A 1049352-nucleotide genomic window follows, 5' to 3' on the forward strand; every position below is an offset into this window, starting at 1 on the left:
TCCATCTGGAAACCGCTGTTGCACTGGTCCTAAGGCTGCAGTGCACTCTTGTTAACACATCTACTGTGTATTTCATTTCTTTGTCGGTAAGAATGAAAAACAAAGCTGATCATTAGTGTTATAACATGTGAAGGTACAGGTTTTTGAAGATTAAAGCAAGAGCAACAAAGGCCCATTAAGAAAATATGTTTTTTATTAGCCTTCTTTAGTCTCTCTTTGGAAGCTGAAATTATTTTCCCTAGATGAATCCTTCTTCCATTCGATATACAGTGTGTAGTACTGGATCTCTAACACAGCTGGCGTGAATACAAGTTTCATTCATATTCTGCAGTCTGGGAGCCACTGTCAGCCTCATCTTGGATGTCAGCAGGAAGATGTTTATTTCAGGAAATCATTTCATAGCTCGCAGTGCTCCAGAGAGAGCACAATTTGTTTCTAGTGGTGCTACCCCAGAGGCCGCCTCAGCTACTGCTGTATCAAATCAGGATGCTCATGTACAACACAGTTACAATTCATAGTGCAGATAGCATCTTAACATATATCCTTTGATGATACATATAATTTTTTATCCTACAGTCCTCAAATGCAAGGGAAGAGGGTATTCTGGCAAGTAAAAAGTGGAATTGTGTCTGAATTTATCACACAGCAACTCCTCCAGCCCCATCTTCTTATATGTGTCCCCAAGAAAGATATGTGCAAATAGGACAGATAAAAGCAAGTTGCAGTCTTCACTTTGGGCATAAGCAACCAAATTCCATTGTCTAGAGAGTTTCCAAACTGGGAGTGAAGAAAGTGTCAAGAACCAGTCTCAGACTTTGTAGGATCCTAAAAGCTGAGTGCTCCCTGCCAGCTAGGATCACGTAGCAGTGATCTGACCGGCTTGTGAAGGAGCTGCCCTGTGGGCCGCCCCAGAAGCGGCTGAGCAGTGCCGCACATGACTGTTCCCTTGCCCTTGTCTTTCATGACTTGCCAGCCCATGCCGTGCCCACCCATCTCCCCATGGTGGTGGTGGGCTGCATAAGGCGACTCTTCAAAGCTCCCTGGGACGGGCTCTCTTAGTGCCTTGCATCTCTGTGCTCCCTGGGGATGAGCAGGGTCCCATACCCTAGGGGGAGGAGAGGAGACTTAGGGAACCATATTGCTATAACTAAAAAAACCTTTTTGTTTCTAAATTTGAAGGGAAAAATACATTACTTTGTCCTCATCTTTGAGGTGGACAAATTGAACTGCTGAGTGGTCTTGAGCGGTCTCTTGCTACGTGCCTCTCCTTGCTGGCTGTTTTGCCTCTTCCCTCAAGATCAGGACAAAGATAAGGGAGTGGATCACACCAGGAAGCCTCTAGGGAAGAACCAGCCTAGCACCTGGACTAAATCCACACAGGGAAGCAGAGCCAAGGCTTTGAAGAAACTGGGGAAGTCAGAGGGTTTTTGACCTAGTTGAAGGAGGGAGAGGGAAGGGAACTCATTGCCCAGACGTAAAAAAGAAAACAAAAAGAAAAGAAAAAGAAGAAATCAAAGAAGCAAACCCTGGAAACCATCTACAAATACAATTGAATCAGCAGGCTGTTTACGTCACTGCTGCAAGTTGTAGGCTGGACAAGACTTTACTTGTTTAAAACTTTAAGTAGGTTCAGCTGTGTCAGGGTGTATCTGGTATATAGTGGAGACCTTCTCCTCAGTCTTACTGATACTGTGGAGAATTTCTTCCAGCTGCTGAACTTGCGTTTGGGAGTCCCGTTGCTCGTATTCCAGGTAGTACATTGCTTTTTATGTTTCCCTCATCAGCTTTGGAGTTGCTTCTGCAAAACACTTTTCTGTCTGCTAGTGACAGTCCCATATATATTCACACCTGAAGGCTTCAACATTTTCCCATTGCAATGCATACCAACATGGTATTTACAGTTCTTTTAGACTCTCCACTGACTGTGGGGAGAAACAGAAGTTGCAGAACTTCCTCCACCAAAACACTAAAGGGCCAGCATCAGACCTGGGACTCCAGGAAAGGAACCGGGCTGTTCACCTGTGCACCTCCACCCATGTTTTCACAGAGGTAAGAGCCTGCAAAATGTTCAGGCTCTTACCTCTGTTCAGGCAACACAATTTTGCAATATTTTTCCTTCTTTCTCTTGTTTCAGTCTATCTTTTCTCTTGGTTCTCTTATACCTCGTTTCATTAATCCAGTTGCATGATAACCTATGAGGGTTGAAAATGCAAGAGAGTTTTGCTCTGCCCCACACTGCTGATGCCCTGCTGCTTGCTCTGACAGCTGCCCATATCAGGGTGTCATTTATCACGGGATCTAGACTTGCTGCCACCGAAATCAGCACTGGCAGAACTCTCATCACAGGTAACAGGAAGAACCTAGGCCTTCAGTTTCAGGGGGAAAGGTGGCTGGGGATGCTGGAGTTCAGCCAAGGCTGGGATGGGGACGGGAAGCTATGATTTTTTAAGCCCTGTAATATACTGTTATCATTGTGTAAAAGCAGCACCGTCGTCTCGACAGTAAGGCACCAGGTTGGCAGTGAGGTTTCATTCTAGACTTTGTGAGAGGTATTGGGTAAATCATATAATCTCTCCCTAGCTGAACTTTCCATCTATAAAGTCAGAGTAATTACAAGGAATAGGAGACAGGGAGTATCTGTCTTTCCTACCCAGACTGTAGACTTTTTGTATCACTAGCTCTGATGTTTGCACAGTGTCTGGTACTATGATGTTCTGATCAAAATCAGTGCCTACAGACCTCCCTGACACATAATTAATAAAGTTCTCAGCCTTCAAGTGTTTTGTTCCAGACTGTACGTTCAGGTCACAACTTCTAAACAGGTCAGTCTACAGCAAGTATGTTTGTTTTTCATTGAACACAACTCTGTTTCATAGTGTCTCATGCCATGATAGGTTTGATTGTAAAACTAACTATTGAAACATCTGGTCTTATCGTTGGAGGGTTTTTTGGGCAGGTCAGTACTAGGCATGGGGACTATGCTGATTTAAAAGCTAAATAAAGATGTAGGTTGAAACAAAGCAGATTCTCCTGTTTAACCCATTTTGAATCCCTGGGGCTACTATTTGGCTTAGTATAGTTCTGAAAGCCAAGAAAATATTATTCATTATGCTCAAAAGATTGATCACAGCATTTATATCCTGAGGCCCAAATCCTGAAGTCCTTATTCAGACAGAGCTCCCATTGACTTCAAAGGGAGTTCTGTCTGCAGAAGAGCTTCAGAAATAGTGATGTACTGGCTCACAAGGCACTGTAAAAACCTTTTAGTCTCTTTAAACGAAGCCTCATCTGTGGAAGATCTAAGAGAGGTGTACAAACAGCATGCAATTTGTGTCATTGAAATGACCAAAACCATAAAACCATGGGAGTAGGTAGTTAATTCTTGTCTACAGTAATGCAAGCAAGCAAGATTCAACAAGAGTCAGCAGACAGAACTTTTCCATATTGTTCAGAGTACGAAAAGTAAAATCTAGGGATGCTACTGCATGGAGGCTTAAAATTACCTCTTCCTGCCGTTATCCTGGAAACACTGCAGCCTTAAAAACACACACGTGTTGCTTCTGTGATTTCATATGCTAAACCAATTCCTTTTATCCTGGATTCTAACTATTCCTTTCAGAAGCACTTTTAGAACAGGCTTTCCTGTTGCAAATACCTGCCTAAATGATAGCATAAAAGGAAACAGTTTGAAATAAGATGTTTCATGTAGAGGAAAGCCTTTGAATATTTGCTGCCGACAGTAGTCTCTTTCCTGCCGAGATAACAGCATCCTTCAGTGCAGAACAGGTCCTAAGCTTTGCTTGATGGTATGCAGCCATGTCTTCCCCTAGACACCACCCTAATGACTACAATAACCAGACTGGAGTTCTCAGGTTTTCCAGAGGTGTGATTTTGGATAATGTGATAATGCAAGAATTTGAAGCTATCTGAGGTCTTCCACGTGTGCAAGTTAGCCAAGTTTTATGCATTACAATAGTTTAGGTTTTGAACAGTGATGGAATACTAAGGATGTGGTATGGTCCAGGTGGAAACTAGTAGCGAAGTTTGAAATTTAGCTTCATTTTAATTTATAGTAACACAGCCAAGAAAACCTCAGTAGTTCAACTTTAAGCACATCTTTGTTGAAATATCTATTTGCATGGTGAAGTTGCACTCAATATTGGAGAGACAGAACTAAAAAAAAAACCACCGTAGCCAGTTTTCATATGGGTTAAGTTGTTGCCTTGAGAAGCAATGCCATTCTTCAGAGCTCCCTCAAGCACAGAGGTGCATTCAAATTCAACTCAAATTTGATGGAAACCTGAGAACCTGCCTCTAGTTCTTTGGGCTTCATCAAAGTTGCAGAGATAGTTTGTTAAGCTAAATATGGTGTTTTACCATCAACTGTTGAGATCGGTAGGGGAGAACTTCCTGAAGAAGTTGTATAACTAGGAGTGGGAAGATGACCACTCTAAATACAGGGCCCTTGACTCAACCCGTTCCTAGAAAGAAAGAAAGAGAAAAAGAAAGAAGAGCTCCATTGCTCCACCAGAGCCACAGTTTGTTGACTTTCAGGATACATTATAAGACATATCTATTTGCTCAAGATAGCTATTATTCAGTTTACAGAGGCTGGCCTGAGTCTGAGGTTCAGCTGTTTGAATGTAGTTTGTTTTCACTGGTAGTTTCCTCTGGCGCCTCCTCATCTGGAGGCACAATGCAGTGCTGCTGTCATTCACCTTTTTATTACAGTAGCCCTATGAAGCTCAAATTGGAATAGTGTGTGTTCTAAAAAAACCCATCTAATCTAAGAACATCTATGATGAAAAGGAGGGGACACACACGATAAAACCAGCTACATACTCTTTTTATTGTTATTTTATTGAATTTCAGTGTTTTACAATTTATATAAACAAGCTATGAGTTTCCTCTGTTGCTCCTTTGCCAAAATAGGTTTCTTTTTTGATGTCACACCAAAGTACATATCCTGAAAGCATCTGTAAAAATGCACTGGAAACAGAGGTAAAAGGAACTGTTGAAAGCATGTAAGCATTGGTTTTACACCGATGTGAAGAAAGAGGTTCTTCCTTTTTTATTTCCTATTGGCAATATGCTGTTGGGCTTTCAAGACGATGTTCTCACAGAAATCTTGTGGCTCCATGGGGTAGAACTGAGTGGCCGTGAAGAAAGGGGGCATGTGGAAATGTGTACTTTGGATTTTCTCATATAAATGGCTGAAACTTTTTTTCCCCATCTTCCAAACCACGAAGGGATGCAATGTCTTTTGGCAAAGTGGTATAATACAAGATGCGCTTGTTGGTGAGATCTCTGCTTTCCTCTTCAAAAATGTACCACCTCTCCAGCATAACACAGTGGATTAGTTGGGGTAGGGGATCTTTCCCAGGAACTTACTCTTTAAAACAGGTAAAGAACACCAGGGACAGTAGCAGGCACTGTGGAGCTAAACATCATTAAAAAAAAAGAGTAAGAGATAAATCTCTTCATATGGACTTTTCTAATTGCCAAGGGCACGTTCTGTCTGGCAGAGATGATTTAGCAATACCCACCGAGAGGATGAGCTCCAGCAGGCAGAGAGGAATAATGTTAACTCTTCTTTTGGATGGGATGGCAGAATTTTAGCAAGGTTTTCCCACAAGCCCCATAAGCTCTCTCTGTAGCATCCTTATTTCAGAACCTGACCACTTGGTGTTGAGGGGAAAGGACAATTTAAACGTTCTAAGAATGGTCTATACCCACAGACATTAGTCCCTAACTGTGGAAGAACATAGCCACTTTGTAAGCCATGCTAGCTAGCCTTTGATAGCCAGAAACCATTGCTCCCATAGGAGGCAATGTCAGCTGGAAGCATACAGCTACAAAATGAAGACTGTTCTTCTGTTTTCTCAGGATAACACAGAAGTTGAACATCATTGCTCACTCCCTGCCCATTCTCACTGGGGAAGCAAAGGCTTTAGTGATACAGTCACAAGGGGAAATGATGAATGATAAACTGCAGACATTTGGGACAAACATAGAAATTAGAAAAAATGATCTACAAGTAGATGTGTTGAACCCATACACCATTTAAATGCAAAGTTCACACCCAAGATAGCTAATGTCAATCATGCTCTGTACTACGACATGCTTACAAAAAGGTGAGCTCAGAAAAAACATTTGTTTAGAGAACAAATTCTTCATACGCAAATCAAGATGGGAAGTAAAGTCCAATTCAATGACAAGGACTTGCCGAATAGGGTCCCTACAAAATGGGAAGAACCAACTCCTGCATTCAAAGACTGAGAGACACACAGAGAAACAGTGGCTGCCTGGGCTAATATGACAACTTCAAGAGATCAATAACCATGGAAACCTCAGTAAAAGGAATGCATCTTCAAGGAAATTCAGAAGAGAGAGGAAGAAATTATAACCGGACAATGCTTCAGAGGCAAAACCACACGTATTCCCCTCTCCAGAGATGCTTGTGGTACAAAAAATTTTCATTTTTAAACAAAATACGTTCTCACTGGCATCGGTGAGAATCTATTTGGCGCAAAGGTTCTGTAACATCTCTTTTATAAGTTGTCACGTTTCTGAATTTGTGAAGGCCCTGGTTTTAGAAGCTTATGGTCAAACTCAGTTTTCATTTAAACAAGAAATAGGAAATAATATGCCTTCCTCAGTTCTGGCAATAGCTTAAAAAATAATAAAAAAAATCTGAAAGTAAGTAGCTCTGGAAGACTACAGCATGCCTTTCTAACCATATTTAATGTGTGTTGTACTGTCCTTTGTTGGAAGCCAAATTCTGATTAGGGCTGTTCAAATATGGTTCTTATTTCTATAATCAGTGAGGTCTATGAAGTACACCGTCAGAAACTACAGGTAAATAGTGGTGGGAAAAGACAAGAGTGTTCTCACACACACACACACAGAAAGCTTGCCTGGCCTTTCAAACTGGCTGCAAACCAGATCTATGCATCAGCTAATGAATGTATCTCAAGAAGCAAGAGAAGAAACAATGCATTCATCACTGCTAAAATTTAACTTTGTAACTTACCTTTCGGCAATGAAAATTCATAACAAGGATAATAAAAAGGGCAACAGAGGAACATTCTCCCCCTTTCTTTATTGGAATTACCTGCTGTTTGTCCAGCACTCATGTGCACCCAGCCGAGACCAGCAAGTTCACTTTCCTTTTGTTATGCTCTGAACCAGATATAAACCGTAAGGTAAAACTCCTGCGCTAAACTTCTGCTCTGCCGATGAATTCTTTAAGCCTTACAATATTTGTTTAAGAACAACCGATAAGATTCTGTTTGCAGGGCATTTTTTAGATAATAGGTGGATTAAATAAATTTGTTCAGAAATGGCTGTCTTCAGTCCCTGCTGATCAATGAGTGTTTCTCTGAACAGTGGCATTTACACACCATCACTGTTCCCCACCTGGGGAGAAAGCCTTGCTCTGTCCCCCCTTACAGCCCCACTACAGCTGCCCCAGCAGACTCCCATTGGTGAAAGCAGCCCCCAACTTTCATATTGCCACTGCTGCTTCACTGACAATAGAAACATGAACTATATCAAAGAAATGACTAATTTCTAATGTGTTGTTGTAAAGCCTGTGCCTTGCTAGAGCAGTTTACTGGAGACAAAAGCTGTACCAAAGGCAAACTAAGGGAATATGGTTAACCTACCCAATGTCATGGTATTGTGTAGATCTCTCTCTCTCTCACTGCTCTAAAACCTGCAACCCTTAGTACTTCCTTTGAGTTCTGTTTGCCTGTCTTGATTCCCTGAATGTGCCAGACACATGCCGTTAGGGAACCCACAGTGCGAAACTGTTGGTTTGGCATTGGAACCAACAATGCCAAACTGCTCTCTCATCTTCCCTACCTGTCTTCACACTGCTGCATCCAAAGGACGTCATTATTTCCTACACTGAAAGTTCAGGGAGCAAGCTGTGCCTTCTTCAGTGGTACTTGGATGGGTCAAAAGTTCATATGCAAGAGCATACTTTGACGGCCATCTTCCTCCTCCTGGAGAGAATGCCTCATCTGCAGGGGTTCTGTTGGCGTCAACAGCATATTTTGGATGCCTGCTAATTACAGAAATCTGTAGATCCGCCACGCACTGCTACATTTACAGATTAGAAATGGTTTCCATTTTTGCAGAACAGTCCTTCAATTACTCATTAATTGGGGCTCCATGTTCCACTTTCCTGCATGGTCTGTGCTTGCCAATCTAGTCCATGGGTCAAAGGAAGTAATTTCTTTGTAAGCAGAGTTCGTTAAGACAGATTCTTCATATTTATTCCCCTTACTGACCTCTTTAAGACCCTAAAAAGAAGTTGGGCCGGAGAAGGAAGAGAGGTAGCCTGGGCCCTTTCTTGCAACAGATGTGATGTCAAAGTGCACCAGCAAGCAGGTCTCATTAAGATGCCACATCCTGGTGCCAACCACTTGGCAGGTATCGTGAATAAGAAAATGCAGACCCTGTTTAAAAGTAAGGAACTTCTTACCTGCTTGAAGAAGGCATGCAGAATTTCAGGATTGGTCTTGTGCTCCATGAAAAAAAAACTCTTTGTGGTTTTGATGTATGCAAGTTATCCTCATTTATGAAGACAAGAGCTGTAAGGTTCTTGAGTTTTAAGGATTGCTGTTATCAGTATTCCATGTGGCTAAAGCTTGGAGAGCGATCTTGAATATACAGAATGTTGGGTTTAGTTAGCAAACTAACTTCATTTATGTAATCCATTAAAAAACACTTCCTTGGCCTGTTTGCTCAAAGGAATGTGAATTGACCATTATTCAAGACTGGTTTACAGAACCATTACTGATAATGCTTATTATTGAGAGACATGTAAAATAACCACTGTAAGTATCTATAGTGATTTCTTGTTTTACTTCTTAAAGTTTTAATATCTCCTTAGTAAGTCTGAATACAACTCTAATGCCTAATTAACCCCAGTTTCATTTCATTAGTATGCTATAAACAAAAAGAGCAACAGGTGTCTAGACAGGTAGGTAGCCTTTATAGTAAACAGTTCATCTTAGGAGGAGGCATACGTGTTTTTCTTTCAACACAGAAAATGGTAAACACAGAGACGCACAAAGAAACACGCACACCCACCCTTTGCCAGACTCCTGAATGTCGTCAGGACCTTCTCCTGAAGAAGCCTACAAGCTTGTAGCCTTCATTTGTATTCCAATTATTTGTACATTGTTATTTGCATGGCAATTAGTAATTCTTAAGTTGCCATATGGCCCTAGCTGCCCATTCTTTTCCAGATTGGCTTGAATTATATGTATCAATTTTTCCTTCCTGGTTTGTCAGAGACTCATTCAGCAAAGCCTCTTCAACACACGCGGACCCCCCACTGATTAGTTAGCATCTGAGCAGCTTCCTAAAACACTTCCTCAAAAGGTTACAACCTTCCTTTTGAAGTCTAAGAAAATTTGTTCCAGTCAAGCATGTGAAAGAATATGAACAACTGGACAAACCTGACATACACAGAAAAAAACAGGTAAGTCAGTCATCTATATTTGTCAGCCAAAGATGTTTGCTTTCCAGGTAATTCTGAGAACCACGTTCCTGAGAGATCAACTTTTGCAAGTGGGAACGGGGTGGCTGTCCAACAGAATAGGCTGTATCTCCATTTTCTGAAGGCAACTTCACAGCTGTGTGCCACGTAACAGGACGGTTTCAACTTTAGAAATTTTGGCAATACTCTTTCCAGTCTCTCTGGAGCTTTCCCCATACTTTTTAGCAATGAAAATGTTTTCTCTGTGATAAATACATCAGCTTGAAGCCCAAATAAGATGAAGATTCTCTGAATGATACAACCTTACATACATTCCTCTCTAGAGGGTGATCCTTACATCAACTCTCATCACCACCCTGAGACAGAGTGCAGCTTTTCCTAGAAAAAAAAGTCAGAATCACTACATTCTTCCTTTTCTCTTTTAAGCAGGCCTAGCATGCTACAGAAACACTCCGTTTCCCTTGAGATCTTCCACTTACTGGTACTGCTTTGTTTATTTATTTGTATGTAAACAACCTTAAAAGAACATGCCTCCTAGGCCTGCAGTATCTCCTCCTCCTAGCAAAGACATCATCGTCATACAGACTAAAGTCTAAATAACATGGGAGCAAACACCAGCCTCCCGCTGCCAACAAGAACACAGATCAATACAAAATCACCAGAGCCTCCGGGATCCAAAAGGCATCCTCTCCTCAGGCTGCCTCCCCAGCCCCGCTCGGTGCCTGTTAGTGAATAACGAAGCCCTGGCTGCTCCCAGCAGAGCAGGGTGGTGTCCCATACCCGTTCACAAACACAGAGATTTGCCAACTCCAGGGCACAGATTCCAGCTCTTTTGGACAAAAGGCCTGTTTCAGTTTGCAGTCTCATTAGAGAAGTAACTGTGTGAACATACTGGCACTCAAGGCTTCTCAATAAACATTAAAGTTATTAACAAGTGCCTTCACCTAGCAATGTTCATCCCAGAATACTGGTCCGTACTTTCAGACGGGACCAGCCTCAGCTGTCACTGCAGCACAACGCATTTTCATACCAAATACCTGACTGCTCTCCAAAACTCCTTGGTCACAGAGTGGCAGTGTGACTTTTCTACAGCATCAGCCACTTTCCAGACTCTCACCCTGCCTGTGCTGGGAGACTTGGACCAAATTAATTACTGTAAATTGATGTTGTTGCATCATTGCAGATCAGACATCATGCAATGAATACAGTGGTGAGGCTATCACTGGTTAAAATGCTCAATAAGGCTAATTGCATGGGTGAACATTTCTTTAACATGGACAAGGCTAAACAACCAAATTAAAATGTAGGCAATTATAAATACTCTGAAGCCTTGTCTCTGCATAAAGGGACATACTGATGGGTCTGATGAGAGGGAAAACTCTGGGAAAGAGGCAGCAAGGAGCAGTGGGGACTGACTAAGTGTGCTAACCTCCTCCTCCACCGGCACAGTTGTTTGCAAAGTATTCATCTTTCTACAGTGCAGTTACAGCTGCTACATTAAATTGGCTTTGTCAAACTGATGCAGCTTTATGTCTGAACATTGCTACCAGCTTAAAGCTGGCTCTCTCCAGTTCAACTTGCACCTGCTCACACGGGTATGAGCTAAATAGGTGTAACCAGTAAAAGGAGCTTTAAATCCAAACAAATAACCATCCAAGAAGGTCACGCTGATTTCATTAAGGCAATTTAAACTTCCATTTATGTTCAATTGGTAAAACTTTCACAAGCAGACAAGCCTTCTCTAAAGAATAGAAGAACCCAGTTCTGCTGAACTTGGTAACATGGGGTAATGCATTCCACTCTGCCAAAGCTTTCCAGCAGTAGGAAGAAATGCCCATCAGTTGCTGCCAGCCCACCTCTGAAACTGTGTTTGTGTTGCTAGCTGCCAAGGTATGGGATTGCTTTCCTTCTGTCATGGTGTTTGACAGAACAGTTATGGTTCAGAAAAGAGCCACATCATTAAGGCAGCGGGTGGGGACATGCTGCTGAGCACAGCTGCCTCTTGCTTGTGTTGCTTCCAGGGACAGATCACAGCTTGAGGGGACAGATGGAGACTTTCCTAAAGCTGTGAGTATGCCTGCCCTGAAACTGTGCAGCAATACTTTACCCAAGCCTGCCTGGGCACACAGACTGTTGGAGTCATCTCCCCCATGCTGACTTCTGTGCTCAGTGACAAGACTGCTCATTTGTTTAAACCTGAAAGAAGTTCCTGTGCACAGCAAACCATGCTAACTGGGAGCATTGGCCTCACAGTGTCCCTCTGAGGAACAGGTATGCCTTACTCGTCCCCTGCTCTGAGAACTCCAGAGCAGTGCTGCCAAGTCTGAACATCCCTTGATGGGCAGACACAAAAACTGCAGTCATCTGAGTCCAGTCATAGAATCATAGAATCATTAAGGTTGGAAAAGACCTCTAAGATCAAGTCCAACCGTCGACCCAACACCACCATGCCCACTAAACCATGTCCCTAAGTGCCTCATCTACACATCTTTTAAATACCTCCAGGGATGGGGACTCAACCACTTCCCTGGGCAGCCTGTTCCAATGTTTAACCACTCTTTCAGTAAAGAAATTTTTCCTCATGTCCAATCTAAACCTCCCCTGGCACAACTTGAGGCCGTTTCCTCTCGTCCTATTGCTAGTCATGAATCCTCCAGGCCTCCCCCAGTGGGTTATTCATGTAGTCAGAGCAGGAGAGCATGAATAAGCTGGAGGAAAACTCATTGAGGCAAACAGGGAAGGGCAAAGAGAGCAGCTCTATACCTTTCCTGGCCACTGACCTGTGTCCACAGGAGGTGCCAGGTCTCGCCATGACTCTGCCTCCCCAGCTGCCAACGAGCTGATGAAGAGAGGGATACAGGGACCAAACTGTGACTTTCAAGGCAATGGCAAACTAGAGGCAGGTAACAAAGAGGCGTGAGGGAAATGGCAGGCAGATAAGCCAGTCATCAGCCCTCTGCAGTTGCTTCATAAAGAATACAATCGGCATGGAATGAGGTACAGCAAAGAGAAAAATGGAACATGAAAATTTTTGGAAATCTGCATGCTGTAAGGTTCACTTTTAACCCTAAACTTGGTGATAAAAGAAATGTAAATGTATGAAATGTTTGAAAAGGAGTTGAAAAAGAGTTTCAAATGAAACAGATGCTCACAGATCTGGAGTGCCTACCGTTACAAAAATCTCAGGAACATACTGGGATGACACCTCTGACTTAGCTTATTATGAATGTAATTCTCTGTTGTTTGAGCACTGAGCTGAATTAGTTCACCTCAGGTGAGCTGAAGGGCAGAAAAGAAATGCCTGCTGCCTTTTATATAGTGTTTCATTTAAGGCATTTACACATTCAAGACTGTGATAGACTAGTGCCTGTGATGCCAGCTCTGCTGTTGATCTGTACTGCTATAAATTACTCCTGCAACAAGAAAGGATGCAGCATAAAAATGTGATGATATAATCATAGAATCATAGAATACCAGGTTTGAAGGGGCCTCAAGGATCATCTGGTCCAATCTTTCTTGGCAAAAGCACGTCTAGACAACATGGCCCATCACCCTGTCCAGCCGAATCTTAAAAGAAGATATTAAACAGTGTTAGACCCAATTTCAATCCCTGGGGGACCCCACTTGTGACAGGTTGCCAGCTTGAAAAGGAGCTATTTACCATCACCCCCTGGGTGCAGCCTGCCAGCCAGTTCCCCACCCACCACACAGACCACTTGTCTAGGCCGTAACACATCAGTTTCTCTAGGAGGAGGCTGTGGGAAACTGTATCGAAAGCCTTGGAGAAATCCAGGTAGACAATGTCCACCGCTCGCCCCACATCAACCAAGCAGATTACTTTGTTGTAGAAAGCAATCAGGTTTGTCAAGCACGATTTGCCCTTGGTGAATCCATGCTGGCTTTTCCCAATCACGTGCTTCATTTAACTTGTGATAGCTCCCAGGAGGATTCGTTCCATAACTTTCCCAGGCACTGAAGTAAGCCTGATGGGCCTATAATTTCCTGGATCCTCCTTTAAGCCCTTCTCGTAGATGGGGGTGACATTAGCCTTCTTCCAGTCTTCTGGGACACTCCCCGATCTCCACAACTTCTCAAAGATTATGGAGAGCGGCGTCGCAACGATATCAGCCAGCTCTCTTAACACCCTTGGGTGGATATTGTCAGGGCCCATCGACTTGTAGGGGTCAAGCTCCTGTAATAGTTCACATACCAACTCCTCCTTCACTGACAGTGGGTCTGTGTTTGCATCAACCTGGATTTTTGTTCCCAAGGCCTGGGGCCCAACAGTGCTGGTAAAGAGAGAGGTGAAGAAAGTGTTGAGAACCTTCGCCTTTTCAGCGTTGTTGGTGACTAATTCACCTCTCCTGTTTAACAGTGGGCCAACATTTTCCTTCTGTTTCTGCTTGTTGTTTACGTACCTGAGGAACCCTTTCTTGTAGTTTTTGACATCTCTGGCCATTTTCAATTCGAGCTGAGCTTTTGCATTTCTAGCTGTATCTCTGCATGCCCTGGCAATGCCCTTGTAGTTCTCAATGGGTATTTGTCCGCTTTTTCATCTCTGGTACGCTTCTCTTTTGGTTTTGAGCAGACTCAGAAGCTCGCAGTTAAGCCAAGGGGGTGTCTTGCTCCGCCTACTTCCCTTACCTTTAAAGGGGATGAACTGTTTTTGTGCTTCCAGGAGAATGTTCTTGAAAAACTCCCAGCATCTGCTAGCTCCTTTATCCTCCATGGAAGCTTCCCACGGAATCCCTCCCAACTGAGCTCTGAGCGAGCTGAAGTTTGCTCTTCTAAAATCTAAAACCTTTGTCTTAGTACTAACCTTCAGCGTGCTCAGCAGGATCCCAAACTCCACACTATTGTGATCACTGCAGCCAAGGCTATCACTAACCAAGATATTACAAAGGAGGTTTTCTTGGTTTGTGAGTAGCAAGTCCAGCAGTGCCTCATTCCTCCCACATTTGTATGAGGGAGCAGTCCTCCACACATTCCAGGAACTTGATGGATGACAGGTGAGATGCTGTATTGTTCTTCCAAGAAATGTCTGGGTAGTTGAAGTCACCCATAGGAACCAGGTTCTGTTGACCCGAAGCTTGCTGAAGTGACCCAAATATTGCTTTGTTGGCCTTATCGTCTTGGTTTGGAGGTCGGTAGCAGATGCCTACTGTAAGATCCCCCTTGGAGATGACCCCTCTGATCTTGACCCAGAGGCATTCGATAGGGCTTCCACAACCTCTGTAGCTGACTTCTATACATTCAAGGTTCTCCTTACATAAAGCATGACTCCTCCTCCTCTTCTTCCCTGCCTGTCTTTACGAAATAGCCTATAGCCATCCATTGCGATCCTCCAGTCATGTGAGTTGTCCCACCGTGTTTCAGTTATTCCTATGGTATCATAACTTTCTGACTGGGCATGGAGCTCCAGTTCCTCCTGTTTCTTCCCCAGGCTGCGTGCATTGGTATACATACACTTGAGGTGGTTGATCTTCTGGTTCTCATCTTGGGAGGCAGCTAAGGAACATTTGTCGCTGCTTTGGTTGGCCTGGCTTATTCCCCAGTTGGTTGCAATGGCGTGAGTGTTGCCACTTTGGACCCCGCTCCCTGAGTCCTTCAGTTTAAAGCCCGCCTCACCAAGTTGGCCAGCCTGCTGCCAAAGATTCCCTTGCCTCTTCTAGACAGGTGGATCTCATCCCTCCCTAACAGGCTATAGTCATCGAAGGATGTCCTGTTGTCATAAAAGCCAAAACCCTCACAATGGCACCAGACACGAAGCCAGAAGTTGATTTGCATTATATGTCTATTTCTGGCTGCACCCTTTCCTCTAACTGGTAAAATGGAAGAAAAGGTAAATACTTCACTGTTTGTTTCTCAGGGCTGCCTGTTCACTTTGCTGTGTTACCTCCACTTACCCCCTTCCATGCCATCTGCACTGCTTGCCTGTGTCCCTGGCTCCGAGGGTGAAGCAGGCACGCACACTGGCTTTGTGCTTGCTACCCTCCAGCAGCCACTTTACCCGTTTTCTAACTTTGGCATGTGCTGGCCTATATTCCTCCTGTTAATGCTGTTATTTGTTAATACCATTAATACCATCTTCTCCCCTCTTCTGTCTAAAGAAGATTACTGAGAATAATTCTTTTGGAAGACACGTTTTTCCTCGTCCCCTGAGGTAGTTAGGAGAGTCTTGAACGTTTAAAAGGAATCCTTTGCCCTCTAATATCTCCAGCCAGTGTCCCTGCGCTCAGGGAGAATTGCTAGCAGTGTGCCAGAGCCAGGTCCTAGCAGTTCAGGCTGCCACGGGCCCCCTCAGCATGGTGCCGCTGGCCAAGGCAGCCCGCAGACGCTTTCACTGGGGGCTTCCGTCACAACCCCACGGATGCCGGGTGCTGCTAGAGCATTACCCTGGAGGTGGCTCCACCAAGCCTGGCACAGCAAGCAGTCGATGGCTTTTCCATGTGCCCGCAGAGGCAAGTAGGGCTTCTAGACAAGAAGCAGCTTGCATCTTTCTCCTTCAAAGCCTGCGACTCTGGCTGTTGTTACTCCAATATTTTCTTGCTCTGTTGCTGTTCCGTGTAAAATCTGCATTGCTAGGGCTTGGCACCTTGGGATTCACAGGTACTCCCCCTTTGTTCCATTTTTCAGGCTTGCCTTTAGTTCTGGAGTTGCAATGAATGCTTATTTTGCCTGAGTAACAGAAAATGGGATTCTGTCAAATTTCAGTATTCGAACTTATGACTTATCCAAAATTGGCTGCAGACTTGTCATTGCAATGCATCCCACTGCATAAAATGACTGTAAACTTCTCCATGCAACCCTGCTCTGTGAGTATAGGTATGTATGTGCATGACACCGCATCCTTTATTACTTATGAAACACATATCAATATTGTATTAATAAGTAGGCATTGATTTTTACTCAGAACAGAGATTTATGAAAGTAGGCAGTGCTGTGTGGCAGAAACTATGAAAGCAGTTTCTAGAAAATCTATGAAATATTTTACATTTGAGATATAGAAAAATTTTCCATTCAAAATAAATCCAAATAGACAGCCCTTCATGGAAAATAGATTGTTTTACAGTATCAGGCAAGGGTGAAATTTAAAGGCAACTGGTTTGCAACAGAATAAGACTCTTTGTCCAAATTTGAACACAAATGACTTCCTTTTATATTATGGAGAGATTCAAGGAGGCTCTCAGTGAAGCAAGGAAAGTACAGGCTAAACACCTGTGCAATGGCCCTGAGGCAAAAGGGCTACGCTAAGCAAACAGGGAGACATGCCCCTGTCAGGCTGACAGTAAAACTCTGCTGTTGCTTGGAGTAGGGAAAAGTGTATTTAAAGTGTACTGATGCAGATCTGCTGGTAACAGCAAGGAGTAGAAGCTGTAATAAGGACCACTTAGAGAGTTCCCTGTCCATGTTACACCACCCAGAACTAGGGACTGTAGGAGTGCATGAGAAGTTCACATTTTCAAGCGTCAGTCTTTTTTTTATGCTGATACACAAGGTAAATCTTGGGACTGATTTAGAAATTGTGGTACAGCAAATACCTCAGAAGCCAGCTCATACAGAGGAAATGCCCAGTCTTAATTCTCCATGATATCAAACTCAACAATTGTCAAGAGCAAGCAGAAAAACACTCCAGAAGCACAGTATATCCCAGATACCATAAAAGGAGCATTACCCACAATATCAGAAGTGCAAACGTGGTCTATACAGCTGATTTCCTCCTGTACTGCATGAATTCCTAAATCCTGCAGAATGCTCAGGCTGTGGATATGTGCGTTTCTGCTGATGTGTGTGCTATACAAAAGGATAAGTGACTTAATGTGCTCTTAACAGAGCTTTTTGCTGAAACGATCCTGTACTTTGGCAAGGGGATGAGAACAAGAACTGGAAAGGTTTTAGAGAAGAAAGATATCAAACTGGAATAGTTCTGGTGATTTTATTTGTGGCTCTTTATAATTAGCTGTTTCTATCTTTACAATTAATTCTTTGTCACTATTACTACAAATGCCTTCAATTTCCTCCCTGTCCTGCAACGGACTCCAGCTCATTAATATGCAGCTTTAAGCAAGCATCGGAGCTGTCGTGCATTTCAAATCTCCCCAAGAAAGCTTTTTAAAATTGTAAGTAAGACCCGATACTGAGACTTAGCACCAAACTTGGAAACAAAGCTTCTGTGCAGGCAATGATGACTCTTCAAGTTACATTTGCTGTCACCTTTTTTATCCTGAGATTTATTATAAATGTGAATACCTCAAAGGATTTCTTTGATGCAACCAACATTTCCAGCTCTCATAAACTGCTCTTTATTGATAGAACTGGGCTTGTGCCAGCATCTCAGATTTGAGTGATGAAGCTGAACTTCTAGGTCAGATTTAACTGCACCCACACTGAGATATACTCAGAAAAAAATCCACTGAAAGCATGCACTGCGGTGTGATGGAGAAACTGGAAGTTTGTATACTAGCTAAAAGACAGGTCACAACAGTCCATAGAGGTGTAGATTGAGATCAAAGTCCATCCTCAGTGCTTTGAGACCAGCTTTTGCTCGAACCTCTGTCTGATACTTATGCCTGCATCCAAGGCTTTGGCTTCTGTCCACTTACTTATAAATGTCTGAACAGCCCCATTTTTTTCAGCTCTGTCTGGAGTTAAGAACAACAATTAGTCTAACTTCTGAACTGCTAGCATAAATGATTTGCCAGGACTAAGGTTAAGGCAGATTCCCATGACTACCAGTTATGATAACAGAAGAAATGTGTAAACTTGAAATCTAGAGGTAGCTGTGGAGCTGCCTGTCATTGGCACGTTGGTGATACTTCTAACTAATCGTCCTTCCTTAATGACACATGGAGCAGGAGGGGTTGTAAGAGGAAACATTATCAACTTCCACACAAGGGAGCCTAAAGAGAGGGAGAAAGCTATACCTCAGTGCTTCTCAGAGAGGAAGGTGTTAACCCAGAGAAGGGGTTCCTTAGCAGAGCTTCTTGCTGGAGTGATACCATAGTGTCCTATACTTTGGCCAGCACAAAATAACAAGAACTGGAAAGATTTTAGCAGCAAAATACCTCCAACTGGAGAATCTGGAGTATCTCAGCTTCCAAAAATTCTCACAATTCAATAAAACCTTTCTTGAATGGCCCAAAATGTCAGTAAATACTGATACTTGTCAGGAGGGAGAGCTGATTCAACAGCAACAGAGCCATCGCCCAGACTTGGCCCATAAAGTCAGGCAAGACTGCAAGTTGCAAGAGGAGGTCTCTCAATGCCACCTTCTTAACAATTCCCCCCAAACCTGAGAGGTGAGAAAATGGAAATTTGCTGCTGAGAGTCTTCAGGCTCAAAGGACAATTTCACCGTGTCCTGAGGTCCTAATTTCCTGACTGGAGGTGTTCTTCCTCCTCACCACTTGTGATCCTACTTCTCCACACCAAACCAAACTTAACCATCAGCTAAGGAGTGAGAAAGCCGTGGACATCCTCCTCAAGATCCTGCCATGGGATCCGTTTTTTTCCACTGGGTTACTCCATCTGCTCTGCTGCCCCTTTGCCAGAGATCACCTCCCCCTCAGCCACGCTGCTGGCAGGCACCCAGGCTGCCAGTGCCTCCCGAAGCCCTGGGTATGAACCCAGCCCGTTTGGGCTACTGCTGGAGCCCTCACCCAGCCGGGCAGCAGGCAGGAACGAAAGGAAGAGATGCCAGGTGGGCAGGAGCTGGCTGAGAGCAGGCGCCCCACCGCAGGCCCAGCCCTCTGGGGGAGCACGGCACAGACCGGCACACCGGTAGGATCTGACCCCCCGGGAGCAGCGGGGCAGAGGAACCGTGTTGCCGTGCCCTGCCAGGGAGGCAACATGCCCTATCCTAGAAGCCCAGGGAGGAGTCCAACCCTGGAAAAAGGCACGCTTTGACAGCCCTCTCCAGCCGTGCCCGGAGGAGCCCGATCCCCCCGCCCCAGGGACGGCAGGCATTTCCCTGAAGGAGCATTTCTCTGCTCGCCGCCGGGCCCCGGGCACCCCGTTACGGATCCCGTGCCCCGGCGGAACTGGCTGCTCGCCCGCTGCACCCGAGCGGGGCCGGGGGAGCGGTGGCCGCCTCCTTCCCCGCACCTCCCCGCACGGCACGGCCGCGCCCGCCGGACCGCCGGGCACCAAAGGCCGCCACCGCCCAACCGTCCCCGCAGCAGCCGCCGCGCGCCGCCGGCAGAGGGCGCCCGCCGCCCGCCAACGCCGCGGGGCCGCGCGCCCCGCCCCGCCCGGCCGCGCCCACCACCACCCCTCAGCGCCGGCGGCGCCGCTCGCCCGCGGGTTGCACGGCCTTACCCCCGCCTCCCGCCCAGGTGGGCCGGCAAACTGGCGGTTTAACGGTCAGCCCTGCCGCTCGCCCCACGGCGGGGACTGGCTGCGGCGCGGCGGTGGCTCCGGGGACTCGGCGGGCGGCACCCGCCCCGAACCTGCCGCTGGAGCTGGGGAGGAGCGCGGTCACTCACCGCCCGCCTCACCTCCCGCGGGCTGGTTCCTTCCCTCCGCTCTCCCCCTGCAGGGCTGCTGGGAGCCGTACCGCCTTCAAACGCCGTTTTGTTCCCCATGCTCCGCCAGCCTGCTGCAAGGTGCGGCCTCGCTGACCCTTCCTGAACCGTCGGGGGGGTCCGCGCGCTGCCTCGGGCCCGAGCATCTGTGGAGAAAGCAGAGGCCGGGGTGCTGGCAGAGCTCGGCCGCCCGGTTCCGACCGGGCCCTGGTCTGCGGTTTGGAAGTTGTCAGCACGCTCGTCAAGCTGCTGCCCCTTGCCCACAGGATAGTCATCGTCTCCCGAGGTAGGCATGCCGTTGCGCACAGGATGACGATCACTGGCAGAGGAGATGCGGTTAGGCAGGCATAGCTAGCAGCTTGGTAATTAAAGGTCTGCTGAAAAACAAAGCAAATCTGCCAGATCGCTACCAGAATCGCTGAGCCCAGAAAATGGGAAGTTACACACCGTGGTGTAAATGGCACGTGGCTGCCTACAGGCAGAATCTGGGGGCCTATGGAGTGTACCTGCTCTGTACTGCTGTTGACTTGCACGGCATTTTCCTGCATTACCTTGTCAACCCCATCACGTCTGTCTACAGAACAAAACACAGGATGTCTGCGTGCGGATTTATGTGAAACCCATTCACCTGCAGTAGGAGCTAGGGTGCATCTCCTTTGTTTGCCCGTTTGGTCAGCTTTTTGGAGGCACTTGTGCAAATGCACAAGGCACTACTGATGCAGCCTGGCTACCTTGGGCGGCATCGCTTGTGTCAGCTTTACATTAAAGCTTTCTTATCCAGATCAGGAATGGCTGCTCCGCTCCAAGGGTGATAATCTAGTCAAGTTAAAACACAGCAGATCATCTCATACACCTTTACTACTGGCAGAGTATCTGTGAAAACAGAAAGGCACTGGGCGATTCCTTGCTCAATGATCCAGTGGGCCGGTTTTGTTTCCTCATGGCTGTTATAGCCCAGGTATGTTAGGGCTGCTGGAAGGATGCATTTATGTGGAAGTAACAACAGGAGGGTGGAAAGGTGGGTGCAAGTCCCCTGTGTGTTCTGCCCTCTCAATTGCATCAACCCATCCATGTTATGACCCTATCGGGGGATATGGCATCTAGCGCTCTATTGCATCCATTTCTGAGGAAATCAGCAACAACTTGTTTTGAGGAGGAAGATTTATTAGAGGTGATTGGCTATCATCTGCAGGATTTTAAATAAAAAGGGATCTGTAACCAGCTACACATAACCCGCAAAAAGAAATCATAATTAGAGGGGAAAGATTTAAAGGGACACAAGTCTGTGGAATTTCATTGTTAAGAGATCGATTTATTATGCCCTTGACTGCAAGTTAAAATAATACACGTAAAAGTACAACACGGAAAAGAGATGCCAGTGACTGTCATAAATACAGCTTGCTTTTCTTTCCTAGTTATTTAGGGAGGATACACTTGTGAAATCACGTTCATTAAAGCCCTGAGTAGAGGCAACTAACCAATAACTGCGGTGGAAGCAACAAGGTTCCCCCCCGCCCGCCCTTTTCAAGAAGAGGGGGGAAATCACAGACGTCAATCAAGAAATACTGCAAAATAAAATGGACCCTCCTGGCAGCCGAGGCGCCGCGCAGACCTGCGGTGGGGCTCTGGCAGCCTGCTCGCAGCCTCCGGCGCCGCCGGCCCTGCAGCTCCGCCGCTGAGCCGGGAGCGCACAGGGCTGCGCAGCCCGGCTCTTCCCTTCCTAAACTGTCAGGCACAAATGGGCAGGAGGATATTGGCTGCGAGGGACGCGGAGGCTCCTCCCAGAGCCTGCATCCCGATATTTTTGGAGGGTTTCTTTTAACTCAGTTACGAATCTTGGTGAAGGAAACAAGTTGCCGCTGCAGCGGAGGCAGAAAGCGCCGCTCCTAGGGAGAGCGCTACTCCCGCTCCCTCTTTCACCTTCCTAAAGCTACCTTGGATGCTTCGCCTCACTTGCGGAGGAGAGCTGTGCTGCCTGCCGGGGGGAATGCTCCTACTCTGGATGTTGCTGTTTCTGTGAAAACAAGGGTTGTAAGGGAACGAGAGAGAAGACAATGAGGAAAAACCGACCGGGAGAAAACCCCATCCCCAAGCGTCTTCCCGAGAACTGACGGCGTTTTGGGGCTGAGCGATCCCGTCGGAGGCGGCGGAGGCTGCGCCTGGCGGAGGGAGCAGCCTGCCTGCTCCGCGGCGGACTTCCCGGGACCGGCTATTCCCTTCGGATGCGGACTGGGAAACCTGTAGGAAATTCTCCCGCCGCGCTGCGAAGCCACCATGAATTCAGTGGCTGGAAATAAGGAGAGGATTGCGGTCACAGCGCGGAGCAGAAAATACGGGGTAAGTTGTCGGCGGAGGGGCGGCTCGGAGAGGTGCCCGCCGCCGTGCCGGGGCTACCGCGCCCCTCGCCCGGCGGTTACCGGCGCCGCCGGCTATCGCCCGCCTGGCCCCGCTAAACTTCCCCCGCGGGGGCGGGCGAGGCGCGGGGGCTGCTGCGGGCGCGGGGCGTCCGAGCGAAACTTGCCGGCGCCACCGGGCCTCCCTGCCTGACCCGCTGCTCCTTCTCCCGCTCCAGGTGACCGACCCCTGCTCCCCCACCAAGCCCGCCGCCCCCTTCTCCCCCGAGAGCTGGTACCGGAAGGCGTACGAGGAGTCCCGGGCGGGGAGTCGCCCGGCCCCGGAGGGAGCTGGCTCTGCCCTGGGCTCCTCCGGCACCCCGTCCCCCGGCTCCGGCACCTCCTCGCCGGGCTCCTTCATCGGCTCGCCGGGACCCGCCTCGCCCGGCATCGGCACCAGCTCCCCCGGCTCGCTGGGCGGCTCGCCGGGCTTCGGCACCGGCTCGCCAGGCTCCGGCAGCGGCGGCGGCTCCTCGCCGGGCTCCGACCGCGGCGTCTGGTGCGAGCACTGCAACGCCCGCCTGGCGGAGCTGAAGAGGCAGGCGCTGAAGCTCCTCATCCCCGGGCCCGTCAGCAGCAAGGTGAGCGAGGGGCCGGGGCGGAGCGGGGGGATCCGTGTGCCGCCCGGCGCGGGCGCTGCCTGCGCTGCGGGGCCGCAGCCACCTGGGAGCGGCCCCCCACAGCCGGTGGGGCTGCGGGCCGGCTCCCCGTTGGGGCTGCCGGCCACCTGGGCTCCCCTCTGCCGCTGTCACCGCTGAGAGTTTTAGGGTTTATTTGGGTTTGCCCCTTCTTAGTATTGTTCCCTTTTCCCATCCTCTCCTCCTGCTTCATGTAGAGCAGGGTGCCTCCATCTCCAGAGGGCTGCCAGGCTTCGGGGGGGACTCTGACAGTCCCTCAAGCTCGCTCCTTGCCTCCCTCTTTCATTGCATCGACAGTGGTTTTGTTATGTCCGGTGTACTTGCTCTTGTTCCCAGTGAGGGGCAAGCAAGGGTGGGAATGCCACACCGGAGTCATTGGTCCCTTCCCCTTCTGCTCTCTTTGATTCCTACAGGATGGATTTACAAAATATCCTGAGACTTGGCAGCCAACTTAGTGGTAAGGTGTGTATGGTCTGATGCCCGTGGTTTGTACTTCCATTGTGGGGCGAGGTGCAGCAGACACCCTCCTGTAGCTCCAGGTTCAAATGAGGCATTGAAATGCTGTGTGAGTCCAAAGGTCGCCCAGGGAGGCTGTACCAGACCATGGCATTGAACTCCGCTCTTCAGGGCGTCCTTAACATAAGGACGACTCGGTGATGTTTCTCTCTTACAGAGAAGCACTAGATTTTTTTAAATTTTTTTTTCAGTAAGACTTAAAAATAGTTGAAGCTGCTGGACCCTGAGTATTGGTTTGAATAATCCTGTACCTAAAGAGCACGCAAGCACTTCTGAAATTTGGCCTCAGGTTTTAAGAGTTGACTGATCATGGATAGAGTTGGAAGTCTGCTTTCTGCCTCTGTTGTGGAAACTGGTACCTCTAAAGGCATACTCTGAAATTCCTTGGTTTTGTTTTGTTTGGCATTGTTTTTTGTTTTCCCTGTTTGTTGTGTGTATAAAGATTAAGGCTAACAGCCCTAGAAGAATGACCAGCAGCCCTTGGCTGACCCCGTGCTACCAAAATAGTAAGCATTGGGCTCCTCCATAGCAACCCTGTGAGCGTTGTATTGTGAATGGGTCTACAGCTCCCAGAATGTAATACAATGCAATTTTGTTTGACCCTGTTGGGTCCAGGTACTATCAAATGATAATATTTACTCTTCTACTTCAAAGAGTCTTCATTAGTGGTTACAATAAAGAGGTATCATGGAAAAGAGCCGACTGCTGAGAAGGGGTCCCTGGTATTGCTGTTGCGTTGTACTCTGCATTATTTATTTATGTGCTGTGTGAGCGGGAGTTGGTGCTCTCTTGAACAAAAGACTAAAGGGCTGGTTGTTACCTTGTCTCAAGAGCTGGCTTAACTGAATTATTCATGAAAAGGGAAAGGTGGAACCACCAAAATTGATAGTCAATTTAACCATATTAATACATGGTCGATTCCCTGGAAAGTGGCCCTGTACCAAAATCTTTACAAATTTCAGGCTGTGTGATTTGGCAGTCATTACCAGCTGTGGGTATAGGTGGGAAATTACTGATACAGATATGGCAGCCATCAGAATAACTGAGATTGGGGGTGTAGGGAGGATAAAACATAAGCATCAAGGCTTTGCATCCCTCGCACAGTGTTAGAAATTGACAGATTTTGCAGTCATGTGAAGATTCGTACAGGCTTCTCTTATTGTAATAGTGGTAGTCATTGCCCATACTAGCCTTCCTGAGACGTTACCCTTGTGTTTCTATTGCTAATTGTTCTGTTCTGTTGTTCATGTAGTCTAGCTGATGGTGTTGTATAGGCCAATCTTTATTCATGTCAGTAGTAAGCCTTACTTCTCAATTTTTAGTCCCTTTACCCTATGCTCTTTTTCTCTTATAACGCCTCCTTTCCAAACCTTCCAGTTGTGTAGTAGTGCCATTTACAAAGCCATTGCTATTCAGTGTGTAGATGTGGATTTAGGAGGAAGGAAAGAGGCACAAGTAAGGTGGTCTTTGTGGGCTATGGTGACCCTCTGCCCTATTCACTTTGCTTAATGGTACTTGCAGGCTCAATCCTGTTGAGGTACTCCGGCCTTGTGCACACGGTTCCCTTCTGTGTATGGGTGCTCCCTGCCTGTGGCTATTTGCAGAAGCATCCCCTTCTGTCATCCTTTCTGGCTTATTTACAACCGTTAAGAACTTTCTGGGCTTGTGATTTCTGCCTTCAGCAGATGCTGCCCAGCACAGTGAGGCTTTGGTCTAGGTGATACAGGATACAAATATCATGGCTAGTGCCACTGACTTCTTTGGATTGGGTATGCTGTGTCAGTCTTGCAAGTTCATTGTTGCTGGCATCCGTGGGGTAGCCTTATTGGTGTCTGCTTAGAGGAAAGCAAGGCGTTGGCGTGGGCTCTGCCAGCTCAGCCAGGGCCTGTGAGCTGCCTTTGCAGGTGTGTGCCACAGTAATGCCCTGGGGTTGCCCTCTGAGAGCGAGATGTGCAGGGTCTCTTGCAAGGATGTGGAAACTTGTCGTGTCTGGGGAAAACGTACTTCAGTTTGGATTGAAGCTGGAGTCTACCATGCTGTGTTAATGTAGCTGGCATTTTTCAGGGTCCTGTGAGGTTTGCTCTCGATTGCTGCTATGGGAATAGGTTTTTGGAGAGCTAGAATTGATGCCACCACTGAGTTCAGTGGGAGAAGGAGCAAATAACATTCCTGGTTCTGGGTGTTCGCTCAGAACTTGCAAAGCATCTTGCAGTTCAAGACTGTGGTGCCCAGTGGGACACAGCTAATTGGCGATATGCCTTTATTAGATCCATTTTAAATGCTCCATTTAACTGTTCAGTCATCTTCTGGTCAGCTAGATCTAGCTGACTTACATGATGATTTTTGTTGGTGCTGTTAAAAACAGCCTAGAAATTTCATTAGCGTTATAAATATAGTCTGTGGCACCTGTTTCACATTTATACTGTATTTAGAAATGCATATAACCCTGAGTATTGTGTATTGCAGAACAAGCAGCATATGAGGGTATCTGTGTTTTGACACATATCTAGTAGCAGACACTGGAATCTGCAATAACTTATCTGAATGTGAACCTACATCAATGTTTTCTACAGTGTGTAATCATGTAAAGGTTTGTGTATATCTGCAAAGTGTAATAGTATACTTCATTGCTGCATAAACAGACCAGGCTTTATGCATGAAACCATGTACTGAAGCTTTTCATTTGATACAGAAAAAGCCACACTTAACCTAGACCAAACTGCTTCTGACTAGCTCATTGTTAGTGTTAGGTGTTGAGCTTTCAGTTTTAAATAGAAGCATTCTCTCCTAATACATCAACAGGATGAAAAATTGGGATTTGGGGTTTTTTTTTGGTGAGGCACAAAGGTGAGGAATATCAAAAATGCTAAAAGCTTGTTGTTTCTTTTTCCCCTCTTGTGATACAGATGTGACTTAATGATGTACAGCAATTATCTGCATACAAGGGGTTATGTTTTATGAGAATGAAATCTTATTGTAACCCCCATGTGAAGCATGCCTATGGGAAATGACTAGCACAAGTGGTTGTTATAGTTGTACATTGCAGTTTGTGACTGAAAGGATCTTAGAGCATTTGGTGGCCATTGTTTGTGGGGTTTTTGTTACTGTCAAGCATTTGCATGATGATAAGGATTGTCTCAAAAATTACTAATACTGATTTTTTTTTTTTAATTTTGAGATTTTTCTTAGGCTGTTTTTCAGAAGGGCATCAGACAAAGTTCTAGCATAGAATTTTATCGCATCACACTCCCTGTTTATCAGAATTCGTGTGAAATCTGGTTGCCTTGAGTTCAAACCGGTGATATCCTCTGGCTTCAATGGAACACTAACCTCACAGACATCCGACAAAAAAAATTGTTATTAAGTTTAATTGAAGAGTTGTTATATTTATGTGTATCAAATTGTGTGTAAGTAATCAATTGAATGCTAATAAGAAGAATCGCAAGCTGGTAATTATAGATTTGTTAGTATGGGATTCCAAAAATCCTGAATACAGCCTTCAAAACGAGGTAATTTGAATGTGTAGATATGAATATCTGCTTGGGCATGTTGTGATTGAGTCAGGAAGTAAGGATACTATTTTAAATGCTAGAGATGGATAGCACTGATGATAGGTGGTTTATATTCTGGACTATCCCCCTAGCTAAAAAGTTTGTGCTTCTGAGTATAAGAATTGGGTAAATTCTGGTTTAGCACAGTGTGTCTGTGAAAGGGGGAGGGGAGGACTTGCATTCAGGGTACAGTTTTGTTTTCTTTTTTCACAAATTTACTGACACTCTATCTCACTTTGTGTATTGTTGAATTAGCCATTTCTATTTCAGAGGTGTTAAGTAGTCAAAGACTTGACTAATAATTATTAGTAATGAAGAAAGCCCTGAAGCTGATCTAATGAAAAATAGGTTCCTTTTAGCTTGTAGCTACTTTAGAAACATTCCCAGTAGAGACAGGACAGTAATGAACCCTTTCCGAAAGCTTAGCAAGTGGCAGAATAATGGAATTTCATTTCTGTCCAGACCTTTAATTTGTGAACAAGCATGGTCAGTCTGTATGGTGACTTAATTCACTGTACAAAAATCTCAGGCACCTAATCATTTCATCCCAACTCATTGTAATGCAGATAGGATTATTGCATTAGAAATGTGATTTTAAATGGCCTGAGGCAGTAATTTGTCAGCATTTGGAAGGATTAACGCCATTAAAGTTTAGGCAACAATAACCATTCTTTTGTGTTGCATCACAGGTCACAATACCAACCGTTTAGCGTAACTCATCTGCGAATCTTCTTACAATTGTATGTTTCCTGGCAAGTCGGGAAACAACAAGCTGCTTCAGTTACCCTGGAATTACAGCTGCTTACAGAGGTCCAGAGGAGACAAACGGATATGCCTTCACCTCTGACAAATTAATGTAAACCTTTTCTAGGAGCAGCTGGAAGTCTTGCTGTCTTGCTGCTGCAATCCACAGTGTCAACATGTGAAATGATATAAATATTTCTTTCAAGCTTGCAAATGTCTTTGAGGTAAGAATGAAGATACTGTATATTAAAGACTGCTTTTTGGGAAGCTGTCAAAACTGTTAGCTCTGCAGCTTTCTCCATGGGATCAAAAAGGCTTCCCTTACTGACTGCCCTGGAAATTAGGAACAGGCCTATGATTGTATTTAGTGGATTGAGACTATGATGTTCTTCCTATCAGAAAAGAAAATACTTTTAGGAGACCGTAGACAGAGCTGTTGGGGGCGGGGGGGCAGAGTACCGATGTTTTATCTGAAGTAAATCTCTAGGGAGGAGCAAAATTTTGATCAAATTGTTTTTTTTACGGAGACTTGGCTGTGCGTCTGAAAACGTTGTGTTCAGAAATACACACTCAATGCTTAGTCTGTAGCTGGCCTCTTCATGCCGGGCTATTATTAAGTGACAAAGTTCATTCAAGGTGCTTTATACATGCCATGAAAGCTGCACCGATCTCTAAAATAATCTTGTCTCTTTAGATAGTCTTATTTTCCTAGAAGTAAATGTTGCAACATTGGTAGCAATCTTGTATAACAAGCGTAGGATTTTGGTGTATAATTTTGGAAGGGGAGGAGGAAGAAAGGTAGTCAGTGCTGAATTTCTCTGACAGTGTTAGCAAAAATGTCACACGTTACTAGTACGGGCCATTGGCATGTAATGGGATTCATGCCTGCATCAGCAGATTATTAGAACGGTGCAGTGCTGTGTATGTAGGGTTGAAAGACATTTGCAGTTTTGCCACATCAGCAGCACATAGCCTTTGACATCGTATAATTGGGGTGCTTCCAAGCACTGAACTTGCAGCCCGCTGCCACAATAAACTTGACTGTCATGCTCTACATAATGATGTAGTAGGAACTGCAGCATTTTGTGACGTGGTCTGTATGTCAAAAGCATGAGAGATGTTCTAAGTTAAATTGCTAGCTTAGATCATAGCAATGTGTCATGCTGTAGCTTGAGAGGCACGTATGTTAATAAAATGCGAGGAATACAAGCATATGGGCTTCCCCCCTGCCACTGGATAAATAATTCCTAGTCCACATTATTTACTGCTGAAGCTGCAATTCAAGAACTATCCCTGATTGCAGAAAGGCAGATTGCACGTTTACTTTGAATTAAGCAAGCTGTAGTACGTAACAACACCCTGATAAACAAAGTAGTATCTCAAGAGTGGAAAGTTCTATAAGTGTCTTCAACAGTCTTTCCCATTATTGGACCAAATTTTGGTTGCACTGTGACACTGATGGAAGTCACAACAATTAAGTCATTGCTCTTCTAGAAAGCAATGGTAAAGTAATAACTGCAAGCAGTCTGCTGCAGTCACACGTTGAAATGCTGCTTTTCTTTGGAAGCTTCAGCTTGCACGTTTGAAAGACATGGTAATGTTTCATTGAACAGTTTCTGTTAACACGGGGTGGTTATTGGAGCAAGGTTGTTTTAGATGATCATACCATAGCTGCATCCTTATTCATAGGTTTATGGAACTCAAATCCCCAGTGACTTACGTTGCCCGGTTTTATTTTCAATTGCCTTCTATGCAACCTTTCTACATTAAACGAGGGTTTTAAAAAAAAAACAAACAAACAAAAAAAACAAAAAACAAAAAAAACCAAAACACAAAACAACCAACTATGAGCATAATTAAGCTGCTAAGAGCTGTGTTTAGATCTCTGGTTTTGAAACCTGAAATATATAATCAGACACCTTCTTGGTACAGTTGTAATATTTTGTAGCATATATAACTAGAATACACATTTGCTTATGCTTCTTTTCCCACCACTGCCCTCTTTAGATGATATTACAGTATAGCTTAGTAATGTTTTGATGAGAGCGTTCTTGAGGCTTCTCCAAGTCAAAGCACAGACCAACACAGACACTTAATAGGGCAGGGGAAGGTTGACTGGACCGTTCTGACCTTGGGATGGAGGCTGTTCAAAAGATACTGCAAGAAATGTCAAATATTGAAAACTTTTTTCCTTGTATAACATGAACTATTGCTGGTTACTTATAAATAACAGCAAATAAGTGGGGAGGGGAGAGAAGAGGTCCCATCTGAACCTTGTCAGTCTGTTGATTTACATGAAATGGGCCCTAGTGATGGGATTCTGACTTCAGCGAAATCAGCATGATTTCATTTAGGCCACAGCCCTACTTACCCTATATCTCTAACCAGGGAATACTTGCATACCTTTAAAGCAGCAGTCAGACACGCTGCTTGGGCTGAGCAGGCTAAGACATCCTGGCCGCTTGTGGGCTTCCCAACGTGCCTTTTCTTTCTTCTCTCCATATGAAGGTCGTAAGTTAGCATCCCTGCAGGTCTCCTCTGTGAATGCATGGTGATTGCTCCCTGTCTTAGTTCTTATTGAAATGATAGATAGTTCAAACACTTTCAATAGCACTGCTTTCTAAACTCAGATTCTTTTGATTGAAAGGTCAAGGAGTGACTAGATGTGCTATTACAACAGCAGATGTGAGGAGGCAGTGATCTCTGAGAAAGGTACTGATGAGAGCAGCACGATGCATCCAACCATAACCTCAGCTGTAACTAGTACAGAATATGGGGATTACTTTTTAATTACTTTACGAAAGAGAAAGTAAAGGAAAACATGATACCCGCTATATACAAAAGAATCAGTTTTAAGAAATTGGTGTGTTCAATTGCAGCTCAGATTTATTGTTGTGGTATCAGAATTCAATTTATTTTATTTGAAATAATACAGCATAGTAAGGCTGTTAAAAGCTACTTACCATTCCAGCATTGGTGTACTTCTTAAAATTTATTTTCATCTTCAACTGTGTTTACTTTTAGTTGTCACTAAGACCTGCTATTCTGTTCAATCTGTTTTATCAAATCGTATAGTGTATGGTTGATTTTGCATTTCTTATGTATTATAAAATATTCTATGTTTTCTGGGAGGGAAGAAAAAAGATTTCACTCTGAAGAAACCTTCAGACTGGTTTCCTCTTCTCAGCTTTCCTCTGAAACTGTATTCAGTAGTAGTCTTTGTGCAAAGAGAAAAAAAAAAATAAAAAAAAAAAGATTGCCAAGGAAGTTCTGTTTGAGAGACCTGAGGGAACTGATGGGGTATTAAATTGGACTTCGTTTACAATTCATTATGAAAACAATGCTTCCCTCTCCTCAGAAGGAACTGGACGCTTCTAGATTCACATAAGTAAATCCTGTGTCAGTATAAGATTTTTGTATTGCATATTTAAACTTGTTGTGCCTTCCTATTAAACAAAGTAGGGCTGAGTCTGCTCACTTTGTTGCCTCACAAGTAGGAGAACTTAACTTATAGGCCCTGTGGTATCTGCTTTGTTAGTGGCTGGTCAATGATCTTACTCAATGGATTTGGTGATTCAGGGAAAGAGCATCAAATGCCTTTTAAAAATTATTTTATTCTAGTAAAAAAATACTGCAAGCCCATGTGAGTGTGGCTCTGGAAAACATTTTAAATTTCTTGCTGGTCGTGTGTGTCAGAGGAACTGTGTATGCTGGAGATAGGATATCTGTATCCAGTGCAATATGACTGATGTAAAGCATCCATCCAGCTCTAGTGTGTGTAGACAAATCTTAAATTGAGAATACAGTCTAAGTGTGTTGGCTTCCAAATTACCTTCAAGTGAAACTTGCTTTATATGTATTTGTTTTTTACAAATGTGTTTTGACCTGCAGATTTTCTGTGATCTATTAATAGCAAACCTCTACTCTAACTTATATTTCACCATGCCCCCTAAATCATAAATACTTTGACGTGATTGCTTATTTGCACCTGAGTATTCACAACAGCTTCTCTATTCCATGGGCTTGCACGGGAACAAAATTATACTCGCATGAATGTTTGGGGAAGAGCAAATGAAAGGGGACTTTGATATCCACCACAGTAAATATTTTCTGAAGAAAAAGTGAAAATTCACAGTGGTTTGGGGATTTCAACTTTGTTCAGAACTGTCTGAGCAGACCTGCCTCAGCAGTGGAATTAATTTTCCCCTAGTTGTGTGTGTTTCATTCCCTCTTTCTCTCCCACCCTCATAATTAACTGAAGATAAGTGAGGATTCAGGAATACAACCCCTCAGTTTCTGTGGGCTGCTGTGTGGTTCTGTTGGGAATCGCCCATTCCTTTTATCACAGGTGTACTTGAAGATATGAAAGAGATTCCTGCAGTGCTGAGGAAGATGGTCGCTCTGGAGTCCTTTGCCGACAGTGGGGCAGGACTTGGCCTTTGCATGTTTCTGTCCTGGCTCCTGTAAGAGTCACTTGGACAAACTTCTGTCTTACCAAAGCCAAACTTGGACTTGATTACGCTGAAGTTATTCAGGAAAGCAGGCTTCTGCCTCCTAACCAATAGCCTGAATGATTGTATGCTACTATTTCAATTGGACAGTTTTATTTTTCTGTGCCTCTCAGCTAAATGAACCTCTGACCTGCTAAGTGCCAAATGCTGAAAGAATTACCTGTTTACTCCATCCACCTGGTGGACTCCAGCAGAAAGCCTAGTGGGCAATAAGGCAGTCTTGGCTTTAAGCAGGTGCTGAACAGCAAGAATAGAAGTCATTACTCTTCATTTCTCTTAGTTTCACTGCTCATTTAATAGTGCCGGGCAAAGAAAAACATTAATATCCTATTCAGCAGCCAAATGCACCAAATTGGGAGTTGCAACTCGTGTTTTCCTCTTTTCTAATGGGTATCATTAAAATTTAACAAGTCATCTAAATCATGTTAGTATTCCCAGGGTTAACATTGCTGAAATTGCCGGCAGCGTTCCCACAGGAAGAGTTAACAGTGGCTGAGGCTGTGTGGCTGGCATTTGTTGCTCAGAGGGAGGTGTTGGGACTGTAGGAGCCCTGGCACCAGAAAGGCACAATGACAGTCTTTGGTGACAGGGGGCATTTGCAATACACATACATATTCTTTCCTATTCACCTCTCCCTTTTCACTCCCTCCCCCCTTTTCTCTCCCTACTAGTCCTAGAGCTGTCATTTCAGCTCATACTCATCAGATTTCTAATGGAAATTCTTGACAATAAGCCTGCATACATGTGAACCTAGAAGGAAGGCTTACTAGTGTGCTAGTCAGCGCGAGTGTCAGATTTAAGAGATTGTTAGACTGTAGATGGCTTTTACTGGAGGTCGAGAAGGCTAACAAAGCAGGAAATGCAATTAAAATGATATTTGTTGGAGAGGAATAGCTAGCTGTCTGGGCAGCCTGAACATGGGGAAATGATGGGTAGCTGGAAGGCCATTAGTGATGGCTTTGTAAGCAGTTCTGTAGCATGGGTGGTAAGCCTAAATCCAGAGCTGCTCTTTTAGCATGCCTAATAAGACTTCCTTTTTTTTCCCCTGTGTATCAAATCCACTTTTGAGTAATGGATTTGACAAAAATTCTGTGGATTTTGATTTAGATATAGAGGTGGGAGAAAGAAGTTATGGTGGGTGGGGTGGGGAAGAGAAGAAACTGGCTTAAGGGAGCTTTTGTGTACATTCTCCCATCACCGTGAAAACAAAGCTCTACAAGATTTTGCGGAGTTGATTTTTGTAAAGTCATTGATCCAGTGTTCCTGCAAAGAGGCTGTTTAGTGAGGAATATGAGATGGGACAGGCAGCTCATTGAAATGTCTTATTTTAAATGAACAGTTGGGATCTGGTTCTTAAGTTCTTGATGAGAGCTCTGATATTAAAAGAAGAAAAAAATCTTTTCAGAATTTCTTTCCCCACTGCAATCATCTTTAATTGTTAGAGGTATCTGATCACATCTCTCCTTTATCCTTTTCTTGACTGGTGAACTGTTGAGTATTTGGCTTTAACATCCTTGTCAACCATTTTTAAAGTTGCAAGGGGTGGGGGTAGGCATACACAGCAAATTGGCCAATACATTTTGGTGTCCTAAAGGACATAAGCTGCTGTGAGAATAGGAAGGCACACTGCAAGGAGAAGTACAGGGCTCTGAGAGGAAATAGACAGGCTATGGAGACAGAAATGAAGTGGGGCATGAAGCGTGCCTTGGTTGGTCCAGGCAGCAAAGGAACCGTACTTCCATGGGAAAGGGGGCACACTAGGGAAGCAGGGAGAAATGGGTGATAAATGTGAGTTCTTTAAAAAGCTGAGCTCACTGCTGGTGTCTTCAAAGCTTTACAGCAATACTTCATATGAAGGTTGTGCTTTGTTTTGGGTTGGGTTTTTTTGTTGTAGTTCTTTTAAAAAAGCCATCTCTATCGTTCTACCTGCCCCCTAGAAACCAGCAAGCAGCCAGTAAGAGTAGAAGGCAGTTAAACCAAAGTTGCCTTTGGTTTAACACACTTCAGTGTTTTTCATTCTGAAATTAGGTTTTCCAAAGACTAAGGTACTGGTGCATCCTGTAATCTAAGGATTAACTAGATTTTCTTTCTTGCATCTCATTCATTTGTTTCTCTTTTGTTTACCAGTCACAAGGACCTATATGTTCCACACTGTCAATTTGAGACTTGGTATAAAATAGGGACTCAATTCATTGCACTAACAGTTTCACCCAACATAGCAAATAAATGACATACGTTTTAGTGCATCAACAATATGGTAGAACTTGGTGTTCTGGAGTGTATTTATGAATTCAGCCTGGCTTCTCCTTTCCCTGTGCCTGTCTCTGAAGGAAAAAAAAATGTTTGATTTCCAGATTAATTCTTATAGTGTTGAGCTTACTAATTCTGTAGTATTATTATACTGGACACTCTAAAGGCGTGCTATTAAGTAGTAATACTTGTTCTGAATATTCTAAAAGCAGAATAGAAAAGACTTAAAGTGTGAGGGGAGAGCTAAAGGTGTGTCGGGTTATACATGAGGGCTGAATGCACTGGCACCGATGGCTCTAAATGAAGCACTTTACAGACTGAAGTGCTTTAAATTGCCAACCTTCTTTGTCAGTCCTAGTTACTTAGTTCTTTCTAGCATGGTCTGCCACTGTCTTGCCTGTTTAATATTCCACTTAAGTGTAACAAGAGATGAAACATCCAAGATGCCTGTATCTTCCAGGAGTCAGCTCTACTGATGTGAATACTTGTGTTAGCTGTTTATAAGCAATGAGCTAAACAGGGATATAAAGAGGAGGGGGAGAAGGGGAAGGAAAACTGTTGTGACTTCTCTTAATTTGCTGTTCTTTTTATCAGCAAAGGAAGTAAATTCTGTCCCTTTCCTACTCCAAACGCATGCACTTTGGATAATAGGAATCATTTCAATAAGCAGACGCTGCTAAGGCCCAGATAAGGGCTATTTCTGTGCCTGAAATATCAAGGACCAGAGTGTGCTATGTGGGAAGCTGGTGTGGAATCATGCTGCCGAGGAAGCAGTGTGTAGTAATGCGCATGGATGACACTGATAAATGGCTCCTCTAAGCAAGCATCTGCAGCAAATTGTCAGACTGAGAGTTCCCAGCATACCCTAGACCTCTGCATGAATGAAATCTCTGTTGTGCCATTATTTACCCACCTCCATATGGAATGAGAGGATAGGATTCATTGCTTCAGTGCAGCTTTTATATGAGTTTGCTCTCTTTATGTACATATATGTGTATGTGTGTATATATTTCTTTTTCTGCACTGCTTTCTGCAGCAGTGGCTGCAGAACTCCCTCTGTCCTCTCACTGATTACCCATACAGCTTTTTGAAATGGGACAAAATGGCTTTCAGGGTAAAGGGCAGGTCTTTTACTTCTGGAAACCCAAAATGAAGTGTGTTCTATGTATTCTGTTCTTTGGCCAGACATATGTATAATTAAGGTAAGTAATAAGCGTGGTTTGTTTTTTGTCTTATTTTGTTGTGGTTGTTTTAGTAGAGGTTGTGGTGGCTGAGAAAGAAAAGGGAAAGGTCTTGGATTCTTTCTTTTCCTTTTTGAAGAATCATGATTACTGTCTTCAAAAGGCAGTGAGACAGTCTGCAAATCTATTTTGCACTGAAGTAAAGCCTCTCATCTCTTCCTTGTTACCACTGGACATCACTGATGCATGAAAAGAATTGGACTAGCTCTTTGCATTTCTTCAATATGTTTTTTTTTTTTTACTTCTTTGAGGTGATTTTCTAGAATAATTTGTCATTGAAACTGAAACTCTGGTAGTTTAAGCTTTGATGGAAAGGTCTCTTGAGATCAGAGTAGAATTTCTGGCCAACCTAGAAAAAAAACCCCCAATGTTTGGTAGTTATCTGGATCTTTATGTACTGGGAGTATATGCCGAGTTCCCTGCTCTTAATTCCAGCCAGTATGTCAAACCTCAGGGCTCTGAGAAATGAACTTCTGTGGGTTTAGCTGCAAGGATATAAAATGGTAACCTCTGACAGAGCAGTAGAAAGGTAACACTGTTTGTCAGGGCAGGAGGACTTATCGTGCACACATAACTTAGCTACCAGATTATACTAACAAGCACCTTAGATGAAGTTTTCCTTCACTGGCAATGTAAATAAATCCAACAGGGAGTTTGGGTGCAGCTGAGGTGAGGATGTATGTCCTGCCCCACCACCCTGCTGTGGTGTTGATGGCTGTCTGCAGCTGTCTGCTTCACCCTGCTGCTGCAGCTCTGTTAAATTGTTGCTCGACTATTGGAGCCATCAGCTTCTTGCTGTCTTAGCCTTTGCCCTCAGGCTATTTCTGTCTTGCTGGCTTTTTGTGAAAAGCTTTAATATTTGTTTGCTTGTGATGTGGAATGTGACTTTCCTCCCAGAAGTTTCCATAGGAAAAGACCTCTTTTAATCACTTGGTGAAAGAAGACGGATGTTCCTAGAGGTAGAGTCAAACACTTAGATGCTCATGGAAGTAACAGGACTTCACACAGTTGCAAATATTCCCATCAATGGAGTACATACATAAATCTCATCTCAGTAAAATGTCTGCTACTTCTGTTTTTACAACTGAGGAGAGGAGATACAGAGCAACTTGGTGAACTAATTAGTTGCATAAAACGGAGTCCAGGTTTCTTACATGCTTGTGCTCTTGACTAATGGGCTTTTTCCTTTCTTGCTAACGTTGCCCATTCATTCTGCAGCAGCTCTTGTATGCTGGCTCAGCATTGGCTCTTCTGACTCTGTACAGAGAGGAAGAAGGGAGTTGTGGTTTGCATTTCAAAGCTGTCGGCCTTAAAGGGATTGGAATATGGCAGTTGAATATACAGTAACTAATTACCCAGTTATGACAAAAAGTCTTTTAGAAAGACCTTGACTTCTGATTCTCTGATTGGTACCAGAAGCTGGCTGTTCATTTAACAAAAAAAAAAAAAAAAATTGCTAATGGGGTTCGGTGGTTTTCTTGTGATTTTTCAAAAGTGTGTTTGTTAATTCTCTTTGTTTTTTCTTCCTACCTTGGACAGTTCATATCTATGAATAATTTAATTGTCCTTGGCTGTCTGCTGTTGTGAATGGCATGCTGTTAGGCATTCTGTATTCATGTGGTATTTGTTAATGTTTGTTTTGTGTTCTGTCTGCCTTTGCCTTTCCAGAGATCAAATGGATGATGCAAGGCTTGACAACATATAAATGCTATTAAACTGTATCTGAAAGAACAGAAAGGGGGCCTTTGCCATTTCATTAGTTAAAACATTAATTGGAGTAGATTATTCAGTGTTTTTTCTCTCCAGTGGAGAAGTAAACATTTATGAAAGCATTTTTCTACTTTTTAAAAAGTTTGTCTTGAGAATATGTCTAGAATTTGTAACTATTTGTACTGGCTTACATGGTATCTCAACTGTGTTCCCTCTCTGTTTCCTATCCCTAGACATTATTTTTTACTGTCATTATTCACAAGGTTTAAACTTCAGAAATACCAGTTTTCAGATTTTAATTCTCTTCCTCTTCATTGAGGATTGTATTGCTTTACCTGCTCTTGTCATGACTTGTCAAGCAAAGAAAAGCATCTGTAACTTTTTTCTGATTACGTCCTTTCTGATCCAAACATAAGCATCATTATTAGTATTCCAAACATTTATTTAGATCCTGTCTGTAATCCTCATGACCCTCAGGTTGAGACCCTGAGAACAGTAAACAGAAAGCACACCCCAAGCTAGCGTGCTGTCTGCAGTTTTTCCAGGTTTATGGGAAACCAGGCTAATGCTTTACTGCCATTCTATAGAGTGATCTCAGGGATGAATGTCCCTTCTGAGAAAGCTTCATCCTTCAGAAAAAAACATGCTAAGAACAAGAAATAATAACATTTGCTATCATGGGTAAATTACTTAATACCTGCTTTCCTGCTGGCTGTTATATTAATGTAACTTTTTAAGGTAACGTTGAAATTTTTAATCATCTACAATTAAAGAGTGTTTGAGTGTATGCTGCTGCTCTAACAGCCTCTAGTTGTAGATATTTTGGCCAAGTTCCTCAAAGTCTCTCAGCTGCTGTTTATCTTGTGTTTCTTGTGGTGCCTACCAGAGTCTGCTACAAGTTGCTAGGCTTCATAACTGTTGCATAGCCCTGTAGGCAGCAGAGGGTCTTTTGAAGTGCTTCTGATGCTGGATGTACCTACTGCAGATGAGTAGGTACTATTTCTATAAAGCTGACCCCACTGTTGCTGGACAGCTGGATTGCAGGTACATGCTTGCTTTGCTTGGCTGATGCCTTGAGAGTCCAGTCCTGTAGCTCTTGTTCCTGGATGTCAGCGAAGTGGCTGTGGGTTCTGAGACTGGGCATCAGCCATGCAATGTCTCTCGAGGCAGGCATGTTTGGAGACACCATTCTCACTGTGGGCAGTGCTGGATGTGCTGCCTCTTTGTCTGTGGAATGGCTTGTTAGGCTGCCTTTAATTTGAACCATCTGTGGCAACCTGCACATTCTGTTATAATACTGTTTTTATGTCAGAGCTCCAGCAGCATGCTGTGAGTGAGCTGGAGGACCAGCATAGGAATTAAGGCAGAAAATCCACTGGAAACATATTGCAGTGCATGTACAATTAACTGGAAAATAATTATGTTCCATGTAAACTGTACATCCTGCAGCAGGCTCCATCTTTGTTTTTATTCTGGCAACTGTAGTGACTCTGAAATTACATGTCACCCTCCTTTTACACCCTGTATCTGTTCCAGTGTTTGTTAGAGGCCTCCCCTGTGTTGGGTAAAGCAGTATTGGAGTTTGTGCTTCCCTTCATCATTGTCTGTTGAATGATCCTGTCAGACAGTCTGAGGCTTGTTAGAGCACCCAAAACATGGAGTTGCTAATTGGCTACAGCCCTGTGCTTTCTTTACATACTGCTGTTTCTCTTCCTGGAACCAAGAAACACACTGTATACCTCTTTCCTTTAAAAACAAAACAAAAACAAAACCCAACTGAAAAACCAAAACAAACTTTTCTGCTGTTTTAACCTCTCTACCCCATTTTTCTTGCTCTCTCTTGATAATTTTCTTTTCCCTAACTAATGACTCACCTGGATAGGATTGCTGCTGGCTCTGTGATTCTAGCAATTAACTCTAACCCTAAGGAAATGTCTTGCTGTGTTGCCTGGCAGCCAGGGTCTACAGGAACTGGTAAAACAGAATGGATCAGACTTTACTTTTCCTTCATTTTAATCTTGTTATTGATTAGCAAGGAAAGAAACTTACTGTGAAAGATCTTGTCAATTTTCATGTTGGCTAAGATATTCCAAAATCTGTTGCCTTGTTTTTCAGAATTGCTGTGAATTCCTTACAACTTCTAGCAAACAACAAAGGCTTTGGTCGTTCTGTAAACAAGGCTTCTTAAGCCTGGCTTAAAGGAATTGAGAACTACAACTGGAATCACTGTCACAACAATTTTTTTTTCTTCTGCATGTTAGACGATTTTATAATGGTGTTTAGCCAAGCCTTAGTATTGTCTTTTATTTGGTGGTAGAGAATAATGAAAATACAGTTTTAAGTGAAGTTAGGGCCTTGGGAATACATTTAGCAAGCTTGCTCACATATTAATAACTAAAAGCCGATGTGTTTTGAACGTCGAACAAAATGGGAGTGAGCAGTGTGTATGTAGCTATCTCAAAGCATGCCTCACTCTGGGTACCAGGTGTTATCAAAAAGCACCTCTCAACTGACATCTGAGATGATAATGTGAACAAGCTGTCTGAATTGGGGTGACATGGCACAATTAAATCCTTATAGGGCTAACCACAGCCTGCTGAATTGGCTGCATGGGAGGAAAGGTAGATCTGCCTACAAACAAACACAGGGCTAATAAAGCTACCACTTGTTTTTTGTACCCCCATCACCCCTTTTAATCATTCTTTTACTGAATGTCAGCACAGATGGAAAATTGAAACGAACCTCACCGATCCAATTCTGTGGAATTGGAAAGGTGCGTAGTACACCAGTGCAGCTCCCCTGGGCTGGAGTGCTGCCAGGCTTGATGGTAGACGTTTTAGGTTGGAAGGGACTCCTGGAAGTTACCTAGCCTAGCCTCTTCAAAGCAGAGTGGACTTCAGCGTTAGATCAGCTTGTTCTGGGGCTCGTGCAGTGAAATTATGAGGATCTCCAAGGCCAGAGATTGTACAGCCTCTCTGGGCCCCTGTTGCCTTGCTTCTGCAGTCCTGTCCTCTCAAGTGTACATTCTTGCCCTGTCTCTTGTGCCAGCACTTTTCTGACCTTGTGGTGAGCTTGTTAGGGAGCTAACCTGGCAAAACCAACCCCTTTCCCAAATCCCTGGTACTAGCAAAAAGGGGACTCAATGCATGAAATATTACTCAGTAAATCAGACCTTGTTTCACCTATGTTCTCCTTCAGTCTGGAGGTATTTGTGTTTTCTAGAGCCAAATATCTACACCCAGCTGAGTGATTAAGACATGAACTGCTCATCTGACATCAGAATATTTGTAAACACTATGACTACATATAGCTGCAGGCAAATGATTCCCCCCCCCCCCCCCCAGTTTATGACTGCATGATGAAAAAATGTACTTGTAACTAGAGGGGAAAAAGCCAGCCTTTCCATATAATGCAGTCTTAGTTATTACACTTCTGTTAGCATTCCTCATTTTTTTGGTAGGTGATTAAAAAAAAATGGGCAGAGGTGCCAATTTAATTAAGAATTGGTCTGAAGGCAGCGAATTTAGTGTGGCAATGAAAGTAGACAGACAAGTACAGTATTGACAGTAGTAACAGTCTAAATATAGTGTTTCATGTCTAAATATAGTGTTTACTTATGTGTGGCCCTGAGTGACCACTTGCAGTGACAAATAGTGGATCAAATACTATCTAATCGAAGAAGGTCTATAAGAAGGGGAAAGGTGCTTGAAAACCATAAACGCATCTTACAGACGCATCTGTGTTCCCCCTGCGCAGACTGAAAAGATGTGATTTAACCCTGCTGAGACTGAAGTGTTTGTGCTGGGCTGTCCTGGTGTCTGTCTCCTTAACAGTCCAATGCAGAAGGTTCCTTTTCTGCCGCTGTACAACACGGAGACCTTCTACCTTGAGCTGCTTTTCCTAAGGGCGCTGTGCCTTTGGGAGGGAGTGTGACAAGAAGTGCATGGGGTTCTTCTTGGTTCTGTATTTCTGGTCAGCACAGGCAGTGAGCCGTTAAGCTACTCTGAGACACCTGCCTTAGGTGTTCAGGATTCTCCTTTGCCCCTGCCATGCTGTGCCTATGAGCAGAGTATCTACTGAATGAATCAAACACTGCATCTGCATTGCCACAGAATGAATTCATATTTGACTGAGCGCTTGCAATTATAACAGAAATTCAGCATCACTTCTTAATCTGCAGTCACTGAAAGTTTCTGCTTTATCTCTTTGGTGTTTGGCAAGGCTGAAATCTGTGAGGTCTGGATTGCGAACTGGAAAGTATCAATGGCTCAGCAATTTATGTTCAAAATATGGATGGACATGTATTGTGAAAGACAAGGACTTTTGCTAAAGGACCATGAGATTTAACTCATCTACATTTTAATTATAAGGGGGTTACTGAAAAAACAACTTATTAGCCACAAAATAACACATCCTGGTAATACCAGTTTCTCCCTGGGTTGTGAGTTTATTGTGGGATACCACTGAACTTCTCAAAATTATATCTTGGGCACTTTACTGTGCTTAAAAACTTAATTTTGTTATAGTTGTCCAGTAGCCACAGACCTCAAAGCTGATCTTGTGGTCCTGTAGGCTAAGATTTCTCTACTGAAGCTCATGGTGTTCCACTGAGGCAGGGAGTAGATAGGAAGAGAAATTTAGATTTCCGTCTTTTTGTGGCTGTTGTGCTGTTAATTCACTCTCTTTTCATTCAGCTCTGGTGGGGAAAAAAAAAGAACTAATTGCAAGTCCCCTGGCTGTGGCTGCTGATCATACTTTGGGGTTTAATACAAATACAGGGCTGCTTCTACCTGTTAGAGGTACTTCAACAAGTTCAAGGAATCCTAGGAGTAGAGTAAACATTGCTCTATTTCTCTTGCGTCATCCACTGCTCTTTTGTTAACACTTCTGCCCCATATACCCAGTAACTCTGTCTCAGTCCTTTTTGGAATTGTAGCTATTTTGATAAGCTTACAAAACCCCCAAGTTCCTTTGCGGAAGCTTCTTGGTAAAAATGAACCCATACCTCTAATTGTCAAATTTTAAAGAGATAATGGGACTAATCTCAGACATGGGTGCCAGGCACCAAGCAAGCATGCTTTTGAATTCACGTGATTCTGAGCTTGTTCTACCCCTGTCCATTCCAAGGAGCAAATCCAAAAGCTCACTTATTGCAACTGCCTCTTGGGCCAAAATAGTAACTATGGACTGGCAAGGTAGAAATGAGCCCTGACAATGGCTTTCCCTCTCTGAGTGGAGATGGATGTGCCTGCAGTGGTGGGAGCACTGATGTGGTAGAGGAATATGGGTGCTAGATACCCATTTTCTGCCTGGGCAAATCCTCTAGAGGCTGGTCAGCTGGGTTTGCTGGCGGAATTGACTGGTGTCGTTCTGGTTCCACAGGTGGCTGCTGTCCTGCACTGTGGGAGCTTGCCAAGCATGAGCAATGGGAAAAGGCCAGGGAAGGGGGGGACCCCCCCCAATTTTTTTTATTGCTGTCAGTTTCTAATGTCCTTTGGGCTGCCTACTTGTAGCAATGAGAATCATACTTAATAGGAACCTTCCCATGTTCAGATAGTTTAATTATTCAAAATGCATTAAGACTTTTTTAATATCTGGACTTAGTTCTAGTAATAAATACATTAGTTCAGTTTTGAAAATGCACTCAAATAACTTACAAGTACTAATGAATTATCCTCCAGCCTTTCATCTGCCCTGGGGGATATATGACTAGAGGTCAAAGGTATGGAGGAGTGAAATGACTTGTCACAGTGAGCCTGATAGTTCGATTCCCAGGATGTGTGTTTTAATGACAAAAAGCAATGTGGCACAGTGAATAGTTGCTAACCTTCTATGTGGAAGCTGGAATTCTCTTTCTTCCAGTAGCACAGACAAATCATATGGCCTTAAACTGTGCTACCTACAAGTTATTTTTACCTTTGTTTCTTTGCCCTGACTCTTTTCTCTCTCTACTAAGACTGTAAATTCTCATTGGGGAAAAAGCTGTCTGTCTTTGTACAGTGCATGGCATAAGGGATCTTGATACTTTTTTAAGTTATTTTTTTAGCTGTTGCCTCTAAGTGCTATCAAAATATGAAACATAAAACAATAAATATAGAAATAGATTTTCTATGTGTTACATTAAAGTAAGTAAAACCTGAAAGAATGTATTTTTGCATTGCTCCTTTAGCTCTGTGGATGTCCTTAGTGCTCTAGATTGCCATAAAGCTTTATATTCTACATATCTGCATACAAAATTACTTTCTTCAGTCAAGTTGCTGCTATTTTACAAATTAAATGCTCCAACAGCAGTCTCTTCTACCCTCTCTCGCTTACCTTCCTCTTATTTTGGAAAACAGAAGAACCAGGTAGATTCTGTTTTGCTAGTCCTGCTCTGTTTGTTTCTTTTTTTTTTTTATACACTGTATATAAATACACTGGCAAATTTAAATTAACCTTGACTGTAATTTACTGTTGAACCAGGACTGACTCCATCCTACTGTATCCTTTAAAGAAAGAAGTGTGTTAATGTCACAAACACATCTTCTCTCTAAAGGCTCTGTAGTTTTAAGCAGCCTGGTTGCCTGTGTAATGCTTGCTGACACTCAGAACTTTGTCTTCTAATGGTAGCAGGGGAAAATACAACCTCTGTCAGAGTCAGTGGTGGGTCAATGGAGAACAAAGGCAGTAATCAATCCAAGGCCTAATTAAAGGCAGTGGTGCCAGGAAATGATAGGGAATTCAACAGCCTGACACTCAAACTTCCCTAATTGGACCAGTGTTCTTTATAACTGCCCTGTGCCCCACTCCATATTGCCCCAGCTATGATAGCAGTATCTCACTCTGTGTTTAGTGTTTTGCTTTGCTCTTGAGTTCAAGGCAGGGATGGATAGAGGGTTCCATTAGCAGTGATTGCTGTAGCTTTATACTATTTCATGTCACTTTTTTTTTTTAAAAGCTCAGTTACTGAATGATGTTTATAAGCAAGTTGATACTCTATCATAGTTGATACCTTCATAAAAAGAGATGGTATGGTTAAGAGAGGAACATGCTGAGGCTGCTGCTGTTCTCATGTTCTTCAAATGAGACAGCAAATCAGGGGAATAGTACTTTTGGATGGAGAGTATGACTTTGGTTCATTAACAATTTCATTTGAAGTGTTGTGGTTTCTACTTCTTCATGAGATTAAAAGGAACTCCCTCTGAAGAGCTTCAGGCCAGAAGAGGAGCTTAAACAGCAAGTATTTGTGACCAAGAGACAAATTGCTTTGTACATCCTGTGACTGTATGATAAAGTGCAGCAGTTGCTGCAGGAATCTGAGAAAAATCCTACAAACCAGTTAGGAGTTCTCTGTAAGTACAATAAATACCTGTTAGCTTGAACTGTGCAATGTGTTCTAGTTAAATAACATTTAACTAAAGTTCTGTCATTTCTGCAGGAAAGGATCCTGCAGAGCATCTTAAGTGCAGAAAAGAAATCCTGATGGAGTCTTCAGTAGCTTTGCAGAGAAATGTGTTTTGAGCATCAGACTAACTTGTTGTACTTCTGTGGAAATTTCCCCTGCCATGCTTGATATTTTTCTGTCTATTGGAGGTTTCTGTACAATAGTGAGAAATAGTTAATTCTGAATTTCATGTTGAGAAAAAACTGCTTTGGGAATGAAGTGGAATGAGTGTCTGGAAAAAGAATGGCAAGATGTAGCCTTTTTTCTTTTTCTTTTTTTTTTTTCTTTTGGACATGAAGATCTACAGCTGGGGACAGGGAGAAGAGAAGATTGTGGGTGGTAAATTGCAGCCTGACAAAGAGTTGATATATAGTTGATAGCACCATGCAGGATTTGATTCTGAAATTTTGCAACTGTGTCACTTTTGTCGTTCCCTCCTCAGCTGTATAATAAGATGTCATAGTACAATCTAGTCAACCATAAGTAATTTCATGGACTTCAATGGAATGTTGCCCATGTAACATATACCAACATATTTTTGAAGGGCTGGGCCGTAGGCTAGGCTGTGGCATTAGTGTGTGCCTGGTAGCAGGGTGAGGAGACAGAAGCCTTCCCATGTGCCAGCTGCCCGTCAGTATCAGTGAAACATATGCCCATTCAGTTTGGTTAGTAATGTGAATGCCATGTATAGTGGAGACAGGTGTTTCCCTGTAAACATAATGAGTTGAGATATTTTTGTTTTCTTTTCAGAGAAATTGCAGGAATATGACCACATCTATCTAGTTACTCACTGGCATAGTTAAGTGAGCTACCCCTATGACTCTTATTCCCAGGTATTTTTTTAATTGAGAGTTAGATGTCACGGAGTAAAGAGATTCTTCACTGTGAAGTGGGAAGACCATTATAAAACAGTATTTAAAATACAGAGAAATGCAAGCTACACTATTTGTGTTAATAGCACTTTATTCATCACAGAGCCATATAAAAGTTTCAAGAAGAATTTAATTTTGTACGTAGGTGAAGCAGATCTGAGGGAACTAGATAGTCTCTGGACACAAATGGAGCCAGGTCTCTAGTCTCTTTGCCATGTCCACCACACCTGACTGCAGAATGAGTTCTGTAGATGGAAGGGTATTGAAGGAAGCACTTTTTTTCCTGGTAACAACTGGTGTTGATGACACTTCTAAACGCTCCTAAATGATGCAAATCTTAAGGCAACAGAGTAAGTCTTACCTCTACCAACAAATTTGAGCAGAGTTGTTTTCTAGTACCTAATCACAATACTGAAAGTTAATCCAGGTTTGAACTTCAAACCATTTGAAGAATAACTAATAAACACAACTAATGAGCGGGCTTTCTGTTTATATTAGAAACAGTGTTTCTTTGTATGTTACTTTAAAAACTTGGAAATGTCTCAGTTGCTTGTTATAAGAGGTGCGGAAAACTCTCCACAGACTTGCCTGTCTCCTAAGCCCCCCAGCCTCCTGCAAATAATGTACCTTGCAGAGAACCATTATTAATTCCAGTGGACTGGCCTGTGGCACAGTCCAAATCTGTTTATAATCTGTCAGCACTCTGATATTGCCTGCACCCCTAACAAGAAGGATCAGAGGCATGCAGAGGGGGAGAGATGGACCCACGTTTCAGTGTGATAAGTACTTTGAAAAAAGAACAGCAACTGCTCCCTGTTGAACCTCTACTGTTTAACTCAGTCTAGTGGTATAGGAGTTTTATAATTTTTCACAAGTAAAAACATTTGAATAAACAGATCCACCCAACCAGCCAGTTCTTAAGAGATGGGATGCAGGTTTTTTGCTCTAAAGGGTATTCTGATGCACTAAGTTCTTGGTCAGATCCTTTTCACTAAAGAAGGCTAAAGAATTTTGGGGGGAAACTAACCCTAAAATGTAGTGAAATAATAATGTTGTATCCCAGGCTGTCAAAGGCTGGTGCATCATTGTTTATCTTCTTAGACTGATGAGTTTATTAGTATCTTTTTGTGTGCTCTAATAGGTTGCCACGTACTGGGACTTCATAGCATATTTATGCTGCCAGCAAGATATTTAGCTACAGATCTAGCTGAGTAGCAAGTTTCCTTGAGCAGAAGGACCAGCTAAATTCAGGACTCTTTCTAGCTGGCAGGTCAATAATACAGCTCTGCTTCTATCTGGCAAAGTAATTTTTCCTAGCCTCATTCTGTTTTTCTGTAGTGCAGTGTGTAGCAGATGGATTTGAGTCACAAGGTTGGCTGATGTACCGTATAGAATGCAGCACAAGATACATGTCTGTTTAAATTCTCTTAAACTTGGTGCAGAGAATAACGCTGACTGGAGGAAAACAGGATGAGTAGTTTTCTGGATAGACTTTAGAGGGTTTGTCAACTTCAAATGGAGAATTTTCTCTGGCTTTTGAGTGGATAGAGTACTTCAATCACAACTGAGTTTCTCCGATGCAGTGGTTCAAAGGCATCCATATTATGATTAGTGCTTGTTATTACTTACAATCTTTACATGTGAATTAAATCAGAAAGCCTTCTGATGGAGTGATGATTTTTCGTCAGCAGTCTGCGTCTGAGAGTCATGCACAATATTTGTTTGATAGCTGCTATTGTTTTGTGGCGTTAGGAAGACCTGCTGTTGCAAAGAGACCATATTGCTTCCTGCTGTTGCAAAGAGTCACCAGTTGCACTTCAGTTTACACTTTGACTGTTTACATGAAAGGTTTGGGTTGTAACTGCATTTTCCATGGGCTAGTGGCTGTTTCCCCCCTTTCTGGCACTGAATGAAAGTGGGCAAGTGAGAAGTTTTCAGTGGCAGAATGTCAGGTGAAATGCAGCACGGGACCAAGGCCTTTGCATTCCAGGACTTGACCTTATGCTGGACTCACACGTTGGAATGACATTCACACAGGGCTATTAACTTATGCTTACCTTCTTCTGAAATCTTCTTTTTGAACTGGCATAACTGACGAAATTGGTATCTCTTTTCTCACGTGTATTCAGGTTTCCACTACATGCCTCCTAACCCATAGCCATTGCGGAGCTTTCAAGCTCATCTGATTCCAACAATATGTTTCTCCTTTCATTTGTGTTTGCCATTAAAAAATGGTATTTGCTGACACCTACCCAACATTAAAAGCTGAAGTTCGCTGGTGTGAGCTACGAACACTTGCTGTCTGTCAGACACAGTAGGGCATTAATTAAAGGGAAACGACAGACTCCTTAACAATGTTGTTATATTTTCAAGGCCAAGCTTAATGTTATCTAGTGTGTCACATGAAATTGTCATATTCATAATAGGGCAGGTTAGGGGTAGAAAAAATACAGCTCATTGAGACTGTTTACGAAAGTTTGTACACAATGTCATGTTCTTTCTTGCTTCACTAGTACTGGTTGAGTTGTCTCCTGTTTTGTTTTACCTTTTTATGCCTCTCAGACAGATTCCATCATGTTGGCTGTTGTATTTCATTATTTGCATCTTGTGCTAAATGCTAAGTATCTGTAGAAAGCAGGGTCCTATTATGGTGTGCACCGTGTACACAAAAGAAAGGACCACTGTCTGCTCTTAAACAATGGCAACAACATTTAAACTAAGCAGAAAGTCTGAGGGTGTCGCTCTGAGTATGTATTCTCTTGCTTGTGACATGGGAATACTGATTAATCACGTTAGATCAGTAGTCATCCACCTAGACAGCTTTCTGTTCTGAAAGATTAGGATTATATTTCTAACACTTCTAAATGCTGGGCAGCCCCAGAAAAGGGGTTACCAAACCCAGGATGTGGTGACTCCCTATGTTTCCAGAGCATGCAAGAAGGATTTTAGGACTGAGGTCATGAGATGGAGATGCAAGTTTCGCATACTTGCCATGTAACTCTGCAAATTCCAATGCCTGAGTTTCACTGTCTGAAGTACTACAAGCAAAGGACCCATTATACAAGGGCCACAGGAAACTTAGAGCAGTTTTATGTTTTCTACAGAAATCTTCAGGTGAAAGGTCTTGTAAAACTTCAGTGTGCTGTGGTTAAACAGTATTATCACTCACCACAATTGTAATAGCGTAAATGGATTTGATTATTTAAGTCACCATGAATAATTTTACATGGTAATAAAAAATAAATTCTAAGTTGCAAACTGTAAACACAGCTACTTATTCTGCTTTTATTGTAGAAGCAAATAAGAGAGAAAATGCCGTTATTGATATAAACTTCCCCCAAGTCCCTGAACTTTCAATGTGTAAGGTATTGGAGGGAAAGAAAATGTTTCCTTAAACATCTCCACTCCTTTTTCTCTTCCTTTAGGCAGCTGTTTTTATGACTGTAGGGAAACTTTACCCTGCAAGGGTTATTCACCACCTGGATCATTATAACACTGTAACTTCTAGGATGTTTCTACCCAAAGGCAAAAGGAGGTAACTTTGGTAAATGGCCTATAATTCTAGGTCTTGCATCTTTCACCCTGCCCTGTGCTTAGGGCTTTCCTCTGTAGACATGGGTGAGGAGAAGCCGTTGGACTGAGAAATCAGAAGTGATGAAATGCTCTCACAGGTTGTTACCTTGCTTTCAGATTAGCCAAAAGTGGCAACACGATCAAACCCTTGTGCTTATATTGTGACAGCCTTTTTCTGGGGATTTTTATTCAGTAAATAGTCAGTGTATATGGCTATAGCTCTGATCCTGCAACCAATTGAACTGGCAGGCTGATTCTGGGCCAGTGTGTCTGCAAAGGTCAGTAATGGTTCCTGGGTGTAGATTAGTAGTTCTCATGCTGTAAGTGTGACTGCCAGCTTGACGTGCCAGCAAGCACTTTATCTGGCCTTCCCCCTTCCTTGCTGCGGTGCCTGGAGCTTACACAATTAGTGCGGTGTGCTTCTCTTGTATCAGTTCCAGCATGCTAGCTGTAATGTTTGGGCTTCCCCATGAAGCACTGGGGGGCTGGTCTGTATCCACATATGTATGCCAACTTGGTACCCTGTGTTCAGAGGCAGCATAGTGTTGTGGCATCTGTTTTGTCATTTGGTATGTCAGTAAGGTCCATGGTGTATGTGATATTCATATGACGCTAATGCACAAGCCTGCTCTCCTGCTTCTTGCTTTTGTGTGAACCAGTGCATGGCATTTCAGCTAAATTCTGTAGTCTGTGGTCATAGGAGCATGACTCTCTTCAGTCTTTTAAAATCCATGGTAGGACGACTGTGTGAGGAAACCCTTGATTTGTGAATCGGAACAGTTTGTCTAGACTCAGGCACAGCTTGGTTCTTAATTCTCTGTGGTCACTTGGGCTAGAGCAAAATGAGTGCAAAAGGGTGAAAATCATTATTCCATGTTTTGTTTGACACAGCCTGGTCCTAGTGAAAATGTGTGATGTGCAAGGCAACAGGGAGCACAGGATGCTCTCAACTTGAGCTGATTCTGTCATCAATGGTGTCATGTAATTACGTCAGATTTTAATATTCAGACCTGCTGGATTTTCTGTGTTATTTTCTTTCAAATACCTACAAAATAGAGCCTTTTTTGCCTGAAGTCAGCACTGTGCTGAGCTTAACACCTAGTCTGCTGTTCAAATAATGTCTGGAGAGATTCTTAGGGCTTCAAAATAAGTTTTGCTTGGATGAGGATATCAGCTGGTGGATATAGCTATAAAAGAAATACTTTGGAGGAAAGGTCATGTGAGCAGGGGATGAGTTGTCTTTGCCTGTGCTGTTTAAAAGACTATTTCAGATGCAATATGTTATCTGTGTTGAAAACAGCATGAAGTACTTTATTGCTGTTATGGGGTGGGCAGTAGTAGAAAAGAATTACACAGACTGGTAGAAGTGAGCTTTGACTTGACTTGCTGTGAATCACTAATCAGGTGTTGAGTGTGGGACTAAATATTAACACCTTTCAGGACACTAAGCACTTATAAACTCTGCCTTAAATCCCTGTAAAAGTACTTGGCATGGAGAAGGCAGAAGCAATTTATCAGGGTAGGCATGCATTTGAAAAGGGTTTGTTGATTTGAGAGGTAATTCCTAATCAGGCCCAATGGTGACCTAAACTTCTAGTTCAAATGCAACTGTATGTCAGTAATACTGAACAAATGCTGTTTTCTGGATGTTTGAAAGGAGTAGGTGATCAAATTGTACATGCACCCCACTTCCAATCTTCCCTGACCAGTAGAACTGCCAGCTAGCAAGCCCCTCAGTGGTAGGCTGACCCCAGCTGGAAGGTAAGCCCCCAACCACTTGCTCGCCCCCCTCTAGCGGGGTGGGCATGAGAATTGAAGGGCAAAAGCAAGGGGAAAACCCTCATGGGATGAGATAAAGACAGTTTAAGTGAAGAAAAAAAGGACCCCCCGCACCTTCACCCTGGAAAAACAAGCGATGCAAAAGCAATCACTTACCACCAGCAGACCAATGCCCAGCCAGTCTCTAAGCAACAGCTACTTTAGAAAACCTCCCTCCCCTGGTTTACTGCTGAGCGTGATGTTATATGGTCTGGAACATCCCTTTGGTCAGTTGGGGTCAGCTGTCCTAGGGCTGTATCCCTTCCCAATGTCTTGTCCACCCCCAGCCTGCTCAGTGGGATGGCAGAGTGAGAAACAGAAAGCCTTGGGGCTGCACAGCAATAGCTAAAATGTTGGTGTGTTATCAACACTGTTTTGGTCAGCCATCTAAAATAGATATAGGCTGCTGTGAAGAAAATTATCTCCACCCCAGCTAAATCCAGTACGACCTCCCAGTTAACAGGTTGAACACTGGATTTTTAGAGTGCAGTCACCTGATGGTTTAGCTGAAACCTATCTTGGGAAGAAGGAAGAAACTTGAACAGTCAAGACTGCCAGCCTGTCCAAAGCAATGCACTGTTAAGAACCCAGTTCTCCCTTTTCGTTTTGTATGACTGGGGTTTTTTTTATTATTTTTTAGCAAAACAGAGAGGAAATTATGTACCAAATGCCTAAACAGATGTAGGAGATGGAGAGAAAAGGATGCGAGGCTTTATATGTTGTGGGTTTTTCTTTCTAGTGTGTATTATTTGAGGTTGCTTGTGGGTACAGATTGTAGATACCTGGTTTGTACAGAAAGTAAAGGCAGAAAGCATATCTCCCATCTTTCTCATCTCCCCTTTCAAATGTTAGTTTGTGACTTGCCTTTTACTTCTTCCTTATTTTAAGTCTTGTAATTCAAGTAGCTCCCATCACATTTCTAAGCCTCACTGTTGAATAGCAACTGAAGAACTTGATACAGACAGGTATCTTGAACTGTCCGTCTGCTCAGGTACCACTACTTGCGGAAAAAATAAGGCATATGAACACCTATATTTGGAGGCACAATTTTATTTTCATTACCAAAACTACATGAACAAGTAAAAGTAAAAAAAACAAGGCTAAAGTCCACATTCAGTTAACCTACTTATCCCAAGCTGCTTAAAGCATCTATTTTGGTGAAGTTCTAGACCCACTCTCACTTTAGTCCTAAGTTTGAAAAACATCTGGATAACAAAACTGTAATTGCCATTCTTCCTGATAACAGAGAAGTAGCTGCAATTGCACAGAAAATACTGAGTGTGCCTGTGGGCTTTCTCAACATGCAAAATAATCTTAAACTGTAGCCTGCCTTTAAAAACATCAGATGCTATTACTGGAGAGCCTGTATTCTTTAGAATAAGCAAGAGGGCATAGGCAATGAAGAAAAGGGTCAAATTGCCTACAGCAAGTCTTGTGCTTTAGGTAGTGATGGACTGGCAGGTTGTCAAAACACAGACAGACGCTTCTGTAATGTATGAACAACATGGCATCAGAATGAATGAACAGCGTTCTGCTTTCCCAGCCTCCTTCCACCCCCATCGCGTTATTAGCTGCATTGCATAACTTGTGTGTGTGAAACATTTTATAAAGTCAGTATGGCGCTTGTCAAACTACCTGTCATTATCCCCCTTGTAAAGCAGTTATTCTGTCTGCTCCTGCTTTGGTCTGCTCTCTTCCCCTAGGGAGATACAGCACAGCTGACTTGGATTTCAGTTTCAACTGCTGCCTTAAATTGTCCCTTCCGAAAAGCATTGATTGACTTTTGGTGGGAGCATCATTTGTAGAGCTGGAGATAGATCTATAGATAAGCCAAGACTTAGGTGCTTTTGGACCAGCAAGAGAATGCTGGTCGTGTTTTCTTCTTCACTTGAATGAGTCTATTAACTTCATTGAGTTAATTGAGTGCTGACAGGAGAGATGAATCTCTCCCTTGATTTCGTATGTCCCTTTAAATTTTGTTGTTTATTTTTATATCTTTAATTTTTTTCAGTTCTCTTGTAAAAGTACTGTATATTTTTGTTTAAAAACATGTACACTTTATGTTTTTGGTCATATTATTAGGAAATCCTGTTGAATGTGTTTGGTTTTTTAAAAGTACTTAAACTCATGCTTGCAAGGACAAGTTTTCATCACTCTTAAAATGTGTAAGACCAGACTTTTATCTCGCAAAATTAGCAAGTGACAGTTGAGGAAAACTCCCCATGTTCTTTCATGTGTCAGGTTGTATCTATGTGGAGGGAATGGATGGGAAAGGCTGGGACGTTTTACTGCTGATCAAAAAGTTAGGTGCAGAAGGTGAGTTTTCAAGTAACGCTTACTGAGTGTTCTAGGACCTTGCTTAAAAACTTGAGGGTGTTCAGTTGCAAATATATTTCATGCATCTATTCCCCTATAAATTACACTTATATAAAAAGCAAAATATTTTTACTTTCTGTTGAAAGTAAAATGCAGCCGTTTAATTTAGGGTGGCCTGAAGTTGCAGTTCTGAACCGCACAGAGATGGGTAGATTGTAAAGAATGAAAGATACAGCAAGATGCACACAAAAAAAATTGTAGGCAAAATTTGGTCTGTTAAATAAGTGTTCATCAAATTTGCCAGGCCTAGTTACCTCCATCTTTCCACTCTGACAGCTTTCAGGTGGCCTACAATGTTGCAGACACTTGGGAATAGCTCCTGTCAGTGATGTGGGAAGCCTCTGTGTGTGCCCATGTATGTGCAGGAGGTGAAGAAGTAGCCAGCTGCTCTCATTTGAGTTTATGCTCATTTCTGCTGTTGCTATTTCTGCCTAGGTGGGCACAACTCCCTACAAAAAAAGGGTAGGAAGTGTTTCAACTGAGAAGATTCTGACATTGTAGTGTATTAAAATCACAGAAATAACTGAGCTGTCACTAACTCTGTGTCTGTAAGACAGATGTGTGCCAGCAACAGGCAAGGAGGAGGTAGGATGTGAGGGTGTGCGTAAGGTCAAGGGGAAGGATAGGCTATGGGAATCTTCAGGGACGATGAAGGGACTGATGGGGTTATGCTGCAGGCTGCCTGGAAGTGTGAAGTGAAGCACAGAGCTAGGATATGTGTGGGAAAAACATTGGGTGTGGATGCAGGGTATGGGGAGATGAGACAGAGGACATCCAGGCACTATAGGGCATTTTCAGCTGCAGGTTTCACGTGCTGGCCTCTGCCCAGATTGCTGTGTTGCAGACTAAGCTCTGGCTCTGTTTGCTATTGGTAAAAATAGACAAATACTGCTTGTGGCACAGTCTCCATACTAATCAAGGAAACAGTGTTTGATCTTGTTGGGTAACTAGGTGTACTGGGTTGCAGGAGAGCTGATAGTTGCTTATGAGCTGAAGCACTGTCCCTCCAAAGATGCCATTACAGGGACTGAGTAGTTGTGGCTAGTTACTCCCTCACGCTGCCACAGAACTAGCGTTTCACTTGCCTGTTGTAGAGCAGCTTGTCAAGGTAATTCACAAATAGGTGTGCAGTGCTCAGTAGTATGAACCAAACTAGAAGGTTAAAGTTTAGGTACAGGTGTTCTTGAGAGTAAAACCCAGCTACAATAAACCTCTCCAGTGAAAACAAGGCCTGGAAGATGCTTTTATAGACCTGCTAAAATGAGTTTATGGAAGTGGCCCATCACTCTAAGTGCTGTCCTTGGTCTTTCAAGAATGTTTACTAGTCTTCTCTAGCAGCAAGTCCATCTCCGAACTGACACTTCCTTTTGCTAGTGTGTGGTATTACTGTGTTAGTGTGGTACAGTTCCAATTCTCTCCTATGGACAGGATGATTTTCTCGGCAATCTGTGATACAATTATATGTTGAAGCATGCAGTGAGGGACTATTTTTGGCCAGTGATAAAATGACAATGATTGCACATAATTGCTGAAAACAATTTTGAATTTTATTAATGAGATACTCCAAACATCATCTTGTAGACTATTGTCTCAGTTAACAGCCAATTCGTAAGAGTTAAGTGTTGTGTAATTTGCATTTATTTCCCCTATTTATATTGAAATGACACTTGCTGTCCATAATTACCCATCCTCCAGATACAAGTTGTTGCTTTTTAGTTGCTGTTTCCCTTAAAAGAAGTGGAAATAAACACACAATTTAGAGTTGTATTGATTAGTCTCATCCAGGTTATAAATAGTTTTTACTATGCATCAGTTTTCCTACATTTTGGGAAGAGTAGCTGCAGGCACAGAGAATAATTCTGATAAAGATTAAAAAAAAGTGCTAAGGCTGATCACAGGGACGTGTTTTTTAAACAGCATGAAATGGTGGTGGGGATCTCTCTGGTCCTGATCCAGCAAAGATTTAGATATTTAACTTTCTATATTGTGCTATCATTGGGACTATTTAGAGTAAAGAAAAATGACTAAAGAATGTGCAGTAAAGAAAATGAAGGGAACAAATCTTTGCAGAGAGAAAATTCTGAACGGTCATGTTGATTTAGGGTGTGGTTTGGCTCTACTCATGGGAGGGACAAGCAAGTTACAATGAGGCTGTTGCGGGAGTTCTTAATCTGGTTGCTTGGTTATAAGGTAAAGTCAAAAACATCTAACTCTCACAAATCTGTCAAGAAATAAAAAATTTAGTTGCATGTCCTGCATATAATAACAATCTCTCCCCAAACTTGTAATGACCTTACTGTTTACTTTCAGGGTGGGGCAGAGGGATAACTGCTGCTGATTCTTCGCATGTGTCCTGCTTTCAGGTAGTAGGGCTCATCAGCACCCCCCACCCCTCTCTTTTTTTTTTTTTTTTTTTTTTTTTCCCCTTCCCTCCTATCTTCCTTGCAGTGAAGGTATGGATGCACTATCCTCAGGGTGGTTTGGTCCAAGTTGGTATGAGAAATGCTCCTCAGTGATAACGAAATCAGCTCAGCTGAGTGTACTCCTATCAGCTGGCCCTGCTTTGGGAAGGAGGTCGGATCTGAGGCTTCCTGAGGTCCCTTTCAGTCTGAGGGGTTCTGTGATCCTATTCTGTGATTAATGCACACTTTAGCCCCATGTTCTAGTGATGGTGAATCCAATCTGAGGAACAGGAATTACTCTGCCAGGTTATACGTAATGCTTCCCTTTTTTTGTAGCATTGCTTTAGAAGTTTATTTTAGGTTGAAGTCCTAGTAGTCATCTGGGATCAAAACACAAGGAAAAGCAGTTCTCCTCCAGCACATCAATAGAGGAGGCTTTTATGTGCATCATTTCTTCCCATAAATATTTCAAAATATTATAGGTGTGAGGAAATAGTCTATTGCAGAAAAATGGAAGGAAGATGAACATATCCACTCTTCCCCCCTCCCCGCCCCCCCACTTTGTTCATCAATACTTTTTGTTTCAGGATAGAGGAAACATTGAAGTAAACTTACTGTTTTGGGCTAACCCCCTGTCCAGTTGTTACAGATTTAATAGAAATGTATATGGTTGAGAGATTTCTAGTTTGGTTTTGTCCCCCTTCCCATCAAATTGCTTGTCTACTTGGGGAGGTATTACTGCCAGTTTCCTGTAGGTGGTGTTAAGTGTTGTATAATGATGATTTATCTGACTGCAGGGGAGGATGAAGAGACATTTCAATTAAGCAATTAATTTTTCTGTTGTGAAATCCTAATGCTAACAGATACCTATACAGTGCTAGAGGAACTCCATCCACAGCCTTGATATTACCCTCTACAGGGAAAGAGTATGCAGTAAACTTCTGACACAGATCTGTGTCAGTTACTGAGCCACCTTCAGTTTTCTGTGTCTCTTGGTAACTGAAGTTGTGTATACTTCTACAAATTATATGTATCTAAATAGTACCATAAGGAGTAGTTTATGGAATAATCCAACTATTTGCTTAATCAAATAAGTGATTATATTCAAAGATTTTTTTCAGAGGAAATGCTGTAATCTTCTGATTCCCCAATCTCTGCAGGAGGAGCTGATACCTTAGTTGCTGAGGAATTAATAAGCTGGGTAGTACAGGCTGAGGAAAAAGAAATGAAGAGTGTCTTTCTCACTTTCTTCAATGAGGTGCAAATAGGATGTGTCACTGTGCAGTTCTGGTGAACAGCTATGTAGACAGTTGGATTTCCTGCTTATCTGATGAATTACATGAATGTTTCCACAGATGCTACCCAGTGCAATTAAATATGGAAGGTACATATCTCTCTCCCCTTTCTTTCCACTCTTCATTTGCTGCTGCTAGCTTTGCCTTTGTGCTGACTTGCTCAGGAGGAGCAGAAATATGGGATTCAGAAACACATTGCTCAGTGTTCCACATAGTTGTTAGATCTTTGAAGCTGATGATAAAAGATTTGTTGCGACTTTTTTTGCTTGTGAATGTATGAATAAATTTGTTGATAAATTTCTTGTTTGTGATGTCTCCCAACAGTGAGTTTAACAGCTCTTGGCCATTCCCCCCTCCTTTAAACAGGACCTCAAGAGCAAGTAGATCTTGAATGAGCAAAAATGTAGCTCTTGTAGGGGGCTGAACTGGAGGAAAGAATAGAATGAAGCACAAAAAGCTTGCAAGCCTGACAATAGGGATAAGTTGGTCAAACTTTGAACTATCATAGTTTCATTCAGCTTTTCCAGAAGGCTGCAGCAATCATAAAAATGAAGGATTTCTTTCAACTTCGCAGGTAGCAACACTGGAAACACTTTAGTTTGTTGAGTCAGCTTTGAAGAAACAATGCTATTAAACAGGCCTGTAATCAAACAGACCAGCAAATAGTAATCACTGGGTAAGAAATTATGGTCTCTTTCAGGTACAGGGAATATCTAATTAATCCCTGAAGCTATGGGTGGGCTAGAACACACCTGCTGTGATGTCTGGAAGATGACACCTTAGGTGTAAAGGGGCCGGAGAGCAGGGGGATTAATCCTCTATTTAAAAAAAAAAACAAAAACCCAAACAAAAAACCCAAAAAAACCCAAACCCAAAAAAACAAACCAAAACAAAAAAAACACCAAGAAAACAAACCCCCCCAAAATCCAAACAAACAAAAAAAACCCAAACAAAATACAAACCACAGTATTTCCTTTTCTCCAAGTTTATTGCAGAATTCTTGGTAATTTTTCTTTTGTAAAGGTCTTTCTGTAAAGGTCTGTCTTTGTCAGTTTTTGAGGAGAGGATCAGACCCAGATGCTAACATTCACAGCATAAATATCTATCAAGCAGACCTTGGATTATTTTTATTAATAGACATTAAAGGCTACACATAGTAAGCACACAGTTATTGGTACTCGCAGGGGAAAATGGTAGTCTTGTGTACAAGGGACCTCCTCGATGCACTTACCTTAGTGTGAAGTGTGGGTTGGAGCCTTCCAATCTGTGGACTAGTTCTGACTCCCAAACAGACAGGTGTATGCTTGCTTTTTTTTGCCTTTTTTTTTTCCCCCAAGTCTTTATTATGAGTATCCTCAGGAGGTCTGCAGGTGCCAAAATGGCTTGTGTCAAACAGGAGTTTACTAATGTGTAAAACATAAGTCTATGCCTTTTCATAGAAAATCATTGTTATTCTTGGAAACAGAAAAACTTTCTTAGTCATCTGGTGTAATGTCTTCTTGTCAAAGCTGAAAAGTATTTCACTATTAAAGATAGAAACAGCTTATTTGCGAGATGATTTCAGCTGTACTTGTGGTTAGATGTGAATCTGAGACAACAAATCAGAAATACAGAGGAATTTAATTCCTCTTGGGCAGGTATGCACTATTCGTTCTGTGGTACACACCTTACTTTTTTGTGACTTGTGTGTAGTGTTTAAAACAGTTCCTTGGGTGCTCGGATTTGTAAGCTAAGCCATTAGCAGTGATGGTATGAATTTGGAGTGAAGTAGGAAAGTGAAGAGGGGAATTGGGATTTGGGGGTATACATTCTCCTTAGTCTTTGTACTGTCTCATGCATATACTTCTGAAAAGCAAGATTTTCTCCCAGATAATCCTGTTGTACTGTTTTGCTTGGGAGAACAATTGATGGCTTGTTTACAAGTATTAGTGTGCTGATATTTCTCTATATTTTGCTATAGTTACATGCTCTATAAAGTTTTCAAAAGGTTTGCACTGAGTAGGAGGTACAGCATCTGAAAACAAAGGAGCAGCCCTGGATAGAAGCCCCATCGAAGTCTGCTATTCCAAAAACTGATTGGTCCCAAGAACTGAAGAAGTTGTAGGATGAGTGATAAGACATCTACTGTGCCATCTGTGGCGTGCTGCTGCAGGTTACTGTATCTGAGCAGTATGAAATACTAGAGTTTAATTTCAAAAGCTTTAGTCACACTTTTTTTGCTATATAGTCTGGTTTTTTTCCTTATTTTATAGATTAAACTATTGAGGTTTCGTGTGTGGTTTTTCTCAAACTGCAGGTTCTGTGCAGGCTTGGGATTACTATTATGAAATAATGTGTCCCTTCCCTAAAATCTTGAATCACAAGTCTTCAAGAGCCTAAATCTATAGTGGAATTGACAGTTTGTAAATTGGTTCTCCCTTTACTTATTGAAATAGTGTTACCTATTTGTCTTATAGCCATGAGCTTGCATACAGAGTACGTTTTCCTCCCTTCTTCCTCTGCTTTATTTGCTGCCCCAAGGGAGACATGGGACCCTGAAAAAGGTGATTTGATTACATGAGTGAAGGAGGACCTGACCTTCAGATGTTGCACCCTCCATAACTGGGGGAGGGGAGATAATGGTTTAAGCATATACCTGATGGACGAGAGATGTGCAAATCTTGCTTAGGGAGGCAAAACTCTTGTGCTCAATTACCATTTTACCTGAAAGAAGCTTGATGGTTTTGTCCCTGATGTTTCATTTCAGGAACAGTAACTGATGTGGCGAACAAAGTAATAGGAAAGAAATCCTTACAACAGCTTTCCAGAAGCTGACATTTCATTCTGGGCTTTTTTGTCTGTTTGCAAGCGGGCAAACCAGCTGCTATCTTGAGCTTTGGGTGTTGCAGCCAACCTTCTTCTTTCCAAACCCCATCCTTTAATTCTACTTCATCTCCTCTAGCCGGTTATGTGTTTCTTGTGGTACAGGAGTGCTTACAGTTGCTGCTAATGGCTGAGAAGTGAGACATTTCCAGGGTGTTAGCTGTTATCTAGACATAGTTGATGCTTGAAATGAAGCTTTGTGACGTCAACTCCCAGTGGTCATTAATCTCTGTGAGGTAATCCTCTTTGCCCCAGGTCACCATTGTTTATGTGAAAATAAGAACATGAAAGATGGTTTTGCAAGCATACTTTTATGTGCCCTTCAGAGCTGCTTTGATGCCAGTTTCAACCACTTCATGACACTTAATGTCTAGATGTCTCTGGAAACTTGAAGCCCTCATGGTTTCAAAAGTGTGATGGAACTATTTATGTCTGAGTATTTCTGTTCAGCCTGATAGCAGCTCTCTTAATGTGTGTTTGGGCCTTGGCAGTTAATCTATTTGTCAATACAAGGATCAGCTAGTATTAACTTTCTGAAACTTATATATTCAAGCTTTTATAATAAAACATGACTCAGTACTTAAGTCAGGTTATTGTTACCATTGCCTGACAGAATGATTTCCAAACTTGAGCCTATCAAACATTGTGCTTCTCGGAGACAGCAGCTTGAAGAACGGCATCAAACCAGCAGGATGAGAGTGCTAGAAAGTTAGACTCTTAGCTAATACTGCAAGGCTAGTGCTCAAGCACTTGTACCCCTTCTTGAATCCGAAGGCTTTCTTTTTCCATTTACCGGATCAATCACTTTTAGTTGGAGAAATAATGAAATGTCTTTATTTGGAAATGGAGAAATGGTGTTGCATGTTAGCCCCATCCTTTAAGGTGCCTGTAATGCTTCTCCTGGGCTGATAAGTTCCATAAAATCTGCAAGTGCACTCAGTCTTTCATCAAGTCACTGTTAAAAATATTGTGTAGTACTGGATCCTGAGTAAACACTTGTAGTGCCACGCTTCACACTTTCCTAGCTTGATAGTGGATTACCAAGAATAGCCGATCAAGAATGTCTTTTCAGCCAGCTGTGTGCTTCTTTAGCTGTAATTTGATATAAACCATACTTCCTTAGTATTGACTGACATTATTTGCTCTCTGACTATTGCTATTCCCTACATGATTTTAAGTTCTTCTTTTTTTCTTCTTTCATTTCAGTATTTTTATGGGTATCAAAGTTATACTGACCATGCCTTCTCGTTGCTTCCTTTCAACAGCTAGTAATTTGGTTTGTCCTTTTAGGATTCTACCTGTTCTGTATGAATTCTTAAAAACTACTTTATTCTTTAAGTGTTCTTGGAACATCTCATTAAACCATGCCAGCATGAATTTATTCTGTGTACCTACCTATATTATTTTATCTTTTTTTTCTATTTTTTCCTATTTTACAATTCCTAGTTCTTGATTCTGATTAAAAATCATGTGAAGCCTAAGGTAAAAGTAATTCAGTCTGTGCTGGGCCATCAGGCATTTCTCCACGTTCTCTGTTGGTTAACAAAAAACTTGCCTACAGTAATGGATCTGTCTATTCTGCATCCTTTCACTTACTTCTAATTATTAATTTAACTTCCTTATTGTCATTTTTTATTTCCCTTGGTAGTTGTGACTCATAGTGTGCTTGCGCCTTAGCCTTTCTGACTTTTGTCTCTCTCTGCCTGTGCTGGTTTCTTTATACTCACCCTTATCAATGTATCTTTGTTTGCATTTTTGTACTACTCCTTTTTTGACTTTTAAGATCCTGAAAGAGCTCTTGATGAAGCCTTATTGAGCTCCTGTTATATATCTTGACTTTCATCCCCAGAAGAACATTTTGCTATTGGGCCTTTTAATGCTACCCTCCTATAGAAAAGAGCAGCTTTTCATTTTTTCCCTTCTGAGTTGCTTCCTATGGGATCACAAACTCCCTCGCCTCTTTTTTCCCCTTTTCGTACTCATTGTTGCAGGATCACTTCAATCTAAAATGCCTTTTATGCTTAGAGTCTGGCAACCAGAGGCATCTGTTGCAAAGGGGGTTACAAATGTGATCACTAATTTTGATATAATTGACAAACTAGGATGACTAGAGGCTGAGGGAAACTTGAGCCCGGAAGGGCTCATGTTACTCAAAATCAGATTAAATATCTAGAAGGGGAGAAACTCTCACACATCAGGGCAGAAACGAACCCTTAAATGAATTGGTATAGAAGAGATGGATGGACCATTACTGTGATCAGATACAGCTATTTCTGTGCTTTGCTGATAACCGGAGGGGTGGCAGATTGGTGTATGGTCTGTCAGAAAGAGGGGAGAAAACAATTCCTTCTTCCACTGTCTGTCAATATGTGTGTATTTTTGGGATAAGGATTAAATAATCATAATAAATGTCAGTGTTGCTACTGACGGTGATGGGGAATTCTGTCGTTTGGCTATGTGTGAGCTGCATATGGGATCAGATGCCAGTATCTCTGGTGGTGGTGTCCATAGAGAGGAATTTCTTTCAAGGCTGGTGGAGTTATTTTAAATCTACCCTTGTAACAATTCATTCAGCTTATAAATAAAATAATGCAGCTGTATCTAGAAAATACTTATGTGTGGGGACAGATAAGTAAAGATGCAGTAATTTTCATGTTGCAGTTGGTCTGTGTTTGCCAGCAGGATTGGCTTCATGCTTATTGTCCATTCCATGATATTCATGTCACAGATACTTGCAGGCGTCTGACTACTTGGAGCACAGAGAAGCTGAGCTTCCTCAATTGATGCCATGTCTGTGTTTGTCAGGAGAATGGCAAATAGGGATGGCAGCTGCAGCCGTAATGCTCTGAAGTTCATTATTTTGTCAAACTCTTTTTCTGCTTAAAGTACCAACAGTCCTTCAGCTGCTTGCTTGTTTGTGTTTTTGGTTGTTTTTTTTAAACTGTTTAAATCATGTGCCCATAATACCTAAAGTCTTTTTTTTGGGGGGGGGGGGTGTCTTTTTTAAATCTCTCACTTGGTATATGGTACCTCACAAACTTTGGAAACCAGGAAATCACTTTCCACAGAAGCACTTTTTTTTGTTTTTGGGATTTCTGTTTGATTTCCTTACCAGTTAACAAAATGGTTTTCCTATGTTTTTAAGGGCATTGCTGTGGATGAAGGGGCGTTATGCTTCATAAGCATGGTCTGCTGTGAGGCAGACAGACCACCCATTTTCAAAACGTTCAGAGAACAAAAGATGTTCATACTGACAGATCATATGTTCTGTCATTGTAACACCAAACTATTAAGTAAAACTGTCCCTCAAGGCAAAGCATTTCATTTATTTTCCTTTGAATGAGTAACTTGTTTATTAAGATGTACTAAGTGGCTAAATCTAGATTGTACTGCAGGCAAGGAAAATTGATTTATCACAGCTTTTTGGTATTGGATGCTTTATATTTAGTGGAATTATCTTTAGTTTTAGATTAAGGAGAATATTTTGATAGGAGCGGTTGGATGAAGTACCAAGTCCTGATCTAGAATATACAATGTGTTGTTTTTAAACTCTTTCACTCAAAAAATTGTGGTGGTGACTGATGAGAGATTCTGACAATGGATGCTTGCAGGAGTGAGCAAGGCACATAAGCAGCATGTGCATACCTGTTTTCATCAACTCTTATGTTGAGTAAGGCAAAAACTTGGTGTTCTTATGCAGACACTGGATCTTCTTTTGGGGAATGAAGACAGATGTGGTCATGCTGAACTCTGCTTACGTACTCTCAGTAGGGGTCATCTGGTCAACGTGGGCTGTATTAGAAGACATGACATTACTTTTCTTGGACTGATATTAGTTGTTTCACTGAGGTCAGAAGAGATGGGGGGAAAGGGTGAACTGAAGAAGGCAAAGAAAGGAATTCTGCGTTAAGGCATGGAAGTGTTTGAGAAATTTTGTGCTTGTGAGCGATGGCGGAGGTGGGAGGCAAAAATGTTCTCTGTGTCTGCGTTTACATCTATACATGCGATCTCAATCTCGCAGAAGAAGGGGCTGAAGCTCAGGGAGACAGTGGGCATACAAGAATTAGTGGTAACAGTTAAAAATCAAAAGAAAGTACAAACCCAGCACCAGATGGTCTAACCTTGTGCAGTGCTACTCAGTCATCTCATGGGGACACATGGTGCTGATTAAGCTTAAAACTGCAAATAATGATATAAATTAGCTGGCTAGTGGTAGACTGTTTATGATCCCTAGCTTTGCAAGATTTTGTTACCTCATCTGAAAAACATCAACTCAGACAATCATGTCTAAAGCTTTCGGGAAAGGATTTAAGGAAAGCCAGTGGTAATACTGCTAATGATTTCTCCTCCCCACCCCCAGACCCCCCCAATCTTCCCCTTTCTCTCTTTCCTTTAATTCTCCTCTGTTACTCACTTTTTAAACGTACTGTAGCTCTTGGCACACTGGAACTGCTCATGGGTTTTCATTCCATCTGTGGACTTGGGCTGTCGTCTGGACTCTTCGAGTTTGGTTTGGGCATGGGTTTGTGACTGAGCTATGCCACTGAGATTCGGCAGTAAAACCTTCTCTGACAGGCTGTGAAGCTGAGAAAGCCACAGTGATGCTCAGCCTCACTTCCTCCATCTGTGAAAAGCTGAAAAAAAGGGTGGAATGAAGTATTACCTGTCTTGTTTTACCGGGATTACAAGCTGCCCAAGGAAGGGGTGGTCTTTAGCTGAGCACTTGAACAGTATGTAGCACATGTGCCTCTGACTTTAGGCGATTTCTCTAAACCATAATACAACTGATGATGATAGTTTGTATCTCTTGGTTCTAGTATAGCAACAAGGATTATCTAGGGAGGGATGAGATTTAGAAGTCCCTGTTTGCAGACAGCTAATACAGCCACCTCAAATATTGTTGTAAGATCTTTCTAAAACTTGGACTGAAGTTGACACCCTTGCTGAGCTGTGTGCTATATGTTGGAGTCTGTTAATTCTGACCTGTATGTGCTGGGTATCTTGCTATGTAATCCCCCCAGACACCTGAGCAAACAGAGATAAAGCCCGAATCATCTGGCTGACCAGGAATATGTCCACAGCAATTGTGTAGAAATCAGGAACACACTTGTTAGTGAATACTAGTAGGCTACAGCTTAGCTTCCTGTTCAAGACATTTCTCTGTAGCCCACGTGTATTTTCTTTCTCATTTGTTCCTTTGGGGAGGGGGGGGAGAGCAATAATCTATAGAGCCTTCTGAATCCAATTTTTTTGTCTCCTCCCCCTTCGAAAGTCTTATTTCCCCAGTAGATGCAGACACAGCCATGTGGTCTAACTAAAAAATAGATTGTAGTAAATTCTGCCATCTGCTGATGATGTCTTCTGGCTGCTTGCCACCATGCTTGTAATATGTGGCTAAATCCAAATCAGTTGAGGACATTAGTAGGATTCGGCCTGTGCTATAGGTAAAGAGAGGGAAAACATGGCCTGGCTTTTGATAAAACAATTATTTTTGTGCTACTAGAATTATTCTTCATACTCTACATCAGGATTCACAGGCAAGAACTGTATGTGTTCCTATTACAGCTTTATTAACTATGTCATATTAATCTCTTAATTACTGCTGATTGCAAAAAATGGAAACTGGCTAGTGTTTTGAATATGAATGTCCTCAATTGCTGGGGAATATAGGCAGTAAGAGGGGATTTAATTTGTAAGGGAGTTAAACCTTGCCTGTATTGGTCTCAGGACATACCAAACTTGCTTCTATTGCAGTTTGGGTACAGCTAAAATTTCAGCAATGTATTATTTGTGTGCTGATGATTTGGTGAGGGGGCCTTCCAGAAACAGGGGATCTCACATTATTTGTGTGTTTGTAGGAAAAAGTAAAGAACAGAGTGGAACTGTATCCAGCTATTGATTTGTATCTGCATTCCTAGTCCTTGCCTTGCTCTGGGTCCCCAGTACTTTTCTGAATGAATCCCAGCACCAAAATCTACCTCTTGGGCCAATCTCTTCCAAACCATAGAACTATGAAGGTGACAAAAATGAGAGGAAACCTACAACGAGCCTCCAATAGATGACTTACGGAACACGCTATAAAGATACAATACTGAAACAATCTCTGAAGATACACCTCCTTTTTTTTTTTTTTTTTTTTTTTAGTTTTTATATTAATTTTTCATATAAAAGAACTGTTACTGTGGCTGCAGTAGTCAGGATGGAAATGCTCTCAAATCAGCTACATTATGCCAGTCCTCATTTTTTAGGGCAGGCTGGTCACTAGAGGAGGGGAAAAAGTGACTTCTGGTATATTGCACATCAGGCTGCATTTTAAGGGGTTTGCGTCTTCCTCAAGAAGAGTCAGTTGGTTAGAGCAGAAGTTCTAGCTGGGCCATGTTTCTGGTGTAGCATTTCTTACATGGTATTTCTAATGCTATATTTTAACTCCTTTTCAATAGCTGAATGTGTATAGAACATAGAGTAAGCAAAGGAATGTCCACTGGAGTATTTAAAACACATGCATGCTGGTGAGTAGGGTGTGAGAAGGATTTCAAAGAAATGGGGAGTATGGTGATATTTTAATAACCAACTATACCCAAGGAACGTGCCTATTGAGGAATCTATCAGAGCGAGCTGCTTAGAAAGTGATATCTTTTAGTCTTGAATTCCCATATCTTGTCTTTCTTGCTGCCATGTTATTCTTTAAAGTATCACCGATAACTGCAGGTAACTCCTGCCTTTGGAGAGTTGAAGCTAAGATTAGAGATGCTCCTAAATGCTTCTTCTGTTGTCTTTACACACTGCAGCTTTCCAGCAGAGGCACCTGGAAACTCAATGACAGGCCTGGCAGATTTTCATTCCCCTGGATTCCTCTACAAGTTGTACTGTGACTTGGCCTCAATTTCTGCCAGGCATGCCTTAGGTAAAGCTACCAAAAATCAGTGTAAAAGCAGAAGGAAGGCTAGAGAAAGATCTGAGTAGGCATCAGACAGTGTGAAAATCATTAGAAATTTTAGCCTTCAATCCTGGAAGTACTTGAGCATCTGCTTTATTTTATGCACCATGATTAACTGTAAGAAAAGCAGTGGGACTCCAGAGACCCTGATGCAGTGCAAGGTAGAGACATTACATAGCTTCAATATGCAGTATGATTTTGATCTGTTAAATGGCACCTACTTTGCAAAAAGGTTCTCCACCTTCTTGCATCGCACCATGCTGATCCCTTTGCTTTAACTGAAATTCAAAGAGGACCTGGAAGTGGAGGAAGTACAAAGAGGGGGAGTGTTTCTCCCCAACTGTGGCTTTCCAAATACACTTTGTGCTCATTGCTTTCCGATTCTAGATACTCACCCTCTTCCCCCTTCTTGACTGCAGAAGCAGAAAGTTACCCAATTATTAACAACAGTTCAAATTCCCAGTAAAACGACCAGATATAAGTTGGGGTGAGGGAAGGGAGGGGAGAGAGTGAGTGGCTATGAACTGAAGAGGTTCTTGGGCTCTGCAGTAATTCAAGCTCTGGCTTGGATTAGTGCCAGCCACTGGGTGTTACAGTGCTGTGGGAGGAGAAAAGGGGTAGGTATACAGATTTATTTAGGAGTTAATTCAAGTGGTTTGTAAGCTTTTGAATGGTGAGCAATCAGCCCAGTAGGGGAGCTCTTCCACTGTGTCTTGTGATGCGCGCTTGCTGTTACGTGTTTATAACAGAATGAAAGCATGTTGTGTTAAAACACTGTGTACTTAATAAGCAGCATGCCTCTTCGCTAATCTAACAGACATCCTGTGTTTGGTTGAGAAGTGTAAGAGGTCAGCATGGCCTCTTTTTTTAAATGTTGTTTAAATTCTTGTTGACCTCCATCCTTTTATGAAATAACTGAAAAGTTAAACCCACAAATTCAGCAGCTTTTCTTAAAACCTTAAGTGGTTCACTGACACAGACATTGAGAAAGAGGGCATCGGTGTCTCCTTACCATGCCTGAATGCCAGCCAGTATGCATAGCTTTTTATTTGAACAAGCTTCTAAACATAGATTTTTAAAGTGGCCTTTAAATAATTGGGACTTGCACCTTTTCATTATTATTTATTTATTTCTGTTTTCAAGTACGAACTTTTCAGTTTGCCCTATTCTCTTCAGTGTACATACTCTTGGATTGTGTCAGGCATATCGAGTTTGAGCTGTCTTATCAATGCCAAGCTTGGGAATGTATGATCTGCATACATTCCCTGTGGCAACAGGACACATTAACTGAAGGTATTAAATCTTAGCTAAAGGTGCTTTATCTAATATTTCAGTTGTACAGTTGTGTTAAATGAATGTAAATAAAATACAATGTCTTCTAAAGTAGTCTGACCTGAAACATTTTCCTTTCTTGACAGATGTCTATGGCTGTCAGGATAGGTGGTGGCAAGATCCGTATTTGGGATACAGGAGAGATGCAGTGTGCTTTAAGAAGTATTTTAGTGGCGAAGTGAGTAGGTGAGGTGCTATATAATTGTACGTCCCCAAAGATGGTCAATATATAAGTTCGGAGACATAGGGTAACAGCAAGAGTTCTCTAACTAAGAACTTAAGGTACAGTGCTAGATGTGATTAGAGAGGTGGAAAATAGTAATTAGATTTTTGCTTGTTTGTTTGTTTTGTCCTGCTACATCTTGTGGGCTCCTTCCTGCTATAAGCAAGCTGTACAAAGGAAAGAATGGTGGTCAGCCCACCATATGTCTCCTGTGCTCAGATGGGGAGTTTCAAACTATTTTTCTAGACTTCCCTTCAGTTGGCTGCGGGCACAAAGCAATTCTTTAGCTATAAGACTGGTGTTTAAGGACTGGGGAGGGGAAAGAGGCTGAGTTTCTGGGAAAAGGAGAGACCTATTTCTGCAGAGGAGTTGCCCCAGTGCAAGCAGGTCTTCCAGCTGTGCAGCTGCCAGGACTTGCATGTGTTGTGAGGGAGGAAAGAGGCTGATGTCTCCTGACTCAAGATTGCAGGTTTCTGTTTTGCTGTGGGAACTCGCTGGCAGGTCCTGAAAAAGTGCAAGTCCCTGCCCAGAGGGACACCCTCATTTCTGGGGCCTTGGCTGCAGCAGAGTCTCTGTCACCTGGTGCAGGTAAGACTTGAATTTGACCCAAATCTTTGGAAAGCACTAGTCCTGCTTCAGTGAACACTATGTAAAATCTGTTTTGGTTTAGATCAGATATACAAGGGAAATGGCTTTCTCTTGCAATCCTTCATTTTGTTCCCCATGCAGCAAATGTTATGTTCTTACTAAATGCTAACAGCTGTTGATAATACACAGGTATCAAGCCTTCCACTGGTTCCTGTACAATGTGAAGGTATGTTCAAGGCTGCCACATCAAAGCACCAACCATATAGTAAAATATTTACCTCCTTCCAGCTGTGTTTTTTTAAAAAGTATCTACTTTTGCCTTCAGAATCTGTTTCCATCATACTGAATTGAATGGTTCATAGAATTAAAAAAAAAAAAAAAAAAAAAAGCTGTTTCAATACAGCTTTCCAAACAGTAGGTACCAAGCCCACTCCTTCTTCTTTCATCTGTAATACTGAAATACCTTCTACAAGTCATTGGTGCAGTCATGTCTTTGCACTCTTTGACCTCTGGAGAGGTTATTATTAAAAGTCTTTTCAGTAGACATGGCAGCAGCTGTTAAAGAAAGTACGTTTTTCTTACAGGTAAATGAATGTTTACCTGCAAGAAAGTCAGTCCAGCATTTCTGAGCCAGAAGAGTCTTGGGTGTTAATAGCAAGAGTTGTGAAATATGCAGCCAATCTCTGAAATAATTCCAGATCAAGGGTGAACATATTGAACACTGTATGTAAACAACAGTATTTGTGTTGGAGCTGGATCAAAGCTCTCTTTTCTTCTGTTTTAAATGGCTAAAGAATGAACAGGTTAGTGACTAGAGATTAACGTTCATTTTAGTCATTTCAGGTCTGCTTGATTAGTAGCGGGCTTCTTTCCAGGCTTCTCCTGTTGCAGTTTGGGAGCCCCACATGAAGGGCCTGCAGGTTCTGCAGCTGAGTTTTCAGGGTAGCAAAAGACAGCGTTCAGCAAATATGATTCTAGGGATTCACTTGCAGGAAAATATACTTTAAAATAAGCCAACGTACTTCTTCAAAACGTACAGCTGATCTTTTGCTGTACTGAAGAACTGGCTCCTCCTTTTTTGCCTTCTTTTTGTCTCTTGGCTCATTGCTGATCCAAGATATTTTACTACTTACTCAGTGATTTAGTTTCTTTAACAACCTTTACTAGGAAACTTTCCTGACAGTGTTTTTAGAAATAGAAATAAATGAGAAATTGCTTGCAATTTGCTCACTGCTGAGGAACTTGAATAGATGGCTGTAGTAGGCCTTGCATGGTCTGTATTGACTAGCATGTTTTGCCGTGTGGCTTTTCCTGTAGTCTTCCTCCTGCTACAGAATAAATGGTAATGGCATACACTTGGGTCCAGCAAACCAGGCAGAAGTGTTTTCCTGTGTGAGTGGAGACCTCCACATCTGATGCTGCTAGCAGAAGTTATTCCCGTGTTTGTTATCTGCCTTGATCTGAGGTATTTGTGCAGTGCAGATGTGCAGTGCAGCCTCCCGTTGCTGAGGCTCAGGATGAGCCTGTCGGTAGAATGGAAGCTGTGAAAGTCTCATAGCACCTATGGCACACCTATGGATAATGCCAAGCAGAGTCAGGATCATGCCAAGCAGAGTCAGGATCAAAACCAGGACTAGGACCTGGGGTAATGTGTGAAACCTGCCGTGGTCCCTGAGGTAAAGCTTTATGCACTGACTTTTGTTTCCCTGTTAGTAAGGAATGGAAATAGGACATGTGATAGGTTAAACTGCACACAGTAACTCCATTGTAGAGTTCCTTTTAGACTAAATATTGGCTTTACCTGGGCTTTCTACTTCCTAAATCATTCTGGCACTGGCTCCCCCTTCAGAGAGAGATTGCTCTATTTCAGTCAAACCCCAGAACCACCATAGCACCAATTCACAGATGTGTTTTTTTGTTTGTTTGGGTTCCCCCCCCCCAGCTTTTCCTTTCTTAAAGTTATAAAAGGAGAAAAACTATGCCAAACAACAACAACAAGTTAAAGCAAACTGCAGTTGGGTTTGGCCCTTTTTCTGAACCAGACCTGGCATGCCTTCTATCTTTGAGAAATCTACATGTCCTGCAGAAGTCTAGGTCATAGATTTTTTTTTTTTTTTAATCAGCAAGATTTACTGTGGTATTGTAACCTGTTGGTGCTAAATATAAAGCCTAATGATTAGTTGGTCATTGATTATATAGGAAAAGATTTAGTCCCTCCTGCGTTAGGAACATTGGTATTGACTACTAAGCAGAAATATTATTTTGATGTGATGATTTTGTTTAAAAAAAACCCAAAACAAACAAACCAAAACAAACCCAGAACCAAACCAGTCTCTGTCCTTAAGCCATCCTCTGTTACTAGATATAGCACTGGGGAGCATCAGGAACTAGTTAGTATCCCAAAGACTTACAGTTTGGCATTTGAAAAAGCAAACCACTCTGCAACAGTTATCATACATCTAGATCCCCATTTTCTAAAGTAAGTAAGGTGGTTTGGCTTTCATTAGCAGATATAGGGAAAGGTCATAATGGAAGTGATAAAGGGATGGCTTTTAATGGATTTTCTTTCACTGATACGATTCTATGTAGGTTTTTAGAAAGGAGAGAAGAGGAATGCTATAAGTCAACTGTAACTACCAGGTTGTAATTTGGTGGGAAGTGCCACCGGCGGATCTTCTTCCTTACACGCATACTCTATACTTGGAACAAATCCTGAAGATAAATTTGGCTTCCTGAAGGAAAGTGTAAAGATCTGAGGGCCAATTTACAGGGCAGCCATAAAATATTTGAGCTTGTGGGGTTTTAAGTGTACTCACAGTTGTTCAGAGATACCTACCAGGTGGTCGCAATGTCTTACACGGAAAAGAACTAACCAATTAAAAATGTGACTCATGGCAATCCATAAGATATTCATATTTGTTTAGAAGAGTTGCTGTTCGTAACCTTTCAAAGAAGAGATCACGAGAAGCAAGTAAAAGAAAACATGTTAAAGGTCTGATGTTTCATCTAAGTGGTACCTGTGAGTATTATGTATATTTTTTAAAATCGGAGAGCACGCTGAAGGTATTATGTTGTTTATAGACAATACAAATGCCCACTTGCATGGAGCTTTCTGTTAGATCTGTTTGGTAATTAGGTACAGTTTTGTGCTTGTCAGTACTGACTTCTCAACATAACTGCTGGGATGTGAGAAACAGGATAATGAAAAGTTGTTTTGAAGTCAGTTATTTGAAACTACATTCTGTTTATTTCCATAAGGTTCAAGAGTTCAGAGCATTCTTGAGGTAACTGTAATACAAGTAAGATACGTTGTACATAAATGTGCTGTTATAATGCTGTACCAATTATTGTAAGTAACGAGCTGGAGCAGAAGAAGAGATAGCAAATAGCATGGAAAACATCATTTAAATATTCAAAGGAAATTTATGAGTAGTTCTGGTCACAAAGTGTAAAAGGATGTATTTCTACTGGATGTTTCTTTCAAGATACTATTTATTTATAGCACTTATTTTCACCTCTTCAGAAGAAGAGGCATCCTATTCCTCACAGAGAGAGAGGGATTCTGATGGAGCATGTTGTCTCTACCAAGGGAGAAACTCATGCGTGATGAATTGAGTGTGTGCAAGGGTCTCCTCTAGTTGAAATGCTAAGTCTGCTCAAGCTTGTTCTAATGGATTCAGAAAGGTATTTAGGCATATAGTTCTCTGAAAACTGGTGGATCTTGGGTGTCTGTATGCTGGCAGTTTTAATGGGGAATCTGTATTGGAGGACCAAGCAGAGTTTGGGTTTGAAACCCACCCTTGTGGCTTTCCCCTTTCATTGGAGGTAACCAGCAAGGAGCTGCCAGCACCAGCATGGTGAGAGGGGGAGGCGTAGGTTCTCTAAAGATCATGTGCAAGAAACTGCATCTTGTAGTAACTTTTTATCACTCAGAAGGCTGTTCTGGATCTCTGCTTTAAACTCTGTGTACCAACTCTTACTATAGTAAAACCTTCATTTGAGGAGAAGAAATAGAAACCTCCAAACCAGTAAGATGCTTTCTGCTTAGAAATGACATTTCTTCTATGTTATGATTTAATTGATTTAGCTCCCAGTCCACACGATAGATCATGTGAACACTTTGTGCAGGAGGAAACTGTCCCGTAGGTGAAACCTCAAATTTATGAGTTAAGATTCCTTGCTTTTTCTTGTAGAAAGCCTTCAGTTCTTTCAGTTCCATATTCTTATTATTAGTGATCCCAGTCACCAAAGTCTTTGGCACATTAATAAGTTACTACATGTCATCTGCTCTGCAGTGATTTTGCACATGTTCTTATCAATGCATCTGACTTGTGAGAAGTGCAGTAGGGGATGAGTTAAACCCAGCAGTGTGAGGTACTCCCATGAAGAGAAGCCCCAAGACAGCTGACTTGTGGTCATTTTAGGCCTACCCTATAGCAGCTTCCCCCCCTTCTCCAGTAACTTGTGATAATATGGTGTCTGGGGGGCGGGGGGGGGAATGTGTTGTAAAAATCTGGATATAGCAAAATATTAAACCTGAAAAAAAGTTACTTAGCTGGTGGTTGCAGGGTCTCTTTTTCTCTTTTGGAGTTTTCTGATCATAGCTGGAAATGATTGGCAAGATTGGATTTCTGTCATTCCTGCTTTAGCGGCTCAAAGTCTTTGAACTATTTATTGGTGTTTTCTTATCCCAAACAGGATGGTCCACAAGTGAGTGTTTACTGGAGGGACCCATGGTGTCCCCTGGCTTGTGCTTTCCCAGGTTGCTGTGACTTCTGCTTCCAAGCTCTGAATCCCTGTTTTGTGTGTACCAGGCGAGTTCCATTTTGAGCTTTTGTTTGAATTTTAACCTTTCACTCAACATTCATGTGGGCAGCTTGACTGGGCCTCCAAACTGATTTTTGGGAGCGGAGTTCCATAAGAAATAGATTGGGCTGACTAGGACGTGTCTGAAGTCCCCTGGTTGGGACAGCAAGCCTGGGGGAGGGGACCCTACCATGAGAATCCAGTCAAAATCATTCTTGGCAGAAGGTGCCTGTAGACGCACTCTGTGTGCATGGTAGAAACAGTACTTACTAAAACCTCAGTGAAGGATTCTACTGAGTTGTTATTATAATGGCTTTGGTAGATTTAACCTTGAAATTTTGTGTCTGAGAATGTAAGGCTAATTTGTAGGTTTGAGAGAGACTTCAGTGACCCCTATCTTAACTTGGCTGTCAAAAAGACGAATTAACCCCTTTCCAAAATCTTTCTTATCATTCATCACTTCTGGGTAAGTCTGAGAGCTCAACTACTCACTTTCAGTTGCCTACAAATACACTGCCTGTGTATGATAAGGCATTTGCTAAATTATTTTGGGAAATGAAAGCTAGAGAGATAAGTTAATTTTGGTAACCTTTTGGTTAGTTTTACAATCAAGTGTCTTTTTTATTCCCAAAATTACAAGTCACTTACAATACACCGGTTTACTTAAAAAGTTACAGTAGTTCTTAACGTGAATGAAATATATGTAAAACTAAATTAAATTTACTCTTCGGATATTGCAAGCCCATACCTATTCCTTCAGAGTTGTTGTGGTTTAACCTCAGCCTCAGCCCGGTGGGATGGGGGAGAGAATAGGAAGAGTAAAAGTGAGAAAACTCGTGGGTTGAGATTAAAACAGTTTAATAATTGAAATATAATATAATAATCATAATAAAAATATACAAGGCAAGTGATGCCCAATGCAATTGCTCACCACCCGCCGACCGATGCCCAGCCAGTCCCCGAGCAGCGGCTCCCCCGGCCAGCTTTCCCCCAGTTGATGTACTGAGCATGACGTCACACGGTATGGAATGTCCCTGTGGCCAGTTTGGGTCAGCTGTCCTGGCTGTGCCCCCTCCCAGCTCCTTGTGCACCTCCAGCCTTCTCAGTCGGTAGAGCATGGGAAGCTGAAGAGTCCTTGACTAGTGTAAGCACTACTTTGCAACACCTAAAACATCGGTGTGTTATCAACATTATTCTCATCCTAAATCCAAACCACAGCACTGTACCAGCTACTAGGAAGAAAGTTAACTCTATCCCAGCCGAAACCAGGACAAGAGCCTAAGTCTAGTAATAGATCTAGGAGTAGAAATAACTTGTAAAGTTCCATAGCTGGTTGAGTGTCCAGCATTGGTCACTACAGGCTCTTGTTGGTTAGTTGTTTGTGTCTGAAGTGGGGTAAAATAATTCCATTGTATGTAACTTTTCCCACTTCCTCTGTTTCTCCCTTATTGGGAATGAGCTGCATTCAAGAACAGTTCTTATCTAAGTTCCACTTAGCCTTACAGGTAAACAGAAAACTGTATGTTTCATGATATCTCTTGCATGCTTCATGCTATACTGATCTCACTGAATGTGCTTGCACAGAGAAGTACTTGTCTGTTTAGGAGCTGCTGTAGGTAAGTCCAGAGCATTCGGCATTTCAGACGTCAGATCTCAGAATTCCTCTGATGTACTTATTTGGATGTGAATATGAAGTTTTGAAGTCAATAAGCATTCTGGATGTGGTTAGGAAAAAAAAAGAAAAAGTGAGGACTCCCGCTCTTAAGTTTGAGAACATTCTAGAAAAAAACCTGTACCGCTCTATTTTAGAGGGCATGATGTGTTCTAAGAGACTATTGGCACAGTAAAAATGCAAAGCTCAAACTCCTGTGTTAGAAGATAAACAGGAGACAATGTCTGTGAGAATGGACAATTAACAGAGCTTGCATGGGACAAAACTTCTTCCCTGACTCTGTTATTGAAGGTCATAAGTTGTTGTTTAACCACTTTTGCACAGTGTCCTACCTTGTAACATGAATGAGAGAACAAATAACGTCAAGAGCTGCTGCACCAATGACTTACTTCCTTCTCCATAGTTCCAAGTGGTTGTTTTGGGTTTGTTTTTGTTTTTCATTGTTTCCCTTCTTTAGTATTTGAATACATGAGCTTGTTCTGTTTATAAATTCTTGAATTTGGAAAATATCCTATGTTATAGTTCAGAGGCCCTAACTTGTAACTGACAGAAATTTAAGAATAAAGGAGAAGTAACTCCTTCAGTTTTGCAATAAGAGAAATATTCTGGGCTATTATTGATGGAGGCTTATCTCAGGAAATTGTTACTGGAAGAAGTTTTAAAGCAGACAAAATCTTTCCACATGATGTCTTTGTCATGATGACAAGTACAGAAGTCGCCAAGTCTTCAAAAATCAAAAGGCTGACACCACGAACACCTACATCCGTAATACGATACTTTAAAATTTAAAAGTATCTTTAAAATTTTGCTGTTTATCAGTGTCTGTGTGTGTGAGGAGGAGGGGTAGGGATAGTGTTTAGCTCTTCTGGAAGTTTGGTATAGTGACCCTGAAAGAGCTCTTACCACCTCCTGGGTGTGTCGCCACGTTAGCCCCACACAAGCTCTAACAAATGCTGTTCTCCCCTGTAGCCTCCCTGCTGCCCTCCCAGAGCTTGTTGAGATCTCGGGAGGGGTGAGCAGCCACTGGTGGTTCCTCCTCTGGCAAATGACAGGGCTGAAGGGAGTCGTCTCCAGGCAATCTTCCTTGTCCTGTTTCCCCCAGCCTGCTCTGCTGGGCAGAGAAGAGGAGAACATGTTCTCTCCTCCTGCAAGAAGGGAAAAATGCACTTCCCAAAACCTTGACAAACAATCAAGTTATGCTGGATCAAAGTGTCTCTATTGACGTGGTGTGTTTAAGGGACTTTTTGAGGGGAGAGTTAACAATGTGAGTGCTTGAATGACTAAAATAAGCTTTAAAAATCCCAGGACAACTTCACCAAGGAAGCCTGACAGCAGCTAGAAACACTGGTGTACTTTGCTTTACAGTTACATCAGAAGCCGTTCCTTGTCGGTGGCTTGCTCTGGTTTCATGATTAGGAGGCTATTAACTGATTGTATAGTGCCTTTTAAGGATTATCTGGCCTCTGGTCAAACTTACATTAAAAAACCAAACCAAACCCCCAAACAAAAAAAAAAAACCACCACGCAACCCACAGACACTTTTTCTGTTTCACAAAGAAATGAGTCTGGTCTATAACGAACGATTTTTAATTTAACTGTTACTTTTAAAAATAATTTCTTGCTTTTTTATTTCTTTTCACTTTCCTAGTTTAAAAGCAATGTAGTGATTGTAGCCAAGACAGTTTAACCAGGCTTGCTTGAGCAGTGAGATGATTCATTAATAAGTAGGTGGGCTAGAGAGTCAGAAAGCTACTAGGAGAATGGGCAAGGACCTGAAGAATACAGAGGCAAATCTTTGCTTATTAACATCAGGTGAGAGAAAGAGAAATCAGTTTCTGAAGAAGCAGTTCCTTCTTAGGCCCTAGGTTTGTTTTTGCCTCTTACTCACTGGAGGTGATAATTAACCCAGTCTTAAAAGGACAGAAGTCATCAGATCTAGCAGAGAAATGGGTTTTGTATGAGTGTGGACACTTTGTTCTAGGCGGGTGGGTCAGAGTCTGTCTCACCTGCGAACTAGTGGAAGTCTCCATTATGCAATGGAGGCTCTGGTAGGGGAGATGGCCCAATTGCCCCATGGTTTCTTTAGTGCCTGAATAAACCTGGTGCTTTAGAGTGCCTCAAGACAACTGGGCATCTGTCGTCTTAGAATAGAATAGAATCATTGAGGATGGAAAAGAGCTCTAAGATCATCGAGTCCAACCGTCGACCCAACACCACCATGCCCACTAAACCATGTCCCTAAGCGCCTCATCTACACGTCTTTGAAATACCTCCAGGGATGGGGACTCCACCACTTCCCTGGGCAGCCTGTTCCAATGTTTCACCGCTCTTTCAGTAAAGAAATTTTTCCTTATATCCAATCTAAACCTCCCCTGGCACAACTTCAGGCCATTTCCTCTCATCCTATTGCTAGTTACTTGGGAAAAGAGACCGACACCCACCTCGCTACAACCTCCTTTCAGGTAGTTGTAGAGAGCGATGAGGTCTCCCCTCAGCCTCCTTTTCTGCAGGCTAAACAACCCCAGTTCCCTCAGCCGCTCCTCATAAGACTTGTTCTCCAGACCCCTCACCAGCCTCGGTGAGTCCAGCCCACAAAGATAATGTAAAGGAACAAGAGAAATCAAAATAGCCATATTTCCCTTGGGATATAAATTCTGAACCTGAATTTCCCGTCAACTCCTAAGCATTAGTGTGCGTATGTATATGTATGGTGTCTTTGTGTATACGTGTGTTTATAGAATTATCAAATGGATAAGAACAACAATAATATATATATTTGTAATCTGAGCAGAATTACCTACAAGTGGAAGATCTGAAGATCTTCCTATTTGTTTGCCATTAGTGGGTGTTTTCAAGAAAATACTGTGTTCTAGTGAAAACTTAGCAGTTGGTTTTTCATATGCATGCACATAATCTGCTCAAGCTATTCCCTATTCACCTCATCTGACTCTGTTCCGTCCTTCCATTTAGGAAATTCAGTGTTCTCTAAAGCCCAGATAGGGGTTATCAATCATGTTCAATATTAGGTTACTTGCAGAAGAGAGTCATTACCTTTAATGTGTAATAACTGTGCCATGAAGATAATACAATAAAATCCAAGAAATGTAATTTAGAAAGGCTTCCCGCTCAAGCTTAAAAAAAAAAATTGTTATAATCCCACCCTTAGGGTCACAGAAAATCTTGTTTATTTTATTCCTTCTACTTTGTTTGTGTCTTTTGGGGATTCTTGCAGAGTAATGCATCATCTGCCTGGGATGGTTCTCAGTGTGGGTCTGCTGCATTCAGCTATTTCTATAGAAACACCCAAGAATACTTTCTGTTGTAGTATAGCTGCTGTGCTAAGGGCTGTTGCAGCACAGACAGCAACTGTTGTGTTGGATTGTGATTGTAGTGCTGCTAAAAATCTTATGATTTGATGAATTACAGGGAATAGGACTACACTGTACTTTTGACATAGGCGTGAATGGTGCCCAAATGGAGATACTGGAAACTTGGAAAAGTGAGAAAGCTTTTTGTGTTCAAATGTGTCCCCAGGGAAGCAAAGGGCTGTTTTTTGGAGTGACTTCAGTGGGAGGGGGAGGGTCAGGGCGTGGAGCTGCTGTTACTGCTTTTGTACCTTTTCCTTTGGCTTTGTTCTGCAGTACTGACACACTAGCGTGCCTGGCTGTCCCACCAGAAAGGGAGTAAGATAGTGTCAGCTTTAGAAGGTGGAAGAGTAATGAGGAGATAAGTAGCAAAGGAGACTTCTCTATCTTGGGAAGGGCAGTGTAGCTTAGTCATTTCAATCAGTCTTTTGTGAGAGATTCCCAGCTCTGACTGGACTTCTCAGGAACTGTTTAATGCAGTGGTTTGGTGTGGTGGGTTTTTTTGGTGTATGTTGTGTGTTTGTTTTTTTTTTTTTTAAAACCAACACTGGCGATGGCAGATCCTAGCTCTGTGGTTTTAGACTTTAACAGTGTTTCTCCACTCCTATAGATATGGCTGGTAGGTATCCTTGAATGAGGGGGATTATTCCTTTTTTTCCTCAGCATCTTGGATTAATATGCTGACTCAGCTGCCAGAATTCTTCTTTAATTTCCTTTATTGGCAAATGTTCACCTCTTCAAAATGTTTGGTAAGCTGTTCATTTTGATTTTATTTCTTTATTTCTCCCTCTTTTGGGTACCTCCCCACTAGGCTATACGCTGTTCTACTTATTATAATCCAAATCTGAGTAACAGCAGTTTCTGCTAATTTGATAAATTCAGTTTTCCATGTGGGAGTTTTCAACAGGGATAGGGCTTCCATGAACTATTCTCTAGAATTAGACTGTAGTCTGCAGTTAGCATGTGTGTCTTTGCTGTGATATATTTTCATGTTAAGCTTTTAATGGGGATCCTACTGTTTTTCTGTTGGAATATGTTTCCTCCTGCTGTTGTCTCCAATTGTACGTATCTTGGAGAGCAAAGCAGCCTTGTTAAGTAAAGATGACCTTCCTTGGACTTATTCCTTCATTCCTTTTAGGTGCATACTTAGAAGTAAATAAGCAGCCATGAAAAGTAATAAAATCAGTCAACTGAACTCAAGTCCCTTTCTATCTAAAATTATAACTAAGCAGTTAGTGGAGTTTACGGTACTGGTCTTCTGTATTACTAGCAGAGGTAATGACCAAGGTTTGAGAGGGAAATCTAAACAAGAACCAGAGTACTACTGGAAAACTTCATTGAGGATTTTACTCCAGAGGACAACAGAAAGCAAGACCGCTAACCTAGCTTCTGACCCATTCCTACATGAAGGCTTTGGTCAGGTTGTGTGGTACCAAGGGGCCTGAGGTAGGTCCCATTGGGAAGGAGTGCATGGGTGGTAAAGCTTGTAACAGTGTTTTGCCACTTCAGCTCACTTAATACTCAACCCTGAAACTTGATGTTTCAGCAGGCAATACTAGGAATTCTGCTTCTTTAACAGTCTTACTTCAGTACAGTGTACAAGTTTGTAATTTCACTGGATATTTCTTTATGTAAATAGTTTGAAAGAAAACTGTAAGAATTTGGATTCTCTCTCTATAGGAAATGTCTCTTCCCCCCAAAGCTCTGAAAAAAATAGGTATCAGTTAAAAATAGAGCCAGATGAATATACAGAAATGTCCCCTCTTCCTTAGTTGTATTTCTTCCCACATGTGCAGCCAAAACTTGAAATGAACTTGCTTTTAACTATTCTCGTGATATTGATGTTGCATTGTCTCCGGACACTGAAATAATCCAGTAAATGTGCTCTCTGCTTAAGTGCAACTTTAATTTGAAAATCACATCCACAGCAGTTCTCAGAAATCCTATCTGAAATTACTAAGCATGATTGCTCATGCTGAAAATGCTCTAAAAATCAGTCCAGTCAGACACCGGAAGCTATTTCAAGTGACTTTTCTAGCCAATCTTTGTTACCCAGCACGGGTCAGAATTAGTCTCTGCACATCAAATATAGTGGAGTAAGAATCCTGACAAAGCACTGTGGAATAAATAAGTATTTTATAAGCTGAGAGTTCTCTGAGGGGACTGAACGTAGTTACAGACAGCAAATGGTTATTAGCACTGCAATTTAGGAGTAACATCTCTCACTTCAGTACTCCTCTTTTGAGAGAATGAAGTTCTAAAGTGAGATACGCTGTCAGAATACCCTCGAATTGTAGTGGTAACTGGAGATCTTTGGTTTACTGACACCTGTTTTAGCTCTGACTTTAATTAGGGCTGGGAAAGAAGATGGATGTAACCAGTTTAGATCTTAAATCATTAATAAGAATTAGATTAACTGTGCTTTGTTAAAGAATGCCAATCTGGAGGTTTGCCATTTTATGTGTTGGAGAATTTGCCCACTCTAGTTTGGGAACTAGTTTGCTGTGGTTTTAGTTCTTAAAATTAAAATAGCTTGTTACAAAAATTATTTTTAAGGCAAACTTTGTAAATAACTTTCCTTAAAGGGATAGGTCTCGTTTTCTTCAGACTGCTGCCTATCACTTTAAAACTGCATAGTAGTGGATAGTGTGCCTTTTCTTAAGTTTTTCTTGTGGGATTTTACTTACTGTGTATAAACCCGCAGAACAAAACAGACTCATGTAAAACTAGATAGCCCTTGTGTCTATGTATGTGTGTCTGTGAGGTTTTGTGGTTTCCTTTGAAATGGAAACTGGATGTAGAGGTGTATGCTCTACTTCTGTAACTTGGCAGGAGAGCCTGTGAAACTGGGAAATAAATTTTTTCTCTGAAGGGAGAGTACCTCTAGGTTTCCTACTCTTTTGCTCTTTTAATAGCATTTTGCTTTTGTTTTGCTTTAAGAAAATGATTCTGTGGTCTGTTTACTGTGGCCAGAACTTCAAGCAAGGAGAGAGGGAGGACTGGTAAAACGTCCATCTGTCTGGTGCTCGCAAACACAGTTTGTTTGGGTTTGTGATAAAACTAAAATTACGCTAAAATTCTAAGTCTTAAAAGTACATTTAATCAAAGAGGATGGCTTTCACTTTGGACTCTTAATGGAACTGCAATGGCTTGAGCAAAACTGGTTTAGTTCCATAGTTTAACCTTGTCTCTGCATCTTACAGTTTCTTTTAGCTTTGGGTTTTGTTGTGATAGCTTTGCACAATGCTAGTTAAGATCTGCACTGGGGAGAATCAGAGAATCAGAGAATCACAGAGGTTGGAAAACACCTCTAAGATCGAGTCCAACCATCAACCCAACACCACCATGCCCAACACCACCATGCCTGCTAAACCATGTCCCTAAGCGCCTCATCTACACGTCTTTTAAATACTTCCAGGGAGGGCGACTCAACCACTTCCCTGGGCAGCCTGTTCCAATGTTTAACCACTCTTTCAGTGAAAAATTTTTTTCTCATGTCCAAAAGGAATGGAGGCATCAGTAGCGTCAGGGGATGTGGGCACAAAATAATCTAAGGTGGCCAAAGAAATACTAAGTTGAGCTGGTTGCCTGACTTTTGTTGTTAGATATCTGTGGCTAGACTTCTGTCAAATATATACACACACAAAGTGGTTCTGCTAAGCCTGAGTTTATTATTCAGGTCTATGTAATGTATTAGCTCATTGTCTTAAGATCACAGGAGATCTTAAACATATGGAGCGTGCTTAGTATGACAGAGTAGTGTTAACAAATTCTTCTTTTCTTTTGCTTTTGTTAGGTTTAAATTTGACAGTGGTTCCTAAGCTGTGGCTCACAGTGTGCTTGTTAGTGGTTAGAGGGGAGCGGTATGGTTCTGTGACACTGACTGCCTCCAGCTGCCATTCACATTAAAAGAAAGCCACACACATGATGCGCTTGCCTAATGTCAGTCTGTGGTTCTCATCATCTCCGGGCTGTTACAAAATTATGGCTTGAAGAGATACAGACTTTGTGCAATAGGAACTGGTAGGGAATGTGTCTTCAAGATCCTTCTAGTAAGCCATGGACTGTCCAGTGAAAGCCTTTTAGAAGCTTTGAATTGCTGCGTTTTATGTTTTTTATGATGTGGAGTTAAAAAAAAAGAAAAAAAAATCCTGTGAGTTTCACCACAAGATTTATTTGAGCTGTTAACTGCTGTGATGAAGGTGATCCCTGAAGTCTTCAGCACAAGCTTGGTAACAGATAACTATGTCAGGACAGTATATTGGATCTGTTACAAGCAAATGATATGACTTGAACAGATCGGGTTTGTCTTGGATTTTTGTTCTCTTGTAGTGGAAATTTTGTTGCACAGTCCTTCACCTGATTATTTAGTAAGGTCAGATACACTGGAAGTATGTGCAACATATCCACTAGTGTGCAACAAACATTAAAGGCTTAAATTTTTCTAATTTAAATCTAGATTTTCATTTAAATCTATTGACGGAGTTCTTGACTGGGAGACAGAAATAGACTTGTCATGCAGTTGATACTGTTTTTAGTAAAGCCCTGCTGTCCCATTGGGCTGACTGATCCATTTCTTCCAAAGAATAGGACATGGAACGGGCTTAGGCTCCTTGCTCTCTGTTTCTCAGTGGTGCCTGTCTTGTATTTCTCACTGAAGAGAGCTGAGGTGTTGGAGTGGGCACTGCTTTGGCTCTGTTACATTTAAAAAATATGACAAAACAAGAAAGATATACTAATTTTGTATTCCTCTTAGAAAAGTGTTGTTTTCTTTGTTTGTGTGGCTAGTCCAAGGGAAAACAGCAGGACAGTGTGTGTGAGCCAGGCAAATGGGATTTGTTCTTTGAATTTGTAACAGAAATACTTTAATTGGTTTTGTTCAAGCTGTAAGCGTCTGATCTGCTTACGAATTCATCAGATTTTTTTTTCTTACTTGATGAAGCAAAGCTTGGAGCAAACAGATGGAAAGTATCATGGGAACTGGAATGAATATAACTTTTTTTTTTTTTTTTTGGTATATAGAACCAAAATGTGATTTGATCTAGTAGCCTTTCTCTTCTATTATTTTAATTCTCAGTATTGCATTCAGGGAACAAAATGAGTCTTCCTGTGGGTTATTCATCACCTGTAATTTTCCACAAGTGTTTCTCAAAGTCTCCTGGAGTAACTGTTTTTGTTTCACATATCAAAGGAAGTGAGATCAAATCCTGTTATGGTGTTCTTTTCCATCAGGTTAGCTGAGTTTTCTCATTTTAGAATAAACTTATGGGGGGGATGGGCAAAAAAAAAAGTAATATCCAATCAGCAATTGTTTGTGTCTTAAATATTCAAAATAAAATTGCATCTTGCTAAGACAAAATAAGAAGAGAAATCTTAGAGAAGATTAGATATGAAAGACATCCCACAAATATTATGTGCACGTAAATGTATTCTGTGTTAACATTGCACACCTGTGCAGTAGTGTGTAGGTCCTCACTCTAGCACTTAAATTGTCCATTATAGAAGAAACTCTATTGTTTCTGTAGCCATGAGAGGGAAAACTGCTCATGCACAACCCGTCTGGCCCCTGACTACCTGGGGACTGCTGATTTCCTTTCCCCCTTCCCCGTACAGTCAGGAGTGTCAAGTGATTCTTTTTTTTTTTTTTTTAGTAAACTTTTTGTGGGATAGTGCCATTGTCAGAGCAGACTTGCTGTGGGAAGTGTTTGCACAGCCTCCATGGGGAAAATGTTTTCCTGGAGTCTGAGGTGCAACATCTGGGGAAAAAGAGAGGACATCCTAGAGAATGAAACATGTTGTCAGGGTATTCGGGTAAGTATGTTCGTAACAAACATAGGTTCAAGTCACCTAGCCTGAGCGAGGCAGAGTGCCCACCACCAGACTTAGGAGAAAGTTTGCCCTTTTAGAGCCATTTTGTATGAAGAGATAAAACTCTTCTTCCTGAGCAAGTGAGCAACAGAGTGTATTGCTTGGTGCTTCAAACAGTGGTAGGAAACAGCATCTCTTGTTACCTATGCCTTATACAAACACCCAGACTACTGGGGGCAGGGGCACAGAAGACAGAAGCAAAATACTGTCTTTCATATGCATGTCATTTAAAAAAAAAAAAAATAAATCTGGCATTCTCTTCAAATTCTGCAGAGAGATTCTCACTTCATCCAATTAGCAGTGGCACAAAGACGTTCTCTAGACTAGCAGGCCAGATTTTGGTGTCTGAAACTTTGTAGTGTTGGCAATGGCATTCACTGTGGAACTTGCTGCTCTGTAACGGGTTGCAATCTCTGCTCTTCTGCATTTGTCTTCCAAGTGCATGTCTTGCATGGAAAAGTGTTGGGTAGGGTTTTTTTGCTGGATGCCTTATAGATACTAATTGCAGATGCTCACTATCAGGAAGCCATGGAAGAAGAGATTTCAAAAAGGGGGTGTATTGCATCAGAAGAAAAGTAAGGTGAGAATTGCACTGTTGACTGAACTCTTTGGTCATTGGCATCAGTGTGAATTTTATCACTGTCTTGGATTTGCTGTCCTCTCCTGTATGTCCCATTCTTAAGAGAGAAGCACAGCAGCCTAGATTTGTCTCTGGCTCTGATCACTTTTGTACTGTTCTTGTGACAGATAACCATGAGCCCAGTTTTAACTGACTAGTAAAACTGGGTTTACAGTTGTGTTATTGAGTAGGTGATGTGCTAGCAAGAATGCCTAAAGTATAGTCAAACTTGTTCCTTTTCAGTTCCTTACAGCCTGTTCAGAGACTCAGTGTTTGAGAAATATTCAGTGAAGAACTGGAGGGCACATGACAAACTAGCACTGTACCCGTTTCCTTCAAAGCTCGTCCTTTTTCCCCCCTTGCCTCTGATCTGTCCTAGTATTTTGTGCAACAAAAGGAAGGTGTTTCTTTGTGAATTAGAATTTTGCTTCTCATTACTGAGATTTTCTCTGTAAATTTAAACTGGTGAATGTGTCCTAAGGAGAACCAGTCTGATACCCAGTTGAGTCCTGGCCTGCCCATCATAATCTGGCTGTTACAATTGTTCTGCATTGGGATGATAGTGATTCCCAGGTATTTATGGTTTTGAGAAAAGTCAAAGGGCCAGACCAGAACATGTAAAGTAGAAATGTAGGCACAATTTCAAAGTAGCTATGGCTGAATACTGAGATGCATGCAGAGTCGGGGTGGTGGGGATGAAACTGCAGCTTAATGTACTGTGGGAATCTTGTTGACTTTTCCCAATGATTTGACAACTGCCTGTTATCCCAGAGCTGGGGCCAAGACCCCCTGCCTCCTGAGGCTGAGGCACGTCCACAGGTGTCTGGGCTGTGTTCTGCATGTGGTAGAAAACAGATTCTGTGAACTCTCGGTGCTGCTTGCAAAGTACCTACTTACCTCAAAGATGTTAGTAATTCACCATGGTTTCTTAAAGTGGAAGTCTTTTGCCAGTTAAGTTTACAAGAAGAAACCTCGGAGACTGGCTGTCAGTTAAATCCCCCACAAAACCCCACCATTTTACAGCTAATCTTTCTGTTTCAGAGGCATGTTTCTGTACCCATTCTTTCTCCCACTTGAGAGACAGTCAGTAGCTGCCAGATGCTAATAAAATTGTAAGGGATGGAGATGCTGAAATGGCATCCCTTTGGTACAACTAGTGCATTCCAGGGGCAGCAATAAATGCTATCTATCAGAGGCAGGGAGCCATTTCACTCTAGCACAGATGGTTTAGTGTAGCTGGGGGGGGGGGATAAACCCCACCTGAGGGCCGACAGGGGAATTGTGGGCATTGCAGCCTTGCAGTTGGGGTATAGGGTAGGGCAACATCAGAGGGATGTGACCTGTCACAAATAATGCACCTAGACTTTAGGTGGGATTTACAGCTCTGTATTTGTCTGCCTGGGTATGTGATGTTCAGTGTAAATAGTAGCTTATTGAACTGCAGGATACAATGTGTTGCTTGGCTGTGCTGCTTGTTCAGTTTTCATATGGGGAAAAAACCCAAAAAAACCCCAAACAAACCAAAAGCAAACCAAAAAACCCCAACCGCCACCAAGAAACTCTTCTTTTTGGCCATGTGCCAGGCAAAACAACTGGGCATGAAAGCGGCTTGGCACCAAGGACTGAGGGTTTTTAGTCTCCCTCCAACTCATGCATTTTGAGGTTTCTTTACTATAATGTCTTTTGTACTCTGTAAGATAATTACTATGCTTTGTTAAAAAAAGAAACAAAACAAAAAGGGAAAATTGACACAGTGACTCCTTTTAACAGGATTACAAGGAGCAAGAACACTTCCTTTTTGTGCCTGAAAACACTCTTTAAAACTTTTTTTTTTAGCCTGCTTTTCTGCCGACTCAGGGAGGACAGATTAAAGAACATCTACCAGGTTCCACATGCACCTTTCTCAGATCTAATTCCTGATACTTCTCTCGTGACCTCCTGTAAAGGGGCTCCCTGCTGAGAGGGAGCCCGATTTGCTCTGCAGAAATTGTTTCACACTTCCAAAGTCAGGTGCTAAGGCTCCACCACCGTGGGAGAAGACAACCTGGAAACAAATGAGTGATGAATGATAGAGACCAGGCTGATAGGTTTCCATTTTTATCCCCACTTCCCTCCCACCCTTTCCCCAAATTTTTGCTGTTGTTATTGCCACATTCAGCTGGGATTTGTGAACAATTTGTCTGGCTTACAGCCCACTGTGGTAGGCATTGCTGAAGTCAAGAGGAATGACTTGAAGAGGTGCAATAAGAGGAGAGGCTGGTGTGTGTAGAGGTATTTTTTCCAGTGGGAACTGTTTCCCCTGTCTGCTTCTTTCTTGTGCCCTCTTCCATACTTCTCTCATTTTTGGCACCTAGAGACCTATGTCTTTAAAGCCACATACAAACATGGACAGCCACTCTACTCCAGTAGCAATGCATCAAAGTCCTCTTCATAGTGCTTTTTACAATTCTGTAGATAAACCTCCTCGATTAATTTTCCGTTTCAGAATTTCAACTGAGCTGTAGCTGGGGTAGTGGCTTACTTGGCAACACTTTTCCTTCATCCTCTTACAGACTAGAGCCAGTCTATGTTCATTTAACTTTGGCATGTTTTATTTAGACTGCAGCCTAACCCTGCAAATCCCATAAAACAGGCATGTCTTATTACCCTTGTGTACTACTGGATGCTGCATTTTAGCTAGTGGTAACTATGTGGTACTGCTAAGAAAGGAGGGCAGCAGAGCAACTTGATGAGAGTATATGGATAAGGTCACAGACCGGGTGGACACAGGCTGATTGAAAGAGTTTATTTTTATTATTTAACTTCTTGTTTTTAAGTATGTAGGGCTGTGTATCAAGGACTCGACTAGCAGAGCTACCATTATGGGCAAACAAACTCAACTAACTTTTCAAGCTAAGAGTTGGAGGGTTCATTGTATTCAGCTGTAGAAGTGGTGTGCCTCCTGACCTCCATCCTCTATTTTCTGGGGTAACTGAGCTCTGCTGGGGAAGGGCCCAGGGTTGCAGGTATCATGCTGCTCAGTAATAGAGGGAAGCTCTGCAAGTAAGCACGGGGGATGTGAGACCTTGGGCTGCTGAGCTGGCAGTAAAACTATCCCTTAGGAAACTGGTGCAGGTTGCTTCTTTCTGACTTGTAGTACCTCTTTCTTACCCTTCTCAGCACCATTCAGGTTGCCCTGGTGCCACATTTGAAGAAACGTGAGGGATAGCTATTTTTAACTTCCTGCCTTTCCTAACCATGCCATCTGTCCTTAAAGACCTGAAGATGAGTAGAATCTTGATTCTTAATGTTGCTATGGGTCACCCTTCTGCTCCTTAATGCTGCTGTTCCTGTTCTAGTGTGGTAAAGATGATAGGCTTAGGTTGTAATGTGTCTGAGAGTGCAGTGCTCATCTCCCTATAGCTGAATATACCACTGCACACAGACAATTTCAGTTTAAATTCCTATTCATCAGGTCTTCAGTGGTGGCCCAATATTCAGTAGTGTGGGGGTTTTTTTTCCCCAGTACCTTGGATTCCCAGGTTATTTCCCATCCGAGTATTAGCTAGTTTCTAAAAATCTAGCTGTTTCTAAAATCTGATAAATTGGTGTAATTAGCCTAGCTGTAGGCTCTATATAAAGATGCTTATTAAATGCCATTTTTGCCATTTCCAAACGTATTCCACTGTGAGGTTGAATTACTGAAGAGCTGCATATAGTCTGAGAAGTGACACCTGAACTGTAGAAACAAACCTTGTAAGAGATGTAGACCAAACTTCAGTAGTACAGCATTTTTAATATGAGGATATTGTATCACTGTAGAAAGATTGAGTGGCTATTCCTTTCAGTTAATATCTGCCTCATATTAGGGGATTGTTACCAGTATAATGCTGTCTGTTCTTCAGAAGGTGTCTAGTCAGAAATGTATTAGCTGGGAGCTCTACGTGCTGCTTGAAAGAATCTGACTTAGTCCTGCAGAATGCACGTGCATGTTTTCGTAATGGAGGGCTGAGTGGGTCCTCAGAATTGCTTTGGGATATGGGAAGGCTGGTTTGCTTTACATCTCTGTGGGGCAGGTTAATTAAAACTGAGTCTTAATTGAAGCTGTACCAGCTTACCCAGGCAGGACCTCCCCCTGCTGCCCCATACTTTACAATAAAAATGGGGCTTGACTGTTTTACATTATGTGCAATTACCAATATCTATATCAGATTTGTACCAAAGGGTGACAGTGTTTCTAAATCAGAGAGGGAACATGGAAAATCTGCCTTGTCAGTCAATACAAAGGTGCAGAGAGACAGAGTAAAAAGCCTAATATTGCCCAAAAAGTGTTTTGTGTATTCAGAAGCTGATAAAGAAGATGCCATAAATGGTCAGAAACTGGGAAATGCCAGTATCAGTCAGAAATGTGGTGCCAGACAGGAGCATGTATGAGTTTTCAGAGCTAGTTATTTAACTCTCTTCCCTCGTTCCCTTGATGTTAAATTGAGGTTTGGTCTTAGTCTGATCTCTCCTGTCATGTGGATTCCTACTTTGGCATCCTGCCTTTTGAGGGTGATCTAATCCTCCCATGAGCTAAACTTTCCTCTAATCTGTATCAGCACTGTAGCTGTTAGAAACGTGTGGATGCCCATCTTTTAGAAAGCTTTTGAGATTAGGATCCAAGCCCCTGGTCTGAAGGACATCAGCACTTAGTCGTATCCCTGCAGCACAGGCACAGGAGTGCTGGCATCTGCTTGTGCAATTCACAGGCCACGTGGCTCCCAGCCACACTTGCAGGTTCAGTAACCACACTGAGAGCAGGGAATGATGTGCAGTAACAGAGGGGCAGGCTGGCTGCACCTTCAGCTTTTTTCTGTCTGGGTGCTACTTAAACTGCAACAAGGGGCCAAATGTATTAGGCCAAGCTAAGGCTGTGGCTGTACGGTGAAATAAAGGGGTGGCTGTATCAGAAATGGTGTACCTGCATTGGCTTTGAGCTAACTAGTCTGGAAAATGATAACCAAGAAGAAGTAATAGTGTGGACTTCAGAGATAACTGCCCAGAGATGTGGGGGATCCTGGTGTGTGCTTGGCCTTATAACCCTGATTAAACACTGCAGGACCATGAATCATAGTAATTTGATAACTAAATTCTGTGCCTGCATTAGTACAGTCTTTTTACTGGCTTTCTACAGTCACTAGGGAGGAGCATGTCTGTTGGATAACTGGATTTAAGGCACCTGCTGAAAATGATTCAGAAGGCCTCACATCTCTGTGGGCTGTTTGGGGAGCCTGGAATGATGATGTTCAGTACTTCAGTGCATGCATCCAAATTTGACAGGATGAGCTTTAACTGAAGTTTGTGCTGGTGCATCTTTGTCACAGTGAAGGCCTGTGCTGTTAGTATTGGGGCAATGTAAATATCTTGCTTTTGTTGCTGTGAGCCACTGTGAATAGCAAGCGGGGTAGGTAAGCAGAGCTGCCTACATTTTTATCAAGTGTTGTATGAACAACACTTGGCTTTGCTTTTTACAACTGGGATGGGAAATTAAGGGAGGCTGCTAAATTTGTGTTTGCAAGTTTGGTCAGGACAAGCAGGTGATCAGTGAATTTCAGATCAAAACACTAGTCTTTTGTCTTTCTGTAAGTAGATGCTGAAGTCCCAACGTTTGTAAGGGCCCATCCTGTGAATGATGCTAAAGCTGAAGTAGTTTTGTTGTGCTGAAGAACCATGATAGGCTGTTAATCCACTGCTCTTGAGGACAGGAGTGAGACACACCCATTCAGGAAGATACATTGCTTTCAAGGATAAGCCCAAAGAAAATCAATCCACAGCCAGCAGAAAAGGCCACTTCCATGTTGGTTGGAACTGCGTTTATCCCAGAAGTTTTAGGCACACTGGTCTGTAAATTGCTGTAAATTATCAATTTTACGATGATACTTTTTATAGATTAGTGCTATTTGCTTTACTATCTTTGATAATTGTGAGGGTTTTTGTTCTATGGAAGTGTGTGTGAGGGGTGTGTGGGGGGGCTTTTTGTATTTTTTTTTTTTTCTTCTTTGCTCCTATGTAACATCTATATTACTTGGTATCGTGCTTCCACATCCCAGGGAACCATCAACATTTCATACATCAGATTTGCTGTGAGACTATTGTTCACTTCAGAATTCAGAAATCTATATTTAATTTTAAGGTATTTACTGTTTTTGCAGTAATTATTTCCTTTTAGTAAATTAAATGGCTTTAATGTTAATGAACGGCAAATTAAGAGAGGACAAAGAACAGAATACTGAACAACAAGGAAATTGAGTGTTTAACAGAATAATCTTGAAGACATCTTCCTAGCTTAGCTGAAGACCATTGGTGACCTTGTATAGGATTTGGAATATATGGGTTTGGCTCCTGAGTCTGGACAGGCTCTCAGTTTAACCTGGCTGTGATCTCTAGATGTTTCTTCGATATAAATAAAGCTGCTACAGCAGTGGTGGGTTCATCCTCTCATGACAGAGACTGTGTTCCTTCTCCTGTACCTGTCACTACTCACTTGGACCAGAGGAGCAGGGATGCCTGACTGTGCTTTATTTTCTAATCTTTTACCAATGGGAAGTCCAAGGTTGATGTTCAACCTGTGGGCTAATGGAAAGAAACAAGTACAAGTATGGTGTTTTTCTGTCATCTCAGAGGTGCTGCACCACTTCTGTTATTCATGTTGGTTATTCTGAACACTTTAATGGGTATAGTTTTTTGGAATAATAGCCTTCTGGTCACTTAGGAACTGGGTAAGTGAGCCTAGCATAAACCATCCTCTTAGCGTTCGTTCTTCTACTGAGTAGTAGGTGGAGTTATACTTTAGTGCCTAAGCTGATTTAAAGAATGAGAGCTAACAGATATCACACTTCTTTTGTACATAAGCTAAAAGTAAGTTGCCTCTTTGATTTGTATTTTGCAGTACTGTATGATTCTTCAGAACATAAACATGTGCTTAGTGTAGTGATCTCAAGAGCTGCTTTATATTGGTGATGTTTTTCAAAGTGAAAAAATGGTCTGAGAATTGTAAGGTAAAAGTCTGAACTGAAATAAATTGGCATAGTCTATGGACTTTATCTTGTGCTAGGCTGATTCCTAAAGTCTTATCCATGCTCCTTTTAAAATCACCTGTGGAAGAAAAAGATATACTATTTCTTTTATACTGTATGGTTTTGTGAAGTTTTCTCCTGTGAAATAAAGTAAGTCTTTTTTTCTTTTTCCTTGTATTACTTTTGACCTTGCCTCTGCATAGGTGCAATTGGAAGTCATATGGAGTGCCCCTATGTGCCCCTACTTCTGGGAGAACGTAAGCAGAGCTGGTCAAGGCAAGGTCTTTGCGCTGTCCTCTCCTTGTGCTTAAGGAATTCCAGGCTGGGGGTTTGCATTAGGAATTCATTCAAATAAACCACCAGCAACAATTTTTCTGTGGAGAAAATGGCTTAGAATATATTTCAGTATTTTAGCCATATTATGCAAAAATTACTTGCAGTATTATGTTCATTCAAACCATTTGATTGATTTAGGGTATTTTTATAGTCAGTGGAGAAAGGCACAGTCCTCCTGTGACTTTACAAACTCAGACACTCTTAAAAGTAACCTGTCTTCCTCCTCTAACTGTAGTGTGGGCTTAGGCTCAAGTGATGTTAAAGTATCCCATCTTTGTATATCTCCTCTTTTTATGGCTTTATGATGCTGTCCAAATGCTGTTCAGATATGAACTGAATTGAAAGCTTTTGAGTCATACTGACTCTTTTAATGCCTGATGTTACCTGTGCAAATTCTCGGTTATACTGCTGTATCACTGAGGAACTGCTCAAAAGTTGTGTCTTTCTGAGGATATGTGTAATTGTCAGCCTTTCAGGAGAGGTGAAAACTGTCATAATGGAACTATGAAAGTCACAAAATCATTCAACTTGACTTGTGACTGTGCCCCAAAGCCTGCTAAGTGCGTGGACTGCTCTGATTTAAAGATATGGTTCTCAGACTCAGCATTGATTCCTTAGATGAAAAGTGTGCTTGCACCAATAGAAACTAGTCCCAGGTATTTGTCTTTTAGTAGCACTAATAAAATCGTATCTCCAAAGTAGATGGACTTGTCATTGAGGGATCCCTAAATGAAGGGGCTTATCACAGATTCCAGGTCAGGAAGGCTAATACTTTCTATGCTGAACTTTTTTATGTAATGAATGAGCCTATCCTTGGTCAGTGAAGTTTCACCTTGCTGACTGTTTTGATTTTCTTTTCCATTTACTTCAACTTCCTGTATCAATTCCATTCACACTCGCTTATTGTTTTCCTCTCGCCATGTTGAGTTTCTGGTCTTATATTAACAGCCTGCTTCATAAGACACTATAAATCTTACTCTGGATGGAGAAAAGTGGATATCTCATCAGTTCATTGAGGGAGTCTTGGCAGGTAAAAAAAAAAAAGGTACTCACTTCACACACAAGTGCTAGCTGATTTGCCAGCTGGGCAAGATCTGCCTTTCAAGTTGAGGTATAATTGCTTCTGGTTCTGTGTTTAGTATGGTCTCCCTCAGTTTCCTGATGTCTGGGCTTTGGTCACTTGTCAAACACGGTGATGATCTGTACGGTAACATGAGAAAGAAGAACTTGCAGCGTACCCTTGCTGGTCTGTGGGTTTGTGAGACACTTAACTTTATGTGAGATCAAAGCAGAGAACTAAAACTTTTTTTAAATTATGAACGCTCATCCAGTAGAGGAAATAGCAGAATTTGAGGGATATCTGTTAGCTAGTCTGTACTGCATGGAACATAGCTTGGGAGGCATAAATCTGTATCTTTCAGCTTTTATAGGTACCTTAAAGTTAGGCTTAATCTTCTTCAGATTAAAAGGTGAAATGGATATGCAGAGAAGTGCACAAAGCCTTCAGTCTGATGTATTTCTACTATTGCAGAAGCATTTCTGCTACTGCTGAAGCATAGCTCCTTGGCAGTGCAACCTGTCCTCCCTTCTTTGCAACGACTTCTGATTAAACACAGTGTCAAACCTGGAGTGCTCAGTGCGTGGGCTTAGCATAACTAAAATGTTAATTAAAACTCTGGAATAAAAACTGAAGATCCAAGACTACTCTTCAGAGTGAAACTACAAAAAGTGGTTATTTTTGATGGAGACACAGCCCTTGTGCACCCAACTTGAGGATGAGTCTCAGTAAAATTCATTGCAAGTCTCCCTGTAGCCTGTTCCACGTACAAAGTCATTTCTTTGACTTGGTTTTCTCTAATGAGTATATTGTGATTTGTGTGGTTGACTTCTGCTGGTATAAATACCTGGTATGTCAAAAGAAATGTTCATACTCTATTTCATGTGCTTCTCTATCTGGGGAGAAGATGAAGACTAACAGTTTAATTTACAGCTGAAAGATGCTTGCATACTGCTGTGGTGAGTGTAGTAAAACTTAGGCTGAACAAAATGTCCAAATACACACTTTCATAATGTCTGCTCACTAGTGTTTGTGTTTCACTTAGATCAACACCCTTCATCTATTAATGGTACTGTTTCTGCGCCATACCTAAAAAAAATAAATTATCTGTTAAAATCTTCATTGCATGCACAGCTGAGCTGGCAGGATGTTGGTTAGAAGCTCTGTTAGTAAAAAATAAAATCTTGAGCAGCAGCACTTCCAAATTTATGGAGCTTTTCAAACTATGCCCCAGCTGAGAGGTTCATATTAATGAGCTGTTTTGAAGAAGCGGACACTGAGGAAACAAATAACTAACTGGATGATAGTAATTTGCTCAGACATTTGTTCAAAGGCTGCTTATGTAGGGAGAACCTGGTAAAAGGGAGGGCCCCAGGAATTTGCTTTTCTGTTTGTTCCTTTTGGAAGGGGAAAATAAGGTGTTCCAAGAACCTCATTTTTTCCTAATTTTAAACTTCTCTAACTTTAAATGAGAACATGGTTTTCTCCATTTTGCAGAGAAAGTGGAAAAGGGAGTTAATTCTCAGCATGCAGCCATCTTCTTGGATTTCCTTAGTGGTAACTTGTGTACTACATTCACTGATAATAGTTTGAAGTGCCATATACAAAGCAATCCTATATTTTATGGGAGGTTTTTTTTTAATTCACAAAAGGCTGGAAAAAAGTAAAGTTGCGTATTTGTGCAGTACTTACAGAAGAGTGGAGGAGTAATGAAAAACTTGGGGCCTCTGTGAAGGCAAAAATGGAAAGAGATGCAGTCCCGGAATTTGGTCCTAATGGAATTAGTGTGAGCAAGACGAGGCCCTGAGCGTTTAAAAGGATATAGAACACTTTAAAGACCTAAAGACCTGCTCTTGTTGTCTGACTGCAGTGCAAGTTGTTTATAGTTAGAGGTAAAAAATTGGATTCTTTCTTGCTCTTGCAAGATTTAGTTTCTTTCGGTTAGTATTTTACATTAAAAAAGACTAATGTGTTTCAAATTAGGGTAATTTGAGGTTTTGGATAGGAGCTCTCTAATAAACATAATCAAGAAAAGATGTTCCATGGAGTAAGTCACATAATATCTGGATTTGTTACTTGCTTTTCTTCTCTGTCTCCCCCACCCAACCAATTTGAGAATAGTCTACAGTTATTTTTAGCTTTATAGGGTTTCTATTTTATTTTAATTTTTTTAGCCACTTATATATTGCAGTGATATCTTGACTTCTGAAAAGTTTCTGGTAGCTGGAAACCCTGGGGAGCTCAGAGGGGCAGGAAAGTGTTGCAGGGGGCAGTGAAGGGAGGGGGGGGGTGCTCAGCACCCACAGCTGTTTGTCTGCATGGTGCCTCTGTGCTCTCTGAGAGCAGAATTGAGAGAATGGTATAGCAAATATCTTTTGAAAACTGCATTTTGTATTGGTGTTAAGGGTCACTGGTCCAAGTCAGGGAGCTCCACAGCTGTGAACAGGGTGCCGTGGGTCTGCAGCATGGGTACTCGGGCACCATGTTTGGCCAAGCCTTTCTATAGCTCACTGGTAGGTATGACACCCATTTCCCTCCCATGGGACTTTGCGCACACAGGACTGCTGTGACACCACTTAAAACTATCATCTTCGCAGTTTCTTATACTATTTACTTCTCTTTTCACAGACGTGTTTTAATATGAAATGAATAGGCCTTTGCAGAAGACAAAGGGACAAAATTTCTGTAAGTTACTGCACATTATGAGTCATTACAGCTAAAATACGTCCCTCCCTGTGGAAGTGCTTTACAGCCTTGTATTGGCTATGTGAGGAATCACCAGATTGCAGACTACTTGCTTTACCCTAAAAAAATCCTTTCTGTTTTAGACATTGCACGTAGTGGCCTAGGCAACCTGTTTCTTGGATTTATCTCATAAGTGATGTGCTAAAAGCTGCAAATGAAACATGACATAGGAATTACTTTCTGGGGATGAAACCTGAAAGGCATTTTAATGCATTGAATCAAGACTAGGCTTAAGACTTAAGGCAGTGTCCCAAATCTAGTGGGATCTGTCAGCAGGACGATGGCTGCTTCCCACCCAGGCAGAGTATTTACCAAAGGGCTGTGCTGCACCAGTTTGCACGCTTGCTCCTGTTTTGGAGTGTGCCACAATGTATTTGACAGTAGACATGATCATATGTGTTCTGAACCCAGTTTGTATGTGTACAGTAGATGATCTCTGCTCTGTCACTGTAAAGGAATCCTGAGGATTTCCTCTTCTGGGGAAGGAAGGGAGAATGACTTTTAGTAGTGGTGGTTGCTGTGATGAGTCTTCACGCTGGCTTCCCAGGTGCCAGCATAGCGACTATGCCTAAAGACAGGGAATCTTTAGGAATCATGTCCCAAATGGTGGTTTGAACTCTGGATGGGTTTTGCACCTTGCTCAGTCTGCTGCATCTGTTCTGCCAGGTACCATAGCCCACACAGATCTGGATTGCTCCAAAGGAAACGAGAAGAAGTGTTAGGAGCTTCCATCTGAACATCAGGAAACACTTTCACCGTGCAGATGACTCAGCACCAGCACAGGTTGCCCAGAGAGGTGGTGGAGTCTCCCACCTTGGAGATACTCAAAAGCTGTCTGGACATGGTTCTGGGCAGTCTGCTTTAGGTGGCCCTGCTTGAGCAGGGGGGTCGGACGAGATGACCTCCAGAGGTCCCTTCTAACCTCAACTGTTCTGTGATTCTGTTGTTTTGCTTCCCTCACTCAGATTCTACCAAGCCAGAACTGAGGACTCGGGGCAAGGAGAGTACAGGAAGTGCATGTTTTTGCAGTTTCTGTTTGGGGCTGATGTTGTCAGGAAGGAGTCAGAATTATTTATTCATTGAACTGCAAATTCCCTTCTTGAAGTTAAAAACACTTCTAAATGTGATTTAAGAGGAATAATGTACTGTCTTCAAACCTTTGAGATTTATTTTTGTATTGTCCTGTGAAAGCTGACTTTATAGGTTATTAAGTAGCAAAGGAGATGTTCTGTGTCTATTTTTTAAATGCTAATATGAACACGAGGAAACTAGCCATAACAGAGTTCAGGACAGAGACATTTCAGTGCTTAGTTGTGTGTAAGAGTGCTGGGACCACCTTATGCATCTGACATGGCTGACATTGCTGCCAAGAATAAATGTGAAAACAACTGCGTACAAAGCCTGGCTGGGAACAGGGACAGGAGGTGGGGTGGGGAATCAGAGGTTCACATCTATTCTGGAAGATGGTGTACAATGTTCTAGCTGTGCAGGTATAACTCTCCCTAGAAATAAAATTACCTTAATATGCAGTAGTGTATTCAATGTTTAATTTAAAAAATGAAGCCATAAAAACTCTGAATGTATATGAACACATCAAATTTTTTCCAGTTATATTTGCACTGGATACCAAGTGGTGTCTCTGTAATCCTTCCCTTTCCATGTCCCTTAAGTTTTGTGTATAAATTCACAAAATGCTATAGAAGTGGATGCCAAAAAAGGTCTCTGGTGGAATTTTGTGAGCATGCCAGAAAACATTCTATGGATGGTAACATGGGAGAGTGAGTTAAATTACAATACTAAATGCAGGGTTCAGTTGAGAACACCAAAAGCATTTAAAATTGGGGAAGAAGGGGAGGGAGGGGGAGTTGGACTTCCCAGTAACCCTAGACTGCCAGTCCCTATGGTAATCAGTGGAGTCCTCAGTGCAGACTCTGTAAACATTAATAAAACAAAAAGATCCCAGTGTTCTAGTACCACTTCTGGAAAAGCCTTGAAGACCTTCCATGTAGCTTGTGTAGTGTTGATAAAATATATGAAATCATTTCAGACAGAGACTGTGAGCTGGAGCCACAGTTCTGTTTATTAATATCAAACTGTACAAATGGCTGCAAAAATAGCTAAAATGCTTGTCATTAAAAATATAGTGAGCAATTTGATTGTGCAATGCAACTATGTTTCCACCTGTAAACTTGAAGTATGGGTAACAAAAAAAACCCTTCCACTTTAAATGTACTAAGTGGGGCCACAGTATGCCTCCAAAACGGTGTGTTGGCATATAGGAATCAGGTCCTTACATACAGCTTTTGGTTTGCAAGTGCAGTTTGTTTTTCCTATGGGACATACCTAGTATTCTTACTAACTTGAGTAGTGCAACGTCCTAGAGCTCTTGTGCCTGTGTTACTCTGGTCATAAGAAAAAGTAAATACAAAGTAATGAGGAGATTATTGTAGGGCAGTCTCTATCCTTTGCCCAGGATTAGAAGGGCTGACAATGGAGATTCTGTTCCTTTTTTTTTTTTTTAAATATTTTGATTACTTGGTGGCTGCCTCTTTCTTTTCTTTTTCCTTTTTTTTCTGTTTTTCTTCCCCCCCCCCCCAGTGTAACAAAGCCTGTGTGATCTTTGAGGAGAATTTGTCTCTTCTAACTTAACACATGGAATATCTAAAGCTAAGCCTCAGGTTTAGAGGTAGCGGCAGTGAATTTCAAGCAGCCATGGCAATAAGGTGGCAATCTCTGATTTGGAAGTCTGGTCTTGGGTGTATTAAATTAAGTCAGTTGAACTGGGGGACTTGTCTTTGGTTGTGTTGATACCCCATGATGACTGATCATTTCCCATATTCAGAGGTGCATGGCAAGAGCCAAGTAAATGACACTCCTGTGCCAAAAGGGGGACTTGTCCTTCCGACTGGTGTTGCTGCTTCACTAAGCAGCCTTGGCATAAAACAGCCTATACATGATGGTGTCCAGCAAGGCCTGGAGAAACTTGGGTTCCCTGCTCAGGCCACTGCCCTCAACAATTAAGTTGGGTTTCTACCGGACAAGTGGATTAAGGCCACAACATCAAGGCATGCAGAGGGTGATTTCTCTCACCAGCTCCCAGCTCTGCAGCCTTCCCCCACCTTTCCTGTTGCAGCCTTCATACTTGCCTTGCTCCTTGGGAGCTGTCTAACCTCAGCTGCATGGAGAAGGAGAGGTGGTGGCAGCACTGACTTCACCTGACCCAAAACTCCTCCATGCCCACACCTGCTTGTGGTGAGCTGGACTTTGGGCCCACAAGTAACACAGTGATGGTTGCTCAGCAGCACACCTTCTGCAAGAAGAATAGGTAGTATGTCTTGTCTTGCCATGCCTGAAGGTGGACAGTGCAGCTTCTGAGGAGATGGAGGTTTTGTACCCCAAAAGGCTGCTCTGCCAAGTGCTGTTGGCCTAAAGGGGTGCAGCCTTACTGCTGTGTGGAGAGAATGGTGCAGCTGCTTTGCCAGTTGGGGAGGATCTAATGAGTGACTCCTGGTGGAACACAGCACTCGGGGTTTATAACCACAAGATACAACCTCATGTTTGGCAGTCTTTCTTTGCGAGGTTATGTGGTTCCTCTGCCAGATGTCACTGCTGAAGTGTCCATGTTGCTCCTCATGGCTTATCTAAGGGCTGCAGGCACCACAGTCCAGGTTCCAGATACTGCTATGGGACCTGGCTGCAAAGGACAAGCACAATTCTTCATATTGCCATGCTTTGTGAATCTAGCCTAAAGCCACAGTGGCACCTTTAATCACTGCTGATCTGCTCAGACTCCTCCTGCCCTCCCACTCTCATTCTGTCTCCATCTAAGTGCAGCTCTTCTACTACAGCATTAGAAATAATGAGGTTTGGTGCTAATTCCAAGACACTGTGTTCCTTAGCCCATGCCCCATCTGCTTCAGGGAAGAATAAAGCAATCTCTAAAGGAACTGTCGAGGTCTGTGTGAATCAGAAGGAGTAGAGATATGCATGAGAGGTAAATAGAGACTAATATTAAATTTAAATTAATGAGACCCAGACTCTGGAAGTGAAACTAAGGAAAATAAAGTACGGGAGTGGTAGAAGAGTTTTCTATCTCACAATTGAAGCTGGATTTCTTTACTCTTTTCTTTCTGGATATGTAACTTTCAGCTATTCAGACAAAAATAAATTTAAGCCAGTACAATAACAACTCCTTGTTTCCCCCTTCCCTGCACTGTTTTTCCTTGAAGAATCTTTCCAGGATGATGATGATACTATTCTTTTTTTCTTTTTGAATCTAAATCCAGATGTCAGCTTGTCTGTCAATAAATAAAATAGATTTTTTTTTTTTCAGGTTGCATGAATTATGCAGGTATGTAGATTTTATAACATGTTTACTAATCAGTGGTTGCTGAAATTCTTACAAGGTGTTTCAGGAGGCTACTGGGTTACTCTACTGATCATAAATAATTTTTGTTTAAAAAGGTATATCTAAGTTTTCTTAAATGGGTTTGATTTCTGACTCTATAGAGCTGAATCAGTAGGGGAGAACCCAGAGCCTGAGTTTACAGAGGGTTGCTCTGTAGATTAATTGCAGGAGATACCTTTGGGTAGGGAGAGAAGGGTGGGTAGCCTTATTCAGTGTATTCCAAGAGCAGTGCCACAATGGCAGTGGCTACCTCTAGAACTAAGTTTCATCCTTTCAGATGCCATTCCCGTTTGCCTATTGATTATGCTGTGACTGGGTACACAAGGAGCCCTGTATTAGTCTGAAGCCATGATCAGCATCTTTAACCTTTGCAAAGGTTGGAAGTCCATTCTCCTCCCCACTGGTTAGAGAGCTTTTCAGCCGACACTGTAACCTGAGGAACATTGTATTTTGATTAGAGGCTGGCTAATGTTACCAGGCTCTACTGGAAGCTTTTTCTTCCCTCTCCCCCTTTTTTTTTTCTTTTGCGTGGCTCACTTGGGGACTATTTGGAAAAAGATTTGTAATCTTAGCCTTCATCAGACCACACAAGTCAAGAGGCTGATCCCCTCTTGGGCTTGTCAGCAGTCAGCTTATTCAGGACAGAACGTGAGCTGTGGTGAGAGTGGGGGAGGCATGTTTTAGCCCACACTTGTAGATCGGTGTCATGGGGGGCCAGCAACACTGTGCTGTTTGGCAGAGAGGGCTCATTATGTGCCTGTGCCCTGTGGTCCCACAAGCAAGGGCTTGAGGCTTCTGTTCACGGTGAATGGATGCGGGGACGGGAGTGCTTGGCCTCTTTCAGCTCTGAATACTTTCATTGAGACCCTAGTGAGAATGCCTTCCAGCTGAGCCCTGTTGTGTCCTCCACCATTTGAATTGCTTGGGAATTTGTGAGGGTGCAGAGGACGGGATTACAGGCTGTGGAGGCTGTGACAGCCTGGGGTTGCACAGTGTGAGTACTTCTGAACAAACCCAATAGTCCTGAACTGAAACGATGCCTACTTTTTGAGTTTGGGATGTTCTTTTTTTAATGGGTGACAACAACAAAAGAGGTTAGGGAAGCTTTGGAGCATAGCTAATAATGTCACAAATTTGACTGTAAAGATAAGTATTGAAACAGAGCATTTACCAGCCTGGAGAAGTGCCATGGTAAATGTTAGACCATGTTGCTTGCTGCTGGCTGTAAGTGTTCAGAAGCAGCAGTGTTTCCAGGGGGCTGACCAAGGCCCACAGAATCATATTGTACCAACTACAGTAGGCTTCAGATCCATGAAGGTTTCTGCTATACCCACATCACCAGATGCCTGGCAGCCAAGCAGCCCATCAGCCTCTGGACCCAAAGCAGTACCTTCCCCCAGAGCAGCCTTGTATCATGCAGCTGTGTCGGCTTGAGTCACTGCTGGTGTGGTAGGTGCCTTCCGGATTGCCTTGCAAGGAAGTAGCCAAAAGCAGGTCATTTGGCATCTGCAAAAGCCACAGCGAGTGGAGTTGGAGCTCTCTTCTTCTCATGTAAAGCCACACTCAGCAGCCCGACAGCTTCCATCCCAACCACAGCTTCTTCTCTTCCCCATGCATCTTCCTGCACTCACCAGCCCCTCAAACCCAGTCTGTCACCTACCATTGGCACAAAATACCAAATCCTGTGCAATCCCTGCCTCAGCAGATGCAGACAGAGTCTGCTGAATTGGAGCTGAAGCGTATGCTGAACTATACAGATCAGTTTATAGTTTGTGTAGAAAGTCACACACAAACACAGTTTAATGAAATTTAGCAGGTACGTTTGCAGCAGACTTAAGAGAAAAAGGCTGTGTGTTACGGGCTTGTCATAACACACATTCTACCGCTTGAGCTGTGTTGGCATGGTTAAACAGTGCAACTGCCCCAAGGCTGGAGAACAGAGCTTTGCCTGGTGAAAAGGTGTCCCGTGCACTGCAGTTTATCCTCATACTGTATGTGAGACAGTCGTGACAGTGTAATTCTGTTCCTACTGAGAGTTGGCAGAATCTTGTTACTTTCATTAGTTTTTTCAGGATCTTGTTTCTTCTTCTTCCTCCCCTTTGCATACCCTAAATATTTATACCGTGCTGACCAAACATAAGCTGATCTTGCAACTGGAGTGGAAATCTGCAAACAACTTTGCTCCTGAAATTTTTCCCGGATGAAAAGCTGAGGTGTGCTCCTGCCTCCTGCCCTGTATACTAGGTGGAATAAATGTTCTTTCATGGCTGCTCTAATGCCCTTAGACTTCTTTGACTGCATGGAGGTTGGGGGCATTCAGCACCCTCTAAGATAAACACTTTAACTTGTGGTGCATTTTTGTTTGTTTTCATATGTCTGTAATATTTTTGGACAAGCATAAAAATGGTATCAATATATCTACACTATTGTACATGAGAAATGTGTAGAATATGGGGGCATCAGAAGTGATAAAATTCTAGAGAGAGGTGTATTTACATACACAAATTTCGCTTCCAAAGAAAAGTCTTTGATATGTTACATCTCATTTTAGGGGTTCCAGGGATCACAGGCAGTAATTACAAGTGCTTAATTTCTTTTATGTGCATGGAATCAAAAACATAATTAGACAATTTGATAATTAGATCATTAACAAGCTCTTAATATAACTGTGTTAATGGAAACAGCTATAAATACAAAACTATATCTGGTTACTGTCTGGTATTACATCAAAGCTGAGGAGCTTTCACATGCAAGCGTAACCCACCCTGAGATAATGTAAAACTGTTAAATAAAATTTCAGTGGGTTGCGCTGGCATTTTTCTTTCTCAGTTCACATTATTAATAAAACCAAAACCAAGTGCTAATAAAAATAATAAGTAATGTCATGCACATCCAAAGTGGTAAGTATGGTATCAATTAACCTGAAGCTGGGATTAGTGCACAGAGTGAAGCGCAGCATCACAGCTGAAGGGCCGAAGAAGGGCCAAAGGGTATCTGCTGGGTTTGGGAGCTGTGCACCTGATAAGCCTGATGAGCCTGAGGTGGGACTATAAAAGGCTGCTCAAACCAGGGGAAGGGAGCATGGGCATTGTACTGCTGGCAGGAAAGGAAGAGGATGGTGGTGCTTTTCCCTCTCTGAGGAAAAAAGGGGATTTCCGGGAGACTGAGTCACTGAAATGTGGTTTGATCTTGGATATGATGGGAGTTTGAAGAATCCTGAGGCAGGAGCAAGCAGGGCAGCCCTTTTGTGGGTGAATGGCTGGCTTAGGGTGAGAAGGAGGTGGTAGATGATAACAGGCCAAATGTTACTGAGGGGGCAAGATTCAGCAGATCAAAGTGAGACTGTGAGAGCCTATATGGCTAGACAGCAGGGGACATTAGCTGCCTGTGGAGCAAGCGGCTGTCAGCACCTGGTATGTGGCTACTATTTAAAGCAGCAGTCAAGGAGGATGTTTCAGACAGGTGCTGTCAAACCTCAGAGCTGCTTACAGGATGCTCTTATGCAACTTCTGTCCACCCAAAACACAGCATAAAGTCTTTTGGGAAAGCAGGGTGGCATACAACACATTAATAGAGATGTTGTGATCTTCCTTCTAGGTCAGCAATTCCATATCTTTGCTGACCCCATCAGTAGACCTTTAAATTATTTGTATCAGAAATTAGTTGGAAAAAAAATAATCTTTTTGTAGATCACTGCCTTGACTTCTCCTCTCCCCCTCCTTCGTCCCCCCTTAATTCACACCATCAGCTTCAAGTAGGTATCTCATCTTCTCCCCCTGCAACCTCAAGGGTTGCACAGTGGGGAGGGACTGTTCTCCACCGTCTTAACTAACCCTCCAGCTTTCACGCTGCCCACTTGCTTGATCCTGGGTGCATTCACATGAAGGAAATAGCTCCTAAAGAAGGCATGTAACAGCTCTGCAGATGTTGAGGTGTATGTTCTTTAGTTCAGTTGGGATAAAAAGCTGGTGGAAATCCCCTGTCAATACTAGTGTGAGATGTGACTGCCGCTGAGTGGTAAGAGCAGGTTTGTATGCAGCTTGGAATGCTCCAAAGATTGGAGAATCAGTGCAGAGGGGAGACTCACTCCTATTTCCAAATTACATTTTTAACAATGTTATCTATCTAATGCAAAATGGAAACACAGAGAAGAGGCAAATACGTCTCAATTTTTCATGTGCCTCTGACTGAATGTGCATGGGAGAGACTTCATTATTACTGTGAAGTGACTGTTGCCTTTGTGATATACTTTCACAGTGGTTAGGAACAAAACTCATTCTTTGTTTCCTAGATGTCACACAGATAAGCTCCATCTAATTTGAATGAAGTGGGCAGGATTTTACTTTTACTTGCGGTTTTGCTAAGATTAAGATTACTTGGGTTGCCTGGTGTTTTCATATTGAAGGACACGAAAGAAATTCAACTTAGGGTGTGAATTTCAAATGGCTTTGTTAAACTGCAATAAAACTCTTCAGGTTTTAACTGACCATAATTAGTGCTGTACTAAGGCTTGCAGTGCTCTAATTCTAGTCAATCCATATCCTTGACCTTCCCAACTCCTCTCCAGTCAAGTCGAGAAGGGTGGAAATCTGGTAGTGGCAGAAAAGAAACTAGAGGAGAGACCCTGAATGAGTGTTGCTTGAGGAGAGCATATCCAAGATGAACGGAAGGTAGCTCTGCTGAACCAGGTTGGAACCTCAGTGTGAAGTGGAGAAATTGGTAAAATTGTTTCCAAAAGTTGAGTGAATAAAAACAAACAAACAAGCAAACAAAAAAAAACAAAAGGAAGATTGGATATGCAAAGGCAAAGCTCTTTACCCATTGTAAGAGCCACCAATAACCTGTATCAATCTATTGATTTTTTTTTTTCTTTTTTCCCCCTCCAAAACAGTGATCTTGCATGCAATTTAAAGATACTGATGTTTCTTAGAGTGGAGATAAAAGCATAAGGAGTGAGCATGCAGAAATGGTTTAAAAAAACAGGATACAAAAGTAAGCTGAATAGGGCAGAAAATTTTTGATTCTCTGATGCAAGTCAATTGTAGATGTGCTGAAGCTGAACAGATTTCATAAAAAATGTTACATACTGAATAGCTCTTTTAAGAATGCTAAGTTATGAAATAAAAAGCACAATAATTTTTCTAATGATTGTTTGCCTAAAATAAAAGGGATATGATTCTCTTGTTTGAAAAGCAGTTACAAGAGGTTTCGGCTTGCTACAAACCCCTTTATAAATCAGGAGAACAGTAAGTATATAGGCATCACAAATACTGTCCTGACCTTCACATTTGTGATGTTTAGTTACCATTCTTCAGGTATGACAGCTGTTTGAGAGATCACTGGTTACAGTGTCAATAGTAGCTGAGTGCTGGCATTCATCAAAGAACTGTAATACTCTTCTCACAGGAAAAGCAAGCTAAACTTTGAAAACGTGGAGGTGTGTTGGAACAGTAATTGCTACTGTAGCCTGGTTACTCAAAGAGGTTCAAGTGATCTGTTGATTTGATGCTTATCAAAGCTTGGAGTAATGGGGAAGTTTGAAAGGATCAAAGAAAAACTAATGTTATTCCAGTATTTTAACAGGTCTGGCCCATGTAATTATAGGTTAGTCATGCTTTATGCTTATCCCAGATGGGTTTGAAAGGGTGGGTAACAGGATATCAATAATAAAGAACGTTTTCTTTGTGAATGGCAATCAGAAGGATTTTATGGAAAAAAGGTATCATAACATTTGCTGCATCGGTGAGGAGTGAGACTAAACATTTGGTTGATAAAGCTAATCATTCATAAACTCTTGAAAGCATCTCATTCTAACAATAGTTACGTCAAATTTGTAGCTGGCCCCCAGTTGAGTGAAGAGGCAGCAATAGCAACTGAGTTCTGTGTGGTGACTGGAAACTTGAGCAAATAGGCATCTGTGATACATCTGGGTTGCATGCATGACACAAGACTGCTTATAGCAATGATGCAGAAAAGTACTAGGGGTCAAGGTGAATAATCAGTTGAACACAAGCTCATAGTGTGCTCTGGTGGCTGAGAAAGCAAATGCAATCCTTCAACATTCAGGCAGGAAAATAGAAAGCAAGGAGGAGAGAATGGAGCTGCTGCTTTCTCCAGCACAAGTGATGAGGCTTCTGCAATTCTGTGTTTCTTTCTACTCTTTGTGCTATAAAAAGGGTGCTGACAAATTCTGCCCCTTTGGCAACAGCTGAGTTTGTCTACCACAGAGCTGTAGAAGAGGCTTCCCTCCAGGATTACCTTATGCATGCTGTGGCCACAGATTCAGTCTGGGTTGCAGAGCTCTAGACAACTGCATAGCAGACCTCATTGGGAAAGGCTTGGATTTGCACCGCTGAACATATATTTAGATTTTCCTGCTGCTATTTCATGTCTTTTTCCCAACCCAATTAAAAATCTGGCTGCTGTCTAGCTATCAAATGCTAACAAACACCTGTGTGCCAGATGTGTACAGCTGTAAGTCCGTCAGTGCTGATCCATCATCAGAGCCATAAGCCAATCCATGGAGCAATTAGAAAACACTCTTTAGTTTTCCCCTTCTTCTGTCCCTCCTCCCATTTTTAATCCTCCTGTTTTTCCAGGGTTTTCTCTCTTCTGCTTCCTGCTGCTGCAAGTTTGTAAGGTGAGCCTTGCTCAGACTTTCTGTCTCTTTCAGATAAGAAAACAGAGAGCCTAAACCAAAGGAGCACATTTTTCTGGCTGCAGAGTGGCTGGTTTATACTGACAAATGTTAAATTATAAAAGTCCAAATGTCAGTAGTATGTGCCAGCTCAAGAAAAACACCTTGTAAACATTAATGTTGTGAGGGCTACACCAGACAGGATTAAGATTTGATTTTTCCTTCCCCCCCCCCCAAAGAACTGGTCCCCCAGACACGTTCTGGAGATACTGACTGTAGGACAGGGAGCACTCTCATGGCCTTTTTGAAAGTTGAAGGCTCAAGTCAGCAGCAGAAAGCAGTTCTTCAAGTTTGAGTTAAAGAGGCAGGATACGATAACACTGCAGAGGTTTTTACTGCAGTTGGTAAGGCAGTCTCTTTGCAAGGGCTTGCTGGAAACAGGCTAATGTAAAAAGCCTCTTTCTTATTCCACTATGCTTTCGTCATGACCTCGGTCTCTCCTTTTGCCCAACTTCCCTACTTACAGCTCTCCAGTTCAGGATTGCCTCCTCTCTCCTCTCCCCAACATGTAGTAACAGTGCTTACGTGGGGACATTCCTGCTGGGGAAAGGAGAGCGTTTCAGAAGGACAAGAGGGAAATATGTTTTCCTTTTCTAGCAAAGGAGATGAGATGAGATAGTTTCATTTGCTCGGCTGAGGGTGGTGATGGATGGCTTATGTGAAGAAGACATTTTGGGTGTGAGGGAAGTCTTCTGTGGCAGAGAGGATAAGGCAGTGTGCTCTTGCGCAGAGAAGGTGTCAGTTGCTATGTATAGAGCAATAGAAAAAGGGAGGCCACCTCGCTGTCCCCTTGGTCTTGCTCATGTGCAACTTTGGCTTTTACTTACCAAAACACTGCTTGTGCTAGCGGAGATCCTGCCACCTTACGTAATCAGATGATTCAGTCTTTACTTAGCAAAGCTAACGGATTTTTATCCAAGGGTTCCCAGCTCAGTTTGATGGTACAGTGCTACTAATTTATAGTCATAGTGTGTATCCCGTCATGCTTATTTGAGGAAAAACTCCCATTGACTTCAGTTTATTTGAACATACTTTTGCTTTAACAAAAGTGGTGCCATTGTAACAGTGAGGAGCTGTTTTTCAACTGTTGGGGCTCTGGAATGCTGAAAACAGCAAATCTCTGAAATGTAGCCTAGAAGATGATAGGATATGTTTAAGTTAGGGTGTAAAGTCACTTGGAAAATAGCCCAAGTGCCTCTGGAAAGTAAATTTACAAGTATAATCTCTTTATTGGGCTGGAAAGTACACCCTCAAGAGAGAAAGGAGAACAGAGAAGATTCCCCCCCCCCCCCCCCTGCAATAGAGACCAACCATGGACTAACAGGATTGTGTTTAGAGCAGAGATGTTTGCACAGTCATGGAAAAACATGTGTTTTTTATCAGGGTTAAGGCTTCCCTCCTACTAATGTTTCTTAATTAGTTCTTTTACTCCCCACCTGTGGAGAGTGAGAGTCTGGAAAACACACTTCTTCCTGGGCAGAGCTTTGATCGTTGCTTTCCCCTACTTCTCCCCTCACCTTGTGTGATGGATTACATACCAGCAGTCATTGCTGCCTGGACCCTTTCAGAAGCAAAAGAACTCCATGAGTCTTCTGTGAGCATCTTCAACTGGAAGCTGACCTCTGTGACTTAGTTAGTATTGACTGCTTTGTTTTTTCCTGAAGAGCAATGAGTAATATTGGTGTTGAAGAACACAATTTGATAAGAGGGTCTTGAGATCCATTGTATAGTTGAGTTTTCTCTGAGGTAGAGTGATGACATAGGGTTACAATGTCTAACTTGCGTAGCCTATAGTTGACCAAATCAAATACAGTTGTGCACAAAATCTTAGAGCGTATGTCCTATACTAGTGTCTGCCTGCTATACGTTTGCAACACAGTAGCATGCGTATGGGGTATTTGTATATGAATCTATGATCAGCTAGGTTCCATGTAACATGTAAAAGTGCAAATTGCTCATCCTATTTCTTGCCCGCGTCTCTGTGCACCAGTTGAGCTCTGCCTGCTTGCATCATGTCTCCTTGTGAGCTTTGTGCAAATGTGTGAAACAGGCTGTGCTTCATGCTGAAAGTGGTTGTTTGCTTCCTCTGTTGAGGAAGATGGGCACCAAGCTGGGTAGCAGGAAGGAAAGGATTATTCTGTCTGTAGTCTGCTTTCTTATTGTTGGAGTTAGAATGTCATGAAAACTACACAGCAAGGTACAGATTTACGAAGGGAGACGAAAGAGAGGAGGATGCTTCTGCATTACCTTACATGATCATACAGTAGTGCCGTTCCCCCTCCTCCATGAGGTCAGGATTGCATTTACCCTGGTACAGCTGTTTGTGTACTTCAGTGTTTCTTAATTAGTGCCTGTTTGCTGGGTACATTTTCACTGCCTAAAGCAAGAATTCTTCATATACCTGTCTACGATGGGTCTCTAAAAAACAAAACTTCCTTCCCTCTTCCGTCTTTCCCATGTGGGTTTTTAGGTCAGGACAAAAGATGAGGGATTAATTACTAGCTGGTTACAGTGAAGATGAACAACCAAACATGGCTGGAATTGGTGTTTACCTGAGCTTGAAAACTCAAAGGTAATGTGAAAAGGCCCCTTGCAACAAAGCTCAATGTGCACTCTGTTTAGTTCACTGCTTGCCTCGTGCATTTATGCTATGGTCTGCGTTGTGACTGATCTCCTGAAGCTTTCAGACCTCTTATACGCCTTCATTTGTTTATTATAGGAATAGGAGTTTATAGTAATGCTGTTTATACTAAAGATGGGTGAACCATTACAGCAATAAGAGAAACCATCATGAACCTTTGCCCTGAACTCAGACCAAATTCTTTTGTGATTTTTAAAGTTCTGTTTCAGTTTTCAGTGTCACTGTACTTTGTTCTGTCAGGACTGGAAACGCGTGCCAAAATATAAATGGTATTTCCAGTGTCAACCTCAGATTTCACAAGCAAATCTGCTCTCCTGCCAGGGAGTGTGGAGTTTCTTAGACCTCACAAGTTTCAGTAGTGAGTATAACCTTTCCAGCTCCTGCTGCTTAGTGCAGCTAACTCAAAGCGCTTATCCAGTGAGGTTTGCCCATCACTATTTCACATGGGACAAGATACTGTTTATTGAACTAATAAGCATTCCTAGGGGAGTGTGTGCAGATGATTGCTTGCAGATGAAATACTGAAACAAAGTGCTGTGTAGCTGCATTTCCTTGCTGTTCAGGGTGTAGTGACTGTCCAGCGTTGGCCTCCTTTCTGCTAAACGTGTTGCAAACCTGTTAGCCAATTCTTCTGTGAAATTATAGTGGAGCTGCCCAGTGCAGAATAAGAAAGTAAACTCTCTTTTAGGCACTATCAGTTTTGTTTTCAGAACAAAATGTGACTACTGTGTTTCTGGAACCTGAGTTTCTCCAAATTTATTTGCTGTCTTATAGGCTTTTCTGTTTCATATTCCAGACTTGGATCCAGTGTTGAGCTATCCATCTAGCAGAGTCCGATAGATTAGTAGGGCCAATCTTGGGAGTAATCAATTCAGGTTGTGCCTGTTTTCCTCCTTTGTGCTCCTGAGGAGGAACAGTCTTCCTTCCCTCCTTCCCTTTCTCTCTCTGTTTATTGTTGTATCAGAGAATGATCTGATGTTTGTTTTAACACTGAGATGAAGCTGAATTCACTGCTGTCCAGCAGTCTTTAAAGTTGGTGTGCTACTTGAATATTTATATCGTGCTGACATTTGCTTACTTTAGAGAAGGCTTTATTTCCTTGGAATATTTATCATAGTATCCAGGAATTTCCATGTTGAACTGCTGCTGGATCTGAATGTTGTATATAATTACCTGGGTTCAAGCCCAGTTGCCTAAGGGAAGTTAACTTCCAAAGAACAACAGCTAGCTCTGTGGCATTAGCTAGCTGAAGGAAGAGCTGGCAAGGATTTTTCCTGGACTGATGTGGAGCAGCCTGGAAAGAAGACTCACACCTCACTTCAGCTATATAGGTAGCTTTGTCTAGCTCATTAGGGTAAAAGTAGAGAGTCCTTTCCCTGTGTACCTGGCATCGTGGATGGGGTGCCTATATCTGATGTGATCTGTTGACCTAGTTATGGTCTGGGATGGAAAATAAGATTTGACATCTTTTGCATCCTGTTTTTCCCCCTGATTTCCACCAGTCCCTTTCCTGAAGGTTAAGGGGGGAGGGTTGGTGCAGAATCCAGTTCCTGCCTTCCTGACACACTTTGATGCTCTGACCCCCTTTGTGCATAGAATAGAAATGACCAGCTTGAGGCTTGATCAGATCTCAGCCTCCTGTTGTTTCCCATCAGCTTATATGACTCTCTTGGGCTTCAGGGGCTAGAACTGCTCTTTTGCTGCTGTGCATAAAGAGGCACCATGATTTATGAATCAATTAATCACTGCATGCTGAGGAGCTGTTCACGGTAGTTAAACAGTGAAAATAAAATGCTTGAGTATATAATAAAGATGGATCATAATGAATATGACTCTCTACCAATGAATTCTCTCCCTCCCTATATTATACCCCCTACCCATTCTTTCCCAGCACAGCCAAACTATCCAGACATGAAACTTGTCTGTCTTGGATGGCATGGGGTTCATCAAATTACTTGATAAGGGTGGTGTCTGTGTGATTTCCACCCTCGCCACACACTCTTCCAGTCTGATTTCAGTTTGCTGCTAAAGCTGATAAAGCCACAAAGATGAAGAGGAAAAAAAAAAAAAAATTTTTGATACTACTGATTGTAAATCTTTTTGAGTAGTCATAAGAAAATCCACCAATAAGTCTCCAAAACTTAAGGAGGGGAGGGTGAAGTCTGCCCTGCCTGGTCTGTAAAACCGTAAAAATGTGGTGTGAAATTTCCAAGAAATATTTCCATCACATAACTGTCATTGTTTGCTCTGCGTAACACACACATCATTGCTGTGCGTTTCTAAAACTGCACGATAGTGTAAGAACTGGGCAAGTTTGGTAATAAGCCCCTGCTAAGACTGCTGTGTGGCTTCACAACTTACTGAAGCACTTTGCAATTTAGGCCAGCATTCAATAACTGTAGTCAGATCAGGGTGGCATATTGCTCTGTGCAGAGCACCACTGACATTCAAAGATCTACCCGTGAGGTAAGGATGTGAGGCAAGAGTTTTTTTAAACCTGATCACATGGTTTTGCACCAAAACTATGCTTTCCACAAAGAAAATTATTCATTACAAATTACTGACCCTATAGATGTTCTATTTTCTAAATAAAATTATTGTTTTATTTTATATTATCAGTAGATACCCAGAATAGTGGTAGAACATTTCATTAACAGAAGGGTTTTTTTCCTGGCTGAAAAGTGTCGTCTTGGTAAATGAAATACTGAAAAGCTCTTAAAAACGTTATCAAATATCCGTCTGTTTTGAATTCTGAAAAGGATTTTGGGAGAGTGATGGTACCTCTGTTTTTTCATTTTTTCTTTATAGGCAGGCTTTGAAACTTTACATTTTTCTTGCAGAGTATATCCTGGATTTTCTGAGTACCAAAAGCTGGCATTGATGAGTAGATGGATTTGAGAACCTTGCTACAAGCCCACTGGTTTTAGTGGAGTTGCTCTTGATCTCACCTTTGTAACTAAAAGTAGATTTCATTCAAGCCAGAAATTAGGTGCAGTGGTGTGAAGCAGGTTAATTCATTCTCTCTGCCATGCATTGAAGCTTGCAGTGGAATTATAATATTTGCCATTTATCAGTAAAAGTAAAAGAATTTTTTTCTTTCCAACACAATCTAGTTTCTCATTTTTGTTCAGCTCTGCTGCTGGCATATGTTGACTGTATCTAATGGCCTTTGTTTGCATTCTAAGCTTATCTCATAAATTGGCTTTTGAAATGCACAATCAGCAGTAATAATGTTTCACTGTGGTGACCATGGTTAAACATTTCTCTCCTGTTCCCCCCTCCCTTCTCTGTTTTATTTTTAGGACCCAGGTTTCTCTTCGGTGATTCATGACAAACTCCAAGTTCCCAATACCATTCGTAAGGCATGGAATGAGAAGGACAACAGATGTGATGTTTGTGCCACACACCTGAACCAGTTGAAGCAAGAGGCCATTCAGATGGTGCTGACCTTAGAGCAGGCTGCCAACTCAGAACATTATGATGCCTCGCCAGGTTCTCCCCCACCTCTCTCCAATATCCCCACGTTAGTGGCTCCCCGGCACATGGGCAGCCTGCCGCCCAGGGACTGGGCATACATGCCTGCTCCTTATGCTACATCTAATTATACAGGCTTTGTTGCCAACAAACACAGTGGAAAACCCAATAGTCTAGGAATTGTCAATGGGGTGGAGAAGAAAAATGGCTCTCCTGGACACCAAGCCAAGGTCAGCTTTCAAATGGCCACCAGCCCCAGCAATGGTAACGTTCTCAACTCTGTGGCTATCCAGGCTCATCAGTACCTTGATGGCACCTGGTCTTTGTCAAGAACAAATGGTGTCACTCTATATCCCTACCAAGTAAGTATTTTAAAATAACAAAACATGTTTGTTTTCTTCCCATCGAAGCTTGCATGGGCATGCTAACACTGCTTGCTCCTCCTGGGGAGAAGTAGAGCCGTTCACATAGTGAGCACCAGAACAAGGAGTGCTATAAATTCCCTTTTCCCTGATAGGGGATTGAGTTGGGGAGACACAGATCACAACCAGTATTAATTAGAACACCTTTTATTAATTCAGCTTTTTTATTAATAATAGAACCAAACTGTTGTTATTAATAGCAGATAACTGTTCACAGAGTATATGCAATTATTCCCTCACAGAGTTCACACTCGCTCTTGCTCATAATAGTTGGAGCAACAGCTGGGAGGCCAACAACACTTTTTTACTCACAAGTGGAAAGCATCACTGGTGTGCCAGTGACTTCAGGGTGGCTGTTCAGGAAGTACCCAGAGGGTCCTTTCGTTCATCATGTGTGCATATGATCCTATAGTCTTTGTCTGATTATAGAGGCACTACCTTTGTTGATGTATTCTAAGTTACATACGTTCTTATTGATGCTAGTATGTGCTGGTGGCCTTCTGCAGATTCAACTGATTCTTGATGTTTTTATTTTTATCAGTTCTCATGGGTTCAGCGGATCCACTAGTCTCCAAAGCTTAGCAGTTCTGGGGAGCTTTTCATGTACCTCTCAGCATGTTCTTTTCCTCCTCTTTGGCCTGCTGTTGTCTGGTACACCACACCCATAAGTACCTGTAGAACCCATCCACACCAGCTCGCACAGAAGGGGCTTTTATGACAGGAGGTAGGCTTTCTGAGGCACTTAACTGCAAGTGGTGGGATTTTCAGAGTGCCCAAGCACTGGCAGATTCCAACACAAGCCTATTGTTGGCTTCCTTAGGCACATAAATATCTTTGGAAGTTGGTCTTTCTACTCAGTTATGAACAGATTGCAAGATAGATCCCTTAATTAATATTTAACACTTATCAGTATGAGAGCAACTGACATTGCAGCCAAAAAAAAGCAGCGTTAGTCATAAGCATTAAGATACTGTCATGCACCAAAGAAGACTTGGTAAAACCAGAAGTGAACTACAGTTATTTTATCTGGAAAATATGTGACTTTATAGTTTTGTGGATCTATGCTCTAGTGAACCTGAATCACATTTGAGCAGGTCAGTATGTGATCATAGTTTGATCTAAGAAAAAAAAAAATCTGATCTAAGAAGAAAACCTAAACAAAGAATGAACATTAAGAAAACTAAATAATTTTTATTTGTATTAGGAAAATCAGTTCAGTTTTATTGCATTCACAATCTTTTAGGTTCATCTTCTATGAAAATGTGTTTTGTCTCCTTTTTAATAATGTTCTTGGTTCCTAGATGGTTCATTTTATCTTAAAAGCATTCACGAAGGAGAATCTCATATTCAAAACTTTCCAGACTGATTCTGCAGTTTGGCTCCAGTTAGATTAAGGACTGTTCCCTACCATTTCCCTCTCCTTTCAATAACCTTGAAATAAAAAAAGAGAAAAGACAGCACCTGGAGTCTGGTAGCAGATTCTACCCACTCCCCCCCCCCCCCCCCCCCCCCCCAAGAAAACCAAAACCAACCAAACCCCAAAAAAGCAAACAAACCGAAAAACCCCTAACAAACCTAGCAATGTTGGTCTGTGATGGACTGTATTGATAGTAAATTTTATATTCTCTTTAAGACTGCAACCTTCAAATGTTGAAATTCTCGCTTTACACAAGTGTCACATTTAATTGTCCAGTCAAGGAATAATAATTATAGCTTTTGTCTTTAAACACATTGAAAGGATTTTAGTGTTTGGTTATGTAGTATCTGTATCAGACTGGGAATTAGTCAAGTAAGAAGAAAAACTTTGAAAAGTAATTTATTTGTAATTTGAAGTAGTGGGGAGAGGCAAGCTTTGCCTTTTCTGCTTTTGTGTACAGAAACCAATCTTATTTTCTACACATTTCCAGAACGTCTTAGATCTCTCTCCCATATAAATATATTTTTTGTTATGCACTTACAGTTACAGTTACAAAACTCTGCTAGGGAAGAGCACTAGGAAGATGAATCTGTTATCTTAATTAGAACCCTTCTTGATTTGAAGGTGAATTAAAAAAGAGGCGCTGGCTACGTACTTGCGAATGTCTATATATTAAATTTTCTTGCCTTCCCTTAAGAACAGTGATTAGCAAAACCTCACTGTGCATTAGCTAAGAGGAATAGAAAATAATTTCTTGGGATAAAAAGCCTTGCACTTCACACAGAAGTGCAGAACCCTTCTACATCATAATCTTGTTAAATTGATGTCCAGGGAGAAGTCAGTCTCATGGCTCTAGACTTAATGGCGCCTGTTGTAGACACCTCCCACTGTAAATTAGCTTTTCTTAGACAGTCTAGATAACTTGACAGAAATGGTTGAGTACCTTGAAAACTGACTGTATTGTCTTCCTTAAAGTATCACCAGAAAGAGAAAACATTAGTTTGGAAGTGACATTCTGTGGCTCAGAATTGACTCATGGCAATATTAGGCACCAAAAAGTATTCCTATTGTTGTAAGTTCAAGGATGGTGCTCCCTTCCTAGGATCTTCCCCTCCAGACTGCCTAAAATTAGAACCTTGTTATGGGGAATGAATGGCAACTTTTGTTTCAATTCTGGTGGAAAAAAATAACATAAAAAAAATGAAATGAGTGTTGTGATATTGTACGGCTCAGCTGCTGCAGTAGTGTAGGGCAAGTCTTAAATTACATGCCACTATTCAACTACTTTTGCAGAAAGAGTAATTGCTATCAGGAATAAGTAAGTAAAACAAATGTGAATTTATATACTACCAGATTTAGTAATTTATTATATATTTACAGCCTGAAAAATAGCAGTAGTAATAATGTCTTTAACTGGAGATGCAGGTCAGATGTACCAGAACCTTTCTAATAATTTCATGGAGGCATTAAGGGAGCTCATCAATGAAGCCTCCTAAGAATAAGTCAGAGAAATAGCTGCTAAGAATTGTTTAGGCAAAACTGGTCCCACCTGGAGATTAGGAGATGGTGTAGATGACTGCATCAGTCCCCACTGGCCCTGTTTTATGTGATTCCATGTTATAGCCACCCCTTGACTAGACAGAAACAAAGATCTGGTTCCAAAAACCTGTGATGTCCCCTAGGCCTGGCTCACAAATGAACAGCTGACACTGTTTTCTGTAAGGGGCTGAATCAAATTTTTCTGGTAAGAGGTGCTCCTACAAAACAGGGAATCAGAGGCAGGGAAAGGGAGTTGATTGATCTTAAACAAAAAGCATGGCCTGTTAAAACTCTCCTACAAACACTGGAATGCTTAAACGGTTACCTGGTCAGGGTAAAAGTGACCCCTTTCTGTTGAATACATGTAGGAAAATACTAGCCAAATTCAATAGAATTTGATCCACAGTCTAAGAATCATGCTCTTTCAGTCATCAGCAGGTAGCATTTGAATACCCTGGGGATCAGACTGTGTTTTAACACTTGTAAAGGCTTCTTGATCTCCCTATCACTCAAAGGGATTTCAATCCTTCCCTGCTCAGAGAAAACTCATTTAAATTGGTGAGGTTTTACCTGAGAAGGGCTGTAATGATTTGTGCAGCTGCTAATGCAAATTACAGGATACCACAATCTTAAGTACATTTCTGTTACTTACTGGTTATTACATAACACTTCTAAAGAACGAAAAACCTTTGGGCCTGGGGTGCTAATGTAGGAGCCAAGAGTCCAAATACCTTGATGAAATGTTTGCTTCTCATAACTTTTATACAGAATGTTATAATAAACTGAATGCATAACATTTTTATTACTTTATTATCCAAAGCTGCTAAAGCAGCTGAAACAAAACCACCACATTAAAGAATAAGATAGATTAAGATAGATTTGAGTCCTTAGTAGTTCAGACTGATTTAGGGTTTGCTTTCAAAGGGAAGGGAGTTGAAAATAGTGACTTGATTAAGCTGGTTACACTAAAACACTTTTTCTGGAGTAAAAGTGCTCCATTATTTATAAGTAGTTCTTCCTTTTTAGAATGGGCACCCTCTTTCAGCCTAAATTAACTGCATGGTTCTCACATGTTGGTGTGCCTCTAAACCAAAAGCATGGCATTAACTGCATTGTGGTGTGAGCTGCAGAACATAAAACAGTGGGTATTTCCTCGATGCTCTCGTTACCCTCCTGGATCTGCATAAGAATCTTTTCATGTCTTGAAGTAGATTATTTAAAAAGGCAAACCAAAAAAAACTTTAGCACAGCATGTTTGGTAGATTTGAATGACAGGAAGATAAGAAAGAACCAGAGAACTGGAAAAGGCCAACTGTTCCAGGCACAATGTGGGCCATGAAAGGGAAGGATGGATAACAGAAGACGTGGCTGTTGATGTGGGTGAGCACCTCCTGCTCCAGACCTTGAGGTTATGAAGTTTGAATTTGGTAAGGAAAAAGATAGTGCATGTAAGGATTTGAGTAGGGGTATTGTGAACATAACGATATTAAAGGAAAAAGTGTTCCTTTCTCCCCTGCACTTAAAAAGAGCCTTTTGACCAAAAGTTTGGAAAATGAGATCTTAAACTACTGAGAGCCTCTTGGCCCCAGGCATAATGATCTCAAGCCTATTCAGAGAGTTATCAAAGGCTTTGTTTGTGTACAACTGATGAAAACCTACAGTATGTGCTTTCTATTTCCTCTTTATGTATAATGTGTGTTTAGAAGAACACTGTTCTCTGAGAAAGTACCAGCTTGTTCTGGAGTTTTGCAGTGATGAATGATTTGTTTGGAGTTTACTTAGGTCACGGCTGTCTCATAACACATCAGTTCTTTCAGGCACAGGCTTTTAAAAAGAAAGTGGTAATGATTAGAGTTGGGCACAAGATGGAGAGTTCAGATACAGAGCCAATGCCTGTGTGGGGGGGTGGTATTCCTATCCAGGATTTTGATTTCAAGCTTTTTTCCAAGTTTCTGCTAATTTATTTCTTTTCCACTTGCTGCTGCTTCTGTTGCTTCTTAAAGTATTCAGCAGGATAAAGCCAAAATGTTAATGATTGCTACAACAGTGCCAGTGTAATTTAAGCAGCTTCTAAAGCATATAATGCAAGGTACAGAAATCGAGTTACTTGCTCCATCTGTAGACTAACAGGTGTCTTCTATAATTATGCCGTGCTTCCTAGAGCCAGACCTATTTTGCCAAAGCATCTTAGCAACAAAAGAAAAGGAGATTTGTATATTGTCTCTTCTAGTACTGTGTTCTTATGTGACCACACACAATTCGGTACGAGATAACCTAATGCAGGAGGTATTTTGCCTTCGTGCAGTTAGGTTTTGGTCCAGAAATTTTTGGACGGCTTATGTTTCAATAGCAGTTCAGTCACTGAATGTATGAGATCCATATTTGAGTGTGATGGCTCCCTGAACATAGTAGAAAACTTTGTTCCTATTACTGCGAGCTGATGAGTGACGATGCTGAACAAATGTGTGCAAACTCTTGCACTGATGGTTTTTTTTCATTGTGTGACCTGGACTCTAACAACAAAGTAACTCTATAGCGAGACTGTAGACTGAAAGTGCAGGAATTTTATTTCCAAAGTTTGTTTGACTGGGCCGAGAAACAGATTGTCAAACAAATTCATTGGCACTGAAATTATATCCCTGCTTAATTATCTCTGTTGCCCTCATCCCCCATGCATTAGTTGTTATCTCTGAAGTAGCTTTCCTCTGACTAAAAGCCTTTTTAAACCACATCACTAATAATTAGATATGACCCTACTAAAGTCAGTGTATGTCATCGGCTGACATTTTGCCATGATTGTTTGATCATTCAATTTGTATATTACAGGAGTTGGCTATTTGTATTTCATTCCTCCTGTCCGCCCCCTCAACTAACAGCCCAGTTGTATGCTGATTCTCTAATATCATCAAGAGGGGAAACTGAAGTCTATGTGAACTGTAGGAGGGGTTTCTTTTTTGCATTACTCTGGTGTGATTTGATCTCTTACGGCATTTTTATGCATGGCTTAATGACCTTAGAATCATTACTTTTCCCCTTCATGATACTGGGGTGACCAAGGGAAGAAAGAGGTAAAGGGTATCCCATGGACTGAAAAGAGCTAAGTAGGCTTATCCTATGAGTATGAAAACCCCATGACTCAACTGTGATGTGAGGAAGAAATCTGTGGACTATTAGAGGAGTGAGTTAATCCTGTAAATTAGCGAAAGCCAGATCATCACAATTAGTGAGGATTTGGAGTCTTGGTTTCCTCCCCTGCTCTGTAGCTTAAGGATTTTGTCCACGTGTGAGACTAGTCTCTTTTCTGAAATAATAGCTGTGCTGATTGCTTGCATCATTGAACAAAAGTATAAACTGAAAGGAGGGGAGATGTTTTAACAGTGGGAAAAATGATGTAGAGATGGGACGGAGAGAGGGAGAAGACAAACTGATAAATTGACACAAAATTGTACCTTTGTTTCCCACGCTGTAAATAAGGTGGCACAGAATCAGAGAGAAAAATGTTCAGCTTCTGCTTTACTTCATAGTTCAAGAACATAGAGAGTTAAGTTAAAAGACAGCCGATTTGGAAGTGAGAAGAGGAAATATGCTTTTCATGCAATGTACAGTTCTGTGGAACTTATTGCTGTGGAAATAGTATTGAGGCCAAGAGCTTAGGAAAATTCATAAAAGGATTATGTGTTTATGTGGGCAATAAAAAAATCCCTTCTTTCTGATATTAGGCTAAAAAAAAAAGAGATAAATTTCTGTATAGCATAAGGCAATTGGTATCTTATATTCTATGGAGAAGGCTTCCTTTAAATACATCCAATATACAGCTAAGGACTAGAATTCCTGAAACTACCACTGAAGCTGTCCAGCACAGGTGTAACTGGGCTGACTGGGAGAAGAGTACTGATGTACTTAGTTTAGCTCTTAGGCTCTTTGTCCCTCTATTCTGAAAGTGGCCCTTGAGTGGCAGCTGGAGAGAGAGCCCACATTAGAGCCTGAACCTGGTGAAGGATAAACACCAGATGACACCAGATAACTGGTGCTGTCTTTTGGATGGAGGCCTGTGATGAACAGATTAGTGAAGAGTGCTTTTCCAACAGTTTCAACAATGTTGCCAGAGTTCAACATAAGTGTTGTACATTTCAGAATTCTTTTTTTTTTTTATTTCTTACTCAAGCGTGTGAAGATTTATGGCTTCTAAAAACTCTCTTGGGTTGAATCATTCATATGAGCAACATGTTGGTCTTTAAAGCTGCATAAAGATTCAGTCCTGTGGCTGATATTCCTCCTGTATCTTGCTATTGTTCCACATCTGTTGCAAGAAGAAAGAAAATAAAAATGTACAAAACCAAGGCTAACTCATTCTGAGGTGTGGAAGGGAAGGAGGGGATGACAAAAAAATTAGAAAGCAAATCTTTAGGAGTTTCCCTTTAGATTCCCAAAGGGTGCCACTCAAAGAAGACACAAATCAATGTATTGTCTCCTTGACTGAGACATTTATTTCTCACATTGTTTTACGTAAATGGGACATGGAATTAAGAGTAGATTGAGGAACATCATAATAATTTTTTTTTTGTTTGCTTTTTGTAAAATCCTGTTCTAACCTTTGATTTTGCTTAGAAAAAGATTTGGGCTTTTAAATATGAAGTATTGTATTGCTGTGCAAAAAATAAATTGACAAAGCCTTTTTTTTGATGCTGTGCTGTGTTTCTGGGAAGTAAGGAATAAATAGCTAGAGGCTGATGTAACTGTGAAATGTGATTCCACACAGCTATCATGTAAAACCATTGTTTTCTTTCCTCTAAAGTGTTTCTGAAATGGCGTCAGAAATGGAGCATCAAATTCTCTGTTGGGACAGCTCTCTTTAATTCAGTGGATCTGAGTTAAAGTGGTTGGTTGTTCCCCTATATTCCAGAGCATTGAGAACTTGAGAGGTGGGTATTGTCAGATAAAATACATTCGAGGCCAGACTCTCTTCTGTCTCACTCCAGGATAGTTGTCTGCAGTTGACATGGCTACAACAGTGTAATACAGATAAGAATGAGACCAATGTCAACCCTGTAAGATCTGATCAGCCAGAGTGTGAGAAGAGCTGTGGTGATGGGAGTGAATATGGTGTCTTGCACTCCAAGTGGGCTCAACTTCCCTTTGGGCTGGTGGATGGGGAAGCTTTCTTTTTCCATACACCTCTAGTCTGACCCCATGCTGAAGAGTCTGTTGGAACTACTCCTCTTGACAAATGAAAGCAGAAGGCTGATTGTCCAGCAGCTTTTGAACTTGGAATGTGCCTAGCTGTATTTTATGAAGAATAAGGAAGGATTACATCTGTACAGGGGTGAGAAAAAGCCCCTTCCAGCTAATGAAACCATCTTTTAAGTCTACAAACTGCTCTGAGGAGAAATGAAATTGCACTTCACCTTTCATTCCCACCTAACCTCTCTAGCTGAATTCAGAACTGCTCCAAAGGTTGAAGGGGAAGGGAAGGTAATGAGCTCTCATCTTCCAAGGGACTGGTTGCTGCTTATTGTGCTTAATGTCACTAGCAAATCTCAGCAGGAGCATCTGTAGCTCTTCTTTGTATGGGAGCACAAGAGTCACCATCACTTATGCCATTAAGGTATCTGAGGACTTTGGTTTTATAAGCCAAAAAAGTCTCAGGTCTGACTGGTAGATGAGAATGTCAAGTGATTAAGCTGCAGCCAGTGCAAGGTAATACTTGTATGGGTGGGAGCACGAGTGAAGTATTTCTGTTGTACTCTTTGAATCAGCTCTTTGAACCAAATACATGCGTCTGTCATGCTTTAGTTCAAATTGTTTGATTCTTTTTTGAATTTGTGTAAGTGGCATATATATGTGTTTATTAAATAGCTGGCTAAATTTATGCACAGGCTTTTGGCTGAGGGAAAGACAGAAAAAGAATTAAAGGTTGGAACTATGTTTGATGAAATTACTTCTACTTCCCTAACTTCATTGTGGCTGCATTGATCTATGATGAGTGGAGCTCGGTGTCACTGGATAATTATAAAACACACTTGTGATGTGAATTCTGCAAGTTCTTTACACCTTTTACTGCACTATTACTTTGCAAGAAAGTCAAGGCTATTACTAAAAGCAGAGTTTAGGCCTAGTTTTGAAAAAGATTTCTATTTTAAAGCATATAGAGTGATATTTTCTTTCCAGCAAGAGACAGATAGCTGATAGATAGGGTTTATTATTGCTTTTCTTCCTGACAGGTTTTAGGCTGCTGGAGCTAGGCAGTGTTGATGGATGTAAACACAAACCATAAGTACAATCATCTCTGTTTTATTCTTGTATGTTTTCTCAGTTACTTCAGTGCAATGTAGAACATGGAAAATTAACTCAAGTGTTATTAAAGAAATTATACAGAACTCATCAGAAGAAAATGTATAGTAATGAGATATCATCAGTTCTTAACTGATCAGTCTCTGATCCCTGAAGACTTTGTGTGAAGTTCATTGCCAATGTGCAGGAGGTAAAAATGGATGTGACATGATTCTCAATTGTACCATACAGGTATATCACGGCAGTGATCACAGACAGGACTGACAGGGAAAATGTGCTCAGAAAGCTTTGTCTACATTTGGACCAGCTTCTACGAAAGTCATTGTGAAGAGTCTTGCAATGTTAGGAAGGTTTAACTGAGGCCTAGTTTGCAAGCTTGTGGAAGATTTCTGATTTTTTTTTTGCTTTGAAGTAATGTAAACCAAAGCTATCAGTTTGTCCTGTTCAGCAAATAATATAACCAGCTACTATTCAGGTGACTTAGGAGAACAACATGGCTAAGGGTTCCTGGCCACCAGGCCTCCCTGACAAATTACAAGAGCATCAGAGGGTGTCCTGAAGCTTATCTATTTTATTTTTAGGTGTAAATGCTAAATGGTTTGAACTCAGTGATCTTAAAGGTCCTTTCCAACCTAAATGATTCTATAATTCTATAAATAAATGATCAAGTTGTTTTCATGTGAATAAGTGCTTTGTAGGGAAAAATCTAGTTGTCACGTTACCAGCTTTTCATTATTCTCTGCCCTAGTCAGTCATCACAAGGGTCTTCACCTCTGTAATACTAAATGCCTGGAAATGCCGTTTGCAGCCAGGATTTAGTATTGATGCTGATTATCTCCTGAATGTTGTCTTGCGCTTCAGAGTCTTTGTAAAGATCCTTTTAAACATTGTCAGAGACCAGCTTATCAAGATTTATTCCCACTTTTATATAAGTAGGTGAAATGCAGACACCTGGCGTGATGATAGCTAGGGCTAGATCAAGATTTCTGGAAAGGGGCTTGAGACAGGGGTTATGTACGTGCAGGTTATGTACGTTAAGAGATTTTTCTAAGCTCAGTGATGTGGGTTTCTTTGCTTCCTTTTGCGTTCACTGCTCAGTGACTTTAATCACATATTGTGAGTATTTGCCTCTTCTCCCTGCCCCCTCAATGCTTTGTCTCTGAAGCAGGGACAGTCGGCACTGGTGCAAGGGGCCGTTAGTTCTGGGGCCTCTAGGCATTTTATGACATAATGAACATGAATAATATAGCACCTTATTCCTCATACGTTCTCCAGTAAAGGTGGTTTCAAGTGTGGCAGTGGTTATGGCTTGGTTTCCTTTTGAGTGTGAGAGAGTGGGAGGGCACCTATTAGTTACAAATGCTTAACAGAAATACTGGAAAACAACTGATTGCTCCTCAGTATCCCATTTTATCTGCTGGACAATTTGATATCATTCATGAGAAAAAAGGTTTTTGTTAATGCTATTGCTGCTAGTATTCTTGTGCCCAATTTGAATACATTGAGTAGAAATGCCTCTTCGTAACTTCTTGGAGAATCCATAGATGGTACCACAGAAACCCAAAGGACCTGTCAGTAGCCACAACTCTACTAAAGCAAGAGAATGGTTTGTGATTAGACGATTAGAGAATTTGTTCCCAAGACTTTTAAAATGTTGCATGGACATAGAGTAGGGAAAAATGAAATTCTACCAGGAAACTTACAATGTAAACTCAGCTGAAAGAGAGCTGGAGTGGTAACTGTATAATATTTTGCAGACTTTAAAGGCCATTCCTGTAAGAGAACCCAAAATACTTTGAGCATCAAAACTAAACCTTGGCAATACATTTGAAGGAAACAAACTTTATTGTCCCATGCTTTATGTGTTAAGAAGCAGATGTACAGGAAAGTGGAGGGATATGCCTGAGATGGGTGCTATGCAGTTTGCAAAGAGTTGAGAAAATAACCTTTTCTTCTGCTACACTCAGGACAAAAAGGGCCATCTTGTAATTTCATATATGGAAGTTAGATTTTTTTTTTTTAATCCCCCCCCCGCCTGCCAGGAAGAATCAGTATCAGAGTGGATTATGAAATAGGGAAATTATAAGTGTTCACAAAAATTTGGAAAAACTTTGGAAACAGAAGAGACTGACTAAAAATATCTTGCTGGTTGATTGATTTTATCTTCAAATATGGCTTGAGCTGGAATTTTTATCAACTGCACAGAGTTCATACACTTTACCATTCACAACAAGCTGCTACTGTGCTTTCTGAAAAGAAAAAACTTAAAAACAAGGGCTTTGCTTTAGAAAAGCATTCTCTTGAAAGCATGCCCTTGGGAAAGAACAAGACTATAGAAGTTTTAAATTTACCTCTGAAGTTTTTTAGGTTTTTAGCATCATTGAAACTTATTTTTTCAAAAAGCTTCTGAGTCCAGGCTATATCTCCCTTGTTTACTCTGCCTTAATTCCTAATAAAAGTAGTTCCAGCAAATACTAAAATCCTGTCATCCTTGTACAATGCTCTGTTTCCTCCTAGGGAGCCTTCCATAATACTATTCTGCTGGAAAATCGAGCTTTGAAACTGTAAACTTTTCTTCTTGAACTTTCACAATCATCTATTTCTGTTGGATAGGACTGAACCCTGTGTGCATGAAACCCACTGTCTGTAGGGGACACTATGCAGGAATGGGTGTTTCAGAGTTCTAGTCCTCTGGGTTGGTCATGTAAATGCACCCATTTTACGTGACTTCTGTCACTGCAGCCATTGTGACCAGAGCAACTTAGTGGTGGGAAGTATTTGGAGAATTATCCCTGAATTCTTGGTTTAATGCATTAATAGTATGGAGAATTTAATGGTTTAATGCATAAATATATTCATTCCACTTCTGATTTTTTGGGCGTGCTTGGTCTAGTTTCTTTATTTCTGTGTGCATGTATTTATGTATACACACACACAAATATATCTCTTTCTTCCACTTCATTTCCTCTAGGAAAGACCCCTATGCTGCTTTTCCAAAGGAAATTGCTGATAAACTTCAGGATAGATTCTGATCTGAAATTAAGTTCACTCTACTGGTGACAGAGCATCATCATGCTTTTTGCTTTTAGTAACTCTATGCCATCCTGCTGATAGTAAGAAAACCAAAGAATCAGAGTACGCAGAGTTCTGAAAGCTACTGTTATAGAAGGGGGAATGTTTCAGCCGCTCTTAAGAATACACACTAAGCAGTAGTTCTAGAAGTGTTTCAGGCTTGGTTCTTTATTATCCTACATATGGAATAGTGCTCTACATTTTGGAGCTAGTTCATTCCCGTCTTGTATTCCCTTTGTCCTAGTGTAAATGACTGTGCAAGATGACTTAGTAAATGCCTGCAGTATACCTTGTGAAGAGACATGTGAGACCTTTTTCTTCAGTTATACAGATTACAACACTGTACTTCCACTGACCTGTAGTCAGTCATCCTTCTTTTGGCATGTCACTGTGGAGCAGAAAATCAGTCCATGATGCTCTATTAAAAATTAATTAAAATAGAATAAAGACTTCCTCTCAAAAATTGATTTAAAAGTAACTTCTGAAACTTCTACATTACAAACCCAGTAAACAAATTGAAGGGGAGAAATCCAAAACGTTCCATGTGCAAATAAAAATCCTCTGTGGAGTGCTGAAAGCCAAAATGAAAACTGAAGATAACCATGAAGCATTTATTACAGTTCAGAATGGTTTACTAGAGTTTAGGCACCATTTCAGATGATGAGCCTGTTTGTTGTTCTTATATTTGAACTTCATTAAATGCATTTAATTAAATCTATTGTAAATCTGTTTTATTCTCAAGGGGCCAGTTAATGTAATCTTGCTGTTTGCTTATGAAAAAATATCAACGAACAGTTCCTGCACTAATTTTAATCACTGTTTATTTTTAGACCCTAGTGAAGTGCGTTTTGTCAGTTTAGTTTATTGTGCAAACTCCTTGGGGCAATGACTTTTTGTCTTTGTTTGTGTCCTGTGTAGAAGAAAGTGTATATTCGTTGTTGCTGTGTTTTTTTTTTTAAAAAAAAAAAAAAAGCAGAAAAAATAAGTAGAGAAGGCCCATTTGAAGGTTATTTAAGCTGACTTTTATGAGGAAGAAATAAATGTAGCTATAAGTCTTGACTGTATACTTTCAGACAATTTTCTTAAGCTGATATTCTCTCTTCACCTTCTGGCTTTTGACTGTTAAGATCTTTCAAGTTTTCCAAGTACTTTGTTTTGTTGTTCTCTCCTGTCTCTTAGGCTGCCAATAGGAAAAGTGATCAGGGTATGTAAAGGAACAAGAGTAAAAATTAGGAAATAATAAGCCTACAAGGAGGCAGAAATTAAGAAAACGACAAGGGCCTTAGGTGATTCACAAAGTACAGGTCTACTTGAGATTAATGTACTACAGAGGCAGGCAAGAATTTATAACAAAAACTGGAAGAACATGCTGTGTATGTACTGTGAACAAATTTTGCTTTGAAAATATACACAAAGTGTACCTATCAGTAAAGAGTAAGTAATTGGCAGTATTTACTGTGTGCACTGCATTCCAAAGTTAAACACATTAGGTAGTAAGATGTGTAAGACTTTGCATATGACTGTAATTTATTTGTCTTTTACAGCCCTTCTCCTAGACAGGAAATAGCTGATACAAGGTCATTAAAGCTGTATGGAGTCTACCCTTGGTTTGATCTAAGTTCTGTTTTACTGGAAAATAATCCTTGATCAATCAAGTGTTACTTATTTGTCCACCCAAAATTCTCATGATGTAGGTTATACTGATGGAATTTGAAAGAATATCCTCTTTTGAGGAAAGGTTGCCATCTGTTAATGCTGCAGGTTCTGGATCTTCAATTGTTCCCTCTCCTGCCTTTTCAGAAAGGGCTGTAGAGCACAGCCAGACTAGAGCCAGTGCTTCTTCTGCTCTGTTATGCACTTTTCAGAACTGTGCAATTTTGAAAATATGCATGTCTGTAGTTCATATCTTCCAAACTGATCACCGATTTTTTTTTTAATTCCATCTGAGAAAAGTAAGAGTTCTGTGTCTCAGTGTTGTCTAAAAAGAAGAGTCATGTAAAATCAGTGGTGAGGAGAAAATATTGTTCTTCATCTGACCTTATTTAGCTGGTCAGGAGAGATGGGGATTGGTATTAATTACTCAGTCTGCAAGTGAATGTGCACTAAATTCCAGCTGAGGATGGACAGTCAGCGTGCTTAAAGTTCTCAGTGTACAAGGGCCCTGAGGGGAAAAGTGGGAGTATGATCTTCATACTGTAAAGCTGTCATAGTGAAGATGGATTATGATGGTTCCTGCAGACCAAAATACAGATTACATATAGTGGGGAAAGATCATTGTGTGCACTTGAATTAAATGCTAGGTCAGCTTCAGCTAATGTGATATCCATCTAGCTCCTGGAAAACCATGCTCAGCTTGGATCCCTTCTAGACTTGCAGATTGAAAATGGCCAACAATTTGGATTGAAAACGTGACAGAAGTTGCAGCAAATGAGATGATACAAAACCACATTTAGCTTGGAAAATAGAAGGAGACTAGGACTATATGTAAAAAGCTGAGAATATGTTTAGCGCTGTGCAAGAAATACCCATCCCATTCAGCAGAATACCATAGCAAGTGCGTAGCCTGATGCTCACAAGCCGAACTCTTTGCTGTGCCATTGAAAGGTGACCAGAACACAGAGAGGCCCAGTTCCTAACGGTATGCACCAACAGAGCTTAATTTGGTGTTCAGCTGAGGATCTGCTCCTCCTCTTTGCTTTCATTAGCTGTGAGGGCAGTAAATCTAGAGCAAACAGAAGACAACATAGCATAACTTGGCACCTTGTCAGCCTATCGAATTCACCGCAGGAAGTAGCCTCCAAGTCAAGCGCTTATAGCTGAGTGATTTTTATGACTGCTAATAACAGCTGTAGCTATGCAAACTAAGGTAATAAGGCAATCAAACCTTAAAGCATTCACCTTCAGGGCCAGGAAGGAACTGTTTCTGTCCAGCTAGTGGTCTCATTTGAAGGCTTTTCTGGCACCTTTTGAATTCTTTTCATGTATTCCTGTTAAAAATGATGGTTGTTGCCATCATAAAATAATTTTAAAACCTCAGCAGGACATTTTTATTGTTAACATGAAAGTAAGACAGGTGTTTGTGTATTGTGACAAAGATTAGAAAGACCAACCTTGTTAAATTTATAGAGAGGTCACTCCTGCTGATGCATAGCTTCTGCAGAACTGCCTGGTTTTTTTTTTTCCTGTAGCAACTGCATACTGACTCCTCTGGAAATTAGACAGTTTCATGGCAGCTGCCATTAGCACTGGTAACTGAAATTAGCTATTGCCACATCTCCATGTTGGTACCATGAAAGAAGGAACACCTGCAAGGGGCTGTTAATAGTAGGGACAGAAAAGGGGAAGGCAGCTACACAAAGCCAAAGGGCAATGCAATTCAGCATGACTGTTACATTGTGAGATGGTGGATTAGGCCATGGTTTGTGCAATTCACTGCAAAGGTGGAAGTTTTCAGCATGGAAGTTGAGGCTAAATGCTGTTTCCCTGTGGCAAAAGAGGAACACGATATTGTTATGCTTTTTGACTTGAGGTTGGCTGGTGTCGAGGTCTTGCAAGGCATTTGCATTGATAGGGTATGCTGTTGACTTCTGAAGAATGTATCAACATCTCTGCTTGTGGGAGTGAAATAAGATAATTTCCTAGGCAAGTGCAAGGCTCACAGTTCTGAGCCTTTTTGAGCTGGAATTCAGCTCCCTAAAAGTGCCTTTCTTGCAACACCACTCTGGTACTTCTCTTGTTTTCACTTCTGCACATCTTCAGTGCATTTTTGGACCAAGTAATAGCCAATCCCCCGTGTTCACGTTTAGCCCCACTGAACTCTTCTGAACATGCGGTGTAACTTTTGAGCAGATCTGCATTCAGCCTTGCATAATGGCTCCTATTTTGGCTATCCTAGCCTAATCTAAGTGTTAGGACTCAGACACATGATCAGCTTGATAACTTCTTAGCAAGCTTACTAATACATGGTAACTGTGAATGCATGTTCATAGTTCACAGCAAATTCAAGATAATTTGACTTGGTTTCTTTGACTTAGCTCTAGAAAAGTGATTGTAAGATAAATCATTATTACCTTGCATTTGCCACAGGCTAAGTGTGTGCATGTGGACAACTGTTATGACTCAGCATAGCAACTTATTTCTGTGCCTGAGCCCTCATAACCTCATACAATGTCAGTTAGTCAGCATTCGGAAAGCAAACTGGCTCCTAGACAGCATTACAAACGATGAGTTGAAAGGTTCACCTGAATATGTTAAACTTCAGTGATATTAATTTCATTGTGAGCATTTAAGCTGATATCAACATTTTAAGAACTAAATTTCATGCAGAAGATTGGGTACTTTGCAGTTCTAAATGCTTCCTATGGAATCGAGCCCAAACAGAGGAAGCAGAAAAGATGCTTTCTTCTTCAGGAATGAGACAAATTTCTCTTTTTAAGATGAGACCTTACTGGAATACAGGAAGATGTGTTGTAGCACTGGTTAAGCTAAACTGAAATGAAGGAAAGGGATGCATCAACTTAATGACTAGACACTAAGATCTGAACACAGTATTTATTTTTTAAAGCTTTCTTTGCTGCCTGCAGGTTTCAGTGGATTTTCAGAAGAGCTGAGAGTACTTGAGCCTTAGACCTGTCTTAAGAGATGCAAATTTAACAAAGCATTCAAATGTGCACCTTAAGTTTTATTCCACTAAAGGATGGATCCGGATATACAAGACTCTCCTCAGAGTCCTTTCAGATGATGAGTTGTTAATATTTCATTGAGGCAGCAAAAGAGAAAGCTGCGTAAGCAGTATTAACAATCATTGGTGTCAGAGGTTAACTTTTATTTAATCAGTTTTTAAAAATGTGCTTCTATGTGAAGGTGATTTAGGAAAGTGTATGGAAAAAGCTACTACAGAGTAATCTTCAAACTTAGAATATTTGATGAATTGAGAAAGATTTCTCACTCTCTCTCAACTTAAATTTCCCAGGCTTCTATATTGCTTGGTCCAAAATATGCCTGGCTTCTAAATGAGTTGGCTCTTCTCTGCAAGCAGCTCTTTTCTGTTTGCTCAAAAGTTCATGCCTCATGCAAGATTCAAGTCCTCTGGTTCCTCCCTTTATGAGGTACGTTAGTGATAGTCTTATGACCTAACACACAGAGAAAACAATTTGTATTATTGTGGTATCTGCCAGCACTAATATAATTAAACCTTTGGCAGCAGTTTATAGAAAAGCTAATATTCATAATTTCTTTCTGATGGGGAAGCCACTGGAATGGTACCAGTTTCTAAAAAGATGCAAAGCATTTGCTAGATCCCTGGGGGTCAAACCCATGCACCTTTCCACAAGCAGCTGGGTAAGAGACCTGTCAGATGTGTACTGATCTTACCCCCCAAAAAGGTCAGATCTTGAGGTGATTATGTGTGTGGGCTGAATTTGCGTTATGCCACATTCTTACGCAATAATCATTGCAGGAATCTCTCAGCCTGTCAGATTTTTTTTCATACTGGAAATGAAGTAGTTCTTTCTCTGTCTCCTCGTGTTTTCATGGTAGAACTTGATCATATGTCTTTTAAATAAAGACTAATGATCCGGCTCATACACCTATGTGTGGAAAAACTAGTGGTGTTTTTTATTGCTTACTCTCTTGCTCTAGCTATAGAAAGAGGTTGCTTTCTGGGTCAATAATGCTATTTAAGTTAAGCCCACATGCTGACACACTCCGGTAGCTTCTAGAGCTGTTCTTGTCAACTGGCAAGTGAAAGGTCAATGGCTTACAGATTGCTGTTTGTGATAGGGAAACAGCTACAGTAAGATTTGAACTTCTTATTATGTCTTGATGTTGCTGGCAGGTTAGTAACTGATCAGAGAAATGAAAGTTTGTTTTCATAACAAATGTTTTACTTCTGCACACAGTGAACTAGAGAGACTTGTGCTGCAGCTTCAAAAGTACAGTCACTTCATTTAGCTGCTGCCCCGTGTGTACAGACAGGCAGAAGTCAGACATGCTCATCTTTCGTAGTCCGCACCCACTCTTCATTGCTGCACTAGTTGTTTTAGCACAATTAGCCTGGCCACTGAGGTCTTAAAAGGTAGCTGATGCAGCAAGGGATTAGTGTGGTTGCTGAATCTGGATGTATGAAATCAACTTTAAGTGAGCCACACAAAAGAAAGGCCTTTTCTCTTGTAAAAATGTTACTAATATGATAGCAAATAAAAGTCATAGTAGAAAAAGATCCAATTAATTTCCAGCTGCACAGCTTTAAAATGCAGCAGCAGGATATACAGGTAATTAAGAGAATCAACAACTTTACTGAAGTAGATTTAAAAAAAAATTCTGAAAGCTAGAGGCAACCTCAGCTTTCCCACAGATTGCCATGTTATTGTTGTCTTATTGACAAGAAAGGAAGCAGTTTTATTGTGTTGCTGCACAGTATCTTTTTGCATTGCCGAAATGCCTAGAGACACAAAATTGAGACCAGAACCTCTCTTTGCCAGCTGCTGTTCCTATTTTTCATTTCCAGAGTAACTATGGGAATATGCCAGCTGGGAAACCTTACATTGCTGTTCTGTCCACAGAGACTTGGCTGGTGGAGCTTCATGAATGAGAGGCATATTTGGGTCTAGCTGATGGTGCTTTACTGCTTTACTCACAAGGAATAGCTCACAGCATTGCAGGGGTCTGCCTGTGGGGAGTCTGCTTCACTGGGGGAGCTCTCGGGTATGGAGGGTGAGCAGACTTGCACCCCAGGGCAGCTGTCCTGCCTGTGGCATCCTTGGGGAGGAATAGGAGAGGCTGGCATGACCCTGAATGGACGTCAGAAAACATTGAGGGTATTGAGGAAGGCGAGTTATGATAGCTATTGTGTTTTTGTAACAAGGTAGGGGGCTTACCTTTCAGAAAATAGTTTGATAATGAAGTAGTATCCAATAAATAAAATTTGCAGGCTATGTCACTCAGGCTAAAGGAGCGCTGCAGACTACAGTCTACAACTTCTATACGGTAAGTTCACTCTAGGTAGATATTTGCTGTCCTGAATGCTTCAGATCATGTAATTTCCGCTCCTCTAATATTTCCCCCCCCTCTTCGTTTGCCTTTCTGCTTAATAAATATATCAGTACAAAATGAGTGAGCAAGAACCAGGCTTGGTCAATACTATTTCAGACTCAATATACCGATTCCTTTTGATGTAGCTAGAGTACTAACTATTCCTTCCATGGATTACTTAGTTCAGGAGGGCGTTGGCAAACTGAGCGAAGTAAATTCATTGTTAAGCCAGATCAAAATGAGTCTATATCCTTCACGTCTCGGTGGTGGAGGTTGCTTGGGAATATGCATCAGCTTACATTTACCAAGTTACGGTCTGTATGGGAATTTGCTGATCAAGCAAATGAACCATTGTTACAGGCTTAATAGAACAGATTTCCTGTTTTATAATAAAGCTTTCATTATTGCCAATGCAATTCTTATTTGGTGGTGTTTTTGAGGAGAGTGTGCTCAAGAAGTAACTCTCAGATTTTCTGGCAGTACTGTTGCTCTGTATGTTTTTGATTTTTTGTTTGTTTGTTTTGCTTTGCTTTTCGGTTCAAAAGCTAAGGCAAGAATGTGCACAGAGTGAATAGGTGAAAGTAAGAGGGAGACACTACTGAGAAAATAGTGTCATTTACAATAGAAAATACAGCATAAATAAATTTCAAAAATGCTATTTCAAAAAGGCAGAACTCTTAGGAGGAAGAATCAGAGGAAAATGTCTTACAGTAGAGAAATCCATCATTATTTGGATGTCTGATCAGCTGTTGGATCAGCTTCTAAGTAGCTGATCTTAAGACATTAAGTGATTTGTTGTAAAATATTTCATTTAATGGTATGGGCTCTTGATTGTGAGATGGAACTAACAGTATCATAGCAGTTTTGATGCGCCCATGTCTGCGCAAACTGGGATTTCATCTGTGCTGAGGATTGTACTGGATCAGTGTTAAATAGCTATCTTGTTTATAGAGGGACATGGGATGTGGCTGCAACAGTCAAAGGTCATCTTTCTTTTCGACAGTAGGAAGCCGGAGGTTGTAATTAAACGCTAGGTGCTGTCATGGTAACTAAATAATGTTTAAGTAAAAGTAGTTTATGCTAAATACAGTTTGACTCTTCCTTGTTAAATGCAAAACATAATCAGCATTCTTGCCATCCCAGTGGTTATCCCTTTGAAAAACCTCACTCTTTCTAAAGGTGCACTGTTTTTTGTTTCAGTACAAAATCTGTGCCACTGTGGTGGCCCCTTCTACTAGATCAATATTTCAGATTTCGTGTGCAGATTTGAATAAAGCAGGAGCAAAGCATGCCCAAGGACCCTCCCTAGAGTTTCAGCATTCGCAATGAATGGTGAGTTGCCTTTGCTAAGCAGTATTCAGTATGTCTACATCCAAGAAAGAGACTGAATGCAGCAGACATTATGCATGTCCTTTTTCAGCCTGTTCCTCACAGAACACATTCTTTTGACAGGAAAGGACTATCAGGAATTGCTGTCTTGCTCTTGCTCACACAGTGTCTGTATCAGTGGTTGCATTGATCTCAAGCTATAGCAGTTTAGTATTCTGCTCTGAGAGAAAAAGGTCATAATCAAATGGCAAGATGCTGTAAGACTATGCCAGTGCCCTTAACTACAAGAACTTGCTACCATTCCAAAATTATTTCTTCTAAAGGTGGATTTTGTCATGAATAATTCCTTAAATGTCACTTCTGTTGTAGTGACTGATTTGTGACAGATACGGAATATGTCCTTGGTACTCTGTGGTATATTAAAGATGTCTGACTTAGCAAATCCTCACCACTTTCAAGTTGCTCTGATTGAATGGTGTAATTGTTCCTTTTTGCCCTGTGAAGGATGCGTTAAAATTAATTTGATAGTTGTGTGGGCAGCACAAGATTCCTCTTTCCCTCTGCCCCCAAAACCCTACTTCAGTTTACTGGCAGCTCAGTAAACTCTCTACCAGATTTACCTCAAAGCATTTGAAGCTGTATTTAACAATGACATTTGAAACGGACTCTTAAGTATTTCCCTTTCCTATTTTCACATGCTAACCTCTCCCAACAACACTCTAAAATTATGAAAATGAAACATAGTAAATGTCAAATTATCCACATTCTCTTTTTCTTTTTGGCACTCAGCACAGTGGATCCCAGCTGTCACCTTGTCCTTTGAATGCTACTGTAGATAAATTTCTGCTGCACCTTTTTGTTACTGCACAGAACTTAGTGCATAACTTGCATGTTAGGCAAAAGGGATGAAGTCAGTATTTCCAGAGGGCCTCAGATAAAATAGCCAAATTGTAGGAAGAGGACCTAATATTATTGATACATTATCTTGTTGAGAGATGCCTTCTCTAGGTGAAGTAAGACTTTGATATTCTTTTCATTAAACTCTCTTCTGCTGAAGAAACTCAAGAAGTGTCAGCTCCTGCTCCGTTTGTTTTCTGATGCTGCTTCGTATAGGCAAGTTACTGTAATTCCTCTGAATTTGTAGTGGCTGGCAAAGGCCGTGGCTTACTGAAGACTCAAGATTTTTATCTTGTTCTGCAATCCACCATACTGTCACATCAGACAGTTAACTCTTATACACTAAAGAAAGTGGAAGAATTCTTTGAGTTTTCCAAAATAATTTGTAAATTAGTGTTCTTGCCTCAACTTGTAAGAATTGGTAGGAGTAGGTCAAGCCCAGGAAAAATAGGGTCGCTTAGTTTTTGGGAAAGTTTTGGTACTCTATACATGTGTCAGAAGAAAGGCACCTGTGAATGATATACTGTGAGATGCCTCTCCCAGTGCTTGTTTCATCACTCCCATAGACCAGAAACTAGGCTTCTTGAGCCAAACAGGAAGAACAACTTTATCTTGTTACGACTGAGAGTAAACTCTGATGAGCCAAAAGGAGTTGGACAGAAGGTAAAAAAAAAAGGTAAAAAACCCCCCCAAAAACTTTAGAAGAGCCAGAACATAATGAAAAACTTGAAATTACGCTGCTAAGCTTGTGTTCTAAGCAGGTGTATAAGAATTTATGATGTTTTTGGTGTGCTAAAGCTTTGAGAGAGGTATCCTTTAGAGCTTCCCTCAACTCATCTTTTAAAGAAGGGTCTTTCAGAAGAAGCTTTTTCTTGGTTAATGTAGACGTTTGCTGTCTAAAATAAGTCAGGAAGTAATTTAGTCGGTATTTATTGGGCAGAAAATTCAGTGCTGCTCTGAATCAAGAGTAGACTGCCAAAGAAGTCATTCATGAGTGTTTGTGTTTATGAAAGAGCGCTTTCTACCTTCAGTTTCTTGTTGCTAGTGAGCTTCTCTACTGAGATTAGGATCTCTGGACACTGAGGATTGCTTTATGAATTTGGACACAGATTTGTATCTTGAATTTGGCTTCAGACATGGATACATTTCATATGTATCTGTGCATCCAGTTCATTCGTCAGTCATTGATGTTACCTAGATTTTGGGGATGTTCCGGAATGCTTCACTACCTCCAGAGCAAAGGATGTTTCACATTGTTCATAAATGCTAACTTCCATTTGTACAGTAACTTCAGTTAGGAGTCCTCAGTTAGGAGCTTTAGAAACATTAATGAGCTTGGCTGTAAAGTGCCCTTACGTAAATATAATTAACCTCATACTGCATGATGGCAAGTCTTATGCACACAGTGACTCTTTAATTGGAATAGGAAGAGAATCTAGCCTGGCTGACACCTGTGGTTCAATTGCAGAGCCATCTTTTTCCTATGAAGTAGAGAATTTAAATCATGACTTATCTCCAGCTCTTGCTGTATACTGTCGGAAAGCAGTGAAAGAGGAGGTTAATGGATGCCTTGCTTTTATGAGACAGGAGGAAAAAATGGGGCCTTGGGAGGGACATCTGTCTTGTTCCATGTGTGCTTAAAAGGTTTTTATTGAGGCATGAAAGGTTGCGGTGTTCCATGCTTTGTCTTTTTGTTGCTTATCCAGGCAGTGATGTGCTGCCAACAATTCAATAAAGGAATTTCTCAAAATATATCCTATTAACCAATCTTAAAGCTCATGTATATGGTATGTGGGTACTCACAGAAGAGAAGAGAAAGAAAATGGAGGAATCTATTCTTCTTTTCCCCATTAAATCCAGAAAAAGTAGCTAGTGAGAGACACGGTGACACTGAAGAGGCAGATTTACATGAACTGTACTTGCCAGGCATACATGATTGGGGGGTGGGAAGGAAAAAAAAAAAAAAAAAAAAAAAAAAAAGCCCGAGTTTGTTAATGTTCACAGCGTGATTTTTTCAACTATGTCTTTTGAACTGGGATGGGGAAAAAAAGAAATTCTCTAAGAGCTTTGGAAATGACTGTTCTATGAGTATTTTTCCTTAAATGCTTGATATGTCCTGGGTGCATTTACTCGAGTTGGTGTATGTGTGAAATTCAGCGAGCAATGTCAGAGGAGAGAGGGATAATTTGGCACTGTGACTGGAGAACAAAGTAAATGAGATGGTAAGATTACCTCCAAAGCCCACTCTTCAGTTTGGTATAATAGTTTAAATGATTTCTGCGCTCTCAAATCTATGAGGCAAAAGAAAGAAATGCAATAGAACTGACTCGAAGTGAGTAGCTTCTGGATATATTAATTTTCTGGACTTTTTTCTGCCCACTACTTTATGTATATGTATTGAACTCTGGGAATAAATGAGGATTTATTAGTAAAATATTGCGGGCATGTGTCTAGGTGTCTAGTGAGGTACTCAGCCTGTGGATTGACCCAGATGTACAAATTTATGCAGTATAAGCAATACTCTGATAAGTACTGGACACAAAAAAGGCTCCAAGCCTGGCCCAGAATTTGGCATAGCACTGTCTTTGCTCTTCATCTCCGCTGGCTGCATGACCAAAGGGACAATTCCATAATTAAATACCAAGTTCTAGTTTGTTATTCTGTTCTTGCTTTGATATAAGGAAAAGATAGCAACAGAGTGACTTGAGGAACAAGTTCAAGCAAAACTTGATGTTCTGCTTGAGGTTGAGTGTTGCAGTATCTCAAGGTACTTTGTGGGCTTTGACCTGTATAAAATCAAGTGGTGTTGCAGGCTTCCCAGATAAGGAACAGTAGAATGTTTGAAATTCAGGGAAATATTTCAGCTTTCATTGCTTCTGGAGACATTCCACTGTTGAAAAATCCCACTTTGGCAGACAAAGTAAGCAAGTGCTAAAACTGGAAACCATTCCTGGACTGTGGCTTAAGCCAGTTCTTATATTGTCTTAATTTGTCTATGTCTTGTGTTAGGTAAAATAAAGTATGTTTCCATTTTGGTATTCTTGTAATACACTGTCAACTAAAAAGTGCCCCTGCTGAGGCAAGCAGTAAATCAATGGAGCTCAAGGACAGACAGTATGTGCATTTGAGAGTTTAGTTCTGAGAGGGCTCATGCTGAGAAATGGATTTTTGCCCAGGAAGTGTGCCAGCGTGGGTAAGGAAACCAGGCAGTGGTGCTGGACCCTTAGGACCAAGAAGGTGCTCAACAAGCCCAGCATGCCCCATTATGAGTGTCCATCCAGGGCAGCTTTGGGACGGCTCTCTGACATGGCTGTTTAAACTGGAATGCTGCTTTTCACAGATAATACATCAATATCAATGTCAACAGTAGCTTCCTGTTTTCTGCAACAAAGCAAGCTGTGTGAATGAACAGGAAGGAGAGCTGCTGCCTCTCCAGCAAGCTCTCGTGGTCAGTACCATGCAGATGTTTTGCAGCTTGCAGTTTGAGCAGCTGACCATCCCTGTAGTACTTGGACTGTTGTGTAGGACACACGATAAAATAGCAGTAGCACTGAAGAGCCTACTTTTATACAAAACAATCCCATTCTGCATTTGTCCATAGTATATGCAATTCCTAAAATGAATATTACTTACCTCTCTTCTCTCTCTGTCCTATGGTTATGAATTCATATGGTATATGAATTGGATGGACTAAGATGAGGTTAGGTTTATAAATGTACTCTGCTCCGAAGGGAGAGCTTTTTAAATCTGTCTGCTTAGCAGTTCCCAACATGGTAGATGATGAAATTGGTTTCAGGATAATTTGAGGGGATATGGCAGAATCTTGTGCTAGTTCACTGCAAATATAAGTATCTGAGTTAGCAAAAATTATGGAAAACTTGAGGAGATTATTGTTTAGTGAATTCAAGTGTACTGGATGCCCCAAGTGGACATACATAGCTTAGCAGAACACTGAAGAACAAATGTCTGTTTACCTGCACGCTGGAAATGTAGGGAGGTATCCTGGCAGCCAGCCTAAATTCTTGTGTTTTAACAGTGGTATGAGATGATTTAAGTCCAAGATTTCAGCTATAGCCATTGAGAGCACTGCTCATTCAATATAGTGCATCAGTAAATTAGAAAGGCTCAGTGTGTGACTAACATGATAGGGGCACTTTCAGCAATTTTACTGGTTCCTCATAAAATAGTGGCTAGTTCAGCATTCCTGTTCTTGAAGTATTACAGTTGATTGGCCTAAAAAATATGTAAAATAGGGATAAACTCTTAGGTTATCTTCTTAGCCGTAGTAGAATGGGTAACAATTCTCTACAGAAGAAACAGAAGTGGCTTGATAGTTGGTCTAAAAAATATTGCCATATCACATGCCTTTTCCCCTCTCAAATACAAATCACAGTTCTTCAACTTAGCCTTTAATAACTGAAATGTTTAACAGCTGAAATAAAGCAAGCCTAAGTGGAAAAAGAGCTACAGGATGATCTGAAGTACTTTTCTTGATGTGCCTCACAAAGATGTTCTGTTGTTACTGTGGTGATAAGGATAGGCATGAGAACTGAAACTGAACAGGTGAGAGACTGGTTCTTGCAAACTTTTTGCCGGGGGAAGGAAGCAATGCCTTGGATGATTGCTAGCAGTAATTTGGGAGGGTTCTTTTCAGGCATATGTTGCAATTTTGTGACATGCATTGGTGAACAAAAGCCATTTGTGGTTGAAATGAGGGAAGGAGGAAAGGGAAGTTGTTAAGAATTGCATGAAGTACAATAGATGACATCACACCATTGTAAATTCATGCAGAAGTAATAGTCAAGAAACTGAAATCAAAGTTTTGAGGGGGTGCTTCAATAGGGCTGACCCAGCTTTCTCTGAAGTCAATAAAGATCTTTCAGTTAATTTGAGGAGAGCTAGGTCAAGTCTGGTTGAACTCCATTTCTTTTCTCAGGCAATGAAAGGCTGAAATGAGGCTTCCTAACAGGGGGAAAAATGTTAAATGGGCCATCAGAAGAATGAAATCATGGGATGTTTAAAACCTTTTAAGAAAGCCAATGAAAGTGAGCGGTAATGATCCCAATTTTCCAGAGAGGTGATAAATGCTCTAGGATCCCAAGGGACTCCTTCCTGTGCTGCGTGCTGGCTTTTCTGGAGAAAGGTCAACAAAAATACTTAATACACTAGTGCTGTGTTATTTTACAAAGTCAAACAAATGTATTTTTTTTCTGAAGTAAAATATAAATATCTTACACATATCTAAGCTGTCTCTCTTGTACCCTAAGGTAAAACCGAGCAAGGATTATGGCTTACTCTTTCTTTTCCATATGGATGGAAAGCCATAGACGTTATTGACATTTCTAGTGACAGGATGAATTTATCCCATTAGTTTTAATGCAGACAAGGTTAGAGCTGAGCCAAAGTACTGTAGATTAGCATGACAGAAGCAATAAACTTGTTCACAGAGCAGCAAAGATGTAGTGAATGAAATGCCTCTTACTCCATCTGCAACCCAGAGGCACTTCTGGATGAGGAGGGGTCAGCTAGCGAGCTTTAGCTGATGACACTTTCGTTTTTTTCTGTCTTCAGATATCTCAGCTTATGACAGAGACTAGTCGAGAGGGCCTGACTGAAGCAGCATTGAACCACTACAATGCAGATAAACCCTCCTTGTACAGCTTCCCTGCTTCCCAGAGCACATATGTTGCCAGTGAAGTATCCACAGGCACCTCGGTGGCAGCATCATTTTTTGCCAGGTAAGAGAGATTTCTCAGATTTTCCTTCTCTGGAAACGTAATTTCTTTCAAAGATTATTCTGTAGTGAAGAAGTGGGGTTGACAGACTATAGCACACATGTCGAAACATGGCTGTAGATACAGATCTATCACAAGCTTGCTGAATTACCATGAAAATGTTATTTAATCCCACCTGTATGCATTTGTCTGTAAGATGGGGATGATACTTCTACCCTCTTCTGTAAAATATCTCTTTAACTCTTGATTTGGGTTAAAATGTGATTGCGCTCCCAGAATAGTACCTGATTTAGTGACATTTTTAGAGGGATGTATCCCTGAATGAGAAGGACCCATCTAAGTAATTTTCTGAGATAGGCAATTAATTGTAGAGCTAACTGGAGGTGCATAGTTCTGTTTGGCGGGCAACCTTCAGGCTTCTTTATGGAATTTTACTTGCATCTAGGGAAATTATCAAGATTTCCACTTTCAGACTGAAAAGTTAAGGTTTCTGATTTCAGTTTCTGTCCCTGTCATGCTGTTGAATTGACCTGAGGGTCTAAACTCAGCCTCGGAACACCGTTTCTGTTGAATATTCAGCCAATGTTTCAAAAAAATCTTGGTGAGATAAAGTTTCATTAAAAAATCTTACGGCTATCTTTATTAATTTGTTAGTAAAAATGGTTTGTTAAATGGCATAGCAGCTAATAAGTGAAATATCCATTATCAACAATGGAAATATTTTTCTGTGCAGAAATATGGTCTTTGCAGAACATAAGGATTCTAGTGGGGTAAAACGATTATGTAACTGAAGAAATTTAAATAATCCTTGTCTTTTAATGCTTTTCAATAATTAGAAGATTGACTTGGGAAGAGTTGCGGAAGTAATGAAATAACAAGAGAATAAGCTATTTTTACAGCACTTCCAATCCAATCTAGTGAGAGATCTGAATTTCAAAACATGGAGTGAACTTTTGAGTGAACGTCTTGGGCATATTCAGATTACCTTCCTACCCTTTAGAGAGCCAACTATTAGTAATTCCACGTGATTCTATTTTATTTTAAAGGTAAATGGAAAACTTATGAAGTTGTTGGACTCTGTAAATCTGGAAAGAAGATTTTCCTCTCCTATTTTTCCTCACAAACATGAGGACTGCATATGTTCAATCAGTGTCACACAATAAGTGAATCGTGTAAGAGGATAAAGGGTAGCATTTTAGAAGACCTAGTGAACATTGTTTGGGGCAGCTCTGCCATTTTTTCTTTACAGATGTGATGCTGCAATAGCAAATGTGAATGATGACAGTGGCCTTGATTTGCTGCCCTTTTCTGTTTAACTGCAGGCAGTTTAAATTAAAATTGCTGAATGTACTCATATGATAATATCTAACCAGAGTGCAGATTTGGATTAGCACATATTTTAGCTTGAATTGATTTATGAAGATGGCTTAACTCATTTGTTCTTCATTGTTTTACTGTTTTATGCTGAGAAAATTCATTTGCTCTTAACATACTCTGCTGAAATGTAGGAAACAAATTAAATTTACTCAAAATCCCTGGTGTAAATCACAGCATTTTAAGTAGAACTCTGTTAGTTTCTAGCTGATGGTGTGAATTCTTGGGTATGCTTGGCCCAACAGAGATCTCCTGTTTAGGCTGTTTATTTTTAAACTGTACTTAGCAAGACAAAAACGCCTGGTTTAGTTTGGGGTATTGCATAATTAGATTAATATCACTTACATAAGTCAGTTTTGTTCTGGACTTCAAGTTGTATCACCTGCTGACAGTTCAAGCAGCAAATCCAAGTCCATTGTTCACTGCTTGACCTTTTAAGAAGAAAATCCACAACTTGTTTTCAAAATGTGGCGCGCTCATTAATTTTTGTTTTGCATCTGTGTATTTGCATTTTGTAAAGTTGGGGTAAGAAGCATAAGAACCCACATATATGTGTATTATAAAATACAAAGTAGAAGGCAGTGGTTGTCAAACTCATTAACATGGCGTGCTGTTTACAATGAAACAGTCATTCTTACCAGGCATATGAATTCTAAACTTTGGTTTTTCTGATTGTAAGTGACACATGGAGTCGTGACTACCATCTGTGCCTGGGTTTTTTGAATGTGCGTCACATACGATGTTTTCATGGTCAGTAAGAAATTATTACACAGCCAGGGAAATTTGCTAATGTGAAGCTGAAGTTGGAAGTAGAAGAGTAGAAAATACTCTTTTGAAATCTGAATAATGTCCCACAGTATTTCACTTGAAGTTCCCTAACAAGCAAAGCAAACCTCAGATGAGGCTCAGATATAAAAGTCATCCATCATCAGGAAAAAAACCCAATTAACTAAAATGCTACAGTATGGAGGAAATGTCAAGGCATCCATGGGAACTTTTGGTTGTAATTACTTGAGAAACATCAGGAGTGGAATATACTGGGAGCTCATAATTCCTCTGTTCTCAGGCACTACTAGTCCAACAATGATACTCACTTGACTGGCCTACAGCTGGCATTGAGCCATGGAGAAGTGTCTGAAGGCCACAGTGACTCTCAATCTTTTGAAAAGCCAGGAGACTTATCAGTTGTCTCAATACTTGACTGTTATGTTTCATGATCTATAGCTGCCAGATTTCCAGGCCAGCTAGAAGGACTGCAACTTCTGTGAATTGTCATTTGTCGGGATATCGCCGCAAGAGAACTTATGATATGTCAGGATTCCCATGTGAATGTTTTAAAGGAACAAACATTGGAAACTGTCCAAAGTGCTCTGTTGGTAGGCTTATGAATATTAGACGATACAGGTATGAATAATGAATTTCTAATGGTGATTCTGACACAGAAACTGAATTCAATCGATTGCACTTTTACTGACAAGCATCAAATTTGCCTTTCTGTTCAGGGCTATCGCTCGTTTTTGTCTCAGATATTCTCCAATCCATGCTAATTTAGCATCATCTTCCTTCTTACTAGTACACATTTGTGATGAAAATAACTCATTTAGTAAATGTGAAATAATGGTAAGATTCTTTACAGGAAAAGAGTCATTCACAGAGCATTTTAGGATTTTTACATGAGTTAACTTTTGTCTTCAGTTTGGATCTTTGTCAGAAGCAGCACTGCATTTTTGGGCCATCGCAGCCTAAGGTGTACTAGCCTCTTGCCTTGTGTCCTCCAAGCACAATGTAGGAGTGTGCCACCTCCAGTTTTGGGAGAAGTATATGCCGGTGCTGATGTTGCCAAAGAACTGAGGGAAGGACCTTCTGTTGCTTGTCTCCCTGGTGTCTCTGTGAAGCTCTAGCAGGTCAAGGGGTGTTGTACTGAACCTTGTTCCTATCTATGCTCGTTTCTACATGGAGAAAATTTCTGGGACTCTGACTTCAGCTTTGGCCTGACTACTCCATAAATAAACCTGCCCTTCTGAATAAAACCTCTCTGTTGTGACTGAGCTGTAGAGTTTCAATAGTCTCTCAAAGGGTGATAGCACGGTGCAGGAACTAGAAGTCAAAACTTGGACCAGAGCCTTTCAGTTGTCCTTACAACACTTAAAGGTTTTTGGGATCTTGGTACTGTTCCTTGTTTGCCCTGTCACAGTAAGCTTGCTTTCGTGGAGAAGAAAAACTTTAATTGCATCAGGAGAAAGGAGAAACATAAAAGCCCATTTCAGTTTGGATCTCAAAAAAGGTAAAAATTTTTGAGAGGGAGATATTTTTAAATGGTAGTCTTGAAAGTTGTTCCCTATTGCTGGTCAGGAAGTGTAACAGTGTATCTTGAACAAAAGCCTGCCTCAGTCTGAAAGCAGATATAGTCATATTTGGATTAATTGAGCCTAATGGGAATATAGATAATCTTGAAAGTAGCCTGAAAAATCTGTTCTAGGGATCATTTTCCATGTATTTATACATCTTAAACGCTAAGCGGGGCCACACAATGCTACTGTTGTAGATGTAGCAAGGCACATTTTTCAAATGAAATGCAGAAATGTCCAGATTTTTAAAAAACTTCTTATTTTGAGACAAAATAAGAATAGAAAACCTTAGCTTCATGTATAACTGACATATAGCTACTCAGCATGGGATAAGCTCTAGTTACAGTTACCTCCATTCTTGGAAAAACTGCTGGTGACCCTTTCCACACTCATTCCCCATCCCTCTGTGGTTTGGCAGTTGGGGGAGGAGGAGGTGAGGCAGTGCCTTACTGCCAAGGGGTATTGTGAATGTTATGTTCAAAACGATGCTGAACGCTCCACAGATTTCCCTTCCGCTCCTGAGAATCCTTTTTGAATCTTTTAAAAAATTCTGGCACATATTGCATGAACTACAAAGCTTATATGAGGACACTATTGGTGGGACCCTCTTGTTAAAGATGCTGTCCTGTTTTGATGACTTAGCACTCCAGAGACCCCAGAATCTCATGCTTTGCTGTTTTTTGCCCACATGTGATAAACTAGCAGCTTATCACACAACTTTTGATGTTTGCTGTTTTTTCCTTATAGTTGCAATATTATGTGACTTTTGTTGAAACTTAAAGTAAGGAGCTAGTCTGCACAATCTTTCTGCTTATGGGGAAAATTTTTAAAGCCCAAAGGCTAGAGTCCAGGAACACAAGGGCTTTTCCTTAAAGACTGTGTATTGTTTTAAATTAATCATACCATTTTAAGGTCCTGGCTTGAATTTTTCAGAGATCTGGGGGAAGTTCACAAAAATGAACTTTTCCTGGTATTGCAACAGAGGGTTTGTCGGAACATGCGCAGCAAAACCAGGTAAGAAACAGAGGCAGCAGCTAGTAGAGAAGGAAATGGGTTGGAGTGGGTATTCCTGTACCACAGAGTCCAGCTTTGGCTTGGGAAGCTCCACAGGAGAAACATTTGATTTGTGTCAGTAGTCCGGCTGTAACTGGTGTAGCTGAAGTGTTACACTAGCAGATGTGGAGCCAGGTCAGGAATCTCTTCTTGATGCTCTAACTTGTGCAGGTGCACAGCAGGCTGCGTAGGCACACCCAGGATGTTGGTGCTGCCGAGGCCTGAGACACCTCTCAGGAAAGAGCCTGTGAACATTGTCAGAGGGTGAAAGCTGCTTGTCCCATGCTCTGTGCCTTGCTGAAGAAAGTTCTGTTGAAGTTTTGAATGTTTTTAAATGATCTGAACTGCAGATGACTCAGATGACGGTGTTTCTTCACGCTGAAGAGTGGTGTACCCAACTGCTCTTTCAAGCCATGCAGTGGTTCCCTGGTTTAGGCACTGCTTGAGAAGTCCTCGATGTCAAATAGTGGTGACCTCAACATCCCTAAGAGAAAATTATTTTCTGAGACTTGGAGAAAACATATTTTGGTTTCTTGCTGTCTAAACTATGCAGAACCTAACAGGATTTTCTTTCATTAGCTGAACAAACTAAATTTAACGATTAAATTGTGGTCAGTCTCTCAGACTATATATTAACTATATATTATGTTAACTATATAATATGAAGAACTATATATTAACAACTCTGATCAGAATTTCTACTCTTTTCCCTCATCTTCATCATACACTGCATAAGAAATACGTAAAAAGAAGAATGTTAAGATAAAAGATCCATAGACCGTCTTTCAGTAAGAATGCTGGCAGCAAGTTTTAAAACATCTGTAAATCATTTTCACAAAGATTTCTACCTTCAAAGCCTGTCTTGGGGCTGACTAGTAGGGGAGACTTCAATCACAATGATCTCAGTCAACCTGAAAGACCATGAAACAAATATTTAAAATTGGCACCTAGGTTTGAGTGCACAACCTCAGCGGCTGATTTTTCGTACTTGCTCAACATCCATCAGAAATTCAGGAGACCTATGTTCATAGTTACTGCTTTTCTGTGCTCCCCATTGCTAGGAGAGCCCTAACTAACAGACTGTTTCTACTTCCTGTTATTGGTGTTATTTCATGTGTATAAAGTAAATGCCAATCAAAATGGAATCTTAACTCTCCTGAAGCCAAAGAAGGCTGGCAGTCAGGGCATAAAGAATACTCTTTTTCTATGGTTCAGTGTAAACAAAATAAAAATGTCCTGGCAGGAAAGACTGTGTGAGCTACATGCAAGAATAGCCAGTGCCTACTAGTGGAGGCAATGATCTGATACGCAATAAAAAACCTAGGACTTAAGTGCCATATCTGGATGAGGGAAAGCAAAGGTATTTGAATGATCTCTAATTTTGCATGGTAGTTCTATCTAGTTCCAGTGATGGTTTTTTTTTTTCAAAGCTGACACATTCCCCATGGCACTTTTGTTCGAATCAGTTCATATCTTTTGATGACAAAAAAGTTTAGCAACAAGATTCCAGACTAGGTCCATTTCTAACAGGAAGTGTGTAAGGTTCATGTCTGAAACCATGGTGTCTGAATCTTTGGATACTTGCACGCTGCCATTATTTAAACAAAAACTTAAGAAAATGTATCCACTTTTAGACCTGGGTTGGAAATTTAGTTGTGATATGTTTAATTTGGCATTGGGCTGTAAACAGAAATAATTTGAACCTTTATGCTGATTAGATCCACTATATGTTGGCTGCAGATTAATAGCTTTCATTCACAGCTTAAAATACAGATAATGGACCTTGATTTTTAAACAGGATTTTGGGAGTGATCCATGGAGCTATAAAAAGAAATAAGCTAAAAGTACCCTTAGATTATCATAGAATACTGTACTTGCAGGGGCGTGCCATCTGCTTAGCCTCAGAGCATGTAACTGATAAAAAGGATGTAAATCCTGCTCATGTTCCTAGTATCAAAGTAATCCACTTCAGATGTACAGGGACGTTTACCTTAAGTTAACAAATATAGTTTTCTGGACTAAGCTTGTTTTAAAAATAATTATTCAGAACAATCTGAAGTAAAAGATTACTATCCAGGAACAATTTATTGACCACTGAACAGAGAAATTAAAATTCCAATCCACGAAAGGTATGTTACTTTGATGTTGTGTCTGTATTGAAATATGCTACACCTGCTTCTGTGCATTGCACAAGGCAAGTGGTTTCTGATCTGTGCTTGCCCCGCATACGGTGTGTTTTGTGTCGATGGTAATGGCAATTGCTGAATAATGTTGTTATTGAAGTGGTCATCAAGATTTGGAGTTTCTTGTGTAACTAGCCTTTCACAGTCTTAAGAAATCTTGATGATTTTCTAAGTAAAGTTCCCCTTTCTTCCCTTTTTCTTTGGAAAGTTTTGAGATATTATGTTGTTTCTCTGTGATGCAATCCCCAATTCCATCTTATGAATATCTGGTTCTCTAAAGCAAAGGACACATACCGTGAAAGTTTTTCTGCTTAAGAGATTATTTTAAAATGGATGTCTTGTCTCCTAAGCATAATTCATTACATTAATTGTTTCTAATATATATTGCCTGAAAACCAGAATCTTAAAGTTTTTCTGATTCCTGTAAGAATCTGTGGTGTTTAGTTACAACTTTTTGTTTCTGTAAATGTCTGAGTGCTTTGCATCATTTTCACATTTACTTTATGTACACAAGATTGTGAACTTGCATCTAGAATTCATTTGCCCGATTAATTTTTATATGATCAGTTATGTTTAATTTTTAAAATTAAAAAATTATTCTGGGAATACAATACACTTATATGTGCTTTTCCCTCTTTTTTTCTGTCTGCTTATTTTCTCAAGTACGACTCCATGAAAATTTATGGTAACCAGGGACTCCATTAGCTAGGAAGCAAACACTGTCCATCTCTCTCAGATCCTAGAGTCAATAACTGATTATATTACAATGAAAAGGGCCAGTAATGCAAACAGCTACTTAATCTACTTCATGCAATGTATATGCTTTGTAGAAGCTCTAAGTGTTACGTAGCCTCTGTCGAGGCAGAAGGAGGTAACCAAGACACTTCCTGTCTTCGGTAGTTAGCAATGGCTTTTGTCTGATGTTTCTGAGATGTTACCTTAGCTTAAAGTTTGCTTTCTCTGTTTGTACCTCACTGATTGCTGCTATTACAAATAAGAAGCTTTAGACCTGTAAATGACTGTGCTGGCCCCATTCTTGCTGCGACTCTCATGTCTTAGATTGTCTGTACTGATAAATGCTTTGCATTGCCAGGAAGAATATTGGATGCTGACGATATGGCACTGAGGCATTGATTATTATAGTGGTTTGCTAAGGAAGGAGGCAATTTTTCATGGATTTGTTTCCTAATTCTCCTGGGTGATTTCAAGCATTCAGTACAAAAATACCTAGGTGTATGGAAGCTGAACTGCTGCTGCTCTCCATACACTGTGCTAAAACAGAGGTAACTTCTACTTCTCGCCACATCTTGTGGTTTCCTGCTGATTTCAATAGATTGCAAAGGGCGAGGCTAACTAAGGATAGGTTTGGCCTTCTAATTTCTAAGAGGTACTTTTGCCAGAGTACTTGCTGCATGAGCACCTGCTCCCCGCTGATTTAGGAAAACTTAAAAGGAACTGAGGCTATTTCCTTCCCTCAGCACTGCCTTTCCCTGCACCTGACGTGTACATTGAGAAAAATTGCTAGCAGCATATGCAGTAATCCCTCAGCACCTGTTACCAAAGACTCCTGGTGTTTAATCTTGCCTTTTACTCTTAGGGCAGTGGAAATAAAAATGGTCAGCATTAATCTTCTGACTTCTAGTATAGTTGTGACTGCTAACTATAGTATAGGCAACCTCATGTTGATTTAGTGTTTTGCATATTTCTTGCTTCCTTTAAACCTTGACATAGAAGTTCTGATTTATAGTGTCTCTATCTTGGCTTGCAGAGAGAGAAAGATGAATTGATGTAGTTGCACTGTCTATAGCAGAAAATTATATGCACCACCAGTTGTTTTTTCCCTCTGTTTTTAACACCATCAAACTAACCACTCAGAGATCATAAATCCATAGTAACAAGGCTTTTTCCTAAGCACCTGGAAGTTGAGAGTGGCAAACTTTTTATTCTGATTACTGCTTTCCTGTTACAAGAAGTGCTGTTACAGAGCTGCCCCAGCAGCCTTGAAATTCCAGCTGTGATTTACCCTGTCGGTAGAATTCTCCACTGCCTGCTCCAAGAGTCAGTGTTTTCTTAACCTTGAGAGCAATCTATTCAACTGCTGAATGGCTTTTCCTTATGATTACCAATGAATACAGACCATTTTAGTTTTCCTTGCTCATAGAATAAAAGCTCCAACAAGAAAATGGGTTGAAATGTTGAAGTATTTTTCTATTACCAAATAATTTAACGTTAAGTAGACAACTGCCGGTTGGGCTTGTATATGTGCATCCCTGTGACGTGTTTATAAAATATGATAAGACCACAGTACACCTGTATATGTGACTAGGTGGATTGTAGCAAATAGAGATTTAGAACCTCACCTCTTTGGTCAGCTGTAGATTGAACATGATGCCCATCTTACAGCTGCTGTCCATTGGCATATTTCAGTCAAGCTATTGGTTTGGTCTCTTCTGAGTAACTCGAGTTCAGGATTACATGCATGCATTGCATGCAGGACGGGGCTCCAGAGCTTTCTACCACACGTTGATTTGACACTACTAGTTGTCTTTCAGGAGACAGACCTGTTAAAGGAGAAAACGAGAAATGAATGTACACATTTAGGAAATAAGTAATTACAGGAACATTGCAGCTAACAGAGACAATTTTCCCTGTGAATGCATTTCTTGAGACTTCATGACTTTGGGGTGTAGCTTTAGAGGTTTTCTTATGATTGGGGAATTCTAGAAGCTTTTTCCTCAAGTGTATTTTCTGTTGTTTAATAAAGAATTGGCAGCGATTTCTTCCGTCAAAGTGTTGACAGGGTCTGCCTCTTCTATTCAGCTGTCTGTTTTCAGGAAATCAATAGAGACTTAATTTCTTTAAGATCTCTATTCTTCTGGTTAAAATTGGTCAACAGATTCAAATGTCCTTTTAGGGTATAGTCAGAAAGATTCATGTAGATTGTATATTAGTCATCCTCATTTCTTTGAATAACCAGGCTAAAAACTACTGCTGATAACTAGTGAGGCAATCTTTGGTTTTATTATCCCAACAGTCATGGGAGAAAGGAACTAAGCTCGTTACTCTGTTGTGATGTCGTGGTTTAACCTCAGTCGGCAACTGAGCACCATGCAGCCGCTCACTCACTCCCCCCCACGCGGTGGGATGGGGGAGAGAATTGGAAGAGCGCAAGTGAGAAAAACTCGCGGGTTGAGAGAAAAACAGTTTAATAATTGAAATAAAATAATAATAATAATAATATGATAATAATAATAATACACAAAGCAAGTGATGCACAGTACAATTGCTCACCACCCGCTGACCGATGCCCAGCCAGTCCCTGAGCAGCGGCCCCCCCCCGGCCAGCTTTCCCCAGTTTATGTACTGAGCATGACGTCACATGGTATGGAATGTCCCTGTGGCCAGTTTGGCTGTGCCCCCTCCCAGCTTCTTGTGCACCTCCAGCCTTCTCAGTCGGTAGAGCATGGAAAACTAAAAAGTCCTTGGCTAGTGTAAGCACTACCTAGCAACAACTGACACATCGGTGCGTTATCAACTTTGTTCTCATCCTAAATCCAAACCACAGCACTGTACCAGCTACTAGGAAGAAAATTAACTCTATCCCTGCCGAAACCAGGACATGTGAGAATTACAGCAATCTTTGAATCTAAGAAAGAATGTTGAATAAGTGAAAACTGTGGAAATCTAGGCAAAGCCAGAAAAGACAATATTAGCAGAAACTATTTCTGTTTCTTTTCTGAATACCTCTTTGTATGCAAATACAGGGAGAAATCAGTCAGCCTTTCATTAGAAAGGAAAAAGTACATAGAGAGAAACTGGACAGCATTGTGTCTCTTGTTCAAGCCATCTGTAAGCAAGCTGAGTTACTAACCTGTCCAGGATGGAGCATATCAACACTGTATGAAAGTTCAAAGCTGCCTATTTCTGCTTTTGCTTTTTATTACTGAAAGAAAAGCAAATTAATGTGAATATAGGCTTTCTCATTGCAATAGCTATTCCTTTTCCAGCTCTCCTCTTCCACTGTATTTGTCCCTTCTCACAGCAGCATCAACCTTTTATTAAGACAGAACTGCTTTAATTCAGCTATGTGGAAATATCTGACTAGTTGTGCAAGGTGAAAGATGTCTGAGTTATGTCCAACTATGTAGTTCTAAAATGTGCAAGATAGTAATGTTCAGAGATTCCTGAGGGCCCCATGGCCTTTAGTTCAGGCCAGTTAATTAGCTCTGGACTTCCTCTTTGAACCTTGCTTATTCTGATTTATTTTGGTTGTCTCCATAGGACACTGCACAGTAGGGTGTGTGCTCCAAAGCTGGCATTTCTGTCAGCCCCAACTATTACCTGTCATGAGCGAGACACAAACCTTCATGAGATAAAGCAAAAGATAATTTCTTGGATCTTTGAGCTGCAAGAGTCTTTAGGTTTCACATACTCAGATTCTTGTTTGGTGGTTTTTTTGGTTTTTTTCCTCTCTGCATGCATGAAGGTCAGAAGTGGACTTGCATAATGAAAGCTGAGAAAAATAATCCAATGATTCCACAAGTTAAAGAGAAACATTTTGTATTACAGAACTCATGAAATAACATTGAGAACTGATAGGCGTGAGGAATACATATATCTTCTGAATCAAGCTATGCATGGGAATGGGACTAGAAGGAAGGAAAACAAAACAAAACAAAACTGTGAAAAGGAAATAGAAGTATTTCACAAAGTCATGAAATTCTGGGAGCACCAGTGAGCTAATATGCCACTATTTAAGGGTTTAGCGGAACAATCCAGGTCTCCAGGAACAATACTGGACATGACATTGATCCAGGGCAAACAGGAAAATACCTGCGATGGGATACAATTAAAAAAAAAGATATTAAAATATTGTGAATGAGTTTAGGATTATGGAAAACAGGTGTTGGTCATACTGGCTTGAAATGTTTTTCCTGAGGTGATTACATGTTTAGTTAATAAAGTACAACCGACACAATACAATCTGTGGATTTCACTGAGCTATTTGGGTTAACAACCCGTGAATTCTTGATTAATACTTTACAGCAACGCGAAACAAATTGGGAATGCATTAAATAGACTAAACTAGATGAAATTATGTATTATGTTAAATGAGACTGCTCCTGTTGGGATTCTGTAGAGATACAGAATGCCATAGGGCACTAACTGGAAAAATATTGTTAAACCTTTCAGGTGGTGTTGGGAAGGTTGTTAGTAACAGATTGCTTAGTCATCTGGGCCAACAATAGGTGTTACATCGGTGTCAAATGTAATATAATAAATGCAATAGTAAAGAATGTAGACCATGCTTACAGAATAGGGGCCGATGTGCTGAGAAGCGCTTACTGGAAAGGATCTGTGTGTCATGGTTAATTAGTTGCCTATGAGCACACAGTGGGACACTGTGGCCACTAATGCAACTCTTGAATATCTGTAGGAATAAGAACATATAAAGAGAGACTGGGAAGTTAAAGTAACTCCACATTAGCAATAGATATGGCCACTGCTAGAATACTCGGTCTAGTTCTGATGTCCACAGACAAGAAAGATGCTGAAAAAATGGAGAAGCCTCAGAGAAGAGACACTAAGATGATTAAAAGTTTGGAAAACTTGCCTTCCAACAGCTTGACTTTAGTTTATCAAACGGATTTAGAGAGATGTGTTGACAGTGTGCAGGGAACAGAAACGTGATACTAGAGGACTCCAGTCTAGCAGACAAAAGCGTGTCAAGATGTAATGGCAGGAAGTTGAATCTAGACAAACTCAGAATCATAATGAAATGTGCATGTTTAGGAAGCATGTTTAGGAAAGGGCAATGACCTGCTGAAATGAACAGAAGTAGCAGAGAGTTCTCTTTTAGTGTATGTTTTTTAAATTAAAATTGATATTTGAACAAAAAAGGCTGTAGTTAACCACAGTTTGGGGGGCTTTAAGAGATTTAATGTAGGGAAAATCCATTGCTTTCGCTATGCGGGAAGTTACATTAGAGAGTCATAATAGTCTCACTTAACAATCTGGGAAGACATACTCACTTGTGTGTGAAGGTACAGCAACAAGGAATAGTATTTCTGCTCCTTCAGGCAGCAATGCTGTGACAAAGCACAAGAAAAAATTGCCATGAAGAAAGGAGTAAACTATTCACTTTCTTAATTTAGCTAGGGGTGATTAACAAGTAAGTATTTTAATTGATGTGGTTTTTTGTAGATGAACTTCAGAGGTTTGGTTTGTGGGTTTGTTTTTTTTTTTAAACTGCCAGTATCTGGAATTTTCATTTTTGCCTTTTTACGCAACAAGATGTGGGAATCTTTGTTTTTTTTCATAGCTTCTCTGGGCACACATCTGCTTTAGTGGTGCATTTTTTTTTTCCTGTTCTTTTGAGATTCCATCCATTTCTTGTCTGTTTCAGAAAGTACATCAGTATGTATCATTAAAAAAAAAAAAAAGCCTTCCTAAAGTTATAAATGCTTTACTTCCTTTACCTTTTGGGTTGAGGATGTCAGTCAGCAAAGGTGATGGGCGTTCATTGCTGACACAAGTAGATCAGTAAAAATCATGAGTGGGAAAAGAGCATCCTAATATTTTGACAGATAAATTAAGAGGAGAATTTAGCAGCCGAAGCTGAAATAAAAAACATACTGTATCTGAAGGCAAAGGCTTTGGGGCAAATGGCTGTGCTTTAAAATTACTGAATTGATGAAACCAATGGAAAAAAAAAAAAACAACAAAAACCACCAACCAAAAAAAAAAATCCCAGCTGTTCCACTTGATGGCTCATAAAATCTGAATAAAGTCCTTCAAGGGCTTTTTTTATAGGGAGAGACTATTTTTTGTATGTGTAGCTATGGTAGCATCTGGTTCCCATCTCTGGGAATTCAGAGAATCCACAGGCACCGACATGCTGTCTGCTGCAGAGAAGCTCTACAACACAGATAAACGCTTCAGACAAGTGCGCAGTACGTAATGTAACTGTCTGCAAGCTGGAAAGATGTCAGGGTTTGCTGGGAGGAGGCAAAATCTGAATCAGTAAAGTTTGATTAACATAAGCAATAGCAGCAGCCCTTGCATAAGATTTCCTTTGTTCACCTGTGAAGAGTGGACTGGTAAGCTAGCAACACCTGAGTCAATAGGATTAATCAGTCAGAGAAGGTAAGCAAGGCATACCTAAGGCAAGAGGAGTTGGTAGGTTTTCACAGAGGCTATATCCTTCACAGAGGGTTCAAACAATGGGATCGGTAAACTAATTGTCAACAAATTTGAGCAGGAAATATAAAAGGCCTTTTATGAATAATCACATTGGATTTAGTAACTGTTGAATGACAAAGTAATGCAGAATTTGTTTCAGTTATTTCTGGCTCATCACATTTGTCACTCTAATGCCTTATCCTTTCTATAAACAGGATTTGTGTGTAAGTAGTCACATTGTTATCTTATGTGAAATTATATTACATCATGGTAAGAGTTTGTTACACATTATTGACATCTGGTATCACAGAAAGCAAAATCTTCAGGATGCCTTGAACGCGGGCACAGACACAGTGCTGGTTTTTTTGGCTTATGTTGTGCTCAGCACATTGTTTTTGCTTAACGAGTAGTATGATAAAGCAAATGGAGAGGATATGTAAAAACTTTGCTTCTCTTACGGCTGGAGATGGACTCAACCTCAATAAGAGTCAAAACCAAAATGCATTTAAGTACAACTCTGTGCTTGAATGAAGCTTACCTTCATGCCAGGACACCTGCTTATGCTTTTACACACACACACACACACACACACACCCCACCCCACCCCACCCCCCCAGATATCCGTGGTGCTTCAGGGAACCACCATTGTACTGTGTGAATATGCCTGACTTTTGTATAGCAACCTAGAGGTTAGTGCATTTCTCCAGGAAACTGGAGACCTGGGTTCTAGGCACCCCTGAACCTGAAAAGAATGAAAAATGACAGCTCATGCAACCCAAAGGAATGTCTTTAAATAATATGCGAGGGTGGAATAGGTCCTCGCTCCAATAATGTCAGCTAAGGATGGTCCACTATGTTGGGAGGAGTGTGGGATCCACAGAGCCACTGGCAGCGAGTGAGGGGGAGCAAGCCCCTCCCTGGACCTGGAGAGCAGGGCTGGGCAGGTGCTGTAGCTGCCGTTCTCTTCCTCCAGCAGCTGTATCTAAAAGAAAAGAGAGGTGCCAGCCATTATGTGTGACTTTGTGACTACACCCAGAAAGAAATTTGGGGCTGTGACTCCCTTTTCCACACAGGTGCCTAGTTCTGTGCTACAAAAGTGCTGTGGTGTAGGAAAGAGACATTGTTTCAGAAACGTCTGTCTTCAGCACTTCCTATGGGTCAGCTTATGTCTGCAGCGTGCCAAGCTGGGGTGATGTTGAGCAAAGTGCCTCAATCTTCCTATACTCTGTGTATAGAAATTAGGTACCTAACCTGAGGTTTTGACTTTCCCATTAATAGAATTGCGAAGAAATTGCCATGCCTCAGGATGGCACGGATCTAGGCTGAAGTTTACACCTGAATCTGAAGAGTACGTTCAGACTAAAAGTTTCAGGTTCAATTTGCATTAAAAATAACAAGTACCTTGTGAATACAAGAACCATATATTCCTAGATTAGAAAATTCAAAATTGCTGAAGAGACCAGGTTTCCAAGAGCACTGAGATGGGAATGATTCAGGAGCCTAGGTCCCATTTTAAAAAATTATTGAAGTGCTTACGAGCTTGAGTAACAGCAGCTACCACTGGAATCTAGATTCCTGCACATCTAGGTAACTTCTGAAATTGTACCTGTGGAGTGATTACAACTTTTTCAGTACTTCCAGGAGGCAGATTTTATAGCTGTGTTCTGATTCAGATTTATCTCTGATTCTGCCATAAAGCACTATTCTTGAATTTTGAAAATTATGTTTATATTTAATTCCTAACAAATAACTACACTTAACCCCCAAACGCATTATACAATGTTAGCTCCAAGGGACAATATCCTAAATGAAAACAGATCCTTTTCTTTTTCTTCATGCCAGCTCTTTGTTTAGCAGTATGGCAATTGCACACACATATCCCAGATGTTCATGGAAACAAAATTCCTCTTTAATTTACAGCAGAATCTGGTTTTATCCCATGCTGGCTTTGTATTTGTCAAACACACAAACGTTTAAAGCCTTATATTCAGATATGCTGCAGTAGTATTTTGCATACCTCTTAAAAGCTAATGTTTGTAAAATCACAGAATAATTCAGATTGGAAGAAACACCTGAAGGTCATCTAGTCCAACTCCCTGCTCAGAGCAGGTCCAGTTTCATCAGGTCGCTCAGGGCCGTGTGTCATGGAGCTTTGAATATCTCTGGATGGAGTTTCTACAACTTCTGAATCCCTGTTCCAGTGGTTGGCCACGCTTATGGTGGAAAAAAAAATTCTTTATGTATAATTTGAATTTCCCATGTTGCAATTTGTGTTCTTTTATCTCTCCTGCTGTCCCTGTGCATCTCCAAAGGTGACTCTTGGCCCTATCTTCTCTAAACCTTCTCATCAGTTGTAGATAGCACTAAGAGCTCCCCTTCACCTACTCAAGGCTAAGTAAATCCAGTTGTCTCAGCATCTCCTCATATGTTACATGCTCCAGCCCCTGACCATCCTGGGTGTTCATCTCAGTGGACAAAGAGATCATTGTCTCATTGGAGAGAAGACCATGGAGATATGCCTTCAGTGAGATACTGTTCTAGAAATATAAACTGCTTATATAGGAAATCTGATTATTGTGCAATTCAGCTTTTGCTGGGACTGGTCTTAGAGATCATGCTCAAAATCTGAACTTTAAGATTCAGGTTTTAATCTCTGACGCTGACTATATTTTCCATTGCTTTTACCTGAGCAATACATAGTCAGGAAAGACTGAACTGATTATATATTTGGTAAGATTATGTGTGATTTCAGATTTTAGATGTAGTAATTTCTATAGCTAATGTTTTCTCTGTTCTTCTCGTAGTGATTATGGGTAATACTGTAGAACACCCATGGTGGTTCATTCATACTTGCTTTGCAAAGTCTTTGGCTGGGAGTCAAACAGCATTGACAGCCCGAGCCTCTGTTTCACATATTCAGGAACTATCAAATATTGATGTTTCATGGAAAAAGCCATCATCGCGGACTGTGCAGATTTGGGCACCAGATGATTGTGTAGGCTGCAAAAAGATTTTTTCCCTGGAGAGCTTTTTGTGTAGGCTGCTGCTGTGGGCTAAGGGGGATGAAGGCTCAGCCAACGCCGAGGTCTTGTCAGGTGCTGCAAGGCTGGGGGGCTCCCCATGGCAGAGTGGCAGGGCAGGGCCAGGCAGCCAGGACCTGTCCCACCACCCAGCCAGGAGCAGCTAGGGGACACCAAGGCAGCCCTGTGCATTGGGCTCCTCCCTGGGGACAGGCCGAGGCCAGGCTGGGACATGGGCCCGTGGGTAGGCCTGGCTCAGCGGGGCCCATGGCAGGACAGGTCTGTGGAGAGCTGGAGGCTGGCCCTGCTGTGGCATTGCTGGGGCAGGGACTGACGGCCCCGAGGGCTGACATGGGGTCCTGGGCCGTAGGCAGGTGGGGAGAGCTCCAAGGGGGCTGGGCAGGACCTCTAAGGTCTGTGGGTGCCCTCAGGGCCCTGACAGACCTAGAGTTGGGCTGGGGTTAGGAGAAGGGCAAAGCCTGGAGCTGCAGTGAGTGTGAGGTTGGAAAGGGGGTGCAAAACAGTGCAAGCTGTGAAAAGGTTTCTCCCCTGTGAGCTTGTTCATGTGGGCCACGGGGGGAGCTAAAGCTTAGCCAAGGCCTAGGATTAGTGTTAGAAGGTGAAAGTCCAGAGCTGCGTCTGGCGTGGGGCTGAAAAGGGGCTGCAAAATCACAGAGCAGTCTGCAAAAAGGTTTCTCTCTGTGATTTGCAGACAAATTTGGCTGAGGATCTGATTAATACAGGGGAAGGGAGGAATTGCTGCATTACCTGCAAAAATTACCAGACTGTAATCATCTATCAGATTTTCAGAGCACGTCCCAATCCTGTGTCTGTAGCATATGAGAAAGAGGCCAATTCAGGCCAACCTGACTGAACTGTAATTTTTGTTGGACTGCTCACTTTGTTCAGCACTCTTTATTTTTATACTGGAACTGGTATAATTTCCAACTTCTTTGACTCCCACTATGGAGGGTCAGCAGAAATGAATCCAGGAGTGACATTCATCTTCATGAACCTTACTGCATTGGCAACTAACTAGTACCGCTCTAGTTTTCTTATTGCTTCAGCTACTAGTGAAAGGGGGAATAGAGGAGAGACAGGAAATTCAGCCCAGGCACAATTAATTTAGCACACAAGCCAAATAAAAACAGCAGCAAGTGCTAATTATGGTTTTTAAGTTGAGCATTTCCTCTTTATATGTTTGTTTGCAAACAGCAAATTCCCTCCACACCCACGTAGTTGGAGACACAAAGATGATACTGGAGCATGCAAATACATACTTATCTATAAATTGACTTCAGACTTCCCTCCTTAGTATGGGTATCAGAATAGGAGATTGTTTAACTTGCTTAGTGAGTCTCTCTTGACTGGCTGGATCTGCCTAGTTTTACCCAACACTTTCTGGCCTGGCAAGCACAGGAAAATAAATGCAAAGTGGTACAGTGCTCACAGAGTGTCCCTGTTCACACTCAATTCTTTTCTGCCCTACTTTGGGGAGGCTGCTGTCTTCTGGCACTTGCTTTTACATATTTCTGAGCTCACAAGTCTTTAGATAGTGCCTCACCTTGAGTTGGAATTTTTTTCTGGACAATAGTGGGGATGTTATTATTTAGAATTTCTCCATGAAGGGAAAAATTATTCTTCTCTTTCTTCAGTCTGTTGCTTCAAAGTTGATGTTGCAGCACCTGGTAAGTTGTATTTGTGCCCATGAGACCTGGCTAGCACTATCTCGTCCCTATGCCCTGGTTTCTCAGGAAGAAATGAAGGAACACAGAGTGCTGTCACCAGGCCCCTGGTCTGGATGCCAGCACAAAGGCCTGAGACAGCTGGAGAGATGAACTGCTGGGTTAGGGAGAGCTACCTGGCTTGGTGGTCAGGTGAATCAGCAGAGAAGCTGTGCGAGGACTAGAGTCTGGTATCCTGTAATGCATGTATTCTCTGGAAATGTGCAGGGGATGTTCTGATTCTCACTCCCTTCCCACCAGGGTAGATACAGCTCCTAAGAAATTGGTCTTCTGGCCATGATATTCCCTGTATTTTACCAAAAAGTCTGATAAAAGAACAAAGCGTGGTCAAGTAAAAGGAGAGCTCTAAAAATCCTTGGGAGCAAACAGAGGATGTGGTATTTTGTGTTCCCCTATATAAGCTAGGTCTTGGGGATTCAAGGGCAAAAAAGCTCTTTAATCTCCAACTCCTTCCTCTGTGCTTTCATAGGCAGAGGATGATTTTTTCCCTTGGTGCTTCTGCACCACTTTCAGTGCATTGACTTGAAGTTCATAGTATTCGTAGTGATAAGGCCAAGGGCATTTCATTAGAGTCGAATACAGATGTCTAACAGTTTGATCTTTTCTGATTCGTATGATACTCCTATTATATGTCTTCCTCCTCTGAAATAATTTCCCACCTCTGAAGGTTTCCTATGGCCTGAGGGGATTCTTCAACCTTTTGTGGTTCCCCAGTCATCTCTCCCAACTCATCTTACTATGTGCTCCTGCTCTCCTGTTACCATTCCTTGGCTCCTTCTCCATTGGCATTTGTTTCCATATGGCTCTTAGTTCATTAACTTTAGGACACTGAGAATCAATTTTTGCTGTGTAATCAAGTTAAGAAATTCTTCTCTCTCATCTTCCCCAGACGCTTACTCTTGCCGTGGTTTGGCTCTACACCTTCCCTTTGATTGTGCTGATGAAACTGTGGGCCGGCCCAGCATGCTACACTATCGAATGACCAATGTTAAGAATAGCCCTCCAGCAATGTTAAGGTTTTTTTTTAACCTGAATCATCCAGTGATTTTGTTTACAGCACTGTACTACAAATGGTTGGTTCAGCACAGCTGAAAGGGGCAAGAGGTTGTGGTAGGGGCTAAAATGAGAATCTTGCAGGAGAGAAGAAGGGGTGTTATCTCTAACTTCATCCTGAGTTATACTGTTGCACCTTCTAAGGCATGAAGATGGAGAGGTACCACGTGCCAAAACATACATTATTTCATAAAAGCAACACAAACATTTGGGTGGGTATTTGTATGTCTCAAAACATAAATGCTACTTGTTTAAGTACTGAAGTGTAATTAAAAAAATCACTTGGTTGTTAAATTGTTGATGCAAGCTGCACCAGAAAGGATGTTAGCCAATTGCCAACTTCCAGTTTAAGATTTTGATTTGGCTAGATCATGAAGTCACTGAAATTTGAATCCCACAATACTTGATAATTTGTATATCTGTACAGAAAGTCTGCCTTGGCTCTGTTTGTTCAAAAGAATTTGTAAACCACTGTAAACCATAAAAGCTTGAGAACTGGTGCTTTCAGTCATATGTTAATTCTCATGGGCTTGTTAAAATTTGTGGTTTCTAAATATGTGCAAATTATGGTTAGCAAGCAAGTCTCTAAATGATGGCTGGTGAGAGAGAAGAGTGAGCTAATATCTTTATATAAATGTTCATGGAGCTTATTGAATTAGTCATTATAAATTGTATACATGTCAAATGTTGAGGTTTTTTAATTCATCAGTCAAGACAGTGTTACCCTGATTGTTGCTAAAAAAGCAGTATTTTAAATGATTTCTGTGATATGCCTAGGTAGCCACGGGAGGTGTTCAGAGTGGCACCGAGTGCTCTGTGGGATCAATTTTCCTACCATTTAGCACCAGAAATAAGTCTTTTCCTTCTTTCTGATTTTTTTTTTTCTTTTTCCCCTCCTCCCCAGATTTGGTAGGGTTCTACCCAGCAATAGCAAAGCCTGCTAAAAAGGTGGAGATGACCATGTATATGGCAGTGGAGTCCTTCAGGTCAAGTTGTGCATGTGCATGTGCTCAGTATTCTGGTGGAGTTTTTTCTGCAGGGACATGGCTGTGCAACTGTGACTGTGGACAACAGCAATGCAGGTTGTGCCCCTGAGTCCTCGGGGACATCAGTGCGCTTCAGGCATTCTGCAGGCTGGTGGGGATTCACCCCCCCCCTTGCCTTGGTGAGGGACATTTGTCTGTTCCTCATGTGCTCTGAGGCTTCTCACTCCTGTTTTGCATCTTCCCCCCAGCTCTGTCCACCCAGCAGCCATTTCTACAAGAAGCTCTCTACTCTGCCAGGGGGGTTTGAGTTGCTTTGTCAGGACTAAGTGAGCTTAAAAGTAGATGATGTTTGGTTTTGACCTGCAGCTTCTACAATGCAGTTCTTTGCTGTTTTTTTCAAACTTCTCTACCATTTTGAAAGCACATTGTTGCTCATGGAGATCCAGTTATGCACCCTGTAAAACAGAGCAGCATATTGAAATTAATAAAGATTAATTAATAAAGAATTAAAAGAAGGCAATATAATTAATGCCAATCAACATGAACTTATGGAAAATAGCTCTTGTCAAAATGACTTGTAATCTCATCAAAAAGAAATATCAAGTAGACTTGATTAAATATAATTGCATTGATGTGAAATTTGGTAGTTGAGGACTCTTAAGTCTACTGGGTGTGTAAAGAGAGGCAGTGGCTAGGAAATAAAGAAAAGCTCAGAGCTGAAATAAGATCTTTACTATGAGGACAGTTAACCATTGCAGATTAAAGACTGGTAAAAGCTTATTAACGGTGATTTCTATAAATGTGCAATGCGGATCTGTGGCCTGTTATATAAGAGAGCAACCATGGTGATCATGATGCTCTCTTCTGGGTGTATAAACCAGCAGATCTCAAAATGGGAAGGCACTGAATGTAGGCTGGAGGAGGGTGAGAGGATGGTGGGTGCACCTTGCGAAAGCAGCAAGGAAGTTGTAACTGTGAGTCAGGGATGGGGCCAGGAGAAAGAGCCGAGCTGAGAAACCATGCGCTCTGAGGAGCAGCAGAGCAGTGCATGTGCTTTTCAGTGAAGAGGCATTTATGTTAAAATCTATGAAATATTCAATTTGCAAAAATGTTTTTCTAAATGTCTCTTAATTGGACAAATTCTCAGTTGTAATATTATGCGTCTCACTCTTCCACCTATTGTCATGATGCACAGTGCTTGATATTTGACCATTTAACTTCTTTTTTTTTTCTTTTTGAGTGATGCTATTTGTACAGAAAGTTTCTGCTGAACATGAACAAGGAACATACCAGCTGCTCTAAAAAATAGAAAAAATAGTATCTAAATATTTGGTTACTGCCACTTTTAATTTACATCAAATAGTACCTTCTACTACTACTGCACCATTTAAGTCTGTGAAAAGACATTGGTCTGAGTAAGACATGGTATTCAAGCTTCATCACTTTGAGAACAGCTACAAGAAGTGTTTTGCCTTAGGATAAACTTGAGTGAAATTGAGCTTGGGAGAGCTATGGAGATTCCTTTAGGGCACAATTCCTTCCTTTCTATGCCCTTATTCTAGGTCAGATTTAGAAGCTTGTAATTTACTTCTGACTAACTTCCAACATCATGTTTTAATATCGCTTAAGCATTTCAATTGCACTGACTAACACAAAGGGGATAAGCAGTCATGGAAATAATCCCTTTCTTCCACCCTTCTATCTAGTCCTTGCCTACCTGGTCTGGTGCAAAAGGGTCAGTACTGATGAAAATAAAGTTGGTTTTGTTTTGTTTTTTTTTTTTTTAAAAAGCTTTCTCAACAGAAGTCATCTCCTGTACTGAATCCTGACTTTGCATCAGTGTGAAGCTAGTTAGATGATCTGACAAGAACAAACCCAGCATAATTGGTCTGCACTGACTGGGAACTATATAAATTGCAGACTGTCTTAGTGTGGCAAGAGTAATCTGAAACACAAACTGTAACGTCTAAAAATGCAAATTGATAGGCTTGCTGTGTTGTTTTGCTCGGTGTGATTGCCTTTTACAAAAAGGTTCTGAGGGAGGGGAGTCAGCTGGGTGTGTTCTCTGCTATGCACTCTGTCTTTTAGCAAGCTCAGCACCTCAGTGCCACACCACTCAGGATGGCAGGGAGATATTTTTTGTTTGTGATTTTTTTCCCCACTGTGATATAAATATGGCTTCTGCTTATCTGTAATATGAGCAACCTCATTCAAAAGGTCAGAGGGAAAAAATATATTTGCCTGTCAAACAGTTTAAGTCAGTTTTGAACCTAGAAATAGTGCAGCGCCTTTCTTTTTTTCTGTTTTTAATAAACCTAACAGACTGAAGCACCTCAGAAGTATCAAGCCTATCTTTAGCAAGGCTCTTATGCTCCTCTCATGTTTCCAAATGTTGTCCCCCACTTTGTCTCTCTCTGGTCCCTGTCTGCAGGGGATAGAGTTAATTTTCTTCCTAGTAGCTGGTACAGTGCTGTGTTTTGGATTTAGGGTGAGAACAAGGTTGATAACACACCTATGTTTTAGGTGTTGCAAAGTAGTGCTTACACTAGTCAAGGACTCTTCAGCTTCCCATGCTCTACCGACTGAGAAGGCTGGAGGTGCACAAGAAGCTGGGAGGGGGCACAGCCAGGACAGCTGACCCAAACTGGCCACAGGGACATTCCATACCATGTGACGTCATGCTCAGCATATAAAGCCCCAGCTTTAGAAGAAAGAAGGAAGGAAGGGGGAAGGAAGGAAGAAGAAGGAAGGAAGGGGGGGGATGTTCGGAGTGATGGCGTTTGTCTTCCCCAGTAACCATTATGCGTGATGGAGCCCTGCTTTCCTGGAGATGGCTGAACACCTGCCTGCCCATGGGAAGTAGTAAATGAAGTGGGTTTACCCACTTGGCAGAGCGCCTTCCACAAAGACCCCAGCACAAGTGCAAGAGGGTGCTACTGGGCCTGTGTCAGAACATCAGAGCTATCCTCATTTCTTACTGTGTGTAGTATGTGGAGTAGAGGCCAATGGAGATGTCAATTATAAATTATTAGTAATAATAATTAGCAGATAAAATCTTACCCCATTTTGACATTGATGGGGGTTTTGCCATCAGCTTCACTGGTCAAGTTTTAACCTAACAAGAGGGCAAACCTGTTTGCCTGTTGTTTCTTAATCCATGAACGGAAATACTGATTGTTACAAAAGGGTACCGTGGCCAAACAAGGTGACTAATGACACTGGCATCTAACAGTGGAAAGGTGATGTAAAATGCAGTTTATCATTATGGCTCATTCACCACGCTGTGGGCTCTGCCGCTGGAATCAATGAGGAGTCAATGAAGTGATTAAGTCCTTCCATGGTATTACCTCAGTTCACATGCCAAATTGTACGTGTCTCTCTTGCTGCTGAACTTTAAACTGGTCTTGCATTATTGCCGTAATTGCCCTGCTGTTAGTAGTTCCTGATTCAGAAGACCTCCTGTAAAGACAGGTTTTCTGAACTTAAAAGGATGTGAAACATGCAAGTTAGTGAAATCAGTTCTGAGATGTTTTCAATTATTTTACCAGCTTCCCAATTGCCTATATAATATCTGTCCCTTCTTTTTCTACTGAATGAATTAAAATAATCAGTAATCAGCTCAAAATTGTACATGGGTTAAATTTTAATCTTCTTTAATCATCATAAATCTTCATTCTTGGTGTTTCCCAAGTAAAACCAAGAAAACTAATACTTGTGGTAAAAGGCTTTTTTCTTTCAAATATAGCTGTGGACAAAATTGTACCTCTGGAATAAATGTGCAGCTTGCCCAATGGTATTCTGTACTTGTCTCCAAAAGAAAGGAGCAGAAATGTTCCATCTGGGTTTTGCACTTCAAGAGCTGCAATAAAAATTTATATTACTCTAACCTCAACCTGAAAAAGTAAATATGCCGTGTAGCCCTTTTAAAGCTATTTCTTTTAATCTCTTGGTAGCATATGCATATAGAGATATTCCTGACAGCTGTATCAGCTGCACTCTTTTAAAAAATATGAAAATGATGAAGTTTAAAAAAAAAAAAGCACATTGTAGTTTGTTTTCATAAATAACTGTTTAGTATGGGAATGCATTTTCTTTATAGGAAAAAAGGTATTACTGGGTTTAGTATTTCTGATTATTTTTGTTTTTATTTTAAGGTCTTTGAATCACTTCAAGAAAATGGCTCTAGATGTCTGATATCAGGATAATTAAAAAACTAGGACAAAATTTGAACCAAATTTAATTCCTCTCTGCATAGTATACTGGTGCAAGCACAGACATTATTAGATATGAATTATCATCCTGGAGTTTTGATCGTCAGGATGAGGAGGCTGATTCAATCATCTTTGAATCTCAGTTTGTAAATGGCAAAACATCCTTTCGTGTGGCAGCCCACCCAGTGTGTTCAGGCATTGCTTCTGGTCTTTGACCTGGATGAGCATCACCTTAGAAGCACCTTTTACATGAAACTTTCAGCAATAAAGTATGCTCGGGTTTACATACTGGTATACGTGCTTATGCTGGGGGTGTGGGTGTGAACAAATGCATTTTACTTCTGTGGAAAGTGAGTAAATGTTGGTTTACTTATTAGAGTAAATTCAGAATTTTTAGTTGAACAAATATCACAGATTACTTTTGGCAGTACATGGACAGGTATTAGAGAGTGATCCAGTTCCCACTGAAACCAATAAAAGTCTTTAATATGATGGAAGCTGGGTCAAGTTCTTTGTAAGGTGTCTGATAGCTCTTAGGTGATATTTAGCATTTTTAAAGTAACATCAACAGATATTGCACTGCTTTGGATAAGGTAACCTCTTAGCTCAGGGCTTCATCTTCTTTCTGTTTCAACCTGCGTGGAATAAGTCTTTCTTTACTTGCAGAGAAAGAAGGCTTTAACTTTACAGAAACTTTGGAGAAGAACACTGAGGCTATAGCTGATAATTAACTGGATGCCAGACAAGGTAGTTTAGATAATAACATAAGAAGAATTTGTACTCATTAACTCCATATTCCTATTAAAATCAAATTTATTTTCTCTCTCTCTTTTTCTTTGTGGCATTTGGATTATAAATTGTACACAATGTCATGGGCCACTGGACAGTCATCTGAGTACAGCTTGCTCTGAATAAATGATGCTGAACAGCATTAGGCAAGCCTCATTCCTTTACAGAGATAATTTTAATTCAATTTCAATTGACCTAAAAAAAGGAAAGAAACTAATTAAAATTATTAAGAGGCATTTCAGTTGACATAATCTGTCAGTAAGAAAGAGAGAAAATCAATCTGCCAGAGTTTTCTGGCACCGTTTGTACTCAAAGCCTTTGCATTATGATCTTTATTGACAACTGGAGGGGAAGGAGTTACCTAATCAGTAGTATCAAATCAATACTTCTGTGCACAAAGCGGTTCTGAATAGCATTAGTGGAGTGCCTTTCTTTGTTAAATAAATGTTAGCTCAGTGTTTTCTTAATGCATGATTTTCATCACGTATATTTAATGCTGTTGACACAATTCTCTTTACTGTTCTTATGCTCCTCCTAAATGTCCCTGAACCAGTGGCCATGGCAACCCTCACTCACTGTATGTTAGGTTACCTCTAACACTGCCTTACTAGGGCTGGTTGTTAATGAGCATCATTTGCTGGTTCACTTGTACAAGGTCATTCTTAATTTCCTTCTGGTTTTAGTATCAGCTCAGCATTGAAGAATCTCAGCCCTAACATCCCTAGGGTGTTTTATTGTCTGCGGAAAAAAAAAAAAAAGGAATATATATGTATTTAAATATAAATAGTACTTTGTTTAGCATTTCACTGATGTGTCATCAGTTTGCTATTTATTTATTAATCTTTTTATTGTTGAAATATGAAATTTTACCAATTCATGGTTCTGCACTACATGTCTGGGGCCTCCCTGTATACATTCTAGTTCTGTAGATAAGATCTGAAAAATGCTATGGATTTATTGCCATCTGTCTGCCTGTGGGCTAGTGCATGGTAAATGGAGTGCTATTTGCATATGATTATATGGTTCTACCCTTGTTGTTAATACATTAATTGCGCATCATTGTTCTACTAACTGACAGACCCCTATCTGACTTCTGCAACTCTTTCTGCAGGCTGAGCTAGGCAGCGCTATCTGTATCAGCACGGCTTTCAGCCGAGCCACTCTTGCAGCTGGCAGGTGACTTACTGAGCAGCAAGAAACTATGGCCAGAACTGCTGAATAGTTGGATATTGTTTGCTTTTTTAAAATGCAGTTTCTTGGAATTAAGACTAAAACGATTAACAGTCTTCTGCTGCACTGGGAACTTAATTCCAGTTTTGTGGTTTTTTGCTGTTTAGTCAGCTGAAATAGAAATTACTGCAAAGCATGAGAATTTGGGCAAACACCTTATTATTTTAAGCATCATTTTTCCTCCCAGAATCAACAGATTTGCAAGTCACCAACTGGGAGATCACTGTAGAAAAGCGCTGCTTGGCCCTTTTCTATCAGTTTACAAATACACAATAATTTTTTGTAATTGTGGAGCCTGCAGTTTTTGATGGTCTTAAAAGATTGTAACTTACACCAAATGACAAATTTCAGATTTGCACAGCAATTGTGACAGTACTATTGTTTGCCATATGTGATAGTCACTTATTTTTGAAGTCATGATCAACATATTTATCATGTTAAGTAACAAGAGGCTGATTCTCTGTCCCACATGAATAAGGGAGACTGTGCTTTACATTAGCAAACTATGTTCTTGCTGGACTTCATCTTTCTCTTTATCAGTGTTTGCTCTTTGTGTGTATTCCAAATTAGAGCCATTAGCGGCAAAGAAAGAAATATGTTTTTACAACTTTTAAGTTCCATTAGCATTACAGAACCCATAAAGCCATGGGAGAGAGAGTTTCTTTGGCCCACACATTCCTGTTTTCCTCCAAGAAGCATAGAGCTGTGTGTGCATCCTTTGCATGAAGGCAGGAGGCACAAGGCAGCTCACCTACACCAGAGCTTGCCTTGGCACTGAACAAGTGAGCCAGAAAGGACACAGTTTTCTTTCAGCTTGAGCATTTTGGGTTGGCAATAGGAGAATAAAAATCTTGTGAATTTGAAAGCAGGGTTAATTTGCTCAGGATAATTGAAAGACAGTGAAAAGGAACCTCATGCTGCCTCTTTTAGCGACATTTCAGAGTGGAAACAACTGGAGGGTTCAGGACTTAACAGTCTGAATGATATGCAAAGAAATTAAATGGTGCTCGAAACACACTGGATGTGTGTCCTTTCGTTGTACAGGATATTTGTTTGGAGGTTATTTACTGGGCCTTCCTTCTCCGGCCATTTCAGTCCCAACTCAAAAATTACTTATGTAACCGTTTCTTAAAGGGAATAAGAAATCACTTTTGGAAATTAAATTCCTAAACAGTGTTGCAAATAGTTGGGTGAGACTTACTGAGTCCTCTAGTTTCGGCTGGGTCATGAAACTAATTAATAATTCTGTTGCAAATGACATGTCAGCTGGAGAAAATGGCACTGAGAAGCTGGTTACAGGTTAAATATTTCTTATCCCTAAACATCATGACAAACCTGCAGTAACATGAAGTAATCAGGCTGCGTTGTCAGTACTTTGTGAGAAACAGAAATGTGGTTTCTGGGAGCAGAGAAGAGAAAGACAGACGAAGGGTAATGTTTAGACCTGTTTTTATTGCATCTGAAGAGAAAGCTGCAATTATACCTTAAAAAGTCAAAATTTTCACTTTAATTAACAGCAGAAAATGATTCATGCTTCTTTGCATGTCCCGTGGTGGTGTGTATGCCATGTGCAGTCATAGTTTTTACAGTGACCTTTGATCTTTAAAACTAAAAAGACTAAGTACAAGACAGTGAAACCTGGCTGGTTTGTGAAGTCACTGCAGAAAAGTGGCTAATTCTCTTGACAAAGACAGGGACATGTTTCAGTATATATATAATGTCTGCTCAAAAAAAAAGACTGTGAAAAACACGTCGCATTTGTAAGGATGAACAATATCTGGAATGGAATGTCTGAAGTAGTGATCCGAGTTTTTAAAGAATAGGCATAAAATGGAAAAAAGAATTCCAGCATGCTTCTACTCTGTGCTATTTTCCGTCCATAGATGGTGATGGAATACTTCCACAACATGCTAGTGTTGGCACAGCAGTGTGTATCACCCCATTTCAACCACCATCAAAATAATCAAAATAAGCATTTGATTCAGTGTCAAGTGATGGTTTGGAAAGAATCTTCTCTGTGTCCAGAGGGTGTCCAAAGATTAGTTTTAGATGCCTACAGAAAACCCACAAATTTATGAAGGGCCAAGCCATGAATAATAAAAACTGTATTTGTTTCAGGGTAATGAGTCTTTTAAAGACAGAAAGAAATCACAGAATTGTTGGTTGGAAGTAGAAAGTACTGTGTTCATTTCTCTTTGTAATGGCTGCTGTCTTAGCATTGAACTGTGTTAGCAGAAAACTATTTGACTGGGTTTAGTTAGGTCTGCTGGTGAGCATGAGTTGAACCAAAGTCAGTGCTAGAGAAGAGGAGGAACTACAGAGCTGGAGTCAGGGGAAGGAAGAAAATAATACTTAACTCTGCAGTGAGAGGTGCTGAGAGCAGTTGTCTGTCATGAAATGCCCAGTGTCAGGTGACTCATAAGCATGGTGACAAACATGGCATCATTAACCTGTGTCCAGATTATGGTTCAACCCTGCCTAGGGTGCTCCTTGGATTAAGGCCTAGCTGCTGCCACCTGTGGTAGAGGGACACCTTGGTTATATTAGTCACCAGAGAAGCACCTTCCCTCTGAGAGCATAGGTTGACTGTGACCCAAAAGTATCCATTAAGAACAAGTATATTGTTGTCGTTTAGCTTCAGTTGGCAACTGAGTACCACACAGCCGCTCACTCACTCCTCCACCCTCCACCCCCACCCCCACCCCCCCCGCCCCTGGTGGGGTGGGGGAGAGAATCGGAAGGGTAAAAGTGAGAAAACTCATGGGTTGAGGTGAAGACAGTTTAATAGGGAAAGCAAAAGCTGCGCATGCAAGCAAAGCAAAACAAGGAATTCATTCACTCCTTCCCATGGGCAGGCAGGTGTTCAGCCATCTCCAGGAAAGCAGGGCTCCATCACGCGTAATGGTTACTGGGGAAGACAAACGCCATAACTACGAACGTGCCCCCCTTCCTTCTTCCCCCAGTTTATGTACTGAGCATGACGTTACATGGTATGGGATATCCCTGTGGCCAGTTTGGGTCAGCTGTCCTGGCTGTGCCCCCTCCCAGCTCCTTGTGCACCTCCAGCCTTCTCAGTCGGTAGAGCATGGGAAGCTGACAAGTCCTTGACTAGTGTAAGCACTACTTAGCAACAACTAAAACATCGGTGTGTTATCAACCTTGTTCTCACCCTAAATCCAAACCACAGCACTGTACCAGCTACTAGGAAGGAAATTAACTCTATCCCAGCCGAAACCAGGACAATTGTTCATTGATTCAAAGATAAATAGCAAGAAAGGAGATAAAATAGCAAAAGGTCTCTAACTGTGTTCTTACTGAGATCTTCTCCTTTCCTTGCAAATCTTTTAAAGTTAGTGGCTTATCCTCCTACTCATAAGACACAGTCCAAGCTGCTGCACTGTTCACATGATGATATTAGGATCTTGCTCAGGCAGCTGCTGCCATTTGTCTGTGGCTCTCTCTCTAGCTCGAGGGTTTTCATGCATTGGCCTCCCCTGCATCCTACATTCTGTGTTTGCCGAGGAAAAGAACCTGCGTCTGAGGAGACTGGCATTTCTTCAGTAGGTAGCTCCTCTTTTTTCTTGTTCTACTAAAGAACCTAATGTTCTTTCTGACAGCACCTTACCTCTGTTTTGTTTCCTGCTTCTTGCGCCTTACAGCTTCCCCTGATTTAATTCTGTAGGGTCAGATAAGTTGCTGTCTTGATCTACCTTCAGTGTAAAGCCGATACGCATAAAATTAATAGTGATCTGATCACCCTTGTTCTCCGCAGGACAGCTGTGGAGAGAAATGTTTCCTATAATAATCCACTCTGTACAAAACAGAATGTGGTTTTAAAGACTGCTCCAAGTATTATGAACAGAGGGGTCTTGATAGCTGAAGTTTGAACTGTTGTGTTGCCCTACTTTGGGTGCTTTAACCACATAATCCAACTAATTTTAATGTAGTTTTTTAAAAAATGAAATATGCTGTACTACATATTTGGTACCTCTCTCAATGACAGCCGTCAGGTTCCCAAGACAATTCAACAGGGGCAATAAATCATTCTATCAGCCTGCTGCAAGGTGGTGCCGTCGGATCTGTGTGTGTTGCTGGAATTGTACATGAGCTAAAGTACTTGAACTTCTGTCTGTGTGAGCTCACGTTTTTAGTTTCCATTGAACAGATTAAACTAGGGATACGTATGCACTGCCTCTGCAGTTGTCTTATCTTGTGGCTCTGTAACAGTTTCACACTGGAGTATCTGTGTTCCTGGTGTTCCCATTCTCTACTTAACATAAGCGTGTATGAGAGGTAGAGGAATAAAAGGCAGTTGCTTTTATAGTATTTTCCTAGTGAAGCAGACTCTGCGTGACTCAGTAAGGCACTACTTATTTTTTATACCTCAGGTTACTAAGGCATGGACTTACATTAAGCACTTGTTGGAGTTCGTAGCTGGACTGTAAAACGTTGAGCATGTACCTCAGTGATTTCTGAACTGGGATCTTTCAATATCAAAAGTGTTTCTTTCAAGGGGGAGCACCAAGTAAAGAAGAGAATCAGGCAGAGGTTTCACAAATTGGTAAATTTGTCTTAAGGCCATCCAGAACCAGATGAAAAACACCAGGTAAATGCTGCAAATCCGTGAAATGATGTCAAGCCATTCTGCCGGTTTGTTTGTTTAAGGTACGTGAAGGGCTAATTTGCCCTTGTAGGCTTTTTCAGCTAGATTGAGTATAATCTGTCCTCCCAGCATTCACAGAAATGCCAGTATGAACACTCTATGTAGTGATTTAGCTAGGTCAAGAGAAATATAATTGTATGCTTTTCTCCCAGTTAGAGCAAATTGTATTGCTCGGTAAACTGGGAACATGCAGACGAGGTTATTAACTAATGGTTGTAGAACCATGGCAGTAATCTTTGAGGATTAGGGTAAGAAAATATGGAGTCTCAATTATAATGTACATTGTCGAAAAAAATAACTTGATGAGCTGACTCAAACTTTTGTGCTGTTTACCCGTTACCAGTTGGGACTGCATGCCATCCTGGTGGTACACACCCACACAAGAAGCTGGATATGTAGCAAAGCCCAGGCTGATAAATCTGCTGGGCTTATTAGCATGGGCTCTACAGTGGCACCACAGGAGGCAGCAGGAGGGATGCAGGGGTAAAAGGATGCTGATGAATCAGCAACATGACTCTTGTGGGATGAGGAAACATCTGTGGAGCTTTTCTGAAAAAAAGATGAGAAAACCAATACCGTCATGGATATTTGCTGACATGATGAACTTTCACACACCATTTTGTTTTTTCTTTGGTGTGGGTCATGGTCTGCTGCTATCACAGTAGGGGTGTTTAACAAGTCCTAGTAAAAGAGAACTGTGTTTGTGGAAGCTGCTGTGCAGATTTGATAGGATGTTAGGATGGAGAGGCAGAACAATCAATACACTGAGACATACCGTTAGGCAAAAATGAAGTGAATATAAATATATTTTTTCTCTTTGATACAGTGAATCTTTGTACTGGGGAGCTCAGCTGTTAAATGACTTTCATTTTACTTCCAGGATAATGTCTACTTTTGACCATGATGGTTTCAGAACAATCTCTCTAATACACTGTAAGACACAGTGGCTGAAAAAGCAGTGCTAAGGAATTGGTAATCCTCTCTGAATTGCAGTCCTACTGTGTTAGTGGTTAGCACAGTGCTCTTGCTTTACATTTTTTCCTTTGTAATACATGCTTCACTGGATTTTGAAAAATGCAGCAAAAGCTTTGAAGCTGGATAACACAATTCCTTTTTCACCATGCCACAAGCCTGCATTGTGGATGCAAGAGGCAATGAAGTATTCGAGCAGGAAACATGTTTAGTGGATAAATGGGCAAGAGATCGGTTCAAATGTATTTCTAAGAGTTGCCCAGAAGAAGCAGGATGATAATGCCATAGTACTGAGACTTTTATTGCCATCAGACCCTATCCTACAGGGTCCTCTACTTCTGGTTGTTCACAGTGGCTGTTTGACTCATCAGCCTCGTAATAAGCCAAATTAGTTCTGAATAAGACTATCAGAAAGTGCCTGTACTGCCACGTAGATTTTTCTGGTACGCAGCCTTATGTGTTCAGCATAGGCAGCTTGTGTGGGCTAGGCCAGAACCTCACAGAGAGGTTGCTGAAGGTTGGGTTAGCAGTTTCAGACACCAGAACCAAAATGGTCAGATGCAATTTTTTCTGTTACAAGGCTATAGTTATTTTATTCACAGTTTATTTAAAACATAACTTAAAGACTGCAGTTTGGTTTCCAAAGTCAGAGACTAAAATGAGAATGCTTGATCATTTTGTCAATTTACATGAACACGTCAATTATTAATATACATGGAACAGAGATGTAGACATAGAAAAATATACTTGTACACTAACTGAATTATTCCCTTCTGAGTTCTTTTTGGTGGGAAATTATACAAGATGTAATGAAGTCTTGGAGTGGAAATCAAAGAAATGTCACCCTGTATGATTGGGTGTAATGGCACCAAGGGAGCCTGAAAGTATTGTCTCAATTTATCATTTCCAAGACAAGCGCCTTGCATTTTAAATGAAGCAAGAAAGCCTTCAGAAATGTTCTTTCAAACAGCTCCACTTCTGCATTTGTTATTTTCATAGTATATTTGAATTCTTGGCTTTTAAAGTATCCTTTTGGTTGCATTGACTCACTGCTGGTCAATGATATTTTTCCAGCTAAAAAAGGAAACTAAAAATTCCCTTCCCCATTCCCTTCCACTCTCCACCAAATAAAAAATGCTGACAAAAATGTTGATTCTTCCTTAAGAGTTTTGTCTGATTGAGACCCATAGAATAAGGGTCAATATGAATGCCTCTAGATTTTTGCCAGCTCAGTATTTTCTTATGCTAATATACCTCATATCTCATTGTGTCCTCCTTTTCACTGGTAGTTTTCCATCCTATGGCCCATTCTAATAAGACTATTTTAAATTATTAATTCATTTACTTTGTACTTCATCATTTCTGATCAGCTACTAAGGTGTAAAAAGTGAGCTTTCATGATTGTCTTTTCCCCCTGCTTCCTTCCTGCCTTCACTTGCACTGCTCTTTATAAAAAACTACTAAAATACGAAGCTAAAATGAGTTATTTTTCTGAAAACTTCCCACTGCTCTTGTGCACATTCTCCTCTTAGATTGCTCCTGAGGAAAGCTGGGGTATTTGTTTCATTAATGAAAAAGTCCTGTAGAATTTGGTGGTGGTCTATCTCCTATTCATAGACTTCTTTAAAGCAGCTCATGGGATTTAAAAGCATAATGCCTCTCTGCTATAGAATTCAGTTGCTTAAATATTTTTTTGAACTCTCCTATGACCCATATGTTGTTTAGAGTAATTTCTACAGTTTGTTTAATTTCTTTCAAACTTTTATTGGTTTCATCCTTATTATATTTGATGGGAATTTCCCATGAGAAGAAGATAAAAAACTCAATGAAATATGACTTGAAAAAAACACCCTCTAGTTGTATACATTCTTTATAGAAGAAGTGTAGAACTGTGTCCTTAATTGGTAACATAATAAATAGATGTATCTGCCTGCATTCTCTTAGGCTTATACTGTATTTGGGAAAAAATGCGAAATTACAAATTTCTTACTTTATTACTTATTACAAGCTTATTACAAGCTTACTAAAAGATTGAATAAAAACTTTCCTAAAAAAAAAATCAATAATGTAACACTGAGGTGCCTGCGCTATTTTTGTCTACTTCCTGAGCTTCAGATTTACGTCATGATATTAAATATGCCACAGTATAAACAATATGTACTTTGTAAGATAAAACATTATATCAGAGTAAGTGAAAGACAGGATAACAATACAGACTGTAGCACTGTATCATTAGTATCACTTACTGTTTCCTATACATTTCAATATAAATGTAAATATAGGGAGTACCTTTTCTGAAAGTGGTGAATTTTGTTGTCTGTTGCACTTTCCTCTGAAATTCTGAAAGCACGGCACACAGTGTCCTATCCATTTTGAAGCTATTACTGACTTTTTTAAATTTGGTGAGAGCTTTGGATTGTAGGTGGGAGCACAAAGGAAAGCTTTATCATACGGCCCCCCCATCCCTTGATGCAAATACACTCTGTCTCCTGTACTGGTAGCTTATATTGCGCCTTTGTTGTACACTCAAGTAATACATGACCAAGCTGCGTCTCTGGAGCTGGAAGAGCAGTGTTTTCTGTTAAAATATTCCACATATATTTGTGCATTCCAGCCAGTGGTATCTCTGACGCAATAGTTAGTGCTTTTCGTTGATATAGGATGTGATAATCATACTTTAGGTACCATTAATGTAAAAGCATAATTTTCTTGGCTTTGCTTTCTTTTTAAGAGAACGAATCTAGGGTTGCTGTAGCTTTCTTTGCATCTTGGACATTGTGCAAAGCCAGCCATTCGACTGTGCACATGGGCTGAAGTAGAGGTCAATATGAACATAATGACTGGTTTGAACTGCAAGTACAGCTTTCGCATATCAGGTTTAGAATTTCCAAGGCAAACCTGAGTGCCAAGGTCCAATGACTCAAGACTCCTTAGAGTTGTCAGGGCATTCAACGGTTTTTGATACCTTATAGAAACATATCTAGTAGAGGAAAACACCTAAACTTTACCCGTCTACCCTGTGTTTTCTGTTTATGTTGAGACTCCAAACCCTGTGCTTCTCAACATACTTTTTATACAACACATAGGTGGTGTTTTCACATAACTTACAGTCCCTTCAAGGAATAAGGTTGCACTTCATGACCAATTAACCTGGGAGGGAAATGAAGATATTTACAGAACATTTGACATGATAAAACTTTACAAAATCTACAGGTGTAGGAGAACATTAAGATTTCTGAACGTATAAGATACCAATTCAGTAAAAATGTAGAAGACAGTTTTGTATAGATCCTATATGGAACAACCGAGCACAGAAAGATCAGCAGTTCAATTTACCCACCTTCTCTAATGGAAAAGAAGGCCTTTGAACAGAGAGAAATGCAGTGATTGCAAGCCTACCAGTACTTAAACATGGGTCAAATGGAAGACTAAAATTAAAATGTGCCTGTATCTCTGCTGGTTGAAGCACCTTTGTCTTGGGCTTTCTCCTTTGATGGGATTTTGTTTCTGCCACCTATGGCTTACCCTCAGTACTGCAGGACTGCTGAGGATGAGTGCTGTATCGCACTACTTGCGTTTTCAACCTTGTTATTCTTGTGTGATCGGAGAAGCTAGAAATTGAATTGGAAAACTGAAGGGCCTCTAAAGTGAAAAGTCAGGCAGAGATGCTAAGGTTATCACTATCAGCTCTGTATGCTTAATTAGAAGTTCAGTAGCAGATTGTCATTTACTTTACCAGTGTCAAGACCTTCATTAGAAATGAAACTGTGATGAAGAGGAGCGTGTGGCAAACAGAGTCTGTGAACCATAACTAAGGCCTGTTTATCTGGGGCAACCATTGGAGAGAACGAGAGGAGAGTAATGCTGGGGCTGGCATTAGACTGCATGAATTAAATAATGAATTTAAGTTGGTACTTCTGTGGAGCTGTTGAAATGAGCCTTTTAGGGGGTGGGGGTAGGGGGGAGGGAATGGTTTGCAAGACGTTATGCTTTTCAGTTGCTGCCATTTCCTTTTTCCTTAAAACAAATAATTTAAAGATTGGACAGAAACGATAGGAGTCCAATGTAGAGCCAGTGCCCAGATACAAACATCGGGATCAAGGTGAATAATGTTCTGTATCTGCGGACCGTGGATGGGATTGGGTAATTTTCCTCACTACAGGGATGCTATGTCACTTTGGAGCCCTTGTTTTAAAACCCAGCTCCCCAGACCCCTCAGTACCATATTTGTAGCTGGCAGCTAGTGAGCTCCATCTTACCTGTTCAGATATATTCATATCACCTTAAAAAACCACCATCCTGAGCTTTAATTGTGAGAACAAACGAGTACAGTGTGTTGGGGCCTGACGTGACAGAGCCTTCCCAAGCCTCGGTGAGCATGTCATCGCAAAGTGCATGCAAAGGCTTGCAGACAGGCTGGCTCTGTTAGCTCTGATAACCACAGCATTTGCATTTTCACCCTCAACTGCTGATTTACTCCAGTGCTTTTACATCAGATAAGTTATTTAAATAATGCTAACAGACAGGTGAGGAGCAGTCACTAAGAAAGCTGTAATGGCTTAGGTGGGCAGAGGGAGATTTGTGGCCAAAGATATTTAAGGAAAGCAGATTTTAGTTAAAATCATTAACCACTGGATGCAAAAGAGGTGTACTGCCAGACAGTTTTAATTGTGTTTTTTAGTGTCTCTTCTATCTATGGTAGATCTCTGGTGTATGTTAGCAACAGCAGGAGATTCCCATTTTCCATTAGCACAGACTGTTATATAGCAAAGCAGTTCTGAACAACCGGAAATGCCTTTTCAAAATAGCAAGTGGCAAGAGTTGGGTATGTGATTTGGGCTTCAGTTCTGCTCCTAATGCTAACACTGCTACTAGCTTTAATGGGAGCATTTTAATATAGACCAAAATAGAGGAGATAAGATGTTTCTTCTTCTGAATGGAGCTGTGCAGGTGGACGAAAGTCTTGTGGCAGTGTTCTGAGAGTAGATGCTGTGTAATTGCGTTAGGCAGTGTGAGAAGTAATGGCCTTACTCATTCTCATTGCTGCTTGTTCTCAAAAATCAGCCTTTCACCTGAGTACTACTGAGGTTACTATTAAGAAATGTTGCCCCAAATAAGCAAGTATGTGTTATCCAGCCCTGTTTGGGGATTGCCTTTAGGTTATCCCCAAAGTAAAGTGAATTATCCTTGGAGCTGTGGAGATCTAAACTTACTATTTTTTTCCCACTAATTTATTTAAGCAAGCAAACTTACTAGATTCATGAAGTTCTTCTCTGTATGCTTCCGTTCCCAGAGAAGGCTTTGTCTACAAATGTATCAAGAATATTAGCTGAAGCCTGTTGACTTGCAGAGAGATTTGCTTGTTCCCTTTGCTTGTACCAGCGTGAGGAAGTCTGAGAAGAGCAGACAACGACATACCAAGCAGGCAAAAGCCTGTATCCAAAAGCTGTATCATGTCTTGCTGGTGTCTGGATAGCAGTGATGCCCATTCTTTTTTGCAGGTACCTGTGGCCTGATGTAGTGTCTCCCCTCATATGACTGAACATGTTTCCATCCCAAGATCAGCCTGTAGGTTGCACCCATCATTTCACAATGCCAATCTGTGTCTTATTCATGTAATGGGTGTGCATCAGGCCACTTGACAGGGAGAAGCAGCAGAGCCCTTGGGGAAGAGAATGGCCAGGAGATGGATGATGATGCCAGAACAATTCAGCTGCCTACAGCCCATTCCCTGCCCCTGGCTGAAGGCCCTGCAGGAAAACAAGGATGGCAGGAAATCATCTGTAGGTGGATGAATTGTCTTGACAGCTTGGCCCTTGCCTGCGGTCTGTAGGTATGGTGTATGCTGATACCCTGGAGATCATTCCTTCCTTAGGCTTTTTGAACTTTCTGGGCTGGTAGCAGTGGTGTGATGATGATAGTGCTGATGACGCTTCTGAGGGGAAGAGTATTTTTTGCTGAAGTCCTAATGGTATCACAGAAGTAATGTGAATAGCATCTGGTCTACTACCTGTTAACATACTGAATGCCTTGAGCATGTTGGCAGTGCTTTTGGTATTATTGCCAGCAGCTTGTCAAAACTGACTTGATTTTCTTTCAGAACCCTCAGAAAAATATCCAGGAGTACCTTGTGGCTTATGTCATCCTCAAACTCCACTGCAGTAGAGACAGGCTCCTGCCCAGCTCTGGGATAATGCTGAATTAGAAAAGCTAAGTTGTTACATTCTCAAGCATCTGTGAGCTCATGAAGGTGCATAAAGATGCTCTAGCCCCAAGTGATAGAGTAGGTAATTTCTTCATGCTTTATAAGCGTGTCGAGTGGATGCCAAGGATGTCAGCATTGCTGGCATACCACTTCTTTTATTTGTTTGTTTATTTTTTTTTTTTTTGTTACTGCATGCTGCATAATGTGTACACAGCTGGGACTACTAGCCATTTTCCTTAGTCTTAGCTGTGAAAGCAAGCTCTTTAATGAAACTTTAAATTAAATTCTTCCCTTTCCATTGGCAAGTTTTTCAATTTTTCCATTTAATGAAAAAAGATCTCATATGTGGAGAGGAAAACATTCTCCATGTGAATGTGTTCAGTATGTTTTGTTATGGACCATTTATAGATGGCTCAAAATTTTTTTTTGGACATAGATACTTTCTTGTTAAAATTACGAATTTTATATCATATAAAATATCTTAGGCAAATATTTGAGCATGTTTAAATGCATGTATAGTGCATTTTATGGTTCATGCCCAGTAAAATTGGGTTTTACAGTCGTCATCTGTATTGCAGTAGATACTACTTGTGCTTGTTGGTAGTGTCATATTGTGACTGATTTGGTTTTCATGCATGTTATTTAGCGACCTGGTAACATATGTAGCCATCAATTTTCTGAGTAGCTGCACAGGGTTTAAAAATGAGGCTTAGAGCTCTCAGCCTTAGAAGACTGGAATAGACTTCTGCAGTGAATGAATTTTTCTTCTGTAATGTATTTAAACAATACATGATATCTCAACAGAAGGTGTGGGCTCATAGCAGTACTTGCTGAATGAGTTTCTGTGGCCTGTGTTATGCAGGAGGTCAGACAGGATTGCAGATAATGCTTTTGACTTTAATAACAAAAAATCTCTTCTATGATATAGCTTCATCAGAAACTTACTCAACCCTTCTCTTTTGCAGAATTTCACAAATTAGGCTTGTATTATTGTATCCCACTGTTTTCATACAAGCTTTAAAAAGGCAGATTCAAGCACAGACTGTGCTTTGAAAGGAGTGTTTGTATGCTTTTTATACATTTGGCAGTTGCCATGGTTAGTTATTGTCAGTATAACTCAGTTTACAGTATAATGAGCTATTTTTGAAAAAATTCATTTGCTGCAGAGCATGAGTAGGTGCATATGGGCTTGTGCACACGCACGCACACACGCCAGCATATGCCGGTGCACAGCCATTTACACCCGTACGTGCTCCTGTCCCAAACATCCAGTTTTAATGATAAGTTCAGTGAACCAGCCTGTTACTTTATACATACATGTTTTGAAAGGAATAACATTGCTTGCTGTATTTGGAAACTGTCCCTATCTTACAGCAAGAGGTATTATGTGGCTCATGAATGCTTCCACCAGCATTTGCCATAATTCTGTGTTATAGTTGATTCTCCATTACACGAGATAAAAGGGGAACTGAAACACCCTGAAAAACCCAGATAATGCAGTACTAAGGGGAGACAGCTGAGTGACCATTATGCACAGCCAACTCATCCACAATTTGGATAGCTTTGTGCTGGAGCTACGAATCCAATGCTGACTTCTGTGGAGCAGATAGGAGGCCAGGGTTATTTGTTCAGCCAGAGGATCCATCTGTGCTGCTCTTCATTGCAGCTAAGATGATGTCCAAGAACCTACAGATCTAGGAATCATTGCCTGAGCGGCTCATGTGGAGGCATGTCAACTTGGGTCTGGCTTGTCTTGTTAGCTCCAGGTGTCCTTCTGCGACTGGGTCCAGCAGGAGCTAGTATCTTGTGCTGTGCTTCAAGGGCACTCGTGGTTGGTGTCGTGTGTTTAGTGGAGCACCAGGGCTTGTAGCTGAGGTGGGCCTGGGGTGGCAGGGCAGAAAATCACTTTGGGAGTCTCTGCATCTGTGCTACTGTTGATCTGAGATGGTTAAATTGTTCTGAAATACTGAAAGATTGACTAAACTGTTACAGAATTGTGACTAAGCACTAGCAGCTTTGGACTCAGAAAGCCCATTTTGTTACTTGAGCTAAAGGAGTTAGTCATTAGCTGTGTATAAGTAATAGGTTTTAATACTTTTTAAGTTCAGCCACTGGAAGGAGAAGTGTGATCTTGTGCATTAAAGCAAGTATAGTACATAAAAGATTGCACTTTGGACTTTTTGTAGCATGCCTTTATTTCCAGAGCAGCTGTGAACAGGGCTTGTCTGAAAAACAATGTGTGTAGACGTTTTTGATGAAAATTTAGAAAATTTTATTGCTGTCTAAATTTTATATTAGATTTTATATTTCATATTAAGTTTTTTTTAAAGAAGTAGTAACACTTCCTCTCTCTTCCTTTAAAAAAAGTATTAAAAAAAAGAATTGGGTCAAAAAAACAATGCTGGAAACTAATTGGAACTTTGGTTGCCTCATCAGAATTGTGATTTCTTCCTTAATCTTTTATGTGGGCTAAGTTCTCTACCTGGACTAGGTATTACTGATGGTACAATACTGTGTGTGCCTTCTGTGAAGGAAAGATGTCCAGTAAAAGACCCCAACCATTTACATTTCCTTAAAATAAAATTTTGTGTTAGATCTCTTCCACAAGAATTGTTTCTGACCAGCCATGCTTACAAAAGACGTAGAAAAAAATTTAGGTCCTACCAGGAAGAATTTCTCAGGCATTCCCTAACTGCAAGGAAAGCTGAAGGCTTTGTACCAAATAGTGCACAATTGCAGGAAAGGGGTAGAGAGACCTATTTTTAGGCTCTCTCAAGCGCTTCAGAGGCTGGTAGATGTTACGTCCTTGACAGTCCTTGACACTTTAGATATTCCCGGCACACACAGGCTGTTCTGGAGAGCACCCACTCAGTGATAACTGCTGAGGATGCTAGCAGTATCGTTCAGTGGAACAAGGCTACAATTTGATCTGAAATGAAATTTCAGATCATTTCTCCATATGCATGTTACGGATCATTCCATTGTACTGGTTAATTGTGGTCTAGCGATGTAACTGGAATTCTGGAAACATAAATTAGTGTCATCCTCAAAAAGAACCAGAGCAAAGTGACATGTTTTGTTGGTTATTCCATTTAGATGTAATGTAATTTCAGATACTTGTAGGATTATAACATTGAGGCCTAATATGATAGATTCTGTAAGTGGCTAGATTGGGTGCTTGATAAAAATTAATATTGAGGCAGGCCTTTCTTATTATTATTTTGGTCTGAGGCAGGAAAGATCCTCTCAGACTTATGTCTGAAGATTCCCCAAAATACTGGTTTTACTACTTCACCAATCATTTAAACACAAATCAAACAGTATTTTAAAATTTGAAAAATTAAAAGAATAATACAAACAGCTTAATTGTTGTGGGTTTTTTCCACTCTTTCTTTTCTTATCATGGCATGTAGTCTGTGAGCTCTCAGTGTCCACTGGAATTAGACGCCCACTTAGTTAACATAAGAAAGAGAAGTTGTCAGTCCTGCTTCAGATTCCAACTCAACGAAACAGATAATTATTTAAAGAAAAATATATAAGAGAACAAGTAGATAATGATGTGCATTCCTCTGATTAGTTTCCCTAGTTCCCTTTCTACAGTACATTTGATTGTGCTGCCCATCAAGCATGATATGAGAAGAGGAATAACTGGAAGCGAGAGAAGACGGAACCTGGGAGCGCTGCATGCGAAGGTGACTGGGAGAGCCAAGGGCAGGGAATTGAGTTCAGCATTTTCTTCGTGTGGTTTCTGTCAAGCGGAGTTCTGCTTAGTGTGCTGCCGTGCTCCTGACAGCTCCCAGGATTCTGCTCATTCTCATCCTAAATTGGTTTCTGCAGTTACAAATCCAAGAGGAAAAGTAAAGCTACTAATTGAATATAAAGGCTTTCTGACTTGGCTCACAGCTTGCTCCAGGGCTGCTGAGTGTCTACTTGCAGGCCATAAGTAGGAATGAGCTTTCTGTTTACAAACGGTGCATATGGCTTGGCTGAGACCGCCCATTTAAAAAAAAAAGTTGAAAATGTAGTGTCATGACTTATTTGAAACATTAAATGGTATGTAATCCATGGAGGCAACGCTGAGATTTTACCGCAGTAGATTATGCTGCAGTCTAAACTCACTGTGCTTGCTTCATAGGCACATTATCAAGGGAAAAGATGCAGAGTTGTTTTTAATTGTAAGAGCAGCAACTGTTTCCTGCTTCTAAGGTTTACTGTCTTGAAGCCCTAAACAGTGCAGGTAGTATTTTCAGAGTTCAAACAGCTGGCTTGAAAGAATAAAGTAATGCTCCAGAAGTGGGAGTAAGAAGATAAACGAAGAAAAAAAAAAGGGGGAATGAAAAAATAAGGCATCATTTTGCTTAGTTTCACATGAAGTATAAGGTCTGATTATAGGTTTTAAGACTCCCTTCATTGAAGCTCCCCTGGCAGTCAGAGCCTACTGCTGATCCCTGTGTCCTGCTGCGGGGACAGGGGACTGGTGGGGGCTGGTGGTGAGTGATTTTGCAGGGTAGCTGCCCCTGCCCCCTTCCTCCCTATCTTTTTCTACCCCTTCCAGCAGGAGCCACTTTCTTCCTACTTCTGGGGCAAAAAGAGGCAGCGTTCAGTGCTGAGGCAGGCGTTCCCTATCCACCAGGCTGAATTCTCTCTCTGGGCAACCAGATGGGGTCACACCAAATTGATTTGAATGGAAAAATGTGATATTTTCACACGCTTACAAACTTTGTCCTTTTTTCTATTTTCAGGCATACATTACCAAATCCTTAAAACCTCTTGTCACCCCCATCTCCCACAGACTGCTGTTTCCTTATGCACCTCCTGAGTGTAGCATGGATAGGCATGGGCCTGAGCAGAGACAGGCAATTGCCTGTGCTGTTCAGGAGTTAGCGTGGGGGTTTGGCACTCTCTCAGAGAAGGCCTAGGCATAGTTCACAGGGTAGCATAGGCCAGAGATCATCCCCAGTGGCTGTGTTTGGATACAGGCACCCGGTTTTAAGGACTGAAAGTGTTTAGCTGAATGCTGTACCAGCTGGTCTTGAGGCCAAAATACGATTCCTTGCCCATATTATGTACAAGTATAGGCACAGCGGTGGGTTTCAGTTATCTAAGTGTCAGGTGACGCTGTAAGACTTGTGCTGATGCACCTTCTGCATGTGCTGCAGGAGAGGACTTTTGCTCTGGTCCTGGGCTGATTTGGCTCTGGCTGAAGTCTCTGGTGAAATTCCCTTTATCTTTGTTGTGGAAGCAAAGTTGTACTACAACCAAAAGCTTAAAACAAAATAGCACCCTTATCTGCCATGTTTGTTACTAGAAGATTTTTTTTTTTTTTTAGATTCCAAAGGATTGTCAGGGTGTTCTTCAAACGTGGGATAAGCACACTGAGTGGTGGTGAATGCTGATGCTCAGCAAAACATCTGAAACTGTCTTTTGGCTGAAAGAATGCTTCACTTAAAAGATAAGGACTGGATTTCTAAAGGTTTGGTTTTAAGTACTTAAAGCAGCAGATTAAAAGGGCATACAAGTGTGTCTTAAGCATTTTTGAAAAAAACTCACCACCTCCATATTTAGTGCCAGCCACTTTTTACCTCTTGTGAATCTGAAGATAAGGGTTGTGTTTTCTTTCTGTTTACAGTGCAGTGGAGTGCACAATAAGGCAATAGAAAAAAATTAGCAGTTACAACCAAACCTTTGGCTGTGGTGAGAGCGGTCATGTGTGTGGGCTCTTTGCTTCCAGCAAGAGGTGGACAAACTGGGAAGAGGACAGAGGAGAGTGGTGAGAAGGATCTTATCTAGAAAATAAAATCTCTAAGGATACACTGAAAGAAACAGGGCTATTTAAAGAGCAGACTGAGGAGGGATTCGATAATGGTCTAAAAAAGTTGAAGAGAATATTTCCACCATGTTTGTGATGAATGGGACAAATTATAGCAAGGATGTTTCAGACTGGACATTTGGAAAACTTCCTATATAGTAAGGATAATGGAGCACTGGGGTAGATGGCCTAGGAAAGTTGTGGAGTTGCCATCATAGGATGTCTTTAAGAGTAGAGTGGGCAAGCATCTGTCAAAAATGGCGTAGGTACAGTCAACTGTGGTTGGAAAACTTGGATCTGTCAGTACAGAGAAGATTAAAACTTTTTGAGCCAGGTTTTCACAATACGAAATAAATAAATAGGTTCTATCCGCTGAAACTGTTATTCATGTAAAGAAGTGACTGGAATATGAAGATATAACTGAGGGAAACTTGTGCTTAAGAATAACATTATTGCAGTTTTTATTTGGCTTTGAGTGGTTTTACGCTGTGGCTGTCTTCAAAGAATGATTTAAATGATGCAGATAATTGCAAATGGAGTTTTCTGCAAACTTTTGGCAAATCTGTTCATTCACTGTGAGTGGATTTTTGCTGCTGAAAGGTTTTTCCCTGTGCAAAGGGAGTTTATGATGAAAGGTTTCTGTGTGAAGGAGTTTCTGCAGAAGGGCTGCTCTGTTTTTCTGTTTTGGGAAAGCTCTGCACAGAAAGTGTCTTCTGACAGTGAGTTGACTGTGGATGCAATATGCATTAGAATTTCAGCAGATAAATCATTCTGGATCAGGCAGGTAATGTCAGCTCCAGTGGAGAGCAGGGTGCTCAACGATGAATTGCATTTCGACACACTTTCAGTGCTCCTTCATGATTTCTTTTTCAGTCAGTTGCCTCTATTTGCCTCTACTGTGATTTATAATTCACATCACTACACTTCTTACTCTCATTCTCTTCACATGTTGTTGTTGTCTCCTGCTTTTGTTCCTTTTCCATGTCCCTGGTGTGGTAAGCTCCATGTCACTGGCGTACCAGATGCCATGATGTCCCCCTCTCGCTACATTTCCTCTGAATACTGCTTGATTCCAGCACTAGCACCTGCAGTTCAAACCTCAACGGGACTAGACCAGGCTCTGGAAAAACATGTACTAGGTGAACAAGACCTCTATAGTTAGTTCTGATGTTTTGAAGCTACAGAGGGCTCACTTGAAAGTCCATTGGTTAGTTGTCAGTGGCTCAGGAATGGAAGTACTAACTAGGATAAAAATCAGTGATTAGGTATGTTCCTGTTCCTGGTGGGTGCGCTTATGAATAAATATTTGGTTGTCTAATGAAAACTAAATATTTTACTTCTTGAGATGTCGGCATACATTTGGTTAAGGAGCCAATATGAAAGAAAAAATTTGTCTTGAGTCAGAAAAAGAAAACAGGTTTCTTGGAAGACAGATTTTTTTGGAAAAATTATTATAAAGGCCAGCAGATACTTAGAGGTGCTTCTGAAGTTGAAGATGTGGAGAAAACCTGCGGTGCAACTAAGAACAGAAGTGACAGCCTTGCGATTTTCTGCAAGTCTCTGGAGGAGGCCATATCAGTTGTATTCTGTAGTATTAAACTAATTTGTATGTCATAAAGGATATTCTTACTAAACCAGCTGCTGAAATTCTCAATCTATGGAGAAGCTGAACTCCTACAGCGTCAGCTCAGAGTAGGAACCTAATATAGATGCTCTCAATGTCTTTTAGAGGAGTTTATCACTCTCCACAGACTGTATAGAAGCTAGAGATACTATTTGTTTGGACAGCTAAATCAGGTTCATGTGGTTCAGCATTATGTATACACCTAATTGTTTTCTATGCATTTCCCCTCACTGGAGGTGACATAAATGTGAATTTATGTGCAGATCTGGGAAGAGAAAAGAAAGTTACTGACTCAGCATTTGGCACTCTAATTATTTGTCGCTGCTGTCAGAACTACCCTTCTAAAAGGAGCCTGTGACTTTTGCTCTTGGGCTTCTTTCTGGGTTACAGCATGTCTGTGCTGCCTGAGGGATGCCCCAGGGCCCTCCTCTAGTTGTATATAAAGCCCTTGCCCAAATAGCACTTCTACCCTTTTAAACTCAGACAGTGTAGTGAATTGTGTGGGTCTGCTGAATTCACCAATAGACCAACCAACGTACAAGCTAAACCCCATCTAGTCATACAGTGTAGCTGCTGTTTTAAACCCAAGGCATTCCCAAATGAAAATGTTATCAATTTTAATGAAAACTCTTAAATAATGTTCTCCACAGATTCTAGTTAGAATAGTTGCCTCTAAACAGTGTCTCCACTGATTGCTGCTACATTACTCATTCTAAGATTGCTTTCTTTTCCTACATTCTTTTCAGAATGTAAATTAATTTAGATTATTATAATCATTTGCCTCAGATCCTGTCAGTTAAAAAAAGAAGAAAGATGGAATAGAAGTATTGTTTTGCAAGTGACAGTTAGGTATCTTGCACCGCCTTAGGTTGCATTTCTGTTTGTTTTCCTAATTTCCTGTGAATACAGTTTCACGTTTCTCTTTCTTTTCACCTCTTTTATCTTTCAGGGGGATTGTCAGCAGAAAATTCTAATCTAATTATTCGTGGATCATGTTCTTGCCATGGAATGCCTTTCTTGTCACAAAGCCCTTTGATAGGCTCCCTGTGGTATTTCTGGCTGACATCTTCCTAGCCCTGGAGTTTTCCTATCCACATCCTGGTCATGTTATTGAGGAGAAAGTGTAAAGCAACCTCTTTCACTAAAAGACCTTCAAGATCCATACATGTTAGCTTTTATGTGGCTTGACTGGTGAACATGAAATCCTGCCTGTACGCTGTCCTGGTTTAACCCCAGCCGGCAACTAAGCTCCACACAGCCGCTTGCTCACTCCCCCCCGGTGGGATGGGGGAGAGAATCGGAAGGGTAAAAGTGAGAAAACTCGTGGGTTGAGATAAAGGCAGTTTAATAGGCAAAGCAAAAGCTGCACACACAAGCAAAGTAAAACAAGGAATTCATTCACTCCTTCCCATCGGCAGGCAGGTGTTCAGCCATCTCCGGGAAAGCAGGGCTCCATTACACGGAATGGTTACTTGGGAAGACAAACGCCATCACCCCGAACGTGCCCCCCTTCCTCCTTCTTCCCCCAGCTTTATATGCTGAGCATGACGTCACATGGTATGGGGTATCCCTTTGGTCAGTTGGGGTCAGCTGTCCCAGCTGTGTCCCCTTGACTTCTTGTGCACCCCCAGCCTCCTCGCTGGTGGGGTGGTGTGAGAAGCTGAAAGGGCCTGGATTCTCTGTAAGCACTGCTCAGCAATGATGAAAACGTCCCTGTATTATCAACACTGTTTCCAGCACAAATCCAAAACACAGCCCCATACTAGGTACTATGAAGAAAATTAACTCTATCCCAGCCAAAACCAGCACAACCCCCATGCAATACAAAATGTCATAGGTCTGCTATGGACTGTGGCTTAGAACAGCATGTCTGAGTAGCCAGATGGTGGTCACACTGTTACAGCACTGTCGTGACTTACTAGGTATTGCTGTGGTCATGCCTGCCAAATCAGAGCTATGCTCTTATGAAGCAAAAACTGTATCAGGTAGTGAAGCAAAGGATGCATCATTGCAGTAGGCAGAGCCCACGTAGTATCAAATGATAAGAGTTCCTGCAGAATAGGATGTATGCTGGCACGTCACCAAGTGGTGGTGAGTTGGTGTGTTAAGCAGCAGTTGTTGCAGAACAGACCTAACTTCTGGATCAAGTTCACACTTGTTTAGTTCACTGTCCTCTTTATAATGAGCAGCTTGCAGCTTCTGAGGAAATGAAAAAAGTTCTGGGGGGGCCAGGCATAAACACATCTTCTGACTGCTAGTGCAGCACTGCGTGCTTCATTTGGTCTAGGACTCTTGAGGAAGTAGCAATCCATGCATCATCAGCTTGGCCAGTCAAGTGGTGCACAGTGTCTTCCTGGCCGAGACCAGTGGCTGCACACTGTGACTGTTCCCTAACAGACCAGGGCAAGGGAAGAAATAACCTGCAGAAATGAAGGAAACATTGTGCATGCAAGTCCTCAGATGGGTTGGAATGGCATTTCTTCAACAGTCTGGATTTAGTACCAAGGTTTGCCATTTTAGTAACTCAACTGTAGAGAGCATGTTAAGCTGTGAACAGCACTTAATGGCCTTTCTTCTTCTTGTTTCTTAAGGTTTAACCTTCATTATTTAATATTCTAGTTCACAATAGATTTTCAGCAAACAAATTACCCAAAATTTTGATAGAAATGTTGAAAAAAAAGCTGTAAACATTAGAGGAACAAAAATCTTAATTTTGGGAAAAGCCCCCCCCCCCCCCCCCTTTTTTTTTTTTAACCACAACAAAGCCCAGATCCCTTTGTCAAAAGGACTTCTGCAACTTAGCCAACTGCAATAGAACAATTGCTGGAATATATCAGCGTTATATATTACAGTTTGCCACCTCATACTTGTAGACAACTCCAGTCAAATTGGAGAAAAATTTTGTAGACCTGAAAGGTAGGAGCTAAAAAAACCTTCGGAGATTTGTTTACAGAGACTAGCACATGAAAGATAAAATATGGCATGTATCTAAAGGTAAGTCAGAGGTTAGTGACGGTGAGTACAGGCACAGGATATGTCACTAACATTTGGACTTAGTAATATAAATGGCCAGAACAGTCAGGTTTCTGCTAGAGAAAGAAATGTTATGCCAGCAGAAGAGAATATTTGGTTGATCCTTTGACCTACTATTAAATAGTGATTAAAATGTTAAGAGCGTCAGTGGAAAACAAGGTCCTTCACTGATGGAGTAGTCCAGGCTCCTCTGAACTTTATCATCTTTCTGGCATACTCTGACACTGTAGCACCTGCGAAAGGATCTGTTGACCTGTCAGTTAAATTTGGATCCAGTAAATTTATTCTTAGGTAGTGCTTCATTGTTTCATCCTTGTCAGAGACTGTTATTTTAGTAGCTATGGACACCTATGGACAAGATACAGCTCCCATACTCTTAGCCAAAGCTGCTCTCTAAGAGTGGGGGTTGTTTGTCTGATAAATGTTTTCCATTAACCGCCAGGGCTGCTCAGCAGATGAGTATTTATGTCACCCTCTCTCATCTTGCCAGGCTCGTGATTTGCCTTCTCTTGCTACTTATGTTGCAGAGGTCTCTGCCTAAGCTTTATTTATGTAGGTGTGTGCTGAGGCTGTGGGAGGAACGGGCCAGGATGCTCCTTTACCTTCACACACTGGAAGGAGAGAAGTCAATTCACATTCCCTGCACCCTCTTTAGCTCTCCAAGGGTGCAAAGCATCCCAACGGCTTGAGAAAGGGATAAGGATATGTTCTTCACTCACTCTCTTGACATATGCTGTAGCCACTGAGAAGGATTGATTCTGTGGGAGGTAAGACGTACCCTATAAATATGTGCTGTACCTGCTCCCCAGTCCTTGCCTCTATACCCATCTCCTGAGTCCGTGTGATTCAGAGCCATCTCCTTAGCATTTCAGAGCTTTTAATGGTATGAGCCAAAGCCACTGATACCAGCAGTGAATCCCTATCGTTTCAGTGAGGCACTGCCTCACTGAATACTAAAAGGCAGTATTTTTATTAAATACTAGCTGATTATTAAGAGCATTAGTTGCAGTAGGGCACTGCTATTAGTTTTTAAAAGTCGGAGTTTTTTTTACAACCAACACTTACAGAAAGCGCCCATGGTGACAGAACCATTGCATTTCTAATAATGAAGTAGGGCAGTTAGTGAGACATAATTGTGCCTACCTTGTTATTGGAACTAAAGTATACAGCACCGAAAATACTGTACTTGGAAAGAAAATTGATTCCTAAATATCAGCCTATGAATTGTCTCAAATGCATTGGCTTGAGCACAATACATTTTTAATAGTATTTAAGCCAGATTTTAGGTATTTAGATGCTTAACATTCAGTAGGTTTAGATACTACTGACACCATGTAGAAACCATTCAAAATTGGGCCCTTTTATTACTGTGAAAGTGAACATTGTACTAAACCTTGAAAGAGAGCGCAATGAATTAAAAAAAAAAAAAAAAGACTAAGAGAAGCAAACACAGTTTCAGATGGAGGAGAAAGCCAGCTTTTAATCCTGTTTGTGGGCTTTGCTCCAGTTGGGCTAGCCATGTGGGTAAGGGAAGCAGGATTTGGCACTGGGAAGCAATAACACCAAAGAAGACATAGGGACAGAGAGATCTGGTATGCAACAGCTAAACTATATTCTGTATTTCCAGAAACACTGGAATGCAGGAAGGAGAGTTCCTCTCTCCAGTGTTACAATGCAGGAACATGGGGAATACTGGCTGCAGCGTTGTGAGAGAGATTGAGAAATCGGGGAGTTTAGAGGAGGGGATTAAGAAGAATTAACGAGTCCTAATAAAGAGGACTGTATGTGTATAGTTTGGCTAAATGGTGACTAATGTGGCCTGAGGGATAGAATAGCCCACAAATATTTGAGGGTTGTAACTCCCCCGTAGAGGGAGAGAAGAATAATTATTTAGCATAAAGGATGAGTTGTAGCTATAAGTAAATGGAGGAAATAAAACAAAGAAAAACTTAATCTGAATATTGGGAATAATTTCCTGAATGAGAGTTCAGTTATTACCCCCTGGAATAATCATCCCAAAGAAGTGTGGGAGCCTGACTTTTCCCTGTATTAAACTCTTGGCTGGGAAAATACCACACACGCAACTGGAGCAATCTTAGTCTTAGTGTGGGAGAAGAGAGGAGGTCTAGGAGTCCACCACCCCTAGGCTCTCTGAAGGAGTAACATGTTCCTGGACCTGTTTTTCTTCCCTGATTTTTTTTTTTTTCTCTGAGAAATCAGTTCCAATTTCAAAGTATATCGGCAGATATACCTGTATAGATGCAGCTTCCCTGGGCAGGATGAAGCCCTTGTGTCACGGCATGCCAGGCCCTGGCTGCCTGGGGAACAGCTCTGCAGAAGAGGACCTGGGGTCCTGCTGGGCAGCGAGCAGGCATGGCCCACGCTATGCCCTGGCAGCGAGGGAGGGCACCAGCGTCCTGGGCTGTACTGACAGGAGCAGAGCTACAGACTGAGGGAAGTAATTATCCCTCTCGGCTCAGCACTCATTAGACTGTGTCTAGGCACTGTGTCCAGCTTGGGGCCTCCCAGTGCAAGAGAGATGAATGAGCTGGAGGGAGCTCAATGGGCACCACCAAGGCCCTGCTTTGAGCAGGGGGACAGACTAGAGACCACCCTTCCAACCTGAATGATCTTATGATCCTGTGCAGTATCAGTCTGGTTTTGCTAGAGACAGTGATGTGCATCAGACAACTTTTAGTAGTTTTTGTAAGAACAGTTTATTCCGGTTTTACAGAAGAGTATGAGACGATGTACAAGCTTAGGAAAAGGATGAAGAATATTATTATGCGGGGCTTGTTTTTGAAAAAAAAAAACAAAACAGGTAAGGGCCACTGTCACGTTGCACACCTAATAATATGTACAGTAATGTCTTTTTTTCCGTTGATTAGGTCTTCATGTTTTTACTTTGAACAGAACCTGTGCTATTGGGCTACACTTACACACCTTTTTTTTCCTGGGAAAGAAGGGGCCTCAGAGAAATTGTAAACAGCGTTGAATCCTTGCGACAGCTCTGCTTGTCTAAGCCACAGTTGTGTCTGAGGAGTGTGTGGCTTCCCTGCTGTCCTGGTGCTCCCTTAGTGACACATTCCTGATGCTGCTTTCATTTGCATCCACTTTGTGCTGGTGATGCCACTGGCAATGCCTTTCTTCTGAGTGGACTGCGGTGTGCTTGCTGTGCACGCTGTATGCGATGTGATGCTACTGGGAGCTTATGCAAATGCAATCACTCAAGGTTCTTGCAGCTGTAGGGAGATGGTCCAGTGTTGCTCAGTGTCTCTTTGCTGCTAGGAGGGCATGCTTTGCTTGCTCTGACATTCTGCGTCTTTTGCAAACACTTATACCTAGGCCAACTGAGTTTAAAATGCTTTAACATCTCAATTTTATGCAGTTGTAAACAATTAATGAGTTTGCAAGGTAGTGAGAAATCAGGCCTCAGGTCCTCAGGCCTGCATGGTATATCATCAACCCTGAGCAGGCTCCATCATTATTTGAATAAGGAGACATGCAACAGTGATTCTAAAATCTCAGGAGAGTTTTTGCAAACACGCTTAAATCAAACTGTAGTTAGAGAAGTGAAATTGAAAGTCATGTTATGGCAACAGCTGAGAGAACATTAATGGGCTGGGGGGAAAATAAAAGAAAGGACCATGGTGGCACAGAAAAAGAGAGAGGGGACACAGGGAATCACTCCTCATAACACTTCTGGCTACACCTTACTTTCATGCCTCTCACGCTCTCCCACTCCCTTCCCCTTGTTGTGCCAGCATAACTCTTTGTGGGTCTGTGTTGTAAATTGGATCACTGGTAGGCTAAAAAGGCAGCTCTTCAGGGCTATGCGTGCTTACCCAACATGACAAGCCATGACCAGCAGGGCTGCAGAGGTAAATGCAGTTCATCTTGGCTGTTACATGTGAGCCTTGGCTTTTGCACTGAAGTATTGGACTTGCCCTTTCCATCAGTCATTCCAACAGCCCAGGTTTGCATGTATACAAGAGAAATATGTGCTACAATTATTTATGTTTATGTGTATTTTGCTATGTAAATTATATTTAGTTCACTTCATTACAGAGGTAAAAATTGCATTCTGTGCATGTGTGTATAGAAAAACAGTGTACATTTTAAAGGCTTAACCTCTTCAGCTCTCTGCAAGGGAATTCTTGAGTTACAGGTTAAATGGAGTCCCAGCAGGTGTTTGCATCTCTCTCTGCCTCTCCCAGTTACACACATGCTGTGCGTCTTGCTCTTTCACAGCCACACTCACATGTTGGATAGCACGGAAGAGAGAAACGGGTGCAGTTTCCTTCAGAAAGCTGCAGGGAGAAGTTTGTACAATGCTATTCAAAACCTCCTGTAAATGAGAAACGTATTGCTAGAGCAGGTACTGTGTGGGGTGGGAAGTTACTGTGAAGTTCAGTCGAGACACCTTCTCAGATGAAGTATGTTCGGCAGTGGTAGCATGTGCCCGGGGAATCATGACTCTTCTGTTCCTTCTGGCTTTGCAGCATCCCTGTGGATTTGGGGATCTTTATGGCTGGCTGTCTTCACCTCCATACTGTTGCACTTCCGTGAGGGAAGCTGCAGCTCTAACCAGGAACATCTGAGCAAAACATTTTATTATCAGACATAAAGAAAAGTTTCTTGCATTTGATTATCTAGCCATAATGTAGTAATGATAGTGATGGAATGGAAGGCGATGCAACTAATGTGATTATAGTTTTTTGGAAGGAGAATCAGAGGAGTTTTATTACCTTCTTTGCTTCTTTTATAACTTTCAATATGCCCGTTTTAAAAGTATAATCAAAACAATGTTTCCTTGGTTTATACATTAGTCACTATGAAAAGTTCCTAGCATTGAGATATGCAGATGTTTTTTCATGAAGGGAAGGCTTAATATTACATGTGAAAGACGTGCCTAAATGGGTCTTTCTCTTTTTGAATCAGCATACCAAGAACTAAATGGATAAAAAGCAGTAAAGCATTACATTAACCTTTAATAATGTTCAGTTATTGTAATTTGCTATATTTATTTATATTTTTGTTAGCTGACCTAACTTTCATCCTTTCATCTTTCTTCTCCTATTTTAACAGTCATTTGTGGATTAGGAGGCTTTTAGTTTTGTATCTAATTGGGATAAAGAGTGGAACAAATTTCAAGCTCCCCATGAACCAGCTGCTAGGAAATCAAACAGAAGTATGTGGAGTGACACTAACGTAGATTTCCTGAAAATTTGCCCCAGATGTGTTAGTTATATGTTAGTACCTAAATTATGTTTTTTTTCCTTGAAGTTTGCAAAGTTTCTCTGTGGCATTGCATTTCTGGATATGTACTACTTCTGATCTATACACCTGAGCAGCCTTGGGAGAAACAGGCAGTGGTTGGCTGGGGTAAAGCTCCACAAACCTGGGTAGTGTCCACACAATTCCTCCTTTAATTCTCATCAGGTTAGTAACTAAAGCTGTATGAACAATGGTTTTTTTGGTTTGGCATCGGAAATGAAAGCAACAAAATTCTGGTTTGAGTTAGACACAACATTCTTTTCAACCTGATACAATTTTACTTCTCTTTCCATGTATGCTAAAGCTTAAAAAGATTATGCATATGTGGTTTTAAGGCACTGAAATGTTTCACTAGTCTTTTCGAAATTCTAGTACATCCCTTCATCCTAAACACTCTTTGTGACCAAAGCTATTAGCCAAATTCTAACCCCTGACCTAGAAACCTAAGAAACTGAGGACCACATCCTGCCCTGTGTTACATGTCTGTGCTAGTAGAGAGAATTGGTAGAGGGAGCATGTTAGCTCTCTGCAGCAGCAGCTCTGGCCAGTCCTGTAGCACTCACAGGTTAAGCTGGGGCAGTGGCTAATGAGCCAGCTGGTATACCACACCTTGAGGGACCTTTCTAGGGTTCCAGCTAAGTTGTACCTAGATACTGATGCTTGTTAGCTTTTGGACAGAAAAGTGCTCCTTTGCCAAGGAGCAGCCACGTGTCACCCGCCTCCCTGAAAGTGTATATTCCTGCCCTGAAGAATTCAGACTAGTGTTAGTGGCTAGCACCTGTAAATATCACACACTGACTGCCGCCCTCATCTCTGAGCTTGCCATTTGCAAAGAAAGACCTATTTTCCACTTAGCTTTGGAATGACTGAGATATTATGTAGGCTTAATTTCCATGGCACTTTCTTCCTCTAATTCAACCTGCAAGGATTTATGTAACCAACATTATTACAGACTAATTAAAACTAACAGCCTTCAAATGGTCACACATACTTCTTTATACTTCCTTTGCTTGTGGCGATGTGACAGACGGTGTTCAAGCATCCAGAATAACTGTGCTTGCTTCCTGTTATATAAGATTACTCCTTAAAATAGGCTATATCACTGTCCTCATATAAGCCAGCGTGACTGCCCTTCTGCTTCTGCTGTAATCTTATTTAATCTTGGTGGAAAAGAACATGAAAATAAGCTTTGTTTTTTGTCATTCCACTTTTTCCTGTGACATCAGATAGAGAAGGGGAGATGGCATGGTCACATGGCCTATATTTATAATTCTTTAATTACCAGATGTGGTGTTCTTGAAGTTCTCGTGATAGTGAGTTTATCTGCAGCAATGGCAGCCAGCCTCTCTGTGCTTGCGAGCCATTTTCACTCCCAGCCAGGTGTTCAAGGGCTGATGCAATTCAGTCATGCTTGAAAAAATTCTGCATCTCGCTTGGTAAATAATGATAGTGTAATCATGTCTTGCCCTCCTAACACACTCCAGTGTAACCCCACTGGAGTAACCAGTAACCCCAGTTTGGCTGGCCGCCCCACCAGCCAACTTTCCTGGGAGCCTCCTAACAGTCCTATTGACAAGCTCCATTCACGAGCTCGTTGTCTTTTGTTCTAACATTAGGGCTTTCTGTAGTCTCCTCCTTCAAGAGAATGAGTATTTTCTGCTTCTTATTCCTTCAGCACCAATACAGGGCATACATCACGGTGTGGGATCAGGTCCACAGACAGGAATCCCTTTAATAACTCAGGAAATGCCTGTTCGTGAAATTTGTCCAGCCCCTTAAGGTCCCATTAGTCTCAGTAAGAGCTAAAGGCATGCAGCACACATCACAGGAGGTGCTTAGGTCCTTGCAAAACTGAACTTGCACAGCAAATTTATCATACATTCAGAAACAAGTGGTCTAAGATTGGCCTCAGTGAGCTTCAGAGCATGATCTTATCTCCTGAGATTCATTGAAACTGCCCCTAACATTATTGATTTGCATTTAAAGTGATCAGAGTGTGCCTCCATGCAGTGTTAGAGATGTGAAATATAACCATGCAAAAAGGCCCTGCAGATACACTGTTTCTCCTGGTATGAAATGCTGTCTAATTATGTGTCACATAGTCCAGGGGTCTTCTTTCCATATCTTCATTTGCAGAGGTAGATATCTAGAACAGAAAATAAATCCAAAGGGCAGTATAAATGCGCTCTAGCCCAGGGAACAGAATGGCAAATGAAAGTCTAACAGTGCAGTGGGCAGGAGCTAATAATAGAGTAAGGACTGTAACATCACCCCTGAATATTAGCGTGTTAGTGATGAGCTGAGTGCATTTCAAATCTGCCTGCTGTGTTTCCAATATTATTTGATTAAATGAATTGATGGGGCAGTAACCAGACAAAGCAAAAAATAGGTAACACGACATATATGTAAAATAGCTACAGGAGCACACAATGAAATGAAAGAAAAAAGAAGTCAGTGGTATTGATGACTGAAGAAGAGATCTGTGGGCCAGTAGCTTTGTCTGGCGCAGTGTTGTGCTGTCCCAGCTCAGGTGTGAAGCAGCATGATGATGTTTGCCCGAGCTAACAGGGCCCCAAATTGACTCCCTGCCCTGTGCTCCACAGCGCTTCTGTTCTTTGCTTCGTGCATGCAGGACTGGTGTGGGTGTTGATCTGTACAGGGGAAAGTGTGTATTGCGTGTGTGTTCACATATATCTAAAGCAGTCATTTTTGTTGTGGGGCATATTTCTTCTTGCCAAAATAATTGTATCAGTCCAGCTGCTCTTGTGTAATTGCAATTTTATCATTAGGTGGTACTTTACATTATATTCCCCAATTCCCCTTGCTGTTTGGGAATAACTGTACCAGAATAAATACCTTCACACCAAGAAGGTTATTTGCTATGACCATACTGCTGAAATTACAGTGGGATAACTTATGTTTAGACAGGAACAAAAAAAAAAGTATTTATATGGCATAAGTTAAGGCTTGTCTGTCTGTATCAGCTTTACAGTGCTTTTGCACTGTAGACACACAGTGTATACCTATTGCTTTCCCACCAAAGCACCATATCAGGGAGAAGAATAAAATTTTTATTTAGAAATTTAATTATTTCTTGTGGTGTAAAAAAGTTGTGTTATCAGCGACTTTAAGCTAAAGTACTTCCCCCCCCTGCCCCCAATATTTGTAGCCTTCTGAGTTGTAACATTCATTCATGAGTGACTGCTTGAGTGAGGCTACTTCAGGGATGCCCACAGTTTATGGTGATGTTGCAAGTGGACAAAACAGAAGGTTTACTAAAAATAACCTCGGTTCTGAACACATGGGAGGCCGTGCGGCTGTGTGCAAAGCTGTGCAGAGGAGTCCCCTGGCTGCTCTATCAGCCTCACTCTTCACTGCGAGTCTGATGGGTCCTGTTAAAGCCAAAGAACTGGTTTTAAACTCTGTGGCTCTATGAGAGGGTGCAGGGTGGTTTTTTTGGTTATGAGAAAGCAAAGTGCTATGATATGCTGGTACCTGCAAGCAGCCTTTTAGAGAGGGCTGATTGCAAGCTATGTATGCTGGGTATTAGGACACAGAAGAATCAGGGTGGGAGGATGAGGGGAGAGTCTGTCTGAGGCTCCTCAGAGGGTACTGCACAGTTTTGTTTTGAGCCCAGGAGGCCTGAATTGATAAAGCTAGGCAGCTTAAATAAGTCCCAAATGGATCAATACCTTACAGATAGAATGAAGTTTTCATTTTGATCTGAAGCTTCAACAGGAGAACGTTTTACTCCAGAGGAACTGGAGAGTTCTTTAATACAAGGAGGTGGCCCCAGACGTGCCAGATCAGTTGGGCAACTTCATTTTAACTACACTACCCAATCAATAAGGTTTCCATCCTCCCTTGTTTAAATCAGATAAAAGCATTTCAAGTGAGAGCAGAGTCTTGTGACATTGGAAACTAAATTCCAAGTTTTATTTTCTGGCTAGCCATTGTTGTTGTGGTTTAACCCCAGCTGGCAACAAAGCACCACACAGCCTCTCACTCACTTCCCTGAAAGTGGGATGGGGGAGAGAATCAGAAGGGTAAAAGTGAGAAAACTTGTGGGTTGAGATAAAGACAGTTTAATAACAAAAGCTGTGCACGCAAGCAAAGCAAAACAAGGAATTCATTCACTACTTCCCATCAGCAGGCAGGTGTTCAGCCATCTCCAGGAAAGCAGGGCTCCATCATGCCTAACAGTTGCTTGGGAAGACAAACGCCATAACTACAAACATGTCCCACTTCCTTCTTCTTCCCCCAGCTTTATATGCTGAGCATGACGTCATATGGTATGGAATATCCCTCTGGACAGTTGGGATCAGCTGTCCCTGCTGTGTCCCACTCACTGGTGGGGTGGGGTGAGAAGCAGAAAAGGCCTTGACTCTGTGTAAGCACTGCTCAGCAATGATGAAAACATCCCTGTATTATCAACACTGTTTCCAGCACAAATCCAAAACATTGCCCCAAACTAGGTACTATGAAGAAAATTAACTCTATCCCAGCCAAAACCAGCACAATTGTGTTAAGGGGTTTAGGGTTATTTAAAATGACCAATATACTGGATGTGTCAGGGTGATCAAATTTTCAGAATGGAAAACAAGGGCTTCCCCTGCTGCAAACACAGGGCGAGGGAGCATTTGGACTGCTTGTGCCTTGCTGCAGGTAGCTGTAGAAGGGCTAAAGGAACAAATTCATCTCTCTGTTATCTTCTGGTCTGGAAAGCAAAGTATACTCAAATTTTTCTGTATGCAGGATGCACTTTTCCAGATAACCAACAACGCAGACTGCAGGGCATCAACATACACAATCTATTTTCTCAAAAAACTGTGAAAAGCTACACTGCTACAATTCTAGCATCAGCTGATGGGTTTTGGGGTCCTTCCCCAAGGCCAAACTGATTCCTTGTAGTACTCTAGGCAGTATATACTCTAGGCCTTCTTCCATAAAGCCCTTATTCTGAAAAAATGTCCCAAAAAGATGAACCAACATTCTTGAGAGGAACCACAATGAAAGAAGTTTGACTAGAAAGCTCTATCCATGGAAATATGAGGCAACCTGAGCTTAGAAGATGGACAATTCTGGAAGAAGATTGCATCCATCTGCCTCTTGTTATTAGGAAGAAAGAGAATGCTTCAGTTTCAAAGATCAACAGTAACATAAATTGTGCAAAATTGGATTGATTTTTTTTTTGAGGTAGCTGTATAAAACCATTTAAGATATTTGAATCATAATCTCTTTGGTGGTGGGTTTCTCAAGAATATGTTGCAACATCATCTACCCTATAATGGGATGCATAAGAAGTCTTTGATCAGTAAACAGCTGCTTCATTCAACTCCATAAAAAGTTGGATGCAACAAAACTATAAGCCTCAGTGTGGTATGGAAGCACAGTAAATGATGAGGTGACTTTCCCTTGAATACCATCCACTGTCCATAGGAACTGCTGTGATGCATGAGCTATTTGCTGACCTCCTCCCATATTTCTCTAATCTGAGGTAGTCCATACTGTTCCTGGTATGACCAAGGTTTTGCTTTGAATGTGTTGCAGTAGTGCACAAAGACATCTGTGAAATTTGGAGTTGTGTCTCATTCTATTACACAGCACTTTACAACAGTGTCAAGTTAAGCTACAGTATTTGATCAAGGGCCTTTAATGGAGTGCCTAGCCAACGTCCAGCTGTGTGCTCATTAACAAAAGAAGCCCCAGCGCCTGACTGATTTTCAGAAATTCAGCTTAAGTGTTTTTATCTTTGACATTACAGAGATAGATACTGGTTTTTGCACCTTTATAGGTGATCTCTCTCTCTCTCTCTCTCTCTCTGCTTTTCCTGCCTGTGCATTTTCATCTTCAATTTCAGGGGCTGACTTCTACAAAGTGCATCATTGTACTCTCTTCATTGCAGAGGGCTTGATTTACCAGCACTGAATTCAAGGCTTCTGTTGATGCATTCCTTTCAAAGCAGTAGAGATTTACCATTCAAAACTAGAGTATCGCAGTGCTGAGTTTGTCCCAGGTGCTGTCTTTCTCCAGTTCTTCTTCTCCTGTCCTCTGGTATGAAAGAAATATAGTAAGAAATAAAATTTTTGCATATTCTTAGGGTGCTATATGACAGGGCCAAATTGCAGCTGTTTGTTGCAGAGAAGAGAGATGGTGGGATCTGGCTGCAGGCTGCCCTGCATCTTACTTCCTGCGTTCATAAGCTTTTTCCGTATAGAAAATGGGAGAGCATGATAAAATGTATTGTAGTACCATAGGTGTATTTTGGCAACTATAGGAATTTCTGAGGTAGGTGTGCAGAGAAAGAAGTACTGGGAATATTTTCCAAGTCCAACAGAAAACTCTTGACGTTCTGGTTTCCTGACTATGGGATATTTATTATGAAGGAGGTTAAGTGAACCAGTTTTCCAGACCTCATCAAAGAACGAACTTCACGGAGAAGTGATTCTGCTCTGATGAAGGCAATGCAGTGGCCTGATCTCTTGTGTCAGGGAGCTGCATTACTAAGTGAGAGGTCTCTTGGAAGGGTAATTTTGTTCCTTTTTCTTCAAGTATTCTCTGAGTTGTTGGTAGAGGTAATTTTTAGCCTACTGTTTGCTTTGATGATGAGGACCAGGATTTTTAGAATATGCTTTGTACCAAGATGCTGTAACATAGGGGATGTGCCTTTTGATAGGCTTTTACCAAGCAGCAGGTGCTGTGGGTCAGGAACCTTTGGGCCATTGGAGAGGGAGGAACCAGAAGACCATAGCTGAGAGCTGACCCAGCTTTCAGTAGGCCAGCTGTCCAGGAAGAAGATCTTCAGGTGCAGATAACTCTGGGCAAGCTTTAGGTATTTATTGAGCATGATCTGTCTTACGAAAGACAAGGAACAGAAAGTTTATCATGCTCCTAACCTTTGACTAGAGAATGGTGGAGAAAAACAATAGGATGGCAAGAGGAGAGCTCAGAGTTACGGCTGAATCTCCCCGCTTGGGAAATGAGCTTTCATTCTGATTGCACCAAGTGAAACGTTCATGCCTAGCTCTCATTAGAGCAAACAGCAATATTCTGGCCTGCAGATGATAAAAATATATGACAATAGCAAGGCCTGTATCCAAAAAGAAAGAAGATTAGATTTCTATGCATTTTAAGAGGGAAAAGATTTTTGTGGCTAATATTTCTGCTTGTATTTGTCATACCTAGCATGGACCCATGACACTCAGAGACTGCAGTCCCTTTGGTGACCTGGAAGAGCAGACAAGACCCTTGCTAATTCCTCTGATTTCCCCACACACATCCCCCCCATCAGTCTCAGCTGTATTTTATCAATATTGAACATGAGTTACTGGCACTTTATTCAGGTGGAACAGAGGTGTGACTATGGGTATTATTAACAAATCACAAAAGAGGTTGAGATGCAAGTGAAATCAAACAGCAAATACGTTTGTCTTCTTTATATGTGATAGGATGCATTGAGAGAAACACTTTTGGCATAAAATTTTGCACCATTGTAAATAACTTCTTTTCAAAAATTTACTTTTGCGGAGAAACAAAAATACATGTCAAATACTTGTTCAGTTCAGCAGTATGCCCAACTGTCTGAGAAGTGCCCTCAGAACTGAAAATTAATTTGCTTTCACTGAAATTTGTACAGGTAACAAGCAAAAAGCTGCAGATTAAAGGCTTTACATCTCTTATAAATTCTGCTTGTTGGTGCCTGTGCCACATATCTGTACAGTTCAGTTCTTTCTGGCAATGTCTTACTACTTTGTGTGGTGTATTTAATTTCATGTTGGTTTTTATTTCACTTTACTGGAAATAGAAAAACAAGAACAAAAGGTTTGTTTAAAAAATAACAGTAATTGCCAACAGTAATAGTGTTTTCCAGTTACGTAATTTTCCGTAATAATTCATTCTGCAGCATGATTAAAGTAGGTTAAATATTAAGGTCAGCTCCCAAAGGAGGTGGGGTCTGAGCTAGCAGAATGCTGAGCATTCCTGCAAGAGGCTGGGCGTATAGGGCTTCCCCTGCAAATGGTAGGATATAAGGACATTTAGTGTTGTGTAGAATTGCTTCCTGAATCTTCAGGAGATAGAGATAGAAAGTCTTATAACAAAACATTGAAGGTGACTTGGGTGAAATTTTTGTCAAATATTTTCCCCAGCAAGAAATGTGGATTTCATTCAAATTAAATTACTTCATCAGCTTCTGCTGATTTAGCTTATGTCCTCCCAGAAAGTAAACAAGAATCAAGAAATGTTTTAATGTGTTTTGGTTACACCCTTGCAAAAAGAAGTAGTTATTAACTTTGTCAGTTTGAAATTGTAGTTGGACATTTGCTTCAATTATATGTAAATTAATATTCTAAAAATGAAAACTTTAGTTTTGGATTGAATAAATTGCTGAGACTGATGCTAAGTGATTTTGTTGAAACTTTTCAGAGAAAAGATATTTTGAAAGAAAAAATAAAGCGTACTATTTTATTGCTTTCAAAATTGTAGTAACATTTCTTTCATAGCATCATTGGATCAGAGAGGCTGGAAGGGACCTCAGGGTGTTTCTAATCCAACCCCCTGCTCAAAGCAGGCTCGGCTCTGAGGTCAGACAGGTTGCCCAAGACTTCATCCGTTTGGGTCTTAAACCTCCCCAAAGACAAAGACTGCACAACCTTGCTTGGCTGTCCTCAGGGTGAAAAAACTTTTCCTTACACCCTGGCCAAACTTCTCTTGTTTCAACATATGCCCATTAGCTCTTGTTCTCCTTCCATGCCCCGGTTTGAAGAGCCTGACTCCGTCATCTTGGTACCCTCCTCGTAGGTACTTGGGGGATGCTGTTAGGCACCTCCAAAACCACCGTGACTATTTGTGTGCATCTGCTAAGGGGATCTAGATTAAATTACTATTTGCCACTGTGCATGAATTTTTTGTGCTTCAGCATATTTCTGTGAAGGTGGGATCATAAAATTTCTTTCTTTTGTTTTGTCTGGTTTGCTTATAAGCTGTTGGGGCTGGACTGATTTTAGCATGTGTGCAGTCTGTTAAGAGGAAGACCTCAGTCTTGGACCTTAGCATATTATACATAGTAATGATGATAGTCTCCAGTAGCTGAAAACAACTTGTCTCAAAGAATTATCGCTATCTCATGGTAGTGACTTAAATAAGTACAAGACAAGACTAACAGGAACTCTTAGGGGAAATATTTTTTACTACGACAGGAGATTGCTTGTCAGAGCTGGGCTTAAGTGCATTGAATTTCAGTGCATCTGCATTGTCAGAATAGTTTACCATTTGTATGCTGGTGTTATTTTAAATGTGCTGGCCTCCAAAATATTGATGAGGCAAAAAAAACCTGTAAAGCTTACCTGCCTTTTAGTCTTTTTATGTATCTGTTTAATTGTTCTGCCACCCGGAAAGTTAAACAATGACAAAATGGACTGTGAATCTGTGTGCTGGCTGCTTTTCTTCATGGTGTTATGAGAGGTTTTTGCTGAATGGGAAAGAGATGAAGCAAAACAGCTTTCCACACAGTGTGTGGTCAGGCCTTAGCATCCAAGGTAATAGAATAACTGTAATCAGATAAGCTCCATAAAACTTACAGTTAAAGAAATTGCTTTATGTGATTTTAAGGACTGTTACTAAATGGCCAGCGGTTTGTGGGCCTCTCAGTGCAAAGCTTCTGTTAGTCACATTTTTGAGTTGTCATAACTGTCATTACTTCTTGCTCATGAGGAGAGTCAGCTAGGGGCTGGCTAACCAGGAGTCCTGTCCCATGGTTTGAAGTTTGCTAGGTTGTCTCAAACATGGGGAAAATCTGTGTGCCAGCCATCCCTAGTGGTACTTTCAGGAGAAGACATTGTAACTGTACATCTATGCCCCTAATATTTTCCAGCTAACACTTGAAGACTGACAAGTCTGTTTCTTGTTTTACACAATAACAGTACAAATATAAAAGAGTGCACATCTCCTTTCTTATTACTTAGTGGCAATGCCGATGTCTTACAATCTAAATCTTTAGTATATACAGGCAATACTTCTTAACACCCAAAGCTTGAGCTTGGAGCTTGTTTCTGACCTTTCCTTGAAAGATACTAGTGCTCTTGCCCTCAGCTCTGTGCGACTGAAATTAAGGCTACTCTGGTCTGTGGTTGTCAGTCTCCTGCCTATGCAGTTTTCCCGTGGGACTTGAAGATGCATTGCCAAGTAACCATGGCAGTAATTGGTAAGTGCTTACATTTGAATTCATTTGAGTTATAGTAAATGTGGCTGGTTTTCTTCCCATATTAAACTAGTGCTAAACATCTGATTTTATTTTATCCAAGTATAATGGTTCAGCTTGCTTCATGCATTAAGCATGCAGTGACACATATCCAACTCATCCTCAGAGCTTTCCAGGAATGGGATAATGCTGTGAGCACTGTCATCTGTCTGACTACCATTTTTTATCAAAGCATTTTTCAGAGAGAAAAATAAGCTATATTAATAATAAAAACAACCTCTACGGACTCTTTAAAAAAATTGACTAGTGATTTGTCTTCTGTGTTTGAGTGCTGAACGTTTTTTTAGAGTTGGGTCCTTCTGCTGGTCACCAAAATCACTTTTCTCTAAAAATGCAGGTTGATTATGTGTGTCTGCAGTCAATAACACAGCAGGAAAGGTGAATCTGGTCATTTTTATAGTGTGTGTGGTGACCTGGATCAGTAATGCCTGAAATTTAGGAATAGTACTAAGAAGAGAAGAGAATGAGGAGGAAAAGAAATGGAACGAAAGGAAAGAAAGTAGAAATTATCTTTCTCTAGCTAAATGTATAAAGCTATTGAGTCAAGATGTAGTTTTCTTGATGGGTACTATTGATGGACAAGGATATGATTTCTTGTAGAAATTCCAAATATGATAGTTCATTTGATTTGTTTCTTTTTTGGCCAACGTTACGTCTATGCATGAGAGCTACTTAATGGTCCTGTTGCCAAGACAGAAGGACGTCTTTCACTGCATCAGGGTTTTTCAGGAACTTTTAGGTTAGGTAAAAAGATCGTTACTGGAATACAGTGATACCTGGTGAAGAGAATCTTGTGTATCAAACAGTAATGACATGAGAAGTGGTTTGTTTCATATCTTGTCATATCCTTCTGTAAAGCTGAGAGTTTCACCCAAGTAACAGCTGTGTAGAATATGAGTCCTCTGTCCTGCAATATGTGCTTGTGTAGGACTTGGAGCTTCTCATTAAGCTATTGGTCTTCAAGCATATTCTTCATCTTCACTTTGGTGCAACCTAGGAGCACTCTGTTGCCAGTGAATTTACACAAATTTGAACTTGATATAAAAGCAGGTCTGAGCTATTAATTTCACTAAGATTGCCTGTGTGCAACAAGCCTCAGATTTTATAAGACCTGTCCTAAATAAAGGTCGAAGCTCTATTTTGACTCTGTTATAATTAAATAAGTTAAAAATAATGAGTTTCTGGACAGTTACAATACAGTTCCAGGGGAGAGCACAGTCACTAAGGCACTGTGGCCAAAACATCTGAACTAACCACCCAAGAAGTGAAAGATTGCAGCCTGGGACAGCTTTATTGTTGCTATGAAATGGAATGCATGCATAAAAATAAAGAGAACAATAAGGGCAAGTGTTTACTGGGCATTAGAGAGATGTTTATTATACCTTCTACAGCATAAGCAGAAAGCTCAAATTATCTCCAGATTTTAAAGGCATTGTAAAATAATTAAACACAAATACTAAGAATCTTACCGGAACTACAAATCCAGGAAATGTTCCTCTGAGGATTCTTATTTCATTCTTTACATGTCTTACTAGGCTGCAACACCACAGCCCTGGGTTTGGCCATGCAGAGAATTAAAGTGGAGTAAAGTTATCCTGATTCTTGTTTGTAGCTTGTAAGTCCTGTTGGAAGGCAGGGAATGTGGGCTGGGAAGGGACATGGCAAGCCAGCTGCAAGATTTGTCGCTCTGTCTTTTTGCTTTCAGTCTGGATGAGAAAAACTGTTCCATGTAGAGGTATGAGAAAAAGCCCTTGGAGGTCGTTGTTGTTCTGCCATGGAGCATGCTTCTCAGGTGGTACCCCCATTTTGCAGCAGATGCTGCAAGGGGCCAGGTTGCCTTTCCACCAGAGCATGGCTGTCAGCTTGTTGGTTAAACATCCTGTAAAGCACCTCTGTTCTCTTTGCTTTAGAAGATGCAATGAAAGGCATGGCACAAAGGAAGCCATGGCTCCTGGCCAGGTCATTGCCCTCCAAATAGAAAGACAAGATTTTGCATGAAACCACATTTAGTACCACGTGCTTTAGATTTTAAGGTCGGGGAAGTGCTTGCCATAGTAATTCAGGCATATTAGCCATGTCAAATAAGTATGATTTAGAGCACCCTTTGGCACAAGCCAGTTCAGGAGGTTAAAGCAGTAACAGCCAAACCAAAATAAATGTGAGGAAAGAAGCAAGGGAGGGAAAGGAAGTACGCAGATAGGGCAGTGGCAGGTATGGGGCCTCCCCTTTTGGTGGTAGTACTCAGGTGAACTTGGCTGTAATGTCACCTTAGTGAGCCTGCATCACCTATACAGACGATTGGGAGAAACAGAATCACTTCTGGTGATGATTTGGAGAAGCTAGGTTAGATCCCTATAATTAGAAAATGTGAATATCCCATTTAGTGCCCCATGTCCAGTTTGTATAGGCAGCATATAACTGACATGATTCAGTAACTAGAGATCCTGAAGAAGCAACTGTTGAGTGACCCTGTGTAACCGAAAATCAAGGCTGGCTTTTCTCATAGAAAAAAGCCTGCGTGGTTGTAATTTTGCTGTATCCCGTTGGTTTTTACCTTACAGCTACATGAGGACCTCTATGATATGATAACTCACTTTATATAAACATATTTACCCAAAACAGAAAATACACTACAAACCCATATTTGAAAACATTTGAGTTGGAAATAATGAAAACTAATGGCAGGCTTCCAGTATAGTTTTGTTTGACATTCCATCAGTTAACTAAAATACTATGCAGACTACATTCTACTTAGTAGGTGACAGTCAAGAATTTCTACTTTTTCTACAGGAAGAATTATGGCTGGGGTTTAAAAAAAAAAAAAAAATCATCGGTATGGCTTTTGTTTTGAGGGTGAGGCTGGGTAATGCTGTATTTCACTTTTAGGTGCCCAACCTGAGACCATAGGATATGAGTGTTTCACGCTGGGTAACCAACACTGTTGGTCACAAATGTAGATGTATTTTATAACTAGTGATATATCTGCACAAATATGCTTAAAGAGTTTGTTCAGGAGACTGATTTCCAAACTCAACTTTCATCTATTTTCCAACCCAGCACTAAGATACAGCAGGCAAGGCAGTTTTGGATAAGTAAAGATAGTGTTTTAATTACTAGGGAAGATCATTAATCTCATTTGGGCTTGTCAAACCAGCACGTCCTCTGGTAAGCCATCCCTTGCACATGTAAAGTTCATACCTTACTCCTTGAACGATGCACCCAGCAGAGAGTATTTGTCTTATAAAATGAAGCTTATGCCTCCAAATAAAGAAGAAAGAGAGATTTTTAGTTTTAAAGAAAATTGCAAATATTTACATTAAAGTTAGCTAGTACATGACTGTTTAGCCTCCACATCTTGAGAGCCATTTTCTCTGTGGAAAATATGATATGAAAGTGAGCATATTTTCAATTTTTATTTTGACACAGAAATTGATATGCCAGCTTATTGGCCCCTATGATCTAGAATTCTGTTTCCAAGGGTGATAAGTACTGGATGCATCATAATGTAATATGAAACTCCAGTAATGAATAATTATACAGAGATACGCACCTAAGGAAATTTCTTCAGATGTCAGTGGTGAAGGGGCATGTCAGGTACTGAAGCGTGAGAGTTAGTGTTACTTATCAGTGATGATCTTTGCTGACAGAAGTGTGAATAATATTTTAATTATTCACTTAAATGTCTAATCACCTTCTGAATCTAACAAGCCTGGTGGCCTTACTGACCTCTACTTTGACAGTGAGTCCTAAAGTTTTAATTTTGTCTTGGATGATGTGTTGGTGAAAAAAAATTTCTTTTATCAAGCTAAATAGGTGTCCCTTAAATTTTATTAGCAGTGTCTGTTTTCTTCCTTAAGTGAGAGAAAGTAACTATGCCATGAGTTGGTATAGCCAGGCTCACTGAAGTTCATGATCTTACATGAATTTTTGCCAAATGAAGTCCCAGTCCACTCTGTTCGAGCTGGAGGCACACAAGCGTTATGTATTGCAGGGAGGCTTTATTTATTGTTCTTTTCTTTAAGTGCTGTATCACATTGTTTTGTTCTGTTGTTTTTTCTTCTCCCTTGACTATTGCTTGGTAACAAGTAGATGTATGGATTTGTCCTCAGTTTTTGAAGTTGCTTTTTGTGAGCAGCCAAAGTTAATTTAGAAACCATGAATTTTCAAATTGTTCCTTGCACAGTGTTTCCTTATGTGTGTTGTACTGTAACCATTACCTAGTGACTTCTCTAAGCAAGGTATTTACAGAGCTTTTCATAATGCCTTTTATTTTGTCTAAAGAGTTTCATCAGCTTCATTCTTGTATTGCTTATAAGTGGTATGAATAACTTTCTTAGCAGAGATCTTTGCATCGCCCCTAGCAGTGCTTTTGTTCTGTGTTAAAAATGGATTATTTAATCCATTTCTGTTCATTCATCTCTCTAGACAAGTTTTCAAAGAGCATGCTTTGCCCCCCTCACATCTCAGATTCTTCATTTCTTCAGTGAATCCCACAGAGGATCTTCAGCTTTCAGGAAGTTCCTATCAGTCATGAATTGGCTTCCAGTGTAGGGGAGTTAGCTCTACAATGAATGTGTTTGAAAATTGCAGCCTGCCCATGGAGTTTTAAGGGAAAAAATATATCACCATTTCTGCATAGGCAGGAGATGAAAAGCATTCTGATTGCCCAAAGATATACCTTATTAAACTTGGATTTTAAAAAACAAAAAGCAGAGAATGTCCTTTCAAGAAATGAACTCAGTCTTTGCTATGGATCAGGTGGACGTTCAAAGCAGTTCCCCTTTCCTGCCAGCAATCCATCAGTTTTATTTGGATTGAACTTTAATCAGCTTTCTAATGCCCCTCCTGCAATCTCAGATCTTGATCTTGTGCTTATTTCCTCTGCCACAAATCTTGTAAGCTTTCAAAAAGTCTGCAGCTGTTTGTTTACATAGGGACTCTCAGGAAAAAATAATTGAAATTAACTGAAGGTGCGAATCCAAAGTATATTAGCTAAACTGGATTAAATCTGCATTACTTTGGAAGATAATTCAGCAAAATGACATTAAAGACAGTTCGGTTGTGAATGAGTGTGTCCACACAGTGGTCTAATACAGTTTAAATTATGCACTTCAAAAATTTAATTTGGATCAAGTTCCTTGTGTGTTTCTGCGGACACAATCCCTACCACAGCCATGCCGTGCACAGCGGGGAAGTGGTTTGCATTGCGCTGGAGCCCACTGCGTGCCCCTGCATAGTTCATAGCTGATATCACTTGGCTCAAGTGGGATGTAATGTAACTTGGAGTATGATCAGCTTATTGTCAATACATAAAGCCATGCTGCCATCATTGCCATTACCATTACTGCAGTAGTATGCATAGTCTCAAGTGGAAATCAGAGTCCTATTATACTAGATATTAAATGAAAACAAATTAGCTGTCTCCTGTACAAAGAGCAGAGCCTAAACAGCTGCTGGCTGGGCTGGGCAGGCCGTGAGCGCCGCGGCAGCAGGTCTCCCAAGGTCCAGCCTGGTGATTTGCCTGAGAAGTCTGGTGGTCCACAGAGTCTGCATGGGAGAGCCAGGCTGCTGACTTGCCTTGAAAAGTAAAATGTGAGAATTTCTAACCTCCTATGCTAGATCACAGGGCCAAATCAGCTTCAGCTGGCATGACCAACTGTGTTCAGAGCAATGCTAGCCACCCAAGCTGAATGATTTTACTCACACAAATGTGCTCACAAGAAAGCCACATTGTATATGTTTGTGTCATATTGCAGTCTACATCTGGTTAAAATATCCTTCTCTTCCCAATTAAATGCTCTGGGAATTACCTGAGGCTTATTGCCTTTTTGATCCCCTTCAAAATTCAGTCAAGTCTGATAGGGCTTGTAAATTATTTTCTAGCCTGCCATGCATTGATTTTCTCTCCTTGGGGAAAATCAGAAAACGCCATGAAGTTGTGAGATATAGTTCATTGCTTTTTCATACATTTTGCCAGTTGCAGGCCAAAAATATAAAGGAAAATGCAGGTTCTTCCATTTGAATGCAATCTCAAAGGTTATAACTGTCAAACTAGAATATAGTTCCAAGGTTTTGAAAAGGCCAGGTACCTCCAACAATATTTTTTCTCTAAGAAAATGCCAGCTGTGGGCTTGGGTGGGTCAAGAAGCTGTTTGTATTACACTATCAGCTTTGTAAAAGGAACAGCAAATGCTGGAGAAGCATTTAGTGGCAAGAGGAATAATGGCTCTGTCAGTCAACTTAGAAAATGTTTTTTTTGAAATGTATTTTCACCTGAGGTGAGTCAATGAGACCAGACATATGACCAGAGTGGGTGGAGCCACTGCCTATATTTAAGACTGGACTACTGGGCTTGACCACAGGAGTAAATTTTTCAGTATGTTTGGCCAACATTTGTATTTTCAATTGTTGCACATAGTACAAGATTTTGCTTAAAATAATTTTGTAGTGAAGCTGTGATATACAGAAAATCTTGATTCAGCATGGACAACTTTACAAAAGTATTAGTGACTGACAGTATGGAAGCTGAAATCATTGAATCCTCTCAAACCATTGAAATGTTGCTAGGAAAAGGAAAAATTGGTGCTTTTTGCTTTGGTTTTGACCAACACATTTGGATTATGTTTTCTATGAAAAAGAAAGCAGACTCTTAAAAGAGAGGACCAGGTTATGAACTGCAGTCAGTAGGCCAGAGGGAAGGGGAAGGGCAAGGACAAGGAGGTGGTACAGAAAATTCTGAGTCATAATTCTCTGTCAGGTCAATTAAAATCTCCTAGTGTTTCTCTTTTATTAAAAACTAATCTATCTGGAACTGCTTTGCACTTGCCATAGGCTAAAAGAATACATACTGGCAGTGCACACACGACCAGCTGACATACGGCAACTTCATGCCCAGCAGTAATTTGTTCATGTGTCTGAGACATCTGATACAAACACAAGGTACTTGCATACTGAAATGAGTATATATATATATTTTTTTTTTTTCAGTCTTTTTTCCCTGACTCCTTGGAATAAAATAATGCAATTACTTTTGTAAGTTCAGTGTTGGGTAATATATACCGATACCAGTCTAATGGAGATAAAGCTTCTTAAAACTCAGGAGGATTTAGAATTATTGGTCTTGACTGTCACACTTCAGCAAGGTAAGGAGAGCTACTGTCAGCACAGACTACTTTTATACCTATCTTAAGTCACAGTTTGTCTGCCAAAGCAAACAACACGAAAGTAGCCTCATGAATTGTTATATCCATCTCTCCTTTGAGATGGTGCTCCAGCTGACCTGCTCCATTTAAAGTGCTTGTTTTACAAAAGGGAATCCATGGGACAGCATGATTAATATTAACATTATCCTTGGGCAGTGCAGAATGCACAAGTGTTGGAACAAAACAGCTGCAACAAAGGCTGAATGTTGAATTGTGTCTCAAAATAAAACATTTTGCAAAACAAAAGTACTGAATGTTTCTGTTCCAGAAAAGTGTAGCTTTTTAATCAAAGTCTATACAAACTTCAGCATTCTTATCTAAGAATACTGTAGTATTAAAACCAGTCTTCATTGTTTTCCCTGCTTAGTGGTTAATGCAGCTGTAGTTGGTATGATTGTTTCCATCTCATTGCAAACAGCAATATTTTCATTGGTCACCATTTGTTCAGTTTTTAGACTGGCTTATGTTTTAAGAGGTGATAAAAATTTAAAACAGCTAGTGCGAGGCTTCTTACACCTCAGCAAATTCACCTGAGCATTTAATACTAATTAACTTAACAGTGGCTGCTTACATCCAAATATTGCACAAGTATTCATTTTCTAATCAGAGGCTTATGAATGACAAACAATTCTGTGTGAATCAGTTGGTGACTGAACTTGATTTTAGAACATAAATTGCTGTATAGCTCATTGATGTAATTGGAGGTTTTGGAGCTTTCTTGAAGGCTGAATTGTTTCAACAGATGAGATAGTGACAGAGGCCTGACTGTGACTCTACTTAATGCAGACTGTGTAAATTTGGAGCAACTTTATGAAGTCAGTGGCGTTAAACTAGTAATAATGAGTGAAGAACCAGAATTATAAAACTGTTAGGATCAATGAGGTCAAAACTGAGATCCAACGTAAATAGTTACCTGATAAATACCTTTATTCTTGACCACTTGTGGTGTTGTTTGGTGTTGTTTTAGCTTACTCTTGTCATTTTTCCCACAGAGCTGCTCAGAAATTGAACCTGTCTTCCAAAAAGAAGAAGCACAGGCCTTCTGCATCATCTGTTCCTGAATCTCCTCTCTTCTCTACCAGCTTCAGTAGTATCCTTCAGACATCCCCACCCCCTGCACCGCCATGTTTGTTGAGGGCAGTCAGCAAAGTGAAAGACACCCCTGGTTTGGGCAAGGTAGGCCTTGCGAGTATCACTAAAACGCTTCTTTTCTTTGGGAGAAGATTTTATCCTTGCGCAAAACATTAAGGAAACTGGAAGACCATGTCCTTTCTTGGTTGGCTTTACTGTAATTGGTCTCTGAACACGTGTACAAAGGCCTAACAACGTAAGTTACTTAATGCAAGTGAACTTCTAATAAAGTTGAAGTTGACTTGAACACAGCCAGACCTAACTGTGCAGTAGTGATACATTTCAAGGCCCAGCTACACTAAATGCACCTGCATTGGGACCACAGTGCTGCTGGGCAGTGATAATGTCCATTCTGCTAGGGTTTCTGGAGCACTTTGTCTCTGGCTGTGTTTAAACTGTGTAGCAGTTGCTTGCTGTGGCATATTCTGAGTTGCTGATCCCCTTGCTGTCCAGACTGGTGTCTTGGTTGGACACACTAATTTGCTTCTGGCTCATGTTTCCTGGCTTTCTTCCAGTACAGTCAGGACAAGGCTGGGCCACGTACCTGAACAAAGCCTATGCTGGTAATGATGAATTGCTCCTTTTTCCTTCTGTCATGTTATTTCCTCCCATTCTCCATAATCATACCCTCTTAAAATGCTCTTTAGGTGCATACTTATGATCGAAAATGGTTGAGGCGATGGAGAAGGTGGCTGTATAGTTTGCTGTTGTTTTGTTGTTTGTCTGAGTGGCCCTTCCTTTTTCCCTCTCACAAGTGGAGAGCCTGGCATATTACATCTGGGAATACATGCGTGCAGTTGCTGAGGACAGCAATTTGCTCTAATCGAGGTAGTTTCTTATGCAAGCATCTGTGTGCGTGGCTTTTCTGTATTCATTGAATACTAAGCAGTGACAATGAATTTGGTGAAAATCTTTGTGTTTAGAAGAGAAATTGTAATGTATGATCTAGGAGTGCTGAGCACAGGATGGGCTTCAGAATTTTCATTGCTGATTTTGGTTACTCAGTTTCTTATATTGTGCAGTTCCAGTGGTTTGGGGTTTTTTTCCAAAGAACAACGGTATTACTTTCATGAAAGGTTTAATGCCTGTTTGAAAAGGGATTCCCTCCACATAGGGCTCCCTTTCTTTCCTCTGGCCTGGTAGGTGGGAAGAAATGTACAAATCTGTCATGATCTTATAAAAGTTGGTAGTGATGACTGACTTTAGTGGGAGGAAGAATAAGCTTGAACCTGTTCATTTTTGTAAGAAGCTGCTATGGAAAATATTTACAATAGAAGCCATCCTCTCAGGATTCTTACTTTTCTGTGCTTAGGACAGGTTATATCTGAATAAAAAGAAAAATTCCATTGAGGAGTAATGAAGGGTGTGTTCATGAAAACAAGTGACTAATTTCCCTTGTTGAACTGTGTGGGCACTTTTCCTGACTATCGTTTTTCACCCTTCCCAAGAAAAGGGTCTATACACAGAGACACAAACAGCTTTGTCAAAACACTGCAAGCTTGATCTGAACCTTTCTTTCTCCTCTAATCATTTGTTTCCAGTGGACAGGGCCTGGGAAACAGTTTTGCAATATGCCCAAACAGACCTATGATTTGCTGCTTCATCAACACCATGTACCAGAACAGGCTCCAGGCTTTCCAGCTGTATAAGTAAGACTGAAATTTTGCAGTCCAGCCGATGAAGGAGGATATTTCTTTTCAGTTTAAACTTACCATCCCATAGCTATCAGAGTATATGAGAAATAGCTAAGAGGTTTTAAAAAACGTTTTAACACACGCTTCTCCAAAGTAGTAAACCAAATTCATATAGTTCATACAGTCAAAACAGAGAAATTTTTTTTTCCACATTTCTGTTAGCAAAAATACGTCTAACCTGCAGTTTCTGGAATTCGGTTATTTTTCACCTCTTTGGTTTCTTCTAGAAGTCACCCGGTAATTATGACCTAAAGCTCATATACTTTCATCAAAGTTTCCCATCAGTTTACCTCTGTAGCACAATTTTCATTTTAAAATGTCAGAAATAGGTGCGAGGCACAAGAAGTAAATAACTGCAGGATAACAATGTAATTTATCTATCAGACTGGGAAAACTTCAGATGAGGTAATGGAATTTCCAGCTTGTTTGCTTTGAATTTTTATTGTTGTTATTTATATACGTTCTGTTCAGTTTGGTTGGCAAATGTTTTGATAGGAGCATGCTAAAAACTATGTTACTTTTCTCAGCATTTTCTCTCATATAGTGTTTTCTGTAAGGGTATAGATTTGTAAAATGTCGACCCGTGTGGAGGAAGTGGGTTCAGGGAAGCTAAATGTTATTTTCAGTTACTTAGGTTTTTTTCTGGTTTGTGTTTAAATAGCATTTTACCAGCAATCCCAGTGTGATAAAACTCTTGTTTCACTTTGGGTTTTAGTGGGATGGGCAATTTCTGACATGACAGTTTGTTACTGGAAAGTCTGGTTCACCAGAACTGGAAGGCTAGCCGTTGCCAAGGACTCTGGATTTCTGAGACCCCTGGGGACAGCTGCACACAGACTGCCTCGGGAAGGGCTTCCCGGAAGGCAGGCTCTTTGCTAGAGGGCTGGGAGCCCCAGCATAGACACTGGGTGGTGCCGGCTTGGTGTCCGCTTGAGAGCTTTCAGTTTGCCCAGGGTAGGTGGGTATCCAAGATGCTGCAGGATAGGAAGTCAGGTACTTCAAAGCTTAGACTTTGAGGTTAAATCTCATTTCACAGTTTTCTAAAACGAACTTGCCACCAAACAGTTGCCATTTTAGATTTTCACTTCCACTAGAAATTTCAAATATTCTGCTTCTCTTTGCAAAATTGATGACAATGATTTATTTAAAATTGTAGAGTTTCTCAGCTGTCACGTGCAGGCATATAATTTTTGTGAGTTAAACTAGGAGGATTTGCCTATCAGCAACGTATTTAAAAGTTAATTAGCAGCTCAGTTAGTATGGATATGGGTACAACTGAAGAGTCTAAACTGACAAAGAGAAGAGAATTAGAGAGTATATATTCAGGTTGCATGCATCACACCTTTTCTTACAAAAGGCCTTGCAAATCAAACTGTACCAGCCTGGAATTTGGAAGAAGTATTATTTTAAAGCTAAAGTTCAGCTTCACAGAAGGAGACGATGATATTAATAATGAAATGTTGGGACTGCATAATCACCATTTTACTTCCATGTTAGATACACCATTGGCCCTAGCAGAAATACAGCAGTGGCAAAGTGAAATAAAGTAGTAAAGGATCAGATTCTTTGTTGCACTCATTTCCAAAAAGCTCTCCCTGAAGTAAAATAAAAGGTTTGTGACCATGTTGCAAATATATTAACAGTGGTGCCTGTATGGGTCATAACATACACATGTGCTTTCGGTTTGCATTTGCTGGCAGAGGGAGCTGACCCCAGGTGGTAGTGTGGTATCCCCACAGTTGTTTTCTGAGAGCAAAGAGTTTTCTTTTGGGCTGAGCGACAGTCCTGCTCCATAAAGTGCCACAGCTTGAGCATCACTTTTCCTTCTCTCTCTGCTGTCTTTGAATCATCATATTCTGAGTGGCAGATTGCTTTCGCTGGGTTTACACACAGAGAGAGTGCCACTGTCCTCGATGACTGTATGTGCAGTTTCCCCAAGTCCCATTGTTTTCTGGAACATACTCCTTAAGTCTGTTTTGTCCTTTCTGATAGTGAGCCAAGAAACAGAGCACAAAGGCTTTACATGCAGAAATAATGAATTATTCCATGACTGCACTCAGATTAACTAGTGTAAGGGCATTCTAGTAAGGTTTGCTTAGGTTTGCCCCCCAATCTGCTTCCCTCCTCCTCCTTCCCTTCTCCTCCATTTTCTGTCAAACAAAACCAAAACTAAACCAAGACTTTTGATGAAAATCCAAAATGTTCTTTCTGTGAAAGATGTTGTTTTGCTGAATCGCACATTACCCATGAAAAACAGCTTGTGTGAAAAAATTTCTGCCAGCCTTAATAAATAGGTTGTTTTCAGGTGGCACAGGGTTTAGGATGAATGGGTGTGGTCTCTGTGCTTTCTTCCATTTGTTATTTTTCTGTGTGTAGTCTTATAAAACTCTGTCACTGCTTTGACTTTTTGTGAATGTCACTGGGAGCTGATACCCACTTCTCCGAGCCCCACTGAAGGTTCCCACCGTAAAGGCTGGCTGGTGAGTATCTCATTTGGTGAAGGAGAACACAGTTGCGTGGGGAGAAGTGTGATACTCCTTGCCTCTTTGGAGGCAGGAGGTCCACAAAGGCAGAATACCACTGATAATTAACAGGCGGAGTCTTATGCCTTTGGCCTAAAAAAGGCAGTGGTAGTATCATTGTTAAAAATCAAAAGATGGTCTTAGGTCATACCATCCCACTTTGTATATTGATCATATAACGTGCTACTATCCTCTTAATCCAAGTGGCTAGTCAAGATGCAGTGCTTTGCAGATTTTTTCCAGATAGGGAAAGAGATTATGAAGGTAATGGATCAGGTATTGTTAGTGCAATTCAGTTCCTTTAGAAGGAAATACAAAATCTTTAATGCCAACAGAGAGGAGCGACCAAAGGCAATTTTCCTTCTTACTCCACCAGGTCCTTTCAGCTAGGAGTTCAATGTCTCATTCCTTCCTCTGCTTAAGGGCATTTCTTTGTCCTACACTACCAATGTTTGTTCAAGTTTTTCTTCTCCCTGTTGTTCTTTCTGTCCCTGCTTCTCCACTTGTGCTGTTTCTTGTTTATATGTACCCCTGCCAAAAGTAACAGTGAAGAAAGCCCTACTGCCCAAGCAGTTTGGGTTTCTGAGTAGATTCAGAACTGTCTTTTGCGGGGGACAGAAGTGTATGCCAATGCCTTGGGTTTGCAAACTGCTAGTATTTCAGCTGTCCACTGCCCTGAAATAGTTTATTGGACTTTTGCTAAGTAGGGCAACAATTATTGCACTGGCCTTGACATGCTTTAATCCAAGCTATAACAGCGCAATACGTGTGTTAATAATGAGTAAGTATTCTATTGGCTATAGCCTGTATGAATCATGATTTGAATAATCTTTGTCAAAAGATGTTTTCAATAGCTGTGTCAACCCTTTGTATCAGTGCAGTGGAAAATAAAGAGACATTCTTAGACTTATGTGATTTGCAAAGTTGATTTGAAGGGAACAAAATTGATGCACATCTTGATTAAGTCCAAAAGATATAGGAAACCTCCTTTTCTACGATCAGACTTTGCATTTTGACTAGCTGATTGGTGGATGTGAGGATTTTTTTGGCAACATTATGGTACACATTAAGCAGGTGTTTATGAAAACCTGTGTTAAGGTCAGCAAAAAACCAAGCACAACTTGCAAAGTATGTTCTGTATTTCACTTCACTGCCATCCATCATGAAGGTTTTTCAGAGAGAATCAAAGAGGTTCTCTTTCCTTTGTAAAGCAGAGGTTCTGTCTCTTTCATCACTTGGGTATATAGGGGGAAGAAGTTAACAGTTAGATGACAAATGCAATTTTAAACCCTTTATCACAGAAAACAATTTCTGAGGTGAAAGCTGGTTTTGCCCAAAGTTACCATGGTTACTGAAAGGGGGGGGGGGGGAAGGATGATCCCTTGAGGCATATAAAGGAGACATATGTGTTCATCTTTGTTGTCAACATGATTGTTGTACAAATTAAATAGTTAGTTCCACTTGGAATGAAATCCAGGTGGCCTTTTGCCCTCCAGACAGAGTTGCTCAGAACTGGGATTTTCCTCACCAAATGTACTGTTTGGACCTGGTGGAGGCTTTCACGCTTTTTGGCTAGATTCCTGCTAGGTGGGCTTCTCTGGGAGGAGTTTTAATACCTCAAGCTGCTTTAAGAAAAAGGTGAAATTAATATAAGTTGGAAGAATTGCTATAAACAATAATCTCTTACCCCCCTCAATCATATTTTCTGTGCACACTTAGTTTGTCTTTCTCTAAAGTAAAGCTTATCCTGGATGTGGAAGTACCAACCCAGGCATGCCAGGAGTCTGTCAGATTGCATTTTGGTTGGCTTTGAGGTTTAAAGAAAGACGTATTTTAAAGACATTTCTATGCAGTCATGTTTCCACAATTTAGAGAACGGCCCTGATTGCTGTTCCATCTCTTTGTGAAGTGCAGAAGGTGCTACTTCATGGGAGCTAGGAGCACATACCAACCAAGCCTGCTAAGGGAAAACCTGGCCCATTGCCTAAACTTTACACTATCCAAGAGAGAATTCCTGCATGGAGAAGCAGGGCTGCATTTCTGCCACGTAATCTAGCCAGCCCCTTTAGGAGGGGAAGATTAGGTCTTGCCCCTACCTATTAATGAGCCAGTTTAAGGGCAGTGGGTCCATTTTGGCCCACCTGCAAGCTGTTAAAAGCTTAGGAAGTGGCTCTACAGTTCCTGGCCTGACAAGCTGTCATTCCTGATAATGGGATTCCTAAGGTCAGTTGGCAAGGAGCAGACCCCAGAGAGACGAGCTTGTGGCAAGTGGATGCTAGCGTAATTGTTTCCTGGAGCATTGCAGATGCAGGCAAGTAAATGGAGGTGGACACCAAGGAATAGGCTTACATCTGAAATGGGAAAATTGAAGGCAGAATACCATTGTTGTCCTTACATCTGACTCCACAAAATGGAGCAGTTCTGTTGTATGGCATTAGGAGTGCTCCACTAACCTGGGCACTGATTCAAGCATGATACTAAGGTATCTTTCTCTTCTCTTAATTCCTTTGCCTCTGCTGATTTGCCATAAAATAAAGCCATCTTTCAAACTAGTAGACATCTCCCTTTTCACTGTGTGAAAACAGCAACACAGAAAGTGAGTTTTTTCTAGAGAGTAACTTACAGTCCTTAAATGAAACTCTTGGCTTTGGAAAAAAAGCATCTCTTTCCATATGTCATAGAGGAAGACTTGTACCCAAATCTGAGCACAAACTATTGGTGATAGTAAATACGGATAAGAGACTGTTGCTCAGTAAATGACTTTTTTGCCTCAAAGAATACAAAAAATGGTGTTCCTCCCCTTAGTGACATCTTCGTATGTGTATTCGGAAATCGTACTGATGAGTGAGCTTGTGAGCATGAGAGGTGGATGGAGGAGATTTCCAGGTGAAATTGAACTGGACAGACAAAATATGAAAAAGGCTATACCTCACTTGGATAACATTTTTTATTTCTGTGTTAGAAGAATCAGTCCTTTCCGTGATTCTTTTATAGTACACTTCAGCCAGGGAAAGAGCTGTAAAGCCTAGTTTTGTATTGTTTACCTTGGTCTGTTTTGATAAATTTTCCTGTAAACATTGAGGATCAAAAGAAAATTAGCTTGCTCAAATTACTTCAGGCTGTGCTACTCGATTTTGTACGTTCCTAAGTGACTTTATATAGCACCCTCTGCATTGTCATAGATGCATGATTTTATGCCCAGCAATCTATAACTTTTAGGTTAGTTAACTGTTTTCTTGATTGAAGTCACTTAGTGGCGTGAATGACCATAATTTGTAGACATCTGGTTGGCTATGCGCCTTATAAACAAGGCCCACATGGGTCAATTAATTTGACTGTTTCAGTGTTGTCAACCTAATGAAGCTACAGAAATCTTTAATATTGGTCACCTAGTAAGTATGCTTTAAACATATTCTCATGTTGTTGAAATAGTATGACAGTACCGTGGCCACACTTTAAAATCTCTTTAAATATTGAAGGTTATGCAATTTGAATGAAAATTACTGTTTTTTTCTAGAATATAAAACCTCATTGTTTTTAACACTTTGATTTCCTCAAAGTTTTTCTGAGCTATTGTATTTTTATTTCCTTTGCTTTTCAATTTAGGTTGTACTGCTGGTTGATATTTTGGGGCATTAAGAGAGTTCTAGTTAATGACTTCCACTTTATTTCTAAGACTTTCAGTAGTACTTTTTGAAATGTCCCCTTCTTCCCTGCCCTCTTCCTTACACTTCGCACTCCATTAAATTAATTTTTAACTCCATGAAGAAGAGGTTAATATAAATCAGGAAAGTCAAGATCAAAGAAACTGAAAATTACAAGGGTGTTTCTCAGACAATGCTGAGGAAGGAATTTAAATGCTGAATAGTTTGCTAAACCTGGGATCATGGTAAGTTTTCTGAGATCTTATGCAAATTGCAGGTGCTGTACTTCAAGCACTCAGCTGTAGGCCTTATTCCATTTTTTTTTTTTTCTTTAAAACTTCCTAAAGCTCTTCTCCCAGCCTTTTCCTTTTGTGTTTGACTCCTTTCAGCATGTGTCTGAGAGTAGTGCTTAGTGGTGCAGGCGGGATGGTGACACTGCAGGAGGCTCCACTGTAGCACTGCTGCAACATCATGGGCTAATGATTTGGATGAGCCTCTTGATTCAGCTGCAAGGTTATTCTGCTTTCCATTATCCTAAAGGTCTGGGTTTTACCTCATTTCTCTGGTACAACATTGACTTAAATAGATAACGAGCTCAGCTGAGGAAGAACCTAGCGTGAACTGTATTTTAATACTGACAATACCATTAGAGATATCTCTTCTCATTCACCATCTCCCCCTTTTTTGCCTTTTCCTTTAGGAATCAAACCCATTTCTGGGAATATCTCTCTAGAGACATTTATCAATTTTTCTGTGCTTCTGTTATGAGAAGCCTGTCTCTCTGTGCTCCAAGTCATTATCTCCCTGTCTTTTTCCTCACTCTTTAGTGCCGCCATTATTGCACTCCCTTAGGCTGCGATTCATGTTGCTAGCTTAAGTGAACTGATCACTATCCTTCTGATCTAGGCTGGTCACATGAATTCCTCCCATGGAGGAATGGAGAGAAGTGCTACCTATATTAGGATGGGCTGACTTGCCTACCAGATGTTCCTTTCTTTTTCAGTTGATTACAGAGGCAACCTAGACAGCTACCTTAGAATGAGCTATCTGTGTTTTGGCTGGCTCAAGTAAGGTGAAATTAATCTCTCCCTGAGTAGGAAGAGTCTCTTCTTGTGTTCTGCTCTGAACCTTTAACTTTAATAGAAAACCAGCTACTGGGATATATAGTAACAAGATGCTTGCAGAAAGTTCTAGATACTTGTATCTCTCCTCCAGATGGAAGTCTGCATCCTCTGCTTTCCAGTCCAAGAAACATTGGAGGCTCACTGTACGGCAGCCAGGTCTGGTCGAGCAGACCTGCATGCAACCGAGCAGATTGCATAAAGCAACCAGACCTTCAAGGAAAAGGACCAAGCAGGCTTTTGCACACTTGGCCTTATGCAAACCAAAGAAAAGTTGAACTGATCTTTATTGATTTAAAGACCGGAGATGTTCAGCTGTAGTTCTGCCAGGATGGATCTGTAAAGCTGGTCGCAATGTGCACACCCATTAGATTAGAGCCTCTGGCCCTCAGGTGCCCAGACTCTCATGGCTCTGTAATGTGACCTGTGAATCGCTTCCAGTGAGAACTCCTTCCCAGAAAGGTAGGCAGTGTGGTTTGGGGTTTGGAAACATTTCATTAGTGGATCTGGATTCCTGATACCCAAATGCCATTTCATTTTCCAAATGTTAAATAGACTTTCTCTTCTGTATTGTTGCTAAAGTGATTAGCAGTTAAAAGATCTTTCATTGGATAGCGAGATAGGAAATGCCAGATGTGAAAAGCAATACTTTAATGTTCCCATTTTTCTTTATGAAACAATCTTTCTATATAGTAAGGGTAAAAACAAAGTTTGAAATCATTGACCTGTTTGATCTTAAAAAATTAGGAGGTAGGTTAATACATTTTTAAGGCGTGTGACCCTCAAAACCTCTCCTGTAGTACTCAGAAGTGAGAAACGGAGTGGGTGCACCTGTGATGGGTGGATGGGTAGGTATATGTGTAATTCACACTATGCATACGGTGTGTACATTTGTATCTAGAAACATACATAGGTGCATATATATGTGTGTATAAATGTATTCATCTCCTCCTCCCCACCAGTACAGTGGGAATATATAGGAAAAAGCTATATATGGAGTTTCTGAGCAAGTTATCTGAAAAAATTGGGAGGCTAACTAGCTACAGACTTGCTTTTATTTATAAATGAGCAGATTTTTTTTTGAGAGAGAGAACTCAACATTCCCTTAAGACATTCCCAGTAACCTCTCATGGATTTTAACTACAAATAATATCCTTCTTGCTTAGCTCAGTCCTCCTATATGTTGCATGATCTTTTTTCTCCTCTGAGGTGATTGAAAATGCTCATACAAATAGCAGCATTTTACATTAAATTCTCTAGGTATCTGTGAGGCTCTTGCATTTCTGTAGATCCCAGTTGCTCTCATCCATATTAATTGTTGCTGGATTTTTCCACAGATCTGCTCAATTTACAATGTTTGTACTGAAGGGGAGACACTTAGAAAAAGATGTGGTGTCAAAATGTGGTGCATATTAAAATGCCAGGAGGAAAGCTGTACAATAACCTTTACAGCATCACATACTCTGTTACAGAAACATAGATGTGGGAAAACTTAAAAACTGCTGATCCTTTCTTCCCTGCCTCCTTATCCCACAGAAAATATGACATATGTATTTCAAACTGTATAGTGTGAGCATAATTATCTTTGCTTTAATGTCTTGCCCCCTTCTTTACACCATTCGGTATTGCTGGAGGTTTATCCAAATACAGGTCTTGATTTGCAGTAGAAATCTGTTCTTGACTAGCTTGGCCGCAGCCCCTGAGCCCAGATCCTGGAAGCAGTGTGGCTAGAAAAGCTGCCCTTCCTTCTCCACCCGCCCCCAAGAAAATACCTTAAACATTGCATTTTTGTCAGCTATGAGGAGCAGTGCTAAGGTATGTACTGGCATGAGATCTGACGGAGGCACTGGGGATGCGTATCGCCTGGCCACACAGAAGGAGAAGGCATGCACCCTGATTGATAACAGCCTGTGCAGATGTGATAAACACAAGGAGGCCCAGACTGCATTTGGGAAATGGAATAGCAACGCAGAGGAGGAAACGGGATTCCCCCAGGGCCTCGTACTCTGTGAACGGTGGGAATCTTGAATCTCCTCAGATGGGAGGGAGTTATTCATCATAAAGACTATTATGCTGTGCGAGGCATTGCTGAAACAGAACACCACCAAGCTATTTCCTATCTTATCAGGGTGTATTAATAATGCAGCAGTAATAATAGAAGTACAAATTAAAAATAACTGGATAGGCAGATAAGGAGAGTTTTTGAGATTAAGGGGATCGGGAATTGCTTCAAACAGTTAATTGCAGAGCAGCACATAGGGGGAATTTGCCTTTGCTGTTTTGCCTTTATTATTTTCTTATTCTTCATCTTATCTCTGTGAGCATTATTTGTAGGGCTTTTACATAGACACTAATAGGCACAATATTTCCTCAAGATTTCAGACTGTTCTTTTTTATCTCCAAAGAAATGATGTATCTTTTGCTGATCCATCTAATTCAGTAGGGACTAATAATGCTGAATAAGAAGAGTATTCTGATTATTAGCCTTCCTCTACATAAACCTCTTACCATTTTCTCCTCCCACTCCCAGCCCACAATACAAAGGCAGACAAGACATTACAAGTGTCAAATATTCAGGCTTCAGGACGAATTGATGCTGGCTGTTCCCTGGAGGTTTGTAAGCTCCTTCCGGATTGCAGTGGCATGAAATCCCCAGCGTCCCCAAGCCTCTTGAGGTGTAATAGCTGGGCTGGGCAAAGAGAAACATGAGTATCTGGTTCTCTGGCACTGGATGATTGGGTTCCCCCCAGCCCCCTCTTGCACAGCTTATGTGTGTCAGTCACTGACCTGGCAGGGCTTTACCTGCTTTGGGGCCTCTTCATGGTTCCTTTCAATAGAATTAAAATAATGACTCAGAACTACTCTTTGGTCCCATGCTGGGTACCAAAATGTGCCTTACTTAGGGCATGAGACCGCTGTCACTTTGATTTCAAGTCCTATTTACTAAGCAATTTTCAGGACACTCAAATTCTGCTCGCAATGAAATAGGTATTGGAGCTAGTGCAATGTGCAGCCATTTCCCCAGCTCCATCCAAGCAACGCTGGCCCACTGAGAGATAAGGCTATCAAGGGAAGCCCATTTGATTGAATGCCCGATACACTGATGAAGCAGAAGCTTAGCAAAGAACTGCAGCACAACTATTACTCCACCGTTTTTCTAGAAAGCAACATCATTTGTGAAACTAGCAATATGGGAGCTCAGTGTCAAAGACTGTAAATCATATGTCATCCTGCTTTTAACATGGTTTTAGTAGTCCAAAAAGCTTCTGCATGTAATATTGTTATTACTGAAATATTCAATCTACTGTACAGAATAGTTTATCACAGTTGGTTGCCACAGGAATATCCTCCAATATTAAAAGGGTGGAGAAAGCTGTTGCTTAAATATTGGTTTCTTCAGTAACAGGAGATAGAAGAAATTAAGTCCTTTGGAGGGGAGGGGATAAGAGAGAACTTGGAGGCAGGTGGGGTTGCGGGGCAAGGACAAAAGGATGTATTATCTGCACACTGATCCTAAGCTTTCTGTGCATGCCATTAGTATTGTAAGTGTTCAGCACAGTTTGATGGTTAACTTCTGAAATAGTACACTGTGGGCTGGTCAGTCTTCATCATTCAGGTTTAACTTCCACTAATGTAAATGATGTAGATTAGAGCTGCAGGGTTGAACATAGCTATAGGTGAATTCACCAGATTCGTGCTCAAGGTGAAGCAATGAAAGTAGGTAAACTGTATTGGCCAAATGAGAAGTGGGCAGACTCCATTTACTTGTGCTTACTCTTGACAAAAGCAGTGTGTGGAACATTTTCATCTTGTGAACTAGATGACTGAAACACTCTGAGTACATGAATTCATGTGGATGGTGAAACTTTCAGGCTTCGTAGGCATTTTTACAGAAACTGCCAACAAACTGAGTATCCCTGACACTCATACCCATGATAATAGCTGCTGTCATGCTATTAAAGCCTATCAATCCAAATCCAGATTCTCTTTCTTTTGTTTCCTCCCCGGAAATGATTCACAAATGTTTTCCATCTACCTATCCATGTCTCTGATGTGCATCTTTTTGCCCCTAACTGCCACTGATGTCTCTTGTTTATCTCAGTTTTGCTGTTGCACCTCCATTAGCTGGGATGCTCTTCTCACCATCACTGCACCGTCAGGTGGTCTCTCTCCTGAACCTGCGATCCTCTACCTGTGCCTGTTCTAGTCTGAGCACAGCATCTTAAATGTCAACATTTATTCTCATTTAGGAAGGCTGATTTTTTTTTTTTTTTCCCCCTCCCCAGATGTGATTTGCATATGCATCAGTAAATGGTTTGCTTTTTTGTTGCATCTAAAGGGAGGAAAAGGGGAAAAAGGAAAGACGTGCAATCAGTTACCGAAAACTAGAGTCAAAGTATAAAAATTGAAACTGCTCTTCTCATATGTCTAGGTCTCCCTTCACTAAATTCTCTGGCAATAATCACAAAACAACGATTAATGAGACAATCCTTCTCTTAAGGCGTTGTCGGCATCCACTGTCTCTCAAGGCTAGACTGTGGAGATTTGGTCAGGGGACTAAACAGATCTGCAAAGAGTACCACAGAGGCAGGCTATTAGTATTTTCTTACGGATTTCCCAGTTACTGTCTAGACAGAAAATATACAAGGTGAGTGCCTGCCCTGCATTTTTTTTTTTCCCCCCTCACTTTTTCAAGGAAGGTTTGTAAGAGCTGAAAACACGTTCTAGGCTCTAAGAGTTTTCATAGGAAGCCTTTGCATCTCAGTGGGTTTTTTGTGATTTTTCTGGGGGTTTTTTTGTGTGTTACACAATGATTTATATCTATCTGTCTCTCCTACAGGGTAGTCCTAGAACATATGGAAACATGGATAGAGAGGATATGTTCTAGTTAACAAGTGTGTCTAAAATACCAGACTGTGGACAAAGCTCAGCTTTCCTTTCTCTGCAAGTTACACTTACCTTTACCTCTCTAAACCACTCTTCCACTTCTGTTTAACTTGCTCCCTTATGTTCCAGTTCTTTTTTCCCTTTATTTTTAGGTTCTTTTACTACTGTGAGATAGAACAGTATTCACCAAATTCTCTGGCCCCCTTGGAAATCTTTTAAAAATACACTACTAAGTAAACATGTCCATTACTTAGTCCAGGATCAAATGACCTGACAAGACAGATAAAGCAAAGTTGTGGTAACATGCTTTCTCCCTCCCTTGTTCCCAACACCTTAATCCTACAGCACTGCCGCCTACCCATACCCCTCATTCATCTCCTTGGAGGAGTGTTAGCGTCTTCCTCCTAACTGGCAGAGACAAAATGCACACAGCCTTACATTGCAACGTGCTTGCTTCTGTTGAAGTAAATGATTCAAGTCCAAATTTGTAATGGTTGTTCAAAGTCTAGCTGATAAGAAACTCAAAACTGTGAATAATTAAAGGCTGGTAATTGATTTTGATACTTTCTGGAGACTGACCTTTCATATCTCATAACGAGCTATGCTTTAGCAAATTGTGGCAATACAACAAATAACTAAAACCTGAATCAGAAGCTGAATTGAGTATTTGTCACGTGAATGTTACTATCTGAAGTGAATTTCTTTAGGACTAGATATAAAAACAGGCTTCTGAATGGAAGGCAAAAGGATGCAAGGCTCTGTAAGAATGACTGCTTTCTGAAACAGTATGAACCAAATTCAGCTACGACTCTCACAAGCAGAAGGTAAATGTTGAATTAAAATGGTTGTTTCATGAACACTGTGTTCCTGCTGCTGGGATTTTAAGAATGGAAAGATAAATTGTACCTTGCTTTTGCCTGGCTGTGCAAGCCTGGGGGATGTTTGCAGATCTGCTGCCCTTGTACCCACCCAGTAACACCACACGTAACAGCTACACGTACAGTAACTGGAGTTTCAAGGATTATTTAGGACAGCAGTCAGCCCACAGTGGGCAGGGGGCCCTCCGGAAACTGCCTTTTCCTGTGTGGGGTTGTGCAGTAATTCTGTTCTTTGGATCCCCAGAGAGATGTTATGCTAGATAACTCAATTTTTCAGAGACTATGGGAGCCTGTTTCATTTTAATAGTTTGTATTATATCCCAAAATGGAAGCAGAATGGAAGGATACTTTCTTAAAAGGAGAGTTTTAGGACCTGATATTTTCAAAATCCAGACAGCTAGAGATTCAGAGCAGTGGAGGGAAGGCTGTTGGTGGTCTCTCAGTGAATAGACAAATAGATCAGGAAAACCAGTATGTGAATTAGCAGTCTTGACTGAGAGCCCAAGATTAAACAGGCACAGACACTAAACAATCCTCTTGCCCCTTGAAATGGCCCTAGTCAACTAGAGCTGAGGTATGTTAATAGGTAAACTGATGTGGATACAGTTTATGCAGTACCTGGTCTGTTTAGAGAAAGATTTTGGCCTCCAATATTGTCAACATGGCATCTTCCGTAGTTTTTAATTCACTTCATAAAAAAAAAAAATTACAAAAATAAATCTTGATTTATGCCCGTTGGGCAGGCTGTTCCAGCAATCATGCCTTCAGTTCATATCCCAGCCTGTGCATGCAGAAGTCAAACAAAAACACCTCTGTCATGCAATGGTGCCTTTTAATTTACAAATAGCTGCCAGAGACCACATCAAGTTCAACAGTACAGGGAGGGAGGAGGAAGGATGAGGAGGATTATAGACTGGCAAGAAGAGCCTCATATTAAGTGAGACGTTAATTTGCATTTGCTGATATTTAGTTGAGCTTGAAAGTAAAGGCTATTGCAACCCCATAGTATAAAAATGCTTTTGCTTGTGCTTTTTTCCCTCATTAAGAAGCCAATTTGTCTGTTTTGCTGATCTTAGAGATAAGACAGATAGGGAAAGAAGTGAATCTTCCTTTCAATTCAGACTGAAAAAAACCCCAGTGTTACTCATAGCTCCATCTAGACATGCCTTTGTCATCATGTTTCAGATCTGGTCCCTTTGAAGAATTTGTTTTGAGTAGATGGTAAAAATGTCACAAAAGAATGAAGGAAGGAAAGTAAGAATGAACTGGAAATTCTTAGACCTTGCCTGGCTCAGAATTTTGCCTTCACAGAAAGTACACAAGGTAGTAGATAAATCATTATCGCAGGTTAAGCAGTAATTTTTATGTTGTTGTTTAAATTACTTTATTTTATCAGTTATGTTCATCAGACCCTTATATTTGTGGATCTGTAAGGATGCCTCTTGCAATTCATGGGTTTTCTTTTAGTATAATTTAGTATAAATCAGATACAGAATACAGTTCAGAGATTAAAGCAGTGTATTGTGATTATGAAGAGTTCCTTGGAAATAATTCTTCCTTTTCTTTTGACTGTGTGGGTTTTTTTCCTCTTTAAAAATAACTGTAGTTAATACAGCTGATGAGGTGCAAGGGAATACAGGCTAAGTGAAGGAGACTGACAGGAGCAGTATCAAAAGTGTAAATGGAGATGCACGAGCACTCATCTTCTTTCTTTTGTTGTTGTTTTCAGCTACTCTGTATCACAAATACTCAGTATTTTTTTTGTTTGGTCGTAGAGAGGTTACAAGGATGCTTCTGATGTATTTGCATTGATTCTGCTTTAAGCTACTGAATATTGTTCTCAGAGGACATTCATTGCTATGTGCTTCTGACAGACAAAGAGAAATAATTTCCAACTGAGAAATGAGGTGCTTCTAAGGACTAGCCTTTTAGAATAGTGTCTGCAGTCAGAAAGGCTAATCGTCCAAATGATAGACATGCATGGTTGACTTTCCTCTTTATGCAGCCTTGATTGAGACACGATGAGCATGCTGCTGGCCTTTGCGGTGGATAATTTTGTTAGAACAATGTCCTCCGGGAAAGGCTTTTATGCAGCAAGGATGACAAGTGTGGCAAATTGCTTACAAACCCCAGACCCAGAGGCTTCTCTTTCTGAAAGCTGCCAGCCCACAGTACAGCAGTGCTATAAAGCTGGAATTCAATAGCTGTTTCTGCTGCTGTAAAAAGTGTCACTTTTTTCCTAAACTCTTTGCTTATTTTCTCAGAAGGATTGTTTTTACAGGACCAACAGGTTTGGGAGGCCCAGAGTACATGAAAACAGAACATAACCAAATGTTCACAGTGAGGACTGCTTGTTGTTGTACCAATAACAAAAGAAGTGATCACCTCCTGATGAAGTGAAATAGGGCACTATCTTCTATCCATTCCATCCCATTTCTGATACAGAAATTCTGTCTGTGGCAACTGCAGCCTCTTGCCCTCTAGTTTTCTTGCTTTTTATTTTTCCTATTTCTGTTGCTAACTGACAGTAGCTGCCAAAAACATTATATCTCATTGCATTTCTTACATACTTTATAGTAGCTGCACCACAAGTATGTAGTTTGTGATGTGCTGGCCTTCTGATTTGTGTATCTTCTGATATGTTTCATGGTGGTGAGGGCTCTCATTCTAATCGCGTACAGTCAAGCAGAAATGGTCACTGCAATGAGATGAAGAGGCAGAGCATCATTACCGCAACGGGTGACAGATCCGAAAGGATTTGTAATCTAATTTCAGTTCATTAATGACTGTGATATTTAACTCTTCCAGCCTGCCCTTTTACTAGCTGTGTCTAGTTTTCTGGACTGCAGTACCACTCTTACTCTGCAGAATACAGCCCCTGACTACAGCTTGCCCCTCACTGCCTTATGTCTTTGCTTCCAGGAATACGGTCCATCCACGTCATCTTCCTTAGTGCCACTTTGTCACCCTCCCACGTTCATCTCAGGGCTGCCTTCTGTGTTGTCTCCTTTTTTTTGGAATCTGTCTTTTCCTCTTACACCAGTCTGTGTCTTCACTCCCATCCAGCTTCCCCCAGCTGTCCTGCTGACCTCACTCTGTTATAAAAGGGGAGGAAGATGCCTGAGCCACAGCAGAAGACAATGATTGAGTAGCTCAGGGCAGAGCTCTGAGAGCAGCTCTGCTGATCGGTGCTTATTTACATCTGCTAAAGATCTGGTGCCTAAAATCTTAGGAACTTGCACCTAATTCATCATGTCCTATTTTCTTTATAGATAGGAGAAGTAGACAAGTACTTGGTTTCACTCTGGTTATGTGAAAAGAGGCACACAAAAGAACTGTAATTGGTCCAGATGCCATTACTGCAATATCAGATGTCTGTATTAGCTGATATTTGAGATATTGCTTGCTAGAAACAGCATTTTAACAGACTTATCAGAGACAGAAGCTTCACATTCTCCTCCCTCCTGCTCAGCTAATGCTGCTGCTCACTCTGTGTGGGCCAGAGTGGGGCTACCAGCTCCCCCTTACCCTCCTTTCCTGACCTCTCTCTGCTGCTTCTAATGTGAGGATCTACTACTATTTCTCCCATAATGCTTTTTATTTCTGCTGATGCTATGATCTTTATTGTACCTTTAGGAAGTATTTATATGTTATGAATTGTATTTTACTCCCGCACTGGTTTCTCTTTTCATAAACAAGCCTTACAAAAATCTCTGCATTGGGCAGTTACATATAAATTTGATCCTTTTGTTTTGTTCACAGAGAGGATAAGGTAAATGATAGATTGCATTAATAAAAAAAAGTGTATTGCTGTATGTAAACTGGTCCCTTATGGTATAATATACCTCTCTTCAGCCCTGTATCAACAATGTGTTGAACAAGGCATTCATTTAGAAAAGGGGAAAAATATCACCTAGCCTGAAAGTTCAAGCCTCGAGTTAGTACAACGTGAGGGTTAGTGAAGCATACAGACGCTTCTTTGTCTAAACACTGTGCCAAGGAGAAAAAGGCCAGAAACGACCCACCTGGAATGTGGAAACTTTGGGACCATAAATGAAGAACCCCATTTTCACTTTAACAAAGGGTGTCTATAGAGGTATGCTCATTATTTATTAGTACGTTCACCCAGAAAGCAACGCGAAAGCTGAATAGGCTGTTCTGGCTTATGCACACAGTGGGACGTGACAGAGTTCTCAGGCTTTTCTGTTTAACATAACTGTAGATGTCGTGTCAGGATGCACGCTAGTAATCCTAGAGAATAATCCAGGCAAATCCTGGCCTCTCCCAGCCCACCCCTCCATCAAGAGAACTGTTGTCATGTGGAATTAAAAGTACTCCTGAAATGACTTACCATGGCTGTTACATCATGTTCCTATTTGCAACTCTCCGGAGGTTATCAGCACAGTTAATTCATGTGTCATGGATATTCTTGAAGTTAACATCACAAATCAAAGTATATTCATAATATTGGTTTAGAAGTCAGATAGTTAGAAATGTGTACATATTAAAAAAAGAAAACCCTCATGATTCAGCCAAAAAAGTAACGCTGGATTTTCTGTCATTAAGCTGACAGGATGTTATAACTGCTGTAAATAATAGTGACTGCTAAAATCTTTTGGCCTCCCCAGTGTACAAATCAACCAAACATGGATTAACTAGTTTCCTCTGATGTGGTTTGCACTAATCCAATATCCTCTGATAACAGGAGAAGGCCTTTAATTAGAACATTTTGGTTTGTCTTCTGTATATGCTATGGCTTTTCAGAAAACACTCTTTAGCTTTATGGGAGTTCAAAGTCAAGTAAACTTTAAAAATCTATTACCTGAATGATGCCTGGGGACATCTGTGCAGGGCTTTCGCTGGAACCCTGGGGCTGGATGCATGTGCCTTGTGGCTTGGATGAGAAGTAGTTTGAACATTACCAGAAACAAGATGGACAGATTGCTCCTCCCCCTTCCTTGGACTGCAAAGTCTGCAGATGGGTGGTACTGTGCCACATTCTCAGTTCCCCACGTGCTTCGCTTCATACAGGAATGATGTGAGGGATGACAGGGGTTCTAGGTGGCTCCTGACCTTCCTTGTGTGTTTGCATTATCTTTTGTTCTCAGTTGCAAGAGCTGAAGAGCTGCAGGGCTGCTCTCATGTGCTTTAAGTGGCCCTGGCAGCAGTCACTGCTTTTGCCTGAAAGTTTTTGGAGTGGTGCATGCTCCTGCAGCATTTCCTTTGCTCATGGCATGCCTTTGACACAGTGATCCCATCTGGGGCTGTCCAGTGGGAATACAGATTTCCCAGATATGCTGCTCTACCTTGGGAGCCCCTTACATTGTGGGTATTACATGAATATCGGATTCAGCAGCTCAATGACTTTGTCATGCTGCTGCAGAGAAATACAGGAACCAAATTGCTCTCAGAGGCTAACAGGCAGACAGACCGGCAGCAGCCATGTGAGTTGGATAGTTTCATTTTCATGTTTTAACAAAAAACAAGATGAAAGTTATTAAAGGTGACAGTAGTAGAAGACAGGTTCTTTGGCAGTCTCTGCACTTCCACCCTTCCCTAGATGTCATTATGTTCTTCAACCAGTAACCACTTTACTTTCTGGTAGTGTCACCTTTGCTCTCTTCTGCCCCTTTTGGTCATCAAATTTACAGCAAAATGATTAGGGGTTGGAGGGAAAGAGATGGGGAGAGAGAGAAGGAGAGGCTGAACAGGAGAAGCAGTAGTAAGTGACTTTACTAGAATACATGCAGGCTGGTGGCTGAATAGCTTCACTGAAATTTTCTTGTAACAAAGCAGAAAATTGCCCATCAACTGGATGCCTGAAATACCTCTGAGTTCTTGCTGAGGATGGGGGAATGTTTAGCGTCTAATAGCTAATATATTCTCAAGAACCTCAGAAAATGACTCTTAAGTAGCTTGTATTTGGGTTTGCTAGGATTTTCAGTGTGTGTGATTAGCTGAACCCTTCAAAGGTTGGTGTTCTTCCCAGAAAACTAGGCTTGCTCATATTTAGCAATTGTATAGACTTTCCCCACTTTGGGGGAATCAACAGCTGGTCAGGGAGCACTTTAACATGGCTGCAGTGCCAGTGATGTGCCATACAATTTTAATGGGGTTTAAGATTTAAGCAAGGTTGTCAAGTCATGTGATGCATATGAGACTGACTGCAGCTGAACCTCATCTCAAGCTCCCATATGGCCAAGACTGCATCTCCTAGTTCTGAAGCCTGGTGAAACCTCCTTCCCGCTTTCTGACCTGCTGACTGATGTGCTAACTGGCTGTGCCTGGTGTGTTGGGCCAAGGAGGAGGAGAGGTGTGGCTGGAGCAGTACATGTTTCACGAACTAGCTCTGGGGCTCTTGCACCACGCGAGTGGATGTGCCGCTGTCCCATGTGCACAACGTGCTGGTATGTGACTTGGCACATGGAGTGTCATGCACTGGAACAGGAGAATGATGAATCTAACCAGACATCTGTTTTTGACTCCCTCAACAGACATTTTACACCCTCAAGAGGTACATTATACCCATGTGGGTTTTCTCTTGACTACCTAAGCACACACTTACAGTCCTTCACTGCATAAACCAGTCTTCCACATCAGTTGTGAATTTGGCTCTGTTGCAGAACAGTAATGATTTGAGCAGCTAGGAATCTGAGAAAGGAGGAAGAGTGAGGAGAGAAAAGGAAGTTACATCTCTGACATTTTTAAAGACTTTACTGGGGACAAAAATATTTATTTGATATACAGTAATTCTGCAGTGTAAATGATCATCTCGGATGAACTCATGCTAAAAAATGACCTCTCCATTTCTTCCCTTTTTTTTTCTTCCTTTTTTAAGTACATTTGGAACCTTTTGAGAAGGCTGTGTATAAAAGTATTGAAACTCACAGCTTGGGGGAGAGAACATTGATTTTTATCATTTTGTGTAGACACATATATGCACAGACAGAAGCCAAGTCACTGAAATAGTCTGTAACAAATGGATCTGATCCAGAAAAGTCTATGTAATTAGATTAGCCTTTGGCCTGGCAAACACTTCATAAAGTTCTGTTAATACAAAGTGTGAGAGCTAGTAAAATAAAGAAGAATTTATCATGGGCTGAAATTGGAAAAAACCCTAACTCCGTTCTTTTTTAATTTCATGGCAATGAATCCACTGGATAAATATATTTATCATTTGGTCACAATAAGGGTGAATGCTCAACCAACAGTCTCCATATTTTTTAGAGCAGTATTTTAAAAATCTTTACAGCTCTCAGATGAGACAGCTTTCCCTTCCATCATGCACTGAAAAATTGATCTTTAGTGGCAATTATTGTTGTTGGTTTTATCTTTGCCATCAGTCTGTTCAGTGTTGTTTCAATGATCTTCTCTTCTAAATCAGACTGGAAAAACAGATCACATATAGGACCAGGTTATGGACCAGGTCCAAATGACCGGAAGAAAACAGTCTGAGCTGTGGCATAACACAGGGGTGAGAGAACAGAAGCTTTGGCAGAGCACAGCAAGGGCCCACCTCTGCTCCTATTCCTCTAAAGGCAACAGGAATTTTATCACTGGCTTCAGTGGCAGCTTAATTAGGTCTCTGAAGGCTTTTGAAAAATCCCCCTTGACATCTCATGACTGTTCCCTGCGGTGTCAGTGGAAAAGGATGCATCTTCTGTCAGTTCAAAAGATAGCTCCACATGGAACTTTTTTTTTTTACTACGAATTAATATTATAGCACTTCTTTTGTCACCATGTGGCTGAAGAGAAGTGCAGCCTTGTCTATGAAATACAGCGTGAGTTTGTTACGAACGCAGACAAATGGCACGGTGGGTTAATGCAATAGTTTATCTCTAGACATCTGGGTTCACACCCTTGCTCAGACCTTGAATAAAAATGAGTTTGTAGTCCCAGAGGACTCTTTAGCATACCTTATTCACAGTACTCCTGCATGTTTTGGCAGGTTTCCATCTCTGGCCAGAAGAGGCTTAGGACTGGAATAGCAGCAGAGCTTTTCCAGGTGAGAAATGAAGAGTGCTGATAGAGAACTGCAAGAAAATTGTTCAGACTGTGTCTATGGCGGATGACTAGAAATACCACCAATCCCATGCAGCATTTTTGGTGCTTGTTTGGACACTTCCACAGTGCCATTCATCCAGGCAGTTGCAGTTCTGCACCTTTATGACTTCCCTGTGTGCCCGAATGATACTGTAAGGAAGGTGAGATACCACAAGTTCTGGGACTACTTAACACTTACTCTCTCAGTAATATAAGGAGTAATTTTGAAATTTGAGGCTATGTTGAGCAATGCCTTACTTTTAAAAGATTCATTCCATAGAATTTATCAGGAGAGAGTAGTATTTAGCCTGATCAAGTGTTGGATTCATCAATTGTCAGCTGCTGAGGGCAAAGAGACAATCTTTTCTCCTCAAGATACTAGAGTATCTTGCAAAGTAATTAATAGTATGTACCAAATGAACCACAATAGTAAGGCCTAGAGAATTGAATTGTATATGAATGTATAATGGAATGGAGGGAAGGAAGAGAAATCCTGCTCTTGAGGGCATTGAGCACAGGTGGAGATGCAAGGACATCAAATAGATCCATACAGACTCATGAACATGCCTACGTGTATTTGACAAAGGTTAGGTCAGTGGCCTATACAGTCCAGTCTCCTGCTGCCTCTATCAAAAGCCATTGCCTGGTGATTTAACGGACATCCTTAAGTTGCAAACTGTGCAGCAGCATTGGCTGGGGAAAAAAAGGAGAGACAGGATTCTTTCCTAACACCTGTGGACGATTAGGTGACATGGTGTGGTAGGAGGTTTGATTATTCGTAGCATACCCTTGGGACCATAACTGCAGAACAAATCCTGTTAAGGTCACACCATCATCCAGACACTAAAAAAAAAAAAAAAAAAAAAAATCCAGTTACAGTGTTTACCTTAATAGCCTTATGTAATAGTGAGTACTGCATATTGAAGGGAAATGCTTGGTATTATCATTCCTAGAGTTACTTTCCCTGCTTGAGAATTCAAAGTGAATTTTTTATTTAAGCATTTATCATGGCATGTTAGAACTAGAAAAGCCAGCTTCATCTTCCTGTCATTTAGAAACCTTTCCCTTACTATAGTCCCCAGTATTTCAACAGCAAAGTTCCCTATGTATGGAGGGTAGCTGAACCTCAACATAGGGATGATGTCCCATTTGGGGGAATTATATTACTGGCATACTGATGCAGAAAGTGTTTCAAGTGTTTGGCCACGTTTCAAGTGTTTGGCCTTCTCTTCACCAAGGGCATCAGCAGGGTTAAATAATCGGCTGTGTTCAAGCCCTGGGGGAGATACTCAGCCCTTGGGGCAATGGTGGTCTCCAGCCAGCTCTTCTCTTTCTCTTCTGAGGAAAAAGGTGGTGGATAAGGCAGAGGAGACTCGAAGGCTAAGTCCAGCCCCCAATCCCAGCCCCAGATACGCTCCCCTTTCCAAAGAGTTTAACTATCGTTCTTAATATTTTTTTCTGTTATGAGGGACCCACTTTTGGGGGTTACTCTGAGCGTGATCTCCCTTTCTTACTTTTGTTCATTCCTTCTAGTGAAACCTTTTCCTTCTAGCCTGAAAAGATCCTGTTAATCTTTAAAAGTTGAATTGACTTAAACAAGTCGAGGTCCTGTGATTACCTAATCTGTCTGAAAGATAGTTTGTGGATAAAGTCAGTGGGCCAGGATTTCAGCTTGTATATTTTGGCTTGCCTGTGCACAAAGATTGACAAATATTTTTAAAACATTTTAAATATCTACCCACCATTTTTCTTTAGAGCAGTTCTATATACTCCTCCTCTACATTTTTATTCTTATGCAGGAACTACTTGCAAAGGGTTTATGATACAGATTTCTCCATGCTTTTCTAGGTTTATATGCGAAAAGCATTCCTGCTTTTCCTTTGCAGACTCTGAAAAAAATGTAGATTCAGGATAGTATGCCATGTATGCCTACAGAAATGTCAAAGTTTTCTGCACAAAATTGGCTTTTAGGCTGGATTTTGGGTGTATCTTTTTTTTTTAACTTGTTTCATATTAAGATAATGAATTGTTTTTATTGATGGAGAAATGTGGTGAATGTATGTAGACTTTGGTCTGAGTGTGCATCTCTAGAGAGTAATGAAGTGTAGATTAGCTCTACGAAATACGTTACACTACTTCAAAAAGATAATATAATTGTGTGATTAGGACTCTTTTTAGATATCAATTTGCTCAGTCGTATTTTCCTCAATTTTATGGAATCTAATGTAAAGGTTTTAAAAAAATATTTTTTTTTTCTATTAGGATTTTCTTAACTTTTTCAGTACTTAAGTGTTTAATATGTGCCCAGTTAGTAGGTCTAATTCTACTAAAGCAACAATTTAATGTCATTTTTTGTACTATTAGCTGTATTTCAGGATAGCCGCTCCCTGTCAGGTCATGCTAGTTCCCAATATTCATCTAATTGGATTATTTAAAAAATGGTGGAATTGACTGAAAGTTGAACTAACGATTGAGCTAAAAATAGCTGAAAATTTTTCAATCAGTTTTTGTTTGGTTGTTTTTTTGTTTGGTTTGGGTTTTTTGTTTGTGTTTTTTTTCCCAAAAAAACAAATTTGGGTTGACAGTACTCCACAGGTATGGAGTATTTGCATTTCAAAATTACTTTTTGTTTATATAATGCATCATATAAACTACATATAAACATCTTCAAAGTATTTTTAAAGTCAGTGAGAGTAAACCACTTTGTTTTACGAACACAGACTTTTAAAATTAATCCAAAATAATTTCAGCCTTTCTCAGAAAATATCAGTCTTGCAGATTTTTATTTCTATTCAAAACAAAATCATATTTTGAAATATCAAAGTTTCTGTCCTGAGAAAATAGAAATTCTGAGCATTGGATCTTTAAAGATGTAATTGAAAGTTGTCAAGTTAAAATGTATTTGTGATTTCTTGTAATCAAAAGAGCTTCAACTGTATATGTTGCAACAAGATACAAATTTTCAATTTAGATATGTGTAAGTGAGAGTCCTTCTCTTACCAAGGGAAAAAGGTGTTTTGCAAAATATGCTGGCTGGTCTGAGTTTGGAATTTTAACTTCAGGGAAATGAATGTTGTGTTGGAGAGGTTCAGCAAGACAGGCTGTGAGTTCATCCCTTGCCTTTGGAGGAGAGGGGACTACATTTTATGGCTTTTGTAGATATTTGCAACAGTGAGCGTCAGTTGCCAGAACTGAGTGGCTTGATCCAGTTGCATCTGTATGGTCTACAGGGGCTGAGCTCCATAGGATCCGGAATCCTTTGCCTGCAGTGTCTAAGATTTCCTATCTGATGAGCTGTGGTTTGCTCCAGTCTTCAGAGGTAATTAAAGGTGATTAAAATATATCCAGATAAGAAGTTTTGGGTTCAAGTGTTTTTTTGAGGGTCATGTTAATATAGCAGTCTAGATGTAATCTGCTAGGTATTAGAAATCTCTCTCCTGTGTTAGGGCAATAGAAAATAATGGCATCCTGAAACAGCAAATAAACCACCTTTTTCTAATGGAAGTCACTGGAGAGCCAGAGTAGCTGATGCATAAAGCAGATTCTATCTAACATATTCAGGCATCGGTGTACCTCATTAATGGTAGAAACTTTTCTGCCAGGTGAGCTAGTAGGAGGAATTCTGAGTTACCCTTATCTGGAAGTCATTACAGATTAATGATATTTTCTTCCTCATGCCTTTGTCCATCTGGTCATTTGCAATATTTCAGAATACATTTCAGAGGATGTTGCAGTCTGTGGATGTTCGTGCAGTAAGAGACATAGTAAATTAGACTTACTGTGCATGTCAGTGAGCTATACAGAAAAGATTTGAACCATAGACCAGAATAGTTTGTAGAGAGAATTATTATGATCTGTCAAGTCAATAATTCACATTTTAGAAAAGCCCTCGGTATAAATTTACAGTTTGGATTCATTTTACAACCTATCAGGCCATTAATCAGGGCTTTGTAAGGTCCCCTAATGCAGTTTTATATAATCTGTATTTTTATGTTTTGACATGATGGACTGTAACAGCTTAATTAAAATAATATAAAGAGGTTTACTGAATCCCACACTATCCAAGGACATCCAGAGATAGTCACTCCATTGAAAACATAACCTGTTCTGTCTTGTTACTACACAGTGAATGGGATATGTCCTGAAGCATCTTGACAGAGACCACATTTCTTGCAACATCTACACAAATTGGTAGAAATTAACGACAGAATGCATTTCCTTTACTTTGGCGAGTTCATATGCAATATTCACCTTACCAAAACTTGTACTGAATATTAGCTAATGTGCATTCACATGCAATCAGGTAAGATGTGCAGCATTTAACAGAAATACATTAAGAGCAGTGGTATAGACAAAGCTGTGCGTGAACCATGACATACTACAATTTATTAGGCTTTATGTTATTGAATAATCTGAATCAACAGCCAGACGTAAATATACCCAAAGTTGAGATACACACTGTCCAAGTTAAGATCTATATCCCAATTTTTTCTTTGTATAGCAAAAATACTGTGTAAGAATGAAAGATAGGTGGCTGTTAAAGAAGTAAGCACAGAGCTGCATGGTTTGCAGCACTCACAGATGAGCGTTGCTGTGAGGACAGTCCTTAAAAAATGAAAGGCTAATGTACAGCTATAGTACTGGACAACAAGTGATAAAGGCAGCTTTAGAAATGCCATTAAAAACCCACATTGTTAATTTTTCACTGTAATAGTTGTCATAATGCCTGTGACTGTACCTGAGGCTTCCCAGCCGGACAGATTTGTGGTCCGTTCTGTCTAAATGTGGTACTGTCAATTCCAGGAACTATTTGGAAGGATTTTATTTACTGAAAGAAGTGAGGAAACACCAAGTTGATCCAAGTTAGAGCTTTGGCTCCATCAGTGAAAATCTGAATATTGTTGTGGTTGGCATGACTCTCATTTGGATCCTGGCCCAGCCCTGGCCACACTCGCTTTCTGTGCTTCTCACGTTTCATACGGATGCATGTGATCAGTCTGTACTCAGGCAGGCCCAGTTACTTCAAGACATACCTTTTTCAGGTTTTGTGGTATAAAACCATCCTTCACCAGACAGGCAGGCAGTAGAGCTGCCTCCTTCCCTACCACACAGTGCTGATTTAGGATCATGTTTAGATTTGAAACCTGAGTATTTCAAGCTTCATTCTATGCTGCACATTAAAAATCACTCTGTGTTATTTGTTGTGGTATCTTCTCCCTTTTATCTTTCTGATATATTCTGATATATTTTACCTTGCTTATTTGTTCTCAAACCCCCCCCCCCCCTTTTTTTTCTTCATTAATCTCTCTATTTTGTGATGAGTGACAAATGTTACAAGGCATCAAAGATCATTTCTTCCCTGATACTAAGCTACAGTAGTGACAAGCATGGAGGATGAATTATCTTAAAATGAAAGATCCCTTTATTGTTCAAGAGAAGGCTAGTTGCTTCAATCGTTTGTGAAACCTGTGCACTAACTGCTACTTTCATAGCCATTGTCTGGCATGCAGTGCCACCCATGACAAATAGCAGTGTTATCGTAGAAATTCTTGTAGTAGGTGGAAAAGGACTGTTTAAAGAGATGGGTTTCAAAAGCAATTCATTGGCTAGGGTATCTCCAGTAGTGTCAACAGAGATGCAGTGTCTGTGCAGGAATTGTTACCCACTGAAGGCACCACAGCCTTTGCTGAGTGATCTCAGTTTTGGGAACGCTGGATCTCATTGTTGAGTCATGGTGACATCATTGCAACCAAACTGGAAATCATGAGATTTTCGAGGAGATGAAGTAGCCGGCTCTGTCACCCACCTCTGAGAGAGAGAGAGGGGATGGAGCCGTAGAATTGTTGCCTGCCCAACCTCACCAAGATCATCCACTTGTTCTTATCCACCATCAGATCACTCTGCATCAGAAAAGAGAGAAATCAAATTGTCAGTGTAGTTCAGGCTAGCTAAAGGTGAAGTCTTCTTGAGCAGCTCCTAAGTGATCAAGAGTTTGATCTTTAGAAAGTAAGCTTACATGGCTGATGCAGTCCCTATCCTGGTGATAGGTACAATGGAAAGAGCCTTGCTTGTATATGTAGAGTCCAGAAGGAGATTATTCTTAGTTATTTAAATAGCATGCCTAGGAAACTGATCACACTAGACTTAGGATTTCACAAGGAGGGATCACTTTGCCACTTAAAGTCAAGTTTTTTAAGCCATGTGGGACTAAAGCGAATGTCATTAAACCTCTGTTTTCATCATCTTGCTCATATTTGTCAATACTGATTATAGCCCTCAACTTGCTACTCCACTTACTGCTGGATGCAGATTATCAGCAAAGGAGCTGGAGTTGCCCTGTCCTTCTCTGTTAGATCATTTACTAAGAAAAATAAAAGCTTTCCATATCAGTCAAAACTGCTTGCTCCTTTGATAGATGCTTCACCTAGATATCAGGAAGAGGTAAAGTGCTTACCATTGTCTTGGTTTGTAACGTTTGTCCAATTGCCTTGTTAATCTGAGTTTTTGAAACCCAAATATAAATGCCTTTTTGCATTTGTATTGAGCAGCTCAGCCTGTCTAGAGTTACAATGAAGATTGTTTTAAAGGTGCACCTGGAAAACAAGATAAAATAATCCTGTATAACTAGCAGCTTAGGGACAAAGTACTATTATGGCAAAATTTTGCTTTAAAAAGGCTCTGGTAATGACCATTGCATTCATACTCAACAAGTCCTTATTTTGTGTTTTGGTCATGGAAAAAGCTAATTACACTCAAGACAAAAAAACATATTTGCAGGACTCAACAAAGTTCATTTTTATAGTTCTTGTGGACAGCAGCTGCAGGCTATCAGCCTGGATTCTTGATAAATGGTTTTGACATTTCCTACAGACACCCCTCACAAAAAAGGCTTTTTATTTATTCTGAAATGTTGAATTCTGCATTATTGATCAGGTGCCATTCATTAAAGGCTGCTACTTGCTAGAAAGAATTACACAGTCCCTAAGCTCCACACAACATAATGAATTATTCCGTTGATGAACAGCAACGTTAAAGGTATGTTAAGGTTGCATGGTTAAACGCTCAAAAGTCAGGAAATGGCAGCTGAGGTTGAAGACGATGGGAATTTTGCCTGAATTAAGATTGCAGAATTACAGCTGAGAGCATGTACAAAGACTACTAATAAGCACTGGATACTCGTTCTAGGGCAAGTGGTTAGTTACCTGGTCTATTCACAAACGCTGCCGTTATTTATTACAGCATTTAACAAGGCAGCAAGCAGTGGATTAAATCATTAGTGGTAGGGCTCACTAGGCAGACAGGCACTTTGTTGGCTGTTTCTCATTGCTATAGAGTTGCATTCGTCAAAGAAGAGGGTCAGTAGCAATGTTATGCTGTATACTACAGCCAAGGATAAAAGAAGTTAGTGGCTCCCTGTGACGCGAGGCAAGTTTCATTTGTCAAAATACTGTTTCCATTTAGTTCTCACCTGGGGGCTCCTGTTCAGTTTTCTTTCTGTCTTTTTTGTTTGCCTCTCTGATTTGGTATCATCTTGCTTCTCTTATTTAGCTAGTTATGTTCAGTACAAAAAACACAGGAAAGCATTACAGTCCTGGTACCTTGGTTCTGTGATCGGACCAACCAGGATCAGTGCTAAGCATCCCATACCATCCTCCTTGCCTGCATACCTGGATTTCTTCCGATGGGAACACAGGATGCGGTAGAGATGAGCTGCACTGTACCTGGAGTCAGATGCATGCCCGGGAACCAATATTGCAGACTATAACACAGAGATCATTTGCACCAGCAGCATAGACTTAGCTAGTATGTCTTTGGATTTTTCCAAGTAAGTAAGAGCATCCTTGTGTACCACCAGAGGCTGTGTTTGCTGATCCCCATCTTTTAGAAACAAATTTGCTCAGACGTATGACTTCCTTGGACTGACTTTCCTTCAGGGATCAGAGTCAGGTTGTAGTGCCTTCTAGAGGCTACTGAAAATCCCAACACAATGTTCACTACTGGTCAGAAAGCAATTAAATGTTAGGACTGGGGAAGGCATTAAAAAAAAAAAAAAAAAAATCTGAGGAAGGACAAGCAACCAGAGCCTCAGCAACAGGTTCTGGAGGTTCTGGGAGAGGCAGCCTCATGTACTGTCTGTACCCAGGGGAGACCTTTCTGGGACACTCCTTTCCCCCCCACAAAAGGAGTGACAACATCCCACAAATGGCACTATGAACAGCCCAAGCCCAATAATGTCCCCAACAGGCTGTAGATTTCATTCAGACTACAAGTTGGCTCATCGGAGCCTGTGGCGCTCTCCTGATAGTATTAGTTCTTCCCAGTTTGTGTCTTGGTAGGATGCAAGTGGCACGTGAGCCGTGTGGGTATTGGCAAAGCACAGCTTGGAGGGGACCAGTGGGACGTCGGTGCAGCCCACCGCAGTGGGATGCTCACAGGGCAGACTGTTAGGTCACTGTTGGAGATGAGATACTATAGAGTTATGTGAACCTTTAGATGCATCTTGTATGGTTTTGTCTTCTGTTCTCTTGTCCCAGGCACAATAAATAATCTTGTTTGTTTCAGAGGCACGCAGAATCAAGCCCACCATAAAAATCTGTTCCGCGGATTTCTGTTAAAGCTCAACAAATGCATTTTTAGTTAGAGATAATATATAGCATTACAAATGGATCTCATTAATTCTAAGTGACTGGCTGCTTGGGCTCTGTAGTTATTGTGCCTCCCTGTACCACTGCCAAAGATAGAAGCATGCAGGTAGTATTAAATAGGATACAATATGAAAGAAAAAGTAAATTTAATATCAGGTTTATGTCCTTGTAAGCATTACAGCCTCCAGTTACGAGATAAGAAAGGGAAGAAGTAGCGTTCAGGTAGTCTGTTTAGGTAAAGCAAGCCTTTCCTGGGATCTTAGAAGATTCATTTATTCTTATGCCTTATTTCTGCAGTTGAAAAATGAGCATAATTGTAAATCTGTGTCTTAATTCTGTCAAAAGCCTTTGCAAAGCCCTGTAGGATCTTCAGGTGAAAGGTTCACTAAAAATATAAATCATATCATTGCTTGGATCCAGGTTTTATCATTTTCTCCTTTTTCAAGTTTCCTTTTGTTGGTGGTTGTTCCTAAGGTCAAATTCTCATCTCTCATACTTGCAGGTAAATAAGGAATTATTGCTGAATTCAGTGACATTACAATATATTAAATTTCTCACTAAAGCATCTAGCTCTAATCCTTGAAGTCTCTGCTGATTGTTTCATGCAACATATGGCACCAGAGGCTGGTTATACTCCCCTCTGGAGACTGGATTTCTCCTCTGAAAACACAAGCACATGTTAGATATCTCACCTATATTGCCTAATATGATAATTTTACCTCCTTTCATTTATATAGACTCTCTTTGGCAATGTGATCCCTTGCTTTCCTTGGAATTCTTTTCCTCCCCATGAATTCTCAAATCTTTTTCCTAGTCGGTACCATGAACCGTCCCTTTTATTTACTGGCTGTCATTACTAACTGCCACTCCAAAGCTTTACACATCTTTTTCCACACTTATCTGCATTAAACTGCAATTTGTCACTTCTTCCAGCTTGGCTTAAATAATGTAAATCCTTCTTATCTGATTGCATCGGTACTCATTATTTATGGTGCTGTGCCATACACTGTTATGTGCAGACTGGGGAACCTTCTTTTGTATGCAGTCATGGAGATCATCTTTATAAATAATGGAAAAGCTTACAATTGTGATTATACATCTTCTGTGCAATACCTGTATGTCCTTTGTTTCTCTAGCACTGAAAAGACATCTCAAAGACATGTGTAAAGGAAACTGTTTTTTATCTGCATTGTTTCCTTAGACAAAAAAACAGGGAGCCATGTTCATTTGGGAGTTCCTGTTCCCCTGAGAATGTATAATGTGAAGCCCTCGTTGCCACCCTTTCTCTAATAAGGGATGAGATGACCTGCCTGCTTAAACTTACCAAGCCGCCTCCTGTGCGTCTTTTCCCAGCTTCACAAAAAGGGAAACTGGGGCTCTTAAAAGTAATATAGCAGACATAATTATCAATGAGCGAGCTGGAGATATTGCTACTGTTGATATTGCTACTGCTTTCTATCAACATCAGTCCTTATGGAAGCTGAGGCAGTACAGTCATGTTTTGCTGGAAGGGCAGATTTCTAAGAGGAAACTTTGAAGGAGTGAAGCAAAGTTCTCTTCAGTCTTTCTGCACTGCAGCAGGATATGAGCACGGCCTATGAGAAAGAGCCAAGTGACTTGCCACTGCCGGCTCCCTCCCCCCCGGGGGCTGATGGCAACCCTGTGTAGGCAGCAAGAACGACGGCAGCCTTGTCATCAATCACAAGAGCAGAGAAGTTCCTTTAGGGAGGCTTGCCTTGGTGGTGCCGCAAATGTGTTTGCTGGGTTTTGTGGATCTGTCTGTAGGATCTGTAGATACCAAGCCAGGCTGGAATATAAACAGAGCAACATATGGCACATCACATGCTTGGAAGGCCACTACCGCACCACCTGAGTTTCTTGTATTTAACTTAAAAAAATGGAAAACATGGCCAAACTGTGCAATGTTCTGTGGCTGAGACCATGTAGTGGTTTAACCCTGGTAGGCATCTCAGCCCCACACAGCTGCTGGCTCACCACCCACCCCCCACCCCCCAGTGGGATGTGGGAGAGAATTGGAAGGGTAAAAGTGAAAACTTGTGGGTTGAGATAAAGACAGTTTAATAGGGAAAGCGAAAGCCATGCGTACAAGCAAAGCAAAATAAGGAGTTCATTCACTACTTCCCTTCGGCAGGCAGGTGTTCAGCCATCTCCAGGAAAGCAGGGCTCCATCACATGTAACTGTTATTTGGGAAGACAAACGCCATCATTCCAAACGTCCCCCCCTTTCTCCTTCTTCCCCCAGCTTTTATTGCTGAGCACGATATCATATGGTATGGGGTATCCCTTGGTCAGTTTGGGTCAGCTGTCCCGGCTGTGTCCCCTCCCAACTTCTTGTGCACCCCCAGCCTACTCACTGGTGGGGTGGTGTGAGAAGCAGAAAAGGCCTTGACTCTGTGTAAGCACTGCTCAGCAATGACTAAAACATCCCTGTGTCATCAACACTGTTTTCACCACAAATCCAAAACATAGAACCATAGAAGCTACTATGAAGAAAATTAACTATCCCAGCTAAAACCAGTACAGACTATAAAGTAAATTAAACAGGAGCAGGAAATGTTCCTGGGCACTAGCACTCAATCATCTGTACTCCTGCATTGTTAACAAGGTCCCTGGCATGGTTTTGGGCCACTAGACCGCTCTCCCAAACAATTCCAGGCATGGATTTTAAATTAGCGTGGGCAAAAGACCATCTTGGCAGACCATTGGATATTGCCACACTATAGCAGACGATGAGAATTAGAGGGAAGGATGCTCGCCATTTTGTGCCAGGGAACAGTTTTTGCCTTGTTTAATTTACTGGATAGATACTTTCTGTGTAAAGACCCTTTTGAAAAAGTTGTATTAAATAGAAAAAAGGAAGGGGGGAAACCCTCCGCTCTAAAAAGTCACTGAAGTGAAGCAAAATATGTGTTTGATTTTGAAAGGTAAAGAGATCTGATGCCAAGGAAATGAGGAGATCTTGAAATTCATAGCAGCCAACTGTAGTGGCTACTCAACGCAGAAAAATAAATTCTTATCGGAGTGAGAAAAGCAGAGCAAATTTTTGCAGTAGTGTGTTAGAGGCTTAAGTAAGGCATCTGCTGACTATAGCAGTAGGTGCATGCTTACATATCTGCAGATCCACTGCCAGGGAATAAAAGATTTGCCAGCTGATCCCATGTTGTTCATGCTGGGATTGTTGAAGGCTGTTTGGTGTGTTCAGTTCTTATGAAAATGCCACGAACAGTCATGTTTAAAGATATTCTCCAAAAAAAAAAGTTGAAATTTCATTCCCACACGTGACCTGAGTTAGGCTGTTGTTGGCCCCATCATAGATGCAGGTACGCTTCTGTGGATGCCTGTGCAGGTATTTGGAGAGTGTCAGAAGCCGGGAAAAATCCTCCTCCTGCTTGAGGCATTACGCAGACTGCCCCAGCTATGCAGGTCTGAAATGCAGACTTCCCTCAGAAAGATCAGAAGGAAGCAAAAGAAAAACCAGGAACACACAGTCTGTTTGTTGCATGTGGAGAAACTTAGGGAAAGATTGTTTCCATGACTGGATGATCCTCATGTCTTTTTTATTATTTATTTTTTTAAAGAACAGAAGAAAGTTGTAGTGCTCTGTGTTAATCTAGTAAATGCTGAAGTAGCAATGCGACAGCTGAGGGACTGGGCTGATGTACATGCTGGTTTCAGACAGTGTTGGTGCTCAGCACTGTCTTTTGACCATACCAAATTACAGTGACAAAACTCAAAGCTACTGCTGACACAAACAAGATGAGAGGTCACTGAGCCATGCCCTGTGACCTGAGCATATTTCACACCAGATTTTACTGAATTTGCTAATAAAGTTACATCATCCAATTGAAAAAGGGTACAATCCTGATAAGGGCAAGTTCTTTGAATAATATGATTGGTGTTTAGGTACAGTACACTTATGCTACTTCCCATTATTGCTACAAGTGCAAATTAGTTTAATTGCTGTACAGGATGGGGTTGATGAGCTGGTAAAGTTTTAGCAATTACACAAGAAAGAAACAGAGGCCTAGTTGTAAAAAAGAGGAGACCTGTGAGCCCTAATGGTATTGCTTTTTCAGTTGTTCTCACTGCTTTTCCAAAGCAGCAGTAGCAGTAACAGCCATTTCCACAAAGAACATGAGTGATCAGGCCTGAGCGTTTTCTAATTTGTGCTAAAGTGAAGCACTGAAGCCTACAAGAGTTACCTTTGTGAAAGCAGAAAGAGAGGAGAATGAGGCCTGTTTACACATGCTTCCTGACCAGCTTACACTGGCATAATTTACCAGAGTTTTTTGTTTTGTTTTGTTTTCAGATGTGACCAGGAGACTTCCATTAAAACAATGTCCACTCATACAATTCTGTATTCGTCTCATTCTGGCACAGTCTGTTTACCTTGACCTTCTAGATTTCATTTTAGCATGATCAGTTAATTGTCTCATGAGCTGTAAGAAAGATCTTTAAAATGCTTAACAGACTGTTTCCACGTCCTCTGGGCACTATAGAAAGGCTTCTAGCTTTACATCCATCATGCAAAAGCATGTATGTGCATAAGCGTTCGGGACGTCATAGATTTTCTTGTGCTGTAGTATTTTGTGGCTGGCTACAGCAAAAATGCATGCCTGCCACCATTATTTACAACTGTAACAGTGAGAAATTACAAACCCCACTCTTCATTAACCTCCAATAAGGCTGTTCCTGCAGCCAGTGATTGCCATTATATTGATGGAGTGCTAATACAGCTCAATAGCCCTGGCTGGCCCGTCTCGCCTGTGACTGCACTGCAGCTCCCGCCTCCCACCGCTACCCAGCACAGGTCCAGCAGAAGCTGCTCAAATGATTGATGAGAAAAGCAGCTCATAAAGGCAAGCATAGTGCCCAAAGCAACAGCTGTCTAGCTCTGTCCCTGCAGTAATTAGATTAATGAACCCCAAACGAAATCTTACAGGCAAGAGTAGAAGGAAGTGGTAATATCCCCAGTGTCGATCTCCGATTGCTTGTGTTGCCTCATTCCAGCCTCTGTAGTTATTCGTGTTTGATACAGATTTGACACAGCTTACCTCTCCCACCTTCTGTGCTCTTTTCACTGCCGGTCCTCCAGACAGACCCCTGCGGGCAGAGGAGACACGGGAGTATCAGTGGCTGGGCTGGACTCTTGTTTTCTTTTTTTTCCTATGGCACCAGTTCTACTTTGCAGAGCGTGCTGAACCTTTGTCCTTCTCCACAGAATAAGAACATAACAAAAGGTCCATGTAGGTCACAAATTGAGTTTAGCTGGGGAAAATCCTGCAATTAGCAAATTCCCTCTTCAAGAAATAGTTGATGTGTATATAGGGGTTCACTAGATAAAAAAGGAGAAGGCAAAGGAACATGGTTCAGGCAGCTGAAATAATAATAGAGCTGATTAAAAGGTCTGTGCTTATTTTTACAGTACAGAAGCATACTGATATTACAGCAATGCCCCTGTATCTTCCCTTGATGCTACTGAATGGTACCGATGAAGGAACTTTTCAGTGCCAATAGTTACAATTTAGAGATGAATTTTTGAAAAATGTATCTATATTAAATTTGTATATATATATTCAGAAAAATGTGTATGAATTTTTTAAAAAACAGTTTATATAATTTAAATACACACATATATATGTATAAAATAAATACATATACAAAAACACAAAGACACCTTGTTGAGGAAACCTAAACAGTGCAGCTCTGATTGTGCTTTCATTTGTGGCATTGCACATCAGGAATAATATTGTGAAATTCAATGACTGTAAAACTCATTCAAGAACAGAACAAATCTTTGTAGGCAGGAACTGCAATCCAGAAAAGTAAATGGGGGTCCTGTTGGATTGAATAGCTGTCAAATGCAATCCTGTGGCCTCACAGGGGAAAATACATTAAAAGTGCTTCCAGCATGAGCAGAATTAAGAGGTGAAGTTATAGCCTAGAAAAGGCACAGTAATGATGCAGAGCAAGTAACCTTTCCTTTTATTCTCTTTCTCCACTCTTAAGCTAGGGTAGTTCTTGTTCAGTTCAGCCAGGTTGGCATGAGTGTAAAATTAGATCAAAATTAGGCCCAGGTTGTTTGTTTTACCAACAGAGCATGTCTCAAGAGACTGCTTTCATGCTTCCCTGTGGAAACAGACGTCTAAGGCTGGGCGCTGCCAAGACCTGATCACTGGGATTCAAATAAGAATTTCTGGCAGACTGAGTGTTCCCATTAATCGCAAGTGGTATCTCTTAAACCCTTCAATTACAAGAGATTAGTGGGGAACTGTAGCATTGGACTAAAGGAGTAATGACACATAGGAAGTGAAGCAGAAAAACAGCTTTCTTCTTTTTAAGAAGTTCAATTTACAGTTTATTTAAATATAAATTGCAAGCATAAAGTATTAGAGTTCTTAAACTTCACTGTTCAGTTAGTTTCAAATTAACCGTACTGCATTTCTGCCTTCCCCAGAGCAGCACTGTGATCTTCAACCTGTCTGTTCCTTAAATTGAACCGAAGCCTTTTAAGTTCATTAAGTTCCCGTGCGCTGAGTTACGTTCACCCATCTTGGCGCTGCCTCCCCTGTGGCATGGATTGTAGGGGCCAGCACGGACTCTGAGCCTCCCTCCACTACCCCTAGCTATAAATTGCATGAAGGACTGTGAAACGGCAGAGCAGGGGGCCGTGGTATCCCATCGTTTCTACTGCTGTAGCTTAGTTGATTTACTCTTGTCATAACCACTGTTGGGAAATGCTTTGCACGAATCCTTGGGTTTAGGTTACGTGCATAATAACGTTTAATAATGGAGTGCCTACCTAATGGCAACTGCCAGTCCTTTGAGCCTGGTAATGACTGGGTGTATCTGTATGCCTTGCAGTGATGTAAGCTGCGACTCAGCCCATTGTACAGGTAGGGAGTGTGAAACAGAGATTGCATCACTCTAGTTCACAATTGTACTGCATCTGAGGCCCAGCCGTTAGGAGGGGTCTTAGCTTCCCAATCTCAGCCTTGATTCCCAGACCACAAGCCTGCCTGTCTCCTCAGAAGATACATCTAGCTCAGATGTTATAAAATCTGTTTTGGTCTGCCTAGGTTATTGTGCCACAGTTATGTATGCAGTTCTGAATCCCAATATGTGTTTCTCAGGGCTGAAGTTTGCCTGTAGCTTGCCTGTTTGTTGGGTTTTCCTATAGTCACAGCTCCCATGGCATACAGTGGACATGCATTTGGCACAGCCAGGATCTAGTTGTCTTTTTAGTTAATGGAATGTAAATCAGGAGTAATTTGCAAGAGTTACACTGGTGTGAAACTGGCCTGGGAGAATACTCTAGGGTCTACAAATTACCAGATGAGTTCAAATAATCTATTGCTACTGCTTTGTGTCCAGTGTCCATCACACTCATGAGCCCATCTTTATTTTTGTTAGCATGTGATTTTTGCTGAAGACTGTCACACAGATTTGTGTGTGCTACTGAATTTGGACCAGGTGCTGTGCTGCCCAGGAAAAACATTTTTATTATGCTTGCAGCAAAAAGAGTAACTTCAGACAGCCTACAATGTAGGCACCTACATCTCGGGTAATCTTTTAAGATGCTTGCAGTGATATAGAGAAAGCAAGAAGCACTTGTGGAGTGCAACTCATCTTATCTGGAAAGCAGGTCTATAAAACAGACCGCGTGAATTACATACTAGAAGTGCCTGTTTCTCTCTATTGTCTACAAAGGGGTCAGACAGCTGGCTCGGGTGGAGACAGCTCCTGCGGGATGGTCTAAATGGAGGTGAGAGGAATTATCCATGATAAGCTGTGCCAAGGTGCACAGACATCTTCATGCCAGCTGCAAACAAACTAGCTTCAGAGTAAGAAGTGGTCCAGCTATCAGGATACCCACATGTAATCAATATAATATTCCTCTGCCCTAACACACATGAACCATTAAGTCTCAAAACCAAAATCCCCAATGCACAGGAAATACAAAGGTTCATGGCAATAGCAGTATTTTCCTTGAGAAATGTCTATATTTGCCATAGTTGAGGAGCCAAATGGTCAGAAAATGTATGCTGTTAGGCAACTCCTGGGACTTCTGAGATGAGCTCTTTTTTTATAGTGGTTCATTCAGTTTATCTGATGCTAATAAATTTTTAGGATTTTAGTTAAATTGATCTTTTACTCCAGGGAAAAAGAAACCTGATGCCTCAGCTTCTGTCACTATGGCTGTTGGAAGTTAGGAGGATTTGCAGTATTACTTCAGTAAGAAGTGACAGGTATTAATCTGATTTTGTGTGAACGGGTTTAAATCAGGATCCAAGCCAGTGATATTATACGTAACAAAACTGGTGTAGCTGAAGTCAAAACTGAATGCCCATACAGTTGTTTGAGGCCAGAAAGGACTCTTAGACTGCCTGTATATGAAGGGTTGTTAAATTTCACGCAGTAGCCATTCTCCAAAACCAGAAGAAACTTAGCCCCAGGGTATTCAGTTAACTCTCCTTTGCACACAAGGATCAAGGATCTGGAGGACATGGATTCATAGCAACCAAAAATACACATAAACTTATAGGGAAATAGTTGTCTAAAGCAGAGCAAGTTTTTTATTTAAAGTAGTTGAAGAATAGCATTTATTTTGGTTTCCACCAGATCAGTCTAATGCTCTTGATACTGGCATCTGTTTAAAAATGTGGGACACAGTAGAAAAAACCAAAGGCATCTGAAGTTGAAAACAGGAAAACAGATCAAGGCTGATATTGCTCTTTGTTTTCTTGCTTCACTAGGACTCAGTGTTGTACTCCCTCCCTTCCCGGCTAACTTGACTAGTGCCTCCCTTCTGAGCTGCCAGGAATCCTAGGGCTGGAATAAATGTTCAAACCTTGCCTAGTTCATGTGTACTGACCGAGGGTGTTGGCTGCCTTTGTCCTTGGCAGAAATCAACTCTGCTTAGGATCGGGTTTAGAAGAATGGCTTTGGCGAAATATTGGAAGTGGCTTTTTCCAGGTAGAGGTTAGGTTTCATAAACAGCTCAGCTGAGCAGTTGAGAAGAGAACCCATTCACATCCAAGCAGTATTTTTCCTCTTTCCCTCAACTAATTGTGTAAAACTGAAATCATGTGCACAGACTTGTGACCATTTCACAATCTTTCATCATGATAACTTGTTTTCCCAGGTTAAAATATGTGGAGTCAAATTACCACTTTGACTCACAGACATATAGAGAAGACATCATGAAAATACTGAATAATCCTAATTAATCTCTGGTCTAATTGCGTTGTCTTCAAAGGAGTTGTGTCAAAAATTAATTTGCCCAGATTTTACCTCTCAAAGCAGCTGATTTATTTCCATGTGGGATGAGTTTAGGCCAGCATGAAATGAGATCTACATACAAAGACTACCAGTCTCAATGAGGCCAACAGAAACTGCAGCCTCGTCTAACTTTTAGGGCTACAACCTTCTCCCAGGGTGCAGCTGCCATTCCAACAGCAGATGTGCTCCCTCCCTGTGCTGAAGTGACCCTTTGTGGTCACTTGCATGCCAACTGTGGGTGGGTTTGATACAAGTGACATACAGGCAAGGAGCATTTAGATAAAAGTTCTGTCTGGTTGGTGTGAAAGTCAGTCTGCTCTAGGACAAAGTGTGTGCCGGTGTGGCTAGAGGCAAGAGCTGGCAGAGAGGTGATGTTTTGCCCTTTAAAGTTCAGGAACTCGGGTGTCTACAGGTGGTGAATTTATGGGGAGAACCAAAGCCAGACCAACTGTCATCGGTTTTACTTACATCTAAATTGCTTACCAACTGGGCTAAGGATGCAGTATAACCTCATTAAATCCATGAAGATGTATTTTTGTCTTAGGTATAACGTCTTATTATGTAGCCATTTAATGAGTTGTGAGCTAACATGTTTTAACAAATCTTTTATCGCTTATTACATTCTACTCCCTTACCGATAATTTCAAAATCTGACCATTAAAACAGGGCTCTTTTCACACCTCTTTGATGATGACACTTAGAACTGAGCACTTCATCTTTTTGCATTTGGATTAGAATCGGAAAGGTGTAAATTACAGATCTGGCTTTTATGTGCTTGCTTTATTGATCAGACTGCTTTGTAGAAACTACAGCAGTTCTGATAGCTTAGCAGTCTAGATTACCTTTCAGCTTACTTAATTAGGCCACTGGGGTACGGTTAATATTCAATTTATTCCGAGAGTAAGACAAGGTGATGTAATACCTCATCATTGTACTTGAGTAACATCGACACTAAAACACCATGATGTACCTCATAATTCTAAATACACAAGTTGCTTGTTGAAGTAGATGGAGATGAGTTCTGGCTTTATTCACTGTGTGTTTCAGGCCAAATTCTGCCTATAGTAATTCCTGTGTCTTCACCGACTTCCACTGAGACAGATGCTAGCTACAGCAAGCAAGTATGATTTGGTTGAGTGTAATTGGAAAGTTCATTCAACATACCAGTCTAGAGCATCCAACAGACTAATCAAACGCGGTCATCTTTTTGTGTGTTTGCTGACAGGTCAAAGTCATGGTGCGCATTTCTTCCACGCTTGCCAGAGACACGTCTGAGTCCAGCTCTTTCTTAAAAGTTGACCCCCGTAAGAAGCAAATCACGCTGTATGACCCGTTGGCCTGTGGAGGTCAGAATACTTTCCAGAAAAGGGGCAACCAGGTTCCACCCAAGATGTTTGCTTTCGATGCAGTTTTCCCCCAAGATGCATCACAGGTAGGCAATGTATGATCAGAATAGTTATCTAAAGAATAGCGTGCACCAGAGCCAAATTAATTTCTGCTGCAACAGTAGTACTTTCAGTGGAGTTAGGCCAGGGCTGAATTTGGTCCGCCAATGTCATAAATAATGAAATCAGTTTATTAAATTGTATCTCGATAATTGTGTGCTTTCTTTATTCTTTACTGTAAATAATTGCTCCTAAAATTATATATGCAATAACTGTGCTAAATGGTGCCTAGTAGGCAAATCCTCAATATCAACAAGTTATTGTATATTATAAAATCTTATTATCTGGTGTATACAGTGATCTGATCAGAACTGCAGTTTTCTAATGCAGTCCTCTATTCATTAAGAAGTCAAGGATTATTTATACAGTGTTCTATTGTACAGTTTACAAGAGGAGGATGGGGATTTTAGTCCACAAATCTTTATTCGTATGTATATATTCAGATTTCTTATTTTTATTAGACTTCTTTGGTTTGATGAACCATGTTACCCAAATGTCATGAGGAGGGCAGTAGAAGAGTAAAGTAACATTGCAAAGTATAATTAGAAAACAGTACTGTAAGGCTGCTTCTGTACTCATAAACTGAACAGAGCTAGGACACAGGGCCAGCTAAAGCAGTGTCGTATGATCGTATCATTAGGTCAATCCCTGACCTAGTTCTGGTCCAGGCAGCTAGCACCTCCCAGACTAACGCCTGGATGCTGTTCAAGGGCTGGCCTGCCAACAGTCCCTGTCTTGGCCCATTTTATTTACTATTAGAGAGAGAGTCTAGAAATACCCATGAACTAAGTGAATTTACATGATTTATTATCAAATGTGAAGTGCTTCACATAGAAGCCTAAATTGCAAATTCTGATTTAGTTTCACCCACTACTGATAGGCAGTGGCTGCAGAAGCACTATAGACCATTCAGCCTCCTTGAACCTTAAATCTAAGAATTCCCAGGGTAAATCTGTGTGTTGTACTTCTTAAAATACTGCTACAGTCTTCAGGATGGAGCCTACTGCTGCTAAAAGCTAAGAAGACTCATAATAATGTAGAGGAAAATTAAGATATGTTCCCTAACTAATACCAAAGAGGCTGTTTGTTCCCCTTACATTGCTTACCCACCTGCTAGTGTAATTGAACTCAGTCCATAACTGGGCAAATAATAGAGCCTGTAAAAATTCCTCAGTATTTGATTGTTTTTTAATCAAAAATGTATTTTTAAAGTCCCCTAAATAGGCAGTTCTAACAAACCAACCACATCCCCTTACAGTATGTGTATTTTGTTTAACCCCACAAAGGGTGTTGATGCTTCAGCAAATGAAACTTACTTGACACAGAGCAAAAGTCCTGCTTCATGTGCTTACACAAGTAATGTAATTCCCATCAACAGCACAAGTCACATGAATGAGACAAGGAGGATTAGACTTTTTGATACTTGAACATGCTATCTGGAGCACTGATGGCATTATGACCATTTTCCAATGAAAATACTCTGTTGACTTTCCTTATTATTGTTAATGGTTTTATCTTCTTTCTTTTTTTTCTTATTTTTTTCTTCTTTTTTTTTAAATACCTGTGACAGGCTGAAGTATGTGCTGGGACTGTGGCTGAGGTGATCCAGTCTGTGGTCAATGGGGCAGATGGCTGCGTATTCTGCTTTGGCCATGCCAAGCTCGGTTGGTATTGTTAAATTTCCCTACTCAAGCAGCAAAGTGAATATTTTTAACCCAAGATTGCTAGTACATCAGATTAGGGAAAACAAACTTTCATTTGTCTGTGCCTATGCACATTGTATTTGAAAGTGGTACACTGTGCATGACCTCGTACTACACCTTCACCTCTTGCTTACACATCTATTCACTTTGCATATTGTCTAAATGTTGGGCAGCATGCTCTTTGAAACAGAAGTTATATTTGAGTTGTTGCTTCATTCCGTCCCCTGAGTACTACAGCAATTTTTAGCACTGTCTTCAATTGTTAATGAATGATCCAACAGTGGATTGTTAATGAATGATCCAACAATGGTCTACAGTTTTACAAATGTGCTTGGTATTGGAGACTGCCAAAATACCACTTTTACCAAACTGTGTAAAGGCTGTGAGTATCCACTCAAGAACTTGATGTTTGTGATGGCACTATTCAGGTGCTGTGACTGAGCGCTCAGGTAGTTTGATTTATATTCTATTCCCTGATTAGACAATTCACTCATTACTAACCTCTTCCTATTCTGTCTCCAACAAACCCTATTCCAATGGTTAACTGAATGTTACCAATGGATCAAAACTCGCTCTTTGCAAACGCATCAGCAGCATTTCAGGTATTCATGGAAAGACAATAAAAAGGAGAATCATCATCATTAACACTATTCTTTTGAAATAACTGGATTTCAAGAGTAATCATATTTTGTTCATACTTATCTAATAGTATTTTGAAATACTGTCTCTTTAATGAAGAGGGTTGTATTGTATGTGTGCAATGATCTCCATTCTTTACTGTCTCAAAGAAACACAGACATACACATACAACTTAAAAGGATAATTCAGTTTTTCAAGTGATAAAGAAGATCAAGCTTTATCCCAGTATTATCCCAAATCATAGGCAACAAAAACTGGAGAGTACTGAATGCTGCAATGCCACCAGCTCTGGTACAATGAATGGAGCAGGGCCACTGGTCCAACTAACCACACGGCCCTTCTGGGCCAGGCAGGAGTAACACTAGGATGAGCACTTGGATATTTAACCCCCTGTGACCTGCCAAACATGAGATGGCAAATGAGATGGAAAAGAAAGCCACCAGATAATGGTGTCTCACAAGTGCTACATGTCCTTTAGAGAGGCGGCCTAGCTAGGGCTTTGCTGGAGCACGAGTTGAGTCTCTGCAGTTGCCTCATTAGCTGCACCGCCACCATTCCACCAACCGTGGACACACCCAGACCTTGCACAGATACGTGCATAGAAATATTTTCTTCGCTGATCTTTATCCACATAGATTCAACATAAGAAATGAAACAAGGTAAAGAAGCCACAAGTACTTGCCTGAAAGGATGTATACCTTTATCATTTGGCTTATAAATTTAGGAGCTTTAGAAAACTTGTCTAAGAGCATTATATGTAGTGACACCTAAAGCAGTATAAGGTAGTACTTTGTGTCTGTTCTCAATCAGCAAACTTTTACAGCAGAGACAAGCCAGAGCTATAATTGCAGAGTCAAATAATAGCAAACCAGGGCAAGGTTTTGACCCAGATAAAATATTTCTTGTTGTGGACCCACTTATGCACCAAATGACCACATGTACCTGGGTTTTTTTCTGTATGAAGTTACATCTTTATGATTCTGGGACCAGGTTTATGTCAATCCCAACCCCAGCATATGAAGCATAGTTTAGTGCTTTGAAGTAAAACGGTATTCAAAGAATACCACATTCACAGTATCTCAAGCAGGGATTTTTAGAGACCATAGCACTCCTGCTCTGCTCAATTCCCCCCACTATTCACCCACATCAGAGGCTGCAGTGTTGTGTGGTAGGGACCTGCAGCACCCTGCCTGGGGAATGGGGGATGTCAGGGGAATGCATGAGGTAATGATTTGTGAAAGCAGCTCAAGATTTCGTCTGCTGGTTTTAAATGCTCTCCAGTTTCCATGTACTATTTGTCTACCTGCCTATCTTTTTCCCTTGCTGACTGTCATTGTAGCGAAGAAGTTATTTTCATGAGGCTATGCAGGATAATCTCTCTTGGCAGAAGGCTGTGAAGGTCCTGGGAGTGATGTTGTTATCTTTTCTCCATCCCCCTCTTCCTGACAGGGAAGTCATACACCATGATCGGGAAGGATGATTCCATGCAAAACCTCGGTATAATCCCTTGTGCCATCTCCTGGCTCTTCAAGTTGATTAATGAACGCAAAGAGAAGACAGGAGCCCGCTTCTCAGTCCGAATTTCTGCAGTGGAAGTGTGGGGGAAAGAAGAAAATCTGAGAGACCTCTTGTCAGAGGTGGCTACAGGCAGCCTGCAAGATGGCCAGTCCCCAGGTGTCTACCTTTGTGAAGACCCCATTTATGGCATGCAGGTGAATCCAAGGTTCATTTTACACTGAAACAAGCAATGTGACTTCTTTTTCTTTTTTTGAGCTATTGAGATGGTTCAAATTCAAGAACTACCCTCAGCATAAAGTTTATAGACTTGAAAATGTTTACTTTAAAACATGCAAGAACTTTATGACCTGCAGCTGCAGGGCCATCTGCTCTCCTGGCCTAAATATTTGTACCTCTGGTATAACTAATGTTGAGCAGGGGCTTGTGTTTGCAATAAAATGTGAAAACATTCAGTGCAAACAAAAATTCACCTCATTCTTAAAAAAAAAAAAAAAAGAAAGTGTGATCTCTCTTTTGTAAAACAACAAGCTAAAATATTTACAGTACTGCACAAATAACTGGAGGCCATTAATATGGCTGTTTATCTCTTTATAAACTACATTATTTATAGCACTTGCATTAGCGATGTTGTAGGAAGCATTAATCGCTACTTATTAATTGCTGCCAAGAAATAAATTCCTGAGCTGGGCAAGCCAAGAATAACTCTAACTCTTCTCAGGTTTGGAGGTTTAGCAGGAATGAGTAACTGGCTCATGTATTTCCTGGGTAACTGCTAGAAAGTCTAAGCAGCCCTATTTTTTTTTCCCCTCAAGGTTTGAGGTGAAAAAAGGCCTATTCTTTCATTTTGCTGTCTGTGAGGGAGTGAATCTGATTTTTGTATGAGTAAATGAAGAGGGAGCAAACCAGCATGATGCAGCTTGAATACATTCTTTCAACCTTAAAGGCAAAGGCTGCTACCATCCAGAACCTGCAGAGCACTGCTTATCCAAGGATGGGGAATGGAGGGAGGAGGGAACAGACTTATAGGGTCATGTATCCTATTTCCAGCTCCAAGCACCTAGAAATCGTGATTCACATTCACAAAAGTAATGAATCATGAGATTTTAAACAGCAAGTAACAAATTTTGTGTTTTATCTCTTTGTGGTTTAAGCCTTTTGGACGAACTTAGATCATATTTTCCATTCTTTTCCATTCTACCCAAGGACTACAAAGTTCCATCTTGATTTTAAATAACAATTAGGGTTCTCATTCTCACTTGACTCCTGGCTTTAGTGCTTTATGAAATACTTACAGTATCACAAGAGATCTCACCCTCTGGTATCCAGTAATGGGTACAGTCTGGTGAATATAAGATGGGAGACTTGAGTCTTCGCAGTTCCCATTGGGGTGATAGATGGGCCAGTTAAGATCTCAATTAGCATATGTATGTTACATGTGTTACCTAACTGTGTAACAACTAGCCTTACCTTAGAGCTCAATTCTTTACTAAACTATTTAAGCACAATAGCAATAATAATAAATATTCCATTATTGTTGCTTATTTTCCTGTCTGTCGATACAGACAGAACAGCCATATACAAAATGAATTATTTTAGATCAGTGGAGAAAAGGTAGCTCCATGAGACATCTATGTATGTGTGTTTACAGACATAGTGACATTCTGGAGTCAATGTGTCCTACACCTGAATTCTCAAAATCCTCAGATGAAGGGAGAATATTATATTATAGCCATACAGATATGCAAAATCATCAGCGTGTATAGCAAATGAATAATCACCATATGTCATACTGTCTGTCATTGGACCTTTCCAAGTATGCACATTTTCTTGTTGCTTACAGTAGTGAGATCAGCCCACAGACTGGCCTGCCTTCTGCTTACCTTGTTAACTCCTTCCTGCCCCCCTCTCTCTTTCTAGAGAGAGCTTAGCCTTCAGCTGTGTCACCCCATCCCACGCAGAGCCTCAGCTTTATCCCTCCTCAGGCTGGTTAATGGTCACGAAGAGAAGACAAGAGAACCGTCTTCTCTAGGAGAACTTAACTTCTAGCTGTATTACATAGCAGGGGAACAAACCCTGAGAATGGGAATTCCTCACTGTTATTATGCCAGACAAAGCAAGTCTATCCTATGGGCTGTGGGCCAGCTCTGTGTACCGCCAAAACTAATGCCATCAGATTGCAGTCACACGTCCCTTCCACAGACAAACTAATCTTAGGTGACATGAAACATGCATGCATTCCTAATGTCACGGGGGGGTTAATAATATCTGCCCTCCTATGCTATCACTTTGGAGAGATAAGAGCAGGCTGGTGGCTGGGATTGAGGTCCAGCAAATGTGAATGTATGTACATTACCTGCCTTGTTCCATTTAATGGATTGCTCTGGCTCGTGAGCAGGTGCGTAAGTATGTGGTATGAAGGGGCAAGAAAAAGGCTTCTCTTCTGTGCTGCTCCCCACATGCTATGGGGCTGAACACAAGCTGCAGTCCTGTTATCTCCCAGATTTATCTGTGGACTGCTCCCTTCTAACACTTTCTGAAGGGTAACACGTAGTCCTGCCCCTGCCAGTCTCCACCAACTGTTGAATTTGGGATTGACGTGTCTTCCACCATTTTTTTTTTTTTTTCACTTCTTACCATCAGAAGGACACAGTGGTTGCCAGAGCCAGCAATGCAGGGAAAAAAAAGCTGTAAAAATAATGAAAATAATGAATAATTAATGAGCATAAATAGCTTAAAATTCTGAGAAAGTGAAGGAACAAATTTGTGCATCTGTCCAGACTATAGGACGGTTTCCAGTTGCTGGGGTTTATGTGTAACAACTGCCACCAGAGATACCCCAAGTGAGAACCCTCAAAAGCCTGGATTCAATCGTGGGGCTCCTGGAGGGCATGGTATTGCCACTGCCAATGTCAGGAGGGTCTCATTCCATCGGGCACCTCCTCCTTTTCGGTCCCATCAGAAGCCAGAGTATCCACAGTGTGTGTTGACTGCAGGAAGTTGTCTGGTAGTGTTGACTTGTGTGGGAGTTCCTAGGTAATTTCTTCCTTGTGTTATCCTACAGCTTCAGAATCAGAGCGAGCTCCGCGCCCCTACGGCAGAGAAGGCTGCCTTCTTCCTCGATGCCGCCATCACCTCGCGTCGCAGCAGCCAGCGGGACTGTGACGAGGAGGATCACCGCAACTCCCACATGCTCTTCACTCTGCACATCTACCAGTACCGCATGGAGAAGAGCGGCAAAGGCGGAAGTAAGCTGTCCCTTCGCTCCCTTCTGTCTCCTCCAAGCCTGCCTGGAAACTGGTTTTAAACAGGCCTTTAAACAATACTCTTCAGTGGTGAAAATTAGCAGAGTTCTCCATTCAGCATGGGGTAGGGCCATTCATACCAGCAGACTGTCCACCTGCCTGGTAAAGACCCACCAAAGGCCATTAAAGGCCACTGGGGATTATTACCATCACTTGTCAATTTAGTTGTCGTTGTGGAGATACTAACAGTTAGTCCTCAGCACTAAGTGGGCCTCTGTATCTAAAAAAAAAGTGTTTTTTAAATTGGCTTTTAGTATTATCTTTACTGATAGTGTTAAAGTCATGGATTAAAATATTACGGCGACAGGGATTCCTTGCCACCCTTACGTTAGCTGATCCTCTTCGACACCTAAATAGGGCAGTGTGTGTGTAAGCTGATGTTGGCAATGCGTAAACTGTACCTTTTCTTGGAGATACATGATATTTTAGTTGCTGGCCCAACTACATGTGCACAAAGGACTCTCGTGGTTCTTTGTAAAGGCTCTGGGCTTTTCAGATTGGCTTGCTCCCTCTCTTTGCTATAGATGCTTTCACTGGCTTGTGTCTTTACTTCCATCTCCCACTTGTAAATGAGGAAAAGATGTTTCCATGTCTACTTATATGTTTCTATAATTTTCAAGAGTTTCATTTGACTCACACCATTTATATTTTTTTATTATATTTATCTTCTGCTTCAAGTCTCCAAAATTGTTTATAACTGGACATATACAGAGGGGGTTTTTTAGTAAATGCCAGTGATAGAAGATTTGTATAATATAAGAAGCACCTCCACCGAAAAAGAAAACTTTCACATTAAAATTCTTTTTTTAAATAATCAGGGAAAAATGTTTGTTTGAAAGACACCAGTGACCTCTGCTTCTTTAAATTTGTGGACTTAAGCAATTCTGCAGAAATAGCATATGTTTCAGCTCCTGGCTCTGCATAGGTTATTTGTAATAAGGAATAGATTGCAAGCTATGATGTGTAGTGGGTGAACACCACTGCAGTATTAATGTCTGATGTTTGAATGCAGAAAATTTACATTGACTGTACTTATAATATAAGAGAGAAAACCAGAAAGTTGCTCCAAATGGAAATGCAGTTTGCACGTGTTTAAGTAATAACCCTTGAGGAATTGGCAGGCAGAAATCTCAATTAACTAAAGGTTTCTTAATTAACCACCCTGCAGTGGAAAGTAAGACTGAATGCTCAAATGGACTGGTTCATAGGAATAAAGATGGCTGATTTTGAGGGAATTATTATTACAATTATTTAATGCTCCATGCTTTTTACTGAACACAAATAAATGTACACACAGTCCTTTTCTACTGTTTTCAAATGGAATTAATAAAAGGGGAAAAAATATTTTCCTGTGGCTGTAATGACTCATTTTAAAAAAAGAAGACATGATCCTGTTCGATTACAATATGGCATACTTTGCCCACTGCCTGTAGTTATATCTTTGTCTCGTGACCATACCACCTCCTGTCTTCAAGTTTCCATATCTGAGTGGCCTCACAAGCCAGGCAGGGTCAGATCTTGCTGATAATTGAATGAGGGGGGAATTCCAGCTGCTCAGAAAGGGCGCCTAGTGATTATCACTGTCTCCTGCTGTAATGAAGGACTTTTCAGAAAACAACATGAAGATAGTAGAGATATATAGATTCCAGTAACAGGATTAAAAAAGGATAGGAAAAAGAAAGAAAAAAAAGAAACGCAGGTTCTAAAGGATAAGAGATTAAAGGGCTGGCTAATGTATGATTTTGGTAAAAAATGACTGTTAAAATAACGCATTGGTACTGTACTTACCTCCTTGTTAGATTCATTACCAGGAATGTCATGAAGCAGGCTTAGCACCATTGAAATAAATGGCATTGTGGCAGAACTGGCACAGTCATTTTTCAGCTGTCAGCTCTGCAAAGTCTCTGTGGCCATAGACAAAAACAAGTGTTAGGATGTTCCACTTCTCTTCTTCTCTCTATAGTTGCCAGGCACATTAATGGAGAACTTGCCTAACAAATAACTTCATTTTCAGATCAAGCAAGTGGATCTGCCATCCTAAAAATGTCTTACTTTGACTTGTAAATTAAATAAGAAGGAAAGATCCAAAAATTTCTCTTATTCTGGATTTCCTCAGCCTGTGTAATAGGAATATGTGTGGAAACAGTATGACTAAGATTTTGAAGGGTAGCGATTTCTTTCATTTTCTTTTGTTTCCCCAATGTCTGGTAATCTTAGCAACAGAAATATTTATTATATATAATTCAGTAAAGTCACCTGCAGTCATTTTCAGTAGCAACTAAACACATTTCTTTGTTTTTCTAAGTAAATCATTAGGGGATCCTCAAAAAAGGTAATTTCAGCCTTCTGAGGGTAGCAGTCCTAGAGGACTCAGGGACTTGTAAGTCTAAGAGTTTTAAGGACTCTTAGAGGGGAGGCAAAGGTCCTCCATGAGCAGTTCAGAGGAGGTGAAGGTGCAGCTGCCTGGACGGTTCCCCAGGGAAGCCTGGTTTTCTGCAGTGAGTGCAGGAGCCCGTAGTGCATGTGGATACTTCCCATGAGTAGTATCCCACCACTTCCCGAGAGCACAGTGGTGAAACTTCCATGGACATGTGTAATGGGTTGTCATATAATCTGGGGACTGTTACAGCGTTTTGAATGTCTAGCCACCAACATTAGTTTTAATCAAACATTTATTTTCACTTCTGTTTTGTAATACTCGGCATGATTTAACCTATATTGCAGTATAATTTAATACATGGGACTCCTGTGTTGCCTAATACCTGATGTAGCTGGAGCACTAACAGGACTTAAAAGAAGCAGAAGTTACTGTATTTTAACAATTGTTGACAGAGATGCTGGCTACATTTTTGGAATATTACTCTCAAATCCCATAGCATAAACCATTCACAGAAAAAGTCTTCTCTCTTCTTTCTTCTTTCTTCCTTCTTTTTTCTCTCTGCTTTGCTTTGCTTTTAGTTTCTTATCTTCTCTTCTTCTTTCTCTTTATTCATGTTTCTTTCTTCTTTTATCATAAAAATCTACTCGTAGTTTTATTGTTGTTTGTTTTAATTAGCTATCACCTGAAACTGAAACAGAATTACGGAATTATATATAAGACATTTTACAGAAAGGCTTTATATTTTTACAGAAAGTTTTGGGTCATGCAAGACACCAGGTAGTAGCAATGAGCAGTGAGCCCTGTGTTTTGCAGTGCTTGCAAAATTAAATATCTCTCTCCTTATTTTTTCAGTGTAGGTTAACGTGTTTTAAGTTACAGCTAATAGTTACATATACCTTTAGTAGCTGTATGTTTTCTATATTTATATACATTTTTCACAGTAGCCTTTCTTTCTATGAGCAAATCTGCAAAATTATATGATCGTGTATCACCTTTTTGTCAATATGTAGAAGTTTTATGAGTGTCGTCTTCACGTATCTACATAAACTTATTTCCTTCTACCTCCTATGGCACCTACATGCCTGTATACCGTGGCATGGTACCACAGCTACTGAATGCAGAGTCATTGAAAAAACATGCTTGGGGTTGACAAGACATTTCCAAAGCAATGAAATGTATCTGGAAACTTCTTTTGTAAGGTCCCCATCATGTAGTTGCTCCCATTGCCATCTTTGCTTGTGAACTGGTCTCCCCCCACCGCTAATATTTCTTTTTACCAGATGCATAAGTTGAGGTGCTTGTCAAAATGGCTGTGAATTTATTTGCATAGAGGTAAACTCAGATGTGAAAGTATTTCCACTCCTGTTTAAGTTACGTTTGTGTCCTCAAATAGTGCTCTTAACTTTTAAGTTAAGATCCTAGAAATAAAACTGCCTCTTCCTACAGATAGGGAATAGGGAGGAGTGGTCAAAGATCAGATGCAAAAAAACCCAGCTAGAAAATTGTCTTGAGATAATAGAGAATTAGAAGCACTTTTGTAGAGTCTGCATAGTCCCCATCCTGGGTTCATAAGGAACCATAGGGTTTTTAAGAGAGCAAATGTCTGTTAATCTTGGTGTTTCAAAAGGTAGCATCTTTTCACTTTAAATGCAGTGTGTTGATACAGAGTAAACAAGAAAAAAAACATAGGGATCCACGGCTAGTTTTACAGAAACTATTTTCAGAACAGAGCAGCTTGTCCACAATCCATTACCCATGGCATAGCAAACCTTTTCTTAGCCCGAATGATAATGTAAAAGTATATAGACTTAAAGCAAAGTTGAACGTCCCACAGACGCCACAGGTTCTTCTGAAGATTCAGTGTTCAAGATGGGAAGGATAAGAGAAGCTACTACAGGATCACTGCTCACCAAGAAGCAATTCCCAGCCTGTCATTTTCTGGACAGAGGACCCGTAATGACAGAGACAGAAACAGAACCAACTCAGGTACAGGCTAATAGAGCTATATTAAAAAAAAAAACAAACCAACAACAAAACCGCACAGTGGTGACTCTCACAGAGTTAAACCTGCAGAAGCGGGTGAGTACTGAAAGCCTCAGCAATTTTTAAGCAAGTCCGGAGTGGACAGCAATGTACAGCAATAAAGGCTGAGAGTGAGTTAACAGGACCCCTACAGTTTCTTGCTGCTAATGTGAATTAGGAAAGGTTTCTGGATTGTTTCCTCTTTGCAAGTTGTGGCGAGTCTTTTGCTTTCCTGGGAAGCTGCTTTTGGAAGCACACGCTAACTGTTTGCTTTCTTTGTTTATGGCAGTGTCTGGAGGTCGCAGCCGCTTGCATCTTATTGACCTGGGTAGCTGTGTGAAAGTGCTCAGCAAAAACCGGGAGGGAAGCTCTGGCCTCTGTCTCTCATTGTCAGCACTGGGCAATGTCATCCTCGCCCTTGTCAATGGAAGCAAACACATCCCGTACAAGTAAGTGGTATTCTATGTTGCATCTAATGAGGGGATGCTTGCAAGCAGTGTGCTTGTCTGGGCCTGAGGCAGACTTGGGGTAAGCAGGGAGACAGTCTGCTGGGGTCAGTGCAGCCCTCTTGAGGTGCAGCAAAACCTGCCTAGGGTTCAGTGACACCTGATCTAACCTTACATCTGGTAGCTACACTGTATTTGACATTCAGGTTTCAAAGGAAGAAGCCTGCTGAAATAGGACCCAGGTGTCTTAAACTGCTTAAGGCTTGAAGTTCAGCACATTACGATTTTGTTTTCTAGGACTGTTCAAAGATTTCTTTAATGTTTCAAAACATCTGGGAGCCAGTTTGAGATTTTCTCCACAGAGACAAAAGTTGTTGCCATAATGGAGCACTATAGAGAAAATTATTTTGCTGTCCATTGGGTGGAATTTAGTTTCTTGAAAATATATGTCACAATGAGCATGCATGTTTGTCATGAGATCCTTTCTGTGATCCAAGGTTACTTTGCATTTTATTTTTGTGTGATTTGAATCTCAGTGTCAGCCTTTCACTTGTAAAAAAGAAGTAGGCCCTTTTAGTCACACTAGACAAGTGGCCTTTGCTACTGCAGGTAGCTTCTAGGAAATTAGAGGAATTGCTCACCTAGTTTGGTGAGTATGTTTTGTACTAATTTCTCTTCATCGTTGTCTCACCCCATTTGTCATGTGTGCAGGTCTGAAAGCAAGTTTGGATTCATTACCCAACCCAGACAGTCCTATTGAGAAATTTCCAATTTTGTGGACGGTATTGCTTTTCTCTAGCCTAAAGCCTAGGGAGTAGCAACTAGCATCACAGGAATGGCTTACATTAGCATCTTGTAATCGAACTGCTAATGAATGTCACCATTCATGAAAGACATGTATATGAGATCTGGAGTTAGGAAGAACAGGATGGCATGAAAAACGAACCAAGTCATTCACAGAGCATATTTCAGTCCATCCATTTTGCCCTTTTTATCATTTTAAAGGCTGCAAACATGATTATTTTCTCACGTTCATTCAAGATTGCAAGGTATTGACAAGTTTTACTTCTTTGGTTTTGTCTTCATTTTGGAAAATAAAGATGAATTGAGTTTGGTTATAATTTTATTTTTCTTCTAACGTTTATTTTCCAAAATTATTTGGCAGTGAGGGCTTAAAACATGATCTCTGGAAATATTCCCGTTCCTGGAGCTCAGTCAGACTGGAATTCAGTTAAGGGCCAACCAAATTTGTACGTATAAACATTCATGAAATGTTTTGTGGATCATGCACCTAGTCATAGCGTGAAAATAGCTTGAACTCTGAACTTCACAAAGTGTAGCTCAAACTATGCTTACCAAAAACCTGTCTTCCTTCCTGTTGGATTTTATGGATTGAAGGGAAGGCCAACTGTAGGAATAGAAAAAATGATGTTAATGAACATCATAATAAACATACAAGGAATAGTTACCAAATACAACAGCTGTCTTTCCTGGCAATGCCTGACTGGGAGAAAAGCATTACCAAACATGTCTTCTACTTGCTGTGCTACCGATCTCTTTCTGCTGCGATTCCCAGCTGTTGCACTTCTGAGCTTACACAGCCAGAGGTGCCAGCACACTTGCTCATCAATGTTTCTGTACTGCTGAAAGAAGATGAAAGCTCTCTTCAGGCCAGCATCTCCTCTTGGATTCATTCCTATAAGAGCAGATAGTATAGAGTATAAGTATAGAGAAGTGGTTTGTCATCTGTAAATCAGAGGCAATGTCTCTGTTTCTAAGGAGGACTTTTAAAATGTAATTTGAAAAACATATTGGCATGTTTGGGAGCAAATTTTGTCCACTTCTTGCTGAGAAGAGTGCAGAAAGCATTTTTTCCCAGATGTGATCTATTTACGAGCAATGGAAATAAGAGTCTTGGTGGCTGGGTGAGTGCAAACACTATTTGCTCAGTGATCCGGCAGTACAGGTGTGTGCTGCTCCTCGGTGGAGAAGAGAGGAAGGAGGCGGGTGTGAGTGTGCTGCATTGTAGAAGAGGCTGAGCATCCCATAGACTGATGTGATATGTGTTCAGTAGCACCTCTTGTTTAGAGCAACAGTTAGCCTATCTAGCTGAGATCATTTCCCTTTCTTTAGGGGTGTTCTCTTTCATTGTTAAGGATAAAATTAAAATTTTGTTAACTGCCTTTTTTGAATGGGACCAAAGGAAAACAATGGAAGTGTTTTCTTATGTGACAGTGCTGTGCATTGTGTGTGTGGTCTCGGCAAATTTCCGTAGAGGAGCAGACAAAATGGAGCATCTTTTCTTTACCTGAGCTTTTAAACAGCCATTAAGTATTTCATGGCAGCCTGTCAGTAGGCACTGCATAGCTTCCTGGGAGCCCGGAAACTCACAGTTTCATAGACATCAGGTTTTCTCTTACTGCAGAAATTTAGTTCTCTAAAGTCTGAGAGGCTGCAGGCTCTTAAACTCCCTTCAGTGCTGTATCCAGCTTTATCTCCGCAGGTAGTAGTTGTAGGGAAAAGCTTGTTCAGATTCATAGCTGGTATAAACAGATGCTACTGCATTGCCTTCAGTGGGCTGTGTGTTTATGCTAGGGATGAATTTGCCTCTCTGCCTGCAGTCTCTATGAAAAACACATGCTGGTGTTCAGCACATTTTGCTTTTTTTTTTCTTACCCATAAGGCTAAGCCTTGGAAGCCATTAAGTTGGAATCCTTCTCCCTTGGGAACACCCCCACACCCCCCCCACATTTTGGGAATAGTAACACAGATTGACACGGGCTTTAGCAGGAACTTGTCTACTAAAGTTGTAAGAAAGTAATGTAGAAATTCTTAACATCAAACAATACAGGTTGATATGGTTTGGGATCTTGTCCTGCATTCAAGTTAAATTCCACATGGGTCTGAGAATGGGCAAGAGTCCCTATAATGGACAACAAGAAGCAGCTAATGAGTGACCAGGCCGTGATTTCTGGGAGTTTGTGTCTTTCATATATGTACTTATAATCTCTCTCTAATATCTCAGTGAGTTATCTCTTTGTCACTATTAATGTCCAGACCTATTTTGAACCTTACTAAGCACATCATTCTATCATGGTATGAACCAATGAGTTCTTCCAGCTCAGTACGTTACATAAAAATAGAATTTTTAATTTGACTTAAATACATTGCCATTTAATGTGACCAGTTTCTTTTGCTCTTGAGTTAAGAGCAAATTCCTCAAAAGACTGGGCAAGAATTATTTTCTGCACAGGAATGTCAAGTATCTTCATAAAAATTGGAAAGGGCACGGAATGTCAAATATCTTCATAAAAATTGGAAAGGGGCACTTGCAAGCCCAAGGAAGAGCAAGGGAGTCAGCTCCTGCCCTGACCAAGTTTGACAGAGCTCAGATCTGCTACAGGAGGGGGGTTTTGCTAAGCTGCAGTAATTGTTAGTGCCATTTTATTTTTTAAGAGCATTTCAGCTTTACATTCGTGATGCATTATCTGCCTCTGATTTCCAAGACGAATGTGTTTTAAACCCTCAAATGAATACCCATTTGCACAAACTCCAGATACTGGTTTATATAGCTCACTATTCAAAAATTACTCCAGTTGCTAGGCAACAGGGGTGGTGATAATTCATGGTAATGCTGTTTTGGAAATAATCATTTTTATACATTTTAATGACTATGAGAATGTAAGAAAACTGTTTAGAAAAGTGCAAGGCTGTATGAATTTCTCTTTCAGAAATTGTTGCTTGTTTTATTTAATAGGCTTCTCTCTTAATGTGCTATCCCAATGTGCTAGTGTTTCTGAAGGCATCCTGTATTTTGAACTACATGCTTATGCTTATCCAAGGAGGGAGTCTTGTCCGTAAAATAGATGGGCGTGAGTCAAAAGCATGACTTTTATTCTTGGCACTTCTGCTTCTCTGTCGTATGGTTGCAGTTTCTCATAGATCTTACATGCTGGTATTGTTTTTTTTATCCTATCTGTAGAAAATAAAATGATATTAAGTGACTGGTGCAAGGGTGAACAAGAGGCTTAGTGGCAGAGCCACCATGTTTTAAGATCTAATCTGGTGCTTAAACCATGGGCTAATCCATTCTTTCTTTCTGCATGACCTTTGGAAAATAATTTATTTCTGTATCTATTTATTTATTCCCATTTATAAAACTGAGCTACAAAAAAAACAAGTAGGACTTTGTAAAGGGCATTCAGACTTGGCAAAAAGCACTACGTACATTTTAACTGTTGCTAGGACTCTGTTACTTTATTTTTTCACTTTTTAGAGTTAAAGACTCACATCGATGGTCCTAATGGGATGCAAAATCTGGGCTTTTTTGGTCAAGGGTAGACTATTATTGCTTTTAAGTGAAGAGGAGAAAAGGGAAAGTGTTGGATTATAGTATTGTGGTATAAAAGATGAGCCTAAAGAATATGTTGTATATCAGATATTTTCTGTAAATTGTTAGTTAATTTTTGGAGTAAAAATGCAAATGAGGTTTGGATGGATCCAGTAATTCAGATTCTTTTCTTGGTTAAATGGGTGTATCTATGCATTTGTTTCATCTGTGTAAAAAAACTGTGTATGAAGAGAACTGGGATCCCAGGTATCTTTTGTTTATACATCTTGCCTTTGTCTTGATAGCATGAGTTAGATTATTTTTCTCAGAAGAAATGTCAGTGAAAACTTTTCAGGAAGAGATAAGGAAAGCTAAAAACCAGTTCACAATACGATTCTTGTACAATAACTAGTATTAGTACTGGAGATTTTATCCTTATTTACGAGCTCATACTAAGTCTTAGTTTTGTGGGATTCACACAATCACGTCTGTTTACTAGGCCTAAGAATTTAATGCCAAAATTGAACTATATGCCCAATGAGCAATCTGTTTATCGGTTACTTCATCAGTGCTTAAACCTAAAAATTTTTTTTTTTTTAATTGAGAGATTTCAGTCACTTTTGCTTTCCACTGCTGCATCTACTAGTCTTCTGTAGCTTGCTTTTGCTTCTCCTCAGTGAGACCATGGTACAAAGCCCACAGAATGCCTCAGAAAAAATCTAGTGCTACCTTTGGAATCTTCAATCTTTCTTTGTTAATTTAGTATTTAATATATTAGAAGTGGATGAAGAACTGTTTTGCTGTTTTACTTGTGGAAATGTGAGAGCAGATGAAGGGGAAATAAAGAATGAAAATGAGGACATGAGTGACAGCTGAAACAGAACCACAGGACTGGGAAATGGCCCAAAAATGAATGGGAGAGCTCGGAGAGACACTGAGATTACGTGTAGAGGAGACAACAATCCACAGAGAAGAACTGGGAAGCAAAAGATAAAAAGAAATGAGCCCATTCAAAAAGAGGAATAAGCGTAAGAAATACCCCTGAATGATCCAATTGTAGGAGAGCGGTCAACAGAGATTTTATTGAATGTGAAGTAGTTCCTAATTAGCTATCAAAAACATGAGCTGCTCAGGAACAAAAGAATTTTTCCATGATGTTGGCAGTCAGGTCATATGGACCAGAGCCTTGGCTAACAGACAGTGAAGCCACTGGAGCAATGCATATTATACCAGCTGAGGACCTGGCCTTAGGTGCATGCTCTTCGACACTAGCCAGAGTGCTTTGGCAACATGGAAGAGCAATGCAGTTGCCAGCAAGAGGTGAGCACTGAAACACTGTCAGCACAGATATAATGAGGACTTGGAGCATCTGGCAATTACTTTCACCTTTGGGGTTTTTCTGTAGCTAACAGTTTTACTAGGTTGAATTTCTGACAATTTTTTCTTTATTCCAGGGAACATAAAATAGATGGAATCAGGCATGCACAGTCTGTGAATGTAGGAAAACTTCATACATTTTATTAAATTAATCTGCAGCTCAAGAGCATGAGGATAACGGATTTTGCATGCTCCAGCAATCATTGTTGTAGTGTTCATCAACAATGCACTTTATTGTAGGACAGTTTGTACAGCTGATAGCGCAGATTTGAGCTTTATCTGCACACGTCTTACAGTACTGTGTTTCTTCATCAACTTAATGAGAGAGAGTAGACAAAGTCCTCAAGGAAAGCTTCAGTGGAGCCGGCATTCCCTAGCTTTGGGTTTTCAACTCAGTCCTGCCAGACTGGCAATGTGATAATTATTGGAGCAGAGGTGTCTGCGTGCATGTGTAGTGGATGTAAGCGAGTGTGTTGGATTCACTGAGCCTGATCCCCTGTTACACCAGTTTTACAACAGCCCTCAGTTGGGCTCAATGGCTCCATTCTACACAAGTGTTCAAGTGGGAAGAATCAGGCCTCATGAGCTAGCTCTTTCAATGCTCTTTGAACCACTCGACAAATTACCGCCTTACAGATACTGTAACAAGCAAATAATGATGGACTGCAAAATGAAATGAGAAGGGAAGTGCTTGTGGTTTATAGTCAGATTTAATAGCGATTACTAATTGCATTTAAATAGCCATTCCTATCAGCAGCAGATAGCTGCATCATGGACGGACACTACTTTGGTCCCGGGCCAGCACAGACGTGACTGGTAATGAACAAGCAATCCAGTAGCGTGCAAATATTGCTGAAATATAACTTGAGTGGGACCCAAATAGGCTGTTGTGGTGATTTCATATACAAATGAATCTGTACTTAATTCATTAAAATGCCATTTTGAACTTTCAGTTAGGGTATCCAGCAGTTTATTCTCACCTGTTCCACCACTGGGTCAGGCTCAATTGAACATTAATACATTTTCTCACACATGGAAATGTGGTGATAATTCATTTCATGTATAATTAAACAATTTTGAAATAGTCATATTCTTGGAATAACTAGTGCTTGTGCAATACAGCAAATTATCAAAAAGCATGCAGTAATATTTATTAACCCTACTTCACGTTTTTAGTTATCTCCAGTTTCTTGAATAGTTGCACATGGATATGATTTGTGAAATTAACTTTCGTTTCCCTACTGATCCTTCTTTCCTTGCACAAATCCAGTGTGACTCAGGGCAAGATTGCAGAGACATCCCACTGCAGATGACCAAAGAAAACAGCTTTGCTTTGTGTAGTGCCAGTATGTAGCCTCTTGTTTGGAGTTGGGCATCTCATCACTAAGAAGAGGTTACAGACTGCAGAGAATTTAAAAGAGAAGCAAGAATTATGAATGGTCTGAGATGAATGGGTTACTCACCTGGAAGAACACCATGACAGAAATGAAGCTTCATAGCTTGCAGGGAAAAGGAGACCTCTGAGAGGGGAGATGACAACTACTCTGTGGTATTTCAAGGATGTGAATACACACAGGAGGAAAGAATTGTTTCTGGTGAGCCGAAGTGGCAGAATGATTTCTTACCCTTAAGTAATGAGACAGAGAAATATAAACTTGAAAGCATGCTAACAGTGATTCCTGTTAGTCAATGGAATAACTTCCCAAGAGCTGAAGTGAACCCTTCATTGGTAGAATGATTTAAAAGAAAAATAAACATGTAACTAACAAATATTAATTAACAGTTATATAATAAACAGTTCCAGACTGGTTAAGGGCTAGGCTTACGCAATTTCAGTGCAGAGTTCTGGGGCCAAATCTTTAACAATTTTGAATAGCTGTACTTCCATTTTGATAATTTATCTTCATCCTTGTTTGGAAAGTGTTTGCACATGGCAGGCAGTTATACAAATAAACAATAAAACATTTTCTAGTGTGTCTACTAGAATCTCCTCTGCTTTTAGGAGTCTGAAAACTAGCAGGTGGCTGGATTGTTACACTTGCATGGCATCAAAGAAATCCAGAAAGTCTCAGTGGTATCTTTCTCAAGACTCTACCCTAGCAGGGATATGGGATGTCCAGTCCATTTCTGTGCCAGATGATTTAACTCAGTTAACCACTTTTCTTCCTTCATCATTTAGTTACACCTTTTTTTTTAAAGTCTCTTTCTCTTTGAATTGCAAAATCAAGTTCTCCCAGTGCTTGATCCAAAACTCAGTGTAAGTCAATGGAAATCTTTTTATTGGGCTTTGGCTTAAGCCCACAGATTAGAAAACATGCTTACATCTAATTAGATGAGATAATCCTCAAATCCTTGCTAAGGGATATTGTATACCATAGTTCATGTTCAGTATTTGATGATTAACAGCTTGTTTGTTGAAAGAGGCAGTATGTGGTTAAGTGTTACCTAGTGATGAGTTTGCGTGGGATTGCAAGGGACGTGATTGATGGAAGTGGTGAATGTGAAAACTGGAAATGTACAATCATCTATCAACTGGTTGCAAATGCGTCTGTGACCGTGAATTTAGAGCTCAGGAACTTGCCACATAAATAGGGATTTGTGACTGCTGAAGTAGCACAAGCAGGACATACTGATTTTCATCTTCAATGTATATAAATAGTATTTGTGACCTTAACTTAAAAATAAACAAAAACCTGGCTTACATTTTCTGGGCAAATAGTTGAACAATTTTTCTTCATACTCTTTCTTTTCCTGGACTCTATTTAACACCACCCCCTCAATGGCGTGACAGGCCTTAGAAGCTTTGAAGAGAATTGCGTGGTTGTAAATGGAGAATATTTCAACCAGTTTGTCTTATTGCTTCAAGGGCACTTGAATGGCATTGCAAATGCAAGATGTTTTTTTCCATGCAAACTTTTTATTGAAGTTCTTATTTTCATAACATGTTTGAGAGGAAAGCAATGAAGACAATCCTCTTGTGCTCTTCAGATACCAGCTAGCTTCTGCTGGATGATCAAAGTTTTCTGGCTGGTGGTTGCCTCCAGGCCTGTACACAATGAACAGATGTGAAGTGAATTTTTTAAAATATGCATTGACTTTTTAGAGTTAAGCAGGCTGGTTAGAACTATATTCTGAAATATTAAAATTAGCGTGCTCTCCTGCTGCAGAACAAACTTGTTAGATTATTTCAATTTTTAAAATTTTGTTTGTTTATAAATGCCATCAGGTGACAAGCTTTCTAGCAATATGTGACAAGCCTCAGTAAAATTAATTTCAAACAACAGGTTTAACTGTTTTAGCTGATTTTGTCTCATCTACCCCATCAGCAAAAGTGTTCTACCTGCCATATTTAAAATTATTTTCCAATGGGTTATGTTTGAGAGGTGGGGGGAGTTTCTCTCCCTATTCCTTAGTTTGTGCTCTTGGGCAGAAATAAAGCTTCACTCATTTTGAGAATCAATGACAAAATGTACGTCCATACTGTCAGAAATAGCAGCCCTTCTGGCTCCGTTTGGTATGGCTGGTTCTGAAGAGCAGAGAGCTGGGTAGCAGAATGATGGCAGCAGCTGTTTTGGGTGCTGTTACAAACCTGGGAACTATGGAGATACAGTCTTCAGTCTCTGTAAACAGAACAAAAGGAGAAAGTTGGGAACTGTCATAGACTTGAAGGGATTTTGGGGCTCGGAAAAGGATGCACAATGTATTGCACTCTTTGCAGGAGTGGGTGCTCTCACTGATTGAAGTCTCTATCCCGCTGCCCTCACTGTAAGCAGCTTGCACAGCCTGCAGCTTTCCCGGGTGTCCTGCCTGCCTTCAGCAGGAGCTCCAGAGGGCAGGGCTCTCACATAGCTCCCGTGTTGCGTGTGCCAGTCCCTTCGGGCAGCTCAGACCGCACTAGGCGCCTGCGCCGCTCGACTCAGAGGCAGCCGGAGAACAAACGAGGGGAGCCACTGACAAGGTGAGCTGTTAAAAGCACCTCATCATCTCTGTGCAAGTGGGACCTGAATCTCCTTGGAGCAGTCTTTTAAGGATTGAACACAATTTTCATGTCTGCCTCCAGCTATAAACAGAGTAGCAGAATCTTTTGTGCTCCTAGACTGCGTTTCCTCTCTCTTGCAAACAACAGTTTTCACAGGCTCCATGTGATGTGCTTTGAAGTTACACGCCTGTGCAAGAGGACAGGAATTAGATGCAGTATCCAGATCTGCTACGCAGTTGGCATATACTGCATAACAAAAAAAAAAAAAATGTTTCCAAAGGTATGGTGTTAGAGAAATAACTGCACTTTTTCAGAGAGGGAGAGAGCGCATTCTAGGAGCTCTGTGTACTTAGTCAGACCATGCCGACATGCACCTCCTGAATCCTGCTCGTCTCTCTCATGTGCAGACATTGTGGGAGTGATGGAGGATAGTTCTCATGTCAAAGGGAGCTGAGGGTAACTGCTGTAGTTGCAATAGTTTACACTGATGTGAAAGAGGGGCTGATGGAGGACCAAAGCTGAATAAGATTTTACTCTGAAAATACATGTCTGTGGAAGAGAACCAGTTGGCACCCTACCACGTTGTGCTCCAGTGAGATTTGTGAAATGGTCCTATGTTTTTTTTCAGCCAAGGGTTGAGGCTGCTTACTGTGGAGTGTGTTTTACAGAAAAAGTGAGGGTGTGCTTTGGTAACCTTTAGGATCTTTGCATCATGCAGAATATAAAATAAGCCTGTTAAGCTGGTAACAGAGTTTCTTTTCTCTTGTTAGGTGACTACTGCCATTTTGGATGGCTATGTGCTAATGTGTAATGGCATTATAATCAGTGGCTTTTGTTGGTTTTGAGCTACTCTTGATTGCAGTCCTCTGTGAGCTGCTTCATCTGGAATCATTTATGTGTGTGTCAGACATAAACTTCAAGAAGGTTACACAACTGGCAAAGTCCTTTGTGTCCATTTGCAGATGCCGTGTCAGCTCCCCTCATGCTCATCCCAGCACAACGAGCCCCATGGCGGTGAGGGTATTGTTTGGGGGAAGGCTCTGGCTGCTGTGAATCTGAATGTGATGCTTTGGGTCTCTCTACTGTTCATGCTCCCAGGGGCTGTCACCTGTCTTCCCAGCAGGGTCAGGGCTTGTCCAGGCAGGGACATCGTGCTTCTGCAGCACTGTAGCAGAACTCTTCTGGTCTCTACTGGTATCACAAACACATCTGTTAGGTGTACTCTGAAAATTGAAATGGATTTTTTCATCCTCCCAAGAAAATTCATAGTTTTGCTTAAACTTTTCTACGAAACATCTTTTTTCACAGAGAGGTAAGACAGTGAACACAGAGAATTACAAGCAAGTCAGTAGGTATATTTGACAATAAACTGGCTATTGGAAACAGATAGCACAATAAGGTTTTCTTTACAAATTGGCTCATTTGATTAGAGAAGAATTTACATTGTTTAATATGTAAGATTTTGAATTTTCTCTGATAACGCTATTATATCACACCCATGCAAATGATAGCATAACCCTTAAAAATACATTTTTAATTCCATTGGCCAGGTCCCATCCATCAATGGTGCTTCTCTGTGGAGCGATACCTGATTCTTCTAAGGAATCTCAGCTTCACGCTAATAACTGTTACTATGTTTCTCATAGTAAATGAACATCTCCCAGCCCCGTGGTCTGATTATCTTCATATTGAAACATTTCTGGCAGTTAAATCTGCAAACCTTTGCATATTTAAGTAGAGAACATTATTTTGGGAGATCTAGAAAGATGGGCAGAGAGCGGCAAGTTTTCACTGCTCTTGCTGTGCAGCTTCAAAGAAGGGGAGTCCTGAGGGATTCTTGCTCATTTTGCCCATAGTAGGAAGAAAAATTCTCTACCACCATATTTAGGAAAAAGGTCCAGCTTCTGGCAGATGAAAGGCTATGCACTTACTGTCTTAAGGTCAGGGCTAGATGAGTGTTGAGAACTTGCTCAGCGTACTGTCCTCTGCCATTATCCAAGTTTTGAATTGCACAGGTATAGACCAGCAATGGATGTGTTTGAGTGGTTGACTTAGAGACATAATTTGTTTTTTGAGGCATTAATGTTCATATTGATCATCTCTGGTTTTGACTCATTCAGAGTAGGAACCAGTAAACACAGGGCACAATATTGGTATTGCTGGGTGAATCTCGTAGTCTTCAGAAAAGAAACTCCAGCACAGTTAGATTGCAGGAAATTACATAGCCCCTAAATGTGATCTTGTGCTGCTTCTCAAATATTTCTGTCACTGCTCTCAATCTGTTTATATTAATTATTAAATATAGAACTTTTATATTCCATGATGCCCTTAATTTACACAAGCTTTACAGAATGTGGATCAGATACATTTTCCTACCTGTTCTTACCTACATCTTACCATCTTTAATCCTTTGCATTCATTAACAAGTGGTAACATTATGAAACATCCTGTCCTTTTCCTTCTTTATCTCCAATATATTTCAGAAGTAATTTTTATTTATTATGTAGTTCTGGCAAATGACTGTGAAGCACTTATTGTCACTGCTGCAGTATCTTTAGTCCATGTTTATTCAGAATCTGAATTCTGGCTGCAGTTTCTCAAATACTTTCATAATTTCAAGCAGGTGGGGGAGAAGGAGGCAGACATAACTGGAAGCCACATTTCTGATTCTGGGGCATTCCAGGGGCCCAGCACCCTCTGTTAAACCTTCTGGAGGCTTAACTGGCAGCAGGCACCTCAGGATGCCTGTTGGGCTACCCTGCTGCCTAACATCTCCACAGGACACAGTGCACAGCGCTGTGACCCTGTCTCTGACATGTCCCTTCTACTAGCAGCAGTCATATCCTTGGCAATCCCCTAGGGTAGACTTGTAGGAGACCCACAGGAAATACTGTCTTGACTGCTGTCTCAGTGACTGCGCTCCTAAACATTCCCTGATACTATACATGATGCGCTCTTACATGGTGGAGAAGGTCTAGAGATGTGTGAAGCTCTCACCCTTTTCTGTTTTCTTTTATATTTGCGAGGTCTGAAATGGAATGGTATGTTCTGCTGTGTTAATTGATTAAATGGCATCTATCATAACATAAAGAGATCAAACAGAATTATTTTTTTCTCCCGCGTTACCGTTTAAAGCTCTCAATTCTGCTCAGATCATTAGCGTATAATTTTCAGATGAGCTAGCCAGAAGGTCCCTAAATAAAAATTAGTAGAAAAGATTAGCTAGGAAAGCTAGACTGGTAATGAGCTGTTGCATTATGGTATTGTGCTAGGTTTATAGTTCATATCTAGCCCTAATCAGTGATAAGTGCAAGTTGTCAGCATTTGATGGCTAATTGGTGTTTCTTGGAATTACACTGCAACAAAAACACTGAAATGTAAACAAAGCTTTTCTTTATATATGACAACTTAAGAGTTAATTATAAATGCTTGGGTCAAATACACCTCTTAGCTACACTATATGCAAGTCTGCTGCGCTGAGGGAAGTATAAATTTCTTTGGTCCCTTTTGGGTCATTATTACTTTTTTTGAAACTGGTACAGTAGTGGCTTTGAAAACAGAACAGGACCTTTAAACCATTTGCTATGTATTTAATATGTCATACATCACACAAAAAAATAACTAAACACAAACTACTGGAAAATATTAACAGTGCAATAATAACTTGAACTCTCATAACGACCCATTTGTTATTGATTGCATTTACTCCGTGTTCATTTGAGAACTGCTGTCCTCCCACAGAATTAATTGGACATAAAATCATAACATGGATCTGAAAAATTATAAAGTAGGAATAATCTAAGCCACAGGACACGAAAGACTTAAAAGCTTGGCTAACTTGACATCTGTGAGCTGAGGTTTTAGTCATTGCACAGCTATAATTAGGTGGCTCTAATCACTCTCATAATGGTAATATGGGAAATGTCCTGTCTGTCCTCAGTAGCTGGTGATGGGAATGACTGCTATGCACAATGTTGTGCTTCAAAACTGTGAAGCCCGACAAGCTCCACGAGCAGGACTGGCTCTGACATGCGTGCTCCAAGAGATACTTAGCCACCTCCTGAGAGGCTGAAGCATACATGATCACACTGTCTCATTGCTAGTCATCCAAATACATTTTTTAATTGGCCATTTAATTGACCATTTCCAATCAGATTTAACACAGGGACAGGCCTTCAGATATCTGAGGTCTGTGCAAGACTTCTGGGACTGGGAGAGGAACAGAGCAGAAGCAGGCTGGGCCATGAAGGTGTGAAGCCAGCAGTTCCCTGCTCCATTGCATGCTGGCTTGCCAACCAGCTGAGCGTAAATGCCGGCCAGCCAGCAGGCACAAGCCAACAGGGAGAGAGGAAGGAGCTGCAGCTGGAGGAGATGAGTTAGGTGGGATGTGGCAAGGTGAGGTCATAGGGACTATGCAGAAGAAGGGACAGCAGAAGTGTAGGAAATTGAGGAACACAGGACACAAACCCACAGGAAACTAGTGTTCATTAATTCCTCTATTCGTAGAACAACTTGTTCATTTATTCAGATCCTCACCATTTGAAATGCAATTAGATGAATGTATTTTCCTGCTGAGTAAAATTCATACAGTCAGCAGACAAACCCCTCTCTAAATGATTTGCTCATCAGTATGTATGGAGGAGGAGTGATAGAGAGAAGAGAGGAGCTTAAATGAGTTCACTGCTAGATCGTCTGAATTAAGTGATCAATTTATTGTTACTGCAATAGATGCAAAAGTTAACACTGAAATGTTAAGAAAGTCCCGCTACAACAAAAATTCGGTATTAGCATTCAGATGTTAGAGGAACAAATCCTGAAGGCCTGAGTTAAAACTCACTTTAGAGTAAATCCAGACAACAGGTATTGCCTTCTTGGAGGGTAAGCCTTGAAATAGCTTGACTGTTCCCAAGACAGGGAAATCTGGAACAGCTGTCTGTGCATTTAAATTCAACACTACTCCCAAAATGGGGATACATTTGGATACAACCCTCTGGATACAACCCTCACCCTCTGTTTTATGCAGACATAATACCTAAAGTCTGAATTTCTAGGTGAAAGAACGGTGGTAAATATAATCTGCCTAGACCTGAGTAAATAGCTGAATTGGTGTCCCCTGAGAAATTATTAATTAAGCTGAAGAAGACAGGGAGCTGTAAGATGCATCAGATAGTGAAGACTGATGAGACAACAGTAAGCTAGCGTTGAAGTGGGAGTATCAGAGTAGAGGGAAGGCCACCAGGGAAGTTCTTCAAGGACCATTTTTGGGAGAGATTTTATTTAGTGTTATCATCAGCAGCCTTGACACACAAAGCAGGAGCATGCTAATCATAGTGGCCGGTTACACAAAGCTGAGAGCCATCACCTGTACAAAGGAAGATCAGAAAATCAGATGGGAGCAGCTGTGGGACCTCGAGGGCTAGAGTAATAGAAATGGCACTAATGGCTTGCCCTGATGGACTGCTAACAATTTCTACTGAAATCTGGGAGCTCATCAGCTAGAAGGGGGGTGGGGTGTGTGTACTGATTTAGGCATATTGGTTAATGATCACCGGTGTCCACAGGTGATGTAACAGAAGGTAATGAAGTCTGAGGGAGCATTAGGAATGACAGCAGAAAAATAGTAATGCCTTTATGTAAAGGACTAGCGATTCCTCTCCTGGATGCAGCTCTGGTCACCCATATAGATGAAGGATGAATTCAGACTGAAACAAGTACAAGAAAGGCTGGCAAGGGGAGTGTAAGTGGTGTCTGTACATGCGGTAGGAGCGTTCCCATCTCTGGGGAGTGAGAGCAATGGAAACAAAAGGGCCATGGGCAAATAGGGGAGTAGATGGCTTTTAGCGTGCCACTCTGAAATGGAAGTGTGTGTGGGCAGTGCTAGGAAGCCCTAATGTTTTTAAGGATGGGTCTTCTAAATGCTTGAGGAGGATTATATGATTCTCTATACCAGGTAGGGGCAGGAGCTGATAATTCAGTTTCTTCTTACCCCAAGCATCACCTTTGCTTTGATGACATCCCACAGGGATCAGGCTCACAGGACCAAACAATGCATTTCTCTTTCCTCCTTCTCCTTCTGTGGTTGTTGTCCATACGCTCTCCTTAACAGAATGACCGTCTTTCCTCTTGGCCTCTCTTGTGTCTCCAGACCCATCGACCAGGGCTGGGTTGATCGGATGCTGAGGAACCCTTTTCCGCATCCTTAGGCGATCACAGCAGGCATGCAGAGGGGATGCAGGAAGGAGGCTGCAGAGCCTTGCTGTAAACCACTATAACCTAACATTAAGAATGTGAGAATGGCCGTACTGATTCAGGCCAAATGTCCTTCTAGTATCCTGTCTCTGTCTAAATTCAACAGCAGATGCCAAGGAGAGAGCGTAAGACTAGAATGAGTACTTTGTCAAAATATTCTTGCAGCCTCAACTATTTTCAGCTGCAGGAATTCCTGAGCTTCAGCAGCGGCTTTGTAAACAGAAGGGGGACCTTCCACGCACATTGTAAATGAGTCCAGTTTGAGGCTTTTTGAAGATGGTTGAAGGTTGAAAGGAGCTTTCTATGAAAGACTGGCTCAGCTTGTCTTTGAAATTTTATTTTAGTGCTTCTGGGATTTTGAACAGCTAACTCTGTAATAGATATCTTTTTATCATTTAAAACTAAATACATATAAACAGTAGCAGTTGTATATTGCTTTCTGGCACTCACAGCTCTGTTCTGACGACCAACCTTGTGGAGAGGCAGCTATTAACATGGAAATATTCAAATTTACAGTTGATTTTCTGGGCATAATAGATACCTATCGAACTCTAAAGCATGCTCTGGTTACTTTAGGTAAAACTGCAAGGTATGTAACAATTATTAAATGGCAAGTTCAAAAGAGTTCCTTTGCTTTGCTGTCACAGACTATTAAGAGATCTCTGAAGTGTCAGAGATATAAGAGCCTATTGAGAAGCTTGTCTAATTAATGGTATTATAGTGGGCAAAATAAGTAGAAGAATCCATTTAAAGAGGGAGTGAAACTTCAGATAACATGAAAAATGCATGTGCATCATTAATATTTTAAATTGCTGCATAGATGAAGATAAATGTATTTGATACAGCCTGTCTCCAAATGGTTTAAATAGCAAATATAAGTACATTAAAAATCTTTATATATTGATTTGGTCACTTTTACTTACAATACATAGTACTTGCATGGAGACTGGGGTCCCTCAGGTTTTATTTGGAGTCCTCTGTGAATAAAGTACGATGGAGTGTGAGAGGGGTAAAAGAACCAAACATTTAGTTTTCTTGTGCCTGTGTTTGTAGCTGACAAAATTCCCACTGCCCTGCAGCAGCTGCTAGATTTGGTCCTATGCTGCCAAAAATGTCGTCATAAAACTGCCTGTGGTTCCACGGGTTGACTTCAATGCCATGTATTTGACTTCAGAAGGGACTATTTTATTCATTATGTCATGTACCCTGTCACTAAATCTGTAAAAGCCGAATTCAGACCCTGCTGAAGCTTATGGGAACCTTTCTGTAGATTTCAGTGACAGATGGGTTCGGAGCACTGTGCCATGGGTTTCAGTTCATAAAAATCTCAATTTTGGGGCTTGTTTTCGGACATCATTGAAACCAGGCACCGGTAGAGAAATTTTCATCTATGATCTTTAATTGCCATGCAAGATCAACATCATCACTGTTGTTGCTCAGTCTGTCTCATCACATCTCTAAATCAGCCCATTGTGTGAGTAGCTCAGCCCATCTGTGGATGAAAGTTGTTGCTGTCTGATGGCCATTCATTTTTATGTGAAAGGAGTTTTTGGTCTCTCTCCAGTTCCTAACAAGCTCGCCCGCCCCTATTGACTACTGGCAGTACAAATATAGAGGCCAAGGACTTACAGGCCAGAGAATGCTGTGTTCATCAGATTCTGCAAACATTGTTGCAGGTGTCTAAGAAACTTACTTTGACCCTGAAACTGTATATTGAATAGTAAAGCAAATGGAGTCTGTGAAGTGAAACCAACTTTCTAGTCCATTTTGCTTTTTACAGAAGATAGGTGTAATGGAGAAGCTCAGCTTTCTTACTCTTCTCAAAAGGGAAAGAATGTGTAAAGTTAGACAGCTAAGTCCATACTTAGCCACCTTATTACTTACCCAGATTTTTCGAAGGAGATGGGCATGCACATTGTCTAGGATCTGTATGTATTACCTGTACATGCCAATACAGTATTTCTAAATAACAGTCTTTTTTTTTTAATTCCTGGATGGTTTGGAGCTGAGCAACTGAGGCCAGTGTGTCCTCAGCTGATAAATGGGAGATGACACATAAAAAATTCCCCCATTTTGGAACTTGCTTCACCTGCTTGATTCCCATCCTAGATGAGCAGATCACTTGGCTGCTGCAAAGTCCATCTTCCTTGCCAATGGATAGGGATCGCTTCTTTTAGCAGCTTTTAGCGGTTTAATGCTTCTCTGTGAAGCAGAGTTTGGAGCTGTATGTGAAGAGGAGCTTTAAAAGGTATTAAATTGATTACCAGAGATGGAAGCATGACTTGAGGCTTCTGACTGTTTATTTTGCTTTAATGCTGTTAGTTTAATATTTTCGCTGCTTTACTTTGTGTTTTCACAGCTTATAGTCAGGACCCACTTTCATATGAGTGCATATTTTTTGGTCTATTGATCCAAATGAACAGTTCTGAGAGCATCAGCATCAAGAAAATAATATTTCTAACAATTTGTCTCTTAATGTTGGCATCCAAAAGTGTATAAATACTGGCTGAAAGTTCCCCTGTGGTTGGGAATTTCTCTCATCTGTGTGCCTTCTCTGGTGTGTTCAAGAGTGGAGTTTAAGGAGTTTCAGTCTTGTGTCTGTGGGAGCACAAATAAGATTTCTCTCCATCCATCCAGCCATCAATTCTCACAGCATTTACAGAGACTTACTATCTTTGAGGCTTTTATATTATTTCCTCAGTTTCTTCAAATTGGCCAATAGGCTAGAAGCTTATTGCTGGAGGTGATGAGGCAAGCTTGCATGCAGGTGCATAGGCAGTCTGAACTCTTAAGCCTAACTTTCTTTGGGAATACGTCTAGTGAGTGGCATAGATGAATTGTATCATTTTCATAATATTAATGACAGCCAAAGTCTGCCTTCTTTTTTCTTTTTTTCCTTTCCGCACAGGAGTGTGTGCACTTTCACTACCCTCTGCTATAATGCTGTGGACTGAAGGCTCTAGGAGGTCAAAAATCTTACTTATCAAAATGCAAAGTATTTTGCTGAGTGACCTTCACAGTTTCCTGGAGATGTCATCTATTTATGCTAGTAGCGGTGCCAAGTGGAGTGGTTTCTAAAACTGAACAGCAGTCAATTTATTTTCAGGTACCACTCCATTTGGGATTGCAATTAGGATAACTAGAGCTGCTCTCCAGCACAGGAAACTGGGAAGGTCACGCTGCCAAATTGTTGGCATCTTGATGAAGGAGTGTAAACTACTGCTGTCACTACTGCAGATCAAATGAGCCTAACCAGAATGAAGTAATTATGAAATCCTCCCAAAAGATCATGAATATTCATGGATCAATAACAAACATTCGAAGTTAATTTTCGTTTGAGGAAATAACCCTGGTATTCCACTCTCGGTACATATGAATCATAACACTCCTTGCAAGCAAAGAGCAAAGCGCTGCTGCTTGCTGCTCGGGCTCATGGGTGCCGCTGCACATGCAGCAGTGCGCTGCCTCCAGCCGAGCAGTGCGGGAGTGCTCGGTGTGGCAGCGAGCAGCCTTTCCGTCCCCCCTCCAAATTGCCGTGCTGTATTCACCAGGAAGGCAGCCGAAATGGTTACCTAGCTGCCTGGGGTGTGCGTAACACAAGAGTTGTGCCAGTCTGGTAGGCAGGTGCTTGTTTGCGCTGAAAGGAGAGTTGAGGTGGCTGCTGCCCTGCCCTCTCTGCAGGGGCTGTCACCAATGGTGGCTCTTCAGCACGTGTGACCCCAGCCGGTGACACTGGCAGCAGCTGAGCTGCAGGGAGCTGAAGCCTTCTGAAAAACAGCCCCTTTGCTTAGTCTCTTGAATGCAGAGTGGAGAACCTCGCTTTAATCAGCTGTGCTCAAAAATAGCAGCCTGTCCCAAAGGGCCCAATCCTGCAAACTAGTGCTTGACCCTGTGAAGGCAGTGGGAGCTGGGGGCAGCAGCCCTGCAGGCAAAGACGCTGAGCAACGGGAGCGGATCCTGCTCTTCATGCTGATGGAGGGGTGTTGGAAATGCCCTCGCTGGGTGTCTCTTTGCTGGGCTCGTGCCAATATTAGCTACCAGAGGGGCTGGTGTGAAGGTGGTTTCCAGAGTGTGTCCTCAGCAGATTGTCAGGGGATGTTTCCTCATGCTTCTTTCTTGCTATGTGTTTTCCCCTATCGCTGCCCTGTAGGCACAGGCACTGGCCAGCCACTCTCCACCCCTTCCCTTCCCAGCACTCCCGCTGTGCTGCCAGGGCGCAGGCAGCCCGGAGGAGAGGCAGGCAGGCTCCTAAGCTGCTCCAGTTGCTATTCAGCAGCAGATACGACTGTTGCCTTCTTGTATAAAGCAACCAAATGGCTTCACAGAGATAAGCCGAGCCAAACTTGTGGTTGCCATCATGCTTCCAAGTAAAGGGAGCCAAACAAGGAGGGATACTGGGGGCGGGAAGGCTTTTTCCTTCCCTTTGTGAGTGTACCTTGGTAGAAGTTAGCATAGAGACTGTCCACATGCACAGTCCTTAAATTATTTAAAATCTGGATCATTATTGGTTTTAACTGTGGGGATTTTTTTTCTCCTGTAAATCACAGTCTATTTACTGCGCAGGTTTTCTTAACCAGTGGCGTTGCTGGTTTTGGAGAATCTGGCTTTAAGTCCAACATATAGTTGCTGAGCCTAATTAGCTCCCTGGTTTAATTGAGCTTCTGTTTTTCAGCTAGAATTTATTAGGAGCTGGCACTGTAATGAGACAGACCGCTAGGACCCTTTTCCTTTTTGATTATCTTTGAGCTTTGTTTGTGTGTTTTTAATGGTTGCTTGTGAATGATGTTTGGCTCTGTGCTGTGAGTTGGAGTACAGAGGGGAAGAGGGATCATTTTGTCCATTGGTCTCCAGTAGAGCTGCCCTCCCGACCACCTCCTCCCTCCCACCCCAACGCTTGCTCTTGCTGTGACTTTAAAGTACATCTGGATGTCTGAGTTCTCATTTGAGTAACACGTTGACCTGTAAATAAGGGTTTATGTCTTCAGTTTGACATTGCCAAAGTGTGAAGTGCGCCTAAACCAAACCACGTAAATTCACGTAGCTGGGGCAAAGGCTGCGAGGAACTTTTTTCGCTCATTGGTTGAATTATTTAAATGAAGCCCATGCTGCTGTAGCTCCACTGGTGGCACAAGGCAGAAATGAGAAGATGGAGGGGCCGTTTTTCCCTGTGCTAGTGTAGCGGTGTGCAGCTCAGACCTGGGCTGGCAATGTCAGAAACCATGCGCTCTTTAATATGTAGGTAAAAGTGGAGCTGGGGTGTGATAGCAACTGCTTTATTGTGAGATAGTTCTACTATGGATAAGCTTGAATTGGTAAGATCAGTCAGTGGGACCTCCAAAGAGTGGGGGATTTTACGTCATTTTTGGATAACATACTCCTTGACTGTTTTGTAGACTGTTTAAGTTTCATCAGCTTTGGGAGCAACTTTTAGACAAAAGCTACAGCTCTTGAATGAGCCCCGTTTACGGTGAGAGGGACAGTCTGTTTCAAGGAGTCGGAGTAGCTGGAGCTATTGGGACTCTGTCCTTCTGTCATTAATTTTCTTTTCTGTCTTTGGTGAAAGGAAACAAAAGATGTTATTTTGTGCTTCTGCCACATGCTCATGTGTTGTCACAGGCACAAGAATTGTTCTGCAGTATGAAATTTGCATAGTTAGGCTCTTAAAAGACAAGAATTATAAGGGGGAACCCCCTAGACTTTATATACATTTTGTAATACTAGAATTCAAGTAGAAGTCCCTGTTATCCCATACTTGGCTGCAACAACACCTTTCTCCTGCTCTTGACTGCTTCAGTGTCACATCCCTTCCAGATGCGATTGTGATTTTCACAGTACGTGAACCTGAGCACAGTATCCTCTCAGTGTAGTCCTTTCAGCTGGCCCCCCCTTCCCCTGTGCAGTGAGCACAGCTTTCTGTGTTGTTGTAGTGTACCTCATACAAGATAACTAACTGCAGTGGCAGTGGAGATTTCCACTTTGCTTAATTTTCCCTTTAAGACTATTCAGCTTCCACCTGGAACAAGTTCATTATTTCCCCAATGTCTCATTTCACCAGGTGAAGGATTCCCCAGGTTAAAGGTCCAACACATTACCCATCTTTCTTCAACTGCCTCGCTTCAGTCTGCTAACAAAGCCAGGCTTACATGGCTGAACCACCGAGGGCTTTATCACTCCACCTGGCCTCATTTTGCCTGTGCCTACACACATTGCTCCCATTTCCTCTCTCCCTCTATCAAAATTATTAACAGAAAGGAAAGACATAGCTAAGCGAACTATACTGGTTCATCATGAACTCAGCTGTTACACACCTGTAACATCCGCTATTGGGTTTGTGCCTTTTAAGCTATAAACTGTCCTCTGTAGAGATTATTTCCATGCAATAAGAGCCAAAACCAAATGGAGTATTTATGTGGTTCCCTTGTTATGCAAGCATTTATTACTATGAATAAAGCAGTGCATCAGCACAAGGGAGCACAGTTAAGACTTCATGATCAAAAATAACTGCCATAGTTACTGAGATTTTTCCTTTGACATACCTCTATAAATAATTAAATTACAAGACACCTCAGGGCATACATCATCTGATCCTGTAACAATAACACCTTGAGGGAGTTGACAACTTTCTGCTTTTGGCCAAGTGCCTAGGAAGACACTAAGGTATATGATTAATGGAGAGCACAAACACACACCCTTGCACATCCTAAAGCTTAGTTATAATACTGTATTGTATCCCTTGCAAACTGTTATTATTTCTATTCCTGATGGTGCTGCTATTGTCACTGAATAGCCAAAATCCTCGTAACAGTGGGGTGAGAGGAAAGGGAAGACAAAGAAAATATTTGTTATTCAGGTGGTGGAAAAAAAAAACAAAACAAAGCATGTAATATAATTGGTTAAATAATTCCACAGAAAAATCATTATTCCAAGACACTAACTGGCTCTTCCTCTCCAGTATTCCCTCCTTTTGTGGAACAGTCCTGTGTTTGCCTCTCCCATACAGAGAATGAGATGCTGGGCAACGAAAACTACTGCGAATTTCCTGAGCGTAATATTTATTCTTATTGCTTCATTTTCTATTCATGAATTCTATTTTGCAGCCCTAAACAAAAGCAATTACGATTTGCCTCTTTTTTGTGTAGCTCACTTCAAACACATTGCTCGCACAGATTCTCATAAAGCTGAAGGACCTGACAGAAGAAGATCCAGGAAAGCACTGCCCATGCTATGCCCCCTCACCCTGGCCTGCGCCTCACCTGGGCAGCATGAGGCAGTCAGCCATGCCAAATTACGGCGGGGTTATGGGGTTCCTCTGCAGGGTATCGGTGAGAAGGTGGGGGGACTCGAGTCGGGACAGGGGCCTTGGAGGTCAGGCAGTGACAGTGGAGGGAGGATGTTAGAGGGAGCAAGAGGTGAGGAAAGAGGAGATTAGTACTGGGAGAGTGTCTATCAGTGATGCTGGAGTCTGGCAAAGTCTGGTGTAGCTGGTTAGACCACCTAAGGATGAAACGGAGCTCTGCTGGGCTGTTTAGGTGATGAGCTGGGGGTGATGATCATGGTATGGGAATGAGAACAAGTAAGAAGGTTGGATGAGGAAAGCCCAGGATAGACACTGATAGAAGAGAACAGGATTGTCTGATGAGAGAAGAGCATGGCAAAAAGGATGTGAACACATGAGAGCACATCTCTCCTACAGCACAGGAAAGGATTGTGATGCTCCTGAGTCTCACTGTTTTTCTACAGGCAGAATATACTAGCAAAAACCTCATGGTAAATTGTGAGTCATGTCCTCCTTCTCTACTGCTTGTCCATACAAAAGGTGGCAGCCGGCTGCTGCTGCTAGCTAGTTGGCTAGTTCAGCAGCTGAGGCTTTTTAATACATAGAAAGGTTCCAAGCTTGTTGACGTCTCATTGAAGGGTAAACGCAAATCCACATGAAATTACATAAAATATATATAAGAGCATTCAGATTGTGAAATCAATCACTACAGGGGCAGGAAATGTCAAAATTAAGGTTGTCCTGGCTAACTTTCTTTGGCCTCATGGGCTATATATTGTCTTGTCTTTGCAGGATTCCCCCCACCTCCCTCCCCCAATTATCATCTTTTTCAAAGCAGATAAAGGACCTGCTTTAGAGATGAATCAGAACTGTGCAATGATGTGGTCATTGTCAATAAATTCCTTCCCTAATTTGTAGCAGAAGTTGGAAGGAATATGGAAAATGGGACCGAGGGCTGTGGAAGAGAAGGGAGGTATTCTGAAGGGATCTGGTACCACCTTCAGAACTGGCTCTGCCAATGCATTCCTAAAATTTTTAGATGGGCTATTAATTGTATGTTCCTGGTTTTCTGGGTACCTAGATTGAGAACCAGCTGCCCCATTTTCTCTGCAAGAGAAGTCAAAGTTAGCTGTACTTTGAATATAAAAGACTATATAATGCTCAGTACTCTGAAAGATCAGTGCTTCACACCAAACACCTATACTTAGTGAAGTCTGCAATGCTGCAGGTATTATCAGAGGATTATATACCTCACCTCAGAGACATTCATCAGATACTGCACTGATAAGCTCCACAGGAAAAAAAAAAAACCCAAACCTTTGAAGAAATCAGTCATTCTGGATTCAGAGTTGAGTTTGTATAGTCCTAACAGTAGATAAGGCGCAAGTCCGCACATTAAAAGGCAAGGATTAAATGAAAGACTGAATAACTTCTTGTTCAGTGAGCACTGTTTATCCTGTGCAGTGATTGAGGCAGGGGTCTAGTGGAAAAATAGTATCCAGTCATGAAATTAAACACTTTAACTTAATGCACATAGGCAAGTGGGATTTATGCAATGTCCAAGGAAACATATCATGATCTTGAGTACTTAATTCTTCAATGTAAGTTTCTGTATTGTTTGAATCTGAGTATAATTAATCATTCATGAGGAAGGAAAATATAGATATGTATGAGGAGCATGAAGATGGACATTTTTCCTTCTTACTGAGCAAGTGAAAGGACTAATTTACACTGATCCCAGTTTGCATGGTAGAAGTCTCAGAAGAGAAGAAATAGAGAACGCTGTGCTCACTGCAGCACTGCCACATCTCTCTTTTGGGGAGGTTTAATACCTGCTAGGGTTCCTTATGGTCGCTATTGAGAGATTCAGAAAATAGCACTATAAGTCCTCCAGCAGCTGCTGTAATGTGAGAGGGTGGAAATATGGAGGAGGTAAGGGAGCAGTGTGGAGAAGAGAGAGCTCCTCTCCACGTGGAGGGCTGCTACTCCATGGAATGAACTGGAGCTTTCTGCCTGGCAAGCTGCACAGTTCTTTCTTTCTGGATCCCCTGTACCATACCTGCTGACATACATACTTCCTAGAGACATCTGAGTTTAGTTTCCTGCCCCCAGGGCTCCTGCCTCTGGACTTTTCCAGAGATAGAGCTTTGCATACTTTATTTTGGGGTTTTACCTGTGTGGGATGTATGAATAGTATTTAGTAGTAGTTTGCTGTAGCCATGATGATCTAAGGAGTTAGGCAAGAAAAGGTTTACAAGTAATGTAAGTTTACAATGTATTTTGTTAGACCCAGTGTCTAACCAAGGTCTTGTTTAATATCTTTATCGATGATCTGGATGAGGGGATTGAGTGCACCCTCAGTAAGTTTGCAGACGACACCAAGTTGGGCGGGAGCGTTGATCTGCTCGAGGGTAGGAAGGCTCTGCAGAGGGACCTGGACAGGCTGGATCGATGGGCCCAGACCAATTGTATGAGGTTCAACAAGACCAAGTGCCAGGTCCTGCACTTGGGTCACAACAACCCCATGCAGCGGTACAGGCTTGGGGAAGAGTGGCTGGAAAGCTGCCTGTCGGAAAAGGACCTGGGGGTGCTGGCTGACAGCCGGCTGAACATGAGCCGGCAGTGTGCCCAGGCGGCCAAGAAGGCCAATGGCATCCTGGCCTGTATCAGAAACAGTGTGGCCAGCAGGAGTAGGGAAGTGATCGTGCCCCTGTACTCGGCACTGGTGAGGCCGCACCTCGAATACTGTGTTCAGTTTTGGGCCCCTCACTACAAGAAGGACATTGAGGTGCTGGAGCATGTCCAGAGAAGGGCAACGAAGCTGGTGAGGGGTCTGGAGAACAAGTCTTATGAGGAGCGGTTGAGGGAACTGGGGTTGTTTAGCCTGCAGAAAAGGAGGCTGAGGGGAGACCTCATCGCTCTCTACAACTACCTGAAAGGAGGTTGTAGTGAGGTGGGTGTTGGTCCCTTCTCCCAAGTAACAAGCGATAGGACAAGAGGAAATGGCCTCAAGCTGCACCAGGGGAGGTTTAGATTGGATGTAAGGAAAAATGTCTTTACTGAAAGAGTGTTTAAACATTGGAAGAGGCTGCCCAGGGAAGTGGTTGAGTCCCCATCCCTGGAGGTATTTAAAAGACGAGTAGATGAGGCGCTTAGGGACATGGTTTAGTGGACATGGTGGTGTTGGGTCGGCGGTTGGACTCTATGATCTTAGAGGTCTTTTCCAACCTCAGTGATTCTATGATTCTATGATTCTAAGTGATGCAGTTAGAAAAATGAGGTAACTTTTAAGTACTGAAAAGGCTGCAGAATTGACTTACTGATATACAGGCTTTGGAGTCTGAAGTGTGGTATCCTGACCCCACCTTCATTGTTCTCTGTGTATTATATCCCCATATTCATGATGGGTTATGGTAAATTTCCTAAACTACAAAAACATTAGTGGATGGGATAGAAACACATTTAAAATTAAGACAGGTGTATAAAATGGGGTCATTGTGCTGCTCTGGCATATCATTTTATTGCTCTTGGAGCAGAATAGAAATGGACCATTAGCATTCCTGAAGATCTCCCATTTGCTATGAAGACATTGGTGCATTTCACTATGCTGCTATGAGAAATCTGGGACCTTCTGCAAGCCAGCCTCTGCTCAATACAATGAGCAACATGCACCCAGGAGCAGCAGACCTTCTGTGAGCTTCTTCAAAATTTCCTGTGCCTTAGTTTAGTTTGCACAGCCAGAAGATCAACAAAGGTCTTCCTTCTCAAAGCTCTTCCAGTGCAGAAGTGCAGATGTGCAGACCTTCTCTTTGTAAAACTTCTGCTTTCACAGGAAATTTTGGTTTTGCAAATACCAGCTCATGAATCACCTAATGAAACAATTCCGAGCCTTTCTTTTTTTCAGGCAGAAATGCCGTGTCAGCGTTCAGAAGAACAAAGCCTCTACTTTGTGTGTAACGCTGTCTGTCAAGCAAATTTCAGTGAGACATCCAAAACATTTTACCAATATTTTACTTGATGAGGATAGGTTGAGTTAAAAATTAAGCCATACATTTTGGTGTTATTATGTTCTCTTTGATTTTCTTTCTTTACTTTAGAAGTTAGTAGGTGCTATTGTGAGAGATCAGTGAACCTTGAACAGGTGAACTTGTCTTATGACAACGTCCAGAATCGACAAAAATCTGTGTTTAGCAAATTTCTTCCTCTTTATTTTATTTCTCAGTGTAGAATAATGACATAAGGCTAGTTATTTTGTCTGGGTGCAAAGTGAAGTTGATAGTCAAGATGCAGACTGTGCTGAATGAGCAAACTCTGAAATTAGAAATCAGTGTTGGCTGGGCTTTTTTGCTGCTAGGTTTCAGGCTTTAATCCTAAACAAATCTGCCCTTTAGTTCCTATCTGATAGATGTCAGAGGATCATTTGAATTATAGAATAGGTATTTCCTCTGTATCATCATTCTTCTTGCAAGTGTGTATTTCAGTACAAGGCAGATGGCACAGATTATTTTATATTCATAATGCATATACCTCTAGGAGAGCCACGCCGCAGTGTGCTGATGCTGGCTGCATGGGTTATGTATTCTCAGGAGACCGACATGTTCAGAATGTATTCTTTTGCCCTTTCCCCTGTCGTCTCATGTTTTGCTATGATCGAAGCACTAGCAAATGAAAGGCTTGTTATTGATTTCTGTGCAGATGTTAATAATTTCCAAGTGGCAGTAACTGATGTACAAAATTTGACATCTTAATTATTCCTTGATGGAAAGGAGGGCCACTAACCTGAAATACAGCAGCCTATTAACTCTGGATCTGTGGATACAAAGCAGCCTTAGGTCACAAGTGAAATGAGTGAGGCTGTCTCAGTATAGTCTTTATGGATGTTTGTTTGCTTCTCAAAGACACCAGACTGTCTTCAATGTGTCTGGAGCAGATGGAAGCAGAAATCCTGAAACAAAAAATGCTTTACTTCCAGTATTGCTAGTCTCGCTGAAATCGCAAGTACTGGAGATCTCAGGAGAAGCACAATTTATGAGCTCCCCAGATTTATTGCTAGATGCATCAAAATGTGCATCCCAAATGCTGTTGTTTACTTAATCAAAAAGAGAGGTTCAAAAATTTGGTGTTTGTCTGTCAGTCCCATCCAGTAGGCATAGCTTCAGTTCCCAGCAGTTGCAGCTTTATGCAGAACTCCCGTGAGCTGGAAATGTTAAGTGGATGACCAAGGGCACACATGCACCATAGGTCATTAGCAGATATGGAACAGTGAGCCCCAAAAATCTGATCCCAGCCACTGAAGGTATTGCTATCATTACAACAGTGAAAGCAATTCCTTTAGAAATAGGAAAATATCAGGCTGTCGCTATCTTTGCTTTCAGCAAACCTTTACTGTAGGAGAGGCTCTCTTCAAGGCTGTGCCATTTCCCAACTAACCATCCATTTGACCTGTACACCTTGTAGCTAAAGCTCTCTTTAAAAATTATATCGTGCATTTCTGACTACAGGAGTAGATGACCACCACAGAAGCGTTACATATGCATCATTATGCTGTTAAAATTCATATTCTTAGTCCAGTCACAGACAGCCCCACAATAAGGCATCAGCATTTCAAAAGCTATCCTATGCTGAACAATAGAGTAAATGGCAAGAACAGAAAATTTGATTTCTGCTTCGGTGGAAGAAAAGATCTAATATGAAAGAACAATTGTGCAAAGTCTTAAGGCTTGATTGTTTTGTATATCACCAGCATAATCCAAAATTAATTTCAGTTATATAATAATAATATTATTGTTGTTGTTATTATTATTATTATCATCATCATCATCATCATCATCATCATTATTGAGTTGCCGAGTGCCCTAGAAGGCAAGAAAAAATTTGGGTCCTCTAATCTAATCCACCACCCTCTTGTCCTCCAGAGCTGGGCCAGAGTTTGCTTGCACACCATGCACTGGAAAAGGGCAGCAGTTTGATGTTTGCTGCAGCAGCTCCTTAACAGTTAGTCTCCAATGCTGGTCTGCATCTCTGTATTGGCAGTGGTAACAGTGCAGAAGGACTGAGGCCGGAAGAAGACAGAAAGGGGGAACTGGGAAGAGGAAAGAAGTTTGAATTGTAGTCCAGGGTCATTCAGCATGCTCAGCTGCAAACACAACATAGTGCAAACCTGAGGAAGGAAACTAATTAGGATTCCATTAAAAAGAGGAGAAAAAATCTTGCTGAGACCCAAGTCACATCATGATGGTCAAAGTGAAACCTTGCTCACTAATGTAGCCTTAATTCATTTTATTTTGCAGAGACAGCAAGCTCACCATGTTGCTTCGGGAGTCCTTGGGGAATATGAACTGCCGCACCACAATGATAGCTCACATTTCAGCCGCTGCGGGGAACTACGCCGAGACACTGTCCACCATCCAGATTGCATCAAGGGTCCTCAGGATGAAGAAAAAGAAAACTAAGGTAAGACAATGTATAACTCCCTTCTTGTAATGGTGGAGGAGGGAGGAAGAAGGTCCCTAAAGGATCCTTGATGGGGTAGAGCAGCATGTAACAAAATCAGTAATCAATTCCAAAGTGCGTGGGTTGTATGTACCCTGTCCTAGGCAAGTGGCTTACAGCACATAGCAGAGACTAGGGGGGTTAAACGCTTCAGCTTCAGATATAGAGGAGTGAGTTCAGACATATCTGCTATAGCAGGTTTGTAAGCTGGCCTCATTTAATGATATAGCTGTCAGAGAGCATTTATTTTCAGTTATGCTCTTAGTGCTAATGAAATAATAAGGAATGAAACTGCTGTAGAGTTAAAGGAAATGGTGATTAATGAAGAATTAGATCCTCTATGCTTCTCAGAGAGAGCAGGAGCAAAATAAATGCAAAGCAGTGTGTCCATTGCCAGCATTGATGCCTTTTATTCCCATTGCTTCTAAATACGGGTGATAGATTTTCCAAGAAGTAGAGTGAGGATGGGCTGTATCCACTTTCATGTTTTAGAGTCCTGGTTCCTTCTCTACAGCTTATGGTGTGAATTGGGCATGACAGGTGAATTTTATGCATTTCATTTAAATTGACAGCCTGTGGATTGACAAAACCTTTTTTGTCAATGGATTGAAGAGAGGCAAGTGAAGGGATTCAGTCCAGGCACCATCACAGCAGTGTGTCTCCAGAGACCTCTGAGTGCACGTTATACAATTCCACACACTGGTAGTATGACCAAATGGGGATTGTCTTTATTTTCTGTGCCTTATTTGTGTAATGAGTTTTCTTGTTCCTCTTTACATACACACACAGACACAGACACACACACACACACACAAAATCAGCAAAGCCTTTGCCAAATATCTGATTTCTTTGGCCAGGCTCAATTAAGGGAGGGATCCTAATCCATTTGTTCAGTACTTTTTTTTTGAAGTCTCATGATTTCAAGTGGGACACAGAGTTGGGGTATTGGGTTCTCCATTGAACACTGTTGTGTGTTTGCTGTAGGACTGTGGATAAGAAGCTTCAGAGCTCTGTGCCTTAGTTTAGAGATTTCCCAGTTTAGATGTGACTGTGACCTTTTTGTGTATGCGCTTTGTGCAAGGAGATGTTTGCAATGCTGAAATGTTGTGGTCTCTCTCTCTCTCTCATATTGCAGTACACATCGAGTTCTTCTGGAGGAGAGAGTTCTTGTGAGGAGGGCAGGATGCGGAGGCCAACCCAGCTGAGGCCTTTCCATTCTAGAAACACTGTTGACCCAGACTTCCCTATTTTGCATTTATCAAGTGATCCTGATTATTCGTCCAGCAGTGAGCAGTCATGTGACACGGTGATTTATGTCGGCCCCAATGGCACTGCCCTTTCTGATAAGGAACTGACAGATAATGAGGGTCCCCCTGACTTTGTTCCCATAGTTCCTGCTCTGCAAAAGACCAAAAATGAGGGCAGGTTGGAGGAAGTTAGTGAATCAGGGCCCAGCACATCTGAAAGAGACTGCCTGAAGTGCAACACCTTTGCAGAGCTCCAGGAGAGGCTGGATTGCATAGATGGCAGTGAAGAGACCGACAAATTTCCCTTTGAAGAGATGCCTGCTCAATTTAGTTCAGACCAGATGTCTAAGTGCTCTGTCTCAAGTCAGCTGGCAGAGCTTAGCCACTTACCAGACTCGGATAAGGAAGATACGGTGCCAGAATGTCAGCATCCTGATAGAGAAGCCAAGGAAAATATAAATGCAACACCCAGCAAAACTAAGACAAATCACTCCCCTGTTCCTTCTGGAGCTCTTACTAATGTTTCAACTCCTTCTTCTCCCAGGAGTGTAACAGGCAGCTCTAGTAAAGAGCTTAGCTCTTGTCAGTTAGCACACAGTGCCAGCTTGCAGAGCAGCAGAGAAGGTCTCAACACCTGTGGATTTGTGGAAGGCAAACCTCGGCCAATGGGTTCGCCCCGGCTTGGCATTGCGAGCCTCTCGAAGACGTCTGAGTACAAGCCACCAACTTCTCCTTCCCAGAGGTGCAAGGTCTATACACAGAAAGGAGTCCTGCCCAACTCCACTCCCCCACCAGCTCCCCTGAGTAAGGATACTGGGATGACATCTAGTGAATCTTTATTGCAGCCCGAAATCCGGACCCCACCTGTAGGCATGAGCCCTCAGATCATGAAGAAGCCGGTGTCCTCCAGCAATGGGGATTTTGAAGAGACCGTTCTCGATGAAGATCAGCAACGAAGCATTTCTCCAGAATCCAAGAAGGAGATTCTGAGCACCACCATGGTGACTGTGCAGCAGCCGTTAGAGCTGAATGGAGAGGACGAGCTGGTGTTCACCCTTGTAGAAGAGCTAACCATTAGCGGGGTCCTTGACAATGGGCGCCCAACCAGTATCATCAGTTTTAACAGCGACTGCTCTGTGCAGGCTTTAGCCTCTGGGTCTAGGCCAGTCAGTATTATCAGCAGCATATCTGAAGATCTTGAATGTTACTCCAGTGCAGCTCCTGTGTCTGAAGTCAGCATCACACAGTTCCTTCCACTTCCAAAGCTGGGCCTGGATGACAAATCCCAGGATGATGGCAGCAGGCGCTCATCCATCAGCTCATGGTTGAGTGAAATGAGCACAGGGAGTGATGGTGAACAGTCGTGCCACAGCTTCATAGCCCAGGCATGCTATGGGCATGGGGAAGCAATGGCAGAACCCCCTGTCTCCGAGTTTGCGAGCGCCATACAAAGTGCCAGCATGATTTGTGTAAGTGACAAACAGAAGCCAGTGACTGACAACATGCTTATACTGTCGGAAATAGGGGAGGAAGCTTTCGGCAAAGTGCCACCCATTAAAGGCTGTAAAATATCAGCTCTAGGGAAAACTACTGTCACAATCAAGAACACCGCAAGCCTCAGCAGCTGTGAAGGCTACATCCCAATGAAGACAAACATTACCGTGTATCCATGTATTACCGTTAATCCCTTCAAAGTACAAGACACTGATGACGCTGTACCAGTCTGTACTGCAGACCCAAAGGTTGCTCATCCCCATGACAGGAAAGAATCCAGTGCTAAGAAGGATATCAAATTTGAAGACCCTTGGCTGAAGAGAGAAGAAGATGTAAAAAAGGACAGCTCTGGGAGTAGTGATGGGCCAAGGCCTGACACGGCTGCAGTTTCAGCCAAGCCTGAGCACAGCACAAAGCAGTCCTCAGTGGACAGGTTTAGCAGCAGCAGCGGGGATGCCTCTATCTCCCCAGGATCTGACAGTCTGAAGAGGATTGTGGATGGGTGTGAGGTGGCAGCGTCCGGCTCTGCAACCCAAAGCCCTGTTCATTCCAGTGACGGCTTGAAGAACGGCAGCCTCCCTCGAGGGCTCCTGAAGGCAAGCAAGTCGGAGGAGCCTGACAGTCACCTCCATCCTACTGCCACTGACACCAGCGGAGTTGGCTCTCCTGCCTTCTCCCAGTTTTCTAAGGCTAGCCTTGACAAGAAAATGGCCTCTCCCAAACACTGTGTCCTCACTCGTCCCAAAGGGACACCTCCTCTGCCACCAGTGAGAAAGTCAAGCTTGGATCAGAAGAACAGAGCCAGCCCCCAGCACAGTGCAGCCAGCAGCACCACGAGCAGTCCCTCCAGCCAGCCCGGGTCCTTCCTGGCCAGCTTCCCCGAGGAGCTGAATGCCAAACAGAAGGGCCCTGGCATCGACAGCAGCAGCAACAACAGCAGCAGCAACAACAGCAGCAGCAGCAAGCTCTTCAGTGCCAAACTGGAGCAGCTCGCCAGCAGGACCAACTCCCTTGGGAGGTCCACAGGAAGCCACTATGAGTGTTTGTCACTGGAAAGAGCAGAAAGCCTGTCCTCTGTGAGCTCCAAAATGAGCCCTGGCAAAGACACCACCATGCCTAGGGCTGGAAGGAGCCTCAGCCGCAGTGTCATGTCCTCACCCACCAACTCGGGCCTCTCCCAGTCTGCAGGTGCCTCCCCGAAAGCCAGCCAGTCAAAGATCTCTGCAGTCAGCAAGCTCCTGCTGGCGAGTCCCAAGGCCCGCAGCCTGTCTGCCTCTGCCACCAAAACGCTCAGCTTCTCGACCAAGTCTCTGCCTCAGTCTGTAGGGCAGAGCTCCAGTTTGCCTCCCAGTGGGAAGAACATGTCCTGGTCAACGCAGTCCCTCAGCAGAAACCGGGGCTCCAGCCTTGCTTCCAAATTGCCCCTTCGGGCTGTCAACGGGCGGATTTCAGAGCTGCTCCAAGGGAGCGCCAGTGCCAGAGTCTTACAGCCGCGGGGAAGCTCAGAGGCAGATGAGCACGGGGGCCCTCCTGGAGATGAAAAGCCAGCTGTTCACATGCTGCCTTCACCTTACAGCAAGATCACCCCTCCTCGGAAACCTCACCGCTGCAGCAGTGGGCACGGGAGTGACAACAGCAGTGTCCTGAGCGGGGAGCTGCCCCCCGCCATGGGGAAAACAGCCCTCTTCTACCACAGCGGGGGGAGCAGTGGCTACGAGAGCATGATGAGGGACAGCGAGGCGACAGGGAGTGCCTCTTCAGCACAAGACTCCATGAGTGAGAACAGCAGCTCTGCTGGCGGCAGGTGCCGAAGTCTCAAAAATCCAAAGAAACGATCAAATGCAGGTAAACTTGCAGTGGTGTGAAAGAGGGATGCAGACCAAAGCAGGTAACTAGTACATGGTGGGGAGGCTAGCCCTAAAGGTGAGCTAATTCAGTGCCAGCTATATCTCTCAGCAGAAAAGCAAGGCCAGGGTAAGTGTCCTAGGCTCCAGTTTCTTCATTTTACAACATGCACAAATCCTGTGTGGTTGCGCTGCCTTTGCAGTGGAGTCTCCCCCTCACCCATTTCACTTAGGTTTACTTCATATGACCAGAAGAACATTTATCCCTAAAACCGGTTAGTATTGCCAATGGCAGCCACATTCAAGTATTTATTTATATAAATATTCTTCTGACTTGATTCCAGAAAGATGCCTTTGTGAGGTGGTGAAATGTAACTGTTACTCTTAAGCACTTTGGGCACAGACTCCCCTCTTGGTATGCACGTGTTTCACCCCCACAAGACCAGAGTCTTGCTGAATAGCAGTATCTGTGTGAGCCCACTTTTCCTCCTTGTGTGCTCTGGATGCCCAAAGGTGCAAGATGCCCCACAGCTGAAACCACCGCTGAGTTCCTTCTTCCTACCTAGAAGATAGAACAAAGTTGTGCCCATGCCCCTTGAAAGATGTTATCCTGCCTCTGAGACTCTTGTTTTTTAACTTTTGAGTTATGAGTCCTTCTTTTCCCAGTAATTTATTGATAACAAATAATAAATTCTATTATTAATAATATATGGGAACTACTGCACTGAAGCACTTGCAAATCTGAAACCTTTTTAGTGATCATAGAAAGGATCAGAAAGACTTCATCTTTGTTCAGATATAATCCCCAGTAGCTTTCACGCTACATCAGGACTTTTTAATTAGATGGCAAGTGCCTCCTGGGTCATACCAAGAGTCTGTGCAGTTGCAACTGTTACATCTTCCCACCAGAATGAGTTTCAGAAAATCGCAGGACAGGGATGAGGAGCATCCATCAGCTGGTCACCTCACCTTTTTCCCGGGTGCTGTTTTCCCAACCTGAAATGCGAGTCCTGCCTAACCTACTTTTGAAAAAAATGCACATTGGCATTGGAACTGATGAGCACAGGTATGTGAAATATCAGTGGCTACTTATCTTACAGTAGCGCTGGCTGTCCAAAATGTGTTATTCTCATAGATTTCCTAATTCACCAGCCATTTCCACTTGCTGGGATACTCACCTCTGGGATTCATTTGCAATGAACTAACTGAGTAATGCATAACTCTCCCTTTCTTTATGCTCTTAACTGTGGTAGCAGGAAGAACAGGTGCAGAACAGATGTGAATACAGTAGATACCGCTATTAAAACCATATGCATAAGTGCATGGCTGATTGTACCTGTTCAGAGGATGCATCTGAAAGTGATCACTCTCCACAGTGCAAGCACAGACCAAGTGATGAAATAATCTTTCTGAAGTTAACTTTGCATCCTATGAGAAAACCTCTTTCCTATCCCTTCAGTTTACGTGGCAGTAAATTGATTTTCCTCTTTCTGAGGAGCTGTTCCTTTAATAGCTCCTTTCAAATATAAACTTTTTAATGGTAACTTGCAAGAAAAAAAGGATGATTTGTATGTTGTGGAAAAGGAAACAAAGCTGTCTGCAGAGACTGTGTTTCTGGGTGTATACTGTCAACTGGCTTTTATCTTGTGGAGAAGCTGCCCATATGATATGGACTTTTTCCACAGGACATTTAGATGAAAAAAATTATCAAGTTCTGTGAAAACAGGCAGCTATGCAGATGAGGGAACAGAGAGAAAATTACAATGTAGATTTAGCCTTATTAGACACTACAGAACATGCACCCCTTTCCCTGGGGGAGATACTTCAAAAAAATACTCTGAGAAGAGCTTCAGTCAGAGCCTGCGGATTCTTTAGACTCCAGAGTTCATCCTAAACCTAAATCAGTAGGAGACCAGGATCTGTTTGCTGTGATGCTCATAAAACTTGTTTCATTTCACTTTTCTCTGCTTAGATAGCACATTGGAGGCTGGACAAGGCTGGAGATATGAGTGAGGAAAACATTGTGTTTGTGTTGTAATTACAGAAGAGCTTCAGATCTGTGTGTTGTACTTTATATCAGGGTTCTATTTTGGCTTACAACTTTGGCTTTTGATAACCCCTGTGTAGGACTGAACACTGTCAGTGGCTGTGAAAAGGGAGTTAAGAAGAGAGGACTGTTTGAGACTCGGGTTTCGGGTTGCTCTGGTAGCAGTCTGGAAGACACACCTGGAGAGAAGAGGCTTCTCCATGGTCTAGCCAGCCTTGGCCTACCTGGCAGAGCGGTGGCACTGGTTTGTCATGCTGTGTAGATACGCAAAGGCGGTGAGTGAGGGGGTGAGCAGGAACCTTTCTTTAGCGGGAAACATGGAGAATCTAGGCTTTGCTGCTTTTTTACTGCTGTGTAACATCTGACCTGTGTTTTTCACCAAATACAACTTTTTCGCTGGCTGACAGATTAATCTCTTTATTCTAATTTGTTGTGTGGTTTAGTTCTTCTCTCCCTGGTCAGCAACATTGCAGGTATCTACCCATTGCTGGACCTGAATCTCTGGGGTGGAGGGTTTTCAGTGGAGGGCCTGTGTCCCTGGAAGTTGCCTGCCCCGGTGGGCTCAGCATAGTCTGGCATGTTGACCTCCCTCAAAGTACTTTGTGAAGCTTCTCTCTTAATTCAGCCTGTCACCTGACATGGAGAGATTCCAAGTGTGTTATTTCTGATACTTTTGAGAGTGATTCCCTATATCTGCAAGTAATTCCTGTATTGTTTTGAATGAGTTGTGCTTATTTGTGTATAAGTACAACCAGGGGTTTTATGCAAATTAAAAAAAATAAATCTTTACTACCTTCCATATCTCTAGCAGCAAACCACTGCCCAGAAATTAATAAGGCTTCACTTTCTTATAACCCAGCTCCTGTTTGCATTTGGTCCTGCAGCAGTGAAATCATAATTCTGTTTTGATGTGTTTGATAATAGTATAATTTTTCACATGTCAGCAGATTTATGATGGCATAAAACCAGGATTATGACTTCAATGCAGGAGAACATGAAGGAGGAGCTGAGATATAAGGGAGAATAGAGCTGTTCACATATATATTTTTATTGTGTAATAAACAAAAAGAATGCAAAGGTTTGCAATCTTTCATCCTCTGTAATATCTCCTTTCTGTAGGTCTGTTCTAGTGCACATGTTCTCTCTTAAGGAACACTTTTTAATGAAAAAGATAGCAGACAAAGGTTCTGAGCTCTTAAAAGACAGATATTATTTTAATACATAGCGTCAAGAGCATTGGACCTTTCCTGATTTGCGGTCACAGATCCACTGTGCTGTAATGGATATGGCACTATAGATATGCTCATTTCAGGTCAGGCAACCGTGTCCACTTTATTTATGATTATTATTAACAGAAATGCTAGCTGTCAGACACGATCAACATGAATCAGCCCAAGGTCCCTGTAAGAGGAGCTATAAAGAGTCTTTAAGAGAATCACCAGCAGCCCTGTCAGATCTCACAATTACTTTTGAAGTTCTGACACATTGGAGAGACATCATTTTTTTCTTGAGATTAAGATCTTGTCTTTCAATGCTCTTAAGTGCATTATTTGTATGTGTAGGTGCTTCTGCCCTGAATGTCATACATGAAGCATCAGCCCTACATTGACAGCTTTTGAAAGATAAAGCTAGTTCATATCCTTCAGTGTTAGCCTTAGGTTACATTTTGGGCTCTGCCTGGGTACCTGTACGTTTCACAGACAGCCCAATATTGTGTGTACAAAATTTAAAAGAAAATAAAGAAAAATATTTGCCCCTTGCATTCTGGTACCTATTGAAAAATCATGTGTTTACATCATGAAGCACATAAGCCTTTCCCCTGAAGCTAACCTATCCATTTAATAAACATTCCCATCTTTCTAGCATTTAACACTGGTCCTATAACATCATGTCAGCATATATTGCCCCAAAGTGACTGCTTATGGCCGAAACAGAGCTATTTAGCCCTGATCTACAGCTGTACATTTCAAAGCTTTGTACCCCCCGCTCTTTAATCCACCCTGTGGTGTAAGTATTATTCCAGACCCCATTTTACTGATGGAGAAATGAAGGCAGAGGACTTTACTGACTTGCCCAATGCCTACAACTAAGTGAGAGCCAGATCCAGGGTTAAATTGCAGGCACCCTTGACACCTAACCTCAACTGACTTGGCCGCACATCCTCCCCTGCCCTTGCTGAGCAGTAAGAGAGGAGGGTTTCATTTGTTATTTTCTTTTTGTGGCAGGCCCTTCCTCCCTCTCCACCCGCAAGCATCCGTGCAACTATGTTTTCTCTGATTTCTTTGCTCACTCCTTGGGCCTTTCCCCTGTAAAAAACAATTGGCATCTCAGCCATATTTCTGATTCTGGCTCTAGTCTCCTCTCTCTTGGGTAGGCAGTGCTGTCCTGAGCAGGGCAGTGAAGTGTTAGGGCATAGTTTGTACGTTATATATTATTTTTTAATTCCTCAGAAATTTCAAGTGTAATGGCCCAGTGCTGCTCCATGGAAAGGCAACGATAAGGGTGCTTTTATAATACGTACTCCTGTACATGATCAGGAAATGCATTCCGGCTGAACTCCATTTTACCAAAGCCATATTTGTATCCTGGGAACACAACAGGTATGAGAGGGAGGCAGGCAGAGTGGCAGATTAGGACTTGCAAGATCTATGTTGTATTCTCTGGTGTGCTGCTGGTTCACTGTATCACCTTGGGCAACTCATGTAATTTCTGTGTTCCCTGGTTACCAGCTCATAAAACTAGATAATGGTGTTGTGGAAAAAGTAACAGCAGGGTCCTTAGATCAGAAGTGTTACCTTCCTGCTTTCTGCTCTTCTGGTTTGGTTGTTAGCATCTTTTCCCCAGTTTAGTTTGGGTGTACATGGGAATTACTCTAAAATAATTCTCAATGCAAAACGTGACTGGATGATTTCAGAGATGCAGCTTTGGTGCTAGCTCCAGGTCCTGCCTGCTGTGAGCTAACAGCAAAGCAAGAGCCTAGACTCTATTGAGGTTTACCTGGTTACAGCCAGGCCCTGTTTGCATTCCCATGTAATGTGCATGAATGCCTTTTTTCTGCCTTTTACCCCCCATTTCCTACAGATGTTATTTACCTGTTCCCACCCCTTACAATGTTTCGGAGCTGCCAGAGGGGTAAGGAGACCTTCTCCAGGGACAGCAGAAAGGGGGGGACTCTGAGAAGAGGCTTTCCATGGAGATCACAGAGACCTCCCTGAGGCTGGTTTTTTTCCTGTTCCCTGTGGGAATAGGGTTGGGTGCCTAAGAGAGCCCCCGTCCCATATGCCATCCAGTTAGACCTAAGGGCTACAGTCTATCACTGCTTGCAGTGCTCTGCCGAGATGGGACGGACCTCTGCCAAAGAATGTGCCTCCTTTGATTTCTCTAGCTGAGGTTTTTTGGAGCTGAGTCTGAGTCTGGAGCTTTACTGGTGCTGGGACTGGTGCCAGCAGGGTGAAACACTCAGGGCAGCACTCTGTGGCCCAAGCAGGCTTGGGGGAGCAGCAGGTGTGCAGCTGCCAGCGTAATGCACTGGTGGGGACAGCTGCCTGCCAGCTGACGTGCATGGACCTGCTCACAGGGGCAAAGACCCAGGACTCGGGCATGGGAGGAAGATGTGACCCTGGCGGGAAGGAAGACGCCTGTTGAAGAGGTGAGGCTTAGGGGAGAAAGTCCTTACATGTAAAGTGCTTTCAAGTTGGTTCAGCCTTCCTGAATGTTGGGTATCAGTGAGCATCAGAAAACAAAAATCTAAGGGGTGCTATTGACAGTAAGGCCAAGTATGGACAAGACTGGGGGAAAATCAAGGTTTCCAAACACTGACTTCCTGAAGTTTAGACCTGTGCCCTGAGTTGCAGTTGTATATCTCAGCGTTTGCAGGACCCTGCTTTTGTCAGTCCAGGATAGGATTGGCGTGCGTAGGTGTGTGTGTGTTTGTGCACATGCTTCAATCTTCTTTGCATGGGGAACCTGTCTGACTATAGATAATTAAAGATTCCTGCTACAGCATTTTATGGCTTTTGCAGTAAAGTTTCATGACTCCTTGCAGCTCTTTCTCAGTACTAAGTTTCACCACCAAAGCAGAGGAAATTGCTACGTGATTTTAAACACTTTAATAAAAAGACAGACTGTTAAGACATGACAATAATTATCTACAATTAGAGTCCTTTTTTCTCTCTTACTTCTGTGCTGTGGGTTTCATTGGTGGGATGGTTTTAAAGATGGAGATTTAGAGGTTCCTGGAAAGCCCTGAAAACTCTATATTCGAACACATTCACCCTCTGGAAGCACTTAGCCCTGCCTGCGAAAGCCGCAGAAAAAGCCGGAGGCTGAATCTGCGGACTGTAAATTATGAAAGTCCATCTCCAACCAATATTGCAAAGCATCGCATTTTGAAACGTGGCCAAAATGATAATGATGAAACAAAACACCAACAAAAAGAGTCTGAGCTTTTCCAAGTGAAAAGGAATTTGGTTTATGTTTAGACTGCCTAAGGCACAGTGTGGGGAGCTGAAAATTGCCCTTTGTATCACAAAGCCTTAGGGCATCTCCAGGGTTTCTACTTTAACTTGATTACAAGTGATGGTAACTAATTGATATCCTGCATTATACCTTTACCATGACAAAGGATGTTTAGAATTATACAGCAAAAAGCTGTTTGCATGCAGGTGACCACTTTATGCATGTGACTGCTGGCTGGACAGCCCTGGGGGGAGCAGAGGGAGGGGAAGTGCGGGCTTCAGCTCCAATTTTTTTTTGTTCATTAAAACAACAGCATTGATTTTCCCAGGTCAAAGCCAGGCCATTTCATGCAGCAAATCTGTGTTGAAAGGGATCAGAGTAATCATTTTTTACACGCTTGACTACTGCATGCCAGCATTGAGCTTTCAGCCACATGAACATAGGAATGATTTAATAGAGGAAATGGCAGCAGGCTATTGTGGACGGTGAAGGCTCCATGTAACATGCATGACTGAGTTGCACACCATTAGGCTGGGTGTAAATAAAACCTGCTCCTGACACTGCCACAGAATTAGCTCACTGGAATGCCTCCACCACTGTCCTGTCGGGAGCTAATGCTCTGGCTGCAGAGCCCCTTCCGCCTCCAGCCTCTGCCTTTGCTGCCCAAGCAACTGGCGCAGCTATTTAGTGCAGTACTGTGGTAACAATAACCATCTCCTTACATAATGCCACAATGCTGACAAATACCTGTTAAACCAAAATCCATCCTGAAGTGAGATAAATATTTAGAAGAGGAGGCTCTGGTTGTTTTTTGCTAGGGATCTGGGGTGCTGAAAACTCACCCCCCCGTGATGTGCATCTTTCCTGGAGCATCTCCCAGATTACTTGTCAACCTGCCACGCTGCAGGAGGGCTGCTTCCTGATCTGGTTTCAGGAGTGCTCATTCACCAGCTCTAAACTGCCCCCAAAAGCTCCTTTTAAAGTGAGACAGTAATTCAGGAAGCAAGGTTAAGAGATGAACTGGGTGGGTAGAAAAAAATTAGGAGTAGGCTGTACCTCAGCATGTTCCTTATACCAGTACAGAAGCAACATATCTAGTACAGGTATGGATGGAAGATGACAAACAAGTGTTGCTTTATTCCTATGTACAGCAAGCAGTGGTTTCTAGCCTCAAGTGTCCTTATACTTCTTATTGATTCACAACAGCAGGATTGCATATAAGTCAACACAGAATACGGCCTGAATTATTTTACAGTGAGGTGGGCATAGAAGATTTTCTCCTGAATGATGGATCCTGTCAGTGTTTCCTATTCCAGGTGTTGAGGTGCAACATGGTCTTTCCTATGTAATTTGAATTGCCAGAATGAGCGAATGCTGTTTAGATTTTCTGGCAATAAATGCGTGGATTCTTTGGTGTTTGGAGTACTGACCTCAAGATGGGCACCCTAAATACTTCTGGTGAAGCCAGAGGCACCTTCCGCTTGAAAGCATTGACAGTGTCTTCAGTAATTGGGAGGGGAACTGTGCAAACTGTATGAAAATCCGAGGAGTGAATAGCTATGTGCTCTGCACTGGTGAAAGTGCACTATAAAATAAACTAGGAGAAAGGAGGTCAAAGGAATGGGGAGGAGTTGGTTCAGTCATGGACAATTGCCCATGAGGGGAGATCCCATTAGGAAATGGGAATGAGAGGAGAAGTCAGCATTGTGTTTTCAACTCAAACAAAGCAGGAGCCCCGTTGTCAGACAGTGAGGAGCAGCTAGGGGAACAGGATGGATAATCTTTACCAGTAAGCAAACAGTTTGATGCTACATTTGAGGTTGATGCTATTGCTACTGGAAGCACAATATTTTTTGGAAATGAAGCCACAGAAGGAACAGTGGGAGCTTAGGGGTACTGCTCTACTTAGCCGGGATTGCTTTTTGTAATCTTCTTGACTTTGAGACTGTCCAGTGAGAAAAAACAAAATACTGAACAACAGGATCTGTACAGAAAGGCAATTTTACCTCCTGTAACATTAAGTGCAGTGGGGAATAGCTTTGGCTCCACATCCTGCCTTTGAGCACACACTATAAACTTCCGAAATTATGATATATCAAGTTACAGTTTCATTTTCTGTTTGAAACACTTTGAAATTTCTAGGACAGCAGTTGTTTTGCATCCCATTCAGATGTATCCTGCTTTGAAGAGATATGCGTCACACTTCTTTTCATGAAGATTTTGCATTTATACTTTCTGCCTTTACTTTTTTCACAGAAAAGATGCTCAGTCTGGAATGTGTGCTTGGAAAGCAATCTAAGGGGAACACTCCAAAATATACAGTACTTAAGCAAAACCAGACCTCTTAAGGTTTCTGCCCTGGTCAACACATACTTTTATGAGCACACATCCTAATGTAGCTGGGCAATTTTACTGAGGTCAGTGAGTCTTCTTATCCTTAAAGTTACCCTTGCATACCTAGCTGGCTTGGTCTGTGTTTCTAATACCTGAAGGCTTCTCCAGGCTTATCTTTGCTGAAGTATGTTGTAGCTTCAGTGCCACTCTTCAGTCAGATCTATTTTCACACTGCACACCTTCACTGCTGTGTTACTCCCTTTATCTTAATTTTAATGTGGCCAAACCTTAACCAACAGCTCAAGGTAGAGCAACAGATCTGTTGCGAAAGCAAATCTTGTATTCTGTGCATTTTCAGGGCTATTTCATAGCCTGGTTATTCATACTCAAGCTAGTCTCAAGAGAGGTTATTCTGAGTGTGGATAAATTCAAACTGAGTGAAAAACATATCCTCCAAGACGTTTAGCAAATGGCATGTTGCTTTACCTGCTGGATGGTCATAAATGAAAGTGTCGTTATTCTGTCCTGGGTTCAGCTTACAGGATTTCTTTCAGATCGATTTTTGGTATAAAATTCTTTTTTTTAATGGAGGAATGAATCCCATTTACACGGCAGGAGGGTCAGCCAGCTTGCCGAGGTACTGGGCAGGGTGCATGCTCCCCCAGTCCCAGCTGGTGGGGCAGAAGTGGGAGGGACCTGCCGAGAGCTGCTCCTGCTGAGCTCCCGGGCTGCCTGCTGCCTTCGTGAGACGTGTGTGGGGATGTAGAGGAGCGGCGCGCTGTAATTCCTACAAAGCGTTTTATTTATTATACAGTCAAAATTTATGAGATCCTAACCCCATCAAGTGCTACCAATAAATTTGGGGCTTCAAATGGGTATTTGCTATGTAAATGGAAAACTGTATTCATTTTAACAATTTAATTGTTGTGTCTGCATGTTGATACAGATGAGCAAGCTGTCAACTGCTTTGTGACATTCAACCTGAAGCTCTGCTTTGGCTGTATCTCTTTACTGCTCCCAATTAAGGTGAAATCAGAAAAAACAGAGGCTAAATGGAGGGGTCAGTGGCAGGAGTCTCCTGTCAAAAGACACCGTTATTTTCTGTACCTGAACTAATAAACAGCCTATTAATCACTGCATGTTTAGAATAAACTAGATTGGGCTTTGCCTCACTGCAAAGATGCAGGAGATCTTTCATTTCATGTCTCCCCAAAGCACACTAAACCTCAGATGAATCATCCTGAGTCAGCATTGAAGGCTCAGATAAAAAGACATCCCTCTTTCTCTTTCTTCTCTGCCTCACACGCAGACGTACCCACTGCGATGGGGCAGGGAGACCTGCGCAGGCAGCCCCTGCGTCCTGAAGGAGCCCCTGGGCAGACGGCGGCGAGTCTGCTCGCCTCAGGCGGCTCTGCCCTGCCGCATTGCCCCGGTGCGCCGAGAGCTGACAGCCTCGCTTTGTTGTGATAACCCACGGGCTATCCAGGCGTGAGCTCTGGCTAGAAAAACATAATGAGCTCATGTTAGCATGTCTCCTGCCACTGCTGTAGCCTCCGCTGCCGCTCCACCAAGGGGTAAGCGCTATTAGCTGGAGCCTCAGGTTGGAGCCCTCCTTCTAGACCACAGGCTTCTGTTTCTCATTGAGCCAAATGTATACGAATGGAAACTAAATGCAAAAACATTTACCATCATCCCTGTAATTCACACGCTGGTGACATCTGTTTTGCTTTGCTCCAAATGACAGCCTGACACTGTTCTCGTGGTAAGGTGAATTGGAGCCATCCACCTGCATTCCCATAGTGTCTCAGACCTGGACTTTCGCTCTGGTTGGAGATGCAGTTTTTCCAGTGGGGATGGTTTAAAAGTGCCCCATTACACAAGAAGTTGGTGTTAACAGTCACAGTGGGGAAAAAAGAAAGAGGGAAGAAAAAAGGAAGAAAATCAAACATCACAGAAAAAGGAACTACCTTAGTCATAGTTCAGCCATGCATGGGAGAGCTGGACAGAAGGTATTTCCAGTCTGCTCAGCTGCTTTGTTGAAATGCTAGAGCTAGTCCACAGGCACGGCATGCAAGGAGATGTGACCATCAATGCAGGGCACAAAGTAAAAAGAATTAGCAGCACGTGGCTGTATTGCACAGGAGGTCAGATCTGATGCTTGTAAGTGTTGCTGGCTCTAAAAGTTGACGAGCAGCAAAGATAGGAAAGAGATTGCTTTTACACTCACGCAAAATTTCAAAGGCTGCTCCTGTGAGACACCATGGCTAAAAGCCTAAAAAGTATTTTAAACAGTATTTAATGCCTAAATCCTTTTGGTCTTGAGTGACACTAGGGATGTACTCAGTGCTCTTCACATCTAAGCAAGTGGAGGGCTCGTTTCCCAGGAGGGGCTGAGCCCATTGCAGGATCTCTCCCCGCATGTAACAAAATTTAATAGTCCGCCACCCTGTCTCACCTCCCTTCAAGTATGCAGCTCCTCTCACCATTTGGTTGCCTTTCTCTAGCATCGCTGACAAGAGTCACCCGCAGCATTGCAGTTTGTTGGGGTCTTCCCAAACTGTGTCTCTCTCGTTGTTGTCACTTTTTAGCTATGGTAATGGGTCAGGTCTTGCTTTTCCTTTTTTCAAGATCGGATTCTTCTCTTGATCAGGCATTTTAATCTAGAGTTTAGAAATGCATTCAAGGTAAGTGAATGCTGACATTGACTTCCAGTTGCTGGTACAACAGGTCTAAAATAACTCCTACTTGCTGGTATTTGTAAGGCTTCACTTGTTCTAGCATGGGCTCCTTTGCTGGGCTGCAGTTTGAGTAGTAACACAAGTATGATGGGTGTCACAGGATGGGCAGTCCAGATCTCAGGCCGTTTGGTATAAATTGGGCCATGTAGAGCTCCCTGTCTGTCCGCCTTGGCTGTGCTCTGCCTTTCTTGCATTGAGTTGTCTCAGATGCATTCAAATAAAAGCTCTGTAGACTAGGCTTTCTAGATAGACAGCAAGATAGACCGTTCTCATCCATTTTAGAGCTAGCATTTACAGGTTAATTTCTGGTTACTAACTGCTGGTTTCTAGCACAGACTGCTGCACTTGGGAATCAATGGGATAAGATGTGATAGTTCGCAAAATCAGCAGAGAAACAGACTCCCATGAATGAAACTAGACAATGCTTTGTTACTTGCAAATCCAAAAACTAGGCAATCAATAGATTTTTTTTATTTTATTTTATTTTTTTAGCTTTCATTGAAGCACCAGGTTGGCAGACATGTTGAAGCTATTTACATTTAAGTTTCAATAAATGTAGTGCTGGAAATTCCTCTAAATGATTTTATCTTGTTTTTAAAATAAAATCTGCATGATCATTCTGCATCCCTTCCCTGCTGGCATCAGTTTTGTTCTTGCAGCCAAGAGAGTCAGTTAATAGTTTCATTCAAACTTGCTGGCTCCGGCTTTTGTTTTTGGTTTCTCACATCCGTTCTATTCCTGCTGTCTCCTAGGGGAGACCCTGCAGGAGTTGTCAGCTACAAAACGTTTGGTTTTTTTTTTTTTTTTAAACCCAGCCATTGCTCTGATTGTACTAAACCAAGCAACGAAATGTAACCAGTTGTTTTTCTTTTTTGTGTGTGTCTGTTCTTTCTCCCAACAAACCATATGCTCAACTTCCTTACCGCGGCCATCAGGCCAGTGACGTACTTTTTCTCCCTTGCTTTACCTTAGGCCCTGATCTGGCAACTCACGTGGTAGATGCTTTCCATATGGCATAGGCTTTATCAACCACGGTACATTTTCAGCTATTGCAGTGCTCCCATCCGCTGTGCTGGTATTGTAAAGGAGAGTGGGTGTGCATGAGCACTGGTATTGAAGCAGACACAGTAACTAACCCTTCTGCCAGCCCGTCATTCTTGCTGCTTTCTTATCCATCACCAGTGCTGCAGTAAGTGCGTAAGTGGGAAATGTTTGAGGGGAATATTCTACTGAGCAGAGACAAGGCTAATGCAACTCTGGTGGCAACCACCAAGCTTGGGTGTACTTGCTGCAGGTGTTTTGTCCTCTCTAGTGTTTTTACTGCTCTAGCCAGCCTACAGTGGTGTTATGCAAAGGACTAGGTGATGGTATACTGGCACTCAACTCCAGCATAGTAAAAGAACTTGAGTATCAAAGTGCTTTTTGTGCTGTGATTAAAAAAAACCAAAACCACACCTCCCCTGGAGATGGTCTATGCAGAGGCTGGCTAATGCTTGTCCTTAGGCTGTAAGAGCCAGCACCAGTAAGGAGATAGGAAAGCAAAGCTAGACCAGTTCCAGCCTGCTGCTCTGGCTCTCCATTAGCATACCTGTAGATACCAAGACCTGACCAAAGGGAAGCAGGCACAAGCTCTGGAAACTTTAGGGTACATATGCCCTCTGAGGATCAAATCCTGGAGTCCGGCACCAAAGAACATGTGAGGATCTGACTCATGGTGAGTGGGTACGGCACATCGCAGCTACAGCTCACCCCAACTTCCATGGCCTCCCTGGTTTTCACTCCATTTTATTCTGCGTGTAAGAAGGCTGAATATATATAATTTGTAGACATCTCTGCAAGTGAAGCAGAAAGGAGAGGCAATAACCGTGCTAACAGGAAATGGCAATTTCTGCATTTGCAGGTTCACAGAGACGGAGGCTTATTCCAGCTTTATCACTTGATGCTGCTTCCCCAGCAAGGAAGCCTGCAAACAGCCCTGGAGTCCGCTGGGTGGATGGGCCCCTGCGAAGTGGGCAGAGGGGGCTGGGGGAGCCCTTTGAGATCAAAGTCTATGAGATAGATGATGTGGAGAGGCTCCAGCGGCGACGAGGTGGGGACAGCAAGGTAAGTACAATCCATGTAATGTCTCCCTCCTCCTGGAGGGTGTAAGAGGGAGAATTCAGATTATGCAGTCAGAAATGTGTAGTATTGTATATGGTTAATTCAACAGGCAGCAAAACCTATTATCTCATTTAAGAGCAGTTATGACTTGAGTTACGCCTTCTTCCGTAGCAGCTAGCGGACATTGACACCGTGCATTTTTGCCCCTTGCTTATGGTCTTGGTGGTTCCTGTGCTCTAGTATCTCATCACATCTGTCTTTCAAGGCAGCAATGGTGCCTCAAGTGCTTTGATGGTATTGTTTTCAGGATAGCTAATGTCTTTTCTCTAACAAAGTTGTTCCTGCCAACCTCAGGCCTCCAAATTTACAAAAAGATCAGGGAATTGTAAAGGTCAGCTCTTGAGAGGTATCACTGGGAAGAGGATCTGAAGTTGGTGGAATACCACCAATTTTAGATGAACTGTGGATATAGACTTTATTGTTATTTTAAGGCACTTTTTCTTCCTAGCCCCTGTCACTTGGTTAGGCAGTTTGTGGTGGTGTTCTCTGACATAATTTTGTATGGAGAAAAACATCACTTCTTGGGGTGGGGTTTCCGCTGCACTTCACCCACACAGCAGATTTGTCTACAGAGCAGAAGGCAGAATAGGGTTGGGACCTTCACACAGGCTTGGAGGAGGATAGTTCTTGTATTGAGAATGCTCCCATGCTAGCGAGGGTAGCACAGCCCTCACTGTGGGCTCACTTACTGCACATCTTGATGGCTGCCACCCCTCAGAAGTCATGCGAGGCCAGGCTGGGTGCCTCCAGACAGCACTGCACCCTGTGCTGTTACTGTGCCTCATATCTTAGCAGGAAATAGATCTTCTTTATTAATGACTGTGAATTGCTAGAGCTTTTCATAACATATTCCCTTTGTTTAAGGATGTTTTAAATTTGATATTGCTACCAGTTCTCTTATTTTATAATATGACTACTGCATTTCTTATGCGCCAAGCAGAGAGATGTATTTAGGATTTTAATACAGCAAGCAATGGATTTCCTTCTCCCAAGAGCTTAGATTTTCTTAGCCAAACTTCTGGTGACAAAACCCAGAAATGTTTTGCTACAGTTAATCTGATTTCAGGATGCTGCCTGTTATTAATTATTATGGTTTATTATTAACTATCATTGCAAAGTCTCCAAAGCTCACTGATGGAAAACATCAAAAGCAAACAAAAGCAATAAAAATAAAACAGATGATAGATGATTTCATGCAGTGATTCATACGCTTCAGAGTAAATTGTCAGTAATTGTCGGCTCATTGTCAGTATTATTGATTGGAAGATCATTTGACTGACTGGATCTAGGTATTCCTTCTCCTCTTCACCTATTCCTTCCCTGCTCCTTTTTCCTGGTTGGCAGGAAGTGATATGTTTCAATGCCAAGCTGAAAATCCTGGAGCATCGCCAGCAGAGAATTGCTGAGGTCAAGGCCAAGTACGAGTGGTTAATGAGAGAACTGGAGGTGACCAAACAGTACCTGATGCTGGATCCTAATAAATGGCTCAGTGAATGTAAGGATGTTGTTTTATTGCCTGGACTCATAGGTGTCCTTTGGTTTATTTCATGGCAGGGGGACGGAGGGGAGTGGAAATGTTTGCTAAGAATGAGAAATGAGCTACTGTGTTTGTAAACTAAAATGAACCAACATATGACCTAAGGGCAGGTTTTAGATTGACTGTATTTCTAGAACTAGTCCCTATAATTCTTACTAAATGTTGACAGTAGAACTGAACAGTCTTTTTTGCCTGAGAGCTGAATGTTGAAATGGTACAGCATTGTAGTGGTGAATATTGCCATTGGTAGATTAACGTTCACGCGTTTCAGTCCACAGCTCCTGAAAATGAGATTTTTTTTCTTTTGGCCTCAGATCACTCAGACATATGAGTAATATTATAAATCTGCTCTTCTACCACAAAATAACACTGTGGAGCAAACTTGTCCCTTGGCACCAGTGGGCTTACATGAAAAATGAATTTGGCCCATTTTTTATAACTATAGATGTGTAAAGTTCAGAGAGCTTAAAGGGCATTCACATTCAAATGAAGAAGGACCTCAACACCTCAAAGGAAAAAAAATAGAGAGTACTGCAGTAATTGTACAACAATTTTTAGTATTAGCAAGCAGACGAGTTCATGTCAAAGAGTCCTAGGAAAAAAAAAGAGTTTCAATTTATTTAGGATAATTGCAGGTAGCAAAAGGAGGTCGGCTGGTGTGTTCTCTTAAAGCATCCTAACTCTTCTTTTAACAGCTGCCATAAGTTAACATTGGATTGGTACATCCTGCAAAGCAACCACGGTGTATGTTTCAGGAACGCTATTAAGGAAGAGAGGTAAAAAGGACAGATTTAAAGGGAGCAGAGAATTTGCGATACATTGCCATCCGCTTACTGTGTGATGCCTTTGCTTCCGATTCCAGTGTGATAAATGCAGAAAGCCTCAAGGACGGCACAGAACTCAGGGACCAGATGAGATGGGAAGTGCTGGCTCAGACAACGTATCTCACACTTGGCTTCCACAGAAGCCGCTGCCAGCTGGTTTCTGGCAGCATACGGGCACCTACAGTGGAATGATTGATGTGTACACCTTCCCTTGCCATTCTTGAGTGATTTAGTGAGAATCACATGGAACAGGGAGAGGTGTGAGGAGCAAGGAGGTTGGAGGTTGGTTTCTAACTCCAAGTTCTGAATTCAGCAAAGGATTTGTCCTCCCAGGGCAGAGCACCTATTTAAATCTCTTTCTGGTCAGCAGAATGTGTGATAGAGTCAGTACATCTCGTATACATGCCCCAAATAGGGATGACTTTAAGTATGTGCTAGGAATTAAAATTTGCTTAAGCATGGTGCTGAAGCAGACCCTGAATGCAAACAATCAAAATCATTGTAAACAAATTTAACTTGGGCTGGTTTACACCTTATTGCTGAATTTCCCCATCATGTTCAACCTGTGTGTTCCTTATGGGCGTGAAGGTTAACCTGAAGCCTGCAGGTGTTTTTTGCCAGCCGGTTTCTTTGCAGTGAGCCACGTGGTTGCTGGAAGAATAGTTCTGGTGGCTTTTCTTGGGGAAAGATGTTGGAGTGTGGCAAAAGGCATCTGCAGTTCTGGAGAGGATGGCAGAGCATATCACTCAAGAAAGCATTCAATGCAATCGTGACAGTATTCTTCACTATCAGCAAGCTGCTGTGCCATTTTAATAGCCATTAAACAGAAAAGGCAGCTTTTGATGACAATGGCAAGCCAGAGATAATGTTGTGTACAGTACTGATGGCTTTAAAGACTTGAATTAGCGCTGTCTCTCCCACCAACCAGCACTGGGTTTTGTTTGCTTTTCCTATCTGTGTGTTTTCTTTCCCACAGTTGATCTGGAGCAGGTATTTGAGCTGGATTCTCTGGAATACCTGGAGGCCCTGGAATGTGTGACTGAGCGTTTGGAAAACCGTGTCAACTTCTGCAAGGCCCATCTCATGATGATCACCTGTTTTGACATCACCTCTAGACGCCGATAAAGAACGAACCTCAAGAGAATTTCAATGCACATCTCTGCCATCCTCCTTTTCCCTTCTGAATAGCATCCCAAAGACAACAGAATGAGGATGAAGGTTGGAGTCAAGTCTCAACTGTGTGTATGAGAGATTTACTTTACTATACAGAAGAGTAGTATTAAAAAAAAAGGACAAGCATGAAAAATGGAGATATAAGGTTGTTGATTCTCTTAGCCTAAAAGAGCACTTTGAGGAACCTTTAAGGACATGTCTGTAAATAAGAACTGCTGGCAGAAGACACTTCTTTCCCTGCGTTAGCTGAGGGAGGAGGAAAGGTGGTTGTAGGACTTCCATTGAGAGGTTCATTAAAAGAAAACCTATCCAGAAAAACTGCTTAAGTGCCTTGCAAATCTTTATTATCCAAACATTTATGTTCATACTTTATTGTGTACAGATGGTGCTAGTCAAGAAAAGAAAAAGTTAAAAAACAAACACACTTTTGAAATGTATTTACAGCTTGTTTTTCTCTTGGTGTTTTCTCCTATTTCAGACTTGCTGTTTCTAAGTAACTTGTGTTTGTAGAGATATTTCCTAATCAGTACAACATATGAATAAATGTTAACTGTCTTTTCTTGTTACCAGAGTAAGGCCACTCAAAGAGAAATTCAACTTTTCCAGATGACACAAAAAATATTTCTAGCAGTGAGTGAGGTTTGCTTATATGTTCTTCTGTACTATCTTATATGCTGGAGGACACAGTAATTTTCCCAGCCTGTAGGTTCTGCAATGTATGAGAGAGGAGAGGTGACATTACCGTGAAGTAAATATCTTTTCCATTTGATCCAACCCACATAACTTGTTTGCTTTTTCATGTATTTTTAGCTTTGTACTGGTTAGAGTTATGGATGAGAAGGCACTTTTATCCTAACCCCTTTTTCTGGTGCTAAGAATTTGCTCTCAGCCTCTTTAGGCTGAGGGCTCCCATGCTTATCAGTCCAAAAATGAGTGATCTATTCTGTCTTTCTTGAGACTATGACTGGTAAAATTTAGCTTTGCCTCTTTTTGACATATACCACCGCAAAACATGTTTTGGCACCTTTTGGTCCCTGGCCCAGTTTGTCCATAGTCACAGACGTACCTGAGGAGTGCAGACTCTGTTTAGCTCAGCCAGTCTGGAAATAGACGGGAGTCATGAGTGAGTGGATATGGCACTTCAGGCATGTTGGCTATGGCATTTTCCTTATCAACACTCCAACATTGAAGCCATGGCAAGATTCACATTGACATCAAAAGGACGAGGGTCTGCGCCTCTAATGCACTTCCAAATGTTCTACTTGTTTGCGTCTTTTTCTACAAAACAGTATATGGGAAGGAACATCCTTTGTGTTTCTTAAAGAAATGTGCGAAATCTGCATTTTAATTACGTATGAGCATAAAGAAATATTTTGTTGAATTAGGTTTCTTCTTCTTTTATAGTGAAATAAGCCCATTCACAAAAAATTCCTCTCACATACAATTGTGCTACCCTCCTATTGCTTATGAGAAAATAAGAGCATCATTTAACATATACTCAATTTGCATCAATTTACTGTTGTACTTAAATGCAACTCTTCCTTTACCTGCACCATCATATTAATGCCATCTTACAATGTCCCAAGCAGCAAGTCCCAATGGAAAAATAACCCTACAAAAACACTCATAGATTTTCTATTGGTTACCTGAAAAAAAAAGCTTAAAAAACCCCAAAAAAGATAGAAATAACATTTATATAGTTTTATTTTCTTTTAATACTCTACAGCTTGTAATAACAAACCTTATTCATTCTATTAGCCTTGTCACTGGATTTTGTAGATCCTCCTTACATTCTGTAGGATTATTTGGAGGGAAAAAAGGTCCTATATGAAAGTGGCTTTCTAGTCTATTCCACAGCATTTTCCTACCATGAAACTCATATTCCAAGTTAGTATTAAAGACATAGGTCTGATCTCTCCCCCTTTCTCTCTCAAGGCAAAAAAGCCTCTGAAAAAAACCCCAAACAATGCAATTTCCCTCGCTTTGTTTCCCTTTGTAATGATTTCAGTAGCGCTTGTTACGTATTGGTTCTGTTGAGATCATCTCTTCTCCACAGAGCCCCATGAATTCAGTTCAGCTCCACAGAGCCATGGGAATTGCCCCTGCAGTTTTGTGCTGGATGAAGACCTAGTGCCCTTGGGATATGGAGTGCATCTTTCTTGATGGGCTTAGTCCTGCGGAGCCCCAGATGCATGCTGTCAGGTCACATACACACAGGAGAGAGACTTTCACAGCCGGCTCGCATCTCTCACTCTTCTGCCTCCCCAGGTAGACCTGTACTGCTGTCATCTGTGATGCTGCGCTGTGCCTGTCTCCCAGGCCATGCCCCCATATTCAAGGAAGACCCTCCCTAGTCATGCACGTGAAATTAAGCATTGCCTTCTTTAAGCTTAAGCATTTCTGAAAATTTCTGTGTTTGCTGGAAGGTGGTCATTGGGCTAATTGGGACGCATTGTCTTTCCTCTGCTGAAAACAAGCAGCCCAAAATGGGCATTCTGGGCTCCCTGAGGACCTGCGGTGAGATGGTAAATGGCAAGCGGTACAGCAGAAGTAAACATACACTTCATAGAAGAAAGTGAAATCCTAGCAAATGGTGCATGCACAGAATGCATTATTATCAAGAGATGCCCTCTCACATAGTCTGGGACATATACAGAAGCAGTGATGTTTCTATAAATCAAATGGACGCATTTCAGAGCCATTGTAAAATCTCTATTACGTGTAATATTCCTCAGCATCATTAACTCAATTATTCATTGTCTCTAGATTTGGTACTTCTGTAGATTAGGAAGCACAGCAAAAAGCGTGTCTACTTAGCCATTATTTTAAAAAGTAAGAGCATATGTTTGCCTTGTTTATCACAGTGGACCAAAATTGATTCCTGAAAACAAATGGATTATGCCAAGGATGAACTTGGCATACTGAAAATACTAACTGAGCAGAATCACAGTCCTTACAAATATTTTATTTCTGAGGACTTAATTAGAGTGGCCATTAACACTCCCATCATACACTGGTATTCATATCCTAAAATCCATACTCATCTTCTCTTTTTTGACTTTCTGTCAGTGCATTTCAGAATTTGCCACTGTATTTTGGGGAATTGTGGTTGCTTAATGCATAAAAGGGAATGAAAATCTGTGGAGATTTGATATCTGTGAAATGTTTTCTCATTGAAAATAGCTTTTTACTTCAGAATTTATATTATTATACTTCAAGTATCTGCAAAACAGATAATTAAAACCATCAGGACCTTATTATGAAATTGACCTTAGTCTACAATAGCCAGCGCTTTACAGAAGACCCATACATTTCTGCAAGTCATCCAGGAAGTCCCATTCTTTAAGCAATTGCCAGTGTAATGCTGTTTTTACCCTGAATTTTTAAAAGGCAACAAGTTGCCCAAAATACAGAAAAGCAACGTGGATGGACTGCTTCATTGTTTGCATATTCAGAAATCAATCTTATTTCCCTGGGACAGCTTTAGTAGGAAACAGCAATGTTAAAGTAATTAGGTTTGAAGGTTAATTCTTTGTTCGCATGTGTATCAGGACATCACAGTTCTTCATTGTTGAATACCAGCCGCTGGTCCGCATCCCCACCGCTGTGCTCAGGCATGGGCAGCTGGGGCACTTTGGGCCTCATTCTGAGAACTGCTCGCCTTGGCATATGTGGACCTTCTTTATACAAGGGACAGAACTTGTTTGATAGCCACAAATTCAAGTGAAACCTTAGACTGGAGAGTTTGGCTGCGATCTGGATTCAGACATCCCACTGGTCTGCGTCAGCTCTCGCAGCAGGCAGAAAGCCACGGGTCGCACCCCTGCCAACTCCGGGCGCTGGGTCACTTCATATCCTAGAGAGTATAGGAGAGCCCTAATTCCTTGTGCATTTGTTTTAACGATGTGCGTCTTTTCTCCTACCATGCATGCCTTGTATTTGCCTCAAAATGATTTCTTGTCAATTCATTCAGATCTACTCCAATCTGAAGTAGTATTATTTCACAGAAAGGCGAGGAAGCAAACCGATACCCAGGCTCCCCTTTCTTAGCTCTTTACTGGGCCTGTTCTCATCTCACCTGCGCTGGTATAGCTGAGTCAGGAGTTACAGCAGAGTAAAGCCAGTTGCGCGGAAAAGGAAAATTCATCCACCTGCCACTTCTTTGGGTATTTACTGTGCTGCTAGCTCCATAGTCAAAGAATACGCTCCTCATCTATTTGATACCCCCTCATTCTGCCTAAGGGCCATGCACAGGGCTATCACTGAACATCTGCTGGCTTCGATCCAGCCTTGGAAGACTCCCACTGCCATACAACTTAGCTTGTGAAACTTGCAGCTACAGAAAATAGTAACTGGTAAAAAGCAATGGCATGATCCTCTGACATAAAGCAAGCTAAGTGAGAGCTGCAGATAATGTACAGAAAAGGATGACAGGTACACACTGATATTTTTTTTTCTTTCATCTCTGAACATGGCAATTATAGAGGCAGAAAGCTGGGAGTGATGCTGGGAGTAATGCACATCAAGTCCCAAGCTTGCTCACAGGATAGACTCAGTCCATCTTGAAGTGTTTTTTTTTTTTTTTCTTTTTTTTTCATTTATCTCGATAATATGGTTTGTCTTAAAATAGTGACTATTATCTGTGGCATGGAATTCAAATTTTATGACAGCTGAAGGATGTAGACTCTTTTACAAACATCGCCTTTTACAAATGTTTGTGAATTTGTTGCATCTTTTTTTCTGAGTTAAAAATAATCGTAAAAATAAAGTGTATATACATACAGACAAATGTGTATGTACACAGCCTGAGAGACAGTCCCCTCACACATTATTGCGGGGAGGTGGCATAGCTGTTCACAAATGGCAACAACATCACTCCCCCTTCCTCCTCCAAGGAGTACCTATAAAACCTTTCTCCTTGCACTCACCAGGATGAAGCTGACATGCCACACTATAGGGAAAACTTACGCTTGAAACGCTTTCAAAGGCTTCTTTTAAAGTTCCTTTCTTCCCCATGTTCTTCAGCCTACAAAGCCAAGTTGCTACAGTTCCCACGTAGAGGCTGTCATTGAAATGTTAAAGCCTGTAAAAGTAATCCAAATGAACCACTCTGTATTTCAGGGTGTCATGAATTTAAGGCAAGATATTTTACAATCATCACAGCTGTTAAATACAACAATTTCTGCATATGCATGAGGCATACAGCATAGTTACATCAACCGAAAGCCTAGGCTCTTAGCTGTCTATGAGATAAAGCTTTCTGTCTAGTCCTAATAGCTTTAAAATTGTAACTTGAAGCTTCTGCATTGCAGAAGCAAATACGATTCTCATAAACCAGAGGTTGAGTGACCCTCTGTTGCCAGTTCATATGGGAGGGATGGTTGCACAGCATCAGGGATGCACCAGCTCACTGCAGAGATCAAAGCGTTCATATCACTAAATACTGATAGGAGGAGATGATGATCATACAGACAGGTGCTATTTCTCAAATCCACTGATGGGTGGCATATCTTGCTTAATCCTGATGTCCTCACGGTCTTTGTTTTGTTACTCCATAGGCTTTTGCACTGGCGACACCCAGCAGTTTTGAAGACACAAGGCTGGCTGTTGCTAGCTATTGCAAGATTTGAAACAGGTTTCCAAATAACTATAGCAAACAAAACTGTGAATGATTTGTCAACGCAAAGTTAATAATTCTATCTCTTGCATGTATTGTGTGCTCATCCCAGGGTTATCTGAGCTTCCGTACCTGCTCTTGGAAATAATAAACCATTTTATTATTGTCTTTATCTTTTCTTCTTTCTCCTTCTCAAGCAAGCTTTCAGAAAAAAAAAAAAAGAAAAATCAGTTTCCCTTGAAAATGTCGCGCCCTTATTCTAACGCCATTGAAGTCAATACAGATTTTGCCACCAGCTTCACGGACAGCAGACTCGTGCTCACTTATGCAACATTTTGAAGCTCACAAAGGGCGTGATGATTCTGCAAAGAATGGAGGTGCTGAAAGTGAAATAGTAACATTCATCTATAATATTTCAAACGACCTTCAAAATCCTCCTGGACAGGAAGTAAAACGCAACCCAAATCACCTTACTTTGAGTGGTCCTACTTAAGTATTGAGCAAACTTTATAATAATGGTAATAAAATGGTGCTTGAGGCAGTTTCAGCTATATTACATATTCTCTATATACTATAGATATGGATGTATTCACCCTCTATTGTATATGTATGTGTGTGAGTATTTACTTATAGCACACATACATATATGTTTTATGTATGCATAGATACTAACTTTTCTAAGTTTTACTTCTTTCCCTCCCATAGCTGAAACTGCTGGTTACTAACATCCACATCATATTCTATGTATGAAGGATATAATTTATTTGTAAACTCAGGATGTTCTTGTTTTATAGAGTTGCTTGTATTTTATAATTTATTTACACATCATGGTTGGAAATGCTTATCTAAGTGCTATGCATTGAAGTGTATGTTTGCTAAATCCATTTCACTCTGTCCGTGGCTATGTTCTTTCTCATTATAACAGTGGCATAAAATAGGGCTAAGGAGGAGACACACTGATGGATACAGAACTTACGCTGGTCCCACCAGTGCGTAATTCCAGAAGAGGATGTATCAGTAGTAGATATATATATTTTATCAACTAAATTTTATGGAAAAAAAAAAGAAAAAGAACAGCATGAGAACAAGTTCAAAATGTGGAAAGTCACAGCCATTTCCAAGTTGGTCAACAAATGCATTGAGCCTTTTGCCATTAAAATTGTAAAGTTTATTGTTTGCTGGCTAAAAAATATCCCTTTTGTGGTATCTGAGGTGTGAAACGTTGTCAAAAATATGATGTCTGGAAAAAAAAATCAAACTATAGTGGCATTAAATGTTTACTTTTATCTTACCAATATATCTGCCTCCCTCTCCTGACTATTTCACTTTGGATGAGAGCATTGGCAGAGAAGATGGTGCTTTTGACCCACAAGAGGATGTGCTATTATAATAGTGAAAGTGAGCAAGATCAAACCTGAAAATAAAACAGCCGAAGGGTTCTACCAAGCAAGTATTGCTGAGAAGCAAATTCACCAGAAAACAACAATAAGGAAGTGCAGGGTTTGATAGCAATGACAGGAACATTACAACCAAGCATAGCACCTTAACATCTCCTCTGCTGGTGTCCAGAGACAGAAAGAAAACACAGTCACGGGGCCTGAATTGGTCAGGCTTTTACATAAGCTGGTTATGCATACGTGCCTCCCCGTATTGGCAGGGATTGCTCCGTCTGCATCTGTGAGCAAGGGAAAAATCTGAGACCAAACAAATGATAAACATGTTTATAGGTTTTTTATCATCCCTGGCAACTGTGATTTCCCTTGGCCACCATGGAGGTATATAACACAATGTCAGAGTAATAAAAGGAGTTTGTGTCCGTTACTCAAGACTTGCTTCTCTTTCAGAGAGATGGTGGCAGGTTCAGCTGACCCCTGAACTTCTGCTAAGGTGTGCGCACTATCTGCTTGCCTTTTGCTCACATTTGTGGTGTTCCCTGTTGATAATTAAGAGAGTGCCTCACTTGCAGGGCAAGATGTGAATTAGCTCTCTGGGCACATCTCAAATGCCCATTGACACTTGGGTAAGCCCTGATAAGGTCACTCTGCTCTTCCCATTGGAAGAAAACAACCAGTTTTATTCCTTGTGGGGAAGAGAAAAAAGGAAACGATTTAAAACCTCCTTTAAGACACATCATATGTTGGCAGATGATTCCTTCATATTGCCTACTTAAGGAGGGACATGTTAGCATGCTAGGCATCTAAATATTTGGTTGACAGTTTGGTGAGCATTTAAAATAGTCCTTTCTTCTATCTTGTTATTATACCAGCTTGGTGGCAGAGCTAGCAGGTACAGTGGCAGGGGATGCAGTCATCTACGGTGACCAGCTCTTCCAAACAAAAAAATACCGAGGTGGCTACAGAGGCAAAGGCTGGCACTTAATGAGACGGTGTGGCGGAGGGGAGGAGGGAGTTTCTCCTCCTTTCTCCTCTCCCAGCAGCAAACCCTATGACGCCAGTGCTACCTTAGCTGTTGCCCCCAGGCCAGTGAATTTGCGTGCTGGTGCCTCTCCACAGTAGCTTTAAATGAAGATAAACAGCCATTTCTTTCGTCTGTGGGCTGTTCAGAATAGCTCTGATTTGCTCTAAAGAGCTAAAAGGCTTATTGCCTATTTTTGAGGTAATTTATCTTCATTGCTGTTATCATGCAGCCACATCAGTATTAAAGAGCCCGAAGTGCCTTATAGTGACAAAAACAGAGAAAAATGGGTTAGCACAAGTCCTAGCCTTTGTCTGAGGCAGAACTGATGGTGAGGAGCTCTATATGAGCTGAAAACAGAATCAATTCGCTCTTGATCAGTTCTGAAGCCTTACAGACCTCAATGCTACACATGTCTGGTTTGGGGCAAGACTGCCAGAAAAGGTTTTTGGGCATGGTGCGATAGCAGGGGCTCACACCTGGCAAAAGGCTGATGTCCTTAAGAGGCCTGCTTGAAACTTTTGGCACCTCTTGTAAACTAATGCCCTAGCCATGACCAAGTCTTGTCTTTAAAACCAATAACTTGCCAGACTAAAACTCAGGAGAGGGTTTAGCGTGGAAACCTGACAGGCCCCATCTCCTTATTGGGTCCTGAACAAGCTCTCCAACTACTGGAAAACCAGGAGAAGGGGAAGTAGTTGCTACAGCTGGTTCCTCTCCCACATCTGCCCACAAACCACTGGGGCTCCTGGGCCCTCACCCTCATTTTGGCTGGCAGCACTAGCTGCCTGGACGCTGCTGAGGAGGGAGTGCAGCAAGAAAATTCAGCTCCCAGCCTCTCAGATAAACAGAAAATTAATGTTTAGTTCCTCTAGAAAAAGGCCATCTGTGAGTGGATTTTACATTTTATGATATCTGTTAGTATTCTCGACAGTTGCCGATCTGGCAGTTTTGGAGGCTGACATCTGCTATTTAACCGCTGAGCAACGCTATACTGGCTGTGACCACACGAATGCTCTACATTGCTCAAAGACCACTTTCATAACCTCCAAAAACAAGTAGGTAGCTTGGAGGTCCTATTCACTCTCCCTTCAAGAACAACCCTGGCAAGTGCTGACCTGGGAAAAACTCTAAGACGGCCAAAAATGGTCCATCCCCAATGGATGCTTGTCTAGGGAAAAGACCTGCATTCATTTTCATATATGTTTACGTGTGTGTCTTCTGTGGATGCTTACTGCACAGGTTTGGCACCCATGCTTTGCATCAGATTGCGGGTTTCATGCCAACCAACTGGCAGCCAAACGTATGCAGCTGTGTGTGTCTGGCACACATCCATTTTTCCATTTCTATCTCCTAGAGACCCAAGTGCAGCCAGACGCGTGGGTGTGGTGTGCGGGACTCGGGGCTTGCTGCGGAGAGGAAGTCTCACCTCCAGCGATGGAGGACCTTTGTGACTCACTTTAAAAGAAGGAGGGACTGTCCTCGTCCCTGTCTCATCCCTGTTCATCTTCATTCTCTGAATGACGGGAAACCAGGGAGATGGGAGAAAACCTGACATTTTCCTGTATTTAGTTTGTCGAAAGATGAATTGCTCATTGTAGTTACAATAAAGCAGGGAGCGGGGGAGCACACAAGCCACCCCGCTTGCTGAGCTGTGCTCTGCAGACTCTTCCACACCGGTGCCATTGGATCATTGTTCAGCATGGCCCCTTGCAAACTGCCCCTTGGAGCTTGCTTGGCAAGAGTGCCCAGCGGTGCTGAAGGTAGCAGTGCTTTTACCCACTTTGTCTTTCAGTGCCTGTCCATGCACAGCTCGCTCCCATCTCTGTGCTGTAGTTGGATGCCCAGGGACACAACTATGAAGAGATTCACGGCAGCTGCGGGAAGATTCACAGCCCTGTTTTTATGAACGAGCAAGCTGCCTGCTCCTAAACTATATTTGATGGAAACCTCTCAATACCCAGCAAGCAGCACCACGGGAGCCAAGCAAGATGCTGTAAACATCATTTTCTCCTAATTTCCAAGGACAATGGAAGACATCGCAATTACGCAAATAATGAGAAAGATAACAGTTCGGCTCCTCACCCTGCGGCTGGTGACTCATGCTGCCCCTGGGGGCTGGCGTAGCTGGGACTCAGCCTGCCCTGAGTTTCCAGCAGCTCAAAGAACAATTCTGAAGTTTATATGTAAAGCCATTAAGATGCTGTGAAATCCACAGAGAAGCTTCTGAACAGCCTCTAAGCCTCGGCATTGCAGACTTTACATCCATCAGACTCTATTCTTTCTGCTGGCAAGGCTGAAACAATGGGCGCACCAGTCCTAGCCTGCTTGACAATTAGCATTGCAGTGGCATGAAGTGGTCTGCAGAGTGGGTCAGTCACAGGAACAAATGCTATGTGCATACTAAATAAAAACCTAGCCTAGCAGGAGGGCTTCGCACCTGAAATCTTTGATGGGGATGCAGTCAGTGTGAGAGTACTGGGGCACCAAAATACTTCCCCAGTGAAAAAATTGTTCTGGGACTGATTTCTCCAGCCAGTAACATCACCTAGGCCCTCATGACTCATTCAGTGAAATATTTATTTATTGGCCCTCTGAATAATTCCTGGCTTACGTTTATGTCCTGTTAACAGTTTGCTTTCCAAATTTTTCCGTATGTTTGCAATATACACCGGCCCAAGAGGCAGGTTTCCCAGCTCTCTGTGGCAGGTTAGTGTGAACATCAAAGTCAAAGCTTGTGAGCCTCCCTAGGAGGTCATTGCAAAGCTATGCCTAGTTTCTTATTAAGGTGCTTTTAAGGCCATTCTGAGCTGGCCAATTTCACTACTGTACACTGCCCTAGGTGTGGCACTAGGGCAGCGATGCTGCTGGTACACAGCCCCCACAGCTGCAGAGCGGTAGGACCGAGGGGAGACAAAGGGGATGGCAGACCCAGTCCAGGTCCATGGAGGCGAGTGGACATTCATAGACTTGTCAGCAATTTAAGAACAGAGCGATACCAGGTGAGCTGCAGAGAGGATGAACGTGATGGTGCCTCGCTCGTCCCTACAGAACGTGGGGCACAGGACATGCAGTGGTACCACCTGGCCAGAGGCCTGTGGCAGAGACACCGTCTCATTTTGGGAGTCATTTCGTTGTCACACTGAGAAGCAGAAAACCCACTGGAGCTGGGGGGGGGGGAAACGCAAACAACCCAAACCCCTATAATCTAATAGTTATGTCAAAGCTAGCTATGAAGATTTGGGATGTTTTTTCCCTTCCTCAAACAGGAACTTTGAGTAAAATTGACCCTCACGCTAAGCCATTTTGACCTCTTCATAAGCTAGCACCATAAAGTGTGGAGGCTGTTATACTGCCTTATCTTGCTGACATTGTAAACCTTTGAGCTTTAAGTTCTCCCTGTGATCCTAGAAATTCTTCCCTGGCAAGACAGAGTAGGTCTGTCTTTATTTTTAAAGCACACACTGAGTTAACTTATAATTAAACCCAAAATAATCAAAGTGTTTCAGATGGGAAAGCTGTAAACCCATTTCTCTAAGAAATCATACACCTAACCACATCCTAGAAGCTTCGCTTGGCTGCAAGGTCTTGCCTGCTGGCCAGGAGCTGGTCCACTCGCCGTCGGCCGCTTCATGCACTGAGTTTTTGCTGCAAGAAAATTCATACTGCACCTGAGGTGTATGGCAGGACTGGGTCAAGGCTGGCAGAGGGGCACTTGTGCCAAGCCTGGGCTTCTCTGCCTGGGACCATCTGCCGGCCTGAGGCAATTCAGGGTTTCCACCATTTTCATCTGGCAGACTGCGTAAGCTTTTTCATGGGAGTTGCAGATGGTAGAGGGAATTCAAGCCTAATGACAGCAAGGTTCACTTTCCTCAGGTGCCTTTTGAAAATCCCCCCTCCGTGGGCATCCACAGACCCCAGGCTGCAAAGCCCTGCCACACAAAATGGCAGTGACAGCTGAGCCCGACTCACTGCAAACCTCATTGCAGGGCTTTAGGGAAGGCAGATGGTGCCAGATCTGGCCTGGCTCAGCCGGCACCAGGAAGCGATGGGCACAAAAAAGCTGCCGTGGTCCAAAGCCAACGTAGTAGTTGAAGACTCGTCCTGCTCAACTGTTGTTCTATGACACTTGCCAAGAGTGGAGCAGCAAGATAAACACTTCCATGCCACTTCAGAAATGATTATTTTGTTGGTTTTTTTTAATAGAGCTTTTTCCTCTCTGTTCTCTCCCTCCTCCCCCCCACAACAGAAGCTGGACACTTGACATCTTTTTACAAGGGTAAAGCCTCAACAGCTTCAAGGGCGATGGGCCCCTGATGAGAAGCTGTGTCACAGGCAGAGCAGGACACGAAGAGAGCAGTGAGGAAGGCACCGGTTTCCCTGCAGCGCAGAGCTGGGAAGCAGGAAGCCCCCTGCAGATCACAAAACGCTCACTGCGGCAAGAGGTGGAGGGCCTCAAAAAGTGCCCCAAGGCACCTTTGTCCTGTACTGTGAAAAATGCAATAAGCTCTAGAGTTGGCTTTGGCATGTTGCTGCATTCCCCACATGTAAAGGAAAGGTGTTTGCTGAAGGTATCACATCAGGCAGGAGGAACAAAATCCCTGCCTTTGCCTCCCTCGGCTCCTCATTTGGCTCTGGTCTGAATTGAGATACCTGCCAGCTAAAGGACTGACAGGGCTCAGTTAATGGGAAAGAGGCCTACGTTAATGCCCGTCTGGCTTCATGGGCTAGATTTGAGCGAGTCTGTACCTCTGCAGAGCTCTACACTTATGTCATTTCTGCAGCTCTGCAAGTGCCAACCAGGGGTTTGTCAGCAAACTGGCCTTTTTCCAGCTCACGAGCAGGACAAGCTCCTCTCTCCCAGCACCCAATAACCACAATTTCTTGTGACTTAGCAGCAGATTTCAAAGGGGTGTTCCACAGCAGATAGGCTCTTGATGAGGTTTCCACCACCTTGGAAGGACACATTTTGCCAAGACTTTAGATTTGAATGGTAAAACGAGCAGCTTTGTGGCCTGGGTGTATCACAGTCACATTACATAGATTGCACGAAGAGCTTTGGGGCTCTGATGAAATGAACTTGGACAATGCCCATCTAAAGGATTTTTATCCATCTTCCCATCTACCAGCCATAAAGCAAGGCAGCATTCTTGCCTGTTGGCCGGCGGGCTGCCCCATCCCAGACCTGGGATCAGTATTCCTCAGGTCTTTCTGATTTTCGGAGGCTTTCTGTTGGCAGTTTAATGCATCTCTGCCAGTTTCCTTTTTTTCATGTTGAGTTGCAGTTTGACTTGAGTAAAATAAACTGCAAGCAAAAAAAAAAAAACCGCCCAGCAATCAGCACAGACCTATTTGCAGAGAATACAAAATCAGATTTTTTGTCTATTTTTTACAAATTATGTAACAGTCCCCACAGAAAACATTTGGTAAGGGGAAAAAAAATTATTTGTATACCCTCATTACACTGACCTTTTAAAATACTGTTATTTACTGGTGCCTTCAGCCACAGATGTTCAGAAATTAACATTCCCAACTTGTGATAGAGAATTGCCCTCATCCAGCATCCTGTTAGCATGATGGGGAACATCACTCCCCAGTAATGGTATTTTGATCACGGTCCTATATAGGGTATAAGCTGGATACAAGATGTTAGTGACATTAAAGAGAATAGAAAAAACAGACATTGCCAGTACCTCACTGAGGAATTTCTCCCCAGAGCTTGACATGACTTTGAAAAGGAGACTGAAGTACAGCAAGGACCCTTGCATCCAAATGGGCAAAATGGGGCTGCCCAGGAGAAGCAGAAGCAAACCCCCAGCAGTCAGTGACTGCTCCCTTTCACGCAGTCCCCATCATCTCTACTACTCCAGTTCCCAGACCCCCGGCTGTAAGGCTACTGCTATAGCTATGGAGGACAATTCCTCTCTGCAGCGGTGCAATGCCCATGACCCTCTCCAAAGGCTACAACGGCTTTTCCATCCTTCACTGTGGTCTCCTGCGTGTGTTGCTGCCAGTGGGAGGGATGGCAGCTGTGTGACTTTGCAACGCATCACTTGGGTGTCCCCAGCTCGGCAAGGGACAGCACAAGGAGGATCAGGCCAGACATCTCCTCTACCTGTTCCATCACAGGATGCTCAGCACCACACCTGGCACCTACTACAACAGGAAGGCAACACTAAAAAGGCTTCATTAAAAGGAGCATCATTAAAAGTAAACAGGCAAGTATAGCACAGAGCAGAGCGCAGAGCCTGGGGGAGGGGAGGAGTGGAGCTCTGCTAATTTTCTCATCAGACACCCTTCTCTATTACCATCTCCTGGCTCCTGCTCTGAAAGTCAAGTGGAATTGTCAAGAGGAATCACCTGTGATTTAAAGTGCAGCTTTCCTCCGAGAGGTATGTAAAATTGCCACCTTCGTATTTGGAGCCTCTGGGGACTGGGAATCAGAGCTGCTGAATTGGAGGGGCGGAGGAAGAAAACATTGCTCTTTCCTCCAGTCTTGTCAGCCCCAATAGACCAGCCCTTAGCTGAAACAGAGACGGGGGAGCAGGCTCCTTAGCTCCAGGTAAGGAGATCAGCAAGTGCTGCCTGCCCAAGCCCAGGAGATGGAGAGGAACTTTAAGCAAAGAGGAGGCTGTGTGATTATCCCCTTCCTCCTGTCCTGGGGTCAGTTGGAAGAAGAGATTGTGCTCTGCCCTCATTGAGGCGTCTTTGGAGTTAAAAAGGACTCGGGCAGGATGCTTCAGCCCTGCCTGCTTGCTGTGAGCCCCATCAGAATTTGGTTAACAAGGAGCTGGAGCGTCTAAGACTACTGAAAATCTTGTGTGTATGTGCCTTTCTGTGCGTGCCTGTCTCTGTAGCTATATAGGGGTATATTTAAAAGAAGGTTAATTGGTCTCCTGGGAACTATAAAGAACTTGTTAGGTTCCTCTGTGTGAGCAGTGACTGTATGAAGCCTAATTACTAAGCCTGAGTTATTCTTTTTTTTTGAGGGGTGGTGGTGGTGGGAATCTCTAAGGTCCTTATTAAAACCTACAAAAAGTCTAAAGAATGATGGAATTAGAATTGATTTGTCCATGTTGATCACAAGCGCAGAGCAAATAAAAACCTTGAACTTTCCCCATGAAATACTAATGGGGGTCATATAGGCATGGCTTACACATCACTATTGGGGATAAACAGAAACCACTGTGCTGAACGGCAAGAATAGCAGACTGCAGACTTTTAGGTAAGGTGCACTCTTTATGCTTAGGGCAGGAAAAATACACACTTAAATGTTCTTGTAGGGAGCATTTTACAAATCAGCCATCTCAAATGTATTTTCAGGCTGATTAACTTTGTAAAATCAGAAATGGCAAAGAAAAGGACTTTTGTATAGGAAAACGTACATTGATGGGAAAGAGAAAATAGCCATTTAAAAGAAGGAAAAAAAAAAAAAAGAGGAGCTGTAACGTGACTTTGGTCTGAAATGCCCAAAAGCATTTGTTTGGGATTTTCCGACTGTGCTGAATTTTGACTTTTTGAGTTTGCTGAAGTGCTGTGGGTAGAGACCAAAGCTTTCTCTATGTAGAGGAGGCACGGCTTAGGCGGGGGCAGCTCGCATCACTCTGTCCACGTGTGGCAACTCAGTTTTGGAGGAACTCTCAGGCAATGCCTATCTACAAGAAATATGATTATGCCATTCTGTCCCGCGCAACCCACAATGACAAAGTCCAACTATGGATGTCAGTCTAACCCTGGCTGATTTGCCCAAGGTCAGACACAGTTTCTTGTGCAGTGGAGAAGCCAAGCCAGAACTCTACATCCGTAACTGTAAGACCTTCCTTCTTCTCCTTGTCTTATGGGAGATTTAATTCTGAATCAGGGGAAAAAAAAAAATCCTCATAATTGGCACAACCTCTGTGAAAAACAGAACTCTGTTCATTAAGAGTCTTGCAGTGGCCAGGGACTATTTGGAATATGCTGTGCGGGGAAACAGCCTCTGTATTTCACAAATATGCTGTGTTAAAAAAATAAAAAGTCTAAGAAAAGCTAGCTTAAAAAACCTAGCCACCAGAGAACAGGGTTACAGCGAGAAGCAGAGAAAGGGCTGAGTGGTGGGAGAGTTTTGCTGGCATAAACTTGTGCACAACTCCACACGCAGGTCGATAGACTCAAGGAGATCACAGCTCTAAAAAATTGGTTCACTGCATTTTCTCATGAGTGTCTTTACTTTCTACTACCTCTGCTATGCACTGCAAGTTCTGTTTGCTAAGGGCCCAGAGAGTTTTTACTTCCAGCATCGGGTCAGCAGACCTTGAGGGTATGGATACAGAGAATTACACCATGCTTAAAGAAACAGCACAGTTTAGGGAACTAATTTTTATTTATTTATTTTTAAAGACAGATGTTTTGTTCAACTGGTATCAATTACTCTCAGCAAAACTGTATCCTCCCCCCATGTTTTTTCCTGTGTGTTGGTACTGCTTTTCTTCCAAAGACATACTACAATGCAATGCTTGCTCTAAGTGCAATCTAACATTGCTGCTCCTGGACTAATTTAAGGGATAGTGACAAATCAAAATATATTTCTAAACCTTGCGGTGAACCAACTTACCATTACTTTCCAAAAGGTACTGGAAAAGTCTCTGACCTGCTGGAAGCAAGCAGCAAGCCTGCCAGCATTACAGATAGATAATGCTGCAGTCTGCCTCTCTCTGACTTTAGCATCTTTATCTTAGCAAGCTGATACCACCTGAAAAATTTGACAGATATTATTCTTGAAGGCCAAAACATGATGTCTGTGCAAAGAGAACTCCAGCTACTTCGAGTGAGCTGAAAAAATAAGATTATTTGATTTGAAATGAGTGCTTATCTAATGTTCCTTCCTTGCTGGCATGGTTGCTTGCTACCACACTTTCAAATGATGCATTTAGCTAAATCTCTCTGCAGTCACCGGCTGGCCTTCTTCGCAGAAAATAGGCTGGAGTGGGAACACTGGGAGAGAAAAATCTGCCTGCAACAACCTCCCCTGCAACATCAGCAGCCCTGCTGGTGGTGTTAGTACATGTGAACCTCCAAGGGAAACCGCTCAGTAAATTACTGTAACCAGCCAGAAAACTTGACTCTTTCCTTGACTGAGGTGAAAGAAATGCAAGTTTTGCATCAACAGTAATGAATATAAAGCATGAATTATGCCCCCGTACTTAGGAATCTCCGCAGACCAGCCCAGAGAAGGCGGCCAGGCAGGGCAGGCAACGTGGCGGTGCCCTCAGGACACTGATCTGGAAACCTGAGCCACAGACCAACCTGGGGCCAATTTGGTTTCTTGCATTGCTCAGTGAGCTGCGGATCAATTTCCTACAGCCCTATGCACATGGCAGCACTTGCCGTTGTGATGCTCTGCAGCCAACATAGCACACTCTCCGTTTCCCAACAGACAGTTGTTGAACTGTTTCACTCTTACATTTTCCCTGAGCATCTGCTATAGACCACTGCTGAGGAGAAAATACCAGTGTAGGTAGATCCTTCAGCTTGATGTAATGTGGCCTTTCTCATCTGACATCAAGTAACTCTACCCCTCCCCTAGTGCCCGCCTTTCCCTGCTATTGCACTTGGAGAGTTGAGGTGTCCTTGTACCAGACGCCCCAGAAAACAGTGCTGCAGTTCACACACACAGATGTGTCTGCATACATGAGAGCTGGCGGGCTGTCTCCCAGTATATGCTGCATAAACTAATGCATCGTCTTACCTTACATTCTGAAGTCACTTCCATTTGCAAATCTTAGTATTAGATATGTAATCCTGAGATAACATAAGCATCATCTTCATGCAAAAGCACATGATTCCTAACATGCATGTGCCCCTTTAAAACCAGAAAATAGCTCTTGAAGACAGGGTACCCCTCACATTTTCTGATTGTCCATCAGTGATGCCACTACTTTGTCAGAAATCCCAATAAATGCAAAGGTCTGACCTTTTCCCCCAGATAATTTCCTTTTCATAATAATAAGAAGACCCAACCAAGCAGTGAATTTCTGCGAGGATTATTGCACTTCTTGGGTGGCTGATATGACTTGGCCTCTGGCATCAAGCCATGCTACGTACTCCAGAAATGCACTGCATTTCATAGGTTATTGCTTGCATATTACTGCTGGGCAAGTGAACGCTCCATATACTGGAACAAATTCAAACGCCTTGAAAGGAGATACCTTCCTCAGCGTTGGCATTCATGTGCTGTGGCTGTAAATTACGCCCAGAGTGTTCATTTTCTTTTTAAATGTGTTCTCATCTCATAATAATTAATGGTGTCAAGTTGCTGGTGTGAAAAAAGCCTGACTTTACAACGATGGATTAATGAAATAACAGTCATGGCTGGAGTAGCAGCAATAAATTGTTAGAGAGGAGTGACACACCTGAAGTGATACTTTCAAAGGCCTAAAATTATTTAGGTTTCAATGTTCCTCATAAATATTTGGCTTTTGTTAACATTTGTTTCTGTGTTAAAAATGGAAGTCAGCAGCTCTGGCAAGAACAATTCTCTCGCTGATGAGCGTGGGGAAATGGGACGCCTGTGCTTTCCAAGACATCCTTCTCTCCTCCAGGGATGACCTCCTAATTCAACGGTCATCTGTAGGTCTCAGAGCTTCGCTATTTGGGGAAGTGAAATCCAAACCCCACAGGCTCAGAAAGGTCTAGAAACCACACCTGTGAGCTCATAGGTCCAAACCTCTCTCTTTTTAAAACTGGTATGAAGTGAAGAAGCTCCTGAAGCAGTCAAAATGGGGAGAAAACAGTAAGCAATTTCCACATAGATACACTTTTGATTAAATTTTTTATTCAATCTATTTTAATATTCAATATTATAACATATGAAATGCAAGAAGAAGAGGGACAGAGCCCTGCAGATATATTGGGAGGGGGGGAAATCTCATTTAGAACATTGGGAAACTTATTTGATGTCAAAGAGCACAAGATCAGGCTTTTGGAAACCAGACCTAAGGGCAAGGCAAAGGGAAAAAATATATTCTCTCTACTTATAATGTGTCTGACACGAGATTCTTAGTTGCTGGCATAAACTGGTATAAAAAATTGACTGCTGATATAAATGGAATTATATCACTTTGTAACCGGTGAAGACTCTGTATGCATTTCCCAATAATTATTATCAATTAAATTAGGTGTTGTAAATTGATAATTAGGTATCATCAATTAGATTGTTTGGTAGGGGAAAAAAAAAAATCCTCTGAAAATTGCAGATACTCCTCCAGACATCAACTCAATTCAGATCATACAGCAAAACTAATGAATACTAAACATTTTTGTAAAGCAAGTAGGACCTAATGAAAAGACACTAAAATTATCAAGCAGCTTCCCAATGCAATAAAAAGCATTTGATTTCCTTTCTCCTTGAATATTTTGTTTTCCAGACTGGAGGTTTTCTTCACTGTGTTCTCATGATGGCCTCACACTGTTCCTTTATCTCCATCAAGGCTTGCATCAGGCTGTGATCTGTCCCATGGGTCACCTTCATAATACTATAGGCCTTGAGGAGAGAACAGAAAGGGACACGTTAGTCATTGCGCAGACCATACAAAGGGGTTGGTCACTGCAGTGGGGCAGGGATATAAGTGCTGGTTCTCAAGTGGTTGGCAGCTGGGGACTTAAATGCATGGCATAATAGAAATAGGAGTGAAGTATCCCAAAGTGTATAATGATTTGTCCCTGACAAAGGAGGAGGCACTGACACGTTATTGTTAGGTGTTAAAGCCCATGAATATGTTGCACAGATGGATGTCTGGAATAGTAAAGGAAGATACTTTTGCACAGAGGCATGAAGGCCATTTTAAGATTGGTCAACTACAGCACCCAAGGTTTTGGTACATTATTTAAAAGGCGACTGTGACATTCATGATGTTAGTAGCCTCAAAGTCCTGTAAATAGAAATGGATTAATGCTTAACCAATGGAATAAAGTGCCTTAACTGTATCAGGAGAAACTATGCATAGCATCAAACAAACGAGTACATTAATAGTTTCACTCTAAAAAGGCATGCAGGGGAATGGGTCTTTGCTGCTTTTCCCAGGGATTCTTTTCTCTGTGTGTTGGTCATCTTCTATTCCGAGGCCAATTTGCGCTTGCTGATATTGTCTGTAGTGTTGCTGATTCCCTGCCACAGATATGTCTGAAATGCTCTTTGCCCAGCTCATGTTTAGATCATAATTTTTTATATGACATTTCTGCTTCTTCCTTCTATTAAATTCCTCCTGCAAGGAAAGAAGTACCAGATGGAAATGGATTCAGCACTTCTGAAAAAAGAACAAGGGAGCTAGAAGTGTACTGGTAGCAGAAAAGACATCAGAGATTTTTCCTCATCCCAAACCGAGGAATTGTCAAAAGCTAAATGCAGTGTGTGTTTCAATGGGTTCCTAGTCCAGTCAGCTGACAAAATTCAGCTAAATCAGCTTTGGACTGCAGAAAAAGGAACTTTTTGGAAACAAACGTTGAGGAAGGAGCTTCATTTAAATTGGAAAGATAAAAATAAAAATAAATATATTATTTGGTGGAATGAATGAAAGCCTACTTCCAAATTCTAGAGACTGGCAGCATATGGAAATTCTAGCACAGTTTATATTTGCTTCGAATTAGCTCATTCTTAAAAGAAGAAGGAGACAGCAAAAGATTGAAAGAACAAGTTGAAATAGCAGTCAAAACAAATCAGAGTGTGCAAGGAGCTCTAAAAAGAGTCAAATATGTTCTGAGCTACCACAATGCCCTACTACTAAATCATAAAATATTCAGTTAAACAGAACAATGGAAACGCTTTTATCACCATTAGAAATGCCTAAGAAATGTGAAATAAAATCAGAAATCCTCAATTTTTGCATATTTCTATTTTAGCAGAAATACAAAGCTGGTCATGTTTTTGCAAAATGTTTGCAAGTAAGTCATAATTATACTCCCTGAAAAGACTACCTCAATTGTTCTTAGTGTTCTGCTTTTCCTAATTTAACATACTGGGGACATGTCCAACCCAAACTATTCTATGGTTCTAATAGATCACAGAAGTATTTCAACATAGTGGAGTGTGAGGTATTAAGCTGTACAAGAGCTCTTTTTGGTAAATAAATAATTGAAAAAGTAGTGTAAAAAGCAAGAATAAGAGCCAGTCCTTCCCTGGCAGAGACAGTGGGATGGAGAAAGATGAACACTTGCATGGTATAGGAATCCCTGGATGGTGCAGAGCAGGATAGCTGCAAGTGGGATCCCGTGCATGTTGCAGCACAGCAACACATAGCTGCGTGCAGGCTAACTAGGAAGGGACAGGATCACCCTAGAGCGAAGTGGCCAGGTGAATTGGCCGTGGATCCAGACACACTTGGTGCATGGTGTTTGCATGCCCTGGCCAAGAAAGCTGTTGGATTTATTGTGAATGACCTGTGCTAAAAGCTGTGCATTTGGATACATCTGAGTCACAGTCCTGGGGCAGCTGACCTTGATCTTCAGCCCACCTACAGGACAGAGGTCAGGCTGGTAGTGATGGACCTGGACAGCCTGATGCACAGCCAGAGATGTCCATATGGATATGCCTCTGTTAAAAGGCAAAAATCCTTAGTATCAAACCTAATCTTGAGATAATGCTACCATTGCTGACTTCTCTCTCACCTCCAACATTTCCTTTCTGTTCCCTTTCTTTCCTCAGTATGGCAGATAAATGCACCCAGTCTTCATCCTTTTGTTTTCTCAGGGAGAAAATCATTCTCATGCAATGTACTGTCTCACATGCTGCAGTACGAATCAGAACCAGCTGCATCGAAGTTAGAATAGCAATGACTTCTGTAATCCGCAAATTAAACTGGCATTAAGTTATGTAGCTGTTTTTGCAAAGGTCAGTGCAAAACTGGGGATAATTTCACCTCCAAAGCAAGGAATTGTTTTACTGGGCAGAAGCAGGAACATGCAGGCTCTCTGAACGCTCCCTTGCTCTCCTAAATTGCACAGCTAACCAGCAGAGTTGAGGCTGAGCAGAGTCTTGTGGTCTGTGTGGTCTTCCTCTCAGCTAAAAGAACAAATTTAATTATGAAAAACTATAGTAATCACAAAAGAGCAACATCGGCCACAGTGTCATCAACCACATACTGTCTCCCTGAAGAATATAAACCCCATTAGACTAGTGGTATGGCTGTTGCTCCATGAATGCAAATGAAATTCAGCGTAGTCGTCTGTGCCTGATTTGCATGGGGATGGGACAGGATGCCCATCACCACAGCTGCGGGGAACTGTGAGCAGATGCAGGACGGCACTGCTCCATCACGGGGAAAGCAGAAAGCAAATGGCCATGCGCCAAAATGGCATGAAGTGAAGGCTAGCATTTCAGAGGGAGTATCTGTGTTTTTCCATCTCTCTTGATTGAAGGGGACACTTGCTAAAGCAGGCATAGGAAAACCAAAAACTATCACAGTTACTATCAACCACAGCTGGTAAACAATTCAGCGTTTGAAGCAAACCCCTAGAGAAAGGGGATTTCTTCAGTGTCGCTGTGAAACCTGGGAGGGATTTTACCCCAATTCCTGTGCTTTTTGCCTCCACACCAGGGATTACAGTAAGAAGGGAAACGATATTGTACCTATTGCAGGCCTTCATGAGACAAGACAGCCATGCCCATCAGCTCATGGGAGGACAAAGGTGCTCCTGCGACCGTGCCAGCCAAGTGCAGGGTCTGCAGGGGAAACTGGCTGGTCAGTGTCATACATGTGTGCATCCTCCTGCCATCGCTCAGCGGCTGGGCACTGCTGCCCTGCTCAGAGAAGTGCATGGGTACAGGCAGCCACTACTACCACCACCACCACAGCCCAGAGGATGCAGCAGCAGCCAAGACAACGTGCTGCAGCACTCATCGGCTCGCTTTGAGGAGACAACACTCAGAAATGAAGTCATCTCCTTGTATCCAAGCCTTCCCCTCTGCACCCTGCCTGTCCTCCCAAACTGATTCCAGCTCCACTCAGGTTGTGGGCAACCAAACAGGTGTGAAGGTAACAAATGACACCTAACAAATATTTATGCTAATGAGTGCCGCTCAGGACAAATCTATACACTTGCTAGGGGCTGCCGTGAGCTCCAGCGATGCAGATTCGAACTGGGCTCCTGCAGGAGTGCTGCTTCCCGGTCAAGAAGCTTTTCTCTTCACAAGACAGCTTGTTGCAACTTTTGTTATTGCTGCTTTTTACAGTCATTCCAGGCTCTTTAAATTAGGTTTGTCAGACTGGGGGTCCAGCTCCAGCCTTTTGCTGACAAAGGTTTTCCTTATCTATAATTCCATTTGTCCCCCCACCATTACATCTTTCATATATATCTATATATATATGTATATAAATTTAAAAATAATATGTTGGTTGTACAATAAACCAAGGGCTACCTTCAGGTTTTATTCCAGAAGTGCAGTATTGCCTCTCTGTAACACTTCTATTTCCAAAACCTGGCAAATTAGATTCTGCAGGGCCTAATATACTTTTAGGGGGTGATTTCATTTTAATGGGTGGCATAAAGCCCTCCACATCATTTAAGCCTTCTTTGGGGGTGCAGGGCAGACAGCTAAACCCAAAGGGCACTAAGAGTCAGGTGGTTATGACAGTGATTCATTTTTGGGTGGCACAGAGAGCAGCAGTAAGGGCTGGGCTGCAGAGCTGTGTATGAAGATCTACCGGTCTTAACAGACTGTGCATCTGTTGCAGAGAGGCTGTCAATCCCCAGCAGCTCTGAGGCTGTGCCTGATTAAACAGGATTTATATGAGTGAGGTGAATTTCACTCAGATCTCAATTCCTCTGCACCTTCCACATCCTTCTCCTTAATGCCACACTGAAATTAGTCTGACGAGGGCTCCAACAGGGTGCTATTCAGTGTCAGAGTGTATTAAGAAGAGAAATGAAGCAGAGAAGGTAATCGAGTTTCTGCTCTGAGCATGTGGCATGCTCTGTTGACACATCTAATCACAAAGGGCCAAACTGTGTTCTCATATAACTCTAGGACATTATCTGAGTTATATTAGGAATCACATCCTTTACTCACAACAAACTGGGAAATCTATCTTGCTGTAATTTGTTCCAGTGTAGACAGCAACGAAGGGAATCAGTTTCAGATCTCATCCAAAGCAGTGTTGCGTCCTATGCTTACAAGTTGCATGGAGAAACAGGATGACAAGAAGCTTTTCCTCCTCTCAGCTGTGCTCCCAGAGAGTGGGAGTTCAGTCTCTCCCTGTCTCACACATGTGGGTGAAAAGGGGGAGGCTGAAAAGGGAATAGGCAAAACCACAACAGGCTTAGTTTGTAAATGGTTCTGCATCTCAGCTGTAAAGCACTTACTGTGTCCTTATGGACTACTAATAGCTTGGAGACCACAGTTAGACATGCACTCAGGTATGGCATAGAATGGTAAGCAGCACCATATTCTCCCTTTTCAGGGAAAGAGGAGATCACAGCTTGAAAAAAGGTTTCCGTGTTAGGCATTGCTCAGTATTCAAAGGATAATACAGTAGCAATCTGGCTTGCAATGGGCAACTTCTTCACTAAAAACATACAAAACACCATCACAACTTCCACCTTCACTGATGAGCAGCATTCAGAAGTCTCTAGGGGAATTCACTCCAGTTTAATTTAATGCAGTGTCATATTAGAAATGCAGTTAGAAGAACGCCTGTTAATATATTGAGGCAGTATCAATGAAAATAGAAGCTCCTCTGACTGGGGTCTTACTCCACCTGCTAAAAAGGAAAGTGTGAATGTTTGGAAATTATAAATAGTACGGGGGAAATGGCAGAGCAGATTACCTGGCATGTGACAGATATATGCCTTACTTCTGAATAATACAGGGAAAATAGAATTGATTACTCTTCCATCTGCTTTTTAATGATCAGAATTGGCCATAATTTAAGTTAAATATATCAAGTGAAGATTTAAGTTACCAAGACTTAGTAAGACTGGCATCACATTAAATACTAATTTGTTATTTCAACATGCAGAAACTATCAGTTATTCAGCTTGCATAATTAATCAGATGTTAAAACTAAATAGATATGGGGGTTGAAAAAAATAAGTACAAAATACTAAGTTATCTAGAGAGTCATGACTGATACTGACTTTATAGGGGATCCAGGCAGGAGTAAAAACCACTTCTCCCCACACCCCCAGTGCGGACACCCATCCCCTTCTATCCCAAGCAGCTGCCCTAACTCTTTGCCACAAGACTAGCTCTTCATATAGTACGGACGTTAAACAAAGGGGACATACAGCCAACTTCTGCACTTCTTTCCAACACTGGTGCCAGCCCTGGGGCCCGCTCCTGCCCAGCAGCAACAGGAGAGTAGCTGGGCCAGGTGGCTTTCTGCAACGCTCAGCAAAGGCAATGAGGATGCTGTGTCAGGCACTGGAGGTGGGCCGAGAGATGAGAGGGGGAACTGCACAGAGCATGTACTGTCTTCAGGCCAAGCTGACCACAAGACAATCAATAATACAAGGGAATAAGCGTAAGACCTCTTTGAGGGGAACTGGAGGCAGCACATCTTCCAGGGGGAGAAAAACACCCCAGCAGTGATTGAGGGTTTGAGATGGGAAGCAAGAGCCTACGTCCTGAGGACATGTTGCACATGGAAGGGGATTCTTCAATATATTTAAGATGATAGATGATAAGATTTAGATATTACTAGCAGCAATATAACGGCAGGACAAATAAAAGCCCGGGGTAGGAGGAAATTAATATAAAAGTCAGCTCAGGTACAAGAGGGATGGCTTAAAGCTGAAATATAACTAGCAAAGCACCAGCTGCAAAACCAGATCAAAGAAGAGAAAGATGATGAATGATATAGAAATAGGAGGGATCAAGAAGATGCCTGTTGATTTGAGCGTGGCTCACAATAAAATACAAGCATTAAAGGCAAAGTTCTCCAATCTGAAATCACAGATCCCTGATAGGGAATAAGGAGGGTAGAAACTGCAGCTGTGCTCCTGTTCTTATACTTTCAGTGCTCCCAGATTCACTTTGCTACAGTACGAAGGAGAGTATGAGGCACTGAGATATTTTTATCTCTTTGGATCTAATAGTAATTTTTCATCCAGGCACCTCTGAGCTATTGAACTGTAATTAGCAGTGACTGATACTGGAGGAAGTCAGTGCCTGAAACGCTGAGCAACGGTGACCCATCACCACACTCAGCTGCAGCCTGGGAAACCCACTGGTAGAAAAAGAGGTGAAGAGTATCCAAAATCATGAGGTGCCGTCAGAGCAGAAGGGGGGGACACATGGCAGGTTCAGGAGAAGCGAGGGAGGGGGACAGAGAAGAAACAGTTCATAATACTGGCCTGTTTCAAGGTCTCCAGCGCTTGAGGAAACATATCTTGACTATACTGCAGTTTGCCCACTCGCATCAGCTGGACAGCCCTCAGCGGATGGAAACCAGGATAATACAGTCTGCAGAGAAAAAGGAGGAAAATGTGTCACTGTCAGCTCTCACCTTCACGATCACTGCTTCTGTGGAGAGCTATTAGGGTGGGACTGCAAAGTCATTGTGAATGTTAATAAGGTACTCAGAGAAAATTAGCTGCGCTACTGAGAAGCATGAAATACTGAGGGGAATTAGCAAATTATTACTCTCCATCTCAGAGGAATGCCTTTAACATTATCCTGTTAGAAAGTGACGGGAGTGGGATTATTTAATTCACTACTGTTGGATAATACAATAGCATTTACTGTACTTAGTGTTGCAAACAGAGGTCATTCACAATCCCGGGTCTCTGGAGAGGTATAATTTTAAGAGGAAGCTTTAGTAGGGAACCCAGTCCTGAATCCTCCAGGATGAAGGAGAGGGACTGCAGGGAAAGCAGGTATGTAAAATCGAGGCCACCATTTCTGAGGGTTTGCTTGCTGCTCCCTGTTGCAGAAAGAACAGGTGCTGCACATTCAAGGAAACATCTCAGACTTGGCTTGTGCATCTGGACAAGGTATCCACTAGTGTGAGGATACACTCCTGTTCTCACTCAATTAATTTCACAGAAGCAGAGGTTTTCCATCAATCTCACTAGAGTTAATGAAAACAGAACTATGCTCTCTTTTTTTTCTAGGAAGTAGATGGAGAACAATGTCAGCATTAATTCCTTTCATGATGCTCTTGAAATGCCCATGCTTTGATGGTGACCGCCCTGCATTTCCAAAGCCCACTGGCCCTTGGCTCACAACACCTGGATCCCTCCCCAGCCCTGTGTCCTGGATATGGAGAGCACGGCATCTCGGAAGAGCAACCTGGGGGCTGCAGTAAGCCATGGATGTGACTTGCCTGGAACTGGCCAGCAGGAAACATGAGGTGAATGGACACACCTGGAAGTTAAGTCACCTGCAAAAGATCTTAGATCTTTTTTGACTAACTACACAAATAAAAGAATAAAAGCCTTAAGCACGACTCACCAAAGACAAACGTCCTGTTTGATCAAACAGCATTTTATTTCCTCAAGTACACCAGTGGTGTTCTTGAGGAGTGTCTAAAAAAATACAAAATCTGTCACAACTGCAGGAAGAAGAGCCGATAAGCTTCCCAAAATCTACTCTCTGAAGAATTTTTTTTTGTTTACACCAAACCTATGATCATCGGACTTCAGGGGAATTACTAATGAATGATATCACTGCAGTCAGAAAGGCACTTAAATCTGCATGGGTATGATTAAATGCATGCTAAGATGTTAAACAATGTAAATTTGTACAATGTATAGTAATCTTCTGATAAGTCTGCATGCAAATGAATGAGTTATCTTTCTCCACTATTTTTCACTAATGAAAATGCAAACACGATGAAATACAGGTAGTTGTTTAAATGGCAGTATATCTGGCTGCCCTTACAAATCTCAAATGATGTGTAAACATCACGGAAAATGTTTTCACACCCAAAAACCCCTCTTCTGCTGATCCCATGCAGTTTCAGTGAAGACATACAGAAACACAAGGGAAGCATGCCTGGCAGGATCTCAGGAGCAACAGCTCTTGATATGCCAAAGCCTCTCAGGAAGCAGCAGAAACCAACTCCTCAATGAGAATAATCCATCCTGAATTGCCACAAGCACCACCTGTTCAGACCCCTTGTGGGCTGCAGTTCAAAAAGGCTGGAGAGCCAGCAGACAAGAGAGAAGAAAAATGATAGCACTTATCTTAGTCCAAACTGACCACTCAGGAACTTCGAGGATCCGGTTAAACAAACACTGGAAAATTATCAGTAGGTTTATTTTTAGATTTCGTTTCTGGTTATTATACCAATTAACATGGTGCTATCTGCTACTAGTTAAATAGGGAGAAAATGCAACTAAGTCAGAGATTTTGGTGTGAATTAGTGAAGAGTAATAGAAATTGCAGTGCTAACATGGCACAAATGGGAATAGTGAGCACATGCATAACTGTAAAAATTGCAAAAAAATGATGCCTATATGGTTACGTACTTCTGCCCTCACCTGTGACTGCTGCAAAGGAAGGTGTAAAAAGGTCATTCCCTCTCCTCTGGCCACCAAAATGCCAGGATGCCTGGGGCCACAGGCACAGCCACAGGAGAAGGAGCCAGGGGGCAAAGACTTTTGCATGAGATGATAACTCATCTTTGCAGTCCCCATGAGACTGTCTGCTGTATCCTGACAGCTCTGATTCTTTTCATCCTTCACAGCCTTTTCGTTCCACACCTTTACTTTTCAACCACCTTTTTCATGTCTCTCCTTTTCCTCTCCTTCCTGAATAACCAGCCCCATCCAAAAGACCAACACAAACAGGAACTTGGGTCCTACCTCGCCTGCAGCCACCGCAAGGATGGCAGCTCACATGAACAAACCCAGGCTATGCTTCAGTTCAGCAACGTGGCGCCTGCTAAACTTCACACAGATCCATCAGAATTCAGAATCTGCCCCTCCATACAAACAGGTTTCTTTCTATAGGTCATACATTCACCTCCAGTCAATAAAGATTTAGGATTGTGGTATACGCAATACCAGAGAAAACAGGTGGCAATTTAGCAATGTCAGGTACTCGGCACCAGACTACCAGCCATAAACGAAAGCAAGTGAAAATTTAAGATGAGGACACAGAAGGAGTAAGTGTGAAACAAAGAGCCCTGTGCTCATAAATATTTACAAAGCTGTTTTACTGAGCTGATTTATGCTCTGATCTTACGCATGTACATAGTTACATTTTGCAAGCCTTAAAACTGACACTTGAAACAACTGTTTATTATCATATTCTGGAATAAATCTATTAAACTATTGGAACACCTTTTGTGGAAGCACATCCATTGAGTGAGTTTACTAGAGAAATCCAGGCAGCTTGCAGCTCTTCTGGGAGATGTGTAAGTGGGAAAAATGCTGCTGGCTTATTCCAGGCATCCCTAGGATTCAGTATTATGAAAAACTGGCATGGTAGAAAGAATTAAGACGCAGTGTCAGGTACTTGTGAGCCAATTTATTATCCCCACGCATTGCTCTGAACAAAACAAAGTGGATAAATTTAAGAATAAGGAAGACATTTACCAGCCAAGGAACTGATACCTAAAGACTGTCAACAAGAGACTAAAAGAAAACTATAGAGAAATACATGCTGTAAAACACGTTACGGCTTGGGAAGAGTAGGATTTCAATCTGAAAAGGATTTTATGAGATTTACCAAGGCCTGAGGGACAGGAAGAACAGTAAAATACTGAAAGCTGTAATAAAGGTAGTTCTGTGGAGTGATGTTTCCTGGCCCTTGGCACTGGTCAATGCCCAGTAGTCCACTTGCAAAGACAGATTAAACAGAATACAACAACTAACAAGTAAGGCTGCGCTGTAAACAAGAGAACTGGAGGAGGCTGAGAAAGATCAGTACATTTTGTATCACATGCTCTGCTTATATGAGACAGCACAGCTTTGTTTCCATCCATGATCAACAGCATCCATGCTAGCCTGTCTCTCCAGCCTGCCCTCCTGCCTATCAACTGGTCCCCCCCAGTTTGGTGTCATCTGCAAACCTCACAGAAGTGCCTTCTGTTACCTCCTCCAGGTCGTTGATAAAGATGTTAAACAGGACGAGTCCCAGGACAGACCCCTGCGATACCCCACTGTTGCTGTCATCCAAACAGGGTACAACCCAATAGCCATGACCCATACTCTGTAAAGCAATAGCTGCTTCTAATACACCATGGCATCGATAGCTCCTATTTGTAATTCAGCCACAAGGTTTGCCTTGATTAACCTCCAGAGCAGTCACTGATCATATATTTTATAAAGAAAAAAATACTTTTCTTCGCTGTATATGTCAGCTTTGTATCTCTTCAAGCAATCCCTTGTGTTCTCATGTAAAGGACAACATAAAAAAGACAACCCTTGACAAATTTTAGCCAGTTCCTTCTATTTCTTAATACTGTAGTTCCATTAATTCCACTCAACTTATCTCCATTACAAGGTAAATAATCAGAGCTTTTGTGTTCTCTTGTGAATTAAAGCCTAGTATTTAAAAAAGACACTGCGCAAAATCACTGCCTTCTCTGATGCCTCATATTTTAAAATAAATAGACGCCTACCATTCCCTGTAAATCAGTCTGTGGGGTTAACATTTACACTGTTGTCTTCAGCCTGATGTAATTATAAGCAGGCAGGATTTAAAAAACCTGAAATGAGGGTTTAAAATGGAAATGCTACAAGGCTCTTTAATATGGTGACATGTAAAAAGTGATGCTATACATAACTGTATATCGGTTTGCAGTACCTTTTAGTGCAAGTAAATACGACAGCATAAAAGACATAAAGCAGTTTTAGGAGCTGCAGCAACAGAGAAGGAATTAAGAAGAGGCTCCTGGGCATCAGGAAAGGTGGTGAGCAGAATGCAAAGGGGACAGCGTCAGCCTCATGACGGAAACATGCTCACTACAGCTGGTGGAAATGTTCACCGCAAATATAGCACCCAATAAGTTCAACCTTCTTTTCTTTCTCTGACTTATTCTTGATTTCTGAACTGCTCAGTATGTAAGTACATTCATTAAAGCTGTTCACTGAACTGCAGCCTAGGAATTATTTTTATGTTGTCCAGTTATTTGTTTTTCCATTACTCAGTGATGTGAGTCTGGTCATCTAATTTGCATGATATTATTTCCACTCCTTGGCTGGGATGATCAATGGGTTCTAAATATGGGAATTATGAGAAACATTTTTAGGACAAATTTAAGGACAAATTATTATTTGCGCTAAGAAGTATGAAACATTTGGTATCTATCAACATTTCCAGGGAGGAAGCAGTTATTTTATGAATAGTCAAAGAAATTGTATGCCTCAGGAGCATAAGACAGGTAAACTAACTGTGCTCATTTAGGAGCTCACAGTTCTTAATGCCAAAGGGACTGTGCTGCAACTGTTCAGTCTGTACATAGAATTTCACCTCACAATTCCTGCTCCAAAACCAGCAATTTGAAGCTGAAACAGTGCTTAGCAATGTTCTATTTATAGAAAATAATCTTAAGCAGCTTTATACATAATTTGCTCAATATTAGTATTTTTTAATAAGCACTAGGCCTATGCAAGAGTTTTGCCTGGGATGGAACAAGGTTACAGGGTTATTTCTGGAGGAAGTGGGAACGTGTTATCGATACTAAATGACTCTGTTTTGCATGTTAAGTATTAGAAGTCTAGTTGGAACTGTATAATTTCTAAAGACAATATATCTATATTAACCTGTGTATAATCTTTAGGGTTCCCTGTGAAAGCCTTCCAAAAGAATACTGCCTTGGCTTTCATGTTAATATGTTTTTTCTTGGAGTAATAATGGTGTTAACCTGTTATTCTTTCTGCCTTCTCTTTCTCTCTTTTTCTCCCCCTTTCTTTTCTCTTTTAACAACTCCCTATTTATCATGGATGACCAGATAAGTTTAACTCAGTTCAGTACCTTACAACTCCCCTTATACTTCCTGCAGCAGCCATGTCATTTTTGGAGTAGCAGACTAAATCCTTTACCTGTGGCAGACCTGATATACTCCAGCTGCCCTGAAATGTTTATTGTCCATTTTATCTCCCCATCACAGTGTCTCACTGAGAAGATCAAAGCGTCAGTGAACAGTTTAATGCTGGCATCACCCTTTTCTATTTCTGCTCAGATTTGACCTCTCTCACTTGGATTTTGGGATCAGCTCCTCAGCATTAGCAGGGAGGTTTTCCTGGAGGTAACCGCTAGTGCACACCCCTAAAGCATTACAAAAAAGCTTTGCCAGTGATGAGAAGACATTATTATTAGTAGAAGCTTTAGGCTGGAAAATCTCTTACAAACTAAAGCAGGAAAAGTTACTTTCTGTTGCTATTACATAAAACTATTAATTACCCCTAAGAGACTTACTCTTCTGGTTTAACCAGGTAACAGCAGAAAGTCGGCATGACCTTCTGAGCCAGCTGGGGTCTGATATCAGTAGAGATGTGTAGACCTCCATACTCTTATAATATATCCTGGCTGTATATTTTTGCAGTCTAATTTACATGTGCTTTCTATCTGTATTATTGCTGTATTGGCAAAACTCTCGGCAGCCCCAATGTTGAAATTTTCACCAACGACCACAACTCATGTACAAGCTTCTTCATACTAAGCACTAAAAAGCACAGCATGACAGCCTTTGTTTTGCACAGATAAGAAACGGAGGCCCAGGCAAATGAAGTGGTTTGTCCAATGTTACAGGAGAAAATCTCTGGGAAAGCCAAGAGTTGAACCTAGATCTCACTGTGACTTTAGGATGTGTTTTGGTTCATGCAGAGCCTGGTTCTTGTGTCTATGCTGTCTTGTCTATCTGTCTGGCTCTGCCAATCCAAATGAAAGTAAGTGTAGTTTTATAGGCTTAAAAGGCTTGCTGTATTTTGCAAATGAAATTTAGAGACAGTAACCTTCGTTTAGAAACTTTTGTGCCAGACTGCCAATTTATTTTTCTGTTTTTTTTTTTTTTATTCTGTCCTCACTCAAAAAATGTCCTGTTATTTCAGTGAAATAGCTGCCTCTGGAAACAGTTCAGGATTTACTCTGAAATCATGGCTCAAAAGATTTTTCATCACATCTGCATCTCATACTGTTACATTACTATTTGTTTCAGTAATTTAACTGATGTGATCAAATAAGCAATCACACTTCTTAATCGACTGAATTCTCAAGAAACATTAGTTATCCATCTCAGAAATCATTTCTCTCTGGTTGCTGATCATTCTGCTGTATTCCTTATGGTGATAATTTATGTCACATTAAAATAGATATTGTTCCAGATGTTGGCTCTGCCAAGATTTGAATGATAACTTTAATAAAATAACAAAGCGGTATAAACTGCAATTTTCATCTTGGCTCTCAATCTGTCTAACTCATCCACTTAAAATACCGACACTGTCTGTTTAAACTGTCCAAATGTTCTGTCTTCTTCTGGTGTTGAGAGATGTTAAGGAAAGAAAGAGTGCTCAATCTGGGATGGAACTAGGAAAAGGTTTTATATAGATTGTCCCTGTGTCCTGGCTGATCTTCAAAACATCTTGTAGCTCTTGGGTTTTTTGTCATGATTTCACCATCTTTACAGCTAAAGATGGTAGGATGGACTGTCACTGCAGATAGGAACATACCATCTCAGTCCTTGCATAACCAGAAGAGTAAGAGATTAAGGTCAACAGTTTAGTTCAAAGGATTTATAAAAAGATTTTAAAAGCCATATAGAGTACGTTGGAAGAATGCCAGAAAACTCAAGAAGTGTAGGAAAGACAGCAAAGGAAGAATGGGAAAGCTAGTTACAGAGAACACGCATGGGAAGAGAAGTAAAATATGGAAGGAAAATGTACACTAGAGACACTGTAATTTGTGACAAAGACCTTTGCCTCCAGCAGTGAACCTATGACTAGCTGTTGACGTCAAGAAAAATGGCTCACCCTCAGTATCTCGTACAGCTGAGAATACAAGCACAAGACTGGCTGCAGATACAAGCAATGCAAGTTTTCTTAGAGCAGATCAGGAATATACAGGTTTGCATGATCTCTCATCTTCAGCCACAGAACCAGAGTGACAGGAAAATGAAAAGTGCTGCTGGATCCCTTTTGCGAGTTGCAGATAACTTTCCTCTAATTGATTCCCTCTGCTATGACATGAGTCCCCCCAGTATCAGAGCCACACACATCTAATTGCTACTAGTGTCAGTAAACTTCAGAGAGGTCATGCAAGTGTGTGTGCATGCGTGCAAACACAACCTGCACAAAGAGGGATGCAGCTGGTAGTATTGACATCTTCAGTGCAAAATGCCCTCTCTCCACTCACCAGTATCTCAGATCACCTCAGAAGTCCATTGTAATACAAAAGACTGATAACGTGTGAGTTAGATCACTTGTTTAAGCAATAGTATTGAACTTGTTTCCTTTGCTATCATATCTCCAGATAATTCTCCAGAGAAACTGTCAGGTGCAGTGCAACGACTCTTTCTCTTTAGAGAGATGATTACAAATACCAATTTCAGATAGGATGGCTGAAATCTGGAGAACCATAGTCATTTTTCTCATGACAGCTGTGGGTCAGGAAGGGATCAAAGCAGCATGTTCTTCGGCTGGATTTCTGTCACTTTCCACTTCCGGGGACTAGAGAGTTATTGTTATTTTTATTATTTTTTTTGTACACATAGATCAGTGTTTTAGTACACATTATATATATACAGTGATGGGTTCTGAAGTAACCTGTATAATTTGGGAAATAGATCTTGGAGTTATAATGGATATTTCTGTGAAAACATTAGCTCTGTGAACATTATGGTCAAAAAAGCAAAACAAATTTTAGGATATTTTTAGGAAAAGAAAACAGAGAAGTGCTGTAAAAATACATCATGCCCCTACATGCAATTCTGATTCTGTCTTCTCAGAAGAGTTCAGTAGAAAGGTATAGACAGGGGTGATGAGGACAGTTACAGGCAGTGCAATGAAGGAATAAATAAATACACCAGGACAAGCCTGCAAAAGAAATGATTGTGGAAGGGCTTGACAATGGATCTATGAAATCACAACCTGCATGGAAAAGGCAAATGAGGAATGATCACTGTCTCTCATAATACCCAGAAGATATCAGATGAGACCAACAACTGGCGGGTTCAGAACAAATAAAAAGATCTTCTGTCTCACACAGACACTAGTTGAACCATTAACCCAGTACCTCTAGGTGCAGTGGATTTTTTATCAAAAAGCAAATGGATAACCAAGTCCAGGTTCATATTTTCTTCTTCTACATCATTTGGCATGTTACAGTCATCCTGTGGCCACTGAATCTTCTTCTCTGTCTGCTATTTCCAAACAATAAGCTTCCAGCTCAGAACAGGAGGAAGACTGTGAAATGACTCATAGGTATCTCCCCCTTTTTTTTTGATATCTCCCCAAATCTGCCTCTTTCTTACACAGTTTCTCATCCACCTTATAATTTTTGTGCAAATGACCGACCAGAGTGATAGTAACTCTGTAATATTGCATTACATTCTTCATTGAAGCTTAGCTCTGCGGTATTTTCCTTCACTTAGATTATATTGTCTTATAAAAATACAGTCTTGCACGATCCATTTTTAGTAAACCTACCCTGGCTTTTTTACAGCATTTTCCATTCCTTTCATTTTTTTCTCTTTTCAGAATTTGACCTATATCTTTGAGGTGATAGCCCTCTAGTTCCCCTTTCTAAAGTACTATGGTTATTATTTTTCAGTTGTTTAGTGTCACCTCTGACATGAGGATGCTCTTTGAGCACCACTTTTACTTTGGAAGTGCAGTGTACCATGTCCATAGCTAATAGTGAAGCTAAGTAAATACAGAAAGGGATTTACTCTGCATCTGTTTAGGAAGATGGTCCTTTTTGCTTTGTGATATCTTGCGCCACTGTTGTTCCCTGAGTAAACATCTTGTTTGCAGTAACTACCACTGTGGCATTGTGTTTACCAACAGGGTTTCATGTTAATAGAAATATGGGGTTTATGGAGAAAAGTAAGACCAAGGATCTCTCCTTTCCCCCCACTATCTTCAAACCAGAAAGATGCTGGTTCACTGTCATCCCAACAGCAGACATCTGATGCAGCTCAATGTGTACAGGCTTCTGGTTTGGTTGGGTAGCTGTTGAACGTAGTGATATTAATCTCAGTGTCCTGCCAATGTGTGGATGGCTCATCCCCTCATTTTTGACCACTCAGCTGCCTTCCAGACTGACCTCTCCTACAACTTTTTGCTTTCACCCACAGTGTTGTCACCTTTCAAAATTTGTCAGGCCTGTGCTTTACCAGCTGCCATTTCAGTTTTCCTTGTTTCTTGGACAATTACCATCAATAATAATAGCAATAATAACAGCTGAAGTAGCACTTACAAAATTTAAGGGATTCTTATGCATAAGTTGTTACCAGCATGTCTGAACAGGAACTCCATTGCCTGATGTCAGATATCTCATTTAGGTATCTGGCCTTACTCCTCGTGTCTCGGCTTTTCTGTCTTGAAGATGAGAATAGTGATCTACTCAATGGAGCTGATATGAGGCTAAATTCAGTCGTGTTTGTGCAGAGCTTTGAGAGTTCAATAGGAAGATTCTGTAGAACTTCAAAATATTAGCACTAGTTCTGAAGAGAATTACAAATCCTTCATAAGCTACACAGTTAAAATGTGACAGCTAAACAAGACCATCTGTCTGAACTGAAGAACACTTAACTTCCATCCAGTTGTTCTGCTGGCTAGAAAATTTCTTTTACATGTATTTTTTTACATACCCAAAAGGTATGTAAATTGCTCCAGAGTTTCCTATGAAATAAAACAATCTGGAAGAAAGGGGAGGGGGGAAATAGCATTCTTTACAGAAAAAAGGAGACCTGCTATGAACTTTATTAATCACAATCATGAGCAATAATCTCTCCCAGGCTCTAAAGTGCTGCCTGAAATGCTGGCTGAACATAAAGGAGAGATTTTTTTCAGGTAAAACCACTATGCCTCTTCATGGCATGGAAAATGGTGTGCAATACTTCAAAAGACCAAGGCATGCTTGAACTCTCTGTAATTGAAAGTAGCATGTTCACTGAGCAAGCATTTTTCAAGCAATGCCATGTTTGCTGAACACCTTGATTAATGAGCACATTTGTACCTTCGCAGAACAGGCAGGGGGTAAAAAACTTTTAACAGAAGATTGCTTGAGGAGGAAATAGATCCATGAAATGAATATTTCAGTTCATATAAAGTAAAGCAGTTCTCAAGATTTCATGCTTTACATCGTATCTCGCATCAGTAGCTAGTTTAGTCTGTGAGCTACTGTCTCCAATAGCTAAATCCGACACGTATGTTACAGATAACAGAACATCTCAAGACACTTTCCACTAATGTCTATGAGCTATAAAACAATGTTAATGTCAGCATCACAGAATCAAAACCAAATTTCCAGAACATCTCTTAGAATGCATAGTACTTTGCATTAAAAGATTTTTGTCTCACTTTTTGTTCAAATGTTGCTTTCTTCCTACAGTGCTCTCTGGGGCAGAGAGCAAAGTTTTATGCCCAGATTTTGGCTCAAGATTATTTGTGATCTCAGCCCACTATTTTGTAATGATATGTTATTGTTCTAAAAGATTCTGAGGTTTTGCAAAATTATACCTAGCTATAGTTATGTGGCCCAGCCACTTGGAGCTTGTTTAGAGATGTGTGAGACAGGAGGATAAAAGACTCTCCAACTGGCGTTTTGCACCAAATTTCCTCAGTATGGGGTTTTGGATTGCATTTCTAGATTAGGTCATTAGAGGCTCTTGTCTTGACATGACAAGGATAACTTTCTATAGGCAAGATAAGGGATGAACAATTCATTTAAGCTAAAGTACAATGTGTTCAGGGACCTACTAAATAAATCTCCTGAGTAAAAACAGAAACAAAGAGTTCCCAGACTGAAAATATGGGGCATGGTAAACACGAACCCAGTTTCCAAAGAATTAGCTGGTTTTTCTCCCATTCAGTGGCTACGACATAAAAATACATGATGGGTCTGTTGGAAGGATAACATTTTCTCCAATCATGGGAACTCCAGCCCTTGTGAGGAGAGCCATGGAACAGCAGCTGCCTCTCCAGGCCAGACCACAAGTGCAGTGACTAAATGTGACACTGAAGAATATGGCCATGAGCCCACCAGAAAGAAAAAATAAAGAAAAAAAGAAACAAACCAACCAACCCCTGGAAGCTGCACAGGAAATCCTGTGGAGTTACTTGACAGGGACCTGATCAGTCTGGGCCTTGCAATGGTACTTGCACAGGCACCACCGGAGGCACAGACATTTCATGCCCAACGTCTTTTGCTTTCAAGCCACGGATAGACATCCCATCGGTGCAGCACACTTCTGACAGGAATCCTCCGAAACGATCTGATAAATGTTTACCTTGCACTCCATTCACTGAGGGCAGCAAGCACAAAGGAAGAGCTACAACTGCGTAGTTGTGCCTAAAGCACATGAATAAATGGCTTGTCACAGTCTAAAATTACGAAACAGTGAGCAACCACATTTCTTTCTCGGCCAATTGTGTGGAGGCAATTAGCACATTGATTTATGGATGAGTGGAGGAGGGGAAATGAGCAAAAGAAACACGTGGACTCTATCAAGTACTATTTTTTCTATCAACTGTTAGTTGTGTCCCACTGAGCTGAAGAAAGACTCTGTAATACTTGGCCCATAGTTCCCAGTAGAAGATTTCTGCGCAGTGAGACAAGGTTCACAGTTCTAGCTCAGAAATAATAGCCAGCACATTGGGAAGAGCTCCAGCAAGCTGTTGTGCAAGTGCAGCAGAGCTGCCAGGGTAACCGATCTACGAGTCCTGGACTTCTATATCATCCTGTGTCCCAGGTTATGCCCCTTTGTTGGCTAAAACCCTTTGGTATAATATTTACTACTGGTTTCCCATTACACGTACCAGCTGTGTCTGAGGCAGAACCTCTGGTCTCTCTCACAAGTCATTATTCCTAACAATAAGAAGAAATTCCCTTTTCTCCCTCTTCCCTGATACTTGTCTCCTGTTTTCTTCTCCATTTTCCTCTTCTAGTTTTTGATTCTTTCCTTCCTAGTTTCTCTATCTTTACCCCTACATTTTCTTCTTTCACTATTCTCTAACCCACCAAGTTGCTTTTTTTCCCTTTAACCTCCTCTCACCATCTTTTTATTCATCATTTTATATTTTTTCCACTCCGGGGTCCTGCCTACCTACACATAACCAACGCGGTATGTCCTGTGGAGGCTGATTGCTCATTTGGATGGGCTACATGCAAGATACACATCTTTGAAGCAACTGTTAGACCACTAACAGCTGTTTCAAAGTAAACTCCCTATGCACACTGAAAATTACATGTTAAGACGTGCAATGGTGTACTGTGCATAAAGCCTCAGGAAGCTACCCATTGATCTATGATATGTCCATTAATCTCTGCAGCCTAAAGGGCATCTTTCTAAACTGGTATAGGAGGCAGCCATGAAAAGAAATCTGTCAGTACGCTTTTGTGAGGCACAAGAAAAACCACATACTGAGTCTTTGCTATTAAATATGAATCCATGGCATGAGGCAGGCATCAAAATCTAAAATGGCATTTACTTGCCTTGAGCAAAACCAAAATGTCACGGCTCCATCTGATTTTGCAAAGTAGCACAACGGGACCTCACCATTTGATTGTTAATTTGTGATTTCTCTGAAATATGGCTTAGATATCTCTTGGCATTCATGGCATCTATTCTGAGGATTTTTGTATCACTTCCAGTTTGTATTTCATGCTGGACCAGATGTATCTCAATAGAGTGCAGAAAAAGGCCTCTGCTAGGCGACAGCGCCTCTCCCAGAAAAATGGAGAGCTTTCCTGGAGTCACCTTGCAGATGCACATCATGGCACTGCAACCTTTGTAATAAAAAGGACTTAATGCTCTTCCTTGGAGCTATATCTTCTTTCTCTGCTCATGGTGGTACATCAAGTAATGTTCTTGGTCCACTTCCTCCCGTTTTTCATAAGACTCTGTCAAAGGACCAGCAACTTTAACTCACATGAAAGACCAGTTCTTAGAAAGGGCTCTGCTAATTGCTTACTGGCTTTCTGCAGACTTTTTTGGGCAAAAACTATGACATACCTTATCACAGTCCTTGATATTTAGGGCAGTTCTTTACATTGTCCCTTATCAGATGAACAGCTGATGAGAGCTGTACCTTCATATAAGAGGGTATATCACTCAGTTCTAGCCCTTACTTGGTTGGTGCTACCATCAGCTGCCGTCCTTAGCCTTGAATCATCAGATCTGCTCTCATACAGATCTGCTATGGATAGGCAACACGGTGGACATGTTGATGGCTCAGCTCCTGCTTTGACTTTTCCAAGCAGCTTTGCCACATGTGCATTTCACCTCTCCCAGGCATGTTCTAGATCCCATCCTAAAGCTCAATGACCACTGCTTTGGTGTTTAGGCCATGGTTTTGAGATCTAACATCCCTCCTCCTCAGAAAGCACCTGGATTACTGTCGCAATTTTTTGGTATAAATTTGATTTTAAGTTAAAAGATAATAATTACATGAAAAGAAAACCCTAAGTTGTGCATTTCTAGATGCTATCAGTCTTTTTAATGGTACACTTCCAGAATAGAGGTAAGAATGAAGCCCACTTCCAAACACAGTTATTTAGCTACAACACAGCAGAAGGCCTGGATAGTTTACTCATGTAAATGATGATTTTTATATGTTGCTATAAAGTACAAATAATGCTAACCAGGCAAGTAAGTTTTGCAAAATATGTATCTTTTTTCATTGCCAGTTTGAGGCATGATACAGTAGATTCTTTAAAACTGCAGAGTATTAAGTTCTCCGTGACATTTGTTTATGAATAGAGATGAGCCAAGAGGAACATTTTGCTGTGCATGGAAGTATACTGACAGCATGAACACTACTTTGTAGTAAAAGTGTCTCCACTATGACATAAGTCGATTTAAAATGAATGTGTGCAGATATGCAGATTGCCTTAGCATTTAAAAATATGAGCCCAGACAGATTAAATATAACCACATCACAATTTTTTTGATTCCTACATGATAGAACATAGATCAAGTCATTTCATACAGTATGTCACAGAATATTACACAACACGCAAGACATAACATTTTAAGCCAGTTTCATGGAGAAATATTTCTATCAGAAAACAACCATCGAAAAAGGCTATCTTCCCCTCAACAGAGAAGCAATAAATGGAGAGATTACTGGGTTACAGAGGAGAGGAATGCCCTGTTTTGTCTCCACTCTAGAGCACATACACTAATTTCTTTTTCTCCCTTTTCTTTTGGCAGCCTTGTCTTCTTGTTTCAGGAACAGCCAAGCCTCTTCTGAACCCTTCACACCAAGTCTCCTTTAGCTTTTAACATGGCTTGCCCATGCCTAAGGCTCCTTCACCGAACATCTTTTCTGTATCTTTGCCTGCAAAGGGCTCCTGACAAGATCACTAACCTCTGCAGTCATCAGACTTGCTAATTGCATCACAAGCCTCATGTACGGAGTAGGGTATCAAACCTGAGACATAAGCTTAGTAGACTGTACTGAACTACTTCCATCACATAATCTCATTGTCAGCGCTTTTGTAGCACGACTCTACGAACAAAATCTTTATTTTTAAAAGCAGCGAATGGCTGTTTACATGAAGAATAGATTCCATAAATCAGAGTAGCGAACAAACTGATGGCAATTCAGGCATTTAATACCTGTAGAGCAGCTTACCCAGTGTGTCTTTATCACCCAGTAACCATCCCACAACGTTGCTATTGATTACCTCACTGTATGTGTATTACTGTGTCACATTTAATTTTAACACTTTATTTAAAACTCCATGAACTCCAACAAATCTCTCTACCTTACAGTCAACAACTCAAAATAGATTTAAGACAATTTACACGTACTTTAAAGAAAGGGCATTTGGTCAAACCTCAGTTCTACACTTGCCAGTGTACATGGGACTACCCCAATGAACCCTGAGTTGACTTGATTAGAAATTATGGCTGCAATATGAAACACTTTTCGATTACAATTTCACATTTTTGGCATTTATATGTGGGCAAACACACTGATTTTCAGGAGGAGTTTGGAAATAACTGCAATTCTTGGGTAGACATAATTCTTCTGCATAATACCAGAGTTAGACAACTTGTCTACCTATAGATTTTCAAGGTTAATTTGAATTCGTTAATGGTGTGAATTTAAAGTAATCACTTCAGCCATGTTGTAGATGCTGTCATTGAAAACTAACAGTTATTTCATATCTAGCTTGATTCATTTCCAAAGTAAATTGGGCCATACTGCATTAAATTGAGAAAAACACAGATATTTGAAAAGATTAATTAAAGCACTTGAAGATCTATTTGGGTTATTTACCCTTGAGGCAGAAGTATTAGCCAAACAAAAATGGTATGCTTAAAAAACCAAAAGCCCATGTTTCTTCAGAACATTGGACCAAAACATATGTAAAGATAAAATCCTATGATGAAGATTGTGTAACTATCCCCTCTTCAGAATAATATTTGATGTTTTCTGTATGACTTGCTCTAAGTGGACAGGAGGTAGCTAGAAAATTGGCTAATATGCAGAAAAAAAAAGATTTGTCCTTTCAGATAGTAGACAAAATGGGGCAAGGTGCAAACTAGAGACAAGAATATATTTTGCATTATTAGGTTAATAAGCTGGTTGTGCTACATTTTGATCCAAAATTGATGGTACAATAAATATAAATTATGAAGTATTAATCAGAAATGGCATATTGTGCTTAATGTACTAGCAAATACTGAACTACCAACAAACACATAATCAGTTGCTATAGTAATTCTAGTCTCCACCTATGTCTTAAGAATTGTTAAGGACTATGTTGAATTTTGTCCTTTACAAAATGTGTGCTTTCCCATAATCGTGTTCAGTGGATTTTCTGCACAATCCCCATGTGCATACTGCACAGATCACATAGTGTCTAAACACCCAAATATCTGATTTGAATTTTTATTGAATGCTGACCTTTCCAATATACCTTTCATTTGTGTTTGTATCTAATATATATATATCTCGATCTCAAATATTCCGCTCTGTGTTTAAACAGAAGGCAGCATGAAAGCAGTTCACTAGGAAAAATGGAAGCAGATCAAAAAGAATAAAAGATTTTTAAAGCAAAGTACAATAGTTAATTATTGCAAGCCTAAAAACTGGGAGCAATTCTCCCATGTGTATAAGGGCCAGTACAGGTCCTGTACATCAATTAAGCCCACTTAAAGCACATTTTAAAGGCTTAGGCAGGATTTATGTGGTGCATAAGCCTGGGGCTGTCTGTCTGCATGTGAATTTCATCCTCTATGAATATACCTGTCAAGATAGCTGAAATCTGAACATTAAGGAGGTTGTTGTTAGCGAATCAAAATCGAAATTCTCAGACATTGTCACCTCAATTGTATCACTCTTCCCTTTCTCATAGCAAAACAAAGTGGTTACAAGCACAAAGCAAGTGCAAGCAACTGCGGCCACAGTACTAAATTTTCTCATTTAAGCTGTCCTAAAGAGGAAGATGGATGGTACCCGCTGAAGAAAAAGATTGTTTCTCTCTCTTGCTCTCTTTAAAGGAAGAGGTTTTAGTGGTACTCAATAAAATTCAGGCAGGACAAGTACTGTACTGAGCTCCCAAGATACGCAAGCCTTCGATTACCTGTTTTGAACATATAAATGTAAGACTTTAAATGCATGATTATATTGCATTATATAAGAAGTTGGAATTTGATCCCTGATGAGTAATTATTTAGGATTCCTAGATTCTTAGTAATTATAGGTTTCTCCATTCCTTTACATTTCTGCATTAGTCATCATTTCTAAGGAAGGTAGAATCCTGAAATCTGGAACCTCTACTTATCCCCAGAATTCAACAGAAAACAATTTTTTTTATTTGAGACATGAAACATTTTGACAAGTATTTAATTACTTGGATCCATGAAAAATTATGAAATAAAGGAAAATCTACTGGAATAATTTTTCTCGTAATTCCTGGAGAAAAGCCATAGATACTTCAGGTGGGGTATTTGGACTGAAAGCACTACAGAATTCAGGCTTTGCATTCTACTGGACTTTCTCCTATGAGATCCTATCTGATCTATTAATGATACCAGATTTGAGAAAACTTTTTTTATTTTCAATTTAATTTCTGGGCATTTTTCTCTGTATCTCCTTATGTTTCCTCTCATGCCAAATTGCCAAAATATCACCATTGCCTCATTTAAATCCCTCTTAGGAAATTACATATTCTGCAGTGCCTGAAGAAAGCAGAATTCCACCCTAGGAATCCTGTAGTAACCCCTGCCACTGGATTTTTTGGGGAAACATTGCATTCTGTCCATCTATCTTTCAGTCTGCACTCAGGCTATTTCATGTCTTTGTACTGTACACTGCACTGCACCTTCTAAGTATATGAGCACTAATTCCATCTCTATTCAGGAAAGCATTTAAAGTGAGCGTTTAAGCATCTGCTTAGTTGACTTCTGTGGGCCTTATGCACATGTCTAAATCCCTTCCAGAGCTACCTGCAGTTGGTTCTAAAGAGTTAACAGATAATCAGTTCTGCTACTATACTTGAACGTGACTTCAGAAAACTCTTACACGACAGTAAGAATAGGATTTATCCCAACAGTATACTCACGCTGTCAGCTCACAGGCATCTAACTTCAGATGCCTGGATGTGAAGCTTAATCGTCCCAGGTTCCCAGTATAGGCAGTGCAGCATCAAGGGCTCCTTGAGAAGGAAATTCAGAATACCTAACTCACTCTGCTGAATATTCCCCAGCATTAATAATTCAAGATCACCTTATGAGCTCAGTTTTCTGTCATGTTGACTCAGACTCCTAACTGTGGGGCAATTTGTGCCACACTTTGATTCTCCAAATTGAAATGGGGATACAGAACGATTGATTTTGCTTGTAATTTACTAATCTTTGACACATATGGGAAGCTTCAGGACAGTGCATTTCTATAGGAACAACACACTTCCAAAAAGAGAAGCCACCTAACTGCAAACCTCCTCCTATAAGTATGTTGGATGTGCAAACTTCATCAGTGATCGCATTTAATAAATGCTGTAGCAGTAAATGTCTAGAGACTAAAAGCACAATTCTCAAAGGACCACAGTTTCTAATTTCTTTGGAAAACAGACACAATCTACACCATGAAAAATTTAATTGCACTTTAATTACCAGTCAGCTGAATAGCATGAGATATGTATGCCTTCAGTTTTTAATAGCTTCTGCCACTTCCAGCACATTGTGGAAAGAAATAATGGATGCCTTGAGTATTCTTTCTGTCTGCTTCTACCAAAATTAAAAAAAAAAAAAAAAGTAAAAAATTCAAAATGAAGATTGAAATTCTTCTGGATCAGTCATAATCCAGGAGGAATACTAGCAATAATGAATATGGATACACAAATGCAGCTGCAGCGTTCACATCAGTGGCAAGGTAATGCAAAAATTTGCCCCTTTGGTCGAGTTCTGCTACATTAAACTGATAAAAAGCTCTTGGCTGGCTGACTCAAGGTTGCTTCTTTGTTTTATAAGGTCAGAGCTTTAGCATTTGAAAGATATTTTGTATATTGCAATATTTACCTCATTTTCTTCTATAGAGATGTTGTAATCATTCAGGAATAGCACAGAATATTGCATATATAGAGAAACCCTTATGAATAAAAACATACCAGCACTTCGAAAGATTTTATTAAATGGGTATATAGCCAATGAAAAATGTTAGGCTGGATACAGCACAGTCTGGCCTGGCTTTTATACCACACCCCACATACAGTGGCATCTGAACAGCATACAAAATGACAGTATGTTGACAAAGTCTCTGTAGTGCTTCAATCTTCCCATAACTGAAAACAAACTTACACTAAAAAAGGGTTTCTGTTTAGAGTTACGGGGCAACAGGCAAACCAGTATGTCTTCATTTTGGCCTCAATGTCTTTTGTTCATGCTGACCTCAAGCACAGGAGAGCTTCCTAAGTATAAAACTATGGCTGAATTATTTATTGAATACATACTATTGTATTCAATACATACCATTGGGGAATTAGCAAGAACAGGAAACGTGTGGTAGGGAGAAATTATTTGTCTATCTATGCTCATAGAAAGAGGATGGAAGGAAAATGTTATGTGTGAAGCTTTGTGCTCCTTACCTTAATAGATTTTTTTGACCACAGGACACATGCATTAGCTACAAATGAACATTAGTTTCAAATGTAAAGATCCCTCTGCGGATGAGGAAATTTTATCTTTCGTAAATCTGTATCAGGCACAGTAACATGGACTGTTTTACTATTATTATTATTATTATTATTATTATTACTACTACTACTATTATTATTATTATTATGTTTTCTATTTTTTAAGGGAGGAGTTAAATAGTGATATGAAGTATTTGAAGAACCAGTGCTGCTCACTGTGATAAATCCTCACTGCTACTGAAAAGATACATCACACAAGAAAACATTTGGCCTCTAAAGGTACAGTACTGTCAAAACTGAAATATCAAAATGCTTCCACTTTGTTATCACATCAGGAATCAATATTATACTGAAAGTGTAAATGAGGCAGAACCAGGTATTTTCATTAGCAAATTACAGAAGAGAGTAAAGATCTTGAAAGGAACACTGTATTTTCTCCATATTCCTTATGCCATATTATCCTATGTAGCATTTTAACTGTCCTGTTGTGAAGAAGAGTAATAATGAAAACCAGGAAAAAAGCACACATTTAACTATGGATAAAGCACCTATTAAAGCATAGTTATCGAACTTGAAAATTCAGTAGATAAGGAACATTCACTGGAAGCAAGTAACTTTGAACTGCATCTTGCATATTTATATATGTTTAAAGACCTCAAGTTTCTCCTGCAATTATTGTCATGAAGACAGAGTACAAAACAAAAGAAATCTGCTATGATATCTTTTTTTTTTTTCCCTGACAGGTGAGAAATGTGGGCTTCTTAATATCAGAATATTATTTTTTAAAATAAGAACCTGGAAAGCCTTGGTGTTTCAGTGCATTTTAAAGTCTGACTAGAGGTTACAGGGAGGTTAATATTAGTGACCGCTTTCTTATTGTTGTGCTCCTTTATTCCCACAGATTTTCCATAAACAGCATGAATTTGCATAGGCAATACAGCCTTGAAGGAAGAGATTAGAGCATGGATAGCTGAAGAACTGTTACATGAAAAGTCAAAAACATTAGCGAGTGTTTCTTAGAGGATTTGCATTGGAGAATAATATTCTTCCTGAGCGCTTGCTCTATTTCCCCTGTCCGGGATGACTAATCACAAAAGCACTGGTATTAAATCAGTTAGCAGAGCTGAAACCCAGCGAAATGTGTCAAAAGTAGATGAATTTAACCTTGCAGTATTCAAGGAATGGAAACTATACCCTGGGGCACATTAGAGAAGTACATGGATAGTAATTATCTAAAAGGAGATAACCAACGTGGATTTAGAAAGGCAAGAGCCTCCCTAACTAATCTTCTTGACCTTTATCATGAGGCTAAAGACAAGGCTGATAATGGGCTCTGCAAATAAAAGAGTGTGTTTGTATTTTCAGGAGGTCATGTGGGCATACACAACAAATAGATGAAAGGGGTGAAAAGAAAATAGCTTTATAAAAAACTCTGAAAACTCATAAGAAAGCACGTACTGCAAGGGAACACATTTAACCCTCCATCGTCCACTGAAGTACACGCACACACAATTGCTGTGACCCAACAGAAACACTGTGGGAGCATTTGTTGCATCATGCATATGGTAAGTTTGCACAGTAATGTAAACAGTAACCAGGGAGTGTAGTTCCATGGGAGCCAATGGTCCATTTAAATATAAGTAAAGGGGAAGATTATATATCATCTACAGGATCTCAGTATAGGTCAAAATTTGATTTAACAGGCTAAGCAGCTATAGTACATGAAATCCCTTTCTACACTCAGCTTTTCTTTTTTCATTTCTTTTTTTTCTTTTTGTCAAGACAGCAGATGAACCTGGGGAGGGCAATGCTGGAGAAAGGTAACAATGGTAAAAGCTACTCTCCAAAAAAATGTCTTTCTTGAAACTGCTTTTCTAGCTTATGACAGTCTGCAGATGTTTTGGGTGGAGAATGCTTGGGCCATAGTGAAAGTCTGCCTTCTGACAACCACATCCAAAGCCCGCAGAAATTAATGAGGTTTGGATGATGTCCTCACAGTTTCACTTCCCTCTAACCAGGTGCAAAGGTGCTCATCTGTCCATTTGGAATGAAGCAGCCAAGCTCTAGCGAGCTGATTATTTTCCTCATTCCTGCACTGCCTGAGCAGGGGAGGTGGCTCCCCTCGCTCTTCTTGGAAGATGGAAAAGATCCTCTGCTACCTTGGTTGGAGAAATGACAGTTTATAAAAGGAGGACTCTGTGACAGGAACAACCTCTTCCTTGGAGAAAAGAGAAGTCAGGTTATAGGGTCTTCATCCTTTTTCCACGGGAGCTACTGGAAGGAGGACTGGTTTTCTGTCTCCTGTAGTAAAAGGAGAGGCATAGTGATGGTGATACACATTTGTACTCTCAAGTTGCTGAGGTAATGGGTGATAAAGGAGAAGAAATTACAGAAATACACACACACACATACTCACACACACCCCCCAACTCATTCTTCACCAAGGAAGAGAGAGAGGAGTCAAAGAAATGAAGATAAACAGGTTGGAGTCAAAGAAGCAGTAAGGAATGTAAGAAGAATTTGGGAGAGGAAGGAACCTGATCCAAAACACCTCCCTGAGGTTAGCTACTGAGACAAAGAGAAAAAGAAGAACCTGAACCAAGGGATCCTAGAAGATCCATACTGCCTCTAACACCAAACGTTCACAGATCTTTAAACCCCAGAATGAAAATGCATCATGCTCCTTCCTGGAACATTTTCTACATCCCCCTGCCTTCTTTAATGAGCAGACGGTGGCCATCGTCAACTCTCCTCCACAGGGTCATGAATACCCTTGCATGTTGCCAGTTCCCTCTTCTTAGGCAGATAGGCTAACAAAATATACCCGAGTCAGCAATCTTGCATGGTAGTGGGTGCAACCAGTCAATCATTACAACTCTCTCATGTCTAATACCAGGTTTTTCAGCCTCAAGAGGAGGCTCGTTTACTGCCCTGACCTCACCCACAAGTTAACTAAGAAATTTTGAACAGCTGGGTTTTGACTTTAATCACTGTTGCTAGTGGTACCGCTGGATCCAGCACAAACACATCACATTACTACCTTCTTGTCTTTGTTTCAGAATGAATTGCTTAGATGGAGTATTTTAGGCAGCTCAGGGAAGTCAGGAACCACTCGGAAAGTGTGAAGTACCAGGGCTGGGAACACAGAAGAGAGGTAAACTACATCTGTAAACTAGATCATACAGTAAGCTAGACCATATGGGTAAAAAAAAAATCTTCTAATCTTTTTTGTCACCAAAAAAAAAATTTTGCAAACATTTAAAGTATTTGACCATCTAAACAGCATCTGGACACGTACACATTGCTTCTTTTTTCTCCTCATTTCAGAAGCGTGCTAGAAGCAGCACAAAATATTCTGTTCTTTGCTATGAAGTGAAACATACTTGCCTGCATTTTAAACCGAATTTATCAGGTCCCTGATTTTGTTTCACAGTCAATGACAACTTGAATTCTACTGAAATAAATATTCATAGCATGCATATTCCAGTTATATGTGTGAATTTGTAAAGTTAAAGCTTGGTTCCCATAATTAAAGCCATTAGTAAGGATTCCAAGATGGCTTTGTGCTTGTGCAGAAACTTGCAGAAGAATTATCTCCATTTTTTAATGCCAGCACTTGGCTGGAAGTACCTTAATGCTCAGCTAGTATGGAAGCAAGCATTTTTACCTGAGGGATAAAAACTGAGCTTTGGGTTTCAAAGGTTCACAATACAGTCACAAAATAAAATATAATAAAATATTCTAAAATATTCTAAAATACATTCATTTAAAGAACTCCACTAAAAATAAATCTGAGAAAACTGCAAATATGCTCATGGATGTTCTGAAGGCAAAGGAGAAATGAATTTTGGGAAACAAATTAGTTGTTATTCATTGCTTTCTCAGCTCTAGTCATAATTTGCTCTGTTCAGGCCCAATTCTAATATCGGTGATGGAAGCCTGTAAACTTTGGTGGAGTTGAGTCATGTTGTGTGGGACTGGCACATGTTCAGCTGCTGAAAAATCGTTACTGGGAACTACAAAATGCAAGACGGTGATATATCCTAATGTAGCAATTCCCAGGATGTGGTCCCTTGAGGATTGCTTTGGGTTATGCAAGGGTCTCCCCTTGAATCAAAGATCTCAATTTTAAAAGTTGGGAAAGCATCCAAAGGTGAATATTGTCTGCAGCAGGGGACCATACAGGTAGTGGAAGTGGAGATAGTATTTGTGGGTAAACAGAGAGGCAGGAAGGAAAATCCTGTGCTGCTGCTTGGCATTTGTAACTTGTCTTCTAAGAGAAAAAGGTTGGCATTTGGGAAAGAAAATACATGCCTGTAGCTGAGTGGGCAGGGGTGGGAAGGTGTCCTGAGATGGGTAGGAATGTGGGGAAGTAGGAAGGTAGTGTTTGGTGTTACATGAGATAGGGAAAAGAGAGTCCAATGCCAGGTGGGAAAGAAAGTAACTCCTGTAGATTTGGCAGCTGCCAAAACTGACTTTGCAAAAAGAAGTTGATGCTCCACTGCCATCAGTAAACTGATTAGCTAAAGCTATCTAATCAGTGCTAGGGTACCTAACAGACGGAGATGTTCAATTGTCATTGCTTAGTTACACTAACAGGAGAAACTTCCCCCCCAAAGTTTAAACTGTCTATTTTGCCCTGCTATACTTTCTTTCAAGCTGCCCTTCACACCTGGAAGAAGCTTCCTGTCAGCATCCTAGTTTTTATAAGCAGTTTTACAACTGCTTCATTAGCTTTCAGCAAATCCCTCATTAAAACTCCTCCTTGTCACAGTTCCTGGATAACGTCTAGATTATGTGAGAACTGGTAATGTGTCACTCATGCCCACCAGTAGTCAGACTGTCTCAGGCTGGAAAGGACTGATGTCGTGGTCATACTCTATCTTATTGTTAGCCTGTCCTTCCCTCACCTGCTGGCTTTATCTTCTTCTGTGACAGCTTGGGAAATGAATCCCTTTTTTAGCCTGATAACAAGATTTATGGAGCCATCATCTGTCTGCCAGTTCTTCTCTAGTAACTTCTGAATCCATTGTCCAATTTTAGCTAAATTTGGCAGTGAAGTAGAAATTTCAAAGATGTTTTAGTACTCTAAAAACCAAAGATAACAGAAGATAAAGATACCAACACTACGTTCCCCAAGGTAAAGAACACAGCGTGAGCTTGCTTCGAGATAGATATGATGGAATGCATGCAGGAAAAATGTTATAAATTCTCCGCTCATGGGAAACTCTGGTTTGTGCAATATAAAACCCATTATGCTGCCTCTCTAGTGAATTCTCTGATGTGTAATAGGTAGTGCATGAACACTGCAGCATAGCTATCATCCAGTCAATCAGCATAAAAAGTTAGTCAGAGACAAAAATCTAATAGAAAAATAGGTCCCTTAGTTCTGGAGACCAGTGAACAACTCGCTTGTTGAGCGTTGGCATGGTGGTATTTTCCTTTAGAGCTGACATGCCACTGCCTGGAGCTTCTTACAGCCAGAAGTTGTCCTGGTGTTGTTCACAGCTATCATGAAGGACTTACGCGTTAACAAGCAGTGAAAGGCTACCAGGAACATACTGAGCTAGGCTCAAATCCTGTGATTTGAGGAGTCCACAGACTGCAAGTTTCCAATATGCTCACTGCACGTGTCTGCAGCCAACTTTTCCGTATGTTTGTACATTTATGGATTGCACTTCAGGGAAATCTGTGGCTTACAAAAGGCAAGCATTTAAACGTAAAGAAGAAAAACAGATCTCCTGAGTGACTGTTGTTAGCAAGCTGTCTTCAGGAGGAGAATAAACCAGAAAACATTCTATACAGTATGTCTATTTAATAATATTTTTTTCTGAAATAATGTAGTCTTCTTATTAGACACACAGGGCTGGATATATCTTACATAAATATCACTTGACTCTGGTCACTGGTATGATTTGTATCAGCAGAAAGTTAAGGGTCAGTGATAGCTTGGTCAAAGGGCACACATAGCTTGGTGTCAGGGATGAAACAGGGCTACATGCAGTGACACAGAAGGCAGATCATGTACAAAATTGGATATATTTTCACACTAGAGAAAGAACAATGGTGGCAGCTATTAAAAACAAGGCAATGCATAAATCAGGACTTGCTCCTTCAGACTGTGATGAGCCATCCCCAACACTTCCACTACCAAATATATTGCCAGCGTCGGCCAGAGGCTGTACTTATTCTCACTATTTAGACTTAAACTTACACTACATACTGACTTAATTTTTCTATCACTTCAAGTTAGATAGTATCATTACCTCTGGTCCCTCTCATCCACCAACCTCTCTTTGTCTTCTTTTTTAAAATATTTTGAAATCAAAAGTCACCGTACTGAAGTCATTGAAAACCAAAAGCCATGAAAGAGTAAAGAAGAGAACAACAGTCATGCAAGTATCAATCTTCACAAAATTGGATACACAATCTTATGATGTTTTTGGCCCCACATAATCTCCATGTAAAAAAAGTTTCTGAGAAATGTTAGGTACATAAATATCAGCTTATTAAGGACTTCCATTCAAAAAAAGACCATAATTTATGACAAACTCCTACACTGCACAGTGTGCTCTTCAAGAAGAGAAAAGTAATGTAGTCGTACATTTTCAAAATAATTATAAGTTCCCTTTTCATTTCCCTGAACTCTCACTCAATAGTTTTATTCACTCATGTTGAGTTAAAGAGTGATAATTAAAAAAAAAGGACTTGATAATGTTTTTTCTTTGCATTATCCAAAATCCTTTTGCTTAGCAGAAGAGGGTGCATTATACAGTGAAGAGCATTCTATTGATGCCTCACAAAATATTTGCTTTCTAAATCACTGCTTTGTGTGGGTTACATGATAAAATAATTTGTAATCACCATCAGACTGTGAAAAGCAGGTATCTTCAACTATTGAGAATAAAGTCAAATTGCAAAACATGGCTACACTAAAATTAAAGAGCAGATGATGCTTCATTGAACTCACGGAGAATTAGAAACATCTGTCAACATATCGTAACAAAAACTCCTACAGTGAACTAAAGTCGTAAGTGCAGCTCTCTTACTTCCACAGAAGTTTGCTAATTTAAAAATTATGTACATGAAAGAGAATCAGGTCTTGAATTTATGAAAGTGTCCTTACCCATAAAGAACCGAGGAAGAGAAACGTGCTACAGGATCCACACATACAAGATTCATGCATTGGATGACGATTGTATGAGGGTATGACTGTCTGCACTTCCAAGGCATGTGAGAGAGGAGGACCTGTCACTGCATTGCTCCTGGATAATGAATCATCTAGCAATAAATTATTCCAGCTGACTTTTCCCAGGGATCCTCATTGTCAGATGTGACAGACACGGAGATGGAGACAAGCAACAGCCATTGCACTGGGGGTGGGGAGTATGAGGGAGAGGTCAGAAGAGCAAGTTTCCTACCCAGCCTGTGAGACTTGACAGTCTTCTATCTCTGAAGATACTGGGGACAATTCCATATGACTCATCCACAAGCCATCTACAGCTGACTGATCTACAACCAGAACAACAGATGAAACTCTAGCCCTAATGAAGCCAAGAGGATTTTGCCAATAACTACAACAGTGCCAAGTATTCCACCTGATGGCTTTGAATGTCTTCCAAACACATTAACCAAAGATTGTGTTTACTTTGATATATAAAAGAATGCAGACTTGACAAACCCTCTCAACTTTGTCCAGGCAGTGTAGTAAGAACTGCTGCGTATGCAATGACTTTTTTTTCCACATAATGTTCAAGTAACATTGAAGTTGCAGACAGGATTCAAGGTTTTCCTTGTTTTTAAAACTTTTGCCCCATTTTTACCATAGTAAATTTTTGCTCCATACATTAAAAATAAAACAAAATAATTAAAACAAACTAAATCAACCATTCTGTAGCAGAAAAAGCAGGCAGGAAAGCAAATGTTTCCAATGATACTGTGCAAATTCTATTAAACTAAAGCATTCATTGAGATGTAATATCATGGAGTACTATGCCTGTAAAATGCAGATGTTGAGCTCTGATGACATCATTTCTAAGAGAAATATGGGTCTCAGAATAAACAAATATATTGGCTGTTATTTATGGCTCTCTCTCACCTTCTTTGTACCTTCTTCCTTTCCCCAGTGGGGGTGAGAAAGGGCTTAGCTTCTGCCCATAGCTGTGCCACTGAGGTGAGCAGCAGAATGACAGAGTTCAACTAGTTGTGGGACCATCAAAATTTACCAAAGTCCTTGTGGGTCATGGTTGTTTTACGCTACCATAGTAAGATAGGTGTGAAGCTTTTTCCCCACCACTGGGACATTAAAAACTGCTTTTTGCTATGTTGGTGTCTATTAATACATTTGGACATGAGCTTAAACAACTCCTCTCTTTATAGGCACTCTATATAGAATCATAGAATAGTTTGGGTTGGAAGGGACCTCTAAAGGTCATCTAGTCCAACCCCCCTGCCATGGGCAGGGACATCTTCAACTAGAGCAGGTTGCTCAGAGCCCCGTCCAACCTGACCTTGAATGTTTCCAGGGATGGGGCATCCACCACCTCTCTGGGCAACCTGTGCCAGTGTTTCACCACTCTCAGCATAAAAACTTTCTTCCTTATATCTAGTCTACGTCTACCTCCCTTTAGTTTAAAGCCATTCTCCCTTGTCCTGTCGCAACAGGCCCTGCTAAAAAGTTTGCCACCATCTTTTTTATAAACCCCCTTTAAGTACTGATAGGCTGCAATAACGTCTCCCCGAAGCCTTCTCTTCTCTAGGCTGAACAACCCCAACTCTCTCAGCCTTTCTTCATAGCAGAGGTGTTCCATCCCCCTGATCATTTTCATGGCCCTCCTCCGGACTTGCTCCAACAGGTCCATCTCTTTCTGATGCTGAGGGCTCCAGAGCTGAACGCAGTACTCCAGGTGGGGTCTCACCAGAGCAGAGTAGAGGATGTGGCCTCTTATTTTCTACAAACTTGTAGGAACTTCATATGCTTGACATGTCTGTCTTTATGCAAGTTGCTAGGTAGCACTAACAAGCAAAGGCACAGACAACACAATCACAGAAGCCTCACTGACACCAAAATGTCTCTAATTTCTTAGTGGTTGCTGCAAGACCAAGCACTTACTGGGACAATGTATGACATTCTTTCAGCATGTCCCTGACCCTTGCTGTTCTGCTCTCCTGTGCTCTGGGCAGAATGAATATGCATTTTTCCCACTATTGCTGGGGAAAATGGAGGGGTTTGGTCTGGGGTTCTTTTGCAGCTATACAGGTTTTGCCATACTTTGCATAGTCAAGATTCACCCAGGTTTGAAGAGGTATGACCTTTATTGAGCCTTTCAAAAGCATGCTAAGGATGTGTCCTCCTACCAATAGCACATGCAAACTAGTTCAATAGAATATTATATACTATACCCTGAAGAACATATAAAATGTAGTTTTAAAGTTAACTGGAGACTGCAGCACACATAATTCACAAGAGTAGAATTATATTTCCAGAGACACATTTTTAATATTATTTTTTACTCTGCTCACCCCAGGCAAATTTCTCTCAATCAGCTGAAACAAGATCTCTGCTACAGGTACACAAATTCTGCACTACACAGAAAGCAAGATGTTAGAAATCCACATATTTTTTTTTTTTATTTTGGGAGACACATTGATTTGATTGCTTTCAAAAAATGAAAAAAACTCCTAAGCTTCTGAAAATCTAGCCTTCCTTTTGATTCAGTTATTACACTGATTTAGTTCAGTATAAATAGGATAAATGTCAATGTAGGCTGTCTGCAAATTCCATCCCAAGGTTCAACTCGGTGCAAATTTTGGAACACAAAACCTAAATTGTCACTGCCACAATGGCACACAACTCAAAATCCATAAAGTAGTGACTGTGGTGAAGCTTTGCACAAATATAAGGGTCTTCCAGATCTTGATATGGGGTTTATTATTGCTTCAGATTAGCAAGTGGTGGAGCTCAAAAAGTCACCATTAAGGATACAAATGTAATGTCTCCCTTACATACATACATACCCTAGTGGAATTCAACTTGCAACTATATCCATTGTCTGCAGAGTTTTACAGTATGCTTCAACAGATCTGTAGGATGCTGAACATTTTTCTATTAAATGTTACAGATTTGTATGTCATTTCCATACAACCCTACCTCATTTTTATAGATGCTATTGATTTATACTAGAATTTTAAGACATGCCTGCTATGGACTTAATTTTCCATTGAATTGTAATGAGACTCCAGCATCTTATCCTTTATGTTCTTGTAGAATCCTTAATCTTTTTTTCAGTTCCTTAGGATATATCCACAATGATATGTACTTTTTATCCATCTTATTATTTTAGGAGAGAAGCACGCCTTTTAAGTAAAAGTCCCTTCCTGATGAATTTCTGTGCACCTATTAATGTTGTGTTTCCCACCTGCAGCTACTGGCACCTTACTGAAAATTCAAGCATATGTGGCCTGTGTTTATTTAGGTTAAAACAAGGAAGCATCCAACAAATCTGACAGAAGCTGAACACTTTCATGAATCAGTCTATTTTACAGGTTCCATCTGCTCTTAAGTGCTTCCCAGAGAACAAACACTGTGTCACTATACCGCATATTTCCATTGCACTATCCCAAACACACTTAAGCTGCTGACAGATTAATGCTTAGTTCACTTGTGGCATACATTCTTGCGTTCTTAGACATGTTCTTATAAGGAAATGGAACTCACTAAGCACTTAATCACAAGTTGGGGTAGTGTTATTGTATTGAATACAACACACTAACTTTGTTTCAGGAACAGGCTAAGGTATCTCTATATAAGCCATTGCTGTCACTAGCACTGCCAAAGACCCTGGAAATCAAATCACTTTTGTCAACCTCAGTTAAACAAAAGCAAACAGAAATTTGCCAAAGGGTAGCCCTGGGGGCTAGGGATGAGCCACCTGAGTAGTGTGCAGAAATGGCCAAAGGATTGCGCTGTTTACTGGAATGCAACTTGTATGGTTTAAGCATGTATATATTTGCTTGAAGCCATTACAAATAGATCTTGATAAAATGACTGCAAAGACAGGGAATAATAGGCAGATATATGAAAAACAATAGCAAAAAACCTCAAGTAAAATACAACCCAACTTGCTAAAGACATCAGCAATCCAGTTAATTGTGAATTTACCTAGCTAGGAATCGGTAACAGCAAGAGAAACTGGTATGAGTATATGAGAATACCCACCATGAATGTCTTGTGGGTCTGGGAGAAAGGTAGAATTTAATGGAGAATCCTTTACATCCTCACCTGATGTAAAACAAGATCAATTAGTTCAGAGCAGCCAAGAACCTCATCTTGTCTTATGTTTAAATATAGGGCACAAAAAGGAAGGGAGAGCGTTTTAGGGTGAGTATCACAGAAACTGTAAGCAAATTTTCTTCCACATTCAACCTGGTAAATATTTGTCCAGTTATGACCTTTGAAATAGATTTTATAGAAGAAAACTTAGTGCTTGACTCCCTAAGGAGACTGACCCCCCAGCTATATACACCACACCATTATCACCAACAGTGAAGGCCTTTTGCCACTGAATTGTATGTTGCTGAGACCTTCAGTGAAATCAGGATCCACAAACCACCACTGATTTCTATGGAGCTGTGTCCTTTTCATTTATCAGCAAATTTGTTGTCACTCTTCCCTTGCTTAACTAGCAGGGTCCGAGTACAATTCACTGTGGGTTTTTATTAGTGTCACTGGATGCAGTAAATGCCCTATCCCTGGTGTTTTTCAAATGCAAAGATCAGGCACAGTGACAGTCCTCGCCACTGCAAACGGGAGGGGAAAAGTCATGTCCCACTGCAATATCTGGAGTTGGTTGTTCATTGATGGACACAGTTTAACACATCAGAGGTGTATAACCACTGTACTTTCTTGTTCTCCTCAAAGTATCAGAAGACAGGAGTCTCTGCAACAATGCTGCTCTCAGAGCAAGACAGGGGGTTGAAAGCATGGAGTACTTAATAAAATTAACAATTTTAGTGAAAGTTAATATACTTTTATTTGTGTCACAGCTTAATGTTGACAGCTCTGTTACATGAAAAAAACCTTTTTTTCCCACTCCCTCTCTTTCTTTCTCTCTACTGGCACAAGCAACCTTGCACAATTTGATAGCATCTCTTGATAAATATCCAGCATTGGTAGAGCTCACCTGCACTGCAAACATGCCAGCAAGACAATACACAGATGAACTGAATCCTGACGGGTAGCAACAGATAAAGCTTGAGTATGCATTCAGGATGTTATCTTACTGCAAGCATGTAAACCTGCTTTTCATCTCAAAATTCTGAGATGTTGAATTGGTAGAGGTAATATTACCCAACTTGGTTACACATTTTGAAATCCCTTGAAAAATAAAAGGCCTTATGCTGGTACAGTACTGAGACAAATATCTAAGATAACTTATCTCTAGTTATTGCCATGAGAGCAAGCAACTAGCTAGTAGGACATTCCCGTGGTCATAAGTTACTTTGTGTGATTTTTTTGTAAGATTTGAGAAGTTACACTGTGTTTCATAGGACACAATGTCTGTGTTTCAGAACACCTCAAACAGTACAACATGCAGCAATTTCCCATTCTTCCCAAGCAAGATCTCCAGACGTATCTACACAAACATTTTTAAAACATGTATTTTGTGCCACTGTCTAAAGCGAAGTTCTCCACAAAATGCTGTGGTAAATCTTGCAAATTCCGTCTGTGACAAGAAAATTAATCTCCTAAATGTTTTTCCTTTTTATGACTGTATATACTGAGGCTTTTGGTTTGTAGCAATGTAGGATCTAATTCCATTTTTCAAAGTCTGCCAAGCACACTATTGCATGAAAAGATTTTCTTTGCTTTTTCCCTTTTTTATTTCATCAACAACGAATCGAGTAGAAAGACCTGTTTAGGATGCTTCTACTTGTTGGCTATCACTTTTGCCAGTTTTCAGAAGACTTCTGAAATGCTGGCCAGCCTTAAAAGTACATTAAATCCTTGGTATGCATCATTCAACATACCTGAATTAATATGGAAATCTATTCATGATGTGGCTGTAATGAACACACTTTGATTCCAGAACTTTAACTTCACTTCTGGCAGCCCAACAACCAAGAATGCACTGCATGGCTAGAGAAAGGTGATTTACCTCTTAGGAAAGTGGTTGCAACTGTGGCAGTATCCGTGTTCTTTGCCCTCTCTCTTTTTTATCTTTTGTGATGATGGGGAGAAGTTAAAAGAAAGGCTTTTCCTCCCTAATTTGGTATTTCTGGGCTTCTTGTAATTGTTCTTTGGTTGCCTATACTCCTCCCTCTCTACCTTTACTGGTCATGTGTGCATTGCATTCCTCAGTTTTCTTCCAAGATTACTTTATTTTGTTTGCAAAATACATATTTTTTGATTATTCATTAGTAGACTTGCATAATTTTCTGAAGGTGATTTTTTTCTCTCTGATATATTTATCTTGCTCTCACTTTTGTCAGTTTTCATGGCCCTTTGGGCAGCCTACTTTCTGTTTCTCAGAGCCTCTGTCCTTAGCAGTGCTATAGCCTGTCTTTTGTCAGCCTTCCAACATTTGTAATCAGTTACCGTTTTTGTTCAGCTCTCTACCCACAGTCATTTGCTTTTTGTTTCTTCCTTCCTACTTTTATCTTCAAAGTCACATTACTAAAGGTGATTCAGGCTTCTGCGTCTTGCCTGATAATGAAATGACAAACTGAACCTGAGAAAAGACGTTCCGGTGTACTCACAGGAAGAGAAGGGCATCTGGGAGAGGTAAGGGAGCGGGAGAGGAGAAGCACTGAATCACCTGCTTAACCATGGAATTGGATTATCTGGGGCTCAGCAGACATCTCAGGGTTAGATACCAGCAGACAGTGTTTGGGGTTCTGGTCTAAAGCAGATTGGTTTTCTAGTAGAAAACCAGAGTGGAAAGGGAGGAAACACCACCTTTGGTGGCAGCCAAGGGAATACATGCAGGAGGGTTTTGTAGGTGAGCGTAAGATCACATCACACTGTCAACCCTTTCACTCTGAATTGCATAATCCAACATTTAGATGTTGTACAGAGGAGTAAGGAGAAGATTAGCCATTGACTAAATTTCTGAAGGGCAGGAACTGTTGTACTTATCAGGTAGTGCAACTAGTGTTTGTGTAGCAGTCAATATTCTCAGCATTTCCTTGAGTAGTGCCCCTATGGCACAATTCTACTGCTAATTATATGAGGCACAGTGCTATCCTAACATGGCTGTGTCATTTCTTATACCAGGATTAGATAATTTAGAACTAGTTCTGATACCTCCAAATGTTCCCTGTATAGAAAGATGGGATTTTCTGGTTTTATGGGGTTAAGGAAAACTGACTAACAGACCTTGACCAGGTCAAGAGAAATACAGCTCGCAGAGATTAATGGCTTTAAACTAAGGCGGGGTAGATTTAGACTAGATATAAGGAAGAAATTTTTTACGCTGAGGGTGGTAAAACACTGGCACAGGTTGCCCAGAGAGGTGGTGGATGCCCCATCCCTGGAAACATTCAAGGTCAGGTTGGACGGGGCTCTGAGCAACCTGATCTAGTTGAAGATGTCCCTGCCCACGGCAGGGGGGTTGGACTAGATGACCTTTAGAGGTCCCTTCCAACCCAAACTATTCTATGATTCTATGATTTGATATGGTGGACAGGCGTATGCATGAACCTGTTAACTAAGGTAGCATTATGCACAAGCTTAGTAAATAAAGGACCTGAAAATAAGGATATTTCTGGTTTTCAGGGGGTAATGCATTCCTAATGAGATCTTCCATTACATTTTAGCCCTTTTACTCAGTAACTGGTAAATTCAAGAGCCAGTGAGCTTGTAGTCTACCATCATACTGTAGGTACCACACAACTGTGTGGTCTCTAGGATATGGTCACTGCAGTAATTTATCTTTTCCTCTCACTTGCATGTTCAGTTTTTTCTCTTCCTTTCCTGTCAACACCAGTCTGGGAAATCTCAGCTTTACTCAGCATCACCTATTTTGCTGCAGAACGTCTCTGACCTTCATTCTCTGGTTTCCCTGCTGGATGGATCATCTCACTAGGAATTTGGTCATTCATTGGCACGGTTCTTGTTTCACAATACTTCCTTCAATTTTCTGGTTCTGCACGCCCCTCTTCAAAGCACCATCTTTCCATCACTCATGCTCCCTGGCCAATCTCATTGATTCACCCTCTAAACAGACTCCATTTTCTTCAATTTCTTTACTCTCCTTATCTGCTGCTCTCCTTTTCTCTTCCATCCTTCACAACCATATTTTTCCTTTTCAGTAACTTTTCCACTTTTTCAATAGAAAAAATTATTGCTTTTTCATCTTTTTCAGCCTTTATCTCTAAGGTTGCTTAGACTGTTTTCTTGCTTAAATTACAAAATTTTCCTTTTTAACCACTGTTCACACCTCCACCACTAGGAACTCTTAATTGATTTCCTCCTTAGAAGTACTGCCAAGTGTCCACTCTCTGCCTCCTCAACTCAAATTGACAATTTATTCAAACAAAGAAATAGATATTTTCTGAGTAAAATCAGACTCTTCCTAATTCTCCCTCCAGAGAATGCATTGCTCCTTACAACTTCTCTGCTGCTATTTTCTGCATGTCCTCTCTCTTTTTTTGTCTCTTTCATCGGAGATCGTATTCTAAGTTTATCTTTCTTTTTTAATGATTCTCCTCCCCTTTGTCTCCCTTTTCACCATGACTTCTGCCTCTAAAACAGCTTTTTCAAAGCAATGCTCTGTTACTATCAAAGGAATCCAAAACTCCACATATGCTTCATATGTATCTATTTTTAACTGTTAATTGTTCCCTCGATATCACTTCCTGATCCCATTTTAGCTCAGGTTCTAACCAAACCTTTGTTTAGAATCCATACGCCATCAACTCCCCCTTTTCTTCTTAGCAAAATTCACACAGACACTGTGAATTCCCAAAAATCATTCTCAAAATTGTTCCAGCTGAATAACTACGTTGCATTTTTCTCACAGCACACAGGTCTCTGTAATATCTACTCATGCATTTGTGGGTTAGTATACGAGAGCTTTGTATTTGCTTAGTACATATTTAATACTCACTTCTATTTTATTCACCTGTGTCCTTTAATTGGTGTGTTAATAGCAAGCAGACTAATGAAAAGAGCTCAGGTAAGGGCTGCATAAATCCTTACTTTGTAAATTGCAAGTACACATGTACAAAAAAAAAAGGATCTCCTGATTCCAAGACAAAGATACCAACTATTACTGCTTAAGTAAAAAACAAAACAAAACAAAACTGAATCTTTCAGTTCTGGTAGGCAGGTAGACTGAAATCCTTATTCTAGACAAAGCCTGAAGCCCTGAATGGTCTAACATCTTAATCTGAAAGAGATCCTACAGTGAAAAAAAAATACATCTACAGGTGAAGCTATCATTGACAGAGAACACAGCTCTTTCAAGAATTGTCTTAAAACACCTTGGAAATGCTATGTGAGAGATGGAGAAATCAACACTTGTAGTTGTGTCAGAGAAAAATTAAACTGGGAAACTTGGTGATTTAGTTCACTAACATCACTATCTGTAAAATTCAGATTCAGATAGCTCTTGGCATAAGTGAAAGGTGAAACTAGAAACTAAAACAGAAACTTAGAAGCTAAAACTGAAGCTAGTAAGCACCAGCCAGTATACAAATATAGAGCTACTGGATGAACACCGTCAGAAAAATCTTGCAGCAATGAAGCTATTTAAGAAAGTCTTAGCCTACCTAAGCAATGTGGTATATACTGAATGAGGTACTGCAAATTAACACTGATGTTGCTGAACTTCTACTCATGTCTGATAGAGTATATTGGACAACCTACAGACATCAAAATTATGCCTGAAAAACAGCTGGCATGACTGGAGAGAGTAGTAAGAAATTTTACCCATATGCACAATATGTGAAAATGAGGAAAGGTAGATGGTGGAGCACTTATGGAACTGTGAGCTTCCAGAAGTCATTGAGGATTATGCAGCTCAGTATCACTTTTGGGGACAACACATGGTTGTAATGGAAGGATACAAGAAAAACAGCTAGAAAAGAACCAAAGAATTGAAGGCACTGGTGCTATGCAGATGTATGTAGCAAGCAAGCAGCAAACCAGAAAATCCATTTCTGATGTGGGAAATGGATTGATCAGGACACAGATAACTTAGGCACCAGACTTCAGACATAAAAGTCTCTTTTGGAAAAGGCTGTCAGGATTGGAGGTGTCTGGAGGGGCGGAAGTAGGGAAAGAATGGAAGATAGGAATGGGCTGCTGAAGTACTTTAAGGGATTCCTAAAGATATCAGGCCAGGGACAAGCACGCTCCCTGTTTATCTATAAAATAGCTACACTGAAGCCAGAAATTGTGCAAATATTGCTAAAAACATCTGTCTTTTGGAAGAATTACCTACAATTAACCAGAGACAATACACTCTCCAACTTATACTGGGTTTTCCGACCCAGAGGGCCAACAAAAAAGAACCAACTAGAGTTTACAGTTTTCATGGTTTTGTGATGCATATTTTTGTCCTTTCAGATCTGCACAAGAGATATCCAAACTTCTCCAGAACACAAACCACCTTTAAGTTTCTGATTAAAATAACAAATATGCAACAAAAGATTTTACTGTGAGGCCTGTGTTACCTCACATAAAGGATATGTGAGATAAAGTGGGGATAAAGTAGAAACAAAGACAATTATCATACAAATGATACAAATGTTCATATATATCCTAATCTTTTGAAAAGCTGTATAACATGACAATCTACACAGCACAGTGCATGAGAAGGTCTGACTTACACTAGGAGACACATGTTCAAGTGAAGAATGTTTTTGTTAGACTGCAAATATAACATAACATCAACAGTCTCTCATGAGGATTTCTAACTGCTTGATGAGCAGCGGTGGTTTGTAAAGATGGTCTGGCCTCCACTGACTTATGCTAATAGTGTCAGCTAATTTCATATAACTCACTAAACACAAGCAGTGAAGAGTGCTATCAATAACGTGGGAGGAAAGTGGAGACGTGATCTTGGTGCTGTCCACTGTTTCTGCCTGCTTTAGCTGTTTGTCACTATCAATCTCTCATCCCTCTGTTGATTTCCTTACGTTGAAGGTGCACCAAGGCTGCTTAGTGCTCTTCACTCCGTTTACAGCAACAGCTCCCTGAGGTTCCAATGAGCTGTGATGCCCCCAGCCTTGCACATTTGCATAGACACAACCTACTCTTTTAGCAAATGTACCTCATTCTTCCTTTCACAAACCTCTGCTGTTTACTTGGGACTACTATCTTACCATCTCTAGATGACAAATCAATGGAACCATTCGTGAACCAAAAATCAATTTCTAAATCTTAATTCACACCTTTTTGTTTAGACATCGGAAAGAAAGGATACCCCAGCTATTCAGATTTTTCCATGAGCTGTATTTTTTTAATCTCTTACAGTTCTTTGGTAAGATTTTTTTTGCTCTTCTTTCACACATTTTGCTCTAAATATTAGAGATAAATGCCCATGGCCATTTTCTAAAACCCCAGAGAAGTGAGCAAGGTAGATTTTATTCTTTCTGTTCTTTGTTTCATTCTTTCTTTGAATTGCTTTCTCCACCTTCACATTTTTGTCTCCCTCTCAGGTGATCCCAGAGGTAAGATTTATGTTTACTACTGTTGTTTTATGATTACGACACTGAACTTTGGTCACTGAATTACTACTATCTGTAAGTTCAGAAATCTGCCAGCCACGCACAAGTCCCCAGGGGACCTCCCACAACCAGGGTGCCGATTGGCGCTGAATCCAGACTTTAACCCTTAAGCACTAGCATCCCCCAGTGGTCCTATTTATCACTGCAGTTCACTTTTTTTTGAGTTTTCTAGGTACTCTAACTTTCAATGTAAATGTAAATTCAAGTCAAGTGCCTCAGAACTAGCCAGTACTCAGGAGTCTGCTGAACTCAGTAAAGAACCATATACGTTTGATCATAGGTAAAGAAAAAATTTAATTTATTTCCAGTCATTGCATATATCGTGTGTATTACAAAACACATACGTGTAAGAGCAGGATTTTTTGGTAAAACACATTTGAAAAGGGGGGAAAATCAGACTCTTTACTGGAGAGCCTTTTTGAAGAAGAGAAAATAGGTTCAGAGTCTCTTCCAAGAATATTAGGTTCTACAGCTATTTTTGGCTTTTTTACAGGATCATGACTCATGGAAATGATACTATAGCAACCATCAATTTTTAATCTGCCTTTTGATTGAAGTCACATACTTAGAAACTACAGTCCATCGTATCTATTGAATTAGAATTCTAAATCAAAAATTTCTGGCTGACATTTTGATCACACAATGAAAATACAACCATGTTCTCAGAAAATACTCAACAATAAGCACATACCAGCCCTTTGCAAAACAACCTGAAATTGTGTTGACTGGGATTGTTTTCCCTGTTCCCTAAAAGACCTCAGTCACTGAGGAAAGGTGAAGTAATGGGATACTGCAAAATGTCACTGGAAGGGACAGAGAATAGGAGGAGTGAGAAGAGCAGACAAATGATGCGTGTCTTACACAAATATGGGATGCTCGCACCTACCCAGCTCCCTCCCACTCCAGAAGCAGAACAGCCACATCAGCACAAGCCCTGTATTGGTGCTGACTCAGCGGAGGGAGGACAGAGAGGGTAGGATATGCAAGGCTGCCGGGGGAAGAGACAGAACAGCACTTCTGCACAACACTTCTGTACGGGATGAAAAGAAGGAATTTCCTCTCGTTAATGTTGGAGCCCTCCAGTAACTCCTAATGCTGCAGCACTGGAGATGAAGGGTTGTTAATTAAAACGGCCCATGTGAAAATCACTGGGACTTATACATTAGCTTTAAGTTTAGCAGGAGATTATGAGCAGTGCAGAACAGAAACAGACAAATGTGTTTGTCCTCTCTGTATCAGAATCTCAGCAGTCCTGATGCCACAGGAGCCCAGAGAGGCAACACGGCTTTACCCAGTCCCTTCTGCTTCCTAAATCCAGTAGGCCCATGGTGTCACTTAGTTACTTCTTTTCCTCCTATTACTCTTGTCACAATAGTTGAGGACATCTAGCAGAGTTTTATAACAGACACATACACTGCAGATGAAGAGTGGCAGTAAGCACTGAATACTTGAGACAAGGGAAAAAAAACCCCAAACCCAATCCCCAGAACATATGTGCCTTCTCTGCAATTTAAGGGCTAAATGCTGGGGACCTTCCTCAGAAGTAATCTAAGGGAAGTCTGCCTTACTCAGTATCTCTGAATCCGATCCTTCACGAGCAGCAGTCAGCCCAGAGTGTGAATGTGCTGAGACATGACAAACCCATGTAACACCTCTTCCTGATATGCTGTTATTCTGTGGTTAAGGCTCATGAGGATTTTTGAAAGGAAGTTTATTTCTGCAAGCTGCTGAGTGCTGACTATGATGTGGGGCAGCTTTCACTTAGGCAAATGTCTTAACTTTTGTTAAGGCTTTTGGACAGACAGACTATTAAGTGACATTTACAAGAAAAGCTATGTAGATACATTTGGTTTAGGCTATTCAGTGAAAGTACATGTTGTAGGTTTTAACAAATAGTGGACAATTATGGTTCAGCACAAAAGAAGGCAGCTCTTCACCTTGACAGCTGCCATCTCTCCCCTTCTTTTGGAAGTTCTACAAATATTTGAGAGGTCCTAAACAATGTTCCTCACAGGTTATCATCACTACCTAAAACATAGAGGTTGGTATTCAGTATGACAAATCAGTTTTATGTAGTTTAACCATCTGTCTCTGCCAGTTACATGAAGTGGATGATTCTGAAAAAGTCAGCAACCATCATATGAAAACATACATTACGATACAATCTGTCACACAGCACTGAAAATTAATCCTGCTGCTAAAGAAATGGAAAATGCACAATAAACACATTACCTGAAATTAAAATTGTTTTTGACCAAATCTCCAGAGCCTTTAAAGTTGTAACAATGATTTCCTATTTATATGGACCGCTTGAATTCTCAGGTGATTCCCTGTGGAGAGCTCTATGAATACTTTTTCCAGAGCTGAAGAAAGGAAAATAGATAGCTATAATGGAACTGCAGGAGCAGCCAAGCAGTAGATTGATTCAACAGGAGAAATTCAATGCATCCCAAAAGATTTCCTAGGATTTGCTCTCCTGCTGCTTAGGGCACAATTTGTTGTAATGAGAAACTGAGGATTTTGTTTCAGGTGTGTCAAAGCTTGTAGTGATGACTTGAAGATATAAAGAAAAAACAACAACTGAAAATCTCTCTTAAATAATGCTTTTGGATGGGGAGAGAACAAGGACAAGCTCTTCAAGGTGCAAAAAAGGTCAAATGTCGCATGTAAATAGCATTCCTTAAGAGATACTAATTGAATGCACAGTTGAACCTTTTCCTTCATCTCCAAACTCCTGCATTAAACAGCTTGAAATCTACAGTGCACTTCAGTAAGCAAAACAGAGAAAGCTTTATTAAATTACCTGGTAAAATTGCACTTGGTCTCACTGTAATCTCTGCTCTTGGGAATGTCTGTGGAAAAATCCTCAGTTTTCAGTTGTGAAGAACTGAGTTAACAAGTTATAAAATAAAAAACAAGTGAGGTGGGGTTTTTTTATTTAATAAGGGAACATTTAAACAGGCAGACTACTCTGCTCATCTGGAGCGTGCCACACGGTAGAGGTCTGGCAGGAAGCATGTACTGCTGCAGTATTACATAAGCCCTGTTTGAAAGGTTAAGTGGAACATGCATGACGTGAATTTCACCCTGAAGAAATATGAGAATTTGTAGGCACTCATGCCCTCCTCCACGAGAAGTAATAGGCATTATGAACACTGAGCTTCTCCACAGCTCTGGTGTACCACAGCCTCTGCAGATTTCTCGCTAATTACTTTATAGTGAAAGCTCTGAAATGCTGTGTTGTTTCTCAAGTAAAGCCCAGAATTTTATTCAGAAACAGGCTGCCAGATGAAATTTCCTCAGGCAAAATGCTGAATGCTAATGGCATCCTGGTTTGATTAGGGAAGACATGTAAAATCTGAGATGTTCATATTCACAGCAGCACATACTGTTCAGCACTAGCATGCCCCTCACACTTCTCAACATCACACTATGTACCGGAACATCACGCGGTGCAGAAGAACAAACAGAGAAGAAATGGATGCTCTAAAAAATACCTTACCAAGAATGAACATTCATGCACAAATGACATTATATCTGGACAATCAGCACAGGTTTACATTTAGTTACAAACAATGCAAATATCTAGAACCCAAAGATTTGAGTCTTAGAGCTTTTAGAACACAGACCAAAGCAGACAGCACCTGCCCCTTCTCCACTAGATGACCAAAGCCGCATTACAGGTCCAGGCTCCAATCAATTTCAAGACTTACCACATGAAGCAGGATCTCCTAGAGCATCCTTCCTTATTGATAAAAGGCCATCAGACTCAAACTCTCCCAGCACATAGCATAGGAGCAAGTACTGACCAGGAGAGAACAACAGCAAGTGCTTCACCACCTCGGCCCCTTCCCAAAACAAGGACCAGGGGCTTTTTCATTTCCAGTTGAAACGGCATTTTGCAAGATTGTTTTTATTCTTTCTGTAAACTCTATGTATAGAGTATACAGAGAATATACATTATTTCAGCCAGCTACCTGTCCCTCAAGTTTGACCTAAACTCAGCATAAAACACTGATACCCTCATGGCAAGGGAGTCTGAACCAGAAAGTCAGCTTCTGATCAGGGATGGGGCATCATTTGAACACATGAAGCAGTGAGGAGCTAATAATCAGTTATTATTATAGTTCCTATTATCATTTTATTTGCTCTCAGCCTGACTGTGGAAGCAGAATGGGAGTTCTGCCTCATCCATTAACCTGGAAAGCAAGGCACGATGTACAGCAAGAAATAAAAACAGCAAGGAGCATCTAGATGAAACACAATCTTTGCTTTTAATGAGACAACCCCCTCTCCCCCCATCTTTGGAAACAGTTGAATCAATTACATCTCTTACCTGTATGGTCCCAGACTCCTGCTGCCATAATACAAAGCTTCTTCCCAGGATTCAAGGTTAATACAGGCATCCATGGCACAGTCAAGCATTTTCAGCTGATAGATATTTGTGTCTGGAAGACGACCCATATTGCTGGTCAAGAGATTCTGGCATCTTGCCAGAACCTGCTCCCACTCTGTTATTAGCCTTAGTTAAAGAAATATCTTTAATCAAACAAAAATACAAGTTCTAAACATTGTTAGCAAGGATTAAGAGCTACAGGGCATTAAGATAAAAAAGCTGCCATCATTCCAGACTCTGCTTCAATTCTTGAAAACATACTTGAACTCAGAAGTGATAGCTTAGGTAACTATGCTTTGTTTACATTTAGCAAAACAATTTCTAAAGGCGGCAGTATTTCAGCAATAAAGGGTAAAAGAAAGATGACAACATGAAAGGATATTTTAATACATAACAAACTAAAATTCAAATACTTTTTATTTAGCTGTTGAAACATTATTGTTTACCTAAGATACTCCTCCAAATCTTACACCCAAGGGCAAGTATCCATGGAAATGTATCTTAACAAAATGTCTCAGCAGCTAATAAAATAAATTTAATTTTTTGTACATTAAAATAATGACACATACTTTTAAGCTGCCCAAGATTTCGTTTAGAATTCTCATGAAATTAGACCCTTTTCTTGCAATTAATTAAATTTATTTCTCCTTGAAACAGTTCTAAAGAGCATTGTTTTTTTCATGTACAGCTGCATGTTTCATGCATGAGAAAGAAAAGCATCGCAGTTCTGATGTCTGACTATAGTTCAGGATTAAGGATCTGGCAGTAAAGAAGATTTTTACCTCCAATGCTACAAGAAGATTTTTTTCTGTGTTTGGAAGACAGGAAAAGTAAGCTGGGGCTTGCATTCACTTTAGTTGGATATTCCTTACCACAAATCACTTATTTTCATTACATTCTACACTGGTTTGACTTCTCTGTGGACCAGATTCTTCTCTCTCTTGACCACACCTAAGCTGAATACCAATACTCCCAGATTTTAAATGAGTACTGTCATCTGGGACTTTATGAGAGTCCCAGAATGCAAGCAGTCTAAACAACAAAAAGGTACCATACACACCAGTAAGAACAAATCAAATTAAAAAAAAGTAGACTTATAGTAAGAAAAGTAATAACATCGTTTGTATCATAGTCCTTTCCATACAATCAACTCAAGAAAGTTCAGCCGTTATCTTCACAACATTACTGAAAATACTATTCACCCCAATCCAGCAATGGATTTAAATGTACAATGATAACCCTATGATGAAGTAATTAGTCCTTCCTGAACATGGGAATATTTACATACTTAAATTTAAGAATGTGACCAGTATGTGGCTGGCCAGGATTTATAGCATGGTTGTTACAAGGCTAAACTAATTATTTGTGAATTGCTCTCATGCCCTTGGATTGAAAGAACCATATAAGGAAAGGAATGTGTTACTATAAAATTGCACCTTAACCTTTATATCTCTGGCAAACATCCATGTATTCTTTACAACTGATTAAGGACAGACAAACAGAAGAATGAGGGATATTATTTCCACTTGATACAATTTTTGTAGAAAGTACAAAGCACTGACATTCTTGAAAGATTACCATTTTAGATGATGCATAGTATTAGTCTGTCTGCTTTTACTTCTCATTATACTGCTTTGTTCACTCACTAACATCTAGTAGCAGAAGTGCTATATTGCAAAACCTGTTGGGACCAAATTTTCAGGTACATAAATTGCAAATTAGAAAACCCACTACCAGCTGCAACAGGACAAAAGAGAAGCTGGCTGTCCTGTATCTGCTCAAGACTAGAGGAGCAGCCCTCAAGCGGCTCTGCTACTGTTGTGTGGCCTGAGATGCAGAGGGATTCTTTTCTCCACAATAATCCCCTTGCACTGGGCTTTAGCATCTCAATTTGTATGCTTAAACTGGAATTTGGGTCTGAGACAGTTCACTCACATATTGTTTCAAGTTCTCTAACTGCAGATGTAGCATTACAACACTATCAGTTATAATCAGTAGCTCAGGTTTTGGAAGTCACTAACTTTCTCAACTGTAGGAACTAAAAAAATTGGTAAAAAAATTACATTTGCAGAAACTAATGACTATGTGCCTCAGTCAGCAAGGAAGGTTTTCTATTCATTCTTGGCAAGTGGACAAACGTCAAGCCCCCTCTTCAGGTACTGCACTCGTCACTGGATGCCAATTAGCACTGGTATTGTGGTGCAATGGAAGGAAAGATGACACATTTCAAATAGCCTATCTCTAAGAACAGAAGCTGAACAGAAAACAAGGACATATTTTTTCAACCAGTCCTGATACCTTTTACTACAATGCGTTTGATTCATTTTTAAATATCAGTTAAATCAGTAATCTTAATTAAAGACCCTAGAAAATTCAGTAGGTGCAATTTCTCCTGCAATTAAATATAGGAACATTAAATAGGACCAGTATTCTAGCTCCATACTTTCGGTATAAAAATGATTGCAACTGCATGTTGCATATCTATAATTTAACTTTCAGGTTAAAACATGGGCCCTGAAGTATAACTGAATGCCTGAAGATCTATTTCAGTATTGTCTGTCTCAATCCAGTGACTACAGAGGAACTTAAGACAGACTAGAAACTATATGAAAATTAACGTTAGATGAGATGAGTGTTTCCCTTTTGCTAACAAACAAATCTTTCTGGATTAGGAAGAAACAAACTCAGTTGTTTTTTTTTTTGGTTGGGTTTTTTTTTTGTTACAATAAAAATTGCGATTGCTTGTTTCCAGCCTGGAATATCACTATGCACACTTGTTTTTTATGCTGCTGAAAAGGAGTACTGGAAGATTTAATTCTCTTTAGCTCCAAAGAAAGTCCACGTTTCTGAAAATGGTAAGGCATCTTGCTACAATAGGCCAAATTCACAGTCAGTGAAATTCCACTGAATAGACTAACATGAGAGAGGGATCAATATATTCATAATCTTCTAGTAGAAATCTCCACCTCTCTTCTGCTCATCTTTTCTTGGTTGTTGCTGTTCACTAATTTTTTTAATTGGATTGAATATCTACAGGATGGCCATTAGGCTCCAGTTCTGTTTATTAGTGCAAGATCATCTCATTCAATTTGCTTAATTATCAATTATTATTATATATTATTATTATAACTTATTATAATGATTCTGTAATGTTTGCAGTGAACCTGACTGTTATTGTCATTGCTGTGCAAAGAATGAGAACCTGGAAATGTTCACAGTGAGAGTAATGGAACAAAGAATTTAACAATGTTTCAGATTAAGCTTTATTTCATTTAGAAGTGGATTTATATGAAGTGGTGGGCTGTGATGGCAGAAGTCTAAACCTAAGCCAAAATATCCCTTCCCATCCTAGATACCTACTGTCCCTGCCATGAATCAGTTCCAGTCCAAGTAATCAGAGGCTATTATTATTAATACGGTTAAGAATATTACATGTTTAAAACATCAAATGAATTAAAAATACATTTTAAAACAACATAAAAATGTAAGCCTTTAGGAAATAGATCTCAAAAGATGAACTGCGTACTAACAGGCTCTCTGGATTGTTTTCACAACTGAATGACAGCCCATAGCCTGTCACTGAAAGGATACCTTCTTTTGATTTTGGGTATCTCACTTCATTTACAGCATCTTTGACTTCTTTCCAGGCATGCTCTTCACCGGCCAATTTCTCAGCATCCTGGTTAATGGAAACAAAAGCATTTGATGAGAAAAACAGTAAACTGAGAATATGCAGTAATGATGAAAAACAGGGTAAAAAGATTACACTGACAAAAGCTACTCGTGGGGATTGTATCGCTATTTTTTGTAAATACACAAAAAATCATTTCACCTGGCATTCATACTCACCCAGTGTATGTAAGTAAATGAGATGATATCAAGAAAAATGAATGCAAACTTGGAAACATTAAATACTCAAACGAGATACTAGGTTTGCAACAAGAACTATGATCAAACAGAAAAGAGAAATAATAGCATGTGATTTTTACTATCAAAATGCATTGAGCAGATCAAATTCTCTCAAAGACCTGCTACCTAATACGTCACAGATCATCAACCACACTGTAGAAAGGATTTAGCAAATAATTTTGATTAACCATGTGGTGATTATAGAAACTTTACAAACAGTGAGAGGCTACCTTCAACCATTACAGTTATAAGCATGAGTTTACAGGAGAAGTCTACTACTCAGAAAAAGTTGAACTTCAGTTTTCTTTTATAACTCATTGCAAATTCTTCCCTATTCCATCAGATTCTATAAACAGCTGTATTTTCCCATCACTTTGTCATAAAGAAGGCAAAAATGATTAATGGCTGCAGCAGTAAGAGAAAGTTTCCCTTTTCAACTCTCTAACAGTGACTAACTGCACCTTAGGCAAACCACTTGGAACAAATTTATTAAAGCATCTACAGACACAGTTAAGCATCTTGAGGGATTTCCAAGAGCACCTAGATATTCAATTTCCATCGCTATAAGCACTTAAATACCTTTAAAAATCTGGCCTTTAAGACACTGCAGTTCATTATCTCTCTCTCCTTATAAAAGGCCCTGCTACTCACAAAAGAGTTTTGTAAGTGCAAATTCTTGCAGGAACATTTTAAATACAGTTCTAAAAACATCAGCCTTCAGCAGGCGTGGAGGCCTGGAGACGAACAGAGAAGGTGTGTGAAAATCTAACCAAGCACTTTGTAACCAACAGATGCTCACTGGGCATCATAGGATTACCTCTATTAAAAAGCCTGTAATCTGTATCCGTCTAGAACTGCATAATTTTCTTATTCCACTGCTCCTTATTTACCATAAATTCAGAACAGAAAATATTTACAGTGAGAATCAGCACTCACACTCACATTTAATTTGCAGTTTTGTCTTTCCATCTGCTCCATGAAACAGCAGACCTCTGCGTATTCCTGGGATGATTAAATAACGATTGGTCTCAGCTGCCCCCACCATTCTGTAGGGCCTTACAAGGAAGGCAGCCTGACCCCACTGCATTTTGCACATGTACTTCCCCTACAATCAGTTCTCTGATCAAAAAGATCACCTGGAAATAATTTTGTGCATAGCTGAATTTGCCACCAGAAGGCATAAGGTGAATGTTAGGACAAACAAACTCATACTGCAGAAATTTTATCAGGAGAGTTAATGTACATACCCAGCCTTCTTACAGCTTTGCAGTAGGCTTACTTACACTGAATCTGTTAGCTTCAATGTAACCTCTACCAGTTTTTATGGGACTATATCGATAAAGTTCTGAACTCAGCCTGTTAACCTGTAACAATCTGTCTCCAAAACATCTTTGTAGATCAACCGCTGCTCACTGATTGATCTAAAAAATAAATCTGGCCTGTAAGATACAAATAATGATGCCTGTGAAATTTTAGGTTTAAAGAGCTACTGAAAAAGAAAAATTATTTTAAGCTATCTTTTCCCACCGGCCCAAGCATAATTCTCAGTATTTCTGTAACATGCTGTAAGCCTTACGACTAAAACCTCAGAAACATGGGAATTGGGACAGATTTATAAGTGAAAGAAAAAAACCCAACTATACACCAAGTTACAGGCCAATGACTGATGCATCATTAGGGCTCACTTTGCACACAGTGGGACCGATGGATGAATCAGGTTAAAGTGTTCATTGACATGGGATTAATCTTTCTCTTTTTTGTGCAGTCTTTTGAGTTGCTTTCCATTGTCTGCTAGCATTTCATTAACAACACAAAGCAGTGTAAGGTTGGGGTTTCCTCTAACCTTTACACTCGTGCATAGGGTTAAGTCAACACTGGCTTCATATCCAGGTAGAGAATAGGGAGTGTCTGTTGGACCAATAATCTCACAGCCCTCTCTGGATTCATGGTCTTTATCCCTTTTGTAAGAGACTTTAGGATGGAGGGAGCTGGGCAGGATGCCCAGCTCTGGGAAGGATTTAAGTCACAGGTTTCAATGAGATGTTTTCTGTATTCTCAAAATGAGGCATTTTGGGGATTGGCTGACGTAAGAACAAGCAAAGACCTGGCTAGCCGGGCCTTTTGGACCTCTGCTGTTCTTTATCAGATTTCCCATACACCAAAGAAGTCCTGTCCTTTCCTAAACACTGTAGTTCAAGGCACGGAGGCTGCTTCCAAACAGGCAGCCAAGCAGGGGCTGCAAAACAACCAGGAGAGCTTGTCACTGAGAACACTTCTGCCTTCCAGCCTAATAAGATTTTTCCAAGTAAGTGTTTCTCTCCCTTGGACAATGCCTTGAAAGTCATGGCCATGTGATACGACTAAGCCAGCTAAAAATACAAAGCTGCCTTGGAGTTTGAATTATGGAAATAATTGAAGTGATTAATAGTTACACCGAACTGTTTAATTTAATCTAAAAGCATGGCAGTAACAGCTATGGGAGATTTAGCTTTCCACAGAATAACACCCATTCAAAGCATCTCTTTTCAGAACATGTTCCCAATCAAACTTCCAGGTGTGCAGAGCTGCCAACAATAAAGGAAGACAGGCTTTTTTCATCTGTAGAAAAGGAGAATCCTAGCTGAAAAAAAGGAAGAGGCTTTTGAAAAAGAAGGAAAAGTTAGCAACTTGTACCTAATTATTTTCCTCATTTCTAACATTGACACTAAACGTAAGAGTTTGTTCTTCAGAATAACAAAATATTTGTGTCTTGGTCTAAAAAATAATTAGACTAGATAATCTAGTCACAAAAATGCATGACAACCTTATGATGGCTGAAACTGGCATGCTTTACAATTCAGCTTTTGCACATAGAGGCGTGCTGTAGAAAACAGAGTGGAAGTGTTGAAGGATCATGGGGAGAGCAGAAAAGACAGCTGCAACACACGCTTTTCCATGGCAAGAACACAACCTTGCAATACTCTTAATAACACAGGTACAATCCATTGGAGGCACAAACGTCACTGGATATGCTAGCTGAACCCACAATCTAGGGTGCAAAGAAAGACAAAATTGATCCTGTGACTTATTTTGAGCAGTTATTCCAGATGGAAGATCTTCCAGCACCTGCTTTCCACTTACTCCAAGCATATGCAGGGGAAACTTGTTCATTAAAAGGTGAGTTAAGATGCAACAGCAACATTTCAATTCCATCTCTCTATTCTCCCAGTACCATGGCAGGTGCTGCTACAGCTTTCTTGATAAAACACACCTGGGGATTCATCATCTTAACACTGAAGCTTTCTAGAAGTCTTCATGGACTACCTATCCCTTGGACTACCTATCCCTGACTGCTTAGACCTGTGCTTCTAATCCTTTAGACAGAACAATTTGCAGTCATATTCCAGTCTTCTAGTAAAACAAGCTATAAGTTAAACTCTTCACACCTGACGCCTCCCAAAAGAAGGACACTGTGTACCTTCAGATCTTCCTGAATTTAGTTAAGGTACATAAAACACGAAGGCTCACCTACATAATTCAACCAAACAAAATTCTACCCTTGAAATCTATTTAGCTCTTTAAAATGGGCAAATGCAAAATATTCTCTAAAGCAAAATTTTCCTGCCATAAAGAACCATCTTTCTGCCCCTAAATTTCACAATAATTTTGCTGTATAAAGGATTCAAGAACAATTTTTTTTAAAAATATTTGCCTGAACATTCTGATTTCTATAGCTGGTACATCAGAACAACATTAGTTGTTGTTTTTCTTTCAGAATACTTCCAGCTTTTATATCCAATTATTCTCCAGACTTTTAAATTTGTAGATGCTCATTGCATTCTGTTTCAGGAGCCTGAGAAAGGACATGATCAGCTCTGCCCAGTGCATCCTGTAAATGCTCATAAAAATAGTCTGTGGTACACAATACACCACTAAATGTCAATATTTGCTTTAAATATTACAGTTTTCCACAGTTTAGGTTCCATTAGTGACACTTGTAAAAATTAAGCTATAACCACTTGTAACAAAGCTGTAACAAAAGAGAGAGAAATAAGAAAACCAGAGGGTATCTGGTGAGGATTATAATCTGTTTGCATAGTGTTCAAATGTAAAACATTCTGCGGTCCTGGCTTTAAGTGATAGGAAGATTATAAAAGCACCATCTCCTGAAACAATTACAGACATTAGCCACCACAGAAATAAGCATTTGAAAATGTTGACCTGTTCCTATTCCTTTGCTCCCACGACGTTTGTAAGAATTAGTTGTCTCCCTATCTCTTCGGCTAGTCTAGTGTCCTGAACGCATCCCATCCTTAACTGAACTTTCCTTAGAAAGGAGTATAATCTTCAAAGTACAGATACATGCTTCTCTTTCCTTCCTGTTGCTTTACATCACTCCTCTTTCCCTGACTACTCTTCTGTTTCTTGTACTTCCTAAAAGGGCTCCCTACCCATTCATTGCAAGCGCCACTGCTTTTACATGCAATGTTAGCAGTCACTGTTCTTTGCTATCCCAACATTTTAAATCCTGAATGTTAAAATATTCCCACATGGACAGCATCTCCTCTGAGAGAAGATCTCTCTCTTACCAAAGAGATTACCAAATGCACTCCCACAGCCCCAACATCGCTCATCTGTAATGCACTGCACCTCCAAAAATCTCCTGAACATTGAAAAGGTTGATTAAAGGCTAGTCCTCCTTTCATACTTAGGCTACAGGATAGAAATAGGACATGGATTTTCTGTTCTCTCTACAAAGTTCATCTTTCTCCTTCTCACAGATGGAGGTAGAAAAACAAGCCAGAGATTTGCCACGGAGAGGAACCGTGAAGCATTCCCTCCCTCCCTCCACAGAAGGTAGAAGTGGCGACAGGAAACTCCAAACAATAAGTAACTCCTACACCTCTTTTTCTCCTTCCCAGCCTTCCTCCTGCAAGAAGTGGGTCCAAGGGCATCTTCATTATGTGCCTATTTCCAGTGATCAGGTATCCAGTCCCACACAGGCAGAAATGAGCAAAGCTTTGTAGGGGGTATTGGAGTGCCAGGCTGCCCTAAGAGGAGTGAAAAACAAGGTCTAAAGTTTTCCATGACCAGTATCTTCTCTTCCAAATACACAAATGGAATACAGGAGTGTAATGTAAGCACCAGCAAATGTCAATTTTACAATGGTAAAAGCCTATAAACCATAGTTCAAACATAAGTTAGGGGTTTAATATGAAATATTTTTGGGTATGATATTTTTGCAAGACAGAAAAATCACACTAAATAATCATAACAGTTCCTTCTGGACACAAAATCTATGACTGTACAGTGACAATCCTGTGAGACAGCAGCATATAATTCTGTTCTTGTTCTTTTTTTGTGGAAGCTTTAAAAATCATCTTTAAAAAGGAAGTTTTCTGGACTGTAATATTTTAACACTTTAAAAGCTATGGATACCTCAAATATCTGAACATTTCATATAAATTACTGACCATGGATTACAATTTGCTTAATTTCTAAAAATTTAAGTGACAACTACAGATGTGCATCTGACAGAACAATTCTGACCAACTTGATAGGTTCAAATCACAAGAGATTTTCTCAGGTTTTGTTTGAAGAAGGTGTCAGAAGAGCTCAGACATCTAAATTAGGGCATGACATTTTAAAACAGATCTCTGATACATTATGCTCTGAAAGCATAAATAACAATTTTCTATTTCTGATTCTATTTAAAAGTACAACAACTACCAAATGTATGTTTCTAGTAAACTCAGTAACGTCATTTTATACTTGGTGGCAACAGGAAAGCATTAAAGGAATAGAAGATATTGCAGATCTTCTGAAGCTTCACTTTCAGTACGAAGAAGAAAAATGTCGGTGAGAAAATGTGATATGGAAGCTGCTATACTGTGGCTAAACTGAATTTGTGACTTGAGTGCTTCGGAGCAAACAGGGTATGAGGGCTTGCTGGGCAATCACAGGTGCATGTAGCTACAGGCACAGCAAGAGAAAGCACACTTGAGCGGTTTCCCAAAATATCTGAGGTCATCTCTTATAAAACATTTTCAGTCTTTCTCATTTCTGTAGATAATTTGTGCTCAACTTTGAAGCCACAGTTTTGTGATGGGACAGCAGTTTGTCATAGAGGACTGTATAGCTGAAGAAAAATGTATATTCACTGGGAAGCACAGGCTATTGTGAAGCAAACTGTGGTACTAGAGTTTGACTCCACACTGGAACCTGGGCTGGATTTATATTTGTATGCTGCATGAAGTTTAAACTCAGAATCAAAGACCCCTCGTCTCTTATTATGAGGGCTGTGGTTTATAGAAGCCTACAGCTTCAGTAGAGGATTTCACTCACCTTAATTCTTCCGAATGCACTTCGTTAAGAACTACGAGTATGTGAAATGATCAGTGCACAGAGCCCTGTCATGATTCAAGACTTATATGGGATTTCTAAGGTTTTGAAAGCTCCCCAGCCCTGCCCCATGAAAAATAATGCCAGCTCCATAAATGCCAGTTCAACTCTCCTTTCCAGCCTGTATCAGGTTGTCGTCACCAGAAGTTGAGCTGTCAGAAGAGACGACCTTGTGTTTTCTGTCATATGGCTCTGAAAAGGGTGGATGGGACACATCCAGCAATTCCAAAGCTACTCTGTCTGCAGACAAAAACAATGTTGTGTTCCCTATGAGGCTATTGGGAGGGGGTGAGCCCAACTTCTGAACAAATTGAATTTGTACTTTTTATTTTTGAATTCTGAAAGTAAAATCAGACACAATGCAGTTGGATGCCATATTGCAGCTGTGCAGTGCATTGCTCAGTATTAGGCAGCTTGCATTACCTCACATAATTGACATCAGCTCTTCATGGATTACTGACTCTGGTGTCTGGAAGTGCATAAGAACTGCACAGGCTAGTAATACTCTAAATTGTTCAGGTATTGGAAAATTTAACAGTTGTTCACACCATTCATGTTTAAGTGCTCTACTTAAGCATTTAAATCAAGATGAAGGTTTCCCCAGACCCTGTGTACAATTAGTGCAAAAAACCAAGCACCTTCACATGGTATTATGAATAACCTTCCCTTAACATTATCCAACTTAGTTACAACATTACAATATTTACTTGGAAATTTAAAAAGAGGCATCAAAAACAACTGTGGGAAATTTATTAAAATGAGATGCTTTTAATAAAGAGAAAATTAAGATCAGCAAGTCCATTTCAAGAAGTCAGTTTAATTTAATAAAATAAAATGGGACTAAGATAAGTTTATCCCAATAACATCTTAAATTTAATTAAGTCTTAAAGTGTAAGGTAAGAGAGGAGCAAACAGACCAACAGTTCTCAACCTCTCCAGTTGCAAGTCCAATATCTGCCAGGCTCACAATTCTGCACACCAAAAATAGTAATTGCATTTCTGTCAGACTCATACTCCACTCTTATCCACTGCAATCCCACTTCAGCTATTAATTTCTGTGATTTTTTTAGACACACATTTTTAAACAGCCTTTTCAGAGATCACTGCACCTGTATATTGTATGTTACAGAGGCAATCTCATAAATGTTTTATAGTGAAGCAAATTGACATCCCTCTTCCTACTGACTCCCCTGCTTATAGATTCAAGGGTCACATTAACCTTCTTTGCCAGGGGAGAACACGATGTTTTCCATTTCTGTTCAGATACCCATGCTAAGATTCATCTGACCAAATGTAGACATTTGGGCTGCCCTTCTATCTCAGGGTGTAATTTGTATTATCCTAAAGCAGGCTTCTAAAATACATCAGATGAATAACGGTCAAAGTGTGTCCTTTTTTTTCCATTTTATCCATAAAGGCAGTCTAGAGTAACTAGCGCAGATGCTGACATTTACACTGTAGCTGTCTGAGATTTGGTGAAACAAATCATAGCTGTAGATCCCCATTTCAGATGTGGAACATGTGTTCTACCTTTGCAGTGGTGGCACATTTTATTTCAATAGGTCTAATTTACCAAGCAATTCCAGTTACTCTGTATTATTTACCTGTCCTCATAAATGTTTATTATTCTCTCAGTTTTTGCCATCCACGAATTTTACTGGCAATGATTTTGCAATTACTTCCAATTCATTCATGAAAATGCTGGGTACTGTAGAAACAGGGTTGTTACGGACACACTCTGAAACTATTTGGTAAGCATTATATATAACTGATGATTATGGTGATTTAATGTTTAAATGTGTTGTCAGAACAATATTTAGAGTGTGTATATATTTAGAGTGTATATGTATAAATTCCTGTACTAAGAGAAAAGACACCAAAAAAGCTCAAAGCTTTCATTAGTCTCGAACATCACAGCCCAGCTCAACTTTTTAAAGACTAATAATGCTCACAGATCAAATGTTATTATTACAGCTTTTCTGTTTTACATGCACTTTTTGTGATAAAAACCTACACAAATAACATTACAGACAGTATTTCTTCTCTCAAAAAGCAGCATACAAGGATGCTAGGCTACTTAGCAAAAAAGCAAGGTAGTATCTAAAGAGATCTATCAAAATATAAACAATACACAGGGCTAAGCAGCTAGACTTCACCATAGCATCTTGCCTGGACCTGGAGACTCTTCAAATGAAAGACACATGTATTTAACATATTCTGAAGTCATTTCAGTTAAGTGTTGGTCATTCTGGTTGCTGACCAAAACATTTCCCATATTTATTTTTAAACTAGGTCCCTTAAATACTACTACTCCTTTTGGTGAAAAAGGAGTCATAATTACACAAGGGCTATCGTCGTTCTTTTCATTGCCCTTTCTCCGTACTGTTTTACAAAATCCTTGTGCCACACATAGCTCGGGCCCCTGGGGATGATCAGTACTTTGCAGGCCCAAGACCCCAATGACTACTGCCAGTCAAGACGATGGAAGTTGCAGCTTATTCCATGAGCCACGGGACCAAGTTTTGTGTCTGTGACAGCACTGCCTTTATAAACCTCCTAATTTCAGGACCTTAGAGCTGACTGCAAAATTCCCATCCAAGCTGCATAGGTTACAAGCTGAAATAAAAATTGATTAGACCACGGGAAGGGCAATAAATAGAAGTTCAGTATTTATGAACTCATAAAAGCCAGAGGATGAGAGGAAGGGAGGAAAAGCAAAGGAAAGTACTTACAGCTTAGCATCAGAGAAATAGGGCCTTATGACAGACCACCCAAAAATTCTTGGCACGTTTGTAATTCCATTGTAATTTCCAGCATCAGTCCAAAAAAACCCTGTGGGTAATTCGGTTACCTGAGGAAAGATACTGTTCAGCCTAATCCCTAGCAACTGTGAGGCTGGTATTTCAGACTGTTTTAGACATTACACATTTGTTAAGGCAATCTCTAGGTCTATCTTACCAAACTGACAGCTATAAGGCAAATCTGCTTTATTCCTTAATTCTGCAACCTGTGGACACACAGAGTGCCTCTGAGGACATTTAGTGGCTCAAAAGGGATATGTAGGTCCGAAATCCTCAGAATATTTAAGTATTCACAATGCATAATCCAATCCACATTCATCCGTGCATTGAAATACATACTTAAGTTTAAATACATGCATAAATCACATTAAAGTTAATATTTATGTGAATGACTAAACACTTCACTAAGTAGAGGTGTAGTTATTTGAGTATCAAAGTTCAGTTTATGCTTCAGTGATTTGAAGAATTTGTGCCCATTGAATTATTGGTTCTAACTGAAGATACACTGACATGAAGTTAGATATTTATTTTGAACACTAATATCAAAACAATTTAATATCTTAATGCATGATATATCACATGATAAAATGGTAGCTATAGTAATTATGTTTTTTTAATGTATACTGCAATGTAAAATAACAATATTTACTGAAGCATACATTTTCTGAATGAATGGGTATGAAATACAGGGAACTTAGGGTTTAGAAAAGCACATGCAACATGGTTAAGACCATATACAGTTGATCAATCTACTCTATACCTTAAAATATTTGACAGATCTCAAAAGTGAAAGTGACAATTCCTAGAGTGCTGATAAAAATTGACTGCCTAACTCACTAGCATGTTGCTTGAATATTCAGTGTCAATGCTCAAATCTACACTGACCAGTCTCCAAGTTTTTTAAAGTAATGAATAAAAAAAGGTTGAATCCATTTTGTACAACTGCAGCTTTTAAGAGAGCACGGTATCTGGAGTTTCCCCCTCTAGAATTTTGCCAACAAATTTGATCGTCCCCTAGCTGAATATTAGTTTCATATAATCAAAGAAGAGGTATGCAAATAGCTTTAAAAGATGTTATACAGTGTTTTAGTCATTTCAAGAACTTCTACGTCGGAGAATTATTATCAACTCTCCTCTAACTAACACCAATTTAAACCAGTAGAGGTTCTTCTAGTCTTTAAGGGAAGCAGCTAGAAACACTCCATAAGGCAAATGAGTGCTTGAAACAAACTGTTTCCAGTACCTTTCTAGTACTCTATTATTCTGATTCAATAATATGGACATTTTAGTCATTGTCACAAAAAATAGGAAAATGGCCACATCCCAGAGAGTGAAAAGGACATTCTCTAAAATGTCATAATGTCATGGAAACTATTACAAGACCCTTGAATATTTCTCAGGGCCTTTATTTACTGTTTGAATAGCTATCATGCAGCTGGTTCCTGTTGACTGCCATAGTTACAAGTTTTTACGTGCCTCAGCAATCAATGGTGATCGGCCAAGGTGATTCAAAGCAAGGAGAGGTAGCCTAGATCACAAAACGTGTACTGAAAGTTAGACATCTTGACTCACATGGAAGCAACTGTTTATGGGACCTGCTGGAACAACATATTTTCGCAATACATAATCTATATTGGATTTCCAATTTTCCAAAACAGTTCACGGTACTTGTAATCTATTTCTTTGTCTCCTGATAAGTAGTCTGCACTAAGTGTTTCACTCATCGCTTAAAACCAGACATACTGTTCTTCTAAAATATTTTTCCCAGTCAGATGGATGAGTGCCACCCCTCTGAAAAGCATGCTATCTCAATCCCTCCTTTTTTAAATTTCTTTTGCAGGTGAGGGTTTGGGGTAGGGGAGAAGCAGCTCACTTTGCATGGATCCCCACCTTCATTAACCAAATACAGTGTACTAGTAACTGAACTTCACAGTATCTTTCTCCCCTATACCAAATGTCTATAGATTCAAACTACTCTGTTATCAGACAGTAGCTGGAATCACATCAAAAGCTTTCAAAGCTCGGAAGGACTTCTTTTGTGCATGGCAATGATGCAAACTTAACATACAGTTGTACACTAGAAATATTTTGAGATTAAAAATTTAGTTGTCTAGATATTGTCAAAGGAAATGCAGAAACTTTAGTTTATATCCAACACTTGTCAGCACGGACTAAGACAAAGATTCATGCCTTATCTTTTCTAAGGCAATATGATGCAGCAACATATTTTTCTTAATGATTGTGGTCAGATAAATCTTAGGCAGAGTTGTGGTACACTGTTTTACCACACTCCCCAATTTAAATCAGTTTGAAGTGTAATCAACGGCTTTCATACAATTCACTGAGCAATCGTGTGGAAAATAACAGGACATCCTGCAATGGGTCAACAAATTACACAGTCCTCTGCTGTAACTCACATGGCTGGAGTAAATTCAGCCTTTTCAAGCCTGCTGCCTTTTACACAATAAAAAGTTCCTATTTATGTCTAAAAATAAAGCTCACAAATGCAAAATTTATAACTACAGCTTCAGTTACTGCATTGTTGTGACATTAATTAAATTACTGGCAAGAAATTGATATGGCACATTGCTTACCATAGCAATTTTTCAATGCAAAGTATTCAGTCTGGAGTTTTACAGTCTCAAATGTTATAGACTTCCTTGCTATTCAGATGAGCTCATTCTTGCTTTAATAGACCTCAGAGGATATTAGTTAAGGACTGGAATTGATTTAGGTACTGAAGAGCCTGATTTTGTCTTTCTCAATCTATGGTGCTTCCTACGAATTAAGCCAAAGCCTCAGACTTTGAAGAATTACACTGTCAAAAAGAAATTAGAATGAAGTCATGATACCTGATGACCTTGCCACAGGGTCCTAAATCAATCAATCAATCTTTGAAAAATAAAATAAAAAATAAAATTTGGCTTGCAAAGAGTGTCTAAAAGTTTAGAGGCAGCTGACATGAAAGCCATCTTTCTTCATTTAAATAACAAGACTAGAGTGAAAGATGCACTTCCACAAGGTGGCATGGGAAATAACAACAGTGTGAGTCTTTGTAGTAAGTTTCATACTGAGATATTCTAAAGAATAATTCATCTTTTTAATATTACTTGTATAATGGGCATTTCTATATCTGTTTTATGAAGGGAGATATGAAACAGGGCTGTACATTACTTACCAAAGATCACAAAACAAATAGTAGCAAAAGACAACCACCACCACCATGTACTGCATGTGTAATTTATTGCTCACTAAAAAGGTATAATATCTTTAAAATTGTCCCTGTGTGTTCCATGCATGTACCTAGGTACATAAATATATGCATACAATATTGCTTTTCCCACTAAGACCTGTTTTTATCCAGTGTAGATACGTGTCCACTTCACCACAAAAAGTAATTGCAGTGAAATGGATCACAGAATACACTGTTCCTCCTAGCAAGCAGACAGGCTAAAGAGGTTGTTTAGTTCATAGATTTAACAATGGGGCAGATTACCAGATTAAAATCTGGACTACTAGACTAAATTTTTTCCAGACTTCTTTTAACCCATTCTTGACCTATATGAAGTAAAACCATGATCTTACTTCAGGGCCCGCTGTGCACAAGTCTGCTTTACAAAACCACTCATTATTCCTCTCCTGTGACTGGAATTATCAGAAAACTAGGATAATAGACATAGCAATGAAGCTAATCTTTTGTTTTACCAAGCATTTACACCTACTGTATATGTAGTACTTCATTCTAGTGATTTCCAGGCATTGTATGGACAGTGATTGATCTCAGAAAAAATACACTGTAAGAAAGGTAAGATTTATTAGCACAATTTTTCAGCTAAGGAAAATAAACCAAAAAGACGACAAACTGCCCAGCATCATAAAGAAAGTATATAGTATACAATCAGGATGGCATTAGGAACCAGAATTTTGGAGTATGAAGAAATTGTATTCAGAATCTGAAGAGAAAGACACAGGATGCACTGATATGAAGGAGCATTATATGAACCACAGCTGAAAAAAGATATTTTTCCAGAACGAAAAAGCTTCCTCTGGACTAGTTTTGAGTGATGTCTTCAATAAGGAATGAGCTTGGAGATGACAAAAGCTTTTGTGAAATTACTTGAAGATGGCCTATTGCAAAAAATTTCAGTGAGCCAATAAAATTGTGTGCTATTTCAAGTTACTCACAAATTTGCTGATAAAGAGTAAAGAGTCCTTTTCCATCTTGTTTTCTTCCTCCATGTTGGTGTGACTCAGAATGTTTGTAGACTTTACCATTGCTATTATTTATAAATCTGGCAGTATCAGAATCACAGCTACACTGTTTTGCAGGTTTTTAGACTGTACAGAGTAAAAAAGAGTACTCACCCCAAAGAGCTGAGAGTCTAGCAGGAGAGAAAACAGTGAAATGGAGGGAGCAAAATATACAGCATGCCAGCAAAGGTTAAAGTTATAATCAGCTCATATATTGTTGATGTCCTGGTTTGGGCCTTTAAAGGTAAATAGTGAAATTCATTCCTTGTCAGAAAGGGATTTAGCTTACTTTCACAGAACTGATGAGAAAAAGGTATTTCCACTCACTTTCTTTTCCTTTTTCTTTAAAATTCATAGCCCATTAGTTACAATATACACTTGGGATGACAGAGATCCAAGCTCCTATTTCTACTTGATTTGGAGCAGGAATCTAGAAAAAAGATATGGTGAACTGTCTGTATCCTGGACTCACTTGAACCTCACCCATTGCCTGAAGCACTGACAGAATTGTGGGGTCCCCTTACCCCATGGGGAGTGCTCTGACACCTAGGATAAAATGTCATTCTTGCTCTGATGCAGATATTATTTTGTCCAAAGTGGAAGACCTTCAACAGGAGACATATTTTGAACCCAGAAAATTGAATCCCAGTCAGTCCAGAAAACTCTGCGGTTTAAAGTTGCGACATCATTTTTTCTGACTGAAATGGGATCTGAATTAAAATCTGTCATATTTCAAGTAAATTACCTAATTCATCGGATTTAAAAAGACCGAACATCCTGCAGAGTAGAAGAAAGTGACTGATAAACATATCAAGAAAAGGCATCCAAAATTAAGATAATTCCCTCTAGGTATGACTGATATTAGAAACCACCTTGACAGGCTGAAACACACAAGACCTTATAGCAACCTCAGTGAAAGAGAATTCAGAGATTCAAGATCAGATAAAGCAACAACTGGCTTCAATATATATTTAGAAAAAAATTGTGAACTAGTCTCCCCAGAATCACTGCAGGAAAAGGTGTTTGGAAAATGATTTGTCTGATCTAGACTTATGTTTTAAATTACTGCTGTTTCTCTCAGCATATTCTACCTTCTATATATTTATTTTAGATTGCTAACCCAGAGCGAGACTTTCCTTATTTCTCTTTATCATTCAGCAGAGACCAAATAGTGACTGCTATAGGAATGACACCATCTGAAAAAAAGAAATTGTAACACTAATAACTAGTTCTAACAACAGTCCCAAGGAAGCTGGATGTCCGGAAAGGGGGAACACTGCTAGCGAGGCACTTAAATGTAGCCACTACAGTCTGAAACAGCAATGACAGTGGACTCCCTTCCCTTGGCAAAAAAGTGTTTCTGCCAGAAGATTTACATTTCGTCTTAGATGGCTGGATCTGAAAGGAATAAGATTCTGCTCCCCTCAGATGAGCAGAAAGCCAGACTCCCGAGTGAGTGACACACTCCAACTCCTACGTTGGCTCCAAATATGAACTTGTTGGACCAAATTGATAGAGGTTTCCCTATTAAGGATCCCCTGAACAAGCAAGGAGACTGCATACAGCTCTGAACTCATGTCTATTTATAAGAACAGCAGTATCCTTTCTGTGACCTTTGACAACCCAAGTGAGCTCCAGCTGACTGCTGCCAAGTAGTGACCAGAGCACACTGTGACAGTCCTGAAGCAACTGGGAGAGGTAAGTTGTCATGGAAAAATGATCACTGTCCATTTGTCACTGTCTGTGGGACTGCCCTTTGATGGAAAAAAAATTACAATGTTGAAAGATGGAAGAAGCCTCATAAGTCATGTAAGAAATGCTAAGAAGCTGAAGAGATGATGCCTTTGTTAATGAACAAGAGAGCCCAGAAATTAGAAGTGGTTGCCTTGTTTTTTAGTGTCATTTTTGGCACTAGGAAAAAAAAAAAGCCCTCTGTCCTTGTCTGTTTGGAAATACATCCCAAGAGGGTAAGATCCTCTGAAAGGGAACAGAATAGTGTTTGATTGTTGGATTTCAGGAACTGATCCAGGGTTTATGTCACTATCAAATGTCTTGCTAGAAGGAAGGAATTGTTAATCAGCCAACCACCTATGGAAAGAATCAGCATTGTGCCCCAGTGGCCTGCTAATTACTGCCACTGGCTTTTGTAAGCATTGGTTATACCAATGTTGGGCTGAAAGGGTAGGTGGGTGAAATATGACTGAGCTTTAGCTTGACTTCCTTCTGTAGTTTTCTTCAAAGGCAGTTCTAGTGGCAAAACAGTAAAAAGAAGATGGGGAATGAACAGACGATTTCTAAAATAAACTATTGCAAACTCTATCTTTTGATAGGAAATGGATTAAACCAGCATTTTGCTGGACAAAGTCCTGATTTTTTTTTTTTTAAACACACCCTTAGTACCTTAGTACTTAGCAAGTACCTTAGAATCATGACTAGAGATACAGATGCTCCTACTTCATTCTTTGCTTTGATCAAGGGGTTTTATGTTCAGTTAGCTGTATGAACAGACTTGTTTTCAACAATCCTATTTAATCCTTGCTTCCCAGGCTTCATCTTTTGAATTAATTTGGAGATCTCATCTTTCATATTGTACTTGGAAAACTTAGTGAGAATGTAAATGCCTGAAAATAAATAAATATTGGGGAAACTGGGACACAAACTTCTGGAACTTGACAATTCAGCAATTTAAAAAGGCACTTCTTAACATATAAGTTTGTATTTCCTGTGTCCTAAATATATGATCCCTGAGGGAGGGGTGATATTTTTGTACTAACACCAGTACAGTGATCTTACATGAAGCCTTTACATGCTAATTCAAAACAACAGTCAATAATAATATTTTTTCATGTAACAATGCCTCTGTGATTTAAGCACATGCTCTTCAATGGTATTGCTGACACCAAACATGAAGATCAAAGGTGAAAATGTTGTGTAAATTCTATCCTTGGCCATATTCAAGTATCTCTCAGAAACCTTGGTGAGGCAAATCAACCATGGACATATGCTCTAGCAACAAATTTGATCAAGTTCCGTAGAGGATCATTTACATTTGATGAAATTCTTAAACTACAGTTGTGTTGTTTGCTAGGATAGGAAAAGAATGTAAAAACTTCTAGGCGGTTCAGGAACTTGTTCAGGTTTTTTTTTTTTTTATAAAAATGCTGGTGGGTGTATGGAAGTGCAATACCACCTAAAGAATTGCAGGTGACATTTTTATGTAGATGTTGATGGCTTGGCTGCTGTTCAGGTGACCTAATTTTGACAGTCCTTGAGTTGGAAACTGGACTTGTGAAGTTCTATACCAAAACTCAGGATGCAATATAAGTAAGTACTAAGCAAAGCAAGAAACTGATTAAAGGAATAACGTACTTACTGGCATTATGTTATTATTAGCTTTGGCAACTATCAAATACTGGCCAAATATAAAAAATGATTCAGATTCAAACCCATTGCTTTTGACCTTGTAATAAATAAAAGCCTTCCAAAAACCAAGCTAGACTAAAATATTAAATCCTGGCTCCAAAGGAGAAAGACGACTCATAACAAAGTGATTCTATAAGCACAAATCTCCCTGAAATCCTTGGCTGAAAATGTAGAACATGAACAATACCCTGGCTCATGACTGTGGAAAAAACTGTTCTCCATTTAAAATGTTTTTTATCAATGTAATCCCATCTTTAATTATAATTAATGTAAGGGGCTTTTATGTACTGGAATGGTAATACGTTGCCAAGAGTTCTGCTTTTAGGAAGGCACACATTTCCGAATTACAGTGGAGATTGATCTTTAAAATGGAGAAAAAAATAATGTATAAAGCTGTCAGAGATACAATGAACCGAAGACATTACAATAGCAATAACTTAAAGTACTGGCTTTAAGGAAACATAGAAAACATTCTATGAGCGACTTATAGAAAGACATGGTTTTTTCCCCTCTTTTAGTTACTGATTTTTTTTTTCAACTTGGGCCAAAATCAAAAATATTGTTTAGATTTGTATCTAGTGCCACTTAATTTGGCAATAACTGTACTGGCAAAAAGTTTACCTTAATCCTTTCTTAACCAGTTTTCACTGATGTGTTAGCACTTGCTACTCTTCCCTTGTCAAACCAGCAGCCAGGCTGCTTGACCAGTTGCTAAGAGACTGGCCAGCCTTATGGTATGACCTCTTAGAATCAAAATGCAGCTGACATTGAGGCCCAGGCACCAAAAATCATTTGAGATCCACAGGTCCAGCTAGTTGCCACTGTTTGCCTGCATATTTTCTCATCCTTGATGGCAGCTATGCACCTGTATTATTCCGTGGCTGTGCTCACGGTTGGAGAGGCAGATAAAAAACTATTACTGCATAGCAAGCAGAGATCCACTTTGAAGTCCTTTCATCAGCAGTGACCAGTGAGGAACGTTTGCTCTCATGATATGCAATGCAATTGTGACTGCGCAGCCACGGACTTCTCCATTTGGTCTAGAGCTGTGTCTGCTCACACTGAGTGTGCCAGTGTGCATCGGTTGAAGTTGATGCTCAGCTTGTGTTTGGGTGGCAGCCTGTTTCAGTATACTTGAAAATGCAGCCTTTGCCATATTAGTCTCAGATCTAGACAATTGTGCAAGTGAACTGTGTGTACTTAGGCAGTGCTTAGAGAAGATTCGTATGCTGTATGAAGTTGCCATATCTAGCTAAAAAGACCAAATGACTGTGAATTTTAAAGTCATTGCTGGTGTCAGAGTGAATTTTGCTGTTTTATACAGCTGTGACATGAAATATTACAGTAAATGAGAAATAAAGAATATTTCTTCATAGATAAGTTGCCTCTTAAATCATAGTTCATCAGAGACCTGAAATATTAGAAAAAGCCCTTGCAGAATCATGTAACCTAGAATGGCAAAAGAGCACTTTGACACACTAGCTATGCATACAGACAAGAGTAATCTGTGTGATTGTAGTATGATGTAACCACTATACGAGTTTAATCAGTTTTAGCACAAATAACAGTGAAGAAACAGTGACACTGGCTGTAAGATATATTTGTCTACAGCAGCAGCCAGAGACAAATGCTTGAAGTGATCTGCATAAACAAATTTTACCGACAATCTGGATGTTAGCGTGCTGAAACCTACATGGTTGCAACTGCACTCTGCTATCCATGTCAGCTAGCACAGAAACGTAATCATGTGATTCTTGATTTTGTGTTTATATATACTTCATGGAGCAGGATAATTTATCTCACCCAACTTTCTCTGTCTAACGTGTGGCTATTTACTTGAAGGCATTCCTTTAACCTCTTACATCCATTCCATTTTTCATAGATTTCTACTGCAAGACAGTATGAATGAGCTGCTTGTCTTTTCTTTGGGTATGGAGGAAGGCTAAAAACTGGTTTAGATTAGATGCCTAAGTGAAGTTAGGAGAAATTAGTAGCATTTTGTAGGCTAAATCTGTTATTTGCTCATATAGATGTCTTTTTTTTTTTTTTTTTTTTTTTTTTTTTTTACACAACACTAAGATACCACATGGCAAGCACACAACTAAACTTCAAGCCATTCCACTTCAAGGAATTATTCTCATTAAAACAAATCCAGCACTTAAATCTAAAAGACCTTAGAAAATGCAGCATCTTTCTTTATTATCCTTTAGACATCAGAATACTTGGCAGAAGTATAAATTGCCACCTTCATGCTGCATTTGGGGAAACTGAGCAAAACAGAGCTTCACAGAACATTCACAAAAATGGTCCCCGATTTAGACAGACTGATCTGGTTTCTAGTCAAAAACCTGTTCAGATCCAATTGAAACGGTTGCTTTTCACTAATTATGAAAAATAAGGGCAGGGTCTTAGAAAACACAAAGATTGCTTTTGAATGAAAATGAATTACCCAAGGTCACTTACGAAGTCAGTAACTGACTTGAGAACAGAAATTTGATACCATCTTCCTTCTTCACTTGGGCATATAAGACTAAATGAACAAGCTTTTAGAAAATATAGCAGGAGACATAAATTTCATTGATAAGAAACTTGCGAAGCATTTTTATAAATATGAATAAATAAGCATACATGTAACAGTATTATACATTAAGGTTTATATGAAGGGCATATAAACCTTATATGTATTATTTCCCACAGGATTCTCAGGATCACTTTTAAAACATTGCAAAAGACGTAGAATAAAAGCTACAATGGAAGTGACTTGACTTATAGTTTTACTGTAAATTGATGTGTGCATCTCAGGAGTGATTCCTCTGCTTTCACTGGTCCCTAGTATGTGCTCAGCAGCTGGCAGGCACACTCAGGAAGACTGGAATTTGGGAGTAACAAGACGCTACAATCTCTATAAGTGTTAGAAAAAGGATTCTAGCTTTTTTTATGAGATGAAAAAATCCCCAACACCCAATAACTTACTTGAAGGCATAAAGCATTTCTTAGACAAACTGGAATTTGCATTTTTACCTATAATAAAGATTTAATGAGATGGATTGCTGTTGACTAAACCATCGTATTTGCAAAGCAATGTTGTAATATGGGAATTTACTGTTAGCTGATTGTATTTATTGAATCACAATGTCAAATCTGCGACCCTTGATGACCCAAAGTTGCAGCCATTGCCTATTCTGTTGACAAAGACTTTGCCTTTTAAAAATTTTGCAAGATGTCTTGGAAATTTGTCCCAGTATCAAGAGTATTTCAGCAGGGGTATTATTGAATAATTTTGCCAACTGATGACTTTTAAGCATCTAAATCCAGCCATTCTGTAATTTAAAAAAACAGAATTTCTGAAAATATTACCTCCCACTGTAGCTGCCATGTTACATGCCTCTCAGCTTACCAACAATGACTGAGATCAATGGAAAATAAAAAATATCTATGTTTCCAAGTTAGTCATGTATTTATAAAATCGCTGTTACAGAGAAATGAAATGCAGTACTATGAGGACTGCTACAAATTATATCTAATCATGCTAGACTGAAGCTGATGATAAAGATGTCTTCTTCATAGACATCAACAGCCAAAGTTGACATGAGGTTCCTAGCCCTTCACAGACCTCTTTACATGGTAACAATGAGGAAACTACAGAATTTCAGAATGCAGTCACAAAGAGCTTTCTAAACATTTTGCAGTATCATCCCCACAGGGAACTTTGCCAATGGGCAAAAAAATCTATAGAATATGAGCTCAAACAACAGTTAAAAATTTCAAAGACAAAAAATCATTAATTAATTTTAACCTATGTATGAGGCTATTGTTTTCATCAATATATGCACATATAATTTCACTACCACATTTTTTGATGTTGTTTGTCGACTCTTACAGTGAAGTATACTCCAGCCTGTGGATCTTGTTTCTTAAAATACTCCACAAGCTGAACGGTCTTTACACCACTTGTCTACTCTTTCACAAACTGTTAAGCGATCCTTGAAGACTCTTTAGCCTGCTTATTTTTCTTAATTGTCACTGCATCTGTGGGGATGCCATTCCTCAAAACTAATCTAAGATGTCACGGCACTTCAGTGAGCATCTTTAGAAGAAAGACAAAAAGAGGTCTTCACTTCCCTTCACTGCCTCCGAGTAGCACTGCAGCAATCTTTATCAGGCACAGAATGCCAACAACTTTTGCACATGGACAGGAAGTAATTTAGCATTATGTCATAAGCCTGAAACTCTTCTGTGTTCTCTTTTTTGAACTGCTTACTGATGAATCAAAGGATACATTATATATTCAGTGGGTGTACTTCGGCTTGAACAAAACTACACACACACACAACTGTCCTACCAACACAGAGTTTAAACTTTGGTTTTTTGTTTTTTTTTTCTTTTTTCCTGTACAGCAATTATTTCATGAATCATATCACGCTCCTTGGAATCACATTTTTATCAATACCTTTCTTACCATTTCTAATCTACTGGAAACACATTTAGCTATGGCATGTGACTTGCCCAAAATAGGCATTTGTGAAAATAAGAATAAATGTACATATAACTAGAGAGACAAAGTGCATAAACTGCTATGAAGCCAGCCTCATTTTGCATATTCCATTTGATCTCTCATCAGGCTTGAAGCCAAAATTATTCTGGCCGGGCTGTATAAATATGAAGCAACCCAGAATATAATTAAGCCAGGCTAAATTAGTAACCTAGTAAAAGGTCACGCTGAACAAAATTTTGTCTACTACAACTACTGACCTGCTACTCCAAGAACTTGTGAAAGAGAGCATAAAAACTACAAACAGTCATCCAAGGAGGCTCACCACTCTCTCTAACAACTGCTGAATATGTCTGGTAGTTCTTGAAAATTATTGATGCAGGTGTTTGTCAGAATTAATTTAACATTATTATGAGAATGAGCACAGCCTTCCTGTAGCATCAGATAACTGGCTTCAGTTAAAGTTCCAAGATTATTCTTTTGAATAGAAAAAAAAAAAAAATCCCTTCCTTTCAGCTTAAAGTCATGTTAACTGTCATGTTCAGAGGTCCTTGAATCTCAAAATGATCTGAACCACATCTTGGAACTGAAAGTGGTTCCTAGCTTTATGAACAATGCACGTCTTAGCAAGAAATTCTTCTTATCATGTTGTCAACATTTCCTGCTTTTCTTTCCTTCATGGTTGTCTTTCATAGCAACATAAACAGCACTGAGGGCAGAGGTCATTTTCTTCTCTATTCTGGCCATTCGATTAGTAGCAAAAGGTAAGTATTACATAAAGAAAGGGAAGCTGCTGACAGGCCTTGGAAAATTCTGTTTCATTGGCAAGGAATTTCTTCACTCAACCTACCTTTTCTTGATTCTGGCAGAGAAGACAGTCACATTCAAAGCAATACTGGCGCATCAGTTGCTTTTGGCGTTCGCTGGTGGGCATCAGTGATTCAATATAGCTGATGGTGAGCTGTGTGCAGTACATACAAAACCAGAGTTAGTATATTTTACAAAAATTCCATATTTGGTGTATGTATAGCTAAGGTAACGTTTTTGGATACAACATTTTTCCAGCATAAAATAAAATTTTATCTTAACAGATTATTTCCTAGAATAAATTGACTACTTTAAAAAGGGCGAAAAAAAAGGCCAAAAATAATTTCCATGGAGGAACACTTTTTCACATTTCCAGACCCATATTGTTTGAAATTATTAATCCCCAAGAAATTATCACTATTTCAACTTTTCATCCTAATTTGGAAGAAAAAGAAAAAAGAAAAGAGGGAGAGAGGAGAGGGAGAGAGGCGAGAGGGAGCAAAGAGGGAGTGGGAAACTAGAGAGAGAAGCAGCTCAGTATCTGAATTCCCTGTGCATGAAATCTCATTCTCTGTCTAGCTCCAAAGCTTAAGTGTGTATTTAGCACTGGTGTTATACAACATCCAACTATCTCAAAAAATATTGTCTCAGGGAAGCCCCTGCTTTCTTGCAAATATATGTTTGACCCTAAGGAAAGCTCCTCTTATGTCATACCCATCTTCAGTATGTCTGTGATGTTTCCTTTGTGACCAAGGAAGCACAAAAGCATTGCAGTCAAAGTTGTTGAAACTATTGACAAGAAAATTTATTAAAATGATAAAAGAAAATGCTTACATTTGTGCCATTTTCAACTCCTCATGCTCTACAGAGTGAATTCCAATGAACAAACTACAGAATTCTCTGTAGTTCATTTTTATGCCTGCCAGAAGGAATTTTACAGGGCTAACCATTTGTAGAGTTCTTCAAATGTTTGAAGTGCTGCACAGGCACAAATTAATTATAAGGAAAAGAATATAACAAAATAACAGCCCATCTCAGACCAGTATTCAGTTATACATGCTATTGAGTGATTACACTATACGCCCAACCCACTTTGAAATACTCCAGAGAGGTCAGAGCTAAAAAAATCAGGTCACATTATTTCATCTTGAGCCTAGACACTTCAACTAATTGGGAGAATTTTCACATGGTTCTCAGTTAAATCATGAGAGTCCACTCAAAGAAATTACAGGAAAACCTGACCAATTTGTAGTAATGACTATGAAATCCATTGTCAGAACCTGCATTTTGCAAATTAGTGAGCATTCTAATTAAATGAGCAATTAACAAGCAACTAAAACAATGCCTGCATTTTTTCATTTATTATTACAGTGTAATTTGATTACATATTGAAGGAGGACTGTATTAAAAGAAGACTACTGAGATGGCAAAGCCAAGCATTTAAAATGATCATAAGCAGAAAGCCCCCCCCCAAAAAAAAGTTATCATAATTGAAGATTAATAGTATAATTAATGAAAGAGACAAATTAAAGTTCCACAGATAGTCAAAAGTTAGAAAGCATGAGAACTTTGTTAGGTTTTGTATTCTATATAATGTTGTTCTGTCCCAGCTTGTGCGTGTCTGAGCCGAGAGGAGATTAGTTTCACCACTGTTGGTTTACAGCAGAACAGTCTGTACTACTTTACACAGGAGCTGTAGGCTTCCCTCTGAGCTTTCTGCAGTGAATGGATGGAAGTTGTTTTGCCTATTTCTTTTCCACTCTCTTCTCCCAAGCTTGGTCTCTTCTGCCCCATTGTCTCCAATCTGTCTCTCTTCTCATTCTCTCTTTTCTCTGCCCCTGGACATGAATATAATTTTCTGGTCTTATTCTCCACACCTGGTTATCTAAACCTGATTTCCAGCCCTCAATTCTAGCTCCTTACATAGCCATTCTTGGTACAATGAGCCGATTTGTCATCCTGACAGTCCCAGATCTGCCCTTCTGCCTCCCCTGCATGCCTCATCTTACACCTTTTTCCCATATTTGATCACCAGCACTCTTACTCTCCCAGGTTAACAGTCCTTGTTGCTCTACTCTAGTTTCTCAATCATCTTCAGTGGCCCCACCAACTTTGTCCTCGTTTCTTTCCCCAGCTGGTCCTACTCTGCAACCTCCCTGGTGTGGTAAGAAAGATCTGTCTCCCTTCCTTCCCACAAAGCAATTTCCAATCAAGCTGTAGTCCTAACCTCATCCTTCAGCCATTCCAAGCCCAATTTCCCTCTCCCATCACAGGCCTCTGATCTTCATTTCTCCTTGCAACTTGCAAGTGATTTCTGTCAAAATCATTCCACACACTGGCTTTTTCCCTGTCTCTTATCCTCTCCATAAACATCCCTGGTTCTGACCCATGTCCTACTGGGCTTTAGGTTCAGGTGGCATCCAGCAGTAAAAGGGATTTAATCAAGTTCAGGCACAGTGCAAGACAGTAGGAATCTTCTGGGAAAAAAAATCATTCATGTGAGATTAGTCTAGTCTTTGCCAAAATACTTAAGACAACGGTTTAAACCCCATCATTACTATTGAACCCATCACTAGGCAGGGTTCAGTTCTAATACCACAAAACAAACACACAGCCAACACCGAACATGCTTTATCTATCTTCAACCTACAGGCTTCATCCCTTTCTCTCTTTTCATTTTTGGCCTTTTTTTTTTTTCATTCATGTTGCAGAAACCTTGGAAGTAGGAACAAGTTTGAAACCAGTAATTTCTTTTTCAGAGGTCACCAAACAGTTTTGGATATGAACAGTCATGTAACAACCTGCTCTGGATTAGAGCATGTGACTGGGCAGAAGGAGGAGGACAAGAGGCTTTGACACATTGATACCCCCTTTTAGCATTTTAACAACTTAGGGTTTCTCTTGCTGTCAGAGGACCAAGTCCAAATTCCCAGTCCTGCCAGCAGAAATCTGTAAGTGAAAAAATGTTTGTAGCTGGCAGACTGAGTGGGAAAATGTAATTAGGATATTTAGAAACACGATCAACCCAATGGTGACTAAGTCTATACTAATCAGTTAATCGTTTAAACATAAAAATTCTGTATTCAAGTCTCTCTCCTACACTTGTTTTAATTTTGGATCCCTTCATTAGATGCAAGGCTCATTTAACTTGTACATATTTAGGAAATATGCCCATTTATCAAAGGTTGTCTTAATGGTATTTGCATGTGGGATGTATGGTATTAATTAAAACATTATTTCAGCTGACCAAAGCTTGCCTCTTTATTGCATCGCTTATAAAGAATGCAGTAAATCTTTTCCCCCAAAACTGGAGAATATATACTAAATAACATTTATGAAGGCAGGGAATTATTTAACAGCTGTGAGACTTATTAGTTCTCAAGACTTTCTCCTTAGAAATGCAGCACTGTCTGAGCCCTGCTTCTCGCTCTGACACAGAAATTCTTTAACCATAGGTACGGTGGTTAGTTTCTCATGTTCCTCATCTGCCAAATGAGGTGGACACAATTTTCCAGTACTGCCATGCTGCAGTGGACTTAATTTATGTTTTTTGTAACAGAATATAAACTACAAAATTTCTAGACAGAGGATTCTGTAGAAATTTAAAATCAACTATTTTAATGCAAACAGCAGGGAAAAAACATGAGTCGTCTTGTTTTTGCAATCATGGGTCTCAGGGTCTTAGGGAGGGCTGTGTACAAAAATCTGTTCCTGAGACAGAGTTACATAAGTGATGAACAGTCTGTGCCCTTTCTGTTTTGGCATATATGACGAAAATGCCTTCTAACTCAAGGAAAAATTTGGTTTTAAAAAATGTAATGTGACAAAATGCAATGTGTCAAACATACACAGATACAAAACTTCTCCTCATAGAATTATAATAACAGAAATATTACATATCTTGGTTGAAATCTATCATGAAGATAGACTTAATTGCTGGTAATCTGAAATTATGATTTGTATTTAGTATTAATTTTAAAAATTAGTTGCTCTGTAAGAATATGTTCTGTTATGTGACTTTCTGCAGAAAGATACAAATTTGCTCTAACTGAACTCTGAAGCTGATGAGAAGCCATGCACCCATTTTGGAGCAGAACTGGACCTCAGCTAATACATCGTGTCTCTCAGCCGGACTAATTGATTTGATCTATGCACTGAACTAACCATAGCTATACAACTTCTGATTGGAGAATAGGCAAAATGAACTCATGTCTGCCTGCAAAACACCAGGTAGACATAGTAATTAACAAAAAGTCAGTTGAAATTATAGCAGACATCTTGATGCTGTTTAAAGTGGTTACTTAAGGGTAGGGAAATGATGAAGACCTCTTCAGAGCTGGCTGCTTGTCTTTTTCAGAAAGTAAATTAGCTGATAGGCTACCTTATCACTGAAGTAGCCCTGGTGATCTCTAGGTGAATAATTGTTGCTTTCTTATAATCCTTCCCCATATCTTACCTTTCTTTGCAATACTTAAATTTCATTGTTGCAAAGAAGAAAGTGCAAGAAAAGGAAATCTTTGTAAACTGTCAAAGTAACATCACCTAAAGTTACAAAAGCTGTGATAGTCAGCACTTCGACTAACATTATCTTGAGGAGCAAAAAGCTGTCATAATTAGTTTTGAGTTGCTGAAAGCAAGTTTCAGAAAGTCCTGTAGTCTTAAGTAGGGACATATAGAATAAAATCCCCACAAAAATCTGTAATTTCTTTCTTCCTGCTATTAGATTCAATTACGCTCAAAAACCTGGTATAGAGTCTACAGAGTGTTAGGAGACACTTTCTAGCCACCTTGACCCCCAATCTATGCATGGAGATCAACAGTTGCTCCCAAGCCTTGTCCTCCTTTCGCTTCTTTTGTCCTCTCCTCTACTCCCTGTCTGTTTCGTTCCCTTTATCCCAATTGCAGGACAGAAAACACTTAAATTTAGTGGTGAACATTACCAGCTGGTCAAGCACTAGAATTTGGGGTTATTAACGTAGACCCATACTGCCTTATATGAATAATAACAGAGTCAGAGCAAGGATGGGGAAGGAAAAAAAAAAAAGCAAAGCTACCAAGCTTAAAGGAAGTTTCCTATCAGAGCCAAATTTTCACTTTAAAAATTCTACATTTAATGAGGATTATAAATGTCATTTAAACAGACAAGCAAGATATATAATGATAGAAATAGAAAGCTGTTATTCTGAACATCAACTAAAGCATTCATTGGCAAAAGCCAATGGGAACATAGTGTGTTTTTGTTTAAAACGGTAACTTTCTGCCCTCAAAGAGCATGGAATTCCATAGAACCACATTAGTATAAAACCCAAATAAACCACCTAAAAATAAATCTGAACTTTTGGTTCCTGAAGCAAGATTAAGGACCAGACTCTTCTCCATCTTGCCAACTCTCAGTATTCCTGCAATACACTTTGTTTTCTTAAAGCTTCAACTTGGGTAAACTATGCAATTATACATGAATCCCTTCTTTCCATGCCTACAAAAAAGTAACATTCATGCCTCATGATTTCTTAGTGCTTCAAGACTGGCAACACTGTCTTTGCCACAAAAAAGGCCTAGATAGCTAGAATTTTGCGTATGATTTTAGGAGTGATTAGTTTTCCAAATATACAGCACCATCAAATTTAGCACTTTCATTCTATAAGGATTCAGGCAAACATTTTCTGGCTCAGGAGTCCTAATTTTCTACTGCCCGAGATACATTTTGGCCTTAGGATTTGAACAAATTTCAAAGCCCAAACCAAAATTCAATTAAAAACCACTAAATGCCACATGCCTTCCTGTCAAAAACATGCAAAGCCAACAAAATCTGCCTAGACGTGAGCCTAAAACTGAACTGAAACAAATTCCACCAGGACATAAAAACTTTCTGAGGTTCTCATAACCTTGCATGCTTTTTATCACTGACTTGATACATATAATTACCATGTATAGCGTGAGCACTCTGAAGTGTGGTTGGGGCATAAACGTTATTCCTGAATAAATCTGCATCACACTGCATCAGCTACATCCAACGTAATAATACCTCTTCTGGTTTACAACCAAAAATCAGGTCCACTGGTGCCTCCCTCTTTATATAATTGTGAGATGACCACAACGGCCAGTCACCTCAACTCCCTGTGTCTCTGTTTTCCCTGTGATTATAGGTGGTCAACAACTCCTTAACATGAGTAAGCTGTTGCAGTGTCCTCTGATAGAAAGCACTACAAATGCGCAAAAATACTTTTACTTCTCACCGGCCTACGGAACACATCATATTGCAGTGGTTGATACTTTCCTGGCAAGGGTCCAGAAGCCCTATCAAGTTTGCTCCTGTATGGATAGTAAAGCCATAGTCCTCTTCTACTAATCTGAGCTTGACTTGCTACTTAGCTTCTCATTTCTAATAAATCTTAGTGCTTATTTACTTTCTATTAATTATTACATAGGGGATCTCATTTTGTCTAAATATAGTGTAAGTTTGAGCAGAACAAGGCAAGTTTTCTACTGCTTATAATTATTTAAGTTTTCTTGTTGCCTCATGACTTGAAACAATGTTCATCTTGCCACCTCAGAGCACTCGATTTATTCAGGAAACCCAATCAGATTCCTCCCTAACATGTATTTTCTCTCCAATTAGCTCAGATCATGACCTCAGTAATATAAGTAAAAACTCAGCTCATAACAGGTAATGTAGTTTCATGTACATAGGTATGTAAATTCAATACATGGCTATTAAGAAAATTGAGCTCACCCTGCTGCAGGCAAGCAGTAAGGCAGTGTGGAAAGATGTTTTACCAAAGCTACCACGCGGAACACAAAATGAAAAGTGAAAGCAGTTGTGTAAGAGGAAAAGTAATTGGGTGTTGAAAATAATATTAAACTGCTGACTTGTACTTATCCTCATAATAATTTTCTTTTCCTTCCTCTTCCCATAACAGATCTAAACTAATATTCACTTTGTATCTTTACATTCTCACTTATGCCCATTTTCTTCCTTAGACACATCCTTGTTCAAAGAAGCATGTACCTCAGACTGAGACTTTTATTTCCAGGTAAGTCAAGAGGGCACCTGTTTTAACACAGTGTATATATATGTATGTATATATATATATAAAATCTTACTTGTTCCTTACGGCAAGTTTTCCTTTCAGTACCAAAACCAGAAGCAATAGTCACAACAAAGACACCAGAACCTGAGCTCTTTGGAAAATTCTGACTTTATTTTACTGCCCCATTGGAGGCAAAGTTTTTTAGAAAATATAATATGCCCACATAAGGTGCAGTCATTTTAAAGCCTGTATTCACACGACTGCCAAAGTCACTGCAAACAAACTGGTCCTAGCTGCCCTGCTTTATAACTTATATTTATTTCCTGATTGCCTTACAAATGACTTGTAAGTTACACCATATCTGTTTCACCACTGATCTTAACCTAGAGACTTCTGTGGGTTACAGACCACTAACACTAAGTCTAAAATTTGGGCCATAGCTTCACAGCTGTAGCACAGTCTGCACTGTGGTCATACCTGCAAGGGAATTCTACTTCACTTCTCACTCCAGAACCACCCAGGGCCACCTGGGGGCCTCTCCCACTCTGTAAAAGATGCTTGTTACAAAGAATTGCTTTATGAAATTTACCTAGAAAAATATATCCATGTACAGAAAAATAAGATAGCTTCAGAATTTAGAACTCTAATAATTAACCCAAATGCATCCTGGGAAAACATTAAAATCTACTGTATTTTTAAATAAACAACCCATCTTGGTGAATTGGGAAGCCAAAAGGAAAGTTATGGTATATGGATAAAATGCAAGAAAAATGTCTATTATTTGGCTTGAACAAGAATGCCAGACCAAAAGATGTCTACACTTAATAGCTCTACAAAAGTATATTGTATCCTAAAAGACTTCTCTTGGCAAAAAGGTAAGTATGCAAAAGCATTTCTGTTGGTTCTCCACAATATTTTGCCTAAAAAAATATTTTACCATTTATTAATTTTGATGGCCTACTATCTTCGAGAAAGGCTACATTAAAAAAGAAAACACTTCATAGGGAAGAAAAGACATACTACTTCTAAATTAGAATACATATGCCCTTGATCTTCCCAGAGTTTGAAGCACAGGCGTGAACCGTATTTACACTAGGTCATGATTTTGAAATGACCAACAGCTAGGACTGCATAGGTCATCGGTGCATGTAAAGTTACATATATACACACGTATTTGCAGGCCTTACTAAGCAAATTCAGTATTGCATTGCTGCAAAAGACATTTACTTTGAAATGCTTACCTAGCCACGAATGATTATTTTCAAAGTAAACCAAAGTTGAGAATACCTTAGATCAAATCAGAAATCTCTTGAAAGGGATATTTTGAAGTCTTTTCTAGTGAAATGGACAAGAAAACAAACCTTGTCTTGCTACTTTCACTGTCAATGAAAGGTTTACTGCAACAGTATGGTTGCAGTCTGACAAATGCTTATCGTTGCAATGACTTAGTGAACACTGCATTCCACCCAGAAATATTGTAAGTGTTTCCATCAGGGTAAAGACGTTCAAATACAAACAAAATGAAGTGCCTAGAGGAGGAAAGGAGGAACAAGAATTTATCAAGACTGCTAGTGATTTATGAGAAGTAATGATTATGGGGCCCAGGCAGTGAGAAGAGATGATTCTATTTATCATTTTCCTCCTGATAGCTATGTGCTAGAAAGGGGCATCAATATATCATCAAAATATTAAGCTGGTGGCCCTGCAGTCTGGAATTTATTTAGGGAGTTGTCATTGTTGCAGGTGTCTGGGATGGAAAGGAGGACAAGTTAATTACCTCTTCACCAATCTGGATCTCTCGGACAGAGCGAAGTAAAAGCTGGTATCCTTCAAAAACGATCACGCAGTTTGGGTCACAGCTGTGGTTCAGTAAAGACATGCTGTGAGGGGTGGTAGAGGGGGAAAAAGAAAGAAAGAACTTTACAGAGGAGCCTCCACTGTCATTCCCCTTTAATCATTTAAAAGTAGCTAACATGATTATATCTGAAGCATCAAGCAATTAAGTTACAAAACAAATAAAATCCCTGGTAAATCAGCTGCTCTTGGTTAGGGGAGGAAAATTAATGCTTAGAAGATTTATTATATTCATTGCTAATAGGAGCCATGCCTGGATCTCTTCACGTGTTTCTGCCTTCTGTGTACTCAGGGCAGGAGGGAGGCTATGGCCTCCCAGTGGCTCTCCGAGAGGCCTGACTCAGGGGAGAGGGCAAAGCAGGCAAGCGGGGAACAACCTGGACAGTTCAGAGCAAAAGGTTAGTACCTTGGGACTGTGTTTTATTTCTGCTGCTTCTGCTCAGTTTCAGGGCACTAACCTTATCAGTTACCCTGACTGTCAGTGGAACCGCAGCTTGAAGGAGCCAGCAATCAACCTGTATTTCATAACAGGTAGAAAATGGAGTATACTATGTCCCAAAACCAAAGTACTTGGTGTATAGAGTTGAAAGAAGAGATACAGCCATTGCCTCTGCTTTATGCATATTTTGGTTCAGCCTCTGTTCTTGTGGCATGTGACAGCTGAAGCAGCACAGCTCACTGGGGAGCTGCTGCCACCCCCAAGAGACACACACACTGGTGGATCTTCTGACACAGATATGTCCTTCCCTCTTTTTTGAAGGAGACTGTTAAGAACTGTATCAACAACATCCACTATAGACTTTTGAGTCCCATGTTTCATTAGCTGAGAAACAACTGACTTTGCCAGGCCAACATCAGTCCCATAGCAGATGTGGGGCTGATGGTTCTTCCTCTATAGGAATGACCCATTGAAAGAACAGTTCTGGCATCATCAGGCTGGAAGAAGAATTTTTGGCTTATCCAGCTCCTGGCTGCCTTCATTTGCTTTCCTTGTCTGCCTGATTCAGCAACTCAAAATCCCAACTGTTGTTGGCAAAATAGAAGATGTTGCCGAGGGTCAGAGCCCTGCACCAAACCATGTTTATTCAGTTCTTGACTCTTAAAGGAGCTATTGACAGGAGCCTGACTCTTTTTATATCCCTTCTGGCCTAATAAACTATCTGTGGTTAATCTCACCATGAACCCAGTAATGTACACTGGGAGATAGTATACATTTCACTTACTGTGAGATCACTGGGCATACTCCCAAAGCTGCTGGCAAAGTGATGCAGAGAAGGACCACAGGATTTTATCTATTTTAAAATATATTTGGATGCTGAAGCTATCAAGCCATGCAACAATATACAACCTCTTAGTGAGACTAAACAAAGCACTTTTAATCAAATTTCATGTCATGGAAGCACTAGTGGGTTTGATGACAATTTCATCTGGAAGTATATGAATTCATCTGGAAGGGCATTTGCCTAGGATTTAGGGACCACAGGTTTAAGTTCACAATTTTCCCAGCTCAGAGTGATTTGCTTCAACAAAACTCAAACTGCTCTGAACTGACTTGGGAAAGAGTCGCTTGCATCCCTTGGCAGTGCATTATCACAGAACATAGATAGCCACTTTCTTTGCAGTCAGGGGCTTTTTTCAAACAAAAGAAAACATTTCAGTAATAATAATGCTCAAAAATAATGTTCCATTTTTCCCAAGTGTGTGAAAGGATTTGTTTCCATTCCACTATGAAATCAAATGACTGTTCTGTACTTTTCACAACACTAATTCCCATGTCCTCCTAACCACCTTTCCCTTATCTTTACCACAAGGCAGGCCTCAAGATATTAAGTGTCCTTAGTCAAATCTTACACATGTGACACTAGTAGAAAAAGAAACAACAGTGACAGGTCCACTGAGGTATTGACAACATAGTTCAAGCGTGCATTAACAAAAAATTGAGGTGGTAAAACATAATTTTAAACTATACACACTAATCTTCCACATTAATAATTACAGGTAACTAATTCTATGATGGCAAAACCTTTCCTAGTATGTACTTCTTACCCAATAAAAATAAGAAATAATAATAAGAAATTCAAACATTAACATCCATCTCTCAAGGGGCTTATCTTTTCACCTTATTGGTTTCTTAATTATGGTAATTTATTAATAAATATGTTCAATCTTTTTCTTTTAATTGCCAGTTCAGAAGGCTCTCAGCTGCAAAATATCTGCATTCTAAAGCAACACTGAACAGGTTTCCTTTTAGTAGTCCCAGTCACACATTTTTGATGTCTGCATTTATTCTTACTTAGAAAAGGCTACTACCTCCATAAAAATGAAATATAAAGATGTATCTTATTTAAACTGTTTTAACTCTGTAATCAGGAGTATTAAGAATGTTTTCAACTTGATCATATTTTTTATTCTTCTTTAATTTATTTGCATTTCCCAGTTTCTCATTTAGACATGTTACCTGCTGCTTTGATGGCCCTTACAGCTACCTAGGAAAAAAGGAAAAAAAAACCCCTAACATACGTTTTGCCTGTGAATGAAACAGTGTCCACAGTACCTGGGATACAGGCCAACACCAACATCCTGCATCTCTCCATTACTGATGGTGAAACAGTTACAGGTCACCTGTAAAAACAAGGGAAAAAATCCAGGATTACCAGAATCATTTGGAAAACCCATACTCAAGTGAAAAAAACTTTCAAAATAAAATGAAGGGGCAATTGGTAATTGGATGGGAAACATTCAAGCCCAACACTGGTGCTCTTTCATTTTAGAGCAATCACATCTGGGACACACTCTCCTGTAAAACTGCAGTCAATTAAAACCAGAAATATTAGTATCCTGCAAAAATGTGGGGTTAAACACATGCAGAGGCCCTACTTTCCTGTCCAGAGGGGGGAAAAAAAAAAGCCACCCTACACAGAGTCTGAGAAGCTCAGCCCAGAGACAACATAGCAGATGACAGTGTCTGCTGATTAAAAGAGTGGCCGTTTCCGTGCAGGGACTCTGCTGATCCCAGGCTGTCACAGCACCTTTTAATGAGTACCAGTGGAGCCCAAAGAATATATATGGGACAGTTTTGAAGTAAATAGCAGTCTTGACTGTGGCAACCTGATATGGGCATAAATAAATACAAAGACTCTGCAATAGTGTATCTTTCACGTTATGGGTATTTTGGTTTCCATGTAAAAGATCCCACAAAAAAAGCATGTTCAAATTGCCATTCAAGAGAAACATAACCTTTCATTTAATCTCAAATATTCAGCTTGATAGCATGTTCTTCCCTCATACAATCATACAAAGCTAAAGTGGTTTTAGAAAAGAGTGGAGAAGAATGGAATTTGCTTGCAAGTAGATATAGCCCTACCCCAAACTATCAGACTGAAGTTTCTTGGTGTTCAACACCAAGATAGATCAGCACTTTGTAAATAATTAGCAAGTATCATTTTCATGGGCTTAAACAAGAACCAGAACCCAATTCCTAATGTATTTTTAAATTATCTGCTTTTTTTTGGAACAGCTGGGGGTTTTTGGGGGGTTGTTTTTTTTTTTGTTTTGTTTTTTAATTTATTTTTTAGATAATCTGTTGGTCAGTTATCAATGACATACTAATAAAATATTTTATGTAGAAAAACACTGCATGATACTGCATATGCAAGAAAAGTCCTAGGTGTCTTCTGCATAACATTAGATTATTAATATCATTAATTCTCGTTAGAACAGAAAATGAGTTAGAGTAGGATTTGGCAGACGTGAAAATAAGATTTGAAAGTTGCAGTTTTATCCATAGAGTAATTGCCCAGAACAGTAAATGCACACCTCTATTTTAAAGAGGTACACTGAACAATTTAATAGTATATCTCATCATATAAATTGACAAATTATTATTTATGAGAGCATTAACCATAAGGTGAAAATGAAATCCTCTTTCAAAATTTCTCATAAATTCTGACAGCAATGTTAATTTAAATAAATGTACGTGCAGTAGGGCATGTGTTTTTTAAATGGTTAGACAATACTTTGATTAGTCTATTATTTATGTAACCCATTCAAATGTTCCTGATCAATTACCAAAAGCATACATCTTAATTTTCTTTCCTGCTGGCATTGGATATAAAGTGTCAGACAACTTCTGAGCAAAGATTAGTCCATTTAAAGTGGCAATTATCCTGGTTCTAAAAATATTGACTTGATTCTGGTATTTATTGAAAAAATAATGCCTTCCAGGTAAAAGAGAAAGAAAGCCAGCTTTTGTGGACCTTAGCGCTCTCTAACGGATTATGAAGTAGCAGAGGTCAACATCTCTTAGAACTAAATGAATCCCTCTTCCTTGCAAATCTCCTATTATTACCCTAAAACTGTTTATATTAACAATATTGAATTTTGATCACTGTAGAGTTATAGAGACTGTTTCATCATTTTCTATTAAAGGTATGTATTCTATTACGTGAAAAGTTTTACACACAGAAGTAGCAATAGTTTTACTTTTTCCTTTTCATAAACGTAAATTAGCTTTTTATACCAGGATATATGTGAAGAAAAATGTGAGATGAATGGATGCTCTCAGATTCAGACCTCAAGAGCTTCTTTCAAGAGTAGTTCACCATGAGGCACTTTTTAACCTCTCTGGTTTAGATATTTTCACAGTATGCAGTTGCATCTCAATATCCCAGCGAGGTAGTGAAACACTACCTAATTTCTAATTATTTGCAGTTTCAAATATGAGACTGGGAATCCGAAGTATACAGGGTCAGATCTAAAAATGTATTTAAGTACGTAAACACAGGCAGAAGCCTAACTGGTCCCATGAATTTTGAGCTACGTGATTTTGAGCACAATCCTATGCCAGAGGCATAAGAAGTTTCAGGTGCTCTGAGGTTTGATTAACCTCCTGGGAGACAATCTTTCCTCCCTTTTAAACTCGGGTATGAAAAAAACAGTGATGCACATATAAAGTGTACTACAGATAGTAACCTTTGTTACAGCTGCTTTCTGTCCTCAGCAAGTGGAGAGAGAGGAATTGAGATGGTGGTGATGGGAGGAAGATCTCATCATTTATGGTGTGAGAAATTCTGATATAATGACAATCCTTCACGGACAGTTAGCAGCTGGTAACAGGTATCAAATATGAAATCTCCATAGTCTGTCAACTGAGGATGGGGTTGTTTTTTTGTTTTCTTTTAGATTTGTTACAAAGTCTCTAAGAATCTACTGAATCTACTCTAAATTTCTATTTACATAAACTTTTAAGAGGTTTTAAATCTCAAAGTTAAAGATCAGTCCTACCAAGGCAAGTTCTGTCATTTCAATCCAAAAGTCCACCACAAGAGTTGATGTTGTAGACCACACCTCCCAAGAAACAAAAGGAAGAAGGCATTTCTTTCACAGAACACCTGAAGAAATATCCATTTTCCTCGCTTCCCAGGATTCACAGACGTAGCTCAAATAACAGCTAAATCTAGAGTATCTAACACTGCTGCAGGAGAGCACAGGTAAGCTGCTTGTTCCTGAGGCAATCGTTTACGGACCAAAACCTACTGGGACTGGAAGTTAACTAACTCCATTTCTAGGGAAAAAAACCCAAGGCAAAACAAGAAACATCTTTCTCATGCATCACAGTATTTCTTTCAGGTCTCACAGTCACCTTGCATTGTCTTTTTTCTGCCTTAACTGACCCACCTTATTCCTTATACTACAATCAGGTTCTGTGTGATCCCAGATTTTAAAATAAGAAAGAATAAACAATTCTCAGCAATCTGGTGCTTCAAGAAATGGGTTCTTCCTTACAAAGGCACAGTCCTTGTCAACTTAACTCCTGCAGAATCATTTATCTCAGTGCATTTAATTTGTGCTGTTGTTCAGCTTGCCCCTTCTGATTCCTCTAAGAATTCCTCTCTATCCAGCTACACAGCACTAAAACTGCATATCCACATACGGAGACAGAACAGAGTACTCACAGTTTGTTATACCCAGAAATAAGGAAAAATGCCCACATAGTTCAGAACTTCAAAGTTGTAAAGTCGAATTCCTTGCCATTTCTAACATTTCTGAAATAACACATCTCCCAGCATGAGAACTGAGGGAAGATTCTTAGGGGAGAGTCACAGACTTTTCAAACCTCTGCAATGCAAAACTTTCTTCGGAGTATCCTAGAGCTCATCATAGCCCGACTGGCCATGCAGTTCACTAACAATTTAAAGAATCAATTCTCAGTGTTTGAGTTGGCTCCATGGCAATAAATCCCACAAGATTATTTAAAAGGAACTGCTATTTCAAACAACAAACAATATTATATAAACTGATTGAATTAAATAAAAGGATTTGTTCTTTTGAGAGACTGCACATGTTTTAGAGAGGTACCTATACTCAGCAAGGTACCCCAAGTAGAAGACAATCTTTCCCAGACTGGTAAACACACAGAGGGTAAACCAACTTTACTGACTGACCATTATTCTCAGGCATACTTTATCAGCAAACAAAAATTACCACAATCTGTTAAATTTTATTTCCTCTCTGAGTGACATATGAAAACTCTGTAAACCCCGTAAGAAGGTCTCTGTTCTCAAGACATCTGGAGCTACTGTCTGAGCAATCTCTGTCTGTGCCAGACCCACAGTCTAGTGGACAGCCATGAAGATTTATTTCGGTGTTTGCATTTGACAGGGTATGAAGGCTTCAGTTTGGCAACATACTGAGTTGAATTTGCTTTCAGTTCAGACCTCATTCATATTGCTTTATACTATGTATTTGCATTTGGGCTAAATAAAGCAGACTCAGACTTGATAGCAGGACATTCCAGATTTGGAATTTCAGACACTAAGACAATGAAAAATGCCAATAAGGGAGTAAGGGAAAGAAAACAAATCATTATGGGCAACACTTGCTGCACAGATCAAATTACAAACACTAGGACTAATAGTCAATCATTTTGTTTCCACATGTTCCTGTATGTTCCTGCAACACAGTGAGGCAGCTCTTATAACACGCCTAAGAAACCCTCACAAGAAGGACTACCAAAGGGTATATTGCACTGATAGGGTCAATATAATTTTCAGCTTTGATTTACAATGACTCCAGACATCTCTGTAAATGGTGTGTCACAGCTGGTGTATTCTAACCCACCACCAGGAAGAAAGCCATAACTAACACTTCTTTTCCCTAATTTATGAACCCAATGTAATGTAAATTAAAGATATTAAGAAAACCTTCATGGATTATTAAGTTTCTCATTCACGCCAAAGCTGGCTGGGTATTCCTGGTCATTGGCAAATATTTAACGAAAGATGCTGTAACCAGTTGTCATGTTAACAGGCTTCTCAAGAGACTCAAACATTACCCAGGAGGAAGGGGTGGGCAGTAAATGGTCTGCAAGGGGCACACTAATTCAAATGGCCAAGACATATCCCAGAGACCTTCTAGCACCACTACATCCCACTATAGGTCTGCACTGATAGCTCTTTCCCACTCGAGGATGAACAGATACCAGGCACAGATGGTTGATAGATCTCAAATCTGCTAATGACTTCATTTGGCACATGGAGTGCTAGAGCAAGAGTGCTAAACACAGCGACAGTGCTAAACTGTAAATGCACGGTATGCCACAGCAATGACAGACCTGTCAAGTCCCTGTTTGGAGTGTATTTCACTCAGCTGCTCATGGCCACAGCCCATGACACCCAGGCTTCCCACGCAGGCAGAGCCTCTCGCTCTGAAACCTCAGCTCTGTCCGCTGGATGGGGTATTGGAGAGGAAGACAGAATACTGTGCTGAAAGGAGCCCTGTTACAAGGCACATTCACAAACTAGACCTTTGCGGCTTATATATATATATATATACATGCTTGCATGTTTTACTAAATCAGGAACTTTGAATCCAATTCTATGTTGCATCGTACTCGGGACCTACCTACTGGCTTCCACAGAAGCCACAGAACTAAAACTAGATGAAAGAGACATCAGAAAGATCAAATTAAACTGAGGAAAAAAAAATTCTTTGGTGTTTTGTTCCAGACAGAAATCAAAACATATTAGAACGGCTTTGGGAAAGCTTTATGTTATTTAGATTTTCAGACTAAGGAAAGGGGACAAGTAGTTAACTGTTTGCGATACTTGCTCAGAAGCCAAATTTTGCTGCAATACCACGAAATTTGGAGAAGTTACATTTCTTTCACACTATGACTGAATTTGCAAATATTTCATTTTACTTCAAGAACAATTCATCCTATTAATCTCTTGTGCCAAAACATCAATGTTTTGGCTGAATTAGAGACTACCATTACTTCAGAGCTAGTTACAGCAAAGATGTGTATTTCCAACTGTTTTCTTAGTTCTTCATCTTATGTCTTTGGAGATCTTTCTTCACATCAACTATCAGTATTTCAGGCATTTTTTGCTATCCTAGCATATAAAAGTTTCTGACGAGCGTGGAGAACACAGGTATCCCTTGCAGAGGGCTGTCACCACCTAGAAGGCAGTAGACCAGAAATTTGGCCTGACATTAACAGATGATTTAATGCAAGTGTGCTTCAGGCATCCCTTTTTAGTACTCAGCTAAGTGGTGCAATTTTGATTGGAATGGAATGAAAATAGGTCATGGCAAATTACCTCCTCTCTTCTTAACCCCACACATACTTCTCCAATCTTTCAAATAAAAATATTTAGCTATGCAGCTAAATTTATTTGATTACTAAGAATTTCAAAGCATCATTACTAGGACAAATGTTATGTTTGCTATGGGCACTTTTTTTTTAAGTGTGTGCAAGATGTAGTTACAAACCTGAGACTTGAAAAGGTAAAGCCTGAAACATGCAAAAATATTGCACTCTCTGGGTAAAATGAAATATCTTGAAGTTTTGTAGAACTCCCATTAAAAGTTTTGTGCAACCTGTCCTAACCTTTTCACTCCTCTGACAACAGTCAGCAAGTCTCATGTTCCCTTTGGTGAAATTCTAGCTTTTACCCAGCTCTGCAAATACTATTATTATTCCTGCTTTTTGGAACAGAACTGAAGTGCACCTATTTCTGGAGCAGAACTGGAGAGAGGGAGCTGCAAAGCCACTAATGGGTCATATTACAGCATGCTTGCAGCATTTGGCATTATTAATTGGAGTGGAGTAGAGGCATGACATCCTTCTCTTCATCCTCATTTTCCTACTGGTAACGCCACTCCTGTGAAATGGGGCAGAGTTATTAACTTGATTTCAACAGCCACTGCATGCCCACCTATTGAAAATAAACTGCTTGTTTATTGAATGAGATCAAACTTCATGGGCATCCAGGAGTGGTTAACTGACTTTGTATTCGTCTTGCCTATTTTGTTACAGATAGCTGTTTATCTGCTTTGTAATGGTATATTCAAAAAATAAATGTTGGGCTTAATATGAAAAATTAGGTTGAGATTCAGCTATGGTTTCTGGTATGAAAATTACATAGGCAAAAGCAAAACATTGATGAATTAATCTTGTATAACTTCAGCTAATAATACAGGTGGAATAAATTACTATCTGTCATCTCCTTCCATTACCCAGATGATTTCCTCGTACCAGACTCATAACTGCTAGGCAGCCTAAGTTAGGTGAGATGAAACCTAGCCTAAATGTTTCAGGGTTTCCGACTTTATTCTCACAGATGCAATATAATTGTTATTCCTTCTGGAGGTGCTTGTTGAGCTAGACTTTCAAGTATATTTACCTCTTGAAGTTCGTCAACCATAAGTCTTTGGATTTGGTCTATTGGGCTTAGTGGATTTTGCCTCTCTTTCCTCTTCTCTTTTTCACTCTTTAACTATTGCCCAACAGTATCTTTTCTACGGGGGGGGGGGGGGGGGGAAGTGGGGGAAGATAAAAATCTGGGGGAAACTTTTTTCATACCACTTCTTTAAAATTGTTTCCACCAGGAAATTTCTGAAAGCACAAAAGTTGAGAATGTTTGAAGAGGAGGAAATTTTAAAAAGAGTAGAAAAAAAATGAAACGTCTCTTCCAAAATGTGATGGCATAAAATGAGTATTTTTAAATCTTAAAAACTTAAACAAACATAAATAAAAGGTTTGATTTTGAAAATTCTTCTGAAAAGGGCAACAAAAACATTATTCTTGATTAATTTAGAAACATGGGAAGCATTTTTTTTTTTGAGAAAAAACACATATTTTTTCTAATAATTTTTGCATAAGTAGCATGTGTTTTTTGGACCAGCTCTAGTCTCACTTTGCTACTTGAGTTACAACCTAAAACAGAGATGACTGGGGAATTTTAGAACGGAACCTAAGACCTTTTTTTTCTTAGTATGGTGAAAAAAATACACAGAAACCACTCATGCCAGCATACGACACTGTAAACCTGTATGTGTCCATGATCACTGCAAAGCAAGGCTAACTACAGCCTACTTTGTTTTATATTAACCAGACAAAATCTCAGGCTCTTGTAATGTTTGCACATCGAGGCCCAAAAGAATACTGATATCACTGCCAGTTCCTTCCATTTTTCTTATGCCCTTTCCCTATAGATAAACTACTATTACTTTTCTTTTGACATACAGTTTTATAAAAAGGAATAAGCATTGTTCTTTTTATCAAACCATTAAAGCAAAAACATAATTAAAAAAAGGATTTAAGTTATTTAGACATAATTTATTTTTCAACTTATTCCTATCATTCAAACTGGGTGACATTACTACTTCTAAAACTCAGTAGGCCAGACAAACACTTTTGTAAATCCATCACCGTCAGCAGTCTAAACCCCTTTCTCCCCATTAAAGGCCCTTGGAAATCAATAAGTAAGGCAATAGGAAACATGCACTATGTTCTTCCAGATAGTTGGCAGATCAAACATCTGCTGAGAGCAGGTCATTTAAATTACATGCAAAAGTATAATTTGAAAATTATATGAGCTGTTCACAAAATGCCAATGTAGAATTTCATAAATAAAATACCATCCTTTTAAAGTTTTTTAGCACTTGATTAGCATATGCCTGCAAAATGCTTTTGAACTCACCCTTACTCCTTCCTTCCACAGACAGCATATGAACAGTGGTGTCAGATACGATGACTGATGCTACTGCACCATAGGAGGTGTTCTGCACGAGACAGGCTAGAGCTGCCCATGGCCAGGGAAAAAGAGTGGAGTACCAGCTGATATTTATCAAATATATTAAGTCCAGGTGCCAATTAGAAGTTTAACAGGACAAAGTAAAACTGTGAAACAAAAAGCCCACTATGTATTTAATCCTGAAACACTGAAATACCCAGCTGATTGCCTTAATAAGAGGTCTTTGAGGGAAAAAAGGTAACTGCCTATTAAAGGCACTGAAGAGATGGTTAAATCCAGACCACAGTTCTAGACCCCTTTCTGACTGAAAAGGAAAACTGATTGCGCTGTGAGTGTGTGCACTGACACAGAAGGGTGAATATGACCATATCAGAAAATAGCAGGATACGATAAGGCAGAAAATATAAGTCAAACTCCATTTCCTTCTCAGGACAAAATAGAACAGTATTACATTTAAAGTAAAGATGTGATGCATAGAACAAATTAAAGCTAAAGCAGTAATTTTAAGGCCTGTATAACTCAAGTTCTCAGTATTCAAGGAGTTCTTGGATTTCCATAGGATGTGTGCATTCTTAAGTGTCTCTGAAAAATCAACACCCCAAGGGTTTCCAGCCAGTATTTTTTTTTTTCTCTACATCTCTATTTTTTGGGCTATTTCAAACATTGGTCTGATCAGGAAACAGTTGAAATAATTTAATTTTTGGAATTCCGTAACATTGGACATGTTTAGTCTCAACACAGTACATACGCTTCTAGTTACTGCGAGGCATAGCTTTCATGCTGATGCCACTTGTTTTCTCATTCCCATAATGCTAGTCCAACATTCTTGAACAATCCTATTTGATGATAAACCACAGCCAGTCAATGACTTCTAACAATACCAAAGACAATTTGCTAGCATTGTGTGCTGTATTTGACCATATTGGGAAGTGACAGGGAGTTAAGTCAGGGAAAAAGAAATAATCCTGCTCTACTCCCTTGCACCCAGAGGGTGCATTTGGCACCCAGGATCTAAACCAGAGCATCACAGAGCTGCATTTCCCATTGGAAGGCCAGAGTGGGGGATTTTGCTTGAAGAGGCTCTGGATGCTACAACATGCTCCGTTCAGAAGAGCCTGGATAGTTGGTACCGAGTAAGAGGAAACTCCCTTTCACATTTTGTTTGGATTCCTTTGTGACTTTTGAAAGTACTAGTAGAAAATACCTGTTTTGTTTTCCCAAGAGAAGGAGCCATGGACATATTTTGGGCGGTTACATGGGAACAAGCCTTACAGCACCCACAATACCTGTACCCCAGAAACTAGTAGAGAGAAGGTCACCATCCCATCCATCAGGATTCCTTACCAGAAGTGCCATTACTTCAACAGAACAGATAATAACTTCCAGTATATTGTTCTACCTACAAGTGAATAGAATAGATTTTCCTTTGAAATAGCATTTTTCTTTATTGTACCAGATTAGTAGTAGCCATTACACAGGTTTTCTGTATCGCTACTATATGCTATTACTAGTTAGGAAAAAAAACACAATACTTGAAGGCAGCATTAAGCTACACTTTCATTTGAGTAAGAGCCAGAGAGTAAAGAAAATAGAATGATTCACTCCAAAATAAGATCATAAATTAAGCTCAAACAGAGAACTCCTAGTCAATGTGACATCAAACAATGAGTTGACAAAAGAACTGTAAAATAGGTACATATAGAGTAGCTTTTAATAGCACAGTTAGAATCATAGCTTGCAGAAAAAGTCAGGAAAAAGCCAAACTCCTATGTATGCTTCCTACTTAATGAACTCTGTTATGGTATACAGGCTGTGAATTGGTGAGAAAATGGTCAAATAATTGCATTACTTGATCTTTCACTCGTAAAGAAAAAAAGAAGTATTTCATTTTGAAAAATCTCTACCAGGTATCTTGGAAATACAGAAATAAAGGAAGGTTAGACAAACACTATGCTGAGCTCACAGTTCAAATGCTTGTGGGTAGCTAACTGAAGTTCACAGACCTGTATGTAATTGCTGTCTACAGGAAATACTTGTGTTAGCGAAAGAATTTTCTCCTCACTCCTTCACCTTTGCCCTTCCACAAACTCACCAGCAAAGAAACCTCCTAAGAGCATTTCTGTGATGAACAGGACTTTCCCCACCTCTACAAGATGAACTAAATCTAACAGCCAGGGACAGAATCTGTTGACTTCTCAGAAATGTGATTTTAGCAAGTATTAATTGATAAAGGATATACTTTTATACAAATAAGCTTGAAACAAGATGATCCTCTCCCTGTTCATTTGTCCTTGTTTACACTCCACGTGTTTTTTTGAAGCTTGTAACACAAATAAGAACACAAAATTTGCACTTATATCAATGTAAATTGGCAGTGACTTCAGTGGCATCAGATGAGTTGTTACACAAAACAACAATTAGGTAGCAAGAAAGTTCACAAGTTGAACTAGAATTAACATTTCTATGGGCATTGAAATTGGGTGATCTAACTCCATGTGGTTAAAATTCTCTACATTTCAGACAAAACAAATCCTTGCCATTAAACATCTGCAAACTTTGGGTTGCTTAATTCTTAACCTAAGCTCTTCACCACAAATGTCTCAAGTTCACATTAAATACCAAAATAAAAAGACAGAAGTTTTAAAAAAAACAGACAGTAGATGTCATATCATTAAATAGCCTGACCAGTCAAACTTGAAAGCTGAGCAAACGTTTTAAAAAGTAACATGCAATTTTGTTTCACTTTTTTTCCCTAGCTTGAGATAGCTTGAAAGGCACTGAAACTTTGCATTTATCAAAAATGTCTGTGTTTTCCCAGGATTCAAATGATATACTGCCATTTACAAAGTGACTGCCATAACCATGTATTCTTTCATCTGAAAGTGACACTTTTGCCTACCAACAAGTATCAAAATTTTGTTATAGGAAAAGTTGTACCATCTTCCCTCATATATGCAAGACCAGGAAAACAAATACCAGTAGTGTACCCTGGAAAGCTGATGCATACCAATATGCTTTAATTTCATTTTCTTTACCTTACAGTTTTTAAGGCAATTCAATTGTTTTCATCACCCAGACTCATGATTTCAGAAACTTTAAGAACAGACACGATCTCTACATTTCAAAGACCCAACATTCACTACAGTCTGAGAAAATTACAATGGTGTTGCATTATATATTTCAAGCAAGGAAGATGGCTGAGATGGCTGTGCTCGCTTTACAAAACTAACTACAGATTTACAAAACACCCCTTTGATTCACAACACTCTCCTAGTGCCTCATGCTATATTTTTCTGATATGCAGATTCACTCTCAGCAAATCTTTATCTACAGTTTTCATACTCCTTTCTTTGAGCTTTTTTTTTGTTTTATGCAAACCAGATCTTTACATATACCCAAGACAAGCAAACCAGCTAGTTAAACAGTGATTTCAGCAAGCAACAAGGAGCAGCTGGCATTTCTACTACACCTGACAAAACCCAGGGTGACAGGAAAGAACATACTAATTTTTGGTCACAACAATACTAGTGGATCCTAGAAAATTCCTCACCTCCACCTCCAATGAAAACTCTAAATTTATACCTCAAAGCGCTCTTAAAAACACCACAGAACTAAAGAAAGTGCAAAATTGGATTAGAAATATGAACCACAAAGCACAAGGTTATTCAAATCTACTGTTGCATTTCTCCTCACATTTTGCATTTTGACACTGACTCACCTCCTTATGTTCATAGTGTTTTTACCCAAGCATAATGCCAAAAACCTACATGCCAAAATACATTCTTCCCTGATGAATTAAGACCTTTAAAATTCAATATTCTGGCTATGATTATTTAAGAGCACATTTTCCTTTCATCTAGGACTTGTCTCTCATCTGATTTGACTGCCTATGAAAATTTTACCTTTAAATTGTTATATTTTCCTGAATAGAATGAGGTAAAACCATAAAGTGATTCCTAAAACCAAGACATTTCACCCTAAGGATCCGTTCATGATACAATAAGAATTTAAAACAAAAATTACAAAATCACACTAGGTAAGGTTTCATTGTTAGCTCTTGTTATGAGAGCCATATGAGAACAAAAAAAGTAAACTCATACCTTTTTTCACCAACAAATGTGGAAATAATTCTCTTTTTTACATGTTATGACAGAAAAGAGTAATTTGTTCCATTACTTCCTTTTTAAGTTACAATTAAAATGTATTTTTAAAATATTTTACATGCTGTGCTACTCTTGGCCATTCATCTCAAATATACATCAGCTGTGTGAAATTATAAAATTGTAACCTTTAGGTCATCTAACAAGAATTTCAAATATCAAGCTTTCAAATACCAAATACTTCCACTTTTTTTTTTAATATTGACCTCATCCTAATGAAAATGCAAAACATTTTGAAAGTTTGAATCATGATCTAGCCTTTGTGGCCAGTCTTTCCAAACTGAGTCCAAGTGTTTTCCCATAAACAGTCAGTAACATCACCTCCTCAGTGAAGCTGAAACAGATGCCCCTTTTCATTGGCAAGGCTCTTCTTAACCACGAATGAAGCACCTACTTTTCTTAAACTTCATTGTTATTACTTTTTTGACATTTCATACTCACTGTGATAGCACCGCATTGAACAGTCTATTGAGCTATTACCACTTGACGGATCATTTAAATCAATCATTCAGTTTGTGTAAGACATTGAAAACAAATATGTGAAAATTAACCCTTAGGACAAAACTTAGAACTCCAAATCTGTTTCTCCAAACTACATTGCCAACCCACCAGTTACCTGTCCATGATTTTTAACAAAGAAAATAAGAAGCAGGAGAAGGTAAAGTAACAAAAACTATAAAATGACTGAATTAAGTAAAGAGAAATAAAATAGAAGCCAAAACTACAGGAGATAATGTATTCAAAAAACAAGTTCAAACAGATAACTTGCTTCTTAACGAGCATTTATTAACAGTTTGGTTGTGGAAAGAGTATGGAGGAAAGGACCTGGCAAAATACCAGCCAAGGCCAATGGTGCTTAATTTCTACCACCGGTTGCTCAAAGGTGTTACAATACGCAGGCCCCAATAGAATATAGGCAAAGATAGTTTTGCTTTAAAAATTATTATACATCTTAATTCACTCAGCAGTTCTAATCAGCAATCCAGCTCTGACACAGTACTTGCCCATAAGCGCCTGCTGGCGTGCTCTCAAAGATGCCAGTGGCAAACAACAGCCAGCAGCAGTTTTTGCCTCCGCAGGCAAATGCAGGGCTGAATTCAGCCCCGTGAAGTTGAAGCTTCACCTGCCTGTGGATCTCAAGGTCCCTGACTCCCAGCCACATTCACTAATTCACAAAAACTGCCTCGTATTAACTAAGGACGCCTTTATCCACGGGACAACTGAGGCTACATAAATCATATGCCTTGCCTTGCAAAGGGGGCTGCATAAATACAGGGGTCCATCCACTGACACCTTCTCACGCGGTCAGCCTCTACACATGGAGATTGCACTTTCAACTCTCATATTGTAGGAATGACTGAATGAACGAGTACTGATACCGTGACTGAATAATGATTGTCTTCTGCTGCTTTACAAATAAAAAGTCACCTAACTTTGTACAAACTAGTCAGACATTTGAAGATGGAGAAATAAATCTTCTTGCTTTGCTCTTGTTTGAGAAAGAGGCCCTGCTTATGCAAGCACTTACAGAGAAGATTTGTTTTCAGCTGAGCTTTCTCACTAACCTCAAAAGGGTGGCTCACAGGTTACTGCTGCCATTTCTTACCTGCTTCAGTAAGCCACCCTGCAACCCACGCCCCACGAATGGTTCATCCATTCGCTTGAGTATTGCTATTCCAGTTATAACTAATTGTGTCTTACTGTGTCTAAAGACCCTGCAACGTGACTACTGTAAAAAAGGTAATTTTAACTTTAAACTTATTTTTTATTGAATATACATGTGATTTTCAGGCAGAATCTGGCCATTGGGAGGATTCCCAAAGCAGAATGAGTCAGCGACAGCCCCAGGACCTGTGCATGAGATGGGAACATGACAGTAACAACTGTGTGGAGCGGCTTTTTTACATGTTGCTTATTGGTAAACATGTCACTGTGTAATACCTGACAATATTTAATGAACCGAATGCAGAAGTCTTTTACCAGAGGAAACATGTTAAAGTGAGAAACCATGGGAAGCACACTCAGTCTTCATAATTAAAGGATGATCTGTTTGCAACACAATACTTCCATGAGACTAGGCAACAACAGCAAAGGGCAGGAAAGCTGACCGGGCTTTAGGAGAGCTGCATTAGTACTGGCATGTGGGGAGATAGAAGCAGCAATGTTTTTGTCAAAACAAAAATAATGACTGAACATCTACGTAAAAGCCGTTATTTAAAAAGCCCTATTTATACAAATCTGACAAATCTGCTCCAAGGCATACACAGAGATGATTGCAAAATAAAGCTCACTGATGTTTACTCAGACTTGTCTCTGCCAGATCTGTGTGTATGACTATGAACAGACTCTCATGCCACTTCATGTGTTTGCATAAAAAAGAGACATGCAATATGGTCTTTGGCAGAAGTTTAGCCATAAAGCCACACATTTTGCAAACCAAGTATCCATAGTAACTAACTGCACAATAATTGAACTTGGGTATTATCAGTTTCAAAATTATTCACAAACAAAAATACTACATATTTGAATTAATAAACATCTGAGCCTGTACATTTCCTTCATTTCCATGAGTAAAAATATTTATCCTAATTAGAGCTGAGCAAATACTTTTCAACAAATCATTTACCCTCCAAAAGCAGTTTCTGTCTTTACTTTTGGAATCCCTGAAAGTAGATTATAAATCCATCAAAATTCATTCAAAATCAGCTCAAATCTTTCTTTCTTGTTGTTGCTATCTTTGAACTCAATGAACCAACCATGAACTAGGTAGTAAAAATTCACACTCAAATACTAAAATTGTGACAGTCACTGAGTCTGCAGACACATTGGCTGACTTAAAAACTGAAAATACTGTAGCTTATTGTGATTGCATTGCAGCATAGATGCTAAATGTAAATCACAATCCCAAAGACAAGCTGGAAGAAGCCCTGCCCTAGAATAGTAACAATTAATGGAACAATGAATCTTGGAAAATATTAATTCTTTATTTTTTAGCCCACACAGAAATTGTCACCCAAACCATCCTGAGAATTATGATTTTGGGGAGAAATTTTTCTTTTCTTCTCCCATTATCATTTTGTTATTAGAATAACAACTACTTAAATGCTTTCTGAAAAGAACTGGGATCAAAAAATAATAATGCTTCAAACTCAGGAAGTAAAATAATGGAGCATTTCATCAGTGGGGAGGAAAAAAAGGTAATGCTTTTGGAGATCCTTTCCTCTTTGCAGCTTCTCACAGAGCTTCTTTCCTGCTTCTCACTTGGGCCATTCAGTTTTGTAACTACACGTTGAAACCAGAGTTCAGCAAGCCTGAAATACTACTATTTGTCTGTATATCTGTAGCTTCATATTTCTATTTGCTCAAGGACATCAAACAATGTATAGACATTAATTAGTTAAGTGTTATAACAGCCCTGTGCAGAATGGAAATGCAGAACTGAATCATAAAGAGGTTGAATGTAACACCAAGGCCAGGGAGCACACCAGCAGCAGTTTGGCACACAAAGGAATTTTTTTCAGATTCTTTGACTGTATCCAAAAGGTTTACAGTTAAAAAGAAAAAAAATCTTAATGTTCTTTGGAAAATAACAGAAGCATAAAATCTGCAATTGAAATGGGATTCCTGGCTTTACGCTTCCCTGTGGCACACGTTGATGGTGCCGTGCTGCAGCACAGCTGCAGGCACAGCGTTGGTCATGTTATGCCAGTTAAGGGGCCATGTATTATTTCATGTCTTCCGTCTTGGCTGCGTGATGTTGTGAAATCGGCTGGTAGTTCCAATGCTCTTCTCTGGTGCAATTTCATTCTGCATTTGCCTTTCTCCATTTATGCAGATTACTGCGTACCTGTTAACTGCCATTACAGAGCGAACTCATCATATAGAAAACAAAAAAGTGAGCAACACAAAGAGGAGGGAAAGAAATCTCCTCAGCAGCCAAAACCTATAAAGCACCAGAGCACTTTTAAAAGCTCAACCATGAATTAGGAAGGAAAACCCCTGAAGAACTGGGGACAAGAGCAACCAAACTAGCACAGAGTGGCCACACAGCCCACCTCGTCCACTTGCTGTAGGGCATTTGCCGTCCTGACGCTGCAGCCTGCCTTGGCAGGTGTGATTTTGCTTCTTGGCACCTGCAGCGCTGATGGTGAAGGGGTGCCTGCTGCGGGGAACGGCTTGCCTGGGCCCCACTGGGTGAGGGGGGGAAGCACCGGCAGTGGGGGGCTGCCATGTCTACACCCTCAAATGCAGGTGGCTGTGTCAGGCCAGGAAGGCACCTAGGAAGGTACCCAGCACTAAACTTGTCAAGCCCCAAATTTAATACTAATACCAACACAGCTGGTGTGCTTTTTGCATGCCCTGTTAGAGTTCATGTTCTCAAAACACTCGTACTGGGAGCTGTAAAGCTCTGTCGGCTCCTGCTTCCCAGCGAGCTGAGAAAGCCACCTGCCCCCTGGAGTGGAGGCTTCCTGGGAAGGGCCCTCGCCATGACAGTCACCAGGAAACCCTGAGGCTGTCACAGGTCTTGAGTATAAATGTGGTAGAGCTTCCTGTCAGGGCCCTGAGGGAACCAGCGGGCCTCTCCCAGGGCCTCCTCCCACCTGCTCACGGCCCAGGAAACCCATTTCAGCCTCCCTCCCCGCCGAGGCTGTCAGTCCCTGCTGCAGCAACATCGCAGCAGGGCCACTTGCCAGCTCCCCACAGCCCTGCCCAGCCGTCGGCCCGCTGAGCCGGGCCCACATCCCGGCCTTGCCTCAGCCTGACCCCATCCCCATGGAGGTGCAGGATGCCCAGGGCTGGGACTTCCCCAGTGCCCCCCAGCTGCCCTGCTCCTGGCTGGGGCGATGGGACAGGCCCTGGCTGCCCGGCCCTGCCCTGAGGTCCCAGGGGAGCCCCTGCTGCCCCCAGCGCCCGGCCTGCGCAGTGCCAGTTTACATTACTTGCTTTCTTTAGTGAATCAGGTCATGGCAAAATACTGCTATGAAAAGATTACAATACTTAAGACATAATCACAACAGAAATATAATTATGCCAGCCTGACAGCAAATACTTTCCATTCCTCCTCCCCACCCTCCATGATGGAGGAATACTCCCAACAAAATACTGCAGAAAGCAGGTTTAGTAGAAAACTAGTGTGTAAACAGATGTCTCCAAACAGGTGTCACCAGAAAACCACAGCGATTCTGGAATAATTTAAATGATTTTTTTTTCACTGAAAGAAGAAAATGTGACAAGATCTAAAAGGCTGTCTTCCCCCTTCCCCTTATTCCATGAGGAAGTAGCTCTCAATAGTCAAACTTTTGCTGTGACAGAAGAAAAACAACTCGGCATCGACTGTGTATTTTCTGAAATATTACTCTTCTCTGTATATTGAAAGCATGTGCAGTTTCTGGCTCCTATACAAGTTATCTATAATGAGTTTTAGGAAAAAAGAAAGTACTTTTTAGTCTGGAAAGTGAGAGAACTAATACATGTAAGGCATATATAAATGTATGTAGGAAAACAATGCATGTGGGAAAATAATGTATGTAGGCAAACATTCACTGCTATTCATTTTTAGTGGACAAATAATATGAGGTGTTTTTCTTGGAGTCATTGAAAGTGTACAATGAAATCTATGTTATTTGCTGCTTTAGGAGGAGCAGGTTGGGATGAATGGTAACTTATTTCCATGGGTTGTTTTCACAGTAGGCCCCAGCTAGAGATTCTTAATTCAAATCCATATGCAACTTTTTCAAAAACCATGAGAAAAATACATGGTCTATTTTGGTTTCAGATCATACACCCATTTGCTCAATTTTACATCATATCTCAAAAATAATTTCAACAAATTTCTGGTGCTCTAAAACCTTCATAGGTGCTTTTACAGGTATGCATACTGCTGTCAAAGCGTGCTATACAGCCTTCTGTGATTAATGCCAAAAGTACAAGGCTTTTTCAGGAAAATAATGCAATTCTGTATAGTCACATTGCATTGTGCTTCACACAAATCATAGCCTCACTGGAAATACGAGTTTTCCCTTCCAGGTATGCTCCATAAGCCTCAATAACAACACCAAGTAAAAGAAAACCACAAATTCTTGCATGATTCACGCTGCTTTCAGGAACTCTCCCTCAGTCTTCATGCAAGACATAGTTGAAAACAACTCTGTAGATGCCATGAATTTAAAAGAGTGCAAAAGCATTTACATTAGCAGACCAGAAACTTCCTTCTCGAGCAAGTAAGATTTTAACAAAAGTATGGTGGTTTGAGTTAGATGGCACAGGGTACGTGACCATATGTTTTACCCAGACAATATCTCTTCTGGAGATTATAACCGAAAGCAGCTGTGGCTTAGACAAATCAGAGGAGAATACCCTCCATGGGAAGGAGAAAATGGGTTTGACATTGAACACTTTCAGGATAATCTGTAAACTAGATTCAACGGATGGTTTGTCAGAAAATGCCATGTTGCAGAATCCAAGTATTTTACAGAAATGCCAGTCTCATACAATTGTTGCTGTGATACTGGAGAGCAAATTTAACTCGAGCAACAACCTGTATGAGGTTTGGGGAGCTTTCTGAATTTTTTTTCAGGAATTTCCTATTTGTCTCATTCTAAATTGGCATGAGTCAGGCACTTGGAGCTCAACCAGCTACATCACTACAAAGTACATCCAACGCCACAAATAAAGACATTATCATAAAACTACAATAAATGTTTCTAACAGTGTTGCTAAACAGACTGCATATCATACCATTGGACTAATTTGATTTCTCAGTTGCACTAATAACCAGAAGACCTCTGTACTAATGTAGCCATGCTTGTAATGATTAGGCCCATCCAACTTCTGAGACCCAGTAGGCGCTTGCAGTACTGGACCAGTTCCTTAGCTATGCGTATTGGCACAGTTCAAGCAGATTTCACATGGTACTGTTACAATTTATAACAGTATAGATACAATTTATAACAGGACCCATCAGACAGTGACAAAAATGTAACATAATTAGGGAGGAAGTTGGTTGCTTTCTTTGTAATGTTAAATATTCTACCTAGGCCCAACTAATTTGCTGAATTCTTTTTGTCTGAGATTCACTCTCATTTCTTTTTGACAGGAATCTCTGTTAAGGTTAGAATGAATTAAACATTATCACAAGAAAGAAAATGGCAATAAGAACATTAATTGGTCATGACAGCAGTTTCATGATAGCATCCTTTTTTAATGTACAGCAGTACATTTGTCAAAATGTCAATTCTCTGAGAACATTAAAACATAAACCAAACCAACTCATATGGACTTTAAGAAACATCAACAAATTGATCAAATAAAAATGTAGAAGATTTATCACAGAAGCCCTTGACCTCCAAGGCAGCTTTTCAAACCAGTTAACTTTCCGTCTTGAAGTAGAACTATTTTCTTATGCTTATCTCAGACTGTGTGGGTGGATGAATGAAATCAAGCGTCTGTGAATCTCTCACAAAGATATGATGTCTCTGTTCTCAGGCTCTAAGAGCATCTCTTGGTTTTTTAAACCAACATGCCTGATGAATGATACAGTTTTCACCACCATTTTAAATATTCAAAAGAATGTGCATAATTAGTTTCTAAAAATGCACCAGATAGAGTCTCTGTCTAGGTTTTTAAACTGTCTAGCTGGAACCCTACTTTGGCAGCACCCACTGTAGAATCTGAGCACTTTCCCGACTATCAGCCTGCACTCTGTATTCTGGAAGCCCGTCTTGTCCCAAAAGCTCCCCCAACAGCACATGTTTGTTTATGGTCCCATTCTGAAAATCTATTTCTTCTGAGAGTAACTCTGTGGCTATGCAGAGCTTCACTGACATCCAAGAAAGCACTGTGCCTGTGTTAATCTATGCGTCTTACATTGGATAAAGGAATCTTAAGTGAGCATTCTGGCTCATGCTTTGCCCTTCCTTCTAAAATGTGCCAAAATTATATGTATATAGTGCCATTTAGTAGGGAATAGCAACACTTCCGAGACTTCCAAGAAAATTCCCCTGTCCTTTGGTTGCTTCCTCATTTATTTTATCATGTTAGTTACTGAATATAAAGATGTCAACATCTAACACTGTTACTTCAGTAAACAAAGAAAACTCAAAGGCAGTAGAGAGGGTACAGAGGCCACACTGTCCCCAGGGACAGAGTGTTCAATGCCTGTGCCAGAGCAACCATGCTGGCTGGTGTGCTGCCATGCACCTGCACTGGAAACAGAATTTAAAACCAGCAGCAGCCTCCAGTACCATACACACATCCCTGAACTGAATTCATTTTTTGAAACGTCTGAGTCAAATGTGTGACCTTGTATTGACACTGTCAGATGAATTAGAGTTTTACAAGTTGCTTGTAAGCAACTTCAGACTTAATTGTGAAAAAATAAAATTACCTAGGTATTTAAAAGAATCGATTGTAAGGTATGGTCAGACAATCATGCACTGCAAAGTGACTTAAATTAGCATTAAATTAGCCAGAGTTTACCTGTCATGAAATAGAAGCATGCGACAATCAGTTACTGCATTTCAGCTCAAGGGTGGTAACTTCTTAAGACATGCTAACTTAATCATTTACAATCATCTACTCACAATTCTAATTTACGTGACATTGCTTCAGCAAATAGATTACGCAGGTTGCAAATGATCTGCAGGGATATTATTGTATTAGTTAAAATTTTAACAATGCAAATTAGGACAGGCCCTTGGCTATACACTCAGTCACAAATCATTATTCTAGTGGTGCAGAATGTAGAATACATAACATACAAATAGAGCTTCCAGAAACTGTGACACATCAGTAAAAATATACCAGCTACTGCCTTCCTGAATTTTTTTTTGCTGTGTCAAGTAAGAAAATAAAACAAAAAGGTAGCAAATATAGAAAGAGAGTGATAAAGACAGTGAGTGAGAGAAAAGATATGGTGTTGTTTGGCTGCAATGCTCACTAATTCTTGCAGTAAAGGAAGAGTAATTGAGAATCTGAGCACCAATTTTCAAACCTTTGACTTGCAACATAGTTCCTCTGTGGCTTTGGGCAAATCACTTACCCTCTCTGTGACCCAGAGCTCTGCACATAATAGAAATAGTCTGATCCAACTCTACAGCTCTGTATCCCAGTTTCCTTTGTTTTCTCCCTGTCCTGTGAGGATTACAATACCATTTCATAAGAATGTGATGAAACAACAACAAAAAGCTCAGACCCTTTGTTCTTGTTTCCTACAACTTCCCCTAATGTCACACCCTGTTTTCTGCAGTAAATAAGCCCAGAGTCAACCTACAGCCAAACCTCTTGGAATGTAAAATCTGTTCATCTGACATAAACCCAAACAAGCTAAATATCAGTGTTTGAAACACGTCTGAACTGTTAACCAGAATTAACTGCCTTTGATTACTGTCTCATATGGTTGACTGACAGATGCCAATTTCTCAAATACTGTTTTGTAAAAAGGTACTTATCTGTGAAAAAGATATCCAGAGGTCTTTCTTCAACTATTTTGGATAATACTATCTTCTATTTTTTATTTGTAAGAACAATGACTTCTGTAATGTTGCTTAACCAACTGTGATTTCCAATTAGTCTAGGGAAGAAAACAGCATGTTTTCTTAAATGTAGCTTTACAAGGTAGTGGCATCTTGAGTGACAGAAAAAATTACTATAGTTATGCTTATTGTAAATGAAGTATTCATCAGTGAAAGATTGTTTTAACTCAACTATACTTCCATCCAAAAGGAAAAAAAAGTATAAACATCAAACATTAAGTACTTAAAGAAACTTCCGGTGGTTTATGGGAAGAATGGTATGAGAGAAAGTTCTCTCGAAAGAGGCCCTGAATACTTGCTGCAATTTTACTTGCTTGAAACCAACTGAAATGAGGAGTTCCTTTGCCCTTAATAAGATCACAGAAATGTAATCATGAAACAATGCCATCACTGGGCAAACAGATCTAAATTTTTTTTACTACATGTCGTAACGTGTGGGTAAGAAGTGACGAATTTGTATTCCTTCAAGAAATTGCTTACTAATGTAACAAAACTAGTTCATGTACTGAGAAGTAAATTCTGTCTTTAAGGATTGTTTTGTCCTTGGTCTTTAATGCCACCAGAAGAAGTTAGGAAGAGGATAGTAACATCTGCTATCATAGGCAGATGCCCAGGACTGCCATGACTAATGTCATTCTGTCTTTAGTATCTGGGCTATAATATTCAAAACCGTCATATGCTGGCATTAGAAGGACAAACATTATGCTTGGTCTCTGCACAGGCTGAAAGGAGTCACAAAAACCCATTAGTTTGCTCATCAGCACAGAACTATGTAAAACCTATTGGCTGTCCTGCAACCTGTGGTGCAGAAAAACAACACTACTTCACCATTTTCAGCGTTAGAACAGTGGAGAAACACATTCCCCATGTCCAGCAAGTTAGCACAAGTTATAAGCCACAAGCGTCTGACACAAAGCTTGTGACACTCAATGGAAAAACTCCCACTGACTCCAAAGTGGTTTGATCCAGTGTTTTCATATACAAGCCTGAGAGCTGATGGTTTGCAGAAAATGAAGAAAGAGAATACATTTTCATAATATTATTTAGTCAGTTCTTTGGCAGAATAACATCTGCTCTCTAAAAAAGAAATTTTCTCCCTCCCATTCCTAAGGACTTTTCCTCTAATTTTTGTTTATAATCATTATATTTTAATACTAATCACCTTTGTAAAAAACAGATTATAATCCGTGAAATATTTGCTGTGTTATTTCCACAACTGCTAGTAGAAGACTGTTTTCTTAACAAACAATCATATATACACCAAAAAATCACTGGAAGAAATAAAATTTTCTGGGTTAAAATCATCTTCAGCAGTACTCTAGGGCAGTATTAAAATTGCCTACTGAACTAAGGAAAAAAAATATTCAGTTGCCAGCATATTCATCATTACCTTATTGTAGACCATTTTATTCTAGTCCAAAAAGTAATTCAAAGGCATTATCACTACAAAAAAGCAGCACTAGGATGATCATCAGTGTTTCCAAGACAACTGTCTATGTTTTGATAGGAGGAATATAAGGCCCATCTCTGCCATCACTTTCTACTCACTATAGTATCAACTACTGAGACAAGCACAACCATGCGTCATACATTTGCTCTCCATAAAAGTTGCAAGCAGAGCGGTGCCAGGTGGTGCTACCTGTTCAGCATCACAGGAGAATGCTAGTTTTAGAAATGTTCATGACTGATGAAGTTTAAACCTACCTTTCTTTATTACAGTGTTGATTTCAAGTTTTAGACTTTGTTTAATTGACTGCGCATGGCAAGATAGTCACCAAGGAAAGACAAGAAAACTCAATAAAGGAAAGTTTACAAATTGCAAACTGGAGATGAAATCATGCTGATCTTCTGAATGATGCTGCAACGTCTTCTCAGCCTTGCTCTATTTGCCTTCCATCTGATTTTTAACTGATCGGCTATTGCGCTAGGACTCCCCAGCCTCATCCCTACACTAGGAATAACCCTTTCAGCTTGCAGACTATCCTTCACCAGTCACCTCAGCTAACTGGCTGTGGCACAAAGTGCCCTTGCTCTTCCTGCTCTACCTCAGGGCACACATTTATGACCATTTCCTCCCATGAAGAACAGTTCCTCAAAAACTAAATTGCACTTTATGGTAGCATGGGTACATTGAGAGAAATAATATGAGCAACAGGTGTTCAGTTGTGGCATCACCTTGACAGGAAACTTTAAGTGCAGCAGGCAGTTAAAATGGAAGGATGTACTTATTTATTGAATGGTTATGAAATCAGCCTATCTGATAGAAGCACCTGTTCTGGAAAAACTTCTGTCTGTGTTTCATTCAACTCCATAGGAAGAATACAGGATGTTAATTGGATAACTCACCCATGCAAATGTATATCCTGAAGCATTAGGCACTGACATTCAACTACACAGTATTTTTCCTGGTGTTCTGGTTGATTGAAAATGGCCCTCAGTGACTCAGATTTTAAGGATACGTAACTGCTAAATGGCTATATACATATTAAGGAAATCAGCTCACGGCATCAGAGAGCACAGAACCGTATAGTCCGTTAACCTGTGCAGTAAAGGCCATTGCGGCCAGCAATGAAGCACCCACCCAGAACTCACTCCCCACCACCACCTCAGTGTGATGAGGAAGAGAATAGGAATAGGAAAAGCAAAAGCAAGAAAACTTACGGGTTGAGGTAAAGACAGTTTAATAACTGAAGGGAAGAGAAAAAAACCCCCAAGTGATGCAAAGGCAACCACTCATCACCTCACACAAGCAAACCAAAGCCCAGCCAGGCTCCAAGCAGCTGCTATCTTGGAAGGCACACCACACCCTCACCCCTACCCCCACCCCAGGGTTTTGGTTTTTTTTTTTTTTTTTTTTTTTTTGAGAAAGATGTTATATGGCATGGAATATCCCTTTGGCTGATTTGGGTCAGCTGTCCCAGATGCGTCCCCTCCCCAGTCTACTCACTAGGAGAGGGCAGAGTGCAAAAAAGAGAAAGCCTTGGGGCTGTGCAAGCGCTGTTCAGCAATAACCAAAACACTGGTGTGTTATCAACAATGTTTTAGTCACAAATCCAAAACACAGCACCATATGGGCTGCTATGAAGAAAGTTAACTCTACCTCAGCCAAACCCAGTACGGTCCAGTAAATCTGTAACTATTCCGTGTGCTGACAAACTAAGAAAAATTTTTGTCCTCTGTGCTCCCTAGTGCTCACTGCTCTTCTCTTCCACAGTTACTTTTACTCAAGCTAAAACAGATCACAGCTAAACTCTACAAACCTGACATCTCTGTTGCTCTCCCATGCCATTCCTGACTGCTCAGTAAAGCAAGGACATACCATTGCCATATTTTCCCTTCCCATATGACCTGCAGCTCACACCTACAGTGCTACAAATGATCCTCCACATCTGTGGGAGCCGAGATCATACACACTAAGTGTGTATGATTGAAGCAAATGAAGCTTTTTCATTTTTGCATTACTGCTAAAGTAACAACCACATCATGCATAAACAGCTTATTCCTTGGAGCTTGATAGCTTCTTTAAATATAACAACTTCAACAGACTCATACTGGAGTCATTAAATGATTTGTTTCTAACCGGTTATATCCAACAACACACATTTATTAAATATCTATTTTTGCACATACAGATACTTAAAACCAAAATAATTTTATTTAATTTTTGCTTTTATAAAGTGAGTTTTAGCAGAGGAATATATTGACAAAATCAATCCTGGATATAATTCCACTGAAATCAGAAGAGTTATAGAAGGCAAGTTTAGCTCAGTATATTACAGTAAGGGTTAAATCAAGGCAATGGATGATTACTACTTTCTCCTGTATTCTCTGCATAACATTATCTATTTTCTTCTGTTACTGCCTGTCTCTTTTGTAGAATATGAAAGACCTTCTCTTTTCCCCTCACTGTGTCTGCCTCCTACCCCACACAAAACCTTTGCTGTTTCCTATCTTCCTTCTGGCAGGATTGAAAACATATCTTCGATTTTTAAAATCCAGAGCAAATCTTCTTTGCATTTTTTTCTGGTGTTGTTATATTTTTCTGTCATTCTTCCCAAATGTGAGGGACCACATGATCATTTCCTACTTCAATTGCCTCATTGACACATTTCTTCCTCAAAGCTTTCAATGATGATCTGCTTATTCTTATTTCTTAGAACTTTTAATCTGTTTGTTATGGTTAAGTTTAAGGTCTCAAATTAATTTAGTTAGGAAACAGGAGGTGAATCTGTCTGACTCTCATTCACTCAGTAAGCAAATACGACATTCAGCTGAGCTGTGAAAGCTTCAGATTTCAGATCCTTCATTCTGTCCATAAAAGGCCAAAAACTCATATGATAACATTTTTCAGTTAACATTTCACGCATTAGAAAGCACCAAAATTAACAGGAGTCCAGCCAGTGATCCGTGTCAAGCTACAGTATGCGCAGCATGCTTGAAATCCAACATCTTCAGATATTTCTGTCTCCCATTTAGTTGGCAGAAGATCTGGGCTGCTCAAGGCGTGTGTAGCACAGCAAGACTAACATCTGGAGTATACAAAGTATATCAGTTAGAGTTTAGAGCTGGAATTGCAAGTGCAGGTTGAAGCTATTAAAAATCATTGTGCTAAAAATTCTAGCCACATGAAGAACAGAAAGTTTAAAGCAATTGGTCGCAATCTATTTTATCAAAAATCTTTTGGTTTTGGGCACCTCTCAACGTTCAGGGAAAAGATGCAGAAAGATCTACTGATTGGATGGTCAAGTTAGCAGAGGCACTTTTGGAAAAGTTTTGAAGGACATGGATAAATTTTCCTGCATTTGCACTCTTAGATCCAGAGCGTATATCTTTCCAAAAGATAATGTTTTAATTCAGCCTTAAATCATTCGTCTTAATGAAAGAATTGGGATTGAAATGTTGCGGTCTGTTTCACAAAAAGAAAGACTGGAGCATCACACTGAGTATTCTGATTTTCAGAATGAGAAAAAGAAAATCCTAACCACTTTTCCAGCTTTGGCAATTGCCTCAAAATTAAATCTGTAAATGTCAGTTTAAACCTTTTAGTATGTAGCTTCATGCCACTGTATAGTACAGTTCTAGCCACTTCACTGAAGTCTCTGCACATCAGAGATCTGTGCTTTATATTAAACACAGCCTGGAAAGTCTGCCTGGGTTAAACTCTGCTATACATTCATCAAAGCTCCTTTCTTTATTTCCTTTACCTTTGTCACATACAATGTCTCAAGTAATCAATATTAAAAAGTGCACACTTGACATAAGAATATATGTGCTCTTCACTTAGAAAGATAAATATAACAGCAAAGGTTTGTAGGAAAAAAGCAGTATCTTTCATAAGAGTGACTGATATTAGAGGAAAAAACAGATAAGCTTTTGATCATTTTTCCAATTATATCAGATGGTCTAACAAAAGACTATCTCAGCCTACCAACCTCAATTCCTTCTTTTGACATTCATGGCTACAACACAGTTCCTAAACCCAGGGTCTCTCGTAGCACTGTAAGGTAATCACAGCTCAACACTGCAGCGGTGGTCTCATATTCTCCCACTGATACTGATACATACATACAACTCATATTGAGTTGCAGAAGTAACACGAGCCAAATTCTGCTCTTGCTTAGGACACACACCCAGCTTTTAATCACTTTGCTATCATTTGTGTGATACTATTACAGAGTGGAAAGGCACCTCATGTTTTGAATGTATTTCTGGATAATTTATGTAAGTAATGTATTTATCAACTTACATAATCACAGATCAAATTTACTTTCAAAAGCATTCTGAGATATAATTTAGTTTTCTGATTTGCTAAGCTGATACATGAAGTCTTTAGAGACTTTATTAGGACCTCTCCATAATCTTGATATATCATTTAAGAAGTATAAAACCATCTACCATTTGTACACAATGTTCCATCCAAAAGTATTTTAAAATTCACTACAAAAGGTATTTCACATGTCCATTGCTTGATGCTGAAATTTGTTAAATGAGAACTTATTGGAGCAGCACATCAACTAATGTTGCACAGGCTCCTTTATCGCAAAGAACTGTCACACTGCACTTCTGGCCTGGCCAAGTGGACACACTGCCCTCGAGGGGAAACCATTTCCCTATTCCTGTTCCTTCCTTCCATCTCTCTAAGAAAGAGGAAAAGTCTTGTTCCTCTTGGACGAGAGGAAATGGCCTCAAGTTGCGCCAGGGGAGGTTTAGATTGGATGTAAGGAAAAATTTCTTTACTGAAAGAGTGGTTAAACATTGGAACAGGCTGCCCAGGGAAGTGGTTGAGTCACCATCCCTGGACGTATTTAAAAGACGTGTAGATGCGGCACTTAGGGACATGGTTTAGTGGGCCTGGTGGTGTTGGGTTGATGGTTGGACTCGATGATCTTAGAGGTCTTTTCCAACCTTAATGATTCTATGATTCTATGATTCTCTCCATTATGCTATTATTTGCAGACTTTTAATGGGTTACATCATAACCCTGCTTCTCATCTACTCTTCCTCATGAGAAGTAACATGTGCCGAATTCTGCCTTTAAGAAGCAGTGTGCTCACTCTGCCACTTACTCCTCTTTACAAAATGATTAGTTTCATTTTCAGTATTAATTTGTACATCTTTTCACCTGGTATATTTGGGCATTACTCTCTTTCTTGGGAATACCCACTCAGGTATGACAACATCCCCAAACACAGTGAAAAGGAAGGCCATTTAGGAAGTCACTTTCAGTACTAAGTTACTATTTGCATTATTAATGTGTAATACAGAATTTATACTCAAAGCTCCCAGTGAACTAGAATTGATGAGTCTAGTAACACGCATATTTACAATGAGTACTTCTCAGAAGTGTATGATTTATAGAGTTGAGTAGCAATTGTGGAGATGCTGTAAACAGGAAAAAGCCAGCCAGGCTAGAAGGAATGTGCTAATTAAAGAATACAAGTGAAATGCAAGTTAAAAGCAGCCAGATAAGGAGAAGGGAAAACCCTGGCCCCAAACAGGAAGGAAGGAGGGAGCGTACCCCTTGCTAGATTTGCATATCATATCCCAGGGCCCAGCCACAGCTAGCAGGGGAAGGAAACACTGATCCTTCGCATCTCTATTTAGTGCAGGTCCCCAGGCAGCCTTCCTATTGAAAAAGATCTAGGAAGGAAGTTGAAAAGAAGGATGGCAAAAGGAACAAAAGAGAAAGCAAGGGAGCGGAGCTCAGAGCAGAAGCTGCTCCAAGGGAAGGGCGGTTTCTCGGCAGCTCACTCTGCAGATACAGTCCAAGGACAGCCAAAGTCATTCCAGTCAAAACTAGGACACGGTGACTAAGGAAGAGGGTAAATTCAGAGGCCGAGTAGTGGCATCACTGTATTCCTGATGGGTTAAGTATTGAAGCAAGGCATATATTGTAAGTAAAGCTAATGCCTTTCATCAGAACAACTGATACAGTGTGGAGGGGAAAAAAAAAGACAAGTTTTTGGCTATACAAGCCCTTCTTCAGGTGAGGTGCTGAGGTGTGACACTTTGGGGCAGTGTGTGAGGAAGGACAGTGCCCTCAGCTCTGGCACCTGAGTGAGATGTCCCAAAAAAGACACAGAATTAAATCACAGGTATACCTGACCACATGCTTTCTTTTTTTCTCCTTTGTCTAACATTTTTTCTCATTCTGTAATTCAATACCAAACCTAAACTTGAGTCATTATTTTCTTTGACTTTTCCTAGCAATATGAGTAAATTCCCAATAACCTTACAGATAGGGAACATTCTGTTCCTGAGGAAACAACCATCCTGCTTACCCTAATTGCAAGTAGACGCTTACTTCCAACACCTATTTTACGGTTCTGAGGATGTCAAGTGTGTCCCTCCCTCAAGCTGTAAATGGCACCACAGGGAATGGCAGGGACACATGTGGGTATTGTGGCAAAACACCACATGTGGGACACATGTGGCTTTGGCAAAAATTCACGTGCCTTCCACAAGCAACAGGTTCTGGGAAGATGGCCTCTACTCATAGCAATATCCATAGATGTGAGAACAGGTCTAGAGTTTGGTGGCGTAGTCCAAAGTCCCCCAAAGTCCGTGGTGAACCTGCTGACTTAGGGGACTTTGAGTCAGGTCCTTGAATCAGATCCCATGTGGGAAGCTGCAGACAAATCCATGAAGCAAACCAGACTGACATTGTTTGCAGTTTAGATCTGAAATAACTCTGCTAATTTCCCTGGTTTTAAGTTGCAAGTGTTCCTTGGTATTCAGAGCACTGGCTTTTCTCAAACCCAGTCTGCCAATAGTGGAAATGAAGCCTAAAGAGGAAGCACTTAAAATAATTAATAATCATTATGGGCTGGGTTTAATTTAACATGGTCTTAAACATTATCTGTGGTCTTGGAATATTTCTCTGAGGTTTACTGGAAATTTATGAACCATGGGAAAAGACATATTGATAAAAGAAGGAACAGACAAAAGCAAGAGTGTTTTAAAAATGCAGAATCTTAAGGAGTTTTTTGGTTTTGTTTTATTTTAAAAAACCTAAATCAGAGTTTTTTCTTATTTTGTCCAAACTCTGAAGCCTAAACAGAATAACAGAGAGGCAGAATATAAATCAATAATGCTTTTGGCTTCTTATAGTTCTGTAAAGATCTAAATTAGTGAAGGTCTTCAGCAAAGGGAGTAAACAAATTAAATAACCATTCTGCTATTCCCTTATGATATCTGTATTGTTAAATGGTCTCCAAACGACATAAAAGAGAAAATTTTCAAATGTTGAGGATCAGAAGAGTTTTTCAGAGTTTCACTTTAATTAGCTTAAAGCTAAGAATATGTCCCATAAACTAATACCAAGTTCTTAGTCAATCTTTTCACATTTTGCCTTTAATTATTTCTATTATGCCAGTGGAAAAACAAAGATAGAGGCCCTAATCAGTGCTCCCAAGTGTTTGTTAATGAACTCTGAGGGGACCAAACAGCCATAATTGTCTTTCATAACTGGAAACCTTCCTTCTAAAGTAGTTCTTTGCATATCACATCTTTGTATAGCTTAATGTTGCTTTTATCACTTCATTGCTTTTGTTACTTTTTCATGTGGGAAATGTTTTGATTAGATAGATAGAATATACCTTCAAAGTTTCTTCCTTATCTTTGACAATAGCTATTTCTGCATTTACAGCAATAATGCAATCCCCATAATCTTGAATTTGTAGAATTTTCTCATTATTTTATCATAGTACCTTCACTAACAGTTATCATCCTCTAAATACATAGCCAGCTTAGCAATTATGACTGTATTATTACCATCTAACAGCGAGTTGTAAAGTTTGTGCCTAAAATAGAAAACTTGACCAGAATCCCAATTTCAGTACCAGAATGCATCGTTGTGGCAACACTAAGGACACTCTTTAGTGACCTTCAGTATTTCATACAGATCTGTGACTACCATGGTGTTTCTGGGCCAAGATTTTGATTTAAATGTTTCCTAAGAATGCTCTAAGCAAGCAAGGAGGCAGAGTCTTTCTAACAGTTGCCTAACGTAGCCCACTTCAGGTTCTTTCATGGTATATCTACGAAGCAATTGGATTGCAACTCACACAGGCGCATCTAAGCAAGTCAGATTAATTTCAACAATTAATATTCAATTCAATCCCAATAGCAGCCAAAGCAGCTGAACTGTGATACTGGCCAGCTGGCTGTGTGCAGGTGAGCTGGTACAGACTATACAGGGGTATATGCTATGACAGTTACGCTGCTTGAGTCCACTTGGGCAAATTTACAGGTGCAATGCACATGTCTCAGCTAAGTGTAAATACATTATAAAGATAACTTTATGTTATACACGCACAGGGTGGGTCAAGGATGCTTACTCAACAACCTCGGATGACAGGAAGGGGCATGTAGGATTCTCTCAAGGCAGGAGGACTCCTAGACAGAATATAAATGTGATCTGGTAAAATGCTTATGTTTCTCTTTCCTGAAAAGAAGTACCTGCCTAGCATCTATTATAGCTGTCAGCTGGGTCTAAACACCTGTACAGACCTGTCCGTCACATAAAAACATTCTTTTGCTTGCATACTAGTTCCCAAATGACATATTATGCTTGCTCTTTGCCAGGCTGGGTGTGAATGAATTACATTGCTTTGACTCTCCACCAACGCAGTCCTCTGCTAAGAATGCTACAAACAACAGCCATCATGCTGAATTCAGTCCCACTTGTATCTTGTGTGGCGTTTTTACAAATACAAACATTATCCGTAAGTTTACTGAGAAATGACGCAGAATAGACATAGGTCAAAATCTGAAGTAGAAGTAACTGAACTCTAGTAGAGGAAAAGAATTTCAGAGAAGATCAAGCCAGTGATCCAAAATATTCCAGGAAAGGGCTAAACAGCTTAGTTTCTTCCTGTTAAAGCACATGCCAAATTGTAATCGCTAATCTGCTCCTCAGGAAAATCTAGAAAATTTATAGCATACCATGCAGTTCTTAAGCTTTCAATTTAAGTTAAAACAGAAAGCAAATGAGCACATACCTAAAGATCTGTTTTGATATCTTGAGATGAAATTGTGGCTCCATTTAATTCAGTGGAAGATTTGTCATTGACTTATGTACTCAATAATGTCAGCAGGCACTTCTTTCACATAAAAGACTAAACTTTCAGAATAAGGGTGAAGGGAATGGCTTTGAAACTAAATTCAGGATTTCTCATTACTTTTGTTCCTCTCCCTCCAAAAGAAAATAGAAATCAATATTGGTTAATATAATGTTTATATTTCTGTCATCCTGTTTTAAATCTAAAGTGAAAGGGGTTGTTTTAACATTGCAAATGCTTCTTCCCTCCATAGAACCGTAGATCAAGGTTTGACATAAGAAAAGCATAACTCTATAGGGAAACTGAAAAATATTTAATGTATTTTTTCATCATTTTTGAACACATGGAGTTCATTGCATAGATTTATTACTATTAATTCATGATGATGTGCACTCACACATTTTTTATTTTTGTGTCCTGTTCCTTATTATTGCATCTGTGCCAACCTGCTCCTTTTTCTAGTGAACTCCACCTCACATCAACTCTCTAGTTAATCAACATGTGCATCAGTCCAAAAGGTAGGGCAATGATGAGGACTGCAGGAAACACTGTTTGCTAGGTGTAACTGGCTTTCACACAGTTAACGAAATCTTTCTCTGCTGGATAACATCCTTTGTTGAGACAATTCATTGAGTCCGCTGCCAAGAGATGTTTCTTGGGAGTGGTCTGAGGAATGAGCCGTTGGAAAGGAGGCAGGCGTGACCTTGTTTTGCCTGCACACAATATTCCCTGAATAAACCCTCAAAACTCCCCACCTGTTCTTGGGAAGAATGAAGAAGACTGAATTGAGACTAATCCTAAAGACCACATTGAAAAACAAGTGAAAGTGACAACAGTTCCTTTTCCCCTTCTTTTGGTTTCAATGCTTTCTCTAATTCTTTTTGTGTAAATGCAGGAGCATTTAAGTACTGAATTTATGCACTGCAGAAATAATACTAGGCAACATGACAGAAACTAGGCAATATGACCAGAGAGGATTTTTGATCACATAAAGCAGCAGTATGATTCAATCAGAAAAACAGGTACAATTTACCCTTAAATAAATGAAGCCCAAAACTAACATACACCAAAGTTTGAATTAAATTATAGCATGAGTCATATATAAAATAAAATACCAGGTTTGTGCTTCTAGTGGCAGCTGTGCACAACTGCGGCCTTACTTTTTTATTTTGATCTTCTTTTTATTTTCAAATTTATTTTAATTTTTAATTTATTTTAACTTTTTAAATTAATTCTATTTTAAAATTTATTAATGTATCCCCTGGAGCCACTGGGATTACCTTACTGATATTTATCACTAACACACATAGTAAGTAATACCCGCATGCACATAAGCTTCCTTTTTCTAATGTGCACTTTCACCCAGCTTGTCTGCTGGTATAAAGCGAGTGCATAGCTCTACTGATTCAGTAAAACAAGGCTGATTTATACCAGCTGGGGATTTAGCCTTTCTTGTTTCCGTGAAGTCAAACAATATGTCATAGAGCTGTACAGATCTCTTACACAGGTGTGTAACAGAAAATGTAGCAAGCTCTAAGATGGCTGAACATCTCCTCAGAGTGCTGTCACTTCTTTCCTGCCCGTTTCACTTGTAAGACAGAAATAACTCTCCGATGACTTAACCTCTTCAAAAAGAAAAACTTTTCTGTACCGAGATCTGCTAATCAGGTCAAATTGCAGAAGCAAATTTATTGTTATGATCCTCTGAAAACTGAAAACAATGAATAATTCCCAAAGGCCTGAGGATAAATTCTGAAACAAACACTCCCTGTTTTACATCAGAAAATCACTTTACCCATTTGATTTAAGGTTGCTGGACACACATCACTGTCTAGTGATGAACTAGTATGTGGTTCCTTATGTTACATCTACAAATTGTACCACCATTTGTTAGGATATAAATCATCAGTCTTTATAGTATTTCTGCCAATGGTATGTCTAGGCTCCAGGTCATCTGTATGACCACAAAGATAAATACATAAAAACAGCCAGTATTTAAGAAACTTATATAAAATCTATTTCTTGCTAAATAAGATCAGACATTGCACAGACATGCAGGTGTACAGGGTCCTGACGAGACAATGTCAATACTTCAGGCATGTTGCCAATGATTACTCAAACACCATCCCTGAAACAGTTTTTCTTCTTGCAAAAGAACAAAGGTGTGTTTCCAGAAATGAAGCAAAGTGCACAATGCTGTCTTGGTTGGGCAGCAGGAAGAAAATATTAAATTATCTTACATAGTCCATTAAAAAATGAAACATCTATCATAAAAAGGTACTTTACAAGATGGAGCAAATCACATCATCTTCAAACACTGACTCTTGCAGAGGCCTCAGCTATGACCGGTGGATAGTTTTGCCCCTTGAAATGTGATTTATAAGAAATGCTGGGTTTGGCAGGCTGTTATAACATGTCATGGTGCTACTAAATGCAAGTCAGAAGTTCTGTATAATTCATTAGCATTCTTTCTTGATTGGAAACTAGGCAGCCACCTGTCCTTGCTGTTATTCAAAAAAAGAAGACAAGGTAGTCATTCAAAAAGTACTGGACTGACAAGCATTTGGCAGGGATGAATACCAGTGTATCAAAAGACAAGGACAGAACAAAAGCAATGAAACTGCAGATGGTTTTGTGGTCAAACTACTGATGTGAACTGCTGGGACTTACGCAAACCTTGTTTCTGCATCTGTCTCAGGCAAATGGCTTGTTTCTGGGACACTGAGTTGTGCAGCGATTCTGCACAAGCAAAATTGTTGCTGCACCAGTTGTTACAACTCTCACACAAATTACATAAGTACAAGAGCTACCAGAGAAAAATCTTTAGCTTTAAAAGCAAATCACTACCTAGAGTAACATATAATTTGCATATTTCACAATTCACACCATTGGATGCAGTATAGCTTGCAAGGATTCACCTTCTACATTTCTGTCTTAATTCTATCAAAAAATACAAGGTCTGACTTCACTAATAATGCATCCTGCTTGCACCAAACATCCATTTCTAACACCAAGAAACAAAGAACCAAAATCGTTCTTTTATACACACATCTGTATAAAGTTAATGAAGATACAATCACTTATTTCTTTCCTGTCTCAGTTCATGCTGTAGACAGGCTGGATGTCCCCCCCTTTTTCATTTCTTTACTTTTAAAACTATATAGCTAAACACTGAAATGCAGATTCTATACAAAGTGTTACAATACTGATGTTTCTTTAAGACTGGATATTTTTCATAGACACCAAACTGCCAAAGATTATCATTGTGATTGCTGACATTTCACATACTTATCCAGGTCCAAAGATAGGTTGTGATAGTCAGATTAGACCATTTGCTATGCCGTATTCTTTAGATACATAAAAAACATATGTATCCCTAAAAGTGTAGCTAGCTTAGCTGTAATATAGTTTTCCTTCAAGTCATGTAAAACTTTAAAGAGATACAGAACCACTATTTACTTCCAGTACACTCAGTTCCTAGCCCGTAGAGAGACCTGTTTTTGCTGAGCTACTTATATGCTTAAAATGTGAAGCTTTTAAAAGGTGGATTTGTTGATAGAAAGCCAGTCAGTAACAGTGAGCAAGGTGAAGTATTGCAAAGCTGTTTTCTAACGTACATTATGCCACATGTGTGGCAGGCCAGTTTCCTATGAAGAATTTGTACAAGCAGCCAAAAAAATGTGAGAGAGAACCACGCTCTGGAGTTCTTCTGTTCTGAAAACTGAAAACTAGTAACTAAGTTTTCAAAATCCATACACATTCTTTTAAGCCTTAAAATGATTATACACCAAGTTCACAGCAATAGCTTCTTTTTTCCTGAAAAAAAGAGCACAGGAAGAATAAAACTTCTAGTGGACTCTTAGCTGAAACTTGAACTATGAATCACATCTATAATATCTATAAAGAGTTTACCTGAAATTCATTCCCCCTATCGCTTGCATAACACTCTTATACTGTGCTTACTTGTATACATGTAATATATGAACACATACCTTTAACAGATTAACTTATTAGTTACAATTTCAAAGTTCACAGTTGTTGTTTTTCGATCTCTTTATGGAGGGTTGGTAAAAAAGAGACTGAAAAGAATCCTACATGACGAAAGCAAAAAGGAAATACCAGTGAACGGGGCCTCCTGTTATTACAGAGGAGACCAGATAAGCTGGAGGATAGCTAGGATTACAGTTTTCTAGCCTGCAAAAAGCCCGGCATCATCACTATGTACACAAGTCTTTCAATCTTCAAGGAACGATTTAATGGCCTTCATCAGGAGGTTTAGACTGGACATGAGGAAGCACTTCTTTACTGAGAGGGTGGTCAAACACTGCAACAGGCTTCCTAGAGAGGCGGTCGATGCCCCAAACCTGTCAGTGTGTAAGAGGCATTTGGACAATGCCCTTAACAATATGCTTTAACTTTTGGTCATCCCTGAATTGGTCAGGCAGCTGGACTAGATGATCGTTGTAGGTCCCTTCCAACTGAAATATTCTATTCTATTCTATTCTATTCTATTCTATTCTATGCTATGCTATGCTATGCTATGCTATGCTATGCTATGCTATGCTATTTTATGCTATGCTATGCTATCGCATCTCCCCTCTAACAAGCAGTAAGAAAGCAGGGGATCTAGCTCAGGTTCTAGCTCTGTTTTTAACTTACTTGTGCTAAAATCTTTTCAGGAGGTCACAGCTGAGGAAATTCTGCCAATATCACACAAAAAACTTCAGGCTTCACAGTATGAAGCCTGGTGCAGTGGGAATCCTCTGAAGATAAGTATTTACAAATAACAAAGAGTGTTGAATGAAAGTTTCAGTGTTCTCTCATCAGCAGTTATGCAGATCACCTTCTGCTCTACCACAAATATTGATTTATATTAATCATGGAAACTTCATAGCTTGCAGGCATGAAAGAAAATCAATGCAGAAATGTTCTTCGTTTTCTGCTAGCCAGCACATTTGCATGACGAAAGAGGGCACACAATGAAGCCCTTTGGTGAGTCTGTAGGTAAGATGAGAAATGTGAAAGCAAAAATGCTGGTACTGAATGGAAAGTAAATCTTTTAACAGCCCTAACACAAATATGCTTTGAATGCTGATTTTATTCTTCCATCTCAGAAGACTATATTTAGCATTCAGTATGAGAGAACAGCTCCAGGAACCACATTTCTACACTTCTACACATTGGTACATATTTCAGGAATATTATTCAGATGTAACGGAAAGACAGATCTCCTCTCATACTCTCCATACATAAAAATTGCCATAGTGAAGCTTACTTATTCAATACTAACAGTGCATTTAATTCATACATACTTCTCCGTAAAATAACAGACGCAGTCCTGTTGTGACTTCATGACTAATGTAACAATGTGCTCTTTAAAATAAAACCCTCCATGACCACATACATACCTGTGTCAGAAAAGTCAGGATATGGATGAACTGGTACTTATGTGTCACTGGAACTGATACAATAGCATCTGTAGCATGAAAACCAAAGCACGGATGCAAGCTGAATCATATACCTAATATAATGAGACTAAAAGGGAAATATACATTCATTTGTGCTGTGTGAGGTACTGACTCCTTAGACTGCTCTGTCTCCTGAAATGCCAGTGGAGTCAATGGAGATATTCCTATTTATGTTTGCAATGAATTTTCATGCAGAACTTTTTCTACTGAATTGTGGTTCACTGCTTTACAAGCTTAACCTACTTCTGCCTAAAAAAAGGATTATTATTCTGTGTAATTCTGTAATGGAGTGTGTAATAAAGAAGATTATAAAAAGCCACTGAATCCACTCTCCTAGAGTATTCCAAAATTCCCTTTGCATATAAGAATTATTTTGGGAAGTCAGATTTCTTTTTGTGTTGCACCAGGAAGGCAAAACTAGATGCTGCAACTCAACTGCAGTTTTACACGCTAGGAAATGAACTATACGGTCAGTAGTTTGCCTTTGTAATAAATGAAAGCAGAATCTACTACCAGAAGAGAACATAACAAAAGTAATAGTATATATTAGTAGCATTTCAAGACATCGTAGCATGGCTGAAGTTTTTCTAAACTATCTTCCAATATTCATGAATGCACATGCATTTCAGCCGTAACAGTTTATATTTAGTTTTCAAGGTTGTCAGGTTGTCTTTAAACACAACAATCCAAAAGGGGAACCAAAATTAACATCACATAATGAATACCTGTTTAAATCTTTCTCTGTTATAGAACCTACTCCACAAATGAACTATTTTCAGTAGCGCATTCCTCTCTCGATAAAATTTTAAGATTTGCAAGAAAAGGAACACACACAATTTTTTAGTTCTCTTCCAGAAACCCAGGAAAGAACTGTTATATTGTGTTTGCCCTGTCTTAATGAAGCTGGAGTAACTCTCCAGAGCATATGAGCCTTATAAAAACTGCAAATTTGGAGAAATGTTGTCCTTGACAGATTGGTTGATGTTCTTTCTATTGAGGTCTGGTTTTCTCCTGTGAAGTTACTCACTGCACTGCAGGTGAATAACAATCAACCAGAAACAGATAACAAAAGTGTAACTGATTACTGTACCAACGATTTCTGTGATTTTGCTTTAAAGCATCCTTTTCTATTAATTTCCGCTGTTTATTTAAAGGCCGAACTATCTCAGAATCTTATTGGAATTTAAACAATTGGTAAAAGTTCTAAAGTAGGAATGATAATACAGGCTTTAAAAGGGGAAAAAAGCAACAAGGAGGAGGATTTAACAAAATATTTGGAAATTTTAAAAATAATTTTAAGCTACTCTGAAAGTTCAAAGAAAGTGGGTATGCATTTTATGGAATTCAATAAGTGGCAAAATTTATCTGCTAACATTATTTCTCCTTCTGTGCATACAGAAACCCCATATCATGTGGGAAATCACTGAAAAATATTTTACCATGTAAAAGCAAGACCAATGTAACATCATGCACTCCAAGGAAAAATTGGGGTTTTTTAAAAATCAAAATGCTTTACAGAATGAAATGTTCTGAATTTTTTTATTTGAAAATTTCAGTGTTTTTTCTGGTACTTTCAATTCAAACAAAAGTATTTTGACATTAAAGCCTCAAAATATTTAATGTCAGTGCTGGAATATATTTCTCTGAGTCCCTATGTAATGCTACTTTTCAAGAAGAATAACTCAAATTCAGTGTAAAACCTGCCATCCTCAAGCATCGGAGCCTGATGGGAGCTGTAGTTCCAGTGACTGTCACCTCACCTTCTCCCATCACCTACAAAGCCTGCAGTCAGACTCTTACTGTCTTGACAAATTCAGAAATATCTCTGTCACCAGGAGAACTGGGGAGCAGGCAGCACACGAGGAGTGAAGGACAGGGGAACAAAACACCCGCACACAGCTCCCACGAGGCACCAGGGTAGCACACACCAGCCACACAGACCTCAAACTAACCTGAAATGAGACTTGGCAATTCAGCAAACTGAAATGTTTTCGTTGTGTTTGATCCAAACCAAGACAGAAGGCTTCCTTTCGATTTCCATGGCAGAATATTTGCATCTGAAGGCACTGAGAGGGAGCTGAGGTTATTGCACTTGGTGACCAGAGGATACATGAAAGCAGGCTTTCCAGCCTACAGCATCTCATAGAATTCATCATTCGTGTTTCCTACCACGCAAGGCCGATCCTGCAAGAACTTCAGCTCCACACAGCAGCAATAAATCCTTCTTCACAACTAAATTCTATGCCTACGTAATTCAATCCAGTTCTACTGAGGTTAATAAAGCTGCAGAAATTTACAGCAGCAGGTAATTTGGCCCAGAAAGAATGAACAGCTAATTACTAAGAGCAAGGGTTGGCACGACAATCTCAGCCAGATTCAACCTTGGTATTAAGTACAGAATATCTCCATTTATCTCATTTGTTCTTGTATTTAGGAGAGTTCTACCTGACGCATAAGAATTTATTTCCTCAAATTACTTCATCGCGCATCAGAGTAATTTCAACACTTATTTCCTTTCAACAATTCAGATAATTATGTTTAAGAACTTAGAACAAGCTTACATAAAGTCGCTTTACTCTCTCTATTATGTGACAGATACTGTATTACTCGTGAGTAACCAGAGACTGTCACATTGGAAAATTTCATGAATAAAATGTCATATATTATGCATGCATGTATAGTTCAGCATAGTCAAATATAACCAAACAATTAATAAAACAAATGAATTATGCATAATTGAAGTGCTAAATCTGAGAACTCAAAACTGAATTGACTAGCAGAGAATTATTTATCTGCCAGAAAAATATCCATTGTAAAGTAATCTGAGTGCACTCAACCAACCTACAGCCTTTTTAAAAAATTAAGTATTGCTTTTAGAAATTGATTATACTTTTTAATAGCAATAAATCCCCATGAAATTAGTTATTGCTTACCATAGCTGTAGCATTAACCTTTTGAAGCAAACTTAGCAAATTGCTAGCTAATGCTAATGACCAATTTTAAAAAGGATTACTCCTTAATTAAATTATATCATACACAATAGTAGTCATAAGATAGGATCATTTTGATGCCAACTGCATCTTAACATGAACAGTCTGTATTGGCATGAACCACATCAATCCCAAATCAGTAGTTAGTGTAATCAGGAGGAGCATGAGGACTACTTAGACGTGTTATTTTTGAATGACCAGGAAAAAAAAACCCTTTGGTTTACATTAAAAAGATTATGCTCACTTAAAAAAAAAAGTTAAGCCATAAATGACTCCTCCCAAGTAGCTATCTGTTGTCAGACTTCTGCTGTGTGTTTGCTCAATTGTCTACTTAATGTGACCTAAAGGCCAGGAAATAAGGGAGCATGGGACAGTCTTATTTTCAAGACAGACATTTGCCATTTAGGAGTCTCCCCGAGTTAGTTACTGAGTTTTTACAAAGGGCACTAACTTATTTTGTTACAAAAAACCCCACCAACAACAAAGCAAATCATATCTTCAAAATCTGTCCATTCTATATGATATGTCATGAATCGCTGTAGCTATAGTATTAAATGCAAATTTCAGAGTCTGATCAACACATGCAAGATTGTTTAAATAGATCGGTCGTGGTTTTATCTGTGGTTCAAACGGAATGAAACAAAAAGTGATTGACACAATTCCAGTCTGTCTCATTCCAAAGGAGCTGCTGAACATGCTTTGGACCCCAAATCAGGCAGAACTCCAGTGTGCAGAGGAACTGCCTTTTAGGATTTCAGGTAGTGAAGCTCTAGCAAAAGTGGGTCTCTTACAAGAAGCAGGGTCTCTCTAGCACCTCCAAGAACTAAGCAGCTCCTGCCACAACAGAAGTGCAAGAGAAAAGGGAGAAGGTTATAGGCAGCTGCTACACCAACTCCAGCAACCAAATCCATTCCCTCAAGTTCAAATAAATTAAGCCGTCTCCAGCATCTTCTGCATACACTACCTCATGCAATTAGGTCAGGAAGATGAGCACAGGATGTCTATGTTTATGCTTATAGCAGCAGAGTCCCCAGAAACGGGGTAGAAATCAGATCTCCCAGGCAGAAAAGAGGGCTGGTTAGCAAAAGGCAGTGCTGCCCTACAACATGCTGCATCTCAATGCAGCCATTTCAGCCCACAGCAGGACCCTCGGTTTGGTGACACTGGCCAGTGGTTGCCACACCACTGCCAGCACAGCGTCTCCCAGCCAGCCTCTTCTTCCTTAGCAGGATTGAAGAGCTGGTTTTAGAGTAGGACAGGAGCTCACTCTCTCCTGCAGATAACCAGGTGCTCCCTAAAGCCCAAGATCTAATGCAGAGGCACAAGTGGCATTTACTCCAAACCTGATTTCAGGCTCATTTGAGATTGAAATGCAGTACAAATGACAAAGTATTTGTCATATAGAAAGTAAATTTGTTAAAATAAAATAAAATAAAACCCACAACATAATCTTGTGTAATCCTCTCGTTAATCAAAACTGCTAAGGGGCTTGTAGTATTACAGCTGCAACTTGAAAATCTTCTTTGTTCAAGTTTCTTGCTTATTTTTGTGCATAGTTAAGATGAGTAAAATCTCAAACAAGAGGGCTAACTATTCCCTAACATGCAGAAGTTTGGATCCAGATCTGAACTTTGTGGTTGGCCTTGCCTCTCTACTGGCTGGAGCCCAAGCCTTCATTACCAAGCACCCCAAACTGTGATACGGATGAGAACACGTGTGGGAAACTTTGCTCTTACGCACATATAACTCCACAGTTGTCATCACTTCCCTCTTCACAGTCTTGGCTGCAAATTTGAATGAAGCTCAGTGGTGCCGCAGTCCTTTCCTCCCCCTCTTTATATTTGTCTTTTTCTCCCCACTTTGAAATATTTTTGCATACAATGCCAACTGAAAGCCCTCAAAGCTGGAATGCTTACTGTCACTTGGACTATGCAAGGGAGGCAGACTTTTATTGGAAACATTCCTTCCCTGCCTTTTCATTTTTGCTGCTCCCACGCTGTTGGCAGCTTTAGATCCGTATCAGAAGGAAAGCATGTAAAATGTATGCAGTTAGGCAGTGGTCCTGTAAGGCACTTCATGTGCACAAATATCTGCAGCTGTGCACTGCTTCTGATCTGTAGAAGACTACATATGGGCACTGAGATCAGAACACATCAAATCCCTGTTATTAAATGCATGTGTCTTTAAAGCAATGAGTCTTAATTCCTGTTCGCCCCCAGCAGAAGGGAAATTATGATTTCATTCTCTCTGTTCAGGTCATACCAGCACAGAAATGCAACAACATAAAAGACTAATAAGGCCTATAGCAAGATGTCTTAAAAATACTAAAGCACAATTAACATTCAAATAATATTTACAGTTTTTTCCTCTCTATAGCCAAAGTTCTTGTATGGCTTCACACTCTTGGTAGGCAGCAAGAACCAGCAGCTAGAAGCCAAAACCAGGTGCATTCAGATTCCTACACGATGTATATTTTTAACAGTAAAGATGGGGAGCTGGGAACAAATTAACAGGCAGGTTTTCCATCTCCAAGCACATTCATATTGAGTTTAGCTCTCTTACTGAAAGCAATCCTTATAAACTAAGGAGCACAATAATGGAGAAGCTAAGTGATAATTAAGGAATTGCTATATACAAGTGAGACTAGCTGATGCAAAGGTCCACTTTGGCTTCATGTCCTGAAATCTTGTGCTGTAAATGAAGTAAAAATAAGAAGTAGATATATGGAAAAGCCAATGGAAAGCAACGCTTTCTTGCAATTATTATTTTTCTTTCTTATATATGAATTGAGACAGAACTCCATGCTGACCTTTGAAATAGATGCCTAAAAAGTACAGAATTTTTGCCATGAATTTAGGAAACGTAATGTAAGACAAGAGACTTAGGAAGGCTTACAGTAATAATTCACAGGGAATACTGCATTTCAGTCGAGAAATTTTATGACCAACATAAATTCTTAGGGGTACATACTTCAGCTGGCTTATGGAGAGCTACCATCGGTACAAATCCTCACAGAATGAAGCAGTGATACACCTCAAAAGGTATAGACATTAGTAGAACCATATCTTGCAGTCCTTGCTCATGCAGAAATCCCTACTGACATCTGGAGAAATGTTACCGGTACAAATATTTTAGGACGTAATGAGAAGCTGGCAATATGCTGAACAAAGGCCACTTTCTTTTTTTGGACTCTGCTTACCAGGATACTGATACAACCAAGTCTTTATACGTGTTTGTGTTTTTGTCCTGCTTTGATTTTCAGATTTGCATTATATGTGCAAATTTAGTACATTAGGTCATTTATCCACAGTTGTCCATAAGGTGTTTCAGGGCATCTCTCCAGCCTGAGCACCACCCCTAGAGAAGCCGGTTGTGCTTATGGCCATTGTGACTCACAAAAGAGTCCCCAGGAAGGGGCAGGCCTTTTGGCTGACATTTTGAGAAGAAGCAGACTCAATCTGATAAAGTTTCATCATACTCTGACCTGAGGCAAGTCACCCGTGACTGCCCGTCTTCCTTGCTCCTCCTGGGCTGTTTATCTACAAGAACCCGTGACCTCAGCGTCCACCTCAATCTGGGCAAAGGGCAGATTCACCTCTAATTAAATTGTTCTGGTCTTTCGAGAGCAGCAGACCTTTGACCAATACTTTTCTGAGATATTGAATCCAATCCAATCTACTGACATAGGGGATTCCTTTTATAAAGCCTAGACATATTTTTGTCTCCTTCTGCTGTGCAGGAACCAAAAACACTGTCCTCACCAAGGAGGTAACTGGAGATGTCTGGAAGTTTTTCCTGCCTTCTGTCCACTGAAAGAAATCAGCTATTTCTTTGAACCAGTCTTTCAACCACATCAGCTTTTTCAATAATTTAAAAAACTTACTCTACTAAGTTTCATCAAAATGGATAATCACAAGGATGGTTTATTTTGGCCATCAGATACTCTACTTTATTTTAAAATTAGTGTTGGTATTACAGAGTATGAACAGGCACCAAGACACTGCCCTCAATTTTAATATTATAGCTAGCTGTGTATAATTAACTGCTAGGAGTTTTTTTCCATTAGCAGCTGAATGGCTCCATCAGTTGGTGAAATTCATGAAAATATTTTACATCATGTCAATGATCTCATGTAGATAAACTGATGCAAGGTATAAGGTTTTAAATGGAATTACACTCAAGTCAATAATGTCAGTCAAACAGCTATTACCTACAAGGAATATTCAATGATATGCATGGAATAAGTTGGTGATCCCTACCCTAGCTGATCCCTGTGCTTCTAGTGAATATATAGATCCAACAGGACACACATCCTGGCACAAGTTTATATATTTGTAATTTTACTTACAGAGGGAACAAATCTTGACTATAACATTTAGTGGGGAAGTAAAAGAATAGCTGCTTTTTAATTATTTTTTAATTACTTAATTCTACATATATAATGTGCAATTGATTTAGCCTAGGCAACAGTTAGTTTGAAAAGGCTGGAGATTTTTCTTGGGTCTTTCTGTTTTATTTTATTTTCCAGTGCATTAAGGTCTTAAATTATGGATACGGGTATCTGACATAACATTATGCCAAGCCCAACACTTCACACTTTCATTTATATTTTTCCAGTCAGCAGATGGCCACTTACTGGGTGCAAACTCAAGCTTCTGCACTGGGGTGTATAAGAGCTGATCTTAAAACCTTTACCTTTGGAGTGAGGTGGGCTTGGCACCCTTTAGTTACTTTCCTGCAATATGAGTCTACCACTGAGATTTCCATTTTCCATGAAACGCTGAGTCTTGGTGAGTTTGTATCAACAGTACTGCAATTATCCTATGAGCCTGATGAGAATTTCAGCTGATGATATATTAAAAGGTTCTCCACACAAGGAAGTCTCCAACCAATTCACAGGTGACATAATACAAGTGTCTTTCCTAACACTGATGTCAGGAATATTTTGTCACCTGAAGTGAGGCGGAGACAGGCTTCAAAATCACATTGATCACCCCCCTCCAAAACAGTGACATTTTAATTCCTATATCCCTCTGGTGTACAACTGATAGGCCTGGGCAATTCATCTATGCTTTCCTGCATTCCCAATCTGTTGTTACCAGGTGTTCTTACACTGAAAACCAACTCTTGTTTGCAACCAGTCATGTAAAATACGACCCATATCAGTAACAGTGAAGATGGTAATATGAAAATGTTAAATGCCAGACTGTTGTTGATTTTGGTATTTCATGTTTGATGAACAAGCTGGAATTCCCAAATTGAGGAAGCGGTAATTAGCATGCTGGCTACCTCAAACACACATCCATCCCTGTTAACAGACTGGTCTTGCTGTCTGTTAAAAGGCAGTAATAGCCTGCATTCTTCATCCTTATAACATGTAAAGCCATATGGTGAAGATAAAACGTGCAACTTGTGACAAAACTGCAAACCTCAAAGTTCTCTTGGTGGGAAGAGCCCCATTCACATCAAATGGACATTTATTTTTCTTAAATTCAGAAATCAGATGATGACTCACCAAGTATTAGCAAAGCTATCTGCAGGCAATAAGAGAGTGGTGAATGGAACAGAGACTTGGGGGATGTCTTGAAAATGCCACAGTGAACAACATGGAACCATTTATATTTGGCATATATGCCTATATTTTCTAATATAAAGTGAGATGGTAATGCCATGTCCCCTCAGCAGCTCGATCAAGGAATAAAAATATGAAATAATATTTACAAATCTCTTGTGTTGCTCCTCTACCTTCTCATAAAGCATGAATACTCTGCTTTTACCTCCATGTTTAACAATCAGTGATGTTACAGTAATATTCACTACATTTTTACCTTATAGCAGTAAAAATAACTTCACTGAGGAATTATGAAGTCAACTTTAATGGCCAAATTAAGGGTTTAGTTTCAGTTTCAAAAAAACTTTTCTTGGGACCTGTTTATCCAGTCATTACATTTATGAAAAAAAACCCAACCCCAAACCTCTTAATCTTACTGGACCTTTATAGTTCCTCCCAATCTTTACTAAAACACTTTTTTGATCAGTAGAGTCAGTAGACTGAAGGAATTCTGCATTTGGATGTCATGATGATTTTGCCTGGGCAGTAAAGATCAGACTGTGCTTACATACATCTTTTAATATGAATTTCCCAATCTTTAAAAAAGGACTAGGGAAGAGGGAAATAAAATTTATACAAGAAAGAAAAGGAGGAAAAATGATAAAACAAAGGATTTGTATGACACACAGCTCTTATTTAAGTCTTATTTCTAATAATTTTCTGATGCACCTTTGTATACAAAATCCATCATCGTACACTCCTTTTCTCTGCTTTTGCTGAAACAATTGAAAAAAAAAATTGTGCCTGCCTTGCCTGAGAAAGCTGCCGCACATTAAAAGAAAATGTATGGGTCACTGAAAATGGAGTTTTATAATAGAATACATTAGTATACAAAGTATATTAAAATAAGAGGAAGCAAAACTTGCTAAAAGCAAATTTCATAATTTCATACTGTGGCGCATCTGTATAAAACAGAAGCCGGAACAACTTTGCAGGCTTTATAACCTTCCTATTAGTGGTTCTCAATACGCTGACTTACTGGCAATATACATGCACAAACAGAAGCTGCCACATCATTATCAGACAGGCAAGCAAATGCATTATCTTCTCACTTTTCTCCTATCCCTAGCTAATGTCTCATCATAACAACCTCATCAGCTATCACTGATAATCTGCCCTACTTCTTGCCTTCATCTCAAACGCAACCTCAAAAATTACTATAAAGAAATAACCATGTCCAGCCTGGCTGTGAGCTGAAGGCAGACAGAAAAACTGTCAAAAACGGTATGCGCAAATGGCTGACCTTCAAAACAGCAGTTTGCAAAACATATGTGCTGCCACAAAATAATATTAAGTAACTTTTCCAGTGCTGCCACTCTTAGATTCACACTGGGGGTAATCAATATTGCCCTGCAGCACTGCAGAGACATTCCCACATCCTCATGAAGGTTCCCGATTTAATTTAATTCAGCATAATAATATCACTAGCTTCAAAATAGATCAGCGTACCCCATGGAGGTGGCAAGAAAGCAAAAGCCAAACCAGGCCAGAGACCCCAGCGTGTGCCCCAGCAGGTGACCCCACCGGCTGCCTGGGACAGACAGCACGGCCCCCTCCTGCAGAAACCCTTGAAGGTAGAAGCACTTTCAGGACCAACGAGCTAGACCGTAGGAAATGAAGGTGACGGGGTCAGCGAATTTGCTACTTCCATGAAATAAGTGAGCCTTCCCTCAACCCAGCCTGTCTATAGCTCTGTGGGGAAAAGGTTTTATTTTATAAATAAGGTTTAGCCTATGCCCATGAGGCATTGTAGGGCTCACGGTAACTGCCCTGGTGCTGAGGGATTCTTTTCCTAACATACACCTGGAAATTAGACTGCAGCATCCTGCACTCCCTCAGTCTGCAGAAAAACTTCTGCAGTATTACCAAGACTAAAGAGGCTTGGGTAACCAGCACGGCTTCAGCCGCAGTCTTGTTCCCTTCACCTGCAATGGGCTAATGACTGCAGCTCAGAGCATAAAGTATACACAATAAAGAAAGAGCTCAAAGACAACTTCTTCCTTCCATGCCGTTCATTAGCTCTCTCTGGTGGTGCTCAGGCCTTGCAGCTCCCCGGCTCACAGCAGGAACTTCAGCTCTCGCGAGTCCAGTGTGTTACGACAGACACACTCCAGCTGCTACAGCAGCCACTCTAATGGACCGTCAGTCTCACTCATAAACTCCTTCCAGCATTACAAAAATTAAAAATTCAGCTGATTTGGCATGCATCTTATATAATTCTGCCATATGAAAGCCCATCTGCAAATATATATATTTTAAATGTTCCTTTTTCCATTACTTAATCCCTCCATAATTTGTGCTTATACTTTGTGAAGCGTAGAAAGATCTGTTGTTCATTTAAGAGCTTAAAATCCATACCAGTTTCTTGTAACTAAAACCAACACACTGCTGTACTCAAGCGAGATCTACTGCACAAAACACAATTACTCTATCAATTGACTACACATCAATAGGACAGCACATGATTAGACAACAGTAGGGAATCCTAATGATCCCCTGTGAGAATTGTGGTAGTGCAAGCCTCTCATTTTCTGCTCCATGATGTGTAGATGAAAAGTACACTGGAAAGAATACAAAATGAACGGCGGTATTTCTGTGCACATCCTAACTTCATTTTTATGGGAATGTGGAAATCTAATGAAAGAGCAAGACCATGATTATCAGATGGAAGACAAAAACGCCACTAATTGTAATGTCTTACTTAAGAGCACAATGACTTGTCCACTTCTTTAGCTCTGGTATTTTCAAAGGACTGATATTTTCAAAGCAGCTGTTAGACACACACACTCACCCCCCAGGAATTTGGGGGTTCACCAACATCCACAGGTAGGTGGCAGATACACTGAGCCACAGCTCTAGGCACACTTCACCTGACCCTACATGGAGGCTTACTCTGCAGCAATGCTGCTCCTCTCACGGGGCGCTACAGTCAAATTAACATGGCCCTCCCAGGACCAGACATTGTGCCACAGCACGCTGCAAGGATGCTGACCAATTTTTGTTTGTGTTTATTCCATTCCCCATGACCTGGGTAGTGGAGAGTTCAAACCATGCATAGGGGTTTTTTTTAATCCTCTGAAGAAGAAAATTATTTTAAAATGAGCTAAAACCCATACTTACACACTCTATCATTTCAGCCCAGGACATATTAACGTCCCAAGAGAGATCTGAATGTTACCAGAGGCTGTCAAATTAACAGAAATACATTGACAAAGAGAGTTTGTTCAGGGAATGTTAGTGCAGCAATAATGGTGCTAAGTGATGGCAAAGCATCATTTTGCTTACAGCAAAATTTCATTTTTGCCTGTTCACAAAAATAAATGCAATTTCTCCCACCTGCTTTTTGTCCTTGTTTGATTTGTTTGGCATATTTTAAAGGGATTCTGTGGCTTTCTCTTTCACGTTCTTTTCTGGCAGTTTCCAAGAGTCAGTACTTTACAATCTGCAACACTTAGAAACTCCCCAGAGCTGATCAGATTGCTGTGCAGTTTTAGGAAATTTAGTGATGCACACACCATGGTACAAATCCAACCATTATACAGGGAAATTAGGGAAGTCTTTTGTCAAGCACATGCTATTTTAGCGAATACCTGCTATCTGGTTGTGTACTGTCTTTCAGTAATCAGATTTTTTGACTGCTCTGGGTCTCTTGTGTCACACGCTAAAGTAAACAGAGCTGTGCTTCCCTTGTTCCCTGGGCAACCGATTTTGTGGGGCACATGCCAACATTATCAATGGGATTTTCCATACTAGATTAACCTCATAGTTCACCTTGTCCAATACCAAGTGACTAATGTTATCCGTATGGTATTTTCAAATATTACTTATTTTGCCAGTCTCAGTACAACCTAGTTTGGTTTCCTTTCTTGGCAACAGACGTGCATTGAACAGGACTGTCTCAACTTAGTGAGCGCTCTCTAAAATGTAGCTCAGTTTTCTCTTGTTAACTTCATCTTCTCCCAAAGCTTTGCTATCTCACTGCTCAATTGCTATGCAATTAGTAAGCTCCCTTCTTTCCTTAGTTTTTTCTATCAGTACAATTCAGCAGAAATTAGTATGTTTTGAAGACTCTCTGAAGGAATTAAATGGCTGATTTAGCCTGAAACTTATTTAATGCCATGTCTGGTGATGATCCACACCGAAGGAGTTACAGTGAGGCACTTTTTACACTGCTCTAAGCCATAGTCAGTGCGGGACAGGGAGGGAAAAGACTGGGACATTTGTATTTTCCTAGCACACGTGAACATCTACTGTTGTTGCAAGCATCTGAGACCTGTAGGTCTGGCTCAAAGCCATCTTTCCTTCCATTGCTCTGATTTTGTGGTGAAAAAGCTCAGGTAGTCAGAAGGATCTGACAGCATATCTATCTTTCTAGTGTTTGCACTCACCAATGTAGTACTCGAGCAGTTAATGATAACGAGCAGTATACCAAAAACAATGTGCTTTGGCAAACATCACTTAGGACACTTCTGTTGCAAGCTTTACACATGTGAAGTGAATATTTCACTTTTACTTTGAGGAAGCAACGAAGCCTTTGGATCACAAACATTAAAACTACTCATATATTGAGATATTTATAAGCTGACATACAAAGGCTGCTATCCCATATTTTGGATGACCACCTCAACCCTAAAGTGCCCATGACTATGTGATGTTGTTTGCTCCCTGTCCCAGGTCATTCCCCTGTAAATTCAATTAGCAAAAATAATTGCTTCACCACAAACTGACTAAAAATGCCAAGACCCATTTAGAGACAACAGCAATCATTAAACAAAATCCATTTGCAGGAGAGCTGAAGGCATTTCCAATACTCATATGAGATTTAAAAATAGAAGACACTTCAGAGTGCTTAAACTGCAGACAAAACCCGGGTTAATTTCAAAGGTGTCAGGGTTACTAATGCATCAGCTACTTCAAAGATGGCAAAATAAATGGCTTTTTTGAAATATCGGCAGTTCCATCCAACATGATGGGAAATACATAAAATTTACCAAATATGAAATTTAACGTGCACAGGTTGTTCAAAAGTTGCCTTAATTTGCATGAGTGAGCATAGCAGAAGGAGTAACTTATCATCACAGTTAGGTTCAGCTTTGGAAATTGCTGTTCAGTCATGAACCTCAAATAGTCAACCCACAAGGCCACCTCTCCCTGTTTTATTCCATAATGCTGGAAAAATATAAAGTGTTGTTTATATAGCTGGCAGGCTTTGCTTTATTATAAAACACAACAGGAGAGTAATTTATTTAATATCATTATTTAGCATGTGCATGACCATAGATAAATAGCAATCCACTCAAGCACTTAAGGCCTCCCCTGAAATATTTTTATAATCCTCTCAAAACCAATGAACTTTTGACTCAAGACTGTGTTTTCTTTTCAATAATTATTTTTCCTAAATCTATAAGCAAGCTCTGATTACCTTTACACTAAATGCAATTAAAACCCCAATACCATGCACACAGGAAGGGCATATGTCTTGTTACTGGGATCCTCATTCTCAGGCTGAGCTGGCAAGAGCTGTTCCTCCACATTGAGTTTTACTGGCTCCATACAGCAATTCAATGAAGTCCCCAAATAAAAACTTCAAAATTATATTTGGTTTATGTTTGAAAAAGTTTCCCTTGCATTTAGAAGCTCATATAAACACAGCACTGCATGGTTAACACTGACTGAGTCCCTAGACATCTAAGGTGTGCTATGCTGAGTCCTTTGGAAAGGTATCTTGAGAAAATGGTCACCTGGGGAGATTGAAGCCCACCCATTTTTATGTAACTATAGCTTACTCTAATAGCAAAATGAGAAATGGATCAGGTGAGCCTATACGATGTTTTCAGAAGAGAAGCACAAGGAAATATATCATGAAAACAGTCAAATTTACCAACAAGAACCTGAAGCTTGGGTTAAAAAAAAAAAGAAAGAATAAAAAATCACTACCAGGAGAGAAGAAACTGGAGGCTAACTGCACAGTTCTTTGCAAATAGTGGCTGTGTAAATAAATTCAGGCACAGGAGTAGGTACACACTTTGTGACAAGGGGACTAGTTTCCTGCCAAGTCTGAATTTTCATCAGGGCATGCAGATCTACATCTGATGCAGAGAGCCAAAACAAAAGCTCAAGCTCCACAACCAGTTTGAAATTGGGATGAACTGCTACCAGGACACCAAGCGATAGGGCAAACCTTGTAAAAGAATGGTTCTTAATGCTTCATGTTCAATATATGATGGATATTGATCCAGTTATTGAATGTATTTTACAGGAATTGAAGTATTCCTGAAAAAAAAAAAGACGATATTTAGGAACAAATGGAACCCTTGCAGCCTTTTTTTACCACTTTCACATATGTGTGTGTGTCTATATATAAGGTATAACAACCCCATGCAGCGCTACAGGCTTGGGGAAGAGTGGCTGGAAAGCTGCCCAGCAGAGAAGGACCTGGGGGTGCTGGTTGACAGCTGGCTGAACATGAGCCGGCAGTGTGCCCAGGCGGCCAAGAAGGCCAATGGCATCCTGGCCTGTATCAGAAATAGTGTGGCCAGCAGGAGTAGGGAAGTGATCGTGCCCCTGTACTCGGCACTGGTGAGGCCGCACCTCGAATACTGTGTTCAGTTTTGGGCCCCTCACTACAAGAAGGACGTTGAGGTGCTGGAGCGTGTCCAGAGAAGGGCAACGAGGCTGGTGAGGGGTCTGGAGAACAAGTCTTATGAGGAGCGGCTGAGGGACCTGGGGTTGTTTAGCCTGGAGAAAAGGAGGCTGAGGGGAGACCTCATCGCTCTCTACAACTACCTGAAAGGAGGTTGTGGCGAGGTGGGTGTTGGTCTTTTCTCCAAAGTAACAAGTGATAGGACGAGAGGAAATGACCTCAAGTTGCGGGAGGGGAGGTTTAGATTGGATGTAAGGAAAAATTTCTTTACTGAAAGAGTGGTGAAACATTGGAACAGGCTGCCCAGGGAAGTGGTGGAGTCCCCATCCCTCGAGGTATTTAAAAGACGTGTAGATGAGGCGCTTAGGGACATGGTTTAGTGGGCCTGGTGGTGTTGGGTTGACGGTTGGACTCGATGATCTTAGAGGTCTTTTCCAACCTCAATGATTCTATGATTCTATGATTCTATAATACTTAGATCAGTGTCTCCAGCTTTTGTCAAACAAAAGAAATGTCAAAGTAGTAATATAATTTTTTTCCTATTAATAAAACAAGAGGATGGTATCAACTTCCAGGAGAGCAAAGGCCTCATCATGTTCCCCCTTCCTCTCCAAACTCACTGAACAGTAAATATTTCAAAGGGTTCAAGCTTGCTCATTCACTCTCTTTTCCCAGCTTTGCATAGTTGCTTTGAAGCAGCTGTCCTCAAAGGATCAGATACTGAGATTTCTAATCCTGTTTCAACTTCTCAGCAAGACTTCTGAGTTCTGTTAAAGATTAGGCAACATTTTTTCTGTGCTGAGGCCTTCTAGGCATCTGAAAAAGGAACAAGCCTCCAAATATACTAAATGAAGGTGACATTGCTGCTGGCCACAAAACCCCTTAAAGGAGATAATTTCCATTAGCAAGAAAATTACAAGAAAATATATGATTTAAACCAGCCCTTATTATTCCATCTGAATCAAAAACCATATGTACATAACAAACTTCTACAACAGAGTAAATAGGAAACAACTGGGATTTTAGGAATTGTGCTATGTATGAAAAATGTTCCAAAAAAGGGTCAAAGTATATCGTGTGATGGAAAGCCAAATGTCCTGCACATTCCTTCCATAAAACGCTGTTACGTTTAGCAAAGGTTGCAAACAGCTCACTCTCAGGTAGGAAGTTTGGGGAGTGAATACTACTATAGTAGTCCTGCAGGTGAACATTTGCTGCCTATGTGTACTGTGCCAGGCAATTTAAAGTGTGTGTGTGTGTGTGTGTGCACGCATGCACGCGCAGGTGCAGACACAATTACGAGAGCCACAACACAGCATTATAAAACACCGCATCTCACAGGTTCACTGTTTCAAATTTCAGTTGGGCTGGTAGTGCTTGTTAGTTAAATTATTCTCTACCCGTTTCTGTGGAATATTTGGTGACACACAAGACGGAGATTTTATTTTCTGAAATTAAGTGGAATGAATCCTAGGTAGCTGTTTGGATTACTAATATCATCTATATCGGGCCAATTTCTTCTCTAAACACACTCCTACTGTAGTTAGGGGATTTTACAGGGGAACTGACAGCTCAGGCTGCCAAGTTCACACCCACACAAAGGCTCCTGCCCGGAAGGGATCAGGATAGGACTGTAAAAGTAAAGGTAAGTGCCAAGATAAAAAGGCATGCTGCTAACCTTTAACTGTTCTTTTGAGATGTGATGCCATATGTAACTCGCACGCAGGGTATGGGTAGTGCTGCTACCTGGAGAATTTCTATCCTAGCAGTAGATGCAGAGGGCACGCTGTGAGCCGCCCTCCCTTCATGGGGTGAGACAAGGGGCAGAGAGGGGTCCTTCCTCTTAGCCAGAGAATTCAGAGATGAGATCAAACTCTTCAACAAGGGAATTGTAACAGCAGAAAAGGTTGCAAACGTACACACTAATAGCACATTTCAAAGTAGAAGAGATACAAGCAAGTATCCCACCCTTCTCCCTTGAGTGCCTGTACGTACAGTCATTCTGTGAATGGCTCCAGCCAGGACCCTGTGACTACAGCCAGGGGGGCCATGGGGATTCACAAAGCCATGACATGAACAAAACCCAAAGCACGGCCCCTGCCAAGTGCAGCATTGCTCCTAAAACACCAAGAGTGACACACAAGGCAAAACTGTGACTGGCGCTCCAGGCAGCTGCCCTGCCAACTACTCAGACATTGTGCAATGAAGAAACCATGAGTCTGGCTTGCTCATGGTTCAGGGAAGTGAGAAATCTGTGATCTGAGAATGTTCCTTTACACAGTAAGAATTTCACTGCGGTGGGTTTTTTTGAGAAGAATAGGGGCCTGCTTGACATTTCCATTGTAGACACACAAAGGTGAGTGGTCCTCCGAAGGGTTGTGCTTTATCAATACAGAAACACACACCAGCAGTTCTGGTGCTGACAAGTTTCTCTTGAAGACACATTTTACCTGGCTTTGGAGCCCAGTTGACAAGAGCACAACTTCCTGCGTTCCAAGGAACCTGTGCCAGAGAGCAGCCCTGGAACCAAGGGTGGTTTTAATTAGGTTTATTTTTCTTTATAGCTGATTCTAGGAGTAAGAAAAGGGGAAATGTGGTGTAATCCTTTATAGGCAAACCTATCGGGCAGCTGGGGATACCCCTCTTCATTTCTTTTTATCTCTGGGTTTAAGTGCCATACAGGATATTTAATTGTGATGTTTTCTTCATCTTTCAGACAGGAAAGCCAGCTGGGTAGGCCCACTAGAGACCAAAGATTGTCTACCACAGCCCCTGATGCCCAGGGAGATCATAACCACATACTTTCTGGGCAAAAGCCAGAAGCTACAGTATGAGATTAAAGAATGAGATGGGCAAACCCAGGACCAAAGTTATAAAATAAAAGAATAAAATAGTAAAAGTCCTGAAATCATTAAAAGAGAACCTAAAGCAAATGAAAATTAAAATTTTAAAGGGTTGTGATGCATTTAAACAGGGGGAAAAATACAGAAAGTGTAACACAGGCAATAAACGGGAGGAAACTGAAGTAGGAATGAGCTCCAACGCTCTTACTGTCATGTGAACCACATAGGGTGGAGAGTCCAGATTATGTGCTACAGGTACTACAGAGGTAAAAAAAATGATGTGAAGAGCAACTCTTGAATGTATATGTCCAAGGTGTAGAACACGAGCACATACATGAACCAGATGGATCAGTGATTCAATCACTGGAAGTAAAACCAGGACTTCTGAACAGTTGGTAATGATAATATTGTCTTATTTCTTACTTCTCATTGCCTGTTTGCAAGCTACAGACCATGGAACTGCCAAAAAATGTAACATCAGAAGTTTCATAGATGACGAGATGGTTTTATAGTATTTACAGTCTGGCTGTGAGACACGAGGAGATCAAAGCTAGAGTTACAGATCAAAGACACAAGAAAACCTCTAACCAGGGCTTTTTTCATCTAAGTCACACACTCACACAGAATTAGCATGAGTAACTAATAATCCAGGTTAGGATTAATCAATCCGATTCTAGACACACATTCCAGTGAGCTGTCCAACCCCCCTTTAGAATCACTAGAGATAAATAGCCTTTTCTAGATCATGAGTCATCTCATTTTAAAGTTGCTGTCTGGTTTAGATTTGTTGATGCATCCCAGCTTACTTTTGAAATTCTGACTGCAAAGAGAGTCCAAACAACCTGCTTTGAAATATATATCTATCTTTTAAACATCTAAAATGACACAGGATAGATTCCACCCCTAAGGCAATGCACATTATGGTGAGCAGGAAAAGTTTATTCTAAATGTTGAGCGGTGCCATCAACGCATTTGACAGCTTTTGTTATTTACCTACAATTGTTTCCTAACAGCAGTGGTGCCTCATGAAAGCTCATAGCTCATCCAAGTCTTTGGCAGACTTTCATGAAGTTTCTTTTAATCTAGAGCAGCTCAGTTCTGGAAACAAGCTCTGTAACAGTTTTGCAACAGTGCCTCTGAATTCACCCCTTGAAAAATAAGGCGTGTGACAGTCACAAACACATGATGCTCTTCTCTTAGTCTTTTTTTCTCTGATAGGGTTTCGGCATTCTGGCACAGCTTAGCCTTACACAGGCAGGTCCACCACACCTTATGACAAATCCATCATATACACCCAATGATTTGATGTGGTAGAATTTATGATATGCATTGTGGGTACACTTTTTCCTCTCTAATTTCTGGTTACTTATTCTCTTTTAGCAGAGATGAGTATCCTAGTATATCCTCATTTTGGAAGTTTATCTTTTTAAAAACTGCAGTTGTACACTTCTCATCATGGATAATGGTCAGAAATATCTGACTGAAACATCTGAAATGTTTCCTGCTGTGAAAGAAACATTTACCTACATATCTAAAGAACATATTTGGACCATAAGGTTTATTAATGGTTCTAAAAAGTGGAGAGTTTTGAAGTAGTATGTCTGTAGTATGCCTACAGATGTAATTTGCAATGCCAATAATAAGGAAGCTCAACTTCAAAATGTGAAAATAAGTCCTATCCAAGTTTTACACCAAACTCTTCCCCTGTCCTTCCTGCAAAAGTCACACTTAGTGCAGGGGACTGCATACTTGCTATATATGTGGTAGTCCAAGCATCCTCAAAATCTCTCTCTAATCCTGTAACTTAGAGATCTTTGGGTCAACAAATGGGCTTAACTTCCAAATGACATGAGAGTAGATCTTCTGTGACTTCAGTGTGAACATGTGACTGTAATTCTGTAGCCTCAGACCATGTACCATAATTAAGACGAGGTTTCAGAAAGTAAAAATTGGAGGAAGATATGCCATGAAACACAGCTCAAAGAGCATTGGTTACATACTTCATCTTGTACGTAACAAAGATTTACTGTCCCTGGAAGAGGACACCACCTTTTGACCAGATGGCGTTCAAGACTTTGTCTAGCTCTTTGGAAGAGTCCAAGGAGGAGCTCAATTCTGAAACTGCTAGTTCCTGATCTATCCAGCATGCTCCCTTTTCCCAGTTGAAGCTGAGAGAAGAGAAGATGGATCTGGAGCAAATCCAACTAATCCATTTTAAAGAACAATAAATGATATGCCAAAATAGCACAATAGTATAAGAAACAAACCTGAGATCCTAGGTGAAAGAACAAGTGGTATTACAAATAGCACAACATACTGGAAACAAAAGATTCTTCCAAACCCTAAGTTGTCAGAGAAAAGCATAGGATTCCAAATTCAGAGAGATTAGACAAGTATTTCAAATAAATATGAATAACATCTCAAGTGAGCTTGGGTAAATACAGTGCCAGGTACCTGAAGACAGTCTGGCACTTGATCCATTATAAGCCCCTCTTTTCCAGTACTAAAGGTCAGGATTTAGAAGCCTTTATCTAACTTTAGTAGTGCATGCTATTGCATTATTGTGGGAGGTGGAAGGAGAGACAAGGAACACGGCAGGGATCAGCAGGGGAATTCCACACCCGTACTTTATTGTGAAAAAATACTGTAAGAGAAGGCCCTATACAGCTTTGCTTGCCAGATAACATAGCAGCTGGATTTATTTATTTAAATAAAAAGTTTCACTAATGTTGCATCCCATCTAGAATTTAAAGAGGCTAAAGATTTTCCAGTACTATGCTTTTATTCTGCTGAATGTTTTGATAAGCAAAACGAGGTGCTACCTCAAATAATTTATTCACTGTCCACTCAATTTTTTAGAAAAGGAAGATCTAAAAGCGTATCTGGCTGCCTCTTTCTGCGCAGGAACAATCAAGTCCTTGTCATCTGGCATCAACAAGAAAATTAATGCTGAGTCCCTTCTACTTTTAAATCCTTCAGAGGATTAACTTCAGAGATTAACCGTAACATCTTTCAACTACAGGCTCACATATTCAGGAATAACAAAAAAAAATTTAAATCAGTACTTAACATGTAATTTTATGCTGCATTTTCAAGAGCAGCATGCTAGCAACTATAATAATACAGAGACAGGAGTCATTCTATAAGCTGATTCTGAAATACTGCATGCACAATACCAGCACAATAGTTTTGGAGTTTTTTTAAGAGTTCTATTATTTAGGTTTGGGAAAATAAGGTCAGACAGGGTTGTAGGTCATTATTTCAAAAGATAATTAAAAATGCAGGCAATTTCAATCTTTTCCATAGTAAGCCATATACTACAAAGATATGTTAAGACAAATATTTCAAATATTTGTAATATCAAGAAGCAATACAAGATCATTATAAAATAAGGTATTAAACAAAGATTATTTAGGTATATTGGTATTATAGGTGTGTGCTGGAACCCTGCCTATGCTCAGCTTTGATTGGCATCCAAACCTGATGAAGACTTGTGAGCACCCAGGAATAGGCTTTGGTTAGACGATGGAGGACAGCAGAAGAGAAAATGAGACTTGCTATGGTCCTACCTTTTCAGTGCAGAGTTCAGAAGCCAGACCCACTTGGTGCAAATCCACCACCCTCTACGACCCAATTCCTTCCCACTGTGTCCTGGGAATCCTTTGTGATGTACAAGTCACCTTGCATCCAGAAAGGCTTACACTGGCTGCAACAAGACGTTCTCTGATATAGAGTACATATCTTGGTTTGGCAAAGTGGGCACAGATCATCATTCAGGTGATGATTTATTTTTTAACCTCTTCTTGCACATATGTTTCATGGAACTGATAGGAACAGCTTGTGAGCCTCAAGATTGTCAGTAGCCACCCTGTAATCTGACTTCGAACAGTGACAATAGGGGCCACAGCGCTGGGTCTTCAGTGACCTCTAATAATAAGCACAACTATCTAAATGTCTAAGAAACACAGATTTAAGGGGTTATTTTAGCCAGTATTAAGGAAGCCAAATATCAGAAGTACCAAACTCTAAGGAAAATAGCCTAATGATTCAGATACTGGCCTCCTTTATGTGAACCTCATTGAAAAAATCTATTAAGGACGAGAAATCTTTCTTTCCTAAAATTGAGAAGAGTAAATAAAGAATAAAAATAGTGATAAATATGCAGTTAAATTTTTAAGTTTTATTCATATATCCTAAGTTCAAATATTGTATATCTCTCTCTCTCTGCAAATATTCTAGGAAATGCAACATGCTTTTGAATTTTTAAGCTGTTATTCGCCGTAGACAAATTCTGAATTCATCACTGCAAGCACTGGCATGTGAAAACTGAGCTATTCTAAACACATAAAATATTCTGAAATATTTCTTTTTCAATCTTTTCTTTTTGTTCTTTCTTAAGCAATTAAGACAGATTGGAGATCTAAACATTATTTTTCATAGATTCATTTTTAGTAATATTAATGTTTTCATTTCAACTTTTTATTTTGTCTATTATGCTATAAAAACAGAATAATTTTATTTTTACATTACATAAATTACAATACAAAAGTAAAAAATGTTTTCAATAGTAGAAAAAATGAAATACACACATTCCTATTAACATTCTGATTCTGAAGAATCTGCATATCTCAATGTAATGTGTGCTGATTGGAAGGAAACGCAGACCTGGTTTTGAATGAGAACTATTGGAAGTAGGGCATGGGCAATATAAATTTTTTTCAAATCTTTCATCCAATTATATCAAACCAAAGTAACATAAATGAAAACTAGAAACTTTGCAGATAGCATTCACACAGGAAAAAAAGGAATAAATGCACTTATTCCTTTTATGATGCACTGAATGTGGTTGAAAAAAAGTCAATGGTCTGATTGGTAAGAACTTACATATACTCACCAAAAAGACACAAACAGCATCTATTGGCTTCAAACACTTACGTAGTTGCAGAATTTGAGGAAATTTAACCAAAATTTGTTCCACTGACTTTAATGATGCTTTTTATATGCAGCTGTCTCTGGCAGATCCTAGTATGTATTGAGGTAATAAATATTTGAGCAAATTATCATGGGGTAAACTGAAATGTTAGCACCTCAGCTGAATTGCTGTGCCTGTCTTAAGTTTTGAATTGCCCACCGTGAAGCCATCACATTATTTTAAAGCTTTTCTACGCTTGTGAAGCCATCAAATTATTTTAAAACTTTTCTACATTTAGACCCTAAGTTCTTCATTTTAGTTTGAGCTGACATCAAAATTCTTATGATAAACACTGAATTCCCAGAAGAAATAGCAGGAATGAGAGCAGATGCAGTATGGTAAGGGACCGAGCATCGTATCACAGTTGAAAACCTGGATTCGCTTCTGTCCTGGTTTCGGCAGGGACAGAGTTAATTTCCTTCCTAGTAGCTGGTACAGTGCTGTGTTTTGGATTTAGGATGAGAACAAAGTTGATAACACACCGATGTTTTAGTTGTTGCTAGGTAGTGCTTACACTAGCCAAGGACTTTTTAGTTTTCCATGTTCTACCGACTGAGAAGGCTGGAGGTGCACAAGGAGCTGGGAGGGGGCACAGCCGGGACAGCTGACCCAAACTGGCCACAGGGACATTCCATACCGTGTGATGTCATGCTCAGTACATCAACTGGGGGAAAGCTGGCCGGGGGGGGCTGCTGCTCGGGGACTGGCTGGGCATCGGTCGGTGGGTGGTGAGCAATTGCATTGTGCATCACTTGCTTTGTGTATTATTACTATTATCATATTATTATTATTATCATTTTATTTCAATTATTAAACTGTTTTTATCTCAACCCACGAGTTTTTCTCACTTGTGCTCTTCCAATTCTCTCCCCCATCCCACCGGGTGGGGGGAGTGAGCAAGCAGCTGCGTGGTGCTCAGTTGCTGACTGAGGTTAAACCACGACAGCTTCCCAGCATTACCTCTGTTCTTGGATTACCTACAGCAAGTTTCTTCACCTTCCTACACCTCTCTCTTTTTTTTTTTTAAACATTCTTTGCCTTGGCTGTTTCCATTGTATCTTCCAGGCAGAGACCATTTCACATAATGTGTTTCGTCAGTTCTAGCACAGGGTGGCACTACTCCAAATTCAAGGCCGTTAGATGCTACTGTAGAATTAATTAGAATGTAAAAATAAAAGCTTAAGATGTTTTCTGAGTGTCTCCGTTTCCATCCTGAAGTGTCCGGTACTTTGACTACTACTATCCAATACATCACTGTTGCAAAGACTAAATACTGTTAATCCCTTAATCAAATTATTTTTTTCAATTTATTAACACGAAATTTACATTAAAAGCAATTTTAATATCTTTAAATATTTGCTTGATTACTTACTACAATCTTATGAACTATTATGAGAAATGAATGGTGTGGGTTGAACTGATATTAAAAAAAGTTTTAAAGACATTTCTGCTTTCTTTAAATTTTTTTTAAAAAAAGTCTTCATCAGCATCAGTGACTTTTTTGAGGCAAGGGGGGAGAGAATTGCATTTGCTTAGGTAAATGTGCTCATATAGTTATCCCTTCTGAATCACTTGTCTTGGCATAATATTTTAAACAAGAAAGCAGTCCTTTCTTAAGCAAGAAACATTCTCCTCAAAGTGAGAGCTGGGATCTGTGTCTCTCATCTAATTTCCTGTCTTTCTGGTTTTTAATCAAAATATATGAAGTCATTGCTTAAAAAGGGTATTCAGTCATGTGAATATTGTGGAACTGGGAGAACATAGATGTATATAGCGGGAGGAGAGGCATGTCAGAGGTTAAATCCCACTGATCTCATTCCTTATCAGAGCCAATGGATCAGATTTACATGATCTTCGTGGGATCTTACATAAAGACCATGAACCACATGTAGCCCCCTATACTGTTCCCAACAGTATGTACTGGCTATCCTATTACATAAAAATTTAGCTTTATGTAATACTCCCAGACATCTAAAAAAAAAAAAAAATCTTTATTCTGCAAAGTGTTGAATGCTCTTGCTATAATCTCAGCAAAAATTCAAGCACATAGTTCAGAGCTCAGCTGAAACAGCATTAGAGTGCTCTGCACCTGCCTGATCAAGTCTTAAGGCCACTAAATTGCAAACATCCTCCTATACATACAGACACATACACAGAAAGAGCAAGAGAGGTATTTCCCTCTTTTGATTAAAAATATTTCTGATTCTTTTGTATCATACAATCTCCAAAGCACTTTTAAATGACAAGTAACAAGTGCTTAATGTGGGCACTCCTAATTAAAACCAAGTAACTGCAACTCCCAAAGTGATAACAGTTAATATTTATTTCTTTAACCAATTTGAAATATTTTATCTGAAGTCAGTTTACATGTTCCCTGTTATCCTGCCTCTTTGAGGATAGGAAAGAAATATGATGCTCACCAGGCAGACACTTTTACTTGTTGTAGGAGACAACCTGGCACAACAGCACTCTCAGGGAAGACTAGCAGTGCTCTTTGAACCTGTCTTCCTTTCACAAGCTCTCATGTTTGCTAGTTTACATAGTATATTAAAGTTACAAGAGTTGACACAATCTTCCCATTAACTACTACCTGAGAATACTGCACAAGTATCAACCTGCTCTTTCCCATTGTGATGCACCAGCTTTATGGCAGTGACAGTCTGAGAACATGGCGTTCTCATTTTTCCAAAAGAGCCGGGCTTCCCAGCAAGACTGCACATTTCTTACATCAGAGGGTCTCCAGGGAACGCCCTAGGCATGTGGTTCCCATAACACCCTCGGAAAGGTATGCCACACTGCATTATAAAAGTTGTTCTCTACCAGAGAGAATGTCATAACACCATATCAAGCAAAAGAACACAACTTCAGGTTTTTTAAACCGACATGAAACAAGATTATTTTGAGCCAGTCACATTCTCATTTTCCTACAATGTTTCATGTAACAGATAAATCTTCACATAAAGAAAATATAAATATTTCTTCTGCATGGAACCACCTACTCAAATGATAAGAGAAAACATGCCTTCCTTTAGTAATATAACACGTAAACATAAAAATCACCAGCAGTACTTAATGATGTAATTAATGTATAATACGTATATTATGAATGAGTTTGTATTGCATTTTCCAATTTGTTTTACTTTTTATATCATATATATTTTGGATATCATATCCAATATGATTTTTATGCAATCATAACATTGCATGAGTTTAACTTTTTGTATTTAACATTCCCTTAGCACCCAGTACTCTAGCTCTGGTTTCCTACAAACTCTCTTGTAATCCACAAGGCCAAGCGAGGTCAGTATATTCAGATATTGGGCAGCTGCCACTGAAGATTTTTCAACTGTGAGGATTAAATAGTCTTCCTACCACGAACATCTCCTTCAGTTATCAGATTGCTTTTGCCACCTTTCCACTTTCACTCAGTACATGAAAATTTTATGCACATCTATTTTAATGAGAAAAAAAATACAAATTGAAGATCTCATGTCAGAAACCCAGTGGATCAAGAAAGACTGTTCTCTTTTCCTTCCATCTTCCTACTGTTTTAATACTTATTTCTCTTTTTCCCTGTGTTCATTAAACCGTCCTGTCTATGGTAACATGGAACAAAGTCCACTCTGAAATACACAACCCTAATGCAAAATGATCTACGAAGAACTTCATAATGCTGCTTAATTCGCCCATCTTTAGGGTAAGTTGCCCAAGATACAGAGATACCATTCGTGTATCAGCTTTCCTAATGGCTGAACCTCAGTTCTTAGATTAGCCCATCAGAAAGAATACTTATCAAGGCTAATTTAATCACGTGAGCCTAATGTGTCTAAACAGCCTCCAGTCAATGGAGAGAAAAACATTCATGACTGAAGCCTGATTAAACTGTTCTGAGTCCCTCTCTGGAGGAGAAATGCCCTCTCCTCCACTGAGTATAGATGGACCTGATGGAGAATCATCCTAATGTCAGCATTCACAAAGAGCTCCTTCAAGTTTCTCTGCTCATCTTTATTTTCCTTCATTCAGGCTAGTCTGTCAGAGGACAAAACTGCTGCCAAAACTTGGACTCCAGAGGTCTTAGGAAATCTTTAAATAGTCTCCAAACCTCCAAAATGTATACATTTAGCCACTTCTACCTGAAATTGAGAATCGTGCATAGAAATGTCATATTCCAGACATCAAAATCTCACTGCAGTGAAGCGGCTCAGGAGATCAAAATAAAACTATAACAAAAAGCTCAGATATAAACACAGAATTTACAAAGTAAACTAAAATCTGAGCATCTGGAAAAAAAATCTTCGTATGCACATTTTTGCTGTGCAGGTGACAAGAACAGAACTTTATGGGATATAAACAGAGGTCAGCACTGTTGGACATTTATGTGTACATATGCCAGTAAAAATTAAGATGTGCGTGTGTATATTGACACACATTTATACATGCAAGTGAGCTCAGAAACACGTTTGATGACATGACAACAGTGTCAGTGTACAAGGCGGATTCCTGCATTTTATAAATTTCCAAAGTGACCAAAGAGCTGAGGAAGGAAGCTGATGCTGTGACGTTGATCGTAGCACCATCCTGGGTGTCTGCACTGTGCAGGAAGAGGCATGGCCCCAGTAACAAGCAGCGACGTTACCAGCTGCTTGTTACAAGCTACTTGTTACAAGCACGCAGTCTTTAGGAGCAGGCGTAGGGAACGCATCAAGAAGATGGGCAAGACATGTACAGAGAAGAAACTACAGTACATGTAGGGAGTCACAAGGAATGAACACCAACATTCATATAATAAAAGATTACTGATTACTCTTCGTTACTTCCTTGGTCCGTGTTACTCTGATATCTGAGGGCACCACAGTCTTGCAAAGCATTGACCTTCACAGCAACCCCATGTGGGTGAGAAGTACTCCACTCCTTACGTAGGTGGAATATGAGGTATGAGTGGAAAAGAATAAAGGAGGAGGGGGTCTAATGCAGTCTGGGAGACGGCACCAAGAAGCTTGGCCAGCTGACCGACCTGAGACAAGAACCAAGGAGCCAAAGCATGTCTCTTCATTCAGTCCCTGAAGAGAGAACCAGGGACTCACTCAACTAAGACAAGGAGCAAGGCCCAAACCTTCATTTGCCTTGTGAAGGCAGAACACAAGGTACAGGAAATACAGGACGATTTTAATCCCACTTAGATCTCCAAAATAGGATGAAGGCACCGCCTGCACCTGGCTGACCCTCCACAAACAGGCAATGGCCTCATTATCCCACAGGCACTGGGGTTGGACTCTACTTTTCCACAGACAAAGAGGTCCCATCTGTTTCTAGATGAAGTCTCTGGTTAAAAGCACAGACACTTTCATGAGTGTTTTGGACACTTTATGGCCATCCCTGCATTGCTTCTATATCCACTGAGGTGATACAGTACCATGGAGATGGTGAAGAGAGGTGACCTGCCTGCTTTAAATGTGATAATATCCTTTAGGTGGAAAGAGGTTGGGGCCTGGGAGCACAAAGGGAAAGGACTGCAGATCTTTCTAAATCCCAAGTGAATCACAACCTGGTTTTATGAATATTTATTTTCACAGAGATAATAATCAACTGAACTAGATTTTCCTATGGCACATGGAGAGGGAATTCTCCGCAATTAGGATGAATACATAAAATTTAGTTTCCTTATTTGAAAGTATATAACATCTAATTTCCTTATTGTAATTTATCATACAACTATGTTCAGAAACACCAAAATAGGAAAACATACTGGCCATAAACTGTTCTTTTCAAAACATACCACCAGTCAAAGCACTGGTATTAAAGTTAACTTCAACATAATCTGAAATAGGATCAGAATAAGGATCACATTTACCATGTTGAGTCTATTTTCAGCTTTAAAATTTTCAAAACTAAAATGTTTACTTTTTCCTAAATTTAAAAGCAGCGTGCATGGAAAATTATATTCTGGCCAACACTGCTCATCAATCAAACGTTTCAGGGTTTTCCTGGACATACAGAACTCTCACTGCAATGACTCAGACAGATCTGAATATAAATTTTTGCCCTGAATCAAACAGAGGACTTAATACTAACTAGTGAAGGATTACTTTCAAATTCTTCTTTTAACTCATTCCTCATTTTCAGTCATGTTTTCTCTGAGCTTTAAGAATGAATGTAGGCTATTCAGTTTCAGTGAAACTGGCTGGATAAATCAACTGCATCACACGTTTTGCATCAGACCAAATATTGATCCATGAAGAGTTATTTTTGAAGGTTATTAGAAATGGCAAACTGTCATATGTTCTTTTTTGTAGTTCATTCACCTATTCCTATACAAACTGAAGTTACATTTATGATTTTTATAATTTGGTCTATACTTAATCTGGAAAATTATTCAGAACAAGGACACAAAAATTACCATGCATTTAGGAATTTTAAAATATAAATCTGCACTTCTAAACTACAAATATACACTTCAATACTTACAGATAAAACAATATACTATTTTATGAATTATATTTAACATGTTTTTCAGAGAAACAAAGTAAAAAATTCAAAAATTTGGGAATAATAATCCCACCACAAATTTAAGGAACTGATCTTCCAAGAAAATCCAGACTCAGCTGAAAACATGATCTTTAATTCCCATTATTAAGGGGAATTAAAAGCACACCAAACTTCTTACAGGATTCCTCATCACATTGTGTACTCTGCTCTGCTTTGTGAGAACTCAGTAAAATTAACAATTTTCATCTTAGAAAGACATGACATTAATTACCTGAACTGGAAGCCATCTTCTTTTATATCATTTAAACACGTTCAAAAGGATGTAACCCAGAGTTTAGATTCTGGCCTGGCAGCATTTCTCAACGGCTTTATATGAAGTTTGCTGCTAATAACTAGACAGAATGCAAAGCACTAAGGAACATCAAAAGATGGTTCTAGGATAAAAATGGTTATATTAAAATCTTGATGGACATTTGCATGGGAGTGGACTCCTCACAGCTTTCCACACTACCCCTTCTTTTCTTCCTCTGAGAAAAACAGGCCCATCAGCAATATGTGTTCATTTTCATTAATCTGTGTAGAAGAGCTGCTGCTTTTTTTTTATGAAGAACTGATTCTGTAAAGATCCTTTACCACTCTCCTACCCCCAAAATAAAACAATCCAATTAGGCTTGGGAAACACCGTGGTCTTGAATAGAGACTCCATGCTCATTCACTGCCAACACAAGAACAGAGAGTTTGTGCAAATCTAAGACAGAGTTTGTTTTTTGTTTAAGAACTGATGCTTTGTCGATGCTTTTAAACACGAGTGGTTTCCATAATGCAGTCTGTATATTAAATTACCAGTTTAGCTTTAAAGCAAAGTCTACTGTCACAAGACTGTTCTTCCTCCCATATGTTCCAAACTTCAAAGATTTTTCAAATCTCTGTTTTGGTCCCAATGCTATTCTATTGAGAACAGGCACAAACAGAATTTGTGGAACACAAAGGTAATGAAATTACAGAATCTGTCACTTTGATCTGTTTTCTTCAGTGTGCCACACAAACCAGACACAGAAATGCAAATCTGAAGATAAACAGCTCATACACTGTTGATGCACTGTGCATTTTCAGCATTTCCTTTGCTGAGACCCAGCCTTGCGTGGGCTACATAGAGAAATGAACACCATGAAGAGCACAGATAGGTCTGCTTGCAAGATACTTAACTTGGCCTGTGGGATAAACATTCATACAAATCAAGACTCCACTGAGTACATATAAATTAAATATATCATTTGGAAATACAATAAACAAAGATGTTTCACAAACTTGCAGCTGATCTGAGCAAATGCAGATCAAGCAGAGTACAATCTACTTAAGTTACAGACTTTATTGGCACTGCAGCATTATCAGCAGACACCTGATTTCACCAGATGTGCCCCAGCCTCCTCGCCACATACATTATTCTACATGTTGTGCAGGAAAATCAGGATACCACTCAGTGAACTTAACTAGATGAAAATATAGATGAAGGCACAGATCAATGCTGACTTTTGTTGAAGTGGTTTGCAGTGACAGTCTATCTGGATGAACTAACACTGAGGAGCCACTTCTTCCCTTCCACGTGACTGGCAGCAGGGAAGTGATACAGCCCAAAAGCACAGGTACACAAACCCATCCAAAGAGAGGGCACCTGGGCCACTAAAAGGACCTGCAAGAAAAAAGGACAGCTACTTGTCCTCCCTCAAGCTAACTGGTTAGTGATAGGGAACATCATTCATCCCCAACATTTGTACCCTTCATGTCAGCTTCTACAGATTGTTTTCTCTTCTTCCTCATGCCAGTATAGACTAAACAAACTTACCAGCAATTCCATGATACACATGAAAGATGATTCAAATTAAATCACTGTGACCCCCAAATCAGTCACACCGCAAAAGTTCAAAAGCAGAATACTCTTTCACAGATCCAAAAATCTGATTGTGACCTATTGCCCTTTCAATATGAACAGTAGTACTCACTGGCAAATTGGCAGTATTTTTTCAAACAACAAATGGAAATCTAAAAATCTCTTTTCCTCACATCAAGATCAAGGCCAAACCAAAACTGCCTGGACTGCTTTCTCAGTCACAGATCAAACCTAGTGTCCCTAAAGGTGATGTCAAGAGCCATCCCCCAAAGTTAGCTACATTAGATAATGACTATAAACAAGTAGATAACAATAGCTAAATAGCCATTTCCTTTTTGCAACATGTTCTCTCTGATATCAGTAGATCTGCTTATGGGAGCAGGTGTAACTCTCTAGGATGTGCGCTAGGACTGCAGAGGGCGCATCATCCACCTTGCACTAGAAATATACAGCGGTGAAGAAATAGGATTGACCTTGCATAAGGGAAGATCACAGTTGCCGCAGAAACAGCACAGCTGTTGTCAGCCCTGACTTGGAGAAAGCCTATGAGGCAACTTCTTCAATTTGTTCCTAGGACAAGATGGATATGAGGACTAAGCAGATGGATGGCAAAAGTCACATTTTTACCTTTTCTGTTCAGCTGCACTGTCACCGCACAGACTATGAGCACAGTCGATTAGGTCTGGATGAGCACTGCAAAAGGAATTAGATCAGCTAGGAAACTGAAAAATAAGCAGATCACCCAGGAGGTCCACAGAGAGCAACATCCAGGGAGAAAATTTTCACATGTCTTTCAGTCTCACAATTTCAGTGGCAAAAGACTGAGTCCCCCAGTATGACCTTCCCCTACTTTGCTGAAAACAGCTGCTGATAGCTCCAGCATCAGAAAATCTATAGGAAAACTGTTGTTTTGGGAAGCTCCTTCCCTCTCTACAGGCCTTGGGCACCATTAATTCACACTTGCAACTCTGAGGACATTCTTTGTCCATGGAAATGTCTAACAAAATGGGACTCAAGTTATACATATTTTCCAGTCACCATCAGACAAGCACTGACTTACACACCAGCAAGGTGTGTATCTTTTCCCCACAGCAAGCTTCAATGATCTTAATCCAATTACTCATGTTGGAAGCATCTACTTCAAACAGTCTATTTAGTTTATTTAAGATATGATAAGGAGGCAATTAGTGCATAGTCTCAGTGTGGAAGAGATTCTTTGCTTTTTCCTCTGACAAACTCATAACAATTCACATCAGTGGAAGCTGAAGCTAACCAAATTCAGGGTAGAAGTTTAATCGCTGCAACACCACACTGAAATGCAGAGGCTTTACCATTGCCTGATACCTTTAAATCAAAGCTAGTTATCTTTTCAAAGATGTGTTATAACTCAGACACACATCCATGGGCCTGACATAGCAATTATTGTTGTGGTTTGTTGTCCAATATTATAAAGAATATCACTGAAGATCTTGGCTCTACCTCTGGCCATAGAACATTTTAATCTATGGTGCTACTCATTTTACCTTCACTGTGTCAGAAGAAAACTTAAAATGAATCAGTCTGGCTGTCAACTTAAGTCACCAGTCTAAACATATAACGAGGACTAAAAAGACACAAACACTCTTCATTTTAAGAGATTTTTGCTAGGATAGTTTTACATCTATTTTTACAACGTGAGTGGGGGTTTTTTTGAGGAGAATGACTCACTTGTTATAATCCAACTGTATTATTAATAAGCAAATGATTCAAATAAAACAAGTGACTGGAGTGACAATCATTACTAGAAAGTGGTTGTCTTGCCTGTTTACCACAAGCTGGGGAAAACCTGGTTTGTTTGGGAAGGAAGGGTGGGAAGTAACCATCGAAATGCTTTTAAAATTATTCCAGCTAAGTCATAGAGGGTGTGTCCTTTTGGATAGCTCAGTCCACAGGATGTGAATAGAAAGCTAAAAGAACTTTCTCCTCAAAAACATCTAATATAAACTAATAAGCATAAGTGAAATTGATGGAAATGATTGATAAATTAGATAAAATGTCATTACAATAAACTCCCCATAGAATTGAGGAATGTGAAATTAATAGCTGCCCACAGGCAGTAACAATTTCTGTTTTTTTCTGCAATTATTTCTGACATAATTCTATGATAATATAGACTGAAATTAAGGCCTATTTTTAAGTGATAGGGCATGGCCAAGATATCTTTGAAAATACTTAGAATACTTCAAAAATACTTTCTAGTTTGATTATCATTTGCAAATTCTCTTTGTTTGGTTTTATATTGAGGGTAAGATTGTGGCAAGTGTAAAAGCAAGAATTGCATAAGAGCATTTGTGGAAGGAAAGGAGTGTCGAGAGCCCTTGAGCTCTCTCTGTCCCAGCTTTCCTCTTCCAATCAGCACCTGAAAAAAAAAATTGGTGCTTTCATGTTCTCCTAATATTACTTTTCTCCTCTAGAACATTTGCTGATAGCAGGTCTCCCAAACTCTTTAGTTACTGCAACAGTTTATCTGGAAATGACTTTCTGAAATTATCCTACTTAAAACAAACAAATAAAAAACAGCCATCTGCTCAGGGCTAGAAAGCATTGGATGCACAGATACACAACACTATAAACAAATAACTACAGACGAAAGTTTGTGAGCAATCCAGCAGGCACGGCATTCAACAAAACCACAAGAATAGAGCCACAAGGAATGTGGCTAAGTGAAAGCCTCGGGAACAAGCATATGAAGAGGACAAACTACACTTCCTCCAAGTACTCTCCTATTCTTAAAACATTTACAGCCAGAGCTTTTCTTAAGCCAAGCATGCTTTCATGCATTTATTAATTTTCAAGAGAATACTCTCAAGAATTTGTGTAACCTTTTAATATCCACAATGTCCTGTGGCAAGGATTTCCACTGATTAACAACATATCACACAGAGAACTGGCTTCTTTGTTTTGCTTTGAATTTACCACCTGCAAATTTCATCATGTATCCTTTACCAACATTCTATAGCTATAACACTCTTAAGAAGGATAAATACTGCTGAAGTCTAACTTGCTCCTCTTCAACTAGTTTTCACTGAATTAGACAACTAATAGAAAAACAATCCAAATCAACCACTCATCCCAAGTTTGCTTCCTGCAGGATTCCTGAAGCACCATCCCATTGCCCAGGGTTTCCTGCCTTTCCCCAGAACAGGTATCATGAGCTCCACCAGCCACAGGGAGTCAGCAGGAGTCAGACAACTCTTTCAGGGACACTTCTGGCACCTATCAAGGCAGTGGCACCCTTCCTGCAACAATCACAATCTCTTTCTCAGAGCCAAATTCAGAGAATGAGTGTTAGGAATAGCTTGCCTTGCTCTAATACAACAGCTGTACCATAAGTACATAAAGGGTGGTGGCCACCTTTACTCCATTCTCACATCAATCAAGAAGGCAAAATCTGCTCCCAATGACAGACCCTGCTTTGGCTTTTGCCAGGTTTGAATGCTGTGCTGTTATTTAGTTTTGGTACTTGCAATGTACAGAGATAGACAATTCTCGTTACATATATCTTTTACTGGGTTAGAGAAAATTGGAAGCAGATGGTAGCAATACTAAGTGTACCCGTAAAAAACAAGCGCACTCTGTTCTAAGGTTCTGGTTCAGAGCTATCTGAAATCAAGAGAGGAGCTTTCACCAGTCTGAACGGGTACCGCACCATGCTGTGAGCTCTTGGTGATAGTGTTCAAAGTGGCAGGCCATGGATGAATGGTGTGGTCCACCCCTTAGCACACAGCAAGCACGCTCCTGGGTGATGCACCCTGTGCACTTGCACTGGTGGGAGGCAGGGAGAGAGAGGACACATCCATACCTGTGCCCCTCTGGCATCTGAGGTGGTTTCGTCCCTCAGGAGGGAGCTTGGTGATGAGTTGAGCAAGTGCAAGCTATAGACAGGACTCTTCAGCCTTCACAGAAATCAGCATCACCTCAGGTTTGGAGCTGGATGACAATTTTGCAAATACAGTGAGAAGAAAGGACAAGAGCTGGCTCTCCACCTCTGAGTGCTACTGACAAACTTCCACACCTACACAGCCCAAAATAAACAGACTTCAGCAACTATCCTGGTAACACTTCAGTGGGAGCCTCCATTAGGTTTGCAATGATCCCACTAACAAAAATCACTTTGGCAGCCTTCCTCCATTCCCCAGTTATACCCAACTTTTCACTTTTCCATCAGCAAAGAAGTGAGACGGACCTTTACAAAATAGGGATATTCACAAAGTGCTACATTTGCATCCATCAGAAAGCAAAAGCACAAATAAGGTATGAGTCCTGGTAAATCAAAACCTATAATTAAAGAAACTGTTGTCTGCACTCCATAGTCAAGTTGTGTTTATACAGCAATTTTATCCAGCTTGTCATCTCATCAGCTTTCAGACCTTCATATATTTCAGACAACTCATTGCGTAGCTACATTATGCTGTCTCTTCAATTATTTCCATTAGATACCATTAATAGGTCATATTATAAATAACTCATTGGTTTAAAATTGTTTTTCTGGCTAATGACTAAATAAAAATTCTTTATCTGAGCCAACTTTTTAATGTTTTAAAACATTTTAATTGCATCTAGAAAGATTCCAGATTTGGAAACACTTCTCTGAGTTGTATACTGCCTTTATGATTTTGCTAGAATTTACAATTAATTTGAATTAGCATTTACCCTTAAAATGAAATGTGTCATAATCCAGTCTCATTCTCTTAAAAAACATTAAAATTATCAAGAGAAGACAAGCTACTTTTTTTTTCACTTCATCTAGGAAGGTTTTTTTTCTGTTCACTAATAGTATAGATACATATACTGTCCATTCAAAGATGGGAAAATTGATGGAAAGTAATTAACAGCACAAATTAAGCTTTGCTATCACCCTGAAATGAAATGACTATCACAAGATGCTAATTAGCTGGCAAAGTATCAGGAAAGAGTGTCTGGCAAGGGCATTCAGAAAAAAAGAAAAGTACCAAGTTTTATTTATTACAATCATCCATGTTTATGTGCTGCATGCCTCTGGCTCCCCTATTCAAGATCTCTGTTTAAGGATGGAGTGGCTGTTTCTTTCCTCCTCAGCAGAAGATAAAGAAGGGCCAAAGAGTACATGCAATGTCAATCACATTTCTAAGTCAAATTCAGCCAGCTATGAACATAATTCACAATATAAAGTAGTGGTGATGCAAATGATAGAGTCTGGGCTTTGTTTTTTTCCTCCCACAGACGTGACCTATACATCAGGCTGAATTCTGGGTATCTTCTCCATATGCTAAATTATACAAACCATTGCATTTTCTTTGAGCTTCCTGACACACCTCTATAGAAAAAAATGCTGCTCCCCCCACCAAAGGCAGGCTGTCAGGAGCAGTGATTCTCATTATTTCTATGCATGATCTATGGCACAGCACACAATGTGGCAGGTGGATGTCCTGTGCTCCTCCTCCTAGGAAGGGAACAAAAGCAAGGCACCGGTTTGATGGTCTTTGGGACCTTCCTAATCCTTACAGGAACTACAGGATTCAACCCTAAAAAAGCAGCCAAGTCCATGGGAAGGGGTAAGAATTGATGTGCTATGCCTTTTGTTTGAATTTACTACAGCTGCTTTCCAGCACATGTGGCTGGTCTGGGCATGTCTGTATATACATAGTTTCTTCTGTAATTTACTTAAATAAAATAGATAATGGGTACAAATGCTAAAAGAGGAAAGAAAACATTTGCTATACTTCTGGGCCACTTCTTTCCCCCTATAATTTCCCTATTCCCAAAACTCTGAGGATACAAATGCAGCCAGTGCAGCTGCCAGGACACAACTGAGGGGTAACGGTATCTGCTGGACTTGAATAGCAAAAAGCAAGAGCAAACACAGGCAAAGCACTCTCGAAATCTTCTACTGACAGGAGGGGAAAAGCCACATTTCCTACAGGGTCCTTCCTTGTTTATGTCTAGGAGTTTGTTTGAGACTAAAAACTACTACCTTCCCTGTCACTTTTAAAATGTACTGTATCTCTCTCATCTCCCACCCATGTATTTTTCCAATAAATTACATATGTTGGTAATAGAAAACACAAGCTACACAGTGTGGATTCCCAAATCCGTAGAGTTAATTAGTACTTCACTGAAGGGCCATTTAAGAAAAATGGACTTTTATTACTATGACTAATCAGAGCAATGCTGTTTACAGTGAGGGTATACTGTGGATGCCTCTAGACTGCTTTTGCAATATAGAAGAAAAATTGGCAGCAAATGGCATATATTGGCTTGCATCCATGCTGTTCCAGGTTGGTCATATTTACACTGCTCTGTAGAAAGCAGGCCCCAGTGGATATGTGGAAACTATGTCAATATATCTGTGTTCAGCAGCCAGGGTTTCCTCTAAGAGGGAACAAGTTGGTTTTGTGCCAAGGGGAGGCCAGAAGACAACTGACACCGGACAATTAGAGAGCCGGGGCCATGCCGCAAAAGAGACAGTGAGCCAAAATGACAGCGTAAACATATCCCTAAGATGTGTGTCACACAGTCACACACATAAATCACCTTAAAAGATTTTGGAAGGACACCAATAACTTCGAAAATCATTCATAACCTAATCACTGTGTGGGCATTTACCGCTACAGCACACAGTACCCAGGGTCATGGTAAGGGAAGTGGAGAGATACGAAGCTTTTCCTTCTGCTTTCATTTTGCTTACTTTCTATGCCAACACTATTTTGTGCACACTGAGTTTTGCTGTCCTCTGTCCAAATGTGCTCCTGCAGTTCTGTGGGTCTTTCATGCAGAGAGAGAGAAAAGAAAAACAACAGAAATCACTGACACAACGATATATAGTGGGAATATGAATGGCATCACATTAGGCAAAGCTATTACTTCTGGTTTGGTTGGTTTTAAATCAGCAGCATTTCACCATGTCTCTTTTTAAATTAATTTTTTCCCTGACAGGCTTTATTTGTTGTGATTTAAATAATTTACTTCTCACAATATTTAAGGTATTTTATACCAACACAAACGTAATGTTAACCATTTTCCTTTCCTTTTTCTCTCTGAGTCCCTGCACTCTGTTTAAGTTTGACCAAAGAGTCAGTCTAGCAGTCGACACGACTGCACTTAGCAAGTAAACCAGCAAGAACCTGTTCTCACTGGACCACTATTCAAACTGATGTTTATTTTGGCACCAGTAGTTATGGTATGTCTCTGCTAACATAAACTACTAACTGTGATCAATAAACGGACAACAAAGTTCTCTCACAGAAGCCATCCAGCTGTTACTTGCTGTTGAGGTATTGATTTGTATTCTACATGTGTAGCCACATTATCACACAATATACATAATACAACGATGTAATTACTGAAACTAAGAGCTAAATCTTCATTTGTCTCATAGGTTGGGCAAATAAAAATAATAGACTTGTGACATTCATACCCAAGCAATATTATCACTTCTGTTTCCCCATTTTGAAGCCAAGGAAAACACATCCACATAAAACATACCTAGCAGTATCTTGAGAAAAACAAAAGGTTTCAAAAATTATGGTATTGTAATAACTCTTCTTTCAGAAAGCTGATTAGAAAATCTTAATGGGAGGTTCAGAATTTCAACAACAACAAAAAATCCTCTGCCTTGTTTAATGAGATCGTTTAATGAAGAACGCTCAATTACAGTTTTATGAAGACTTCCTCACGTCCCTTTAATTGCTCTTTCCCATTCTAATTAACCTCTTGAATGCCAATCTAGCTTGCTTTCTGGCATGCCCATTACTATGCCTTTTAATGATCCAGTTACCCAGAGTAATAGCATGACGTACAGCACACATCCTCCACATCATGCATGATCCCTCCGAGGAACATATTGCAAACGGCATGTCACAGGCACCTTCACAGTACAGCCTGGTGTCTGATGAGCTATCATACGCACACACTGCTTTGTGAAGAACTATATGCTTTACTCTCTGGTCTTAGCAGACTTTTTTTTTCTTTAATCAAATTATTAAATGGAAAGGGGTCCAATTCATCATTTTAATTAATGTATTTCACAGATCAGCTAGTAAAATAGGAAGACCCACCAAAGACTGTGCACTTTTCTCTCTCCCACAATGAACTGAAAGTCCTCTCTGATTGACTGAATGCAGATAAATTCTGCCACACCTTGTCACTATTGTGCTACAAAGACGACCCTTATTCCAAGCTGCCTTTCAGGGACAAGCTTTTTGCTACTATTTCTGAGGAAGTAGTGTAAGTGAATCCATAGCGGGAAGACATGAAGTATTGTGAAAACAAGCCAAAGATTTTATTCTAGTTAGGATGCAACCAGTAACGTTGAGATAGATGCCAGCAAATCTAGATCACTTACAGAATAATGTTAAGAATAAAGCTTTTGTTAACCTTTGCTTTCCTCTTTCCAAGATAAACTGCTACAAGATTAAACTACTACTCCAAGACACCGAGTTTCTCTGCAATGTAACAGAAAAATATTGCAGGGAGACATGAAAAGTATATATAGTGCATCTGTTCCCTTAGTTCCCACCTGAGGCAGGGCAAAGATTGCACAGAGGTAAGAAAATAATTCGGTAGGGGAAACTTGTCTCATAGCAAACAGAGACTAAAACATTTGCACTATAAAGAGACAGTAAATTGCCATAAGCAATCTTGGATTAAGCTACATAAAATCAAGGAGAAGAATGAAGACTGAAAATTCAGAGATTTCTGCATAGGCAGAGGAGAGAAGTAGTCATGGAGATATAAACAATCTTGCCGCATGTTTGGTTCTTCACATACCTTCTCTGGTTCTTGTCAAGTGCCCCCATAGTGGGAAGATCTCTGTACTCATAAATACACCCTGACCATGACTTATATTGTTTTCATTCAGACTTCCTAGAACTCAGAGTTAAATTTCTCTAGAAGAAAGTTTGCAGGCAACTATACTCCCTCACATTATCTACCATCTGTGGACAGCTATTTTTTATAAGAGCATATTAGTAGATTACAAAAACAAAGAAAGTGAAAAGGATGGCCGCAAACCACAGTAACTTCCCGAAATCTCATTGAAAACTCAATATGCTTTAAACAGAAGCTACAAAATAGGGTGAAATCTTAGCTGTAAGGCAACCAGGTACAAGCATCACACCTCAACCCCATGTGTCAGTCGTCCCTGGGAAGAACAGCTTTCTCAAATATTGCTTTTGGCCCAGCACAGTTTTACTGCATTTAGAGTAATAATTGCCATTATTACTCAACAAACCAGTTTCCTGAAACAACATCAGCCCGGCTGCTTATTTTATGTTCTTGTTTTCCCCTAAGATGGACATTTCTTAAATGGGAAGCCTGACTGAGCACCTCCTCATTGAGCAAATGTGTTTTGAAAGTCAGCCTCCATCAAATAATGTTCTTGCAGCTCTTACACCTAAATGAAGATGTCAGCAGTGTCAGTGGCCAATGTCCACCTTCATTATCTTCTTATAAATAAACCATTTTCAGACCACACCTCTGACAGTCACTAACACTTCCAAGCATGGCTGTCAGTGAAAGTGGCACTGGCCAGCATTGACAAGCAATGCACCAGGGACACGAATGGTGGGCTGGAACGAATGGTAGCTTTTTGACATTCCCCAGGCATCTGGGTGGTTTGAGGGTCAGAGCCAGGCAAAAAGCAGTCCTAAGAGCAGCACAGAGGCTACAGGGAGCTGCAGCACCTGTACAACAAAAGGATAAAGGCAAAGCAAATGCAACTGTACAAAGACAGTACCCGTTTGAACGTATCTGCATCTCTTAGACTTTAAAATTTAAAGGAAAAGTATGTCTAAAAGTACTGCTGCCCCTAAGACTGAGAGGAACTGCGTATCAGAGAGCTTGGGAGCCCTGGGCAATATGATCAGTCTCTTCCAATTGAATTAACATTCACCAGGACACATAGTTCAAGATAAATTGTGAAGAACAGTACTCCCGCTCCTCCCAGCTTTTATTTTTTAAGCCACACAGAACGCTACAGACAAATCAAATTAAAAGTCCAGAAATGCCTTCCAAGTCTCTAGGTTAGACTTTACAGAAGCAGTTTTTAGTTTTCTTCCCCCAAATAGAAACTAACAGTATATGGGCATTTTGTGACACAAGGTATAATGAGACAGACTTAAAAATGGACTAACTGCACAGATCACATACAAACATATTACAACTGCTATCAGAAAGCAGGTATGTTGCGTAACTAACAAAATTTTTCATCTCATAATATTTTCAGCATAATGTGTGGCATATTCCAGTGTTTCTGTTATAAACTGATCTCATTAAAGGCCTGACCAAATCACTATTTATGAGAACAAGTCCCTCTTTCCCATAACTCCTGCTATTTCAAACAGTTCATTATTTGCTTCTTTAAATATCTTTCTTTTAAAAGTTTTATTCATTTCATAGAATCACTGTATATCATATAATATCAAATAACCAACTTCTGTGACATATATTTACTCTCAGGTAATGAATCAAGGCTTTCTCCCCTTTAAGAAGAGAGGGTTTAGGTCAATCATAGATTTATTGTAACAGGTTATTTTTCTAATGCTTTTAATACTCTGAGATTCTTAATAATAGATGCATGTTACAGCAGAGCTTTTGCTTTATTTTTTCTACCATCATTAAAGAATTCTATATGGAAACATAATTTATTTTTCTGACACAGAAATAAACAGGCTGACCACAGTACATTGAAAAAGCATCTGCAATTAGTGCTGTGATTAAGGAGTCAATATGTCATGACTACTTTTCAAAAAACTTTCTGTCACTTGAGTAAGAAACAAACCATGATCACTCTAAACACCCAAAAGAAATATGGCTTTTGGAGCCTGTTTTTAAAGTGCCCAAGCTATCTATACATTCACAAATAACAAAACCAAATACTTTCAGAGACTTCAGGGCAAGCTTCTACTTTATTTTTTCATGCAAAGTTTGGATAGAAAAATCTGAATCTTGTCCAAAGTTTGATACTGTATATCTTTAACTTCAGTTCAGGTACAGCTCCACATAAATACAGCACTTGATTTTAAGTATGCAATTTTATAGCACTGTGAGATTATTTGGTCTTAGCAGTGACAGTGGAGATCAATGGATAAGCTGTCACACTGTATCAAAACTTTCAGTTTTCAGTTTTAAGATAGTGATCTGCCAACTTCTAAATTATTTCGGAACAATCCACTTAGATATTTGAAGAAGGAAATAAGGAAAACCAGAATTAAAATGGGCAAATAGCACATAAAACCAAAAATTGTCATGCCAAACCATTAAGATAATGAACTTCTGCTATCTCTTCTGTACTACAGAGGTAGATTGGAATCAAAAAACATTGCCCACTTCTATAAAGTTGAGAGTGTTTCTAAAAATGTAGCCAAAACCCTGTCTGTGGTGAAGATCATAAACTACATACGTATTTCCTTCTGGGGGAATTATTGCTATTATTAAAAAAAAAAAAAAATCAGAAGTAGTCTTCTGGTAACAAAGTTTCTTTCTGTACTTTTTAAATTTTAAGAACTACTCACAAACCCTGAAATCTAAATAAATTATACAGTTGAGTGCAAATGAATGGTCTTCCATATACTATGTTTCACAGTCATGAACTTGGGTACAGGACATACATAGGAAAAATTAAGGAAGTTTCAGTAGAACCTCAAAAAATGTCCTTCAAGACTTTGTATAAACCCTCCCAGTATAAACCCAGATGCCTGTCACCAGCTGTCCCAGTGTAAAAGACCCACTCGAAGGCATGCAAACCTCACCAGAAAGTCTGGGCGCTTCTAAGATCAGAAGGAAGTCTCACTGAAACCTGTTTTTCTCCATTTTTTTCTCCAATCCTAAAAATGTCAGCAGAGTTTCTGAAGGAAACATTACCTAATAAAGGAAGGCTTGCTTCTTTTCAAATACTTATGGAAATGAGATTGCAAAACATATTTAGCATCCAACCATGAACAATGAGTTCAAAGTCAAATAACAATAGCACATGGCATGATTTACACTTACAAAGCCTTCAAGTTCTTCCAGACCAACAGCATTGCAGGAAGAATCCTAATCTGATACAGTTACTGTAATTTCAGGAACTAATCCAAGTTCTGAAAGCAATTCACTGGTGTTCAGATACGATCCAAGTTACTTTGGTGTAAACTTCTACTAGCCCAGTGAATCCCTGGCTAAAGGACTGACAGTGGGACAGCAGTTCCCCCAGGGCACACGGGTAGCCGTGCCCTCTGCAGAAAAGGTACTAGCAAACACCACTGCCACCGTCTTCAGTAACCTCCTGTTGTCCTTAGGTCTCTCTCAAAATCGCAGGACTTCAATGATGGATGCAGCAGAGACTCAAGCAAGGATGATGCTGCATTTCTCCCCTCGAGACTCTGCTCTGTTCCCAGAAATGGCAGTTTACATTTTGCCCAGATGCGGGCTGAGCTTCTGACTGAGTAAAAGCTCCCATTTCCAGACAGATCAGCATTGTCTAAGTGCACCTGCCACAACTTTGACGTGACTGGGATGCATCAAACCTATACCACTCACCCCCTTAAAGGATGCTGTTAACAAACTGAGATGTTTGCTTTTAAAGTGACCTGACTGAAATCGAAGCATTTCGTTTAGATTTTCCCAAAGTAAATCAAAATATTTCAGCAAAAGTGGATAGGTTCCCATGTGAAAATTCGATTTTAATGGAATTTCCCTTTTCATTGTAGATACACTGGCAGAAGGTTCCCAATAAAATATAAACTCCACAATGACTGGAAGCAAAAAAACTGTCTGGATAATCCACTTTGCTAATCTTATTTTAAGAAACAATACTGAGAAATGGGAACTCAAGTCTAAAAATTGACAATGCATGTAAGAAAACAACACAAATACTGCTCTTTTCACTAATGCAAACACGAACTAATGAATACACACAACTAAAAGGAATAGAAACTGCTACCTCAGCGACCCATGTTGCATATGGGAGGGAGGGCTCAGCTTAAGCTTGGTTCCAAAAGTCTGGTCTATCCTGGCCCCACATGAGGAACAAAAGCAAGATATCAATGGGCAACACCACTTCTCCTAACTCACCCACAAGAAGCAGAGAATTGGGGCAGCAGCCCTGACTCCGATCTTCCCAAGATATATCCAAAGGGCTCTTGGGGAAGTTGATTCTCCCTGGTTCTCCCAAGAAAAAAAAATGAATAAGCAGTGGCATGGCTAGAATCTATTCAAGAGTTAGTCATCTTCAAGCCTGCAACAGAGGCACTCATATTTTGTGTAAAGCTGGTATTTTAGTACCCTGGCTGTCGTCTGGCACATCCTCTTTTTTAATATTGTTTACTGTCTGAGGTAAACCCCATTTAATCTTGTCATGGAAATAACAGTACTTTTAAGCAAAAGGTTTATTAATTAAGTATTTCTGATCGTACTAGCTTCCAGAGGCTTTTCTTTGGGATATGACTTTTCTTTGAGGCACCTGTTGGCAGAAGGGAAAGCAAATGGCAAGCACACCTGCAGGCACTTCACGCATGGTGCTAGCAGGCATTCTGCTACCGGTCCAGTCAATTACGGTAACTCCTAAGACTGGATGCATCTTCTTCTGCAACACTTGCTTGAAATTTTGTTCCCCTGCCAACTTGTTAAAAACATCCAGAGCTAATCAAACTTTTTTGTTTGTTTTTGGCTGCTTCCTTATCAAAACTTTACAAAACTTTAATTTCAGCCTCATGAGCCCTGCAGCTGTAAATTAATTGAATAAAATTTACAAACATTATGCACTGATAAAGCACTTTCAAGGCTTTTCCCTATTCAGTTGACTTAGCTGCTTGGCATGACAGTTTTGCTTGACATGAGTTCAGAGCCTCTGGAAACCTTCCTAATCCCACTCTCCAGGCCTTGTGCCTATTCATGGAACCATGTTAACCCAAATCCAGAAAATTAATAAATCTCAAATGGTTTTAAGCCCTCAGAAGCATCCCTTGGTACACATTCCACCTTCTTTATATTGCAGTCATCTTGTTGCACAGAGTAGCTCTTATTTGAAAGACCTAAGTAGAAACCCATGTAGTCCCCAAAGTTATTAACATTTAATAAAACATCTCATTTAAGATTATTGTGGGTTGAAGCATAATTGCATTTACTGCAGTCATTCTGAAGTCATCTGTTTATGTTTCAGTGCAGTATCTCCGTCTCAGTGTTCAAACTAAATCTTTTCAACAGAATCACTGGATGACTGCTTTTATACTAAAAATCCCTTCTGCCCATATACTAACCCATGAAACCCCGGATCCTCACCATTTCTGTTAATATTTCTGATTAGACCAGGAAGCACTACTTCTGAGACACATCACGCTGGTGCTGGTAGCAATCTAAAGTTGATTTCTTACATTCTGTGCTGAAGTAGGCGTATAAAATATACATATTTCATGAAATATTTGACTACATGATAAAGGGGTTTTCTTACACCTTTTATCTGTTTAGTGTTTTGAAAACAACTGTCAAACAATAATCTTTAGGGACTGTTCCTACAGTAGTCTTTAGGGACTACTCGTAAAATGAAATCCAAGGAACTTCGAGCCGTTCCTATTAGTCACAGGTGAAGCACGTGGAAGAAAATATCCAGGGTGTAAAGAAATGATTCATTACATGCAGGCATGAAATAAAATGGAGGGCTATATTGACCTATAATAATATATGTGTATATAGGTCAATGAAGTTTCAACAGGGATTAATTCATCCCAATAACTTTATCTCATCCCAAGCTTCCTTTCATTTCTATTTGTATGGGCAATTAACTACAAATGACATGACACTAAAATGATGTCAAACAACAGAAATACTACTCTTTTACATGAACAAAAAGTTTTCCAAAAGTATCAGGTGCTTAATGAAGGGAGGACCAGATGTTCCCAATAGTGATATACCAGAAGAAAGTTTCATAAAACCTTCATGCAAGCAGCAAAAAACATAGTTCAAAACAAAGTCCATAACATAAATAAAATACTGGAATGTATTCAGGCATATAGCAGATGGGGAGAATACAAAACGTTGTTAAAGTTTTGGCAGTCTAATAATTTTAACAGAATCAGATCATCATTTGCATCAGACCACTAAATCTACAGATGTGATGATGTCATGAAACTCCAAGAAGAATTTGTAAATATATTTCAAAAAATCAGATCAGAGCTATTGAATGACACAAAGAAACATAAAAGAACAATGCTTTTTTACCTCATCTTATTCATAATTCAATCAAGGACTATAACTGTCGAATATTTCATAGGCAATATTAAAGCAATCAAAATCGAAATAAATTTGGAACCTAAAGGAAACCTAAATTTTCAAAGGCACAGAGTCCTTTCAGTGTCCTATTTGCTCAGAAGGAAAACAGAATTTGGGCACATTACTACCATTTTTGCTTTGAAAAGCTCCCACATGAATCAACTGTGCCCTTGAGACCAAGTATTTGAAATGCCTTAGATTAATTTTAGGAAGAAAAAAAAATATAGATAAACTTAGAGCAACTGGTACAATAACACCCTTGGTGGGACTGACCACAAGGGGGACACAATGTCACTGAACAATGGACACCAGTGTCAGAGCTTCCATGGGGAATACTGCACCAAAGTTACTCAGCCGATCCCTGGTAAAATAAAGCAAGTCTCACCAAACAAGGAGAAAAGAACAACAAAAAGATGACTGAATGTGGGGCAAGTTTCAAAATCCAGTCTTATTTAAGTCAATTTGATGTATAAACCCCAACTTTTTAGCTGTTCCTTCTAGTTAGTATAAACTGCCTTACTGATTCCTGGAAAAACATTAATCATGTGCCTAGTATTTAATTTATACAGTTCTAATCTTTATCTGTCATCACACAGTCAAGTAGCTAAATTCACCTTAGCCAACACTTACTGCACAAAGAAAGCTGAAATACAAGTTTCTTCCTCCTGATAGTCAAAGGGGAAAAATGTTAGGAAATGCCAGAAATTTTTACCTTTAATATTATCTATTTAATATTATTGCCATTTCTAGAAGTGTAACTTTGAGTGGCTCTAGGCATCTCATACAAAGACTGTCTGTATTGTAGGCATGGCACTGATGGGGGCCAGGGTAGCCTAGGTAACGATAATTCCTAAAACCTTGATATGAATTATATCTGAAGCACAATTAGGAGTCATGAGGTTAAAGAAAACCCTTCATGCAAGCAGCAAAACATGTTTTTAAAAGCTAATGGTTTTGAGCTTGTTTTTAGCTTTAACCCAACCCTTTAACAAGAGTTATGCTCCATTGCATACCATCTCAGCATCATTTGAAGAGCAATCCTTTTCACTCTCTCATCACACAGGCACCCAATCTGAACTCCTTGTGCCAGTATTTTGGTAGCAAGAAGGTAGTCAAGTTTATAAAAGACCTGAACTGAAGAGCAGGAACTCTGTTGTCACTTCCATATGAGTACTGGGGAAAATACTGAGGCAGGCTATATATTTTGTGTATTATCTGTGTATTATCTGCTTACAGGTCACTTGATTTATATTCAAAAATCCTGCCAAACCAGGCTGAATTTCTTTCTGCTCTTCTACTAGTGATGGTGGTAAACTCTAAGGATGCTGGAATAAAGGAGATCCTGAACAGAAAAATGCATAAATATATCAATTATATCGTCACTTCAATACACGAGAGCAAAAAAAAGTGAAAACCTAAAAATTCATAAAGTCTGTCACAGAGATGCAGACCTTTGCTAAGTACAGTTAACAGCCAATAATGTTTATGCTTTTTTTAAAAATGGAGACTGTTTTTTAAATATGACGGTGGCACTACATAGCAATCTAACATGAAACTCAGTGCAACACTCAAGCTCACAAAATAGACTGATATGCGCAATAAGCAGCAGATACATCCCTTCATCAGAATAAATCAACTTTTAACAAAACGTGATTTAAAAAATTGAATAGTAGAAATTATAAAGTACATGGGTTTGCACACTATGAAAACTCTCAGACCTTAATAATCGTATTTTTTCAATATATGGTTCTTATCTAAGTTTTCTTAGCTGTTTTATCATTACTGTTTGTTATTTACAACATATTGTTGCCCCTTCGCAAAAGAGTAGTGATTTGGAGGAATAAGCCGAGTTTTTCTGGAAGAGAAGATGCTCCTTATTTTCTCCTAGTTTATTTTTATTCGCAACGTGCACAAACTGAAATAACTTAAAGAGGATGCTTCAAACAGTTGTCAAACCATGCAGAGACAATTCCAATAGTAGAAAGCCCAGATGAAATCACTTTGTCCAGGCAGGTGGTCAGAAACCACTCTTTCAGCTTGTGATCTCTCTTTCCGACCTCAGCAAAGTGCCTTCCTGCGCCACTTGCACTACCTTCACATGACACTGTGTCAAAGACATGTCCCAGCAGGGACGAATGTTAACTTGAAACACGGTAGTCGTTTTCCTTTCTTCCTGTTCTAGTTTAGCTCCCTTGTTCTGAGGACAGAATGCATAATATAGTGCTAAAATGGCATATTTTTAAAATATTTTAGAAGATAATGATGCAGATGTAAAGCTGTGACTTTGCTCTCCAAGTACAGTCTTAAATGTGGTAACCCAAACGAATTAGAAAGATAATCACCCTGTGTTGCTCTGAGGGAGGACTAAGAGGGTAGCTGGTGAGCCAAGAGCAGGCGGCACATGTAGACCTGGGGATGCTGCTAGAAATTGAGCACTGATGACTGCATAACTCACCGGTGAGTGCCTGAAGGCTTTTCAGATGATCAGAAAGTGAGCCACTGCACTGACAATTGTGCACAAATTTCATCTAATGATGGATTGTTTTGCTCTAAATTATTTAGAGAGCAATGCACTGAAATTGTTATATTTAAATGAACGCCTTTGGAGGCATTTCCCACATGAATACAGACATAAAGCACTTAACTCACATGAGTATTAAAGAAGAGGTAAAATTACACTAAAACTGAAGACTAGGTAAAAAATATGAAAGAAAATATATTAGGATGGCTTATTTTTCTATCTGTCTGAAGGAAAGAACAAATAAAAGAGAAAACGGGTAAACGTACTTAGAGCAGCACTGTAAGCCCGGAGCATTTCCAGTCATGCAACTAAATCTGTACTCTGACCTTCAGAGGGTGAGCACCAATTCCCCAGCTTTACCTCTGTACCTTTAGAAATTACGCTGCAGGTACCTAATACGTGTTTTATTCACCATCTTTTGGCCACCCAAGCATCACAAAGAGAACTGGCCTTCAAACAGTGAAAAATAACATTCATTTCAGATTTTAAAATGACTTATTAGTGAAATAAAAACACTGACAGTTTCAAATAACTAAAACAGAAATGAGATCTGTCTTTGGAATGACCAGGGAGCAAGAGGACAGATTGCCTATACCCACCCCAAAGTGTCTTTAGCCATTCCATGATACAACATTTGTGAAGATAATATAAGCAACAGCATCTAATATTGAGTTAAAAATCAAGTAAGAAAGGCAACATACTATTATATAACTGTAAATACTGCCAGAGGGATTGCACATTTAAGGATTCAAGGTCTTTTGCAATTCTGCTGACAGATTACCTATTTAATTATTGAGGTCTGTACAAATTATGGAAAGACATGCAAATGTAATTAGGAAGGCTAGCCTTTTAACGAACTAACAAGAAGTGCTATAGGTAGTTAGACACATTCATTGCTACTAGCAACACTAGAAGCTTTCTCATTAAAAAGTTAGTTTGCGAAGACAATTTTTTTCAGGTGATGAAAAATGCATGTAGAAACCTAATACGAGTTCAGTTATGATTTCTGCTCATTTTAAACCCTCCCTTTATGCCAGAAAAATAGTAAGCGGTGCTCCGCTTCGTTAGTCCCCTGAATGTGAAGGTAGCATAAAGTCATGGCTCCACACCTACATACCAGCAACAGGGAGAGTAGAGTATTACACGCTAACTCAAAGGGCCAGGCAAAACATCACACTAAGGTCCATTAAAAAAGAAAAAAGAAAAGCCCACATGTGATGAGACCACTGTCCAGCTCCCAAAGTTCAGGGTGTAGCCAAACAGATGGGAACGTTACTTTCCACGTAGCCCAATCATGAACTGGAATATTCATGAATTGGACTGTAGAGGTACCATCCCAATTCTTTGGGACTTTATGCACTCAAGGCTGCACGCACGTGTTCACTTCAGAGGCTTAGAAAGGATGCCCCAATTCCTCTCCTAGGTTTCTGCATAACGAAAAAGTCTGGGAGAAAACTTTCTTGAGAGTAAGGGTTTAATGGCAGCTGTGTGATAGAAACTAATCTGCTTCCATCAGACCACAGCAGAAGTTAACAAGAACCAGGAAACCATACCAGAAGTGACTGAACTTTTTTTTTTTTTTTAGGTGAAGGTGTTGGAATCATCAAATCATTCTGCAACAATGTTATTGAAGGAAACCTGACTTTGCCTCAGCACATTAATGGGTTCAAATAAACAAAGCTGAATGGTATTTCCAAAACATAATTAAAACAAATGCAGAATCTCCATCGTTGAAGATATCTCACCTGGGCAAGTCCCTGGGAAACCTGATCTCTCTGGCCCTGCTTTGAGAGGGGACAGGACGAGATGACCTCTGGTCCAGAGGTCTACTCCTCTGATCCAGAGGTCCCTTTCAATCCTGACGTACTACACGATTCTCTGATTGATTCTGTTAAATGTATGTATAAATTCAATGCTTTTCACAGCAATACCAGCACAACACACTCTGGCATATACAGTATTTCTCTACGCAAAATGAAACACACTTACAGCTTACATTATGATAATAAAGGAACTAAATAGAAAAATGTTCAATGGAATTGTTTTTGTTACAAGGTTTAACATGGTACAGACCTTATGTGAATGACATTTTCATAAAGGTTCTTGAGTTTATAAAGTTTAGAATGTCTTTTCCACAACATTTTAACTTCAACTTGGATAAAGAATACCAAGGTTGAATTCTGCAAGAAGAGGATGTTCCATTCTCCAATTAGACCCCGTTAAGAGTTACAAGTAATATTGGCAACTTTTGTTTTTCAGTACCATCAGCAGCTGCTAATACCAGCATCTTTTCACAGCAGGATCAATTCTAATTCTGTTTAGTGTCAAATTAAAAAACAAACTGATGCATGGAAATGAAAAAAAAACCCTCTGCTATCTGAATTTGAATTAATTATAAGGGGCAAATAAGCGATTATTGATTCAGTTCCATAATACTAAGAACTTGCCAGAGCTACCTGTGACCCAGAGATATAAGCATAAATGCTTATAATAGAAGCAAATCAATAAACACGCTCCTAGTTTCCTAGCAAACGTTGGCTTGTATTTTGATGTTGCAAATTTTATGCTGTGAAGGTAGCTATGCATTTACACAATATGTTATGTGCAATTTAGCTCAGCATCTTTAAAAACCATTCCACTCCCTACATCCCCTTTTTTTTAGTTATTATTTTTAGCAGCCACCTAGCATTCACTGTACAAGTCCTGGATCTGACAAACCAGTGAAGGCAGGTAACCTTTTGCTACTGCTCTGATGTAAAGGATGTCTCAGTAGACAGATGCAACCACTGCTGGATGAGTAAAGCTTTGCTACCTCAAGAGCTCCAACAGCAACACTCAGAACCTGCAGAATGAGCATCTGAATAGGAAAAATGCATTAAATCTGGAATCTCTATTAATCTCTTGGCCCTCACTGAGCCAATATAAAACATGACCTTGAACAGGGTAATTCTGGAGGATTAAAGTCATCTTCACACTCCCAACCTCTCAGCCACACCGCATAGTCTTCAGGAACAGCAAACAGCCTGAGCTCATACACAAAGTCTTCTAACAAATATGGAATAACCCAGTGACCCTCACCTGACTGAGGCTGATGAGGACATTTCTATGGGTGCAGATTACTCACAGAAGAAAGGGTTGCAAGTCTGTTTCAGCTGTTGGCAATTTCCAATCATTTATCTTAAAATGTATAGGGTCAAATCTTAAAACTCAACAGTTTTCATCTCAGAGAGAGATAACTGGAAATACAAACCCAGTATTTCTACTGAGTCTTCAACTTGACTAACTCTATAGAACAAGCGCTGACAGACCATTTCTGTGATGAATGGGATTTAGACGGAGGCTGACAAAACAATTCAAGATCCATATACATTGACATTTGCTGATAACATCCCTCCCTTCTTCATCTGTGTCCTAAAATTTTCTTCTTGCAAATAATGATTCACAAAAAACAGCAACAAAACACTGTTTTTATGTCAAGCAGAATGAACCATTAAGAAGCAGAAACTGAAATTCCTCTGCTCCTGCTCTCACCAACATGTGCGATGTTGTCCCCAGTTATAAATAACCAACCGTGCCTGCAAGTGGGAATCAGTTCAGCAATTTAAGAACATCATCACTTAAGTCCCTGCAAACTCTTTCTGATGAATGTAATGTTTGCTAATTGTTTGGAGTCACTCAGTTAGGATAACCTCAATAGTAGGAATTAAATGGTAAACGTTTGGGGGATCTGATCATTTAATTGCCATTTGTAGCTCAGTGTATTGATTTGTTATTTGTACAGTTTGCTAGGTCATGGATGAATGAAGGTCACTGTGTATGCTGATGCTGTTAAGATCTAGCATACTGCAGAACAAAAGGTTGTTTGAATTTAGGCATCTTACAGTCTTCTAGAGGAACTTAGTTTAATCTCCTAACTTGTGAAATAAAAAAACCCTCCACCTATATTATTTGTTTAATAACTTATGGAGTTCTCAGTAAAATCATAATTGGAACTAAAATTTGATCCTCAGATGAAACAAAAGAGAGAAAAGACAGCTCTTAAAATAGTTAACAGAAAAATCCTGAAGTATTCTTTTTCTACTAATGTTATATATACATTATACCACCTACTTGTAGAAGATGACAAGTATTAAAAATACATTTTAAAACTACATCATGTCTAACAGAATGTGAAATCCCTAAGTTGTTAAATCATTTTATTTGCTAGTAATCCATAAATAACTATGGCTGAAAAAAGTCTGCTTTGAGTAATCACAAGTAGGTATTAATGAAAATCCCTAAACATTACATAATTGTCGTGGTTTAACTTCAGTCAGCAACTAAGCACCACGCAGCCGCTCGCTCACTCCCCCCCACCCGGTGGGATGGGGGAGAGAATTGGAAGAGCACAAGTGAGAAAAACTCGTGGGTTGAGATAAAAACAGTTTAATAATTGAAATAAAATGATAATAATAATAATATGATAATAATAATAATAATAATACACAAAACAAGTGATGCACAGTACAATTGCTCACCACCCGCCGACCGATGCCCAGCCAGTCCCCGAGCAGCGGCCCCCCCGGCCAGCTTTCCCCAGTTGATGTACTGAGCATGACGTCACACGGTATGGAATGTCCCTGTGGCCAGTTTGGCTGTGCCCCCTCCCAGCTTCTTGTGCACCTTCAGCCTTCTCAGTTGGTAGAACATGGGAAGCTGAAAAGTCCTTGGCTAGTGTAAGCATTACCTAGCAACAACTAAAACATCGGTGCGTTATCAACTTTGTTCTCATCCTAAATCCAAAACACTGTACCAGCTACTAGAAAAGAAATTAACTCTATCCCTGCCGAAACCAGGACAATAATTTTCAATAAACATCCTGCATTATCATGGACTTATTAACCTACCCAAAAATAAATGTGTAAATCCTAGCATTATTAAAGTCAATGGCAAAATGTCTGTTGAATTTAACAGCATCAAGGTTTGAGCCAGTATTTTTCTAGATCTAGAAATGCTGAACATAATATAAATTCTGAGACTCTGGAGGATTCTAAAACCAACTTGAAAACAGTAAAAGACAGTTTTCAGTGACAAATTCAAATGAGACTGTCTTAGGAAAACTAAAGAGAAAGAAGAAAAGAGTGTATCTTTGTCATTTTTTTATATAATTAAAACCTATAAAATACACTGAATTGAAAATGAGAGCAGAAAATAAAGGCAATGATTAAATATTCACTGCATGCAGACAGCAGCCCTTTTAATAAAGCTTTCATAGTCCAGCTGAGCTGATTTCCTCCACTAAATTATGTTGTTGTTATTTGGAAATGGTTCTGGCAAAAGCCAAATAGATGCAAGAAAATAAAGTAACATCATTAAATTTAAAAATAATAAAAAAAGAAATTTAATTTGCTAATTAATATAGCTCTGCAGGAAAAAAAAAAGGCAAATAATAGTTGAAAGAAAATCCTAGTATAGCTGTGAAGAAGTTTGAAACCACAACATATTGAACTTCCCACACTGACACATAGATCCAATTACTATACCCAAGTACTATATTATTCTTAAGTATTGTACATAGCAGCAGCCACCAGCTCACATCTCCGGCAAAGTAAGACAAATGTAGCCTGAGCAAAGAGATTCCCACTTTGAGCCTGGGACAATGTAATTGCCCACAGGGAATCCAAAGGGTGACTATACCTTGGAAGTTGTGTAAATTACACCAAACACATGGGTAAACCTAAACCAGAAAACAAGCTGTGCTGGTTTTGGCTGGGATAGAGTTAATTTTCTTCATAGTACCTAGTTTGGGGCAATGTTTTGGATTTGTGCTGAAAACAGTGTTGATAATACAGGGATGTTTTCGTTACTGCTGAGCAGTGCTTACACAGAGTCCAGGCGTTTTCTGCTTCTCACACCACCCCACCAGCGAGGAGGCTGGGGGTGCACAAGAAGTTGGGAGGGGACACAGCCGGGACAGCTGACCCCAACTGACCAAAGGGATACCCCATACCATGTGACGTCATGCTCAGTAATAAAAAGCTGGGGGAAGAAGGAGGAAGTGGGGGACGTTCAAGTGATGGTGTTTGTCTTCCCAAGTAGCTGTTACACGTGATGGAGCCCTGCTTTCCTGGAGATGGCTGAACACCTGCCTGCCCATGGGAAGTAGTGAATGAATTTTGTTTTGCTTGCACGTGCGGCTTTTGCCTTACCTATTAAACTGTCTTTATCTCAACCCACGAGTTTTCTCACTTTTACTCTTCCGATTCTCTCCCCCATCCCACCGGGGGGCAGTGAGCGAGCAGCTGTGTGGTGCTTTGTTGCCAGCTGGGGTTAAACCACAACACAAGCTACCTTTCCACCAGGGACCCTTCACACTGCAATGAGGACATGGGAAACTTGCCTACATGCCTCTAAGAAAAATGCCAGCTTTCTAGCTTCTTGGTCAACTGTAATACTTTTCTTTTACAGACTCATGAAGTATTCCCTTGAACTATTTCCGTTACTGAGCAGTAACTGATGTCCAGCAAATACATTAGATGCCTCTAATCAACTGATGCAATCATTATGTCTATTTTACTAATGATTCCTCAGATCAAACTCTCATAGCACCTCAGAAAGATAAGGAAAGAAAAGGGAAGTTGTTGCCAGGGAACACAGGATTAATTCAGAGCCGCTCGAACATACACTTACACAGCAGTACTGGCTGCATTAGTCCTCGCATAAGGAAAAAGAGGAGGCTCAAACTGAAAATATCCTTTGGAAGAGGAATCAGAACAACACCCCTATAAAGAAGGCTTCAACATACACAGAGAAAAAAATGGATTCACTTCCCTACAATAATTACAGTAATATATATATACCCCTTGCTAGTATTCTATATAATTTAAAAAAAAAATCACTTCCATTTCCAAGGGGGAAATGGAAGTACTTTGAATCTCCCTTGATAAAGAGATATAGAAATACTACCTCAAAATCAAAAAGAAAGACCTTTTCCAGTTGTATAAAGAAGCAACTTGACCAACTGTTATCACAAAGATTGCTCGTTTCCAAGCAGTGAAATCTGTGGCTAATGCGGCTGCTACGCAACAGCTGCTAATACTCGAGAGACACTTTTTGCTATTCTGATTTGCAGCGCTGCATGGCAATACTGAGGGAAGCACGGATAAAAACAGGACACCACGAGGCAAACACACTTAGCTGTGAAACCCCTATAAACTATGCAGTGCAGGCACACATTAAGAACATTTACTTTTGAGGTTAATAAAACTTGTCTTATAGGACACTACAGTCAGTAAAGCAAATGACTACCCATGACATTAGAAATGGACTGCCTTTTGTACTTAGTAATACTTTTTACAGCTTTGTCTAGGAACAGTGATGCATGACAAAGTCATAAGATTTTAATATACCTTGAAGTGCCTTTTAATAGTCTTTATAATCAGTCCTGTGCCAGCAGGAAAGATGCAAATTGTAAAGGGCATACAGTGTCGGGAATGTGCATTCATAAATGTGTTTTACCGTATTTTGTCATCTTCAGTTTCTCAAGATTTGAAAAACTCAAGAGCTGGATTCAGAATTGAAAACAGTAAACCTGCATAATATTAGGAAGTTTAATAGCTGTCCCTTAATATCCCTGTACATTGCCAGAGCCACAAGGAGGTTGGGAAGGTACAAAGCAAAAGAAGTTGCAGAAGAAGTATCATGAAGAAGCACAGAGGTGCTCTGGTAATGCCGCAGGTAGGCTAACGCAAGCTTCAGATCTAAAAGTAGTCTATACGTGCAGGGGCTGAAGAGCAGGGCAAATTTTTTCTATGCTTCAAATCCATTATGCTGCTATTGTGCCCCCTAAGTAATCACTGAAACAACCTCTGAATCTTTAGGTCTGTAAACTTTCCCTCACAGGTCAGACCCGCCAGTGCCCATGGAGGCAGAGCTGCCCTGAGGAAAGCCTCTTCTCTCCCTCCAAGGGGTTGATCTGGGTCTTGGTTCCCAGTGTTATGTTCAAACCAACGCAGTGATGTAGCAGGTGCTAACTGGTCAGCTCTAATGCTTTCTGGTGAGCACACCCTCCTTGGGGCTGCGTTGATGACTTTAGACCACATGCTACTGCTGGGTCACCAGCAGGACGCAGAGCTTGTGCTCCTTGTCTGCGTGCAGGCTTGGCCCAGATGGAGCTGGCAGAAGCTGCGGCTGCCACGGTTATTTCACAGCACTGTGACAGCAGTGTTGGCTGTGACAAGGATCACTGCTGCAGCTGCGACAAGGATCCCTGCGGCTGTGACAAAGGTCACTATGGTGTCCTGCTGCAGGGCTGCTGGCAGAATCCACAGTGGAGCTCAGCAACACTTGCTCTGTAATCCCTAAGACAGACATGTTTACCCAGAAGTTTTTCTAGCAAATCTAGAAATCTCAGATTGTCAGGTATGTCCCCTTGAGGTCTTGCAGCTAACACCCCTAAGTTGGGTTACAGCCCCATCATGCTTGGACTGCCAAGGTAAATGCACAGCAACACATCAACAAAAATATTAATGAGGTCAAAGTTATACTGATGGAAGAAAAGAAGGGCAGCAGGATTTATTTTTTAATTTCAGAAGGACTTGTTTCCATCAGCTCAAGATGGATTTAGTGCTATTGCCATTGACCAAGCTCAGCAGCAGAAAAATTTTCCAGTGGTGGTTCTAGCATCTAATCTTTAAACAATTTCAATGTTCTAAAAAAGCAGTCAATGCAGAGGCAGGTGCTTCTCAGTCATGATGAGAACTGCATGATATATATAGATAGAGGCTGATAAAAAAGATGTAATCCTGAGACAAGGAATCACTCCAAGGGAAATGGATGACTTGGTCCTGACCAGCATTGTGAAGGATGGAGTCATCTGCTGCCAATCACCCCACGGACCCATGGAGAGTAAAACAGCCCCTGGACACAAAAGTTCACTGCAAAGGTTCGACTACTTCTTCTGTATAAATGTCAGGTAAATCTGCACAGGTTTGCACAACATGGCAAATATCAGCTCCTGCTCAGCACTATGTCTACAGCCTTTTTCCATAATGAGAGACAATGAAAAGGAGTAATCTACAACCTCCAAGCTAAACGTGTTACTTAAAGAGACCAAAAATATGCAATTTATATGGTATGCTATACCATATAGCATACCATATATCCAACTTACGTCCTTCTCCACATATACTTGAGAACAACATTGGCAGCCCATCACCAAATAAGAGATTTATGAGAGAGTAAAGGAAGAGTTTTTCATTTGGGGGGGAATGCCCAGAACTACCCAATGAAAAAAAAGCTTTTTTTTTTCCCCTCCTCAACACAATGGTATACATTTTTCTAGTGTTGCCTGTGAGACTACACAGGTGCAACTGAGAATAAAATGAAACTCATTTATGCTATGTGTTGTTATGAAAGGGCACTTTAAAGGGAAGTTTCATTCTGCTATGTTTGGAAACAATATTGTCAATATTGTTTTGGGTTCAGTGGGATGGAAAAATCTGAGGATAGGATTTGACCTTATGAAAGGACATGTATGTATTTATCCAAAAGAAATGGTTCACTCTAAGGTATCTCAATATTTTCCATGAGGTATCAAGCTGGTCTTTTTTTAGGCCCATGTCTTGCTCCCCTTATACTGGTATAAAGCTACACTAGTCACTGATCTTTTGTGGAGAGTCTGTAAGAGAGACCACAGATATGCTTTTTACTTAAAAATGTGGCTTCCATTATAAACATCTAGTTTCAGAGGCTTATCATAAGTGGCTAGTGTTTGAAAATACTGGTATTTGGAACACAAGAGATGAATATGCAAAAGAAGCTGGTGTGTTTTGCATTTTTGGTTCGTAGGGAATCAACAAACTTTTAGCTGAATGCAGTTTGCCTGTGTTGAATTAGAAATGCATAAAGCAAAATAGAAGTTACCAAACTCAAACATTATATTAACGTCATGTAACTATACATGGTTTCAATTTAAGAATATCAATCTAACTAGCAAATCAGCAGCCCAAAATAAAATGCTGTGATGCTGCCAGCAGTGTCACAAGGCTGTGAGTATGAAAAAAGCCCATCATGGACTGCCAGAAAGCAGCCAGCAGCCAACATGCTGTCTTCATGGTCAGGAGTACCCTTTAGCTGCCCGTGCAAGCAAAGGGAAGCCACCTGTATTTTCACCTTAGCACTCAAGGCAGCAGCTGTGACTGCAAAGACTTTCAGGTGAAGGAGCACTGAGCTCCAGCCATCTATCTGTTTGCCCATGCAAGGTTAACAGAGCAAGTATTTTCCTGTTATTACAGCTCTTCCTGCTTGCTCCCATTCTCTTCGTTTGAAGCTTTGCTATCAAGAACCTGCTATCGTCAGAGCCCATTTGCCATTGTTTTCTCAATGGCTTTGTGTAGCTCTAAGAAGCTGTAGGCAAAGGGATCACTGCAAGAAATTGTCTAAACTGAATGCTGCCTTCTTGAACAAATAATGGTCCATTCTACTTCCTTCTCTAAAGCAAGGGTGGGAAGTTACATTTTCTGGGGGGGAAAAAAAAAAGTACAATCTTAACTAACACAATAATGGTTGTTTCTGTTGATTTCAGTAGCCAGGCAAGACATAGTATGTCCTTTGGGTTTTACAACTTTGCTGTGTACGATGAAACCAGACTCTCTCAAGGATAATTACTGCCATCTGGTTCAACTTGCAGTCTTCCACCATAATAAAATTCTCACATTAGGTTTTTCTTTAATAAAACACACAAACAAAATGCATAAAGTACTGGACAGCAACCACACTGAGTATTTAAATCATGTAGGTATAAATTATAATCCAGTTTCTAATGTGGTCCTGTAGGACCAGTCATGGATTTGTAGTTCTGGGAGGTAAACTGGGTTGTAATTTTCTTCATTTTCTTTAACATTATTGTAGAGCCTTATACATGTCTCCATTATTGTGGCTTGATATACTAGCAGCAAACAAGTGCTTACACAGTATGCTATATTTCTCGGCGAGTCTTTTATAAATGCATTCCTTGCTTAGCCTTGTATTCATGGTAATTTGCATGTTGAACACATGAGGAAATCTAGATGAATTTAAGGGTGAAGTGAACCAGATTTGTTCATTCTTCTGATGAGGTTAAGGGAAGACTGTGATCTTTAACTGAAATAAAAGTAGACTCACATCACAAAATCCACCCCCTGCACAGAAGCTTTTCTTCAGCTAAGTTTACTGGATTCAGGTGATAACCTGAGTCAAATACATGTCTTCCACACAAGACCAAAAGCCTCCTTAGATGTCCAGGTGGAACGAGTGACCACCGGGGATAGTGAACATGGGGCTGACACTGGGCTCAGTTCCACGAGCTCCTTCAGAAGGCCTCCAAAGTCCTCCTCTGAATTTCTGTAGACCTTCCTCTTCCCTCTGGTTCAATTAACATGCTCATGATGTACAACAACCATTTTTCAGTTACAAAGTACCCGTTCTTAACTTGTAAAAAATAACAACTTTATTTCAGAATAATGGCTATAATACTGCAGTATCCACATCTAGCTCATAAAATGAGAGCTGGAACCACTTGGTCATTTAGTTAATGGGTTCAAATAACGAGAGTTAAACAACAAAAAACACACCAAAACAACAAATACATTAGATTAAAGCAGCTTTTCATGTTTTGCCAGGGTTTTCTTCCCTGACTTAAATTAAAATTTGCAAATATAAAGAGCTTAATAAATGCATGTCTGGCTTGGGGCTAGCATGTAAGATAAACATTATCTCAAAAAAAACCCCCAAAACAAAAAACCAAAGATGCATTCCTTTGCCCCAATACAAAATCCTACTATACCACATTTTTAACATGGTACAGAAATTCAGCCAGTGTCCCTTACTCGGACTAAAATTGTCAAACAGTACCTGAAGTAATACAAACTCACACAAATATGTGGAAACTAGTTAAGATGTCTGATGAAGATTTTAGAAGACCAAATGTGATGCGGGCATTTCTCTCCTAGAAGAGACTTAAGAGTCTAACCTGAAAATATTTTCTTAACACACGTCACATTGCTTTGTCACAAACCAAACACTTCTTGTTCAAAACCACAATAAATTATATCTAAATCTAGAGACAGTAGAGTGTTCATATTAGCCAGTGAAATAAAGAGAACAGAAAATGTTGTGCTTAGAAGAAAAAATAAGAAAAGGATTATAAAATTTCATACATTAACTTAAATATATCTACGTCTCTGCATAAGAAATAAAATACCAACTTCTGCTTTACTACTAACTGAGTCCTTCCTTCTCTTTAGAAAAGTAAGAGTATAACATTACGTATAATGGAGGTCTTTCCTCCTAAAAACATTGCTGAGAATCTTAGGAGGCTATCAAAATAAAAATAACAGGATGGACTTTATCAGTAGGCTTTTATAGACTGACCTCCACTCAGATAGGAAGTTAACAGACTAAGCAAACTTTCAGGCAGCACTGAGCTAGGGAGAGTGGCTGACACGGTGAATGCCAGAGCCTCAGTCCAGAAGGACTTCAATAAATTTGAGGACTGACCAGCAGAAATGTCGTGACCTTCAAAAGGGAAAAATGCAGAATTCTGCAACTGGAGTGGAATAACCCTATACATTGATACAGGCTGGGAAATACCTCACCAAGCAGCAGCCCTTAAGAACGTGCCTATGATGTTACAGTAGACACCAGGCTGCAACAGTGAGCCCTCACTACGAACAAAACAAATTGCATGCTGAACTGCATTAGGAGGACCATGGCAGCAGACCGACAGAAGCTAGTGGTGAGGCAGCCCCAGGAGACCCTCAGTTCAAGAGGGATGCAGAGAAAGTGGAAAAGGTCCAACAAAGGGCCACCAAGGTGCCTAACACACATACTCTGTGTAGAGAGGCTGAAAGAGCTGGGCATGGTAAGTTTGGTGAAGAGAAAACCACAGGGTGATTTAATAACTGCTTACAACTATTTGAAGGGCAGTTATTTGGACACCACCACCAAACTCCTCTTGGTAGTGCCAGACAGCATAACAAGGAAAACAACCACACATAGCAGCTTCAGAGGTTAAAGTTGGACAGTGGGAAAAATATTTTCCCTAGCAGCACTGGAATAGGTTGTCAAACAGGTTGAGAGTTTCTGTTCTTAGAAAGGCTCATCCAGACAAAGCAATGGCTGATCTGGTCCTGTGTTGCAACAGCCCTCTTCCAAGCAGAAGCTTCGACTAGATGACTGCTGGAGGGCCTTCAAAACAGCATTTTTATGATTCCTCAAAATAGTAGAGTTCAAAACTATCCCTCCATTCATTTTAATCTACTATTTTACTCATCATTTATTGTAAACATTGATCTTTTCTTTTCTTTATTTCTACTAGATATTTCAATGTAATACATGTATTCACAGAACCCAACATTTCAGTACTTCTTTGAGCAGAAGCTGTTCTTGAACATGATCATGTGTGCATCTGCCTAAGCTGGAAACCATGCACCAGAACTATGGCACAATGTTAATTATTTTCTTTCTTTCTTTCTTAAGTGGTGTTTCTATCCCTGTACAAAGATTTTGATTTTCTGGAAGAGCTATGTTGTTATACAGTCACTGGTATCGCAAGCTGAACATGAAGCACAACCGAGTGAAATCTGCAAGAGCACTGAAAATGTTATTGACGGGCAGCATCACCTCCTAAAATAATGTCATAATTCTCATCGTAATCTCTGTATCTCTTCAGAATGCACTGGTGAATTTGCACTAAACTGTTACATACAAAAAAGAGGGCATATAATCTGGGAAATATAGGACACTAAACACCACTTTGTTCAATGAAATTCAGTGATGAAGTTCTTATCACTGACAAAGTTTCTTTCTTAAAAGGTAGCTTCTTCCTTAAATCTCTAACCAGGTAATGATGTATGTCAGTATTCAAAAAAGACACAAATGGCAGCCTTCATCTCTAAAACAGAGCATATGTGCCAGTTACAGACTATCTTTGTACAGGCTTTGTAAAGATGAAAGGGAGAAGCTTGGGGAAAAGCAGCAGAAGGGCCGTCGCCAAGTAACCTTAACCCATAACAACTTACTGAAATCCTCACTGACTCTGAGCTGGGAGGAGGCTGGGGAACGAGCGCTCACTCCGGCACTGCTGAGCCGCTGGCAACTAGCGCCTCGCTGCTGGTGCCCACTGCCCAGCCCCAAGGGCGCCCGCTCCCCCGCCTTGCCCTTTCCTCCCCACACAGCTCCTCATGCATTTCTCTGGAGGTGGGAGTCACCACTGCCTCGTTAGCCTACTTCTGGTTAACAACCTGGTACTGTTTGCAAATAAGCATAAGGTATTGTTTAAAGAGGCAGCCTTCGGTACCTCAGACATTGCGCACCACGCGGTCTATCAGGGTTCTTCCTGAGGGCCACTCAGTGTGGCTAGCAAGCCTGCTGTTGGCTACTACAGTTAGGCAAAGGGAGGAGGATCCTAACTGAAGTTGTCCAGGAAAAGAAGTTTATATCTGTTCAGTGGATCAGCAAACACCCTAACTTTGAAGTGGGAAATAACGAATGAAGAAGTCAACCAGCACTTATTTAGAAATCGTTGCAGCACAGGAAATGAAGAAAACCAACAACAGCAACAACAACAACAACAACAAAACACACCACAGAGGAAAGCTGAAAGGCTGAGGATGTCCTGGATTCTTTCCAACAGGCAGGCACACTGCATGCTGCTGTAACTACATAAAGGTGCTTGCTTGCAAGTTCAGCAAGTGTGTTGCCATCAATAAACCAAAGTTTGAATAACAAGGTTTGATGCAAATGCTTTGCTCTGATCCTTAATTAGTGAAAGGAAAAAGTGTCTTACAGCAGCAAAGAAAATCTCTCTGCAGCACGTCACAGGTATGTGTCTTATGCAATACACAAATGTTTATCCTTTACCCACTTTCAATACTTCTTTGCCATTTTGAACTCTTAGTACTTGATCTAACCCAAACAAACATTAGTAGGCACAAAACCAGTCCTGCCTTGAGATCAAAATAAACATCTGACTTCACATGCAAAGCACATCATAAAATCTTTTTTTTTCAGTAGAATTTAAGCATAATGGTTTATTTAAATTAAATTGCTACTGTCTAGCTAAAATTATTAATGGAAAACTATTAAAAAATGTTTTAACATTTGACTATCTAAATACTTGAAATATTGCTCAGAGTTAGCCTTTGGTTTTTTGGAGACAACAAGGAGCAATGAAGGGAATGTTCTTTTGATGGTAGAGAAGTTTCAAGGCGTTATCATTTTTAAATATGTTACAATAGAAGTTGACTGAGTTCTAAAACTAATTTTAAAAGTTTAGCCCAAATCCACTCCCTGTGGTAACAATCAGAGTTTCTGAAAAAAGAATTAAAAAACATGAACTGCTGATTCACTGGGTTTAAAACCTTTGGGAACATTGAAGGCAGATAACAATGTGAATGAAGGAAAAACAAAACGGGGGGAAAGAAGTTTTTTGTTCTTCAGACCCTTGAAAGACTTTGAAATCATTGAGCCTCACAGCAATGATCCCATTTGATGGCTGCCTTTTAAAAATGGTTCATTTACAGTATTAATAAAAAAATTGCTCTAGATAAGTAATTGAGCATGTCAGAAAATGAGGCTTCAGGGGCATCAGGTGCTCAGCATGAATCACACTACTTTAAAATACCCAGGAAGGTGCTCGGTATTTTCTAGGGCTCCAATGCTTGTGTTCAGATGCATCGTGGAGAAAGTACAGGCTCCTTGGTACTTGTACCAATGGGGACCCCCTCAGGAAGAGAAACTTAAATACTCTGAGGCCAAATGTTCCCTATGCAGAGCAGAGGAAAATGCGGTGCTCGCCTTCCCAGCACCCTGGAAGAGCCCCTGCGGCCCGGGGAAGGGGGCAGAAACACATTAAGGCATTAGTTTCCCAAAATATCCATTTCTTTGCTCATCTGTCTAGAGATGGAAGATTTGTTGGGATTGCAAAGGGAGCAGATTAGACCGAGGCTTGATTCATTTCTTAGCTGATGCAGATGTGCTCATAACTCATCCTGCAGGGATGGAGTCGTTTCTACCAAATGGGTAGAGAGGTGAGACAGGAATCCTGTAAATGCCACCCCAAATTGTCAGCTCAGAAGTAGAGAATGAAAACAGATGCATGAAACAAGTCTTTCCTAAAGATCAAATCCCGAACAGTGGCTTGTGAAGAACACGATACATTTTGTTCTCATGTGCAGTACTATCAAACTGTAGTACACGTTACTGCAGCGGTTTCCCCCACTATCTTACGATCACCATGGGAATCAAAATCCATTTGGAGGGTTATAGGGAAATGTTGAGGCTCATGTGAACAAGCAAGCCCAAGCATTACCATAAGTGCCCAACAATACATAAACACAATTACAGTTTGGAAGTTAAAGAACCGAATTAAGACTGCTACCTGGCCAGAAAAACCTGATTAAAGACAATAGAGATAGAAAGTGAGATTAGATCCCATTAGTTCATCAAAAAAGAAGCAATTCCTCCAATTCTAAGGCTGAATCAACATTAAAATTAGAAAAAATGTTTGCTATTTAAATTTAAATCACTGTATTTAAATTAAGTGTAGCTCACTTAGAATTTAACAGTCATCTTTGGGAAAGGACCATAGATTATTAGGTACAGAAAAATACCTTACATAGCTTGTGACACAGGTCTTTGCATTTCTTTTCTCCATCACACATATCCTGTATATTTAATAATGAAGTAATAGTCTGGCTTCTCGTGGGGTTCATTTCATACAGGCGCTATATTTTTGAAAGAATGAGAAAATGTCTTAGCACCTCTAAGACAGTCCTTAGATAAAAGAACTTTATGAAAAATTTAAAAAAAAAAGAAAATAACCTTTCTAAAAGAAGTTTAAAAATCGATTGCCTTCAAAAATCAAATCTCTCCTTTTTCAAAAGAAACATGAGTAATGGAGGAAGTTAAAATGAGGAATAGCTTTAAAAAAATCTCACACTGGAGTTATCTGAAGTATGTAATACCTCTGACTTTTAAAATCTGAAGCACTACGGCAAACTACAGCATCTTGAGGGGATGATTTTACATAGGAAGCAAACAACAATATACATACATTTTACAGGGATCCTGGCGTACTTCAAAGAGGTCAGATGAACAAATCAGGGTCAGCTGGCAAGATCGTCAGGACAGAGTCCAGAACCAGCATCTCCCGAGCTCCAAGTCAGAGCTGGGTTCCCAAGCAGAGTTATGCACATTTATGCATATTTGGAAATTCAGGCAAATTTACTGCTCAGGTATGCTGAATTCACATCTCTGAAAACCCAAGACCTTTTTTTAACCACAGAATGAGTTTGGACAAGGAATAGCTCAAAATTCCCCTGGAATTTATTATTGAATTCAGTTACTTTACAGAGTCTATTGGCAGCTGTAGGTAATGCTTCAGAATTAAAAGGTCACAATTAGAAATATAAATATTCAGAAAAGTTAGTATATGAGAATTGCAGACACTGATCCCACAAATACAGTATCAAATATAACCATTGGAAAAAACATTAGAAAAGTCTATGAGATTATTCATTTTGTTAAATATAACGGTAGAAATAATTGGAGGCTCCAGCTTCTTCTTGATTGTCCCGGTTTCGGCAGGGATAGAGTTAATTTTCTTCCTAGTAGCTGGTACAGTGCTGTGTTCTGGATTTAGGATGAGAATAATGTTGATAACACACCGATGTTTTAGTTGTTGCTAGGTAGTGCTTACACTAGTCAAGGACTTGTCAGCTTCCCATGCTCTACCGACTGAGAAGGCTGGAGGTGCACAAGGAGCTGGGAGGGGGCACAGCCAGGACAGCTGACCCAAACTGGCCACAGGGACATTCCATACCATGTGACATCATGCTCAGTACATCAACTGGGGGAGAGCTGGCCGGGGGGGCCGCTGCTCGGGGACTGGCTGGGCATCAGTCGGTGGGTGGTGAGCAATTGCATTGGGCATCACTTGCTTTGTATATTCTATTATTGTTATTATTATTACTACTACTACTATTACTATTTTATTTTATTTCAATTATTAAACTGTTCTTATCTCAACCCACGAGTTTTCTCACTTTTACTCTTCCAATTCTCTCCCCCATCCCACCGTGGGGGGCGGGGAGCGTGAGCGAGTGGCTGTGTGGTGCTCAGTTGCTGGCTGGGGTTAAACCATGACATTGATGTAGACTCATAAAGAATATCTCCATACTATCATGGAAAGACCAGTCAATGCCATTTTCCTCAGGCCAGAATAGCAACTTCAGTGGGGTTAGAAAAAAATTAATTAATGAAGCCTTTTTTTTTTTTCTTCAAAAGCAAAATTTCTACAATCATACCTTTCCATTTTCTCAGAAGTTCCACATTTTTTCTTCACTTCTTAATTTTACTCATGTGTCTCATTCACCATCAAACATGATTTCTTACTAAGAAGTATATTTTTGGCCAACATGCACGTCTGAGAAAGTATTTCAAAGACATTTCTGTAAAAAACATTATGGGAAGTGTTATACAAAAAGAAAACAAGTCTATTTTGAATCCAATAAAACAACAACTTTCAAGTTTGTAAAAAATTCACAAAATCTATTCCTTATTTTTAACCAGCCTTAAGAACATAATTTATAAAGATACCTCTCAATGACAGTAAATTTAACAGAAACTGCACTGAGACCAAAAATTAATAGCATCACACAAACCTTTACTTCATATCTCCATTGTCTTTCATTGGGTTCCTCTGGCCAGATAGCACTCTTACCAGCTTTAGGTCAGTGCTGCCATAGCTGTAGTTGTGTTTGCAGTGAACCACATGTAGACCCCACCTGTAAAGCTTTAATGGGCCCCAGCTCTGCAAGCCGGGTGCTGCTTTTTTTCTAACTTCTTGTTTGAAAATAAAAATTATCTTCACCCCTGTATATTCTTGATTAATTGATATTGTGTAAATATCACAAGAAGAATTGTGAATATTCATTCACAATTTAAAGATGCATTCAGACCCACATTCTTATCTATAAATAGACTAGAAGGTCAGATAGATGTATACATACATATATAAACACCTATGTGTATTTATATATACATACACGTATATCCCTGGGTACATGGGAATCATCTACACACATACACAATGGATATGCAATGCAAACGTGAAACTGCAAATGCACACATATTGTTTCTTAACACTTATCCTTCCATCAATTAACTTAAATAGAAATTAGTACTAAGTACTTAAAATATTTGATACACACACTGACAGTCTCCAGGCTTAACCCCAAATTTGAACATAAGGTAATAGTCATAACAACCCTCACTAGCAGTAACCTCTTTCTGTCATTTTTAACATCCGAAGTGTAAGAAAAAACTAGTCTAAGCCTGGTTTTCTTTCTCTGTTCTACAGATAGTCATCTCTGGCATCAGCAGACTGAGTCTGGGCTTCACATTGATTTTCTTTTTTTCCTGATGTATACAGTGAAATTGAAGTCCTATGCGTTTCCGTTAAATAAGGTTCTGCCTTAGCTAATAGCAAACTATGACAATGGTCTTGCAAAGAATTGGGGAAAGGGAAGCAGTCTTTTAAAAAAATTTGCCAACAGCAGCTGTGAATTTACAACTGTCGATAAAATTGCTGAGGTTTTTATATGCACATTAACAGCATGCTTCAGTGTAAAATGGGATTCTTAATTCTTTTCACAGAGCATTAAATCATATTTAAGATTAAAAAAAAAAAATCCTTGATCAGCTACTGACAGGTCCCCTCCCTATCAAAACCACTCTGCTTCCCGTGCTTGTACTTTGTAGACTTCAACAATGAGCTAATTGCAAAAGATTCTTCTCGAAGTAAATTATAAAATAATAGGGTGCAACTACACAACTTATGTTGTTCTTCATTTACTCCAAGCGCGACTCCAGGAGACTAATGTGTTTTCTTGTAACGCCAGTGAGATGTATTTCAAAAGGAAGGTAAGTCACAAGTATAAGACAGTGAAGGACAGGGCTTCGGGTTCCTTCAGCTGCATGGGAAAATGTCTTTCATTTTACTGCATACTTCATGAGAGGCCACATTACACCTTGTGAGGATGCAATGATCAACTTGTGAAGTTGTTCCCAATCTTCTGTTAGGAAACCAGGAATACCTGGGCCTCCTGAGAACTGTGCATTGCCAAAATGTTTCTTAGTTCCCAAATCCCGGTGAGCACCAAGGGCACCTTCTTACCCTTGCTTACATTTCATCCTATCCCTCAGAAGTAACATCGAATGTATTAGGTGAAATCTGGCCCCCTGAGTTTATCTAGTTCCTTGAGAGATTAATAAAACTAAGCGACAATCAGAGCATCTCCAATACCTTGTCTACATATCTTTCTCTTAATTTCACTGTCAGTGCAAACTAGCTAGGGCACTAGCGCAGCACAGGAGCTATGAGAATCTAACCCATGACTGTTGTTAAAAAAAAATCATTACAGCCAAAAAACTGTCATTGGGGCAATATATGACTTGCATTTATTTTATATTATTAATGAAATATTTCTACATAACCGTGGGACTTCCCTTTGGTAGGAATTTGACTGTGACCTGCAGCCTTTTTATCAGAAGTCTATAAGAGGCAAGACCACAATTATTTTGTGGCACAGCCAATGCTAGCAGTATGTAAATTTCAGTGGCCTAACAGTGTTCTGGCCTAAAGACTTAATCTAATTTGGCATCTAGTTACACAACAAGATCAAATAAACATCCCCAAAAAGCTCTGGCGGTGGCACTTCCACCTCCGCATGACCGCAGGGTCACCAGTGCATCCACTACCAGATGAAAAATACGAACAGATCATGCACTGACACACCAGGATTAGACTGGTGTCAGCGTGCAAGTGGACAGTTCCATGCCTGCCACAGACAGATGTCCCAGCAGCAGCGGCACCCGCCAGGGACACTGTCCCCCGCGCTGCCCAAGGGGAAGGTTGGGGTCCCGGCAGGAGGGTAAGGGAGCCTGGGCCAGCCTGGCCAAAGGGTTGCTGGCACCCTGTTCATCCACCGCCGCGCTGCCTGTTTGCCAGCCTGCTGCCCTACACCTGTCCCTCTGCTCCCAGCTTCACAACAGCATTTGCACCCAGACCAAGGGGGTTTCTGAAACGTGACCCCCGGGCTCCTACTCCACTCTCCTCTACCAGACTCGGCACGCTGGCACAGCGGACGAGAGATGAAGCAGCATGAGTTCAGCTTCCCAACCTTCTCCAGAGAAAATGACGGCTTGAGTGACCCATTATTATTGAACTGGTTTTTAATGAAATGCTAGTACTGTATACCACTACACAAAGAACATATGTGGCTGCAAGTGATTAATTACACTCTCGAAGAACCTAATAAGAGACTCTCATATTTAAAATACTTTATGGCAACTATTAATTTTTTCTCTCTAATTATCGAGTAGAGATGGAGTAATGCACCCTTCACTTCAAATTTGCTTATTTTTCTTTTTCCTTCCCTCCATCCTATAGCTTTGTTAATGCTAATTGTTGGTTCTGTGCAACAACCAACCTTATTTCTCTTTTTAATTTATAAAAGATAAAATACATCAAGGCTGAAATCAAACCAAAAAAACTTCAATTTCATCAAAAATAAATATTTCAATCTTATTTTTTTCAGAAATGGCTGCATTTGGAAATTCACATTATTTTATTTTCACCACATTTCCAAGGAGAATGAATTTTAGTATTGTAACTATCTCAGGGGTCCATCTTTAGATGCTGAAAATGCTAAGCAGAAATACATCACCTTTGAGAAGTGCTGAGCATCTACCGTTCAGCACTGAAAATCAGTCGTAGTGCACATACACAAAAGTACTAAAAATTCAGACCTACGTACGCTAACTTCAGCAAGCTACATTCTGATACCATCTAAAATAGAAATACGATTTTTCACCCTGACGACCTGTTTGGCAAGTACAGATAGCCTTATGTTTTAAATGGGACTCTACACAGAAATTGGCGGAATCAGTATTTGAGAGCCGGCTTTGCTTGTCTGTGCTGGACTGTGAGCAAGTCTGAAACCAGAGTTATCAACCTTCTGCAGTACTCTGACCCAAAAGCACTGGCCAGCAGCAGAATTTCAGTACCAGCTCCTAACTGCTGAAGGAATATTGTTCACACTGAAGTCAAGTTTCATATTGATTAAATGTAAAAAATACCCATTTCATCTTTCACTAATTTTAATACACTGCAAAAGACTTCAAGGAACATTGTATCTTTCCATTACCGCAGAACAAACAGAGTTTTTGTGTGAAGAAATGAAGAAGGCATCCACACACTGAGCTGACCTTTCTGAATATTCCTTTATGGTCTGTCTTAATGCTATTTTCCAAAGCCAAACAATTATCAAATCTTTATTTTATACAGATGAAAACTTAACCAAAGCAGGAACAGGAAAATGAAACCTTGAGGATACTAATCCATATGCCCCTAAATGTATTTATACCTTTCCCAAATGAGAGAAAAACAATTACACTCTATGAGTACATATGATTAATATCCATATTATAAAATGTAACTCATTTCAGGAAAAGACAATTATTTCAGGCGTTCATAAAATTATTTCCAATTATACATCAGGTCCAGCTTTTAGTTGCAGAAGCACAGTCATGACACCTGGCTTAGCAGACGGTTGTGTATGCATTGCAGAGCTATAGGCACCGGCTTGTCTTGTGAATTCGCACGTGAGGGTGCTGCTGGTCAGAAGAGGACAGTCTGCTCAAGAACAATTATTTTGTCTTTTACCACGCCTGTTGCTGGTAGCTGCAGCCAAAGCACTTAAAATGCCATCTATTTGCTGCCATCTACAACCGTATGTCAAGATAAAACTAGATAAGCACAGATACCCATGGTAAATATGCTTGCCTTTGCAAGCCTGGTGGGAGGATGCAAGCCTCATTTTTGTGGAAAATGAACACCGTGAGTTCTGCTGTTTCATCCCTCCAAACACGATTTGCACGCGAAATAGTGTCCTCAAGAATGAAGAGTGTAACGATGCTTTATTGCTTGAGAAAGCCATATGCCCCCAGAGAATTTGTGTCATCATAAGCCACGAGTAAGGCTGGTGGAGCCAGCTTTAGGCTCTAATAAAAGAGGTGGAAAAGAGGATCTGAAAAAACACCGTGACAAAAGATGCTTTTGTTACATGCTGAGATGAATCTGAATCAAAATGTGTTCACAGTTATAATTTCTTCTAGAACTGGGAAAACTGCCAGTAGGAATAGCATGATTTTACTTTCCAGTGCCACTATAATTCTTATTCCTATGAAAGAAGGCTGAAAAAAATTGCAAAGTTATTTCATTAGGAAATGCAGTGAATTTACAGGCATGGTAATTTTCCCCCTACAAAATTGTATAATGAGCTTTAAACTCACTAAATAAAGGGTCTCTTCTCCGAGTGATTATGCTTAATTTACACAGGAATTAATGGTGACCGGATCTCCTTTCAGAATAGCTTTAAAAGAGCTGCATTACAAAAACCAACATCAACAGCTTTGAAAAAAATCCTAACAGTTGATGGAGTAAAAAATACTTCTTTTTAAAACAGTGCATACATATAGGTGTCTTCATAAATATCTTTTACAGGATAAGCACATAACTGTTAAATCAGGTATCAGAATCCAGCAAACCTATAATGTTGATTTTATACTAAATTATTTGCTTAGGCATTATGCTGATAGAATGTATAGAAAAGCCTAAACAAACAGATGGACAGAAATGCCAGGGAGCAATGCTTTCATCTTTAAAAATTGCTCTCACTGTACCTAATGCTAACTATTTATCTATTTATTAGGTCTATTTTTATTGTGTTTTTTTAGTGGTTAGTTTGTCTAAAGAATAGAAACTTTGGTTTATAGACAAGCCTTGCCAAACATAGCCCAACTTTCACATAGTTAAGTAGTACCTAGAAAACCCCGGCATTTCCAAAATTCAGGTATTTTTGGGTACTTACATAGAAACTAGATATTAGAATCCATTCCCAATAGCAGCTTGTTTATGGTCTCACTAAGGTAGTAGATGTGCCATATAAATAGATAGTGTTTGTCCCTAGCAAGTTATCAAATGAAATTAAAATGCTTATTCCAGTTACCAAAAGCAGTTGACCCTGAGGTTGTGGAAGCAGGAGAAACGCATTTGGAAGTTTCAGTTCAAAAAACCTCCCTTTCTTCCTTTGCAGTGTAGGAAGGCCTAGTTATCTTTTCAATATACCATAGGAGGGAGTTTCATAAAATTTCAGGTCTGGAAGGGGCCATTAAATCATGTAGCCTGTCCTCCTTTATCATAGTATTTCATAAGAGGTCTACAGATAATACAGAATCAGTGACATCTGTGAAAGTGATTAACAAAATCTAAGCCAAAATATTATGAGTGAGCAATACAGACCAAGACCTTGCTATCACAGCAGCCTGATTAACTTACAAGAAATGAAAAGAAAATAATTTTAAAAAAAGAAAAGGTAGTAAAAATGAATCAGTGGTATATAATCCTCGGGAACCTAGCACATCCATTGTGATTGTGACACCAGTATTTCCTCCGATCAAAATAAGGATGAAGCAGCGTTTTTAACACATCATTACCATCTACTGGACATGAGGGAGAATGCAGCTCAGAAACGAGACCGAGAAAATGGGACACCCAGACTGCAAAAGGGCCTGCCAGGTCTATCAGGAAATCCTATAAAGCAGTCTTCCCTACATCCTTGCTTCACCTTCACCCTCCACACATCCATCCTAACACAGTCTGACCTCCCTCGGAAGTTTAGAAAATAACCAGCCCGAAGGTGTGAAAGCGGATCTGGTAACTAATGTACATCCCACCACCAAGCCATGAATACAGTCTGAGTCTGAAGTCTACCAGGAGTACGGTGAACTAGAGGCTGAGGCTTCTCTGGCAAGCGACACACGCTATCTAGCTTCCAGCAGCTTTGACAGAAGGAAACCCTTGGATCATGTTCCTGATGCAAAGTTACAAAGGCTTTCTGGAGATGTTTTATCACCTCTCCCCCTGCCTGGAAGTAATTTGCACACTTTGGAACGAAATTTAAAGCTTTGGGAAGATGGAGGAGAGCGACAAGACCAAAGAATTTGACAGTGACAATGGTTTTCTCTGATAGGGAAGTCTCTACTTCATCTTACAGAAATCTGTCCGTACGTGGGTGGAAACATCTGCTTCTGAAAGTAACTGCACATCCGTATGATGTATATGTGTGATTAGATCCAATGGATGCAAAAGGAGCATATGCCTCTTGAATACAAATGTAGTAAGGCACCTGTGAAAATGCTTTTTAAATCAGAACCAGTATTTACTGAACTGACACAAACCATTTAAAATAAATGAGATAATAAGCACTATCACAGAACACAAAATGAACTTACTAATACCTACAAAATGATGAGGGACAACTTACTGACAATATTGCCACTCAACAAAATTTGGCCATCACGGTAGCTCATATAAACTATTCAAACTAGAGAGTTAGATTACATATGAACTTTGCATGACTGCACATAATTTTCAGTAGCAACTGGATGACACTGGCCACCTCTGGGAGAAGGAGGAGGAGGAGTTCACCCCCAGTCTTCCTCCTCCCTGTCCCAGATCAGGTACTATGCAGGCTGAGGAGGCCACCAGAGTGGTGGCAGCTCCCAGAGGCTGGGTGAGCACCCCCATGCAAAGCCCATCCTATGCCACAGAGCCACAAACTGGTGTTTGTTGGTTTATAGATACTGTGCACACTAAGCACTGATCTGAGACTTTAGGGAGATCTGGGAACTGCTGCTCAATCTGTTTGGATCTGCTGAGCGACTTCAAACAAGTAATTTCACCCTTCCATCATCTCATTTCCCCCCCCAGCAACCTCCTTTGTGTAGCAGTTTGAGGTTGTTGTTTTTAAGAGGAAATTATTACTGCTGCAATTAAATCCTTATGAACTTCATCACGTATGTGAATAATAATGGCCCGGGAGCAATTTTTTTACCCATCTTCAGCATTACTAATTGAAAAAAACTTTGTTGGACTTTGTTATGGACTATGAATGTTTTTTACAGGGCACTCATCTCCTCTGCTTCTTTACCCTTGTCTTTTCCAGTCAGTTTTTTTTCTCTCGTTCACCAGCAGCCGCCCTAACAGTGCCACACTGGCTTATACTTGTCGCACTAGCAACTTCATGACATCTTCCCTCAGCCTTCAGTAACACTGCACTTCATTCAGCACTTTCATGAGCTGAATCATTATGTTGTTACTCAGATATGCTCAGCTGGTATACGGAAAGGTGCTGAAGCGTTGCACAATGCTGGAACAGGATATCATCAAAACCCACAGCAAAGTTACGTCATTCTCCAAAGTATTCAGAAGACTAAGACACAACAACAATGACCCAACACAACTAGCCGTTCTGATTTTTCTGGAGATTAATGACCACCTGTATGGAAAGGGGGGCAAAGGTTTATTTGTCAGCCATTAACCCCAAAGAGTAATTTTTGCTTTGGACTCATTCTTCAGGGTACGTGGAAAAGCCGCAGCACGTCAGTACACAGCATTCACCCTGTGACTGAAGGAAGAGGTTCATGCATCTCTAACGTTAAAGAAAGGATCCTGACTCATCTTTTTAGGTACAATCAAGAATTGGCTTTTTCAAAGGAAGAAATGCAAATATGCATGAATGCATTTAAAAACTGGGCAGAAGCACTGTCCTGGTTTCGGCAGGGATAGAGTTGATTTCCTTCCTAGTAGCTGGTACAGTGCTGTGTTCTGGATTTAGGATGAGAATAATGTTGATAACACACCGATGCGTCAGTTGCTGCTAGGTAATGCTCACACTAGTCACGGACTTTTCAGCTTCCCATGCTCTACCGATTGAGAAGGCTGGAGGTGCACAAGGAGCTGGGAGGGGGCACAGCCAGGACAGCTGACCCAAACTGGCCACAGGGACATTCCATACCATGTGACGTCATGCTCAGTACATCAACTGGGGGAAAGCTGGCCGGGGGGGGCCGCTGCTCGGGGACTGGCTAGGCATCAGTCGGCGGGTGGTGAGCAATTGCATTGTGCATCACTTGCTTTGTGTATTACTATTCTTCTTATTATTTTTATTATTAGGATTTTATTCTATTTCAATTATTAAACTGTTCTTATCTCAACCCACGAGTTTTCTCACTTTTACTCTTCTGATTCTCTCCCCAATCCCACGGGGGGCGGGGGCGGGGGGGGGGGGGGGGCACGGAGTGAGTGAGTGGCTGTGTGGTGCTCAGTTGCCGACTGAAGTTAAACCACGCCAAGCACCCATTTCATAATTCTCAGCTTTGCCACTCCTCACATACTAACACTCATCTTCCCAATCTGCAGAATGACACACATTTCTGTGGTATTTTATCAGTACTAAGCACTACAAAAAGAGTAAGATTTTATACAGGAACTGTGTTAGCATAAATCATAAAAGTGGACACAGCATCTTTGTCCAAAATGGAGATGTTTTAACTCTGTGAGGCAGTAAGCACCCAAAAGGCATATGGTAGCACTGGCAAGGTATATGTTAGCAGGTATTACAGACAAATAGGAAGTGGTCTATAGAGCAAAATTTAGTGCTGAGGATCTGTCATCCCTTCTGTACATATTTCATATTTTTCTGTTTCTTTGTTTAAACTTCAGACTAGCTCTGCTTCGGTGCCTTGTCCTGAAGCTCACTTGCACCTGGAGTGCATTCAAGACTCCCTGAGCACATTCTCCAGTTTAGTTTCGTGAAAAAAGCATCAAGTTCATGCACTCCAGGACTGCTGCTCAACCAAAACCAACCAAAGGGGATTGATTGGGGAATTCATTTCAGAAGAGCACTCCTGGTCTGAATTAAAACATGAATATAGATGCACTTGTTGAGACACTCTTTTTTTGTGGTCCATTAAGTTTTGACAAATGAGCATATCTCAGTAATAACCACACAGAAGCTCATCACAGGAATAGGATTTGTATTTTTGTTGTAGCTACAAAAGATAGCGGCTAAAACCCCCCAGGACTTTAAGCATATATATGCTGAGTTGTTTCCTTCCACAAAAAGCTAAATGATTTTCAGCCTTAGTTTAATCACAGCTTACCATCTCAGCAGGTGCGCCTGCACTGCAACTGGCTTATCCCCTCTTTCCAAGATCCTGTGATTTTTATTGTCAAAAAAGTATGCTAAATTGCACATGTTAGTTACTCACAGGCCTGGAGTACAGGGCATGGGACCCCGGGCATGGCCAGCATACCAGGGACGCCAGCATCCCTACTCACAACCAGCCTGTGCTGCTTGGCTGAAGGATGAGGTCCTGCTCTCACCCACATTCCAGGACACTCTGGATGCAGAGGAGAGGACCTGAGCAGCAGCAGCACCAGGGCCCAGGCAGCTCACTTGCTTTAAGTGGGACGTAGACATCACATAAGTTGGTTCTAGATGGTAACTTGACATTTTCAGCTTCAAAGTCAAGTTAGCAAAATGGCTGTTGTTTTGAAAGCATTACAAAGCACAGAGAAAAAATAAAAACTTCAAAAAAAATTGTAACAGGGAACAGAAATTCCTCCATAAGCTATTAGTATGAATTTGGCTCAACAAACCATTTTGATCACCACTATGATTTAGCAGCACATGACTACTCAGTGACATTGTCTTGGCAGTATCAACCCACCCTGTAGACAAGTACCCAACATCATCAAAGTCACCACTGAAGTTAGCATTAATTTGCAATATTGTGGAAAGGGCCTGCAGACAGGAAAAAGGATGGAAGTCACAAAAAGAGGGACATCTTCTCGTACACCCAGATGTGGTCCCTCACATTTTCCTCCTGAGGCACCCACAACAGTGCAGAGAAATTGCCACTTGTGTTGTTCTATAAATGGTGTACACTCCTCCAACCTGGCAATTGGGAACTTTAAACAATATCAGATTGAGACCCTTCCACTCTCAGGAAAACAACTGACATATTTCTGCTTGATGCAAGTTTTGATTTTTAAACAAGTTAAAACAAGCCCTGGTCCTCATGGGGGACTTCAACCACCCCAACATCTGTTGGAGGGACAACACGGCAGGGCATAAGCTATCCGGGAGGTTCCTGGAATGCGTTGATGATAACTTCCTTCTCCAAGTGGTAGAGGAGCCAACGAGGAGAGGTGCTATGCTGGACCTTGTTCTCACCAACAAGGAGGGGCTGGTGGGGAACGTGAAGCTCAAGGGCAGCCTGGGCTGCAGTGACCATGAAATGGTGGAGTTCCAGATCCTTAGGGCACCAAGGAGGACGCACAGCAAGCTCACTACCCTGGACTTCAGGAGAGCAGACTTTGGCCTCTTCAGGGATCTGCTTGGTAGAGTGCCATGGCATAAAGCCCTGGAGGGAAGAGGGCCCCAAGAAAGCTGGGTAATATTCAAGGATCACCTCCTCCAAGCTCAGGAGCGATGCATTCCAACAAAGAAGAAGTCAGGCAAAAACGCCAGGAGGCCTGCGTGGATGAACAAGGAGCTCCTGGACAAACTCCAACACAAAAAGGAAGCCTACAGAGGGTGGAAGCAAGGACAGGTAGCCTGGGAGGAATACAGAGACATTGTCCGAGCAGCCAGGGATCAGGTTAGGAAAGCTAAAGCCCTGATAGAATTAAATCTGGCCAGGGACATCAAGGGCAACAAGAAAAGATTCTACAGGCATATCAGGGATAAAAGGAAGATGAGGGAAAATGTGGGCCCTCTCTGGAATGAAAAGGGAGAGCTGGTTACCCAGGATACGGAGAAGGCGGAGGTACTCAATGACTTTTTTGCCTCAGTCTTCATTGGCAAGTGCTCGAGCCACAGCACCCAAGTCACAGAAAGCAAAGGCAGGGACTGGGAGAATGAAGAGCCGCCCACTGTGGGAGAAGATCAGGTTCAAGACCATCTAAGGCACCGGAAGGTGCACAAGTCCATGGGACCCGATGAGATCCATCCGTGGGTCCTGAAGGAACTGGCAGATGAAGTTGCTAAGCCGCTATCCATCGTATTTGAGAAGTCACGGCAGTCCAGAGAAGTTCCCACTGACTGGAAAAGGGGAAACATAACCCCCATTTTTGAAAAGGGGAAAAAGGAAGAGCCAGGGAACTACAGGCCAGTCAGTCTTACCTCTGCGCCTGGCAAGATCATAGAACAGATCCTCCTGGAAACTATGCTAAGGCACATGGAAAAGAAGGAGGTGATTGGTGACAGTCAACATGGCTTCGCTAAGGGCAAATCGTGCCTGACAAATTTGGTGGCCTTCTATGATGGGTTTACAGTGTTGGTGGATAAGGGAAGAGCAACTGACACCATCTACCTGGACTTGTGCAAAGCATTTGACGCTGTCCCGCATGACATCCTTGTCTCTACATTGGAGAGACATGAATTTGACGGATGGACCGCTCTCTGGCTAAGGAATTGGCTGGATGGTCACACTCAAAGAGTTGTGGTCAATGGCTCAATGTCCAAGTGGAGAACAGTGACGAGTGGCGTTCCTCAGGGGTCGGTATTGGGACCGGCGCTGTTTAACATCTTTGTCGGCAACATGGACAGTGGGATTGAGTGCACCCTCAGCGAGTTTGCCAACAACACCAAGCTGTGTGGTGTGGTCGACATGCTGGAGGGAAGGGATGCCATCCAGAGGGACCTTGACAGGCTTGAGAGGTGGGCCCATGCGAACCTCATGAAGTTCAACAAGGCCAAGTGCAAGGTCCTGCACATGGGTTGGGGCAAACCCAAGCACAGATAAAGGCTGGGTCGAGAATGGATTGAGAGCAGCCCTGAGGAGAAGGACTTGGGGGTGTTGGTTGATGAGAAGCCAAACATGGCCTGGCAATGTCCACTTGCAGCCCGGAAAGCCAACCATATCCTGGGCTGCATTAAAAGAAGTGTGGCCAGCAGGTCAAGGGAGGTGATTCTCCCCTTCTACTCTGCTCTCATGAGACCCCCCCTGGAGTACTGCGTCCAGCGCTGGTGCCCCCAACATAAGAAGGACATGGACCTGTTGGAACGAGTCCAGAGGAGGATCATGAAGATGATCAGAGAGTTGGGGTTGTTCAGCCTGGAGAAGAGAAGGCTCTGGGGAGACCTTATAGCAGCCTTCCAGTACCTGAAGGGTGTCTACAAGAAAGCTGGAGAGGGACTTTTTACAAGGGCATGTAGCAACAGAACAAGGGGTAATGGCTTTAAACTGAAAGAGGGTAGATTTAGATTAGATATAAGGAAGAAATTCTTTGCTATGAGGGTGGTGAGGCACTGGAACAGGTTGCCCAGAGAAGTTGTGGATGCCCCATCCCTGGAAGTGTTCAAGGCCAGGCTAGATGAGGCTTTGAGCAACCTGGTCTAGTGGAAGGTGTCCTTGCCCATGGCAGGGGGGTTGGAACTAGATGATCTTTAAGGTCCCTTCCAACCCAAACCATTCTATGATTCTATGATAAAACAGGGTTTGTTTTAAAGGATGCTAAAAGAAATAGTAGGAAACAACCAAAACATTAGTTAGCTGTTACATTTCAACTACTGAACTACAAAATCTTCAATCAATCCCTTCAACTCCCAAATAGTTATCCTCTGATATGAAAATGGGATTTTAAATTTTTGGATGGAAGAAATTAGTACCTTGTCCTCTTGCTATATAAAATACCCTTTTTGCTCTCATCCCTTTTCCCGAGCTTTTTAGAAAGCCTAGTGAAAGTGAGAGCACACCTTTCACACTTCCAAGATAGCACCTGAATTTTCACCTTACATATTCCAACAAGACAGCTAGCAAAAAATTTTGAGAAGAACCACAAGATATAAATGTATCAGGGTAACTCATTGAGAACAGAAAGTCGCAGATATATCTCTCAGACAGCCACTGTTTTTATTCTTGCCTTCACTGATGAAACTACAGTAATAAAAGAGTTATAAAATAGTGAATGTGACAGTTGCATGTTAAAATGGAGTCACACAGAGATGAACTCGTATTTTATTATTTTTTTAATAAATACATAATCTAGCTGCTTTACTTAGATAAGACATGAAATGGGATGCGCTGGATCCAGTGTAATTATTTCTATTGACACAACCTGCTTATGGTTTTTGGTGCTATATGAGAGTAAATCCCTGCCATCTAAAGCCAACAGGAGATCTAATCTTGACTGCCTATAAAAGGGAGGTACTATACAACTACTGAGACAAAGGAAACAGGACCATTATTTCCACTGATGTTCAGTATTTTACATACCTTGTTATAATGCTGATGATACTCTTGGGAAAATGTAAAGCCTAATTTCTGACCAGAATTTATATCGTTTCAGAATAAAGAGTACAACAGCAAAACAGGTACCAAAGGAAAAACAGCAAAGATAAACCACGCATGAAATTTTATTGTGAAAGGACAAGTGATCACGGCTGCTTCTTGCTGCCAGTGAAAACGAGGACAGACTTTCCTTTCCCACACTGTCACAGAGTCAGGAAGCCTGTCTGGGGAAGGTGCGTAGCAGTGCCCATCCCAAACCACAGTCAACAGATTAATAGAGAGTGATCTTTCTGTTAAGGCTATCTTTAATTAATAGGCTCATCCAGAATAGGAGGTAAAACACACTTGTAGAGAGGACAAATCTTCATTAGTTTCTTTGAAGAATTGATTTATTTTCAACTGCTTCAGCATAGAAACTCCCAGGTAAAAGCAAAAAAGAATTACCTCTAGAAATATTTTCATAAACTACACAGGTGTACTCACTAGTCACTTTTCTAGGAACTTTCATGCATGTAAGGCATTGCCTTGGCTGAGATCATTTGCAACAATAACAATAAACATAGTTCAAGATACAAGAAATTTCTTGCATACAAGAAAATTTTAAAACATTAATTTTATCTCAGTCTAAATGACCAGTCTGTTGGAAAAACTGCACAAAATGTATTTAGCACTTAAAGAATAAGGGATATTGTTTTGAAGAGATGCATCATATATTTCATACATAATCTTGTGATACATTTCAGTCCTTACTTTAACTATAAAACTCATTGTAATTATAGAGGCATAATGGGTATCTTTTTAATAAGGATGATTCTTTCACCCTTTATTTTTCTTCTGCTTATTACACTCAAAAAAGTCTCCCATGCTACTATTTCCAATGTATTCATGGAACAGAATTTGAATTGAACCGTTGTTAAGTCTCCATATTTCTACAACCTTTCTGAAAATATTGCCTTAGAAACAATATGCAGAACTGCATGCTACGAATTTCTGAGACCATAACATCCTAAGATTTGTTTTTGCAGTATGACCTGCAAATATGATATACTCTTTTTCTGCTGGAAGGTGGAAAAACATGCTAGGAAATATGTTCAATCTTAGGAAAACATATTGAAAGTAAGTTATGTAAAAAGTATAAAAAAACCACCAAAATAAAATGTCCGAGTCAATTAGCACCAGGGTTAGTTTATTTTTACTTCTGCTGTTCAGAGTTAACCTTTTCAGTGAAAAAGACTGCTAGTGCTTTGAACTGGGATAGCCAAAGCATGGTCAGCAGGTCCATCTAGATTTTCTTAATTCCAGGCCTAACATAAGGCACTAGAGCTAGGAAATCACCTCTTGAAACCCTTCCCTGCAGCTGGACCACGAGCTGAGTCTCTGCCAGCAAAAGCTGTAAGTCTGAGACCCACCTCCCCACCCCTGACCAGACAGAACAAATTAAAAAAACAAATTAAAAGCAATCCGGTCATCCTTCTTATTTGACCATACCAGCCCTGTAACCTGCCCACAAAAAATTAAACTATGGAAACACATCGATGTAACCAACTTAGCACACAACAGATAAGATGGGGATGCAAGGTGATAATGGTGTCTCAAAGGGCAGAAGGAATTCAGAGTTGACCTCTGCAGAGAATATGTAACTTCATGTCCAGATTTGGGTCTAGACAGTTTTAGCAGAGACATCTTATTTCTCTGTCAGCCTGTGTTTAAATGCGACTTCACCTCTACCTCACTTTTGTATGTGCATGCACGATTATGTATTAGAAAAATCTTTGGGAAGAAAATGATAGTTGATGTAGAGCAATAATCCTCTGGCAAAACATTTTACAAAAGATGACAGAAAGCAGGCAGCACAGGTAAACCTCTGGAGAAGATGCCATGGGAAAATGAGAAAATACAGTCAAAGAAAATCAGCTAATTAAGGCACTGGTATAACAAACACATTTGAATGACTAGAGTTTAAAATAAACATAGACTAGATCATAAACTTACAGGTGTTGTCAAGGTACGGTAAGGATGAAATAAAAAGCCTCTGTGACTAAGGATGACTGGGTTGTGTGATCAGTTGAAGAGAACAATATGCATTCAAAATAAAAATGCTCCAGGACAAAAAAAAAGGACCTATGAAGAGAAAAAAGGAGAAAATATAAAAAAAAAAAACCAAAACACAAAAAACCAACGTAAGAATTATATGTAATCTAGCAATAACAAAAAAATCTTCTACAAAGTTAAAACTACGAGGAGGAAAAATAGTGACTTTCTAAGAGGATCAAATGCTCAAACAGCATCTGTGTCAAGTGCTGAGAGCCTATCAGTCTTACCACAAGAAAAAATGTACCATTATTAAATTCCAAACACTGCAGTGCAAAGCTGTAACACCTTTCACAGTATATTAACAGTATAACAACTGCCCCCAGAGAGGCTAGGAAGTAAAAAAAGCTAAAAATGAACAATCAAATTTTAAAGTTTGCTTGGCAGCAACTAAGTACCATGTTAAGACTTTAAACTAACGAGACGAGTGATGTATTCTAGAAAAATTGGACTTATTTTAGAACACCTGTGCACCCACAGAGGATGCTGAGCCCTGTCAGAGCCCTGACAGTGACTGAGGACACATTTTTTCACCATACTCTGCGAGTATGGTCTCTTCACCATATTCTTTCCTCAGCTGAACAGTAAGGATGATGACACTGGTATCTTTCAAGAACTGAGATCTATTAATTAAACTAGGTAGATAAGAACTAAGCATTAATAGTATTTTCATCAAGCCAACGACAGGATAAGCAGAAGAGTCTAAGAAATATCCTGTAGCAAAAAAACATAAAGGGACACCAAGGTTTACGTACTGCGTTTGTGTGTGAGATTTTCATTTAGTTACAAACAACTTCCAGGATTACTATAGCTGAAAGGAGTTGAGAGTAAAAAAGAAACCCTCATTTGTTTATTTTGTTTAAAACAAATATTTTTTGCTCAACTTCCTTGAAATATTGCCTTGAGTGTTTATATTTATTTCTTCCTGCAACAGATGAATAATACTTTGAGGAGAAAAATGTTGTAAACCCATAACATCTGCAAAGATTCTGGGCAGAGACTGGCATCTGAAACAAATTTTATTGTATGACTAACTTCCTAGTTTGCATATTCCCTTTAAAGAACAAAACACAAGTTTAACTCTGTTTTTGCTAAGTACAAAATATACTTACCGTAAATTGTTGACTAACAGGTGCTAAGTGCTACTTACCTGCAAAACAAACCAAACAGAGAGTTACTTAAAAGCACGATAAACCGCATAGGAGAGTGGATATAAATTGGTGGTTAATCGTTCCTATTTTTAATACCAGAGTTAACACAATGACCAAATCCTAAATTCATAAACCCACCCTGCATTCATATTGGCATCCTGGCAGCTTCCATAACAGAGAAGACTGACAAGTGGACCGGAAGATCATTTAGAAATATCATCTATTACAATCCACCATGGCAATTTACAATCCAAAGACAATGATGTCTTTTGCTTTCAAGATTTAAAATAGAATAAAACTTTGAACAATGAAATTTGTCAAAAACAAAAGGTATATTTTGGGAAGAAAAATAAATAAATAAAAATCACTGGGATAAAGACAGAAGCAGCAGTGCAGCCTTAAAAACGGCAAGACAATCCCTCTGATAGCTTTGCCGCTGACTATGCCAGAATTCTTGTTAAATGCATTTCATCTCAGCTCAGAATTTGAAACTGGTCTCATGTGCAGTCTAAATAAATCCAGAAAAGGCTCAGAGGTATGTTCTTCTTTTAAGCCAAGTTTGTTAATCAATCATGCTAAAAAGTATAGAAGAACAGGAATCTTCAGATTTCTGACTATAAGCCCAATGGTTATTTTTCATATCTAGAATTCCCCTGGTGATGTAAGGAGATTAATGCAGTGCACTATTCACAACATTATGACACACGATAATTATCTCCATGGATGCCAGGAACAATTTTGACCACTGTGATAGACTGGGTACTATCCAAAAGAAACAAAACCAGTATAGATTTTAAAATATATGGGTACAAGAGCGCTATACTTTTATCGCACTAGCAAGAACTTGAAGGAAGCCAAGGACAGCTGGGGCTGGGGAAAGGATGATGCCAATTTAATCTTTAAGACTGACAGCTCTGTTTGGGGCAAGGAAAGCTGAGCGGATGTTATTCAGCAAAGGAAAATATCTGTGGAGGAAGAGAAGCTGTAGGAGTAATATATTAAAAATAAATAAGGAACTTAAGGGCATGTTTAATGTAAAGCAAGCCAAATGCTTTGCTAAAAAATGAGGCCTTTGTACTCTTTTGAAACTATTACATGCTAAAAATGTGGCCTTTGTACTCTTCTGAAACTATTACCATCATTTTTTTTTTGCTCCCCTCAAGCTAAGTCCCTCAGTAGACAATAAAATAGTTGTAAATGGTAATCAGTATTCAGAAACACATTTTACCATGAGAACAGAAATGTGCCCTGAGGAGCTCAGCCTCGCTGCTCTGGGACAAACTCTGCCCCCAACACCAACCCTGGGCAAACAGCTTCCCGAGGCCTCACACCACCCTGGCTCCAGGGGCACATGCAACACCGGTGCCCGCTCCTGCATGAGTGCACTCCTGGGGAAGCCTGGGAAGCCTGAGAAAGGTGCCAGCAAGTGACGGTGAAGGCTCCAAGTGGCACAGACACACAGGTCTGCAGCCCTTGTCACAGGGAGTGATGAGCACTGCCGAGTCTTCGGGGAACTGGAAAAATTTGAATTCTTCATTGAACTCGCAAACCAGTTGGAGGGAAGGAAAAGCTGCTAGGAAAAGCTGCGAGTGCCCTTTTTCTGCCTTAACCCCTCAATTAAATTGAACTCTGGAAACAATTGTGATTTCCCAGGAGATCCAGCTCTGATGTTTGCACAGGGCCATTACTTGCATGCTGTTTGTAAATAATCCTGCCCCAAGGCACACTGCTTTAAGGAAGAACCAAGACTGTTCAAATCTTACGCATCTTCTCCAAAAGAAAGCTGACTGGTAGTACTGCATCTGCTCCTACTCAACACGAGCAACCGAGTAGACTTGACTTGGCTTCACAGCCTTCCCAGGCCTGCCTTTTCATAGCATCTCATGTCCTGTTCTTCCTTCGTGCACACTGCACAAGTTCTGCTTCAAGCTGGCTACAGAAACATGGCCAGGATTTGTCCTCAAGAATTTATTCATACAAAAATTCCATTTATGCAACAGTTGCTGCCTTCATATGATGACAATAAAAAGGCACCAACAGTGCAATCTGACGCCATGCCCCTGAGGATCACTTAAATGACTGGCTTGGATCCTACCATGCACATTTCCCTCCAGGAAGCAGAAATATAATACTCTCAATGATTTATAGACAGCTGTTGAAAAGCCTTTGCTTTTCAAGGGATTCAGGAAATCGGCAAAAGCTATATTTTTACCGGGCTTAAAAAGAGGGGAAAACAACACAGAGACTGTAGGTCTTCTCTTGGTTTACTCTTTGAAGCCATTAATTCATTGAATGGCTAGCTCGTCATATAAACGTTTAACATTGCTGAATGAGGCTACAAGATGCAAGGATGTGCTTTCGGTCAACAGGCTATAATTGGTCACCTACAAGAAACGAGAGCGTTTCCCTACATTTTGAACAAGCATGGCAAACCCTCACTGCTGCTGATTTCTACAGTCACAGAGGAGGTCTCCAGCTTCCAGGTTTTTATATATACATGTTAATCACATTAACAATGTCAACATCCACTGAGGTAAAAAGGAAAAGAGACGTTTCTGTTTGCACAAAAACATATATCTGCAGAAAAGCTTTCTCTATAAAGGGTAAGGAGCATCCTTGTAGCTCTCCCTCAAAATTCCTGCTGTCTTCTACTGTAATCCCAATAGAAAACTGCAACATTTGGGCTTTACCAAAAATCTCTTATTAAAACTAACACCCTCCTTTGAGCCCAGAAGAGATCCTATCAGCTGGTTTCTCCCACCTATGCCCAGAAAGATGGATGTATTCCTTTGGACAAAAAATATAAATACTTTAAGGTTAAATTCTGTTTCGGTATATATTTATATAATGTGTATATGTTATTTCTCTGATAGGATATTGTATTTCTGCTTCACAACCACCCCCCCCACATATACTATAACTGATCTACTTGGCTACACCCAAGTTTCATACACAATAATAAGAGTTACTGCCTAAGAAGTTTGCTTTTGTTCACTTCCTAAACATAGTGTTCCAGCTTTCAAAGGTATTTAAGATGCACCTAACTTCAGTCATGTTACACACTGTGGCTTAATCAAAAGCATACTGAAATCAAACTTTCACTGATTTTTAAATGGCATTTGGATCAAGTTTTTGGTGCTCAAAGAAAGAATTTTTTTCCCAGCATATTTCATTGCACTCAAAAGCATTTAATCCACTTCTGCCACTATCTTGTAAATGCAATTTTCCACAAATAATAATAAAAAATTCAAGATTGAAGTGGTCCCTAAAAAAATAAACATCCATGAACTTGCATCCACTGAGTTAGTGTTTCAGTATGAGTCAGAACTTTATTTATTACCAAAGAACAACAATCACGTCGTTCTCTCCATCCATAAACTGTGAACAGCAACTGTTATCCAGGTACTGGTAATGGGTAAAAAGGCTTATATAAAACCTAATGACTTCTGTGAGCAATAGTATTAAAAATCAAAAATTGTTTGTAAATTAAATGTAGATCTCTGTGTACTCTCATTACACCTGAACATTTACCATAACAATGCACTTCAGTTCTTTTCTAAAAATCCTTACATTTCTTCAAGTTATGGGGCAAAATTCTATAATTCTTACTCAAATAGATCACGAACTAAGTTTTGCTGGACCAAGGACTGTAGATTTTGGCCTCAAATTCAGAAGGCAACCTGGACAGGGAAATTCCTCCTGCCAATAGATCTTTAAGTAATACCACAATTTCTGTTAAATGTCTGACTTAACCTGGGTAAGTTCTCATGTGTATTGCAACAATTATTTCTGATGATACAAACTCAGTTGATTAGCTTTATACAATCTGCATCTCTTCCCTATGAACAAGTTCCCCTCCTTCATGTTGAAAGTCATTGGTGTCAAGATGAAAGCAGGTACATGAAAGCTGCAGCACGGTTGATCCCCTTGCTTTCAGCTTGTCCCAGTATGGCAGTGCAACAGCTCCAGATTTAATTTTCAAAAACATTCCTTTCTCCAAACATCAAACAATTGTTCATGTTACCAGTGTAAAAACTACTTAGAAACAGTTACAATAATAGCTGTAATCATATGCACAATTACATTACAAGAAATTGATGGAAGTTTTGTTCCAGAAGCTGGCAAATTCATATGGATTTATCCAATCTATGCTTTGGATAAAGTCATTCATTCCAACAAATAATTTCAGAAGCTCAGTGGTCGTGGGGTTGAAAGTCTGCGCTTGTGCTAAAAGGTGACATGTGAAATGCAGCAGATATGCCATTATTTTTAGCTTTGCACATTAATAAAAACTCCTAATGACACAAAATACAATAATGCTGAGCTTTGCTAGGCAAAAACTGATCTAAACCAAAACAACGGGGGCTCATACAACCCAGTCTGCAGTTTCATTAATTCAGCGTAAATACTCCCATGGATCAATCTAGTTCAAAGATTTTTTTTATCTAAAAACTTAGAGACACTGCAGTCACTGCTAGTGACTGACCTTGATGCAAACATCAGTTGATTATCTGTCAGACATCCCCTTTTTGAGCAGGCAGCTTCTGTTTCTTTTTTAGCAGCATATGCTTTTCCAAACTATTGTTCATTCCATCTCTCACCAGCACTCTTATTTTCTACTGTCTGCTTTTGATTTTTAAATACTGGAAAAGAAACTATTCTGTTGATAACCTTCTTAATATTCTCCTGTTAAAAAAAATCTCTTAAATACCCTTTAATATCTCCATGCTTTTCCCTAATTTGAACTCCCATGTCACTCACTGCCTCTCAGCTATTTGCTTATTGGTATTTCTGTATTCTTTCTAAGCCCTCTCTTTGTTACTCGTGATACACTTAACACTAACCTGTTATTTTACACTAAAATATCTTTCTGTTTCATCAATGCCCTCACATTGCTCTATCCCATTTATGGTCACAAAATACGTAACACTTTTAAAATTAAATATAAAATACAGAAATGCTGTAACAACTGAGAACTTCAAATCATGGCTTCAGAAACACAAATACCAGAACAAGCTCTCAAGCTGGCATTCACTTTCATTTAGTTCGCTTCAGAACCAGGCTGTCCAAAACGAAACTCATAACAGGATTAACAAGCACTAACTCAACTTTCAGTTTCATGATTTGGCTTAAATTGCTTGTAAGGGTATATAATGCTGCCGAATTAAACATATAATTGGAAAAAAATTCAGTCAACATTCTAAGAAAATGGTTATTTTTGTTTCGTCATGTAAAAATACTGTGACTGCTCAAGGATAAGACAGACCTGGGTTTGAAAGCACAGGGACCCAGGGTACACATTGAATACACATTACACAATCTCTTTCACAAATGTTTCTTCCTATGGGCTGCTGTATTTTTATCTTGGATTTCCTCAGCAGAAATGCACATGCAAAGCTCATGCCCAGTCGGCTGACACATTGGCAAAGCCCCTCACCTAACATAGGCTCACTGCACTGAGGGTTCACACACACACAAACGCACACGCAGAGTAAACCTGACCTTTTCATGATGTGTCAAGTCTTATCTCATGTACACAAGCCAAGGCCAGAGCACATGTGCAGGCACCAGGGACCACCTGGGATTTGCCAAGCCAACTGCGCACATGCTGCTTATCCTGTCCATGTGCTCAGGAAATACCGAGACATGACAGGAGCAGTCAAAATGTAAGCTTGCCTGCACTACCACGTGTACTGAAACACCAGGCAAATTCCTCCTGAACACAATGTCTACCCTGAAAAAACAAATGGCATATTCAGCAAAAGGCTACCCCTGCAGACCCTTACGTAAAAGTCATAGAATCATAGAATCATAGAATCATTGAGGTTGGAAAAGACCTCTAAGATCATCGAGTCCAACCATCCACCCAACACCACCACCCACTAAACCATGTCCCTAAGTGCCTCATCTACACGTCTTTTAAATACCTCCAGGGATGGGGACTCCACCACTTCCCTGGGCAGCCTGTTTCAATGTTTAACCACTCTTTCAGTAAAGAAATTTTTCCTTACATCCAATCTAAACCTCCCCTGGCGCAACTTGAGGCCATTTCCTCTCATCCTATCGCTTGTTACTTGGGAGGAGCGACCAACACCCACCTCGCTACAACCTCCTTTCAGGTAGTTGTAGAGAGCGATAAGGTCTCCCCTCAGCCTCCTTTTCTCCAGGCTAAACAGTCCCAGTTCCCTCAGCCGCTCCTCATAAGACTTGTTCTCCAGACCCCTCACCAGCCTCGTTGCCCTTCTCTGGACACGCTCCAGCACCTCAACGTCCTTCTTGTAGTGAGGGGCCCAAAACTGAACACAGTATTCGAGGTGCGGCCTCACCAGTGCCGAGTACAGGGGCACGATCACTTCCCTACTCCTGCTGGCCACACTATTTCTGATACAGGCCAGGATGCCATTGGCCTTCTTGGCCGCCTGGGCACACTGCCGGCTCATGTTCAGCCGGCTGTCGACCAGCACTCCCAGGTCCTTTTCTGACAGGCAGCTTTCCAGCCACTCTTCCCCAAGCCTGTAGCGCTGCATGGGGTTGTTGTGGCCGAAGTGCAGGACCCGGCACTTGGCCTTGTTGAACCTCATACAGTTGGCCTCGGCCCATCGATCCAGCCTGTCCAGGTCCCTCTGCAGAGCATTCCTACCCTTGAGCAGATCAACACTCCCGCCCAACTTGGTGTCATCTGCAAACTTACTGAGGGTGCACTCGATCCCCTCATCCAGATCATCGATAAAGATATTGAACAAGACCGGCCCCAGTACTGAGCCCTGGGGAACACCGCTCATGACCGGCCACCGACTGGATTTAACTCCATTCACCACAACTCTCTGGGCCCGGCCGTCCAGCCAGTTTTTGACCCAGCGCAGAGTACACCTGTCTAAGCCGTGAGCCGCCAGCTTCTCTAGGAGAATGCTGTGGGAGACGGTGTCAAAGGCCTTACTGAAGTCCAGGTAGACCACATCCACAGCCTTTCCCTCGTCTACTAGGTGGGTCACCTGGTCATAGAAGGAGATCAGGTTGGTCAAGCAGGACCTGCCTCTCATGAATCCGTGCTGGCTGGGCCTGATCCCCTGGTTGTTCCGCTCATGCCTTGTGAGCGCCCTCAAGACGAACCACTCCATAATCTTCCCCAGCACCGAGGTCAGGCTGACAGGCCTGTAGTTCCCCGGATCCTCCTTCTGGCCCTTCCTGTAGATGGGTGTCACATTGGCAAGCCTCCAGTCATCCAGGACCTCCCCCGTTAACCAGGACTGCTGATAAATGATGGAGAGCGGCTTGGCGAGCACCTCCGCCAGCTCCCTCAGCACTCTCGGGTGGATCCCATCCGGCCCCATAGACTTGTGAGCGTCCAGGTGGCGTAGCAGGTCATTGACTGCTTCCTCTTGGATTATGGGGGGTTCATCCTGCTCGCCGTCCCTGTCTTCCAGCTCAGGGGGCCGAGTACCCTAAGGATAACTGGTCTGCCTGTTAAAGACTGAGGCAAAGAAGGCATTGAATACCTCAGCCTTTTCCTCATCCTCGGTGACAATGTTCTCCCCCGCATCCAATAAGGGATGGAGATTCTCCTTGGCTCTCTTCTTGTCATTAATATATTTGTAAAAACTTTTTTTGTTGTCTTTAACGACAGCAGCCAGATTGCGTTCTAGCTGGGCTTTTGCCTTTCTCATTTCTTCTCTCCACGACCTAACGAGATCCCTGTACTCTTCTTGAGTCGCCTGCCCCTTCTTCCACAAGTGGTAAACTCTCCTTTTTTTCCTGAGTCCCAGCAAGAGCTCCCCGTTCAGCCAGGCTGGTCGTCTTCCCCGCCCGTTCTTCTTACGGCGTACAGGGACAGCCTGCTCCTGTGTCTTTAAGACTTCCTTCTTGAAGATTGTCCAGCCTTCCTGGACCCCTTTGCCCTTCAGGACTGTCTCCCAAGGGACCCTCTCAACCAGCATCCTGAACAGGCCAAAGTCCGCCAAAGTCAGTTTGGTCTTGTTTCTGTTTCACGTATTTTTACAAACGCTCTTTTTGAAGACTGCTCTAAGACCTCACTGTTTTCATGTTTAAAACCTTTTTCTAATTAACAGTCTTCATCTATCCCTTCCCATTTATACCTGTTTGTGCTAATGCACTTACAGAGAGTAGTAAGATGCCTTTCAAAGTCTTCATTCGACCTGTCTGAACAAATCAAACTCTCTTACTCCCCCCTACTCCCCATAATCAACCATTTTCATAGCCCTGCTTTGTACCTGCTCCATTTTGATTTCATCCATTTCTAACAGGACTTGAGCAACATTTAAAAACCATCCCTGGAAATTCCTGAGCTGATAAATTTCAAGAGTGCATTTGCCTCTTTTGGCAGCATCTCACTAGTGGTTGGTGTTGGTGGTTCATGGTATGGCCGAGCAGTATACATGAGTACCTACTGGTCAGTCATTTCCAGACTGGTGGAAATCACTAGAGCTGGTGACTTCCACTCTGTAAACAGTTCTTGTTATCTGTCCCCAACCACTGCAACTCAAGTTGATCTGGTTTCCTTTCCTGAGCTACCTGACTGGAGGATACAGAGAAGCCAGAGCCAGACTCTTCTCGGCGGTGCACAGCAGTAGGACAAGAGGCAATGGACACATGTTGGAAAGTGGGAAATTCCAATTAGATATAAGGATTTATTTTTTCTTTACCACAAGGTGGTCAAATACTGAAACAGGTTGCCCAGAGCAGTTGTAGATCTCCCTCCTTGGAGGTATTAAAGACTTGACTGGACACAGCCTGGAGCAACCCGATCTAATTAGACCTGCTTTGAACAGGGGGTTGTACTAGATGACCCCCTGGAGGTCCCTTTCAACCTAAGTTATTCTAGGATTCTTTTATTCCAATTTCTCTTGACTGATGAACAATGTGACCTTATTTTTCATTTCTGTTGCTGATGACTTCCAATTCTGCCACCAACACACCAGCATTATTCTACTTTTTGCTGAAGTCACTGCTAACAAATAATTAAGAATATACAAACAAATCAGTTTTTTATGAAACATATTTGCTACCAATAATCATGTGCTAATTTGTTCAGAATGAAGGGATGGATATCATCCACTTCTCTATTAGAATGAATTAAATTTTGTTACGTGCTTCGACCTCTGATGTTACTGTGGTTATTCCTACTCCGGGAGGTGTCCTATCTTTATTTCCATGTTGGGCATCACAGTCCTTACCTAGAGTTCAATATTAGTCTTCATTATCTTGATTATTAGCCTAAGCTAATCCTAACCCACTTCTCGTCATAGTAGCTCCATGTCTTCTTTAGTTGTTCATTCACTGCTGTTATTGTTATACGTAAGGTACTCTTTACATTTCTTTTGCAAGATTTAAACCAGTTTGGCAATTTCATTTTATCCTTGTATTTCTTGACTGTGACAACAAAGCTGTGTTTTCCATTTGCTGTAGGCTTTTTGTCAACTTCTTAATGTCTGTTTTGGAGGTGGTTATTCATCCATGTAGATCTGGAGTCTTTCACGTTTCTTCCCAAGCAAGACAAAAAGAATTCAGGTTTTTCTACAGGTTTTGCACCTCTGACCTGTGGAGTTCTAGTCCTGCTCCATATTCAGCTCTTGAGCACATCCTGTAGCTATCAGCATGAATGAGACTCCTTAAAGTTTATGCTTTCAAAGTTAGAAGATAAAACAAATTACAGACCTACTTTTGTTCATCCGATCATTTAACTTAAGTAGCATTACAGTGAGGCTCTTCTCAGACATTCTGGCATGCCCGAGTCCAGTCTGAAAAAGCACAATCTCCTGCTGGCACAGGGACTATTACGTAAAGAAATCTCTTATATACAGGAATAATTGGGTTCAACCATCATTCTCCAATATATACCTAACAAGTAATAGGGCATGGCTTTTGTGCACACCATTGTGTGGCTGTGAATCAGAGTCATATTCAAGGAATATAAAATTACGTATTCATTTTGCAGTATTTATGATGCAATGTATGAACACAGGTGCGTGCTGAGCAATGATGAATGACAAGACTAAAAGCCAGACATCTGCACTGCATAACGTAAATAATTCAACTCCCGTTTGCTGTTCAGAAGCGCTGAGGATCTACACCTTCAAGCTGCAAATGCTTAACTCTATCAGCTGTCAGGTGCATGTCTCCCCTCAACAAACTGCAGGATGGAGGCTTGAATTATTTCTGCTCAATCCATCACATTTTAGCCAGCGTAGAAGTCTGTAGTCCACCAACAGCATAATAAAATTAACACCCCCCCAAAACTTTCAGGCCAAGAAGCTAACCACCCCTGAAGGCAAAGGAGCCTGGTCTTGCTATGGAGTCAATAAGCCCTCTGGTTTCACAGGATACAGCCAGTTTGGCTACAAAGGCCGTTCCCTGAGTGCAGGTGGGTATCATACAGAGATACGCCCAATAAGGATTACTTCAGCTTGTAATGGGTGCTGTGGGAGTCCCGATTAGCACCGGCTGGTAGGAGGCAAAGTATCTGCTGGTATCTTCTCCTCTCAGCTCTCTGCAAGTACACTTTCAACAACTGGGAGAGCTGGCCCTCATATTACGCTTTCTGCCGTAATCCTAAACTGACTCGAGCCCTTCAGTACTTTACTTGACTGTACTTACTGCTAATTTCACTTGCTCCTGGCTCTTGCAAGTCCTGAGAGCACACACTTCTTAATATCTAAAATATAGGTATTTGAAATCATGCTGCCAAAATAGATGTACGTACTTCTAACTTGAAGCAAAAGGATAACTAGCATTTTAAAAGTAAAACAAGAATAAGACAGGCAGTGTTTTCCTGCTGACAAGGGTGTAAGACAATGTAGCAGACATGCACTTTTGAAATGCAGGTGGGCTTTTATCCCTGCCAGTGCAATGCCAGTGGTAGTTCCAGATATGGGGAAATCGACACCCCCAAATAAAAAAAAAAAAAAGGATTTGCAATGATACAGCCCAAAGGAAGCCTGGAGCAAACTGGCACCATCTAGAAAGTTGGAAGAGAGCCAGATGAATTACGGCCCAAGCTCTTTGGAGCCCTGTCTGAAATCAAAGCTGTTCCCCGCTTTGGTGGGAGCTGCACAGGAAAAGGATGAATGGGAGAGGGCAGATGACGGGTATAGCCTTCATTGTACATGCAAAAGGGTACAAATTACAATCCCTTGAGCATACAGAAGCGAAGCAAGGTTCACAATGCCTTATTATATTAAGCCACATTATGAAAATGACTGTTTACATTGGTTCACTAATGTTTGTACAAGGCTGTGAACATGCAAAGTGGTAAGTATCAGCACAGGCATCAGCATGGTCTCTCAACTTTGCCATGTTCATGAGTGTTGTAACAAAAGAAAATACACTTTAATCATAACAATTATTGTCCACAAAAGGTGGTGTTTAGCATATTGTCTCTCTACATCATTTCTGACCATTGAAACTAAGTCAGAAATTGATATCATCAGTGGATATTGTTATCCTGAGCAATTTATTTCTTCCAAAAGACAAAATGTGTGCGATCATCAATAAATTAACAAATTCAACCCACTAAACTAGCACATTTGGCACTGCAAGGCTATGTGGGTGCTGTGTTGTTAAAATACTTTTAGTCAGATTTGGTACAATGCCTTACATCCTACTGCCTGGTGAAAGGGCGGTTATTTCTCAGCTTTCTACATTTTCTTTTAATTTTTTAATTCTTTCATAACTGCAGCAGACCTCAAATCAACACGAGGTTTTAGGAGGAAGTGCCAAGATCTATTGCCTAAAGCGAGTACCGCAACATCTCAGCAAGTCAGTTTTGTTTGAACACCAGCTAGAGCAGTAAATGCTATAAACAGAAGAAATACATATCCTCAGCTCTGCTGGATGAAAGAGTGAAAGCAAGGGGGACTGCAAGTGAGTCTCCTCCAACCTCCATGCCCTTGCAGAGCAGGTCCTTTTCTCCAGACGGGCTCTCGGCTGAGCAATACCTGCTCATTTCCTGGATCAAAGCAAATTCTACAAAGTCTTGCTTGATGCACTTTCTGATGCACAGAGATATCTCTGTCTGCCATCCCAAAAGGTTGGCTGTGTCTCTCTGCCTCTCCCGGCAGCAGTCTGGCTGCAGAGGCAGTGCTCACTGTGTTCGCTTGTCAGCTCTGCTCCACCAGCCTCTCCTCGATGCGCTTCCCCAGTGGTGCTCGGGGAAAGGGCAGCCTGCCCTGCACCCCAAAGGCATCCACTGAAAGGGGGGTGCAAGGGTTGGGGCAGACTTCCCCTCTGCTTCTCAGCTACAGCCTTTTAAAGGAGCATATGGCCTGCAGGAGGAGGGAAACTTTTAAACCTCAGGCAGGTTAATAATGAAAACCCTCGAAGACCCAGTGTTGGGACCAATCTCACTTAATACTAGTATTAATGACATTGGCACAAAAATGTAAAAGTAAACAAATAAATTTCCTGAGACCTAAATGTTTGGAGGCCTTGTCAATAGAAGGAAGACTGGGGGCTCACACAGCAAGAGTTGGATTATCTGGAAGGGTAATAGAAATGAGATAAAATTTAATAGTGGTATGTGAGGTCCGAAGCTTTGGAAATTTTAACAAGACTTTCTGCTATAAACTACGAGGTTGTCAGATGGAGGAACTACGTAAGGAGAAGTATATTTGTACAATATGGGATGTCTGCAAATAATCAGCCATGAAAAGAGTAAAACCATCAGGTGATGTATCCTCAGAAGAGCGAAGGAAGATTAATTCCCATGGTAAAGGCCCCTATTTAAGCCTTATTATATAAGGAAGCTCTGGCTCCTCCTTTGAAATACTATGTACAATGCCAGCCATGTTCCAGAAAGAGTCCTTCCAACCAGAACAGGCCCAGAAATAGGCTTCAAAATTATCAGGATAACATTCTGATGCAACAGGACTAAACAACCTCACCTTTTACCCTAGCAAGACCAGGACAGGAAGGATAGTATTCCTGTCTGGTCATTTACCAGGTAAATCAAACAGTCCCAAGGGGGCTTTAAGCTAAAAAACACACAGGTATAAATTTTAAAAGAAAATAAGAAAAAACATGTCTAGCAGCAAAGTTCTGGAAGTGGCTCCTCATCAGAGTCCCATCATCTTAGGTGGGGTTTGAAAAGTTCCTAGAAAGGTGAAGGTCAGGGGAGTATACTTGATGAAACAGGACCGGATTTACAGTAGGAAAACTACTATCTATATGCTAGATACTAGCACCAGATTGATATCCAATGCTTTTCTCTGTTTCACTGCAGCAAGCATCCACAAAATTTGTTTATTTTTTTAGCATTTCTGAATAGCACTGGCGAGCTTTTTTCCCCTCCATTTCTTGCAAAAGTGCCAACAGTTTTTTTGCTTTTCATGCTAACACTGTAACGGTGTATCTCTCAAACACCTGAAGGTACGCCTGACAGCTTGTCACCTGCTGCACCCCACACAAGCTCTCTGCAACACAGAAAAGTAGGATGTGTGCGTTCTGCCTTGCTCCAGCTGCCTCCTCTCAGCTGACTGTTATCGTTTTTGTAATTTCTAAAACAGTATGGTGTATTCCTTCAAATCTGTGCTGTCTGTCACACTTCCCTAGCCTACAAATAATGCAATGTGCCACCTGGAAGAAATATATCATTTGCACTGCTCCCTCCACCTAGATGCTGTTGCAGACACATCCCTTCCCATTAAACAAGACCATTTGTTGTAGAGCAAGCCTGTCCTTAGCCTTGCACCACAATAATTGCTGAAGGATTATGCCTCACAGTCAGAGAGAAAAAGCATGCAAAATACAAATCAGGCTGTTAAAAAAAATCAAGCTTGTTAAAGAGAAAATCGGCGACAAGAAAAGGAGGCTTGACAAATTGTATAAATAAGGCAGCAGCAAGTTTTTTGAGGAAAGAGTTAAAGCAAGTAAAGAAAAAGTAGAGTAGAAGAGATGAACATTCCTGATCTCAAGTTCTAAAAGCATCAGAGACACACACGGCTCCTCAGAGCTCTGCCCGTGCCCAAAAGCAATTTCAGGAAGCTAGAAACATCTCATCAATGGTGCTAAGGAAAGTGGAAATTTATTCCATGTTTTCCTTGACAAGACCCACGCACTACAGAAACAGCTGCTGGAAAAGGACAGCCAACGGCTCAGAGCTCCAGCTTGGACGGTTAGTGGAAGGAGCAGAAAAATAGTTAAATTAAATGGGCAGAAAATGAAGGCCTTCCCTCAGAGGAACATGTCCTCAGTCCCCAGATAATCAAATAGCAAAGGCATTTCTTGAGAGAGCTGTTTGCTGTTGAAAATTTTAATTTAATCAGATTAGGTCTGGTAAACATTTAAATAGAAAAAACAAGAGTGTTCTCATTTCTTTGGACAATACTAAACCTGAAATGTTTCTATGCCCCTAAATCAGAATATCATAGAATGCTAATTTTGCCAGACTTTCCCTCAAACTAGAATGACAGAAAACTTCAAAATGTCCAGCTCTCCTGGGGAATGGAAATTCCAGTTCTAGTCAGCTCTCTCAGGTGTCACTGACAAAATTAGACTTTGGATTGTCCCCACACCTAAGTTTTCTTTAAGTGGGCTCACAGCATTTCTGTCTTTCACCGAGAAAATTGATGCATTTATTACATAACTGATAGCAGCCACTGACCTCTGCTGTTGCACCTTACCAGGACAGCCTTATTTTGCAGGCTGGAAACCAATGGTCCCTTCTTAAACGTTAGGTGCCATGTGCTAAGCCTTGAATGTAAATGAACAAAAAGACATTTGCAGAACACAACCCAGAAGCAGGATCAATTCCTCCTGACACTGTATCTATTACCTAGACTTCCCTTCACTTTTGTAACAGCATCAGACTCGAGCCCAGTACTCAAAGCTGCATCTAGTTTGTAATTAAAACAAGCAAAGGTTTGATTTCTCTTGTTCCCTCTGAACAAGCAGCAAAGGTCTTTTTCACTTGCTCTAGGAGAACCACTTAAAAATTCCAAAGGCCTTAAAAATTTTAATATAAATGAGCTCCAAAAAAAGTTCAAGAGAAACAATTTCCTCACTTCTTTAAGGTTTCCGTCTTAAAATCAGTTTTTCACAATGACTGCACATTAAAAAACTTAAATTCTTGCCAACATGAACACTACACTTAGATCACAATATGAATTTATGAGCTTGCTTTTCACCTTCATCTCCCCCTTCTTCAACACTTTCCTCCCTCTCCCAAATAAATGAGCCATGTTCCTAATAAAGTGCTTGAAAGGAAGGCTGGGAAATTTAATAATAAAAAGCTCTCTGAAATTAAGTTTCTGGCAGTGCTTTAAAAAAGAAAATGTTATTACTTGGTCCTTTGCTTTTCCCCAAAGCAAATTTCAGTCCTTTGAGGACAGCACAAATATAAAGCAGATAATTTACAAACCTTTTATTCGGCAATTTGCCTGGTCCAAATAAGCAACTATAATAGGAATTGCCAACTGAGTATTTTAAAGATTCTAGTATAGGAAGAGAAACTGCATATTGCAGAAGAAGAAAGTCTCTGTCTAAACTATCAAATAATAGACTTTCAATAGGGAACAAATTGTTAACCATGTTAATTTTCATAGGAAATAGAAGCATTAAGAACTGAAAACACAACGATAATTGTTGGAGTTCTTATCATGTAATAAGCTTCCTAATCTCAGCTTTTTTGCATTTGCTGTACTGAAGATGACAAAGAGGAAAATACCAAGAGTTTGCCTTAGACTATTCAAGTCCAGAACCACAAATGAGCAGATGCTTGGCAAAGCAAACCCAGACTTTTGCCTCTGCTCATGTCTTATCAAAAAGAGTTATCAAAATACTCTTGACAATTTAGAAAACTAAAAAATGTCAATTAAATGGTGAAAACTTAATCAGGAAAACAAAAGCCAGGCTAATTCTCTAATTTTGCAACAGCTACAGTGTCTTAGACTGTTTCTTACACAGCTTCCAAAGAACAGTGTACGAAAATCAGGCTCCATTGAATTCTCTAGGAATTTTCCTGTTGCATCCATTGGGTCAGGATTGTGCTATAATGCAATACATAATTCTGTAGAATGATTTATCAAGGGACCTACAGGCTAGATTTTCACGTCCTCTCTCATAGTTAATAGTCGTATCATTTTGCAAGATTCATGCTTTATTCCTTAATCACTTCCAGTGACTATTTTGGACTACTTACCACTCACCACCAAAAAGAAAAATGATTTTGTGCTCTGTCCCTCTACACTTCACATGCCTCAGACAGATGGTTGGTTCCACTAGCCGAGTCAAAAGAAATAAAAGGCTGAAGTGTGTGGGAAAGCATCTTCCTGTGTAAAAATACTAGGATTTTTAAGCTGGTTTGTTTTGGATACAACTGTAAAATATCTTTGCAGGAAGAAAGTTTTTATTTTGGATTACTTTGTTACTCAAGGTGCATTGGTCACCTGAGGCATGCCTACTCATCTTTCCAGGAACACTGCCATTTGTAGCCATGTGCATATGTTGATTTCAGTATTTGCATTATATCCCATCCTCCTCTGCCTTCATTATAACCATCTTCCTTCTTCTAAAATATAGCATGATACTTCAGAAAAATATACTAGAAAAGATGTATTCACAAAGCTTAAAAACAAACCCAAAAGCCTACTTGGAGACAGGATCCCCAATTCAGAGATATCCAGAACTGGAGGTTTGGCTCATGACAGCCTACATCGCATGGATCCAGAAAGATTGAAGTATTTGGACACTGGTCTTTGAGTAGGACAAAAATCGTGTGAACACATGGTCTGGTTTGATGAGTGAAACAGAACTGGCATTAGTCAAAGAGTACCTTGCACGCACCCGTAGCAATCTTTCTGTGTCAGGTTCAAGGTCCACAAGCTTTGTTGAACTTGGCTGTTCCTACCCTTTACTCTGAAAAGGCTCCCCAGTCATCAACCTAACACCTTCAACAAGCAATGAGCTTCTTCCCAACCAGAAGCTGAGAAACAAGATGTCAGTTCAACCGTGCATAAGTATGTGCAATCCAGTCAGATAACATGTTCAAACTACAAAGCCTCACGTGGACCATGCATAAATGGATGCAAGCAGGTGACTGTGTGAGTTGAACATCAAATACAGGATTATCCTTCTTCATAAAAAATTAATTCCACCAAATCAAACCAATGACTTCTATATCAAAAGGCACTAGATGATTCCTCTGAGCTTTAAAACCTTTTGGGTTTTTCTGTCGGTAGTAGCCTTCCATGAGACTGAAGGATGGCTGTAAGATGTATAAAAAGTTAGTGACTCCCTAGCTTCTGTCACACTGTGAAAGGTTGGCTACAAGCTTCTTATTCATACTATAATTTCTAGCATGAACATGCAAAAAACATGTAGCACAGCCTTCACTATAAGTAAAAATTCAACCCCTTTCCAGCAGAGTTGCATAGTGCAGTCAACAAGTCACTTCTAGCCTGCAAAACCTCTATATGTGGTTCCCAACAGAATTCATCAACCACAGCAGTCGTCAGCAGGACCAGCTGATTGCCTGGGCAGCAGGCAGAGATGGGCAGAGATGGCTTCAGCTGTTCACAGAGCAGGAATGAGCATCCAGGATCCAAAGACACGAGACATCCAGAACCGCCTGCCCCAGTCCTTCCCATCACTCTGCCCAGCAGCAGCAGGCTACTGCAAGATCTGACAGCCCGGGGCCTAAACAGAACGATACAGCTGTGTGCATACCAGTGGGTATAAATGCAGGAAAAGGCAAAGCTAAATCTCCTTTCATGACTTGGTAAAAACTGCTTCCCCCTTCTGACCAGGGGATTTGGGGACTTAAAAGACCCACTCCTCCACGTCACCCTGTGGTGGCATGATGCACAGCTCTGCCGCCCTCCTACATAGATCAGAGTTGTGTAATCACACCTAAAGCAGAAGGCTGGTCCACTGTACTACTGCAAGACTCGTTTCATAACACTTCTACTATTAATTAACCAGTTTCTATATATACAGTGAATTTAACCCAACAGTCACATAGCAGACATTTCTATAACTCAATTAAGCCACAGAATATCCATAAAGTCATACAGATACATCCAGAGATTACGTCCACCAGAGCACGGGACTGGTTCAGGAAAATACTTTCAATGGACAGTGAATATATGGGGCGACATCTTCAGCTGGGGTAAGTTAGTGTTCCTCACCTAATGCCAGTAGTAAAATCCTTCAGTGCATATTAACTGAGCATTTGGGCCTCTGGATTTTGCATGGGTTTATGATATTAACATACATATCATGGTTAGCTCCTTTGTAAAATAAAAACGGGCAGAGAAATTTCAGGATTGGATTTGGAGTTTCAGGTTGAAAACACATTAGGTCTTGTGCAAGTTTAGATTTGGACAGATCAAAATTTTGAAATCTATGCTAATGACACCTTGATGTTTACAGGCAGGGAGCTTGTACGACTATTCATTTTTGACTGAGAGAAGTTGGGAAGAGGTATACATGTACCAGAACCAGAAAGCTGGCTCTGACATCCATTTTGCAACTTGTATGTTGCCTATCCAACAACAGCAAAGCATTCAGATGGATCAAAGGTACAAATTCTGACCCATTTTTCACATGCTGAGAAAATTCTATTGGAAATTGTGTTTTTAAAGTGGCCAGGATTTTCAAAAGCCTATGAATATTTCCTAAGCAGCTTCCAAATTTAGAAGAAGAAATGACGGATGAATAGTTATTCTTCAACCACTACTTTAAATAAAATTCAAGGTTGAGACTATACAAGTGAAACTTCGAAACGCAGATTTTAAAAAGAAGTTATATATGCCAGAATTTAGGATTTAAATTCAAGCGTCACTTCAACCTTAACTACCAGATCACTTATTTGATGTAATCATTAATGCAAAACAATACCTGTTTTATTCTTTTACTTTAACTGTAAATCTTTTAATCACATTCTGTACAGAAAGCTTAGCAATGAAATATGTATAACTAATGTTACTGAAATATTCCATATAATCATATAATCATATAATCTATCTTGATTTATCTCTCATGTAAAGAGTTGTGAAAAATACACGTAAAAGATGTTATCTGTGAAGCCGTCTCCAATAGTAATGTTAAATGAAGAAATCTGTGAAGGCTTATAGAAACCTCCTTTCCCCCCACAGGAGATGTCAGAGATCTGCCAGATAACCCCTAAGAATAAGATTTTTGCTTGTAGATTTCTGATTCAGCTGCAAATAAATTGCTACAACATGTTGCCAGATAACTCCCTATGCTCTGAGAACTAGAGGAGGCTTAGAAACAAAACCTGATCTCCAAGCTAAGCGTGTAAGTGTAGAATGGTTAAAAAGCATCATCTTCTCCCTCACCAGAGCAGCAAGGAAAGCTCCTTCCATGCCAGCACTGCTGGCATAAAGGCTGCAGTGGGGCTGGAGGTATCCAGGCCCACTTGCTCCTACAAACGCCTCTTTCAGCAAGATCTGTTAGCACAGGCTGTTAGCTGTCTCCTATTCCTCAAGGAATGTAAAGCATTTTCAAAATCTTGTGCCTCTTAAACAGAATGGAAGACACACACTTTTCTGGTTTAGCTTAACTAAAGCAGCTCCCTCTGATAAAAGGACGGGTTATGCCTTTAAAGGGTTAAATTATGCCACACAATAAAATTAGATTTTGCCCTGGATAGACACACCTAAAGCTGTTTTTTTCTCATGAATGGGAATTGTATGTTTATAACAAGAGCAAAAAGAGCTCAGTGAAAACTGACAAAGTGTGTATAAACCTTGGATGAATTAGAAAAGCCAGAATCCATAAGCAACTCTTGTGTAAGGATTCCCAAGTGGAGAATCTCATCTTGAATGATGCTACTTTTCAGAGATGAAAGGGGAGTGGAGAGAGATTATCCCTCTACATCTTATTCATGCCTGGTGTAAAATAAAGTGGGCTTTTAAAAAAAACGAAACCAAAACATGTAGCTTATGGATCCACTACTGAGCTGAGCAGACTGTGCTGGGAGGAGAGCTGCTCTGCTCCTGAGATGGAATCATTCACAGCTTTTAGCACCAAAGGGAAATACAGTGTTTTTATGCCACCTTCCGGTGAGGTAATTAACAGGGTCCTTCAGCTTTACTCAGCTGATTTTTCTCTCCTTAAAATGTCAGAAAATGGCCTTCTCTAGATTCAGAGTGAATCTTGAAGTCAATAACCAAATACAAATTCAGACATCAAACAGTGGACTCCATATTTCTGGAGCCTGCTTCTGGTGTGCTTCACAGGACTGATGGCAAGGCTTTGGCTGAGGAAGAAGAGCCAGATCTGTCCTTTCATTAACAACAGCCTGGATTTCACCAGAGAAGACATGCCGCTCTACCATACATCACCTGCTTTGACAACAGCAAAGAAGTCTGGGAGAAGTGGTACTTGCTCTTATAGCATCATTTGAAGAATCGTCTAGACAAGGCAAGCAAGGCAATGCACCGAGGGCATGGAAGCAACCACCAGGATACAGCTTTGACACTGATCTCTGAAGCGGGAGGCACACCGCACAGCAGGCTGTACATCCCAGTGCCGGGGAGGACAGCTGCCTCCTGGGTCTTTGTGTGTATCAGTGCCACCGCATGGGGGGGCTCTCCGCAGCTCAGCACCCTCCAACCATGCACCCTTCCTTTCAGTATTATTGTCTTACAGGATTACATTTAAATTACAGACCTCAAACTAACCTGGAAAGTCAAATCCTCTGGAGAGTGAGTGTAAATAGGATTACCTGTAATTCCCAGTTCTCACCCAGCTGCACCACCACGGCTCCTCTGACCTCTGCAGAGGAACAGAAATCACACAGGCAGAACAACAAAGGGCTTGGGGGCATTATTTTGCTTTTTCTTCCCAGAAGGAAAGGAAAACAGAAGAGACACTACTTGTTAATATTTTTATTCTGCCTGTTCACTTCCCTCTGTTCTGGCTTGTGGCATTTCACTGTTGCTGCTGACCGAGGTCTCCCACGTTTCCCCACAGAGGGGACAGCACATGTGAGCCACTCCGGCAAAGACCACTCTCCCCTTGGACACTCATGCCCCTCACTCAGCTCAGTAGGGCTCTCCTCAGCACCAGTTTTCATCCTCATCCCCATCCTGCGGCAGGAGCAGTCCGGCCCAAGCCCTTCATCTGTGGTGCAATAAAAATCAGTGCTGCTCACACTGCTGCTAAGTCACCAGGCAGCTTTACCTGGGAGCTTTCATACCATACTGATGGGAGTTTTCATTGCCTTCCTGGCCCCTCAGACACCAGCACCTCAGAGGATTATACTTCTGCTAGTTCAAGTAATAATGGCAAGTTTCTGGATAAGCAGAACTGTAATACTTCAGGGTGAAAGAGGAGATTTTTAAACAGAAAGTGACTTCATCTGACTGCTTTGAGACGGATGGTATAGCCTTATGTTGTCAATTGCTATCCTGATATCTACAGGGAAAAACACCTCTTACAGTCCTCTGAGAGAGACCTGCAGCGACCACTGGAGAATGGCCAGTTCAAGAGATGGACCTTAATCCAAAGTCTGGACCAAGTCCAAGCCCGGAGTAAAGGTAGTAAAAAAACCCTCTGGGGCCCTTGGAGTTTAGCGTTCAAAACATTTGAAAGCATCCTAGTTGTGGTACTGGCACTGACAGACACGTAATCCTCAAAAATTATGATCTCTTCATTAGACGCGATCCTACAGCAACTGAAGATTTTCTCATCTGCATTTCAGTCAATATTTCTTTAAAATCTTTATACTCACATATAAAGTGGAGCTACTGTTTCAGAACTGCATCTTGTATGCTAAGCAGCACTAAAGACTTCTGTCCATAGAGTTTGCTTATTATTACCCTAAATCTCCTGACAATTCCCGTATTACACTATATGGCTATATACTTGCCTTTATATATCTCTTGGTTCCTATTGTAAATGCAGGAACTTTCCTGTACTTTTCTGTGAATAATCCTTGTAGATAGAACAAAACAAAACAAAAAGAGACAAAAGTAGCAGTACAAATATTTTCTGTCAATACAAACAGCTTAGATAATGGGCTAGACTCATTTCTTCCAGACGATGGGAGATGACTCTCTGATTAGATTTCAGTGTAGTAGGAAGTAGACAATTAGATGATGAGACAGCATCTCCCACTCTGGGCAGACAGTTTGAAATGTTTTAACTGTCTTTTAAACATAGTTTAATGACAAAGAAACTTGTTTTTCAGTTTTTAAAACAATCTACTTAACTTTTAAGTGCAAGTGAATTCCCCATTCATTCCAGCGCTTAGAAAATATTTCTTTGTCTTAATACACACCATCACACAGTGATAAGTGCAATTTCCCATTTATTAGTGTTTATTTATATTTAATACATATTTATCTTAAACTCCTCCCTCCCTTCCAATGAGTAAATTTTCTCTATAATTATGTGAACATCTTCTATATTATGGAGCATCTACATGTAAATTACTTTGTTCTCAAAACATAAATAAGACTAATAACCTTGTTTTTGTAAAGATCACTACAAAGATCTTGAATCTGTTGAAGATTGAAGCATAAGCCATAGTGTGTATTCCTCTTAAATCCTATATAAGCTGTCAAAACTCTGATTCTTTAGCTCAGTTGGCTTAAAAAAAAAAACAAAACAACAACCAACCAAACAAGAAAAAACCCACTTTTTTTTTATTCATTCTCTTCTGTACATATAACCCAAGATGGCATTCTGTCAGACAGAGACAGCCGGCAGCAAGGTTGCCTGTCTCTGTTTTGCAGATATTTGTAGTTGCCAGCTATTTGGAACAGTCCCCAGTCTTGTCTCACAGCAAGTCAGGTTGTGTACCCGGCTGGCATCAAGCCACAGCCATCATGGCAAACTGTAAGAGACTGAAGAAGCAACAGATTTTCACAGAAAGAAAGAAAGAGAGAGAGAAAAGGAGCGTGAGAAAGAGAAAAGGGGGGGGGGGGAGAGAAGGGGGGAGGGAGGGGGAGAGAAGGGGGGAGAGAGGGGGAGAGAGGGAGAGGGAGGGAGAGAGAGGGGAAAAAAGAAGAAGCTGGACTGTGCAGTGTAAAAAAAAAAGTTTAAGGTACTCAGAACTTCTTGAAGAGGTTTTCATTCTTTCTCTACCTCTGGATTTCAGAATATCATCTGGTTTGGTATCATGTGTCCTTTCAGTGCAAGCGTTACCAGCCTGCAGCTGGGAAAGCTGTCTAATCCCATCCTCCTGATTACCTTAAGAGAAGTTATAGCAGGTCCTTGAGCATCTGATTCTAGACAGATGACTTTTAAATAATAACTTCTAATTATAATATAATAAATAATAACTTCTTTAGGACACTCAAAACTGCACAGGACTCTGAATGAGTGAAAATAATTTTGAAGTAATGCACTTTCGAGAGAACAATTTCAACTAATCTTATACTCTGCTGAACTCCTAATTAGCTTTTACTGTGTTAACACACAGTAAGGAGATGCAGAAATTACTATAGGCCTATTGCTTAATCAGCAATTATTTGGCAACAGTTGGGGTGATGAAAATGTAAGTTGGTGAAAATGTAAGTTCTGCACCCCAGAGAGCACGCCCAGCAGCGAGCTCAAAGGGAGCCCTGGCAGCACCATGCCACCGAGGGAGCGACTCGGGCACACCAGGCAGCACCTGCCTTAGCATCACCAAGTCAAACCTCAGAGACTCTTCACAGGGACTGCAGGGAAATTTATAGTGGGTCTTCAGCACCGGCTGCACCAATGTGTGTGCACAGAAACATTCAGTAGGAACAGGGAAAGAAACCCTGTACTAGAGCATCATGGATTTAATAATCACTTTATGCATTAGTGGCAAAGCCACTAACAATTTGAGGAGGCCTTCACCAAAATGATATTACCAAAGCAGAGGCAGGAGTTATGCAGCCATTGAAGGAGCAGGAGTCATTCAGAAATCACAGGAAACAGACGGCAGAGAGCCACAAGAACTGCAGTGCTGATGGATAATGAAGAGAGAACTCAAAGTCAAAAAAAAATTCAAATTCCAGTCCTCATATTTGGCCATGTTTTGAGCAGCAGCTGCTGACACTCACTTGCAACACAGGGGAAGGTTATTTTTAAACAAGAAACTTCCAAGACTATGCAACTGTTCCTAGGAACTTCCACTATTTTGCAACATATAAATCAGAATTACAAATCAGATTTGCCATTGGTACCCTGGATTGTTGTTTTCATGGGCTGTGAAACTGTCTGCATCTGTACCTTTACTTACTGATTCATTTGTCACCTGTCTGAAAAGAAAACAGCTTAAAAACTTTGATTTAATAGAGAGAGTAAAAGAAAACATAAAGCAGCACATTATGAAAATGCCTTATAAAGCATCTGTTAAAAACCCCTTCTTTTGTTTATTGCTTAAGGGATGGCAGCAGGTGTCATGTGCTTTGAAGCTGGTGAAGAATCACTTCTTTACTGCAAAGCTCATCAGCAATGTCAGACTCTGAACATAAGCATGGTGCATTAGTTATTTAGTCAGTCTAAAATCCCCAAACTCGGACTTAGTCTAAGAATGAGAGTACAGGGCAGAGACATGACAAAGACATTATCACTCATTTGAGCAAATGCTTTGAACTGGAGGCAGAATCTCAAAGCAAGATCATGACTTTGGTACCTAATAACTGCTCTAATGTTACAATGTTAGTTGACATGGTTAGCTGGTTTTGGTTGGGCTCCACTTAATGTGTTTTTACTGATCCTTTCTCTTCTGCCGTAAGATTAGGGTGAGATAGGGACATAATTTGTATGGGACACTGCTCTGTCTCCACTTTGGGGATGCTGCAGACTGAATACTTCTGGATTCTGAAAGCATCAGCTGTAACTCAGAGTGGCAGAATTAGTGTGGAAGTCCAATTCAGTTTGCTTTTGTAGGTATTTCACTACCACACCATCAGCTTTAGTCTGCAGATATTAGTTCCTTTGCTACGGGTAGCAATAGTCAATCTCAACTCTCCTCAACCATCTTTTCAGCCAGCACATTTCCAATATAATTCTTGAAATCCTCCCTATGTTGATGGCCATTTTTGGAGACCATGGGGCAGGGAGCATTTCTTCTAACCAGGGAGATCTATTCCATAAATCTCCCTTTGCCCACCAGTCTCAAACAGTGCTGCACACCCACCTGGCCTTTCTCTTCTTCCCCATCTCCTCCCCTTTCACCCAACAAAAAGTCCAAACTGCACGATGAAAACTAATTTTGGTAACTGAACTTTTAAGCCATTTGTAGCACTAAAGCCAGACTATCCAGTGTGTCCCACAAAACTTTTCCAGAATCATTTCTTCCACTCCCTCATCCAAGACATAGACAGGAGTCTAAGATGCACTGTAGGCATCTTCTTTTTTTACATGAATTATCACCAATGTTTAAATTGCACATCATGTTCTCTCTACCACAGGCAATGTTTTAGCTGTTCTAGTTGTTTCCTGGTCATACTTTTTCAGAACATAATGCCTCTGTGGTACTTCACAAGTGGCTCTGCAGTTTCAGCTGAATTTTGCACATGCATCCTGCAAAGGCAATCGCAGGCAGTGCATACAGGATGCCCAAATCAAAACTGCATCGCAACACTCCCACATAGCAATTGAAAAAGGCCAGATGCACCTCTAACTTCCAATATGCAACTGAAGTATCCTGTTTAGTTTTGAGCTTTTACATCATTTTCACTACACTGTGCATCTTTAAACTTTATGGGATCCTAACACCGTTCTGGCTCCAGAAATCTTAAAGGGTTACTAAATGCTGCTGTGGTACTACCTTGCTGTGGTACTACCTTGCTTAAATTGAAGAGAGCACTGTTTTTCAAGTTTTCTAACTGATCACAGTCGGGAAAAATATAATCATAGTTACCAGAAGATATAAAATGACACAAAATGAGTCATTCCTTAGTCCCAGACTGCTTGACATTTACAAAATTGGCCTGATTTAAGAGGAAAAAAAAAATGACCTTGAAGGTAATTAAACTCACAGAGTTATTAGCCTGGGGCTCACTGAAGAAAGGTAATACACTCATTAATTTCTAACATGGCAAAATAGTCAAGGTGCAGCACACTGTCCCAAAAATCCTCTGCACCCCATTTCTATTTAAACTGCTTAATGTTTATTAGCTGCCTAACTGCCCAGCCTTCAACACACTGCTTGCTTGAGAACCCAAAAGGGGACTGGGGCATTACACAGCTTCACCTTACCTGGCCTGGCTGGAAACTGTACCGGGAGCAATCTTGCCACTGGAATTTTTTGACAAATTCCCAGAAAGGCTCCAGGAAACATCGTGGATGCATTTCAAAGAGCAGACAGCATATAGTAGGACTGCCCCAGTGGAGGACTTCTCAGCTGTTCTATGTCTGTGTCTGTACTTTTGACACCAGACCAGGATCTAATTTGCCTGCTTCCCAAAAGGTTGTGGAGAAACAGCAGTTGCAGTAACACCGTGCTTAAGCAATCAAAACAATCACAGATTTTTGCCATTTTCCCTGAAAAGGAAACAAGTGAAGAAAGCTATTAAAAATTGCAAGGATTTTTCTGAGTAACAAAGCCAAGATTCCTGTTATTTGGCTATTGATTCATAACGGTTCACTTGGACAACATTTTCAAGCTGTCCTCTGAATCATAAAAGCCAAAAATTTGCATCAAGCAAGAAACAAATAAAGGTTAGCTGAACTTGCCTGACAGTGGGCAGGAGACGATCCTTAGCTCTATTTTATTACTACTGTGCAAGGATCAGCTACACACATTTCTCTCACAGCTCTTCAGTGCGTGTCCCACATGGCTCACCCAAGACACAGGTCCAAGAAACTGGGCACTAAATATCTGAGATCTCTCAATAAACACAGAATTGGCAAAAATGACACTTTATTACAGCTGACTGACACTTGTAACCCCAGAGACGGAGCACAAATTGCTGAAAACACCAGAGTGGTGAGCAGAGCACAAAGAAAACATTTTATTTGGCCAGCCTCTGTGGGAGGGCAAAAATAAACCAATACATGGAAAGATCTCCACTTGATGACAAGTTACCGTCTGGCCCTGAGCCAGTCCACAAGCTAGTCTAGCTAATAAAGCTAGACTTGCCGGTCTATGCAATAAGCGTAATCACAGAAAACATATCAGACAGGTTGATGAAAGTTTGCTTACTGTTTTGGTACAGTGCTTAAAATGGTATCAGATCATGGTTTCTTCCCAATATTCATTAATGCTCTACCTGTCTTAAAAACTGAATAGGCAAACATGGTAATGATCCCCAGAGAGATTTCACAGAACTGAAGTGATGGTGCCCTCTCCCTCATCAAACTATGAGATTTCAGCTGCTGTAACAAAACCTTCACCATGATAGTATGACGCTTCCCATGGTAAAAACATGGCTTTCCCTGGGTTATGTACATTTCATGTGTGCTAACAACAATGCCCTAAATCCTATTTAAATATAGCAACAGAGTAAAAACCAACTGTGAAAAATTTAAATTAAAATGGAATAAAATAATAAAACAAAATCTTGCAGCAAATCTGCTCCCTGCCTGTATGCAGCCAGATCTGCTGATTGAGGAGCAAACCAAAGCTTTTACTTCCATCAGCAAAGCTGAACCAGCTCTCTTAACCCATGACTGCAGTTTTTCTGCCACTTTGCGTAACAGCAACTTTTTAACTAAGTGCTGGCTGAGGCCATTTGCTACGATCATGCCAGAAGAGCCGTTCTACTTGCTGTGTCCTGGCAGTGTGGAAGGGACATGGCACAGGGATGTCCACATACAATAGCCACCACCTCCCCTCTCCTGTTGGACATGTACCTGGCTGAGCTTGCTGTGCGTGTTGCAGGAGTGATGTGCTTTAAGCTGGGCAGGATGTCAGCAGTAGCAAGCAATCCCATTTACACACCCAATTTTGTTCTGGATAAGTCACAAATCAACCCTCTGGCAAGCACGGATATTGAGACTTTGTATTGAAATTTTGGCTGGTCCAAAAGCAACAAGCAGTTTAGAATGCCACGAGTTCCTATTTGTGATGATATATATTGTAAAGCACTTCTACATTTCAAAAATTTGTTACAGAAACCTTTTGTTCTGAGGTATTTTGAATATTAGCTTAACAGAGAATCTAAAAAAGCAGAAGGCTATCTACTGGTTTAAATAATTCCTAAAAATTACAAGACTGTATTAGGTGTGTCTGTCACAAAATTAATGGCTATGTAGTAGTACTTATACTCTAAATTAAAAAATTCCTTAATTATCCACAGATTTTCAGTACCTTCAACAGTATGTGTTAAAAAAAATAAACTGAGTTCAAACTAAACTTGCTATTATAGCCTTTGTTTAAAAAAGGAAAAAAAAAAATTAAGTAAAGGGATTGACAATGAAATATAATATACTGTAATTGTTCATCTTATGCTCACATATTGCCTGTTAGGAATATACTCATTTAAGAGGGCAGCAGTTTTTCAGCTGCCAAGAATATGTGTGCATGAAAAGGAGCCCTGAATACTCCCATGAATTTAATGATTCATCTCTACTCTCAGATAGCGACAATCTCCAAGAGCATCCACCTCAATTGTTTCCATGCTGTAAGGACGGTAATTAGAGACAAGTCCAACCTGAACTCTAAATCCACATTTTCTTCTTTTGGATGTGGGAGCAAGTTCCCAGTTACAGCTTTGCTCATTTTCCGTGAGAATTAAAATTTCAACACTAAAAGCTATTGTTTCTCGAGTGCAGAACGGCTTGAAAGCTGTTTCCACACTCTGACTTAGGCGTCTGGGCAGACACCCTTACCTACCTGCCATTCAGAGCTACCACGCAACTTCCACTGAAATGCCAAATCAGAATGATTCAAAATTAGCTTAATGCCATCTTTTTGTAGACTAGGACTATGTCCCCCAAAAGAGTATGTGATCTCATTGCAGGCGTCCCACGCCTACAAGATTTTCTGAACGAATTATCACTGATTAAGGTGTGATTTAGCATGCAAACTGCCAGAGGCATCTGAAAAGCCCTGTTGTCACATGATGCATAACTTCCTTCAATATTCAAAACAAAATTAAACTTAAGTTCAGGTGAGCAGAAAAGATGCTTTCTTCAAATGCAGACATGTTTTATTACATCTTTTCTCTCTATTGTATTACTGCTTTCCTAGAATAGTTCATAACTCATTTTTCACAAATCTGTCTGTAGTTTGATAGTCTCAGTATACCCAAAGGTTCCCCTCACCCTTCTCCTACCCCTATCACTTTCCTCCCCCTGTATTTCCTGAGCATTCATCTTTCAAACGGAGACTATCACAACACCTTACCTCTACTCTCTTTTCAGCTAAAAATCACTGTTTCATGATTTCTCAGAAATTGGTGCCAGTGCTCCGACTCACATTCCTGACCTGTCTGCACTGTACACACAACCCAAAGCCACATGATGCTGACGCGATGCGGCTGCAAGGCTGCGTGATGCGTGCGTGTGTGGAGGGGGAGGGAGAGGAATTAGGATAGTTTATTGCCTTTTTCAGATACTTTGAAAATGAATGACAATATTCTAAAAGCTGATGTGATAACGTGAGCAAACGACAGTCATATATAACTAGCTCACAGAAAAGAGACTGGATTTTCTATTAACCACTTGAAATGTTCTCCAGTGGTAGCAGAAGAGAACACCTCTGCTAGGGAGAAAATAATGTAAGCTGCAACTCTACGTCCAACAAATGATATTGTTACATATTCCTACATAACTATAAAGGTTAAGATACGACAGTCCAAAGTAGTGAGTAGAGCACGTTGCAGTGCCACACAAGCAATGTCTCCCGAAGTGCATTTTTGGGACCGTGCTGGTGCCATGACTGCAAATCTGGGGCTGCTGTTCTCAGGCACTACAGAAATAAAGCAGCAGGCAATGTTTCATCTGAAGGGACCATGCCGTTTTGTCACCCAAGCCAGGAGTTTGCACGGCATTCAAAAACACAGGTTCAATTTTTGTATTGGTAAAAAAAAGATTAATTGTAAACTGGGATTACGGTACATACTGTGCATGTAAGGATAAAATACATTAAAAAACAGCTCAGCAAATAATCTGCCAAATTAGATTACAGACATAAATTGTCTATAGATTATCCTCATCAAGATAGCTGTAAAATCTTTTTGTAGCAGAAATTCAGGTTACTAAATCCTCCAAAAAACCCCTATCATCGCTGCCTGTGTCTCATACTAGGCTAGCTTTCGGTTGTGGCAGACTTGAAACACAATAGACAGCTTTCATTTCTAAAAATCCCATTGTTAGAGTAACTTCTTTTCAAATGTATCAGCATATTGTAATATACAATAATTCCACCTAATTACTTACAGAGCCCTGGGCACAGGTTCTGAGAGGGCAGCTGCAGCAAACTCGTACCCTCATGCCCAGAGGTGATGCAGGACACACCAAACAGAGTACACCAACCTGTGCATTCAACAGCTTCATCATTCAAACTATGGCACAGATGCGCAGAGTATGAGAACCAAAGCAGAACTGTAGAGACCCAAGAAAGCTCATTATCAAAATGATTATTTCTTTAAAAGATAGATCTTTCCAGCAGAACCCTCAATTGAACAATACGGGCTACAAAATGGACAACAGACTTCCACAACTCAGAGAACCTACAGATATGATAATGTATTTTCCCAGGAATGACTATCCCTGCTTTCTTAATGCATGGAAATGGCAGCTGCTTCCAAATGTTTTCAGTACTGAAATTTCAAGTCAGTATTTCAGGCAATCTTTACTCATTTTCAGCGTATTTAAAACATTGCATTAGTGCCCCTATCTGTTTTGTTATGAGAAATAGGGTATAAAGGGTACCAGGATGCGATAGGTCCTTCAACCGATAAAGAACTATGTTCTTTAATCAGTTGTATGCATTCTGCTTAGCCTTTCATGTCTAAACATGGCTTTTTTCCTAGTATGAATCACACTAAAACAAAGCATTTTGTCTGATCTAATAAGATTAATGAACAGCAAATTCCAGTAATTCTTACTAAGTAAGAATTATTAAAGAAAAACCTTTTCTTGAATCAGACATCTCCTTTAGCACTAGGAATTCAAGTTTTCCCTGTTTATGCAGATGTTCTTCGCCTGAATTTCCATCCTAGCGTGGCGGCAGCCAGCAGCTGGTCTCCTGTCTGGAGTATGTTGCTTTGAATGCAGCCACTAGTGAATTACACACCCTAAATCTGACGCAAATAGAGTCTTGAGATATAAGGAGCCATAAAGGAGATTCGATGGGCCTTAACTGCAGCCGAATGCTACACGAGGAACATACTCTGCAATAACATGTACATCGTATGGATCCTATTTGCTTCCTTGTGATAAAGTGGCAACTTAAGCTGCGAAAATTACTGTCATCCATCTCACCCCATGCATTCACATGCTTGGGAAGTGTAAGTGAGTGTGCAGCTACGTGTTTCGCAAACAAAGTATTTCTCCTAAGTTAAAAAAGAGAAGACTTCAATGCCTTTCACAAGAAATTATGAGGCAGCGCATGGAGGCCTGGCATGAGTCCAGCCCATCAAAACCCATCAAAACTGCTTCACAGACACTGAACTCTTCTGCCTCCCAGGCCAGAATCAGATCCACGGTACAAAGGTCCAACACCTCTAAAGTCAAAAGGACAGAATTTATTCCTTAACTCATTTTTTTCTTTATTATATGCTACAAAGGCACCTCCTTTTTGCTATTTTTATGTGCACTGACAGTATTTGTTCTCAGTCCTCCCACCAGATCTCACAGTGTGTTTATACGAAGCTTGATGTGTGAGGAGCACACGGGCATATGTTCTTATAATGCAGATTTATAAATTGTCCTGGTTTCAGCTGGGATAGAGTTAATTTTCTTCCTAGTAGCTGGTACAGTGCTGTGTTTTGGATATATATACACTTAGTTCATTTGAACTTAAATAAACTCCACTCCCCCAGAAGCTGTGCATACCATGAGAAAATTTTGTGTTCTGCAAAACAGCGCTCGTGACTTTTAAACACTGTTTTCTTAAATTTTTCTTTAGATTTCAAGGAATATTTCTTTGAAATATTTCCTTGAAATATGAGACGTATTTGCATCATATATGTCTCATTTCCTTATTCTACATTACCAGTTCTTTATACAATTTTCTATTTACATGATACCTCTTTAAATCTAATAGTTCCTTCACCCATTTGTTGTTTTATCTTTAATGTTATCATCAAATTTTCATTTTATACCTCTGGATCCTTTCTTTATCTACTTTGCCACAGAGAGATCATAATCCCACATTATTAATTATCTCACAGTGATATTGAAGAATTTATTGCTGCTGATGTAATAAGGAAAAACTAATTGTTTTTAATAAAGATATGCTTGAATCCATCAGCTGAAAATTTGGTCTGATTTTTGCAGGACATTAACTCAGAAAAACTCTTACAATCCCAGTCTTTATGCCCAATTATGTTCACGGCAGTGCAACCTGCTCCTGTAAATCTACAAGCAGGAACAGAATTTCTGTAAAACAGAATTGGGTTACTGAGACATCATATGACTTCAGAGGTCAGGGCACAGGCAGCGATGTTTTCATTTGTCACACGGGACAGAAATGTAAAGATGGCTTTGTCTAGAACTACTGACAAGATATTTGCAAAATTAAAGAAATAAAAGGAGGCTTCACGCAAGACACAATTTCTCATTCTAATGGCCTGCCTGTACTAGCTTTGCTTACAAAATGAAAAGTATGCAGCACAACACCTACTTTTTAATTAGTCTCCATTGATTTTTTTCCTGTATTATATGAACAATTCCTATAGAAGTTTTCACCAAAGTTTCTCAAACACTAACCGTATGAGGAAGCTTATAATTCCCATTTTACAAATGAGAAGACTGAGGAAGTAAGATTACACATGTTTCCATGTCTCAAGAAAACTTTGACATATTTGCCTGTCGTGCGGGTGCTGCCCAGAGCCTGCGGTGTGTGGCCGCCCCCTGCTCCAGGCTCTGCCCGCACCTGGCCAGTTCAGGGACCATGGAATGAGAGCAGCCCTGCCCAAATGGTAGGGGGAAGGCTGGCTCGTGTGAATCCTGCAACCACATGCAGACCTACGAATATTTCAGTTAAAAGAAAGAAGCATCTGTTTCATCAATAGAGAAACTGCACAAGAAAGTAGCAAAAGTGAATGAATGGAGGGTAAGGAAATGATCCATTTCACATCTAAATACTCTTTTGGTGGAACACCCAGAGGAGGAAGAAACCACGGGGAAACCGTGGAGAAATGTTAAGTCAAGAGCCCAAAGCGTCAGCATGAGCAAGACCTGAAGCGGTGTATGTAACAACTTTTAGAAGATTCAGGGCCTGGGCATAGTACCACAAATTAGAAAATCAAATAAAAGCAGTGAAAAGGAAATTATTCACTGCTTTTTTTCCTCTGTGGATGCAGAGACACATGAAACAAAGAAACCTACATTAAAAATAAGGCTAAGTGATCTCTGAGAGGGGAAAAAAAAAAAAAATAGAATCGGACTTCAGTACCCTGCCAGCTTATACATTGATATACATAGAAAAAAGCTGGCAGACAGAGCTACCGTGGTTTCCTCAGACCACTGAGGGACCTGGCAAACCGGCAAGAATATCGCCAGGACAGGTTGTCCCTGCCAGCTAGCAGGCGTAGTGATTCAGCACAGGCTGTCAATTAAAATCTTTATATCACGTTTTCTATCATCATATCAGCAGGCCAGAATTGATATCCAACAGTTAAGACAAAAAAATGTTTTTAATTATTCTGAATTAACCAAGAGGTAGTGTTTATAAAAGATTTATTAAAAGACTTTAAACAGAAAATTGGGGGAGGAGAAGGAAAGGAAAAGGAGCTGTTCAACTTTAACTTGCCCACTACCTTTTTTGGTTTTGGAAATATATACCGTATAATATAATTATATGAAAATAGTTCAGTGAGCTGTTCTTGTATGCAGATACTACATGTAACACATTTTGGGAACTATTTAGTGTAAATAATTAGTAGTAATATTTCTCTTTGAGGAAAGAAAAGGTAGTTCCTAAAAACAAGACTACCCTGAAGAGGATGTCTCCCAAAGGCAGCAATATCAGCAAGATCGGGCTCAGCAAGCACAGACAAGCCTCCCAAGGCCAAAGCGACAAGAAGCCCCCACTCCTGGTCCCTGATTATTTGGGCAGGACTGACCCTGAGCAGGCAAAGGCAACAGGAAAAGGCATTTTACCCCCAGTAATGACAGGGAACCTTCAAAACCAGCTTTGGATAATTAAGGGTGGGCTGAACATGACATTTTGTCCTCATAGGACTCAAGAAGGGTATGAACACTGGTATGATCCTTGTGAAGAAGGAAAGAGAGGAGGATGGAAGCGGAAAAGATAAAATCATTGCCAAAAAATCTCTCCTGGCTCCTTATTCCCCCAGGTATACATAGCAGTATTGCAGGGTCACAGAAGTTAGAACCTTTCTGAAGTCAGAAAATGAACATTGTTGAAAATTTACATTTAATAACTGGAGGACAGAAATGGCAGAGTGACTGCCAGCACTCACTGGGTAGGGCTGACAAGTTGTTTTAAATTGCTTTTCACCAGCACTATCAGTTGAACAGACCTGTGCCAAGACACCAGGAAAAGCTATTAGTATAATAGCATGTTTACGCACTTCTGAGTGGTAATGGAAGGTATTGCAACAAGGATTGACATTAATATGAAGAAACTCAGAAGAAAGGAAGGAAAAAGGCATGTGGACGGATTCAGAAGACTGAGTGGAAATACAAAGTTCAGGAACAAAGAGTTTTACAGTAGACAACTGCACAGATTAGCAAGTCAGATCGTACCCAAACAAAATATCCAGCACTGAGACTAACAACCAGTAAAAATATCCCAACAGAAAGATGCAGATTCATTGAAACATAACACATATTGTAAACAGTAAGTAGCAAAGTTACTCTTTGAGGATACCAGAAAGTATCTTTGGACACTGGAGGGGCCAACAGACTTTGAAGTCTTTCCAATTTTTGTCTTATAATTCACATCTTTTAGACTGTCATGCAACTGCAAAGTTTTCAGGAAGCATCAGTGATAATCTTGAAAGCCACAATAGGATGAACAGAAATGATACGGTAAAAAGGAAGGAACATTCTTTGTTCATTTTCTTAACTTCAACTTTGCTTTTGACTGACAAATTGCTCAAGTGTGTACTAAGAATCAGTATTTATATAGTGAAAAGCACCTAAACTAAAATATCTCTGATTTCAAAGAGCTTGTATTCTAAACCTAACAGTATTTTAACAAACTAGTAGTGTTCAATTGCAACACTCCACCTCTTTTGGGAAGCACGATTCAGTTGAAAAAGGGTTATATATGTTTTTGTTATTCAAACAACTTCCAGTGGAACAAGAAAACAATAGGAAGAACTGTAGAAGAATCTGTTCAGAAATTAGTAAAGTGATACGTGAATAAAGGTTGTGGAGTTCAAGGACCTGCTCTAACTAGTGCTGAAAAAAGAACCCAAAAGCAGCCATTCTTCATTAAAAATTCGTAATTTCTGCAAATTTTACCTTCTTGTTGCTTTCCCTATTAATAAAGGAAACAATACCAAGAAAATGAGTTGAAACTTCCCATGCACACCAGATTGAGTTCAGAAGGCAAACTGAATTAAAGCTGTAACAAAAATCCAGACCAAATGAGATGAACTACTCAAAATTTAAGTTTTGCAACACTGACACCTCTCTAGTGCTGATAAGGCTCTAGAGAGAAAACAGTATCCGACCTTAAAAAAGCCACCCAATTTACTGCACTAAACATTAAATAGAATATTTAATAGAAATGTTAAATAGAAGCAGGAAGAAGTATGAGTAGAGAGTATTAGTCAATAACCAGCTTAACCCATGGTGAAATAATGTACTGCCACAAGTTATTGGTAATCAGTTACAGAAGTGTAATAAATCTAGCTCATTTCTACTGACACCTCATTATAGAATTACTTTCTAGAATACTGATGGTAGACAATACAGCGTACAAAAAAAAAATGTAAATGAAGTCCCAACTGACACACAAAAAAGGATGCAGAAAGACATAATACCTCAAGTTTCTTAAGCCCTTAGAATATATTTCTGAATATTTCCAGTCTATTCAGAATTTTATTCAGCTTTCAAACAGACCTTTAACATTCAGGTCTTTGTTAGCACATATGTTTTTTAGTATGTGTCAGCACCTTTGGTATGTAAAAAATCACTCTGCATTATGTTTTACCACGTATTTCACAGTTCTTTGTTCCTTGCACCACAAATAGAACTGTGTTTTTGAAAACTCTCTAGACACATGCTGTACTTTTTGTAATCTATTTTCTGCTAAGAGTTGCTCTCAAACTAGGCAGCACTCTGTCTTGACCACATAATAAATACGAGAATGTTAGGGGACACTCAGAAGTTATTTATGCCCAATACCTTTTTTTTGTCTGGTACGTAAATCATTCTTCACCTGAAAGTACATAAAGGCAATTATACTGGCTTGTGCTGAAAGCCTAAAAACAACACATAATAAATAGCAGAAAGAGGGTATTTAAGTAGGCACGCAAACTATGCTATACACATTAAAGAACATAATAAGAGAAATATGATCCCATTTTAGCAGAACCCACAGGACGGTAGGACTGCAGTAGTGTGGTCTGCCCAGAGACCTAGAACCTTACATTTGCCAAACAACAAAACAAAATAATAAATTTTGGCCGAAATAATAAATTTTCAACAATACAGTGAAACAAAGAGATGGCACTCAAGATAATATCAGAAACTGCATCTCAACAGCTGTAGCAGTTTAAAGAACAAAAGGAAGATGATCAAACACAGAGCTATGACCAAACAATGTCCTCCCTCATTAAGCTGGCATCATTTCAGATAAACTCTACTGACCACAGTACATTACTCAATAGGGATATTCCAGTTTTAGTACATCATAAATGATTTCTGAATTAGTATTTTAACCATGTAACTTACAGCTGGCCTCTGCAATCAATGGGAAAATCAGACTTGCACAACAAATATATAATATTTTCTGCTTCTTCCTGATCCCCCAACTGCCCCTAAACACTTCTTGGGCTGCCCCCCTCCCAAATGTTGGTGAAATACAAAGAGCAAAACCAGTTTCATCGCTGTGAAACAGTCCCCGCTGGGAAAGAGGTCAGAAAGCTCTGTGGTCTGTGCTGCCGGATCACAACCTCGTTTTGCAAACTGGAGCTGGCTCAGTACTCGTGATGTTTGTCCTGACCCTCCCCCAGAAGAGTCCGTGTAAAACTGGGGTATCCTGAGCAGGGCCTGTCGAGGTCCCCGAGGCTGCACTCAGGAGAGGACTCTCTTGGCCGGACCGCAGGGCAGAGCAGATCCGGGCACAGCAAAGCGGCAGGCAGCAGGTCCAGCACACCACATGGCAACCCCTGCAGAAAGGCACCTTGTGCTGCGGGCAGCCCCTCGCAGCACTGCTTGGACTTCGTACCGTGCAAACGCTTTACATGACTTTTGCCTATGACTGACACTTAGGTTGGCCATGGATTGCTTTGGCGTCTTTTCACCAGTGCAGCACTTACATGTCAGCCCTTCTTCCACTGTTTTTAACTAGGATTTCCTGGAAATAATTTTCTCTTTTTCTACCTATACTGTTTTGCTCCTGGAATGAATATTAGGAAGCAAGCACAGAATAGTATTTGACAGACAGTCTGTCAAGCCGACCTACACCACTTCTTTCAGTAACACACTGAAACTCAGGCTTGTAATGGGAGTGCTAAGACAATTGTAACTACAGCAGCTCAGACTATGATGCTGTAATATAAAGGTAACTGTGCCATTACTGTAATTTGAAAGATACGAAGAGAGGAAAGAAGCGGGGGGGGGGGGGGGAGCTTTCAGGATTTGTTAGATATTGGCTCTGCAGTGCCCTTTTTTTGAAAAAATAGCACACAGTACCATTCCCTGCTGACTCTAAAGCACAGTGACTATGAGCACGGCTCACAATTATGGCAAACTCCAAAACCTGTCAGTCAAGGAACGGAGCTGCTAATGCCAAATAAAACAGTAGATTTACACCTGGGAAAAGAAGATATAATGTAAGAAATACATTTTCTTTGCTCTCATTTATAACAGTAGTGGGGGAACTAACTACAGGGGGTGCTTAGCATATTTACAAGACACTACAGGAGGTGTTTAGCATATTTACAAGCAACAGTGGCATAATTTTACATGCAGAAGTTTAAATATTGTAAAATCTGCTCTGTCTCTAGCTTCTGTGATTTAAGGCATCTGTATCTACACTTCACGTTGAAACTTTCAAATCAAATAATTTCTATTATGAAAACTCCATGCTCTGCTAACTCGTCACGCTCACAGAGATCTTGCTATGAATTCCCTAATAGCAATAGGGCATTTTGGTTTGGAGTTTCTTTCTATTTTATTTTATGCTTTATTTAAAAAGGGGAAAGAAAAAAGCTTTGTTAATGCTTCAAAATAACATGGGATTTTATTTTTAGACTTTGTTTTTGTTTGCAACAGTAAAATGTGCTGACACTAAAAATGTGTGCAGTATCTTCAGACAGTTGTGTCATGTTAAGCACCACTAAACACCGGCGTGCTGAGCCTTGCCTCTTTTACAGGGTAAGAATAGGAAATCAGTATATTTTCTGTTCTGCTCTTTGGACTTGGGAAAGGATACCTGGAGGTGGATAGAAGGAACAAGGTATATGCCAGGAATTGTCTGCGTCTGGTACAAACTAGGTTGGGTGCAAAAATCAGACTGGGCCTGGCCCAAATGGGAATCTGTTTTATTTCCATTCTCCAGCACTGGGGGAGCCCGGGGGAACCAAGCACACACAGCGTGGGCTCACTGGAAACAACAGCGCTCTGTGCCATTTGCTTGGCAGCTGAACAGAGGTGGGGCTGAGGGGTGCTCAGCTGGCGAGACCAGCCAAAGCTGCCTCTTCGGCCACATTCATCTTATATTTTACTGTTTGAAAAATAAAACCTAGATTACGTAAATAGAGATCACACCACTCCTGATCTTGTGTTTGATTTAAGAAAGCAAAGTAAGGATCTAAGTAAGGATCGTGTGCTTGATCTAAGGAAGGGGCACTGTATAATGTGTGAGCGCACTGACATACAGAAGACATCTTTTAGACAGACTGAAGGGCCAAGTCTGATAGTTTCCCTCAAAGGAACAGCACCTACAGGAGCCACGGCAGTCAGCAGCATATGCTCACTGCCATATTGCAGGCTACAATCTTTTATAACCTTGATCTATGACATGTGACTACAGCCTGTGGAAAAAAATAAGTTTCATTCCTCCACTCTCACTGCATTTTAACACATTTACTTGCAGCAAGACTTGCAACAAGCATAAAAGGAAAGATGAGACAGAGGACAGATTCATCCCCATAGGAATGCAACTGAGGCACTTAATATAGAAATGTCACCCAGAGCACTCCCTGGACAGGTACTCATGTCCCAAGAGTAATTCAGTCCACCCAAAATCAACTTCAATAAGAAAAAAAAAAGCCCGAATTACCAATTGTTTGAATTTGACACTAATTAACACTAAAACATAATATTGTAATAGATTTTTTTGTAGACATTATTGGCTTTTACTACTTTATAATGCATTTACATTTTTTTAATAAAATTCTGGATCCCAATCTATACATAAAATTTCCCACAATTTTTCCATTAAGGCTAATAAAAACTCATTATATATTCATGCAACTCAGGGAAATTTCCCAATTATGTATGGTTGGTCATAGACTGCAATTTACAATACTCACAAAATACGTTCATTCACGGTCTTCAGTAAACATAATGTCAAAGTAAAACCCAAATTTTCCATATTTGGGTTTCTTTTGTAAAAGCAGTAATTTAACATCTTAGATGCACTAAGACACTGCGGAAGATAAAACCAGAAGTAACTTTGTTATTTTTAGCTTAATTATGGCTCACCTCTGAAGGAAGGTGATGAAAAGGAAAGGAGAGGTTCAGAGGTTAAAAACACTGGAGCTTAACAGATCCATTTTCTGGTCTTCTTTGAAAACCTATTTGAACGAGACACTGCTTGTGACAAAACCGATGGGCAATGCATACCGGATCACCTCCTCACATGAGCTGGAAGCAGCTTGTGTGCCTGCTCACAGCCCTCCAGCTGCCTCCTGCCACACTCCCAGCATCTTTCACGTGAAACCCAACACTCCCCTGAACAACAGGCTTTTGTTAATTCCCACCTTACATCACTCATAACAATACTGTATAAATGATGGGCCAAACTCTGCCATCACTTAATTCTGATTACACCCATTTAATTAAATTAAGGCAGAATCAAGTCATGGCACCGTATGTGTAGATTATCTAGCTGTTTGGTTTTTTAGCTATATATAGGAAGGAGGGTTTTAGTATCTAATGTTAAGGCACTAAATTAGATGCTTGGGGTACCTGATATCATAAAGTCAATAAAAAGAGGTAGGTATCTAATGCAGATGCTCTGATTTCTCTGTGGAAGTCCCAATTAAAGAAGGTAAGCTAACTTTGAGACCTGAGATTCCATGGCGTGTGGGACCCCTGGCCCAGCACACAGATGCATGCACATGCACACTCCTACTGAAAGTAATTGTTATTGCAAAATAGGAGTTTGCCTCTAAAAATCAAGATGTTGATATTTTGTTGTGTCTGATGCAATTGCTGCTGCTGTTGCATCGTGGTGGGAGCTACACTTCTTCATGCAGCTATTTCTTTGTCACCGCTCTGCTTTCCTTTTTTCTTCTTACATCTATAACTGCGTGTGTCCTGATCCACAAACCTGAATAATTCGAAGCTCATGAAAACGGATCACTTCCAGTGCCTGAACTACCATCATAAATAACTGGGATTTACACCCTGCGGCAAAGTAACAAGACTGCCAAGTATTAAGCCAATAATTAATTAGCTGAGTTTAAAAGTAGTCACTCTTCGACATAATAAATTGTATCTGGTGGAAACTGAGTCAAAGTCCACCCTAATAAGGGATATATTATACTGCCATATCTGTAACTGTTCAATACAACTTGAAGTGTGCCGGTTAAGTATCCCTGAGTAGATAAATTCAACTATCTGGATTATTTACTACTGTAGTATGTATCACTTTGGTACTGTCCACGTTACTTCCCTTTGTTGTGCATACATTTTGTATTCAATAAAAACCCATATTTACAAAATGATTAAGTGATACAGGATCTTTAAGGCCCCTTACATAGTATAATACTTTAATAGTACATGGTCTGACGTAAAATTATTTTACTCTATGATTTATTTGTATGCTTTGAACTAAAAATATTCAGAAAGCTGTCTTCTAAATTGTGAATAATGGACTATAAGAATCTGGCATTATTGCTGTTTTATTCGGGAAACTACTGTTATACACAGCCTTGTCTCAGTCGTGTTGCTCCACTTCTATGGATTTACCATTTTGTATTACTACATCTGGGCAGTTTAGAATCCAACGAAAAGGGATTCATTCTGTTCTATTTCACTTCATTATTCTTTTTTGGTGTATAAACCAGCTTGACTCAACTTCCATTCTTATTGCCATTTTTATAGTGCAAAGTTAGATGCCTACTCCATCAATCCTCATGCAGATAGGTAATTTTTACTCACAATTTTGTGTTGCCTGTATTTGAAAAGGCTGCACAAGATTTACTTGGACAAATATGGTATGCCAGCCTGAGCCTCAGAGGAGGATTTCCTTACTTCAAAAATTTTACAGTTTCAAGAAAACTGCCTGTAGAACACCATACACAGCCGTGGGATGCACAGTGCCCCTGAGTTCATCCTTTTAGAAAACAGAGAAGCTGGCAGAGGTGGTATGTTGAGTTTTCAGACCCAGCAGTACATTGGAAACCAGCTGTCCTGGTTTTGGCAGAGATAATTTCCTTCCTAGTAGCTGGCACAGTGCTGTGTTTTGGATTTAGGATGAGAACAATGTTGATAACACACCGATGTGTTAGTCATTGCTAGGTAGTGCTTACACTAGTCAAGGACTTTTCAGCTTCCCATGCTCTACCGACTGAGAAGGCTGGAGGTGCACAAGGAGCTGGGAGGGGGCACAGCCAAACTGGCCAAAGGGACATTCCATACCATGTGACATCATGCTCAGTACATCAACTGGGGGAAAGCTGGCCGGGGGTCCGCTGCTCGGGGACTGGCTGGGCATCGGTCGGCAGGTGGTGAGCAATTGCATCGTGCATCACTTGCTTTGTGTATTATTATTATTATTATTATTATTACTACTACTACTACTACTACATAATTATTATTATTATTGTTGTTGTTATTATTTTATTGCAATTGTTAAACTGTTCTTATCTCAACCCATGAGTTTTTCTCACTTCTACTCTTCCAATTCTCTCCCCCATCCCACCAAGGGGGGGGGGGGGGGGGGGGGGCGGAGTGAGCGAGCTGCTGTGTGGTACTCAGTTGCTGACTGAGGTTAAACCACGACACCAGCCCAAAGTGAAGCTGCCTCCTTGCAGTCCCCAGGAAGCCATTTCTCAGTGTATGCTGTAGCACTGGAGACAGTGCATTTACCTGCAAAACAATATCAAGAATCGTATTTGCAACAAGTAAAACTTCAGTAATACTAATATTCTAATACATTGTAAAATGAATTCTGAATGTCATTTTTTGAGTTTTCTTTATGACTATTGAAACATAACAGCAAACTACTAGGACATACAAAATACTTTCTTAACTTGTTGCAAAATGCCTATTGATACCTTTCTGCAGAGAATACTACCTTTTAAGATTAATTTTAATGTATTCAAATTATATTCAAATTTCTGTAGGAGAGAGGATTGAATTCTACTAACAGTTTTCCTGTCCTGGGGGAATATGTCCAAAATCATCTTCATTTTACAGCAGGAAGACTGTATAAATAAGAAAGATAATAGAAAACAATAGACTGAATACTGAATAGGGGCATAGCACATATGCATTATTTACAAGGCAGAAGGTTTAAGTATTATAAAAGTTGAAAGCAGCTCCCATATTAAAGAAAGGGATATTTGAGATATTACATGACTCCAATACTAAACTTTTAGGACGTTTTGAATTCAAATTGTATTCAGTAAGAAACACTGTAGATTGTGGTACATTTATGAACAGTAGTCAAAAACATCTCTTCAATTTTATCTTTAATATAGTTGGAATAGGGGGAAAATCCACTTAAATTAACAGGACTGAATAAAAGAGTAAAGGCTTGCAGAATCAAATCCTTTTGTTTCTAAAATGTTATTATCAAAATATGTAAAAAAAAGTTACCACAAAATGAAAAACGTCTTGTGAAAAAGACCATCACTGGTTTAAAACATTTGGACCCGTCACATTGGTTTCTGAGCAGGCACTCTCAAACCCACATGAACTCTCCAGTGGGCAGGAGAGAATTACAGTTTCCACACAGAGTCTGATTCACCATGTCATTGCAGCACAAGAGCATTGCTTTGGTCCCTCAAAATATTTGACCAACTCTGTCTCTTACAGAAGTCACAGAGCAGAAGGGATCCTTGGCACCTCAGAGGATGAGGCAAAACCTTTCCTTTATTAAGCTGCTAAAAATGAGGTAACGTAATATTACTGAAAGGGGAGAGGGGCGCTTGGTTTCTATTATGAAGACAATGCAAAGTGCTTTCTTGACTCTTCCTGGCAGCACACCAGGAAAAACAGAGAAACAAACCAGGAACGCTGAGAAGGAAATACCAAGCGTCAGGTTAACGCCTCTCCCCTCTGTCTTTGTGAGGCAGCCCCGGTGCCCTCTTCCCTCTGCTGACAGATGCACCCTTTGAAGCACTCAGCCCACTGCCCACTGCACTTCCTCCTCCAAATTTCACCAAATGAAGCTTTTTCAAAGGAGAACAACACAAATCAATAGTATTTGATTAGCTAACACTGAAACATTTACTCTGTTTTCTGTTGCGCTAATTATCATCCTTTGATATGCGTGTTTCAAGCAAGGAATGCTTTTCTAGAGGTAGTGGAATGGACAAGTCTCATTTTCAAACATTGCTATTCCTAAATGCTTATGGTATAAAAGACCCAACGTGCAATCTATCCCGGGAAAGTGTCAGACAACCACCTTCGATATGCTAAAATTTGGTTCATTATTGCATAAATCATCAAATACCAGGTACCTCTGTTTAAAGAAAATAAATAAGTAAAATAAAAATCCATTCCAGCTTCCTAGTCCTCCAAAAGCCTGCTTAGTATAACCATACATGCCTCCACAAGAGAGAAGCTACCGATGGCTTCATGCTACAGAGCTTGCTCCCACCCTTATCATCTACTACTGCAAAATCGTTGTGTCTTTTTCTGCCTCTCCACGCAATGTGCCAGCCTCGTGAAGGTCAGGTTACAGAGATCAACAAAAGCTAGAACAGTGCTGGTGGTGATACTATATGTTATTTACGCATTAAAAACCCCCAAATACCACAAAGCTTAAAAATTAATTTACTCATTAAAAAACACCAAATAACACACTGCTAACCATCTTCACCAGTAAGTAGAACCTCTGAGGTACCATGGGCAGTACTGGGCAGCAGAGTCCTGGAAAGACCACTGTGCAAGGGAGCAGCGCCAAGACAGTGGCCTCCCTCTCTTCCTCCCCAGGGCCACAGGTAACAACATGGATTGAAGGATTTTCCACATGCCTTGAAAGCAACCAGCAGACTCTGAAGAGCTTTTTTTAATGATGAAGCCCTTCAGCTAAATGCATCCAGGGGCGGAGCCTCATTTCCATGCCGGAGCTGGGCAGCCCCCCGGGAGAGCTCGGGCTGAGCCATGCAGCGCTAACAGCCTCAGCTCCGCAGAGTTCACATACCACGACATTTTCTCTAACACATAGAGCAACTTCTAAAGAATTTCTGTCTTAGGGAGTAGGCTTTTTGTTCTGCAATGAATCAAAATAACTTATGCCACTGTCTCAACACAGTAGAAACTATAAAATAAATTGTTACTTTTGGCTGCCATGATATTGTATTTACAAATATCATTTTACATCTTCTTACCAATTCTCTTAAAACGCCATTTCATAATGTATTCCTACCAGTGTGAGAATGCCTCCTGTCAAATGAATTTTCAGATTTTGGTTTTTTACTGTTCAAAATGAATTTAAAAAATACTAAATAAAATGAAAAATCAGTATTCCATATTAAAAAAACCCAACCAAACAGAATCGACATAGTATTACCTATTTTTTTTATGAAGAGATGATGAAAATCAGTAGCTCTACTAAAAACATGTCTATACTTCATGGACATGTAGAGTTCAAAAAACATATGACATTCTTAGCTACGTGCATATACGGTAACACACCGGTAGGTGAGAACACTCATATTTGTGTATGAAAACCATAAATGACTAGAGAGAAATAAAAGCTATTTATACTGTGTTAACATACACGTTGATAACAGCTAGCTACTTAGATGAAAAACATTCTTGTCTCTTTTCACTCCACAGGATTAAAAAGATTTTCCTAATTAGCAAGTAGAATTATAACACTTTTGAGGAAATTTCTGATGTACTAATATGGAAATCTTTCATTCCTTAAAGAGGAAAATTTTAAATAGTAAATAAATGTATAACTTCTAGTCATATTAATGTGGTAAGTGAAAATGCCTAAGATGCAAGGAGATTTGTCCTAGCGTGCACGTTAGCCATTTGTTTGAAGGCTGTGAAGTATTTCACGCTTCCCTCCCCTTTTAATGTATACTGCTAAATGTAAGTGTTGCTCCATATCAAATGGCTGGTAGTTTTGGGTTGTTGTTTTGTTGTTGTTGCTTTTAAATCAAACTCTTCTGGAAGCTTCTTTTCCTTTCTTTTCTTAAAATCCTGCTCCATTTTGAAAAACAAGCAGCATGATATGATACAAGAACATTTACAAAAATCTTACTTCCATTTTCTCTATATTATTTCTCTTTCTCTTCTGTCAGTTCTCTCTCTTTCTCATCATTGTCTCCCACCACCACCTCATTTCACTCAACAGAGAAACAAATAGCCTTTCCCTCCTAAAAAACATGGCACTTTTAACTTGTGCTGTAATGGACAATTTAGAGACACTGTGTGAACAATGATTACTGACTTGCCTTTTCTCCTGCAACTTGTTAATGAAAACGAGCTGCATGGAGAAATCTTTTCTGGGGTATCAAGACCATTTATGATGATGTGTGTACAGCACATTATATTTAATTGACACTCCTAGATTTTAAGTTTGCTGTAGAATGGCTATTTTTTCAAAGCATTTATTATTCATACAGAATACTGCACACTGCATCACAGAACCTGAAAATCTAGATTAATTGCCATATTAGAAATCCTGCTTAGTATGACGCAAGGGTAGCTGTTCTGGAGGAAAAAAGCACTATTCCTCAGGCTTTTGGCATACGTGTTTTCAGTATTAGAGAATCTCCCTCATTGCAGTATGTTCTTTTCCTAAGCTTGCCCTCAAAATCCTGTATTCTTTAGCCAACGTAGGAACAACGTCAGAAATAATTAAATTGCTTCCTCAGCATCATGACACTTCATCAGAAACTCCAAGATCACCACCTGATGTCAGCAGTACAAGCTTTAATGATACCTGAGTACACTGCTTCCAGCTTTAGGAGACAGAAAAAAAGGTTGTAGGCAAACACTTCTCAGCCAGACCTACCTCGGCTCGCTGTGTTGCACATCAAACATAACAAAAAAAAAAAAGTACAAAAACCTTGTTACCATTTCAGCTAATCAAATTCTGTGGCTTGCTGGAGTGTATATGCACACACTGACCTCTACAATGTCATGACTTTCAGGTTACTCATTGATTTCTGGGAATCAAAAATGTGATGCAAATAAGGAATTGCTAGTCAATTAGTTCTTATCACGAGCTCACAGTCTGTGGTAATGGTATGACATGCGGGTCTGCATAACAATTGGAAACAAGCCTTTTCTAGCCAGGTAACTGTCCTGAAAGGCAAGACATGTCCCCTTTCCCAAGAACAGATGTAGTCAGCAACATGATTAATGCCTTTGCGCATGGTACAAGACTGATTTTAACAGCTGTCAGCAATTTCAGATGGTATGGGCAGTCCCTTCCTACTTACCCTATACACGTGATACCAATGTAATCATGGTTTCAGTCCACACACAGAAAGCAAGCTTTTCTTTTTCTCCTTATTATTATTTAATTCTATCACTGCCAGCTAACTGTAATGAAACTATTTGGAGCTTCTTTAAAATGCGTTTACCATATGTTCATTTAATTTTTAAGAGACAGCTATATCGTGCAAGTTGCAATTCTTTGCCTACCAATATGCGATTAAAACGAATATTCATGTGGCACTTCCAGTGGCTTTGCTTAATATCAGACCTATTAGAGTCATTAAAAGGCTTGTCATCATAGCCCACCAGTGCATCTGGCACTTGTAAATTATGGACTTTAACTCTCTGTCTGCAAGTGCTAATCTCAGTGCAAAATAGAAAAATAAATTACTGGCATCAATTATCAAATTTTATCATTTTCATGAGCAAACTGGGATTTTTATAGTACCTCCAGCATGCACTTAGCTTTATTAGAAGTCACTAATAAGTTACTCTTGACCGGTCCAAACAAACAGAAAACCACATTAAATACATCATCATTTCTGTTTCTAGATTTCATGAAATTGCCATTATCAGCAAGCAGATATTCTTACTAATTCCAGACATATTACCATTTATTATCTTAAATCAGGCGAGGCACTGCAGAAGAACTTGTGTGAAATAAAGGCCCAGTTGCCTTCCCTTCTGTGGAAATCCCCCAGTGCAAAGGCCAAGCAAACACCAGTTTGTGTGTGGGATAAGTGAGAATCAATGGCTAATTAAAGGTCTCTTGATCCAGAGCAGTCCCCCCCAGGGAGTCCTCACACGACCAGCGTACAGGGTAGCGCGCCTTAAGATCGTGTGAGATGAAAAGCTGCTGCCACTCCACACCCACCACATCTGGGGTGTCAGGGCGGCTGCAGAGGGTGACACAGGGAGAGAGGGATGCTGTTTTGCCTGCCTGATGTGAGCAGCCATAAAGGCGGCCTGGTTAAAAGGGGAAAATTACGGAACAAAAGAAAATGTCTGCTGAAAAATACTGACAGAGAAAATGCCTGCCAGCCTAGGAGCTGTGAGCCTTGAAAACATCCTTGAAAAGTGCAGCTGCCTTCCTTGGAGTACAGCTGGGTACCTAGAAACCAGAGACACCCTCAGATAACATTGATAGGTGCAAAAACAAGGAACTGCAACAGCAACTTATCATCTGAAAAGGTGAAAAATAGTCTGGCAAAGGGGGAAAGAAGTTCTCTCCAAGAACAACTCGTACCTTTCCTTTTCCTAAACAGGTTGAATTTTGCTCAAGCTTTCTACAAGCTCTTGGACTCTCACCTGGGATGCCTGGCTGACTGCAGACCCTGTGACACAGATCATCTTTCATAGAATCATAGAATAGTTTGGGTTGGAAGGGACCTCTAAAGGTCATCTAGTCCAACCCCCCTGCCATGGGCAGGGACATCTTCAACTAGAGCAGGTTGCTCAGAGCCCCATCCAACCTGACCTTGAATGTTTCCAGGGATGGGGCATCCACCCCTCTCTGGGCAACCTGTGCCAGTGTTTCACCACCCTCAGTGTAAAAAATTTCTTCCTTATATCTAGTCTAAATCTACCCCCCTTTAGTTTCAAGCCATTCCCCCTTGTCCTGTCGCAACAGGCCCTGCTAAAAAGTCTGTCCCCATCTTTCTTATAAGCCCCCTTTAAGTACTGATAGGCTGCAATAAGGCCTCCCCGAAGCCTTCTCTTCTCCAGGCTGAACAACCCCAACTCTCTCAGCCTTTCTTCGTAGCAGAGGTGTTCCATCGCCCGATCATTTTTGTGACCCTCTTCTGGACCCACTCCAACAGGTCCGTGTCTTTCCTGTACTGAGGGCTCCAGAGCTGAAGGCAGTACTCCAGGTGGGGTCTCACCAGAGCAGAGTAGAGGGGCAGAATCACCTCCCTTGACCTGCTGGCCACGCTTCTTTTGATGCAGCCCAGGATACGGTTGGCCTTCTGGGCTGCGAGCGCACATTGCTGGCTCATGTCCAGCTTTTCATCCACCAGTACCCCCAAGTCCTTCTTGGCAGGGCTGCTCTCAATCCCTTCATCCCCCAGCCTGCATTGGTACCGGGGCTTGCCCTGACCCAGGTGCAGGACCTTGCACTTGGCCTTGTTGAACCTCATGAGGTTCTGAACCTTGTTGAACCTCAACTCGAGGTTCTCGAGCTTGTCCAGGTCCCTCTGGATGGCATCCCGATGGCAACTTGCTGAGGGTGCACTCGATCGAAGTAAGACTGTTACTTTATCGGTCTCCCTCTGGGCCTGCTTTTGGGGTTGGTTCTGTTTGTCCTCCCCTCTGGGATGGTTTGGCCCCTTCTGAAATCTGTCTAATTTGCTTGATACCAGTATTATATATCCATAAAAGTAATTGATCATAAGTATATCCGCTGTTATATTGTTGATAAGTTTGCTTCACTAATGTGAAGTAGTTTGTAGAAACCTGTAATAGTATATACCTACTTGGTTGGTGCTGTAATATTGATCGTTGCTATACTATTGATTGACACTATATTACTGATAATAATTTGTAATAGTTTGAGAGAGAGATATATATATTTGCTTTATTAATCTTAGCTGTACTTGCTAGTGGTGACTTTTTGTAGTATTTGTGGTAACGTGTAATAAAGTAGAGAAATTTAGAGGATAAAGCCTCCATGTATTACCAAATCCTACCCATGGTCGCCACCTCTATAAACCCACAGACCGGGTAACCCTTTAGGTCGTGACACTGCCCCGCTCCAGTGCCTGCATACAGTTGGGAGAATGGAAGTGGCGCAAATGACCACGGAGCCCCCACCTCTGCTCAAAGTCTCCGTCTCACAATAGTGCTTTATTAGCACAATCCTGCTGAAAAGCGCAGGACAGCTGTCCTAGGTCAAACTGAAAACCTGCGGACCCAGTCTCCAAAAGGAGTCATAGGCAGGCACCTGGGCAAGGGTAAGAATTTGGAAGTGCAGAGGGTGTTTCCTCCTAACTCCTGAGGAGTTCTTCCTCCTCCCAAAACAATGTCTAATGCATTCTCCCAGGACCTTCCGCTGCCATCCCTTGCTCAGCATATACAGAAGGCTTCTGGGAAGATTTGTGAAAAGATGGGGCATGCCTTCATTAGTGCTGACGACCTCTGATGTCTCTCTGTTACATCTGTCTGAACTGGAAGAGTAGAACAAATAATGCAATGTCAAAGGCCACCTGGTTTTGACTTAACTCAAAGTTGAGATAACGTCACAGTTGTGACTGCCAAATCCTTTACTCCTGGGTGCAGGTCTTCTTAAAAACACTGCTTGGGGGGGTAGAACAAAGATCCAACATGTAAACTTAACTTCAGCATTTGCGGACATCTGAATGACAGCTTTCTCTTAATACAGTGTTTTGCATAGAATCTCCTGGTTTTTAGAGGGTAGTGGTTTTTGCTGAATATACTTCAGGAAAGACAATCTCCGCATTTGTCTAAACAATACAAAGAATATGTATTATTTGCCACATCCTTAAAAACATGGGGTTTGCACTTTTTTTTTCCCCATACATGCCAGATTCTCTTCACTCTATGTGTAAGAGTTCGCTTTAGGAGGTCATTGCTCCTGTAAAGACTTAGGCTCTCTCTGAGTGCTCACACTTTAAATGAGCAACGAAGAAAAAAGCAGCTATCTGTCACTACCCACCCTAGCCAGAGTTTTCCCATGTTCTGCAGACACTGTCAAGAAGCAAAGTCTTGCTTCGTTTCATTTTAGGCAGCAAAACAATTCATTCCAAGCAGCCAGGTTTTTTGAAATATCAGTTCTTGCTGATACTCAGTTTTTTAGAAATGCGGCCTTAGTGGAACACTTGCGTGAAAGCCAAGGACTTCTGAAAATCTGGCCCTAGTGCATGACAGTGCCAGATATACAGTATGTTTGTGTACACGTGTCTGCTGAACATTCAGCACCTAAAAACCTGGGCATGCAATCTTCCAAAAGGCTGGCAGTAACCGTCCAGGACAGTCATTTATCAGAATAAACAAGGGATCTAACTCAAAGTAGGCAGCTAGGAAGTGCTCTGGATTTCCAGCAGTCTATTTTACACAATGCCAGTGCAAATGTCTTTGCTTTTTATTTTGGTCATTGTATCACTGAACAACTAAACAGATGGTACATGAACAGTATGCAAAACATTTAATCGTGCCAGGCAAGGTACAGTAATACCAGCTGTTCTGGCCTGCTGACCTTGGCGGCGTTTAGATAACATTGAAAGAAAGACGCATGTCATTTTACTCTCTTTTTTCCCCTCCTGAGTCCTCTTTTGGTCCCACCTCTACAAAATAGAAACTAAAGCTAGGAAATTAGACTAATATGCTGCAAGGACAAGAAGCATTCCACATATTTTACCTCACCCACATATGAATTTAGTACTTAAAGACAGCAAAATAACGCAACCTATGGAGGTGCTGCCTCCACAGCTTTATTATCCTTCCCAGGTCTATGGCCAAATCTCTGTACAGCGCATTAATTCTGACCAGAATTCGGCTACAGAAAATTATATAAGCTGAAGCTACCAATAAATTATCACAAGTGCTCTTCCTCAGTTGAACTATGGGTGATGGACTAGTAGGAGAATAAGGATACCCACCTTACCTTCTTTACATGCCACCTTTAAAGCCAGGCAAAGAACTGTAGCCCCTGAATAAGGATTGATAAGATACAAGCTTTGCCACCTGTAAGCAGCCCTTACTGGACAAAGAGGAGAGGCCAGGAGCAGACAGAGCCCTTGGGCCAGGTTTTCCAGCCGAAAGCACGTGGCAGATGATGATATACAAATAAAGGGGAGTTAGAAATACTCTACCTCCTTAACCAATATAAGGCTCTCAATTTTGCCTTTGTTCCAAAGACATGCATTTTTCCTAATATCTTAACTCCTAGAAAGTAAAACAAATTTAAAGTCAGAAACAACAAAAAGCTCATAAGCATTAACAGCTGGTAAGAACAGTACAAAATTACAAAATAAGCAAAAGCTAAAAATTAAATTAACCCAAAATTTGGGGGAAAGTTATTTCAATCTACATTTCTTAAGCAAGCCTCATGAATTTTTCATACTTCAGGTTGACTTTAGCGTGCACAGCTCACTCCTGCTTCTCTGCATGTGTTGAAAGTTGAACTACTTGCATTTTAGATTGACAGCTAGCTGCACAGACTCTAGTTTTATGGTTTGCAAACTCTCGCAGAAACAACGATCTTAAAAAATATTTGAGAATTTCAAGTTAGTCAGGAGCTCTTTGCAATGAGCACATGTTGCACCACAAAGCTGGATTTAGCAAAGTGTTCTCAGTAAATATAGGAAAAAATCTTGCAAGGCCACATGGCCATTACCAGACAATGTTTCCCCCATACTTAAGAAATCTCCGATTCCTGGGTTTGGTTTTTTTTTACAAAAAACAACAAAAGGTGCTTCTAACATCCCCCTTAGCTCACGCTCTCCCTTACTGAGCCAATAAGCCTTCATTAAGCTATCTGAATTACTTTTTAAATTAAGAGAGCAGCACATGTTCCTGCATACGAGAACAATAAGAGGCTTTTGGCAATGATCCTGCTTGAGTAATTAAAATATTTTACATTTTTACACTGCCTTTCATCTCCGTGGACCCCAGAGTGCTTCACTAAACAGAGGGCTGTGTCCACAACTGCTGCCTCCCAGTGATGTCACACTTCCTCGCAGGACGTGTGAAATCCGACTGACTTTGCAGGTGTTTGCCTCATACACACAAGCAAAAATGCCACCCTTGACAGTATACTGAATTAATTTCATTAACATAGAAAGCATAGGAGTAATAAGTTCAGGTCAAGGAAACTGGCCTGATCCAATGAAAACTGGTTGAAAACAGGAAAATGTTTCTACTAGACAAACATACGGAACCTTAAAAGCAATGCCACCAGCTGACGTATATCTCCTAATATCCTCTTGAAAGCAGGAAAGCGTGAGAATAAACACAGTGCCATGCTAATGTTTAAATTGCAGGGGTATCTCCTAAACAGCATTTTCAAAAGTCTCCAAAAGTTACTTAAGCTGGTGTATAACTAAAAAAGCTTCAAAAGCAAAACTGCTTTTTAGCAGTGATTTTTCCCCAATGTTTACAGTTACAGCACTGAAAATCCTGCCATGGGTGAGGATACTCACAACGCATAGCTTATTTCAGCTACATTTGACTATGAAAGTGTTACTCAGAATGAAAGACCACATGCCAGTTCTCCTGATGGTTGTACGGTCTCCTCTCTCCACAAGCTGATCACATTAAAAAGTGCACTGCTATCACCACGCTGCCTTTCAAGGGTGAAAACCGCTCTCCCAACCAGGAAAACCATGGATAGCCCACGTCTGGGTACCGCCTGTTGACAACAGCAGTAACAAGTGAGCTCAACTACATCAACTGAAACAAAACCACTCCCAACCAAAACATCTCTAGCCGAGAAAGCCCCTGCTGCATAACCACGCAGACCTCGCAGAATCCCCTGCGGGTCTTCATTTCTGACCGACAAAAGCTGGGAAAACAGATCGACTCCCACAGTCGAGGTCTCAGCAGAAAAACAGTGTCTGCCCCCCCGCGCTCCCCCGGCATCCCAACGGCACACAAATCACAGCTGGGCTCAGCGTGGGGCCATTTTCTCCTGGGCTTTTTGCTATGAAACAGAAGGAATAGTTATTTTGTTTTCTGCTAACAACGGCAAAGTGCTTTTTTTCCCCCCTGCAAAGCACTGCCGTCCCTTAGCCCCCAAGCCTTTCTGTGAGTTCGGAGCAGTACGATCCATCAGGGAAACCTGTGATTTTGTCCATTGTGCTGGTCAGGTTGTGAACAGGGGTAAAATGGGAGCCCTGATGGAGGTAATTTGTAACGAGCCACTCCACTGAAGTCACTGCATTGTTTTGTCCATTTAGAATAGAAGGAAAGAGAGAATGTCAGCAGCGCTTCAGCAGCTGCTCCAGGTCCTTTTAGCCATTTGGTAAGTGAATGTGTACATAATTACATGCCAAAAAGGAAATGGCACTTCGGTGGCAAGGGAGATGCAGCAATCCTCTGTGTGCAGGAGGTGGCTCCGGCACCAGCCTGAGCTGCTCAGTCCACAGGTTCACCAGCACGAGTGTATGCTCCTCGCACACTGCTTATAGAAACAACAGGAGTTCGAGCCTCATCAGAGTTGCACTGGTTTTCACCCCAGCCAAACTTCAAAGTTTTTCTTGATTTACACCCATATGAGATCAAAATAACCTCCACCATCTTCAGCTCATTGTAAACAAAAAACTCTTGAAAGCCTGGCCCAAAATCAAAGTCCCTGAGCCTTTGGGGGGAAGTAATAAATCTGAACCCTTCACAGAATCTTTTTCTTCAAATAATTACCAGTTGGGTTTGCATTTCTCATTTAGGAGCTTTCCTTCCAAGTAACTACGAGATTAAAAGAAACATGGTAAAAAGTGTGACGAGACAGAGCAAATTTAATTTCTGTAAGTGAAAAGCATGAAACAATTACATAAAGAGGTTCACACTCTGCCGAGAGACACCTCACATCCAGTGCTCATTGAGCTAACTGGGAAAGAATACAATTTGCATAGTGTTAAATTAGCGGCATAAATGTATGTTAATCATACCCAGCTGCAAGTATCTTGCTTCTTCTCATGTGTTTAGTACAATGAAGTGGTGTTGTAAAATATTAAAGATATCCTTGCGCTGCAAAATTTAAAGGCAAATCCAGACTTCCTCAGACTTGAAGCTTGTTTTCAGCTTGGGATCTTTATTTGGAGGGTTTCAGGCAGAGCAGTCCCTGGAGTCTCTTTCTCTCTAGCTTTCCCCACAGCGGCCCACTACCAGCCTACCTCTGCAAAGACCTGCTGACTTACTGTTCTCAATACACTGGTTTCATCTTGCAGACGTTCCACCAGCTTTTGTTAAGCTCCAGATCAAACACAAGTGGCTTTAAAATTGTTTAAAGCCTAAGTTGCCCCCATCAGTCACTGAGTGCAGTTAAGCACAGCAGACAACCTAACCAGACTGTAGCTGATAGGTCCCATCATAATAAAAAATCAAAATAAGGGTTTTCTAAATGAATTTTCCCAAAAGGCAGGCTTACTCATGACTACAGTTTGGATTATAGCAAGTCTATATATTATGGGAATATAGAAATATATTAACTGCTGACCAGAACAGATGCTTTCTGGTTAGTTGCTTCACAGGTATTTAGGAAATACTTCTAAATGCAGGTAAAACAGACATTTTACATTAATTTCTGGTATTTTGTTGAGGGAAAATAAGGTATCTATAAATCTCTGCATTAGCAAACCCAGATCATTTTGCAGAGGCATATACCACTCAGACTCAGCATGAAGAAAGCAAATTAAACACAAATAAAAGCAGAAGTTGAGATTCAGGCTTTAAGCCAAATAATATTACTTAAGTAATGGACTCAGCAAAATCTAAGATGTGATTTTAGAGTCTGGTGATGGCAACAAAAGTGATAACGACTTTAAGGTAATGGTTTATGGTTTTCTATGTCAAATTAAATGAGGATTTAATGCAAAATATTTGCAAGTGAAAGAAGTGAGATCTTATATTTTGTGCACATATATATAAATATGTAAGAAAGTTCTATACGGAAAAGAAGCTTTTTTGGTATGTGTATTGCATATGTATGCATTGTCTGTTGATACAAACACAAAACAGATTAGGAAAAAATCAATACTCAATTCTTTTTCTAGATTTTTATCCACTGCAGTACACAAAAGCAATTTAGGTCCCGGCTGCACTGAATCGTTTCTTCAGCATTTCTTAGATGAGTATATTTGTCATTCCCTCTGACAAACAATAGGTAACAGGTGGCAAATCAAGATTGGTTTATATTTAGTACATTTTAAAAATATAAGCAAAACACAAAGTTAACAGATAACTTTTCTTGAAAAAAATATGTTTAGTCTCTGATGCTAAAAAGAGCAAGAGTCATAAAGAGCATCAGCCATTATCAACAACGTACCAAACCCACCTGTATTCCAGAAGTCCACAGGCTTTCTAAAATCTTGTTGCTAGAAAATGAGAAAGAAAGGCTGGCGACATGATTAGCTGCCTGTTCCACAACTTTGAATAACCACAGCATGTTCCAGATCACTCTGCATGGAGAACATCATTGCTCTTCTGACAGTAATGTTGACTAGTTTGTAGACTAAAGCTATAGAAACAAGAAAGATACTGAGTTTTATGCTGGACTAGAGAAGAGAAATGAAAATGAATTTTAATCACAAAGTTCATCAAAAGATTCTGGCCACCTCACAGCATGAGACAGTTTGGGTGCTGAATTTTGGCTGCAGTCAAGTATACCATTTAACTTAAAAAAAAAAAAATCACATTGTGACTTGCAAGAGCTAACATACAAACTTACACTGCTAATGCTGAGGGTATCTGCATCGACTATGTCAATTCACCCTTATTTCTACTTACATGCTTAAACAGAAATTAATTCACATGACATAACACATTTTAACTTCCAAAATCATAAAAGCAAGCCTTAGTTTCCAGCTCTCTGGACTTCTGCACTTCCAGGTGGGGTCTGAAAACATCTAGCAGCAAGACCCAAGCGCAGAGTAATCTGCTGCAAGATTATTGTAACACCAAGCTTAGACGTGAAATGTTCAGCTTTCTCCCTTTGGTCGTGGCCAGCAAATACACTCTGCTGGCAGCAGATCCAGGTTAGGATGCAACTGTCTCTAATTACTCTTTCCTGTAAGTTTTCATTTTTCTTCTCTGGTAACAGTGCCGCCTGTTTAGCGTGGGAATAGCAGCCTCTCACGCAGGTCTGTCACTGCAAGGAAGATTATCTGACCAGGCCTTAGGTCAACTAAGAGTATTTTTTTCCTAAAAAAGACTTTTTAAATTGTGTTCACTTTAAATTGTGTTTCCCTTCTATCTTTTCAACAGTGTCAACTACGCCAATAGTGCATGTTATATCCAAATAACCAAGCATTCAACTTTTGCCTGTATCGTGGACTCTTTGATTTTTCATCCTTGTCCTGCATGAATGTGTTCCTGTCCTCCTCTGTTTCCAGTATTCAGTAGGATGCGTATGAAATTCAGGTGTTACTGTCTGTTTTTCAGAAGCAGCTGAAATTGCAGCACAATGAAAAGAAAACGAGTCACAGCTCCAGGAGAAAGAATCCCCACTGAACAGCAAGGGCAAGCTCACAAATTGGCTGGTACCGAAAATAAATAGCAAGTTGAAACACATGACTAGAAAGTCAGGGGGATCATTTTTGCCTTGAATAGGAACCAAACCAAGCAGGTGTACTGTAACATCTGCCTAGTGTGTTTTCATACACAGATTCAGATGAGAAGAAACAACAAAAGGGAGGATGATGCATCAGAATCAGTGAAAAGTTAAAACCAGAAGGAGGTTATATAGGAGGTACTTTATAGTCACAAATTCAGGACCTAGGAAAACAAAGATGACAAGGCGCTTAGTACAGCATTTAGGAGACACGCAGACACCTCTAAAACCGTGTTGCCATGTCCTTTGTCCTAAGGCACCCTGAATGCAGAATACAGTATTTATTGTTCAGGACCTTGAGCAACGTAAGGATGGCTCATGCTGCCGAGGAATGACACCCAGCTCTAGCTGGATGCTTTATTCCTATCCCTTATCAGTTTTGGCACACATACACCAAAATCCGAGAAAGTTTTACTTGTAGTTGGAGGCAACTTCAGGTCTGTCTTGTTTCTCAGTAGTGCAATGGTAATGAATTTACAGGCAAGGATCTGGCTAGTATTTCTGAACTTTATACAAAACATATGAAAATTACAGCAACTAGTGAAAAACCAGAATGTTACCAAAACAACTTTTTTTAATGGAGGGGGAACTGAATAAAAACAATCTGGAGATGACTACAGATTTTTTCAACATAAAATATCACAGACCAATGAGAATATTTTCCATTAAGAATAAGGCTAATGAAATAAAGCTAACAGTGACAAAAGTTATGATTTCAATGTTCATTCAGCCAAGCAAAAAATGAGCAATTTCAGGGACAGAAATATATGCACTCACTTCTGTCACATGAAATAGTACATTAGCACAGCAGCTAATGTCTAAAACTTACGTATCACCTCCTTCTATTATTAATCCTAAACCACAGTCCTCCCTGTGCTCTGTTTTGAACTGGATGATTGCAATTGCTGCCTCAGCACTTTTTCATTTCTCCTTCAAATCCCAGAATATTATGTGTGCTGCTTATTGGACAAAATACGTGCCTGGTTTAGTAAAATTATTCAACTTCCCTCTCCATATCCATAACAAGTAGATCTTCTGCTCCAAACACAAGGAAAGAGCTACACCACCATTATTTCTGTGGTGTTTGTGGTGCTTTAAAGACATCTATGCTCTAGAACTGAACTGAGACCTCTAACGTATTTCATGCAAGTCCTCCAACAGCTGTCAAATGGTAATGACTTCTATGGACTGGGAAAGATCAGCTTTTGTCTTTTTACTATATTATCTGATTCTCAACTGAAATAAGGTACTGAAAACAGCCAATTTCTGCAGAATTCCTTTCCTTTTCTCATGGTGAAGTCATCTGTACCTTTCAACACACTTGAAACACTAAATAAGAATTCACCTTAGAAATTATTGAATGTCTTTTCAAAATATCCTGACCATAATCCACATGTGTAATACTCATTATTATTAATGTAAAGAGCATGTATGAAGGAAGGGAGACTATACACCTTGAGACCAAGTATTGCACTGCTCCATGAAACTGAAAAGGAAGCTATTGCCATTCATACCAAGCAACTGAAGTACGAATATTTCTTTTACATCATACCGATGCTACATTAAAGCTTGCTTCAGAGCTGCTGGTTTACTTGAGGGCACTACGCCTGTTCATTTCATGAGGTTTTAATAGTTGGGATGATGGAAACTGAGCTCTGAAAGATCCTCTTAGACATAATGGAGTTACTCCCTTAAGCTTCATGACTAAAATATATTCAATGCCAATTCAAGGAAAAGAGTTCATAAATATAAATATGTTTGGTTTTTTTTAAATACACAGTAATTTCTCTGTCCTACCTCAGAGGATCTTTCCTACCTTTCTTCTGGGGAGGAAAAAGAAAGAAATGTACAACATATAAAAGTAATATAAGTCATCTTCATTATAGAGAACATTGTTCTTGATTAGTACAACACTTAAACCCCACCTGATTAACTGGAAACAAAGACAGATATTATGCTACATAACAGAAACTAAAAGAACTCTCATAAGGGATGAACAATGTGGTCAAGATTGTTATTAACAGAAATACATTGCAAGGCCTGCTTCATAAATATTTGTGTATTTATGTTTATAAAACATCTGCACCTTAAGTTCTGATGAAAACATAATAATGACTTGATGGGCAAGTTAATAATCAGCGTACATTGGCCCTTATGTGGGTCCTTAGAAAACTACATTTTCTGTTTGCAAAGCTGTAGCTGTACTGAAACCTCATTCCTTCTTAGCACACGCATTTCTCTTCTGAGTATATGGATGGTATTACTGTATAAACTTATTTAAGAAGTCAAATCCATTCCTCTGGAGCTGTATAAGCTTTAATAATACCTATCACCGCACAAAATTTCCACTTTGAAATATTCCCAGGCAAAGCCATTTTGTTTAGAGCTTACATTATTATTAACTGTTTTTAAAAACTGCAAATGCTAGCATTATAATAAACATCATGAAACTTTAATAACAAATCTGGGCATGTGTGTTTTCTCTGTCTACTGGACTTCAGTCCTGAAAACTCCCCACTACTTTCACCAATGCAGCCTCTCAGACCTGTTTATGGGGCTGTCCTCAGCCCTAGAGCTCTCACCATAAAGCTTGTCTGTGTGGTATTGGGAACATCAGTCACCCTGTGGACAGCTATATTACATGGAATTACTCAAATAAGGGCAAAGTTGGGAGGAAAGTTTGCCATACACTGATCAATTAGGAAAATGAAACCAGAATACCTGTGGCTAAAACTATTTGGGGACTTCTGCCTCCAGTTCTCCCCCAGCACTCAGTCCTCCTGTTCCCTCCCCGGCTGTGGAAATAGGCACTTCTCAGCCTAACTAAGCATGCCCTGGCTATGTCACTCCTGGGACACCCCAGCTTTCCTACCAGCAGCCACAGCTGCATACACGCTGTGGTACAGACCATAAGCCCAAACCAGCAGTTCCAGATTCATTTCTTCTGAGCAGATCATTAGTTCTTTTAAGCTGTGGGGAGAACAGCAGAGGGGAACCTCCGGTCTCCAAACTCTCTCTTTCCCCAAAGGAAAAGGCAGATCCTCCCTCCTATATCCAGAGGTTAAAAAAAAGCCTGCTGAAAAAGACCTGGTTAAAAAAAGACCTGTGAAACAAAAAAAAGACAAACTGAAGACTATTACAGATCTTATTAGCTTGTACTCAGTATCAACTCCAGTGATTTAACTTCATATTCTCTAAATTACAGATTTAACTATTTGTAGTTTAAAAATCGGGAGGGACGATGCACCCCTTTCACCTTTTATCTCTTTGCCCCATTCACATCCCCATGCCAGAAGCCATAACAACATACGGTACACCACAGAGTAGCAAAAATGTGTTATTTTAAGCACTCCTAATGGCAAAGACCTTCTGAAACAAGTGCTTTTGCATACATTTGGCCTTCTAAGTCTGAGGTTTTCTGGAAGGAAATCACCACACTTTAACACCCTGAACATGAATTTTTAATGGACTTATCCAAACAGACTGCTCTCTCACTCTGTCTGGAATAAAGTATATTTAACTTTTAATTGGAAAAGTAAATAACATAAGTAAGCACATTCTGGGAGTTAAGTATAAATGACAAAAACATATGTTACACCACTGTTTATACAGAAGCATAGATCACATTTCTCTAAACACTCTGCTTATTTTCTTTCTAAGCACTAATACAATCTTTGAATAGGAATGATGTTTCCTGTAAAAGAAATACCACAAAATCATCCTACATAGCTGGTTGGACCGTAGTACTCTGAAGACCAGTATGTCTTGCAAATGCTACACAGCCCACTGAGCATGGGACTGAGAAGACCTGGGCTCTGCTTTCAGCCCTGTTGCTGCCTAACAAGCAGCTACAGCAGCTTTTCATAGGAAAGTCTAACCTTTCTGTGGCCCATTTCCACATCTGCAGAATGGGAATAATGACATTTTTCTTTACAAAGCACCTTGTGATCAACAGGTGAAAACATAGTACTACAAGCTTATTTTCTCCAACGTGTCAAGTTTTCTCCATGCAACCTCATTTGTATTATTCACGCCTGAAGGATGCAACAGAAAGATACTTTAGCACTGCGATGCTAAAGTTGTTCTTCTTTGCCATTCCCTGCTGCTGCAGCAGCATATTTTGTTGACAGACTCCAGTACGGCTGGTGTTAAACAAACAGGAATGGTACCTACATCTGCTCAGAGAAGGGTTGCCTAGCAACTGCAATCAAAGGGTGTTTTGCCTTCACCGATCTACTGTAAATTAATAGAAATCTCTCTGCAATATTCTAACACCTTATGTTTTAGTGGCTATATAAATGTTTTATTATTATTATTATTATTATTATTATTATTTTGTAGCTAATGTGTTTCATTTCGTGATCTGCTTCAGTCAAAAAATGGAGCAGCCAGAAAAGGTCAGATTATGAAGCACAAAAAGGTTCAGAGACTTGTTTGATGTAGAAATATTCTTTGACAGCTCATTGCGTTTATTTACTATACCCTTTTCTTCTGCCATTTCAGAATCTATTTCAGCTGCCCCACGGGAGCCTGAAGCCATTAGCCTGAATTATCATTCTGAATGCAAATTTCACAAGGTAACACCAAATTGTGAAGGTTTCGATTCCTGTAGTTACTGAGATGCTTTCCCTTTAGAGAGGTTACAGGTCTGTTATTTGTTTGCATATTAACAGCAATGATTTTCAGTATGCCTGACATTACAATGTTCATTTATCATATGTGTAATAGCTGAATACCAGAAGATGTGCTGCAGAGTGCATATCAACACACAAAAAATAAATTAGTATCTGAGATATTAAACAGGCTATGCAAGCGAGGAAACAAATCAATCAAACGTGGAGTAAAGAAAGCTGGGAGCCTACTCATTAGGTTTTAGCAAGTTCCATTTCCAACCATATTGAAACAGGAACAGAATTCTGATTTAAAAGGCTTTTACTGAAGATCCCGAACCAAAAAGGCTGGAACTTATTGGTGAACGTTAAAGGTCCCATACTCTCCTCATCACAAAAACAACTACCTTTGGAAGCAGGAAGGATCAAACAGGTTGGTAAACCCCAGATGTGCCTATATACTTCCTTTCTTCCACTGTGTCCAGACATACTTTTACCAGGTCTGCATCTGAGCCTGAAAACACCCTGGTCTACAGCCAGCCCCCAAACCAGCATTTCCTCCATTTGCTGGAGCTGCCCTCAGCTCTCCACCTTCCACAGCACACACACTGTCCACATGTATTTACATGGTATGCAATTTTTTAAGTTCCTCCATCCACCCCCACCCCCAGCCTTCCACATATTAATTCTTAAAGAGAAAACAGCTTTGCTATCTGCTAGACTCAGGCATTTAGGACGAGAGGAAATGGCCTCAAGTTGCGCCAGGGGAGGTTTAGATTGGATGTAAGGAAAAATTTCTTTACTGAAAGAGTGGTCAAACATTGGAACAGGCTGCCCAGGGAAGTGGTGGAGTCCCCATCCCTGGAGGTATTTAAAAGACGAGTAGATGAGGCGCTTAGGGACATGGCTTAGTGGGTGGTGGTGTTGGGTCGACGGTTGGACTCGATGATCTTAGAGGTCTTTTCCAACCTCAATGATTCTATGATTCTATGATTTCACCAGATAGCAGCTAGTGGAGCAACACATTAAACAAATGGTGACGGAACAACAAAACCAAGCATGAAGAAGCAACAGATAGAAGAATGTACTTGTACTTAAACAAAAGCTTACAAATTTTGTTATTTCCTGGCTCTGCCTGGACCATTATGGGACATTGTTGTTTGTTTTGTCCATAAATATAAAAAGGTGAGGAAGTTGAAGTGCTTTGCTCAGCAGAACCCTCCACACCTCCCCTTTTCTCTGCATGTCAGTGCCCTGTGTTCCGTGCAGTCCAAGATCAAATGCAACTCTAGCAAAAGCAGCTCCTGGATTTTTCTGCTGTGCCTGTCTCTGCTTAAAGGGTGAACTTCAATGTAAACAGCATTTTATCCCAGGTCAGGAATTCACACAAAACCAGCAACGCTGTAGGATGCAAGATGGACTTTTGATTCTTCCAGAAACTACTGGAGGCTTGAGCCATGCAGTGACTTCACTTTAGCACTGTCTGTACTTATACCAGTTTTCATCCTCTTAAAATATGCACTATATTTGTGCGGCTCCCTCAGCAGAAGAACTGCGGCATATTCTATGGGAACAACAGCTAATAGACATGGCCATAATTAAGAACTACAGATCACAGAAGTCTGATGTAAGATTGTTTAGTAATTGCACAACTCTCTTGAAAATTTACTTTGAAATCATATCTAAATTCTTTAGAGCTGGGGGCTTGTTTGTTTGTTTAAAGAGGCACATTAAATTATTATATTTTCAATCCAGGAAAAGTATCTGTGGTAATTGCTGACAAAACTCAGCTCGACAATACATTTCTTCACAGTTGACTTTTCCAGCCTGGAGAGTCCTAAGCTGGTGATCCTCTAGAATGGAAACTGCTCCATAATTTCTATCCTTCTAGGTACCTAATTCAGATCCACCACACCTTTATGAATGGAGAGGGAAGAAGGGTCCAAATGTGAGAGCACCACTGACCTACAAACCGGCACTGATGTTCCCTGCTCTGTTTTCCATTTCTTTTCCAATAATTTCTACTTCTCATTTTGAGGTTTTGATTTTTTTCCCTTCCCTTGTGCATCGTTTAGGATTTCTCTACACTGAATTTGATCCACCATTAATCACCACAGTATGCAACTGTTTCCTGTATCATTTATGAATATGTTGTGCTGCGTGCACCTGTATTGGACTTCACTGATGCCCTCTCTCCGACCGAACTGACTAATCCACCTTTTCTTTTTTATCTTTCAACCAACGGATTATTCTCTTACTTCATGGGAATTTAATTTCTTTGAGAGCCTTTAACGAGAGACTTCCCTTGTCCACACACCTGCTGAGACCATCAGGGAATTCCACTGATTTCTGAAGCATAACTTCTCTTTACAAATGCTGTGCTGGCTCTTCTTCCATATGGCCTATAAATTCCCACAAATTATGGGCCACATGCCCAAAAATTTCACTCTTTACTACAGTTCCTATTCAATTCCTCTGACATAGCGGTTTGTGATTTACCTCGGAACTATTTTTTTCATTTTATTATTTTTTTATCTAGCATGCCATTAGCCTCTTGAAGTCGCAAGGTAACAAAGTGGTTTTAAACAAGTGGTTGCACACTAAATGGTTTGGCTATTTCTTCACGTTCCTAGTAATGAGGTCCTGCTAATTTTGCCTATCGGATCCATACCTTCATCTACTAGCTGTTCAAATTGAAGCAGGTCTTTCCTGTAAATAAGAATGAGTTGGAGCTAATGCCTTCTAGTGTGTTTTTCATAGAATAGTTTGGGTGGGAAGGGACCTCTAAAGGTCATCTAGTCCAACCCCCCTGCCATGGGCAGGGACATCTTCAACTAGATCAGGTTGCTCAGAGCCCCGTCCAACCTGACCTTGAATGTTTCCAGGGATGGGGCATCCACCCCTCTCTGGGCAACCTGTGCCAGTGTTTCACTACCCTCAGCGTAAAAATTTCTTCCTTACACCTAGTCTAAATCTACCCCCCTTTAGTTTCAAGCCATTCCCCCTTGTCCTGTTGCAACAGGCCCTGCTAAGAAGTTTGCCCCCGTCTTTTTTATAAGCCCCCTTTAAGTACTGATAGGCTGCAATACGGTCTCCCCAAAGCCTTCTCTTCTCTAGGCTGAACAACCCCAACTCTCTCAGCCTTTCTTCATAGCAGAGGTGTTCCATCCCCCTGATCATGTCTGTGGCCCTCCTCTGGACCCGCTCCAACAGGTCCGTGTCTTTCCTGTACTGAGGGCTCCAGAGCTGGAGGCAGTACTCCAGGTGGGGTCTCACCGGAGCAGAGTAGAGGGGCAGAATCACCTCCCTCGACCTGCTGGCCACGCTTCTTTTGATGCAGCCCAGGATACGATTGGCCTTCTGGGCTGCGAGCGCACATTGCTGGCTCATGTCCAGCTCTTCATCCACCAGTACCCCCAAGTCCTTCTTGGCAGGGCTGCTCTCAATCCCTTCATCCCCCAGCCTGTATTGGTACCGGGGCTTGCCCCGACCCAGGTGCAGGATCCTGCACTTGGCCTTGTTGAACCTCATGAGGTTCACACAGGCCCACTTCTCGAGCTTGTCCAGGTCCCTCTGGATGGCATCCCGTCCCTCTGGCGTGTCGACCGCACCACTCAGCTTGGTGTCATCTGCCAACTTGCTGAGGGTGCACTCGATCCCGCTGTCTGTGTCACTGATGAAGATACTGAACAGTACCGGTTCCAATATGGACCCCTGCGGGACGCCACTCATCACCAACCTCCATCTGGACATTGAGCCGTTGACCACTACCCTCTGGATGCAACCATCTAACCAATTCCTCACCCACCGGACAGTCCACCCATCAAATCCATACCTCTCCAATTTAGAGAGAAGGATGTTGTGGGGGACCGTGTCAAAGGCCTTACAGAGCTCCAGATAGACGACATCTGTAGCCCTTCCCATGTCCACTACTGTAGTCGCTCCATCATAGAAGGCCACTAGGTTGGTCAGGCAGGACTTGCCCTTGGTGAAGCCATGCTGGCTGTCTCGAATCACCTCCCTGTCCTCCATGTGCCTTAGCATAGCTTCCAGGAGGACCTGTTCCATGACCTTCATAGGCGCAGAGGTGAGACTGACTGGCCTGTAGTTCCCCGGTTCTTCCTTTTTTCCCTTTTTAAAAATGGGGGTTATGTTTCCCCTTTTCCAGTCAGTGGGAACTTCACCAGACTGCCACGACTTCTCAAATATGATGGATAGCGGCTTAGCAACTTCATCTGCCAGTTCCTTCAGGACCCACGGATGGATCTCATCGGGTCCCATGGACTTGTGCACCTTCTGGTGTCTTAGATGGTCTTGAACCTGATCTTCTCCCACAGTGGGCGGCTCTTCATTCTCCCAGTCCCTGCCTTTGCCTTCTGCGGCTTGGGCCGTGAGGCTCGAGCACTTGCCAATGAAGACTGAGGCAAAAAAGTCATTGAGTACCTCTGCCTTCTCCGTATCCTGGGTAACCAGCTCTCCCGTTTCATTCCAGAGAGGGCCCACGTTTTCCCTCATCTTCCTTTTATCCCCGACGTACCTATAGAATCTTTTCTTGTTGCCCTTGATGTCCCTGGCCAGATTTAATTCTATCAGGGCTTTAGCTTTCCTAACCTGATCCCTGGCTGCTCGGACAATGTCTCTGTATTCCTCCCAGGCTACCTGTCCTTGCTTCCACCCTCTGTAGGCTTCCTTTTTGTGTTGGAGTTTGTCCAGGAGCTCCTTGTTCATCCACGCAGGCCTCCTGGCGTTTTTGCCTGACTTCTTCTTTGTTGGGATGCATCGCTCCTGAGCTTGGAGGAGGTGATCCTTGAATATTACCCAGCTTTCTTGGGGCCCTCTTCCCTCCAGGGCTTTGTCCCATGACACTCTACCAAGCAGATCCCTGAAGAGGCCAAAGTCTGCTCTCCTGAAGTCCAGGGTAGTGAGCCTGCTGTGCGTCCTCCTTGGTGCCCTAAGGATCTGGAACTCCACCATTTCATGGTCACTGCAGCCCAGGCTGCCCTTGAGCTTCACGTTCCCCACCAGCCCCTCCTTGTTGGTGAGAACAAGGTCCAGCATAGCACCTCTCCTCGTTGGCTCCTCTACCACTTGGAGAAGGAAGTTATCATCAACGCATTCCAGGAACCTCCCGGATAGCTTATGCCCTGCCGTGTTGTCCCTCCAACAGATGTTGGGGTGGTTGAAGTCCCCCATGAGGACCAGGGCTTGTGAGCGTGAGGCTGCTCCTATCTGTCTATAGAGGGCCTCATCCGCTCTGTCTTCCTGGTCAGGTGGCCTGTAGCAGACCCCCATTTCAAAATGCTAAAGAAAATTTTGCACAGAACAGCCCCACAGCAGCTAAATTTATCTTAGAATCATAGAATCATAGAATCATTGAGGTTGGAAAAGACCTCTAAGATCATCGAGTCCAACCATCCACCCAACACCACCACCCACTAAGCCATGTCCCTAAGCGCCTCATCTACTCGTCTTTTAAATACCTCCAGGGATGGGGACTCCACCACGTCCCTGGGCAGCCTGTTTCAATGTTTGACCACTCTTTCAGTAAAGAAATTTTTCCTTACATCCAATCTAAACCTCCCCTGGCGCAACTTGAGGCCATTTCCTCTCGTCCTATCGCTAGTTACTTGGGAGAAGAGACCGACACCCACCTCGCCACAACCTCCTTTCAGGTAGTTGTAGAGTGCGATGAGATCTCCCCTCAGCCTCCTTTTCTCCAGGCTAAACAACCCCAGGTCCCTCAGCCGCTCCTCATAAGACTTGTTCTCCAGACCCCTCACCAGCCTCGTTGCCCTTCTCTGCACACGCTCCAGCACCTTGATGTCCTTCTTGTAGTGAGGGGCCCAAAACTGAACACAGTATTCGAGGTGCGGCCTCACCAGTGCCGAGTACAGGGGCACGATCACTTCCCTACTCCTGCTGGCCACACTGTTTCTGATACAGGCCAGGATGCCATTGGCCTTCTTGGCCGCCTGGGCACACTGCCGGCTCATGTTCAGCCGGCTGTCGACCAGCACCCCCAGGTCCTTTTCCGACAGGCAGCTTTCCAGCCACTCTTCCCCAAGCCTGTAGCGCTGCATGGGGTTGTTGTGGCCGAAGTGCAGGACCCGGCACTTGGCCTTGTTGAACCTCATCCAGTTGGCCTGGGCCTATCGATCCAGCCTGTCCAGGTTCCTCTGCAGAGCATTCCTACCCTCAAGCAGATCAACACTCCCGCCCAACTTGGTGTCGTCTACAAACTTACTGAGGGTGCACTCAATCCCCTCATCCAGATCATCGATAAAGATATTGAACAAGACCGGCCCCAAAACTGAGCCCTGGGGAACACCGCTCGTGACCGGCTGCCAACTGGATGTAACTCCATTCACCACAACTCTCTGGGCCCGGCCGTCCAGCCAGTTTTTGACCCAGCGCAGAGTACACCTGTCTAAGCCGTGAGCCGCCAGCTTCTCTAGGAGAATGCTGTGGGAGACGGTGTCAAAGGCCTTACTGAAGTCCAGGTAGACCACATCCACAGCCTTTCCCTCTTACATCTTACTTACGTAGTTCTTTTACAAAGACATATGCATAAACACGAGAGTCATAAAAGCTTGGAACTGGTGGAGAGTCTTCTACTGAGATAGAAACTAATAAATTAATTATGGCAAAGACACAAGGTAGCACTAATATCTTAGAAAGATGCTTTTTGCTCTTTGATCTAACGTAAAAGACTAGCAGAAACAGTTCCACAGCACGCAAACCAGCTGAAACAGAATTCTACAAGTTATCCATCCCCCAAAAAAGTTAGCAAATATTTACTTGTCTTTGTAGCCAGCCCTACCAGACTCTGTCTCCTCCCCTGAGGCGGGACTGCGACTCGGAGTAAGTCCCTCAGGTGCTGAGGCTTCACCCTGTGAGCAGGCGGGTAAGGACAGATAGATGCTGGGTTTTAGTCCTCCAAAATAGTCAGCCATCACAGCTGGGATGGTCGGAGAGAGAGCATAATGTGAGACTGGTATAGGCCAAGGGCAAACTACTACATGGGCACACAGCAAGAGAAAATGGGACAAAGTCGTACCTCGGAGCGTGCCTTGGTGGCAACACAGCTTCCGAAGGCTTTTACTGGTCTAGTAACACTTAGTAGCTGTACCGGCTCAGAGTTGCGCTCAGAACTGAAGTCTAGCCCTTCCCTTTGCAAGAAATACGTTCGGAGACCTAAGTCTGTTTAATGAGTACTAATTTGTTCATGAAGCTGACAGCTGAATTTCCTCTTCAATCTACATTATATTGCATGTCACTTTTGTTGGTTTCTGGGGAAAACAGGAAAAAAGAGCAGCCCTTACTTAAAAACAAAAAACAATTCATGATGAGATTTGACATGAAAGAAAGTTGTTTCTCATAGGTAATTGCTTCCCCCTGGGCTTGACAATGTTTACAAATGAAAGCTTTTTCTTCATATGTTACTTGACCTATTACAAATTATAGCTGCTGCTACCAATTCCACTCCTCCCTGCACACAGAAAAAAAGGTCTGCTATCTCAGTTTTGTACTATAATTAAATATTTTCTGATAGCATATTATTTATTCTTCCTCACCTGCAGCTCTCCTGGCATTTATACATCTCCAAATATTAGCAGGCAATTAAAAAACTTTTGTTAACAATATTAATATCCTAAGAGCTTGTTTGATGTGAATGAGACACAGGACTGGACTGCTTGACCGCAAGGAACAGATTTTTATTTTTTTTTTTTTTTTTAATTTGTGCATTATCTGGCACCTTGCAGTCTTTGTCCACAATCAAGGCTCTTAAGCAGTCCAGGAGGAAATATGAAAAAATGAATGATGAGCTAAATTTATCACTAATCTCATTTGACCACTATAAAACTACCCAAGAGTGAAGCAAAGTATTAAAAAAGAGAAGAATAGGTATAATTTTGTTATTTTACATTTTTATTAATGTTTTGCTCTTAAAAAAAAAAAAATCAAAATAAGCTACAGTTTTCCACCCAAACCAACTCCAAAGATAAGTAGGACCTGTGGCTCTAGAAGGAAAGCCAAGATCAAACAAAACAGGAACTCCGTATTTCAGACATTCAAACCTATTTGTCTGTACAATTCTTTCAAAACCTCAAGGGTTTTTTTTCTTACTCCTCTTCTCTATACATCGTGCATCCTGATTCTACCACAGCATAATTCAGTGCAGCCCTGGAAGTCACTATGTGTTGGTACCAACTGAGAATTTGGCCAAGGAGCTAAAAGGAGGTATTCACTCACAGACTCAACTCGGTGTGCTTCAGAGCTGCTCAGTAAAAACCCCTCAACCGCAGTCCTAACTTGCCACGCTCGTACACTTTACAACTTTATGGCAGCCAGCTTGCAATTTTGCATCTCGCCTTGTATTTCATGAGCTCCTGCATGAGATGGGCCACAGTTAGCACCCCCATCTCCCTCCTCTGCTCCCCCAAACAGCAATGGGGGCAAGGGGGGCTGCCTGTCCCTTCGTGAGCTCGGAAGCCAAGGATCAGGCAACCCTCTAATATTTCTCAGTCAGGAAGGACACCAGAGCTCAGAGCCCCGGGGAGTGCTCAGCGGGGTGTGACACATGCAGAGGGAATGGGTGAGGAGCAGACCCCGATAGGCACGGGAACAGGAAAAGCAGGCAGAACTGAGAGGGGATTCATTTTGTTTAGTGTTTTGCTTAAATAACACTGATGAGTAAAAGCACCCGCTAAAAGGGATATGGGCGCGACTGGGATTTCTTCTTACAGAGAAGATGATTGCGATGGCCCCCCATGATGACCCTGTGCTGCCTGGGTGCTCACGGCCCTAGGGCAGCAGGGGCAGCACAGGAGGGCAGCAAGAGCGCCCAGGCCCCAGTATGCCTCAGCATGGACAGACCAAGCCACACACAAAGCTTTGTGGCGGCTTCAGGTATGCACGGGGGGACAAGCCAGCAGCTGTTCTTCCCAAAAATCATTTGCTGATGTAACAAACAAAGTTTAAAAAGACATTAATATATAGATCAACAACAAACTCTTTAGAGGCTCCACAAGCAAAGCGTCTGTAACCATCAATAAGCGTTTTGCTTTATTACAGACAATACAATTTGACCCTATGTGCCCAGTGTACTAATGAAAAATAAATTGTATACTGCATAACGATTAGTGCACACTAACATACTCACATTTGGCTGCTAAAGGTTTTTTTTATCCAACAAGTCAGAGGTTTTCCCATTTTGTTAACCCATGAGAAAAAGGAATTGCTTTGGCAAAGGTAACTAACTTGGGGTTGAAATGCATCCGAAAGCCAGGATCTGCAAAACACCTTATTTCTCACTTAATGTTAATTTAAACCTAATCTATTTGTTTTTAAGGACTTGATCCAGGCCCTCTGATACATGATGGACTATAAAGATATTGAAAATAACAAATTTTGCAAAGGGCATTTTTATAGGCATCCCATAGCAGAGCAAATCTCATCAACTTCAGTTAAAATATATAAATGAAAATACGCATTTTGTGTCCAACATTTAAACTAATGTAGTTCATGTAGTGTAATGTAGTTAAGAGACTAATTAGTGTTCCTGGCAAACGGTGAATTTTCAGCAATTTAAGGTACTGAAAATATTTTCATTTATTCTCTACCCTTACGACTCTCTTTTTCAGAAATAAATCGACGTACATTTATGTCTATTTTCTTCCCTCAACAGAAGAAATAAATTAACAGCATCAGGAAAATAGGATTTTACAATGAGTTAGTATTTATCACACTAAACCACTAAGACTTCTTGCTCAGCTGGAACCATGCACATTCCCAGATGGTGTATTGGATTATAATTTCACAAAACGAGTTTACTCTCTTAACAGTTTCTCTTGCTATTTCCCCTGAAAAGTCATCTAAATACTTCCACAGTCTCTGTTCCTACTCCCTGTGGAGTCTCCCATATCTTTTCTATACAGCATTATTTTATTTTGCTATCATGGAATAATTATATGTAGGAATTATGCTACTGAGCTACGTCTATAGGATTTTTATTTTTTATTATTTCATTATAATATTTATATTAAGCTATATTTATATTATGGATGGTGTCCCAGGACACTGGCAAGTTAGAGGAACGGTCCTGTGCTTAGAAAGGTATTTTTTTTCCCATAGTATCTTGTGTTTACCTTTTAACTGCACCAGAAAGGTGTTTGGAAACCCATGCAAAGCTTGTGCATTGCCTGCTGTCCTCCCCGGCGGAGGCGCAGGAGAAGTGAACACAGGCAACAACAGCACCCCACCGTGAGGACATGCAGAAACTGGACAGTGAAGCACCATTTCTGAAGCTGGAGGAAAGGCCTGGTTCAGGCAATATTCCAGAGGAAGCCAAGGGAGAAACAGTGTTGCAGCCTCCCGGGGCACAGGGGAGCCCCACCAGCAGTGGGCTGGGCGCACGGCCACGCCAGGGCAGCACCCTGCAGCCAAACCACATGGCGCCCGGGTGCCAGACTTACCGCAGCACCTGCAGCGCTTCTGGAAGGCAGTGAGAGGCCAGGGGCAGTTCATGTTTACCCCCAATCACATGAGAAACCTGGCACCAACTGGATTTGTGAAATATGAGTGAGGGGGGCACCCCATTAACTTTTCTGAACAGGAATTTCTCCTCAGAGTGATCACCTGCAGAAGTTTCCATCTGAAGCGCATGAAGCAGAGAGAAATATGCTAACGTGTACTCATTTTAGAGATGCAACGGAACATTTGTTTCCTCACCTTATCTGGACTCAAGATACATATATCAGAAAAAAAACCCCACCAAAACAGTTTTATAGCTAAATTAGCAGGTTACATTGCTCAGAGCATAATGCTATGTTACAAGAGGGCTTTATTTGGCTTTAGGGCTTGTCAGTGGCATTATATAATCCAACTTCCAAGGACTTACATTATCCTCCCTTTGTTCTAAAACAAAGACTTCTCGCTGATTTATTGATTTTGTTTGTACAAGTGGAAATAAGCTTGTGGGTACTCTTTGGCGGTGGGATGCTACAGCTCTAATTAGGTCATCATCTCCTGGTAAATTGGAATGTGGCTTTTTTTGTTAAAACCTGATACTTTTTGCACATTTAAAAAGTTTAAAAAATTGTTTACTGCATACATACGTTCGACATGTCTCAAATAACAGCTGATCCAGTTAACATGATTAACACAGCAGTTACAGTGTGGCAGTGACACCTTTGCTACTACAGACCTCTTAAAATAACCCATTTTTGTAATTTGCATAGATGGTGAAACAAACCACAATTTCTGATAAGCATCACTCTTGTTCCCAAGAGATAAGTAATGAGGCAAACATAGCCATATACTCTCAAAATAATTCTGCTAAGTGAATGCAAGCAAATTTGATCTCAAGCTAAGCCTCTCCTGTTCATAATCACTGTGAGGATGCCTACTGCTTCTAGCCACATAGGGAATGCCTAAGTTGCTCAGTCAAGCATCATTACTGGTTAATGACAGAACAACTTATACTTACAAGTTTGCTTGGCTTTTACTGTCAAACTTGTGCAACACCTCAGATGGTTTAGTATGCACTACATATTAGAGAATAAGAAAAAAAAATTTCAGGAATCTACAATCTTAACAAAAGTGAATCAGTAACCAATAATTACTGTTCCACTGTAATCTCTATTGTCCACAACATACCTTCCTGGACGTGGAAATGAGAAAATAAAGTAGAAATATTTAAATTAATACACTATATACTTATTCACTATGTGCTGCTCTTGCAAAATCCTGCACACAGCCAAGCTATTTAAGCTGTCATTGGAATTGACACACTGATCAAAGCACCTGGAATGCAGTGATGTTTTGAAGAGGAGCTGTGCTTTCTCTTTCTTCCTGCCTTACCAGAGCTCTGGTGACTCATCTGTAAGATGTATTCATGCGTTTCTCCGTCACTTACTCTTTTCAACATTTTACTCTGTTTACTTAATGCAACAGGTTAACCTTCATAAAAAGTCTAATGATGAAAAAAATTAAAAGCTGTTTGAAATTTAGAGATTTGGTGTTTAGTAAAAATATGTAAATTTACGAATCAGTAAACAGATAAAGCTACTTTTCAGTTAATAAGTGGAGTTCTTTGGGATTTTTATTTTTCCTCATGCATTTCACGTCCCCTAGATGACAGATTTTACTAGCAATGGTTCAACCCATGAAGGCTGCATATTGGAACTAGTATGCGTGTATACATTTATACACCTATATATACATATATATGCCTATACACACACATCTATGCATACATTTCCTATATGTACACAAATATATGTATGTTTACATATACATATATATGCACACCCCTTCAGAGACCCAAATGTACTAGAGCATTTAATCAAAGCACAAGAGGAGACAGGATATATATGGATTTGTAGATCTGAAGATCAGTCACTGACCTGGCAAGTAACTTCTTTTTCTTTGGCTGTTTGTGAACATATGCTCTCCTTGGATGTGAGTCATATGTGGGACTATATCACAAACACACACGCACAAAGTAATGTGCATCATTCACAAATTACAGACGTTTCATATCTAAACATTTCTGGAACAGGACTGAATCCAAAACATTACTACTCCAGGAAAGTTCACTGGAGAGGCAATTTAACAGACTAAAAGGTATCTTTCCTAAGATACTTTCCCAAATTATCCTGTGTTATTTGCTAAATGGACAAAACAGTATTGCTCGTGCTCCCAGCGAATTTCCCGTTAAGACCCAGAGGTGAGAAGGGCGAACATTCAGGCTGTAGTTATACAGTCATCTCAGACACAGACATGGCTTTACCCCAGCAGTTCAAACCCCACCCTTTCATTTTAGAGATGCATAGCAGAGCTGATTGGGGAAACATATTTTTCAAACACAGTGGAAACAAGAGTAACCAATTTTGACATAGCTGGAATTTCTGGTGCAGCCAAAGGTCTTTCAACTGCCTCAAAGTACTCCATAACCTGGAGCTGGGAAATACAGCCGGGCCTTCAAAGACCAAAACATAAAGGCTTGCTCTGCTTGATTCAGTTCTGGGACTTCAGGCCATATCCTCCAAATACTGACACTGCTGCTGTAACAAGTTGGAGAACAAGTCTTATGAGGAGCAGCTGAGGGAACTGGGGTTGTTTAGCCTGCAGAAAAGGAGGCTGAGGGGAGACCTCATCGCGCTCTACAACTACCTGAAAGGAGGTTGTAGCGAGGTGGGTGTCGGTCTCTTCTCCCAAGTAACAAGCGATAGGACGAGAGGAAATGGCCTCAAGTTGCGCCAGGGGAGGTTTAGATTGGACGTGAGGAAAAATTTCTTTACTGAAAGAGTGGTTAAACATTGGAACAGGCTGCCCAGGGACGTGGTTGAGTCACCATCCCTGGAGGTATTTAAAAGATGTGTAGATGAGGCGCTTAGGGACATGGTTTAGTGGACATGGTGGTGTTGTGTTGACGGTTGGACTCGATGATCTTAGAGGTCTTTTCCAACCTTAATGATTCTATGATTAGCTATTCTGTAATAGGGAGAGGTCTGTCACTCTCCTTGTCTCTTTCTCACTGTAGCTGGCTTTTCCCTCCAAAAGCCATCCAAGCTTTATGAGTTGAGAAAACTGCATGGCCACACATTTAGTACCAACAAAGCTGCAGGCAGAGCAGTCAGAAGGGCTAACATAAGGGTCTTGCCAAAAACACAGCTCATACAAGCACTTGTCATCCACTTCTGTGCAAAGTCAACCAGGATTGCTCACACGACCGCTGTGAGGTGTTTGGGCTAAGACACCCAGGCACTGTGAAGCAAATATGGAGAACCCACACCCTGGACCCAGCCGGTGGTGGTGGGGTGAGAGTGGCAGGCAGACAGGCAGGGACATGCAGCCCGTCACACCTTACCCTGCTGCTCTATCTTTAGCCATGCCAATTTCTCCAATGATGGTCTTACCATCTTACCATTAAGTCCCTGAAGAAACTTTGTTATAATATGGGGGGAAAAAATCATTAACGGTAAAAGAGTTTTGGTCTCTGTAAGATAGAAATTCCTGTCTAGTCTATCCACTTCCAGTGCAGGTGAGATGCTGCACACAGCACTGAGCGCCCCACCAGAGGCAAGTCACCTCTCCTATGAAGAAAGGCTGAGAGAGTTGGGGTTGTTCAGCCTAGAGAAGAGAAGGCTTTGGGGAGACCGTATTGCAGCCTATCAGTACTTAAAGGGGGCTTATAAAAAAGACGGGGGCAAACTTCTTAGCAGGGCCTGTTGCGACAGGACAAGGGGGAATGGCTTGAAACTAAAGGGGGGGTAGACGTAGACTAGATACAAGGAAGACATTTTTTATGCTGAGGGTGGTAAAACACTGGCACAGGTTGCCCAGAGAAGCTGTGGATGCCCCATCCCTGGAAACATTCAAGGTCAGGTTGGACGGGGCTCTGAGCAACCTGATCTAGTTGAAGATGTCCCTGCCCATGGCAGGGGGGTTGGACTAGATGACCTTTAGAGGTCCCTTCCAACCCAAAGTATTCTATGATTCTATAAGTTATTATTTGTCAGTTCACCCTGAATGAAGTAGAGCAAACAGGTAACATTCAGACATGCAGCTGCAGAAGAAACCTGTATCAGCATATTGATGTTCATCAAAGTAATGAGTTAAGAGAGTTAAGAGTTCAGAGCAAGAGCATTTTCTGGTATTATTGTCCCTTAATCACTGATCAGAAACAATAGCTGTTTATCAGAAAGCTGATTCTCACACAACTTTGGCTGCCCACAGATAGCAAGCACACTTTTTCTCTCACTATTTCTCTCAAGTACTACTTTTTTTTTTCCCCTCCAGCCTGCCCGCCCGCCCGCCCCCCCCCCCGATTTTGCATTCCTCCCTATACAGTTCTTTCTGCTAGGAAATACTTGACTACATCTTCCTTTGATGTTCAGAGTTTTCTTTAAATTCTGCCTGGATTTTTTTGGCTCTTGATTCTTGAATTTGCCATTTCTGTGAATCATGAATTCAGAGATGCATGAACAACCTTACTTGATAGACTGTGTATTATGTTACCTCTCACTTTCCTCTGTTATCTTACATGTTGTCAACTCAGACTTCACATTATGTCACAGCTACTCTTTCTGAATGGTTAATTTTTCACTGAAAGTTACACAGATGGGCAATTATTTTAAGGCTTGAATACCTGCCAACAATTGTAGTGGCATAAAGCTGATCCCCGAAGCCCACACAACCACAGAGAACAGCAAAAACAGAAGACAACACTGAATATAAATTATACCAATTTTTATGGATGGCAGAGTTAAAATGAAAATTTTTCACACTATTAAAAAAGCCTTCAATCACTACAAGTATATACTTCTGTATATATGAACATGCAAAATTGCACATTTTAAATCCCCAAAGAATAACTAGAGAGAACCAAACCAACTTAAAGAATAAAGGAGTTTTATTTATTTATGTATTTTAAGATAAGCATACTACTTATGGGAGGAGTAGGGTAACCATCCTTTAAAGTCCTACATGTATTTATCTATAAAAATGAATAAAATATAAGCACTACTCTTGAAAAAGAAATGTCACCTAGAGAAGTGGAGAGTGGCTCACTTTCCATGTCCTCTGGGTTGACAGCAGGATGGCCAGTGACTAATAATTCCTCTGTTAACTATCTGTTACTCATACACTGAAACTGGGACAAGAAATAGGGAGCATTTCACATAAGCTACCAGACAGCCGCCTCCTGTTGCTAGCACACATTGATTCTGCATCCTGCCACTGTTACTGCTGCTGTAAGGGTCCACCGTGGTCCCACCTACAGAATAGCCCGAGGCAGAACTGAGATCAAAAGAAATCACCAAGTTTACATCTACGTCCACCGTGGACAAATATAACAATACACATACAAGAGCTTACCTAAGTATACAAAGTCATACAGCACCCAGCCGAGCCTGGTACTGGTAAAACCACCTGCCGCCTTCCACTCTCTCCCCCTAAAAGCCCCACAAAGTTTTTATCAATTTTCCAAAATTCTTAAGCAAACCACGAGAGGCCCTGAAAAATGTACATCGAGAATTATGACTTATTGGTTTGCACAGGATGAAACAAAACAGTGATAATAAGGATAAAACAAGACAGCAATCTAAATCAGGCTTTCAACAGAAAGCGTTGCCATAAAGTGGTCCATGCTTGAAGGTTCTCAGGAAGAAGTCTTTGATTTCCTGAAGAATCATTTACAGAGACACAAACATTTGGTTCCAAATCCATAAATAATTAAAGAAGTTAATAATTAAATACATGAGCCAGTCTTGTCTGAAAAGAAAATTTAGAAATTGTTGCAAGCACTTCTTCAATGACATTGACTTTCTTAAGCACAAGTACAGACTTCCCTACTCTTTTTGTACTCCTTCTCCAAATGGAGCGATGCTAAACAGTGAAAAATGGAGCATCTGATGTTCTACAGAAGACCCAGAAAAGGCTGGGTGCTGAGCCACAAATTTCTGGGGGACTGTTCATGTTACCAGGATTTTCATGCATACTCTAGTAGTCAATACCACCAAGTGTCATCTCCATAAAATACATACCAGTACAATAAAAGGGAAAGAGAGTTCAGGCAAACTGTAAGTATTTCTGAACAGAACAAACCCTGCTATTATTTGAATCACATGAAATAAATAATTTTCCTGATTTTAAAATAATTTTATGTTCATTTTTTCCACATATGATTCTCTTTCCTTTTCTCCACTTCTCTCCTACAAATTTAGAGAGTCCATGGCCTTACCTACAGTCTCTCTCTGTTACATGTTTCCCTACAAAACCCAAATTCAGTCACAGACTTCTCAGTAATATGTAAGTGTTCAAAATGGGCTGCTTGAAACAAAGAGAAAAATTCTATGAAAAACTTAATTTTCAGTTATTTAAAAGCTTCTTCTGTCATTTGGTTAAAAAAAAAAAAAGACTGTAAGCAGTCATCTAATGTTTTACTTCCTTATCAAGCAGGTCATGTTTGCAGAATGTCTAGTATAGAATTTTGAGGAAATCCTGACATTGATTTCAGGCACATGAAATTGTGTGATCATACATGCACACATGACCAGCCCTGGAGATCTGTAAAGATCCTTCTTGGCATGAGCATCCTACTAACCAATTATGGTCCATGAGTAAAGAAAAAAGGAATGAGAAAGTGAAGGGACACACTGGAACATGTCAGTTAGCCATTTATGATTAACAAGGCCAACCATAACAATATGCTCCACTGCTAAGTTTTAAAATTTCATTTCAATAAACTAATTAAAATAGATGCTGCTGCAGAATAGCTGACTTCATAAACCACACACGGTTCTGATTTCGGAGCATGCAATAATTAAAGATATGTTTGGTAGCTGCTGCGGAGATTTCTTATTTCCAATAGGAGTGGAGTTAATTAACCCCTGGCTTTCCAAAAACATTAAAAACGAGGAACAGCCTTCTAGACTGTGGTGATTTGGCTACAGGCTAAAACTGGTTTGTTAAGGCAGCTTATCCATTTACCGTCACATGAAGTACCAAAAGCACGTTCGACACTTCACAGAGGAAGGACGGACTGTTCCTCTCGCCCGGGGCTACCTCACCCAAACATAGTCCCCAGACTTGAGTAGAGGTATTAATGGTGGTGTCAGTCAGCCCGCAAAGGGAGGGAGGACTATACATCTCGCAGAACCACGAGTTCTCTGAATGAAGTTACACAACAGATAGCAAAATGAACAGCAGCCAGCATAGAGATAGGTGGCATGAGAAAAAACAGTGTACTATGGCGGAAATCAGGCATGTGACGAAGAACTAAAAAAATTTCATCAGGAATTAATGGGAACTCTCCTTCTACGGCTCCCATTCAAATCAATGCAGAAGGGCTCCCTGAGCAGATTGCCAACAGGATAGTACTGGCCTTAGAACTAGGTGACTGCTAATTGCTACCTGGACTGAGAAAGATTCTCCATTATTTTAGTACTTGAAAGAGAACTAGGTTAGCAACCTCTGTATAATTAGTTTCCTAACAAGAGAAAGGATTTCAGTCGTAGGATGCCTGAGGAGAAAAGAGAGAGGAGGGCTCACTATTTTTTTTTGTTGTTGTTCATTTGTTTGTTCTCTTTTCTCTCTGGTGACCTCCCCCTTATTTTCCTACGCTGTAAGGGAGAAGTGATCATTAATGGCATAATGCATGTTATTATTCATTAGCACTGCTTTTCTTATGTTATTGACTTCCACAATACTGTCAGAGAGACTCACTATGTATAAATATATATGTATACAAATTGCCATGACAGCTTTCCTGCAAAAGAAAACTGCTACTACAGCTGACCAAAAAATTTCCATTAAAACAATTTTCTACTACAGTATGTCTTTGAAGGCACTGTGCTTTTGCTAAATATTATTAATTTAAAATAACACTCAAAGTGTTTTTTCTTAAATCAAAATATTTTATTTCACAGCAATGTCTGTTGTAAAACATATTTTACTTTGCTCGCTCATGAGTGTTCCCAATATTCATTCACACCACCACTGATAGCAGACTTCCACTGATAGCCCAGAATGACAAGATACCACAATCACTTGATTGGGTATTTCAATTGAATATTTAGACTGTACGACAGCATCAAGCACATCATGAACTGTTACTACTTTCAGACACTAATGATCTAAAAATTAAATAAACGTCAAAATTAATTTGGTGTTGAAGCAAAAGTTAAATTTTCTCAAGTTAAATCTTACATATTATTTTATCTCCAATTTGCAGTGGGTTTTAGAAATATTTCAGTTTTGCAAACATGAAATCAATGCGAAGTGCCTTCTCCCTCTCCTCTTGTTATGCTGCTTCAGCTTCTCTCATTCACCAGAGCAGAACCCTCCATGGCTCCACCAGCAGCTTATCCCATCTCACACACGCCTGTCCACCCCTATAGAAAAACCAAAGCACAAGCCCCACAGCAACTTTTCTCTCTCTCTCAAGACAAGGGACGACATAAGAGAATTATCCTCTGCATCTATGTACAGACACACAAGGCAAGTGGGGAAGTAACTTCAGTCCTCACTTCTTGGGCTTCTCCAACACAACAGCAAAAATATTTTACCACATACTCTAAATGACTAATGCCACTCAACCATGAAAGTCCTCTTGGAGAATGCTGGAGAGGTAAGAATAAGAATAAGGTTTGGGATAAACAGCTATTATCATATTTTATAGCCAATTGTTTATAAGCCTCTCTGGTCTACTGGACATTTCAGTGTTTTTCAAGCCTCAGAAATCTTCCAGGACTTCATTTCATAATCTCTAAAGTATATTCCAGGAGTTGTTATGCTTACTAGCACTGAAGAAAAAAGAAAAAAAAAAAAGAAAAAAAAAGAGAGAGAGAAAAGAAAAGAAAGATTCATAGAAAAAGCAAAATAAGAAAAAAATAATGTCATTTCATTTAGATAAATGCCAGTATTACATTGTCAAGCAGCCCGAAATTTCTGAAAGAATCACAGGACAATGAAACCTGAATGACAAGGGGAAAAACTGCTGGCCTACCAACATTTTGCTGTCCCCTATTTCACCTCCCTGGATGCCAAGAAGCCTTTAGCCTACTGTGCCGAGAACTGAATGGAAAAAATTTTTCTTCCAAATCCCAGCATCTGTAAAATCAAAGACAAAGTTGCAGAGCCAGGATCTAATTCTGTACTGATTGTCAATGGTCTTAGACACAGATAGCATATACTTCTAAGCTCTTTGGTCTGAGAAAGTTACTACTGTAGCATTTCTCCATATGGAGAGTTATGAGAGTTTCCAGTAAGCTTTGGCAAGTTTTTCCTGTATAACATATGCGGGCTCGTCTATCACACAGAAGTTTTGAATTAATGGCACAACAACATTTTATAAAGGAGACAAAATCCATTTCACCTTCCATCTTTCCTGGCAAAAGTTGTCTTTTCTAATTTAAGTCCTTCATTCAGTGATCAGGAACTACACTGCCATTAGCTAAAGTTTCACATAAGTGCAGATAGATCAGTGACACAGGTATCTCATCTTTTACTGTTACTGTCTGAAGTTCTCACCAATGCATACTCTTTCTCCAGTCCAGTTAACAAAAAAAAAAAGTCCTGATTTTTTCTTTACTGTTTTTTTGTCTCATAAGAAGAGAAAGTTGCTACAAATCATACTCTCCTGCAATGAATGAAACAGTGAATGCAGAAAGATACTGCAATGCTGAAGTGCATGTGTGAAAGAAACGGCATTTCTTTTCCTAAGAGTATAACACTTCTTTCTAAATACTGTCTAAAAGTGCAGCTTTTAGGCTCCTTGCATTTTTTATAAGAAAAATACTCTGTGAAAACATGATCCTGCAAGCAGCAACTCTAATTTATATAGCAGAAGGCTTTAAATGCCTGTTTACATTTAAAGCTGTGTTCGTTTAATGGCCAGTCAGCTCACTCCTGCTTTGGCTATCTCTAGAGGGGAAAATGGATTCTCATTAACAATTCTCAGGCTGGGAGAAACCTCTGACCTATACACAGGGTTTAGCAAGGTCTGCTTTCTCTGCAACAGCTACAGATGGGGGCAATCCTCAGGAGACTTGTTCCTGCTGTTCTCGTCTGATGAAGGAACCCTTTGCATCTCCTTTGCTTTTTATCACCCAAAATACAGCTCTCATCAATAACCACAGGACAGAGACATCTAACTTTTTTTAATGTTTGAGTTTTCTCTCCAAACACAAAGCCAGAATATGAGGACTGAATCCAGTAAGGTTTAACTGTGAAGAACACAACACCATGTAACCCTCTTGGTAAAAGTTTAGTGAGGTACTAAGAAAAAAAGCCAAGAAAACTCTTGAAGTGGGGGGGATGGAATGGGTTCTTTATACAGAGACACTCCATGATCTTTAAAATATAATCTGAACCATGAAGATAAACAGAGCCCTTCAATAATATACACATTCCACATCATCACCACTTACTCACGTGAAGGCTAAACTTTTGTGTACTGTTCTGATCCAGTATCGGCCCAGCATAACATTGATGTTAATGATGCTCCTCCAGTTACACTTGTGTTATGGAAATGAAGGGTGCAAATTATGCCTTGAAGAAGTATTAGATATGATGCTGTTTCTGTAACACATATGGTTTGTTTGGGGGCATGTCTTTTTTCCCCTTTTTATCTCGTTAAAAGAACAACAATCTTTCCTTCTCATGGGGTAGAAGCTGGAAAGGGTTCCTTTTAATAGGAGAGGTTGAACTGCCTCCTATAAATATTGTTTCTACTACATCTACATGATCTAAGGTAATGGCTGTAATAGAAAAGACAATGAAAAATAATGGATGAGCTTATTTTAAATACAGGAGACTTTGCTTTACTGGTTATAGCCAGAGGATACCATAAAATAAAATAGTCCCTTAAAAATGCCAGTCCACAAAAGTAGTCAATAGACATCACGATAAGCACTTGCTAATCAATAGTGCTAAGTCAGTACAATTTAGCTAACAGATGTTTCTTCAACAGTTGTTTTTGTAATACCTAACTCACTAGTATAAACATATCAGGCCAATGTTGTAAATAAGAAAGCTGCTTAGTGGATTACAAGGCAGCAGGATGAAGGAATGGGACGGCACCATACCACCCCTTACCACTCATGTCGAGATCTGTTCTATGTTTTGCAGAAGAAAGATCTGCTGGAATGCTGGAGCATACCATTATTTTAAAAAGGTACAAACCCACAATATTTAGAAAAATCCACTTATTTTAGAAGAATTGCACCTGCTCACTAAAAACAAGCCTTCCCTAACTGGGAAACATGTGGGGGGGGGGAAGTATAATATTGAAAATTATGGTTAGTAAAGACCAAACATGAAAAGTATACACTCATGAGATTGCTATGCTGTACAGAAAAGATTAATTACAGGCAATCATCTGGAGTGCCTGGAAAACTAACAGTATATCCTATGTGTATTTTATTGCTCACATCTAACCATTATGTGAAGTCTTCAAGCTTTATTCAATGTATACTGCAGATAATGAGCACTTTACCTCGACAAGACCTCCCTAGGGACCGTCCTGACTACCAAAGCCTTATTTTTATATGAGAGGGGAGGGCACATGGAGAACCGACGCTCTTTTTCAAAAGCAGCTGAACACTGCAGCACGCTGACATGCTTTCAGAGAATGCAGAAGAACGTCACCTCCTGGAGAAGGGGGATATCTGAGTAACCACAGCTTTGATTTCTCTAACAAAGATGAAGAGAAAAAATAAGAAAGGAAAAGTTATTTACCAGACATTTGCTTCAAATAAATTGAACTGAAATGGAAGCACACTCAGGTTGATCATTTTTTCAAGCATATTCAAATACTTTCACAGCAGAAACCTTATCTGTGTGTGCAGACTTCAGCAACAAAAAACTTTGTTAGGTATAAACTCAGGCTGCAAGAACAAGCCACCTTCTTTGCCTTTGACAAATGCAGTCATTGCTTACTCCTATCCGTTCCCACATGGTGCTGTAGAGGATCCTAGCCCCATCACTGTGGCCATGCCACCCGTCTCTTTGGGCTCACCTTGGTTTCCCCTTTCCTCGCCACTCAGACACAGGCTCCTTGACTGCCAATGCACTCTCTGGCCTATTCTCATTTCTCTCTAAATCCCTGATGTTTTGTTTCCTAGTTTGCCAATGATAGTGACGTCCTTTGCCTATTTGTTAAATTTTCAAATCTGCACTTTCATATGTACCTCAAGGAGCAGCAGTTTGCTTTCTTAGGCTTTGCTATCACCGTGTAACACGCCGACCAGTGCTGTGTCTCACTGCACTCTCTGAAGGACAGGATGGGCCACAAGTATCTTCAGCTGTTCCCCTTCTCCCAGGCCCACTTCAATTAATATTTTTATTTCTTTTATTTCTTGCTTCTCATCTTTTAGGTGGATTCTAAGCTTCTAACACAAGAAACCTGTTTTTAAAGTCTGCTCCCTTTAAAGCATCAGATAAAATTCAAGGTCTTGGGGCCAACTGCAGGCAGGGATTTCGGCTTGTTGCTGCTGATTTAAGATACTTAGTTCTGTCACAAAACCAGCAGGTTTTAATACCTGCATAACTTCACTGCCAAAAAAGAGAACACCTGTGATTTCTCAGACACCTAGTAAGTTAGGAAGGGGGTTGCTGGAGTGCTCATTTTTAAAAAGTTAGTCACTATTTTCAACCTGGACATTTGGGACAATTAAGGACACAGGTTCTAGGCATGGAAAGTATCACCTACTCTCCAAAATGAACACCACGGTCAACCCTTCTGACGTGGCCAAGCCTTCAGCACTAACGGAGGAGCCTATCTGTGCAATACAGCTATAAGGGAGATGGTTCCTCCAGCAACATCAGCATCCCTGCCTTCAGTGGGCAAGAAACACTTACCCAATTTGCCTTCCCCCCTAAAGCCACAGCACAAAACAAACACATGAAGCCCCTTCAAATAAAATAAAGCCTCTCAAAATACACCTGCCTCTCTGGAAAAGTTGAAAGAGCAAATTGCATTAGTGAGGGTATTAGTTGCCTGAAGCAAGATTAGTTAACTAAATCGAGAGCCACATGAGATGCTTAGGCTCACACTGCAGCATCCAGCCCCTAACATGTTGCTCAAAGTTTTCAAGTGCTGCAAACAAGAGGAAATTAAGAACCTCTGAAGTAAAAGAAGGTCTCTGTAATAAGGCTGTCAGCCCTCACCTCCTGTGCAGCAGGAGGGCAATGTTTGAAAGAGATCTTAACACGGATGAGCATCTGCACTTTGTGTCTAGGTGCTCTGGTCACAAGAATTCAGGTTTGTTGGATTTTTTTCATGGCTTTTTTTAACACTATAGCAACGCTTCAGATACTGACTCCACTGTATACCTTTAACAGAACCCCTGAACCATGTAAATATGAACACTAACACAACCAAAAGTTATTTTTCCTTTTATTTCATTGCCACACCATCCTAGAGGTCTCCCTAAAATTAGACGCTGCGGAGCAGAGACCAGGACATGTGATGTTTCCTGGTCTCTCAGTCCCTGCAAGTATGCGTATGTTGGGTGCAGTAGAGAGGGAGAAAAGGCAATTCTTCAAATGTATTATAAATTACTCTGGAGTAACAAAGCAAAAGCAGGCAAGGATGAAAGTAAATTCCTCCAAAACTTAAACAGATGTCTAAAGATACCATTTATAATATTTTAGCGATAGTATCTTCCGCATTTTAATACTCCCCCAGTTAACTGACTCTTTTATCACACAGTTGACAACTGAGGTGCTTCATGAATGACAATTTTTAGAAAAAACATGAATTGTATCTGAAACACAATATACCCCAAATCCCAGAAATATTCACTGACTTTTCACTGCTGGCAATTATATTTTTTTTTAAAGAGAGTTCTAAAACCAGTTCCTATAATTCCCTATTAAAGGAGGGAAAACAGAATCAATTGAGAAGTGTTTATCCTTCTGGTTTGTTTGGTTGCGGGGGGCAGTGTTTTGCACAGTGGTGTTGACTGGCTTTTAGTCAATTCAGTATAACTTTACTATGGCAACAGTTGTATCACTTCATATCGCCCAGTCTTGGATGAAAAAATAAAGCCAGCACCTCCTCCTCCTATCCCTGCACTCTGATCCTCTTGGAGGTGGACTTAAAAGCCTCTGCTTCCCAGATTTCCATGCCAGTGAGCCTGTGCATGTAAGATTTCTACCTGATTGAGAAGATTTTTCCTATTTACAATTAATCTTGTAAAAGCATTTTGCTTTGAAAGCTCCTTTGTGCTATATGGTACATTCAGTAGTTAGGGGGTTAATGCATGAAATGGATCACTGGGCTGAAAATAAAAATCACTGTTAAAAAATGTGATACCAGGAGAATTAGGCACAACATAATATTGTAACCACTGAGAATTCTCAACAGTAAAATAAAGCCTTGTACTCCCAGCATTTTCATTAGTTTTCCAGTAGTGCTGGACGCAGTGTGAATTACAATGAGCTAGAAAGCAGTAGTTGCTCTCTTTAAAGAACACGCACTGTATAGGGGGAAGTCATTTCTTCAAATCATACTGTGCTGGTTATTGGTTTGTATATGCTGGTATGCATTTTAGCACTTAGAAATTATATTTCTCTCCATTACTGAATGCTGCATACAGCCTGCAAAACAATATGTGTTTAGCAGCTCTCAAAATGAACCTCAATATAAGGTAAATATTTGTTTAGAAGTATGCACAGTGATATAAATCTGTAGAAAGAGCATTCTGCACCAAATCTTTCACTGGGAGGATGTTTTTTAAGTCTGGACAGGAGGTACGGTGTTTTCATTATAACAACCGCAGAAGATACCATTAAGAAGATAACTAAAAGCCAAAACAGGACAAAAATTCAGGTTGATATAAGCTTCTAATACAGAATGTTGTTCTGCTGGTAGTTAGCTATTCATCAGAAGAAGAAAAAAAAACAACTACGATAAACTGATTTAGGCAAGTAGAGCATGTAACTGTTGTGGTTTAATCCCAGCCCAGCCCAAACCAGTACAGTATCATAACAACACTGATTGTCTTGGAAAAGAGACAAACAAGCTGTGTACAGAACTACTAATTTCTCTGAAACCACTACTTATATACCTCTTTAAGAATTAAACGTATCATCCTTATTTGAAGGAAGATTTGAGTTGATCCAGGTCTCAGCCTGAACTTCCCAAAGACTCATTTGGGGAATCTGTAGGTATGGGTCAAAAAAAACAAAGGAGATGTGCTCTCTGACCATTTGCTGTGCACAGTCCTTTATTTTCAGCTGTCTGACATTATCTAGAAGACCAAGCTCAGTCCAACTTGCACAACCACTGGAAAACCTGAGCCTCTCATTCTTAAGAAACCCAACCAGCCTAGACAAAATTGCATAGAGCCTGCAATATGCCACTGGGAGGACTCTGATACGAATTCAGTGACGTATGTCATATGCAGAACAGTTTGTAGCAAATATTCTTTCTCAGAGCCTAACGATTCAAAGCCCTAGGTCTCAGAAAGCCTAAAAAAGTGCTGAAAACCAACTGCTTACCTCCTAAACGATTACCTATACCATGCTATATGGACATTTCGACATCTTCCACATACGGTGAATTTCAATGTAATTCACGGAAACATTGAGGTTGGAAAGGACCACTAAGAGATCTTCTAGTCCATCTCCCCCTGCTCAGACAGGGTCACCTACAGCAGGTGGCCCAGGACCATGCCCCATCAGGTTTTGAATATCTCCACAGTTGGAGACTTCACAACATCTACAGGCAATCTCTTCCAGTATATGATCATCCTCACGATGAAAAAGTTTTTTCTTGTGTTCACATGGAATTTCATGGGTTTTTTATTTGCACCCATTGCCTCTTGTACTGTCACAGTGTCTGAGAAGAGTATGGCTCCCTCTTCTTCATTCCCTCCCATCAGGTATTTATACACATTGATAAGATCCCCCCTGAGCCTTCTTTTCTCCAGGCTCAACGATACCAGCTCTGTCAGCCTCTCCTCCTCTGACTGATGTTCAAGTCCCTTAATTATCTTTGTGGCCCTACACTGGAGCCACTCCAGTAAGTCCACATCCTTCATTGAGAGGAGAGCCCAGATCTGGACAAAGTACTGCAGATGTGGCCTCACCAGTGCTGCACAGGGAGGAAGGATTACCTCCCGCAACCTGCCAGCAACACTCTTCCTAATGGAGCCCAGGATGCTGTTGGCCTCCTTTGCCATGAGGGTGCATTGGTGGTTCATGGTCAGTTTGTTGCCCACCAGGATCTCGAGGTCCATTTCTGCAGGACTGCTTTCCAGCCAATCAGTCCCCAGCTTGTGGTTGTTCATCCCCAAGGACCACATTGTGCATTTGCCTTTGTTGAACTTTATGCAATTCCTATTGGCCCATTTCTCCAGCCTGTCAAGGTCCTTCTGAATGGCAGCACAACCATCTGATACATCAGCCACTCCTCCCAGTTCTGTATCATCTGCAAACTCACTCTTTCCACCTTTTCCTTCAATCATGTACACTAAAACAAGTAGTAGAGATTTCTACATGAGCAGTGCCAGCGTGGCTCCAGATGCGGATGCAGCGCCATGTCTGAGCTGCTCAGCTCGAGGGCACGACCTGCCTGCTCAGACATGGTGCTGCATCAACTGGCTGTCCAGCTCCTGGGCCCTGAGCTAATGCCCCTGCACGAAACTGCACAGCTCACCGCGCCACAGACGTGCATGCGCAGCGTCTTGACCTGCAATGTGAGATATAAACTACTGACATTTTATTTATATTTTGCCTCACGGTTCGTATGCTCTCTAGTCAGCTGTACTCTAGGGTAAGTAGAGGCACAACATTTTTTGGATTGTTATTTTCAAATTTTAACATTACCTCCAACGCTGTCTCATTATCCGCCTTCTTTTGATGTGGCATTTCCTCGTTCTCAGTAAAAGTGAGGGAGGTTTTTGTTTGTTTGTTTTGGTTTGGTTTTTTTTATTTTTAAGAAAAGGAAGTGAAACCATATGATATTTTTTCTGCAATGCTAGAAGGGAAAGACTTGTCTTTAACCAGCTATGCTAATAACAGAAGACTCTAAAGCATGCAATTAACAAGCATTAAAGCTTTTTTCCCTCACAAACGATCTGATATTGTTCTCTTGAGGATTCTTCTTTTTTTTTCCCCCAAATGCAAACAGCAAGCTGTTTACAAAGTCATTAAGATGAAATATTTACTGAAGAAAAATAAATAAATTTCAACAAGTAATAATCAGGTTTGGTGCTGTTTTCTGTTTTAGAGCAGAATAGATACCAAAACTTTGTTGGACTTCAATGGCAATGAAAGGACAGGAATGCAAGGTGTAGAACATGCCCGCATTTGCTGTTTTCACAGGGATCACCAAAATCATGCAGCCCCTCTGAGCAAGGGACAAGCAGGGATGGGTGAGACAGGCAATGGACACTGTACGATCTATCGTGTCTAGACCTGCTACAGTTTACTCCTATTTCAAAATAGCAAAGAACAAGACCACCAGTTAAACCACTGGTTGTTTCACATCATGAAATAAAGATCATCACATCATCAATAAAGATTCATCACATCATGAAATAAAGATCTGCTGCAGTTAAACCATTGGATTTACTGCAGCAGATCTTTATTTCATGAGGAAGACTCATGTGAATGAAGTTATTGCTCATACGCAGACCAGCTAGACTGAACAAGGAGGAGATGACCCATCCACAAGGTTTGTCCCACCTCTCAGAGGCCGGAAAGCCCAAGGCGCTCCCTAGTCTGCTGATGGTACAAAGCCTGGTTCTAAGGCCCTCGCTCACATGGATGCACTGGCATCTCTAGTGTTATAGGCAGTCCACACCACAGCCTTTTCCTCTATTGGGCACTCCCCAGCCAAGCTATCACTATTGAGGAAGCTCATGCAAATATGATAACTGTGAGACCTCCATCCTCCTGCCACAGTCATTCAGAAATCACTGATGGGTTTAAAACACTCCTGGAGAAGGAGGCAGCAACATGGAGAGATTAAAACAAGCTTTGTCTTCCTAACAAATCTGGCTAAAATCAGCCAAACAACTATGGCAAAATAAGGACAGAGGAGGTACCCGTAGCTGACACGCTAATAACAGGTTCTCTTTGAGATTACAGAAATCCAGCATACATAAAAAAGCAATCCTGATGAACTAACAATGCACTATATTTTACTTCAGTTACTCTCCACACCTCAGAGAAACAATTTTAAGACCTGATCCTACAACTCTCTTTGTGGAAGTAAGGCAGTGTCATGGTACCACTGAACTCCAGCACAGCGGGCCAAGTGAGGATCACTTTTTCTTTGAAGCACCCGAGGACTGCAGGGCAGAAACACAACAGTGTCACAACTGCCATGTTTCAAATGCGTGTTTACAAGTTTGGCTGCCCTGGAGCAAGGCATGGCAGGAGGGCAGAGCTACACGGAATTTTTCAGGACAGGCAGCCAAACTTGCTGCATTCCCATAGAGAATCACAGCAGGAATTTGTAACACGGGTACCAGTTGTGTGGTATGTCCCCAATAGCAACACAGCAACACCTCCAGACTCCAAGGCAGTCCACAGCATTACTGGTGATCACTAACAATCAGGAGCTAGGATCTCGATCTTTGCCCCACCTGAAAGTCCAATCAATTCACCACTTGCAAATCAAACTTGAGCCCAGTCTTAAGTAGCAAAAACCCCTACGGATTGACTTTTTTGTGTTACCGTTGCCTATTACAGGAAAAAAGTAATAAGGAATAGATGAATATGTTGCATTTAGTGAACCACTCAAAAAGGTTGGTTCTATCAATTACAAAAAATGCAACATTCATTAACTGCATAATACATAGAAAACTTCTCATTTCCAATTAAAAAACATTGCCTACGACTTCATGAGTTTTTCAACAAATGTTAGGAATAAAAAAAAGTCCATGTTAAGGTAATCTGTTAAGAGTACTTATTATGTTTTTCCAGGTGTTTAGTGTGATTGGAGTACTACCTATTAGCATAACTTTTGGATTTTCTAGACATTAAGAGAGAAGCAAACATAAAGAGAAGCCTGTGATTTATCAAGTGGTTTTTCAGGAAGGAAGAGTAATTTTCCTTTACAAGCCATCTGTACAGCTCACCATGTAAATAAGTCTCTGTTCAGGACAACAGAATCATATTTTACTTGTGGGTTTAACATACACAGCACATTCCCACCTCAATTCTGTTCCACCACCAGAGGACTCATTAAGAACTATCAATTAACACAACAGCTACACTAGCAGGCAGAATAATGAAAGCACGTTTACACCTGAAAACTGTTTTTTTTCCCCCTCCTTTAATTTTTATTTAATTTTGGGGGGAGTGGAAAACATATTAGTATACAGGTTATGAATGTTTCTACCACAAGGCTTCTAGTAAAGACAAATTGTGATCACCTTCCTATGGCACCTTACTAAATCTCCTGAGTCTTTATTTATTTATATGGAATCCATCACTGCAAAGTCTAGGAGCACAAACAGATTGAATACGCTCCCAGCATGCACCCAGGCTGCTGTCGTTGACATTGCCCAGGAAAGCAACTGTAGATTCTATTTTCTCTTTTATCCCTTCAAACCTGAGCACAGCAGGGAAACTGTGAACTGAGTTTTCCTTACTGAGACAACCACGCTATTTACTGAGCATCAATCACAGACCAAGCGATGGATGCTTGAGCTGTGGAGAACACACCTAAGCTTCAAACCTTTCATTTTCTTAACACTTTGATACACAGTGACAGAAAGACAGAAAACACCCAAAAAGCTGCTTGGAAAAGAAAATTTTAGCTAAAAACAGTTTACTGTTTGTAAACTGCAAATATATCCTTTTTTTTTTTTTTTTCCCCAAACATAAGCATCTGTTTTCTCCTGTAATTTCCTTGGCATGGGTGCCCTCTACCCAAGCACTTGTACTCGATGTATTTCATTTTAATGGCTTGCAACTCGGAGCAGTGCAGTTTCAACACTGCCAACCCAGCATCACTGTGACACAAACAGAGCAGCCCAGGAGATCATGAATCCAGGGGAGAAAAAAGAAGACAGCTTTCCACAGAATTCTTCTGCCTAGGGTTTGAATTAGTATATTGATAAAGCAGCGGGGTCACAGACTCCTCCTCCATCATATTTTTCTGTTACAGGGAAATTCAGTGATATGTCGTTCCATGTACGGTAAATTGTCTTCTGTGGGCATTTATTTTTTGCAGATAAACACTAAAAACCTCATCCCTTTCAATAACCAGGCAAGAAATTGCCTAATAATTAGGTAGTGCAATTTATACTTTAATAGCCTGTGGGATTTAGGGCTTCCACCTTCTCTGAGACTGTCACACCTGTGCCCTTTTAGCAGTACATAGTAGCTTAGTGCTCTCATTAGAGTCCAGAGATTAATATTAATGAGACAGATTCTCACTCGAGGCACACTAACTTACATGACTTTAAATTAAATTTTTGAATGGAACTTATAATGAGAATTTAGCTTTATTACTATTATTTTTAAGAGCTTCAGTTTCCTTCTCATATCAAATAATATCAGAAATAATTCAACCTCGATTAAAGCCAGGAAAATAGTAATCGGTTCCATACAACAACAGAATTGATAGTAAAAGGAGATATCAGAGTCTGTAATCCTTTTCTCTTTGAGGACAAATGAGTTGGTTTTGACTCAGATAGGCAAGCCTTGAATAAGTAAATCATTTGTAAATACAGGGGTTGAGGAAGCATACTACTGAAGATTATCAGAATTGCTAATTCAGGCAGCCTTGTAAGAGGATTGCAATTACACAGTAAAAATTATTTTTCCTGTTATCTACAGAAAGGAGATAGAATCTAGCTTTGCAGAATGAGTTTTCTGACTGTCTCACAAGGAAGGAATTATGAAGCAATTCGAGATTTAAAATTTCAGTCACCTTTCAGAGATTCTCCAGGAACTCAATATAATACTGCAAAATTTGCTCTGCTGAGAGGAAAAATCCACTGCAGAGTACCAGCATATTAATGATATAGATACTGCTATGTACAATAATACTTTGATTGCTGAATCCAAACACGCAGATCAAATACATAGGGACATTTGAATACCGCCTCTGTAGCAAAATTAAGGAGTTCTTTTTCTTACGGGTTGGGGTGGTTTTTCAGCCACAGGGTACGTGAAAGCAGGCTTATACAATCACAGAGCCTATCAGACCTCCTCCAAGTAACTCCCAAATTTTCTGGCCAATTCCAGCTTAATTTGACAACAGAACAGCAGTCTGGAAGGCATCACATTTCAGCAAGTTACAGGAAAATTAAAGGCTGGGTAAAACAAGAGAAATATAAAAAATTGTCCCTCTGAGGGAATATTAGCAGAATGACCATATCAGCGCTCTGGCTGGACATAGGGCATGCTGCCTCTTTCTTTGGTGACCTGGAAGAGATGCAAAAAGCAATAGATGAAACACAGAGCAGATTAGGACCTAATCCTAAAAAAAAAAAAAAAAAAAAAAAAAAAAAAAAATTTTTTTTTTGTTGTTTTTTAAACCTTTAAGCTTTTTTGCAGCTGAAAGCTGAGTTTCCAGACAACAGAACAAAATTCATCAGGCAGCTTAATTCTGCAGCTGTGCACCAACACTTTTGAAATACAGCAGCTCACTGTCCTACTGAAAGTTGTTCTAAGCTGGATTCTTTTCAAAGGCAATACATCACAGGGTGCTGCCAGCCTAAAAGGGCTGGCATTTCCCAGCTCATTCACATGCACTACAATTTAGGAAAAAAAGAACTCAGAAAATTGCCTAAGCTGGCTCTGAAAACGTTTCTCTTTCTGTATGGTCCACCAAATTAGCTCCTTAACGTAATTAAGGCTCCTAGATTTGGGGAAGACGTCAGCTAACTATAATTTGCATTTTTAAATTTTTTTTTTTTATAATGGCTCAAGCTTTTTTTTTTCCCTCCTGCATAGGCTTCTATACTTTGCAAAAAGTAGAATATGTCAAATATATTTAAAAGCCTACAGTAATTTGCAAATAGCTTCATTATTGGCCAAAGGTGGCAGGATACAGCAACTGACCTGGTACCTGCTCTGAATTCAGGTTATTGCACTACCACTGTAGCTATACAGGATTGTTTTGCATTACGCCCCAGTGGAATCACAATGAAAAATTAGCTGTTCCACATTACAAATTACCTTGTTCTCAGCTACAGCAGGTAATGGCATTTCAAGGTGCACTTACAGCATGGGGGGGAGGGGGGGAGGGGGGGAAGGTGCTTAGCCTGTATGCCTCTCAAACTCACTCTTTCTCTAGATTCCATGATAGCGTTTGTAAATAATTCAGATTTGCTCTCTTACTTTGCGAAATAATAAAACTACTGAAGATCTAACAAGCAGTTTAATTTTAAAATTCTGTTTCCTACATATTTTACCGCACACATCAGGGAGGCTCAGGGAGAGCACAGCAGCTAGGGCAGGCTTCCCTCGGGGGAGGCATGGCAGTGAAAAGGGACACCAGAGCAGGCTGATGCGCTGCCTACAGGAAGGGGTTTTGGAGAAGAGCCCTCCAAAGAGCGACCCACAGCTGCACGAGAGTCTGTGCCTTCCCAGGACAGACCCAGGTGTGAGGGCACAGGCGTCGTGCTCCCTTCTGCGGTCTGCCTCCATCCCATGGAGCAGCAGCCTAAGCGCAACCTGTAGCTGTCACTGAGGGCTAAGTAAGTTTAATCCCCTTAACTCTTCCCTTGTAGCCAACCATTATTTGTTGTATATCACCTTTATTATGACTGCTATTAACTGCATTCTTCTGTCAGCCTTGCTTCAGACCATTTGCGTTTGAAATCCCCTTCAAGGCAAGAAGCCAAACAGGGAGGCACAACTCCAGGCACATCCCTACCCACGCACTCACCACACTCCTCCATCTTGCAAGGCAAATCAACGCAAAATCCTCCCAAAACCCAACTGGTGCGCTTTTATCCCAAGTTCATTGCGCTGAACATTCACATTCCAGCCATACTCCAACATTACCTCCGCCCCTTTTCTTCATAAATATTCTTAAATAGGATTTATACCTATGCTAGTAAGTACTTATCTTTGGTTACATAGAGAAGTGCAAAATTAACATTAATCCTCATAGCATTATCTATGCTTTTGTTTATTAATATGACTTCAGGCAGTTTAACATTCAGTCCTCACCTATCTCATAGTACACAGCAGTCTGGAAGTATTTTGTGTCTGAGACACTACAAAATCAGGCACCATAAAACATATTTGCAAAATTTTTCCCTATTAGGGAAAAAAAAAAAAGTGTTCCCAGCCATTTCTATTTCATTTTGATTCTGTCACAGAAAAAGCGTTTGGCCCCTTGAACATACGACAATTACTTATTTTTCACTCTCATTTACAATTTGATTGTGATGGCTCTAAGGAAACTTGGGAGGTAAAATAAAAATACAAAGCTTGTATGCAAGCGTAAGTTAAGGGTTTAGTCTTCCCACTATCAAGAAATAAGCATTTGCATAGTCAGGGAGATTAATCCTAAATTCATATTTTGTTTTGTCTAACCAACTCCCAGTTAGAAAGCGCTTCAAACAAAACAACCAACCAAAAAAGTCAGTATTATTTTGGTACTCCAGTAAGTAAACTATGAAGTGCATCCTCCTGTCAGGGTTTTTACACCCAAACTCCTGTACCATCCTCTCATTAAAGACAGGGGGCAGATGGCTATTCTTTTCTCTCACACACTTGTCACATACCATGACATGTGGCTGCTAAATTTGTCCAAATTCACTAGACACGGCCACCGCTGAGGGCTTTGCTCCCTCTCCCCCACCCCTGAAGGCACAGCTACATGGCTGAAGGAGCACAGCACCAACACAGCTCAGCACAAGAGTGGCACAGTGAAAACACAATGGGGAAAGCACGGTGCAGTTGTTTGGGATGGCAGCAGAGAGGGAGGGAAAGGAATGATTGGGATAAGGACAGTCAGCGTTATGGAACGAGCTTTGACAGGACATGAATGATGCGAAAGAGGAGATAAACAGAACTGTACAAGCAGAAAAAAAAATCATTAAGATCCCAAAGACAGAATTAGGGGATCAAAAAATTAGCAGAAGCCTGAAAACAGAATGAGAAAGAAAATTTTATCAATATTTTAATGTTGCATTTACATGGAAAATGTAAATTTTACATGAAAAGGGAAATGCGAGAGCACAAAAGATAAGAGATATGAAGATGCAGAGAAACAGGGGCAAAGGAGGAGAGGGAAAAGCACTGCAGCAGCGAGGAAAAAAACCAGCTTCTAATGGTCACAGGTAGCAAGGTTTAAAAACTTCCTCATTTAAAGAAAATACCCAGACATCAAAACCTCTTTGCTTTGTAAGCTGACAGTAGTTTGGCACCAACGTGGTTTAAAACTACCAACTCAAACTATGCTGCAGTATCCCACAAGAAGTTTTCTGCACTTGAGTTTGATTCTTAAAGACACACGTGTTAATAGGAGCAGGCTTGGATATGTCTCACAAGTGTTTGTGGCATGCCTGGTAGCATTAAAAATGCACAAAGAGGCAGATTCAGCAGCTTCCTTCCTGAAGCCAGCAGAAAAAACCTTTCTGTCCCAGGTTTCTAAAACCCTGCAGCAGCTCCCTGGTCCTGCAGAGCTCCAGCCGGCACCTGGAAGCCGGGAAATACAAGTTTCTGTGAGCACGGACCTAGCACCTCCACAACCAACAAGTCAATTAGAAAAACTAGAGAAACCACCCAGGAGCTGACTTCTATGAGCAGAAGAACTGGCAGGGATGGCAACGTGGCAAACACACTGCGGCACTGGCAAGCAGCAGCAGCTGATGTTTGTGCTCCAACACCTTGGGCATTATACACTTGTGATGAGCAGAAAGTTGTCACTATTAAATAAGAAGAAAATATATGTATTTCACCCTAAAACCTTGATACTTGGAATATCCATGTTCAGAGTTGTAGAAAAGTAGTTCTCTGTAACTACCTTGGAATAAATCTTTTTTATAATAATTTTAAAAATATTTTTTAAAAAAATTTTCTTCTCCTCTACTCTGCTTTTTCTTACAGAAAGCAGTATTTGGTTAATACAGGAAATATAAATCAATCTTTTCATTCCAAGATTCTGGCAGTTGGGTAGGAATGAAGGCACTCAACATCTGAAACAGGAAAAAGGAGTCTGTAGGACTGGCCAAGTATAAATCAGGGAAGGGAAACCCAGGGTGGGCTGCAATTTTGCGTAGGCATCTCACACTTAGCAGACAGCATGCTAATGTGCAAAGAGCGAACTTTCTTAATGTTGCTAGGCAGATCCATCCTATCTCTGACTCTGCTGTGGATAGAGCCAGGAGGTTAGTACTACACTAGGACAGTGCAGCGCTAAGCATGATTTCTGCCATTATGAGACAAATACTTTTAGAATACCTCCCAGTTATTAAATGGACCATAGAGCACCATGCTTTAAAGTTTCTGGCTTAGCATTGCCATGTGCATTTCAATAATAAACTGTGCTACATGTAAAAGCAAAACTTATGAATCAAATCTTAGTGGTAATAACAAATATAAAGAGTTATAATTATTAAAAGCCCAGGGAATTGCAACTGCTGGAAATTCAGACTTATGGTTACAATTATTATATTTTAAATATATATATATGCTATTTAAGAAACACAGACCTTGCTCTGACTGGAAGTGAGGCTATAAGGAGACAAATAGAATAAAAAAAAAAAGTATAGCATTGTAGGTTAGATTACAATGACTTTTTTAACATTGAACAAACACTAAAATTTACTTTATGACAGTCATTTTTTTATTGCATAAGATCCACTGGAAAGTAAATTGAAGGTATTCAGATGCTTTATATCTACCTAGTTTTTCTAATTTAATAATTTCTGTAACTGACTCAAAAATTCCTACTTTCCAATTATAATTCTCACTTACAGAACAAGTGCACTAGTACCATTTTTTGTTCTTGGTTTTTACCCCCAGCTTCAATAACATTCTGAAGTAATTTTTTTCTAGGGGATTTTAAAGACTTTGTTTTTCTTTAAATAATCAATCCACATAAACAAAGCATCTTCTCTTAAATTTACAAATGAAGAAATACTAGGAGCTTCTTATAGGCAAGGATGTACTCAGGTTCCTTTTTTTGATCCATCCATATCTGTAAGTCTAAATCATATTAAAAATTAAATGTAGCTATATTATTTAGTACTGATGTTTGTCTGAAACCATCAATTAACATTAATCTTGTTCAGCTACTCTACAGAGGATCAATCCTTAAACTTCCTTTCAATTTAACTTTGTGAAAGAGTAGAGTTCAGGCTCACAACAGAACTACACAAGATAATATCTCTTTGCCATAAATATAGTAAGGGCTAGAAATACAAGCCACAGCTCACAAAGGCTGATAAATGTCTTTTGGCATTATTGAAAATGTTAAGCTTTCTTCATTTCTGACTTGTATTGCCCACCCATAATTAAGAATGATGTTAATAGAGCTTTATTAAAACCTGTAAGAGCTCACAAATGCACAGCAGCTGGTGCAGCATAACACTTACTAAATGTAAACAGCAGTCCTGTAATAAAAGAGAAAATAAAAGAGTTGCTGAAACATTTGCAATGGCAGCCTCACTTAGGATTATAGATTACAGAAGAGGCTGCTCAGTGAGGCTGCGCAGTCTCACCATCCTTAGAGGGATGACTGGGTAAAGCCCTGAGCATCCTGGTCTGACCTCAGAGCAGACCCTGCTTTCAGCATTGAGTTGGGCATAAGTTATCCTGTGATGCTACTTTATCTTTTCTAATTTATCTAGGATAACAGTTCAACCGATTCTGATGTTTGTCTTCCACTAGTGATGGTCTCAAAAAAACCCCACCAAACAAAACCAACAAAAAAACCCCCGAGAAAAAGCCCAAACCCTACCAACAACACAGCACCACAAAAACTTTCAAAGCTATAGAAGACTTTTCAGCTTTTCTGTATGACATTAGTTGTTAATGAATAAATGAGATTTTCTATTATACAACCAGAATATTTCTTTAAGCCAACTCTTCAACTACAAAACCAAAAGACTTCTACATAAAGACTTGTATTTGTTTCTGAACAACAGTCCCTGAACCTGAATAATTGCACAGCAGCCCAGAAGGAAAAAAAAAACCTTCCCCAAAACAAATCAATAAAAGTAAGTAACAAATAAAAATAAAATCATCTACACAGAATGGTTGGAGTGTACTGCTATGGATACATTTTCTTTTCCAAGCAAAGAGGGTCCTCACCAATCAACTTAAGATGACACTCCTCTATCATGGTGCTCACGCCCATGTGACTACACAGTGAAAGAAAGTTTTTCAGATGTTATAGAAATACTGTACTCAGACCTTGCCATTTTTAGTAGGATCCGTAGCATACTGAAGCAGCAATCAAATCTCAGTAATCACAAATGCTGTCAAGCAGAAGATGACAAAAATCTTGTGTCATCCTTACACATTAGCAATGCCACTTTGTCACCAGCCTTGAACAGTGACAGAGATCTTGTTACAACGCAGCAAAGAATAAATAGGACTCTAACAACATACCAGTACAAGGGATTATACTCTGCCAGAAAGCACGAAAAATCTCTTTTTGATGGTCTCTCCCTCACATACTGTTCTGGTGCTTGTTCTAAAGAAACCAGGAGTCTCGTGAGAACGGCTCACCTCCTCCAAACCCTATAGGCTAAGCCCAAATTTCCAGGTGTGTGATGTAAGATCTTGACACTGTGGTACAAGTGCACGCAAAGTTGGACATCAAAGGGAAAGAAGGAAATGAAATACTGTTTCTAACTTAACTGCTCGTATTTTATGCAGAGACACGACACCATCAACCAGCTGATCAATGGATTTTTGCTGTTGTTGCAGAGTGAGAACCTCACTGAGCTGTGGTGCTGGGAGCCTCTGCTTCTCAAGAAAAATCTCTTATCAGGTCTAAGACAGCTTCTACTGTCTCCTTAGCACCTTCTAAAGCTAAACCCGACCCCCATGTCTCCTCCACCTATTTTCTATTCAGGAAAGCAGAGGAATTACCATGCACAAGAGCTCTTGAATGCAGTGAGCACAGCAAGCCAGAAGCCAGCATCCTACCAGGGGAAGCAGCTGCTTTCAAAACTTGGACGGAGCCTTTGCTTCTCTCTAAATCACAGCCCTTCCCAACTCCCACCTCCTGATAGCAGGTGCAATTTCCCACCTCCAAGGTGGCTGTGAGCCCCCAGCCACAGCCCTCCAGGCCAGCCACCCCCACAGTGCTCAGAAGAGCTCTGTAGCAGCCACGGTTCCTAAAGCCATTCTCAAGGGGACCTCCTTCCCCTGCAAGCCCCCCGACATTAATAATAAATAAATGAAAAGAGAGGGTGATGCGACACATCACGCCTCACTCCGAGTGCTCCTTTCATACCTGAAAGCAAATCCTTCCCTTCATTTCCAAGCCAAATTGTAATCCGACCTGAAGCTAAACCCCAAACCCATGTTCCTTCAACTCATTTTCCACTCTGAATAAGTAGCAGAAGCCAGAAAGTGTACCACACACAAGAAAACACACATGTAGTTTAAAACCCAATGTACACTTAGAAACTGTTTTAAGGAGATTTATTAAGAAGTATTACAACCACTGCAGACTTACCAAAGCAATGCTCACCTCTGCAGGCAGAACAGACCACGTGCTTTTGGAAGCATGCTGCTCACCACCAAACCTGCAGACTTTTTAGTCAGCTAATGTGGTTTCTTGTAACAACTGTTTTCTTTTACGCCTAATCAATTACCACCATAGGGGGAGATGATGTATCCAAGAAGCGTTTACCTTTTAGTTGTTGATCACATTTAGTAACTCTCCTAAAAACTGTTCTGTGTTTTATAGCAGGCTGCGTGTTGCGCAGGTGGTTGGTATGCAGCCTGAACTTCAGGCCCCGTACAGTACAATAACAACTAGCTTTACAGCATCTAGCTTTGCACAAGTACTACACTGTAGCTATGGGAAATCTATCACCACCCAGGGAATCTGAAAGTAAGCAATATTGACCCTTAGCCAACTTAGTGGTCAACTCTTGAATGAGCAACATCCATCAGGAAGGTTTTATTGACAACAAGGCAGACAATCACCACACCCAAAACCGCCTTAGAATTTGACCTAGAGATCTCATAGCAACATGATTTTCTGTGGTTTGCCAAATACTAGAGCTCAGCAGAGTATTTTATGGCATTCTTAGACTCATAACTTTTTAGAACCCTGACACTGAATATTCAGGCTATTGTTACAAGGAAACAGATAATAAATGATAAACTATATAATTTATTCGTCATTGTAGCTTTTAATAGTGTATTTTGGTTAGGTGTAAAAAGCATTGTTTATCACTATGCTCTATCATAAACCAATTCCTTTTCCAACCAAGCACTCCTTGTGACCGCAGCTCATACAAGCTGTCATTTGACAATACAAGGACTTCGATGGCAATAGCATTTTATGGACTCTCTACCCTTCTCCCTGCTGTAATCTTTGGTCACATGGCACAGGATGTTAATCATTATGAAGCAGAAAAGAGAGAGACTCAGGTTAAAAATAATTTAGGGGAGGAGGAATTTTGAACTGGAACACTTTCTTGAACAGTTTATAGCACAGTTGCTGTAAGCAGCATGACGAAGTCTGCCCCAGTACAGCAGGTATGGACAGGCAGGGACAAAGGAGCAGAAAGCTTTGTGTTGGCAAAACCATTGTATCACTGAGTTACAACCACCACAGCATCCAGGGAGAAGAGTGACCTGTGGCCAAGGTGTTCCTCACGATAACAGATGCTGCTCAGGAAACAGACAGCAAGTCACTTCTGCTTACTGAAATGACATACACACACGAAACAGCAAATGCATTAAAGCAACAAATCTGATTTTTGTTTTAATATCAGAAAATTGGCAGATGAAATGAATAGTGAAAAGTATGAAACCAATTTTTCAAACCAGTTTCATAGGGCATCTATGAAATGAACACTTCTATGCTATGCAAAATGGCAGAAGTAACAAAAAAGAGAACAGAGTTAAGATAGACAAAGATGAGTATGATGAGTCTCTATAGCTCTCTTGGGAAGAAATGACACCTCACAAATCTACCAGACTTCTTTCAAAGAAATTATCTAATTTACGGAGTGGATGACTGATTTAGCTGACAGCCTACCTGAATTTCCAAGAAAGGTTTTTACAAAATTCTTCACCGAAATCTGTCCCTCCCAGAAGCTGAGACTTCATCAAGTAGGAGGAAAAACCTTCTTGCAAATTATTGTGGCTAAAGGATACAAAACTACTGTAGAAATGGTCAGTTTTCATAATGGGGAAAGGGTCTGCAGAGTCTCACACGCATCTGTGCCAAAACCTACACTGTACAAAAGGAGGTGAGCTGGCAAAGTCTGATGACAATATAAAATTATTCAGGATAATCAAGTCCTAAACTGACCATGAAGACCTGTGGAATTTCTATAACGAGCAACTGGAAAATAAACTAGCAGATGAAATTCAACTTTGATAAACACAGAGTAACACACTGATAAAAAACAACCGTGGCAAGGCACACACCATAGTGGGCTTTACAGTCTAAATCCTGACACCAATCAGAACAGATGTTTTTTGTGTCTTCGTTTAAAGTCCTCTGAAAATATCAGTTGAAAGCCAAGCAGCAGTGAAAACAGCAAATTAAATGGTAGGTGCTATTAGGAATGGAACAGAGAACAAAACAGAAAAAGGTCAATATGACAATGAATAACATCATAAAGCATCCAGTTCTCTAGCACAGCATGCAGTTGTGGTCACCCTATTTCAAAGGGAATGTAACAGAACTGAAAATATAACAGAGAAGAGCAACACCGCGGGTGGAAGTTATGGAGTGACGTCTACATGGAGAGAAGCTCAACAGACTCACCTTGGAAAAAGACATCTCAGTGTGATATGATGCAAAATGAGCCATGGAAGGGAGATGATGAACAAATACTCATTTTCTCACATATGAGAAATATGAGGCAGAATAGGAGTATCATGCAGAATGTTCACAACAAATTAAACTCCATATAATCACATTACAGACTGCATTTCTGTAGAAAATAAAGATAGAAACAAAAAGCAATTAAATTGAGTGGGAAAAAAGTAAATTTAGGCCTCAAATAAATCCACATTCAACTCTGCTTGGAAATAAAACTGCACCATAGAGCATCCTGGAAAGGTGCCTTGGAGGGAAGATAATTTTGTATTTGTCTTGAAGTATTTCTTTCCGGTCACTACCAGACAAGTGAGTGGGCTAGGTGAATTTTGGCTTGACCTAGCACAGCCGTTCTTATGTTCTGATTGCCCCATCCTCACCCCAGTGAATCCCACCCCTCTGACATCCTCCTTCAGAGCACAGAAAGAGGAAGCTCATCAGCTTACTTGTCCTGACCTCTACTCCTTCATCTCGCCAGCGGTTTCCAAAAGGGCACGGGGAAATCCCTGTGTAAATCACAGAGGTGAAACCTAAGGAAGAAGAGTAAATCCCCTCACTATCCTCTGACATGTTTCATGTATCAGTAAGCTGCTGCTCTCAGTTTCCTTTGTAATACAACTGCTATCACTACTGGCATTAACTACCACCTTCACTGACACTTGTAGACAGGCCCCACAATTCATGACCACAAACAGTAATCTCCGTGAACAAGTTCAGAAAATTTTGCTCATCTCTCTCCATACATCAAGAGCCACAACAGAGAGACACGCGTATCGGCAACTTAAGATGTCAGAGGATTGGTTCTCCTGATGAAAGCAGCACTCCTCTCATCTCATCTCATCTTCATGATTCAGTGTGGTGTAAATAATTTCAAACAGTCAAATAATTGGATACCTACTCCTCTTTGAAAAAAGGTAAAGCAGCCGTAAAATGACAGGACATTTGAGAATTATGCCAGCACTGCCATTATCAATGGCATACATAGATAGCATTTCCATTGCAGAACTGGTACACGATCACAAAGTAAAAAATGTAAAATAAAGGCTACAACATACAAACAAGGAGAAACTCCACTTGTATTTGTCTGCATTACCTAGAGCTTGTAATGTGTGAGAAAAGTAGGTACTTCACAATAACATCTACCAAAGTACAAGCAACCGGCAAAGTGATAGAAGCAGGTGAGAGAGTGGAAAAGCTCTTTTTGATATCTGGCATGCTCTGTCTAGCATGCACAACCAAGCTTTTTGCCTTTTGTTTCCAACCAAGTTCTCCTCTGTGCCACTCTGGACAAGGCTGTCATTCTCCTGATTACTCAAATCTGTAGTCCGAGCATAACCTCCTGCTAAGACATCCTTCAGATTACATATCCAAATTGTCATTTAAGTCTTTGAAATGTTATGTCAGTATAAGTCGCGCATAAAGAACAGAAATGAAAAATTAAGTAATTTTGTAGTTTCACAATATCCACACAAGATTTACATAATAACTTATAAAAACTATACAGGGCATGGCAGTATGAAGGGAAGCCATGCATTTGAATCCTCCTCTAGAAGAAGGCTGTCATTCTGTACCACAGTGTGATTCACTGTAATCACTAGGATGGCAGAGAAAAACAGGACCATAACAAGAGCATCAGGGAAAGCAGTAGGACAAACACACAGTTTAAGATAAAGTTCCCTTAACGTCATCAGTAGAAACTTCAGTAGAAACTGTATCTGTGAATACAACTTGAGTTGGAGAACTTCTATCCTTGAAGATCTTTTTTAAAAAGGGTCTTAAGTGATTTACCGATGCAGCTTAAATCAGTCACATGAAAAAGCGGTTATTTGATAACTACCCTGAAATAGCTAACATACAGTCAACAATATCACATGAAAAATAAGGGAAATTCATAACCGATATAATAATACTAGATCAATTTGACAGAGGCAGTATTAAATCAATTAGTTTTTTTAATATTTAATATCATTGCCATCTTTGGAGCAAACATAATATTTTCATGTTCTGTGTATCGTAGCATTAATGTTTTAATTTATAACTGATTCTAAAATGCATGGACTAAAGCAGTAGCTCTAATATAATAAAATTTTTAAACCACATTCTGTCAGTAATCCATCATTTGACCTTGATATGGCCAATAAAGCTACTTACAGAAATAGAGTTTCTATTTTCTCCCATCAAAGCTATATAATCTTCAAAGACAGACATTCACTAAATTGAGGAAGGTCATAAATCTGCAAGTTTTAATAAATGTGCATCAAACAATCTAGGAAGAAATGAAAATTAGAAAAAAAAATCAGGAAAAATTAATAATGCTGAAGGGATAGTTAAAAAAAAAAAGAAGAGTTAGTAACGTACGAGTTGACCTTAGGAAATATAAATAAGTGATCCCTTTTCCTCTTCATCGGTTATATACCAGTTTTCTTCTCTGGAAACTGCAGCAGAGATTAAATCTATAAAAGAATCTAATTAATGATACAAATAGCAGGAATATTTTTCGCAGCTGTCACTTAAAAGGAAACTTATTGGATGTGGATACCTGCCTCCAATCTAGAAAGTTAATGGGGCAACGCACATGTATAGCATAGAGTTGTGCTCTGAATCACTGCAAATGCACCTGTGCATTCGTGCTTATCTGCTTTGTCCTTGGATGCAGATACATCTATGATTTGCAAACAATACTTTCGGCACACCAAATAGTAGAATAAGGAGGTGAAACATGCAAACGAAACTATAAAACAGCTACTGATGCCACCCAGAAAATTCAGAAAAACATCCCACTTTCAGACAGTTGTGCTGAGAGATCTTTTTCTTATTCTTTTTTTTTAACTACCAGAAATATCAACAGGAAAGCAGGATCTTAACTGCCGCTTCACAGTTCTTCTGCCCCTGCAGCTCATTCGTTATCTAAATTCATGACTGTAGTTTGGGATATCACCGTTAATTGCTTCAGAGACTGTGAAACATCAAAAAGTAGGTGGTTTTGAATTGATTCAGGAAATTAAGCATGGGAAACAGAGCAATTCCTCAAGTCCAAATTCATTAACTGACATTGTTTAAAGCAATTCTCACTCTCCTGTTTTCTGAGCTTTAAAAAATTATTATGCAATACAGTAATTACATATGGGGAATGATAATCTTTAGGCTAAAATTTTCAATTTTAGTTACCTACTTCATGCTTTGGAAGCAATAAGGAGGAAGCTGGCAGCATTATTCTCTCATGTTTTTTAGCCCTCCCACATATTTCACCACTGAAACAAGACAACAGATTTGGTGCACAGTGGATTCTGTCATTTTTTTAAATTTTGACTTGGCATAGATAATACTGTATCAACATGAAAGAAACACTGGCTGTAGGAAGAGGCACGGTGGTACCTTTTCAGCTCAGATGATAGACACACACTTTAGATCTCCCATCATTAGCATACTTATAAATGATCTAGAACAGGAAAGAAAGTGGAAATAGATAAAGTAAAAATTGCAGTAATAGTTGCAGATGAGAAAGTTATTACAGTGTGCAGGACCAGAGAATACAGTGAGGCACTTCAGAGTACGCTAAATGAACTAGTAAAGCAACAGCAAAATATACTCCATGTTGGTGAATGCAAAATAAGGGAGAAAAATGACCACCCAAATTATCAACTCGAGAAAGCTGGCAATGGCAGAGAAAGAAAAAAAAAAAAAAAAGGAAAAAAAATGACTGCTCGTCAGCAGTTGTGATTAAAAACTAACAATGATGTATAAGGAATACTATGGCAAAGCACATGGATTACAATTTAAAGGATATTACTGAATTAGTGGACGAAAGAGGAGAGTGACAAAAACCACTTTAAGTCATACGTATGAAAAAAAAAAATCATGACTATTACCTTCAGAAGGAAAACCTAAAAGAACATGACATTGCAAATGGTCTAGAAACCAGTCATGAGCTTCTCATAATGTAAGAACAAAGGAATTCTCAATTTAAGAGAACACTCAAAGAGAGTAAATTAAAAATGGATAAAACAAATACTCTCCCCAAATTATGTGATTAAAATTCACTTCCACCAAAAAGTAAGGGAAAAGGAGAATTTAACAGATTTCAAGGCAGGAATAGACATTCAGGCATTTGTCAGTAATATCCATAGGATTTCAAATTAATTTATAGGAGAGATGTTAATCTTCCTTAAATCAATTGCTTGTGAAAATAAGTCCAAATATCTGTCTCTCTCATCATCCATTCTTCTAACAATGTAGCTAGAGTTGATTACTCTTGCAATTTGGTGACTGCTGTAGATGGCCATGAGATTTAAATTAATTGGCTCTTGCTATGATTCAAACATCCGTTTCCATGCTCACTGCAGGATCTTCAACAGCTCAGAGGCAGAAAGGGGAGGAAAAGATGCCAAAAATCCAACTTATCTTCAGCAGAAGTAACAGAAAATGTTTCTTCAAACTGCCTTCAGAAATTTCCGAACAGTTAGGTATTTTACGTTTCATGCGTTCACAGCACAAAAACTTTTTAAAATGTTTATTAGAGATGGCATTACAAAGATAAGTGATCACAGATGAAGTTGGAAAGGGCATCAGTTCGTACTGGAGAAACCAGTCTGCACACCCTCACTAGACAGTTTAGGAATAGCAGCTCATTAACAATGTTTTATCTTGAAGTGCCAGAGTATGTTTATGGACAGCTACCGTGGCGCAGCTAACAACACATACTTTGTTCATGCGTCCTTACACTCTCACAGCTTGAAATGGCTCAGCAAGGTTTGCTGTTGATTGTTTTTCTTTTTCTTCCTTTTTCTGATAAAACTCAATTTGATATTTCAATTTCAAAAACATTATGAGAAAATGAAGATAGTTTCATTACTTGACATACCTCTCTACTGAATTAAACTCCAATAGAAGAGTTGAATCCAGGCTACTGTACACCATCAGCATCCAAATGCACCAGTTTGAAATTAGTTTTTAAACTATTTGTTAAGCTGAAGAAAAATAATTTGGTCCAAATAAAAGCAGTACAATGTAGTTCACACTGATTTAGCTAATGTCAACCATAAACAAATCTTGACGTGTTCAGGTAAGATTTTTCAGTAGTTTAACTAAATCAATTTTTAGCTAAATTCAACAACTTCTGTGCTGTTCTTTTTCTTATAAAATGACTGGATGGGGAGAAGTTGGCACCTTCAAATTTGTCAGAATGATAACAACCATCTTAATGTAATAGTTCATTCCTGCTCTGAAAGAATTCAAAAGGAAAAAACCCTCAAAATTTTCTAGCGCTTACACTTGGAAAACCTGTGAAAAGGCATAAAGAAGAGAGAGATAAGAATGAACCAGAAAGCCTTCAGTTTACTGGATCAATAATGCTTTACTGTGTTCTCTTATTAACCAGCACACAGGTCATTCTTTCTAGCAATCCCTTTGATTTGTCTCTGGTCTGCAAAGGCTGCTGCACAGAGAATGTTAGATTATGTTTATATTCATTATTAGTTTGTATATCTCTTCTCTCCTTACATATTTGTTTGTATAGCTCGGTAAACTATGGACCAAACCAGTGGATTTCTCCTATGAATTTAATCCAATACTGGAAATAACCAATTTATATAATCAATGTAGTGACACTGCCCTAAAACAGATTTGGCTTTGCTTTGGTTAGATTGGTAGGAAATATGGGCAAATGCTGAAAAACACAAGGTCATCCAAATTACTGCTAGTAACAAAGCAGCATCTTACTGATTTTCTTCTGAAGACCTCCTCTAATGCAATTTAGAATATTCCTCCATCACATAGAAATTTCGTCTTTTTCCATAAAGCCTGTACCTTTTTCACCATCACACAACACATCTTTTACATACACAGAAAAACTAAGAACACTTTGTTCTTGCCTTAGAAATAAAAGTAATATAAAACTAATTGTTTAACGACATTAAGGGCAAAATGAGAAACTAAAGCCAAGCAGAACACATCACATGTACAGCTTCATATTAATGAAGAAGTCTTTCTTCTTACCAGTTTGGGGGGGGGGGGGGGAATCTACTCTTCAGAAGGCAAAAAGAAATTCAAAGCACAGATTTCTATAAAGGCTTTTTCTTTTAATAAGGAATTTACCCCAAAGGTTGTAGAGTCTGTCTGCATCTCTTTTGTAGCTGCTACACAAAATAGTTTTGGATACTATCACTTCTGTCTCACTTCAAGCTACACTTCTGAAGGATGTGGGCTAGCATGTGGGATGTCTGGATAGCAACTTTTTGTTTCATTTTAAAAAGGCTAAATTTAACATTAGTTTAGCCATCAATCTTAAAGCGGAGAGGAAAAACAAGTCTAATCATTTGCCTTTCATATATTTTACTAAGATTGCTTAAAGAGCATCAGAAGCCATAATAAAGGACTGTACTATAGATGTTACAGATAGATAGATCAATCTGATCCTGCACAGCAGGGGCCAAAACATATAGCTACTTAAACCATTAGGTCCAAAAGTGTCTTAAATATAGTGTCAAAAACGCATGCTAAAGGTCTCCAGCCATTAGACAATCTTCCTGAGTAACTATTTTTGCCCACCTTTGGCTTGACCTTAATGAAAGTATGAGCTTCTCCAACTCAGATCACAGCTGAAAATCCCAGGACATCACTTAATTCAGACCATACCTGCTCTGAAATGAAGAGTGAACCGCCCACTGGAAGTTAGGTCAAGCACTAATACAGTTAACCAAGATTACTTCTGAATGCTGAAGGTCAATATATGTTGCTTTGTTTTAGAGAAGATTAATTCAAAAGTCAGGATGCTTTCTTAACAAAACCTATCAGTCACAGAGCAGAACAACTGCTGAAAATGCTACCTGAAACCCACTGTTTTTCAGCATCTATCTTCATTGCTTCTAGACGCCCTCCTACCCAGTGTGCCTCCTTATTCTCTTTCTGTTATCCTCTCCTTGAGCAGGTATCTTTGAAGTCTATTTGATGGGAGGGGCTAAGGACATAATTGAATGCTAATATCCAGCACCATCGCTCTCCTCCCACACAGGGGGTAGTTTCTCAGGTATATTATGCTATTCCAGTCTGAAGGACCATTTGGCAATATCGAGCAATGCAATGGCATATTTCTTCAGCGTTCTGATCTGCTAGTTTTCCTTTAGCCCATTTCATTTCATATTTTCACCAGCATACAGCTTCCTTGTGTTTCCAAGGGAAGCTCACATTGCGTAAGTTCAGCATAAAAACAAGACAAGCATTCTCTATGTACCGAGAATCTTCAGACTCACCTCAGATCATTGCTTGTTTTCTGGCTCCCTAATAAGATGAATTCCCTGGCTATTGGCCCAAATATAACTGATGAAGATTGAGAAATGAAGTTTTAATAGCCAGAAAAGTCACACATTGTTACTGCTGCCTTGTAGGTCCTCTGATTTACACAAGCACAGACCAGCTCCTGCCTCAGTCATTGGAAGATACTGAATCTGCCACTTGAAATAAGCCATCGTTCAGTTGCAAAGGTGTTAGGGTGAGTACTAGTCGTTGGGGACATGAGGCTTTTGCAGTTTTAATGTGCATAGTATTAACTCCTGTTTTGTTGTGCAACACTTCTTTTACCCAGCAGTATAAATCTGGGGACACTATCACTATCCTAGGTACTTTCATATAGAAATGCTTCCTTTTCACCAAACTCCTGAGAATGTTTTGACCTTCAGAGTCCTTTGCAATTTTTTTCTCAGACCACCTACCTTATTAAAGCCGATTTCAAAACAAATAGAAAAAGAGGTTACCACATACCACCTCCCATCCTGTGGGGCATTTTATGCACTGGGGGCTTATATACATTTTAAAGCAACATTTCCACTTACAGACGTAGTGGTTTCCTGCTCTTTGTTACTATATGTTATTAGCCTCAAAGAATGCAATTATCAAGTGATTGCATCAGAAAACCTGCTGATTATAGCAAATTACTTCCATATCATTGAGAGTTTTGCCAATTTTGCAATGTATTTTCCTCTTGAATCATTTCCCACATGTTGCAGGCACCACACTATATGCCTGACATATGTTCTGCAAAGCAAAAACCCCTGCAACAGAGCACTGCTTGGGGCACTTTAGGATATGTACCACTTGACGAGACATTGAAGGTAATAGCAGGGGTTGGAACAGGAATTCAAGAGTCTTAACAGTTTTGGTGCTCCTTCCCACTTCCCCTCTGCAGAAAATATAGCAGTCCTTCTCTAACCCCCTAGCACACAACACTGGCAGACCCTGGCCCATTTTGGGTCTATCAGTAGAAGCACAAGAGACGTTTGTCCAGAAGTCTTGTTGCTGGAACCAGTGAAATGAAAGTCATACTAGTTCAAGACACTCACAATGCTCTCTGCTAAATAAGGAGCTGCAATCTAAATACTCCTTATGGGATAAACCTTACCCATCCAAAGGGAGACTATCAGTCAAGAAAAGAAAGGCTTTGTCCTTTGCAGAAGATAAAATGGAGAGCCACAAGTGGTTCTAAGCAAGCAACCCTGTTGCTAAGACTTGAGCAAAGATGAAGCCACAGCATGTGAGGACAGACCTTGAAAGGCTGGCTCCTGGTACGCTTAATACAGTGCAAGAGCATAACGGAGGAAGGAACTGATGAAATATTGGGGGAGAGGGGAAGACAGTTCTATGTTCAAGGGTACTACTGACTAGAAAGAATAACAATTTAGGACTTGTGTCCAAGACTTGCAGGTCCATCCCAAGGGAACTAGGTTGGCAAGAAAAGTATTCTTTTGTTGTCTGTCCAGGAAGAAAAACACAGGTGTCAATGCAGACACGTAAACACATGGAATGACATGAAGGAGGTAAAGAGCTTTGAATTGTGGCAGCTCAAAAGGGACAAGCAAGAGAGGCAGCAGCTCCCAGCTGCTTTTTGAACTAAGATTTATCAACACACCTACTCTCTAAATTCAGGAAGGAAAATGGGACTCAACACTTGTAACTTACTGCAAGCATTAGCAATCCTTCAACCAGCAATTTTTCATAAGCTTGCCAAAGCTAACTTTATAATGGAAAGTCAGTCAAGAGGCACAGAATCGACAATGTAGTTTTTAAAAAGCAATACAGCTTGTCTCAAAATAGTCAAGTTTAATTTATTCCATTTTGTATCAAACAAAACTTAATGCAAGATCATTTTAAGGAATATTATATTCTAATGGGAAAATGTTTTCCTTCAAAGTATTTAAAAGGTGGCAGTGAACAAAGCTGTATTCTAATTCATGACCTCTTTCCAGAGAAACATGGCCAAGTCTCTAAGTCCTGCCATATCTTTTAGAAATGTATGCATGGACAGAGGTATCTAACATTTGTACCTGAAGTCCCAAAGTTTGGGGAATCTTGCACTAGCTTTAGATACCAGACAAGGTCAAAATCATCACGACAAATCTCTGAGAAATGATGACAAATAGAAACAGAAGTTAGGTCCTCACTCTGAATTTCTGTGTAATCCAATTAGATATATTTTAGTAGTGCATAAAGTCATATCCACTTCAGTTACACAACCTGCAGAGTGTGATAGAGTGGAAATAGAAGTACAGAGAAAACCAGGAGGAGGATACAGCTTCCAAAGAAAAGGAGATTTTTAAAAAGAAAAAAAATCAAGGCAAATTCAAAGATGTTATATTTGCTGCTGCTGCTTCATAAAACTTTCAAATAACATTATGTTATTCCAATATTTCAATCTTGAAATATATGATGTTATTTCAGTCTTGACTGGGCAACAAGTTTGAATCAAAAAATTTTTTTTGAATGTTCTCAATATTATGTTTCCTCCTATACTTTCATTAAAACACAGCTCATTGTAACCCTGGCCTCAGTTACATCATTACATTGGTTCAATGATATCACTAAAACTAATATTGGACCTAATTTGAACTATGGTGACTAGGAATCATAACAGCAGAGAAAAAAATAAAAGGTGATTACTCCATTTTAAAATACGTCTGTAAATATCATCATTTTAACATTCTTATTGTTAATATTACTTAACAGTATCAACCAATATAGAATAAGTTAAGCTTAGTAACTCTGCTGAGCTCAAATGTCCCACATGACTCTTAATATCCACTCAAGGTTTTTAAAATTCACGGGGAAAAGAGCCATCTACGTACTTCTTGTGAAAGAGTGATCAAATGCAAACTAAGAATCTCTACAGGTGTCACTATTGAACTAACAAGTAAGTTAAACCTTTCTAAAAGATATATGGTGTCATTTACTTTTCCCTGGAATGCAAGAATCTAAAAATGGATGCACTTAGGTAGCTATTCCATACATGCAGAACACATCAAAGTGGCAAGGAGTGCAAACAGAAGCCAGAGTTAGATACCTGCAGAAAAAGCAACTGCATGAAAAACAAAGCTGACAGGGACTCTCCTCATCTTATCAGACACCTATTTATTGTTTTTCCCTATTTCATCCTCTTCCTGCCTTCTGATTTTGTATGTTAGACATGCTTACCTTAATGAATGACTATGGCCACTCGTGATCTCAGGCAAACACTAGAAATTCAAAAGCACACCAGCGGTCCTAACGAAGCCAATGCAGATTTCTTTATGGGGCAAGGAAGGTGGGAGGGATCTGAAACTTCAGTTGGTGCGTAGCCTCTATACATATACCAGTACTTCTACCTTTGAAGAACTTGACCTGAAGACTTTCATGTACCTACATCAGGTTCAAATTTTTCAGTTTAAATGTCAGCCATCACAGAAATTAGTCTTTTTCCTATCCTATTGTTCCTATGCTTTTTGTAATGAATATGCACTTTTTTTGCAAAGTATCATATACACGATTCACATACACTTTGAGGACAAAATACTGAAAATATTGTGGGAAATCAGCAAAACTCCAGAAAAGGTTATTTTTTCCATTTACTTTTAAGAAAGGGACTCAAACCCAAAATCCAGTAGGAATAGCAGAGATGGTTTTAGCGGCTGTCTACCAAGTTATATACACAGTTCATTTGTAGCCTGATTATACATGCTTCACATTCATTCTAGCTGCTCAAGTGTACAGTCCTGCAGTTTCAATTTCCATTGGTACTAAACTGACCCCTGCTGGCATGATTTGTAGTTGTTGAAAACATCTGGATTTTTAAAAAGCTTTATAAGGACGGAAACAATTTTTTTAATGGCACCCAAAAGTGTGCTAATCCACCTCCTTGTACAAATCTTTGTAACCCAAGGAACTCACAAAATTAGTTTCTGACATGACCCAGAAAGGAGCAATCAGAGTATAGGGAGGAAAAATGAAGGCAGACATATAAGATTATGCGGCTATTCAGCAAGTCTGTGCATAAGAGATAACACTTTCTCCCCAACCTTAAAACCAGATAAACTCTTCATAAGAAAACGATGTCACTTACAAAAAAAAATTAAAAATACAGTCAACATTTTTGAAGTTGCCTTATTTGAGGGTTAAGATACTCGACTGTTTTTGGGTTTAGTATAACATTAACAGCAGGTGTTGAAACTGACGGTTTTTCTTGGAGATGTTTTCCTCTGTTAGGTTAGTTTTTCCCAGAGAATGCTCACATAAGGATGCTGTAGAGTAATAAGATTCCCCCATATGGATCCTACCTCAAAATTTTCTCAGAAATCTTAACTCGAAGGGAAAGCCAATTTTGTGGGCCTGGCCCAAGCTTCAGCATCTCATGCAAATAAAACTATTCATCAGGAGAAAGGTCACGTGAAAGTTGAGAAAGCGCTGTCATATTTTCCTACAGGTCTTGAAAGTGCTTCTTAATAGGTCTGACTGCACTTCTCCCCCATTTCTTTTTCTGCCAAATTTCCTTTGTTGCTATTCCCTGTCTGCTAAATGGCAGCTTCTAGGATGCACAGAAAAGGCAATCCAAGCTAACACAAGGTCTCTTCTCATGCGTACACGTACACATGTAAATAGGTTGGTCCATGCATCTTTTTTTAAAACAAATCAAAATAAATGGCGCCTAATTCTTTCCATAAGTCCATAATGAATGTGGTCACTGTGATGAAACAAACTTGAAGATACACGTGTGCTTCGTACATGTTTTGACACTGAAAACTGTTAGACAAAGAAACTGAATCCACAAACAGTAGAACTCAAAGCCTAGTCTCCTTGGCTTTCATTCACAACATCTCTCTCTGCTTCAATTATCTTGTGTCTATTACTATATTGTGGTGGCCATTTCCTTAGTGAAAACACTAACGTGTCTCTTTCCTTCTCACCGATGTGTATTTTCACAAAACTTGTAGGAATAGCTTTGAAACTTCTGTCCCTTTATTTAATGTGGTGGTGATGGGTTGGCAGTTCTAAAAGTTATTGGGGAAAGAAATGATTGTCAGACAGACAATACAGAGCATGATCAACTGTGTCACGTATTTCCTTAGGAAACCAAGCCAAAAATGGATGTGAATTGAAAATAGAGACTGAGAAAGAAGGAAAAAGGGACTAAGTTACAGAAAAAAAGAGCTGGAAAGTAATGTTGGGTGTTTTTTTTTTTTCTTAGGACAGAATAATTAAAGAGAATGACAACAGCACAAAGCAACTGAAAACAGTGAAATAACAGCATTGGGAAAATAGGGTCAAAAACAACCCCACTTTTCAGAGTACCTGTTTTTTCTGCATCCTGTCAAAAAGAACTCATTTAGTCATTTTACTCAAACAATATTTTAGTCTTTTCAAAGAATTGCAATTGTAGCATGCAAAGCTATATATGCTTGGAAAGAAAATATTGAGAACAGCAAGATGGGGGATGAAGTTTAATTTAATAGACAATACACATTAACACTCTCCAAAGACACTTTTGGGAAAACTAGAAGAAGCAGCAGCAACTTTGTGAAGTAGGCTTTTACTCTGTTCTGATTTATCCCACCAGGCTCAGGGTAGATTATTATAGACTTATGTGCACACATCTCCCCAGTAACATATAGGCAAGCTGCTGTGTACACGTTTGAGTGCCACATACACGTGTGCAAACTGTAATTATAAAAAGCTTCAAGACTATACCTGAAACATTTGGATAGCTGGGATTGATGAAGTATAATTTGTGGACATGTACATATTTTAGATAATGCAAAGAAGGTACTAAGTCCTGATAACCAACAACTGCTCAGGTATTTATAACACACCCAGATACAGGCTATGAGATATGACCACAACCCTGTAAATGAGCTTTAAAAAGACTCTTTAGCCAGGCCTTGTATTTGTTGCCATTGTTATCTTTAGGTTATCACATGTGTGTTTGGACATTCTGAAATATTACCTGCTTTTATTTAGCATTTAAGAATATTAAGGTTGACAACAGAATTAATACACACTGTTATGTTATGATTAAATTATTAGGATGATCTAAAATATTACCTTAAATAAGGATTTTTTTTTTTTTTTTTTTTTTAAGATGGATACAAATGCTATGAAGGCTGTGTATTAGTCAATACACAGGAAAAACAATCTATGCTTTGTAGTCAGAAGAGAAACATCTTAAAAAGTGAGAAAAATATTACTTCAGGTATGGAATTGAGGTGCTCCCTATGGCCATGGGACATTTTTCCCCCCGACAGTTGGCACCAGTTATGTACATCCATTCCCTCCCTTCCTACAGTACTGAAATCAAAACAAAGCTTCAAATGTAACTATTTAAAGAAAAGAAAAACCTCCCCTGTTTTCTGGCTAAACAACTATTCCCATCCACCATTTTGCAAGCTGCCTCAGCCTACACACTTAAACATAGTTATTTAATTGTTTCTTGGCTTCTCCAATTGATAACAAATTTTTGCTGGTTCTTGAAGACTGAAAGTCACTCCTGCAGATCAAAAATGCTTCAGTAGAAAAACAGAGCAGTTTATTAATTTATTATTTCATACTTCTTCGGGAAAGTATGATTTCAAGCATTCATTTACTTTAAAGATACAGTATTCAGTTTTACATCCACAGTTCAATAATTAACAGATTAACTCAGTTTTATTCACTGAGGTTATCAGCCAGCCAATGATAAATTATATATGCTTCTTCATTCAAGAGACACATTTTCTACTCCACATTTTAAAATAAGTGCTACTGGGCATACGTATATCCAGTCTCATATACAATTAGAACAAACATATACCACAGCAAATCAGAACGTCCTGCAGGATTCTGATTTTCCTGGGCAAATGCTGAAGTAATTCAGCACAAAAAAAAGAGTCATTTGTTTGCAAAGTGTGCAGAAATACTGAAAAATATCAGAGAGGTTCAGATTTACATTCTGTTTTGATGAAGTGACACTACCTGCGAACTGCCCCTTTACTAGACCGGGCTGTCTAAAAAAATTCTTCGAGGGATTATATAAAGAAGCAAATGCCTTTCATGCATACTCTGAGTTTTTTGCAATACCACAATCCAAACTAATGGAGGATAGCGACAAAACCTATGAACCTCCTTAAATTGTATAATACAAGCTTGCTGGTGCCACTTACCAGCTGTAAATTTCTTCCAGCCATGTGTCAACCTCATTTCTACAAGGCAAATATTTTATATTTCTAAGCATTCAAGTGGAACTGTATGTAGTGTGCTACAAGGAAATGAGTTAAGAACACTGTAAAGTAAACTACTGTAGCTCAAGGAAAAAGCCAAAGCAGAGGGAATGCAACTATCTTTAAAAAAACAAACAAACCAAAACCAAAACCAAACAACTTAATTCCATGTTGAAATCTTGAACAAGCAAAGAATTAAAGACAGAGTGACCCAACAAATAAGAGATGGGTCAAGCAAGAATTCTAGCTTGCATTATTGATTTTTGAATATACTCAGCGAATACATTTCTGCCTCAGTTTCTTCATCTGATCAATATGAGTAAAATACTGAAGAACTCAATAGTAATAACAAATTAACCAGGAACATTCTAAAGATACAAATAACATTTCAAATCATTCCACAGGAAAAACAGAAGTTTAATATCTTTTGCCCCTGCTTTGTCATCTTGCATCTTCTATTAATCACACATTAATTAAAAAAAGTTAAAGACTAAACACATACATAAGAACATAGGCTCATATAATAGGGCGCTGACCTTCTGAATTATAGAAATAGAATAATTCTGCTTATGACATTAAATGCTATTTTGGCTAGTTAGTTGAGAAAGCAAGACTTCTTGCCTATTCACTCAGTTGCTTTAGAGCTTAAGCACCTTGCTGGAATAGATAAGCCTTATTCCTCAAAAAGATAAAAGGTGTTCTGAAAACAAACGCAAGCTTAGGTTGCCCATACTCCAAACTCAGAAGCCAGGACTGCCTTGGCACTGGGTCCCAGCTAACCAACCCTACTCAGGGAACAGCTCGGGTTCACGTCCATGTTACTGGTGCTGGTCACAGAGCCTCCTATTTGGCTAGCTGAGAGGTTTAAAGGAGTACATTCAAAGCTGCCTGCAAAACACTGTACCAAAATGCTCAAAGTCATCTCTTCAGAAAGGCTAATTTTGCTCACGGTATCAAGCAAACTTGAGTCAATTAAGGTTATTTAAAAAAAAAAAAAAAAGAAAGAAAGAAAAAAAAAGAAAGCACTTAGATAAAATCTGACTAGTACCTGGTCAAATAATTTTGAAACATTTAAGTATAAGACAAATTTAATTGGAGAGATTTAAAGACTGGGTCAGATACTTCTCAGAAAAAAATTAGAAGTAAAACTATACTTCCAATGCTTCCTAGCATCCTTGTGCCCTAAGCAAGTAGAGCAGTCTTCACTATACGTTTGGAATAGCACTATTTGCAAACTGCATACCTTAAACACAGTTTCTTAATGAACTATGTCTCTTTGTCTCTACTTTTGAATACATATAAAATACAGTTATCATACAGAATTGGTAACTGAAATTCAATGTTTTGTTCTGTAAATTGTATTTACACGTTCAGAGCAGTGGTATATAACGGCAGAATTTGTAGCAAAAGCCTAATTTGTGACTTGCTTTTAGCCAGAAGTACTAGACCACACGTTTGGAGGAGATTAGGAGTGTAAGAGGCCCACTGCATCTGGTTCTCTTTATGACCTAGGTCTTGCTGCTTATTTATATGTGGACTTCAGCTCAGTTTCAGATAAGGGAGTTTCCTAAATTAAGATGAATAAATAATAACTCTTCAAAAAATGCAGCAATCTTCTTTAGAGATGGTAAGAAAGGTAGATGAATGCTGAGAAACTTGGAATACTACCACATTAAAAATATGTAAACTTTTTGCTGACAGAGTTGATGAGATAGCTTAGTCAACACAAATGCCCATATGACTAGACCACTGAGTACAATCACAATTTGCACATGCACCATGAGTAATCTATCTTATTCCAAACTGAGCAGAAACAAAAACATTTTTGACCAGAAATAATTCGTCCTACCCACATAAATAGGCCACACTTTAAAAGTCAACACAGCTACTCAACTGAATAAGGCAGCAGGATTTGGGATTTTTATAGATGCCTACAGATTCTGTTTTAAAAAGTCTTTTTCAGCTTTCTCAGAATTAGTTTCCGGCATTGATCTGCCGTGATGACTGCCACATCTCCTTTCAATACCAAAGATTAAGTCTTCAACAGACCAAATCCAGTAAGTGGATCAGGTTTTAACAGGGTTCCTTTTGTTTTCTTTCTAATGGAAAAGACAGATCTGTGAATTCACAGTTGCTGCCTGTGGAGGTTTGTTTAGCTTCCACAAGTACATCAGTTTGTTATTCACAAGACTATCAGCAGAAAGAATGCAAGAGAGACATTAGTAGATGCAAATTTGAGGACAACCTTTCAAAATATTCAGTCAACTGGCACATATAAATGGCTAATGTAGATTTTTAAACTGCATGTAATGGATAAATAACTGCTTTCTTGCAGTTCAAACAGCATATCAACAAGAAGACTATCTAAACAATTTTAAGAAATCTGTAGGTTTGCTTTTCTTTTCCTTAATAGCAAAAGAATGGATTTGGTAATGGATAAAGAAAAAAGTTCTCAGCAACTACAGATTTGAGGCCACTGAAGTTACGAGCTGTTCTCAGAGGCTCATAATTCTTCCATATCAGTGATCTGTTTTGGCTGAAATTTTCCAAACAGACTGATTCCGGCTTTCTTTTTTGGGGAAAGAATGAGGAGATTGGGGCAGGGGCAAGTGAAAGATTTAGGCAATAATATCTCAAACATTTTTGAGGTTGATAGAAATACTTTCTTTTGCACATAAAAGAAAAAAAAAATCTTATAATTATTTTGCTGGGTTACTGTAACACTTCTACACCTTAAAGTAATGATAAAATCTGTTAGAGGTGTCTAAAAATAAGTCACCAGAAACCAAATTTATAAGACTTGGAAAAAATATCAGCATAAAAAATTTCAGTACCAACTTGTTAGAGCTGAACTATCTTCTAGTTCTGCTCTAAATATGCATTAGCCTCTCAACTTCTATGTGCAACTGAAGATGTATTTGCCACTTTTGGAGAGCCAACAAGTAACTGGCTTTTCATGTGACCTTCCTTTAATTTACTTACCTTGTAGTTTTTGAGAACATATCAGTATGTTGACTACATTAGTGCAAAAGAGCTATTGATATTGCACTTGTTTCAGTGAATTCGTACTGATAGTGATCATTGCTAACATTCAGGCAACACTGAAAATGCACAAGAGATCATGTGTTTCAGTTTACATTCCTACTGCACCTTGTTGAAGTTCCACTCGTTGCTCAAAGATGGGCAAGTCCAATCACAAAGTCTAGGTATTTAGGCTCTGTACTGGTAAAAACTGGCTAAAAGAAATCTCAAACTCCTGCTAAAATCCCAAACCCTGTAGACGCAAAAGGTATTTAAATTTCTCCCTTTTTGCAATGACTTCTCCAAGAATGAAAATATATACGAGACATCCTTAGCATAACTAACATTTCCAACATTGATTAAAGAAATTATGCAGAACTGTAGAAAAGCAAACTAATCTCTGTTACATTGCCAAAACTGTTGGTTTTACTTTCCATTAATACACTCTTCAGTTTAACAGCAGCAATAAGAATGTTGTTAAGCTCTTTTTACTCAGCTGAAAGTTTTTAATGCCACGGACTTCTTGTATTAACAAGAAAATATTTTGTATTAACAAGAAAATACTAATATTATATTTTTGCCAAGATAAATTAGACAAAATACAGCCGAAGAGCTCAATAAAGAAGCTGACAGACATAAATCCAAGACATTGTCGTTCTGAGAACACTGACAGGTTTTAAATATACAGCAGCAGACCCTGGGGTCATGATACCCACTCTACCTGCAAAATTAAAAGATTTTGACCTTGACATCAAGGCAGGATGAAGCCACCAGCCCCAGATGGTTGGATTCCCTGGCAGCAAAGATAAATTGTGAAACAATTGAGAGGCACGCGAAAGAGGAGGAGGAGGAGGAAAGGACACAAGGGATCCAAATTCATAAAGGCAGAACAAAGACGAGGCTCAGAGGAAGCACAGAGATTTAAAAAATGGCTCTCCTCACAAGTTTTACAAGCAAAATTCATTTTTTGCACTCAAAGATGTGCTTTTTAGCTTTAAGCTTTTCCCAGCTTTCAAACAGATTTTTTTAAAGATTTGTAATGGCATTTCTAAATGCATCAAGGCATTTGAGTTTTATAACTCAAACCACGCTGACAGAATACACACTATACAGCATGAAAATTGAGTAAGTGGTTTGGAAAAGGATGGCCAAACACAGAAATCTGCTAAGCAAACCTACCACTTCCATGTGAAACCAGCAAGGATCATCTCTCCTATTTTTACCACCTCTATTGTTAGAGCTACATCATATTTCTCCTCAGCTCTTACCACCTTCCCAGTTTCATCTCTTCATCTAGTATCTTTTCTTATTTTCTGCCTTTTTTGGTATCACCCTCAATCATAACCTGTAACCTATATATCAGCTCTTCTTGTTACCCATTTCTTGCACCCCATGCTCTGCTTTTTCTTTTCTCTCCCTAGCCCACTGGCCCTACAACAGCTGCCTGTATTTCACATGGTCTCTTTTTTTCCTGGGAAGCAGTCTCTTCAAATACTTACTCAAATCCCACTCTCTTTGGTTGGCTGTCTGTTACTGGCTTTCACTTCACTGTGATCTCCTCTTGCTTTGCTGCCTGACCTTCAAAAAAAATTCTTGCAGCTAAACACAAAATGTACTACAAATATTGTTCTTCATACAATCTGTTCAAAGACCAATCCAGGCTGCAGCACCTTGGCAAATGTGACACCTGTGATATTCCTTTGTACTGAAATTGTTTTGCTGTGCAAAATATGTTATAAATGGAAACTGGAAAAGTAGCCATTCCTTATTTTTTTCCAAAACCTCTCCTAACACAAGTGTGGACACAAGCCTTGTGGCATGCCAAGTGTACGGACTCATTTTCAACCCCTAACATATGAGGTGGGAAGGAAAAAGGGAAGAGGTGGGAAGAGGGACTGAGGAAGGTCAGCTAAAGCCCACTGTGGACAGATTCCTAAAAAAAAAACCCTGAAGAGCAAAAGGTAAGTTAAATAAAAACCCAACTCGTTGCATTTCTTTCCCAAATTTAAATTAGTTCACTTCTAAGCCTATGCTATAATATTTTATACTTGGGTTTTGCAAAATACACAGGGGAGCATCTAGTTCTGTGCCACTGTGGACTCCTTTGAATGAGAAGAGATTAGAGTTATACTGATGTAACTAATCTGTCTTCCTTTTGCATGATGATAGCTGTGAAATCAACAGCAAAAGAGGCCTTGCTCCTACTTTCCTTAGAAGCAGAGCTTATTGCTTTCTCATTCCTACACTTGAGGAAGTGGAATATCACAATAGGGCATCCAGGAGCAAATGCTAACTCAGCCTACAGTGGCAGAGGAAACAGAAGCAGCCCTAGCATCATTAACCCTGAGGCTTTCAAATGTGTCTAAACAAATGGATGAGGAACAAAGGATACATATGCTCCATTCTTCAAAAGTTGGAAGCATGAAAGCATTCCCATTTGTAGATTCACACACAGCCTGCACACCGGCACAAACATACACAGCCCTTCTTTAACTACACATATTTTAGTACTTGGAAGGAAATCATTAGGCTAAATGCTTGTTCCACTGTGTTATAGCTATCTTTTTCTTCACAACATGTTTAATATACAAGATTATGCAAATGTACCAACATATCAATTTTGATGAGATCCTATGATGGTCTACTTAAACTATCCAGGCTTTGCAACTTCTTACATACACTTTCAACGTTGCCCAAAACCCAAGAATGATGAACTATTGACTTAACCACACTATAGCTTCATTTCTTGTAAATGGTTATATGCTGTAAATAGCAAGTGAGGAGTCTGCAATAGTTTCAGCTAACACAATTCACAGAGAACATCCATGATTTTCAATATGAAATTATGCTTGGACACCGAATAAAAGATTTAAGTGCAAAAACTCAGAACAACCAGTCAGAAAATCCTGAAAAGGGGTGACACTGAAGAGAAATGCAAATTTTGTTGACCTAAGAAGCTTAGAATAATTCCTTTGAGCTGGAAGAGCACACAGCACCACGCGGGGGAATAGAAGGGACTATCCAGTTCTACCAGTTCATGGCCCACAAGAAACTTCTCCTTTCCCTTAGTCAATACGGACATTCACCTTCTCAGTGCTGGGAACTCAGGCTTAATCCTCAGGACCTGACAAGAGCTGATGTTACTGTGGAATCATCCTAACAAGTTAAAGATGCTGAGCCTGAAACCGCTCAGGAATCTGGCCTTTCATATAGTCCTGGTAACTTATTCAAACCAGTCTTGATAACCACCAATGTCTATTGCTAGTTTCAAGATAATTTTCTGAGCAATCAGGGTGCCACATCAGAATTTGAAAAAACAACTTTTTACCATTCATTACAGCAGAAGAAAGTATGTAAACGCCATCCCTAAAAAGTTACAGACTACAAAACAAATGAGCACCATCCCAATTTTGCTAATCATGATTTCAGTACTCCTGCATCTGAGAAATTCAGGAAGTAAAATTCATCACATCTCAGGATGCCTATATATTGAAATAAGCCATCAGTGTCTCAGACTGCTGGTCCAAAAACTTTACGATAGATACATAAATCGATGTCATTCTAGCAAGACAGGGGTGATAAACAACATCTTCATAAAGGATGACCCCTTGCTATCAGACCAATTACAAGAAGAGCTGAACCAGTAGCATGACAGCAGCTAAGGTGTTGAGCCATATGAAACAGCAAACCCCTTCTCTTTTCTCAGCTGGAGAAGTGCAGCCAAGGCTCATTAACAGTTGATAAAATGAAGATTCATCAAGCAAAAGAATTCTTACTTCATCATAGGCAATTGTTTCTGTTAAAATAGAGTTAACTATATTCTATTGTTCAGCTGGTTATCAGAAAAAGCAAGGCAGTATCATAATGCAAATGTTATTTTGTTACATTCTTAATGTATCATTTTGTTTTAAAATTTATGCTTAATGCCTTAGCTTTTAGAATACATATGCTTAATGCCTTAGTTTTTATGAACACTGGAACATACTGCCATTTACAAATATTGTAGCATATAACACTCTACTATGGAAAATCCTTGAGGCAGAACTTAACAGAACAAGTCAGTGTGGAAAAAAAAAGCTGTTTTTATCATTATCTTTTCACTGTAAGAGGCAAAGGCTCACACTGCCTATTTTATATTTGCCAGCAAATTGACATTTAATATTTTACTAACTCTTTCTCCATCACATAAGTTTCTTGGCAAAAAAGTGATACTTTCTCATCTTTAAATGTCAAAATTTCATTTACTTTTTGGCTTGCAAACAGTGCAGGCCCATAAAATCCAACTGTAGAGGGTTACAGAATCTCTCTAGGATTAATTATGCTTTTAATTAAATTAAAAGATTTCTCCTTACATGACCTCCATATCAGTCCCATATGCACATTATCTCTTCTCAGGCTTGTCTCAGAGGACAACAGACTCCCCATTACAGAACTAGACCATTTTCCCTTTTGTTGCATCTGCCAAGAGGCTGTTTGGAATTTAATTGCTGCCCTTATTTATGAATTATAACTACAGGAACAGTTGTTTGTGTGACAAATATTCTATGAATTTGAATTTTTATTGCAATGGTTATTATAGGAAAAAAAAAGAAACACAGTAGGTTTTTGTTTTGCACTCTGTTTTTAAAGACAAGTACAATCTGCCTTATAATTAATTTTTACATGTCCAAAACCAACTATTGTATCTGAATACTAAATACTGTACACATCTAATTTAAAATATACAAACATCTGCATATATATTTTATGTACGTATAGACACATGCACAAACTTTTTGAGAGGCTAAATATTCCTGGGAGGTATCAGATTTATAGATTTTTTATATATATATATATATATTTATATTTATACTGGGGAAAAAAAAGGAAAAAAAAAAGCAGTTATCCAGTGGATTAAAAAAAAAAAAAAAAAAAGAGACAAACTGCAGTGGCATGCAGCACTGCATACACAGCAGATAAAAAAAACCCAGCCAAACAAAAAAACCCCACCACATCCACAAATATTGTTCATTAATCTTCTTCTCCAGTAGAGGCTGAATAAAATAAATAAATCCCCAAAACTGAATTAGACATGGTCTGATTAAAACACAAAGCACATGGTGGAAGATAAAAGCTGTAAACAACATAATGGGGTCCTTACGTGAAAGCATGTTTGTAATACAATTCTACATAACATCCCTTTCCCTTTTTCTTTTTGAGCAGTCATAGCAGCAGCATTAGTTTCTTATGAGCCTGTCACAAAACATGAGGGACTGGAAATCAAACAACCGCACGCTGATGAAACAGAAGATAGATTCATGACAAGTAGCAATCTTTCAGACTCTAGCAGTGTTTCTTAAAAGAAAACAAATGAGAATAGGTCAGCTCTCTCCCCCACGCACCACCTTTTCTTAACGCAGCTTGATTCACATTTAGTTTTGGCTTGGCACACTTAGCTTCATCATAGGTGACTAAACGGGAAGGTGGGAAGCGGCATCCATCTCTCACTAAAAACCACAGAGCACATTGTATTAGCTCTCTGTAGAGGTCAGCAAGGCTCATGAGAAATTATCCGCTGGAAAGTGTACTGACAGTATCAAGGATGAGGAGTGCTTCTCTGGGCTGGCCATCACCTCCCTTTCCCTGGGAGGGCACCCACATCCACGAGAAACCTGCAGGTCCAGCACCACCAGCAGCACCAATGCAGGCTTCCACGTGGGGTGAACAAGAGTTGGATGGTGCAGCTTCTTCCACAGATAGCAGTGAAGAGGTATGCGATATGATCCTCAAATTTAATTTTCAAGACTGGGCACATATTGGTTAAAAATAAGGCTGGTACAAGACACAGGGATGGATGAAATCCCTCATCAGTTTTTAACTTATCCAGGCAATTTCTGTTTGTAACAGGAGTGTCAGAGTAGCAGCAAAGTCAAGCAAGTTATTATTAATGAAGCCTCATTGTTGAACAACTGGTCTGAGTATCTCCTAATATACTTCTCAGCTGAAAAGTCTGTAGAGCAACATCTAATCAGAAAGCGGGGGGGAGGGCAGAACACCTCAACGCATGAAATCCAACCTTCTCCAGACAAGCCCCACTGCTCAGGTAACTGCAGGTACTGGTCTCAGGTGCTGGCAAGCTAGTGTCCATCTCAAGATCAACTAACAGATGGTATAAACGGAACAGATGGTTATCACAAAATTATGCTCTACAGACAAAAGAATAACGTATGGAAAACTAATGAGTTTAAGAGGATTCATTCTGAAAAGCAAAAGATAAACTTAATTGCTTGTACATAAGATTTCTTCATTTTAAAATTGATTTTAAGATGGGATGTAAAATACCTTTTCCTGAAAAGAAGATTTTTGGCAATATATTCAATATTCCTCATTTCAAATTCTTACTCAGGACTTTTAACAACCTTCCTCATCCAAGCTATCAAAGCCCAACAGCTTCCTCTGCAATAGCTATTCCTGCCCTACCAAGAGACTCATCTTTTAACCTAATGTGCTGAACAGTCTATGCTCCTTATGTCATTAATTACCTCTGCATTTTGACCGAAACTGGGCAAAATCCCACTCGTGTTTTTTCTACTGTGTCTGTCACTCCAGCATGCAGATGCCACCTGCATTATTGAAAATCAACTTGACTGAGCACCAAAAGGCCAAACGTCTCCTCCCTCCTCCTAATTGATTTGTTCTACTCTGCAGGAGCGAGCATTTAATCAGGTGTCTTCCAGGAGGATGACACTAACTATTCTGCAATTCTTTTACTGGAAAAGCTTATCAGTTAGAAACGAGACTGTGATGTCTCCTAGAAAGACTGGGACTCCAGTCATTCTTGAGCTCAATGTCCACGGACTCTCCTACTCATCCTCCTCACACTGGGAGGTGTTCATGCTAGATCCTGCCTGTATTTATGACAGGTATCACACAGATAGATAGAAAGGAAAATAAGACTTCAGGAAATGTGATTTCAGCCTGCTACACATTGTCAGTTCAGGATTGCTGCCTTAAATGAGATCTTTTCATGGACCAGTACTCAGTGCAAACTCTGGTGTAACAGACTTTCTTATTACTCCCATTTTCAAAGCTAAGAGGAAGTCAGAAAGTTCTTGTATAAAAATTTCTTTTTCAATTCAAAGGTCAGTTCAACACTGAAGTGCCATCTGTTCATGCTGTAATGAAACTTTTTTTTTTATCATTGCATATTTTAAAAATAATGTCGGTATGGGGAAAATAACAAATACATGAAAAACAGTTGAAAATATAATTTTAAAATGATGAGATAAATTTTCAAAAATAATTTTAAAGAGCTGTTTTATAGAAAAATGTAAACTATTTTTAAATTGGATTGAAAACTGTTTTTATTTCAGTTTCTGAAAATTCAGAAATTTGGCCATTTCTAAACTTGAGGGGCAAAGTTCAGCTTCCCGTTGTGCCTGATGAGTTAATCTCAGATTGCAGTAGTACACTGTGGAAAGGACAGACATGGATTACTCCAGCAGAACTTTAAATAAATACATATATGGAGGGATGGAAGGAAGCATATTACTTTTTAGCCCAGGAAAGAAAAGGAAAAAAAAAACCTCTCTGTGACTTCTTACAGCCATCTGGATATCTGATAGCAATAACCGAAACCCACAGAGCACAAGATATAGCTTGGCAACCAGAGAAAGATGCTTTCAATATGGCAGGAAAAAAAAAAACAAACCAACCTTCCTATTATTCATCCAAGTGATTTCCCATCCCAATGGCACTTCCTGCCAATTTTCAAAAATATAGCTTGTCTTTGGACAAAACTCTGATTTCTGAAAACAATGGCATAATTTGGAAAGCAATAGAAAAGCTACGAAATGGAGAGTTAAACATTGTTTGTATAGTAACAGTAGTCAATACTCTTCTTCCATAAGGCTTCCAGAGGCTCCCTGCTGGACTGTTGTCGCCACGCAAATGTAATTTGATTCTGATCTATTTTGGTACAACAATAAAAATACTTTCTTGTGGAAGTCGTTCTAACCTTATCAGAATGCAGTGGTCATGTACTACTACACTAGGAGAATTTCTTGAAGCAAAGAAAACATCTAAAACTATTGTCAAAAAGAAGACTTTCCAGCCCAAATCTAAGTTTTTTTCCTTTGGTATAGAAAGAACAGCCCTTCTTTATTTTGCAATATCTCAGGCTATAATAGAGTTTCACATTATAGCTACAAGAAGAGCAAATAAACACGTCACATTTTAACATAAGGGAGGCACAAAGAGAGCAGCGCCAGAAAAAGTAAACATACTAAAGGGTTGTTTTTCTTTCTTTCTTCTTCTTTAACATCTCCCACAGAGTGAATTATTCCAGTAACCTGCAATATAAATCTCACCAGTTTCTCATAATTTGCCTGTGAATACTTTTCTTAATCTCTTCATTTACAGATTTTCCCTCAAATCTATCTGATAAACAAATGGCAATTCAAAAACACTACAGAAAAGAGGGAAACAAATGGCTGAAGTGTAATGCATACACTTATTCTCATATGCTTGTACAGCTACAGTTTGCTGTTCACCCAAGTTTTATTTCTAGGGCGAGTATCACTATCTTTGAAATTACCTCTGTCTGCTAAGACAGAAGAGGCTGAAGAGGCCTGGTCTCATTTTTAACATGCTCATGAAATTTCACCCCGAAGAGGCATTCAACCATAGCAGAGCCAAATTACTGAAATTCTCATTACATTCAAGCTGGTGCAGAGTCATGGTTGATATATGAGTCCGTCACCCTCAGCATTGATTTGCAGAGCTCTCTGAATGTCTCTCAGTAGTACAGTCCCCTTAAAGCACTTTTCCCCTCTCTCTGCGATACATCATAACTCAAATTGTCAAGTCTTACTTAAATTTCTTTGTTACATTAAAAGTATTTATCAGGTAAATCACTATGTTTTAGTTATGCAACTTCTTTCCCTTTAAAAAACAAAAAATCAAATCACAGCAACTAAAAGAAGACTAGAAAAACAACTGATGCAGCAATATAAAGCTCTCATAACTGTCATAATGAGGAATGTTAAAGGAAAATATTAGATATATTTTGCTGAACGGTATTGGTTAAGAAAAGGCCTTCTTGTGTCCCATTGCAGACATTGCTCATGTAAGCAGTATGGGGATCAAGGTCGACAAATCTTTCACTAAACTCTTCAGGCTCCCCAGCTTTCTTCTCTGTGTAGATTTACAGAGTAATTGCATCATCTGCAGGTAAAACACACACAAAATGTATAATCCTCCTATTTCTTTTAAGATCCAGCATCTTAAAAAACCCAGTGCTTTATTGAATATATTCATAAATAAAACATATTAAAACATAAAATCATTTTTCAGCAAAAGTACAGCATGTAAATTCACATGAATAATTAATGACTTGGTAAAAGTTCCTCACTGAGAGAAACTGCATCAGTTTAATTCTACATAAAACAAGTTGTTAAGAATCATACTCTTCATGGGAGGTAAGGAAACACCCACTCAGCATGTTTACCAAACTTGTATGCGCCTGCACTACATCTTCAGTAGGTAATCAAATACAAGTACGTCTTGTCAAAGGCCAGATGTATTCAGCTGACAAACTGCTCTACTCAAGAAGGCAAAGCTAGTGTTTTCATTTTCTTTTGCCTATATAATACTGAAATAAATAAATAAATAAAAATCAGAATAAACTATCAGTATAAATTTTTGCCAGAGCTGATTACTATACCTGGCATACAATGGTGCTCTAGCAACAAAGGCCCTAGGCAAACACACAAATTAAACTATAGGGTTTCCACACATATTATTGTTTATAATCATTCCCACACATGACTTCGCTTACAAGACTTTTTTTTTTTTCTTTACAATTTTTGGTTACTGTCAAAGAGGGAGGATGGGGAACAGAAAGAGAAATTTACCTACAATTGTTGCCACTCCATGAGAAGAACTGCTCAATGGTAACATGAAAGTATCCGATCTAAAGAATATTTACTACTAATTTTAGTATGACTAAATCTAAATTTAATTTCTCTTTATAAGTGGAAGTATCTGCAGTTCAAATTCTCTCTAAAGCAAGTTCAGGATAGGACCGAAGTCTTGCTCAAACAATCTTCTACTTCATTAGTCCCACCTTAAATAGCTCCATGAATACTCCCCTCAATAAAGCACTGTAAAGGTTAACATTTTTTCCCTTACTTTCAGAAACTCCTTTGGCTTCCTCCAGCCAAAAACCATCTCAAATCCTAGTTCCTCTATAGCAAGCATCATTTTTTTCCTGCCACTTCAAAATTGCCGATTAGTATGTTTTATTTAAAGGAATCAGATTTAACAAGAATGATTTCTCAACACCTGGGTCACTATACTTCACTCAGAAATATCAGTATGGTCAATGAGACTTTTACCAAGAGACATTTAGAATCAGATCTTGAAATCACTTTGGTTTTCCATGATGTAGGATTCCTGATGAATAATTTTAAACCCAGGAAGAACGCTCTATTATATGAGCCAAAGGCAAACATGAGATCAGTTAACTTACTGAAAGGTCACCCACAAATTAATTACAGCAGAAAGCTCTGAAAAACAAATGTGCGAAAAACAAATGCAACAGTAATTCTGAACCGTCAAGATACAGCCATGCCGGAACTTATAATTATGATGCCACCTTCATGCCTACTTTTTTACTTATTACTTTCACAGAGTTTGAGACTGCTAAATTCTGTGACCTGCTTTTCCACCTCACACAGATGAGACTTTCTTTTTCTCGATTAGTTTTAGTGGGTTCAGACCCTGAACCATCCTTCTCTTTTTGGTCAGTTGAGTGCCAATGCTGCAGCAAAGAAGATGTAACTATGTGGTTAAGGATGGCAAGAAAAGGAAACCACAAGTACCCCCACTTCAGTTTGATTTACATAGTCATGGAGTCATGCTCTCAGGTATAGTTTGCCTCTACAGATAAGCTTTATCACCAGAGGTGAATGCCTCCAGCTCAGTCATCCAGCCCCATCTTGGCTGTGTTCCTGCTCCCCCTTTACTCTCTCTAGGATCTCACAGTCCCGTAAGTGGAGGATGAGACATTTCCACTGGCTGACAAGAGCAACACCCTCCACCACCACCCTTTGGAGAATTAGTTTTCCCTATCAGCAGTGCTTCACAGCTAGATCAGTTTAGCATTAAGGATGATAGCACCACCACACTTCTGCTCATTTCCATTTCTGGCTTAGGTACCTAGGGTCCAGTTACATAAAATTCACCAAATAACACCATCTCTCTCATCAGCCTGGCCTACTAAGCCTATGACTCAAAAATTCATAGAGTAATAAGAATTCAGATACAAAAATACTGGACAGCTAATGTAGGGTCAGCCATGCAACCTCAACAGCCAGGCCAGATGCTCTGTTTACACAACACAAACCCAGTGCAAGGCAAGAGTCCAATACGTGTGGCGGTCCTTAAGAGTCAAGATTACCAGCAGAATAAAGATTAAGCAGTTTTTCCATGACAGACTTCATCAATCTTTCAGCGCTTCATGATTTTACAGTCACCTATGAAAAAAAATCAGACTTAAAACCAAAGTCTTGAAGTGACACCACAATGGCGATTTGAGTACAGGCTCATCTGGAAACATACACTGATAATTAATCCCTTGTGAGCAAAAGTTGGTTTAGTCCTATAACAAGATAATTGAAAACTGTCAATTCCACTCTGATATAATTAAACAACATTAGATCAGTATCCAAAAATAATATTCATTTGGTAGCTGACTGGCACTTCTTATAATATCTGCCTTCACCTGAAATCTCTTGAGATTCTTTCATTATAGTGAATGCATTAGAAATCTAATTGAAAAATGTGCTTTTCAACAGTTTCACTTCATTGTTTGAGATTTAGAAATAAGATTGTGAGTGCAGACTATAATTTGCTGTCTCTGCTATATCAAAATCATTGATCGTGTTTGCTAGAAACACACAAATCAATACAGCACGTATCGATTGCAATAGACTAGAAATATTGAAGCATACTTTTTATCCATAACAGAAAATAAAGCTAATTCAGGTAGCTCAAGAATTACTTTTTTTTTTTTTTTTAAATAGGAAGAATGTTAATGGCAGAGGGAACATACACTTTCAATTCTCTACCAAGGACTGATTTCAATAGTCTATTTTTCTCCTATAAATCTCACTTTTTCTGGTGTTTTTGTATGACAGGCTGCATTGCATGCTTCAGAATATCCAAGTTTGGGAACAACACGTTTTCTGAAGCGCCAAGAAAAAAAGGAATGAGAATATGGGAAAATAAATAATTGGAAATAAAATAGTAAGATCTACAAAGAAGCTGGCATGGGTTCATTCTGGAGCCTCTTATGGAGAATGAAATGAAAATTCTAGAAGGTAAGGTGGTAAAAAAGGAAGACTGAAGCAACAGCTGGGGGGAAAGAGTCTTGTTTTACCTCTTCCTCTCTTTAAGGAGTCAAATGCAGATGAAAGAGGACTGTGTCCAGAGGCATGAGGTGGTAAAGATAAGGAAGTTATTCCAGCTCTTTGAGTGAGTTTTGAATAGTCTGGAAAATGCACAAAACCTCCAGTTCCTCCTTTTTTAACCAAAAAAAGCTTACCCATCCTGATCACAAATATAGTTTCCCGTAAGAAACCAGTGAGGAATTCAAATACAGTGTCACAGTGGCATCTACTTTACTTTCAAATTTCCTTTTCATACTTCAATTGTTTAATTTAAATATACCACCCAATGAACTCAGAAAGTAACAGAACCAACTTACGTTGCTGAGAACTCAAAACAGTAGGTAACATAAAATTCAAGCTATTATGTCATTCTAATTCTGTTTGCTTTACAGAAACCATATACTGCTTCTCAACTATATCACATTTTTCCTACGTGCCCTCTCATAAAATGCATTTACATTGAATTATACATTAAAAAAAGAATCATTTAAATGTTACTAAGGGATGTTCACTGGTAGCACACAGTAGTACTAAGAGATAGTCCTACATTTTTATTTAAGACTAAAAACATCAGATAAAATATTTTATACCATATGTGATCTGTGGTTAAATACATATTGCCTTCCTTCATAAACAAATATACACAGAAGATTAAAGGAATGAAGTTGAAAATATTTAATCAGGCAATGTTTAATGAGAAATACAAACATTATTGGGGGAGCGGTATCTGTTGTTTTTATCTTTGGGTGTGCTATTTTCATGGTCACATTTGTACCATTGTCAGATTTTTGGGGGGAGGGGGGGAATTGTTTATACCATCATAAAAGTTCCCAAAGGTAAATAATCTTTTCTAGAAAAGTTAAGAAATGTCATTTTATCATTGTGTTCACACCAATTATTTCATTTTGCCTTTTGTTTCCCCTGTTTGCGAGTGTTTGGGGAGAGAGGGATGTATACCAGGTATACATACAGTATTTGGACAAAAACTCTGTCTCCTTTACAGGCAGTACCTTTACAGATGTAAAGGGGTCAGGATAAGGTTAGGAAGCTATTACCTCATATGCTTTATAATAAAGCTGTTACATAGGATTTTCCTCAAAATTTAAATTAAACAGAATTTTAAAAAAATTAAACATTAGCATTCCTGTGTGATAAGATCAACTAGGCATAAATGTCATGGTTTAGACAAGTTGTAAATCCTAACTGTAAGGACTGTACTTCCAACCACTACAATATTATAATTTGGTTAGAAATTTTTTTTTTAAACGAAATATCTTCATATTTCATTATAGAAGTTCACAAGTTCACTTTATATGACTATAAATAGCAAACTGTTTACTTCCTCACTTGCTACAAATTAGTGTTGAAACTGGTAATGCAAGGTAGAAAATAGCTGGAATTGCTATTTCGTAAAATGTCTGCGATACCTGGGACTACACCCAGTGCTCTACTCTGCACTGGCCTAAATGAATAGTACCACTGAGCAGTAAGGCTAATTCAGTATTTTTCACTTTCAGGCATCAAGTTTCATCTCTATAATCTATAATCAAGCAGTGCATGAAAAACCATTAGTAAGCATGCGATCAGCACAGTAGAACCCTGTCATAACTCAAAACTTGAAATACTTGGCCAAATGCCACAGCAAGTATAAACTGGCATATTAAGCCTTTTTGTCCTCCCTGCGCTTTTAGATTTTCTGTGACTTCTGACCACATTTTAAGCATCCACCATTCTTCACACCCTACACCTCCTAAAACATCATTAGAGCATTTTTAACCAAAAAGGAGAAAAACAAATGGGGGGTGGGGGGGTGGTTCCCCTGTGTAGTTTAGGAAATACAAAGCAAAACTGTGTAATATGTCACCGTAAAATGCATGAAACACATTCATAATACTCACTAAACTGGGCATGTCTTACATGGATCTCATGAACTTCAGACAGAATATCAGTACTGGAGCATTTGCAGTCACTTGTTCAGAAGGACAAATTGAATTGATCTGCATCCATATAATATGGCAACACTTTAAAAAAAGCATTAAGTAGTGGCAACCATAAAAGAATAAATTGTTGGCATATAAATAGTTTCTAGCAGACGGTTAACATATTTGCTATTAGAAATTCCCATGAGGTAGCTACAGAAAATTGCAGCCCTCCCTCCCCAACAGAACAGTGCAAAGTTTTTATGCCACTCTTCAGTTCAATAAAAAGATGTAACTGGTATGTTTGAAAGGAATTGTGGTCAGGCACAGTTTTACTACTTTGATATCATATCATCCTTTCTTCTGTCAGACTGCCCTGTGGAAGAACAGAGGGTTGCAATCATTTCTCCAGGCTTGAAGCACATGAGTCAGACCTACGTCTTTCACTGGAGCTCCTGACCTCGTGCATGAATATGGCCAGAAATTGGACCAGATGCAGCTGGCTAAGGCTGCTGAGACAAAACTAAAATATCACCAGAAAATTGTGGAAATCGACCAGAACAGTGGGAGAAAATTATTGTGATGCTTTCCTTTGCCAGCCGGTCCATGATTTCTTGTACAGTACTAACAAAATGTAACAAGAGTACAGAGCCTTGCTCTGAGGTAGAGCAATCGAGATGCAGTGCCATGGCTTCCACCAAGGCAAACTTAATAGGAGCAGTGGTCAGGTGAAAACGATGCAGAGAATATTGTTCCTGTTATTGAGCCGGTGTAATGGATTCCCAACACGACAGATGGAAACCTTCCTCTACCTGGAGTACATACATGATTGGTCTTTTACAACAACTCATAAATGGATAATAAAGAGAAATCCCAGAAAAAGCCTAAGTTTCAACCAAGTGATACATGTGCACGTGACTGTTCTAGAGAAGAACTAAACTCCATTTCTTTTCATACAGGATCACACCTAAGGGTTTCATTAATTCTTGAGACGCTCCTATTCAAATGGATAGCCATAGATTGTAAGCGCTATTTTTTTGTCTCTTCTATTCCTACAAAGAAATCTGTAAGAAAAGACAGTTCCAGTTATGTTCATTGTTACATTTACCCAAGACTGTCACATCAGGAACGGATTACTGTAACATAATCCAGCCAGACCACATGAGGCCAGCTAAAAGCTGAAGCCGGTGCAGAAAACAGCTGCTTAATTTTGCTATATGCTGGCAACACAATACAAATTCTCTGTAGATCGGCCTCTAGCTATACATTGCTTTTCAGATGGCATTTACTGTTTAAAGCTCTAAACAGGTTACCATTTGTTTACTGGCAAATATCCAGCTAAAACTCTAGCTAATATCACACCTCTTTAAAGAAAAAGCCTTAATGATCAGGTGTTTTCCATGAGATATCCTCGACTCCAGAGCTCACTTCTCAGCAGAAGGCAGAGCCTGCCAACTTCACCAGCATCAAATCTGCATTTTTCTCCTTACATGGGAGGGAGTGGTGGCCACAGGGCTTATTATGGAAATTGGGTAAGCATCCTTGCATGAGACTGTCAAGGTTTTCCTTGGGATGCAGTGTGAAGATGTAGTGTATTTTTCAAAAATTATCTGGAATCTTTGCCTGTTAGATTTTGAAAAGGAGAAATGTCAAACATATTCCTCACTAATGCTCCCTTCTTGCTTCTAAAAAATATTTCCATTTCTATCAGGACAAAAAGCTACTTTTTTAAATTGCCTGCATAAAATGACTGTACAGACATGAATTTATGATAACACAGGGAATTTTCCCAGACAATATGATTATCAGGAAGAACATCAAAAGATTACTTATCTCCAAATATGACCTCAGCATAAATTTAGTCAACCACAAAAAATGAGGATACTGTATTTTTTGAACTTGCTCTATCTTCCTCTGACAGTCTCGAGTCTACCAAGAAATTGTGCAACTTCTTCATAGTTAATCCTTTCTATGATGCCAAGATCTGCAAGTTTAGAATCAGCTTTTATACAATTATTAAATATCCCTTTATTAAGCAGTTTTGTGACTTCCTAATATAAAAGGCTTACAATTGCACAACTCCATGATTTGCTATCACAATAACTGGAAAAGAAGTTACTTAAATATTTTGGAGAGTTGGCTCCTTTCATTTACTGGAAGTGAACATTTGACTTCATTCCAAATAAAACATTGTAGACAATGTCTTCATCTACTTATGCAAGTAAATAGCAGCTAGTCTTATTTGAAGAGTTACAAAGAAATCATTTATGGGGAAAAATAGTATTATTAAAATGTCAACGTAATTTTAAAAACAATGTCTAGATCAAGACCATTCATAGTATTTCTAGGACTATAATCCCCACAGAAATGTTAGTTTGCAGTTCTCCACTGTAAGACACCACCATCTCCATGCTCTGCCCCCCAAGTGTACATAACAGGATGTGAAAAAAGCTGGACACAAGGACACGTGCACGCGTGCACACACACACACGCACACACACACACTACCTCTGCTCTTCATCAATACCCACTGTTGGTCTTCTCACCAGTACCCAAAATGAAATCTTTCAATCCTAGAGAACACCATAGGAAGGAAAGTGTCCCAGCTACTTCTGCTATGGCACACGTGACATTTTGGTCTTCTTAAAATGGCTCTCAAACATTTCCGCAGCTTCATGAGAGAGCAACAAGAATGTTTTCATCTTGCCTATAACACCACTTCTGACAGAGAGCAAATCAAAAGTCTGCCCAAGTTTGCTAGGATTGCTCATGACAAATCCATCATATCATAACCTGTTTTGCTGGTACTGTCTACTGAAACTCAGTAAGTTCAGTTATTTGTCTGCCTTCGAGGGAAAAAAGAAAGTAATCCAAAATGTTTTCAGGGGAATTTGGAATGTACACTGAATATCAGCATACCTCAGACCAGCTATGGGAATAACAACTTCTTTAACTCTGCAGTCTTCAATTTACCTTGAAATTAGCTGTCACTCTATCGTCACCTCAGTCTCTCAAAGAGAGTTTTAATGAGGAGTCTAACCTGTCCCCAGTGGTAATCTACTGTCAATTCTGAACTGTCAAAAAAAAAAAAAAAAAAAAAAAAAAAAAAAATCAGTACTACCATGACCATGCATTTCAAAGGAAAAATTAAAAAAAAAACCCCACACTTCAAAAGAGAGTACAAATTTAAAAATTTAAGCACAGAAATGAAATTATTATTTTCTGTTTCCTCCTTAGTCTACACAGCTCTAGAATTACAGTGAACAGAAATGGAATTTCTGTTGAATGGAGGCTTTAGAAGGATCGTAACTTCCATATATTTATTTAAAAAATAAGTAAAGAATTGTTGAAAAAGCGTAACAATCCTTTCTCAAGAAGCTATAAAGTTAAAACTTTAGATTCAGGGTAACACAGAGCTTCTGACCTCTATGTCCTTGTTATAAAGAAAAGTACCAATAACATCGTCAAACTCGAATAAAGACAGTAGCATGAAAGGTCTTCCAAGCGTTATGAAAACACTTAACTGTAATAAGATACAGTGCTGTGGTAATCTGTTAGCTGGGACGAGGAACTATTCTCTGCCATACTAGCTTTTAAAACAGAAGACAAGGTTTTCTACGTACTGCCTGGTTTAAATAATTACCTTTGTTACAAAAGTCTTTTGCTTACTTCAACTTTTTATTTACAAGAAACTAAGGAAATAGAAACTCTGAAATAAATGAAAATATATCAGCTTCTGTCTCTCTTTCACCACAGAAACAGAATAAGATATTAGTCCTTACTCTATAAAAATCCCTGTAAGTCCATAAGCAATTTCTGTTACAGTAAGAATACGTGGGTTTGGTAAACTAAGGATGCAATTTACTGGGTAACAACACGATGCAATTAACATTGGCTGCATTGAAATAAAAAGTTTGGTTCTACCCACTTTACCAAGCAATACAGGTCATTCCAAAGAGCTGACCGCTCTGTAGTCTTTAGTTAAAGTTTGCAGATGATGATCACTTTATTCATTTTTCCAAGCACTGACAAAAGTATTGAATAGCACAGGATCAAGAATCTATCCCTGTAAGCGAGACATCAAAAAAGCATATCTGTACAGTGAATATTCACTCATTTTAAATGAATGCTGAGTTACCTGTAAAATTCTACAAGGCTTTGCGCTGGTATGTGATTTATTTTTTTCTTAATTTAGATGACAAAAAAAAATTAAAAATTAGTTTAATATCAATATTATCTTTCTCCACCAAACATGTAAACTTGTCAAAAAAACCTCATTAGTTTAACAAGAATCTATTTTCCATAAGGTCAGTCAAGACTGATTTGATGAGGTTTCATTTTTATCCGTATGTTCTCTTTATTGAGAGTATTTTGTATTTGACAGTGACATTATTATCATGACAAACTGGAAAATAACTGATGCGTGCTGAACCTTTGCTTTTTAAATACTGATTGAACATTATCTTTTGTCCAGTTTTCAAAAGTTCACCACTCAAAGACCTGGCAACCAGCATTAATATTCCTGACACCATTTTGTCCTGTCAAATCCAAGTTGTCAGGTTATGGTGATAAAAAAAATAGTGTGGCATAAAAATAAAGCAAATACAGAAAATGTGGCTTGTTGGGTTTTTTTAAGGTCACACTGGTTTTATGTAATACTCCCTTGTTTATAAATATAATAACTGCTAATATTTTAGCCAACAGCTCTGTATTTTCATCCAGAGACCAGCTTACTGTAGCAGACATGTACATGATTCCTGGGAAACAACAAAAGTAAAGTAATTTATTTGTTCACTTTCCCACATAAAAATCAAATGCAGATCATTTCCACCAATTGACCATAAAATCCACATGTTATTAATCAGCTGCCCCCTTGCTAGCGACCATTATACGTTGTTTCTGGGAAAAAAGTGTACAACTGCAGTTCCTAATGCAAATTATTATAGCTATCCACTGAAATCAGCAAAGCTATCTGAATTTATATCGGTTAAAGATTTTTCACATGATATGGAGATAGCATATTAAGAGTACAAAAATGACCAGTGCACATATAAGGATAAAGATTTAGAGTGATCGCTATAATTTCATCCCTCTGTTAAATATCCATCCTGTATCATAATGTGAACCATTTAAAAGATTTTTAAAGCATTTGAAAGGCATAAAATTTAATTTCACTCTGTCAGGGAGTTTCAATTCTTATTCCTATGAACGTGAGTTCCAATACAAGTAGGTATATCAGAATTCTCACCTTAAGTTAATTTTCCCCCTAAATCCACTGCCAGAGGTTAATCATTTGAGTCCTGTTCATCTTTTTCCAGCACACTAATAAAATGCAACTTCAGAAATCTTATATAGAAATAATCTTTCAAAATTAAAAGATTTGTGAAAAACCCTGACATTGAGAATAAGGAGAACTATTGGCTATTTTACTTGCAGGCATTTTTGCAATGAGACTCAGTAAGTGTCAATCAATTCTGATTTCAAATCAAGATAACAAATTAAATATTATACAATATTTAACATTTTGCAGCAAAAGACACTGATGGAAGAGGTGTAAAATGGAGAAAAAAGCCAGCAGCCCAAACTAGGTGTACCAGTATAGTCAGAAGATGATGTTAAGGTTGTGTCTTGTAAGCAAAGCAGGGTTTGGATCAGGAATTGGTAGAACAAAGTAACCATTTCAAGCCAGATCTCATTGCTTTGCTCACCGATACAGAGAAAAAAACACTATTCCCTTCTTTTAAAGAGTGTTTGAAAAAGCATGAGGAGTTCCAGAGCTAGGCAGACAGATCATCAGGTTTCTATTTTGATAGAATAGGATTAACAAATCATCGTTTAAGAACAGCTATTCTAGGTCGAACCAAAGGTCGATGTACAGCACAGTATCACGTTTCTGACTGGTCCACACCAGATTCTTTGTGAAAAGGCGTAGTAACAGCACAGAAATAGACAGATCTTTCCATTGATATATCCATCCCAGCACCCACCAACCTCTGCCTTAGGAATTTCCTGAGCCAAAGGCTGTATTAATCTTAAAAATGACAGTGACTTCTTTTTCAAATCAGCAGATCAGCAGTCACGTCAGTCTAAGACATGACAAATCTGATGTTATCTTCTTCCCTCAGGCCTTACCTTTTGATCACCCAACTTCTTACATGCAACTAACAGTACAACAGCAACACAGCATTAGAAACACAGGATGAAATGGCTCCCACAGCTCCACCCAACTTAGAGAAGACTGATGAAGTAGAAAGATCAGATCAGACCAGCCAGATGGTATCTCTGATGAGGGAAAATACTCCAAAGTCCAAGGTAACAACTGTCAGGGCAGACCTGCCAGCCTGTAACTTGTCTGTAGCTACCCAGCATCTTGGATCCCATACATATGGACCAATGAAGAGCTTTACTCATCCTCTTATACTCCCTCTTTTTCCCTTTTTCTGTCTCTTTTTTCCACAGGAGGGAAAGTGAGGATCAGGCACACAAATGAGTTGCTGTACTTCAGCATAGCTCCACCACAGCAGCTCTGTGCAATTCCTCCCCACCCCAAAGGTCAGGCGAACACAGCTGCTTAATGCTCTTCAGGGGATGCTTGCAGTAGCTGCAGAGCACAGCCAGCACCTGGCCCACGCCTCGAGGCTCACTTGGGTGCCTGCACCCTTACCCTGAACTCACAGCCAGACAGCAGAGCTACCCTTCACCCAACAGGAGCTGCTCAGCCGCCTGAGACCTTCAAAACAACCCACGTCTCTAACAGTGCAGACTCAAAGTCCATCAAGCCTTTTAGCCTGTCTCCAAAAGTCGCCAACAGCAGGACACAAGGGAAGAATACATGAACAAGACAAGCTTGGGTGAAGCTTTTCTATATGCTCTCCAAGGCTTCGCTGATTTGCTTCTTAAGGACATTGCAAGCCAGAGGTGGTATCTTTATACTTTCAATGTTTTTTTCTTCCATAGTTTTAACCAACATAAATAATCACAGATCTAATAATTCCACTGTTATAGGAACACAGAAACAAGAGATTCAGTTGTGATTAGATTCCTTCTGTACCATGCAATCTTATTTACTTATTTGTAAGTAAAAATAATTAAAAATATTCTATAGCGTCTCAGAATCTCATAAATCTCTTGGTTTGTTTGGTATAGTAACCAAGCCAGGGAAGATCTCCACATTGAAAACACTGAACTAAGTGCAAAATTTTACTCCTTTTTTAAAGGACTTTGTTAAAACCATTGTGATAAGATCCAAAGCTTGTTTTGTGTGAAATGCTAGATAAAATGCAACTTTGACTGGAACTCGGGGCCTTTTCTCACTGATCTGATCTCTCTTTACCTGAAGGTAACTGGAGAATAGGAAAAGGCCACCTATCCTTCTGCCTTTCTTGCTCCTTTTCCCCCAAGTATGTCAAATAGTTGGTTTTCTACTCTAACCTCAAGAACAGTTAGCATTTTCCTAATTAACATAGAGAAAAAGCATTGGCGTCAAACATACAAGAGTTTATTTTTTCAAGTTCAATGTTGAGGAAACATCAATCTTTTAAATGATAACAGTATTAAAAAAAAAAAAAAGGTAAATAATTGCATTAACATGATTAGATCACAACATACTGACCCAGTTCAGCTTAATTTACACAATGTTAACAGGCCATTAGAGACACCAGAGTTTTGATGTGAACTAGTCTTACCCCTTTCAAATTGTTTAGTAACAGCACAAGAACAGTCTCTCTCTTAACAAAGCAGTTTCTGGAGGCAGCATTTAAACACCAGTCATGTTATTTGAAACAATTCAAATTGGCCTGCAAGAAGTTGACATAGTCCCTTTTTAATAAAGACAAATGAGCTTGAAAACTAATCTATCAAAATGGATTGTGTTTAATCAAAAATGGAAAAGTCTCCATCAACAACAACATCCCTTTAAAGAAAGCCAGAAAGTCCGCCAGCTTTTAAGTCATGCACAGTAATCTACTGCATCCGGATTTCCAAGGACAGTCCCAACTCTATAATTACGCAGTAGTCACAACTAGTTTTCCTGACAAAACCGAGCCTACACAGAAATACCAATTATAATAATTTTGTATTGAGATTAATCTTTACTGTGTTTTCTAATGCTAAACCAAGCAAATTTCAGAGAAATACTGAATGCCAAAAGGGACAAAAACATGAACCATTAAATCCTAGATCATGTCACACATGATCAACATTTCCTGTTTTATAGCTCAGCTTCCACTGAAAGTCAATGATACATTTTAAATGATAAGAAAGAAGAGACCCATTAAGTCTTATGTCACTTCTGCGACAACATACTTTTTAAAGGGCAGAAATAACTCCATTGCACCCATAAAATTCATGAGGGATTTTGCTGAAAATTTCTACATCATGTCCTGTCTGGACTTAGCTGCTAACACTGTCTTCACAAAAGCAGTTAGCTGATACCAAACCATGGTAAAGATAAATTGGTAAGTTTTTATATCTTGCTTTATCTCCATGTACTGGTTTCTTGACACACACAGGGTAGCATTTACCCAAAGAGTAGAAAGCAGTTACAAATAATGCTAATATTATTTACATGATGGATTTTCTGATAATCCAGTAACACTGCAAGAAGAGAAAATAAACGCTGTAGTGAAATGTCTTCTTTATTTTGTTTTGAACCATATAAAAAGTCCCCTTTTTTAGCCACACTCAAATAACCTTTGGACTGCCTTTTCTGCTTTTTTCAATCCTTTCTAGCCCATAGGAGATACTACTGCCTACAGATCTGTTCTGCTTGCAACAGCGCTTTCCTGCAGCCAGCAATTCCCACAGGATGCATTTCTGTAAGTGTGGTATTACCAGGCTCATTCAGACAGACACATGAGAAAGTCATTTAGATCCAAAGAGAGCGCCAGATCTTTCCTATAAGAGCAGCAATACTAAAGCTGTTTATGAAGTTTTAAGTATCACAATGGCTCTCTTTCTCTTCTGTGAAGAAGATGGTGTATTTCAGCTGAAAAAAACCCATCGATTTAAAGTCCTTGGGAATTCTTCTGTAATAAACCCACCACTCAAAGAATATCATTCATCATCCTAGCTTTCACTCTACATAAGACAGAACCGATGGAAAATCATAAACATTACTTTTAAAAGCTTAACTATTTATTTCACTGCCGTTGGCCTATTAAAATTTCAACTCTCTATTTGCCTGGAAATAAGTAAAAAACAAATACTTTTTCTATCTAATTCCAACAATCTTTTCAGCTTAGGCACTGCCAGATCCTTATATTCAAACGAGTTCCAGAAATCCCAAAAAGCACTCATTTATTAAAAGAATTTTATTTGAAGTATTTTGGTGTGATCCAAAAGCTATTTAGCTTAGACAGGTAGGCTGTTGGCAACAACTGTTGAAGCTTAAAATACAAGATATCAGGCAAGGAGTTTGCCTCACATTAGAAGACATAAAAGGTAATTGCTTCTTTTAACTTACCAACTACTAGAAATATATCTGAAATAATTCTTCATGGATAAAGTCCATTAATACAAATAACTGCATGAAAAATTCTGTTTACAGGGTGTCTTTTATATCACATGATAGTTATAAATGGGTGAACCCTAGCTCAACTTTTTTAAACAGTGTATTTTCTATCCTTTATGCTTTTGCATAAAAAAGTCTTCAAACTTATTTCCCAACTACTCAGTCACAGAACCACAAAGCACTCAAAAAATGAAATGCGTAAGAGTAAATTGGGGCAATGTTTCAACCTCAGAATGCAGCGGTAAATAAGCACATTTTCTTCTTCTGCTGCTTCTTTCTCAAAAGAAGCTATCAATGATAGCTGCCTTGGCAACAAGACGCAAACACATAACATCACTGATTCAAAGAGCTAATCAAAGACAGATGTCTCAAGAGACTATCAGAGCAGCCTTCTGCATTTTCAAGCATGTCTTACTTTTCTACAAATAAAAATATCCCCATAGCTAGGAAATCCACTGGCATTCTGAAAATAAAGACACAATTCATTTTCCAGTGCATCTTTCTATATTTTAATTACAGGTTCTCTCCCAGTTTGAGAGAGAGAGCAGAAGCATTTGTCACAGCCATATGGAAGCATGAGAGAGCGAGAGTGTTTTCGTGGGACGTACTTTTAAAGTAGTTTTCATTCCACTTCCAAAGTACACTAGCGCCTCTGTAAGATGCTGAGTGCCTTAACTTATAATGAACACATCAATATTTTCAAGTGATTTCAGAGTGTTCTGGCATAAGATCAAGCTTCATGACAATTATAAAGGTCTTCTCTTAGGGATTCAAAGTTCACAGGTTCACATATACTCTTCTGTATAACCCACACATACAGAAGTCATGTGATCTATAAGATTCCAGTTTCATTTTACCTAGACAATGCATCCTACATCAAGTAAAAACCCCAAGCAATCCTGATTTCACTTACCTTTCTTTTGCATAACAACACATTCAAGTTACACATGTGCAACTGTGATTATTGAAAGCTTTTTATAGCTTAAGACTATGGTGTATGATTATTTAGCAACACTATAATAGCAGCAGTGCTAATTAATTCATTCTAACCTATAGCAAAACAGTATGAACAATGCTGCCAGCATTAACAATTATTCCACAGTGTACATCTCACACTGAACATATTTGCATCGTGCTGAACGTAATTCAAATAGAACATCTCCCAGAACACAGAAGAGCTAAGGCAGATATGTGGAGGTAGACTGACTTACCAAGACAGAATGACACGTGAGAGGATGCCAGCAGCTTCCGGCAACAAATCAGTGTGGGAAAAATTCAAGTTTAGTTCTCCATTTGTTCCTAAGCAGCAATGAGTACATTCAGATCTTGTCCCTGGATCCCATGAAATCAATGATGGGACTCCCGATGACTGAATCTCACGTTACTGGAATCTCAACACACAAGGTTCAACATAAGGCCACACAGTGGGAATGGATATCCAAGTCAAACAGCACATACATGCCTGGGCACGTGGTCCTGGGACAGGCTTGTGCCTCGGCACATGGGAGCACACAGCAGGGCAAGGTCCCTGGAGCCCAGATGCGGCTGGAAGTTGTGCCTTCCAACAGGACAGCCCTCCAGCTGCACAGCAGCACCTCCTCCAGGACCCTGCACAGGATGCATCAGTGGACTCCCTAATCGTGTCTGTATCTAGCACAAGGGGTACGAGAAGATTAATATTACACTGTAAATGCAGGAAATGAATGAGCCTCAGTGGTGAAGCATGGAGCAGATGGCAAAACAGCATGCCCTGACACATGAGACTGGAAGGTCCATCTCAGGGAGGTCAGATTCTGAACCCTATTTTGGGGGGTTTGGAGACCCCCTGAAGACACACACAGTGTATTACCATTGGCGGTAGCCCCTGTTGCTTGTCTTTTGTCAAGAAAAGGCTGTGCTCAGTCCTGAGGAGAAGAAAGCCTGTACAGGTATAATCCAGTCTGCCAAGGCCAATCTTCCTAGAGTAAAATTTTTGAACGCGTAGGCAAAAACAGAAGCTGCAGAAATCACCCGTACCTCTCAAAATTCAGAGAGATTAAGTTAAGTGGAATTGCAAACTCATCTGCAATCTGGGCAGAATGGTAGATAAACATCACTATGCAAAATTATCATTGAGTTTTAAAAATCTTTCAGGCATTCTGGATATAAAAATATATTGGTTTTCTTTCCTTTTAGACTTAGTTATAAAATCAGTGTTACTGGGAGAAGAGCAAAGCTGACTAAACAAAGCTAGCTGCAGTTTTTAAAAAACTTTGTACGATCCCATGGTCAGATCTTTTACTGTATCTTTTTTTCTGAGAACTCAGCTTTGCCTGGAACAATAAATCAAAGCCACTGTGCCTCATTATCTAAACTCCAGTATTTGTCATTACATGAATTTAATCAACGTCATTTGCTTGCATGAGCTAGAACAGCCACTTGCCCTCCCTCTCGAACATCCTCCAAATTCTCTGCACAATTTTGATTCTAAAGAGTGGCAAGAGCAGAGCATTCATATACTCAGGGCTTCTCATTTGCTGAGTGATGAGTACTTTTGTTAGTAGCACTGTCATGACAGGTTAAGGTGGATGGAGAAAATATATTTACACAATTTGTGTGGTTACGGAGATACGGTATCTCTCTGGTCTCGTACCCATATACAGATTTGCTTTTGTCTTTCTGACACAAGAACATGCACTATGATTCATTATCTACTGATACCACCTGCAGCAGCAGGGGCCATTGTGAGACATCAGCAAATCTACCTAAATTCAGCCGCTTCCAAGAAGATGCAAGTATTGCAAATAAGAACCATTAATGTTGTACAAGATCCTGCTGTTACAGAGTATTTTTTGTTTCCAGGTTCTTATAGTCTCTAATTTTGTGCAATGACAAGATATCACAAGGACAGTTAAATAAATAAAAGATAGGAAGCATATCCAGTAATGTCTTCATTAAGTCAGTAAGTCTTTTAGAGAACTGTGTAAAGTTAGAGTTAACAAGGAAAACACATTTTTCAAAATTACAGTTAACACAATTACCCCAAATTGCTTCTATTTTTTTTTTAAACCTTGTGGTTCATGCATGCTGAAGATGATGGTACAAATCTTGCTGTAATTCTCAGCAGCCACTGTTAATTCATCTCAAGTATATTCTTTTTACAGGAGATGGTTAAATACACTTATTCCTGTTTTAACAGGTACAAGGATATTAAAACAACAAGCTGAATTCTTCTCCTGGTCATTCCTGCCATCAGTCAGCTGTAGAGTCAGCCTAGTTACATCATCCAAGTAATGGTACAAATTTTGGTCCTGAGTGTCACTGCTGGCAAACTGACAGAATGGGGGCAAACTGGTGAAGTGCTGCACTAAGCTTTACCACTGGACCTTGTTTTCAGAATTGTGGCTTTTCAGTCAGATGAACTGGAGCTTACATGAAAAATTGCTAGCTGATTGTCTGATATGTCTAAAAAGTTACGTTAATGAAACAAAATTGCTATGGAATGAGAAACATAATGATCTTGTATAACTAAGACAGCAAATGCTGTTGGACTTATATCTGTCATTGGTCCAAATCCACTGCAAAAATTCCAACACTATCATTATATTCTCAAGACAAGCCGCTTCTTCAGCCAATATATAACTTTTTATAAAACTATAGACATATTTCTCTTTTTAAGACACAAGAAAATACAGTCAACACATGCATCATTAATTATAAAATTTAGGAAAGTGAAATCTCTCATTTAGAGAGATGCTCATTTCAGATTTATGTCATTTAAAGTATCACCAGGATGATGGATAATGTCTCAAGTTAAAAAACAAAAAAACACACACATAAAAACATTTTAAAAGTTGGAAGTTTAAAAGCAAAATAAGTGATTCTATGCTGTTACGTGTTTCTCACTATCAGCCAGTTTATGGAATTTTACCTCATATTCTGTAAAGTATAAAAGCAAACATGACTCTTCAAAAGATTAGACAGCACAAATGCACACAGAACAAGTTGCTGTTTTAAATACAGATTTTTTAAATTTGAGTACAAGCTTATTCAGTAAGGCTGCAACGACTACAGAATGAGAAACATGTCAGCATTACTTAGTCTATTTGATTTCTGCATAGCAGATGAAATTGATGTTACAAACAGCAAACAATTTGTGCACCTCCCTCCCTTCTTTATTATCTTCCCAGGCTAGAAGCCCAAACAGGTAAAGTATTTTTCACCCACAACACTGAAAGAACATTGACAAACCGGTAGGCTGACACTTCACTATTTCTGCCTATACCAATACAACACATAACCACATCCTGTCTATTTACATGATGAGCGTAGACAACTCTGACTTCAGTGATCTTGTGATGCATAGAAATATCCATCAATGAGTGGATGTCCAATTCAGTTTCCTCTGAAAATTGAGTGAAACCTTGGCCTTGATGATAATGGAAGAAGAAAGATGAATTTTATACTTGTGAGTACAGGCAAAGCACAAGGTTCGTTGACAGATTGAAAAATGTTCTGGTGGAATGGGAGATGGAAGGGAGCTTTAATCCTGCGGTTTTTCTATTTTAAACTAGAAAAATACCCCCAAATTTCCAAAAGCGATTATAAAAGCCTTAATAACAGCCCACAATGACTTTAAATTCAGAAGGGAGATATGTTCAAATCCATCATCTGCAGTATCTACGGCATTAGGGACACATCTGAACACACACATTTAAAATTTCAAAAAGCCCACAACCAGCACAGGAAGTTTCAAAGGATCTGTAAGAAGTGGTGCAAATAATTGATGGTTATAGGCATGAAAAATCTAGTCAATATTTATACAATCAAGAGAAAAGGAGTGGGTATGGGGAAAAAAGAATTTAAATCAGTAAGGCAAATTAGATGAGCTCCTAAAGGAAATACTGCTGGATCTGACTCTGCCAGTCAATCAACATCTAACTACCCAAGGACAGCATGGGAACTTCCAGGGCGGGTGTGTAGGGAGATGCAAACGAGAGCTATGACAAATCATCATGCCTGTCGATCGCAGAGTTCTTGCACCTGGCTCCCCACTACCTGCTGTCAGCTGCTATTAGGGAATAGCTATACCCACTGCCATGCCAAGAAACTGACTAAATCAGACTTTGTCAGCTTCGGGTAGCTATGGTACAAGCTAAGTGATCTCAAGCCAGCTCACAGCATATCAGCGCTAAAACCACTTCGTGACTGCTGCTCACCCGTACTAAAATACAGGGTAGCGGATCAATTGGACTACGGTCCTGACCCAGTATGACTGCTGTTCCTTTCTCCATCTTATTTCCACAACAAACTTAGGAGTGGTTTTAATGAAATGGCACACGCCAAAAAAACTTTAACATCACAACTACAGTGTTAATAAAACAAAAATATATATACTCATATACTGGGGAGAGAACACATTTTTTAGGACTAAATTTCATGTAGGTAGGTATCATTTAATTGAAACCCACTGAAATGCCTACATGTGACAGAAGTTGTCTCACCTTCTGTTGATACTTAGACTATAACAGCTATTCTAGCTTTATAGGATACCTTAAACAGACAAAGTTACCCTCAATTTCAGAGCGGCTGTTATCTCAGCTGCTTCAGAGCAAGTCAACAGTAACACCACATATATGTGGTTCCCCATCCTATATTCAAAGAGCATGGTATTTTTTAACAGACTATCAATCTACTCCAACGCCATTCTGGAAGGAAAACAATTTTTAGCCTTTTCATCTATTAAACATGTTAAACAAGTCTCAAAGCTGATTAATAATCCTGCCACACAGAATTCTAGCTCTGCTCACAGCCAAAACAAACAAGCAAAAATGCTTTAAGCAACCCCACTGCAGGTCATCCTAAAGACAAGGATAGAACAGTTTGCTGCCAACAGCATTACAAGCAGTTATCAGGCTTATCCTCTTCAATTAGAGCCTTTTAAAATTGCTGATAGAGGATGTAAGTGTTTTTCATTTACTACTCAGATCTTTACTAAACGTCTCCATGACCTTATTTCATGCTGGCTTTTTCTAAACATAGAAGGTGCCTCACCCCACGTACTTTTGTGCATGTACACCAATTGCCACAACCACTAAAGCTTTTTATCATTTCTATTTCCAGTTCACTTCCATAAGGGTGCCAGAAGAGAGACTGATGTATATCACATGTCAGAGACCATTAGCTTTTTAAGCACTGCATTTTGTGGATATGCTCTGAGCAGCATTAGGCAAAGTAATGGTAATTAAGTCCCTGGCCACCTGGATCTTTTTCAGTTCTTCACAGCACTATCACAGCTCTAGACCTCAACCAGAAGGAGGGGGAAAAAAAAAAAAACAACTAAAAAAAAAAGTGAGAGTTGCACAATAGCCTACACTACCCTGCCATTTATTTCTCCAGACTCTTTTCTGTCTTATTACTTCCAGCTTAGCATGACGGAAAGAGGGTCAACTGAACAAAAAAAGTATACGCACTTTCCTCCCTCCCCTCACCCCACCCCGGGGCCACTCAAGGCAGTAACTTTGAAAAGCGTAAGCTTCTAGAAATCAGGGCTGAATTAACCTCCTTAAAAATAGTCTTTTGTCTTCCCTACACCCCGCCCTCCAAGAACAAAGCTTTCTTTCCTACCACACACAACCAAATTATTACAAATTCTACCAACCATTTCTTGGTTTAGAAGCTTCTACCCCATTTTCTACACCTGGTGTTGTTATACTAGAAGCAGTTTGTAAAACAGATGGTGCATACAACAACTAAATGAGGGGACCGGAATTATACCACAAGCTCAGTTTGAAGTATTGTAGTCTTATGGTCTTACTTTCACCACACCAAGCTTTGTTAGCAAAAGCTTATATTTTAATTGTAACGGTGTTGCTCTAATTTCAAATCAGACAGGATGGCTAAAGCCTTGTTTCATGGTCTGGTACAATATCCTATTGCTCTTGAAGGTAACTATTGTGACTAAAAATTAAGATAATTGCTATGGAAAATTATCTCCCCAAATTATAACTCAATGGGGAAATAACAGGAAATAACGAAACCTGAAAAATCACATTAGACAAAAATTACTTCCTGTAAAGACACAACTTTCATTTGGTGAAGTAGAGAGAGAGAGAGAGTCTTCTCTGACTGTTTATCACCTTCATTCTAGGAGTATTGCTGCAACATTTCTTCCCATTTTATTAAAATTTTTACTATTTTTTCTTTAATTTCTATTTACACCATTACTTCCAAAGCTAATGCACAGTGGTTGCCACTTCCTCTGCAATCTTGACTTAAAGAAAGAACATCTAGTTAACCAAACATAGTGAGAATCTCAGCAGCAGTATAGAACTATTTCTGCAAAATTAAAAAGATACAACCTAAGACGTAGGCTCATATTCGCAACTGTTCTTATTCCAATTATTTTTACACTTATTCATTGCTACATTGTGGAAACAAGCAGCAGAACGTGACTGCTACACTGTGCAGTAGGAGAGGTGATTTAGTCCTGATTGCCCCCATAGACCTCTTCCGAAAAAACAGCTATATGACTGTTCCCTATTAGCCTTAATTTTCTTCCTTAGAAGTAATATTGGTCTGCTACACAAGAAAACCATAAAGATTCATTGCTAAATCTTCAAGTTCTTCTTGAGCCTTATCGGAAGTACTATGCAAGTGAAAAGCATTATTACCATTTAATAAACATGCCAAAATCATAGGCAGAGACAAATGAAAAACAAGAAGGTCAACTTCAGATTTTCTGCTTACTCCTACTCTTTCAAGAGTAGCAGAATTGACAGGAGAACAAGAGATACCAGGCAGACAACCCTGTGGTCCCAGACCAAGTAAATGAATTGTTAAATAACCCCAAGACCTTCCCTACCTTTCCTCGCTACAAAACAACCTTCTGACTTTTTTCCCCTCCCTGTACTTACAAAATACCGCCCTTCCTCAAAAGAGCTAAGACACAGAATGAAAACTATGCCAGAAATTAGTCTGCATCATGGACTTTTTCTAGTGCTGTACTCAACTCCAGGGGTCAAACAGCTCTGCCCTGTTAGCTGACACTGGCTCATCCAGGCTTCTGCAAGGCTGTCTAACAAACCAAAGGGAGCCATTTTGGCAGGAAGCATGTGCGGGCACCTGAATCTTTCTAATGTCTTGGTTACTGGATCATCACAAAAAAAGGGAGTTTAAAATGCTGAAGTCAAAGTATGTAAACAATAAAATCCAATATTCAAATAAATCTTGGCTCTTTGCTATGCTGCACGAACCAGTGCTTAGTTTTCTCCTAATACATTTAGCTTTTCCCATTTCCTTTGGTTTTAGGTACTGCAAAAGCAGAGGCTGACCTTAGCTTATCTAGCTCTTGCTAGGTAAGACAGCTCCTCAGAATCAACAATATATGTTAGGAAACTGATCATTCATGTCCTCTGAAAACAAATATGAAGGTCTACCAGAATTAGTTTTGTTATGCCCCTGTGGAATACACTGCAAAGACAGTACAGAAAAATTCATCTGAAATTATTTAGGTAGTAACTGAGCACAGTATTTCTGATGATCACAAGTTGGTTCTTAACAGCTGTAAGTGTGAAGCTTTCAATGGCTTAAAATTACACACAGAGAGAACAGGAGAGAGGACACACCATGTCCATATTCCCACCAAATAAAACTTTATCAACAGAAATACTAAATCAATAGCACTTTAGATAAACAGATAATCACAAATCTCATGTAATAGATTTAAGGATGGCAATAGTCAGAGAAAAAGGTTCCGATATAGTTTGGTGAGCACGAACATACCCCTCCAACTCTAAAATAAAAATAAAAGCGTCAAGACGACTGACATAAACACAATTGTATGTTGAGCACCTAGGCTTAACCACTGTTTTTTCAGTTATAATGATTTCTGGAAATTACAAGACTTTGGAAACTATAAGCAAAAAGAACTATCAAAATGAAAACATTTTTGCAAAATAGTTTTCTGGGCCATGACTGAAAATAAATTTTGTCAGTACTGGCCTGGTCTTCAATTTACCATAAACGCACAAGTTTGCATGAGACAAGGTAGCAACGTACATTAGGTTTGAATTACACAAAGAGCAATGATGGATGAACAGACACTTGCTTTTGTCATCTCCATTAAGAGAACTTCATGGCCTTCTAATCATAGGGAAACTGAACAAGCACATCCAGAGTTAATTAGATTAGCAAACCTGGCATCAGAAAGCAACTTTCCTTACCTTTAACAACTCTTAACTTGCTCATAACTTTACTCTTAACTTTACACTAGTATTTCTTTTGACTTTCTTGATACAAATCACTTTCATTTCCCTGCTAACATAGATTACTAAGTTAACTAGTGAATCCTAAGTAAGAGTAACCTACTGAAAGTGCTGTTAAAGAATATCTTGACCAGGCAGACATATCTTGTCTTCAAAGCTCTTCTCAGAAAACATATGCTACCTGATGCCTATAAGATCTGTGGGAGTAATGTGAAGATCAAATATACTTTTTCCAGTCATATCATTAAGTGAGACTATTTCCTTCATCTTGCACTTAAAAAGATACCCAAATAGATTACCATAATTTAGTATTCAGACTTTACAAAGGCCAAGTGACACTGCTCAACTCCCAGTTCTCTTCTGCCTATGCAGATACATACCAACACCCCTTTAACAAGAAGGGTTTTTTTAAGTGGCACTAATACCCTTTATGTTGAAAAGAAACTTTCAAAGCATTGAGTGGAATAAAAAGTAAGTACTGAAAACTTAGAAGAACAAGTAAAATATATTTAAACTGTGATAGGAGGAATAAACAAAGGATTTTAAAGAGACCAGGGCACTTTGTCTCTTGAGGGCTGTACCTCTGCAATTTACAGCAGCCTCCTTACTTCTTCTTAAGTTAAAAATAAAATCAATTATACCAACAGCCTAAACAGACAACCAGTCTTTTGGTTAAAACTGTCTGTGGGTACACAGAGACTAGCATACAACATCAAACTTCTATCTCTTCTTCACTTTAATTTCAACTTCACAAACCTCAAAAAAAAAGTAGAAGAAAAAAAATTAGTCTGACATATAAAAGATGCAGGTTTCCAATGTATATGGATACTGACTTTCCTCCTATGCTAGACTTACAGCTCTACGCTCACTTAGACCTGCTTTTACTCTGTCATTGATCTGTGTCAATTCTAAACTGACCTGAAAAGGAAAGAGTAGGTCAGCATCCGAGAAGAGGGTGGTGAGCAGCACACCACCTGCATAGAGGCATATTCAGCTCACACGTATACAGGTGTGTGACCTCTCCAGTGAACTGAATGAAAGGGGCACATCTACTTGCAAAGTAGAATTCGCTCGTAAGAAAAAAAGTGGCAAGATTAGAACTGTTGGAAAGATTAAAACTTTCAGAAAGCTAAACATTCTCTCTCTAATCCCTATCAACCCACGTGCAGTTAAGATACTGTCCAGAAAGTGAAATTTTGCACAACAGAAAAATTAGGGAGATTTCTATTTCAGGAGTAAAGTATCATCTCCGCTCTATGGGATTCCCAAGAATCTTCAATCCAGCATCCTTCTCCCAAAAGCTTATTATCAACTGTTTCATCAAAACATCGTTTAGAAACCCTTTCTTTTCCAACACATTTCTGTTTTAAGGTTACTAAACTGCTCTAGAAGTCTGTCATGTTACAGTTCACTAACTGTCACTGGATTTTACCTTACTGTTATTTAATGACAGAGGATGCATATATCTTACTGTTTTTATAAATATGAGGTTCTGAAATTGGGAGATCTTTAAAATGGCTACCATTTTATCTAACATCAGAATCTCTTCTTTTTCTTATTAATTGCAAAAAAAAAAAAGTTTTCAGACAATTTCAAAATGCTCAAAAAGTAAATTCTGATATAGTATGAGTAGTTGCAATTCTATGAAAGACACCAAGTCTATATTTGGTCTAAAAAAAAAGTCTCATCTTAGGCCTGATTCCAGTCAGTGGAGTCACTCACAGTTTTACAGTCAACATGGTAGGTACAGATTTCATTCAATGTCTTAAGTAGTTTACGTGGTTCTGTCTGCTATTATGAAAAGAACCATAAATGTATATAAAAAAATTTTAATTCTTTATCCCGCATCCGTTAAATGTCTCACAGGATTCCAGGCCACCTCCTCACACATGTAAGTAAAAGCTGAAGAATAAAAAGCAAGGACTGATTTTATCTCAAGGTTATGGAAACATCATTAAACCATAAAACCATGGTGTCAAAAATTTATCTTGACGTTAGAAAACGTCTCAGTGGAGTTAAAGCCTTATCACGTAATTAAATGCAGATAATTCTGTTTAATACTGTAGAAACAGTCACAACCTTGATAAATGGCATGTTAAATAAACTGGAGCTTCCGAAGAGTGATGAGATAGCAAGAATGAAAAAATCCAACTCCAGCTCAAAGGAAAGTTGATACAAAAGCAAATTGTCTAGTAAGGACAGGGCAACACTGTCAAAAAGGAAGGTACATTACCCTTCTGAAACACCTCCCCCATCCAGTACAGCTGATATTTTCCACAGGTTTTATGCAAACTAAAAATACATTGGGGTGAAATTCTGTTCACATGGGAAGAAATGGCAAAACTTTCTTTGATTTTCGATGGGAAGTTTCCACAAGTTTGCATTCAAGGGGACTCTCTGCCCACTAAGTGTCACCAGCAAGTGAATAAAACTATAATTAATTTTCACAAAGACAAGAGCAGTGGCCAGCAGAGAAGGAGGACTGTTTAAAAGAGCTTCCGAGAAGCTCTTTTGACCTAAATCAGGTTGGAGATTTTCCAAGAACTATCTGGAATTTAGTCATCTCGTTGCAGGACCATTTTTCTCTTTTGTCTGACTGTCTGCTTATTTTCCTTCTTGAGGATCCAGCATCAAACAGAATAAAAAATGACCTCTGAATGGATCTTTTTGTGGCATGCAATTAAAGAACTGATCCAAAAAAGTTCAATGTTAGAATAAGCACCTACTGAACTTGAAAGGAATGTTGGAAGAGGTTGGGAAAACAAGATTACATCTTGAAGTCATGTATCTGTAGTATTTCTTTATTCTATGACCACACAGAGAAGTCATCACAGCTGGTCTTTTTCAGTTACACTACAGAGAAGACACCGCCTAAGTCTTTTATCAGAGACTTTACAGTTCCAAAGCCTTAAATTTTACCTGCTGGGAATAAGCATCCCTATTCAGCTTAAGGAAAAACAAACACCAGTATTTTTTCCATTGACATTCAACTTATCTTCAAAAAAAAATTCTTTGGGAGTGGCAGAAAATGCCTGCTGCCACCTCACTAGGGATGGGGGCATATTAAAATCATATTTTAATATAATGCCATACTTCATAACACGCTTATCTGACAACCAAATTGGGAAGGCTACAAACTACCACATGGAAAATTACAGTGACAATAGAGCTTTCCAAAAAGCATTGTGCTTGACAGAACTCTGAACGAGATACTAATTTTACTCACATGTAAAGCATATGGGTATATTTAGTTGACAGCTCCTTTCTCCCAACCAACTCACCTGTTCAGTCAGATTCTTCTGTCCCTTTTGTCAATTCTTTTTATTATTAGTGATATGAAGTACCTGTACCCATGATAGGTCTATGTCATTTGCTCCCCATTTTCCTAAGGCAGACTATCACACAGACTCAGTAAAATGAGCAAAAGAAGGAAGTGAGACCTACTTTAATGGTCTGAGAGCCTCTGAATTTCCAGAAGAAAAAAAAAAAGCAACAACTTAAAAACTCAGTACTTTGCAGTACATTCAATAGGGTAGGGACAAATTCACAGTCAACATAAGGAATACGTTGAGTTAAAAATATCTTTGTGATAGCAAAGCTATAGTGGGACAAATGTTGTCATTAACAGGAGCATTCCTAGTTCTCCAGTTAACAGGATATGGAGCTGGGAAGTCTTGACTTTCACTCTGCCCTTGACGCCCACTTGCATCACCTTGGTAAGATACATGGGAGGCAAAAGAAGATGCACATATGTGCAGATGCTTGTGCATGCAGGTACATAAAAAATTTAAAAAGCGTCCGTATTTTCTTCATCAGTGCTCCAATATATTGAGGAACCATCACACTGCTCCTGTAAAGCCACCACGGCCAGCCTCCATCTTAAGTTTATTATTACATAGAAAGCAACAACTTTTGTGAAGAATTTCTTGCAAGCTGCGACTCAGTTCAAACCGGTTAGGCAGCGATCATCTTCTGATACTCAGCCTTACCTTCAGCTGTACAAATTCTTTAAACCAGATAACACAGTGTACGTGTTTCATGTGAAATGCATCTGAGAAAGTTCAGGCCAAACCAGCGTGCCAACACAAGACAGTAAAAGTTTGACTGGACACTAGGTAGTGCATAAGGTTTTTATCTATGAGTCCTTTTGACTGGGTGTATTTCAGCCTGCGTGGTTTTTCAGGGAAAATTGCAACTTTGCATCACAGCAGTCTAGTCACCAATAAAAAAATCCAGAAAAACGACACAGTTGATTATATTACTCCTACTCCTTCAGCCCACAGGAGAAAAGATTCCACAATTGTGCAAACAGATTAAAAAAAAAAAGTAAAAAAAATCATATATTGCATTTTTATTTAATTTCTTTTAAAGAGGCTCTTCCTTTTGTTTATATCAGAAGAAAAACATCTAAGAGTTTGACTTACTTCATAAGAAAATGCTTATTAAAACAACTAAAACATGCATGAGTTAAGATAAATCTTATGGTAGAATTCATCAATCAATTAGAAATCAAAAAAATTAAATCAAGTTAGAACTATGACTATTCTCCATATGGAGTACTTCTGCTAGCATTGCTCAAATGAAGCTTTCTGAATTGAAAGCAATAAAGTATGTACAGCAAAAGCCAACAATATTTAGTTAGTAACATAACAAACATTTTACATATTGTGGAAATTAATTTCAAGTACTTTACATGTAGCTTTTTAGAATAGATGATCCACATGGCCCCTGAGAAAGCAGTCTGTGGGATACAGTACTGTCAGGAACACCCATTAGCACATACTACTAAAGGACAAAACAGAATGGGAGTATATCTGCAAATATAAGATATTGCACTTTGCAAAAAGATTCTAGGCTGAAGAGTGATGCTATATGCTCTTTATCACTGTGGAAAAATTACTTAGGTTGATTGACTCAATTGTTTTTGAACTTGTTTGGTTTTTAATGCAACTTTTTTTTTTCCAGGAGCTTTACCATGATAATTTAAAAAGAGAAAAGAAAAAATATCCTCTGGCTGCTGCTTTAATTTTGAAGTGTTACAATTATATAAAAGCTATACTCTGCTTAAATACTGACTGAATAGAAAAAATAAATAGTTTGATTTCACTTTGTCATGTATCACATTCTGGATGTATCTACTGAACTCCCACTCAAAAATTAATCAAGAACACAAGAAAAGGATAGTTTATAATTTGTCAAGCAAACACTTTTTAACACTTACTTTTGTGAAGATCTGAAAAAAGTCAATTGAAGGTGGCAAGTGAGACACATCCTGGATCTCCGTTTTCAAATACAGTTGCAATGTCTGTGCAAGGTGCCTGAGTCCGTCTTTCATTTCTTCACTCAACCGTTCAATATCTTAAGGAGAAGGGAAAAAAAGTATATCATATCATAAACAGAACCTTTCACCAACATTTTGAAAACGTCCAATGGCAGCCATACAGTCCAGACATTTCCAGTCCCAGAATTAATCTTGACAGAGGGCAATTTTGACAGAGGGCGGACATTTGTCATTTTTTATGACAGCTACCTATCAACACACAGAACAATTTATCAGGTTGCTACTGCCAAATCATATGAATACAATGGTGAGTTAAAGATCAAGAGCCAATAGATAAAGCAGATGTGTAAGCAGATGTAAGACATTACTTATAAAAATTAGGCATCTGGGTTTGTAACATTAAAAATGTGCTTGAAAGTTTATGCAGCAGTACCTTCCTCCTTGCAGCAATGCATTTTTTTTATACTGTATTCACCATAGATGTGTCAGAAACACTTTATGCTGGCAGATCAAAAGGGAAAGTATTTTAGAGACAAAGGTAGTTTCATACACAGCAGCTGGTAAATGGAATGGATATGGAAGAATATTAAGCAAATATCACTTTATTAAATACTAAAGCACCATTATTCATGCTTTACAGATAGGAATCCTGAAGCAGAAACATAGTGCCTTATTTTCAATGCATGACCTGATCATGCATGCATCAGGTCACTGATAACATGGAAAGTGAAACTCAGCTGCCCTAGTAAGTTCAGTGCCTGATTACCTGCTTCACATTTTCTTTTTCCTGCCAGTTAGCACAAAATGAATAAGGCCTAAATGGAGAATGTGAAGGTGAACAGATTCAAGCATCAGTCTTAACAAAGGGCAAAGAGGGTTATTATGCAGTATGAATCAATTCCATCTCTGCGTAATGGTGAACTGTTATTTTATTTACACATCTATCCTTAATGAGAATGAAAATAACCTTTTACCAAGAAAGCTTCTTCCCTGTACTTTAGATCCAAGCTTGTTGGCCTCCTGGGAGGACAATTCAAGATCTGTGTTCCTCTTTAAAGCTCTCTCCTAGTCACTCACTTAAAAAGAGGATGCAATTAAAGCAGATGTCACTGGGTTTGGTTAAACAGCCATCTAGTGTTTATGATGCTTGGGCTTCTTGCTCTATCCCACCCACCATCCCTCTGCTTGAAGGTACTGGCTATTTTGTAGGTTGTAAATTGGCTATCACGGAGTTTCCATTTTACACACACCACACAAGTGAGCTCCTTTAATAATCTCCTGTGAACTACTTCTGGCAGAGCACTAAATGCTGGCTTACTAAAATGGCCGGTACCCATGGTTAGCTACCAGCCAGGAGTCTTCCAGTGGAACCAGCTACAATTTGCTTCTAGTCTGGTATGGATGTCCTTATTTGCAAACTCTTCGGTTCTGTTTAGACTTTCTCTGGAGCCACTGAGGGCCACCCTGGTTAGCTGAATGATGCAATCCTACCAGTACACTGTATTATGGCAAACGTACCCCTCTTCATGCTACATACAGAGTTCGAGAAGCATTTATATTATCTATCATATATTGTTTCCATTTCAGCATAAAGTAACACTTTCCAAGATCTGCTCCCATTCCAATGGTCAGTCATGGCTGCTGAAATGCCATCTACAAGCCATGCCTGGGGTGACTCTGCAACGTGCTGAGCAAGCATTGACTCCATAGGAATCTTAAGGGTGGTCCGTCCCTGCTAGGGTTAGGGAAGGAGAGACATGGTCTCCCAGAGCAATCAGATTCAGGCCCCCACAAAGTTCAAACCAGTTAGTACTAAGAATGCTGAGATGTGTCCCTCCATACCTGGCACAAAGCCTATTTAAGCAAAGTATTTGCCTTTTTATAGCTAACCACAACATTACCCACGTGCATCTTAACAGCATGGACATTTGAGGGTGATCCTGCAAGTCTGAATGAATGTATGTGTTAGAAATCCAGATGTGTGCTCTTCACAATGTATGGAAATCTCTGGTACAGAAAAGTATCGTATCTATGAGGACTGTGTCTTCAAGAAAAGCAGCAAACTTTTAGATGACTGGAAAACTCAAGTTTAAAAAAATTAAAAAAAAATCATAAACATACATTTGCATTTCTTATATAATATTCCTTTGAAACTAAAGATGCTTTTTCTTTCAAATGTAATTTTTGAAGACGTCACGTCATTCATCTTAAACTACTCAACGCACATTGCAAAATGTATTATGACAAAGAGAGGAAGGCATGATTTGCTTCACTATTAGCAAATAAAACTCCTCTAGAATGGAGAAGAGGAATTGTGTAAGCAGCACAGTATAAATGGACACTGCAGTTTAGGACAGATGTGAACAAAACCACTGAATCCAACTGGAACTTCAGGGAGAATTGACAGAGACAGGAGTAAAATGCAATTATTCACGTTGGAATCTGCCCAGGACATCAGAACTAATGATCCCAACAAAAAGTCCCACAGAATCTTTAATGGCAAATGATCAAGACCTGGTTTTCACAGCACATCAAGAAGCCAAGGCCAAAAGCAAAGTGAAACAAAATTGGTGAATGTTTTCATTTTGTATTTTTAAGAAACTTTTTTCAATTGTGTAATTTCTCTCCCTGGTGTGGGAGAAAAAATGCTATAAAAGGCCTGTGGAAAGTTTTCTAAATAAGGCACGAGGATTTAATTATGCAGTTCTGATACTGATACAAGTAAAGTAGCAAAAAGTCTGCCCATAGTACAGCACACAAACTCTTTTCTGCATACTGAATCTTGGTAAGTGAAAGCAAAGTTGGTTTCTGAATGATCGTAACAGATAGTGAGCCTGTAGAACCACGTAAGTAAGGAATTGTCTTATAATAAATGAGAGCTAGCAAAAGTAACAATGCACACAGACACCCCTCCTACTTAATCTGAGTTTCAGGGTACACAATGAATTTGAAGGAACTATGGAGCTGGGAATAGAACTCTGTAAAGGGCTAGATGCCTCCACATGTTTTTTGTTTGTTTGTTTTTAATATATGTATTACATATTTTATCAGATAATTATTCAATAGGTATATAAAACTTTATATGCTTTTATTCAGTTTATACATCACCCACACTGAAAATCACCCAACTGTATAAAGTAGCATTGAAAAGTAATAGTGTAAAGGAGACTGAGACAGCATAACAACAATAACAATTTTCAAATATTTTGGACTTCCAGGAAAAAAAAAAGAAAAAAAAAGAAAAAAAAAAAGAAAAAAAAAGAGGAGTATCAATTAGAATTCTATCTGTCATATGTCTGATTAGTGTTGAAACACTATCTTCTATTATACACATGCTTCCTGAGAAGTTTTTTGCTCAGAAGATCACAACCGGTATTTCTAGTTCACATGATTCACTCCAATGAAATCTTTTCCCCTGTATACTTAGACCTCTAATGAAAATGCTTTTCTGACTTTCCTATGGATTCTACCAAGCACCAAAGGAAAGTAAATCCTTATCAACACCATCTGTAAGTTGTGCAGTAAATGGGAAAAAAGTTATGAAATAACAGTTGCTTTTTGAGGATACAGAGGCAGCAAAAAGCATCACAGCTACTACAAGTTGTCACACCATCCCAAAAACACTCTTTTGGACTATTCTAACTGCAAAACAATAGAGACCATCTATTCACTCTAGCAAGGAAGCTGTGAAAACAGCAAAAAGAAAGAGTTAGCCAAAACCTTTACATAACATTATGCAACCGTCATAGGCCATTTGTATTGTATTCTGTAAGGTATCAACTTCAGTTAATGTCTAGGAGCCCTGAACACCTTGTGCTTTGGAGTTAAGAAGATTACACAGGAATTGTCATCAAAGCTCTTAAAGTAAATACAGATGAAACACTAGATGTGGATCTGTCATTTGCCTCCTCCTAAACTAACTTGCTATGGGCCAGCTGTTTCCGTATCAGTGAGAGGACAGTCATCCCACCTGTACCGCAGGCCGTATCAGCATTTCCTTCAGAATGAGAGTTTTAGTAGAAGCTTCTGGCCATTTTACAGATTTTTGTACCATTTAGCCATTGCAGCTCAGGCCTGTTCAATGCCAAGCTTCTCTCCAGACAACTTATCACACTATTCCCCTTGTCTCCAGTCAAGTCAAGGGAAGCTGAGATCACCTCCTGAGGGGTACTGAGATACCTCAGTTTGTATGGAATTCTCAGTTACACAAAAATCTTTGCCTACACTAGAGAACACTGCTGTACAAGCGATCAATATTTAATTTTTAAAAGAAAACTCTTCCCTTCCCTCCAGTTCCTCCTGTGCCACTGTGCAACTAGCCATTGGTACAACAGAGCACCGTAAAGAATGTTTTTCCCTGGATCCCAGCAATGCCATGAAGCATAGAAGTCTGTAGTCTTCATCATTTTAACTTCATTTGAAGGACCTGGAAATGCTGCTCTTAATTCGGATACTCATCTAATTCCCCATAAACCTTTGTTACCTGACTTGAGAATATCCATGGCAGAAAATCCTGATGTTTTACATTATTGAAATGCATTACCTCTATGCCTTTTAATTTGTTGCCTTAGTAAGGTCTTTTGCCCTTGCAGTTTGGGAGAAGGCAGCAGAATGTCAGGATGTACAGAAGTAAAACGTAATACTAGTTATTGTATTTTTTTATGTTTATGTTTTTTATTTCTACCTAACTATATCAATAGATCAAGCTGGTTTATAGCCAAAGCTCTGTATAACACTAAAAAATGTTGAGGTAATCAAAATATTCACATTACTCTCTAGAAAATCTCTTTAAGCAAGATGCAAGAATGAACTAAGGATGTATTTCTTCCCTTCTAAGTCTTTAACCTTTAAGCTACTGCAAAATCTGGAAAAAATGTTTTCTATTTCAACATTAGCTCTGCTGAGAAATTATAATGAGCATCCTTTCCTACCCAAGCAACTGAAACTTGTGAAACCACAAAAATATCTGCACAATTTTATCTTTTTTTCTCCATTGAAAAGTCATGTAGAAGAAAGACATACTTTAATTTTAGATTTCTTCCCTTTTTCTGGAAGTTATTTTGAAGCTTTATGCAATAGCACATAAATACTAAAAAAGTAAAACCTCAATATAAAAAATATATGTATTTTTGTATATGTGTATAAAAATATTGGCACTGTATGTAATAAGGCAGACATCAGGTAAATTAAAAACTGAACAAGCAAGTTGTACACTATAAAATGAGAAAAAATATTGAAACCAAAAAATCAGGTGGAAGTTTTGCTTGAACAAGACATACATGTTTTTTCCTTGATCTTTGAAAAAAACTGTTCTTCCCCACAGAGGTTTTAGCAGGTTTTGTCTTTGATTCTCTTATTCTACAGAGCAGACCTTCAGAAGGCAAGCTGCAAGAAAATCAGATGGCCATTCTCTAAAGCAGAACTTGGAAGCACTTCCTGCAATATGGTTGGCAATTACTTACTTGACTGAAGATTGGAAAAAGAGTAGAGTCTCTCCGAAAGGCACACTGATTGTCTAAGCTGTAGAGAAAAACAGATAATTAACACTTACATAGCACGCTTTATCTTGAAAACACTCTACAAGATTGAATAATCAATGTGATATACCTGTAAGAAAATTAGGTAAGGCTAACAGCATCAGCATAAATCTGGTCATTCCATACTTGCTGTAAACTATCATAAAAATACTAAATTTTTCTTGGTGTTATAACAGTTTCTACTTTTTTTTTTTTTTTTAACACTTCGGCAGCTTACCCTTAGTAATTTACCTTGGCCCTTCACACCATAATTGAAAGCAAATTATGAGGTTAGCAGTCTCAGATTTCATGTGACTATAATTAATGCACAGTATAGCTAGGTACATATTTGCCCTTTAAAAACAATCATGCACACACTGTTCCCAACAATATATAAATTAAGATATTAAATCATATTTTATCACCTCAGACCACAACAAACGCACATGTTTTTATCCGAGACAGACAGCATCATGGCAGGGTCAGCAAAAAAAAAAAAATGGGCAAATCCTTTTTGATTTACAATCCCACACAGTCATAAGCTGCTTAACCTAACAGAAAATTTAGTCCATATAAATTAATCAAACCGTGGGAATGTCAAACACTCAGGACTTCCAAGTGAGTTTAGAAAAAGGAAAAAAAAAAAAATTGAGATTAAGAGAACCCAACATTGAAAGTATGGCATTGTGCCCTCTAAAGGAAGGGCTAGCTAACAGTGTTTCTGTCCTTACCACTCATCCAAATAAGGCTGAATGAGGTTCCCAGAGAAGTTAATGGAAAAGCACCAGTAACTTCAGCAGTATCGAAGAAAAGACAGTGTCCTTCTGTGCTTTCCTTCTAGGCAGAAATAAGTTTAGAATGCTACCACATAGTCATAGGAAGAGAAAGTCGATAAACAGGTCCCTTGAGCTTAATTATGTCCATTTTAGTATCTCTTGATCCTTCCAGCATTTCTGCAAATTAATCAGTAATCTTGTAATGCAATATGCAGTCCAATTTTGTTCAGCAATCCCAGTCACTTCAGCTTTCTAGCTCTTAATTACATTAAAAATGTAGAGTGAAAAAGTATTTATCTGAATCTGCTACACTGAATAAATCTGAAAGAATGTCACTTACTAGTTTAAAAACAATCCTGCCAGCAAGTCTGACAGAGTCTGGAGGAAAAGTAGGCTCAATGCTCTTAAGACACCTGCATTCCTGCTTGTGGTCCAGCCAAGCTTCTTTCTATTAGGATTTTTTAGAAAGGAAGAGAAAGAAAAAACTGCATGTTATTGTACATAACATATATCCTATTTTTTTTACATATATACACTCATATATTTTTTATATATATAGTTATTTATATTTATATATGCACACAAACATGCTCAGCCTCGCCATGGGCTGGACCTGGGCATCCAGAACCACAAAAGCATCACAGCCATTGAGCTGGGCTGGGAGGAATGGCTGCAGAACCGAAAGTCAGCTCCACAGGACCAGGAGGGGGACCTTCCTCAGGTACTGATGTCCACTGACTCTGGCAGCCTCCAACACAGGCAACCTCGGATGTCAACTGCCAAGGAAACAGCAGCATACACGCTTTACCACCATAGTCTAAGACTGCAGCTATAACATGAGCGTTGTGGAAAGGGACAGGCTGAGTTATCCACTCAAACCAACCCCATCATGCCATTCCCTCCTCTAACATAATAATTGTGTAACTGATACTATGGACACCGGAGCTACAGCAGTGCAGGTTCAGGACACAACAGTATCACCATTATGCTACCCCAGAATTTAACTTTACATTTACAAAAACCTAAGAGAAACACAAACAAAAAACTGGTCAAGTTCCCAGTCCAATTCTCTTGCCAATACAAACCTTACTTCAGTCAGCTTCATGCTACTGTCTGACAACATACTTCGTACCATACTTTTTCGAACATTGTATCTGATGCCTTTAATGCACAAAAGGAACATGTAAAGAGAATGAAAACTGCACAGAAACCTAGAAGAAATACCTTCTTTTTTTGTCCCATGTCCCTGCTATACAAATCATTTTCTTTACCTTTGTGCATCATGCTATAAATAGCATCATCAGCTTAGTTTGAATTGATATCACCATTCCAGCTAGCTGAAATTTTTATTAGATAAATAAATGGGCTCCGATTCTCATTTCATTGTGGCAAGAAGAGATGGAGCTGCATACTTCACAAGATTGGAGAGAACTGGAAGGGATGCTAAAACTTGCTCTATCTTAATTCCACCAACATACACAATGCTCTAGGCAAGCGTTCACTCAGCAGTCAAGACCACAGAGGCCTTCAGAGTCTATCCACTTCACCAAAATGCAGCTGCTCTAAAGCAATGGTCAAGTTTTCCACACTGCAAAAACTGTCCTCAAAGATTCCTGAACTGATGAGGCATTAATGCCCACGGCTGGAAGGACTGGTGATGATATTTTCACAATTCAGACCAGGAATGGTCACTGTAACCAAAATTTACCAAAATAGAAGTCAGAACCAAAAATATTTTAGTTGCATGTACTACCTGAACCTGCGATTTTTGTTTCACGGGCCACTTTTATTGGAGTAGCAGACAAAGATTAACACTTCCATAGCAGAGAAGAGGCAGGATGACAAGGTGAGGGAAAGCTGCTATATATTGAAATATGTCTTCCCCCCAAAACAGTGTGGAAGAGCAACAAGAATGAGTCTTCAGCTAAAGAAACGTATTGGAAGAGACAGTCAATTTCTGATCACCTTTTTTTTGTGTGCCTTCTGTCTTTACAAGCTGAAAATTCTGTTTATAATTTACAAAAACTCCAAGCCCATCTCAGTAACATAGTACATATTTACACATTTTATTTATATATTCACAGTATATTTTTGAAGCCACCCAGCTGTTTCAAATACTTTTAAAAAGCAAATTGAAAAAACAGGGCACAACAAAAAATTGCTACAATGACAAGAACTCAGAATAACCAAGGGCTTCTGAAGGTGACATTTTCTCATAGATACCCGGTAAGGAAAAAAACCCCGAACTCAGAAAAACAGCTTCTGTTAAGTAACTGCCACACAGAAAATGATAAAATGTCTAATATAAAAAAATTACATATTCAGCAATAAAAAAAAAAAGAGGGAAAGGCAGTGATATGTGCAAATGCACATCACACCTGTAGATGCTGACATGCTAGTTATAAAGATTCCAAAGGCTATCACACAATTTTTTCTTAAGCTGCATTTAAGTCGTGGAATTGTTTCAGGTAACTAGGTTTCAGCACCAGTAGCATTTATTCTATTTCGTTCAGTTTTTTTCCCCTTTGGCTTACACATAATAAATAAATTGGACTTTTTATTTCTTTCAGATACATGGCAGATTTGTGATTTCATTTCCTTTACCCATAACTCCAAAAGGGGAAAAAATGACACCAAGAAGGCATTAATCCAAATACAGTTAGTGTCACATGCTGTCTGACAAATAAAAGTTAAGTATCTAGTGCTGAATAGAATTATTCTTGTCTAGAAGAAACAAGGTCATGCTTGTAAGTGTCCAGACATCATTCTGTGTAATATAATTATATTGGCATTTTTATCCCACTTAAACTAAAATTGTTCTTTGGAGTAAGCCTTTATCTGTCAAATTTTTTCCCTACATAAATGTTGCACAGAATTTTAAACATGCTAGAGGTGACATCAAAATGATTAATAGCTTACCCAACCAATAAAGCCCTAATGAGATGAAATATGCAGTACCACATAACATCATATGCCACGTTTCTTTGAGATGCGTTCCCACGTGAGAACAACAGTTCAAACACACGCCTTCTGCAAAACAGTGCTTCGGCCAAAACCGATGCCAAAAAGGAATTATTCTGACTCCTCTGCAGAAGGAGCACTGGAACAGGGACTGCCATTTGCTTCCTCCCAACTGGCCAGGGAGAGAGGGAAAAGCTCCAAATGCATTAAGTATAATGAAATTCAACAATATTTCTTCTCACTACCAATACAACAAGAATACAAATTACAGAACAATATGAAACCATGAAGATTTGTGACCCTGGAGAGACCTACTTTTAAAGTCGGTCTCTAACAATACTTATTGGTGGGCTTATATTAGTCCCACAGTTCTCCATGGGAGGTTTTCTTAACTCTGTGTATCCCGGCTTTCAGTCAAGGTTTTTATATCCCATATCCAGCATGAGTATAAATACTGCAGTGCAGAGGTACGGCCACCTGGTACAACCCTTCTCCCTCCCCGCCAGCGAAGGTCTTCCAATTTTGCAACAGATTTTTTTTTCCTCTGTTAGAAATGAACACTATCAGAAGGAGGCAAAGAAAGACGAGTAAACAGTGCAGGGCAGTACCCAGCCCTCCTCCTCCAGGCTTCACTACGCTTAGTAACTCAGAAAGAATATCCCTGCTTTTATCTCCTCCCAAATCGTTGTCTGTCATTCAAGCTCAATGTATCCCAAGTACAATTCCTCAGGCTTTACCCAAGTGAAAAGGGTCAGCACCCACATGGCTTAGTAGATGGTGCAGCATACAGCTGTTTACTGGTGGCAGATTGAGAGCCTGCCCCCCTGAACCAGCACCACACAAACACCTAACCCTAACCCTAGGGTCCCTAACTCTACAAAAGTTCCTAAACCAATGCTTATGAAATGAAGTTTTCTCTCGTCTCCTATGCAGAATCAAAAAAATGAATGCTTCCTGCAGATTAACATGCTAATGAAAAGCAGTTAAAGACTAGAGCTCATTAAAAAAAAAAAAATTCAAAGTGGGATATTTTTCTATTGGAAGGTTTTGATTTATTAAAAAGACAATTTGTAATTTCCAAAGGATGGTTCAAATTTTTACAGAATGTCTTTTTTTTTTTTTTTTAATTAAGCCATTTCAATAGTGTTTGATAATGGCACTTTCTGAATTCTGCCTGAAATGACTCTCCCATTTGCCAGGGATTATCATCTATATCACTGGTCTCCAATCTATGGGATGCACCAAATTAATAAACGTTGCCAGGGGAGATCACAGCAGTGATTATGAGGAGCAGCAGACATGGTAACTCTATGTTTGGAGGGACGCTCAGCCAACATAACACTGCTAGAAGGCAGCTCCGGCAAATTAGGCATCAAAAGTGGGAAAGGGGCTACAACAAAGAAGTGTTGAGGAGGTGCAAAAGTCAATGAGGTCCAACTGAAAAAAAAACATTTAAGAGCAAAAGGTCTACATATACTTGATCCTGAAATCAGAATTCAGTTGAAAAAGGTCAGCCCAAAGGATCTCTTGTGATAACTTCCAGTCCCACATTTCTAATATTTTTTGAAGTAAATTAAAGTGTTAAAAGTAAAAGCAAACTGCTTCAATTGGCCTGGGGGGGAAGGAAAAAAAAAAGGGGGGGGGGAATTTGAAATTTGGCACAACTCACTTGACGTTTTCAATATTGACATTATAGAGATTTCTACAAACTGGAAATTCTAATTCCCATATAATTTTGTTCAGGACTCCTGGCTCTGCCCACATATCTCCTTAAACAATAACAATTCTCACAGTAAGTTCCAGAAAGGGAAACATCTTTCAAAAGACTATTTCTTCTCCTATAGGTTAGCTCGAAGGCAGTTTTTCTTAACCACCTGACATTTTAAATTAAATAAAGATTTTTACAAGGTATTTGCAGCTTTAAAAACGGCTCATTTTGATACATCCTAACATAGAAATCCCCTGCTGCATTTACTTTGAAGTTTCCTTCACAAAGTCCGCCTTTATACTAAACTTAGTTCAGCTACTCAGATTAATCTCTTTTTTTAAACTCAGATTTTTACATTCATTCTGATTTCATTTAATGTATTAACCAGAAAACTCCAGAATACTTACAGTTTTTAAGCCTGAGTGTTTTGAGTTGTAGGATTCATTTAACACACATCGAAAAATAATCAAATCATTCTGCAACTAAGTATAAATTGTAAATCCAACCAATTTGCATTTCGAAGTTATCTGTGTTTATAAAACTAAAATAGTCCTGTTCTGCCAATATTCACTTTTTTAAACATGCAAACTGCAATTTCATTCAATACCCTGCTGTTTATTTTGTTCAGCAGTTAGTTCAATTAGAAGTGCACATATTAGTGAATTGCACGAAAGCTACAGAAGCTAAGTAGAGCACAAAGCCTTTGGCTTGGCCAAGGAGAGCTTTGCTAACAGCTGCTATAAAACCAGAGCTGCACAGTAGTTTAGCTAGCTTATCAAAAGAAATACGAATTAGAGGACAGTCCTCAAAAGCAAACATATCTGGCTGGTCTCAGTTTTATCTGGATAATCTGCCCTGAGTTGTCAATCCAATAAATTCAGTGTTTTGACTAGAAAACAACATTTTTTCAGTTATTCTCAATTGCTACCTAATATCACAGGATATTATATAATATTAATTCAATATTAATTTATTGATATTAACAGTTCAAGATATTATGTAACAGTAAATACACAGCATTTTAAGTGCAGATTACTTTTAGCAGCAGTAGCCTGTCTCACTGAAATCAATACCTACAACTGTGGATGGCTTAAAGCACACAAACCCTAGAGCTGGAAGCACAAAGCAAAGATCCCCAAGATGGCTTCAGGCTATCCAGTGCGAATCCTTGAAGCGCGTTCACATAGTTGTTTCCCCCAAGAAGGAAGCCCCATTTCCTACCTTCATTGCTACTACACCTAAGCTGGAACAGGGTACTGTATTACACCTTGCAGATTTGCCAGCAGTGTCTCATTTCACAGTAGAGGCTCGCCAATAGAAGCTTTACCAATGACTCTCCTGGCAGATAGCTGTTTTAAACTTACCTTGCAAATACTCTGGTCTTTTCTATTCTTCACAGTCATATTTTCCTTATGATCTCCCACAATAAGTCTACCTGTGGCATTATTATTGATGCTACAGTAAGCACCTAATGTACGTTGCACACATTTGCCATACAATGAATCAAAATGATGTATCTTCCTCCTTTACCCCTCCATATGTTTTAATCCCAAAAAGGAGGGGGGTTCTGGCATGTTGAGAACACTGCAGACTATACTAAGGGAGAACTGTTTATAGAAGCACACGACTGAATATCAAGGACTTAACTTTAAAACTTAAATTCATATACATTTAATAGAGTATCACTACTAGTCCGTTTTGACCATCAGTTGGTTTTCTTCATTTTTCTCTATTTAGAAAACCAAACAGAAATCACAATGCAAAGCGAAGAGGAATCATTTAAAAATTCAAGGGTTCTGTCAGGTGACCCTCATGGTTCGAATCTCAGCTGCCTGTTTCTCAGCTGTGTTAGACCTTACACAGTCATTTACCCTTGCGTGTCCACTCGGTACCATGTCCTGCCAACTTCTGCGCATGTGCTTAAGTGACAATACAAGCCAAATATAAAAGCTAAGGTTTTAGGTTTGAACACCTTTAAGAACTGTTTCATAGGATACAATCACAGGATAATTCAGGTTGGAAGGGATCTACAGAGTTGCAGAGCAGGGTCAGCTCTAGAGCCAGACCCAGCTCAGAGCTTTATTCAGTGGGGTCTTGAAACTCTCCAAGCATGCAGATGACACAAACACCCTGGCCAGCCTGTGCCACCTCTTGGCTGTCCTCAGGGTGAAACAGCTTTTCCTTATATCCTATGTGAACCTCTCTTCTTTCAACCTAAGCCTGTTGTCCCTTGTCCTCCTGCCATGCAGCACTGTGAAGAGCCTGGCTCCATCTTCTTGATACCCTCCTCAGAGATGCAGTTTTGCCCAAGGCTGCCTCTTCTCTGCACATTCTCGACCCTCATTTCCTCTTAAAAAACTGGAATATATACTTTGCCATGATAAAAATTATTCTTGATATACAAATTGTTTTACTGCAAAATTGACTTAGAGCCCTCAGTCTACAGCCAGCAAAGCTGAAGAATTATTCCTCCCATTCTAACCAAGCACAGCGAAACACCACACATTTCAGCTTAGTTTTGTCTATTGCACTGATTATAATCTTATCTTTGTAACTACAAAAATACTCGAATAAAACAAGGCAGCATGTTTATACACTCTGTCCATAATTACAAATCAGAAATTGCAGTGTGGAAGTATGACAATGCGCAAAATGCATGGAGACCCTGTAAATAAAGTATTCAAATGCCTGTTTTCTTCAACCTTTTATAGCTGTTATTTTTCATCTTACCTGACAAGATTTACCACAGTATTTAGCAACCTTGCACTGAGAGCATCTGTGCAGATGTTCATGCCTGTTTAGAAAAAAAAGAAAATCAGTTATAAATACAAAAACGAGCTTTGTATTTATCTTTCTTACATAACTAGCAGTTTTCAAATATTCCAAGGCAAGAAAAATATCTGAAAAACAAGAGTAGTCTTAAATGCACTGTTACACAAGAAGAAATGGTGCATGGTTATGTTCAAAGCTATATTCACAATCCTTTACTCATGTGACTCAGCACCTCTGGGGCCACTTTGGATCAAGAGTAAAGATATCAAATGTGCTTTTTTTTTTGCCATATAGCTATAACCCCGAGGAGTTTGATTTTGTAGATAACACCATAATTAGAGCTGTGCAATACAGCTAGTTAATCTATTTATTATCTGTCTTGAGTCTTGTTTTAAGCAAGCATCATTATCTGTCTTAAGCAAGACCTTGCTGTGAACCTGCAGTTCTGACATAAAATTATAACTTTATAACAGAGTCTGAGTTGACATGTCAGCAGACATTTCCGTCTTAAGAAAATATTTCTGACTGGTGGACAGTGAGACAAAATTAAAAATTCATTTTGGGGGAAAAAATAAAAGTCTAGTGAAATCTAGAAGGATAAGTACCAGAGCTATATGTCACAATCTAAGGTTAAAAGCACCTCCTGACTCTAATACCATTTCCTGATGCAGTCATAGTTTAGTTATATGAGTTAAGAAAACATCGCTGAAGTTCTGTTAATTTTTAAACACTAAGGAAATATTAAATGTGAAAGCACACACAAAGCAAATCTAACACCCCAAATACACAAGTTCAAGTAAAGAGGCTTACTTCAGACAAGTAGAAACAAGACATAGATTTTGATGCTCCCCTCTCCTCTTATTTTCCTGTAGAAAATACTGAACACATTGCATTATTCTAGTAACACTGCGTGGTTTTCACATTGATCTCTTAACATGCAAAGTTACTTACATGCTTTATGGGCATTCATTAGGCCAGGAAAACAGTATATACTTTTTTGTTGTTGTTAAAACTGAAGGCAGGAGAGTTACATTACAGATACAATTAACTGGACTGTATGGCTGCATAATCCTTATTACTTCCCCTCAGACTTACTCCTGGCCATCCCTCTGACCTTAACCAAGCACAGCACCTCACTGGGCGCCACTTTTACCTTGTGAGTGGCGCACGGCTGAATGCAGCTCAGTTACACCCAAGAAACTGTCACCATTACCTACCCCCTTCTCTATCCTTCTGCAAGGCAAGGAAGGAGGTATGCATCAGTCATGCCACTCTGCCCCTCAAAAGGTAATTTTAGTAATGCAATCTTTGCGTTGCTATAGTGCTTTACATTTAGCTGCCTCAAATCTTATTATACAGATTAATTCAGCCTTCCAATTTAATTGGGAGATAACTAAGTGTCTCACACAGCCCATTTCAAACTGAAAGGGCAAGTTCAAACTATCAGATGAAGGACCTTTCCCTCCAAGATTCCCGGTGTCTGCACATTGGTACTAGGTGTGCTCTTTTCACTCGCACGCCCAGCTGATGCGACTAAAACAAGGTGTAATTCTTTGTCTCTGCTGACACCAAAAGAAAACTCCTCCGCTGTCGTCAGTAATTTAGAGGCTGCATACCAGCTCAACTGCTTTATGACATGACCTTTCTTCTTTTACTTACACAGCTCAGTTATCCCCAAATTTTAATTTCTATGGGTGACTTCAAAATGGTAGAACACTCTCCAAAGGCCACATCCAAAAAAGACAGCACCAACGTGCCCACAAACCTCAGTCTAGAACTTCTGGATGATGAATTTAGCCCACTGATTTCAGCCGTGACACCAAAACTATCAGGAGTAGAGGCAGAATACCAGAAATACCATGCAGCATCCTCTAGCACAAACCAACCTCTCCTTTCCCTCAAGTCCCACAAGTGGGAAAGGTTTTTAGCTAATATATCAAAGTATTGCTATGTTTGAATTATTAAAAATAACAGCTCATGCACTATCTTAGGACTCTCATAAGCATTTGGGGAGTTTAGATAGCTGCATTGGTCGAAGATTAAGAGGAGGATTACGTACAGATCATTACAATCAAGTAACAATCTTTTCATTTCTACTGCATAAAAATCACTGTTTTGTTGCACAATATTTTGTAGGCATTCCTACTAACTACCAGGAGAAAAATAAATTGGAAATATTTCAGATGTATCGCTAGTGCCTTCTTTACCTTCCTACCTGCAAAGCCAGCCCTGGAGACTGAAAAAAAACCTAGCAACTGTTGGATCCCTATAAACAGAATCTAAAATCTTGTATATGCACAACAGCTTTTTGATTTTAAGGTGCAATGCCTGAGAATGATTCAGAGTTAGAAACAAGTGTGAAATCTTCATTTTGCCAGCCGGTGAGAGCTGCTTCATTTTCAAGGTTGAGCAATGACACAACTTTAACCAGCCTATGATAGAGGAGCACACATTTCTCATTCTAGATTAGAAGCTCATGTCAGAGTAATTTTGGGAAGAAATACACTTCTGTGGAATAATTACTGTAGGCAACAAAAAAGAAACAGAAATGCTGTTTGGACCCGCTCATTGATTTGGATATCAGAAGCAGTCCAGGTATAAATACATGCTCATAAACTACACATACAAATTCTTCCCCACCAAGACAAGTTCTGACACATCTTTTAATACTAAGCAGCACGTTGTATCAAGGACATAAGAGAATCATTTATAAGAAATCCACACCTTCTTTCTAGACATTTCACAATCAACAGGATAGATTAAAACTTTTCTGAAGCTAGACCTTTCAAATTACTGAAAGAAGACACTACAAGAACTTTAGCTTGTTTAGCTATCGCTTTATTACCTTTTGAGTCTGCCAGTGAACCATTCACAACACTGCAGGCAACATTACCACTAAAAATCTGCCTACTGACCTAGAATGAAAAAAGAAAGCCAAGCACCTAGAACTTTGGTTTGCTGTTCAGCTCCCCACACGCACGGCCACAGCCCTTGAGACCGCCACTCTGCAGTGTGTCACTGTTGCTCTTTACAGGTCTGTTCTACATGGCTGTACAGAACCACAGAGAGCCTCTCTTTTTCTAGATACTTCCTTTGCATTCAATATTCTACATCCATGCTAGCAGTCTCTATCAAACTTCTCTTCATCGTTGTATAGTAGTATCTGAATGACTAAGCGCTTGCCCTACTGGAGAATGACTGAGCAAAACCATTTGGAAGGCAGACTTTTTTTTGTTCTAAATGCTATTCATCAGAACACAGTAATGACTTAAAACTTTGATAACAGAGCATTTGTAACTTTAGCTCCATACACATTAAAGTACCAAAAAGTCTCAGCAGCAACAAGTAAAACGGATTCCCAAAGCAGAGTAATTATAACTTTCTGGAGCCAGATTTAAATGAATGAATGCTCATAACTATCAGAGAAGTCTCTCCTACAGATTTCACGTTCTTCCGTCTGAAGGCTAGATCCGACAACCTTAATATACTGCAAGCATACCTTGCCTTGGTATACCTCTTGGTATTTTTCCAAGAAATGCCAGGATTTACTGGAATCATTGGTGTTAAGTCACCAACACTTATTAATTCTTTCTTCTGTAAAACAATTAGTAGACCTGTCGACACAAAGGACCAAACTCCTTCAGCACCCACTGAAGTTTCAATACTTTATAGGATTATTTCCTTTGTATCCTTTGTCCTCAAGGGTTAACGACGTTGCAGTAACAAACGCATACATACACAAAAAATCTACGGACCATCACTCAAAACTTGGATTTTTGCCAAACTGACACTACCAGTCAGATTATTTGAATAAGGTGACTCCCTGCTGGCACCGTATAACAAATGAACTATCCATTCAATTTTGGGGGTTTCTTTGAATGACAAGTAGATGTAGAATGCCTGTTACAGATCTGAATAGTAAAGCTACTAATGAAATCATTGTTTTTTCTTCCAATCCTCTCCTCCCTCTCGGACTAAAAGAATTCCTTTTGATTTATAGCATCTATGAATCTTGCTACATGACATTTTAAACGTAAAACAGTATGATCCAAAACACTTAATCTGAATATAAAGAATTCAAGAATAAGATTCATGTATTCATATATACAGGATTCATGTATTTTAGAACATTTTAAAAAGTGGGACAATTTGCCTAGTTTATTCCTGTCCTTCTCAGTATTTTATTAATGTTATTGGCTTTATTGAAACAATTTTAAAGTCATTATCAAATACTCCCATGCATTTCTCATTACCTGTAAACATAATCTGAAGATAGTACCAGGTTACTCACAAGGTATCTACTGCATCTTGCCTAATATGACTAATTTCATGGATGAGAAAATGCACAGAATTTGATCTAATGCATTCAGTAATACTTTAATCTCTGAAAAAGTTTCTGCTGCAATAGAAAAGGAAAGAAAGATGAAGCAATTGAAAATAAATTATTAATTTTCCAATACAGCTTCAGCAAGATTTTCCAAACGACCAAAACCCCTTATGAAACAGCAAGCACAAGTGAGGATCTTAGCCTGTACTAAAAAAAAAACCCACAAGAATAAAGTAAGCAGAGGTTGTCAGTTGTCCTCTAGCACAGTGCTATGGTTAGGTGAAGAATCTTTACCCTGAGGAATTTGGATATTACTAATTCTTTTCATCATGATTGTCTACAAACACCATGCACAGAATAAGCTCTCCCAATGCGTACTGAGAAGGCAAAAAGATAAACCTGAATATATAGGTGGGTGAGGAAGTCCCAAGGGATTGATATGGACAGGAGACAAAAGAAAACCTATGAGATTGGGAAAAAACTAGTAAGACAGTTCAACTGGAAATGGCACATACACCCTCCCCAGCAAAATAACTTTTTTTCCTTTTGGCTTTTTTTAAATTCCTTTTTGTTAAAGGTACAAGAAGTCCAGAGTACTGTAAGGAGGGGCTGACGACAAGTGGTGAGGCAGCTGGGTCTATGGGAAGCTGCTCCCCAAGTATGGGAGGCAGCACGGGAGACAGCCTGAAAACACAAGGCTAAAATCCTAAGAAGAATGTGCCAAGCCTGAATCACAGAGAGAAGAGGTTGACAAGGGTTTGCCTGGACTGTCAGGTCCTATCAGAGCCACACCTGCACTCTTACAATGTACAAAACGTGCCCGTTTAAAAACATCACAAAATACTTCTATTTGCCAGGAAAGGGCCTAATATAATTTAAAAACCCACGACAAAACCCAACCAAATAGAATTAAACTACTTAATTTATAATGAAAATGCGTCTACACTTCTCTGCTGATTGCAGGCACTTGACTTTCAGCCCTACTCACAAGATAAGTGTCAGATATAACAGAATATTTGATTACTAGACTGAGCTCAACACTCCTTCCTATGCAGTTTATTCACACTTCTGCTTCTGCCACAGCTTGCAGGACAAAAGGGCAATCTCACACAAATCCCCTACTGCATTTCTGTCGTTGATACTGTTTTTCAGTTAATAATCCAGCCCTATAACACATGTAACAAAAGAGCGGTTCTTACAGACGCATGTCATGTTGAACTAATTTCCTGAACAAATTCTTAGACCTTTGCGATTCAGTCGAACGTGTCAAGTGCATAAAGTCTACTTGGATTTTCTCAAGTGTGTGCATTTCAGACCTGTCACAAAGTGAAAGCAATCAATACCCACAATAAGCAAACATGTCATTCATCATTTTACTAATATGTTTCTGTCTTCTAGTAATAAAAATAAAGATATGAATAACAAACAGGCATTTTAAATTTGGTAGATCTGAGAGCAGAGCAGTTATGTTAAATGCAATTACAACTTTCTTTCCTCACCTCTCTCCCAGCAAAAGAATAATGCAGTCTAGCAGCACAGTTGGTCCACAGCTGTTATCCCGCTGCTGACCCACATGGGCACCAGGCACTGCGGGGAGGGGGGCCGTCTCCAGCATACCAAAAGTCACAGCACAGCTCTGGGGACAAGGATGAAGCGTGCTGGGTCCAGGCGGCAACAACCCCAGGGTGTATGCCTCTGCAACATCCCAAATCTAAGCCCTTAGCAAGCAACAATCCTCCACAGCCAGCGAGCCATGTCCACAGCGTGGGTTCCCAGCCCCTCCGGTGCCCTGGGTGCTGACATGGGGCAGCTTGGCAGACTCAGGGCTTCCCCCATTCTCCCCTGCCAGGGCCCTGGACCCACTCTGCAACTGCGGATCAGCTGGCAGAGGGGAAGCCATCCTCCACATGCCCCATGGCCCACAGCCTCTAAAATAAGGCTGCTGGGTTTTTCTACCCTAAGGTTATTCTGTACACTGCTCTCGGGTCCCATGTAACCTGTTGGGTCTGGGCAAACGAGAGTACAACAGGTAAGAAGCCTTTGAAATCTATGTCCCTAAAAGTCATGCAAAAATCTCCCATATTCTCCACTTGCACACTTCATTGTGTTGAGTATATGAATTAATCTTTTTTAACCTAAGAGCAGCACTGGGGAGAAGTAGCTTTCTGAGAGGTAGCAAGAATGACAAATACTTAGAGTTAAAAGATAGTAACTACAGCTAACCATCAATGATCAGGGTCACTTACTCAAGCAAGAACTAAGACCTTTTATATAAAGAAAAACACACCTACTTTATTTTCAAATACAATGATCATCTACTTTATACCTAAACATACTACAGAAGTGGTATTGCATTGTCCAGGTTAAAAAAAAAAAAAAAAAAAAAAAAGAGAGAGAGAGAGAGAAAACATGAATAACCAAAGCACCTGGCCTGTGACAAAAGTTTAGTTACGGCATTTGCACTCCCAAGCACACCACCTACTAACACAAACAAAAATACAGGTTATACAAGATGACTTCCCATAACTTAAGTCTTGGCTTCTGAAGTCTCATGTGCCACCCTGAATGCCTACATGTGCTGCTGTTTTCTGTAATTCTTGTTACACCCAGCCATATATTTAACACCCTGAAACATTTCTGGATACATTCTATAAGGAAAAAACAGAATTCATATACATGAGGGGAGAGAGAGGATCCTTCTGCTTAGAATTGTCAGTTTTGTTCAGATTTTACAAATATTGTTTTTTACATATCTATTATCTTTATTTGGTTTTAAAATATACACTGAATAGGTAATGAACATGCTGGGTCATATGACTTCAGCTGACAGGAGGTTTTGGATGGCATTTTTTGTCTGGTTTTGTATGTTAGGTATTATCTCCCATAATTTTTTTCTGTATCTTGATTTTTCTTCTGAAGAATACCTGGTCTGAAAATTGTGAAAAACTTTTTCTAAATAAAACCTTGTTGTGGTCTACAGTCATTTCTTCATTCCAGTATCATCTTTTCTGACAATTTATGTTGCATTTTTAGCTTTTTCTTCTTTTGGGGGTCGCAGGAGCCAGAGTCAAGGCTGGAAAAACAATAAACAGATATCCAAAGGGTAGATTTTCATTTACTCCTATGTAGAAGCTAGTCTTTGTGTTCAAGCAGTGATAGCAGCATTGCTAAACTCTGATAAGAAAATGTTTATTTTTGAAAACTTCTTTGCACTATTTTGAAAAAGATTGGATTTTTAAAAATATCCAACACTCGCAGAATGGTGCAAGATTCTTTGCTGAAACTGAAGTTATCTAGAGCCACAAAGAGATTCTCCTTTGGTTAAACTGACCCCCCCCCCTCCAATTAATTTTCTGAAAATAGAGCCATTAGAAGTGCAGTATTTATTCTGATACAACCAAGAACAGAATTATACACCTCTCCATTAAGCTGGTAACTGATAAAAAGCTTCAGATGCAGTGCTTGCCAATAAAATTAGTGAAGGAACTTAGAAGAAGAAATACCTAACAATATGGCCCTCAAACAGGCAAGAAATTTAATCTTACGTCTGAATTCTACTTCTTCGTTAAATATTTACCTCTGATCCTAACTTATGCAAGGAAATACAAGAAAATCTCTCTACTAAAAACCAAGAAAAGACTTCAGAAGTAATTTCAGTAGTACAAGGCCCTTTAACTGAAAACGTTGTTCAGGAGAAGCACTCAGCATCTCCCAAAACAGTCCCTTTTTGTTCTAGAAGACAGAATAAAATACCTTTTACATCGATATACATGTATACATGTACACACACATAGTGTGTATATATATATACACACACATATACACATGCACACTTTATCAGCATGCATAATGAATAAAACAAATGCCACCACAACAGAAATCAATAGTTGTGTAAAAATACTGTAATTATCCTCCCAGCAAAACTCACAGCTATCCCCCACTGAGAGCACTGAAGCAGAAACACAGCAAAATTTGGCTCCAAGAGCACAAGGTAACTACTACAAATTGTCCCCTACACCTACTTGCCCTGCAAAGCTACTTTGATACAATTTCCCTCAAATCAAGGCCATCTCCAGTGTTTGCCTGCAGTTGGCACACTAACGTGCCTCCAGCAGTTTCAGGCTTAAACAGATTAATTTCAGTCACACAGCACATTCATTCCACCTTGGGATTTTAATCGAAGAAGAAAGCCAAATACTGAGGAAGACTAAGATTATATTTCACAATATGAAAAGGTCGTGTCTATAACTTAGAAACATGTAAAAAAAGCTACATGCAATGTTTTTAAACACTCATTTCTGGAACACGTGGTTACAATCCAATGAAGCCAAGTATAACAAAACATCCCATCTTTCACTTTTCCCTATAAAAATGATAAATGCATTGTTCATTAATCTGCTGTATGTCCAAGTATTTTTTTCTTTGACCCATAAGTCAACATTCCACAAAAAGAAAGCTGTTACTCTAAAATATCATACTGCTGTTTACATCCTGCTAGTATTACCTCCTGGACCATATGGTTCTGTGATTTTCAGTGAAATATAAACCCCGCTGACCCTCTCGGAGAGGAATATTTTCATCAGCTTTTTTCTTTCTTAGCTCCTTTCCCTTTTTGACAATATTTATATTTTTAGGATACCCGTTTTTTAGAGGACCTGCAATGCTTATTTACTTGCTTTCTTGCTTCCAAATATGAACAGTTACACCCAAAAGTCCTTTCATTCCCCATGGAACACATTTAGAAAGCACTAAACAAAAAATAAAATATTTCAGGCAACAAACTCCAACAGACATAGCAATACAGCTGGGCTCAAAATAAATTGTGGTGCATCTTGTCTCATAGATTTAGAATTGGGTAAGGATGTACATCACGTTAACCCCTCATTTTCACTTCTTTAGCTTGGGTGTGATCTGAACATAAGGGCTAAGATACAAACGCAGGTGACGAACAGGATAGTCAGTTCTGCTTACTTATAAGCTGAAGAACCCATAAAGCTAGAAAACAGGAGTGAAATGCAGGAAAAATTGTATTTATCATATAGCAGAGAGGGCTGACAACACAGAGAAACATTCATGCATATACTGGCACAGAGCCCAGAGAAACAGCTTGTTTCCCCTCTGCTCAGGTGTAATCTGATATTGTGAGGTCTTGCAAGATACCTGAAGCATTCTTGTCGTGAACTGGATGTTCATAAAATCCCGCTGAAGACTTTTGCATTAGAAGACCGTGAAAATGTTCTTGACATCAGTAACTCCACTTCCCGCCTCCAGCCAGCCCTCCAGAGCAGGATGGCTTTCTGCTGTACTTGTTCCTCTTGGGATACACTTTAAGTGCATATGAGTTTTCCTCAGGCGAAAGCATTTCTGATACCGAGTCTAATCTTCACCTCTTAAAAATACAGACTATTCCTGACAGTACCACTGTTTACTCTCCTAAACTATTCTACACAATTGCGAGGTCTTGGGGAAACCTGAAGAAAGATCACTTTTAGCAGATCTACAAACACCTGCAATAAATTTACAAACAGCTGTCTAACCAGTTCTCTCTCAGTCTAGCTGGATGGACAGTCTTTTAAGATTACCATTAACACACACCTTCTAACTTTTTTTTTTAAACATCTGTTTTTCTTCAAATCTTCTATAGTTCATCAGTTCTTTTCCTGTCATTTCGTTACCTCCAGCCTCGCATGCATTTTGGTTTTCTTGCCACTGTTTGTATTTTTTCCCTGATTTTCTCTGTGTTTCAATAACTTTCCTGTTTGGGAATCTCTTTCCCCTTTTCTAGGTTACAAAGGCCTTGGTTTTTTGCTTGGAGAAGTCTCACTTTGTTCCCCATCAGCCCCAAAAGTTTTTTATCTGCCAATAATTTCTGTCCAAGAATGAAACGAAACATGGCTTGGAAATATCTGAAAAGCGTGGACTTCATTATAAATCACAGTGCCAAATACCCTTACTGAATGATGATTTTTCATTTTGCACTCCTTATGGCAATTTTCATTTCATATCACGGTGATCACATTCAAGCAACTTGATCTGAGAACATTTTACAAATTTTCTTCCTATCAAGTGCTTAAATAAAATCCATTATGTCACATCTCTCACTTCTGTCTCCAACAGATTCTGGATGTCAATACAGAAGGGATGTCTTCCCTCCTGTCTCCCTCCTTTACGTGCCACTGAAAGGTGGATTTTGTGGGTCCCACTCTAATGCTTAATTTTGGAGGTGTTCACCAATAAGAATGGAGATATTTCATATTAGCACTGGGACAGAAATACTACATAGAAATTATTCAGAAAATGCAGAATATATATATTTTTAATATATTTACTATTGACTTCTATAAGGCAGTTAAAGTAAAATTGTTATTTTTATTACAGCTGCTTTGCACCGTTAGTGATGGAAAGCAAGATCTTCAAGCAGGACTAAGCATATAATAGCTAAAAGTCGAAGTTAAACCTTAAAACTGCCCTAAAGTCCATTTATAATGCCAGATTGACTGAAAGAAATCTTACTATATAAAAATGTAGTCACTGAACTTTTTACATCCCAAACCATAAAGTCCTAGAGCTGAAAGATTCATTGTAGCCTCCATCTTGTTCTCAAAGATTTTTGTAAGGTTCTTCCGTGCTTCAGTTAACCTGTTTGTACTGAAACTCCTGCAAACATCCCCAAACTCAGCCTCAACCACTATGGGCAGAGTGCTTATGGGAAAGCACAGGCAGTGCACGGTGCTGCCCAAGAAAGCAGTGAGCACTGGGGCATCTAACAGAGCAAAGGTCCATGCTGCTACGTGGCTAGCAGAACACCACCGAAACAGCGGAAAGCACATGAGGGTACGTGAGCTAATAAGCACTCCCGTAGCTATGTGTGCACTGAAGACACAAGTTGCTTTCAAGGCCTCTGCTAAATATTCCACTGTAACAAGCACAGAAATACCAAGGCTGAACTGTGTGGGTGATATTTGTTCACCTGTTGCTTGCTTCTGCCCCCACTTCATTTGGCGTCAATGCCCCTACAAAAGCAGGACTAGGTCCCAAACCTGTTTCTTGCTCAATACTCTAAAGCTAAGAGAGTCACAGCCATTGTGGAGCTGGCCAAGATGCTGCGACTACTGATCTGAGAAAGCCTCTGCAGGACTGGAGTCTTTCCACTCCAAAATAAACAGCCAAGGAAAGCCATAAACCAGTTCCAAATCACCTAATACTTATTCTCTGTACTCTGGTGACATCTGATGGCTAAAAGCTTAATAGATGTTGCTTCAATTTCAAAGATTAGTCATCCAAGTTTCCCTTTTCCATTTAGTAGAGAAGCAAAAAAAGTCAAAAGAAATGCCTCTGTGACAATAGTGACACCTACAAATTTTCAGAAAAAAGGTAATTATAATTTAACAGCTGAGAGCACTAGGGTTAATTTGCCTCAGTCCACTTCCCACCCATTCTACATATCATTAGTAAGTAAGCAAAACCTATACACCCTTCATGGTTTCCAAATTTGTCCATTTCCAACAGAAAGGTCTTTAAAAAGAAATTGGCACAATTCAGAGGTGTATTTTAGAACCCCATGTCAACACCAGCTTCAGAACAAGCTTTCCTGCTGAAGAATTAACAGTTTGACCAGGAAGGCATCTAACTCCGGGAGTAACCCTGAAAATTTTGGTAGCACTAAATGACATGCTTGAAGATACGCACATGCTTAGGCATGCCCGCAAATGGCAGCCTTCTCTCACAAACCAGTTCTGTTATTAGTACTGCTATGTTTCTAACTGTAGTCAATACCTTAATAAAAGATACTTTTTCCAACTAAGGAAGTGTTCGAATAATTTAGTGTCTCCCAGAAACTACTCCTTATTTTAGAGAGGGAGCACAGATAATACTTGCAAAACAATTTTTGAATAAACTCTGTTGGAAATGTAAAAATGGAGATAAAACGTGGGTAGCTTTCAGAATTCAAATAACTCTCAATTCTTAGCTCAATCTTAAATTTTTATTAAAAGATCCCATGTATTTTTAAATGAAACCTTCTCCATTTCTAGCTCAGTTTATTATGCAATATAATAATGATATTGCATTAACATGAGAAATAATCAAGTGCTTTTTAAAAATCTGAAGCTATTATTTTCATTAATAGAATCAGTTACTTAAGTCACTGGAATTTCAACATACAACATGCTTCCTCACACTTGGCTACTGGTTCTCCTTTTTTTCTTACAACAACATTCCATAGCGAATGTTGAAAGAACGTGGCTGCCAAGCCATAATGTCTGTCATAAGATGAGACATTGTCATCTACCTTCCTGCTGACTTGTCCCAATCACAATGCACCAGTGCACACATTTCCATTTCAAAAATTGCCACTGGTATTGAAGAAGCTTCAAAGAGGCATAGACACTGCAAGGAGGTTTGAACTCATATGGAGAATCACAAATTGATATGGATTGGCTGTGGATTTTGCACAATTATCCAGTTAAAATTGTTTTTTATGTTCCAGAAAATACTACTTTTACATCACTGTAAGTCTTCAGTTAAATCTCATTTTCTCCGTGGCCAAGAAACGCAGGCCTTTAATCATCATAACTGTAGCTTCAGTGATGGGTCATGAGTGAAATCAGATTATTTGTTTCAGTTCAACAACCATGGAATGAGACTTTGCAGAGCACAGTACAGGAAAATGAGAAGTATGTTATTTCCTATTTGCAAAGGGAGAAAGTAAAGGTTTATTGTGACGGGCAAACGCTGGGAGAGAGCTAGTTTTTGTTAATGTGTGTCAGTGCTGATATGGCTTATAGATATCAGTAGAAGTTAAATAATCAACAGCAATGCTCTGCTTTGCAGAATAAAAAAAAATGCCAGCAATACATGTTTGAAAAACACGAGCCTCTGGTAATTTCTAAAGTCAACCATGCCCCAAAGCAATGAACTGAAAAAGCATGTGGGAAGGAATGATCCATCACAATCACACTGTTTTGTAAAAACTTCACTTTCATGAAGATTGCAAAAGAAAAAGATTTTTTCAACCGTGTGCATATACATGTATCTATTTTTATCCACATATATAACCTCTCTTGGCTTTCTTATTCCTATTCTGAATTTTTACTCTCATATTTGCTACTTCCTCCTATGTCTCATGAAAACGTTACACTCTAATACATCACCTTTTCTGAATATCCACCACCACCCCTGCAGTAACACAATGAAACTCAGAAGAGGTCCTTCACCAACTTGAGCACCTGCTCCCTTCAACAGCTCTGCTGGCACGCACACACGAGTGGCTCGTGCACATTAGAAAGGCTTGTACAGTATCAGAATGATCTACATAAACCCTACATTTAGCTTATTTTACTGCTTGAATGCTGGTTTCCAGTCAAACTTTACATCCAAATCTGTGACTTTGCTGTTATAAATGGAGGGAGGGACAAGTGTTCTACTGTGCACGCTTCACTCAAAAACGTTACAGCACACCAACAACTTCAAGTAGCTCATTTTAAGTCCCCACTGTTGTTACATGACTGCAATATGTACTTAAGTTAAAGCTGATTTGAGTATTTCTTATGAAAGCATCAACATGCCTTAGTTGTAAATGAGAGGTGCAGAGAAAGTGTTCCTCTGCAGGCCAGCTGCAAGAACAAGCACCTTGCAGACTGCGAGGCAAACACCTGACCTCTGACATTCTGGTTGCTCAGGCTGTGTAGGAAATACTCACTGAAGTAGGTATTTTTTAAGGTCTGAACAGAAAAAACATAGTTGAATAAACAGTAAGAGCTGCAGGTTCAGTTTTGGGTTTGGGGATTTTCATTTTGTTTCATTTTAATCTAGCGGCTGGCTCCCCTGGTCACTTAAATTGGGGTTATTCTCAGCTAGTAAGTGGGTTGAAGTCTCTGATTAACTCCACATAGATCATTAAGACAGCTAAAAGAATCCAAATCACACCTACAATTTAAGCTGAATGCAAGAATTCAACATGAAAAGACTCCACATCTCCTTTTGGTGGACTCTTCAAAACCTGAATACACTGTCTGAAAGAGAGATCTGCTACTTCTCAGTGAACGCAGCTAAGGGAACACAGCTCTGTCATCTACAAAAACTAGTTCTACTGCTAAAATATTTGTCTGAAGAAAACAAACTCTTTTGCATTTACAAGTGCTCTTTGTGGAAATCACCTCTGCTAATAAAAAAGAAAAATGATAAAAACATTCCAACACAGGAAGGCCAAAAATAATGACAAAAAGGTGAAGAATACCTTTAACCCACCATGGTGCAGCTACCTATTACCATGGCAAGATTCAGCGTTGGAAGAGATGAGATTTCTTGACAGCTGGTGGCTCCAGACCATGGAACAAAATTCCCATCAGCCAAGGAACAACTCAGATTTCCAATCCGAAATCTAATCTCTAGACAATCCATATTGTTTGGGGTTATTTATTTAACTTAAAAGTAAACTATATTTCGGATGTAGTGCATTTTCTACTGGTATGATGGCTTCCACACTGAAGGGTTATGTTTAAAGAACGTATGTTTGTTCGGGGCTGTCAATTAGAAAAATTACATATTTCAGTTAAGCTGTGTTCTTACTTCGAAATAATTCTTGCTTGCTTCTTAAAAGCAGATTGAATTTACAATCTGCTATTACTTAGGTATTTCAGTTGTTCTAAAACAACCTCGCTCTGGGGGCTGAGTAGTGGCATCCCCTCTGCTGTGCACTAGTGTTACCGAAGTCAGGCTAAGTACATGCTGGTTACATGACAACTAACCAAAATTTGTTAATTTCACATCAGTAACCCCAGGATTTTGTAGAAGTTCTTCACAACAGAGAGAAACTTTCACAAAACCTGAAAAGTTTGCATTTATTATATACATATATATATACACGCACATATATATAAAAAAATGTGAGATGTTTCCAAACTAAGCCACTTCAAATGGGGAGAGTATACAGAAGACACTGACACGGAATAATTTGCTGATTCAGGACCATGTGTTTGCACTTCATAGAAAGCTATTTTTTCCTCTAATTTGATAAAAAGTTCCCAGCATGATACTAGGTCGTTGCGCTGCTGAAGATGAGGCCTTCTGCGGGAGATAAAAACCAAGGCTCTGACCACTGCATTCATTTAAAAAAATAATAATAATAAAAAAATATCCACAAGTTCAGTTTTTTGGCCAAAAACCAAAAAACCCAAACATGATATGCCAAGGACTGATGGATCAATCCTTCCTGCTCCCCCCCCTCCAGACACACACACACAATCTTTTTAAATTATTTTTCTGCATTCCTCACCCTAAACTATGGGTTAGGTGAACAGCAGCAGTGTCTCACCCCATAAGAGACAGCAGAAATTCCTTAACCTACCTGACTGGGAAACTGCAAGGTCCATATTTGTAAAAAGACTTTTAAAAACCCTGGGTGGAAATCCGGATTACTGCGTGTTTGGTATTAATTGTTCTTGTAAAAATCATGAACCTTGAATGTCTGTGAACATTTCAAGCTAAAATATGGACTGAGCTTCCAAGACTAATTTGTGTTGGCAACGTTCAAGACAGAATTACAAACAGATGTTCTAGGTCTGTCTGAAAAACTAAGGGATTTGGGGATAAAAGTCTTCTGAATGATTAATGATATTGCCAAAATAAATAAATATGCAGTCATCTGCTAAAACTAAATATATATAAACACATAACCCCAAACCAAAGTATATATCCTATGAAAATACCAGATTAACATAAGCTAGGCAGTGCCAAGACAGTTGTTTTGGGACACTAAAAGAACATGCTACAACTCTCTTTTTGAGTGAAAGTATGATATACTTAATAGTACCACCACAAATTAAAAAATACATGTGGGAAAAAAAAAGAACCACTGAAACTTGGACTCTGTAAAATACTTAAGAATGAATGACTCAAAATCAGAGCCTTAGCAAAGGATAAAAACAGATAACAGATTAGCAATTTATTAACATTTTTACACGGCCTTAGAAGGCGCTTTTATTTTCACAGGGACACTGACTTTGAAAAATCAGATTTAAAAATAAAATAAAGTAAGAGGAAGTTAAAATATTTTAGAATGCTGGCAAGAAAAATTAAATCCTAAATGCAGTACATCATTACATTTAATTTGTGAAGTATTAAAATAACATATTCAGTGTACACTGAACTAATTGCAAACAGACAAATTGGCAGGATAAAGCGTTCTACCATCCTATAATGCTTATAATTTTTAACTGGAATTCTTATAAAGACATAAAGCAAAAAGTGGCCTAAGTCCATTTTTGTACTGGATTTGTGTGTTTTTCAAAAGGAGTTACTCATTCTTGGATCTCTTCTACTCTTACAATTTGCTCATTCTGCATAATTACTAAGAAATACAACAACCCTCGTAGCTATGACTTGAAGAAACAAATTAAGTTCCCAAATACTTATTTGATTCAGAGTTAAAACTGTTCAAGCACATTTTCTAAGATGACAAAAATTCTGTTATGAAAGCATACTTAGGATGTATACATCAAAAACATTTACACATTAGCATTTTCTAGTGGAAAACATGTTTGTTGGATGAGTGGACAGCTGCAGGTAAAAATACTGGATAAAGGCAACTATGTAAATGAAAGGAGGAAAACCCACAGATTTCTGGGAACGAGAACTGGTGGTTTCTCCAGTGCTGAATTCTGAGTCCAGACGACAAAATTTACATAGTCGAGTACCATCACCTTGCTCAGCGATGGACTCCTCTTGTACCACTGAAGTCTCTGACAAAGTTTTCACCGACTACACTAGTGCAGGATGAAGGCAGTAGTAGAAAAACAAGTTATGCAGTTGGGTCAGTTTCTTCCAGTAAGGAATGCTCTCCTCTGATCAGTGAAAAACATAAATTAGCATTGACCAAAATCATCATCTCTAGGTTTCAGATCAGACCAGAGCAGATCAACTGTGCACTAATGCACTGCAAAAACCACTGTCTGATGATGTTAGTTCAGGCAGATGGGGGGCATTTATGAGCTGCAGCCCCTTGTGCTATGACCCAACTGAAACCAGCAGTCAACCCAGCAAGTCTAAAGCTTCAGGCAGCTGTGGTACTCTCCAGTCAGTCATTCTGCAGCACAAACACACATTCAGATCTACATTTTGTACCAAAACCAACCCAAAACCTTATTTTTGGGGAAAAAAGTCTTCTACAAAAACTTCAGCACTAATGGAAAGCTGTTTTAGTAATCACTATTCATAAATAAACCATCTACACAATGATAGCCAGGAAGTAGTCCGTCCTCCAAATTTAAGTCTCACTGACATGTTCCATCAATAATTACTAAAGTTACAAGCATGTCTTTGATTCAGGGACTGGGAAAACAAAGGAAAAGAGAAAAAGCAGGTGTAGATTAGACCAGCCTAAGAAGGGGAGCTTTCTGAAGATTTTCAATTCAAATTAACAGACAAGTTTTGTGGGGACCATTCTTGGGACCCTTTGTAACTCCAAGGAGAAAGCAGCATGCAGCTGTGGGAAGATGCTTACATTGCAACTCAGCATAGGAGATCACAGAACCATAAAAACCGGTTCGGTTGTGCAAAACCTCCTGAAGTCACCGCATCTTACCTCCTGCCCAAAGCAGGGTTGACTTCAGAGGCTGATCAGGTGTAACACAATCAGATGTTCCGCTTAAATGTAAGCGCCACTGAAAATCCCACAATCATCAGCTCCGCTAGTCTTGCTATACATCTATATATCCATCCCTCTGTAATGAGTCCAAATCATTTATTTGTACTGGTGAGCAGCTACCAACATGAGTTGGGTCACTGATTCCTTTTGGTGACATCCAGGAGCCACTGACACTCAAGTTGCCATCACTGCAATCCAGCAGCAAGTATGGAGAACCAAGGGTGAGTATAGAGGAACGGAGCAGATCACACTTGTGAGAGCTACTGGAAGAGGTCATTGTTTAGCATCAATAAGCATAGGTCATATACATCACCTGAAAATCCAGTTCTTTCAAACTGTCTGAAGACTCAATAAAGGAACACTGTATCAAGTATACACCACGTATTTTCATGGTCTCTTTCCACACAACAAAAGAAAAACCTTTTGCTAAAAAAAAAAAAAAAAAAAAAAAAAGCAGAAGAAAACAAACCCTTTATATATCCACACATTCAAGAACTGCATTGTCATTTTTATCAACAGATAGAAAAAGTGGTAACTAACAGCACATATAGCCCTCATCATAAAAAAAAAAAATCAATGAACATATTTACTCAAAAAATAATTCAGTGTCTATACATAGCAGAGATTACATAATTTTTTGTTATATAGCCAGGAAGCTTACTACATTTAGAACACAAACCCAAAATGCTTGCAATAACTCACTGGGTACAAAACATAATAAATATTAACAACAGATCCATTACCTAGCATTCAATAACTACACAGCTACTGTTAAAAAATAAAGTAGTTCTTCATCTGATGAAATGGATTAGCAAGTCCATCTGAAAGAGGACGGGACATCCGTATGTGATAGCCTTGTGAGTTCATGGCAGAGATTCCTCCATCCATCATACCAAAAGGAAAGGAAAGGATATACAGGTTAATAGATACAGAAAATCCATGACTGACTTCTGTATCACACAGATACACATAGTATCTTTCAACGATCACTGAGCTGTTGGAAAGTTTGTATGAATCAATGCTTTCTTCATGTTCAAGATATAAAACTATGAAGACAAATTATAATTATACAAATCCTCACTACAGTACATAATGCTAAGACAGTATCTGTTTACAATAACAAGCAGAGGGCAAGCATATCCTTAACTATAGAGGCTCAAGTGTCAGTGACATCTCAAATACGAGATGCAACCTCAAAACCTACATTCTCACATTAAAAGTTATATCTTCTGATACAGTATTTGCAATTATGCAAGACAGCTTTCTGCCTAAATCCTCCTCCTCCCCTCACCTTGGGGGGGGTGGGGGGGGCGGGGGGGTGGAATTCTTTATTTTCTCCCCTGCAGCTGATAGCTTGCAGGTTCGATTTTTCTAGAGGTCAGGGTTTCCATGCACTGAGCAAATGAACCTTGAAACAAACAGGTATAAATGAATTTCACTCATTTCATTGTTTTGAGTTCTGTGCAACTGGTTATTTTCCACAAACCTGGAAGAGGCATTGGATCAGTGTCATGAATTCTTGAAAATTTTTAAGTACTGTGGCATTGGTGTCAATTCTGAACTCACATTAACAGTAGGCATTTAACTTTTATTTGTTTGGACAGCAACAAAACAGAGAATGAAATAAGAAACAAGGTAAAAATGCCAAGCAGCCTGCAAGGATTGAGGCAAAGTGGACAGGAAAACCATGCCACCTTTGAAAATCCAAGCTCAAAAGAGCCTGGGGGCAGTGATTTAGGGGGAGAGCTGCAGCAGTCGGTGGCCCGCCCGGGCAGCAGACCAGCATTTGCAGGCTGGCCCCAGAGATGAAAGCCCTCTGCCTTTCCACCACCATGTAGCGTGCAAATACCAGAAGAAATACATGCGGCAGCACACATGGACGCATGCACCCTGCTTGCCGAGGCCATGCTGCCTCTCCCATTTCCACAGGAGCAATTCAGTGCCCCCCCAAATTTCTCTTGCAGCCGCTGCTGCCACAAAATCCTTCTATGTGCCTGAGGCTTCAATGAGCTCAAACACCAACAGTATCACCAAGCCCTGCCAGTGGCACTGGCATTACACAGGAGGCAGCTAGACTAAATTTAGTGCTACACAGGGAATCGCTTTAAAGGAAGACAAATTTAGCTAACCTGTGAAGATTTGAAACTTAATGGAAGACAAACTCTAGAATAAACACTCACAAGTCACAGTAGTAAAGCAGACTCGCAGATAGTCTTTTTAGGCATTTTATCTCATTTGTATGTTATCCCATGATGTACTTTAATAAAATTTGGCAAGAAAATCTTCCAGCAAAACAACAGTTGAGCTGTGTTTGCATGCCCCGCAGGAGTCACACAAAGACTGATGCTCTCACTAATGTAAATAAATGACTGCCTGAAGGTTGCACAGATGCTCCACTGTGCATCTGCACTGATGATGTGGTCATTTTGAAAAGCCCTTTCCCAATCTGTTACAGAATACCTGTTTCTAGTTTCCTGACTTGGGGAATAAGCTTCACCATCAAATGGCTTACTGATAATTGCCTCATGTTCAATCTGTTATGAATAAAATGCATGATACTCCTGCCTCACTTTGAGGAACAGTTGCACATAAAGCAGTTGGAGAACTGACAGTAGCATTTAGGTAGATGATAAACACGGCAATTTAATACACTTTAGAGCTTGCACTTCGGTTCTTCTACACAAGTCATGTGGCTTTTAACAGCTGATAAATTTTCCCCTCCAACATGGCTCCAACCATACTGCCTGTGAGCACTAATTATGGAGTAATCAATGTTAGCCCATACTCCTTGCTAAATGATTTACAAAGAATGAATAATAAAAGCCTACTGCAAATGGAAACAGATTATCTTATTATCATAGATTCTGGGTCTGTGTTCCACCATTTGCTATCAAAGATAGCAAGAATTAATCTACAGTAAAATTTCTTTCCTCTCTCCAGTCAGATAGAAGAGAGAACTGGGCATTTACTGCTTATGCATACAGGGTTGAATGCAAGAGTTGTCAAAGATAACCTTGATCTAGCGGCCAGATGACTAATAATCATAAACAATATAAAGACAATTTAAAATTTAAGATCACAGGGACAGAGAATTGTTGCACATATAACTGCTATTTCCACATTATTGCATCTGCATACAATGATTTAGCATAACCCAGGAGCCAAAAATGTCCCCTATAAAACACAAAGCTGCAACAATACAGAAGAATGTTACAGCAAACCATAGTACCGACCATGTCCAGGCAAGTATTCAATACTTTGTTTTTTAAAGCATCTTTTTGCTTAGTCTCAAAACCATAAAACCTGTTAAAAATATACCAGATGACATAAGCAGCAGAGAAAAACTTGATACAGTTTTACTTGAAGAAAAAGGAAAATTACAATTTAAAAAGCTATTTTAAAATACAGTACTTCTGGAAAACACTGGAGGTGTTCCATGGTGTATTCTGAAGATGGGAAATAGTATTTATGGTGGCAGAATTCAGTCCTATGACTGCACTCACATTACTGAATAATCTTCCCTGGTTTGCTTCTCTCCTTTTTTAAAAATCTTCATTATAACTTTCCCAGTTTCATACACTCAGGAGTTTCTGAAAACAAAAATCCATCCACAATGAACCTTTTTCAGAATGTTTCATCATTTAATTAATGATGAATAGGAAAAAAAAAAAGTTGTTGACGCTTTAATAATTATTGCTTCACTCAGCTTGGAAAAGTCAAAATTTTCATGAGTATAATCGCTGCAAAAGGAGGAAATGGTACACAGGATATAATGACATTACAGTTGCTTCTGGTCATTTTGAAACTCCCCCTGCTGTACGCCCACTAAGTTGTCACGTTGACTGCAAGTGCTGAATGCAGATCCCACGTTACAGCGGCTACAAGTCAAAAAAAAAAGTGTCTAATCCTGTATGCTGAATACCGCAGGGAAGCAGAAATACCGGCACATGCTTTAACAGGATTTGCCCGAGTAACAGGAGGAGCGTTGCTGCGACAACCAGCACCACAGCCCAGGCTGATGTGCTTTGTCAGCAGCTTGGCTGCCACAGGGACCTTGACTTGCCAGGAGAGCTCCAGCACTAGCAATCCCAGGGGTATTGGCTTTGCTCAGCGGGGGCAGTGGCTTGGAGACGCAGGGCTCCATGGGTTCGGTCCCTTCCATTGCCCTGTGTCCCCTGTCACCACACTTGAAAGGTGACAAGTCTTGGGGGTTACTGACAGCAATAACTCCTTGTCCTGTGCCCTCAGGTCTAGAAGCCTGGACCTCACCTGTCTTCGTGCTTCAAGAGCCACAAACCTTAACCCAAGGCCAGGAACAGTTTTTTAAGCCTCTTTAAGCTAGAAAAACTTGTTTCAAGGAAAACCAAGAAAGATTATGCCATGGATTTCACACACTGTTACACTACACCTCGTCATTTAATTTTTCAGATGCTCTGCCACTCTTACCTTAAAAGTGGGGGTGGGGGGTGGGGAGGGGGGGGAGAAATAAAGAGTCTCTTCAAGAAACCCTGCTAGATACAAATGTGACACTTACTGCTTCCTACGCTGCTCACTTCAATGCTGTGTTCGTTACCATGTCTGGCAATACCATTTAAGTAGCATTGGGTGTCAAAAAGCTTTAAGCGAGGTGCCATGAAACGGGCAGGTTCAGAGACGTCCCACAGCAAGTCAGTGCAAAGGAGACCAACGTGAAGGGGTGCCAACTTGCACAGAGGTCACAGCTCAGAGCTACGGGCATCTCCGTAACAAAGGGGACGGGCACGCAGAAAGGAAAGAGAAAGGGAGGGGAGCAGCACCATCCTCGTGCAGCGAAATACCACCAGCCTTTCTGTGTCCAACTCAATGAACAAGCAGAAACTGGTCTCAGGCAGAAGCACTGAACTCCACCAGTGCAGTTTTGAAAGGGTGGCTGACTTTTTATTGGGCCCACAATTCTGACAACTTTCCCATCTGTCTGTCTATGCACTCACACACACCTCAGTGATTGCAGGCAAGGTCCTCCTCAGGGGCAGGATTCAGAAGCACTGCTCCCAGGTGGGAGAGGGATGGTTCAGCTGCCTTAACTATGAAACAGGTTGTCCTGACAGTCTATTTTTATTCTGCAGATGCTTGGTTTCGCTTTGATCATCTTTGATTTTTCCTGTACAGTTTCCTTCAAATGTATGTGTAGATTTGGATTTGACAGAAGCTGATGATGAGTCAACAACTGCAAGTGACAAAGCCCAAACTTCTGTCAGAAAAAAAAAAATGTTGATAACATGACTATCTTGTAGAGGATAGGAATGATTTGCAACTAAACTGAGCTTTGAATGCAACTACATTAAGTACCCAGCTGCTAGATAAAAACTGTCTCAGAATAATTACATTCCTACTCCAAAAAGAAGAGAAAATGATTATTCGAACATATATCCATATGTGGAAGTGACTGAAATTACTTTGTGTCACTGAATATTTTTTAATATTCAATATTTTAATATATACATGTACCAGAATCTCTCAAATATTTACCATCCAACCATTCTTAGCCAGAAATACTTTATATATGTAAAAGCTATTAAAACAATTTAAAAGGCAATCTGTTTAAGGTTTCCATTGAAAATAGTGCACAATTTCTAGTTTTCCTGCCTATTTACCCATCTAAACATGAGACAGACAAGATTACATTGGCTCAAAATACAGACACTGAATGAGATAAGAAACATTATCATCACACTTGTAAATTTACGAGTGAATGGGTTCAACATGAGTTATACTGTATGGAATAAGAGCTATGTGTTATATTCCCATTTTGCTCTAAGGATTGTTACTACAGTAATGTTCTAGTCATGAAAGTATTATCATTTGTAAATATTAATTGCAGGCATAAATAGCTAAGGCAAATAGCCCCAAAATAAATTGGCAATTATTTTTTAACCCTTTAAAAAATTTTCAAGGGATATTACTTAATGCTGCGCCTGTTGATTATAACCTGAAGCTTTTTTTTTTTCCCTCTGTTTACCAAAAATGGGTTAGTCATAGGGTAAGTTTTGTTCAAAATAAACACACCCACCCAGACATGAACATGCACGCTCTATTTCTTCTCAAAGATTTTTCCTCCTTTTTCTAGGGGCCATGTGGCAGCAGCCCAGCCAACAAATTAAAACAAGTATTTCATAGAATAGAATCATAGAATCATTAAGGTTGGAAAAGACCTCTAAGATCATCAAGTCCAACCGTCGGATGGACAGTGGCAAATGGCATTTGGCAAAACACACTGTTTTTTATAAAACAGCGATAATATTAAGAACAAACACATTGACTATGAGCTACACCCTAGAAAGCAGAAGTAGTTTCTGACAATCAATACCTAACTAGCTTTTTGGAAGAATTACCTGTGAACTTAAAATCACCTTGAAGCTTATAAATGTCTTGTAAGATTGTTTGTACTATCAAACTTATCTAATAAGGGCAAAGTGCATGGTGGCCACTGTCAAATTCTTGTTCAATCAAGAATCAGTAAGTAAAAGGCATTAGCTCTGTTATGCTCCATTGCATACAGTTACATCTTTGATAACTGCCCCATGGGAGTTTATGGATCCTACATGACCCCTGTCGAAACTCAATTGACTTCTTCCCTGCAAATTCTATTAGAATTGGTCCCTGCATCACTGCCCACAATAATCAAGAGCAGAGCGCCTGATTTATGTATAAGCATTTTGTTTTAGTCTAACTCAATAGAATATAAAATAGATGAGGTTATGAAATAGCTGTTTAAAAAAAAGAGTCAACTCCATCCCTTTCTATACCACAAATTAGAAATGACATTTTAAGTCTCAAATTTAAAAAACTGGAAATGCTTCAGGAACAAGGGGGAGGGGAAAGGAAAGAGTTTTGTCTAAATATTGGCCTTTTGAAAAGTACCAGGATCAAAACAAAAAAAAATCATAAACAACTAATATAGTGTGCAAATGTAATTGTCCAAATGTTCTGGAGTTTACCTACAGCAAGAAGCATTATTTTTACAGAATTTAAAAGTTTCTAATAGAATGAATTTATTGAGAAAGCATATGCTATTTACTAGCAAGTTTAAAGATCTGGGTTAAGCCTTTTTCAGAGACTTGGAAACCCCAAACAAAGAGCCCATAATTCTTCCTTCATTTTCTTAAGGTTACTGACATTCCTCAGCTATAAATATTTAGCACTGTTCAACTATTCAGCTCAGCTCATAATTTTAAGACATTAAAACTGACCAACAACCTAAAATCTTCATAACATAAGACATCTCATAACATAGAACAGTGGTACAACAAAGGCACTAATGGAACTTTAGGTATTTCTTTTCCGTTATTATAATTTTATTCCTGAATTTCTACGGTTTAGATCCTCCTACAAAGAAGGATCCAAGTAGCTTTAGGTATAGAAACTACTTTCATAATTATGAAAGTTCGAGTAAAATCTGCTGGAAATAATTATCAAATGATAAGCAGTACACGCTTACAGAAAAGAAGCAGATAAATTTATATAGCCAAATATCATACTTGTGATACACGGGACAATGAAAGCAAGAAACACATCAGCTATCAATTTTTTCATGGAAATAAGAGAGTGAAAATAACCTATCAGCATACTAAAAGATCAGGAGGTTATGATGAAGACTGTAGAAGTCAGAATGGGCCCATTCTCAGGAATGTTTACACTTACGGAAAACAGAAGGGCAATATAATACAAAGCGCAAGAGATAAGCAGACTACCTCAAAACAATAAAAACATTTAACCTTTGCTAGTTTAAATGCACTTTGGAAACTATTTGAAGCCATGCAAAGATATTCAAAGAGTAAGATACTTTAAACACTTGAACTAGATACCAACATAGAAGCTCTGGAGGAGTTAAGCAGCCAATGTAGAACCTGAAGGGAACACTTTAAAAAGTCCCAATCACAGGAACGATGTACCTGCAATGCACGGGTTAGAAAACTTGCAAATACAACTGAACTAACATTGAGAGCAGAGCCTTGCATAGGCCGACTTCACTATCCTGACAGCAGAACCCCTCTGCTGGTTTGTTTTAAACAGATAAATCTTTCCAGTAAATGCATTAGCTATATCATAACTGTAACCAGAGAGCAACCAATCTCCCCGAGATTATAGAAAAATCTACACAGTTCATTAACCATGTAATTATCTTTACTGCCATCATCCCAACCACTAGAAGTCAAGATGCATCCCTCAAGCAGGCTTGCTTCACTGTAGCTTTATGAATCCAAAACTCATCTCTCCAATCCAAGTTTTAGATCTATTTGATTTAAAGACAGCAAAAGTCAGATTCAGATAAACACACACAGGTTGTCAGAAAGCCACATATTCACAGAGAGTTTTTCTTTAAGAAGAAATCTTACAGGTTTGTGGCCAAAATTTGCAGTACCTGTAAGTACATAAGCATACCCATCTGAAGAGTTCGACATTTAGCCTTCCCTCAGTGGTGCACAGGTGCTTAACTGCAGAAAAGATTTTGGAAGATCTGACCAGATCAGCTAGTTACCATTCTTTGTCTACCTAACTTAGCAAGTGCTCTTCTTGAAATACTTTCTTGGACAACAAACTTCTCTTCCCTTGCTCTCTCTCATAAGTGATCTGTACAGGCATTCACATTGCACCCATCCAAGCTACACGCACCATCTATCACAGCAAAGCTGCAGCACACATGGTCAATTAGACCACTGGCCAGCATGCTGTGCCACCCCACTCAAAGTAAAGCACACGCATGCCTCCAGGCAAATTTCTCCACCTAATACTTCATCTCAGCAATTTCAGATTGTGCATCCTAACAGCTCTGTGGGACACAGAGGTGCTTAGCACACCCTGAGCCTGGCAGAATATGCCTTCACATGATATCACTGTATTTCTTTCTGTAAACTTAATTAACAAAACAGACGTTTGTGTTCCAAAATACAAGCCATATGTTAAGAAGAAAAATACCTAGGGAAAAAAAAAATATATCTTTCAAAATCTAAATAAAAGTATAAGGGCCCTAAAGTAAGGAAGGATTTATGAAAGCCCCTATGCTGGCATGAATTTCAATCCATGTAAGGTACAGTTACTGAGACCAACTGGGAGTAAGATTAGAACAGGAAAACAAGAAAACACTTGCATATTTGGACATCTTCAAATTGCTTTAAGTATCATGGATAGACCATTCTTAAAAAAAAATATCTGCAACAGACATTTGCCATACATGGCAAACAAACAAAAAAAAATCAACTTGGATTTTTATTTTAAATCTGCCTCACAGAGAATATTTATGTGGGCTTATTAATTACACTTATAAAATACACTGCTACCAAGCCTGTGGCACACAAAATATTTAATATATATGCAAAACATACTACTTTAATCAAAATAAAAAATAAAATACAACTCCTAAAAATAAGCTAAGACCATATGGCAGAAAAACTACCCAGTGTCTACATTTGACCATCATTACAATCTTTAAAAGAATACAGAAATATTTTAGACTGCCTATGAGTCTTGGAATTATATCCATTTACTTGGAAGAGCTTACAGAATGATGGTAGCGGTTGCGGGATGCCTAGAAAGAGTCTGTCAAAATTTCTCACTTATAGTCAGTACTGTATTTTAAATACTCTAACGAGTGATTATAAGTTTAAACCTGCCTTTTAAGGAAAAAAATCCTGCTTCAGCAGAAGAACTCTAGATATTTCACATCAATTAGAAAGTCAATCATTATGTTCTCACAAAGATAGTTTTCTTAATGAAAGAAATTAAAGGAATACTCAGTCTGAATAAATTTATTGCCCAGGACTAAATACATTACCCAGGATTAATACACTTAACTTGAAACAGAATTATCTTCTTTTCCTATTATAAGTATACCCTTGAAAATGTCTCCATTTGTAATAACAGATGGCTCTTCATCAGAAACCACACGCGGTCTCAAGTCTGTTTTTTAATGCAGAACTATATTTGAAATAACAGTTGCATAGCAAAAGAAATTCTAATCTTTGGATAGCAAAGTTTGCTCCTGCATACTAAAGCCATCCTTTCTCAACCAAAAAATACTCATGGGACTCCAAATCTCATCAGTCATCACTCAGTGGTATCAGGGCCACAGATACCCAACCCTGTGTGGTTATAGCACTGTGTGCTAATACCATAGCTGCATCATTGTATGAATACCTGACAAACAGCTTGGCAGCTGAGTGATGAAAAGCCCCCAATATAACAATTAGAAGTGAACCTACTAACAGCACCAAAAGATTAATTGCAACTTTAAAAGAAATGTTACTCTTAGCATAGTACACAATTTCGGTCAGTCTACACTATTTGAAATTTGAGCTTTATGCTACCAAAACTAATTCCCCCTTTGTCTTTTGTCCCTCCTGGAACCAAACCAATCCAGTTTTTGAGTTCAAGATGCATACCTTAGGCAGTACTGTAATACTAATAGGCCTTAAGTTTATTTCTACCAGTTATTCTTATCTTCAGTTTCCACAACAACCTGAATTTTGAGCGAACTTGAAAACACGCACCTATATTTGTATGCATTTAAAAGTTATGGCTTATGCTCAGAAGCAGACTTCTAACATAAATACCTAACTCAAATTTATAAGCTAACAAAGTTTGAAACCTAATCTTTATCTTTTATTGTGTTTGTTACATAAATACAATACGAAAGAGTAATTGGAAACCATAGTCCAGCTATCTGTCACTATTCTGCACCCTGCAGAAGCACCTGAGAGCCCCTGCCTGTACTGCAGGCACCTGGTGAACAGTGTAGTCCCATCGCTGAACCCTTACCAAAACAATACCCTGCTGGTTTCTCGTGAGGAAGCCCACTTCTTCGTAACAAGAAAGAGTGAGCTCACTCCTCACGTGGTTTTGAAGAAATCAAAATTGTCTCCTCTAGTGGGACAGTGCCCATAGTTCAGACCAGTAAAATCACTGCATGTGACGGACTCCAAATACAGGTGACTTGCAGCTATAAACATGTCTAGGAGTGCTCCCTGTAATCTTTGAATAAATTTGCATATATTCTCATTGATTTGGACTGTTCTATAGGAGAGGACAACCACAGCATCATCTTAGATAATAATTCTACTAGGTTTAAAATAAGACACATACGAACTACCATAAAAATTCATATTAAAAAAACCCATAAAAATTCATAACTGACTCTTGGGAAAAACAGATCCATGCAACATCAGATACAGCTAAGGAAGTTGTAAAATAAACACAAATTAACAAACAGACCCAGGACAATTTGCATATAATGAAGCCCAGATCCAACATCTAACTGAAGTAAACTCCAAGGTTTATACCCTAATTAAGAAGAAACAAAGCAGGGTTTGCTCTGTTTCTTGTTTAGTATTAGCTACACATAGTTTCTGGATAAAAGGGGAAAGCTTTGGGCTTTTAACCACACTGCACCTGGTGGGAACAGGCAGTAGAATGAGCAGAACAATGCCATCAATCTCACCCTGCCTTTGGGCCACCAGCTGCTGCTGGACTGCAAAGCCACAGCCATGATGCATATCCTGGTTCTTCAGCTCTAGTTAGTTACAGCGCAATCAACAAAACAGGTCTCCTTAGACCTCCCTGCAACCATTTGCTTTGTGTCATTTCTGCATTAATCTACTGCAATGCATTTTTTCCCAGTGTTCTTCTTGAAGGCCAGCTGAAACTTCCTGTTATTTCAGGATACTGCAGCCAGGCTGCTGAGGGGAACGGGTTGGTATGCGCAGTCTACCTGCACTTCATCGACTGCCCTGGTTCCCAAACACTTCTGGATGCAATTACAGGCAACTGGAAATCAGTGCAGTGAGCCAAGACGGATGCAATGTTCATGCTGTTCTTCTGAAAGACAAGCAGCAGAATTAGCCTTCCCCTGTCAGTTGCCCAATCCTGAAATAACACAGCACAGTGGAACGGCACACGGCTGAAGCGTATGCTGCAGTCCCACAACTTCCAATTAAGATATTAGTGGGATGGGGAGGGGAGGTTTGTGCATCTTTAAGGCACACCTTTAAAGAACACAGGAAACAGAAAGATGCCTAGTATAGCCGGAGGTCAGTAATGTATCCTGCCTTTTTGGTTTTGGGTTTTTTTTCAAACAGAATGTGATCTGGGGTGCCACTAGGCAGCAGGTTAGAGGGGACATTCTGACAGCTCCACATGGGGTAGCATCCTGTTGCTTACTAAAATCGGTCCATTGTCTTGGTAAATCAGAAAACAAGCTCACCTGCCCTCTATGGAGGCAAACAGTGACAGCAGTACCCATCACATGGTGCCCTTAACTTTCAGTTCTTGAGCTCACCCTTCTGCAGACCCCGGCCCCACAGAAAAAACGTTATCTTAAGAAGCCAGGCACATTCTGTTTTAAAAACTTATTTCATTTTGTTTACAAACAAGATTGATTTTGCATTATTTTAACCTAGTTTCTCCTATGCTTACAGAATGCAACTAATAACAGCTGAGCAATACTCTCCCTCTTCTAACTTAACTAGCTAGTGACACATGTCCCTCACCAGAATTGTTACTGTTTTTTTGTCGTTTGGTTTTTCAGCAGAATAGGATTTGTTTCTTGTTACCACAAAACAGCTGAAGAATACGTGATGTCAAGTCGTCTCTTGTTTCATGATGCAAACTAGTCTGAGAAAAATGTCACTGCAGGATTAAAAATAGTCCTGAATTGCAAAACTAAAGCTAAATAAGAGCTCTGTCCTTCTCTATGGCACACTAGCAATTTTTTTTTTTTTTTCATCTGGTATGTATGACAACCATGAAGAAAGAACATCTTAACTAGAAGTGACACTGAATTGACTCTGGCAGAAGTTAAGACAGAACTCTTGTAAAAAGTTCAACTCCCTTAAAATCCATACACATAGAAAAGGTATCTGTCAGCAGAAAGAAAAACAGCTGGCAAAGTCTTTTTTTATCAAATAAGTCTTTCCTCCTGCAAGTGTGTCACATGATCACATAACTGTTCCACTATACTCTGTATGCTTTAAATTAATTCTGAGTCACCAAAACCCTTTCATAGAAAATTCTATGATCACAGAAATGATCACATAGAGACAAATGATGTAAAACATACTCAGTTATTCATAGCAACTGCAGCTGGTATACATAGATTTTGTGCCCAGCCTGTTACAACTGAACATGGAAGACTGCAATACTGCCTAATATTTTCTTAATAAAATCCACAATTTAGATTTTTTTTTTTTTTCAGGTCACAGGTACACCTGTTACTCCATATAATAACAGCATATGTAAATTTTATATTCTATATCATATATTCTATATCATATATTCAAAATGGAGCGTTCTTTTTTTAAAGCAGAATCTGCGCAGCTTTTTCAGAGCCTGATTCAACCTTCATGTTTTCAGTTCTTCGTAGTCATTTTGTTTCTCATTAGCAACTTCATTTCTTGGCTGGCAGAGTAATCATCAAATGCACCAAGCATCAATAGCCAAACCAAGCAAAGAATTATTTCTTAGACACCTACAGAGCTTTAGATAATAGCTAGTGTCTACAGAAGTAGCTTTAAACACTTCAGCACTATAAACCCGAGAGTGCTGAGAGAGCTGGCAGAGGAGCTCACCAAGCCACTCTCCATCATTTATCAGCAGTCCTGGTTAACGGGGGAGGTCCCGGGCGACTGGAGGCTTGCCAATGTGACGTCCATCTACAAGAAGGGCCGGAAGGAGGATCCGGGGAACTACAGGCCTGTCAGCCTGACCTCGGTGCCGGGGAAGATTATGGAGCGGTTCATCTTGAGGGCGCTCACAAGGCATGAGCGGGACAACCAGGGGATCAGGCCCAGCCAGCACGGATTCATGAGAGGCAGGTCCTGCTTGACCAACCTGATCTCCTTCTATGACCAGGTGACCCGCCTAGTAGACGAGGGAAAGGCTGTGGATGTGGTCTACCTGGACTTCAGTAAGGCCTTTGACACCATCTCCCACAGCATTCTCCTGGAGAAGCTGGTGGCTCACGGCTTAGACAGGTGTACTCTGCGCTGGGTCAAAAACTGGCTGGACGGCCGGGCCCAGAGAGTTGTGGTGAATGGAGTTAAATCCAGTTGGCGGCCAGTCACGAGCGGTGTTCCCCAGGGCTCAGTACTGGGGCCGGTCTTGTTCAATATCTTTATCAATGATCCGGATGAGGGGATCGAGTGCACCCTCAGTAAGTTTGCAGACGACCCCAAGTTGGGTGGGAGCGTTGATCTGCTCGAGGGCAGGAAGGCTCTGCAGAGGGACCTGGACAGGCTGGACCGATGGGCCGAGGCCAATTGTATGAGATTCAACAAGGCCAAGTGCCGGGTCCTGCACTTCGGCCACAACAACCCCATGCAACGCTAGAGGCTTGGGGAAGGAGCGGCTGGAAAGCTGCCTAGCGGAAAAGGACCTGGGGGTGTTGGTCAACAGCCGGCTGAATGTGAGCCGGCAGTGTACCCAGGCGGCCAAGAAGGCCAATGGCATCCTGGCCTGTATCAGAAACAGTGGGGCCAGCAGGACGAGGGAAGTGATCGTCCCCCTGTACTCGGCACTGGTGAGGCCGCACCTCGAATACTGTGTTCAGTTTTGGGCCCCTCACTACAAGAAGGACATCGAGGTGCTGGAGCGTGTCCAGAGAAGGGCAACGAAGCTGGTGAAGGGTCTGGAGAACAAGTCTTATGAGGAGCAGCTGAGGGACCTGGGGTTGTTTAGCCTGCAGAAGAGGAGGCTGAGGGGAGACCTCATCGCTCTCTACAACTACCTGAAAGGAGGTTGTGGTGACGTGGGTGTCGGTCTCTTCTCCCAAGTAACTAGCGATAGGACGAGAGGAAATGGCCTGAAGTTGTGCCAGGGGAGGTTTAGATTGGACATGAGGAAAAAATTCTTTACTGAAAGAGTGGTTAAACATTGGAACAGGCTGCCCAGGGAAGTGGTTGAGTCCCCATCCCTGAAGGTATTTAAAAGACGTGTAGATGAGGTGCTTGGGGACATGGTTAGTGGGCATGGTGGTGTTGGGTTGACGGTTGGACTCGATGATCTTAGAGGTCTTTTCCAACCTTAATGATTCTATGAAATAAGAGACTGGTTCCCGATTTAACACCTCTAAAACTGAGCATCTTCTAGCCACGTAGTGGCCCATATTCATTGTTCACATTCTGCTAGACAATTCCCAATAAAACAGATCTATCATTTGAAGATAACTTTACATTTCAATGTTGAATATGCTTCCTTGTCTGCCAGAAAGATAACCACAAGCACTGAGGGTATGTTTACTTTTGGGGGGAACCTGCAGATTAAAGCCAGTGAGTGTCTGAACACAAGGAACCAACCTCAGCTTACACAATCAGCGTGACTGGACTCCCTCCTCATCTTTCTGTTTTGAAACTTCTGTTCCTTCCCCAGTTGGATTGTGTTTTTTGAGTAACCCTCCAGAGCTAACCTCCAGAAAAATATCAGCCATCCAGTGTCATAGGATGGGATTAATCATGAGGAAGGAACAAAGAGATTTAAATACAACTGCATCAACAGTAACAAAGATAACTTATCAAAATCTTCACTTGCTATTAGAAAAAAAAAAGGGAGGAGGGAGAAGGGGGGCATTTGAAGACATAAATAGATAATGTCTTCCATTACTGAAAACCTCTCAGCATTTGGCTATTTAATATACAAACATTCAGAGAAACAGTCTAATGTCTTTTGGTACCAAGAGTGATCCACATCTTGTATCACAAAATGTTATACAGAATAGTTCACAAGAGCAGGGAAAAAAAACAAGTAGACCTTCCTTGTACATACACTGTACATAAATCAGGCTTTAAAATGACAACTTGATTTTCTAAGCATCGAAATCCAAATCCAGAGTCCAAGTTTTAACCGGAAGTAACTTTAGCAAATGAATTGTTTAATAATCCTACGGTCTTGAAAAATGCTGCAGGCTTATTGTTTCAGGTCTTCTGCAAATAATAGAGGAAGAATTTACAAGGGAAAAGCAAAAAGTTAAAGGGGTTAAATAAAAATGCAATACCAAAATATACGGAGATCTAAAGGATTTGTTTTGCTTGTGCCAGGCATGTGAAATGCACGTTTCACCAGTGCTGTAACACGTTCTGAGTTCTCAGGTACTCTGAAGTATAATTTTCTAATTCACTGCAGCATCTTATGGAAATGAAATAGCAAGAGTAAGCATTCATTTCCTGAAACTTGAGTTCAAATCCTGATTAGGTCACAAATGACGTGAAACAGCTCAATCCTACAAGATGATGCATCTCCTGCGCTTTATGTCCAATGTCTATTCACTTCCACAGGAGTGGATACACCTACACACCTCCTAAGGTCAGACCTTGTGTTCACAGGGAAAAAGAGAGCTACAAACATTTGCTGAAAAATCTGTTTGCAACTGCAAAAACATCTCCAAAATAGAGTACAACTTCAAATTTCTGATTAGCTGAGGCATGTGGAAGGCATCAATGAAAATTACTGTTGTAGAGCACCAGCTCCTATTCTCTCGGAAAGAGATACACAGCTGTACTCTGGCTGCCTAAAAAACAAAACCAAAGTATCATCAAGGTGTAGTTAATTTAATTTTGGTGGGTTTCACTTGCTTTTCTTGCTGCTGGCCATTTTGCAAGTGGGTAGACAGACTTCATTTGTTAGTTCGCCTTTTTTTTTTTTTTTAATTTCTCTATCTATGTATACACACAAAGAAATTCAACACCCGTCAAGATAGAGTTGTGTAAGTCTTAGGTCCTACAGCCCTAAGTAACAGATCAGTCACCAGCACAACTGAGGAAAAAAAAATCCCACAGAATTATTCAATTATCTAGAGAAACTGTAATTGAGATAAGAGATTAATATATTTGCAGTTAGGAAAACATTGGGCTTTACCTCAAGAGCAGTGTTACCATAACTGTAACAGCTTTTCCTTAAACACTCATAGTGCCTAAAGATCTGTCTGCTAATGGGACAGGTTGCTTTACTATACACACAATATACTAAGCATATCCAATATGTAGTAACAACATACTGACACTTGCAGAATGCTTTTCTCTTCCCAGAGTCCATTTGCAGTCTGCATTTCTGATGTGATTAAACACACTCAAATAGTTCAAAGCCACAAATGTGAGTACCATATGTAAATATTGAGTCTTCCCCACACAAAGGGAAAAGGTGACTTCCATATCACTAATTCCTACAGATTAGACTCATGCAGACTTCTAAACCACAAATTAAGCAAAATTAAACCTGGTGGCTTCTGTGTGAATTCAGCAGAAAAATGAGAACTACGTAAGAGAGTGTTTTTGATCAATTTGCCATTCATATCCTTGAGAGTTAGTTTCTGACTCATTACGCATGTTTACAACATGTTGTCACATCTTACCTAAATACTGTTTCTGTGTTTCTGTCTGTTCTTTTCAATAAGCATCTTTTCGGTGGATCTGAGTATGCAATTAAAAAATCTGAGCATACTACTAAGCCTTTTTAGACCCATTAACTTTTTTAATGTTGAGTATTTAAAGTGAGTTTAGGGGAAAAGAAAGACAAATGCAACTAAAAATTGTTGCTTAGGAAAAAAAAGCATAGTGTTTTTGTCTGACATAGAAAAGTAATTTTTTTCCTGGATAATTCTTGTGTTAGGCTAATTCTAGAAACAAACCAAAGTTGTTTTAAGTCAGGCTTTCTCCAGACATATTGACTTTAAAAAAAACCCAAAAAACAAAAAACACACTAACTAGGCATTTTCTTGCTTATATGAGCAATGACACCTTTTATTAAGGCTTTTTTTTTTTACATTTCAATTTAATTTCCAGTTATAAGAAACATTTTTCCCATTCTTTGCATTTTTCTTATTTTAGTCATGTTAAATTTTTGTTGACCATATTCCCAGGTTAAAAAAAAAAGAAAACCAAAAAACCACCTCTCCTCACATAAAAAAAATTTAAGTGTTGGAAAACAATCATACAAAAAAGCCAGTCTTGAAATAAAAGCATGACTCCTCCTACCCTCACACCAGCATATGAATCAGCAGACACTACCATATTTCACGTGGTGAAATTTCTTTTTTCCTTCCACTAATCTAATGTAGTTTCAGACAAGTGTATTGTAAAGCAGTACACAAGAGAATGTGATAGACATGATTAAAAACAATCATGTCCGTTTACTTCCTCTTCAAACTGCATTGATCCTCTCAGATGTTCGTTCCCTGAGCTGCTGCTACCTGTGTTCACCAGGAACAGCTTCTCGTCACTACAGCAACATGTCCTGGAAAAATTCTTCATCTTACTGGGAAACAGCTTTGTTTACATGACAAACCAGGACACATCAGCCCTCCCTAAGGAAACTCTTTGGCCCTGCAGCACCCCGAAAAACCAAGCCCCAGAGGGTCTTGGTCACAGGTGAAGCCCCAGCAGCTGTTGCAGAGTACGAGTGCTGAAAGGGAACCACAGTTCCTGAAGATGCTCAGGGCCAGGCTCTGCTTGTAGCATGTAATCCAGAACCAAAGCGTGGAGCACCTGACCTCCACACAGAGCACTCAGAAATACCTACCTTAGCACCACCTAAATACTACTCTTCAGGTGTTTAAAGCAAAGCACAAGACGACCAGCTGCACTGACATCCCCCTACACTGTGGCATAATTAAGAAGCTTACAATCTTTCAGCATGAGGAGGAGGGACATTTGCTTTCAAGTAAGTCTACTGCTGAAATAGGCTAGGGAATTAAACCGCGTAATTGGAAAACATCGCTCCTCATGGACAGTGCTAGAGAAACTACAGACACATCAACATTGAATGTTTATGCTTACTGTAGACATAAAATGAGAGTCAACTTTCTGTCGATGAGGCTTTGTCAACACAGTTATGCAAAGTAGATGAAAAGCCTAATATGAAGCAAGAAAAAATAGTCTAAATGTTTTAATTTTTTTTTCCTGGTAACTTCTATAACATTTTAAAAATAGAATAAAATAGATTTTTTATATGAAGGATTCCTCCAAAAGCCTGATATTGAGGCCATTACCGTACAAAGCATTGTGGTAAATCTCATTAAGTAACAAATTGACTTGATGCCTACCACCACCATATTACCTTGTAGTACACAGTGCCAGCAGTAACCTTACTGCTATAATAAAACTTGTTTCCCCAAATGCACACCATATTTATTTGTGAAATATATTCTCAGTAACTGTAAAATAAATTGAGAAGAAGGAATTAATGGATTTTTTTTTATTGATTTAATCTAAAGTTGGTTGGGAAATAACTTCTCAAAAATAAGAGCTAAATTATTTAGAGACTGTTAAAACATAATTTTCTATTTATTTCAGCTACAAGATAGGTTTAAGAGAACATACTGTTCTTCCAGCTAGAATTAATCCAGCTTTTTTTATTGCATAAGCAGCATACATATGCATAAAAACAAAACACACATGAACAAAAAAAATGCACTTTCAGAAATTACTAATTTTAGGAGACATACGAGTTCAAAAAAATTAAAACCTTTTTCTCTCTTTATTAGAAATTCTGATAGGAGATAATTGCAGGAGTGAGTCCACGGAGATTTTGTTGTTCCTGATTGTGAGCTTACATCCCCAGCAGCAGTAAACAAGACATACACATGTCAAGGACAGACTTTACTTCAGAGCTACAAGCCTGGCAAAAACTAGAGGTCATTTATTTCCACCAGTCAGAACAAATACTAAGGACTCATCACAAGATAAAGACAAAACACCTGCTCTACTAAAAGCTTGTGGCAAAATTGGAAGCATTTCAAAGCTGAGAAAGGTTTCTAACCTCGTCTGCTCGCAGAATGGGGCAGGATGGCAGGGGAGGAGGTTTCTGTTGCGGAGACCTGGGGGAAAGCACAGCCTGGGATGACATTACTAAACCTACAACCGCCGATTAAACATTGTCTTAAGGCAAAAATTCTACACAATGAGCTTGTGCACGCATTACGGTTTGTAGCTAAGTTCTTATCTGCAATAAACTGATAACCATTCATTAACTTCTGAGCATAAGAGACAACTGGCAAGCTATTTCATGCCTCGAAGAATTTACAGCAAAAGGGAGAGAGGTAAACACACAGTGCAGGTGACTTTGTATCTGGAAAATAAAATGAATATTTAAAAATGCTGTTACCTTCCAGCTGTAAAATGGATTGACATTGAGATGTCCTGACAAATGCAGTTTTTAAAACTGATACTGAATCCTTATGTGCTATCAAGCAGAAAAGCAAGCTTAATCTTTCAATTAATAACAAACAGCTATTAGTATTTTTTAGTAGAAATGAATTTTATAATTAAAGCCTATATGAACATATGAGTACCAAATACATCTTTCACAAGCAGCCCTAACTACAAGGGTCATAAAATAGTATGTGTACGGACAGTTACAGCTTATAAGACTCCATGGGGGGAAGTTAAAAAGAAGATACGAAAATTAAAAATTAGTAAGTCTACAGTACAGTTGTTCTGAACAGATGTATTCCTGAAGTCACAACTCCCAAGGCAATCTCTAAGGACAAGGAATTTGGCTCCATAATTATTTCTGAAGCACTTGGGAGTTCTGTAAATTATTTCATCTGCCTAGAAGCAGATTAATAAAGGAAGGAACGCTGCAGGAAAAGTGACCAGAGCCCTACACCAGCTCCCCCCAACAGAAAGCCAAAATCACTGTATTCTGTGCACACGAAACACTGACATTGCTGAGAGCTACCTGTTCAAAGGCAGAATGCGTCCTTTAATAATTAAATTCCTCCTGAGACTCAGGAACAAGATAAGAGGCTAAAACCAACTTTGAAACAGGGTATGCAGAATTGCAGGTAACGTCCACGTTCCTTGGTACGGTCCGTGATACCTACGTGCTCTTCCACCACCAGGCAGCGTCACCACCCCAATGCCACCACACGAATAGCCCCAGGCTCTCCAGTTACGTGTCTAGCGTTGGTGCTTCCAGCCCACAGCTCTCCCAGCCAAATACAAAGACACAACTTTCTACTGCCCAGCCCAAAATCCAGTTCCCTCCACACCAGTTTGCATACAAGTTCTTAGAGATCTCTTCCATTAAGAAATCCTCCTCATTTAAAACGCTTTTATCCTCTCCTTAAGATGCTTCTCAACCTCAGGAAATTCAAATCTTGTACAGAAATTATGAATCTCTTCCCAGACCTGTATTTTCCACTTCCCCTTCCCCTTCATTCTTTTAAATGTTCCCATAAGTCACACAGAGGGGCCACAGCCTTGTAACTTTCCATGGAAAATAAGGACTGTAGATCTCCCCTTTCAAAATCTGAGATTTTTGCACATACATGCAAAAATCAGAAAGCATGTTTCATAACCCTTCATACCATACATACATTGTTACTTTAGCTTCCATCTGCTAAATTCTCTCTTTGATTTGTTAAGTGATTTATATCACAATATCATCCACGGCAGACTAGTACTTTAAAAAACTGACATGTTCTTCCTTTATGATCAGTTTTTGCCAGAAATATTTAATATCCCTTCTGCTTAGAGCATCTCTCTAGGTTATGTCTCCTGAGCCCATCTCAGGTAAACAATTTTTCATACTGACGTTTTCTTTAGTCTGTTGTAATTCAGATTCCACTGGCCCCTTTTCTGTTTTTCTACGGTATCAGTTAAGCTGCTTTTTTTCTTCCCACACGTACACTTTTTTCTTGGCCCAAGGACAAGCAAGTTTCACAGCTTTTGAAGCTGGAAGGAACCATCATATGATCTAGCACCACAATGTTCTGATCTGGCAAATTGCACGGGCCATAAAATATCGCACAGCAAAGCTTTCAGCTCTGGCAGAACTAGGACATATTTTAGCAATTTTAAAAAGCCATGTTAATTCTAAACATACGTATAAACCTGTTGGTGTTGGACTTTCTCCTAGTGGTACTATTGAATTTATAGCAGATATGCCTTCTGCTGCCCATAATCATTTTTTTAAGATGTTCAAGTGGGCTAACATCAAATATTGCCCTTAAGATGATATACAAACATATAATTAAAATATTTTCTATTTTACATCTTACTATCAGCAACTTCTAAGTATATGGGTGAATGCAATAAACTTCAAATCTCTCTCAAATAGGTAAGCAATAAAAACCTTATTCAATTTCACAGATGAAGCCAGTGACAAAACAAGGGCTCTAATCCTCCAATTATGTATCTGAACTACAAGGTCATCCTTCACCTGTTGTGTTCCTCACACATGCGCTAAAATATACCCATCAGCTGAGAATATCTTCAGTTTTATACATGAGCAAGACAAATTAAAAAGGAGGCGAGTGCTGCCATTCTTTGCTTTGATTGACCCCCTATCCCAAGTTGTGTTTTGAAGATTGTCTGCGATTGCTTCGTCTGGTGGCAGAAAGGAAGGAAAATGACAACCAACCCCTACAAGTGAGAAATCTTACAATAGCCTCTTCATATAAAAACGTAAGTAAAGTGACATATATGATTCCAAAGGGAATTTCTATAAATGCAGTGAACAGGAACAGAAGGGTAAGCCTTTCCTGAAACACTAAAACAAACACCATAAAAATAAAACTACTTAAGTCTTGATAAATCCAGCAACTTCCTAATCAATGAGAAGTTAGATGAATATGTATCTCAGCACAAACACACACACCACCTCCTAAATCCTATAAGGGGCATTAACTCAGTACAACTGAATCCAGCCTGTGTTATATTTTATATCTATGCAACAGGATTCTCCAGTCAGCACACTTTTCAGTAGAAAGGTGAGTCCAGTAAAACAACCCCACCCCAAATTTCCACAGTCTTTAGAGGGGTCTAATTGTTTTGCATACAATGCTCAGCATGTCCGCACTCCTTATGGAGTTTCATTAAAAATCTAATTTAAGTAGTTCTGGCTTATCAGAACACACAATAAGGCACTAACCACATAAATTAGTTAGTGTAATTCAATCAAAATGACTGCCAAAGCAGCAAAGGCTATTAAGTGGCACGAAAACCCACATATGAGCAATATACAGACTGACTGCATGTCTAATAAAATACTAAGTATCTATTAGAAGTGGCAAGATTAACTTGGTTCAGTAACTGGGTTGCTAACTAAGAGCCTTTATAACTCTCTTGCTATTATTATGCCTGACCTGTCACTCTTTTTAGTGCTCATCAGCACAATTCATCTACTGTCTCAGCCACAGAAAGGGACATTCTTAGAGCAAGAGAGACTATTCTGCGCTTATTTTGGGGAATAAAAATCTATGGTCTTTACAAAAAAATAACATAATCCTGTAATAGATTTTATTAAAGATAAAATACATTTCATTGCTATATGTTTTACACCTAATGTCATATATATCTTGAGTAGATTACTGCATAGCCTTTTTTCCCTGGGGCAAAAACTTCAGATAAATCTATCATCACGTGTTGAGTTTCATACAGTGTTTCAAGAAACTGTTTCCACAGCTATTCCATCTGTTGTACAGCAATATCAACTACTAAGATGGTTTCAATATGACAAGTGGATAAAATTTGTAAATAGCTGAGTAGCCAGCCTCATTTTCATGAAAGGCAGGTCCTGCCTGACCAACCTAATCTCCTTCTATGACCAGGTGACCCGCCTAGTGGATGAGGGAAAGGCTGTGGATGTGGTCTACCTGGACTTCAGTAAGGCCTTTGACACCGTCTCCCACAGCATTCTCCTAGAGAAGCTGGCGGCTCACGGCTTAGACAGGTGGACTCTGCGCTGGGTCAAAAACTGGCTGGACGGCCGGGCCCAGAGAGTTGTGGTGAATGGAGTTAAATCCAGTTGGCGGCCGGTCACGAGCGGTGTTCCCCAGGGCTCAGTACTGGGGCCGGTCTTGTTCAATGTCTTTATCGATGATCTGGATGAGGGGATCAAGTGCACCCTCAGTAAGTTTGCAGATGACACCAAGTTGGGCGGGAGTGTTGATCTGCTCGAGGGTAGGAAGGCTCTGCAGAGGGACCTGGACAGGCTGGATCGATGGGCCCAGGCCAACTGTATGAGGTTCAACAAGGCCAAGTGCCGGGTCCTGCACTTCGGCCACAACAACCCCATGCAGCGCTACAGGCTTGGGGAAGAGTGGCTGGAAAGCTGCCTGTCAGAAAAGGACCTGGGAGTGCTGGTCGACAGCCGGCTAAATATGAGCCGGCAGTGTGCCCAGGCGGCCAAGAAGGCCAATGGCATCCTGGCCTGTATCAGAAACAGTGGGGCCAGCAGGACGAGGGAAGTGATCGTGCCCCTGTACTCGGCACTGGTGAGGCCGCACCTCGAATACTGTGTTCAGTTTTGGGCCCCTCACTACAAGAAGGACATCGAGGTGCTGGAGCGTGTCCAGAGAAGGGCAACGAGGCTGGTGAGGGGTCTGGAGAACAAGTCCTATGAGGAGCGGCTGAGGGACCTGGGGTTGTTTAGCCTGGAGAAAAGGAGGCTGAGGGGAGACCTCATCGCTCTCTACAACTACCTGAAAGGAGGTTGTAGTGAGGTGGGTGTTGGTCTCTTCTCCCAAGTAACTAGCGATAGGACGAGAGGAAATGGCCTCAGGTTGCGCCAGGGGAGGTTTAGATTGGATGTAAGGAAAAATTTCTTTACTGAAAGAGTGGTGAAACATTGGAACAGGCTGCCCAGGGAAGTGGTGGAGTCCCCATCCCTGGAGGTATTTAAAAGACGAGTAGATGAGGCGCTTAGGGACATGGTTTAGTGGGCATGGTGGTGTTGGGTTGACGGTTGGACTCGATGATCTTAGAGGTCTTTTCCAACCTCAATGATTCTATGATTCTATGATTTGCTAAAACAACATAGACACTTATGAACCTAAATCTCTGAAGTGGTTTTCTGTGCCACTTCAATTTTTCTTTTTAATCTTTCAGTTTGTTTTTGCTTCTTCAGAAATCTGGACTAAGATACTTTCAACAGCTAGAGGACTTGGAGTCAATGCACCACAGAAATCAAGGCGAGCTACACAAAGTACAGACTCACATCAATACTCACCCAATGCTTAGAATAACTGGATCCAGAGTTTGATCAAAAAAATCTCAATTTTTTTCAGAGGAAATTAAACTGCAGTGCACTAGCCTGGCACAAACATTTCTCATCCCATACAAAAGTCAATAAAGATTCCTAGCACAATGATCTGCAAAGTGGTACTTGAATTTACTCCTCACACACAGACAAGTTGCATAGAAATGGAGGAGGTAAAATTTGTGAGATATGCCTTTATACACAGCAAGTGTTCCTCGGTACACCACTTATCTCAGAAGGAGCTGCAAGCTCTATTTCTGTGATGGAAAATAGCAGCCAGGCCACAGCAAGAAGAAGAAGAGGTGCTATAGTTTGTCTTATCAGGGAGAAGTAGTACTAAAAAAGAAACAAAAAACAAAAAACAAAAACCCCAAAAAAACCCGCACCAAACAAGACAGCACTCCAGTTTGAACCTTTATGTTAGAGTGAGCTGCTTTCGAGCTTTTCTTGACAAATAAAAAGTTTCTGGCCTTTGAGAAGCATGAAGTACTTTTACAAGATTTTACATAGGAAACATATGTAGTTTATTTCATGCTCAACATTTTCTGAGACAAATCTTTCCTCTTTGAGGGCAATAATTCACCAAACATCTTGTCTCAATTTCTCTCCCTCTGGTCTACCATGATCCTTCCCACTACTACGAATGCCACTACCACAGAAATTGTCTTTTCAGGTCACTAGCACACACTCCTAGCAGATGAATGAGCCATTTGAATTCAATTGTATGAATAAGCCATATTCATTTGAATTGTAAGAAAGGGCTTATAGTTGATACGAGTGTTTTTACTCACTCTTCTTTCTCAGTGATGATCTTTTGTTCCCTTTCTGCACTTCTACATCACAACCACTCCTAATCACACCCTCCTAAGAAGTCCTCAACACACTTGCTGGCTTTTTTCCTTTGAATGGTGAAACCTGATTACGCAGGCAGCGCACAAACCCTACATGAATGCCCAGGCAAGCCCTCCCCAGTGAAGCCAAAAGTTGTATTTTCTGCCTATTGACTGCAGGATCAGGTGCTCTGATACTCAGAGGCCAAGAAGATAGTTTCATTTAAAAAAATATTCAGTCTTTAATTTCACTTAAGCTTGAGCAATCAAGCTAATAGCAGAACAAGCCCTGAGCTGAAGGCAGCTAGTAGGTACGATGATAAACAGGAAAGCTAAATATTGCATGAACAGGGGATTACAGCTGGAGTTAGCACAGGAATTACTCACTGGTGTTCAACCAATTGGGCCACTTGGCGCTGACCCTACAGTCATCAGGATGCCCTTAGGAATGATTCAAAACTTTACCTTGGCCTCTAAATAAAATCTCCCATTCAGCCGCAGAAGCGCGCTGTGAGAATTACAATTGCAGGAATTAAGCACAGATCCTGAAGTAAGTAAAATCAGTGACAAAAATAAAGTCAGAAAAGTTAAGACACTCCTATGTAACCAAGACATCAGCCAAAAAAGAAAATATTTTCTTTGTGGTAAGAAACTGAAAATGTCTGCAGTGTTTCTTCTACTAAACTGAAACTAATGGTAGGAAATGCTTCTGGGAAAGTAAAATATGGCAGAAATACAATTGGGTAAAGGAATGAAGGTGGGCCCTGATTGCCCAGGACTGACCCAGGCTACAAGGTGGAAAAAAATCCTCCTCCACACTAACAAGCCAGTCGGTCCTGCACTCCTGAAAGCCCTGCTTCTCCTGAAGATGCCCATAAGAGTTTGGAAATTCCCCTAACTGCCCTTTTTAAGGTTTCATTTTTAGCTACAGCAGACTGAAGGCTAGCTACTACCAGAAGACACAGCCCTGGCTGTCCAACCTTGACCCATCCCTTCAACGGCCACTTCAGCTCCTCTCTCCCCCCAGCAATAATTTGATTCAAGGGCACTGAAAAATTTTTATATTTTGGTAAAGTGTGTTTTCTGCCAGCTTATCTCCCTGCACCAGTATATCATAGGTCAGATAAGCAGCAAAGCTGCCAAATGAGAAGCAGAATGCATGCAGGAAGGAAAGCAAGGACTCAGGGGAGCCGTAAGAATAACCTGCCCTTTCAGCAGCTTCTAGCCAGCACATCAGGTAGGCTGTCACGCGGATCCATACCCCACTTCAAAACATGAATAGGTGGGGTGGAGAGATATGCCAGAAATTCTATAAGCCTCACCTATATCATGTTGAATAATTCAAAACAGCTGTTGCGACTGGTTCTGAAGAAGACTATAGATGCTTCAAGAGAAAACAGCATCATCCTGTATACCATGCAGCCAAAAGTACGTAGTAGCTTTTGAGTACAGCCATAATGGAAGCAATCACTAACAATTAATGAATTCCAATGCCTATGGACAAGATATCATTAATAGTTCTTAAAGAATTTAAACAATACATTCTCTAATGCAGTGTAAAACTTTCAGCAACTTACGCAAAATTAAGAACTTTCTCAGGAGATATCTGAAACTAATTGTGTCATTACATATTACATTAGCCAGAAGTTACCCATATTTTAATCACTTACGTTTTCCCTTGTAGAGCTAACTTTAATTTTGTACTTGCACAATTACAATTCACCCTAAGAAAATGAATACTAAAGATAATCCAATTCACAAACTTATTTTCATGGCTTTATCATTTACCACAAGCAAAGAATATTCATGCAGAACATATTAATATTTTAAAACATTAATATTATGGACTGCACTATGCAGAAAAGAAATATAATATCAGGTGTGGATTGCAGATACATAGTAAAGCCTAAATTCAGAAGAATTTACAAGATAACTACAGTCACAGCTTGACAAGACAACAGTTTTGATATAATACCTTTCAAAATTACAGAGCAGTATAAGCATGGAAATTGTAAACACAAAATCAGAACACAGTAAGACCTTTAGGGACTTTTAAAGCATGGCTAAACTTTAAATTTTCCATAAATGACAGACATGGCAATAAACACTTGACCTGGGAGAATTTATTTTTAACAATGCCTCTCCCTTTTCTATTTCTTCTATTATTAACAGGTGCAAAGCCAGGTTGCCAACAGAAGGCATTAACGGCAGCCTCGAGACCACAAGGCAGGGGAAGAAGGAGATGGGCAAGGACCCGCACCTTGCCTAAAGCAAGCCCAGAGCATCCAAAGCAGTAAGGAGGCACAGAGCGAGGACTGAAATACTGCGCAATGGAAAGGAGAGGACTTACAGCAAACAGAACCTGAATTACATTCCCAAAACAAATCTCCAAGTGAAAGAAACAGTCGGTTGAGGAAAACACCTACCAAGCGGTATTCCTAGCAGGAACACAGGAAACTCCTGACCCCCCCAAAGGGTGCTGTGAGGGAGGCAAACCAAATCAACGGGCAGGCGAGGACAACGTAGTATGAATGCTATCCTGAATGCTAGAGCTTCCTCCTTCCCCACCTTCAACCTGACTCTGAGCAGAAGGGAGATGGAGTCTGTAAGTGTAATTTCTGCTACAGGCTTTATTCCTCTAGACAAGAAAGTTCAAGGCCTTCTCTGGAGAAGATACTGCAGGAAAGCACAGTCAATAGTCTATTCTCTTCACTCTCTCTGGCAGAAGATTTTCTTGGCAGCATGGGACAGCAGCCTGGAAGCCACTTCTCCTATGGCTCCAGCTGGCATGAGGACAGAAAAAAGCATTTCCATCCTGTTCTTTGTAAGGTTGCTTCATCCTTCACTGCCTCGGTAAGATGACATGGGGAAGGGAGAGTATCTTCTCAGGAAAATGCTATTTTTTTTAGGCTATTAGTCCTTCAACTAGAAATAGAAACATTTCTGTTGATGGCGGTATGCGATTTCTCAGGTCTTGGGAAACATTCTCACACACCTACATGGAACCTGAAATTCTGATACTTTGTATAGCTCATGTCTCACATACAATTTTGTTTCACATCCTTTACCTTTACTTCACACAAACCCAGATATATCAAGAGACAAGAGCACTGCAATTGCACTCCTAACTGATTAGTCAGAAACACTACATCAAGTTATAGCATATAATCTCCAGGATTATCCTACTTTGGAAGGAACAAAAACATACCTGCCCCTAATAGTCACACTGTTTCAACACTGTGATTACCACTAATCAGATATAATTTGTTTATATTCCTCTACTTCATACGAGGTTATGCATCTTGAAAACTACTGGAAATCTGTCTGGAACTTTGACTGTCACTGAAGGGACATGAAACACACCATACTTCTCATATCTTAAAAATGTTATTGCCAACAAACTCATGGCACTAAGTCATGCTGACCAACTTTAATTCATTTGTGTGGTAAGTCCAAGAATTATTTTTTTATATATAAGTTTAAGGAATTTTAAAAACCTTGTTATTCCAGTCTATTAACAATCATGGAAATACAATAGTCTACAAAAGAAAAAAAAAAAGCTTTTTATATAAGCAAACTATAAAATGGGGGTATTGTTTTATATCTAAAAAATATAACTATAGTACTTAATAATCTTCATTTGATGAGAATCCATTGCAAGTTAAAAATCAAAGAATGTATCATCAAATTGTAGTTTTCCACATTGCAGTATTCCTGTAAAACAAAATACAAGTATACCAGGAACACCTAGAGCAACAAAACAGTATGTTTTCAAGAAGCTAGCATAGTTTTAAAGCTACCTCTATATTAACCAGCAACAGAAGTATTTTGCAGAGATAACTGAGGAGACAGTGTAGATTTTATAGCCTCGTGCATTACTGGAAGTCTCATATATGCTAAACTTCTATCTGTGTAAAGGAAGAGCATCCCTTAGCTCACACTTTCTAATCACCCAGCACAGCTGGAAGCAGCAGAACTCAGGCACTGTGCCAACGGAGACACTCTCTTTGGTGCTTAAGTGTGTGTCTTAGGTTTGTTGGTGAATGACGGCACCTTCATGGAGAAATCCCCATTGCTACAGAGCTAAAATAACCAGCTCCTCTGCTCTCTCGACCTCCCAATTGCTGGTGAAAGAGGTACACTTGGAGGGTTAAGGGCTAGCTGTCCTTAGGCAGAGCTGTGCTAGTCAAAGCCAGGGCCACAGTGGTATAAAGGATCATACAATCACAACCATCCCCCTCGTCACTCTCTTTCTGAATAAAACCCTGCTTCTATCTACTTAAAATATTCCACACTGTGGTTACAACATAATGGTATTTTTGTACCTTCAGGATGTCATTAACCTAGGCACTCCAGACTTTAACAATGGTATGCCACTTTCATTATGATGATGATAATAATATTATTTATTATTATTACATTATAATAATATAAACCAGCAGCTAATTTAAGAGTGTGTTTATACTGAAGACACAGTACTGAATGAAAAGGTGTGTCCATTTGGCTATTGTTAAGCCAGGTGAAGTAGAGCAAGGAGCACTTGCTGGCCTGTGTTTAGCACTTTGTAATTGCCCAACTAGTTACTAAATTCTTGATTATATTTCCCATACTGCGGTAGTGTCTGCTGCCATGGCTAGTTTACCAACAGTCTTAACTTAGATGTCTTTCCTCTCTCTAGATATGTTTACAAAAGCTGCAGTCATATAAAAACACATTCATACTTCCCCTTATTCCATTACCGGAGTCTGAACCTCTGATCTTACCCAAACAAGAAACACTTACGTCTTCTATTTCGCAGTCTATACATAATGTTGTACATTACCCATTCTCAAATAATCACTTTTCTTAAGTGTCTCTTTCCTTTAAAGGCATAAGTGGTATAGCATTTGGAAATAGGCTAGTGTTACCTCTTTTTCCTACTTTCTCTGAGACACAGATTCTAGAAAGTTTGTTTGCTTGTTCCCAAGTGTCAACCAGGACTTAAGTTTTCTTGCAGTAGATTCTTGTAAATACAACCCATCACAGAAATGTTCTGTAAAAAGCAAACAAACACCAAAAGCATCATTGATTTTCACCCTCATTTTGACTCCCATTCTATAACAGACTGGTGTCGTGGTTTAATCCCAGTCAGCAATTAAGCATCACACAGCCACTCACTCACCCCCCCGCCCCCCGTGGAATGGGGGAGAGAATCGGAAGAGCAAAAGTAAGAAAACTCATGGGTTGAGATAAGAACAGTTTAATACTTGAAATAATAAAATAACAACAACAACCTGTAATGGGGGGGGGGGGGGGGGGGGGGGGGGGGGAGAACCCAGGAAGGGAAAAAACCAAAAAGAAAACAAGAGGTGATGCAACCGCTCACCACCTGCTGACTGACCCAGTCAGTCCCTGAGCAGCAATCACTGCCCCCCAGCCAGCTCCCCCCAGTTTATATACTGAGCATGACATCACATGGTATGGAATATCCCTTTGGACAGTTTGGGTCAGCTGTCCTGGCTGTGTCCCCTCTCAGCTTCTTGTGCATCTCCTCGCTGGCAGAGCACGGGAAGCTGAAAAGTCCTTGACTTAGTATAAACACTGCTTAGCAACAACTAAAACATCAGTGTGTTATCACATTATTCTCAAGCTAAATCCAAACTACAGCACTGTACCAGCTCCTAGGAAGAAAATTAACGCTATCCCAGCCAAAACCAGAACAGACTGGGTATATTTTCAATTCAAAATCTGAAAGTCAGACCAAGCAGTGTCATCACTACCACGTACCTTGCAGGAAACTCAATCAGCACGGATTAATGGCTGATAGAACATTGAATACACAGAGGAAGAGAACTGCCAAGCACCAAGATGCCACTTCTGCATTCACTTATCAGACAAAGAACATCTTTAAAAGCCATGTAAAGATTTAATAACCTGAGCAAACTGAGCAACACCACCAGATAAAACGCAAAGCCTGATAAATCAGCGTGTGTAAGCAAACTTTGCAATGTTAAATTGTCCTACATTAAAAGTCAGTACTGATTTAGGATTATTTTGTTAAATTGAGAAGTAACTGGATATATCCAGATTTTAACGGAAATTCTAATCTGATCAGCTACATAAAAGCAAATTCTAATAAACCATAAAACTAAACAAAAAGGAATATTAAAAATAGCACCAATTAATGGCAGAAAGAGGTCAATCAAGTCTTTTCCTTTAAACATAAAATTTTGCATAGAAAGTTGAGAATATCAGTATTTTCTGATCTATTCTGATATCATCTATAATCTCATATAACATTAACAGCAGAACTCTAAACATATAAGCAACTCAAGTATTCCAGTGTTTGCAGTGCTTTGCTTTTTTAAGGAAATTAAAAAAAAAAAAATCAATCATCACACCCACTTGACTATACTAACTGCAAGCCTGGCTTCTGACCCTGGCAAGACAATAGAGACTATAATCAAAAGTAAGATCATTAATCACCTGGATGAATAAAATCTACAAGAAAAGAGCAAGTATAGCTCCCGTGAAAGGACGGCCTCCTTTTCTAACTTGCCTGAGTTCTGTGAGGGTTTCAACACACATATGAATAAAGGGGACCCACTGAACATAACATAATTGTGGACAGGCTAAATTAAGCTAAATTGACAGGAACTGGAAGAAAGGTCATTTTATAGACTGATAGCCAGGATAGAGAAGAAGGGGGGGGGAAGGTGTAATAGTCACTTTCCAGAACAGAGAAAGGTGATGGAAGCCTCTGGGGATCACTGGCAATTAGCTTTATTCACTATCTTTATCGAAGTCCAGCAGAATGGAAAATACAGTGAAATCCCCTAAGTTTTTAAATGAAACAGCTTTCTTTACCCCCTCAGTCCTGCTACATAAACCTGTACTGAGCTGTACTGCCACTGACCCCACCTTACAGAGATATTAAAGCATGGAAGAAGCCATACAGAAAATGTTTTGTTAATAAGACAGGAAGAATCTTTTCTGTTGCTTTCCCCAGTAAGTTGTTGGAAGAAGATGTTGGCCACCCAAATCTTGTCAGACTTCCACAGAAGCACAAACAGCATGTTTTTAGCCAGGCACTGACCCTAAGACTACACATACTCTTTTGCAAAGAAGGTACCATCATGCAACACAACGTCATGCACTCTCTCAAGACACTGCTTCCATAGAAATACACACTGTCAACAAACACTTTTCTTCTTTATCAAAATCTATACTTCTGAGCAAATCTTTACTATGTATCCTACTTCAGGACAGTAGTTTTTTTAATTGCTAATGGAATATAATTCAAAACAGCTACACTATCATATTAAACCAGCTATAGCAGAATATTTTAGCCCAGCCTTCTATAAAAAACAACATGAACCTATTCATTAGAAAGTACAGGATTATCCCTGAAGTAAGAAGAAATCACAAAAGGGTAGACAGTTACCAAAGTTTGCCATCTGGTCTACATACAACGTAGACCTAATAACACTGACCAAAAATTTTAACTTCACTACACAAATAGCACCAACAGCCCAATAAGGTAAGGAAGGGATGTTAGTCTTTCTACTGGTAGATGCACTAACTCTCTCTCTCTCAATGCTTCAGTATTTTAAATCCACAATAATATTCACTTTCATTGAGATAAGACTAAGCAGAACTACTGTGCTAGCTGAGCTTTCCTCTCTGAATCAGAGCAGCAAGCTCTGCCTCCAACAGCCATCCTTACCCTGCTTGGGTACCTCAGACCCTCGCTGTAAGGACTCAGCCAAGGTCACAGAGTAAGTCAGCACTATAGCAAGTCTGTCACCGCAAATCCTGGTGAGACTGTGCTGCCTCTCAGCAGGCAGTCCAGAAATAAGATGTTCTGCACATCATTACCCATCTTCTGGCTCACCCAGCACTTCTCACACAGCCAAAAGCTGCATTCAACAACATTTACTACTACAAGTTGGGAGACAAAAGTACAGAATTACACTTCACAGTATAAAGCCTCAAACATTAATTTTATATATAATAAGATTGCTAAAACGCTAAATCAATGTCAAGCACAAGACCTTTTTTTTTTTTTTTAATTTGTGTTCCTGTACTGCCACCTAAAGATCAGAGAGAAAAACGGGAACAGTAGTAGACAATGTGACTTTTATCTGTAGTCGTGGAAATGAGTGGTAATGGTTTTTCTGATACCTGGCTTTGAACAAAGATCACACTGCGTATTAAATGAAAACCAGATTCATGAAACAGTTCGGTCCCACATCCCACTTCAGCAGTACTTCACCATTTTTCTAATTTCCATACATTAAAAAAAACCCCTATGTATGGATATACGTATCACTCACTAATTTAACAAAGCCTGTTGAATAAGAAGCCACTGGCTTTAGTTAGATGAATAAGAAAGTCAGCTTGCAGAGTCTTGATCTATAAACTCTGTCTAGCCATAGTACATTTTGCAATGAAGCTAGATTGGTGGAAAACTATTTTTAGCTTCCTTATTTAACTTTTTGAATTTAACTGATATCACTATTTAGAAAAAAAGACAAACTTTCACAAATGCATAACCTTTCATGATATATCAGTTGGTAACACCACTATTTCTCCCAGCAAACCTTGCCCTGGTTACACTTCTATATCCGAATACTTCAGATTCATTTTTATTCCACCTGTTGCTGCACCCAGCCTGTCTTCTGAAGTCTGCAGCCTCTCACGACTTGAAGTCGAAAAGGTACAGGCAGTCACCACCCCGAAGGACTCTGATGTCACAGTCAGACTTCACAGATATATTAGCTAAAAATCTTTTTTGGTTTTGGTTTTTTATATACTGAGGTTAGACACAAGTGTGACCTGGAACACATTGTCAAACTTTTCTCTGGGAAAATGAGGATCACATTATCATTTCTTTAAACGGAAGCTGAGATGCCCTGTAAGGACATGAAGCAAAACACTGGGAATGTTTTAATAAACAAAACATCAAATACTTTCAAAAAGAAAAAAAAAAAAGCAAAGGCTAGCAGTATTGAATTGTCTCTCTTCTTCCAAGTAATTATACATGGTTTTGGATTACCTACCAGTACATTTCCAGTATTAATATACAGATCTCCTACAAGAAGGTCTATCACAATCTATCTTGCTGGAAGATTGCTAAAGAGTAGAAATCAGTTATGGTTGTTTTTTTGTTTTTTTTTTTTTTAAATAAACAGTTTTTTTAAACAAACAGAAAGCTACTGTGGGTTTGTCAGTTTTCATTTTTAAGGATCTGGGGGGAAACAGAAAGCATTTATTCAACTCATGTCTCAAAACCATGTGCTCCTTACACAGGATAAACTTGCGCAGGTGATAGGAAACTCGACCACCTCATGCGGCCTACTTCATGAAGGCTGGTGCCTAATGGCTGTCGTCACCTCTACGAATGCCCAGGGCAGAGCATTACGCAGCAGGGAACAGTGTCACGCTCAGTCATGCGGATGGCTTCCCTGCGGGGCTACAGCGGATGAGAACTTTATCCTCACAACAGGTAGTTTTGAGGAGGATGGGGGCAGTCACACAGTGCTCACAACGGCCCGTCACCCCCACCACTGCCGCCGGCCAGGTCAGGCCTTCGCCCCTAGAAGCGACAAGCCACCCAGCAGCGTTTTGCCGCTCCTGCCCCCGCCAGGCTGAGGAAGGCCTCCGAGGAGAACCTGGCGCCTCCAGCTACCGCCAGCCCGAGCACCAGCACAGCACCGAGCCACCTCCGGCACTGCCGACTCCTGCCGCCCGCCCGCAGCGGACACCTAGCCCAGGAAACCTCCTCCCGAACTTCCCCCGCCCGGGAAGCGACGCCCTGTCAGAAAAGCCTTTAAAAAAAGCCCTCACTAAAAAGAGCGGCAGGAAGCGGCAAGTCGCGCACCTCAGCCCTGGCAGCAGCTGCCCGCCCACGCCCGCCGAGACCCGGCACAGCCGGACCCCCGGGAAAGACAGAGAGACCCCCGCCCCGCCGCGACCCCAGGCCGACGCCGCGGCGCTGCCCCGCCTCAGCGGAAGGGGCGGCGCTGGCCGGGCGGGGCCGGCGGGAGAAGCGGCTGCGGCGTCTTCCCGGCCGCCGGTACCTGCGCAGGCAGCGCTCGCACACACCGCCCAGCTGTTCCTTGGTGACGACGTAGGCGAAGGGCTCGGCGCGGTAGAGCAGCTCGCCGGGCCGCACCCGCCGGCGGGAGCGGAGGCCGCTGCCCTTGCCCGGGCTGAGGAACCGCTCCAGCGCCGCCGGCTCCATCCTGCCTCCCGCCCGCGCCGGCACAGAGAGCGCGGGACCGCCCGCCCGCCGGCACGTGACGCGGCGCTGCCGCCGCCATTTTAACTCAGGGCCGGGGCCGCCCCCGCAGCGGGCAAGAGCCGGTCTCCCTTGCGCTTCAGGGGTTGAGCGGACGTTTTCAATACACGGTTTTCTCGGCCGAGACTGGATCTCTCGCCCGTACTGAGAGGCCGCGGGGCAGAGGGTAGCCCTTTGCCTGAAGGGGGAGTTAATAATACGTTTCCATTAACACTGTGATGCTAAACGAAGTGGTTATCAATGTTTCTATGGCCAGTTACAAATAGGGAGTATGTTGGAGTTTTTTCAGTTACTTTATAACTTCATGGGTGGGTTGGTTGGTTGGTTTTTAAAGGGAATGAGGCAGTGGGAAAACGGCTAATTATAAATCTTGCTAACCACGAGGCTGGGGACCCTTCTGACACATGCACCTCGCAGCTGCTGCAGTCCGGCCTCAGAAGAAACCTGAAGCGATAGGAAGTTCCAGCTGCCACATTAGCCTTATCCAGCACCATTACTGCTTCATTTCCATACCGACCCAGCCTCAGCACTGACACGGAAGTGGAAAAAAATACATACGAAAATAAAAGTGGCATGAGGACACACGGAGGTTGCATGCTCACAGCTTTGTATGAAGTGAACTTCCCCAGGCCCGCCGCTGCGCAGAGGTGGGTGGCCCTCCTCAGCCCCAGCCCGGGGCGGCAGAAAGCCCCTCCAGCCGGGTGGCTGACGCACATGAATGCAGCAAGTCCGCTGCATCCTGCAATGTACTGCAAAGGGAAAATCATACTCATTTTGTACTGACACCCAAGGGTTTGTCAGTGACTTTTCTTCACTGATGTGACATTGAAACCAGCGCAGAGAAGTCAGATCTCAGGCAGGGGCTTCATCGTATGCAAACCCATTTGTTGCAGAAGATGATATACCCTTCAGTTCATTATTTTGATCAAAATATTAAACAGTTTGGTTCGTAAAGGAAGAGATACAATAACAATTCTGTCAAAAAACATCCCAAAACAGGACATTTTACTTGTGAGCTAGCATCTGGACGTATTTCTGGATCTCATTGTGATCTGAATACAAAGTAGTATGGCTGGGCCAGGAGCTGCTCAGCACCCAAGCTCTGGCAGTGTATCACTGGGAATGCACCCCATACACCAGCTGCTTTTTGTCAGAGCCATCAGTTAGAAGCACCAGATAAATGACAGGGGAAAAGCAAAACACTTGCACGATTAACTAAGAGCACCATTCTGAAATGGTGATGCTCAAAGCCCATGAGATAAGTGCTTTCCGTATAGGTCTACGTAGCTCATTCATTTATGAGATTACACACGTGATGCAGGCTAAATGTGCTAAACTGCAGATAGACTTAGTCTGTTTTTCCTAATTATGCCTATAGAGGGAGTTAGGGCTTGTGTTTTGGAAAGGATTGTTGAGTTGTCCCGTGAGAGACAGGCCTAACAGTTCTGCAAAACAGCTTTTCATTTCTAAAACACACTCAGTTTTGTTCTCAGTAGTGATTATTTCAGTCTGCAACTGTTTTCATCCAAGTTGCAACAGGGTAATCAGAAATGGCAATATGCATATCCAAAACACTGCTATTGGGAATAACCAAGGTACATCAAGCCACAGGGTTCCCACAGAAAAATATATTTTGACATTCACTTAAATGCTGCAGTGACGTAGTTCATTACCAAAAGAACTGACAGCAATCTGGCTGTCAGTTAAATAGTAGCACATTACTATGCTTATCTTTAGTTCTCCTAGCAAATTTTTTAAAAGTGTTCAATTACAGTGATATTGTGAGATACTCAAGAATTGTCCTTAACAGTTATGAAAATATTAAATGACTACTTCTGTATTTGGCATGTATGCTTTACTCCTTCACCTATTTAATCTGCGTTTCCCTGCCTATGCTGTTTTATTGAGCTTCTAAGCAGGCATTGCCTGAAACCTATAACATAAACAAACCCAGTAATAACAGAAGTTAATGTCTATCTCCTGGGTTGATAAACTTGAGATGAATGGTCAAACAATATACAAAAAGCATGAACTTAAAGTCCTACCCATGAACTGCAGAAAGTGCACTCAGGGAAGAGCTAATATGAATATACAATACCAGATGTAGCTTTCATTATCTTCTCAGTTTTCCAAGTCAGGTTTTCTCACTCACATGTCCCATAACACAACAAAATGTCACAGAGTACAAAAATGTGTCTGAGGGAACGACAGTCTTACACACACACACACACACACACACAAATCACAACCTTAGAGAGCCCAGCTACTCTAGCAAAATCCCAAGTATGAACACCTGAAGAAAGGGGCTTTCATCAGCTTGGCGTAAGCTGTACGGTGAAATAAGCCACAGAAGCCCAAGAACAACTTCTGGCTGACACTGAATTGCAATTGATATGACAACATAATTGTAGTAATAGAGGCTTTTCTAGTATAGATAAACTTTTAAACACAGCATAAATGTTTTAATTGATTTGGATGAATCAGTGTTGGATATTTCAACATCTGTAAGAAGAGCCTGGAAAGCTGATTCTGGATATCTATGTCTACACTTTATAGACTGGTCTGCCTAGGAGGGCCATTCAACACAGTCTTTGAGCAATGGTGATCAACTGAACACTCAACTCAGATGTTTTTGGAAACATCAGCCTGAATTTCCTGAAAGGCATAATGATATTGTGGCTATATATTCCAGTAAGTGGTCATTTAGCCCTTGACTATATTTAGTTGAATTAATCCCTGTTATTAGTATGGGGTTTTTATATGACCAAGTCATCCACTGACCTAGACAGGTCAGACTTACCAACAGCTATTTGAAATGCATGACACATTCTGGACAGAAGCAGCTGTCAAGGCATGTAATGGAGACACTTTTGTGGGAAATACCACTTAATTGTGGCTGATGCTGCTGAATTAGTCATACTTCCTTACTGCCGGTAGATGAGACACCGTAGTGGAACTTTAGCTCTTCTATCTCAAGACAGAATGTTTTACAACTTGAATTTACAGGAAGAATTGCAGTAATGAAATAATAAAAATTTTGCTATTTAGTCATAAACATGCAATACCCATTCCAACCAACATGACACAAAACCGAATTTTTCTGGGAGCAAAATATGGCTCAAAACACAAAATGTTAAATTTTGGATTAGTACAAAATCTGTGTCACTAACGGCATAGAATAGCTATCAAATAGAATCATAGAATCATTAAGGTTGGAAAAGACCTCTAAGGTCATCGAGTCCAATCGTCAACACAACACCACCATGCCCACTAAACCATGTCCCTAAGTGCCTCATCTACACGTCTTTGAAATATGGCCAGGAATGGTGACTCAACCACTTCCCTGGGCAGCCTGTTCCAATGTTTAACCACTCTTTCAGTAAAGAAATTTTTCCTCATGTCCAATCTAAACCTCCCCTGGCGCAACTTGAGGCCATTTCCTCTCGTCCTATCGCTAGTTACTTGGGAGAAGAGACCGACACCCACCTCGCCACAACCTCCTTTCAGGTAGTTGTAGAGAGCGATGAGGTCTCCCCTCAGCCTCCTTTTCTGCAGGCTAAACAACCCCAGGTCCCTCAGCCGCTCCTCATAAGACTTGTTCTCCAGACCCCTCACCAGCTTCGTTGCCCTTCTCTGGACACGCTCCAGCACCTCGATGTCCTTCTTGTAGTGAGGGGCCCAAAACTGAACACAGTATTGGAGGTGCGGCCTCACCAGTGCCGAGTACAGGGGCACGATCACTTCCCTCGTCCTGCTGGCCCCACTGTTTCTGATACAAGCATACTGATGCCATTGGCCTTCTTGGCCACCCAGGCACACTGCCGGCTCATATTCAGCCGGCTGTTGACCAACACCCCCAGGTCCTTTTCCGACAGGCAGCTTTCCAGCCACTCTTCCCCAAGCCTCTAGCGTTGCATGGGGTTGTTGTGGCCGAAGTGCAGGACCCAGCCCTTGGCCTTGTTGAATCTCATACAGTTGGCCTCGGCCCATCGGTCCAGCCTGTCCAGGTCCCTCTGCAGAGCCTTCCTACCCTCGAGCAGATCAACACTCCCGCCCAACTTGGTGTCATCTGCAAACTTACTGAGGGTGCACTCGATCCCCTCATCCGGATCATTGATAAAGATATTGAACAAGACCAGCCCCAAAACTGAGCCCTGGGGAACACTGCTCGTGACTGGCTGCCAACTGGATTTAACTCCATTCACCACAACTCTCTGGGCCCGGCCGTCCAGCCAGTTTTTGACCCAGCGCAGAGTCCACCTGTCTAAGCCGTGAGCCGCCAGCTTCTCCAGGAGAATGCTGTGGGAGACGGTGTCAAAGGCCTTACTGAAGTCCAGGTAGACCACATCCACAGCCTTTCCCTCGTCTACTAGGCGGGTCACCTGGTCATAGAAGGAGATCAGGTTGGTCAAGCAGGACCTGCCTCTCATGAATCCGTGCTGGCTGGGCCTGATCCCCTGGTTGTCCCGCTCATGCCTTGTGAGCGCCCTCAAGATGAACCGCTCCATAATCTTCCCCGGCACCGAGGTCAGTGCTGAGGTCAATTATTCAACTAAATAATTAGTTGAAAGCTTGTAAGCACAGACAGATCTTTTATGAACACATAGGAATCTTGACGAGGTCTCTTCACTTTTAATGTTGGTGTGCTAGTTAAAAATTGATTCTAGGATGTAAAATTAAAAAACCCCACCTCACTGCAGAAGCATTTTAAGCACAAATTCATAATAAATTTCACTCACAGTTACATAGATTTCACCTGTTGATTTTTTACTATGAACTTTACAAAAACTTTCTACTTTTATTTGTCTCAAACACATTAATTTCCTTCAGATGGCAGAAACAAGCTTCTGAAGTACATCAGCATATTTTCTTAGCTGTTTGTCTATTTGGCGTCTTATCAACAGGATCAACTACATCTAGTGTTAAAGTCTTGCTTACATTATGAGTAATTGACTGTTCCATTTGGTGTATCTTAACTACCCCTGATTTCCCTCGGGCTTCGTATGCTTGTTGTGTGTTGTGTTCTATCAGCTGGGGACAGCCAGTGTGTCTATTTTTAGCAGTGGCATGTTAAACAGCATACACAAGGAAAGACGCAATAGCTATTGAGCAAGGATACAACGTGAGTGAATAAACATCTCCCACTGACTTGTCCTTTCTAGAAAAGTTACTTGTTATTTCCATTTTCTCAATGTTTACAGAAGAAAGGTACAGCTTTGCTAATTAAAGGCTTGCGAAGCTTAGATTTGAGTTTTTAATCTACAGCCCCAGAGATTGCATTTAGCCTGCCAGAACAATTAATTCAACATGTTTCTCAGGAAGCCTCAGGTTCTTCCTATCACACTTACACATCTTAAACTACACCACTCAATCTGTTTTCGAGTTTTATGCTGATATTTCTATCAACATTATCATTATTACCTGCAAGGCTAAGCTGTAATTATTAAAATGTCCAATGCTGAACAAGCCTAGTAGCCAGTATATACACATTCCACCTTAACAGCCCCTTACCTCATCATCCACTGTGTTAATTAGTACAAGGTCACAAACCCTTCTTCTGGATCAAAAGCGAACTACTAACTATAGAATCCAGCTTGACTGATCTCCTAATTCCAAGTGGCAAAATTTCTCATTAACTGGGCATCATAAGGACCAAGTTTCTTTCTGTTTGTATTTGTGTTTGCTATGATTTTAATATAGTTAAGTAGTAAAACTTTAGGCAATTGCCATCAGAGTCATGTAATTTTCTTTTACAGGCAGATGGATGGCACAAATGATGAGGGCCATCAGAAAAGACTTAGCACCTCTGAAGTTACAATTAATATACAAACTATGATATATTGGTGCTTTAATATGGCATGCCAAAAGCCATTTTCTTGGCAACTCCTCTAAGAAACAGTATTTGAAGAGTGGGAGCAATACTTAAGAGTTCTACTTGATAGATGTATCGTGTGGTTCATGTTTTAGAGGTTTATGAATTAAATTGGTCTTGGGGGGAAAAAAAAAAGGAAAAAAGAAAAAGAAACCACAACCCCACAGTCTGAAGATAACTGAAAGGAATATGTTATACTGTGACCTTCTATTAAGTATGTTGTATGCATGTTGTAACCTTCATCTCATCCAACATCACAGATTCAAAGACAGGAAAACATAGGAAGAAATAAATCTGCCCCAAAGCTTGCAGCTAATTAATGTAATTTTAAAAATCTATTACTTTATATCTTATATATAAATAGTGTCATAACACAAAACTATTTAAAAAACTGAATTGTGCAACATTTTCAAATGAATGTGCTAATTTCAAAATACTTCTTATTACTTACTGTATCTGGCACAGTAACTCACTCGCAAATTAATGCACTTTCAGAAATGGGAAACTTTGCTATCCCACCATGATAGAAAAGTAGTTCCTGTAAACCTTTTGGTCTCAAACTTAGCATGAAGACCTTCTCTCCTGAGGTCTAGCATTTTAAATTTTGAGTGAATTTGCAGTTTTGTTTTCTCTTTGAATAGCATTTTTGAGGATTATTTAACTGTAAATATTAACCTAAATTTATATACTGTTTTCCTAGTTGCAAGTTCTGTCTTTGCATTTACATGAATCAAAAGTAACTGAAGAGATGTTGGCTCAATTTTCCATCAACATATCAAGGAATATGGCTAAGGCAGATATGCAAAGAAAAGGAACACAAGTAGGACAGGATTAGTTAAAAATAATAACAAAAATGCATGAGAAGCCTTTATACACAGTTTAAAATTTTGGTGAAAGTTTGCATTCAATATTATCCTGCAGAAGCTGTAAACCTGCAACAGTAGGAAGTACTGAATGGATAGCATCAATTAATCAAATCCATAGACCTACTTCAGTTTCACTCCCTTGTATTTATTCACGTACACCAGTAATTTTCCCTTTTGTTCCATCTCTCATCAATACCAAAACCATTTTTATAATGACAGCCATTGTTCTCTTCATTTCACATTTGTGATCAGGGCTAAACATACTGCTTACACTTAAACTTAATGGTAGAGTTCTGGTTAGCATTAAATCTCCTCATTTCAAGTCCCCAGTTACACAATATTCCTTCCACTTACAGACTCTTGCTGTTACCTTAGGAGTCTCTCCATTGGCTTAGTAAATGCTGTTTTCCAACAGCATCAAAAAATCACAGCAAATAACTTCCTTTTTTTCAGTTCATGTTTGAAATGTTATCTGCAACACAGTTAAAGAAGTTTATATAGACAGTGGTGATCTTGTATTTTATGCATAGAATACTTCTCCTGGTATGTTGATATAAGACATCTTGCTGCAACAAGAGCAAGGTATTTGATTCAAGGTGGTGGTGGGGGGCGGAAATCAGCCCAGGAGACGCTGCATTCTTGTAGACCAGTAGATAAGACAGTTACCATCTACTGAGATTGAAAAAAAGTGGAATTGCTTCTGTTAATGCAAGTTTGTCATTCATTGTCAATTTATAATGCAAGTTATCTGAAATAGTAAGAGATGTAAACAGAAAGCAAGCCTCAAATCTTCAAGACCTACACCAGAATACCAGTAATGCTCTGAGACAGACTGCAAATTAAACCTCAGCCTTTCCAGTAGTTTCATCGCAACATTACAAAGGCTTATCAGCAGCTTAGATAGTTGCAGCATAGCTAGCAGAGTGAACTGAGGCTGCTTGAAGTCAATTTTTCTTCTGCAGCAGGAACTGCAGGAGGAAGACAGAGATGAATGCTTGTCACATCTATACCTCGCATTATGCTTAAGAAATACAATTCTGTGTTTGCATCGTTTTGATCACTGCTGTTTTCCAAAGCCTGAAAATAGCCATTATTTTTGGCCACAGCTCTTCCCAGAGAAGACAGTATAGAACACAGAACCAGTACAGCCTGCCAGCACTATCGGACAACAACAGAACAGTTACATGCTAAGACAGGAAGAGAAACTAGGAACAGGTTGCATTATGGAGTACTATGGCTAAAAAAATAATTCTAATAGCATATAGTTTTGAAGTAAGTTATTTTGTACATATAACACACATTAAACAAATACATATTGACAAAGGTTGCAGGTAAGATGATTTTTTTTTCCCCAAACTGTTTATACAGCACTGAATGTTCTGGTGACTTTGTTTTGCGACCTAAAATGTGATAAAGCCTATATGCATATAGGTGTTTGCATATTGTAAACTAGAACAGGCTGCCCAGTGTTCTTTTCAAATGTTCAAAGAAAGAATTGTTACAACTTTTTTTCCCCCAGAGATATAACAATCTTTAGTTAAAAAAAAACCAAACAACTCTCAGTTGATGTTTTATCATGCTGTCATTACCTTGTCTTCTATTAACCCACCACTATCAATTTATTGATATTATGTTGACTTTAGACTGCAAGGTTTTTAGATTAGGAGACAATATAACAGATTCAGTGGTTGTGAAGACCTATGTATTTTGGGAATCTGTGAAAGGGCATTCAAATCACTGAGCACTAAAATACAAACCACACAAATAACGATATTTGGTCTGTTATTTTTTTCAAATGTTGTAAATATACAGAGTGTAACAAAAAGTTCCGTTTAAGTGGTACATCCAAAAGCAGCAGGTCACTAATATGCTCCTGGAAAAGATGCAACGTTTGTCCATTCTAGATAGGATTGCGATCAAATAACTGTGAATCCGTTACTTTCATCCTGTGTAGAAGGGCTCTTGTTACTTGCTAAATTTATTTTCCTGTTTGGACAAGAAATCATCTAGCTAACAGTATCTCCGATTTTATTTAAATCATTTCTTAACAAAGTAATCTTCCAGAAGCAAAGGTGATCTTCCAAAAGACAGCAGTTTTAGATTTATAAGTTTATGTTCCTTATACTTTCCAAGACTTCATCATGGAACCAGGTTTCAGTAAACATATTAGAGTTTTGCAAAGCCTCAAAAAGACGCCTATAGTCTTCTGGGTATAACTTACGTGCTTCAGCATTTTTTGGAATTTCTAGCTCTCTCAGTAATTTGCCACCACTGTCCAAGCTCCATGAACTGAAACAAACAAACAAAAATTGTAATAGAGCATTTCTTTCTGTGAAAAATTAAAGAGCAAGAAACAGTATCTGAAGGTCCGTTTCACTCTTTCGCAGCTTCTAGAAGTTGTTAAAGACTTCCTACAACACAACTTATTTTCAATCCATACTGCAAACAGGAAGAAACCTCTGCTAATAAGACAAACAAGTATGAAATAAAGCCCCCAGCAGACATAGACAATACCAAACCACCTAAGCCTCCTCATTAGAGGGTGGGTGCCCTCCCTCCCTCCTCTGTCCCAACTGCATAAGTCAGTAACAAACATTACAGCATAAAAAGGGGTTATTCTTCAATGCCTGGGAAATTAAAGCCAAGGTCATCTTCAAGAATATGATTCAGTATAGCATGAGTTAATGTAACTTACACCTCCCAGGTATTTTCTTCTATATATAAACAGATGTATCCACTGTCTCCCATCTACATCACTGCTATGAAAACTAGACCTTTTATAAATGTGCATATAACTATTTCCCAGACAAAAAAAGGGTGTATAAATACACAGAAGATGCACATTAGAAGCCTTCAAAGTTAGCGCCACTTCCTGGCTGAAGGATTGAGTGGAGATTAGGTACACCACTGAGCTTTAAGAAAGAAATCCATTAAGGCTCTTCGCACTTGTCTTGGCTAAATGAGTTACTGGAATTTATTAGGGTTTTGGGGGTTTTTTTTCCCTTTCTGGAAATTAACTTCCATAAACCACTACCAACAAATGAGAAATATATTAATTATTTTCATTAACAAGATGAAGTCAATGCTTTTCAGACTGCAAACACTTCCCATTTATGGGAAACAGAAATCTACTGATCATTAAGCAAAGTGAATAGCTCCAATGTAATATCAAAAATAATAATTAGAGTTGCATAATTGGTAAATAAGTCTAAAGCTTAATTTTTTAATTAGATAACAGAAAGCCATTTGAGGACATTCCCACTCCACCTTCAATAACCTTCAGCTGTTTTCATTAGCATTACTTTGATGTCTGTTATAAACCAAAACTCTTTTTCAGCTTTTAATTTCTATACCTGCAAAACTCTTGGTGACTTTATTATTATGTCTGTAAGGTGAGTGAAAACTTCTTGCCAATACATGACCTCACCTCCATCGGAGGTACAGACAATTACTGCATATCTACATTCTAAATACTTGTCGACCTTCCTGTCAAACCTCAAGTTTTTATCATCTGTGAATACAGTCCAGGAACAGTCCCCGAAATACTGTATTGTGGGTTGCAAAAATGAAATCTTCTAGTCTACATGTAGATAATGAATTAAAAAAAAAAGCTGTATCTCAGCTGCAAATAAATACTGCTTTGAGAACATATTTTAATATTTTCCTATATTTCTCTGAAGAAAAAGTATAAAAGCTGTAATTCTTTCTTACTTTAATCTATCAGTAAGTCTAGACTTGGGTTTAGCAAGACACTGTTTCACCATGAAAATAAAGGTAGCTGAATTTGTGGGCTTCAAGCCTCCTGTAAACAGATTTTGCTGAGGAGTCAGTCGTACCAAACATAAATGGTCATTTGGCAGCCACTGCAAGAAAAACAAAACAAGCCACTGAAAAGTCATTTCAAGACAGTATCTGTCTTTAGCTAAGAGTAAGCATTTCACCTGCGCCACCAGTAACATTTCTTAGAGTTTTAGAAGTCTTAACAAAACGATTTCATTGGAAACTGTGGCTTTAAAATTTTGTTCTAGAGCGAAGGTGCTTTACCTCCCCCCGCCCCCCAAATAAGAAAGAAAATAGGAAACAAAACAGACAATACTATCACTTCGGTTTTATTTTTATTTTTTAAGACTGGACTTTCTTAGTTGAAATAGACAATACAGGCTTGATGCAAGTTTTCAAGAGATTATATGGCCTATAATATTCCTGTAGTATGCAAGGTATCAGATCTACCTGCCTTTTGTATATAAAGACGGAATTATTTGAGTGTAACACTAAGACAATATTGCAACTTGAAGATTTTATGAAATTGGGAGGGGATGGAGTTTTTAACTGAAATAAATGTACTTCTGTATTGGCAGCAATGGATATATCATCCAATAGATCTCACATTTGTCCTTCTCCTGAGGCTGTCACAATACATCTTACATAATCCACCTGACATGCCTCTCTACATGGCTTTACAGCAACACACTTAAGTGTGTAAGGCACACCCAGTCACTTATATTCACTTATATTGTACAGTAACGTTTCAGACAACACTCAATATACTATTGTGGCAGTTTTCTGGGGAGAGTAAAACCGAATATTAAGTATACATGCTTTTATATTATTGGAATTAAATAGAAATATTCTTATATTATTACAAAGGAACATCATTACTTCTCTAAAAGAGAAAAGTAAAGAACTTTACACAGGGTATTTTTCCACTTCTCAAATTTAAGCTTTGAGACTCGCACCTTTCAGCAATTAACTAGCACACGGAATTTACACTGGACATGTGAATAACCATTTTAATCAAAACCAGCAGCATGCTGATTGTGCTATTAGTTGTGGTAACACTTGTTTTGTTCAAGCACGTAGGCGTGGCCCTGTCAGTAACTTATTTTGAAAAAGACTTTACCTGTTCACATCCCTTTATGCTGTTTATTCACTATATTTTTTCCATCATAGACAATAAAGATACTAGTTTATTTCAGTTTCTAAGCTAGTAGCAATTCTTCACCCCTCTTCTGATGCATCTACATGCTGCCCATAAGTTTTAATTAGAAGAACACTTAAAAAATACACTATTCACAGCCAAAAAACCATACGTGTAAATGCTGTTATAAAGTTATTTTAACCTTTAATTAAAAGTGGTTTAGCTGTATCTCCAGAAGGAGAAAAGTGCACACAACAATCTTACCGTGCTTTTTGGTACCGCCAGTCCCCCATTTTTCAAATTAGTTACAAATGATGACCAAGGTTCCTATGGGAAGGAGAAAATATATTACAGAATTAAAGTGCTTTGTTAGAATTTGGAAAAACATTTACCATCAATCCTGTCAAATTATAAGTTTACCCCGATTCTAAAATTTACTGTAAAATCATAAAATATATTAGAACTAAGGGGGGGGGGGGGAGGGGGGGGAGAGTCAAGTAATAAGCACACAAAGGCCAGACTTGAAAATGTTATTTAATCACATTCCTGACAAAGTATCTGATTAGCACTGGTAAATTACTTATAATCAAATAACTTGTACATATTACCATACATTAGTGGGGCTACCTCCTGGTTTCAAGTTCAAAATTTGAACCAAAGCTAAAAACTGACAGCTGACCGTAACAGCTGCTGTACTGAGTCCAAACAAAAGTCCCAGCAGCTCAATAACTTGTCTCCTGAAGTAGCTACAAGCAGATGTATAGCAAACACTGTATGACCAGGGCATGCATATGTAGTAAGTTCCTTGAGCATCATCTTATTCTTCAACTCCTTAATATTTACTTTAATATACACCTCGTGGTGTAAGGTATTTGGAATACAATAGATAGTTAAACTTTTAATTTCAGATTAGCAAAACATTTAAACTATGAAGGTAGGTTCCTAGAAAAACAGAGTACAAACAAAGATAAATCTAAACAGGATAAAGTAAGTGAAAGTCGATGGCCATGTGCTCATGTGGAGGTAGGGGGACAACATAAAAAACTTTTTAAAACTAAACCATAGCATGCTTGACAAGCTAAGACAGTTACTGATTAGCAGGAGGAGCAGGCCTGCTTAGAACATAAAGGCACCAAGACTGAAAAACATATTTCTACTGAACACAGCTCAGAAAGTCGAAAGCATACATGATGGCAAAATGCAGAGGACATAACAGAGAGCACACTATGACAGATTGGAAGAGCAGTCTTCTAGTCTCACACAACCCCTAGCAAGATGGAAGAGACTCACTTGTTGCGCAAACATCTCCTTCTTACCTACCAGCTTCTGAGAATAAATGTTTTTGAGTGCAGTGGCTTGTAATGAAAATACTGACATCATAGTTAATAATGATGCTGCTTAAGTGACAGAGTTTGACACAAACATGACTGTTTCAGGTTTTTACATCCAAAAGTTTCCAATAGTTCTCCAACTAATTTAAATGTCAAATTAGCTTCCAATTAGTTTACGATAGTAAAACACTATAAACCCTTTTCTAAAAACATGTCCATAGCATTAGACCGTGTCAGCTGGTACAAAAGACTTACCGTGTGCAGTAGCTGAATTTCACATCCTACTTGCCAAAGTACACTAAGTGCTTGGTAAGCCCTCGCTTCCCCAGGCTTTGCTGTTAATACCTAATAAAATGGCAAAGAGCGAGCAATTTTGTTGCAAAAACTAAGATTGCTTCTTTATCTAAGCAAATCCTTATATATATAACAAGTGGTAAGAAATTCATAGTTAAGTCTAAAATTCCAAGGTAAAGTTACATTAGGCCTCAAATACACACTTTGTGCTATTTCAGTGTATCTTGTCAGAACACATGATTAGAAGACGTTATGGCAGTCTAAGTAATTCTTCGCAGCAGTTATTTGGATAACTGAACTGTGTAGGAATTTCCAGCTTTTACTTTCTGGTCCCTTTTAAGGCAGAGAAATTTCACACAGAAGAGAAACAGGGATCATATTTTGTATAAAAACCATAACATGGGCAGAGTTATCAGCTCACACTGATAAGATAATATTCCCAATAAGGCACACAAGCAGAGTAAGCCAAACATCAGGTGACCTCACTGAACATTAAGCAGCTTGCGCAGTCATCATCCTGATCAATATTACAGATCAGACAACTCTTAGGCAAGAAAAAAAGAAAAACTTGTCATTATTCTCAAACAGGGCAAAGAAAGAAGTAAATTGTAGCAGGAAGATTTAACTTCCCATAACAGATTTAGAGCGCCTCGTCATATAATCAACCAAAAACCAAAAAGATTATTCTAATTGCTTTTACTTAGGTACACAACTCTCATTTAACATGGTTCACAACAAAACCAGAAAACTTAATAAAAAACACAGTGACTGCATTAAATGAACAGACTGCCCCCTATTTGCTCAAAACTCTGGCCATAAAACATACCATTTAAGTGGGTATTTCAGTGGTGTCCAACCTGTCATTTCACAGAAGAACACACTTAAGACAATTTTTTTCAGTAGGGTGCTAGACACAACACAGGCTGCGTAAGCACACCTGGAAGTCTTTGCTTACTTCGAGTAACTAAAGGTTTGTGGCTCTGTATGAATCTCTCAGTTTCACAGAAAGAAAAGGTACCCTTGAACTATAAGTACAGTTCTAGAGGTTTGGGACAGCATAAATTAGGAACACATAACCCAGAAAGCTGCTCTGCACCTTAGTGTACAGAACCTTAATAAAAAGGTGTGTGAATCACTCATACTTTGCCTCAGTTTTTTTCCCGTACTGCATACAAAAGTGGCTCAAGAGGGCATCAAAAGATGCTCAAGCGCATCTCACTGAGTATGGTATTTAGTAACTCTGAATCCTCTTCACGAGGCGTTTTGAATTCAGTCTTCATTGACTATTACCTGCAACTAGTAAACAATTTTGTTGCACAAGCACATTACAGAATTTAAGCACCTCACAATTTACAATGGAAAGCAGCTAGTCTGCTGCTGCGTATCCTTCTCAAGGACCAGCCTTCACCTTTGTAAGATTTGTGGTTATAGGACAATGGAATGTTTCTTGACAGTGCTATTACTGCATAAAGAGAACAAGTAGGAAACAGACAAAACTTAACAATTCTGGCAGAAAAAGAAATTCACTAGCAAAAACATTAACTATAAAACATAAATGTTTTTGTGTTCTGTGAAGCGCTACTTATTCTTTACTACCTGTAAAATCTCTTACACGCACCTGGTACTCTTTTTCGCTTATAAAGATGTTGAGTTCTGCTCTTCCGTATCTGTATATGGAACTGCATTCATACAGGGCAAAAAGAAGCCTCCAGAGTGTGTTCCTTTCCTTTTTTTGTGGTAAGATTCCAAAAATTTTCACAGGTACATCTGTTTCAACAGTGTGTAAAAGTATCTTTAAAATTTTGCAATCTCATTAATGCTAATGTCTAAACTACAAACAATTAAGAAAAGTCTGTCAGCTCATGTTGTTCAAGAATGAATACAATTCAAGCTTTAGTCAAAGCTAAGCCCAGTTTGCATTAGACTAAACCTTTAATAAAGACAAGCAAATAGCTGAGATTTCATATTGCCACACGGGTTTTTTGAAGCTATCAAGAACCTAAATAAAGCTGAAGTGTAGGAAATAATATCCATTAATCCAGCATATACGTTAAATAGAACATATACCTCAAGCAAATCCCAAAGATTTTGCCAAACTGCCTATGCACCCTTCCAATGTATTTGTAACATGTGTGATCATATACATATACCTGCCCTCCAAGGAACTGCTGCTACACCCATGGTTTCAAAAAGTTTGTCAGAACACATAGCAGGTGGTTTCACCGTTCCAGTCGCCAAAGGATCCAGTCTGAAGAAGTCACCATAAATTACCTTTAATTGTCCATCCAGGCTATTCTCTAAGGACTGAATAAAATTAGTTTCAGTTGAAGAAATCTGGATGCAGTAACCTATCTTGCAAAACACCCAACCCAAACAAACAAAAAAAATGTTCAAGCACTACCTAAAATTGCTACACAGTCAACAAGAGTCAAGTCTCAGAGCTGCTTCTTACAGCTGATAAAAAGAATAGCTTCCTTCGTTGTGCCGGGCATTTTGACACGTTTGTGCTGCTCAACTGGAGCTTTGAAACACATTCTTAAATTAGTAAGATGTTCTGCAGTGTTTTGCAAAAAAGCTATGCTCAACTAAGCAAACCACTGCATTTAATGATTTACAACTGGAATTCTTCATATATGCACAACGAATGCCTTTTAAACACATTTTAAGACAGGTGAAAGTGAGTCATTCCAAACTCCTACTTTACAGCATTGTAACACAATCCTTCTAGTGCAACTTCTGCAGCTATGTGTCTGACTACCTTTGAATCCACGCGAAGCCAAGGTGAACAGGAGAGGACAACACATGTGTGTGTCTTAATATTACCAGTCAATTGCAGGACAATAGATTAAATAATACCATGAGACAATCAGAATAACCAAGACTATTTTTACAGATTTCTGACAGCTACCTAGAATCATAGAATCATTAAGGTTGGAAAAGACCTCTAAGGTCATCGAGTCCAACCGTCGACCCAACACCACCATGCCCACTAAACCATGTCCCTAAGCGCCTCATCTACACGTCTTTTAAATATCTCCAGGGATGGGGACTCCACCACTTCCCTGGGCAGCCTGTTCCAATGTTTAACCACTCTTTCAGTAAAGAATTTTTTCCTTACATCCAATCTAAACCTCCCCTGGCGCAACTTGAGGCCATTTCCTCTCGTCCTATCGCTAGTTACTTGGGAGAAGAGACCGACACCCACCTCACTACAACCTCCTTTCAGGTAGTTGTAGAGAGCGATGAGGTCTCCCCTCAGCCTCCTTTTCTGCAGGCTAAACAACCCCAGGTCCCTCAGCCGCTCCTCATAAGACTTGTTCTCCAGACCCCTCACCAGCCTCGTTGCCCTTCTCTGGACACGCTCCAGCACCTTGATGTCCTTCTTGTAGTGAGGGGCCCAAAACTGAACACAGTATTCGAGGTGCGGCCTCACCAGTGCCGAGTACAGGGGCACGATCACTTCCCTCGTCCTGCTGGCCCCACTGTTTCTGATACAGGCCAGGATGCCATTGGCCTTCTTGGCCACCTGAGCACACTGCCGGCTCATGTTCAGCCGGCTGTCGACCAGCACCCCCAGGTCCTTTTCTGACAGGCAGCTTTCCAGCCACTCTTCCCCAAGCCTCTAGCGTTGCATGGGGTTGTTGTGGCCGAAGTGCAGGACCCGGCACTTGGCCTTGTTGAACCTCATACAGTTGGCCTCGGCCCATCGATCCAGCCTGTCCAGGTCCCTCTGCAGAGCCTTCCTACCCTCGAGCAGATCAACTACCCCAGAGCAGCTCCCGCCCAGCTTGGTGTCGTCTGCAAACTTACTGAGGGTGCACTCGATCCCCTCATCCGGATCATTGATAAAGATATTGAACAAGACCAGCCCCAAAACTGAGCCCTGGGGAACACTGCTCGTGACTGGCTGCCAACTGGATTTAACTCCATTCACCACAACTCTCTGGGCCCGGCCGTCCAGCCAGTTTTTGACCCAGCGCAGAGTCCACCTGTCTAAGCCGTGAGCCGCCAGCTTCTCCAGGAGAATGCTGTGGGAGACGGTGTCAAAGGCCTTACTGAAGTCCAGGTAGACCACATCCACAGCCTTTCCCTCGTCTACTAGGCGGGTCACCTGGTCATAGAAGGAGATCAGGTTGGTCAAGCAGGACCTGCCTCTCATGAATCCGTGCTGGCTGGGCCTGATCCCCTGGTTGTTCCGCTCATGCCTTGTGAGCGCCCTGAAGATGAACCGCTCCATAATCTTCCCCGGCACCAAGGTCAGGCTGACAGGCCTGTAGTTCCCCGGATCCTCCTTCCGGCCCTTCTTGTAGATGGGCGTCACATTGGCAAGCCTCCAGTCGCCCGGGACCTCCCCCGTTAACCAGGACCGCTGATAAATGATGGAAAGCGGCTTGGCGAGCACCTCCGCCAGCTCCCTCAGCACTCTCGGGTGGATCCCATCCGGCCCCATAGACTTGTGAGCATCCAGGTGGCGTAGCAGGTCATTGACTGCTTCCTCTTGGATTACGGGGGGTTCATCCTGCTCGCCGTCCCTGTCTTCCAGCTCAGGGGGCCGAGTACCCTGAGGGTAACTGGTCTGCCTGTTAAAGACTGAGGCAAAGAAGGCATTGAGTACCTCAGCCTTTTCCTCATCCTCAGTGACAATGTTCCCCCCCGCATCCAATAAAGGATGGAGATTCTCCTTGGCTCTCTTCTTGTCATTAATATATTTGTAAAAACTTTTTTTGTTGTCTTTAACGACAGCGGCCAGATTGCGTTCTAGCTGGGCTTTTGCCTTTCTCATTTCTTCTCTGCACGACCTAACGAGATCCCTGTACTCTTCTTGAGTCGCCTGCCCCTTCTTCCACAAGTGGTAAACTCTCCTTTTTTTCCCCGAGTCCCAGCAAGAGCTCCCCGTTCAGCCAGGCCGGTCGTCTTCCCCACCCGTTCTTCTTACGGCGTACAGGGACAGCCTGCTCCTGCGTCTTTAAGACTTCCTTCTTGAAGATTGTCCAGCCTTCCTGGACCCCTTTGCCCTTCAGGACTGTCTCCCACGGGACTCTCTCAACCAGCGTCCTGAACAGGCCAAAGTCTGCCCTCTGGAAGTCCATGGTTGCGGTTTTGCTGGCCCCCCTCCTTACTTCACCAAGAATTGAGAATTCTACCATTTCATGGTCGCTAAGCCCAAGACGGCCTCCGACCACCACATCTCCCACCAGTCCTTCTCTGTTTGTAAACAGTAGGTCGAGCGAGGCACCTCCCCTGGTAGGCTCACTTACCAGCTGTGTCAGGAAGTTGTCTTCCACACACTCCAGGAACCTCCTAGACTGCTTCCTCTCTGCCGTGTTGTATTGCCAGCAGACGTCCGGGAAGTTGAAGTCCCCCACGAGAACAAGGGCTAGCGATTGAGAGACTTCTGCCAGCCGCTTATAGAACGCTTCATCCACCCCTTCATCCTGGTTGGGTGGTCTATAACAGACTCCCAGCAGGATATCTGCCTCGTTGGCCTTCCCCCTCATCCTTACCCATAGACACTCAACCGTACCATCATCACAATCGTTGAGCTCTATACAATCGAAACACTCCCTAACATACAGGGCAACCCCACCGCCTCTCCTTCCTCGCCTGTCCCTTCTGAAGAGTCTATAGCCATCCATTGCAGCACTCCAGTCATGAGAGTCACCCCACCATGTTTCTGTGATGGCAACTAAGTCATATCTCTCCCGCTGCACAATGGCTTCCAGCTCCTCCTGTTTGCCGCCCATGCTGCGTGCATTGGTGTAGATGCACTTGAGCTGGGCTATCGATTTCACCCCAGCATCAGCACGCCACCCCTAGGCTCTTCTCTAGTGAGCCTGCTTTTATCCCCTTCCCCCTTCGAACCTAGTTTAAAGCCCTCTCAATGAGCCCTGCCAATTCATAAGCAATGATCCTTTTCCTCCTGTGAGACAGCTGGACTCCATCTGCCGCCAGCAGGCCCGGTGCCATGTAAACCTCCCCGTGATCAAAAAAGCCAAAATTCCTCCGATGGCACCAGCCCCTGAGCCACGTGTTGATCAGGTGTGTTTTCCTGCTCGTTTCAGTATCCTTCCCTGCCACTGTAGGGATAGAGGAAAACACTACCTGTGCTCCCGATCCTTCAACCAGTCGCCCCAGTGCCCTGAAGTCCCTTTTGATCACTGCAGGACTTCTCTCTGCAACCTCATCACTGCCAGCCTGTATAACCAACAGCGGGTAGTAATCGGAAGGCCGTACCAGACCAGGGAGCTTCCTAGTGATGTCTCTGACCCACACCCCAGGGAGGCAGCAGACTTCCCTGTGGGACGGGTCCGGTCGGCATATAGAGCCCTCTGTTCCCCTCAGCAGGGAATCGCCTACGACAATTACCCTCCTTTTTTTCTTAGCAGAGACAGACATCCTGCTTAAACATACACAACTACAATGACTCTGATTAGTATTAGCCTCAAATTTATGCATGAAACTATTCATAGGAAGACTATGAACTTGAATTCCTGCATACACAAAATGTCAAATCAATTGATTATAAAATAGTCTGTTGCCGAACGTGCAATGTAAAACCAAACAATACTTACTATTATTAAGCATTATTTCAGATGTTACAAGTAACAATCACTGGCTAATTCCTTTTCGATCCAACAGTTATTACACAGTTATTAATTTCTTATTTTCCCTTTAATTCTGTTTTAGAAATGTACTACTAAATCAAAAGTGTACCTGTAAGTTTGGAAGAAAAGCTGAGTTACTTTCTAGAGCTACCACTCTAACACCTGCATTGAGCAGAGTTCGGGTCAAGATTCCAGGACCTGAAGGGGGGGAATAAAAAAAAAAAAAAGAAAAAAAGTGCATTTTTTTCTAAGTGATTTCCTTTAGTGACTTTCCCAACACAACACTTGGGATATACCACCTTCAACAGGAGACAACTTGTGTTTGTTTAAACACACTTCAAAACAAGAGTTAGAAAAAAGATTTATACGCAGCCTGCCTGAGATTGCTCAGTGAATTACACTAAGCACAGCATTACAGTTAGATACTGAGGAACATTAGATATAATGTTTCAAGTATTTCTACTACTTCTTCTTCTGCCAGCAGAAATATTCTTTGAAACCTTACCCATATTATCTCTACAGGTAAAATACCCTGTGCAGAAATGTAAAAAAACCACATTAAATAACAGCAGAGGGCTACCTATGTAATGGCCCACAGTCTTAGGCATGCTTTTACTGACAGAGATAAAGTTCGCCTACAAAACCAGATATATTACCTGGACAGAAATTTACATCTCTACTTACTCTATAGCCAAGTTTTAACACCAGTGACTCAAGTCTTCAGACTGAACACTCACTCATGCCCCCCGAAGCTCTGTATAAATGGACCCTCCCGCCACCTACCCCAGGCATACCGCAGTGCCGCGGCACCCAGGCGGCCCTGCCAGTCGCCAACGCCCGCCCCGGGAGGACACCAGGCTGGCGAGCCGGGGCAGCCCCCAGCACAGATCCCCGCTCCGGCGGGCCCGAGCGGCGCCGTCACGTAACGGAGCCGCTACCCCCGCCCGAAACCCCGGGAGAGGCAGGGCCCCGTCCCCTTCCCTCAGCACCGCCACCTCTCCGCGGCCCCGGGAGAGCGGAGCCGGGGGCCCATTACTGCCGGTGGCGAGGGCAGCAGCTCACGCTGATCTCACAAGGTCACTGGGACACGCCGAGCAGCGCCGCGTCCCGGCGGCCCCGGGGACGGTGAAGGCCCGGAGGGGCCCACGGCCGGAGGGCTGCGGGAAGGCTGGTGGAGGACGACAGGACCCTCGGGGCAGCTTACCGGGCGCGCACTCGAGCAGGACGGGCTGGGGGCCAGGGCTGGCTCCGGCCTGCAGGCAGCGCTGCACGGTGCGGGCCAGCTGCGGGCAGACGATGAAGCGGCGGAGCGGCACGCCGGTTCGCTGCACCTGCTGCACAAGCCGTTCCGCCTCCGCCGCCTCAGGCACCCGCAGGCCCGGGCTCGGCCACTGCCCCGCCGCCCGCCTCGCCGTCACCCAGCACGGCGGCAGACCGCACAGCAGCGGCCGTAGCCCCGCCGCCAGAGCCGCCGCCAGGAGGCGGCGGCAGCAGCCCGCAGCGCCCGGCGGGGCCCAGCCTGCAAGCATCACCACGCCGCCACAACCGGCCCCACACTATCAAGCACCGGGTGCGCGACTGCCGCGGCAACGGGAACGTCACTTCCGCCTCTCCCCGGCCTCTCTAGCGCTCTTCCGCTCTATCGTCGGAGGTCTCTCGTCCTGCTGCCCTCTCTATGGTGCCAGCCCTGCACCGCTGGGAGCCTGCGGCAGCGGCGGCGCGGCAAGACCATCCCCCTCACCTCCACGCCATGCCGGGTGGCGGGTCCCGGCCGCCCGAGCCGCAACGGAGCTGAGGTGAGCTGACATGGGCTTATCCCCGAGAGGAGGAGGGGAAGGGGAGATGTTTCCCCCGGTGCCGCGCCACCGCCGCCGCCGCCATCCGCTCGTCCCGGCCGCGACCTGGGGCTACGGGGGGGCGAGGGCCGCCGGCGGGAAGGTGCCGTCCCCGCCGCCTCGCCTGGCGAGGCGGCGGGGACGGCACCTTCCCGCCGCCCGCCCGGCGGCGGCGGCGAAGCTCCGCCGTGAGGCGAGCGAGCGTGCGCGGGCGGCGGTTAAAACGGCCGCGGCGCGCGGCGGCGGGAGGCCAGTACCGGGCGGGCTGAGCTCGCTGCCCGCCTCAGCCGGGATGGCAGGTGCCGGCGCTGCGGCTCCTTCACCCGAAGCGGTGCCCCTGGAGCAAACCGGAGGGATGAGACGTGCGGCGGCCGTTCGCCGTTCAGGAGGGGGAGGCTTCGGCCGGCAAGAAACGCTCTGCCGGGCGCCGGTGGAGCGATGTCTGCTCGGTTTGTTGGTGGAAGTCCCGGGAGCTACGTATTTAGTTTGAGGTTTGCCTGGGTGTTTCACGGGAGTCTTTGATCTCCGCGTCTGCAGCTAAAGAGTCACTTCGGGACTCGATTCTATGTATCGCCCTGCCGCCCACAGCAGGTGCAGGATCCTGCTCCGGCAGATCTCCGACATCAGTCCTTGTCGGCTTCTTTCTGCCCGACACCGTCTTGCAATTACGGTTTAGGTAAAACCAGTAATTCAGTAGCAGCGACGTTGTTCCTTTCAACGATTTCCCTAATGCCTTAACGAGAAATAACTTTAGAAACATCTTCAAAACGTATTCAAGTTCTGCGAAACTGGAGTTCGTCCTTCAGGGATACTGTGCTAAAACCTGTCGGTGGCGGGTGAGTGGCCGTGGTGTGATGGCGTTCCGGGGAAGGGGAGAGAGAATCCTCCCAAACGTGTTTCCCTGCTCCGTGCCTAGTTTGTGTAGAAGGCGAGAGTGATCTGGCCATCATAGAGTAGACCAGTCTTCAAATTAACGGCTCAAACGTAGACTTTCTGTATGATTTTGTGCAAATTGCTTAATTTCTTATATCTCGTTTCTCTGTAAAGTGGGAAATTAACATGCGCCTACTTACTGAACAAAGTCATTTTGTTTGACATATCTCTATTAAACAGAACCTGGGACAGAAAATTATGGCTTTGCTCTTCTCTGTTTGGTGGATCTGCATGTAGCATGAAGAGGGGCTGGGCTGAATTTAGGAAAGATTGCAAATGCCTTGTCGAGTGCAGCAGTTCTTCGTAGCTGCAATTTATTTTTAAATACTCTGCTCTCTTACACGGAGTGCTGTAATAGTCTTCCCTGTGCCTTAAGGGAAATGGACAGACTGTTCAGCTGGATGATGGGATAGACCTCAATCCATTTTTAAAGTGGACTTTGTGTTTTTAATAACTTTTTTTCTCTCTTACTAATTAGTCTGATAATTCAGTAATTCATAGGACTTTTAGAACATCGAGCAGAACTTGGTTTTCTAAGAGCAAGTGTTTACTAAGGTCCCAATTCAGCATTCCTTATCAAAGTTTATTGATAGCTATGGCCACAGAAAGGTTGGGTATAGTTACTATATTACCATGTTGTATTCCATATATTTTAAGGTTAATTAAAGAATTTTGGATTTTTTTGTTGCCGGTCAGAGCACTCAGGAGTGCTAGGATCATCTTTAAATGGGCTGTTCAGAGTAATTGAGATTATTCAGAGGACTGTTTGCTAAGTAAAGCCAAAATGCCCTGACGTTCTTCATACACTAGAAATGATACACTTTTCTTCATATTTTTATTTACTTTCGGTTAGCACTTGCCTGCATTGAACTATAGATCTCTATAGGATAAATTTATGATTTTTTTAAAAAATTTTTTTCCCCTCCTTAGAACTGCCAGATATATACTGAACCTTGCATGCATAAAGGACTACCTCTGTCTGACGTGGTCATTATCCTTGACAAACTGTTGAAACCTTAGGAAAATGGTAAGTTTTGTTCATTTTTTGTTCAGAAATTACAATGTAGAAAATTGTTTAATACATTAAAGTGTATCCCGAGGACATTTGAACAGTTACTTTTAAGTTAATGGCTGATTATGGCATATATTTTCTAGTTTAATCCAGCTGTTGCCACATGCAAATATTTGAATTTACACTCTTACCTCATAGAGCCTTATGGCTTTGTAATTTAAGTGCATTGTTGGGTGCTCTGAAATTATTGTTTCCTCCTAATTATTGTTTTTTGAAATAAATCAGAGAAGGAATCAAAAGGGTTACCTGTTTGATTGGATTCCAGCCTATGCTTGAACCAAAAGAGCTCATTAGTTGTATGGGTCAAAAAGATCGGTAGAGAGATATATTTCTTCTCAATGGTTCTAAATGTCTTTTGCATTTGCTTTTATTTGGCTCCATTTAAAGTTTATTTTTTAAGTTAATATTAAAGCATTAGTCTTTTAGTATTATTTTGCTATGTATTAACCACTTAGCTGTAGTAAGTATTGACAAGCATTTCTGCATTTCTAAGTAAGGGGGAAAATTGCAGTAGTACATACATCTTGATCTCAATTTTTCAAACTCTTATGCCCATACTTCATTCTAAGTACAAATTCAGTAGAATTCCTATCTTGCACAAAAAAACCCAGGAGGTATGTGAATAGAAATTTGCAGGATCGTAATTTTTCTTGTCCTGGTAGTGATACTTATCATTAGAGTCTCCTATTTGGCTAAGAATACAGATTAAGTTTGTTAGCATATAATTGTTCCAGAAACTCTTTATCTTTCTATTTTATTCACCGTATCCCATTTTATCATTAACTCATTGTAAAATGTAAGATTTACTCTTAATATTGATTGTTCTCTTTTTTTTTTTCCCTAATTATGCATATATTGGAAGGCTGATCTGTTACCAAATACCACCTCTAGTGTGAATTTAAAAAAAAAAACTTACAACAGAACTGATGTTCGGAAAAAGAGCTGAAAGAATCACTTAAGCATATTAGCTTCAGTAATGTGAAAATAAAGTAACCTGCTACATGCTTGAATTGGCAGAAACACCTCTGTGTCCTGCTGAGATGCAGGATGTCACAGAATTATCTTTTTCACTTATTTTATTCAGCATACTTCAATAATCTTGTTGTAATACTTTGGATGGTGACCAAGTAAAATGGTAGAAGGAGTGGTAAGAGATTTCTTCAAAAGTACTGAAAGCGCTGTGCACTCAGGAATATAGTCTCAAGGAGGAATTATTTTTTAAAAATTAGTCAGAAAGTAGCCTCATTCTTTTGTCCTGTTCCCTTGTCATTGCTGTCCCCCACTCCAAGCCCATGCATGCACAAAGGAAACGTCCCAAGGACTGGAGTAACATCTAATCCTATGCCACAATCTGGTTTGAGATCCAGTAAGTTTGCAACCTGTGGGTTGTACTGGACATCTTCCTTCAAAGTGAAAATCGGTCTTTATAATGAGGTCTGCAATTTTGTATTTAGAGCCACTATGCTCTATAAACCTTAACTTAACTGCTTTTCTATGTGTAATCTGTTGACAGTGAAAAATGGCTGCACACTTGGATTTGGTGTGTGTTTGTGGAGGTTTTTTGCTGTTTGGCCAAGCTATTAGTAGTAAGGGAAATAAGAATCCAAGGCTCCTTGAAAGCCTGTCTGCTCCATGTGACAATGTAGCTTCCAGCCTAGCGCCGAAAACCGAATTAATAGGGAATTACTGTCCATTAAAAGTGGGCTAGATCAATTGTCCAGATCGTTGGAGAGTGAGTGCTCAGGTACCAATTAAGTGAAACTGTCAAGTTAGTTCTCCTTTGAGATTGTTTCTGAGCACTAGGTGTATGGTCATGTATGTTAATATAAGCTTATTTGAAAAGAAATTATGTTAAACCACTCCTCCTTTGCTATTTTTGTGTTGTAATAACATGCTCTTTAATAGGAAGGCATTTTCACACCAGGTGCAGATTGACTTTGCAGTCTTACAAACACTGCAGCAAAGTTCACAGCTGACAAAAGAGCCATTCAACACAAAAATAAACATTTTTAAATGAGCTGATGCCTTGAATTCTGTCCCTACTGATGCTAATAAGTGTCCACATCTTATTTTCCCTTATAACGAACACTAAGCAGCAATATTTTTGACATTTTCAGTGGAGAGGCAAAGTGTTCTATAGTGTGAAGACTGTTGCATAAGCTATGTATTGTAAGGCATTTTGGCAGGGGTACAAACTTCCTCACTCTGTGCTATATCTGTTCTGTGTATACAGAGAAACTCAGTCCCTAGGGCTATCAATCTGGCATCTTTCATCACCACTAAATTTACTGCAAATATTTTTTGTGTGCATGCAAAAAAAAGTGCTATTAAACCTTTGTGGACAGGAGTAAGAACATTCAAATAGGTGCATCTTCTGTTTACTTCTCTCAGAATTCCTCTTCGCTGAATTCTGATGAGCACATTCTGCTGACTCAAATTCACTCAGCCTGTGTTTGTGTGTATATCTTGTCATAAGTCTTTATTTTGAACACTTTGGCAATGTTATCTTGCTCAAGAGCTTGTCACACTAAAGATTTTTTTACTTTTTTTTACTTATTTCTCTATTTACTGTCTACTTACTGTATAATTGTGATGTCTTTGAAAATGTGTTGCTAACTTATCATTTCTCCTCTACACTTTCCTTATGTTAGTGTGAAATATTTCTGTAGACAAATTTTGGTGTGTTACACGCTTGGTTTTTAGGAACAGAGTTGCTTAGGAGCATGAAGTTTTTTCTACTGTTGTTCCAACATGCTGCTCCATCTGTCCAAACGGAATTGCTAACGTGTGGCCACTGCTTTTCTCCGTCTGTGGGATTAATTTAATTTTCTTGTTTGGAAAAATAATATTATATTGCAGGGCAAATTGAGATTAATTCAAAATAACTTTGGGATTAAAAAACCCAAACAACTAATACTGGTATTTGTTTTATCTTTGTAATATGAGCACAGTAGGAAGTTTTTTAGGTTTACTTGATGAATATGTCATTGAAATAATATGGAAATTGAAGTGTACATTTTGGAGGTTCTTTCCTAATGGTTAAAACTTGGAATTCTGTGTGCTTTTAGCCTCAAAGTGAGGGCATGACGATATTATCACTTTAGACTAACATTTCAGCTGGACCTGCATCACAGTTCAGGTGTTGTTCATTCTGCTGCTACAGTGTTACAGTTGACTACTGGCAAAATAAACAAATTGGGGCACATCTGTCCTGAAACTTCAAAGTTTGTAAGTTGTTCAGTAATATTTTGACATCTTCCTTTATTCCTGTCTTTATAAAATAAAGTGACATTCACAGTCACAGACTTACACGTTTGATCCCAGGAAGACTTTATGACAGCTGGCATATAAAATTACCCTTTATCCAGTGTTGTTTTGGTAGCTGCTTAGTTTCTTATCTGGATTGCTCTTGTTCTCATGGAAGACTGTTAAGTCTACTATTTTAGCACTGAAATATTGACATCATTATTACAAGGAGAAATAGTAATTGTTCAATGTCTCTATAGGCTGTAAATCTCTTCCTGTCTTGGTGGCATTTAAACTATCTCGATTTGGGTTTTAAGTGAAATTAGGTTTTTACCCTCTTACAGTACTGATGCTAGGTTTTATTAATACTTGTGATATTTGGGACTTTCTAATGGAAAGATGCTTTTTTTTAAATGGAAACTACTACTTAAAGTGGCCTTGATAATGAGAGTTTTCTGAAAAAGTGATCTAAAACAAATCAGATATCTGTTTACAGGCTCAGGTATTACAAACATACATTCAAATTCCAATAAAAAACCTGATAACTGTGTGCTTCAGAAAACTTCTCCAAGATCTATTAATCAAAAGTATGTGTAAATTATTAGAGACGGCTCATATAGCCAGCATCTATTTACACAATTAGAGCTGAAATGAATTACCTCAGTAACTTCCTGTTGGAAGGCGAGAGTTGAAACAGCACTCAAGGCTAAATTCAGCACTGGGTTTAAGTGGTCGCAGCTTCATTAACTTCAATCGAGTTACACCAGTGATTAATTTTTGGGGGATTGTAATTCGTTTAACATAAGGCCTTCTGGTTTATACGTAATTGAGTTCAGTCATGCATTTAAGGGCAAAAAAGTGATCAAATTTAAGTGTCTGTTTTGTACCTCTTTACAGTCGTTGTATGGTCCCCTTTACCAAAATATCTATTTCACAGTCTTTTTAATGTATTCATCTTTGTTACCTCCCTGTGAAATAAAGCAGTATTTTGTAGTTAAGAAATGCATTAAAGATGATGAAGAATTAAAGAACAATTTGACCGACTTCATGGAGGAGGTTCAGAGCAGAGAAAGGATTTGATCTCAGTCATTTGTATCTGACACTGAATAATGTAGAAACTAGACCATCCTTCCCTTCTGAAATATAAAACCAACTGATGCAACATTTTGATAGAGCTGCTGGATATTCTAATTTTCTAATGATGACAATTATTGAAGCTCTAACAATTAGCTCTGTTCTTAATTAACCTTCCGGTTGGCCCTGCAGGTTTGATAACAAAGGGACCGCAAGTATGTAATACTTGCGGACCAGAATTGTTTCATAAATTTTATGGACAGAATTCCATTCTATTTGTGGTTGCTTCTGGCCTTGATATGATTTAGGACCTAACTGAATATTTTTGACCATGCTAATTTTCTTTGTATTGATGAGGGCTATAAAACTTGCTTATCCCTCAGGTGTAAATTATGGAATTCAATCTCAGTATGAAATTCAACTGTCAGAAAGTCTTGAACACTCTTGTTTCTTCAGATGGGCAGTTTTTAGAGAATTGCCTCATTCTTCTTGCATCTCCGTTTCAAGGGACTGTATTCTGTGATTTCTGCGTTTTCATGTATGTTTAAAGTTGTTATCTGAGATTATGAGGGATTTTAGATCATTTTGCCTTTTTTAGCTACCTCTTATGAGGTGGTAGGATGTATCAACTTTCTCAGGTCCTGGTAAAGTAAAGATTTGGGTAAGAGTGAGCTGAGCTGATTAGTTCTCATAAAAATAGTCTGTACTGATTTGCAGGACTTTTTTTTTTTTTTCTCCCCCCCGTAAGAAAAAAGTACACATCCTAGAAAAGATGCATAAATTTGTCTAGTAAGAAGTTTTTAATTTTTATTATACTTTGTAATCAAGCTTGTGCACATGTTCTGAAGTGTAACAACAATCTGGGAGTTGTTCAATTAGAAGGAAAATATAAAAAACAAAAAAGGCAAATTACTTCTCACAAGACTTAAAAGGAGATTTGTGCATCCCAAGGCAGGACCAGTTACTCATATGTTATTCCTGACCAATGTTTGTCTAGACTGTTTATAAAAGTGTTGCAGTGATGGGAGATCCATCCTCCTAAAACAGTCTATTCTACCACCTTTCTACCCCTACCTGAGATACGTTCTGGTGTTTTGCTTCAGACAAGAACAAAAAATGAACACATCAAATGGTGAAGTCCTCTTTTATTCAGTGAAATTTGTCCTAGTGAAGCTTGAACCCAAAACTTTTCAAACACGTGGGGGGGCTGATCATTGTGTATTTTGAGTGTTGAAAAAGAGCTTGTTTGTGTGAAACTTTCGTCTGAACTCTATGTTCTAATAAAAGATATTATTTGTTCCCAGACAATCCTCTTGTATTTGGCTGCTGACTGAAACGTTTTTGTAGTAATGTTAAATGTGGAAGAGTAGATTATGCCTGGCAGTATACATTTATCATTGTTTATTAAAGCTGTGAATAAGCAGTATGACTAGGAAGCTTAGAAGTTGAAAATAGCATGTGGAAATTCCTCTCAAAACCTCACTATTCCTGCTGTTTATAGATGTAAAGATCATCATGCCTTTAAATGCCACTGCCACTTGAGAAATGTCAGTTCAATGTCAGAAAGCGGCAAACCACCAAAGTGTTCATGCTCAGACATTTTTGTAAATTCAGTGAAATTAGATAAACCACTCCTGCATCTGCATACTTCTTGGAGGACAGGAAACTTACCACATTTTAAGAGATAGACCTCCTAAACCATGTATCTGACACAGAAGCAGAAAACACGTATAAAGATATTTTTACTCCTAGTTTCAGAGCTGAATGTAGGGCAAACTGAACAGTCAGGAGGAGAGGATGTTAATGAGATTTTCTCATAGCAAGGCTATCCAGTAATGGGATTGTACATAAGACTATCTTGTGAAATGATAAACTACTAATGAGTCCATGCTATAAGACAGCACAACACCATGGTAGTTTTTTTCTGTGGAGATGTCAGGTTGGATAATGGAAGTATACACATAAATATTTTTATTTCCCTTTCTATAGAAGCAGCAGCATTCCAACCATTAAGTGTTGCACATAAAACACAATGCAGAGCAGAATTCTGCTAGCTGGAAGTGGTCTGGCTTTGTGAAATGATTATAACTAAATGAATTGCCTACCTTCTTTATCTGCTGTCTCTTTCCTTCTGCAGCAAGTTGTGTGATGGTCAAGTACATCTTCAACAACTAGTACTTTTCTTTGTTTTTTTTTCTTGGCTGTGGTGAGGCAAGGGCACTCTGAAGCAATCTGGTGATAATATTCCAGGTTTCTTTAGGTATATCTTGGCTTCCACATTAGCAGAAGCAGCAAACAGTTATAGAGAAATTGCACTTGCACTTTCTCAAAAGAACATATGAGCTTTCTGTTTATTAGCTCCTGTAACAGTGTAGTAGGCATTGTCCTCTTTCTTGCAAGCTAATGAACTCGTAATGGTATATTGTATGTAGTTTTTAGATAGTGCCGTGTAGCTACTCTGTCATCTGGAGTTTCCTCTCCATTACTGCATCTTCATTTTGGTAGTAAATGTAGTTGTTCATAAAATTAGATCAATGTTCTTCCTTGTATGCGGAAATTAATGTGCAATAATAAGAATTTGCAGTACATGTTTTGATTTTGTATGGCCATGATCGTTTTCATATTGGTTTGTATTAATTTGTAGAAGATTATTTATCAATATGAAATGAGATACTAGCATTTAAATGTGGTCTTGTAAAGTATCTTTACACCAGCTACCAGAAAGATCAACAGATTTATTCTTTTTAAGAAATATATAGGTTAGGTTTAGTCATTCTTTAAGTTTGTGTTTCTACAGTTTTCCTTTTTTGTTCTAGTGGCAGAAGTACCAACTCTAGAAAGATAATGGTTTTAAAAAAAATCCTGTTTCATTTTCACAGAATCAGCGTGAATTTTTTTTTTTCTCTAGGACTTGTGAAGCTGCTTGTATTTAAAAAAAAGAAAAAAGACAAAAACCCTGCAACAGTAAAGAAAATTAAATTCCCTTCATACTAGGTACTATATTTTTTACCTGTCCTTAAACCTGAGACTTGCTTAATTTCTTCTTTAAAAGGATGGGGATTCCACATCATCTCTAGACAGCCTGTTTGGTTGTTTATATGGCAACCTTTTCTAGGCTGAATAACTGTTGCCATGTGTAGTGCTGTCCCTTCCTCCTAAAACTCTTACCTCACTGTGATCTAGGTTCTCTTATTTGTGTACGTCTTGTTTTGTGTATATTGTGCACAAAACAAAAATACACGGCTATAATTGATTAGTGTCTGGTAGGACATAATGAATTCTCTTGTGCCTGTAACACTTGCTGTATTATATCTCAGGAGAAAAAAACACTTGGACTCACGGTCAGTTTTCTATTTAGTATCTCTTTGAGATGCTTTTCATCAGAACAGAATGACTGGTTAATCCCTATTTCATATAGATGTGCTTCATTTATTCTAAAAGATATGGTGAGTTCTGTTTGTCTTGGTGAATTTCATGTTATTCCTTTTGGAGCACTTATTGATACAATTAATTTTAATTAAATCCTCAAAAATACTTACGACTGCTTCTAACTGCAGATTTTATACAGCTATTGTGTTTTATCATGAAAGTTAATGAAAAGATTGAGTAGAAGCAACACTGGGAACCAATCTGAAATGCCCATTCAAGTTGAATAGAGCAATATAGGTGATATAATGAGGAAACTGACTTTCAAAGAATTAAAAGACTTAAATCTCCCTAATTAACATAGAATAAATAAGTGGCATGAGAATGAGAGAGGGGAAAATAGTGTCTTTGGCAGAGGAGCTATATGAAGGCAGTCAAATGGAATAAAAAATGATTTGCCATAAAATTTTTGAGTGTTAGAACCTTCTTAGCCTTTTGCCAGCAGATACGGTGTTATGATCTTGATCTGTTCTGTGAGATACTTCTGAGATCAGTAAATTAAATACTATGCTATATATTCAGTAAACGTTCACAAAACCCACCAGCTTTCCAGGATAGAGGAGCTATGTTAGTATGAGGGTTTGGGTGGAGGTGGTGTGTGTTTATGGGTTTGGTTTGGTTTTTTTAATGCCCTCTTCAAATTTCAGCTGTGCCAGGTCAGGAAAGATCCGAGTTCTTCCCTTTTTTTTCAGAATGCAATCCAAACAACTGTATTTAAGATTATGTTTCCTTAGTAAGGATAGATGGAAGAAAGGCTCTGTACACAGACAAAACCGAGCAACTAAAAAAGTTTTTGAAATTATATGAAGTACATGAAAGAGAACACTGAAGAGCACAGGCTTTTTAAAATTGAAATTGACGTAAAATAGAAGTGAGTACCATGATATTTCTGTAATGTACATACTGTTTGTGTTAAAGCAAACAAACATACAGCTAATTTCTTCGATACAGACTTTGTCTTTTAGCCACTTGGCAAGTATTTTCCATCTTATTTTTGATATGTGCTATAATCACCATGATTATATATGCCAATTGCATGAATCTGTGTGGCAACTGGAACTGAAGCACTTTCATTCATCAGCACCTTTTAACAGAGGTCAGCACAGTTCTACTCAGTGGTAGCTTTTATTTCAATTTTGGGCAACCAGTGAAGGGAGGAAAGATGTGCCTAGGAAGAAACAAACATTTTTTTCTTATGTTGTTTATGTGTACAATTCATTCCAATGGCAAAACAGTAAATACAGTAACTGCATGTTAATGGTCTGTTAAATATAGTTCAAATCACTAGTGATTTTTATTCCATTTTTGTTTATAAATAAGTATTTCTACTTGTGTTTTTAGACAGAGCTAAAGTTCATTCTCACAGGATTTAGCTTCACTTTGGTACCTGCCTGGTGCCTTGGTAAAATCAAAAGGAGTAGCAGATAGCACCATTGAAAACCAGGAAGGGAAAAAAGTTTCATCGGGGGGGGGGGGGGGAAATCCTTTTAAAAGATCAAGGCCAAGACTGTTCTAAATTCTTTGAACTAGCTCTTTCTGGATTTTCATTCTCTAAGGAGTCATAAGGCTTGTAGAAAGGAATAGATTTTCAGGGCTACTTTTATTTGGAGAGATACTGAGTTTCAAACAGTAAACCAAGAAATGTTGATCTGTGCTAGCTGCAGAAGCTCTCCAGCCTCTCAGCTAGAGAGGGACTATCGTTTTAGCCACATGTTAAAAGGAAATGAGTTAATATTTTCTATCAAAGTGTTAGCTTCCTCTATACAAAATGTCACTTGTCAAAAGTATCTTTCCTTGTTTTGCACAACCTTAACAGGAAACACCTTGTTCAAATGCAGTCACGTTTCTGTTTCCCTGTGATAGCTGTTGAAAGAATAAACTGTTATCTACTGATAGAAGCAAGAGAGTGGTGGTAGGACATCCTGATTTTTAATTATTGCTGTTAAAACTAATTCCTCCTCGGCTTTGGGCAATTTACTTCAACCTCTTATGCTTCAACCTCTTATGTTTGATGTATCATTTAATTTATGAGCTGGGGAGGGCAGCAGTAGTTATTATTTCATGTGCTAGGAAGAGTAAGAAGTGAACCTTTCAAGTTCAACATAGTGTTTGGGATTATTTTTTTTTTAATGCTTTAGAACAGTTATCATCAATAAATAAACATAACTATAGTGTCGGTGCCATAAAGAATATCTTCTAGTTCTGATTCTTGCTGTTCTGATTAAAGTTCTGTCCTCCTCTTAACCTTTCATTTTGTGTTTAACTCTCTTTGAGAGAAAAGAGCTTGATTAAGGAGCATCCTTCTAATGAACAGATGCATTCTCCAGATACATATCTCCTCCAAAGGTCCCTTCTTTGTCTTTCTGGTGCTCAAGGAAAGCCAATTCTCTTATTTGGTCGCCAAAGGAAAATACGACTTGCATCACTAGCGTACAATTCATTATTCTAGAATAGAATATTTCAGTTGGAAGGGACCTACAACGATCATCTAGTCCAGCTGCCTGACCAATTCAGGCCTGACCAAAAGTTAAAGCATATTGTTAAGGGCATTGTCCAAATGCCTCTTACACACTGACAGGCTTGGGGCATCGACCACCTCTCTAGGAAGCCTGTTCCAGTGTTTGACCACTCTCTCGGTAAAGAAATGCTTCCTCATGTCCAGTCTAAACCTCCCCTAGTGCAGCATATACATCATAGGATAGGCAGTATTTTTTGTTAGACTGGTATGGCTAGAAATGGTTAACAAGTTCTTCAGGTTGGAAGCAGAGATGGAGTTGTCCTAGTCGGTGCTGACTTTTGCTTTTATGTTGCCCAGCTGGTGGTGGCTTGTCGCCCTCTGCATGCTTCCCTGGAACTCCTTACTGTCTATTTATCTAGCCCGTACTTTGTATGCTTGTCTGTGAGGATGTTACTGGAGACAGTGTCAAAAGCCTTACCAAAGTCAAGTTAAACAGCATCCATTGTTCTCCCCTCCTCTGCTGAGCCAATCACCTCTTTGTAGAAGCCTATCAAGTTGGTTAAGCACTATTTACCCATCATAAATCCACGCTGACTACTCTTGATGACCTTGTTCTTCATATGTTTGAAAATGGTTTCTAGGATTGCTTGCTATATCACCTTCCAGGGATTGAGGTGAGGCTGAAGAGCCTGTAGCTCCCTGAATCCTCCTTCTTGTCCTTCTCTAAGATATGAGTGACGTTTTCTTTTTTCCCAGTCCTTTTAGCATCTACAAAGGTTGTGGAGGAATAATTTTGGGAAAATCTTTTTAGTAATCTTTGACAGAAATATGTTTCTGTGTATGAAGGAAAACCTACTTATTCTTTAAGGCATTTTTTCCATTTTTCTACAATTTGAATTCTTAGCAAGTAAAATGAAACATTATCTTGCATATTTAGCAAGTGTGTATTTCACTTACTTCAGTTGTATATACCAGGACATAAGACTGAAGAAAGCTTGGTGAAGACAGGTCCTAAAATGCCTTTTCATTTAAAGGAAAGGATAGGAAGCTGTTGTAGGACTGTCTAAGCTCTTCTATAATACAAGAGTGCTTGCTGATTTTTGGCTTCACTATTTAAAATATGTGAGCTAAATCTAATAAGATGTACATAATGGAGCTGTATTTCATCTATATAGTTGCTAAGTTAAACCAGCAGTATTGCCATGCTTGTAAAAGCTAAAGATAGGAACTGATATAATAACAGTCCTGTATAAGTACTGTGTAACTTTGCTGCTAAGGGTTACCCTTTTTTTCCTGTGAATATGCATCTAATTGCAGCATTGATTAGAGTTGCATGTTTACAAAAAGGGAAAATTGACCCCTGCTAAGAGTAGGTGGGGGATTAGGCTTTTTTTATTAACAAACCACCTGCTTCGGTGTATACTGAAGACATGTTGAATGTTTTCTTGAAAATAAAGTGACAATCTGAGTCAATAAACAGGTTCTACTTGCATCTAATTCTTGTAACAGAGTTAATCTATATGCATATTTGATGTGATACCATCACTGACAGAATTAAAAGTTGTTCTGCTTTCATTCCTCCCTGGTTCATTTTTATTTCAGGCAAACTATGATCTTATGTGACAAGAATGCTTTTGTTTTAGCCATGGATTTAAAGGGGGGGGGGGGCTGTTGTTGTTTCTGTTTATCTTTTTTTTTGTTGTTGTTACCTCAGCTGTAACACTGAGCACTGCTGTAAAGATCAGCTATGCTATTGGTCAGGTAACTGGAACCAATTATAATTGGATAAAAATACAAGTTTATAGATAGTTTTTTGTATGCAGATATGCTTTGCTTTAAGACTTACAATGGGGCAACGGATTACTGTTTGAAGGAATTTCCCCATACTTTTAAACTGTATCATTTGGCTAATGTGATTCTTTATTGGCTGGCATTAAGTACGAGGTTAGTTATCTGTTATAATATACATATTATAAATGCTTCTTCTGGTTTTATATTTTAGGTCTAAAAATATTTGGAGGGAGATTAAGTGGTTCAACAAGTAACGCTCTAATGGATGACAGAGAATTTCCACCAAATGACCTACAAATAGACTCAAAGGACAGTCTTCCTGCTGACTATAGGGTGGAAAGTTTGGCATCTCATTTGGTTTCTTCAGCTGATGAAAATGAAAATCAACTTGACAATGACGGGAATGAGGTTCTGACCAGTAGTAGCATTGCTATGGGACGACAGGATAAAGGTGACCAGGACAGCATCAATAATAATGAGAATATGGACAGTGGAGACTGTACCCCAAGCTGTAAGGAAAGTGAGACTGAGAGGAGATCTGTAAATGTCCATATGGACCCCCAGCGGGAGGAAAAGCCTATTACAGAAAAACAACCAGGTGGAAAAAGAAGTCCAAGAAGCAAAAGAAGCTCCAGTAAAAGATCTAAAGGTACTTTATAAAAAAAAAAGTTTTTGTTCTGTTTACTTAAAATAATAACACTGTAACTGTAATCTGTGAACTAACAAGAAAGATATATTTTAGTTGTCATACTAATTATTTTTAAAATCTCACTAAAGGGTGGGTTTGTTTTTTTTTTTTTCCCCCAGAACTGTTAATAGTCCTAAATCAGATTCAACTTGAGATTTTTTCACCTTCTGTATTTAAACGTTGGTTAACGTTAAATCTAGAAGAGAAAAATTTTCTAGTAGAGATAAGAGGATCCTGAAATCTGTCATTATAGGGAGAATAAATTCTCATTAAATGATGCAGAAAGTCATTTAGTATATATTTCAACTGTAGATTTAATGTTTAAAAATAGAAGAAAATACTTAATTAAACCAAGAGATTGGCAGAAGTAATTGAGAACCAGTCATCTGTATGACGGGAATAACAAAAAACAAGTTGATGAAATGTGATACAGATGTGTGCATGAAGGTACCTGAAGCATGATGAGCGGAAGAAAAGGAAAAGTTCACCCAAACACTGAAAGTTAAACTTTGCTTGTGTTCTCTCTCGGTTAGATTGTATTCTTGTTGGTAAATGCGATCAACTGATGCAGAAGTACCACAAAACGAGCTGTGCATAGTAGATGGCAGTTTTAAGGCAAAAAGCAGAAATCTGAAATATAGAAAATTTCATGGAAAAATCTAGAGACGTAAAATACCACAACAGAGAACGTCCTGCCTGCAAAACTCTTAAGAGTTTTGTTGAATTCCTATGAACAAACTCTTACTACTTTATTAATAAAGAACCGTGACTGTTATAGAAGGAAGATCAAAATATAAAATTACATTATATCTCCCATTGATTATGGGCTAATTTACATGTAGATTTTTAGATATTCTCACATGATGATTCTCCTGTTTTCACCCAATGCAGTGACTGTCACAATTTCTTGATGTTGCGTATGTCTTTATTTTAGTGAGACTCTTCCATTTAATTTTTAACACCAGCTATTTTAAGCAATTCCCGAGTATCCCTCTACATAAAAGAACCAGACCAGCTTGCTTGTCTTTATACCAACTCAGAGATAAAGGAGAGAATAATCAAACCAGAGTGGAAAATCCCTGAGTGGGTGACAGCAGAGCGCCATACAAGCAAGCTGGAATCACAAACTAAATACTTGCACGGCATGTATTATGGTGATTTTTTTTTTTTTTTTTTTAAATCTTTATTTTTAACTGTTAAGAAATCATGGAGGAGTTGCTTTGACTCATAGCTAAAGAAGAGATTTACGTATCTTCTTCTCTTCCCCTATAAGCAAACCTGTTAGGTTCGCTGTTAAATGTTGCTGTTCTGGAAAAGATTACATTTGTCTTAACCATGTTGTTCATATTCCTTCTCTTGCTAATGACTAAAGCAATGAACCCGGAATATGGAAAACTAAATTTTACTTATTTTTATTTATTTGGGACTTGCTCAGCAGAAGATTGGTGATTATTAGAGAAGCCAATCTTCCGCTCTGGATATACGTTTTTTCTTCAGAAGAAAGAGCGAGTACTCGCACTTGCAATGTGTTTGAAACCCTCTAAATATTTGCTTATAAAGCATAAACAGTTATAAGTATTTGATTATTATGTTTCTGTATATGCTTGGAATGTGTTGGTGCTAGAATTATCCTAGCTCCTACAATCAGTAGACTGGAATGCAAGACTAAGAATCGCTATGTTTGGTTGAAGATTCACCTAGGTCAATATCCTTCCCCTGACAGTGGCCAATAGAGGATGGGTAGGTAAGAGCATAAGGACAAAGCAAAGAGGTAGTGATTTGTTCATGTGTTCTCCTTGCCATCAGCAGTTATCCATTCAGCACTTCCCCAAGTGGGAATTGATAGACTGTAATAACTTACAGAGAATTTGTCACCTGATTTGCAGTTGTTTTTTGAGTCCATTTCAGTGTCCTGGAGTAAGTAGTTCCAAGATTTCACCTATGGATTGTTTGAAGAAGCACGTCCTTTTAGCTGTCTTGATGCTGCAGTAGATGTATGAGAGTGAACTGACAAGTCTATAGCTTCCAGATCCCAAATTTCTCTCACATTCTTTTTTTTTTACTAATAATAGTTTTGAATAGACTATGATTATATCTGTTTAAGGAGGACACTGGTGATCAAAGAAGTGATGTAAATTTAAATTGACAAATTTAAACTTTGGTGATTATTCATACTTGGATTCCTTGTAATGAATTGTACTAACTTTAGTGCAGTAGAGATAGTGATTCATGAAGTGTCATCTGCTTCAATGTATTTTTGTAAATGTGCTTCAAATTATCCCTGTTCTCTGAAAATAATTTCATCTTTTTCCAAAAGATTAGTCCTGGCATAACTAGTAACTTAATATTGTAAAATCACAGTGTGTAATTCCTTAATGTAGTATAGCACGGTAATTTGCACTTAATCTTTTTTCCCCAAGTTAAATTCTGCAACATATGCTTTTCCTGTAAATTATTCAACTTATTTCTTGAAGCAGCTTGAAGGTGGGGGAAGAAAGTGGAGTGGTTGGGATGGATTTTGTGTTGCAGCAAATGAAATATATAACATAAACTAGTCAAATTATATGGAAATTCAAGCAATGTTATTTTATTTAGGGTTCTGTGCCGCACTAAACAAGATTTTGAGCTTGCTCAGTTAGAGTTGTATCTTTACTGCCAACACTCCTGTCTTAAAATCTCTTCTCTTAAAAATGCAATATTTTTTTAAATACTTGCTGGTTTGGTTGTTTGGGTTTTTTTTAATAGTTCTTGAATGAATCAGTCTGAACCAGCTTTCTGGTATTGAGTACCAAAGAATGTTTAAAAAAAGAGATTACCATATGTTTTCTGTACTAGAAACTTCTGTTACTGGTGACTTAAGCTAATGCTACTGAATGAAAATTAAAATTCAATTAAAAAACAGAGGATAATAGCCATGATTTTATTTTGATAGCAAATGCCTCATACTTGCCCCTCTGACTCATTCTCAGGCAGGTGGCAAGAACATCTTAATTTCATATACTTGAGGTACTGACAAAACAAAAAAATGTGAGACATACTGAAAAATGCATTTGTCATTGTTATTCACAAGGTCTGTCAAAATTGGATCTTTTTACAAACATGGGGCTGCTTCTGTGAACTCTTAGGGAAATTTTGAGAAAGTTTGCTTCTCCCCTTGTCTTAGGAAACATTGGCACACCCAACTGGGCATAGAAGATGTCAGTTGAAACCTCTGAGAGTCTGGCAGAGCAGAAACTTGAACCCAGCTCTCTGCCACGTTCCTAGTGAGTGCTCTGGCCATTGGAGAGTTGGTATCTTCTGTGTTTTTTCACATTTATTTTCATAAAGGCTTTGGTTCCATTCTAGTATGGAACCAAATACCAATGTATGGAGTAAATATCAATGCTTTGCAAAGTGAAAAAACTTATCCTTGCTTCTTAAAATACCAGAAATACATGTAAGATACCAATCTTTAGTGTGTGTGTGTGTGTGGGGGGGGAATCTGCTTTGGATGGTAAGATTGATTGATTGATTCCAGGAAAAAGCAGTGTTGTGTACCCTTTTCAAGAACATGGAGGAAAAAAAAAATAAATAGGGATCTTAGCCCATAACACCTTTATGATGAAATAGCATTACCAAGTGTTACTGCCTCAAGAAAAGTTCTTGGTTATAGTGCTACTAAGGCACAAATGCTGTCTTGTGTTTAAAACAGAACAAGGTAGAATTAACCTGAATGGCTGTAAGGCCTTGCTTCAGAATCAGGGGAGTAATTTGAGGGCAGAATTTGATTCCAAGTGAGTGACAGCTCAACTATATGTAGGAGTAATATGCAGTTTATAAACTATGTGTTAGCAACAGTACCACATAACATTAAAATGAAGGTTTTTCATGGTAGTTGCTGTTGAGCATGTTTCAGTCAATGTTCTTGATATGACAGGTGATTATTAACTGCTGCTTAATAAAGTGCAGTTTGAAGTGACTACTTTTTTTTTGAGAGAGAGAAAAGGTTTGCCAGAACATGTGGACCCTCTTTTCTGGTTTCATGATGTGCTGAACAGAAAGCTGTCTTTAAATACAGCCTTAATTCCATCTCTGAAAGTACTTCCTGGTTTGTATCTTGCATCCAGTTACGTCTCTTGTTGCTTTTGGCCCACAGCAAGCCCAAATAAATACTGGAAAAGCAGAGACATGCATTAATACTGAAAAAGCAGTGTTAAGTCACACCCATATTTTGTCTGGCAGTAAGCCCTGTGAAAATAGCCACCCACAGAGATTATTAGTACTCCTGACCTGGATAGTTTACTTAATGAAGAGTTTAAAATAACCCAAAATAGAACAGTGGAGCCTTCAGTGGACAAGCTAATGCCTTTCTTAAGCCCTAAATCTTAAGCCTGAATCATCACTATAGGGTTTCAGTTGCGATGAACACAAGAGGGTCTGAAATATGCTGAGTGCCCAAGCTGCAGAAACAGTCAGTGTGATGGTTACTTGAAACAGTGCCGCACCTGTCTTACTTTTAAATGATAACATGATTTTCAGAAAATGGGTGTAGCTGGGGAAGAATAACATACTCATCATAACTTGAGTTTATAAAAATTTATTGTGCATGTTTCAGTGGCCAAATTCTCTAAATTTTTTAATAAATGTATGGAATTATTTTTTTAAAAGTTCAGTCCTATGTAAATGTATCAAATTCAATGTCATTTTATGAACAAAAAATTTTCCATTAATTGGTGGAATAAGCTGTAGTTTTCTCGTTACTCCTAAGACTGTGTGTTATAGGAAGACATCATTTATTGCTTTTATTCTTTGATCTTCGTGAGAAACTGGTCCAGTCTGTATATGGATAGTTAAGCTCTACGCTTCTTCCCTAATCTCATTTAACATTTTCTGGTAACTATCATATTCATGATCAGCAATATACTACAAATACTGCATTTCTAACAATAAAATGTGGGATTTGCACCCAGAAAGTTTTTCCTGTAATATTTTTATACTGTTACGCTTTACATTGTCCTTCATATATGTTGCCAGTCGTCCACCTGCATGTCTGACTTTTTTGACTTCTGTAAAATTGGAGACAGTCAACTGCCAGGGAATGTACCATGGAGAACCTAGTTTTCTGCCTAGCAAGAAGTTCTGGAGGCTAAATTCAGTTTGCACATCCTTGTGTCATTTTTACCAACGTAGATCACCACTACTGGCTCATTCCCTGGCCTCTCAAATAAACTATCCAACTATCTAGAGGGGGTCTTCCTTTTCACTCAGCAGGGCAGTCCCCCTGGACATCTGTCCCCCACAATAGAATCCTCCACTCTCATCATCTGCTTCTTCCTATCCTTTAAGATCCTGTCGTCACTGTGAGGAGCCACTGTGTTACCATCTGAAGAACAGGTCGAATTGTCCTTCCTTCCTCCCTCCCTCCCTCGGACATCTTCCTGTGCAAGGTCCTTGGCAGGAGTGAAGAAACAAACTGAGGACCTCATTTACACTCTCCTTGCCTACCTTCTTTTTGCCCTTTTTGAGCAAAACTGTTGCAAACAACGCTGCTTTCTGTCTCTGCTGTATTACAATTCAGTCTTAACATAAAAGTTTGTCCACTTGGATCTAAGTATTGATTTTCTTTAGCTGAAACTGTAACACCAGTCACAACACTTTTTATTTTAGGTCATCCTGGTCTCTTCTTAATAATTCTGTAGAACAGTGTAGACTAGGTGGTGGTTTTTTGCCCCAAGTTAAAGTCAGGTCCCAGTTAGAAGTGTACAAAAATACCTGATGTATGTTACTATGTTTTTCAGGTAGATGAGCTGACACTGAGACAGACCTATCACAACTAATTTGGACAAGACCAGTATCTTATTTACTTGCAGGGATGTTATTTAAGATACTAGGGTTTTATTCATAGCTTTTGTATTGAAATTTCCTAAAAAAGCAACTTGACGTATTTTTTGAATCCTAACCTAAGTACTTGTTCTTTTTAAAGGAGTTCCTACAGTGGGAACCACAGCAATCAAGGAGGAAAATACTCTTATTGCAGATACAGATTCTGTGCATGCTGAAGGTGCTGTTGAAGCAAATGAAAACTTTCACCAAAAAGAACAAAAACAAACGTTGCAGTCTCTTTTCTCTTTGCTCCGTGAAGAGGTTGAGCAGATGGATTCAAAGATACTGCCCCTGTGTCTCCACCAGGTACTTCCTATGATTCTGGGCTGTTGCACACAATTTTGTTTTTATTTGAGACCTTTATTCATTAGGAAAAAATGCATTAATTCAACATATGCCAATATTCATATCTGGACAGGGTATTTTGATGTATAACAGGAGGTCAAGGCGAATACCTCCTTCTAAGGTCATCTAATATATGTTAGGAGGAGGTGGTGGATGCCCCATCCCTGGAAACATTCAAGGTCAGGTTGGACGGGGCTCTGATCTAGTTGAAGATGTCCCTGCCCACGGCAGGGGGGTTGGACTAGATGACCTTTAGAGATCCCTTCCAACCCAAACTATTCTATGATTCTATTAAATTATAAATTGCCTTGAAAGTATATTCTGCAGTTAAAGGAAATGCTTAAGAATGGGTTTTCTAATTCCCCAAATGATGAAATTTTAGTTTGGCAGGAAGATTTAGGAAAATCACTCTTCAACATACCTTAAATGTGTGGTTTGTAAGGCACTGGTATAGATACAAGACAGCTGATGTCTAAATAACATTTCAAAACAGGAATTATTTTTAATGTTGCAGACTTCTTTCTAGCATGAATTTCATGCATGAATGCTAAGATTCAAGGTTTCTTAGTGTATACTTTTTTTATAGCACAGTTGCCATACCTGCAAGACCAAAGGAAATACTGTGTGATTTGAAAAGCAATCTTTTTTGCTAACTGGCCAGTATGTTTTTCTTTCTGGAGATTGTGATGCAAGATTAATATGTTGATAGGACTTGATGCAGTATTAATTTATAGTTTAGTTGTGTCAGACTAACAGCGGACTAGAAGACTTCTTGTTTGGCTGTAGCGTCTAATATGGGCTACATATATATAGATAATATACAGTGTCTGATTTGACTTAGTTGCATTATCTTTATTGTGGAAGATTGGATGATTGTGATATTTTAAACTTCTAAACTGTGATGACACTCTTGCATTCTTATTATCTTCAATATAAATAAGCAATTATATTTGAGAAAGAGGTTTCTCTTTAGTATTGCAAATTATAGCTAATTTACATTTGACATAGAATTTTAATTTTTTTTTTTAATCTGTGTTTGAGTGAAGATATTTGATATTCCTTAATTTATTTGAAACAGCATTAGCGTTAACCATTTGTACTTTTAGCTATGCCAAATTTGGTGGTTGCTCATGAGTCAGTATAAAGGTCACAGTTAGGGCAAAAACTTCAAAACACTTTACAAACATTAAGGAGTGTCATCGAACATGATGGAGGTGAAATCTGTTTGCTGCTTTTTAGATGAGGAAGCCAAACCCTAAGGGTAACAACCTCTTGAAAGTCATACAGGAACTGTGACAGAACTGAGAACAGAATCTGCACTTCCAGACTGAAATGTAATCAAACACCATCTCTTTTTTACTAAGAAATATCAAGCATTTTGAATGGAGTGTTTGAAAGAAAGCTAACAGAACTTACAAGGATCATAACACACTTTTTAATCTGGGGGAGAAATAAAGGATTTTAAAGATAGCATTCATGTTTTCATGTAAAGTGAGTCTATTAAGAATTTTTTTTTTCCTTTTCCATCAAATTAACCTGTCATCTTCAGTCTCTTTTTTCAGATAGCTAATACAGCCTGCCAGTAACCTTCTTTTATGCCAAGGCTAGCAAATACTCTTCTGTCACATTCTCTTTTTATTCTGTATGATAAAATTCAGTGTAAAATAAAGAGCTGTGTCAGATGTTCTGGAGTATTAACAATCCATGTTGTTAGTGGGAAGCCTGCATTAAATATTTCAAGGCTGTGGGATATTAGGGACTGTTCTAAAGGTTAACTTTTAATTAAAATAGGATGCAATTTTTTTCCTGTCTTCAATGAGATTCATGTGATTTGTTTAGCTTTTGTTACAGTATCTAAGAAGTACTTGTATATAAAACATAGATACAGAGCTTTGGCAGCTCCAGAAATCCTTAGGAGACTACTGTGGGTAACAGACAAAATGTGCAAATAAAGAACCCTAGAAGTCACTTACCAATTCTCTTTTGGAGATACTGGGCTCAGAATGGTCTAGTGGTTAGTAATAAGGCTGAGAGCCAGGAATACGCAACTTGTTATCTAGACTCCTCTATCAAGTTGCTGTCTTTTTTGAGCAATCATCTTTAGACTTTTACAAAAGTGCCCGCTTGTTAAGCCCTTCAAATTATGAGTGCCTAAATTGATATGCCCCAAAGATTTTGAGACTGAATGTTTGTGTGCTCCCACAGAAGTCATTGGAGTATCAGCTATGAGGTGTCTCAACCTGAATGTTCAGGTATCAGGGTACCTGCAATTACTGGACACATTTTGCAAGCGTGGCACTTGCCACACCATGCATGGCAAATGGGAAGACTGCCAACATTCGCTGTCCCTGAAGATTGATTACTCAATGGTTGTAAAGGTCACTGATACTGCAGCGTTTTGTGGAACAAATTATTTTTACTTCTGAGGTTTATATTTTTTGTATTTTATTGCATTTACAAAGCCATCAGTATTCCTTAGCTTTCTAGGAAAGCCTGCCCAGTTTTCTAGCAAGCACAAATAAGTTGTTGTTGTTGCAAATCTCAAAGATTATTTGTCTACAGGGAGGAATTGGAAGAAAAATGTGTCGCTTACCACGTTAGCTTTTCTATACAGTGTTACACCTTTTCCTTTCCAGGTATCAGCTCTATCTTTTCTATAATACTCCCCACCACCGACTTGGAGTCGAAGTGAAATTCTGATTAGAAACATGCTCATTTTCTGACTGTCTTTTGGATACTTGCTTTCTCTGAGCTGGTTGCATGGACTCTAGTACAATGGTGTCTTTGCCCTTTTAGTCCAAGAAATAATCCTTTATGCCAGTTCTGGGGGGAAAACAAAACAAAACAAAAACCACCAAACCAAAAAAATGATACCTTTACTTGATTAACAGAAGGAGTATTTTTTCTAACTGGCATCTCGACTTTTCTTCTGGAAGTTCTGCCACTTCCATGCTTGTAATTTTGGCTTTGAAATAGCTGGTTGAAAGCAAAAGCATCACTAGGAAGAGAACAATAAATCTGTTTCAGTAGTCTGCAATTGAAATACGTAGCTTTGATACAGCAATAACTTGGTATACCGGAACATAATTTTCTCTTATGTTTGCATGCCTGTGTTCTTGGTGTATACACAGCTTCTCAGTGTATAAACCCTTGGTGAGCATATATTTACTGTTCCTTTTTGCAGTGATCTGTTAAAGATAGGCGTTATAAAATTACCCAGCCAGGGTGAAGTTGTTTTTTAAGATGTTGCAGCTAGACATCTTGAATCCTTAGGCATAGAGATCCCTTGTTCAATTCCTAGCCGTTGGTTAAAACAGCAGCATTTAATGTCAGCTTACACGTTTTGTTAAGCTAGAAGTGCTGGAGATTGACTTAGGTGTTCAAGTATTTTATATGTAGTGTGTCTTATGTTTGATTTTCGTGGTCCTCAGTAACTACTTTGGAATGATTTTTGTTCTCTACATGAAACCTCCCTAGCACTTTGAGCTCTAAATGCAACAGAGAAAGTTTGCTTATTTCTGTGTCAACTCCCTGGTATTTCTTTGTTTTGACATATCTGTATTAACTCAACATCCATCTAAGAGAACAAGTCTTGAAAAATTGTGATTTTTAGGGGTTTTTTTTTTTTCAATGGTCGTCTTTGGCAGAGCTGTCTTGTTACAAATCCAATTTTAATTGTTCTGTTATAGAAATGTCAACCTAAGGGGGAAGAGCCGCAGATTTGTTCCATGTCGTAACAACTACAGTGCAAATCAAAGAACTGCCATCTGGCTTAACTCCATGACTTGCTCTATTGTTGAAGAGCTTCGCATATCAAGATGTTAGGCTTAGTCAACTGACACATGAGGCAGAGAATCTTCAAATTTTTTTAACGCAGCAGAGCAGCTTCAGGAAAGGAGGTGGCAGAAGGCTGCCGCAATGGTATTGTCTGGCTTCTGTGGGTGGACTAGGAGTAATACAGAAAAAAAATTAAGAACTTGAGTCCTTTCATGTTTATCTCATGAATTTCAAATATTCATATTGTAAATATTTCAAATTCTATGTATTTGAAATATTTGTTGTAATTATTTATTGTAATTATTTATTGTAAATAGGATATAAACAGGAAGGGCATTGGTATGTCTCTGATGCTGTGATAGGTGATACTTTTAGTGTCTTTTATCCAAAGATTGTTCTTTTCTCATCAGTCAGGAAACCTCCATTTCTCTATTTTATCACATTGCACTGTAATACTCGGGAGAGCTCAGCAATTATCTTAATTTGGTCAAACATAAGGAAACAATGGTCAGTAGCAGAATTCAAACTCTTCAGCTCATCTCAGTAAACACAGTACTTCTGTTCTAGGTCATTTTAAAACTTTCTAATATGATCATTAAAAAAGTTTCTGAAATAATTTTTTGTTGTTGTAACAAGATAAAACCCAACTAATACTTGGGCAAATCCATTTGTGTGAGAGGACTTAATATTTCTTTGTTATTTGATATTCTTTTTAAACATCTTTCCGAGTCAGCATACATGTATTTAGTCTGAACATTTGTATTTTACCCAAATTAAAAAGATGTTTAAAACTATGATAAAAAGTTCATATTATATCCTTACCACTCTCATGAAAATTACAGAATCCTAATTTTTCTCTTTTTGCTTTTGCAGATAGCTGAGACCTATTTTCAAGAGGAGGAATGTATCCTTTTACTTGCAGAAATTGTTACGCGATATTAAAATAACCTGGCATGATAAAACGTAAAAGACAAATGCTTTACCATTGACTCATAGGTTGTGGGTCAGGGTTAGAAAGAAGTGAACAGCCATAATTTACCCATGAGTGAATATACAATATGTTAGCAAGTCCTTCTTAATCAGACAGCTGGAATATGAGTTAAGTAATAAATCCACTTCCAAAAGCTGTACTGATACAATCATTAGTAGCTGTGCACAAACAAGGAAGTAAGAAAATATTTTCAAAGAACTTCTGTTTTTATAGGATAAGTTCTGTTCTAAGTATTAGTAACTGGGAATATGTCCAATCTAGATAGGGTATGTATTCTATTATATCAAATAGGGCACTGTTACAGTAAGAACAAAATTATCACAACAGTTGATTAGAATATGTTCTACAAGTGTCTAGCTTAGAATAAAAATACCAAACACACTGAGCTAAGTGAGATCGGCAACCTGCAAACAATAGCAATGTGTTCTTTGGCAAATGTTAATTAGTCAAAATCGTATCAAGGTAGTTTGAGAAACTGTCGTAGGAAAATACGGGTAATTGCTTCTGGGAACAGCTGGTTCAATGGTCCCGTTTATTTTGAATTGTTCCTAGATAATACAAAAAAGTCTGGTCAAAAAGTTATAATAGTTGAACTGCTGCTAATTACTCTGATATATTTCAGTAATTGTGGAAGAGAATAATCATATTAAACCTTAAAGTGGAATTGTATTTTTAGAAAAGGTGGACTGGGTTTTCCTCAGTTTGCTTTTAAGGGAAAATGATCAGACTATAAAAAGAAGAGGCAAGAGTGGTAAGTCCTTAAGGTATATGTGAATCACAAAGATGCGTCATAAATTACAGAATCCATGCATACAGATTATTTCTTTATTATGTAATTTGTTACAAACAAAATACAGCAAATAGGCAATTGTAATGGTTAAATAACAAAGCATAAGAAACCTGGAAAGGTATCCTTGAAACCTAGCCAAATTATATTATCCTGTAGTACAAAACCAGAGAAATAACTGTCGCAATATTATAAAAGCAATATATAAAATAAAATATCCATCACTGTCTTAGAAGACTGTACTTCTGTCTTGGTCATCCTAATTCAAAAACATCCATCAGAAAATCCAAAATACACAGCGCAAATTAAAGGCATGGAAAAATTCTGCAGTAAACTATGGCTCTGCAGTGGGGAAATACAGTAAATTTAAAATGCATTCAACAGTATGATAGAAAGACAGTTTCTCTTTCATAGAAGTTCCTTTAATCGAAGCGCACTGTATTTAAAGCTGATGAAAGGAAATATTTTTAATGCAATGTACACCTGATGTGTGGAATTCAACACCACTATATAATACATATTTATGAAGGATGTCTCCTCTGTACTTGCAACCATCAGTTTCCTGAGGTTAATAAAGAACTTACTTGATCATGTTGCACTGTATTATTCATGACAGGCATTTTAATTCATCTAGTGTAGAACTTCATATTAACAATAATTTAGGATTTGTTGCTGTGATCCTCTAAGGCTATCTCTCTGATCTGTAATTCTGTTTCTAATAACAGATTTCTTGAAGGCAGAGAATATACTTTCCATTAATATTGTTGTTCATAAGCCATGCTATGTATATATTGCATGAGGCTAACAAGAGTAACAAGTACTGTTTGTGTTTTTTTAGTAATTACTCCAGTATTTTAATTAGCGTGAATAATGGAAAATAGTTTTTCTATATTACTAAGAACCTCATTCACTGTACTTCTATCCTCATTATACTGTAGAATTAAATTTCAAATAGCAGGCAAAACATGGCTTTAAACAGAACAACTAACAACTCGGGCTTGATGGAACTAGAATTGTCCTGACTATTACAAAATATATAACTATCAGTATACCTTGTGAATATATTGATAACCCTAAGGGAGGGGAAAGAGTTCTTCATATAGAAGAAAAGTAAGCAGAATCTTTAGAAAGAAGACAAAAGGTGAACTCAGCTATCCAATGGTGTTGTATACAATGGTTGAAATGGTGGAGGGTATTTTTTGAAAGTTTGAGCTGGGGAAATTTTTTAAATACTGCCTCCAGCTGGTCAGTAGAAAGGAGCTGTATTTTCAGTTAGTTATGTTTATTGGCATATAATTGTATTTCTTGAGAGATAATACCGGTATTTGTATAATTGTTTTGCTTTTCATTTCCCAGAGATTTCATTTTCTGAGAAGAGTTGTCAGCATAATAACATTTTGCTCGTTTCTTTTCTAGAAAAACTTTTGTTGGACTTAAGGCATGTGGGAAGAGGTAACTGCTGAACAGGACAGGATTTTCATTTTTTGGAACTTTTCTCAACTTACTTTACTTCTTACTTGCTGTTTTCACGTCTGCTATTACTTTCTTCCTTGCACAGAAATCTGGATGCTAGCCATTATTCATTTGATTCAGTTATGTCAAATTTCAGGTACATAATGATTGCTCTTTCAAATATGGTGCCAAATATAAATAAATCATAACATGTCCGTATATGTATGCATTTTTCTTTAACCTTCCATTCAGATGAGAAGGCAGTGAAGTTCATTCAGCTTGAACGACTGTATCACGAGCAGCTGCTTGCAAATCTTTCTTCCATACAGGAGCAGTGGGGTAAGTACAGACTAAACTAATATGGTAGAAGAAAGAGTTAATTTATTTTGTATTTCTAAATAATAGAGTATACATTTTGCCAGCTTAAAAATGTTACATAGCAAAAGCAGCATTTATACCAGAATTTCTCTGAGCTTGTTACGAGAAAAGTATTCCATATGAGGAAATGGCCTCAAGTTGCGCCAGGGGAGGTTTAGATTGGATATCAGGAAAAATTTCTTTACTGAAAGAGTGGTTAAACATTGGAACAGGCTGCCCAGGGAAGTGGTTGAGTCACCATCCCTGGAGGTATTTAAAAGACGAGTAGATGAGGCACTTAGGGACGTGGTTTAGTGGGTGGTGGTGTTGGGTCGACGGTTGGACTTGATGATCTTAGAGGTCTTTTCCAACCTCAATGATTCTATGATTCTATGATTCCTGCTCTAGATTTCTTCTCGCACATTTCCTGAAAAAGGTGCAAATAGTTTGTCATTCTTTATTCTATTAATTGAGGCTTAGATTGATCCACAGTTGTTTTGAGCTTATTTCTGGTTTAGGGTTGGTGAATCTGATGTTGTGAAAAAATACAATGCTTTTTTGCATAGTCTGGAACAAGACTGTAGATCATACACAGAAGAGTTGTCAATATTTCTCCATTAATTAGTTTCACGTATATGTTTTATGTTAAGCAAATACTACTTTTATAATACTTTGGGTGAAAATGATTTTGATTTAATTTAGAAAGAAAATGGAAAACAGCAGTTCCTAGTCCAGTTACAACACTGAGGAATTCAGCTAAAGAACTGAGCAGTGGAGATCTGGAAAAGCTTACTAGAGTTTGCTCTTCGCATCAACAGTAAGTATAAGAAAAAATTATTACTTTTCCAGTACTAATATGTTATTGCAGCTGTTGTCTATGTGCCAGTATAGGTGTTTTAAAATAGTCAATGTCAAAATAAAAGTTGCATGCCATTGACTTCAGTGAATTTGGTTATAAAGCGGTGGTTTTTTTTGATACGTAACAAAAATGTTTCCATTGCCATCAATTTTCACAATGTTTTAATATGGTTTGAGGAACATACAGGGACTAGATCTGAACTGTTTTCAGCGAATCATTAGTCTGCCAGAAATGGAGTCTTGAGTTTTAGTATTGTCAGCCAAAGTAAAAACTGAGTAGTGTTAATTTAGGAAGAGAGAGACTGTAGAACTGATGATGGTGCTTGTGTCCAATACCTATTGTTTTAATCATTGTTTTTAAATGCAATTGTCCAGCATCTCAGACTCCAGCACTCACATCTACCCTATAGGATTTTATTCCCAAATTGTCCACATTTTAGGACAATTCCCTAATGCTTTAAGTCAGTCTCGTTATCGTCTGTTGGTTTCATATAGGTTGTGTAAACATTATGAAGCAGTGATTCTGTAGTTCCCTAGTGTGGCAGAATTCTGAAAAGTTGTGAAATCTTAGTTCGTACCTGCTTTGCCTGATTCATCAGCCTCCTGAATCAGTGCATCACAGTATCACAAACTTTTTTGGACAGTGCCTAGGGTACTCTTCTGGGTACTCTTCTGGATATGGGATTGTACCCATCAGGAAGGAGAAGATCTGTTATTTCATGGGTGAATGTCCTACCTACTAGACATTGAGTTTAAGGGACAGGTGGAAAAAACTATACCAGCTGCCACTGAAAAATGATCAGCCAACGATAATAAGGAAAATAACCCCATTCAAAGGCTGTGAAAAGACCAACCTGTGGCAGGGGAGATGCTCTCAATCAGATGGGGAGAGGGAAATCTTCAAATACATTTGCATTGGCTTAGTCAGTCTGGATGTAACAAAAGCCAAAATGCTCCTGTTGTTCATAGAGAGTATGATTGGGCTTCCACATTTTTTTCTTCTGGGTGACCATACAGAAGTTTGAAAACACCCAGGCTGACTACCAGAACCCAGGCAGGGATTGTTTATTTGTAGTCTAATGCGTATGGGAGGGAGCCCCTGGAAAGTGTACTCTGGCATTTCCACAGGAGGAGGCGGCAGCTGTAGCACCGTAGCTGCATGTTTACACCCACAGCCTGCTGCTACTGAGAGATTGCACTCTGAGTGCCTGCAGGGTTCCTCAGCCTACATTTCCTTGCACGTGACCTTGCAAGCCCACAGAAAGATTGATTCAAGTCTATTGCAATTTATATGCTGCAACTAGCAGCACCTCCCTATTAGCAGCTTGATTGTCACCTTGTTGACAATAATTCTGCTTTCTCCTTCTAATTCTTCCATGCAGCCTCATTTCAAACTACAAAATTTCAGTTACGTAACATCATTCCCGGTTCTGAGAAACCCTGCAATTTGATAAAAATTAAGGCTTGTGTTCATTTGCTGTGATTAGTTCTCTGTATTTAATATTATTACTCTTCCAAACTCTCTAGGCAAAAGCCTGTTTGCTTTTATTGTTTCATATGGTTGTTTTCCTAAACTTTAATCTCAATTTATTTTGTAATTAAAATTATACTTTAATTTTTAACGAATAACATGCAGGTCTCGGAAAATGTGAGCATTTTGCTTTTGTAATTGAAAGTAATGTAACTTTTTCTGATACTCAAGGTCTACAGCTACATACTGGACATGTTTGTTCTTTAAAGATAGTTTTGAGTGTCCCTTATTGGAAGTTTAAATGGTAAAATTTAAAAGTCAATGCAACTTTTAAAAGTTTTTGTTAGAGAGTAGGAACATCAGTACTTGTCCCTCTTGTCTCTCCTACTTCTATTTTTTTTTTCAGTACCTTTAAACAAAATGCTCAACATTATCTTCGTTGCTCTATGAAAGGCTGCGAGACAGATTGTGCGTGATAAAACACATTGTGCATGAATCTCTACACAGTTTGCAAAGTCTACGCTGACTGTTAGCAGTGCTGACTCACCTGTGAATCCCAGTGGAATCAGTGAGAGCTGCTGCATCTTACAGTACCCAGAAAACATGTCCCTGCATAAACATCCTGTGGAGAGGGAAATATGTTTTGTGGGGTTTCTTCCATTCCTCAATCCCTGTTATAGTGATCGTTACTTTTAATACTAGTAGATACTGAGTCCTTACATGATTTTTAAAGTTGGTACAGTTCCTTCTGAGCATAAAGTTTTACAGGAATTTAGATCGCTTGATACATTGCAGTAAATTTTCTTTTGGCTGCTTTCTCAATTAGGTGGAGCAATGTTTGGGCTAATTGGTCTTCTGATGATATTCCCATGTGGTACAATTCTGTGCTTGAAAGTATGCTAGCATGCTGACACTGTTGCAATGTAAGAAAAGTTCTGTGCTAATATTATAGCAGAGCAAAGGCTTATAAGATTTCAATGACATTTGTTATGAAGAATGTTGCTACTAAGTTGTTTAATTTATTCTTTTTTTCTTTATTGCTGCAGGCCACAGGCATCCAAAAATAAGGTAAGCAGCTGTTAAATTGAATTCTGCTTTGTCAAAGATTGCTAATAAATATATTTTTAATATTATTAGATATAATCTTTCCAGTTTAGTATAGAAACTGTTTGAAGTTTGGATGTCTCAAAAAGTCAGTGTTCCTGTTTAATTCCAAAAATTACTGGAAATACTTTCATATTTTACAGCTAGTAACTGCAGAAAATACATGGGAAAGCGGTTGTTTGCTTCAGTTAATGGAATCGAAAAATTCAAAGGAAAAAGAAGCTGCTGCTTTTAAATCAGGTGTGTGTGTGTGTACGTACATGTGCATATGTTTGTTTTAAATATTATAATGTAATGACATATTCCTATAAATACTATGAAGCAATTTCATTTGAAGCTACAGCATTTGTTGGATTCCCACAGATTGATCCATTTGTGCAAATTTTAATTTTTTTCACAACTGCACAATGGACGTACTATGCAATTTTAATTAGTCACTGATATTCAGAATTGTAATTAAAGTAATTCTAGCCTCCATCAAAAAAAGTCTTTTAAATGTGCGTGCATTTATAGCAGCCTACGTAAGCTACAAAATTGTGTAAAACTAGAGATAAGATACATAATTTGTATGTATAAAATATAAGGTAGACAATCTGATGACAAATATTCTGAGTTGTGGCAATTTGGTATAGCTAACAGTATTAGTAACTATTTTAAATTACATGCAATATACTGATTTTGAGACACATTTTTCTGTAACAGAAGATTAGGAAGCTTTTGGGAGGTCTTGAAGAGAAAAACATACTTCAGTTAATTTTTTTCAGTACACACTTTTATGTCAGCTTCATTTTCCTCCTCCTGCCTTGGGCCAGTGGCTGTTTTGAGTAATTTGTTAGAATCATTGGGTTTTTATGAAACATTTACAAATTAATGAATCGTTAAAATGGAGACAGAGGGGGAAAGCGCATTGGTAGACTACCAGGCTGTGCTTTATCTCTCCTCTCTTTGAGCAAAATGTTTCTTTTTTTGCCATGTTCCAGTTGCCAAAATTGGCCTAAACTGAGTACCTTTCCTCAAAAACAGCTAGAATTTCTCACAAGATGAGGGTTGGCCTAAGTGACTTCAGGAGGTCCCTTTCGACCTAAACTATCCTACAAGTGTGTATCAGCCAGGGTGTTCAGGAGAATCAGGAATTAACGAAGATATAGGGTCACAGTTCTCTAGATGTGTGCATCCTCCCCATCTTCATCCTCTTTTACCGTGACCCCTATGCTGCCTTTTCTCTGTCTTTGTTCTTGTAACCTAACTAAACACAAAACATTGAAAACACGAAACAAACATGTTATACAGCTCAGAAAGCAGATCAAAAGAACCCAATGCTTTTTATTTTCAGATGGTTGGAAATTCCCATGGAAAAAAATTAGGCACTTACAATTTTTCCATTGTTTTTATTCCAAGTGGGAAAAAAAGCTTTCTGGAGATCAGAATTTCTGAACGTTTGAAACTTCTGAAGTAAGGAGCATTTTGTGTCAAGGCTAAAATACTGTAGTACAACATCTAGATGTATTAAAACTTAATGTGGAAGTAATTAATGGTGTAAATGGATTTTTTTTTTTTTTTCATTCCTTTCTCTTAATGTAACTCTTGTCAAAATGTCATTAAAATCTTTGGGTTCCTGTGAAATGTTTGTAAATTAATAAAGCTATGTCATCCAATAGAAAGCGGTTCTGCTGAGAATTTTCCAGCAGTGCTAAATACTTTTTCAATACAAAGATACGAATATTTCAAGCCTAACTCAGGTTTAAATGCTTAAGATTTGCAAAAGCTGCTTTTCACAAGATTAGCACATTCTTGACTTCTCACCCTGACAGGTCTCTTCATGTGTTAAGGCAGTGCGTGGTCAATTAGCTACTGCTGCCCCTCACTGAGGCAATGCGTCAGCAGCATGGGGCTGAGTGTTAGTTAGAAGTTGCAGTTAGAAGGTTTTGGGTAGGGAAGGCATTGGTATGAACTAATACAGAAATTGGACAAAGATGATCCATAACTCTGAATTTGTATACACCGCTCAGTGCTGCGCAAAAAATATTCGAGCTGTAGCTGAGTGATCCAGCTCAGGACTAGAAGCAATATGGCCATTTGGGGCTGTTCTTGAACCCCAGCAGAATCCTATACTGTAAGAACCATACAGTTCCTAATATTTAAACTAACCAGTTCAGCATTAGCCTAAACGCATGGGCCTTCTCATTGAAAACTTAGAATGCTTGTCTTCTGTTTCTTGGGTGGGGTTTTTTCCCTACGTCTTGAAAAATGAGAAGTAACTATGTAAACTTTTTCTTCTCTTAGAAATATATCTGCCAATCTGCAGGGAGAACTACTTAACTCAGCTGCTGGTAGTAGAAGTCTGACTTACAGTAAGACAGGAAAAGGAAATTCTCAAGTGGTTTGAAGACTGTCGTTCATATGAATTCATATGCCCAAAATAAGAATTTATCTAGCAATTATCAAAAAGAAGTATTAGCTTATACGAAGAGAGATATATATATTACATTGTAGAGATTGTTGCACTGTACTATGGTAGCATCTGTGAAGTAAAATCACACTTCCTTACTAATCTAAAGCAAAAATTACTCCATTGACTTATTGCAGGCATTTCGGAACATAGTTTGAGCCTCTGTAGGCAGTTGATCCTAAGAATTCACGATTCCTCTCTCCTGGGGATACAGTGACCAAGAAACAGCTTTATAAGAAGTTGGCTAGTCAAGATTCCTGGGAGAGTCACTGAATTAGTTTTCTGCCCTTCTGAGCAAGGGTTGTGAATGGTCTGTTCTGTTACACTTTCCTTTCTGGCAGATTTTCTCTTTGAGTCTACCAACAGAGAGAACTGGGCCCTTAAAGCTATTATATAAATACAACGCATGTATATTAAAAGGTGAGATTTGATACATCCTGTATCCATTAATTTCTTCAGTTTCTGACTGAAAGCCTTAATAGCCTTAGTGTTAACTAAAGATAATCAAATTCATATGTTTCGTGAAACCTTTTCTAATGAAATGATTAATTTAATAAAACCCTTAGCATAAGTTTGCAGCGTGTACATATAGACCTGTTTCCAAGGTGGGGAGAAACTGCTTATACCCTGTTTTCTTTTAGGTCATATGGGATTTGTTTTTAAATGGGAAAAGGGACAAAAATGGAGAAGTGTGAATTCTCCACTGGTAGAATGCCGTAGGTCAGTACTCTCTCTGCTAGGCTGTCTTGGATTATGGCATGGTTTAACCCCAGCCGGCAACTGAGCACCACACAGCCGCTCGCTCACTTCCCCCCCGCCTCCCCGCCAGTGGGATGGGGGAGAGAATCAGAAGAGTAAAGGGGGGGGAGAGAGAGAGCCACACACACCATACCTCCACACCCCCACACCCCCCCCACCTTGTGGGTTGAGATAAGAACAGTTTGGTAATTGAAATAAAATAGTAATAATAATAATAAAAAAAACAATATACAAAGCAAATTATGTATGGTGCAATTGCTGACCACCCGCTGACCAATGCCCAGCCAGTCCCCGAGCAGCAGCCCCCCCCGGCCAGCTCTCCCCCAGTTGATGTACTGAGCATGACGTCACATGGTATGGAATGTCCCTGTGGCCAGTTTGGGTCAGCTGTCCTGGCTGTGCCCCCTCCCAGCTCCTTGTGCACCTCCAGCCTTCTCAGTCGGTAGAGCATGGGAAGCTGACAAGTCCTTGACTAGTGTAAGCACTACTTAACACACCGACGTGTTAGTTGTTGCTATCAACATTATTCTCATCCTAAATCCAAAACACAGCACTGTACCAGCTACTAGGAGGAAAATTAACCCTATCCCAGCTGAAACCAGGACAGATTAACAGGATAAAAAAGTGGTGGCTACAGGTTTCTGTGATGAACAAAGCAAGTATCAATTTTAAAGTAACTCTGTTTGGGGGGGAAAAAAACATTTCTTAAATTACCATAAGTGCTTTTGTTGCTAGAAAATTTTCAGTAGACGCTTTGTTATATCTCTGACTGTCAGATAAAAATTACTGCCACGTTGGTGGGTACGTCTTCATTTAACTTAGAAGGAAAAAGCATCTTTTCTAATTAAGTGTTCAAGTATTTGTCTTAACTTGCCCTGAGCCTAGATTGGGCAGGGGTTGTCTCAAGCAGGTGTTTTGAAGTATGTGTAAAGAAAATATTGAAAGCTGCTGAAAATTTGAGGTGGAATGTAACAATGATCATTACATCTCAGTTCCTGTACGTCTGTAGTTAGATAACAATGCTAGGATCATTTATTACTTTCCTAGGAATAGCGCCCTGAGCTCAAGGGCCACCTTTCATGGTAAAGAATTTGATTTAATTTCCGTTTCCATTTAATCTTTGTTGCCAACAAAGATGCCTGTCCTAATGTGGGTGTATCCACTAGGAAAAATTGACAGATGGTAACAAAATCTTGTACCAATAATCCAGGCTGTGTTTGAACTTGTGACCTATATGTGAAGGGCTCAGTATCCCGTTACAAATCCCTTGAGCTATCTACTCATCTGTGTCTAATTTTCAAAAAGACCCTGTCTTGTACCCATTTCTTCTTTCAGTGTTTTACAGAAGTTAGGTTCCCCGTACCCTTTCTATCTGTTAATGTTGTCCTGATTTTTTTTTTCTGCATTTTGAGATGGTTGGATATTCTCTTTTTCAATTTCCAAGCCTGTCTTTTTCTATGCTACCTTGTAGCATTATCCTTTAAAATGGGGATAGTTTAGAATTTAATAAAACTGTTCAATACAATGAATTAATGCAAACATTTCTTTAAAGACTAACGAATGTGACCCTGTTTCACGTAACAAGTTCAGGAAACTGCTCAGATTTTACAAGAGGTTTTAACAGGTGAGGAAGGATAAGATTGGCATAGAGATCTTCAGTCATTCTTGTGAGAACATATATAGTTAATAAGGGCATTGTTTGATCTCTTTGTTCATCTATTCGTAAGACCTTTCTGCTTTTTGCTATGCCCAAAAAATGCAAATGAGTGTTTTCTAGAGGTATGTATTTGTTGTTTGAGGTTATTACTATTACTGTAACAGTAGTTCTACTACAACATAGTCTTAACTTAGTTTGTATTAAAGTATGGAATAAAAGACAGTTTCTGTCATAGCTAGCTTGCTTTGGTATTCTAATTCTAAACACCCCCTTTCTCTCTTCATAAGCCTAAAAGGGGAGATTTGGCTTTGAGCTTCTCATAATGGCTAATGTCTAATAATTTTATTGACAACTTGGGCTAACCATCTACTCCTTCATCAGCAGATCATGCCAATAGTAGATGAATTTACAAGCTATGTAGAATTCCCTTTGTTTCTCTCTGAAATTTCAGATAAGAAAAATCAGTTTTCATTTGTATTGTAAATGTGAATACAGAAATAAGCTGCATCCAACTGCATTTTTTAATATGTAAACTAACTTATGTATCCAAAAAGCAACATCTTTTTATGCAGTCTGTTATGTAAAATATTGTAATTGGATATTTAATTTAGTGTTAACCAAAGGAGCTAGTTACCCACTTAAAAGAATTGAATTTAAAATTTATTAAATTAGTATGATTTCAGCTTCTTTAAAGGAAATGCAGATATGTCCCTGTGTGATAGATACACTAGCATCAAAATACAGTTTTCTGTAATGAAGTGCATTTGTCTGAAATCCAGGCCCCCATGAGATGCACTCACATAAAATATGCTTTAGAAGAAATGTGGCTGTTCAGAAAGATACTTACATACGTATTGTGCTCGAAGTATGGGAGTAACTCTTTTCAGGAGGGCACTAAAGCATGTGCTTTGCCTGCAAGAATGCGTGCAAATACTTTGCTGAATCAGGAGTCAGCTTTTCAGACTACTAACGGAACTTCTATTCTGACTGGAGCATAAAATACCTGCCCTTTATGGGAGTGCGTTTTAAAGCATTAGGTTACAATGTTATCAAATCACAGTATACTCTTTCCCCGCTGGGCTGATGCTTTGAATCATTTAAAAACACTGGAACTGTTTTTCCTGTTGCACTTAGGTACTGAAACTTGTCCTGGCATTGGACCAAAGAAAGAAGATAAACAGCTGAGCACTAGTTCTCCAGGTGAAAACAAAACTGAGAGACAGACAGAGGCAGCAAGCCTTTGGGTAGCTGCAGGGAAGGACCACATGGAGGAGCAGCACTGCAGTGCTGAATCAACATTGGAGCCACACACCCAGTCCACAGGGACAGTGGGCAGGCCTTCTCCGGGCTGTTTATCATCTGGGGATGCCGGTAAAGATACCAGTTCGCAGCTGAGAGAAAGACAGCTCTCTAAGGATGCGGAAAAAATAGAAGGCACAGCTGGGGAGCCTGGAGTGAAACCCCCTCTTGAGCCAATGGTAGATGCTTTGGTTTTAACAGATGCTGATTATATGCCTACTGATTTGGTTCCTACTGATAAAGATGTGCAAGCTGATAGAAATCTGCTCAGATCAAAACATGCTGCTGGCTCTTCAGAAATTGCTAGTGGCCAGCTTGGAAATAGTGATTTAAAGCAGCAACAGAAACAGCCTGATGATGAAAAATCTTCACGGGATGGAACTGCATCAAATGTATGCTCTGGGTGTAATAAAGTGTCTGAGCATGAGAGTACTGCCCATTCACGAGTATGCAAGGAAATACAGAGAACAGCAGGACAGGAGGAGAAGGTAAATAATGAAGAACAAGAAGATTTATTTCTCAGATTTTTAAATGGTAACATAATAGACACTGAAGAATCATTTGCAAACTTGGCAAACGAAGAGGACTTTGACACTATTCCAGATATTTTACCTGAACGAGCATCTTACAACTCACTGGAAGCTTTGTCACTAGATGACAGCTTTTCTTCTCTTGATGAACTTGCAAGAAGGATAGAGATTGCTGAGGTAAATACTGTGAATCCTATAAAATCTTCCATATTTATCTCAGTTAAAATATTTTAGATATTGCCAACTTCAAAATGTGTTAAATATTCTTTCATATATCACTCTCTTTAATCTGAAAATAAATCTATACTTATTTAATTGTTCTGAGTTAATTCAGAAAAAAGTTTCTTTTTGCCTATTTGCCTCCTTCTTGACCAGCAGTGCTCTGTGTTTCTAAAAATTAGATTGATTTTTACATATGAGTGTGAACACCTTTTTTTTTTTTTTTTTTTTTTTTTTTTTTTTTTTTTAATTCTGACAGAGGCTGTTAGGAGATGGCCTGACAACTCCTGTTAAATCACAATTTCACGTCAGAGATTTACATATAATGCCTATGATGTAACGTGTTCATTTCTATTCATAGAATAAAATTTGCTTTTCTGTTCCTATTCCGTAGAGGTGAGAACTACATATGTAATAAACTCTGTATATGAATGTATGGGCTTCTAATTTTGCCAAGTTTAGGCAGTTTTGTTGTTCATCCACGACTAAGAAAGAACTTCTAAGCCTGAACCCACCTTTCTGAAGCGCTGCTGATAGGCCACAAGAAGGATGAGTGCTTCATAAGCTAAACTGCTTTTCTGAAAATATGGATTTATTGCTTTGGGACTCTTTTGGAGAGTGTATGATGACATCTTTGCTTTATTTGTCTTTTGGTTTTGGTGCATTTGCAACCACGGGACCCTAAAAGTTTTTTCTTTAAATGAAAAAATGAGATTATTGTGAAATGATGTGATTCCAGATGCTGGAGGGGGAAGACTTATAAAAAGGTATCTTCTTAGTTCATCTCTATTTTTAATGCATTTAACAAGACAACATTCCTTGGCAATAAAGTAACAGTACTTCTCTATAGATCAGAAGCTAATTCACAGAGACCAAGAACCCACGATCACTCAAGGACAGCAGCCAAGCAGGGAACTAAATACTGGGGATCCATGCTGATGATGTTATGTTTGGCAAAATCTCCAGGGCTAGAAGCAGAGCATTTTGGTTTTTCTCCTCGCCTAAAGAGCTTCTTATCTCCTTTCCAAGATCGTTCATCCTGACCTGTCCTTAAAACACCTTGTCTTTCTGTGGGATGTCAGGAAGCATACCACATACCAGGACTGAGGGCCATAGGCACAAAGCTGTACACAAGCTCTTGACAATGTGCAGATGTAGAAACCCACATACATGCTCATACGTGCAATCAAACTTTTGCACTAAATCCATTGGCTTGTGTTCACTTAGAGGATGGTTTTGAAAAAAAGCATTTTGTTGACAGTCTGTGCTAAGCCCATATACATGTATAACAGAAGAGTAATTTAAATATCATCCCTCAGGAATAGATTTCTTTTGAGCCCACTTAAGTTCAGCATTTTAAGCTACAGGAGAGAACTGTTCTGTTTCACGTAGAAAAATCCTAAATTAATCCTATAGCAACTATTTTTAAATTGCTCTGTTTGTGCCATTTGCATTTTAGAGGATGGGACAGGAAGCAGCATACTTGATACTGTTAGAAAAATTATGCTTGTATTGATTGGCCCAGTGACCAATGATGATGCTTTACAGGGAATCTAGTTTCATTTCTAGTTTGCTGTCCCGATGCTAGGACTGCCAGTACTTTGATGGCCAGTTGAGTCTCTGGAGAGGAAAAAGTACCTTGAGTCTTCCATAGTACTTTTTCTGGCTATATAAGGCATAATGTTGGCTGGCACTGGTGGGAGTCTTTTTGAATTGTTCTTAGCAAGAGGCCTGAGTTGTGCGTGAGGCAGGATGTTTAAATCGGGGAGAAGAGAAAAAGGATTAATCTCAATACTGATTAAAATTTGTAATATACAGCATCTGGGGCTGTTTTGCGATACCTGACATTTCTAGGTGCAGCGGGGTGAGATAAGGACAGCACAGCTGCTTGTATTTTTTCATTGTACACTTACATTTTGTTTTTCCAGTTAATCTTACCACTCTATCATTACCCTAGTGGTTGCTTTTCAGAAGTGGTGAGCACCTACAGCTTCCCTGGAAGACACCAGGAATTGAGAGAGTTTGGCACCCCTGAGAAAGCAGCACTGTTAACTTGCTTTCACTGATTTTGTTTTAGTGCTAAAATAAGATTCCACTGATGTTTTGACAAGCAGACTGATCTTTTCACCCAGCTGGAATATTTCTTCTTTCTTGTCTTCCTGAAGCCTTTGAAGTTGCATTGTTCAGGCTGTGGCCATCTAATAAGATGACAATGTTTTCATACAGCAGTTGTGAAAGAAATACCTAGAAAATGCATTGGTAGCCACATGAATGAAATGAAATGAATTACATGAAATGTACCAGTGTGACAGTAAAAAAAAAAAACCCAAAACAAAAAAACATAAATCAATTTGACTGTGATAAAACTTGTCATGGAGTATTTACAAAATTGCCACAAATAAGTTAGAATGGAAGGCAGAAGTAAAGATTATTTTGAAATAACATAGGTACAAAAGTCATATGGTAGGACAAAACTTTATTAATATTCTTCAATGAAGGTGTAATATTAATTTATTGAAAATGGGGAAGGGTAAGTACTTGTGTATGTATTTACAATTCAGAAGTTTTGTTTGACCCCGTATTGAGATCAAAGAATCATCTCATGTAGTTCTCTAATTTAGATCCTTTATGTCACTTGTAATTAGTTATAGTAAATGGTAGACTAAAAGCAAGACTGAAAACTCTGGCTTTAAATAATTGCAAAACTAAAATAGTACTTTACATATTGTACAGTCCCTTATACTGAGTATTTCTTCACTAGTACAAACCATGCACAACAACATGCAAATGATGGAAAATCACTGTCATTTTATAGAAACTAGATTCGTACAGCTAACAAAGAGCTGTGAAGCACAGTCAGCAGTTGACAGCAACAGATATCGGAAGTGTATAGATTGTATTGATTGGCCCAGTGACCGATGATGATGCTTTACAGGGAATCTAGTATCATTTTTGATCTGCTGTCCCGATGCTAGGACTGCCAGTACTCTGATGGCCAGTTGAGTCTCTGGAGAGGAAAAAGTCTTCTTAGATCTCTTTGCTATCATTTTTATGAGAATGAAATGACACACCAGCAGTCAAACAAATTGTAACTTGAATAATGTAAGTTGCATTTTGCCATATGAAATAAAAGTTTCTAACACAAGTTTGTTACCTGAGTGACAATTAGGGAAATGAGTAAAATCGTAATGTTTTTCCTTATTTGAAAATTATAATTTGAAATTTCTTTCAGAAAGCAAAGATAGTAAGACTTTCTACCACAACATAAGGTAGTAGCTTTTGGTTAGCACTGTTTGTACACCAAGACTTTTAAAAAGTACTGAGTACGTACTGTCTAGCAGCTGATTTGATTGCAGAAATGAAGTCTCCACCTATCTGTACTAGGTCTGGAGACAATGCCTTGTTGAGATCCCCCGTTCTCTTGTATGGCTTGGGTCCTGTAGTTTAGAGTTTGCAAGAATTATGCTTCCGTATGAAATGGTTACACAGTATCTGAGCTATTTATTGCTGTATAAAGGAGCCCCGGTACTTGCATGGCAAGCATATCAGCAGAAAAATGGTTAGAGTCTGATGCTGCGGTATGAATACTGAATCTGCTAAGTTAGCACCTTTTCAAAGTCAACTTATTCATGTATCTAATGTATTTTATTAGGGAAGGGGTTAGTCTGCTGCTTATAGCTTAACCCAGGGCAGTGTTGCTTTTTGTCAGTTTGTTGTACAGTTATGGATTACCACTTTAAAAAAATCTGCTATTGCTAGAAATAAAACTGTAGGCCTTTGCCAAGTAACTGAATAAGGAATACAGCCCACAGAAGAATACACAAACAAAACTGTTCCTGGAGTAACTCTCTGCATTCAGACCAAAATAGTTCATACAATGAACTTTTCTTCCTAGATCCCAGTTTGCAGTGCCTCCGGTTTTGGGGTTTTTATTTACTTCTGTATGCTACAACTTATTCCAATAATAAGTTTAATCTGCTTTCTCTAAGAGCCTAAAGTACAGGACCTTATTTTCATAGTTTGTCTAATATGTTTATAAATATATAGACATCATATTTGGCAAAAATATGCATAATGTAGGAAGTTTTTTTAATATTTTATTAGGAAATGCTGTTTTAAACAGAGAAGAGAGAGGTAGTTTAATTAGAGCTTATTTTTTCTTATTTTGCAGCCAGAATATTAAACTTTACCAAAAAAAGTTTAAAACTTTTCTGTGAAGCAGAATCACTTTGTATTAATAGTGGTAAAAAGAGAAAAGCTAAAATATTTAACAGAGTTTCAATTAACCAACAGTCATTGCTGCTTTTGACTGTTGGTCAAAATGCCACCACATACCTGTACGCCATTTTCAGTTTCTGTACAGTAATTATAAAAGCTCCAGTCAAAAGATTTTGTGAAGGCCAGCAGAGCTGAGTGAGTAAGCTCAGTTACATAGATGTTCCAAGAGCATCTTTTGTTAATTATCTAACTTAGAATTAAGAAAATGTTCGATGTTTCAATAGGGTCCTTTATGTAGCTCTTTTATGTAACACGGAGCTGTTTGCAGTGCGGCCTGCTGCAAGCCTACATTTTTCCTCCTGCGGTTCAAGTCAAGCAGAGGCTTGAATTGTGGTCAACTGTATTAACCACAGTTCCCTCGTTAACTTCCTATTTAAATAATGTATTCTGCCTTTTTAAATTCTTCCTGCCTCCTAAAGACTGGGATGGAAAACTTCAAGTCTTGCATGACAGCTAAGTCCCTCTCCTTGGATGTTTAATTAATGGGAGATGGATGTAATACAATCAGTTTGTATATTGCTTTGAAATCTTTCTAAATGAAAGGTATGGTAGAAAAATACATTTACAGTTGTTTTAATTGAACGAGATTTTATTTGTAGCAAGATGGACCCTATTCTTACATGACAATCTTACTTACAGTAATGACGTTTTTATGACTGAAAATAAGAAAAATAAAATGTGGTAATGTTTGCATTAAATATTTTTGAGCTGCAGTTGAGAATATGGTAGAAAAGAAGGTGTAGATACTGCTTTATGCAGAATTCCATATGTTTCTATTTGTATTTGCATTTTAACAATAAACTGTATCCTGATTAGGAGGCATAGCTTTGTAGGTCCTTTGCAGAACAAAACAAAAACCTTAATTACGTGACTTGTGAAATTCAAAGGCAGATGAAATATTCTAGGCATGAATTACATATCGTGTAAAGGGGACATTTTTAAAAATACAGTCTATGGCTTTTGTCGGGACAGGAGACAAAACACTAGCTACACTGATTTTATTGCAAAATCAAAAGCCCTTGCTCCCCCTTTTTAAGCAAAAGATGATGTTCGGAATAGAGAAACCTGTGCTGTGTCCATTAGTTCTTTATACATTTAGAAGTAAATCCTGAAACATAGCCATGTAGGCTGACAGGGAGAGTAAGTGAACCTCATTGTAGCAAGACTTTCCTTCGCAAGCCTTTTACGTAACTGTAATCACTGAAACACACATTTCCACGTAATCCTGTCAAGGATAGCCCCCTGATTTTAAGCTTGGAGAAGACAGAGCTTGTGACACAGTCATTCAAAAACTACCAAGAGCCAACAGACAAAATGAAGTGTTTCAGTTTGAAATGACTACTTGCAGAACGGACCACGACATACTAATCTTAGGGCAGAGTGGTACAAACGCCCCGCCATCCCTGGCTGACATTCCCGCCAAGTGCAGTCCGAGCCACTTGTGAACACGCGTGCCAGGCGACAGCGAGCCTGCTGCGTGGGTGGTGCAGGAGGAGCCATTGATCCTCTTTATGAAAGCAATGCCGTACGCAGAAGCTTAAAATAATCTACTCTTTGAAAGGACGTCATTTCATCTCTGCCCTCCCAAATAAATAAGTCAAATTAATGGACTCCTACATGATCCCCCTTCCTTGTCACAACAAGGAAGCGTAAGTGTTGATTTTCTGGCTGGCCTGATAAATTTTTGTGGCAGTTCTGCAAGGTTAATTTAACCTTACCAGTAGAAGCTTCACCCCAGTGCGCTTGTCTGTTGTGATGAGACACTTGTGGGCTATTATTTCTGGTTCATTTGTGCCAAATAGTGGTCCTCCATACGTTGATTTAAACAATTTCTTTCCACCACCTCCACACTTTCACTACTTTGTAAGTACTTCATTGCATTGCTTCATTAAATAATCCATTCAAGCTCTTGAGCAGATAATCGAAAGGGAAAGTGAATATCAAAAGGGGAAGTGTGGCAGAGATCAATTTTATCCTCTCAGTTGTGATTTTTGAAAAAATTGTTAGACTGTAGGCATATATCCACAGTGACCAACTCTGAGAGTTGTTCAGGGCAACATTATTTGTCCAGTTGAGGGCTATAAAATCCCGCCAGACTAGAGACCTGCAAATGTAATTGCCACATTTACCAGTTAAAATGTTGCAAACGCCAAATGCCATAGTTGGTACAGTGCCTATTGGATTGTGCTCTGCATTTTGCTGTGTTCAATGCACCATCTCTCCGATTACAGCATGCATCGATGCGTTATGTAAGCTTGTAGTATGAAGCAAGTTTAGGGGCTTAAGTTATGAAGTCACTTGTTTTCTGTTTTTCTACAGCTCTTATAATTGCAATGCAAATGAGTTTTTATGCATGGTCTTCTAACTTGATTAGATTATTGAGAGAGTTAAGCAATCAGTTGTCTGCAACTACAGTGTTATCTGGAAAGTTGCTTTTTTCCCCACTTCGAGTTTTTGTGAAAATTACAGGCATTTGGGGTCATTTCCTACATAGATGAGTTGCAAACTCAGTTGCAAATGTGATATTTTCTTATCTGTAGCACAAACGTATACAGATTACTTTTCAATTTAACAAATGTTATTGCTGATCTACAGAGTAAGTTTTAAAAAGTGCTACCCAGATTTATGAAGAGATGACTAAGACTTTTTTTCAGGTAAAGATGATCTCGAGATAAAAAAAGGCATGCCTAAATATGCTTCCTATTTTAATTTCTGTTTATTTCTAGCACACTGGGAACTGCTTGCTTAGGAAAGCATTTTTTTCCTGATACTTTCCCTACTTTCATTTCCCTAATAACTGGGAAACTACAGACTGCTCAGGCTGGTGTAACATCCTAGTATGGCTTAGCATATACTCTTGCAGCTAAGCCAGATGCTGTAGCAAAGGAAAGAAAGTTACGGTTTATTAACTTGTAGTCTGTATTGCTGTTTGTGCAAGCTGTTTGGGTGACCAGCCTGTAGGGAAGGATTTTTGAACTGCTGCTGTATCCAGCGAGCTTATTACAATGTAGAGCTGGAATCTGTCCAGAGCACTGAAGCTTGCTTTTTCCCTGGTGTTATCTCTTTTTGGTTTTGTGGCCCCACTGTAGCTTGTTGTCCACCCTGGGGAACCAATTGCAACGCTGGAAAATTAATCTCATAATAAGTATTTGATAGTCTCTGCAGGATTCTATCTTTGGAGAGGCAGCAGCAGTGTGTCATTGACTTCTTACTGCCCTCTGATGATGGTGGTTTTGACACAAACCCTCCTCACCACTGCCCCAACCCATGTGATTTAATAACGTGAGCTTACAAAGGAACTGTTGCAGTGAATACAAAGTATGCTCCAAACAGTAAATGTATGTGTATTTAACTTTGATAGCAATTAAGGACAAGTAGTGTCAGCAGACAGCAGAATGATACTACAGCTGTCCTGCATGGTAAGGAATTGATGTATTCAAGAAGGAGGTTTCACAAGTGCTGGAATGTTTAAGAAAAGTAGAGTGGAAACCATTTTTTAACTGTTTAGCTCATTTCCTCCTTAAAGTCATTGTTAAATAGATCTCATGCTTGCGTTTCTCACATCTTGTGCCTCTCACTGTCTTTCCTGATAGATTGCCCCAGCAGAAGGATTGGTGTCTATACTAAAGAAGAGACATGACAGGGAAGGAAAAACAATTGCTCAAGTCCAGCAAAGGCAAACAAAGAGAAGAGTGCGATTCCAAGAAATGGAAGACACGTTGGATCAAGGTAATTTAAAGCTGTTAATTCATGGGTTGCGCTCTTGGGGTGCAAATGATGTTGATCTTTTTGTTCACAAGAGCAAAGTGGGCGTTCATTGTACGCACTGTCTTGGCTTTTTAAAACTTAAATCAAGTAATAAGTGAAGGTGATTGAGCGAAGATTATTCTATATCAGGTTTGGGTAACAAGGCTACAGAAGGATACAGTAAGTACACTTCTGTTTTAAAGTTTGGTTGAGACTGAAGCCACAGGTTTTTTCCTCTGGCTGAATGATTTGCAAGTGACATCTAATGGATGTCCTTTCATTAATGTTTAGAGCTTAGAGGTGAGAGGTGTAGGCTTTCTCCCTAAATCTAATCCGTGTAGGTGAAGAGGGATGCAGAAGAAACAAGTCTGTTGTGGTTTTCCCACAGGTAGCTTTCCAACCCTTTCTAGTAGACCATGGGATTGGAGGGTGTCAGATTTTAACCTTGCTTTATAATTAATTATCCATATGTATTTGCTAGCTATCATTAAATTTGGCTAAACACCTTAGTGCCTTTTTGATGGACGAAATAGCCTCCTAAGAAATACAATATATTATTTTGTTATGCTTTTCTTGGAGTTTAAGATCTCTATTATTCAAGCTAAAGAGATGTTAAGAAAAATACTTCTGGTTACTAATGATGCTACTTTCTGTATCTACTGTGTGTGCCAGCCACTGAATGGTATTAATGGAGGTCTTAGTGCTTAAAAGTGTGTTAAGTGTCTCTCATACACTGAAAAGAAAATCCATTCACTGCCCAAAAGGGAGCTTATCCCATCTTTTTCTGGAAATTATATTAAAACAATTTATGTTTTAAATAAAATTTCAATTAGAGTTTCTTCTATGATTTTTTCCAGGGATTTGGTGATTCAAAAGGAAAGTTGTTTATTACTATTATTTTAAATCTGATTTCAAACACACAAAGAAGTGCTTGAATGTTTCTTCTTTTTTTCTTCTTTTCCCCTGTTTCGTCTCCCTGATGTAGAGTGAAGGGAGTTCAGAAATTTTCTTAGAGCCTCTTCAATCTGACAGAAGATGCAGATGTTGTTCATGCACACAAGTTACCAAGGACAAGCGAGGTTGTGAGGATGTAGCAGCACCTCTGCAGCCTCTTTATTGCTCTTACTCTGGAATAAACAATCATGCAAAGAGTTACCACAGAACAACTGAGATGTAAAATAACCCTTCACAATAGCCTACCCTGAAGATTTTGTCTCTATCCTTACAGTTAAAATGTCAGAGTAAACACAAACAGTTCATGGTAGCGCAGTCAGTGTCAGTACAAATGAAGCAAGAATGTTTCCATTTGTTTTAGCTTCAAAGCTTTTTGTTTCATTTCAACTATTTCCATGAAGGAAGGCTTTGGTTGTGCGACATTCTCATAGTTAAGTGTATTTTGCTTCAGTGTGGAATGACTCCACAAGTGATACCAGCAAGGACAGGTACACAGGTTGCAGAAATGAAGCTATATAATTATTTAGGTTTCTGAAAAGACTGGGTAGAGAAACGTACAGTTCCTGGTATATATTACGGTCACTTTGACACGGTGAGCGTTATTAAGAGTGTTTACCTCCTGACCCATTCATGGTAAAAACCTATCTGAGATTTTCTCACACGCGTTCATATTGCTTTGTAGATGATCCTTTTTCACCTTTTCTCCTCTTTCATTTACAGATGAAGTAGCTGGTGGCTCCTGTATTTTGCTGATCCTGCTGTGCATAGCAACTGTTTTCCTTAGCATTGGAGGAACTGCATTGTACTGCACCTTTGGTGACATGGAATCCCCTGTGTGTACTGATTTTGCAGCCAACATGGATTTCTATTATACCCAGATATTGCAGCGTATGGAAGAACTTAAACACTGGACAGCCTTCTCCTGGTTGAAATGAGCGGAGACAGCACATTGAGGGCTCACTAATGGTTACTGGAGAGGGTAGAAAAAAATTGTGATTTCAAGTTCTCTAACACTTGCCGCCTGCAGGTGATGTGTATTTGATGATGTACTTACACTTTTACTTAGAAATCAAGAAAATTCTAGTTTAGCAATCAGGTGGCAAAATGTTCACATCTTAAGCTGTAGCAGTGTGGCATGGGAGAATAAAAAGTTACTCTCTTCACCCTTCTGAGAGTAGGCAAGTAGCTTTTTGACAACTTAAGCAAGTGAAGAAGAAAGAAGAAAATTAGTTGTCTTCTATATGCTCTCCCATTGCCACACATTGTGTGAGCAATCTCTGGAAGCTTAGTAAAAGGACAGCTTTAATTTACAGCTGTTTGTGCAAAGGTGTTGCCTCCAGCTATCATGCAATAAGTCTGTGTTATGGAAACATTTTTTTTTTTCCTAAGTCTTACTATTTTTCTCCATTTTAATTCTCCTGGTGAGCCATGTCATTATTTGGGTGGAGTGAGAAGAGTGCAGCGGCATTAACGGAGCCCTCATTTGGTGATTAACAGGCTGACCCTGTATCTTATAGCTTACGGTGAATATCATGAGTGGGATAAATCTGCTGGCAGATTTCACGAAATTTCCTGGAACTTTACTCCCAGTATTGCGTGGGCCATTTTAGAAACGGAAGGTTAAAAAAAGAAACCATTGGTCTCACTAAACACAGAAACAAAAATAAGATGTTTAGTAAATTATTCCTGTTAAATAGTAAAGTGGCTTTGGCCAATTTTAAAGCACCTGGTAGCAGGTGTGGGGCTAACTGGATTTTCTGTCCAGCTACGTCACTGACTTGCAGTAATCACTTTGTGCCTCAGCTTCTCCTCCATAAATGGGGAATAATGATCCTTGCCTTTGTCTGTGAATATTTATTGCAATTAGGGCTCATGTCTGATTCATCCCAGATGAGTGCACAGGATCACTGAACTGTGTGGCTGCAGCCTCTCTCAATGAGTGAATGCTTATGTAAAGTGGGACTGATCCAACAGAAGAGATGGAGGCTCACTGCAGATCCGCGGCATGTTAGTAGTCCAGGGCACTCGTTCCAGCAGATAAAGCACATTTGCATCTATTTGCCCTGCGGTTCTGAGACCTGTGTTGTAAAATCTGTTCTTTTTCTGTCAGCTATACAAACAAATTTAAATCGGTACAAAGAGTCATTTTAAATGGGTATTTCTGTCACTTGGTGCTCAGCCCTCCCTGTGTGGTATGCGAGAGAAACACTGACATGACTGTGAAGGTGAGAATTAGATACGTGGGCCTTTGGCCCACGCTCTGGTCAAAATGTGGCAACTGTTCGTGCACAGAGCATAACGGCCTAGCCCTGCTGAAGGTGTTAGTGTGAAACGATTCCTTTACACCTCAGGAAACGGCATTTTTGAGGGGTCCGCTTCACTCCACTCCATGATTTCCTGCTTACTAACGACGTATGATGCAGTGTGTTCAGGTTTAGAATATTATTTTGTAAAATACTATGAAATGAAATCTTCAAGATATTGCTCAGAATTATAACATTAAATGATCATGCTTTCTGGCATTTGCAAGCAAATTGTCCCTCTAGTGAGCTTGATTGTTCCTAAAGCACTGTTATACTTGACGGGTTTTTAAAGTGAAAGTTAAAATCACATTTTTTTCTAGAATAAATTGCATGTATGATTCCTCTTTTTGTTTCCACTGCGGAGGCTTAGTTTATTTATACCTTAGGGAGCCTCGTGTGCAGCTTTACATTAAACTAGCAAATTTAAAATGCCCAAATTAATGAAAACTTTTGCTTTCAGAATGAAACTTGAGAACGGTAGTTTGGTATATTTTTTGTTTGTTGTCTTCAGCATATTAGAATGCTGGGCTAATCTAAAGGAGAAAGGGAAAGACACTTTTGTATTTTAAAGTGTTACTGGCTGGTTCAGTTTATTATTTGAAGTCTGGGTTTGTTTGTTTATTTATTTAGTTTTTCTTTTAAAGAGAATCTTAATTTTCTTTTTTGGTAATTTACTCACAGAGTAATTAAAAAGCATGCATTCAGTTAAAATACGTATTTATAGTGACTGTGGAGTTAGAATATATTTTGGGTTTCTGTAACTTTGCATTGAGTGTTTCAAGATATTAAGTTTATTCCTAAAGAGACAACTGTTGATTTCAGCTTAAAAAAATCTTTTTAAGTTTTTGTGCACTTCATCACCAAAAAGATCAAGAGGTATATATAGAACTATTTATTCAAAAGTATATCAAATATGGAGATCAAAGATCCTCCACTTCTAGGTTCATTTAATTAAAACTATTTTAAAATAATTATTTTATTTAAAACTGTAAAGCTATTTAAAGTCAAAGCAATTTTTAATAAGCACTTCAGTTTAAATCAGTGGTCCAAATCCTGGTATGTCTGCTTTGTGCTATATTCCCAGTGCAAAGACTCACTAGTATCAGCAGAGCTGCCTACAAGAAAATCGTGAAGAGGTTGGGCACCACTTTACCAGCACATACCCGATGAAAAATGAGCGGCCAGGCATTCTGTGTAACTCGGCTACCTTACACTTGTGTTGTAACTTGGAGCACCTCTCCAGCCTTTCCAGCCTATGCCAAGGTACCGCACCTGCAAAGTCTCTCAGGATCTGAGGGAGCGGAAGGGGCACATACGCACAGGCTGCCCGGCTCCTGATCTGAGCTGTTCACTCCTCAGTTGCAACCAAGTGGTTGAATCTGGATCTAATTTCTGTTGGTATTCCTTTATAAAAAGCTGATGGTACTAATTCTTGCTTCGTGTGACAATTCTGTTAGTGCAAATAGTTTGCATGGTCTGTAGTACATTATCAAACTTGCAGCTACCAACGTAACAAAATTTGCTTTGTGTCGAACTCCAAAGAGTGTGCGGGTAGGCCTGATGTTGGCCTTCCTTCATGCTCTGTTCTCTTTAGATTGCTGGTGACATTGCTTCCGCCTGGGTGACCTGAGGGGTTAGGATCTTACAGTCCAGTAAATCCAAGCTAAAAGAAATAGTTGATTTGAACAGTTATTCCTCTTGTCTGAGTATTTTGAGGTAAAATAATACTGAGCAACAGCTAAGATTGTTATAAGTAGGAAGAAAACAGAGGAAAAAGGCTTTCCCCCCTCCTCTGTGTGTTTTAAAGCCCTTTGTGTGTAAGTTTGTTTTTATTCTGTTTCCTTGCCTGCCACTGCCTTCATGGCTGTTCTGCTTGGCAGCAGGGGAAACATGCTACATCAGCGTAAAACCATTTGTAGTTGGTAGGAAAATTCAGGGAATGGTGCAGTACTTGACAGTAGTTAAAAGTCTTTTCTTAAAATATGACTGGATTTCAGGCTGATAGTGTATCTTCAAACAAGTTGTGGCCACTTAATCACCTGCAGCACTGCTAGAAACCCTCACCTTCCAGTTTATTTTTTGAGCATAATTATTTTGAAGAGATTCTCGTGATAGAGCAAAACCAACAAGACTTTTGATGTAGATTCAGCATACGCTGCCAAGAAGAGCTTTCTGATGACATAATTAACACCCTCACCCCAAATAGCATAGACTACACCAAGAAAAGCACTGTGCTGTAGCATAGCCACACTATACTACGGGCTTGTTTTCAAAACAGTGTCAGTAAGGAAGCAGATATTCCACAGCCCAGATATGCCAGCAGAAGTTTGTAATCTAGACACAGCCCATGTTTTAAATTTTTTCCAGTATCTTTGCTTTCATACTTGGAAAATGCATAGCCCTGGTGACAAGCAGTAGGAAGTAGTTCAACGAAAAGGGAAACTCTTGTTTAGGGCTTTTGGGAGTAAAGGGCAAGCTTGAACTATCAAATAAGCCGAGTAGATTGGAAGTCCAGATTCTTGTGTGACTGGGTACTATTCCACTCAATAATCTAAAGGGGATGTTACCCTCCTAAGAAAACATGTTTGCCTATTTTGTACTGTAATGTAAAACCAAGACCATCTGAAAGGACTAATAACTATTTGTAACAAATTTAACTTAAGCGTCCTTTAGCAAAAGGAGTAAATAATTGTGTTTGAAACCATCACCCAAGCTTGTAATTTAAATACTGTAGCAAAAAAAATAAAAACTGTCCCAAAGAAAATATATGAACCTTTTTGGGTACTGTGATTTCTAAATGCATAAAAAGACTGAGAAGATTTTCTGTGACATTCAAGTAAATGAGCAGTACCTCCAATAAGAATTTTATGGTCAAACCCAAACCAGAATGGAAAATGAGGATAAAAAACACATAAGGTTTGGTTTGGTTTGGTTTTTGGTGTAATGTAGTTTTCCTGGGTGGGTTGGTTTGTCTTTGCTTTAATACTAAACGAAAACCCAGCTTCCTCACAGAGCCTGGTTCCTCTAGACAGGTGGGTTTAAAGTACTAAATGTTGCCTTACTGCATCGTTCTGAAAACAAATTGACAGGCAGTAAGTTTCAGAATTCCTAGTAACTGGGTGGGTGACCGGGATAGTGGTCACAGGCCAGTCTGCTCTTTGAGTTCAATTAAATAAATAAATAAACCCCACAATTCCAGCTCAACCCAACCCAGCAGCCAGAGGGTTTTTTCTTATTCAAAAATGAGAAAAAAAAAGAGATTTTCATATAACTTCATTGAAACTTGTGAGATAACATCTCACAGCACCAAACTAAATCATAACATAGTATCTGGCAACCCGGAGGTGTAGCCTAAGAGTGGTCTTTATGTGTAGAAGTAAATTGCTGTTGTAAAGAGTTGTTCTGTGAAGGCTGACATCTGGTTTCAGGAAGACAAGCAGCTGATCTTCCACTTCCGAGTCCTGATCTGACTCCTGACCAGAAGCATTGGTAATCTTGAGGAACCTGGATGGGCTTCCAGAACTGGTCAGTAAACTCTTTTGTCCCCAAGACAGGCTTTGCCTTAGGCTTCGGCTTTGCTGATTCCGTACTACTACAGGCTGAGTTCACCGAATCTGTCAGTCACTGCTTTCATTACTTGGTTCTCCTCAACAACCTTCTTGTGAACAGTCTTCTATTGCTGCCTTTAGGAGGAGCTGCTGCAGTCTCCATCCATGTCTTCATCCCAATGAGTCCCCTTTTATTCCTTCTGTCTCCCTCCTCCTTTACCATTTCTTTCCTGGTATGAAATAGCATGTGTTCTATCATTCATAGGATCATAAGGTAAGTGAGTTAGGAGGGGACCTCAGAAAGTCTCTGGTCCAACCTTCTGCTCAAGGCAGGGTCAACTGAGATCAGACCCAATTGCTCAGGGCTTTATCCAGTCGGGTCGTGAAACCCTCCAAGGATGGAGATTGCACAGCCTCCCTGGGCCTATTCCCCTGCTTGGCTGTCCTCAGGGTGAAAAAGTTCTTCTTTATACCCAGTTTGAACCTCTGTTTCAGTTTGTTGTCTCTCATCCTCCTGACGTGCACTGCTGTGAAGAGCTTCTTAGTAACCTCCTCATAGTTACTGGAAGGCTGCTACTAGGTCCCCCAAAGCCACCTCTTCTCCAGGCTAAACACCGTGTTTTCTAGCAGTGCCCTTCTGATCCTTCTTCACACTTTCTTGTCCACAGCATATTCCTTCTTGATAGGGATCCAACAGTCTCCTATTAGAACAGGGATCCTGTACGCTTCTCCCTTCCTCTTCCGCCTTACACTCTCAAATTCAATATCAAGATTTTAAAATCAGTAACGAGGCCACAGGCAAAACTGAAATAGCAATGATAACTACTATTACATTAAAAACTCTCAATGACTCTCACTGATCTGTTAGTGTGTAGCAGTGATTTCAAAACTTATGCTGATTCTTGTCCTGGTCTTAAACAGCTGGTATTTGAAGGATCATATGTTGACTTCCATCTGCCTTAATGAAATAATCTAAATATTTTTCTCTAGAATAGCTACCCAAGGAAGCCTACAGTATTTAACTATAAAGTCCTTTCTTAAAAAATGATATTTTTTTTTTTTTTACACATTGCTTCTTTAAGGCTCCTTATGATTTGTGATATCATTTGTGATTCGTATTACTTTGAATTAAATGTCACGGTAATTCTTCTTTGGCATAACATGAGCCTAGGGTTTACTGCATTCAGTAATGTCCAAAAATTGTGATCATCTCTTGAAGAAAATGATGATGGGGAGTAGATGCGTGCTGTTTTACAGAGTTGCTCTGTAGCAACTCAGATGTCACAGAATTGATATCAGTGAATTTCAGCCAAAGGTCTGATTCTGCAGTTGGGTTCATCCTGAGCTTGTTTTTAATGGCAAACAGGCTAAAATAAAAAATTTAGAGACAGCACTGAAGCACACCCAAAATTTCAAAGGCATGTGTAATACCAGACCAAAGTCCTCCGTTAATCTAAAATTGTTGAGCTGCTCTTTCTTGAAAACAAGTTTGAATCCAGCTTCACGCAACAATAGATCAGTCAGCTTTCTCCTTTTGCTTTTTGCCAAGAAGCTGTCTGGCAAAGTGTCATCTTTTAGCCAAGATGGGCCCCTGATGTAGGACTCATTTGTTAGGCTGTTGGGGAAGTTTCCAGTAACACTTCCTGTCAAATGACAGTTAATGATTGTGTCCCTTTTCATTGCCTGGCATTGGAAATGAGTTTAAGCCCCACTATTGTGCTTTCCTAGACTGATCAACTTTAAAGCTGTTACCAAAACCAACTTTCAGAGTGAGAGCTATAGGGTTTTTTCACAAAGTGCCATGTGCTGAGTACTGGTTTACTAAACTTTACTGGTTTTCAGTGTTTTGCCAAAACATGACCAGATTCCACAACTGCTGTTTGTAATGCATGGAAGCGGTGCCAATGCAGCGTTTCCTACAGTGCACCCCTTCAGCTGGTCGGCATTCATTCCACTCTCCTGAACTGCCAGCCTTGCACGAGAAGGTAATGGTTGCATCAGAAGTGGCGGTGAAAGCATATATGCACTAGAAATTGAGCAACATGAGGATATTGTTGCTTCCACATAAACCTTACACCTAAAAAATGTACTTTTTTCTTTTTTACCTTCATTTAGGAACCATTCATCAGTTTCCCCTGACATCTTTTTAGTAGAGAGAGACGGTATTAAGCCAATTCCTCACTTCTTCTCCAGGAACTGGAATTGATGCTTTTTGCCAGAGAGAATGTGAATCTTGCCACTCATATGCGATGCTGAGAATCCTCATGCTTGTACAGCTTAATACTTCTGGCTTTTCTGCCAGAATTTCTAATGAAATTGGTAGATAGTCTCTGAGGCTATGAGAGTAGCAAGACTATTTTCACACTATTTTTCCTAAGCTAGCTGAATTCAGTGCACTATAGAAAGGACTCACAGAAAAGAAGAGCGTGAAAGGCTTGAATCACTAAGGATCTACACAGTCAATTTCAGCAAGACAAAATGTCAGTATCTACCATCATAGAAACTAGCAATGTTGCTCCAAAAAGGCCCACCATAATTAACAGACGAGTATATTTGAAAAGAGTTACAAAGAAAAAAATGACACACTGCGGTTTCACGGTGACTATTCAAAGATCTGAGGCTTTATGTACAAGTTAGTAAATGAAATGAGGGGAAACAACTCAAGGTTGTACAAAGGTAAAGACTGAGTATATTACGGGCAAAAGGGCTGCAGAAAGAATGTAATAAAGACCTCTGATCAAAGATGATAAATTTTTATTGGTAAAGGATGAAAAATATTTCTGATTATACCTATCAGTGATGGTGGGTTTTTTTTCCAATCAGATTTTACAGAAACAGAAAAAAAATGCCCAATAGTTCAATGATATCAGGGAGGAGAGGGACTAATGGTTAAAATATTGCTTAATTCTTTGTAGGACTCCTTAGGAGGAATTTAAGTGGTTTGTTACAAGGTCACGTAGCAGGAAGAAGCACAGCAGGACCAGAGCTTATAAATCCTATCTTCTGATCTTTTGTCTGGTCCCAGTTCCCACTAAGACAACACAGATTAGGGAAGATAAATGAGTACCCTGTTGTTCACATTATCTTTGACTTCACACAGCTTTGAAGACTTTATTTAAAGATACTTTTATGTTCTCATAAATTTTGTGGTCATCTTAAGGAATAAAATTGATTCAAGAGATGAATTTCCTTTCTAATATGCAGCACTAAGTCCAAATGCCATTTTAGCATATTTTTACTACTTGATATCATCATATCCATGGTAGCTGGTTGCTATTTACATGCATTAAAGCAAATTGTATCAACAGACCACATGGGAACATAGAGTATAATAGCAACTCCTATGATCAGAAAATGAGGCTCAAGCTGTCTGTAGTCACTTTGTGTTTCACCATCTAACCCTTACTACTCATGCTTGGTTAACTACCAGGAAAGTAACAATGCTCAGCAGAGCAGGCCCTATTGAGAATCCTACTAAAAAAATCAAGCCACTATCTCGCAGCTCTGCTGGGCATCACACAATACCTATCGCTGTGCCAAGAGTGAGGAAACAAAGCGGCGTGGCAAGAAGTAGCGGTCACGAGATTCTGCCTCCCAGCAGAAATGAAGTTCTTGTGAGGCATGGAAATGTTTTGACCATAAAGTGGATGTTGTCGTCACTGTCTGCAAATGTGAAAGATGAAAATAATTTCAAATGTTCTTGGCGTCCCTCAACATGCCTTAATAACCTTTTTTTTCTTTTCAATTTTTGTATTATTGAAAGCTGTCCCTTAGTTGAAGACAAAGAGGAGAATTAAGCAATGGTAAATCTTTTTTTTTTTTAAATTTGGCATGTACTGTATTTTTCTATAAATAGGGCATTGCTTTTCTGAGCCAATTCACTGCTGAGTAATAGCCCATAGTTTACCTACAAAGGCAAAATAGATGGCCATTAGCAATAAGTGACTCATGTATTATAAAACGGCCCCATTAAAAAGAACCATCTCTATTGACTCATGCAGTAGGATGATGAAACAGTATTTTTGGTGAACTGGCTGAATTTTGCAACGCGGAGCAAGCCTTCCACAGCCCACCCACACCGACAGCTCAGTCTGGCACTTTGTTCGTCTTTGTACTGGGACATTTCACAGCTACGATTTCCCAGTACAGAGCAGCCAGGGAGCCAAGTATTCTTCCCTTTGCTCCTTTGACAACTGAGATGACAAGCAGCTGCAGGTCTCTCAAAAGCAAACGGAACAGCCATGAGTTGTCTGTAAAGACCTTTAGAGTTTCAGTCGTGAAACTCCAAAACGCCCTGTCTTTTCATACACTCCCCACAGCTAGAGATGAGGTAGGCGGTAGGTGCCTGTAATGAGTCCGTATCCGTGCAAGCCTGGAGGAGATGCTTTTTGCCACATAATTCCCTCTGTAGGAGAGCAGCAGCCATGACTGCGAGTCAAATGCTGTGCTAGCAGGAGATCAAGCAGTGTCCTGCAGGACTGAGCCTAAGATTGTATTGCCTACAGTCCAGCATAGAAGAGACTACGCAGTATGTCCTGTGGTCCTTTCAGAAGTATTTCAAAGTAATTGCTATCCTGAGCACTCCCAAAAATGTTTTAAGAATCTAAACCTGCTGATCTTCCTTAAGTAGAAATACATAGTATGAGGGACTGAAGGCTTTAGGATCCCACAACAAAGGCATCATGGAAACCATAAAAATATTTGCAGAAAGTTTTGAATGGAAGCAGTGCTGCTGAGAGCCTCAGGACTTCAAGATCATTCAAACACGAACACAAAGGGCAGACTTCAAATAGTTTCTTAAGGAAAAAAGGCTACGCTCTGTGGCACTTAGCATCACAATCATGAATTCAAATATGGTTTAACAGGTTATGCTAGGACAGAGACAGGGCAAGTTTAAAATCAATTTTTTTCTGGCTGTTGTTCTGAACTGCACTGTTAAATAGCAGACCACTTGCTTTTCAGTTCTGTCCTTATATTCTTTTCTATTTTACTTTCCTCAAACCTTCATTCCTGCCTCTGAATGACATCCCTTTTAACCAATTGGCTCAGTATTTTTTTGATATGGCCAGAAAAAAAAAATTGGCTGTGGCTGAAAAAGGCTGTGCTGTGACATGGTTTGAAGTAGCTGGGAGAGAGAGTTGATTAAATGGTAAGAACACAAAACTGGAACTCGGGAGGGTTTGATTTAATTGCCTGCTCTCCCACAAACCTCCTACGTGGTCTTAAGCACATCACTTAATTCTCCTGTGTTTCCATACCCCACTTATGTAACGGGGACAATTCTTTGATGCTCCTGTGGCGATGTAGCAATACCCATTCTAATGTTCCTTATAATGAGCGGGGTCATGGTAATCTCAGAAGTAAAACAGTTTAAGCAGTATCAGCAACTTGCTAGTTACATGTTATCTGAAATGGTTACCCTGCATTGTCACAAGTAATTGCAAGGAACCCTACAACTGAAAAAAGAAGGGAAGAAAACCCTTCTTGTTTTTCATTTTCTTTTTTGAGTTTTCTATGAGTATGATAGCTGTTTCAGAGGGGCTGTAGGAAAGAAGTATTGAAAAATAGGAAGATACACTTTAGTATTCCTGCCAGTTTTTGTGCTGTGCTATCAGGTGAAAAAATTGCATCTGGTTTTATTTTTTGTGAGTTTTTTTAGCATCATAATGACTATACTGTGAGATTTTACAGCTATTTTAAGATACCTGTAGAACTATAAACTGCTTTTGCATCTTAGCATTTCCCTTTGGGAGTGAGGGGTAAAACCAGTTGCTTGATGGATTTCAGTATCTGATATCTGCAGTCTATAGGCCTGTTAGTCTTTCCACTTCATATTATCTGCAACGGAGCAGAGCTTTTAATGGTCTTAATATTACCAGTGGTTACCTGGCGGGGTGGCAGGGAGGAACAGACTGTGGAAAATACAACCAGGTTGTTTTTTAAAGTGTTCATACTAGAAGCTTTGAGAGAGAATCTGAAAGTCTGTCCCCCATACTATGAGCATTTATAGCAATTAAGCTTTTTGCTACTGTGTGACTCAGTGTAGTGACAGGATTAGTGTGGATTTAGTGATTTAGATTCTCAGGTTCACTGAGAAATTGCCCATCATAAGCTATTCACTGGAAATCTTGAAAACAATGTGGGGAGGCCGACATAAAGGAAAAAATGAGCCAAATTAAGGTAGGGCTTCTGGTCCAAACACAACCAATTCCCTAATGCAGCCACCTCCAGAAGCACCCTTCTGTCATAGATACTAGCTGTGGAAACTGCCCTTAACTGCAGAAAGATTCGGGCATCTTGCCTGCTGGTTCTGTGGTTTTTTCCATTTTTGTAAGTGACTTCCTTGTGGGTTTTGGTGCAGAAGGTAGACATTATAGCTTTTGCCCATTTCTTTCCAAATACGTAGCCAGGTGGTGGCAGAGAAGAGTGATGCCATCATAATCTCTTACTGAAATAGAAAAAGAATATGGTCACAGCAGGTAGCACCCATTTTGGTGCTATTGTTACATTTCTGTGCACCCATTTTTCAACCCATGCATGTCCTATTCTTTTCAGATGATGCTGGGAGTACTAAATACAGAGAAGTCACCATTTAATGCTGCCTATCCCTATGTCACATAGGAAAACCAGAAATGGATGTTAGGTGAATAATCCTATCAGCCCCTATTAAAATTCACTGTTAGATCTTCATGAGCTGAGGTACTTATCTCAGCAAATCTCACGGAGGTACTGCTTTTCAGCACGTGTCACGATTTCCAAGGCACGTGTGAGTAAATGGTAAAAAAACCCTTTAGCAGGGGGAGGGGAAGGGTAGGTCATGTAATTAGATGAAAATAGGTCATATGACTGGGATTTTCCTTGCGATGAAATACTCATTGCTGCCAATTTATTCAAATTGGGGAGGGAGAGAAGAGGAAGGGATGTAACTGTACTGTCCTTTCTTCAGGCTATTTCTCGTTTCTCATTGTCTCGACCTCAAATATCTCATTCTACAAAAAAGTCACAGACTCCTGCTGCTTCTGTTACTGTGAGAAGCATTGCTTTTCTAAAGTAAATTACTGATAGACTAGGCTTGAAATGTCACCAAGACTGCATATTACGATTAAGAGATGTGCTTCCTTTTGAGTTCTCCTCCTCACGAAGAAGAACTTTATTTAGGTGTACTGCAAATTTCCAGTGTAACTACATTTGAATTTCAAAATCATCTTCAAACCAACAAATGGCCCATGCACGATATCTGTACTTGGCCCAACTTGCACGAGTTTCATGTGCATTGTAGAGCAGCCTTCTCTCAAATGATGCAAACTTGTTGGCAGAGATCAAGTCTTAGAATCATAGAATCATAGAATCATTGAGGTTGGAAAAGACCTCTAAGATCATCGAGTCCAACCGTCAACCCAACACCACCATGCCCACTAAACCATGTCCCTAAGTGCCTCATCTACTCGTCTTTTAAATACTTCCAGGGATGGTGACTCCACCACTTCCCTGGGCAGCCTGTTCCAATGTTTCACCACTCTTTCAGTAAAGAAATTTTTCCTTACATCCAATCTAAACCTCCCCTGGCGCAACTTGAGGCCATTTCCTCTCGTCCTGTCGCTTGTTACTTGGGAGAAGAGACCGACACCCACCTCGCTACAACCTCCTTTCAGGTAGTTGTAGAGAGCGATGAGGTCTCCCCTCAGCCTCCTTTTCTCCAGGCTAAACAACCCCAGTTCCCTCAGCCGCTCCTCATAAGTCTTCTATCTTTTTAAGGCAATACCTCAATATTTACAAGAAAGCCTTCAAACACAGTAGTGAAATTAGTGCTAATCCATCACTTCAAGTGAATAGTTTCATAAGCAGAACCTGTTGTGGAGGAGGCATTTTAACTAAGACCTGAATCTACTTATTGAGAAAGGAAGGCAAAAAGAATACTGAATAGCTTCCCAGCGACTGCATGAACAGGAATCCTTGGAGACAACAGGATATGTTAATGTAATTAAAGACAACATCATAATACATAGGTACCAAAAGCCCAAATCACAAGGTACAAGCAGCCTTATTTTGGGGATTTGAGGCATTGACCTTACAATCTTAATAAATAGTGCTCTTCAGAGAAGCAGCAACAGAGCTGCATTACTTTAAAATATGCAGTTCCATCAAAATCAGAACACTTTGAGCATTAGCCTATTTTCTTCCAAAACAAAATCACAGCAAAATGAGAAAAAGCCTTTTGATAATCTTGCAACGTCATCTTTAGCTAGAGCAAAGCCAGATTTTTATATTCTCACAACTGTTCTTGCACAGAAATTCTTGTACGGATTTGTTATTGATCTTCTAGTCTTGGAGGTATGCATTTTATTACTATTATAATTAGCGTTTAAAGCACATGAGGTGTCATATTACTTGATGGTGCACAGGTCCTGATATCATGAGGCTTCTGTATATGCTTCACTTCTAGTATATGTCTACATCTCCGTAAGCCAGAGCCACTGAGTACACAGACAGACCTTGCTCCCCTTTCTCCCACCTCCCAGCTATGTTGTTCTTACCTACAGGGAATACTGGCATAAGAGCAGCCCCGCTCCCCAAGCACTGCACTTCTGACCCATACTTTGACAGGACATGGCTGGGGCGTAAGGGTGCTTAATTTCCCTCCCACCATTGCAGTGCAGCCTTGTATTGACACCTACCTAAAACTAAGTAGGTTTAGTCAAGTTTTTGAGACACGCTTGACTTAAAAAAATTAAAAAGTGCTAAAAAAGAGAAAAAAAGATCTTGCTGTTATGATTTGACACCAACATGAATTAATTTCAAGCTCTCATATTTTTTCAATAAAAGTCATACTGAAAGAATTCTATAACTGGCTGTTACGACTTTCCTGTTGTTTCTGTATCTTACTATCCTGGTGTAAATTTTATCTCTTTGATTCTTATAACACCGCAGTTCAGAAACTGGAAAGCAGCATGACACTGTCTAATTCGTTTTCACAACGCTGACATCCTGACATTACTGGGTTTTCCCTTCCAGGTGGGTTAGCAAGAGAAGCTGGAAGTCTATTTTAATAGCAGTTTTTAATTTTCCTGCAATTCATCTTTTTCATGCTGGCTGGGTAATTTAATTTGTTGTTGACCTAGTTCCAGTTATGAAAGATTAGACTCTTCATTATCACGGAAGTTTTATCCTTTGGCCCTTAAAATAATTAGACTTTTTGAAAATATATGCTATAGATTATTAACAAATGTTACAATATTTTGCTTATTGAGTTCCTTGTTTCATATGAAAACATTTTGTTTGTACACAGCCTTCACGATGATTCTTTTTTAATTGTAAGGTGTAATTACCACCAGGAAGGGTGAACTAAAATTTAGCCATGAACTAGTATTTCATCAGCATGACACGTGATGTTGTTGTCACAGATACCACGGCTTCATTGCATGAATGTTTCCGTCCAGCAATATTGAGGCAGAAGCATCCACTGTAATTAGAGGTTTGAAACCTATGTTGTGTAATTGATTCTGCTACACTGTGCAGAATGAGTGTCCCTTTTAAAAAGTGGAAGAAGACAGAAAAGCAGGTTATCTGAGTGATTCTTGCTAGCTCCCTGTCTGTCCAGCCATCCCCTCTAAGTGACCGATTCCTGCTTGCTTGCTCTCTCTTTGGCAGTCCTGGGAGGAGCAATCAGTTCTCTCAAAGCTTCTTGGCAATTTGTCTGACTTCTAACAGGTTTCGGGGAGGAGCTGGATCCAACTGACCTTGGACAAGAGGTTGCAGCTGTGAGGGTGATGGCTATGACTTCTTTGGTTCCACCTATAATGGGAATTTGCCCCAGTTCCATCAATGCGTGACTAATTTCCTGGACAGCTGAGCCAGCATAAACCTCTGGTGTAGGTAAGGAAAACAAAATTGTTACTAGTTATAAATTCCAGTGGACTTAAGGTAAGTTCAGCTTTTTTTGACTACACTTGAGATTTGGATGCAAGTCCAAAGTATTGCTGCTTGGCCAGAAGTTTGGTGGAATCTTGGACAAATTCCCGAAGTGCCTCCAGAAGGTTTCTAGGGTGGCAAGATCTGCAGAGCAACATTCCTGGAGCTGCTCGGTGATTAATGAAGTCTGTAATAACATGTTCACTATAAATGCTTCTGCTGTTTCCCCTTCTAAGCATGTATTTAGAAACAGTCCATGGAGACCTTTGTGCCATCCATACCCACCAGAGTCCTTTGCCATTCTGTTTGGCTGCCGTAGGGAACTACGCGAGTGTGGGAGAAAGGCAGCGGTATTTAACAGTGAAGCTAGCTCAGCCTGGGAGAAGGCAAAAGGGCCCAGGGGAATGGGAGGGAATAAAACTGAAAACACTGCAGCTATGGTTTTTGGATTTGAATGAGAGAGAAACTCCTCGTGGGCCTCATTTGTAAGGGTTGTTTAGGGATATTCTTTTTGCAGTCCAGAATCCTTATCTGCTGCTAAGCGATTACACAATACGTTAGTTGAGATTTCAGACATTTTATGCAATCAGTTGCTTCTAGGAGGCTGATAAGCAGAGCTGGAGGCCTCCTGTGCGTGTTGTATTTCCAACTCTTCATGTTTTATCCCAGGTCCAACAGTATTTTTGTAGTCTCGATTAACGGGTATATATTCTTACTAGAGTCTGAATTTTTTAATATAAAAATTTCTGTCCCTTGTGGCTATGGAGAAACAAATATTTTAAGAAGCTTGAAGACACAGAAACTACAAGTTAAATATAAAAAGCCTTATCTTCACTAGATTTGTTTGATTGTTTGTACTACCTACTCATTGTATTTGAATATTTCAGGGTCAGTATTTATTGTCCATTATAGTGTACACAGATATTACTTGTTTATATCCATAAAATAGTGTTAAATCAATCACTTAGCCAGCAAAACAGATATTGCAAAGATTAAGAGGTTATTAAGATGTCTTGCATCAAACCCTAGCCCCAAAGTCTCTGGGAGATCCTCCAAGTGTTATCCGAGGAAGACAAATGCCATGCACAGGAGGACTTCTTAGTTATTTGCAAGCAAAAATTTGTGCTTCCAATTTTTGAAAGACACTTGTGCAGAATCAAAATGAATTCTTGGTAATATGTTGCCACATCAAACTGAGGAGATGTCCTCTCCCCCTTGTCCATCACCAAAATGCGAGTAACTGTGTGAGGTCACGTGGTCCATGTTCTGTCTGCAAATGTGGCACTTTCAGGTGCACCAGAGAGAATGCAAAGAGGAAGCACATTAGAAGAGGACACAAGTGGAGGATGGAGACAGAGGGAATGAGCTCCGGGCACAGCTCGATGGCTTCCAGAAACTGGAGGAAGACAGCGGGAAAAGCTAGCGATAATCTTGTTTAAGCAAGAGGCCAGATGTAACAGTGCCTTCTCATTGTGTTTAGTCTAGCTGTGTGTACATCTTCAGTCTTATTTTTGGCAGAAATTATTATTTTCACTTTCATTCCTTCCCTCTGCTGTCCCTTCGAGAGAGAGAGGCATGTGTGTGGGCTGATGATTTGAGAGCAGAGAGTATTGAGAACTCCTACAAAAAGAAAGTTAACTGTAGTCTCTGAGAACGCTGATAAGCAGACACCTCAAAACCAAACAAGCATCCACTTTCATTTCAAAACAAATGTTGACCTCTGCAGCAAATACTTTCCAGACTGCTGCTTCAAAAATAGAACCTTTTACACACTTTGCCCTTCTTTGGATTTTTGCTATTCCCTCCCCACTTACATCAAAAGAAATAACAACAGCTCTGCAGTCCTGACCATAAAGATGGAAAGCTATCCTAAATAGGACAGAGCACATCTGTGCGGTCCACACACCGTCAGCAGAACAGATAAAGGGTAAATCGTCAAAATCCAGAGGCGGCACAAGCGAGCGGTGCCACCTGCCGCCTTTGCGGCAGTGGGGCTCTGTTCTCAGGCGTTGGAGACCGTGTCCCCCAGGATCATTACACAGGGGGGCCGTGGGAGCCAGAGGAGATGTCTTGTGTTCAGTGATGCAGACTGATGGCTGCAGCTGAAACAAAACTGCTTGAAGTAACGATATTCTTTGTTTCTGTCTGCGTATGTTACAAATCAGTCACATAAAAATACAGGAAAGGATTGAAGTGTTAATGAGAGGAAAGTAAGTCCACATTGCGTGGCTGTAATAGCTGATAACAGCACAAGTCTGTTCCTCAGATCTAAGCAATGCTTAGTGATTTCTCTGCTCCGGCTGATTTCAGTGCACAACCATGTGATCATCAATTTATCTCATGAATGCTCAGGAGTAAATCTCAGGTTATTTGTAATGTCCTCTGAACCAGACGTGCAGGTTTAGCATCTGTTTTTAACTGGTAATTCTGATGAGCATCTATGGCCTGTTTTCAGGTGACTTACAGGCTTAAATCCTAATGAGTTATTTTTAAGCTAAAATATCCTACTTTCAGTTTCAGCTTCACCTGCTGGATCTTGTTATTTATTGCTATAAAGAAGATTGGTCATTTTTCATAAAAAGTCAAATTCCAGCATGCTGTATAAAAAAATTAAAGGGCAAGAAGGACAACCAGAGCTCTTAATATTTACCATGGGTATGGAACCATTATAAGACATAAGAAAGTGATCATTAGAGATAACCTTTCTTCTGCGGGGGCAGGTATTGCTGTTAGGTATATAATGAAATGTAAGGGCACTCTGTCTCCAGGCCCATTAAAGAGCCTTTGGTGGTGCTGCATCAGCACTTACTTTGTTTTAGTGACGTGTCGTTTTTTAACAGGGCCCTGGCATGCTGCCATTAACTTGGTTTTATGCCTCTCTTGTGTTTTCATAGCCACAGGCCCGATGGTTTCAGCGTTATATGCTTCCCTGATATGGAATCCGACCACGGTGCTCCAAATTACTTGTAAGGTTCCTTTCATTCCACATGCTATATTTCTTATGTATCGCAGTGCATGCAGTGTTGGTCATTTCAGCTAAAAAACAAACCTAGAAACTTCTGCATGTTGTAAGCAGCCTGTAGAGCTGGTGACTGAGCACAGATGTCAATGGGGCTATTATTCTCCTTGGAAGCCTCAATTACCGCTGGATTTGTAGGATAGGCTAGAGCAACTGCTTTGAAAAATTCTATTCAAATGCTTAGTGCGTGATCAAATGGCGAACTAGCCTGGGAGGTGGAGAGATAGTGCAGTGGGTTCTACTACCACAGACTTTGGGTGCTTCCTCTCTTTCTGAGATCTTTTGTAAAAACAAGTGAACAAACCTCCTGTTAGTGAGCCTATGACGAGCCTGATGTGGTGGGCAGGGAAATATTGCTGCTCGGTGTGAGGGACTAGGCCCAAGTGACTGTGCTGTAAGCACAGACAATGCCCCCAGAGAAAGCTCCAGAAGCCAGACACGGGGAGGGGCCCGGTGTCACTCTCCTTGACTGACTAGTGTCTCAACCACTCTGAAGCTGGGGTGAGAGAAGATTCTAGAAACCTTGGACTGGGGCCAATAAATAGGGGCGCACACGAGCCTCCTTGGGGCGTTCTCCACACCGACACCCCCCGTTGGCAGGTCCAATGCTGGATCCAGGATTGGTGATCCCTCTCTCTCTCTCTCCCCCCTGCTTCCCAGCTCTCTCACTTTCTCTCTCCACCCCCCCCTTCTCGCTGTTTGCCCTTGATGCTGCTAAGTAACACAAGGCCTACCTCAACTTCTCATAAAGCCGCTTAGCTTATGTGACATATTAATACACAGAGGGTTGACACTTATAGAGTGTTCGTTCCATTAAAGTTGATGTTCGTGTATGGACCCTGAGTGTTATCTCACCTTAATCCACACCGAGGGGATTTGCAGACCTTAGTCACTCTCCCCTTCTCGTAGGTGGGACGTGACACTTGGCAATGTTAAATGCAAAGCTCCAGTTCTTCATTCTCTTCCTCATTTGGGTAAATTAACTTCCTCTACGGCTTTCACTCATCCTAGGATGGAATAACAACCTCTTGCCCTGCTCTGATTAACTTTATGGCTGCTGCCATGCCCACTCCTAAATGTGTACCTGGACTTGAGAACTCCAGAAATGGAAGTCCAGGCAGGGCAGTGTGAGGACAGGACTGTGAGGGAACTACTTCTCTGCTGTACCCAGAAGGGGTTAGGACTGTAAAAGGTTGTTAATGGCATATATCGAGGAGACAGGGGTTTTTTTGGTGGCACAAGAGTCTTGAAAAAGGATGAATACATGAACAGAAGTTAATTTGTGGTTGTGGCTAAACAATGCAACAAAATGTGGTCCCATGAGCATAGCAGAATTGATAATGCTTGATAACAGCAATGTCAGGAAACAGTAATGCTGATGGCCACAGCTTGCTGTAGCAGTAGTGCCTAGACAAGAGGTTACAACCAAGACAAAGGGTCCCGTATGCTACAGAGACAGGTGAAGTAAACTGTGTACAACCTCACAGCAAATCGTCAGTAAAGCTGGAAGACACACTTATGATGACCACAAGATAGCTGAGTGTTGTTTTGATAAAAGTATTCCTTTTTTCCTCCCATTGTGGGGAAAAACATAGGTAGATGCGTGTGCCTGTATGAAGGAGCTGGGGCAACACTTCGTATCCTCTGTAGCTTAAGCTTATTGCATACAAAAAGGTCCCTTCCATTCCTCATTCCAGGAGGAAATAATTAAACTGGCAGGTAGAGAAATGCCATCAGAATGAACGCACGTTTCAAGCCACATGCTCCATGAGAATTTTTTTTGTCTATTTTAGTTTTTAAAAAATTTGACTTTAAAAATTGAACAATTTTAAACATTTTTTAAACTTTGCAAAGGGGATGTTATTGGGGGAGGACCACAAATCCTGAGACTTAAATGAATTGTACAATCTCCTTTTTAGGCTTACAGTGGCAATGTTTTAGACTTCATATGTCATGTAGAAAATTGAGCAGTCTGAATTTTTAAAAATGTTAGTGATTCACTCATTTGCTTATTCCATAAGATATCAAGTAAACTGATCTATATGCCAGCCTTATTTCTGACAGTTGTTTTGCATTCATGATGGCAAAAGCCCTCTACCACACTCCCTTCTGTGTTTTAGAAAATATTTGTTACCTGCAGTAGGAAGTTATACAAGCCTGCTGCTTTTGTTTTTGCAAGTGCTTTGGAAACAGTCTAGTTTCAATTTGTCTCCAACACCATTAGAACTGCATTTGTTCTTTTTTACTTTTCTGGAAACTTCTGAAAGAAGAACTTAGCTTTGTGAAGCAGAATTGATGTGAACGATTACAGGACAGGTACAAAGATCCTTTCCCTGTTTAGCTGTTTTAAAAGTATTTAGGTTTGAATTTAGCTATTCAGTCAATAACTATATGGTAGCTGGTAGTGATCTTCGAGCGTAGAAAACCAACACAACTCACTAGAGGGAGCTCAGACACAGTTTCTGAGCCTAGCAAGGAGCTGCTACACCTCACCCTGTTACTTGCCCTGTGTTTCGTCGATAAATCGCTCCCATTGATAAACTTACAGTTTCTATGTGGGCAACTACATAGCTTGCATTATGAAAAGTACACTGAGCTTTCAATTGCAGATAATTTGCAAATCAATACTGAACTGGGGCAGGGAGGTCTCAAACTTTGTCAGCATTGGTAGATATTACCAGAATACTTTTTTCCAGACCATAAAAATGGGTCAGAAGATGTTTGTTTCCCCTCCTGCCTGCCTCTTCCCTCCTACTGCATTCCTTCCCCTTCATTAGATCCTCAGATCCATGTACTGACATCCTTCTGCTGCGTGTCCTGCTCCTACAAACCCGTGTATCTACCTCAGATGCTCTACTTTCCCGAGTAATGCACCTCACTCAGATCCCAACCTTTCGCCTGTGCCCATCTACTGCGTGCCCCCGACCTAATCCACTCGCCTACCTAAAGCACGTTAGGTTTCACCAATACCCTGTGCTTTATCTTATTCTTTTCCATTATCTTTCCTTGCTCCACCATCCTGAGCTGCAAATGCAGGTTCAGGCACCACTTGGGTTGCTGCTGGAGGCATTTTGAGAGGACCAGCTGAATGCACTACGTACAGCAGTGAGGTTCTGTTGACTGGCTGTAACTGCTGTTGTGAAAGTGTTTATCTAATGTTCAGGAAGCAATGAGTAAAGACCTTTATAAATGTGCTTCCCTTGTGGTCAGGTAGTTATCTGCCATCAGGCAGTCCTCCCCACATCACACAGTCGCTGTTCATGTGGACGTGTTTGTTCTTGTTCAGACAAGAGTCAGCATACAGCAGACTTGGAATCCGCTACTGCTGCCACGTAAGCTGATTTGTCCTTCAAAAAACACTTGTAAAAAACTTTGTGTGCCACACTTTGGGAGTCTTTTTGCTGGAGAACACTAAAATACTAGTATGAGTTAGAAAAAGCATCCAAACCACCTAAGACAGTCTCAGGCACTCTGCTAAAGAGGACGTGCTACATGAGGAGGTCAGAGAAGAACAGACTGGGGCCTTTTACCCTTATCACTCTGCACATGTTCAGCAACATGGTGAAAACAGTTAATACGGTCAACTCATTATTTTGTATGAGTTGAGCAAGCTTTGGCAGGTGACAAACAAGACGGTGTTACTAAAGTAAAGCCTTAAATAACTGATTCTCAGTCCAGGTTAGACACCTTGATGCTATCCCAGAAATTCAGAAAAGTGGGAGAGAATTGTCTCTGTGTTGGTAAGTGAGGCTCTGTCCTGACACAAACCGATGCAGGGCTCTCTACACAGGCCTTGCAAAGAGTCACCTGGGGTGTTGCAGGTGTGTTAAAGAACATGGCAAAACATGCTGCGCTGCAGATATTCCCCATGTTGTAGAACCATTTGGTTCTTTAGTATTTCCAAAGTTCAGTTACTGGCCCTGCACACTGCTGAGCAGGCCAGCTCTATAAAATGAGGGGAATTTGCTGTCTCTGCATTACATTCTGTGTTTTTGTTCTTTCCATCCTCACAGTAAATGCTACATGTGCTGACTGCTCAGCTCTAAACTCAGTCCTGAGGCAAGACAGTGGTCTGAAAGCTAAACTTCTGCTTTCTGCAGAATGTGTGGCACTTCTCAGAAAACCTCCTTGATGAGATGTATTTGTGAGCAGCAGATTCTGGAAATTGTGCCCCATTCCAACATTACAGACACTAGAGATCTGTTAGGATCTTTCCTATGAGGAAGATGGAAGACATCTTACCTTTGTTCATATTACAGACAGATCTAAATTCAATTGCAGCTATCCTGTGAGAAGCTCAGTTAGGGGCTATTTAATAGTAGCTACATGGGAGACACAGAAGCAGCTTTGAAGTGTTGCTTCTCACCTGTATTTCAGCATAGAAATACCTCTGCAGGGTATGGTGGCTGAGAGCACAGGACATTTGGCATTCTGCTCTCACCCCCAAAACTCTGCAGCAATTCTCCTGCACAAAACATCCACTAATCCACAAACTAAATGGTGTGCTCTCTTCTCCCACTTTCTTTCACAGGAGCAAGAGGGAGAAAAGCTCCACCACTGAACCATTTCTCCTCCCCTTATCGGGAACTCCCTTCCCTTCGGTCTCTGACAGTTCATAAGGATGTAGCATTACTGCAAGAGGGTGGCTTCAAGGGAAGTTACGATGGCACGAAGGTTTTAAAACTGCTGTAGGGTTAGAAGGAATAGCTACATACTCTGCTTGCAGAAGGGGTGTGTGTGTGTGGGTTGCACTGGGCTGCTATAGTTTCTGGGATGAAGATCAGAGTTTCGTGAAGGATCATCCTTCCCTTACTGTAAAGGAAACCAGTGCAGCAGATAGATGGCCTCACACAGGAGCTGTTCAAGATAGTACTGGGAAAAAAAAGTCTTTGGAGGTCAAAAGATGGAATATATTATCAATTCAAAGACAGCTACAAGAGTTTTGAGAACCATAATGCCTGTGCAGTTCAGCTGTGATTTATAAATGTGACAAAAATGAGTGATCGTGGTTTTGCCAATGTGTAAAACTGGACAATCTGAAAGTCCTTCCTTGCGTGTGAACAGACAGTATACAACCTGAAAGAAGAAAAGTACTTGTGGATACTTTGCATGAACACTGACAGAGCATTCAAATGCACTGAACCAAGGCATCTGGGTGTGGGGCCAGGCCTTGGCTGGCCCCCAAGAAGTTCTGTAGGCAACTAAAGGTGGTAGAGTACAGAGAATAACATCAAGGAACTGTATGTTTTTGCCTGCAAGCAGTTTTAGCCAATTAGAGCATATAGATATTTTCCCTTTATAATGGCCTTGCTTAAATAAGATACAAGGAATATTTTAAGAACTATTAGACTCTGTTGTTATATTCACAACGTAATTGAGGGCAAGGTGGCTAGAGAATTTTACAATTCAGTCCAATACTGAAGACTGCAGACAGTAAAGAACAGGGGATCTATCTAGCCATCCGCTTACTCCTGCTGCAACGTATGGCTTCCTTACAGTTAATATTCTGGTGCTTTGTCCCACCTACTTACACACTCAGTTTCACATGTCCTGTCCATAGGCACTCATCAAATCACAGGTCTCATTCTCCTATTGATACCTCCCTTGCTGTGAGGAATGGGTTGTGCTGGTCACTGTCAGCCACGTTTGCTCAGGTGCACACCTCTTTTTGTATTCCAAGTCCTTCACCCTCCACCCCTAGAAGTTTCATCCTCAGATATTTGCAAAGCGTTATCATGCCTCTGTAGCTATTTTTAGCTTAATAATATATACCTTGAACTTGGATTTTTCCTGGAAGGTGTCTCCATTCCTACTCCTGGATAATTCATTATTTCCTGGATGATTTTCTTGGAACTGTCTGCAATTTGTCAGTCTATTCATTGTAGTGAAGTGGCTGAACCTGAATGCAATGTTTTAAATGAGACTTTCAAATGGAGACAGATTTTTATTTCCTTCTATGCAATCTGATGCTTCTACATTGCTAATATCTCCCACATTTGCCATCCACTAGGCAAAACATTTATCCCTGTTTCTTTTAGCATAGCTGTATTCCAGGTTTTAACTTCTCCAGTATAGATTAGTTTGCATGTTCTGAATTCTTTCACTTTTAATTTATTAGCTGCCTTTAAATTATTTCTCTGCAACTATGGGAGAAAGTTTCAAATCTTTAATTGTTGTCATCAAAATGACTACTGAGCTGTGAGGTACGGCAGAGCCCTGCAGTACCCAGCAAGAGCACTTTGGCATTTAATTCTTTATGTCTTAATTTACTGTACAGCCACTTCTCTTATAGAGTGTTCTAACGCAACGTTGGTTATTATTTAGTGTCATCAGACAAATGTGCTACACTTTATTCTTTGGTCTCTATCTACTGAAAAAAATGTACATTTACCATACCTCTAAGTGTTTCAAGTTCAGTGTGAGAAGGGACAACTGCAGTAAATATTGAATGAAGAGCCTGAACTCCAGTGGCAATCAAAAGCTTTGACTTCTGCTCTACTTCTATGGGTCAATGGTGCCTTCATTTCTTCTTTTAAGAGATTGTTTAGAGTTGTATATGAATGGGACTGTGTACACAGCTTATGAAAAAATAAAAGGGTGGGATCTGCACGTGTCATAGGCTGCCATCTGTTGTTCTGTAATCTCCCAATTTAGAAATAAGCAAAATAGCTGGAAATAATTTTGTTATTATTTTTATTTGGCTGAATATATATATGCATACACTGTACATATTACATATGTGTATGTATACATATATATTAAGATGGTCCTGCACTTGGGTCACAAGAACCCCATGCAACGCTAGAGGCTTGGGGAAGAGTGGCTGGAAAGCTGCCTGGTGGAAAAGAAACCGGTCAACAGCCACCTGAACATGAGCCGGCAGTGTGCCCAGGTGGCCAAGAAGGCCAAGAGCATCCTGGCTTGTATCAGAAATAGTGTGGCCAGCAGGAGTAGGGAAGTGATCGTGCCCCTGTACTCGGCACTGGTGAGGCCGCACCTCAAATACTGTGTTCAGTTTTGGGCCCCTCACTACAAGAAGGATGTTGACGTGCTGGAGTGTGTCCAGAGAAGGGCAACGAGGCTGGTGAGGGGTCTGGAGAACAAGTCTTATGAGGAGCGGCTGAGGGACCTGGGGTTGTTTAGCCTGGAGAAAAGGAGGCTGAGGGGAGACCTCATCGCTCTCTACAACTACCCGAAAGGAGGTTGTGGCGAGGTGGGTGTCGGTCCCTTCTCCCAGGTAACTAGTGATAGGACGAGAGGAAATGGCCTCAAGTTGTGCCAGGGGAGGTTTAGATTGGATATTGGGAAAAATTTCTTTGCCAAAAGGGTTATGAAGCATTGGAACAGGCTGCCCAGGGAAGTGGTGGAGTCACCATCCCTGGAGGTATTTAAAAGATGTGGAGATGTGGCGCTTAGGGACAGGGTTTAGTGGTGGACTTGGCAGTGTTAGGTTTATGGTTGGGCTTGATGATCTTAAGGGTCTTTTCCAACCTAAATCATTCTATGGTTCTATGATTTTAATTTTTTTTTCAAAAAGGTTAGGTGATATTTTAATTTTAAAATAAAATAAAAATAAATAAAACATTACTGAACTGCCACATGTGGCAAGCAACTCTCTGTTGGGTTCTCTGCAGTTTTTAATTTCAAGCTCCTCTTTTTTGTCCCAGTCTAAATGGTTTGGTTTATCACAAATTCTTAAATTCTGTATGGGGTGGCCTTTTGGAGCCTATTGCCTCTTGATTATGAAGTAATATTCTGCATAAATTATGGATAAGATACACCATGGCACTAAGAACTGTGGGCTTTGTTCGAGAAACATTTGTTCTCATGTTCTTACAGTACTGAGTAACTGTAGCAGGTACACAGATGCCTGCCTTTTTTTTTTTTTAATCCCTTATATACTCACTTACATAATTCTTCATACCCTGCAGTGAATTATCCATGCATTGTTAATCAACCTTATTTCTCAACACCTCTGCCTACTCTTATGCTCTATTTTTTGTGTGTTCTGTACTAACTTTTACAATGATGCAAGCCAGTGATCTTATTTCATCCTTTGGGGTACAAGACAATTACCATGTTGTGTTTAAAAAAATTGCCTTCATACAGCATTGTCCAATTGACATCATACTGCATTCTTTCTGCTACCTTATTATTATTTTAATTAAAAAATAGTCATAGAACAACATCTGCATTTCCACTCTAATAAACAAAAAGTACCCTAAAGTTATAAATGAGTATAAAAAAACTTTACCACCAAGATTGGTGTCCAAGAAATATATAAATATTGATAGGAAGGATTTTATCAGAACACCTACTGTACTAAATGAAGGAACATACAAGTGCTCTTATAAATGCTTACACAGATTCCTCAGATCCTGCCAGAGGCTCCAGGTGGAACAGGAGAAGCTAGCAAAGGGAGGCATGCCCCTTTTTATTTAAGGAATTTGAAAAGATATGGCTTGTGTGCGTATGCGTGCATGCGCTTGTGTGCTTCTCTGTCCCAAAGAAATTGGCAGGGACCTCTAATAATTGAAGTTATTTTAGACTGAGGCAGTCTGGCTAAACAAGGCTTTAAATGAAGTACTGAAATCTTTAAGTATCTGTATGCAGATACACATGGAAAAAAATAAGCACCTTCGGATCTGAAAAACAAGATTTTAAAAGAAACGGCAATATCTTTTTTTGTGAGCTTCTAAAGCTCACTCAGGTGGGAACCTCCTTTGCCAAACTGCACTTGGCAGCAGATCTGGCATTTCTTGTCTTCCTATTGGACAAGGAAAAACTGTAGATCATCCTACTGCTTTCCCACAGAATAATTTTTGCAATCCTGCGTTGGCGACACTAACTAGGGAGACAGGTTAACCTTTGCCTTTAGTCAAGATTGCTGTAAGCCTTCCATTTAAAATCAGAGCCTTGACATTGCCTTGATGTTTACTATTTTGAAACCTACCTGTCTGCTTGTTAGTTTCACAGGCAGGAATGTAAACTGGCTTAGAGACTTTGCTTTTTATTCTTTTTTAACCCAGTGAGCTGGACTGAAACTGGAGATGTCTGCGAACAGAACTCTTCCACTTGCCAACCACAGGTCCCTCTCCAGAAAAAATGAGTTGGAGCTACCATAATGATATTTTATGTAAGCAAAAAAACCCCAGGTTTGCCTCCTGTTTTGATGCCCCTCTAAGTTGGTTTTCAGGTGTCCCTCTGCAGCTCTGAAAGCCAATTTCTTGCTTGTGTAAGCTGCAATTTACATAAATTATCTTGCTCCAGCAGGTGTGTTTTAAAGAAATATAGCTGACATTGAAAGAGTAGATGAAATCTTGAGAGTTGTGGATTGATAAACAGGGTAAGTCTGCCCAGTTTGGTGTAAAGTTTCAGTCACTGAGAGGAGACGGGGTTCTCAGCACTGCATACAAGCTTGTGCTTGCCAAGCCACTGCCTAACAACACAATGCACGTCTTATCAAATACATACAGCTCGAGGAAGCTTGTGCAGTCCCGATTCTTTACAAATGGTTGAGTCAGAGTCATAGGTTTATAAATTGCCTTGTTTTCTGGGAGCGACAGGGGATTAGATGTGAAAAGAGGATAATACGGAAGAGGGAGAGAAGGCAAGAGGGGCAAGCTTCTGGAGCAAAGGGATGAAGAAAGCAGGCTGAAGATCCCAGCCAGCCCTGCAAGCTATGTCAGAATCCCTCTGCAATTTGCAGGCTCCTTACAGTTTCCTGTCGTTGAACAATTTTAAATGTTAATGCAAAGTCTGAAGAAATAATGATTTTTGTTAACTTCAAATTGGGGGGAAAAATATCTATTGCTTATTGTTGTAGTGTTTTTTCAAAGCTTTTGCAAAGGAGAAGGGAAAGTGGAAGACCGAAGACAGTGGCCTTGAAGAAAACAGACTTTGAGATTTGGTGGGAGAAAAGAAAAATTGAGCGTAAGAGGAAAGTAGCTCAGAGGAGTTCAACAGTATTATGAGCACAGCTGGAAATTATCCCAGTGTGTAGGAAGGACAGGAATGCAGTAAGAGACCAGCTTGACTAATGAGATGTTCAGTGACCTCAAACACAAGAAACTGGTTTTGCAGGGTTGATCTGTAAATCAGATCAAGAAAATGATCTGGATTAAAAAAGAACACAAAAACTATCCTTGTCCTTCCCTCCCCCACTCTTTGTTTTTTGTTAGTCTTAGTTGTTTCACTGATACAGCTGATAGTGTAGGCCTACAAACAACTGCATCAGCACTACTCAAGGAGTTGATGCTGATGCTTAGAGGCGAGGATCTCCTGCTGCCTCAGAGGTGAAATGTTTAGAATGTATTCAGAAAGGACATTAATCTTCAGTACAAATCTGAGATGGGAAAAGAATGGCTAGGCAGCAGTGATTTGAAAAAGCCTCTGAGGTGGAATAGATCGTGAGCTGCAGGTACATCAACAATGTGACATTTCCCAAAAAAAAAAAAAAAAAAAAAAGGCAAATGTCTGGGGCATGTAGAAACGGGTAAATTCTGGCACATCACATAACCTTCTCAATCAATTTAGCACTGACAATGTCAATGTGGGGCCTAGTAGTGGACACTAGATTTCAAGAAAAACATAAACCAGCAGGAGGGAATTCAAAACGGGAAAAATGTATGTATGAAGTGGCCCATGAGGAAAGATCAAAAGAATTAGTGCTTTTTAATCTAGGGAAGACTGAGGAGATGCTTGGAAGTTTCCAGCTTTGCAGCATCTTTTTTATGTGCTCCTCAGGGATTAAATCTTTTACCAAGGTCCTCTAAAAACTGGAGAAACAGGAAGGGGCTGAAGCTACAGGATGTGGAGATCTAGCTTCTCGTCTCCAGCCATATAAGTGCAGGAGGAGATTGCCGGGGGAACAGTGTGAAAGCATCTATCACTAGAGGTTTTAAAACAGGTTAGACAGCCATCTGTCAGGAATGGTTTAGATATGGCAGGTGCTGCCTGGGAGGAAGGGCCAGCGAGCAGGATTCACAAGGTTGCTTCCCCCATGACTTGCTGCGAGCCTCTGAAGTCCAGGTGAGCAGCCTGGCCATGAAAAGCACAGAAAACATGACCATACCTTACCCCGCCATGCAGTCGCGGATGCTCCTTACCATCGTGGTTTTGCAGGGCCACTGCTTCTCCCCACTGCAACGGGAACTTCAAATTTTGCGTTGTTCTGCTTTTGTTGTTGACCGAAACATAAATATTTGCTGTAGTTGTGGGGGAAACAGAGTATTTCATTTTACTTCCCAGTAATTAAGGTTTTCTTTTTGATTAGTAACAGACCTCAGTTTATCTATATTACCTGTGCTGAAATACTTATGGCAGTAACTCACAGTAATGAGCCGTGCTTATCAGGAGAGAGAATGTCTGCTGTGGGACCAATAAAGATGGCCTCCGCCTACAGACGTTGCTGCTTAAACTGCTGGGCTCCAAAACCCTTGGCCGTACCTCGGCATACTGCTTTGTAGGCGGTATGTGAAAAATCCCCTGAGAGAGAGAACCTGTCCCTCTTTCATAGCTGCTGGAACGAGAACAAAGGTTATTTCTCCCCCGGCAGGGGCCGAGGGCTGAGCTGCCGCTGCCACCGGCGCTACGCGGCAGCGGCTGAGGGCCTGCCTCGGGAGCGGGGCAGGGCTGCACCGCCCCCGCGCGCCGCCCGTAACGGCCGCCCATAAGGTCCGCCCGCCGAGCAGGCCTCGCGCACCGCCCCCGCCGGCGAGGGGCGGGGTCGTATGGTACCGGCCGCTGCCTGGCGCTGACCGGCAGTGCGGCGGTTCGGGCGGCTCCTCTCCTCATGGCGGGCGACGGTGGCGGCGGGGCCGGGGCGCCCGAGCGGCCCTACGAGCTGGTGGTGTTCGGGGCCTCGGGCTTCACCGGCCAGTTCGTGGTGGAGGAGGTGGCGCGGGCGGCGGCCGGCGGGGAGCTGCGCGGCGCCCTGCGCTGGGCCGTGGCCGGGCGGAGCCGGGAGAAGTTGCAGGCGGTGCTGGAGCGGGCGGCCGAGAGGCTGGGTAACGGGCCGCGGCTGGGGGTCGTGTGGCGCGGTGCCGTTGTCCGGGGACGGCGGGGCCCGCGGGGTCCCGATGTCCCGACCCGGGAGCCGCCCACGGGCGGGGGTGAGGGGAAGGGCTGAGGGGCAAGCCTTTCGGCCTTGGGGCCGCGCCGCGGAGGTGGTGGCTCGGCCCGGGGGGGGGGAGGAGGCGCGCCCGTCGGCGCGGCGGGCGGTGTCGGTGACGGCGGTCTCGGGTGCGCAGGGAAGGCGGCGCTCGGGGCGGAGGTCGGCGTGCTGCTGTGCGATGTGGGCGACGCGGCGTCGCTGGCCGCCATGGCGAGGCAGACCCGGCTGGTGCTCAACTGCGTGGGCCCGGTGAGTGCGGTGGTCCGGGCGGTGCTCCCACGGCGTCCGCCCGCCGGGCGCGGCTCCCGGCAGAGCCCGGGGCGGCGTCTGCCCCTCTGCCGCCGCTCCTCGGCTGCGTGCGGCTGGGCTCGCCGCTCCTCGGGGCCGGGAGAGCTGCGACGGCTACCGGCAAACCTGCCGCTGGGCTCCGGCATTTCAGGAGCCGTCCAGGCGAAATGTATCTTTCTGAAATTGAACCAGAAGTACAACCGTGTACTGTAATCGCCTAAAGATTTCCCACCGCGTTTTCTGGTGGTGTAATTCACGGACAGTTCTCACTGAAATGCAGCAGGGTGCTGGGTTTTTTTGAAGTCTTTCACAGGCAGAAGCTGATTGTAAAGCGGGGAGGAGTTTTGGGTTGGGCCAAAATGTTTTAAGTGGTGCTGGGGTTGAAAATAGAGCTGGAAAAGAAGCCCGTAGACTTGCCGTTTTCAGTTCTTGGCCCCTTTAAACCTTTCAGTGGCAGCATTTCCAGCGCATTCAGAGGGGATCGAAGTACGAGAGCTGGAAGTTGGGTCATGACAATGTCTTTGAAGTTAAAAGTATTGAAGTAGAGAATATGCTGATAGTACGAGTGTAAAAAGCGTAAATTGAGATTAGATATGTTAAATTGGCCTTGGTGATCTTACCTTATGAGAGAAAGACAGTGGAGTAGTCTGTGCAGCAAACTCCGTTATCAGTGATGAAGTTTGTTATGCTATGCTGTTCCTTCTCCCAACCCCCCCAAAAAATACAAGTACTATTACATTTTTGCCCCCGCTTAGCAAAATCAGTAGCCATCAAGTGTTTACTTTTATTGTAGGTACATAGGTTAGATGAAGCACGTTGGGTGAGTTGTGCTGTGTGGGTTTTGTTTTGTTATGTGTGGTATTCTTTCCTTCTGTAGTATAGATTCTTCGGAGAGCCTGTGGTAGAAGCTTGTGTTGAAAATGGTGCAAGCTGCATTGACATCAGTGGAGAGCCCCAGGTACGTGACAGTAGAAAAAATGCTACCTTATATCAAGGATCTATTAAAGGAGCATTTGTTTAGTGTGTTTCATGTTTCTGCCAATGTTTTTGAACGTGAAGACAAATTCTGCCTCCTGATCTACAATTTAAGATGCATTAATTATTTTAAAGTACATTAATGTCTGTTGTATAGTTTTCTTAGGTTTAGACAAGAGCCTCTCAGGTTCTCTCTGGAAAGCCAAAATCTTTGAATTCTGCTTTAAGTCTCGGTTGTGATTCTACATGGGACTTTTGTATAGATCACATTTCTTTGCACTGCTGTGAGACTTTCATACCATAAAACGGGAATAGTATGCATCGGTCTTAAAGATGCTTGTAAGCGGTTTGAAGTATGTAGGGTGCTACGATGTGACAGTAAAGCGCTGACAGCTAATACTGGGCATGGCCAAATACGGAGTGGTGCTTAAAATGTTTGTTCTGACTGTGTTTTAGTTTCTGGAAGGAATGTACCTGAAATACAACGAAAAAGCTGCGGAAAAGGGAGTATATGTCATTGGAAGCTGTGGCTTTGACTCTGTACCAGCCGATATGGGAGTACTGTACACCAGAGACAAGCTGAAAGGTGACTTAGTCAAGTGTGACCTTAATGCTGAAAAAGAAACGTGGATGATGCTTTCATCTGGTTTCCTGAAGCAGCAGCGCTTGTGTGGAAACTCGTTTGGTCTCTCTTTTTGCTTGCCTTTACCAGCTGACCAGTTTCAACCAAATCTGGTAGATAAACGTTTAAAAGTAAATCCTGTTCCCATTAGATTGGAGAGAATGGATCGTTGGGTAGAGGAGGGATTCAAGGTAATGTTGCTCACTGAGAGAACAGAGCCTTCAGCTGCCAGCAGCGGGTTGCTCAGCCAGCGTGTGGACGTCCCTAGGCAAGCCTCAGCGCACTGCCTCTTGTGCAGTGGGAATCTTGTAGGCAAGAGACAGTGGGGACCGGAAAGCTGCGGGAGAGGGATTGCAAATTAGTGGGTAATCGGGTTTTGTAAGTTTCCTTTTTCTACCGCAAGCGCTGTATGAGTGTAAGTAGATGGACAGTGCCATAGAATGCCTTTTTCTTTAAGAGCAGCTAGACCGTAACTGAAAGAGGATAAATGTATTTGAGAAAAGATGCCAGCTGTTTTAATTCTATGCAAGTAGTATTTGATCCTAATCTCAAAGGAGGGTACTTTGTTCATTAGGTCTGACTTTCAGTTGGAAGGGCCGATAAGAGTATCCAAATGTTTTGCTTCTACGTACTATTAAAACCGCTATTAAGTGGGATTGCTTTACACTGGAGTGTATCATCAACTTTCAGGTTAAGAAAACCCAATCTGGATCTGATTGGAGGGAGAGGAGAGGCGTGGAAATGAGTATCTGGTTGCTCCTGGGATTATAACTTGATGTCTGATACTTGTTTTGAATAAAGATGTCTTTTTATCTCTTCCTATATTGACTTTATGGTATTATCACTCGTCTGTCCAGTTGCTTGCTATATTGAAATTTCCCCACGCAAGTACAGTTTTACAATCTCAGAAGGAACTGAGCAAAACAAAGCAGAATTTGGAGGAGTTGTTTTGTTCTGCTGTTTATCACAACTAAGTGTTCTTTGCAAAACACAAGCTATGCTAAAATTAGATGGTTTAGGATATCTTGTGTCTTTTGGGTTTTTTGCGGGTTTGTGGGTATTTTTTTTTTTTTGTAGTTATGGTCTACCAAAGTCTGTAAGTCCATCTCAGTTTTCACAGCCTACGTCATCCTGTATTTTGAAACTTGGAGGAGAACTAAATATGGCTCTTAATACGCCTTTCCTTTTTTTTTTTTCATTGATTATTTGTATTATCTCATTAACTAGATAAGACAAATGAAAAATTTAACGAGTAAAGATAATATTAGTGACCCTTATTGAAGTACTTGACATAAGAAATTTGACACTTGCTAACTAAAATAGCTGTGGAACTTAATCTTAGTTTCTTTTACTTTGAGATAAAGATGTGACTCTGCCTTTTCAACTAAAAATGTCAGTGGCTTGCTATTTGAGTCTACCAGAGTGTGTATTCTGGCTTTGTGACCTGATGACTGTATATGCCAAGTAATGTTTTCTCCTCCCTTAAAGGTACCTTAACTGCTGTTGAAAGTTTCCTGACAGTGAAATTTGGACCTGAGGTTAGTTGGTTTATACCTTCTTGGAAACTCAAAGGTATTTGTGATAACATCACCGTAGCCCATTAGAATAACTGTTGTTACATTAATTCAGACCAAGGAACAAGCTGGCAGTTCCTTGATGATGAGTCTAAGAAGTTTATTCTTTAGGAGCTAATAAAAGTATCCCAAGCAAACACCCTTTTGTAAGGTTCATTTGCATAGGCTGTCTACCTAAGTTTGTTGTGTTAAGCTGTTTCAAGAAAGACTTAGTTTTTGCAGAGATGTGGGAAGGGTTCATACACAAGTAAACTGTAACAGAGACACAGTATGTTGCCAGTAATCCTAGTGTTTGGCTGTTTGGTTTTTTGTTTGTGGGGAGTTGTTTCGTGTATTGGGTCTGGCTGAGACGGAGTTAATTTTCTGCATAGCAGCTCTCGTAGTGCTGTGCTTTGTAGGGGTAGCTAGAAAGGTGTGGGTAATGCACCAGTGTTTTGGCTACTGCTGAGCTGTGCTGGCACAGCATCCAGGCTGTCTCTCCCAACATTCCCCCGCCCCTCGTGCAGGAGGCTGGGGGTGGGCAAGATCCTGGGCGGGGACGTAGCCACGACAGCTGACCCAAACTGACCAAAGGGATATTCCATACCATGTGATGTCTGCTCAGCAATGAAAGCTAAGAGAAAGGAGGAGGGACGGGGGGCATTCGTTACGACAACGTTTGTCTTCCGGAGCAACCACTATGTGTACTGAAGCCCTGCTTCCTGGGAAGTGGCTGGACATCACCTGCTGATGGGAAGTAGAGAATAAATCTTTTGCTTTCCTTTGCTTCTGCATGCAGCCTTTGCTTTTGCTTTATTAAACTGCCTTTATCTTGACCCATGAGGCTTTTTTTTCCATTGTACTTTCTCCCCTCCCTGCCCTACTGAGGAGGGGAGTGACAGAGCAGCTTGGTGGGCACCTGGCATTCAGCCAAGGTCAACCCACCGCAATTCAAGGTACTTTAATGCATGTAATCATAATACATATATGTAATAATTGTAGTAATGTGCAATATATGTAATAAATCTAAGGTCGTTATTAAAATAATACATGAAACCTTTAGATCCTGAATTAATTACTGTTTCATGGTATGTCACCAGGGTTCTTGTGTACATGATGGGACCTGGAAGTCAGCTGTTTATGGCCTTGCGGATCAAGACAACCTGAGGAAGCTTCGAAAGAAGATAGGATATGCCCCTGTTCCAGTAGTTGGTGCAAAACTTAAAAGAAGGTATACGAAGCATAAGGTGTGAAACACGCTGTCTTCTAACAGTGCCAGTATTTATTATCTAGATTGTTAACATACTATTTAAATACTAAAAAGATGCATTTAGGACTTTAGGATAATATGAACACATAGATGCTCGTCTAGTAGAATTGAAGATAAGTTCAGTTTTACAGAAAAAAGAACATGTCCCAGCATTTACTGGGTCTCAAAGTTAACTTGTTCTAAAAGACTTTTAGTGACGTGGCAAACACTTGAGTTTGATTTCGGAAGTGATCAGTAGAATGGGAAAAAGAAATGTGAGGAGAATGTTATTTTGATTATCAAATTAATCCTTCCTATAGGGCATGGAATTTTCAGCTGAGCCAAGGCGAAATTTGGAATGGTTTGCTTTCAGTGAAAGAGATAACGTTGTAAAAATGCTTGAGAAAAAGCCAGTATTGGTAGGGCCGTTATGATCAGTTTCTTTCAGTTTGTGTGAACATTTGAACATTTTTTTCTGACTTCTTTTTATTTCCATTTGCAGAGGACTTGTGTTTTACAGTCAGGAATTCAAGGAGTACTCCGTTCCATTCATGGGATCTGATGTTTCTGTTGTGAAACGGTCTCAGCGTTATTTGCACACAGAGTTGCAGGAAACACCTGTAAGTTACTGTTATTAGCATACTATGTCTTTATTACCATTTTCAACGCCTCTTTCCTTTATGTAATAGAATAGAATCATTAAGGTTGGAAAAGACCTCTAAGAGCATCGAGTCCAACTGTCGACCCAACACCACCATGTCCGCTAAACCATGTCCCTAAGTGCCTCATCTACGCATCTTTGAAATACAGCCAGGGATGGGGACTCCACCACTTCCCTGGGCAGCCTGTTCCAATGTTTAACCACTCTTTCAGTAAAGAAATTTTTCTTCGTGTCCAATCTAAACCTCCCCTGGCGCAACTTGAGGCCACTTCCTCTCGTCCTTTTGCTAGTTACTTGGGAGAAGAGACCGACACCCACTTCGCTACGACCTCCTTTCAGGTAGTTGTAGAGAGTGATAAGGTCTCCCCTCAGCCTCCTTTAATAATTAATTAACAGTCCTAATAACTGTTCTTAGTGCAGATCTGTGTAGTAGGGTTTCTGTAGTTAGGTAAATAGTAATGAACTGGGATGTGCTTTTGCTTCTGTAAAGAATCATAGAATAGTTTGGGTTGGAAGGGACCTTTAAAGGTCATCTAGTCCAACCCCTCTGCCATGGGCAGGGACATCTTCAACTAAATCAGGTTGCTCAGAGCCCCATCCAACCTGACCTTGAATGTTTCCAGGGATGGGGCATCCACCCCTCTCTGGGCAACCTGTGCCAGTGTTTCACCACCCTCAGTGTAAAAAATTTCTTCCTTATATCTAGTCTAAATCTACCCCCTTTTAGTTTCAAGCCATTCCCCCTTGTCCTGTCGCAACAGGCCCTGCTAAGAAGTTTGCCCCCGTCTTTTTTATAAGCCCCCTTTAAGTACTGATAGGCTGCAATAAGGCCTCCCCGAAGCCTTCTCTTCTCCAGGCTGAACAACCCCAACTCTCTCAGCCTTTCTTCATAGCAGAGGTGTTCCATCACCCGATCATTTTTGTGACCCTCTTCTGGACCTGCTCCAACAGGTCCGTGTCTTTCCTGTACTGAGGGCTCCAGAGCTGGACGCAGTACTCCAGGTGGGGTCTCACCGGAGCAGAGTAGAGGGGCAGAATCACCTCCCTCGACCTGCTGGCCATGCTTCTTTTGATGCAGCCCAGGATACGGTTGGCCTTCTGGGCTGCGAGCGCACATTGCTGGCTCATGTCCAGCTCTTCATCCACCAGTACCCCCAAGTCCTTCTCGGCAGGGCTGCTCTCAGTCCCTTCATCCCCCCAGCCTGTATTGGTACCGGGGCTTGCCCTGACCCAGGTGCAGGATCCTGCACTTGGCCTTGTTGAACCTCATGAGGTTCACACAGGCCCACTTCTCGAGCTTGTCCAGGTCCCTCTGGATGGCATCCCGTCCCTCTGGCGTGTCGACCGCACCACTCAGCTTGGTGTCACCTGCAAACTTGCTGAGGGTGCACTCGATCCCGCTGTCTATGTCACTGATGAAGATACTGAACAGTACCGGTTCCAATATGGACCCCTGCGGGACGCCACTCATCACCAACCTCCATCTGGACATTGAGCCGTTGACCACTACCCTCTGGATGCGACCATCTAACCAATTCCTCACCCACCGGACAGTCCACCCATCAAATCCATACCTCTCCAATTTAGAGAGAAGGATGTTGTGGGGGACCGTGTCAAAGGCCTTACAGAGCTCCAGATAGACGACATCTGTAGCCCTTCCCATGTCCACTGCTGTAGTCGCTCCATCATAGAAGGCCACTAGGTTAGTCAGGCAGGACTTGCCCTTGGTGAAGCCATGCTGGCTGTCTCGAATCACCTCCATGTGCCTTAGCATAGCTTCCAGGAGGATCTGTCCCATGACCTTCATAGGCGCAGAGGTGAGACTGACTGGCCTGTAGTTCCCCGGTTCTTCCTTTTTTCCCTTTTTAAAAATGGGGGTTATGTTTCCCCTTTTCCAGTCAGTAGGAACTTCTCTGGACTGCCGTGACTTCTCAAATACGATGGATAGCGGCTTAGCAACTTCATCTGCCAGTTCCTTCAGGACCCACGGATGGATCTCATCGGGTCCCATGGGCTTGTGCACCTTCTGGTGCCTTAGATGGTCTTGAACCTGATCTTCTCCCACAGTGGGTGGCTCTTCATTCTCCCAGTCCCTGCCTTTGCTTTCTGTGACTTGGGCGCTGTGGCTCGAGCACTTGCCAGTGAAGACTGAGGCAAAAAAGTCATTGAGTACCTCTGCCTTCTCCGTATCCTGGGTAACCAGCTCTCCCGTTTCATTCCAGAGAGGGCCCACGTTTTCCCTCATCTTCCTTTTATCCCTGATATGCCTGTAGAATCTTTTCTTGTTGCCCTTGATGTCCCTGGCCAGATTTAATTCTATCAGGGCTTTAGCTTTCCTAACCTGATCCCTGGCTGCTCGGACAATGTCTCTGTATTCCTCCCAGGCTACCTGTCCTTGCTTCCACCCTCTGTAGGCTTCCTTTTTGTGTTGGAGTTTGTCCAGGAGCTCCTTGTTCATCCATGCAGGCCTCCTGGCATTTTTGCCTGACTTCTTTGTTGGAATGCATCGCTCCTGAGCTTGGAGGAGGTGATCCTTGAATATTACCCAGCTTTCTTGGGGCCCTCTTCCCTCCAGGGCTTTGTCCCATGACACTCTACCAAGCAGATCCCTGAAGAGGCCAAAGTCTGCTCTCCTGAAGTCCAGGGTAGTGAGCTTGCTGTGCGTCCTCCTTGGTGCCCTAAGGATCTGGAACTCCACCATTTCGTGGTCACTGCAGCCCAGGCTGCCCTTGAGCTTCACGTTCCCCACCAGCCCCTCCTTGTTGGTGAGAACAAGGTCCAGCATAGCACCTCTCCTCGTTGGCTCCTCTACCACTTGGAGAAGGAAGTTATCATCAACGCGTTCCAGGAACCTCCCGGATAGCTTATGCCCTGCCGTGTTGTCCCTCCAACAGATGTTGGGGTGGTTGAAGTCCCCCATGAGGACCAGGGCTTGTGAGCGTGAGGCTTGTTCTGTTGCATCACCTCTGGAAGCAGCTTGACCTGATGTGGTGCAGGTGGTTCTGGGTGCACTGGCCTGTTTCATACTACTCTGCCTGATGAGCTTGCCTATTGCTGCTAGCATAATGGTTACGAGAGTCTCTTGTAGGGTTCTCATGCTCTCTGATTTCTGGGTATGTATTTGTAGGGAACGCAAGCCTTGAGTCACAGAAATATTTGAAAGTTAGTGTTCATGATTTTCGGGAATGATGAATACCTTAAATTCTGTTCCTGTGCAGGGGCTTTTTTTGTTGCATCAATAGAGCTTCTAAAAGCATTGTAATTGTAGTCTCTATAACTACAGTCAGGTCAGTACAGTGTAGTAAACATTCTGATAACAAATTCCTATGCTGCTCCTTTGTATCTGGAGACTTCTTTGACGCTTGGGTCTCCGGTGTGCAGAGTAAAGGCAATGATGTGAAGTGGTGGTGCTGGAAAAGTTGGTGTTTAGTTTTTGTTTTCCATGGCTTCCTGAGAGGAGACCGGCACCAACAATGTGTGTAACAGCTGTGCGGAATCACAGGCATCAGTTAAGAGGTGGAGGGGAGATAGTGCTCTAAAAAGATACTTGGAAACTACTAATGAGAAAGGCTTGCCATTGCTATTCCAGAATTCTAAAGTAAGGCCTCAGTTTCTCTTAAACTAAAGCAAAGAGAGGAGGAAAGGAAGGTCTTGGGAAAGAAGCCTGAAATCAGATACCAAAGTGCATCTCTCTTTAAAGTTTTCCACTCTTGTTTACCATGCTCGCTCCCTCGCCATTCTGTGGTTATATTGTCTTCTCATAACGAATTACAACATGAAGCATTATTCAGAGAGTTGTTTAGAACTAGGACAGTTGTTTAAGGCCCTATTTAAACAGCTATCTATTATATCAAACAATTGCATCCTAATATGGGGGTAGGTTTATTTTTACAAATGCATTGATGCAAAAATTTTAATGTAAGTTCTGTCACTGAAAACATGTGTCTGCCTCAGGTGCAGTATGGCGCTTATGTGAACGTAGGTGGTCTTGGCTCTGTTATCAAGCTGATGTTTGCCGGCCTTTTATTTCTTCTTCTTGTGAAGTTTAGCTTTGGAAGAAAACTTCTGACAAAAGTAAGTGTTCAGAACACAAAAGAATTAAGTGTTTGGAGATTTTTTTTTTCCCTCCTCTAGTTCACTGTTGGTCTCTTTTTGTCTTCTCCCCACCCCCCGCTTATTCTGTAGTACCCGGAATTTTTCTCTGCTGGACGCTTCACAAAGAAAGGACCAACCCAGAAGCAGGTAACTGACTGTTTTCCATCACAATTATTGACTAAATTTGTTACGGTAATGGTGGACTAGTAATCTAGAGTCAACTGCTTAGTCTCAGAGAAATAGTTTCTAAATGCACATTGTGTGTGCCTGTTCACATAGCTTTGAATATTTAAATACTCATGCCTTCTGCTATTAGACATCAAAGTATGGGGAACTCACATGAGAAAAAATGGATCACGTTGCTGGGTCTGATGTATTTACATGGATGGCTCACAGCACTCAGTCTGTCAAAGGTGATGACAGAGGGAGACTGAGTAGCAAAAACCCAGGACTGAAAGCATGGAGAGAATAAATGGACTGTAGAACAATAACAGTTCCAACAAAGTGGAAGTGATCAAAAAATTTAGATGAGATTGTACCTTTTGAGCAGTAACTCAAAATAACTACTCTCGTGTTTAGATGGATCATAGTATCTGGCATAACAGATACTTACACTTACTACTTGTGCTTGCCTGATATGAGTGAGTTACTGTTTTGGTGACCATGCTTGTCTTGTCCACTACAGATGGATGGAACCTCTTTTACAATGACTTTTTTTGGCGAGGGTTACAGTGAGGGGCAAGATCCCCAGAATGGCAAACCAAATGTAAAGATCTGCACTGAAGTGAAAGGACCAGGTGTGTATGTTAGTAGCAGCTAACTGCTTTTGCCTTGCGTTGCCTACTCTAAAATAGGTTTATGGTTCCACTGCTGCTATTTTCACGCTCGAGGAGCACCAGCAACATGGACAAAGTCAACAGCCTTTACAGAGTCTTACCTTGGATGCTAGCATTCCTTATGACCTGTTTTTTGACCTAGCCAATTCACTTGCATTCTTGTCATTCTCTTTCCTTCTGACTTTCCCCATTCCAATTTTCCTTTTTGCAGAGTAGAGCAGTGAAAGGGAGAGTGCTTTAAGGATAGCTTTCAGTTGTTACAGCCTGGACTTCCTACTTGTTTATTTCCAGTTCCCTGTGAGTGAACTTACACAGATCTGGCACGGTATCACTTCTGGCTAGAACATAGTTGTGTTCAGATCATTCCTTTGGGGGGAGATGACACCTGAAGTGAAGTTTGGAGACAGCAAGAATGTATATTCAGAAAGGACTTAATGAAGCATAGCTTCTTTAAATAACTAGAGATGTAGCTGAAGGCAACAGTCTCGCAGCAAAAGTCTGAATTTAAGCACAGGATGGGGAAAGCTCTTGCTGTAATGGAGAGCCCTCCCTCACTGTGAGGCGACCGCTCGTGGTGGTTGTGTGGTTATAGGCCTGTATTTGAAGCAGCATTTGTCCAGATGAGATCTTAAGGACTTCACCAGCTACTTGGGATGATTACCAGGTAAAGAAGCTGTTCTTAGATGAGGAAGGCTGTTTTATTGCCCAAGAGACTATTCTTCAGCATGCTCTAGGTAAGAGCAAGACTACATTCTACATTTCAACACGCTGTACGTTGTTTGTTTGTTTGTTTTTTGTCAGAGCCTGGCTATGTTGCTACACCAATTGCGATGGTTCAAGCAGCTGTCTCTCTTCTGGAAGATGCAGCTTCTCTGCCTAAACGGTAAGTACTTTCCCATGCAGAACAGCTTGATCTCCCTTAAGGCTACTGTGTGCATATGTTTCTCTTTGAAAATACAGATCTCATAACCCTGTAGATTTCTGTGTTACCTCTCCCAAATGGCTGTGCAAGGGAGATGCTTCACCACAACCTGATTTAAAGCCACTTCCTCTTCATCTGCCTTTCAATTTGAAAGGATGTAGTCATAGGTTTTTAGTAACGCTTTTGCAGCATCTATTGCAGCAGTGTCTATATTTTCAGTTAATGGAATGGTTTCTGTTTCTGCTGGATGCAGGAGTGAACCTATGAATATAACCAGCTTGCCAAATTCCTCGTGTGCTCTCCTGTGGGGGAGAAAGTGGCTTTTTCTTTCTTAGGCAGGGAAACACGTCTTTGACTTCAAGAAAAGGTGTCACTCAATCACTGTACCACTGATGTTTTTCTCTTTTGATTTTTATTAACAGGGGTGGTGTATATTCTCCGGGAGCTGCCTTCTTTAAAACAAAATTGATTGATCGCCTCAACAAGTGTGGCGTTGAGTTCTCTGTTATTAGCAAGCCTGAAGTCTGAAGTCAAAATGTAACTGTATGAACTAACACCTTTCCTGGGACTAACTCCAATAAAACTCATTTGGCAGTAAAAGCCTAATCATAAAATAGTTTCACTGCACTATTGTTTACAGCAGAAACAGAAGAAAAATTGAGTTAAAAATCATACCACTGTTTGCTGTAGTGAGCAAACCCATAAAGGGTACTGAGTTTTAATTCACAAGCGTATTACATCAGTGACTTATTGGGTGTTATTTCTAGAATTTTGTTTCATCTCTTTCATCTAAGTTTTAAGTTACTACTTAATGGAACCATTATAGCATCTTGTCGTGGTTTAACCTCAGCCAGCAACTGAGCCCTATGCAGCTGCTCGTGCGTTCTTCCCCCCTCACCCCCCACCCCAGTGGGATGAGGGAGAGAATCGGAAGACTAAAAGTGAGAAAACTTGTGGGTTGAGATAAGAACAGTTTAATAATTGAAAGAAAATAGTAAGAAAATAGTAATAACAATAATAATAAAAATATACAAAGCAAGTGATGCACAATGCAATTGCTCACCACCCACCGACTGATGCCCAGCCAGTCCCCGAGCAGCGGCCCCCCCCGGCCAGCTTTCCCCCGGTTTATGTACTGAGCATGACGTCACATGGTATGGAATGTCCCTTTGGCCAGTTCGGGTCAGCTGTCCTGGCTGTGCCCCCTCCCAGCTCCTTGTGCACCTCCAGCCTTCTCAGTCGGTAGAGCATGGGAAGCTGACAAGTCCTTGACCAGTGTAAGCACTACCTAGCAACAACTAAAACATCGGTGTGTTATCAACATTATAACAAACCACAGCACTGTGCCAGCTACTAGGAAGAAAATTAACTCTATCCCAGCTGGAACCAGGACAGTGTCCGCCCCTTATTCTATACCATCTATGTCATGCCCAGGTCCCCCGTGTTCCAACACATTCCCATTAATCACCACCCCTTTTCCTGTCTTTTGATCTATATACACACAGATATCATTCCCTTAGTCTAGGGACCATCCCTCTAAAATGTTCATTGAGTTCATTTAGTCCATGACTTTGGGCTCCATCTGTCATAATCTTTCAGGGCAGGAAAGATGGTATGCGGTGTTGGATTGTTTCATGTTGAAGGCAGTTGTGGTTCCATCATTACTGCACTTTGCTCGGTTTCATCAAAGTTCGTTCTTCATTAATCTGGGTGATTCTTGCTGTAATACCGTTGATACGGCATGTAATATTACATAGCAATTAACATCATACAGTTCAAATCATTGGCTATTCTCACCCAAAATCAAATCCCCTTGAGGTACACATTGGACTTCCCCATCCTTCTGTACCACCAAGTGTACCCAGGTCCTTGAGCAAAAGCAAGCCCACAGATGGGTTTACCTTTCCCTGAGGCAGGAATAACCCAGGCTGCCTTCCCCAGCATATTTTTATGTGCACTACAGGGACTTTATCCCCTTCTACAGTACATAAAGTTTTGACCAGGCAGGGCCAGCTCGACTGGCAGATCCCCTAATGTTGACTAACCAGGTGGCCTCTGCTAAATATGTATCCCAATGTTTGAACATCCCAGCACCCATTGCTCTCCGTGTAGTCTTTAACAGTCCATTGTATCGTTTGATTTTCCCGGAGGCTGGTGCATGATAGGGGATGTGATACACCCACTCAGTGCCGTGCTCTTTGGCCCAGGTCTCTATGAGGTTGTTCCAGAAATGAGTCCCCTTGTCTGACTCACTCACTCCTTTCTGGGGTGCCATGTCGCCATAGGACTTGCTTTTCAAGGCCCAGGATAGTGTTCTGGGCGGTGGCATGGGGCACGGGATATGTTTCCAGCCATCCGTCGGTTGCTTCCACCGTTGTAAGCACAGGGCGCTTGCCTTGACAGGTTTGTGGGAGTGTGATATAATCGATCTGCCAGGCCTCCCCATATTTATATTTCAACCATCGTCCTCCATACCAGAGAGGCTTTAAGCGCTTGGCTTGCTTGATGGCAGCGTGTTTCACATTCATGGATAACCTGTGCAATAGCGTCCATGGTCAAGTCCACCCCTCGATCGCAAGCCCATCTGTATGTTGCATCTCCTCCTTGGTGACCTGAGGTGTCATGGGCCCACCGAGCTATAAATAATTCACCCTTACGTTGCCAGTCCAGATCCACCTGAGCCACTTCAGTCTTAGCAGCCTGATCCACCTGCTGGTTGTTTTGATGTTCTTCAGTGGCCTGACTCTTGGGTACGTGAGCATCTACGTGATGTACTTTTACAACCAGATTTTCTACCCGGGCAGCAATATCTTGCCACAATGCGGCAGCCCAGATGGGTTTGCCTCTGCGCTGCCAGTTGCTCTGCTTCCATTGCTGCAACCACCCCCACAGGGCATTTGCCACCATCCATGAGTCAGTGTAGAGAGAGAGCACTGGCCACTTTTCTCGGTCAGCAATGTCTAAAGCCAGCTGGGTGGCCTTTACTTCTGCAAATTGGCTTGATTCACCTTCTCCTTCAGCCGTTTCTACAACTTGTTGCATGGGACTCCACACAGCAGCCTTCCACCTCCGATGCTTTCCTACAATACGACAAGACCCATCAGTGACCAGAGCGCATTGTTTCTCACTTTCTGGTAGTTTATTATACATTGGGGCCTCTTCAGCACATGTCACCTCCTCCTCTGGCGATATTCCAAAATCTTTGCCCTCTGGCCAGTCCATGATCACTTCCAGGATTCCTGGGCGACTGGGGTTTCCTATTCGAGCCCGTTGTGTGATCAGTGCGACCCACTTACTCCATGTAGCACCAGTTGCATGATGTGTACAGGGGATCCTCCCTTTGAACGTCCAGCCCAGCACTGGCAGTCGGGGTGCCAGGAGGAGCTCTGCTTCAGTACCAATGACTTCTGAAGCAGCTCGAACCCCTTCACATGCTGCCAATATCTCTTTTTCAGTTGGAGTATAGTGGGCCTCGGACCCTCTGTATCCCCGATTCCAAAACCCTAGGGGTCGACCTCGAGTCTCCCCTGGTGCTTTCTGCCAGAGGCTCCAGGTAGGGCCATTCTCCCCGGCTGCGATGTAGAGCACCTTTTTTTTCATCTTGTCTTGCCCGGACTGGCCCAAGGGCTACTGCATGAACTATCTCCTGTTTAATTTGTTCAAAAGCTTGTCGTTGCTCAGGGCCTCATTTGAAATCGTTCTTCTTCCGGGTCACTTGATAGAGAGGGTTTACAATCAGACTGTAATTTGGAATATGCATTCTCCAATCAGACTGTAATTTGGAATATGCATTCTCCAAAAACCCATGACGCCTAAGAAAGCTTGGGTTTCCTTTTTGCTAGTTGGTGGAGACATGGCTGTTAGTTTGTTGATCGCATCCATTGGGAGTTGACGACGTCCATCTTGCCATTTTATTCCTAAAAACTGGATCTCCTGTGCAGGTCCCTTGACTTTACTTTGTTTTATGGCAAAACTGGCTTTCAGAAGGATTTGGACTATTTTCTTCCCTTTCTCAAAAACTTCTCCTGCTGCGTTGCCCCACACAATGATGTCATCAATGTATTGCAGGTCATCTGGAGCTTCATCCTGTTCCAGTGCAGTCTGGATCAGTCCATGGCAAATGGTGGGGCTGTGTTTCCACCCCTGGGGCAGTCGGTTCCAGGTATACTGGACGCCCCTCCAAGTGAAAGCAAACGGTGGCCTGCACTCTGCTGCCAAAGGGATTGAGAAGAACGCATTAGCGATACCAGTTGTGGCATACCACTTGGCTGCCTTTGACTCCAGTTCATATTGAAGTTCTAGCATGTCCGGCATGGCAGCACTCAGCGGTGGTGTGACTTCATTTAGGCCCTGATAGTCTACTTTTGGTCTCCACTCTCCATTAGACTTTCGCACTGGCCATATGGGGCTGTTAAGGGGTGAGTGAGTCTTGCTGCTCACTCCTTGGTTCTCCAGTCGACGAATCAGCTCATGGATGGGAATCAGGGAGTCTTGGTTGGTGCAATATTGCCACCGGTGCACTGTGGTGGTAGCGATTGGCACCTGTTGTTCTTCGACCTTCAGCAACCCCACAACAGAAGGGTCCTCCGAGAGACCAGGTGTGAGAGACTGAAAGAGTTATGTCCCAAACATTGTGGCAAAGCAGGTTGTGGTCTGCATGGCAATGGTGGACCGCAGGTGAGAGGCACCGACGGGATGCGGAGGGTGTGCCGGAGGGTGCGCAGTTCCGTGTTCTGATAGGCCCGGCAGGACAACGCACCATATATGGCCCGAGGTCATACAAAGTTCATTTGAGGAAGGGGCTCACGACCACCCAAAAGACCCTCTCACGACCACCCCCCGGTGGCGCCTGCGCAGGACATCAGGAGTTGCATAACTCCCTGAGGGGCGTGACTGGCGCGGCCGAGAGGCGGGGACTAGGCTATAAAAGGCGCCACTGCAAGGCGCCACGTGCGCGCGCCCACCGCCGGAGGACCGACACGTCCACAGTCATTATCGCAGGATCCAAGGGTGGTGATGTCTTTCTCTCTCTTTTCTTTTTCCTTTTCCTCTCTTTCCTTTTCTTCTTATCAATGTCTCAATAGAACCCACGCCACCTACCATTATGCTTTCCAAGTTCAGGTTGCTTCTGCCATAATAAAACGTTTGATTGATCGTCTGCTGTTGTTTCACCTTAATTTAGCCCTAGGGAATCACGAAACCACTACGACCCCCTGAGGTACCCAGTCTGGGTCATGACACCAGGCAAGGTAGACAGCTGTTTAATTTCCTCTGTCTCCAAGGCAGCTATACCAAAAACCCACTGGTACCCTTTTGGGTCCTTGAAATACCCTCTCCTGAGGTAGTCTATGCCAAGGATGCACGGAGCCTCTGGGCCAGTCACAATGGGGTGCTTCTGCCACTCATTCCCAGTTAGGCTCACTTCGTCTTCCAATACAGTTAGCTGTTGGGATCCCCCTGTCACTCCAGAAATACAGATGGGTTCTGCCCCTTTGTAGCTTGATGGCATTAGGGTACACTGTGCACCGGTGTCCACTAGAACCTTATACTCCTGTGGGTCTGATGTGCCAGGCCATCAAATCCACACAGTCCAGTAAACCCGGTTGTCCCTTTCCTCCACCTGGCTGGAGGCAGGGCCCCTCTAGTCCTGGTCACAGTATTTGTTACTCACTTGTTGTAAATACGAATCAGAAGTCCCTTCATTAAGATCAGAAGTAAGATCAGCCCTTCGACTCTGTCTGGGGAACTGCCCACTGGAAATTGGAGCAGCAATTTTCCTGGAAGAACCCCCTTTTGTGATTGTTTTTCCTTGCAACTCACGTACCCGTGCCTCTAGGGTCGAGGTAGATTTTCCATCCCACTTCCTGATGTCCTCTCCATGGTCACACAGGTAAAACCACAGGGTGTCCCGTGGTGTGTACGCTTTATATCCTTTCTCTTGAGCAAAAGAACGCTGACTCCTAATAGCTGAGATACTGGTCCGTATAGGTGGGGAGTAGGACCTATCCTCTCCGAGCTGCTGGACCTTCCAGGACAGTTTCTCCACAGCCAAGACAAGGGAGGAAGAGAGACTTTCTTCGTATTGCTGGAATTGACCAGCCAATTCATCCACCGTTTGTCCCTCTCCATCTTTCCAGGTCATTACTGCCAATGAGTTGGCATATGAAGATGGTGCACTCCGCACAAAATTCCGCCACATGGGCCGTGTGCACTTGACTTCATCTGGATCTTTGGATAACTGCTTGTTGTTCAGGTCACCATAAATCACCTCCAGCACGGCTAATTCCCTCAGGTACTGGATACCTCTCTCCATGGTGGTCCACTTGCCTGGGTGACATATAACATCTTCCTTGAAGGGATACCTGTCCTTCGCGCCTGACAGGAGCCGCCTCCAAAGGCTGAGGACTTTTGTCCCTTTTCCAATCGCTTTGTCAATGCCCCCTTCCCTAGAAAGGGGTCACAGCTGCTTGGCTTCCCTACCCTCTAATTCCAGGCTACTGGCCCCATTATCCCAGCATCGGAGCAGCCAGGTGACAATGTGCTCGCCTGGATGATGGCTGAAATCTTTTCATATATCTCACAGCTCACTCAGGGATAGAGATCGTGTGGTTACCGCCTCGTTTATGAGTTCTTCCTCTTCCTCCCCGAGCAGCGCCCGGCTCTCCTCCTCCTGTTCTCGTGATAGCCCTACTCTGGAGTAATCTGCCTTGTCCACCTCTTCATCCGGCTCCCTTTCGGACGAAGTTTCTTCCTCCCTTACTAAATGAGCCGACTTCCACTTCCAATATTTCTTCTTGTGTATAGGGGCGACTGATACCAGCACAGGTTGGTTCTTTGGCTCAGCCACAGTGCCTGTTGCTGGGGTTAGAGTGGCCACAGGGCCTGTTGTTTTGTCATCAGATCCAGAGACCTTCTCTTCCCCTTGAGGGTACTGAATACTGTTGAACAGGGCTCAGTAGGCATGGGCCAGGCCCCAGCATGTTGCAGTGATCTGTGTCTCTCTGGAGTTGCCAGGGTGACAGCATACTTTGTCCAAATATTTTTCAGGATTCCAAATATTTCCAAATATTTTTCAGGATTCTGCACTTGCTCAGGGGTGAAGTTCAAGAACACTGGGGGTGCCCACTCTCCTAGGTACTTGCCCATGCTATCCCACACACCTTCCACTCAGAACTATCCAGCCTTGGGGCAGATCTCTGGATGATATTCTTAAATTGCTTATTAACCTTAGACAAAACTGAAACAATATTCCCAAGCGATACCAATAGAAGTGTCTTAACTACCCAAGGATGTTCAAGATACTGAAAAGTTACTGTAATGAAGGAGGAAGCATCATAGAAGAAGGTAGCGACGCTGCCATCCTGTATTTCCTCCATAAAAAACCTCTCAGAGGAAGGACTGTAATTGCTAATTGTCTCCATGAAGTGGTACCCGAAGTACAGTAATGGCTTCAGTACAATGCTCAAATACCAGATTAAGCTCAAGGCCAGTGTTTTAATAACGAATCTCTCAGGCAAAACATCACTAATCACTGCAGAGCACAGCAAACTGCAAAAACCAACACTAATCTTTAACATGTAAAGCAAAAAAAAAAAAAGCATGATACAGATCAGATATAAACTAATTTCGAGAACAGATGAATAAATATTGTGACCTGCAACTGTTAGCAGGTATAAATTCCTTAATGCACTCTGGTTAATCTGTTGCTGTCTCAAACCCTTCAAGCCCCATGTTGGGTGCCAAAAAGGACTGCTGTGGTTTAACCTGAGCCAGCAACTGAGCACTACACAGCTGCTTGCTCACTCTCCCCCGCCCCGGGTGGGATGGGGGAGAGAATCGGAAGAGTAAAAGTGAGAAAACTCGTGCATTGAGATAAAAACAGTTTAATAAATGAAATGAAATAAAATAGTAATAATACTAAAAGAATACACAAAGCAAGTGATGCACAATGCAATTGCTCACCACCCACCGACCGATGCCCAGCCAGTCCCCGAGCAGCGGCCCCCCCGGCCAGCTTTCCCCCAGTTTATGTACTGAGCATGACGTCACATGGTATGGAACGTCCCTTTGGCCAGTTTGGGTCAGCTGTCCCGGCTGTGCCCCCTCCCAGCTTCTCGCTGGCAGGGCGTAAGAGGCTGACAAGTCCTTGACTAGTGTAAGCATTACTTAGCAACAACCAAAACATCAGTGTGTTATCAACATTATTCTCATCGTAAATCCAAACCACAGCACTGTGCCAGCTACTAGGAAGAAAATTAACTCTATCCCAGCCGAAAGCAGGACACATCTGCTTCACAATTAACCACAGCCTTATCACTTTGCCCCATGCCCCAACTATTAAAAGCAGGCAGGCCCTGGATAACAAGCGCCTTAGCAGATGAAACCACTAGTTACTCCTCATGCCTGTTTGGGATACACGCTATTACTCTTTGGTGTTCTTACTTTCTTACTTTCAAAGCCTTAGTGCCCATAGTGAAATAAAACAGTAGTTGTTGTTTCTCAGAGTTTAAGGAATAGTTTTGTCTTTTTTTCCTGGCTTATTATTGCTGGTTGACAGCCAGCTGAACATGAGCCGGCAGTGTGCCCAGGCGGCCAAGAAGGCCAAGAGCATCCTGGCCTGTATCAGAAATAGTGTGGCCAGCAGGAGTAGGGAAGTGATCGTGCCCCTGTACTCGGCACTGGTGAGGCCGCACCTCGAATACTGTGTTCAGTTTTGGGCCCCTCACTACAAGAAGGACGTCGAGGTGCTGGAGCATGTCCAAAGAAGAGCAACGAGGCTGGTGAGGGGTCTGGAGAACAAGTCTTATGAGGAGCGGCTGAGGGACCTGGGGTTGTTTAGCCTGCAGAAAAGGAGGCTGAGGGGAGACCTCATCGCTCTCTACAACTACCTGAAAGGAGGTTGTGGCGAGGTGGGTGTCGGTCCCTTCTCCCAGGTAACTAGTGATAGGACGAGAGGAAATGGCCTCAAGTTGCGCCAGGGGAGGTTTAGATTGGACATGAGGAAAAAATTCTTTACTGAAAGAGTGGTGAAACATTGGAACAGGCTGCCCAGGGAAGTGGTGGAGTCACCATCCCTGGCCGTATTTCAAAGACGTGTAGATGAGGCGCTTAAGGACGTGGTTTAGTGGGCCTGGTGGTGTTGGGTTGACGGTTGGACTCGATGACCTTAGAGGTCTTTTCCAACCTTAATGATTCTATGATTCTATGATTATAAATATCAGCTGACTTGGTACTCTGATTTTTTTATTTCCATTTGCAAAGGACTTGTGTTTCACTGTCAGGAATTCAAGGAATACTCTGTTCCATTCATGGGATCTGATGTTTCTGTTGTGAAATGGTCTCAGCGTTATTTGCACACAGAGTTGCAGGAAACACCTGTAAGTTACTGTTATTAGCATACTATGTCTTTATTACCATTTTCAATGCCTCTTTCCTTTATGTAATAACTGTTCTCAGTGCAGATCTGTGTAGCAGGGTTTCTGTAGTTAGCTAAATAGTAATGAACTGGGATGTGCTTTTACTTCTGTAAAGAAGGAGGCTTGTTCTGTTGCATCGCCTCTGGAAGCAGCTTGACCTGATGTGGTGCAGGTGGTTCTGGGTGCACTGGCCTGTTTCATACTACTCTGCCTGATGAGCTTGCCTATTGCTGCTAGCATAATGGTTACGAGAGTCTCTTGTAGGGTTCTCATGCTCTCTGATTTCTGGGTATGTATTTGTAGGGAATGCAAGCCTTGAGTCACAGAAATATTTGAAAGGTAGTGTTCATGATTTTTGGGAATGATGAATACCTTAAATTCTGTTCCTGTGCAGGGGCTTTTTTTGTTGCATCAATAGAGATTCTAAAACCTCTGAAAATTACTCTGAGATATAAAAAGCTCTCCATCTCCCTCAGCCGCATCACATTCACCATCTTTATTAACAGGCAAATCACATGCAAACTGTTGCTCGATAGTATCATAGCTGTATTGAAGATTGCCTTGTTGATGTAGTTCACTATATGGTGATGGTTCAGGTGCTTCCTCTGAGGTTTGTGCCTTAACCGCACTATCTTCAATAACCTGAAGACCAGTAGGCTAGATCAAAAGTAAAGGTTTTTCCTGTGCCCTGGGTTCCTAGGGACATATACGCTTGTGCTGTTGGTGTTCATAGAAATCACACACCTGCTTCCTGCATCCTTCTCTCTCTCTCTCCCTGTATCAAAATTACAGTTGGTGTACCAAAATACAAGCAGTCAGTCATTCGCTAATAATTCATGCTTTAGTCTGGATTTAAACCAAGTTCAACAGCAATGCACACCACACCAATGACTGCTGCGGGATAAGCCCCCTCTTGAACCATGCCAGGTGATACACAGCCAAGGAGTAAGTGACCTGAACGAACGGACACATCAGTGACTGTAACTTGCGTTGCTCCCTCTATGTCACACCTTGGTCATCCGCACAGCACAGTGCATTGGAAAATGCATTTTATTTTAGGAACAGCTTTAATGCAAAAGGAACCACAGTACCTTTGGTACCAAGCATACCAAAGAGACTCATTGTCTTGACTGCTTTGGTGAAAAAAGCATTCCTGGAATGGAAAGCTGGAAGTTTTGCACAGAAGACAAAAGCACAAACAAAATAAGAAACAAATGCTATCTTATTACTGGAAATTCTGTTATTTCATAGTATTTTCAGATTGGCCTAGACTAATAGGTTACAAGCATTGCCGAACAACTCACGAGAAACTATGGATTGGCTTCTGCCTGCAGCTTGTTTCTTCCCCACCAGACATCAACAACTTAGTTGTTGATTAGTTACACGGGAACCGATGAAATTGCAGCAAATAAATTTGTTGCGCTGACAACCCTGAGAGTAGTCTTCCATGAGAGGAAGTTCTGACGGGGGATTAAACTACTTTGTTATCTGCGGCCTTGTTTGCACACTGGGCATGTTCTTGTAATATAATCTGTTAAAATTTTAAGCAAAGGACTGCCACCAGGTCCTTGGGGGAAGGCCTCCTCCCCGGTGCTCTCCTCAAATATCGATCGTCTCTTTCTGCCCCGACGTCCTGTCCTTACTGTAGTCCCGGCTGTGGCTGATTCCTCATTTGGCTGCGCAGGTGTTGGCTCATGAGTACCCGTTTTTCCTGGTTTAGCGTGTGGAGCTCTTCTTGTTCTTCTCCCAGCAGTATCAAGGACTTCCACTTTCCCACCCGAATGTATGTCTTCCTGAGTAGCGACAGATTCTGCGTCTGCCAAGAGATTTTGTGCCCCCTTCCTCGCACTTCTTCTAGGAGTGACAGGAAGTTTAAATCCTGTTGGAGGAAGCGATGGTTTAGACAGATCAAGGCCAGAATTTTCTGAAACTACTGAGGAACTCATCTTTCTCCTTCTGCCTCTTTTAGTTGGCACAGGTAAGAGGAGTTGGTCACTAGGCTGCACCTCTTGATCCTTGACGATATTTTCAGTAAATTGTAAATTAATGCCTTTCAGTTTTCTTGCACTTCTACTGGGACTGACTGCCGCTTTTACCTTATGATCAGTGCCAGTCTGGCCGGTTTCTCTGTCTCCTGCTGACCTTTTTCCTCCTCTAGTCCTTTTGGAAGTAGCAGAAGCAATAATGCTACCTTCAGCCAGAGGCGTCTCCTCATTAGCCCCTTCCAAGAGTTCAGATGCAGCTTCCTTTGCTCTCCTTAATCCTCTTCTTGGAGTAACGGCTATGGACTGCGCACTGACGGACAACGGTTGTCCATCAGAATGGCTGCTTTCTACTTTCTCTAAATTAGTCTGTTCAGGCTTCCTACCTCTCCTAGGAGTAACAGGCATCACAGGTATTTGCTCATCTTGAGCATTTTCTTCTGCCTGAAGACTAGAAGTCTCAGACGCTTCTTTTCTTCGCCTGGTACTTCTCCTAGGAGACACTCCTAACAAAACTGGTTTGTCTGTCTTCAGTAGTTGCTGATCGCCTGCCGAGGGAATACTTTGACTTCTGCTCAGCCGTCCCCTTGCGCGTGTTCTAGGAGTGATGACATACTCTACTTGATGCATGCTGGTTTCATCTTCCGCTCCTTCTGGCACAGCTGTTAAGGGAGCTTTTGCCTTCTGGAATCTAGTTACCTTCTTACCTATGGTTTCATGAATAGATTGCTCTACAGCTTCAGATGTAAATTCTTTACTTCTTGTGTCTTTGATTACATCCAGTAAGTTCTCAGCAATAGCCACCTTAATGGGTTCAGGCACATACGGGAGCGACTCTGCAGTACTTTGAGATTCCTGATCACTAGTTACAGTGGACACTGAGGTTGTAACATGTTCCTGGCTTTCAGTATTTCCCAAACTGTTCACAGGCTTTTCCTCTCCTGTTGTGCCAGCCAGTTTAGAAGCATCGACTAACGGAGGGTCTCCCACTTCCGTTTCACCTTCTTCACCTTCCCAGACTAAAGTAAAATTACTCTGAGATGTAAAAAGCTCTCCATCTCCCTCAGCCGCATCACATTCACCATCTTCATTATCAGGCAAATCACATGCAAACTGTTGCTCGATAGTATCATAGCTGTATTGAAGAGCGCCCGATGGCTGCAGTTCACTATATGGTGATGGTTCAGGTGCTTCCTCTGAGGTTTGTGCCTTAACCGCACTATCTTCAATAACCTGAAGTTAAAAAGTGTCTGTTAATGCACTATTAATTACCAAACAGACTAACTTCAAACTGAGGACAGTGAAATGCTGCTTCTCCTTTCAGATCACCACTGCATGTGAAGTTAGAAACCTGCGATGGACTCTCTACTACAGATGAAAGTTAATGCGTTTAAGGGACAGAGAAGAGAGCATTCAGTGTATGCAATCCCATGCTCCATTTCTGATACTTCTGTTCACGACTAACGATTTGCCACCACCCGTGAGCAAAGGGAGCAGTTTTACAGTACAAGCTGTGTACACAACTGGCAGTAATCACCACACTGCAGTGCTTTCTGGACTGACTGCAGATCCACACAGAGTGACCGGCTCTGCATCTAACAGGCTAAAATACAGTTATGTCCCCAAAGTTTAACGTTTCAGTCACGACAGTTGTGACGGCAACAGGTAGTCAAAGTGGCCACGTATCACACGCGACAACTCAGCGCTGCACTTTAAGGAATCACTTGGATTGCATGAGACAGCACATACACTCTAAATACCTCCATCTCATGTTTTGTAGTTCCCTGTACCGAGCAATTATTCTTGCCTTCTAGATCCACATGAGATACTCAAGCTCTTACGCTGAGCACAAAAGCAGTATCTGTTACGTCTGCCAAGTGACTCAAACGGTCAAGCTAATTTAATCAATGCGTAAAGACCTTCGCCCAGCCCTCTAAGTTCTAGTGCTAGCCAACGATGGCAGAAGGAAGAAGCCACTCAACAGGAGTCTCCGTAGAATCTGCTCATTTTCTTGCCTCCTGCCTTGTCAAAAGTTGCTGAGCATCATAGTATAGCAACGTGTCATGCCTCAAAACTCAGTTCAAGAAATACTAGTCTCCATAAACTTTCCCTTTATGCTTACAAAGCTACGAACAAGAGAGCAGTAAGAAGTTTGTCCCAAATTCAGTGAAGGTAGACAAGCCAAAACCAGATGTTTACATACAAATCCGTAAGAACCAGTTACAACGAAAGCAGAAAAACCTTCACTGTACTGCTACCTGAATGACTGCAGAAGCTTTGTGACCGTCTCCTGTCCCTGCTCCCTTCTTCCCATCACAAATTTTCCACTTACTCCCTCCCATAAGTGATTTATGTATTCCCAAGTCTAGAAGCATCTCCTCTACAGCGTTGTCCTAAATCCCAAAGCTGAGACGAGCTAAAGAAGTGACTGCCTATTTAACTTCACTGGAAATCTGGAACGCTGAAAAGCGTTTTCTCTTCCTTAAGACCAACCAATTTGTGGTACGCCTACCTTTCACTTTGTGTTTCACTCCAACTACTGTTGATTCCTGTGAGTATAAGCCTACAGGAAATTGACAGTATGCTCTATATGGTACTTAGAGGACATCCACAAAGAATCCAGATAACTCACCAGCCCCAGTAGAAGAAAGAACAATGGGGGAAAACCTGGGACACCTGGAGAACCTCTAGTTCCAATTTTCAGTCCATGTCAACAAGCTTTTAACATTCGTATTTTGCAGAGTTTAGATGTTAAAAGAACGTGGTTTTACAAAAAAAAAAAAAAAAAAAAAAAAGAACAAAAGAAAAGAGTTTGAAGAAGCTGGAAATATCCCTTCCAACTTGTATGCACTACTAAAGTCTTTTAGTGTTCACGATGCCTGTAGCAGGGAACACGTAAATTAACCTGGCCACACTGCATTGTTGGCAAGAACTTCAGACAGGAGAGCGAGCCTCTTGTTACAATTGAGCAGCTCTTTGTATCAGGCAATAAAAGGTATAATAAAAACAGAGTATGGCAATTTGTTAGTACACGTACGGAAAGCTCATACGTGTAGATACTAGCACATGCCCCTGTTCTGCCCCTGATTTTGGAACGTCACGTCGGCAACTGCACCATGAGCTGAGTCAGGGAATCCAACTGACAGAGCAAAAGGAGGAGTAGAAGGGGGCAACTTTCAGAGGGACCAAATTCATTTGACAACTCGGCGAACACTGTCCCTGGTGCAAGGCAAGAAACAAAACCGAGAACTTTAGGGCTAGAGAACAGACAACAGTACAGCTCTCTTCATCAGGAGTCTCTTTTTACCATAATTCAAGTAAACCCAGCCTGGCAAAAAGAGAGACTGAAAGTAAATGCAGCTCATGACTTCGGTTGCTTTCAAAGATGTTGAATTCACAAAGCTTAACAAACCCAAGCAACTGGCTCAATCTATATTCCTTACCTTCCTGCCATACCACCGTTTGAAAAGGTATAGCGGGAAGCTCAACTACCAATTTGGAACAATCACAGCTCCTAACACCGCTTGAGGAAAAAACGCCAAGGTCACTGGCATTTATTATGAGCGGGTTCCTGCAGGCACCTGATGTTACAGAAGGTCTAACACAACCGTTTTTGACCAAATTCAAGTCCCCCGTTCTGATTTGCAATTCCAATTCTCAATAGAAGGAGGTTTTGGCAAGCTTAAAAAAAAACAAAACAAAAACCTTAGTCAAATCACAGTCTATAAAGCCGTTAACGGTAAAAATCACTAACTACAGCCCAGCTTACCCCAGCAGTCCATTCTGCATTCGAGTTCTCTTCCCTGAAAGATACTCCACGTTCCTTTGCTCGTAGAGGAGGAGTAACTGATCGTCCCGGAGATGCAGAGGGAGTCGCTAGGGGTGTGGTGCGAAGGCTGGATCTGAGAATAGACCGAGGAGTAAACCCAGGAAAACCAGAAGCAGATGTGGCCAAAACTTTCGCTCTCTATGAAAAGAAATAAAAACATTTAATTTAAAACCAGTTAAATCTGCAAAACAGACGACTTCCCGTGTCAGAAGTGTTAGCTTAAATTACTAACTGAGTTTGGACCAGCAGGGAGGACAAAGTTTAGCCTCCGCACTGCTCTTTTTCCAAAGGTACGGAAATCTACATGAGAAAACCTCACGCTTTTCATGTGTCTTTTGGCTTCTGGGGCTTTTTTTAATGCCAGCATCAAATGGTATTTTTCAAATTAATTTCCCGAAGAAACAAGGATAGGGCATCTTGTTGTCTGCAATGTCATCTCCCACCCCAGGAAATTTTGCAGTTTCTACTCCCCTCTTCTAAAAGGCGTACAACTTCAAATGTTACCCCAGATACAGCGACTGAAACCCTGCCATGCGAAATGGCGATCAGCAAAGCAACAGCGATATAGCTTATTTTTTCACTAATTAATCAATCCGCGCACTAGACTGAATTAAGTGACGCTGCTGTAAAAACACCTACACATCTTCACCTAGAAGCGTTCAGGTCTGCTTACCTCAGCTCAAGAAAGATTTTACAGTATTGACAGGGTTTAAAAGGAGGAGGATGAAACTAGCTTAATGATACGGACAGTATTTGATAAGAAGAAAGAGGTTACGACTCAGAGAGATCACAACTGTGTTGTTCAGGTAGGCAACGGCAAAAAGGTCGGCACCAAGAAGATGATAGGCCCAACGTTACTTCCTTGCATGATAAGAGTTTGATGGCAGTGAATGGAAATACAGTTTAACACAAACAATCAGTAACTAAAATTACTGCAAAAAGCCATCACGGAATCTGACAGAGACTGATGCCACTTAGCTGACATCACTTAGTTGTCATTCACTTAACTGGATGAAGAAACTGAAGCATACACGTTCTTGCTTGTAGGTATGCAAGTCAAACTATAGAGAGGGATTGAGCACTTAAACAAGGAGATGGTTAAGCTGCAAATCGCATCTTTACGTACCTAAGCATATTGAAAAGTCCAATTTTAACTGACTTTGTTCCGTGCAATAAACACAAGTGTATTTCACAAAGCTATGGGACAACGTGCGTCCTGCAATTAACTTAGAACTAAACTTGCCCTCTTCAAGACTGTTCCCGACGTACTGCTTCCAAACGGACACTGTATACAAGAACCACACGCAGGCTGAAAACATTCCACAATTCGCATCCAACGCTGCTTGTGTTAACTACTTGGGTGGTTTCATTTTCAACGACGTTTACAGGCTTTTGGTTTGGTTGGTTCTTAACTGATTCTTAAAAATACAAACCTTAACCACAAGAGGAGTCTCCAGTAAATTCAGCTCCGATGCTCTTGCAAAAGTCGTTTGTGAGACGGAACCATGCGTATTTGATTTCAGTGGGCTGGATGCCGTGAATGAAGTAGAAGCTCTGCATGGTGACTGCGCTGCAGAACATGAAGGAACCGGGTGAACCACCAAATCCAGCGATCTGTTAAGACACACAATTTAAAATAGAATCATAGAATCATAGAATCATAGAATCATTGAGGTTGGAAAAGACCTCTAAGATCATCGAGTCCAACCATCCACCCAACACCACCAGGCCCACTAAACCATGTCCCTAAGCGCCTCATCTACACGTCTTTGAAATACGGCCAGGGATGGTGACTCCACCACTTCCCTGGGCAGCCTGTTCCAATGTTTCACCACTCTTTCAGTGAAGAATTTTTTCCTTACATCCAATCTAAACCTCCCCTGGCGCAACTTGAGGCCATTTCCTCTCGTCCTATCGCTTGTTACTTCGGAGAAAAGACCAACACCCACCTCGCTACAACTTCCTTTCAGGTAGTTGTAGAGAGCGATGAGGTCTCCCCTCAGCCTCCTTTTCTCCAGGCTGAACAGTCCCAGTTCCCTCAGCCGCTCCTCATAAGACTTGTTCTCCAGACCCCTCACCAGCCTCGTTGCCCTTCTCTGCACACGCTCCAGCACCTCAACGTCCTTCTTGTAGTGAGGGGCCCAAAACTGAACACAGTATTCGAGGTGCGGCCTCACCAGTGCCGAGTACAGGGGCACGATCACTTCCCTACTCCTGCTGGCCACACTATTTCTGATACAGGCCAGGATGCCATTGGCCTTCTTGGCCGCCTGGGCACACTGCCGGCTCATGTTCAGCCGGCTGTCGACCAACACCCCCAGGTCCTTTTCCGACAGGCAGCTTTCCAGCCACTCTTCCCCAAGCCTCTAGCGCTGCATGGGGTTGTTGTGGCCGAAGTGCAGGACCCGGCACTTGGCCTTGTTGAACCTCATACAGTTGGCCTGGGCCCATCCATCCAGCCTGTCCAGGTCCCTCTGCAGAGCCTTCCTACCCTCGAGCAGATCAACACTCCCACCCAACTTGGTGTCGTCTGCAAACTTACTGAGGGTGCACTCAATCCCCTCATCCAGATCATCAATAAAGATATTAAACAAGACCGGCCCCAGTACTGAGCCCTGGGGAACACCGCTCGTGACCGGCCGCCAACTGGATGTAACTCCATTCACCACAACTCTCTGGCTAAATATGAACATAAATAAAGAAATGAAAAAAAAATCACACTGCGTTCAAGAAATCTGAGGCAGAACAAAAACATTCCATGAACAAGAAATACAGGGGAACCCTCACTGGTGGGGTGATGTATCAGGCCCATGAACAAGTTGCAGGCATTTTCTTTTTTTTCATGATTTCTTCACGTTTCCTACTTAGTTTCCTAAATCGCTGCCTCGGAGGCAAGAGTAATCCAATTTTAAGTTGCACTAGTGATGTAAGTCTCACGGCAGAAGAAAATTTGTCTACGTTTCAATGCTGGGAACACTTCAAGTTCTCCACTTAGTTGTGTCCCTAAGTTGACCTTGTCTTTAACAGATTGTCCTGGTTTCGGCAGGGATAGAGTTAATTTCCTTTCTAGTAGCTGGTATGGTGTTTTGGATTTAAGATGAGAACAAAGTTGATAACGCACCGATGTTTTAGTTGTTGCTAGGTAGTGCTTACACTAGCCAAGGACTTTTCAGCTTCCCATGCTCTACTGACTGAGAAGGCTGGAGGTGCACAAGAAGCTGGGAGGGGGCACAGCCAAACTGGCCAAAGGGACATTCCATACCATGTGACGTCATGCTCAGTACATAAACTGGGGAAAGCTGGCCGGGGGGGGGCCGCTGCTCGGGGACTGGCTGGGCATCGGTCGGCGGGTGGTGAGCAATTGTACTGTGCATCACTTGTTTTGTGTATTATTATTATTATCATATTATTATTATCATCATTTTATTTCAATTATTAAACTGTTTTTATCTCAACCCACGAGTTTTTCTAACTTGTGCTCTTCCAATTCTCTCCCCCATCCCACCGGGTGGGGGGGAGTGAGCGAGCGGCTGCGTGGTGCTCAGTTGCCGACTGAGATTAAACCACGACAGTCCTTTTTGGCGCCCAACGTGGGGCACGAAGGGTTTGAGATAATAACAGATTAACCGGAGTGTATTAAGGAACTTATATCTGTTAGTAGTTGTGGGTCACAATGTTGGTTTCTCTGTTCTCGATTTTAATTTGTATAATCTGCATCGCGCTCTTTTTCCTGCTGTACATGTTAGAGATTGGTGTTGGGTTTTGCAGTTTGCTGTGGTCTGCAGTGAATAGTAATGTTTCGCTTGTGAGGTTTGTTTTTAGAACATTGACCTTGACGTTAGTGTGGTATGTAAACTTCGCAATGAAGCCGTTACTGTACCATGGATACCATTTCGTGGAGACAACTAGCAATTGCAGTAACTTTTCTGAGAGTTTCTTTTCGGAGGAAATACAGAATGGCAGTGTCACTACCTTCTTCTATGATGTTTCCTCCTTCATTACAGTAACTTTTCAGTATTTTGAGCATCCTTGGGCAGTTAAGATACTTCTATTAATACTTCTTGGGAATATTGTTTCGGTTTTGTCTAAAGTTGGTAAGCAATTTAAGAATATCATCCAGAGATCTGCCCCAAGGCTGAATAATTATGAGTGGCAGGGTGTGTGGGACAAGATGGGCAAGTACCTAGGCCAATGGGCACCCCCAGTGTTTTGGAACTTCACCCCTGAGCAAATGCAGAATCCTGAAAAGTTAGTAGAATATTTGGAAAAAGTATGCTGTCACCCTGGCAACTCCAGAGAGATGCAGCTCATTGCAACGTGCTGGGGCCTGGCCCATGCCTACCGAGCCCTGTTCACTGATGGGTCCTGTCGTCTTGTGGGAAAGCATCGGAGGTGGAAAGCTGCTGTATGGAGTCCTATGCGACAAGTTGTAGAAACGGCTGAAGGAGAAGGTGAATCAAGCCAATTTGCAGAAGTAAAGGCCACCCAGCTGGCTTTAGACATTGCTGACCGAGAAAAGTGGCCAGTGCTCTCTCTCTACACTGACTCATGGATGGTGGCAAATGCCCTGTGGGGGTGGTTGCAGCAATGGAAGCAGAGCAACTGGCAGCGCAGAGGCAAACCCATCTGGGCTGCCGCATTGTGGCAAGATATTGCTGCCCGGGTGGAGAACCTGGTTGTAAAAGTCCGTCACGTAGATGCTCACGTACCCAAGAGTCGGGCCACTGAAGAACATCAAAACAACCAGCACGTGGATCAGGCTGCTAAGATTGAAGTGGCTCAGGTGGATCTGGACTGGCAACATAAGGGTGAATTATTTCTAGCTCGGTGGGCCCATGACACCTCAGGTCACCAAGGAAGAGATGCAACATACAGATGGGCTTGTGATCGAGGGGTGGACTTGACCATGGACACTATAGCCCAGGTTATCCATGAATGCGAAACATGTGCTGCAATCAAGCAAGCCAAGCGGTTAAAGCCTCTGGTATGGAGGACGATGGTTGAAATACAAATATGGGGAGGCCTGGCAGATCGATTATTTCACACTCCCACAAACCCGCCAAGGCAAGCGCCACGTGCTTACAATGGTGGAGGCAACCACCGGATGGCTGGAAACAAATCCCGTGCCCCATGCTACTGCCCGGAACACTATCCTGGGCCTTGAAAAGCAAGTCCTATGGCGACATGGCACCCCAGAAAGAATTGAGTCAGACAATGGGACTCATTTCCGAAACAACCTCATAGACACCTGGGCCAAAGAGCACGGCATTGAGTGGGTGTATCACATCCCCTATCATGCACCAGCTTCTGGGAAAATTGAACGATACAATGGACTGTTAAAGACTACGCTGAGAGCAATGGGTGGTGGGACGTTCAAACATTGGGATACGCATTTAGCAAAGGCCACCTGGTTAGTCAACACTCGGGGATCTGCCAATCGAGCAGGCCCTGCCCAGTCAGAACTTTTACGTACCGTAGATGGGAATAAAGTTCCTGTAGTGCACATAAAAAATATGCTGGGGAAGACAGTCTGGGTTATTCCTGCCTCGGGCAGAGGCAGACCCATCCGTGGGATTGCTTTTGCTCAAGGACCTGGGTTGCACTTGGTGGATAATGCGGAAGGATGGGGAAGCCCGATGTGTGCCTCAAGGGGATTTGATTTTGGGTGAGAATAGCCAATGATCTGAATTATGTGATGTTAAGTACTAATTATAGTTATAATAGTTATACTAATAATACACAGATATACTAATAATACTAATAATATTATATGCCATACTAATGTTATTACAATAAGAACCACCCAGATTAATGAAGAATAACTTCAGTGAAACCAAGCAAAGCACAGTGATGATGGTACCAGAACTGACTTCAACATGAAACAATCCAACACCACATACCATCTCCATTTTTCCTGCCCTGAAAGATTATTATGACAGATGGAGCCTGAAGTCATGGACTAAATGAACTCACCGAACATTTTAGAGGGATGGCCCACAGGTGAAGGGAATGATATCTCTGTGTGTGTGTGTGTGTGTATATATATATATATATATAAAAGGGGGTGGTGATTAATGAAAATGTACTGGAAAATATGAGACTTGAGCATGACGCAGATGGTATAGAATAAGGGGTGGATATTGTCCTGGTTTCGGCAGGGATAGAGTTAATTTCCTTTCTAGTAGCTGGTATGGTGTTTTGGATTTAGGATGAGAACAAAGTTGATAACGCACCCATGTTTTAGTTGTGGCCAGAACGTTTCTGTGAAAATTTTGTAACTGGTGGCCCAACAAATGCATCGCGCAACTCTGCTAGCTTGATGGTAATCACAGTTTTGGTTTCAGCTATCTTAAATTCTGTAAACACGTTGACCGTAACGTAAACACGTGTATTTGCATGAATAACATTATCACAGCAGAAAAACTCTCTCTCCAAATACTACTTACGATGTATGGATCCTTAAATGTTATCTACTGCGTGCGCAAAAAAGCCAAACAAGGCTTTATTCAGGTGCACCTTCCCTCCAAAACACTGTCATAAGTCAAACGGATCTCTCTCTCTCTCTCTTGCCAAACATGCAGCTCAACACTAAGCTTTGTTAAAAGGCTGCTTACCTATCATATTGTGAGAGACTCGTCTTCTGCTCATGTCCTACCCGTACTTCTCCGATTGTGGACAACACGTTCTTGATGAAAGTTACTTTTGCACGCACATTTCCTGTATTAGCTCCTTGTGGTACTGTTGATAATGGCTTTGGTCTTGCGACTGTAAAGCAAGAGGGAAAGCATATCAGCCTTGTGTAACCAAAGTGATGGTTAGCTGTCCATTACATTTCTCCCCCCTAAAAATTACCTTCTCTTAAGACCGATGAAGGCAAATGGTAAGGCTTGGCTCTCTCTACAGCCAGCGTCCTTTGAACTCTAGGAAGGATCTTGCCGTATTGGTCTAATCCAGAATTTCTGGCAACTGCTCTCTCTCTCAAGCGAGGATCACGGTCATTCTGAGGAATGAAAAGCGTAAAGCAAAGCGTTAACTCCTTTCAAGAAGTTCACTGCACAGAACTGTCTGTGCCGTTTCTAATTAGTGACTAAATTTCCTCTACAGACACAGGAAAAACCATCCACTGCACAGAGCAGCAGCAAGTTCTACCCATCAGCACACGCCAATTTCACCCGGTATTTTTAGCGAAGCGGAAGGAAGACTAGAATAACAACAGAACCTACACCTTGGAGGTAAAACAATTCTGGCACCCTGCAGAACCTCATTCTGATGTGCTTGTTGCCACCTGCAATTTCCAAATGGCTTACAAAATAGCAGGCCTTCCCTTGTTTTTCCTGAAACACCAGTGTCCGAGATGACTGAATATACAGGGCAACTGCAAATTACGTTGGACAAAAGGATGCCAATTTTAATACGAGTAAGCAGCAGCTACCTACACACGCCTTCTGGCTGCATGAAAGCTTTCAAATGCAGGCTCTAAAACTTCCCAAACCACCTGATAAGTTTCATTCACTGGAAAACTGTGGTCCCGGAAAAGAGCAAATGCATCACAGATTCATAACAGAAGTCCACATAAGACAAAATTTAGGCTGGCTATTTTGAGAAACGGAAGTTGGAGAAGAATTTCTGCCATGAAAGTGGGAAAATGAAAGCTGTGGAATACATCCGCATGTGAATAACTGAATGATAAGCTTGGCTGAGGGAAAAGATATCTATTTATTGCTCAGATGCAAACAAAGTATTTTAAGTGGAGTCAACAATGGCCTGTAACATTTGATTTACAACTTCACAGAGTACCTTTGGAGTAGTGAAATAGTTTGTTCAACTTTTAGGTTCAGCTGTGACTTAAGGTGTAGGAACTTATTCCTAGTATTTCAAAGAGTGGAACAAAAAAGAAAGCAGGGGTTTTATTGAGTACTATCAAAAGCGGTTGGTAACACCTAACAGAAACTTGCACACTTGGCAGAACTTCTATGCTTACTGTAAGATTAACCTTCATCGACCGATTCAGCTGTACGGCTGGGATATAGCTGGCACGCTGCAGGTGGTGGACTAAAAGAAATTCATGATTCTGAACACCCGCATTGGTCTGTAAAAACTTCTCCAAACACTCCTATGAGAAATAACACATTTCAAAAATCTATTATGATTCTGCCTCTTCTCTTTTCAAAGGGACGATTAAGATTTTTCTTCTCGTCCACACTTACTTGTTCAGTGTCTGTGAAAGGCAGCTTCAGTAAGTCTTCCATTAGTCCCATCTCCTGACAGATTTCATACATGTGCTTTAGCAGCTCTTCTATATTTGACCTAGTGGTATGTCGCTGCAACAGACCCCAAGCCTCCACCACGCACCTGCAATTAGTTTTTTTGAGATGTGAAGGAATAGTAATAGTATAACCAAAAAGATGCCCCAAAAGTATTGCATTCAAAGTTGAAAGGGAATTTAGGGAATCGTGATTTATATTATTTGTTCTCCACCTTTCACAACATTTGAATGCCAAAATGGTGGCATATCTTCCTTTACCTATTGGACAGCAACACAGTGAGGAAAAGCCGCACTTCACTACTGCTTGACGTGGATGGCTTCATCACCTGTATGTATCTGAGGGCTCGCCTATGCTCTCCTTGGCACATGAGGGACTGAAGAATTCTCCGATGTTGCCATGACACAGTTTTGACTGTAGCTGGATGAAAGAGCAGGGCCAGTGAACTCTGTGGGAGGTAGAGATCGGGTTTATTAAGCTACATACATACATACATACACGCAGGCAACAAAAATATTCAAAAGCTTCTTAAGTAAGGGTGAATGTGTGTTAAATACGCTTAGATGACTAACTAATGAAACGCTTGATACAGGACATGTAAATAACAACGCTTAAGTATTTGCAGGAAAAAAAATTCAGTTAGCCATACCGAACAAAGCGAGTGCTTTAAAAGGAGTAATTCACACTTTCCTAGGTTAACCAAGTCGCTGTATACAAACACCACTTTTTATAAACACATTACTAAATCATAAGCTACTCTCCCAGACAAACAGATAACATCAACATCGTGACAGGCAAAGAGCAACCTTCAGCATCCAAAAGAACGTGAATTGGGCTGAACAGTCACTTTTGCGGTCTTCTGTCTCAAATCCTGCTGCTATGATCATAGTTTTAATATTTAAAGTACCTAAACCACTGTTTTTGAGAAAGCGCTCGACTGGTCTGCTGAAAACAACCTAAACGGATGGCTTTGAAAGTTCAAATATCAAGCATTCTTAAAGTTGATGTCTTCTTTTTTAATCAAATTCCTGTCAAAGTAATTAAACCAACATTTCAAATCTTAATTTATTGCTGAAGATGTCGTAGCAGTATTACAAAGAAGCTCCTAGTGTTTTATCACCTGTTATTAGCCAAGCACCAAATTTTAAAATCCTTTTCTAGATTATAGCTTTGTACTGCAATGTATGTCTAACTAAGCGGTAACTTACGTACTTCATAATCATTGTGATCGAGAAGCCAAAAACCTTGAATAAGCCTAACAAGACCCCAAGGGATAGCAAAGGCAGTTGGGAAGGAGCCGACTGAAGTTTCCGTTTTCTTCGGAAAGGAATGCATGATATCCAGCAGCAAGTAAATTGTCTGATATCAAGTACCGAATTAAGACTAATAGATTTCTAAGACCAAAAATTTATCACACCGCATTTAGAAAAACATAATGAAGCAAGACTATAAAAGCGGTAGGAAGCAGAAGAGACTAATGCGTTAGTTTTACCATTTTAAGCTATTATAACCTGAAGATAGTCAGGTCCTAACCACAGAACTGCACTCCGAATAAATAACCCAAAAGAAAGACTCTTTGGTTTCTGTAAGGCATTCAGAAAGGTTAACTTTAGGTATGTAAATACTTCAGTTATAAACTCGGGCTCCCTCTTTAGTCAGTGGAGCTACCTGTCGGACATTCAAAGCATTTGAACATCCAATGCGTAGTTATTAAAGCAAAGAAATGCTACAGTTGGTTTTTTCCAGAGGATATAAAACGATGTAAATTATGGCGTCCTTACAATACAACTTCGCTCTGAATGACTAAAACTGGATTTAAAGCAGTATGTGGATCACCCATCGGTAGTGTCATTTTCTCTTTCCGACATCCGTTCTCAGGGACACGTTCTAAGAAGGCAGCTCTGGGGTACAACAGCTAGCAAACCCCTTGCCCTCTAGGCTCCCCTCTCAGGTTAGGCAACAAACAGCAAAAGCAGTTCTGTCCGTTTCGGCAGCTTAAAAATTAAGTTTCTGCCCAGTGACTTTTCTCTTCTCTCTGCTTATTATTCTGTGTGCCTGCACTTTTAAGAGAACAAAAGCAAGCACTGCTGGAAAACGGATGATTTTGGCAAAAATCAGGTCCTGGTAAACCACCGTTAGAAACCCTTTTGCTCTGAAGCAGCACGTTTTAGCGCATCATGCTAGTAAGTAGCCATTTGCTACGGGTACGGGTGCTTTAAAAAATTAAAACCTGTGTTTAAGCTTTGAGAAAAACTACAGAGGCTTTTTATCTTTAACGTTTTGTAGTAAACCTGCTTTCTCACATCAGAAGAGACTTTGCAACAAAACATTAAAAAAAAACCAACGTAAAAAATCCGCAGTCCAAAGAAATAAAACAATGCTTCTGCCTACGACTTAATTCTAAACTAACTGTTTTCGCTTGCATTGTGTTTGAAGCATAAATTCAAAAGTGTCATTAAACACGTAGGCGACAAACATTTAAGAACATTTATGTGCATATACTGAAGGTGTAGTAAAAACAACTGGAAAGGATACAATTGCATGTTTGTAGCTTTCTTCAATGTTTTCTAGCAAATAGAGATCCAGCAGTGCCTGAAATAAAAAATTAGGTGGTCTTTAAAAACCCCTGTCTTGCATAAATCACTGGCTCTTGGGTGGGGTTGGGGGGGGGCGTTGTTGTTGTTGTTGTTGTTGTTTTCAGTGAACACCACACTCACATGTAAAGTAGCAGGTGGATATTTCCCAGTTCCTCCTTCATCTCTCCGCCACAACTTCCCAACTTGGTCTCCTAACTGGGAAACCATTCCATCAATCATCAAGCAGTCAGAATCCCATTTTCCTCTGGAACAAAAGGTAGCAAGGGTTTGGACAGAGTAAAACACTAATTCCAGCCTCTCCGTGTAACAAATTTCCTCCAGTCAAAACAAAAAATGAGCCAGTCAAAGAAAGGAACAAACATACAAAGGCGTGATTACGACTCGAAATGCACATGGAAAAAATTTCTGAGTCAGATGGAAGACAGAGGTCCCTTCCAACCCAAACTATTCTATGATTCCATGATTCAACGACCGTTAGGAGACATTCAGCTATTAAAGGAGTTCAAAATAGAACTACAATTACGGATGGCTGAACTTTTAAGAATTACGCTCTTCAAAAGCCCTTCACAGTCTTCTGCCGACTGCGACGCTACCCTTTACTTTCCCGCCGATAAAAAGCAGAAAAAGCACGCTAGAGGCTGTATGCTTCTAAGGAACACATGAGCCTGTAGGTAAGTTACTTGCGACGTAAGCTAAGTCAGAGGAACTTTCAAGTCAATACCTAATCCACTGCAGCTTCCACCTTAACTCACCTGGCAGCATCTTGTTCACAGTGCCATAGCCTAAGCTTGTTTAGGTCTTTATTTAGCTCTCAGTACAACTGCCAAAGAAAAATCTATTATCATCTAATCCAAGGCATATCACCTATATGCCAGCAAGCTAGTCCAGGAAAGAGAGTTTACAGTAGGAAGCGACTTCTAGCCAATAGCCAGTAGAGTGCTAGGTGTGCCAACGACGTGTAACTCTGACTATCTTATTAAATCACACAAAGGTACTTGTGAGTAGGGGATTTAGGCCAATACAATTTTTACCATCCATTACTAGTCAAGAAGAGAGAGGATTTTTTTCCACAACACGCTTTCTTCTGTGCCCAGAACAACTGTTCTGTGAACGCCGTGCTTTGCTGAGCTGGAGATGACTGAGCCTCTCCTAATCACACGATCTTCTTCAGGAGTAACAAATTATACAGATTAGCCAATGAGTTAAGTACGCCACAAAAAACTGATGATACCAGCAGATGGTACTAAGCAGAGGTGTGTGTAAACATTTTAACACAGGAGAGTAAGCTCTGCGTTCAACAGAACACACGCATCACCGCAGTCAAGAGTATTGCCGGCAAAGGCATTAAGCGTGGCAAATACAACCGTCGATACAAAAGCCATTCACTTCCACTTCCGAATTGGCAGTGGAAGCGTTCTAGAGTTTTCCAGTAAGTCCTACCTCGATAAACGCTCAAGTTTCTGCCGATGACCAGTATAGTAGCTCTGAATCAGAGGATAATTGTAGAAAGGTCTAGACAAACGCGTCTCGTCATCTACAGGCAATAAAGTAAAAGCAAGTTAAAGAAGCAATATCACATTTTTAATCTAAAATTTTTGACTAAAAAGACAGACGATCGTACAAGCTAAGCATCAAGAAGCCTCCAACTCTGAAAGCAGCCAGTCCTGTTTCTGCCTTTGCTAAAGGAGACGTAGGACACGAGACTCAATTCCTTCCTGTCTCAAGTGCCATTTCAAGTTTACAGTTGACGCCGCATTCAGAACATGTGGTGTAAGCTGGAGTTCACTATAAGAAAAAACAGTTCTCCGAGGGAATGGTTTTTTCAACGTGTCACGTGAGCATTTGTAAGACAGTTAAGGCTGGCGACAGAATTTATAATCCATCCAAGGAAAGAAGTATTTCCGAGGTGTAGATTTCCCTCAAGCAATAAAGACAAAGTTCAAAACATGCAGGTAATGCTTTTACTGTAAAAACAAGCACTCCAGTATTGGTTGTTCCACAGTTATTTGTTTCAAATCCCAAGTATTTCAAGCTGTGGACATAAGCAACTCCTTGAATAGCAACAGAGGCTTGTTGCTATTTCCAAAACACATCCCGGAAAGAAACCGCTTGCATTACGCTACACTAGGTACCTGAAAAACCTGTAAAATCTCCGTTTCACCAACGGAACGTCAGCACACGCTGTTGCTGGACCGACACGACGTGTTACGGACAAAACATTTACCAAAGCATGGCTAAGCATGTGTTCGTAGGAATCACTTCCTGGAGAGTCTCCTCGTTACAAACGTGTTACAGTTTATGCTTACCTAAACCCTCTGGAAGGAGGCTGGATCGACAGAACCAGGTGACCACTTGTGCATACAAAGAAATGAGGCTAGTTACCACCTGCTTGTTTGTCAAGTCTGCAAAACCTGAAAAAAGGCATAGAAGATGATTCTTGTGATGCAATTCCTCCCATTTTTACAAAACTCCCTTCATCATACTGAACAGAAAGTATAAAAATAACACGGTAGAAATCTTTGCCTTTGCAGTTTTCACTCTCTGTCACTTCCTCCTTTGAAGAAAAACCCCACACAATCGCCACCAAAACAAAAAGCAACCCCTACAAAGAAGCACATTCACTAAAGGTTAGAGTAACAAAAATAAAGCCTGAACTAATAAATGCACTCACGAACAAGACCTCTGGTTTTCACGTAGCAGAGATTTGTACTACAGCAAAGGGATACGCCTCTTTTTTCTCAACATGCCAAGGACAGTTTATAATATAAAAAGCTACAGAAACCCAAGTAACTTACAAGTTACTCATTTCTGCTTCCTTCATACGTTTCAGTCATTTGCAATACCAGACTTGCATGCAATTACAAATTGCTAGCTAAGAATTAAAGAGAATACTTTTCGGCATTAGCACATTCAGTTGCTGTAATGTCGACCCAGTTGCTTACATCGCTTCTTGCTGAATGTAGCCTCCCCTAGCCACTTGCATGAACTCCACAACAAACTGTTTCCCTGAACTCAGGGCATGTTAAGTGGTCCTCCCAGCTTCTCAGATTTAAGCCCCTTCTCCCAGCTAAATTTGGCTTTGGCTGTCTTCCAACCATCAAAAACAACAAAAGCTCATGCTTCCACAACTGCAACCCAAGCATAATTCCAAACCTTAATAAAACGTGCCAAAGGCTTAGTAATACTCTTACACACCTTTTTCAGTAAGCTCCTGTGCTTCCGTTAGAAAACAGTTTAAGACTGTGCTAAGGTTGCTCAGGAGCAACTGGCAGTGCTGAAGAGACTGTAATGTCTGTGGGTCAATGAAGTTGCAAGAGCCATCAAACAGCGGAACACCTTTTTAAAGAACAAATATTAAAGCGTTAGCCGGCAGAGCAATTTCAGAGTTTCAAAGTACACTTAAAGAACCGCGTGCAATATCCTATACCAGCAGATTACTGAACAAGCTCAGTTAGAAAGAATGGTTTTATGTTTGCAGAATGACTACACTAGGACTCACATGTTTGGTCCAGTTCGTCTTTTGTATAGATCACTTTGTTCCACGTCCACTCAAGAACAAACCGTAAATTAGCAGCAGAACTTGGCTGCTCTTTAAAAAAAGAGAACAAAAAAGAACTGAATCAACAATTTCAAACCAAAAAATACGTAACATCAAAACAACATAAGAAGCGTTACCTTCAGATGTCCAATGCTTAATGCATCCAGTCAGAAGTTCTAAAGAACCTGCCTGGACAGCAGCTGACAATACCGCTTCTAACTGCTCCCCCTAAACGTAACAGACAAACTAAAATGAGCATCTCACATGCTGTCAATACCTGAACCATCAACAGGACGTGTTTGCTTCTAACCGTATACTCATTCAGACGTCACAAAGGCAGTGAGTACACATGCAACTAATTCCACATTCTTTTTCTTAATTCTAGCCACGGGCTGGACTGCTGCTTGGTCTGAGGAACACATTAAACTTTTCCTCTGCCAGTTCAACTTACTGAAGGCTGATTCTAACCTTTATTTGCATGCCTCTGCATTGTAGTCTCAGTTTACTGAGTTCCAACTAACTGTTGTCGGTAACATCCTCTGCTAGACCCACTACGCGTTTTGTGCGTGAAGCTTGCCATCAGGAATGCATGAAGGGGACAGACCAAATACACTCTTTGCGTGGAAACAGTGAAGCTAAGGGCAAGCAGCTTTCTAGACTATGAAGGCGTCAAGCAGTTCTGACGCCCAAAACGTTAAGTTACAGTTTTCTAAAATGACAGGAAAGAAGTGAGACATTTAAAGTCTAATAGGTTTACATTTTAGGCCGTTCCAACACTGTATTACAGCGTAGCGGTAATCCTTTAGAAGGATAATGCACAGGTGTGCACAGACATGCGATGTTAAGTAGCAGCTTATTTCAGCTGGTGTTCTGATACTTCTTTCAGGTGAAACGATCCTTCATAAAATTTTACTTGCTTGCTTGTTTGCTTGTTTGGTTTTTTTAAACACATTCAAAAGTATCTTTCCCTTCTAGGTAAAATCATTCCAGTCAAAGCCATTTCTACACATTGGAATACACATGTGATAGTTCCACCTTTGTCTGAAAAGTGGTTGCAGACAAGGAAACACACCAAATGCTACTTACGGTGGCAAACAAAACTCCAAAGCAAGCTTCTTGACCCGAACCCTGAAATTTGTCTTACTGACATGCAAACGAAATCCCTGCTCAAATGCCTAACAAGTCTCTGAACGAGATAGTCCCAGTTCAGCAAAGGTTATTAGAAAAACTTCTTGATTTCCCAAGTTATTTCCAAACTGGAGTTGACGCCAGAACATCTAATCTGAATGCAAGAGTCTACATCAGGCTTGCAAAATAAACAGTCTATGGGCTAGGCCAACTTGCCAAGAAATTTACTTTAGCTACCGCACTGTGCAGAAGCGTTACTTGCCCTAACACGCTTCCACAAATCCGGTGAAGAATCCAGTAGACAGGAAGATGAGGGCAGTGGGAAGACTGCTCTCCCCTCCCCACTAACCGCTCCACTGTGGGATGACTAGCTAGCTGATCCCTTAGCTTAGATCCTGCCTGGGTGAAGACGCTCCATCTCTCACAAAACTCTTTGCATGAGAGAGAGAGGTTGGTGCACTGCAAATGGGAAACCTACGAAAGAGGCGGGTGAAGTCACTATGGTGGGATAAAGCAGGTAGAAGGTAGTGGGTGTCATGAGATAAAGGCGATTAAGGTGTTGCAGCAACAAGAGGGCACTCTAAGAGGAGTAAATTGGGCTACTGTAGCACAAGGCAAAGGCTACAGAGGTGAAGATCTGCTTTGAGAGGATGCAGAAGCGCCTACTGATGAAGGGAAAATGAGCGGAAGCGGTGATGAAAGTCTCAGGTAGAGCTGACCACAGTAATTGTTTACCACAGCCCACTTCCTTGGAAGCAAATGGTCACGTATCGTGCAGCAAGCTGATGTCTGCAATAGCTCGCATCCGAGCGAGACACCCCCTTCGTCAGCTACTGCACTGAACCTCGTGCTTTGAGAAGCTGACGGGGATGAAGGTTGTTCTGAGGGAAGGGTGCTTTCTGCTGCGCATGACCAGCACTGACTGCACGCGTCCTTGTGCGTATCTGGGGCACAGAATGAAGAGAGGGGTCTCTAAAGACTGTTCCCAGTCAACCTCAGTAGTTTGGATCGAAGACTACTACTACTTCTGCTAACTAAAGTCAAGCCCTGCATTTCAGTGCAGCTTGCAAATAACAGGAAAATCAGATCATCATGTCCTGTAGCCTCTACAGCCCCGTCAGACAAGAGGGATGTATTTCCCCCTTGATTCCCTGATACGCACTCACCTGGCTCAAACTGGATGGCTGGGCATCAACTAGCCTTGGAGACAGCAAGCCAGCTACAAGACACCTATTGTAGCTGTCATGAATGGCTTCGCTTATCGAAGGACCAGATTTCTTTAAAAAATTCAAGGTCTGAAACACCAATCAAAAACTACAGGTTAAGACAGCATTATTAGGCAGTCGCTAAGGTTCTGGATAACCACTAAGAGAACTAATACAAACGTTCACTTAAACTGTCAGAAAGCTTGCATCAATAATGTGCTTTAGGTTGGCAATCTGAGCAAGCGTTACTAGGGAGAGTCTTAAAGACGGCAGCCAAACTAACAGTTACAGTTTCTAAACCAAATCCTGTAAAACACAATAGCAGCCCTTGCAATGCTTAAGTATTTTCGAGCTGCTCTGTCACGACACAGGCCTTTCTCTTTCCCTGAACACTGACGCAAAATACATTCTCTACAAGCTAGAACTAACACACAACTTCAAATCACACTTCGGAAGACCCTTTCTGTGCTTCTTTGTGCAGAAGCTGGTTTATGTTGGAAATATTTGGCGAGCTGAAACTTACTTCAAAATTATTTGTTACAATCCGTGCAGTGGCTCGGAAGTTACAATTTGGCCAAGTTTGGGAGAAAAAACAAATTCATTTCTTCTTAAACAGTTAAGCAATTTCTCATTTTCTCCACTCTGTCCTCCTCTTTCAAGTTAATCAGGGGTCAAAACCCTAAAACTCGGGACTATGCAGGCAGTTCGACTGATGGGTAATAAAGCAGTAACAGCTTTCCCCGACTTCCACAACATTTTTGTTCTTGCCCTACAGCAACGTTCTACTCCTTTCTAGACATTCAATCCCTGATCGTGCTTCAACAGGAGACAATGGTAGTTTTACAGTCCCGAGAGTGGACCTGAAACATGACCGTTTGCATAAAACTGGCAGGATACGATTGCAATTATGCGTGCGGATGGGCAGGATGAGCGTAAAACGGTCTCTGACACCGAAAGCAGTGCCATGGAAAACTTAGAAGAGGTACATCTCTTGACAGTCTCAATAAAGACACAGTAAAAGATCACCTCCTTCTGGAAGCCGGTGCAAGTCATGCGAACGACTCCGGAGTTCAGCAAGCACGTACCATCTGCAGAAACAACGAACGTTTGACAGCACTCCGTACTCTCACAGTTATGTTATGACCAGTTCACATTTTCGAAATAGCAATATCGGGAAAGATATAACTGAGTACCTGTTTTCTTCATCACATCACTTACAAACTTGTTAAAAAAAATTACTGCGTGTAGGAATTTTCTCTCTAGCGCTGCCGAGGTGCTGTGCTTTCAGCTTCAGTTCAAAGTCGTTTCATTTTATAACCATCGCCACTTCACAGGCTACGTTACAAAAGCACCCAAACCCAAAACGCAGCAGACCGTCAGATATGTTTCACAACACTAAATGCTTTCTTAGTACAACGTCATTAGAGTTGGGTTTGTGGGGTGTTTTGGCTTGGTTTGGGTTTTGAGTGACAAACAACGAACAAGAGAACCAATAAATGGCATTTGACCTCCGTTTAAGCTTATCGCTATTAAAAGCGGTGAAATACCTACCAAAATTATAGGTGCTTGGATGAAAAAACTGCTCAGGTGGTGGATAAGAAGGAGGAACTCCCCGGCTTAGACTCCGCTCACGTACCAGAATATCCAAAATGAGGTTTGGAGAAGTCACGCTTACCACAGTATCCAGCGACCACAATGCGAAATAGGGGCAATCGTGAAGGAATTCTTCTGGCCTTAAAGAAAACAAGCGCATAAGCTGAACGCCCACTTTCAAACGAATTGTTTGTAGGGATATTGAAAACAACTTAACAAAAATCTACCTTAGCGAATCTGGCATTTGAGCATGGTACCAGCGATTAATGTCAAATACACCCAAATAAGTAGATGGTCTTCCCTGACCATGTGTATTCACTTGCCAACTGAAGATTGATACGCTGGTCTCAGGAGACACTACTGTAAAAGACAAGACGTGGTTTCTTATTTGTAGAAAAGACGATACACCTGATAGTTTTAAACACCGCTTTCTGTTTGGGCTTGATTCTGTTCCATCACTCATGAAACACAGCACTTACTAAGAATAATAAAAAAAAAAAAGTACAGAATAGCAAACAGCTCCGTGATAGCTTTCAGTCATACTGCCCCTTTTTCTTGATCCAATTGTATCAGTTCCAAGCCAAACCAAACACACAGTTACCAGCTAATTAAGTTTTCCATCCATCAAGAGCGGATCAAGACGTTTAGCTAGATGAATAGTTTAGCAAAAAAACTATGCTAGGGACACGTACATTGCTACTTTTAGAAAGCATACCAGTCATTATCGTATACACTTGTATCACTCAGCTGGCATTATTAATTTCCAGATTTGACGCAATTACAAGTCTTAAGAATAGCTCCTTTCCAGCACATTCAGAGGGAAAGAACACAATTAGCACACAAAATACGTAATAAAAACCCCAAAACCAACAAAGAGGAAATTGGAATGAAGTCTTTAACTTAAGACGTTCACAATGGTATACTCCGGTTCTCTCAACGAGTGGCATGGTCTGTCTTCTCTGGGGAGAGTGCCTTCTCCAGGTGGAAGCAAAGAATGTGGTATACCATTTGCCCTAACAGAGTAAGGAAGAAGGAGACAGCTTGTTTGGCAAAATGTTTCTCTGTTCTCTGTTGAATTCATCATTACCGTTTAGGGATCCTCACACACTTTACTATGTTTCATTGTGAGCTCCTGTGCCATTTCACTTTTGTTAGCCGCTGAATCTGCCTTTGAAGATATCCATTATTTTCACAATTCAGAAGACAGCTTCATTGCCAGCCTCAACCCACATCCAACAGAAGCTCACGTATGCCTAGAACTTAACTTGAACAGAACCTGAAGAAAAGCTAATTAGAAACCATCCGAAAAATCACAGGTATTTCTCCATGCCTCATACTTGGTAAAAAGGAGACAGAAAGGCATTTTTGTTGTTGTTGTTGTTGTTGTTTTGGGTTTGGGGTTTTTTTTCTTTGGGGGTGGGGGGTGTTGCTTGTTTGTTTTTAACAAGTTTTTAGAAGGCACTCTCCTCAGAAACATGACACAAGTGGAGAAAATCCAAAGGCGTTTTTATTAGATTTTGACACACGGTTGATAGAGGATGGCATCACAGAAGAGGTGGAAGTTGCCACTTCAGGACTAAATCAAAGACAATAAACAGAAATAGCCTAGAATGATCATGCAAGTGTCTTCCTTCCAACATCAGACATACGTTAAGGCCAGAGAGGGAAGGTGAATAACGCAGTCAAAACAAAAGGCTATGAAAGTTCTCGCTGCAGCAGGCTCAAAGATATGGTCAGAGCATAACTGAATTTGTAAACCCAGAGATGTATGTTGACTTATTGCAAGGTAAGGAAAGACGTCGTAAGAGTTTTAACTGTGTATATGGACAAGGAAAGCTGCTGCTTTAAGAACTCGTGTACTCCTAATAGGTGCAGGAACCTATTAGGTTTAGAGAGGACAAACTGGACAGGCAGATCATAGAACTATACAACGATTCAGGTTGGAAAAGACCCTTAAGATCATCAAGCCCAACCGTAAACCTAACGCTGCCAAGTCCACCACTAAACCATGTCCCTAAGCGCCACGTCTCCACGTCTTTTAAATACCTCCAGGGGTGGTGACTCCACCACTTCCCTGGGCAGCCTGTTCCAATGTTTAACCACTCTTTCAGTGAAGAATTTTTTCCTCATGTCCAATCTAAACCTCCCCTGGCGCAACTTCAGGCCATTTCCTCTCGTCCTATCGCTTGTTACCTGGGAGAAGGGACTGACACCCACCTCGCCACAACCTCCTTTCGGGTAGTTGTAGAGAGCGACAAGGTCTCCCCTCAGCCTCCTTTTCTCCAGGCTAAACAACCCCAGGTCCCTCAGCCACTCCTCATAAGACTTGTTCTCCAGACCCTTCACCAGCTTCATTGCTCTTCTTTGGACACGCTCCAGCACCTCGACGTCCTCCTTGTAGTGAGGGGCCCAAAACTGAACACAGTATTCGAGGTGCGGCCTCACCAGTGCCGAGTACAGGGGCACGATCACTTCCCTACTCCTGCTGGCCCCACTGTTTCTGATACAAGCATACTGATGCCATTGGCCTTCTTGGCCACCCGGGCACACTGCCGGCTCACATTCAGCCGGCTGTTGACCAACACCCCCAGGTCCTTTTCCACCAGGCAGCTTTCCAGCCACTCTTCCCCAAGCCTCTAGCGTTGCATGGGGTTCTTGTGACCCAAGTGCAGGACCCGGCACTTCGCCTTGCTGACCCTCATGCAGTTGGCCTCGGCCCATCGATCCAGCCTCTCCAGATCCCTCTGCAGAGCCTTCCTACCCTCGAGCAGATCAACACTCCCGCCCAACTTGGTGTCGTCTGCAAACTTACTGAGGGTGCACTCGATCCCCTCATCCAGATCACCGATAATTATTTCAAACAGAAACTGACCGGCCACCAACTGGATGCAGATGCAGACATAGGTTTGCACAGGAAAAAAAACATTCAGGTAACATTCCTAAGCAATGGAGAGGATGATCTTATTGCTCAAAGAAGACAGCTGGAGGAATAAAACGACTGACAAGCATTACACAGATGACCCCACCATACGTCGCTGTAGCGTGTCAGCAAGCATAAAATAAAACCTATTTTGTCCTTTAAAGCAGCCCCACGTAACTTAAGCACCCAATTTGCCTTTTTCAAGAAGCCCAACAAGCTAGTCTATACAGATATTTAAGACTTTCACACTGCGGGTACAGAACAGCGTTCATTGCTTGGATTCTAAAACCGTTTCTTTTAGAATAGCCAAACACGGACATCAGAACAAACCTTCATTAACGCTATCCTCTCTGTCAACGTGGTTGCGAAATTTTTCTACAGTCTGGCAGCTGAGTAATTTGGCATTGCTGGTCTGCCCTCTCAAGGGAAAGACTCCACCCGTGAGATCTAAACTGTACCTTTCATCACAGTATTCCAAACCCTGCAGAAAAAATAAAAGGAGAGAGAAAAGGTCATTTGGGGCTAAAAACATACGTTATACCGAAACATGAAAGAACGTATACCTCTAGTAGAATATGCACAGTACAGCGTGTATTTCCCATGAGCTTATTTCTGATGGCCAATAGAAACGACATCTGACGTGCAAGAGAACTAAGTGTCAAATCGTAACGGGCAAGTTTGGCTGTAAAGGCTTTGCACATTTTCAAAATCTAGCATTTCCCTAACGTTATTCAGTTCTAAACATGTTTTGCAGAATTCCTTGCAACATCAAGGTTCCTTTACAAACCTAAACGTATGTCTACAAAGAGATATCTGAAATAGCGTAACACATAAGCACGCAAAGCTCTTTGCTCCGTGTCTTGATTACAGAACTGATGAAGTTAGAGAAGTCATGGCATTACAGCAGCTAAAGCTCTGTCGAGAGGTATTATTATCCGTAGGCACACCACTAGAGCGAAAATGCATCTCTCTGTAGTAGCTATGAGAACTTCTTCCTGGTTAACGATCTTCTTTCAAACCGCGTAAGCTCTTACCAGCTCCTCCTCTAATCTTGCCAGAGACTAATGGGTGAAATATCCCTCAGCTCCTCCACCAAGCACAGCCAACAGCAAAAGCAGAACACAGAGGGGACGTGGGATGCACATGGGCAACGCGTTTAGGATCACAAATTACTACAGAGTCAGCAAACTACTTTGAGATATACAGAAACTCCAGCAGGGTTGTGTTGAACCTCCGATACCACCATTTTCTAAGTAAGCATTAACTGAAATACTGTCTTTCCAAATACAGCATACATTCAAACTGTCTACAATGCAACACATGAATTGTGTGTATTGTGGACAAATAGCAGCTCTACAATTAAAAAAACCCAACAAGCAAACCACCAAACAAAATCAAAAACCAACAAAAAAACACCACCAAACAAAAACCAACCAAAAATCCATCATACCACATTCGACCCAAGTTTCCCAAACTTTCAGAGCTCTAAAATGAACTGGCACGACACAACGCATTCTCATATGATTTGATGTGATACCTCCAATTCACCTAATCTGAGAAGAGACAAGCTTTCTCTCAACCGTTCTAGGAAATGCTACCTATAAATATCGAGACTGGCTTTAAAAAAAAAAAAAAAAAAAAAATCTGACATGACTAAAAAGAAAAATGCTAAATTTTGCTCTGAAGCATGCACAGTTCATTCTATTTTATCAAGTACCTTTGGACATAACAGAGACGTGCAGAGTAGATAAGAAAAATCTAAACCGCCTCTTTGAAAAACTAGCATGAAGCCCAAGCAAAGAACCTCATTTTTATTGTAGAAGGAATAATCACTAAAGCCAATTTTAATAAAAGTTGTCCTGAACAAGTCCACCATTCGAAAGACCGCTTCATCAGATGAAGTACTAAAACTCCATAAACCTGTTAGAGGTGAATTTTCACTGCTAGAAATTTCAACTTTTATTCACATAGAAATGTTGGGGGGGAGCCAGTCCCCCCCAGAGTTGGGGCGGAGGGGAAGGGGGAAATAATATCAAACAAGTCCTGCCTAAGACAGCTTCTAAAGCAAACCAGTATAGTTCACATTTTCCACGCTGGGGCAAGCAAATCTCAGTTAAGGAACCCCACTGTATGGAAGATGTTCAGTAACAACTTTATTGACCAGTAAAATACGAAGACACTTCTCAAATGAGGTGCACTGGTCAGACTCTGATACGAAAGTAGAGGCTGTACACTCTGTCCATCCGCAAGCATTGTGTAGGACAAAGGTAAAGATGTGCTCCGTGACCATGACTGGATGCACGAGATTTAGCAGCTGCCGAGGTGGTATAAAAAAGATCTTTGAAAGCACAACTTAAACACACCCTTAGGTTGATTTCTTGAGCACAGACTTAAACCAGCCTTGAAGGCAATGGAGACAGAAGTTTGAGGCTCATTTACAAAAAGACAGTGCCACATGTTCCAAAAGTCCTATTTGTGACCTTTTACCACGACACAAAGTCAAAGATGCGCTGTTTCATAGCCTCAAGACTGATTCCTGGAAAGTAAAGCACTGCTGTAGTAGAAAAGTCTTTCAAGCTCCCATGAACTCTATTCAATGAACGAGGGTCAACAGTAGTCCTCCTTGTTTACTCAGACTTGGCCTGGCAATTGGGAACACCTCTTAAATTTTCTGCCACGGAAGACAGACAAGAAACTTGACTCAGCCAGTCACGCAGGCAGACAGCCACGTAGTACTGAGCAATCTGTGACTACAAGCAAGTATTCTGAGACCAAAAGTGTCCGCTGTGGAGCACAGATCCTGTCCTAATGCACCTTTTGGGGGTTTGGGGGGGCTGGGAGTTAGTTTTGGGGGTTTTTGGCAGTAGGTGTTATCAGGTCTTGGCATGAAGCTACATGTGTAAGTGGCTCATCCGGAAGCGAGCTGAAGAGCCCGTCTTTTTGCCCCAGAGGGTCCAGCTGTTTAGTTCTCTCTTCAGCTACCTCGTAAGATTGGTTCCTGTTTCAGTCTTCCACAACACTCATCACAGGGAAGCAGAAACAGCAGGGGAGTGAAATATCTCACATCCAGAGACTGGTGCCTGACACCTCTTATAAGCCTGTGAATGCATTACTGGTTGCATAGTCTGTAGAGGGTTAAAAGCCTCACATTAACTACACCACAGCTTTCTCAGGTCACAAACACAACAACAACAACAGTATTTAATCACTTTGTGTGCTTTTTTAAAAGAGTGGCAACGGGAATTTCTAGGAGACGCATGTTTAGAAGCTGCTTTTAAACATTTCAGCCTTCTGAGGTGGAAGCTGACACTCGTCACGTCTTACTCAGGAAAATAAGATGACCAAGAATTGCTGCATAGTAAAAGGTCCCCCATTTTAACATTAAAGTGTTGAGACAGAACAAAGCAGCCACGAGAGAAACGGCTATAGACCAATGGGGTTTTTTCCAAAGAAGCACACAGTACAAGGTACGGTCTTTGCCGCTGCTAAGGCTGTAGCTACAAGTAACTTTAAAAGAGGATAGCCCCGTCTTCTCTTCCTACGTGCCATTAATTTGGTGTTTAAATGAAGAATAATTTTATTTGTAAAAGCTGCTTCCTCTTCAGGAATTGAATTCAGTTGGGCTCTTTGCAGGTGAATCCAGTTGGAACACTCAACACTGCAGTATGAAATTGTACGACTTGTTTTCAAAACCTATGGACAAAGGCCATGCCCAAGAAGACTCAGCAAGAGATTACTTCCTTTTCATTCATCTGTGAATTTTGATGGTAAATATTACCCCTGCCAGCTTAACTGATACTCACTTCGAGAAAATTTAGTACTAGTTTCATCCTTCCACACACATGCACGTCTTACCTCGTACATGACTTGTCCTGATGCCAAGCGTTTTCTGTCACCAAATGCTAACTGCAACAGATGTAAACTCACAACATCACCTTCACTGAAAAAGGTATAAATTATGACATTTGATTACAAAGCTGCTTTATAGTCCTCATTACCATTTTATTAGATCAAGACTGAAGTTTTCCTAATAGCATGCTCTTGCTGAAAAGAAAAACAGCACTTCCCAAAACATGGCAGTCGGTCACATTTGGACGCTAAAACATAGAGGAGGAAATTTTGACACTAACAGCTTCAGGGGCAAATGCTAACCATACAGTTTGAAAGCTTTTAGATGTTGTATGGACTAAACCTTGTTGGAAAGAGCTCTGCACAGTGAAGAGTTCTCGATCAAAGCTGCTTTAAGGTCAAACCTAAAAAGATTGCCACGCTATGAACAGCTGAGCTGATGAAATAGCTTGCTGATGCTGAAGGAGGGAGATCTTTCTCCCCTTCCCTTACCACCAAAGTCCCAGTCCCTCTCTTGCATACGCTGCACCCTTCCACACGCTCATGTGATTCATCAGCCCAGCAGGAAACCATTGACTTTTCTGCTGAACAGCGATCGTGCTCTGCCACGTGAGCTGAACTGGCTCATGAAGGCTCCAAAGACTGCTAAAGTTGGCACAAGGTAATCGGCAATACCCTCACCTCCCTCCTTTAGGGGCAGGTTGGCAGGCTGTCACATTGGCACGTCTAGTGTGTCTAGATCTGCAGCCTCAACTACTTTTAATGGTATTTTAATACCATGGTACGAACAGCAAACAAATCGTGAAGCAGTCATCAAGAAACAAGAAGTCATTTAAGAAGGCAAGCACAAAACTACAGCCACTGTTGCTTTGCCTTCTGTCAGAAGGTAGGAACTAGGAGGTCCCTCTTCACGTCTGTTAAATCCTGTAAAAAACGGCATCGTAGGCTTAACACCTTCCGTACCCGAGAGAATCTCCTGCACAGCTAAATAAACAAAACAAATACACATGTATTAACTGTATGGGAACAAGTATATGTAAAAAAGAAGAATTCAGTGGCTTATACGAAGTTTTTATTCACCTTTCTTGCGTAGACTGGACAGCCCACAAGTAGCAACAATTGCGAGGATCATTCTCAGGCTCTTGAAAAGTAACAGCATAGACAGGAACCCGTCCTCCTTCAAGCTGAGAGTGGTGCCTACGGGTTTAAAAAAGAAAAAGAAAAAAGGTGAGCCTACTGGCCCTAACTGTTTGTAGACGGGTAGAAGCATCTTCTGAGAAAAGAGCACCTTACATGCTTATCCTCAAAGTACAGAAGGTCATACTTGCATCTCAAACAAGTGAGTCAAGGAAGCGACTACTTCTTACGCAACAGCCAAGAGGTGAGGAAATTACTGACCGTCAAATGCAATAACCTGGGCTTATGCCCTCCTCTGCCGGAGGAGGAGGAGGAGAAACATAAACGATCACTTCAGCTGCCAGGCAAAAGATTGTCCAAACTGTTGTAGCCTACTCCAATATCGAACTTAAAATGCAGCATATCTTCTGTGCACAAAGTTAAACCAGCGCCAAACAGAAGTAGTTTCTCGTTGCTTTACTTGGACTATGTAAAGCATTTTTCTTCCAGACTTCTGAACCTTATTTGTACCTTCACAATCTATTCTTGCCACCTAATTACTGCTCCACTCTCTCTCTTTATGCATCCAATAGTTTCTGGAGAGTCACTGCAGATTTGCTCAAGTGAATCCCTATCTCAATTTGGTCAAATATTTCAAGTGAGATTGCTCTTTGGCAGATTTAAAATCGTCTCTTAGTTTTTCTGCTGCTTACAAATTCACATGTCCCTTGTGCTCATCTCCAAGTGTCCCAAGCAAACTTTCATTCACATGCATCGTTGCCTGAAACGTAGGAAAGAATATATTTTCCGGCACACATCAGCTATTGATTTTTCATGTCTCACTAGTTTCATCCTGGACACTTTAGAGAATATTGTCACCAAAATCACATTATTGACATACTTAAGCCTTCCAATGTATGCCCTAATTGCAGGAACTGGTCCTGAAAAATAGTTTTTAAAACCGGTTTCATCGAAATACACACATTGCCTGCTTTCACTGAATACCACGGGTAGAACAAACGGTCTCATACAAATCAGCTCTGTCACATCCTCGCTGCTTGACACAACCCAAAGCAGCATGCTTTCCACAATTCCTCAATCCACAGGCACACTAAGGAAAACAGTCCTAGTCCACTGGGGAGAAGGCGGTCCACTTAATCCATGTGTGACTTAATAGTTGTTCCACAAGAGGATTTCTAAACATTCCAAGATTATACTCAAAATTCCAGTCCCTGAAAAAGTTCTCTTGACATTAACATGCTTCCTTAGGCAAAAAATTGAGACGCCGGCACCTCCAGGCATGGCCAAGTGTAAAGGCCTACTTACTCCCTCTCCAAAGTTTTCATATCCCATAGTGACAGGTAGCCGTCCGAAAAACCCACAACGAGCTGATTGCTTCTGCTTATGTAGCACAGGGTTGATATCGCTGTTCCTGAAGGATTTTGTAATTGAAAACAGAGATGTCTCCCTTCTCTGGTCACCGTTTCTCTTCTTTGTGGAACTTCAGCAGGAATTCTGGTGACAACTTCTAGGCCTACACACACAAAACCACGCAATAAATGAACGTGTTATGCCATTTAGGTTGCATTTTAAACGTGACATAATCTAATTCTACCGTCCCAGGCAGAATACCCACTTATGCAACACTTTTTTTCCTATCTCCATTTTGTATGTATTCAAAGACCATAAGAACTCTCCGACTGGACAGGTATTCTCACTCGTCTTTCAAAACCAGGTAAAAGTGTAACCTTCACAGGCAAATTCTTCTTGGACTCTGTAAGTCAGGACTTTGGGCCTCATGACGAAGCTCTCTGAAGTGGCATCAGCTCCTGAAGCCACTGTTGTAATGGCCAAAACAGCGTATGCAAGCTGAATACACAAATTAGAGATCTCATTCACCCGAATGCATGACTTTTGGTAAGTCGGATTTATTTCAAAAAACAAGACTAAAATTTGCCCCGAGCCAATTAACAGAAGCAGAAGAACATTCCCAAGAAATAGGGCACCTCTGACACAACTTCCTATCAGGCAGCTGCACGGACTCAGACGGTAAAATTCCCACACCTCACTGGCAAGAATCAGAGTGACACAGGGATCTTGGTGGCAGGGGGGCATTTCCAGCATTAGAAGGAGTATTAAGCCACTCCCATTTTTAGTCAGTTCAGGACTGTAAGGTGTCAAACCGCCACCTGCAATCAGGGGTCATAAATGTCTGCACACTCGTATCTTCAAGGTGGGGGGCATATTGTTTATTTACAAGACACAAGTTTTCTTACTTCTAAATTCAAGTTGAAAAACTGCAGGCTTACCCGATGCTTCTGTTTCATTCTGACTGCAAGCTAAATCATCCAAACAAAGGTCAACCAGAAGTAGGTGACCAACATCTGTAGCCACTGCTGCCACTCCAAAGAGCCATCGCAGACTCTGATGTAGGTGCTGAGTGCTCACACTGGGTCCTCCGTGATTAGTTATGGGTTCTATAGCAGTTACCTACAGGAAAACTACAAGTTACTGTTTAAGCTGCTTGACAAGCCAAAGAGAAATCACTCAAGAGTGGAGCCAGAATTAGCACATCGGAAACAAGAAAGTACATACAGGATCATAAGACATAAAAACAAAGCATTGTTCCCAATTGTATCGAGGCGGGGGCGGGGGCGGGAGGGAAGCCCTGCACAAAAATCTGTTACTGCCTTCCATTTACTAGATTTCCTACAGTTATTTAACTGAACTAACTTCAACTTCAATGGTGCATTCTAGTATTACAGCTTACCAATTTCCATTTCCTACCTAGAAACAATTAGCTCTAAGAAACTTAGAAAACCAGTTATATGCCAGAAACTTTACCATATTTAAGGGACTTAAGTTTAAGAAAGACAAAACTACATCTAGTTCTCCCACCGCTCACAGCCCACCAGCACTGTGATGCAGTCTATGCCTTCTTTGCCAAACAGGTATTAGGATGCGTGGTGGCGGTAAGTCAGGCGGGACAGCGGCCAAGTCGCACGGTAGACACACCACTTCCACGGGGACGAAACATTTTCAGAAAGTGTTGAAGGGACACGCTGCCCTAGTGAAATTTACACTCGTCCTCATTTAGAAGAAAAATAACCACCAGAGAAAGTAAAAAAGGTTTTAAATGCGCACCAGCACTTTTATGAATGTGAACAAAAATTTAAAAAGCCAGCCTAAAACAACCTGTGTCCTGTCTATGCTGATCTAACTAATCTAATAGGAAAAAGATAGGAAGCAAAATGAAAGCAACAGACCAAACGTGCTTGGAATCAAGAGCATTCAGGGCAGAAGAGCAGAAATTCAGGTAAGCTTTGGCTTTATTCCAATATTCATAACCTTTACCACACAACAGCCAACTTCCCCCCCCCACCCCCAAGGCTTCTTCATATTTTCTCCTGAACCATCTTTTTGTGGTGTAGACAAACTCCCCAACACAAGTGATAGTTATAACCACGTTCTATTCCAAATCACTGCTGCAGACACAGATCCAATATGTGACGTGATCCTTCTTAACCTTTCCTTTTCCTATTCCCAGCTTACTTAGATTTAAGAAAGAAAACCTAACAAAGCTATGTCATTTTTCACAGCCACAATTTACTTACTGATTATAGGCTTATGTCAGCACACAGCTTGCCTCTCCATCTGAAACGCCCAGATTTACCCAGATGATAGGCAAACTAACACAGAGGAGCACCAACCCGGCTCCTATCTTCAGAAATTACCACCGTACAAATGCTTACTACTGGTAACCGCACTGTAGCATTACAAACAAACAAAACTCCACCTGTATGCTAGCAAGTCAAACCAAATCACGTTAGGGAAAGCTGAGTAATAAGTAAGTATTTATTTGTTGCCGATGCTGAGAGGATAAAGATGGAGTGAATCTTGATGTTCTATTAACTTACGCTGGTTCTTGTTTACATGAAGATAATGAGACTAGGGGACATTACATCATTGGAGTTTACGGGTTATAGAAGACAGAAAAAATTAGTAACGTCACACCAGTGTATCCCACCTACACAAACACAGTCGTCAATAAGCAGAGATTCAAGGACTGCAGACTGAAAGTCGATCTTTCAACAGTCTGTCGGATAACTCTCTAAAGGCTCTTTTTTCCTACCCGAACTCAACAGAAAAATGTGTTCTGCTCTCAAGTCACCTGCTTGCTAGCCTGAGATTCATGGGAATGTGTCTAAGTCACGCACAGCTCAGCTACGGAGGTTTGAGATATTTTAAAGAAAGACGGTATTTCTGACAGAAATTAACCGTTTAGGAAAAGTATGTTACAGGCTCTTTAAAGAGTGGGGTCTTCTTCTTTTCACTCTGGCCCAAAAAAGGTATCTTTCAATGCCTTTTTGTGGAAGTGGAGAATTAGGTAACTACGTGCTCTACCACAAAACCAGAAAACTTCTTTTACGATCAGTAAGCTCAAAAGACAATGGTGCCGTTAAGGCCGAGATTTTACATCAAGGCTCTCTTGACTGGATCCTCTGAAGTGGCAGTATGTTAGTGCAACATAGAAAAAATACCTCCTACAAAGAGACGCTCCAAAGCTTTTCCCGAAACAGGATTATGCAGCGCCTAACAACATAAAGGCTTTGTTTCTCCAATTAAAAAGGACGTACCCTTCCTGGAAGAACAACTGCTTTAGCCACTCTTGATATTCCAAGGTCGTACAGACAGAGAACACTTCCCTCTGCTTCTTCCAACCCAACCAGCAGTCCAGTTCTCTTCTGCCAGGAAAACTCCTTTACCACACGAACAGTGGGAGGCTGTTCATTTACTCCACTGAAACGATATGCAGAGCGCCGCTCTCCTGTCACAGAGTTCACTACCTCGAGTTGAGGACCACGCGCCAGCCATGCTAGGCCATTTCTCCCTGTAAGAGAAAAGAAAGCTGACTAAAGCAAATTTCCAACAGAAGATGGAAACAACTGAAAAAATCACAGTCACCGCCCCTTCCCTTCAATAAAAGTACCTAACAGAGGAAGACCGACTTACCTAATTCTGGTCCATTATTTAAAATCACCCATTGAAATCCTCAAGCAATACATCTTAAAATTAACAACCTTATTACTTTGCATCTCTACTTGTCATTCCTGCACTGAAGAACTGTGGTGGTTTGGGATAAAGATTACAATACCTTGATCTATACTCTTTATACCGTTTTCAGCTTGGTTTTGCTGGAAATCCTCTCAATCCCTACGGGAATACAAGCATATTTCAAAGCATACTTCAGATATAACCAATCTAAGCCAATTCATTTCTAGTGTATTAATTTTACTTGACACATGCCGACTTTGGGCAGGGATTTGGACTTCAACAGGAAATTATCTTAAAATGGGCACCGTGTTAGTAAATTTAAACTCTTACACGTGCTGATTACAGAAAGAAATTAACACATTTTGTTCCACTGACCTACTTCAAACTCAAAGGAAGTATTAACTCGATCACTGCCCTTACAGTCAGGCAGAGAGACTCTACCTGGTCTCAACAGAAGCCTAGACATCCCGGTAGGCACCCAGCTCTACTTTCAGGTCACCCAGAAAGTCAACTCCCTAACCTGCTTAGCCACCTTCAGCAACTCTCACTGGGTACTCATCTGCATCCTGTCAAATACTTTGGAAATATGGCTGCAGCGCTTAACAGTGCTATCCTCTTCCTTCTGTTTTTAGTCAGACTCAAAAGGAAAAACCAGGGGGGGTTGCCTCTGTAACACTGTAGAAGAACTATTCCTGCGTGCGATGGCATGACGGTCACAGAGCTTGAGCTGGTGCAAATAAATAGGGCCCAAAGCAACGCTTTTACCTTTTTGAAAACTGCCTTTTGTTTCTTTAGAAATTGAGGAGGGCTCACTGACTCAGCATGTTTAAGTAAACTATTTTCATAGCACAAGATTGGTGCGGGTGGTTGTAATGTCAAAGTTTAACTCTACTAACGTTTTAATTTTAGCATTTTTAATAGTTAAAACATCCTTTTTGTTCTCTCGATACCTGATGCATCTTAACAGCACCACCCGGACACAGCTGATACTATGACCCTATGCTTCAGGTAACCTCCGGGCAATAACAACTTCATACCAAGACCGAAGTTAAAGGAAAATGCTCACCTCCAGAAAACTTCCCGCGCAGCACAGAGTCGAGGCTTATCTCATCTTCCCCAAGTGCCTGAATAGTCCCCTCTGGAAACCGCAGCAGACTGCTCGTTACCTGCGCCGTTAGGTCTCGCATTCTTCACTGTAAATAAGGAAACAAATGCAAAAATAGACTCCTGCCAGCCACAACTATTTCTGAGATTGACAGACGTTCCATCAGTCTGCAGTGAATAATCTCCTATCCATCTCCTGTAGCTCTTTTCCTTAAAAAAGTGGCACTCAGGACGGTTTTTGATCTCACAGCAGAGCAAAAGGAGAATCCTTGGCTTTTCTGATGCCTATGAGATCACCAACAAGAAGTGATGCAGAGGTATCGACAAGACAAATAACAGGGGAAAATAACCCCAATAGACTGGGTTCAAGTCGACTCACATAGGTTAGTAAGAGGCGATCTGAGAAAAACCGTATTTTAAAAAGCTTCTCGGCAACAGGTATAAGTCTCCATTTGTGCTTTCCCTTGATTTTATACTTCATTATTTATTGTCAATTGTCTTCTAGCAGATTTCACGCATCATTTACGTCTTGTCCGCTTTTTGCGTGTTTATTTTGCACATTAAGGAATACCGAGTTCTTAACTACCTGCATTCTCAAATTCTTCCAGAAAATGTACTCTTGAGATGTTCACATTACAAGCGATACAGACTTTCACAGCTCATCAAGCAGAGAGTAGTTTTCCACACACTTATGACGTAAACACCACACAAGCACTTTAAAACACTGATTTTCTTCTATACTTAAACCCTCCTATTCCTTACTCCAGTCCTTTCCTTCCTATTGCCTGTCCTTATCACATCTCTGCAGTCTTCTGCAAAAATTTCTAGGCCTTTCAGCCAGTTTCCACACTTCTGTAGGTGCTCCACAAAGAGGTCACCTTTCAGCATGTCAAGAGAGATGCTTTTTGTGGAAAAACTTAAAAGCTGAAGTGATTTGCAAGACTAAAGAGGTGGCTAAATAAGAGATATTCCATACGCATGGAAATACAAACCACTTTAAGTAGCAGTGTTTTGCAAGTTCTGTGGGTTATTGAAAAAGCCTCTGGAAGACAAGACAGATTTAGTTATCTTGTTCAAACAGCACCGCTTTCGTCATGAAGCCTCAAAAGGAAGATAGTAGACGTAGTTCGCTGTTCCTGGGTGTTAGGCATGCCGACCAGCTCAGGCATCAAACAGAACCCTTACCCTGTGCTACAAACCAGTACAGCCAGCCACTTCAATGTGCACACAAAGCCTACTGCATTAACTGTACCATACATGTTCTCCTGCAAAGAAAGTTTTATGATTGTTTCTTCCAGCGTGCACTAATTGGAATTGGCATTGGGATCTGCTGTACTTCAAGTCACAAGCACTCCATTTGAGACTCTGTTCAGTAACTTCTGCCAGCATGGAAACAACGAGCGCGTGAAACGCAGGAAGAGTAAGTCAGGGTCCGCGCTAAGCACAAGTCAACATTTGGAAAAAACTGTTGCCGATGGCAAAGCCAGTATTGCAGGACGCGGCTGCAGCCGGCCAGCCTGACCACTGCCAGCAGCCACAGCTGGCACAGGTCAAGTTCCAAGCGGGACAACTTCTTTGCAGTAGTTTTGCTGGGTTTGCTTTTTGGTACTTGTCATCATTTCAAAGCGACAGCGGGACGAACTTTTGCACTGCCTCTAGGGGCTCCAGAGAGTAAAAAGCCCCACAATTTGACCAGCATGCTGGCTTAGCTTAGTTGGAATGCTTCAATGAATATGTTTTACGAGTAACCCTTAGTACCAAATACTAATACAGATCTATCGGGTTGGTGAAGAGCGTCTTTTAAATGTTTCCGCTTGTGCCCATTGCCTCTGGTCCTGTCACTGGGCACCCCTGGAAAGTACTTGGCTCCGTCTTCTTTACCCCCTCCCTTCGGGTATTTAGATGCATTGATGAGATCCGCCCTGAGCCTCCTCTTCTCCAGGCTGAATAGTCCCAGCTCTCCCAGCCTTTCATCACAGGAGAGATGCTCCAGTCCCCTCTAACCATCTTTGTAGCCCTTCGCTGGGCCCTCTCCAGGACCTCCATCTCTCTCTTGTGAGACTGGGGAGCCCAGGCCTGGACACAGCACTTCAGGTGTGGCCTCACCAGTGCTGACGGGAGGAAGGGTCACCTCCCTCCACCTGCTGGCAACGCTCCTCCTCAGGCAGCCCGGGATACCGTCAGCCGCCTTTGCCGCAAGGGCACGTTGCTGCCTCACGGTCAACTTGGTGTCCACCAGGACGCCCAGGGGCTTTTCTGCCAAGCTGCTTTCCAGCTGGGCAGCCCCCGGCATATACTGGTGCATGGGCTTGTTCTTCCCCAGGTGCAGGACTTTGCACTTCCCCTTGTTGAACTGCACGAGGCTCCCGTCAGCCCGTTTCTCCAGCCTGCCGAAGCCCCTCTGGATGGCAGCACGACCCACTGGTGTACCGCCACTCTTCCCGGTTTCCTATCATCAGCCAGCTTGCTGCGGGTACACTCTGCCCCATCATCCAGATCGTCAATGAAAACACTGAACAATTAACGCCCCCTCCCCGCCCCCGCCAAAGTAGCCTACTTTCAAATATTCGGTTCGTCAGTCCGGCTTTAAGGGAGAACACTGACTATGACAACGTACATGAAGGAATTTTAGGCAACAGCACAAAATTCCACAAAGAGCACCTATGATTGCAGTGAATTAAAAACAAATGAACCTTTTTTGTAAATAAGCACGGAGATGTCTGAAAAACAAGTCTGTGTGGTAAGTACTTCATGAGTGCTACTGTAATATATTACAGTAGAAGCAAGAGAGTTTTAAGAAAAAGAGTGAACAAGTATCTTCCCGTAGGGCAGGTCATAGCATTCCCGGAAACTTCTCATCCGCATGCTCCCCAGGAGTCACCCCGAGTCACCCTGCCTTTGCCACTGCCTACCTCAACAGGCCAGGAGCACAGAACTTTGTGTGGCCAAATTGGAAATCAAATTTTAAGACACTCTACTGGGGAGATTTGAGTTTAAAACCAAACCACTCACCACCCCAAACTCCCCACCAAAGCAGAAAGAATTCTTCTCTGGCGGATTCTGGTTTACTCCTGAACACAGCTCGCACCTTGACACAGCGTAGTCCCGTCTACAGTGCACGTCAAATGTGCTTATCAGTCCAATACCACCGCTAAGAACCATCAAATAAGTAACACTCCAACACCTGGACCATTCACGTCACTTTACATTTAATCATGCTGCAGTTATTAACTGCGTATAAAAGCGTGTGAAAGTATAAAAGCTGGAGCATCAGGCACGCCCAGGCTTCCGAAGCTAGTAAGCCAACGGGCGTTTTAAACATTTTTTCTCTGGACACCTGGCTTGGCAATAGGGAGCCGGGAAGGTAAAATCCATGACAAATTATGAACAATAGAGATATACATATAGCAATCTGGTTCTTAGGATGTCTGACTTGCATCATTCTGCTAAGTTAAACCAAGGATGAGTGGGAAATCAAAACAGTGGGAAAATAGTTAGATGGCGATAGGTTAAAGGCATGAAGCCTCTCCTTTAAGAGATCTATCCAACACTAACGGCTTTTCTGCTCTCTTTGAAAACAATGACTGCAACCACATTCCTATTCCTGTCTCTTAGACATCAGATTAGTCTAAAACGCCACAGGCTTACTCCATGTTGAGGGGTAAACCAGAATCCAACCTCCCAGCTGTATCCTATACCAAAGTGGTCTGTGTACAACTTGCCAAAATGACCATTCTTCTTTACCCTAGGTGCTTATGACTTCCAAACATCGTGAACCATTTCCAAAGAAGGGAACATGCCACCGCTCGTAGACTGATGATTGACTTTTGGATTAAAAAGCTCCAGGGAAAAAAAAAAAATTGAGAAATTACACATTCAAGCAGAATCACGTACAGCCATGACGGTAGTACACGAAAATCAGTTTCAAAGGCCAACAGTGTCATAGGCTCACTGAAGGAAAAGCTAGAAATGTGGTCAGTCGCAGCTGAAGGTATGATTTCACAAAACACGTTGACTTCCCTGCCACCAAAAGAGAGGCCTTGCTGCCGCCTCCCATCTCTCCCTCTGCTCCTTTGTTCTACTACTGTATTCCTGTGGCTTACCTTGCACCGACTTGAACGCTTTTTAGAGCACTTCATGAGCCAAGTTAGCTCCCTAAGCAGGCAGGAAACTAACCCGGAAAAGTAGATCGTTTTCCACCAGCTTAGAGAGTTAAACTGGCTCGCAGAGAGAACTAGCAAGCATAAAAGTTGGCACAAGGAAGGAGGCAGGACAATGCCTTGGGAAGAAGGAGAGGGAATTCGTCCGTCTCCGTTTTGTGGCAGTAAGCCGTTATGCTAGCTCATACACCTGTGAAACTACACACTCGCTTTGCAAGGAGAGCTAAAGCCCCTTTGCTTTTAGAAAGGACGCTGCCCAAGACACGGTCAGTCAACTTTGAACGCCCTCTTGCACGTAGAGACTCACTAAGCTGCAGCTGACAGGCGTCATTCTTTCATTCAGCCAGATGTGGAAGCTAAAGTGATTTCAGGGAAGTGTTACTTGGTGATCAGAGGACAGACAACATTGCGTGACACTCTTCAGATCACACTTTCTAAGGAAACAGGACAAAGAGCGGGAAGAAGCCAAAGAAGAAGCAGCAGAAATGGAAGAAAAGCTAAGTTCTTTTGAGGAAAACGGCATCCCCTTTGTTGAATAACAGGTGAAGATGACAGTTACAGGGTGTTTTGAATTATTATAAATGACTGGTTCAATGACATCTTCCCCAGAAACACAGGAAGCAACTCACAAGCACTGGAGGAGCAGTAGGTGGAAAAGACACTTTCTGCACCTTAGTAGTCAGGTTCAGTGAATTAGCGCTTTGCCATAGCTTACTCCTGCAGAAGGAGGATGTAGCGAGCGAGTTAGCAGGTGATTGTGTGAGTACCCCTGGGTCCTTCCTTTCTTTCCCGCTTCGGCAGAAAACCTCCCCCCGATGCTTTAGGCAAAAACCCTACATTTAATCCAAAACCTAAGCTGGAGTCTAAAAAGCCACTGGCACAACAGAGACGGTCTGTCTCAGAATTCTACAACCAGGCTTTTCTCACTCAAGTGCAGCCTACAGATTGTCTTGCAGAGTTTGCGCGGGTGCTCCACAAGCTCTCCGAGAAGCACGAACCTACAGCAGAAGGTGAGAAGAAGAAAGAATTTCAGCTCTCTATCCCAACAGCCCCCAACAGCTGAGATCCTGTATCTGATGCAGACCATAGATTTGATTTCCCTTTCAATGGAAACACAAACAGACCCAACACAGATCAGAACTTGACGCTAGAGCCAGTTTCCCCAGCTACCTCCTACGGCCATTCTCTAACACGACTATACTTTCAGTCAAGACTTGCGGTCCCGGTCTAACGTGGTGGCTAAGCTAGCAAAAGTTCCTACAGTCAGTTCTGAAATTATGCTCTTTTTTACATTGCTTGGCGTACCTGGACAGGCAGACGTAGGTGCTAAGTGTCCCAGTACAGAACGCACACGCAGCCTCCCTAATAGAGGGAGACGGGAGTTAGCAAGACATTTCCAGCATACCACACCGGTCTGCCATCACACCGCTTGCCGCTGCCAGCACAAATTCCAGAATCACGGAATCACAATGAAGAGAAAGGCCTTCCAGAATCACTGGAGGTCATCTGGTCCAACCCCCCTGCTCAAGCAGGGTCACCTCGAGCAGGCTGCCCAGGACCATGTCCCGACGGCTTTTGGGTATCTAGTTCTGAAACATGCTTTTACAAACAGCAGCCTGACAAGCTGAACTGCAAAAGCGCTTGCAACACAGGCGACAGGCCCAGGTTTTTGGCGACTCTCTCCTACCAATTTAAGCATTCTCTCCACCACACAAGTAAAACAATACCACACCAGCAAAGGCTTCTCACCATTGTTTCTCTAAAGCTATATCCGACAGCTCACTAGGTAGAAGACACAAAATTAATAGAAGCCTGATTAAGCTCATCTCACTGTCTTAAAAAAGCAAACCCCAGGCAAATCAACGCAGGAGAACGAGTTGATGCGGTAAGTGAATGAGGAGCTGTCCTCAGCAGAACAGGATACAGTACTGTGTGCCCAAGCGCATGTGACAGCTGCCAGCCAAGGCTGATACGATCGTCCAGACCGATGCGCCTAAGGCGGCACTTGAACTACCACCTTTAGCCATACACCCCAAACGGGGTTCAGCATTCCCGACAGAATTAAGTCCCTAAATTTCCCAGCATTTTACCAAACGTGATCAGGAAGCAATTATTAGACCCGGAAGACCGACACCACGCTGCTTTCTCTTGGCAGAAGCTCCAGACCTGGAGTCACGGATCATTAAGGAAGAAATCAAGCACTTTTGGTTAAGTCAGCAACTTTGCTGCGTGATGCATGCTTCATGCAGACATCAAGAGACCCCCACAAAACGCGCTGGATTCCTCTAAAGCTGTGCTCTCCCCGTTAAGCCCAGCCCTCTTCCCGCGGTCGCCGCTCTACGCAGGTAGCGAATTTCCCGCCTCCTCCGTCTGGCAGTTACCCGTGTTGAAGCAAGGAAATGGTTTGCGAAGAGCAGCTGGGAGGGGAGCAGCGTATGGCCTTTCAGTGAAGGTGTGCCTTGAATGGTTTACTAATCAAGTCGCCATCAGACCCCTCCTTTCCCAGGGCAGCCCGTCATGCGCTCCTTGGCTCTTACACGCCACAGCCTCCTCCTGAAATGCTTCTGTCTGGCTAAGTAAGTCCTGTTTAACATTGGTTACTTCCAGCAACGTGCCCAAAATTAAAAGCAGGTTTGTTTGGTTTTGGGTTTTTTTTTTTAAAAAGAAGAAAGAACACGCCTGCCCCAAGATCTGGGGTGTTTATCTCATGGCTGGTTTTAGAGTGAAAATCTTTGGTTCTCCCTGTCAAGGACTTTGAAACGACACAAGTCTGAGCTGCTTTGACGTGGCTCGGTGCCTTCACTGGCATCTTTTATTTCTGTAAGAATTTCTTATAAAAACAAAGTGAAAACAAGAAACTCTAATGTAGTTAGAAGTAGACAGGATATTCTGTCATCTGAACCCATGAGAGCTTTGATATTCTATTGTGGACCCTTAACCAAGGGCTATGTTATAGCCTCCTCCAGCCGGGACTCCCACGTCGCCTGCGGACTCCGCATCAGCCAGCAAAAACCGCACCTCTTGTGAACAGAAAGACAGCTTTAACCAGGGTATCGACGTGTAAAAGAGCAAACGCCATGAGAGACGAGGACCAGCAGCGAGGGAGCCGCGCGCTGGGAGGTGGTCTGGCCTCTTGCAGAGCAAGCCCTTCCTAGCTGAACCTCCTAGGGACCGTGTGGCACGCGGGGACATAAACCCACCCTGCTGCCAAACAGCCGAGATGTTTGCTGCTGCTGCTGTCAGCATCCCGAACTGGAAATGAAAGCCGCGCTCTTCCTTGTCCTCTTCTAACCAGAAGGTGATCAATAAAATACTGTGGCCAGAGCGTGCACAGGAACCAACCCAGGTCAATCCTCTTTAAAGGGATTTGCAAATACTTGCCAACTGCAACCGCTTCCACCTCTTTCTTCAGCTCTGATGTTTGCCCGCTCTTGTCCTGTTAGAGCATTCCTTACTTTTAAAGTTGAAACATTTTTCACTCCTGCCTGCAATATCCTTGCTTACACTTGTTTGGGGCTTTTGCCTTGAGCAAACCATCAACACTTGACAAGGGAACTGACTTTGAGCAACTGGATGTGCCCATGCCAGTGCTGCAAACGAGTATAGGGACCATTTCTCAAAGGCAGAGGTTTGGGGTTTTTTTCTTTTTAAGTTCTTAAAAGCAATGTGTCTGGGGAGAAAAAAAAGCCTGTGGAAAAAATCCCGTCACAGACTAGTAAGTACTACTCCCATATCGACAGGCAGAAACACAGCAGTGCTGTTAGGCTGCCTTAATAAAGCAGAGCACGAGCTGGCCAGCGGGCGGTAAGGGGAGAGCATCCACCTTCGGGGAGTGCCCCCCCGGGACAAGGCTCCTGGAGGCCTTGGTTCTCACATGCCTCCTCTCAGCGTCAGATGGAGTCCTAATCCAGACAGGGGTGGGGTGGCACAACAAGGCGTGTGCTCCTGCACGTGTGTCAGGGCTGAGCAGGAGCAATGCAGGTCTCCTCTCTCCCTCCCAAGTATTCTGAAATACTTGAAATGGGCATACCGGCGTTAATATTTTGTAAAACGCCTCTGATACGAGAGGCTGCATGAGAAATGGAAATGGAAATCTTACGTTCCCGTGCGTATCGCCGTACACAAACAGGGTAACTACAAGGTTTAACTCAGAGATTGTTCAAAATGGTCTCTGCCACCCACTTTGTCAGAAATTCACCTGCGGACCTACCTCAGCTGCATTCCCACCATACTTCTTCAACGTTACAGATTACCAAAAATGCCTCCTGACAACGTTTTGGGAAGTCAAAATCTACTTGCTCTTTGTAGCTATATTCATGCTGAAATACGTACGTGTTTCATCGGCTATTGGTCGCCCCGTGCTCCCGAGCCCAGCCAGTCTGGGCAACACTCTGTTATTTTCAGCCTTCAAGTTCGCTTATAAGCTGCTCACTGGGACTTGCGTTTGCCACTGCTTTGTTCCTGACCTTTTTTGTCCTTTTCAATATGAAAATACACAAAAGACAAAAAAGAAGCTGTTACCCAGACAATCCCAGCAAACAGCAAGATTTCCTGTCGAACATGACTTTCCCCCCGACCCCCCCGACCCCTCCTTCTTTTGTTCTTTTCCCTGTTCAGAAATATCCCATGTAGCTCTGGAACTTCACAAGTGAAAAAGTCTCGCGGCCACTTTGCTCCTCGGGTGGAAGCATCCGATGCCCTCTCTTGTACTGCTACCAGCAATCACAGCAATCACAGCCTGGTTTGGTTTTACCCCCTGCCAGCCCAGGAACATCCTCCTCTTCTCCAGCTAAGCCTAACTTGCAGCAATGTAGCCATAGCTGTTGGGCCTCTGGTATGTGGGGCCTTAAAACCAGAGCTCATCCACTGTAACTGCGGGTACGCCAGGTAGGCAGACAAATCCACTGAAGAGACAACTCCAGCCGCCCCTGCATGGAGCTGGCTCAGGCGTGGGGAGTTTGTTGGTCTGCGTTCGTCGGCACGTGAAAGCAACTCCGCTCTTTGCGGGACTGAACTGGGGCCGGAAACATTAGATCTTCCGCTCCTGACACCCGCTAACAGCCAGGCTGCTGCGGCTACAAGGTCACTGAGCCATGACCTGCTTTGCCATAACTGACGTGTGAGCGCCTGACCTCTTTTTACGGGAGCTGGAATAAGGAGGAATTAGTGCTGGAGTCCCAGCGAAAGCCTCCCTGAACGGACTGCAAAGAGAGCGGTTTTCAGTCCTGAGCCCCAGAAAGGGCAGGAGGAGAGCAAAGGGAAGGAGGGAGGGAACCTTCTCCTCCAGAAGGAGCCGACGGACTGGGAAAGTGGCCGGGAAGCAAGCTGCTCCTGGGCAGGAAGGAATAGCTCTGTGTGGCACTATGGCTGGGATCTGGGACTGGGAAGCAGAGACGACAAACGCCTGGCAGCAGGGATCACCTGTACGCTCTACGTTTCAACCACGTTTGGTCCGGGGGACCCCAAACTACAGCTTAGTTTTAGAGGTGCTGCATTACTGGGAGAGAAAGGGAAGGAAAGAAGCTGAATTAAGTAAGTCACACGTATGAGAGCGAGCCAGAATTCTCAGGAAGAATCGTTACCTCTGTCATACAATTTAGTTGGAAAAATATATGCCGTTTGCTAACAAGAATAAAGAATAAGCTCTCGATATGCGTGCTGCCCTTGCTCATTGACAGATTCACTCTGTCTTCATCCCGAGCCGTCAGTCACTTTGAACTGGTATCTTTTGTCACTTTGCCCAGCACCTGACTGCAATTTGCACCAAGACCGGAGAGGGACAAATTATGAAAGTGTACCTGTCAGCGTAGCCTAAGGTTGACAAAGTTTCTTCGTAGCAGGTGTCTGCTGGACTCACGGCCGCAATCTGTAAGCCTATGAAAAGTATTAACTGACATTAGATTTTGAAGGAGGTTTTTCCAAACACTTTTAAACGCTACCAAAAATCAGATAAGGATTAACACGGAAAAATAGGCCATTAAGTCCTTAAACATAAAGGGAGAACCCTAGTGTCTTAGCAATCTGGCTCTTTTTAACACTTTTGCAAGAAACGAGAAAGAAAAAAAGACAGAAAGAAAGATGAGAAGATACAGGTAGTTGTTGCAAAAATTAATACTGAAGGCGCTTGAATCCTGGTAACACTGGCTTACGCTAGCATCAACGCAAAAAAACCTCCCAAAGACGCTTTGATGGTATTTGTACGAGTAACAGTTGAAGAGTCTGTCCTTAAATTCGTTCAAAACCTCCTCGATGAATTACGGAAGTCAGCACGTGAAGAAACCCAGGTAAGCTGTTTTAAGAATACCGGCATTTCCAGTCGACATTTCCACGTGGGCACATTTTCTACTCATATTCTTCCATCTTTCACTTAATTGCACTGTCTTTGAAAAAATACCTCTTCAGAGATGCTGGAGTATACCGCTAATTCAGCTGAGACAAAGAAGAACCTATGGGAGTTTCATCTTCTTGAGGAATGCAACATCTGGTGCACAGCACAAACAATACTCTCAGAATGCAGGAAAAACAATAGTTGTTTCGTAATACTGCCTAGTTTCATGTAAAGAACATGGCTTTTATATAAAACAGGTGCTTATGAGTTTCAGAGCTACATTTACCTATATCTAGATAAATTTTTACAAATACGCAGAAAACTCTTTCAGAAGAAATGGGGTTTCTATCTCTAACGGGGGGGGGAGAGAGAGAGATTTTGTGCCAGCCACCTGTCTGTTCCGAAAAGAGAAGTGCCCTCCATTTGAGTAACGCGTTTAGTAGGGGCAAGAAACTTTTGGCCAGCAGAAGGGTTCTCACCTTTATGTTGCATAGAAAGCAATCTTCACTTTTAAACTACACCCACTTCCACCCATGTCAGAGCCATGCAATTCTATTTCAACAGGTAAACTGGGTTATAAATTCAAGAACCCATTGACCATGATGGTCCTGCTCTTTCCCCCCAGAGCAGACCGCAGGAGTTTCGTCAGGACCGAGCCCCTGTGTGGGATATGCAGCACTTTCTTTCCTGTAGCAACCTCAGCCAGAGCACTAAGGGAAAATAAAGTGAACCGATGTGAACGATATAAGCGTAACTATCAAAATCAAATTTACATTCATTTCTAAATAAATCTAAATCGAAAAAAAAGCTACCGGATTAGATACTTCAGTATATTCGTGCGTATGTACACGCTTCAGTATATTCGTGCCTACCTACATCCCAGGCTTCATTCATTTAAGTAATTTCATTAACCACACAGCAAGGAATCCTGAATGGAGGAAAGGTGGGTGGGTTTTTATATAGATAAAATATATATATAAAAAATATATTTTTATATATATGTATTTTTTTATATATATATATATATAAAAAATGTATTTTTTACTTCACAGGAAAGGATTTTAAAAACAATACCTGATGACACTGCCTAACGTGGTTAGACTTAGATTTACACGCGTTCCTTCCTTCAGTCTGTCTCTTTCAGATCCTGAGGATTTTTGCCTTTCGCTTCCTGCCAAGTCCACCAGATTGGTAACTGACTGACTGGTGATCGCTTCATCGAGAAAAATCCATTAACATACGGTATCAACAGCAGGAAAGATTGCCAAATCAATAGCTCAGACATTATCAAGTAAGACAGAGAAAACGACGCTCTGCAGAAACGCAGAGGAAATAGGTTGTGAGAGTTACCAGTATTGGTAACGCCAATCCTGGTCTCACAACTTCCTTCCCGGTGGGATTCGGGCGCACGTGGCCCTCTGGCCTCATGTCTTTGCAGCTGCCCCACTGCAGCGCTCCCTGACGCGGGTCGGGGATAAGTCTGTGCCACAGGCTGCCCCACACTTGCGCCGCGCTGTATGAGCTTGCTCGCTATAGGGCCGCTTGTTATACCCAGCCCAGGAGTTCTGCATAGCGCTAACGGGCAAGCAGCAGCTACCAGAGACAAACGGTGACCGTAGGTTGTTTCTGGACACCAGTGAGAGATTTTCAAAGACCACTTGTAATATTTGGGACATGGAGAATCATAGAATCATAGATCATAGAATCATTAAGGTTGGAAAAGACCTCTAAGATCATCGAGTCCAACCGTCAACCCAACACCACCAGGCCCACTAAACCATGTCCCTAAGCGCCTCATCTACACGTCTTTGAAATACGGCCAGGGATGGTGACTCCACCACTTCCCTGGGCAGCCTGTTCCAATGTTTCACCACTCTTTCAGTAAAGAAATTTGCGGAAAGTGAAGGATCTTACACACGGAGTCAACCTGCAAGCAGGCAGTGGTTTAGGACACCTCTGCCTCTGGCGAGCCTCACTCCGAGAGCAGCAGTGGTGGACAGGGCGCGAGCGCCAAAAATGTGGGCTGGCAAGGCTGACCCTGCAGCCCAGGGTGAGGAAACCCAACTTGCTCTCATCCGCTCGCTGTCACGGAGGTGGCAATAAACAACGATGGGTCTAGGTAAATCAGAGCCACCCTGGATTTTGTGCCTGCATAAACTTCCACGAGTTCGTTTTATGCTGCACCTAACGGGACTAAATTCATTAAGAGCGCTAAACAGCTATACTGAACAGTGGAAACAGTGCCTGCGCGCTACACCTGTTTGAATTGGATGGTGATGACCGTGTGAGACCGACTGCTCACCACTGGTGGCATTGATGGCAGTCGTAGCTGTTGTTCTCGTCTTCTTCCCTTGTTCCACCAACCTCTCGATCTGTGCGTAATTATCTACAAGGCACCAGCTTCAAACCGTCCACATAAAAACCTTGCTGCTGGTCTTCTCTAATCTTGAGCCCGCCAGGCTTCCTGGTTTTAGAGAGTGAGTCTGTTACCTGGGGAGAGACATCGGTAGTCAAAATTTTTTACTAAAATAAGAAAAAAATTGCGACACTTAGTAAGGATAGAACAAAAATTAAGATAGACTGCGGCTGAGCACGGGGTAGTTACTCTGGCTTCACCGTGTTCAGAAACTCATTCCCAGAGAGTCCCACTTTCCAGGTAAACTTAATCTACATGGAGAGCTCACATGTGTAGACTTAAGACGCTTGCACAATTCAGGATACAGGCGCTATTTCCCTCTGCTTCTGTTACCGTCATTGGATGAGGAGTTTAACAAAGCTTATTCCGTGAGCTGCTAAAACTAATGAAGTTTGTTCTCCTGAGTATTCATTTTTTTCCTATCATCTCTCCCGCCCATTGCATCAAATTTGTCTGAAACTGGCCACATGGCTCAAAACCAGCGAGGAGCAAGGTACAGGGGAAAGGAGTTCACAAACAAGTGGCAAACTGTATAAACCTTAGAAGGAAAGCTAAAAACTCCACCCTCTGAGACACAGACCACCTTCAAAATCCCCTCCCAGCTTAAGAGAAACAGATTCCCCGTTTTCAATTAGTAATGAGTCCTGTGTCTGCCGACACAGGAGACAAACAAGAAGAGGAACACGGGGGCGGGGGCGGGGGCGGGGGGAGTGAATAAACCCGCTAACTTTCTTCTTCACCCCTTTTTTCTTCAAAAAGGAGCAAAACACAGAAAGGAGAAAGAGGAAAAGTACTACAAGGGATGAAACAACTTAGCCAGCGGTACGGCAGAGCAGCCGGGTAGCTCAAGCAGCAAAAAGATGCTGTTAGGTCCAGATAGCACCCACACACTTCAGCCAACATGCCCAGAAGGATCACGTGAAGACAGCATAAAGGATGATTTTCAAATTACAGTAAGCAAAAAAGAAATAAATGTACACAGAAAACTACGATTTATTAATACTGAAACAAAGCGAGTTCGTTACCTGCTTGTTATAAATTTCCAGCATACTGCAAGCAATCTGTAAAGACAAGAAGTAACTCAAAGGTAAAACGCCTTTGAAAAAACCCCACAAACTTAACGGACTGTCATCCCACTGCAAAAATAACGCAGGTTGCACGGATCAAAACTTCCCTTCCTCCCAAGCCATTACATAAGCTTAATGCATGCAGGTATTTATCAGATCCATCCTGTTTCATCACAACTCTCTTTCTTCTCCAGCATTTCGTCAGCCTACCCTTACGTGCATAATCCTTACTGCTGCCTAGGTAGACTCCATCATGAGATGCGTTTCAATAAATCCTTTTACTTAGATACTAAGGTATTAAGCGTCTAGGCAGCATTGTAGAGAATTCAAGAACGGCAAATGTTAATTTTTGACAGCTGGGCAGGGTGGTTCAACCCGTATTTATTTTCAAGGCTATTAAGATAGAAAGAAAAAGCCAGTATTTCTGGTTTCTGAACCAACAGCTGTGGCCGTGTGTATGACCTGCGTAAGGGTACGTGTAACGTGAGAGCATCTGCTACGTTGCGGTGATCAGATGGTACGAGGGTCCCAGTGCCAGCAACCGGTGGGACCACAGGTCATGGGGCGAGTTAAGCGTCAGCAGCCGAAGTCAGGTCACGGGTGACCGGGGCCCGTCTGTCTGTGGTGTCAGCAAGTGGGGCGGTGAGGGTCTCAGTGCCAGCAGCTGGACTGGGGACCACAGTCACGGGGCACATGTGTCCAAGGTGCCAGCAAGGGGAGGGAGCAGGGTGGTTGTACTGTCCCCTAGCCACATGGGCACGTGTAAATTGCTAGCAGACTTCAGGGTGGGCTAGCCAGCGAGTAGGAGGAAACCCCGTCTCTGGAAAGACTCAGCCAGAGGTGAGGGAGGGAGCCCAGGGCCCGGGCACAGAGGGTAGCTGGGCCGGAGGCTGTGCTGATCTTCTGGGGCTCTGCAAACGTGGGTGTGCGTGGGAACCTACAGAGTGACAGCGTGCCTCTGCTGTCACTCGTGAGCTTAAGTTGCAACAAGCCGGAGAGGAGGCTTTCGGTGAGTTGCCATAGTGCCAGGCGGGGGGTGTTAAAGGCATGGCCCCGCCTCTGGCAGCCTGCGTAGCCAGCCATGTTGTTGTCATGCCTGCGCGTGGTTCACGCTCAGCCTCGCTGCTGGCCTGACCTGCAAACGGGAAAGCAGCAGCCACATCCACGGGTCTGGGACAGAGACACCCCCAGGTCTGGGGTGCACCAGGCCGGGCTCCTGCGGCCAGGAGGGAGGAAGCCCTGGGTTAGCAGATTTGTAACATGCCTTCGCTGCTTGGCAGGCACTGGCCTCAAACGTTAAGCTTCGCAACAATAAACCCACTAACTTAAAAAAGAAACCTCTTCCGTAACAGTAAGGCTATGGCTAAGATTAAAAGGAACAATAAAGATCCAGGACATGAGTTTTTCCCTCTGTCCAAGAACTGTCTGTAATAGCAGTGCCTCGACTTCAAAGAGGGTTTTGCATTTCCACGTTGGTATGGCGAGCGAGATGGGAAGGAATGAGTTTTCACTCCTGTGTTTATCACAGGGGCGCACAGTGGATGATGCCAAAGGAAAACAGAAACCTGTTCGCAAATGGCATCCCTGCATCCTTTCTGCTGGCACAGAGCTGGGAAGGCTGGTTAGGGAAAACAAAGGGCTCTTTCTTACGGGAAGTAACACAGGAGTAAATCACAAGCAGCCTTCAGTAATCAGGGTGGCATTTTTGTAGACAGAAGGCACTACTGCACGGGAGCGAAGCTTTCTGCTTACAGCAGTGCTAGAATCCACTGGACTACAGGCGCAGAAGGATGCTGGTGGAGTGGGAGCATCCAGCAGCTACAAAAGCTGTACTGCAAGGCTAAAAACATCGCTCCTACTGTGTAGGAGAGGTACGGCACCCTAAAGCTTCTGAACACTATAAGGGCGTGCAGAAGAAAGCATGGATTTTCTTTACTGAGGTGCTGGAAAGACTTTCTCATGAATACCCTCTGCAAGAGTGAAGCTAGGAAGCATAACGGAGATTAAAGACCAGCTCACTTTATGGGAGGTAAAGGAAGATCAGTGTTTGAACAGTTGTTAAAAAAGGGGTCTACTAAAAACTAACATTTTTGGTTCTCATGTTAGGGATCCATTAACTACACCTGCGACAAATTATCATTTTAGGGTTTATCTGTAAATCGAGCTGTACTACATCAACTTTTTATTCAACGCTGTTTTATAGGATCCACTACGGCTCATACTGTAAGTTGCTCCATATAGCCACAGTTTCTGGTTCCGCTGATTTGAAATTAACTGAGTCTTTTCAAGTACAACCTGGAAAGATCTTGGAAGTAAATGACACTTTGTGCCAATCCCACCTGGTACTGCTTGTTCTTGTCCCGATTCCGGGTGGCTTTGAAGAGCTCTTCGCACACAACGGGCACCAGGCCTCTGTTTGCACCGTACCCGATCATCGAATAGCTCTTCCCTCAGCCGGTCTGACCGTACGCCAGCAGAGTAGCATTATAACCTTGCCAGGCGTTCTCCAGCACTCCTTGACCAAGATCACGAGGGACCTCTCTCTCAAAAACGATCAAGTGCACCCTCTTCATAGATGAGCAAGCAAATGCATACGCAAGCACCGCTGTCCGGTAGGAGCGCCCCCACTAATAGTTTAAATTAGGAATCAAGATTTGCAAGCACGCTTGCAAGTAATACTGACTTCCAGGATGACAGAAACGTAGAAAAAATCCAGGTAACGCTTCAAACCAGTAAACTGATAAATGCCAGTCATTGGCATTACACTACACTGACATGACTGCTAATAATGGGAGACAAACAAACTGACCAGTCTACAACTGTGTATTAGCTAAGACTGCTTTTAGCTGGTTCTTTGAATAAAATCTTACCTGGCCTGCGTAACTGTTGGATGCGGCTGAGACGAGCATACCATTCTCGTCCTTTAGGAAGCTACTGTGAGACCAGTAGGCTAGATCAAAAGTAAAGGTTTTCCTGTGCCCTGGGTTCCTAGGGACATATACGCTTGTGCTGTTGGTGTTCATAGAAATCACACACCTGCTTCCTGCATCCTTCTCTCTCTCTCTCCCTGTATCAAAATTACAGTTGGTGTACCAAAATACAAGCAGTCAGTCATTCGCTAATAATTCATGCTTTAGTCTGGATTTAAACCAAGTTCAACAGCAATGCACACCACACCAATGACTGCTGCGGGATAAGCCCCCTCTTGAACCATGCCAGGTGATACACAGCCAAGGAGGAGTAAGTGACCTGAACGAACGGACACATCAGTGACTGTAACTCGCGTTGTTCCCTCTATGTCACACCTTGGTCATCCGCACAGCACAGTGCATTGGAAAATGCATTTTATTTTAGGAACAGCTTTAATGCAAAAGGAACCACAGTACCTTTGGTACCAAGCATACCAAAGAGACTCATTGTCTTGACTGCTTTGGTGAAAAAAGCATTCCTGGAATGGAAAGCTGGAAGTTTTGCACAGAAGACAAAAGCACAAACAAAATAAGAAACAAATGCTATCTTATTACTGGAAATTCTGTTATTTCATAGTATTTTCAGATTGGCCTAGACTAATAGGTTACAAGCATTGCCGAACAACTCACGAGAAACTATGGATTGGCTTCTGCCTGCAGCTTGTTTCTTCCCCACCAGACATCAACAACTTAGTTGTTGATTAGTTACACGGGAACCGATGAAATTGCAGCAAATAAATTTGTTGCGCTGACAACCCTGAGAGTAGTCTTCCATGAGAGGAAGTTCTGACGGGGGATTAAACTACTTTGTTATCTGCGGCCTTGTTTGCACACTGGGCATGTTCTTGTAATATAATCTGTTAAAATTTTAAGCAAAGGACTGCCACCAGGTCCTTGGGGGAAGGCCTCCTCCCCGGTGCTCTCCTCAAATATCGATCGTCTCTTTCTGCCCCGACGTCCTGTCCTTACTGTAGTCCCGGCTGTGGCTGATTCCTCATTTGGCTGCGCAGGTGTTGGCTCATGAGTACCCGTTTTTCCTGGTTTAGCGTGTGGAGCTCTTCTTGTTCTTCTCCCAGCAGTATCAAGGACTTCCACTTTCCCACCCGAATGTATGTCTTCCTGCGTAGCGACAGATTCTGCGTCTGCCAAGAGATTTTGTGCCCCCTTCCTCGCACTTCTTCTAGGAGTGACAGGAAGTTTAAATCCTGTTGGAGGAAGCGATGGTTTAGACAGATCAAGGCCAGAATTTTCTGAAACTTCTGAGGAACTCATCTTTCTCCTTCTGCCTCTTTTAGTTGGCACAGGTAAGAGGAGTTGGTCACTAGGCTGCACCTCTTGATCCTTGACCATATTTAACGGAGGGTCTCCCACTTCCGTTTCACCTTCTTCACCTTCCCAGACTAAAGTAAAATTACTCTGAGATGTAAAAAGCTCTCCATCTCCCTCAGCCGCATCACATTCACCATCTTCATTATCAGGCAAATCACATGCAAACTGTTGCTCGATAGTATCATAGCTGTATTGAAGAGCGCCCGATGGCTGCAGTTCACTATATGGTGATGGTTCAGGTGCCTCCTCTGAGGTTTGTGCCTTAACCGCACTATCTTCAATAACCTGAAGTTAAAAAGTGTCTGTTAATGCACTATTAATTACCAAACAGACTAACTTCAAACTGAGGACAGTGAAATGCTGCTTCTCCTTTCAGATCACCTCTGCATGTGAAGTTAGAAACCTACGATGGACTCCCTACTACAGATGAAAGTTAATGCGTTTAAGGGACAGAGAAGAGAGCATTCAGTGTATGCAATCCCATGCTCCATTTCTGATACTTCTGTTCACGACTAACGATTTGCCACCACCCGTGAGCAAAGGGAGCAGTTTTACAGTACAAGCTGTGTACACAACTGGCAGTAATCACCACACTGCAGTGCTTTCTGGACTGACTGCAGATCCACACAGAGTGACCGGCTCTGCATCTAACAGGCTAAAATACAGTTATGTCCCCAAAGTTTAACGTTTCAGTCACGACAGTTGTGACGGCAACAGGTAGTCAAAGTGGCCACGTATCACACGCGACAACTCAGCGCTGCACTTTAAGGAATCACTTGGATTGCATGAGACAGCACATACACTCTAAATACCTCCATCTCATGTTTTGTAGTTCCCTGTACCGAGCAATTATTCTTGCCTTCTAGATCCACATGAGATACTCAAGCTCTTACGTTGAGCACAAAAGCAGTATCTGTTACGTCTGCCAAGTGACTCAAACGGTCAAGCTAATTTAATCAATGCGTAAAGACCTTCGCCCAGCCCTCTAAGTTCTAGTGCTAGCCAACGATGGCAGAAGGAAGAAGCCACTCAACAGGAGTCTCCGTAGAATCTGCTCATTTTCTTGCCTCCTGCCTTGTCAAAAGTTGCTGAGCACCATAGTATAGCAACGTGTCATGCCTCAAAACTCAGTTCAAGAAATACTAGTCTCCATAAACTTTCCCTTTATGCTTACAAAGCTACGAACAAGAGAGCAGTAAGAAGTTTGTCCCAAATTCAGTGAAGGTAGACAAGCCAAAACCAGATGTTTACATACAAATCCGTAAGAACCAGTTACAACGAAAGCAGAAAAACCTTCACTGTACTGCTACCTGAATGACTGCAGAAGCTTTGTGACCGTCTCCTGTCCCTGCTCCCTTCTTCCCATCACAAATTTTCCACTTACTCCCTCCCATAAGTGATTTATGTATTCCCAAGTCTAGAAGCATCTCCTCTACAGCGTTGTCCTAAATCCCAAAGCTGAGACGAGCTAAAGAAGTGACTGCCTATTTAACTTCACTGGAAACCTGGAACGCTGAAAAGCGTTTTCTCTTCCTTAAGACCAACCAATTTGTGGTACGCCTACCTTTCACTTTGTGTTTCACTCCAACTACTGTTGATTCCTGTGAGTATAAGCCTACAGGAAATTGACAGTATGCTCTATATGGTACTTAGAGGACATCCACAAAGAATCCAGATAACTCACCAGCCCCAGTAGAAGAAAGAACAATGGGGGAAAACCTGGGACACCTGGAGAACCTCTAGTTCCAATTTTCAGTCCATGTCAACAAGCTTTTAACATTCGTATTTTGCAGAGTTTAGATGTTAAAAGAACGTGGTTTTACAAAAAAAAAAAAAAAGAACAAAAGAAAAGAGTTTGAAGAAGCTGGAAATATCCCTTCCAACTTGTATGCACTACTAAAGTCTTTTAGTGTTCACGATGCCTGTAGCAGGGAACACGTAAATTAACCTGGCCACACTGCATTGTTGGCAAGAACTTCAGACAGGAGAGCAAGCCTCTTGTTACAATTGAGCAGCTCTTTGTATCAGGCAATAAAAGGTATAATAAAAACAGAGTATGGCAATTTGTTAGTACACGTATGGAAAGCTCATACGTGTAGATACTAGCACATGCCCCTGTTCTGCCCCTGATTTTGGAACGTCACGTCGGCAACTGCACCATGAGCTGAGTCAGGGAATCCAACTGACAGAGCAAAAGGAGGAGTAGAAGGGGGCAACTTTCAGAGGGACCAAATTCATTTGACAACTCGGCGAACACTGTCCCTGGTGCAAGGCAAGAAACAAAACCGAGAACTTTAGGGCTAGAGAACAGACAACAGTACAGCTCTCTTCATCAGGAGTCTCTTTTTACCATAATTCAAGTAAACCCAGCCTGGCAAAAAGAGAGACTGAAAGTAAATGCAGCTCATGACTTCTGTTGCTTTCAAAGATGTTGAATTCACAAAGCTTAACAAACCCAAGCAACTGGCTCAATCTATATTCCTTACCTTCCTGCCATACCACCGTTTGAAAAGGTATAGCGGGAAGCTCAACTACCAATTTGGAACAATCACAGCTCCTAACACCGCTTGAGGAAAAAACGCCAAGGTCACTGGCATTTATTATGAGCGGGTTCCTGCAGGCACCTGATGTTACAGAAGGTCTAACACAACCGTTTTTGACCAAATTCAAGTCCCCCGTTCTGATTTGCAATTCCAATTCTCAATAGAAGGAGGTTTTGGCAAGCTTAAAAAAAAAAAAAACCAAAACCTTAGTCAAATCACAGTCTATAAAGCCGTTAACGGTAAAAATCACTAACTACAGCCCAGCTTACCCCAGCAGTCCATTCTGCATTCGAGTTCTCTTCCCTGAAAGATACTCCACGTTCCTTTGCTCGTAGAGGAGGAGTAACTGATCGTCCCGGAGATGCAGAGGGAGTCGCTAGGGGTGTGGTGCGAAGGCTGGATCTGAGAATAGACCGAGGAGTAAACCCAGGAAAACCAGAAGCAGATGTGGCCAAAACTTTCGCTCTCTATGAAAAGAAATAAAAACATTTAATTTAAAACCAGTTAAATCTGCAAAACAGACGACTTCCCGTGTCAGAAGTGTTAGCTTAAATTACTAACTGAGTTTGGACCAGCAGGGAGGACAAAGTTTAGCCTCCGCACTGCTCTTTTTCCAAAGGTACGGAAATCTACATGAGAAAACCTCACGCTTTTCATGTGTCTTTTGGCTTCTGGGGCTTTTTTTAATGCCAGCATCAAATGGTATTTTTCAAATTAATTTCCCGAAGAAACAAGGATAGGGCATCTTGTTGTCTGCAATGTCATCTCCCACCCCAGGAAATTTTGCAGTTTCTACTCCCCTCTTCTAAAAGGCGTACAACTTCAAATGTTACCCCAGATACAGCGACTGAAACCCTGCCATGCGAAATGGCGATCAGCAAAGCAACAGCGATATAGCTTATTTTTTCACTAATTAATCAATCCGCGCACTAGACTGAATTAAGTGACGCTGCTGTGAAAACACCTACACATCTTCACCTAGAAGCGTTCAGGTCTGCTTACCTCAGCTCAAGAAAGATTTTACAGTATTGACAGGGTTTAAAAGGAGGAGGATGAAACTAGCTTAATGATACGGACAGTATTTGATAAGAAGAAAGAGGTTACGACTCAGAGAGATCACAACTATGTTGTTCAGGTAGGCAACGGCAAAAAGGTCAGCACCAAGAAGATGATAGGCCCAACGTTACTTCCTTGCATGATAAGAGTTTGATGGCAGTGAATGGAAATACAGTTTAACACAAACAATCAGTAACTAAAATTACTGCAAAAAGCCATCACGGAATTTGACAGAGACTGACGCCACTTAGCTGACATCACTTAGTTGTCATTCACTTAACTGGATGAAGAAACTGAAGCATACACGTTCTTGCTTGTAGGTATGCAAGTCAAACTATAGAGAGGGATTGAGCACTTAAACAATGAGATGGTTAAGCTGCAAATCGCATCTTTACGTACCTAAGCATATTGAAAAGTCCAATTTTAACTGACTTTGTTCCGTGCAATAAACACAAGTGTATTTCACAAAGCTATGGGACAACGTGCGTCCTGCAATTAACTTAGAACTAAACTTGCCCTCTTCAAGACTGTTCCTGACGTACTGCTTCCAAACGGACACTGTATACAAGAACCACACGCAGGCTGAAAACATTCCACAATTCGCATCCAACGCTGCTTGTGTTAACTACTTGGGTGGTTTCATTTTCAACGACGTTTACAGGCTTTTGGTTTGGTTGGTTCTTAACTGATTCTTAAAAATACAAACCTTAACCACAAGAGGAGTCTCCAGTAAATTCAGCTCCGATGCTCTTGCAAAAGTCGTTTGTGAGACGGAACCATGCATATTTGATTTCAGTGGGCTGGATGCCGTGAATGAAGTAGAAGCTCTGCATGGTGACTGCGCTGCAGAACATGAAGGAACCGGGTGAACCACCAAATCCAGCGATCTGTTAAGACACACAATTTAAAATATGAACATAAATAAAGAAATGAAAAAAAAATCACACTGCGTTCAAGAAATCTGAGGCAGAACAAAAACATTCCATGAACAAGAAATACAGGGGAACCCTCACTGGTGGGGTGATATATCAGGCCCATGAACAAGTTGCAGGCATTTTCTTTTTTTTCATGATTTCTTCACGTTTCCTACTTAGTTTCCTAAATCGCTGCCTCGGAGGCAAGAGTAATCCAATTTTAAGTTGCACTAGTGATGTAATTCTCACGTCAGAAGAAAATTTGTCTACGTTTCAGTGCTGGGACCACTTCAAGTTCTCCACTTAGTTGTGTCCCTAAGTTGACCTTGTCTTTAACAGATTGTCCTGGTTTCGGCAGGGATAGAGTTAATTTCCTTTCTAGTAGCTGGTATGGTGTTTTGGATTTAAGATGAGAACAAAGTTGATAACGCACCGATGTTTTAGTTGTTGCTAGGTAGTGCTTACACTAGCCAAGGACTTTTCAGCTTCCCATGCTCTACTGACTGAGAAGGCTGGAGGTGCACAAGAAGCTGGGAGGGGGCACAGCCAAACTGGCCAAAGGGACATTCCATACCATGTGACGTCATGCTCAGTACATAAACTGGGGAAAGCTGGCCGGGGGGGGGCCGCTGCTCGGGGACTGGCTGGGCATCGGTCGGCGGGTGGTGAGCAATTGTACTGTGCATCACGTTTTGTGTATTATTATTATTATCATATTATTATTATCATCATTTTATTTCAATTATTAAACTGTTTTTATCTCAACCCACGAGTTTTTCTAACTTGTGCTCTTCCAATTCTCTCCCCCATCCCACCGGGTGGGGGGGAGTGAGCGAGCGGCTGCGTGGTGCTCAGTTGCCGACTGAGATTAAACCACGACAGTCCTTTTTGGCGCCCAACGTGGGGCACGAAGGGTTTGAGATAATAACAGATTAACCGGAGTGTATTAAGGAACTTATATCTGTTAGTAGTTGTGGGTCACAATGTTGGTTTCTCTGTTCTCGATTTTAATTTGTATAATCTGCATCGCGCTCTTTTTCCTGCTGTACATGTTAAAGATTGGTGTTGGGTTTTGCAGTTTGCTGTGGTCTGCAGTGAATAGTAATGTTTCGCTTGTGAGGTTTGTTTTTAGAACATTGACCTTGACGTTAGTGTGGTATGTAAACTTCGCAATGAAGCCGTTACTGTACCATGGATACCATTTCGTGGAGACAACTAGCAATTGCAGTAACTTTTCTGAGAGTTTCTTTTCGGAGGAAATACAGAATGGCAGTGTCACTACCTTCTTCTATGATGTTTCCTCCTTCATTACAGTAACTTTTCAGTATTTTGAGCATCCTTGGGCAGTTAAGATACTTCTATTAATACTTCTTGGGAATATTGTTTCGGTTTTGTCTAAAGTTGGTAAGCAATTTAAGAATATCATCCAGAGATCTGCCCCAAGGCTGAATAATTATGAGTGGCAGGGTGTGTGGGACAAGATGGGCAAGTACCTAGGCCAATGGGCACCCCCAGTGTTTTGGAACTTCACCCCTGAGCAAATGCAGAATCCTGAAAAGTTAGTAGAATATTTGGAAAAAGTATGCTGTCACCCTGGCAACTCCAGAGAGATGCAGCTCATTGCAACGTGCTGGGGCCTGGCCCATGCCTACCGAGCCCTGTTCACTGATGGGTCCTGTCGTCTTGTGGGAAAGCATCGGAGGTGGAAAGCTGCTGTATGGAGTCCTATGCGACAAGTTGTAGAAACGGCTGAAGGAGAAGGTGAATCAAGCCAATTTGCAGAAGTAAAGGCCACCCAGCTGGCTTTAGACATTGCTGACCGAGAAAAGTGGCCAGTGCTCTCTCTCTACACTGACTCATGGATGGTGGCAAATGCCCTGTGGGGGTGGTTGCAGCAATGGAAGCAGAGCAACTGGCAGCGCAGAGGCAAACCCATCTGGGCTGCCGCATTGTGGCAAGATATTGCTGCCCGGGTGGAGAACCTGGTTGTAAAAGTCCGTCACGTAGATGCTCACGTACCCAAGAGTCGGGCCACTGAAGAACATCAAAACAACCAGCAGGTGGATCAGGCTGCTAAGATTGAAGTGGCTCAGGTGGATCTGGACTGGCAACATAAGGGTGAATTATTTCTAGCTCGGTGGGCCCATGACACCTCAGGTCACCAAGGAAGAGATGCAACATACAGATGGGCTCGTGATCGAGGGGTGGACTTGACCATGGACACTATAGCCCAGGTTATCCATGAATGCGAAACATGTGCTGCAATCAAGCAAGCCAAGCGGTTAAAGCCTCTGGTATGGAGGACGATGGTTGAAATATAAATATGGGGAGGCCTGGCAGATCGATTATTTCACACTCCCACAAACCCGCCAAGGCAAGCGCCACGTGCTTACAATGGTGGAGGCAACCACCGGATGGCTGGAAACAATTCCCGTGCCCCATGCTACTGCCCGGAACACTATCCTGGGCCTTGAAAAGCAAGTCCTATGGCGACATGGCACCCCAGAAAGAATTGAGTCAGACAAGGGGACTCATTTCCGAAACAACCTCATAGGCACCTGGGCCAAAGAGCACGGCATTGAGTGGGTGTATCACATCCCCTATCATGCACCAGCTTCTGGGAAAATTGAACGATACAATGGACTGTTAAAGACTACGCTGAGAGCAATGGGTGGTGGGACGTTCAAACATTGGGATACGCATTTAGCAAAGGCCACCTGGTTAGTCAACACTCGGGGATCTGCCAATCGAGCAGGCCCTGCCCAGTCAGAACTTTTACATACTGTAGATGGGAATAAAGTCCCTGTAGTGCACATAAAAAATATGCTGGGGAAGACAGTCTGGGTTATTCCTGCCTCGGGCAGAGGCAGACCCATCCGTGGGATTGCTTTTGCTCAAGGACCTGGGTGCACTTGGTGGATAATGCGGAAGGATGGGGAAGCCCGATGTGTGCCTCAAGGGGATTTGATTTTGGGTGAGAATAGCCAATGATCTGAATTATGTGATGTTAAGTACTAATTATAGTTATAATAGTTATACTAATAATACACAGATATACTAATAATACTAATAATATTATATGCCATACTAATGTTATTACAATAAGAACCACCCAGATTAATGAAGAATAACTTCAGTGAAACCAAGCAAAGCACAGTGATGATGGTACCAGAACTGACTTCAACATGAAACAATCCAACACCACATACCATCTCCATTTTTCCTGCCCTGAAAGATTATTATGACAGATGGAGCCTGAAGTCATGGACTAAATGAACTCACCGAACATTTTAGAGGGATGGCCCACAGATGAAGGGAATGATATCTCTGTGTGTGTGTGTGTGTGTGTATATATATATATATATATAAAAGGGGGTGGTGATTAATGAAAATGTACTGGAAAATATGAGACTTGAGCATGACGCAGATGGTATAGAATAAGGGGTGGATATTGTCCTGGTTTCGGCAGGGATAGAGTTAATTTCCTTTCTAGTAGCTGGTATGGTGTTTTGGATTTAGGATGAGAACAAAGTTGATAACGCACCCATGTTTTAGTTGTGGCCAGAACGTTTCTGTGAAAATTTTGTAACTGGTGGCCCAACAAATGCATCGCGCAACTCTGCTAGCTTGATGGTAATCACAGTTTTGGTTTCAGCTATCTTAAATTCTGTAAACACGTTGACCGTAACGTAAACACGTGTATTTGCATGAATAACATTATCACAGCAGAAAAACTCTCTCTCCAAATACTACTTACGATGTATGGATCCTTAAATGTTATCTACTGCGTGCGCAAAAAAGCCAAACAAGGCTTTATTCAGGTGCACCTTCCCTCCAAAACACTGTCATAAGTCAAATGGATCTCTCTCTCTCTCTCGCCAAACATGCAGCTCAACACTAAGCTTTGTCAAAAGGCTGCTTACCTATCATATTGTGAGAGACTCGTCTTCTGCTCATGTCCTACCCATACTTCTCCAATTGTGGACAACACGTTCTTGATGAAAGTTACTTTTGCACGCACATTTCCTGTATTAGCTCCTTGTGGTACTGTTGATAATGGCTTTGGTCTTGCGACTGTAAAGCAAGAGGGAAAGCATATCAGCCTTGTGTAACCAAAGTGATGGTTAGCTGTCCATTACATTTCTCCCCCCTAAAAATTACCTTCTCTTAAGACCGATGAAGGCAAATGGTAAGGCTTGGCTCTCTCTACAGCCAGCGTCCTTTGAACTCTAGGAAGGATCTTGCTGTATTGGTCTAATCCAGAATTTCTGGCAACTGCTCTCTCTCTCAAGCGAGGATCACGGTCATTCTGAGGAATGAAAAGCGTAAAGCAAAGCGTTAACTCCTTTCAAGAAGTTCACTGCACAGAACTGTCTGTGCCGTTTCTAATTAGTGACTAAATTTCCTCTACAGACACAGGAAAAACCATCCACTGCACAGAGCAGCAGCAAGTTCTACCCATCAGCACACGCCAATTTCACCCGGTATTTTTAGCAAAGCGGAAGGAAGACTAGAATAACAACAGAACCTACACCTTGGAGGTAGAACAATTCTGGCACCCTGCAGAACCTCATTCTGATGTGCTTGTTGCCACCTGCAATTTCCAAATGGCTTACAAAATAGCAGGCCTTCCCTTGTTTTTCCTGAAACACCAGTGTCCGAGATGACTGAATATACAGGGCAACTGCAAATTACGTTGGACAAAAGGATGCCAATTTTAATACGAGTAAGCAGCAGCTACCTACACACGCCTTCTGGCTGCATGAAAGCTTTCAAATGCAGGCTCTAAAACTTCCCAAACCACCTGATAAGTTTCATTCACTGGAAAACTGTGGTCCCGGAAAAGAGCAAATGCATCACAGATTCATAACAGAAGTCCACATAAGACAAAATTTAGGCTGGCTATTTTGAGAAAGCTGGAAATATCCCTTCCAACTTGTATGCACTACTAAAGTCTTTTAGTGTTCACGATGCCTGTAGCAGGGAACACGTAAATTAACGTGGCCACACTGCATTGTTGGCAAGAACTTCAGACAGGAGAGCGAGCCTCTTGTTACAATTGAGCAGCTCTTTGTATCAGGCAATAAAAGGTATAATAAAAACAGAGTATGGCAATTTGTTAGTACACGTACGGAAAGCTCATACGTGTAGATACTAGCACATGCCCCTGTTCTGCCCCTGATTTTGGAACGTCACGTCGGCAACTGCACCATGAGCTGAGTCAGGGAATCCAACTGACAGAGCAAAAGGAGGAGTAGAAGGGGGCAACTTTCAGAGGGACCAAATTCATTTGACAACTCGGCGAACACTGTCCCTGGTGCAAGGCAAGAAACAAAACCGAGAACTTTAGGGCTAGAGAACAGACAACAGTACAGCTCTCTTCATCAGGAGTCTCTTTTTACCATAATTCAAGTAAACCCAGCCTGGCAAAAAGAGAGACTGAAAGTAAATGCAGCTCATGACTTCTGTTGCTTTCAAAGATGTTGAATTCACAAAGCTTAACAAACCCAAGCAACTGGCTCAATCTATATTCCTTACCTTCCTGCCATACCACCGTTTGAAAAGGTATAGCGGGAAGCTCAACTACCAATTTGGAACAATCACAGCTCCTAACACCGCTTGAGGAAAAAACGCCAAGGTCACTGGCATTTATTATGAGCGGGTTCCTGCAGGCACCTGATGTTACAGAAGGTCTAACACAACCGTTTTTGACCAAATTCAAGTCCCCCGTTCTGATTTGCAATACCAATTCTCAATAGAAGGAGGTTTTGGCAAGCTTAAAAAAAAAAAAAAAAACAAACCTTAGTCAAATCACAGTCTATAAAGCCGTTAACGGTAAAAATCACTAACTACAGCCCAGCTTACCCCAGCAGTCCATTCTGCATTCGAGTTCTCTTCCCTGAAAGATACTCCACGTTCCTTTGCTCGTAGAGGAGGAGTAACTGATCGTCCCGGAGATGCAGAGGGAGTCGCTAGGGGTGTGGTGCGAAGGCTGGATCTGAGAATAGACCGAGGAGTAAACCCAGGAAAACCAGAAGCAGATGTGGCCAAAACTTTCGCTCTCTATGAAAAGAAATAAAAACATTTAATTTAAAACCAGTTAAATCTGCAAAACAGACGACTTCCCGTGTCAGAAGTGTTAGCTTAAATTACTAACTGAGTTTGGACCAGCAGGGAGGACAAAGTTTAGCCTCCGCACTGCTCTTTTTCCAAAGGTACGGAAATCTACATGAGAAAACCTCACGCTTTTCATGTGTCTTTTGGCTTCTGGGGCTTTTTTTAATGCCAGCATCAAATGGTATTTTTCAAATTAATTTCCCGAAGAAACAAGGATAGGGCATCTTGTTGTCTGCAATGTCATCTCCCACCCCAGGAAATTTTGCAGTTTCTACTCCCCTCTTCTAAAAGGCGTACAACTTCAAATGTTACCCCAGATACAGCGACTGAAACCCTGCCATGCGAAATGGCGATCAGCAAAGCAACAGCGATATAGCTTATTTTTTCACTAATTAATCAATCCGCGCACTAGACTGAATTAAGTGACGCTGCTGTAAAAACACCTACACATCTTCACCTAGAAGCGTTCAGGTCTGCTTACCTCAGCTCAAGAAAGATTTTACAGTATTGACAGGGTTTAAAAGGAGGAGGATGAAACTAGCTTAATGATACGGACAGTATTTGATAAGAAGAAAGAGGTTACGACTCAGAGAGATCACAACTATGTTGTTCAGGTAGGCAACGGCAAAAAGGTCAGCACCAAGAAGATGATAGGCCCAACGTTACTTCCTTGCATGATAAGAGTTTGATGGCAGTGAATGGAAATACAGTTTAACACAAACAATCAGTAACTAAAATTACTGCAAAAAGCCATCACGGAATCTGACAGAGACTGACGCCACTTAGCTGACATCACTTAGTTGTCATTCACTTAACTGGATGAAGAAACTGAAGCATACACGTTCTTGCTTGTAGGTATGCAAGTCAAACTATAGAGAGGGATTGAGCACTTAAACAAGGAGATGGTTAAGCTGCAAATCGCATCTTTACGTACCTAAGCATATTGAAAAGTCCAATTTTAACTGACTTTGTTCCGTGCAATAAACACAAGTGTATTTCACAAAGCTATGGGACAACGTGCGTCCTGCAATTAACTTAGAACTAAACTTGCCCTCTTCAAGACTGTTCCTGACGTACTGCTTCCAAACGGACACTGTATACAAGAACCACACGCAGGCTGAAAACATTCCACAATTCGCATCCAACGCTGCTTGTGTTAACTACTTGGGTGGTTTCATTTTCAACGACGTTTACAGGCTTTTGGTTTGGTTGGTTCTTAACTGATTCTTAAAAATACAAACCTTAACCACAAGAGGAGTCTCCAGTAAATTCAGCTCCGATGCTCTTGCAAAAGTCGTTTGTGAGACGGAACCATGCGTATTTGATTTCAGTGGGCTGGATGCCGTGAATGAAGTAGAAGCTCTGCATGGTGACTGCGCTGCAGAACATGAAGGAACCGGGTGAACCACCAAATCCAGCGATCTGTTAAGACACACAATTTAAAATATGAACATAAATAAAGAAATGAAAAAAAAAAAAAAAATCACGCTGCGTTCAAGAAATCTGAGGCAGAACAAAAACATTCCATGAACAAGAAATACAGGGGAACCCTCACTGGTGGGGTGATATATCAGGCCCATGAACAAGTTGCAGGCATTTTCTTTTTTTTCATGATTTCTTCACGTTTCCTACTTAGTTTCCTAAATCGCTGCCTCGGAGGCAAGAGTAATCCAATTTTAAGTTGCACTAGTGATGTAATTCTCACGGCAGAAGAAAATTTGTCTACGTTTCAGTGCTGGGACCACTTCAAGTTCTCCACTTAGTTGTGTCCCTAAGTTGACCTTGTCTTTAACAGATTGTCCTGGTTTCGGCAGGGATAGAGTTAATTTCCTTTCTAGTAGCTGGTATGGTGTTTTGGATTTAAGATGAGAACAAAGTTGATAACGCACCGATGTTTTAGTTGTTGCTAGGTAGTGCTTACACTAGCCAAGGACTTTTCAGCTTCCCATGCTCTACTGACTGAGAAGGCTGGAGGTGCACAAGAAGCTGGGAGGGGGCACAGCCAAACTGGCCAAAGGGACATTCCATACCATGTGACGTCATGCTCAGTACATAAACTGGGGAAAGCTGGCCGGGGGGGGGCCGCTGCTCGGGGACTGGCTGGGCATCGGTCGGCGGGTGGTGAGCAATTGTACTGTGCATCACGTTTTGTGTATTATTATTATTATCATATTATTATTATCATCATTTTATTTCAATTATTAAACTGTTTTTATCTCAACCCACGAGTTTTTCTAACTTGTGCTCTTCCAATTCTCTCCCCCATCCCACCGGGTGGGGGGGAGTGAGCGAGCGGCTGCGTGGTGCTCAGTTGCCGACTGAGATTAAACCACGACAGTCCTTTTTGGCGCCCAACGTGGGGCACGAAGGGTTTGAGATAATAACAGATTAACCGGAGTGTATTAAGGAACTTATATCTGTTAGTAGTTGTGGGTCACAATGTTGGTTTCTCTGTTCTCGATTTTAATTTGTATAATCTGCATCGCGCTCTTTTTCCTGCTGTACATGTTAAAGATTGGTGTTGGGTTTTGCAGTTTGCTGTGGTCTGCAGTGAATAGTAATGTTTCGCTTGTGAGGTTTGTTTTTAGAACATTGACCTTGACGTTAGTGTGGTATGTAAACTTCGCAATGAAGCCGTTACTGTACCATGGATACCATTTCGTGGAGACAACTAGCAATTGCAGTAACTTTTCTGAGAGTTTCTTTTCGGAGGAAATACAGAATGGCAGTGTCACTACCTTCTTCTATGATGTTTCCTCCTTCATTACAGTAACTTTTCAGTATTTTGAGCATCCTTGGGCAGTTAAGATACTTCTATTAATACTTCTTGGGAATATTGTTTCGGTTTTGTCTAAAGTTGGTAAGCAATTTAAGAATATCATCCAGAGATCTGCCCCAAGGCTGAATAATTATGAGTGGCAGGGTGTGTGGGACAAGATGGGCAAGTACCTAGGCCAATGGGCACCCCCAGTGTTTTGGAACTTCACCCCTGAGCAAATGCAGAATCCTGAAAAGTTAGTAGAATATTTGGAAAAAGTATGCTGTCACCCTGGCAACTCCAGAGAGATGCAGCTCATTGCAACGTGCTGGGGCCTGGCCCATGCCTACCGAGCCCTGTTCACTGATGGGTCCTGTCGTCTTGTGGGAAAGCATCGGAGGTGGAAAGCTGCTGTATGGAGTCCTATGCGACAAGTTGTAGAAACGGCTGAAGGAGAAGGTGAATCAAGCCAATTTGCAGAAGTAAAGGCCACCCAGCTGGCTTTAGACATTGCTGACCGAGAAAAGTGGCCAGTGCTCTATCTCTACACTGACTCATGGATGGTGGCAAATGCCCTGTGGGGGTGGTTGCAGCAATGGAAGCAGAGCAACTGGCAGCACAGAGGCAAACCCATCTGGGCTGCCGCATTGTGGCAAGATATTGCTGCCCGGGTGGAGAACCTGGTTGTAAAAGTCCGTCACGTAGATGCTCACGTACCCAAGAGTCGGGCCACTGAAGAACATCAAAACAACCAGCAGGTGGATCAGGCTGCTAAGATTGAAGTGGCTCAGGTGGATCTGGACTGGCAACATAAGGGTGAATTATTTCTAGCTCGGTGGGCCCATGACACCTCAGGTCACCAAGGAAGAGATGCAACATACAGATGGGCTCGTGATCGAGGGGTGGACTTGACCATGGACACTATAGCCCAGGTTATCCATGAATGCGAAACATGTGCTGCAATCAAGCAAGCCAAGCGGTTAAAGCCTCTGGTATGGAGGACGATGGTTGAAATATAAATATGGGGAGGCCTGGCAGATCGATTATTTCACACTCCCACAAACCCGCCAAGGCAAGCGCCACGTGCTTACAATGGTGGAGGCAACCACCGGATGGCTGGAAACAATTCCCGTGCCCCATGCTACTGCCCGGAACACTATCCTGGGCCTTGAAAAGCAAGTCCTATGGCGACATGGCACCCCAGAAAGAATTGAGTCAGACAAGGGGACTCATTTCCGAAACAACCTCATAGGCACCTGGGCCAAAGAGCACGGCATTGAGTGGGTGTATCACATCCCCTATCATGCACCAGCTTCTGGGAAAATTGAACGATACAATGGACTGTTAAAGACTACGCTGAGAGCAATGGGTGGTGGGACGTTCAAACATTGGGATACGCATTTAGCAAAGGCCACCTGGTTAGTCAACACTCGGGGATCTGCCAATCGAGCAGGCCCTGCCCAGTCAGAACTTTTACATACTGTAGATGGGAATAAAGTCCCTGTAGTGCACATAAAAAATATGCTGGGGAAGACAGTCTGGGTTATTCCTGCCTCGGGCAGAGGCAGACCCATCCGTGGGATTGCTTTTGCTCAAGGACCTGGGTGCACTTGGTGGATAATGCGGAAGGATGGGGAAGCCCGATGTGTGCCTCAAGGGGATTTGATTTTGGGTGAGAATAGCCAATGATCTGAATTATGTGATGTTAAGTACTAATTATAGTTATAATAGTTATACTAATAATACACAGATATACTAATAATACTAATAATATTATATGCCATACTAATGTTATTACAATAAGAACCACCCAGATTAATGAAGAATAACTTCAGTGAAACCAAGCAAAGCACAGTGATGATGGTACCAGAACTGACTTCAACATGAAACAATCCAACACCACATACCATCTCCATTTTTCCTGCCCTGAAAGATTATTATGACAGATGGAGCCTGAAGTCATGGACTAAATGAACTCACCGAACATTTTAGAGGGATGGCCCACAGATGAAGGGAATGATATCTGTGTGTGTGTGTGTGTGTGTGTATATATATATATATATATAAAAGGGGGTGGTGATTAATGAAAATGTACTGGAAAATATGAGACTTGAGCATGACGCAGATGGTATAGAATAAGGGGTGGATATTGTCCTGGTTTCGGCAGGGATAGAGTTAATTTCCTTTCTAGTAGCTGGTATGGTGTTTTGGATTTAGGATGAGAACAAAGTTGATAACGCACCCATGTTTTAGTTGTGGCCAGAACGTTTCTGTGAAAATTTTGTAACTGGTGGCCCAACAAATGCATCGCGCAACTCTGCTAGCTTGATGGTAATCACAGTTTTGGTTTCAGCTATCTTAAATTCTGTAAACACGTTGACCGTAACGTAAACACGTGTATTTGCATGAATAACATTATCACAGCAGAAAAACTCTCTCTCCAAATACTACTTACGATGTATGGATCCTTAAATGTTATCTACTGCGTGCGCAAAAAAGCCAAACAAGGCTTTATTCAGGTGCACCTTCCCTCCAAAACACTGTCATAAGTCAAACGGATTTCTCTCTCTCTCTCTTGCCAAACATGCAGCTCAACACTAAGCTTTGTTAAAAGGCTGCTTACCTATCATATTGTGAGAGACTCGTCTTCTGCTCATGTCCTACCCGTACTTCTCCAATTGTGGACAACACGTTCTTGATGAAAGTTACTTTTGCACGCACATTTCCTGTATTAGCTCCTTGTGGTACTGTTGATAATGGCTTTGGTCTTGCGACTGTAAAGCAAGAGGGAAAGCATATCAGCCTTGTGTAACCAAAGTGATGGTTAGCTGCCCATTACATTTCTCCCCCCTAAAAATTACCTTCTCTTAAGACCGATGAAGGCAAACGGTAAGGCTTGGCTCTCTCTACAGCCAGCGTCCTTTGAACTCTAGGAAGGATCTTGCCGTATTGGTCTAATATAGAATTTCTGGCAACTGCTCTCTCTCTCAAGCGAGGATCACGGTCATTCTGAGGAATGAAAAGCGTAAAGCAAAGCGTTAACTCCTTTCAAGAAGTTCACTGCACAGAACTGTCTGTGCCGTTTCTAATTAGTGACTAAATTTCCTCTACAGACACAGGAAAAACCATCCACTGCACAGAGCAGCAGCAAGTTCTACCCATCAGCACACGCCAATTTCACCCGGTATTTTTAGCAAAGCGGAAGGAAGACTAGAATAACAACAGAACCTACACCTTGGAGGTAAAACAATTCTGGCACCCTGCAGAACCTCATTCTGATGTGCTTGTTGCCACCTGCAATTTCCAAATGGCTTACAAAATAGCAGGCCTTCCCTTGTTTTTCCTGAAACACCAGTGTCCGAGATGACTGAATATACAGGGCAACTGCAAATTACGTTGGACAAAAGGATGCCAATTTTAATACGAGTAAGCAGCAGCTACCTACACACGCCTTCTGGCTGCATGAAAGCTTTCAAATGCAGGCTCTAAAACTTCCCAAACCACCTGATAAGTTTGATTCACTGGAAAACCGTGGTCCCGGAAAAGAGCAAATGCATCACAGATTCATAACAGAAGTCCACATAAGACAAAATTTAGGCTGGCTATTTTGAGAAACGGAAGTTGGAGAAGAATTTCTGCCATGAAAGTGGGAAAATGAAAGCTGTGGAATACATCCGCATGTGAATAACTGAATGATAAGCTTGGGTGAGGGAAAAGATATCTATTTATGCTCAGATGCAAACAAAGTATTTTAAGTGGAGTCAACAATGGCCTGTAACATTTGATTTACAACTTCACAGAGTACCTTTGGAGTAGTGAAATAGTTTGTTCAACCTTTAGGTTCAGCTGCGACTTAAGGTGTAGGAACTTATTCCTAGTATTTCAAAGAGTGGAACAAAAAAGAAAGCAGGGGTTTTATTGAGTACTATCAAAAGCGGTTGGTAACACCTAACAGAAACTTGCACACTTGGCAGAACTTCTACGCTTACCGTAAGATTAACCTTCATCGACCGATTCAGCTGTAGGGCTGGGATATAGCTGGCACGCTGCAGGTGGTGGACTAAAAGAAATTCATGATTCTGAACACCTGCATTGGTCTGTAAAAACTTCTCCAAACACTCCTATGAGAAATAACACATTTCAAAAATCTATTATGATTCTGCCTCTTCTCTTTTCAAAGGGACGATTAAGATTTTTCTTCTCGTCCACACTTACTTGTTCAGTGTCTGTGAAAGGCAGCTTCAGTAAGTCTTCCATTAGTCCCATCTCCTGACAGATTTCATACATGTGCTTTAGCAGCTCTTCTATATTTGACCTAGTGGTATGTCGCTGCAACAGACCCCAAGCCTCCACCACGCACCTGCAATTAGTTTTTTTGAGATGTGAAGGAATAGTAATAGTATAACCAAAAAGATGCCCCAAAAGTATTGCATTCAAAGTTGAAAGGGAATTTAGGGAATCGTGATTTATATTATTTGTTCTCCACCTTTCACAACATTTGAATGCCAAAATGGTGGCATATCTTCCTTTACCTATTGGACAGCAACACAGTGAGGAAAAGCCGCACTTCACTACTGCTTGACGTGGATGGCTTCATCACCTGTATGTATCTGAGGGCTCGCCTATGCTCTCCTTGGCACATGAGGGACTGAAGAATTCTCCGATGTTGCCATGACACAGTTTTGACTGTAGCTGGATGAAAGAGCAGGGCCAGTGAACTCTGTGGGAGGTAGAGATCGGGTTTATTAAGCTACATACATACATACATACACGCAGGCAACAAAAATATTCAAAAGCTTCTTAAGTAAGGGTGAATGTGTGTTAAATACGCTTAGATGACTAACTAATGAAACGCTTGATACAGGACATGTAAATAACAACGCTTAAGTATTTGCAGGAAAAAAAATTCAGTTAGCCATACCGAACAAAGCGAGTGCTTTAAAAGGAGTAATTCACACTTTCCTAGGTTAACCAAGTCGCTGTATACAAACACCACTTTTTATAAACACATTACTAAATCATAAGCTACTCTCCCAGACAAACAGATAACATCAACATCGTGACAGGCAAAGAGCAACCTTCAGCATCCAAAAGAACGTGAATTGGGCTGAACAGTCACTTTTGCGGTCTTCTGTCTCAAATCCTGCTGCTATGATCATAGTTTTAATATTTAAAGTACCTAAACCACTGTTTTTGAGAAAGCGCTCGACTGGTCTGCTGAAAACAACCTAAACGGATGGCTTTGAAAGTTCAAATATCAAGCATTCTTAAAGTTGATGTCTTCTTTTTTAATCAAATTCCTGTCAAAGTAATTAAACCAACATTTCAAATCTTAATTTATTGCTGAAGATGTCGTAGCAGTATTACAAAGAAGCTCCTAGTGTTTTATCACCTGTTATTAGCCAAGCACCAAATTTTAAAATCCTTTTCTAGATTATAGCTTTGTACTGCAATGTATGTCTAACTAAGCGGTAACTTACGTACTTCATAATCATTGTGATCGAGAAGCCAAAAACCTTGAATAAGCCTAACAAGACCCCAAGGGATAGCAAAGGCAGTTGGGAAGGAGCCGACTGAAGTTTCCGTTTTCTTCGGAAAGGAATGCATGATATCCAGCAGCAAGTAAATTGTCTGATATCAAGTACCGAATTAAGACTAATAGATTTCTAAGACCAAAAATTTATCACACCGCATTTAGAAAAACATAATGAAGCAAGACTATAAAAGCGGTAGGAAGCAGAAGAGACTAATGCGTTAGTTTTACCATTTTAAGCTATTATAACCTGAAGATAGTCAGGTCCTAACCACAGAACTGCACTCCGAATAAATAACCCAAAAGAAAGACTCTTTGGTTTCTGTAAGGCATTCAGAAAGGTTAACTTTAGGTATGTAAATACTTCAGTTATAAACTCGGGCTCCCTCTTTAGTCAGTGGAGCTACCTGTCGGACATTCAAAGCATTTGAACATCCAATGCGTAGTTATTAAAGCAAAGAAATGCTACAGTTGGTTTTTTCCAGAGGATATAAAACGATGTAAATTATGGCGTCCTTACAATACAACTTCGCTCTGAATGACTAAAACTGGATTTAAAGCAGTATGTGGATCACCCATCGGTAGTGTCATTTTCTCTTTCCGACATCCGTTCTCAGGGACACGTTCTAAGAAGGCAGCTCTGGGGTACAACAGCTAGCAAACCCCTTGCCCTCTAGGCTCCCCTCTCAGGTTAGGCAACAAACAGCAAAAGCAGTTCTGTCCGTTTCGGCAGCTTAAAAATTAAGTTTCTGCCCAGTGACTTTTCTCTTCTCTCTGCTTATTATTCTGTGTGCCTGCACTTTTAAGAGAACAAAAGCAAGCACTGCTGGAAAACGGATGATTTTGGCAAAAATCAGGTCCTGGTAAACCACCGTTAGAAACCCTTTTGCTCTGAAGCAGCACGTTTTAGCGCATCATGCTAGTAAGTAGCCATTTGCTACGGGTACGGGTGCTTTAAAAAATTAAAACCTGTGTTTAAGCTTTGAGAAAAACTACAGAGGCTTTTTATCTTTAACGTTTTGTAGTAAACCTGCTTTCTCACATCAGAAGAGACTTTGCAACAAAACATTAAAAAAAAACCAACGTAAAAAATCCGCAGTCCAAAGAAATAAAACAATGCTTCTGCCTACGACTTAATTCTAAACTAACTGTTTTCGCTTGCATTGTGTTTGAAGCATAAATTCAAAAGTGTCATTAAACACGTAGGCGACAAACATTTAAGAACATTTATGTGCATATACTGAAGGTGTAGTAAAAACAACTGGAAAGGATACAATTGCATGTTTGTAGCTTTCTTCAATGTTTTCTAGCAAATAGAGATCCAGCAGTGCCTGAAATAAAAAATTAGGTGGTCTTTAAAAACCCCTGTCTTGCATAAATCACTGGCTCTTGGGTGGGGTTGGGGGGGGGCGTTGTTGTTGTTGTTGTTGTTGTTTTCAGTGAACACCACACTCACATGTAAAGTAGCAGGTGGATATTTCCCAGTTCCTCCTTCATCTCTCCGCCACAACTTCCCAACTTGGTCTCCTAACTGGGAAACCATTCCATCAATCATCAAGCAGTCAGAATCCCATTTTCCTCTGGAACAAAAGGTAGCAAGGGTTTGGACAGAGTAAAACACTAATTCCAGCCTCTCCGTGTAACAAATTTCCTCCAGTCAAAACAAAAAATGAGCCAGTCAAAGAAAGGAACAAACATACAAAGGCGTGATTACGACTCGAAATGCACATGGAAAAAATTTCTGAGTCAGATGGAAGACAGAGGTCCCTTCCAACCCAAACTATTCTATGATTCCATGATTCAACGACCGTTAGGAGACATTCAGCTATTAAAGGAGTTCAAAATAGAACTACAATTACGGATGGCTGAACTTTTAAGAATTACGCTCTTCAAAAGCCCTTCACAGTCTTCTGCCGACTGCGACGCTACCCTTTACTTTCCCGCCGATAAAAAGCAGAAAAAGCACGCTAGAGGCTGTATGCTTCTAAGGAACACATGAGCCTGTAGGTAAGTTACTTGCGACGTAAGCTAAGTCAGAGGAACTTTCAAGTCAATACCTAATCCACTGCAGCTTCCACCTTAACTCACCTGGCAGCATCTTGTTCACAGTGCCATAGCCTAAGCTTGTTTAGGTCTTTATTTAGCTCTCAGTACAACTGCCAAAGAAAAATCTATTATCATCTAATCCAAGGCATATCACCTATATGCCAGCAAGCTAGTCCAGGAAAGAGAGTTTACAGTAGGAAGCGACTTCTAGCCAATAGCCAGTAGAGTGCTAGGTGTGCCAACGACGTGTAACTCTGACTATCTTATTAAATCACACAAAGGTACTTGTGAGTAGGGGATTTAGGCCAATACAATTTTTACCATCCATTACTAGTCAAGAAGAGAGAGGATTTTTTTCCACAACACGCTTTCTTCTGTGCCCAGAACAACTGTTCTGTGAACGCCGTGCTTTGCTGAGCTGGAGATGACTGAGCCTCTCCTAATCACACGATCTTCTTCAGGAGTAACAAATTATACAGATTAGCCAATGAGTTAAGTACGCCACAAAAAACTGATGATACCAGCAGATGGTACTAAGCAGAGGTGTGTGTAAACATTTTAACACAGGAGAGTAAGCTCTGCGTTCAACAGAACACACGCATCACCGCAGTCAAGAGTATTGCCGGCAAAGGCATTAAGCGTGGCAAATACAACCGTCGATACAAAAGCCATTCACTTCCACTTCCGAATTGGCAGTGGAAGCGTTCTAGAGTTTTCCAGTAAGTCCTACCTCGATAAACGCTCAAGTTTCTGCCGATGACCAGTATAGTAGCTCTGAATCAGAGGATAATTGTAGAAAGGTCTAGACAAACGCGTCTCGTCATCTACAGGCAATAAAGTAAAAGCAAGTTAAAGAAGCAATATCACATTTTTAATCTAAAATTTTTGACTAAAAAGACAGACGATCGTACAAGCTAAGCATCAAGAAGCCTCCAACTCTGAAAGCAGCCAGTCCTGTTTCTGCCTTTGCTAAAGGAGACGTAGGACACGAGACTCAATTCCTTCCTGTCTCAAGTGCCATTTCAAGTTTACAGTTGACGCCGCATTCAGAACATGTGGTGTAAGCTGGAGTTCACTATAAGAAAAAACAGTTCTCCGAGGGAATGGTTTTTTCAACGTGTCACGTGAGCATTTGTAAGACAGTTAAGGCTGGCGACAGAATTTATAATCCATCCAAGGAAAGAAGTATTTCCGAGGTGTAGATTTCCCTCAAGCAATAAAGACAAAGTTCAAAACATGCAGGTAATGCTTTTACTGTAAAAACAAGCACTCCAGTATTGGTTGTTCCACAGTTATTTGTTTCAAATCCCAAGTATTTCAAGCTGTGGACACAAGCAACTCCTTGAATAGCAACAGAGGCTTGTTGCTATTTCCAAAACACATCCCGGAAAGAAACCGCTTGCATTACGCTACACTAGGTGCCTGAAAAACCTGTAAAATCTCCGTTTCACCAACGGAACGTCAGCACACGCTGTCGCTGGACCGACACGACGTGTTACGGACAAAACATTTACCAAAGCATGGCTAAGCATGTGTTCGTAGGAATCACTTCCTGGAGAGTCTCCTCGTTACAAACGTGTTACAGTTTATGCTTACCTAAACCCTCTGGAAGGAGGCTGGATCGACAGAACCAGGTGACCACTTGTGCATACAAAGAAATGAGGCTAGTTACCACCTGCTTGTTTGTCAAGTCTGCAAAACCTGAAAAAAGGCATAGAAGATGATTCTTGTGATGCAATTCCTCCCATTTTTACAAAACTCCCTTCATCATACTGAACAGAAAGTATAAAAATAACACGGTAGAAATCTTTGCCTTTGCAGTTTTCACTCTCTGTCACTTCCTCCTTTGAAGAAAAACCCCACACAATCGCCACCAAAACAAAAAGCAACCCCTACAAAGAAGCACATTCACTAAAGGTTAGAGTAACAAAAATAAAGCCTGAACTAATAAATGCACTCACGAACAAGACCTCTGGTTTTCACGTAGCAGAGATTTGTACTACAGCAAAGGGATACGCCTCTTTTTTCTCAACATGCCAAGGACAGTTTATAATATAAAAAGCTACAGAAACCCAAGTAACTTACAAGTTACTCATTTCTGCTTCCTTCATACGTTTCAGTCATTTGCAATACCAGACTTGCATGCAATTACAAATTGCTAGCTAAGAATTAAAGAGAATACTTTTCGGCATTAGCACATTCAGTTGCTGTAATGTCGACCCAGTTGCTTACATCGCTTCTTGCTGAATGTAGCCTCCCCTAGCCACTTGCATGAACTCCACAACAAACTGTTTCCCTGAACTCAGGGCATGTTAAGTGGTCCTCCCAGCTTCTCAGATTTAAGCCCCTTCTCCCAGCTAAATTTGGCTTTGGCTGTCTTCCAACCATCAAAAACAACAAAAGCTCATGCTTCCACAACTGCAACCCAAGCATAATTCCAAACCTTAATAAAACGTGCCAAAGGCTTAGTAATACTCTTACACACCTTTTTCAGTAAGCTCCTGTGCTTCCGTTAGAAAACAGTTTAAGACTGTGCTAAGGTTGCTCAGGAGCAACTGGCAGTGCTGAAGAGACTGTAATGTCTGTGGGTCAATGAAGTTGCAAGAGCCATCAAACAGCGGAACACCTTTTTAAAGAACAAATATTAAAGCGTTAGCCGGCAGAGCAATTTCAGAGTTTCAAAGTACACTTAAAGAACCGCGTGCAATATCCTATACCAGCAGATTACTGAACAAGCTCAGTTAGAAAGAATGGTTTTATGTTTGCAGAATGACTACACTAGGACTCACATGTTTGGTCCAGTTCGTCTTTTGTATAGATCACTTTGTTCCACGTCCACTCAAGAACAAACCGTAAATTAGCAGCAGAACTTGGCTGCTCTTTAAAAAAAGAGAACAAAAAAGAACTGAATCAACAATTTCAAACCAAAAAATACGTAACATCAAAACAACATAAGAAGCGTTACCTTCAGATGTCCAATGCTTAATGCATCCAGTCAGAAGTTCTAAAGAACCTGCCTGGACAGCAGCTGACAATACCGCTTCTAACTGCTCCTCCTAAACGTAACAGACAAACTAAAATGAGCATCTCACATGCTGTCAATACCTGAACCATCAACAGGACGTGTTTGCTTCTAACCGTATACTCATTCAGACGTCACAAAGGCAGTGAGTACACATGCAACTAATTCCACATTCTTTTTCTTAATTCTAGCCACGGGCTGGACTGCTGCTTGGTCTGAGGAACACATTAAACTTTTCCTCTGCCAGTTCAACTTACTGAAGGCTGATTCTAACCTTTATTTGCATGCCTCTGCATTGTAGTCTCAGTTTACTGAGTTCCAACTAACTGTTGTCGGTAACATCCTCTGCTAGACCCACTACGCGTTTTGTGCGTGAAGCTTGCCATCAGGAATGCATGAAGGGGACAGACCAAATACACTCTTTGCGTGGAAACAGTGAAGCTAAGGGCAAGCAGCTTTCTAGACTATGAAGGCGTCAAGCAGTTCTGACGCCCAAAACGTTAAGTTACAGTTTTCTAAAATGACAGGAAAGAAGTGAGACATTTAAAGTCTAATAGGTTTACATTTTAGGCCGTTCCAACACTGTATTACAGCGTAGCGGTAATCCTTTAGAAGGATAATGTACAGGTGTGCACAGACATGCGATGTTAAGTAGCAGCTTATTTCAGCTGGTGTTCTGATACTTCTTTCAGGTGAAACGATCCTTCATAAAATTTTACTTGCTTGCTTGTTTGCTTGTTTGGTTTTTTTAAACACATTCAAAACTATCTTTCCCTTCTAGGTAAAATCATTCCAGTCAAAGCCATTTCTACACATTGGAATACACATGTGATAGTTCCACCTTTGTCTGAAAAGTGGTTGCAGACAAGGAAACACACCAAATGCTACTTACGGTGGCAAACAAAACTCCAAAGCAAGCTTCTTGACCCGAACCCTGAAATTTGTCTTACTGACATGCAAACGAAATCCCTGCTCAAATGCCTAACAAGTCTCTGAACGAGATAGTCCCAGTTCAGCAAAGGTTATTAGAAAAACTTCTTGATTTCCCAAGTTATTTCCAAACTGGAGTTGACGCCAGAACATCTAATCTGAATGCAAGAGTCTACATCAGGCTTGCAAAATAAACAGTCTATGGGCTAGGCCAACTTGCCAAGAAATTTACTTTAGCTACCGCACTGTGCAGAAGCGTTACTTGCCCTAACACGCTTCCACAAATCCGGTGAAGAATCCAGTAGACAGGAAGATGAGGGCAGTGGGAAGACTGCTCTCCCCTCCCCACTAACCGCTCCACTGTGGGATGACTAGCTAGCTGATCCCTTAGCTTAGATCCTGCCTGGGTGAAGACGCTCCATCTCTCACAAAACTCTTTGCATGAGAGAGAGAGGTTGGTGCACTGCAAATGGGAAACCTACGAAAGAGGCGGGTGAAGTCACTATGGTGGGATAAAGCAGGTAGAAGGTAGTGGGTGTCATGAGATAAAGGCGATTAAGGTGTTGCAGCAACAAGAGGGCACTCTAAGAGGAGTAAATTGGGCTACTGTAGCACAAGGCAAAGGCTACAGAGGTGAAGATCTGCTTTGAGAGGATGCAGAAGCGCCTACTGATGAAGGGAAAATGAGCGGAAGCGGTGATGAAAGTCTCAGGTAGAGCTGACCACAGTAATTGTTTACCACAGCCCACTTCCTTGGAAGCAAATGGTCACGTATCGTGCAGCAAGCTGATGTCTGCAATAGCTCGCATCCGAGCGAGACACCCCCTTCGTCAGCTACTGCACTGAACCTCGTGCTTTGAGAAGCTGACGGGGATGAAGGTTGTTCTGAGGGAAGGGTGCTTTCTGCTGCGCATGACCAGCACTGACTGCACGCGTCCTTGTGCGTATCTGGGGCACAGAATGAAGAGAGGGGTCTCTAAAGACTGTTCCCAGTCAACCTCAGTAGTTTGGATCGAAGACTACTACTACTTCTGCTAACTAAAGTCAAGCCCTGCATTTCAGTGCAGCTTGCAAATAACAGGAAAATCAGATCATCATGTCCTGTAGCCTCTACAGCCCCGTCAGACAAGAGGGATGTATTTCCCCCTTGATTCCCTGATACGCACTCACCTGGCTCAAACTGGATGGCTGGGCATCAACTAGCCTTGGAGACAGCAAGCCAGCTACAAGACACCTATTGTAGCTGTCATGAATGGCTTCGCTTATCGAAGGACCAGATTTCTTTAAAAAATTCAAGGTCTGAAACATCAATCAAAAACTACAGGTTAAGACAGCATTATTAGGCAGTCGCTAAGGTTCTGGATAACCACTAAGAGAACTAATACAAACGTTCACTTAAACTGTCAGAAAGCTTGCATCAATAATGTGCTTTAGGTTGGCAATCTGAGCAAGCGTTACTAGGGAGAGTCTTAAAGACGGCAGCCAAACTAACAGTTACAGTTTCTAAACCAAATCCTGTAAAACACAATAGCAGCCCTTGCAATGCTTAAGTATTTTCGAGCTGCTCTGTCACGACACAGGCCTTTCTCTTTCCCTGAACACTGACGCAAAATACATTCTCTACAAGCTAGAACTAACACACAACTTCAAATCACACTTCGGAAGACCCTTTCTGTGCTTCTTTGTGCAGAAGCTGGTTTATGTTGGAAATATTTGGCGAGCTGAAACTTACTTCAAAATTATTTGTTACAATCCGTGCAGTGGCTCGGAAGTTACAATTTGGCCAAGTTTGGGAGAAAAAACAAATTCATTTCTTCTTAAACAGTTAAGCAATTTCTCATTTTCTCCACTCTGTCCTCCTCTTTCAAGTTAATCAGGGGTCAAAACCCTAAAACTCGGGACTATGCAGGCAGTTCGACTGATGGGTAATAAAGCAGTAACAGCTTTCCCCGACTTCCACAACATTTTTGTTCTTGCCCTACAGCAACGTTCTACTCCTTTCTAGACATTCAATCCCTGATCGTGCTTCAACAGGAGACAATGGTAGTTTTACAGTCCCGAGAGTGGACCTGAAACATGACCGTTTGCATAAAACTGGCAGGATACGATTGCAATTATGCGTGCGGATGGGCAGGATGAGCGTAAAACGGTCTCTGACACCGAAAGCAGTGCCATGGAAAACTTAGAAGAGGTACATCTCTTGACAGTCTCAATAAAGACACAGTAAAAGATCACCTCCTTCTGGAAGCCGGTGCAAGTCATGCGAACGACTCCGGAGTTCAGCAAGCACGTACCATCTGCAGAAACAACGAACGTTTGACAGCACTCCGTACTCTCACAGTTATGTTATGACCAGTTCACATTTTCGAAATAGCAATATTGGGAAAGATATAACTGAGTACCCGTTTTCTTCATCACATCACAAACTTGTTAAAAAAAATTACTGCGTGTAGGAATTTTCTCTCTAGCGCTGCCGAGGTGCTGTGCTTTCAGCTTCAGTTCATAGTCGTTTCATTTTATAACCATCGCCACTTCACAGGCTACGTTACAAAAGCACCCAAACCCAAAACGCAGCAGACCGTCAGATATGTTTCACAACACTAAATGCTTTCTTAGTACAACGTCATTAGAGTTGGGTTTGTGGGGTGTTTTGGCTTGGTTTGGGTTTTGAGTGACAAACAACGAACAAGAGAACCAATAAATGGCATTTGACCTCCGTTTAAGCTTATCGCTATTAAAAGCGGTGAAATACCTACCAAAATTATAGGTGCTTGGATGAAAAAACTGCTCAGGTGGTGGATAAGAAGGAGGAACTCCCCGGCTTAGACTCCGCTCACGTACCAGAATATCCAAAATGAGGTTTGGAGAAGTCACGCTTACCACAGTATCCAGCGACCACAATGCGAAATAGGGGCAATCGTGAAGGAATTCTTCTGGCCTTAAAGAAAACAAGCGCATAAGCTGAACGCCCACTTTCAAACGAATTGTTTGTAGGGATATTGAAAACAACTTAACAAAAATCTACCTTAGCGAATCTGGCATTTGAGCATGGTACCAGCGATTAATGTCAAATACACCCAAATAAGTAGATGGTCTTCCCTGACCATGTGTATTCACTTGCCAACTGAAGATTGATACGCTGGTCTCAGGAGACACTACTGTAAAAGACAAGACGTGGTTTCTTATTTGTAGAAAAGACGATACACCTGATAGTTTTAAACACCGCTTTCTGTTTGGGCTTGATTCTGTTCCATCACTCATGAAACACAGCACTTACTAAGAATAATAAAAAAAAAAAAGTACAGAATAGCAAACAGCTCCGTGATAGCTTTCAGTCATACTGCCCCTTTTTCTTGATCCAATTGTATCAGTTCCAAGCCAAACCAAACACACAGTTACCAGCTAATTAAGTTTTCCATCCATCAAGAGCGGATCAAGACGTTTAGCTAGATGAATAGTTTAGCAAAAAAACTATGCTAGGGACACGTACATTGCTACTTTTAGAAAGCATACCAGTCATTATCGTATACACTTGTATCACTCAGCTGGCATTATTAATTTCCAGATTTGACGCAATTACAAGTCTTAAGAATAGCTCCTTTCCAGCACATTCAGAGGGAAAGAACACAATTAGCACACAAAATACGTAATAAAAACCCCAAAACCAACAAAGAGGAAATTGGAATGAAGTCTTTAACTTAAGACGTTCACAATGGTATACTCCGGTTCTCTCAACGAGTGGCATGGTCTGTCTTCTCTGGGGAGAGTGCCTTCTCCAGGTGGAAGCAAAGAATGTGGTATACCATTTGCCCTAACAGAGTAAGGAAGAAGGAGACAGCTTGTTTGGCAAAATGTTTCTCTGTTCTCTGTTGAATTCATCATTACCGTTTAGGGATCCTCACACACTTTACTATGTTTCATTGTGAGCTCCTGTGCCATTTCACTTTTGTTAGCCGCTGAATCTGCCTTTGAAGATATCCATTATTTTCACAATTCAGAAGACAGCTTCATTGCCAGCCTCAACCCACATCCAACAGAAGCTCACGTATGCCTAGAACTTAACTTGAACAGAACCTGAAGAAAAGCTAATTAGAAACCATCCGAAAAATCACAGGTATTTCTCCATGCCTCATACTTGGTAAAAAGGAGACAGAAAGGCATTTTTGTTGTTGTTGTTGTTGTTGTTTTGGGTTTGGGGTTTTTTTTCTTTGGGGGTGGGGGGTGTTGCTTGTTTGTTTTTAACAAGTTTTTAGAAGGCACTCTCCTCAGAAACATGACACAAGTGGAGAAAATCCAAAGGCGTTTTTATTAGATTTTGACACACGGTTGATAGAGGATGGCATCACAGAAGAGGTGGAAGTTGCCACTTCAGGACTAAATCAAAGACAATAAACAGAAATAGCCTAGAATGATCATGCAAGTGTCTTCCTTCCAACATCAGACATACGTTAAGGCCAGAGAGGGAAGGTGAATAACGCAGTCAAAACAAAAGGCTATGAAAGTTCTCGCTGCAGCAGGCTCAAAGATATGGTCAGAGCATAACTGAATTTGTAAACCCAGAGATGTATGTTGACTTATTGCAAGGTAAGGAAAGACGTCGTAAGAGTTTTAACTGTGTATATGGACAAGGAAAGCTGCTGCTTTAAGAACTCGTGTACTCCTAATAGGTGCAGGAACCTATTAGGTTTAGAGAGGACAAACTGGACAGGCAGATCATAGAACTATACAACGATTCAGGTTGGAAAAGACCCTTAAGATCATCAAGCCCAACCGTAAACCTAACGCTGCCAAGTCCACCACTAAACCATGTCCCTAAGCGCCACGTCTCCACGTCTTTTAAATACCTCCAGGGGTGGTGACTCCACCACTTCCCTGGGCAGCCTGTTCCAATGTTTAACCACTCTTTCAGTGAAGAATTTTTTCCTCATGTCCAATCTAAACCTCCCCTGGCGCAACTTCAGGCCATTTCCTCTCGTCCTATCGCTTGTTACCTGGGAGAAGGGACTGACACCCACCTCGCCACAACCTCCTTTCGGGTAGTTGTAGAGAGCGACAAGGTCTCCCCTCAGCCTCCTTTTCTCCAGGCTAAACAACCCCAGGTCCCTCAGCCACTCCTCATAAGACTTGTTCTCCAGACCCTTCACCAGCTTCATTGCTCTTCTTTGGACACGCTCCAGCACCTCGACGTCCTCCTTGTAGTGAGGGGCCCAAAACTGAACACAGTATTCGAGGTGCGGCCTCACCAGTGCCGAGTACAGGGGCACGATCACTTCCCTACTCCTGCTGGCCCCACTGTTTCTGATACAAGCATACTGATGCCATTGGCCTTCTTGGCCACCCGGGCACACTGCCGGCTCACATTCAGCCGGCTGTTGACCAACACCCCCAGGTCCTTTTCCACCAGGCAGCTTTCCAGCCACTCTTCCCCAAGCCTCTAGCGTTGCATGGGGTTCTTGTGACCCAAGTGCAGGACCCGGCACTTCGCCTTGCTGACCCTCATGCAGTTGGCCTCGGCCCATCGATCCAGCCTCTCCAGATCCCTCTGCAGAGCCTTCCTACCCTCGAGCAGATCAACACTCCCGCCCAACTTGGTGTCGTCTGCAAACTTACTGAGGGTGCACTCGATCCCCTCATCCAGATCACCGATAATTATTTCAAACAGAAACTGACCGGCCACCAACTGGATGCAGATGCAGACATAGGTTTGCACAGGAAAAAAAACATTCAGGTAACATTCCTAAGCAATGGAGAGGATGATCTTATTGCTCAAAGAAGACAGCTGGAGGAATAAAACGACTGACAAGCATTACACAGATGACCCCACCATACGTCGCTGTAGCGTGTCAGCAAGCATAAAATAAAACCTATTTTGTCCTTTAAAGCAGCCCCACGTAACTTAAGCACCCAATTTGCCTTTTTCAAGAAGCCCAACAAGCTAGTCTATACAGATATTTAAGACTTTCACACTGCGGGTACAGAACAGCGTTCATTGCTTGGATTCTAAAACCGTTTCTTTTAGAATAGCCAAACACGGACATCAGAACAAACCTTCATTAACGCTATCCTCTCTGTCAACGTGGTTGCGAAATTTTTCTACAGTCTGGCAGCTGAGTAATTTGGCATTGCTGGTCTGCCCTCTCAAGGGAAAGACTCCACCCGTGAGATCTAAACTGTACCTTTCATCACAGTATTCCAAACCCTGCAGAAAAAATAAAAGGAGAGAGAAAAGGTCATTTGGGGCTAAAAACATACGTTATACCGAAACATGAAAGAACGTATACCTCTAGTAGAATATGCACAGTACAGCGTGTATTTCCCATGAGCTTATTTCTGATGGCCAATAGAAACGACATCTGACGTGCAAGAGAACTAAGTGTCAAATCGTAACGGGCAAGTTTGGCTGTAAAGGCTTTGCACATTTTCAAAATCTAGCATTTCCCTAACGTTATTCAGTTCTAAACATGTTTTGCAGAATTCCTTGCAACATCAAGGTTCCTTTACAAACCTAAACGTATGTCTACAAAGAGATATCTGAAATAGCGTAACACATAAGCACGCAAAGCTCTTTGCTCCGTGTCTTGATTACAGAACTGATGAAGTTAGAGAAGTCATGGCATTACAGCAGCTAAAGCTCTGTCGAGAGGTATTATTATCCGTAGGCACACCACTAGAGCGAAAATGCATCTCTCTGTAGTAGCTATGAGAACTTCTTCCTGGTTAACGATCTTCTTTCAAACCGCGTAAGCTCTTACCAGCTCCTCCTCTAATCTTGCCAGAGACTAATGGGTGAAATATCCCTCAGCTCCTCCACCAAGCACAGCCAACAGCAAAAGCAGAACACAGAGGGGACGTGGGATGCACATGGGCAACGCGTTTAGGATCACAAATTACTACAGAGTCAGCAAACTACTTTGAGATATACAGAAACTCCAGCAGGGTTGTGTTGAACCTCCGATACCACCATTTTCTAAGTAAGCATTAACTGAAATACTGTCTTTCCAAATACAGCATACATTCAAACTGTCTACAATGCAACACATGAATTGTGTGTATTGTGGACAAATAGCAGCTCTACAATTAAAAAAACCCAACAAGCAAACCACCAAACAAAATCAAAAACCAACAAAAAAACACCACCAAACAAAAACCAACCAAAAATCCATCATACCACATTCGACCCAAGTTTCCCAAACTTTCAGAGCTCTAAAATGAACTGGCACGACACAACGCATTCTCATATGATTTGATGTGATACCTCCAATTCACCTAATCTGAGAAGAGACAAGCTTTCTCTCAACCGTTCTAGGAAATGCTACCTATAAATATCGAGACTGGCTTTAAAAAAAAAAAAAAAAAAAAAATCTGACATGACTAAAAAGAAAAATGCTAAATTTTGCTCTGAAGCATGCACAGTTCATTCTATTTTATCAAGTACCTTTGGACATAACAGAGACGTGCAGAGTAGATAAGAAAAATCTAAACCGCCTCTTTGAAAAACTAGCATGAAGCCCAAGCAAAGAACCTCATTTTTATTGTAGAAGGAATAATCACTAAAGCCAATTTTAATAAAAGTTGTCCTGAACAAGTCCACCATTCGAAAGACCGCTTCATCAGATGAAGTACTAAAACTCCATAAACCTGTTAGAGGTGAATTTTCACTGCTAGAAATTTCAACTTTTATTCACATAGAAATGTTGGGGGGGAGCCAGTCCCCCCCAGAGTTGGGGCGGAGGGGAAGGGGGAAATAATATCAAACAAGTCCTGCCTAAGACAGCTTCTAAAGCAAACCAGTATAGTTCACATTTTCCACGCTGGGGCAAGCAAATCTCAGTTAAGGAACCCCACTGTATGGAAGATGTTCAGTAACAACTTTATTGACCAGTAAAATACGAAGACACTTCTCAAATGAGGTGCACTGGTCAGACTCTGATACGAAAGTAGAGGCTGTACACTCTGTCCATCCGCAAGCATTGTGTAGGACAAAGGTAAAGATGTGCTCCGTGACCATGACTGGATGCACGAGATTTAGCAGCTGCCGAGGTGGTATAAAAAAGATCTTTGAAAGCACAACTTAAACACACCCTTAGGTTGATTTCTTGAGCACAGACTTAAACCAGCCTTGAAGGCAATGGAGACAGAAGTTTGAGGCTCATTTACAAAAAGACAGTGCCACATGTTCCAAAAGTCCTATTTGTGACCTTTTACCACGACACAAAGTCAAAGATGCGCTGTTTCATAGCCTCAAGACTGATTCCTGGAAAGTAAAGCACTGCTGTAGTAGAAAAGTCTTTCAAGCTCCCATGAACTCTATTCAATGAACGAGGGTCAACAGTAGTCCTCCTTGTTTACTCAGACTTGGCCTGGCAATTGGGAACACCTCTTAAATTTTCTGCCACGGAAGACAGACAAGAAACTTGACTCAGCCAGTCACGCAGGCAGACAGCCACGTAGTACTGAGCAATCTGTGACTACAAGCAAGTATTCTGAGACCAAAAGTGTCCGCTGTGGAGCACAGATCCTGTCCTAATGCACCTTTTGGGGGTTTGGGGGGGCTGGGAGTTAGTTTTGGGGGTTTTTGGCAGTAGCTGTTATCAGGTCTTGGCATGAAGCTACATGTGTAAGTGGCTCATCCGGAAGCGAGCTGAAGAGCCCGTCTTTTTGCCCCAGAGGGTCCAGCTGTTTAGTTCTCTCTTCAGCTACCTCGTAAGATTGGTTCCTGTTTCAGTCTTCCACAACACTCATCACAGGGAAGCAGAAACAGCAGGGGAGTGAAATATCTCACATCCAGAGACTGGTGCCTGACACCTCTTATAAGCCTGTGAATGCATTACTGGTTGCATAGTCTGTAGAGGGTTAAAAGCCTCACATTAACTACACCACAGCTTTCTCAGGTCACAAACACAACAACAACAACAGTATTTAATCACTTTGTGTGCTTTTTTAAAAGAGTGGCAACGGGAATTTCTAGGAGACGCATGTTTAGAAGCTGCTTTTAAACATTTCAGCCTTCTGAGGTGGAAGCTGACACTCGTCACGTCTTACTCAGGAAAATAAGATGACCAAGAATTGCTGCATAGTAAAAGGTCCCCCATTTTAACATTAAAGTGTTGAGACAGAACAAAGCAGCCACGAGAGAAACGGCTATAGACCAATGGGGTTTTTTCCAAAGAAGCACACAGTACAAGGTACGGTCTTTGCCGCTGCTAAGGCTGTAGCTACAAGTAACTTTAAAAGAGGATAGCCCCGTCTTCTCTTCCTACGTGCCATTAATTTGGTGTTTAAATGAAGAATAATTTTATTTGTAAAAGCTGCTTCCTCTTCAGGAATTGAATTCAGTTGGGCTCTTTGCAGGTGAATCCAGTTGGAACACTCAACACTGCAGTATGAAATTGTACGACTTGTTTTCAAAACCTATGGACAAAGGCCATGCCCAAGAAGACTCAGCAAGAGATTACTTCCTTTTCATTCATCTGTGAATTTTGATGGTAAATATTACCCCTGCCAGCTTAACTGATACTCACTTCGAGAAAATTTAGTACTAGTTTCATCCTTCCACACACATGCACGTCTTACCTCGTACATGACTTGTCCTGATGCCAAGCGTTTTCTGTCACCAAATGCTAACTGCAACAGATGTAAACTCACAACATCACCTTCACTGAAAAAGGTATAAATTATGACATTTGATTACAAAGCTGCTTTATAGTCCTCATTACCATTTTATTAGATCAAGACTGAAGTTTTCCTAATAGCATGCTCTTGCTGAAAAGAAAAACAGCACTTCCCAAAACATGGCAGTCGGTCACATTTGGACGCTAAAACATAGAGGAGGAAATTTTGACACTAACAGCTTCAGGGGCAAATGCTAACCATACAGTTTGAAAGCTTTTAGATGTTGTATGGACTAAACCTTGTTGGAAAGAGCTCTGCACAGTGAAGAGTTCTCGATCAAAGCTGCTTTAAGGTCAAACCTAAAAAGATTGCCACGCTATGAACAGCTGAGCTGATGAAATAGCTTGCTGATGCTGAAGGAGGGAGATCTTTCTCCCCTTCCCTTACCACCAAAGTCCCAGTCCCTCTCTTGCATACGCTGCACCCTTCCACACGCTCATGTGATTCATCAGCCCAGCAGGAAACCATTGACTTTTCTGCTGAACAGCGATCGTGCTCTGCCACGTGAGCTGAACTGGCTCATGAAGGCTCCAAAGACTGCTAAAGTTGGCACAAGGTAATCGGCAATACCCTCACCTCCCTCCTTTAGGGGCAGGTTGGCAGGCTGTCACATTGGCACGTCTAGTGTGTCTAGATCTGCAGCCTCAACTACTTTTAATGGTATTTTAATACCATGGTACGAACAGCAAACAAATCGTGAAGCAGTCATCAAGAAACAAGAAGTCATTTAAGAAGGCAAGCACAAAACTACAGCCACTGTTGCTTTGCCTTCTGTCAGAAGGTAGGAACTAGGAGGTCCCTCTTCACGTCTGTTAAATCCTGTAAAAAACGGCATCGTAGGCTTAACACCTTCCGTACCCGAGAGAATCTCCTGCACAGCTAAATAAACAAAACAAATACACATGTATTAACTGTATGGGAACAAGTATATGTAAAAAAGAAGAATTCAGTGGCTTATACGAAGTTTTTATTCACCTTTCTTGCGTAGACTGGACAGCCCACAAGTAGCAACAATTGCGAGGATCATTCTCAGGCTCTTGAAAAGTAACAGCATAGACAGGAACCCGTCCTCCTTCAAGCTGAGAGTGGTGCCTACGGGTTTAAAAAAGAAAAAGAAAAAAGGTGAGCCTACTGGCCCTAACTGTTTGTAGACGGGTAGAAGCATCTTCTGAGAAAAGAGCACCTTACATGCTTATCCTCAAAGTACAGAAGGTCATACTTGCATCTCAAACAAGTGAGTCAAGGAAGCGACTACTTCTTACGCAACAGCCAAGAGGTGAGGAAATTACTGACCGTCAAATGCAATAACCTGGGCTTATGCCCTCCTCTGCCGGAGGAGGAGGAGGAGAAACATAAACGATCACTTCAGCTGCCAGGCAAAAGATTGTCCAAACTGTTGTAGCCTACTCCAATATCGAACTTAAAATGCAGCATATCTTCTGTGCACAAAGTTAAACCAGCGCCAAACAGAAGTAGTTTCTCGTTGCTTTACTTGGACTATGTAAAGCATTTTTCTTCCAGACTTCTGAACCTTATTTGTACCTTCACAATCTATTCTTGCCACCTAATTACTGCTCCACTCTCTCTCTTTATGCATCCAATAGTTTCTGGAGAGTCACTGCAGATTTGCTCAAGTGAATCCCTATCTCAATTTGGTCAAATATTTCAAGTGAGATTGCTCTTTGGCAGATTTAAAATCGTCTCTTAGTTTTTCTGCTGCTTACAAATTCACATGTCCCTTGTGCTCATCTCCAAGTGTCCCAAGCAAACTTTCATTCACATGCATCGTTGCCTGAAACGTAGGAAAGAATATATTTTCCGGCACACATCAGCTATTGATTTTTCATGTCTCACTAGTTTCATCCTGGACACTTTAGAGAATATTGTCACCAAAATCACATTATTGACATACTTAAGCCTTCCAATGTATGCCCTAATTGCAGGAACTGGTCCTGAAAAATAGTTTTTAAAACCGGTTTCATCGAAATACACACATTGCCTGCTTTCACTGAATACCACGGGTAGAACAAACGGTCTCATACAAATCAGCTCTGTCACATCCTCGCTGCTTGACACAACCCAAAGCAGCATGCTTTCCACAATTCCTCAATCCACAGGCACACTAAGGAAAACAGTCCTAGTCCACTGGGGAGAAGGCGGTCCACTTAATCCATGTGTGACTTAATAGTTGTTCCACAAGAGGATTTCTAAACATTCCAAGATTATACTCAAAATTCCAGTCCCTGAAAAAGTTCTCTTGACATTAACATGCTTCCTTAGGCAAAAAATTGAGACGCCGGCACCTCCAGGCATGGCCAAGTGTAAAGGCCTACTTACTCCCTCTCCAAAGTTTTCATATCCCATAGTGACAGGTAGCCGTCCGAAAAACCCACAACGAGCTGATTGCTTCTGCTTATGTAGCACAGGGTTGATATCGCTGTTCCTGAAGGATTTTGTAATTGAAAACAGAGATGTCTCCCTTCTCTGGTCACCGTTTCTCTTCTTTGTGGAACTTCAGCAGGAATTCTGGTGACAACTTCTAGGCCTACACACACAAAACCACGCAATAAATGAACGTGTTATGCCATTTAGGTTGCATTTTAAACGTGACATAATCTAATTCTACCGTCCCAGGCAGAATACCCACTTATGCAACACTTTTTTTCCTATCTCCATTTTGTATGTATTCAAAGACCATAAGAACTCTCCGACTGGACAGGTATTCTCACTCGTCTTTCAAAACCAGGTAAAAGTGTAACCTTCACAGGCAAATTCTTCTTGGACTCTGTAAGTCAGGACTTTGGGCCTCATGACGAAGCTCTCTGAAGTGGCATCAGCTCCTGAAGCCACTGTTGTAATGGCCAAAACAGCGTATGCAAGCTGAATACACAAATTAGAGATCTCATTCACCCGAATGCATGACTTTTGGTAAGTCGGATTTATTTCAAAAAACAAGACTAAAATTTGCCCCGAGCCAATTAACAGAAGCAGAAGAACATTCCCAAGAAATAGGGCACCTCTGACACAACTTCCTATCAGGCAGCTGCACGGACTCAGACGGTAAAATTCCCACACCTCACTGGCAAGAATCAGAGTGACACAGGGATCTTGGTGGCAGGGGGGCATTTCCAGCATTAGAAGGAGTATTAAGCCACTCCCATTTTTAGTCAGTTCAGGACTGTAAGGTGTCAAACCGCCACCTGCAATCAGGGGTCATAAATGTCTGCACACTCGTATCTTCAAGGTGGGGGGCATATTGTTTATTTACAAGACACAAGTTTTCTTACTTCTAAATTCAAGTTGAAAAACTGCAGGCTTACCCGATGCTTCTGTTTCATTCTGACTGCAAGCTAAATCATCCAAACAAAGGTCAACCAGAAGTAGGTGACCAACATCTGTAGCCACTGCTGCCACTCCAAAGAGCCATCGCAGACTCTGATGTAGGTGCTGAGTGCTCACACTGGGTCCTCCGTGATTAGTTATGGGTTCTATAGCAGTTACCTACAGGAAAACTACAAGTTACTGTTTAAGCTGCTTGACAAGCCAAAGAGAAATCACTCAAGAGTGGAGCCAGAATTAGCACATCGGAAACAAGAAAGTACATACAGGATCATAAGACATAAAAACAAAGCATTGTTCCCAATTGTATCGAGGCGGGGGCGGGGGCGGGAGGGAAGCCCTGCACAAAAATCTGTTACTGCCTTCCATTTACTAGATTTCCTACAGTTATTTAACTGAACTAACTTCAACTTCAATGGTGCATTCTAGTATTACAGCTTACCAATTTCCATTTCCTACCTAGAAACAATTAGCTCTAAGAAACTTAGAAAACCAGTTATATGCCAGAAACTTTACCATATTTAAGGGACTTAAGTTTAAGAAAGACAAAACTACATCTAGTTCTCCCACCGCTCACAGCCCACCAGCACTGTGATGCAGTCTATGCCTTCTTTGCCAAACAGGTATTAGGATGCGTGGTGGCGGTAAGTCAGGCGGGACAGCGGCCAAGTCGCACGGTAGACACACCACTTCCACGGGGACGAAACATTTTCAGAAAGTGTTGAAGGGACACGCTGCCCTAGTGAAATTTACACTCGTCCTCATTTAGAAGAAAAATAACCACCAGAGAAAGTAAAAAAGGTTTTAAATGCGCACCAGCACTTTTATGAATGTGAACAAAAATTTAAAAAGCCAGCCTAAAACAACCTGTGTCCTGTCTATGCTGATCTAACTAATCTAATAGGAAAAAGATAGGAAGCAAAATGAAAGCAACAGACCAAACGTGCTTGGAATCAAGAGCATTCAGGGCAGAAGAGCAGAAATTCAGGTAAGCTTTGGCTTTATTCCAATATTCATAACCTTTACCACACAACAGCCAACTTCCCCCCCCCACCCCCAAGGCTTCTTCATATTTTCTCCTGAACCATCTTTTTGTGGTGTAGACAAACTCCCCAACACAAGTGATAGTTATAACCACGTTCTATTCCAAATCACTGCTGCAGACACAGATCCAATATGTGACGTGATCCTTCTTAACCTTTCCTTTTCCTATTCCCAGCTTACTTAGATTTAAGAAAGAAAACCTAACAAAGCTATGTCATTTTTCACAGCCACAATTTACTTACTGATTATAGGCTTATGTCAGCACACAGCTTGCCTCTCCGTCTGAAACGCCCAGATTTACCCAGATGATAGGCAAACTAACACAGAGGAGCACCAACCCGGCTCCTATCTTCAGAAATTACCACCGTACAAATGCTTACTACTGGTAACCGCACTGTAGCATTACAAACAAACAAAACTCCACCTGTATGCTAGCAAGTCAAACCAAATCACGTTAGGGAAAGCTGAGTAATAAGTAAGTATTTATTTGTTGCCGATGCTGAGAGGATAAAGATGGAGTGAATCTTGATGTTCTATTAACTTACGCTGGTTCTTGTTTACATGAAGATAATGAGACTAGGGGACATTACATCATTGGAGTTTACGGGTTATAGAAGACAGAAAAAATTAGTAACGTCACACCAGTGTATCCCACCTACACAAACACAGTCGTCAATAAGCAGAGATTCAAGGACTGCAGACTGAAAGTCGATCTTTCAACAGTCTGTCGGATAACTCTCTAAAGGCTCTTTTTTCCTACCCGAACTCAACAGAAAAATGTGTTCTGCTCTCAAGTCACCTGCTTGCTAGCCTGAGATTCATGGGAATGTGTCTAAGTCACGCACAGCTCAGCTACGGAGGTTTGAGATATTTTAAAGAAAGACGGTATTTCTGACAGAAATTAACCGTTTAGGAAAAGTATGTTACAGGCTCTTTAAAGAGTGGGGTCTTCTTCTTTTCACTCTGGCCCAAAAAAGGTATCTTTCAATGCCTTTTTGTGGAAGTGGAGAATTAGGTAACTACGTGCTCTACCACAAAACCAGAAAACTTCTTTTACGATCAGTAAGCTCAAAAGACAATGGTGCCGTTAAGGCCGAGATTTTACATCAAGGCTCTCTTGACTGGATCCTCTGAAGTGGCAGTATGTTAGTGCAACATAGAAAAAATACCTCCTACAAAGAGACGCTCCAAAGCTTTTCCCGAAACAGGATTATGCAGCGCCTAACAACATAAAGGCTTTGTTTCTCCAATTAAAAAGGACGTACCCTTCCTGGAAGAACAACTGCTTTAGCCACTCTTGATATTCCAAGGTCGTACAGACAGAGAACACTTCCCTCTGCTTCTTCCAACCCAACCAGCAGTCCAGTTCTCTTCTGCCAGGAAAACTCCTTTACCACACGAACAGTGGGAGGCTGTTCATTTACTCCACTGAAACGATATGCAGAGCGCCGCTCTCCTGTCACAGAGTTCACTACCTCGAGTTGAGGACCACGCGCCAGCCATGCTAGGCCATTTCTCCCTGTAAGAGAAAAGAAAGCTGACTAAAGCAAATTTCCAACAGAAGATGGAAACAACTGAAAAAATCACAGTCACCGCCCCTTCCCTTCAATAAAAGTACCTAACAGAGGAAGACCGACTTACCTAATTCTGGTCCATTATTTAAAATCACCCATTGAAATCCTCAAGCAATACATCTTAAAATTAACAACCTTATTACTTTGCATCTCTACTTGTCATTCCTGCACTGAAGAACTGTGGTGGTTTGGGATAAAGATTACAATACCTTGATCTATACTCTTTATACCGTTTTCAGCTTGGTTTTGCTGGAAATCCTCTCAATCCCTACGGGAATACAAGCATATTTCAAAGCATACTTCAGATATAACCAATCTAAGCCAATTCATTTCTAGTGTATTAATTTTACTTGACACATGCCGACTTTGGGCAGGGATTTGGACTTCAACAGGAAATTATCTTAAAATGGGCACCGTGTTAGTAAATTTAAACTCTTACACGTGCTGATTACAGAAAGAAATTAACACATTTTGTTCCACTGACCTACTTCAAACTCAAAGGAAGTATTAACTCGATCACTGCCCTTACAGTCAGGCAGAGAGACTCTACCTGGTCTCAACAGAAGCCTAGACATCCCGGTAGGCACCCAGCTCTACTTTCAGGTCACCCAGAAAGTCAACTCCCTAACCTGCTTAGCCACCTTCAGCAACTCTCACTGGGTACTCATCTGCATCCTGTCAAATACTTTGGAAATATGGCTGCAGCGCTTAACAGTGCTATCCTCTTCCTTCTGTTTTTAGTCAGACTCAAAAGGAAAAACCAGGGGGGGTTGCCTCTGTAACACTGTAGAAGAACTATTCCTGCGTGCGATGGCATGACGGTCACAGAGCTTGAGCTGGTGCAAATAAATAGGGCCCAAAGCAACGCTTTTACCTTTTTGAAAACTGCCTTTTGTTTCTTTAGAAATTGAGGAGGGCTCACTGACTCAGCATGTTTAAGTAAACTATTTTCATAGCACAAGATTGGTGCGGGTGGTTGTAATGTCAAAGTTTAACTCTACTAACGTTTTAATTTTAGCATTTTTAATAGTTAAAACATCCTTTTTGTTCTCTCGATACCTGATGCATCTTAACAGCACCACCCGGACACAGCTGATACTATGACCCTATGCTTCAGGTAACCTCCGGGCAATAACAACTTCATACCAAGACCGAAGTTAAAGGAAAATGCTCACCTCCAGAAAACTTCCCGCGCAGCACAGAGTCGAGGCTTATCTCATCTTCCCCAAGTGCCTGAATAGTCCCCTCTGGAAACCGCAGCAGACTGCTCGTTACCTGCGCCGTTAGGTCTCGCATTCTTCACTGTAAATAAGGAAACAAATGCAAAAATAGACTCCTGCCAGCCACAACTATTTCTGAGATTGACAGACGTTCCATCAGTCTGCAGTGAATAATCTCCTATCCATCTCCTGTAGCTCTTTTCCTTAAAAAAGTGGCACTCAGGACGGTTTTTGATCTCACAGCAGAGCAAAAGGAGAATCCTTGGCTTTTCTGATGCCTATGAGATCACCAACAAGAAGTGATGCAGAGGTATCGACAAGACAAATAACAGGGGAAAATAACCCCAATAGACTGGGTTCAAGTCGACTCACATAGGTTAGTAAGAGGCGATCTGAGAAAAACCGTATTTTAAAAAGCTTCTCGGCAACAGGTATAAGTCTCCATTTGTGCTTTCCCTTGATTTTATACTTCATTATTTATTGTCAATTGTCTTCTAGCAGATTTCACGCATCATTTACGTCTTGTCCGCTTTTTGCGTGTTTATTTTGCACATTAAGGAATACCGAGTTCTTAACTACCTGCATTCTCAAATTCTTCCAGAAAATGTACTCTTGAGATGTTCACATTACAAGCGATACAGACTTTCACAGCTCATCAAGCAGAGAGTAGTTTTCCACACACTTATGACGTAAACACCACACAAGCACTTTAAAACACTGATTTTCTTCTATACTTAAACCCTCCTATTCCTTACTCCAGTCCTTTCCTTCCTATTGCCTGTCCTTATCACATCTCTGCAGTCTTCTGCAAAAATTTCTAGGCCTTTCAGCCAGTTTCCACACTTCTGTAGGTGCTCCACAAAGAGGTCACCTTTCAGCATGTCAAGAGAGATGCTTTTTGTGGAAAAACTTAAAAGCTGAAGTGATTTGCAAGACTAAAGAGGTGGCTAAATAAGAGATATTCCATACGCATGGAAATACAAACCACTTTAAGTAGCAGTGTTTTGCAAGTTCTGTGGGTTATTGAAAAAGCCTCTGGAAGACAAGACAGATTTAGTTATCTTGTTCAAACAGCACCGCTTTCGTCATGAAGCCTCAAAAGGAAGATAGTAGACGTAGTTCGCTGTTCCTGGGTGTTAGGCATGCCGACCAGCTCAGGCATCAAACAGAACCCTTACCCTGTGCTACAAACCAGTACAGCCAGCCACTTCAATGTGCACACAAAGCCTACTGCATTAACTGTACCATACATGTTCTCCTGCAAAGAAAGTTTTATGATTGTTTCTTCCAGCGTGCACTAATTGGAATTGGCATTGGGATCTGCTGTACTTCAAGTCACAAGCACTCCATTTGAGACTCTGTTCAGTAACTTCTGCCAGCATGGAAACAACGAGCGCGTGAAACGCAGGAAGAGTAAGTCAGGGTCCGCGCTAAGCACAAGTCAACATTTGGAAAAAACTGTTGCCGATGGCAAAGCCAGTATTGCAGGACGCGGCTGCAGCCGGCCAGCCTGACCACTGCCAGCAGCCACAGCTGGCACAGGTCAAGTTCCAAGCGGGACAACTTCTTTGCAGTAGTTTTGCTGGGTTTGCTTTTTGGTACTTGTCATCATTTCAAAGCGACAGCGGGACGAACTTTTGCACTGCCTCTAGGGGCTCCAGAGAGTAAAAAGCCCCACAATTTGACCAGCATGCTGGCTTAGCTTAGTTGGAATGCTTCAATGAATATGTTTTACGAGTAACCCTTAGTACCAAATACTAATACAGATCTATCGGGTTGGTGAAGAGCGTCTTTTAAATGTTTCCGCTTGTGCCCATTGCCTCTGGTCCTGTCACTGGGCACCCCTGGAAAGTACTTGGCTCCGTCTTCTTTACCCCCTCCCTTCGGGTATTTAGATGCATTGATGAGATCCGCCCTGAGCCTCCTCTTCTCCAGGCTGAATAGTCCCAGCTCTCCCAGCCTTTCATCACAGGAGAGATGCTCCAGTCCCCTCTAACCATCTTTGTAGCCCTTCGCTGGGCCCTCTCCAGGACCTCCATCTCTCTCTTGTGAGACTGGGGAGCCCAGGCCTGGACACAGCACTTCAGGTGTGGCCTCACCAGTGCTGACGGGAGGAAGGGTCACCTCCCTCCACCTGCTGGCAACGCTCCTCCTCAGGCAGCCCGGGATACCGTCAGCCGCCTTTGCCGCAAGGGCACGTTGCTGCCTCACGGTCAACTTGGTGTCCACCAGGACGCCCAGGGGCTTTTCTGCCAAGCTGCTTTCCAGCTGGGCAGCCCCCGGCATATACTGGTGCATGGGCTTGTTCTTCCCCAGGTGCAGGACTTTGCACTTCCCCTTGTTGAACTGCACGAGGCTCCCGTCAGCCCGTTTCTCCAGCCTGCCGAAGCCCCTCTGGATGGCAGCACGACCCACTGGTGTACCGCCACTCTTCCCGGTTTCCTATCATCAGCCAGCTTGCTGCGGGTACACTCTGCCCCATCATCCAGATCGTCAATGAAAACACTGAACAATTAACGCCCCCTCCCCGCCCCCGCCAAAGTAGCCTACTTTCAAATATTCGGTTCGTCAGTCCGGCTTTAAGGGAGAACACTGACTATGACAACGTACATGAAGGAATTTTAGGCAACAGCACAAAATTCCACAAAGAGCACCTATGATTGCAGTGAATTAAAAACAAATGAACCTTTTTTGTAAATAAGCACGGAGATGTCTGAAAAACAAGTCTGTGTGGTAAGTACTTCATGAGTGCTACTGTAATATATTACAGTAGAAGCAAGAGAGTTTTAAGAAAAAGAGTGAACAAGTATCTTCCCGTAGGGCAGGTCATAGCATTCCCGGAAACTTCTCATCCGCATGCTCCCCAGGAGTCACCCCGAGTCACCCTGCCTTTGCCACTGCCTACCTCAACAGGCCAGGAGCACAGAACTTTGTGTGGCCAAATTGGAAATCAAACTCTACTGGGGAGATTTGAGTTTAAAACCAAACCACTCACCACCCCAAACTCCCCACCAAAGCAGAAAGAATTCTTCTCTGGCGGATTCTGGTTTACTCCTGAACACAGCTCGCACCTTGACACAGCGTAGTCCCGTCTACAGTGCACGTCGAATGTGCTTATCAGTCCAATACCACCGCTAAGAACCATCAAATAAGTAACACTCCAACACCTGGACCATTCACGTCACTTTACATTTAATCATGCTGCAGTTATTAACTGCGTATAAAAGCGTGTGAAAGTATAAAAGCTGGAGCATCAGGCACGCCCAGGCTTCCGAAGCTAGTAAGCCAACGGGCGTTTTAAACATTTTTTCTCTGGACACCTGGCTTGGCAATAGGGAGCCGGGAAGGTAAAATCCATGACAAATTATGAACAATAGAGATATACATATAGCAATCTGGTTCTTAGGATGTCTGACTTGCATCATTCTGCTAAGTTAAACCAAGGATGAGTGGGAAATCAAAACAGTGGGAAAATAGTTAGATGGCGATAGGTTAAAGGCATGAAGCCTCTCCTTTAAGAGATCTATCCAACACTAACGGCTTTTCTGCTCTCTTTGAAAACAATGACTGCAACCACATTCCTATTCCTGTCTCTTAGACATCAGATTAGTCTAAAACGCCACAGGCTTACTCCATGTTGAGGGGTAAACCAGAATCCAACCTCCCAGCTGTATCCTATACCAAAGTGGTCTGTGTACAACTTGCCAAAATGACCATTCTTCTTTACCCTAGGTGCTTATGACTTCCAAACATCGTGAACCATTTCCAAAGAAGGGAACATGCCACCGCTCGTAGACTGATGATTGACTTTTGGATTAAAAAGCTCCAGGGAAAAAAAAAAAATTGAGAAATTACACATTCAAGCAGAATCACGTACAGCCATGACGGTAGTACACGAAAATCAGTTTCAAAGGCCAACAGTGTCATAGGCTCACTGAAGGAAAAGCTAGAAATGTGGTCAGTCGCAGCTGAAGGTATGATTTCACAAAACACGTTGACTTCCCTGCCACCAAAAGAGAGGCCTTGCTGCCGCCTCCCATCTCTCCCTCTGCTCCTTTGTTCTACTACTGTATTCCTGTGGCTTACCTTGCACCGACTTGAACGCTTTTTAGAGCACTTCATGAGCCAAGTTAGCTCCCTAAGCAGGCAGGAAACTAACCCGGAAAAGTAGATCGTTTTCCACCAGCTTAGAGAGTTAAACTGGCTCGCAGAGAGAACTAGCAAGCATAAAAGTTGGCACAAGGAAGGAGGCAGGACAATGCCTTGGGAAGAAGGAGAGGGAATTCGTCCGTCTCCGTTTTGTGGCAGTAAGCCGTTATGCTAGCTCATACACCTGTGAAACTACACACTCGCTTTGCAAGGAGAGCTAAAGCCCCTTTGCTTTTAGAAAGGACGCTGCCCAAGACACGGTCAGTCAACTTTGAACGCCCTCTTGCACGTAGAGACTCACTAAGCTGCAGCTGACAGGCGTCATTCTTTCATTCAGCCAGATGTGGAAGCTAAAGTGATTTCAGGGAAGTGTTACTTGGTGATCAGAGGACAGACAACATTGCGTGACACTCTTCAGATCACACTTTCTAAGGAAACAGGACAAAGAGCGGGAAGAAGCCAAAGAAGAAGCAGCAGAAATGGAAGAAAAGCTAAGTTCTTTTGAGGAAAATGGCATCCCCTTTGTTGAATAACAGGTGAAGATGACAGTTACAGGGTGTTTTGAATTATTATAAATGACTGGTTCAATGACATCTTCCCCAGAAACACAGGAAGCAACTCACAAGCACTGGAGGAGCAGTAGGTGGAAAAGACACTTTCTGCACCTTAGTAGTCAGGTTCAGTGAATTAGCACTTTGCCATAGCTTACTCCTGCAGAAGGAGGATGTAGCGAGCGAGTTAGCAGGTGATTGTGTGAGTACCCCTGGGTCCTTCCTTTCTTTCCCGCTTCGGCAGAAAACCTCCCCCCGATGCTTTAGGCAAAAACCCTACATTTAATCCAAAACCTAAGCTGGAGTCTAAAAAGCCACTGGCACAACAGAGACGGTCTGTCTCAGAATTCTACAACCAGGCTTTTCTCACTCAAGTGCAGCCTACAGATTGTCTTGCAGAGTTTGCGCGGGTGCTCCACAAGCTCTCCGAGAAGCACGAACCTACAGCAGAAGGTGAGAAGAAGAAAGAATTTCAGCTCTCTATCCCAACAGCCCCCAACAGCTGAGATCCTGTATCTGATGCAGACCATAGATTTGATTTCCCTTTCAATGGAAACACAAACAGACCCAACACAGATCAGAACTTGACGCTAGAGCCAGTTTCCCCAGCTACCTCCTACGGCCATTCTCTAACACGACTATACTTTCAGTCAAGACTTGCGGTCCCGGTCTAACGTGGTGGCTAAGCTAGCAAAAGTTCCTACAGTCAGTTCTGAAATTATGCTCTTTTTTACATTGCTTGGCGTACCTGGACAGGCAGACGTAGGTGCTAAGTGTCCCAGTACAGAACGCACACGCAGCCTCCCTAATAGAGGGAGACGGGAGTTAGCAAGACATTTCCAGCATACCACACCGGTCTGCCATCACACCGCTTGCCGCTGCCAGCACAAATTCCAGAATCACGGAATCACAATGAAGAGAAAGGCCTTCCAGAATCACTGGAGGTCATCTGGTCCAACCCCCCTGCTCAAGCAGGGTCACCTCGAGCAGGCTGCCCAGGACCATGTCCCGACGGCTTTTGGGTATCTAGTTCTGAAACATGCTTTTACAAACAGCAGCCTGACAAGCTGAACTGCAAAAGCGCTTGCAACACAGGCGACAGGCCCAGGTTTTTGGCGACTCTCTCCTACCAATTTAAGCATTCTCTCCACCACACAAGTAAAACAATACCACACCAGCAAAGGCTTCTCACCATTGTTTCTCTAAAGCTATATCCGACAGCTCACTAGGTAGAAGACACAAAATTAATAGAAGCCTGATTAAGCTCATCTCACTGTCTTAAAAAAGCAAACCCCAGGCAAATCAACGCAGGAGAACGAGTTGATGCGGTAAGTGAATGAGGAGCTGTCCTCAGCAGAACAGGATACAGTACTGTGTGCCCAAGCGCATGTGACAGCTGCCAGCCAAGGCTGATACGATCGTCCAGACCGATGCGCCTAAGGCGGCACTTGAACTACCACCTTTAGCCATACACCCCAAACGGGGTTCAGCATTCCCGACAGAATTAAGTCCCTAAATTTCCCAGCATTTTACCAAACGTGATCAGGAAGCAATTATTAGACCCGGAAGACCGACACCACGCTGCTTTCTCTTGGCAGAAGCTCCAGACCTGGAGTCACGGATCATTAAGGAAGAAATCAAGCACTTTTGGTTAAGTCAGCAACTTTGCTGCGTGATGCATGCTTCATGCAGACATCAAGAGACCCCCACAAAACGCGCTGGATTCCTCTAAAGCTGTGCTCTCCCCGTTAAGCCCAGCCCTCTTCCCGCGGTCGCCGCTCTACGCAGGTAGCGAATTTCCCGCCTCCTCCGTCTGGCAGTTACCCGTGTTGAAGCAAGGAAATGGTTTGCGAAGAGCAGCTGGGAGGGGAGCAGCGTATGGCCTTTCAGTGAAGGTGTGCCTTGAATGGTTTACTAATCAAGTCGCCATCAGACCCCTCCTTTCCCAGGGCAGCCCGTCATGCGCTCCTTGGCTCTTACACGCCACAGCCTCCTCCTGAAATGCTTCTGTCTGGCTAAGTAAGTCCTGTTTAACATTGGTTACTTCCAGCAACGTGCCCAAAATTAAAAGCAGGTTTGTTTGGTTTTGGGTTTTTTTTTTTAAAAAGAAGAAAGAACACGCCTGCCCCAAGATCTGGGGTGTTTATCTCATGGCTGGTTTTAGAGTGAAAATCTTTGGTTCTCCCTGTCAAGGACTTTGAAACGACACAAGTCTGAGCTGCTTTGACGTGGCTCGGTGCCTTCACTGGCATCTTTTATTTCTGTAAGAATTTCTTATAAAAACAAAGTGAAAACAAGAAACTCTAATGTAGTTAGAAGTAGACAGGATATTCTGTCATCTGAACCCATGAGAGCTTTGATATTCTATTGTGGACCCTTAACCAAGGGCTATGTTATAGCCTCCTCCAGCCGGGACTCCCACGTCGCCTGCGGACTCCGCATCAGCCAGCAAAAACCGCACCTCTTGTGAACAGAAAGACAGCTTTAACCAGGGTATCGACGTGTAAAAGAGCAAACGCCATGAGAGACGAGGACCAGCAGCGAGGGAGCCGCGCGCTGGGAGGTGGTCTGGCCTCTTGCAGAGCAAGCCCTTCCTAGCTGAACCTCCTAGGGACCGTGTGGCACGCGGGGACATAAACCCACCCTGCTGCCAAACAGCCGAGATGTTTGCTGCTGCTGCTGTCAGCATCCCGAACTGGAAATGAAAGCCGCGCTCTTCCTTGTCCTCTTCTAACCAGAAGGTGATCAATAAAATACTGTGGCCAGAGCGTGCACAGGAACCAACCCAGGTCAATCCTCTTTAAAGGGATTTGCAAATACTTGCCAACTGCAACCGCTTCCACCTCTTTCTTCAGCTCTGATGTTTGCCCGCTCTTGTCCTGTTAGAGCATTCCTTACTTTTAAAGTTGAAACATTTTTCACTCCTGCCTGCAATATCCTTGCTTACACTTGTTTGGGGCTTTTGCCTTGAGCAAACCATCAACACTTGACAAGGGAACTGACTTTGAGCAACTGGATGTGCCCATGCCAGTGCTGCAAACGAGTATAGGGACCATTTCTCAAAGGCAGAGGTTTGGGGTTTTTTTCTTTTTAAGTTCTTAAAAGCAATGTGTCTGGGGAGAAAAAAAAGCCTGTGGAAAAAATCCCGTCACAGACTAGTAAGTACTACTCCCATATCGACAGGCAGAAACACAGCAGTGCTGTTAGGCTGCCTTAATAAAGCAGAGCACGAGCTGGCCAGCGGGCGGTAAGGGGAGAGCATCCACCTTCGGGGAGTGCCCCCCCGGGACAAGGCTCCTGGAGGCCTTGGTTCTCACATGCCTCCTCTCAGCGTCAGATGGAGTCCTAATCCAGACAGGGGTGGGGTGGCACAACAAGGCGTGTGCTCCTGCACGTGTGTCAGGGCTGAGCAGGAGCAATGCAGGTCTCCTCTCTCCCTCCCAAGTATTCTGAAATACTTGAAATGGGCATACCGGCGTTAATATTTTGTAAAACGCCTCTGATACGAGAGGCTGCATGAGAAATGGAAATGGAAATCTTACGTTCCCGTGCGTATCGCCGTACACAAACAGGGTAACTACAAGGTTTAACTCAGAGATTGTTCAAAATGGTCTCTGCCACCCACTTTGTCAGAAATTCACCTGCGGACCTACCTCAGCTGCATTCCCACCATACTTCTTCAACGTTACAGATTACCAAAAATGCCTCCTGACAACGTTTTGGGAAGTCAAAATCTACTTGCTCTTTGTAGCTATATTCATGCTGAAATACGTACGTGTTTCATCGGCTATTGGTCGCCCCGTGCTCCCGAGCCCAGCCAGTCTGGGCAACACTCTGTTATTTTCAGCCTTCAAGTTCGCTTATAAGCTGCTCACTGGGACTTGCGTTTGCCACTGCTTTGTTCCTGACCTTTTTTGTCCTTTTCAATATGAAAATACACAAAAGACAAAAAAGAAGCTGTTACCCAGACAATCCCAGCAAACAGCAAGATTTCCTGTCGAACATGACTTTCCCCCCGACCCCCCCGACCCCTCCTTCTTTTGTTCTTTTCCCTGTTCAGAAATATCCCATGTAGCTCCGGAACTTCACAAGTGAAAAAGTCTCGCGGCCACTTTGCTCCTCGGGTGGAAGCATCCGATGCCCTCTCTTGTACTGCTACCAGCAACCACAGCAATCACAGCCTGGTTTGGTTTTACCCCCTGCCAGCCCAGGAACATCCTCCTCTTCTCCAGCTAAGCCTAACTTGCAGCAATGTAGCCATAGCTGTTGGGCCTCTGGTATGTGGGGCCTTAAAACCAGAGCTCATCCACTGTAACTGCGGGTACGCCAGGTAGGCAGACAAATCCACTGAAGAGACAACTCCAGCCGCCCCTGCATGGAGCTGGCTCAGGCGTGGGGAGTTTGTTGGTCTGCGTTCGTCGGCACGTGAAAGCAACTCCGCTCTTTGCGGGACTGAACTGGGGCTGGAAACATTACATCTTCCGCTCCTGACACCCGCTAACAGCCAGGCTGCTGCGGCTACAAGGTCACTGAGCCATGACCCGCTTTGCCATAACTGACGTGTGAGCGCCTGACCTCTTTTTACGGGAGCTGGAATAAGGAGGAATTAGTGCTGGAGTCCCAGCGAAAGCCTCCCTGAACGGACTGCAAAGAGAGCGGTTTTCAGTCCTGAGCCCCAGAAAGGGCAGGAGGAGAGCAAAGGGAAGGAGGGAGGGAACCTTCTCCTCCAGAAGGAGCCGACGGACTGGGAAAGTGGCCGGGAAGCAAGCTGCTCCTGGGCAGGAAGGAATAGCTCTGTGTGGCACTATGGCTGGGATCTGGGACTGGGAAGCAGAGACGACAAACGCCTGGCAGCAGGGATCACCTGTACGCTCTACGTTTCAACCACGTTTGGTCCGGGGGACCCCAAACTACAGCTTAGTTTTAGAGGTGCTGCATTACTGGGAGAGAAAGGGAAGGAAAGAAGCTGAATTAAGTAAGTCACACGTATGAGAGCGAGCCAGAATTCTCAGGAAGAATCGTTACCTCTGTCATACAATTTAGTTGGAAAAATATATGCCGTTTGCTAACAAGAATAAAGAATAAGCTCTCGATATGCGTGCTGCCCTTGCTCATTGACAGATTCACTCTGTCTTCATCCCGAGCCGTCAGTCACTTTGAACTGGTATCTTTTGTCACTTTGCCCAGCACCTGACTGCAATTTGCACCAAGACCGGAGAGGGACAAATTATGAAAGTGTACCTGTCAGCGTAGCCTAAGGTTGACAAAGTTTCTTCGTAGCAGGTGTCTGCTGGACTCACGGCCGCAATCTGTAAGCCTATGAAAAGTATTAACTGACATTAGATTTTGAAGGAGGTTTTTCCAAACACTTTTAAACGCTACCAAAAATCAGATAAGGATTAACACGGAAAAATAGGCCATTAAGTCCTTAAACATAAAGGGAGAACCCTAGTGTCTTAGCAATCTGGCTCTTTTTAACACTTTTGCAAGAAACGAGAAAGAAAAAAAGACAGAAAGAAAGATGAGAAGATACAGGTAGTTGTTGCAAAAATTAATACTGAAGGCGCTTGAATCCTGGTAACACTGGCTTACGCTAGCATCAACGCAAAAAAACCTCCCAAAGACGCTTTGATGGTATTTGTACGAGTAACAGTTGAAGAGTCTGTCCTTAAATTCGTTCAAAACCTCCTCGATGAATTACGGAAGTCAGCACGTGAAGAAACCCAGGTAAGCTGTTTTAAGAATACCGGCATTTCCAGTCGACATTTCCACGTGGGCACATTTTCTACTCATATTCTTCCATCTTTCACTTAATTGCACTGTCTTTGAAAAAATACCTCTTCAGAGATGCTGGAGTATACCGCTAATTCAGCTGAGACAAAGAAGAACCTATGGGAGTTTCATCTTCTTGAGGAATGCAACATCTGGTGCACAGCACAAACAATACTCTCAGAATGCAGGAAAAACAATAGTTGTTTCGTAATACTGCCTAGTTTCATGTAAAGAACATGGCTTTTATATAAAACAGGTGCTTATGAGTTTCAGAGCTACATTTACCTATATCTAGATAAATTTTTACAAATACGCAGAAAACTCTTTCAGAAGAAATGGGGTTTCTATCTCTAACGGGGGGGGGAGAGAGAGAGATTTTGTGCCAGCCACCTGTCTGTTCCGAAAAGAGAAGTGCCCTCCATTTGAGTAACGCGTTTAGTAGGGGCAAGAAACTTTTGGCCAGCAGAAGGGTTCTCACCTTTATGTTGCATAGAAAGCAATCTTCACTTTTAAACTACACCCACTTCCACCCATGTCAGAGCCATGCAATTCTATTTCAACAGGTAAACTGGGTTATAAATTCAAGAACCCATTGACCATGATGGTCCTGCTCTTTCCCCCCAGAGCAGACCGCAGGAGTTTCGTCAGGACCGAGCCCCTGTGTGGGATATGCAGCACTTTCTTTCCTGTAGCAACCTCAGCCAGAGCACTAAGGGAAAATAAAGTGAACCGATGTGAACGATATAAGCGTAACTATCAAAATCAAATTTACATTCATTTCTAAATAAATCTAAATCGAAAAAAAAGCTACCGGATTAGATACTTCAGTATATTCGTGCGTATGTACACGCTTCAGTATATTCGTGCCTACCTACATCCCAGGCTTCATTCATTTAAGTAATTTCATTAACCACACAGCAAGGAATCCTGAATGGAGGAAAGGTGGGTGGGTTTTTATATAGATAAAATATATATATAAAAAATATATTTTTATATATATATGTATTTTTTTGATATATATATATAAAAAAATGTATTTTTTACTTCACAGGAAAGGATTTTAAAAACAATACCTGATGACACTGCCTAACGTGGTTAGACTTAGATTTACACGCGTTCCTTCCTTCAGTCTGTCTCTTTCAGATCCTGAGGATTTTTGCCTTTCGCTTCCTGCCAAGTCCACCAGATTGGTAACTGACTGACTGGTGGTCGCTTCATCGAGAAAAATCCATTAACATACGGTATCAACAGCAGGAAAGATTGCCAAATCAATAGCTCAGACATTATCAAGTAAGACAGAGAAAACGACGCTCTGCAGAAACGCAGAGGAAATAGGTTGTGAGAGTTACCAGTATTGGTAACGCCAATCCTGGTCTCACAACTTCCTTCCCGGTGGGATTCGGGCGCACGTGGCCCTCTGGCCTCATGTCTTTGCAGCTGCCCCACTGCAGCGCTCCCTGACGCGGGTCGGGGATAAGTCTGTGCCACAGGCTGCCCCACACTTGCGCCGCGCTGTATGAGCTTGCTCGCTATAGGGCCGCTTGTTATACCCAGCCCAGGAGTTCTGCATAGCGCTAACGGGCAAGCAGCAGCTACCAGAGACAAACGGTGACCGTAGGTTGTTTCTGGACACCAGTGAGAGATTTTCAAAGACCACTTGTAATATTTGGGACATGGAGAATCATAGAATCATAGATCATAGAATCATTAAGGTTGGAAAAGACCTCTAAGATCATCGAGTCCAACCGTCAACCCAACACCACCAGGCCCACTAAACCATGTCCCTAAGCGCCTCATCTACACGTCTTTGAAATACGGCCAGGGATGGTGACTCCACCACTTCCCTGGGCAGCCTGTTCCAATGTTTCACCACTCTTTCAGTAAAGAAATTTGCGGAAAGTGAAGGATCTTACACACGGAGTCAACCTGCAAGCAGGCAGTGGTTTAGGACACCTCTGCCTCTGGCGAGCCTCACTCCGAGAGCAGCAGTGGTGGACAGGGCGCGAGCGCCAAAAATGTGGGCTGGCAAGGCTGACCCTGCAGCCCAGGGTGAGGAAACCCAACTTGCTCTCATCCGCTCGCTGTCACGGAGGTGGCAATAAACAACGATGGGTCTAGGTAAATCAGAGCCACCCTGGATTTTGTGCCTGCATAAACTTCCACGAGTTCGTTTTATGCTGCACCTAACGGGACTAAATTCATTAAGAGCGCTAAACAGCTATACTGAACAGTGGAAACAGTGCCTGCGCGCTACACCTGTTTGAATTGGATGGTGATGACCGTGTGAGACCGACTGCTCACCACTGGTGGCATTGATGGCAGTCGTAGCTGTTGTTCTCGTCTTCTTCCCTTGTTCCACCAACCTCTCGATCTGTGCGTAATTATCTACAAGGCACCAGCTTCAAACCGTCCACATAAAAACCTTGCTGCTGGTCTTCTCTAATCTTGAGCCCGCCAGGCTTCCTGGTTTTAGAGAGTGAGTCTGTTACCTGGGGAGAGACATCGGTAGTCAAAATTTTTTACTAAAATAAGAAAAAAATTGCGACACTTAGTAAGGATAGAACAAAAATTAAGATAGACTGCGGCTGAGCACGGGGTAGTTACTCTGGCTTCACCGTGTTCAGAAACTCATTCCCAGAGAGTCCCACTTTCCAGGTAAACTTAATCTACATGGAGAGCTCACATGTGTAGACTTAAGACGCTTGCACAATTCAGGATACAGGCGCTATTTCCCTCTGCTTCTGTTACCGTCATTGGATGAGGAGTTTAACAAAGCTTATTCCGTGAGCTGCTAAAACTAATGAAGTTTGTTCTCCTGAGTATTCATTTTTTTCCTATCATCTCTCCCGCCCATTGCATCAAATTTGTCTGAAACTGGCCACATGGCTCAAAACCAGCGAGGAGCAAGGTACAGGGGAAAGGAGTTCACAAACAAGTGGCAAACTGTATAAACCTTAGAAGGAAAGCTAAAAACTCCACCCTCTGAGACACAGACCACCTTCAAAATCCCCTCCCAGCTTAAGAGAAACAGATTCCCCGTTTTCAATTAGTAATGAGTCCTGTGTCTGCCGACACAGGAGACAAACAAGAAGAGGAACACGGGGGCGGGGGCGGGGGCGGGGGGAGTGAATAAACCCGCTAACTTTCTTCTTCACCCCTTTTTTCTTCAAAAAGGAGCAAAACACAGAAAGGAGAAAGAGGAAAAGTACTACAAGGGATGAAACAACTTAGCCAGCGGTACGGCAGAGCAGCCGGGTAGCTCAAGCAGCAAAAAGATGCTGTTAGGTCCAGATAGCACCCACACACTTCAGCCAACATGCCCAGAAGGATCACGTGAAGACAGCATAAAGGATGATTTTCAAATTACAGTAAGCAAAAAAGAAATAAATGTACACAGAAAACTACGATTTATTAATACTGAAACAAAGCGAGTTCGTTACCTGCTTGTTATAAATTTCCAGCATACTGCAAGCAATCTGTAAAGACAAGAAGTAACTCAAAGGTAAAACGCCTTTGAAAAAACCCCACAAACTTAATGGACTGTCATCCCACTGCAAAAATAACGCAGGTTGCACGGATCAAAACTTCCCTTCCTCCCAAGCCATTACATAAGCTTAATGCATGCAGGTATTTATCAGATCCATCCTGTTTCATCACAACTCTCTTTCTTCTCCAGCATTTCGTCAGCCTACCCTTACGTGCATAATCCTTACTGCTGCCTAGGCAGACTCCATCATGAGATGCGTTTCAATAAATCCTTTTACTTAGATACTAAGGTATTAAGCGTCTAGGCAGCATTGTAGAGAATTCAAGAACGGCAAATGTTAATTTTTGACAGCTGGGCAGGGTGGTTCAACCCGTATTTATTTTCAAGGCTATTAAGATAGAAAGAAAAAGCCAGTATTTCTGGTTTCTGAACTAACAGCTGTGGCCGTGTGTATGACCTGCGTAAGGGTACGTGTAACGTGAGAGCATCTGCTACGTTGCGGTGATCAGATGGTACGAGGGTCCCAGTGCCAGCAACCGGTGGGACCACAGGTCATGGGGCGAGTTAAGCGTCAGCAGCCGAAGTCAGGTCACGGGTGACCGGGGCCCGTCTGTCTGTGGTGTCAGCAAGTGGGGCGGTGAGGGTCTCAGTGCCAGCAGCTGGACTGGGGACCACAGTCACGGGGCACATGTGTCCAAGGTGCCAGCAAGGGGAGGGAGCAGGGTGGTTGTGCTGTCCCCTAGCCACATGGGCACGTGTAAATTGCTAGCAGACTTCAGGGTGGGCTAGCCAGCGAGTAGGAGGAAACCCCGTCTCTGGAAAGACTCAGCCAGAGGTGAGGGAGGGAGCCCAGGGCCCGGGCACAGAGGGTAGCTGGGCCGGAGGCTGTGCTGATCTTCTGGGGCTCTGCAAACGTGGGTGTGCGTGGGAACCTACAGAGTGACAGCGTGCCTCTGCTGTCACTCGTGAGCTTAAGTTGCAACAAGCCGGAGAGGAGGCTTTCGGTGAGTTGCCATAGTGCCAGGCGGGGGGTGTTAAAGGCATGGCCCCGCCTCTGGCAGCCTGCGTAGCCAGCCATGTTGTTGTCATGCCTGCGCGTGGTTCACGCTCAGCCTCGCTGCTGGCCTGACCTGCAAACGGGAAAGCAGCAGCCACATCCACGGGTCTGGGACAGAGACACCCCCAGGTCTGGGGTGCACCAGGCCGGGCTCCTGCGGCCAGGAGGGAGGAAGCCCTGGGTTAGCAGATTTGTAACATGCCTTCGCTGCTTGGCAGGCACTGGCCTCAAACGTTAAGCTTCGCAACAATAAACCCACTAACTTAAAAAAGAAACCTCTTCCGTAACAGTAAGGCTATGGCTAAGATTAAAAGGAACAATAAAGATCCAGGACATGAGTTTTTCCCTCTGTCCAAGAACTGTCTGTAATAGCAGTGCCTCGACTTCAAAGAGGGTTTTGCATTTCCACGTTGGTATGGCGAGCGAGATGGGAAGGAATGAGTTTTCACTCCTGTGTTTATCACAGGGGCGCACAGTGGATGATGCCAAAGGAAAACAGAAACCTGTTCGCAAATGGCATCCCTGCATCCTTTCTGCTGGCACAGAGCTGGGGAGGCTGGTTAGGGAAAACAAAGGGCTCTTTCTTACGGGAAGTAACACAGGAGTAAATCACAAGCAGCCTTCAGTAATCAGGGTGGCATTTTTGTAGACAGAAGGCACTACTGCACGGGAGCGAAGCTTTCTGCTTACAGCAGTGCTAGAATCCACTGGACTACAGGCGCAGAAGGATGCTGGTGGAGTGGGAGCATCCAGCAGCTACAAAAGCTGTACTGCAAGGCTAAAAACATCGCTCCTACTGTGTAGGAGAGGTACGGCACCCTAAAGCTTCTGAACACTATAAGGGCGTGCAGAAGAAAGCATGGATTTTCTTTACTGAGGTGCTGGAAAGACTTTCTCATGAATACCCTCTGCAAGAGTGAAGCTAGGAAGCATAACGGAGATTAAAGACCAGCTCACTTTATGGGAGGTAAAGGAAGATCAGTGTTTGAACAGTTGTTAAAAAAGGGGTCTACTAAAAACTAACATTTTTGGTTCTCATGTTAGGGATCCATTAACTACACCTGCGACAAATTATCATTTTAGGGTTTATCTGTAAATCGAGCTGTACTACATCAACTTTTTATTCAACGCTGTTTTATAGGATCCACTACGGCTCATACTGTAAGTTGCTCCATATAGCCACAGTTTCTGGTTCCGCTGATTTGAAATTAACTGAGTCTTTTCAAGTACAACCTGGAAAGATCTTGGAAGTAAATGACACTTTGTGCCAATCCCACCTGGTACTGCTTGTTCTTGGCCCGATTCCGGGTGGCTTTGAAGAGCTCTTCGCACACAACGGGCACCAGGCCTCTGTTTGCACCGTACCCGATCATCGAATAGCTCTTCCCTCAGCCGGTCTGACCGTACGCCAGCAGAGTAGCATTATAACCTTGCCAGGCGTTCTCCAGCACTCCTTGACCAAGATCACGAGGGACCTCTCTCTCAAAAACGATCAAGTGCACCCTCTTCATAGATGAGCAAGCAAATGCATACGCAAGCACCGCTGTCCGGTAGGAGCGCCCCCACTAATAGTTTAAATTAGGAATCAAGATTTGCAAGCACGCTTGCAAGTAATACTGACTTCCAGGATGACAGAAACGTAGAAAAAATCCAGGTAACGCTTCAAACCAGTAAACTGATAAATGCCAGTCATTGGCATTACACTACACTGACATGACTGCTAATAATGGGAGACAAACAAACTGACCAGTCTACAACTGTGTATTAGCTAAGACTGCTTTTAGCTGGTTCTTTGAATAAAATCTTACCTGGCCTGCGTAACTGTTGGATGCGGCTGAGACGAGCATACCATTCTCGTCCTTTAGGAAGCTACTGTGAGACCAGTAGGCTAGATCAAAAGTAAAGGTTTTCCTGTGCCCTGGGTTCCTAGGGACATATACGCTTGTGCTGTTGGTGTTCATAGAAATCACACACCTGCTTCCTGCATCCTTCTCTCTCTCTCTCCCTGTATCAAAATTACAGTTGGTGTACCAAAATACAAGCAGTCAGTCATTCGCTAATAATTCATGCTTTAGTCTGGATTTAAACCAAGTTCAACAGCAATGCACACCACACCAATGACTGCTGCGGGATAAGCCCCCTCTTGAACCATGCCAGGTGATACACAGCCAAGGAGGAGTAAGTGACCTGAACGAACGGACACATCAGTGACTGTAACTCGCGTTGTTCCCTCTATGTCACACCTTGGTCATCCGCACAGCACAGTGCATTGGAAAATGCATTTTATTTTAGGAACAGCTTTAATGCAAAAGGAACCACAGTACCTTTGGTACCAAGCATACCAAAGAGACTCATTGTCTTGACTGCTTTGGTGAAAAAAGCATTCCTGGAATGGAAAGCTGGAAGTTTTGCACAGAAGACAAAAGCACAAACAAAATAAGAAACAAATGCTATCTTATTACTGGAAATTCTGTTATTTCATAGTATTTTCAGATTGGCCTAGACTAATAGGTTACAAGCATTGCCGAACAACTCACGAGAAACTATGGATTGGCTTCTGCCTGCAGCTTGTTTCTTCCCCACCAGACATCAACAACTTAGTTGTTGATTAGTTACACGGGAACCGATGAAATTGCAGCAAATAAATTTGTTGCGCTGACAACCCTGAGAGTAGTCTTCCATGAGAGGAAGTTCTGACGGGGGATTAAACTACTTTGTTATCTGCGGCCTTGTTTGCACACTGGGCATGTTCTTGTAATATAATCTGTTAAAATTTTAAGCAAAGGACTGCCACCAGGTCCTTGGGGGAAGGCCTCCTCCCCGGTGCTCTCCTCAAATATCGATCGTCTCTTTCTGCCCCGACGTCCTGTCCTTACTGTAGTCCCGGCTGTGGCTGATTCCTCGTTTGGCTGCGCAGGTGTTGGCTCATGAGTACCCGTTTTTCCTGGTTTAGCGTGTGCAGCTCTTCTTGTTCTTCTCCCAGCAGTATCAAGGACTTCCACTTTCCCACCCGAATGTATGTCTTCCTGCGTAGCGACAGATTCTGCGTCTGCCAAGAGATTTTGTGCCCCCTTCCTCGCACTTCTTCTAGGAGTGACAGGAAGTTTAAATCCTGTTGGAGGAAGCGATGGTTTAGACAGATCAAGGCCAGAATTTTCTGAAACTTCTGAGGAACTCATCTTTCTCCTTCTGCCTCTTTTAGTTGGCACAGGTAAGAGGAGTTGGTCACTAGGCTGCACCTCTTGATCCTTGACCATATTTAACGGAGGGTCTCCCACTTCCGTTTCACCTTCTTCACCTTCCCAGACTAAAGTAAAATTACTCTGAGATGTAAAAAGCTCTCCATCTCCCTCAGCCGCATCACATTCACCATCTTCATTATCAGGCAAATCACATGCAAACTGTTGCTCGATAGTATCATAGCTGTATTGAAGAGCGCCCGATGGCTGCAGTTCACTATATGGTGATGGTTCAGGTGCCTCCTCTGAGGTTTGTGCCTTAACCGCACTATCTTCAATAACCTGAAGTTAAAAAGTGTCTGTTAATGCACTATTAATTACCAAACAGACTAACTTCAAACTGAGGACAGTGAAATGCTGCTTCTCCTTTCAGATCACCACTGCATGTGAAGTTAGAAACCTACGATGGACTCCCTACTACAGATGAAAGTTAATGCGTTTAAGGGACAGAGAACAGAGCATTCAGTGTATGCAATCCCATGCTCCATTTCTGATACTTCTGTTCACGACTAACGATTTGCCACCACCCGTGAGCAAAGGGAGCAGTTTTACAGTACAAGCTGTGTACACAACTGGCAGTAATCACCACACTGCAGTGCTTTCTGGACTGACTGCAGATCCACACAGAGTGACCGGCTCTGCATCTAACAGGCTAAAATACAGTTATGTCCCCAAAGTTTAACGTTTCAGTCACGACAGTTGTGACGGCAACAGGTAGTCAAAGTGGCCACGTATCACACGCGACAACTCAGCGCTGCACTTTAAGGAATCACTTGGATTGCATGAGACAGCACATACACTCTAAATACCTCCATCTCATGTTTTGTAGTTCCCTGTACCGAGCAATTATTCTTGCCTTCTAGATCCACATGAGATACTCAAGCTCTTACGTTGAGCACAAAAGTAGTATCTGTTACGTCTGCCAAGTGACTCAAACGGTCAAGCTAATTTAATCAATGCGTAAAGACCTTCGCCCAGCCCTCTAAGTTCTAGTGCTAGCCAACGATGGCAGAAGGAAGAAGCCACTCAACAGGAGTCTCCGTAGAATCTGCTCATTTTCTTGCCTCCTGCCTTGTCAAAAGTTGCTGAGCATCACAGTATAGCAACGTGTCATGCCTCAAAACTCAGTTCAAGAAATACTAGTCTCCATAAACTTTCCCTTTATGCTTACAAAGCTACGAACAAGAGAGCAGTAAGAAGTTTGTCCCAAATTCAGTGAAGGTAGACAAGCCAAAACCAGATGTTTACATACAAATCCGTAAGAACCAGTTACAACGAAAGCAGAAAAACCTTCACTGTACTGCTACCTGAATGACTGCAGAAGCTTTGTGACCGTCTCCTGTCCCTGCTCCCTTCTTCCCATCACAAATTTTCCACTTACTCCCTCCCATAAGTGATTTATGTATTCCCAAGTCTAGAAGCATCTTCTCTACAGCGTTGTCCTAAATCCCAAAGCTGAGACGAGCTAAAGAAGTGACTGCCTATTTAACTTCACTGGAAACCTGGAACGCTGAAAAGCGTTTTCTCTTCCTTAAGACCAACCAATTTGTGGTACGCCTACCTTTCACTTTGTGTTTCACTCCAACTACTGTTGATTCCTGTGAGTATAAGCCTACAGGAAATTGACAGTATGCTCTATATGGTACTTAGAGGACATCCACAAAGAATCCAGATAACTCACCAGCCCCAGTAGAAGAAAGAACAATGGGGGAAAACCTGGGACACCTGGAGAACCTCTAGTTCCAATTTTCAGTCCATGTCAACAAGCTTTTAACATTCGTATTTTGCAGAGTTTAGATGTTAAAAGAACGTGGTTTTACAAAAAAAAAAAAAAAAAAAAAAAAAGAACAAAAGAAAAGAGTTTGAAGAAGCTGGAAATATCCCTTCCAACTTGTATGCACTACTAAAGTCTTTTAGTGTTCACGATGCCTGTAGCAGGGAACACGTAAATTAACCTGGCCACACTGCATTGTTGGCAAGAACTTCAGACAGGAGAGCGAGCCTCTTGTTACAATTGAGCAGCTCTTTGTATCAGGCAATAAAAGGTATAATAAAAACAGAGTATGGCAATTTGTTAGTACACGTACGGAAAGCTCATACGTGTAGATACTAGCACATGCCCCTGTTCTGCCCCTGATTTTGGAACGTCACGTCGGCAACTGCACCATGAGCTGAGTCAGGGAATCCAACTGACAGAGCAAAAGGAGGAGTAGAAGGGGGCAACTTTCAGAGGGACCAAATTCATTTGACAACTCGGCGAACACTGTCCCTGGTGCAAGGCAAGAAACAAACCCGAGAACTTTAGGGCTAGAGAACAGACAACAGTACAGCTCTCTTCATCAGGAGTCTCTTTTTACCATAATTCAAGTAAACCCAGCCTGGCAAAAAGAGAGACTGAAAGTAAATGCAGCTCATGACTTCTGTTGCTTTCAAAGATGTTGAATTCACAAAGCTTAACAAACCCAAGCAACTGGCTCAATCTATATTCCTTACCTTCCTGCCATACCACCGTTTGAAAAGGTATAGCGGGAAGCTCAACTACCAATTTGGAACAATCACAGCTCCTAACACCGCTTGAGGAAAAAACGCCAAGGTCACTGGCATTTATTATGAGCGGGTTCCTGCAGGCACCTGATGTTACAGAAGGTCTAACACAACCGTTTTTGACCAAATTCAAGTCCCCCGTTCTGATTTGCAATTCCAATTCTCAATAGAAGGAGGTTTTGGCAAGCTTAAAAAAAAAAAAAAAAAAACACCTTAGTCAAATCACAGTCTATAAAGCCGTTAACGGTAAAAATCACTAACTACAGCCCAGCTTACCCCAGCAGTCCATTCTGCATTCGAGTTCTCTTCCCTGAAAGATACTCCACGTTCCTTTGCTCGTAGAGGAGGAGTAACTGATCGTCCCGGAGATGCAGAGGGAGTCGCTAGGGGTGTGGTGCGAAGGCTGGATCTGAGAATAGACCGAGGAGTAAACCCAGGAAAACCAGAAGCAGATGTGGCCAAAACTTTCGCTCTCTATGAAAAGAAATAAAAACATTTAATTTAAAACCAGTTAAATCTGCAAAACAGACGACTTCCCGTGTCAGAAGTGTTAGCTTAAATTACTAACTGAGTTTGGACCAGCAGGGAGGACAAAGTTTAGCCTCCGCACTGCTCTTTTTCCAAAGGTACGGAAATCTACATGAGAAAACCTCACGCTTTTCATGTGTCTTTTGGCTTCTGGGGCTTTTTTTAATGCCAGCATCAAATGGTATTTTTCAAATTAATTTCCCGAAGAAACAAGGATAGGGCATCTTGTTGTCTGCAATGTCATCTCCCACCCCAGGAAATTTTGCAGTTTCTACTCCCCTCTTCTAAAAGGCGTACAACTTCAAATGTTACCCCAGATACAGCGACTGAAACCCTGCCATGCGAAATGGCGATCAGCAAAGCAACAGCGATATAGCTTATTTTTTCACTAATTAATCAATCCGCGCACTAGACTGAATTAAGTGACGCTGCTGTGAAAACACCTACACATCTTCACCTAGAAGCGTTCAGGTCTGCTTACCTCAGCTCAAGAAAGATTTTACAGTATTGACAGGGTTTAAAAGGAGGAGGATGAAACTAGCTTAATGATACGGACAGTATTTGATAAGAAGAAAGAGGTTACGACTCAGAGAGATCACAACTGTGTTGTTCAGGTAGGCAACGGCAAAAAGGTCGGCACCAAGAAGATGACAGGCCCAACGTTACTTCCTTGCATGATAAGAGTTTGATGGCAGTGAATGGAAATACAGTTTAACACAAACAATCAGTAACTAAAATTACTGCAAAAAGCCATCACGGAATTTGACAGAGACTGATGCCACTTAGCTGACATCACTTAGTTGTCATTCACTTAACTGGATGAAGAAACTGAAGCATACACGTTCTTGCTTGTAGGTATGCAAGTCAAACTATAGAGAGGGATTGAGCACTTAAACAAGGAGATGGTTAAGCTGCAAATCGCATCTTTACGTACCTAAGCATATTGAAAAGTCCAATTTTAACTGACTTTGTTCCGTGCAATAAACACAAGTGTATTTCACAAAGCTATGGGACAACGTGCGTCCTGCAATTAACTTAGAACTAAACTTGCCCTCTTCAAGACTGTTCCCGACGTACTGCTTCCAAACGGACACTGTATACAAGAACCACACGCAGGCTGAAAACATTCCACAATTCGCATCCAACGCTGCTTGTGTTAACTACTTGGGTGGTTTCATTTTCAACGACGTTTACAGGCTTTTGGTTTGGTTGGTTCTTAACTGATTCTTAAAAATACAAACCTTAACCACAAGAGGAGTCTCCAGTAAATTCAGCTCCGATGCTCTTGCAAAAGTCGTTTGTGAGACGGAACCATGCGTATTTGATTTCAGTGGGCTGGATGCCGTGAATGAAGTAGAAGCTCTGCATGGTGACTGCGTTGCAGAACATGAAGGAACCGGATGAACCACCAAATCCAGCAATCTGTTAAGACACACAATTTAAAATATGAACATAAATAAAGAAATGAAAAAAAAAAAAAAAAATCACACTGCGTTCAAGAAATCTGAGGCAGAACAAAAACATTCCATGAACAAGAAATACAGGGGAACCCTCACTGGTGGGGTGATGTATCAGGCCCATGAACAAGTTGCAGGCATTTTCTTTTTTTTCATGATTTCTTCACATTTCCTACTTAGTTTCCTAAATCGCTGCCTCGGAGGCAAGAGTAATCCAATTTTAAGTTGCACTAGTGATGTAATTCTCACGGCAGAAGAACATTTGTCTACGTTTCAATGCTGGGACCACTTCAAGTTCTCCACTTAGTTGTGTCCCTAAGTTGACCTTGTCTTTAACAGATACAAAACTAAATGCAAACAGAACACTTTGCAAACACAGAAAGGATACACACACAAACACACGTATACACACATGTGAGAAGCAACACCTTTGTGGAGTACTCATTCTGTAGGTCTACTATACCTGGAACATTTTTGTGAAAATTTTGCAACTGGTGTCCCAACAAATGCATCGGGCAACTCTGCATCAGGGAGAGGACGCATTGTGCCTGGAGGTTCTGTAACTCTAGGACTAGAATTAAAAGAAAAATGTAACTGACTTTCATTCCCCTAAAGTCCAAACGTACCAGAATTCAAGTTTATTTGACCATACCACCTGTAGGAAAATCATCTGACAACTACTAGCCTCTTTGCTGCTCTTTTTAATTCTGCCTGTTTTTAAGTAAAGAGGGAAGGAGCAAATCAGAAACTGGGCAGGAAGTGGAAAAAGATTACTATTTGATCACACAACCAAGTCTATGAAAATCTGTACACCAATAGCTTGATGGTAATCACAGTTTTGGTTTCAGCTATCTTAAATTCTGTAAACACGTTGACCGTAACGTAAACACGTGTATTTGCATGAATAACATTATCACAGCAGAAAAACTCTCTCTCCAAATACTACTTACGATGTATGGATCCTTAAATGTTATCTACTGCGTGCGCAAAAAAGCCAAACAAGGCTTTATTCAGGTGCACCTTCCCTCCAAAACACTGTCATAAGTCAAACGGATTTCTCTCTCTCTCTCTTGCCAAACATGCAGCTCAACACTAAGCTTTGTTAAAAGGCTGCTTACCTATCATATTGTGAGAGACTCGTCTTCTGCTCATGTCCTACCCATACTTCTCCAATTGTGGACAACACGTTCTTGATGAAAGTTACTTTTGCACGCACATTTCCTGTATTAGCTCCTTGTGGTACTGTTGATAATGGCTTTGGTCTTGCGACTGTAAAGCAAGAGGGAAAGCATATCAGCCTTGTGTAACCAAAGTGATGGTTAGCTGTCCATTACATTTCTCCCCCCTAAAAATTACCTTCTCTTAAGACCGATGAAGGCAAATGGTAAGGCTTGGCTCTCTCTACAGCCAGCGTCCTTTGAACTCTAGGAAGGATCTTGCCGTATTGGTCTAATATAGAATTTCTGGCAACTGCTCTCTCTCTCAAGCGAGGATCACGGTCATTCTGAGGAATGAAAAGCGTAAAGCAAAGCGTTAACTCCTTTCAAGAAGTTCACTGCACAGAACTGTCTGTGCCGTTTCTAATTAGTGACTAAATTTCCTCTACAGACACAGGAAAAACCATCCACTGCACAGAGCAGCAGCAAGTTCTACCCATCAGCACACGCCAATTTCACCCAGTATTTTTAGCAAAGCGGAAGGAAGACTAGAATAACAACAGAACCTACACCTTGGAGGTAAAACAATTCTGGCACCCTGCAGAACCTCATTCTGATGTGCTTGTTGCCACCTGCAATTTCCAAATGGCTTACAAAATAGCAGGCCTTCCCTTGTTTTTCCTGAAACACCAGTGTCCGAGATGACTGAATATACAGGGCAACTGCAAATTACGTTGGACAAAAGGATGCCAATTTTAATACGAGTAAGCAGCAGCTACCTACACACGCCTTCTGGCTGCATGAAAGCTTTCAAATGCAGGCTCTAAAACTTCCCAAACCACCTGATAAGTTTGATTCACTGGAAAACTGTGGTCCCGGAAAAGAGCAAATGCATCACAGATTCGTAACAGAAGTCCACATAAGACAAAATTTAGGCTGGCTATTTTGAGAAACGGAAGTTAGAGAAGAATTTCTGCCATGAAAGTGGGAAAATGAAAGCTGTGGAATACATCCGCGTGTGAATAACTGAATGATAAGCTTGGCTGAGGGAAAAGATATCTTTTTATTGCTCAGATGCAAACAAAGTATTTTAAGTGGAGTCAACAATGGCCTGTAACATTTGATTTACAACTTCACAGAGTACCTTTGGAGTAGTGAAATAGTTTGTTCAACCTTTAGGTTCAGCTGCGACTTAAGGTGTAGGAACTTATTCCTAGTATTTCAAAGAGTGGAACAAAAAAGAAAGCAGGGGTTTTATTGAGTACTATCAAAAGCGGTTGGTAACACCTAACAGAAACTTGCACACTTGGCAGAACTTCTACGCTTACCGTAAGATTAACCTTCATCGACCGATTCAGCTGTAGGGCTGGGATATAGCTGGCACGCTGCAGGTGGTGGACTAAAAGAAATTCATGATTCTGAACACCTGCATTGGTCTGTAAAAACTTCTCCAAACACTCCTATGAGAAATAACACATTTCAAAAATCTATTATGATTCTGCCTCTTCTCTTTTCAAAGGGACGATTAAGATTTTTCTTCTCGTCCACACTTACTTGTTCAGTGTCTGTGAAAGGCAGCTTCAGTAAGTCTTCCATTAGTCCCATCTCCTGACAGATTTCATACATGTGCTTTAGCAGCTCTTCTATATTTGACCTAGTGGTATGTCGCTGCAACAGACCCCAAGCCTCCACCACGCACCTGCAATTAGTTTTTTTGAGATGTGAAGGAATAGTAATAGTATAACCAAAAAGATGCCCCAAAAGTATTGCATTCAAAGTTGAAAGGGAATTTAGGGAATCGTGATTTATATTATTTGTTCTCCACCTTTCACAACATTTGAATGCCAAAATGGTGGCATATCTTCCTTTACCTATTGGACAGCAACACAGTGAGGAAAAGCCGCACTTCACTACTGCTTGACGTGGATGGCTTCATCACCTGTATGTATCTGAGGGCTCGCCTATGCTCTCCTTGGCACATGAGGGACTGAAGAATTCTCCGATGTTGCCATGACACAGTTTTGACTGTAGCTGGATGAAAGAGCAGGGCCAGTGAACTCTGTGGGAGGTAGAGATCGGGTTTATTAAGATACATACATACATACGCGCAGGCAACAAAAATATTCAAAAGCTTCTTAAGTAAGGGTGAATGTGTGTTAAATACGCTTAGATGACTAACTAATGAAACGCTTGATACAGGACATGTAAATAACAACGCTTAAGTATTTGCAGGAAAAAAAATTCAGTTAGCCATACCGAACAAAGCGAGTGCTTTAAAAGGAGTAATTCACACTTTCCTAGGTTAACCAAGTCGCTGTATACAAACACCACTTTTTATAAACACATTACTAAATCATAAGCTACTCTCCCAGACAAACAGATAACATCAACATCGTGACAGGCAAAGAGCAACCTTCAGCATCCAAAAGAACGTGAATTGGGCTGAACAGTCACTTTTGCGGTCTTCTGTCTCAAATCCTGCTGCTATGATCATAGTTTTAATATTTAAAGTACCTAAACCACTGTTTTTGAGAAAGCGCTCGACTGGTCTGCTGAAAACAACCTAAACGGATGGCTTTGAAAGTTCAAATATCAAGCATTCTTAAAGTTGATGTCTTCTTTTTTAATCAAATTCCTGTCAAAGTAATTAAACCAACATTTCAAATCTTAATTTATTGCTGAAGATGTCGTAGCAGTATTACAAAGAAGCTTCTAGTGTTTTATCACCTGTTATTAGCCAAGCACCAAATTTTAAAATCCTTTTCTAGATTATAGCTTTGTACTGCAATGTATGTCTAACTAAGCGGTAACTTACGTACTTCATAATCATTGTGATCGAGAAGCCAAAAACCTTGAATAAGCCTAACAAGACCCCAAGGGATAGCAAAGGCAGTTGGGAAGGAGCCGACTGAAGTTTCCGTTTTCTTCGGAAAGGAATGCATGATATCCAGCAGCAAGTAAATTGTCTGATATCAAGTACCGAATTAAGGCTAATAGATTTCTAAGACCAAAAATTTATCACACCGCATTTAGAAAAACATAATGAAGCAAGACTATAAAAGCGGTAGGAAGCAGAAGAGACTAATGCGTTAGTTTTACCATTTTAAGCTATTATAACCTGGAGATAGTCAGGTCCTAACCACAGAACTGCACTCCGAATAAATAACCCAAAAGAAAGACTCTTTGGTTTCTGTAAGGCATTCAGAAAGGTTAACTTTAGGTATGTAAATACTTCAGTTATAAACTCGGGCTCCCTCTTTAGTCAGTGGAGCTACCTGTCGGACATTCAAAGCATTTGAACATCCAATGCGTAGTTATTAAAGCAAAGAAATGCTACAGTTGGTTTTTTCCAGAGGATATAAAACGATGTAAATTATGGCGTCCTTACAATACAACTTCGCTCTGAATGACTAAAACTGGATTTAAAGCAGTATGTGGATCACCCATCGGTAGTGTCATTTTCTCTTTCCGACATCCGTTCTCAGGGACACGTTCTAAGAAGGCAGCTCTGGGGTACAACAGCTAGCAAACCCCTTGCCCTCTAGGCTCCCCTCTCAGGTTAGGCAACAAACAGCAAAAGCAGTTCTGTCCGTTTCGGCAGCTTAAAAATTAAGTTTCTGCCCAGTGACTTTTCTCTTCTCTCTGCTTATTATTCTGTGTGCCTGCACTTTTAAGAGAACAAAAGCAAGCACTGCTGGAAAACGGATGATTTTGGCAAAAATCAGGTCCTGGTAAACCACCGTTAGAAACCCTTTTGCTCTGAAGCAGCACGTTTTAGCGCATCATGCTAGTAAGTAGCCATTTGCTACGGGTACGGGTGCTTTAAAAAATTAAAACCTGTGTTTAAGCTTTGAGAAAAACTACAGAGGCTTTTTATCTTTAACGTTTCGTAGTAAACCTGCTTTCTCACATCAGAAGAGACTTTGCAACAAAACATTAAAAAAAAAACAACGTAAAAAATCCGCAGTCCAAAGAAATAAAACAATGCTTCTGCCTACGACTTAATTCTAAACTAACTGTTTTCGCTTGCATTGTGTTTGAAGCATAAATTCAAAAGTGTCATTAAACACGTAGGCGACAAACATTTAAGAACATTTATGTGCATATACTGAAGGTGTAGTAAAAACAACTGGAAAGGATACAATTGCATGTTTGTAGCTTTCTTCAATGTTTTCTAGCAAATAGAGATCCAGCAGTGCCTGAAATAAAAAATTAGGTGGTCTTTAAAAACCCCTGTCTTGCATAAATCACTGGCTCTTGGGTGGGGTTGGGGGGGGGGGCGTTGTTGTTGTTGTTGTTGTTGTTGTTTTCAGTGAACACCACACTCACATGTAAAGTAGCAGGTGGATATTTCCCAGTTCCTCCTTCATCTCTCCGCCACAACTTCTCAACTTGGTCTCCTAACTGGGAAACCATTCCATCAATCATCAAGCAGTCAGAATCCCATTTTCCTCTGGAACAAAAGGTAGCAAGGGTTTGGACAGAGTAAAACACTAATTCCAGCCTCTCCGTGTAACAAATTTCCTCCAGTCAAAACAAAAAATGAGCCAGTCAAAGAAAGGAACAAACATACAAAGGCGTGATTACGACTCGAAATGCACATGGAAAAAATTTCTGAGTCAGATGGAAGACAGAGGTCCCTTCCAACCCAAACTATTCTATGATTCCATGATTCAACGACCGTTAGGAGACATTCAGCTATTAAAGGAGTTCAAAATAGAACTACAATTACGGATGGCTGAACTTTTAAGAATTACGCTCTTCAAAAGCCCTTCACAGTCTTCTGCCGACTGCGACGCTACCCTTTACTTTCCCGCCGATAAAAAGCAGAAAAAGCACGCTAGAGGCTGTATGCTTCTAAGGAACACATGAGCCTGTAGGTAAGTTACTTGCGACGTAAGCTAAGTCAGAGGAACTTTCAAGTCAATACCTAATCCACTGCAGCTTCCACCTTAACTCACCTGGCAGCATCTTGTTCACAGTGCCATAGCCTAAGCTTGTTTAGGTCTTTATTTAGCTCTCAGTACAACTGCCAAAGAAAAATCTATTATCATCTAATCCAAGGCATATCACCTATATGCCAGCAAGCTAGTCCAGGAAAGAGAGTTTACAGTAGGAAGCGACTTCTAGCCAATAGCCAGTAGAGTGCTAGGTGTGCCAACGACGTGTAACTCTGACTATCTTATTAAATCACACAAAGGTACTTGTGAGTAGGGGATTTAGGCCAATACAATTTTTACCATCCATTACTAGTCAAGAAGAGAGAGGATTTTTTTTCACAACACGCTTTCTTCTGTGCCCAGAACAACTGTTCTGTGAACGCCGTGCTTTGCTGAGCTGGAGATGACTGAGCCTCTCCTAATCACACGATCTTCTTCAGGAGTAACAAATTATACAGATTAGCCAATGAGTTAAGTACGCCACAAAAAACTGATGATACCAGCAGATGGTACTAAGCAGAGGTGTGTGTAAACATTTTAACACAGGAGAGTAAGCTCTGCGTTCAACAGAACACACGCATCACCGCAGTCAAGAGTATTGCCGGCAAAGGCATTAAGCGTGGCAAATACAACCGTCGATACAAAAGCCATTCACTTCCACTTCCGAATTGGCAGTGGAAGCGTTCTAGAGTTTTCCAGTAAGTCCTACCTCGATAAACGCTCAAGTTTCTGCCGATGACCAGTATAGTAGCTCTGAATCAGAGGATAATTGTAGAAAGGTCTAGACAAACGCGTCTCGTCATCTACAGGCAATAAAGTAAAAGCAAGTTAAAGAAGCAATATCACATTTTTAATCTAAAATTTTTGACTAAAAAGACAGACGATCGTACAAGCTAAGCATCAAGAAGCCTCCAACTCTGAAAGCAGCCAGTCCTGTTTCTGCCTTTGCTAAAGGAGACGTAAGACACGAGACTCAATTCCTTCCTGTCTCAAGTGCCATTTCAAGTTTACAGTTGACGCCGCATTCAGAACATGTGGTGTAAGCTGGAGTTCACTATAAGAAAAAACAGTTCTCCGAGGGAATGGTTTTTTCAACGTGTCACGTGAGCATTTGTAAGACAGTTAAGGCTGGTGACAGAATTTATAATCCATCCAAGGAAAGAAGTGTTTCCGAGGTGTAGATTTCCCTCAAGCAATAAAGACAAAGTTCAAAACATGCAGGTAATGCTTTTACTGTAAAAACAAGCACTCCAGTATTGGTTGTTCCACAGTTATTTGTTTCAAATCCCAAGTATTTCAAGCTGTGGACATAAGCAACTCCTTGAATAGCAACAGAGGCTTGTTGCTATTTCCAAAACACATCCCGGAAAGAAACCGCTTGCATTACGCTACACTAGGTACCTGAAAAACCTGTAAAATCTCCGTTTCACCAACGGAACGTCAGCACACGCTGTTGCTGGACCGACACGACGTGTTACGGACAAAACATTTACCAAAGCATGGCTAAGCATGTGTTCGTAGGAATCACTTCCTGGAGAGTCTCCTCGTTACAAACGTGTTACAGTTTATGCTTACCTAAACCCTCTGGAAGGAGGCTGGATCGACAGAACCAGGTGACCACTTGTGCATACAAAGAAATGAGGCTAGTTACCACCTGCTTGTTTGTCAAGTCTGCAAAACCTGAAAAAAGGCATAGAAGATGATTCTTGTGATGCAATTCCTCCCATTTTTACAAAACTCCCTTCATCATACTGAACAGAAAGTATAAAAATAACACGGTAGAAATCTTTGCCTTTGCAGTTTTCACTCTCTGTCACTTCCTCCTTTGAAGAAAAACCCCACACAATCGCCACCAAAACAAAAAGCAACCCCTACAAAGAAGCACATTCACTAAAGGTTAGAGTAACAAAAATAAAGCCTGAACTAATAAATGCACTCACGAACAAGACCTCTGGTTTTCACGTAGCAGAGATTTGTACTACAGCAAAGGGATACGCCTCTTTTTTCTCAACATGCCAAGGACAGTTTATAATATAAAAAGCTACAGAAACCCAAGTAACTTACAAGTTACTCATTTCTGCTTCCTTCATACGTTTCAGTCATTTGCAATACCAGACTTGCATGCAATTACAAATTGCTAGCTAAGAATTAAAGAGAATACTTTTCGGCATTAGCACATTCAGTTGCTGTAATGTCGACCCAGTTGCTTACATCGCTTCTTGCTGAATGTAGCCTCCCCTAGCCACTTGCATGAACTCCACAACAAACTGTTTCCCTGAACTCAGGGCATGTTAAGTGGTCCTCCCAGCTTCTCAGATTTAAGCCCCTTCTCCCAGCTAAATTTGGCTTTGGCTGTCTTCCAACCATCAAAAACAACAAAAGCTCATGCTTCCACAACTGCAACCCAAGCATAATTCCAAACCTTAATAAAACGTGCCAAAGGCTTAGTAATACTCTTACACACCTTTTTCAGTAAGCTCCTGTGCTTCCGTTAGAAAACAGTTTAAGACTGTGCTAAGGTTGCTCAGGAGCAACTGGCAGTGCTGAAGAGACTGTAATGTCTGTGGGTCAATGAAGTTGCAAGAGCCATCAAACAGCGGAACACCTTTTTAAAGAACAAATATTAAAGCGTTAGCCGGCAGAGCAATTTCAGAGTTTCAAAGTACACTTAAAGAACCGCGTGCAATATCCTATACCAGCAGATTACTGAACAAGCTCAGTTAGAAAGAATGGTTTTATGTTTGCAGAATGACTACACTAGGACTCACATGTTTGGTCCAGTTCGTCTTTTGTATAGATCACTTTGTTCCACGTCCACTCAAGAACAAACCGTAAATTAGCAGCAGAACTTGGCTGCTCTTTAAAAAAAGAGAACAAAAAAGAACTGAATCAACAATTTCAAACCAAAAAATACGTAACATCAAAACAACATAAGAAGCGTTACCTTCAGATGTCCAATGCTTAATGCATCCAGTCAGAAGTTCTAAAGAACCTGCCTGGACAGCAGCTGACAATACCGCTTCTAACTGCTCCTCCTAAACGTAACAGACAAACTAAAATGAGCATCTCACATGCTGTCAATACCTGAACCATCAACAGGACGTGTTTGCTTCTAACCGTATACTCATTCAGACGTCACAAAGGCAGTGAGTACACATGCAACTAATTCCACATTCTTTTTCTTAATTCTAGCCACGGGCTGGACTGCTGCTTGGTCTGAGGAACACATTAAACTTTTCCTCTGCCAGTTCAACTTACTGAAGGCTGATTCTAACCTTTATTTGCATGCCTCTGCATTGTAGTCTCAGTTTACTGAGTTCCAACTAACTGTTGTCGGTAACATCCTCTGCTAGACCCACTACGCGTTTTGTGCGTGAAGCTTGCCATCAGGAATGCATGAAGGGGACAGACCAAATACACTCTTTGCGTGGAAACAGTGAAGCTAAGGGCAAGCAGCTTTCTAGACTATGAAGGCGTCAAGCAGTTCTGACGCCCAAAACGTTAAGTTACAGTTTTCTAAAATGACAGGAAAGAAGTGAGACATTTAAAGTCTAATAGGTTTACATTTTAGGCCGTTCCAACACTGTATTACAGCGTAGCGGTAATCCTTTAGAAGGATAATGCACAGGTGTGCACAGACATGCGATGTTAAGTAGCAGCTTATTTCAGCTGGTGTTCTGATACTTCTTTCAGGTGAAACGATCCTTCATAAAATTTTACTTGCTTGCTTGTTTGCTTGTTTGGTTTTTTTAAACACATTCAAAACTATCTTTCCCTTCTAGGTAAAATCATTCCAGTCAAAGCCATTTCTACACATTGGAATACACATGTGATAGTTCCACCTTTGTCTGAAAAGTGGTTGCAGACAAGGAAACACACCAAATGCTACTTACGGTGGCAAACAAAACTCCAAAGCAAGCTTCTTGACCCGAACCCTGAAATTTGTCTTACTGACATGCAAACGAAATCCCTGCTCAAATGCCTAACAAGTCTCTGAACGAGATAGTCCCAGTTCAGCAAAGGTTATTAGAAAAACTTCTTGATTTCCCAAGTTATTTCCAAACTGGAGTTGACGCCAGAACATCTAATCTGAATGCAAGAGTCTACATCAGGCTTGCAAAATAAACAGTCTATGGGCTAGGCCAACTTGCCAAGAAATTTACTTTAGCTACCGCACTGTGCAGAAGCGTTACTTGCCCTAACACGCTTCCACAAATCCGGTGAAGAATCCAGTAGACAGGAAGATGAGGGCAGTGGGAAGACTGCTCTCCCCTCCCCACTAACCGCTCCACTGTGGGATGACTAGCTAGCTGATCCCTTAGCTTAGATCCTGCCTGGGTGAAGACGCTCCATCTCTCACAAAACTCTTTGCATGAGAGAGAGAGGTTGGTGCACTGCAAATGGGAAACCTACGAAAGAGGCGGGTGAAGTCACTATGGTGGGATAAAGCAGGTAGAAGGTAGTGGGTGTCATGAGATAAAGGTGATTAAGGTGTTGCAGCAACAAGAGGGCACTCTAAGAGGAGTAAATTGGGCTACTGTAGCACAAGGCAAAGGCTACAGAGGTGAAGATCTGCTTTGAGAGGATGCAGAAGCGCCTACTGATGAAGGGAAAATGAGCGGAAGCGGTGATGAAAGTCTCAGGTAGAGCTGACCACAGTAATTGTTTACCACAGCCCACTTCCTTGGAAGCAAATGGTCACGTATCGTGCAGCAAGCTGATGTCTGCAATAGCTCGCATCCGAGCGAGACACCCCCTTCGTCAGCTACTGCACTGAACCTCGTGCTTTGAGAAGCTGACGGGGATGAAGGTTGTTCTGAGGGAAGGGTGCTTTCTGCTGCGCATGACCAGCACTGACTGCACGCGTCCTTGTGCGTATCTGGGGCACAGAATGAAGAGAGGGGTCTCTAAAGACTGTTCCCAGTCAACCTCAGTAGTTTGGATCGAAGACTACTACTACTTCTGCTAACTAAAGTCAAGCCCTGCATTTCAGTGCAGCTTGCAAATAACAGGAAAATCAGATCATCATGTCCTGTAGCCTCTACAGCCCCGTCAGACAAGAGGGATGTATTTCCCCCTTGATTCCCTGATACGCACTCACCTGGCTCAAACTGGATGGCTGGGCATCAACTAGCCTTGGAGACAGCAAGCCAGCTACAAGACACCTATTGTAGCTGTCATGAATGGCTTCGCTTATCGAAGGACCAGATTTCTTTAAAAAATTCAAGGTCTGAAACACCAATCAAAAACTACAGGTTAAGACAGCATTATTAGGCAGTCGCTAAGGTTCTGGATAACCACTAAGAGAACTAATACAAACGTTCACTTAAACTGTCAGGAAGCTTGCATCAATAATGTGCTTTAGGTTGGCAATCTGAGCAAGCGTTACTAGGGAGAGTCTTAAAGACGGCAGCCAAACTAACAGTTACAGTTTCTAAACCAAATCCTGTAAAACACAATAGCAGCCCTTGCAATGCTTAAGTATTTTCGAGCTGCTCTGTCACGACACAGGCCTTTCTCTTTCCCTGAACACTGACGCAAAATACATTCTCTACAAGCTAGAACTAACACACAACTTCAAATCACACTTTGGAAGACCCTTTCTGTGCTTCTTTGTGCAGAAGCTGGTTTATGTTGGAAATATTTGGCGAGCTGAAACTTACTTCAAAATTATTTGTTACAATCCGTGCAGTGGCTCGGAAGTTACAATTTGGCCAAGTTTGGGAGAAAAAACAAATTCATTTCTTCTTAAACAGTTAAGTAATTTCTCATTTTCTCCACTCTGTCCTCCTTTTTCAAGTTAATCAGGGGTCAAAACCCTAAAACTCGGGACTATGCAGGCAGTTCGACTGATGGGTAATAAAGCAGTAACAGCTTTCCCCGACTTCCACAACATTTTTGTTCTTGCCCTACAGCAACGTTCTACTCCTTTCTAGACATTCAATCCCTGATCGTGCTTCAACAGGAGACAATGGTAGTTTTACAGTCCCGAGAGTGGACCTGAAACATGACCGTTTGCATAAAACTGGCAGGATACGATTGCAATTATGCGTGCGGATGGGCAGGATGAGCGTAAAACGGTCTCTGACACCGAAAGCAGTGCCACAGAAAACTTAGAAGAGGTACATCTCTTGACAGTCTCAATAAAGACACAGTAAAAGATCACCTCCTTCTGGAAGCCGGTGCAAGTCATGCGAACGACTCCGGAGTTCAGCAAGCACGTACCATCTGCAGAAACAACGAACGTTTGACAGCACTCCGTACTCTCACAGTTATGTTATGACCAGTTCACATTTTCGAAATAGCAATATCGGGAAAGATATAACTGAGTACCTGTTTTCTTCATCACATCACTTACAAACTTGTTAAAAAAAATTACTGCGTGTAGGAATTTTCTCTCTAGCGCTGCCGAGGTGCTGTGCTTTCAGCTTCAGTTCAAAGTCGTTTCATTTTATAACCATCGCCACTTCACAGGCTACGTTACAAAAGCACCCAAACCCAAAACGCAGCAGACCGTCAGATATGTTTCACAACACTAAATGCTTTCCTAGTACAATGTCATCAGAGTTGGGTTTGTGGGGGGTTGGGGTGTTTTGGCTTGGTTTGGGTTTTGAGTGACAAACAACGAACAAGAGAACCAATAAATGGCATTTGACCTCCGTTTAAGCTTATCGCTATTAAAAGCGGTGAAATACCTACCAAAATTATAGGTGCTTGGATGAAAAAACTGCTCAGGTGGTGGATAAGAAGGAGGAACTCCCCGGCTTAGACTCCGCTCACGTACCAGAATATCCAAAATGAGGTTTGGAGAAGTCACGCTTACCACAGTATCCAGCGACCACAATGCGAAATAGGGGCAATCGTGAAGGAATTCTTCTGGCCTTAAAGAAAACAAGCGCATAAGCTGAACGCCCACTTTCAAACGAATTGTTTGTAGGGATATTGAAAACAACTTAACAAAAATCTACCTTAGCGAATCTGGCATTTGAGCATGGTACCAGCGATTAATGTCAAATACACCCAAATAAGTAGATGGTCTTCCCTGACCATGTGTATTCACTTGCCAACTGAAGATTGATACGCTGGTCTCAGGAGACACTACTGTAAAAGACAAGACATGGTTTCTTATTTGTAGAAAAGACGATACACCTGATAGTTTTAAAACACCGCTTTCTGTTTTGACTTAATTCTGTTCCATCACTCATGAAACACAGCACTTTTCACAAGTTTTTAGAAGGCACTCTCCTCAGAAACATGACACAAGTGGAGAAAATCCAAAGGCGTTTTTATTAGATTTTGACACACGGTTGATAGAGGATGGCATCACAGAAGAGGTGGAAGTTGCCACTTCAGGACTAAATCAAAGACAATAAACAGAAATAGCCTAGAATGATCATGCAAGTGTCTTCCTTCCAACATCAGACATACGTTAAGGCCAGAGAGGGAAGGTGAATAACGCAGTCAAAACAAAAGGCTATGAAAGTTCTCGCTGCAGCAGGCTCAAAGATATGGTCAGAGCATAACTGAATTTGTAAACCCAGAGATGTATGTTGACTTATTGCAAGGTAAGGAAAGACGTCGTAAGAGTTTTAACTGTGTATATGGACAAGGAAAGCTGCTGCTTTAAGAACTCGTGTACTCCTAATAGGTGCAGGAACCTATTAGGTTTAGAGAGGACAAACTGGACAGGCAGATCATAGAACTATACAACGATTCAGGTTGGAAAAGACCCTTAAGATCATCAAGCCCAACCGTAAACCTAACGCTGCCAAGTCCACCACTAAACCATGTCCCTAAGCGCCACGTCTCCACGTCTTTTAAATACCTCCAGGGGTGGTGACTCCACCACTTCCCTGGGCAGCCTGTTCCAATGTTTAACCACTCTTTCAGTGAAGAATTTTTTCCTCATGTCCAATCTAAACCTCCCCTGGCGCAACTTCAGGCCATTTCCTCTCGTCCTATCGCTTGTTACCTGGGAGAAGGGACTGACACCCACCTCACCACAACCTCCTTTCGGGTAGTTGTAGAGAGCGACAAGGTCTCCCCTCAGCCTCCTTTTCTCCAGGCTAAACAACCCCAGGTCCCTCAGCCGCTCTTCATAAGACTTGTTCTCCAGACCCTTCACCAGCTTCATTGCTCTTCTTTGGACACGCTCCAGCACCTCGACGTCCTCCTTGTAGTGAGGGGCCCAAAACTGAACACAGTATTCGAGGTGCGGCCTCACCAGTGCCGAGTACAGGGGCACGATCACTTCCCTACTCCTGCTGGCCCCACTGTTTCTGATACAAGCATACTGATGCCATTGGCCTTCTTGGCCACCCGGGCACACTGCCGGCTCACATTCAGCCGGCTGTTGACCAACACCCCCAGGTCCTTTTCCACCAGGCAGCTTTCCAGCCACTCTTCCCCAAGCCTCTAGCATTGCATGGGGTTCTTATGACCCAAGTGCAGGACCCGGCACTTCGCCTTGCTGACCCTCATGCAGTTGGCCTCGGCCCATCGATCCAGCCTCTCCAGATCCCTCTGCAGAGCCTTCCTACCCTCGAGCAGATCAACACTCCCGCCCAACTTGGTGTCGTCTGCAAACTTACTGAGGGTGCACTCGATCCCCTCATCCAGATCACCGATAATTATTTCAAACAGAAACTGACCGGCCACCAACTGGATGCAGATGCAGACATAGGTTTGCACAGGAAAAAAAACATTCAGGTAACATTCCTAAGCAATGGAGAGGATGATCTTATTGCTCAAAGAAGACAGCTGGAGGAATAAAACGACTGACAAGCATTACACAGATGACCCCACCATACGTCGCTGTAGCGTGTCAGCAAGCATAAAATAAAACCTATTTTGTCCTTTAAAGCAGCCCCACGTAACTTAAGCACCCAATTTGCCTTTTTCAAGAAGCCCAACAAGCTAGTCTATACAGATATTTAAGACTTTCACACTGCGGGTACAGAACAGCGTTCATTGCTTGGATTCTAAAACCGTTTCTTTTAGAATAGCCAAACACGGACATCAGAACAAACCTTCATTAACGCTATCCTCTCTGTCAACGTGGTTGCGAAATTTTTCTACAGTCTGGCAGCTGAGTAATTTGGCATTGCTGGTCTGCCCTCTCAAGGGAAAGACTCCACCCGTGAGATCTAAACTGTACCTTTCATCACAGTATTCCAAACCCTGCAGAAAAAATAAAAGGAGAGAGAAAAGGTCATTTGGGGCTAAAAACATACGTTATACCGAAACATGAAAGAACGTATACCTCTAGTAGAATATGCACAGTACAGTGTGTATTTCCCATGAGCTTATTTCTGATGGCCAATAGAAACGACATCTGACGTGCAAGAGAACTAAGTGTCAAATCGTAACGGGCAAGTTTGGCTGTAAAGGCTTTGCACATTTTCAAAATCTAGCATTTCCCTAACGTTATTCAGTTCTAAACATGTTTTGCAGAATTCCTTGCAACATCAAGGTTCCTTTACAAACCTAAACATATGTCTACAAAGAGATATCTGAAATAGCGTAACACATAAGCACGCAAAGCTCTTTGCTCCGTGTCTTGATTAACAGAACTGATGAAGTTAGAGAAGTCATGGCATTACAGCAGCTAAAGCTCTGTCGAGAGGTATTATTATCCGTAGGCACACCACTAGAGCGAAAATGCATCTCTCTGTAGTAGCTATGAGAACTTCTTCCTGGTTAACGATCTTCTTTCAAACCGCGTAAGCTCTTACCAGCTCCTCCTCTAATCTTGCCAGAGACTAATGGGTGAAATATCCCTCAGCTCCTCCACCAAGCACAGCCAACAGCAAAAGCAGAACACAGAGGGGACGTGGGATGCACATGGGCAATGCGTTTAGGATCACAAATTACTACAGAGTCAGCAAACTACTTTGAGATATACAGAAACTCCAGCAGGGTTGTGTTGAACCTCCGATACCACCATTTTCTAAGTAAGCATTAACTGAAATACTGTCTTTCCAAATACAGCATACATTCAAACTGTCTACAATGCAACACATGAATTGTGTGTATTGTGGACAAATAGCAGCTCTACAATTAAAAAAACCCAACAAGCAAACCACCAAACAAAATCAAAAACCAACAAAAAAACACCACCAAACAAAAACCAACCAAAAATCCATCATACCGCATTCGACCCAAGTTTCCTAAACTTTCAGAGCTCTAAAATGAACTGGCACGACACAACGCATTCTCATATGATTTGATGTGATACCTCCAATTCACCTAATCTGAGAAGAGACAAGCTTTCTCTCAACCGTTCTAGGAAATGCTACCTATAAATACCGAGACTGGCTTTAAAAAAAAAAAAAAAATTCTGACATGACTAAAAAGAAAAATGCTAAATTTTGCTCTGAAGCATGCACAGTTCATTCTATTTTATCAAGTACCTTTGGACATAACAGACACGTGCAGAGTAGATAAGAAAAATCTAAACCGCCTCTTTGAAAAACTAGCATGAAGCCCAAGCAAAGAACCTCATTTTTATTGTAGAAGGAATAATCACTAAAGCCAATTTTAATAAAAGTTGTCCTGAACAAGTCCACCATTCGAAAGACCGCTTCATCAGATGAAGTACTAAAACTCCATAAACCTGTTAGAGGTGAATTTTCACTGCTAGAAATTTCAACTTTTATTCACATAGAAATGTTGGGGGGGAGCCAGCCCCCCCCAGAGTTGGGGCGGAGGGGAAGGGGGAAATAATATCAAACAAGTCCTGCCTAAGACAGCTTCTAAAGCAAACCAGTATAGTTCACATTTTCCACGCTGGGGCAAGCAAATCTCAGTTAAGGAACCCCACTGTATGGAAGATGTTCAGTAACGACTTTATTGACCAGTAAAATACGAAGACACTTCTCAAATGAGGTGCACTGGTCAGACTCTGATACGAAAGTAGGGGCTGTACACTCTGTCCATCCGCAAGCATTGTGTAGGACAAAGGTAAAGATGTGCTCCGTGACCATGACTGGATGCACGAGATTTAGCAGCTGCCGAGGTGGTATAAAAAAGATCTTTGAAAGCACAACTTAAACACACCCTTAGGTTGATTTCTTGAGCACAGACTTAAACCAGCCTTGAAGGCAATGGAGACAGAAGTTTGAGGCTCATTTACAAAAAGACAGTGCCACATGTTCCAAAAGTCCTATTTGTGACCTTTTACCACGACACAAAGTCAAAGATGCGCTGCTTCATAGCCTCAAGTCTGATTCCTGGAAAGTAAAGCACTGCTGTAGTAGAAAAGTCTTTCAAGCTCCCATGAACTCTATTCAATGAACGAGGGTCAACAGTAGTCCTCCTTGTTTACTCAGACTTGGCCTGGCAATTGGGAACACCTCTTAAATTTTCTGCCACGGAAGACAGACAAGAAACTTGACTCAGCCAGTCATGCAGGCAGACAGCCACGTAGTACTGAGCAATCTGTGACTACAAGCAAGTATTCTGAGACCAAAAGTGTCCGCTGTGGAGCACAGATCCTGTCCTAATGCACCTTTTGGGGGTTTGGGGGGGCTGGGAGTTAGTTTTGGGGGGTTTTGGCAGTAGCTGTTATCAGGTCTTGGTATGAAGCTACATGTGTAAGTGGCTCATCCGGAAGCGAGCTGAAGAGCCCGTCTTTTTGCCCCAGAGGGTCCAGCTGTTTAGTTCTCTCTTCAACTACCTCGTAAGATTGGTTCCTGTTTCAGTCTTCCACAACACTCATCACAGGGAAGCAGAAACAGCAGGGGAGTGAAATAGCTCAAATCCAGAGACTGGTGCCTGACACCTCTTATAAGCCTGTGAATGCATTACTGGTTGCATAGTCTGTAGAGGGTTAAAAGCCTCACATTAACTACACCACAGCTTTCTCAGGTCACAAACACAACAACAACAACAGTATTTAATCACTTTGTGTGCTTTTTTAAAAGAGTGGCAACGGGAATTTCTAGGAGACGCATGTTTAGAAGCTGCTTTTAAACATTTCAGCCTTCTGAGGTGGAAGCTGACACTCGTCACGTCTTACTCAGGAAAATAAGATGACCAAGAATTGCTGCATAGTAAAAGGTCCCCCATTTTAACATTAAAGTGTTGAGACAGAACAAAGCAGCCACGAGAGAAACGGCTATAGACCAATGGGGTTTTTTCCAAAGAAGCACACAGTACAAGGTACGGTCTTTGCCGCTGCTAAGGCTGTAGCTACAAGTAACTTTAAAAGAGGATAGCCCCGTCTTCTCTTCCTACGTGCCATTAATTTGGTGTTTAAATGAAGAATAATTTTATTTGTAAAAGCTGCTTCCTCTTCAGGAATTGAATTCAGTTGGGCTCTTTGCAGGTGAATCCAGTTGGAACACTCAACACTGCAGTATGAAATTGTACGACTTGTTTTCAAAACCTATGGACAAAGGCCATGCCCAAGAAGACTCAGCAAGAGATTACTTCCTTTTCATTCATCTGTGAATTTTGATGGTAAATATTACCCCTGCCAGCTTAACTGATACTCACTTCGAGAAAATTTAGTACTAGTTTCATCCTTCCACACACATGCACGTCTTACCTCGTACATGACTTGTCCTGATGCCAAGCGTTTTCTGTCACCAAATGCTAACTGCAACAGATGTAAACTCACAACATCACCTTCACTGAAAAAGGTATAAATTATGACATTTGATTACAAAGCTGCTTTATAGTCCTCATTACCATTTTATTAGATCGAGACTGAAGTTTTCCTAATAGCATGCCCTTGCTGAAAAGAAAAACAGCACTTCCCAAAACATGGCAGTCGGTCACATTTGGACGCTAAAACATAGAGGAGGAAATTTTGACACTAACAGCTTCAGGGGCAAATGCTAACCATACAGTTTGAAAGCTTTTAGATGTTGTATGGACTAAACCTTGTTGGAAAGAGCTCTGCACAGTGAAGAGTTCTCGATCAAAGCTGCTTTAAGGTCAAACCTAAAAAGATTGCCACGCTGTGAACAGCTGAGCTGATGAAATAGCTTGCTGATGCTGAAGGAGGGAGATCTTTCTCCCCTTCCCTTACCACCAAAGTCCCAGTCCCTCTCTTGCATACGCTGCACCCTTCCACACGCTCATGTGATTCATTAGCCCAGCAGGAAACCATTGACTTTTCTGCTGAACAGCGATCGTGCTCTGCCACGTGAGCTGAACTGGCTCATGAAGGCTCCAAAGACTGCTAAAGTTGGCACAAGGTAATCGGCAATACCCTCACCTCCCTCCTTTAGGGGCAGGTTGGCAGGCTGTCACATTGGCACGTCTAGTGTGTCTAGATCTGCAGCCTCAACTACTTTTAATGGTATTTTAATACCATGGTACGAACAGCAAACAAATCGTGAAGCAGTCATCAAGAAACAAGAAGTCATTTAAGAAGGCAAGCACAAAACTACAGCCACTGTTGCTTTGCCTTCTGTCAGAAGGTAGGAACTAGGAGGTCCCTCTTCACGTCTGTTAAATCCTGTAAAAAACGGCATCGTAGGCTTAACACCTTCCGTACCCGAGAGAATCTCCTGCACAGCTAAATAAACAAAACAAATACACATGTATTAACTGTATGGGAACAAGTATATATAAAAAAGAAGAATTCAGTGGCTTATACGAAGTTTTTATTCACCTTTCTTGCGTAGACTGGACAGCCCACAAGTAGCAACAATTGCGAGGATCATTCTCAGGCTCTTGAAAAGTAACAGCATAGACAGGAACCCGTCCTCCTTCAAGCTGAGAGTGGTGCCTACGGGTTTAAAAAAGAAAAAGAAAAAAGGTGAGCCTACTGGCCCTAACTGTTTGTAGACGGGTAGAAGCATCTTCTGAGAAAAGAGCACCTTACATGCTTATCCTCAAAGTACAGAAGGTCATACTTGCATCTCAAACAAGTGAGTCAAGGAAGCGACTACTTCTTACGCAACAGTCAAGAGGTGAGGAAATTACTGACCGTCAAATGCAATAACCTGGGCTTATGCCCTCCTCTGCCGGAGGAGGAGGAGGAGAAACATAAACGATCACTTCAGCTGCCAGGCAAAAGATTGTCCAAACTGTTGTAGCCTACTCCAATATCGAACTTAAAATGCAGCATATCTTCTGTGCACAAAGTTAAACCAGCGCCAAACAGAAGTAGTTTCTCGTTGCTTTACTTGGACTATGTAAAGCATTTTTCTTCCAGACTTCTGAACCTTATTTGTACCTTCACAATCTATTCTTGCCACCTAATTACTGCTCCACTCTCTCTCTTTATGCATCCAATAGTTTCTGGAGAGTCACTGCAGATTTGCTCAAGTGAATCCCTATCTCAATTTGGTCAAATATTTCAAGTGAGATTGCTCTTTGGCAGATTTAAAATCGTCTCTTAGTTTTTCTGCTGCTTATAAATTCACATGTCCCTTGTGCTCATCTCCAAGTGTCCCAAGCAAACTTTCATTCACATGCATCGTTGCCTGAAACGTAGGAAAGAATATATTTTCCGGCACACATCAGCTATTGATTTTTCATGTCTCACTAGTTTCATCCTGGACACTTTAGAGAATATTGTCACCAAAATCACGTTATTGACATACTTAAGCCTTCCAATGTATGCCCTAATTGCAGGAACTGGTCCTGAAAAATAGTTTTTAAAACCGGTTTCATCGAAATACGCACATTGCCTGCTTTCACTGAATACCACGGGTAGAACAAACGGTCTCATACAAATCAGCTCTGTCACATCCTCGCTGCTTGACACAACCCAAAGCAGCATGCTTTCCACAATTCCTCAATCCACAGGCACACTAAGGAAAACAGTCCTAGTCCACTGGGGAGAAGGCGGTCCACTTAATCCATGTGTGACTTAATAGTTGTTCCACAAGAGGATTTCTAAACATTCCAAGATTATACTCAAAATTCCAGTCCCTGAAAAAGTTCTCTTGACATTAACATGCTTCCTTAGGCAAAAAATTGAGACGCCGGCACCTCCAGGCATGGCCAAGTGTAAAGGCCTACTTACTCCCTCTCCAAAGTTTTCATATCCCATAGTGACAGGTAGCCGTCCGAAAAACCCACAACAAGCTGATTGCTTCTGCTTATGTAGCACAGGGTTGATATCGCTGTTCCTGAAGGATTTTGTAATTGAAAACAGAGATGTCTCCCTTCTCTGGTCACCGTTTCTCTTCTTTGTGGAACTTCAGCAGGAATTCTGGTGACAACTTCTAGGCCTACACACACAAAACCACGCAATAAATGAACGTGTTATGCCATTTAGGTTGCATTTTAAACGTGACATAATCTAATTCTACCGTCCCAGGCAGAATACCCACTTATGCAACACTTTTTTTCCTATCTCCATTTTGTATGTATTCAAAGACCATAAGAACTCTCCGACTGGACAGGTATTCTCACTCGTCTTTCAAAACTAGGTAAAAGTGTAACCTTCACAGGCAAATTCTTCTTGGACTCTGTAAGTCAGGACTTTGGGCCTCATGACGAAGCTCTCTGAAGTGGCATCAGCTCCTGAAGCCACTGTTGTAATGGCCAAAACAGCGTATGCAAGCTGAATACACAAATTAGAGATCTCATTCACCCGAATGCATGACTTTTGGTAAGTCGGATTTATTTCAAAAAACAAGACTAAAATTTGCCCCGAGCCAATTAACAGAAGCAGAAGAACATTCCCAAGAAATAGGGCACCTCTGACACAACTTCCTATCAGGCAGCTGCACGGACTCAGACGGTAAAATTCCCACACCTCACTGGCAAGAATCAGAGTGACACAGGGATCTTGGTGGCAGGGGGGCATTTCCAGCATTAGAAGGAGTATTAAGCCACTCCCATTTTTAGTCAGTTCAGGACTGTAAGGTGTCAAACCGCCACCTGCAATCAGGGGTCATAAATGTCTGCACACTCGTATCTTCAAGGTGGGGGGCATATTGTTTATTTACAAGACACAAGTTTTCTTACTTCTAAATTCAAGTTGAAAAACTGCAAGCTTACCCGATGCTTCTGTTTCATTCTGACTGCAAGCTAAATCATCCAAACAAAGGTCAACCAGAAGTAGGTGACCAACATCTGTAGCCACTGCTGCCACTCCAAAGAGCCATCGCAGACTCTGATGTAGGTGCTGAGTGCTCACACTGGGTCCTCCGTGATTAGTTATGGGTTCTATAGCAGTTACCTACAGGAAAACTACAAGTTACTGTTTAAGCTGCTTGACAAGCCAAAGAGAAATCACTCAAGAGTGGAGCCAGAATTAGCACATCGGAAACAAGAAAGTACATACAGGATCATAAGACATAAAAACAAAGCATTGTTCCCAATTGTATCGAGGCGGGGGCGGGGGCGGGAGGGAAGCCCTGCACAAAAATCTGTTACTGCCTTCCATTTACTAGATTTCCTACAGTTATTTAACTGAACTAACTTCAACTTCAATGGTGCATTCTAGTATTACAGCTTACCAATTTCCATTTCCTACCTAGAAACAATTAGCTCTAAGAAACTTAGAAAACCAGTTATATGCCAGAAACTTTACCATATTTAAGGGACTTAAGTTTAAGAAAGACAAAACTACATCTAGTTCTCCCACCGCTCACAGCCCACCAGCACTGTGATGCAGTCTATGCCTTCTTTGCCAAACAGGTATTAGGATGCGTGGTGGCGGTAAGTCAGGCGGGACAGCGGCCAAGTCGCACGGTAGACACACCACTTCCACGGGGACGAAACATTTTCAGAAAGTGTTGAAGGGACACGCTGCCCTAGTGAAATTTACACTCGTCCTCATTTAGAAGAAAAATAACCACCAGAGAAAGTAAAAAAGGTTTTAAATGCGCACCAGCACTTTTATGAATGTGAACAAAAATTTAAAAAGCCAGCCTAAAACAACCTGTGTCCTGTCTATGCTGATCTAACTAATCTAATAGGAAAAAGATAGGAAGCAAAATGAAAGCAACAGACCAAACGTGCTTGGAATCAAGAGCATTCAGGGCAGAAGAGCAGAAATTCAGGTAAGCTTTGGCTTTATTCCAATATTCATAACCTTTACCACACAACAGCCAACTTCCCCCCCCCACCCCCAAGGCTTCTTCATATTTTCTCCTGAACCATCTTTTTGTGGTGTAGACAAACTCCCCAACACAAGTGATAGTTATAACCACGTTCTATTCCAAATCACTGCTGCAGACACAGATCCAATATGTGACGTGATCCTTCTTAACCTTTCCTTTTCCTATTCCCAGCTTACTTAGATTTAAGAAAGAAAACCTAACAAAGCTATGTCATTTTTCACAGCCACAATTTACTTACTGATTATAGGCTTATGTCAGCACACAGCTTGCCTCTCCGTCTGAAACGCCCAGATTTACCCAGATGATAGGCAAACTAACACAGAGGAGCACCAACCCGGCTCCTATCTTCAGAAATTACCACCGTACAAATGCTTACTACTGGTAACCGCACTGTAGCATTACAAACAAACAAAACTCCACCTGTATGCTAGCAAGTCAAACCAAATCACGTTAGGGAAAGCTGAGTAATAAGTAAGTATTTATTTGTTGCCGATGCTGAGAGGATAAAGATGGAGTGAATCTTGATGTTCTATTAACTTACGCTGGTTCTTGTTTACATGAAGATAATGAGACTAGGGGACATTACATCATTGGAGTTTACGGGTTATAGAAGACAGAAAAAATTAGTAACGTACTACCAGTTTGTGTAGTGTATCCCACCTACACAAACACAGTCGTCAATAAGCAGAGATTCAAGGACTGCAGACTGAAAGTCGATCTTTCAACAGTCTGTCGGATAACTCTCTAAAGGCTCTTTTTTCCTACCCGAACTCAACAGAAAAATGTGTTCTGCTCTCAAGTCACCTGCTTGCTAGCCTGAGATTCATGGGAATGTGTCTAAGTCACGCACAGCTCAGCTACGGAGGTTTGAGATATTTTAAAGAAAGACGGTATTTCTGACAGAAATTAACCGTTTAGGAAAAGTATGTTACAGGCTCTTTAAAGAGTGGGGTCTTCTTCTTTTCACTCTGGCCCAAAAAAGGTATCTTTCAATGCCTTTTTGTGGAAGTGGAGAATTAGGTAACTACGTGCTCTACCACAAAACCAGAAAACTTCTTTTACGATCAGTAAGCTCAAAAGACAATGGTGCCGTTAAGGCCGAGATTTTACATCAAGGCTCTCTTGACTGGATCCTCTGTAGAAAAAATACCTCCTACAAAGAGACGCTCCAAAGCTTTTCCCGAAACAGGATTATGCAGCGCCTAACAACATAAAGGCTTCGTTTCTCCAATTAAAAAGGACGTACCCTTCCTGGAAGAACAACTGCTTTAGCCACTCTTGATATTCCAAGGTCGTACAGACAGAGAACACTTCCCTCTGCTTCTTCCAACCCAACCAGCAGTCCAGTTCTCTTCTGCCAGGAAAACTCCTTTACCACACGAACAGTGGGAGGCTGTTCATTTACTCCACTGAAACGATATGCAGAGCGCCGCTCTCCTGTCACAGAGTTCACTACCTCGAGTTGAGGACCACGCGCCAGCCATGCTAGGCCATTTCTCCCTGTAAGAGAAAAGAAAGCTGACTAAAGCAAATTTCCAACAGAAGATGGAAACAACTGAAAAAATCACAGTCACCGCCCCTTCCCTTCAATAAAAGTACCTAACAGAGGAAGACCGACTTACCTAATTCTGGTCCATTATTTAAAATCACCCATTGAAATCCTCAAGCAATACATCTTAAAATTAACAACCTTATTACTTTGCATCTCTACTTGTCATTCCTGCACTGAAGAACTGTGGTGGTCTGGGATAAAGATTACAATACCTTGATCTATACTCTTTATACCGTTTTCAGCTTGGTTTTGCTGGAAATCCTCTCAATCCCTACGGGAATACAAGCATATTTCAAAGCATACTTCAGATATAACCAATCTAAGCCAATTCATTTCTAGTGTATTAATTTTACTTGACACATGCCGACTTTGGGCAGGGATTTGGACTTCAACAGGAAATTATCTTAAAATGGGCACCGTGTTAGTAAATTTAAACTCTTACACGTGCTGATTACAGAAAGAAATTAACACATTTTGTTCCACTGACCTACTTCAAACTCAAAGGAAGTATTAACTCGATCACTGCCCTTACAGTCAGGCAGAGAGACTCTACCTGGTCTCAACAGAAGCCTAGACATCCCGGTAGGCACCCAGCTCTACTTTCAGGTCACCCAGAAAGTCAACTCCCTAACCTGCTTAGCCACCTTCAGCAACTCTCACTGGGTACTCATCTGCATCCTGTCAAATACTTTGGAAATATGGCTGCAGCGCTTAACAGTGCTATCCTCTTCCTTCTGTTTTTAGTCAGACTCAAAAGGAAAAACCAGGGGGGGTTGCCTCTGTAACACTGTAGAAGAACTATTCCTGCGTGCGATGGCATGACGGTCACAGAGCTTGAGCTGGTGCAAATAAATAGGGCCCAAAGCAACGCTTTTACCTTTTTGAAAACTGCCTTTTGTTTCTTTAGAAATTGAGGAGGGCTCACTGACTCAGCATGTTTAAGTAAACTATTTTCATAGCACAAGATTGGTGCGGGTGGTTGTAATGTCAAAGTTTAACTCTACTAACGTTTTAATTTTAGCATTTTTAATAGTTAAAACATCCTTTTTGTTCTCTCGATACCTGATGCATCTTAACAGCACCAACCAGACACAGCTGATACTATGACCCTATGCTTCAGGTAACCTCCGGGCAATAACAACTTCATACCAAGACCGAAGTTAAAGGAAAATGCTCACCTCCAGAAAACTTCCCGCGCAGCACAGAGTCGAGGCTTATCTCATCTTCCCCAAGTGCCTGAATAGTCCCCTCTGGAAACCGCAGCAGACTGCTCGTTACCTGAGCCGTTAGGTCTCGCATTCTTCACTGTAAGTAAGGAAACAAATGCAAAAATAGACTCCTGCCAGCCACAAGTATTTCTGAGATTGACAGACGTTCCATCAGTCTGCAGTGAATAATCTCCTATCCATCTCCTGTAGCTCTTTTCCTTAAAAAAGTGGCACTCAGGACGGTTTTTGATCTCACAGCAGAGCAAAAGGAGAATCCTTGGCTTTTCTGATGCCTATGAGATCACCAACAAGAAGTGATGCAGAGGTATTGACAAGACAAATAACAGGGGAAAAAAACCCCAATAGACTGGGTTCAAGTCGACTCACATAGGTTAGTAAGAGGCGATCTGAGAAAAACCGTATTTTAAAAAGCTTCTCGGCAACAGGTATAAGTCTCCATTTGTGCTTTCCCTTGATTTTATACTTCATTATTTATTGTCAATTGTCTTCTAGCAGATTTCACGCATCATTTACGTCTTGTCCGCTTTTTGCGTGTTTATTTTGCACATTAAGGAATACCGAGTTCTTAACTACCTGCATTCTCAAATTCTTCCAGAAAATGTACTCTTGAGATGTTCACATTACAAGCGATACAGACTTTCACAGCTCATCAAGCAGAGAGTAGTTTTCCACACACTTATGACGTAAACACCACACAAGCACTTTAAAACACTGATTTTCTTCTACACTTAAACCCTCCTATTCCTTACTCCAGTCCTTTCCTTCCTATTGCCTGTCCTTATCACATCTCTGCAGTCTTCTGCAAAAATTTCTAGGCCTTTCAGCCAGTTTCCACACTTCTGTAGGTGCTCCACAAAGAGGTCACCTTTCAGCATGTCAAGAGAGATGCTTTTTGTGGAAAAACTTAAAAGCTGAAGTGATTTGCAAGACTAAAGAGGTGGCTAAATAAGAGATATTCCATACGCATGGAAATACAAACCACTTTAAGTAGCAGTGTTTTGCAAGTTCTGTGGGTTATTGAAAAAGCCTCTGGAAGACAAGACAGATTTAATTATCTTGTTCAAACAGCACCGCTTTCGTCATGAAGCCTCAAAAGGAAGATAGTAGACGTAGTTCGCTGTTCCTGGGTGTTAGGCATGCTGACCAACTCAGGCATCAAACAGAACCCTTACCCTGTGCTACAAACCAGTACAGCCAGCCACTTCAATGTGCACACAAAGCCTACTGCATTAACTGTACCATACATGTTCTCCTGCAAAGAAAGTTTTATGATTGTTTCTTCCAGCGTGCACTAATTGGAATTGGCATTGGGATCTGCTGTACTTCAAGTCACAAGCACTCCATTTGAGACTCTGTTCAGTAACTTCTGCCAGCATGGAAACAACGAGCGCGTGAAACGCAGGAAGAGTAAGTCAGGGTCCGCGCTAAGCACAAGTCAACATTTGGAAAAAACTGTTGCCGATGGCAAAGCCAGTATTGCAGGACGCGGCTGCAGCCGGCCAGCCTGACCACTGCCAGCAGCCACAGCTGGCACAGGTCAAGTTCCAAGCGGGACAACTTCTTTGCAGTAGTTTTGCTGGGTTTGCTTTTTGGTACTTGTCATCATTTCAAAGCGACAGCGGGACGAACTTTTGCACTGCCTCTAGGGGCTCCAGAGAGTAAAAAGCCCCACAATTTGACCAGCATGCTGGCTTAGCTTAGTTGGAATGCTTCAATGAATATGTTTTACGAGTAACCCTTAGTACCAAATACTAATACAGATCTATCGGGTTGGTGAAGAGCGTCTTTTAAATGTTTCCGCTTGTGCCCATTGCCTCTGGTCCTGTCACTGGGCACCCCTGGAAAGTACTTGGCTCCGTCTTCTTTACCCCCTCCCTTCGGGTATTTAGATGCATTGATGAGATCCGCCCTGAGCCTCCTCTTCTCCAGGCTGAATAGTCCCAGCTCTCCCAGCCTTTCATCACAGGAGAGATGCTCCAGTCCCCTCTAACCATCTTTGTAGCCCTTCGCTGGGCCCTCTCCAGGACCTCCATCTCTCTCTTGTGAGACTGGGGAGCCCAGGCCTGGACACAGCACTTCAGGTGTGGCCTCACCAGTGCTGACGGGAGGAAGGGTCACCTCCCTCCACCTGCTGGCAACGCTCCTCCTCAGGCAGCCCGGGATACCGTCAGCCGCCTTTGCCGCAAGGGCACGTTGCTGCCTCACGGTCAACTTGGTGTCCACCAGGACGCCCAGGGGCTTTTCTGCCAAGCTGCTTTCCAGCTGGGCAGCCCCCGGCATATACTGGTGCATGGGCTTGTTCTTCCCCAGGTGCAGGACTTTGCACTTCCCCTTGTTGAACTGCACGAGGCTCCCGTCAGCCCGTTTCTCCAGCCTGCCGAAGCCCCTCTGGATGGCAGCACGACCCACTGGTGTACCGCCACTCTTCCCGGTTTCCTATCATCAGCCAGCTTGCTGCGGGTACACTCTGCCCCATCATCCAGATCGTCAATGAAAACACTGAACAATTAACGCCCCCTCCCCGCCCCCGCCAAAGTAGCCTACTTTCAAATATTCGGTTCGTCAGTCCGGCTTTAAGGGAGAACACTGACTATGACAACGTACATGAAGGAATTTTAGGCAACAGCACAAAATTCCACAAAGAGCACCTATGATTGCAGTGAATTAAAAACAAATGAACCTTTTTTGTAAATAAGCACGGAGATGTCTGAAAAACAAGTCTGTGTGGTAAGTACTTCATGAGTGCTACTGTAATATATTACAGTAGAAGCAAGAGAGTTTTAAGAAAAAGAGTGAACAAGTATCTTCCCGTAGGGCAGGTCATAGCATTCCCGGAAACTTCTCATCCGCATGCTCCCCAGGAGTCACCCCGAGTCACCCTGCCTTTGCCACTGCCTACCTCAACAGGCCAGGAGCACAGAACTTTGTGTGGCCAAATTGGAAATCAAACTCTACTGGGGAGATTTGAGTTTAAAACCAAACCACTCACCACCCCAAACTCCCCACCAAAGCAGAAAGAATTCTTCTCTGGCGGATTCTGGTTTACTCCTGAACACAGCTCGCACCTTGACACAGCGTAGTCCCGTCTACAGTGCACGTCAAATGTGCTTATCAGTCCAATACCACCGCTAAGAACCATCAAATAAGTAACACTCCAACACCTGGACCATTCACGTCACTTTACATTTAATCATGCTGCAGTTATTAACTGCGTATAAAAGCGTGTGAAAGTATAAAAGCTGGAGCATCAGGCACGCCCAGGCTTCCGAAGCTAGTAAGCCAACGGGCGTTTTAAACATTTTTTCTCTGGACACCTGGCTTGGCAATAGGGAGCCGGGAAGGTAAAATCCATGACAAATTATGAACAATAGAGATATACATATAGCAATCTGGTTCTTAGGATGTCTGACTTGCATCATTCTGCTAAGTTAAACCAAGGATGAGTGGGAAATCAAAACAGTGGGAAAATAGTTAGATGGCGATAGGTTAAAGGCATGAAGCCTCTCCTTTAAGAGATCTATCCAACACTAACGGCTTTTCTGCTCTCTTTGAAAACAATGACTGCAACCACATTCCTATTCCTGTCTCTTAGACATCAGATTAGTCTAAAACGCCACAGGCTTACTCCATGTTGAGGGGTAAACCAGAATCCAACCTCCCAGCTGTATCCTATACCAAAGTGGTCTGTGTACAACTTGCCAAAATGACCATTCTTCTTTACCCTAGGTGCTTATGACTTCCAAACATCGTGAACCATTTCCAAAGAAGGGAACATGCCACCGCTCGTAGACTGATGATTGACTTTTGGATTAAAAAGCTCCAGGGAAAAAAAAA

The 1049352-nt window shown here is 40.9% G+C and overlaps 8 protein-coding genes and 1 long non-coding RNA gene across 16 annotated transcripts; 3 read left to right on the forward strand and 6 right to left on the reverse strand.

The window, feature by feature from the left end:
* The first annotated feature begins 22310 nt into the window (after window positions 1–22310).
* On the forward strand, window positions 22311–322263 carry KIF26B (kinesin family member 26B). The gene is made up of 15 exons (XM_076334227.1): window positions 22311–22373; window positions 22609–23010; window positions 113845–114378; window positions 141587–141753; window positions 214960–215143; window positions 257061–257267; window positions 258851–258944; window positions 261072–261334; window positions 264202–264385; window positions 269134–269293; window positions 298792–298954; window positions 300129–303579; window positions 317056–317258; window positions 318660–318810; window positions 320653–322263. The coding sequence occupies exons 1-15, from the start codon at window positions 22311–22313 to the stop codon at window positions 320799–320801; spliced, it is 6375 nt and encodes a 2124-aa protein (XP_076190342.1). The 3' UTR covers window positions 320802–322263.
* A 17409-nt stretch (window positions 322264–339672) lies between these two features.
* On the reverse strand, window positions 339673–777745 carry SMYD3 (SET and MYND domain containing 3). 2 transcript variants are annotated; one of them, XM_076334228.1, is made up of 12 exons: window positions 777567–777745; window positions 723660–723723; window positions 716601–716708; window positions 715431–715488; window positions 709909–710045; window positions 427749–427816; window positions 425118–425220; window positions 416353–416463; window positions 393837–393924; window positions 390186–390360; window positions 347209–347317; window positions 339673–340402 (listed from the first exon to the last, which is right to left on the reverse strand). In XM_076334228.1, the coding sequence occupies exons 1-12, from the start codon at window positions 777728–777730 to the stop codon at window positions 340301–340303; spliced, it is 1287 nt and encodes a 428-aa protein (XP_076190343.1). In that variant the 5' UTR covers window positions 777731–777745; the 3' UTR covers window positions 339673–340300. The 2 variants fall into 2 exon arrangements, with proteins under 2 accessions (XP_076190343.1, XP_076190344.1); XM_076334229.1 differs by lacking the exon at window positions 347209–347317 and having other exon boundaries at window positions 340314–340402; window positions 777567–777730.
* Window positions 777746–784649: 6904 nt separating this feature from the next.
* TFB2M (transcription factor B2, mitochondrial) lies at window positions 784650–799232 on the reverse strand. Of its 2 annotated transcripts, XM_076334235.1 has the most exons (9): window positions 798878–799232; window positions 797783–797871; window positions 793219–793372; window positions 792687–792835; window positions 791030–791119; window positions 789708–789770; window positions 788237–788388; window positions 786747–786814; window positions 784650–785197 (listed from the first exon to the last, which is right to left on the reverse strand). In XM_076334235.1, exons 1-9 carry the CDS (start codon window positions 799200–799202, stop codon window positions 785142–785144), a joined length of 1146 nt encoding a protein of 381 aa, XP_076190350.1. In that variant the 5' UTR covers window positions 799203–799232; the 3' UTR covers window positions 784650–785141. The 2 variants fall into 2 exon arrangements, with proteins under 2 accessions (XP_076190350.1, XP_076190349.1); XM_076334234.1 differs by lacking the exon at window positions 784650–785197 and having other exon boundaries at window positions 786212–786814; window positions 798878–799230.
* A 96-nt stretch (window positions 799233–799328) lies between these two features.
* Window positions 799329–849739, forward strand: CNST (consortin, connexin sorting protein). 3 transcript variants are annotated; one of them, XM_076334230.1, is made up of 12 exons: window positions 799329–799469; window positions 801372–801468; window positions 813720–814157; window positions 820159–820364; window positions 825054–825084; window positions 827663–827749; window positions 828470–828584; window positions 831143–831164; window positions 831344–831440; window positions 837200–838071; window positions 845985–846120; window positions 847813–849739. In XM_076334230.1, the coding sequence occupies exons 3-12, from the start codon at window positions 813770–813772 to the stop codon at window positions 848025–848027; spliced, it is 2169 nt and encodes a 722-aa protein (XP_076190345.1). In that variant the 5' UTR covers window positions 799329–799469; window positions 801372–801468; window positions 813720–813769; the 3' UTR covers window positions 848028–849739. The 3 variants fall into 3 exon arrangements, with proteins under 3 accessions (XP_076190345.1, XP_076190348.1, XP_076190346.1); XM_076334233.1 differs by having other exon boundaries at window positions 820213–820364; XM_076334231.1 differs by lacking the exon at window positions 799329–799469 and adding an exon at window positions 800273–800344.
* On the reverse strand, window positions 827692–877483 carry LOC143158374 (uncharacterized). Of its 3 annotated transcripts, XR_012994978.1 has the most exons (4): window positions 877174–877483; window positions 876980–877078; window positions 830644–830718; window positions 827692–827765 (listed from the first exon to the last, which is right to left on the reverse strand). It is a non-coding gene; the product is annotated as an uncharacterized LOC143158374 (long non-coding RNA). The 3 variants fall into 3 exon arrangements; XR_012994977.1 differs by lacking the exon at window positions 827692–827765 and having other exon boundaries at window positions 830525–830718; XR_012994976.1 differs by lacking the exons at window positions 827692–827765; window positions 830644–830718 and adding an exon at window positions 847003–847265 and having other exon boundaries at window positions 876951–877078; window positions 877174–877480.
* A 121-nt stretch (window positions 877484–877604) lies between these two features.
* On the forward strand, window positions 877605–889801 carry SCCPDH (saccharopine dehydrogenase (putative)). The gene is made up of 12 exons (XM_076334236.1): window positions 877605–877879; window positions 878123–878235; window positions 879152–879232; window positions 879706–879835; window positions 881360–881409; window positions 882525–882655; window positions 883176–883293; window positions 887289–887408; window positions 887520–887576; window positions 888115–888226; window positions 889067–889148; window positions 889610–889801. Exons 1-12 carry the CDS (start codon window positions 877666–877668, stop codon window positions 889713–889715), a joined length of 1314 nt encoding a protein of 437 aa, XP_076190351.1. The 5' UTR covers window positions 877605–877665; the 3' UTR covers window positions 889716–889801.
* Window positions 889802–911024: 21223 nt separating this feature from the next.
* LOC143158377 (protein ELYS-like) lies at window positions 911025–957904 on the reverse strand. Its single transcript, XM_076334240.1, has 25 exons — window positions 957865–957904; window positions 936746–936872; window positions 935262–935515; window positions 932934–933114; window positions 931951–932158; window positions 930589–930705; window positions 929515–929599; window positions 925990–926140; window positions 922967–923099; window positions 922698–922879; window positions 922173–922234; window positions 921108–921236; window positions 918951–919041; window positions 918775–918864; window positions 918471–918611; window positions 917582–917686; window positions 916716–916809; window positions 915396–915519; window positions 915214–915270; window positions 913891–914037; window positions 912939–913126; window positions 912622–912766; window positions 912396–912527; window positions 911267–911414; window positions 911025–911179 (listed from the first exon to the last, which is right to left on the reverse strand). The coding sequence occupies exons 2-25, from the start codon at window positions 936864–936866 to the stop codon at window positions 911025–911027; spliced, it is 3240 nt and encodes a 1079-aa protein (XP_076190355.1). The 5' UTR covers window positions 936867–936872; window positions 957865–957904.
* A 23258-nt stretch (window positions 957905–981162) lies between these two features.
* On the reverse strand, window positions 981163–995301 carry LOC143158876 (protein ELYS-like; the record flags this gene model as incomplete). The annotated part of the gene is made up of 10 exons (XM_076335330.1): window positions 995292–995301; window positions 992964–993131; window positions 991981–992188; window positions 990619–990735; window positions 989545–989629; window positions 986020–986170; window positions 982997–983129; window positions 982728–982909; window positions 982207–982268; window positions 981163–981270 (listed from the first exon to the last, which is right to left on the reverse strand). Coding segments are annotated over exons 3-10 (858 nt in total), but the record flags the coding sequence as incomplete, so codon positions are not given.
* An 11508-nt stretch (window positions 995302–1006809) lies between these two features.
* LOC143158376 (protein ELYS-like) lies at window positions 1006810–1045588 on the reverse strand. 2 transcript variants are annotated; one of them, XM_076334238.1, is made up of 30 exons: window positions 1045468–1045588; window positions 1043984–1044237; window positions 1041671–1041851; window positions 1040688–1040895; window positions 1039326–1039442; window positions 1038252–1038336; window positions 1034731–1034881; window positions 1032670–1032802; window positions 1032401–1032582; window positions 1031868–1031929; window positions 1030803–1030931; window positions 1028646–1028736; window positions 1028470–1028559; window positions 1028166–1028306; window positions 1027277–1027381; window positions 1026411–1026504; window positions 1025091–1025214; window positions 1024904–1024960; window positions 1023581–1023727; window positions 1022633–1022820; window positions 1022316–1022460; window positions 1022090–1022221; window positions 1020961–1021108; window positions 1020723–1020873; window positions 1020068–1020175; window positions 1019389–1019569; window positions 1017896–1018093; window positions 1010733–1010768; window positions 1009594–1009781; window positions 1006810–1006837 (listed from the first exon to the last, which is right to left on the reverse strand). In XM_076334238.1, exons 1-29 carry the CDS (start codon window positions 1045586–1045588, stop codon window positions 1009674–1009676), a joined length of 3867 nt encoding a protein of 1288 aa, XP_076190353.1. In that variant the 3' UTR covers window positions 1006810–1006837; window positions 1009594–1009673. The 2 variants fall into 2 exon arrangements, with proteins under 2 accessions (XP_076190353.1, XP_076190352.1); XM_076334237.1 differs by lacking the exons at window positions 1006810–1006837; window positions 1009594–1009781; window positions 1010733–1010768 and adding an exon at window positions 1014274–1015357.
* Between the last annotated feature and the right edge of the window lie 3764 nt (window positions 1045589–1049352).

This window comes from Aptenodytes patagonicus, chromosome 3 (genome assembly GCF_965638725.1).
Source record: "Aptenodytes patagonicus chromosome 3, bAptPat1.pri.cur, whole genome shotgun sequence".
NCBI lineage: Eukaryota > Metazoa > Chordata > Aves > Sphenisciformes > Spheniscidae > Aptenodytes > Aptenodytes patagonicus.

Coding starts and splice junctions, on each gene's coding strand:
- KIF26B (XM_076334227.1), top strand. CDS start 22,311: ATGAATTCAGTGGCTGGAAATAAGGAGAGGATTGCGGTCACAGCGCGG. Junction 141,754..214,959: donor GCAGCATCATTTTTTGCCAG/GTAAGAGAGATT, acceptor TTTTTCCCACAG/AGCTGCTCAGAAATTGAACC. Junction 269,294..298,791: donor AGCAAACACATCCCGTACAA/GTAAGTGGTATT, acceptor TTTATTTTGCAG/AGACAGCAAGCTCACCATGT.
- SMYD3 (XM_076334228.1), bottom strand. CDS start 777,730: ATGGAGCCGGCGGCGCTGGAGCGGTTCCTCAGCCCGGGCAAGGGCAGC. Junction 416,464..425,117: donor AGATCCAGATTGGTGAAGAG/GTAATTAACTTG, acceptor TACTGCACACAG/CTCACCATCAGCTATATTGA. Junction 340,403..347,208: donor CGCTGGAGACCTTGAAACAG/GCCAGTATTATG, acceptor TCTCTCCTCAAG/GCCTATAGTATTATGAAGGT.
- TFB2M (XM_076334234.1), bottom strand. CDS start 799,202: ATGCTTGCAGGCTGGGCCCCGCCGGGCGCTGCGGGCTGCTGCCGCCGC. Junction 797,872..798,877: donor CCTGCTCGAGTGCGCGCCCG/GTAAGCTGCCCC, acceptor CCCCCCCTTCAG/GTCCTGGAATCTTGACCCGA. Junction 792,836..793,218: donor AGCAGTTCCTTGGAGGGCAG/GTATATGTATAT, acceptor CTGTTGAAACAG/ATGTACCTGTGAAAATTTTT.
- CNST (XM_076334230.1), top strand. CDS start 813,770: ATGGATGACAGAGAATTTCCACCAAATGACCTACAAATAGACTCAAAG. Junction 831,441..837,199: donor AGCTGCTGCTTTTAAATCAG/GTGTGTGTGTGT, acceptor TGTTGCACTTAG/GTACTGAAACTTGTCCTGGC. Junction 838,072..845,984: donor GAAGGATAGAGATTGCTGAG/GTAAATACTGTG, acceptor CTTTCCTGATAG/ATTGCCCCAGCAGAAGGATT.
- SCCPDH (XM_076334236.1), top strand. CDS start 877,666: ATGGCGGGCGACGGTGGCGGCGGGGCCGGGGCGCCCGAGCGGCCCTAC. Junction 879,836..881,359: donor CACCAGAGACAAGCTGAAAG/GTGACTTAGTCA, acceptor CCTCCCTTAAAG/GTACCTTAACTGCTGTTGAA. Junction 888,227..889,066: donor CACTGAAGTGAAAGGACCAG/GTGTGTATGTTA, acceptor GTTTTTTGTCAG/AGCCTGGCTATGTTGCTACA.
- LOC143158377 (XM_076334240.1), bottom strand. CDS start 936,866: ATGCGAGACCTAACGGCGCAGGTAACGAGCAGTCTGCTGCGGTTTCCA. Junction 915,520..916,715: donor AAACTTGAGCGTTTATCGAG/GTAGGACTTACT, acceptor CTTTTGTTCCAG/AGGAAAATGGGATTCTGACT. Junction 914,038..915,213: donor AAAGCTACAAACATGCAATT/GTATCCTTTCCA, acceptor ACTTGATATCAG/ACAATTTACTTGCTGCTGGA.
- LOC143158376 (XM_076334237.1), bottom strand. CDS start 1,045,588: ATGCGAGACCTAACGGCTCAGGTAACGAGCAGTCTGCTGCGGTTTCCA. Junction 1,044,238..1,045,467: donor GCGCGGGAAGTTTTCTGGAG/GTGAGCATTTTC, acceptor TTTCTCTTACAG/GGAGAAATGGCCTAGCATGG. Junction 1,020,874..1,020,960: donor TTCATCGGTCTTAAGAGAAG/GTAATTTTTAGG, acceptor CTTGCTTTACAG/TCGCAAGACCAAAGCCATTA.